General features: G+C 45.9%; 2 protein-coding genes and 1 pseudogene across 5 annotated transcripts; 1 reads left to right on the plus strand and 2 right to left on the minus strand.

The window, feature by feature from the left end:
- Positions 1 to 222,049: 222,049 nt before the first annotated feature.
- On the minus strand, positions 222,050 to 406,267 carry CCDC112 (coiled-coil domain containing 112). Of its 3 annotated transcripts, XM_078675521.1 has the most exons (11): positions 406,158 to 406,245; positions 399,634 to 399,797; positions 381,499 to 381,620; positions 364,431 to 364,552; positions 319,796 to 319,885; positions 300,869 to 300,944; positions 299,119 to 299,509; positions 265,994 to 266,410; positions 246,220 to 246,315; positions 223,336 to 223,454; positions 222,050 to 223,247 (listed from the first exon to the last, which is right to left on the minus strand). In XM_078675521.1, the coding sequence occupies exons 2-11, from the start codon at positions 399,673 to 399,675 to the stop codon at positions 223,217 to 223,219; spliced, it is 1,506 nt and encodes a 501-aa protein (XP_078531647.1). In that variant the 5' UTR covers positions 399,676 to 399,797; positions 406,158 to 406,245; the 3' UTR covers positions 222,050 to 223,216. The 3 variants fall into 3 exon arrangements, with proteins under 3 accessions (XP_078531647.1, XP_078531646.1, XP_078531645.1); XM_078675520.1 differs by lacking the exon at positions 399,634 to 399,797 and having other exon boundaries at positions 406,158 to 406,267; XM_078675519.1 differs by lacking the exon at positions 399,634 to 399,797 and having other exon boundaries at positions 406,143 to 406,228.
- A 27-nt stretch (positions 406,268 to 406,294) lies between these two features.
- PGGT1B (protein geranylgeranyltransferase type I subunit beta) lies at positions 406,295 to 721,978 on the plus strand. Of its 2 annotated transcripts, none has more exons than XM_078675523.1 (10): positions 406,295 to 406,378; positions 406,800 to 407,000; positions 496,167 to 496,285; positions 531,734 to 531,801; positions 532,347 to 532,498; positions 578,103 to 578,235; positions 612,300 to 612,345; positions 659,750 to 659,934; positions 702,450 to 702,558; positions 719,833 to 721,978. In XM_078675523.1, exons 2-10 carry the CDS (start codon positions 406,828 to 406,830, stop codon positions 720,012 to 720,014), a joined length of 1,167 nt encoding a protein of 388 aa, XP_078531649.1. In that variant the 5' UTR covers positions 406,295 to 406,378; positions 406,800 to 406,827; the 3' UTR covers positions 720,015 to 721,978. The 2 variants fall into 2 exon arrangements, with proteins under 2 accessions (XP_078531649.1, XP_078531650.1); XM_078675524.1 differs by having other exon boundaries at positions 406,313 to 406,335.
- LOC144819508 (uncharacterized) lies at positions 505,383 to 507,198 on the minus strand (annotated as a pseudogene).
- Positions 721,979 to 1,153,433: the final 431,455 nt, after the last annotated feature.

Genomic DNA, 1,153,433 nt, shown 5'->3' on the forward strand with positions numbered 1-1,153,433 from the left:
TCCTAGATAAATCTACGGCGTACCTGTCTGCCAAATTGGTCAGTTTCTCATGAAACGCTCTAGCTTTCCTAGTAATATCCTTTGCCATGAACAACAGCTCATCCTGTTCATACAATTCTATCCTTTCTAAAGGCAATGTACCATCAATTATCTCATCGACATCTGATTTTAAACTGGTGACATCAAGTCTCTTTGCCTTAATTACAGCTTTCAACACACTAGATCGAGGTACTCCATCCACATCTCTCCCATCCCAGCTCCGAGTTCTGCGTTTAGGCTCCGGTGAGTTCTGCGGAGTCTTCCCATGCTCCCACCTCTCTAGATCCCAGGCTTTTCCATCCTCTCGGGGTGGGTGGTGAAATACTCCATTGCTTCTCATATTCCCACCTTCCCCGTTCTGCCTGTTTTCTCTGGATGTATAGTAAGGCATTCCATTGCTCCCCCTTTCCTCACTAGTTCCCTGTGATTCCTGATTACTCGAGGCATGGCGGGACCTATCACTGTTCTCCTTTCTCCAATGTTGGACGTCTTCTCCGAGTGCATGATGAAGGCACCTAAACCTATTCTGAAAAGCATGTAATATTTGGTCTCCACCTTTCTCCCAGAGACGGGACATCTCCTCACACTCTACACTCCTACTATTTTGCTCCTGCTGTTCCCTCTCATCCGTAGGACGTGTAACTCCTCTATTCTCCTGACTTTGACCTTCCCGCCCCTGACTGCTTTCGCTGGCCCCACAATGAGATACAGTCCCGTTACCTCTGTTTTCCCACTCTGGTTCTGTTCTTGACCTGTTACTCGGGGTTACTGCGGACCCATCCCATTCCCTCAAATCAGCTCTTAATTCTGTATAGGACTTTGGCCGCGGTCCCCTTAGGTCCATCGGTCCTCTCTGACCTCCCTGTCCTGAGTTGGGACCTACAGTTGTATCTAATGGGGTGTTCCACGTTACCGATCCTGGCAATTGTTTCCATGCATTTGTCACATTATTCCTCCTTTCCATCTCAATCCTTTCTCTATCTAACCGTGCCTGCTCTTCCCCTCTCCCCTGATCTGGATTGTAAATCGACACTATAGGTCCTATAGTAACAGGTACTTGAAGAGCATCCGGTAATCCAAAAGACTCAACCCTTTCGGTGGTTGGCGTTTTCTGCACCACAAACCTTCCCACTACACTCTGTACAGTGTTGTTGTGAGGTGTCTCCTCGCCTTTGATAGGTGTCCATTCCGATATAGGGAGTGGTGTAAACCCCTCTATGGCAGTCCCATCTTCCCTTGCAAGTCCTCTATCTTCAATTTCCCCAACTCTCGGAGGAGGTCTGTCTATCAACAATCTGTTTATCACATTGTCCTCCGACTCGCTCTCTTCGTCCTCTTCCATGAGGTTTCCTCCTCCTCCCACCTCCCTCATGGGATACAATTTCTCTACTTCAATAGCCTGTACCCTCCATCTCTTTGCTTCTTCATCCCATTTAGAATCTCGCACTGCTCTTACCGATCGAGTCAATCTTTGTTGACGCCTGTTCAAATTTCTATTGTGTGCCGCCCTAATCCATGCATTAAGGGCCTCAAACTGTGTTGGTCTAGGCGAGGGTTTCAATGAGGACATGGTTGCTTTCAGCCGATGTAACACCTCTAACTTAAACGTCCCGTACTTCGGGAACTGCATATCCTCATTTCCTTCCGTAAGCTTATTCCAAGCCCCAATCCATAATATCGTATGCAGCCCCACATTCGCTGCCATATAATGAGCTGGTGTACCCTCCGGCGGTGCCTCTTCCCCGTAATAATGTTCACTTCTTTTTCTTTTAAAAATCCCTTTCAAACACTTAAAGCACTTCATGATTTCTCTTTTCTCCGCGTTTGTTTACTTCCTGACGACAATCCACCAATCACCGTGCTGTTCTCGCTAACTGGCCTATCCGAGCGCGGCTTTCCTCCTACGTCACTCTAGCCGCCCAACCAGAGCGCGGCTCTAGCTAACGTCACACCAACCGCTCAATCCCAGCGCGGCTCTATCCGACGTCACCCGTCCCCCTTCGCAGCAGTTCCCCTCCTTTTTCAGCTCGTCTCCTCGGTCACGCATGCATCTCATTCATACTCTGAAAAATGATTACTTCCGTCCAAGCGATCACCTTTCTTGACTGTACGCCCACAGTCTTTCTGTAGTTGTCACCTTAACTTGACGAAATGTCTTTCCGTTTACGTCCAGACAATCGCCTTCTCTGATAGGTTGCTTACACACAGTAACTTTCGACCAGCGTCCGTTACTCATACATTCACTCTTACACTCCCCCTATCTCGGTCCCACGGCGGTCAATGGTACCTCGTGACCTCCGTACTACGGTCGACAACTACTCTGGGTGTTCGATACCCCCAAAACCACTTAAGCTCTGGCCTGAACTTAAGATTTGCCAGTTCACCCGTTTACCAGGTAACCGGTTCACCAGGTTGCGCGCGCTCACAACCTTCTCTCATTCACACTACAGGCATTCAACTCCGCAAGACATTACAATACAAATACGACACAAAACACCGCAATCTGTTCACGCATGACCCTTGTTATACTCACTCTCCTCCGATACTGCTGCTTTTCTCGCACCGTCTGCACCTTCGGCTCACGATTCTTCCGCTGCTCGTCTCTCGATGTCTAGGGGCCTTGGGGTAAACTAACCTCTCTAGATTACCTTCCTCAAGAAGATAACCATCCTCTGCTACCAACTGTTAACGCGGGGTTTCTGGTTTCTAGTTATCTTACCAGATCCCAAATCAAGTCGACTGAATCGTTGGTACCTGTCATTGAGTAAAAGATAATCTACTACTAGGTTAGTCAATTAAGAACTCACACCACTCTAAATAACCAGTGACCAGTGATAAAGTTTAAAGATTTAATATAAAGCCAAAGATAACTGAAGATACAAACTTCTTAAGATGAGATTCAAGAGATATACTGGTATCACTATGAACATAAATTCTTTGAATAGTCTGAGTCTACAAAACAGAATAATGAGTACAAGTTCAAATATCATTAGTGTGGCCAAAATGGATACAAGTTGCAACTTAAGAGTCATTACAGAAAAGAAAATTCAGGTTAGTCTGTCCCTACACTAGACTAAGTGACATCCCTACTTAACAAGATCTTTACCCCAAAAAGGTGTCAGCCGTGGTGACTTCCTAAGAAGATCACGCACTTCTCTTTGTCTCTTCTCTGATAATGGGTCTCTCCCGATCAGCCTATCTGCCTACCCATCCGCTTCTTTAGGCTCCCAAAATCATCTGCTCTCCTCTCCTCCCGGATCGCTTTCCCTAATACAAAATCACATTTCCGATAGAAACGCCCCTTGGGACGCCCCTCACGTGGTACATCTTTGCGCGGTAAACTCCATGATGGTACTCTTCAAGACCCTCGTTAAAGTTGATCTTGGTTCCCAGGCTTCTTCTTCAGTGCGCCGGTACCCCCTGAAATTCCTGAAGACTCCTACAGGCCTGCGCCAAGCGCCACTGAACAAAGCTCCATTCATTTCGACTGATTAGGACCCCTCGCACCTGCATACAGGCCGTCCTACAGTGGGCCTCAAATTCCAGGCTCCATCATATCTATAGGTCGTAAAGCATATGCAAAGCTCTGTACTTGGCACCTCTCGACTTCTCCTCTAACGAGCACATTGCAGATCAAAGGGACATCACTATCAGTTCGAGCCTACTTGATTTACATGAAGCGGGTCCCTGCACTCTGAAAACATTTAACTTGATTTAAACAGCATTCTTAACTAACATACGTTTCTAAAAGCAACACATCTATAAAGCATATATTTCAGTACTGAATTCGATAATACATTTTGGAAGAACCACGTTAACCCCACCTCACATTATTTTAGCAGCACGTTTAGATTTTCTGTGAATTGCCATGAGGCCTACACAATTTAACTGGTTTGCAAAGTTCCACTTAACTCTTACATGATTCCTTTAACATGAGAACGTGAGGTTTTCATATTCATTCCAACATTTCTGCATTAGTCTCACACTGCTATGATTATTGTTACCCTGCTTGAACACTCTATACATTTCACTACTGAATATAAGACACTCTGGTGCAAGGTATATGTTAACTAACTATGTGCTTGTAAATATGGTGCACTTATACATTTTTCAGATTTGTGCTCTCTCAGAACAATTAAGTATTACCGTAGTATTAACCTTCCTCTGTCAAAGAAGGGCACATCTACATCTTAAATTAAGGAGTCGGTACACTATGATAACATGCTTGGAAAACATATACTTTGTATGTTGAAGCCTAGATAGGCATTCCAGGAGATGACAATCCTCCCAATGATTTTAGTATAGTTACAAGAAATGCTCACCAGATATCTTTCTTAGTCTGACGTACTCCCTGTAGTTGACAATGCTCTTTGAGAAGAGATTGAAATAATCCCAGCAGGGCCAACTTTGGAGTTGGTGGCACCAAGTACGACAATCTTTATTGGTGCCCACCAGCCCCGGTGGCTAGTGCCGGCTCCTCTGCTTAGGCGAAGGAGCATCGCCCCACTGCTTTACTGCAATGTAAAAAAAGGAAAATAAAATGATATTAACTCAATGTTATTATTATTTTATTTTCCCTGCTGAGGCAGGTTGCGGGGTGGGGTGGGGCTGCTCTGCTCACAGAGCAAGGGAAGGAGTGGTGGGCACTATGTAAGGGTGCATGACGGTTTGGCTGGCTTCTTTACCCGCCCAAACTGTTATGCACATGTTTTCCACCCAGGCTGTATCACAGCCTGGGTGGAAAACATGCACAGGCTCCCACTGCCTGTCTGAGCACCGAACCACAGCGCTCAGACCAATCACGATGCTGCTAACAGCAGTGTTGTGATTGCCTTAGGGGAGCCTGTATGCTTCCTGCTTCGGTTCTAGCCAGATGTGGAGAGACGACGGTAGAGAGACGTGGTGACAGGTACGTTTATTTTTATTTTTCTACACCCACCTACCCAGCTCCGCCTCCCCTGATCCGTGCCAGCTGTCACTGCCGGTGATTCAAGCTAGCCTGGCTGATGAAGGGTAATACCCAAAAACCAGTCCCAGGATGCTTGTTTCCGGTCCAGGGATGACCTGCTTGGCAGTTCGGTCTGGACTGTTCCCATGAGGCACAGGGTCAAAACTGATTTGCATATGGCTGGGTCTAAACTGGGGTGGCACGGTGAGCAAAACAATGATGGATTTAACCCAGATCTCCTGACTGGGGGTGAATGTATGATTTATTCAGCATTCCATCAATCATTTGTTTGCATAGCACTTTTCACCTTAAGAGGGATGGGTATGCCCAGACATCGGACCCTTGCTCACTGTGCCACTGTATTCAAGCTAGCCTGGCTGATGAAGGGTAACACCCAGAAACCGGTCCCAGGATGCTTGTTTCCGGTCCAGGGAGGACCTGGCATGGTAGTTTGGTCTGGACTGTTCCCATGAGGCACAGGGTCAAGACTGATTTGCATATGACTGGGTCTAAACTGGGGTGACATAGTGAGCAAAAGAACAATGGATTTAACCCATATCCCTTGACTGGGGTGAATGTATAATGTATTCAGCATGCCATCCATCATTTGTTTGCGTAGCCACTGCCGGTGAAGAGCTTTCTCCACAGATTCCCTCATTATGACGCTGGAATGATGCCCTTCATCTCTTGTTCAAACACTTTCTCACTTTTATTTAATTTCTTTTATAGAGCTCCTCATACCAACGTATGGTGTCAGAGCGCTTTATACCACACACACATATTATACAGAGACAATGAATGAATGTGTAAATCAAAGTATAGGAAATGTTACAAAAAACAATAAGAGCCACAAGGTTCAGGAGTTATGTGTCCCTCCCTGGTAGGCATTATATCACATACAGATGGTGGTGATCAGCTTAGCTCATGCGTTAATTCAAAAATTTGGCATGATATGAAGGCTTTATTTTCCTTTAAAACTTTAAGGTGATTTCTTTTAAATCTGGGACAGGAATATAGAGTGTGCTCCTCATTTTAAGCTTTTTGTTTGCAGCAGTCTCCACACAAAATGCAGTGTCCAATTTTGTATGTTGTGTCTGATGTTAATTCTTGCTGAGGGGAAAAATGGAAACAAAATTGGCAAAGGTTATCTTGGCAGAAAAATCTAGGGTCTAATATACACGTCGGTAGTAATGGAATATCCCCAGGTTTTGTGAGAAAGCGGAAAATCTGATATGTATGTATGTGTGTATGTTTGTATGTATGTATTGGAGGTTGAAGAGCGCAAATCTTGCTCAAAAGCCACAGAGCGCTGAACAGGGGGCATACTTCAAGGGTAGACTCTCAGTTCAAGGGTGGTAAAGGGTAGTGCTCCTTGTAGAGGTGCATTGACAGCTATTTTCTGGATTGAAGGAATGTTAGTTCTGATGAGGGTCACTGGAAATGTAAGATGTTGTGGGTGTGGAGTTTGCCACATCATTTGGATCATTCATCTGCTGCTTAATGGGCAGATTTTAACAAAAAAATGTTTCTAGCTCAAATGGAACAAAAGGTAGTAAAATTCTGCAACACAAGTTGATGCTCAGTAAAGGGCCCTGCTCATAGGTTGACTGGTCCTCTTTCTGTTGCTTAGTGGTGCATTTGGGCATCAGACTAGTACTAAGGAGGAGAAACATTTGCCCAGATTGTATAAAAATGTGTGAAACTGCAAAATTAATAATGTAATACGATCAAAAAATTTGCTATATCATGCCGCAAAATTTCCTTGCTGCATAATTTAATAAACCCTGGTGCAAAAGTTGGTCCTGCCTTGCTGCATAATTCCACTGGCCCTGGTTATGATCTGATGTTTATAGGAATGCTATTCCAGGTCCTGGGAGAATAATCAGAGAAGGCTTGCCTCCTGCTGTTTTCCGCCATTCAATGTTTTGGCTCCAGTCTGGCGATATCATGGCTCCAGGTTTGGCATTATCTCCAACTAATGGCTAATTTGTTTTCCAGGTAAGCTGCGGTCTTGTTATTGAGGGCTTTGTAAATAAGGCAGCTCATCTTAAAGATGATCTGGACTGGAACTGAGAGACAGTGTAGGTCTTTTAATGTGGGGGTGATGTGGTCAAATATCTGTGAGCCCCTGGTGAGCCGTGCTGCTGCATGTAGGATACCTTTCAGGGGTAGAAATGGGAAGGTCACTGAGCTTAGTACTGCCTCAGTCCAAATGGGAGAGGACTGTGGTTGGTATGGTTGTTCTAAAGTCATCTTCCAGGAGAAATGGTTTCAAGAGGGAGAGATAGAACCAAGCTGTCTTTCTTCCTTGCAATGTGTTGGTTGATGGAGAAGTCTGTGTTCAGGGCGAATCCTATAGATTGTGCATGGTCTATCAGCTGAAGGATAAAGCATGATAGATTTAAAGTGGAAAGCCAGGCTTGAATCTAGGTTTGTTTGGTGCTGTTGGCATACCTAGTCTGTCTGGGGTTTTGCTTCAGCAAGTTAGATAACAGCCAATATTGGACAAACTTGAGGCAGGATTTGAGTTTCTGTATGCTACTTGGTGAGGATATGTTTAGACAAAGTAGGGTATCATCTGCATACTGATGGATCTTGGTGCAGCTGTATCCGAGAATGGATCAGAGTGGTTCCATGTAGAAGTTAAAGATGATAGGAGAAAGGACGGAGCCCGGGTGTACTCCGCAGGAGAGAGGGAGTGTCCATGATCTTGTGGAAGAATACTAAGGGCGTTGATCAAAGATGGATTGTCAACTGTGTTGAAGGTTTCAGAAAGGACAAGCAGGACCAGGAGACAGTGGTCATTCCTGCTGTTGTTAGTTGAAGTGTGGCTTTCTGGTCTAAAACCTGCTTGGTAGTCTTAGTGATGATTATTCTTGCTCATGTACTCCTGTAGCTAGGTGGCAATTGCTTCCTTTCCATGAATATATGTGGTAGCATTGGGTGGACATTGTTGTGGTCAACTGGGTCTAGGGATACATTTTCTTCAGCAGAGGAGGATCTGAACGGTATCAAAGGTGCCTGGGACTTTTCCTTGGCTTAGTGAGGCAATGACATTGTGAGAAAGAGAAGTAGTGTGAAAGCATCTCCTTGGAGTAATTTGGTGATGGAAGGGAGTTGTCTTCAGAGGAATTTGCCTTGACAGTGTTAAGGATATTGGAGAGATCCATGTACAAGACTGGATTGAAGTAGCTCAATTTGGTGGCAAAGCAATGGATATAAAACTACACACACACACACACACTAGCTTGAAGTGAGGTGGCTGTGTAAGAGGTAATGGTTTTACATCGATTTTGTTGTTTTCTCAGTGAAGAAGAGGTTGTTGCTGTTGCATTTATTGACTGAAGATGGGACTGTAGGTTCTGGGAGGGAACTGGTGCAGTGTTAGTGGCCTCACTAATGGTCGTCTTGTAACAAGAGTCTTCCACCAGTATGGAATCCACTGGTTGAATTCCCATCAATCTTCCACCCCACGGCAGAGGAAGGATTCTTCATCAAATGTAGCACTTCCTCCACATATTTAGGTATGGATAAAATGCTTCTTTCAGAAATACTGTACATAGTAGAGTGATAGAACCTATCTTATTGGCGGCATAATGGTTACTTAGAATGGTGGAGAAATTGATGGATGATAGACTGAACAAAGCAATGACCTGATTTCCTCAGGCCGATGATGCTAATCTGGTATTCATTTTTAGGAGTGAAGATCAGGAGAGGTGAGGCATATGGAAGTAACTCCGTTTGTGACTGCATTCATTTTGCCAAACTGCAGAGTGAAAGATGAGGCAGAGAATATAGACTTTCACATGGGTCCATTTTAAGGTTGTGCCTGAGCAGCGCATTCGCTGCTCTGCGAGGCATGCTGTATTCAGGTATAGACTAGAAGCTCCACCCATTTTCCGCCCACCTTTTCAATTGGCTCCTGCTACTGGTTATTCTAAATTGTTGCTTTTGATTCAGGAATAGGCTTAGTAGTCCCTCCTTTGTACCACCTTGTTTGCATGTGTAACCTTCCTTGAGGATTGGACTTTTTACTTGTGTTGTTACACGGTCTGTTTTATGTATAGTCTGTGAGTACTATTTTTTTATAATGATTTTCCCATATTCCACCTACAATGTGCTATCCTACAACGCAGCATGCTGCCCGCTATTATGTTTTTATTATAATGGCTGGTCCGCTTTAATTATAGCTGCCGCTCTTTTTTATTTATTTTGTCAGCGCGGTCCGTTTTAACTTTACACTAGGGAACGTTTTAATTTTTTATTTTTGGGTAAAAGCGCCCCATAAAGTGCTTTCACTTTAATGGTGGCGGCACCCCTTTCTTTAGAAGCTGCTCTCTGTAAGCTGAATGCGGCGAGCAGCGTCTAAAGGAAGGGGCATGCTCACCATTAAAACGGTCTTGTGTTTGCGAGAGTTTGAGCTATTGGCATTATAAATGACAATGCCTTGTCATTTACAATGCCAATAGCTTAGACTTTCGCAAATACGAGCCCTATTGCATTGCAAATGCTTGTTCTCTTATGTTGTTGGGGCTGGAAGAGGGGATATGTATCAGTTTGGGATGAGGAGGCTTTCTTTTTTCTAACCATCTGAGGATAAGGAGTTCCTACATATCCATTCTTGGCTGTAGGTAAGGCTGTGAGAGATGATAAGGGAGGTCATTAGATGCTCCACTCAACACTCAGATCCTTACATAAAGTAAAGTAAATCTATGTGTCTTTGTTTCACATCTGGTCTTTAAGCTGTTTCCGCTAGCAGTGCTTGTGTGCAATGAAGAGGCGATGGGATAGTGCTTGTTCCCTGGGAACACTTCAGGAAATGTCTATTGAATCTGAATCGACTTCAACCGGGCAGGTTTGTGTTTATTTGGTTTCAGACAAAGAACCGGGTGGTTCTTTCTGCGTGTTGGGGAGGATCAAGTTGGTTTATAGCCTTTTGTAAAGTGCAGTGGGGTACCCTCTCGTGAATCACTGCCAGGTCAAGGTAAATTAAGGCTACCACTTGCTGTTGTGCAGCGCATTTAGAAGATTGTGGCATGCATGACTGAAATGATGATGGATCCAATGGCTGTAATTGTAAGTTGTAAGCTTCTTTATTGTAGAAGAATCAACACCCACAGGAAAGTGCTGCCGCTCGACTCCAGGACTCCGGGCAACTGACTAGCGTTGCCCAGAGCGCTAGAACCGAACGGTGCCATAGAACGGAAACACAAGAGAAAACATGAAGTATTCTCTCGTGCTGAGTACAGCACGAGAATAGGCATATATTGCAATGACTAATGGCAGAGTAGAAGCCTTGTAGAATCGAGCTTTGGAAAACTAAGCTGAGCAAGTAGAGGATGGAGCCCTGGACGGATTCTCAGTCTTCTCTGATTTAATGACGTCTTCCAGAGGTATGCATGTGAATTTAAGGAAACTAAGAGGTTGCAGTGGAATTAGAGTTGAGATACTAGCATGATATTGGCTGAGGTCATTCGATATCAGACTCAACTAATTATTATGATATCTTAAGTGGGAGTGGTTTTGTTTGTTTTGAAAGTTAATTTCCCCTATCCTTTTAGGTATTTAAATGTCTCAAAACGTTTCTTAGCTCACGTATTAATTTTGGAATTATGGTGTTAAATCATTTGGCGCAAACTGACTATACGCTGTATGTAATTTCTATTTGGGGTAGTTCTGAGACATTTCTATTCCAGTTTAGACTCTCTGCTTTAATAGAACTAAGCCGTTAATAAACCATTAACTATCAGAGGCGCCTTGCATGACCCTGTGCAATCCCCCGGTGATCTGAGCTGGGGGCTAAAAGAAAATCTGGATGGATCGAGGAAACAGCTCACTCCCTCAGCCCAGGACGAAACTCAGGGGAATATGTACAAGCCCCTATCGCCACCACAACGTCACTTTTACCAACGTCGTGGTGGTGATAGGGACTTAGCCTTATGTACAAGGCAGCGTTTGTGGCTTTGAAGCTTCCTTGTAGATAAGGCCCCCTTTCATGCTATGGTTAGCTTGAAAGGGGTGGGCGGTGTGTGTTGCGGTGGGCGTTCCACTGCAACACCCATTGTTATTGATGCTGCCCCCTTTGCACAAGGGTGGCGTACATAGGAGCAAGTTCCAAAATGAAGACCAGAGAAAACCTAGTCTTAAGTTGGTGAAACAAGGAGAAATGCATTATTTGTCCTCGTTTTTGCGGTCTTTCGATGTGTGCTGCCTTGTGCAGCACACACTTGTGTAGCGCACATGGAAAAAGAAAAATGCCATGGATTGTTTATGTACAGGAATGTCCCTCTTCCTGTGCATAAACAATCTTTAAAAAAAAAAAAACATTTTGTGTGCTGCACACATGAAAGTGACAAAATGGCATTTCAGGATTGTTTATGTGCAGGAAGGAGCACCTTCCTACACATAAACAATCCTCCCCTGCACGCAGACACAAGGGTGCCTGCATCAGCGCTACACTGCTAAGTGTAGCCCCAACGTGGGGGGAAACGCAAGGCTGTACCATATTGTTGAAAATATGGTGCAGCATTGCGTTTCAGAAGTTGCGGTGTGAGGCGCTAAGCCAGGAAGGCTAGCGCCTCTCTCCACCATTTCCTTGTAAATATCCCCCTCAGTCTGCAGAGAGCAGTTTCAGGCTTGTCAATTACTTGACATCTTGAGTGTTGGGTAGGTCCTTTCGGGCCTGAATGAACTGCCATCCCCTTTCAGCTGCTGTCTGCCCCCCAGACACCGAGCAGTTTCCTCTCTCAGTCAGATCCTTGGCTGACGCAGACAGTCTTAAAGCTGCACTAGGAAATCTGCACACGTAGCTGGAACCACGCGCCATTTATAAGAGTGTGCCTCATCAGCAAGTGTCACCATCTGGATGTCACACACATGCACCACTGCACTGGGATGGACAGTCACAACAGCCCCCGTGTCTCAACCCTTGCTCACTGCCGCAGAAAGAGGCCCAAGCAAAGGCTGAAGATGGGGTATCCTGAAATTGTATTTGGCATTGTGAAACCGGCATTGTAATAGTGCTTTACATTTTTCATGAAAATGCAAACTGGTGTGGCATTGGCGTCCTATAAATCAAGGGTAAAACCTTGGGCAGCGCAGAAACCCACAATCAGAGTGAAATGTGGACACTGGCCGGGAATGTATCATTCACGTCTTGGAGATATACGGTAAGTTTAGTAAATTTGCAGCACAACGGTGGTGTTCATAGTGGTGGGAAGGGATACACTGTCTAGCTAGAACTACTGTACCTAATGAGTTCAGTCTAAAATTGACTTGGCATCTGAGTTACCTCCTTGTCCGTGTGATCATCGTTCTGTGCAATCATCTGTTCATTTTATTCTTTTTCTTTGCCAATTTGTTACTGAACGTAGGAGGCGTTTTTTGGTTCCAATTTCACTCCAGAAAAACATAAGGTCTTACAAGATGGCATCTCTCGGAGTACAGCAACTAACTTCGGTACATGTATATCTGTCCATTGTTTATTTCATTATTCAGTGTATACAAATTTGGAATGTTATTCTTTAGTGTAAGGTCTGCTTTGATGTTTTTACATTTGTATCCATTGTAATCTATTAGCATTTTTAGGGAATTCTTTTAAGACCTATATCATTTGTTTCGTTCATGTGCATTAATGATTGAGTGATTGCGTTTATGATAATAATTAAACGCATTTCTGAATTGACATTACGTTTGTCGAATAAAGTTGTTCTCTCTATATATACATATAGCACTCTACCTCTCACCCATAGGTAGCGCACATCTGAAACTAAAAACACACCTCCGCTCCTCTCCGTTGGAGAGTTGTAGTTCACACCAGGCACCATTTGGTGCAGGCATGAGGAGGGAACCCGATGATGAAGCATGCCATCCTCATGTGGGTGAGGCTTCTTGTCCAAAAGAAAGCATTCTCCCACAGACAACAATACCCCCCCGCCCCATTTAACCTGACATACTTTTGTGTGTGCTTGGTTAATTAGGGAGTAGTATGTGTCTCGTTGGGTTTCTCACTCCTATTAAACCGACATGTGAATAAAAAAGAATAATGTGCAGGCCTAAACCTACCTATTTGATACTTATAAGTCACCCCTAGGGTAGGCCCAAATGCCCACATATCTACTTGAGTTTTACAGGTCCTGGAAGGTCTCGGCAACACAGTATGGCTCTCCTTTGGAAAACACTGTTACACCAGAATTCCTTGTAATGCATAACTTTAGTTTGGGACTAGCAGGAAAACGTAATTAAGTACTCATTGAAATAGGAATTAAAAATCCAACCTAATGGTAAACTTGGATTTTAAATTACTACTTTGGAAATGCCACTTTTAGAAAGCTTGAGTAGTTGAGGAGGTAGGTCCCAGGACGCAGGGTCAGCAGGACCATATATTATTATAGAAAAACAACAAGATGCCGACCCCACCACTATTCAAATGCTCATCACTCTGAGCAAACAAATCAGACTGGATTCAAGATTTGTTTGGTATATTTTATTTATACCTTTTGTTTTTAGAAATTTTAAATATTTAAGAATGGACATATGTCTGAGAAAGACGCCCTGCATTTACCATTCTACAAAAATGACATACTAAACAAATCACAACTCAATTAGAAAAAACACAATTAGAAAACAAACACAAAACACAATATGCCTTGTTACACAACAAAGCAAATCTTTCATGTATTCAAAAACGAACAGTATTTCACAATACTCCAAATCAATGATAGAGACACGTTCCCAAGAAGAAATCAAAGAACACATATACATTGAGCACATTTAGTCAATATCAGAAATTAATCCTGTATAGTTCATGTATTCCTTATATTCTGCCGACGCGTTTCGAAACCGTGAGCAAAGTGCACGGAATCTCATCAGGGCTCAATCAATGGGGTTCTGTTTTTGAATCAGTAGCGGTTGGCGCGGTGATCATATGTTGTCATCAGTATTTACAACCAGTGTTATCTTGGACGGGTCTGTGTAATCCTCACTTGCCAATGTTTAGATTTGCCTTCAGCCGCGGGGCATAGCGTCTAACCTTGCTCACGCCGCGATCTTGGTCTGCAGCGTTACCTCTTACTGTGTAAACACACACCGTTCTGCGCTCTTGTGTTTCAGCACTCCTGCTTCGCTCTCCTGGCGGGTGTGTTGCTCCTAGAGCAGTCGGCGGGAGAACGCCTTGCCGCTCGTATAACTCCCACGTCACCTCAAACGTTTCAATCATGCACCCAAAGCTCCGAACTGTCCAAATGCTAAAGAGACACATATTGTGTTTTGTGTTTGTTTTCTAATTGTGTTTTTTCTAATTGAGTTGTGATTTGTTTAGTATGTCATTTTTGTAGAATGGTAAATGCAGGGCGTCTTTCTCAGACATATGTCCATTCTTAAATATTTAAAATTTCTAAAAACAAAAGGTATAAATAAAATATACCAAACAAATCTTGAATCCAGTCTGATTTGTTTGCTCAGAGTGATGAGCATTTGAATAGTGGTGGGGTCGGCATCTTGTTGTTTTTCTATACTTTTAGAAAGCTGGCCTTTTTCTGTCTAAGCCAAACGTGCCAAATGTAAGTGGCTGCATCCACCTGTAAGGGGATGTCTGCCTTTCACCCGTCTATAGGCTGCCTTCCGGGAGAATAATACAGGGCTCCACCTTTATGTGGCGCATTATCAGTGCACCTCCTAAGTGCATGTTTGCCTCTGTGCCCGCATTGGAAATACGACGCAGGTGCAGAGGCAAAATGATTGCCCTATTTGCATGGGGCCATGCCCTCATGCAAACCCATAATGAGGGACAGGCCCGGACTGGCCGTTGTAGGCACCGGGCAATCCCCCGGTCGGCCGCATGGGTGGGGGCCGGTTTTGGGCCCCAGGGGGCCGTTTTTGTTGCAGGGCCGTTTTTTGCAGCAAAGCTGCAAAAATGGCCCTGTAACAAAATCGGCCGAAAACCGGCCCTGGCAAAGAGTGCGGTCGCACCCCCAGGGTAGAGGAGGGGCCGGCTGAACACTTTGCCAGGGCCGATTTTGGTTCCCAGTCCGGCCCTGATGAGGGAATGGTCTGTCTGGGAGTACCGGTGCTCAGCGTCGGATTGGTAACGGGGGCATTCGGGCAATGCCCGAGGGGCCGGGGTCCGAGTTCTGGTTGTGGGCTGCTTTTGAGCAGCCTGGGGGCCGATTTGGGCGATGTCTCTGTTGCTCGAATATACCACCAGCGGCCCAGTGGGTGTCTGAGTGGCCTTTCTGGATGGAGATGGGCACTCAATACCTAATGTAGCAACAGGCAGAGGTGTCACCTCCTTTCTCTCGCTGGGCCTCCCATTAATGTAGATATACTGAGCAGGGCAGGGGGCCTGAGCAGAAGTGGCCTCACTTGTTTTCAGGTGTGTTTCACCAGTGTAAACTGATGCATACTTTTTTTTTATCCCTCCCCCTCCTTTTTTTTGTATAAAATTACGCTGAAGCTGTGATTTAATGGCAGGGGCGTAACACAGGCCCCCACAGCCCACGCAGTGCGGGGGGGGAGGGCCCTAGCTCCTAGGGGCCCCCTCGGCACTGAACTCTGGCCGGGAGAGCTCCTGATTGAGCCCGGAGGGGCCCCCCCTAAGTACCATGCAGGGAGGCCCCCTCGCTTTTCGTTACGCCAGTGTTTAAGGGAAGGCATTATGCAAATGTGGGCCAATTTTTTTATGCGTGCCCGGGCCGATTTTTAACCCCAATCCAACCCTGCCGGTGCTACGTGTGTGCTAGCGCCATCAGTATTAAAGAAGGGCCCATACAAGCATCTGTGGTCCCTTCTGTAACACCATAGTGCAAAAAGAGGGTAACCACACCTGTTACGCCCCCGGGGCACTATGTGTAATATGACCACTATTGTCTAGTCTAGTGGAAGCTCCAGGAGATCAAATCCCGTTGAGGGTGTTTGGCACTATTTAGGCAAGGCAAGTTATTGCTAGGAAGCTGATTACCTCACATCTAGCCCAGTTCCCTGCAAGCACAAAGATGCAGCTTTTTTCAGGGAAACCAGGCAGTCATTTCCTGGGTGTCGGTTCTACAAGTGATGTCTTCACTTCAGTGAAGCGATCATATCATTTTCAATACTGTCCAGGGGCGGCTGGTCCATAGGAGCGTTGGGGCAGCGCCCCCCAAAAGAATCGGGCAACAGAAGAACAGAAATGTAAGCAGACAAATTGGCAGCTTACAATTCGTCTGTTTACATTTCCGGGCCCGCCTGTGCACTTCACTTGTGAAAGTGCGCAGTTCACGCAGCACACGCAGGCAGAGACGAGCAGGAGTTCCGAAGATGGTCTGCGCATGTGAGAGAGGAGCGTTGCCCCTCACTCACATTCACAAACCATAAAGGTATGCTGCGCATGCCCAGTGAAGTGCAGCAGTTTGAAGATAGGCTACTGCTCGGGCGGTGATGCGTTTTACGCAAAGTCGCCCCATGCCCTATTAAATGGCAGGACAGAGTAAACAAGGTTCAGCCGCCCGGCACTCCGTCGCATCGAGTCTCCTAATTGGCAAAAGAAAAGAGCGGGGAGAAGTTACTTCCACCACAGGTTATGTGATGCAACGCAGGACCGGAGCCGGAGGGGATGCCTGGTAAGTTCTTGTATTCATTAAATCCCCCCCCAGCTCCTCCCCCAACTCCCCCCTCAACTTCCCCCTTATCCCCCTCACGTACCCCCCCCCCCCCCCCCCCCACGAGTCATGCCGGTCGTGTTCTGGGTTGAATGTGTGCATACAAAATACAATTGATATGCACCTTTGTCTTTGTGTGAGCACTCTGAAGCCACGGCCAGTGCTGGTTTGTTATCTCCCATTACGTCTGGGCATTCACGAGACTACACGACCCTCACACAGGTGCCCGCACCACACCGCACAGTGCCCTTGTCTCTGCCCACTCATCAGACTAAGATACAAACGTTTATTGGGCTGTAACAGAGGGGTTAAAACAGGGGGCTGAAAAAGGGTTATTTTACCGCACAGGGACTGTGTCACGAAAGCGATCTTATTTGACTTTTTTTTGTGTGTCCAACCTCCTGTGTCACTTCATTAACACAGCAAGTTAACTTCGAAAAACGATCCAGCTACAGTTTTATTAAACTGTCATCTGGCTGATTATTAGAAAAAGGAGCAGTGTCTATCAAAATATAGCATTCAGATAATTTTGATTTATATATGTGAGTATTCCGTTTTACAGATGTTTCCTTACATCTTTAATGTAAAATATATGGCATATAGCAAATACACTCGATTCCCGTGCGTGGCGTTTGAGGCCATTCCTCTTTTGGACCTAAAAGGCCCTTATTGAGCAAAAGAGATTCAAATGCTTTCTTTTCCGGGAAAATCACTTGAAGTCCACGTGCATTAAAGCTTTGCGCTGGAGAACATTTTCACATGGAGCGGTGAGGGGTGATCCTATAAGCCCTAAAGATGATGGTGAAGACGTGTTGCATGGGCGTGTGGCTTAATTCAGTTAAGTTCGGCAAAGTGAATTCTTTCCACTTTTCTCAAATTACATCATTTAATAGGGTGACACTTGTGATCTTTGGCAACTAATATTAGTATTTTCCGCGTTGGTTTCATTGGCTGCCAAGTGTCATTGTTTCAACTAGCTGAGCATCATTGCTAAGCGGTGCAGCTATGACTGGATCCGTTGGACGTGGAAGTCCCTAGAGTCGCACCAATTTGCACAAGCACTCACACTCACACCCACTTTGGCTTTTCAGTCATTCATTTTCACTTTATTCGTGGCGATGTTAGTCCTTTTGGCTGTTTTGTTTTATGGGCATTTGTGTAGCGCTTTCTGCTGTTGGTATGGCACAGTACTGCTTGTTTATTCTGAACGACCTTTCGCACAGCATCACATATTGCACTATTTGGTTGTGTCTGTTGTGAGTAGTGTTTCATGGTATATGATTAGAAGAGGATTGTTTACTGTTAGGTTTAGAAGGGGTTTGTGGATGTTAATTTGAAAGTAAAGGGCGCTTGGTGTAGATACAGATCTTTCTGATGCAATGTGTGTATGGATGGGTGTGCCAGAGAACTTTTAATTTTTTTCTCTTTAGTGAAAATGTTTCTACCAATACCTAACACCGGCACAATATGGACAAAAGCAGTGCAAGCTCCCCCAAAATCGAACCTAGAAATAGGGTAGATGGCAGTAGTAGTGCACCCTTGTAAACAACAGGTGTGATTCCTTTTCAGGGGCTCCAGAGCATAGCCTGGACCCACCTATGAGACCACGGAGCCACTGTAAATTATTCTATTACCCTTGTAATATTTATTTAGCAGTGTTCATGCCTCTGAGACCTGGCCCTGCTGCTTGGTCTGACTCCTGGTTAAGAATCAATGAGGGAGCATGAGTAAGGAAAAGAGAGGTAGTGAGTAAAGTAGTGGGAGTTACAATGAGTGTGTGATTGAAAGGGAGTGGGAGTGAGTCAGAGGTGCCTCTATCAATGATGCAGCTGGTGCAGTGGTACCATGGCATAGAGGCCCTGGTACAGCTGCTCTCGCTGCACATTAAACAACTGTACCTTAGGAGTTCAGATCAGAGCCCCTGTATACCAATGGTTGTGATTGAGGGTCAGTGATTATAAAAGTGTGTGTGCATGTGCGTTTGTGTGCAAGAAGCAGTGTTGGTGTATGGGTGCTTTAGTGTGTTAAGGCACCCAAGGCAATTTTTGACAGTTATGAGGGGAACCAGTGGCACGTATTACGATCCACCACTTTCAGGGATCACCAGCCGCCACTGATACTGTCACACACCCCTGGGCTGGAGCGAGAGAGCCTTCCACTTAACCCAGGAGGTGTAACATGGGGGTACCCGAGCAGCACACAACAGCTGCCTTGACGTGACCTTCCATCAACAGCGCCCAGATATGAGTGTTATTGATGGAAGGGCACGTCAATAGCGCCCACAAGCACAAAGCACAAAAAGGTGTCAGAAGTTATTATGCTTTGAACCCAACCATGGAGAGCACAAAAGGTTACGTTTAGGAAAATGACCTGAGCTCTCACACGTTTAAAATATTAAAGAGTTACGTTCAGGACCTCTTCCAAGTCGGTGGCCAATTCCCTCATGTCATCTGTTTTTCGCTGCAGCTCTTACTTTAATTTCTGTGGTCTCTGGTGATGCGTGAGGGGGCGCTATTGGGTCTTTTAGCACTTGGAAGTGACGTGTATTTGTGCCATTCTTCTTGACAGCACCAGAATTTAAATGAATCCTCTCATTTGTGCTCTGAACCCATCACTGGTGCAGTTTCAGTGCAAACAAGGTTTTCATTTTGCTGAGGCGTCGGTGAAGGATTTCTGTGTCAGATATGTTGAACTGGATATTTACTTCTCTCCCATAAAGTAATACCCACGTGATGATGATGAGTATTAGAATTCATTTTGTGCTGGACCGAAGTTTTGGAGAAAGTAAATCATTTTGGCATATCTGTAGTAGGAAAGCATATGCCAAGCTTCACTGAAGTACCACAAAGGGGTCTGGGCAGCGCCAGTGTCCCTGAAAGAACTGAGAGGCAGCAGCAGGAGTGCCAGGCTCCCCCCAAATACACAGAACAGGTGCTACACTGGCAGCCTTACAGCTAGGAACTGCATGTATGATGAAACAAAAAGAACAGGCATTACCTGTGCAGCAGTAGAGCAAGCTTCACTCACTGCACAGAAAGGTAAATGCACATTCAACAGTGCATACTGCCTCAGAAACACACAGACAGGTCTAGAAAATGCAACCACAGTGCACAATATGGCACAGGCAGCAGCAGTACACACTTCCTCACACACCGTTCATGCAGCACGTGCAAAATCAGTGCCCATCAGTGCGGGCTGCGCTCAGTGTACAGAACCGTGAAGGCACAGGCAACAGTGCATGGAGCAGTGTGAGCTTCGCTCAGTGCACAGAACAGTGAAGGCACAGCCAGTCATGCATGCTGCCTAATAAACACCTAGACAGCTACAGAATATGCAGCCACAGTACAGTTGCTGCACAGACAGTGTGTGCTTGTGGTGAGTGATTGTTAGTAGGGTGTGTGATGTATGTGACATGCGATTGTCTTGGTGTGATGATGTTTGTGTTTGTGTGCTATGTATTGTTTTGTATGAATAGTTGGTGTTATGGTGACTGTTGGCCTGTTTGTTGTTGGTGCTGTAATAATGCCTCTGAGTGTGAGCTTCTCTGTGGTATGTGTGATGCTGATGTGGTGATGCGATTATGTGTGCTTATGTGTTGATAGTGCAGTGTTATCTCTTGGTGTTGTGGTATTGAGGGTGTGTTACTATCTGTTGGTATTGTAGTGGGTGTGTTGAGTGTGAGGTATTAGCTGCTGGTGTTGTGGTGTGATGTGTTGGGTGGGGGGATATAATATCTGTTGATACTGTGGTGTGTTGAGTGCAGGGTATTATGTGTTGGTGTAGTGGTGTGATGTGTTGAGGGTGGGGTATTATCTTTTGGTGTTTTGGCGTGATCTGTTAACTAGGGGTACTATCTGTTGGTGTTGTAGTGTCATGTGTTGAGGATGTGGTATTATCTGTTGGAGTTGTGTGCGATGTGTCAACGTACTGTTGTTCCTCACACGCACAGCTGGACTGATCATTTTGACACTCTGGCATTTTCCAAACAGGCTGTAGTTAAGGGGCAACTTTTAAAGCAAGATGAGCCAGCGATGACTGATGTATTATAGGTCCTTAGGCAATGGTGCTAGCTGCTTCTCTGGTCCCAGGGTCCCAGTGCTAATTCCTTGTTTTTAGTCCTTTAGATAGTGCCACAGCTGCTTCTCTTGTCCCAGTAGTAATTCCAATGCTTAATTTGAGCCGGTGGTTTCCGGTGCTCAGCACCTGCACTTAATTGTCAACACCAGAACTTATGACAGCTGCCACATGGTGGCGCTGTTTGTGTAATTTAAAGATGAGCAGAACAACAACTGTTAATTATTATTTCAATATGCAATTAAAACAACTAATACCTGCTGCCAAGTCATTCCTATTGCTTGTGGGCTTTGAACAGTCTGAATTGTCACATGTGTAGCAGGGTGATGGTTAATAGTTGTGTAGGTACTGTCACTGGCAGCACTGACAGTGGCAATGGGTGGTGCAAGCTGCAGTGGCCTCCTGAGGAGGGCCCTGGCCCTTTTTTTCAAAACAAACTAAGCACTGAGTAATTCCTTATTCTTTGTCCTCTAGGAATGCTGCTAGCTATTTCTCCGGTCCAGTCTGTAATTCCTCATTCTAAGTCCTCTAAACACTGCTGCTAGGTGCAACTCTAGTCCCAGTGGTAATTCCTCATTCTTACTCCTCTAAACAGTGCTCCTAGGTCCTTCTCTGGTCCCGATGGTAATTCCTCAATGTAAGTCCTCTAGACATTGCTACTAGCTGCTACTCTGATCCTAGTGGTATTTCCTCATTCTTAATTCTCTTATCAGTGGTGCTAGCTGCTTCTCTGGTCTCGTCCATTATTCCTCATTCTAAGTCCTCCAGGCGTTGGTTATAGCTGCTTCCCTGCTCCCAGAATTCTCCATTTTTAATCTTTTGCACAGTTCTTCAGCTGCTTGTTAAGTTCTCTACCCTGTGCTGCGAACTGCTACTCAGGTACCAGTGATTATTCCTCATTCTTACTCCTCAAGACAGTGTTGCTAGTTGCTTCTTAGCTTCCAGTGGTAATTCCTTATCGTAAGTCCTCTGCACAGTGCTGGTAGCTCCTTCTCTGGGCCCAGTGGTAATTCTTCTTTCTAAATTCCCTAGACATTGCTACTCGCTGCTACTGTGGTCCCAGTGGTAATTCCTCATTCTTAGTCCTCTGAACAGTGCTTCTAGCTGCTTCTTTGGTCCTGTCAGTAATTCCTCATTCTAAATCCTCTAGGCAATGGTGTTAGCTGCTTCTTTGGTCACAGGGTCCCAGTGCTAATTCCTTATTTTTAGTCCTCCAGATAGCGACTCAGCTGCTTCTCTGGTCCCAGTGGTAATTTCTCATTCTTAGTCCTCTAGGCAGTGATGCTAGCTATTTCTCTGGTCTCATCTGTAATATCTCATTGTAAGTCCTCTAGACATTGGTATTAGCTGCTACTCTGGCCCTAATGGTAATTCCCCATTCTTAATTCTCTAAACAATGGTGCTAGCTGCTTCTCTGGTCTCGTCCATTATTCCTCATTCTAAGTCTTCTAGGCATTGGTGCTAGCTGCTTCTCTGCTCTCAGTGGTAATTCCCCGTTGTCAATCCTTTACACAGTGCTTCAGCTGCTTGTTAAGCCCTCTACACAGTGCTGCTAACTGCTACTCTGGTACCAGAGGTTATGCCTTATTCTTTCTCCTCTATACAGTGTTGCTAGCTGCTTCTTTGGTCCTAGTGGTAATTCATCCATCTAGGTCCTCTACACAGTGCTATTAGTTGCTCCTCTGGTCCCAGTGGTAATTCCTCATTGTAAGTCCTTTACACAGTGCTGGGAGTTGCTCCTCTGGTCCTGTGGGAATCGAAAATAATTGGTGTTAGCATGAGCTGAAGCCATCTTGTTTGTGGCATCCATTTTGACAGCTATGTAATTCTTCCGTCTTCACTGTTGCTTGCTTTTCTATTCTGCTTGTGTCATCAGCTTTAGTTAACTCCTTCTGTACGGAGCCAAAGCAATGTATGAGAAAAGGCCTGTAGCTGCTAGAATGCACCTGGCTAAAGATGTAACTGCCGATCACTCTTTGCTACTGTAAGCAGTTCTGTTCCCCCTCCCACTTTGCTTATTAAGTGATCTTCATCTGCCCATGTTTGTCAGTAGTTATTCCTGTGTATGCTTGTACCTTCTATTTGTAACTACATGCTTACCAGTGCAGAAAAAGCTGTATATAAGGCCTGTGTTCTGTGACTTCAATGTACTACCTCAGGCAGCACTTGAGGGTGCTGTGTGGATGTAGTCCCACTCAGGAGTGATTAATAAACTTGTTCTTTCAATTCCAGCCTCTGTGCCAATCTCCATTTTGTTGGTCTAAGGACCAGTGGACAGAGAAGGGTGACCCCTGAACCGGTGTGCTCACTGAAAAGCACATTTCCACAGTCTCAGTGGTAATTCCTCATTGTAAATCCTCTAACCAGTGCTGCTATCTGCATCTCTGGTCCCAGTGGTAATTTCACTCTCTAAATTCTCTAGACATTGCTACCAGCAGCTACTCTAGCCCCAGGGGTAATTCGCCATTCTTGATCCTTTAAACAGTGCTGCTAGTTGCTTCTCAGGTCCCATCTGTTATTCTTCAATCCAAGTCATCTAGGCACTGGTGCTAGCTGTTTCTCTGCGCCAAGTGGTAATTCCTCATTTTCAATCCGCTAGACAGTGCTTCAGCTGCTTGTTAAGTCATCTTCACAGTGCTGCTAGCAACTAATCTTGGACCAGGGGTTATTACTCATACTTACTCCTTTAGACAGTGCTGCTAGTTGCTTATTTGGTCCCATTGGCAATTCCTCATTGTAAATCCTCTACCCAGTGCTACTAGCTGCTCATCTGGTCCCAGTGCTAATTCCTCATTTATACTCCTCTAAATAGTGCTGCCAGCTGATTCTCTGGTCCCATCGGTAATTCCTCATTCTAAGTCCTCTAGGCACTAATGCTAGCTGCTTCTCTGGTCGGACAATGAAATGTTACAATATATGGACATTAGTAATGAAATATTAATGGACTGGTTTATTCTCAGTCCATTAGTAGAAGATTTGGCAGACAAAGTAATGGAGCATTTACCAGGAACCTGTGAAATAATATACAGCAATGGATGCATCCAAAAGGAATTACCAAATGTATGAATCAAAAAAATATTTGAACAACCATGTAATAAATAATGTTTTAAAGAAATATTCAAAAAGACCAATAAATATATGTTTGAAAGGAAAAAAAGAAGTATTCAAAATAATGTGTGCAGAACAAATGGAAGGTAAAAAAAAAAAACTTGTCTATCATTAAAAATCTGTACTCCACACCACGATATTATATACAACAGCTCTTTATTCTACTCTACCTCAATACACAAAAACACCAATATTGTATTGTATCGTTTTTTGTTGAGCCCACATTTTACCCGAAGGACTCAAAGCGCTAGCCTGACTCAGAGAACGGGAGGAGGAAAAAAGAAGGGACAAGCTGGAGATGAAACAGTCTCAAAATACTGCACACTGCTTTACTCAAAACAAATGCTCACTATACCACTGCACTTTATAACTGTATACTCTATAATATACTAATATACTTCTGCAACAATCCCATATGGAAGTGAATCACTAAGAGGGTGGGACGCCAGCACTCTCGACACCATAATCACCCGTGCATACAGAATCATTTTTTCTCTGCCAAGTTACATTTCACCTGCACAGATAAGATTGGAATTTGCGTTGCTAAAACAGTTGCTAGCCAGGCGCGAAGAGTACATAATATGCTGGAACAAGATCCGGAAAGCCGAACCAAGCACCCTGAACCACATGCTATGGAAAGAACTACAGTGTCTCAACACATCACCGGCATGAGTCTACTCACAAGAGTCCCCCGACCTCATAGATTTCACACAACTCTGGGATACACTTACAAGTTTTCAGGCTTTCAAGCGTCTGGTTATGATGTCACTAACAATTCAGTCTGTCATTGAGGACAAGGCCGCACTATCAAAAAGAGCACACAGGTGTATGATGCAAAAAAATTACACAACCATTGCTCTCCAAAATTATTTTGTAACTGGCTACCCAGATTTCATCAAGCTGCAGTTCTTAAGATATTTGCTGGGGCTACTACCAGATGAGGATCACTTAGCACCCTGGTTGCGCGGAAATCTCCCCGATGCCTGGCGCCTCTGTAGGACCCATAAGGAAGACCTGCTTCATTTAGTCGGCACCAGCAATATTGTCAACAAAGAAAGAAGCCAGCTACTAACTAGGGCTTTTGATCAAAGGGGAATCCGTTCAAGAAGGCAGGTGGTTCTGCCCTGCTTTGATCCAGGGGACCCGCAACTGAATTGCCACTTTGTTACATTTTTGCTGAAGGCCAAACAAAGACTGCATCACAATACAATTTTTCCAGTCCATTAGACCAAAACTTGAACTTAATGGACACATTATCATTCAAGAAAAGTGTGACCTTCTAACAGGCAACACTGCTGCAGACCCTGGCCACTATAACTTTGAACCCCACATTTTCTTTTAACAAACCAATACTTTTAAATACAAATGTAAATATGTGCAACATCGAACTACGTAACTATATCTAACAGGCAACAATGCGGCTGACCTTGGTCACTATAACTCGGAACCTCACTTTTCATTTTTATAAAATGATAATCTTGAATATGAATCTAAAATGATTGCAATGGTTTTAAGTACCTTAGCAAATATTTAAAAAACTTAAACATAATATATTCTACACGATGTACTTTCATTATACCCTACACCACTCTACACAACACACTACACTACTACAATAAACTCTACACAACACTATAATACAAAACACTCTACAACACTACACTACATTCTAATTCTATAATTCACTCTATAACACTATACTCCCTCCACAACAATTCACAACACTTCAACCTAATTCCTAACAATGCTCTTCACTACTATCCACACACTAAACTCCACCATACGGCAATACCTATTGGCTTTGCCAATGATTGTTATTGTTTTCATTTTCACATAGTGCTTGTGGTTAAGGTGGTGATTACTATGGCAGGCGGATCACCTCCGCCGGCCTGCCATGCCAACTGTATTTATCCCCCCCGCCACATTATTGTGGCGTGGGTACCGCGGGGGACGGAAAGTCCGTCTGCCGCTTTTCCGCCAGTCGACAATCATCACAATTGCCAACAAGGCAGAGCTGGGGCATGATATGATAGGCACCGCCATCAATATTATGATGCAGGGTTCAAAAGGCCTTTACCCGCCATGGAAAGGCTGGCGGAGGAATGCTTTGCGGGTCCGTTACGGGCCCCCGGGGGGAAGGGGGCTGCACTTGAGGGGTACCTATGTCACCCCCTTTCATTGCCATGCACAAGGGGGCAGGCACCGCCTGGTGCCTGGTGCCTGCCTGGTGCCTGCCAAGTTGTGCATGGCAATGCACAACATGCCTCTTTAGCATTGCACCAGGTGCTGCTTACAGGAGTACCCACTGCAATGTTAAAGATGCTGAATGCGAAGCCCATGGTGGGCGGCGGTCGCATCCTAATTGGTGGTGCGGGACCGCCGTAATGCTGGCGGCTGGTCTCAGCACCGCTAGGGTGGCGGGCGGTAATGGACCCCTTAGTGATTGGGCATAGTTTACCGTCCCGAGGTTAATGGTTCTAAAGTACACATTTTATTACTCGATCTGGTTTTGGTTTTAGTAGGTATTCTCCCGAGCTCACAATTTCAGTTCGTTTTACAATAGTCTGGTGCACAAGAGCAGACGTGCAGTATGCGAAAGCGTGTTGACTAAGTCTGGCGTCCCAGATAGATATGTAAACATGCCCTTTACACGAACTTCGCCTTTCAGAGTCGAGTCCTATATTATTTCAGCGGTCTCTGAGTCACGACTCTCTTGCCACGCGCAGCTGTCTTTGTTATGGTGACTGGCAAAACATTTTATTTACAAGCACGGTCTCCTGAAATACTTGCGCAAGATGCCAGGACTGCGTTCAGCTGAGGAGTGAGGCATGGCAGGCGTGGCATGCAAGTTCTGTCTGGCAGGCTCCCGCTCACGGCGCTGCAGACATTATTTGTTGTGCTGTGCCGCCCTTTCCTCACACAAACAGTCAGCGCATGCATGACGGAAAGCAAAGGTTCAAAAGACATTACTCATCTTCTGTAACAATGACATCCACGGGCTTCGGTGTGCAAAGAGCGGCAGACAACGTCATGAGAGTTTGAACAACTGAGCTCGATGCGCTGCTCTTTCAAAGTAAAGCTCACGGAGTGAGTTGACGGCGTGTAATTACATATACAAAGGGAAATAGCAATTTACATTTGTGATTGTTCGACAATCAGAACAACTTGTACCATACTCATTACAAATGTGCAAGTTTGGAGAACAATTTGCAGGTCCTTTTTAGGTCTGGCATATAGCTAACGATAGCTGTCTCGCCAGCCTAAGGTAATAAAAAAAAATCTAAAATAAAAAATATTTACATAGAGAGGTCAGGCCTCTACATCCATTTGTCTGCTCAACTGTCATGCACATTTTGCTTCCGCCCACCACAGCATTCTGCATGGAGGATGGGTTAGCCTACTTCTGCCATTGGCGTGCCCTCCCAGTGTGTTCTTGCGGTTTGAGAGTCTGCCATTTATTGAAGTATTATTCTTCTACCTGTGTTTGGTACTCTTTTGTAACATGCACACGTCACTTTTCTCTCGTTAACACACTTTTTGCTACCTCTTTCATTTTGTTTGCTTTAGATACTTGCACAAGTGCCACCATTGCCTACGTAACGTTTGTTCTTGTGTTTGAGTGTCTGCCATTTATTGCAATACTATACCTTTACTTCTACTTTGTATGCTTTTGTAACCTGCACACATGTCACTTTTTCCTCCTGTAATGTACCGTTTGCTACCTCTTGTATTTTGTTTGCTCACAATTGTCACTTTTGCCTCATGTAACTTAACGTTTGCTTTTGTAATTTGTTCACTTGTAATTTTCTCCTCATGTATCAGTACTGTTCCTATTGTGAAGCGCTCTGACACCTTCGGGTAAAGTCCGCGCTATATAAAAACGCATAACATAAAATAAAATAAAAACATCTGCCAGAAATGAAGTGCAATTTACTGCGAAGGTTGGCGACCTAAATCCTTCACTTTACCATTGCTTTTTTCTTCTGTACGTTTTTACCTTTTTATTTAGTCGTCATAAAATATTTAAACACTATTGTTAGTTTACAGTATTTCAAAACCAATAGTAAGTATTATTGCAACATTCAACATTAAGATTATTTATTTCCTGTAACGTGCATTAAAACTTAAAACTTCTCCTATACCTGTACTAAGCACACTTGTTTGCATGAATGCACCCATACTACTCTTCTAAAAATGATATGCTGGGGGGGCGTGGCCAAGATGGCGACCGGAGCAGACGTGCGTCTGTGAAGCTCCCGAGCCTAGCCCTGGTTCCCGGCCCAAAATAGCACGAATCCCTTCCCCAATCCTATTCCCCTGCAGCCCAGACTCCTGAAGGCGTGTCTCCCCCGGGCGACCGTGCTTCCACTAGAGCTGGTGGTAGCTGAGCTCCGCGCCGCCGGAGAGGTGGTGCCAAGGCCCCGAGAGAGAACGAGTTTCAACGCGGAGAGGCGACTACGGCCCGGAGCGGCGAGACACAGAGAGGCGACACATACACACCACACTTGGCGGAGGTGAGCGGGAGCGGCGTGCAGCCGGCCTGGGGTGTGAAGACTCCCAGGCGCGCCAAAATCGAGGCCCCGGCTTTTGGGCCTGCCGCTAGAGCTGGTGGTAGCTGAGCTCCGCCCCGCCGGAGGGGTGGTGCCCAGGCCCCGAGAGTGAACGAGTCTCAGCACGGAGGAGCGGCGGAGACGCCGGGAGGCGACCAATACATACCACGCCTGGCAGACGTGAGCAGAAGCGGCGGGCAGCCAGCCTGGGGTGTGAAGGCTCCCGGGGGCGCCAAAATCGAGGCCCCGGCTTTTGGGCCTGCTCCTGCGGGACGTGGCGGCTGGAACGACTGTTAGTGGGGGAGCCCCGGGGGACGGACGGGGCCCCTCACGGCACTTCACACAGCATAGACGGCCTGAAAGCGGCAAAGGAAGGCGGCTACACACAACATCTAAGTAGAGCGGGCAGTAAACGACTGTTACTCCCTGACCTGATGCACAGCTGAAATTCGTTAAACTACTAATCTAAATAGAATCACGATTAAAGCTTGCTTTTTCATCAAATTTTCTAGGTTTTTATTCACCTCTTTTTTTAGAACGATTCAAACATTATTATATCATGTTTTATCTGTTCATTAATGTTAGAAAGGCGATCCCAGGGGAGGCAGAAGATGTCTGACTGGCCACCCCTAGGTTCACCTCTCCGTCGAGAAGTAGCCGAGCGTTACCGAGAGGCCTCCTGGGTGAGGGCCCTCTCCTGGGATCGTACAGCAGAGTAACCACAACACTTCAAACGGACACCACACAAGAGGATAAGTTGTTAGGCTTTATCAGGAATAAAGGTTGCTTGTTCTTGGCAATATGTACAGGTAGATCGATGGATCTATAAAGTCTCAGAAAGAAGGGATAGGGTAGCGGGACAGTCTTAGTATGGGTGCGGGAAGGGATACCCTGCGCACAGCTCTCAATCCTCGAGCCGGGGGGTTCCGAGAGGTCGAGCCGCGGCAGCGCCAGCAGGACTCGACAGGTGGTCTCTGCGGAGGGGAGGCCACGGCAGCGCCAGCAGGCTCTCAAGATGGTTCAGAGAAGGTGGGCCGTGGCAGCGCCAGCAGGCTCTCAAGTTGGTTCAGAGAAGGTGGGCCGCGGCAGCGCCAGCAGGCTCTCAAGATGGTTCAGAGAAGGTGGGCCGCGGCAGCGCCAGCAGGCTCTTAAGATGGCTCAGAGAAAGTGGGCCGCGGCAGCGCCAGCAGGCTCTCAGGGTAGCTTCTAGTTACACGCAAAGGAGTTCTTCTGGTGTCGGCCGCGACAGCGTCAGCAGGGCTTCCAGTCCAGGATACAACTCGCGTCCTACTCCGGGGCTGGTCCAGATATAGGACTGGAGTCCCTTGATGTCCGGACCCTCGCGCCTGGGGGTCAGAGGGGCCGGGTTGATGGTGTCCAGACACCCAGCAGGAGGGTGGAGCCAGCGCCCAGGGAGGCCGGAGGGCGATCGATACCAGGTGTCCGGGGACGGCTGGAGGCCCATCGAAACTTCCCTCCTCTCGGATCTTGCTGAGTGGCCACTCGACCACCTGGATGGATCTTGGTGCCTCGATGTCGGGGCTTTGCTGGGGGCCTGGGCCGGGGCCGAGGCCACGTGTTCGTGACGTGATGGGCCCAAGATGGAGTCGGGCCGGTAGTGAGGGTCCGGGTTGGTGCCCGGACCGGCAGGGTTGGTGTTGGGGCGTGCAGGGTCGGGCAACCGGGGTCGCCCGAGGCTCGGCAGAGGGCCGATGTTGTCATGGGCCCGCCATGCGGGAGGGGTAGGGCCACGCCATGAGGCCGTTTCCAACAATTAACATAATACCACATCGAAATTTTTTCATTTGCTATACAATTGATCTTTAGTGTACCTAAAGAGGTAACATGAAATTAGGTTCATGGTTGAACTACGGTGAAATTTAAAAAACTTAAAGGACCTTAAATTTTAGCTGAGAGCTAGCTTACCGTCTTCGCGTTCACATTTCAAACTAAGTTACTCGATCTGCTGAGGGACTCTCACGTATCGCGGTCTCGTGAGATTCGGGCTCATTGCTTATTGTAAGAATCTCTCCTGACTTTAAACTGTGTGTGAATCTGCTGGTTAGCCGCCATCTTGGAAGGGTGTAAACGTAATGAATGTATGCCCAGAAGAATTAAGTGGGCAACGTGCTGTCCCTCTTATAATTAATTCTACATCGAATCTTGCTTAAAAAGCTTATGTTGTCCGCTGGTTTTTTAGGTCTCGCCTGTCGATGCGCATGCGCATCGAGCAAGCGAGAGTATTGGGACTTATCCACTCTTTATCCACACTGCAAGGAATCGTGGCGATTCCTTGCAGTGCCCGTGACTTTTAAGCTCAATGCGCATGTGCATTGAGCTTAAAAGCGCGTGCACAGCCGCCCGCATTCCTCCGACACCTTTGAAGTGAAGCTTAGCTTCACTTCAAAGGCCCGGCTTCTTCACACCCACATGCCGCTCTCGCTCTCCCCGCTCCGCCCCCTCCCCTGCCCGCCGTGCATAACTCTTCTCTAGCTGTAGAACAGCTAAGCCGAATGTGCTGCATTAGGGCTGTTCGAGATGCTTTAGAACAGCTGAGTGATGCTGCGCGGACATAACTTGTTTTCTAATATTGTACATTGCATTGCTAGGGGTTCTTTTACACACAAAAAACATTCCAGCTGACAATATACCGCCTAGGTGTTGAAATTCGAAGCAGCTGCTCATTAGCTTCCGGGCATTGACCAAACCAGTTTTACTTGAATGGTCTGCCTGATGCTTGTTTTGTCCGTTCAGTTCATTTATAAAAAAATCGTCCTTTTTGTGCAAATTTAAAAATTGATTCTGAACAAAAAAGGGTGCTCATGCGGTAACTATATAGGGATAGCGGTCTGGAAGACCAGACTACGGTCGAGTGACTATTTGGTCAGAAGCTCAGGAAGTCTGCGCATAAATTGTGTACAGGCGCAGAACTAAAGCTCGCACTCGCTGCCTCGCCCCCTCTCTTTTCTCCCCAAAACAGAATTCGTCCTGAAACCATACGAAGGTTTACCAAGAACGGAAGATTGCGCTACATTTTTTGCTCACTCTACATTTAGCAGGTAGATGACAGACAATTGAAAAAAAACAACCTTGTCAAGGAATCCTGCGGAAATTAAGTTTAGAATTCAAGGAGTAAATTTACAGACATAAGTGTCTCAAGTGCTTCCGGGCTCGCTATAAAAAGTCGACTGAATACTTAATGACTTGTATCCTGTTGTTAATGAGGGTTAAATGCAAAAGCCATTTGAATGCTTTGGGAGTTCGTACGTTTCTCACCCCCCACGCAGAAAATAAATTCCATTTTATTGTGTACTTCGTTATGGTGCTTATAGTGTGGTTTGCAAAAGACGGGGACTACGAGTTTTGGTTTTATTTAATGCCGGTTTGCTATGTTAGTGTATTTGTAAACCAGTCGTTGCCGTGAAATCTGCCATTCAAAATACCAACTAGATTTTGCAAACGTTTCTTTTATGATCAATTCAGACCGCAGTCCATTTTGAAATCTCAGTGTTTTACCTATAAACGATTTTAGACAACTAATTTTAAAAAAGATGTTTAATAGGCGTTTTGCCAGTATTAAAAGTGTTAGCGTTTTCCGGGACTTCGAATAATTGTAAAGCCATTTTAACGAAATGCTTCTCTTGCGCTACATTTGCAGGTGAACTACCTTTTAAAATGAACACTTTGAATGTTGAGTGATGTGATGTGATGCGTTTGGCACAAACACATATACCGATTCATCATTTTATACTTTCACACTGCTTAGTCCCTTGTTTTGACTGTAGTTTAGTTGTAGTTGATTTATTATTAGCAAGGATTTTCGAGAAGTTCTGAGGGTGTTCTCGGTTATCGTTTGTATTTATTACGATCGATTTCATATGTTGGGCTACTTACTGGTAACTAGGGGTCCACGTTTCATACGTTCCCTCCATTCCAGTCGCAAAATAAATTACATTTATTTAGCCTTTTCGTTTATTCTATCTCTTTGTGTAGCAACTGCAGCATTTTGGTTGTATTATTTGCAAATGAGGCATGATTTCTTATACTTATACTTCCGCTCACTGTAGGCATTGGCTTTAGAGGTTGCTCATCTGCCCAAAGCATACTGCACCCTCACTACCCTCACTACATACTACCCTCACTCACCCACCCTCAACCCCTCACCCTCACTCACCCTCAACCCCTCACCCTCACTCACTCACCCTCAACCCCTCCCCCTCAAACCCTCACTCACCCTCCCTCACCCTCAACCCCTCACCCTCAAACCCTCACTCACCCTCAACCCCTCACTCACCCTCAACCCCTCACTCACCCTCAACCCCTCACCCTCACTCACTCACCCTCAACCCCTCACCCTCAACCCCTCACTCACCCTCACTCTCACTCACCCTCACTCAGCCTCAACTACTCCCCCTCACCCTCACTCACCCAAAACCCCTCACCCTCACTCACCCTCACTCACCCTCAACACCTCACTCACCCTCACCCTCACCCTCACTCACCCTCACCCTCACTCACCCTCACCCTCAACACCTCACCCTCAACCCCTCACTCACCCTCACTCACCCTCACTCACCCTCACTCCCTCACCCTCACTCACCCTCACTCACCCTCACCCTCACTCACCCTCACCCTCACACAGTGCAATAGTTCTCAGACCATTTCAGTTAGAGCTTTTAGAAATGTTTATGGCTTTTTTTATTTGTAATACTTTAGCATTGGCTACAGGAAACAAAAATGCTAAACATTTACAAAAAAAACCCATAAACAATTCTAAAAGCACTAACTCTAATGGTGCGAGACCTATTGCATTTCCAATGCTTGTTATTTTAGTGGTGGACTCCTTATTGAGACGGGTTCAAAGCTTGGAAAATGCGGCTATGAACGTAAACCGATAGTTGTATTTCTGAGAAATTAAACGGAAGATAACTACATGTGCAAGAAATATTCAGTTTCTCGCTAATACATAAACTGGAAAAACAGGGGGGGGGAATCTTACGCTGCTTCGTAAATATTAGAGTATGAAATGAAAGCCATGGGGTGGCTAGCGTTGCTTTGATACCATCAATCAAGTGCGTGTTTATGCTGTTCGTAGCCCTAATGTTCATCAAAACACAATCAGATGCACTTATCAAACATATACATTCCTAGTACGCATCTGTGTACTCTGTTAATACTATACATTGCAATCATTCGATATTTAGTCTATCATACATGGATTCGGATCTATATTACATATGCCATTAATCAATTATGAGAAGCATCCCATATGAAATAAATGCCATAAAGTGGCTGGTGTTGCTCTTTTAGCATCAATAACGTTCATATTGTACTGTTCATGAACTTGATGTTCGTCTAAACACCATCAAATACACTTTTTAGAGCATATACTTTCCTGGTACACATCTGTGTACTTTGTTAATACTATATATTAGAATCATTAGATATTAGATCTTTCCAACCTAAATTTGAATATATGTTGTATGTGCCATTAATCAATTATAAAAAGCATCCCATATCCAGTTTATCATTTAACCCTAGTGGTTCCATGGTTTGAAATTTTTTGATTAACAATACCTCTCTTTGAGACAACAATTTTTGGTTGTCTCTTCCTGGTTTAATTTCAATTTTCTCTATCACTAGGAATCTTAGTTGTAAAATGTTGTGATGCTTTTCTACCCAATGTGCTGCTAAATTAGAGTTGGCGTTCATGTTTCTTATCATGCTTTTGTGCTCTCCTATTCTGATTTTCACTTTTCTTTCCGTTTTTCCGATATACATAAGTCCGCAAGGACATTTTATCCTGTAGATAACAAAATTGGAGTTGCAATCTGCTGTTAGTTTGAGGGGTATTTGTTCTCCTGTCCTGGGATGAGATACAAATGACTGTTGCATAACGTTATTGCAATGAGTGCAATTATTGCATTTCTTCATCCCTTTATGTTGTGCTATGTCTTTCTTGCTTTTCATTTTCAATTCTTCTTTTAAGTTCCTACTTCGTGTGTAAGCAAAAATTGGTCTTTCTTGGAATATGTTGTGGAAGTCCTCATCTTGTTGTAACAATTCCCAGCGTTTCAAAATAATTTTTTTGATGTTGCGGGATTTTGTGGAATACTTGGAGACAAATACGTTGTTAGGTTTGAGAGATGATTTTTTGGTGCTCTTCAGTAAACTCTCACGACTCAATTTATTCACTTTTTCTTCTGCTTTGTTAATGCACATTGAAGAGTATCCTCTTTCTTTAAATTTCGTTTTTATCCTCTGCATGTCTTCTTCTTGAGCTTCTGGTGTGGAACATATTCTTTTGCTTCTCAGCATTTGTGAAAATGGTAAGTTTTCTATCAGTTGGGGCGAGTGAAAGCTTCCAAACAACAATGTGTTGTTCCGGTCCGTAGGTTTAATGTACGTTTGTGTGTGTATTTTCTTATCTTTCTGCGTTATTTTCACATCCAAGAAGGATATTTCTTCGTTGTTGATGTTGTAGCTAAATTGTATCCTTGGGTTTTTTGATTTAACTCCAGAATGTTGCTTTCAAGTGCCTCTTTTGATCCTCCCCAGATTAGGAATATATCGTCTATGAATCGACGATACATCAGTAATGAAGTGTTCCATTTGTTGACTGTAAGAATGTGTTGCTCTTCAAATTGTGCCATAAATATATTGGCATATGTGGGAGCTCCTCCAAAACCCATGCTGGTTCCACTGATTTGTAAAAAGAATTTTTCTTCAAAATGAAAATAGCTATGTTGTAAACAGAACAATAGCAGTCCAATTAGGAATACTTTATTGACTCCAATGTCCTCTATTTGCAATAGTGCCCATTCAATGGCTTCTATTCCTTCTTTCAGGGGTATAGATGTATAGAGTGAGTTAACATCATTTGTACAGAATGTCCATTGGTGAGTGTCTTCTGATGTCAAAGTTCCGAGTTGATTAAGAAAATCAGTAGTATCTTTGATGTTGGTTGTCCATTGGATCACAAATTTTTGGAGAAAGAAATCTATGTATTTTCCTAATGGCTCAGATATTGATCCAACTCCAGAAACTATCGGTCTGAATGGGGGGTCTGTCAAATTCTTATGCACCTTGGGGAGCATGTATATGTGTGGTCGTCTGAGTTCAGTTTCTGAAAGGAATTGTAAAGTTTTAGTCGAAATCCAGCCCATTGTGAGCGCGTTTTGAAGTATTGTTTCTAGCGTCTTTTTTATTTCGTTGGTGGGGTCCATATCCAATGGTTAATATGTGGTTTCATCCATCAAGTGTTCTACAACTTTCCTTCGATAATGTGCAGTGTCCATAATTATAAGAGCGCCCCCTTTGTCTGCTCTTTGAAATTCCAAGTTGTCCATTTCCGCTAGTTGTTGGAGGGTTTTCCTTTTGTGTTTAGAAAAGTTGGTTTTGCTTTTGGTTTTGAAGTTTAACTTCTGCAGATCTTGTAGAACTAACTTTTCAAACATATCAATCGTTTTGTGTGATGTGGGGGCTGTAAACTTGCTCTTGGGTTTAAATTCTATATATTCCTTAGGAGTTGCTGGTGTAGATTCAGGTAGCACATTCCCGAAAATGTGGCATAGTCTTATTGTTCTCATGAATTTAAAAAAAGCAATTTCAGTCTCTGGTAGGTTTGAGTTATATGTAGGTACAAATGATGTTCCTTTGTTCAATACTTCTATTTGTTGTTTGCTTAATTGGATTGACGAAATATTTATTACGTTGTTTTTCCGCTCCTCAAGTAGGGTACTTTCTTTTCTTTTTGTTTTTCTTCTCCTGGTTTTTGTATGTTTGTGCTCATTTTTTGCGTTGATTGGTCTGGCGGTTGGGTTGTTTCTTGGTCCTGTAACAAAAAAGGATCTGGTGCTGTTGCTCCCTTTTGTTTCCGTTGTTCTTGTTCATTGAGAGTTACTGGTTTTCTACTTTGAACTGGTGCTCTGGATACAGCTATGTCACTGTCTGACACAACACTTTCATTGGATGATGTATATTGTTTCTTTTGCGGTCTTCTTTGGGCATACATTTCTGCCCATGTATAAACTTCATTTAAACGATAATCTATGGTGTCTCGCTTGAACTTCCTCAGTTTTCTCTCTTGTAAATCTTTTTCATATTGTACCAATCTTTTGTTGATGTCATCAAGATTTTTGTTCCACTCTTCATTTTCAAATCTTTTTGATAGGTCTCTCTGTAAATTAAAGATTTCTTCCTCCAGGTCTTTTATGGTTTTTGCTAACTCTTCAACTATTAAAAGTATCAGATCCAGGGAACATTTGTTAAGCACTGAGTACCACTTATCCATGAATATTTTGTTGTGTTGTAATCTGAACAGAAGTGGTTTGATAGCTAGTCTAAGTCCTCTAGGAATACGTTGGTGTTTGTGATATTGAATAAGTGTGGTTGCGTGTAAACGTAGATTGAGTTCTCTGCGCATGATGAATTCCATATGTTTCAATTGTTGTATTGCTGAGCCTTGGTGGGATTCAAACTTTTTGTGGCCTTTATTAAGCCATACATTTCTTTTGCATCATCTTCTGTGAAAACTCTTGTATTTGCTCTGTTTTCTGTCGTGCTTGCTATGCTTTCAAATGTAGACATCTTGTTATGATGGGTGCTCTGGCTGTGCTTAATTTGTAAAATATGAAGTCCAGGTGCTCAAGTGTTTGTCAGAGGACACACCTACTTTCCCCCGGTTCCACCCACTTCCTCCACTGGCCCCACCCACTTACTCTATTGGCACTGCTTAAACTCAGATGTACTGTCTTTACACAGAAAGAAACATGCATAAAATACATTCTTACTGACAGTCCAGTGAAAAAACAATTTGTGTCTGACAGTCTAGAACTAAAACAACATTTACACAGGATGACAAGTGTAAAAACAACATTTGCATGGACAGCCCCACACAAAAACAACTTGTATATGATAGTCCAGTGCTAAAACATCATTTGCACTGACTGTCCAGTGCAAAATCAACTTGTGCACTGACATTCCACTACAAAAACGTTCAAACATGAAGACCAGAGTAAAAACATCTGTACTTGCAGTCCATTGCAAAAACAACTTTAGTACTGACAGCCCAGTGTTAAAGCAACATTTTCACTTGCAGTTCAGTACTAAAACTACATTTACACAGAAACACCAGTGTAAAAACATTTTCACTGCCGATCCAGTCCAAAAACAAAAGTTTACACAGAAAGAGCAGTGTAAAGACAACATTGTCACTGACAGTCCAGTGCAAAAGTAACATGTGCATCGACTGTACATTGCGGAACCGAAATTAATGGCAGCTTTGCCTATACGGTGATGTTTCTGGTAAAAATGTCGTTGTTACTGTATCTAAATATAATAGGAGCTTTCGTATTTCTTTTATGTTTGTTTCACCTTTTCGCAAATGAAGACCCCATCAACTGTATTCTCTTTTAAACAGCTGGTGGGACCCAGCTCTCCATTGCTCATTTTTATAGAATTGGTTGAAGATTGTTTTCTGGTTCATAAATGAATTTGTGCAACAGTGAGTTTATAGTTGTAGGTACTTAATAAAAATATGTGCCCAAGATCACATACTCACAGGTTTTTCTGCAGAGGAATGGGGAGCTGCTCGGGGTATCTCGAGGTTACACCACAAGGGTGGTCTTTAACTCACCTAGCATTGCTAGCCCTAATCTCGCGCTGTCTGGAGCCCCCAGGCTGCGCACATCTCTATGGGCACACATTTCATAAATGTCTGAAAGCCGGATCCATGAAATGGGACAGAGTGACTGATGTGAACATTTCTAGAACTGTCCTGTATTATAAAAAGTATGTAAAAAATTAAGCTCTATATATTTTGCTTAGTTTTTGCTGCCACAGAATACATACATTCTTTGGTGATCCATTGCTCAAACATTTTAAACGCAGAGAGAAATGGGACACCAAGCAATTTCTTTTTTTTAGTAACGTAGTGCAGAGCAAGATTAGAATAAAATCTGTATGCATGATGAGGGAGGTGTGACGCCGTCAACATAAATCATGCATTGTGGACTTGCTGGTGCTTCTGAAAAGAGTACAAGTATGGTGTGTGTGAGGCAGCCCCCCATTTGTTTGGGACTAGGCCACGCAGCTGCGCTGCTAAAGTCCGGGGTTCAGTAAAGGTAAAGGCCCTGCAGGGCCCCTGCCCTTCTTCCAGCCTTCTCCTCCTGGCCTGGCCTGGCCCGGCCTGGGCAGTGGCATTGTACTTCCACATTGTACTTCCACAAGCACCCAGTGCCTGGCACGGGAAACATGATTGCTCAAGGCAGGTCTGGGATTCGTCACTCGGCTGTTCACTCACTTCACAGTTTTTGAGTATTAAGTGAACCAAGTGACGAGTCCAAAGCCTGCCCTCAGCAATTGCACTGCCCGGCCTGGAGCAGGACAGGAGAAGGCTGGAAGGAGGAGGAGGACAGGGGCTAGGGCCGTGCGGCCCGCTTTAACCTACTTAACAACGGACATCATGCGGAACCGAAGCTACCACCCGGTGATGGTGATCATGTCACGCTACCCACAAGATCATGAACCCCCCCCCCCCCGCCCAAAAAAATAAACAGCTTTGGTAATGTCAATTTCTTAAAATGTTATTTAAGGCTCTTACCGTTACTGCCCTGGTTGTGGGCGGCCGAGTATTGGCCGGCCTGCCTGCCTTTATATTCGATAGGGGGCCCAGCTGCTGCCTGCACTAGACGTGTTCGAGGCCGGCCGGGCGGGCTAACAGAACTGCCTCAATCACTGATGACTTGTGGCGGAGACTAATGCATGCGTGCGCGGCATTTTGAAAAAAATCTAGCACGTTGCCTGCCACACAGTCTAAACTCAGCAGAACCAAATCCATCCCCCTGTCTCTGCCCAATCAGTGTCCCGCCCACCGGAAAAGGCTGCAGCCTAACAAAAGAAAGCAATTTTAAAATGTGCATTGTGACCATCGCGTTCCTCACAATCTGATCCGCATCTTGGATTAATTCATGAAGTAAGTAAATGATGAGTCGGACGGTCTGGACCAATATGTGAGTCAATGAAGTAATTTAATTGTATATTCTGTCATTCACATTGCCATATGATGACGTGCAAAGTTGCTGTTATGCAGACCCGGCCCTGACAAATAAGTGCCGGTGCTAAGCACCGGAAAGCACCGGCACAAATTAAGCACTGTGCTCTGGCCAAATCTAGGCAGTTAAAATATTAAACTTAAGGCTGAAGTAGGCACTTGGCACACCTTAATGTAACTGAATTTTATCTGAATGTTTGTTGTTTAGAGTAAACTCTATTCTATCTATAGCGTGCTAACAGGTGTCATGTGGCTGCCTGTCCCCTATGTGCATAAAATCTAAGTAGAGCGGGCAGTAAACGACTGTTACTCCCTGACCTGATGCACAGCTGAAATTCGTTAAACTACTAATCTAAATAGAATCACGATTAAAGCTTGCTTTTTCATCAAATTTTCTAGGTTTTTATTCACCTCTTTTTTTAGAACGATTCAAACATTATTATATCATGTTTTATCTGTTCATTAACATAATACCACATCGAAATTTTTTCATTTGCTATACAATTGATCTTTAGTGTGATGCTAGTCACACGTTAACACAGCCCATAATAATAGTTATCGACGATAGAAGCGTGATTGGCCCGATGCATTTCGGGACCCTGTCCCTTCTTCGGGGGCCTGCCTGTAAATTAAGATATTTATGTATCATTTTCAAATAAAAAATTTTTTTTTTACATCTTAATATTGACTCAAAGTACTCAACGGTCACTCTTATGTTTCAAATCAACCACCTTGGCTTTTATGTGTATCTACTATCAACTCTACTGGCGTGTTTCTCAGGGAAAACCTTTTCAATGATGGAAAACATTGGCACAAACAGTTTACTTCAAAATTTAACGAAACCTATTAAACATAAAACACTACATTTCTTTGTCCACTATTAAACTAGGTGGTAGCCACTGAGAGTCTTAATGTGCAGTTTAAATATTACCTTATCGTTCACTGTAGGGTTCCTAGAGATTATACTTCATTGTGATGTGGGAGTATACGGGGAAACTGTAAAAACACAATGATAAACTCGGTATAACGCTGCTCTGATGTCTAATCACTCGAAAATCACGTGAGTACGGGTCTATGTTGTTAGAACCTTACCGCTTTCAGTTACCTGTTCTGCGAGTATCTTTAGGGTTAAATGGTGAAAGTTTCGCAGAGACCACTTTCTTACGTTTTTCTACCTAAAGAGGTAACATGAAATTAGGTTCATGGTTGAACTTCGGTGAAATTTTAAAAACTTAAAGGACCTTAAATTTTAGCTGAGAGCTAGCTTACCGTCTTCGCGTTCACATTTCAAACTAAATTACTCGATCTGCTGAGGGATTCTCACGTATCGCGGTCTCATGATATTCGGGCTCATTGCTTATTGTAAGAATCTCTCCTGACTTTAAACTGTGTGTGAATCTGCTGGTTAGCCGCCATCTTGGAAGGGTGTAAACGTAATGAATGTATGCCCAGAAGAATTAAGTGGGCAACGTGCTGTCCCTCTTATAATTAATTCTACATCGAATCTTGCTTGAAAAGCTTATGTTGTCCGCTGGTTTTTTATTTTAGTGGTGGACTCCTTATTGAGACCGCGATACGTGAGAGTCCCTCAGCAGATCGAGTAATTTAGTTTGAAATGTGAACACGAAGACGGTAAGCTAGCTCTCAGCTAAAATTTAAGGTCCTTTAAGTTTTTTAAATTTCACCGAAGTTCAACCATGAACCTAATTTCATGTTACCTCTTTAGGTAGAAAAACGTAAGAAAGTGGTCTCCGCGAAACTTTCACCATTTAACCCTAAAGATACTCGCAGAACAGGCAACTGAAAGCGGTAAGGTTCTAACAACATAGACCCGTACTCACGTGATTTTCGAGTGATTAGACATCAGAGCAGCGTTATACCGAGTTTATCATTGTGTTTTTACAGTTTCCCCGTATACTCCCACATCACAATGAAGTATAATCTCTAGGAACCCTACAGCGAACGATAAGGTAATAATTAAACTGCACATTAAGACTCTCAGTGGCTACCACCTAGTTTAATAGTGGACAAAGAAATTTAGTGTTTTATGTTTAATAGGTTTCGTTAAATTTTGAAGTAAACTGTTTGTGCCAATGTTTTCCATCATTGAAAAGGGTTTCCCTAAGAAACACGCCAGTAGAGTTGATAGTAGATACACATAAAAGCCAAGGTGGTTGATTTGAAACATAAGAGTGACCGTTGAGTACTTTGAGTCAATGTTAAGATGTAAAAAAAAAGTTAATTTTTTTTTTTTAATTTGAAAATGATACATAAATATCTTAATTTACAGGCAGGCCCCCGAAGAAGGGACAGGGTCCCGAAATGCATCGGGCCAATCACGCTTCTATCGTCGATAACTATTATTATGGGCTGTGTTAACGTGTGACTAGCATCACACTAAAGATCAATTGTATAGCAAATGAAAACATTTCGATGTGGTATTATGTTAATGAACAGATAAAACATGATATAATAATGTTTGAATCATTCTAAAAAAAGAGGTGAATAAAAACCTAGAAAATTTGATGAAAAAGCAAGCTTTAATCGTGATTCTATTTAGATTAGTAGTTTAACGAATTTCAGCTGTGCATCAGGTCAGGGAGTAACAGTCGTTTACTGCCCGCTCTACTTAGATTTTATGCACATAGGGACAGGAAGCCCCATGACACCTGTTAGCACGCTATAGATAGAATAGAGTTTACTCTAAACAACAAACATTCAGATAAAATTCAGTTACATTAAGGTGTGCCAAGTGCCTACTTCAGCCTTAAGTTTAATATTTTAACTGCCTAGATTTGGCCAGAGCACCCATCATAACAAGATGTCTACATTTGAAAGCATAGCAAGCACGACAGAAAACAGAGCAAATACAAGAGTTTTCACAGAAGATGATGCAAAAGAAATTTATGGCTTAATCAAGGCCACAAAAAGTTTTGAATCCCACCAAGGCTCAGCAATACAACAATTGAAACATATGGAATTCATCATGCGCAGAGAACTCAATCAACGTTTACACGCAACCACACTTATTCAATATCACAAACACCAACGTATTCCTAGAGGACTTAGACTAGCTATCAAACCACTTCTGTTCAGATTACAACACAACAAAATATTCATGCATAAGTGGTACTCAGTGCTTAACAAATGTTCCCTGGATCTGATACTTTTAATAGTTGAAGAGTTAGCAAAATCCATAAAAGACCTGGAGGAAGAAATCTTTAATTTACAGAGAGACCCATCAAAAAGATTTGAAAATGAAGAGTGGAACAAAAACCTTGATGACATCAACAAAAGATTGGAACAATAAGAAAAAGATTTACAAGAGAGAAAACTGAGGAAGTTCAAGCGAGACACCATAGATTATCGTTTAAATGAGGTTTATACATGGGCAGAAATGTATGCCCAAAGAAGACCGCAAAAGAAACAATATACATCATCCAATGAAAGTGTTGTGTCAGACAGTGACATAACTGCATCCAGAGCACCAGTTCAAAGTAGAGAACCAGTAACTCTCAATGAACAAGAACAACGGAAACAAAAGGGAGCAACAGCACCAGATCCTTTTTTGTTACAGGACCAAGAAACAACCCAACCGCCAGACCAATCAACGCAAAAAATGAGCACAAACATACCAAAACCAGGAGAAGATAAACAAAAAGAAAAGAAAGTACCCTACTTGAGGAGCGGAAAAACAACGTAATAAATATTTCGTCAATCCAATTAAGCAAACAACAAATAGAAGTATTGAACAAAGGAACATCATTTGTACCTACATATAACTCAAGCCTACCAGAGACTGAAACTGCTTTTTTTAAATTCATGAGAACAATAAGACTACGCCACTTTTTCGGGAATGTACTACCTGAATCTACACCAGCAACTCCTAAGGAATATATAGAATTTAAACCCAAGAGCAAGTTTACAGCCCCCACATCACACAAAACGATTGATATGTTTGAAAAGTTAGTTCTACAAGATCTGCAGAAGTTAAACTTCCAAACCAAAAGCAAAACCAACTTTTCTAAACACGAAAGGAAAACCCTCCAACAACTAGCGGAAATGGACAACTTGGAATTTCAAAGAGCAGACAAAGGGGGCGCTCTTATAATTATGGACACTGCACATTATCGAAGGAAAGTTGTAGAACACTTGATGGATGAAACCACATATTTACCATTGGATATGGACCCCACCAACGAAATAAAAAAGACGCTAGAAACAATACTTCAAAACGCGCTCACAATGGGCTGGATTTCGACTAAAACTTTACAATTCCTTTCAGAAACTGAACTCAGACGACCACACATATACATGCTCCCCGAGGTGCATAAGAATTTGACAGACCCCCCATTCAAAACCATAGTTTCTGGAGTTGGATCAATATTTGAGCCATTAGGAAAATACATAGATTTCTTTCTCCAAAAATTTGTGATCCAATGGACAACCAACATCAAAGATACTACTGATTTTCTTAATCAACTCGGAACTTTGACATCAGAAGACACTCACCAATGGACATTCTGTACAATTGATGTTAACTCACTCTATACATCTATACCCCTGAAAGAAGGAATAGAAGCCATTGAATGGGCACTATTGCAAATAGAGGACATTGGAGTCAATAAAGTATTCCTAATTGAACTACTATTGTTCTGTTTACAACATAGCTATTTTCATTTTGAAGAAAAATTCTTTTTACAAATCAGCATGGGTTTTGGAGGAGCTCCCACATATGCCAATATATTTATGGCACAATTTGAAGAGCAACACATTCTTACAGTCAACAAATGGAACACTTCATTACTGATGTATCGTCGATTCATAGACGATATATTCATAATCTGGGGAGGATCAAAAGAGGCACTTGAAAGCAACATTCTGGAGTTAAATAAAAAAAAAACAAGGATACAATTTAGCTACAACATCAACAACGAAGAAATATCCTTCTTGGATGTGAAAATAACGCAGAAAGATAAGAAAATACACACACAAACGTACATTAAACCCACGGACCGGAACAACACATTGTTGTTTGGAAGCTTTCACTCGCCCCAACTGATAGAAAACTTACCATTTTCACAAATGCTGAGAAGCAAAAGAATATGTTCCACACCAGAGCTCAAGAAGAAGACATGCAGAGGATAAAAACGAAATTTAAAGAAAGAGGATACTCTTCAATGTGCATTAACAAAGCAGAAGAAAAAGTGAATAAATTGAGTCGTGAGATTTTACTGAAGAGCACCAAAAAATCATCTCTCAAACCTAACAACGTATTTGTCTCCAAGTATTCCACAAAATCCCGCAACATCAAAAAAATTATTTTGAAACGCTGGGAATTGTTACAACAAGATGAGAACTTCCACAACATATTCCAAGAAAGACCAATTTTTGCTTACACACGAAGTAGGAACTTAAAAGAAGAATTGAAAATCAAAAGCAAGAAAGACATAGCACAAAATATGAAGAAATGCAATAATTGCACTCATTGCAATAACGTTATGCAACAGTCATTTGTATCTCATCCCAGGACAGGAGAACAAATACCCCTCAGACTAACAGCAAATTGCAACTCCAATTTTGTTATCTACAGCATAAAATGTCCTTGCGGACTTATGTATATCGGAAAAACGGAAAGAAAAGTAAAAATCAGAATAGGAGAGCACAAAAGCATGATAAGAAACATGAACACCAACTCTAATTTAGCAGCACATTGGGTAGAAAAGCATCACAACATTTCACAACTAAGATTCCTAGTGATAGAGAAAATTGAAATTAAACCAGGAAGAGACAACCAAAAATTGTTGTCTCAAAGAGAGGTATTGTTAATCAAAAAATTTCAAACCACTAGGGTTAAATGATGAACTGGATATGGGATGCTTTTTATAATTGATTGATGGCACATACAACATATATTCAAATTTAGGTTTGAAAGATCTAATATCTAATGATTCTAATATATAGTATTAACAAAGTACACAGATGTGTACCAGGAAAGTATATGCTCTAAAAAGTGTATTTGATGGTGTTTAGATGAACATCAAGTTCATGAACAGTACAATATGAACTTTATTGATGCTAAAAGAGCAACACCAGCCACTTTATGGCATTTATTTCATATGGGATGCTTCTCATAATTGATTAATGGCATATGTAATATAGATCCGAATCCATGTATGATAGACTAAATATCGATGGATTGCAATGTATAGTATTAACAGAGTACACAGATGCGTACTAGGAATGTATATGTTTGATAAGTGCATCTGATTGTGTTTTGATGAACATTAGGGCTACGAACAGCATAAACACGCACTTGATTGATGGTATAAAAGCAACGCTAGCCACCCCATGGCTTTCATTTCATACTCTAATATTTACGAAGCAGCGTAAGATTCCCCCCCCCTGTTTTTCCAGTTTATGTATTAGCGAGAAACTGAATATTTCTTGCACATGTAGTTATCTTCTGTTTAATTTCTCAGAAATACAACTATCGGTTTACGTTCATAGCCACATTTTCCAAGCTTTGAACCTGTCTCAATAAGGAGTCCACCACTAAAATAAAAAACCAGCGGACAACATAAGCTTTTTAAGCAAGATTCGATGTAGAATTAATTATAAGAGGGACAGCACGTTGCCCACTTAATTCTTCTGGGCATACATTCATTACGTTTACACCCTTCCAAGATGGCGGCTAACCAGCAGATTCACACACAGTTTAAAGTCAGGAGAGATTCTTACAATAAGCAATGAGCCCGAATCTCACAAGACCGCGATACGTGAGAGTCCCTCAGCAGATCGAGTAATTTAGTTTGAAATGTGAACGCGAAGACGGTAAGCTAGCTCTCAGCTAAAATTTAAGGTCCTTTAAGTTTTTTAAATTTCACCGAAGTTCAACCATGAACCTAATTTCATGTTACCTCTTTAGGTAGAAAAACGTAAGAAAGTGGTCTCCGCGAAACTTTCACCATTTAACCCTAAAGATACTCGCAGAACAGGCAACTGAAAGCGGTAAGGTTCTAACAACATAGACCCGTACTCACGTGATTTTCGAGTGATTAGACATCAGAGCAGTGTTATACCGAGTTTATCATTGTGTTTTTACAGTTTCCCCGTATACTCCCACATCACAATGAAGTATAATCTCTAGGAACCCTACAGCGAACGATAAGGTAATAATTAAACTGCACATTAAGACTCTCAGTGGCTACCACCTAGTTTAATAGTGGACAAAGAAATGTAGTGTTTTATGTTTAATAGGTTTCGTTAAATTTTGAAGTAAACTGTTTGTGCCAATGTTTTCCATCATTGAAAAGGTTTTCCCTGAGAAACACGCCAGTAGAGTTGATAGTAGATACACATAAAAGCCAAGGTGGTTGATTTGAAACATAAGAGTGACCGTTGAGTACTTTGAGTCAATGTTAAGATGTAAAAAAAAAAAAAATTATTTGAAAATGATACATAAATATCTTAATTTACAGGCAGGCCCCTGAAGAAGGGACAGGGTCCCGAAATGCATCGGGCCAATCACGCTTCTATCGTCGATAACTATGATTATGGGCTGTGTTAACGTGTGACTAGCATCACACTAAAGATCAATTGTATAGCAAATGAAAAAATTTCGATGTGGTATTATGTTAATGAACAGATAAAACATGATATAATAATGTTTGAATCGTTCTAAAAAAAGAGGTGAATAAAAAACCTAGAAAATTTGATGAAAAAGCAAGCTTTAATCGTGATTCTATTTAGGTTAGTAGTTTAACGAATTTCAGCTGTGCATCAGGTCAGGGAGTAACAGTCGTTTACTGCCCGCTCTACTTAGATTTTATGCACATAGGGGACAGGCAGCCCCATGACACCTGTTAGCACGCTATAGATAGAATAGAGTTTACTCTAAACAACAAACATTCAGATAAAATTCAGTTACATTAAGGTGTGCCAAGTGCCTACTTCAGCCTTAAGTTTAATATTTTGGCTACACACAACAGCCAGGTCGGTGGTGGTGGGTTTACGCCGAAGCCGAGGCCTAGACCTGCGGCCTAGAGCTACTGCAGGGGCGAAGAGAGCAGTGTGGCGCCAGGAGCGGCCGGGCTCCGGCGCCTGATACACGGCCCCCGTCCCCGAAACGTGAACTGGTCCCGTTGCTTGCCCCACTTGGCCCTGGCGATACGCTGCGGGGGGAACCGCCTCGCCTATGCGGGAGCCCCTCAGACCAGGAAGTGGACTGCCGCAATTCTGGGGCCAGGTCCCTGTCACCTGGAAGCACAATCCTGAGGCGGCGGGGGCCGATAGATGCGGGAAGGAACACAGGGAAGCGACCCCAGGTGCGGCGCCATGGGGTGGGCCGCACCGGGGAGCGGTTGGCCGAGAAGCCGTGGGCGCTGCTGGGCGCGGCCCCTGGGGAAAGGACCGCGCAGCCGGAGAGACCGTGAGGAGCGGTGGAGGTCAACGCGCCCGGAGAGTACCTTGCCTAGTTCGACAGCAGCGCTTTCCATCTCAGAAGCCACATTCCAGCATGCCCGGTGGCTCACAGTTTGCGCCCAGCAATGTCCGGGTCCCAAAGACGAGCAGGCCGCACCATACAGGACACGTTGGCGAAGGGATCTGCCAAGGGGGAGAAGAGCCCATCAGGGGTGGCAGTGGCAGCTAAAAGCCCCATAGACCATGACGACGGGAATACACCAATCACCAAAGCCTTCATGGAGTCTCTTTTTCATTCGCTGCGTGACGACTTCCAGACTTTGAAGCAGGAACTGGCAGGCGAACATCGTGAACTGAGGCGAGAAGTGGACGGTCTGGGCGAAAGGGTAGCGGCGGTGGAGGACACTGAGCTGTCGCGCTGTGAAGAGATGGCACACTTGCAGCAGGAGGTGCTCAGGCTGCAGGAACAGCAACTGGACTTACAGGCCCACGCGATGGACCTTGAAAACCGCGCCCGGCGCAATAACATTAGAGTCCGTGAAGTGCCGTCCAAATCAGAGGGGGGAGACATCACTGGATACCTACAGGGACTCTTCAGAGAAGTTTTGGGGGAAAGTGAAGACTTTGACATTCGCATTGACAGGGCTCATAGGGTAGGCCTTGCTCGCCGGGCATCCGCCCCTCCCCCGGACATCTTGGCGTTTCTCCCTGACTTCCCCCTGAAGGAACGCATCATGAAAGAAGCACGCCGGAAGCAGCCACTCCGTTACCAGGGTCAACCTGTAGCCCTGTTTCAAGATCTCTCGGCAATCACCCTACAGAAAAGGAGGTCCTTCAAAATTGCCACGACGTTCCTGCAAGATAAGGGGATCCCGTACTCTTGGGGCCATCCCTTTCGCCTTGTCTTCAAGTGGAATGGGGTTTTACAGCAGTTTCGGTCCTTGAAGGACACATGTGCTCTTCTGGGCATAGAACTAGACGAAGATCTTGCAGGCAGTTCCAACCTGATCGGTCCATCACAAGACAGGTCATCCCGAGCCACCGGAGACGGATGGCAATGGGTGAGACGCATACGGTCATCCAGAGGGGCCCGTAAGCCGGACCCTGCCACGGTAGCGCAGGAACAGGCGGCTGCCATCCAAGAAGTATCCAAAGACACTGCAGCTCCGGAGTGAGACGTATCTTCGGACCTAATACAAGGGGAGGGGATTCCTCTTTTTGTAGCTCTACTTTTGCACCGGGCTACCAGGGGCTGGGGCGGGCTGCAACGGTTGCCAGTGCCACGTTTCCCTCTATTTACTTTTTCCATGGGTCTGGAATAAGTGGTGTCCGGCCCAGGACAATAATGTTCATTGCGGGGTTTCTAGTTGGGGTTAGGGAGGGACCCGGGTGGGAGTTGGGGAATGGAGAAGGGGGGGTGGACTAGGGGGTGGGTTGGGAGTTTGGGTGTTGGGGGGAAGGGGGGAGGGAAGGGGATAAAGGGCCCTCCTTGTCCAATGTCCTTTTCTTTTGAAGATCTACGTACTGCCACACAAGAAGCGCCGCGTAGCACAGGCCCGACTACCCGCTTAAGATGTCCCTTCCACTGAAAATTCTTTCCCTCAATGTGCGAGGGCTTAACAATCCCAATAAGCGCAGGGCGATACTCTCCCTCCTGGAACATACCGCAGCTGATATATGCCTCCTACAGGAGACGCATTTGCTGCCAAAGGATCATCACCGCGTCAAATCGCGGTCCTTCCCCCTGCAAATTTTTTCCTCGGCAGCTAAGAAGGTGGCAGGAGTAGCAATCTTGGTATCCAAATCCTTTCAGGGACAGGCCCTACAGAAGGAAGCAGAGATTAAAGGCAGGCTGCTCGTACATCGCTTCATGGTTGGGGGACACACATTACTAGTGGGTTCCATTTACGCACCTAATGAGAGGCATGAGAAATTCCTTCACACAGTACTAGAGACAGCCACAGCCAACACGCACCCGCACCTGCTCCTGGGAGGGGATCTCAACATAGTGTTTCACAACACGGCAGATCGCAATAACCAACGTTACGGGCAAGTAGGGGCACTTTCTAAGGCAGGTCACACTCATCTCTCAGACCTCGGCCTGGCTGACCTATGGAGACATCTTCATCCACAAGCCACAGCGTACACCCACTACTCGGCAGCACATAAGTCTTATGCGCGGCTTGATTATTTTCTATGCTCTCCGCAGCTAGTCCTCCGCGCACAAGACGTGGACATCCTCCCGACCTTCCTGTCGGATCATTGCCCAATGCTGGCATCTTTCCTCTTCCCGAGTATGCACGGTCCGCAAAGGCATTGGCACTTACGAGACACTCTGCTCCAGAGCCCTACTATAGTGGAGCGGATTGGGACCGCCATCACTCGATTTCTCACTCACAACGCCAATACGGATACTACTAAGGCCACCCAATGGGCCGCACTCAAGGCAGTCCTCCGGGGAGAATTCATCTCCATAGCGTCGGCTAACAACAGAGAACGTGCTCAGAAAAGAGCAGAAATAGCCCAACGGGTCACTGAGCTCGAGCAGATGCACCAGCGCACGGGAGCGGCAAGAGCATAGCGCCAACTCTGCACAGAGAGAAAAATGCTGGCGGCCATAGACCAGGACGTGGCGGAGTACGCCGCCATACACTTCTGGCATGCCTACTATACCGGGGGCGATCGGTGTGGGAAGCTTTTGGCGAGTAAACTACGCGAGCAACGCCAAAGGCAGGGCATTCGCACTATTAGGTCCAATCGCGGGGAACAGATCACGGATGATGCGGCTATTGCCGCGACATTCGGAGACTTCTACGCCAACTTATATGCGGCGGACACTCTTGACGTGCTAGCAAGCCAGGCATATTTGGAGAGTGCGCCCCTCCCGTCCCTAAACGAGGCGCAAGCAGAGTTCCTCGATCGGCCTATTGGGCTAGATGAGGTGATATTGGCGATATCCTGCCTCAAACTAGGGAAATCGCCAGGCCCTGATGGCTACTCAGCGGCCTTCTACAAAACCTTCTGCCACCAGGTGGCCCCGATTCTACGAGACCTCTTCAACACCTTTGACCAACCGGGTGCAATCCCTGCAGACCTATTGGAAGCGGCGATATCGGTTCTACCTAAACCGGGCCGTGACCCCACCCAGTGTAGCTCCTACAGACCGATCTCCCTCCTAAATATTGATCTTAAGCTCTATACTGGAATCCTGGTGAACAGATTGGCATCGTACATGCAGCAGTTAGTGGAACCTGACCAGGCGGGCTTCATCCCCCAACGACAGACCAGCGACAACACCAAGCGAGTCTTCCATCTCATTGAGGTAGGGTCTCGGACGAGGCCAGGCTGCATGTTGCTCACCATGGATGCCGAGAAGGCCTTCGATAGGGTACACTGGCCCTATCTAGAACTCGTGCTGCAGTGATTCGGTATAGGGGAGACTCTCTGCAACCGCATATTGAATTGCTATTGCCAGCCTAACGCTACGGTTCGGATTAACGGGCACACTTCCCCGCGTTTCCCAATAGGCAGGCGCACCAGACAGGGGTGTCCTCTCTCCCCAATCTTGTTGGCGCTCTACATGGAGCCATTGGCGCAGCGGATCCGGCAGCATGACCTCATTAAAGGGATCAAATTCGGAGGAGACATACACAAGATTAGCTTGTATGCAGATGACATTCTGCTCTCCCTGACAGAACCGATGCAATCCCTTAGGGCCCTCTTTACTGAGCTCCGTACCTTCGCACCAGCATCCGGGTTTAAAATTAATATAGAGAAATCAGAGGCCCTGAACCTATCTTTGTCAGCTGAGGTGCTCGCCGAAGCCAAGGGCGAGATTGATCTGAAATGGTCCGACTCCACGATCCCATACCTTGGAGTCCTATTAGCCCCGACTTTGCAAGCTACCGCAGACGCCAATTATACCAGGCTCCGCTCCCACCTCAACGAGGACCTCAGGAGATGGAAGCGGCACTTGCTCTCCTGGCTGGGGCGGATTGCTGCTGTCAAGATGACCCTGCTGCCGCAATTCCTTTACGTGTTCCAGACCCTCCCGCTACGCCCCCCCAATGGGTTGGCTCCAACGAGCGCAGTCTGATTTGGCACGCTTCATCTGGAACGGTCGCCGTCCGTGCTTCAGGCATGCGATCGCAATACTCCCCCCCGAACACGGCGGGGTAGGGGTACCTGATCTTACTTTATATTACCAAGCAACGCAACTTCGCACCCTGGGCGAATGGCACCAACTAGAGTCAAGTAAAAATTGGCTCTTTCAGGACCAGGCAGTGGCTGCCAGACCCCTCCAGGGAATCCCATTCCTGCCTCGTTGTCATAGGCCCCCCAACCTATACGCGTCACAAATCACAAGCACGGTCCTGGAGGTGTGGGACAGGGTGGCTGTCAAACATGGCCCTACCTCGTTCCCCTCCCCGATGACCCCGCTCTTCGATAACCCCGACTTTTCCCCAGGCCTGGACCCTAGGGCGTTTGCAGCCTGGAGACGCACGCCCTGCAGGGACTTGGGGCACCTGTTTGACCTGAACGGGATCCTTCCCTTTCAGAAAGTGAAGGAGAACTATGGCATATCGGAAGCGGACCGCCTACCCTACCTGCAAGCTCGACACTGGGCTTTACAGCCAACAATCAGACCAGGCGCACAACGCTTTCTCACCTCATACGAAAAGTGGTTATTGACGCGCACCTAAGATAAGAAACTGATTTCAGATTTATACCAACAACTCCTCCTCACCAATAAATACACATACAACGCAGGGAGGGTCAGGTGGGAGAGAGACTTGGGGAGACAACTTACACATAAAGACTGGGAAGGCATATACCACAGGGCCAGGCACTCGGCCTATCACACCGGTCTCACCGAGACCTTGACCAAGGTGACCACCTACTGGTACCACACACCAGAACGCTCACACCACTGGGATCCCCGCGTCAGTGACCGTTGCTGGAGGGGCTGTGGAGAACTCGGCATGTTAGAACACTTGTTATGGAGTTGTGCCCGCCTGCAGCCCTACTGGAATTTCATCCTGGATGAGATAGACTCCCATTTAGACACTCAACTTCCCAGATTCCCAGCCTATGTTCTCCTCGGGCTTCCCAACACACTAATGTATCCCTTAAAATCTAGGAGGGGAAGACTTATAGCGATAGCATTAGGGGCAGCTGTCCAGAACATTGTGGCGCACTGGAGGACCACGCAGCCCCCCCCATACTCCGGCTGGTTACACAGATTGTGGATGATACTAGGGTTGGAGAAGCTGTCACTGGCAAAGGCGGGATGAGGAGAGGAGTTTGCTGCACTTTGGCGGCCGTTTCTGACCCTACTCACGGGAGAATTCAGGGAACTAAGCTGCCCCCGGTACCTGTGCTTACTGCGTCTAGCAGACACCCCAATTGAAGAACCCAAAGCTCAGCCGCGCAAGCGAAAGACCCAAACTGAGGTTTAACGTGCATCCTCACATCTGGGACCGAGGGCTGTCTTATCACACTTTGTTTTTCTTTCTTCTTGCTTTGCTTAAATGGACAAGGAGGGGGTGAGGGGGGGACGGGGAGGGGGAGGGGGGGAGAATTCGAGACCTATATTCCCCGTGGCTGGAACCCTATCCAACAGACACTGATCATATTTCTACTGCCTCACACTTGATGGGGGTTCCTTGCACGCGGCTCAGCACGGATGTACCGAATGACGAATGTGGTCTCTTTGTTTTTCCTGTTTTGATGAAAATAATAAAAGATTTAAACCATAAAAATGATATGCTGAGCTCATGTCATTGCCACAACAAAACAATACAAAGAGAGAGGCTTTGGTTGAGTCCCCGGCAGCCATTGGTTGCTTTGGGTCACCCCCTTCAACTATTGCTTATTTGAAGTGTCCTTTACATTTTGTGTCAGCCCACAGGAAAATTGGGCAGTTATAGTTGTGATTGGTAAAGTAGTTTGTGTCTGGGGCAGTCAGCAACAACCTCAAGTGATCCAGGCTCTCAGTGGTGCCTGGAAGCTACAGCATCTCCAATCTGTGCTCTTCACAGGGATCATCTCCTGTTAGCTTTGGCTCCTGCCAACAGCTCTTTTTCTCTAGATGCCATACCTTACAGAAATGCGAGGGAACGTCCCATAGCTAGAATGACTGTCATGTAATACATTTGGCATGCAATTATGTTACATTATGGATCTCCTTTCAAAGTTCAATGGAGAACCACTAGATTCTGAGGCAAATCACCTGAGCTAAGATGAATGTTGAACCCATGACGTTAACAAGTGGCTGGAGGGCAGCAGCTATAGGCTTCCATCTTTTTGACTAGTAAAAACGCTCACTCAAGTGCATGGCAATGAATAATATCTCTCTTCTAGCCAGTACTGGTTTGTGAGCGCAATCAGCTCATCAAATATGGCTGTCACACAATAAAATGTAGGCACCGCAGCAGTTGGAGGCTTCGGTCTTTACATCTGTAAGAGGCAGGGAGGTTCCTTCTCTTGAAGTGCATGGTTCTCAACTGTCCAGCTACAGTCGCAGGTGACGGAGGCACCTGCTACAGGGAAGGGCACCTGTATGCCAAATTATTCCCAACTCTGTTTATTTATCTGGAAAATAAGTGAAGAGAAAAATGATTATGAATCAGAATAAAAACATAATAACTCTATAAAACTGTATTGTACATAGCATGAGTTAATGGTCGAGATGTCAGGCAATACAGGTCAAGTGGGAACTTATATATTTATATATATATGACTATACGGAGACCTATTACATGTTTAGCACTATCTTAGCACTTGCCTAGGTTTATTAATATTTGGACTTCCTCTAAACCCGTACACCTTGTTATTGTTTGTGGAATACAAACCTGAAAGTTATCACGCTGCACTGTGATATTTTGACATTTCGTACTTTACACCTTTGCACTTGTACTGTTTCTCTCGATAATTATTGCGGCTGTATCATGTTATTTTTGGACTTCCTCTTATGCCGTATATACTTGTTACCTACAAACTTGCAAGTTATAACGCGGAATTGTGATGTTTTGACATCTCGTAATTTACACGGTTGTACTCATATTGTTTCTCTCAGTAATTATTGCGGATATAGTGTGTTAACTTTGGACCTATTTGTTACGGATTACAAAGACTCCTATTAGAAACGGAACAAACAATGACTTGCTATGTAAACCTGTTTGGATTAATGTTGGTATATAGAATTCTTTGCACAGATAATAAGTAGTTGATATAATAATTACTACACTGTATATTTATATATTTTTTCAGATTACATATCAACAAGTGACTATTATCAAGGACCAATGGAATTATAGGTATTGATTATTATTATATAACCACGTGAGGTTTCTTTAACTGTACTTATGAGCACATTGATTTTCAGACTATAATTGATACTTTGATTTTAATGATTAGGTATTGGAGATAGCAAATACTTTGTGTTGGTGACTTGAATTGAATTATTTGTATTACTGTTGTGAGTTGGCTTTCTCTTACAAATTGGCATGGGGTTGTTCTGGTCTGAAACTCTTTTCTTTACTTGCCCCTTTGGGTTTCACTTTGTGGCTTGATTAAAATAAATGCTCATTTGGTGGCATATTGGATTATTTTGGTTTGAATTATCATTATCCTTTTTCTCTTATTTAAAAACTATAATAATTTTTAACACTTAGAATCAGGATCCCTATGCATCTTTTAAATTCGGCAATTCACACTATACTAACCATGGGAAGGGTTAGTAGTACAGACACTCTATGGGCCTTTTGTCTTATTGTAGTCCTGAGGAAGTTGATGGGAGATTGGCCCCAGACGAAACACGTGTTGGCTACAACAGCGATAACATTTCGGAATAGACTTCAGTATCTATGAGGTCTTGGACTTCAATGATGAAGGACTGTTTGTAACATTGTGAACTTAATTGAAGATGGAATAATGAAAGAAGAAGCATCTACAATCAATACATCTGTGAAATTAGAACTTTACTGGACATTTGCTCATGATAAAGTTCTCTTGTATAACTTTCATACAGAGGTTGTTGCTGATATTGCCTGTCGGGTTAAGCACAATCCTTGCACAGCGGACACCCATAATGCTCGACGACATAGTATTGCATACGCAAGCAAAAGCCTGTCCCAAACTGAACATGCTAATTCTCAACCTGAAAAAGAAAGTTATATGGAAAGCCATTTACACTTGTAACAAATCATCCAGCATTGGTGACTATTTTTGGCAATGCAAATGCGAAAATGCCTCCACATACTGAACTTTGGGGTCTACGGTTACAAAAATACAACTACACAATTGTGCACTGTCCAGGGAAAGATTAAAATCCTGCTATTTCTTAAGAGTACTATTGAGCTGCCCTGGTGCTCCTTCCAAGACAGCTGAAGCTTATATAAATTCCATTGTGAGCATGTCAGCTGCCATTTCGCTGGAACAAATTGTCACTGCCACGTGTCTAGATAGTGACATGTTGAAACTGAAAGACATTATTACTCATCAGTCTTGGAACCAGCACTCTCGACCTCTCACCAGTGAATAGTAGAAGTTCAGAAGTGTCAAAGAGGAACTGTTCGTGACTTTCTTATTCTGAAAAGTTTGAGGACTGTTATTCCGGAGAGTCTTCAAAAACAGATAATCAAAGTGGCCTGTGAAGGACATCCTGGAATCGTTGCTACAAAACGAGCTCTCTAAGAAAGTGTCTGGTTTCCTCATCTCGATGACTGGGTTGAAAAAGAGTTGAAGGCCTGTCATTCATGCAACTGACTTTCAACAAAAAACATTCAACACTCTTTAAACATGTCAGAGCTGCCGAAGCCTGTATGGAAAAGAAATGTTAATTTTTCAGCCATCTTGAAAATAGACATCACTTGGTGTTGATTGTCAACGAATACTCTCTTTTTCCATTAATTGAGGATCTCTCATCTATCACCTAAGAGAGAGTCATTGAAAGATTATATGGCATCTTTGTGACATGAGGTGTCCCTGTGATCGTACAATCCCACACTGCCCGCCTTTCAACAGTCGAGAATTCAAAGACTTTCTCAGTCATCTTAATGTGAAACATCAGAAGAGCACTTTTCTTTGGCCACAGTTCAATGGCCTTGTTGAACTTTTTATGAGCACTTTCAAAAAAGATGTTCAACGTGCTGTGTTGGAAAGCTCAGCTTAAAACTGTTTTGAATTCCACTCTTCAAGCTTATCGTTAGACCCCTAACTCAACCACAGGTGAAAGCCCTGCAACCCCGATGTTTGGGGAGAGCCATGATGACCAAGTTACCTCAGTGGACCAACCAGAGATCAAGTACTGAAAAAGAAACTCATAGCTACTACTAGGCTAAGATAAAACCTATGCTGACAAGTGATAACATGCCAAGAACATTACTTTCACTAAAGGAGATTAAGTGCTTGTTGGACCCGGCCTCGTGGCGTGGTTCACCTCTGTCCCTCCACACCCTGTGAGCGTAGGCCTGTACCCCGAGTCCCCTGCGCAGCCACCCCGTTAGTGTAGCCTGCAACCCGAGCCTGGTCGTCCTACCCAGGGACACCTAGATCCCCCGAGAACCTTGACCAGGCCTGCCTTTCCCGCTCCTCGCCCGGCTCCGAGCGCCTAACCATGCATGCCCCACAAGGCCCGGATGCCATCTTCCCTTCCCGACATCCCTGTCTCCCTAGGCCTAGCGTGACCCCGGCCCCAGCGAAGCCCAGACTCCAAAGGCGCGCCAGTCCCGGCTGGGGGGTAAAGGGCTCCCCGAGTGAGATAAGCCAGGGAGTTTCGATGGCACCTCCGGCCTCCCCTGAGGGGCTGGTTTCTGTCACACCTTTGGCCCTCCCCTGTGGGCCAGTTTCGATCACCCCTCTGGCCTCCCCGAGGGCTGGCTCCAGACCCGCTGGGCGTCTGGGAATTCCCGGACCCATCTTTCAAAGGGATCAAAGAGCCAACCGCCGGACCTCGCCAACGACCAGCCCCCAGGGCCGGAGACCTCAGCCAGCGAGGGTCCGGAGATCAAAGAGTAGAAGGACTATAACTGGGCCCGCCTGACAACTAGCGGGCAGTTGTATCTTGGACCTGAAGCCTGCTGATCTGATCGCGGCTGACCCTAAGAAGACTCACCTGGAACCTCTGAGCCCTGCTGACGCTGTCGCGGCTCCTTCTTCGCCTTAAAGAACTGAACCCCCGGAGCCCTGCTGACGCTGTCGCGGCTCGATCTCTAAAGACCACCGGAGCCCTGCTGACGCTGTCGCGGCTCGACCTCTAAGACCCTCCGAGCCCTGCTGACGCTGTCGCGGCTCGAGCTGAACTTACAACCATCCGAGCCCTGCTGACGCTGTCGCGGCTCGACCTCTAAGACCACCCGAGCCCTGCTGATGCTGTCGCGGCTCTCACGAACCTCTCCCGATCGAGCCCTGCTGACCTCGTCGCGGCTCGAGGAGTACTCTGGTCCGGCTGGACCATCGAGACCACCATCACGACTGGGCCGACTCGACGAAGGTGAGGCAGCCAGTACGACCACCATCCCTGACCCCCCGGCTCGAGGATTGAGAGCTGTGCGTGGGGTACGCCTCGTACGGACCCAGAGACTAAAAGACTGTCCCGCTTCCCCCTTCCCGAATCCTCAGAGACTTTGTGGTCCTGTTGCCACTGTGTATATAAGAGTGCTTCCTTCATTACTTGCTTATATAAAGAACTTGTTCCTAAAACCCAACGGTGTGGTGTCTGTTCGTAGTGTGGTGTGAGCTCAGTGTGTACGATCCCAAACCCAAAGGCCTCCCCGGCGAGGACCTCACAATCAAGACTCGGCAAGTTCTGTGGGAGAGGTGGATCTTGGGGTGTCTGGGTGAGCACAACCTGGCCCTCGGAGATTGCCCCTTCTAACATTGGTGGCAGCGTCGCGATAAGAACCTACGTCTAGGGATCGTACAGTACTGACACACTACCCGAACAAAGAGCAGCCATGAGCGTCACGACCGACAAGACCACCTTCCAGATGGAGCTTCTGGGAGACTATTCGCACCGGGAGCTCAAGCAATTCTGCAAAGATCTCCATATCCCGTCAACGGGATTAAACACCAAAGAGGACTTCCAACAAGCTCTAACAGCCTGGGTGGAGACCGGAGCCCAACCTCCAGCACCGACGGAAGCTGATGGAGGGGGAGCACCCCTGATCGAAACCCACGCCCCAGAGCAAGAAAGAGCAAAGTCCCCGACGCGGACTTACAGCCCCGAGAGAGGTCTGTCTCGAGAAGAGATGACCGACCGAGAGCGCAACCGAAACCACGAGCTAGAACTAGCCCGTTTGAAAATGGAATGAGAACTCAAGCTGGCCGAGAAGAAGCTAGCCATCGAGCAGCTGCGGCTGCAAGGAGAACTGGAGGAGAAGAAGCTCCAGCGAGAACATGACGGAAAGAAGCTCCAGCTGGAGCACGAGCGCAGCATATTGGAAATCGAACTAAAGGCCCGGAACGAAGGCAACAAAACAGCAGCGACCCGAGAGTCTGGTCCCCCAGTGGAACCCAAGGTCCACATCCCCAAGGATGTAGTCAAAGAATATTATAAAAACGATGACATCCAGCAATGGTTCAAGGCCTACGAGGTAGCTATGACCTCACACCGAGTTCCACAGAAAGATTGGGGAGCCGGGCTGTGGGGTCGATTCCTGAGTGAGGGGAGAGACACCCTACTCGACCTACCGTCTGCCGAACAGACCTCCTACAGCCACATGAAAGAGGCCCTCCTCACAAGGTACGGGCTCACTCCAGAAATGTACCGCCAACGCTTCCGAGAATGCAAGAAGATCCCCGGCACCACGTGGGTAGAATATGTCAATTTCTACAGCCGGGCCCTGGAAGGGTGGATCAAGGGCAGCAAAGTATCCACCTTCGAGGGGCTCATCGACCTCATTGCGTATGAGCACTTGTCCCTGAATTGCTTTGTGGAACTCCGACAGCACCTCCTGGACAGCAAGTTGGCCGACCCCCGGAAGCTGGCCGTCGAGGCCGATCGCTGGGTGAGCACCAGAGTACCCCGGGGGCCCGGGGGGGACACTGGCCGAAACGAACAAGGACCATCCCGCCCGAGGGGAGGAGGGGGTCAGAATAGACAGAGGGGTTCCCAGGTAGGGTCCCCGCGCAGTCCCCCCAGAAACCAGCCAGGTACCTCGCCTCCCACAGCGCGCGCAGGGTTTCCCCCAGCTAGGCCAGGGCCCCGGGTCAGCCAAGCCTGCTATCATTGCCAGAAACCCGGGCACTATGCCAATGACCCCCGCTGCCCCTTGTTCCAGAAGCCTGCCGCTGCAGGGCCCCCAGTGCGCCACCTCACCTCCGTAGCCCTAGAAGAGGAGGGGGAGGAAGAGTTTGAGGGAGCTGAACCCGCAGCTATGATGTTAGTCTCCTTGGGTGATAGGGAGATGGTCCCCGGAGCTCCCCTACCCGACAACACAGAGAAGTACCGGCAGCAGGTGACTATCAATGGCCATCACATAGGGGCGCTCCGAGACACTGGGGCCAGTATCACCGCCGTCAAACGGCACCTCGTCACCGAAGCCCAGATTGTTCCCCACATCTCCTGCAGGGTGATCGCAGCCGATAACTCCGTCCGCACCTGCCGGATAGCTCAAGTCCCGTTCGAGTGGGGGGGCGTCTCTGGAGAGTTACGAGTGGCGGTCCGCTCCGACATGCCGGTGGACTGCCTGCTCGGCAACGATCTAGAGAGCTCCCCATGGCAGCGGGTTGAGAAAAGGACCCACTTAGAGATGGTGGGCCTACCCGAGTGGGCCTGTGTGAGTACCCGGTCGATGACCGCCCGAAGGACCGCCCCCGAAGGGATGACCTTAGAGGCGGCCCCGGCGACCCCCGAGGACCCAGAGGTCCCTGAACCCGTTGAGACCCCTGAGCTATTCCCCGGGGGGAGCTTCCCCCTCGACGCAGGGCCCCTCGGCCCCGACGTCGAACCAACCCCGAGCTTGGACGACCTTCCTGAGCTGGCCCAATGGCGCCAGGAAGGGGGACCGTCCCGAGAAGAGTTCTGCCTAGAGCAGACATCCTGCCCATCCCTGGTGGGGCCGCGGCAGCAGGCCGCCGCCCAGGCCGCCGGTGACCAGTCCGGCTCCCACTTTATCTATTGTGAAAACGGCCTATTATACAGCGAGCAAAAGTCCGCCGAGCTAGGGTCCGGCCGAGTGCTGGTGGTCCCCCTACGCTTCCGCGGCTTTCTCCTGAACCTGGCCCATGACGTGCCCCTGGCGGAACACTTGGGACAAGACAAAACGTACCAGCACCTGGTCCCCCACTTTTACTGGCCGGCCATGCGCTCCGATGTGGAGGCCCACTGTAAATCCTGCCCCACTTGTCAGTCCAGCGGAAAGAGCGGAGGGAAGCGCAAGGCTCCTCTCCAACCCTTCCCCGTGGTCAGTACCCCCTTTGAGAGGGTGGGAATCGACATTGTGGGCCCACTCGACCCCCGAACCTCCTTGGGGCACCGCTTTATCCTGGTGCTGGTAGACCATGCCACCCGATACCCCGAAGCCGTTCCCCTCCGAACGGTGACCGCCCCCGTAGTGGGGCGGGCCCTCATGGCCATCTTCTCCCGGGTGGGATTCCCTCGAGAGGTCGTCAGTGACCGAGGGACCAACTTCATCTCGAAATACATGAAGTCCCTTTGGCAACAATGTGGGGTGACGTACAAGTTCATCACCCCATACCACCCCCAGGGTAACGGTCTGGTGGAACGCTTCAACCGGACCCTCAAGGGAATGATCATGGGACTCGAAGAGCCCCTGAGGCGTAAGTGGGACGTCCTCCTTCCCTGTCTCCTCTTCGCGTACCGCGAAGTTCCCCAGAAATCCCTGGGGTTCAGCCCCTTCGAACTGCTCTACGGGCACCCCGTCCGGGGACCCCTCACCCTGGTCAAGGAAGGGTGGGAGACGGCGGCCCCAGAGCCCCCTCCCGATGTGTTTCGATACATTTTGGCCCTCCGGAACCAGACGAGGAAGTTCCGAGAGCTGGCCGAGGCAAACCTCGAAGCCAGCCAAGAAAAAATGAAACGGTGGTATGACCAAAATGCCACTCTGGTCGAGTTTCAGCCCGGACAGCAGGTCTGGGTTATGGCCCCCGTAGAGCCCTGTGCCCTGCAAGACAAGTGGACAGGGCCCTTCAAGGTGGTAGAGCGCAAGAGTCAGGTGACCTACCTCATCGATGTAGAGTCCCCCAGGAACCCCTTGCGGGTCCTTCACGTGAACCGCCTCAAGCCCCACTTCGCCCGGTCCGAGTTGAGCTTGCTCCTCGCCACGGACGATGGGGAAGAAGAAGAAACGGAGCCTCTCCCCGATCTCCTGTGCGTGAAAGAAAAAGATGGCTCCGTAGAGGGGGTGAGTCTCTCCTCCTCCCTCTCTCCCGAGCAGCGCGAGGACTGTCGCCAGTTGTTGGGACAGTTCTCGGACCTCTTCTCCCTCACCCCCGGCGTCACCAACTGGTGCGTCCACGACGTGGACACCGGGGACAGCCCACCGGTACGGCACCGAGCCTACCGCGTCCCTGACCGAGTCCGGGCCTGTATCAAGGCCGAGGTATCAAAGATGCTAGCTCTCGGGGTGGTCGAAGCCTCTGACAGCCCATGGGCTAGTCCCGTGGTCCTGGTTCCGAAGGCAGCCGCCCCCGGTGCTGTTCCCGAGCTGAGGTTCTGCGTTGACTACCGCGGGCTCATCGCAGTCACCAGAACCGATGCCCATCCCATCCCCCGAGCCAACGAGCTTATCGATCGCCTCGGGGCTGCTCGCTTCCTTAGCACGTTCGACCTGACCAGTGGATACTGGCAGATCGCCCTCACCGAGGGAGCAAAGGAAAGATCCGCTTTTTCCACCCCGGATGGTCACTACCATTTCCGGGTGATGCCCTTCGGGATGAAGAACGCCCCCGCCACCTTCCAGAGGCTGGTGAACCAGGTATTGGCGGGGTTGGAGGAGTTCAGCGCTGCGTATCTGGACGATATCGCAGTGTACAGTTCCCACTGGCCCGAGCACCTCCAGCACCTCTGGGCGGTGCTGACGGCCCTGAGAAGGGCCGGTCTCACCATTAAGGCAAGCAAGTGCCAGATCGGACAAGGGTCCGTAATCTACCTCGGGCACCAGGTCGGAAGCGGCCTCGTAGCCCCCCTCCAGCCCAAGATCGATGCCATTGTGGCCTGAGAGGCCCCCACGACCCAGACGGAAGTGCGGGCGTTTCTAGGGCTCACGGGGTACTACCGCCGGTTCATCAAGAGTTACGGCAGCATCGTAGCCCCCCTCACGGAGTTAACCTCCAAAAACCAGCCGACGAAAGTCAGCTGGACCCCCGCCTGCCAAGAGGCGTTCGAAACGTTAAAAGACGCCATGTGCACTGCCCCCATCTTGCAGGCCCCCGACTACTCACGAGAGTTTGTAGTCTAGACGGACGCGTCCGAGCATGGCATCGGGCCGTCCTGTCCCAGGTGAATGAGAACGGCCTAGACCAACCAGTGGCATTCATTAGCCGGAGGCTACTCCCTCGAGAACAAAGGTGGAGCACCATCGAGCGGGAGGCCTTCGCGGTAGTTTGGGCCCTGAAGAAGCTGAGGCCGTACCTGTTCGGTACTCACTTCCGGGTCCAGACCGACCACCGACCTCTCCGGTGGCTAATGCAGATGAGAGGGGAGAATCCCAAATTGCTGCGCTGGTCCATCTCACTCCAGGGGATGGACTTCACTGTTGAGCACCTGCCTGGTGTTGACCACGCCAACGCAGACGGCCTGTCCCGATTCTTCCGCCTCAGCGAAGAGAACCCCCAAGAGGATGGGTAGTTCTCCCCGCCTTCAGCTGGGGGGGACGCGTGTTGGACCCGGCCTCGTGGCGTGGTTCACCTCTGTCCCTCCACACCCTGTGAGCGTAGGCCTGTACCCCGAGTCCCCTGCGCAGCCACCCCATTAGTGTAGCCTGCAACCCGAGCCTGGTCGTCCTACCCAGGGACACCTAGATCCCCCGAGAACCTTGACCAGGCCTGCCTTTCCCGCTCCTCGCCCGGCTCCGAGCGCCTAACCATGCATGCCCCACAAGGCCCGGATGCCATCTTCCCTTCCCGACATCCCTGTCTCCCTAGGCCTAGCGTGACCCCGGCCCCAGCGAAGCCCAGACTCCAAAGGCGCGCCAGTCCCGGCTGGGGGGTAAAGGGCTCCCCGAGTGAGATAAGCCAGGGAGTTTCGGTGGCACCTCCGGCCTCCCCTGAGGGGCTGGTTTCTGTCACACCTTTGGCCCTCCCCTGTGGGCCAGTTTCGATCACCCCTCTGGCCTCCCCGAGGGCTGGCTCCAGACCCGCTGGGCGTCTGGGAATTCCCGGACCCATCTTTCAAAGGGATCAAAGAGCCAACCGCCGGACCTCGCCAACGACCAGCCCCCAGGGCCGGAGACCTCAGCCTGCGAGGGTCCGGAGATCAAAGAGTAGAAGGACTATAACTGGGCCCGCCTGACAACTAGCGGGCAGTTGTATCTTGGACCTGAAGCCTGCTGATCTGATCGCGGCTGACCCTAAGAAGACTCACCTGGAACCTCTGAGCCCTGCTGACGCTGTCGCGGCTCCTTCTTCGCCTTAAAGAACTGAACCCCCGGAGCCCTGCTGACGCTGTCACGGCTCGATCTCTAAAGACCACCGGAGCCCTGCTGACGCTGTCGCGGCTCGACCTCTAAGACCCTCCGAGCCCTGCTGACGCTGTCGCGGCTCGAGCTGAACTTACAACCATCCGAGCCCTGCTGACGCTGTCGCGGCTCGACCTCTAAGACCACCCGAGCCCTGCTGACGCTGTCGCGGCTCTCATGAACCTCTCCCGATCGAGCCCTGCTGACCTCGTCGCGGCTCGAGGAGTACTCTGGTCCGGCTGGACCATCGAGACCACCATCACGACCGGGTCGACTCGACGAAGGTGAGGCAGCCAGTACGACCACCATCCCGTACCCCCCGGCTCGAGGATTGAGAGCTGTGCGTGGGGTACGCCTCGTACAGACCCAGAGACTAAAAGACTGTCCCGCTTCCCCCTTCCCGAATCCTCAGAGACTTTGTGGTCTTGTTGCCACTGTGTATATAAGAGTGCTTCCTTCATTACTTGCTTATATAAAGAACTTGTTCCTAAAACCCAACGGTGTGGTGTCTGTTCGTAGTGTGGTGTGAGCTCAGTGTGTACGATCCCAAACCCAAAGGCCTCCCCGGCGAGGACCTCACAATCAAGACTCGGCAAGTTCTGTGGGAGAGGTGGATCTTGGGGTGTCTGGGTGAGCACAACTTGGCCCTCGGAGATTGCCCCTTCTAACAGTGCTCATACTTCAACCTCGGAAAAAGCAATCTGATTCTCTCTTTGATACTGAGTTGTTTCAAGTTGAGACCAGCAGATGACACATGGTGACTGCCCATCGTACTGGAAAGTCCATTACATGAGATTCCTTGTGCTTCAGACATGTGGCCCATTGCTTGTCGAGTACTGGTGTCAACGCAAAGACTTGGACTGAACAGACAGTCAAAAGTCCACTGACTGCTGTTGTTTCTACAACGCCAATGCAGATTGCAGACACTTTGATGGGCTGTCCCCAGTTTCCAACGACACAATCAGGACGTGTGGTGAGAGCGCCACAAAGGTCTATTGAAGAGTTGTAATTGTGTATATGTTTGTAAAAAAAAATTGAATTTTTTAATTAACAAAGGGGGAGATGTAGTGTCATCTGAATAAGAAATGGTGGAACCCTTTTGGCTCCTAATGAACTCTGTAGACCGCTGACGTAAGTTTTAGAGCGTAATGAAGTGAATGCTGGTTTAAAATTCTGAGTTCGCAATTACATGATGATGAATTAAGATGTGTAAAACTACCCTGTGTGTGTTGCATAGTCATTGATGAGTGCCCGGGCTGGGGAGAACAATTTGTCACAGTTGATAGTTCATATTAGAAGCTAGTAGTACTGCCATAGCAAGGATGTTGAAGGTCTACCTAGAGGGAATTTAATAATATTTAAAAGGAGGGTTTAGGCCCGTCAAAGGGGGGTTATTTTCATAGGTCAAATCTTCAGGTTTAAAATTGTACAGACAGGCTATAGTGGTAGGCCTGCAGTCATGTGGCACATCGTGTGCTGAAGTCAACTAGTGGCATTTAACTTACAGGTCTTGAATAAACTTTGCACCATATACTAGGGCCTTATAAGTAAGTTGTATGATAATTAGGAATACAGCCAATTTTGCCACGTCTTAGGGATCAGAGGACATGCCCTGGGGTCTGGTGAGCAAAGCTCCAATGCACAGAGCTAAAAAACAGCACAATCAGTCCAAACACGTTGGGGTGATCATGCAAAAAGAGGCATTTGCCTTTAACAGACATTTAAAGTAATATTTTATCTAAATGTTCCTGGTTTCATCGCAGCCTTCATCCATTGTGGATGTCAATTTTGTGGTGATATTAGAGTGAATAGATAGCTTAAAGAGTCAGCCATATTTTGGATAATATCTATGTTCCAAGTGAGAAATTACCTGAAGCTAATAAAATCTCCTAAAATACTCAGTTTAATTAAAATATTAATTTATAATCTATTTGGAATGAGATGGATGCCCAGCTAGCCAGAATCGTAGGAACAGCTCCATTGATTCTACCACCTAAAAGGTTTGATTTGGTATTTATCAAGCACCAAATTCCCAAAATCAGGCTTGAAGACCTACAATTATGGTGGTTTTAAATGCAAATTGTGGAATTTCCATTTCTGATTCAAATACAATAATCAAGCATCATGTTAGCACTGAACTTACCCATCTGCAATGTTTGCTGCCTTATCTCCCACCAAAATATTTCTACACACACAATCACTTGCAATCCAAACCTCTTAGAATTGCCACTAATTGAGTGCGCTGAAAAATGTTAATATGGCTGACTGTTGCATAAGGTTTTCCGGCACTGGTTTTCTTAAGAAATTACTAGCAGCAAAGTGGGCATGGACATCTCCAGTTTTATCACTAACAGATAAACAGTAAAAAAAACAGATGAACACCCCTCTAACACTAGCAATTAGAGCATTGAACTCTACCTAATGGAACATTGATGCACAATTACTTAGACAATCTTGGGATTTAAATATGGTAGTTCTAATCATCAGGGGGAATTCATCTCCTCTTGGCAGGGTTTTGATGAATCTTATGTAAGAAGTGATCCCATGAAAAAATCTGATTATCCAAGCATCTGCTTGAGAAGAGTATACACTAATACTAGCCCCAAATTTATAGAAAACAAACTCTTTATGTCAGAAGACTAGAAGATAAAATTGTAGAGGGATACAGACACCTGACCAAGTGGTGAGTGGTCTACAAGCACCTATAGGCAAGAATCACCGAAGGTGGTCCGGGCAAACATGCATCAATGGGCAAATGATCAGATCTATCAGAAGACACTTTACTGTGGCAATCTTTTTGCCTTTCATGCCTGATAGACCATAAAAAAAGAATATGCGCAAAACCCCACACCATACCTCATGGAGGAGAAAGCCTTACATAAATTAATCCCCATAAAAGACTGTTACAACAACACTCTGACACCTTCACCCTCACAACTGACCTACAGGGTGCCGCTTCAAAAAACAACAAGCATTTGTAGGGCAGTAGGTCATTAGTGAAAGTTTGAGCTATTGGCGTTGCAAATGATGTTTGTTAGATTATGTTTTGATAATAGAGGTGCCACAAAAGGGGGTGGAGATGGTGCCTTCACAACTTCACAGGGATACCTAGTAACATCCTTTGGTACTGCACCCTTTCCTTGCTTTGTGGATTTTCTTTTATTCCTTATGCTACTGCTGGGATATTTTTTGACAAAAATGCAATGTAATAGGTCTAGCATTGGTGAAAGTTATACCTACTGGTATTGTAAATGATAAATGTTTTAATTAGATAGCAATTCACTTACAGGAGAGGAGGTGGATTCTTGAGGTCCCCGTAATGCATAAGAGGGGAAAGCCAGGCGTAGTGAATGTTCAGAACAGGCTGAGACTGGAGTAAGTGATGAATGCGAAGTAAGTGAAACTGGGAGGGGGGGGGGGCAGAAAAAACAGGAATTAGTACCAGCTGTCCAGCTGTTGCGTGGGGGCATATACGATTTCCAGCTGGTGCTCAGCGGGAGTGCTGGCTCCACATTCCAAATCAAATGCAAGGCACGTGGCCACAATTATTAGTGTGAAAGTGTGGCATGGCTCGCAGATAAAAATAAAAACAAATTGGTTCGACAAGTTGAGTTGGGCGAGCAGCCCAGAAGAAAACAAAAGTGCAGCTGCCATTTTTAAAGATGAAGTGCAGTGTTCACAAAAGCAAGGGGTGTAGCCGCTAATATGAAAGTGAAAGTGCGGAATGGCACCCTGCCAAAAATGTTAAGAATGATGTCAGAAAAGTTGAGTTGGGCAAGCAGCACAGAAGTAAACAAGAGCATTTTAAAGATGAAGCGCAGTGTGTCGCAGTGACTAATGGAAGTGTGTAACTGTCATCAGATACTAACTGCTACATGGTAGCTGATAGGATTTCAGGTTGGTGCTCAGCAGGAATGCTGGCTCCACATTCTACGTTTGTGCTGAAGCAAGCCATGCAAAACCAAAGAAAGGCATGTGGCCGCCCTTATTAAAGTTAAAGCGGTATTATAAGGGCATTTCCTGATGCGCGCCATGCAGAACAAAAGCAAGGCATGCGGCCTCTATTATCAAAATTAAAGCGCGCCAAGGGGCACTGCCAAAAATTAAACAAATAATAGTAGAAAAGTTGAGTTGGCCGAGCTGTGCATAAGAAAACAAAAGTGTAGCCGCCATGTTAAGGATGAAGCGCAGTGTGCCGCACTGTAAAAATAAAATATAGAATGTTTTAATCCAGGCACTCTTACTAAGCAGCGCACAAAGGGGGAAGTGCATAGCTGTCATGCCTGCAATGCCAGCTATCACAAACAAGCATTTGCAATGCAATAGGTTTCGCATTAGTGAAACTTTGAGCTATTGGCGTTGCAAACGTTCAGCTTTGCCTTATGGACTATTTTTGGATCTGTACTGCTTTTGTTGGCTTAGTGTGTCTTTGGGATCACATCTGCTTTGGGCAATGTTTGGTGCCTAGTGTTGCTTGATGGAGTGTTTGAGGGTTTGTACTGCTTTTAGCATTTTTCGTCTGTTTTTTGGGATCACTTATTGGATTTCGCTGTTGTTTTGGTGGTTATGGGGGTCAGTTCTTGGATTGGAAGGGGTTAGCACTGCATCTGGTTAGTTTTGGAAGCACAGACAGTGCTGCTTTCAGTTTATATCAATTAACCGACTGAGGTTTTCTAATGAGAATTCGGATTCTCTTTAGATTAAGGGCTATTATACGTTCTGAATCACCTTTTCCCTCACCCAAGGCCAGAAGCTTTCTATATGGTGGACAGTTGGCTATTAATGCTAAATGGGATGCCTTGATCCCTGACAAGGATGACTAAGAAACAAACTCTACATGATGTCACACCAGAACCCTACATGCAAAAATTCGTTCTCGCAGACGCGTGAAAGCACTTGGCTTTCGTGTGGCCAGGGTTGACCAGGCATTCACACCAATGCCCTGCAAGGGGGTAGAGAGAGGTCAGGCCTTACCCGAGTACTCTCATAACTACACACACAGTGAATGATAAACCGCACAAGGTGAGCTGGCCAGGCACAAATCTTTGCTCTGCACTGCCTTCACAGCAGGGGCGGCTCTAGGCTCATGGAGGCCCTGGGCAGGGAGCGTAGGTCGGGGGGTCCCGGAAGAGGGGGTCCGGGCGGGGCGGAGCACGGAGGCCAGTGAAGAGGGGGTCAGGGTGTAACAGAGCCGGAGGCCGCCAAATCCCTGCCAGGGGCCGCCACGCAAATATGTATCCATCCTCAGAGGATTATTATATTAAGAAAATATATTGGCGTGGTGGCCCCTGGGGTTTGGGGGCCCTGTGCAGGTGCACAGCTTGCACATGCCTAAGGCCGCCCCTGTTCACGGGCAGGGTTTGCGTGTTGCTGTTTCGTGCACACCTCTGCTGGCAGAGCTGCAAGGTTACTGACCTGGGAAACAATGCCCAAGATTAGAGAAACAGAACTAGGGCCTGCATCATGTAGCCAGGCCCGGTTCTAGCGGGTGGGCCGGGTGGGCCAGGCCCACCCAAACATGAGCCTGGCCCACCCAAACAGGAGCCTTGGCCCTCAGCAGTGAGGGCTGGAAGGCAGGCGTGCAACGCTCTGGTCGTGTTTGTCAGCCCGGGCCGAGACAGATTCCCGGGCGCGCACACAGAGTCAGTTTTAGAGATTATCGCAGCCCCCCACTTCCCAAGTCTTTAAAGACCATTAACATGTTAACAAGGCTTTGTTTATTTTTTCACCCCTTCACTTCATCTCTGCATGGTGAAAGGTGACAAATCCTTTCTTTGACGTTGGTAACCTTTGGTAACCTTTGCCTACTGTCCTGCTGCGTTGATATTTCTTTTTCTATGCAGCACAGGAGAAAATAAGTTTGTTTATTCTTAGTCACCTTCCAGTTTTTATCATTATTGTGGCCAATGCAGGACAACAATAAGACAATAAAAAATGCCCAGATAACGCTGGTGATTAATGATCCTGCTGGAGAGTAATCATTTGTCTGTTAGTAGTTTTTAAATGCAGAAGAACTGTATTTTATGTGGATAGCTTAGTGGGTTACTGCCTATGTCACAGAGATCCTTGTGTTACTTGGAGTTCAGAAGTTACAATCGTATCATATGACAGTGACCTTTGAACTGTCATCGAAGGGCTGCCTACAAACATGAATGGTATAGTTAGAACTTCGCTTTTTTTGTTTTGTGATATAGTTAGAAGTTCCTCAGTCTTTCATTATTTTAATGTTGCTAAAATGAGTATGTTTGGGCAGATATACATTTTATTCAGTAAAGCTGACCCCCATGGAATACTCTTTAAATCCTACGGTTGTGTTTCCCCATTCCAAACCCTTAAAATATACTGCCCACCAGTATGGATGACATGTGATTCATACACCTTGTAATCCTCATTGCCTTATGTGACATTCCCTATAGGCTGATTTACATACTTGTATGATTCATTGTCTCTGTATAATGTGTGTGTGATGTAAATTACTGACACACACTACACTGATATGAGTAGCGCTATACAACAAATGAAATATATATGAGAGAGGGGCTACGTAAAGATGAGGGGCACTGTTGGAGGGTGGCATTGAGGGAATCCGAGGAGGAGGTAGTGGGAGGGGCTATGGAGCGATGAGGGGCACAGGAGGAGGATGACAGTGAGGGAATCCGAGGAAGAGGTCATGGGGTGGAGTGGGAGCTAGGGAGAGATGAGGGGCACTGGTGGAGGGTGGTAGTGAGGGAGTCAAATGAGAAGGTCATGAGGGGGAGGGGCTACAGAGAGATAAGGGGTACTGGTCTCTGAGGAGGAGGTCAAGAGGGGGAGGGGCTATGGAGATATGAGGGGCACTTGTGGCGTGAGGCAGTGAGGAAATCCGAGGAGGAGGTCAGTAGGGAGGTAATGGAGGGATGAGGGGCACTGTTGGAAGGTGGTAGTAAAGGTATTTATGGAGAAAGAGGTTATTGGTGTGGCGCAAAAAAAGACTTTCGCATCAGCGCTAAAGCCTTTCTGTTTTTGTTTATTTAATTAGCAGTCGGGTCATAAGGGCTATTGTGGAACATACTTTAAAGTGCGTGCTAATTATAGTTACTGCTATATTCAATGTTTTAAGTTTGAAGGTGATTTTTCTAATGTTTTTACCGGGCAAAATGAAAGTGGAGCTCGATTGTGCCTGATATGGGGCTGGGGCCCAAGGTCAGCTGTGAGATAAGGTGCACTGGAGAGGAGTAGTGTATATTCAAGCCTGTAAGGGAGTGTGTTGCAGAGTCTGGGGTCAGGTGGAGGTAGTAATGAAGAGGAACTCTCCCTGAAGGCTCGCACAGAGGGAGGTCGAGAAGTGTCACTTGCCTGATACTCCCACCTCAGAAACCTCCTCTTCCCATCAAAGGAACATTACATGGAAAAAACACTGTTTGAGAGTAATAACATTTAGAAAGAGATTTGGAAAAGAGTGCATTTTACTGGGCCTTGCAAGACTAAGAACAGATAAAGGAGGGCCCTGAAGCAGGCCTGCTCAGAAATATATGCGACAAATCGAGCCCCAGTGGCCCACCCAAATGCACCCTTGGCCCACCTAAATAAAAATTCCTGGAGCCGGGCCTGCATGTAGCTGTGTTTGTCCTGCTTGCTACTGCTAATCTCCCCATAGCATCCATGCTGGCCTGTCGGGCTGTGCTACAGCACGCATGCAGGTGGTGAGCTTTGTGGCGCATAACACTACAGTCCTGTTTACCATCTATGTATTGCCTACCACAGCTGTGCTGTTGGTCACTCTACCACGTCCCTAGGGCAGCTCAGCGGCATGCTTGTTGTCGTTGCTGTAATGCAGCATGTTTAATGTGCCGCTGATTGCCTCCGCAGCCTGCTACTGCTGTGCTGTTCGTTAGCTCTGCAAAACGCCCCACATAAGAATGAGCGAAAACAAATATAGCTTCATTGCTGTGTGCGCTGCCCTTCAAAATGTGAACATATTTGAACTCTCAAATATTTCAGGGGCAGCACCCTGACCCCACCCTTTCATTCCCAGAACACGATTTATGTCCTATTAAAGCTACCAATCATGTCTTTACACAGTGCTGTCACCCTCGAGGTGTGCACAAACATGAAGCGTAGAGTCCTGAAGAGGGAGCCCTGCTAATAGGCAAGCAGCGACCAGTGATAGAGCGCGCGAGGTCACCCAGCCAATGATTCCGCCGTTTCCGGCTTCAGGGCCCATATACTTTCAATTCACACTATTCATTGACCTGGCGACTTCACGGGCTGCTACCAATTGTGTGTGTTCCCTACTGTTATTACTCAGTGTACCCGACTTACCATCCACCAACACGGGTACCTATGACATCAATGAATCAGGGGCCTAGCTGTAAAAGGAAAGGCAGCAAAAGGCAATTTCAAATGACATTCAATATTGTTTAAATGACCACGGACAACTGGAAGTTTTAAAATGTTTATCTAAAGTTCGTTATCATCAAGCATGAGATACACGAGTATGAGACAATCAATAACCAAGATAATGTAAATTATATAGCTATAGAGAAATAACGACAGGGTAATCATTCAAAATGCAATATGGAATGCAAATGGGAAAATACTAAATTCTCAGAAATGTTTAAGCATGGACAGACTATGCTTGGGTTACTATAGGAGGGCCTATAAAGAGTAACACGCTAAACTTAAAGTAAAGGGACCTTTAAACAGCCTAGGTAAGGAGGTTCTAGACCATATCAGGAAATGACAAACAGCAATGCAAAATATAATCTCTAAAAGATTGGGTGACATGGGAACATATCATGAAAAATATGCAAATGACTTTCGTTCAATAGTTTGCGGTAAAAGCATGGAAAATCAACATATGCAAAGGTGTCACTTTATTATAGCAAAACGTAGAAATATAGAAAGGTGCAAGTTTTAAAGAACTTAGAGCAGTATTTACCTAGACTGGTGTGGAAACCAAACCCTGGCCACGGGTCAGTTAAGGACAGGAAACCCTCAAGGAAGGATACCCCTCAAAGAACAGCAGGTGCAGAATGGACACCCCGGACAGGACAGGATACCCTCAGATAAGGAATCAGGACAGGACCTCAGAACAGGACAGCAAACCCTCAGGACAGGACCGCTCAGGACAGGACCGCACCCGCAGTTTGGAGGCAACGCCTGCGCTCCACCCTCTCTGCAGTTATCGATCAAGACCCCGATTGGGTCAGCGAACTCCCAGCAAAGTGCTTCACCAGCACTTTAAGGTTCAGTAGAACCTTAGTCTATGGTCAATTTAGGACAGAGTGCTCCGCAGCTCTCTGTATCTTCAGTCACCTATTGAGTACGATGGGTCAGTGACAGGTCAGCTAAACCAGACAAGTCGGACAATTCCCTAGGTAAACCCAGGGTAGATATACTCTTTTGGGACGGTGTACCACCCCCCAATGTTGCAAAGTGTCAGAATCCCTCAATTTGGATTGGTCCTAAAGTAGGATTTGGGTAACACACCAATCAGAACACGCTAATTCGAGCCTATATTAGCATACTTGGGTACCGCCTAGAGAGATTGGGGTTCTCATGAGAACTGTGCAGAAATACGAGTGAAAATTTACATTGTAACACATGAGGAGCAACATTCGCCGTTCTCGTAGCGCAGAGGTGGCTTTCCCAGGCGCATCTTGACTGTGGCTGCCAGCTGGCTGAGTTCCACTGTCCAAAGTGGCCACCTTTCAGTATTCTCTGGTCATGCGCAGAAGAGACCGTCAATATGGCTCCCAATCAGTTTGGACCCCCATTCCCCGCGGTACATGAAAAGTAAGCGAGAACAAATTAATACACAGAAATAACGTTATGAAATCACATTCACAGGGTTGTACTTTCAACTTATCATTATAACATATACTTATGCAGTCTAAATGTTAGCTACATGGAAACAGGCACAAGAGCAGTGGCACGAGCAGTACCACATGATGGGCACAGCTATGTATTACGCATGCGCATAATTTTCCCTCCAACTCTGCAGACGCGTCAGGACACGTGAGTGTGGCTGACGCATGCGCAGTAACTAAATTACAAGCGGCGGCCATATTTTAAGTACACGGATTAAATGCATTAGAAATACACATAAACAAGCGTCATAAACTTTTACTCAAACTTAATATAAATGTTAGTAAGACGTACATTTATTACCTTGTTACACATAAACGAGGTTCTTGAATACAGCAAGGTCGCAAATATGCGAAGCTTTGCTTCATCAATCCCCTCTTTGATGATATTTACTATCATCACAAATAAATGGAACCAGATGCCAACTTTCTTTCACACTTTATACAATTCTATCTCTTCCAGCAATCGTTCCAATTTCTCTCTTTCAGTTTTGGTAGGGTGAGAAGTCTTCACCTTTTTGTATATCTGATCATTCACTTCTTCCAATTCAATCTCATCCACACTTCGTTTCACCCCTCTGGCATTCACTTCATGCTTTCCGGTGCGCTTGCGGCATTTGCAGCAGACAAATATGAAAAATAAGATGAGACCTATAATCCCAATTGGCATCAGTACTTTGAGCAATAAGCCTTTACCTATACTAGCGAACCAATGACCTACATTTGAGAGACCATCTACCAGTCTCTTCCAGGCACTATCAACCTCGAGTGGTCTGAGTTCCTTTGCCAAATTAGTAATATTTTTCACATATCTTTTGATCTGTACACTTTTATCCGGAATATAAGTGCAACAATGTTGCGCCTTCAACATCCGGCAGACTCCGCCCTCTTTTGCTAATAAGGTGTCAAGAGCAAGTCGATTCTGCAAAACCATTGATCTGATCGCAACCATTTCAGTATTGACCAGCAGAAATCCATGAGCTGTCTCAGTAGACAATACATCCACTATAGTAGACAATTTGCAAATTCTGTGAGTGTTCAGAACCACTCCCACTCCAGGTATCAGTGCACTGAAAATACTACCCATAATTTCACCTATACTTTCTCTTTTACTACGCACTAAGCCATTAGTATTTTCACTGCTTCCAGCGCCTCCATTCACATGGTATATTTTCGGGAAGACAATGCCAAAATAGCAACTTCCATACCAGTGATCCGGCAATTTGAAATAAGCCTTGTCCCCACAAATATAATAAATTCCAGGAAACACAGGCTCTGACCCATTTTTGAAACCCCAACCTCCAATTACCTTGTAATTATGTTCGCATTCACTGGAACCAATGAAAATGTTATTATAATAGCTAGTCTTCTCGCGGTGAAGACATAGCTTGCCTTTCTTTTCAAAATCCAGCAACAGAGCAGGACCCGCCCCACCAGTTGAGGTGCCTTCCATGTTCTCTGCCCACTTTGGCTTTTTCTGACTTTCGTCATTAGCCTTCTTTTGTATTTTAATTCTCCTTTTCTCTGCCATGTTTAGGAACATCTTTTCCTGCTCATGCAAAGAACAAGTCAAGTTATCTCTGTGTGCGTCCGCTATGTCAATGTTACCTATAGTCAGGAAATAATCTCCCATGTATCGTATTGCGTCACTTTTGGTATGTACAGGATTCAAGTTCCCACGTATAGGAAGCTCAGAAAAGATCACGTCATTGTTAGAGTAATAGTACTGTAACGGTCCTCTTTTGTAAAATAAGCTAGCTAAAATGCTACAGGAAATTCCGTATGTCAGTGGCAAGTGATGGTATGTCACGCCTTCAGCCACAGAAGTAGGTAGCTTCATGCAGACATAGCAATCTTCAATTTCCATAGTCTCTACATAGTGTATTAACAAGTTTGCGAAAACATTTAAGCGTGTCCTGTTTTTAATTCTATGATAATGTAGTTCCTCATCTGATGCTTCTAAGTCTTGTTTTGTTTGTCTCAGTGCTCTTTCATGTCTAGCTACACTCTGTGTTGTCAGCTCTTCACTGTCAGTATTTACAATTTCAGTAGGGACAATGTTAGTATCTTTACTCACAGCAAAGGGTATAAAGATTGTTAGTCCTATCCAGAGTAATATCAGGACAACTACACTACAGACACATACCTTGCAGCAAGTTTTGCAACAGCTGCGACTAGGTCTACCATTCACGGTTGAATCAGACATTATGGCTCAGAAGAAGTTTCTCGACCCCTCTTTGTGACTTTACACGAGTATCTTACTTTGTGCAAATTCACGGTGGCTCTTCTTCCTCTTCGTCAGAGTACTCAGGGACGGGCTCTCCGTCACTTACGTCAGTGATGTCGAGATCTTCAAGCTCTTCTAACACAAGTGTCCATTCAGGTGACTTGTACTTTTTGTTTTGTCTCTTTATCCGATCACTCCTTCTTTTGGAAGAGTCTTCTGGTTGTTCTGCTATACGAGCACTTCTCCTTTCTTCTGCACGTTTTTCTTCTACTGTTTTTATTCTCAATCTCAATTTCTTTATGTATTTAGGCTCAAGATGCTTTCTTTTCTTAAGTCTCTTGGCTGGTACTTGGACTTCGTTTCCTTCTCTTGCCCTTTTATTCTCCTTAGCTTGTGGCAATTCTGCTTCAGTTTCCTCTTCTTCTATCTGACTAATTCCAGGGCTAGTATCTGTTTCTTCTGCCTGGGTACTAATCTGGCCTTGTTCAGGTATACTGTGTGTTTGCTCTTCAAGTGTCTCTGATTCTATTTCCTGAACACTTTCTCCTAATCCTATCTGATCCTGTTCAAGCTCTTCGATCTCTTGATTTTCTTCTGCTCGAATTATTACACTATGTCTAGTCTGTCCCTTCCCAATATCAGGTGTTAGTGGTGGAGTATCAATCACTTGTTCTGTATTCCTCTCTTGTTCGAGATCCTTCACTTGTTCAGTATCGGGCACTTGTTCAGTCTTTTTCACTTGTTCTGTATCAATCACGTGCTCTGTCCCTGTCTGACCTTCTCCTTCCTCAGTTTTGATGTGAATCTCAAGATTCTGAGGCTCTTCGCCTATGCCTTGCTTTTCCTGACTAGTCCACTCTCTACCTTCCCAAAGTCTTTCATTTGTTCGAATAGGGTCTTCAGTGAGGTCAATCAATGGAATCCACTCTTCTGGCCATATGCTTGGCAGCTCGTCTTCAGCTACTTCTGGCTCAGCTCCTTGGACTCCTTCAGCAGGCTGGGCTCCTGGTAGTTCGTTGTCAACTATTCTTGGGCCAACGTCTGCTGATTCTGCAGCTTGACTGGTACTGGGCTGTACGCTGTCAGCTACTTCTGGTCTGGCTCCTGCAGAGTCCTCTGCTGGACGTCCTTCTGCTTCAGGCACTTCGTCTGGTGGTACCTTCTGGGTGTGGCTGGCGTGTATCCAACGCGGAACCCCGGCACACTTGACTGCTGTGGTAGTAACCAGAATCACCTGACGTTTTTCTCCCCACCTTGGCTCCAGGCAGGTCTTCCGAGTGTGCTTCTTTATCTTCACCCAGTCCCCCGGGACCAGTTTGTGGAGAGGAGTCGTTGGATTGAGGATGGCGTCTTCTCCGATCTGGCGAGAGATAGAACGCACTTGGTCACCCAATCTCTTGCAGTATTCAAGTACCAAATCATCAGTAATACTCAACAGTTTGCTTCCAGGCACCCATGCTTGTCTCATCACTCTTCCCATAATGATTTCATGGGGACTTAGGCCTGTTTTGCGATCAGGGATACTTCTGAGTCCCATCAGAACCAAGGGCAGGGCCTTTACCCAGGTCAATTTAGTTGCATCACACAGTTTGGCTAGTCTGTTTTTGATAGTTCCATTTATTTGTTCCACTACTCCAGAAGCCTCTGGACGGTAGGCACAGTGAAGCTTTTGGGAAATTCCAAAGGCCTTACAGAGTTCATCGATCACTGCATTCTGAAAATGTGAGCCTTGATCTGATTCAATAGTGACTGGAACCCCGAACCTGAGTATCAGTTCTTTTAATAAACACTTAGCTACTGTTTTTGCGTCATTTTGGGGAGTAGGGAAAGCTTCCACCCACTTGGAAAATAAACAGACCATGACAAGGACACATCTTTTCCCTTCACAACGGGGCATGGTGATGAAATCGACCTGTATCCTTACAAAGGGACCCCCGGACCTCCCAATTTTTCCCAGTTCCACTACAGTCTTCTTTCCTGGGTTCATCTTTTGACATGACAGGCACCTCTGGCAGAGGGATTCTGCTATTTTCCTGAACTTTTTACTGTACCAAGTCTGTTGGAACACTAGAATCATGGCGTCCCTACCAATGTGTGATCCTTCATGTATCAACCTCGCCATTGTGCTAAGTAAGTGTCTAGGCAATACAGGCATCCCAGTCGGACCTAAGATGACACCATCCACACGTCTTGGTCGACACCCATCATCCTTCCACTTCTCTCTTTCTTGCCAAGGTGCCGCCTGCTGCCACTCTTTCACTTCATCCCATGTAGGCACTTCCTCAAACACCTGAAGTTGGCAGCTGGTTCCTGGCCCCCCTCGTTTTGGATTCACGATATACCGATCTCTTGCGCACCATTGGGCCACTCGATCAGCATAATCGTTTCCCAGTGATACCTTGTCCATGCTCTTCTTATGAGCAGCACATTTTACCACTGCCAGTTCCTTTGGTAACTGGATTGCCTCTAAAAGGTCTTGAATAACCTTTCCATTTCGAATAGGGGTACCTGATGAAGTCAGGAACTCCCTCTGTAGCCACAATTGGCCAAAGTCATGCACGACTCCATAACAGTACTGACTGTCAGTGTACACTGTTATGTGTATGTTCTTCCCAATTTGGCAAGCTTTTATCATAGCAATCAATTCGGCTACTTGTGCCGACTTGATGTGATATAAATAACCTGCTTCCTCAATTTTCTCGAAGGACACTACTGCATAGGCAGCACTCAGGCCTCCTTGTTCATGCCTTAGACATGAACCATCTACAAATAATTCTTTGTCATGCTCAGGCAAGGGCGTTTCTTTTATATCTGGGCGTGGCTTGGTGTTGAATTCAGTTAAGTCTATGCAATCGTGTTCATCATCCACCCCCCCTTCCATATCCTTTGGGTCGGGGAGTAAAGTGGCTGGGTTCAGAATACTGCACCTAACAATGTTTACATTTGCAGCACCCACAAGAATCCTCTCATATTTAGTCAGCCGACTAGGGGTGAGATACTGTGTTTTTGTTCTGGTCAACAAAATTACCACTCCATGCGGAACATACACAGTTACCGGATGTCCCATGACAATTGACTCACTCTGTTCTAAACTGGCACAGGTAGCAGCTACTGCTTTCAGACAACCTGGTAATCCAGCAGCCACTGGATCTAAGGTGGCAGAGAAATATGCCACAGGCCTTCTCGTCGTGCCATGGTCTTGAGTTAGGACTGACAATGCGCAATTATCGCGAGTGTCACAGAATAGGGCAAATTCTTTGGAATAGTCTGGCATTCCCAATGCAGGGGCTGTACACAGACAATCTCGCAGTTTGGTAAATGCCGTTAAGCTTTCATCATCCCATTCTACAATCTCGGGTGTTCCTCTCTTGGTCATTTCTATCAAGGGCCTAGCTAGGACTGCAAATCCCAGAATCCACTGCCTGCAGTATCCTATCACACCCAGGAACATTCTAATTTCTTTCTGAGTACGGGGCAACTGCATCTTTTTAATTATTCTCACTCTTTCCGATGTCACTTTTCTGACACCTTTTTCTATCTGGTGCCCCAGATATTTCACCGATTTCGCACAAAACTGTAACTTGTCAGGGGACACTTTATGTCCCTTTTCACACAGATGATTCAGTAGGGCAATGGTGTCAATCACACAATCCTTATGACTTTTAGACGCCACCAAGAGGTCGTCTATGTATTGCACCAAGACTGAGTTCCCAGGTAAGACCAAAGTTTCCAAACATTTTTTCAAGATCTGATTAAAGATAGAGGGGCTCTCTGTATACCCTTGAGGGACCCGGTTCCAGCAATATACGTGACCTTCGAAGGCAAATGAGAAAAGAAATTTGCTATCTGGATGCAACGGAATGGAAAAGAATGCATGACACAAGTCTATCACTGTGAACCACTCAGCATCCCAGGGAATCTGATACAGAATCACTGCCGGGTTCGGGACAATAGGGCAACAGGGAACTACTATTTTGTTAACTTTTCGCAAATCCTGCACTACTCTGTACTTGCCACTAGGTTTCTTAATGCCCATAATCGGAGAGTTACATGGGCTACTCATCACCTCCTGTATGATGTTTCCTTCTAACAATTTCTTGATTTCCACAGCAACACCAGCTTTCACTTCTGCATTCATCCTGTAAGGTTTAGTATTGGGGTATACCGCATTGTCCTTTATTGCTATCTGTATGGGGTCCACATTTTTCATCAACCCTACATCTTTCCCAGTAAAGTCCCACACCTCCGGCTTCACTGCTTCCTGGAGTTCTTTGGGTAAATCCTGCATGGTCATTCGTTTAATTTCCGAGTCAGGGCGGACTAACATTAATTTATAAATGCCGTCTTCATCTGGGGTCTGAATTTCAACACCCTTTGGTGTGCAAAAGATGGTACAGTTCATTTTGCACAACAAATCACGTCCCAGTAAGTTTACTGGACTGGTGTCGCAAACTACAAATCTATGCATTTCCTTAAAGTTTCCGATTGAGATCTCCATGGGCTTGGTAACAGGAGTACTAATCAATTGATTAGATACACCCACTACTTGGATGGCTTCTCCCGAGAGGGGTAGGTTTGGAACGTCCACTGTTCTCACAGTAGAACGGGTAGCGCCAGTGTCCAACAGAAAGGTGACATCGTTTCCGTCAACCTTTCCTTCAATGTATGGTCCGGACTGGTCTACCGGCAAGGAGGCGCCAAGTACGCACTCCTCGTCCTCCCCTCTCAGGCCCCGTCAGTACTGGTCATCACAAAGGAAGGTATCATTTAGAAGATACTGCGAAGTTGCTGCATTTCTGTTCTCATTGCTTTCCCAGACTTCTATCTCATCTCCCTCTGCCTGTTTTCCCCTGTATACTTGCTTTGGTGCTCGGGGCACCTGAACTGTTTTTACCTGTGGTTGAGTCTTTCTCGGTCTCTCTTTCTGCGTCTGTGGAGTTAAATCAGGAGTTTTGGAGTTATCTTCGGGCAAGTAAGGACACTCGTTACGCCAATGTCCAATTTCGCCGCACTGATGGCAGGGAAATTTCTTCATAGCCTCCTCCCTGCTCATTTTGGGCCGGGGCTTGCCTCCTCCCCCTCCCCCAGGGCCTTCATTCTTAGCATTTTTGACCATGTTACTCAACTGCTTTTCCTGCTGCTCTGCGAGCTTCACCTGAGCCCACATCACTTTTTCTTTTAGAGCCTTTTTCTTTTCTGCCATCTCGTCCTCGCAGTACTTGGCGTACCGCAGGACCTCATCTACCTTCTTGGAGTGCCAACAGATTTTGTTATCTTTTATCCACTGACAAATCTCAGGTCTTAAACCATTTACAAACCTGTAAATGAAGTGCGTCATGTCCTTCATCTCGATGTTATCTATACCACTGTATGTTTTGAACACCTGTAACAGCCTTTCATAATAGGAGTGCACTGTCTCTTCTCTTTCCTGCGTTGTTCTATCTATCCTGGTCCAATCAGTTTCCTTTGCTGGGACCTTTAGTTTCAGATGCTGAATTACCTGCTCATATTTTCTCATCACTTCTTTCGATGGTTCCCCAGTTTTTTCATCTCTCGGGTATTCCTCGCTAGGCCAGGCTATAGCTATTTTACACTCGGTCCATAAATCGACTGGGACCACAATGTCGAAAAACCCATCCAGGTCTTTCCATAGGCATTTCTGTACCTTTACAAACCTTTCCACTTGCCGGTACCATTCAACTGGCTTCTCCCGCAATTTTGGGAAATCGTTAGTAAAGGACACAATATCCTGTCTGGACCACGGAACGTGCACATACCTCCCACCGGGTACTTCGCGCATGGGGCATAAAGTTTCGGGCTTGTCTACTTCTCTCAGAGGGAACTCAGGAGTAGCTTGTCTGGAACGGGCCTCTTCTTTCTTATGTGCCCACCTTGTTTTCCATTTTTCCACGTCTCCCCATTTTTGCAAGACTGCAAGCAATTCTTTAATCTGCAATTTTCTTCCTGACACATTCAAACTTTCTAAATCTTTGTCGGAAAACTCAGCTCGGTATGGTTTCTGCAAGGGCTTCGATCTTGCTATATCTATCCCCATACTAGCTGCAGTGTCGGTCAGTTTTTCATGGAGCACCCTAGTACTCCGGGTAAGACTTTTACACATAAACAGCAACTCTTCTTCAGAATAGGTATTCAATCTGTCTAACCCCACATTTCCTGCCATTAATTCCTCTATTTCTACTCTCAGTTTGTAGAGGTCTAAAGGTTTCGTTTGCGGAGCTTGTTTTTCTAATTCACGACTCCAATTTTCAATTTCTTCCGGCGTTACCAAAGAGACACTCCTAGTCCCTGTTGCTGATTCTAATTTAATTTCTTTCGCATCAAAAGGATTATGCCTCTTCTGCACTCCCTTTCCGGTCTGTTTGTTTGGCAGATCCAAGAACACAACATCAGACTCACACTCACTGGACTGATCGTCTATTAGTAAGGGCTCTTGCCTCGGCGGGGCCATTATCGGGTTCATAACTGGAGGGTTCAGACCTCCTTGACTATTCCCGTACAACGGAACCACTGGTCCGATTGTTACCGGAATAGTCAAAGCTTCAGGACTGGTATTTAACTGGGAAATTTTCTGAATTATTTCTGACCTCTGTTTAGCTATGGCCTCTTGCTCCCTTTCATCTAACACTCTTCCTAATGTTCGGTCAGGTATCATCTGTGGGGTCAGTTGCGGCGTAAAACTCGGGGCAGTAGGATGCGTCCCACTTGGTCCCCCACCATAATTTGGTTTCGGGAACAAAGTTCCTGTCCCCAACGACCTGCGCTCTTCCCCATATGGAGGCTGCAAAAAGGGTACCCCTGAACCTACTGGCTTTTCTTCGTTCTCATAAAGAGGTCTGGGGTAAAATGTTCTTTCACGGGAATATTTTTCCTCTGAGCTCTCGGGCATCCTAGGATATATATTGCGTACCTCCGGGTGTTCGGGTTTCTCAAAATAGGGCAATACCTGGCCCCCTCCCCCCCTACCTAGGGATCTGTCCTCCTCCTTAATAGATGGACGCTGGTGGTTCTCTCCTGTACTGGAAGTTCGGGCTCCCTCATTATAAGGGGGCGGACTTCTCGTAAAGATGTCATCTAACAATTCATCATCTGACTCTCCCGGGGCCCCCCAATGCTTACACTTTTCGGTACTTTTCTCACCCGCTGCAGGGTTATGACATGCCGGCATCATGGGAAACAGACCCTCAACAATCATGCTCTGCCTCCACTGCTTCATCCTTTTATCCCTGGTCTCTTGTTTCAGCCTGGGGTACCATTTGGTCAGACCTTTGTCCATTCGGGGTTTCTCTCTTTCAAAAGCCTCAATCTCCCATTCCTCTAATGCCTCATACTGCGTTAGTCTCGGTCTGGGATGCAATTCATTCATGCGGGTTCTCAAATTGAATAAAATTCTACCATTAAAAGTACCGTCTAACGGAAAAGCCAATACTCCGTCATCTTTTGTGTACTTCACCCAATTCTCCAACCACACACAGGTGTTGTACCCTCGGTCAAACATCATGAATGAGGCAGGAGTATTCGGTGGCGGGACAACAACGCCTTCCCTAGATTTAATCGGTTTGTCCGTTTTGAAATAATTCTTTACCCTACTTACAAGGGACATCTTTCTCTTTCCTCCGTACATAATATCGTATCTATTGGCTTTCCACTGATCCCTTTCGAACCCTTGGTTTCTCGGATCGGGTCTAGTCTCTGGACAATACGAGTGCCACATACGATTTCTACGCTTAACTTTGTTTACAAAGTTACCTCCAATCAGAACGCGTCTTGCAATTCCGTGCGACCAATGAGGTGCACGAGTTCAAAATAGTTTCGGCCAATGGGTGCGCGGCCCCTTCGTGAGACAGTCCTCACTCCTCGGCGCTTCACCCCTCCTTTACAATTCCAGCCCCGCTACCCGCCCGCTGTTTCTACCAATCCCAGCGCGGCACGGAGTGACGTCAGAGACGCTTCGCGACTGACTCCCTCCCTTCACAAGGTAACGGAAACTTTCTTTCTTTTAAAGTGCTCAGTGCTTGGTTATTTTACAACAAATACACATTCGCCACAGTGCTCAAGTGTCTAGACAGTATAGCTTTGTTTCGCTGCAAGTAAACTACTTCCATTTACTTTTCACGCGCTGCGGGCAGATCTCTTCCGCCTACCCTTCACTCTAGCATCAGTGAACCTGTTATTCCCCTAAACTCATCCACTTCTTTCCGGGATATGTTCCGAGTCTAAGGTTTCTCAGCGGACCCCTTTGCTTTCACCCAAGCTCCGAGGAACCTGCTACTCTTCCGATGTGACCCTTATTAGGTTACGCCACTATGGGAATTTTGCCAATGAACCTCGTTACTGACATTTATTCACACATGTATTCAGAAAAACCCTAGTTAGTGCTTCCCGGTTATCCTAACCTGCACCTAACTTTCCTTTAAGCCTGTGACCTCAGGACAATGGATTCTATTCACCACTTGCCCTTTCAATTCCCCGGGGAGTTCGGACAACAAGAAACTAAACGGTTGACAAACGCATGGATTAATACATATAACAATATAAGAACAAGAATAATAAAAATACAGCAATTCATGAATTGTTTTACAAGATATTATTCGTGCGTATTCACAAGAGATTGATCAGGTCTCTCGGAATGACCGTTTTTATAGCAGCATTAATGTACTAGCAGCTTCCGACTTAACTAGTCTAACTAATCCTGCCTAACCTTTAGCTAGTCCTTAACCATCCTCTGATCTACCAGAAAACTGATAGAGCGCGCGAGGTCACCCAGCCAATGATTCCGCCGTTTCCGGCGTCAGGGCCCATATACTTTCAATTCACACTATTCATTGACCTGGCGACTTCACGGGCTGCTACCAATTGTGTGTGTTCCCTACTGTTATTACTCAGTGTACCCGACTTACCATCCACCAACACGGGTACCTATGACATCAATGAATCAGGGGCCTAGCTGTAAAAGGAAAGGCAGCAAAAGGCAATTTCAAATGACATTCAATATTGTTTAAATGACCACGGACAACTGGAAGTTTTAAAATGTTTATCTAAAGTTCGTTATCATGAAGCATGAGATACACGAGTATGAGACAATCAATAACCAAGATAATGTAAATTATATAGCTATAGAGAAATAACGACAGGGTAATCATTCAAAATGCAATATGGAATGCAAATGGGAAAATACTAAATTCTCAGAAATGTTTAAGCATGGACAGACTATGCTTGGGTTACTATAGGAGGGCCTATAAAGAGTAACACGCTAAACTTAAAGTAAAGGGACCTTTAAACAGCCTAGGTAAGGAGGTTCTAGACCATATCAGGAAATGACAAACAGCAATGCAAAATATAATCTCTAAAAGATTGGGTGACATGGGAACATATCATGAAAAATATGCAAATGACTTTCGTTCAATAGTTTGCGGTAAAAGCATGGAAAATCAACATATGCAAAGGTGTCACTTTATTATAGCAAAACGTAGAAATATAGAAAGGTGCAAGTTTTAAAGAACTTAGAGCAGTATTTACCTAGACTGGTGTGGAAACCAAACCCTGGCCACGGGTCAGTTAAGGACAGGAAACCCTCAAGGAAGGATACCCCTCAAAGAACAGCAGGTGCAGAATGGACACCCCGGACAGGACAGGATACCCTCAGATAAGGAATCAGGACAGGACCTCAGAACAGGACAGCAAACCCTCAGGACAGGACCGCTCAGGACAGGACCGCACCCGCAGTTTGGAGGCAACGCCTGCGCTCCACCCTCTCTGCAGTTATCGATCAAGACCCCGATTGGGTCAGCGAACTCCCAGCAAAGTGCTTCACCAGCACTTTAAGGTTCAGTAGAACCTTAGTCTATGGTCAATTTAGGACAGAGTGCTCCGCAGCTCTCTGTATCTTCAGTCACCTATTGAGTACGATGGGTCAGTGACAGGTCAGCTAAACCAGACAAGTCGGACAATTCCCTAGGTAAACCCAGGGTAGATATACTCTTTTGGGACGGTGTACCACCCCCCAATGTTGCAAAGTGTCAGAATCCCTCAATTTGGATTGGTCCTAAAGTAGGATTTGGGTAACACACCAATCAGAACACGCTAATTCGAGCCTATATTAGCATACTTGGGTACCGCCTAGAGAGATTGGGGTTCTCATGAGAACTGTGCAGAAATACGAGTGAAAATTTACATTGTAACACATGAGGAGCAACATTCGCCGTTCTCGTAGCGCAGAGGTGGCTTTCCCAGGCGCATCTTGACTGTGGCTGCCAGCTGGCTGAGTTCCACTGTCCAAAGTGGCCACCTTTCAGTATTCTCTGGTCATGCGCAGAAGAGACCGTCAATATGGCTCCCAATCAGTTTGGACCCCCATTCCCCGCGGTACATGAAAAGTAAGCGAGAACAAATTAATACACAGAAATAACGTTATGAAATCACATTCACAGGGTTGTACTTTCAACTTATCATTATAACATATACTTATGCAGTCTAAATGTTAGCTACATGGAAACAGGCACAAGAGCAGTGGCACGAGCAGTACCACATGATGGGCACAGCTATGTATTACGCATGCGCATAATTTTCCCTCCAACTCTGCAGACGCGTCAGGACACGTGAGTGTGGCTGACGCATGCGCAGTAACTAAATTACAAGCGGCGGCCATATTTTAAGTACACGGATTAAATGCATTAGAAATACACATAAACAAGCGTCATAAACTTTTACTCAAACTTAATATAAATGTTAGTAAGACGTACATTTATTACCTTGTTACACATAAACGAGGTTCTTGAATACAGCAAGGTCGCAAATATGCGAAGCTTTGCTTCATCACCAGCAGTAAAAAACAGAAAGTTCTCCCAAACGAAGATAAGAAATGTAAGCGTAGGGAAGCTGTACAGGTGTGCTGCAGTGGCTGGACTGAATGTTTGTTTACCGTTCAGGTTAGTGAGCACTACAGGGGGCGTGGCGTAGCACTGAGATTGTGAAGAGTTTCACGAGTGCAATAGTTCAGGTCTGGGAGGTGAGCTCTCGGTTTTTGGCTTGCAGCCTGCAGCTTGTAACGCTGACGGTGGGGGTTTGATCCCTGGCAGGAGCAATAACGTAACAATTTTCATAAACTTAAAACGACTTCCAAATTAATTTGAAAAGACAAGGTAATTAAGCTCGTTTAAGTGTAGACACACACTGTTGGTTCTATTGTATTGCGGTCTGGAGTAATGAATAGTTTTGTGAGAGCAAAAATTACGTTGGGGAGATTAGCTTTACTCATTAACCGGCAATCATGTGAGGAGGGTTCGATTCCTGGCCAGAGCATGTAATTTAAAAAAACTTCCATTAATCGAAAACAACTTTCTCTTTTTAAAAGGATTTTAAGCGCGCCTGAGTTTGTGCGCCCAATTGTTTGTCACGATATGTCAGGCCGCTTGGGCAATGTTACTTTCTTCAACAGGTGTTAATGTAAAAAGTTTTAAATGGGGGCGCGTTTATGGCAGTATACAACAGATGCAGTCACAGCCCAACCGCATTAAATCTTCAAACTCATAAATATTCTTTTGAAAGTAAAGTTGCAGCACTTCTGTAGGCACAGACTCCTGCGCTGCCCATAAGTAAACCCGAAAAAGCTCCATCAAAATGAAGCATGAAGCGTGCCGTCCACAGACACTGCTTATAAAGCAAAAGGCAAAGTTTGTTCACACAGTAGTGGAAAAATGCAAATGCTGTACCGGCATCCTGAAGTGGGTGCCCTGCTGATAGGCAAGCAGCAACTGGTGGTAAGAAAAAAACAAGTGCACGCGCCTCGCACTCAAAGTTTAAACAAGCATTGGCATGGCCAATAGGTCTCGCATTTGGGACCTTATAAGTATTTAGTTATGCAGCACAATATCCCTGGTGCAACAACATCAACTGTTGCGTTGCTAAACACTTATAAGGTCCCAGACACGAGACCTATTGGCTATGCTAATGCTTGTTAAAAGGGGGTTGCGTTTTCTTGGAAAGGGCGTTTTTACAAGAGCTGTGAGTGTAGCTGGACGGTTAGTGTGAGGTGAGGGTTAATCCACGCAGTAAAGTGGTTGAGTTATATTACAAATACTCACTGTATCGTGTACACAAGTCTGAAACCGCTGTCTTATGTCTGGGCTGGAAACGCTTGTTTTGTAAACGGTATAAAATGCACTGAATAGCAACAGGTTTCGCATCCGAAATTTTGCTGGAATATCGTGGTAGTCCATACGAATGTAATTAAGGTACATTCATCGTGTGGTGTTTGATAACAGCAGGCTCCCTACGATTTTAAAATCACTTTAATACCTATAAATTAAAAAGTAGTCTGCGTTGCAATGTTTTGCTAAAGAGTTGAGTTTTACTATCGCTCAAGAAAATGACGCAAAAACACGTTTACAGTGTGAGTGGCATTGCGTGTGTGAGTGGCGTTGCGTGTGTGAGTGGCGTTGCGTGTGTGAGTGGCGTTGCGTGTGTGAGTGGCGTTGCGTGTGTGAGTGGCGTTGCGTGTGTGAGTGGCATTGCGTGGATGAGTTGCGTTGCGTGTGTGAGTGGTGTTGTTTGGGTGAGTGGCGTTGCGTGGGTGAGTGTGGTGTTGCGTGGATGATAGCGGGCTTGCGTGGGTGTGAGTGGCGTTGCGTGTCTGTAAGTGTTGCTGTGTGGGTGAAAGTGGCACAGAGCCTTTGATGTGGCCACTTACTGATTAGCATTATTAAAATCTGCATGAAAATGTATTTTATTATTACTATTTATTCTTTGCCAAGCACTCATCACTGATCTGGACATAAGTTGTTGGCATAAGGCTTCAGTTTCATGGTTGACTGCGAAATGCATTTCCTTAAAAAAAACAATTGAATTGACAGACTTGAGATGCGTGTTGCGCCTTTAAGTACAAAACATTTTACAGTGTAGAGCAAATAGCGCTTTGAACAAGGATTAAAACAGTTAAAAATGTATGGAGGAGTCTTTCATCTTTGCCACGTTATTACGAAGGGGAGAAAGAAGAAAAGAAGCAGCAAGCAGGAAGGGGGTTCGGGCACGAACAGGCGCTCTCGGAAAGCATCTGACTTTTGAACTCTGTCTTTGCCTGCACAGCAAATGTGATGAGATAAGATGAAGAGATGAGCAGGAAACAAAGAAAACGAGCCAAGACAATCGAGGGAAACTGTTTGTAAACTAAAGATTCCATGTATCCGTGAATTCTAAAGTAAATGCCAACAGCTAGGTGCGTTTTGTTAGAAAAGCCCAAAAATATATATATTCCTAATACAGACAACTAGAAAATTGAGAGAAACGTTGTGTGTGTAAACTAAACATGCCATCAGCTCACAAAGCCAACAAGAGCGGCCGGGAAGTGGCCGGGAAACACAAGTACGGCCGGCCACATAATTAGGGGAGGAGAAGCCGCACAGCACACGCTGGGAGAAGCCCTTTGATGTGCTGTGCGGCCGCGATGCGCGCTCTGTGCTGGGGGAGGGCCATTAGCCTGAACTCGCGGCAAGATCAAACGAAGGGTGGGAGGGACATTGAGGAACAGATGGCCATGAAAGTGTATGGGCCAAAAGCGCGTGCCTGTGGCCACGTGCACTCGAAGAAAACGCCACGAAAAAAACCGGTGGTTTCACGATCAGTTCGAGCACTTGAATTCTCGCCATTTCCCATTCCTTCGGAATGGTAAAGGCGAGACCTAAAAATAAATGGCGTGCAGGCTACAGCAGTAGGCACGCTCACGCTTGGGAGAGCAGGCTTCACTTTTTCAAGCACTGCACTCGTGCTAGTGGTGCACCGCTGCACACTCCCGCGTAGCCGAGGCCTAAAAAGTAATTCACAAAAGAGTGCTCGAAATTGTAAATAAAACGTACTGAATAAGGTCATATGTAACCAGGGTCGGATTGGGATTGAAAATTGGCCCGGGCACATAAAAAAAATCGGCCCCAATTTGCATAATGCCTTTCCTCAAGTCACTGATTCAGTGTAATTGCATTAAAAAGGGGGGCCAAAAAATGCACGCTTTAGTTTACACTAGTCAGACCCTCCAGGATATTGCGATTTCGCGATTTCACGGTTTGCCGCGAAATCGGCACTTTTATAAAAATGCCGCGATTTTTACAAAAATGCCGCGAAATCGGCACTTTTTGTAGAAATCGCGCGGCATTTTTACAAAAGCCGCTCGCTATATCGTGAGGGGGTCTGATTACATGCAAACAGACCTGATCCAAGCTAGAGACTTGATTTTCGGAGGCTTAAGGTGCTCGAGCGTACACAGAGACACTGTCTCTTTCTCTCTCTCTCACACCCACTCCTCACCCCTCAGGAATTAAGCCAAACTCTCGCGGTATGCTGTCGTGCCACACGTATTTACTCATTCTTTAACACTTTCATCCGAACGATACTCCCCAACGGAGGCGTTCTCCTTCTCAAGGTTTCTCTTTCAGTGTGTTACAAAAACCTTTAGCCGCTTTTATGAGTTTACTCCATTATGACTTGGAGAGGTTAAACCAGGGCTTTAAGTGGGCCGGGTCTGTCCGGGTCTGAGCACCGGCAGTTATTTTTATGGGGCCTCGAAACGGGTCTCTTTCGGGCTCTATTTTCGGTCCGTTTTCTTTTTTTCTTGGACTTCAGTGAAAGCATGCACATCGATGTGCACAGCTCAATGCTGGCATCCTCGGGAGCAGAATATAAAACAGATCCCGTTTCACTACAATATCTGTTTGTGGTTTTCCGAGGGGATCAAACCCGAGTGTGTCCTTCTCAAATAAAGGTAACTGCCGGATTTCTGCCTACATGACAAGCCTTCTAATTCGCAAAAATCAAAGAGGGTGCTGAAACAATACAGCAGGAACATTTTGTGACGGGAATGGAGGAGGATTGCACTTCCAACATCGCCCCATGCCGGGTCACGTGACCCTAGGGCTCACGGCCTTGTATTCAGGGTGAAGATAGGTCACGGAGAAAAATGGCACAGGCGGCATTTTCGGGTGAAGACAACACTGCTTTCAGCATAACGCAGAGCCATCACGCGAGCAACCCAGAAGAGAATATCTATAGCGCCCACACCTTTACGCCTTGCTCATGACTGCCTGAGCACTTTTTAGCATGCTTGACTGTGAAATCTACCCCCACGAGAGCAGCCATACCAGGTTATTTAAATAACAGCTGTGACTGCCAGCCAAATCAATTAATTAAACGTGGAAAGATAAACGGCTGAGTCGCTGTCCAGAGATTTGACCATGTGACCTGGAGGTTAACCCCAGATCTATCCACAGTATATTCACCCCACTGCATTATCTTGTAGTCTACATTTTATGTCTTATGTGCCGGTGTTATGTTGCTGCTTGCGGTATATGCCCTAACTACTACTAAACTCAGGGCTTTTAGTGGGCCGGGTCTGTTTGGGACTGAGCACTGGCAGTTATTTTTAGGGGGCCTCCAAACGGGTCTCTATCGGGCTCTATTTTCAGGCCTCACAGAGATAGTCGGTTTTCTTTTTTTTTTCTTGGACTTCAGTGAGAGCATGCACATCGATGTGCGCATGCTCATTTTGCTCACTACTGAGTAGTGGAGGTCAAGGCATGACATCATGCCAGGTGAACCGCGTTGTAAGAGGACTCTGTGGCATGTTTTGAAGGGGGTGGTGGCTTCGTTAAAACTCACCCCTGTGAAGTCGCGTTGCCTTCTGGGAGCAGTGCTTCTAGTACACTCAGCCTCACGTGAAGCCACCCTATACAGGAGGTGTCTGCTTGGGCATTTCTCAGGATGAAGACACCGGTCTTGGGGAGGGTATATGATGTTATCCATACATAGCCTTGCTGTAATAAGGAGGGGAGAGAGCTAGCCTGAGTGGGGAATTCCAAATCTGTTGACCCTCTGAGGGTCACAGCTTCACTAGTTACCTTTATTTAGACCACGCCCCTACTCGGATAGGCCACACCCCTTTAAGAGGTTTGCTCCGCCCCTTTTAGAGCACCCCCAGTTTTTTTCCCCACTTAAAGCCCTGGGTTAAACACAAAAAATGCGCTTGTATAACAATAATCCTTTCTTCACCTTCTATGCACGCCTTTTTTGTGCTATAATCGCATAACCCTCTGTATTTTTACATCCAAAAGTTAGCCATTCAACGAGAATCACACTTTCTTCGATGAAGAGTATTTAGGCTGTTAAACAAAAAGGATGTGTGCATCTTTAGTGCCACCTTCTGTTTATACTTAGATTGCTTGTAGGCTTTTGATAAATTCCCACTTATTCTCGGTTATAATATATATCCACCAGACACATACTTCCATTGATTTGCTTAAAAATGGGCCAGGGTTTGATGATTTCCATTCCTTCATCCCTATTTCAAGGATCATTCCTCTTTCCCAACTGATGCCGATTTAGATGTCAAACCCATGATTTTATCCAGGGGGAGTCTAGGTTACAAATGAGCATGCATCAGCGTCAATTTACAGATATGACACTGGTAAAAATGTAATTTGCACCGGAGGTGTGTCTGTTGGGGCTTCTAAACAGAATCAAACCATGTTAGCTATTGGAAATAAAATGTATTGACAAAATATGAAGGTACATTGGTGTATACTGCCGAACACGCGATATGTTGCTTCTTCATCTCACTCACCTATTCTGCCATGGGGGTTGTTCGGATAAGGGTGGGTGGAGGAAGGTCGTAGTTACACAAAACAAAAACACTGCTGTATATTATGTGATTTTGAGATCGTTGCTAGAATATGATTGTTATAATTGCTACTGTTTGAACATGGTAATTCAATAAAAAAAGATATACTTTTAATGTTGCCTTCATAAAAAACACGTATGTGATCTTATATATAGATAACCCATTATGATACGCACTAGCTCCTAGTTTAGGGCACCTTTGACCCCCATGGGATGGACAGATGATATACTACGCTGTTGTTGCCCTTGAGACTCTCCCAAGTCACGACCCTTGAGAGTGTGCATCCACGTCCCTCTCTCCCCTCTTGCCTTTTCCATATCTACCTTCTCCTTTATCTCTAAAACAGACCCAAATAGGTTTTGACTGCAGAGACGTCTATAAAGTCAGATTAGCCCCCCACTTTGGATGACATCTTGCAGGTTATAAGTGCCCTTCCTAATAGAAAAGCAACGGGGAAAGATTTTTTATGCCTATGGTTTTTCATAAACGTTTTCATCAATTGTGGCTCCAAAAGTATTAGAAGTCAACGCTGCTATAGTAAGGGGGGAGGGGGTTGAAGAGAGCCGTCTTGTCCCGACAGAATGGTTCTAAACACAGAAGTGACACAACAGTATGTCATTAAAGCCATTGCTTCATTTAATGCAGTCATCATTTTTCATACAGAGGTTGGCATGATCATCCTAGATGCTGAGAGTCGGTTGGTTCTACCTCTGGATGGATGTGAAGATGATGGGCTTGGGCAAGCATTTGTATAGTGGGTACAAGTGTTGTACATTGGCCCAAGTACAAAGGTCTGTCACAATGGGGATGGTTTCTGAACCAGAGCGAATCACCAAGGGTACACAGGTCAGGGGTGGCTTTTGTCTCTCTTGCTTACCATCTATCTGGAGCAAGTACAAATAAGGGAGGATATCAAGAAGCCTGGTAGTTGAAGTCAAAGCTTATATCCAACAAAAATCATGTTGTTCTAAAAGTGTATGTGGGTTATCCTCTTAAGAAGGGGAGTAAGTGTGCGTGGGTCACCTATCTCCGAACCGATGATCCTGGGCCAGATCTTAGCAGTGACCCGGGAGACAACACCATATCAGCACCAGTGAGGGAAACCCTGGAGCTTCAGGATGCTCGTCGAGCACTCCTCTGGCTCCGCGTGCCTCGCCATCTCCGCCCCCGGCTGGGCCTCGCTGCGGCACTCCTCTCCTGCCGCTTGCACCCCTCGTGGAGCTTGGGGAGAGATCCTACCACCCACTATACGGCGCCATGAGTCGAGGATGACCTCCAGGTTGCGTGCGTGGTCGGTGGGTGTTGGAGCTGTTCCCAGTGCGGTCGGCTACCAGGAGTCGTCCCAGGCTGACGGGGTGGATCCGAGGATGAGGACCTCCGTCTTGTTCGAGTTCAGGTTCAGTCGGCTATTCCTCATCCATTCGGTGACGGCCTTCATTCCTTCGTGTAGGTTGGTTTTGGCGGTGTGGGGGTCCTTGGCGAGGGAGAGGATCAGCTGGTTGTCATCGACGTAGGAGATGATGTTGAGGTCGTGCAGTCGCAGATGATCTTGGTGGCTTCGGAGCAGAAGGCGGACGTTCTGTGTTCTGCCGGAGAGGAAGTCTTGCTTTTCGAGGGAAACAAAGTGTCTACATTGTAAATAAACCAAATATACATAGCTTCCTGTTGTTAAATAACAAAAAAACCTAAGATATCTGTGTTTGTTGTAGGAAAAATGGCCAAATAAAATGCCGCAAAATTGCCGCTAAATTTCCATATTTGTGCCGCTAAATTTCCATTTTTGTGCCGCTAAATTTGCTAATCCATGCCGCTATATCCTGGGGGGTCTGACTAGTGATACACACGAAAACAAGTGAGGCCACTTCTACTGAGGCCCCCTGCCCCACTCAGTATGTGCCTACATTAATGGGCCGGCCAGTGAGACAAAGGGAGTGACACCTCTGCCTGTTGCTAATCCGGGGTGGGGGACCGGCGGTGTTGGTGAGGGGGGTGGTAATGAGCGCCCTTCAGCCTGCAGAAAGGCCACTCAGACACCCACTGGGCCGCTGGCTGGATTAGGAAAATAAAGACACCGTCCAAATCGGCCCAGGCTGCTCAAAAAAGCAGCCCACAGCAGGGACTCAGACACCGGCCCCTCGGGCATTGCCCGAATGCCCGCGTTACCAATCCGAGGCTGCATGTAACAGGGGCAGTCTTCATGGGAGGTTATAACCGTAAAAAGGGAGGGACTAAGGAGGAACTACTAAAGAAATTACCCAAAGAAAAAAAGCATTTGCAAAAGACAGTCAAAGGTGCCAATTAAAAGCATGGGCAGAAGATGAGCAGAGCATGGACAGAGCTTAAATCCCATATTCTGAATACAACATGTCTCGAAGAGACAGCATAAGTGTCAAGGAGAAGAGAGTTGGTAAAAGCCCATTGGTTGTATCAGATGGGGCATATCAAAGGGAGGTTAGAATGCTGAAGGAAATACAGCAGGCTTCACATCCAAAAGAAATATGTTGCCACAAGCTGTAAGGACAAACGCCTGGAAATGTTTATACTACCTGTTCCACCTTCTCATCAGGGTTCTTGCACACTGCTGGGCAGTGTAAAAAAATGTATAGATATGTAGGGCTAAAGGTGGATGACAGTCTCTTCAATGGAGTAATTAAACTTGACGTGGCCCTCTTGCAAAGTACATGGAGCCCCCAACCCAGTCAGGCACTCTCAAGCCAGGGGCCCACCCCCTCCCGTTCACAGTGCTGGAGGGGGCCCCCTGGACCTCAGGGCACCCGTACCACAGGGGCTAATGTTACATCACTGGGTCTTTCCAAACTTGCACCTTACATTTTCTTGCCTGTACCTTATTGGTCAATGTACCTCCTGCAGATATTTGGATTGCATCTGCAGAACCCCACTGCTATCCTGGTGTGATAGTTTGGTAGGTCAGTGTGCCTCCTTCAGTGTTCTACATGTAACCTACATGTTACAAACTTAGATGACTGATGTAATGACCTTTGTTTTCACTGCTCAACACGACAGCATTACTCTCCAGGAGATCATATGGGCCTTCTCAACAGGCAGTTGTACTTTTAATGTCACAGTTAATCTAAAGTCCCTACACTTCCCAGTGGGACAGCACATGGGCCTCAACATAGATCTACAATACAATAAAAGGAAGAACACCAGCACTTCATCAGACGATTTCTGCACCATGAATTAGACGGTGTATGCACATTTCATGAAGGATGTTGTATATGTGAGCAGGTACTATTACTGGCATTTCTCAGCAACACTATCATCCTTTTTAGAAAACTAGAGCAATATTTATTAGTCGGGATCTAATGTTTTCAGTAGCCACTAAAGGATCTTCCAAATAGGGCAGAGATTGTTTGGTGAGACATATAAACTCTTATCTTCAGCGAAAATGGTAACATTTGTAAGGGACATTGCACGCGCTTCTGAATCTGTGAGTTAGGAGAAAGATGGTTTCATTCTACCATAGTCAGTGATTTGCAAGTCACACGTTTGAATACTGATATTGCAGACTCCGCAATTTGCCCTTTTGGGATAGGTAAATTGACTACTACTTAATATATTAATAGTAACATCTGAAGTGTGTCATAAAGTTCTATATATAAAGTTATTACGAAAATAAATACAGTTGAATTGTACTGACACTTCCCAGCAGAATTCCTCTACTTCTCAAGGGGGTAGGAGGTTCTACACCTGAGCAACTTGTTTGTACTGACAGTGTGAAAGCTGGAACCCAAGGCTCTCTGCACAACTGCCTTCACAAATGCTACTGACGTATTGTACTACAACACATAATATTTCAATTGTTTTAAAAAAACATTAGACAAGACTCCACAGATCGCCAATGAAGTTATTGTTATAATTAATAAGTTTAAGCACATCTTAATGGTCCAGTTGGCTTCAAAGTCTATCAAGCAGATTTTTAGGAGGATACCTGCCTGCCTCATCAAACTGTACCCAATACTGGCCAATATTATTGGCACACTGTGCACTGAAGTGCACCATTTGTGAAGGATCACCCTTAATACCCATTGGAGTAGAATGATATGAATAATCAGAAACACGACAAAATATGAATGTGCTCTTAAAAATCTTCTATTTTTTTGCACAAACTCCCAACATCCCATTGATTTCACCACTGGGAGCTATTTCCATTCCTGGCTTGGGGCTGCAGAAAGGGGCCCCGTTTGACTCTTAGAATAGTTAGGTTTCATGGTTGTGTCGTGACCTGTGTTGAATCACTTATGTTTTTAATGAGCTACTTAGCACTTTTCAATTGAATGTAGTATTTGGCACGCCCTGGGTTTGGATTTAGAACCATCTTAAAACACTAAATAAAGCAGAATAAACGAAAACAGTATGTGCGTCTTCTTTTTCAAAAGGGATTGTGATATTCCCCCGTTCCCACTTCAAACACAGAACATTCACGTCACAATAACTAGGGGTACTAATGTTGTGTTATTTCATACATATGTACGCTTTTTCGTGCTTTTGAGGAGCCTATGTAGGACAACCATGTTTTCATCTATATAGCAGTTTAATGCTTGCTGCTTTAACTCTCTCGTTTGTTAGTGTCCCCCAGGGGTACCTGTTTAATCGGGGCAACATAGGTGTAAGTTTGTTTCTTCCAAATCTTGCAGTGTTTCCATGAATAAAGGTTTCTCCTTGGATTTTGAGTGTGAGCGTTTCCCCTGCTTAGGACAAGAACAGAGACGAGTCTGTCTTCCTCAAAACAGCATGGCTCCTACTTCTGTGGAGAAAAAGTAGAGGTTTTTGTGTTTGTTAGGGGGGTACCAAACTAAATAGGAATCAATGATGTGGAACCTCCCTTATAATAGGTCTTAGTGTTGATCTCTATTAAATAGGAGTAGGGGATGTGTGGGATTTTGTTAAGAAGGATACACTGGGCCCATTTTCAAGTAAATCCTTTATTGTACTGAGGAACGCAGAAGGACACATCCAGCAACCAGAACTGCCCTTTAGAAGCGAACACAGTATTGAACACAAACAGAGCATTCCTGGTTACCAAGCAACACAACACTCCCCCTCCTTATTAAACAAAAAGAAACAATGCAAGAATAATGTCAAAATTAAAAAAAATACAAAGAAAAAAATGAAACTTAATAATACAGTAAGCAAGAAGATCAATGCAATAGAAACATTAAGAAATGAAACATTACAAATTGTTTACCAACAGCTCAAACCAATACAGTACAATACGATCATTAAAGCATAAGATAGTAAACATTCCGCAAAAATCTCCTAAACGCTTCGCACGGGTAGTCTTGTGTAGGTCCTCAGCAGTCCTCGTCGCCAGTGTTAAGAAAGATTCACTGGGTCCAATTTCAAGTAAATTCTTTATTGTACTGAGGAGCGCAGAAGGACACAACCAGCAACCAGTGCCCCACTTCCAACTGCCCCATAGACGCGAACACAGTATTGAACACAAACATTCCAGGAATGCTTACACCAAACATTCCTGGTTACCAAGTAACACAACAGATTTGTTAAGACAAATGACTCTGTTACATGATGATATAGGAACATGACTGATGCCTAACCCTGGCAAGTGGTATGCCGCTAATCGAGGGCAATGCATCTGGTTACCCGTGAGCATAACATAGAATGAACGTATGATTATGATTCATGTGGCGACTCAAAGGAGGGTGGTACTCACTCTATTTTGATGTCTTTATAGGTAATGGGAGGAGTATGGGACAGTCCTTTTTAGGTCTCGCCTGCGAACGCAGCGCATGCGCTGTTCCACAAGCGAGACTATTGTTGCCGCTTTCTGTGTCAAAGGGAGGAGGTGGCACGCGCGGACAGGAGATATGCACGCGTACGGACAGCATGCACATCTCCTGTCCGCACGTGCCACCTCCTGTTTCCCTTCGGCAGAGAAGCCGAAAACCACTATATGGCACCAGAGGATGGAGTTGCTGTGTTGTCAAAACACATGCTTGCACAGTTTAACCTCTGCCAATTTTTTTCTCAGTGTTCTATGTCATTGGTCTTTGCATATCTGTCCTCGTCATCATCTCTCCCATATTACATCGGTATACATCTGTGTCTCTCAGTGTGATTTCTTAGCCTGACCTTGAACCATATTGGAACCTTTTATTCAGTGCTGTGTCCAATCCATCCTCGTCCTTTTGCAGATGAGGAACCAGACCTGGACACATCACTCTAGGCAGGGCCTCAGCAGTGAGGGAACTCTTCGCCAGCATACTTTGAAACATGTCATTTATCCAGTTCTGGGCCTCTAAAGTTTACAAACACAAACCAATGAAGTTGAGCCATAAACACAGTGCCTGGGCTGAGGATTGTTGTACTTTGCACTGCTAGGCGCTGAGCAATAGTATTTTCTGTTCCATGCAGCCGGTCCTAGCGTCTCTCAGCAGCGATCTTGTACTTTAATGGGACCGTATTGGTACTTTTCAGCAGGGCTCCATTTTCCCTCGGTATTCCTGCACCTCTCAGCAGGCATCGTGTTTTTTAATTGGACAATGCCGGGACATCGCAACATAACGTTTATTCGTTTAGGAATTCAGAGCAGGCGGTTGTTCTTTTACCAAGAAAGTGCTGTTTTGTGTCAGCAGGGCTCATGTCCCTTTAATGGAACAGTGCCAGCCCTTCTCAGCAGGGCGCCTGTTCTTTTAATTCAATAGCAGAATCACTTCTCAGCAGGGCTCCTGTTCAGTTAATGGGGCAGTACCACATTTCTCTGCAGGACACCTTTTCTTTTATTGGGGCGGTACTAGAACTTCTCGGCGGGATCCCTTTTTTGTGGGGTAGTACCGGCCCTTCTCATCAGGGTGCATTTCCGTTTAGTGGGACAGTACCAGGGCTCCTCTTAAGTATGGTCTATGTTTTTAATAGGACAGCAGTTAGTTTAATGGGCAGAAGGGCTCCTGTATGTTTTTTTTATTTCAGAGTAAAGGCACTTCTCGACAGAGCCTCGCCCGTTACGACCAGCGCCTCATCAGCCGATGGATTTCAGGATCCTGATGAGAAATGCTGAGCTCTGACAGCTAGTGATGGGAGGACAGGTCTGCACCCGCACAGCGAGGCACTGAGAGCGGCCGCCTTAGGGCTTGGAAAGATGTCTCACAGGTTAGAGACCATGGAAAGTGAGAGTGCCTTCCTCGGAAGCTGGGGGGATCATCGCCAGTGAGGCCGAACGAGCTGTCAGTCTCCAGGGGCCTTCCCCAGAAGCAGAGGGCCGTAAAACACGTGCAGGAATTTAGGAACTACAAGTGGGTTTGCACACAAGTGGATTAGAGTGAGTGCATGGATTGGAGTCTTTATTCATATAATTGCGCTGGATTCTGTATTGCCGTTTCTTAGCGCAGTAACTGGTACTAATATTAGCAACCTTAATAGTCCTCAGTATTAGAGCCTCGGAACGATAACAGGCTGAGCGCCCTTGCTGAGATTTCATCTAGTGATCTGAAAATTTCAATGAGAAGCGTTCATCTCGCTGAGCCATCCAGCCAGCCTCTGTGTTTGAATTGCCTATGTGTGTACCAGGGGACAAGTCCTAAAACAAGCATTTGCAATGGAATAGGTCTCGCATTTGCGCGGGTTTGACCAATTGGCATTGTAAATGACAATGTTTTAAAAACCAAAACATAAATAAAAGGCAATGTCATTTACAAGACCAATAGCTCAAATCCGCGTTAATGCAAGAACTATCGCATTGCAAATGCTTATTTATATATGCTTCACAATCCAAGTCAGAGTCTTATGATGCAATGTTGCTTGTGTGACAGTATCGCTCGAATGCTCAATTACAGGGACAGGGACACTGTTCTTCGACTAGCTAGAGAAAAGGGGACGGTGACGCATCAGGGAAACACCCTTCAATTTTACCCGGACCACACCATGGCTGTCCAGTTAGCACGAAAGGAATTTGCGCCAATAAAGAAGAAGCTGCGGGAATTAGGCGTGGAATATGCAATGTTATACCCAGCGCGACTCAAGATCACCAATGCGGGCAAACCTGTCATCCTCCTAACTGTCAACGCAGCGCACGAATATATCAAGAAAATGGGACGGCGACGAAAAACGCAGGACCGTGAGGAACAAGGAAGTGGAGACGAATGAGTAGAAAATGGACTCGAGGGAATACTAATGTGTTGGTCTGCATTTGGCTAGAGGTGCCGCAGATTGAGTGATTTGGATGCGAGACAATTCTACACACATAGCTAAGTAACAAGCCACGTACGAATTGAACGATTTCTCAAGCACGGAGCATGCGCAGAGGTGCTGAATAGACGGAAACACAGGGGGAGCTAGTACCATCCGCGCACCCTGCACAGTGAGTAACCGCATGGTCCACAAGGAGCATAGAGGGACGGAGGGAGGAATGAGACTATGGAATATTTCACGGTCGAAGTCGCAAAGACACACTGAAACAGTGGGGTGTGGAATGGGAGAATGTTTCTCGTTGGTATTACTGACCGGATTGTACAGGGAGGTGAGCGGTGGGGGCGCGGGATAGACAAACGCGACACTTAGGAATGTTTGAAATGCATCTATCCACATCCACTACGTGGATGGAGAAGTGTGCCGCTGGTGACACCCCCAGGCGGGTGCACCCCTACTACGGTTCTATTGAATGTTTTGTTCTTGAATGGGGATGGCTTTGGCAATGTTTGGGTGCTGGAGTGGGTGGGGGGTGGAGGGGGGAGTTGGGGGTGTTGCGAACTACTGCACGGTATCTAAGAAGCAATGCGACCTCTGTCATTCCATTGAAATATATACACCATTGCGATCACATATTTACACTTGGGCTAACACAAAGAATCACACCAGAGGCATTTGGTAACACGGGACACCAAGATGATGGCACATTACTCTAATATGGACCGCCTAGCAGATTTAAAGTGCATCACTTGGAATGTTAGGGGCCTGGGAAATCCAAAGAAAATAAGACAGATTTTTGCTTATTTTGATAGACTACATGTAGACATCGCATTTCATCAAGAGACACATTTGGCCGCTACCGCTGACTCCACATTGGGTGCGAGATGGGCGGAATCGGTGACCAGTTCCAATTATTCCACTTACTCTCGTGGTGTCAGTATATTAATACGGAAGGGAGTGCATTTTGAGATATCGACAGTGCATAGAGACACAGAAGGGCGTAGTGTTATTGTCCTTGGCACAGTGCGTAAACAACAGATTGCATTGGTGAACACGTATGGCCCCAACACGGACGACCCGGGTTTCTTTACAAAATTATGGCATGAAATGGCACAGCTTCAGACCGACCACATCATCTGGGGTGGGGATTTTAACATAGCACTGCAAGATGGGCTGGATAGATCACAAAACACACCAGAACCGCACACACGAGCGAGGGTGACATTGCGGGACGCACTCACTGATTTACGGTTGGAAGATATATGGAGAGTTCACAGACCAGGGGAGTTAGAGGCAACGCATATCACTGCATCACACAATAGTTGGTCCAGACTGGATTACTGGTTGGGTACAGGAGAAGTGGTTGCCTGGACCACCTCTGTTAAACATCTGCCGAGAACACTATCGGACCATTCCCCTGTACTCTTGGTGCTCCAAATCCCGCACTTTGTACCTCCGCCTTTCACATGGAGGTTTAATGCTAGTGCTCTGCGAGACTCAATATACACCGACACTCTTCATAAAGCGATAGTAGAATACTTTGAACTAAATTGCCCCACGATGGATGACCCCTGCCTCCTATGGGAAGCTTTTAAAGCGACAATACGGGGAGTATGCATCAGCACTACCACGGGTATACTAAAGGACATCCGACACCAATTGAACACACGGGAAACAGCTATACAGGCACTAGAACAGCAATACGCACAAACAAGGGACAACAAAACATTGGGGGATATTCAAACGCTTCTACAGGAACATCAACAGTTCGCTATGGATGAACTTAATTACATAAGTAAACGTAAGACGGCCAGAATGTATGGCGAGGCTGGTAGACCGGGCAGGGCATTGGCAGAGAAAATTTGCAAAGGTAGACCACCGCAACATATAGCTGCGGTCAAGACTCGGGAGGGAACGATCACTCGAGACATTAGGACCATTCTGGGTGAATTCATGTCGACATATGGGCAACTATACGAGGCGAGACCTTCGCTGTCACAAGAAGACATGCTGGCATACATGGATGATGTAGAGATAGCGTGGCTGTCGAACAGCCACAGGGAATATTTGGCTCGCCCTGTCACGGTGGAAGACGTAATAGACACTATCAAACACTTACCTAATGGCAAGGCACCGGGTCCGGATGGATACACGACTGAATTCTATAAGACATTTGCTGATATATTGGCCCCGCACTTGGTCAGACTATACGGTGCAGCGCATGAGGCACAACAACTGCCAGCCTCTATGAGGGAAGCCATGCTGGTAGCTTTACTAAAACCTGGGAAGGATGAGGAACTGTGCGACTCTTATCGCCCCTTATCCCTCATAAACGTGGACACGAAGATAATAGCGAGTCTCCTCGCTGCGAGACTTAAGCCACTAATGCCACTTCTGGTGAGACCGGATCAATCGGGTTTTATACCGGATAGGTCAACTACACACAACACGCGCACTCTCTTTGCCCTAGCCCATTATCTGGCACCGGAGGTGAAGGCGGTGGCGGTACTTTTAGATGCCGCCAAAGCTTTTGATACGATAGACTGGACCTTCTTACGCACAGTAATGGTGCGGATGGGTTTTCCACCCATATTTACACAGTGGATAGCTATGCTCTACACGAATTTAACGGCCCGCATCCGGGTTAACAAACATGTTTCAGAATCCATAGCTATTTGCCGAGGAACGAGGCAGGGCTGCCCGCTCTCCCCGATGTTATTCGCTCTGGTGTTGGAGCCACTAGCCTGTAAAATCAGACAGCATCACCACTATTCTGCCATCCAACTACCAACGCGCCCAATTCACATATCCTTATATGCAGATGACATGGTGATTTACGTCAAGAATCCGGCACAACATCTCAATCCCCTGATACGGGAGTACATAAAATATGGCCAACATTCTGGACTGCAAATAAACTGGTCGAAATCCTTAGTCTTGGCACTGACAGACAGCACTTCTCCATTTACACTGGATTACCCACTAGAGTGGCAGGACGAACCTACGAAATATCTGGGGGTGTGGTTCCATAGGGATCCTGAGCAAGTAATTAGAACTAACTATGGCAGAGTTATAACATCATTGGAGGATAAAATAAAAAGGTGGAATAGACTACCACTATCGTTAGCAGATAGAGCGGCGATTGTGAAGATGGTACTATTGTCCAAATTACTATACCTATTTACCAACATCCCCATTAAACCCCCGGCAGAGGTGTTCAGAAACATAAACAGATTAGTACTGAGCTTGCTCTGGGCGGGAAGGCATGCTAGAATAGAATTGAGAACGATGACACTACCATACGACAGGGGAGGTTTCAAGGTTCCTGACATGTACTTGTATTACCTGTGCGCTCAAGCACAATTCGCACACTATTGGTTTCACGAAGTACCATTTCTAACGCATGTAGCGGTGGAAACAGGGGATGCAGATCCAATCCCGCTAGTCAACATATTACCACACATGAGGCCGAAGCTACACGCCCGCGACATAAACCCAGTGAACTCCACAATTGAGGCTTGGCGTCTGATGGGAAAGGCAGCTGGCAAATTACCAATTTACGCTCCGAAACTCCCACTGGCCAATCATCCATCACTCTCGGTCACGCAGGAAACGGTAGGAATGGACTTGCTGAGGAATGCTGGCATCGACACAATGGGGGACTTGTACGTGGAGGGGGTATTCCAAACACTGGACAAGTTGCAGTACATACAGCATCCCACACTGTTATTTAGCTTCAATTACTACAGGCTACAAAGAGCAGTGAGGGATCACTTTACCACATTCCCGGAAGAGCCCCACACACTGAAGGCATTGCAACTGATACTAGAAGCTCCTACAGCTGCACACTTGGTATCCAGACTTTATGTAAGCTTACAGACAGACATCGGAGGCAACACTGAACGAATGAGAGATAAATGGAGCGCGTTGCTGGGCGGCACACTGTCGGAGAAAGACTGGGAAACGGCATGTTCACTCACTAGTATGCTGACTCCTAACGGAAACCTTAGGATAATACACTATAAATACCTTCATCAGGTGTATTACACGCCAGAGCGCCTCCATAGATACGGTTTGCGTGAGGATGCGAAATGCACAAGGTGCAGGGCAGACAACGCAGACTTCTTACATCTGGCATGGCAATGCGGGATGGTGGGGGAGTACTGGAGAGAGGTGGTGCGACTGTTGAATGCAATGCTGGGGGAAACACTTGACTGCACGATACTGAGCTGTCTGCTGGGGTTGGTCCCAAGTCTCAGAGCGACGAAGCGAAAGTTTTGTGTGGTAGCCCTGTTAATGGCTAAAAGGAGAGTGGCAATGCATTGGAATGGGAAAAGGGGTCCAAAAGTGAAAGACTGGCTGGTTGATTTAGCGTATTGTAGAGATACCCTAGCGACTTATGAGGAGGACTTGCCGGTGAGATCACGTCCCAGGGATTATTGGACATATCTGAGGGATTACCTACAGGCACAGCCAACGGATACGACTGAATGATATAGCCTATATACTGTGTTATACAAGTGCTTAGGAGGTGCTCAATGGTATATTCTTAACGTCAGACTGCGGAGGAAGATTGCCGTGGTGCAGTGATAGTAGTTTTGCTGGTTTCCTGTTTTTTGTTTTCAATGTCCTTCATAGTTACAGATGAAGGTACAAATGAGAGAAAAATGTAAGTGCATAACTATGCAATTTAAGATATGTTGCAAGACACTAACATGTATAGGTTGCACATGACTGCGCCGCCGGTCCCATGGATGTCGGCTAAATGGCTGTGTTCATCTCACATCACGAGAACGTGCTATTTGTGTGTGCAGCCGGCCCGTTGGGGTTGTAGGCGTGATTTTGTATATCTAATTGCAAACTGTGGAATAAAAGACTTACACTTTAAAAAAAAAAAATCAAATGTAGGCCCAAATATGGTATAGCGGAGTTGTGCTTGATGTACATGGTAAGAACTGTCTATAATGCACTAATTCCTGCAAGTTCAAGAATCATACATTTTTATTAAAAAGAACAAGGGGGCCTTGAAAAGAAGCAGGGGAAGGAGAAAGAGCCAAATAGAGGCGAAGATGGGGTCGAGGGTGTGTCCTGCCTTGTGGGTCGGTGTGGTGATGAGTTGTTTCAGTCTGATGTTGGCGAGATTTTCACCCCTTGACAGCCCCAATTGTACTCCACTGAGTCATCAGAGAATCAACCCATAAGTCAACTTTACCATCAACTTTCACCATCCAGAAAAGTGCAATAAATTCCATGTATTTTCAAAATGATCAAGCATCCAGAAAAAATATCCCCCCAAAAATGTTTAAATCTGTTTAATTTTCAGTGGGTCCACCCTCCATTGGCAATCCGATCTCACTCTTCACAGACATTCAAAGACTGAGAGTTATGCAGATGACTAGAACTGAGATGCAATCATGGGCTGAAACAAGCACACAGAGGCACGTGCACACACTCCACAACACCAGTTAGCATATTTCACTATATCACACATCAGCCTTACTGCTGCAGTCAAAAACATCATACTTATTGGTACTGGCAATTCAGTAAGACAAGAAATGGAAGCTCCCAAATGTAATTTAGAAAGTAAACTATTAAACTAGTAGCCACCTTGAGCACACATAATACCAAAAATCCTTCAGCCCTGTGTAGTAGGTGTGTAGTCAGTGTTAAGTATATGTCTATGCAATGCATGTTTGACATGCCATGTGATCTTTGGTATGCAATGTTTACCTTAATCATATTGTGTAGGTCTTAAATAGATCCCTGATCTGGTTTTTATATTCCAGCAGAAGGAAATGAGCAGGCGAAAGGAAGGAGCGTTGATGTTGTGGCCGGACTAGTTGCTGTGCTGTGCCCTCATGACCGCAAGCTGTTCGGAAAATGAAAGGCTGTGACTCTCAGGGCTTTCAAATGGGATGCAAAAACTGGGGGGTCTCTCAAAGGGGTGTGGCCAATGTAATTAGGGGAAAGCTTAAAAACACATAAGCTAAAAATCTGAGCTTAGCATAGTGTGCCGCCGTTTTTGTATTTTGCTGCTTCTGTCATTGCATCCAGATATATGATATAACAAGTAACATCAAACCTACAACAAGTCACAGCTATTGGCTTTGTCAATGGTTGTTAGTTGCATAAGATAAATAAGCAGCAACTATGGCTTGTGTATAATATTGAAAAAGCTTCCACTTAAAGCCCTAGTGACACCACCTCAATGCTGCTGCTCCTGAGATTCAAGAGGAGAAGCTAAATCCAGAGAGAAAATGACTCTTTAAAGGATTTCCCTTCCCCTACAACTCTCACATGGCATGAAGTCATGACCTAACTTCGCCACTAGTGAGAAGTGAGCAGTGTGAGCAGCGCACATCAATGTGCCTGCTGTCACTGCAGTCCGGGGAAAAAACGGGCTGCCTGTGCCAAGGCACAAAACAGAGCCTGATAGAGACCCGTTTCGAGGCCCCCTTAAAAAACACTGCTGGTGCTCCGACCGTGTGAGACACAGCCCACTTAAAGCCCTCCTCCTTATAGAGCCTAAAACCTTCATAGGGATCACATGAGAGCGGCACACCACATCCCCGAGGCCCCAGCGCTGCCTCTCCATACAAGCGACCGACTACAGCAGGCATGGGCGTAGGAAGTGTGGGGGACGCAGGGATATATCCCCCCCCAGATTTTAAAGTGGGGGGGACACAGGGGACAAGCGTGGGGGGGGACGAGGGGACAAAAGAATTTCCCCTCTCCCTTCTGTTATTCGCAGGGCCATTAGCACACTAAAGCGCTACCTAATGGCCCTGCACTTGACCTGCCAGGAGTTAAAGAGGCCACCCGCCCTCTGCCCTTTGTTATGCTGCAGGAAGGCTCGGCGTCCTGGGAAGGGCAGAGAAGGAAAATAACTCTGTCTCTTTCCTTTCATACCCAGAGAAGGCAAGCACAGTGTCAACTTCTCCTGATCTGCCTCTGGCAGCTACCCTCCTCCCCCTCTCTCTTTCTTTATTCCTCCATCTCTTTCTGTCTCTTTCTCCCTCCTTGTTAAGTTCTGATTTCAAGAGGCAGCTCTTACATACTCTCTCTTGCCTATCCTTGTCTTTATTTGTTTTCCCTGTGAAATGGATCCAAAATAGGCAGAACACTTTGGCTGTAACTATCCTCATTTGCTGACTGTTTTATAATTCCAAAGAAAAACCTCGGGACCGAGAGAAAAAATAATTAAATACCTAAATAAAGCGATACAGAGTGGTCAGGAGACAGGCCAGATTGTTATTTACACCCACACACATTAGCGCCACTTTACAGCGTTTGCCAGTGAAAGCGCTACTTTCTTTTGTTCTTCTTTCCTTGAACAACATTGTTTTTCCAGGGTGGGGAAGTGCACCATTCCTAAAGGGACTGCAATACCTGGTTGATGAGTGGAGTAGAAACGTTTAATATGATCGTTTTCAACTATTTTAATTATTTTAGCTCATAAAATGTGTACTGCAGCTCTGTGTTTGGGGATGTGTTTTTTTTTTAAACCAAACTGCTTACATTTTGAAAGGATATAAGCAATGGACATTGAAACGGGTCCCTTACTGCCTGGTCCTGTAGCCATGTCCTGTATTTTTCAGGCAAAATCCCTTACTGATTTCTGAATAATGAGTTTAAAACTGTTAAGGTAACCATGTTGTTCCTGAATACATTTCACATGCTTTGCTTATTCTTGCATTACTTTTGAGTGTTTGCTTTTTCCAGGGTGTTATTCATTTTTTTCAGGCAGCATTTAACTGTTGTCTAGTGCATAATTTGAATTTAGTCGCAGCACAATTAAGTTGTAGCTTAAGGCAGTGCAAGTTTCTCTCAGTGGGGCAGTATGGTGTTCAGTGTGGGAGAGAATGTGGCACTCTGGCCAGAGCTGCTGAATTTGGAACTTGAGCACCATTCTGAGCCTTCATGACCAGTCCACCAGACCACACTCCTGACAGAGCTCATTCCGATGCTACACCTTAGAAGGCCCAATAGACCTTAGAAGCCCTGGTGTCTTAGCATCCGCAGGTGGACCCTAACGGTGGCAAGTGTGAGTTAACCTTGAAGGCCTGTCTACCACAATCCATACTGCAGTTCACCACCAGTCTTCCGAGCAGGCACACAAAGAAGCACACCCTAGATCGACAGTGACTGTCACTGAGGTCACAAGATCCTTGAGGCCAGTCCACCACACCCATTGGTACCTCCATTGGCCTTTTTCAGTAGTAGTGATGCAACTCACCAGGAATCAGCACTGAAGGATTTGCATGCACACCAAACATAGGGGGTGATTATAATGGAGGTGGGACTGCCACGTCACCCCGTCAGTGGCGGTCCCACCGCCATCGGTGACTGCATTACCGACAGCCATATTACAATGGTGGGTGGTTCCCTGGCGGTCGGAAAGACCACCACCACACATCCAACTGGCTCCTTGAGCGAGCCAGTGCGGCGGAGAGGCTCGTGGTTCCTACAATGTTGGTGGTGCTGTGGTACTTTAAATTCTGGACTCATGTAATAAACTTTGTCATAGCATGACGATTTTTATATCAAAAGACCGAGAATAGCCAGTACCCTATGTACAAGCATTTTCGTTATGTTCCAGTAACAATTTCACCTCGAAATTGTCATTTTCGTTTTGAACCCTTGACATCCATTTTGTGTACAGCAGCCATGTTGTGTGTTGCCCTTTACATAGGCTATAACACACAGCTAAATTCGATTCCAAAAGGCCACGTACACCTTGTTTGACTTTTTCCTGACCTGGACCAGGTGAAACCATTGCCCCAGGCCGAACCTGTTTGGTCAGTTACTCTCCCAGTGGCCGAGCAAGATAGCATCTAGGCCCAACATGCCATAAACCTTTTCATCGCATACACACCCTGCCTATCTTACTTCCATCTGTCCCTGTTCCTGCCTCCACGAGCTATTTATGCCATGGGCTGTGATCTTACTGTTTTGGGGTTATCCGGCCTTGTCAGCTGAAGAATGTATTCATTATGTGGACATTGTTTATGGCCTGGACTTATCTTGAAAGTGTGTTTTGCATCTGTTTGCACTTTCTGGGAATGTATTTCAAATATGTGCCTAGGGCATAATATTTCGTATAAAGGGTCTGTGCTCAGACCATTCAGCGGGCTATCTCATCCAGTCGCTTCTAGGCGTGGCTGGGCGACGTAGCCTCACTGTTGTATGTAATAAAGATGTCTTTTCATATTTCAGATTCTCTGTCAATTCCTTTGCTGCTTTTTGAATGGACTACCTATTGGTAAGACCCCTGAGTAGGAGTATGTGGATTTCTAGAACCACAGTGCGTACCAGGCACCACAGTAGGGATTACGTTACCCTTTTCCCGCCAGCCTATCCATGGCGGTTCACCCCCCAAGGAAAAGTTATCGGAAAGGGACATTGGGGGCCCGTAGCAGGCCCCTTTCCACCCAGCCCCCATACATGGGACACGGGGGGCATCTAGGATGCCCCCCTATATATCACTGCACCATGTGGCAGGCACCGCATTGTGCCTTCCACGTAGTGCAGTGATATATGTAACTTGTCCTTTTTAACATTGCAGCGGATGATGCAGCCAGCAGCACCTGCTGCACTGTAAAAGGTAGGCAATGAGAATGCCATAGTGGCGGTCGCATTGTAATGCCTATTGTGGGGTCGCCACCTTGAAGGCCAGCGGTCCCATTACCCGATTCGATGGCGGACGGACTGAAGTCCGCCTGCCATCATAATCAGCCCCTAAGTTTGCAAACTTCATGGTCTCTGCTTCATGCACAAACACTTTTAACATGTGCAGCCTGCTTTCGGGCCACTGGAGTTATGCAGCAATGGAGGCCAAAATTATGTCGCAGTGTTGACTAAATTATGCAACAATAAAAAGGCTGCAGCGTAATGCAGTGCATTTTATGATACTTTATTATTTTGACATTTTTATACATACTAACAGCCTCTGCAAAGCTTTTGCCTCATTAGTACCTGTTTGACATACAAATGCAGCAGTGGGAAAGGTGACCAGTCAACCTTTGCAAAGGGCCCTACACTTCACAGCAACATAAGTCACATTCTCTTAGTAATTTTTGATCCGTTTGAGTTACAAAATTGTTTTTGGTCAAATCGTTAGATTATGCAGCAGGTGATGTATTATGTGGCAAATATGATACAGCCATAGTTAAGTGGAAAACATTTTTCCACTTAACTTAATTTTGCCCCAGCATTTTAGTTGATCAATTTGCAAGTTCCCCAAACCCAAAAGTCGAGTTCGGGCACAATTTGCATTTTAAAAGCAGTCCTACAACACAGGGCTACTTTTAAACTGACCTCAGGCTTCAGCAGTGCACATATGCAAACGCAGAAAGGGCTGCTGGCCTCTAAACTGCCATGCCCTATTGTATTCTAGGGACTTAAAGGTAGTTCTAATCCCCCTGCCCTATTATGTACTAGTGCCTTATAGGGGAGGTCATGCCAATCATAGGGGTACCCTAACCCATAGTGCACCCTAGTGTATGTAGGTGTTTTCACAGTATCTTTAGGTGTCTCTTTCAGAATACCACTGGCCCTGTGCCTGTTCAGGCAGAGGCCAGGGTCAGTCAGAGTCAGGTATCACCAGTACCAGCCAGCAAAACGTTGGGGAGTGCCCAGGGCAGAGGATGGCTTTGCAACACTAAAGAAGCACAAACTCACAATTTAAAACATAACACCATGGTTGATGGGTTCTCTTTAATAATCAGAATTGATTTCTATCCTAATGAACCCATTTTCCAACATTAGGATAAGGAAAGACTGGGGAAAAATCATAACGTTCTAATCTATACCTTGAAGTTTTCATGCAGTTCTTTGATGACGGTTAATAGCTCACTATTCAATGTTAGGATTTTAACTTATAAACTGCAAATACCAAAAGAATCTCTCAGACAAAAGCAGTAACTCACTGACCTATTTGCATGATATGCATTTGTGATCTGCATGGTACACGTTCTTTGCAGCAGGCATATTACCCCACTGTGGCTACCTTACCAAGAGTCAAAACTTCCACTAGACATACCTCCAATCTCTCTCAATAAAGGACATTAATCACCGAAGTTATCTTCACATTTTTTTTTTGTTGTAACTTTTATATTATTACATGAAGCAAAACAAAGAAACATCAACGAACATTCAAGGCAATGTAATGGTAGTACATTAGGTAGAATTACGCCCCAGGAAGACGGGAGAGACATGACAACAGGAGAGAAATTCTTCGATTGCAGGTATGGGGGGGGGTCAAAGGCAAAACTGCATATAAACAGCACAATGTACCACAGCTAGAAGGAGTACAGGTCAGGGTGATTGAGAAGGACTAGGAATTTCCGCAAGCGGGGGCGTACAAATATCACCCCGGTAGGAGTTCCACTGGTTCCAAATCTTTCCCCATTTCCTGGGTCTGCCTCTCGCTATATACACTGTCTTCTCTCTGAACATGCACCAGTCCAGATTCTCTCTCCAAGCAGACACTGTAGGCGGCCTCGGGACCCCCACAATTGTGCAATATCCCGTTTGGCAACCATATTAGCAAGAGTCACCCACCGAAGCTGCGACACGTCATAATCATTCGGACCCCATACATTCAACAAACATTGCCGGGCCTCTGGCCCCATCACAACACCGTTACCTCGCTCATCACATCATGTATACGATGCCAAAAACGCACCACCTCAGAGCATTCCCATAATATATGAAGATAAGTGCCAAGGAGACCACAGCCACGCCTACACAAACCATCCGTGGAATAACCCATGTGGATCAGGCGGGGACCGGTGACGTAGATTCTGTGGAGAATCGTAAGTTGGACCAGACGGAGGCGGGCCGGAATCGCGACCTCCCTGGGAGAGGAGATCGCGGATTGCCAGTCCTCATCATCTAGTTCAATACCATCCGCAATCCAGGTTTCACGAAGGCGATCCAGCAAACTCGAACGGTCATTAATCATCTTTTTATAGAACAGTGAGATAGTACTATCCGGCACATAACCGTCTAATATACGGTCTCCGGAACATCACTACCTACAGGAAACACTGAATTCAAAGCATGACGTACTTGAAAATAACGAAAAATTTCCCTATCACTTAACTTATATTCCGCCTGCAAGTCCGAAAAGGTCTTCACCCCTCCTTTAACCCAGAGATCACGAACTTTACTGATACCGATAGTCTCCCACTTATCAAATCCCTTTGTCTTCCATAGACAGCCCAATTTTGCGGAAGCATAAAGCGGAGTAGCGCCCGTCAATCTGGCACTCCAGCCCATAGCCTCCGTCGCGCTATGCCATACCCGCATGGCTATAGCGGTAGGTCCCGAGAGCTGCGAACGGGAGGACCCCGAGTAAAGCGCCCTATAATAGTCTCCGCCCGGGAGTAGCAATCTGTCCATCTCAAAGGCCGGATTTAGCGCCGGACCATACATCCCATGGTTGATGGCAGCCAGTTGGGAAGCCCAATAATATCTACAAATATCCGGAAGTGCTATGCCGCCATCATACCAGAGAAGTGTTAATTTTGGAAGAGCGATGCGCGAACGTCCGTCCCATATCAATTGTCTCTGCAACGATTCCACCTCCCGAAAATATTTCGTCGGGATCACGTCAAAACTATTCTGAAGGGCATATAGAAATCGCGGTGAGGACATCATTTTAAAAAGGGGCGCTCGCCCTAGGGGAGACAACGGTAACCTACGCCAGCGCACTACATCCGAGCGTAACCTTTGGAGGGGGGGGGGAGTATATTACGTTCATAGCGAACCTCCGGATCCAGTGAGATAAACACCCCCAAGTATTTAAAACCAGACTGTGATAGCTGGATGGGGCAGCCCCGCGGTAAACAAGTGACATCACCTGCGAGCACGTAGATATCGGATTTTGACCATCTAATGACAAGGCCCGAATTCCTCCCGAAGGAGTTAAGCACGTCAAATAATACGTTAAGAGATTTTTGGGGAGATGTGAGGTATAATAACATATCGTCCGCATATAGGGAGATACGGTCTTCAAATTCCGGGTTCCAGCGTATGCCCTTCAGTGAAGGTTCCCAACGTAGCCAAGCGGCGAGCGGTTCCAACGCAAGAGCAAAGAGAAGCGGGGACAACGGACAACCCTGCCGCGTGCCCCTTTCGAGAACAAAAGGCAGGGAAACACGACCGTTAACCACAACCTGTGCCAGCGGCATTGCATACAGCAGTTTGACCCATCCGATAAAGCCAGCACCAAAACCAAATTTGGCGAGCACGGCCCAAAGATACGACCATTCAATTGTGTCAAAGGCCATCGTGGCGTCCAAGGACGCCAAGATGGCCGGTTCACGTAACGTCGGGGCCCTCGCGAGAACACCATGTAAACGTCGTAAGTTTAAAGCCGTGTTACGGTGAGGGATGAAACCCGACTGATCCGGATGGATCAGGTCGCTGATCACCGTAATCAGACGAGTAGCGAGTAGCTTGGCGAGAATCTTAGGCTCCGCGTTTAAAAGTGAAATGGGTCTATAGGACGAACAGCGTTCCCGCGGCTTGCCCTCCTTGTGGATCACCACAATAGTCGCAAGACGCTGATCCCTAGGGAGGGAGACATTCTTTCGCGCAGCCAAAAACATATCACGGAGATAAGGAGCTAGGGTATCAGGTCGCAATTTATACAATTCAATAGGAAGACCATTGGGACCCAGAGCCTTGCCAGAACGAATGGAACGAAGCGCGAGAGCAACCTCATCCACCGATGGTGCGGCATCCAGGCACTCCCAATCCGATTCTGATAAGCTCGGCAATGCTATGTCTTTAAGCAACAAATGAGAATCCTCCTCGGGCCTGTCAGACACAGAGGTATACACCGCCCGGAAGTAATCAGCAAAGCATTCGACGATTTCAACAGGGTCCGTTACACGCCTACCATCCAACTTCTCAATCACAGGAACCACACGACTCGCTCTCTCTTTTCTGTCCAGCCAGGCAATCAATTTTCCTGCTTTATCGCCCACATCATATAATCGTCCCTGCTGTTCCCTACTCATCATCTTAGCCGCGTCAGTAACCAAAGTTTTATATTCTAGTTGTTTAAGGTGGAGATTATGCAATGTCTCTCGAGTCACATCTCGCTCCAATGCAGTCTCCAAGTCTGTAATTTCTGTCTCGAGACGAACAATTGCCTCATTCTTACATTTCTTAGCACACCCAATCAAAGACAATGCCTGTCCCCTGATAACAGTCTTGAAGGCTTCCCACAGTGAGACTGGTGAGGACACAGAACCCTCGTTTTCAGCAAAATACAGATCAAACGATTTAATCAATTCAGTGCGGGTCTTGGGGTTAAGCAAATACCAGGGGTTGATCGGGGCCGTCCTTCCCTCAGCGCCTGTGGTAAGATTAAAATGAAACCAGATAGGGGAATGGTCTGATATGCCCGAGCCAGGTGTCTAATGTCTCCAATCGAAGGGGCCAGGGCAGCTGGTATCAAAAGGTAGTCCAACCTGGAAAGACTACCATGCGCCCCCAAGTGGAAGGTAAATTGACTCTGCACTGGATGCATTAGCCTCCAACAATCCACCAGCCCCAATGTGTCCAGAAAGTCACCCAACCAGGATTGCGCGGTGGGAAGGTCTCTGGGCGGATAGCGATCCGTTCTACCTGAAACAACGGAGTTAAAATCACCACCCAATATCAAAACACCCTCTGGGAGACCTAGTACCATTCGCCCCAGGTCAGTAAATGTTGTGGATTGTAGGCCAGGAGGAACATATACCGACACCAACGAAACTGTTTTCCCCTCCCACCGTCCAACTAGTGCAACATACCGACCCCTGGCATCGAGGACCACATCATCAACTTCGAAGGGGAGGGAATTCCTAAGTAATATACCCACCCCTCTAGAACTAGATGTAAATCCAGAATGGGCAACGAGGCGATAACCCCGTCTATTAAGAGCGTAACAAGTATTCCCAATTAGGTGCGTCTCTTGGAGCAAAACAACATCAGGCGAGAGGCGCCGCAAAAATTGTAAAACAACCCCTCTCTTTATCCGGTCACCCAACCCATTCACATTCCAGCACAGTACCCTCAACCTCCTACCCCCCATCCAGAATCACAATGCACTCCCATCCCAAAACAAGCAAAACACCAAAGTCAAAAAGAATGAAAGTTTGTTGCCTTGAAAAAGAAGAAACGAATAACCCCAACTCAGTTCCCCCCTCCCTCCAATGTTCCCAACGCAACTCCCCCCCACCCTGCACCCCTGCACAGATCAGAAGCCACCCCAATTTGCAGTGTGCCTGTCGCCCTAACAATTACAAACAACTAAACTACAGAAAGGAACCCCAGAGGAGGAAGGGTCCCATCCACCCCGCTACCCCCCAGTATACGAATGGAATGATCAATGAAGCCAGTGAGTCACAGCCATTCTCAGCGAGAAGTTTGTTATCCTTGATCCATAAGGCCCCCTTCAGCACCACCAGCATGGTCCCGGCCAGCACAGCGAGTTGGTAAAGTGTCCAACCATTCACTCGCTTCCTCAGGTCGAACAAAGAAGAATGTCCGATTGTCATATTCAACACGAAGTCGGGCCGGAAACAACATCGCATATTTCAATTTCATGTCTCTAAGCCTCCGCTTTACACCTTGAAATCCCATTCGTTGCTTCTGGACCGATTGAGAGAAGTCCGGATAAAAGTTCACAGCAGCGTTCTCAAACTGTGTCGGGCCTTTTGTCCGTGCCGCCTGCAGAATGGCGTCGCGGTCTCGAAAATTGAAGATCCGCGCGATAATCGGACGGGGGGGGGGAAACCGGGCTTCGCTTGTACCCCCGGGACCCTATGTGCGCGTTCAATAGCAAAGAATTTACTCAGGCCCTTGGGTGTAAGGTGATTGAGGATAAGGTCCTCCACTCGAAGATCAGTGGAGAGAGAGCTAGAATCCTCCGGTACCCCAATAATACGCACGTTGTTGCGCCTTGCACGGCCCTCAAAGTCCTCCAAGCGACGAGCAAAGAAATCATTGGCAGTACGGAGATTGCGCACTTCTGTTTGCAGGTCGGACACATCCGTGGTGGGGCTGGCGGTTTTTAAATCAAGGGACTTCACCCTCTCGTTCGTCTTGGCCAAGTCAGTTCGAATGAGGTTAACATCAATGGCCACCGTGTCTAGCTTCAAAGCCAGGGCTTCATACTGTTGGCCGATAGAGGACTTGATACCTGCGATGGCGCCCATCACGTCTTGTAGCCTCAGGTCAACCGGTGCGGCAGGATCGTCAACTGCCTCCTCCCGGGTCTTAGGTGTGGCACCGGGGGATCCTTTAGTAAGTGTGTAGCGGTCCATGACATTCGTCTGGGTTGAGCCTCCTCGGATGGTGGTCTTGATTTTTCGCTTTTCACCCTCGGGCTTTCCCGTCATGGCGAGCCGGGCGCCCCGAAGGGAGGCTCGAGATCTAGTCCAAATGATTCCTAAGAGGTCACCCAAACCGATACCAGAGGCAGAGTTGAGTCCATTTAAGTCCACAGCCAAACTTTCACTAGTTTCGCTCCCAATAAACTGGCATAGGAGCCAGCCCAGGTCAGCCGTCACCCAGTAGAGGGAAGACGGTGCGCAGGAGAAACGAAACCGAAAGTGAAGTGAGGCTGGGAGCTGATCCCAGCCAGCCGTTGTTGTTGAATTACGACCTGGGTAAAGCCACCACTCAAGGCCCAGGCGGTTCCACGGAGAAGGCAACAAACTTTAGGATGGCGTAGTTCAGGGACCCTACATCCGATTTCGATTCAGCAACCTGCTAGCACCTCAGCCGGGTTGTGTCTTCAATGATCTTCCATCAGATCAGGATATTATCCAGGATTAATGTGGGTAGCGGCGAGGGTCTCCGGGAGCCCTGTGCTCACGCGGCCATCTCGGATGCGCGCGAAGCTCCTCCCCAATCTTCACATTTTTATTGTTGCCTGAAAATTGCTGGAGACCAGGAATGCAGCAGCAGGTATTTTTTCAAACCATAATGCACTTGCAAACACGACGCCCCCACCCTAAGTCCGCGACCTTTGTTTGCTTGGTGCATGAAGATGTAAGATTCATATACATGTGTTTTAATCATTTGGTCTGATTACTATATGACTGTAAATAACAATAAAGCATTCATGCAAACTGTGACAACAGGCCTGCTTTTCTGAATATTTCACTTCGAAAGTATGCGATTGTATTTGTTTAACGGGCGATGATTTGTATAGGGTCACTGGAAAGTCCACAAGGTTGTCCCTGTCCCCCCCAGAATTTTAGTGTCTCCTACGCCCCTGACAGCAGGCTCAGTCCCGGGTCTGATAAATCAGGGTTGTCTGTAGGGCTTCGATTGAGAGATGATGCCAATGGGGGACACGGAACATATTTTTCTGATTCAGAAATGTACTGAGCGCAAGAGGGGAGCTAACACACAGATCGGAAACAGGGAGGAAGACAAAGACAAAAGGCAGCAAAAGCCACACAATTGGAGAAATCAGGAAACTGGAAGAGTGCGATAAAGGGGCAAGGAATGTCTGGACTCTGGTAGTGGATTAAAGGGGTGTGAGATGGATTTAGGCACCACTAGCCTTTTTATTCGGCGCCCCGACGTTTAATTGCTCTGGCCACGGATCTCTGAGAAGAGCTCGGCACTCTTTCTTTTTAAAATAAAGCTCTGGCTGCCTGATTGATCTGTCAGGTAAGGTTCACCTAAGGAACAAGAACCCAGAAGCTGCACAACTTCCTGTATCAGGAGCCTGAACTATGATGGCCTCAAGGGAAGATTTTAGGCCTAAACCAGATGAATAGAATACATGTTTTCATTAACTAACCTGAGACCCCGCAAAGACAACACTTATGGGCGTAAAGATCCGGGTGTAGTGTCAGCATGTTTATTGTCAACATCAGAGTGGGGAGTGCTTTGTGTCGGTGTCAGCTGGCATTGTCTACCCATGTCCAGCATCACAGTGTCTAGTGTCAGCACCACATAGTGAAAGTTTCAGTGAACATCGCCAGGGACTACAGTGTCCTTATACAGTGTCTCAGAGCACACACATAGTATATAGCTTCATGGTGTGATGTGTGGGGGGTGGACAATGCCACAGTGCAATGTCAGGATCTGCAGTATGAGTGTACTGTGGCACAATGTGGCTAAAGTGTGTTGGGGGTGAAGTGTCAGTGTGCAGAACCGAGGTGAGCAGTGTCTGTGTGCAGTGTTGGGCGGGTAGTGTCAGGGTGGGGCATTCCAAGTATGTCGTGTTGAGGGCAGTGCCCGTGTTTGCCATGAAAACATGCAGCGTCAGGGTGCACAGTGCCAAAGTCTGCAGTGTCAGGCTGGGCATTTTCAAAGCGGGCTGTACCAGTTTGTGCCAGTGTGTGTGGATGTGTAGGTTCCTATGCATGTGTGCGTGTGTGTGTCTGTGTTTGTACGTGCCAGTACGGCGTACACACAGACACACACGCGTCTATCCATACAAAGTTCTAAAGATGTGCGTGTTTTTTGAGAGGACCTTTTTTCATCATTTATATCAGTGTTAAAGATACCTTGTACATGATGCGGACCTTGCCACAGCTATAGACAATAACTGTGCAAAGCATATGCGTTATATGAGAATAGCCATGCATTTCTGTACAATTATGCTAAATTAAGGTATCCTTTAAAGAAGAAATTACATATGACTGTGTTACACAGTAGTCATCTGACCCCAAATAGCTGCTTCTGCTAAGTACGGCCTCTTTCACCCAAAAGTGCTGTGCAGGATTCCTTACCTTTTATTTTCTAACTAACTCAATATGGCCTCAGCGTTTGGCCAGTCTAGATTTGGCTTCAGAAATTCAGTATACTTCGGCCAGATAAAAATAAAAAACTTTCGTTTGATGCGGGAATTATGGAACACTGTTATTAGCATCTGAAAATTTGACCACAATCAGAACATCTTTGGCATCCCACTAGGAAACACATTTGGTTTAAATCAACATGATTGATGCATAAAGTTTTTTATTGCTCCAGACCGAATTTTCGATGCCTTTATTAAGACTGATATGATATACTAAATTGGAATTAGTCATACAAAAGGACTCACCTTTCATGTGCATGGAGCATGCCTTTGGAATGCTGTTCCTCTTGAACCTAACTCCACATAATGGAACACAATTCCACTCCACTCTTCACTCCACTCTACATCATGCCACACAATTCAACTCTATGCTACACAATGTCACTCAACTTCAGACCACACAATTCCACACAATGCTACTCTACACAACACAATGCCACTCGACTCCACACAATATCATTACACTACACACCACACAATTCCATTCCGTACAATGCCACTCCACTCAGCTCCACAACACACAATGCCATTACACTCCCCACAATTCCACTTCACTCTACACAATTCTACTCCACTCTACTCAATTGCACTCTACTTCACTAAAGTATACTTTACTCCACTCCATTCCACTCCACACAATTCCAATCCTCTCCAAACCACATAATGCCACTCCACACCACACAATGCCACTCCATACCACAGAATGCCATTCAACTCCACTTTACACCATGCCACACAATACCACTCCACATTATGCCATTTCACTCCACATCACACAATGCCACTCCACACAATGTCACCCCACTCAATGCCACGCAACTCAATGCCATTCTACTTCACGCCACAGAATGTCATTCCACTCCACGCCACACAATCCCACTTCATCCACTCAATGTCACTCCTCTCTACTACCTGTCACAAAATTCCACTTAACGCCACACCACTACACACTACACAGTGCCACTCCACTCCACTCCACTCTACACCATGCCACACAATTCAACTCCATGCCACTTAGTGGCACTCTACTCCAGACCACACAATTCCACACAATGCTACTCCACACAATATCATTCCACTACACACCACACAATGTCACGCAATTCCATTCCATACAATGACAATCCACTCAGCTCCACAACACACAACGCAACTCCGCTCCACACAATGCCATTCCACTCCACACAATTCTACTCCACTCTACACAATTCTACTACACTCAACTCAATTGCACTCCACTTTACTAAAGTATACTATACTCCACTCCATTCCACTCCACTCCACTCAACACAATTCTAATCCTCTCCAAACCACATAATGCCACTCCACACCACACAATGCCACTCAACACCACTTCACACCATGCCACACAATACCACTCCACATAATGCCATTTCACTACACAACACACAATGCCACTCCACACAATATCACCCCACTCAATGCCATGCAACTCAATGCAATTCTACTTCACTTCACAGAATGTCACTACACTCTACTCCACGCCACACAATTCAACTTAATCCACTCAATGTCGCTCCTCTCTACTTCATGCCACACAATTCCACTTAGCCCCACACTACACAATGCCACTTCACTAGACACCACGCAGTGCCACTCCACTCCACACCACACTATACAACTGCACTCTACGCCTCTCCACACTACACAATCACACTGCCATTCCATGCCAAACAATGCCACTCCATTCCACGCAAGCCACTACACACCACATAATGCCACATCACACAATGCCACTCCACACAATGCCACTCCACACAATGTCACCCCACTCAATGCCACGCAACTCAATGCCATTCCACTTCACGCCACAGAATGTCATTCCACTCCACGCCACACAATCCCACTTCATCCACTCAATGTCACTCCTCTCTACTACCTGTCACAAAATTCCACTTAACGCCACAACACACAATGCCACACCACTACACACCACACAGTGCCACTCCACTCCACTCTACACCATGCCACACAATTCAACTTCATGCCACACAGTGACACTCTACTCCAGACCACACAATTCCACACAATGCTACTACACACAACACAATGCCACTCCACTCCACACAATATCATTCCACTACACACCACACAATGTCACACAATTCCATTCCATACAATGACACTCCACTCAGCTCCACAACACAACTCCGCTCCACACAATGCCATTCCACTCCACACAATTCCACTTCACTCTACACAATTCTACTCCACTCTACTCAATTGCACTCCACTTTACTAAAATATACTATACTCCACTCCATTCTACTCTGAAGAACTGTAATCTTCATTCTCAGGGGTCTCACTAATACAAAGAACTTGGCACAGAAGCTGAAATATGAAAAGACATCTTTATTAAACTTAATTAAGTGAGACTACGTCACACTGAAGCCTTTAGCAACTGAATGAGGCAGTCTAAAGAGTACAAAACACAGAGGCCTTTTATATGCTTAGGGTTACAAACTCAGCACAAAAGAAAGGGGCAGTCCTAGCTTTTGCAAGCATGCAAAATACCTAATATGGACATACAAGATCTGCAAAATATTAGCCAATAGGAGAACATTAAAAAAAGCATCATGTAACCAGAACGTCCCCCTTACGTCGTGTTTCTGCCCAACCCACAAGTAAATTAATTACAGCACCTATAGGTAAATCATTAATGGCAGGACATGTCTGTATGCAGTTAGGCCAGCTGGTGTCTGAGATTGATTTCAAACCAAGGACAGAGGGGGTTTTCAACACGTTGCAGTCCAAAGGGCAGAGACACTTCATGAATAGAGCAGCCTGTGTAAAGGCAACACAAAAATGACGACAAATGTAAGATGGAGTCAAAATTAAAGAACCTCAGGCCCTCCTTTTGCCATTACATAGGCAAATCCTAAAATTATTTTGCAAACATTTTCAGGGCTCCTAGTTATTTCAGCGGCTATTGACAATGCCAGTAAAACAATAAGAATCAGTCTCCAAACACCCATTCTATGCAATCGCACGGGAAATACCCAGAGTCCGTCGAAGCCTCTCTGTCAGGCTTCTATTGTCCATCAAATCTGCTTCTGTTTTTTTCTTCCGCATGGGCCTCTTCATTCAGGCCTTTCATGGAAATGGTGATTCTCAGTATCCGTTGGAGTGCCCTCCTGGCAAACACTCACAGCTCACTTAAAAGTCTCAATGTCTCAATGCAGTGCACCAATATATTTCCTGTGCTGCAGGCACTACAGATATTGTGTTCTTCGTTAGTCATGGGCACAGATCAGTTCATGCAGACCCAAGTACTATTAATCGGGTAAGAGCAACAGACTGTCACACTCAGCAACACTTTCAGGCTCCAACACTCTCTATTCAGTGTCAGAGGATGCTTGGGCTGCTCTTTCATTTAATCATAGGTACCACAATGTAGTGCCTTTTGCCAATCATGGATCCTCCGGTGCACTGCCTTTCCGTTGGAGCAAAGAAAAGGGGGTGTGTGGCCAAAACTCAGGCCAAGGGGCTCAAGGGACTGCACACTGTCAGAGGTTACCAGCACATGACAGGTGGAAAACTGAAGCCTCAATTCTTTCGCTCTTTTGCACTGAAACTCTGGTTCTGTGGCAAAACCAGCTCCTCCATCTTTTCTGAGGTTCAACGCCTTCTGATGAAGCACGCACAATACTTTGGAGATACCATTGATGGCACGCTGGCGATCGCTGTCTGGGTGCTGGGACTTTTCATCTGTTAGCTGTCACTGATTGGATTGTGGGTGAGTTCAGCAGGTTATTATGACTTAATCCCGCAGAACCTAGTGACGTAGGAAATGTGACACAGTTGTTAGTTTCCTTCAATTAAGTACAAAAACAGTTCATTGTATAACAAGGGGACTGCAAGCAAGTGGCCTGCAATCTTCAAAGGAATGGACATACGCCATGGGACTATTGTGATCTAAAATACACTGTCATTCTCAAAGGCAATACAAAGACAAGGCAGTAGGCAAAACAGTGCCTCTAGCCTCTTTAATTGGGTTTCCATGTGAGAGTATATCCTCTACCAAGGGTAGATAGCGACATGGGAATTCTATCGGAATGGATGTCCTCACACATGGTGGCATTGTCTAATGGGGCAAACACATTTTTTTCTCTCAATGATTACATATAGGTGTTCCCTAATTCCTTATCTACAACACCTCAAAAGAGAAATCGCATAATACATATTATCAGGGACATGCAGACACCTCCCTTTAATAATTGTGCATCAGGTGGACTATGCAATACAAAAGCTAATGATCAAAATGTGGAAACAAAAGACAAGAACTAGAGAGTCCTGGTATTTCCATTATTTGAAACACATCTAATCCACCAAAAATTAAAGCAGCCAAAAAAAGGAACTAAAAACCAAATTGGAATAGGCATTGAATTTGTCATATTCAAAAAAACGTAAGGTGTCTCCTATTGAGGTGGAAAACTTATCTTACTATAGTATTGAGTCAGTTAACCAGTCCATCACTACCCTGACAGCCAGACTGGAAAACATCAAAGTAGGCCTAAAGAAAATTCTTGAAAACCAGTCTGGTCATATAAAAGGGAATTATACATATTATGGGTGTCTCTGGTACATTACTGCAATCTGGAAGTGTGAACCTGAACAATACAAAAATAATAAAAGGGCTAACTAGTGAAAGGAATATGGAAAAGAGAAATGGAACTAGGACATAGCTAAAATCCCCAATAGCTAGGCACGATGCGACATCGGTCAGGGGAGAAGTAACAAAAGAAAAATCTATAGGAAGAACAAGGAATTACTTGGGTGAACAAAAATCAAAAATAGTTCAAAAATGTTAGCTCTACCGCTGGCCGCTAAACCATATACGGTAATCTCAGCTAATGTTCCAGTTCCTTCTTCAGGGAAAAATGAAACCTTGTTTCCTTTATGGTACAAAGCCATACACTACTTAGGAAGCAGAACAAAACTGACTAATGTAATATAGAAATTAGGTCACCATGTACAAGAGTCACAAATCTATAATTTATCCTTACGTCCAATCAGGATACATACATTTAGCGCTGCCTGTTCCTTAAGGGAAGGGGGGGGGGGCAGTAGCGTGACTAACAGCAGGTGACACACTTTGATCCTGTATATCTCTTTTATTTTACTTCAATACTATATAGCCAAATTTGACATACACTGGTGAAGTGTTGTCTGTCTTGTTCACAGCATAAAAAATCATATCTGTGAAATTTAGTATCAGCGCAAATTCACCCAACTGTTGTGCAGCGATATACATTTTCATGTAGAACCCTTCACAACACAGGTGAACTTGTAATAGTATCTAAAGCAGCAACATAAAACAAAAACATGCATAAAATGAAAAAAAAACACACACATGCCAAGCCATCAGATATACGCGCTGTATATCAAGCACAAAAAGCATAGACAAAGTACAATAGCATATGTAAATAAGCGGTAACACACAACACCATTGCATGCACTTTATGCACTGTGAACCTGCAGCCCAAAACAGAATATTCAGGCCTGCTTAATTTGTCAGGCTTAAAATCCTCACCCTCCTTTGGACAGCAGATCACCAGTTAGTGGAGAATTGGCTGTCAAACACAACTTACTGTGTCGCTTCTGACACACAGGACCAGCAGGAACAATTCATAAAAGGATAAAATGCAAAAATATGTAAAACGCACGAACATTTCTTTTCAAAAGAAGTCATAATAAAAAAAACATCTTTTTCAACATACTGCTGACACTGCACATAACACACAAAATATCAACTGTAACCAACCATCTTTTGAAAACATGCTAAACCACCTTAATTTTGACGTCCCAAAAACTCTTTCACAGACACTCTGTGTGTCCCGTGCGCCAACACCCTTTGAGGCCCTGCTTTTCCAAGCAATGATTTCTCCATCTGTTTACACTTACTCCTATCCTACCTCACTGACCTTAAGGTCAAAATCTGCCTTGCTGGCTCCTCAGCCCTCTCCCTCTTCCTCACCCTAAGGCTGAAAAAGACAAAAAACCTTCCCAACTCTTTCTAACCTGCAATAACCAACCCTATTTAAAAACACATGATATATATATATTACTCCTGTTAGGGGCTACAATTTATTTCTATACTTAGATTATTAAAACAGTTACTGTGACTAATTCGCAGAACATAATAACACACATACCAGTTTTTAGAACAAATGCTTGTTTGCAATGGTACTCATTTCATCAACCTTAAATGGATGAAGGTCTCAGTTATGTCCAGCCAAAGTTAAAACCTTCCACCCTGATATTAAACTCAAACCTCTGCACCAGGCACATTGGCTCACTGAGCCATTTAAAAGCATACCCAAATGGGAACAACCTGTAAATTTGTATTATACCTAAATGTATGCATTTACTGAAGCCAAAAGCACTTTAAAGCTATTGTAAATGGCAAAAATGCCCAAATTTTACCCAAATTCGACTTTGATATTTGGGGCACTTAAAAATAAAGATCCTACAATTGCATTACTTATTAATCATCCTCAGAATGTTCTTTACAAATTGCAGAGATTGGACATTAGACATATCTCATGCAAATCCTGAGAAAAATGAGTTTTTCACGCCTGCACCAAGTGAAATTCTATATGCTAATGTCCTCATTATGCAGTATAACATAACTTAAATTAAATTATAATGCTAGGAGGTCACAGTATGAGTATTAAGCTTCATGAATAGTAAAAAATGAATTTTGTAGCACTTATTTTTAATAATTATTTTGCTTAATTAATAATTATTTCTAATAAACCCAATCATTTTTGATAATTCCACATATTAAGGTTCTGTAATTCCCCGAATCTGACTTCATTTTCTTTTTTTAAAATTTTGCTCTGTGCCACGTAGGCCTGCAAAGATAGCCCGACGAACAAGGTGGTACACATTAACAAGATTTACTCTGAAATTAACTGTAAGAAACTGACCTCTTCACCCGAAACTGACCTCGCAAAACCAATTTCCCTGATTGATCTTTATCTGAGATTGCCAATCAATGTTCAAGACATCGTTAACTTTTTAGTTTCCTTGCACTTGCCTTATCTTGTTTCAGCATCTGTTACTGTTTCTTTCTTTTTAAATGTTTCTTCATTACATGGGTTAATTATTATTTAACAACAGAGCCAAGAATATACTTAGAGAAATGCTTAAAGAGAGGGAAAAAAAGCTTAATTGAAATGTCTTCCTAAAATACAAAATAATGAACCTTAGTTTTGGAACCTTTTTAAAACAACATTCTGAAATGCAAAGTTTCACCCGTGCAACTGAGGGCAAAGTCCTGGCTGAATAAATATTCCTGTTTATTTAGCTTGTCTCTCAATGTTTGTAACATAAGCACGGTGGCTGTCTATTTAAAACTAAAACTAAGACATTTCAAGTTTCAAAATGCGTGTGCAATACAGCAAGGTCCAATGTATTCAGATGATGTGTTTGCCTGTTAATATCTAATACAATATATCTAAGGAAAATGCTGTAAGTTTATTTATTTTTTGCAAAACACCCAATTTCGTTTTTGGGGGCTTTTTTTATTCCTAGTGAATGTGAATTTACATTTTAGTTTTTAAGCATTTAGACATTTTTACTTAATGGACTGAAAACATCAAAAAGAAACACAAACATACATGTGAGCTCATTTCAGACATAAACAGAAAGGGGTCAAACACTCAGGACACACAATACGGCGCGCTTTAGCCATGCATTTCATAAATAGCGCCAACGCTATTCACTTACAGAAATTGCACTAATGGGAAAACCACATAGACATTTAAACACACATTTAACCCACAAACCAATACTCAGAACAGAAACAAAGGACAGCCCACAGACTGTACTTAAACCAAACCATTTGTGAATACTAGTTGTAAGTCATATTTACAAGAAACGCTTCTCAATTGTGTTCCAAAAGACTGCAAAAACAGCCCAACAGACTGATGTATGTCCAAGAAGCGAAAATACACTCAATTCACTAGCTTTGGCTAGCAGAACACCAAAAATCGCTCTGCATATCTTCATTCATAAAATTGCACAGAACAAAGGATCCTTGTATGTATTATGTCCATATTTTAATTCCCTGGGGATACAGAATCACCAAGGAAGAAATATGTTTGTATACCTAAACCTATTTAGGTATTCCTTCTAGGAGAGCCGGCTAATTAATTTCACATCACACTATGGTACCTTCCAAATAAAGCAACACATGCTTCGATGTGAGCTTTGAAACTGGCATGCCACAAATATTGCAGAATATACAATATTATAATCAAAGCAATGCTTAATGTACTTTTCGTACGTGCACTGTTCAACAAAACCAAATAGAGAAAAATCTCCTCATTACCGGTCTACACAAATTGCAATTTGCATATCAAATCCATACAAATCAAAAGTTGGCCAACACAAATTCCAAAGTTCCAAAGCTACAGTAAGCGTTACTAAACTACCTTACTTTTACCAATCAAAAGGGTGTCCAAATTCTAACTGCCAAGTTCTAAATGACCTAACGGTCCTTTTTTAGAATACTCACGCCAAAAAGGTTCTCAGTCAGGAGTGACATCATTTGGAGGATCAAAATCAGGAAGATCAGAAATATACTGGGCTGCAAAGACAAAAAATCTCCAAAATACTTGTGCACAGAGTACTAGAGTCCCGTCCTGTCCTCCTCAGTAGATTTCAGTCTCCTGACAAGATCACTCCTTCAGAAAGTCACTTCTCTGATGAAGCCCACGTTGGCCGCGCCATTTGAAGAACTGTAATCTTCATTCTCAGGGGTCTCACTAATACAAAGAACTTGGCACAGAAGCTGAAATATGAAAAGACATCTTTATTAAACTTAATTAAGTGAGACTATGTCACACAGAAGCCTTTAGCAACTGAATGAGGCAGTCTAAAGAGTACAAAACACAGAGGCCTTGTATATGCTTAGGGTTACAAACTCAGCACAAAAGAAAGGGGCAGTCCTAGCTTTTGCAAGCATGCAAAATACCTAATATGGACATACAAGATCTGCAAAATATTAGCCAATAGGAATACATTAAAAAAAAGCATCATAAAACCAGAACGTCCCCCTTATGTCGTGTTTCTGCCCAACCCACAAGTAAATTAATTACAGCACCTATAGGTCAATCAGTAATGGCAGGACATGTCTGTATGCAGTTAGGCCAGCTGGTGTCTGAGATTGATTTCAAAGCAAGGACAGAGGGGGTTTTCAACACGTTGCAGTCCAAAGGGCAGAGACACTTCATGAATAGAGCAGCCTGTGTAAAGGCAACACAAAAATGACGACAAATGTAAGATGGAGTCAAAATTAAAGAACCTCAACTCAACACAATTCTAATCCTCTCGAAACCACATAATGCCACTCCACACCACACAATGCCACTCAACTCCACTTCACACCATGCCACACAATACCACTCCACACAATGCCATTTCACTACACAACACACAATGCCACTCCACACAATGCAACTCCGCACAATGCCACCCCACTCAATGCCATGCCACTCAATGCAATTCTACTTCACTTCACAGAATGTCACTCCACTCCACTCCACGCCACACAATTCAACTTGATCCACTCAATGTCACTCCTCTCTACTTCATGCCACACAATTCCACTTAGCCCCACACCACACAATGCCACTCCACTAGACACCACGCAGTGCCACTCCACTCCACACTACACTATACAACTGCACTCTACGCCTCTCCACACTACACAATCACACTGCCATTCCATGCCAAACAATGCCACTCCATTCCAAGCAAGCCACTACACACCACATAATGCCACACCACACAATGCCACTCTAGCACACGTATTGCCACTTCACTCTTCTGCACTCAATGCCGCTGTACTACACTTAATTGTAGTTGCATTAATACCGCACTTACTACCCCTGAATGAGGTGTTGAAATGCTTTGCGGCATGCCACTCCACTCTACTCATTTTCACTCAACTCAATGCTATTCCACTCAATGTCACTCAATGACACTCTACTCCATGCTACACAATGCCACTCCACGCCACACATTGGCACTCCACTCAATGCCGGACTACTTTCAGGAAACTACAAGCTGGGTGATGAAAGTGGCCCTACAAGAAAGGATCAGCGCACTGAACAGTAAAGAACGCTTTGCCGTGGTAAAAGAATTCACCAAATCCAGCGCAGAGACAGGAGACATCCCTCCCTCCCAAGACCTCTGCAAGAACCTAGGCACCTTCTTCCACTGCAAGATTAAGGAGATATTCAACAGCTTTGACAGCCTCAACACCCAGACTCTCCCACCCTACCCGCAACCACCGCACCAGACGACACCGGACCCCAGCAGACCTTCCTCAGCTGGACTGCCCTCACCGTGGACAACACCCTCAAGATCATGAGCAGCATCCACTCTGGAGCACTCTCTGACACCTGCACGCACCACATCTTAAAAACCACCATCGCCCCTGAACTTTGCTGCACCATCAACTGCTCCACCTTTCTGGAAGAATGGAAAAACGCAGAGATCAACCCCTTGCTGAAGAAACTCTCTGCCAACCCAACGGACCTCAAGAACTTCAGACCCAGCTCTCTTCTCCCCACTACCAGCCAAGGTCATCGAGAAGGCCAACAATATCCAACCTTCCGATATCATCGAAAGGAAATCACATGCTGGACCACTCTCAATTTGGCTTCTGAAGCAACCACAGCACAGAGACCGCCCTCATCACTGCACCTGATGACATTCGCACCCTCCTCGACTGAAGCAAAACTGCAGCCCTCATCCTCCTGGATCTCTCGGCCGCTTTTGATACCGTCTCTCACTGCACCCTATGCACAAGACTCCATGACGCCAACATCCGCAACAAAGCCCTGGAATGGATCCGCTCCTTCCTCACAGGCTAACTCTGAGAGTCAGACTACCACCGTTCTACTCCTAACCAACAGAGATCAGCTGCGGTGTGCCTCAGGGCTCTTCCCTGAGCCTCACTCTCTTCAACATCTACACAGCCCCGCTCGCAACCATCATCAGGAACCACAGACTCAACATTGTCTCCTACGCCGACGGCACACAGCTGATTCTCTCCCTCACCAACGAACTCACAGTCGCCAAGACCAACTTCCACAATGGGATGAAAGCTGTCGCTACCTAGATGAAGAGCAGCTGCCTCAAGCTAAACTCAGAGAAGACCTAAGTCCTCATAATGGGCTCCAACCCCTCTACCTTGGATGACTCCTGCCGGCTCAAAGCACTTGGAACCCCTCCACACCCACAGACCAAGCATGAATCCTAGGCATCATCCTGGACTCCTCGCTCACCATGAACCACCAGATCAACGCTGTCCCATAATCTTGCTTCCATACACTATGCCTACTCCGAAAGATCTTCAATTGTATCCCCATTGAGTCTAGAAAGATGATCACCCACACTCTCATCAGCAGCAGAATCAACTACGGCAATGCACTCTACTCTGGTATCACCCAGAAACTCCTCAAGAACTGTAGAACATTTAGAACACTTACGCCAGACACATAGTCAACACTCCCACCACAGCCATATCACCAGCCTCCTGAGAGAACTCTACTGGCTCCCAGTAAACAAAAGAATCACCTTTCAGCTCCTCATGCCAACAGAGCCCTTCATGACGCGGGACCTGCATACCTTAACCACTAACTCGCATTCTACATACCCACCAGAGACCTCCGCGTTCCAGCCAACTAGCCCTGGCTACCATATCACGTATCTGCTAGACCACTGACATAAGAAGATCCTTCTTCTACCTTGCAGCAAAGACCTGGAATCTCAGGCAATCACCGTCACTACTTCAATTCAGGAAGGACCTTACGACCAGGCTCTTTGACAAAACCACAGCGTCTTTGGTGGACCAGTTGTTCCAACTCTCCCCAACCCCATCACACCCTCCACCAGTGCCTTGAGATCCTTACCGGTGAGTAGTCATGCTTTACAAGTAACCTGATTGATTGATTGATTGATTGATTTAAGGGGTGGAATTCCAACCAAATTTTTATTTTTTTACTAAAAATGTATTGCATGAATATATGCAGTTATTTTGCATCTCTCTTTTCTGGTGGGAAGTGCAACATAGGATGGCATGTTTTCAAGTAGGATGGCCAAGCAAACATGGACCATTTCTGACAGATGAATGTACACTTCCAGTCTCACCAATCAGAAAGCCACAATGCATGGAGAAATGAGAAATGTTAGACGGGGACCTGGAGGGTCGGCCGAGCACAAGGGGAGAGGCCTCCGGTGAGGGCCGTCCCCAGCGATCGTACAGACAAGTAACTTCCCCCCCACAGATGGACACCACACGAAGATCAGATTAACACCTTTTATAGGCAGTTCTTGAAGTAAGGTAGTACGATACAATGAGATCAGGACACGATGATCCTCTCAATTCTAGTCTCTATTAGGGAAGGGGGTAGCGGGACAGTCTTGGTACCCGTAGGTACGGCGGTGGAACGGTGATAGCTCACAATCCGCGAGCTCGGTGTTCGGACGGGTCAGACCGCGGCAGCGCCAGCAGGTCCCGAAGAGGTCGTAGGTGGCAACGGGCCGCAGCAGCGCCAGCAGGTCCCACGAGGATGAAGGTTGCAACGGGCCGCGGCAGCGCCAGCAGGTCCCACGAGGATGAAGGTTACAACGGGCCGCGGCAGCGCCAGCAGGTCCCATGAGGATGAAGGTTGCAACGGGCCGCGGCAGCGCCAGCAGGTCCCACGAGGATGAAGGTTACAACGGGCCGCGGCAGCGCCAGCAGGTCCCACGAGGATGAAGGTTGCAGAAGGCCGCGGCAGCGCCAGCAGGCAGGACAATAGTTCACAAGGCAGGGCTGCGGCAGCGCCAGCAGTCCGTCAAGGATGAGTTCGTCGCGGTGTCTCTTGACTCCAGGATACAACTGCCTTCCTGTTCTGGGGCTGCCTCAGTTATAGGTCTGGCACTCTTTGATGTCCGGACCCTCGCTCTTGGAGGTAGGGAGGTCCGGGATGAGGGAGTCCAGACACCCAGCAGGGGGGTGGAGCCAGCGCCCGGGGAGGCTGGGGGTGATCGGCACCTGGCGGGAGAGAGCCATCGACACTTCTTACTCCCATTGACCGGCCAAGTGGTCCGTTCACCTCCTGGGTGGATGGTGGTGCCGGGATGTCGGGGCCTGGCCAGGCCCGGGGTTGGGGTCGAGCTGAGGCCACGCGGCCTCGTGGTGCAGTGTCTAAGATGGCGGCTGGCCCGGGCAAGGGTGCTGACGGTGGCCCAGGCCAGGGACACAGGGATTCCCAGGAGCAGACGTCCCATGGGGGACGGGTTGGGGGTTGCTTCTGCGGGTAGTACCTGGAAGGCCGGTACCAGGGCCCTGTCATGCGGGGAGGGAGCGAGCCCTTCATGGGGCCTGTCCAACATGCGTCCCCCCCAGCTGAAGGCGGGGAGAGTCACCCATCCTCTTGGGGACTTTCCCCGTCGAGGCGGAAAAAGCGGGACAGGCCGTCCGCGTTGGCGTGGTCTTGACCAGGGCGATGCTCTACAGTGAAGTCCATCCCCTGCAGGGAGATGGACCATCGCAATAGTTTGGGGTTCTCCCCCCGCATTTGCATGAGCCATTGCAGGGGCCGATGATCTGTTTGTACCCGGAAGTGGGTTCCGACGAGGTAAGGCCGGAGCTTCTTGAGGGCCCATACTACTGCGAAGGCCTCTCGCTCAATGGTGCTCCAGCGCTGTTCTAGGGGCAGTAGGCGTCTGCTGATGAAGGCCACTGGTTGGTCGACTCCTTCGGGGTTCAGTTGGGAGAGGACGGCCCCAATACCATGGTCGGAGGCATCGGTCTGAACGATGAACTCGCGGCTGTAGTCGGGGGCCTGGAGCACAGGAGCGGTGCACATGGCGGCCTTCAGCTTCTCGAAGGCCGCTTGACAGTCGGGAGTCCAGTTGACTCTTTTTGGGTGATTCTTAGACGTGAGTTCCGTGAGGGGCCCCACAATGCTGCCATAGTCCTTCACGAACCGCCGGTAGTATCCGGTGAGCCCCAGGAAGGCTCGGACCTCGGTTTGTGTTTCGGGGGGTTGCCAGGACTGAATGGCAGCTACCTTGAGTTGGAGGGGGGCCACCAGACCGCTCCCCACTTGGTGTCCGAGGTAGGTCACGGACCCCTGGCCGATTTGGCACTTGCTGGCCTTTATGGTGAGGCCGGCCTGTTGGAGGGCCTGCAGGACCTCTCGGAGGTGGTGGAGGTGGTCTGTCCAGTGGCGGCTGTATACCGCGATGTCGTCCAGGTAGGCGGCGCTGAATTCTTCGAGGCCCGCCAATACCTGGTTCACCAGTCTTTGAAAAGTGGCTGGAGCGTTCTTCATGCTGAATGGCATCACTCTGAAATGGTAGTGCCCATCCGGGGTGGAGAAAGCGGAACGTTCTTGGGCCCTGGGGGTGAGGCCGATCTGCCAGTAGCCGGCTGTCAGGTCGAAGATGCTTAGGTAGCGGGCTGCCCCCATGCGGTCGACTAGTTCATCTGCTCGGGGGATAGGGTGAGCGTCGGTTCGGGTGACCGCGTTCAGACCCCGATAGTCGATGCAGAATCGGAGCTCAGGTGTGGTGCCCGGGGCCGCGGCCTTGGGGACCAGGACGACCGGGCTGGCCCAGGGACTGTCCGAAGGTTCGATGACCCCGAGGGCGAGCATCTTGGAGACCTCTTCTTGGATGCATGTACGTACCCGATCCGGTACTCGGTACGCCCGGTGTCGGACAGGAGGACTGTCCCCAGTGTCCACGTCGTGCAGGCACCAGGAGGTGACTCCGGGTGCGAGGGAGAACAGGTTTGCGAACGGCATCAGGAGGGCCCGACAATCTTGACGCTGCTCTGGGGTCAGGGCCTCGGAGAGTCGGACCCCGTCCACCGAACCATCTCTTTCATGGGTCCTCAGTAGGTCAGGGAGGGGCTCGGAGTCTCCTTCTGCGCCACTGTCGGTAGCCATCAGCAGGCTGAGCTCTGAGCGCACGAAGTGGGGTTTGAGTCTGTTGGCGTGGAGAACCCGGAGGGGGTTCCGGGGGGACTCCAGGTCGATGAGATAGGTGACGGGACTCTTGCGCTCGATCACCTTGAAGGGCCCTGTCCATTTGTCCTGCAAGGCACACGGTTCGATGGGGGACATCACCCATACCTGCTGACCCGGTTCAAACTCGATGGAGGAGGCATGTTGATCGTACCACTTCTTCATGTCCTCTTGACTGGCCTCAAGATTGGCTTTGGCGATCTCCCTGAATTTCCGGGTCTGATTGCGGAGGGTCAGGAGGTACTTGTAGACGTCTGGAGGGGTTTTTAGGGGGGCCATTTCCCATTCCTCCTTCACTAGGCTGAGAGGCCCGCGAACGGGGTGTCCGTACAGGAGTTCGAAGGGGCTGAAGCCGAGGGACTTCTGGGGGACTTCTCGGTAGGCGAAGAGGAGGCACGGTAGTAGCACGTCCCACTGGCGGCGTAGGGGTTCTTCTAGCCCCATGATCATCCCCTTGAGAGTGCGGTTGAACCGCTCGACCAGTCCGTTTCCCTGGGGGTGATAGGGGGTTGTGAATCGGTAAGTGACCCCGCACTGCTGCCAGAGGGATTTCATATACTTTGAAATAAAGTTCGTACCCCTGTCGCTGACGACTTCCCGGGGGAAGCCCACTCGAGAAAAGATCCCCATTAAGGCTCGACCCACTACTGGGGCTGTTATAGTACGAAGGGGGACCGCTTCAGGATAGCGGGTGGCGTGGTCCACCAGGACCAGGATGAAGCGATGCCCTTGTGCTGTTCGGGGGTCCAGGGGCCCCACAATGTCTATTCCCTACCTTTCGAACGGGGTGGTCACCACGGGGAATGGTTGTAGGGGTGCCTTGAGTTTGCGGCCGCTCTTCCCGCTGGCCTGGCAGGTCGGGCAGGACCGGCAGTGGTTGGAGACGTCATTTCTCATTTTGGGCCAAAAAAAGTGAGTCACCAGGCGGTGGTAGGTTTTGTCTTGCCCCAGGTGCCCAGCCAGGGGGACATCATGGGCCAAGTTCAACAGGAAGTCTCTGAAGCGGAGGGGCACCACCAGCACTCGACCGGCCCCCAGCTCTGCGATTCTCTGCTCGCTGTACAAGAGATCATTGTCCCAATAAACCCAGTGGGCCCCGGTGGTGTCTCCTTGGCCCTGGGCGAGCGCTTGCTGTCGCAGTCCCTCGAGGGAGGGACAGGTCTTTTGCTCCTGCCGGAATTGTTCTTGGGTGGGCCCCCCTTCTTGATGCCACTGAGCCAGGTCGGGAAGTTCGGGGGGCTGTGCGGACCCCTCTGGGGTTGGTTCCGGGTGGTCGGTATGGATGGAGTCTTCTTCGGGAGCGATCGGGGAAGGAGGTGCTGACCATTCGGGTTCTTCCGGTCTAGGGATGGTGCGGGTGGCCATGGACCGGGTGGTCACGCACGCCCAGTCCGGGAGACCCAACATCCCCAGATGCTCTCTTCTTTCAACAGCTGCCCACGGGGAGCTCTCGAGATCGTTCCCCAGGAGGCAGTCCACGGGGGCATCGTCGCGGACAGTTACTTTTAGCATGCCGGACACTCCTCCCCATTCGAAGGGGACGCAGGCCATCCGACACAGGCTCTCCGAATTGTCTGCCGATCGGACGGGGCAAAGAACGTTTGGCAGGATTTGTTCTGGGGTCACCAGGTGACAGCGGACGGCCGTCACACTGGCCCCGGTGTCACGCAGGGCTTCGGCCTTGCGCCCATTTATGCTCACCCATTGGCTGTACTTCCGAGTGTTGGCTGGCAGGGGAGTCCGCGGGACCATGTCTCTTCCCCCTAGGCAGGCCAGGGTCATGGCGGCAGGTTCCCACTCGAACTGCTCCGACTCGTATGCTTCAGTGTCTTCGGAGACTTGTTCTTCTCCTAGGACGGCGGCCGCCACCTGGCGGGGCCCGGGCGCCGGGTTCTTCGGGCAGGTCGGGTCACTGGCGTAGTGGCCGACTCGCTGGCATCGGTGACACGTAACGTGGGCTCGGAACCCCGGCCGCATCGGGGGGTTTCCCCGGCCGGCTGGGGGCGGGGTGGTGTTGGCGGGAGTGACCGGGACAGCGTCTCTGCCTCGGCCCGGTCCTCCTCCTCCTCCTCGGGGACGATGATGACCTTGGTTGGATCTGTTCTGCTCATTCGGCCCACTCCGGGCCACTCGGGTGCTCTCCCACCGGTCCGCCTCGGTGGCGAGCTGCCGTGGTTCAGTCAATTTACTGTCGAGGAGGTGCTGCCTGAGTTCGACGAAACAGTTGTTGGAGAGGTGCTCCCACACAATGAGATTGAAGAGTTGTTCGTAGGTGGTTACGTTGTTACCCTTGATCCACCCCTCGAAGGCTCGGCTGAAGTAGTTTACGTACTCCAACCAAGTTGTACCCGGGATCCGGGTGCAGTTGCGGAACCTCTGGCGGTACATTTCGGGCGTGAGCCCATATCGGCTGAGGAGGGCGGCCTTCATGTGGTCATAGGACGTCATTTGATGGTCCGGAAGCTGCAGCAGGGCATCACGGCCCTCATTGACGAATCTTCCCCATAGCCCAGCTCCCCAGTCACTTCGAGCGATCCGGTGGGCCGTCATGGCGATCTCGTATGCCTTGAACCACTGCTGTATGTCGTCGTTCCGGTGGTATTCTCGGACCACATCCTTGGGGATGTGGACCTTCTGTTCGGTAGTACCCGGGGAGCGCGGTGGCTCGGGCACCCCTAGGTTTGGGTTCAGTTTGCGTATTTCTATCTCTGCTAGTTTGCACTCGTGTTCGTATGCCAGTCTTTTTTCTTCGAGATCCCTCTGTCTCTGTTTTTCCTCTCGCTCTTCTCTGAGCCGTAAGTGTTCTAAGTTTATTTTCTGTTCCGCCAGCTTCAATTCTCCGTCTAATTTGAGCCGTGCCAAGTCTAGCTCGTGTAGTCTATTTTTTTCCCGCTCCTGGATCTCTTCTCGGGAGGGACCCGTTCTCCGTTCTTCCGTCAGGGTGGTGTTGACTTCCGGGGCTTCGAGGTCCCGGGGTGTGGCAGTATTCGTCTCTGTCCAGGCCTCTAGGGCGTTTTTGAAGTCTTCTTTTGTGCTTAGCCCGGTGGTAGCAATGCCTAAGTCCATGCAAAATTGTTTTAGCTCTCGGTGGCTGTATTCCTCCAGCTTTTCCATCTGGAACTTCTCTGCCGATCCGCTCTCTTTGGTCGTCATTGTGGTTTAGTCGTAGGGTGAGTTACTATCTGTACGGTACGCGTTGGTTCGGATCGCGCCGCTGGCCACCAATGTTAGACGGGGACCTGGAGGGTCGGCCGAGCACAAGGGGAGAGGCCTCCGGTGAGGGCCGTCCCCAGCGATCGTACAGACAAGTAACTTCCCCCCCACAGATGGACACCACACGAAGATCAGATTAACACCTTTTATAGGCAGTTCTTGAAGTAAGGTAGTACGATACAATGAGATCAGGACACGATGATCCTCTCAATTCTAGTCTCTATTAGGGAAGGGGGTAGCGGGACAGTCTTGGTACCCGTAGGTACGGCGGTGGAACGGTGATAGCTCACAATCCGCGAGCTCGGTGTTCGGACGGGTCAGACCGCGGCAGCGCCAGCAGGTCCCGAAGAGGTCGTAGGTGGCAACGGGCCGCGGCAGCGCCAGCAGGTCCCACGAGGATGAAGGTTGCAACGGGCCGCGGCAGCGGCAGCGCCAGCAGGTCCCACGAGGATGAAGGTTACAACGGGCCGCGGCAGCGCCAGCAGGTCCCACGAGGATGAAGGTTGCAACGGGCCGCGGCAGCGCCAGCAGGTCCCACGAGGATGAAGGTTACAACGGGCCGCGGCAGCGCCAGCAGGTCCCACGAGGATGAAGGTTGCAGAAGGCCGCGGCAGCGCCAGCAGGCAGGACAATAGTTCACAAGGCAGGGCTGCGGCAGCGCCAGCAGTCCGTCAAGAATGAGTTAGTCGCGGTGTCTCTTGACTCCAGGATACAACTGCCTTCCTGTTCTGGGGCTGCCTCAGTTATAGGTCTGGCACTCTTTGATGTCCGGACCCTCGCTCTTGGAGGTCGGGAGGTCCGGGATGAGGGAGTCCAGACACCCAGCAGGGGGGTGGAGCCAGTGCCCGGGGAGGCTGGGGGTGATCGGCACCTGGCGGGAGAGAGCCATCGACACTTCTTACTCCCATTGACCGGCCAAGTGGTCCGTTCACCTCCTGGGTGGATGGTGGTGCCGGGATGTCGGGGCCTGGCCAGGCCCGGGGTTGGGGTCGAGCTGAGGCCACGAGGCCTCGTGGTGCAGTGTCTAAGATGGCGGCTGGCCCGGGCAAGGGTGCTGACGGTGGCCCAGGCCAGGGACACAGGGATTCCCAGGAGCAGACGTCCCATGGGGGACGGGTTGGGGGTTGCTTCTGCGGGTAGTACCTGGAAGGCCGGTACCAGGGCCCTGTCATGCGGGGAGGGAGCGAGCCCTTCATGGGGCCTGTCCAACAAGAAATTAATTTAAATAATAAATCTGGTTTGTGTTCATGAGAACCCTTTTTGAATATTTCAAAGATGACAAATTTGGCATGAATGCACTAATGGTAATTAAAGCCACACTTTAAAAGGAGTCCAATGCAGTATACATTTTTGCCATATTTGCTAACATCACAACTGACAGTATAGCCTAATTTCTGAGTTTGCCATCAGGGGCATCATGACTCCCCCTCCCCCCAACCCCCTGCGTTACCATCTACAACAGGAGTGGGGTACTTTATGGATCTTCTGTCTTCAATTTGGTAGATGAAAGCTTGCTATTAACACTATAAGGAAGAAAGAAAGATGGGTTACTATAAAAGAAAAAGAAGGATGGATGAGTGGATAGATTAGTGGCTGAAAGGATGGGAGTTAAAGGATGGATGGAGGAGTAGGAGAAAGGATGGTGGGTGAAAAGTGTGGATGGGTCAGTGGGTGAATTTAGGGGTGAGTGTAAGGATGGATAGATGGTTAAGTGGTTGGATAGGATGGATGGATGGATGGATGGATGGATGGATGGATGGATGGATGGGTGAAAACATGGATGGGTGTGTGGGTGAGAGTAGTATGGGTGGATGAAAGAGTGAGAGGATGGGTGAACAGATGGATGAAAGGATGGTTGAATGAGTGGGTGAGAGGATGGGTGGGTGGGTAGGTAGGTGAAAGAATGGTAGAGTAAATGAAACTATGAAGATTGATGGATGGGTGTGTGGAGGAAAGGATAGCAGAGAAAATAGAAAGCTGAGATGGGTAGCTGGATAAATGGAAATCTGAGAAGACGGGTGGATGGGTGAAAGGATAGCAGAGAAAATGGACATCTGAGAAAATGGATGGATGGATACATCAAAATCTGAGAGGATGGATGGATGATAGATGGATGGATAAATTGATTGAAAGGCGTTATTGATGGATGGGTAAGTCAAATGATTGATGTATGGGTGGATGGTTGAACGGATCAATGCATGCACAGGTGATGGATGTGTGAACAGAAGAATGGGTGGAATGACAATTGGATAGATGACTTGGTGAAAGATTGAATAATGGATAAATCAATGAATGCATGACAGAATGTAAAGGTTAAAATGTGAATATCAGTGGGTGGATGGAAAAATAAAATGAATGGATGGATGCTTGGATTGAAGAGATAAGGGACCTTTTTTGGGGGAGGGTCAGACTCACTTCCTTCGCTTGCTTGCTGCCATAATAGCTGTGGTTCAAGGTGGAGAGTATTTTAATTTTCTGGCTACTCCTTTGTTTGGCCTATTGGTAATATTACAAACCAGGAACTTGTTGGAAAATCCGAGTGAAATAGTTAAGGGTGATGTTGCAGCAATTAAGAGGGCCTTCTACATGGATCGCAGTGCTCTAAGAGATGAAGTCGAGCTTTTGAAACCTAATGTTAGGAAGTATATCATGTTAAGAACTTGTGATACTATGGAAATGTACCTAACATGCTCCTTTACCCCCCATGAAAAATTCTTGCTGACCCGGTTCAGGTTTAACATCTTTCATCATCTTTTAATCAGACCAAAGTTGGACATTTTTAAGAAAACTGCAGCTCCCTGTGGCTGTGACGGGAAGTCTCCACAGGATATGCTGCATTTTATACTTTTATGCAGGTTTTATGAATACCCCCGCAGGCGGTATCTTGTCACTCTTTTAAAGAGATTAAATTTTAATCAAATTAGACCTGCCCTCATGTATCTACAGCTCTTGCACACTGACAGTGTTCTCCAGGTGTTAGAATTTTTAAAACTAACTGTGAGACTAAGAAAATGTTTAGATGAGTAAATATGAATCAGTCGAATCCTAAATGCACCAATGCACTTTGTAGTATGTGGGCACTATTTGCACTTTATCTGTGGTACTGTTTTAGTCTATTCACTCTTGCAAGAAAAGTATATGATGTATGAATTAAGATTGACTTTGTAAATTTTTTGGTGTTGTTTTTATAATGAAATGTGTAATGATTTTGTGCTTTTATGGATTGCAATATATCCGAAATAAAGTCGATTTGATTTGATTTACAAACCAGGGTAAACAATGTGAATTTACTGACCCATCCGACCATGAGCTAAAAATCACATACGATATTTAATTCCAAATGATAAGAGTTGCATGTTTGTAGTTTGCATGTATTATTTTACGCATACACTATTTATCACATGCAATATTTACTACATACAAACATATATATCTGGTAAGTAAAAACCCAACTTCAATAATTGAAAATCAGTGGAAAATAGCACCTAAGTATACTTCCAGCTGAAAACAGATGTTAAAAAGTCTTAAAAGTGTAGGGAATGAAGGAAAAGCTGAAAAATATCTCCAGAAAACAATATGTTAGAAGGGGCGATCTCAGAGGGCCAGGTTGTGCTCACCCGGTCACCCCAAGATCCACCTCTCCCCCAGAACTTGCCGAGTCTTGATTGGGAGGTCCCCACCGGGGAGGACTTCGGGTCTAAGATCGTACACACGGAGCTCACACCACACTATGAACAGACACCACACCATTGGATTCTGGTAACAAGTTCTTTATATAGCAAATAACGAAGGAAGCACGCTTATATACACCGTGGTTGAGGGACCACAAAGTCTTGGAGGATTCGGGAAGGGGGAAGCGGGACAGTCTTCTAGTCTCTGGGTCAGTACGTGGCGTACCCTACGCACCGCTCTCAATCCTCGAGCCGGGGGGTACGGGATGATGGTCGTACTGGCTGCCTCACCTCCGTCGAGTCGGCTCGGTCGTGATGGTGGTCTCGATGGTCCAGCCGGACCAGAGTACTCCTCGAGCCGCGACGAGGTCAGCAGTGCTCGATCGGGAGAGGTTCGGGAGAGCCGCGACAGCGTCAGCAGGGCTCCGGTGGTCTTAGAGGTCGAGCCGCGACAGCGTCAGCAGGGCTCCGATGGTTGCAGGTTCAGCTTGAGCCGCGACAGCATCAGCAGGGCTCCGATGGTTGCAGGTTCAGCTTGAGCCGCGACAGCGTCAGCAGGGCTCCGATGGTTGCAGGTTCAGCTTGAGCCGCGACAGCGTCAGCAGGGCTCCGATGGTTGCAGGTTCAGCTTGAGCCGCGACAGCGTCAGCAGGGCTCCGATGGTTGCAGGTTCAGCTTGAGCCGCGACAGCGTCAGCAGGGCTCCGATGGTTGCAGGTTCAGCTTGAGCCGCGTCAGCGTCAGCAGGGCTCCGATGGTTGCAGGTTCAGCTTGAGCCGCGACAGCGTCAGCAGGGCTCCGATAGTTGCAGGTTCAGGATGAGTCTTCTTAGGGTCAGCCGCGATCAGATCAGCAGGGCTTCAGGTCCAAGATACAACTGCCCGCTAGTTGTCGGGCGGGCCCAGTTATAGTCCTTTTTTTCCTCTTTGATCTCCGGACCCTCGCAGGCAGAGGTCTCCTGCCCGGGGGGCTGGTCGTTGGCGGGGTCCGGCGGTCGGCTCTTTGATCCCTTTGAAAGATGGGTCCGGGATTTCCCAGACGCCAGCGGGTCTGGAGCCAGCCCTCGGGGAGGCCAGAGGGGTGATCGAAACTGGCCCACAGGGTAGGGCCAAAGGTGTGACAGAAACCAGCCCCTCAGGGGAGGCCGGAGGTGCCATCGAAACTCCCTGGCTTATCTCACATGGGGAGCCCTTTACCCCCCAGCCGGGACTGGCGCGCCTTTGGAGTCTGGGGTTCGCTGGGGCCGGGCTCACGCTAGGCCCAGGGAGACAGGGATGACGGGAAGGGAAGATGGCGTCCGAACCTTGTGGGGCAGGCCATGTTAGGTGCTCGGAGCCGGACGGGGAGCGGGAACGGCAGGCCTGGTCGAGGTTCTAGGGGGGATCTTGGCTTAACTGGAGTGGGACGACCAGGCTCGGGGTGTAGGCTACACTAGCGGGGAGGCTGCGCAGGGGACTCGGGGTACAGGCCTACGCTCACAGGGTGTGGAGGGACAGAGAAGGACCACGCCACGAGGCCGGGTCCAACACGCGTCCCCCCCAGCTGAAGGCGGGGAGAACTACCCATCCTCTTGGGGGTTCTCTTCGCTGAGGCGGAAGAATCGGGACAGGCCGTCTGCGTTGGCGTGGTCATAACCAGGCCGGTGCTCAACAGTGAAGTCCATTCCCTGGAGGGAGATGGACCAGCGCAGCAATTTGGGATTTTCCCCTCTCATCTGCATTAGCCACCGGAGAGGTCGGTGGTCGGTCTGGACCCGTAAGTGAGTACCGAACAGGTAGGGCCTCAGCTTCTTCAGGGCCCAAACCACCGCGAAGGCCTCCCGCTCGATGGTGCTCCACCTTTGTTCTCATAGGAGTAGCCTCCGGCTAATGAATGCCACGGGTTGGTCTAGGCCGCTCTCGTTCACCTGGGACAGGACAGCTCCGATGCCATGTTCGGATGCGTCCGTCTGGACTACAAACTCTCGGGAGTAGTCGGGGGCCTGTAGGATGGGGGCAGTGCACATGGTGTCTTTTAAAGTTTCGAACGCCTCTTGGCAGGCAGAGGTCTAGCCGACTTTCTTCGGCTGGTTTTTGGAGGTTAACTCCGTGAGGGGGGCTACGATGCTGCCGTACCCCTTGATGAACCGTCGGTAGTACCCCGTGAGCCCTAGAAACGCCCGCACTTCCGTCTGGGTCGTGGGGGCCTCCCAGGCCACGATGGCATCGATCTTGGGCTGGAGGGGGGCTACGAGGCCGCTTCCGACCTGGTGCCCGAGGTAAACTACGGACCCTTGTCCGATCTGGCACTTGCTCGCCTTAATGGTGAGACCGGCCTTTCTCAGGGCCGTCAGTACCGCCCAGAGGTGCTGGAGGTGCTCGGGCCAGTGGGAACTGTACACCGCGATATCGTCCAGATACGCAGCGCTGAACTCCTCCAACCCTGCCAGTACCTGGTTCACCAGCTGCTGGAAGGTGGCGGGGGCGTTTTTCATCCCGAAGGGCATCACCCGAAAATGGTAGTGACCATCCGGGGTGGAAAACGCGGATCTTTCCTTTGCTCCTTGGGTGAGGGCGATCTGCCAGTAGCCACTGGTCAGGTCGAACGTGCTAAGGAAGCGAGCAGCCCCGAGGCGATCGATGAGCTCGTCGGCTCGGGGGATGGGATGTGCATCAGTTCTGGTGACTGCGTTGAGCCCGCGGTAGTCAACGCAGAACCTCAGCTCGGGAACAGCACCGGGGGCGGCTGCCTTCGGAACCAGGACCACGGGGCTAGCCCATGGGCTGTCAGAGGCTTCGACCACCCCGAGAGCTAACATCTTCGATACCTCGGCCTTGATACAGGCCCGGACTCGGTCAGGGACGCGGTAGGCTCTGTGTCGTACTGGGGGGCTGTCCCCGGTGTCCACGTCGTGGACGCACCAGTTGGTGACGCCGGGGGTGAGGGAGAAGAGGTCCGAGAACTGTCCCAACAACTGGCGACAGACCTCGCGCTGCTCGGGCGAGAGGGAGGAGGAGAGACTCACCCCCTCTACGGAGCCATCTTTTTCTTTCACGCACAGGAGATCGGGGAGAGGCTCCGTTTCTACTTCTTCTCCATCGTCAGTGGCGAGGAGCAAGCTCAACTCGGACCGGGCGAAGTGGGGCTTGAGGCGGTTCACGTGAAGGACCCGCAAGGTGTTCCTGGGGGACTCTACACCGATGAGGTAGGTCACCTGACTCTTGCGCTCCACTACCTTGAAGGGCCCTGTCCACTTGTCTTGCAGGGCACAGGGCTCCACGGGGGCCATCACCCAGACCTGTTGTCCGGGCTGAAACTCGACCAGAGTGGCATTCTGGTCGTACCACCGTTTCATTTCTTCTTGACTGGCCTCGAGGTTGGCCTCGGCCAGTTCTCTGAACTTCCTCGTCTGGTTCCGGAGGGCCAGAATGTATCGAAACACATCGGGAGGGGGCTCTGGGGCCGCCGTCTCCCACCCTTCCTTGACCAGGGTGAGGGGTCCCCTGACGGGGTGCCCGTAGAGGAGCTCGAAGGGGCTGAACCCCAGGGACTTCTGGGGGACTTCGCGGTATGCGAAGAGGAGACAGGGAAGGAGGACGTCCCACTTACGCCTCAGGGGTTCTTCGAGACCCATGATCATCCCCTTGAGGGTCCGGTTGAATCGCTCAACCAGACCGTTACCCTGGGGGTGATAGGGGGTGGTAAATTTGTACGTCACCCCACATTGTTGCCAAAGGGACTTCATGTACTTGGAGATGAAGTTGGTCCCTCGGTCGCTGACGACCTCCCGGGGGAATCCCACCCGAGAGAAGATGGCCATGAGGGCCCGCCCCACCACGGGGGCAGTCACCGTTCGGAGGGGAATGGCTTCGGGATATCGGGTGGCATGGTCCACCAAGACAAGGATAAAGCGGTGACCCAAGGAGGTCCGGGGGTCGAGGGGGCCCACGATATCGATTCCCACTCTTTCAAAGGGGGTACTGACCACGGGGAAGGGCTGGAGGGGAGCCTTGCGCTTCCCCCCGCTCTTTCCGCTGGACTGACACGTGGGGCAGGACTTACAGTGGGCCTCCACATCGGAGCGCATGCCCGGCCAGTAGAAGTGGGTGACTAGGTGGTGATACGTTTTGTCTTGGCCCAAGTGTCCCGCCAGGGGCACATCGTGGGCCAGGTTCAGGAGAAAGCTGCGGAAGCGTAGGGGTACCACCAGCACTCGGGCTGACCCTAGCTCGGCGGATTTTTGTTCGCTATACAAGAGGCCGTTTTCCCAATAGACAAAGTGGGAGCCGGACTGGTCACCGGCGGCCTGCTGCCGGGGCCCAACCAAGGATGGACAGGAGGTCTGTTCTAGGCAGAATTCTTCTCGGGACGGTCCTCCTTCCTGGCGCCACTGGGCCAGCTCAGGAAGGTCGTCCAGGCTCGGGGTCGGTTCGACGCCGGGGCATAGGGGCCCTGCGTCGAGGGTTGTTAGAAAGGCGTCCCCGGGGGAGGCAGAAGATGTCTGACTGACCACCCCTAGGTCCACCTCTCCGTCGAGGAGTAGCCGAGCGGTTGCTGAGAGGCCTCCTGAATGAGGGTCCTCTCCTAGGATCGTACAGCAGAGTAATCACAACACTACAGATGGACACCACACAAGAAGTTAAGTTCTCAAGCTTTTATAGGGAATAAACGGTTGCTGGTTCTGGGCAGTATGTACAAGCAGATCGAGGGATCTGGAAAGTCTCTTAAAGGGGGGTAAGGTAGCGGGACAGTCTTACTCTGGGCGGAGGAAGGGATACCCTAGGCACAGCTCTCAATCCTCGAGCTGGGGGGTTCCGAGAGGTTTGAGCCGCGGCAGCGCCAGCAGGCTTGCAAGGTGGTTCAGCGAAGTAGGCCGCGGCAGCGCCAGCAGGCTCTCAGATGGTTCGACAGGATCGGCCGCGGCCGCGCCAGCAGGCTCTCAGATGGTTCAGCAAGATAGGCCGCGGCAGCGCCAGCAGGCTCTCAGATGGTTCAGTAAGATAGGCCGCGGCTGCGCCAGCAGGCTCTCGGAAGGTTCAGCAAGATAGGCCGCGGCAGCGCCAGCAGGCTCTCAGGTGGTTCAGCAAGATAGGCCGCGGCAGCGCCAGCAGGCTCTCGGAAGGTTCAGCAAGGTAGGCCGCGGCAGCGCCAGCAGGCTCTCGGAAGGTTCAGCAAGGTAGGCCGCGGCAGCGCCAGCAGGCTCTCAGAAGGTCGTCGGGTTACGGACGAGTTCGTCTGGTGTCGGCCGTGACAGCGTCAGTAGGGCTTCCAGTCCAGGATACAACTGAAGTCTTAATCCAGGGTTGCCCCAGATATAGGTCTGGAGGTCTTTGAAGTCCGGACCCTCGCGCCTGGGGGCCAGAGGGGCCGGGATAATGGTGTCCAGACACCCAGCAGGGGGGTGGAGCCAGCGCCCAGGGAGGCCGGAGGGTGATCGATACCAGGCGTCCGGGGACGGCTGGAGGCCCATCGAAACTCCCCTTCCTCCGGGATCTGTCGAGTGGCTACTCGACCACCTGGGTGGATCTTGGTGCCTCGATGTCGGGGCTTCGCTGGGGCCTGGGCTGGGGCCGAGGCCACGTGGTTGTGACGTGGCGGGTCCAAGATGGAGTCGGGCACGGCCTCGTGCTGAGGTCGTGATGGGCCTACGCTGGGGTCAGGCCTGCGCTGGTGGACCGGAATGGTAGCCGGTCCTGTGGGGTTGGGGCGTGCAGGATCGGGCCGAAGGGGCTGCCCGAGGTCTGGTGGAGGGCGGATATCGTCCTGGGCCCGCCATGCGGGAGGGGTAGGACCACGCCATGAGGCCGGGTCCAACACGCGTCCCCCCCAGCTGAAGGCAGGGGAGAGTCACCCATCTTCTTGGGGATTCTCCTCGCCAAGGCGGAAGAATCTGGACAGGCCGTCAGCATTGGCGTGGTCGTTGCCGGGGCGATGCTCCACGGTGAAATCCATTCCCTGCAGCGAGATGGACCAGCGCAGCAGCTTCGGGTTTTCTCCCCGCATCTGCATCAACCAACGCAGGGGCTGGTGGTCGGTCTGGACCCGGAAGTGGGTGCCGAAGAGGTATGGCCGGAGCTTCTTGAGGGCCCACACCACGGCGAAGGCTTCCCTCTCGATGGTGCTCCAGCGTTGCTCTCTCGCCAGCAGGCGTCGGCTGATGAAGGCCACAGGTTGGTCGATTGCTTCGGGGTTGACTTGGGACAGGACCGCCCCGATGCCGTGCTCCGAGGCGTCGGTCTGGACTACAAACTCTCTGCTGTAGTCGGGGGCCCGGAGCACAGGGGCGGTGCACATGGCAGTTTTTAGAGTCTCAAAGGCCGTTTGGCACGCAGGGGTCCAGTGCACCCTCTTTGGTAGCTTCTTGGAGGTCAGTTCGGTCAGGGGCACCACAATGCTCCCGTAGTCTTTTATAAACCGCCAATAATATCCAGTGAGCCCCAGGAAGGCTCGGACGGCAGTCTGGGTGACTGGGGGCTCCCAGTCCCGGATGGCGTCGATCTTTGGTTGGAGGGGAGCCACGTGGCCGCTCCCCACTTGGTGTCCTAGATAGGTCACAGTCCCTTGGCCTATCTGGCACTTACTGGCTTTGATGGTGAGTCCGGCCCGCCGAAGGGCCGTCAGGACTGTCCAGAGGTGGGTCAGGTGCTCACCCCAGTGAAAGCTGTACACAGCAATGTCATCGAGATAGGCAGCGCTGTACTCCTCTAGTCCGGCCAGCACCTGGTTCACGAGTCTCTGGAAGGTTGCTGGTGCATTCTTCATGCCGAAGGGCATCACCTTGAAGTGATAGTGGCCATCGGGGGTCGAGAAGGCTGATCGTTTTTGTGCACCCGGGGTGAGGCCGATCTGCCAATACCCCGCCGTGAGATCGAAGGTGCTGAGGAATTTGGCAGCTCCTAAGCGATCGATTAGTTCATCTGCCCTGGGGATAGGATGGGCGTCGGTTCTGGTGACTGCATTCAGCCCCCGGTAATCAACACAAAACCGGAGCTCCGGAGCTGTCCCGGGGGCGGCGGCTTTAGGGACCAGGACAACGGGACTGGCCCAGGGACTGTTGGAGGGTTCGACTACCCCCAGAGCTAACATCTTGGCCACTTCTGTTTGGATGCAGGCCCCAACCCGGTCGGGTACTCGAAAAGCTCGGTGTTTCACGGGCGGGCTGTCTCCGGTGTCCACATCGTGGACACACCACCGGGTGACCCCCGGAGTGAGGGAAAACAGATCCGCAAACTGCCCCAGCAGCTTCTGGCAGTCTTGTTGCTGCTCTGGGGTCAGGGTAGAGGAGAGCCGGACCCCTTCGAAGGAGCCGTCTTTCTCGGAGGTGCTGAGGAGGTCTGGTAGTGGGTCGGAGTCGTCTTCCGCTCCGTCATCGGTCGCCAGCAGCAGACTTAGTTCAGTGCGTGCAAAGTGTGGCTTGAGTCGGTTAGCGTGGAGAACCCGGAGGGGGTTCCTGGGGGATTCCATGTCCACTAAGTAGGTGACGGGGCTCTTGCGCTCCACCACCTTGAAGGGCCCCGTCCACTTGTCCTGGAGGGCACAAGGTTCGACCAGGGACATGACCCAGACCTGCTGGCCCGGCTCGAATTCGATGGACGAGGCGTTCTGGTCATACCAGCGTTTCATCTCCTCCTGACTAGCCTCCAGGTTGGCCTCGGCAAGTTCCCGAAACTTCCGAGTATGATTGCGTAGGGTCAGGAGGTACCGGTAGACATCAGGTGGGGCATCTCGGGCTGCCGTCTCCCAGCCTTCCTTGACCAGGCTGAGGGGGCCTCGGACCGGGTGCCCGTACAAGAGTTCGAAAGGGCTGAACCCCAGGGACTTCTGGGGTACCTCTCGGTAGGCGAACAGGAGGCAAGGTAGTAGGACATCCCATTTGCGCCGGAGGGGCTCCTCTAGGCCCTTGATCATCCCCTTCAGTGTCCTGTTGAATCGTTCGACTAGCCCATTTCCTTGGGGATGATACGGAGTGGTGAACTTATAGGCGACCCCGCACTGCTGCCAGAGGGACCGCATATGCTTCGAGATAAAGTTGGAGCCCCGATCACTCACGACTTCCCGAGGGAAACCGACTCGGGAGAAGATGCTCATGGAGGGCTCGGCCCACCACGGGGGCCGTGATGGTTCGGAGGGGGATGGCCTCGGGATAGCGGGTAGCATGATCCACCAGGACGAGGATGAAGCGGTGCCCCTGCGAGGTGCGAGGATCCAGGGGCCCTACGATGTCGATCCCCACTCGCTCGAAGGGGGTGGTGACCACGGGAAACGGTTGGAGCGGGGCCTTCACCTTCCCCCCGCTCTTTCCGCTGGCTTGACAGGTCGGGCAGGTCCTGCAGTGGTTATGCACATCGTTCCGCATTTTCGGCCAGTAGAAATGGGTCACCAGGCGGCTGTAAGTTTTGTCCTGCCCCAGGTGCCCGGCGAGGGGCACATCATGTGCTAAGTTTAGGAGGGAGTCTCTGAATCGGAGGGGCACGACCAGCACCCGGCTGGCCCCTAGTTCGGCAAGCTTCTGTTCACTGTAGAGAAGGTTGTTGTCCCAATAGACCCAGTGGGACCCTGCGGGGTCTCCCGCAGCTTGAGTAGCGGCTTGCTGTCGGACCCCCTCAAGGGAGGGGCAGGTTTTCTGCTCCTGCCGGAACTGTTCGCGAGTGGGACCCCCTTCTTGGCGCCATTGCGCGAGTTCGGGGAGGTGTTGGAGTTCGGGGAGATTTTCTTGGTCGGGCTCTTGGGAGCCGTGTTCCAGGCCAGGGTCCTCGGGGATGACGGGTGGCGGCGGTGCGGGCCACTCCGGCTCTTCAGTCGAAGCTTCCCCCGCTGGGGTGGAGGCTCGGGCGGACATGGAACGGGTGGTCGCGCAGACCCACTCGGGAAGGCCTAGCATCCCTAGGTGCTCTCTTCTTTCGACGCCTGCCCAGGGGGAACTTTCCAGGTCGTTCCCAAGGAGGCAGTCCACGGGGGCATCGTCGCGGACAGTCACTTTTAGCATGCCCGACACTCCCCCCCACTCGAAGGGGATGCGGGCCATCTGGCACAAAGTCTCTGAGTTATCTGCGGACCGGACTGGGCACAGGACGTTAGGAAGGATCTGTTCGGAGGTCACCAAATGGCAGCGGACTGCTGTTACGCTGGCTCCAGTGTCACGGAGGGCTTCGGTTCGGCGACCATTGATGGTGACCCACTGGCGGTACTTCTGGGTGTTGCCGGGGATCGGGCCTCGGGGGATTAGGTCGTGAGTCCCCAGGCAGGCTAAGGTCATGGCGGCGGGCTCCCACTCGGCCTGCCCGGGGCCGTTGTCCTCTTCCTCACTACCTTCTTCACCCAGGGCCGCGGCCATTATCTGGCGGGCTGGGGGCCCGGTGGTGCCGGGTCGCTGATTCATCGGGCAGAGGGGGTCATTTGCGTAATGACCCTGTCGCTGGCATCTGTGGCACATAACATTCGGCCGGGGCCCTGGTCTGGCTGGGGGGCCCCCTCTCTGGCCCCAGGGTGGCGACGTGGAAGCAGGGGATGACCCCTGGGGGGCGTCTCGTCCCTGGCTCTGGCCTACTCTACCGCCTCGGGGTCGGTGGTTTCCCGGAGATCCCCGGCCGGAGTCTTCCGTCGGACCCCGGCCGACTCGGGTGCTCGCCCATCTATCCGCCTCGACAGCGAGTTTTCGTGGCTCAGTCAGTTTGCTGTCGAGGAGGTGTTGCCGGAGTTCGATGAAGCAGTTATTGGATAGATGTTCCCACAGAATGAGGTCGACCAACTGCTGGTAGGTGGTGACCTGACAGCCCCGAGTCCACCCCTCGAAGGCTCTGCTGTAATAGTTCACGTACTCCACCCACGTGGTACCGAGGATTTTTTTTGCAGTCTCGGAATCGCTGCTGGTACATCTCGGGGGTGAGTCCGTAGCGAGTGAGGAGGGCGGTCTTCATGTGCTCGTACGAGGTCATCTCGGCGTCGGGGAGCTCTAGCAGGGCGTCTCTCCCTTCGTTGATAAACTTCCCCCACAGGCCGGCGCCCCAGTCCTTGAGGGGTACTCGATGGGCGGTCATGGCGACCTCGTAGGCTTTGAACCACTGTTGGAAGTCGTCGTTCTTATAGTACTCTTTGACGACATCCTTAGGTATGTGCACCTTTGTGTCCCCCGGGGGAGGGGAGGTCTTCCCCCCGGAGCGATCAGTCTCGTTTGCCTTGGCTTTAAATTCCATTTCTTTGAGGACGCGCTCGTGCTCGAGCAGGAGTTTCTTCTCCTCGAGGTCTCTTTGTCTTCGCCTTTCTTCTAGGTCTCCTTCTAGCCGTAGCTGCTCGAGGGCTAACTTCCTTTCTGCCAGTTGGATCTCTCCTTCTTGCCTGAGTCGGACGAGCTCCAATTCGTGGAGCCGGTTCTTCTCTCGTTCTCTGGCATCTTCGTAGGAGAGGCCCGTGTCTGGGTCCGCGGGTCTCCCTCCCGCTGGGTTCGTCGCAGCCTCCGTGCCTCCGTTCGGGCCCGGGTTATCTTCCCTCGGGGGTGGCGCCTCGCCGGCGTCCACCCAGGCCTGCAGGGCCGACTTAAAGTCTTCTTTAGTGCTTAAGCCAGTGGTAGCGATGCCTAAGTCCTTGCAGAATTGCTTTAGCTCCTTGTCACTGTAGTCTTCCACTTTCTCTTTCTGGAATTCTGTGCTCATGGTTGCAGTGGTTTTTTCTTTCTTGGTAGTGAGCGAATTACTCTCTGTACGATCTGCGTGGGCTCGGATCCCAGCGCTTGCCACCAATGTTAGAAAGGCGTCCCCGGGGGAGGCAGAAGATGTCTGACTGACCACCCCTAGGTCCACCTCTCCGTCGAGGAGTAGCCGAGCGGTTGCTGAGAGGCCTCCTGAATGAGGGTCCTCTCCTAGGATCGTACAGCAGAGTAATCACAACACTACAGATGGACACCACACAAGAAGTTAAGTTCTCAAGCTTTTATAGGGAATAAACGGTTGCTGGTTCTGGGCAGTATGTACAAGCAGATCGAGGGATCTGGAAAGTCTCTTAAAGGGGGGTAAGGTAGCGGGACAGTCTTACTCTGGGCGGAGGAAGGGATACCCTACGCACAGCTCTCAATCCTCGAGCTGGGGGGTTCCGAGAGGTTCGAGCCGCGGCAGCGCCAGCAGGCTTGCAAGGTGGTTCAGCGAAGTAGGCCGCGGCAGCTCCAGCAGGCTCTCAGATGGTTCGACAGGATCGGCCGCGGCCGCGCCAGCAGGCTCTCAGATGGTTCAGCAAGATAGGCCGCGGCAGCGCCAGCAGGCTCTCAGATGGTTCAGCAAGATAGGCCGCGGCAGCGCCAGCAGGCTCTCGGAAGGTTCAGCAAGATAGGCTGCGGCAGCGCCAGCAGGCTCTCAGGTGGTTCAGCAAGATAGGCCGTGGCAGCGCCAGCAGGCTCTCGGAAGGTTCAGCAAGGTAGGCCGCGGCAGCGCCAGCAGGCTCTCGGAAGGTTCAGCAAGGTAGGCCGCGGCAGCGCCAGCAGGCTCTCAGAAGGTCGTCGGGTTACGGACGAGTTCGTCTGGTGTCGGCCGTGACAGCGTCAGTAGGGCTTCCAGTCCAGGATACAACTGAAGTCTTAATCCAGGGTTGCCCCAGATATAGGTCTGGAGGTCTTTGAAGTCCGGACCCTCGCGCCTGGGGGCCAGAGGGGCCGGGATGATGGTGTCCAGACACCCAGCAGGGGGGTGGAGCCAGCGCCCAAGGAGGCCGGAGGGTGATCGATACCAGGCGTCCGGGGACGGCTGGAGGCCCATCGAAACTCCCCTTCCTCCGGGATCTGTCGAGTGGCTACTCGACCACCTGGGTGGATCTTGGTGCCTCGATGTCGGGGCTTCGCTGGGGCCTGGGCTGGGGCCGAGGCCACGTGGTTGTGACGTGGCGGGTCCAAGATGGAGTCGGGCACGGCCTCGTGCTGAGGTCGTGATGGGCCTACGCTGGGGTCAGGCCTGCGCTGGTGGACCGGGATGGTAGCCGGTCCTGTGGGGTTGGGGCGTGCAGGATCGGGCCGAAGGGGCCGCCCGAGGTCTGGTGGAGGGCGGATATCGTCCTGGGCCCGCCATGCGGGAGGGGTAGGACCACGCCATGAGGCCGGGTCCAACAAGGGTCTCAGAGGATTCCGGGACCTTGGGGTCCTCGGGGGTAGCTGGTGCTGCCTCTAGGGTCGCCCTTTCGGGGGTGGCCTCTCGGGCGGTCATCGACCGGGTACTCACACAGGCCCACTCGGGCAGGCCCACCATCTCCAAGTGGGTCCTTTTCTCGACCCGCTGCCATGGGGAGCTCTCCAGATCGTTGCCGAGCAGGCAGTCCACGGGCATGTCTGAGCGGACCGCTACTGGTAACTCTCCGGAGACCCCCCCCCATTCGAACGGGACTTGAGCTATCCGGCAGGTGCGGACGGAGTTATCGGCTGCGATCACCCTGCAGGAGATGTGGGGAACAATCTGGGCTTCGGTGACTAGGTGCCGTTTGACGGCGGTGATATTGGCGCCAGTGTCTCGGAGCGCCCCTATGTGGTGGCCATTGACAGTCACCTGCTGTCGGTACTTCTCGGTGTTGTCGGGTAGGGGGGATCCTGGGACCATCTCTCTATCACCCAGGGAGACTAGCATCATAGCTGCTGGATCAGCCCCCTCGAACTCTTCCTCCCCCCCTCTTCTATGGCTACTGAGGTAATGTGGCGCACTGGGGGCCCTGTAGCGGCGGGCTTCTTGAGCAAGGGGCAGCGGGGCTCATTGGCATAGTGCCCTGGTTGCTGGCAATGATAGCAGGCTTGGCTGACTCGGGGCCCGGGCTTAGCTGGGGGGAACCCTGCGCGCGCGGTGGGAGGCGAGGTGCCAGGCTGGTTTCTGGGGGGACTGCGCGGGGACCCCACCTGGGATCCCCTCTGTCTATTCTGATTCCCCCCTCCCCTCTGGCGGGATGGTCCTTGTTCGTTTCGGCCAGAGTCTCCCCCGGGCCCCCGGGGTACTCTAGTGCTCACCCAGCGATCGGCCTCGACGGCCAGTTTCCGGGGGTCAGCCAACTTGCTGTCCAGGAGGTGCTGCCGGAGTTCCACAAAGCAATTCAGGGACAAATGTTCATACGCAATTGAGGTCGATGAGTCCCTCAAAGGTGGATACTTTGCTGCCCTTGATCCACCCTTCCAGGGCCCGGCTGTAGAAATTGACATATTCTACCCATGTGGTGCCGGGGATCTTCTTGCATTCTCGGAAGCGTTGGCGGTACATTTCTGGGGTGAGCCCGTACCTGGTGAGGAGGGCCTCTTTCATGTGGCTGTAGGAGGTCTGTTCGGCAGGCGGTAGGTCGAGTAGGGTATCTCTCCCCTCACTCAGGAATCGACCCCACAGCCCGGCTCCCCAATCTTTCTGCGGAACTCGATGGGAGGTCATGGCGACCTCGTAGGCCTTGAACCATTGCTGGATGTCATCGTTTTTGTAATATTCTTTGACCACATCCTTGGGGATGTGGACCTTGGGTTCCACCGGGGGAACGGACTCTCGGGTCGCTGCGGTTCGGTTGTCTTCGTTCCGGGCCTTTAGTTCTATTTCCAATAGGCTGCGCTCGTGCTCCAGCTGGAGCTTCTTTCCGTCATGTTCTCGCTGGAGTTTCTTCTCCTCCAGTTCTCCTTGCAGCCGCAGCTGCTCGATGGCTAGCTTCTTCTCTGCCAGCTTGAGTTCTCCTTCCATTTTCAAACGGGCCAGTTCTAGCTCGTGATTTCGGTTGCGTTCTCGGTCGGTCATCTCTTCTCGAGACAGACCTCTCTCGGTGCTGTGAGTCCGCGTCGGGGACTCTGCTCTTTCTTGCTCTGGGGCGTGGGTTTCGATCAGGGGTGCTCCCCCTTCATCGGCTTCTGTCGGTGCTGGAGGTTGGGCTCCGGTCTCCATCCAGGCTGTTAGAGCTTGTTGGAAGTCCTCTTTGGTGTTTAATCCCGTTGACGGGATATGGAGATCTTTGCAGAATTGCTTGAGCTCACGGTGTGAATAGTCTCCCAGAAGCTCCATCTGGAAGGTGGTTTCGTCGTTGGTGATGCTCATGGTTGCTCTTCGTTCGGGTAGTGTGTCAGTGCTGTACGATCCCTAGACGTAGGTTCTTATCGCGACGCTGCCACCAATGTTAGAAGGGGCGATCTCAGAGGGCCAGGTTGTGCTCACCCGGTCACCCCAAGATCCACCTCTCCCCCAGAACTTGCCGAGTCTTGATTGGGAGGTCTCCACCGGGGAGGACTTCGGGTCTAGGATCGTACACACGGAGCTCACACCACACTATGAACAGACACCACACCGTTGGATTCTGGTAACAAGTTCTTCATATAGCAAATAACGAAGGAAGCACGCTTATATACACCGTGGTTGAGGGACCACAAAGTCTTGGAGGATTCGGGAAGGGGGAAGCGGGACAGTCTTCTAGTCTCTGGGTCAGTACGTGGCGTACCCTACGCACCGCTCTCAATCCTCGAGCCGGGGGGTACGGGATGATGGTCGTACTGGCTGCCTCACCTCCGTCGAGTCGGCTCGGTCGTGATGGTGGTTTCGATGGTCCAGCCGCGACGAGGTCAGCAGGGCTCGATCGGGAGAGGTTCGGGAGAGCCGCGACAGCGTCAGCAGGGCTCCGGTGGTCTTAGAGGTCAAGCCGCGACAGCGTCAGCAGGGCTCCGATGGTTGCAGGTTCAGCTTGAGCCGCGACAGTGTCAGCAGGGCTCTGATGGTTGCAGGTTCAGCTTGAGCCGCGACAGCGTCAGCAGGGCTCCGATGGTTGCAGGTTCAGCTTGAGCCGCGACAGCGTCAGCAGGGCTCCGATGGTTGCAGGTTCAGCTTGAGCCGCGACAGCGTCAGCAGGGCTCCGATGGTTGCAGGTTCAGGATGAGTCTTCTTAGGGTCAGCCGCGATCAGATCAGTAGGGCTTCAGGTCCAAGATACAACTGCCCGCTAGTTGTCGGGCGGGCCCCGTTATAGTCCTTTTTTCCTCTTTGATCTCCGGACCCTCGCAGGCAGAGGTCTCCTGCCCGGGGGGCTGGTCGTTGGCGGGGTCCGGCGGTCGGCTCTTTGATCCCTTTGAAAGATGGGTCCGGGATTTCCCAGACGCCAGCGGGTCTGGAGCCAGCCCTCGGGGAGGCCAGAGGGGTGATCGAAACTGGCCCACAGGGGAGGGCCAAAGGTGTGACAGAAACCAGCCCCCCAGGGGAGGCCGGAGGTGCCATCGAAACTCCCTGGCTTATCTCACTCGGGGTCCCGCTTCGCCGTGTCAGCCTGCTGCCCTCTGGTCTGACCGCTGCCCCAGGAGGGGGGTCTGTGCAACTGAACTTGCGCTGCAAGCGTTGTGGGGTCAACTTTTCGGATTGCACGGGACTCCACTGACCAGGAGTCCGTGCGGGTCACCACGTGTGTTTGGATCCGCCCACATCCTCTTCCCCGGTTGAAAGAAGCTCGCGGAACCCGCTGGCGCGGGTCCCGCTTTGCCGTGTCAGCCTGCTCCCCTCTGGTCTGACCGCTGCCCCAGGAGGGGGGTCTGTGCAACTGAACTTGCGCTGCAAGCGCTGTGGGGTCAACTTTTCGGATTGCACGGGACTCCACTGACCAGGAGTCCGTGCGGGTCACCACCTGTGTTTGGATCCGCCCACAACCTCTGCGCCAATATTTAACATCGACCATCTCCCGCGTCGCGGGACGCGCGCGGGACTCGCCGGGTGAAGCCCGGGCAAAGGGCGGGCCCTCTACGGCCCTCAAAGGCCATATAAGGACGGGACGGGCTACCCCCCTTGGCCGCCTCATTGAATGCCTTCTACCATGAAGGTAATGACCCCCTTTTAATTGATTTGTCCCCATATTCGTGGTCTTTTCTTTACATCGCCGCCCTTTGTCCCTTTATCATCATGACTTCCAAAGGGGACTTTCCAAATAGTGTAGCTGCCAATGGACAAATGTTTTCTCTGCTAGACGAGCTAAACCTCCTATGTAAAACAACTTATGTTACATTGCTAACCCCCCCTCCGCCCAAAAGCGTTAGTATACTCCCAGACAAAGTTACACTTGTAGATCCCTCTATATCATTCAACTTAACCTGCAGCCCGAACACTCAACGTATTGAACCCTCCCAGGCCCCAGCTGTGAGAGGGAAACATAACGGTGTCAATCAAGGAGGGAACGACCCCAAAAATCAAAAACTGTGCCTAAGTCCACTCATTTTTAATTCCTCTCTGATCCCCCCGACTGTTGAGTACCCAGAGCCCATAACATCTCCTCCCCACTTGTTTATATTACCCCTTATTGAACAACTGGTTAGCTCAATGATAGCCCCTTTGATAGAAAAAATTAACATGTTAGGGGATAGGCTTTCCGATATAGAAAAAGCCATTAAGTTAAACACCCTGGTTAGTGATTGTAGTGATTCACTCAGTTGCCCAAACCCACCTCCTATCCACCTAGGCACTAAACCTCTAGTACAGGATACAAGACGTCAAAAACAACATGCTGGCCCTAGTGCATTAGGGAAAAATAAAATAGCGAAATACCCCGCTACAATTTCCCTCTCCCAGCTGACCGTACCTACAGTATCACACAAGAAGGCTAATTCTATTCATTTACCACCAGAAGCAGCCCCATACGTGTGCATCCTTGCGGGTGTACCTGCTCTTCCACCTGAAAAATCTGAGAGACAACAAGATCTAGTTAACAAAACCAAATTCTGGCTGTCAAAAAATAGGCCTCTGCCTCGTAATTTATACGGAGCAATCAGGAGCGTCAGAAGGGTGGACTGGTTGGGCTCCCTTCCCAAAGATCTCTCTGGGGATTTGGTACTCGTGAGATTTAGAGACTCCAACATTGTCCCCTATCTGAAAACCAGGCCGCCTCAATTAAGAGACGGCCCAATATCCATATGGGACTTACACGATTTCTATCCTCAACACTCCGTGTTCTCTTCCTCTCCCAAAATGGACACGTAATAATGACTATCCACGAATTCTGCTGATATTGTATCAACTCTGAGTGGAAAAAGAATTTTTTAGTATTGGGATTTTATTTTTGTACTTTGGCCTATTAAGCTCCTAAAGTCATTGTAAATATTGTTATTTATTTCTTGCATCGTATAGTTTTTTTACATGTATTGATTTCTGATGTTCATGCTTTTATGATTTTTTTTAATTTATAAAAATCGAATAAAGCTTTCTATACTACACTCGGGGAGCCCTTTACCCCCCAGCCGGGACTGGCGCGCCTTTGGAGTCTGGGGTTCGCTGGGGCCGGACTCACGCTAGGCCCAGGGAGACAGGGATGACGGGAAGGGAAGATGGCGTCCGAACCTTGTGGGGTAGGCCATGTTAGGTGCTCGGAGCCGGACGGGGAGCGGGAACGGCAGGCCTGGTCGAGGTTCTAGGGGGGATCTTGGCTTAACTGGAGTGGGCCGACCAGGCTCGGGGTGTAGGCTACACTAGCGGGGAGGCTGCGCAGGGGACTCGGGGTACAGGCCTACGCTCACAGGGTGTGGAGGGACAGAGAAGGACCACGCCACGAGGCCGGGTCCAACACAATAGAACACAACATTCCACAAAAACACAATACATGCACTGTCTGAGGTAAAAAAAAATGTAAACCACACACAGTGATACAGAGGGCCAGATAATTCTCCATGGGCACCCACACAGCTAATGCCATCAAAGCAAAGTTGTATGCCACAGGAATCTGTTTTTTATTATCCAGAAGGTTAATTGACTACACTCATGTCCCTCTGGAGTTTCCACATAGACGGGACCAAGTGTACTTTAATGGTAAAATGCAGCATGCCATCAATGTGTAAATGGTGTGTGATGCAGATCTGCATGGAAATACAATGCTAGGTGTCCTGGGTCAAATGACAATGCCATGATCCTGCGGAGGAGTAACATTGGTCATACTATGTACTCAAAGTGCTAAGCTGCTAGGTAAGTAGACGAAAAACAAAACCTTTAGCGCGTACTTTCTCTCTCCGACAACACGCCAAACACCCGGACCAATTTCTCAGCTTGCATGACCGAAGTCGCCAGATGGATGAAAACCAACTGCTTCAAGCTCAACACAAACGAAACAGAAGTAGTAATATTCAGGAAATAGACCTTTCTCTGGGACTCCACCTGGTGGCCTGCCGAACTCGGACCCACATCCCTCCTGTCAACCCACACAAAGAACCTTGGAATAGAACATTGGCAACCAACTCACCATGACCGACCAAGTGAACACAGTTTCCATCCCCTGCACACTCATGATGCTCAAGAAGATCTACACATGGCTCCTAATCGACACTAGCAAAACCGTCCCCTAAGTCCTCATCACCAATAAGTTGGAATACGGCAACACACTCTATGCTTGAATCAACGCTCAATCGACCAGAAGAATCCAGACCATACAAAACTGAGCCACCGTACTCACATCCCCCTCCCACCTCAGAGAGTTCCACTGGCTCCCAATCCCCAAAAGAGTACTCTTCAAACTCCTCAAGCATACATACAAAGCCTTACACAAAATTGGTCCCACATACCTCAACAACTGAATAAACTTCCATAAATCTACCAGATATCTTCACTCAGCTAGAATCCAGCTCACACCCCTCCCCCCACACATATGCAGATTCAGAAGTCTGGCCTTCTCGTATCTTGTTTCTAATGCCTGGAACGAACATCCGCTGCACATTAGAACCACCTCCTTAGTCCTTGAATTTCACAAAAAACTGAAGACCTGGCTCTTTACCTAGTCAGGACCATGCTTTGTCCAATGCAGCTTGCTTCAGTACCAGGATACCCTTCCAGTGAGGTGTGCACAATACAAAAACACATAACATCATCCTGATTGCAATGCATCATGGTGATTGTAGTCCAATCTCAATAGGTCAGTAGAACTGTTACAGTGTTGATATGGCAGCATATATATGGATCAATGTGAAAATGCGTAACAAATAACATTGATGAAGATTCTCAGCAACATCAACTTAACAGCTGCATGTACTTCCACTGCAACATGTTGACTGTAGTAGTGGTACACCTATAAGCACTTACCCAATCACAGTACTCACAAACGTGTGTCCTTCACATGTAGGTGATGCCAGATATCCCCTTGTGCTTTGGCTGATGACACTAGTTTGAGATCCCAATAATGCGCAAAATGAAGCATTTAGCCAAGCCCACAGGCAGACCAGGATTAGTTCCTTTGTTCTCGTAAAGGGGAGGCTTAGTTGACTGCATGTACACTAGGTGCCCTACAGTACGCACCTGGTGTGGTGCCACATCACAGTGGTATATGTGATGCTCCAAAACCCTGCCACCAGGCAACATTCACCAATGCCTGAGGGCATCACAGATGGGGAGACAGCACAGATGAAGATGAGGTTCAACAACAAAGAAAATATATGCCTTTTCTGATAGTGAACGTATGCATCATGCTTTCACATGTTGATGACTGCTGTGCCCCTCAGACTGAAGTGACAGGAAGGCCAGGTGAATTAGGAAGGCCTTGGGGCACATTGGAGAATGTTTCAAAGCGAACCTCACTCATTACAATCAGTAGGTCATGATGTAGGATCACCCATGCTGTGTAACAAGACAACATTGTTTCTGTGTGTCTTTCGGCTCTCTATAATTGAGAAGGGGGTTAGAAGAGTTGGAACATCACTGAATGTTTTTCAAATGTTAGTTAGCATGTTTGTTGGACATAGCTCACTATGCACACATTCACTAAAGTTGACGTCAAATATCCAACGAAGGTGCATGCACATCACCACACCACCATCTCTCCTCACATGTCTTATGTTGGATTCCTCCGACCTGTTGACTTCCAGTGATGACATCCACTAGAGACCTCATGAGGATAATCTTAATTGTTTCTTTCCGTGGCTTGAGGTAGAGCTGCAGAGGAGAACTGCCACCAATTAGCATGCTTTTGTGCTTAGCCACCAGCTGATGTACCCACAGTTTTAATTTTTTGAACCGTTTTGAAGTTCCCAAAATCCTAAGGATATGTTGATATAGCATTGATTGCCTCCCTTAATTGTTTCCACAGGCGTGTTTTTGTTTTCAGTGGGGTCTATGCTTGAAATGTCATATGAGAAGGTTGTGGTGCCTTCCCACCTTCTTCACCAGGACCTCCTCTCCAGGATCTGTAAACCTGTACTTGCAAAACCTGCTGGGATACACAATGAAGGGTTTTGCCAGGTTTGTGCCTGTGATGATGCCAAAGGACTGCGATGTCCCAAGTTTAACTTACTTTAGCTACATAAAATGATAGCTTTCACAATCTCAAACAGGAAGGAGATGTTGGTGTGCTTTTGGGATTCCCAGGTCGTTCTGTTTGCTGCTCTGGCTGTTTCTGCTCTCTGGGGACCTGGGGACTCCAGGGACTTTTCATGCCTGAAAACAGGCACTTCATGGCCCTTAGTGCATGCACTGTTTAGCGGGTGGTGTATTTACTCCACCGGTAAATGCATTAAATTCGGTATTTAACACATTGAATTTTTGATGGCCGATTTTTATCACACACAGGAAATACTAATTCCGTGGAAAAATAATTATAATCAGTGTTATTTAGCGAATATGTTATTTAACAATCCCCATGGACCTGTTTACCAAATATGCAAGCGTGGGCTAAAGGGCCTGATTACAAAGGCCAATACATTATGATTAGGGCTCCCGGTTTTATGAAATTTATTTTTTTAACATTTCCGTCAGAATTTATCCATATTTTGGCTATCTTATTAGTATTATCCATATCTATTTTGTGATTCGCGAGTATGTAGAGTACAAAATGGCACATTTTACATTTATTTAACTGATAAACATGCACTCATACTTCGTTGCATGTCGCGCTTTAGCAAATTCTGAAGCCAAATATAGTAAAAAAAAATACTACACCCACAGGTAAATATTAGCAATTTATTCCAAATATATTTGAACATATGCCTGTATTTAAAGATATCTTAACTTGTTTTTGTAACTCCCCGTGCTGTCTAACTGCTAATCAGTTATCTTGGAATTCACAACTGACAGCATGGAAAGTATCTCATTCGAAACACAATTTTCTGTATTTTTGCGCTGTTAAAAATAAATACAGACAGGAAACCCATTGTTTTCTGCCTGTATATATCTGAAAATTCAGTAAAAATGGAAAACTGGAAGTCTTAGTCATAATTATTGCACCTGATAAATCCCGAGCACCTTGGTGGTGAGTCTATATCAGGTGCATTTATTATCGTACAGGGGCCACTCATAATCAGGCCCATACATGTTTACATGGTTTAATTAAAATTGCACTCTGCAATGTCACTGTCACATATGTTTATGTAAAATGTGAGGGGAAATTCATATTCTAGCTTATCTATTTTTGTCCAACTTTGATTTCTTTTTCTCTGCTACCCTCTTCTGGACACACATAGTAATGATCAGTTAGTATGATATGTACAGTAACATATAACAAAATAAGCATTAACTGTCAACCCTGGAAAGGATGAAAACATTATACATAATAAAATGTGAACAATGGAGGGAGGCATGGGGGCAAATAGAGTACAAGCAAAAACTAAATTGCAACAGCTGATTGTTAAATCTTCCTACTCCATTCTAACATTTATAACTACCAATGCAAATTGTGCGATGTGCAAGAAATGGTTACTTAGGAATAGTCCTGTTCTGCATCGAAGGCATCATTTAAATGATAAATTATCCACCCTTCTCCCAAGCGTTTGTCTTAGTCCTACAGCATCCAAGTTTTTTTCCAAAGTGGGTGCTAGTCTCTTACTCGTATACTCATCAAACAGAACTAACTCTGTGAGGCTTCTTTGGTATAGATGTCTCAGGACTCTTAGAGGGCAGTGTGCTATTTTATTCTTTGAGACCAAGCCTATCACGCTGATCATTCCCCCTTTATTAGATATGTTAGGCAGTAGGCTTTCTTCTTGGGGTCTGCAGTATAGTGTAGGGACCGTCAATCGTGATTCAGTGTCATAGTGCAGAGTATCATTTTAAGAATATTTCACCTGAATAGGCTTTTTGGAGGTGTTTCCCTGCATTACATTATGCTAAACTGTTCACCCTCTCACAACTATATATTGTGAATATTGGTGTTCAGCAATTATTCTGACATTAATGACTTTCAATGAAAATCCTATAATGCATAATCAAGTTATGACAGAAAAGCTGTGATGCGCTGAGAATAGTGTCTGAAAATAAACTCAATCCTTGCTAATGCTATATCCCTACCGATTGTGCCACCGCACCAGTATATTGAAAGGTGGATCAGAAAGGATCGGAACCTGCTAACAGGACCATGGGCCTCATTTATGAGAGGATTGCGTCACGTTTGAACCACACATCGTGGTGGTGCATGCGTGAAGCAAACCTTTAAGTCAGATTTTTTAAGCCACGCAAAGCCACTTTGTGTGGCTCTGAGCAGCTTAAAAAATCTGGAGTATCGCAATGAAACGCAAATCGTTCCCACGCAACTCCCATGGTTTTTGACGCATCCCCAGAACTTGTAAACCTGGGGATGCACTAAAAACGTACACCTTCGCACAGGAGGCGGAACAAGGAGAAAAATCTCTATTTCTCCTCGTTTCTTCCTTTTTCTACGTGTACACATAGAAAGAGGAATATGCCTCCTAGGATTGTTTTTGTGCAGGAAGGTGCCCCTTCCTGCATAAAAACAATCCTGCATACAACACAGGCACCCTTGCACCTTGGTGGAAGGGTGTCTGCATTGGCACTTGGCTTCCAAAAGGGCTCCAGCGCAAGGGAAAGGAGACGTTTGCGCCATATTGCCTTTAATACAGTGCATCGCTGCCATTTCCCTGTGACGCGGTCTAACGCAGTAGAGCGCAGCAAGGTGACTTGCGCTGCACTGCGTGACTTCCTCATAAATGAAGCCCCGTGTAACACTCAGTGCCGAAGGGAGCGTACCTTGAGACAGAAGTCATAGCTGTTGGACCCTATCCAGACACTACAACCGAATGTCTGAGAAACTGCCCCGTTTGAGCCGGACAAGCGCAACAAAGAGAAACACATTTCAGAAGTATAGGTTTTCCAAAATCTGTTATATGAGGTTGATCATGTAAGAGCTAGGTGGGTCATAGCACTGGTGAAGCAGCAAGTAGCTGAATCGTCCCAAGTTTAGGACTCAGAACCATCAGCCACGAAGGAGTATTGAGGGAGTTTTCTACTTCACATAAAAAAGGGCGAAACAAGCATGGGTGCCACATCCCCTAGGTTATGCTGGGTCATCAGTGAAATATAGCCTCAAACTGCAAGATGTAAAATGGTCGCTGTCTATTTGGAAGTATTTACCTACATTAATTGCCAGTTTTCTGGGTGATTTTTTTTTTATAGAGTGAAACACAGCGACTCTGTCTATTTACCGAGTAACCTTATTGTCAGTTATTCACTGTTGAAGCAAGTTGTTTTTGCCAAAGATGGCACCATATTTTATAATCGATGCATGTTTGTGAAAAGAGAAAAATTAAATACTGATTTTCTTCTTTCCATGTTTTACCATAAAGAAGTAACTTATATAAGTATTTCTATAAAATGTATTGTAAATATGCATGAACTGCATCTGTTTATGACATTTAAGCATTTCACGTGTTCTTCTATATGGTTCCATGGTTAGTCGAAAGTGAGTCTTAATTTCAATTGAAAAAGCCCCTTAAACAATAAACCAGCAGCAGTTAGCTCATCATTTAGCTGTCGATGAGCTTCCTCTATATGTAGATTCTTGTCCCAAATCACTATATTACCGCCTTTGTCAGATGGTTTAATTACACTGTCAGTGTCTTATTTCTAGACTGCAGGAGGTCGGTATCATAAATAAACTCCTTTGCTGACTCGCCTCTTTCTTTTTGGGACGTGTACTCCCTAGCTGCGACTATAGTCTTATTTAAATCTTCTTCTCAAACCTTGTCTTGCAGGGTGCCACAGGGCTTTTCTGGTCGAACCATGTTATGTGACTCCTTTAGCAAGATTGACAAGATCTGTTGGCCTTTCAATTATGGCCTATGCAAACAATACCCAGGTAATACTGAGGCTGGGTGGCCTCTTTTCAAACTAGTCTCATCCACTTTCCTTAGCTGCTTTTCAGGGGTTGCAGCTCCAGGAGTATTTGCACACTGTATAAGACAAATAAATACATAAAAATATTGAGACAAACTCTCAAACCATACTGCAAAGTACTACAACGTGATATGGAATTCAATAGAAAGTGCACTCTGGCTTAAAGCTAAGAGTTATGAAGGAAATAACTGGTTAGGCAGGTTCCCACCAATTATTTGAAAGGCAAGGAAAAAAGATCTAAAATTGTTGCCATTCAAAATAACTTGTTGCAGACGTTGCTGGATGATAAAACAATCACAAATGTTTTTGCACAGCCAGAGCAAGATGGAGTCAGCATGAGTCCCGCATTCACGGCCGCTCACGCCAGTCACCGGACACCGAGACGATCGGCTAGCCGCCCTGCGCACATCAGTGATGCTTGGTTCCCAGGCGCACAGGCTGTCAGCAACCTCGAGGCTACGGAGGACGCCGCGGGTCTCGTTAGGACATGGGTACTCACAAACTTTCTCTCGGGGGCCAAATTTACAGTGTGGTTTGTGTCCGAGGGCCGCACTGGTGGGGGCGGGGTCAGTGGGGGAGGGGGCGGGGCTAGAGCACCAAAAAACTGTGACCATGAGGTTGAACACAGGTCCCTGCAGCGGACGCCTTCATCCACTGAGCCACCAGACCCGGCATACACACATCTCTCTCTCCCTCTCCCTCTATCTCTCCCTATCTCTCCCTCTGTCTCACTCCCTCTCTCTGTCTCTCTCTCTCTCCTTCCCTCTCCCTCTGTCTCCCCCTCTCTCTCTTTCCCTCTCTCCCTCTGTCTCCCTCTCCCTCTCTCCTTCCCTCTCCCTCTGTCTCCCTCTCTCTCTCCTTCCCTCTCCCTCTGTCTCCCCCTCTCTCTCTCCTTCCCTCTCCCTCTGTCTCCCTCTCTCTCTCTGTCTCCTTCCCTCTCCATCTGTCTCCCTCTCTCTCTCTCTCCTTCCCTCTCCCTCCGTCTCCCTCTGTCTCCATCTCTCTCCTTCCTTCTCGCTCTCTGTCTCCCTCTCTCTCTCTCTCTCTCTCCTTCCCTCTCCCTCCCTGTCTCCCTCACTCTGTTGCCCTCCTCACATTGTCGCCCTCCTCCCTCTGTCGCCCCCCTCCTCCATCCCTCTGTCTGTCACCCTCCTCCCTCCCTCTGTCTGTCACCCTCCTCCCTCCCTCTGTCTGTCACCCTCCTCCCTCCCTCTGTCTGTCACCCTCCTCCCTTCCTCTGTCTGTCACCCTCCTCCCTCCCTCTGTCACCCTCCTCCCTCCCTCTGTCTGTCACCCTCCTCCCTCTGTCTGCCACCTTCCTACCTCCCTCCTCCCTCTGTCACCCTCCTACCTCCCTCTGTCTGTCACCCTTTGTCTCCCTCCTTCTCCCTTTCTCTGTCTCCCTCCATCTCTCTTTCTCTGTCTCCCTCTCCCTCTCCCTTTCTCTGTCTCCCTCCCACTCCCTCTCTTTGCCTCCCTCTGTCTGTCTCCCTCTGTTTCCCTCCCTCTCCTTGTCTCCCTCTGTCTGACTCCCTCCATCTCCCTCTCTTTGTCTCCCTCTGTCTGTCTCCCTCTCTTTGTCTCGGTCTCCATCTCTTTGTCTCCCTCTGTCTCCCTCTCTTTGTCTCCCTTCCTCTGTCTCACTCCTTCCTCTGTCTCCCTCCTCCCTCGGTCTCCCTTCTCCCTCCTCCCTCTGTCTCCCTCTGTCTCCCTCCTCCCTCTGTCTCCCTCCTCCTTCTTTCTCCCTCCTCCCTCTGCTTCCATCCTCCCTGTCTGTCGCCCTCTCTCTGTCTCCATCTGTCTGCCTCCATCTGTCTCCCTCTGTCACCCTCTCCCTCCCTCTGTCTGTTACCTCTATCTGTCTGTCTCCCTCCCTCTGTCTGTCTCCCTCCCTCTGTCTGTCTCCTTCCCTCTGTCTGTCTCCTTCCCTCTGTCTGTCTCCTTCCCTCTGTCTGTCTCCTTCCCTCTGTCTGTCTCCATCCCTCTGTCTGTCTCCCTCCCTCTGTCTGTCTCCCTTTCTCTGTCTGTCTCCCTTTCTCTGTCTCCCTCTCTCTGTTTCCCTTTACCTCCCTGCCTCCCTTTCCCTCCCTCCCTTTTATAGCCTGTGGGCTATGCTGGCTATTTGCAGACGTGAAGATACTCTCATTAGAGGCCTCATAAATTCAACTTAAGTCAATTTCCAATCACAGACACTAGAACACACCATTCCACATCTGAAACAAGTAGAAAGATGAATACATTTTATGTCAGCCTTTACCTACCGCTGTGCTTTCAAGACACAGTCAATCAAGAATTTGTTATTGCCAACCAAGTAGACCACTGATATCAAGCAACACGGCACAAGCCAGTCTCCCCTGATAAAAATATAAAAAGCTGGTTACCCCACTGTTGGCTAATGTGAAACACAACTTTGGAGACCTTTCCTTTGAGCAGAAAATGACCACAGACTCCAAAAAGTATAAACTTTTGCAGAAAAGGCTTCTGATTGTTAATCATTATATTAATTATTTTTTAGGTAGTTTTTGAGGAATCTATAAGTCTTAAAACCGTATGGGGTCAATTTGTAAGCCCATTTGCATGTGCAAGTCCAAGTTACTGATACAAATGACTACAGGTTTTTGGGGCACCTTGGTACTGAATAATAGATGTGTGGTGTCCACCAGAATTTAAACCATTAGCCAGTGGCAAGTGGTGAACTTTCAACGTTGTGCTTCTTAAAAATCTGCCTTGAATGGGACTGAATGACTCAGGCTTCTTTTACTGGTTTTCTTGATGGTGAACGGGTGGTGGTGACGTAGGGGCTGAATTTTGGACACCGGCATGGGTAAATTATGCTTTAACAACACAGTTTTATGTGGTTAATAAATAGCTTGAGGTTTGAAGGGGCAGCGATAAAACTTTCTAAAAATATTTTGAGTTGCCAGGCTGCCCATACACCCGTCATGGGTTACCTGCTCTTTCACTCTCATACTCCAATTTCTCTCTCCCTTCCTACCTCTCTTAGCACTTCGTCCACTGCTTGTCTCTTTCCCTGTTCTTTATTTGTCCATCTTCATTTTCCCTCCTCTCCCTCATTCTTTTGTGTCAAATATTGGTTCTCCGTTCACCTTCTCCACACACCGCCAGAGCGTGCGTGCAATTTACATCCTTATAATGAAGTACATTTAAAACAGGCTCGTTTGAAATGTTAGGCTTGGCAAATAATTAGCAACTCTTTGAAAAATAAGTCACTTTTCAACATATAAACATTGCCTTGTAGTCCTTGAATCGTGGGTTGTAACGCAGTGGCACAACAGTCCCTGGTTTTTGGTGCTGTGAGCATTAAGAATTTAAGCCGATGACTAACACAGAATTGTCCATAGAATGCGGCACAGCGCCATCTACTGTCGCATGCACATAAATAAATATGCAAAATTTAGCAATAAACATGCATAAAAGATTATAGCCCCCTCGAAAATCCCGAAATTAAACTGCACATTTTGTTTCAAACCCCAGGATATCTTTACATTTTGGATGATTCATTAACAAGGTCTAAAACAGAGAACAAAAAAAATGGGGGCCAGCAATAACAATGATGGAAATGACATACACTTACTTCTTTCTGAGGCGAGGAGATGCGGCAGACAATTGTTGCCACGGTAGGTGGGCGAGGCGTGCTTTCTTTTCAAACCATCACCTGCCGTGACGCACAGTGGCAGGTAAGGGCGGGGGGCCGCAGGTCAGCATGCAAGACACTGATTGTCTGCTCATACCCTTTTCTCGGCAAATGCGCCCCCCGAGGAATCACAACAGCATTAATGGGCCAAGTCCATGACTGTTGTTGTTTTCCATAGGGGGCCGCAAGGAGAGGTCTGGCGGGCCGCAAATGGCCCGCGGGCCGTACTTTGAGTACCGTCGCGTTAGGAGGTGCAGGATTGCTCAGGGCATTTTCCGAGGCAACAGAGAGCAGCTGGAGAAAAGGGAATTGTCCCGTAGACCTGCGTGCCTCATCGGCTGTGAAAACTGAACTTTCTCTCTCACACACGGCTTGCGTGCATGAGAGGGAGTCACCCGAGGAGTGCACCGACAGGCGCTGTGCTGAGCTTCAGTCGCTTTTTAAAAAAAATCTGAGCTCTCTGCTCTTGGCTGCTACAGCGCTGGTAACTGCACACGGGCTTTGGGTCCGCCCTGTGACCTCGGAGAGAGCCAGACTCGGTGATTTCACCAACCAGAAAATGAGCAATCGTGGAGTCAAGAAAGGGCTCAAACTAAAGACACCCATTTCAGGGAAGGACCCCCCCAGCAGGAGACGACACTGGGAAAACTAAGCCTGAACAGGTCAGTGGGGCTAAAAAAAAAAAGCTAACCATGGGAGGACAGGGGCAGGGGCAGGAGCTCTCAGTAAAGACTGTAAAGATCCTGGCTTAACACCCCCCCCCCCCCCCCCCCCCAGCCAAGATTTTCTTGGTAGCCAAAACCCAGGCTGCCAACACTAAAAACAGTGTAGGAAAACCACATTATTCTACTTTATTTGATGCTTCTTTGCAGCAGGACAGCGCTACTGCCGACAGTGGTCAAACCATCACTAACAGCTCGGGTACTGCTAACGCCCCCCCTGTCTCCCTGGCAACTCATCATTAGAGCCTTCTTCCTCCACACATACTCCGATCAAGGACCAAGACCACACGCCTGATTCTTCTATGCCCCCAAACCCTCTCCTACCTGTTCCACCCACTGAACTCAGGCATTTGGAGTCAGCTGAAGGAATCATCAGCAACGGGGCCTGTGCACTTTCTGAGAATCCCAACGCTAGGGAGCAACCTACAGGGACAGAAGCAGCTATCCGAAATCTGGAAGTCCCCTCTGGCACCCCTTCCCCTTGGACCCCAGAAATTGGTCACGAGGATTTTTATTCAGTCTCAGACAGTACCCCGAGTTCTTCTGAAGATGGGGAGACAGAAGATGAGGACAATACCAACAGCGCCAGTGAAGAGGACAGTGAGGCCTCCCGTGTCAACCCTGGAACAGTGGTTCGCCCCCAAAAATCAAGAAACAAGACCAAGCGGCGAAGTCAACTCAAATGGGACTATTCGGATTCGCAAATGTCCTACCACCTGGAAGAAGACGAACCAACTCAATTACAATCACAGTGGCACAGCCAAGAAAACCACAAACAAAAACAACTGAGACAACAGAGCCCTCACTCGCTGCCATACTCACTTCTATCAAAGACTTCCAGGAGGAGGTGAGAGCTGATAATCGGACAGCCAAGAACGCAGCAAAGAAATTACAGGGCGGCCTCAGAAGGTTGAACAAAACGTGTACAGACATCAGCGACCGAGTGGGTATGGTTGAGGCCAGGACGGAACATCTGGAGACCGAAGTAGTGGCAGCCAAGCAGACGATTGAGTCTAACTCTGCTTGCCTTACAGACCTAATGGTCAAAATGGAAGAACAAGAAAATCGACAACGCAGGAACAACCTCCGCCTGCTTGGTATTCCGGAAGGGAAGGAGGGGGAAGATCCCAGACAGTTCATAGTCAAGCTACTGCAAGATTCTTTTCCGGAGCACCCAGACTGGGATTGGAACCGTGAAGTGCAGAGGGCCCACCGTTTCCCCTTTTTTGTGAAACGGAAATATAACAATGGCAATTCAACAGAAGGGCAGCCTCGGGTCTTCCTCGTGTACTTCGGCAACTTCCCCTTAAGACAGCTGGTGTACGATAAGGCTCGCCCTAACTCTAAAAAGGGGGCTCATGGAATAACTTTTTTCGCTGAACCAGACTTCTGTCACCGGACTGTGGAGTGAAGGTGGCACCTGCGGCAACTGATCTCTCCCTTTCAGCAGCTAGGCGCAGAGGTGTATCTTATGAACCCGGCCAGGTTGAAGGTTATCCTGCATGGCACCACTAAGGTTTTCTTGTCCGAAATTAAAGCCAGAGAGCACCTGGAAGAAGCTAAACTTAAGAAGGGACATAAAGACTAGAATTACTGATTGATTGATTATTATGCTTCTGCTTCCCTCTGTCGGTAACCTTGCTACTTACCGATAATTCTATCTTTTTTAATGGGAGGGAGAGTAATCTCTGATAGACGCAGCCTCTCCTGCGTACATACCCTTTGGTGTATACTCTCTCTCTTTTTTTTTTTCTCCTTCTCTTTATTAGGGATTTTGACTTCTCTTGGTGGAAAAAAAAGGGGGAAAAATATATTTGAAAGGAAAAAGGGGGAAAAGGAAAAATAAATCGGATAAAAGAGGAAAAAAGGGGGGAAAGACTGCAAAAATTAAAATAACCCACGTACTCACACATTTGTATTTGACACTTGGCATTTAACTTGAGCATTTGATTTGAGCACAGCATCATGAAAGGCAGGTCCTGCTGCCAATCACAAGACCATAGTCATGTATTCTTTACTCTTCTGCGACTGGCGTGGCTTAGCGGCCGTGGCTCATGACCGATCTCCATCATTCAGGCTTCGCCTGATTGCTCACACAAGGGGGTGGGTGGGAAGGGTGGGGGGGACTTGGGGGAGGGGTGGAAGGGGAGAGTAGGGTCACAGGAAGTACACTCAGGCGCAAAACACACACAACCTTTCACTGTTAGCTTTGTTTCAAAAATCATCTTACGGACTCTTAATAGGCTTTTCACTTCCATACCCTCTAGATGGCTAGGCTAGATCCATTACGAATTGTCTCAGTTAATGTATGTGGTCTGAATGACGCTTCAAAGAGGCAAAAAGTGGCTCTGGGTTTGCGAACACTTGGGGGGAACATCATATGCCTACAAGAAACCCACGTAGAACAGTCCCAAAAGCACCTACTAAACACTTTAGGGTTCAAAGCAGTGGGCGCTACCACGCAAGGAGCCAAAACAAAGATAGTGGGAGTCTTAACTGACAGAAGATTTACTACCAGTAATCCACGGACTAAATCTGATCCGTTAGGGAGGTGGGTCATTACCCAGATTCAACTCCCTAATAATTCCTCCTTTACCCTTTGCTCAATATACGGGAGTAATGCTGACGACCCTGGGGCCATCAATCAGGTCTCTGGCGAGTTAGTACACTGGCCCACACCCATAGTGCTTTGTGGGGACTTTAACATACATTTACCCAGTGATTGGGCCACTAACACAACCTGGAGCTACAAAGGTAGGAAACCCTTAGTTTTTCAGGCCCTAACCAATCTTATCCAGACTCACGGATTAATAGACTACTGGGCGAGCAAAAACCCTTTGCAACCCGGGTATACTTTTTACTCTGCCCCACACCAAGTTCTAGTTAGACTGGACTACTTTTTCATCTTCGCCTCATTTGCCAACAACTTTACTATTGATATTGCACCCCGATTTTTATCCGATCATAACCCCCTCATTCTTACCATCAAGGGGTTGGGGCAACCCAAAGAGGCTACCAAATGGAGTTTCGAGAAAGCACTACTGTAACCCACATGCAGGGATTGATTCAGGAGTTCCCGGAGGTAAACATTGGCCCCGCTTCTCAAATGATAGTCTGGGACACGCTAAAAGCAGGGATCAGAGGTGAGACTCTAAGGTTTTCCGTTCAGAAAAATAAAGGGGAAAAACCCTAATCGGGGATCTTCAAGAAAAACTAAGAAAGATAGAAACTAAGCTAACTCAAGCAATTCATGCAGGATTAGACTGCCAGCCAGCTCAGCAAGAAGCAGTTTTGGTCAAAGCTGAAATAGGAGCTGTGTTTATGGAAAAAATTGCGGCTAAGTGGGCAGCGGCAAGGGAAAAGAACTACGAGTGCAGTGACAACATTGGGCACAATTTAGCAGTTAGGATAAGACAACAGGTTACTAGCAGTGAAATCCACACAATCAGACTTTCCTCTGGCTGGGAGGTCACTGATCCTAGCCTTATCCGGAAGGGGTTCCAGGAGTATTATGCCAAGCTATATACGGAAGAATGTTGCTCCGTGGCCAATGTCTTAGACAGGGAGATCTCTAGCTACCTTAGTGAGATCGAATTAAGTCAACTTAGTCCAGAAGATAGAGAGTTCCTAGATCTTACCCCTACATGGGAGGAAATTCTGGACGCCCTCACTAGCCTCCCGGATGGGAAGGCCTCCGGCCCTGACGGCATTCCTGTCAAATTTTTTAAAGTCTTTGCCCATCAAATCAAGGCCATACTTACTGAGGTAATTACATCCATATTTAACGGAGCCTCCCCTCCGGCCTCCTGGTCCAATGCTAGAATTTCCATCTTTCTAAAAAAAGATAAATCCCCGCTAGATATGAGTTCTTATAGACCCATAACTCTCATCAACTGTGATTCTAAAATATTCTCCAAGGTGCTAGCTTCCAGAATTTCCCGAGTAGTAGAATCCCTTGTCTCAGAGTGGCAGCATGGCTTCATACCCAAGAAAGGGACCACCGAGCATATCAGGAGAGTTATAACTCTGTTTGACGCCGCACAGGCTGCCGGAGACCCGATGTCACTTACGTTACTCGACACCGAAAAGGCCTTTGTTCGGGTCTCCTGGTGATTCCTTTGGAGGGTAATGGGCAGAATGGGCTTCGGGGACAGGCTTATGCAGGCAACACAGGCACTCTATTGTAATCCAACAGCTAGTGTCACCATAAATGGACAGCTTACTGATCCCTTCAAAATATCCCGAGGCACCAGGCAGGGCTGCCCTTGCTCACCTCTATTGTTTGCCCTTTACCTGGATCCCTTCATCAAGCAGATAGAGAAAAAACACAATATTTCTCCAGTGACCTATTTCCATAATAGCTGTAAAATCTTGGCCTATGCAGACAATCTTGCCATCACCTCTCCAGACCCTGCCCATACCATATCGGCACTTGAAGGGGAGGCCCAGAAATTTGGGAGGCTATCCGGATATGCCCTTAATAAGAACAAAACACAGATCTTAGTAAATAATAAAATTACTTGGTCCAACGCCAGGGTGGTGCCCAAGGCTAAATACTTGGGTGTGCTGGTCTCACCCAGGCTGGAGGAAATAGTCACAGACAACCTGGCTCCTCTTGCCGCCCAGACAAAGAAGACATTAAAGCAAATCGACAATCTACATTTAACGCTAGTGGGCAGGTGCATTGTCATCAAAATGACTTATTTTCCAAAACTACTGTACTTTTTTTGCAGTATACCTCTTGAGTTTAGCAAAAAAAGCCTTCTCAAATTCCAGCAAATTTTCACCCAATTTATCTGGGCTTACGTTCAGCCCAGACGCGCATTAAAACAACTCACACTGCCAAAAGAAAGAGGGGGCTGGGCTTTTCCCAATATCACCCTACATTACTGGGCAGCAGTACTACAATATAGCTCAGTACTATTAAGAGACACCTACGGCTCAGCAAATGGGCTATCCTTGCCCTCACCTTTTCGGCTCCTACTCGGTGATCAACACTGGGGCTGCTTACTCCGTGAAACAACATACGGGTATTACAATCGGGTAAAATTTAAGACACTAATGAATTCCTATAAAGTCTTTTGCCATGTCCGAAGAATCTTCGGTATTGGTAGATTTAATTTTTACTCTCCCATAACTAATAATAACTATTTTTAGTCCATCTTATCTTTCTGAATGGCATAGGGCCGGGATAGTGAAACTTGGGGATCTCATTACAATCAGGGGGATTGAACCTTTTTCAACTCTTCAAACTAAATTCAAGTTAAAAAGTCATGATTTATTTAAGTACCTGACTATCCACGGCTATCTATCTAGGAAAGTGGGTGGAGCTACTGGGTTCGCTGAAGTTGAACTTATGCATGCTCTCCGCAACATCACCACCCCTCGCATTGGAGGCATCTATCAAATGCTTAACAAGCAAACCCCAGACGATCTAGAATCCATCTCCACCAAGTGGCATGTCAAACTTGACTCACCTCAAAGCTTTTTTTTTATAATTCTCTGCTTTTATCACAACAGATCCTAATATCGGCCAAATTACAGGCACAGCACTTCAAAACAATTTGTTTTCTTTATATGACACCCAGTAAAATTATTAAGTGGGGATCCGGGAAAGGAACACTATGCCCACGTTGTTCCGAAGTAGATGCGGACTCTATACACATGTTCGCAACCTGCCCAACACTTGACCCCACTTTACTTAAAATACAGAATCTACTCAGCAAAATAACTAACCAATTAATCCTCTTAAACCCTACGATCATCCTTCTGGGAACACAATCTGACTCTCCAAGGATAAGGGAGGAAGGGCTGGTCTTTATAGCAATGGCAGTATGGAGGATCTGTGTTTCTTCCGGATGGTTAGATACTGGCTCTCCCTCCTTTTCACAATGGCTGGCCAGGCTGGTTGCCACATTCCATCTAGAAAGGGCAGTATACACAAAGAAAGGACGAAGGAAAAGGAAGCTAGGCCTTGAGGTCTGGGGGGCATTCTCCAACCTGATTGAGCAACAAGGACAAAGCGACCAGGAGACATAGTAGGCGATGTCCTAAGGAACCTATAACTTCTCCTACTACCTAGCTATACCTTCTTCTTTTTTTCTTTTCTTTTTCCCTGTTTATTTTGCGCCTGTATCACCGGTTTTATTGGTTGCGAGGGGTGGGGGGTCGGCGGGGGGTCTTGATTAATTAATCTTTATGTGACTTGACATTGTTTTGTGGAATTAAAATTGAAATTAAAAAAACAAAAACAAAAAAAATGTTTTTGCACAGTTCACCAAATATCTAAAGTAAATAGGATTTTTCACTTCCTTGTTGGAAGGTTTTCATAGATCTCTCCATACTAACGACCTAGGGAGGCTGGGTGTGACTTCCATAGCAGCCAAGATAACTGCTTACGAAAGTCATTCTTTCATGGCTGCTGTCAAAGGAAGCAAATATCCAGGATCAGAAGCCCCGCATGGAATTATATCATGCATATGGCCATTTTGTTTCATTCTAATCAATCCGAACTTGAACCTCCCCACTTCAGCAGCACCTAAAGGCTCAGTTAACTCCCCAAAAAGCAGAGACATAAATCACCCACCGTTATCAATTTATTTCTCTCACAAAGTTTTACTTGGAATGGTTATTACCATTTTAAGCTTTAGAGGAATATGGCTTCCTGGAGGGCTTTCTCACCTGGTCAGAACATTACAACCACAGTCCAAGGCATGCAGCATTGCCTGTGGCAATCCCGAAAATACATCTCTCTTAATAGGTGTACTCCTCAAGGGTGTCCTCTTTCATTCCTCTTCTTTGCCTTAAACATAGAACCAATTCTAAAGTAAATGTGATCCGGGCAGGCATCTAAGACTGCAGTCCCTATGACTCCCAAGCTCCCAGTCACCAGAACAATGAAAAGAGCTTGTTTGCAGGGTGCAAGAGGTAAGCATTTGTTAGACAAGACACTGAGCCCAAATTCACCTACATGGCCCACTCAGTGATGGACATTCAAGACCTCTTGGGCATAGAATGTACAAGATGACAAGCACAAACTTAAGGGTAGAGGAGCTCGGGGGCTACAAAGATAATTCACTGCCGCTTGTGGATCAGGGGATAAGTGAAAGGCTTCCAAAAAGATACTGAAATCCAGAGCATTGGCAGCAGAGGCTTGGATGATATTGCTACCCAAGTCAAGTCAAGTCAAGTCAAATATACTTGTATTGATTCGTTAAAAAATCATAAAAGGATGGCAAACCATCATAAAACACAATACATTAAATGAACATTTATTTTAAAACATGAGAAGCGTGAGACGTGACCACAGTTAAAAAGCAGACAAGTAATTCAATAATTTGTTTTTTTTTAAATGCCGGCCAGTAGGTTATTTGTTAACTGGTTCGCTTAAATTAATTTTTCCAGTTTCTTAGCAGCTATTTTCCAGAGTTGTATGGCACTGCAGGAGAGGGGAATTAAAAGCCCTCCAAGACACCTGATGACTGCAGGTCTGCAAGTTCTTATTTATTCAATCCGAAAAAACTCCAGAAGAATGGATTTACGGATTTTCAGTAGGAAAGGGCATATGCATAGTAAGTGTAATAGTGACTCCTCCCCTTGATGACAGAGGCGGCATTCCTTGGATGGCTATGTAAATTTCCATTTTGGGGTCAAATCCTTTGAGGGGAATGATCCCATACGTAGCAACATCAGGTAATGCTTTTTATGGTAGGAGAGGTGTTCGGTCAGATACTGCTGCGGCTTAATCCTCTGGTAGGCCTGTATCACAGACCAAGCGTGATGTATTTTTGCGAAGTTCATTTTATCGGTTGACAAAGAGGTCCGCTTGATTGCGGAGTTCATGACGCTTTTAAGACAAGAATACGTTAATGGTGTAAACCAAGCCTCCTCTAGCTGTAATTCCGACAAGGATTCCTTTAGGATTGTCGTGGTCGAATTAGCTAGTCTTGCTTGATTTTCAATGTCAAACCAACAGCGGTGGGCTAGGGTGTTATCTTCTGACTCCCTCATCCTCCAATAATACTTTACTAGGGCACCTTCTCTGGCCATGATCTGATTTTTTAGTCCAAATTCTAAACGGATTTGTTCCTGCGAGGTATGTAGCGGTATAAAAACAGTTTTTTAAAGAATGTTGATTGTGCTGTATTTAATATAGTTTACAACAAGGGGTGGTGATGGACAGAGTCTCTGAATTAAGCAGAATACTCTCACCCAGTCAAGAGATCAGGGCTAGATCCAACACCGTTTTTTAGCTCATTGCACCATCCCAGTTTCAGAACCTGGCTGTATGCAAATTAGTCTGTCCCTGGCCCAGTGCATCATGGGAACAGGGCAGACCAGACTACAAAAGCCAATTCTTACACTGGGAAGGAAACAAGCTTCCGGGGACCGGTTTCTGGCATTTCAGCCGTCTTCGGCCCGGCTTCAGCCGTCTTCGGCCCGGCTTGCTTGAATCCTGATGGTGCAATGAGCAAGGGACTCACATCTGAGTATACCCTTCCACGCTTAGGGTGGACAAAATTATTTACAACAAGGGGTGGTGATGGACAGAGTCTCTGAATTAAGCAGAATACTCTCACCCAGTCAAGAGATCAGGGCTAGATCCAACACCGTTTTTTAGCTCATTGCACCATCCCAGTTTCAGAACCTGGCTGTATGCAAATTAGTCTGTCCCTGGCCCAGTGCATCATGGGAACAGGGCAGACCAGACTACAAAAGCCAATTCTTACACTGGGAAGGAAACAAGCTTCCGGGGAAAGGTTTCTGGCATTTCAGCCGTCTTCGGCCCGGCTTGCTTGAATCCTGATGGTGCAATGAGCAAGGGACTCACATCTGAGTATACCCTTCCACGCTTAGGGTGGACAAAATTATTTACAACAAGGGGTGGTGATGGACAGAGTCTCTGAATTAAGCAGAATACTCTCACCCAGTCAAGAGATCAGGGCTAGATCCAACACCGTTTTTTAGCTCATTGCACCATCCCAGTTTCAGAACCTGGCTGTATGCAAATTAGTCTGTCCCTGGCCCAGTGCATCATGGGAACAGGGCAGACCAGACTACAAAAGCCAATTCTTACACTGGGAAGGAAACAAGCTTCCGGGGACCGGTTTCTGGTATTTCAGCCGTCTTCGGCCCGGCTTGCTTGAATCCTGATGGTGCAATGAGCAAGGGACTCACATCTGAGTATACCCTTCCACGCTTAGGGTGGACAAAATTATTTACAACAAGGGGTGGTGATGGACAGAGTCTCTGAATTAAGCAGAATACTCTCACCCAGTCAAGAGATCAGGGCTAGATCCAACACCGTTTTTTAGCTCATTGCACCATCCCAGTTTCAGAACCTGGCTGTATGCAAATTAGTCTGTCCCTGGCCCAGTGCATCATGGGAACACGGCAGACCAGACTACAAAAGCCAATTCTTACACTGGGAAGGAAACAAGCTTCCGGGGACCGGTTTCTGGCATTTCAGCCGTATTCGGCCCGGCTTGCTTGAATCCTGATGGTGCAATGAGCAAGGGACTCACATCTGAGTATACCCTTCCACGCTTAGGGTGGACAAAATTATTTACAACAAGGGGTGGTGATGGACAGAGTCTCTGAATTAAGCAGAATACTCTCACCCAGTCAAGAGATCAGGGCTAGATCCAACACCGTTTTTTAGCTCATTGCACCATCCCAGTTTCAGAACCTGGCTGTATGCAAATTAGTCTGTCCCTGGCCCAGTGCATCATGGGAACAGGGCAGACCAGACTACAAAAGCCAATTCTTACACTGGGAAGGAAACAAGCTTCCGGGGACCGGTTTCTGGCATTTCAGCCGTCTTCGGCCCGGCTTGCTTGAATCCTGATGGTGCAATGAGCAAGGGACTCACATCGGAGTATACCCTTCCACGCTTAGGGTGGACAAAATTATTTACAACAAGGGGTGGTGATGGACAGAGTCTCTGAATTAAGCAGAATACTCTCACCCAGTCAAGAGATCAGGGCTAGATCCAACACCGTTTTTTAGCTCATTGCACCATCCCAGTTTCAGAACCTGGCTGTATGCAAATTAGTCTGTCCCTGGCCCAGTGCATCATGGGAACACGGCAGACCAGACTACAAAAGCCAATTCTTACACTGGGAAGGAAACAAGCTTCCGGGGACCGGTTTCTGGCATTTCAGCCGTCTTCGGCCCGGCTTGCTTGAATCCTGATGGTGCAATGAGCAAAGGACTCACATCTGAGTATACCCTTCCACGCTTAGGGTGGACAAAATTATTTACAACAAGGGGTGGTGATGGACAGAGTCTCTGAATTAAGCAGAATACTCTCACCCAGTCAAGAGATCAGGGCTAGATCCAACACCGTTTTTTAGCTCATTGCACCATCCCAGTTTCAGAACCTGGCTGTATGCAAATTAGTCTGTCCCTGGCCCAGTGCATCATGGGAACAGGGCAGACCAGACTACAAAAGCCAATTCTTACACTGGGAAGGAAACAAGCTTCCGGGGACCGGTTTCTGGCATTTCAGCCGTCTTCGGCCCGGCGTGCTTGAATCCTGATGGTGCAATGAGCAAGGGACTCACATCGGAGTATACCCTTCCACGCTTAGGGTGGACAAAATTATTTACAACAAGGGGTGGTGATGGACAGAGTCTCTGAATTAAGCAGAATACTCTCACCCAGTCAAGAGATCAGGGCTAGATCCAACACCGTTTTTTAGCTCATTGCACCATCCCAGTTTCAGAACCTGGCTGTATGCAAATTAGTCTGTCCCTGGCCCAGTGCATCATGGGAACAGGGCAGACCAGACTACAAAAGCCAATTCTTACACTGGGAAGGAAACAAGCTTCCGGGGACCGGTTTCTGGCATTTCAGCCGTCTTCGGCCCGGCTTGCTTGAATCCTGATGGTGCAATGAGCAAGGGACTCACATCTGAGTATACCCTTCCACGCTTAGGGTGGACAAAATTATTTACAACAATGTTGTAAATAATTTTGTCCACCCTAAGCGTGGAAGGGTATACTCAGACATGAGTCCCTTGCTCATTGCACCATCAGGATTCAAGCAAGCCGGGCCGAAGACGGCTGTAATGCCAGAAACCGGTCCCCGGAAGCTTGTTTCCTTCCCAGTGTAAGAATTGGCTTTTGTAGTTTCGTTTGCCCTGTTCCCATCATGCACTGGGACAGGAACAGACTAATTTGCATACAGCCAGGTTCTGAAACTGGGATGGTGCAATGAGCTAGAAAACGGTGTTGGATCTAGCCCTGATCTCTTGACTGGGTGAGAGTATTCTGCTTAATTCAGAGACTCTGTCCCTCACCACCCCTTGTTGTAAATAATTTTGTCCACCCTAAGCGTGGAAGGGTATACTCAGACATGAGTCCCTTGCTCATTGCACCATCAGGATTCAAGCAAGCCGGGCCGAAGACGGCTGTAATGCCAGAAACCGGTCCCCGGAAGCTTGTTTCCTTCCCAGTGTAAGAATTGGCTTTTGTAGTTTCGTTTGCCCTGTTCCCATCATGCACTGGGACAGGAACAGACTAATTTGCATACAGCCAGGTTCTGAAACTGGGATGGTGCAATGAGCTAAAAAACGGTGTTGGATCTAGCCCTGATCTCTTGACTGCGTGAGAGTATTCTGCTTAATTCAGAGACTCTGTCCCTTACCACCCCTTGTTGTAAATAATTTTGTCCACCCTAAGCGTGGAAGGGTATACTCAGACATGAGTCCCTTGCTCATTGCACCATCAGGATTCAAGCAAGCCGGGCCGAAGACGGCTGTAATGCCAGAAACCGGTCCCCGGAAGCTTGTTTCCTTCCCAGTGTAAGAATTGGCTTTTGTAGTTTCGTTTGCCCTGTTCCCATCATGCACTGGGACAGGAACAGACTAATTTGCATACAGCCAGGTTCTGAAACTGGGATGGTGCAATGAGCTAAAAAACGGTGTTGGATCTAGCCCTGATCTCTTGACTGGGTGAGAGTATTCTGCTTAATTCAGAGACTCTGTCCCTCACCACCCCTTGTTGTAAATAAGTATTTAATATAGTAGCATCTTTAATGTTCAAAATGTCTGAGCCATACAAGATAGAAGGTAGGAATTTTGCGGAGATCACTTTTAGCAGATGACCGGTAGAACAACCTATAAGCTTTTTCTTCAGGATTTTAAAGGCAAATAACAATTGTATTGCTTTTGTGCGTCCTTGTTCCACGTGTAGCTTAAAATTAAGCTTGCCATCGATATTTGTAGGAAGTAACACGGGCCAGTGGTTGTTCGCCCAGTTTCCAGGAAAAGGAGTGCCTATTCAATGTTTTATTATGTTTGGAGAAACCCATGACTTTTGTCTTCTGATGATTGATTGTAAGATGGTTTAAGGTGATGTAGGCTTCTAGTCCCGTGATCAATTTCTGAAGGCCAACTGGTGTTTGTGATATCAATACAATGTCATCTGCGTATTGGAGGCACAGTGTGGGTATTTTGCCCAATTTTGGGGGGTCAGCTGGGATAGACTGGAGGCACTTGTCGAGGTTTGTAAATGTTAAACAGGCACGGCGCTAAAACGCAACCTTGTTTTAACCCATTTAATGTTGGAATCTTACCGGTTACGCTGGACCCGTCTCCTTTCTTGATTTGAACCCACCTGTGGGAATACAGATTGATAATGGCGTCCAGGAGCCTGAAAGGGACCCCCCAGTCTTGCATTTTTGCCCATAGAGAAGCTCTTGGAACTTTATCGAAAGCCGCTTTCAGGTCTACAAAGCAGGCATACAAGGGCCTTGATTTTGCAAAGGCTTGATTGGCTAAAAGAGTAACCGCAGAGATGTTCGTAAGGGTGCCCATCCCAGCCCGAAATCCAGTTTGCGTGGTAGGTATTAGGTTTGTTTGACTGGCCCAAGCAACTAGCTCTACAAGGAGATTAAATGCGTACATTTTTGCCTCCACATCTATCAGCGCAATCAGCCTGTAGTTGGAGGGGTCTGAACGGGAACCTGATTTATAGATTGGATTAAGGATGCTTCCTCTCCAGGACTCAGGGATGAGACTATTAGCTGTGACTTTGGAGAAAAGACGAGTCAGGACTTGAGAACAGAATGGAGGGTCATGCCGGAACAGAGCGTTTGGTAGTCCGTTCGGCCCTGGAGCTCCCTCGTTTTTTAGATTTTTTAAAATTTTCAGAACTTGGATTTCCGGGAACAGCATAAAATCATCGGGGCATTCATAATTTGTTGTATAGTTGACTTTGCCTCGACCTCCAGCCTCCTTCCCTGATGGTAATTGGCAATTTGGGGCCGATTGGGGTATAGTTTCATTGTATAGGCGTTCAATATGAGCTCTCCATGTGGCCTCCAATATGTCCGAATTATGATGTCGGTTCCGGCCATTGATTAGTTGGTTGATTTGTCCCCAAAAGAGCTTGGAGTCCTCTAATTTACAAGCATAAAGGAGTTTCGCCCACATTTGTTCTTGATGTTCTTTTTTGGTAAATTTTATATCCTTTTTAAACTTTTTTCTTGTTTTTGCAATTAAAAGCAGGAGCTCCTGGCGGCGTTCTGGTCCCTGAGATCGTAGTTGTCTGATGTATTTATTTAGTTGTTGTTTTTGTTTCCTCAGGCTATTATTGAACCAGGCTGCCCTTTTTTTGTATCCTGCTTTATAAAAGTGTTTTTTTTTTAGAGAATTTCTTATTGATTTCATTGATAAAAGACTCCCAGGCTACCCAAAGACCGGGAGTGCAGAGAGACATGATCTCTCCCCCTCAACATTTAAGCCTAGAGAGTGGTGGCTCCTGTTGAATAGATGGATGGTTTGGATGCTGTATCAAGTTCTACAGACTTTAATGGGACAATCATTGGCATGCGCCCCTGTTCCCTGCACCTACTGCGATAAAAGATTTACAGAGCAGACACTGGTATGCAAACACTGTCTGGGATTCCAGTTCTTGCATGCACTTATGACCGGTTACGCTGGATAGGAGAGAATGAATTACAGTGGTTAATACCTCTCGCAGGGGTGGGCAGTAGCATGGAGAAGGACTTTGTACTTTGGAAGATCCCATGGGATACGTGGCCGGGGACACCTGATTAACTGTGTGTCCCAGTGCACTATTCTCAAATAGAAGGGGGCCATGATTGGGGAGCCATGGCAGAAACCTGGCATATCAAACACACAATGGGTGATGGGAGGAATTCGTATTAATAATCTAACCGCTGACAATCACCCAGTTTCATAACACCCATTGTTTTTTGCCGACAGTGTCACTTTATACAAGTTTTGTGAATTAGAAACCTGGCACAAACTGGCCACTTGGGTCCCCTACTGGGGAAAAATTCTAAGATGGAGGAAAGGTAGCGACAGTGGAAAATACCATGCGGAGATGATTCTGAGGTATCCCCGAGGGTTGTTAAAATGGTGCCACCATAACACAGGAATGTGAGGGCTACTTGCTATACGTTATGAATGTGAGCCATCCTACACAATAACAAGGGCAATCTTGATCCTTTTTTTGCTTCAGGGGCACCTAACATGTGTATCACTAGACAATAGGTATTAGTTAATGAGTATATTTACAAGAAGGTAATCATATTATTTCACTTGTAATTTATACGCAAACAAGTGCATTTTATTCACAATTTGGCCTTTAGGATTTCTCTTCACAGCAATTCCTTGTCCCTTATCTATGTCTAAACTAAACCAACTTTTAGTCTAGAAGCTGCAAATGTCCAAATTAGGGATAGAGTGACTTAAATAAATGGGCCTCTCAAAATCTGTTTTATGGACAAGGGCTACAATGCCTTATGACTTTGCCTACTGATGTGTTTCATAGGGTTAGTTCCCTTTTCAGATCCATTCAATGGCCATTCGAAGGGAGTAAACACACCGTTTTTTTAATTGTTTCTACCTCTTATTGGGGGAATCAACAAACACTCTACAAAACATATATATATATAGGAGTGGTGCGCTGAGCAACCTATCAGGCGGGGGCAGATATTACATCTAAGAAGCACGACCCTCCCTGAACTAAACACACCCCTGGCGCTGAAGAAGGCGGAAAAATACGCCGAAATGCATTCGCCTAAAGCGGGATTGTGGGATTGTTACTCGCCTTTGCCTGTGGATTAAAGCTGTTTTTCCATGGTTCCCCTGCTGTTGGTCTCTTCACTGAATCTTCGTGACAAGGTGTGGAATTGCTATATTTCAGCGCGTGTTTCCAGTAACGCGCAAAGGGACCCCCGCTTTTCTAAGTTGGCTCTGGACTACTGGAAAACAGGATTTCATCCGGGGTACCGGAATCACCAGAGTCCCCCTGTATGTTCGGGACATGCGGCGGTGTAGGGGCTTTAAGCTTCACAGAGAGTAAGGTGGTGATTTCAGCCTTACTCCCGTCCTCCCGGTGACATCAGGGTGAAGCGGTTGGGGACAAAGGAAGACGGCGAGTTCCACGCGCATGGGTAAAGGAGGACGCCCCACAGCGATAAAGTGCACCGCTCCACGCGACAACCTTCCAGATACTAACATGGACAATGCATGCTGGGACAGGTAGGCGTTTGAGCAATCAACGCCCTACCTAGGATGTATGCGCAAGGTATACACCTTTAAGGAGTGGTGCGCTGAGCAACCTATCAGGCGGGGGCAGATATTACATCTAAGAAGCACGACCCTCCCTGAACTAAACACACCCCTGGCGCTGAAGAAGGCGGAAAAATACGCCGAAATGCATTCGCCTAAAGCGGGATTGTGGGATTGTTACTCGCCTTTGCCTGTGGAATAAAGCTGTTTTTCCATGGTTCCCCTGCTGTTGGTCTCTTCACTGAATCTTCGTGACAAGGTGTGGAATTGCTATATTTCAGCGCGTGTTTCCAGTAACGCGCAAAGGGACCCCCGCTTTTCTAAGTTGGCTCTGGACTACTGGAAAACAGGATTTCATCCGGGGTACCGGAATCACCAGAGTCCCCCTGTATGTTCGGGACATGCGGCGGTGTAGGGGCTTTAAGCTTCACAGAGAGTAAGGTGGTGATTTCAGCCTTACTCCCGTCCTCCCGGTGACATCAGGGTGAAGCGGTTGGGGACAAAGGAAGACGGCGAGTTCCACGCGCATGGGTAAAGGAGGACGCCCCACAGCGATAAAGTGCACCGCTCCACGCGACAACCTTCCACATACTAACATGGACAATGCATGCTGGGACAGGTAGGCGTTTGAGCCATCAACGCCCTACCTAGGATGTATGCGCAAGGTATACACCTTTAAGGAGTGGTGCGCTGAGCAACCTATCAGGCGGGGGCAGATATTACATCTAAGAAGCACGACCCTCCCTGAACTAAACACACCCCTGGCGCTGAAGAAGGCGGAAAAATACGCCGAAATGCATTCGCCTAAAGCGGGATTGTGGGATTGTTACTCGCCTTTGCCTGTGGAATAAAGCTGTTTTTCCATGGTTCCCCTGCTGTTGGTCTCTTCACTGAATCTTCGTGACAAGGTGTGGAATTGCTATATTTCAGCGCGTGTTTCCAGTAACGCGCAAAGGGACCCCCGCTTTTCTAAGTTGGCTCTGGACTACTGGAAAACAGGATTTCATCCGGGGTACCGGAATCACCAGAGTCCCCCTGTATGTTCGGGACATGCGGCGGTGTAGGGGCTTTAAGCTTCACAGAGAGTAAGGTGGTGATTTCAGCCTTACTCCCGTCCTCCCGGTGACATCAGGGTGAAGCGGTTGGGGACAAAGGAAGACGGCGAGTTCCACGCGCATGGGTAAAGGAGGACGCCCCACAGCGATAAAGTGCACCGCTCCACGCGACAACCTTCCAGATACTAACATGGACAATGCATGCTGGGACAGGTAGGCGTTTGAGCCATCAACGCCCTACCTAGGATGTATGCGCAAGGTATACACCTTTAAGGAGTGGTGCGCTGAGCAACCTATCAGGCGGGGGCAGATATTACATCTAAGAAGCACGACCCTCCCTGAACTAAACACACCCCTGGCGCTGAAGAAGGCGGAAAAATACGCCGAAATGCATTCGCCTAAAGCGGGATTGTGGGATTGTTACTCGCCTTTGCCTGTGGAATAAAGCTGTTTTTCCATGGTTCCCCTGCTGTTGGTCTCTTCACTGAATCTTCGTGACAAGGTGTGGAATTGCTATATTTCAGCGCGTGTTTCCAGTAACGCGCAAAGGGACCCCCGCTTTTCTAAGTTGGCTCTGGACTACTGGAAAACAGGATTTCATCCGGGGTACCGGAATCACCAGAGTCCCCCTGTATGTTCGGGACATGCGGCGGTGTAGGGGCTTTAAGCTTCACAGAGAGTAAGGTGGTGATTTCAGCCTTACTCCCGTCCTCCCGGTGACATCAGGGTGAAGCGGTTGGGGACAAAGGAAGACGGCGAGTTCCACGCGCATGGGTAAAGGAGGACGCCCCACAGCGATAAAGTGCACCGCTCCACGCGACAACCTTCCAGATACTAACATGGACAATGCATGCTGGGACAGGTAGGCGTTTGAGCCATCAACGCCCTACCTAGGATGTATGCGCAAGGTATACACCTTTAAGGAGTGGTGCGCTGAGCAACCTATCAGGCGGGGGCAGATATTACATCTAAGAAGCACGACCCTCCCTGAACTAAACACACCCCTGGCGCTGAAGAAGGCGGAAAAATACGCCGAAATGCATTCGCCTAAAGCGGGATTGTGGGATTGTTACTCGCCTTTGCCTGTGGAATAAAGCTGTTTTTCCATGGTTCCCCTGCTGTTGGTCTCTTCACTGAATCTTCGTGACAAGGTGTGGAATTGCTATATATATATATATATATATATATATATATATATATATAAGCCTAGGGATACACCCGCCCACATTATTTCTAAAAAGGACATCCAATGCAGTATAATCAATACTTTATTTTGCCTGTATGTGATTGCATGGTTCAAAAATGTAACCTAGACGTTGCATTTCTGTGACTCACAACAATACCATTCAACTAATTTCTGTGCTCTCATCTCCAACATCTACCACATACACAGGGCCGAACTGGCTACCGGGCGTTTTGGCATGCTGCCGAGCTGGGGGCTGATGTCACTGCGGTGGGGGCTAATTTCGTTGATGGAGACCTGCGTGTGCTTCGAAATAAACAAAGCATAACACATTTTGAACAGCACACGCAGGTCCCCATCAACGAAATTAGACCCTAGCTCGGCAGCATGCCAAAACGCCCGGTAGCCAGTCCGGCCCTGCACAAACATCATGACATCCAATTTTCACAAACGTTTAAATGAAAGTACTAAAATTCCCGACCACAAACGATACACAATTCTTCATCACAAAAGGATTTGACCCCTTCCCCAACAGTCCTCAAATATATTTCATAAAGAAAACTCAATGTAACAATGTCTGAGTGTTTCGGCCGCACAATTTTCTTCTGTGCACCGCAACTATGCATTGTTTTCAACATTCACCTAGCAAGATACTCCTAGAGGTAAAGTGCTACTACAGCTGAATCCCCTGAATGTCGTGCCAGACACCTATGTTAGTGCTTAATTTGAGCCGGTTCTTTCTGGTGCTCGGCACCGGCATTTAACTGGCAACACCGGCACTTATGACAGTCTGCCCCATGGTGGTGTCAGAGATGAGCAAGTTACTTACCTTCGGAAATGCTTTTTCTGGTAGATACAGTATCTGCCTGTGGAACCTCACCTTGTGAATATCCCCTGCGCAGCAACCAATTGGAAACTTTTGTAGCTCTCCACGCCGGCGAGGTCTTGGACGACGTCACAGAGGGTACGACTCCGCTCGCGACCCCGCTGACGTCACTGGATCCATAATAGGGCCTCGTTGGCGTGATGACATCAGTTCCGCCCATTTTTCCATGCCCCCGAGGCACACGGACGGACCGACATAAACAGTAATAGTATACATAGTACACAGTATTCAAAACAGCACACACAGTGTGAAATCAATGTAATATGTATGAACATATAAATACATCCATCAAAATTTCTTTTTCTTTAAAAATACACTTAGCAGGTATATAAGAGTGGACAAACGGGGAGGCGGGTGGGTCAGTGAGGAATCCACAGGCAGATACTGTATCTACCAGAAAAAGCGTTACCGAAGGTAAGTAACTTGTTCTTCTGATAGATACATCTGCCAGTGGATTCCTCACCTTGTGAATAGAGTCCCACAGCAGTCCCCACTCCCGGAGGAGGGTGCCCACTCTGCTACACCAAGAAATCCTGGAGGACAGAGCGCGCAAAGTGGCCGTCCCTCCTCACCTCTGTATCCAAGCAGTAATGCTTTGCAAAAGTGTGGAGGGAGGCCCAAGTCGCGCCTCTACAAATATCCTCTACAGGCACACCTCTAGCCAAAGCAGATGTTGAAGACTTTGCTCTAGTAGAATGAGCCCTAATACCCTCTGGAGGTTCCTTACCAGCCAGGGCGTAGCTGATCTTTATACACAGGATAATCCATCTCGACAGCGTGCGCTTGTGCACCGCTTTTCCTTTCTTACAGCCAGCAAATGCAACAAAAAGCTGGTCGTCCACTCGATAGTCTTTAGTCCTATCGAGGTAGAAACTCACCGCCCTCTTAGGGTTTAGGCGGTGAAGCCGCTCCTCCTCCTTGGAAGGGTGAGGGGGAGGATAAAAGGTAGGGAGGGTAATGGACTGCCCCAGATGGAAGGGAGTTACCACCTTAGGCAGAAAAGCAGCCCTGGTCCTAAGTACCATTCTCTCAGCATGAATGGTCAGGAATGGGGGTTTTGAACTAAGAGCTTGAAGCTCACTTACCCTCCTTGCCGAGGTAATTGCTACAAGAAAAACAGTCTTAAAAGACAGAAGTCTCATCGGACACTTGTGTAAAGGTTCAAAGGGTGAACCCATCAAGTAGGTTAAGACAAGATTCAAGTCCCATTGAGGCACAATAAATGGAGTTGGAGGGAATTTGTTGGTAAGACCTTATATAAAATGCAATACAATAGGTGACTTAAATAAAGACGGCTGGTCCAGCAAACAGAGGAATGCCGACAAGGCCGATAAATAACCTTTTACAGTCATCACAGCAAAACCCTGCTGGGCCAAAAAAAGAGCAAACTGAAGTATGTTGGACAAACAAGCTCTCAAGGGGTCAATAGATTTCTCTCCACACCAGGAAACAAATTTGGACCACCTATAGGAATAGATTGACTTTGTGGAAAGACGCCTGGCCGAAAGAATTACATCCACCACATCAGGCGGGAGAGAAAAAGAATTCAGGTTGCCCCGTTCAATCTCCAGGCATGAAGGTGTAAGGTCTGGAGGTGGGGGTGTAGAACCTGCCCCTCCATCTGAGAGAGGAGATCTGCCCTGAAAGGGAGACGGAGCGGCAGGCACGAGGATAGGTGGAGAAGATCTGTGTGCCACACCCTTCTTGGCCAATCCGGGGCGACCAATATAACTTGGGCCCGGTCTTGGCGAATGTTCCTCAGAACCCGAGGGATCAAGGGTATGGGAGGAAACGCGTAAAGGAGTTGTGAGCCCCAAGTCAACTGAAACGCGTCCCCCAAAGCTCCCTGCAACGGATACTGGAGACTGCAGAATGACGGGCAGTGAGCGTTCGTGAGTGGCGGATAGGTCCACCTGAGGAGTTCCCCTCGTCCGGAAGACGTGACAAACCACCTCTGGGTGAAGCCTCCACTCGTGGTCGGCAGAGAACTGCCGACTGAGACCGTCTGCGCGAACGTTCAGAACTCTGGGCAGATTATTTGCCATCAGACAAATCTGGTGGTCCTGAACCCAGGACCAGAGAAGCAGAGCTTCTCTGCAGAGAAGATGCGACCCCACTCCTCCCTGCTTGTTGACATACCACATTATGGTCGTGGTGTCAGTCAGGACCTGAACCGACTGACCGCGAAGGGAAGGGAGGAAGGCCTTGAGCGCTAAACGTATCCCCCGCAATTCCAGAAGATTGATGTGAAGCAACCTTTCCTCTGGAGACCAAATACCCTTGATCTCCAGATCCCCCAGATGAGCACCCCACCCTAGAGTGGAGGCATCCGTTATCACTGTGGCAACCGATGGAGGCAGATGAAAGGGCTTTCCTTGAGACAGATTGCCCTCCACGCTCCACCAAGACAGATCCGCTGCAATTTCTCTGGAGATCCTCACAGACTCCCTGAGATCTCCGTTGTGCTGATACCACTGCCTGCGGAGGCACCACTGGAACGCCCTCATGTGCCAGCGTGCATGGTTGACCAGCAGAATGCAGGAAGCAAACAGACCGAGCAGGCGAAGGACCTTCAGGACTGGAACGACCGCTCCATTGTAAAACAAAGGAATCATTTCCTGAATGTCGAGAATCCTTTGAGGTGGAGGGAATGTTCGACAAACAGTAGTGTCCAGTACTGCCCCTATAAACAGGTTGCGCTGTGAGGGCACCAGGTGAGACTTCAGTACATTTATCGAAAAACCCAACCTGTACAACAACTGAGTTGTCTCTTGCAGATGATGAGCACCTTCTCTGGAGACTCTGCTTTGATCAGCCAGTCGTCCAGATAGGGGAATACAGGAATCCCCGCCCTCCTGAGATGGGGTGCACCACTGCCATCACCTTGGTAAAAACTCGAGGTGCAGTAGTAATTTCAAACGGAAGGACCGCAAACTGATAACGTTGCGACCCCACCGTGAAACGGTGATACTTCCTGTGCGACTCTAGGATTGGGATATGAAAATACACGTCCTGCAAGTCGAGCGACACCATCCAGTCTTCTTCCAGCAGCGCATGAAGAACCTGCGCAAGGGTAAGCATCTTGAACTTCTCTTGTGTCAGATAAAGATTCAAGATCCTGTGATCCAGGATTGGGCGAATCCTGCCATCCTTCTTGGGAATCAGGAAATCTCGGGAGTAGCATCCCTGACCCCTTTGCTGCTCTGGAACCACCTCTATTGCGCCTTTCTTTAACAAGGTCAGAACCTCCTCCTGAAGGAGACGGAGATGTTCCTCTGAGCAAGCACCTTGACAAGGAGGGTAATTTGGAGGGAATTCCCTGAAGGGAAGAGCATACTCATTTGCCTCAAGATTGAGAACTCATTGGTCTGTAGTGACCGATTCCCAATACCTCAGAAAATGGGTAAGCCGGCACCCCACAGGACCAACATGACTGGGAATGGGGAATCTAGGGCTGCTTTGGAGAGGTAGAGGAAGAGGAGGAGGAGGGTTGACGACCTCGTGGACGACCTCTGTTTCTTCCTCTATAAGATTTATACAGCGTATTTTGTTCCTGCTGCTGTTGCTGCTGACGAGGCTGCCCTTGCGAACAAAAGGATGACTTCCCGAATCCTCTGTATCTACGAAAGGAACCTCTGGATTGGGTCTGCAAGCCAAGTGATCTTGCCGTGGCCTTACTATCTTTGAATCTTTCAAGTGCTGCATCAGCCTTCATACCAAACAGACCCGTACCATCAAAAGGTAAGTCCAACAAAGTTGCCTGCACATCCTGAGAAAAGTCTGAAGACTTCAACCAAGCTCCCCTTCTCGTAGCCACTGCAGAGCCCATAATTCTAGCCACCGAGTCAGCCGTATCCAGGCCACTTTGAATGACCTGGCGCGCAGCAGCCTTGGTATCATCCCAAACCTCCTGAAAGTTCTTCCTGTCTTCATCAGACAGTTTTGGCAGCAACTGTTTAGAGGAATCCATCAAGGCATGGATATACCTTCCCATCAAGCAAGTTGCATTTGTTGATTTCAGTGCCATGCTCGCAGATGAAAACACCTTCTTAGTAGACTGGTCAATCCGTTTTGACTCCTTGTCAGCTGGAACCTGAGGGAAAGCTCCTGAAGACCTCTTCGAGCAAGCTGCCTGAACTACAAGACTCTCAGGCGAAGGGTGAGCTGATAAAAATTCTGGATCCTCCGGTGCCACCCTATATCTCCGTGCCACAGTCCTGGAGACTGCAGGAGCAGACGAAGGCTTCTTCCAAACCTCCAACACTGGCTCCAGAACTGCCTCATTAAACGGTAACTAAGGCTCAGTTACAGAGGATGGAGAATGCAACACTTCAGTCAATAGATTGGACTTAAATTCGGTGGAAGGAAGATTAATGTCCAATAATTCAGCAGCTTTTCTCACAACTGTGTGATATGGGGCTACATCCTTCGAAGGAGCATCTGAACCAGGAGAAATATCCCACTCAGGGGAAACATCAAGACCACTTGCATTTTTTAATTCTGCAAAATAGTCCTCAGAATCAGGAAGTTCACCTTCCTCCATCTCCTGCCGATAGCATGCCTCTTCCACAACTCTTTGGGCCTCCCTCCTGGAGCGGATCCTCGGGACTGGAGTCGATGGATCCACAACCGACTCCATCGGATTCGGGACCGGCGTCGAACGCAGATCCGACGGCGCCGCTTGCGCCGAACGATGACGAACAGACGGCGCCGGAGATTCTCGATACGGAGCCGGAGATTCTTGGTACGGCGCCGGAGCCCTCGGCGCCGGAATATTCCAGGACGGCGTCGCTGGAAGAAAGGGCATAAATGGAGCCTGGGCATATGCCCGAGGAACACCCAAATTGTAGGCAAAAAGACCCATGGGGCCCGCAGGTGCACCAGAGGGGTACATGGCCCTTGCAAAGACACCATACATAGCATTAAGATAGTGTGATGGGTCTTGACCTGGAGCCGGGAAAGGAGGATAATTTCCCAGCGCCGGCTCTGAAGCCGGTGTACCTGGAGTCGGGCCCATCGGCGCCGACAAAGGAACCTCTTCAGGCTGCTCCTGATTTTCTTGCTCCGGCTCGGCTTCACCCGGATCCGAAGTATGGACCGAATCAGAAGGAGCCGGTGTCGGTGATCGAGAGACTTCGACTTCAGGAGACACTTCCTTCTCTGGCGAGACCGGATTTGAATGAGAAGGATCGACCTCACCTCCATGACGTCAAGGAGAAGATGACTTTGGCGCCGGTTCCTTATCAGAGTGACGCCTCGAAGAGTGCTTCTTTCTCTTATGTCTCTTCGACTTCGAATTCCCCGATGCCGACTTCAAACCCGTTCTGGATTCGGAACGAGACCTCGACCTCGATCTTCTTTTACTCGCCTTCTTATTCTTCTTCATTTTGGCAATAAATAACTTCGCCTCCCTTTCCTTTAATGCCTTAGAGGTCATCTTCCTGCAACACGCACATCTATCGACGTCGTGATCGGAAGACAAGCACCATATGCAATCCTCGTGTGGGTCAGTGATGGACATCTGCTTACCGCACTCCCTGCAGGGCTTGAAACCAGATTTTCTCCCAGACATCTTCGAAAGGAAACGAGAACAGACAATAACAACTATAATAACAATGTTACTACGGAGAGTCCCAAGAAACCGTTGGCGTCGACGGCGCGGAAAAAAGGGTACTGACGTCATCACGCCGACGAGGCCCTATTATGGATCCAGTGACGTCAGCGGGGTCGCCAGCGGAGTCGTACCCTCTGTGACGTCGTCCATGACCTCGCCGGCGTGGAGAGCTACAAATGTTTCCGATTGGCTGCTGCGCAGGGGATATTCACAAGGTGAGGAATCCACTGGCAGATGTATCTATCAGAAAAGCTCAACAACAGTTGTTTATTAATTCTATATCCATTAAAAATGGCTAATGCCTGCCACACAAGCCTTAGCTTGTGGGCCTAGAATGGTCTGAATTGTCACACTTGTAGGAGTGTGATGGTTTGTAGTTGTGTTAGTACTGTCATTGTCAGCACTTCCTAGAGCAATGGGTGGTGTAAGCTGCAGTGGTCTCCTGACGGGACTTATATTTTTAACAAATTAAGACTGCCTAGGGTGTATGAGTTCTATTTTTTTTCCTTTTTTTTAAATTAATGTTTTTTAAAGACCTTTATTATTGGATTTGTACAGTACACAGCGTTCAGCTTACAACCCGTCCGGGCCAGCCGCGTATTATCAATGTCAAATCTCACGGATGGAGTGAACACAGCCACTAGGCCGACAACCCTGGGGTTCGGCGGCGTTCGAGGGATGGACTTAGAATTTTATAACCATGCAAACAGTTAACAATGCAATAGAACAATAACGGAAATAACGAGAGTAGCTTCGTAGGTCTGTCGTTTTTGCTATTTTCTTTTTTGTTATGTTGTTCCTATGCAAACACATAAATACAGTGCTACAGTAGCACTCATCAATGTCATCTTGTGGGCCGTGGCCCGCTGCAACATTTGTAAAACACTTAAAGGATGACAGGTTAGCTCACTTCCTAGGAGGGCGCAGGACAGCGTTAAGGAGGGGTGAGGCTACATAGTTTCGTAAGCGTGTTGGTCATTGGGCGAGTATACAACGCATTCGACCCAATGGGAGCGTCTAGCGCCCGTATTCGTATCCGGGTAGGATCACCTCGGCTCTGGTAGGTGCTTACAAAGTCCCCATGATGTAGCATGTATTAAAAGCAATAATAAAGGGGCGTGGTCCAGAGGAAGGGTGGACCCGCAGGTCAATAACATTTAGAACAACAACTTGGGAAATAGAAATGAAGGGGAGAAGGGGAGTGGGTTGGAGGTAGCCATGTGTTAGGGGGGGAGCAGTAGCTATATGGCAGTAGTTATTTAGTGGGCGAGGTAGTTCGGGGGGCGCAGCAGGGGGGCCCGCCCGTGTCTCGGTTTCTTATGGGAGGATTCCCCGTGTAAAGGTATGGTAGCTGGAACAGGGTAGTAGTGATCTTAAGGTAGGTAGTGGTAGGATCCCTGACTATAGTGATGCATGTGGAAACATGGGCGTAGGAGTGGCAATACACCCGTCACTATGAGTCAGTCAGGTGCGCAGCATACGGTAGCCAAGTCGTGGGAGTCATGAAAGTGACGAGAATTGCAGCATGGGCTATGCTCCAATATCGCAACAGGACTGGAGAGGGAGGAAAAGGGATGAGGGAAAGATCCGCCAGGTGTAAGCACGCGTCGCGATGCCAACCGCCGTGTGGGGAAGTGTGGGCAGTCTACATCTCATCACGTGACCCCCTGTTCCACACATTTCTGCTGAAAGGACTGGAGGATAGTGTCCCAGTGTTGTGCAATTGGGAATTTTCTAAGGCCCGCTGTTTCCTCCCGTCGCAGGGCAGCGCTTTCCGCCCGTGCCCAGTTTACCAATGATTGGCTCCAGTGTCGGACGTGTGGAGGTGTGTCGGCCTTCCACCGCTTGGTGAGCAGCCGCTTGGCCGTGATGAGCCCCAGATCCCAATACCGGGCCTGGACTTTGTTCAGCCGTGTACGTTTGTATAATCCCAGTATATAAGCCTCCCATGTTCGTGGCACTCGTTCGTCAGTGCAATGTGTTAGTAGTGTGGTCACCCCATCCCAGTATTGTTGAAGGGTAGGACAGTGCCAGAGCATGTGTAGGAGATCTGCTCCTATCTGGGAACAGCGATTGCAGGCCGTATCTGTGACCAAGAAATATCGGTTTATTTTGTCCGGAGTGAGGTATGCTCGGTGCAATATGTAAAGCTGTATGAGTTTAAAACGAGGGTTGCGCGGGACATTAACCGGGCTAGCTAGAATCATTGTCCATTCCCCATCCGTCCAATCCCGTCCTCTGTCGGTCGCCCATTTCTCCCGCAGCTGTACAGTGCCGGGATGAGTATGGAGAAGAAGAGCCTGCGCCAGCCAGTGTATTATGTGCGTGCCATTACTCATGGCGTGAAGGTACTGTAGGAGGTGATGGGTGGGCAATTCGACGGTGATGTCGCCCCAGGCGGCAGTCAATGTGCGGGTGAGGGACGCATGCAATAGAAACTGTCTGGCCGGTAGTGATGTGTCGTCCACGAGGGCGGCGAAGGGGAGGAGGGCGCCGTCAGAGTATAGGTCTCCCAGCGTGTCCACTCCCGCTGCGGTCCAGCTGTCAAGTTGTACAGACGACATTGTCCCTGTCGCAGTCGGGGTACCCAATATGGGGAGTATTGGGGCGTACGGTGTTGTCGCCCGTGTCAGGCGTTGGCAGCGGAGGAAACATCTGCGCGCTACCGCAAGATGCAGTTGTGATGGGCGTGGGGTCCGGGTCAGCGGGTGAAACAACACCCGGACCTGTAACTGTGTCCAGATCGCGACATCCGTGGCCGTATCTCCCAAGTTCTTTCCGCCTAGCCAGCCCGACACCCACTGTAGCTGCGCTGCCAGATAGTATAGTTCCAGGTTGGGAACTGCCAGTCCTCCCGCTTCGGTTGGCATATATAGTTTCGTCAGAGCGATACGTGGCCGGCCTTTGTTCCAAAGCAGGTCGCGTAGTAGGGCTTCGAGGTCTCGAAACACCCAATTGGGGACATATGTTGGGATATTAGCAAAGTAGTATAGAAGCCGCGGCAGGACGATCATTTTTGTCAGGGCTACGCGACTAGGTGGCAGCGTTTTCCAGAACCCAACCTGCGATCGGATGGATGCAATCGCCCGCAGCAGGTTTGCGTCCAGTATATCGGCAGGTTCCCGGTAGATATGTATCCCTAGGTACCTGAATGTCGTAGGATACCACTGCAGTCTCACACCCCTGATGCGTATCTCACCCTCTGGAGTATTTGGGTCAAAGGAGTAGGCTCCTGATTTGGCCCAGTTGACCTTCAAGCCCGACATTTCCTCAAAAGTGCCGAAAATGTCAGTGAAGGACTCTGGAACATCACTGAGATCCTTCACATACAGGAGAAGATCGTCAGCATATAATGACACCGCATGAAGGCCATCTGCCATCGGTATACCCCATTCCGCCCCTCGGGACCTAAGTATTTCGGCCAGGGGTTCCACAGCTAAGGAGAACAACAGGGGCGACAGGGGGCAGCCCTGTCTAGTGCCTCTTTGCACAGGTATAGGGTCAGATAGTAGAGTACCAGTGCGAACGCGGACTGTAGGTCTGCGGTACAAGAGGCCAACCATGGTCATATAGTCGTCTCCTAGTTCAAATTTGTCCATGACCGCTCGTAAGTAGGGCCATTCCACGGAGTCAAACGCCTTCTTCAGATCCAGTACCAGGCATCCAGCGCGCGGCCTAGGGTGTATGAGTTCTATTGCCCTGAACTAGTCGCAAACCTCAAGCCACCCATCAAGAGATTCTGTTTTAGAATGGATCAAAAAAGGATGAGGTTCCTTTACCCAAAGCTGGTTTTAATTCCAGTTTGCTAGACTTACAAAATGACTAGAGGAGACACTTGAAAGAGGAACTGGAGAAATAAGGAGCATTTAGCAGATATCTTTGAACAAACTGGGGTCATAAGGAAAGAGACATACAGAAAAACTACAAGAAGTGATGACTGTGGTGTCGATCAGACTAAAGATTACAGATGGCTGAGGAGTTCATCAAAATGCTGACCCTAACTTATGAGGATCTAGAATACAGAGCTCAGAGGAACATTATCAGGATCCAGAATGTCAGGAGGAAGATGAAGGATTGGATCTTGCGAGCTATGTAACATTCCTGTTGCTCAAATGCTTAGGGCTTCATTTACAATAGAATGACGCAGCGCAGTGCCACAATCAATTTTGCAGCCCCGCGCTGCATAATTCTAAAAGTGCAGGAATGTGCCGTATTTACAAGAACACAGTGCATTCCTGTACTGACCCCGTCACTAATTAAGCAGCCTAGCGCCAGCGCATGTACCCTTGCACAATGTTGTAAGGGTGCCTGGGTTAGGGGGATGACGGATTTTGTGCAGGAAGGGACTTCTTTCTGCACAAAATCAATCAATGGAGGCAATTTCCTCCTATGTGTGATGCAGAATGCAGCACACATAGAAGAAGGAAAAAACTAGGAGAAATAGATATATTTCTCCTAGTTGCGCCTCCCTAACGCCACCCCTAGGGTGGGTAGAATCTGACGCATTTCCAGGTTTATGGTTCCTCATAAATCTGGGAATGCTTCAGATTCCAAGGGTGTTGCATGTGAACACCCACAGCAAGACCCATTGAACGGCATTTTTACGCAGTGTTCTGAGTGAAACGGGCCCATATTAACAAGGCAATGAAAATCTACGACAAAAGTGGCTTTGCGTGGTCTTGTAAATATGTTGTGGCACATTGCACCACCGGATCGTCAAAAAGGGATGCTACAGCGGTGCAAAAGTGCTGCTAAATTCGAAAGGAGAGAAAGTGAGAATTGAGAGAGCTCAGAGCTGGAGTAGGAAAGTTTCTTCAGTTGTGTTTCAGGAAGATAGAACAGTACTTCTACAAGACCTTACACAAGTTGCCCAGGTTTTTAGGCAGAATATCAAACCTGTTGTCGATGCGCTTAACAAAAGATCAATATGTTTTTGATAGACAGTTCCCTGCAGGCTAGCCTTCTCATTTGAGCATGTTCATTGTCACGCTACATCAGCTGTAGAGGGTCTCAATATCCCGAAAGAAAGTGGCAAAGGAGTGGCAATGGAGTCATCACACAACGAAGGACATACGCAGGTAAGAATGGGTAGCCGAAGGAGATTCAAACAGAGGGAGCGAACCAGTCAGGAAATTTCACAGACACATTTGTAGTGTAGTTCCTATATTCCCCAAAAGGCTCTGCGCATTGGAATAACAAACAATAGTTTAGACGTAGGACTTAGGTCGACTAGGTCTCTAATGTTAGACTTAATTATGAATGTCAGCTAGCTCAGAGGTCACTAGAAACTTTCTCGAGTAAACAAGAAGGTGTTAACTTTCCTGAATAGACAAGAAGGGATTAGTTTCTGACAACCGCATAAACATGACAACTTTGCTCCCTCCAGAATAAGGAGTATACCTCCAGAGTCGCGGAAACAATAGATGGCTATTTCACTCAGTCAATCGTGCATGCTTAGTTTCACCAGAAGCGCAGAGAAATAGAGAGACGGGCGTTTTCAATAAGAGAGGTTATTTATTGAACAATCTTCTTTCTCATGCAAGAGAAGTGAGTTGCCACAATTGCAATACTTGTTATAAAGTAAAGTGCGTACAGTTAAAGGAGTATTATGAAATAATACTGTAAAAGCATGGTATGGTTTCTGAGCCATACGGTGTTTAAAATAGTTAAAATATATACATAGATAAAATCATAACTAAACGTACTCAACTGGTGCTTCTAAGATATGCCTACCCAGGTGTACCTAACCTAAGCCTAGCACGTGGGAAGGAGTAAGTGATCTACAGTTTGAGTTAAGCTAGTTTTTGCCAAGAATCTGAATCAAGAATTCTCTATGGGTCTAATCAGCTCCGTACCTTGTTTATAGAATGAATGAGGTCTTGTATCTCTCTCTCAGGACTCGATTTCCCAGCAACCCGCAAGGGTGACAGGGAAACACTGGAGCTGGATTTCTCGGCAGGAGAAAAGACAGCGTCTCTCTCAGTGCGTCAATGGGAGGGTCGGCTTCCTTCGGCACTCGCTACAGCAGGGCGTCGGGCAAGTAGATAGCCGATCTGCTCCAAACCACCATGTATTTTGCTTGGGCAGATGCTGGTATATTTATACCTGGAAGGTGCCGAGTTTGATGTAAGGTTGGACATAAGACGTCACTAAGAACTCGCAGTTCTTTCAGGACTCCAGGAGTTCTAGGACAAATCAATACAGAAGCAGGGGGAATTCCCGGGCTGCTGGAGGCTTGGTTTGTTTAAGAACGCGTTGTGCTTTCTAGGAGCCTATGGGAGTAGCCTTGCCGTATTTGGACTGCATTAGCTATGACTTAATATGGTATGATTCTTATGCCTTTACAAGGATATGTTTTGATATAACCACATAAGGGCATAAATCGGTAATATTTAAATAGGGTCCTAGATTCGTTTACAACACATTAATGCAGACCCATCCGTTGTCTTAAACTTTAAGATCAACATGGCCTTAATATAAGTGCTTTTATCAAATTTGGAAGAAAGAAGAATGGTCCTTCTCAAACATTTAGTTGCATTCCAGATAGTGGACAATTTGGTACATGATTTAGGGATCCACTTGACATGGAATGTGGAGGAACACTATGAGGTAAACATTCCTCAGTTACTTAAAATAATTAGGGAGGAGTTAGTGAGATGGCAAGGATAATATCATGGTAGGGTTTTGTAGCAACATTGAAAATTCCTACAATTCTGCATCTACTATATATTTTTTATTTTAGCCATTTCTGATGCATATCAAAAGATGTGCCTTAGATAAAATGAAATTAAAATTTGCCCCAAACACATTTTGGGGAGGGACTCTGCTCCAGATTTCAAGTTCAAAATATTGGCATATGGGAATTACATCATTCTGGTCCTTTTGGACCCACTGAATCTATCACAACAGATCTAGATGTCATCCACTCATGTTCAGTTATCTTGGGCTATAAACTGAATCTTGAAAAATCTGAAGTCAAACATTCATCCAAATGTTGTTTACCCAAACACATTCCACATACCACTTTCTGCTAGAAGGCACTATCAATTAGATATCTGAGGTTTTCTTTGACAGGCGTACTGATTCCAGTTTGGCCATAAATCACTCATTCTGTTCATCTAAGTAAAATATAAACATTTATTTCATGACATTGGAAACTGCACAATCCTAATAAGAGTATATATTAAAAGATTGTGCCAGTTTTTTAATAATAATTCCCTATTTAGGACTTATGGAAAAGTAATAACAATGTCTCAAACTGAACAGCAAAATGAAAAAGAAACAGGAGACAAAGTAACTGAAATCATCTATCATATAAATAAAATAATTAGGTATTGTAAAATATAGGATAGCATTATTCATACATTTCAAGACCCTTCTTCATGATAAAATGTAATATTTTTTCTGGCCCCTCCAATGGAAGGTATATGTATCCGGGAGAGACAACAACTGATTAACAGAGAGGTTAACAGGTGATTTCCCTCCTCTTTACAGCTGATGTTTAGCAATGACCTTTAAGTCTTTGCACCTTCAGCATCTTGAATTAGCTTTTAATTTTGAATTGCTAGTTTTTATTGGTGTTTAGCACACACAAATGACAATACTTTGTTGAGTATAGGCTGGGCCTAGATTAGGGCTAACTATTGACATATTAGAAAAGAACTAAAACCGACTTTGTTCAGCATTGTTTATCTGTTCTCCTGCACATCTTATTTCATCCAGATGTTTGATATGGCTATTTGTTATTATAGTTTTATAGCCCACTGCCAAGGGCTATACTAGTTATTAAAGGCTCAGAACCCAAGTTGTAAACCCGAGCAGCAGGCGAGGGTCTATTACGAGGGAAAGGGCCTTTAGCAACCGGTATAGCCCGAGGCAGAAGTACTACAAGGCTATTAAAAGATTCCATCCTCTAAGGGTAAAATGTTCTAAATGAAAAAGGGAGAAACATGAAGGCAAAAATATTGGCACTCAGGGCTTATACCAGCCATTATAAACCCAGTGCCACTCCATTGTTTTCAATGGAGCTCTCAACATTCCAATGTTCTAATATAGCCTTAAACCCGCCGTAGCGGAGAATACCGGCTATTAATGGCCTGCTCCAGCAAGGAAGCAGGACTTTAATAGCCGGTATAGCCCAGCTAGGAAGGGCCATAAGGCTATTAGAATATTCTGCCACTAGAGGGCAGAATGTTCTAACAAATTAAACAAAGGCCTCTCGGAGCCCGAGGGGATTGAAATCTCCTGGGGCTCCGAGAGGCCTTTGTTTAAACAACATTGGAATGTTGCTCTGCTGGCTTTTACCAGCCCATAGAAGCACGGAGCACTCCATTGTCTGCAATGGAGTGCTCCACATTCCAGTGTTCTAATATAGCCTTAAAGTCTGCTGCAGCGTGGTCTACGGCCATTAAAGGCCCGCTCCAGCGTTAAAGGCCCAAGCTGAAGGCGAGGGCTTTCAACTAAGCTATTAGAACATTTCACCCCTAGAACGCACAATGTTCAAATTTGTAAAACAAGGACTCACGGAGCCCGAGGGGATTGTAATTCCCTGGGCTACGTGAGGCCTTTTGTTCACAGCAGCAGCTGTGAACAAACATTGGCATGTTCGAGCTCCGGGCTTCTACAGGGCATTAGAAGCCGCTCCCCATTGTTTTCAAAGGAGCTCCAAACATTCAAATGTTCTAATATGCCTATAAATCGTGGAAGTTGAAACCAATACAGAATAAGGTGTGTTAACGCATGAGACGACCTTCATTTGTGAGTCTTGTAACTCCAAAGACACCAATAGAGATTGACCAGACTATCGATTGACTTGTTGATTAATGTAATTCCACAGCTCAACCTCTGCGAGAATGTATGTATCTTGCAGGTTTTAAAAGTACCAATTTGGCTCCACTGAGTAAGCTGATCTAGAAAAAATACTCCTATCGAAGGCCTCTGGATTTTGGAGCTAGGAATTCAAAACTGACCAACCTGAACGTTTGGGGTTTTCTGAAACGCTGTGGATACACTACACTCTCCGTCTAGAGTGCATTAGCCACTAAAATTCCTGAATAGTAGTCGTTTAATCCAAGCTGAGTGGAGGAAAGGGTGGGATTAAGTGGAAAGAGACATCTTTGGATTGTCAGGCTGTGCCTGACGTCAGTTTTCCCTAAACTGGTTTTAATCTGGGAAGGGTTCTGATACTTTTGAGGCCCACACACTGACCTTTCAGACTAGTCAATCGGACAATGCCTGATTGTCCTACAGGCCAGTCAAACCCTGTCTTTGATTGGTACAAAAAAAGAAAACGTTGATAATGCCAGGTTAATTTGAAAATCACTTCAATGTGTGCAGAAACTATCGTGCCTATTAGATACAGTCTATATATTGCGTCTTAAATCAAATGGTGCATCACAATTGAGAAAACAAATTCACAATGCCTAGGGTATTATGGAAACCTTGTTAACGGCGATGACTTTGAATCACAAAAGTGTTATGAAGGAATTCTCAACAAATAACCTGTTTAAATAACTAAAAACCTTTCTGTCTCTAAACGTGGAAAAATTCAACTTGGTCAAGGATGAAAAGGAAAAAACGAATTTATTTTTATTCTGAACTTCTGAAGTATGACTGATCAAAATCAAACAAGTCAAGACACCACTTCGTCGCAAAACGTGTGGCAGTAATGATTGGGCTCCCAGAGACGCTGGTTATCTAAAATATGAGATAAAATGACCGTGATCAATTCAGAAAGAACCACGCTGCCATCTAGCGACAACAGGTGTCTCTAACAGGCGAACCTTGAGCTACCAGTAGTTCAGTTCACAGGTGGCCTCTGAGTAGCTCTCATATCATTTACAGAATATGCAGATGCTCTAATTGCAGGTGCTGCACTTTTAAACACTGTGCTTGAGAAGATGATAGTGCATGATTGTAAAGCCCGTCCTCTTGAGAAAAATTATTTCTCTCTAACTTGCTCGATTTCTTTTTTCTTGACCCTTTTTTCTTGACCTTCTCCATTCCGTTGTCTTTTCCCCCTTTTACTTGATTTTCCTCCTCCTTTCTCATTTTTTTTCTTTTCATATCTTTGCTCTACCTCTTTCTTTCTTTTTCATTTGGATTCTTTTTCCCCTCTATTTCTGACTTTCCTGCTGTCTTTTTTGTTTTTTTTCCTCAGTTTATCTCCTTTTTTTTAAAAAAAAAATGCTCCTTTCTTTCCTTCTGTTTTCTCTACTTTCCCTCCATTTATCTTTATGATTCTCTTTATCTTTCCTTTTTTCCATTGCTTTACCTACTTTCTTTTTCTATCTATGTTTTCTTGCTTTTGCTGTTACGTTTTCTTCCACTTCCTTGATCTCCTTTCTTTTGATCGCTCATACCTGGCTTCTTTCTTCATCTCCTTTCTTATTTCCATTTCTTTCTTAGGTTTTCTGTTTCCTGTCTTTAGTTCTGTCTTTCTCTCTTGCTTTCTTAGTTTACAATCATTCTCGCCGTTTGTCTGTCTCTTTTTCTGTTTTTCTCTGTTTCTGTTTCACTCGTCCTATCCTTCCTTCTCTCATTTTGCTCTCTCTCCTTTCTTCTTTTTCCTTCTTTCTTTGTCACCTGTGTCTTTCTTTGTTTTACTTTTCCACCTTCCTTTCCCTTCTTTATTTTTTATTTCTTTCTGTTTCTTTCACGCTGACTTGCTGTCTTTGTTGCTCTTAAACCCTCTAGTTATCTCCCTTTATCCTTATTCCGTTTTTTTTCCTCACACTTTCTTTTCTTTCATTCTATTTTGCCCTCCCTCTCTGTTCAATATGCAAGGTATTGGTGCTGTAGTTATGAGTTTAATTTTTAACTTCTTCAGTTTATTATTGTATGTACTATGTTTTATTGTATTTATGGTGGTTTTAATAGACTATGGTCTAGATAACCTTTGACTTTGAGTCATTTTCAGAGAGGGAAACTCTTGACGATCATATACAAGAAGCCAACAGACAAAAACAGGTATGTGACCCATGCTTACTAAATCATTATTGTATGCACTGAACCTGCACAACAAACAAATCAAAGTGGATGACAGCTACCATAATTAAAGCTGAAGTGCTGAGAATTATGGTAGAGTTTAAACAAAGATGGGTTTCATAAGGAATACTAGAATTCTATGGCAGGACCGGAGGCGAGGATTATGCCTATTCCTTTATTCCTACAGTCAGCAGTTTTCAACATAAATATATATATTTATTTTTTACGAAAAACGAGCACTCCCAAGATGCCGTAGGCAGTCCACAATGTCCACCAATCAGCTCCCTCCATTACTCCTGAAGGCATGTGCTTCCAGTGTTAACCTCTTCTTTCTTTCCTGCTGCCAGCAAGTTAAGTAGCTTTTCCCCTTTTCTTTCACGATTTTGTACAAGAACTCTCTCAGAATGTTATGTTATTTATATTTCACTTGGTATTGAAAGGGGCGCTATTGTGTATTTCGCCGCTGTGTAGCAGAGTTGCTGTGTGTGTTTGGGCAGCGTTTACATTGGCAGTTACCGCGACCACGATCGCAGTTCGCGCATTGGGTTTCTTTCCATTTCCTTGTGTGGCGATGTCTCACCGCTGTGTTTCGTTTTCCTTTTGTGGCAGCATTCGAGTGTTTATCTCAGGCGGGGCCGCAGGAGCACCGCCGGATTAGCTCCGCTCACGGCCCCGGTCTTGGTGCAGGGCGCGTCGGCTCGCGGGTGCGAACTCGATGATCCGGGCTGCTCCTGAGGCGGGGATCATAGAGTTTTGTTCGCGCCCGCGAGTCCTTTGCAGTTCTGCACTTCCTGCACTGAGAACAGTCTCATAGCTGCCAAGGTTTCAGATGGCTATGTGTGACATTTTCATAATTTCAGTGTAATTATGAGTGACATTTCCGCAAATATGAGTGACACTTTCACGCAAGCAAATCAAGCAATGAAGACAAGGGACACATATAAATATCAGAAATTACACACAATAAAGCACAGCTGTTAATGTTTCAGATTGCTTATGTTTGACATTTTCATAGATTCAGTGGATTTATGAGAGACATTCAGTGACTAAATGTGACACTTAAAGTGACACTTTCTTGCAACCAAAATCAGGCAATGAAGTCCATGGAAACAGACAAATATCAGAAAACACACTCATTAGTACAACATGAAAGTCATACGCTGCAGCAGGTGCTTTTAAAGCTATTTTTTAATTTCTAAATAACCAGCACCCTCCACCCCAACCTCCGCTCCAGCTGAACCACAAGTAACAAAGGGAACTATGTGACAAAAGCAGCAACCCACTGAGCTATCCACATACAATACAGTTCTGCAATATGCTGGTAGACTTTCTTTATAGCAAGCATATTAACCCTCTGCACTACTCTATGGTGAGTGAAAACTGCAAGTAGAGAACAGTATGAACTCTATCCAGCGGGAACTTTAAAAACCCTACTTATCTGTGACTTTTACTTAGTCTCTTAAGTGTTGTGAAAATAAAACAGGCTGCTTTGTACTGTCAAGCACAGATATTAAACCCTTTGAACTAATAATGCATCAAAACATCTGCTAGTTTAATTAGACAAAACTCCCACCTTAGATGGCCCTGTATTTACAACACAGACAACTTTAGTGTGCCATTTGCATGGCGCTATGCTGTGCTGGGGCCCCCTCCCCATTTTTGTAATAAACATTTTAAATCATGGCAGGAGTACATTATATTAAAATATGACTTACTAAATCTCTTTATAGAATGATCCACCAAGAGCTGCTGCTGTGGGACCCTGGAGATTGCCTGCGTGTGTGTCTTCTTCAATCAGAGCAAGCCGTGCTGCATTGCCTCAGCCTGTGACACCTGCTCCGCCTCCTACTATGAGACTCATCCTGTTAGTGGGGAGTCCGGGGCACAAGTTAGGCCCTGCATAGACAGGGTACAGCAACAGCACGTGACGAGGTCAACTTAGATTTAGAGCATGAGTGCTTGCTGGCAGTGCTCCTGTAGTCTGTAAATGGCTGCACCTTTCCGTCTCTGCTTTGACAACTTGCCCGCGTTTTATTCCAGCATTGAGCAAGTGGAAGTAGAGCCTCGCCGATGGCCTTTGTTGTCCCTATTAGCATTATGATGTTAGACATCATGTTTCATTTAGCCCAGCGCAGCAGCTGTTTGCTTAGGATTCATTCCGGAAGGCATGCCCGGGTGACAGAAATTACTTTCTCTGGGGTCGGGTCTGCATGATTTAGTTTGTACGAAAATTAAAAACACCCCAGTGGTTGCTAAAATGACGCTGCCCTGTCTATGGCGGCTAGCACGTGCACAGCACTACTCGTGAGGTTTAACTCACGCCGTGTGGGTATGATTGATTGTATAGAGCTCGAGGCCATTGAAGATCTTTCACACATCTTCCTTGGAGTCCCAGCCGGGATCGAACTGTTTAGTGGTGGCACACGGGGCACCGGACAGTGAAACAGGGCTTGAGCAGAGCTGTGACAGGCTCTCGGGGATTGTATGCTCATGACGCTTTGCTTTGAAATAGGCCATGATCATGCGAGACTGCGTCTGAGTCTCGTGCGCCGCACTCTAATCCCCCGCCGCTTTTGCACTTCCTGCCTTCTCCGGACGTGACGGCCCTAATTGGAGGCCGGCACATCCGGATTAATCCTGGCCCCTGTGGTGCGCCAGTAGTGTGATTGACAGCTCTGAGGCTGCCCGGCCCGGCCCCCCTGCAGACTCACCATTTCGCATTCTAGTTTCCAGGGCAACAGACTAGCCGGACTGGCAGAGCAGAGAGATACTTTGTAGCGCGGCGCCGCTCACAAGCTCAGAGAGCTCAGCTGCAGTCTTAACTGTTTAGGCACTAGTCGGGCTGAGAGCAGCACTCTCATAACAGTAGAGAGAGCATGGGCACAGGAGCTGCTGGCGCACTGGCACAGGTGGCAAAAATGCGTGACAAATGCATTCAGTGCGGTGATGCGGATCACCGCACTGGAATGCGTGAGTGTCACACCTGTTGCGTGACGCTTGACAGGACTGCAGTCTGTGGAACCCGGACACCTGCTTGCAGGTCAGACCTTTCTGTTTGCCATAGCCTGACACCCGTTTGTGTCAGCCTAATTGCCGTGAGGCAGTTTTTGCAAGTGCCTCAGTTAATGTACCGCTTGCTTGCTGTGGTGGGGGCAGGCCCAGACCTCTTTGGCACCCAGTGAGTTGAGGGTGAGTCACCCCCATTACTTTTGACCTACCGCCGGGCGGGACAAAACTTAGCGCTTTGCGCCTGTTACCATCGGCCATTGTTGCCCTTGCACCTCATATATATTTTGCACGCTCTGCATTTGAAGGGGCCTTTAATCTTCAATGGAGGCAGAGTAGCAGGAAGAGGAAACCCTCCAAGTCATCCCCCTGGATGATGAATTCTGCGATGCGGTGGATACGTCTATCCACCGGGCAGTGGAGGCAGCGATGGGGCCCTTTCAATGGCGAATAATGAAGTATGCTTACGCTATTCAGGCCGAGAAGACCCTACGCATGAGAAAGCGCAAGTCATCCACGGCGCCTGCGCCAGATGAGTTTGAACGCTTGAAGTCAGCGTTTCTGGTGAAGTCTCAGCGACTGGATCAGGAATTGGCCCCCGACACGCCAGAGGAACCGCAGTTCACCCACGAGGATGAAGAAGATGACTCGACAGGGGATTCTCAGGACGAGGCAGGCCCGTCTGCTCCCTGGTGTCCTCCTGCTTTCCCCTAGGAGCCCTCTCCTCAACCCGAAGTGCTTTCTGATATGTTGTTACCGAAGGACCTGGTCCACCCCAGGTCCTCGGCCTGGACCCCCTCTCCGAAGGTGTCAGTGTTTGTGGCCAGTAGACTGCGCAAGCCCCTTGAGAAGTAAGTCAGGGCCTGCCTCAGGGCAGAGTGCCCTAGACCAGCTCTACCTGGCAAAGTGGCCACGACTCCTGAGGTCGATTCCAAGATGGCGACCTTCTTGCAAAAGTACGTCCGTGACCCGAAAAAAGGCATCGATCGTTCCTGGAAGAACTGCCAGGATAAGCTCCTGGATATGACCGGGCCTCTAACAAAGATATTGGAGCTGGCTGAAGAGGCAAAAGCGTCAGGTTAGACCTGGTCCCCGGACCGGATGCCCAACTTAGCCCAACGGGCTATAGTGTTTTTGGGCAATGCAAATGGCGCCCTCTCTACGGAGAGGCGCCGCTCCTTCTTGCTGAAGGTGGATCCTAAGCTCAGAGATTTGGCTTCTTCGGAGGCAGGTTTGGTGGCCCAGGGCGGCTTATTCGGGGATCCATTCATTAAGGAGTAGACAAAATTTGTCTCAACATTCACCTCTCTCGACAAAGCACAATCCTCTATCAAGAGGGTTTTCAACCCACGTGTTTTTGTCAGTGCCGGTCATGGCAGAGGGCGCTCGCCAGGCAAATTCTTCACCCAAGGCCCTCAGAGAGGTAATAAGAACTCCACGGACTCAGGACAACAGGAATTCTTCCAATCCGGTCGTGGAGGCAGAGGTCGTGGTGGCAGAGGTCGAGGCCAACAGATGGCCACAGCAGGTGAGTGTCTCCCCTTCATGACTACCCAGGGTGGGGGGCAGGCTAGCTCTTTTCGAGAGCAACTGGAGAACCATTACTTCAGACGCCTGGGTGTTACAGACTGTTCGAGGTTTTCAGATCAAATTTTACGGGACGCCCTCACAGAGGGTTCGGCCCAGACCGCTGGTTTTCGCTTGGGGACACGGCCGCCCTTATCGACTGGGAAGTGGCAGATCTCTTGTGGAAAGGAGCGATAGTTCCCACCTCCTTACACCCGAGGGGATTATCAGCGATATTTTTGTGGTGGGCAAGGCGGACGGCGGGCAACGCCCCGTCATAAATCTGAAAGAATTCAACTGATGGCTGGTTTACCGGCACTTCAAGATGGAGGGTATCCCTCTTCTTCGAGATCTGTTGCAATCTGACAACTGGATGGTGCTTTTGGAACTGAAGGACGCGTACCTGACAGTGCCAGTCTATCCCCCACACAGACGGTTTCTGCAGTTTTTTTGGAGAGGTCAGGTTTACGAGTTTGCAACTCTGCCTTTCGGACTCTCTTCCGCCCTGTGGTGTTTCACGAAGGTTCTCATACTGGTTGTGGAATCACTTTGGGTGAGGGGCCTTCGGCTCATCGTTTTCTTAGACGATATCCTACTTCTGGAGCAGTGCCCCTTACGGTTGACAGACCGTCTCAAGGGAGGCGTCAGATTTGCTGCAACACCTGAGTTTTGTCATCAGACAGGTAACCTTCCCGAGTTTCACCATCGATTCGGTGGCCCGTATCTTGAGCCTTCCCCCCAGGAAAATTGTCAAGATTCACAGAGAGCTCAGACGCACCCTGTTCGTACCTCCACGTCGTTTTGGCAGATAGCAAGAGTAGTAGGCCTCTTGTCCTCGTCGATACAAGCCATATTCCCAGGGCCACTCCACTACAAGGCATTACAGCGCCTAAAGGCCGCCTGTTGGACTTGGCCCTTTTGGCAGGTTCACCCCAAAACTTTTTGCATTTGCCTAGCCCGTTTCTGTAACCTGGTGTTGGTGATTTTAGGCCTCTGTGCACTTTTTCACTGTGGTCCAGTGAAAAGTGCGTGCGCTCTCTGTGTATGTGTGGTGAGAGTGGCCTGCTCTCCCATAGGAATGCATGGGGAATATGTGTGTCCATGGTAGTTCCTGATGTGTGGGGAGTGCAGGGGCGAGTTTGGTATGTGCTAACTCCTGAGATTAAATGCTGCGCGATGATGTACGCGGATTTATTGTGTCTAGTGGAGAAGTGCTACTTCTCGAAGTTGGCATGTCTGTGCAGTAAATGTGAATCGACTGTCTGGCTTGTGATTGGCTGGAGCTGTCTGGTGTGCCTGGCTCCAGGAGTCAGGATGGGTCTGCCCCGGTGGTGAATGGAGAGATCTGCATGTTGATGGGAGGGAGGAGTGCACCTGGGACCTGAATAGGGCTGGGCCTTCCCTCCAAAATGCTGGCTCCACCCCCTGTGGTGTGTCGGATGTCCCTGACCCATCCTGTGAATAGGCAGAGGAGCTGAGCAAAACAAAGTGCTCAAGAACCAGTTGCATCTGGTTCGCCCCTTGCCTGCACCTTTGGAAACAATGGAAATAGTGTATAAAAGAGGGGCTGTGACCCCATGAAAATGTTCTTGTCTTGTACTTGAAACTACCAGGGGCGTGCTGCTGCTGGGGTCCAAGGGAAGGCTTGCCTCCCTGGGCCCTGTCCAGCCCCTGGATGCCTGATGGACTTTGTTGCTGGGACCCTTCTTGCTTTTAGGGGTCATTCCTGAGGCCTTTGTGGTTTTTATGCCCCACAGCGCCTCCTGAGTGTTTTATTTTTTACTTTGTGGCAGAGCGCTGTCTTTATCCCAGGGGGAAGCGCTCCTGCCTTACATCTGCAGCGTCGGGCTGCAGTCTCCTCCGTGGGAACTTCCCGGCACTTTTTGCTGATTGCGGGTGCCACCCCGCTTATTTAATTATTTATATTACGGGAGCCCACCCCGTTTATGGGAGCCCAAGCGGGTGCCCACCCCGCTTCTACTTTTATTGTGTTCACCGAGGGAGCCTACCCCTCGTTTTGGGCCGCCAAAAAGTCACCGCCGCAGCCTGCGGCAAAACAGGAAGTCAGGCAATACGGTGCCTGATGGCGGGTGGGGCTTCCGGATTCCTAAGGAAGTCCCGCGCCCGCCGCCGGAAAAGAAGATAGCCTGGAGCCTTGAGGGCTCCACCTCCCGAGTCACGGTCCCGAGCCCGAGATGGGGGACCGGGTGGAGACTGGCGCCGGGAGGCAGCGGGGCTCTCGTCAGGAGAGAGAGCGCAGCAGTCTATTTCCAGCGGAGGGGGGGCGCGAGGCACACTGCCGGTGCCTGCCCACCTGCTGCACCCCGAAGAGCAGCCGGTGAGTAGCGCGGCTGAGGGCGGGCTCCGTCTGCACAATAGGTGGTGTCAGAACGGCCCGTGTGCCCAGAGGGCCGCTCCAACATGGAGGACATTTGTGTTAGGGCCCCAAGTGTGCCCAGAGCCTGTGCGTGCCCCCCCTGAGGGCATATTTTGTTTAAAGCCCCGTGGGGCTTCCATGTTTAATGGGCCAGAGCGGCCCATGCTTTATTGCCCCTGGCAACCTTTGGGGGCATTATGTATTTAAGGAGCCAGAGTGCTCCAGGGGCCATGTGTGTCTTTTAGAGCCTAGGTGGCTCCAACGTTTAGCCCCATAATTTCCGGAGCCTGGATGGCTCCAACGCTGGGCCCATTTGTTTGCAGAGCCTAGAGGGCTCCAAGGTGCACATTATTTGTTTTAGAGCCTAGAGGGCTCCAAACCTGTGGCGCAGTTGTCCCTGAGGGCCAGTGAGAGCCCATGCCGCAGTTTTGCTTCTACAGCTGCCCAGCAAGTAGTGGGCAGCTGCACCGTTTAGGCATTTCTGTTCAGGGGACATGTCTTTGGAATCTAGGAGTGAGTCGCACTCTTTTGCCCTACCTTGACCTTCCACAGCTGCGCAGCACTTAGTGCCAGCGTTTAGGCTCTGTTCTTGTTCTCAGCTGCCCAGCAAGTAGTGGGCAGTTGCAACGTTTAGGCTCGGCGCAATGGCGCACCCTTGACCTTCGCTGCTTAGGCAGCACGCCCTGACAGTCTGGACACAGGGCATTTGAGCATCTTCTTGGATGGCCGGTTGGCCAGGGGGGCGGGTAGATGTATAGGGCGCAAGGCCCTAATGTGATTGATGTGCTCATGCAATGTGGTGCTAGGAAATGTAATGCATTTAGTATGTTTTGCGCACCCTGTGTTTTATACCTCTAAACTGTGGTTTATGATTATGAGGTTGTGTAGCATATTAGGATTTATGCTAGTGAAATTATGTTTCACTCTGTGATTTACGCCCTTAAATGTGAGTTATATTTAGGAGGTAGGGTCTAATGTGTTTAGACTAGTGAGAGATTGCATAATGTGTTTATGCTGGTGAGTTTGGCGCAGCATGTATTTCGCGCCTGATGTGACTGTGCATAATGTAAAATTATGTTACAGGTGGAGCACAGTGATTACCAGTGGCTACTGGTTGTAGGTTTATGATCTATTTTTACTTGTCAGCAAATCAAAAGGGAGAGAGAGGACTAGGTAAGCCAGTCCGGGTCCCCTGTTTATATGTAGAAATATCAATATAGGACTAGCTAGGTTGTGTTAGTGAGACTCAGGGAGTATATCTGCGGGAAAACCCTTAGGTTTGGTCATGAAGCCCTCACACACCAACCTAGTTGGTGTCATGCTTCATCATCGGGCCCACCACAGTGACACCGAATGTGTCCCGGGTGTGCTGCGACTCCAGATTACTGAGGAGCTGGTATTCTTGCTGAGTGTGCAGTGCTGGTGAGAATGAACGTGAAAAGTTAAAAGCTATACAGGTGGTCCCAGTTCCCGAGGGTAAAAGGTAAATTTAATACCTGGGCCCCTGTTAGCAAGATAAAAAGGCTGTGGACGATGTGGAGTGTATTAAGAGCTCCTACGTCCTTGTGGTCTACATGTTTCAGCCAGGCCTTTTGATTAAAACTGGCTTTCCTCAGGACCAATGAGTATGTGTGGGTGATAATAAACTATATTAAGTGACAATGTGTGGTAAAAAGTGTCGCACTCGCTAAGGTGCTGTACGTGTAAGAGGGGGATTCCCTCTACTTTACTGTACATGGAACATAGAGACAATACAGACATACAAGGGAGAACCAGTGAGAAAGGTATTTACCAAAACACAACATTTGGCCGACTTCTAGTGTGCGTGAGCGACCTAGAGCGGCAGATAACGTGGCCATGAGTGTTTGCCATGGCTAAGGTGAAATATGGCGGTAAAGTTTTAAACGCAGTGGCGGTGGTGGGCTACACAGCGAAACAAGCATAGCGTGAGGTACAGGTAAGTATGGTACATAATTCCTCACACTTGCTACTTGCTGTTAAAGCCTCATGGGTCACTTGGCAGGGAGGGAAAGAAGACCCTAAACGTTGTAAAAGGTCAAAGTTAGGATGGTACCTGTGGAGAGAAAATGCTGCTTACCCAGAGCGTCGTGTAGAGATCACTCGTTTACTCACGGTATTGCCGATCAGCGTGCTCCTGCGACCTATCGTCCTGCTCCAGTGTCCCGAGTGAACTTTGCATGGATCAGGTATGGGCTTAAATAGCCGGTTCAATTGGTAGCACCTGGAGAGGGGAGAGGGTGCGGTCGCGCTGGCACATAGCGCGCGTGTGCAGGTAGCTAGCGGCACTCGCGTTGCGCATGCGCGGTGAGGGGTTCCAGCGCATGCGTGAGCTCTATACATTAGCGCATGCGCCTTGGCGCCATTGGGAGTAAGGAGACGCTGGACAGCAGTGGTAGTGACATGTGCACACTGGCGCGTGCGCAATGGGGGGTTTACCAAAGGAAAAGGGCCCGTGTGGGACCATTGTGGTTTAAAAAGCAACAATAAGCGAATTAAAGGCATAAAGGCAAATACAGAGTAGGGACAGACCACGAGTCTGAGCGCAGACAGGGATACAGACTTATTGTTTTGGATAGATATGGAGTGTTTATTTGGCTAGAGCATTCCACGAGATGGAATCGTTGAGCCCCTCTGTATGGGTAGAAAGGCGATAAATCCAGCGCTGCTCTTTGGAGAGCAGTGTTTTCTCATCGCAGCTTGAAGGTGCGAATTGTTCAATGACTGTCCAGGTGAAGTCGTTCGGGGTGTGATTTTGAACGATGAAGTGTTGGGTCAGCTTGCTGATGTTTTTGCCACAGCGCATTGTGCTCCTGTGTTCAGTCATCCTGGTTCTGACTTTCCTGGTAGTCATACCAATGTATCTCAAACCACAACGACAGGTGATTAGGTATATTAAGTTAGATGAGTTACAGTTGGTAAATTGTCGTTGTGTCCAGGTTTTTCCATTTTCCAACGATAATGTTTTGGAAGGGGTAGTCAGGTGGCAGACGCTGCAATTGTAACACGGTTGGTGGCCTGTTATTTCTGGTAGACCCCATGTATTCAAAATTGTCTGGCCTGTTTGTTGTATCTTTCTGGGTCTCGTGGATACCAGCTGGTCCTTCAAATTCTGTGCTCTTTTGTATGCGAACCGGGGGGGATCCCAGTTCCTCGTGCCTGAATTGATGATCTTCCAATTTTTGCGAATTATGTTAGAGACCTGGTTTGAGGCGGTGTTGTAGGTGGTGACACATGTCATGATGGGTGTTTCTGGTGGTTTGACAACTGTTTCAAGAAGAGCCTCCCTGTTCTGGTTACGTGCTCGTTTGCAGGATTTTGAGATGATTCTTGATGGGTAACCACGGTCTTCCAACTTGTGGACCAAGGCTTTGGACTGGTGTTTAAAGTCGTGGAGGTTGCTGCAGTTCCGGCGTATGCGCAGGAACTGTCCAAATGGCAAGTTCTCCCTCAGGGGTCTGGGGTGGAAACTGTCAAAGCGCAACAAAGAGTTCCTGGATGTCGGTTTGTAATGAGTGGTTGTTGTTAGGCCTCCCTGATCAGGTCTTATGTTGAGGTCTAGGAATGCTAGTTCCGTTGGGCTGCTAGTGCAGGTGAACTTGAGAAATGGGTCAAGGTTGTTGATCCAAGTGAGGAAGTCTTTCAGTGTCTCCTCATTACCCTCCCAGACAATGAAAATGTCGTCGATATATCGACGCCAAATTGTTATATTGGCTGAGTAGGGGTTCGTGGGGGCTTCGATGTTCGTCTGTTCAAAATGGTGGACGTATAGCCCCGCCACGCTGGGCGCAAAGACACTCCCCATAGAGGTTACTAATGGTACCCACGAACCCCTACTCAGCCAATATAACAATTTGGCGTCGATATATCGACGACATTTTCATTGTCTGGGAGGGTAATGAGGAGACACTGAAAGACTTCCTCACTTGGATCAACAACCTTGACCCATTTCTCAAGTTCACCTGCACTAGCAGCCCAACGGAACTAGCATTCCTAGACCTCAACATAAGACCTGATCAGGGAGGCCTAACAACAACCACTCATTACAAACCGACATCCAGGAACTCTTTGTTGCGCTTTGACAGTTTCCACCCCAGACCCCTGAGGGAGAACTTGCCATTTGGACAGTTCCTGCGCATACGCCGGAACTGCAGCAACCTCCACGACTTTAAACACCAGTCCAAAGCCTTGGTCCACAAGTTGGAAGACCGTGGTTACCCATCAAGAATCATCTCAAAATCCTGCAAACGAGCACGTAACCAGAACAGGGAGGCTCTTCTTGAAACAGTTGTCAAACCACCAGAAACACCCATCATGACATGTGTCACCACCTACAACACCGCCTCAAACCAGGTCTCTAACATAATTCGCAAAAATTGGAAGATCATCAATTCAGGCACGAGGAACTGGGATCCCCCCCGGTTCGCATACAAAAGAGCACAGAATTTGAAGGACCAGCTGGTATCCACGAGACCCAGAAAGATACAACAAACAGGCCAGACAATTTTGAATACATGGGGTCTACCAGAAATAACAGGCCACCAACCGTGTTACAATTGCAGCGTCTGCCACCTGACTACCCCTTCCAAAACATTATCGTTGGAAAATGGAAAAACCTGGACACAACGACAATTTACCAACTGTAACTCATCTAACTTAATATACCTAATCACCTGTCGTTGTGGTTTGAGATACATTGGTATGACTACCAGGAAAGTCAGAACCAGGATGACTAAACACAGGAGCACAATGCGCTGTGGCAAAAACATCAGCAAGCTGACCCAACACTTCATCGTTCAAAATCACACCCCGAACGACTTCACCTGGACAGTCATTGAACAATTCGCACCTTCAAGCTGCGATGAGAAAACACTGCTCTCCAAAGAGCAGCGCTGGATTTATCGCCTTTCTACCCATACAGAGGGGCTCAACGATTCCATCCAGTGGAATGCTCTAGCCAAATAAACACTCCATATCTATCCAAAACAATAAGTCTGTATCCCTGTCTGCGCTCAGACTCGTGGTCTGTCCCTACTCTGTATTTGCCTTTATGCCTTTAATTCGCTTATTGTTGCTTTTTAAACCACAATGGTCCCACACGGGCCCTTTTCCTTTGGTAAACCCCCCATTGCGCACGCGCCAGTGTGCACATGTCACTACCACTGCTGTCCAGCGTCTCCTTACTCCCAATGGCGCCAAGGCGCATGCGCTAATGTATAGAGCTCACGCATGCGCTGGAACCCCTCACCGCGCATGCGCAACGCGAGTGCCGCTAGCTACCTGCACACGCGCGCTATGTGCCAGCGCGACCGCACCCTCTCCCCTCTCCAGGTGCTACCAATTGAACCGGCTATTTAAGCCCATACCTGATCCATGCAAAGTTCACTCGGGACACTGGAGCAGGACGATAGGTCGCAGGAGCACGCTGATCGGCAATACCGTGAGTAAACGAGTGATCTCTACACGACGCTCTGGGTAAGCAGCATTTTCTCTCCACAGGTACCATCCTAACTTTGACCTTTTACAACGTTTAGGGTCTTCTTTCCCTCCCTGCCAAGTGACCCATGAGGCTTTAACAGCAAGTAGCAAGTGTGAGGAATTATGTACCATACTTACCTGTACCTCACGCTATGCTTGTTTCGCTGTGTAGCCCACCACCGCCACTGCGTTTAAAACTTTACCGCCATATTTCACCTTAGCCATGGCAAACACTCATGGCCACGTTATCTGCCGCTCTAGGTCGCTCACGCACACTAGAAGTCGGCCAAATGTTGTGTTTTGGTAAATACCTTTCTCACTGGTTCTCCCTTGTATGTCTGTATTGTCTCTATGTTCCATGTACAGTAAAGTAGAGGGAATCCCCCTCTTACACGTACAGCACCTTAGCGAGTGCGACACTTTTTACCACACATTGTCACTTAATATAGTTTATTATCACCCACACATACTCATTGGTCCTGAGGAAAGCCAGTTTTAATCAAAAGGCCTGGCTGAAACATGTAGACCACAAGGACGTAGGAGCTCTTAATACACTCCACATCGTCCACAGCCTTTTTATCTTGCTAACAGGGGCCCAGGTATTAAATTTACCTTTTACCCTCGGGAACTGGGACCACCTGTATAGCTTTTAACTTTTCACGTTCATTCTCACCAGCACTGCACACTCAGCAAGAATACCAGCTCCTCAGTAATCTGGAGTCGCAGCACACCCGGGACACATTCGGTGTCACTGTGGTGGGCCCGATGATGAAGCATGACACCAACTAGGTTGGTGTGTGAGGGCTTCATGACCAAACCTAAGGGTTTGCCCGCAGATATACTCCCTGAGTCTCACTAACACAACCTAGCTAGTCCTATATTGCTATTTTTACTTGTACCAAATTCTGCTAAGTGTTGATCCTGACAGTGGCCCACGTGGCCCTGTCCTGTGTAAATAATCACTGGTGAATATTGCCCGTGCCGGTTGGCACAATGTATATTGTGTGATTACTATCTGATGTGTTTTGAGAAAACAAAGGCTATTTTTATATAACCTTGTGTGGAGTTCCTTTTGAAGTGTGCCTGGGATGTTGCTGCTGTGTGCGTGCGCAAATGCTTTACACATTGCCTCCGGGATAAGCCTGACTGCTCGTGCCATGCTACCAAGGGGCTGAGCAGGGTTTATCTTTGGCGTGTAACACACTTGCCCTGACTAGAGTGGTGATTTCTGCCTGGCTTTGGTGCAAGCTTTAGCCAACCAGAAATCCCAGTTCTAACACCGCCCATCTCCGCAAAGGTCTCCAATATGCGGATCAGGTTCACCCTCACGGAAGAGGTGCGCAGGGAAATGCGCTGGGGGATTGGCCATATGGAGGCCTGGAACGGCAGAGCCATCTTTGGTTCCGAACCGGATTTGGTCATAGAGTCAGATGCCAGCAAACTCGGCTGGGGTGCTCAATGCGGGGACTCCTTTTCCGGAGGAAAGTGGTCTGCCGCGTAAAGTCAATTGCACATCAATTGTCTGGAATTGATGGCGGGCTCCTTCGCCATCCGGTGTTTGACCAAGAACAAGGTTTCGGGTAATGTCCTTCTCAAGATGGACAATGTCTCTGCAGTGTGTTATATCAACCACCTAGGGGGTACGAAGTACAAGGCTCTGGCGGATTTAGCCAAGGATTTATGGACCTTTTGTCTTGCCCACAATATCTCTGTGATGGCGGAATGCCTCCCGGGGGTGGTCAATGTAGTGGCGGACAGACATTCCAGGACTTGGACGGACATGAGTTTGTGGCAGCTTCAGCCGCGGGTTTTCCAGCGATTGAACGATGCATGGGGGCCGTTCTCAGTGGACCTTTTTGCGTCCAGACTGGATCTCCAGCTCCCAAAGTTTTACAGCTGGAAGCCGGACCCCCTAGCAGCAGCGACGGATGCGTTCCTGCAGGACTGGTCAGTGGACGTAGGTTATGCATTTCCCCACTTTGCGATGATCATGAGGCTCACGAAGCGCGGGTGGTCCTGATAACTCTATTGGAGGTCTCAAGTGTGGTTTCCAGTTCTTCTGGAACTTTCTTTGGATTCTCCAATCCTTCTACCCCGCAATCCTTTTCTCCTGAGGGATCCTCAAGGTCTCACTCACCCCCTCCTCAAACAAGGTCCTGGTGGCCTGGTGGATTTCAGGCATCGCTGGAGAGTCGGTGGCCTATCGCAAGACGCTCAACGACTGCTGGGAGCGGCGTGGGCAGATAGCACTCACAAACGGCACAGGTCAACCTGGGCTAGATGGGTCGGTTGGTGTGTACGGAACAACTTCGATCCCATGGAATGCGAAGTGGTAGCCATTCTCAATTTCTTGGCTTCTCTGGCGGCCCAGGGTTTGGCTTATAGGACGATTAATTCATACCGTTCGGCGATTTCAGCCGGTCATATGCCCGTTCTGGGCCAACCTGTCGGGGAGCATCCTCTGGTGTGCAAATTGTTGCGAGGTATTCAGCTGACGCTTCCTCCAGAGCCGAGGTATTCGTCTCTTTGGGACGTTAACAAGTTTCTTCGCTTGTTTACGTCCTGGCAATCTAATAGGTTCTTGTCAAGGAAAGAACTTTCGGCAAAACTGGCAATGCTTTTATGCCTGATTTCCTGTCGTAGCGGCTCCGACGTGCGGGCTCTGGATATCTCAAGCAGGGTCTACACCCCTCAGGGGGTTACTTTTCACGTGTCCCGTAGGACGAAATCAGATTCCAGAATAATTTCCTATCCAGCGTTTGATCACTCCCCTAAATTATTGCTGGTCAGATGTCTCAAGGAATATGAGTCTATGACTGAAGAGACACGGCAGCCAGGTGAGTGGCAGTTATTGATTTCCTTACGTAAGCCCTTCAAAGCGGTTTCACCACCGACTATTGCACGCTGGGTCAGATGGGTAATGCAAGAAGCAGGCATAAATGTCTCGCAGTTCGGCGCCCATTCAGTGCGAGGAGCCATGGCGTCCAAAGCCTTCTCCCTGGTGGCCAGGTTGGAGGACATTTTGAACGCAGCTGACTGGTCATCGGACTCCATGTTCAAGAGATTTTATTTCAAGCCAGTTGTTGATATGGCCTCGCTGGTGGTGGATAAGCTTTGAAAGAGCATAATCCTCGCCTCCGGTCCTGCCATAGAATTTAAAATTTCCTAGTAACCATGACGGAAAGTTTCAATTCTATTAAGGACGCGGGGGGCGAGGATTATTCCCGCCCAGGGCTCTAACGAACTCCTGTTCCCCGCCCGGGTGAGCTTCACTTTGCAGGAGCGAGGCCTCGCATGGTATAAGTATCTCTAACTTTATTGTTATTACTGTTTTTTCATGATGATGTATGTTTTCTTGGTACTCTTCTTGTTGGTTTGGTTTTTTCTTGCTTGCTTGTTTAGTTCAAGGAAGCAGAGTCATGGCTTCTGTTTTCTTTCAGGGTCTGATGGAGCCAAAAATGAGTGATGGTTTGAGTACTGGTTCTGGCCGCAGTCTCGAAAGAGGAGGTTTACCCGGGAAGCACGCGCCTTCGGGAGTAATGGAGGGAGCTGATTGGTGGACATTGTGGACTTCCTAAGGCATCTTGGGAGTGCTAGTTTTTTTGTAAAAAAAAAAAAAAAAGATGTTTATGTTGAATACTGCTGGCTGTAGGAATAAAGGAAAGTACAGCATAATCCTCGCCTCCACTTCCTTAATAGAATTGAAACTTTCCGTCATGGTTACTAGAACATTTTTCATTCCCTTAGGATAAAGTGAAAGTATTGACACAAGAACAGCTACAAAAGAAACAGACAAACTTTTATTTCTATGAATTTCATTGCCTCTATAGAGATTCAGAGGCGCATTTGAAGGATCATGATAGAACAGAACAACAAGCGAAATGACCTGTGAAATGTAGAGTTCAAATCTAGTATCAGGCGGCAGCCAAAAACGTCCTCCATTTAACTAGGGATTCGCAAGGGTTTTTTGCACTATGCATAATTTAGATGGGTAAAACGAAATGGTTGATAAAACCGACATTATGAGGTACAGAAACGGGATTAATGAAAGTCCTTAAGTGCGAAATGCTATTAGAAGAATATGAAATCCACCAATATGGTGGCTTTCTCACTATATATGTAATGTTGGAAGTGGTAATGGGACGTTATGATGTGTGCCCATAGAAGGAACATCCACAAGCCTGCACGTTTGTAGCTATTCTCAGATATTTTTCAGGTGGTTTCCAACTATGGAAATATATTTAAAAATACTTGTTAAAATGTAGGAAAGGAAAGGGAATGCCCACATACTTCATGGGGGTGTCAAGGACATGGGTTCTCTGCAAGGAAAGATGCTTTCCCTGGAGCTAAAATAGAAGTGCACGTTTTTGCATAATTTACTTCTGCTGATTCTCAACTGAGTGGAATGTCCTCAAGAGTACATTTTGGAAGTAGGAGTGCATCGGGAAATTTACATCTGTCAGATTTCCAAGAGTACTCCTGGAATTCTTTGTGAATTCAGAAGAAGCATGTAATACTCTACAAATGTGAGAGTATTTGTGTCTTTGCTTTGTGATCGTGACCAGTGTTTTCGGTTGTATATACAACATGGTAAGTTTTTTAATTGAATAAAATAAATTAGTACTCATAACATTATCATTTTCCTAACATTAATACACAGGGTTAAAATAAAACATTGAAACAAGCTGTACTTCCTTCAAGAAAGTAACAACGGTTTTTGCTAAGCATTTTTTCAGTCCACACAGGACTTCATATCTCAATCTGGTCCTCATTAAATGTATGAAAAATGATAAACAATATACACAAAATTATATGTCCTGTAACCGTTAGAGAGCACAAGCTGTTTGTGTTGAGACAGAAACTGTCCACTAGTTGGTCTTCTTGACCGATTAACAGACGCAGAAAGGGAAATAGTTTCCCAATTCCCATCCTATGGCACTATCTGCTATAATCCTTGCCTCCAAGATGGGACAGCTCTATAAAAACACAAAATGAAAACAGTTATAAAGGCAGCTTAGGGAATTAAAAAAACAAGCTATTATGTATATGTGTCTCTATTCTCACCTGTGTGGAATGTGCAGTAGTGGTCCCGCACCTGTTGGGCCCATTTCTTTCCTACGCTCCTCCCAGCCTTTGGTAAGTTTGCACAACCGAGAAGGGTCTCTGCTAACATGAACTTCAACCTGGAAGGTATTATAAGAAAAATATGACATATTTATCTCTATATATTTATAAAGAGGAAAATCCTAAGGGAATCGATCTGATCGATTAAATGACTGCACAAGTTTTAAAAGAAATTCAGGTTTCAAAAGTAATCTCATTTGCAAAAAGGCCACCACCTCAAATGTCTACTTTTACATACTGATCATTGCCCTGCTACTATTGAGCTACATCTTAAAGGAGTGAACACTCTAACGACAGAGAGACACTTCTTCTAATAAGTTATGTATAAACCACGGTAATCTACTAAAACTATTTAAACCTATCCATGGTGATATTCAGAATATTATTAATTTTATATAACGCAACTTTCACACAAAGGTCATCCCATAGCTTATTTTCTTTTATTCACAGGTCTCAGTCTTTAACTCATTAAAAGTTACTTCCCTTCAGTATTCTAATTTCTGGTGGATGCTATAGCCTTCATTACAAGTGGCTCGTACAAATCTGTCATTCCTCTCTCTATCCTCTACTCTGATTTACTGTTATATGGGTCACAATACGTTTGGATGGGTGTAAGGGGAAGGTTGGGACAAAACTGGGGATGAAATGGTTACTCACTTGTAGTCCTGGTTCTGCGTCTTGCGAATCTTCACTTATGTCATAAACATTATGTAATTCTGAGCTCAATAAATATCTATATATGAACAGAAATGGATTACGAGTCCAATATTTCTAGTTGATAGAAAGCTGTGAAAAGGTGGTTGTGGTACTCTATGTTTAGGTCATCTAGAATGTTATGTGGTCATGATGGAATGTGGGGGAGTTGGAAATGGAGTTACTGAGGGGAACAGTCGTTTTCCACTGCTCTCTGCTGTGGTTGTCAAGTTGTTCTCTCCTGCAAATAAATCTGGTCTAGGAACCTTATTTCTTCGTGGACTTATTTACTACACATTCCTTGGTGACGAGGATGGGATCCCAGATTTATTGAGGACAACGTTCACTCGTTCTTATGATGAAGACTGAATTTCTTTTCTTTTCTGGAGAGGATTTCCATTGAATATCGTCATCAGATAAGGATTAATACTTATATCGCTCGACTTTCTGGTAACGTACTTTTGATGGCTATTATTTATTTATTTTTCTTCGGAAAACATATTTCAACCTAGCGCCTATTTATTCCAGCGCTGACGGTTTGAGATGTTGTCACTTTAAACTTATCTTACCATCTCAACGTTACTTTATCTTCAAGATAGATAATTTTAAGTATCTACTTACTGTGTTGCATAGCCACAGTCTACTGTTATTCTGAACGCCGTTTGCACTCTGGATCTTTTGATCACGCTGGGCGAGCTCAGTTCAGAACACTGTGCATGGGACGCTTCTGTGAGTAGAACTCCTTCTGTGCGACGTTGTTCTGAAAAGCATTGTGGGAGCCACCTTACGTGACGTGCTGACGTCACTTAAGTGCCGCCATTTTAGATACTTTCAGCGGTTCTGGCCATCTAATCCACCTGGATTTTAATCACATGATTTTTTACCTTTTACTGTGGTATAGCCTCTTAACCCGGGACTCCCTCACAGTAAACTCGTGGTAAGAGAGACAGCGCATGTTTACCACCAGTGTCCACTTTGTGAGATAAGGTCTCTGCAATGCAGCCAGGGTATGGGGCACTGGTCTGGTTACATGTACACATGTGTGAGGGCTGCGAGCAGGGGGCTCCTGTTGTGCGTGGCCCAGGAAAAGCAGGCAGGTAGCATGGCGATGAAGGGACTATGCAGAGTTGGGTGGTGACCTGGAATAAGCCTTTCAAATTGGGGGGTATACATGTAGGGAAAGTCAGTGTGCTTTACTATCTTTGACTGTGGTGACACTCCATATACTACTATGGTAAAGGACGTCTTAGGGCACAGCTCCAGTTCCCTGGGGGCCACAGACTCCGGAGTCCAAAGTACACTGTAATCTGTGTGAAAAGAACAATTCTGCAAAGTCCAAAAGTATATTGGTACAGCTTATGGGTAATCCAGAAATGTCATATTTCTCTGGATCAAAACCCAGGCCAGTAACTCCTGGGTGACGCCATCTTGAAGTATCCCAGAAGCCTGTGCAGGAAGGTTGAAACAGGAGCGGAGAGGTAATGTGGCACCTCAAGATAGGTCAGAGGTGTATCCCTGCTGGCACCTCCCGCTCCCCTTAAAGGTCTTGCGCAGGGGGGGGAAAGCTCTCTCTTGGATTTGCTTCGTCTGAGGAACACTGGGACGGGAGGCTGCTTTCATGGGCAATTTGTAATAGAAACCCCCTGACTGTCCCCTGGACTACGGGCTCAGTCTTTGATTGACAGTGGGACACTCCCCAAGGACCAGGGACACTGGTCACCTTAGACCCCTGAGGATCAGTTGGGGAAAGACTGGGCTTTTTCTGTCGAGGAAGAGAGAGACTCAGAAGGAGAGCATGGCGAAAGGCTGGCACAGGGAGACAGTGAAACCAGCTCCCTGCAAAATTCCTCAGCTATGGAGGCTAGGAGGCATGAAGAAAGTGCTCCAGGCGGCTAGGGTTTACTGGCAGGAGCAAACCAAGACCACAATAGACATAATCGGGCCAACGGACCCAAGTTAACGCTGTTTAAAGTTCTGGCGATCTCGGACCCCAACTGGCAGGCACGTACAAGTAAAGAGCCGCTGCCGGAATCACTTTTATCCTCTGAGGGGGTGGCAGGCCGCTGAAGGCTGCCCACGAAAAGAAAATTGTGGCGCTTCTCTTTGTGGCGACATAGCGGGGGCCCAGGATCCCATCCCTGGGCCACGAGAAGGCCGGCACACCGCACGCAGCAGACCCACGAAGACAGAAGTGAAGTGCCGACTCCCCAAGCAACATACAAATGTGCTGGCCATGCAGGGAGACGGAGAGAGCAGCACGGGATGAACTCCCTGAGCTGCTCTTCCACATGGGAAAATGCATGCGGTGTGCATTCGGCACCCTGAGAAAAAGTACAGTGCAGCGCGAGGCCACTGTGGGAGAGCTGCTGCTCAGAAAGTGCAGAAGAGCGCCCCATAATGCCCTGCCGGGCTTGTCAGTTTCGCCAGCATTCTAAAATGGAAACTACTCTTTTGAGACTAGTGGTGAGCCCGAGAAGAGCGGGGTCAACACCAAAGTGTTCCCAAAGTGTGTGGGGGAGCTGTAGGAGCAGCTCAGCATCCCCACCCAAAGGAAGTGCTAGAGTGCCCTCTCTAGTTTGGAGGGACTCCATGAAAGATAAACCTGCACGGGTTTTAAGTATTGAATAAGCTGTACCTAGCTAGAAATTTTGTTTTAGAGTTAGGAAGGCTGCACCCTCTCTGGGTGAAGATTATGGTTGTAATCATTGTGGCCTGAAAGTGTTTAATATGGATTTCCATAGTGGTAAACACCCTCTAGGGATGACAGCTGGTAATCGCACATGTGTGTATTTACAGAAATTATGTCCTGTAGGGACTGCGTTTAAAATGGTTACTTTGTTTTATGTTTTTGAAAGTGTATGCTGCAAGCACCTTCTAGGTGAATGATTATAATTGCACAGTATTGTAATTATAAATGTAAGTAAGTTGCATTATTCATGTTGACACTTATGATGCGTATCCACACTCTCAGTCAGTCTTAGGCATTCAGTCTTGCTGATGCTTTATTTGAAAACAGTGAGACTGACAGCCACTGATTAAAGTTAGCATGCTTTATGCCCAGTATTAGGCGCCCTCAGTCATGGTTATATGTCATTATTGCATTTATTACTATGGTGAAATGCTTGTTGACATAATGAGGGGCATAGCCACTCACTTTGGTGACAGTGGTAAGGGCTCCTACTCCAAGCTATGATCAACCCCTAGCATTCAGGGACAAGATAATGTTTAAATATGTGAGTTGTGGTACTAGAGGCTGCACCCCCGTAGGGAGGGGTCAGAAGGATTACACAATGTCATCTAAAAGTGATTCCATCCGCTTGTGTATATTTGTAAACGGCTGCATAGTATTGAATGGTGTCAGGGTATGACTTGTGCGCCTGCTTAACGGACTGTAATTATGTTCGTATAGACCTCAATGAGAGTAGTTTTGATAACAAGCATGTTTTAATAGATGTGTTTTTGGTTACAGGTCTCCCTTTTCCAGCTTTACCCACCCTAATTCCTATCCCTCACTTGATCGCCCCAAAACTCTGTAACTCTAATGTTGGAGTTGGGGATGTCGATAGGTGGACCCCTTTGAGCATCACTTGGATCCTGAGGAGTTCCCGTGGTTTTGACAAATGGTGTGTGTTTAATAAATGTACTTTTCCTTTTTCAAAAGAAAAAGCATAGAATGGGCAATCATTTATTGAGTGTTAATATTGTGTATCTGTGAATGGTGATTAGTACCTCACACCACCTGCCTGGAGAGCATCTTGGACTGCTCTGCAACACTACCCAATGAGAGTCAAGAGCTACGCAATGCAGCTCCTTCCAAGGGTCGTTCGAGTTGCTGGCCCTATCAACATCAGCAGCAGTGCCATAGAAACCCCTAATCAGTGCAGTGGTCTACAAATAACATTGCTCAAACACAGCCACCCAGCACTAAGGGGCGTCTGACCTCCAACAGCTGTTAGTGACTCCTCAATAATACCGTTACATACGTCAGAGGAGCAGTATCTTTATACATGGAAGAGAGGGGTAAAGATCACAAAGGACAAATAGGTGCTGACTATTTTATAGCATTTAATATCTCTACATTTCACAATTCCACTACCTATTCCACCATATTCAACATGTGCAATCAAACCAGTCCTGGGAAGAATTAAGTAAGCAAGATACTTTCTGATTCAGCAAAAAAACAGTCCAAAGAGGGATTTCGGACTGATATTTGATCTACACATGCCTAAAAAGTTGAATAAAAGGGAATATATTTTTGGATGTTAGCCCTTCTTAAAAATGTCCTTCATCTCGGGTAAAAGGACTGAATGAGCACTGCAGATCTACAAGATGCCTATACTGCAATAACAAAAAGCCTGAAGAAAGTTATTAATCCAATTAAAGACACCTCCTTATCACAGGGAATTCAATTTAGTATAATCAAAATGAATGAATCCACCCTTTGTACCTAATCAAGAATTAATCACAGCATATTTCTAGGAAGACTCCATTTGTAGCAGCTATCACTATTCAGCCATATACAATGTTTCATGCCAAGAAGGTGGTGATAGGAACTCATGTATTGTTTCTCCTAAAGATAGCATCAGAATTCCACACTATTATGCTTACGGTTTTCTTGGCCAATCTTTTGCCAGCAGAGTGCTCCTTAGCCTCTCTGGTTGTCAGAAGATTTCTTAGTTTTTACTTTAACAAAACTTGTCCTTTAAGCAAAAATCTAACCAAATGTTAATTAACTATGGTCAAGTTCAGTGGGGAGTGGCGGAGAAGCTTGTTGGGCTTGAAGATGGCCGCCTTTAAGGTGTGCTCCTTCAGCTGTTCAACAATCCTACATAATCCTGGTGCCTAACTACTACTAAAAAGCGATCCTCGACTGCACCGATTGCTCTAGCCTATTGCTTGCTGATAATTGCAAGGGATCACTTTTTCAGTGCGCGGGGGAGGTAGAGACTCCATTTGAGCTGAACATCGGGCCAGAACCCTGCGCAGTGTGGGGACGTGGCGAGGACCATGGCCTGCCAGGTGGGCTACAAGTACTGGTGCTGGTAGTGCTGTGATACTGCGACAGAGCCCTGAGTTGGGAGGTGAGTGGAAGACAATCTGTGAGTGGGGAGACACGGTTGCTCAATTTTGGCTGCGTATTATGCGAGAGGGCGCCCCAGTGTGATATATGAGAGCACACGTGTAGATGTCCTGCGCTGCTACATACTTCCTCCTGCTGCCCGCAGTCCTGCCGGATGTTGGGGGCCCGGCACTCTCAAGCTTGGCTCCCACCTGGGCCCTTGTAGAGAGAGTGCTCCTTCATGACAGTGCCGACTGCTCCTACTTTGTCAGAGGCTCTGTTCATTGCCTGTTGGAACTGTTGTGCTGAATCCACGGTGGGGGCGCTCCTCTGTCGGAGCCTGCTCAGGCTGCTCCTGGAGACTGTTCTGCACCTCCCCAGGGGAACACAGACCCGGCTGTAGACATGCTTGATAACTATGGCAGAGCGGTGCAGAGACTCTCTGAAGCAGTTGACCGCTGGATCAAATTGCTGTTGTTGCTCACCAGGTGTATAGCCGTAATGAAAATGGTAGTGTTGCCTCGATTCCTATTTTTGTTTCAAAACATCGCTATGCTGTTGCCTCAAGCGGTGTCTGACAATCTTTGGACCCTCATGATTACATTAGCTTGGGCTGGAAAACAGCAGAGGGTACGCTGGGACTCTCTTAGCCTGCTATACGGCATGGAAGGACTCAGTGACCCATATTTAGGGACCTATTATAGAGAAGCACCGAGTATGTTTGCTCACTATTGGATCCAAGGCCCACATGACTTAACACACCTTTGACTTGAACCAGATGCTGCAGATCCAGACACTTTACCCAAAACACTATTCAGAGACCCGATCTGGAGGCATGGTGTTTATGACTGACTGAACACCACAGTGCACTCCTGGTGCAGCCTCCTTGATTGAAAGACTGGATCCTTATCACATATACCCCTGCAGAGGTATTCATGGCTCCCCATGAGTCAGAAGCTGAGGGGACGACAGTTGCACTGAGGGAGATTGGCGTTAGTAATATAGGGGACTTCTTTCAGGATGGTACTATGGGTGCATGGGAGGTGGCCTCAGGAGCAGAGCTCTGAGCCCTCTGCTCTTGACCAATGTCAGTACTACTGAGTGAGACACACACTGCAGGAGTTATTGGGGGATGTTGTTCTGGGCTCCCCTGAGATGCCAGCATTGTCCTCTCTTCTACAGATCGCTATTTGCACAGGAGGGGCACTGACCAGGTATGACTAAGGTTAGGCTTGAATGGCAGAGGGACTTAAGAATATTTATTGGCAACAAACAGTGGTATTATTGATGCTCAGTAGTCAAGACTGTCTCACTGAACGGCAGACATAGGCTACTGCATTTCAAGTACATCAACAGGATGTACTACATGCTTGAACGTCTTAATAGATATTGGCTCTTTGACAATGCGGTTTGCAAGCCATGTGGTGACCCTGGAGTTTGCACCTATGCTGGAGATGCTGGGATATGACAAGGAAGTTCAAGGAGAGGTCAGACGATTGGCGGCTAGTGGCCTGTTGCTTGCAAGACGTCGTGTGGCTATACGTTGGACACACGGTCCTCTTACGACACTGAAAGATCGGCATGCTGATGCGGCATATGTAATGCACAATCTGATGCATTTTGTGAGCTTCTCTCACCCCAGACTTGCCCTAAAACTACTGGGGACCATGTCACACTTACCTAGCCAGCGGGGAAACAGAAGACTCGGGAGAGGTGGCTGATGCCACTGCAGGAGACGGGTAGATGACACAGTGGGCCACTTCCCAGGATTTCCCTGCCTTGGGTGGGACTGTGTTGCTTTGTGCAAATGTCATAAGATATCAATCAATTAATTATCAACTCTTATTGTATGCCTGCGTTTCTGGGGGGACCGGTATTGTCTGGGTATTTATACGACTTTATTGCACTTCATAAGCATGACTGTACTATGCCAATTGTAGACAGCCTAGTCACCCTGACTGTCAATTTTGTACCCTCTTGTCTCCACTAATCGTATGAAACAATGCTCACAGTCATGTATACGTTGCCATGCCAATATGAATGTATGTTACTGAAAACAGTAAAATAAAACAATTAAAAAAATCTATGGTCACGTTCAACAATACCTGCCCGCTTAAATACACATCATACATTGTTGAATTGTAGCCTATATATCCCTGTACTGTCTAGTAAACCCCACCCCGGAGACCTAAAGACATTCCACTGGATGAAAATCAGCCATCACAGCCTGGCTGGAAAACATTTCTCTTTCAGACAGATGCAAGGTGGCCACTTGAAATCGCTCCACGCTTTCAAAGAACACTAGTGTCTTGAATCTGATACAAAAGCTGAATCTAGTGTTGGTGAAGCTGTGCTCAGGAACCTCTTTGGTTAACCTGTGTTGGAAGTTCATTCAATATCTCAAATTGGATACAGTTGTTATTTCTTATGCCCAGAAGCTGTGAGAACTAGGAAATGTTTTAGCTTTCCAATCCATTCTGTCACTTAGGACCATCCTTGAAGAGCCTACAATGCAAAGGAAAGTTACTTGTAGCCCTGGTTCTGCATCACTAAAGTCATAAATGACTGCATATTCTTCGTTTTTTTTTCACGGATATTAGTAATGAAAACTTCTGAAATCTGTGCTTAGCTTCCAATATTCACTTCAAAATGGACTGACACGGAGGCAACTGCCAGTACCAGGCATCAGGGTAGCGAAAGCTCCTGAAGCCTTAAAAGAATGTCTTTTTTTAAACTCTTAATTGTGAAAGTCCATCAGTCTGTACTCTTCCTCACTACCTAGACAGGTAGGTAAAAGTTATAAGACTAATACTGCAATGCAGACTTAAGAAGAGTTTTTTCTGTACAACATTCATTATGGAAAACCTTTCCGGTGGGAGGGGAGGAGCCAAGATGGCGGATTGTTGCCGCCAGCGAAGGTAGCAAGGTTGAGAGGCTTGTGACTCCTCTGAATCACCATGCAGAGAGGGAGCCTTTTTTTCCTGAATCTATGAGAATTGGAATGGAATTGGACTTTCTAAGAACTTTTGCGAGGTTATGCAATAGCAAGGGCGACGGTGGACTGTAGTTCTGCAGTGTCGCGGACAAAGGATAACGGACAAAGGACTACGGAGGGCTGAAGGCAGGCTGTTGAGCAATGGCTAACCGAGCCTTTGAGTAACTTGGCGTTCTGGTGTTCTGGCTAACGGGATACGTGTGGGCTGCGTGCAGTGTGGCGAGATTTAACTCACGGATTCTTGACACGGATTTTTTTTACTCCCGACGCTCTCTCAAGAACTTACCGGTGGATTCAGGTATATCAGCCCAACCTGTCATCGACGGATGAGGTTGCTGAACTCCCGCTGGAGGTGGCAGACGCTACCCGTGTGGAGGCTTGCTTTGAGCCGGCTGGCTCTGGGACGCTGGGCGGCTCTAGCGCTACTGACCGGTAGCGAGGTACAGGAGTCAGAGCAGAACAAAGAGGCGAGAGCCGGGCTCGTCAATGAGGAAATGGCTCCAAAACAAAACACACGTTCAACGAGGAAAATTGTTAAAGTGGACTCTCCGGTAGGGAGCATACTAGCGGCTGAGAAGGTAACGACGGCGGATTCATCTGGTACGACCATTGGGCAGAAAATTATGGCAGCTCCAGTAGGGACAGGTACTTTAATCACTGCACAACCTACTTTGAAACAGCTAATTAGATCTCCAGTGTTTGTGGCAGACTTGACGGGCAGTACTACTAATGGTATGAAGGAATGCGCACAAGGTATTAATGTTGTAAGTCTAGTAGACGAGGCATATAGGCTGGGAGACACAGGCTCTGTGGACGCTGGGACTCTGATACTAGACCAGATTACCATGCAAAGGAGCTGCCTAGGTACAGCCACATTGGTTAATCCCAACAAAGAAATGAAACAACTTCTGTCACCTCCTACAGATACCTCTAGCGCAATGGCAGCAAACACTAAGGAGAATCGAACATGTGAGGCAAGTCTACCGCCGGGGGGAAACAGAGAAAATATAACGCATGAATTGGCGGAGGGGGATGGGGCAGTAGCAGGAACGGAAAATGCAGTGGATAATGTATCTAAAAACGGGGGTAACAAATGTTTGGAGCCCACAGAAGATTCTATAGGGGACTTCTCTTCTAAAATAGTTAATCAGTTAGAAAAATCTTACGATATAAGAGAGATAACCCCAAATGAATGTTTGACAGACTTTAATATTGAGGATAACACTGCAATAGGAGGTGCAACTATTGAAACACTGGATAATGATGGTGTAACTACTATAGACCCAGAGACGGTGGAGGGGCCAGACTTGGATTATGAGGATATTTTGGACGAAGAAGGCCAAGAAATTATTGACAATAAGGTTAAAACTTCTAAAATATTAGTCTTAAAAAAGGGTAAAGCCAAAGTCAAGACTAAGACGAAGAAAACTATTAGCAGCCCTTCGATTAGAGATATATCTGTAAATTATGTTGGGGGGAGAAAATTGAATAGGGATGAGAGCCCCATTAGAAAGTGGATGCAGGCAAAAGGTGGAGTCAAAAATATGGGCTTGAGACTCTCTGGAGCAAGCCCTGAAGAGGACTTAAATTTGAGGAATTGTTCAAACACATCCTTGCGCTCTGCCATCCTAACCTCTCCTGTACAGGGGCCAAATGCAATGATTTTGGATATGTCTACCATTGTTACTGTAGCTAGCGAACTAAGCACGGATGCTACAATTATGAGTACAAGTACAAGCACAAGTTTAAGTACAGAGCATAATATTATGACTAACGCTTTGGATACTACTTATCCTGGGGACGCCTTACAGCTGCAGACTTGTGATTTAACTGTTCAATTGCCGGTGGTACAAGGGGTCATTGATGTAACCTTAACTAAAGGGACTTCTGAAAGACCTGGGGAATCGAACACTTTTCACATCGCTGCTACTAAGTCTGTGGCTGGGGACTTATCAACGCCTACTTTAGTTCTAGAAACGGAACTTAATGGATTCGGTGAACAAACTGGGGGAATCAACACATGCTCATATAATGGAGAAAAAGGGGGGGGGGCAATCTGAATACCTCCTCTATGGATTCGATTATGAGGACACTAATGGCTCAGCGACAGGAGAATCAGCTACACTTTCTACAATTACGAGAAGACAACTCTAAGCTTCAGACTTTTATGCTAGAAGTATCTAGCAAGTTAGGTGGAGTAGCACATGAAGTAGAGGAATTGAAACAGAGAGTTGCGGGGGTTGAGGAAGGGGCTGCTAGAACTGAAACTTTAAACCAATCACACAATGGAAGAATTGCTAAATTAGAAGCCAAGGTTGAGGACTTAGAGAACAGAGCGAGAAGGCATAATCTTCGATTATTTGGTATACCTGAGGGGGCTGAAGGGGCGGATCCAAGGACTTTTGTTGTGAAACTCTTCCAGAAAGCCTTTGTTGACTTGTCTGATTGGGACTGGGACTCCCAACTACAAAGAGTCCACCAGTTGCCACTATTCCAAAGAAAAAAAGACAGTAAATATCCAAGACCACTATTGATCAATTTTGGGAATTTTCTGTTACGTCAAGCAGTATCTTTAAAGGCTAAGCTCAATAACCCAGTCACAGTAGATAACCTCACTTTTTTCGTTCGATCAGATTTGAGTAAAAAAACAATGGACCGGCGATGGCAATTACGCAAGATGATAGATTCATTTAAAGCACTTGGATGTATAGTATATTTACAAGAGCCAGCCAGGCTCAAAGTTATTAAAAATAGTCAGGTATATTTCTTTACTGAAGAAAGGGAGGCTGAGCAGCTACTGACTAAACTAAGTAACTGAAGTTAATAAGAGAAATTGATATGGGGGTATTTGAGCATGGGCAATATTGATAAAAAAGTGTACACTATTGCCTACTAGAAGTCTATTTTGAGATTACATTTTGTCCCTCCCATACCCCTTATTTCCTCACTTTTTTTGGCTGTTTCCTGGGTTGTTTGAAATATTTGAAATATCAGTAGTATCTGTTTAATAATGATATACTGGCCATAATTTTTATAGTTGGGGAGGAGGGCAGAGGGAGGAGGGTGTGGGGTGGGGAAGGTGTTACAATGTAATCAGTTTATGGTACGTATTTTCTTTAGAACATACTTAGGCTCTACTCTCCTATAAAGAAATGTTTGAAAAATCTATTGTATTCAGAGGTAGTCGAGCGTAGTCTCTCCACATGCTACTTCGTGATGCTGCTAATCCATCTGCAGCAGGGTATAGAGGGGAGCTCTCCCTCTGGACTTTCTTGGGTGGGGTGGGTGGGATAGGCTTGGGGTTTGGTTTGGGGCGGGGTTAAAAGGGGGAAAATTGTATTGCAGGAAAAAAAGATGGGCAGATGTAGAGATGAAGCTTTTGTGTTTTTTTAGATCAAGCAATATATAATGCAGAGGAGTTTGAAAAATGTAGTTACAATATATGTCTTTCCTTAGATGTTTGGTGTGGAATGTTGCTGGTCTCAACAGCAAAGATAAAAGGAAATTGGTACAAGAAGAAATGAATATGTATAAACCTCATATGGCATTTATTTCCGAAACTCATATCGGGTTTCAAGACCGCAAACTCTTGTCCCAAATGGGCTACGATCTTGTTGTTTGTTCAACGCTAGGGGCATCAATTCGGGGGCAGCTATCCTGAAACAGAAACATACAAGAACGGTTATTATTAAAACTGCAGCTGATGATAGGGGGAGGTGGGTAATTGCACAGGTGCAATTTGATGAAAAATGTTATGTATTTTGTTTGGTTTATGGTCCCAATATCGATGAACCTAAGCTATATGAACAATTAAATATAGAGTTACTTGAATGGGAGGGCAAATTGTTGATAATGGGAGATTTTAATTGTGTCATGAATTATAAGATGGACTCCACAAGTAAAGGTAATACAATAAGGATGCGCAGAGTTAGGGCAGCCATAGTGGAATTGGGTAGGATACATAATTTGAAAGATATTTGGTGCACTAAACACCCTACTATAGCCAGGTTTACATATTAGTCAGCACCCCATAGAGCTTGTTCTAGAATTGATATGGTATGGGCAACAGATAATATTTTGGATAACTGTAATATAGAACTCTGCCCTAGAGTTACATCCGACCATAATCTTATACCATTCGAATTTAAAACCCTGGACAGAAAACAAACCCCCCGACAGTTTACATTCCCTAGATATTTATTTACAGATTCTGAATTTGTCTCAGGTATTAGAGCAATATAAAAGAAATTTTAACATTTAATATTAATTCAACCACAGTCAATTTTGTATGGGATGCGTGTAAATGTAGCATTAGAGGCTTTGTGCAACAATATATCTTAAGGAAAAATACTGAAAAACGGAGGGTAGATAAGCTAACCACATCTAGTGTTCTATTAGCTGAACAACAATTGGTAGATGCTGTAACACAGGGTAAAACAAATATTGAAGAGTTAAGATTAGGATTAGTGTCATTGAGGTCAGCACTAAAAAAGACTCTTAGGGAAAAATACAGCTCTAAAATACATAAATATAAGCTGGCACAATATGAAGGGGGCGATAGAATCGGTAAGATCTTGGCCTACAAGGTAGCTGATAAGAAAGCAAAAACTACTATAAAATTAATAAAAGGGTCAGATTCTATTGAATATAAAAAATTGGAGCAAATTTTAGATACATTTGCTAAATACTATTGCCATCTATATACTCCAGAGAATATACCCCCTCAGGAAGAAATCAGACATTATCTGGATCAATATTTGCCCAGGCGATCAGATACCAAAGCAATTAAACAACTTGGCTCTAAGATTACCAATACTGAAATAGGGATAGCAATTCAAGCACTACCTTCAGGTAAGGCTGCGGGAGAAGACTGCTTGCCTATAGAACTATATAAAATTTGTGAGAAGGAACTTCTCCCGCTTTTTCATCTGGTGATAGATTCTATGATGCAAACAGGAAATGCCCCTATATCTTGGAGAACTGCAAAAATAATATTCTTTCTGAAAAAATGCAAACCGCCAGAGGACCGGGGGTCATATAGGCCATCTCATTAATAAATACTGACGCGAAAGTGTCCGCTAAAATTCTGGCTAACCGTCTCGCTCCTATTATGCCGGATCTAGTGAATTGCCAGCAGCATGGGTTTGTGGTGGGGAGAGACACCACTACCCATATTAATACCGCTGTGACTGCATTCGATGTGGCCTCAACTACTCTCACCCCACTTGGAATGGTTATGCTGGATGCCGAAAAAAGCATTTGACCGAGTGGGGTGGGAGTATTTGTGGGCAACGCTGAGCGCATTTGGTATACAGGGGCAATATCTCGGAGGGGTGCGATCTTTGTATGAATTACCAATGGCAATAGTTAGCTATGCCGGAGTTAATTCGGCTAACTTTTCAGTTAAAAGGGGGACTAGGCAGGGGTGTCCTCTATCACCCCTGCTTTTCGCTCTAGCTCTGGAGCCATTTCTAAATGCACTGACAGCCCAAGATAATATAATACCAGTACAGCATGGAGGCAAGAGCTTGAAAATAACCGCTTTTGCGGACGATATAGCCATATTTACTACTGATTTAGTCCTGGCTATCCCTGAGATAATCAATGAAGCTAGTAAATTTGGAGAGATATCAGGGTATAAGCTAAATGTGAGTAAAACTCAAGTAATCGATAACTACAAACCTGCTCAACCGATATTGGGACTTTGCTCTAATGCTATTTATTTAGGAGTCAAGCTCGCTGCAGAAATAGAGAAAATTATAGCATTGAATTACGACCCTTTTTTTAAGGAGATAAATGCATCTCTAAAAAACTGGCATAAGATACCATTTAGTTTGGTAGGACGAATAAATCTAATAAAAATGAAGATCGTACCAAAACTGCTGTACTTATTTAGATCCATCCCACTACAACTTAATAACGTATACATTAAAAAAAATAGAGGGTATATGTAGTAGCTATATTTGGGGCTATAAAAAAGCCCGTAGATCAATGGCCTGTCTGAAACTTTCAATTGAAAAAGGGGGATTACACTTCCCGGATTTTAAAACGTATTTTTTTGCAACCTTTTTCCAACGTATACGTAGCTTATTGACAAATGATAATTCCCTATTCTATCATCAATTCATGCTGGGATTAGATAGTAATCAGTTTCTGTTCCGCGTGCATGACCCCAATTATTTCAAGAGAGTCAAGTTTAAGACCGCGAGACATATTCAAAGAATTTGGGATCAAATTATGATTTCAGAGAAGATTCCATTTTTAATGCTGAGCTACAAATATGGGGGAACCCAGGGATACCAGGCTTATTTTCTGACGGCGCTGGCATCCTGTGGCTAGGGCATGGCATAAGTACTTTAGGTGACCTATATGGCTCGGATGGTCTCTTGAGCTCTAATACACTAAAATTACTATATAAAATTAGTGATGCTATGTATTTTAAATACATTCAGATGAAATACTTTTTGGTTAATAAAATGAACATCGAGAAAGTACAACATTCAGATACTTTAAAATGCCTCTATTCGAGGCATACTAAATCACTTATTAGCAAGAGCTATGCCTGTTTAAGTAGTCTCAGGGAAGGAGATTGTGCAAAAATGGCGGACAAATGGACTAACAGACTAGGAGTTAATATCAGCCCTAGCCAGATTTTATAGAACGGTGACCCAAATTTACTATACACCTCAAAGAATTGCTAGTTGGGCTTCTGGAAATGTTTTTAGCGAGCGAACTAAATGTCCGAAATGTAATCTGGAAGCAGCCGGTATAGAACATATGCTCTACCAGTGCCCGGAACTTACTGTGTTTTGGAAAGGATTAATAGCGGCTCTAAACAGTAGGCAAATAACACTTCCAACACTTTCGGCTCACTTAAAATTGTTAGATATACAAGATACTAATAGCAAGCATAAAGATCTGATATCTATTGTTTTCGCTTGTGCTAGGTTGGTCATAGCACAGACTTGGATCTCTAAGGAACCTCCTAGTGTTATGGAGTGGTGGAATCTTATCAATGAAATACATACAATGGAGTTCTCATTGGCTAAATTCAGGGGTAATAAGGCACTGAAAGGGAGGGAAAAAATTTGGGGAACGTTCATTTGACACATATGTAAATATTTAGGGGGATCAGCTCATTCTCTTTCTGTTTTCCTTTTACTGGTAGCATCGAAATGATCCATACTTGTGAATGTATGTATTGCAATCCTCTGCTTGTATTTAATGGTTAAATCTATGTTTGGATATCTCTGCACTCAATATATGTATGTTAAGAGATGTCTCTTTATTTGTTTTGTTTTCCTGCAATAAATAAAAAACATTTAAAAAAAAAAAAAGGAAAACCTTTCCGGTGAAAGGCTTTAGGAGGGTGCTCTGCAACCTATAAATATGTTGGACCCTCCACCCTTTTCAGTCTCCACTGAACATTTCCAAAAAGGTGGTGCTTTTTGACTGGTTTGCACATGTGTCTGCATTCTCGAGGACAAAGTCCGATGAGAAAGTCCCAGGAGTGGCAATGCCTTGACGTGAGGTGTCAAAGAGCCCTGGTCGCACAACCGACTGAACCACGACAGAGGTGAACAAAATGCAAAAAACTGTGTGTCTCTTTGCAATGGGAGTTGAGGAACCAACAGCCTCTGACAACGATCACCAAGTGACATCGACCTAGAACTTCACCAATGCACGTCCGAACCAGACGGTGAAAGAAAACAATCTAACAATGGTGCCCATGCATATTACACACTGCAGGTGGAGTCACTATACCTCAAGACTTTAAAGACTTGTTTGAAGAAAAAAAAGGTGCACACTTCCGAGAACAACACTAGATGGTAGGAGTATGCAGAGCATGTGTGTCTACAGCTACAAATGCAATGAACATAAGGCTTACTGTGCCAATTTCTGCATATTTTTCACTAACCAGTAGTCCACCCCCAAACTTTGTCTGCTTGCAGGAGATGAAAACTGCAGATGGAATAACCCTGTTCAGTAGTGTTCCTGCTACACTGATAATTACGATGAGCTAAGTAACTACAGTTACCAGGCCCACAAATTAACACACTGCCTGTAACGAGGGCCCACACCTTACTACAGGTGCCAGACTGGATCCAGAAAACATTTCCCTAGCAATAGCTCTCCACTCATGCCAGGTGGAGCCAAGTGGCTCCAAACTGAACTTGACCCACAAAGGATGTGATAATATCCAAGCATTTAAGGCACCAACCGGCACAGTTCTTAGTAACTTTTCAAAATCCACTGAGGAGTTCAGAGAGGAACAGAGACAGCATTATTAACAGCGATACTACAGCACATGATAAACTGCATAGCCTGGGATCCTATTAATAATTTCACTAATTCTCTGGGGAGGAGGGAGGTCAGTGAGGACTTTGCATGAAGATAGGATACCCATCAGAAACACTGTTGCTGATAATAAGAAACGTTCTCTTGTGATGGTACATCTTCCTACAGATTCCTTACCTTATGAAAAGAGTTTCAAAGCCATACCTCACCAGGATCCAGGATGTGAGACTGTGTAATGTTAGTTGTTAAAGGAAGTCATGCACGATAGCCCTTATTATTATTAGTAGTAGTAAATATTTATAGAGCGCCTGGCTACCCTTAGGCATCCCCGCACTATCAGCGACAATCAGGGCAGGAGAGAGAGGTCTTAACTATGGCATGCTCTGAAGAGCCATGTCTTTAACTGTCTCCGAAAGAAAAGATGGTGCATGGTCGACCGCAGCTGGATGTGGAGAGTGTTCCATATCTTGGCCACGTTGAGGGAGAACATGCGACCGCCTGACCATGCTCTCTTTGTTATTGGTATCACTGCCAGAAATTGATTAGTTGACCAAAGACATCTTGTTGGGTGGTAAAAGGCTATAAGGGAGTGATTTATCTTGGGACCTGCCCCCATAGCGTTTTATGGGATATGCATAAGGCTTTGAACTTGATCCGTTCACTTATTGGCAGCCAGTGGAGTTTCTTTAAGACAGGCTTTGCTGATTGCCGGCAGTGGGTGTGATAAAGCAGCCTAGCCGCGCAATTCTGAACCACTTGTAATTTCCTTATGGTGGCCTTTGTGGTACCTAAGTAAAGGGAGTTCCCATTGTCTAATTGTGATAGGACTAGTGCCTGAACTATCCCTCTTCGTGCCAGAACCGGGAGCAGTGGAAGAACTTTCCTTAGCATTCTAATGATGCCAAAACATGATGCAGCCAACTTAATTGCTTGATTATTAAAATTAAGAGATTTATCTAGCTAGACTCCCAAACTTTTAATCTGGTCTTTTGGGGTAGGGTGAGTGGGGTGGGACCAAACGTTTAGGTCAACTTAACCCCACTGATTTCTTAAACACCCTGGTGTGGTTGTCTAAAATCATTACCTAAGTCTTGTCTCCGTTAAGCTTGAGACAAGACTGGTGCATCCCAGTGGCCACCGCCTCCGTGCAGGATTCAACATTGATTGGTGTGTTCCGTGGATGCTTTAGCTCAACCACCAGTTGTGTATCGTCCGCGTATGTAATGATTTGAGTCCCGTGGGGTAGCACTAACTCAGCCAGGGGTCTGAGATAAACATTAAAAAGGGTGGGACTCAATGATGAGCCCTGAGGAACTCCACACAAGAGAGGCAGACATTTAGAGGAAGAATTTCCCTCAAACACCTGGAATACTCTGTCCTTCAGGAAGGACTTAATCCACAACAGAGCCCTGGCAAAGTATCCATCACTGAGTAACTCAGATATGATACAATACGCTTCTAAATAGTGAACAGCAATAACCTGTTTACTACCCAGCATATATAATCATCTGGAACGCCATTGGTGTGAATATTGGATACCGCCACATCTCTGGTGAAGGGGACACGAATGCCAGCCAGAGGATCTTTCTAGACCATGGCATAGCAGATTTTGATAAAGGTTGCAACCCATCACAAATGATGTGTTTGGTCACCCTTTTATCCCTTTTTGGCTCAGAATTTACCCACAAAGAGTTGATCATGTACTGTATCATGATGTGTGTTTACTATAGTAAGGTCTGCTCTCTGGCATCCAGTCTATGCAGCTGCTCCTCTTCCCTCTTCCTTAGTGGGGTAAATAAGGAAGAAAGATGGAAGGGTGATGGACAGCCTATGTGAAAGAAATAAGTGAAAACAGAGGGAACCAGTTTATGTGGTATTTCTTTGGTAGAAAACTGCAAATAGTGGTCGGACTGAAAGGGCCTTAAGGGCTTAAATCTTATATGTACTGAAGTCATCACCACTAATGAAACAGTTTTCAGAGTCTAAATAGACAAATGTGCATCAGTTCAAACTTGCTCCGGCACCATGCTCAGTAGGATGGGTTTGCTGGAATGACATCCACAACTTCAGAAAGCAAGGAGAAAGACTCTAGCTGAAGCTGATATGACTTAAACGCCAAGTGCACAGTTGCAGCACTTGGCGACCAGAACAAAGGACCTGGAAACCTTGATACAAGACAAGGTCCAACCCATAGGTGAGATGAAAAAGGTGCCAAATGCTGGGCTCCAACAAATAGGTCTACCATATACTTCTCACCCATTCTAGGGTAATCAGGATAAGCTGAGGTTGATCCTCCCGAATTACCTGCAGGACTCTCAGAAGAATAGGGATCAGCTTGAATGCATAAAGCAGTCCCTCTAACCAGTTGAACCTGCTTCCCCAGGAACCATTCCAAAGAAAGTATATGGAAGAAAATTAGGACACTTCAGATTCTGGGCAATGGCAAAGAGATCCACACAAACATGGAAAAGATCACTCCTGTTATTTGGCTATCAAGTTACCACCCTGGCCCTCCAAGGAAAGGCAACTTGTTCTCACAATGAAAGTGCCTGTCTGGTGTCTTGCTTCTAGGAAAATGCCTATCATTGAGTCCACCGTCAAAGTCGAATCACCCTCCAACGCAGGGCCCATGACCTCCCATTCTGCTCAGTCTGCTGATGTAATAGACAGTGATGGTGTTGTCTGACAGAACTTAAAAGGTGTACTTGGGATGGAAGGGGGGATGGCCTTCATGACAAGAAAGACGGTCAGAAATGCAACACATTTACACAATATTACCGTAGTTCTTAACTTTGGAAGACTGAAAGGGTGACCCACTGTCAGACTAGAGGGGGCCATCCACTAGTGCAAGTTGGGAGGACTGAATCAAAGAACTATATCCAAGCGAAGGGTTTGAGTGGTATGGTTGGAAACAGCCCTACACCTCATTCTTCTTCCTGGACCTGCTCCCCACACAACAAGCCAAGGGTGAAAATCAGATGTGGCATCGAGAGGGAGTCATTATTCGGAGCAGGACACCTTGCCCATCACTGTGGAATGCTACTGCATACCTTTTCCCTTTTGAGTTTTCGTTTGAAAAAATTGCTTTTGAAGAGCTTGCTATTATTCCCGCCACTACAGCAGTTGGGTGTGTTGCTGCTATTGATGATACCCCTTAAAATGATACCTGGAGTATTTATTTTGTTTTGAAGATCTACTGAAATGTGAAATTGTCAATATCATTTTCCATCCTGTGGAACTCATCAGCATGAGCGCCAAACACTGAAGATCCTGAGATTGGTATGCTTTAGATTTTCTGTTGTGCTTCTGAAACCAGCACTGTGGTCTAGCCAAGAGGAGCAACACATGAAAGGCCATGGTATATGACTCTGGGTGCAAAATCGGCTATGTCCTTAACTGAGCTGATGGCATTGTCTGAAGTTAATATGCAAACGTCCTTGAATTCATCCCTATTTCCTTTGAGAAGATGCTTACTGACCTTGTCCACAGATTTCCAGAGGTCACTACTGTAGAATCCCAATGGACCAGTGGAACAGACTGCTTACATTGCCGCAGCCCAAGGCTAGCAATGCCCGCCATAGTTTCTTGCTTACCGAGTACATTATTTTACTCATAGGAGGATGATAAGCAGAACAAAGCCCATTATAAAGTCTGTGGGCCAGTGATATTCCTGAAGAATAAGGGAAGGAGTTTCCATTAGGAAACGGAATGCACTTTTGGGGGGGTTTTTTTCTTCCTCATCCTTTTGTCTATTGCCATAATGAAGGTCTAATTGTGTTGTGTCTGCTGTATTGAGACTCTCAGCTACAATTCCTGAAAATAGAACACATCATCTACCAGGACCCTCTATGAAGAGTTGAATAAGGTATTACTGCCAAATATACACTCACCTCTGAATAAGAAGATGAGGAGCAAAGGGATCGCTCTCTGTTTGTGGCAAATCCCCGAGAGAACCATGGACCATCTGCATTTTTAATCTGTGCCTCTTTTTGTGCCTAGATTATCTGTCCTCCTCTATTTTCTAAACCCCCTTCAACCTCTTTGTCCAAAGGACTTCAGCCACTGCATGTGCAGGTAAATTCCGCATCTAGAGTATAAGACCCTACTGACAAGTGGTTGCTTAGTTATCTTCCAAGCAGGGAAAGGCAGTAACTCTTCACTAAGAGGTTTAGTATTCAGCACAGTAGGTATATTTATAATGCACCTCTGTATTTTTCTTTATCAGGGTTTGCCACTGGACACTGAAGGGGATATGGGAAAGTTCTTCCAGGACTTGTAGGTCCTCGACGATGAGAAAGTTCTTAACAGCAAAAAGTACTAATGTTAAAGGAAAGTTTCCACAGATACAATGTTGAATATTTCAGCAGCAAGTGTCTACAGGTGGAATGCCTCAATGTTAAGAACCTCAAGATCCACCAGTATCAAGAGTGTTGGTAACTCACAATACAGACTTGAGGTCTCAAGAGGGCCAGATTGGGCATGGTCACTTCTAGGGCAGATGAGGTGGGAGGAATTACCTCACATTGCTGGGCCATGAAGCAACTCTTGCCAAGGCACACTCCCTTCCTGTTCCTAAGCCTTCTGGAAGGCATCTCCAAGTAGATTCAACACTTTGAAATACAAAAAGCGTGTGGAAGACAGATGACTCAGACCGTCTCGATTTGCAAGACTTAACTAACCACAAAGAACATCTACTAAAGAGTGCTAACATTATGGCCCAAGAACAGGCTGGGGAAATCTAACACCTCGGTGCAAAATAAGGAAAAATGGCAAAACATGTGGAAAAAAACAAGATGACAAACAAGAACAATGTTGAACGATGTCGAGTAACATTAAACCCCACATGAAATTGAGATTTCAGCCAAAAAGTAGCCTTGAACGAGCAGCTGTGTTTGGGGACTCCTCTTGGTGAACCACAAAAAAAAGAAACTGCCTTACTTAGCACTCCATTATGGGAAGGTTACAGCTTCCTGGACATCTAAATAGTGTATGCATGAGTGTGTATTAAGGATATCTAGTGGTGGCATTTTCCTTTCTGTTTCATTTTAAAAAGCATGTTTACTTGGCTTTGGAGGATTTTTTTCAGCTGAGAAAGTACATTATTAAAAATACTCTGGGAAAACGACATTTCGGCTGGCATATTCTAACTTTTATACATATTAGAGAGAATCCCATTACAATTAAATGGCTGTTCTTTTCTTCTATTCCAATATGGCTCTGACACCGATTTAGCTCACATCTTATTCCCACTCTATTTGTGCAAGATATCGTCTAACTATTGTAATAATAGCTTCATTTTGGGCCGGCCTCATGCAGGCTTGACTCTTGCTCTTTCCTTTGTTTCATTTTATTTCCTATAAGTCTCTCATGAATGGAACACTCTTAGCTGTAACTTATAGGTTATGGTTGCCTCAAATCCGAATTTCTCTTATGTTGTTCATTCTGGTTGTATGCATCTTATAGTACTTATCTATGGCTGGCACATCTATGATTATATGATGCTACCTGCTGTTGTCCTTTTCTGTTTTTCGTCAATAGTGTGTTATGAAAGGATCTCTACTCTTACCTAGTTTCCTTTTCAAGTCATCCATTTCCTGTGCTTCAAACCCATGCATTATATTTTAAGGTACCACTTTTAAATGAAAAAAAAGCTTCTTGTAAAGGGTCTGTATGGCCCTTTCTAGACTGCATAAGTATTCTTCTATATATTTACATACTGTCCTATATTATGAAAACACAATTCAGATAAATGTCAAGATATAAAGAGGTACATTAATACCTTTTCTTTTAATTTTGCCAATTTCTTCTCTTTTTCTGCTTTCTCCTCTTCTTTTGTTTGTTTCTCAAGGGCTTTCATCTCAAGTTTACGGAAATCCTGTAATGCATAAATGAAATAAAAAATGAACCACTATGACACAGACATCGACACAGGATTATTAAAGCATTGATTTTTAAGTTTCAAAAGCGATCATGTTGAAGGACATGACTAAGGAGAGAAACATGGTGGATTTGTCTATGTAACGATCCACCCACAGCTCGGAAAAGCCTCAACAATCTTGCTTTCTAATGATCCACAGAGTAACTGCTCTACCCTTATAGAAGCAATGGCGCCAATGTGAAGCTCAACTCTGATGATCAGTGAAAAAGATCACACGTAGACAACCCTTCAGCACAGTCAAAATGGCAGCCACTGGATCCCCAGTAGTGTGCGGTGAAACAAATGGTGGTGGCGGATGTGCTTTTGCACCTCGATGCAGCCACGCGAAGGACAGGAGGACAAATGACTGGTAACCCAGGCCGCTTGTGCTGCCCCATGGCAGTCATCTCTATTTGGGGTATGGAGGCCAGGGAGATCATGGCTTGCAGCTTATGTTCCTGCCCCGGCACTGGTTGGGGCATAATCCCATACCAGGCTACGTAAAAACTGTATTTAAAATATACCAATATTGCCAAATTCGATACGGATACAGCCCCATTTATCTGAAGAACTGACACTGCGGGGTGGCATTATTGGAAGCAAAACATCAGTGGTGTAGGCTTGGACCTACATGAGAACTGGTGTTACATGAGTTGAAGCACACACTAGTGGCTGGGCACCCAGTGGGATGTGTGCTGGAGAACCCTGCGGGTCTTTCATGAGCCGTGAATGGAAACTTGGCCCAACTGTTCACCTTGCTGATGATATAACACTATGACTTTGTGAACTGTTGATAACTGTAACTATTCTGGGGACAGAGATGCTGCAAAGGTCTTGGTGGCACTGAAAGAGGAGGCACTTTCCCCCTAATAACTGCTGTCATTCTTCTATATGATTCAAAAGGGGGTGGTGATGGACAGAGTATCTGAATTAAGCAGAACACTCCTACCCAGTCAAAAGATCAGGGCTTGATCCATCACCGTTTTTTAGCTCACTGCACCATCCCAGTTCAGAACCTGGCTACATGCAAATTAGTCTGACCCTAGCCCAGTGCATCATGGGAACAGGGCAGTCCAAACTACCAAGCCAATTCTTTACTGGAAAGGAAACAAGCTTCCGGGGACCGGTTTCTGGCATTACAGCCGTCTTCGGCCCGGCTTGCTTGAATCCTGATGGTGCAGTGAGCAAGGGACTCACATCTGAGCATACCCTTCCACACTTGTGGTGGCCAAAACGATTCAAAAGGGGGTGGTGATGGACAGAGTATCTGAATTAAGCAGAACACTCCTACCCAGTCAAAAGATCAGGGCTTGATCCATCACCGTTTTTTAGCTCACTGTACCATCCCAGTTCAGAACCTGGCTACATGCAAATTAGTCTGACCCTGGCCCAGTGCATCATCGGAACAGAGCAGACCAAACTACCAAGCCAATTCTTTACTGGAAAGGAAACAAGCTTCCGGGGACCGGTTTCTGGCATTACAGCTGTCTTCGGCCCGGCTTGCTTGAACCCTGATGGTGCAGTGAGCAAGGGACTCACATCTGAGCATACCCTTCCACACTTGTGGTGGCCAAAACGATTCAAAAGGGGGTGGTGATGGACAGAGTATCTGAATTAAGCAGAACACTCCTACCCAGTCAAAAGATCAGGGCTTGATCCATCACTGTTTTTTCGCTCACTGCACCATCCCAGTTCAGAACCTGGCTACATGCAAATTAGTCTGACCCTGGCCCAGTGCATCATGGGAACAGGGCAGACCAAACTACCAAGCCAATTCTTTACTGGAAAGGAAACAAGCTTCCGGGGACCGGTTTCTGGCATTACAGCCGTCTTCGGCCCGGCTTGCTTGAATCCTGATGGTGCAGTGAGCAAGGGACTCACATCTGAGCATACCCTTCCACACTTGTGGTGGCCAAAACGATTCAAAAGGGTGTGGTGATGGACAGAGTATCTGAATTAAGCAGAACACTCCTACCCAGTCAAAAGATCAGGGCTTGATCCATCACCGTTTTTTAGCTCACTGCACCATCCCAGTTCAGAACCTGGCTACATGCAAATTAGTCTGACCCTGGCCCAGTGCATCATGGGAACAGGGCAGACCAAACTACTAAGCCAATTCTTTACTGGAAAGGAAACAAGCTTCCGGGGACCGGTTTCTGGCATTACAGCCGTCTTCGGCCCGGCTTGCTTGAATCCTGATGGTGCAGTGAGCAAGGGACTCACATCTGAGCATACCCTTCCACACTTGTGGTGGCCAAAACGATTCAAAAGGGGGTGGTGATGGACAGAGTATCTGAATTAAGCAGAACACTCCTACCCAGTCAAAAGATCAGGGCTTGATCCATCACCGTTTTTTAGCTCACTGCACCATCCCAGTTCAGAACCTGGCTACATGCAAATTAGTCTGACCCTGGCCCAGTGCATCATGGGAACAGGGCAGACCAAACTACCAAGCCAATTCTTTACTGGAAAGGAAACAAGCTTGACTGGGTAGGAGTGTTCTGCTTAATTCAGATGCTCTGTCCGTCACCACCCCCTTTTCTGAATGGTCATTCTTCTATAAGCGCACTGCACCCAATAGGCACAAGGTGATTACTGGTGTATACCACTGAACCTGGAATGACCAGATACCTACCAACAGAGACAAACTACTGCCGGTCACGAACCAAAGAAAATGGACAAATACACCATACCCCTTTCTAGGAAGCAAATTAATTTGGAGGTAGAACCTGTGGTCATTTGGGTGATGAAGTGGCTCCCAGACACGCAGGAGTCAACATCTCTTATACTTCAAGCTTTTCAGGATTCTAAATCAACCGTGGAAACTAAAACAGGCGAAGGGCAGATTTCTGAATTAGAAAACACAGTGAAGGAGCTTAAATCTATGGCTGCATAACCTTTTGCTAATTTTAAAGAACTGACCCAATAAGCGGAGTATTCATACGGTCAGTCTTGTAGGAATAATCTACAGTGGTTTGTGGGATTTCATGAAGGGATTGAGGGCACTGATCAGGAACTGTTCTTTAACACCTGGTTATTGACAGTCATCCCGAAAGAAGAACTGTTGCTGCATTTCATAGCTGAAAGAGCCCACAGGGCCTCTGTATAAGCTCATATATCATGAAAGGGCGACACCTTTCAGTTGTCTTTCAAATCTACAGCTGTTTAGGGGATGTTGCAATGCCTGAGTGATGCTAAGTGTGAGCCACTGGCCCGATTCTGGTATTAGATAGTTCATTTAGATTTAGAAGGTGTTTTATTTCCATTTTCCTCTTTGGGTGGAAGATACTCACTTTGCCAACATCTTAGGCTATTTTCTAGTTAGATTTTTATAGCTACATCTCGTTGTGAAGTGAGGGGCGGGGGTTGTTGGTCGATGGTTCAATTTTACTCTACAATTTGGTAAATCATGCCTGGGCTCAATGCTTGCTGCAGCATTAATTATTCCATATGACGATCACCAGGATGTGCAAGTGACATTTATGCACCAATAAAATGCCTCTTATAAAACGTTAATGGCCTTCTTAATAAAATTAAAAGGAGGATGACTCTTAACAAAGCTACACAATATGGTGCTGATGGACAAGTTGTTTACCTTTGGTAACGTCTTATATGATAGAGACAGGATCTAGCCGCAAATTCCATATCTTAGAATCCTCTCTAGGTGCCAGACTGGATTCAGATATTTTCCCAGCAGTACCTTCGCGCATTGGCAGAGGAAGTTGAGCGACTCCGTAGCAATGTCGTCTCCCGGATGTGACGTCTCCGAAGTCCATATAAGCCCTCCCCCGAAGCACCAACGTCAATTTCTTTTGTGACTATTTCAACGCTTAAAAATGCGGACCCCATAGATAAACAGCCTCTGGAGACAGTGTGCCAAAAGGGGAAAAAGACTTGCATCAACAAGTGCAGAATGAAAGAACATAAGCAAAATGCAAAGAAGGAATCAAGGAGATAACAGGGCCCACAGTTCACAGAGCGGAGAGGATGGGTGGATTCATAAAAAATCTGCTGCTAGATCCTGGCTCTACCAGATGAGGCATTACCGAAGGTAAGTAACTTGTCCATCTGATAGAGACATCTAGCTACAGATTCCTTATCTTAGAATCAAATAACCAAGCAATGCCATCCTCGGGGGAGGAGCTGAAAACAAACCTCACCAAACATCCCCAATATGAGAAGGTGGCCCAAGGATAGAAAAGGACTAGACTATCCGAATATGATAGTTGTAGCAAGATGCCCACCAAGAGGACTGATCTCCAAGAACGACTATAGAAGCCTATAGGTAGTAGAAAGATATAAGACCGTTAGAACATGGTACAGAATCAGGAAAAGAGGCAGCCCAAAGGGAACACGACCTAGAAATCGGGGAATGCAAAGGGACCAAGGACACAGAAGCCGGGCCACAAACAAATGTACGGACAATATGCAGCGTGTTCAGCCACAGCAACACAGATAACGAAGAAAAAGCATACAGAGAATGTCAAGGAAACTATCCTGAGAAACAGAATTAAAAAAAATAGACCTCCGATGATAGAATGATGGAGAAAAGAGAGCGATAACAATGAAGGCTGAAGAAAATCGCTAAAGAACAACAAGAGCGGTAAAAGAAACCACCCTCACATGGAGAACCTTAAAGGTATATAAGACATCCTCCGAAGAATGCAGCGGAAGCACTCACTGAGAGAAGGCTGAACCTGCTTACCAATAACAGACATGCAACACACAGAATACCAGGCACACATCATATGTGCATAACATACACACACACACATATATGAAAATATACACACACACATATTTACATATAATTACACACATATATATATACATACATATACATACATAGAGACATATATATATATATATATACATGCACATACACACACATAGGAAGGAAAAATGAAAAAGAAGATAACTGCCAGGGTGAAATGAATGGCTAGCGGAAACAAAGGGCAACAGATAGTCGAATATGATAATCACACATTGTCTAATGTACGGAAGCTGGAGAAAGAGGATAGAAACCTGACCAATTCTTCATGGAAACAGACAGACCCAAAGAAAATTGTAATGAAAGACCCCCACTGAGAACGGGGGTGAAATATAACCTCCCCCATAGAAGAGGGGGCGCCAAGAAGGCAGGAGGGAAGGAGGATAGGAAAAACCCCAGCTGCTAGTGAAAGAATACCAGTTAAGGGCCGAACAAGGAAGGGGACCTAAAAGAAAAGCAGACACAACAGTTACCCCATAAATACAATGGGAGATGCATGTAAAACAGCCACAAGAATACTAGCCTCCTTGGACAAACAGTCACAGAAGCACGGACAAGGCTGAAGTAATGGTACATAGGCCTGAACCAATGGGAACCCAAACAGCTTGCTAAACTGCAGCACCAGCAGAGCCCATATGGACAGAAGGGCAGAGAAAGAGGACACCAAAGTCCCTGAAAGGGATACAAAGAGTAAGAGCAGCTCACTAAATTGCCTCAGAGGCACACAAATGAGTTCCCCGGAAACAGGGAACAAGGCTATAGTACAACCGCACAATATAAACAGAATACCTGCCACAGAGTACTTGGGAAGGAAAAATGCAAGATGCAAAAGAAGTCAAAGGACAGATTCCAGGAGACTGCAAAACAAGATAAGTTTGCGACAGCTGGAAACGAAACCTGTCACCAACAGCATAAACAAGAGAAAAGGTATCTGCAGAAAGCAGGAACACCACACAGGTGTATCCCTGGAGGGCAGAAAAGAACTCTTCCCGAGGAAGGTGGGAAAGAGTCAAAAGAAAGGAAAACGAATGTCCCCGACAACTGTAGTACAATAACTGAGTTAAGGCTCCGTACCACCAGGATTATTCTTGAACCAGCATAAAGTCGATGTGCGCGCCACAAAGGGAGGTGCCATCAAAAGGCATGTCGATCAAAGCACTTTGCAAAGTCTCTGAAAACCTAAAAGTAAGCAACCATGCACATCGACATAGAGCAATGTAAGATGCCATAATACAACAGAAATCAGTAGTATCCACACCCCAGCAGATGCTAAGTGTGGCAGCTTGCAACCCATCTTGTACCAGGGGTACAAGATCATTCTGGGCATACTCCGGAAGGTAAGGCAAGAGGGACTCCAGAGTCCCACAGGTGTGGGAGAAGCTGGCAAGCACACACGATGTGTTCAGAGAGTGCAGAGAGCGGCACTAGAAGAAGAGAAAATATGCCTAGCACGACTGTCAAATTTCCTGACCTCTTCTTCCGGAGGGACAGGAAGAATAAAATCAGCCTGAACCACAAAGCTTTTAGTAGAGGGACGTGAAAGTAGACAGGAGGGATCCTCTGGGGCTGGGCGAGGCCGAACAGAAACTGAGCAATTCACAGGGAGCCCTGTTTCTTGTTTAGTCCAAGCACCCAAAAGGATGTCGAAAAGACAGTCACTATATGGAAGTACAGGCTCAACATTAGACTGGACGGGGTGTCTAGTGATAATTCCACCAAAGGAAAATGTAAATCCTGGGCAATCGAAACTCGATGGAGCATGTTCGCCAACGCAAAACTGGCATCAGTAGCCAAATTGGGAGGAGACAGAAGGCTGGCGAAGATTTTAAGCCACTGGTGTCAGCCAAGCAGGGTAACCAGCCAGAAGGCATAGGGTTTGGAACCTTGTCCTGAATTGGAGGAGGACACATCACACCTTCCACAGTACCTCCACAACCATGGTCCTCAGACTAAAAACCCAGAGGAAGGAAGTCTGAGATGGTCAGCTCCCTCAGCGCCGTAACGGAAGCTGGTCGACTCCGAGAAGTCAATGTCGGAAGGAGAGTCAATCGTCATCAACAAAACCTCCAACGGAGCCGGCAGACAAGAGCTGGATGCTGATATCGAAGTCGGCAAGCCAGAAGCGGGAGCTGAAGGTGGAAGCCCCGACGGACTGGTCACTGGCGCCGCTGAGGTGTCAGACATAAGAAGCCAAACTAAGAGTAAACATGCCGGCAGCATCATAGGCATGACCTCATGCAACTCCGTGGGGCCCAAAGGCACTGCAGAGGGAGGTAATGACCCAAGAGCAGAATGAAGAGCTTGAGAATATTGTCGCATCTGGGTAAAAGACACCCCGGCCCCAAGATAGTTGGGGCAGACTCATGCCTCTGCACTTCAATAGAAGAGTGGGAATCAGTGGTAGGTGACAAAGGCGGGAGGTGCAACAACTTTGACTGCTGATGCAGCGCATTACCTCTAGACGTCAAAGGGGAATATTGCCCATGGGAATAGCTCCTAGAATGGATACGTAGTTGATCCCTAGAACCGAGGGGGGACCGAGGACAATGAAAAGACTTAAAGACTGTGACCTCCGTGCTGCCACGAGCTTCAAGCGCCGTTCCCTCTGCGCATTTGGTCAGAGCTGTTGACAAGAGTTGTACTCGTCAGAGTCGTGGTGCTCACCCAGACACCACATACATATCGAGTGAGGATCCGTGGCGGACATTTGTTGACCACAGTACTTGCAAGGCTTAAACCCTGAGGACATCGAAGAAAGCCACACTTATCAGTCAATGAGAGATGTCAAGTAGGCTGAAAACCACCTGAGGAACTGCAGTGCGGATCCGCATGTAAGAGCGGAAAAAAAAGAAACGGATGTCAGCGCGGCAGGGGTGGGCTTATATGGGCTCCGTTGATGTTGTATTTGGGAGACAACGTCACTACAGAGTCGATCAACGCCATATGCGGAAGTGTGCAGGTACTGCTGGGAATATGTCCGTATCTAATCTCGCACTTGGGGAGGATTCTAAGATAAGGAATCTGAAGATAGATGTCTCTATCAGATATTTTGTTGCTGCAGGAAACTCACCTGATGGGAAACGATTGTGCCTTCATCAGTATGAATTCTCAAAGGTATGTAATGCTGGTTTTCATAGAGGCTCCAGAGGGTTAGCAATCTTGGTTAATAACCACTTGCCGTTAAAGACTTGACCAGCAGAATACGCTGGACAAACCACTCGCCATTGAGATCACAGAGGCCATTTGCCACTTATCGATAGGTAAATCTCTGGCTTCAAATGGGGTCCCGATGGAGTTCTGCAAATGCCAATCAGATACACTTGCCAAAACAGTGCTATATCTATATCCTAATTCCCGAGACAGGAGGAGCCTTACTGGAGACCTTAAAAAGGCACATCCTATCCTATAACCTGATAAACCAGCCCATCTTTGTGCCTCATATAGGCAGGTCTTCTTAATTACTAGTGAAATTGATTGATTACTGTGATCACTACCTGGTGCATATTAATCAGAATGGCTTTATGCCACACCGGTCAAATCGGTACAAAAGGAGGTGGTGATGGATGGAGCATCTGAACCAATCAAACACTCGCACCCAGTCAACAGATCTGGGTTTAATCCATCACCGTTCTTTAGCCCGGATCACTGACATAATATCGACGTCACAAATATCGAGATACACAAATATCGAGTGAAAAATATCGAGTGACAAAATATCGACTCCCTATCTACAAACAGGTAAGTACCAAAATATCGACTCCAAAATATCGACTTACAAAAATATAGACTGTCAAAATATCGATTTTTTTAAATGTCTTAAAATTAAGTTAAAACTAATATAGTAATATATATATTTAATATAAACTTAGAAATAATTATTTAAAAAATTTAATTTTAATAAATAATTTCTATAATTAAAAAAATTATATCACCAAAAATAATATATATATATATATATATATATATATATATATATAGTGAGCAAGGCGGGAGTGAGCCGCCGAAACGCGTCTGAGCAGAAGCTGTAACTGAAAATAAAACGCTTGAATTATGATACACGGAGTCAGCGCCTTCTTTTGATGGAAAGTTTGGTATGTTGAAAATATATATATATATATATATATAAAAACATTATTAAATAAACATATATAACATTTTTAGCGTAGCATAGAAAATGGTTAAAATTTATTGTAACAACTATAGTGAGTTCAACATTAGCAAAAGTGTTGGATAGCGTAGAGGTAAAATTTACTATTCCCACTCCAGTGGGTGCAACAGTAGGGAAAGCGCTGGATAGCGTAGGGGTTAAAATTACTATTCCCACTCCAGGGATGTATGACGTTACAACGCATACTTTTACAACACCTACCATTACATCAAAAGTTTTACAACTCAAAAACTTTTACAACTCATACATTTACAACGCAAGATTTTACAACGCATATACCTTTACAACGCATACCATTACAACATAAGTATTGGTAAGTATATAATATTATTTTTAATATAAATTAATTTAAAATATTATAGTATAATTTAATTTTATTTAATTGTATTTAATTAATGTAATTTAAATGTAATTTTACTTTATTTTTACAAAGTACCCCTGTACCCCAAAAACCCTAAACTGACCCTGAACCCTAAAAATACCCCTTTACCCAAAAACTGAAAACTGACCCTGAACCCTACAAATACCCCTTTACCCAAAAACTGAAAACTGACCCTGAACCCTAAAAATACCCCTTTACCCCAGAAACTGAAAACTGACCCTGAACCCTAAAAATACCCCTTTACCCAAAAACTGAAAACTGACCCTGAACCCTAAATATACCCCTTTACCCCAGAAACTGAAAACTGAAAACTGACCCTGAACCCTAAAAATACCCCTTTACCCAAAAACTGAAAACTGACCCTGAACCCTAAAAATACCCCTTTACCAAAATACTGAAAACTGACCCTGAACCCTAAAAATACCCCTTTACCCAAAAACTGAAAACTGACCCTGAACCCTAAATATACCCCTTTACCCAAAAACTGAAAACTGACCCAGAACCCTAAAAATACCACTTTACCCAAAAACTGAAAACTGACCCTGAACCCTAAAAATACCCCTTTACCCAAAAACTGAAAACTGACCCTGAACCCTAAAAATACCCCTTTACCCCAGAAACTGAAAACTGACCCTGAACCCTAAAAATACCCCTTTACCCAAAAACTGAAAACTGACCATGAACTCTAAAAATACCCCTTTACCCAAAAACTGAAAACTGACCCTGAACCCTAAAAATACCCCTTTACCCAAAAACTGAAAACTGACCCTGAACCCTAAAAATACCCCTTTACCCAAAAACCCAAACATATAACATTTTAAAAATAATTATATACTTAGCAATACTTACGTTGTAATGGTATGTGTTGTAAAGGTATCTGCGTTGTAAAAACATGCTTTGTAAAGGTATGCGTTGTAAAAGTTTTTGCGTTGTAAAAGTTTCGTTGTAATGGTAGTGCATAGTAAAAGTTGCGTTGTAAACGTTGCATACCCACTCCAGTGGGTGCAACAGTAGGGAAAGTGTTGTATAGCGTAGGGGTTAAAATTACTATTCCAACTTCAGAGAGTGCAATAATAGGGAAAGTAAATACTTCACAAATAGATATAAATAACATAAATAGTAATACCAATTACAAATAAAGAAAATATTTTACTTGTGTATAAAAAATATTAAATATTTATTTATAAATACAAAATAAAATTATTTAAATATAAAAATTGCCTACTCATACTAATTAATTACCTATTAATAAATTAATTTACAATTTCAAAATTAATAAATTTATTTTAATTACCAATTATATTTTAATTAATTACCTATTAAAAATTAATTAACAATTAATTCAAAATAAATACCAATAATTTAAATGACATATTTAATTAATTATAATTAAATTACTTCCCACCCTATTCCCCTATAAACCCACAACCCGCTACAGAAAATAAATTTCTTAAATTAAAATATTTATCAATTAAACAATTATAATTAATTACCAAATATATTTTAATTAATTACCAATTAATAATTAACAATTAATTCTAAATAAATATCAATAAATAAATTAACATATTTAATTAATTATAATTAAATTACTTCCCACCCTATTCCCCTATAAACCCACAACCCGCTACAGAAAATAAATTACTAAAATTAAAATATTTATCAATTAATCAATTATAATTAATTACCAATTATATTTGAATTAATTACCAATTCATAATTAATTAACAATTAATTCTAAATAAATATCAATAAATAAATTAACATATTTCATTAATTATAATTAAATTACTTCCCACCCTATTCCCCTATAAACCCACAACCCGCTACAGAAAATAAATTACAAAAATTAAAATATTTATCAATTAATCAATTATAATTAATTACCAATTATATTTTAATTAATTACCAATTAATAAGTAATTAACAATTAATTCTAAATAAATATCAATAAATAGATTAACATATTTAATTAATTATAATTAAATTACTTCCCACCCTATTCCCCTATAAACCCACAACCCGCTACAGACTTATATTACACAAAAAATAAAAATTATTATTAACTTACCTTAAATTCGATATTTTTGTTGGCTATATTATGTCTAGTCGATATTATGTCCATTCTATATTTTTGATTCGATATTATGTCCATTCTATTCGATATTAATTTTCTCTAGTCGATATTTTTGTTGTCTATATTATGTCTAGTCGATATTATGTCCATTCTATATTTTTTACTCGATATTCTGTCCAGTCGAAATAAAAGACTCGATATTATGACTCTTTACCCTTTAGCCCACTCTGCCACCCCAGTTCAGACATGGCCATATGCAAATCAGTTTGACCCTGTGCCTCATGGGAACAGTCCAGCCCGAACTGCCAAGCCATGCCTTCCCCGGACCGTAGTAGAGTGGGCTAAAGAACGGTGATGGATTAAACCCAGATCCGTTGACTGGGTGTGAGTGCTTGATTGGTTCAGATGCTCTGTCCATCACCGCCCCCTTTTGTACCACTTTGTTCGCCATAAGTTAGCAGACGTGAGTCCCTTGCTCACTTTGCCACTGGATTCAAGCAAGCCTGGCTGAAGACGGCTGAAATGCCAGAAACAGGTCCTAGGAAGCTTGTTTCTGTTCCTATGAGGCACAGGCAAAGAACAGTGATGGATTAAACCCAGATCTGTTGACTGGGTGTGAGTGTTTGATTGTTTCAGATGCTCCGTCCATCACCACCCCCTTTTGTACCACACCGGTCAACTTGGCATAACATTAGAAGATTTTACAATGCCATCATGATGGCTGTGAGTTTGCAGGAGTCTTTTGCCATAATACTCACAGACTTGAAAAGCCCTTTGATAGCCTTTCATGGCAATATTTATTCACTGTATACTTTGATTTTCGATCTAATTTTTTTTATCATTTGGCAAACTACTACACAAAGCACCAAGAACTAGAGTGAAATTAGTCTTTCCAAATTATTCAACTTGAAAAAGTGCACAAGACAGAGATACAGGGATAGCTACTGTCGCATTTACTTTTTACATTAGTAGTGGAAGATCCGGCACACCTACTCAGGCTGGCTATCCATATTATAGGTTTTCGATGGTCCAAGGGCTATGAAGAAAAGATATCCTTATAAGCTGACAACCTTTTGCTATACCTGGGATGACCCGAAACTTCTGGCCCTCTGATTACGCGATTGTTGGACAAATTTGGAACATTCTCATTTATGAACTGGGCTGACATTCTTGTTACTAAAAGAGGCTTTTAATATTTTGTGGTACAAATTGTGGACAATAAAACCCAGGCTAAGGCAGCCAACGGCACACCCCTACTTGACAACATATGTAGAGACACCATTCATTGGGTGACTCTCCTGATATCCTTGATGGGATGTTTGGTACTGCTCAAGAAAGTTGTTCTCCCCAAGATTATACATATATAACAAAACAATATATTCTATATACATGGTACCACTCTTACTTTATCCACTAATTTTTAAACACATTTATATGGGGTGGCGGTCTCCATAAACGGCCTTTAATAAATGCTGTAAATCATCATATTATGAGGGACTTGCCATGATCGACACAGCATCATACTTCAGAGCTGCTCAACTTTGGATATATGGTTCGGCTGCAGATCCCTTATGTACCCCCATAGTAGAAAGTTGTATAGGCCATGTGTGGTATGAGATGCCCTGTGTAATGTGAAAATGTAACGCAATGGTGTGTGCACTTATTTTCCCTCCATTGTAGAAATGCGCCTTGGTGAAATGACGCATTTAAAATGGATGCCATGGCTATGTGTTGTGCCACTTGGCTGCAGTGGGTTAGCGGTCTAGTTGTTTGGTACCCAGCCATCCCAGCTTTTGGGGGAAAGCCTGGCACCCAGGGTGCTCTACTCCTCCCCCTGAGCCAGTTTGAACTAGTTCCGCAGAGGATTCCAGAAGCTTCTGGCATTGACTGGTAGGTGGGGTGAGGGGCATATAAATAAGGGGGCTGTGCCGCCAATTGCTCAGTGAGAGCAGGGACAAGAACGTGAGGGGACCTGCTGCCAGGGGATACCGCCACTTGGGCCTGTGTGCTGGACCCTGCACCTTACTAAAACCCCTCTGCTGTCCCCCAGGGCTAGTGGAAGCCCCACTGCAGGAGTTCAGGCTGCTGTGTAGGAGGAGGGCCACGCTACAGTGGAGGATGGTTAAGGCCTACCGCCCTGTTTTGATGAGTTCCCACTAACTGCTGACCTGGCCCAGTAGTGCCTGCTGCTCTGCCCCTTGGTCCCTAAGAAAGGAGTGCCATCCCAGGTCCCGGAGGCTGCTGGGACCTTGCGCCACGCGGGCGCTGCACCTAAAAGCGCCTGGAGAGAAGAGCGCTGTACCTGACTGCTCCCTAGCGCCTCAGAAGGGCCATCTGCCCCTGCCCGGGAAGAAGAGCGCTATATTGGACTGGCCTGTGCTCCCTGCCTGCCCCCTCGGTACATGTAGAAATGGTCCCAGAACACTGGAGACATACAATTAACACAAAGTAGGAAACATCAGGAAGAAAACAAATGAGAGAAATTCACAGCCACATTGTTATTTATTCACAATGTGATCAGGTTTTATAAATAGAAGTATCCACATTACTTATCGTCATATAATAGCATGCCCCAAAGGGGGGGAGGGAAGGGAAGGAAATAGTGCGTGAGGGAGAGTTAGTGCTGGATAAAAGTGATAAAGTGAAGGTCAATCGACCTTAATTACAGTACTGTTTTAGAAGAGGCTAAAACACAGTGCAAAATCATATGTACACGTTATGTTACAAAAAACATCACAATGCCATGCTTCCAAAAGAAGGGTCTGAATCACGCTTTGGGCCGGAGCTAGCCCTAGGTAGTGTTGTCAAAGTTTCGACCCCACAATCTAGATAGGTACTATGTAACCTTATGACGGGGTCTCCCTCAGGACTGAGGTAGGGGAAGGAGCCAAGACTTCGTTGGTAATGAATCACACACAAGTCTTGTGGGAACGCGGAGAGTCAATCAGTCATCTCTCAAAAGAAATGGAGGATGCGGGCAAACAGCACCGTTCATTAAATCTCCGGAGGGCACCACGAAGGTTGCCTGATCAGGGTAGGCACAATGAATGTAGTCTATCCTGCATATAGAGCCGTGAGGACTCCACGGGCAGCACTCAGTCCGGTAATGGAGAATTGCCTGCCCCCTAGCGCCTCGTGGGACCCTGCCTACATGCCGAGCGTAAGGTGAGCGCTATATTTGGTGGGCGCTACGCTTGGATGGACCGTGCCCTGCATGCTACCTAGCGCTTGGTGTGGGCGGCGCTCTGTGCTAATTGCCCAGGAAAAGAGGAGCACTGTGTTTTGGCCCCTGAAGCTGGTGGGGCTGCCGAGCGCCGATCAAGCGCTATCTGCTATGACCCTAAGGTTGTGAGGAGAGCTGGTGGCCTGCAGCGAGAGGCTGCGACGTGTGGGTGCTTTATTTTCACCGCGGGAGTCTACCCCGTGTGATTGCCACCTAGGTGCTGTATTTTCACAGCGGGTGCCCACCCCGCGTATGGCCGACAAGAATCACCGCTGCATGCCATCAGGGAGAGCGGCAGGTTTGAAGACACTGCAGGAACCTACCCCGCGTTAGCCTGGAGGAGCGGGTGCCCACCCCGCGTGTTGCCGACAAGAATCACCACTGCGGCCCGGGGATTAGTTGGGGCCGCCGCTCTGCCTTCGGCGACCCGGAAGGAGTGCAGACTGCCTGGCGTGGGCGGAGCCAAAGCAGGAAGAAGCCGGGACCTCGCCCCAGGGAGATAGAAGGGAGGCAGAGGTGTGGCAGGGGTCCCATGGTGACGAGAGAGACCCATGTGCAGGAGAGAGCGTAGCGGGAGCCCACCCCGCCGGTCAGTGCCCCGCGAGTAAGGCCACCCAGGAGGGGAGAGGAGTAAGGCCCCCGAAGCCGTCTGGAACCCAGTGCTCGCTTAATGAAGTCCCGGGTCCCAGGCAGAGGGGGCCCGGGTGAAGACGGAAGGAGGCAGCGCTGACGCATGCAGGGCTCCGTGTGGTAGAGGAGAGACCCGCAGCACCAGCCCTCCACGAACAGAGTCCAGAGCAGCCAGTGAGTGGGGCTGCGTGGTGGGACTGTCGGGGGCCAGCCGAGGCACACTGTCGGTACTTGAGGCCCCCGACATACCAGGAGGGCCCGCACTAGTTCCCAGGCAAAGCGGCGCCTAAGTTGCGGCCCGCTGCAACAGTTTTGCCACGTCTGGGGGCAGTCTTACAGTTATAGTCCTGTGATGGGCTCCCAGGCCTGATTGCTGAACACAGCTGCCCCGCAGGACAGTGGGCAGCTGCCACGTGTTGGGGCATTCAGGAATCTAGAGCCCCTTGGTGACTGAGCAGTGGCGCCGACAGCTAGTCCACTACTTTGCGCCCTCTCATTCCTACAGCGATTCCAGGGGTGCTTGCATGAAGTGTCCTGTTAAAGGGGTTCTTGGTTCATGTTGCTGCCCCTACTTCATGCCCAGGGTGCCCCGCGCTGATTTGAGGCCTACAGGTCATGCCCCAGGCTGTTAGACTTGCCAATAGGGTTATGCCAAAGATATTGCCCCTGCTTAGGCCTGCTCTGCCCTATGCCAGTATACTGAGGCTCATGGCTGACGCCCAATGCTGATGTGTTTGTACCGCTATGCCGATGATGTTGCGCCTAGTGTGTTTAGGGCCTAATGCTAATGCTGTTTGTGCTAATGAGGTTTTTAGGCCCCGTGTTCTGCCTAGATGATGGGGGCCTAATGTTAATTACGGTTTATGCTAAGTCAGTCATACTGTGCTCCTACCCCTAATGTTTGATTCTATGCTGATGCCATGCATGATGTGCTTCCATGCCTCATGTTTTATTTCATGCTGACCTGCCCAAAGCGTGATGTCTAGTGTTTCTTCCCCTTACATTGATATTGCTGATGTTACATGTCATTTGATAACGCTTGTCTTTATTTCAGCCCTGGAAACTAATGGACTTACCGTTTTCTTCTTTTCAGTTACCCTGTAAATAATCCCCGTGTATATATTGCCCTGGCGCCATTTGGCGCAACATTGTGATTACTGTGATTTCTGTTGCAGGTTGGAGACAATACAAGAGTTATTCTTTTTTTATCCAAACCGGTGTCTCTTTTTGTGCTGTGCCTGGTGTGTCGTCTGTGCGTACTGCGTGGATGCTTCGCACATGTCCTCAGGAGTTTGGCCTGCCCGCTCTGTACCATGCTACCCCCGTAGAATTGGCTACCCCATTTCTGACACCCCTTGTGCAGTATTCCACAGAAACTTTTCTCCATTGCTTTCCCACTTCGACGAGGGTGTCACAATGGAACAGCGCCGATTGTGACCCCGCACGACGTCATAGGAGCCATAAGAAGACCTCGTTGGTGTGCTGACATCAGTTCCACCCATTTTTTCCATGCCTTCGAGGCAAACGGGTGAACCAACAACATTTCCACACGTATACACAGTATACAGAAACCAAGAAAGAAACTAGCGCCGGGACACTCCAGGGAGTAGCCGTGCGCTTTTATAAGTACCCAGTAACATAGTAACATAACATAAACTGGAAATTCTAAAACATAGACATTTCCTAGTGACAAATGCTATATAATTTCAAGTATTTCATAACAAAATGCATGAATAATATGTCCATTATTTTTCTGTATAAACAGGCATGCAACGGGGAGGCAGGTGGGTCAGTGAGGAATCCACAGGCAGATACGGTATCCAACAGAAAAGCGTTACCGAAGGTATGTAACTTGTTTTTCTGATGGATAAATCTGCCTGTGGATTCCACACCTTTTGAATTGAATCCCCAAGCAGTCCCGCTCTCAGAGGAGGGTGCCCGCCTATGTTATACCAAACAATCTTGCAGCTCAGAACGTGCAAAGTGGCCGTCCCTCCTCACCTCCGAGTCTAAGCAATAATGCTTCACAAAGAGGAGCTACACGCCTTAAGGGAATGGCCGCATGAGCTCTCGGCTCTGCTGAGGCCGCCCGCCGGCCCTGACATCCTGCTGCATATCCTGACCCCGAGCCCTGAAATTGAGACCGGAGGCCAGGCGGCACATCTGGACCCAACCCCGGAGGTCCGGCGTGTCCCAGGACCGGAGCTCGCTCCATCTTGCTTCGGGGCATGATTTTGGAATTGGAGCCGGGACCTGGAGGGTGCGCGTCACCCGCTCCGGAGGCGAACAACAACGGGGATCCAAACCGGAAGTCGCAGGTCGGGTCCCCGCAAGAAGGCGCTCCTTAGGCGCCGCGGGCCGAGGATAGTGCCGGCGATGCAGCGTGGGCCCCGCCCTCCCTCCGTGCCGTGAATTTCACCCCCGGTGGGGGCCTGGAGGTTGGCGGATCTTGGATCTCGGCGGAGGCGGTCATTGTGCTGCTTCACCGTTTTGGGGGGTGAATGTGAACTGGGGTTGCGTTGAGGCCCCCCTCCCCCCTCTGGACTCTTCCCCAGTGCACGGATACTAAACTGCTCTTGCCTGGTACCAGGCTCGGTTGTGGGAATGCCATAGTATACCTTGGAAATTGTGCCTCCGTGTCTGGGGGTGTCCATGAGAGGGGACGGTTCCAATATCACCGAGTGACTGGGGGACGGCCGCTGCCCCCCCACCCTACCCCCGGGGAGTTGCAGAAGTTGCCTGCGCCACACCAGACAAGAGGGTAACGGTGGCCCTGAAGGGAATGATGGCAGTTGGTGGACCTAATGGCCAGTGATAGTCAACCGGACTGATGTGGTGTTGATGCAGAGGTCCCCTATTGATCTGGCGTTGTGATTGGGTACCTTGAAGCTGCGACGGCTGTGACTGGGACTGATTATTGGTATTGTCGAGGCTGAGTAGTCGGCTGGTGTCTGGCTTGTTGAGTGGTCGTCACGAAATATGGCGTCCAGGCCGGATGGAGAGCGGAACTCCTCCTGGGGGTCCAGAGTCTCAAAGACGGTGCAGACTAATAAGTTGGATCGGTACACTTTGCCGAGGGGCTCCCCGTCTGGCTCTGGGTCCTCGGTTGTTCCAGCCGGGAGACCCCCGGATTTGGGGGGGGTGAGATCACGCTGCACGACGTCATGGCAGTCATAGACGGTACTAAGTCCTCCCTGGGACAGCAAAAGGTGGATTTGAACTCCAAGCTGGACACGGTGTCTATTGAAGTGAATCTGATAAGAGCGGACCGTACCAAGGTTAACGAGAAGGTCAGGTCCCTCGACATCAAGACAGCCAGCCTCTTCAATCCTCACACGCTCTTCAATCCTCACACGAGTTGTCGGAGCGCAAGTTGGACGAATATGAGGGCAGGGTCCGGCGCAACAACGTCCGTATTTTGGAGGTTCCCGAAAGGCCGGAGGGCCCTGCCCCGGGCTTATTTGTTGAGAAACTTGTCCCTGAATATCTCCAACCTAAAGGCTCTAGCTGTTGGCACTCAATAAGAAGTGTCAAGATTGATTTGGGGCTTGCCTTACTTTCTCCTTTTGCTTTACAGTACTTGTGCTATAGCGTCTTTAAATAAATGGTGTGATCATTACTCTTCTATTCTTTGTATTGCTCTTCTGCTGTACCATTTACGTATTAAAGTGATAAAAATTAAAACAAATTCCTATAAAGAAAAAAGATCTCAGTTTCTTAGGGTGGCATCTGTTGGTGCTGCCTATACTATACGTCTTCTATCTGAGCAAGCAAAGCTTGCCCCCTTGAAGTCGATCTCTTCCTTGTACTCTTCACTCCTTCAAGCACTTTTTACTCCTTCATGAACTCTGTACGACCGCCTTGAAACCTCTGCTAACTCTTAGAGACCTACACTGTACCATGCAACTGCACTGTATCATGCACTTTCCATTGCAAACTACACATTCCAACACCTCCTTTGTGCCCTGCAAAACAGATTTCTTTACCCTGCACTCCCTTCCACCTTTTTCATTGGGCTAACCACTTTGGCATGTGTATAGTATAAAGTGTTTCACCAAGCTCAACTAACATAGAACACAGAGCCACTACGGGCAGCAGCACTGGAGATTTGCTGTGTGGGGCACATGGGAAACGCTGCCCTTACACACCTGACTGTTGCTCAGGTCAGCAAACATCTTTTCAATTTATAAAAACAATGAAATTACCATGGCTTGTATTTGTAGGTTGTCCCAATTTCTCTGCCTGCAGTATCTCAGTTTCTGGTGAACTGCATGCAATGTATCTTTGATTTAGTCAGAAGATGAAATAGCTGGGTTGAGTTTTCGATGGCATAATCACTGCCTGCGGTGTCTAGGAATGTATTTTATAAACATTTTATCACTCACCCTCTCCTGAAACTTGGAAATTTCAAGTGACGCAAGTCTTCTCTTCTCCTCCATTTCAGCTTCTTCCATCATTTGCTTTTCCAACCTCAGAAGCTCATCCTGAACTTTTTTCTGACGTGCATGTTCCTCCACCAAAATCTTGATTTCCAACTGTCGCTGCCGCTCCTTTGCCTGCTTCTTTTGTCGTTCCTCTTCTTCTCGCAACTGATCTGCAGTTTTCATGGCTGCTTCTAACTCTTTTTGCTTTTTCCAAGCAATAAGCTCTTCCTGTCGTTTCCTTCTATCTTCCTCTAGTTTTTGCTTTTGTGCCTCCTCACGTTCTAAACGTTCCGACTCGAGTACTTCTTTGGATTTGCCTTGTTGTTTAAACATTTTCTCCTTCTCTTCTTGCTTCTTATACTTCCAATTTCTAATAGACTACAAAAAGTGAAAAATGAAAACCGTTACATGCCTTTTAGAAAATTAACTTGTACACTAGAAAGTAGATCATTTATCACACACACATATATATATATATATATATATATATATATATATATATATATATATATATATATATACAGAGATCTCTGCCTGTTACTTCCAAGTAGATTTGGAAAGACTAACACTGACTCAAAAGCTTCGTGCAGGGTTCTTTATTTCATCAAACAACACGCACCACTGCCATGACGCGTTTCGGCCTTTAGGAGGCCTTGATTATATATATATATCAGAAATTAGGTGAATGTTATGTTATGGTGTATGTTAAAATCAAAATGTCACTGAAATGCGCAACTTATGGTTCACTAAGCAATTTGTAACTAGCACAACAGCGATGAAAAGCATACCTTGCAAACCAAATGCAATACTTGTGAATATCAGTGTTTCTTTCAATTTTAACCCCTGGGCCACGGCGGTAATTCCGCCGCGGCGCTGGGAGGGGGGTCCGCGCAGCGCCGCCATGCTCGTGACGGAACCACTCCGTCACGAGCCACAGGCACGCTGTGCTTGTGACGGAGTGGTTCCGTCACGGCCCCGCCCGCTCAATAGAACGCCCCGCGCAGGCGTGGAATTCCTGCAGCGTGGGCGGGGCGGCCGCGCCGTGACGGAACCATTCCGTCATTAGCACAGCGCATCCGTGGCTCATGACGGAGTGGTTCCGTCACGAGTACGGAAGGGGTTAATTTATACCAATAACTGTATTGAACTGTGCTTTTTTTTTAGTTTATACATTTTAGGTTTTAATGAATAAGTTACTTACCTTTGATAACCCCTTATCAGATCAACAAGTTACTTACTTTCGATAATGGTAGACACTCTATCTAGCCACAGATTCCTTACCTTAGAATTATCTCTAGGCGTCAGATTGGATACAGAATTATTTTGTTGGCAGTATCCCTGTGTGCCATTAGGTGGTGTCATTCGAATCGGCGTGGCATAGTCAGTGTCATCAAGCTGGAAGTGATGTGCGCAGTGCCTATATAGGGGCCACACCAGCATGCTGATGTCAGTTTATTTTCACCACTTTAAATGGCAGGAGTGTGGAGTCATGAAATCTCATCTCAGGGGGTTGCTTCTTGGCCTGTGCGTAGCAGATTTTAAAGCAGAGCACGATCCATCAGGAGATGGTCCATTTCTGCACAGCCTTCATCATCTTGGCTCTGACATACTCCACGAAGTTGGCCGTCTATCCAGAATTCTTTCATGTGGTCAAGGTAGAACGAAAATGCTCTTTTTGGGGCCAGTTGATGGATTTCATCCTCTTCCTTAGAGGGATGCGACAGAGCATAAAAAGTAGGCAGGGTGATAGTCTAGTCTACATGAAAGGGAATGAAAACTTTCAGCCGAAAGGAAATGCTAGTACGAAAACCAGCTTGTCTGGAAAGGTGGTTAGGTCCAGAGGCTTATATGACAAAGTCTGGAGCTCACTGACCCTCCGGGCAGATGTTATCACAGCTCAGAAGGTCATCATGACAGTAAGGAGCCTGAGAGGACACTTGTGAAGTGGCTCCAAAGGAGCACACATCAGAAATAAGAGTACGAGATTTAGGTCCCACTGACGTATGCTAAGGGTTTAAGGTGGAAACATCTGTTGGAGACCTTTCAAAAACCTATTTACAAAAGGGGGATGAACAGGGATGGCTGATTCGGCAACCGCAGAAAGGATGAGATGGCAGAAAGACAGCTCATTAAGTTACCCAAAGCAAAAGCTGAGCAAAAGAAAGAACAAACAGAAGGACCTGAGAAAGGGGGGCAGAAAGAGGGTGAACTTGTTTTTCTGTACACCATGCCACAAACTTGTCTCAGCAGCAGGCATTTACCATCTTGGTGGAAGGGCACCTGGCTGCCAAGATAAAATTGCAGACTTCAGGCAAAAGTTTGAAAGCTGTCAACTGTTGCAGCTCAATCTCCATTCCTGAAGGCAGAGCGTTGACAGGTTTGAGAAGAGAACCTTTCCCTGCTGCTGTGACAGAAGCGGCATCCGGATCGTAGGACCAATGGCCATGCTCAACAGCTTAGGATACCAAACTATCCGAGCCCAGTCCGGAACCACAAGGATGACTTGGGCCCGGTCATTCCAGATAGTCTTGTGAACTCTGGGCAAGAGCGGTAAGGGCGAGAAGGTGTACCGAAGGCCTGAGTTCCACTCAAGATGAAAAGCGTTTCTGAGCGAGAACCACCTTCGAAACTCCAGGGTGCAAAAGTGTGGACATTGTGCATCTCTGCGGTGGCAGATCTAACAAAAGCTCTTCCTACTGCTGAAAGAGACCTTGCACCACCTCCAGATTGAGACAGCATTCATGATCCGCTAACCATCTTCAGCTGCGTTCATCTGCCCTCTTGTTCAGAGAGTCCGTCAGGTATTGAACCACCTGGGATATGCCCGGATGTTCAAGCCATGACCAGAGGCGCAAGGCTTCTTGACAAAGGGTCCACAATCCCATCCTGCCCTGTTTGTTGCAGTACCATACAGTGGTGGTGTTGTTTATGAACACCTGCACTAGCCTTCCCTTGATGGAGGATAGGAAGGCTTTCAATGCCAACCGGAATGCACAGAACTCCAGTAAGTTGATGTGGAGTCCTGATTCTGCTGGAGACCAGAGGCCTCTGATTTCCACTTCTCCGAGATGGTGCCCTATCCCAGGGGTGACACATCCGGCACTACTGTCAGGTCTGGTTGAGGAAGGGAGAGGGATCTGCAGCTGCAGCTCTTTTGCAGTTCCTTTGAGATCTGGACCATGTGGGAGAGATTCCCCTAATGCTGCGCCCACTGGAATTTCAGTTCCCACTGCAGAGCCCGCATAGGCCAGCGGGCATGTCACAAGCAGGCTCAGAGTCAGTCTCATCAGAACCCAGGACAGAGGCTGAAACATCGGTATCATAGCCTGAATATCTGAACTCGCCATTTGGGAGGATAGGCCGAAACTGCACCAGAACAGCTCTGATGAAAGGGAGTGCCTGAGAAGGAGTCAGGGTTGACTTTGGCACGTTGATAGTGAGCCCCAGTGAGTGCAGAAGGTCTGCCTAAGTCAGGAGGTGGGAGACGACTGCCTGGGGCTAGCCTACCTTACACAGCCAGTCGTCAAGCTAGGGGAAAACTGGTACCCCTGATCTCTGCAGATGAGCTGTAACTACTGCCATCACTTTGATGAACACCCAAGAGGCGCTGGGAAGGCCAAAAGGGAGCAGGGCGAATAGAAAGTGCTTGTATCCACTGTGAACCACAGGTAATGTCTGTGTGCAGGCAGGACGGGAAAGTGGAAGTTTACGTCCTGCAAGTCCAATGCTACCAACCAGTTTCCTGGGTCCAGGGCAGACAGGACTTGAGCGAGAGTGAGCATTTTGAATTTCTCCTATTTCAGGAAGAAATTGAGAGGGTGCAGGTCTAGGATATGACGGACGCCTCCGTCATTTATGGGCACCAGAAACTAGCGGGAACAACAACCACAACCTACTTCTGGCACCAGCACCCTGTTTATGGATGTCTCCCGAAAAGAGAGCCGCAACTTCCTGACGGAGTAAGGAGAGATGGTCCTCCGTCAGAATGTCGCAAGTGCGTGGCATGGGTGGAGGGGTAATCACAAACGGGAGGCAGCAGCCCCTTCGGATAATCCAGAGAACCCAACTGTTTTATGTTAGCTACCTCAGGTGATGTTGTATCCTGCCTTCCACTGGTTGTCCAAGATGGTTGGAGGTTGAAAAAAGAGGTCTGAAGGCTGCATTTGCCTGGGGGCTGGAGGAATGACCCGACCTCTGCCTGCGCAGAGGCTGGGGAGCTTGCGTGTCACAGTGGCTGTGCGGGTAAAGAGGTGGCTTAGAGCACCTACCGTGGCCATGAAAGGAGTGAAAGGCAGACTCTGGTTCACGGGGCCATGCTAAGGCCCAAGGACCAGGCCATAGCGCTTCTATACTTGAAGCACCCCAGCAATGAGCCCGCTTTGTCTTGAAAGAGGTGGGAGCCATAAAAGGACATGTCCATAAGCAAAGCTTGGACATCTCCTGAAAAGCCAGATGTGGTGCTGGAAGGCCACCGACAAAGAAACCACTCTGCTTAGCAAGTCTCTTGTGTCCAGCCCACATCTGATCACAAACTTGGTTGCATCTCTCCTGTCTGCCATAGCTTGGGAGCATATTGCCAGAGCCTACTGCGGAACCACAGGAAGCAACTGCGCAACCAAATCCCACAGTGCATGGGAGTATTGTCTCAAAAGACATGCAATGTTCATGGACCGCATTGGCAAGCTGGTGGAAGATAACTTTTTCTTGCCTAAGGTGTCCAGCCTCCTGGATTCCCTGTCTGGTGGGGTGGTAGAGAATGAACCAGGATTTACAGAAGAAGTGGAGGCTTGGACTACTAAGCTCTCCGGGGTAGGGTGTCGCGTAAGAACACTTGGGTACCCTGGGGCGAGGAGATGGCGGCGGGCAATTGTCCTGTTCACAGAAGCCCCTGTGCAGGGCTTGGACCAAGTCCCAAGTAGGACATCCGTAAGGACTTCAATCAATCGACAAGCAGTTCTGAGGGGGGTCACTCCTGGCTGAAGCACCCCGGTCAAGACGTTAGTCTCGACTTCCTTTGAGGGCAGGCCAAGGTCCAAGATCTGGGCTGCCCTTCTCACCACCACAGCAGTAGCCACGGTTAAAGGAGAGACCAAGACACCAGTGGCAAACAAGATGCGGGTCGGTCACCGACATCTGTCGGTGATAGGCACAGCAGGGCTTGAAGACAGCTTTCTAGTGGACATCCATGCTACACAAGGAGAAAGATCTGAAAAAAATGTAGACAAAAAGTCTAAAAAGGGTCAGTCAAAAAATGAGTGGGGGTAGCTCTCACTGGATCTGTGCTCACTGGCACGGAAAGAAAAAAACTGATGTCAGCGTGATGAGGGGGGCCCTACATAGGCACCATGCACCTCCCTGCACACAAAATATTTTGATGACTGGTATTAGGAGCACGTGCAGTAAGAGAAGTTTTGTTTTGTTATTGGTGGTGAAGTGATTGCCCATGGGCCTAGAGCAGTGATTACTGAGTGAAGTTAAAGGTCTATTTGGAATATCTTGTTTATTTTACTGTTTGTATAATCAGAGTGGTATTACTAGTTTGCAGGAGATAAGCATGGGTGCAGGGTCTCCTGTGAATACTAGGCAGTTCCAATACCTGTCAAATTTTAGGAGACCGGATTCGAGTAACTTGTCTGTAGTCCAGAAGGAACTGTGTATTGTCTAAAATTTACATTGAATTAATAGAAGTGATACCTTAGACATGATTATAAATTTCTATATGGTTGCCCATATTTGATCACGTAGTAGTTGTAGATTCAGCTTGATGCAAGACTCTTCTAATTTCTTTGGTATGTAGCTGTTGCCTTTAGTGTTGTTGGTAGATAATAGTTTATACATTTTCCAGCCATATGTCTAAGTGGGATGAGGTACCTAATTAATTTGATTAAGTCTAGTAATTGTGGTTTTGGTTTCTTTATTTTGCTTAGAGCTGCCTTAAGTTTTAGAAATTTATATCTAGATTTGAGAGTTTATATTTTTGTTGTAGCAATGCAAACGAGATTAAGTTGTCCAGGGAGCCTAGTTCTTTAACACATAAGATTGCTTTTTCCATCCCATCATCCTAGAGTAACATCTTAACATCTACGGTAATGTGTGAATTGCCCCATAGAGGAGCTAGGGGTGAGTCCCGCATTTTGTTAGTAGTCAATATCTTCAGATATTTGAAGACCCAGTTGGAGTCTTTTAATATAGTATGGGAATTTTTTAAGTGTTTTGATGGTAAAGGAGGCGATTGGGATGATAGGATTTAATAGTTCCTTTTCTGTTTAGATCCATGGAGGAGAGGGGGGGGGTTAAATTAATCTGCTAGGAAATAGGGTGCTTGCTTCAATAGAACTGTTATTTGGCATTTGAAGAAGTTTGACAAGCTTACACCTCCCTGTGCTCTATACCTTCTGATTTGTTTAAGTGAAATGTTTTTTATTTTTATTTTGACAAATGAAGCTGAAGAGGCTTTATCGATCAGTTTATAAACATTTTAAGAGTTGAAGGGGGAACATCTTTGTGATGAAACGAGTTCAAGGTGCAATCAGCATATTGAGGCATTCTAGCGTCCCCACCACATGATACATTTAGAGGACCAAGCTTTTACAAATTTTTGAATTTTTATGGATGTTTTCACAATGTGTTCTCTGGCATTCACAAAGGAAATGGTAAAAAAAATGCACAAATAATTGATGCCTTTTTCTTGCCACTACAAGCCAGTTTCTCGACTATCTAAGGAACGCATATGGGGTTTAGAGCAAACATTTCTGTGTCCTCATTATGTAGGATATAACCTAATGCATTTGCATATGATTTCATGGTTTAAGGATTTCTGGGATTGTGGAGTCAGCGTCTTCAGAAAATATTAGAAAGTTGTCCATATAGACAACTGTTAGAACCGGGGGTCTCTAGTTGGCAGAGGTAAGTACCTTAGCCCAAGTAGGGACCCTTGCTTCTAGTCAGGGTGTAGGAATGACCCTCTGAGATAACCCCTGCTCACCCTCTAGGTAGCATGGCGCGAGCAGTCTAGGCTAAACAGAGGCAATGTGGATAACATTTGCACTTAACACAGCAATAATCCCCAATCCACCACAAACTGAGACCACACAGGTAAGTATATTTTATAAAAATATATAACTTTATCTAGTTTCAGCAAGTAAATCAGGCATTTGCACGATAATCACTTTGTTAAGAATCTGTTGCGCTTAATCTTAATGGTTGCATTTAATCAGGAAGTTTCTGTATATAAAAGAAAACAGATAGTCTCTAGTCTCTATCAAAGGCGAGTATTATTCCTGTCTTTGGTAGTAGATCTAAAAATGAGCCATACACACAATCCCCCGTGTAACTCTACCTCGGGGCCACAAGCGCTGTCACTGCGCTTATTTGCGAGGCTCGGGGACTCCTCCCTCCCCCAGGTGCCACCTCGCTCCTTCCTGAGCCTCCGGCGCCCCAGGCCGTGCAGAGCACACGCGTCCCCGCCCCGGCCGGTCCCCTGTCCTCTCCCGCCCGCTCTCGACAATCCAACGAGCGGCGGGGGAGGCGGTGAGGCTCACCTTGCGGGAGGGACGGCTGGCCAGGGGTCCGGGACGCCTCCGAGTCCCTCGGCGGGGTCAGGTCACCTCTTCCCGGGCCCGGCGGTGATCGCGGTGAGTCTTCGGCTCTCTCAGCCGCCTCGGCGAAGGCAGCCAATCCCGTCGCGGCCTTTCGGCCGAGCCCTCAGTGACGTCGCACGCCTCTTCGGCCCTCAGCCGATCGGAACGCGGCTCCTTCGTGGAAGCCCTGCCGGTCCTCCAATCCCGTCGCGGCCTTTCGGCCGAGCCTCCCTGAGCGAGCCACTCACAGCGCGGCCGCTCCGAGGCTGCTCACGGGTCCCGGGCCGCTGGTGGTGTGTTTTTTAGCGGTTCTGGGTCCCGGGTCGCGGCGGTGAGGCACGGATCTGGCAAATCGGGGAACAGCAGTCCCCCACCACAGGCACACGATAATTTGAGGCCGCCCTCAGTGTGGTCAGGCTACGCCCCCAGCAGCTCACGGGGGAAGCCAAGCAGTCCCACGGCCAGCGTCGGTTGTGTGTCGATAAACACACCAATTCTCTTCCACGGCTGGCGGGTGATTTGCAGAGCGCAGGCTGGCAATGCAGACGATCTCACAGCGCCTAAGACTTTCTTTAGGAACCTTTTAACCCTGGGTTCCAGGAACAGGAGGCCAGCTCTTCTCAGGTCCTTGGAGATTCCAGTTGCAGATACAGCACACAGCAAAGTCTTGGCAGTTTCAAGCAGGCAGGGTCACAGCACACAGCAAAGCCCCTTTCTCCTCCTCAGCTTCCAGTTAGACAGCAGACCAGGTCAGCCCTTAGAGCACACAGCAAGGCAATCTTCCTTTGGTTTTCTAGCCGTCCTCCTTCCAGCCGAGGTTCCTTCTTGCTTGTAGAATTTCAGAATCTAACTTCTGTAGTCAGGGGTCCTTTCCTTATACCCCTCAATGTCTTTGAAGTCCTTTGAAGTCTTTGTGCATGGAGGCCCTTGGTCCAGTCTAAACCAGTTCTGGGGGTTGCGGAGCACTGAGGTGTCTCTGGTTTTCTTCTCCCTGTCAGCTTCAGGGCCAGAGGTGTCAGTTGACCATCAGGAGGGAGCTAGCATGGGGGAGGTAGGCCGGCACAGCCCAGTACTTATCAGGCGTTCCTTCCTCCCACCTCCCAGGCAGGCAGATGTGCCCTTTCATCCCCGGGCTGGCTCCGACCCTCTCCTCTGGGGCTCTGCAGCCCCCCCTGTCACATCCAGACCAGGCAGGCATTTCACAAACCCAGGCACACAGAAAGGTTTAGACAAGAGAACAGCCACTTTCTAAAAGTGCTATTCTCCAACACAGGATTTAAAAACACCCTTCACTAAAAGATGTGTCATTCAATTCTGAGTTCAGGGATATCTTTCACTTATGTCCCATCTTGTTCCTATGGGAAGATAGGCTGGTATCACATGGGCCCAGCCTCCTCCATGTTACTCTATGGAGCAAGATAGCCTTACAGTAGTGAGCACCTAAAATGGCTGCAGCCCACTACCAGAGCATGTGACCTGCACTAGTACATGCTCTACCTTATCCATACACTGCACCCTGCCCAGGGGGGTACCTTGAGCTTTCCATAGGGGTGGCTGATGTGCACAGACAGGGAAGGGTTAGGCCCAGCCAGTGGAGACACTGGCCAGGGGGACAGGCAGTCTCTGACTGCACACAGGCCCCGCGCTGGCAGGCCTGAGTCACCATTTTAAAGCTACTCATGTGGGTGGCGCAATCTGCGCTGCAGGCCCACTAGTAGCATCTGTCATCACCAGCCCTGGCACACACAGTGCACTTTACTAGGGACTCCATGGTGATACAAATATGCCAATCAGGTATATTCAATTAATATGGCAATTTACAGAGAGAGCACTTACACTCTGACACTGATCAGCAGTGGCAGAGTGTCCAAAGCATCTAAATCAGCAAAAACGAAATCCAGCACAGCATCAAAACACATGAGTCAGAGGCAAAAAGATGGGGGAAGAACCACGCCAAAAGGTGTCAGGTCTAACACGTGTCCCCTCCAGCTGAAAGTGGGGAGAACTACCCAACCTCTTGGGAGTCCTCATCACTAAGGCGGAAGAATCTGGACAGACCGTCAGCATTGGCGTGTTCTGTACCAGGGCGGTGCTCCACCGTAAAGTCCATCCCCTGTAGGGAAATGGACCACCTCAACAATTTCGGATTCTCACCCCTCATCTGCATTAACCATCTGAGGGGCCTGTGGTCGGTCGGAACACGGAAGTGAGTACCAAACAGGTAGGGCCTCAGCTTCTTCAGAGCCCAGACCACAGCGAAAGCTTCTCTTTCAATGGCACTCCATTTCTGTTCCCTGGGGATTAGCCTCCGGCTAATGAAAGCCACTGGTTGATCTCCTCCCTCATCATTGATCTGTGAGAGTACTGCTCCCACGCCTTGCTCTGAAGCGTCAGTTTGCACAATGAACTCACTGGAAAAGTCAGGTGCCTTAAGCACCGGTGCTGTGCACATGGCAGTTTTGAGGGTGTCAAAAGCAGTTTGACAGGCCTCCGTCCAATTCACTTTCCTGGGCTGATTTCTAGATGTCAGCTCTGTCAAAGGGGCCACGATGGTGCCATAGCCTTTGACAAACCGTCTGTAATACCCGGTGAGACCTAAAAAGGCTCTCACCTCAGTCTGGGTCTTGGGGGGTTAGCAAGCCAGAATGGTATCAATCTTCGCCTGTAGGGGCGCCACCTGGCCGCTCCCCACCTGGTGTCCCAAGTACACCACAGATCCCTGCCCTATCTGGCATTTACTGGCCTTGATAGTGAGGCCTGCCTTCTGCAGAGCCTTCAACACTTCAGTGAGGTGTTGCAGGTGTTCCTCCCAAGTGGAGCTGAACACAGCAATGTCATCCAGGTAGGCTGCGCTGAATTGCTCCAGCCCCGCCAGTACCTGGTTGACCAATCTCTGAAATGTGGCAGGTGCATTTTTCAACCCAAAGGGCATGACACGGAACTGGAAGTGCCCCTCTGGTGTTGAAAATGCTGACCTCTCCTTTGCCCCGTCAGTTAAGGCAATCTGCCAGTACCCTGAAGTCAAATCAAAAGTACTCAGGTACTGGGCAGCTCCCAACCGATCCACCAGCTCATCAGCTCTGGGGATGGGGTGCGCGTCAGTCTTGGTGACCGCATTGAGCCCACGGTAGTCCACGCAGAACCGAAGTGCTGGGGTGCTACCGGGGGTAGCAGCTTTCTTAGGCACTAAGACCACTGGGCTAGCCCAGGGGCTGCTGGAGGGCTCAATAACCCCTAGCGTCAACATCTTGGAAACCTCCTCCTTGATGCTGGCTCTGACCTTGTCAGCCACTCTGTAAAACTTCTGTTTCACAGGCAGACTGTCTCCAGTGTCCACGTCGTGGACGCACCACTTGGTGACACCTGGGGTCAGGGAGAACAGGGAGGCGAACTGACCCAAGACTTGGCGACAGTCCTCCTGCTGCTCTGGAGTCAGGGTGGGGGAGAGGACCACACCATCCACTGACCCATCTTGCTCCTTGACTGCCAGGAGGTCAGGGAGAGGATCACTATCCTCCTCACCTCCAGCATCTGTAGCCAAGAGCATCGTCACTTCAGTCCTCTCAAAGTGGGGTTTGAGGCGGTTCACATGTAGCACTCTCAGGGGCTGCCTGGGAGTCTTCAGGTTAACCAAATAGGTAACCTCGCTTTTGCGCTCCACCACCTCGTATGGCCCAGACCACTTGTCACGGAGCGCACAAGGCTCCACTGGCGCCATCACCCACACTTTCTGACCAGGGTGGAACTCAACCAGAGAAGTGTTCTGGTCATACCACCTCTTCATTTCCTCCTGGCTAGCCTCCAGGTTCTCTTGCGCGAGCTTCCTGAAGCGCTTGGTCTGGTTGCGAATGGCCAGCACATAGCTGAACACATCCTGAGGGGTTTTCCCACGGGATTTCTCCCACCCCTCCTTCACCAGAGTCAGAGGCCCTCTGACAGGGTGGCCATACAGCAACTCAAAGGGACTGAACCCTAAGGATTTCTGAGGCACCTCCCTGTAGGCAAACAACAGGCATGGCAACAAGACATCCCATTTCCGCCTCATGGGCTCTTCCAGGCCCATAATCATGCCCTTCAATGTGCGGTTGAATCTCTCAACCAAACCATTTCCTTGAGGGTGGTAATGAGTGGTGAATTTGTATGTCACCCCACACTCACTCCACAGGGACTTCATATACCTAGAAATGAAGTTTGTCCCTCTGTCTGAGACGACCTCCCGGGGAAATCCCACACGGGAAAAGATCCCCATCAGGGCACGGCCCACCACTGGGGCGGTGACTGTCCGGAGCGGGATGGCTTCCGGGTACCGAGTGGCCTGGTCCACCAAGACCAGGATAAACCTGTTGCCTAGGGCTGTCTTGGGATCCAGGGGCCCCACGATGTCAATGCCCACCCGCTCAAAAGGGGTGCTCACCACGGGAAAGGGTTGGAGGGGGGCCACACGCTTCCCTCCGCTCTTGCCACTGGCCTGACAAGTCTGGCAAGATTTACAAAAGGCAGAGACGTGCGTCTTCATCTGGGGCCAGTAGAAATGGGTGACAAGCCTGTGATAGGTCTTGTCTTGCCCCAGATGTCCTGCGAGAGGCACGTCATGAGCCAGACCCAGTAGGAAGTTCCTGAAGCGCTCCGGTACTACCAGCACACGGGCTGCAACGGGCTCAGCGAACTTAGGCTCACTATAAAGTAAGTCATCCTCCCAGTAGATCAAATGCTCCTTGGACCCCAGGCCTGCTGCCTGGTCTGCAGCCTGCTGCCGCACACCAATGAGAGAAGGGCACTCCTTCTGAGCCTGGCAGAATTCCTCCCTGGAGGGACCACCCTCTTGCTGCCACTGGGACAGCTCAGGCAATTCCCCTAGTTCGGCCACCTGCTCCCCTGTAGGTTCCAGGGCATCCCCCTCTGGGTCTGCCTCCTCCTGGACCGTGGGAACAGTGAGGGCCGGTTTCCCGCGCCCTCTACCCCTTCTTCTCTTGGCAGGTTCCTGGGCCATTGTTCCAGGCTCCAGTTCTGCTAGACCGCCCTCTCTGGCTGTCATTGCACGGGTGGACACACAGATCCACGCAGGCAAACCCAACATCTCCAAGTGAGTCCTGTGCTCCACCTCTTTCCATGGGGAGCTCTCCAGGTCATTACCTAATAGACAATCTACAGGCAAGGCATCACTCACAACAATTTCCAAAATACCGGATACTCCTCCCCACTCAAATGGAACTTTTGCCAACTTGCAGTAGCGCACTGAACTGTCAGCTGCCACCACAGGCCGGAGTACCTTGGGAACAATTTGCTCTTCAGACACCCACCGACACCTGACAGATGTCACGCTGGCCCCTGTGTCTCTCAGAGCCTCCACCTCCTGTCCATTGATGGTCACCTTCTGCCCGTATTTCTTAGTGTTTTGGGGCAGCAAAGTTTCCTGGGCCATCTCTTGGTCTCCTAGAGAGACAAGGGTCATCAATGCTAACCCCTTCTCCCCACTAGAAATCAAATCCCCTCCCAAAGCTACACTGGCTAACGCCGGAGCTGGAGCTGGAGCACCAGTGGGTGCTGATTTCTTCTTTGGACAGCTGGAGGCAATGTGCCCCACCTCCCTACATGAATAGCAAGTAGGCGGGGTCTTTGTGTCCTGCGTGCCCTTATGGGGCCAGGACTTCTTAGGCTTGGGGCGTTGAGACACCTTCTCCTGGGAACTACTTTGGGGCCCTTTAGAAGACTCCTTTTGATTACCCGTGTCCCCCCCACTCTTCTGCTGGGGACCCTGTCCACCTTTGGCTGGGGTACTTACCACCCCCTTGTGGACCCTGGTGCTCGTCCACCGGTCCGCCTCTTTAGCAAGCTCACTGGGATCAGTTAACTTACTATCCAAAAGATGCTGGCGCAGCTCTGGGACACATAAACTACTTAAGTGCTCCCTACTAATCAAGTGACACAACCCCACATAATCAGTAACTTTGCTGCCCTTCATCCAACCTTCCAGTGCACGCGTGTACATACTCACACACTCCACCCAAGTACTTGAATCAAGCTTCTTGAAGTTCCTAAACTTCTGGCGGTACTGTTCAGCAGTGAGCCCATACCTGAGGCACAAAGCCTCCTTCATGGCGGAGTAGGATAAAGCATCCTCTGCTTCCAAGGGTGCCAAAACATCCCTCCCAGAGGCCTCAAAATGCTTCCACAATCCTGCTCCCCAATTCTTCTCAGGCACTTCATTCATCTTTAAGGCAAGCTCATACGCTCTGAACCACGCATAAATATCCTCACCCCTCTGATAATTCTGTACCAGATCCTTTGGTATGTATACCTTACCCGCCTGTACTGGTTGTGCGCTGCCACCTTTAGAACTGGACACCCTCTCTTTATATTTAATGTCCAACTCCTTCATGCTCCTCTCATGAGCCAATTGGAGTTTCCTCTCCTCCAAAGCGAAAGCGGTTCTTCTCTCCTCCGCCTCTGCTTGTGCTTTGAGCTTAAAAAGCTCAATCTCATGGGCCCTAACTCTCTGATTCTCCGCTATTTCCTCTGGAGAAATAACCCTACTGGAGTGGTTGCTGCCGGTCCTAGACCCTGGCTTCCTCACTGGCAATTCACTGGACAAAAAAACCATTCTCCTGTGTGTCTCCCTCTCCAGTAGCAGCTTCCGGGTCACCATGTTTGGCCTCCCACCAGGCCCTCAGAGCTTTCCTTAGCTCTTCCTTGTTTGCGCTGCTCCTTACTGAGCATTCAAGCCGTTTGCAGAATTTTCTCAGTTGCTCCTTTTTATAGAGGAACAACTCCTGGATTTCAAATTCCACTTCCTCTTCTGCACTCACGCTTGGCGCTTTCTGAGACATGATGCTTCCTAACCTTTTCAACTAAAAAGATTTCACCATAAAAAAAAAGAAAAAATCTTGTGCAACCTGTTCTGCTAACCTAGACTAGTAATGTACAAGAAATCACTGCAGGTCAAGTGCAACTATTAGTTCAAAATCCCACCACTGTCCAACAATGTTAGAACCGGGGGTCTCTAGTTGGCAGAGGTAAGTACCTTAGCCCAAGTAGGGACCCTTGCTTCTAGTCAGGGTGTAGGAATGACCCTCTGAGATAACCCCTGCTCACCCTCTAGGTAGCATGGCGCGAGCAGTCTAGGCTAAACAGAGGCAATGTGGATAACATTTGCACTTAACACAGCAATAATCCCCAATCCACCACAAACTGAGACCACACAGGTAAGTATATTTTATAAAAATATATAACTTTATCTAGTTTCAGCAAGTAAATCAGGCATTTGCACGATAATCACTTTGTTAAGAATCTGTTGCGCTTAATCTTAATGGTTGCATTTAATCAGGAAGTTTCTGTATATAAAAGAAAACAGATAGTCTCTAGTCTCTATCAAAGGCGAGTATTATTGCCGTCTTTGGTAGTAGGTCTAAAAATGAGCCATACACACAATCCCCCGTGTAACTCTACCTCGGGGCCACAAGCGCTGTCACTGCGCTTATTTGCGAGGCTCGGGGACTCCTCCCTCCCCCAGGTGCCGCCTCGCTCCTTCCTGAGCCTCCGGCGCCCCAGGCCGTGCAGAGCACACGCGTCCCCGCCCCGGCCGGTCCCCTGTCCTCTCCCGCCCGCTCTCGACAATCCAACGAGCGGCGGGGGAGGCGGTGAGGCTCACCTTGCGGGGGGGGCGGCTGGCCAGGGGTGCGGGACGCCTCCGAGTCCCTCGGTGGGGTCAGGTCACCTATTCCCGGGCCCGGCGGTGATCGCGGTGAGTCTTCGGCTCTCTCAGCCGCCTCGGCGAAGGCAGCCAATCCCGGCCGAGCCCTCAGTGACGTCGCACGCCTCTTCGGCCCTCAGCCAATCGGAACGCGGCTCCTTCGTGGAAGCCCTGCCGGTCCTCCAATCCCGTCGCGGCCTTTCGGCCGAGCCTCCCTGAGCGAGCCACTCACAGCGCGGCCGCTCCGAGGCTGCTCACGGGTCCCGGGCCGCTGGTGGTGTGTTTTTTAGCGGTTCTGGGTCCCGGGTCGCGGCGGTGAGGCACGGATCTGGCAAATCGGGGAACAGCAGTCCCCCACCACAGGCACACGATAATTCGAGCCCGCCCTCAGTGTGGTCAGGCTACGCCCCTAGCAGCTCACGGGGGAAGCCAAGCAGTCCCACGGCCAGCGTCGGTTGTGTGTCGATAAACACACCGATTCTCTTCCACGGCTGGCGGGTGATTTGCAGAGCGCAGGCTGGCAATGCAGACGATCTCACAGCGCCTAAGACTTTCTTTAGGAACCTTTTAACCCTGGGTTGCAGGAACAGGAGGCCAGCTCTTCTCAGGCCCTTGGAGATTCCAGTTGCAGACACAGCACACAGCAAAGTCTTGGCAGTTTCAAGCAGGCAGGGTCACAGCACACAGCAAAGCCCCTTTCTCCTCCTCAGCTTCCAGTTAGACAGCAGACCAGGTCAGCCCTTAGAGCACACAGCAAGGCAATCTTCCTTTGGTTTTCTAGCCGTCCTCCTTCCAGCCGAGGTTCCTTCTTGCTTGTAGAATTTCAGAATCTAACTTCTGTAGTCAGGGGTCCTTTCCTTATACCCCTCAATGTCTTTGAAGTCCTTTGAAGTCTTTGTGCATGGAGGCCCTTGGTCCAGTCTAAACCAGTTCTGGGGGTTGCGGAGCACTGAGGTGTCTCTGGTTTTCTTCTCCCTGTCAGCTTCAGGGCCAGAGGTGTCAGTTGACCATCAGGAGGGAGCTAGCATGGGGGAGGTAGGCCGGCACAGCCCAGTACTTATCAGGCGTTCCTTCCTCCCACCTCCCAGGCAGGCAGATGTGCCCTTTCATCCCCGGGCTGGCTCCGACCCTCTCCTCTGGGGCGCTGCAGCCCCCCCCCCGTCACATCCAGACCAGGCAGGCATTCCACAAACCCAGGCACACAGAAAGGTTTAGACAAGAGAACAGCCACTTTCTAAAAGTGCTATTCTCCAACACAGGATTTAAAAACACCCTTCACTAAAAGATGTGTCATTAAATTCTGAGTTCAGGGATATCTTTCACTTATGTCCCATCTTGTTCCTATGGGAAGATAGGCTGGTATCACATGGGCCCAGCCTCCTCCATGTTACTCTATGGAGCAAGATAGCCTTACAGTAGTGAGCACCTAAAATGGCTGCAGCCCACTACCAGAGCATGTGACCTGCACTAGTACATGCTCTACCTTATCCATACACTGCACCCTGCCCAGGGGGGTACCTTGAGCTTTCCATAGGGGTGGCTGATGTGCACAGACAGGGAAGGGTTAGGCCCAGCCAGTGGAGACACTGGCCAGGGGGACAGGCAGTCTCTGACTGCACACAGGCCCCGCGCTGGCAGGCCTGAGTCACCATTTTAAAGCTACTCATGTGGGTGGCGCAATCTGCGCTGCAGGCCCACTAGTAGCATCTGTCATCACCAGCCCTGGCACACACAGTGCACACTACTAGGGACTCCATGGTGATACAAATATGCCAATCAGGTATATTCAATTAATATGGCAATTTACAGAGGGAGCACTTACACTCTGACACTGATCAGCAGTGGCAGAGTGTCCAAAGCATCTAAATCAGCAAAAACGAAATCCAGCACAGCATCAAAACACATGAGTCAGAGGCAAAAAGATGGGGGAAGAACCACGCCAAAAGGTGTCAGGTCTAACAACAACTACATTTGGAGTTCTGGCATCGAATGGGATTCCACTGATGTGAGGATTAGACTGGGTGTCTATGAGAAGTGGGTCGATTGTTAGTAGGAAAAGTAGTGCAAATAGGGGGCAGTGTTGTTTTGTACCTTGGAACAGTTTGATTACCTCAGACAGGGAGCCATTAATTCTAATGCGGGCTGTTGGGCCCACATATAAGGCAAACTCTGGCCCTAGCTTATATTTGTGTATTACTGTTCTTAAGAAGGTCTAAGAACCATCACCAAAGGCCTTCTCAGACTTCAAGGCCATGGCGCTTGTTGGTAACTTGAGGAGTTTAATTTTTTTCAATAACGTGTCCAAACAATTGAATATTGTCAAACACCATTCTTCCTTTTGAAAACCCTGTTTGGGGTGGGTGGATTAAGTTAGTTCGAATATAGTCTGTGGCCAAAATGTTAGCCTATATTTTACAGTTCTATTGGTCTGTAAGTTTTAGTTTCCAAGGGATTTTTGTCCTCTTTGTGGAACACCAGTGTGGTGGCTTCTGAAAAAGGTATCCTCCTTATGCTTGTATATTCAAAAAGGACCTACCGCCATGTTTTAATTGGGTTACAAGCTTTTGTAGAAGCTGGCATGGAGCTTGTCCGGGCTTGGACCTTGCCATTTTTAACAGATACATTTGGTTTTATGATTTTGGCTTTGCTGATTTGTTGATTTATGCCAGTTTTTATTTTGGTGTCTATCAGAGGAGTTTTGATTCTTTCTAGATATGACTGTCAGTCTTTTTCAGAGGGATGTCTCTGGATTTTATAGGTTAGTTTAGTATTTGTAAATGTTTTGTATGATTTCTCATGTGCTTGTTTTGCTTTGTCCTAACTTGGGTTTTATTGTTATAATCTTGGCCTTAATTTTTGCTTTGAGAGCCTGCAAGAATTTTGGTTGCTGTATTAAATTCATAAATTTGCTTTGCTTTTAGATTGCCAATCCATAGATGAGCTCTCTCTCTATATAGTGCACTAAAAAGAAGTACGCTGTGTAGTTCAGTGGGTCCCCAATTGGTTCACAGAGGCTAAAGTAGAAAGAAATATAATGTTCTCTTTTGTGGTAGTGTGGGCGAGCAGTTAGGCTTATAAGAGGGTAGTGCTAAGGATTTGTTGTACTCACAGAGGCAATAAATAAGATAAACACTCAAAGAATAAATCCGAAACCAACATAGAAAAATAACACTTCTTTTTATTTTGTTAAACCAAGAACTTCCTTAAAAAGTAAGTACTGTTTTTGCTAGCCCTTTTACAGGTAAGTAAACGTTTTGAAAGTTGTGCGCCTTTATGCACTATGCAATCCTATGGAATTAAAACACATATATGAATAACAGTAAGTACAGTCTGTTTCAGAGGTTCATCTTCTGGGTTTCCGAATGAAGTGGGCCAATGTGTAAAGTACTACCAGTGGTTCTTAGGGAACCGCCTGGATTTCGCTGGGAGCAGGGTGAGGATGGCAGCTGTGCATGCTACGGAGAAGGGGGCACCTGGAAACAGGCTGCACAGGGGGACTTGGTGACAAGTCCGAGAGCTTGCAAACGGGCGCCTGGGTCGCAGGTTCCTTAGAGCAAGGGAGAACAACCGGTTAGTCGATAACCAAGCAGGGCGGCTCGGTGCAGAGTGGTTAGGTTGACTGGGATGGATGCGCAAAGCGGATTCTTGTGGTTAGGGGAAAACAGCTTACAGGGGCAAAATCAGGGCAGCTGTATGTAGTGATGATGTCCACGCAGATGATGATGTAAAGATGTTTATTTGTAATTAAGCATTTAAGATGGTAATAACGCCCCACCAGGAACATCTAACATGATGCTCAGCCCAATGCTAACTGTAATCTGCAGCCCCACAGAGCCCCAACATTCTACATTACATCATAGCTAGAACATTCCACAAGCTGGGGTAGAAAGAGATATAACATGTAATGCATAACTAGGATACCAGAATACTACATTTCCCCTTTTGTCCGAATTGAAAACAAACAGAGGAAGATCACATATGAAAAAGAACCTCGGTAAGAAAGACTCAAGGAAGGTAAAAGAAACAGAAGAATAAACCCATCCTCCTTCAAAATAGAAACATGAATAAGTCAGGCAGACTTACAAGAACCTATGAAAAGAAACAGAAGAATAAACCCATCCTCCTTCAAAATAGAAACATGAATAAGTCAGGCAGACTTACAAGAACCTATCCATTCTCCCTTCAAAAACAGAAGAAAGATAAGAAATCAGCAGAAAGGAAGATGAAAATTGAAAATACCAACAGCTAAACGACATGCACACCTACTGGCCAGACAGGAATGCAAGACGGATAGACACAAGTATAAGAACCAAGATAGCGTAAAAAGTCCAACTCTCAAATATATATAGTATAGAACCACATTACGAGAGTGAGAACAATATAAAAACAAGAGAAAACAGATAAAATTGCAACATCAAAAGAAGTCAAAATTACCCATCCTCTCACCCAAAAAGTTAAATATAAGTATGTAGAAAAATTATCACAATGAAGAAGTAGTGTGTAGACTACGTACATGGGAATAAAACCCAACAAAGTCCCTTAGCACTAAGAAAATGGGACTTAGACCTAAAAATTAGAAACTTAGGTGGGACTAACACCCCCTAAACAGGTGGGACTGACACCCCCTAAACCTAGGTGGGACTAATACCCCCTAAAATTGGATAATTAGGATATAATCCAATTTAGTACATAGGTGGGACTCAAACCCCCTAAACATTTTTGAATGAGCCTGAAGTCTAGAAAAACCACAAACTTTAAAAATAGGATATGGGACTTAAAACCCACCCCTTAGGACTATGAGACTGCAACCCATGCCTACAGACAAAAATACACAGTGTCAGCACAAAACTTTAAAAATAGGATATGGGACTTAAAACCCACCCCTAAGGACTATGGGACTGTAACCCATTCCTAAAGACAAAAATACACAGTGTCAACACAAAAGATGGCATTTGAAGAATGTCACTATGTAGTTCATAACTTGCATGTATAATTGATCTGTTCAGTCACAAAATAGTTTGTGTCAGCTGACGCAGATAGATTTCTTTGCGTAGGTTTCATCTAATTTTAAGCAGACAAAAAAAACTAACAAAATTTTGCTTACGTTTGTTGAGAGTCCATGTGAGCTATGTACAACACGCTTGGATAGGGCTGTCTGATCTGAGGGACACTGGTGGGGCTTCAAAGCGTGCTGATTATCTCTTTGTGGCTCTATGGTTCTTGGCTTTTTATGTTCCTTTGTTTCTTCATTGGTTTCATGTAGCTCACGTTTGTTGTGGCTTCTTGCTGAAATCTGCGTCATGTCTAGTAGCTTTAAATTGCGCCAACTGCTGTATGGACGTAATGAAGAGGTTTCTTAAGTCACTTGTATCTTGATTCACGCGTAGATTCTTCTAGTCATCGTCGCCATTGCACGCGTGGGTTCGAATCCCATCCTCGTCGCCATAAATAATGTAGTGATGATGTCCACGCAGATGATGATGTAAAGATGTTTATTTGTAATTAAGCATTTAAGATGGTAATAACGCCCCACCAGGAACATCTAACATGATGCTCAGCCCAATGCTAACTGTAATCTGCAGCCCCACAGAGCCCCAACATTCTACATTACATCATAGCTAGAACATTCCACAAGCTGGGGTAGAAAGAGATATAACATGTAATGCATAACTAGGATACCAGAATACTACACTGTGCTACTCACAACGTGGGTCTCAGTGATGCGGAAGTTCCTTGACAGCTGCTTGGTCGTACTGCAGTAAGAATTCGGATTGGACTCTTGCTGTTGGTGTTTGGTGCAGGGCATCCTGTATCCCGAGTATTGGTGCTGCACAGCCTCGGATTGGCCTGGTGTCTTCACACTTGGGCGGGAGACAGATGTGACCCTCCAAAGCACGGGTATCTCCTTCTGGCCGTCTGCAGCATCAGTAGGGCCGGGAACTTAAAGTTGTGGATCGGACGCTGCTCTTCGGTGCCCATGGACTGTAGGGTAGTAGCTCCTCTACTGTAATGGAAACTGTAGGCGATTTTCAAACTGCTGGCAGGCTACCCAGGGCTTGTGGTAGATCTCCAGCTTCCAGGACGAGTCACTCTGTTGCGATTGTCGAGAGTTGCGAGCAGGCAAGGTTTCGCGCCAAAAGTTCGAATTCTTCTGCAGTTCCCGCCAGGCAGTGACTCTTCTTCGTCCTTCTTCTCTTGATCCATCAAATCTAAGTTTTTAGATTCAGGTGTGCCAACTAAATAATCACTTTACGGGCGTTAAGGGGAGGGACAGGTAGTGGCCAATAGGCTGCCTACCTTTAGGGTGTCTACACCCTCCATATGACCACTTCCTGTGGGAAATAGGCATAACCCTGACTGAAGAATGCTGATTCCACTCAAAACATGATGGATGATTCGGAAAAGGTGGTGTCCACATCAACTAGTCCACCTTAGGGGTAGTGCTGGCTTGGTGCTGGATACACCAACTAGCCTACTAGTTTTCCTGCCTCTCTTGCAGCCAAAGGTTGAGCCTGGACAAGGGGCGGACATCTCCACTAACTGGAGAGGCTGGAATTGCATTATAAATGTAGTGGAAGCTTCCTGCCCTGGAATGCAGATCCTGCGTGGAGGAGGTATGAACACTTCTGCCCAGAGCAGGCTTTGTTCATGGCCCCTGAGAGTGAAGGCGCTCGCCTCAGGGGCTCAGTAACTCGTACCAGATGTTTGGTACCAAAATCTGCGGTTGTTGACGAAACAGAAGATCCTGCTCAGGCGTGGCTTCCACATTTTTAACCATTTAACCAGAGCAGACTTGGTTGATAGAGCCAGGAATGAACGTTTCTTTCTCCTCTAACAGTCCTTGAACCAGAGGAAGCAAAAATCTTGAGATAGACTGAGGATATAAGGTCTCCGAAAGGACTGAACTAGATGCCAGTTGTGTAGCTATCAGTTTGTTTAACTTGTCAGCCCCAGCTATAAGAACTTCATCAAAAATCCAAAGTGGAAATATCTTCTGATAGAGAAGCTACGAAAAGTGTTGTTACTGTAAACATAAGAGAGTATATTTGAACTGATGATGATGAAGAACTTCAATAAGACCAGGTTCTCCAAAGTAAGGCAATTTTCTGGACTGCCTAGCATGCCTGAATTGTGTTGTGTACAAGAAGAGAATGAAGAGAATGTTGGTGGTGGAATCTGAAAAACAGGAGACACTATAGGTGATGCTGGCACTGGAAAGATAAGCCCCGCAGCTGAATGGTGGCTATCAGGCTGCACTCTGATTAAGAGAGGTTAACTAGAGTCTAGCCACAGGGCAGACAAATAAGCTCTTGAGAATTCACAGTCTAAAACTTTAGACACCCTCCTGCTGTTCAACGTGCGTACACAAGGGTATTTTCTCAACACTGAATGCTGCTTCAACATTGATCCATGTTTCGAGGCCGTACTATACGTCAAAGTCGAGCTCTGCCTCGATGACAAGCAAACCACTGACAATGAGCAAGTGGCTACTTTGAGTCCTTGACTTGGATGTCTCTCTGGGAGTCCCCAGATACAGATGTAGAGCCACTGGTAGAAAAATCAAAATTCCTCTGTTCATTCACAGGTTGAATTCAGATATCTATGTTTGTTCTCCTGCAGGGTCCGAAAACATATTCTCTCATTCATCTGAAGTCCTCCTGGACATTTTATTTGCAGTGTAGACAAACAACAGAGGCCGTATAAGAGTTAGTGTTAGTTTTCGTTCTGCCACAGGAAGGACACTTCACAAAAACATCTGCCATCCTTGACAAAGGAAGACTAGTAAATAAAAAAATTGACAGTTTTCCAATGGAAAATTGTCAAAAAAGGGCAGGCTCAGAGCTCCAGGATCCAATTGCCAAGAGCTGGAAAAAATAGCTAGAGGAACTGCCACAGACGAGCCTTAAGCGGATACTGTTGGATTGGTTTACCTTGAAGGAACAGTGTCCATATTTCATCCTCTCTAGGCTGCAACCTATTTAACCACATTGCCCTGCTTTTTTCCCAATCTTTCCTTCAAAATATGTCTTCTTAAAGAATGTTTTTTGATACTTTTCTTACTGTGGTGCCTGTTAAAAAGACTGTAAAGAATTTTAAGTTTGTTTTTATTTTTTTAAGAAAATAAGTAATTGGGCAATAAACTATGCAATTAGATGTAAAAAAAACTGTAGTTGTGTCATTCTGTGATTGATGGAAGTCACTATGATAGGAATAATCTAATGCCATATCATGGTTTAACCATATGTGCATATTTCAGCTTTTCAGGATTTGCAATCATGTGCCTGTACAGTCTAGCCATTTCTTTAAAGCTGAACTGCATGAAGGTGGCCTGCTGCCAGTGTCCTGGCTCACTGCAGGAGCCAACCTGTCAGTGTGTTCCTCTAAGTACCATAGGTAAAGAAGGTAAAGTAGGACCAGTGCCAGCACGCCTTGACTTTTAATCAAAATATGGGCTGAAGGTGAGGGAAAAAGAGCAGTGAGAATTCAGGAGGGCATAAATTATCAAGTGAAAAGCAAGGGGATGGAGCCTGAGGAAGTCTTTGCAGAACGCACAATAACTCATCACGTAAATGTGAAATATATTGCTACGGGTTACACTACTGCAGAAGACATGACCTAAAGGTTCAATCACTGCAGCCTGTTGAACAGTATGATGTTCAAACATTGGTAGTGGATAATAAGAATATTGGTACTGGTGTTGGTGAGGCACTCTTTCTAACTGTCTTTTTCTTTCTTTGCTGTCCTTGATCTGGAGCTTCTTATGTGAATAGAAGAAGTAATATTCAAAAAAGAAACAAGTATAGAAAGTGTAATGAATGGTTTCAATTTGGGGTCTAAGGGAGAAGACTATCAGGTGCAAACACATTGGCAATACCATAGATGGTAAACTTGATAGACATGAATATCTGATGGGATCCAGCTTACGAACCAGATCAATCCCAGAGCGTCCTAAGCCTGCTCAGTTGAAGGGTACTCAACCTCTGTACAGTAATAATCTTACTTATGAACATGTGACAGCAGGATAACAGCATTTGCACATAAGTGCTTTCCAACCACAGGGAACTCAAGCAGGTGCAATTAGAAGGTTTATCTCCTGATGAGCAGCCATACAATGGGGCCCTCACACTGGTTCTGATATTGTGAACCACCCAAGGGGCCACTAGCAGTTACATTTCCTCAGCCTCATGGGATTAAGCTTGTCATTTCTACTTTTGCAGAAAAGGAGAAAGGCTAGGACGTGCCCTACCCGTCCCATACAGACCAGGGGGTTTTCAACATTGCACTCCAAATTGGGAATAATTCAAGAATGTGAACCTATTAAAGATCCAATGCTGCAGAAGTATGCATTACAAGAAAGGCCTGCCACACACAACACCGATGACCTATTCCAAAATGGGTAACCTGTCCAGCTGAAATCTTACTTCCTGATGCAACTCAGTCACATACTTGATGGTATCTTTTTATTGTTGAAAAGTAAAAAAAAAAATTTCGAAAGGCAATGCAGAGGAAAAGAACGAAAAGAAAAATTTAAAGTAACACTGCTAAAATCGTACTGTGGAAATACAAGTGAGATAATGTACAGAGTATGGGATGAAAGAAAACATTCCAAAATATGACGGCTGTTGTATGGTCCCTGACTACATATCCTAAAAATATATTGCTACAATTCTTAATTAATTCGAGCCACTAATTGCCTAAAGATTAAATGCGGCATCTGTTGGATAAAAAGTTAGGTAAAATAAAATAAAGTTTTAAAATAAAGGTGACAATCATTTGATAGGCTAAAAAAAGGTCTTAACATTAGAAAGATTATTTAAACTGCATACTTTACTCAAAAATAAGATATTTTCTGACGATGATTCAAGACTATTGCATTCCTTATTATTATGAATTAATCCTGTCTGTGATTCTTGGCATAATCGACAGGTAAAGCAAATGTCTTTCCCCACTTCTGAAGCTTATAAAGAGTGCATTATACATCAACGTTATCTTGAAGCGTTGTAGCTTCTGTGTGCTCAGAATAAAGGATTTACACATCATTTAGAACTGATTTGAAGAACGTGTTGGTGTTGTCCTCCATCATCTTCTGGCAGGAGTAATTCTTTCCTCCGTTATCAGTAGACTTGTATTTTTTTTTACCAGAAGAAGCTCACAGATTATTTTTTTATGCATAAAGTTTTCAGTTTTCTATCCGAAAAAGTGTTTTCCTTCCGAGCTTCGGCTCATATGCAGACACCTTTAAAACATGAATATTAGCTGTTTGGGCAATTTAGAAGGTGTCAGCAATTTGGTCAAAAAATGCTACCCTATCATCTAATATCATTTTAACTATAGTGGAAGGTCACTTTACTATCCAAAGAGGCAATTAATCATTTAATCACAGTGTCTATGGTGAGAAACCAATAATATCTCACAGAACGAAAACGGAGCATGTAGTCTTCAGCTTAATTTGCTTCAAAATTTTGTTTTCCATCCAAATATTTATCCGTGTCATTCTCAGGAACTAATATATTTGTGAAACACAAATTGTTTAGTTAGAGAGGATTAAGTAGGTAATGAAAATTTGCCCAGCCTTGGTGCTGGTAAGTTTCAATTCTATTAAGGACTCGGAGGCGAGGATTATGCCTTCTCTCTTCGCTTTATTCTTTGCACAGCAGCGAAAAACAACCAAACAAAACTACATTTCCCATGAACACTTGGGAAAAAACAGAGTTCCAACATGAGTCCTTCCACTATGTCTGCACTCCTGTCAGGTCCCATAATGCCTCAACGCTGGTTCCTCTTCCTCTTTCTTCGCGTGAAGCACACGTTGAACAGTTTTCATGCATCCTGTTTGGGACCATCATTTCCTGCAAAAGAGGCAGTGTCAATGACTGCACCTCTGACCAACCGAACCAACTCAAGCAAGAAAGCTGAACAAAGCAATACCAGAAACATGTAACAGTTCCAGGAAAACAAATTACTTACCACCATACGGGGGAGGGTCCACTTCCTTGAAGTCATTGGGAGGGATAATCCTCGCCTCCGAGTCCTTAATAGAATTGAAACTTACCAGCACAAAGGCTGGGCAAATTTTTATTCTATGGCAGTACCGGAGGCTTCGGGTTATGCTAGTTCAAAGCTTGCCGACAACTACCCTCGCTACTTCCAACACTGGCTTGAAATAGAATCTTTTGAAAGTGGAATCTGAGGACCAATCGGCCGCTCGCATCAGATCCTCGAGGCGTGCCCCTAGGGCAAATGCTTTTGAGGCCATCGCACCTCTGGCTGAATGGGCACCAAACTGTTTGGTATCAATCCCTGCCTCCTGCATCACCCAACGCACCCATCTGGCGATCGTCGGGGAAGAAACTGCCTTGTACGGTCTGCGTAACGCAATGAGCAGCTGTCTTTCGCCCAGCGGGCGAGATTCATCAGTCATCTCTTCATAAGCACGGAGACACTGCACCACGCACAACTTAGGGGAATCCGGAAAAGCCGGATAAGAAATAACTCGCGTGTGCGATTTCGTCCGTCTACTCACTGAAAAGGAAACACCATCCGGCGAGAAAACCCTGGCCGAGATATCCAAAGCACGTACGTCAGACACTTGTCTGCATGACACCAGGCACAACAGCATAGCCAACTTGGCCGATATCTCCTTGCGAGACAGGAACCTATTCGGTTGCCAAGAAAGAAAAAGGTTCAACACCCTGTTCACATCCCAAAGGACGGAGTAGCATGGCTCCGAAGGGAGCGAGAGGCGAATCCCCCGCAGGAGAGGACACATTAAAGGGTGCTCCCCCACCGGAGAACCCTGGACCGCCACGTGACCAGCCGAGATTGCCGAGCGGAATGTGTGCCACCCTGTTTTCCTGACCCGGCAGGTACTCCGCTGTAACCGAGACCTGGTGGTCCAGGCAGCAATGCCAGAAGTCCTTGGCCAGTTCCACTAGCATTCGTGACCTGGTGCCCCCCAGGTGGTTTATGTACCGGACCACCGAGATATTGTCCATCCTGAGAAGGACACACAACTGGCTCCCCATCAAATCACGCATCCAGTTCAAGGTGCTGTGTTTGGCGTTTAAGATCTTGAGGGGAGTAGGTCCGCCAATCCTCGCTGACCTTCTGTCGTGGTATGTTCCTTCCCGCTCTTTGAGATCTGGAGGTCAAGCCCTCGCCGTGGTCCCCCGATACAGGCTGTGTCGGGTTGGTGGCCGTTCTTTCCGGGTCAGGGCGGCTGAGCTTTGGAACTCTCTCCCGCCGGACCTGCGGCTTTTAGACGATCTTTTTGCTTTCCGCAAAGCTCGGAAAACTTTCCTTTTTAAATAAAGTCCTTTTTCTGTGTTGTGTTTCTGGTAATTGTTACACATTTCCTGCCATGCGCCAGGACGCCCCTTAGCTGGGGCAGCTGTGCGCAATATAAATGTGTATAACATAACATAACTGCACCTTGTCTTTTGTCCAGCACTGGACGGCAAAGGACCCTGCCAGCAACTCTAAGCAGTTTATGTGCAATGACTGCTCCTGAGCAGACCAGGCTCCACCGGTGGAGAACTCTCCGCACCGGGCCCCCCAACTGGATCGACTGGTGTCTGACTCGATCACCACATCTGGTGCTGAACCAAAAATCGCACGCCCATTCCAGGCCTCCATGTGGGTAAGCCACCACCTCATCTCGTCCCGCACTTCCTCCGATAGTGGAATCAGTTTTGAGTACGTTAAGCCCTGTCGAAGATGGTAAGCCTTCAAGCACTGCATGGCCCGATAATGCAGGGGGCCCGGGAAAATTGCCTGAATGGAGGCCGAAAGGAGGCCTACTAACCGCGCCAACTGACAAAGTGAAAACTGGGCCTTCGCCAGGGTCTGGCGCAACTTGTGCCTGATCTTTGCCATTTTCCTGGCCAGGAGGCTGAGGGTGGCGGCCACGGAGTCGATATTGAACCCCAAAAAGGTCGCACACTGGAACGGAACGAGGAGGGACTTCCCCTCGTTGATGATGAAACCCAAACCTTGGAGAAGGTTGATCGCCGTCTGCAACAGAGACGAAAGCCGCCTGGGGCACTGGTCCAGAAACAGCATGTCGTCCAAGTACACTATCATCCTGGCGCCTCGCCCCCGCAGAAACTCCACCACGGGTCGAAGGACCTTCGTGAAGCACCACGGCGCGGAGGATAGACCGAAAGGAAGAGTGGTAAATTCGTAAATGCGCCCGTCCCATCGGAACTGCAGGAAGCGGTGATGGGGGGGAAAAATAGGGACCGTAAGGTAGGCGTCTTTTAGGTCGAGCCTGACCATCCAATCCGACGGACGCAAAACGTCCCGCAGGAGATGTATACCTTCCATTTTGAAATGGCGATATACCAACCACTCGTTGAACTCCTTTAGATTGATAACCGGCCGCCGGCCGCCACCAACCTTTTCGACCAAAAAGAGGTTGCTTAGGAAACCTCCCGGATGCTAGCGCGCGCAGCAAATTGCCCCTTTGTGAAGGAGGGCGAAAACCTCTTCGCGCACCAAGTCTGCATCTTGCTGTAAAAAGGAAATGGGACGGGGGTGCTGAGGCTGACAAGGACGGCCATGGAACTCCAGCTGGAAGCCCTGAACCGTATGCAGCACCCAAGCGTCGCTGGTAAGGGACACCCATGGTGGTAGAAACTGCGCCAAGCGCCCCCCAACCCGCAAACTCGCTGAGGGCAGCACACTCACCTCTTCCAGCACCTTGCTGCTGGCCTCTCTGGCCTCCACGGCCCCGGAATCGCTGTCCTCTCATGGGATAAAAGTTGTTAAAGCGGGCATTGTCCTGGAACTGCCCCCGCCCGGAGCCTTGCCCACGATCTGAGCTTCCCCCACGGCCGAACGAGCGGCCCCTGCCACGTCCGGCCTTGTCAAAAAACCCGAGAGGTAAAGACTTTCTTGATGTTAGACTGCGCCCTGTCCAGGGACGTGAACGTGGCCACGAATTTGCCCAGTTCTTTGACGAAGGGGTCCCCGAAGAGGCCCCCTTGCGCCACCGCCCCGGCCTCCGAAGCGGCAAGGTCCCCCAACTTGGGGTCGATCTTAATAAGGAGGGACCTCCTTCTCTCAGTGGACAACGCGCAGTTTGCATTCCCTATGAATACAATCGTCCTCTGCGCCCAGTTAGACAAAACTTCAGGGGATACAAGGGCACCGGACACCTTTGCTTCCTCCGCCATATCTAAGATTTTCGTTACCGGCCCCACGGCATCCAACAGCTTATCCTGGCAACTGCGCCACGACCTGTCTATGCCCTTCTTTGGGTCCCTGATGAACTTGGCCAAAAAGGTCGCCATTTTCTGATCAATTTCAGGGGTCAAAGCTACTTTGCCCTCTAGGGAAGGGCGCGGGCACTCCGTCCGCAGGCGACTACGAGCGTCCTTTCCACGGGCTTGCGGAGACGGCTAGCGACATACTGAGCCACCTTGTCCCCGGGAACCCAGTCCAAAGACCGAGGATGGACAATCTGATCCGGGTCCAACATGTCGGAAACACCCGCTGCCGTCTGGGACGAAGTGGGGAGCCAGGACCTAGAAGAGCAAGCCTCCTCGTCGGAGTCAGGCGAATCCCCATCATCCCCGGTAACATGGGACACAGTCCCAGGAGAAGGCGTGCCAGTCCCGGCCGGGGGCTGCTGCTGGGGATGTTGGGGAGGTTCCGCAGCTTCAAACGCGTGTTTTAAACGTGCAAACGCCTCAGCGTCCACCCCCTCTGTACATGGTTTCTTGGCCGGGGGGACGAGGCGGGGGTAGGGGGGGGTTCTGCGGGACAAGGGCTGCCAACTTAGTGAAGGCCTCCTCCATCTTCGCTGTGAGGCGCTGCTCCAAGGGGACCATGGCCTGATCCACCGCCCTGTAAATGGACTCGTCGACCGCTTGGTAGAAATCATCATCCAAGGGGACATAATTAATATTCTCTTCATCCTGATACTGGTCAGGCTCGTCCTGCATGGTGAGTTAAATTAGGCTCAGCAGGAACACCAGAGCGCTTAACAACAAGATTGAATGTGCCTGAAGGCTTACTTTCCAAGCTGGGAGGGAGCCCAGAGCAAATATGAGTGGCGCTGAGGCACACAATGGACGGGCAGAGCCCCAGGGGAACACTTCAGCCCAACTGACTACGGGGCGGCCACCCGGTACAGTATTCCCGCGGCGCCAAACCCAGGCGCCCGAATTGCGACCCCGCAGGGTGTCAAAATTTAAAGTACAGACCCCATTGGGCGTGAAAATAGAATGGAGGCCAACCTACCCCTCTGGGTGTCACACCGGGTGGCATACGGGGGTCCACAGCACTGGGGAAAACGCGCCTGAAAAAGCCCTCAAAACAGGCAGCCACTCGCGCGCACCACAGGCCTTGGAAGACTGCCCCCTGGCTGCGGAATAGCCGCACCGCACTGCACAAAAACGGGCAAAAGTCGCGTTAGGCGCGCACACGCGGCCCGCAACACACAGGGGAGTCTGTAAATAGAAAATCTGCCAAGCGCAATTGCCACAGATAACCAGCACCACAGAAACCCCAAGAGAAGCAGAAAAAACGACTTAACCTGCTACTGAGCAGCGAAGAAAGAGGAAGAGGAATCAGCGTTGAGGCATTATGGGAACTAGCAGGAGTGCAGACATAGTGGAAGGACTCATGTTGGAACTCTGTTTTTTCCCAAGTGTTCATGGGAAATGTAGTTTTGTTTGGTTGTTTTTCGCTGCTGTGCAAAGAATAAAGCGAAGAGAGAAGGCATAATCCGAAGCCTCCGGTCCTGCCATAGAATTTACCACTGCGACCCACAAGTTTAGTTTGAAAAGTGGTAGCGCCCAGTCACCTTGAACTAATGTTAACTTCATCAGCTATCTTGATTTCTTACAACCCCAAATAAAGGTGGAAATGACAGCCTGTATTCACTTAAAGAACTATACTGTGATAGAATACAGCAATGTCCCAAATAATTCAAAATTCTTGGGGTAGGTGACATACCTTCAACACTGAAACAAGACTTCTTCCTCAGTGACGTGACAAGCCCTTTGAGATCAGCTACCAGGAACCCGACACACTCAAAGGATTGCTTGAAGCATGTTTTAGTTTAAATATCTCTTAAAAGTGGCCCTCAATGATATTTGCAGAAAATGGACACCATGTTTTGACTAATCGAAAAAAGAACAAAAACCAACAACGTGCAATTTCCAAGTATATGGGAGGTGTAATACCAGCAGAGGTCTCTCCTTGTATGCTGGTAGTAGGGGGAAAAACAGACACTGGGCAAGGACATTTAGTGCCAGACAAGTTGGAGACAGGGACTGAGGGCAAAGAGGGATTGCACAGGCAGTGTCCTTCACAGAAATTAGTAACAGACAGCATCTTTTGGAGCAGTTTTTCCAGATCCCATCAGCACTGTACGCATATTTAACTAGTTGGGCAGGAGGGCGGGGAGCAAGAACAACAGAGTACTTCCCATTACCCCCCTGAGATTGTGATCATATCTTTCTCCAAATCTCCTATGCCACCTCTTTTAATCCATGTGCCTCCTGAACTTGGTCACCTGACGGCTCTTGCGACTAAAGTGTGCTGCTGATGCTTTTTATTGGACCATAAGCTCTTCTTTCTGGTCATTTCAGCAAGCTATCTACAGCCTGCTTCGTTCTAATCAGATTTCTGCGGAACATTCTTCTATTACTCTCTGGTCCCACTAATGAAGCAGTAATTTAGACAATTATTCTCAGCTCTCTAGATTATTGCGACTTTCTTTGGCGGGATCACTAGCATAAATGCGCCATGAGCTCCAAGTAATCTAGAATGCCATGGCTCGATTAGCCTTGCAACTTCCCGATAATTGTTCTCTCTCTACTACACTATCTAGGCTACATTGGTTTATCATCTCTAAATGTATCCTCTACAAATCTATGTGCTTGGAGTGCGGGCCTTCTATCACCTGGGTCGCATTTACGTGAGAGGTAAATTTCAACACTACTACCCGTCCTGCTCTCTTGATACATTAGAGGCTCAACTCATTGTTCTTCTTTGGTTCAACTGTTCCAGATGACTATCGAACCTTTGCCATGAAGGCAACGAACATCTGAAACTCTGTCCCGCCGCTGCTCAGATCTCTTGACTAGCTCCTTCCTTTCCCAAAGCCAAATAAACTGGTCTCTTCAATGATAAATCACTCTTGGTCTGGCATTCCTTTCTCTCTCCCTACTTCTTGGTAATCTTCCTAATAAATTCTTAAGCTGAGGACACCTTTTTGGCAATTTTTGTGCTATAGTAATACTATGACGTTAGATGAAAATAAAATAATTACATTCCATTACCCATTCTATGGATTTGGCCTATGTATGGTCGACACTCTCTCAGGATTTTGTTGGAGACTGATTGTAGCTATGGCAGTTACAATGCTTATAGCCTTTTAGAAGAGAATCTGCTAATTAAATAGGGCTAACAGTATATGAAGCATGCATTATAACAAAAAAAATGGGACAACAAATGCTGGCGTATTAAACAGACAGGATGGTCCCAACAAAACTGTCAAAATTAAAAAGAAAAAGAAAAGTAGAGCACATTCAGGAGAGACCCAGCACAAAATAAGTGCAAAGGTTAAGTAACACTTCTGCTACTATCAAAAACAGGAAGACAGATGGATTTCCTATCCTTTTTGTCAGACAAGTTAATCAATTATAGGTCTCAACTAGTTATTGGCATCTACGGTCTTGGCATGCCATTTAGGGATCACTCTAAAAATGCCACCCAACACCAGAGTCAAGCAAGTACATTGCTGATCATAAACAACAATGCCCGAAAGCATAAACATGCAGACAGCTCTTGTGCCTTATTACCTCTTTTTTTCTCTCCTCCAGAAACAGAAATTCTTGATACCATTTTTCATGCAGCTGTACATCTTCTTTTGTTCTGCTTGGAAGGTACTCTAAGGCCTCTTCTATGTATACTGGCTTTCCTTTATGTTTCATCCAAATTTTAAGGAAATTTTGATGATCATAATCATCCCAACCACCTTGACGCCCTCCGGTATTCTGTAGGAACTTCTCAAATTCCATCACTTCTTCTGGTAAATTATGCTGGATATTTATGTTGAAAGGTACTTTGGCAGGAGACAACCTAAATCCCTTCTCCGCTGCTGGGTAACTTGAGGACCATGACTCTATTTTTTTCTCCAATGCACTCAACTCATTTGCAGTAGATTTCTCCTCCTTCATCAGTTCTTCATAGCTACAGTAAACAGGAAAGAACAGCAGAAAGTAAAAACTGCCAACATTCTTTTTCAAAGCTAAAAACAGTGACAGTTTCAAACCATTAACAAACTGTTATGTCACTTGCTATAAACCCTCCCAAGTATAATACCGATTTACTGGTTGAGTAATAATACTCTAGGTTTAGAATTATTTTTATGATTTAGCTGTTTCACTGATTTTTTTTTTCTCACGTCATGAAAACAAGGCTTGGTAACATAACAGGCGTTTTTGTAGAGGTCAAGTGCAACCCTGCAGGGTTTCTTGGTGCTATTGACAGAGAACGGATATTTACTCATTCTGTAGATCTCAGAAGGCTGAAAGGATGTGCAACACTTCTGCCATTCCAGCCACTAACCACTCTAATCTACATCACTGCAGTGGATGCAGTAGCCCAATGAACCACCTGCTCTGCCTCCCAGGCTTTTGCCTTTCCAGAAAATCAGCATGTAGTTAATAAAAGCTAAAGAAGCATAATATAGTTCACAGGCTTTAAAACCAATGGAACACATTGTAAACCATATACACTATATGCCTGTTTTAGATGAATATTAATATATATGTAGGGGCCATTTCAAGAATTATGGAAAAATAATTTTCACAAATGTGCAGATTTTCTAATTACCAGGGTGAATGAAACTGTGAACCTTTTTATTTTTATTAAACAAAAATTATTTAAAAAACGTTTTGAATGTTGATCGATTATGAATATGTCATGCAAAAAAACAGTTTCTATTCTATAGTTCGAAGGTAAGTAATTTATGCGAAGTCTGCACATTGCACATGTGCAAAATTTTCAAAATACTGACTCATCAAACTCTCAACTACTTGCAAAGTTCTTTGGATGTCTAATTGTTAACCAGTGATTATTCAATTTTTTAAATCGAAAAGAACAAACATTTATTTTTGTAATTACATGTGTTTATGAGTTAAAAAACGATTTGCAATCTTCTTGTGACTTGTACAAAAAGAAATCTACTTTTTTGTTCACTGCAAAGTTTTTTTCTTCCAATGGAGACATCCTAAACAATTACTAAATGTCAATAGTTAATGAACCAGCCGTGAGCAACGTTATACGTAGTTTCTTAGTAAAAGCTGCCATGGTAGGTGACTAAACTACTTAGAATGTACATGTCTTATGACTAACAATAAAATATGAACTAAAAGAAAATTAAACAAAATAAAGAATATGTTATTTTTCATGAAGTTCTATATTTTAAGAGTGGGTTTTATTTTCACTACAAGACCAGTCATAGACATAAACGTTCAAGTATGGCCCTTTAAACAGCAGGTTTAGAAGCATGTTCTGAAAATGTTGCTAGTTCTATGCAAAACGTACATTATTCGCTGGTCCTCTTTAAAAATATTGATTGCATTTTCAACTTCTTCCATCATTTCTCTGAGCTTTTCGACAACTGCAAGAAACAGAAATTGAAGTTAATGACTAGTATAATGTGAAATATAATTACTAGACATTTAACATAAATAATCACTTAAAAGCATTGAAAAAGAGGCAGCCTCCTTGAAAGGACAAGCTAATAAGGAAAATAAATAACCTGTATCAGAACTCCGGTTGGAATGACGTGTACAGTCCAACCAATCACATGGTTTGGAATGCAGCAGTAGCTACCATTATGTAAAGTAATGGTCCCGAACCAGTTAATTAGAGTAAGTTATTTATTATAGTTATTAAGGCAACACCCCATAAGCAAGAGTGCTCAGTAAGAGAAGCAATCAGGAACTGAATAACTGTCAGCTGAAACTGTATTGTAAACTGTCAGAATAGAACACCAAGATGTCAACATTCCAGCTGGTGACATCACCGTCGCGCGCAGGGGAAGGAGCGTGCAAGGAAGAGGGGAGAAAGCAAGGGGAGGGAGGGCAAGGAAAGACAAGGAACACAACAAATCTCCTTCGCTTGAGGACCCTAAAGGAGGAACAAATACTGGAAGAAGCAGAGTAAAATGAACAGGTAAACTAGTCGCAAACAAAGTCTTTGTATTTGCTTGGTTTAACCAAACTACGACCAAAACTACTGGTGCCGGCTACTTCTTCCATAGTGTTTTTTTCTGACATAAGTTCAGGTTCTGACGAAGGGCTACCCACCGAACCTAAGGAGCTACTTGTCTCACTAGTGATGAGATTTCTCTTCTCGCCCACAAGTTCCAATGCATCTAGAACTTCCCCAGATGTAATGTTACTAGTTCCCGGTGATACTTCTGTTGCATCAGTGCTAAGATCTCTGTATTCACCAATAGACTCAATGAGTTCACGGTCCTGACCATCACAGGTACCATTGTTTCCAGACGGCGTACATGTGAGAATTCCTTCTCCGTCCGATTCAGATGCTTCTTGATACAACCATCTATAGTTGTCTTGATCCACCCCATCTTCCCCCTCGTCCATGGGCTTTTGTTCAATGGTGACTTGTTGGCTAACATCCGATCTGGAACAAACTGAAAGTGCGGAGGCATGCCTCACCTTACCATCACTGAGTAGAGCACAGTTAGAGAATACTTTTTCTACATTTAACGGTGCTGTAAACCTATTCTGTCCCTTAACAATGTGTCCACTCCTTCTGACCCTCGCTCTATCTCCTTCTTTGATGTTGATCTGTTTGCATTTATGTCTCTTGTCAAATTTCTCTTTGCACAGTGCTTGTGCCCCTTGGATTCTTTTTCTTAGCGTTTCCACCGACCATTCAGTTTTCCTAGCTGTCTTGAGCCATCCGATATTGTCCTTGGAAAAGGGTGTCCTGCCTCTCATGATTTCGAACGGGCTTACCAGTGTTTTCTCTCCTGGTGTAATTCTGTACCCCCAAATCATTTTGTTTACTTCCTTCCTCCAACATTTACCGAAGCACAGAATGCACAGCAGCCAATCCACAAGCAGCAGTGGCACCAAATGTTGAACTTGCAATGTAAAATAAACAAATAGAAGGCACACACTTATATCACAGAGACCCTGTCATCCTAAACATTGTCATGGCTGCTCCATGGTAGCGAGGATCTTGCTTCAGTCTGAGAGCTCCCGCAACTCTGCACCCTGTTGTTGTCATGCATCGCCTTCTGGGTGGAAATGTTTGCTATTACTGCGCATTTTTTTAAACCGCACCAAGGGCGCCAGGTACACAGTGCATTCCATCAAATGTTGAGGCCGGGCTTCTGTCTATTTAGCTTTTTTGAGCACCTCCCACCAGCCTAGTCCTCACCGAAGATGTTATAAAATGCAAGCAGAGTTACTTTTGACACATATTTTTCCTGTGTTCAAATTAAATTGCATGTATGCGGCTTACAAAATGAGAAATAATATTGTTGACAATAAAGCTTCTGGAAAATATTGTTCCTGCTTCACATATAGCTCAAGGTACATTTTGTCATCTCACGGCTCGCTGCTCATGTTCGTGGAGATGATTGACAGCAAACTATGAATTACGCAGTACAAGCATGCCACATTACAAAAGAGGGTGGGGTGCAGTTGCAGATCCCTCATAAATCTAAGTGTTTATTATCGTAAATGAAATGTTCAGCAAGGCAACCACAGCATTTTTTTGGGGGGTGCTATTTGCGCATTATCATCTACCTGATACTATCAGAGCACTTTACATGAGATAATAAGTAATAAAATATAATAACACTTACCTTGGCTTCTTCCCGCTTTCCTTAAGTCCCGACTCGAGACTGCAGACAGCAGACTCCCCCCGACTCCTGCCGTCCTGGATTTTGAATTAGTCTCTGACGTCTGGGATCTCGTCAACAGGCAGCCTCCCACCCCTCCACCGCAGCCAGCGCTCTGATTGGTTCGGCCGGCTGCCCCAACACCACGTCATTTCTCTGTATGCTACAGCATACAGAGAACAGGGAGAGTGGGAGGGGTTACTCGAGGGCAGGGGGGAGCGGCTTGCCCGCTGTTATTAATACAGTTAATACTGTCTGTTTGGACAGCCTCTCAGGCTGTCCAAACAGACAGTATTAACAACAGTGGTCAAGCCGCTCCCCCCTGCCCTCGAGTAACACCGCCCACTCTCCTCAGCCAGGGAACTTCTGCTTTCTCACCGTGCGAGAAGGCAGAAACAAATGGTAGTTATTAAAGTAATAACTACCATTTGTTTCTGCCTTCTCGCACAGCGAGAAAGCAGTGGGGCGGCGCCCAAACGCCCCCATGGACGAGTCGCCACTGCCTGATGGTAAGCTGCGGCTAGGTCTATGGTCGTGAATACTGTTATGTCTTTAGTGAGGGATAACATCTCATTCATTTTGGGAAGTGGGTATTGGTCAAATTTTCCATTAGGTTTCCTTGCGACCACCAAGGGTGCGACCCATTCAGAAGATTCTGTCAGTTCAATGATGTCTGCTTCAAGTAGTTTGTTCATTTCTGCTCTTACCTCCTACCTGAGTGTTAACGAAATGTGTCATACCTTGTGTAAGCAAGGCACAGCGTCATCTTTAAGTTTAATTTTGTGTTGAAAACCCTTCAACTTTCCTATTTTGCCATTAAATACTTTAGGAAATCTGTCAACCAAGTTACTACACTGTATTGTGTCCTGTTGCATGACTAGTACCGGTTCTGAGCTATTCGGGTTAAGTGTAATACCAAGTTTATCCTGGTCTTTCCATCCTAGCACCGAAGGGCCAGTGGCAGCGACATACAACTTGCTGCTGGTCTCTCTCTCTCCTTAAATGTAAAAGTAAGTTCCCTGAAACCCATCAGTTCAATAGGTTGCCCGTGAATGTTTTAAGTGTGATACATGGTCTTTCCATATGCCTCCCTAATTTCTGTAGGAATTTTTCTCTCCACACCTCATGGTTGATTATGCTGCAGGGTGAACCAGAGTCTGCAATTATCTCAATATTAACTTTGCACACGGGTTTCTTTTTTTTGCATTTCTATTCTTCCTTACTTCCTGTTTCTTCAGTCACATTTAGTACACACAAGTTGTACTCAGAGTCATCCGAGGAGTTTTGCTCTTCCTCTTACTCATCCTCTACATATTTTACATTGGCTTTACCTTTCCTTTTACAAGCTTTTTGAAAAGGACCTAGAAGTCCACACTGAGTACATTTGTTATTCCTAGCTGGACATTTCCAGTCGTTTGCCAAATGCTTATTGCTACCACGGCGATAACATTTTAATTGTTCATACGTTTTCACTTTACCATTGAATCTTTGTCCTCCCTTTTCTTTGTTCTTATAAGCCATAACCTTATTCTTAGCTTCGCTTATTTTTGCTACTACATTAGCTTCTTCAGTTTTACTTTTATTCTGTTTGATAACCTCTTTAGCACAACGGCCAGTCAATTCTGCTTTCTTAACAATATCAATGACTTGTTGAAGTGGTTTCTCTCCCTTTGCCCATAGTGAGTCCTGTATGTTTGAGTTTGCAGCACACAATACTATTTGATCACTAATGAGATCATCGTGCGTGTTTTCAAATTTGCATGAGAGTGCTAAGTTCTTTAAAGCTGACACATAGTCTTCTATACTTTCCTCCTTACCCTGTTTCCTCCTGTAAAATGTATCTATGTACAGCAACACAGACAGTGGGTTTATAATAACCATCAAAGTCCTCCATGGCTTCATTAAAAACATTTCTCTCTCCCCCTTCTCTCACTTTTTCATGATATTGTTGTACACTTTTAATCTTCCTGCTCCCAAACAGTGTAATAATATTTTTTTCTTTTCCTCTGGTTTAAGTGGTTCATCTTCTTTATCAAATGTAGAAATGTAGTTACAAAAGTTCTCCTTCCATTCTTCCCATTTAACTGGTGGTACTCCTGCCCCCTTTAAAAATGCTTCAGGAGGCTGCAAATTGTAAATATTCCCTGAAGCCATAGTGAATTGCTGTCCACTCAATTTATTATTCACTCCTCAGGTGTAATAATATCCCATTAACTGTGGTAAAGTAAAAGCACCTAAAAGTATTTATGATCCCAAAAATTATGCTTGGGTTTCTTAATCACACTCCTCACCTGTGTGTGTCTCAGAACGGTAACATTACTCCTGCCTTTCTTTATTCATCACTTGTTCCTCCTGCCAAGTTTCCAGTGGGCTCGAAATAATTCCTGCTCCTCTCCTATATGCTTATCGGTAGTTTCAAGTATTTGTTTACCTTTCTCAAAATGGCGGCACGCACGCTTCCTGTGCGTGACAAAATAAACTAGAATGTCAACATTTACCAACCAAAATGGCGTCGCCAGCATCTGACGTCATATATGCTCCGTTGTGAATGCGCCTCACTCCTGAGGAGATTTCTTAGTGATGTTACCGAGATTCCCAACCAGGTCTCTACTCCATAAACATCCACTTCCTCATGTAAAAACTCGCCGCGGACTGCCCAGCCTCTACGCAGCTCCTCAGATCCAGTGAGATTCTTCAACTTCCTCACAAAGCATCTTTGCACTCGCACGCCCTTCCTCTGGTGAACGCTCACACTCATCATGATGTGCTCGTCAGGAGATTTCTCCACGATGGCAGTGAGTCACAGAAAACCGATTAGCTCACTCGTAACATCTCCAGTCTTTGGTTAGCTTTAACTCCTGATTACGCTTCTTCATTACATTTCCGCAGAGCCTTCATTCTTCTTACTAGTATTTCACGATCATCTCCACGCACACACGACTTGCCTTTAGATATTTCCTTTTCTTGTATATGATGTGTTCTGATGATTTCCTCCTTCTCCACAATCTTTTTTTCAGCGAAGGTCTGCTTATTCTTCTCTTTTTCTTGAAAATAATGCCTTATTTTATTTCCTTTCATTATCCTTGTGGGTTCTTCGGTGTGTTGTCCATGTACCTCGTCGGCATAAATGTAAAGTAATGGTCCGGAACCAGTTATTTAGAGTAAGTTATTTATTATAGTTATTAAGACAACCATAAGCAGGAATGCTCAGTAAGAGAAGCAATCAGGAACTGAATAACTGTCAGCTGAAACTGTATTGTAAACTGTCAGAGTAGAACACCAAGCTGTCAACATTCCAGCTGGTGACATCACCCTCGCGTGCAGGGGAAGGAGCGCGCGAGGAAGAGGGGAGAAAAGCATGGGGCAAGGAAAGACAAGGAACACAACACATTATTTGCCAACATTTTGAGTGTGATGCCACTGGATTGACATACAGAAGCATGAGAGAAGCTTGAAGACAGGAACAACCAGGTGTGGCTCACTAAAAATGCTGTCAGTAAACTGCTCCAAATTCTCACTGTGTATCTACTCTCTCCCTATCCCCGTAGTCCCATCACTAGTCGTAGCAGTGAGTGGGCCAATCCTGCTGCTGGAAATTTAACAGCTCCTCTTCCAGTTCACATACTCCTAGCCCTAGCTCACAGCTGTCAGTGAGCCACCTCGAGTAAATGTCGGTCCACGCTTCTCACCATCTCTGTACTTCGGCACTGGTTCAGTGTACGTGAATAACAGAAAAAGTAGAGACATACAGTGACAGACTATAATGGTCTGGGCATCGAACATTCTGGCCCGATTTGCATGTCTTGCTGGGATTAGACTACCAGTGGGTTAAACAGGACACGCACAAACGGTGTTAAAGGTATTCATTTCTCTACAGAGAAATTCCACACACTTCCCTAGAGCTTAACTATAAATAAATAAGCAACCATTTAACAGCAATTATCACTTGCAGAAATGGGCATGCTCAATTATCAGATACACAACATTTGCTTTGAAGAAGTTGCTGGGTGTGTGCATATTTACTGGATATTGTGCTATTGAATTTATAGTCTCTCATGTATGTAACAACAGAGCATTACGTGTGACTCTGGAAACAAAGACATACAAAGCTGTAGTAAATCTGCTTTTTCTGAACCCTATTTTTGCAGTTTTAGGTCGAGCCTGTCAATGCGCTTGCGCATTGAGCTTGCGAGAGATATTGGGGCTTAACCAGATGCTGTGCCTGTGAAAAGCAAGGCTCAATGCGCAAGCGCATTGACCTAAAAAGCGCGTGCACATGAAAGCCAGTCATCTGTTGCTTCCCCAGCGTGGTTCCGCCAGCAGCTTCACTTGAAAGGGATCCGCTCCGCCCCCTGCTGCATCAAAGGCTTTTTTTTTTTACCGAAACAAACATGAACGAAGGTCTGAAACCACTTCTAAACTGGGAAATTTTTTGAGCCATCAATGGTGTCCTTGGTACTGTCACAGTGACAGTACCTATGGTTTTCTGGCAACCTTCATGAAGTTCTATGGAAAACTTTAAGCTATGTGGGCGAGGGTGTGTATGTGTGTTTTGTTCATTTCTCTTAAGCATTTGCTCACTTGCCTTCTCTCCCGCTCCTTCTGTTCCTTTAAAATAAGATCACCCCCCTCTCTTGCTTGAAACTCTTTTCTTTCTCTCTTCTGTGACAGTCCCACCTGACTCTCTCTTCCCTCTCTAACTCTATTTTTTGAGATAATGTTTTTTTTCGCTCTTTTGCTTCGATACTCATTCCTTTCTCTCTCCCTGGAACCTCCCTGTTCCTTCTGTGAGTTTCTCTCGCTCTATATTCTTAAGGCTCACTGCTCTTTCTACCCCAATCTTCTATCGCCGGCTGCCAGAGCAGGCAGAAACAAGTTTAGTAAAGGTCCAAGAGAGCACAAACACATTACAAATGATGCCCTGCAATCTCCCTTGGACCCCGGCGCATGAGGCAGCCTCATTATGAACTTTTCAGAGTGAATAATGTCACGGTGCTGTCAGATCCGCAGCTGTAATTTATTACAGCTGCTGGTGCGATATCCGCCATTGCATCAAGATGGACGAGCGAGGTCTGTTGCCATGGAGATGGCATCGCCAGGACAAGGGATTTCACAAGTGGAGCGTGGGCATCTGCTTTCCTCCAGGCACATAAAAAACCAGTTGGAAAGAACCCTCAGTGCATCCGTAGCTTCTGAAACCAAATGTGGTGCGTGGAATCTTCCACTGGGCCATTGTCTCTCCTGGACTGTGGTGTCCCGTTTGTGTACACTGCTTCAAAGCTATTCTTCTCTCCTGTTCCTAAGCAGCCCTAATTTGGGCAGACAGGCGAGTCGAGTGACAAGGACACGGCGTGATGAACAAGTTACTTACCTTCGGTAATGATATATCTGTAAGAAACAGTAGTTAGTATTAGATTCCTTACCTTAGAATATCCACAGGCGTCAGTCTGGATCCGGAAACTTTTGCGTAGCAGTACCCCTGCGCGTCGGTAGGCGTCGTCTGCAGGCGTCCCCTGCGGCTCCGCGTCCGTCGTCGGCGTCGTGCGCCGTGATGACGTCGCTGGAGTATATAGACGCCGCCTCTGCGCGCTGACGTCAGTTCTTTGTACACAGCTTTTCCGCGCCAGAACACGCAGAGCCATGTGAGAACCAACACTGGTGCCATTTGAAACTAGGGCCCTGAAAGGGATGTCCTTAACCCTAGGTATCAGTTCGCAGAACGGGGAGGATGGGCGGGGCGGTAAGGAATCTAATACGAACTACTGTTTCTTACAGATATATCGTTACCGAAGGTAAGTAACTTGTTCATCTGAAAGAAACAGGTTAGTATTAGATTCCTTACCTTAGAATAGATACCCCAGCAATACCAACCCCGGTGGTGGGTCTGCGAACCAATACAATCCTACACCAGAAAGTCCTGGAGGACCGAACGGCCAAAGAAGCCATCCCTCCGGACTTGACTGTCCAGGCAGTAGTGCCTCGCAAAGGTGTGCAGCGAGGCCCACGTAGCCGCCTGGCAAATGTCCTGCAAAGGGACTCCCCGGCCCAGGGCAGTAGTAGCCGCCGTGGCCCGAGTGGAATGGGCCCTCAGCCCAACAGGAGGCTCCTTCCGAGCCAACGAGTAGCACGCTTTGATGCACAGAACGACCCACCGAGAGATGGTCCATTTATGTACCGCCCGTCCCTTCTTCGCACCCACGTAGCCAACAAACAGTTGGTCATCCACCCGGAACTGGCGTGTGCGATCCATATAAAATGAAAGCGCACGTTTTGGGTCCAGACGATGGAGCCGCTCTTCATCCTTTGAAGGATGCGGAGGCGGGAAGAAGGAGGGGAGGGTGATGGACTGCCCGATGTGAAAAGCAGAGACTACTTTGGGCAGGAACGAAGGTCTAGTTCGTAGAACCACCTTGTCTGGATGAATGGACAGGAAAGGAGGTTTGACAGAAAGAGCCTGGAGCTCACTCACTCTCCTGGCAGAGGTGATGGCAACCAGGAAGGCCGTCTTTAAAGTCAGGAGACGGAGAGGACAGGAATGAAGTGGCTCAAAGGGAGCGCACATCAAGAAGGTCAGAACCAGGTTCAAGTCCCACTGAGGCATCACGAACGGAACAGGTGGATACATGTGCGTGATGCCCTTCAAGAATCTAGTTACAATGGGGGACTTGAACAAGGAAGGTTGATCAGGCAGCCTTAGAAAGGCCGAAAGGGCAGAAAGGTAGCCCTTGATAGTGCCCAGAGCAGAGCCCTGCTGGGCAAGAGAGAGAAGAAAGAGGAGAACCTCGGAAAGAGGGGCAGAGAGAGGGTCCACAGCCTTTGCTGTGCACCATGCCACAAATCTGTTCCACCGGCAGGCGTATACCGACTTTGTGGAGGGACGCCTGGCTGCCAGAATCACATCACAGACTTCAGGAGGCAAGGCAAATGGCCTCAACTGTCGCCGCTCAATCTCCACGCATGGAGGTGGAGACTGGACAGGTTCGGGTGGAGGACCGTCCCCTGCTGCTGCGACAGAAGGTCCTCCCGAAGGGGCAGGCGGATCGAGGGACCGACTGACATGCTGAGTAGCTCGGGATACCAGTACCTTCGAGCCCAGTCCGGAGCCACAAGGATAACTTGGGCCCGGTCGCGCCTGATCTTCTTCAGCACTCTGGGCAGAAGTGGTATAGGCGGAAAGGCGTACAACAGACCGCAGCTCCACTCGCACCGAAAGGCGTCGCCGTGCGAGTGCCGTCTTGGAAACTCCAACGCGCAGAACTGATGACATTGCGCGTTCTCTTCTGTGGCGAATAGATCTAACCAAGGCTCTCCCCATTGCAGAAAGAGGCCTTTTCGCCACGTCCGAGTTCAGACGCCATTCGTGATCCACCGAGCACCGACGGCTGAGTTCGTCCGCCCTGGCGTTCAGAGAACCTGCCAGGTGTTGAACCGTCAGAGTCACGCCCTGACGTTCCAGCCATTGCCAGAGACGCAGAGCCTCCTGGCAAAGGGTCCACGACCCCACTCCGCCCTGCTTGTTGCAGTACCACATGGCAGTGGTGTTGTCCGTGAACACCTGCACTACACTCCCGTTGACAAAGGGGAGGAATGCCTTCAGTGCTAGGCGAATCGCCCGCAGCTCCAACATGTTGATATGGAGCCGGGACTCCGCCGGAGACCAGATGCCTCTGATCTCCGCCTCTCCCAAGTGGCCTCCCCAGCCCTGGAGGGACGCGTCCGTCACAACTATGTGCTCCGGTTGGGGAAGGGAGAGGGATCTGCCTCTGACCCAATCGCGGTCCGTAAGCCACCACTGCAACTGTCTCGCAGTGCCCTCCGAGATCAGGACATGGTCGGATAGGTTGCCTTGATGCTGGGCCCACTGAAACTTCAGGTCCCACTGCAGAGCCCGCATCCGCCACCGGGCGTGATGCACCAGAAGGATGCAGGAAGCCATCAGCCCCAGCAGCCGCAGCGTCAACCTGACCGAAACCCGGGATAACGGCTGAAAGATGGGAATCAAAGCCTGTATATCCCGGACCCGCCGTTCCGGAGGATAAACCCGAAACCGCGCCGAGTCGAGAACCGCTCCGATGAAAAGGAGCTTTTGAGAGGGACACAGGTGTGATTTCGGCACATTGATGGAAAACCCCAGCTCGTGCAGGAGGTCTGCCGTCATCTGAAGGTGGTGGACGACTGTCTGGGGCGAGCCCGCCTTCAACAACCAGTCGTCGAGGTAGGGGAAGACTGAAACCCCTAACCGGCGCAGATGAGCTGCGACCACCGCCATCACTTTCGTGAACACCCGTGGGGCGCTGGTAAGGCCGAATGGGAGCACGATAAACTGAAAGTGCTCGTGGCCTACCGTGAACCGCAGGTAACGCCGATGGGCCCGCAGGACGGGGATGTGAAAATACGCATCCTGCAAGTCCAACGCCACCATCCAGTCTTGCGGGTCTAGAGCAGCCAAGACCTGAGCCAAAGTCAACATCTTGAACTTCTCCTTCCGGAGGAAGCCGTTGACGTTCCGTAGATCCAAGATAGGACGCAGGCCCCCCTTGTCCTTCTTGGGTACCAGAAAGTAGTGGGAGTAGCAACCACACCCTACTTCTGGCCCAGGAACGCGCTCGATGGCCCCCTTGGCCAAGAGGGCCGTAACTTCCTCCTGCAGAAGTGTCAAGTGGTCCCCCGACACACGGTGGTTCTGCGGTGGCATGGCTGGAGGAGTGCTCTCGAAGGGGAGGGAGTAGCCCCTTCGGACGAGCTGCAGCACCCACCTGTCCGATGTGATGGTGCGCCAGCGGGAGTGGTGATGGCGAACCCTGCCACCCACTGGCGTCACATGGGCCTGAAAGCTCGGACTAGGAGGATTTGGAGGCCGATGCTGCGGGGGGAGGTGTGGCCTGACCTCGCCGTTGTCCCCGACCGCCTCCACGGCGGAATCCACGGCCGCCACCGCGTTGAGAAGTATTCTGCGGTGCGTGGCTGGCAGCACGTGTGGGACCGCCCCTTCCGTGGCCACGAAAGGAGCGAAACGAACCCGTTTGCTGGCGCTGGGTCGAGAGACCCAAGGACTTGGCTGTGACCCTGGAGTCCTTGAAGCGCTCCAGCGCGTGGTCCGCTTTGTCGCCAAACAAGCGACTGCCATCGAACGGCATGTCCATCAAAGTATTTTGGACATCCGCCGAAAAGTTGGCGGATCTCAGCCAGGCGTGGCGACGAATCGCCACCGTCGTGGACATCGCTCTGCCCAGCGAGTCGGTCATATCAAGACCACACCTGATGGAATATCGTGCTGCGTCTCGGCCTTCAATCATAGCCTTGCCGAGCTTCGCCCGTACCTCCTGCGGGCATTCTGGCAGACACTCCGCGACCTTATCCCACAAAGAGTGGGTGTAGCGGCCCAAGAGGCACGCGGTGTTGCAAGACCGCAGTCCCAAACTCAGGGACGAGAAGACCTTCTTCCCATACTGGTCGTACCTCTTTGATTCCCGGTCGGGCGGGGCCGACGGAAATGCGGTCTGGGAAGTAGAGGCCTGGATCACCAGACTCTCAGGGGTGGGATGGGTGGACAGGAACTTGGGGTCGTCTGGACACGGACGGTGGCGTCTGGCCACGTTCCTATCAACAGGCGAACCTGAAGCGGGCCTGGACCACGTGCCCAAAAGAACGTCTGTCAAGGCTTCATTGAACGGCAGCAGTGGCTCCTGTGGGCATGACTGCGGTTTGAAGACCTCAGTGAGGATGTTAGGCCTCACGACCGCGACGGGGAGCTCAAGGTGTAAAGCCTTGGCAGCCCTCATCAACACCACTGAATAAGCAGCCCCAGCCTCCGAAGCCACAGTAGGAGGCGAGACAAAGCCAGGGTTAGGAGAGTCGTCCAGACCACTGGCGTCACCCAAGTCACCTGTCCAGTCCACGTCGTACTGACACTCGCGTGACAGAGGGTCCTCAGACCCCTCCCAACCCTCTCCATAATCTGCATCCTCACCATATTCAGAGTCAACGATGTAGACCGGCTCCTCGGGGTCCATGGGCCCCATCGGCGCCGGACTCGGCGTCGGACGATGCCGGTCCGACTCCGTGTCCGGAGTAGGAGAGGGAATGGGGATGGCGCCGCCCGGAGCCGGCGTCGGCGTCCCGGCGCCGCGCGGAGGCGGCACCATGGGTTGCCCTGATGGAATCGGCGCCGGAGAGGCCAGCGGACCAGCCGGCGTCGACCCTGAAGGGCCCAGTGGCGCCGGGGCCGGAGCCGCCGGCGGCGTCGGGGCCGGAGCACCCGACGGCGTCGGGGCAGGAGCACCCGAACCGCTCGGGCCCCCGGACGGGACCACCGGGCCCGCAGGCGCCGTAGGCCCCGTCGGAGGAGACAGTGCCCTCATGGCCATGAGGAACTCCTCTATCTCCTCGCGCGACGCGCCTTGCCCAGGGACCGTCGGGTATGGAGCAGGCAGCGCCGGCGACCCACGCGGAGCCGCGGGGGTGGGGCCACCCGAACCCCCGGCCGCATCGCGCGAGCGTCGGGGGGAGTCGGGGGTACGATGACGACGCCCCGACTTCTTGTGTCTCTTACCTGAGGAACCAGAGGAATGGTGACGACTTCTGGAGCGCTCGTGGTGGCTCCGCGACCGTTCCCTCGACCGCTCCCTCGACCTCCGGCCGGACCGGGACCGCTCTCGACGCGGGTCCGACACCCGGAGCTCGAGTAGCTTGCGGGACCGCTCCCGTCTAGCCTTACTCGTCAAGGCCCGGCAGTCGACGCAGGAGTCCACGTCGTGGTCCGTTTTCACAATTCTTAAAACCGGGCATCCTACCGGCACCTTAAGAGTTAGATAGTAATTCAAAAACTTTGGTCAAAAGACCGGAGTACTGCTCTTCGGATCTGCGCTAACTGGCGCGGAAAAAAGAAGAACTGACGTCAGCGCGCGGAGGCGGCGTCTATATACTCCAGCGACGTCATCACGGCGCACGACGCCGACGACGGACGCGGAGCCGCAGGGGACGCCTGCAGACGACGCCTACCGACGCGCAGGGGTACTGCTACGCAAAAGTTTCCGGATCCAGACTGACGCCTGGGGATATTCTAAGGTAAGGAATCTAATACTAACCTGTTTCTTTCAGATATAATTGCACAGGATCACACAGTTAAATCAAGCGGAGAGCAAATGAACTATTGAACCACATCTGCTACCTGCAGCCATGTTCATGAATGTAGTTTGTCCAGTCACTGACTGCCCCTAAGAATAAGAAAACTGCCCTGTCATTTGCAGGGTCAAAGCACATACAAATACGTCATTTGTTGCACTCTGTGCTACCTTAAGAAAGCCTCGAAGGGCTGAGGGGCGAGGAGACATGGCGCATAGGCACTAATAATGGCTCAGTGGGTTCATGCACCTGTTTCAGAAAACTGTGGGAGGCCAATTGGTCACAGATTCAAATGTCAGCAGGACTGGCTTAGCCTTTCATCCCCTTGAGGTCAACATAGTGGATACCACTATGTTGTGTGGCAATAAATGTTGCTATTACAAAAAATTAATGAAATGAACATTATTTATAAACATCAGACTGATGTATTTGCACAGTGACTGGTGGCGGGTCGAGAGTCCAGCCGGTGCAGCACCAGCGATTGTATGAGCTTCACTTACTGGGTTGACTGAAAGACCAGATAAACCTCCCTCAGCATGATGATCAGGTAAAGTTAAATAAGAGGCCAGACTCAAGATGGACGATCACCCTTTTGTTTCACAAACTGGTCATAGTGCTGTTCTTATGGCCCAGAGACATTTAAAAGGTACAACATTAATGTCTGTATCCACAAGCACACAGGCCTCCATTTTAGACAGACGTGGACACAGATTGTATTGCATTGCAGCATCTATATATCGCTTACTACCTCTATGTGAGACAGTGAAGCGCTTGCCTACGTAGCCGGTTGGAAGTTTGTTGTCTTTGTTTTGTGATCCTTCTTGGAAAGTGTTCCTGTGTTGTGCATGATGACCCCGAGGTGTGGTTATTGTGTTCTGGGATGCAGCGTGATGATGACAAGGTGTGAGACACATATGCGCAGTTTATGGTCTTCAGTGCTGATCTGCTGCTCTCTTCCACCCCACCTCCTTCTTTAACTCCCTGTTCTCTTCTCCTGTGCTGATCTGCTGCTCTCTTCCACCCCACTTCCTTCTTTAACTCCCTGTTCTCTTCTCCTGTGCTGATCTGCTGCTCTCTTCCACCCACCTACTTCTTTAACTCCCTGTTCTCTTTTACTGTGCTGACCTGCTGATCTCTTCCACCCACCTCCTTCTCTAATTCCCTGTTCTCTTCTATTCTCCCGTACTGACCTGCTGCTCTCTTCCACCGCCTCCCTCTCTAGCTCCCGGTTTTCTTCTCTTCTCCTGTGCCGATCTGCTGTACTCTTCCACCCGCCTCCTTCTTTAACTCCCTGTTCTCTTCTGCTGTGCTGATCTGCTGCTCTCTTCCACATACATCCTTCTGTAACAGCACACACACATATATACAACCACGCACACACACACATACACACAACCCACACGCAAACATCACCCCACACACAAACACACATCACCACACACATCACCCCACGCACCACCCCACTTCTGTTCTTGGATTTTCGTCACAAAAAAATACACTGAACATAACCTTCACAAAAGTTATTTACAAAAGTTTAAGCTATTGCCATTATAAATTACAATAACTTTTATTTAAGTATTAATTATTTAAAAAAATTAAAAGCCATTGTTATTTGTAATATCAATACATCTAAGTCACGTAAATACAAAACATGTTGCATTACAAATGCTATAGGTGTCACATTTGCAAAAGATAAAAGTATTGGCATTGTAAATAACAAAGCTATTAATTTCACTATTTTCAAAACCAACACATAAATAAAAAATTTGTCATTTACAAGGCCAATAGCTCAAACTTTCCTAATGCGAGACCTATTGCATTGCAAATTTAATGCTGTTCACTTTAATCTTGCTAATGGAACTAAAGTGCCTGGATTCCACCTTTAGACATCTTTAAATTGCTTACCCCGATTGGCACATTTAACTTGCCTATAAACCCCTAGAATATAGTGTAGGGAATACACCCAGGACCTGGAAGTTACATGCCACATGTGGGCTGCAACACCTGTGGTGCCATCTACAGGGCTGGCTTGTACTATGAGTAGCCTAACAGCAGAAGCCTGTCAAAATAATACTTTTTGAGAGGCAGGAAATCCTGTTTTTTAAATATGAATTGGTGAGGCAGGAGTGAATTTTGTTACCCACAAGGTAGGGTGCTTGATATTTAAAAGTGGAACACATGTGAAATTAAAGTTGGCATGTTCCACCAGTAACTAGTCCCCAAACACTATTTTCACTGGCAGGAATGTAGCTGGATCCTAAAAGATTCCAAATACAAATTAATCAGTAACCTTTGACAAGAAGCAGCTAAGATAGTCATCCAAGGACTATTTTTCATATTTATTAAAAGTCCAATTCATTGGTAAAAAGCGCTCCAGGAATAGTTACTATTGGAAACTTACTTTTCCCTTGCCTGAAGCTCCTGGAATCTACTTATCATTAGCCTGCTAGCAGCTGCAGAGAAAGTTGTTGCCTTAATGTGGTATGGAACTGCAACCAGAGCAGAACAATGGCTTTTGCCTGGTGACAGGATGGTTACATTTGATCTCTGTCAGCCCAAGATGGAGAGCTGGAGTGGAGCCAGGAACTTTATTAACTTGAAATGGATAAAGGTGAGGCCTGTATATTCATAGTTTAGTGTAAGGAGTGATCTAAGGAGAAAAAGCATTTGTTCCCACACTAGTCAGGCTGGTTACAACCCCAGTGGGAGGGAAGCTACCCCTATAACTGGTTTGCAGTGGACATAGTGAATGGGACTGTTCATTTCCTTGGCCACGCCTCTGGGTGGACACACGAGCTTCGCATAAGGCACAAAGGTTTCCCCATCTTGGATTTTAGGATTGAGCAGCATCACAGTTGTTATTTGCAGTAGGGCAAACAGGAACAGCTGAAAACGTGGTTATCCTTGTCCCTGGGAACTTTTTCCCCATTGGTTAGGAAGTGTCCAGGAATCATTCCTATCCACAGGCCAGTGGCAACAATAAATGTGGCACCCCAGGGCAACCTCCCTCCTCAGAACACTTTCTAGACCATCTAGAACTGCAAAAGATGAGAGGAAGACTGAGCTGGCTGTCTGTAACTGGAGAGAAGTCCTGAAGGACTGGACCTAATCCTTCTTTAAACTAGAACAAAGAAGTGGTCTCCAAGGGTTAGTTGGCTGAATTCCTGTGTATCCACAGGCACACAACAAGCTGCAAGAGGCCTTTTTCCTGAAGTGACCAGTATCAACGAGACCTGAAGTGACCAGTATCAACGAGACCTGAACTGGACCTTGCTGGTGGCCTCTGCTGAAGTAAGTCCTGCCACCTATGTGCTATGGGAGCCTTAGAAGTAACCCAGAGGAACTGCTCCAAACATCCTTAACCAAGTGGGGAATTAAAACAAGTTTGGACTTCAAAGACCTCGATAGCCATAAGGGGGACTTCACAGCAAAGGTATCTGATTTCAATACACCTTCCTCAGATACATCTTCAGGCTTGCCCTATGGAGGATTTTGAGCTTCATAAAAAATACTAAGTCAGAGGTAAAATATTTGACCAGAACAAATCCGCTTGGGGTATCTGACCAGTGCTTTATTGTTCTCATCCTGAAATCGCACCAATGGCCTGGTCTACCACTTCCATTGACTATCATTTGTACTCAATGCCTTTTCGTGCTATTCTTAGTTAAAACTTTACAATTCAAATCTCCAGTTCTCTTAATGGATTTTTGTTGCTTTGGAATCATTTCGTTTATTAAATTTTACTAGATTTTTCTAATTTGTTGTGATTTGTATTGTTTGGTGTTTTGACTTTATTACTGCATAAATACTTTACACATTGCCTTAAGCTAAGCCTGTTTTCTTTATGCCAGGTCTTGTCATAGCAAAGATTAGGCTCAGGTGAATTTAGTGACTTTGAGGGTCACCCTGACAAGTTAGTGTATTTATTCATTAAGGTGGGAGATTGCCTGCTCCAAATATTAATGTACTTACTTGCAATATGTATCAAGTTGATTGTTCATTTTACAGTACACTTGAAAATCAAGTAGCTATGTGATGATGTCATCCTTTTGCTTCCACAAATTGACGCGTATAATATTTTGGAGTACAAAATCAATAAAAATTAAAAACAAGTAAATGGTAAAGTCATCCTACTAGGCCATCTTCAGTCATCAACTCTGAAACCAATTAGTAATCCCAGAAATTGTATACTGATTATTAAATTCTTGCAACTCACAGTCAATTCCTCTAATTTCTATTCATTCGGCACACTGTAAATCACTTGCATGCCTCACCATTATGGATTTCAGTTTTTAGTATTTACTTTTGCCATTCTGATGTCTTTCCACTGCTATCTAAATATTTTAAAACAGTACTTCCAAAGTACATTTTGGGTGGTGGAGGAAGAGAGGACTGAGCAAAGGGGTCATCTGCCTCCAAAGATCATCATGGAAGGTGTTTTTGGGGCAGTCTACGTGCCCAGGGAGCCACCTGTTGTCACAGTTATTCCTGGTAGTAGGGATGAGGAAGAAGAGGATGAGCTTGAGGGACCCCCAGGCTGCCACATCTGCGAGTGGTCAGGAAAGAATAAGAACTGTTTCAGCGGGATGCTTATATCAAGGTTTATTATCAGGGTCAAGTGTGGAGGGGCTGTTCCACAGGGTCACCTCATTCAGAGGTGTGTAGTTGATGATGGGTGGAACCAGTGATTAGGACATATAATAACCTTTTTTCCCCCAAAGTCATTGTGTCTAACCACGCCTAAAGTTCATTGTGGGGGATGGGGTGGGTTGTGGGATTGATCTACCCGGTTACCTGCCCTTAACACATATTGTGCACGGTATGAGAGCAGTCTGTGCCAGGGGCCTACCAGCCACCTATGTTCTGTGTGAAGATTGAGGCAGCAGACAAGTCCCCTTGCCCCCAGTATTCACTGTACATGGTGGTGTAGAGAAGGGTGTGCTGGTGCAGGGTATAGGGAGCTGCCCTGATGTTTATTGTAGGTGGTGTGGAAGGGGCAGAGGGTGTACCAGGGACTACCTGAACTGGAGCATTGCATTATCAAACGGTATTGCAGCGCTAAATAGACAGATGAACAAATACCAGTATAGACAAGATCAAACAGTGAATAACCATGTTTACAATTTTTTTCTGTAGGCTAAATGATCACGCATGGACCACCTGTGAAGGAGCATTCCACATTTTAGTTGTGACGACCGAAAGAGTGGTCACCTCGGAACTATTCTTAGTGAAAGTAAAAAACAGTAGCCTGAATAGCCCGAGGACAGTGCAGATTCTGGTATTTTTAAAGTGGTGATGTTAGAATGTACACAAATAGGAGTGCAGCATAGTAGCGCAGTTTGTACTTCTTGTGTTAAGGAAATTCTTGGTTGTGCTTTCAGTCACATATAAACTGCTAGTGTTTGACTTTCTTCATAAGTATAACATTCAATTTAGAAAATCAATGACAGCATACATGGACTTACATTCAGGGGTAGGCTTTACGTCTTTCAGTTGGCGCTGAAGTCTTTTCACATTATTATGTATTCTTGAAAGTTGCTGCTCAGTCTTTGCTTCTGTAGAAACAAAATGCACAGCCTTTAACTACAAATAGTTACAGTGTTCCCTACTCATCAGTCTCTCACAAAAATATCAACAACATAATAATAAAGCGTATGAAAATTATATTCAGAGTAAATATGTTTAAGCTTTGAAAAATGTTGGTATTTAAATGTACAGGTGCTAAGCACACAAAGATCAGATGTTTTTTAATGTACTGCATGGTATACATCCATTGTATAATGAATGACTCAACACCAAAACGAATTATATTTACATAAGTGAGTGTCCAAAACGGCATTCAGCATGTACATATCTAAACATCTGCCTGATTCAATGGACACCTTGGCATTCAATGACAGAACTTTTAAAGTGTGATATCATGACTGAAGGCAAGCCACCAACTTAAGTTTGGAATTCTATGTCAGGATCGGAGGCTCCGATTATGCTTTTCTTTCTCCGCTTTAATCAATATATAAAACTCACAGCAGCCAGAAAAGCAATATTAATGTTTTTGTTCCGACAATATAGGAGAAAAAAATCTTTAAACCAAGAAAAACAACCAAAGTCTGAACGCAGACTACAATTCCCATTAGTCCAGAGGAGGCATTATACAATAAGTCCTTCCACAGTGTCCATCAAGTATAGAAAGGTCCTCCATCTTGTTTGTCCCTCCTCTTTCTTCACTGCTTCGCAGACAGTTAAGTCGTTTTTCTTGTTCTTGAATTGTGTATTCTTTATTTAATGGTATTTGTCCCCCCTGGGCACTGGTTCATTACAGAGAGTGCCGGGGGCTTGTATTGCCATGTTCAAGCTGTTTCTGAGCTTGCAGATTCCCTGCAGCCGCGGGAGCGTTTCCGCTCCTTACGCGGCTGCCTCCAATTTTGTGAGGTGCCTTTTGAGCACGCTAGGGGGTCACTCACGTCTCGCTGCTCCCGCGGCACGGTCTACTCAGGTGAGGAGCCGCGCTGCGTGAGCTGCTACATTCAGGAGCCTTGTCCCCCGCTGCCACACCTGAACGCCCTGCAAAGTCTGTATTCCCTATCGCTCAATCCTTTACACCCCGGCGGGGTCCGTAGTGCGGCTCAGCCGCAAAAATCGCCTCAGACAGTTTTTGCACTTTGGTATTGTTTGCGACGTGCTGGGTGGCAGTTAGGACCGGACAGCTTCCCTGAGGGCCGTGCGCGTCTGAGCAGGGTGCAGCCTCGATAGCGGTTTCAAACCGCGTGTAACCTATTTGGAGCCCTCAGGCCTGCCTAAATTGCCTCTTGGTCCCCCAGGCTTCTATTAAAGGGAAAGCTCCCAGCTTTGCAATTACGGAGTTTCTCCTCCTGTCCTACATTGAGCCTGGCAGTAGTAATACACGCTACAGTTCGTCAGCATGAGAGATGTATATGAAGAGGAGGAGGTCCAGGACTACCTCCCCAGCAATGATGATTTTTTTGATGCAGTCGATAACTCCATTTAGCGGTGCGTCAATGAGGTCATAGGACCCATTGAGCAGCGCCTTTCAACCGCATAGTTCAGGAATGCGCCAAGTTAGCGCAAGCCCATTTAGTGCCCCCAGCTCCAGCTCAAAACGCATCCCCCAAGGAGGGTCCCCCTCCCCTCCCCCTAAAAAATGCTGGTCCGAGGATGGCCCTGGGGAGGCGTAGGGGGTGGACAAGGATGCATTTCAGCGTCTGAGGAGCAATTTCCTGGCTCATGGGCCTTCCGACCCCCCGCCCCCACACTCCCTCGCCCCACCTCCGACCCTGGCATCTATTGAGTCTCCAGCGCCAGCTTCGCCATCCCCTGACGGGGACTCCCCAAGGGATACAGATGATTATGAGGGGTCTTCGCGTTCTTGGCGTCCGGCCAGTACTTCCACTGCGTTACCGCAGGATAGTTCGGGCATGCTGGACCCAGATGAGATAATTCATCCTCGGTCGGCGGCTTGGACACCTGGGGACAAAGTGGCTAAGTTTGTGGCTGGCCGGCTCCGCAAGCCCTTAGACAAGGAAGCTAGAGGGTGTTTGAGGGCACAGTGTCCAAGACCCTCTTTAGAGAATAAAGTGGCCTTCACCCCGGAGCTGGATTCCAAGATGGTCACTTTTTTGGCCAAATATATGAAAGATCCCCGAAAGGGTATAGTTCGCTCTTGGCGTTCTTGTCAAAACAAGTTGTTAGATGCGATAAGCCCCATAACGAAAATATTAGACATGCCGGAGGAGGTCAAGGAAACAGGTTCCGTCATATCTCCCGAAGTGTTATCCAATTGGGCCCAACAGGCGGTCATCTATCTGGGCAATGCCAATTGTGCCCTCTTGACGGAACGCCGTCGATCCCTGCTGAATAAGTTAGACTCGAAATTGGGCAACTTGGCCTCTTCGGAAGCAGGGGCGGTGGCGCAGGGGAGCGTCTTTGGAGACCCCTTTGTTAAGGAACTGGGTACATTTGTTGCAATGTTCACCTCGTTGGACAAGGCCCAGACAAGTATAAAGAGGGTATTTCAGCCCCGTTTTTCTCAAGGGGCCGGTTTTGGCATGGGCCTCTCGACCTGCCGTGGTGGCCAGCAGAATTCCAACAGGGGACAAGGCTCCGGGCGGGGGCAGTATAACTCCATCGCCATTTACAAAGATTTTTACCCCACCAGAGGACAGTGGTTCCGAGGACGTGGAGGTTTCAAACCTAATGCCGGTGGCAGTGGTCCCAATGGTAAGTGTTTTGCCTGCGGTGCAGCTCCGTATCGGGGGTCGGCTAGCAGCCTTCCAGAGTGCTTGGGCAGCTAAAACAATAGACGCTTGGGTTTTGCATACCATTCGAGGGTTCCATATCGAATTTTACGATGTCCCTCGCCAACAAAGATTCCCTCATCCAATTATTTTTTCCGTTGCCGGTGCACAGCTGGCCGACGACGAGGTATCCGCGCTGTTCCGCAAAGGAGCAATTTGTCGCTCAGCTCTGCATCCCAACAGTTTACTCAGCAACATCTTTTTAGCAGACAAAGCCGATGGGGGGCGGAATCCGGTAATCAACCTCAAGGAATTCAACGGATGGTTGGTGTACCGGCATTTCAAGATGGAGGGAATTCACCTCCTCTGGGATGTTTTTCTGCCTGCGGATTGGATGATCTGCCTGGACCTCAAGGATACTTACTTGGTTTTTCCAATCCACCCGCCACATCGGCGGTTCCTACAATTTTGTTGGCTGGGTCAGATTTACAAGTTCAGCGCCCTTCCGTTCTGACTTTCTTTGGCACCCTGGTGCCTCACAAAGTTCCTCCATCCTGCGGTGGTGTTCCTTCGGAGCCAGGGCATCCGTATAATTGTTTACCTGGACGACATCCTACTCATGGCGCAGTGTCCCAGGAAGTTGGCCAATCAGTTACATCAGACGGTGTCTCTCTTACAGGGGTTGGGCTTCATCATCAATGAGGACAAGTCAGTTCTCACCCCGGCTCAAAGTCTAGTCTTCCTCGGATTTGTCATAGATTCAGTTCGGTCTTCATTAAGCCTACCGTCTCGGAAGATGGCCAAAATTCGACACGAGTCGAGACAGACCATCTCTAAACCACAGACTTCTCTCCGTCAGATTGTCCAGGTGGTGGGCCTTCTTTCCTCGTCCATCCAGGCAATCTTTCCAGGACCCCTCCACTATCGAGCCCTTCAGAGCTTAAAGGCACACCATTTCAGGAGAGGCCTGTCATACGATCAGATGGTTCCTCTCTCGTCGGAGGTAAAGGAGGAAATGTCATGGTGGCTCACTTACATTGAAGCCAGGAACGGCCGAGCCATCTTCGGATCAGTTCCAGACCTAGTCATAGAGTCTGACGCCGGCAGTTCGGGGTGGGGCGCCCGCTGCGGGGATTTCTGCACCAGCAGCGCCTGGTCATTAGACGAACAGGCATTACGCATCAATTGTTTGGAACTCCTAGCGGGGTCCTTCACCGTTCGTTGCTGGACCAGGGACAGAATGCAATCATGTGTCCTGTTAAAGATGGACAATGTCTCCGCGGTCCGCTATGTCAACCACCTAGGAGGCCCTCGTTCCCGAGCTCTGGCGAATTTGGCAAAAGAGTTCTGGGAGTATTGCCTGGCTCACCACATATCCGAGACAGCGGAGTATCTAATGGCTCAGGCCAATCAAGTCGCAGATTGGCACTCCAGGCATCTCAGGGACTCTAGTCAGTGGAAACTGGACATTCACATTTTCAAGTGGTTGGTCGACCTATGGGGACCTTTTTCAGTGGATCTTTTCGCTTCCCGCCTAGATCACCAGCTCTCCCATTTTTTCAGCTGGAGGCCGGACCAACTTGCGGAAACCACAGATGCACTCCTTCAGGACTGGAGTCTGGAGAAGGGTTATGCTTTTCCCCCATTCTCCATGATAGTGCAAGTGGCGGCCCAGATCCGCCGCCAGCGAGCAGAGGTGGTGATGGTGACACGGTATTGGAGGTACCAAGTTTGGTTTCCAGTTCTTCTGGAACTTTCTTGGGATTCTCCACTCCTACTCCCCGGTTTCCTCCCCTTCTTCTGAATCCGGACGAGGAGCAACATCACCTAGTCCTCCAGGGCTCTCTCCGTCTCGTGGTGTGGCGACTCTCAGGCAACGTAGGTCGCTCCCAGGCCTTTCGAGATCAGCTGAGATCCTCTTATCCAAAGCCTGGGCTGACAGTACCTCAAAATGCTATCGCTCTGCCTGGTTTAAGTGGATGTGTTGGTGTATTCAACGGGATTTGGATCCCATGGTCGCAAGCGTCGTTCCAATTTTAAATTATCTGACAGAATTGGCGACGAGCTGCCTGGCGTACGGTTCTATTAAGGCGGTGCATTCCGCAATTTCGGCAGCTCATTGCCCGGTGGACAGTGCCCCGATTGGGGAACATCCCTTCGTCTGTAGACTTCTGCGGGGTATACGCCTTTCCTTGTCCCCAGAACCGCATTATTCCGTCCTATGGGACATCAATTTAGTTTTGAATCTCTTCCTTTTTGGCAACCCAATAAATATCTTTTTTTTATAGAAATCTCAGCTAAGTTGGCTATGCTCTTGTGCCTGGTGTCCTGTCATAGAGTTTCAGATGTTCGCTCATTGGACATTTCAGCAAGGGTTTTCTCTCCGGACAGCGTGACGTTTACGGTGGGCCGCAGTACTAAAACATTGTCATTGACAATTTCCTACCCATCCTTTTCGGATGTCCCCAAATTGTGTGTTGTGAATTGCCTCAAGGCATAAAAAGATAGGACTCTAGAATTCCACCCTCCGGGCGAACGCCAACTTCTTATTGCCTTACAGAAGCTGCCAAAGCAGTCTCCTCACCCACTATAACCAGGTGGGTGCGGTGGGTCATGCAGGAGGCGGGCTTTGACATGAAGCAGTTCGGAGCTCACTCAACCAAAGGTGAGATGGCTTCTATAGCTTTTTCTTTGGGGGCCCGTTTGGAGGACACTAATGCGCGCAGCGGATTGGTCCTCGGATTCCACCTTTATGCGGTTCTATTTCAAACCGGTTGTGAACATCGCCCAGTTAGAAGTGAGTAAGCATTGAACTAGCATAATCGGAGCCTCCGGTCCTGACATAGAATCGAAATTTGTCTAGCATCGTAACGGTAAATTTCAATCCTATGAAGGACACGGAGGCGAGGATTATCCGTCCCAGAGCATGATGTAGTGCGAACCCACCCGTATATGTGTAAGTAACACGTTTTTAGGTTTCGAACTGGCGAGGGGCACGCAGTGCCCCTCCCAGATCGAAAACTATTGTCTACAGTAGGGATGTCGGCACCGCCTCTGCCTCTCATTGGCTAGCTCCATAAATGGAGGCTAGCCATTGGGAGACAGAGGCTGTCAATCGCGCTCTCTCTTGAAAACGCGATTCGGGGGCGTTTCTGGTGCTTTTTTTAAGCCCCGCCCCTTTGTCCCGGGCCGCGCTGCGATTGGCTGCCGGCCCGGGACACCCCCGTGACGTCATTCCCGGGCCGTGCTGTGATTGGCTGCCGGCCCGGGACACCCCCGTGACGTCAGCCAATCACAGCACGGCCCGGGACCTGACTTGTTTTATTATCTCGCCCCCTCACCAAAGCAGGACCACCTTACACTTATGACACATCTCTAGTGTGTTAGGAACCAGGTTTAGCGCCATGCCTCCAGAGGACTACAAACTGGTAGAACATTAATGCATGGCCAGGGATTGTAAAATCCACTGATGCGAGTACTTTTGAGATGGCCCCTGAGGCTCGTAATAGGCCATCTCCTACGTAAGCCATTGCTTGGCTTACTGTTCTTGACACGTGACCACGCCCCCCTTGTTTCATTTTGGTTCCTGGTTGCTGCGCGTTTGGTGTATTGTCCAGCTCTCCGTCCCGTCTTTAATTATGGGTTTATCCAGCCTTGGCCCCGGACTCCTGCGGACCTCCTTGGCCCCCTTTCAAGAGAGGTACATTCCTGTTGGCGTGCACGTCGCTGTTCCGCTCCGCCCGCTTCCAAGCCGGTCAGCGCACCACACCTTTAATTTTGGCATCTCCCTTTCGCCTTTATTCGAGTTGCTGCTCCGCTCCTGTGAACTTGGAGCCGGCCAGCACGCGACCCCCTCACCCCCCTCATATTTCTTTGCTCGTGAGTTCGGCCTGCACGCGCATTGCTGCTACGCTCCTAATTCCTGAGCCGGTCAGCACGCCGTGTCATAGGTGTCACTCCTCAGAGTTCCCATAATTTCTTTTTATCGTATGTTTTGCTGCTCCGCTCACGTACTCAAGCTGAGCCGGCCAGCACACTACGTTTTGGAGAATTGTTTCCTGTACACACTCACGTTGTTGCTCCGCTCTGCCCGCTACTTTGAGCCAGTCAGCACATGATTTTTCAAAGGCACTTTTTGTGTAGTTTCCCAGTCATATTATACCATTCCCTTCGGCCCTATAACTCATCTATAGAACCTTGAACCTTCCCCTCTCAGTTGTTTTATACACCACCCAATATCCTCCTACAAACCTGGCAGAGTGATGGATGAGAGTATCCCCTTAGTGTAGTACATGCAAAACAGAAACATCCTAGATACATCAACTACTGGCTCCTGTTTCTTTCACGATGTTCAGGGATTTTCCTCTCTCCCTTGGCCTTGTTTTTTTAGCCGTCTCTCTCCCGCCCGCCCACTGTCCGTGCCTCCTCCCTCCCGCCCGCCCGCCCACTGTCCGTGTTCGATGCCTTCATAAATAAAAGAAATAAATAAAATCCCCCTCCCTCCCTCCCGTTGTCCTGCCTTCTCTCTCCCGCCCGCCCACTGTCCGTGCCTCCTCCCTCCCGCCCGCCCACTGTCCGTTTCCGATGCCTTCATAAATAAAATAAATAAATAAAATCCCCCTCCCTCCCGTTGTCCTGCCTTCTCCCTCCCGCCCGCTGTCCGTGCCACCCCCCGCCCGCCCACTGTCCGTGCCACCTCCCGCCCTCCCACCCACTGTCTGTGATGCTGTGAGGAGAGGGGAAGGTGTGTGGGAGGGGCAGGCGCGAGACGGCGCATGCCGTGCCTGGAGAGAGGAGCGTGGTGCGCGAGACCGGGGGACATGCAGTTCTCCATCCCAGAGACCGAGACCCGCAGCGGGGAGGGCGGGTCCTCCTACATGGTGAGTGATTGGGTCCCTGAGGGCGCCCGTGCCTCTCACCCCTCTGCTTTACTCTGTGCCCTTCTCACCCCACCTATCTCTGGCTGTCCCGCTGTCTGTCTGCGGGTGTTGTCACCCTCTCCTCCTGTGTCCAGCTGGCGGTGCTCCTTTTGATTTTGATTATCCTGCATCTCTCGTGCCTGTCACCCCTCTTCTTACCCCGCCCCCATCATGCCGGTACATGAGCATCCTCCTGTCTGTACCCCCACCCCCCCTCTGCAGGGCCAGTCTCCCCTTCTGCCTACAATAGACTAGAGTCGACTCTGCACTGGCGTGGCTTCCGTTCTGTTGTGCCCGAACACCATGCAGCAGCCGGTGCCCACGTGAGGGCCACAGTGCCCGGGAGGCTCTCAGCACATCCCTTGGCGCCTACCTACCGACTGCCCCCAGTGCGGAGGCGGAGTCATCCCCCACCTGCCCCCCAAGTCTGCCCCGTTCGTCAGAGCATCAGATGCATTTTTAATATTATTTACATAGCGCTACCCGTACCCCCTTGTGGCCTGAAGCGCTTCCTCACTTCTTAAGTGGCTACTCCGTGTATGTCTAGCGCTTCCTGGCCCTGTCCTGGTCACGGAAGCGCTACCGTTTACAAAATATGAACCAAACAATGCAATCCACTAAATATACGAATATACACCATAATGCACCTTGACACCGCGATCTTCGCCGTGCTCACCTGGCTCCGGCCTCCATCCGGAAGGCCTGTCCTGCAGCGCTCCGTAGGCCCCCTGCCGGGCCTCCCCCACTCCTTCTGAGCCCCTCCCCCCCCCCCCGTCACTCACCTCTTGGTGGGAGCTGATTTAGAGGCTGTTCCAGTTTATTTACTGCCTTTCACTGAGTGAAACGCAACCTTTGACCCCGCGCACTCGCCAGGATCAGCAGGGGAGGGAAGGAAGGAACAGGGGGCTATAATTACAAGGAAATGGCGCAGCGGGGTGTTGCGGCCAATTTAGCTGTGCCATGCCGCGTCATTTAAAACAAGCGCTGGCGTTGCCAATAGGTTTCGCATTTGGAAAGTTGGAGCTATTGGTTTTGTAAATGACATTTTATATCGTTATTGGCATTGTCAATAACAATATATAAATATAAAATGTCATTTACAAAACCAATAGCTCCAACTTTCCAAAGGCGAAACCTATTGGCAACGCCAGTGCTTGTTCAATCTTCTTGCTGTTTCTATCATTGGTCAGACATAGTGCTCATAGTTGTTTTACAATCGGATGCTTTGAGTTTGGTTTTAGAAGATGTATTCTTGGGAAACCTTACGTTGTCTCTATTTGTTTTAGGGAACAACGGTACCATACAGGATCAATAGACAAGTGGCGTGACTCGTGTGGAGAAAGAAGAGGGACAAACCAGATGGAGGACCTATCTATACTTGATGAAAACTGTGGAAGGACTTATGGGAATTGTAGTCTGCATTCAGACTTTGGTTGTTTTTCTTGGTTTAAAGATTTTTTTCTCCTATATTGTCGGAACAAAAGCATTAATATTGCTTTTCTGGCTGCTGCAAATGTTATATATTGATTAAAGCGGAGAAAAAAAAGCATAATCCTCACCTCCGTGTCCTTAATAGATTTGAAACTTACCGTTACGATGCTAGGCAAATTCCAATTCACCTTAACATTTACTTTTTTAAGAATCACTGGTTTTATTATGTAACTTTAACAACACTTCTGTGTGTTTATTTGTGACAAATGTTTTTACTTATTAATAGAGAAGTTTGAGTTGTGTAGCAGGAGAGGATCAGAGCCATTTTGTGGGCCCCCATTTCCCAAAAATTCACTATTAGAAATGAAACATAGCTATTATCTTCAAAAGGACATTCCTTTTCTGCTCGCTTAAGAAAAGAGACAATAAGCGCAGTTTACAATCTGATTATGATTGTATTCAAAGACTGTTCAGGTCGCATGGTAGACACATCTGGTGTTGTAAGATCTGGAAACAAAGCGAATTGTTTATCTTCCACAAAGGTCTAAAAGAATGAAGTCAGGACACCCCTGGAGTGCCTGGACCTGCTGTGAGAGAGCTGCCAAAAGGTAAGTTTCTGGTTACCATTTCAATCATGTGGTGAATTTGAGTGAGTGGTTGCAGGTGGGACCCACATACACTAATATTTGGGGAACTGTACAAATTTTCTTCAACAAACTTTGAACCAGAGCAAGAGAGAGAGAGAGAGAGAGAAAAACATGAAAGAGGAAGAAAAAACAGTGCCAACGGGAGAAAGCAGGAATGAAAAAGAATTTGCAAAAGTGAGATAAAGAGTCGGGGAGTGTATGGTGGTGTATGAAAGAGTAAGGAGGTGGAATCGTGACTAGACTGTTTAGGTATTTGGTACCCCAGCCGTCGATGGCAGCATAGCCATAGGTTTCGGAATGAAACTTTGGGGGCTGCACTTATTCTTTAAGAAATTAAGCACTGGGTAGGGAACAAGAGTTCTGCCTCCAGTGCGCATTTAAGTTCCAGGATATCGGTCTAGCTTTATTGATTCAGTGTGACATGACCCTCCAGGATAGCGGATTATCGTATTCAGCAATCACAGAGGCAAACATAAAACAGAAGTCATAACAAGAGGGTTGCTTACTTTTTGGACCTCAGTTTTCTACCCATAAAACACAATTTTACAAAAGGAGAACCTTTCTTAATCAGTTTATTTGATTAGCACATGAAGAATGACACAGTAAAAGTGCTCTAATGGCCACAAAAGATCAAATGGGAATATCTTCCATTTTAACAAGTGTCATATGATGAACATTCCTTTGAATAGCACAGAAGGTAACAATCACTGAGGACAATTAATGGATATTAAAGAAGCACCATTAGAAATCTCCCCCAAGTACATGGAAAAAGAGGGAAACTCGGAGGAGGCTGTCGATCCTGATGGCTGAAGCAGAGTAATATGTGCAGTACAAGGCAGCAATGGTACATACCCCAAGTAAGGTTTAGTGGAATCCGGTCCAAGTATGTACAGCTATTTCAACTTGAATCAAATACATCCTACTCCTCCCACACTAAAAGTATAGAAGTAAATCCGAAAATTGCTACTGATAAACCAGCAGTGAACAACAAAGAAACAAAGACCGAGATGCCATATAAATGGGCAATAAAGAAATGGAATGGTGAGCTGCTGAAATGAAGTGTATTCCTCTCTGGGGATCCTGGCAGGGACCTTCCCTCTGTTATCATTTTGAACACTGAGGGCCTGATTATGACATTGGCTGTCTGGGAGCGGGCCGCCACCCCACTCCCAGACGACCACAGTTGACCACCACCACCCACCTGATTACACGTTTCCTCGCTGTCTGGCAGGCGCACAGCGTGGCAGTCCCACTGCAGTGCCAACTGAAAAGGCACCACAATGGGAGCACCTAAAGGCCATTTCAGTATGGCATAAACTGTGCAGTCCACGCCGTGCAGGAAAGGGGTGCATGCAGACAGGGGAGCACAACATGTGCCCCCATGCATGCATTACCGTCCACAGGGGGCCTTGTAGCCCCACCTCTTTTTCCCCTCCACCTGCCTTTTCATGGGGGGGCCCACCGCCATGAAAAGGCTGGGGGTGAGGAAACTCGTAATGTGCTTGGTGGTACCACAGCGGCACCGCCATGCATATTGCTTCACCAGACAACTACAAGACTTCCAGGGACCACCACTGCACCTCCACCATGGGTTCTTCGGCCCGATGGACCCCCAAACTTGTAATCAGTCCCTTAGTCCTATTTGCAGAAAATAATATTTTTTTGTGATAAACCAATTTTATTGTTTTCTTGGTAACCAAGATAGCACGCATGCACCATTCCCACACCCCTCAAACACGCCCCTGTCAGTCACCAGAATTCAGACCGTAATAGGACGACCATTAACCCCAAATTTTGACATGCTTCTGTGGGCAGCCCCGGGCAAGGTATATTGACTTTTCCATCTAGGCCCACCAGTCCACTTCCATTGGCCAGTCAGTTAGAAGGGGGGTGGAGGTGTGTGGGGTGGTGAGAGGATCTCCACCTACGAGCAATGTAGTTCTTGGCCACCATTGTGGCTACTCCCACCATTATCTGCTCACCATGGGTGCCATCCAGATCCAAAATGCCAAGCAATACCATCTTCGGAGATAAAACCACTGTCATGCTCTAAATCCAGAACAGCGTCCTACCTTCCAGAATCCAAGTATTTGGGGGCAGGTCCATACTATATGGTAAATGTACGCACCTTTTTAGGGACACAGGAAACAAGTTGGTTCAGACAGCATCACTGCCTTCCATGAACGTTGTGCTGTAAAATATGTAGTGAGAAGAAGCTGGAGTTGGATCCATCGTATCTTGGAGGACATAGCTAACTCGCCGGGGGCCATCTGGGCGTTTCGCCCATCTTTATCCTCCAGCGAACCCAGCAGCCCCTCCCACAGCCGTGGGAGAGATTCCAGTTGTAGGAAAGTACAATCTGTTTTAATGGTTACACCCATCTGTTGCCTGGAGTCAGTGTGTTTTTTACTGTATTCTGCTGGGATCCTGCTAATCAGAACCCCAGCAACTGTGCTCTCTCTCCTAAATTGGCTTGGGTATGTACTTTGGTACATTCACAATTGGGTACTGGTGTACCCTTGTAAGTCCCTAGTATATGGTACTGAGGTACCCAAGCCATAGGTACACCAGGGGTCTCCCATGGGCTGCAGCATGTATTATGCACCCATGGGAGCCCATATACTCTGACTACAGGCCTGCCATTGCAGCCTGTGTGAGTTGGTGCTAGCACCGCTCACAACAGATATAAGTTTCCTTATATCTGAGGTCACTGACCGTAAAACCTATAAGTCGCCCATATGGTAGGCTCTTCAGTCCTGAGGGCAGGATGCTTGGTTATAAGTGAGAGGGTGCCCCTGCATGAGCAGGACACCCCTATAAACCCCGGAGTCAATTCTCCATGCTTTATAAGTGAGGTTAGCCATTTTAAGGTACAGAGTAGACATCAGTCGTTACAAGATGTCTAACTACATAAAGGCTGCACCGAACCTTGTCATGTTTGATATGAAGCATATTGGAATCATACCCGAACACCGATTCTGGAAGTATGATCCCATGTACTGTGTACTCCTGGTAATAGCCTTTCAGGGTCTGCCAGCAAGCTAGTGCTGCTGCCGACCACATACCCGATTCTGCCCTCCTGCTGCTGAGTTGAGCTTGAGCAGGGGAAGGGAGGGGTGAACACCTCCCAGATAGGACTTAGTGTATTGGGGTGGAGTCGGGGCACCACCAGCCTGTTTTGAAGAGCACATTTGGTGCCCTCCTTTTTTTTTTTTTTTTTACTCTTTATTTATAGCTTTTTCAGTCAAGAAAAAAAAATGGTTACAGAATTATGCATCATGATTTGTATAGCAATAGATGTAATAAATAGTGAAATTTTGTACAACCCTTCAGTACCATTACATTACTCACTTAGCATCAAACCCAGAATACATCGCAGTGTCTGGGGCAATTCCCATCAAAATTTCTGCCATTATGTAGATCGTCGCCTTCAAATCCTACGATCAAGTGTAAAAGTTAGGACTGAAACATAGGGATACATCACTTAAGTGCATTATAGTCCATCAGTAAGGTAGGCAAGTAGATGACCCCTCCAGAGACATCGTCAGTATAGCTGATGTATACGTGACATAAAGCCTGTAGGGCACACACTGTAACTTCTTCTATCACCCCACAGTCCTTCACCATTCATTGAGGATGAGTCAGAGCTTTCCCTCTCGCCTCGCATGAGATATGTTTGAACCGGTCCCCGTATATCCCTTGGCCTAGAGGCCATCGGCAGTGTTTCAGCATATATGGAAGTTTGTTCCTGACAGTAGATAACATCATGTAGCCACTCCTTAAATTTTGGTGCCCTCCCCCTGCCCCAGCGACATGCCACTCTACGTTTGGCCATTAATAACAGAATATCCAGGAGTTTCCTACTGTGCTTAAGTATATGTGTAGTATAGCCCAACAATATGATCAATGGGTCCCTCTCCAAAGTGGTGTCCAACATGTGTTCCAGGGCCCAATGTACCTGCGTCCAATACTCCCATACCATAGGACATTCCCACGCCAAATGCATGAATCCAGTTCCAACCCTGTTACACCTGGCGCATCTGTCATTATCCGAAAGCTTATACTTGAATTTTTTGGCGGGGTTGTAAAATAGGCGCTGCAAGAACCTATAATGTACGACCTTAAATCTGCAACTAGCCGACACAGAGTCCGTAATATTACAGCAATACTGCCATTGGTCGTCAGTAATTTCACGTCCCATTTCTTCGCTTCAGTGTCTACGAGCTGAGCTTTCCACCCCCAGTTGTTGTGCCAGTAAACTACTATACACTCCCGATACCAAGTGCTTCCCATCCAAAGAGCTAAGAAGGAAATGCAGGGCAGCAAATGTTTACGGTTCATGGGGAAAGTCAGGAAGCACCACCCTCATTCCTTGACGTAGTCGCATATATAGAAAGACCTCTATAGGCGTGGGTCGCATGCCCTGAAACAAGTGGTCCAGAGTGCGAAACTGCCCCTCGTAGAACAGATCCCCCCACATGGTGACATGTAGATGCCTACATAAAGCTCGGAAACCTGCTTCTCGAAGAAGTATAATTTGAGGATTATATGTGAGTGGAAGTCACGGTTAATATAATAGTTGGGAGTTTAGCATACGCGCCATGCGCTTCCAGGCATCCACCATACAAGTTACGGCCGTGAATGGCGTCTCTATAACATTTGCAGGTTCGTGTGTAAGACCGCTCAGTGGGAGAGGGTGCGCCAACCAATCCTCAACTGCTAGCTGCTGCATATATGGCGTGGGTACCATCCAGTGGTATGCATAGTGAGCCTGCGCACTAATATAGTAGGCTTCAAAGTCAGGGACATCAAACCCCCCTCTAACATAGGGTTGCGCAACGACCTCCCATTTAAGACGTGGTTGTTTACCACCCCACAATAGGCGTATTAACTCCATGTGCAAAGTCTTAAAGAAAAAAGCACCAGGATAATAAGGAACGTTGAGGAATAAGTACAAGAACTGGGGGAGAACTACCATCTTTATCAGGGAGACACGCCCAGCCAAGGACAGAGGTAGGAAGATCCAGCACGTTACATTCGCCATAAGTCTCGTGATCGCTGTGCCATAGTTTAATCTGAGTGTTTCCGCCCTATCTCGAGATACCTGAATAACCAAATACCTAGGGTCGGAAGCACACTATTCCAAGGGAAAGTCCAGAGAAAACTGGAGCACCGCAGGTGTGAGTGGGAAGAATTGCGATTTTCCCCAATTGATATTGACGCCCGACAGCTGTCCAAATACCAGGAATTCTCTCAACAGGGGGGTTAATATTTAGCTGAGGCTCCCTGACATATAGGGTGACGTCATCAGCGTATAAGGAAATCAATATCTGATGCTGAAAACACTGAAACGCCCTTTCGCAGTGGAGCTGTCGCAGTCCAGACGCTAAGGGCTCAACAGCAATAGCAAAAAGAAGCGGGGACAGCGGACACCCTTGCCGGGTGCCCCGCGATATGGAGAGAGCATTGGATAAATGACCATTAATCAGCACTCAGGCCGAGGGTCGATGGTACAACAGCTGCACCCAGGAAATAAATATTTTGGGGAACCCCATCCTCTGAAGAACCTTGAATAAGTAACTCCACTCCACAGAGTCGAATGCCTTCGAGACATCTAGGAAAACAGCCGCAAGCTGAAAATCCGGTGCTACTGTCTGTATCAAAGAAAAGAGGGTTCTTAAGTTATGTGATGTGGCCCTACCTGGGACGAACCGGACTGGTCAGGGAGAATGATCTTGTTCATAAGAAGTGTCAAACGCGTAGCTAAGACCGTTGCCAATATCTTGGTGTCACAATTAATGAGTGATAGCGGTCTATAAGAGTCGCACACTGTGGGAGACTTACCAGGCTTAAGCAAAGATGTAATGAACCCTTCAGGCATCGTGGGGGGCAGGATCCCCACTTCCAGGGATTCTTCAAACACTTCGCGTAAGACCGGTGCCATAATGTCTATATAACATTTATAGAACTCGGCTGGCAAGCCATCCAGGCCCGGTGCCTTCCCGTTCTTCAATTACATAATGGCCTCTCTGATCTCATCGAGTTCGAGGAGGGCACTAAGAAACTGTCTGTGGACATCACTAAGCCAACATATTGCTACGTCCCCTAAAAAGTCATGGAGGTCCACCACACCATGTCGCTGGGTGGTATATAATGTAGCATAGAGAGAAGAAAAAGTGTCCAAAATGCCCGCTGTGTCCTGACTAATCCCTCCCCCCGGTTTCTCGATCTCCAGTATGCTATTATTAAAGCGTGGGTGGCGTGTAATTTCAGCTAATGCCTTTTCCGGGCACTCCCCCTCCCCATATCGCCGCGCCACCCAGTAGTGCCCTCTGAAATTAACTTCCCTGGCAGCTTCTTCCTCGTAAGTGGACAGTTTGGTCCTAAACTCCTTCTGTACCTCCCCAGTGTCTCCACTCACCATCCGCCCGCCAATCTTTTCAGATCCTGTTTCAATGTTCACAGTGTGCGTTGTATGTCCCTTAGCATCCCGTGACTTTTAGATATGTAGTACCCCCGTATTGTAACATTAAAGGCTTCCCATATTATCTCCACACTATCCACGGAGCCCTTATTTCATAGGAAGAAGTCCCGTATTTCCTCCTCCAGCTCAGTCCGAAAGACTAAATCTAGCAAAGCAGTCAGTTGCATTCGTCACGTCGGCCTGGGCCTACCATATCCAGGTACCTGAATTGTAACACTCACAGGACAGTGATCAGAATATGTCCTAGCGAGATGTCTAGCATCTCGTAAACCGATACCTAACCCCTTAGAAAGTACACAATAGTCTATGCGTGCCCAGGTCCCCGTGTGTGAGGTAAAGTGTGTCCCTTCCCTTTGCGTCGGGTGTAAGAGACGCCAACTATCCACTAGGCCACCCTCTTCCACTATACTTGCCAGCACCTCACAAGCTTTGGTGTTATAGTGTACTGCGGTTCCAGCTCTATCCTGAGCAGGGACCAGTGCAACATTAAAATCTCCCCCCCATATAATGTGTGTCCATCCTATATCTAGAATCTTACCCCATAGTATCGTGAAGAACTCAGGTGTATCCAGGTTAGGGGCATCGCAGTTTGAGATTGTTACAGAATCCCTACCTAACCTCCCCCATACAATAACATATCTCCCCTGTGGGTCCGATATTGTACCTGCATGCGCAAAGGGGACTCTGTGTTTAACCAAGATGGCTGTACCTCGTGCATATGATGAGTAAGATGAAAATGCTCTAATATTCGCCCATCTATTAGCAAATGTATTGCAAGATTGAGGGTGTATGTGCGTCTCTTGTAGCAGTGCAACCTGCACCCGCTGCGGGTCCAGATAGGCCAAGACCTGTCTACACTTCCTTGCATCATTCAACCCTCTAATATTCCAGCATATCACCCTTAGGTCCAGGTCATCCCCTTTCCCAGTCATCCTGGTCACTGCAATCTCTACGGCACTTCAGCAATATGAAGTATAGCAACGTTTCTCTGAAGTATACATCTTCTGGCACACCTAGGTAGCTCACCGACATCTCATGCCGACCCCGAAACCACGCCCACCAGAAGTGCTCTACAGGGACCAGCCCAAGGGTGACCGGCAGTTGAAGTGTCTATTGTACCCTCTGCAGTTTCTATCTTTCAATGGAGACATACCAGATATGAAAATGGACTCAATTCACCCGAAAAGGCTTCAAACCATAACAGTAAGGCGTGTAGTGTCCCTGTAACGTACAATATCGTCACGATCCAGGATTTTCAGTCCCCTTCTGGGGAATGCAATCTAGTTGAGTCTTCCTGTTCTCGCTGCGATCGGCTCTGCTTCCTGAGCTGTTTCAGGTAATCCTCCACTTGCTGTGGAGTAGTGAAAAATGCATGTGTCCCCTGGTGAGTAACACGGAGGCGAGCAGGATATAGTAAAGCATAATCCATCTGGGCTTTCCTGAGCTTTGGTTTCAACCCCAGAAATTTGCGACACTCTTCTTGGACATGAGTTGTGAAATCCGGGTACATTGTAAAAGACAAGCCATCATAGATCAGTTGTTTTTTTCCCGAGCAATGTTGAGCAGCATCCCTGTCCCGGTAATTTAAAAACACAAGCAATGATAGGTCTGGGGTGGCTGCCGGGAGGGGGTCACGGTCCCAACGACCTATGCGCCAAGTCTATCACGAATTGAGAGGACAACAGCTCAGTGCCCACCACAGCCCTGAGCAGCTTTTCAATATATTCCTCCATTTGGCCTATACTTGTACTCTCCGGAATCCCAAGAACCCGGATGTTGTTTCTGTGACTGCGGGCTTCAATGTCCTCATTCTTTGCCGCTATTAGCTTAATCAGCCGGTCCATCTTCGACGACGCCTTCTTGAACTGGTTAGTAGTGTCCTCAACGTCTGAGACTCGTTGTTCCACCTCCTTAACGCCTTCCAGGCTCATGACGAGCTGGGCTCGTCATGAAGCAGCCTGCTGCTACACTGATGACGAGTCCAGCTCGTCATGTTGTATGGCATTAACGATTTCTCAGCACAGCAGGGGAATATGCTGAGCAGCCATGGGTTTAATACGGGTCTCATGCCCCTCAATAGTGTGCACGATAGCGTCCATCTGGGTAGAAACCGTATCGAGTTTGTCCACCATAGTCGCGAATCCCTCACTTCTGTAAGGAGCGATCTGGGATCCTCATTTGCCATGGACGTGGAATCCAGCGGAGGGGCCTCTGCACCAGCACTCTCCTCCGTAAGTTGCTGCTTGGAAGCCTTTTTATTCTCGAACGTGAGCTTCGGCTGGCGCGCATCCAACCGCCCCATCTCAGCACCCGGCCCAAGCACCGATCCCAAGACACCTAGACCCGGCTCTGTCTGTGGGCAGGCGTCCGCCACTTCTATGCCACCTAGGATGTAGCAGCGGGGCAGTCGCAGGTAGCCACACACCGTTATGTGGTAGTGCTCGAACTAGAAGAGTCTGATGCACAACGCCACTCGTCCTCCACCACAGATCGCCAGCAGCCGTAGCCCTCCCTGTCAGCAACAGGGTCCAGAGTTACTCCTGTATGACCCTGCTCAACTCAACACTCAGTCTGTGCGCTCCAGTAGCAGGTAACCCTTTTTTGTCAATGTGCGCTTTCAAACAGATGCCCCGCCTGGCAGCACCGTCTGTTCCAGCGTCTCCAAGAATGTGAGTCCACAGGTAACCCGCAATGCAACGAGTGGCTAAGCCCCCTGTATCCACAAATACTCCGTACTGCCCCAAACCTCACGATCCCGAGGGGGCCGCTGGCGCACAGGGTCGTCTCAGTCCTCACCTCCTAGGATAGTATCCGTGTGGTACAGCACACCTCCTGCCTTGTAGTACCCAGGAGGGTGCCTCTAACTGCAGTACCCAGCCTCCGCTATGCCAGCAAAGATCGAGTCCACACAGTGCTGGTCACCACTACCGCCGCAGCCTGAGCTTCATGCCCAATAGCGCCAGGGGATAATGGCGGCTCCCCCACTGTTCCAGGCCACCACCGCCCAATCGAGTTCAACAGTCGTCCCTCAGCGCCTCAAGGGACTTTGCCAGTGCACTCTTTTATGCCCTCTACTCACAAATCAGCGGCGCCAGTATCTGCAGATGGATGTAAAGCAAATTCCAGGCGGCAGCGCCATTCACCGCCCCTGTACTCCGCATCAATATGGCTGCAGCTCAATCCGAAGGGGAAGCCAGACCGTCCCTCCCAGGTCTTCGAGGGCATCCACCCGATGTCCTGAAATGTGGGGCACTCACCAGGGAGCCTCCGCTCGGCACACACCTCCGGCCGCTGAACTCAGCGCCAGCCCCCACCACCAATCCGTCTCTCTCCGGCACTTCAGGCCTGGGCTCCTCGTGGCAGACCGGGACCGCTCTTAGCCGAGTGCCCCGACCCTCAGCTCCAGGCGTCACAAGACTGCAGAGCGCCCACTGCTACACCCTCTCAGCAGAGCCCAGCAGATCCTCCCGCAGCTCCGATGGTCACACCGCCAGCAACACGAAGCAATTAGCCTTCATCTCCTGTGTTCCATGTCTCAATTCACGGGCAGAAGTCAGGATAAATGGAGGATTATGCACCCAGTCAGCGGGAGCCTCAACTCGTGGCGGCCATTCCGCTCGTGCGCCACCTAGCGCCCCCCATTTGGGGCCCTACTTGCTTACTCCGGTTCGAGTCAGTTCAGGAACCCTTGGTTCCAGCTCTGGCGTGAAACTGGATGAAGGATCGGGAGTATCCTCCTTCTATCCAGCCCCTTCTCTGGTCGGGACCCCATAGTTGTTCCAACCTTTACCCTAGGGTATTTAAGGCCTCCCCTATGGGGAGGCCTTAAATGCACTCGCACTTGATAACTTGTCAGGTTACTGACGAATAAGATAACATTAGCAATATGGTACAAACATATGATCGCATTTGCAGTTATTCACATGATACCAATAGGCACAGGGTTTGGCATAAAATCATGATTCATAACACTGAGAGTCTGCTAAAAACTCCTATTATCAGAAACCTCACAGGATCTGTATCAAGAAACCCTGAAACTGGTTAAGTTAGCTCTGGATGATTTTCTTCAACAGACCAAGTTGAAAAAGATACCTAAATTCATAGATTCACAGGAAATTCAGGAACTAAGAATACATTTACATTCCACTAAAGCCCTTAGGCTGGAGGGACTTCCGAGTGAGATACATACAAATGTATTCAAAGGAAGCTAGCAACTCAACTGGCTATAGTGTTTTATGCTATTCTACATGTAAATAGATCCTTCAGATTACTTTGTTTCTAGGTAACTTAGAGACATTTCTCAAACCTTGCAACTATCCGGAGTGTAGTGGATTTCATGAGGCAAATAATCTATTAAACAAGCATTGGAAATGCAATAGGTCTCGCAATAGAATAGTTAGACATTTTTCTTTTTGCAAATGGAAGAGTGGCGTTGCGTGGATGAGTGGCGTTGCGTGGATGAGTGGCGTTGCGTGGATGAGTGGCGTTGCGAGTGGCGTTGCGTGTGTGAGTGGCGTTGCGTGTGTGAGTGGCGTTGCGTGTGTGAGTGGCGTTGCGTGTGTGAGTGGCGTTGCGTGTGTGAGTGGCGTTGCGTGTGTGAGTGGCGTTGCGTGTGTGAAGGATTGGTAGTGCGGGCACTGCTGCTTGTGGTATCTGCGAGATTTGTGTAAGTAAATGGAGAGGGGGGAGAGAGTTGGAAGAGAGAGTGAAAGAGGCAGAAACGTTGAGAGGAAAAGAAAGTGCGAATCTGTAAGCGGAGAGATGTGGCATAACAGAAGGATTGGTAGTGCGGGCACTGCTGCTTGGGGTATCTGCGAGATTTGTGTAAGTAAATGGAGAGGGGGGAGAGAGTTGGAGGAGAGAGTGAAAGAGGCAGAAACGTGGAGAGTAAAAGAAAGAGCGAAGGAATATGTAAGCTGAGAGATGTGGCATAACAGAAGGATTGGTAGTGCGGGCACTGCAGCTTAGGGTATCTGCGAGATTTGTGTAAGTAAATGGAGAGGGGGGAGAGAGTTGGAAGAGAGAGTGAATAAGGCAGAAACGTGGAGAGTAAAAGAAAGAGCGAAGGAATATGTAAGCTGAGAGATGTGGCATAACAGAAGGATTGGTAGTGCGGGCACTGCTGCTTAGGGTTTCTGCGAGATTTGTGTAAGTAAATGGAGAGGGGGGAGAGAGTTGGAAGAGAGAGTGAAAGAGGCAGAAACGTGGAGAGTAAAAGAAAGAGCGAAGGAATATGTAAGCTGAGAGATGTGGTATAACAGAAGGATTGGTAGTGCGGGCACTGCTGCTTGGGGTATCTGCGAGATTTGTGTAAGTAAATGGAGAGGGGGGAGAGAGTTGGAAGAGAGAGTGAAAGAGGCAGAAACGTGGAGAGTAAAAGAAAGAGCGAAGGAATCTGTAAGCTGAGAGATGTGGCATAACAGAAGTTAGTACCAAACGTGCTGAACGGTCTAAAAGTGACAAGAGAAGCAACTCTTAAAACACATATCAACCCAAGCTTGCCTTGCAAAGATAACACAACAGACATTACCTCTGCTTTGGGACAGATGAGTGGCGTTGCGAGTGGCGTTGCGTGTGTGAGTGGCGTTGCGTGTGTGAGTGGCGTTGCGTGTGTGAGTGGCGTTGCGTGTGTGAGTGGCGTTGCGTGTGTGAGTGGCGTTGCGTGTGTGAGTGGCGTTGCGTGTGTGAAGGATTGGTAGTGCGGGCACTGCTGCTTGTGGTATCTGCGAGATTTGTGTAAGTAAATGGAGAGGGGGGAGAGAGTTGGAAGAGAGAGTGAAAGAGGCAGAAACGTTGAGAGGAAAAGAAAGTGCGAATCTGTAAGCGGAGAGATGTGGCATAACAGAAGGATTGGTAGTGCGGGCACTGCTGCTTGGGGTATCTGCGAGATTTGTGTAAGTAAATGGAGAGGGGGGAGAGAGTTGGAGGAGAGAGTGAAAGAGGCAGAAACGTGGAGAGTAAAAGAAAGAGCGAAGGAATATGTAAGCTGAGAGATGTGGCATAACAGAAGGATTGGTAGTGCGGGCACTGCTGCTTAGGGTTTCTGCGAGATTTGTGTAAGTAAATGGAGAGGGGGGAGAGAGTTGGAAGAGAGAGTGAAAGAGGCAGAAACGTGGAGAGTAAAAGAAAGAGCGAAGGAATATGTAAGCTGAGAGATGTGGTATAACAGAAGGATTGGTAGTGCGGGCACTGCTGCTTGGGGTATCTGCGAGATTTGTGTAAGTAAATGGAGAGGGGGGAGAGAGTTGGAAGAGAGAGTGAAAGAGGCAGAAACGTGGAGAGTAAAAGAAAGAGCGAAGGAATCTGTAAGCTAAGAGATGTGGCATAACAGAAGGATTGGTAGTGCGGGCACTGCTACTTGGGGTATCTGCGAGATTTGTGTAAGTAAATGGAGAGGGGGAGAGAGTTGGAAGAGAGAGTGAAAGAGGAAGAAACGTGGAGAGTAAAAGAAAGAGCGAAGGAATTAGTAAGCTGAGAGATGTGGCATAACAGAAGTTAGTACCAAACGTGCTGAACGGTCTAAAAGTGACAAGAGAAGCAACTCTTAAAACACATATCAACCCAAGCTTGCCTTGCAAAGATAACACAACAGACATTACCTCTGCTTTGGGACAGATTCAAGTAAATATGCCTCTTCAAAAAGACTAACTGCTGTGTCAACATTAATTCCAGTAATTTTGCCTAAATCACCCCTTTCTGTTAGCCCAATGATTTTTTTTTTCAAGCGGACATTTCTGCCTTTTCTAAAACTTTAGGAACCTGTCCAGAGATCAGCGAGTAGCAGGGTAATGCAGTTTATTATGCAGACTGAGCCGACGCAGGCGATTGTGGCGCTGAGGTGAGTGCTGGAGTTCGAGGCAGCTGCTGGGGGCAGGATTTAGAAAGCCACATGGGGAGTGCTGAAGAGCGAGTCAGCCCTGACGACTATTAGCTGCGGGGGGGGGGGGGGGGGCAGGATTTAGAAAGCGTGAGTGAGTGCAGTGGAGGAGGGAGATATACACGAGGGTGACAAAAAGGAATAAATACACACTTGCTCTATATTTTGTGAAACAAGCATAATAAGCCCTGTTGGTTTTTCAAACCACATGTAATATAATTGGGCATGTATGAAAATGAACTGTGCTTCCCTTGTCAAAGAAATGCATCATTTGATTGCACAAATAACGCATTGTGGTAAACAGCATATCCCCGCCCCAGCACTTGCGTTTTTGTTTCCCCCAAACCCTCAGTTCTCATCTTTATTATGCAGACTGAGCCGACGCAGGCGATTGTGGCGCTGAGGTGAGTGCTGGAGTTCGAGGCAGCAGCTGGGGGCAGGATTTAGAAAGCCACATGGGGAGTGCTGAAGAGCGAGTCAGCCCTGACGACTATTAGCTGCGGGGGGGGGGGGGCAGGATTTAGAAAGCGACATGGGGAATGCTGAAGAGCGAGTCAGCTCCACCAATGGTTATAGCTGCGGGGGGGGGGGGGGATTTAGAAAGCGACATGGGGAGTGCTGAAGAGCGAGTCAGCTCCACCAATGGTTATAGCTGCGGGGGGGGGGGGGGGATTTAGAAAGCGACATGGGGAGTGCTGAAGAGCGAGTCAGCTCCACCAATGGTTATAGCTGCGGGGGGGGGCAGGATTTAGAAAGCGACATGGGGAATGCTGAAGAGCGAGTCAGCCCTGACGACTATTAGCTGCGGGGGGGGGGGCAGGATTTAGAAAGCGACATGGGGAGTGCTGAAGAGCGAGTCAGCTCCACCAATGGTTATTAGCTGCGGGGGGCAGGATTTAGAAAGCGACATGGGTGGAGTGTTTCAGTGCAAGTCATCTCCACTCATGAGTATTAGTTGCCGGGAACAGCAAAGTGAGCTGCGCCGTGATAAACGTTAGAAAGGTGCAGCCAGTATACTTGAAGATAAAATATGGCGCACAGCAAAAAAAATAAAACAGATTTGTATTGCTGCTTTTTGTTTCCTGTCCAGCAGTGCCTTCATCGTGGATGCAATCAAACTTGTAAATATGTAACGCTTGTGTATTAATTACATGAACGCGGAAAACATCCAAATGGAAGATAAAAAAGGCAATAAAAATACATAACTGACATAATACATAAAATAATTCAAGTCGAATGAAATCGCACGTCTACAAGTACAAAACCAAGCTCCTGTGCTATTGTCTGAAGGGAATTTCCCTTGTTAAACTAAAATATATATTTATGAGTGAAGATCAGGAGACGGAGGGCATTGCTGTGGGGAGGGGGTGTAGGAGAAATGCACAAGGCGGGCAGGGGAGGGGGCGGAGCGGGGAGAGCGGCATGTGGGTGTTAAGAAGCCGGGCCTTTGAAGTGAAGCTAAGCTTCACTTCAAAAGGTGTCGGAGGAATGCGGGAGAGAGGAACAGATGGCGATTGCGGCTGTGCACGCGCTTTTAAGCTCAATGCACATGCGCATTGAGCTTAAAAGTCACGGGCACTGCAAGGAATCGCCACGATTCCTTGCTTCTTAGTTAAAAGTTGTTTAAGCCGCAATAGGCTCGCAAGCTCGATGCGCATGCGCATCGACAGGCGAGACCTAAAAATAATAAGATCTACATTAAAATATTCATAATTAGATTCTCAGGTTTGATCCAAGGTCTTGCTGATCCAATCCAAAGTGTAATCATTCCTGGCTGTTCCTTGCTTTTACTATGCATTACATTTAGGTAAGGCTGGGCCTGGCCAAGACTGGAAATTCCCCATGTCCATTTGGCTCCTACAGTTCAAAAGAGACAGTTCAACCTAGTAAACGGAGTTTTTAGCAGTAGGTCTGGAGGAGATTAATTTTCCAGTGCTGGTTTACTATGCTGATACTTACACTATATAATGGCTCTGGTGTGACTCGTGCTAGATGGTGTGAAGTTTGGCAACATATCTCGAAGTGCTGCCTTCTGTCTTCATTTTCATTTACCATACAGAATCAGAGAAAAAAATAGACACCAAAATGTGCACGTTATACTCCATTTTGCACGTGTGAACTCTAAACAGAGGTCAAATGCTGAAGTCTGGGTATCGGATTTTAACAGACGCAATAACTAGAGTATCGGGCAGGGCCACTCGTAATTAAGGCATCTTCTTCGCAGATCCCAGAAGCCACTGTATGTGCTAGTGTGTATACAAATGTTGAATCTTTGGTCTAAGACTGGAAAGAATCATGATGTCTGGTGGAAATACATATTTTCTCCACATTATCTTGGTACATTTTAAGCATTAGTTAGTACAAGTTGGTGTTCTGGATAGAAAACAGACCCTTTTGCTTTATCAGTTTTAAAATTCCAAACTATTGCAGTGCCTGTTAAAGGACTGCAATCTATTCCTGAAACACACTGGCTTTGGCATATGCCCTCAAAAGTCTGGTACTTGAGGTGGATGAGGGAATGCATTTCAGGTTCTGATGGCAGGGTAAGTCAAGTGATCTTCCACCTATTCTTGATATACATATAAGGGGTACTGGAAAGTGAAAGGGTAAGGCAGTCTTAAGGTAAAAAGTAAGGATACATATCACCAGCTGGTTTAAAAAAAGAGAAGGCACACACCATGAATTCATTTAAGTGCACTGGTGGTGGGTGCTTAGCCCCACAGTGACAAAAGCTACCCATCACAAGCCATGCAAAAGGCAAGGAGGAAATCTGTGAAGAAACTTCAGCCTACACAAAAGCTACTGAAGACGGCGAAGAGAACTCCTATTTGCATAGTGCTAAAGCAATTATACTAAGAAGGTAGAACAGTAACTTGTTGAAGATAGACTAGAAAGGCAATATTCTACACAGTCATCAAGGATTGTAGATTCATCAAAAAGCTCTCGCAAGGACCTGAGTTTCCAACGTCAAATTGCGTCCTTCAAAGTCGTAAAGTTCCAAACAGATGTGTAGCAGGATACTCAATGAATTCAGCCAGTCATAAAAATTAGTTTACACAAAGATTGCAGCCAAATACAAAAACCATTGCATTTGATGCAGCCATCTGTAAAGAAGTACCTTGCAAGTTTTGTTGTCTGTACTTGACAGCCGTAGGATGGACACAGATACTGGTTATGGGGCCGCCCTCATTTTACTAGATCTCACTGTGAACTTCATCATCATCAAGTCCACCAACCTTCAGACCTTGAAACTCTAGCAAAGTGGTGTCTCTTAATTTATATTTATTGTTTATAATCCCCAAGGAGCCACACAAATGCTGAAGAACAAGTTACTTACCTCCGGTAACGATAAATCTGTAAGAAACATTAGTTAGTTATAGATTCCTTACATTAGAATTACCCCCAGGCGTCAGACTGGATCCGGAAAGTTTTTCGTCAGCAGTACCTGTGTGTCCCCGAAGGTGGTGTTGGTCGGCTCCGCGTTTGTCATTGGCGTCGTGTCGCCGAGATGACGTTGCAGTAGCTAATTAGACCCCGCCCTCGCACGCTGACATCAGTTCTGTACAGGGAAGGTTGATCTGGAAGCCGAAGAAAAATAGAGATGGCTGAGAGATAGCCCTTGATAGTGCCCAGAGCAGAGCCCTGCTGGGCCAAAGGAAGAAGTAACAAAAGAACCTCAGAAAGAGGGGCAAAAAGTAGATCCACATCCTTTGCTGTGCACCACGCCACAAATTTGTTCCACCGACAGTCGTTAACCGATTTAATGGAGGGGCGCCTGGCTGCCAAGATTACATCGCAGACTTCGGGAGGCAGGTCGAATGACATCAACTGTCGCCGCTCAAACTCCACGCAAGGAGGTGGAGGCTGGACAGGTTCAGGTGGAGGACCGTACCCTGCTGCTGCGACAGAAGATCCTCCCGAAGAGGCAGACGGGTCAGAGGATCAATGGCCGTGTTGAGCAGCTCGGGATACCAGACTCTTCGTGCCTAATCCGGAGCCACCAGGATGACTTGGGCCCGGTCGCGCCTAATCTTCTTCAGCACTCTGGGCAGAAGTGGTATAGGCGGAAAGGCGTACAACAGACCGCAGCTCCACTCGCGATAAAAAGCGTAACAGAGTGAGTGCCGCCTTACAAATTCCAACATGCAGAATTGCTGACATTGCGCGTTCTCTTCGGTGGTGAATAGATCTAACCAAGGCTCTCCCCACTGTTGAAAGAGACCTTGCACCACCTCCGAGCGAAGACGTCATTCGTGGGCCATCATGCACCTGCGGCTGAGTTAGTCGGCCCTGGCATTCAGGAAACCCGCCAGGTGTTGAACCACCAGGGATGTGCCCTGATGTTCCAGCCATGTCCAGAGGCAGAGGGCCTCCTGACATAGGGTCCACGACCCCACCCAGCGGAGTTTGTTGCAGTACCACATGGCGGTGGTGTTGTCCGTGAACACCTGCACTACTCTTCCCCGGACAGTGCAAGAATGATCGCCCGGAGCTGCAGAAGGTTGATATGGAGCCCGGACCCTGACTGAGACCAGAGACCGCTAATCTCCGCCTCTCCCATGTGGCTGTCTCATCCCATAAGGGATGCATCCGTCACCACTGTGTTTTCTGGTTGGGGAAGGGAGAGGGATCTGCCATTGACCCAATCCTGGTTCGTGAGCCACCACTGCAGTTGTCGTGCAGTGCCCTCCAAGATCTGAACGCAATCGGACAGATTCCCCTGATGCTGCCTCCACTGGAACTTCAGATCCCACGGCAGAGACCGCAGATGCCACCTGCCATGATCTACCAGCAGGATGCAGAAGGTCATGAGGCCCAGCAGCCTCAGGGTCAGTCTGACCGATACCCGGGATAGAGGCTGAAATATCGGAATCATATCCCGGACTCGCAGTTCGGGAGGATAGACCCGAACCTGTGTTGTGTCCAGAACTGCTCCGATGTAGAGGAGCTTCTGAGAGGGACTCAAGTGTGACTTCGGCACACTGATGGAGCACTCCAGTGAATGCAGGAGGTTGGCCGTAGTCTGGAGGTGGGAGACGACTGCCTGGGGCGAGCCCGCCTTTAACAACCAGTTGTCAAAATAGGGGTAGACTGAAACCCCTGATCTGCGCAGATGAGCTGAGACCACCACCATCACTTTCGTGAACACCCGAGAGGCGCTGGTAAGGCCAAAGGGGAGCATGGTGACCTGAAAATGCTCGTGGCCTACCATGAATCTCAGGTAACGCCGGTGGGCCGGCAGGAGGGGGATGTGAAAATAGGCGTCCTGCAAGTCCAACGCTACCATCTAGTCTTCCGGGTCGATGGCAGACAAGACCTGAGCAAATGTCAACATCTTGAACTTCTCCTTCCGGAGGAAGCGGTTGACGTTCCTGAGATCCAGGATAGGACGCAGGCCCTTGTCCTTCTTGGGAACCAGAAAGTAGTGAGAACAACAACAACAACCTACTTCTGGGACAGGAACGCGCTCGATGGCCTCCTTGGTCAAGAGAGCCGTAACTTCCTGCTGGAGAATGGCTAGGTGATCCTCCGACATGCTCTGGTATTGCGGTGGCATGGTTGGAGGGGTAGCCTCGAAAGGAAGGGAGTAGCCCCTGCGGACGATCTGCAAAACACACCTGTCCGACGTGATGGTGCGCCAGTGGGGGACATGATGGCGAATCCTGCTGCCCACTGGTGTTTGATGGGCCTGAAATGTCGGACTAGGAAAGGTTTGGAGGCTGCTACAGAGGAGGGGATGGTGGACTGGCCCACCCGCTGGCCCCCGGAACCACAACGATTGTTTCCACGTCCCCAGCCGCGCAAAGGTTGGGTAACTTGCTGCGGCCTGTGGCTCAGGGCGGGACGTAGCGGGGCACCCCTTCCGTAGCCACAAAAGGGGCGAAAAGCGGACTGCGCAGGGCGGCTGGAGAGGTCCAAGGACTTGGCTGTAGCTAGTGAGTCCTTGAAACGCTCTAAAGCATTGTCCGCTTTGTCGCTGATAGGTGTAGCGTCGAAGAGCTACTGATGTAGAAATCATTCTACCCAGGGAGTCGGCAGTATCCAGTCCACAACGAATGGTAAACTTGGCCGCATCCCTCCCAGGGGCAATAGCCTGGGAGAGCACTGTCCAGGCCTTCTCCGGACACTAAGGCAGCACCTGCGCAACAGAGTCCCACAGAGAGTGGGAATAACGGCCCAATAGACATGCAGTGTTTACCAACCTCAGTCCCAAGCTGGCGGAAGAAAAAAATCTTCTTTCCAAGATGATCCAGCTTCTTGGATTCCCTTTCTGGTGGAGTGGTAGGGAATGCGCTTTTGGAAGTAGAGGCTTGGACCGCCAAGCTCTCAGGGATGGGGTGTTGGGAAAGGAAAGTGGGGTCGCCAAGAGCCAGGCGGTGGCGTCGGGCAATCATCCTATCCACGGGAGCCCCCGTGTTGGGCCTGGACCAGGTGCCCAAAAGGACGTCAGTAAGGGCTCGTTGAACAGAAGCAGAGGCTCCGAACAGCTCGCCGCCGGTTGAAGCACCTCTGTCAGGAGGTTCGTCCTGACTGCCACCGTAGGGAGTTCGAGGTTGAGAGACTCGGCTGCCCAACGCAACACCACTGCGTATGAAGCTTCCTCCTCCACGGTAGTCACTGTTGGAGGAGACAACATGCGAAGATCAGGGGAGGTGTCCAGACCACTGGCATCCCCCAGTTCCTCTCTCCAGTCCCGTTCGCTGTCTAGCTGGTCAGTCAGAGGGTTACCTGACACCTCCCAGTCCTCCTCCTCATCCTCTGGAAGCCAATCTGGCCTAAAAGGGACCCCAGGAGTGAACAGGGGCACAAAAACCCCTCCCGGCGCCAGATTCAGCGTCGGGCGATGCCGGTACGGCTCCAGGTCCACGTCAGGATGGAGGCCAGGGACGGCGCTGGTGGAGGATAAATCAGGTCAACCGGGCCGGAGCCGTCGACAGAGAAGGCCTAGGCCCCCCAACCAAGTCCACGGGGCCAGAAAGCACACCGGCAGGTTTGCGCCTCCCAAAGATGGCATGCATTGCCTCGTAGAACATACGAAGCTGGGCAGAAGTCACTCCGGGTCCCTGGAAGGGAGGGAAACGCGGAATTGAAACTTAGGGCTCTGCACGTGGAGCCCCAGGAGGGGCACCACCTGCATCCCTCATCGGGTTGGCTGACTGACAAGGAGAAGCCGAAGAGCGACGATGATCTTCGACTTCTTCTTATGTTTCGACTTCCCCGACCCTGAGTGCGAAGACTTCGATGACTTGGATGAATGGTGGTGGCTTCGCGACTGGTCCCTCGACCTCCCTCGCAACCGGAACCTCGAATGGTACGGAGCTGACTGCCGGTGCTCAAGCAGCTTTAGGGAACGCTACCCCAAAGCCTTCGGCACCATCGACTGGCAGTCGGAGCACGACTTGGGGTTGTGGTCGCGCTCCAGGCAAAAGAGGCACATGCAGTGCAGATCCGTCACCGACATCAGTCGGTTACAGGAACTGCATGCCTTGAAGCCGGGCATCCCTCGTGCACCAGGAGTCGATGGACTCAAAAAAGAAGTGGAAAAAGTCGAGAAAAAGTCAGTCAGAAAGTGACTGGAGGTACCGCTCTCTGCGGATCTGCTCTGACTGGTGCGGAAAAAGAACTGAAGTCAGCGCACGAGGGCGGCATCTAAGTCACTACCCCAATGTCATCCCGGTTAAACAACGCCAACGACGAACACGGAGCCGACCAACGCCACCTTCCGACACACAGAGGTACTGCCAACGAAAATATTTCCGGATCCAGTCTTACGCCTGGGGGTAATTCTAAGGTAAGGAATCTATAACTAATGTGTTTCTTTCAGATTGCTTCATTTTCTACATGAAATATATAAAGTACGAATTAGGTCAGAAAAAAACACAAGCAGCAACATTTTATGTGCTCCCACCATTAGGAGAACAGACAGGGAAAAAGTGGCCATGACTTCAATAAAGGTTTCTAAAAGGCAAAACTAGGATTACAAATAAGCAACTTCCCCTTCCGCATCGTAGACTCTTCAGTGATAGCCATGCATGTAAAATAGCATAGCGTGCTCATACCCAAGAGAAAAGGCAGTCGCTATGCTCAAATGGTATGTGGGAGAAACTCTTCCAAAAATATTTTTGAGAACTGCTTGACCAAAGATTTGTGTCTATTCTAGTCTAGATAGTAACATATAGCAAAAGGGTGGATAGAATTAAGGGGGGGGGGGTGTGCGTGTGTGTGCGTGTGCGTGTGTGCGTGTGTCCTATAGAAATGGTAAAAAATGGCAAGATGCCATTTACTTTTCTTTTTAAACAATAGACTTCAATGCAATTCTTATTAGCAAAGAAAAACTGACTACAGGAAGCCTTCCACAAACCTGTTAAAATGGAAAGAGAATATGAGCCATTGTAAACCAATAGGCTGCATTCAAAGAGTAAGCATAAAACTGGCAACTGTGGCTTTAATAACCCCACATCATCCTCACAGGTGAGTCAGGTCAGGTCATTTTTACAGAAAACGAAAGAATCCTGCATAGAGAACATGTTGAGAGCTGTAATTGCGTCAGTCCAGGGAGGTTGGTGGGTCGCTTACGACTTTAATGAGAATTTCCCTGGAAGAGAACTTGGATTATAGGTAATCAATATATCGTTCTCTCATTCTCTTCCAGGGGATCCTGATTAATAGCATTGAATAGAATTGAGAGACCATCCCACAACAAGCGGACTTAGAAGCAGAAAACAGCACCAACATTTAACCAAAAACACTCCTCAACAAAGCCTGTCCTACTGAAGTGTCTGCCCTAGCATCTGAATCCAGGCAGTAATGTCTAGTAAAGTTATTGGCAGGTTTCCAGGTAGCGCCTTTACAGATTTCATCAATTGGCACATTTCTCAACAGAGCTGCAGTAGCAGTCTTTCCACTAGTAGAGGGTGAAAACACAGATGCCCATGCACACTCTAAATAAGTGAAAAATGGAGTTGAAAATGGCTTAATGGAAATGTGGAGACAAAGGCATGCCAAATACAATTGTGATTCAAGTTTTGAGACAGGATAGATGAACGTTGTCGTAGAGTGTCTCTTTAATGTTCAGACACAAGAAGGACCAGCCGACACGTGCTTCGTCGTATGTGGCACAATCCGCCTACGACTCTTCAGGGCTGTATACAATTAGGAAATGACCGAAGGTCGCTTAGTCTGTGATAATTCCAACCCGACTGGGCTCAGGACCGGATAAACACGAATGGCGATGAGGTAACGTTTCCCGCACGGAATTCTTCAGTGCGTAAGTGAACAAGTAAAATGGCGGTAACCCTCGAGTTTGGGGTTTCAATAGAAAATTCACGGATAAGTACTAATAATGCTCTACCAGATCCCCTCGGTCTTCTGGGCGTGGAAGGGATGAAGCACGAGGTAACGTGCAGAAAGACGGGTGCGTCAGTCAAGTGTTAAGTTCCGAGTGAAGAGGTAGTAGAGGGTGCTCGAGGTCTAGCAGGCAATTACTTTTTAGCTAGCTGGTAAGAAAGTATTATACATGAAACAATCCATCTTGAAATCGACTGTTTATATGAGGCTAAACCTGTTTGCACTGGACTATAGCTAACAAAGAGGTGATCCAGTTTCCTGATACTCTTGGTCTTGTCTAAGGAGAATGTTAACACTCTCTTAACATCCAGTGAATGTAGTGACCTTTCAGCTGGATTTGAGGGGTTAGGGAAAAAAGTAGGCAGAGAGACTGCCTGTTTGATGTGAAACTCCAAGACTACCTTTCGGAGGAAACTGTGATGATTCCTCAAAATGACTCTATTGGAGTGAAAGACAGTATATGGTAACTTTTAACAGAGAGCTTGAATTTTCGTTATCCTACGGATGGAAGCGATTGCCACCAAAAAGCCATTTTCCAGGTGAGATGTTGCAAAGAGGCTTTATGTATTGCCTCAAATGGAGGCCCCATCAATTTGGAAAGGATAATCTTGAGTTTCCATGGCGGAGAGGGATTCCTGACTGGGGGAAACACCTTTTTAAGCCCTTCAAGAAAGTCTTTTACCACTGGGAGTATGAATAACGATGTCTGTGAGGGAGATTTCTGTAAGCTGTAATGGCTGCCAGGTGTACTCTGATGGAAGATAATTGTAGCCTGATTTAGCCAAGTGAAAGAGATGGGATGTGTACATCCTAGTGACATGAAATTGGTTGTGATCATTTTGTGTACACCACAAATAAAACCTCTTCCATTTAAAGGCATGTGAACATCTAGTGGAGGGTCTCCTAGCAATACACTCTTTGGAAAACCATAAATGTCCATATTCAAGGAATTCAGGAGCCATGCTGTCAAGTTCAGGGATGAGAGATTGGTATGTAGTATCTGTCCTCTGAACTTGAACAGAAGATTCTGTTGGAAGGGAAGCCTTTTGTGGGGCCTCTACGAAAAATATAAAAGGTCTGTGAACCAACACTGGGGAGGCCACTTTGGGGCTATGAGTATCATCCTGGTGTGAGATCGGTATAACTTGAGAATCACTGTTGGAATGAGAGGAGTTGGTGGAAATGCATAGAGAAATATCCCTGACTAACTTATCAAACAGGAATTCCCATGTGTCCTTGTCTGGGAGTATTTGGATGAGTAGTTGTAGCATTTTCTGTTGTGACATCTGCCAAATGTCGATGTGAGGATATCCCCATTCCCGGAAGATTTCTTGCAAGACGTCGTTGTTAAGAACCAAGGGAGTAGCCAGGAGATTAATGTACCCCCCCCCCCACTTTGAAATGAAAGCTCTGGTGGCAAAAAGTAAACAAAGCATGTGAGCTGACCCCTTCCTAGAAGAGGCCCCCTGCCTCTTCCATCCATACATCTATCCATTCATCCTTTCACCCTTCCATCCACCCACTGGTATCCATAATTTCACCTTTACATTCTTATATCCATCCATTTTTTTCATGCATCAGTCAATCTTTCCATATTCCATGAATCCATCCACTCAGCCATCCACCGACAGATCCATCCACTCTGACATCTATTTACTCTGCCATCCATCCATTCACTCTGCCATTCATCCATCTATCCATTCACCCTGCTATCCATCTACATCCTTCCATTCACTCTGCCATCCATCCACAGTGCATCCTTCCACTCATCCGTCCACTCTGCAATCCATTTGCTCATCCTTTCACCCACTCATCCATCCATCTCTTTATTCTACCATCCTTTCACCTGTCCATCCATCTATCCATTGATTCACTGATCCATCCACCGGGCCATCCTGCCACCTGTCTATCTACCTATTCATTCACTTATTATTTCATCCATTCATCCATTGACCCACACAATAATCAGCCTACTCATTCCTAGCTTCTTCCCTTCTTTCTATTCAATATTCAGTCCTTCTTTCCCTTTTATAGTTACCATTTTTTGTTTTTCGTTGCTCCGGCATGCTCTTCTATTGATGCTGAATTCCTCCATCGTGTTAATTATGAGATTTTGTCTGCTGAGGTGCAAACAGAAGAAGCTCATAAAGTGCTCCAACCCTGCTGTAGCTGCCAAAGCAGGGGGTTCACACCGCCCCTGTTGAGAACTCATTCGTGATAGTCTTGGAAATTGTGACTGAGATTGTCTGCCTGCGGGTTTTGAGTTGAGTTATTGTGAGATTCCTGGCTAGTTGCCATTTCCGGATGATCTGGGCCTCTTGGGAGAGAGGAAAAAAGTGAGTTCCTCCCTGCTTGTTCAGGTAATAAACAACTGTCGCTTTGTCGGTTTGGACAAGGATGCAGTTGGTCATGAGTGCTGGAATGAAAAAGTTCAGAACCAGGTGAACCGCTCTGTTGCAGCATGTTGATGTGATACGTTTGTTCTGTTTGATCACACACCCTGAGTATGCAGGGAACCCAAGTGAACTCCCCATTCCTAGAAGGAGACGTCTGTAATCCGTGATTGACTGTGTGGTTCCTGGTGAAATGGTACCCCCCCCATGAGATTGTTCCACTGAGACCTACAATGAGATTGTTCCACTAAGACCACCTTTGGAAAAATGGCTGTGCAGCTTGTGATAATGAGAGTTTGTCTTCCCAGCGGTTGGAAAGCTGGTACCTCTGATCCTCCCAACACTGCTGTAGGAGCCTCATGTGCAACCTTGTGTCTGGTACTATGAAGATGTAAGAAGAAATTGACCCCAGAAGGGGCTCTATCCGGCTTGCAGTAAGATGATGAGACTGCAGAAGAGTGCAATTGTTCAGAATTAAGGATGATAGTCTCTCCTCTGAAGGATACACTCTTGCAGATTGTGTATCCAGTGTGGCCCCTACGTCTTGTTGTTTTTGGACTGGGTCAACTGTTGATTTTTGGAAGTTGATCTGAAGACCCAGGTTAGTGAGAGTCTCTACACAAATACAAAAATGCTCCTTTCTTTGGAATGGAGGAGCGTTTTATCAGCCAGTCCTCGAAGCAAGGATACACAAAGACTTTGAGAATGTTTGTAGGGCTGATTTGAGGCCGAATGGGAATACTTTGTACTGCCAGTGCGAGATCCCACTTTGAAACTAAATAATTTTCTATGCTTTGTGGAGATCGGGATATGAAAATGTGCATCTTGAAGGTTGGCTGCACACGTCCAATCCCCTTGCTGTAACAGTGGGTAGATTTGGTGCAGAGCCAGCATTCTGAATTTTTCTCTGCATATGTACTTGTTCAGTACTCCAAGTTCCAGGCTGGGTCTGATCTCTTGCTTTGGTCCTTTCATTTTTACTAGAAAGTAACAGTAATAGATTCCCCGATTCCTTTTGATGACACAGGGCCTCCTTTATTGCCTCTTTTTCCATTATGGTGTTGATTTTTGACTGCAAGTACTGGGATGTTTTTGCCGGAGGGACCATCGGAGGAGGGAACTTAAAGGAGAGAGAGTAGCCATTCTGCACAAGACCCATCTGTCTTTTGTAATGGATTGCCACTCTTCCCAGTTATTGACAATACCTCCACCCTCCAGAGCGGGGAACAGTGAAGGAGAGAAGTAACACTTCATTGCTTTGCAGCATATTTTCCTGGTGCTGAAGGCTGCTGTTGTTGCTGGGTGCCTAGTTCTCCAGATGGCAAACAAGGGTGGAAATTGGATCTTGTTTGGTGCTGGTGCTACTGCCAGTGAGGGGTTTGAACCCTCTGCTGGAAGAACCTCCTATTGTAGGGCATGTAACACTTACGGAACTCTTTCTTCTTCTTAAGGAATACATCATTAAATGTCCAGCTCAGTCTTCTTCCTGGACATCTCTTAACCCGCATCATAACTGAAGAGGGTCTTAGCAGAGAATGAAAGGTTCTTTTTGGGGAGTTGAGTCACAGGCGTTAACCCTATGAGGTGTAGTCAGGAAGACATTCTTGCACATATACCATGTGGATATCCATGTGTTGCCAGATTTGATGCATCTGCAGCTGTGCTGATGATCTGATTGGAGACCAGGCCACTTTCATTAAGAAAGAATACACAGACTACATAGAAGGGGGTCTCAGGGCTTGTTTACCGACTCATACTAGACACATGCCCCTACCTAACTGATTCAACACAAAGAGGTATCTAGGAGTCTAAAAAGTGAGATCAGATCACACACAGCTGTTGACGTGACAACTAAAGAAGGGTGGTAGCTATGTTAACTAATGACACCACGTGATGAAAGAACACCTCATTCACGTGAAGTACACACTTAGGGTGAGAATATTCCCATCAGTTGTCTAACTGTACCGCCCTATTTACATCATTTGGGTTCTCCTTACCCAGGAGTCAGTGCATTCACAGTCATGTGGGATGAAAAAGGTGACTGTGAGAGTAAGAAGACCCACCGTTTTAATCTAGTGAGCGGAAGCAGTATAACAAGACAACGGAAAAAAGCAGTGCAAGGAAGTGTTTAAGTGAGAATATAAAATTAAGTGAGACTGAGTAGAAGAAAACTCAGTCTCACTTAATTTTATATTCTCACTTAAACACTTCCTTGCACTGCTTTTTTCCGTTGTCATTCATCGGTTTGCTTTCTTTGTCCAGTGGGATTGAGGATGAAGAAGATACCACAGATTTGGACTTTCGTGCAGCTACCACAATGACCGAATCCGGAGGCGGGTCAGCCCTGAAAAATAGGGAGTCTTGATCAAGAGCTTTATCCTTTTTCAGGATCCGCGACAGTGTGGATCTCAAGGCTGCTGCATTGCTGGTTCTGGAAGACCAGGCACAAGAGGAAAGAACGGTCTTGGCGCTGTCCTGTGATGTTGGGCTTCGTAAATCACAGAGGATGTTGTAGTTTGCACTGGGATGTCTAAGTTCAGTCTGAATGTCAGTAGGTAATCCACCAGTGATAATCGTGCTGGTGGAGTGTCCGAGAGAGTAGAAGGATAGTCTCTCACTGATAACCTAGAAAATGTAAATCAAGATGGTGGTCAGAGTCTGGAGGAAGCCGTGCAAGATCTAGAGCGATAAAGCACAGGACTTCTAGACCTTGGATGTGGTGGTGATGAACTCCTAGGTGGTGTGGCACTCGTAGCCGTAGGAGGAACCAAGACAGCACTTGGTGAGAAACGTGGTGGAGGTGTTTTCTTGGGAGATGGTGAATGAGGCCTGGAAGGTTAAAATGCCAAAGAAGACTTAGAATCGGATTTTACAAGCACTGGTCCTTTCTTTAAGCTTTCCAGCCACATTGGTGAGATGGTAGCCATAGACTGTGATCTGCACCTAAAAGGTGTTCAAAGTCTTGATAGCGCCTAGTCCTCTGCAACAATTTGGACCTCTGGGGATGATATTTTAGGTCCTTTTTGCAAGTTTTTTGTGTGAGTCGACGTTGACAGCGGTTTTTCTTTCAACGTCGCCTGGGGTGTTTCTTTAGGCCTCAACGTTGACTGAGGTTTCGACGTTGATGACTGTTTTGTGAGAGGCACAGATTGCCTAGACGGTGTACAGTGTCTCGATGTCATATGGGTTTCCGACATCGATGGATAGATTCTCGTTGCCGACGTTGACCTTGACGGCGAAGGATATCTTGGAGCCGAGGAGTAGCTCGACATTGGCAGGCGAAGCCCTCTTGTGTTCTGACATTGAGCGATGAGCCGACCCCACCTTCGATGGTGTCCTCGACAGAGAACAAACAGCTAATCTTCTCAATGTCCTACATCTCAACTTCGACCAGGACGAGCATTTTTGTCATTTTTCTTGAGAGCTTCCTCTCTGTCGTTGTTTTTGCACGAAAGGAGGGCTCTTTAGAAGAAGATAGATATTTTCCAAGGCCTCTGATGGACCATCCTCTCTCCCGGAGTCCATGGAGTCTTATCTTCTCTCTGTCCTTCAAGGTATGCCTTGATAGCTTCTGGCAGTGAGGGCAGGAGTCAGGATGGTGGAACTCCGGTGGGCATACAATGCAGACTGCATGAAGGTCAGTCTGGGTCGTCTTCTTCCCGCAGGAAGGACACTTCACGAAGAGTGAAGGCATTTGTGACATAATACAAAATGCTTTCTGTCAGAACTAAGGCTGTCGGTATAAATAGCAGATAATGGCAACTATCAAGTGTAAATGGTTAGAAACTGTTCTGAAAAGATTTTTCTGTCTATATTAGTCAAAAAAGAAAACTTAGTGCTCCAGGATCCTAACTGGAGGAGCCAGAAAAATTAACTGACTAACTGTCACATGTAGGGTATGATGGGAAACAGGGGGTACAGTGAGGTTCTTAAAGGCACAGTGCCAGTTTTATGCTTACACTTTAAATGCAGCCTATTGGTTAACAATTCCTCATATTCCCTTTCCTAATAAATAGAGGTATGTGGAAGGCTTCCAATGGGTAGTTTTTCTTTGCTAACATGAATTGCATTGATTTCTATTGTTGTAAAATAAATATAAAGTGTTATATATATATATATCCTGGGACTGGTTTAGGGGTATGGCCCCTCATCACCCAGACTAGCTTGAATCCAATGGCATAGTGATTACAAGACCAATGTCTGGGCTTACCCTTCTCACTTGGGGTGACTAAAGTAACACAAAAAGATGATGGATGGAATTTTCTTTTATATACATATATATATATATCATTCAACAAATGCCCAGGGAGCTCAGGGAAGCACACGACAGTTCGCCCGCCATCCGGCTTTCACAATCAGCTTGCCCAGTAACTTCTGCCAACAGTCTCTTTGCCGGACGCGTTTCGCGGCTCTATGCCGCTTTTTCAAAGGCATTTGCATACAGATGACGCAACGGACGCTTTCTTCATTTATGCAAGGCATGTTTTAATTGGATAATTGCCCCTCGTGATATTCGCTAAGTGCGTGTTTGTTTGCTGCCTGACGGGACATGTAGTCCTTAAAGCGAAAAAGTTCAGTGCCCTAAGTGGGTTCCAAGCGTCATACTGTAAATTAAAAGCTTTAAATATCCTTAGTAGGTGCAGATGTAATGGGGCAACTATCAAGTGTAAATGGTTAGAAACTGTTCTGAAAAGATTTTTCTGTCTATCTTAGTCAAAAAAGAAAACTTAGTGCTCCAGGATCCTAACTGGAGGAGCCAGAAAAATTAACTGACTAACTGTCACATGTAGGGTATGATGGGAAACAGGGGGTACAGTGAGGTTCTTAAAGGCACAGTGCCAGTTTTATGCTTACACTTTAAATGCAGCCTATTGGTTAACAATCCTCATATTCCCTTTCCTAATAAATAGAGGTATGTGGAAGGCTTCCAATGGGTAGTTTTTCTTTGCTAACATGAATTGCATTGATTTCTATGGTTGTAAAATAAATATAAAGTGTTATATATATATATATATATATATATATATCCCAGATGGTTCCGTTCTCCTCTCACTTTAGGCGCTACTGGCAAGTGCGTTGCTTCGCGCGGTAGAACCAAACCGCAACATATTATATCTCTGCTTGAGCCCAGGACCTCCCGCGCTCCAGCCAAAAGAAGCCGCAACTCCAGTCCAAGTTTTTTAAAGAAACTGATAGATTTATTGGTTAAATCAATACAGCATACTTCACAGCGTAAAACCAACGCGTTTCGTGAGCTCCCTACTCACTTGATCACGGTCGTGATCAAGTGAGTAGGGAATCCAATGGCATAGTGATTACAAGACCAATGTCTGGGCTTACCCTTCTCACTTGGGGTGACTAAAGTAACACAAAAAGATGATGGATGGAATTTTCTTTTATACACACATATATATATAGCAACACGCCTCGCATTTGGCAGCTCTCTCGTATTTTCTCAGCATCAAGGAAATGGCTGTGGCAGTATTGCGGGGACAAAGAGGAATGACTGCGAACTTTGGGGTGATGTTAACTGTCCCTTCCAACTCACCTGTGACAGCACGGACCTACAGTCGAGCAAGTTCCCCCTCACGCCACTGACCAGATTGTTGCCGAGACAGTGCATGCTGGGAATTGCAGTTCCCCGAACCAACTTGGAGCTGCGCAGGTGTGCCTACAGCATCAGGGGGAGGAGCAAGTAGTGCAGTCAAGTATTTTACGCAGTGTGAGCAGCAATTGTAAAGGACACGGCATTGGGCGCTGATGAAGGTCTGTTAGACCGAAATGCATTCGTCGCTGCTGGCGTCATCCTGAAATAAAGCTAGCTGTTCCTTCAGAAATCCCCTCTGGCCTCTGCCTTCTTTTGTTAGAAGTTTGTTTCATAGACTGTGCGCCAGCCAGAGGCGCGATTCAGAAGGCCCTGACACGAGAAGCGACCCGACTCTGTTACTGGCGTTCCGCTGTTTCAGCACTGTTTGTAGTTGAGGGATCAACAAGAGTCGGTGTCCGCCAGGAACCTGATGCTGCAGCACGAGGAAGGAGGTATTATATTTCCATGAGCAACACGCCTCGCATTTGGCAGCTCTCTCGTATTTTCTCAGCATCAAGGAAATGGCTGTGGCAGTATTGCGGGGACAAAGAGGAATGACTGCGAACTTTGGGGTGATGTTAACTGTCCCTTCCAACTCACCTGTGACAGCACGGACCTACAGTCGAGCAAGTTCCCCCTCACGCCACTGACCAGATTGTTGCCGAGACAGTGCATGCTGGGAATTGCAGTTCCCCGAACCAACTTGGAGCTGCGCAGGTGTGCCTACAGCATCAGGGGGAGGAGCAAGTAGTGCAGTCAAGTATTTTACGCAGTGTGAGCAGCAATTGTAAAGGACACGGCATTGGGCGCTGATGAAGGTCTGTTAGACCGAAATGCATTTGTCGCTGCTGGCGTCATCCTGAAATAAAGCTAGCTGTTCCTTCAGAAATCCCCTCTGGCCTCTGCCTTCTTTTGTTAGAAGTTTGTTTCATAGACTGTGCGCCAGCCAGAGGCGCGATTCAGAAGGCCCTGACACGAGAAGCGACCCGACTCTGTTACTGGTGTTCCGCTGTTTCAGCACTGTTTGTAGTTGAGGGATCAACAAGAGTCGGTGTCCGCCAGGAACCTGATGCTGCAGCACGAGGAAGGAGGTATTATATTTCCATGAGCAACACGCCTCGCATTTGGCAGCTCTCTCGTATTTTCTCAGCATCAAGGAAATGGCTGTGGCAGTATTGCGGGGACAAAGAGGAATGACTGCGAACTTTGGGGTGATGTTAACTGTCCCTTCCAACTCACCTGTGACAGCACGGACCTACAGTCGAGCAAGTTCCCCCTCACGCCACTGACCAGATTGTTGCCGAGACAGTGCATGCTGGGAATTGCAGTTCCCCGAACCAACTTGGAGCTGCGCAGGTGTGCCTACAGCATCAGGGGGAGGAGCAAGTAGTGCAGTCAAGTATTTTACGCAGTGTGAGCAGCAATTGTAAAGGACACGGCATTGGGCGCTGATGAAGGTCTGAACAGACTGCAGCATGTGCAGAACGCGGCTGCTAGGCTTTTGACGGGTCTCCCTAGGCGTCAATCTGCCCGTCCAGCGTTGAGGGCATTGCACTGGCTCCCTGTGAGGGACAGGGTGAAATTCAAGTCACTCTGCATTGCCCACAAAGTTCTGCACGGAGTCGGTCCACCCATTCTGGATGAGATGGTCCAGCCCTACAAGGCCTCTCGTTCACTTCGCTCTGACCACCAACATCTCCTTCAGGTTGGCAGGGTGAAAAAGGCAAGAACTGGTGGCAGAAGGTTCTCAATAAATGTGGCTTCCTTGTGGAACTCATTGCCCTTACATCTGCGCTCAGAGGCTAGTCTTCTTCGCTTCCGTAAGCTTTTAAAAACTTTTTTGTTTTCCGTTTAATCCTTGCATCTTTTTAGTAGTGTTATGTTCTGGTAAGCGCTGGGATGCCTATTGGTAACCAGGCGCTATACAAAACTCAGAATAATAATAATAATAATAAGGTCTGTTAGACCGAAATGCATTTCCTTCAGAAATCCCCTCTGGCCTCTGCCTTCTTTTGTTATATATATATATATATACATATACATACATACATATATATACATACATACATATAACACTGGTCACTTTATCAGTCCTTTCATTATGTTTATTATTCAGAGAAGGCGTGCACTAATGGTCACTTTCGATTGTCCTTTGTTCATTATTACTATTTATATGCTTTGTTTGTTCCTGACGTGTTGTGTGAACAAGCTCTCGTGTAGAGCGAAACGCGTCACCTTTACTGAATAAATCGTCTTCCCTGTTATCCATTCCTGGATTGCTGATTATTTCGAGGCTATTGCTGTTTGCTGGGCGTGAGGCTTTTGAGGTCTTGACCTTTCGGTTCCGCCATCATTGAACGGGACTAGGACTGCTTCATTATCTATATATATACATACATATATATATATATATATATATATACACATACATATATATACACATACATATATATCCAAAAGAACATCTCCGCTTTACCGGGGACCACCGGTCCTGCAGGGCGGGCTCTCGCCAGGAACGGAGATCCTGGAGAAACTGCGCTTGCAACCACTCCGAAAAAAGAGAGCCCACAGTGTCTGGTGATGCAGAGGACTTTATTCGTCACATCCTGTGCAACTTGCTCATTTCCTTATGCGTTTCGACGTTACTTACGTCTTGATCACAGGTGAGCACATTATACAGACTCAATTGTCACGTGCCTGTTCAGCATACTACAGGCACCATAATGCATCGTGAAAGTTATTTAGGGACTTGCCGTTTATTCCAATCTTGTTTAATGGCATTATTTTCAGCTTGCTGTCCCAAGTCGGTGCATTTCGATTTTACATTGCTTAGTGCAAAAGTTCCACAAGATGTAAATTAATTATATATATATATATATATATATATATATATATATATATATATATATATATATATATATATATATATATATATATATATATATATATTAAAGCAACACAAAAAGATGATTAGACAGTGGTCTTGTGCTCACTATGCTATTGGATTCAAGCTAGTCAGTCTGGCTGATGAGGGCCCATACCCCTAAACCAGTCCCAGGATACTTCTTTACGGTCCAGAGAGGACCTGGCTTGGCAGTTCAGGCTGGACTGTTCCCAGGGAGGAGCAGGGTCAAGACGGATTTGCATGTGCCTGGGTCCAAACTGGAAAGGCAAGGTGAGCAAAAAAAAGATTGATCTAGGCTCAGATCTCTGTACTGGGGGTGAATATTTTACAATGTTCAGCAATCCATCCATTATCTTTTTGTGTTGCTTTATTTTCTAAGAGTCACAAGTTGTGAGGCTTCATTACAAAATATGTTGAGATCCTACTCTTGCACAAATGAGAATTTTCTCCCAAATCGGGTTTCTGAGTAGTGCCATAATTACTACACATAAGGTGTTGCTTTATTTCCTAAGAGTCACAAGTTTTGAGGCTTCATTACAGAATATGTTGAGATCCTACTCTTGCACAAATGAGAATTTGCTCCCAAATAGTGTTTCTGAGTAGTGCCGTAATTACTACACATAAGGTTTTTCCCCGACAGGAATTCTGGAGCAATTTGTGGGAGGGAACAATACCATGGAAATCCTTCTCACCTCCAAATGGGGGAACAAATGGTACTGCAGTATTATCCCCCATTGTGAGCTATGAAACTCAGTAAGGTGCAGTTATATAGCAGCCGGTAAACGGCACCTCGTAGTTTTGGTAATTCCAGGCGTCGTACTACTGCACTGTTTACAGCAGGGTGCAGTAAATCTTAACCAAAATAGAGATTTGGAATCTTGATGTGTCAGAGCAGTATGGTGCGGCAGGATAAAGTCATCAAGGGCATCTTACAGTTGAGTGGGCTGCCTATGGAGGAAACTGAGGTAAGGGCTGTGGCGTAGTTTCAATTCCTCTGAGGAGCACTATTAATGTAGCTTAAACATACTGTGACCAAGCCATCAACCATTAATGTTCTACTCTCAGGCCTGGGGAAAGAGCGTATACCTAAGTGTTGTGTGACACTGTAATCAGATTAAACATGAAGGTATACTCAGCTCATCCATACATTGACATCAAAGGGTGCCCCATGAAAATGACAACAGTTACAAATGCCCCAACAATAACCACGGGGGATTGATTAGCAAGCATAATGAAGAGAAAAGAAAAAAATCATACTTTCTGCTTTCCTGCTGTTAAATAATTTATGCTCCAGCTCTTCCAGTGTGCTATACTCAGTCCTGAAATCACTTTTCTTGCTGTACAGATGGCCATTTTTGTCTTTTTCAAGGTTGGAAATTCTGAGAAGAAAAATATGGTATGATTATTTGAACCTAATAGTGGCATCTAACCTAGAAAACAGAAGTTCTTGAAGGCAGTCGCACACAATTGACAAGTACCATATGAGCATTCTCACAAAGTCAAGGTAGATGAAACATCAAAGATCCCCTTAACAAAATGCTTCCTTGTAAATATTCCCACTATGTGAACCATTCTAACAGTAAGGACACACCAGTGCCAGCACCTAGACACATTCAAATACTGCTGCAAACTGCTTCAATCTTGCTTTACAACCATCACTCGACATCTCGGAATTCTGCATTCCACACTCAGAGCATCGGAACAGTGTAAAAGGTGTAAACAAATTAACACAAAGGCTAACCAATGGAGAAATTGATCCGAAAGATGGAACAGTATGAGTAGAAGAAGAATTCTGACGAAGTAAGAACTCTTACTGCACATATTGTAGCAGCCCTTCCATTGGAATATGATGTCCTATGGCACAACAGGCAGGAAGAGAAAAGAGGGGGGAGGGATGTAACAATGTTTTATAACAAACGGTTAACAGTAGATAGGCTTGTTGCAGAGAACCTTTATGGTGCGGAAATTTTAGGGGCAGAATTTAGCTCCAACTCCTTTTGCATGGCGCTACTGGTGGTGTACCGCCCCCCCCTCCCCCCACCTCGGTCGACTCCTTGGTTTAACAAGCTACTCACGGAATTAGTCCAATGACTCCTCCTGGTGTTGGACTGCAACTACCACTGGGACCAGTCACCCAAAGAGTCACACGCCAGCCAGTTAGAGGAAGCTATGACCACAATGGAGTTACAACAGCTTGTAGACTCCCCCACCCATGACAAGGGACACACCCTAGATCTCATCTGGACCACCCAGCCACCGGCCAGCCTGACAGGCATCAGACCTTGCGGCTGGTCGGACCACTATCTGATCAGGTGCCTGGTCCCTCAAGCCAGACAGCCCGCACAGCCACCCCCGGAATGGAGAGTTGTGCAAAGGTGGAATAAAACTGTGGCAGGCAGCCTAGTGGATACTCTGTGCAGCAACCCCCCTAAGAGGCACCTGACGGGAAACCGTGATCAGGAGAGAGTCGCTCACTAGCAGGCTGAAAGAGGCTGTTGAAAAGGTGGCACCAGCTTGGAGGGAAAGAGCTAGGAACAAGGGCAAAGGGGCCCCTGGTTCACTGAGAACCTGAGGAGAAAGAAATAAACCCTACACCAACACGAGAGACAAAGGCGCATATCATACGACCCAGAGGCACTTGTAGAATACAAAGCCATGTTAGTCACATACAAAAAAGCCATCACGGCTAGGAAGGCCGAATATTCCGAGGCCAGGATCAGGGACGCCGATAATAAGCAGAAAGAAGCCTTCAGAATACTATAGGAACTTAGTCAAAAACAGGAGCAGAAATCCATTGCCAGTTCCAATCTTTCTTCCTACACAAGGTCACGGATATTTTAACTGGCATAAGCAACACATCTACCAGCCAGAACTCTCTGGCGGAGGAACCAGTGCAATGTGCCCACGGCGACTCTCTCCACCTTCCCGAGGTTAGACCGAGACTCTTTGTCCCATTTGACAAATTGTATCAAGTCAGAATCGCCAGCAGACCCCTGTCCACCAAGGGTGTTCAGAATGGCCGTTCCTGGGATAGAGAGAGAGGTCCTTGACCTGATCAATCGATCATTGGATATGGATAGGGTTCCCACTAACTTCAAGGAGGCCAGGGTCACCCGCCTGCTGAAAAAGCCTGGGGCAGATGCAGCCAGTCTTAAAACCTATATGCCCATTTCCCAGCTTCCCTACTTGGCGAAAGTAGTGGAACAGCATGTACTTTAATCCCTATCACTTTTCATGGAGGAACAACAGCTACTCCTGTTGCGGCAGACAGGCTTTAGGGTCCACCCCAGCACAGAGCAGGTGATGCTGTCGGTGCTGGATGAGCTCAGGCTCACGGCAGACAGCAGGAAGCCGTGCGCCCTAGTCCTGCTAGACCTTCCAGCGGCGTTTGATAGGGTCAATCATGACAAACTACTGTCCCGGATCTCCGAGATGGGTATCTGTGGGCTGGCACTTCAATGGATTGCTTCCTTCCTGACAGATCTGACACAAAGGATCCAACTAGCAGACCGTGTGTCCAGCATCGGTGCACTGACCTGTGGAGTTTCCAAAGGTTCAGCGCTGTCCCCCCTTCTCTTTTAGATCTATCTTCGGCCACTTGTGTCCGCTCTGGTCCGCTGGACTGCCAGGTGTTCAACTAGGCAGATGACACACAATTAATCCTACAGATTGACAACTCCTCTAATGCCCACACATGTGTGCAAAATATACTTAGGTATACAGTCAACTGGATGACAGCCAACTCGCTTAAAGTCAATCCACACAAAACAGAGGTTTAGCCATTACCACCGGGAGTAACCCCTGGACTGACCTCTTTTGGCCACAAGAGCTGGGTACCACACCAACACCAGTCCCTGTCGTAAAGAGCCTTTGCATCAAAACAGATGCCAAGCTCACCATGTCGAACCAATTGTCCACCGTGGTCGGGACCTGTGTGGGCTTACTGAGAAAACTGCGGAAACTGGCACCCCTCTTCTCATTCGCCACGCTGCAGATGGTGGTGTCGGTAATGATTGTGTCTCGTCTGGACTACGGCAATGCCCTGTATATTGGACTTCCTGAGAAGCTGCTAAGTAAACTACAAGTAGCCATGAACGACGCAGCTAGGCTGATCTTCTGGCTCTTAAGACACGCACATGCAACACCTTTACTGCAGCCGTTGCACTGGCTCCCCATTAAACAGCAAGCCAGGTTCAAGGGCCTCTGCATCGTCCACAAAGGCCTGCATGGTCAGGCCCCAGTATACATTAAGGAGCGCCTAGGGAGCTATGTGCCAGGACGTACCCTCTGGTCGTCCGAGGCAGGCCTACTGGCCTGTCCGCGATTCAATACAACTTCTAAAGGCGGCAGAGCCTTCGCTGTACTAATCCCTCAACTTTGGAATGAGCTACCAGAGAGCCTACGTAAGGAATCCGCCCTTCTCCCATTCAGGAAAAGACTCAAGACTCTTCTATTTACAGAGGCTTGGGTACAACATAGGCTCCGATCTGGAGTATGTACAACCTACCGTTGGCGGGGTTTAGCTACTCTCTCAAGGCGCTAAGAAACCGGTCGGTGATTATGCGCTTTATAAATCCCAGTTAACATTAACATGTAAACACTCTGTAAGATAACAGCACAATAAGAAAAAGAAGGAACACACTGGCATGCTTGGTCAGTAATTACAAGCATCAATGAAAGAAAGCAACAATATTTTAATCAAGCCATGACAATAAGGGCTCAATTATGAGTGCCTCGTTATTTTGCGATACCTGTGCAAACACATTTGAAAAGGGATTGCAATTAAAACAGATGTAGAGTGGAACGAACCCGGCAATTAACAGGTGCAAGGACCGTTACCATGACTGCTGCTTCAGAGCATCAAATAAACCGTTTCACACTGCAGTCTGCAATGCATTGGCCATACATTGATGCATCATGTTAATAGCCAGAAGTATTACAATTTCCAGAATTCATGACAAACACATATACATTGTGCACTACTACATTAGTTTGGTGGGTGCAGGACATCTGTCAAAAAGAGGTGGTTGTCGGTCTGCCCTATTTAGAGTGTGCAGGACCTTTATGCAAACTAAATATGGAGAATGGGACATCCGTCGCTTGTCGGCAGATGTCTACATCCATCAATCTCTAAATGAGGCCATAAGCCAGCACACAGCGCTCACCGCAAAAAGAAAAGCAGTCTCAATGCTCAAATGGAATAAAGCAAGAACTCTTCCAAGAAGATCTAGGAGGACAGCTTAACCAACTATTGTCTCCATTCTATATACTGAGTCTAGACAGTAATGTGAAGCAAAAGTGTGGATAGACTTCCAGATTGCAGCCTTACAAATGATTAACACAGGGACATGTTGAAGCCCAACAGCACTCTCTACTGTTTCCCTAGCAAAGAGTACATTTGAATAAATGCTAAAATGCTGACAAAGCTGGCTGTATAGTTGGTCACTGAAGCTTCTATCTATATCATTTCACCTAAAGAATGACTTTTGTTTCAAGTACTGAAGCAGCTAAACACCAGTGCTAAAGCCAACAGATCTCATTTAGTTTATGTACATATGTTTTTTGTTAAATCTGGGTTATGCTGATGTGTGTTCTCTATGGATCCACAAACACAACTTACATACACAACCTGGATGGAGCACAGGCACAGACAACGCAGAAGACCAGCAGGACAACAAGACCAGGAGCAACAGGAGTCTTCCAGGTGCAGTCTCGGTTCCCACAGCATAGTCCCACGAAATCCAAAGTGCCCAGAAGGTTGAAGATGAAGTGGTTTCAGACCTGAATCTTGTCCCACGGCGAATCTTACAGGTAAGCCCTTAAATACCCAAAGGAAAGGGTTGGGACGATTCAGGGGGTCCCTCCCAGAGAAGGGGTTGGACAGAGGGGAGGATACTCACATGTCCTTTGTCCAGTTCCAAACCAGAGCGGGAGCCAATGGCTCCCTGAACTGGTTTCAACTGGAGTATGCAAGGAGGGCACCAAATGTGCCCTTCTAAGCAGCCTGGTGGCATTGGGAAGCTCACCCACCCCAGCCCAATACACAAAGTCCTGTCTGGGAGGTGGTCACACTTCACTGTGACAGGAAACCTTTTGTTCTACCTTCCCCTGCTCAAGTATGGCTCAGCAGCAGGAGGACAGAATCATGTATGTGGTCAGCAGTAGCACTAGCTTGCTGTTAGACCCTGAAAGGCTGGTACCGGGAACACAGAGGGGCTCAGTACATGGGATCCTACAGCAAACACTTGAATCGGTTTTGGGGTAGGATCCCAACATGTTTGATACCAAACATGACTGGATTCGGTGCAGCCAAGACATAGTTAGACATCTTGTAATTGACTTGATGTCCACTATATGTATAAAATGGCTGACCGCACTAACAAAGCTGGGAGAATCGACTCCTAGGTTTGAACGGGATGTCCTGCTCATGCAGGGCACCCTCACACTTATAAACAAGCATCCTGCCTTCTGGATTGAAAGACCACCTTAGGGGTGACTTATAGGTTTTCAGTGCAGTGACCTCAGATATAAGGACACTTTTATCTGTGGTGAGTGGTGCTAGCACCCGCTCACACAGGGTGTACCTATGCCCTGGGTACTTTAGTACCATACACTAGGGAGTTAGAAGGGTGCACCAGTAGCCAATTAGGATCGTACCAAAGTTCTTACCATTGTCAAATTTAGGGAGAAAGCACAGTGCCTGGGGTCCTAATTAGTAGGATCCCAGTCAGACTGATCCAAAAAACACTGATACCAGCCAAAAAGTGGGGTAACCATGCTAGAAGGATCCTACTTTCCTACAAAACCCCTCAAACGAAAGGAGATAAGGTTAACCTTGCCCAGTTGAGTCTTTATTTCGTAAGTGGCCAGATAATGAGGTTCTTGCACTGGCAGGGATACTCACTGTGCTATAGTCCACTGAGAAGTTCCTCCCCTGTAGGGGCTTGGATCTTCTAAAAAGTTAGGGGTGTCTACCTGTCAACTTTTTGAGCCAAGAGAGGGGATTGTGGTGTGTCGGACTATGAAAGGGAAGCCCTAACAATATTGTTCTCAACTTCCTCAGAGCACTGGCCACAGGAAAGGCTTTCCTCTCTATGGCTGACCTGTACTTATCCCTAGGAGTCAACCATTTGCTAATTACAGCTTTTGGTTGACCCTGTATGGCTGGAACCCTGTGGGGCCAGTGAAGGTGTGGGACAGTCTTGCCCCACGTCTTGCTTTGCCCAACAGAGTCCCTTTGGGGCATGTAACTTGTTATGGGTAAGAGGGATCCCTCAGATTGCGGAGGACTATCCGCCTGGCTAGTACTACTAGGCTGGGGGTCCGTAATCTGTGGAGGAGGGGATTCCTCTTGGCAGTGGGCCCTTGGCAGAGAGCGTCATGGTGCATGCTCCAGACTTGGCACCCCATTGGAAGGCTCCTCTGCCCTCACTGGCTCTGTCAGGACAGGCCTGACCTCCTCTGGGGCAGTTTCTTCACAAGGACCAGGATCAGTTCCTGACGCTGAACCTCACCTAAGGTCTGGGGGGGGAGGACGACTATTCTTCCTCCCTTGTGCTCTCTGTTGGAGCGGGGAGGGCCATGCCTTTAGGCTCCACTGCTCCTGGTTTCTTGGTGGTTAGCCTTGTGTCCTAGGGGTTGTACCAACCTACTCAGGGTGGCCTATCATCTCTAGATTGGTCCTGAGTTCTACTTCAGCCCAGGCTGAAATCTCGAGATCATTGCCCAGCAGGCAATCTACAGGCAGGTTGGGGGATACTGTCACCTTTTATGGGGCAGTTACACCTCCCCAGCTGAGAATGACTACTGCCATGGAGTGATCTGTTCTAACACCATCAGTGTTGGTCACCTGGCAATTGTATCCAGGTAAAGGTAAAAAATGAAGGGGGGGGGACACAAGTTTTCCTGTCACCCTGGTGCCACTAGTCCATGTCCCTACAGGCTACAACTTTCTGGTCATTGATCAGAGATTCCTGTATGTACTTGCCAAGGTACTGGGACTTACAGTAAAAGTGTCAAAACCCATGCTACCATCGCATACTAAGGTGGCCTGTGTAGGGGATCTGACTTGTTGTATAGCGTTTATAGGACCCTAGTGCAATTTTCCCGATTCATGCCCTTATATAGGTATAATTCACATTACCCTTATATAGGCATAGAAATCATAACCATATTTAGACATAACCCATCCAGTCCAAATACAGGCATGGCTACTTCCACTAGTTCCAAAAAGCCACAACGATTTCTTGGAAAACTCGCCTTCAGCAGACAGGGACAACCCCTTTCTTGAATATTGACTTGTCCTAGGAATCATGGAGTTTTCAAAGAACTGCCATTTCCTTGGTGTTCTTTGGTGATGTTATTATGTCCGACTTTACGTCAAACCAGGCACCTTCAAGGTATAAATATGCCTTTACTTACCCCAGCAAACACACTGTGGGTTGGAGCAGTTCAACTATTTACTTGCCCGACGCAGCTCGCTACAGCAAAATGCCAAAGGAAGCCGACCCTCCAGCTGACGCACTGACAGAGAGGCTGCCTTTCTCTCACTGAGAATCCAGCTCCAGTGTTTCCAAGCTCCCCTTGCGGGGTGTTGGGAAATCGAGTCCTGAGACAGAGATACCAGACCTTCTTCAGTCTAAAACCAAGGCACAGAGCTGATTAGACCCCAAGAGAAATCCTGGATAGATTCTTGGCAAAGAAACTAAACCTTTACTACACCATACTTACTTCTTCCCTCGTACTAGACTTAGGCTAGGTACATTGGGGTAGGCGTATTTTAGAAGCACCAGTTGAGTACTTTTAGTCTTTGGTATTTATGTATGTATTTTATGGCTTAGAAACCATACCATGCTTTTACAGTATTATTTTATAATACTCTTCTTACTGTACGCATTATACTTTGCAACCAGTATTACAATTATAGCAGTGCATTTCTTTTGCATGAGGAAGAAGACTGTTCAATAAATACTTTTATTGAAAACGCCCGTCTCTCTATTTCTCTGCACCTCTGGTGAAACGAAGCATGCACGATTGACTTGAGTAAAATATCTATCTATTGTTTCCACGACTCTGAAGATACGTTTTATCTTGGGGAAACAAAGTTCTCATGTTTATGCGGTTGTCAGAAACAAATCCCTTCTTGTGTATTCGAGAACGTTTCTCGTGACCTCTGAGCTAGCTGGCACTCACAATTAAGTCTAATATGTTCGATAGAGACCTAGTCGACTTAAGTCCTACGTCACATCTATTGGATATATTATTCCAATCCGCAGAGCCTATTGGGAATTTAGGAACTACACTACAGACTAGGCCCAACTCCACCTCAGTACCCCATGAGACCCCAACTAAACTCTTGGGTGCACTACTACTACTTGGAGTGCTATTACTAGGGGCACTAGGGGGTGTAGTGGTAGGAGTGGTAGTAGTGGTGGTATCCTTGTTGCTGGCCTTGTGGCAATTGGAATCTCTTGCCTTACAGCATTTCTCTTTCCAAAGATAGCAATAGGGTTTCTTAGAGGGAAAGGATTGGGACCCACCCCCAGAAGAAGTCTCTTGAGGACATCTCTTTAGACTTTTCCCCACTTTTCTCTTGGGACTTGGAAGAATCTTTCTTCTGGTCACCACCACCTTGAGACTTAGTCTTAACCCTGGTACAAACCCATTTGTCCGCCTTCTTTCCCAATTCTTGGGGAGAGGTCAGATCACAGTCTACCAGATACTGGTGCAGTTGTTGAGTTGGACAATTATTAAAGATGTGCTCCCTCACTAGCAAATTGTACAATCCTGTGTAATCCTGTACCTTGCTTCTATGAAGACAGCCTTCCAGAGCCTTAATGGCATTGTCTATTAAATCAATCCAGTCTTGAGTGTGCGCCTTCTCGGTGTCCTTGAACTTAACTCTGAACTGTTCAGTAGTTAAGCTGAATCCATAGATGAGGGCACTCTTTACAGCATAGTAATTGGCAGCATCCTCTTCTCTAGTAGTGAGGAGCTTAGTGAAAGTGGAAGTTATTTTATGAGGACATTCTTAAAAGTCAGCAGGATGTCTGATTATATAAAAACTGAAAAGGGCAAGGATCTATGAGGTCCGTAAAAAGTAGTAGGTACACATGGAGGGCTAACAATGGTAGGGCAACATAAGGCAAGCAGATTCACTCTTGCTCTCTCAGGGTACAAACTACCAAGCACTTTGCCTCTCACCCTTGCAGGTGCAGGGGGCCGCTCTAGCTTGGACCTGAGCTATCACGCGACTAGGGCTCACCCAACTAATACTGGTCTGCCATCAAGAGCCTTAGAGACAGCCTGGCAGGAGCTTGAGCGTGAACCCCTGCTCAAATGTTTCCCTCCTCCAGCTTAGCAGGAATATGTGGAATTTGGGTTTTTTAAAGTTTGGGTAGTTTCTGCTCTGTTATCAGTCTTTGTTTCCTCTTTTTTTTTTTTATTTTTTTTTTTAGAGTTTTATATAGCGCGAACTAGAACCGAACCGAATCAGTTATCAGAGCGCTTTACATAGCACCAGTTACGTTACATGAGGACACACTTTCATTTTAGGCACAGGGAGATTAAGTGATTTGCCCAGAATCACAGGGGCTTTTTGGCGTCGTTACCGAGACTCGAACAGAGTTCCCCAGGTCCGAGGTCGAGCGCCTTAGCCGTTAGGCCAACCCCTCTCCCCAATAGCCTTCTATTCTATTCTTCTTCTATAGCCTTCCTTTTTTATGGGGTGTATTTGCTCAGCAGTAGACAGTATAAAATGAATAAATAAAATGGTGCATGGTTTCTGTTTTTGTCACCTATTCCCATTTGTCTTTTTGGTATCCTTTGACTCATTTGACAGCATCTCTGCCTGACATATGTCAATGTATGGATTATTGGGCCTTCTCTGAGACCCCGCCCCTATTGGTTTACAAGCAAACAGCATCCTGCTGCTCTTGTGGGTAAGCTGGTTAGTCCTTATAATTACGATTTGAATGCCTATCTCCCACATAGCCTCGTCCACCATACCGCAAGATGCTGTGTCCCATGTTACTACATCACCTGATTGTAAATTGCTTATACCGTCTATATTAGGTGCAGTACATATTTTATTAGTTTGTGGGTGAACAGATCACAAATTGAACAAGCAGAACCCTCAGAACTCAAGGGATTTAAGGCCTTAATAAATACCATTCTTTAATTATATGCGAGTAAAGGGCGTAGCAGTTATGTGACTTCCGTTAGATGACCAGTTCAAGTGCTTCCTCCTTCCGGCTCCCCTGTCTCTTTTCCAATCAGATATTGCTTGTATAATCTCCAAAAGCCCTTGGGCGACATTGTTGGAAGTAGCTCACTATATGCGTCAGATTGTGTGTTACAATAAAGCATATCTACATTTCTTTCCGTGATGAGATGTATTGAACCCTTTGCCCAACGCATAGCCACTCTACGCTTGGCTAGCAGCACTCCCATCACTACCAGTTTCCTACAGGTGGCTACTATCTCCCTTTCATAAACAAACAGTGCGACCAGTGGGTTGGGCACCAAGTACTGTCCAGTGACTTTGCTCAGTACTGAAAACACCTTCTCCGAAAATGCCAGGACACAAGGACACAGCCAAGCCACATGGAAGAACACAGAGTCTTGCTCCCCGTACCCGTCACACTTCGCAGTGTCTCTCAGCCAATAGCGATGCAATCTGCTAGGAGTGTAGTACACCCTGTTATATTTAAAATGTATTAAACGATGCTTGCCATTCAGGGACACCCAACTTGTCGCCTCGCAGCAGTATGACCAGTACTTATCGTCTATTAGCATTTCATGGTCCCTCTGCCATTCTTGTCTGGCCCTGTATAGTTGTCCTATCCTGGATTCCTCAGCAGAGGAAAATAATGCTGTTATTAGCTTCGCAGGGGAATAAGCACTCATAATATGTGTGAGTGCAGGTAATGTAATGGGTTCCTGCATGTCATCTCCAAGTAATTCCTGCCATGCATGTCGAGCCCTGAGATACTGAAACAGATCCAATGGTGAGAGTCCCGGTGCTCCCTCAGTTAGGTTCTCCTAACTACGTGCTGCCCCATCTTGAAAAAAAATCGCCCAGTGGGAGCATGCCTATGTGATTCTTTGTGCTGAGAACATCCTTTTCCCCACCTGTTGGAAACCAGGTGAACCAGTCTAGCGGAATTAGTGGAGAGTACATGAGCGCACCTGCTTGGGCATCTAGAAGTCTATGCCATGCATGCACGGTGGAATTCAAAGAGTCCAGGACGCCGTGTCATCGAATGGGGGGCTTAAATAGGATCTGTGGGAGTGTGAGAGGGTCTGCAGCATCTCTCTTAATGAACCTAAACAGGGTTGAGATGTGTCTTAGGGTCCTGGACATATAGAAGGGTATCATCTGCCTATGCCAAAATTATTAACTGGTATCTTGGGAATCAAAGCCCTCTATGTTTGTGGTATTCCCGCAGAGCACAAGCCAAAAGTCTCAGCTACCAGTGCATATAGGAGAGGGGACAACGGGCAGCCCTGGCGAGTCCTCCTTGAGATGGCTACAGGGGCTGTGACCATCCTGCGCAGTCGTATCCTAGCTGTAGGCAGGGTGTACAGTGTCATGACTAATTTAATAAAGATTTCCCCCACTCCAATTCTTCTTAACACCCCCCTTATGAACGCCCACTCAACAGTCAGCGTCCAAGAAGTGTGGAGCGGCCTTGACTCCTGGGTCTAGTGTTTAAATTGTACCGAATATAGATCGCAAATTTAAGGTGATATTGCGACCAGTCACAAACCCTGCTTGCTCTGGGCGCATTGCGAGTGGTACCAGTGGGGCTAAACGGTTGGCTAAAATTTTGGCGTATATATTGGTATTAACATTCAATAATGAAAGGGGTCTGTAAGAGGAACAGGCTTCAGGCAGCTTCTCCGGCTTCAGCAGCATGATTATCAGAGCCTCTCTCATGGAGGGAGGCATTGTTTCGACCTGAACCATGTTTTCATATAGTGATATTAGATGAGGGACCAATTGGTCTTGAAAGGCCCTGTAGATTGGAACTGTGAGCCCATCCTTGCCCGGGACACTGCCAGCACGCATAGACTTAATCACTGCTTTAATCTCGCTTGGGGTAAGCGGGGCCATAAAGTATTTTCTGTGAGCGTTTGTCAGCCATGTCATCCAGATGTGCTCCAAATAGTCTTGGATAACGTTGTACCCTGAGAGGGACTGGGAGGTGTAGAGTTGGGAGTAGTACCTATGGAATCAATTTGCAATGTCTTGTCGGTCAAGTAGAGACCATCTTCGCCAAGGATTTCCATGATAGTGTCTACTTCCCGCTTGGGCTGTAATAAGGCTGCACCTGGTCGTTTCCCCTGGCCGTGGACCCTTGCCGTAGCGTATTAGACCAGGTGTTTGACTTCCCTGTCTGCCATGTCCTGGAATTCCTAAAGTGCTACTTTAATATCACGCAAAGTGTTTGCATCACCTGTCTTTTGAAAAGCCTCTTCAAGAGTTGAAATCTCTTTCTCCAATTTAGACAATCGGTCCCTCAGTGACCAAAGCACTCCTGCATGTTTAGCAATGACTATCCCCCGGATATACATTTTAAATGCCTCCCAAACGGTAACAAAGCTGTTCACCGACCCTACGTTTTTTCCAAAGAATACCTCTATTGCGTTTGCAATTTCTGCAATGAATATAGGGTCCATCAATGAGTAAGGAGGAAATCTCCATAAATATGCCAGGCCGGTCTACTGGAGCATTTTAAGTCAAGTTAAACAGGAGTGTGGTCTGAATAAGTGCACAGGTGGAGGGCACGTGCATCAACCTGTGCGAGCAGACTCTTGGACGTGAGCCAATAAACAATTAGAGTGTGTAGGTCATGGGGGGCAAAGTAGTGTGTAAACCCTCCTGTTTGGAGGCAGGGAAATGCTGCCTCCAAACATCCACCAGGTCCAAACCACCCATAAGGTCGAGGATGGCACCGGTGGAGCGGCATTGGGTGGTAGTCTTGGAAGGATCTCTAAGTGGGTCTGGGATGCAATTGAGATCCCCTCCAAATATGAGTGGGGTATCTTTGTCATGCATCAGATTAACTCAGAGTTTATGACAGAAGTGCGGGTCATCGCAGTTGGGTCTATACACATTCACTAGCCTAACAGTTAACCCATCTTTCTGGCAACGTAAAATAACATATCTGCCATTTGGATGTGCCTCCATTGCATGCGCTAGAGTTCATGACTTGGGGTTCACCCATACTAGTACAACTCTAGTGTGTTAAGTGAAACCAGCTGCACGGACCTCTCCCTGAATGCGTTTGCATCAACATGTTACTCTGGAGTGACAGGTGGGTCTCTTGGAATAGGGCCACATCAATCGAATGCCTCTTCAAATACGCTACAACTCTCCTGATCTCTCAGTGATCATTCAACCCCGTTACATTCCATGTTAAAAAGCACAATGTACTAACCATTACTGAAAAAGCTGCAAGCTACACTGGGCTCGCGACGGTATCCACTTGAGGCCCTGCCCATCGTGATTGAATCCAATGTGTTCATAAAATTACATAGTTGACAATTTTCATGAATGTTTTGCCAACCAAACAACCTCCTTCCCCGCTGCCTGCACCGCGGCCTATGGGCACCACACTCCGCACTGCCTCACTTCACGACGATGCCCTGGTATCCCCGACGACGACGCTCCACGCCGAACTCAACGCCGCTGCTTGCACCGTGGTTCGAGGGCACCGCTCGTAAGGTTACATGACTCACCACCCTCATCCCTCACCTCAGCCTTGGCATACCGACGTCGGCGCCATTGACTCCAGTTTGTCAGTTGATGACAGCGATTCAGCAACGACGTCGCCGCTGCTTGCACCGTGACCTGCCCGCACCGCGACGAGCACCGCCTTCATCTCGCACCCCGACCCGGTCTCACCGACGCCGCCATCTGACGCTGCCACCGAGCCACTGCTCGCACCGTGACCTGTTGGCACCGCACTCTGCACCGCTTATTGGATATTTTTCTAAACTGGTGTGGTGTACTTTTGTAGTGCTTACACTGTATTACTAATGGTTATGAACAAATGCTTTACATACTGCCTCTAAGATAAGCCTGACTGCTCGTGACAAGCTACCAAGGGGGTGAGCAGGGGTTATTTTAGGAGTGTAACTCCCTTATCCTGACTAGGGTGGTGGATTCTGCCTGGATTTGGCACATGGCCTAGCCTGCCAAAAATCCCATTTCTAACAAGTGCCATGAGGTCGGGGATGGTGTCAGCTAAGAGTGCTTGGGGATGGGGGGGTCTGTAGGCAAAGGTGCTGCGGAGTGTGGAGTTAGGGTTGGTCTGGACTTGGAAATGAAGGTGTTTGGCGGCGGGGAAGTTTTCGCTGGAGGTGGTGAGGGTAAGGGAGTTTTTGTGCGTGATGGCGATGCCTCCTCCAGGGTGGTTAGGGCCGTACTTCCTCTGGATCTTGTACCCATCTGGGATGGCGATGGCTATGTCAGGGGCCGAGGAGGCGTTGGTCCAGGTTTCCGTGACGAAGGCGAAGTGAGATGAGAGCGAGTAAAGGAAGTTCCAGATTTCCACGGCATGTCGGTGCAAGGAGCGCACGTTGAAGAGGATGCATCTTACGGCGTCGGCGGTGTTTACGGCTGGAGCGGTGGTGAAAGTCTGTCGGCAGTAGCGGCAGGAGAACTGACCGTGGGTAGTGTTTGGCGTAGCTTTCAGGCAGTCGTTGTTTCTTCCAGGCTTGAGAGCGAGGAATGCGGATGTGTTATAGCGTTGGATGGTCAGAGATCCAGGGTCCATGGCACTGGTCGCAGTTGGGTCGCGGATGGGCACAGACGGGCTTGCCTTTGGCGCGCCAGCGGTGCGCCCGCTGCATGCGTCCGTGCAGCAGCGCCATTAAGTAGGGGAGGGACGAGCAGCTGGGAGGCGGGAATGGCGTGGACAGAGGGGAGGGGCCGCATGGGTAGCAGCGGCGGGAAGGGGGAAGCGGGAAAAAGCAGGCACAAAAAACAAAAATAAACAATTACAAGGAAAACATATACAACTACCAACAATTGCAACAATTAGACGCACAGGTGACCCACTAAGGAGATGGGTCAGGCAGAGGCAGGAACGGGCACACACGGAGCAGACAGCGGCCTTGAACACCTCCCTGGAGGAAGCTGGAGGCTCAGCGGCGGTGTAGGTGGTGCGGAGCTGCTGGGGAGAGAGCAGGCCAGAGACCGATTATTGTGAAATCAACAGTAGATTGCAGTGTATCTTGGAGCCAATGACAACAGATCGAATCATGTTGAGTGCAACCCTGTTGGAACACCTATGAAACTGAGAAAATCCACACCCCACGTGGACACTAATATCATGGTGGCTACTGGAAAGTTTCTAATCTGAGTGAAGGTAAAGCAAGATTAAATTGACCGAATTGTGGGGCTGATGTGGGCTGAAGTACTATCATAAAATTAAAGCAAAAGAGGAGTAGCTTATTCTAATAAGAATTTAAATTCTCTGTTTATATTCGACATCTTTGAAACCGTGGTCCTTCTCTCCAGCCCTGTTCTATATACCCAGATTAACTTTACTGCTTAAATACTAAGTTTCACTTTCAAAAGCTTAACTCTTTCACTGCAAAGATATTGGCAAGCGCCAATGCCCCAGCTTTTTTCAAAAACATTGATGACAGGTTTTAAACATATGTGCATCTTTGCCCTTTTTGCACCAATAAAACTTATTCATAATTCATGGATATGTATCAAAGCAATCTCTGAGACAATGTGGCGTTGCACCGTGAAGATCTAATGAAAAATGTAGATTATGTTTAATTTTTTTTACAAATTTGCTTAATGCAATTATATATATATATATTTATATATATATATATATATATATATATATATATATATATATATATATATATATTTCTACAGGATTACATTCCACAAACAAATAAGTAACATTTTCCGTTAGAGGCATATGTGGCTGTAGATACACATGCTTAGCATAGACTGAAAAGAAGTTCACCTCCATAAGAGGTGGCTAACCTGTGGGGGTTGCAGTTGTTTGAAATAGTGTACATAAAACAGCTTGGCCCACATTATCTTGTTGACAGTCCATGACATCTGCACAGTAATGGTTTGTAAATGTTTGCGGTGTAGACCATGTAGCTGCTTTACAAATGTCAGCTAAAGGTAAGTTTCCTAAGAAGGCAATTGATTCTCCCTTTTGCCAGTAGAGTGAGCTTTAGGAGGGATAGGTAGAGTAATTGTAGCTTTAGCATGACAAGTTTGGATGCATTTGACAATCCAGTATGAAATGCCTGATTTTCACTGATTCCGAAGAATGGGTAGTAAATGTACAGGTCTTCGGTTATGATGCAGGTTAATTCGTCCAAGTGTAAGCTGTTATTAATGTCTTCATATATAAGTAAAGGCACCATAGGAAACTCAAAAAGTAAGTGGTTAGAAACAGGTCTCATATCTTGGCGTCTACTTCAGTTAAAGCCTTAAAACTATAATGAAAGGTAATATTACTCCCATACTAGATACGGTAATTACACACCAAAACGATCACAGGAGGAATTCATCTAACACATATAGAGATATACTGGTTAGCTGCCTAGCTGGCAATATATATATGCTAAAGTCATACGGACATTGAAGAACAAATACAGCAGGTAAGATTAAATGTTACCTTCACATCACCATTCAACAAAAATGTTTAACTAAATTTAAGGGTTCAGGCAGCAAGATTTTCACCTTCCACACTGACACAATAACTGATCCTATCAATTAAAGGCAGATGAAAATGCTATTAATAGGTATATGACAAAACAAAGAGTGTCCCAATAAACCCAATATTTCCAGAAGGCGTAATGGGTTTTCTCTACATTTAGATAATAAAACACAATGACCTAACCTTCCCGCCTTACAGGAAATTCAAATGTGTAAACTAAATAAATCTTAGTTGCAAGTCTATGATGCTTAAGAAACTTCGCCCTGAAAAGCTTGGTAAAGATGAGAAGACTTCAGAAAATAGTTTAAACAAAGTTTAAAATCAAGTAGTAAAACAGGGACTCAAAAAGATACATTGGGTTTAGTTATCGATGAGGCTCTATAATTAGATCACATGTAGGAAGCCGGATCTATCATGAACAGGGAGGGTTAGAATATACCAGAACTTTGGATAATGATCTGCTGATGTACTGATGTGGTGCTCATACACTTCTTGTTTGTTATATAGGAATAGGATACAAAACATTACCAAAAAAAGTAGATACGTACATTTGTCTTTTCTCTTCAAGATTATGCATTGTACACGTTCCATAAATGCTAATTTCCTTAACTTACATAATTTTAAGTTTTTCTGCTTCTCGTAAGAATTCAGACTTTTTTGCTTGATCTGCTTTCTCTTTCCAGTTCTGAACATGAAAATTGCGGTCACCGTCAGCAAGGCTAAAACAGCTGTCCTCCTACATTGAACAGAACAATACAATATCAATGACTTTAGTACCAGAGGGTTTTAGGCCCCTGTGCAAAGAACATTTCTAAATCTTTCAAGTTGTGTCTACAAATGTCGACAACTTTGTTCATTACAAGATATCAAAGCACATATCGTTTTCCAATGTAAATAGTTTTCAATATAAATTCAAATTATGCAAAATTTGTTTTTTTCCAGAGAAGTATGTTTTTCTGCTTGAATTATAAATCACTGTTGCATTTTAAAAATAATTATCCTCATACCTTTTCAAAACTTAGAATCAAATGTTTTAAACTTTAGACAGATCTAAAAAAAAAATCAAAGGGAACAGCTGGAAAATTGTGCACTTTCTACAGTTTTTACATGTTTACCTCAGTTGGACAAATGTGTACACTGTAAAAAGTGCTACACATTTCTCTGATAGGTAATGCTCTCTGTATAGAGCCACATAAAACAATGTGGTTGAATCTCATCTCCCATCCACCAACTGTCTTGTACAGCTCATCATCTGGCCAACATTTCAGCTAATATCATAAACAGAATTTTAGAGTTCTATGAGTGGAGAAGTGTGGCTCAGGGGTTAGAGGCAGCAGACCCGGAAGCTGAGATCGGTCCTGGACCAGGGTTCAATTCCCCGCCTCGGCGGGGTCTTGGGCTAAAAATTCCACGGACTCGATAATTCCCGCCCCGGTGCCTCCTCGACTCACGGGTTCACACTCTGCGACTCTGGGCAATAGCTTGCTTAATCTCCACAACGGCCCCTCGCGGCGGGATGCCTGACTTTCTCCTTGTGGATACCCTGCTATCTCACAGGGGAATACCAGGAAGGGTTCCCTAAGCAAGCGCCGGGAAACCCACTGTGGGTAGCTGTGCGCTATATAAGCTCAACTACATTTACATTTACATGATGTAGCATATATGCCAAACATCTCCCTAATTTACATAACAAGAAACATGGAAAATAGCAAACTTTACACAAAAACCAAAGAATGTACAGATGATGCCATCGAACAAAATATCTTCCACAAAAAAAAATGCAGACCTTAAATGACATCCATGCGATGTTAATTGAAAATAAAAATAAAAATCAATCTAGCAAGACATTCAATTTGAAAAAAAGTCTTTGATTGGTGCACCTTAGTTCTCAGAACATGTCCCAATTTTAGATTGTATTGTGTGTTTTTAGTTTAAAGCACAAAACTTAGTAAGTGTTGCTTATAGAACATTTTTAATTTTGAGCATTGTAGGCACCAGCCCAGGCACTAAGAGCTGCCATATTTGAAAATGACTGCTGTCGAAAAAAGATTTTCATAACTTTTTTTTTTACATTTGTTCAGTTTTCAATACAATACAAAAAAAGGCAAAAAATAAATATTGATCCTGTAAAAATGTTACATCTAAAATTCTTTACAACATTTGGACAACATGGAGATTTTACGGAATATGATCATTACCTTACTATGTTACGTAATACAGTAAAAGAAGTAGAAGTTTTAATGAAAACTCAAGTTCACATTACAAAGAAACGTTTTATTGTTATTGACATATCTAAATGAACTCTTAAGGCCTTAGCCTTACCAGTAATATCAGGAATATAAAAAGATTTGCCTGCACCAACTGCAAAACACAGATGCTTGCAGCAGAGGCTCTTTGCCAAGTGTAAAACCAATACAACATCGGTTTCTGCAGAACTCATCAGAATTCTATTCTTACCTCCAGCAATGACATCTACAGGAGGAAGAAACATTCTTGTGTCAACTTCCTTGCGTGCGTGGTTCTAGACACACACGCGACTCACAAAATGCAATTTACAACAGCGTCTCAGACACTGTTAGCGATTCCTAATGGGTTCGCAAATTGCCTCCATCATTAATATTCATGGGCAGCTGCTATTTGCGACCCCATTAGGAATGGCTAGCACTCCCAGGGATGGTGGCCTGCTTTGGTCAGCAGACCACCATGTCTGTAACTGCTTTTTTAGTAAAGCAGTTTATTTATTTTTAATGTAGCCCGGTTTCCTTAAAGGCATTTAAAAAAGAAAAATTTAACTTTTCAGTTTCATGTTTTAAGGGCACACAGCGGTCGCAAAACAATGGTACATACCATTTGGATTCGCTATTAGAAAGGGACACCCGTGGCACACCCCATCCTAATAGCAGGTCGCAAACCCTATTTTGCGAGTCAGTAATTAGTTACCACCACGCAAAATGGAGTTTGTGCATTGGCCAGACCAATTTTGCAGTCTCAAACGAGTAGAATTCCCGTTAGCGACTGCAAAAAACTGTTGCACATCTGGCCCCAAATTATTTACTCTTGTGGGACCTAGCCAACTTGATTCTAGCAATAATGGCCTCTTTTTTGAATAACTGTATGCAAGTTGAAGCTGAATTCACTACCTTGCATTCAGTTTTGCTTCTCAAACTGGCAATATGGTTGGCGCTGAGCAGGCCCACTGTGCAGATGGACGACACCTTAAATAGACAGACTCCTGCAAAAAACATAGGCAGCTACTGTGCTGAACAAAATGGCGGATGCAAAGTGTGCTAAGCCAAGGAATGGAAAATGGCTCTGCAGTATAATCTGCTACTAATCCCAAATCCTCCAACAGAGCAATTAACGAGACTGAAAACAATTAAAGTGCTTATGTGACAGTTATCATAGACCCCATCCCCCGGGGCCAGGACTTGATATTTTTTTGGCATGGGAAGAGGGCCGCACGGTCCCCCTCCCCATGTCTATTTTGGTCCCGGAAATCCCATCCCCAGGGCAGGCCGTCAATAATTTTTAAAGGCGAGTGGGGCCACAGCTGCCCCCCTCCCTGGGACGATATTGCCCCAGCTTCCCTCCCTCCTGCGGGAGCTGGCATTGCTTTTGAACACAGGGAGCTGCAAACATGCAGCTCCCCCTGTCCAAAAGTAATTCTGCTCTGCTTCAGGGAAGCGAGAGCATTTTGTACTGCTCATGCTTCCATTAAGTGGACCAGAATTTGCTATGGCTTGGTGGGAGCAGTTCCCCTTTCCCATTTCTAAATGGACGGGCCCGGGGTGGAAATCGGCTGGGGCAGGAGAGCCACGGAGCCCCCTCCATCATTTGGTAATGGTTGGACCCCGGGGGATGGGTCTCAGGGGCTGAAATAGGCTCAGGAAGGCGGTAGGGCGCACAGCCCACCTCCCCATTAGAAAATTAAAAATATAAAAGGCCGGGTCGCAAGGCTGAAATCAGCCCAGTTAGGGGGTGGGCTGCGTTGCTACTCTCCCCATTGCAAAAAAGATTAACTCAGGGGTTGGGGTCCCTGGGCCGACATGGCCCTGGTGAGGAGGGCTCCTCTAATAAAAGAATAATCATTGAAAAACACTGGCCCAGGGGAGGCTTCCGGAGGCCCCGCCCGCTTTCCAAACCCCTCTGCAAAGGGGCCTCCTGGTCCACAACATGTTGGAGGATTTAGACCCTTTGGCTCATTAGGGTCCTTGGGGGCCCACAATCACTCCTGTTACCTCCAGTAAGTCCCACACAGCAGGCCTACTGACAGATCTGAGGCCCCGGCCCCTTTGCCCACCACTCTGCAAACACGCCTCATGGCGCACTATTGGTTGGGGGGGTGAAGTTCCCTTGGATGCTGACGGTCCTTGGGGAACAAGAACCCATCCTGTTACCTCCAGGAAATCCCGCACAGTGGGATTGCTGAGAGCTGGTCGGAGTACCCGCCCCCTTTCTTCACCACTCTGCAAATGCGCCTCCTGGATCACTACTGTTTGGGGACAGAGTGCTCTTGGATAATGAGGCTCCCTGGGGGCCAAGAATCCCTCCTGTTATCCCCAGTAAGTCCCATAAAGAGGGATTGCGGAGAGCTGAGAACTGGTCGGAGGCCCACAAGAAAAGAAAAATACATAGAAATTCACTTAAAAAACAAAGGTTTCTGGGACATTACTGTTAGAAAATAAAATTTAAACACCCTTAGAAATTCACTGGAAAAACACAAAGGTTACAGGGCTAGACGGTCCCGACCTTGGATTCGGATAAATAGTTTTTCAATAAATTTGGGTGAAATAAGCCTGTTTAATAAATCTACATTGCTATAACAGGGCTAGGTGTGGGTGCGTAATATATATATATATATATATATATATATATATATATATATATATATACACATACACACACATGATCTCATCAGTGATGTCACTGACCATGTCATGATTGATGTAATGTGAGGTCATGAGCAGTGCATTCCGGGAGCATAGGTTATAGTTAGCTTAGGAAACTGTAATTGTTGAGAGAAATCTGAGCCTAACTATATCGTCCCTTAACCTTTGTTTATTTCAGTGAAGATATATAATATATACTAGGCCTGTTATAGCAATGTAGGTTTATTAGACAGGCTTATTTCACCCCAATTTACTGAAAAACAATGTATCCCAATCCCAGACCAAGACCGTCCAACCGAACAGTTTCTCACCCAAACCAACATCTTGATCCTACAATGTTCTTAAAAAAAGTTTGTCTAGAGGCCCAAGCAGCCGGCCAACAAATTTCACTCTGAGTAACCCCCTGAACCTCACAGCCATAATATAGAGATACCTCTGGTTATCCTTCCCAGTACACTTGGAAATCACAATGGTAGACATAGTTAACATAGAATGCGCTACAACGCATTCCATTACAACGCGGTCGTTACAACGACCGTGTTGTTACAACCCGAACCATTACATTGCAAGTCGCTTCAACGACTTGCTGTAGAGGACGTGCTGGTGTTGGATTTACAATCCAACACCTTCCCTGCTGTTGCACAAACTGGAGTAGGAATAGTAAATTATACTATTCCTAAGTCCAGCGCGCCCCTTACAGCAAGTCGTTGTAACGACTTGCGATGTAATGGAATGCGTTGTAGCGCATTCCTTGTAAAGAGATATATTCATCAACACATCTGATGACGAATAGGCCAAAGTTAAGGTATAACAAATCCATCTGCCTTCGACACATTAAAAGCCTTGTGGCCTTGGTCTTTGGTACCAAAATTTACAAACAAATGGTTTGAATTCCTGAATCTGGTGGATCTGTTTAAACAGATACTGCCCTGGTGGATCTGTTTAAACAGATACTGCCCTCTTAACAGCCATCAGATGCCAATTTCTTCCTTTTTGGAAGGATTAGAAAAAGAGTTGGTAACAACACTTTCAGTGTACATGACCTTTAGAGAGAACCTTAGAAAAAAATGTCAGGATTAGAGCGTAAAATAATCTCAGCTTCCATTCCCATATTACATCATTGGTTCATCCCGATCAGGCCGGGTTTATGCCCCATCGGGCGACCCGCCACAATATTCGGCGCGCACATGTTGCAGTGGCAACTGTCCAGGGGCTGAGGGAGCGGGCCGCGCTACTACTTGGGGACATGGACAGGGCTTTTGATTCCCTTCGTTGGGTATACCTATGCCCACTTCTCTGTAGATTAAATTTTAGACCACGCTTCTTGTCCTACCTGACTCTACTCTATACAGACCTGACTGCGTCCATACGGGTGGCAGGCTCTGTCTCCTCCACGTTCTCTATTGGACGGGGCACCAGGCAGGGTTGTCCACTGTCCCCCTACCTGTTTGCAATAGCAACGGAACCCTTAGCGTCCTGGATGCGGATTGACGCCCAAGTGACTGGTCTTGAGTGGGCGACGGGTCTGTCGGATTGTATTGCCCTGTACGCTGATGATGTACTCTTTTTTCTAACAAATATAGATAAGACAGGACCGCGTTTACTGCGCATTATGCAGATCTTTGGGGAGACCTCGGGTCTATACATGAACCCTCGTAAATCTACTCTGTGGGTTCTTAGGGGAGGGGCGGGTCCCGGTGCCTGGGCCTCCTCCGTTCAAGTGGCCTCTGGGGGGTTGTAGTATCTGGGAGTGTTTTTATCAGATTCACCAGTCACCTTTTGGGAAAAGAATTCAGCCCCTGTATGGGATCATGTGCTGGAGGATCTTAAAATATAGTCACATAGGCCCTTGTCAATATATAGCCAATCAGCCATCTTTAAGATGGTATCGCTTCCCCGCCTCCTTTATCAGTTACAAAACCATCCCTATCCGATTCCTACCGGATGGTTCTGACAGGTTAATATGGCCTTGGGGCTGTTTCTATGGGCTGGTGGGATGGCGAGGGTGGCCCTGCGGACTTGCTTCCAGTCCACACATTGTGGGGGACTGTCAACCTCTGATATCCTGTCCTATTATATGGCCTCCCAACTGCAAGTTGCCAATGAGTGGTGGTATGGAGATAGGGCCGACCCAGCCTTCACGGTCGAGAGGCAATGCATGGGAGATCACACCCTCCACACTATACTCTACTCCGCGCCGCTACGCAGCTCCTTGCCACCTGCCACAAAAATTATCTTTCAAATATGGCGACAGGCATAGCGGAGGACCGAGGGGTGGAATAAGTTGACACAGGAGACTCCTCTTTGGTAGAATGGGCGACTGCCACAACTAGCTGCATTGTCTGGTTTTCGAGGCTGGGACCATATCGGCATCTCTACTCTTGGGGACGTTATGCGGGGATCGGTTCTGAAGTGTTTTCAGGATCTACAGAAGGGCTTTCAAATGCCTAAAACCCAATTCTTCCGATATTTACAGTTCTGACATGCCATTACTCCATACATCGGAGGTTGGGGTCCCTGGCTGAGTTTAGTCCCATAGAGGCAATGGTATTCATGGGGGATCTCCATGACCATAAGATCTCCAAGATTTATCAGTCCCTGGTCACACTTAGCTTCCCAACACTGCAGCGCCTTAGGGAGGCCTGGGAGGGAGTCATAGGCCCGCTGGAGGAGGAGGACTGGGTGGAGCCTTGGCCTCTCAGCGGGGATCAGCCATAGCCGTAAGCCTTCGCCTCATCCAGTTTAAGTATCTCCACCCGGTCTATATCACTAGGGTCAGGTTCTGGAGGGCGGCATTGGTGGCCTCCCCGGTGTGTCTTCGATGCGAACAAGAGGAGGGTACTTTGCTCCATACTGTCTGGCACTGCTCCGCATTCGCGCGATTTTGGCAGGGAGTTCAGTCGTGCCTCTCCGAGCTACAGGGTTGGGAGCTCCCCGAAGCTGGTCCTGCTACATGCTATTGACGATATAGGAGGTAACATATACAAATGCCATCTTATGTTATTAGGGTTCACTTTTGCCAAAAGGGATATCGCCTGAGCCTGGAAGGCTCCGAGGGCGCCTTTGGTATCTGCGTGGAAAAATGGCATGGATTTCTGTATGGGGTTGGAGATCCCCATCTTTGTAGCCAGGGGGTGCCCGCTGAAACATTATAAAATTTGGAGAAGATGGGCGGAGTACCGAGGCCTAGAGCTGGAACCTGTTTCAGTAGCCAAGTCCCCTGACTTGGCTTCCCTCTAATTCTAGTCAACATGCAATATCGCCCCTTGGATACTAGTGTATCCTGTCTGGATAGACAAGACTGTTCTCTTGTGGTGCTGATCTGGGGTAGTTGTGAGTGAGATGGGGGGTGGGTTCTGGGGTTTTTGTTTTATTTTTTGTTAATATTTCAAATGTATTGCTCTTAAGTTGTCCTATTTCGCTATTGAAACTGTTAAAGTCAATTTAATGTACATTCTACATGCATGAGTTGCTGGTTTACAGTGCGCTGCACTATATTAGTTATTTGGCAAATAAAATCTGCTCTTAAAAGAAATAACACAAGCTTCCATTATTCTTAGAAAATGAGATTTACAGTGTAAGGCTGCTAAATCCCCAAGCCTTCTGGAAGAGTGTATTGCTAACAGAAAAAATTTCTTTATTGTTAGGTACTTTAATTCTACTGTGGTCAACAGCTTAAACGGGATACCCTGTAAAGCTTTTAAAATCTGAGGGAGATCCCAAACAGGCAGAACTGGGTTGACCATAGTTTTAGGAATTGAAAGACTCCTCAAAATTCTACCTACTAGTTCTGCATTTTGAATCACTACCTTATCAGTAGTTGTGAAAGCCCTAATGGCTGCCCACTGGGCTTTAAGTGTAGAAATTGCAAAGTTCTTGTCAAAGTCATCGTGAAGAGACTGCAAAATTTTAGCAATGTCACAGCCTACAGATGAAACAGAGTTTGAAGTACACCAGAATTCAAAATTCTGCTGGTACTTTGTGTATGATTTAAGTGCAGAGGGAGGAGAATTCAGTATGCCTTCTGACAAGTATTTAGAAATCCTTGTACTCTAAAGCCCTATCCTCGCAATCGCCAGACCGAGAGAGACCAACATGACAGAGAAAGACCGACATGACAGAGTTAAACCCCTACAAAGTTGTAGAGTGGAGGGAAAAGACCCTAACGCCTCTGTTCAATCAATTATACAAACAAGCCGAGTTACCTGCCTCCTGGAAAGGCAGTATCATCCATCCCATCTTCAAGCATGGCGACCACCGCAATCCCACAGATTTTAGACTGATATCCTTAATAGACGTAGAGGCCAAACTCTATGCCTCTTGCATTCTACTCGAACTACAAGCCTGGAATCAGAAACAAAGATTATGCCAAAATTTCAAACAGGATTCAGGCAAGGAATGGGAACAATCACTAACCTAACTTGCCTGTCCATCCTAATGGACCTAGCAGTAGCAAAGGGCACCCGCTTGTATGCCTGCTTTATAGACATCAAGTCTGCCTTCGATCGGGTGAATAGAGAGCGCTTGTGGAGAAAATTAGAGAGCTGAGGGTTGACACATCAACTCTTAATAGCCATCAAAGCCCTACATCACCACACTTGGGCAAGAGTCAAACTGGGAAATGGAGGCAGTACAACCAGGAGCATCCAAACGCACCAAGGCCTAAAACAAGGCTGCGTATTAGCCCTCACCCTCTTCAATCTGTTTCTCTCCGACATCACACGCGGGATCGAATCAGCAGATAGTCACCCTCCATCTTTGGCAAATAACCCATTACACTACATGCAATACGCAGATGACATTGTTCTGTTGAGTAAAACACCAATCGGCCTACAAAGAGCCATCAATAAATTAACATCGTACTCAGAACGGGAAAGCCTGGAACTAAATAAAGAAAAAACCAAAGTGGTCCGGCTAGTAGACCCGCAAAAGTTAAAGTTCAAATGGATGGCCCAAGGGACAACAGTGAAAGAACAAGAGTATTACAAGTACTTAGTAATAATAATAACAAAAGGAGCAAACTACAAGGATCACAAAACAGCATTAAAAGCAAAAGCTCAATCCTTAATTTTTGCGTACCGTTCTCTTAAAGATAAAATGGATTGCCCCAACTATAACCATCTATTAAAAGTAAATGACAGCGCAGATTATGCCCACCCTATCTTATGGTCTAGTTAGGTGGTGTGGCAAGGAGGCCGATCTACTAAACAATCTACAGATTAAAATTTACAAAGCGGTCTTCAATCTGCCAAAATCCGCCTCTGCCTCACAAGTCAGGCCTGAATTTGGACTGCAAAATCAGAAGTTCCGGATCATGAGTGGCTTCGTGAAACTCTGTTACAAACTTCGATCTGCAGACCCAGACACATTGGACTGGCTAAGCTGGGAGGAAATTAAAAAATGGGGGGAAACTGAAACCCCGAACACCTGGGGAAAGTACTTGAAATTCTGTGTGGAAAAGTTGGAGCTGGAACCAGTCTGGAAATCTGAGTCAGAGAAAGCAAGCCTAAGCAAATTAGCCAACGCTACGGCAAAAAGGAAATCCTTCTTGGAGGACAAAGAGTCATTGGCACAACGTCGGCACGGCTGGACCATTATGAACTCCTTTACCAATGCAATATCTAGTATCCCACTTTAGTGGCTATCTTAAAAAGGCTTTTATAGCCTATCGTATGGGGATGCATGTTTCAAAGGACCTACTAACATCCTGGAAGCCGTCCCACCAGACAAAACAATGTCGCCTCTGCGGGTACAAAACTGAAACCCTCGTCCATCTTTTCTGTATATGTCCTGCCCTGATAAGTCAGAGACGACTCTTATTGAACCCCATCTTCAACGCGCTACACATCCGTTCTTGCAGACATGCAGTCACAAGCTGGCTCGGAGGCTCCTCCATAATTCTGGCATGTCGTGGAGTGAAATTCCTGGCAGAAGCAAGAAAATGCTTAGAACTAACTGAACAGGAGGCCGACCCAGTTGGCAGGCTATCAGGGACATCCTAACCAATGGACCTCACACGTATTGTCTCTAACAAAAATAGAGGCTAAGAGTCAATAACTTCAGTATTTTAATAAATTTTGCACTGTTATTTTATCATGCGAATTTTGTAACAATTTTAACTAATTATGCAAATAAAACTTTATGAGTTATGAGATAAATGGTACCACCACAATTACCCCCACTTTCTCTTGATTTATATAAGTAGGTGTGGAATAGGCTGAATTGGGGAGAAAACATCCAGACGATGGTGATGAGGCTATGGTAATTGTTAGAAAAAGCCCTGTCTGCAGTGTTACCCCCAAACTTTTTGCCTTCCTCCGCCCCCCCTTTTGATGAATTTGTTTTAGTTAGCTTTGGGGCTCTGAGCACTTTATCACTCAATCAATCAATCAATCAGTCATTTGTAGAGCGCGCTACATACCCGTGAGGGTCTCAAGGCGCGGGGGGGGTGTGGAGGGGATGAGGGGCTGCTGCTATTCGAAGAGCCAGGTCTTGAGAAGTCGTCTGAAGGCCAGCAGGTCCTGGGTCTGACGTAGGCCGGTAGGGAGAGTGTTCCAGGTCTTGGTGGCAAGGTAGGAGAAGGATCTGCCGCCGGCGGTGGATTTCCGGATGCGTGGAACTATGGCGAGGGCGAGGTTGGCTGAGCGGAGACGGCGGGTGGGGGTGTAGAAGCTGAGTCGACCGTTAAGGTATGCTGGTCCGGCGTTGTGTAGGGCTTTGTGTGCGTGGATGAGGAGTTTGAAGGTGATCCTCTTGCTAACCAGTGCTAAAGTGCAAGTGCTCTCGCCCTAAAACATGGCATAATTTGTTTTTCACTACTGCAAAGCATGTCTCTCCCATAGGTTAATATTGGGATTATCTTATTAAATTTTAAAAGTGTAATTTCAAATTGGAAAAGGATAGACATTTTGAGTTTGGTGTCTCTGGACTGACAATTTAAAATCAAAACTGATGATAAAGTCAGATTTTAAGTGCAAGTCTAAAAATGCCACTTTTAGAAAGTTCTTCAGGTACCTTCTAGGCACGTACCCCACAGATTATTATATTGAATTTAAAAAAAAGTATTGATTGGGGTAACTTTCTTTATTCACCGGAAGGCAGCAATCTCCTTCTGTCTGTTCTCTAGTTCCGATGACGACCTTAAGTCATGAAGGTCGAAACCCCATCAACTTGTATCAGCCTAATCTGTATTGTTAATTAGGTCATGATTATTTTTTATGATTAAGTAAATGTTCATGCATGATATTCTTTTCAAGTATTTCCCAAAGAAAACCACAGATTATTTCTTATTTGTTTTACATGTGCCGTTTAAAACATTTTTTCACGAGCACGATGTGTTCACCCTGCACCTTAGTACACAATTTTAAAAGCATTGTTGATGCTGCTTCTTCTTTCTCATAAAGTGTATATTGATGCCTTTCTTTTTAATACAATTGTGTTGACATTTAAAAGTGGGACTATGTGTTTTTGTGTAATTAATTTGCTTTCTAAATTGGAATTCTTTTATAGAGTCCCTTTGTTTTATGATATTTTACTCGCCCAGGTCTCAAATGGGATTATGGGTTTTGTTCTGTTTGTCAATACTTTTAGAAAATTGCCATTTTCTTACTTTAACCATTCTGTGCATCTGCCGGTTTCTGAATACATGTCTGGGGTGGGTGACAGCTGGGCTTTGTGCATTCCATCTAGACAATCACACACAAAGGGAGCTGAGAAGTGCCTGATGGGCCATTCACGTCCTGATGGGTCTTCCTGGGCTGGATGGGAGGGAGGAGCAGACACTTGCACCTGATTAGGGAAATGCCCATCTCCATACAAAGAGCGGTGCACCCCTTTGTAGTGAGTCTGGAGCTAGGGCAGGAAAGACAAGAACCATGTGTCCTTCAAATGCCTCTCTTTGAAGTCTCCCCACTTCAAAGGCACAACTGGGTATAAGTACTGCACCACCAACACCATCAATTCAGTACACTCTGGACCTGAGGACACACTGCCGGGAAGGACGACTGCTATGCTGCTGAAAGGACTGGCACTCTGATTGATTTGCTGGACTCCTGCTTTGCTGTGATGCCCTGCTGCCAGCTGCCCCATGTCTGGTGGTGAGAAGGACTGGACCAGATTCTCTACATCCCTAGAACCAAGAGACTCCAAGGGCTTGCCTCCTGTTCTGAAGTCTCATGGACATTAAATACTTCATTCATCCCTGCTACAGCCACTGGACTCTGCCACCTGTGAGTCCTACCCTGCAAAGTGTTGCCAATTCAGTCCTGGACCCTTAAATGTAGGTTTTCCTGGCTGTTTCTGCAAAAATCCATGCATTACCTGCTTTGCGCTGGTCAGAACCGAGGCATCTCTTTGAGGACTACACAGCATCGGCAGGGTGGTTCGACGACGCATTGTCTTCATCAACCGGAACTAGACGGCGATGCTGGGCCAGAACCAACGCATCGCCTAAAATCCTTCAGATTGACGATGAATCACATCCTGCACGTCTCGCAGCTGCTCCCAGGCGTTGATGCTTTTGCTGTGAGACGGTACTGTTTTTGCATGGCCTGCGTGGCTTCTGTATATGACTTGCGCTCCTTCGTGGTTGGCTAGACTTTTCAGATTTGACCCGGTCCAATGTGACCAGCTAGCTCCAGTTGGCACTTTGGTCGTGCGCTACCCTGATGGTTGTTATAAGAGACTGCTACCGTGTTGTCAGTCTTTAACAACACATTACTCTGAGATAGATGGTGATGGCAAAACTGCAAAGCTCTGAAGATCGCTATCAATCCCCTCCAGTTCGGTGATCTGCGACTCTCCAGGATTGACCGCCTGAATTGGCAGGGCCTATCCAACAGAGTAGCCCCCAAACTCAGTTTGCTGGTGTCTGTGGTGACGACTAATGGACAAACCAGCTGCATCTGTACACCCTTAGACAGATTCTTGGTCTCCAACCACCAAAGTGGACTGAGCATGACCTCCTGCGACAGAGGAATCAACTTGTCCAAAGAATCGATTAATGAGGAACAATTACTGGTCAAATACAACAGAAGAGGACATAGATGAAGTCTCGCCTACTAGACTGTAAGTACTATAACTGCCAAGTACCCTTTAACTTACAACCAAACCTTAGCCGGAGCTTGATCCTTGGGGGTAAGATCCTGTATTGCCAACTGCAAATGCAAAATCCCTTTTTCAGGCTGAAAAAACTTTGCTTTGATCTGTTCTGAAGCGGGCTCCTATGAAGATTAGATCCTTTGAGGGAGACACAGGTCATTTGGGAAGATTCAGGAGGAAGCTTAAGCCAGAGATCACCTCTTTAATTTTCTCGCAGAAGAGATGTATCTGTTCTAGACTTGGTGAATACAAGAACCAATCATCCCGGTAGGGAAAGACCGGAATTCCCAGAAGATGCAAATAAGCCACCACTGGTGTCATCAGCTTGGTGAAAACCCTTGGGCTGACTTCATGCCGAATGGGCAACTATGATTTGCCAATGGCGATCCCCTCCGCAAACCTCAAAATCCTGTGATGAGGACTCGCAACTGGAATTTTCAGATAAGCTTCCATAAGATCCAGGGTTATTGGGAAGAGGCTGAGCGGAATTAGAGGAATTATCCTTTGTACAGTTTGCATTTTGAATCAGACATCCTGAATAAGAGAACTGAGATACTTCAAATCAAAGGCCAGGCAAAAGTCTACGGAAGCCTCTGGAACAAGGAAGACAACCGAATAGACCCCTTGACTCCACTGCCCTCTGAGGACAGGAACAATTCCACCCTTCTTTTAATGAGATAAAACTCCCTCAATTAAAGCCTTCTTCTTGACTGGATCTTGAGGCAGCAGAGTACGAATGATCCACATAGAGACTGGAAGTCTATCAGATAACCCCTCTTCACCACCTGAAGGCACCAATGATAGGTTGTTAACAGAAGCCACTACGTGAACTGCTGAATCCATCCACTGGCCCTTAATGCAGACGCCTCGGTCTCTGCACAGTCAGGAGCGCTGCCCCTTTGAGTTTGGATCTGGTTAGTTCTTAAATGACTTGAAGACCTAGGCTGAAATTTAGCCAACTGCTCAAGATTCTGCTGCCTTCTTGAGGGCTGCCAAAATTATGATCAGAATCTTGAAGCACTTGTCCCCTTCGAAAAATGTTAGGATGAGAAGGAATATTTTCTCTCTTTAAAGATACAGTGTAGTCCATCCTTCAGCTCTACACCAAACAAACGAGAGCCATCAAATGACATCTTGAGTGTGACTGCTCTTTGTGCCACGTCAGTTTCCAGTCCTTCAAATAAAGGTTCCTTCTTGCAGCAATGAATGACCCTCTTGCAAGAGCCACTTATCTAACAATTGAAATCTGTGATAATAAATCCCTGCTCTCATCCCCACATGGGAACCAGAAAAAACCTTTTTTAAGCAGAATCCAACTTCTTGTCAAAATGCTCTATTCTGCCATGGAGCAACAGCCCACAAGACTTGCCAACACTAAGTCAATGTGGACACTGTCCGAAAAAAGTGTCCATTTTCTCAAGGGGATATAATTTTAACATAAAGCGAGGCAAAATAATCTTATCAGGATCTTTCCACTCCTGCTTAATGACATCCGTGATGAACTGATGGAAAGGCATTCCAGAACTGGATGGCCTCAGGAGTTGCCTCAACCAGGATTCCTCTGATGTTCATGGCTTATCAATAGGAGGAAACCCCATATTCTGCCTTATACAGGCCAACAGATCTCCAAGCAGCTCTTTAGAACCATACTTCCCCTTTCAATCAGCAGGGACAAGGGCTTCATTTGAAGAGTCTAATCCCCAAGAAACAGGCAATGCCTCTGAACCCTTCTGTCATGAATGGACAGAAGAGGTAGAATAAGTGGATTGAGAGGGAGAAACTTGCCACTTCTTTGCTAAATGTCACCCCATGATGCCCAAAATACAGCCAAAAGCACGAACACAGCATACATCAATCAAGAAAAGCCTCACATGAATGATCCAGTGCACTTCCCTGCACGCCCAAACAGGAAGGGCGCGCATGCCCGGACCAGTGCTTCTGTCAACATGCATGTGCAAATCCCCTCAAATCGAGCATTTGCTGGGCAAAAGATCCTGTCTCTAGTCACCCGACCTACCAGAGAAAGCGTCAGAAACAGGAAGAAAATGCCCTTGTACCAGCACTCCATGCCAGGCAAGGAAGAACAAAACTGGGGGCCGAAACCAGTTGGAGAGATCGCCTGATCCTTTTTCCTCCTATTAGCTGCTCTCCCGATGGAGGCTTTCAACTTTTCATGCCTTGCAAGACAGGTGAGGCAAGCCACAAATAAGCTGAAGCCTCAACCCAGCAGGCACCTCCTTGTAGCAGTTTCATTCGCAGGAAACAAAAAGCCAGATGGGCCAGGAGTGCCAGCCCCCTTTGTGGCACCCAGGTTGGATGGGTGGGCAGCCCTGCCAACTACCAGGCATCAGGTGTTAGGCTAACCCATTTCAGTGTGGTGGTCCACATCACCGCACTGAAATGCAAAGTCACTCATAATAGGCATATCGCCTGCCTCGGCTGTCAAGCCGTAGCGCTGCTATGCTGTGACAACCATGCCAAGTACCACGCATAAGGCCTTAGACTAATGCATTTCAGTGTGGTGGTTTGCATCACCGCACTGAATTGTAAAGTCACGCCTAATTGGCATAGTGTCTGCCTCTGTTGTCTAGCTGTAGCACTGCAATGCTGACTGTGAAACTATCTGGAGTGACAGTGTAGCAAGCGTAATGCTTCAAGCTAGCTTCGGGACTAGCGGAGGCTAAGCTAGCTACTGTCTACAATGTATCATATTATTCCCAGAGCGCGGCATTACATTCTGACTGAGTGATGTTTCAGGAGAGGCAGTGCCCAATGGCTACAACGGAGACATAATCAGCCGATTCAGACTGGTGACGCAGTAACTTTAATAAGCGATACGCTGCACAGGACGTCACTTCCTGTTGCCCCTGCAGCGACACGAGCAGGTGGCTGCAGTTTTAAGTAATGTTTGTGGGACTCAGGCTGCGGCAATGGCACTGCTTGCACCGCCGCATGTAATTTATCAATAAATCTTGCTGTGGCCGCTGAAACAGCCCAACACCACGGACCGCAGCAGCCGCTGGAGCCCAGAGCACACACTGTGCAGCTGCTGCTGAGCTTGAATGCAGCCACGGTGGGCGCGAGCTGAGGGAGACGTTTGTTGCAGCTAGGACTGTGAGGAGGAGGGCAGTCCAGGAGTAAACCCAATTGCCCTGCCGCGGCGTGTCAGTCTCAGACAGTGCGCCTCTGGAGTGTTAATCTGACTCAAAAATAAAATTTGCTTGAAATTATAGTGCTTAGAGTGCGGTCTTTCAGCTGCCTGCCCTAGCTGAAGTTCTACGGTCAGTGACACGTCACAGTCTCTGGTCACACTGTAGTTTTCACGAGCCGCGCAACGTACTTGACATAATACAGAAGTGCCTTGGCTCACCCAGCTGCGGCCCGGCTAAGTGTGTACCTCTCAGCCTCTTCCCCCCCCAATTAATGCCCAGTGCTATCTGCCGCCACGGCTGTTAGTCCGTGAGTTTAGTAATAGTGTGTTGACTCATTGGGCAGCTCATTTGGGCCACTGGCTGGGCAAGTAGCGGTGCGCCGACCGGGTCACGGACCACTACACTGAAAATATGAAAATGTCATACAATGCAATCTAGAACATTTCCAGCTATGATGGGGCTAGCCTGCAAGATTCCTTCTGCTCTTTGTCACTGTTATGAGGTGAGATCACATCATGTTGTAATGACTGGGATGAAGACCAGGGGCATAGGAGTAATCAAGAACGTTCCACTAGCTTTTATTATTCTATGGATTTCAGGGCAGGGCTCTTGTCCTGTGTCAGACGCCTTGACCCAAGTAAGGCGGTCTTATCGCCATTATGATAATGTGGTACAATAGAAGACTTATAGCAGTAGGTGGTAGGGCTGACAGAAAGACTGTAGTATACCGCCTAAATCTGAAGGTTGGTAAGAATACATTTTGGCTTACTCTGGTTGAGGGTGATATACGTTTATTGACTCATCTGGTTGAGGGTGATATACGTTTATTGACTCATCTTTACCTTACAAATAAGTGAAATGCCACCAACTGGCATGAACTAGATCACACACCAAAAACATCGTATTCTTCCAAAACAATATCATGTATTCTAATAGGCTCACCCTCAAAAATCATTGAATCCCTGGAGATTCCGAAGCTTGACCAGACTTCAGCTCAATTGGGATTAGCTTCAGATTTATGGAACCAATCATGTTACTGCTGTATTCTAAGAAGTACATTACCATGTCACTTGTAGCTTTAAGAGTGTTACTCTGTGACGTGGTATTTGTTCTATATTAGATTGTTCTCTGTTGTGTGATACAGTGGTGTTCTCTTGACAGTCAGTTGGTAGCTGGCTGGAGAGGGAGCACCACCTACAGTAGTTTCTACAGAAATAAATCCTTGTAAACCCTTTGGAAGCCTCAGAGTGTTATCTACAAAATTTGGCAATGTTTCCAGTCTTCAATGACGGTGCCCTGGGTGGTGTACGAACCCATGAGCGGTGTGAGGAAGCTCACGTGAAAAAAATCTATTCAGTGAAAAATGGGAGTGTTACAGGTGATCAAGCTGACGTTTATGTGGGTACCGCTACACCAGAAAATGCTTTGTTGGTGATTTTGGTGAGAAGTAGGTTATTTAATTGACTGAGTCCGTTATTATATCGGTGCAGCCTCGAGCACAATACTGTAAAGTTTGTGTTGGCCCCACACATCAGAAGATTTATAGCGAGCTTACTGGGAAGGCTGTTCACGAACACTCTAGGGTATTTGTTACAAAGATGAGACGTACATGGTAGTTTGAAGAGTCTTCTTTATTGCATCTTAACACCATCACAGGTTCCAGTCAGCTGGCGTCAACTGTGGAATGTTCACAAATTCTTGCCTTGCACGTACCACTGGGGTGTAAGGCAGAGGGGTGGCGGGCATACCAAGTGTGGATTACAGCACATCTCCCTACATAGGAAAGGAAAGGAGGGAAAAGTGGTGATGAGGGGATATAAGGCAGTGGCAGTGCTACCTACAAAACTGCATAAGAAATTTCATACAGTAGGGTCACAAGAACCACGTTAGGTAACCAGAGGAACAACAAACAAGTTTTAATCCAGTACAAAACTTTAGAGGATCTCATGTGAAACAATCTTTTGTCCACCTAGGCGCAGCCATAGGCCTTGATGATCTCCTAGAAGCAACGTTTGCATTTCCTCCCCTTGGATCATCGACTTGAGGGACCGATACCTCCTTATGGGGAACACTTCTGTCCATGCTCCATGTTTGCCCATTTGCAAGCTGAACTACGTTTCTTCCCACCTTGATTACCTTCATGGGTTCTGAGAATCTTGTAGCCTCCCTTCTGCGTGGTTTAGGAAGGTCCACATTGACCCAATCACCTTCTCTGACCGTGCGAGATTTTACATGTAAAGTTACATCATACCGGACCTTATACTTGGCGACCGGCCACTCGTTCCCTAATCTTGTCATGATTCACAGAACAGGTGTTCTGTCTTTTTAAGGGAGGAAGAGAGTCTGGTTTTGGAAACCCTACCCTTTAACAAACTAAATGGGGACACCCCTGTGACCAAGTTGGGGGATGTACGATATGCCCAAAGTGTGTCTTGCAAAGTGTCTTCCGCCGAGATACTTAAGATCTCTGCACGCTGTAAACACTCTTTTACCAGGCGATTCATGCGTTCTACCAACCCGTTGGCCCGGGGACAATATAGGCCGTTTTGTGGTGGGTGATGCCCATTTCTGATAGGAATTCAGCCATGTTTTCCGAAGTAAACTGCACCCCATTATCCGTAACCAGGGTGTCCGGGATCCCCTACTCAAAGAATACAACCCTCAGGAATGTGATCAGTACCTTCGTGTCTATCTGGTGCACGCACTTATAGACCACCCACCAAGTGTGGTAATCCACCATGACCAATATGAATCGTTCCTTCAAGGACTTTAGGTTGAGGGGACTATCTGACACAGTGACAGGGGATGAGGGGTGGGGGAAGGGGGGCTCCTTGCCTGTTGTATTTTGTCCATCGGCTGCACTCAAGACAGTCCCTCACTGTGTGTTCAGCCATGGTATCCATCCCCGGACACGAATAATCCAATCTTATTTTGTTTTTTGTAAGGCTACGCCCCAGGTGACCAATATGGGCTAGAGCCACAATTTTTTGTCTAAATGCTACAGGTGGAACAATTTTCTATCCCCTACAAACCGTCCCCTCTTGAATGATCAAGTCCAGTTTTACATCCCAGAAGCCGCTCCGCTCAATGGAGTGGCGACCTTACATTTCTCATAGGGCCACCCCATGACAATAAGGCTTTTAAGGACCTTCATTTCCTCATCATTTCGTAAGCACTCCTCCCATTCTTCTTTGCTTAGGCAGGACAATTTAAGAATCACGTCATCAGCTTCAACTAGGGTTGCACTATCATCAACATACGTAGGTGAGCGATAAAGGAAATCCACGACCACATTTTTTTAACCTGGCGTATACTTTACATTTAAATTGTACCCTTCCAGCCCCAAAATCCATCTTGCTATCCTAGGTGTGGTTTTTTCAGACCCCTTAGTTGTGAATGCATACATGAGGGGTTTGTGGTCGGTCTTCACGGTGAAGGGAATCCCCCACAGAAAGAAGCAGAAATGTTTGATGGCCCATGCACATGCATGCGCTTCTTTTTCGACTTCAGAGTAGTTTACTTCTGCTCCTTTAAGGGCCCGAGAAGCGAAAGCCACCACTTGTTCCTTGCAGTTGACGACCTGGGTGAGACTAGCACCCAACCCTTTATTACTTGCATCAGTGCACAGGATAGTGGGTTTAGTGGGATGCAATCTGCCCAACGATGGGGCGGAGGCAATGCTCTCCTTCACTGTGATGAACGCTGCTTGACAATCCTCGTTCCATACAAAAGGGGTACTTGCTTTAAGTAATGCCCTCAATGGCTCCACAATACCCGTATAATTTCCGACAAATTTTGCGTTGTACTCAGATAACCCCAAGAAAGACTTTAAGTCGTTAACACACGCTGGAGCAGCTGTCCCCTGAATGGCTTCCACTAGGTCATCCTTTGGTTTTATTTCATCCCGAGAAATGGTATGGCCTATGTAGATACTCAACAGATCCTACCCCTATGCAACACTTGTCCTTCTTTAAGGTCCGGACTGCTGCCTCCAGTTTGGTCAACACACTCCTCAAAATGGGGTTATGTTCTTCCAGATCTTTCCCTTAAATGAGGATATCATCCTGGAAGCACATGTTACACAAGATGTCCTTCAGTACGTGTTGCATGATCCTCTGGAAGGCGGCGGCAGCTGAGGACAACCCAAAGGGCATGCGCATGTACTGCAACGCTCCAAGCGGAGTTATAAAGGAGATTAAGTGGCGGGAGTCAGGGTGTAGCTCTACCTGATGGTAGGCGGACGAGAGGTCTAGCACACTGAAGCAGCTAGCACCTTTGATTAAGGTGAGGACCTCATGTATACGCGGCAAGGGATGCCTATCCACCCATATGTTACTGTTTAGGTCCCTCAGGTCCACACATAACCTGATCTCTTTGCTGGACGCCTTGGTCGCAAGGACAATGAGGGCCAACCACAGCGAGCTTTCTATGGGTTCAAAGACCCCTTGTGACAGGAGTTTGTCTAATTCTGCTTGGAGGGGTGTTTGCATCATATGTGGTTTGGGCCTGACCTTGTGAGCCACTGGTCTAGCATTAGCTTTAAGCTCAATGGAGTGTTGATAGTTTTTTAGTAGTCCTAGTTTATCCGTAAAGACCGCAGGAAAGTCATTGCAAACCTCTGTGCCCCCCACAGACTGGTCCACTAGGAGAACTTGGTCAGGACTATTGAGGTCTAATTTGATGCCCAGTTTCCAACAAGTTGGATCCCTTCTGCGTGATGTACTCCTCCCTTTAAACCCTATGTTCATGGTTGTCATGCCTATCAAGGGTATGGGGTCCCCATTGTAGCCCCCCGGATGGATGTCAGGAGGCTGCATGTCCTGTTGCCATGATGGGAACAACTTCGTAAATGCCTCAGCTTCCACCAAGGTATAGGGTGAGCACGAATCAGCAAAAAACGCAACCTCTCTTTTGTCCAAGGTGATAGCACAAGACGGGAAATCATTTGTCTTGTCTCCGCTTTGTAGTTAAAACACAAGTTTGGCTTCTTGGGGAGGTTCTTGCTCAATCGCCAGTACGGCTTTGGATTGGTGATCTCTACATACCCTTGTCAAATGGCCCCTCCTTCCGCACTTATGACAGGTAACCGACCTGGCTTGACACCCTGTATAATTAGCCAGACGAGTAGGGCTACCACACCTATAACATTTGTGTTGGGTGAACACTGAGACCTTTATTCTTGCTCTCCTTGGTGACCTCTTGTTTGCTTAAAGCATTTACCGCTGCGTTTTTGTCTCTATCCCCCTTCATCTCTACCATACAATCTGCAGTGTGCTCAATCTCTACAGCTATGTCTATAGCTTGCTTAAGATCTGGATTGGCAACTAACAGCATTTCTTGTCTCTTGGTGTTGTTGGTGCACCTTACCAACTGATCTCTAATGAGGGAATCTTGCAAAGCTTCTAATTCACATGTATTAGCCAGGCCTTTAAAGGCTGCAATGCAAATTTTGACTTTCTCATTCTTTCCCAGCACCCTCGAAAAGAATGTGTGCCTTTCCAACACCACATTGATAGTTTTATCAAAATGCCTTTCAAGTCTATTAACTGCAGCCAAATACACATTCTCATAATCGTCGCTATCCTCATCTGCTTCTGCTGAAATGTTATCATATATCTTACGCCTTTCAATCCCTAAGTTATGAAACAGAGTATGTACTTTCCATAGGGCTGAGAATCCCCCCAATTGCTATGAGATAGGACTCCAGCAGTCCAAACCATTGCTTCCTCTGTAACTGTGGCTCCCCCACTTCGTTGAGGAACAGGGGCGGTTGCGACATGTTTGTACTGGCCATGGTGTAACGAATATACTCTATGAATACCCCAACACCCTAGCTGCTAACTTCTGGGTAGGCACCTGTCCGGTGATGTGCAAAAACAACTGTCTAGTCAGCGTAAACCAGTCAGGTGGTTGTACATCAGGTCTTGAACTGGTGAGCCGGAGAGCCCAGCTGTGTCTGTCAGCGTGTGAGCAAGGTGACAGGCGTGTGGAAATAGTGTGCCCAGCAGAAGAAAGCAAATCTCTACAGCAAAACTCAGTTGTCAGCTGTGCCTGTCAGCGTGGGAGAGCGAAACAGGTTGGGAGGGAGGAAAGGGTTAACTTGGAGACCTTCTCGCTGAAGATCGCCACGTCGAGGGACACCTCCTCACGAAGATAGCCCACTGCTCCATCTCACGAAAGCAACGCGCAGAAGTGGCAACAGCTGAGCTTTAGAGCTGAACTTGAGGGAAAACGACTCTCGCAGCGGTGGCCTGCTTCTCTGTGGTACACCCAGGGCCCCCTCACACCTCACCCGGCCTTCGGACGCCGGCACCGCCACCACACACATCAATCCCTTCTCGGCTGTGGCGTCTGGCAGGAACAATCCAACCTCTGTCCCGGTCTGTCACAGGCCAAGACTTCTCACGGCGTTGTCCCCTTCCCTCCCAGCTGCATATATGGCAACGCCACACCTCAACACCAGCTACACAGCTCCGCAGCACTGCACACCTCGACACCAGCTACACTGCTCTGCAGCGCTGTCCTGCCCTGTCCCTGCTTAGCCACAGCACCGTGGGCGTTGAAAACTTCCCCAACTCTCCAGATGAGGCTGGACTTTTCCTATGTAACTGAAGCATGTATCACTTCAAGCGCTGCGGTCCTTGCTCATGTGGAAGATCCCACGCATCAAGCGACCCACTATGGACACTTCGTATGCAGCCAAACAGCAATTTCTGAAGGTAAGATAGGTACTCACTTCATTTGTAAATTAAGTCAGTACAGGCTGTCACTGGAGTACGTATTGGGGGTGATGGTGGACTGTCCCCACACGGTAGTTTGTCAGAGTTACAAAGTTGAGACGTACATGGTAGTTTGAAGAGTCTTCGTTATGTGTCTTAACACCATCAGAGGTTCCAGTCAGCTGGTGTCAACAGTGGAATGTTCACACATTCTTGCCTGGCATGTACCACTAGGGTGGAGGGCAGAGGCATACCTAGTGTGGATTACAACAGTATTCTATGCCAGAGGTGAACTAACCAGCACTCGCAACGTAGACTACGTTGTGTGAACAAGCGCTATTGCCTCTAGAGAATAACGTGGCAACACGTTATTGGCTGTCATCTTGTGCGGTTGGGAGAACTTATATCCAATATTATCAAAAACAAGTCATTTGTTCACAAGCAAGTGGTCTGTGTTGAAGTGTATGGTGACATTGTTATTGAAGAAACTGCTGGTAGTTGAAACGCTCTTTACAGACAAAGTAGAACATCATACGAGTACTGTGATATTATTGTTCAGTGGCCCGATATGCCGACACCAGATAACCTACCATCCTCCGGACGTTACTCCTACTCACACAAGCCATTTGAATTACACCCTTAACCATGCGGTTCACCCTCTCAACTACACCAATTGCTTGTGGGTTGTACAATGACGTGCAAGCATGACCAATATTGGGCACAGACAACAATGGTGGGTTTATGCTGATGGTGAAGTGCTGGGAAGTAAAAGTGTGAATGAAGACCAACACAGGCACAGAAAACCCACCTAAGTATTTGGAAGATTATGTGCGTGAGTAGGTGCAATTTTCTTACACCCCCAAACATGCACACTTATGTGTATCAACCAAGGGGCACTATCTAAGCTCGGTTTTGTAATTGAAAGGGAAGATATGTTGTATTCTAACAAGTAAATTACCATGTCACTTATAGCTTTAAGAGTGTCACTCTGTGACATGGTATTTGTTCTATATTAGTGTTCTCTGGTGTGTGCTGTAGTGGTGTTCTCTTGAAAGTCAGTTGGTAGCTGGCTGGAAAGGGAGCACCACCTACAGTTGTTTCTACATAAACAAATCCTTGTAAACTCTTTGGAAGCTTCAGCGTGTTATCTACAAAGGTTACATAACGGTATCCTTAAAGCAGTGTGTGCTCCCATATGAGAGTTACTAGTGCTTCATCAGGTGAGATTCTCAGCACGGCTTATTCCACGAAACAAAATGTTTCCCATTCCAAGATGGCCACCGCCTTTGCCACAAAGATATGATGTGAACACTATTTTGGGTTTCTACTGCAGGAGGCAATGGAGCTTACACCAAGCACCGCAAGGTTAGAAATTAGTGCGAGGAACTGCACAACAAACCTCCTGTTTCAGTACCTGCTCCTGGGTGGTATCAGCGGACGCCGTAGCCGTCGTTAGGGCAGCCATCTTGAATTATCAACGGTGAAACGTCACTGCTTCAACGGCAAAACACGCCTTTTTTGTGTAAAGCGCACACCCTCTTTAATAAGGAAACAAAAGAAGGACGACAGAAGCAGATATCACACACACAACGGTATTGTCTCACGGTGAAGGGGAGATTAAGCCACAATTTAATAGTAGGTTATTGGATAGTTCTGGCAAAATTAACATAATCAGATCTCATTAAGAGCATTAGTTTGACGCAAACGAGAATTTGACGGCTTACTGCACAAAAAAGAACCCGAATAAAAGACCGAAATGCTGATGTTCTTGGCGTTCGTATATTTAATAATAGATCAACACATGCATATGACATACATTATGTGATGCAGAAAAAAGAATTTCATGTATTTCTTCCGACAGATCCATCTGCAGCCACTGAGGCATTTGTTCGCTTTTTATTTTCTAAAAAAGCCATACATTATAAGACGTTAAACCAAGAACTCTATTTAAACTTTCCACACGATCAAAATGTTGCAAACCCCTTTAAACATGGCTACGGGACATGCGCGCCTCCTAAACCAAGTGTGATAATTTGCCCTTTTCTTTTACCGACAGGGATTTCCCGGCCGGAACTGACGCGCCGATGGTACAGCAGCAACGCCGGTTAGAGAGTGGCACAGAGATGGCGTCCGAGGAGGACGGAGATGAGTTGTCTGGAGAGGAGCGCATGGATTTTCTGCGGGATCGGCACGTGCACTTTTTCCAGCGTTGCCTGCAGATGCTGCCCGAGGGCTACTCATCCTTGGAGACCAGCAGGTACTTTGGTGGGCGGGTAGGGAGTAATGTAGGCGAGGAGGTACATAGAGATAAAAGAGGGACTAGCATGTCAAAGCATCCGCTTGAGTTTTTTTTATTATTAATTAATAGAAACAGAAGGAGGACCGGCATGTTGGTTTACGAATTTTGGGTGCGTTTAAGTAATCGGCTTTTGTTTTTCTGCAGGTTGGGACTGTTGGGCACTGTAGTGTTTTCTATCTTCTTTTATGTTTTCTTTTTTCAATTCTTTGGTTTTACACGAATAGTAATATTTCTATCAGAACTGTAAAAAAAAAACAGCAGTGCGGTACATAGTGATTTTTTGCTAAATTAAGACACTCAAACAAGGTAGCGTTGATTGAGACCTTTTAGAAGTATTTTATTTATTTTATTTTATGTATTTTTATATAGTGCAGACTTTTATTATAAGGCCTTTTCTTCTCTTTCTCCTGTCAACCCTGTCTTCCTTTCTTGTTCAGCCTGGGAACACTTAGAATGTTCATTGATGTCATAGAATGTGCTGTGACTGATGTGTGACAGTTGACTCTTGGCTGAGCTCAAGGAAACAGCTCCTGGTGGGGCCTTCATAACATCTGCACCTTGACCTACTTACTTACCACCTCTTTACCTCGACTTGAATAAATATACTTCTTGGAATAACTACCTGGACTTTGGGGAGGTATTTACTTGTAACATTTTGGCACCTTTACCCAAAGGTGTCAGAGCGCTTCACCATAGAACCAAGTACGTTACATGAGGAGAATTTTACATATTTATATGTTACAGAAACAAACGAGAAAGAAGAAAAAGTAGAATAAGGTCCGGGTAGAGGTGGTGGTTCGGAGTAGTGGAGGAAGTGAGTTCCAGATTCTAACCGTATTGCCTGAGAAGGATTGAGCCATTGATCGTTCCCTTTTGAAGGTGGGGGGGGCTCAAGCAGTAGATTTTGGGCATTACGAGAAGGTCTAGAGGCTCCAGAGATTTTACGTTTAATTGCCAGGTATCAAGGGGAGGAAGTGTGCAAGGCTTTGTGGGTGAAACAGGCAGTCTTGCAGATTGATCTTGCCTCGACAGGAAGCCACCGAAGAGAAGATAAAATGGGTGTGATGTGCTCACTTCTTTTTGCTCCAAAGACAAAACAAGCCGCTGAATGGAGAATGGATTTAAGAGGGGAAAGGTGAGATTTGGGGAGTCCAGCAAGAAGAGAATTGCAATAATCCAATCCAGAGAGAACCAGAGATTGGACCAAGGTTTTTAGGTCTTGCTCCAGAAAGAAACGTCGAATCTCCCAGAGAAGGCGCAGTTGGTATTGTGCATTCTTTGCAATGGAATTGATGTGGGAGAGTAGATTGAGCCTTTTGTCAAGTATGACACCAAGGGATTTTGCGCTGAGGTTTATTGTTGAGTACATTCAGCTGATCCATCCCAGATTGAGGAGGAGAGCGTGAGGCAGAGAGCAGGAGGAATTCAGTTTGGGAAGGATTCAGAATGAGTTGATGAGCTAACATCCAGTTTTGAATAGAGTTGAGAGTGGAGATATTGTGTGCGGAAGACACCTTAAGGTAGATTTGAGTGTTGTCATCCGCATAGAGATGGTAAAGGATCCCAGATTTACTTAGGAGATTTCCCAATGGTTCCAAATAAAGATTGAACAAAGTGGGTGCAAGGATAGAACCTTGAGGGACGCCTTGACCTACCGCCAATAAAGACGAAAGACTGTTCCCTATTTTGATCATTTGGTATCTGTCCGAGAGTAATGAGGCAAACCATTTAAGCACTGTGCCTTCCAAGCCCATTCTCTGTTGAAGAGTGTTAAGGAGAGTGTTGTGATTAACAGTGTCAAAGGCTGCAGAAAGGTCTACAAGAATCAGAAGACAAGACTCCGCCAAATCGAGTACACATAGCGCATCGTCGATCACTTGCAGCAGGGCTGTTTCAGTGCTGCAGTTTTGAGTGAAACCAGACTGGAAATTGTCAAGAAGATTTTTATCCTTAATATGTAGGGAAAGTTGTTTCGCGACACATCTTTATGTGATTTTCGCAAGAATAGGGAGGTTGGTGATGGGGGCGGAAGTTGTTGAGGTTGTTCGCATTAGCGCTGGGTTTTTTAAGAAGTGGGTTAACCTGTCATGTTTTAAGGGCAACAGGAAGGGAGCCTTGGCTGAGGAAGAGGTTAACCAGACTAGTCCAATAGGAAAGAGTATGGGCGTAGACATCAATGGCAATGTCACTAGGGATGGGGTCAAACGAATGGTTAGAGGGTTTTGTTTCAAGGATGCATTTGAGGAGGGCATCTTCAAAGATGACGTCAAAGTTCTGCTAAATGACTAAGGATTTGCTCTTCTCTAGGGGGATAGGATGAATGACCTGATCCACCAGTGATTTAACTTTTTCATCAAAAAATATGGCAAATTCTGCTGCTTTCTTTGAGAATTGTCAGGCTTGATGGTTGAGGGAGAGCGGTTTGGATTATTGATGAGGTCAAATCGTTTTTTGAGTCTGTTTTTGGCTGAGTCGAGGAGGGTTCTGAAGTGTGATGCTTTTTCATGGAAGATGTGTTTGTGGTATTTTGATCTTGCTGAACGTAGAATAGAAAGATTAGTGGTGGATGGAGATTGTTTCCATTGTTTCTCCAGTATTCTCAGGTTCTTCCTTTCTTCATAAAGGGATTTATTTAACCATGGTGCTGAAGGAATAGGCCTTTCCCTTTTGCTTTGAAGTGGAGCAACATTATCAATTTCGACTGCAAGGACTGAGAGGCATTGGGATGTAAGGTCATTGATATCCAAGTTAGGGTCTAACCTTGGAAGTGATAGCATAGCAGGATCACAAAGAGTGTCTAGGTCAATGTTTTGGTGTTACGGAAACAGGTATTGGTCCTTTTAGGTTGGCCAAGAGTTATAGAATGTGATAGGTGAAGAGAAAAGGGGATGAGAGAGTCGTCATACCAGTCAAATTGAATGTGGATAGCAATAGTAAGCATGTCTGCTTTAGATATAACACGGTCCAGAATTGAGCTCTTAGAGTGTGTTGTTTCAGTGCAGTGTTGGATAAGATCATTTGCTGAGAGGTAAGTGGCAAGCCTATTGGCAGCAGAATCTTCCAAAGAGCCCCAGTGAAGATTAAAGTCTCCCAGGAAAATCTATCTGTCACTTTGATAGTATTGGTCGCTGATGAAGTCGGTGAGTTCCTCCAAAAAAGAAGAGCAGTCACCAGGCGGGTGATAAATGGCATGAAATCTGAAGGCAGTGTTGCACTTGAAGCTCCAGAGACAGGCATTCGAATGTACGGAAGAAGCTGTAGGAAAAGCCTTAAGTTGAAGGGAGTTTCTGAAGATAATTGCAGCACCTCCCTCAACTTTGTCTGCTCTGTCCTTTCTAAAGATAGAATATAGTCAGTGGGTATCAGAAGATCAAACATAGTATTAGAAGTGTTGTTGAACCAGGTCTCAGTGAGGAATAGAATGTCAAGATTGTCCATTTCTGCTATTTATCTGCCTTGTTCCTACTTTTCTCTCCCGTTTTTACTCTTTGCCTTTTCCTTTATTCCTCCCTTTGCAGCCCGCTTTCCCCACCGCTGTTGCCCCCGCAGATGCCCCCCATCACGACCAGCACGATTGAACAAGCTCCCCTCCCCGCTTCCGCCTACCAGCTGTCCAGCCCTCCCCGACCCCTACTTAATGGCGGCCACGCCAATGGCGCAACAAAGACAAGCTTGTCCGCGACCCGACCAGCGCCAGGAACCCTGGATCTCCGCACCGCCAAAACTACAACCCAACAGCACTCCACACACTCAACCCAGGCCGCAACAACAAGTGCAAGCTAGCTTTGCCGGCTGACACCCACGGACCCTTCATCTGCCACTGCTGCCGTCAAACCTACAGCACCGCCAGGAACACGGACCGAGCACAACCTGACCGCAAGAACACAACCAAACTAAAGACCCTTGAATGCATCCTCCTCAACGTCCGATCCTCCACAAACATGCCACTAAAATCTGGGACTTCCTCGACAGCACCACCCCGGACGTAGCATTCTTCACCAAAACCTGGACCAACGCCACCTCGGGCCGAACATCGCCATCGACATTCCCCAGGGATACAAGATCTCCAGAAAGGAAAACCACACCCGCCCGGTAGGAGGAAACGCCATCGTCCACAAATCCACCCTCTGCCTGAGCTTACTCCCCGACGAGCCCACAGACATGATGGAACATCTTCACTTCAAGATACGGACCACCCCACCACCACCCTCTGAGTAACCCTCATCTACTGACCCCCTGGACCCTGCTGACCATTCACCAACTCCATCACGAACATCATTTCCCCGCGTGCCATCGCAGCCACCGACTACACCCTGCTGGGTGACCTCAACTTCCACATCGACAACCAATTGGACCCCAACACCACATCCCTGCTGGACAACCTCCACAACATCGGACTCCGCTAAATCATGATTGAACCCACGCACTCAGCAGGAGACACCCTCAACCCCCTCTTCACAACAGGAAACTCCATCACCTTCAGCTACACCACCAAACTCCCATGGACTGACCACCGATGCGTTCACTTCACCTTCAGAACGCCCATCATCCACAGACACCAGCACCTGCTCCCATGAAGAAACTGGACCAGAATCATCAACGACCAGCTTAGCTCTTCAGTCAGCAACTCCACCCCAATCATCGCGGAAAATGACGACCCCAACACAGCAGCCCGAACCCTGCATGGATGGATCTCCGACAGCGCCCACACCGTAGCCCCCCTCAAGAAAAACAGCAACACCCACGCCAAGAAAGCCAGATGGTTCACCACTGAACTTCTAGAGTCCAGACGCACCTGCCACGGCCTCGAAAAGTCCTGGAGGAACACCAAATCCCCAGAAACTCACAACAATTTCAGAACAGCTGCCAACGCCCACCACCAACTCGTCAGAAAAACAAGCATTTGCAATGCAATAGGTCTCGCATTAGGAAAGCTTGAGCTTTTGGTATTGTAAATAACACATTTTTAATTTATGTTTTGTTTTTGAAAATAGCGAAATTAATAGCTTTGTCATTTGCAATGCCAATAGTTATAACTTTCGCAAATGTGACACCTATAGCATTTGTAATGCAATTGTGTTGTATTTACGTGACTTACATGTATTGATATTACAAGTAACAACAGCTTTTAATTTTTTTCCAATAATTAATACGTAAATAACATTTATTGTACTTTATAATGGCAATAGCTTAAAGTTTTGTAAATAACTTTTGTGAAGATTGTTCAGTGTATTTTATTGTGACGAAAATCCAAGAACAGAAGTGAAATATTAACATCTTTTTGTTACATTTATAATAAAGCTTGAAACATTGAGAGAACATATTTGAACCAGGTGTTGTTGAATGGTTGCACAGATTGATGCTGTGGTGGCGCTGAGTGATGTGATGGCTAACGAGTGATGCTGTGGCATTCAGTGATGCTGTGGTAGCGCGTAGTGATGTTGTGGTGCCCCTGAGTGATGCTGTGGTAGTGCGGAGTGATGCTGTATGCTATGTTTTGTTTTGCTATCCTATCCTATGTTTTGTTTTGCTATGCTATGCTATGTTTTGGTATCCTATGCTTTGATTTGTTATGCTATGCTATGCTGTGTTTTGTTATGCTATCCTATTTTTTGTTATGCTATGCTTTGTTATGCTAGGCTATGTTTTCTTAAGCTATGCTATGTTTTGTTGTGTTTCATGCTTTGTTTTGCTATGCTATGTTTTGTTATGCTATGCTATGTTTTGTTGTGTTTGGTATGCTATGTTTTGCTATGCTATTATGTTTTGTTTTGTTATGCTATGTTTTGTTGTGTTTTGTTAAGCTATGCTATGTTTTGTTGTGTTTTGGTATGTTTTGTTATGCTATGTGGTGTGTTTTGTTTTGCTATGCTATGTTTTGTTATGCTATGTTTTGTTATGCTATGTTGTGTTGTGTTTTGGTATGTTTTGTTATGCAATGCTATGCTTTGTTTTGCTATGCTATGTTTTGTTATGCTATGTTTTGTTATGCTATGTTGTGTTGTGTTTTATTATGCTATGCTTTGTTTTGCTATGGCATGTTTTGTTATGCTATGTTTTGTTATGCTATGCTATGTTTTGTTATGCTATGCTTTGTTTTGTTGTGCTATGCTATGTTGTGTTTTGTTATGCTATGCTGTTTTGTTGTGTTTTGTTATGCTATGCTATGTTTTGTTGTGTTTTGGTATGTTTTGTTATGCTATGTGGTGTGTTTTGTTTTGCTATGCTATGTTTTGTTATGCTATGTTTTGTTGTGTTTTGGTATGTTTTGTTATGCTATGTTTTGTTATGCTATGTTGTGTTGTGTTTTATTATGCTATGCTTTGTTTTGCTATGGTATGTTTTGTTATGCTATGTTCTGTTATGCTATGCTATGTTTTGTTATGCTATGCTTTGTTTTGTTTTGTTGTGCTATGCTATGTTGTGTTTTGTTATGCTATGCTGTTTTGTTGTGTTTTGTTATGCTATGCTATGTTTTGTTGTGTTTTGCTATGTTTTGTTATGCCATGCTTTGTTTTATGTTATGCTATGTTTTGTTATGTTATGCTATGTTTTGTTCTGCTGTGTTTTGTTGTGTTATGTTTTGTTGTGTTTTGTTATGCTATGTTTTGTTCTACTATGCTGAGTTTTGTTTTGCTATGCTTTGTTATGTCATGCTATGCTTTGTTTTGTTATGCTATGTTTTGTTGTGTTTTTTTATGCTATGTTGTGTTTTGCTATGCTATGTTTTGTTTTGCTATGCTATGTTTTGTTTTATTATGCTATGTTTTGTTTTGCTATCCTATGCTTTGTTTTGTTATGCTATGCTGGTGAGGGTGAGGAGGTGTGAGGGTGATGGGGGTGTGAGGGTGATGGGGGTGTGAGGGTGATGGGGGTGTGAGGGTGAGGGAGGTGTGAGAGTGAGAAGGGTCGAGGGTGAGTGAGGGGGTGTGAGGGTGAGGGTGTGTGTGAGGGTGAGGGGGTGTGAGGGGGTGTGAGGGTGAGAGTGTAGGGGTGTGAGGGTGTGGGGTTGTGAGGGAGGGTGAGGGTGACGGGGTGAGTGTGCGGATGAGGGGGGGTGGTGGTAGCACCCAAGGGGAGAAGGTCACTAAAGGTCCAAATAAAACTTCCATAATCCACTGTCTGACATGGGGGTGGGGGTGATGGGGTGTGAGAGTGAGGAGGTGGGTGAGGGGATGTGAGGGTGAGAGGGTGTGTGCGGGTGAGAGGGTGGGTGAGAGGGTGTGAGGGTGAGGGGATGTGAGGGTGAGAGGGTGTGTGAGGGTGAGAGTGTGTGTGAGGATGATGGGGTGTGAGAGTGAGGGGGTGTGAGGGTGAGGAGGTGGGTGAGGGTGTGAGGGTGAGGGCGTGGGGGTGTGAGGGTGAGTGAGGGTTTTGAGGGTGAGAGGGTTTTGAGGGTGAGAGGGGTGAGGGTGAGTGAGGGTGAAGAGGTGTGAGGGTGAGGGTCCGAAGTAAATGGTGGCAGGGCAGACATCATAAGACAGAGAGAAGAGACTGCGTGGTGACTGCGTTGGTCAGTTTCAGAATCAGGAGGGGCAAAGTCCGCACAGTCTGCGAGGGATCAACGTGTCTAGAGGCAAAGCATATCGGATGTAGCATTGCAGCTAGCAGGTCGAGTGTTTTCAAGCTGAGTGTCCCTATAGAGATGGCAACACAGCAACCGCATTTGAGGAGCAAGGCTACTGTAAACTAGCACGGTAGGCTTTCACTTTCGTCCAGAAAAAAAAAGGAGAAAGGTGCAGAGAACGCCGAACAAAACACGGCTTCCCCGCGAAATGGATGCAAAAAAACCCAAGCTCTCGGCATTGCTGTGGCGGGAGCGCATTCCTTTGAAGTCTGATGCCGGGGAGCGTCTCAGGGACCAGGGACTCCAGAGAGCAGCCTGGAAATCTTCAAAGAAATTACTTCTTTGCATCGAATATTCCGCAGTGAGTGTTCAGGGAAGTAGCATTTATCGGGTGGTGGCAGCGGTAGGGGGAGTAAGGATTTACAACTCCATTGATCCCAAAGCCTGGGAGCTCTGTTGTTAGACGGTTGCACACCAAATAGGTTTCATATGACTGTTTACAAAGTAGGTGCAATGTACTATCTTTGGTATTTTATCATTAGGATCTAATGAGATGGCTTGAGACTGATTTTGAACTTGTTGGGCAGGTACTGATGCCAGGAAGTAATGTTTTACAGCGACGAGGGCTTGGTAAAAGGATAGACAGAATCCTTATCCTGTACTAGGTGGTTTTGGTGTAGCCAGTTGGTTTTGATTGGCCGAGCGAAGATTAGGCTCCGGTCCAAATACCGGAAAGGTATTTCGGGAACAGCCATGGATTACCTTTAAATTTATTCTCAAGAGTTTGTACAGGTTGTAGTCCGACAGGTGCGCAGCCTCCCTTAGCGCCCAAGCGTGTGGCAACAAACAACATGCGAAGCAGTGTGCACTGCACTAATTATGCACTGCAGCGCGTTCCTTTCTTTATTAAATCATACAACCCCTAATGTGGGGTCACAGCGTGCATGCGTATAATGGCGTCGTGAGTCCCCTGCGCAGCACTACTTTCCTCCCAAACTTTCAACTGAGCACAAAACAGTGTTAGGATGAACATTTTTCTAGTTTATGCACAGAGAACTTTCAATTCTACTAACAACAACAAAGTTTATTTATTTATGTTTTGGCTCTCGTAGAGGGCCACATAAAAGAAAAAAGAAAATACATATAACATGTTCAAGGATAACTATAAATTCAAACATAATATTCCATAAACGCATGTTATACAAGTCCATGAATCATCCATTAACAAGAGTACCACAAAAGGCTGACACAAGTTAAAATAGATAACATATTAATAAATATCTAAAAATCCTTTAAAAAAATTAAAAATGTAGAAGCAGAACATTTCATTTAAGGGCGAGTATAAAGATTGTAGGAAGATATTTACATTGGAAATACCCAAGCGGGTGCAAATTGGTTTTAGCCATTTAAGGCGCAAAGTGCGAAGTGCCGGGCAAATCAACAAAACATGCATACGATCCTGTATACTTAAGTTACAAAAATTGCACATTTTAGATGTTCCATACCATTTGGATAGAAGTGCATTTAATGGTAATAGGTCATGACGAATGAGGAACCACAACCTTCTAATACCATGAGGTATATTCCATAATACGTAGGCTTGGGCTTTCTTGGCAACATATGAGTTAATAAGAAGATCACAACCCCCTTTTCTTTGTATTTCATTCTTATCTAATTGAAAGCCTAGTTCCCAAGATGCCTGTTTTAGCAGGATTTTTAGTTGCGCTCGAGAGAGCCGGAACAGGGTACTTTCATCTAGTTTCAGAAGAGTCACCGCTTTTCTGAAATTCTTTACAAGTTGTGAAAACTCTTTAAAGTTGCCTAATAATTCGCTTTTAAGTAGAGCTCTCATCGTCCCCGGTTCTGCTCTGGCAAGTGAGGCCACCCAACGTACCAGAGCACATAATCCCTGCACCCAACTGCTCCTTAGCCCAAACTCAAGTCTGCAAGCTGCCAAAGAGCAATTGGTGTTTAATGAAGCCAAGGATCTTAAGAGTTTCCCTTCAGTTTTGTTGCAGAAATCCCAGAGTTTTAACTCAACGAGTTCAATACCATAAAGAAGGGTAGCGGGGATCTTAGCCCTATAAACCTCAAGCATACAAGAGAAATGTCTTTTACCAGTTGCTACGTATAGTGAATTTATGCCTTTACCATGTGCGAGGGCTTTTCGAGAACAATGATCAATATGAGGCCTCTCGCTCAGGTTGGCCGCAATAATTTTTCCCAAGAAGGTGTAAGTTTTGACTACCTCCAACTTTTGACCGCCAATGGTCCACCCAAAATTTTCCGAACGGCACAACTTTTTCCCCCCTATGCACATGATTTTGCTTTTAGATATATTAATCTTCATAGAGTGGGAAACTGCAAAGGCATGGAGTGCTTGCAACCTATTTGCTAAACCTTTAGGTGTTAAGTCCAAAACAAGAATGTCGTCGGCATACATCAGGCAGGAAATGGAGGCCCCCCCTATCACTGGGGCAATGCCCTCACAGACAGATACGGCTGCAGGTAAATCCTGCGTATATAGGGAGAATAGCAGAGGCGCCAAAAGGCAACCCTGTTTCAGGCCGTTTAAGGAAGGGATACGGTCAGAGAGACCCCTTTCTCCCCCCTGCAACACCCTACACCAGGTATCCGTATGTAATGTGCGAACAAGTTCTAACAAGTATGGGGGTACTCCAAGAGATGATAATTTTCTCCACAGTGTTCTGCGATCCACTCTATCGAACGCTGTGGAGAAATCGATAAAAGCTGCATACACAACTCCTCCTCTCACCTGCGTATACTTGTCCAATATCACATGAAGGGTGGTCAGATTGTCTAGAGTGCCGTGCTCCCTACGGAATCCCGTTTGTTCGCGTGGTAAAATATTATTCTCCTCCACCCAGTCCGAAAGTAGATTTAAAAGACACTTCGCAAAGATCTTACCGACTGAGTCGAGGAGAGCAATCAGACGATAATTGCCAGGGATATCCCTTGAGCCCTTCTTAAAGATAGGAACCAAGATACTACCCCTCCAGGATGCTGGAACCTTCTTCGAATCAAAACAGGATTTAAATAGAGGATAAAGTATTTTACTCCAGAGGGAGGGCTCCTGCTTCAGAACCGTCATGGGGAGTTCGTCCGGCCCCATTGCACCGGACGAGCGCATGTTCTTTATAGCCGCCGCTATTGTTTCCTCTGATGGATACTTATTTTCTCCATCAGTGAATACATCGGGGAGGCTAGTATCCACTAAAGTACCATACCCCCCATAAAGCTCCCAAATATAGGCAGACCAAACATCTTCAGTAATAGGGATTGGGCAAGGAGTTAATCTATTGCCACATCCCATCCCGATTATGGACCAAAATTTGCGGATCTTACCATGCGCTACTGCTTCCCTTAGATTGATCCAAACTAAATCTTCCTTTTCCTTTTTTAATTTCGCTTTTAGTCTAACTCTCTTTCTTTTTAACCTCAGGAGTTCTTTTCCCCGTTCCCCAGATCTACATAAGAATTGGGCTCGGACTAATTTATTTATTTCTTTATTCAGTGTGCACAAGGCACTGGGCATGTATACCCGCTTCGGGGGACCTCTAACCTTTTTTACATCCAAGATGATGTTCTGCATAAAGATCTCAAAACTAGCAATTTCCGAGCCATACCAAGCGTTCAAGTCTGCTATGGTTTTACATAGAATAACATGCACCCCAGAAATTAAAGATGGATTCCAAAAACATCTACCAGAGGATGCATGAAAGGCTATATCTTTGCTATTAATCGCCCATGAAGCCGTACTAGGGGGTTTTAGGGAGATAGTCAGGAGTATTATATTATGATCACTCAATGTCGTGGGGACTATCATCAAATCCAGAATACGTGAAAACATATTAAAGTCCGAGATCGCATAATCAATTATAGAGGACTTACTGTGAGATTTATGCGTAAATTTTGCAGGTATGTCCGAGGGGAATCTCCCATTTAAGATAAGCCCCTCGACTGCAGAAAGTTCCTCCAACAGGATCTTCCCTCTTTTATTAGTTATTATTTTGTCAGGGAAAAGGGATTGAGGAATAAAATACGCCTCTTCTTTGGCTTTATTTCTAAAAAGGTTCATACTAGAGTTAGATATTTTACAATTTAAGTCACCCACAAGAATAACTTCTGAAAAAGGTGATATTTTTTTAACCTGGCCAATATATTGAAAAACCTGCTTCAACACAGCGTTAAAACCCACTTCCGGAGGGATATAGACATTAATAATTATAACAGACACCATCTTTGAGGGGGTAGGAAGATTAGCTATAGTTATGGCTTGGAAAAGGTTACTTGGGTCAGTATACTGAGAGAATTTCCAATTCCATTTATTTGATAACATGCACGCAATACCCCCCTTAGCATGCCCTTTCTTAGAAGCAACCGCCGGGACCTCCAACACAAAATAATCCTTTCTAACATCAATTCTATTAATACACCAAGTTTCTTGAATGCAGATCACATTTGCACCCAACGAGAATAGAAACTCGAATTTCTCTGGACTACTGTGTATCCCGGCAGCGTTCCATGAGATGATTTTCAATTGATTGTTAAAGGTGCTGAAACAATTTGGGGTTATCTGTGGATTTAGATGATAAAGCGTTATGCAACCAATTCCACCGATTAGAGTCCTCTATTTGCGAGGGCTTTTGAATCAATGGAGGTGGATTCACCTGGGATACCACGCGTTTTCCTTTTGCAACCCAGATCTTTATATCTTTAAATGGTGAAGTAGCCCCAGATTGTCTATCATCCTTTTGGGACATCCCATGGGCAACGTCTTTATAACCAAAATTCACTATAGGTAAAACATCGATACCAGTGCGTTGGAAACTCTCTGCCTGTTGCAAAACCAAATTTACAATTATTTTAGAGTAAAATTTGACCCTTATACTAGTAACACTATTTCCCCCTAGCAGAGAGACTAACTCAATATCGCTTGTTTGAATGCGATGTAACTTATCCATTTCACTAAAGCGTTTGAGTAGCCATGATCTATTTAATGGTAAGTCAACCTCAAATAGCGGAAGAAAGTCCAACACATAAGTGTCCACATAAGACGTGGCCTCTTTACGTTCAAGAGTGGGAAGTAACGGTTCCCCTGTCCCAACTGTAAAAGTAAAAGGAGAGGCCAGTGGATTAAGTAGCTCAGATATAGCTGGATTAGGACTCTTTAAATTCGATTCAAAGGAAGATTTTAAGCCCAAGCCATCCTTTTGTGTTAAAACCTCCCTAATCATAGGTGGAGAGTTTCCAAGAGTCTCTAAGGCACAATAGGGAGGATTAGCTTCCGAAATCACCGTTGCGGTAGATGGAATAAGTTCGGTGGCTTTATCTTCCCTATCAGTTAGAATTATAGAGTCTTGAAAAATTATCCGTCTCTGTCTTTTCTTCTTATGCTTACGCACCAGTTTCCTTTTATTTCCTTTATGTTTTTTACAATTTCCATTTTTTTCCCTTCCTTCTTGTTTGACCTCGGAAGTAGCTTTTTTATTTTCCGAGCAGAAGATTGGAAAAAGTTCTTGTGGTACTTGACGGTCAGGGCTAGGCATAATTTCTTCCGTTATCCCCAGATCCGCCTTCATGATACAGTTCGGTGCAGCAGTTACAGACAAACCTTTAACAATGTTATCGTGTAGTGCAACTGGCACTGGTTCAGGAACCTTTATCTTGGAGTTTTCTGTATGCACCTCAGCTTCCCCCTTATTTAGTTTAGAACCCTGTGAGAAAAGGGGGGTATTCCTCATTGCCGGTGCTTTTTGCAATAGATTTTCCAAGATTTGAGTAACAGAGTCCAGAATACAGTCCGAGCTGCCTACAAATTTTCCCAGTAGGAACAAAATAGAGGCTAACAGATGTTCCAGTGCAATCAGGGATTCAGATAAAGGTTTATCTCCTGCCCCGACTGTAGGACAATTGCCGGATAAATTGAAAAATGGACTCCTGGAAGTACTTAATACATCAGACATACATTGGCTATTCACGGACGGGGTACTACTATAAAGTAGCAGCCCGGACGGAGTCGCCCCTCCTAAAAGATTGTTAGCTTCCGGGGCAGACGGGCTGATCGGCTTCACATAGCGGCCACAGAGTTCTAGGTCAATAGAGAGAGGTGGAGAGGCTTGAGCCTCCATGCTGTTCAAGAGTGACTCCAAAAGTGGCATGGAATTATTCACTAGCGAATCATTCAGTGAGAGGGCAGGAAGAATATTAGCCTTGCCCTCCTCCGAATGCACAATGCAGAGGGTGTCCATACATGACACTTGTGGTGGCTCAGGAGGCACAGGATGGGCGTTGGTATCTACAATGTGAGTATCATTCGCTTGGATGTCTAGGGCAGTGTTACATTTTACAACAGCCATTGAGGAATTTTCCCCCGGTTTTTCCCACAGTTCAAAGAGCTGACATTGGCCCTTTAACAGCTGGTTATTCACAGACTTATTTCGCAATGGATTTGATTTTGTTTTGGCGCAGGTTCTTCCTCCCACCATTCTCCCCGAGCGAAGTTTTTTTGTCATCTTTTACTGCAGGGTTCCCACACTCCGGCTTTGCAAGATGGTGGTATTACAAATCGAATAATACGTAAAAGTTAATAAACACGAAGTAAAATATAAAATTAACTCAGTGCAGTCAGCGTTCAGGTACTCTGGGTAACGGAAAGGTGCAGTCCCTCTCAACTAGAGAACGTACATCATCCGGACCGAATAAAATAACATATGGATGAAACAATTAAAATAACAGGGCCCAGCCCGGCCTACCTCGGCCACTGAGGGCCACAGAGGGCCCGCCCTTTGCCCGGGCTTAGCCCGGCGTCGCCCGCGCGCGTCCCGCGATGCGCGTTCCTACTCCTCAATTATCGCCAGGTGAGGGGGGCGTGTCAGGGCGGTGCTCCAGGGCCAAGAGGTTTGTGGTTCCTGAAGTCCTGTAGTAGTCACAGTTCGCCGACCAGGAATGCGAGTGTTTCCCGCGCAGCGGGAAACGCGAGCTGTGATGGCACTAAAGTTGAACAAAGAGCACAGCTCAGTAGCGCTTCAGGCGCTTCAGGCGCTTCAGGCAAAAAGCGCTAAACAGCCTTTTCCACGAACAAGGGCTCTGCCAGAACACACAGCAGAACGAAGGACGCACAGCAGCGATTTTTTTCTGCATTCACCTCAGTCCTGCGTGCCTACTCCTCAATTATCGCCAGGTGAGGGGGGCGTGTCAGGGCGGTGCTCCAGGGCCAAGAGGTTTGTGGTTCCTGAAGTCCTGTAGTAGTCACAGTTCGCCGACCAGGAATGCGAGTGTTTCCCGCGCAGCGGGAAACGCGGGCTGTGATGGCACTAAAGTTGAACAAAGAGCACAGCTCAGTAGCGCCTCAGGCGCTTCAGGCGCTTCAGGCAAAAAGCGCTAAACAGCCTTTTCCACGAACAAGGGCTCTGCCAGAACACACAGCAGAACGAAGGACGCACAGCAGCGATTTTTTCAGCATTCACCTCAGTCCAGCGCGCCTACTCCTCAATTATCGCCAGGTGAGGGGGGCGTGTCAGGGCGGTGCTCCAGGGCCAAGAGGTTTGTGGTTCCTGAAGTCCTGTAGTAGTCACAGTTCGCCGACCAGGAATGCGAGTGTTTCCCGCGCAGCGGGAAACGCGAGCTGTGATGGCACTAAAGTTGAACAAAGAGCACAGCTCAGTAGCGCTTCAGGCGCTTCAGGCGCTTCAGGCAAAAAGCGCTAAACAGCCTTTTCCACGAACAAGGGCTCTGCCAGAACACACAGCAGAACGAAGGACGCACAGCAGCGATTTTTTTCAGCATTCACCCTTCAATTCTACTAAAGACACAGAGGCGAGGATTATTGATCTCTTTTCTTCACTGTAACTTTCATAAGCCAATCACATTTAAAAAAAAAAAACTACATTACCCATGTAACCCATACGCATCACATATGCCCTAATCACAATAGAGTAACCAATATACTTACAGACAGCTCCATCTTGTGTCCTCTTTCTTTGTAGGCTAACAGCATAAGTACAGAATTCTCCAAATTGAAACCTATTAATAGTCACCAAAAGAAATCCAAAACATGGATCCAACATCTTCCAGACAATCCAACAGGGATGCTGAACAACAAAAACTGGACCAGGAGCGACTTCTGAATTGGATCCTCAAGAGCGGAGAAGGTAACAAGTCGAACTCGACCCCTTCTCAGATGTGAACAATGACCAAAGTCGCAACGTCCTTCGCAACCATTCTTCTGTTTATTTCCTGAAATGCAAGATATCAAACCGTAAAGCCTGTATGCGTATATGGGCACTACAAAAGACATCAAATATACCAGTGTGGGAAAAGAAATCAACATAATCTTACATAAAATCATGTTATGGAAATCAATTACTTATACAGGAGTACATAAATTGCTAATATTGGGCAGGATAATCGCTTCTGTGCCCTTAATAGATTAGAATGTTCTTGGGGCCCAATTCCGATCTCGCTGCGAAAGCCCTCTGGCCGACTCAAGCCCGTAGAGCTTTCCGAGCGACTCGGGCTGCTGGGCTCCGAGCGACCTATTACGATGCAATCCTGCGCTGACTGACTCAGGTCACTCGGAGCCCCATTGAAGTGAATGGGAGCCTGTTTTACAGAGTGTACATGGGATCCCATTGAGGAAAAAGGTAACTTAAAAAAGGGCGCCCCCTCTTGTGGGTTCGCCTCAGTGCACCCCGCACCATGCATGCATGTGAAGGGTGGACCCCTGGGTACCCCCCACTGGCTGAGTCGTAGGGCCCCGGGTGAAGGGGGGTCCGCCACGGACCCCCGAAGTCTGCTTCCTAGAGCTTTTCTGAGTCGGAGGCTCCGACTCTCTCCGCTGCTGGAAGCGCGCATCGCAATCGCTCGGTTGGAAATCGTACACATTGGGCTGTACACGTCGGCCATTTTCTAGTGGCTCGGACGGCATTTCTTATGGGTATGAGTCGGTCGTAGCGAGAGGCTTAAAATGCATCATACTTGCTCGCTTGTACAGCAGTACGAGTCGGTCAGAAATCGGGTCTACATATCGGATTCGCGCTTGATGGATGCGATTCGTAGCCCTTCCAAGCGAGATCGGAATCGGGCCCTTAATGTGTAAGCTATAAAATCTTTGTCTGTGTCCAGACAGGGGGCTCGGATTATGCTTGCTCAAAGCTGTGTTACCACTACATATGCAGTATCTACAATAGATGTATAATAAAATGTTACAAATGTAGATTTGGTAGACCAGTCTGCAGCCCTCATAATGTCCTATACAGGAATCTAGAGCATACGATTACCAGGGCTCCTCTAGCAACGAAGATGTCAATACCTGCTTCTGCCAACAACCATCTCATCCACCAGACTCCTGTCTCACTACACTAGCTGAAGTCTTGTATTCCTTCAAACATTGAACAACACGCAATTGAGAATTATCCGGAAAGACTGGATAGGATACCAACCTGGAATTGTTTTTGTGCAACAAGTAATATTGAACACAACTCCTCCTGGGAAAGAAACCCTGCCTTCCAGATCTAGTGCTCGCATATCAGAGACCCTTTTAAACAAAATTAGGCAGCAGCATAATGTGCTTAGCCGAAAGCTGTTTGCGCAACAAATATCTGTTTGCTGGCCATCGTTCTATGAACCTGAGAACAATATTCACATCCTATAAAGATGAGTACTTACTGTAGATTTTTTTTTTTTTTGCAGATGTCCCAGCCCCCCATTTTTTTGCCACCATTTGACTGCTAGATGCTGACTGTCCACTCTGACAGTGCGCTGAAGCCAGCTAACCAGGCTCCAGTGTTCTTCCCCCTAAAGTGACAAATGTTGATTGTATCCCAATTGGCAAGACCTTTAGCACTGTTGTAATACCCTGGTAAATGGAACCCATGTCACCAAGGCATGGGTACTAAAGAGGGTCCCTAAGGACTGCAGCATGTATTATTATTATCTTTTTTTGTTTATTTATTGTTTTTTTTTTAAATATCTTTTTATTAACAGAGTAACAAAAAATAAAGAAACATCTGGTGATATCACAGCCATCATAATACAGGGGTAATCTTATCGCTTGTTCAGAATAGTTGTAACAATACATTCTAGATAGGATCATGGGAATTCCGGCCATTCCGCTTAATCTCGTGGCGCCGGAGGCTCACAGATCTCACCCCGATAAGTATTCCACGCCCCCCCCAGATTCTCCTCCACTTCCCCGGACACCCTCTGGCCACGTACACACTTTTCTCCCGAAACATGCACCAATCTAAATCCTCAACCCACTTAGCAACCCTGGGCAGCTGGCTGGCTCCCCACAACTGAGCTATGTTCCGTTTCGCTACCATGCATGCCAGTGTCACCCACTGTCTCTGATATAAATTCAGGTCCGTGGGCTCCCACACATCCAATATGCATCTCTGGGCTTCCATTTACATCTCCTCCCCCAATACTTCTTTCATCTCTTCATGAACCCCAGCCCAGAATTCTTGTACTTTCACACAATGCCACAGAACGTGCACAAAGGTGCCATCCTCTCCGCACCCCCTTCTGCATTCCCCACTCTCCGTCTGCCCCATTTGCACCAGCCGAGGTCCAGTGATGTACACCGTGTGCAAGATCTTTAACTGTACCAAACTGAGTCTCATCTGGATCGCCACAATCTTAGGGTAGGATATTGCTTCCACCCAATCCTCATCATCCATCTCCAACCCATCTGCACTTCACTGCTCTCTAACCCGTCTAAGCGGGTCCTCCATATTGTTAACTAGCTTCTTATATATTAAGGAGACAGTCTTCTCAGGAAGGTGCCCATCTAACACCCGATCCTCAAGGGGAGAAGCCTCTGGGAGCGCAGTGCCCCGAGGTATGTGTGCGAGGAGGGCATGCCTAACTTGTCGGTATCGATAGTTCTCATTATCATGCAAGCTATATTGTTGCTGAAGTGTGTCAAAGGTATGTATCTTACCTCCATCCCAAACATCCTTTATCTAGGTGATACCAATAAGATCCCACTTATCAAAACCCTTAGATTTCCACAAGTTCCTGAGCATCTCAGAATTTAACAGGGGGGTAGCCAACGTTAATTTCCCTTCCCAACCCAAGTATCTATTGGCGGCGTGCCACACATACACTGCATGCGCCGTTGGACCCGTCAGCGGGCATATAGTGCCCTGCTGATGTCTCCTCCCGGAACCAGTCCACGATCCATGGCATATCCTGGGTCCCCTGGGGGACCGTATACAATCTGATTTATTGCTGCCAGTTGAGAGGCCCAGTAATATTTCCTCAGATCTGGGAGCCGATACCCCCATCATACCATGGGAGGGTTAACTTGGCAAACGCTATTCTGGATCTACCATCCCAGAGAAGCTGCCTCTGTAATGCCTCTATTTCCCTGAAATACAATACCGGAACCGTATCCATTGTGTTGTGGAGGGCGTATAAAAATCGGGGTAGAGAGATCATTTTAAAAAGCACTGCCCTCCCAAGCAAAGACAACGGGAGAGCCCTCCAACGCTCCACGTCCTTTTTAAACCGACTTAGAGGAGTGCCCAAATTATTGGTGTACCTCAACTTTTGATCCAACGTTATATAAATGCCAAGATACTTAAATCCAACTGATTCGATCTGTATAGGGCATGACTGCGGGACCACCGGCGCACTGATTTTGACCAATTTATAGCAAATCCGGAGTATACCAAAAATGGCCAGCACGTCCAAGAAAAAAATCAATGACGGCCTGGGGTTGGTGAGATAGAGCAGGATATCATCTGCATACAATGAAATTTTATCCTCCCACTCCGATGTCCACCGCAGACCAGGTATCGACCGGGCTCCAGTGCAAGAGCGAAGAGAAGCGGAGACAAAGGGCAACCCTGCCTCGTGCCCCTCCCAAGGGGGAAATCAACCGATTTACAATTATTGACAACTAGCATACAACAACCTTATCCATCCAATGAACTCCACTCCAAAACCCAATTTCGCCAACACCGCAAACAAGTAGGCCCATTCGACCCTATCGAACGCCATAGTGGCGTCTAAAGACACAAGGACCGCCGGCTCCTGTAGCGCGGAGGAACAACCCAGGATCCCCTGCAACCTCCGCAAATTTAGAGCCGTGTTCTGGCGCGGCATGAAGCCGGATTGATCAGGGTGTATCAATGTCGTTATTTATTGGTTTTTTGTTGTTGTATTTATTACATACAACAACTTGACCACAGCAGTCCCCATGAGCAGATATGCATGGTATATATCTTCAGTAATACACAGCCTCATATCTAGTGTATAGAGTTAACATTTTACAAGACATCATTCCTCCCTCCAACCACCAGAAATCTGATCAATATTGTTCTTCTCCCGCAAATAGTCCTTCAGTTGTCCCCAGATATTTCTAGGTCAAGATGATTGTGGAAGTTCTTCATCCTACAATTCCACATTGGTTTTACAATTCAGCACATCCCTCAACTATTGCTCATATTTAGGTGCTGTTCTCTTTCCCTAATGGATTGGTACTCGGTGCTTAGCTAGTAGTAGTGCATTGGCCACAAACTTGCAAACTTTCTGTTTCACTTTTTGGATCAAGCCCAACAGGCACATATGTGAAGTGCAAAGCACAGTTTCCGATGTCATAGTTCACAGAGCCAACATCACTTACCCCCCAAAGGTCCTGAATTTGCGGAAATGCCCATGCCAGATGCACAAAATCTGTTCTGTCTCCCCACATCTCAAACAATTGTCATTGTCCCTCGGGCCATATCTATAAATTCTTGCAGGTGTATAGTACATTTCTCTATATATATTCGAAGTGAATTATGTGTAAGTCACAGTTAGATGTGAGTATCCCCGTCAATGGACAGCTGTACCCCCATCCTCCAATGTTAGTTGAGGGTCTAGGGAAACATTCCATCTCTCCAGCGCTTTATTAGGTGCCTGGTGCCTTTCCTCTAGGGCTGTATTATATAACTTTGTAACATTGCGTTGGGCTTGTAAGCAGCACCTGTAAGGCATTTACTGCCACATGCATAAAAAAAAAAAACAGTTGCAAACGGGCAGATTCTCCGAATCTGCCCCTTTGTGATCTGTATTTTTGGCATTTGGAATGCATCATCCCAAATGCAAAAATTGCAATTTAAGGAATTGCAACATTTGCATTACTTAAGCTGCGATTGCATTTAATGAATCGCAAATTGTGATGCCTCAAATGCAATGCATGATGCCATTGAAAATAGTGATTTCGCTATTAGGGGACACAAATTACTGTCAAATGAAACTTGATGGTAATTTGCAAAAACTTTGAAAAATGCACTAAAATGCATTTTTCAAAGTTCCTTGTTACACATACACATGCCCTTGGGGCATGTGTGTGCGAAGCGTGTTCACATTACAATTTATGGGGTGGAACAGGGTGTCCTTTTGGCACCCTTGAAATTGCATGCGCAATTTGTGAGTACCTATTGGGTACTCGCAAATTGCGCATGCAATTCCTATTCATTCCTTTGGGCCTCTAGGCCCACAGGAATTCTCTATTGCGAGTCGCAATTAGGGAATTTGCAGGAATCGCAATTTCATTTGCCACTCCTACATGCATAGGCAATAGCGATTCTTTAATTGCGATTCCTTAAAAATCGCAATTAAAGAATCGCTATTGACTTCTTTGATGCATGTCCACCTTAATGTAGTGGGTTCATCTGGGAACGTTTGATATATTTCTTGTATTGCCGTCTTGAGGTGATAATATATGAATGTAATGAGTGGTGTTTTGTATGTACTGCAAATCTTCTAATGTCAGAAATTTGCCCTTTAGGTATATATCACCCATTTGCTCTAGCCATGCCAGCTGTAGCACCGCTAGCTCTCTGGGTTCCTGCATAATATACAGTGCCTGGTGATGGCCTATGGGAGTGCTAGAGCGTATAGCAGCAGCTTGTTCACACTTGCGCCTATGGCTTGCCATGCCGAGGTCGTGCAGTGTACAGTACTTATCTCAGAGTGTGGTATGTTAATGTGCCCAAGTGAACATACACCGGAGAGGGACAGGTTGGGCTTCCACTTCCTCAACCACCAGGTGTGGTGTGTACATGTGTGGTCTGTACCAGTAATGCACAAACTGCGCTTCTTTGCATAAATAGTGTAATTACAATTTCCGGTGCGCCATACCCTTCCTGTTTGTGGGCCATCGTCATTAGATCCTAACCCATGCTGGGCTGTTTCCTGGCCCATGCTAGTTTAATTAGCAATGTACGGAGAGTACGAAACAGGGGTTTTGCTAATCCTATTGATATACTAGTGAATAAGTAAAGAAACCGCAGCAGTATTATAATTTTCATGTTCGCTATGATAGCTGACATTGAGAGTGCCATCTTTATCCATCTTGTCACCTGTCCCTCCAGTTTCTCTATCACTCTGCCATAGTTTTCCCTAATCACTAAATATGGGTCTCTGTGTATTTACACCCCCAGACATTTCACCAGCTCTGTGGGCCATTACAGGTGGTATTCCAAGCTGTGCGGTGTTGTGAAGTCTCCCAATGGCATTATTACCGATTTCGACAAGTTTATACGGAGGCCCAAGTAGCGTTCAAATCTGACATATTCCCGCAGTCTTGATGTGCGGGTTTTCTCCAGATCTTGTATACAGGACCATATCATCCGCATAAAGAGAGATGTTTATGGGCCTTTGCTGGAACCACAGCGCCGATTCCCTATGTCATTGCCTAACAATGCATGCCAGAGCTTCCAGTGTCAGAGTAAATACAATTGGGGAGAAGGGGCACCCCTGCCTTGTTCCTCTATGTATGGAGAATGGTTGTGATGTGTTCCCATTTATTCCTGTTCTTGCCCTTGGGTCGGTGTATAGTAGACTTATCCACATCAGAAAGTGTGCAGGAAACCCCATCCAGCTCAATATACTAAACATGTACTGCCACTCTATTGAATCAAATGCTTTGGCAGCATCCATCAGGGCTGCTGCTGCCTTTAAGTCCGGGTTCAGTTGGTGTAATAATGAAAATATTGTGTGTAAATTATTCATAGTGGATCTGGTCAGTATAAATTATGACTGATTCGGCAGTATCATGGTTGGCAACAGTGGCTGCATCCCTGTGGCTAAAATCATTATAGCTTAGCGTCCATGTTAATGAGCGACATGGGGTGCTAGGACTGCCAGTATGGTTGTTGTTTATCAGGTTTCAGTAAGGCAATAAAAAGGGCTTCACGCAATGTTGCAATAAGCTTACCCTTGCTGTATGCCTCTGTGTACATCTCGAGAAAATGGGCCATCAGTATGTATATATGTTCCTTGTAAGGAGCCTTCCCGTTAGGCAGGTATTGGTTAGCCTCCATTATCTCACCCCTTCTCTATTGATTGTGTAAGGTATTCCCTTTGCCCTTCCGATAACCATGGCAGTGCTATATCGGAAAGATAAATTGCTATCTCCCATTTCGTTACTAAGTCATGGGATTCATATAAGCCTGTATAAAAATGTATGAAGTTATTCAGTATCTCTAAGGGGTCATAGTGATCTGTCCAGTCTTCCTCCGTGATCTTAAGCTCTCTTCAGCTCACTGCATGGGGTCAGCTTGGTGGCTAGTGTATGTCCCGTTCTCCTGACCTCTCCATACGTTCTAGCTGTGTGCTTGCGTGATAGGTAATATATTTCCCTCTGTGTCATATCAATGTATACTGTGATGTATTCCTATAGGTTCTGAATCGATCCCCCTATTCCTGACCCTATTCTGGTTAAACAAACCAACAAGTTAACTAGCAGTCAGCCCATGAGGCAGAAAACCCCCATGATGCAGATACCGTTATCTGACGCAGTCACACTACGGCACAGGAACGTGTTATCTGATTAGGTCATAACGCTTGCGATCTAATTAGACAAGCGATATTCCTCCAGCCCCTGATAAGGCATACGGAGTTCTCATAACAAATCAAACCTATGACAACCTGGGCAAAACCCTGCGGCCATTGTTTTGATTTCACCGAGAACTTCAGCAAAAGAATGTGCTAACGAGCAAGTCGTATGACATCCTTATTGACGTATCTATGTCCATCCTTACGTCAATCTCGGCACCTTAAAGGTATAAATATTACCAATATTGCCCTATGCAAACACACGCGGTGGTGACGAGACGGAGCAGCCATACTTGCCGAAGCCCAGAGCAGAGCAGACCCCGCTGGCACAGCCCCGCCTTCCTGACGCGCTGAGAACGAGACGCGCTGCTTTCTCCTGCCGAGAGATCCAGCACCGGCGCTTCCGGGTAGCCCTCGCAGGCAGCCTGGAATATCGAGACCAGAGAGAGAGATACCATCCCTCATTCATCCTTAATTCCAGGTACAGAACTGAATAACCCCTCGCAGAGAATTCTTTAGTTATTCACTTGGCAAAAACAAACTTAACTTAAACTGTAACTTTCTATTCCCGCCCACGTATTAGGCTTAGGTCAGGTACACGGGGTAGGCGTATTTAGAAACACCAGTTGAGTACGTTTAGTCAAATGTATATGTGTATATAATATATTTTATTCATTTTAAAACATCTTATGGCTTAGAAACCATATCAATGTTTTTACAGTATTATTTTATACTTCTGCTTTTAATGTATGCACTTTACTTAACTATAAGTATTGCAATAATATCGATCCATTTCTCTTGTATGAGAAAAGAGACTGATCAATAAATAACACCTTTTTATTGAACACGCCCGTCTCTTCCTTTTCTCTACATTCTGATGAGACTAAGAATGCACGTACTGACTGAGTAAAATAAATTGCCTTTTGTTCACACGACTCTCGAGATACACTCTTGATTAGGGGAGAGCAAAGTTGTCATGTTCTATGGTTGTCAGAAACTAAATCCCTTCTTGTCTAATCAGGGAAGTTAATTCCTTCCTGAACATTCGAGAAAGTTTCTAGTGAACTCTGAGCTAGCTGGCAAACCCAAAACTTTAAGTCTAATATCGTCAGTAGTAGACCTAGTTAACGTCTGGTCTAGGCCTTTACTATTGAAGGTATTATTCCAATGCGCAGAGCCTATTGGGATAATAGGAACTACACTACATGGCGCCCAACGTGTTTGGAAAGGGCGATAAAACTAACGTAAGACATTTAAAGTAACTCAGTCGTGCTTTCTCACTCAGACCCCTTTTCTCCCATAATACTCCAAAGACGTCTGGAGTGGGTAAAAGGTTATATCCGCCAGACCTCGCAGGAGGGAACTCCTATGTATGGTTCTTGGTATAGTCAACGTTGAAGGATACACTGTTCCAAAATATTGTGCATCTAATCTTTGTTTCCATAAGAAACCTGATCTGCAAACAAACAAAATAACCATCCTGTCGGTAAAATGGTAGACAGTGATGAAGAAAGAGAGGCAGTAAGATTAGCAACTGAACTCGCAGCAGCTGATGCTACCATACAGGAAGCTGACCCGGATATAATACTCATCCCGGTCATTAAAAGGAAATCTATAACCATAAAACTTATAGAAAATGGACTGACACCTAGAGGTGGTACAGTCATATTCGTAATTGAGGCACACGAATATCGGCAGACAGAGGTATACTATTCATGGATAAATTTTCCAGCAGCAAATCCTGTAACAAAGTACTTCCACTATTACAAAATAGAGGAACCTCCTGAAACGTACACTCCTTTCGAGGAGGTGGAAGTACCACTCAAATTTCAAGAGCATTTGCTCTTATTTGATGGCGCCCTAAAACATAATAATCACATCACCAGGCTCGGTCCTTTAGGTAGACCAGGAGCAACGTGGCCGGTCCTAGCCGGATACACACCACATCCAGACATCGACGGGATGTCTGCAGCTAACCTGTTAACACAGCTAAAACAATTAATAAAAATACATAGACAACTAGACCAGTATGTGATGCGGACTTCAACAATTCAGCCAGCGATTAAACTACCACAGCTGACCCCTCACCAGGGGAACACAAATAAAATTACACCACAAAACATCCAGTCCTGCCTAGGTAAAGTACCGGCTAAACGGGAACAAATACCATTCTGGCTAGCGCAGAAAATCACCCAAATAGAGGCGGTGTTTCCAGACACCACCCCGCTAGAAAAGCACAGGATTCTGACTATCTGTCTTCCAATGGGAATCGCACCACACATTGAGGACTGTGACACTTGGGGTACAGTCTTTGCTTCCATCTACACAAAAACGCACGGTGTTCCATCCATTTCGGTAATACCAGATGTGCTAAAACAAATTCAAGACGAATACGGTCCAGAACCCGCTTTAACTCTTGGTATGAAATTACTAAAAGACTTCAAGCAGGTCTCGGCTATATTATTAGCCAACATAAAGGGAGAAGCAGCAAACGTGGCGATCAGCCAGAGGTTAAAGGAAACAGATATAGCAGACCAACCAGCTGAAATTGCCAGAATCATAGAAAAATCCTATGAGGAACTAGGTAGAGATAGTTTAGGTGGAATACCAGTAAAACCACAACTAATTGAAAGTCCTGAAAAAATATTTTTTAATAATAATTCAAAATCACAGAAAAAGAGCTGGGATGGAAACAAACAATCCAATCCCAAAGAAAAGAAATTCCAGGCCAGAGGAAGGTCTCCTAGGCGAAGAGAGAAATCTCCGAACCAGAGACACAGGTCACCCCAGAGTGACCCCTCTGGGAAAAGATATAATCTTAGAAATAGGGATAATATAAAAAAGCCTGATAGATATCAAGACATTGATACACGTCCCTCTCAATCTTTTCAGACTTCCTCGCAGAAATCGGAAAGAAGAGGACGATCAGAACAAAGAGAAGAGCACGCCAAGTCCAAAGACAAGGAACCTGCTCAGCTAAAAAAGAAATTACAATTTCCAAAAAAGAAGGTAGCCAGCATTAAAATAGTTAACAATGCCGAGAATTCTGAGGACACAACTGAAAAACGGGGAATGGGCTCAGACAATGCTAGACAGCGCAGCAGAAGTGAGCATAGCTCGCAAAGTCCTTATGAATCATCTGGAGACAGTGGACACGAATGAATATCTTCAAGTGGAAACTGCAGACACCAGAGTTAGCAAACCTCACAAAATATACGAAATAACATTACGTATAGAGGGAGATAAGACTAGAAAAATAAGGGGACTATTTTGGGATAATCTCTCCAAGGGCTATGATATCCTTCTAGCTGAAAGAGACTGGCCACCAGAGTTTGTCAGGGATTGCCCTCATGGCGAAGAAGTAATTATGCCTGCCTTCTCAAATCATATCCCAATTCATAAAAAATACACACTTGCTAGAAAGTGGGCAGTGGCTCTAGCCCCTGCTTTATATAAAAATCACGTGGGATGGGATGAGGACTCTCCTCCTCACAAAATCCAGTTAAAATCACAACCAACTGCACAAAGGCAGTACCCAATTAAGCAAGAAGCTAAAAAACAGGTAAAAGAAATACTAGATCAGCTAGAATACCAGGGGGTGATTGAAACTTGCACCTCACAAATGAACAACCCTTTGTTTCCGGTCTCCAAACCAGACAATTCATATCGTCTAGTTTTGGATTACCGACACCTTAACACATGTTGCAAAACTTTTGCAGTGCAAAATTCGCATAGTGCTGCACTAATGAATAACATAGTGCGCAAAAAATACAAAACAACATTAGACATCTCTAATGGATTCTTTTGTCAAAACATAGCACCAGAGAGCAGATATTTGTCTGCGTTCTCAATAAATGGCACTCAAAAACAATTCTGTCGGTTAGCCCAGGGGTACAAGAACAGCCCGGGAGTATTCTCAGCGAGAGTAACAGAATTACTACAAATATATGATGATGAAGCATTATCTTATGTCGACGACATTTACTTAACAGATGATGACTTGGAGACTCACTTGAAGAGAGTGAACACCATAATACTTGGGTTCGCAGCAGAGGGTTACAAATTCAACTTTAAAAAATCCAGAATTGCCCATCTGACAGTCCTGTTCTTAGGATATGAATTATCAAGTATAGCCTGGCTGACAATTTTCTAGAAAAATGTGCCGTACTCCAAGAACTAGAAGAATTAAAAAATCTAGAATATGAAAGAACATTCCCTCTGCCAATCGACATTCTGCCATTACGACATTACGCCTGTGTAATTTATACAGACGGCCATGCTCAACCCTCCGTTTGGGGAGAACAAGCATACAACCCCACATGTGAGATTACAAAAGAAGTGTGGCGCGGAGGAAAACTAAAACCTTTATTAACAAAAACACACTCAGTAGAAACTAATTCAGAACAACAAACTGAAATACTAGCATTGAAAATGGCGCTAGATAATGCGGATCGCGAATTCCCGACACTTATAGTGTCAGATTCATATTACTGCGTCAAATCATATAACAAGGAGTTGCAGACATGGATTCAGAACGGTTACAAAGATGACACAGATGCACCAATAAAGCAGAAACTGCTCTGGGAACAAATAGCTCTTTTACAAAAAGAGCTCCCAAAGACTCACGTGACACACTCACTGAGTCATCAGCGTGATGGCGTTCACGTTGCAGGGAATTCATTGGCTGAGACAGCCACAGCGGCTGCCACTAAATCGGCTCCCGTAGTTCGAAAAAAGCGTACATTAAAATACATTGACGGTGAAACAGTGCTGGCGGTGAAAACGTCATCAAAAGGCGACTGCTCAGCGCTACCGATCAACTATCCACTCAATTATACATACATAATCGATGCAAACTCCGTCCCTTTTGCTCGAATCCCTGGAGTGGGGGATAGAGTGATTCCAAACATGGACAGGAGAAACTTGTTAATCGCAGACGCACATATAGGCGAGGGTCTCAGACACCTCAAACTAAAAGATTCTCTGGAAGAATTACAATCGCGGTACTGGTGGCCAGGCATGAGCCTGCGTCACACCATGTTTGTAACAAGCATTTACAATGCAATGGTTTTGCCTTTGTTAAAGTTAGAGCTATTGGCATTGCTCTTGACATTATTTTTATTTAGGTTTTTTTTAACATAAATAAATGGCATTGTCATTTACAACGCCACTAGCTTTATCTCTCGCAAATGGCACACACAAACACACACCGAGCCCCCACACACACACACACCCACACAGAGCCCCCCACACACACAGCCACACAGAGCCCCCCCACACACACAGCCACACAGAGCCCCCCACACACACAGCCACACAAAGCCCCCCACACACCCACACAGAGCCTTCCACACACACCCACACAGCACAAGCAGGCAACAGGGGCACACGGAGGCACAAGCAGGCAACAGGGGCACACAGAGGCACAAGCAGGCAACAGGGGCACACGGAAGCACAAGCAGGCAACAGGGGCACGAAAACGGAGGCACAAGCAGGCAACAGGGGCACACGGAGGCACAAGCAGGCAACAGGGGCACACGGAGGCACAAGCAGGCAACAGGGGCACACGGAGGTACAAGCAGGCAACAGGGGCACACGGAGGCACAAGCAGGCAACAGGGGCACGAAAACTGAGGCACAAGCAGGCGACAGGGGCACGAAAACGGAGGCACAAGCAGGCAACAGGGGCACACGGAGGCACAAGCAGGCAACAGGGGCACACGGAGGCACAAGCAGGCAACAGGGGCACACGGAGGCACAAGCAGGCAACAGGGGCACACGGAGGCACAAGCAGGCAACAGGGGCACGAAAACTGAGGCACAAGCAGGCAACAGGGGCACAAAAACTGAGGCACAAGCAGGCGACAGGGGCACGAAAATGGAGGCACAAGCAGGCAACAGGGGCACACAGAGGCACAAGCAGGCAACAGGGGCACACAGAGGCACAAGCAGGCAACAGGGGCACACGGAGGCACAAGCAGGCAACAGGGTCACGAAAACAAGCACAAGCAGGCAAAAGGGTCACGAGCAGGAATTTGTAATTTAGACGGGGCTGAAGTGGAGAACGGTCTGTAGGGAAGTAGTGCGGCTGGTGCAGTGGTACCAGGCCGAAAGGTGAGAGGGGCTGCGAGAGGACAGGCTGGGAGAGGACAGGCTGGGAGAGGGCAGGCTGGGAGAGGGCAGGCTGGGAGAGGGCAGGCTGGGAGAGGGCAGGCTGGGAGAGGGCAGGCTGAGAGAGGGCAGGCTGGGTGACAACAGAAAGTTGATTGTCCTCTAGGTGCTTCTCAGTCGTGTCTTTGTTATAACTATGGCCTCATTTAGGCTCCAAATGGTGAAGCCTCTCCTCTTCCATAATGAGATGTGGGGGAGAGAAGAATGCGAGAAATGACGTTCAAGTCTGAAGCACCAATTTGTCATGGATAACAGTGGTATATGCCGCTGAGCAGCCACAAAACACAGCCTCAGAGATTTTACATACAGGCAGGGTGTTGTATGTTGATGGTGCTACATAAGAAATCTCTGTTCTCCACGCCATCCAGGTTACTTCACCGGCCCTCAGAAGATGTGTTCATTAATACGGTGAGCTCTGGATAGGACAGGAAGAATGGTATGCCGCAGGTCAGGCTAGCATCTGTCACCCACAATAGAAGGGCTGCAACGTCTGATATGTGGTTGTTGTCCAAGAGGCATCCACAGTGTTTGGTTCATTGAAGTTGAAGGTTCCACTGCGGAGCCCACATGTGCCAGCGAGTACGATGCTCAAGGATTATGCACAAGACCAAGAAGCCTCAGGACAATCTGAGTCGGAAGCAAGGCATGAGCTAGAAATGTTCCCCGACTTATTGCGAAGATGGAAAAGCCTTCAAAGGCACCATGTCCAGGATGGTCCCTATAAAGGTACTCCTCCATACAGGTTGAAGACAGGAGATCCTAGGGTGGACAGCAATGAAACTGTTGCTTTCAAGTGGCATAGGACAGCCTTTAACAGCCAGTTAACGAGGTATGGAAAAATTGAGCCACAACAACTAATTGCACTTTTGTAAATACCTGGGAGGACAGAAGGGTAAGACAGTAAACTTAAGTACTCCAGCCCCACAACAAACTGGAGGGAGAATCGGACTGCAGAATCAACACGTTAAAGTGCATGTCCTGCAAGGTCAAGGACACCATTTGATCTTGGGAATCCAAGGGAGAAAGGATTTGAACTTGTCTTGAGAACCAGTATTGGCTTCACTCCTCACAGCTCACTTCTCCCACCTGGCCCCCAAAGAAGTATTGATAGTAGCATCTTGCGCCCCGTGCTGCCTTGGGTCAAATTTGATCGCACAACTGGCACCCAAACGTTTCTGATTAGAATGCTGGCATGCTCTACCAATGTCTGATCACCTACTGGTGATACATGTGGAGGGCTGGACAAAAAGGGAAGGGACGTAACCAAGTAGAACAATTTGAAAGACCTGCTGTTCCAGAGTAACGGCACGTCAGTGAGATGAGCAAAATCGGATTCTCCCTCATAAGACCTATGTGACACGTGTAGGGGAAAACTAAAGCAGCATGGTGGCAGCTATATCGAGTGATGAAGAGGACGAGGATTGCTAAATCTGTCATACCCTGGACTCTACCACCGTCTCTCCCTCTAGAGCCATGAAAAAGCTGCACAACCAGTGAGGGCTGCCTCTGTCAGTACAACAGAGTACAACACTTCCCATTACTGTTGGTGGAACTGGCTAGCTACGGAAAGTAATCCGCCACAGCTATCCCTCAGCTCGAGGTGACAAGAGATGCTAGCGTGCATGTCGACAGCAGCCACTGCAAACAGGTTCCTCAGAAATGATAATTAGCGGGTGCCTAACAGTCTCCCGCAGCGAACCACAAAGAAGTACATTTTCCACCTACAGTTCACCCTGCCCTTTAAAATACCCCAGACAGAGATGCGACTTACCAGGTAGATCTCCTCATATAATGCTTCAAGGCATCGCTGCCAGATTCCCTTCCGCCGCCGGTATGCTTCTCGCCACCTACAATGCACCAGAGCGGTTACTTGAAGCGTGGGCTGCGGGGGGGGGTACTTCCGGCCGGCCGCGCTAGGATTGGCCGGCCGGCTAGTCACTTCCGGGTCGCCACGGGCAGCGCGGCGGCCCGTCTCTAGCTCAGGCAGGCGGGCGGCGAAGTTTCCCGAGGAGTGGGCTCCCTCAGCTCACGTGCAAAAATGACTATCTTATGTCTTGAAACTGATCTGTGTTTTTGCTAATAAAGTTAAAGACAAGAATATAAAGCCAGACAGGGAATCTTGTTAAATTCAGCTTTTAATTATTGCCAGATCTGAGACCCAGCAGGACCCGCCATACTTAATGTCTCAAAGACGATCAATGTAATTTAGCAATTTTAATATCAGAAGTGTGTTTAACAGCATCTCATTCAGCCTACGGGGCAATGCCGGACCAGATTCGGGGGCGTTCCCGGCTTTCGGCTGACGTCGCGTGACGTCGGCAAAAGCCAAAGAATCTCGGGAACGCCCCCGAATCTGGTCCGGCATTGACGGACAGGCCCCTCGTCCAATGGCTAGGCTCCATTTATGGAGCCAGCCAATGAATGACGAGGGCCGACCCAAAGCCACACTACAGTTCTCATCAGGTTTTCGCCTGCGCGAAAAAGATGCGCAGAGCGCATCTTTTCGCCAGGCAAAACCTAAAAAACTGCCCAAACTGCAACAGAGATCGCAGTGGGGAGAGAAACAGTTTAATACCTCGTCGTTTTACTCCAGAAAAAATCAAGAGTAAAAAGGAAGGCTTGCGATTAACATATACAGGCTAGTTTCCACTTATAATGTAGATCACTTATTTTATTTATTTATTTTCTAAATTTATAAAAGCGCGAACAAATACCACAAGTGGTGTCTCGGCGCTGGGCAGAAACAGAGAGGTACATCCTGTGCATTATTGAGTGAATAACCATGTCTTCACTTGCCTTCTGAAGAGCAGCAGTGAGGCGCTGGTTTTTATGTGATGGGGCAAGGAGTTCCAGAGCCTCGAGGCGGCCACCAAGAAGCGTCTGTCTCCCCAGGTGACTGTTCTTACTCGTTGAATGCATAGTGATGCGGAAGAGGCTGATCTTAGCGCTCTATTGGGAACGTACAGCTGCAATGATTCCCTAAAGAAGTCGGGTCCTTGGTTATTCAGTGCCCTGTATATGATGCACAGGGCCTTGAATTTTGTTCTCTTTTTTATTGGGAGCCAGTGTAGTTTGTAGACGACTGATGAGATTGATGCAAACTTGGGAGTTCTGGTCAGGATTCGCGCCGCGGCGTTCTGCACCATTTGTAGCTTTTTGAGGACCTGCTCCTGAGCATTCAGCAGAAGCCCATTACAGTAGTCCACCTTGGAAAGCACCAAGGAGGACATCAGGGTTTTCCCTGCGGATAGTGGAAGGTAGGGAAGTAGCTTTTTCACTTTCCGTAGCGTGAAGAAGGAAGAGGAGACTACTGCGTTGGCGTGATTATTGAAACTCAGTTTGTTGTCGAACAACACTCCTAAGTTTCTAACCTTTGAGACTGGGATAGGTGGGTTGCCCATTTCCGGTGGCCACCAGATCGGGGACCAAGCTGGTTTTAGGTCTCCAAACACCATTACCTCGGTCTTATCGGTGTTTAATTTTAGACAATTGTTGTCCATCCAACGACTGATGGCTCTCATGCCAGTCTGAAAGTTGGCTGCCACTTCGATCCCGTTCTTATGTACTGCCAACACCAGCTGGGTGTCGTCGGCGTACGAAGTCACTCCCATTCCATAGGTTTTAATGACCCTCGCCAAGTCCGACACATAGATGTTGAAAAGTGTCGGACTCAGCGAGGATCCCTGGGGGACTCCGCACGGCAGCACAAATGTTGGTGAGTAGAAGTTCCCCATCTTCACTGACTGTTCTCTATTGGCTAGGAAAGATGTCAGAAGTTCCGCAGCCCTGCCCTTTATGCCCAAGGCTTTGACACGGTCGATCAGGATGTTATGATCGACCGTGTCAAAAGCCGCTGATAGATCTAGCAGGATCAGAACAGCCGAACCTCCCTGGTCCATGATCTGTCTGATCTCTTCAGAGGCCTTGATGAGCGCTGTCTCTGTTCCATGTCCTCTTCTAAACCCAAACTGGGTGTTGTCTAGCAGATTGTTTTGGTCAATGTAATTGGCCAGCTGTTTGTTTATGGCTTTTTCAAGAATTTTTGATGGATAAGGGAGGGCTGCTATAGGGCGGTAATTTTTTAGTTCCAAGGTGTTAAGGGTTGGTTTTTTTAAAAGTGGTTTTATTATTGCGGTTTTCCAGTTTTGGGGATATTTTCCTGTTTCACAGATGGTACTGCAGATGTTCTCCAGGATTGGTGCAACTACGTCAGATGTTAGTTTGATAATGGTTGGTGGACAAGGGTCGAGAGGGGATCCTGACATAGTGGTTTTGATGAGATCTTTTATTTCTAGTAATGATGGGGGGATAAATTCGTTCAGAGATGAGGACGTGAGTTCTATGTTCCTGGTGTTATCTGACAGTTCCTCATTCGTAATGTTATTGAATTTATCAAAAATTTCAGTTACCTTGGTCCTGAAGAAGTCAGCCATTTTATTGCAGAAGTCTTGGGAGGTTTCAGTGATATTAGCTGTTGGTATCGTTGTTAATGTAGCCACTGTCTGGTATAGTTGCTTACTGGAGTTCTGTGCTCTTTCTATCTGTTCACAGAAATATTTGCTTTTTTCCAGTCTTAGCGTCTTCCTATAGTCTGTTAGCGCTTGTTTGTATCTTTCTTTATCGTTGTTATCATAATTGATTCGCCAGCGTCTTTCTAAATTGCGGCATTTCTGTCTTTCTAGTCTTAGCAGTTCAGAGAACCAAGGGGCTGATGGTGTTACACGATTTGACCGTACTCTTTTTAGAGGTGCTACTTGATTTAAGGTATCTGTAAGCCATTGGTTATAATTGTTTGCCGCTAGTTGAGGGTCTGATACTAAGGGTGGTTTAGTGTTTCCCAGAGTCTCGGATAGTGTGTTCATTTCTATATTTTTCCAATCCCTACTGAGCCTCTGTTGTTTTTTTGCCGAGGGTTGATTTTTGTGTTTCTTGACACAAACGTAGAAAACCACCACTGCATGGTCTGACCATACAATGGGAGTTACAGTAGGGGGGTCAATGGCCGGATTATTCGTGAACAATCCATCAAGAATGTGGCCTGCTTTGTGAGTGGGTGAGGTGACCAACTGGTCTAGGCCAGCTGCCTTGAGGTCCTCAATCAGACTCAGGGTATCTTTGTCCGATGTATTTTCTAAATGAAAATTAAAATCTCCGAGTATTGTGAAGTCAGAGACTTCTGGCACTATTTCTAATAAAGTGCTAATAGATTGGAGAAAAGGTGTTCGGGCCGCTGGGGCACGATAGAGCAGAACTCCATTGAACACTTGGGTAGGGGAAAGCGTGATAGAGAAGGATAATGTTTCGGCCGGGATAGTGGCTGAAGTTCCAGTTTTTACTGCTAAGTTTTGCCGTAGGATTATGGCGAGGCCGCCTCCTTTTTTTCCGGTCGGTCTATCTTGTCTGACAATGTAGTAGCCCTCAGGGACGGCTGTTACTAGATCGGGTTCAGAGGCCAGGTCGGCCCATGTTTCTGTTATGAACAGAATATCCAGTTTGTGTGCCGATATTAATTCGGCCACCTCTTCTTTGTGTTTACACATAGATCTGGCGTTCACCAGTGCGCACTTAATGCCTATGGTCTCTTTATGTGGTGCCCCAGTAGTTGGGGATATCTGAGTGGGGGGGTGAGAGAGTTTGAGGTTGCATTTGGAGCAGGCTTTATGAATTAGGTCGGAATGCGCGTCTAAGTTAAGAAGTGGGCAGTCCTGGCAGAGCATGGTGTTTCGAATCTCTGTTAGGTTGAAGGAAGAGTATTTCAGAGACTTACTGTGCTGGTGTGGAGGTAGGCTAGGAGTTAGGGCCCTGGGTGCGGGTCCGGCGCGGACTGGCGCAGACTGGCACCCCTTTGGCGCGGCTTCGGCGCGCCATCGTCGCGCCCGCTGCGCACGTCCGCTGCGCTTCCGCCAGTTGTTCATGATTATATAGTAGGAGTTTAGGCGTAGGAGGGGCGTGGCCACCAGAGATGGGCGTGTCTCTAGGCTCCTCGCTCCAAGCAATGGCGGCAGAAAAAGCGAGCGTTTTACCGATTCCAGCAGTAATCAGCTGATCGGCGTGGTTAAGGTGGGTGTCAAGGATTAGCTAATAAGTGAAAACAGTTTTAAAAACACAGCATACTATTTTAAAAACACGAGGTGTCAATTCTGTGGCTCCCGGCTTCCGCCTCAGGAGTGACTCTGTCTGCAGGGCAGCGCTAGTAGTCAGCGCGCTCTGTTTATATTAGAAAGGGGGCGTGGCCACCAGAGATGAGCGTGTCTCTAGGCTCCTCGCTCCAAGCAATGGCGGCAGAAAAGGCGAGCGTTTTACCGATTCCAGCAGTAATCAGCTGATCGGCGTGGTTAAGGTGGGTGTCAAGGATTAGCTAATAAGTCAAAACAGTTTTAAAAACACAGCATACTATTTTAAAAACACGAGGTGTCAATTCGGCTGACGTCTGGACTGTTATACAAAGATTTGTGAGTCTAAATGGCATATACGCTAAGAGCATGCTACGTTTGACCATTGTTTTCACTCTAGCCCTCCAGCCTGATGGGAAACATGGCCAAATGAGCATAGCACAGCGGGAATCTTCTCACTTCCTTCCTGAGGGATACAGGATGGTGTAAAGAAAAAACCAAGGCATAAAGCAATCTATAACGGAAAGGATATTAGGTTCGGGAGCTGGGTGGGTCAAACATCTAATAAGTGTCCAACGTAGTCTAAATAACTTGCCAAGAAATTCTCTGAAAGGATTCAGTGCGTACGAATTATTATTTGGAACTAGGATGTTGATCTCTGACATTGATAGTCAGACTTCAGTGGTGAAAGAAAAAAGCTTTGATATCAAAGACCGTTTGGCTATTTTGCAGGACTTAAACAAAACAAGAAAAGACCTGAGCAACATAAAGTTGAAACAACAGCCAACAACCACTGAAGAACCACCACCTGTCCCAGCAAGACCTGTCTGGATTCCAAAAGTCGGGGATCTAGTCAGGGAAAAGATCGCGGTAAAGAAGGAATTTGGGCCTTCTTACAGAAAAGCAGTTCCTGTCTTGTCTATCAACGGGACAAGATCAGTTGTACTACCGCCACTTGCTGGTAAAAAGGAGAACCGAGTTGTATCCATCGACCTGGTAAAACCACAATCATGTGGCCGATAACAAACAGTAGGCCAAGTGGACTCCCAATAAGTAGCCGAACACCAAGGTTTGCTACCAGTACAGAGGTCCTAACGAAGAGGCTCATCACATTCGAAACGCCTACAGAAGAACAACAAGGACTATGCAACAATGCAATAGAACTCAGACCTCTGAAAACCCAAATAAAAACTTTTAGCAGAGACACACCAATCTACAATGAAGTACCAAGCGAAAATGCAGGAAACAGTAATCCTGAAGCAATTGGAACAATTTACAGAACTGCATCCGGCTACTTCATAAACTTCGATGAGTCCTCTGAAGGCTTCAGTGAATCAAAGACACAGACATCATCAAAAACCTTTAAAGATAAAACTAAAGAACTTTTGAAACAACTGAAAGAAACATATCTGATTTCTCCATGGATCGAATTTTGGGTGGGTTTTGGTGCATTTATCCTCATACTTTGGCTCATCATGGTACTTACTTTGGGACGCTTCATTGAGGGAAAATATGCTAAAATGGACACAGCAAGTCAGAAAATCAACTTGATCCTCAAACCACACACATCGTCACACGTCGAGAAAAGAGAACTTTCTTCAGTCAACTTCACAGCCAATCCGATACCGGGTGGGGTAGCCTGGGACAACACTGACTATGAAATTTATGGTCCGGTTGAAATCCTGAAATATCCACACCAAATTAAGATCTCATTGAGTGACTTTGCAAAACCAAGCTCATTTGCTGATGATTGGGACTTCGAAAGCATTAATAATATGATGTCTGACTTAGTAATGTCTGCTAAATTTACCAAACATGATTATTTGCAGGGTTCTACAAATTATGATAGTATGTACTGTTATAACCACTATGGTAACCATTTTCTACATAGATCTGCACAACCTAGAAATGTTTTAAATTATAATCAATGGGAACATTGTGCAACCCCTCCAAAAGGAAGCTCAAGAACCTTCTATGACAAATATTCCTACTTTTCAGGTTTTAACATAAGTAATGCTGAAACATTTTATTTCAAATTGTCAAATAAGACAGGGACAAAGACCATGATAACAAACACAAAATTGATATATTCGGACTCATTCTTTGAACAAATGAATACTTTTGGTTTTGATTATTGGGACAAAAATGTTGAATTGAAAAGTGTTTGGGGCACAAAAGAATGGCAAGTACAGGGTATAGAATCTTTGTTTAGAGCCTGCATGATCCCAGAACAAATGATATTTTTAAATGACACTGTTCAACAAACTACCTGTCTTGGCCTAGCCAAAATTAAAGACTTAAATAAACCGTCTATTCCAAAACCAACAATGTACAGCAATAGCTCTATAGATGAAGAGATAGACGTAAATTATGTATTAAACCAAAACAGAACACATCCAGATTGGAAACAGTGGTTGATCTGGCCCACAGATACTAATGACTGTCAAGACCGATTCCTGAACAAAACACAGGGGTTCAAAATGACCAGGCCAGACCCTAGATATCCTCAAAGACATCACCCAGGGATAATAACCACCTACAGTGTGGGCAAATTATGCCTTCAGTGGCTACAAACTTCCACACTGACAGAAATTAAGCAACACCTAACTTTACTTACTGATGGTGCTGACTTGCGTGATTTCATTATGGGACCGCGCAAACAGCGTCAAAAACGTTTCATAGCAGCCTCTGTATATGCAGCATACAATGAGGCCTGGAAGGTTACTCAAATTGAAACAGCAGAGAGAATACGGGAAATTGACCGTATTAATTTGGAAAAATCACTTTCTGTAGTGGACAATGGGTTAATGACTCTGTCCTCCAGAATTTTTTCTTTGGACAGCATTGTGTCTTCAGCAATCGACATATTATCGCAAGACTTACTGTTATTACAACACGGTCAGTCTCAATTGCGTTCTATTGTACAGCTTGGCTGGACGTTACAAAATCTACGTTCAGGCTATGTGCCTTGGCGTTTAATCAACACAACGTCACTATTCCAAATCTTTAACCTTACTGATAGACAAATCAGTATGGCACAAAAGGGTGCTGATTATACAATCTTGAGCATTGAAAAACTCGAAAGATTACCAGTGACAATGTCAGAATGACCTGTCAGTGAATGGATAATACATGGGATAATAAATATTCCAATCTCAACCTTCAGGTTTCAATACTGCCAAAAATATATACAGGCTGGCATGTACGAGAAATTGGGAAAGGGGTACATCAAAACAACATGGAACCTGCCCTATTCACATGCATGTGTCAGTAATAAAGGACAGAAAGTGTTTCTTAGTGGCAATAATTGTGCGATGTCACTAAGCGGCACGCTTCTGTGTAACGGAATTAGTTTGCATGGAGCCTGTGAAGGGAATTCATACAACCTTTCATGTCACCAGCAAGGCACACCTGCAACAGAGATTGAACCATTCTTTCAAAGACTCTATAATGGGAGTTACATTCTAATTGTAGATCGCAGATGTTGTAGTCTTATGCCCGGGACACCTTATCTCGTAACTACGACTGCGAAGGTCAAGTGCTGTGGACGCTCATTGTTCCCCAGCTCCTTTCCAGACAGGGAGGCAAGGGCATGGCCCAACTTGAAAATTACTTCTATTCGAATAGATACTTTAAGCAGAATGAAAACAGTGCTTCTTCAGACGCCTACAAGGCTCACGTCATCAAAAGAAACGTATGATCTACAAGTCGCAAGGACGACTGCAGAGATACATTCATTGTTATCAACTAATTCCCCCATACATTTCGCAGAAATCCTGAATGAAATCTTAAATATTTCTGATACCAATGGGGTCTCAAAGGTATTTAAGACAGTATTTTCGATGGCATTAACACCATTCAAAGCCATACTGGGTATTTTTCCAGATTTCGTCCATTCGATTTTTGGCGGACTTCCCCTGATCTTGGGACTAATTGCAGGAATCCTATTCTTAGTCCTTATTTTTCGTTATGGCAACCCATGTCACAGACCAAACTCTTGCGACAAGGGAAGAAACAATCCTAGCCATTGGATACCGGGACCGGATATCAAAAATCCTGGGACTCTCCCGGCTTAGAGACCTGAACATGACGTGGTTTCTATCATTTCGACCAATGTGGCAAAGATGTGTTTTACCTGTATTAAGGTGTCTGCTATGCGGAGAAGAATGCGTGTTAGACACCTGTCTGACGCTACAATCGGATGCGCCAATGGATGCAGAAACATTGTTGAGCCCGATCAAGGTTCACGCTTTGTGCTGCCCTCAAAGGCTACCAATCCTGATGACTGCATTCGTGGAAGCTTCACCACTACGATTAAGGGGTAGTGAAGTTCAAGATGAAAGCAGCATCGAACAGGTACGACCTTCTGTCAGCAATGCGAATCAGAATGTCAATGGAGACAATCATGCGCACGAATGCATGGTTACACCTTTTTCCGAGTTAGTGGTACTTTCCCAGGAAGCTGTTGACAGCTTTTTCGAAAGCCTAAATGATATGATGTTCTCACCAGAGCAGAAATAGAGACTTTTGAGCAAGCTCGCACACGGCGTTCCCTGAATTCGGCCTTCAACTTTAAAAATAAAGTCACATGAACAATTTTACCTCCAGTTCACGGACAGCAATTTTTCAGCAGCCCCAAAATATTTTTGCATATTTTTCGGGACACTATCTTCTGCTTAAAGTAAGAACTATTCTTAGAGAACTAAGGTTTCTAAATTTTAGATAGCTTATAGACGTTAGCTGCCCACTGGTATGTTCATAAATATTTTATTCTGTGATGGAATGGTCTCGAACTTTTTTTCTGTATTAAGAGCCATTTCATGTGTAAATTCTCATATACCAAATAGCAATAATGTATACAAATGCGTGATTATTTCGGCATTATTCTACAGCTTGAGTGCATACAATACATATGATTGCAATTCTTCCGTATATTTGAAAAATTTCAAAATGCATTTATGTATTTTGGGGTGGTAAGGTATACACTATACTCTATAGTATGTTTTACTATGCATAGATTAGTAAATATGTCCATAGTTAGCGTGGAGTGGGTGTGATGTATTCCTATAGGTTCTGAATCGATCCCCCTATTCCTGACCCTATTCTGGTTAAACAAACCAACAAGTTAACTAGCAGTCAGCCCATGAGGCAGAAAACCCCCATGATGCAGATACCGTTATCTGACGCAGTCACACTACGGCACAGGAACGTGTTATCTGATTAGGTCATAACGCTTGCGATCTAATTAGACAAGCGATATTCCTCCAGCCCCTGATAAGGCATACGGAGTTCTCATAACAAATCAAACCTATGACAACCTGGGCAAAACCCTGCGGCCATTGTTTTGATTTCACCGAGAACTTCAGCAAAAGAATGTGCTAACGAGCAAGTCGTATGACATCCTTATTGACGTATCTATGTCCATCCTTACGTCAATCTCGGCACCTTAAAGGTATAAATATTACCGATATTGCCCTATGCAAACACACGCGGTGGTGACGAGACGGAGCAGCCATACTTGCCGAAGCCCAGAGCAGAGCAGACCCCGCTGGCACAGCCCCGCCTTCCTGACGCGCTGAGAACGAGACGCGCTGCTTTCTCCTGCCGAGAGATCCAGCACCGGCGCTTCCGGGTAGCCCTCGCAGGCAGCCTGGAATATCGAGACCAGAGAGAGAGATACCATCCCTCATTCATCCTTAATTCCAGGTACAGAACTGAATAACCCCTCGCAGAGAATTCTTTAGTTATTCACTTGGCAAAAACAAACTTAACTTAAACTGTAACTTTCTATTCCCGCCCACGTATTAGGCTTAGGTCAGGTACACGGGGTAGGCGTATTTAGAAACACCAGTTGAGTACGTTTAGTCAAATGTATATGTGTATATAATATATTTTATTCATTTTAAAACATCTTATGGCTTAGAAACCATATCAATGTTTTTACAGTATTATTTTATACTTCTGCTTTTAATGTATGCACTTTACTTAACTATAAGTATTGCAATAATATCGATCCATTTCTCTTGTATGAGAAAAGAGACTGATCAATAAATAACACCTTTTTATTGAACACGCCCGTCTCTTCCTTTTCTCTACATTCTGATGAGACTAAGAATGCACGTACTGACTGAGTAAAATAAATTGCCTTTTGTTCACACGACTCTCGAGATACACTCTTGATTAGGGGAGAGCAAAGTTGTCATGTTCTATGGTTGTCAGAAACTAAATCCCTTCTTGTCTAATCAGGGAAGTTAATTCCTTCCTGAACATTCGAGAAAGTTTCTAGTGAACTCTGAGCTAGCTGGCAAACCCAAAACTTTAAGTCTAATATCGTCAGTAGTAGACCTAGTTAACGTCTGGTCTAGGCCTTTACTATTGAAGGTATTATTCCAATGCGCAGAGCCTATTGGGATAATAGGAACTACACTACAATACCTTGAACTGTACCCTTATCTTAGCTAATATGAATGCACTTGGCCTGGACTCCTAGTCCTTCTCTAGGTTTTGCAATGTGCGTTCTATGTTATCTAATTGCGTACGTATGTCTTTCAGTATTCCTGCACTCGTGCTTATACATATGCCCGTATCGTGGCCTTGAAGGCATCCCATAGGGTGCCCGCCTCTCTGACTGATCCCGCAATGTGCCTTCATATTTATCTGGGTTTCTCACTCTCCATATGTATACCATATTAAACTCCTTCATCCCATCTCATATGGCACAAGCTGATTGCCTTCATTGACCCCCTGTGTGCGCCGACCTGTCTTTTAATGGGTCTAGATGCGTGTTCAGTTCACCACCCCATATTATCTCAGCAGATTGTTAGGTGCACAGTAAGCTCCAAATACGTGTGTTAAATTCCAGGGTGTCTATGTTTGGCTTATAAATGTTCACAATACTGACGAAAGTGCCACACAGCGTACCTTGTAGAGCGGCATATCTTCTCTGTTTATCTGTAATTGATTGTGTAATGGTATATGGGATACCCTTTTAAATCAAAATCGATACCCCTGTGTAATATGTGGATTTGGAGGAAGCTAGTCGTACCCCTGCCCATCGTCTTTCCACATTGTCTTCTGTTTGCTTTGTTAAGTGTGTCTCCTGAAGGAGTGCAATCAGAACATGTCTGTCCAAGTAGGCCATAATAATAGTTCTGCATCTTGGTCAGGGTCTTTCTGAGTTTCTTGTAGTGCCCTGTCTGCTTTTTTGGTCTTAAATGTAAGGTGCATGTGTTTTTTCTCTTCCTTCCTCATGTCGCCTCAGTAGCCTTTTCCACCTGCTTTCCCTTGCTGTCCCTATAGGTCACCCTATGCGTGCCTCTCGCCACTCTATGAACCTATTATGGCAGCTGTATCTCCTTGTGTTTACCTTGTTCGCCCTAAGTTGGCAGGGTATGCCCAGACATGGGTCTCTTGCTCACTTTGCCACTGGTTTCAAGCTAGCCTGGCTGATGAGGGGTGTTACCCTGAAACCAGTCCCAGGATGCTTGTTTCCAGTTCAGGGAAAACCTGGCTTGGCAGTTCGGGCTGGATTGTCCTCATGAGGCACAGGAGCAAGACTGGTTTGAAAATAGCTGGGTCTGAACTGAGGTGGCGCAGTGAGCTAAAGAACGATGATGGATTCAACCCAGATCTGTGACTGGGGGTGAGTGAAAAGTTTCAGCGCTCCGTCCATCATCTCCTTGTGTCTACTTTGTTCGCCCTAAGTTGGCAGGGTATGCCCAGATGTGGGTCCCTTGCTCACTTTGCCACTGGATTCAAGCTAGCCTGACTGATGAGGGGAGTTACTCCGAAACCGGTCCCAGGATGCTTGTTTCCGGTTCAGGAAAGACCTGGCCTGGCAGTTCGGGCTAGACTGTTCCCATGAGGCACATGGCCAAGTATGATTTGCATATAGCTGGGTCTGAACTGGGGTGGGGAAGTGAGCTAAAGAACAATGATGGATTCAACCCAGATCTGTGACTGGGGTGAGTGAAAAGTTTTCAGCGCTTGGTCGATCATCTCCTTGTTATAATGTATGATATGCCCCACGCTGCTGTAATGCTACTTGGTGTACAGGCTCCCGATGTGCACTGTGGGGCCTCCTCACCCTGTGGCCGCTCCTTGCTGGCCTCTTCCTGGTGCTGTGGCAGGCTGTGCATGTAATCTCTGTGCTCGCCCCTCTGATTTCCTTGGGTCAGGAGGGCCACGTTCCTATTTATCTTCCATTCCCACTCGGGCTCTTTCTCAGTCCTTCTCAAGCCCGTCAGGACCAGTCCCTGCATTCACTTGCCGCTTTCGGCCCCCCCTCTTGCACTGTCTCTCCCCATATGTGTCTTGTTTCCTCGAGCCGCTGTCACCGGCTCTTTCCCTTCACTGTGGCAGGCTGCATGTATGTTCTTCTTCGTCGACAGCGCTGGAGCTTACTGCCTGCTCTTATTTTTGTTTGTGCTCTCAGTACAGCACTGCTGAGCTGCAGTCTCCACCTTCAGGCTCGATAAGTGGTTCACGTCGCGTCTCACTGCCTCAATTCACCATTCTGGCTTGTCCGCCGCTGCTTCCTGTTCATTCTTTTCGTGGCCTAGTCACCTTCTCAAACTAGGCCTCACTCTTATTGGGCTAGGTCAGTTTCAGCTGTGATTTTACATTCCTCTGTGAAAAATATGGGCCCCTGTGACCGTATCTTGTTTTTGCCAAGCCTCTGTTGCCTTTTTATTAGGTGTGTGGTTGCATATGGGAGGATTAAAGAAGGATTACTGTGCCCGACCGGTAGAGCTTGATAAAAGTGCGGCCATCTTGCCACGGGCTCTCTAGCATCCCCCTGCAGCATGTTTTATGCCACCCAAAGGGATCCCCCACAAAAACTGTATGCAGACTGCCATTGCATGATGCATGAAATAGTGCCAGCCATTCTGAAAACATGACATTGCACACAACCTTTGTGCAGTGCGCCCACACATATATGTAAGTTACTCCTACAGTAGGCCTTTAGAGCCCGGGTCACTTTGGTGTTCACCATTCGGCCCAACGAGGGAGCCACACTTCAGGAAGAGGGTTGTGTGGCTGAGTTTTCGAGACACTAGACCCTCCAGGAGCCCCCTTCAACAATACCCTGAGTACCCAGGCACTTGCACTAGTCCAGGCTTGTTTTTCGTCCAGCCCAGACTCCACCACCTTGAAAACCTTCCTGCGCGTTGAGGGACTTCAGGACCGACGAGACCCACGACCAGAGTGGCCCTCTGTCTTGTTTGCCCCTCCTCTGCAGGTATACCGACAACCGTGGGCTCTTCAAACGTAAGTGGCCAAGCACTTTTGCATGACTCCTGACTGCGCCCTCTTGGCCTAAGTGGTCCCCATGACCTCATCCCTTCTTTGGCTTCAGCTAGACTTGTCCCCCAGTCCTTCATTGCAGCCTTTGTTCTGAGGTCCATTGACTCCACCAGTGTAGCATTCAAGGTTACCATCCCGACCAGCACCTCTGCACCCGGAGGGCAGGTCGAAGGAAACTGCTGGTGGTACTTTGGACCTTGGCTCCCTTGCACCTTAAGTCCCGAAGGGCAACCCTGAGCTCCGACTGCAAGTACCGGTTTATTACATGTTTTTTTCCTCCCATAGATTAACATTGTCGAGTTTGAGGCGCACGCCTTCAAACCGTTATGTGAACTATTGCCTTATTTTTCTTCTCAAATCGATATTTCTGAAAGCACTAAACTTATTTAAAAATCTTGGTGTTTAAATTCCAACAAAAATCTTTCTTTTTATAAATTGGCCTCGGATTACTTCTTTAGTGTGTGAATCATTTGATTGTGTGTATAAAAAATGCATAACATTCCTCTTTAATAAGCCTAAGCTGCTCGACCACACTACTACAAATGGAGCTCTTGGGATTATTATAAGTAAGCCCTGTAAACCAGATAAGGGTTGTCTGGAATTTTTGCATAGTGTGCCTTTTCATTGGCACCACTACATAAAAAGCCAGCTTCCTACACTTAGGTACTGGAGAGTTGGTCATACGAATGCCCCTCATTAGCTGGCAGATCAAGGATATATTCACCCACCAGTTTTTCTTCAAAAGTAGATTTCCTGCAGAAATAGCGAACCTGAAATTATTCACAGTTCTGTATGCAAACCAGAAGATGCTAAGTCAGAAAAGAAATGTATTATCATGCACTATTCTGCCACCACAGGATCAACACCCCGCTTGGTGCACCAAGCACACCATCTCCTCCAAGCGGAGGCATTATGCTTGTGAGTGCTGTCTGCCAATGCCTGCCTGCTAAACACAGAAGCTTGTTACGGATTGCTTGGGGTATACTATCTTCCACTGAAACAAACTACACCATCAAACTGAGTTGTCCGGACACGACTAGGGGATTAGAATGACCCTCTGGATCAAATAACCGATCCGGAAGGGAATTGAAATGGAGGTGCTCTAGCAAGTGCTAAAGCTATTGAGAACTACGGTTGAGCCCTCCAGAACGAAGTCACAAGAATGATCTCTGATTCTTGACTTGCGCCAGAACTCTGGGTATCATGTGGGTAAAGGGGGAAAGTGTATCCCCGAAACTGAGACCAGTCCTGGAGAAACTCCTCCATAGCCTGGCCTTCCAGATTCGGCGCCAGCTGTAGAACTTCGATAGCTGACTATTGAGCTGAGATGCAAAAAGGTCTACTCTGCATTGACTCCACAGGTTGTGAAGGCCTTGAAACATAGTTGGATTCAGCTTCCAGTTGCTGAAATCCTTTAGCTGACGGAAATTCATGTTGGCTATTGTGTTTATTTTGCCTGGGAGGTATTTCTCGGTGATCGAAATTCGATGACTGAGGCAGAAATGCCAGCAGTTCGTTGCAATCTCTGCTAGTAGACAGGACTTCATCCTCCCCACTTTGTTGACGTATCGAACAGCTGTTGTTCATCCTCAGCAAGATGCAAAAATCTGTCTTTGAGGGAGAGAGATTCCTGATGGGGAACAATCCTGTCAGGAGTTCCAGGCAATTTATTTGGAGACTCAACTCCGCTTCCGACCACCGACTTTCCCCCTCCTTTGAGAGGGATCTGCACCTCTCCTCCCAGCCCCAACGGCTGGCATCCAATTCTATCACCACTTCTGGGGAGGTGCCAAAAATAGCCTTGCCATTCGATGATTCTTTGTGTTCCAACCACCATATCATGTCTGTCTTAGCTTCGTCTTAAAGGGGAACCTGTTACAAAGAAGAGAGACCCTTCCTCAATTGTCGAATTCTAAACCTCTGAAGGGTTCTGTAATGGATGGGACCCAAAAAAATGGCTGGCATTGAGCAGGCTGAGACTAGCAGACCCACAAACCTGGTAAACAAACCTCACTGATACAGTCTGGCTGCACAATGCAGAACTCGGTACTCTCTTGATGTTGCATATCTTCTCAGAAGGAAGGATCAATTGGGTCCGGACCGAATCTATCTGGAATCCCAAAAATACCATCTGTTGTGCAGGAGATAACACTGACTTCTGCAAATTGACTATGAAACCCAAACTCTGCAGAAGATGAACGGTCCACAAAAGATAAGTCCTAAGTGTCTGAGGATCCTGCGCCATCAAAAGAAGGTCGTCTATATATACTATCAGACAGACTCCCTGAGCTCTTAACAACTCCACCACCGGTCTCATCAACTTGTTGAAGCACCAGGGGGCTGATGAGAGACTGAAAGGAAGGGACGTGAATTCTAGGCATTGACCCTCATCACAGGAATTGTAGAAATCTCCTGTGAGGCGGGTTAATGGGAATCGAAAGGTACACATTTTTCAGGTCCAGACAGACAATCCAGTCGCCTTCCTGGAGGATATCGCTTACCAAATGAATACCTTCCATTTTGAAATGTCTGTATAATATCCAGATTTTGAAATCATTCAGGTTTAGAATGAACAGTAGCCACGCCCCTCCTTTTCAACCAGAAAAATGGGACTTATGAATTACTTAGGATGTGTTGCCAAAAGATGTACTGCTCCTTTGTCTAACAATGTTTGAATTTCTGAGGCAATAAAAAAAAAATTATGGGAAAAATACATTTGTTTTGGGGGACATGATTGAACAGGCGTGTCTTAAAGCTCTTGCTTGGTCTCTAGGACCTAATCTGCCTCCAATTATCTGAAAACAATCCCACTCTTCTCTTCCCATGGTTCCCTCTGGAAAAGGGAAGTCTCACCATTATATCCGGTGTCTTGAATCGCTTCTTCTGCTCCTCTGCGATTGCCCAAGTGGAAGCTGGGACGGCCTCCGCAGGATCGGGTGGACATGAAGGTGGGCTTAGTTTGTTCACCATACCAACCTCCCCTGCTTAATGGATAGTATAGCACCGTGAAAGGATCCTCAGCTTGATGCGCACCCTCCAAAGCACCTGACACTGTCAAAAATGCTTCTTCTAAATACTTTTTTAAAGTGACATTTGGGCTTTATCCAGTGTGGAATATGTGGAGCAAAAGCTGGCGAGTTCTTTAACAAATGGACCCCCAAAGAACAGTCCCTCGGCCACTGAGCTGGCTTCAGAGGTGGCCAAGTCATTAAGCTTCAGGTCTATTCTCATGAGAATAGATCTCCTTCGTTCAGTGGAAATAGCACAGTTGGTGTTTCCCAATTGGCAAATGGCTCTCTGCACCCTTGCAGCCTTTGATCTTCGTTGTTACAGGTTTGTTTATTGTATGATCCATTTTCACTAGTCCAGTAAGTATTGCCCCATTCTTCACTACCTTCTTTACCACATTGTCTGCAACCCTTTAATTACATTCTCATGTTTATCCCTAGACCGTCAGTGGCAGCTCGTCCCCTGCCAAAGTGAGGGGGCGGAGGGAGAGGGGGGGGGGCGGAGGAGGGAGGTGGGAAAGAGGGAGGTGTGGAGGGTTTGGACACAAAAAAAATTCCCTTAATGCTGCTGCCGCTATCTCCCGCTCATCGGATGTTCCTGCTTCTGGCTCTGGGGTTAAGCACAGGTTCTCAGCCTGCCCTGCGGCCAATTCTGAAATTGCTTTCGCATGAGAGCAGCTTCAGGATTGGCCTTTGCGTCAGCAACTTGCGCTCCCAGGCAGACTGGGAGCCTGTACCTGCTCTCTCCAGCCCCAGCAACGCAACTGAGGCTGGAGAAAGCTTCACTGTGTCTGAGGGGTTTGGACCACCTGAGACGGCCGGCCATGCACCTCATGCGCAGTGAAAGGAGTGCCCACCACTCCCCCACGAGCAGTGTCATCCCCTGGACCCACCTCGAAGACTCATCAGAGTTCTGGGGGGGCGGGGGTCCAGGGGATTTAAATAAAACGATACTAAAACGGGTTTAAAACCCTTTTATTATCATTTTATGTGCTGGCGGTGGCAGGATGGGCGGCGCTCCTCTGCCCTAATGGAGAGACCGCCATAGTAGACCATATCTTTTTTTACACTCAATGCATAATTTGATAACTGCAGGTTTGCTTTTCCGCCCCTTATAAAGGCCATGGGTTTCGTGCATATCAGCTGGAAGTTCACCTCTGTTTTTCAGACCATTTCCCCTGATTTCCTTGGTTTCTTTTGGGATCAATATTGCAGAACTGTGCCTAATCTCTATCTGCATCAACTGCACTATTTCACTACTTTACATATATGTGTTTCCACTGAACACATTGTTTTGCACGTTTTATTAAACATTATCCTTGAATATTTCTCTTGTCACTCAACTGCATGCCACGCCTGAAATTGACAATTGTACCCAGGCTAAACAACAAACCAGTGCTCCCATGCTAGATGGACTCCTGGTTTATAATAATTGTCCACAGTCTGTTTTATTCCATTTCACAGAATAGTGGCCTTCACAAGTAGTTATGCGTTTTGTCCTTAGGTGTACCCCATCTAAGAATTCACGTATGCTGTTGAAACACTGATAAACCAAAAGCTATTATACTGTGATTTGTGGAACTATGAACTATTTATATATACCTTAATTTTAAAAATGCACATTTTGTTATTGTTAATAAAACATCCTCTTTTGATGTTTTGCATTACTGATTACTGTGCTGCCTGTACTTATTACCTGGCATTATATGTTGCATTGGTATAATTTTGTCCTAATTTGTTTGTCAAAATACTTTGAAATAATATTTTTATTTGCCAATATGTTACAAAAATCACACAGATTTCATAATTGAAGTATAAATAAACATTAATAATTTGTTTTATAATAATTACAATAATCCAGCATTCATTTTGCCCAATACAGCAGTGTTTTCTACCTCTGCATAATATCTTCATATGAAATAACTCCCTAATGCTTCCTTGAAGAAGCAGAAGGCTGAAACCCTAATATGAAAGAGCGGGGGCATGCACTGATTCTTTATTTTTTTTCCTTTCTCCACAGAATAGAGAGAGCTCATATGTCCCAGATACTTAAGACTACACCGCCTGATAGGGCCCCACACATTCTAACCTACATTATTAGAGTCAAGCCCATCACCAAAACTCAACGCAGGATTGGCTCATAAAATGGAACTGTTAAACATAACTTAATTTAATAAGCAGTTGGAAGGGAAGGAGGGATGATTAGGGAGGGGGAATTAAGGGGATTTTCTTGTTTGACACACTGTCTGTGGGTGTTAAATGTCATACGAGCTGCAGGAAGTTAGGGAATAATGCCCCATTGGACATGATTATCTCTTCTTTGTAATACTCAATAAACAAGAGAAAAACACAAAATTCCCCCAAAGCATCTCATATGTTTAGCTGGTTCTCATCCTTACAGCAATCAGGCTTTCCCGTACTGTACTTATTTTCCTTAGACATTCTGTATATTGCAGTGTATGCTGCCATTTCCAGTACTGGATTTTGGTTGATTTGGCAGCTAGCATGGTAATATAGATTTTTTTTTTTGATCCAGCTAACTATGGCATTAACCTCCTGCACTAATCACTCTGTCTGGATCTGAATAAAAAAATGTGACTCACGGGGCGCTAGAGGGCCAGCGGACAAGATGGCCGCACCCTAGGGAGACTCCATTAGCCTGGGAGCAACATCCGACATAATCCTGCACAGAAGGCCAATAAATACATTTAAAAATCAAAGATACCGCATTGGGATATTACTGGCATTCACCCTAACCCTGAATTGAAGAACGATCGAGCAGAAGGAACGTGGATATTTGGCAGAGGCCTGAACTATGGCGCAAGATGGCGGCGTAAGAAGCTGAACGATAATATCTGCTGCTGAAGCAGGAGCTCTGCCTGCGGCTTCACTGCCTCCATATCCCCCCCTGGCCTGGGGAATTGCGCGATCCCCTAGAGGAGAGGTGAGGGGAGGCCTCACCCTGGCTGGGAGCAAAGGACGAGTGGCGGGACCGGCCACCCTATCCGCTAGTCCATAACGCTCCTGCAGGCTGCCGGAGGACAATCGCTTGCACTGCCTGGAGTCCGCGGGCCGCAAGATTCGCCCCCCTGCGCTTGGCTGGCGGGTGAATCATTATAATTAATTAAGTAATATTTATATTATTATTATTATTGGCTGCCTGACCCCTGTTGGTGCTGCCTCCCTGAGGTGAGCTGCCCCCCTCGATGCAGAAAGGGGGTGCCCCGTGGCACTGGCGGTGCAGGGACGTCGGAGCAGGCTGGAATGTGAGGTGCTGGACTTAGCTGGGGCCAGACAAGCCATTAATGTGGCCTTAGACAGGCACGCACACGAGGCCAGCTGGGTCGATAAAAATACGTGTCTGGATCACGGAGGAGCGTGCCTGCTCTGCTGGCATAAAGTTGGAATAAGGTGAGACGCAAAACCCTGGCGCTGCTGTTCTGCTGTGGGAACTTGCTGCTTGGGACCTCCTGCCTGCTGCTGTGCCTCATAATACCATGAATGGAGGCCACAAGCTTCTTTGTGAAGGTGGAGAAGACAGGACTGACCTTAGGCACTTACCTAAATAAGCTATTGGAGTTGTGCTTGGTGACACATGCTTTAGGTCCGTTCCACGAACGCGGAGTACGGAGCCTTGTACACATGCCCTGCCCTGCCTGTTTGGTGCTTCCTGCCGAGACCAGCGGTGATGCGCCTGAGGTCTGTGTTCGTGGCAGCTGGCATGAGTTAGGATCTTCTGGTGCTGTGTGTGCTGGGTGCTGCCTTGACCGGGGCCTGCCGAGGCGCTGTGGGGGGAAGCGAAGTGCACAACCGAACTGCGGCTAATTGCCCCACCACTATTGGTCTAAATGCTCCGAGAGGACAATATTTGGCGGCTATAACCTGTGCCTGACTACCTTGGACCGAACATCACAATATTGACAAAGGCAGCAGGCCACTTTGACTGGGACTGCTGGTCCCCTTGCCACATAAAACACAATGACTCTGTGGTCTACCCCTGCTACAGGCTCTAAAGAGCTGCTCCCACCCTGTGGCCACACACATCATGGGCCGCACAGAGGGTAAGCAGTACAAGCTACATTTTTCCTCCCAGAAAAACGTCTATGAAGAACCGTAAGACTTGGCAACGCAGGGGGAGGAAGTAGCCCCTACCTCTACTTCATCACAAGACTCCGATATCAAGTCTTTGTTACTAACCACGCGACAAAGCCTTACGTCAATTGAATCTAAAATGGACGCTAGGAATATGCGCATGGATTTCTTTACGCAAAAACTAGAAAAACATGAAGGTGGCATTTCGGAGACTGAACAGCGCATTTCTGCAATTGAAGACTGCTCCACGGCCAGCAGTGAAAAAGTCCTAGGTATGGAGAAGCTGCTGAAGATCATCACCGCCAAAAATAAGGACTTAGAAGCACGTTTGCACAGGAATAATTTGCGTATTTGTGGGGATTTAGGAGTCCACTGCCACAGGGGCGCATGGAGGACTTCATCGAAAAACTGCTGCTGGACCTCTTCGGCGCTGGGGCCTTTTCCAAAGTCCTATTAGTTGAAAGAGCACACCGTTCTCTGGCACTGAAGCCACTGTTCGGGGCTCCCTGCCCCATCCTGGCACGATTACTCAATTACTAAGACCGTGACACAGCATTGCGGTTGGCCACGGGAAAACAGGACCTGTCCTGTGATGGCAACAGAATCTCGATCCATCCTGACTTTACCCTGGCGGTGCAGGAGGCACAGGAAAGTTTCTTCCAATCAAGAAAAAGCTCCAACTGGCCAGTATACAATACTCAAGGCTCTATCCTGCCAGATTACGAGTTCTTCATCGTGGCAAGTCACATGTGTTCTACAACCCACAGCAGGCCCAAGACTTTTTGAAAACTGCCCTGCGGCGCTCGCCCACGCCTCGGGACGGAAGCCGAGGCTCTGAACGATGTTTTCCGACTCCGGACGAGGAATGATGGTAAAATGTACTCATGCAATAACTGCTTTTGGAGCTGGTAAGACAGTATATGCTGTTAAACTGCACGACGAAGCGCATTGATGATGGACATATATGGCCCTATGTATATATATATGATATGCCAGATACAGTTACCATTTGATAAGACAAGCCTGCCTTATAACAATGATCTCCCGGGCTCCCTCGCTATTGCGAGGTGCACTGATGGTCCCTCTGGCGTACATCCCCAGTGGGAATGTCCCCCATGTTTAATGTTGATTCTCGATAACATGTCACTCATAGTGACAGTTTGTATTTTGTTGGGCGCCGCATTTAGGCCAAACACTGTTGGGAAGGGCCGGTGTGCATTCACCTGTGGGGTTGGGTTGCAGGTGTGGGTTAAGGTTGATCGTACTAAGCGAAGAGGTATTGCACTGCATAGCTTTGAATGTATATGACTACACATGCTTTCAGGCGGGATTGATATTGCTTTGCACGAGGCACATAGAACACACTTGATGCGGTGCACATGCAGAGAGAGCTGGTGTATGTTGATGTGATTCATTCATGCTAGGATACTAAGGTATGGGCCCGCCCTAAAACAACCCAAAGAGACCTTCTTAGCTAATAATATAATATACGTGTTAGGGAGGGTGAGATATAAGTGTTGTTAACTCTTATTCATTACAGCATGTTAACATGCTGTCACCATTTGCTTTTTATGTCTTAGTAACTATGCTGGTAATTTTGCTACTGATAATAAGTATATTTGTATTATCTAAGATAATGCGCCTGAGAAGACTGCATTAGTAAATAAACATTTCAAATGCACATGTGTCTTCTTTACTCCATGTTCTGGTTTGTAATGATAATATAATGAAAGAGTGTTCATGAGTTCCACGTACCATGAGGTACAGTAAGTTCATGTTCTGGTTTGTCTAAACATTGGGAGTTTGATATGTCGAATGAGATACTGTAGCTAGCTCGGTAAGGGGTGAGTTGGATACTAAGGTGAGTTTTGGGACACCCTAATTGGCCGAGGTTCCACTACTCTGTGCACAGTTCTGTGTGAGAACAGAAACCCTGCGCAAGACACATGTGCATTTGAAATGTTTATTTACTAATGCCGTCTTCCCAGGCGCAATATCTTAGATAATACAAATATACTTATTATCAGTAGCAAAATTACCAGCATAGTTACCAAGACATAAAAAGCGAATGGTGACAGCATGTTAACATGCTGTAATGAATAAGAGTTAACAACACTTATATCTCACCGTCCCTAACACATATATTATATTATTAGCTAAGAAGGTCTCTTTGGGTTGTTTTAGGGCGGGCCCATACCTTAGTATCCTAGCATGAAGGAATCACATCAGCATACACCAGCTCTCTCTGCATGTGCACCGCATCAAGCCAATAGGCAAAGAAAATAAAAAGTCCTTGACAAATAAGTCAATAAAATCAATGAAATGCTATTGATCAGCACGTTAATCCGAGGCAGTGTCTATGATAAAACTGTATATGAAAAGTAAGCAGCAACAGCCTCTAATAGGAAATCACTGTCCTCATCCGAAAATAGTTCAGCCATCCAATTTAAAAGATGAAAGGAACATACATGTTCTCCAAGCACCGGATCCTCTATAACCATCAGAGGACAGCTCGGTGGGTTTTCAAGAAAACTTTGTTCCAAGAAAGTCTGTGCTGCCGACAATATATCCCAGGGTCCCATTAGTCCATGCGCCACTGCTAAGGCCATAATCCTCTCGTCAGAACAAACCAACTCGTGAGCAATGATAGGACTCATCAGCTGATTAAAATCGACGTCAGGAGAGACCGGTCCGCAGAGACACAAATCAATGGCCCAATGGAAATCACAGGTCAGGCAGTGAAATACAGGCTGGACACAGGTGAAGTAGGAGAATCGAAAAGATAATCCATATGCTGTGCTCAAAGTCGCCAGCGGCAGTGTGCCATAATATTCAAGCATGCGGTTGCGAAACTGCGTCAGTATCTGTTGCGCGGGGTCTTGCACAGGAAGGACATCCATATTTAAAAAGACAAAAAACCACTAGTGCGCCAGCCGCTAATGCAAGTAAAAACGGGAACACTCCAAACAAGGATGAAAAAATAGAATGGAAGAAAGCAGGGACGACTCCAAAAATCTTTTCAAATGAAGTCACGAGACCACCGAAACCGTTGGGCGCCATCAAACCAAACGCGATGCTGCCAATGATCAATAGGTATTTCCAGTGCCCTGTACGGTGTATGCTGATGTGATTTTAGGGCGGGCCCATACCTTAGTATCCTAGCATGAAGGAATCACATCAGCATACACCAGCTCTCTCTGCATGTGCACCACATCAAGTATGTTCTATGTGCCTCGTGCAAAGCAATATCAATCCCGCCTGAAACCAGAGTTGGCAAAGGCTGCACTTGTGTTATGACTATGAAGGCGTAGAGATCAGACCTCGTAACAATTCCATATCGTGTTGTTCCTGAAACTTCAGCACTCTTCGTGCAGACATAGTTTATTAAGCAAAGCTGATACCAGAGCAATAACATATTATTCTCACATAAACCACGGCAAACTACTAGGTTGAAAGCTAAGTCAACAATTAAGTGTCGTGTGCAGAAGTTGCAAGAAAGAAAAATGGCGTTTAAACCTCAAATGTACCTATGCTAACTTAACACGATATAAGGATATACAGGAGCTATATGACACCCCCCATGAACCGAGAACGGACTAAATATGATAACAGAAGTGCCATCACATGAGAGCAGAACTCAACAGTAAGCGAGAATGAATCAAAACTAAACTTTAAAAAGTAATGCTAAAAAATAGCCCAAAAATATAACGTTGCTCAAGCCAATAGGCAAAGAAAATAAAAAGTTCTTGACAAATAAGTCAATAAAATCAATGAAATGCTATTGATCAGCACGTCAATCCGAGGCAGTTTCTATGATAAAACTGTATATGAAAAGTAAGCAGCAACAGCCTCTAATAGGAAATCACTGTCCTCATCCGAAAATAGTTCAGCCATCCAATTTAAAAGATGAAAGGAACATACATGTTCTCCAAGCACCGGATCCTCTATAACCATCAGAGGACAGCTCGGTGGGTTTTCAAGAAAACTTTGTTCCAAGAAAGTCTGTGCTGCCGACAATATATCCCAGGGACCCATTAGTCCATGCGCCACTGCTAAGGCCATAATCCTCTCGTCAGAACAAACCAACTCGTGAGCAATGATAGGACTCATCAGCTGATTAAAATCGACGTCAGGAGAAACCGGTCCGCAGAGACACAAATCAATGGCCCAATGGAAATCACAGGTCAGGCAGTGAAATACAGGCTGGACACAGGTGAAGTAGGAGAATCGAAAAGATAATCCATATGCCGTGCTCAAAGTCGCCAGCGGCAGTGTGCCATAATATTCAAGCATGCGGTTGCGAAACCGCGTCAGTAGCTGTTGCGCGGGGTCTTGCACAGGAAGGACATCCATATTTAAAAAGACAAAAAACCACTAGTGCGCCAGCCGCTAATGCAAGTAAAAACGGGAACCCTCCAAACAAGGATGATAAAATACAATGGAAGAAAGCAGGGACGACTCCAAAAATCTTTTCAAATGAAGTCACGAGACCACTGCTAACAACTTTAAAAAAATGTGCTAGGCCTTTTGTGGAGGATGCGTTAAAGATAGTGCGAACCATAGCTCCGAAATGCAGAGGCAAATCAGTATTCAAAAGAGCCTGAACCTCTGTACGGGTGTTTGCAATGTGAAGCACGAAAGTTTCACGGGCCGAGCTCAAGGCCACCTCTTTCTGGGACAAAAGAGCCCTTATTCTTGCCATGCCGCTGAATTCTGCTCCCAAGGTTGGTATCTGTGGCCAGATGGAAGACTCCCTATGTTCACGTGTGGGAGGATAAAGCACATTTCTGCAGCAAATAACCCGCTCACTTACTGTAACTATGAAAGCTATACCTTTAATTAACCCACAACAGTTTTCATTATTGAGCATCAAATAACTACCATTCTCTAATAATTTAAACGTGGGGATGATAGCAGGAACTGGCGTGCCTTGTAAAACGCAAGCCATATTGGGTCGGTCCTTGTTGCATGAACCGTGTAACTGTATGTGTCTACACATTAAAGAATGATCTGTCGTCTCAGTGCACTCCTCCCCTGTTAGATGAACTTCCTGGTCATCCTTAAAACATCTGTATGTGTATGGGAGTGACCAGACTTCATGAAGGAAACCGCTAACTAAAGGTTCATAACGACCTATTGGTACATATTTCATGCAATTTGAAAACTTATATAAAGCAAAAGGCAGCGTTATTAAACCGTGGATAAGCCACGTTGCAGCAGTGGCTTCAGCCACGGAAAAAGGTAAAGATTCTAACCTTTCAATATGTAACATAGAAAAGGAGGCATCACGCATTGAAAGTAAGCGTTGTTTGTCAGTCAAATTAAACGGTGCAAATAAAGAAGAAACGTTCATGTACCCCCAGGGAACCTTACCCATTTTTAGTGTTTGAAGGGTCCATGCAAACTGCATGATTGATCGTAATTAATTTTGACCATGGTATAATACTGACACTTCATCATGTACAATATCGAAGACTGACGACACAATATTATCCAAAGTGTAAATTCTAGAGGAAAGCACATTAATGCTATTGTCAACAACTGCAAGCACTTTCTCAAGATTTGCTTGATCAATAGCCCTAAGGCGTGTAGCAGCCTCAATCTATGATAGCTTCCAAATTTCATTGTAAACCCCATATAACCACCTTTTCGACCTGCCACTAGCCGGGCCTTTAATGAAATCATTCAAGTCCACTTCTGCATTTAGTTTAGGAAGGTGATTCTTAACCGCAGGTAAAGTCGAATGTTTCAGCCAGTTTTGACACAATTTGCCTACAGAATACGAGGTGACAGTATGACCTAAGTCAAAACGGGGATCAGATCTAACAGTTTTAAAACCGTCAGTTAAATTCAAAAATCTATGTTGGCAAGAATCAGCACTACGGTGCCGAAGCAGCTAACCCTTAGCATTCACACTGGAAATGTTAAATGAGGAATTAAGAAGTAGAGTCTGTAAGTCTCTAATGGACAACTGAGTAAAATTACTCCAACCATCATATTCCTCCAACTCCGGGAAAGAAGGAGCGTTTAATTTTTTAGAAGTAGCCAATCCAAAGCATGTGGTCTGGGAAATTGTTTCATTCAGAAACAGCATATGATTCGGGATGAGACATGCACGGTGCAAAGCCTCAGTGCCTTGTACCTGCCAGGCCTTCGAACCCCAAACTCATTTAAGGTCTATCGTATTCTTCCATAACTCATAGCCTCCAGAAACTAATTGATCAAGGAAGGACTTGGAATACAACAATTTAGTATCGGTAAGTCTGACATTGGCATTTTTCGAAACCTAAAATAAAAGGACTCGGTATTGGACTGATTAAAGTCAGTGAAGTAAGAATACTTTCTCAGAAATGTTTCAGAACTCCCCTGATGAGGCGCTGGGCAATGTTCCCACTGAGTAAAGTTAACAGTATCCCTCCTGGATGATGATTTGTGTAAGAAGTGATTGCCATAATGTTGGTAACAGAATAATTCACCATAATTAGCAGAATCTAAATATAAATCCTCAGCATCAAATGCAGCATAGTATTGCAAATCAGAAAATAAACTTTCTACAGCATTCACATCCCAGTCATCAGAACGAATGTTTTGTTTCACCACATCCCCCATATTCACTCTAAGTACATTAGGGACATTAACGACTTCCGTTGGGCCATGAATCTGAAACCGAACTGCATCCCACACGATTCCATCAAGGACAGGCCATGCTGTGATGTTAACCAAAGTCAAGTCTCTTTTTAATCTGTGTGTAGAATGTGAAGAGGAAAGTGGGGCCAAAGTTCCATTTAAATGAGTAATGCAAGTTCTCTCCTCGACATAGTGTCCATTCATAATTCGAAAAAAATAAAACACAAAACCAATTGACATAAAAAGGTAAACTTGAAAAAAGGACCAGCCAAATGTATGTCCAAGGGGGTATCAAAAAATGTTTTTAAACAGGCTAGCATAAACTGCAATTCGAGATGGTTTCTTCGAGGCAAGGGAAGCAGAGTCAAATGAAAATCTCGATTCCGTGGCTAAACGAGCTTGCAGGTCAGGCATGGACAAATCAGTAGGGTAGTTATAGTCCAACTCATCAATGTTAGTTCCAGGTAAATTATTTAATAACGGACTGGAAACAGCAGGTAATTCGATGGCCACTTCAGGTTCAATATTAGAAGCAGTGGGCATAACTGAATTTCTCACAATGGAAGGACAGGAAACAGCCGGCGTCATGCTAAGAAGAATCGGCCACTCTGTGTATCTTGACATTGTCAATTGAAATAAACCTGTTTTCCTTACGACCAGGAAGTGGTGGTAAAATGACTGTTCTTGTGCCCTTCACTCCAACGACGGGAACCGGAGCTCGATAGGAAGGACCAAATTCTTTCTTGTTATCGATCTTCTCTCGAACCAGTTCGCCAACTTGGGGTAGCCAGCCAGCTACCGGGATCTGCAACGCATCATCCGACGTGGAGGGCAAATGTTCCTTTGCAAGACTGTCTCTGGTCTTTTGTAGATTCTGTAAAACATTGCAATGTTCATCTGCGTCAAAGGAAGTGGCGCGAACCACATAGTCTAGACCGTCAAGGTCAGGGACGTACATCTTGATACCAAAGAGCATTTCGTATGGGGTCCGCCCACCCAGAGACCTTCTAGGGACATTATTAAGAGCACGCTGCACGCCATAGAGGTGAGCCAGACAGTTTCTGCCAGTGCCTATAACTCGGGCTGTCAAAGATTGCTTTAAATCACGGTTCATTCGCTCAACTACACTGTTACCCTCAGGTCTGTAGGGAGACGAAAACTTGACTTGGACCCCCATCGAAGTCATGGCATCCTTATACGCCTTAGAGGCGAAAGCCGGACCCTGATCCGAATGGAAAGTACCACAGGCAAAAATCCCTATAAAGACACGCAAATCTCTAATGACAGTCCGTGAATCAGCGCTGCGATGTGGCCATACCCACACAAAGCGTGTGCATGAGTCAACTGCTACTAAGATGTACTTATACGCAGTATCAGATGAAAAAGGACCGCAGTGATCTAAATAAACACAACCTAGTGGTTTATTAGAAATGTACAACTGAGTCTGTGGCGGACGCGTAGCAGTTGAAGGTTTAATCTGCTGGCATATGTCACAAAGAAGGACATAATCACGCGTCTGTTTGTACAGTCCCCGCCACCAGAAACGTTGTTGTAATTGAGCTACAGTGGCCGAGACGCCCGCATGCGCAGACGCCACACCTTCATGTGCCGCTGTAATCAAGTCTGCTCTGCGATCCGAGTTGGGAATCAGCCGTTCCCCAACGTCAGGAATTGTCACAAAAGGAACCTTTTCGAGACTTAAGTGGTATTTGTACTTCGAAGGGAATCCCGCAGGATGTTTACTTCCCTTCTCAGAGGCAGCAACTGCCGCCAAGATGTCGCTATCAATCTTGGTTTTTGATCTAGTAACCGCTGCAACTAAGTATGTAGATACTGCAGATTTCGCTGCTTCATCAGCAAGCGAATTGCCAACAGCGTGTACTCCCACGCGCTGATGACCGAGAGTATGAATCACATAAACGAGTGGCAACATAGCCTTAAGCTCTGCCACTCGAACCCAGATCATTTTATGTTTTATTGTGCTACCCTTGGAATCATGAAAATCATTTTGAATCCAAAAGAACAATTTTTCATTGTAAGACTGGACACAGTAGTAAGAATCACTTACAATCAGAGTAGTAACACTTGGATCTGCGTACTCCAACGCTAGTAAAAGAGCACGAAGCTCAGCCAATTGTGCAGTGCAATCGCCCAGGGGCAACTTGTGTACCTCCCTGGAAATGAATTCATCGTTCAACATAGCACCCACCACAATAGCGCACGCGGAAACGTAGGCATGTTTAGAGCCATGCGCAACCTGCGCCGACCCATCAGTGTAAATGATGCAATGGAAGTCCTCCAAAGGTCGCATAGCCAGAGGAGCAGGATGAACGAACTCATACTGCAAGTACTCTTGCGACCGTAAAGAGGCGTCAAAAATAAATGTGACATCCGTGGACGTCAAAGACGCTGCCCATTGAATCCACCGTGGGTGCAAAGCTTTAGAATTTGGTACACTGGCTTTCGTGACTGCCTCCAAATGAGGACAGGGTGTTACCACTAACATGCGCTTCCCCTGTGACAGAGCTCGTTCTTTAAGAATCGCCATCTGTACAGCAGTTAAAACTTTCTCCACAGTGGGAAACCGCAATTCAGCCGAAGTGTACAAGTGTGACTTGTAAGCAATTGGCACTGTGTCTCCTTCATTAAAAGTCAGGTACGTGAAACCCACCGTCCCTGGGATTATTCTTATCACCAGGTTGGTGTGGTTATCACGAGTCAGTAAGTATTTAGAAGCGAGCAGATGAGCCTGCAAGGATTGCAAAATGGCTGAATGCTCAGGCAGCCAGCCAGCATGATTTTGAAAAAGTAGGTTGTATTAATGCATACAACGGCTTGATACGCTGGGCATATTCCGGAATGTATGTCCTTCCGAAATTTAAAAAGCCCAGTAAAGATTGTAATTTTTTCAGTGTTGTAGGAGCGCGCAATTGTGCGCACTTCTCTAAGAAGTGAGGAGCCAAACCTCTACCTTCATTGTTGAGCTCATAGCCCAAAAACAACACTGTGTGTTCAGCAATGTGCGATTTTGCAAAGTTAAATTTGTAACCCATGTCAGCGAAGCTACAAATAACCGAATTTACACGACACAGATGCTCCCAAATATCGTCGTCTGTGAGATATATGTCATCCACATACGAAAAAGCATCAGGGTCGAGTGCCTCCAGAATAGAGACAATACGAGCGGTAAATATACCAGGACTATTCTTATAGCCCATTGGAAGACGCCGGAATTTTTTTTTGTACTCCAGCGCTCGTAAAACTGGTCCATTGGGAGCTAAAGCTGTCCAATCTGTGGGCATAAAAACCATTGGATATGTCAAGCGTTGTCTTGAAACGCTTACGCACGAGACTATCCACAAGGGCAGAGCCGTGGGTATTCTGTACTGCACAGTTACGGCAATGCGAGTTTAAATGCCGGTAATCCAAAACCAAACGATATGATCCGTCAGGTTTGTTCACAGTAAAAAGGGGATTATTCATCGGTGACACACACGTTTCAATAACTCCCTGATATTCCAATTGCTCAAGGATTTCCGCGACGGAAGATTTTGCTTCACGCCTAATGGGATATTGAGGTTGAGGCTGCGGCTGAGACCGCAACGGAATTTCGTGGCAAGGCGACAATTTATCCCAACCACATTGGTTACGGAACAGAGACAACGCGAGAGCTCGAGCCCACTCTTCTGCAAAATGCTGCGCATGCTCTTTCGAGACAGTGTTCGCGAAACTGGGGAGGATCACCTCCTCCCCTCGCGGCGCCGCGAGCACAAAAGGTGGGGGCCAGTCAGCCTCCGAAAGTAAAATATCATGTAGAAGACAGATTTTCCCAAAATACACCTTTAACGGTACGCTGTATGTCACCTTCAATTAACAGGACAATTTCATAAAGTCTTTCAGGGGGAGCAAGTCTCGTATCTGCCGTTTCTATCACAACGTAGACATCAGTCGCTGTCACCCTCAGTAGTGGACGCAGCGCCTCTCTGACTATGGTTATCTCCGCCGCGCTGTCCAGCAAGGTCAGAGCCCACGTCAGATTCCGAAGCCGCGTTCTCACTATCTGTGGCATATCGATGCGCTGTTAAGGCTGCGATTTTCTTTTTCGCAAACTGCGGTCTCTTAGGCGTAGAATCCTCCTGCTTCCATGCGCCTTCTGTCTGGCGGGGCTGGCCACGTCCCTGTTGGCCACCACGTCCCCGTCCGCCTCCTCCTCCACCGGTCTTCTGGGCCGATGAGTCCTGTAAGGAACGAGGAGAGCGTTGATCAGAAACCTGAAATCGATCAGGTGATTTAATCATCGCGCGATCGCGCAAATCATAAACTTTCTCAGCTGGCGCAGGCACTTGTGTTGCAGGATAAAATTCCTGCGTTTGCTGCTGTTCCTTCCCCTGTTTCTGTTTCTGAGGCCAATTTTGTTTTTTGGACTTTGGTTGTACATCTGCCGCAGCAGATTGCACTTGTGGTTGTTTCTTATCCTTAACCGCGAAGTACTTTAAACCCTTACTTGTGCGACCGATAGTTTTGTAAGCGGCCACCACAATCTTCGCTAACTGGCGGTGCTTTTCGGCATCGGGCAACGCTGCCAGTGCATTAAAAACCTGGAAGTTCACCGCATCTCCCTTGATGTTGGACAGTATGAGATCACTCACAATCTCAAAAGAACCACACAGGCGCATACCCAATTCAACCGCTGCCTCAGGACCGTGATCATCCTGAACACGTTTTATGATCGTAGGCAGTACAGCCATAGATGGGGTGCCGAAGCACCTCCCATAAACAGCCGCAAAAGTCTTACCCCAGCTTTCACAGTCAACGAGTTCGGGAGTGATATCCTTAGGTAAAGTAATCGTCAACATTCTATGTTTGTCAGCAGGAGAAGAATTGGGAAACACGGCTTCCAGTTGGTCAAATTTCTCGGCCAGCCAAAAAGGAAATTCATCTTTATTATCAGGGCGTTGACCAAAAACACAATTTACCATAACTGGATTAAGCCGTAAACCACCACGTTCCGTTTGAGCGGCCGGACCCCCCGGGGGACCACCCGGGAGATGACGACCTATCTATTGCACTAGTGCTCGAATCACGGAAATAGATACAATATGTAACCTTCGAATTTCCTGAAGGGTACAAGCGCCGTGATTCGGGTGCGGGGTAAAACCACCCAACGCAGGCCAGTTAGTACCTGGAATCGAGAGTGGACCTAACCTCGCAGCGGACAAAGAGTGGGGGAGGGCGCCATCAAACCAAACGCGATGCTGCCAATGATCAATAGGTATTTCCAGTGCCCTGTACGGTGTATATTCAGCCGGGACAGCTGAGGCGGTGTAGGAGTGGAACAAACCAGAAGTTGCGTCCACAGCCGGAAACGTAACCCAAGAGTAAAACAACTCGTAAGGGAACGCCGGATCTGCACACACCACGAAAATCACAGCCATCCCATCCACCGGTACTTGGTACCTCTGAAGATGGTTGCGTACCGCCACGCCACTATGCTGCGCAATGGCCACCGCCGCCATGACAACACTGGAAACAAGAAAACACAAAGAATACTTTGTAGCACAACTGGGTAGTAATTCAAAGAAACCGTTTAAGAAAGAATCAATCTTGAAAAAGACCTATCTCAAAAAATAGGTAGGTTTCACCGACACCCTGCTTTCCGGAAACGGAGGTGAAGGGGTTAAGGTATGAACGATATACTACTCGAGTGTCATGATATAAGACCTCCTGGATGATGATTTGTGTAAGAAGTGATTGCCATAATGTTGGTAACAGAATAATTCACCATAATTAGCAGAATCTAAATATAAATCCTCAGCATCAAATGCAGCATAGTATTGCAAATCAGAAAATAAACTTTCTACAGCATTCACATCCCAGTCATCAGAACTAATGTTTTCTTTCACCACATCCCCCATATTCACTCTAAGTACATTAGGGACATTAACGACTTCCGTTGGGCCATGAATCTGAAACCGAACTGCATCCCACACTATTCCATCAAGGACAGGCCATGCTGTGATGTTAACCAAAGTCAAGTCTCTTTTTAATCTGTGTGTAGAATGTGAAGAGGAAAGTGGGGCCAAAGTTCCATTTAAATAAGTAATGCAAGTTCTCTCCTCGACATAGTGTCCATTCATAATTCGAAAAAAATAAAACACAAAACCAATTGACATAAAAAGGTAAACTGAAAAAAGGACCAGCCAAATGTATGTCCAAGGGGGTATCAAAAAATGTTTTTTAAACAGGCTAGCATAAACTGCAATTCGAGACGGTTTCGTCGAGGCAAGTGAAGCAGAGTCAAATGAAAATCTCGATTCCGTTGCTAAACGAGCTTGCAGGTCAGGCATGGACAAATCAGTGGGGTAGGTATAGTCCAACTCATCAATGTTAGTTCCCGGTAAATTATTTAATAACGGACTGGAAACAGCAGTTAATTCGATGGCCACATCAGGTTCAATATTAGACGCAGTGGGCATAACTGAATTTCTCACAATGGAAGGACAGGAAACAGCCGGCGTCATGCTAAGAATAATCGGCCACTCTGTGTATCTTGACATTGTCAATTGAAATAAACCTGTTTTCCTTACGACCAGGAAGTGGTGGTAAAATCACTGGTCTTGTGCCCTTCACTCCAACGACGGGAACCGGAGCTCGATAGGAAGGACCAAATTCTTTCTTGTTATCGATCTTCTCTCGAACCAGTTCGCCAACTTGGGGTAGCCAGCCAGCTACCGGGATCTGCAACGCATCATCCGACGTGGAGGGCAAATGTTCCTTTGCAACACTGTCTCTGGTCTTTTGTAGAATCTGTAAAACATTGCAATGTTCATCTGCGTCAAAGGAAGTGGCGCGAACCACATAGTCTAGACCGTCAAGGTCAGGGACGTACATCTTGATACCAAAGATCATTTCTTATGGGGTCCGCCCACCCAGAGACCTTCTAGGGAGATTATTAAGAGCACGCTGCACGCCATAGAGGTGAGCCAGCCAGTTTCTGCCAGTCCATATAACTCGTGCTGTCAAATATTGCTTTAAATCACGGTTCATTCGCTCAACTACACTGTTACCCTCAGGTCTGTAGGGAGACGAAAACTTGACTTGGACCCCCATCGAAGTCATGGCATCCTTATACTCCTTAGAGGCGAAAGCCGGACCCTGATCCGAATGGAAAGTACCACAGGCAAAAATCCCTATAAAGACACGCAAATCTCTAATGACAGTCCGTCAATCAGCGCTGCGATGTGGCCATACCCACACAAAGCGTGTGCATGAGTCAACTGCTACTAAGATGTACTTATACGCAGTATCAGATGAAAAAGGACCGCAGTGATCTAAATAAACACAACCTAGTGGTTTATTAGAAATGTACAACTTAGTCTGTGGCGGACGCGTAGCAGTTGAAGGTTTAATCTGCTGGCATATGTCACAAAGAAGGACATAATCACGCGTCTGTTTGTACAGTCCCCGCCACCAGAAACGTTGTTGTAATTGAGCTACAGTGGCCGAGATGCCCGCATGCGCAGACGCCACACCTTCATGTGCCGCTGTAATCAAGTCTGCTCTGCGATCCGAGTTGGGAATCAGCCGTTCCCCAACGTCAGGAATTGTCACAAAAGGAACCTTTTCGGGACTTAAGTTGTATTTGTACTTCGAAGGTAATCCCGCAGGATGTTTACTTCCCTTCTCAGAGGCAGCAACTGCCGCCAAGATGTCGCTATCAATCTTGTTTTTTGATCTAGTAACCGCTGCAACTAAGTATGTAGATACTGCAGATTTCGCTCCTTCATCAGCAAGCGAATTGCCAACAGCGTGTACTCCCACGCGCTGATGACCGATAGTATGAATCACATAAACGAGTGGCAACATAGCCTTAAGCTCTGCCACTCGAACCCAGATCATTTTATGTTTTATTGTGCTACCCTTGGAATCATGAAAATCATTTTGAATCCAAAAGAACAAGTTCTCATTGTAAGACTGGACACAGTAGTAAGAATCACTTACAATCAGAGTAGTAACACTTGGATCTGCGTACTCCAACGCTAGTAAAAGAGCACGAAGCTCAGCCAATTGTGCAGTGCAATCGCCAAGGGGCAAGGTATGTACTTCCCTGGAAATGAACTCATCGTTCAACATAGCACCCACCACAATAGCGCATGCGGAAACGTAGGCATGTTTAGAGCCATGCGCAACCTGCGCCGACCCATCAGTGTAAATGATGCAATGGAAGTCCTCCAAAGGTCGCATAGCCAGAGGAGCAGGATGAACGAACTCATACTGCAAGAACTCTTGCGACCGTAAGGAATCGTCAAAAATGAACGTGACATCTGTGGATGTCAATGACGCAGCCCACTGAATCCACCGAGGGTGCAAAACTTTTGAATTCGGTACACTGGATTTCGTGACTTCCTCCAAATGAGGACAGGGTGTTACCACTAACATGCGCTTCCCCTGTGACAGAGCTCGTTCTTTAAGAATCGCCATCTGTACAGCAGTTAAAACTTTCTCCACAGTGGGAAACCGCAATTCAGCCGAAGTGTACAAGTGTGACTTGTAAGCAATAGGCACTGTGTCTCCTTCATTAAAAGTCAGGTACGTGAAACCCACCGCCCCTGGGATTATTCTTATCACCAGGTTGGTGTGGTTATCACGAGTCAGTAAGTATTTAGAAGCGAGCAGATCAGCCTGCAAGGATTGCAAAATGGCTGAATGCTCAGGCAGCCAGCATAATTTTGAGAAAGTAGGTTGTATTAATGCATACAACGGCTTGATACGCTGGGCATATTCCGGAATGTATGTCCTTCCGAAATTCAAAAAGCCCAGTAAAGATTGTAATTTTTTCAATGTTGTAGGAGCGCGCAATTGTGCGCACTTCTCTAAGAAGTGAGGAGCCAAACCTCTACCTTCATTGTTGAGCTCATAGCCCAAAAACAACACTGTGTGTTCAGCAATATGCTATTTTGCAAAGTTAAATTTGTAACCCATGTCAGCGAAGTTGCAAATAACAGAATTTACACGACACAGATGCTCCCAAATATCGTCGTGAGATATATGTGTATATCCTTATATCGTGTTAAGTTAGCATAGGTACATTTGAGGTTTAAACGCCATTTTTCTTTCTTGCAACTTCTGCACACGACACTTAATTGTTGACTTAGCTTTCAACCTAGTAGTTTGCCGTGGTTTATGTGAGAATAATATGTTATTGCTCTGGTATCAGCTTTGCTTAATAAACTATGTCTGCACGAAGAGTGCTGAAGTTTCAGGAACAACACGATATGGAATTGTTATGAGGTCTGATCTCTACGCCTTCATAGTCATAGCACAAGTGCAGCCTTTGCCAACTCTGGTTTCAGGCGGGATTGATATTGCTTTGCACGAGGCACATAGAACACACTTGATGCGGTGCACATGCAGAGAGAGCTGGTGTATGCTGATGTGATTCCTTCATGCTAGGATACTAAGGTATGGGCCCGCCCTAAAACAACCCAAAGAGACCTTCTTAGCTAATAATATAATATATGTGTTAGGGAGGGTGAGATATAAGTGTTGTTAACTCTTATTCATTACAGCATGTTAACATGCTGTCACCATTCGCTTTTTATGTCTTAGTAACTATGCTGGTAATTTTGCTACTGATAATAAGTATACTTGTATTATCTAAGATACTGCGCCTGAGAAGACGGCATTAGTAAATAAACATTTCAAATGCACATGTGTCTTCTTTACTCCATGTTCTGGTTTGTAATGATAATATAACGAAAGAGTGTTCATGAGTTCCACGTACCCTGAGGTACAGTAAGTTCATGTTCTGGTTTGTCTAAACATTGGGAGTTTGATATGTCCAATGAGACACTGTAGCTAGCTCGGTAAGGGGTGAGTTGGATACTAAGGTGAGTTTTGGGACACCCTAATTCGCCGAGGTTCCACTCCTCTGTGCACAGTTCTGTGTGAGAACAGAAACCCTGCGACACTACAATACATTATGGACATTAAATGCACTCCCAAGGGGAGAAGGTCACTAAAGGTCCAAATAAAACTTCCATAATCCACTGTCTGACATGGAATGTGCACAAGTTTGGTGACCCTCGCAAGCACCAGGTCACCAGGTCCAAATGGCTATGATTCAGGAGATGCATCTCAACCCGCACGCGCCAGTCATCTTTGGTAGAAAATGGGTGGCGCATAGCTGCTTCTTTTCTTTGCCCTCTTATGCTCGGGGCACTGCTATACTCATCAAATCAGAGGTGGATTACTATCCATTAGGACAACTACAGGACACTCGGCAGATACAGCATTATGTGGGGAAGACTTGCTGGTCACACAGTTACATTAATATGTTGTTATGCACCCAACATCGATGATCCAGGTTTCTTTGTCAATCTCTGGGGGCACATCGTGGAAATAGGGTTCACGTTTATTATATGGGGTGGAGACTTCAATTTGACGTTGGACCTCAGGATGGATCGTTCCCCATACATACACACTCACATCCCTGGGCAACTAAACATCTTTCAGATATTATGGTCGATCACCAGTTGTTTGATGCATGGAGGGTCCTTCATCCAGCCCACAGGGAGGGCACTTTTGTCTCCAGTATGCATTCCAGCTGGTCGAGGCTGGATTTTTGGCTGCTTTCGTCGGGACTAAACACCTGGCTCAAAGAGGTGTCACATTTAGCGCGGACCCTCTCTGATCATTCCCCGGTTCTCATGAAACCCTCCCCACCTGGTTCTATTTCCCCATTTCGGTCATGGAGCCTCTCCCCCCACTGCCTTGTTGGATACAGCTTTCTGCAAGGAGGTGTGTCGGGAGATTATTAATTTTTTTCCATGCAACATTGACAGTGTGGCGATGCTGGCAAATGTGTGGGAGAGCTTTAAAGTTACGATGAGGGGACTGTGCATGGCCAAGAGCGGGGGATCCTTAAATCTATGAGAGGCATTCTGGATAAAATAGAGACAGATATAAAGATATAAAGAGGACATAAGAGGCTATTGCATCTTCCTTGATCGGCATCTCAAAGCAAGGCTTAAGGAGCTCCTCACAGAATATGCAGATGAAGCAGAGCGAGAATCTAAATTCCGGTCAAAATATCATGTGGCTCGGGCTTATGGGGAGGGGGAGCGCACAGGCAGGGCTCTCGCGGAGGCTTCCAGGGCCCCTAGATTCGCCAACCAGGTACTGGAAATACTAGACTATGGGGGAAACAGACACACCGACTCTAAAAAGATCCTTGAAGTATCTTTCAACTACTATGCGAAACTTTATCGCTTTAGGGAGTGTGGCATACCAGACATAGCATCCTATTTTGATGACACTGCGCTGGGCTGGATAAGTGACTCCCGTAGAGAATTTTTATCTGCAGTGTTTGAAGAAGATGAGAAATGTGCGGCAATAATGGTTCTACGTTTGGGCAGGGCCTGACGGGGTGCCTGCAGATTTTTTTAAATGTTATATTGAGCAACTAGCCCCCATACTAAAACAAGTTTTTGAGGAAGTTCTCCCCTTGTTGATCCGCCAAGCCATGATTATACCATTACTTAAACCGGGTAATGAAGCTAACAACTGTGATGCGTATAGGCCGTTATTGCTGATTAACTGCGACACCAAAATCCTGGCAAAGGTAATTGCTAACAGGCTATCGTTACTAATGGACGGGCTGGTTCTTCCGGACCAGGCTGGTTTTGTGCCGGGAAGTGCCACTTCACTTAATTTAAGAACTACATTTGCACTACCACACAACATCGACCTGGATATCTCGGCAGTAGGAATCTTCTTAGGTGCTACAAAATCGTTTGAATCCCTTGAGTGGGATACATGTTTGCTCTACTGAGCAGAATGGGTCTCCCACAACCTTTACTGGGCTGGATAAGGCTACTGTACCCTAAGCCTGAGGCAATAGTTCAGTTCAATGGTCTATAATCCTAACCGATCATCATTACGAAGGTCACATGGCAGGGATACCCAATGTCCCCGTTGCTTTTTGCTTTGGCCATCGAACCCTTAGCTGCCAAAATTAGACAACACCATAGGGAATATGCAGTTCAATATCCCTTTCGTCAGACACTGATATCATTTTACGCTGACGATATCACCCTTTATCTACGGGACCCCAGCATCAGTCTCAACCTGATTCTTCTGGAATTCATAAGATTCTGTGACATTTTGGTTGTAAGGCTTAACTGGAATAAATCCCAGATATTCCCACTTACTCCCAATACTTTACAATTTACCCCTGATTTCCCGCTGACCTGGTGCGACCAGGAAATAACGTATTTGGGAGTGGTCATCACCAGAGATAGAGAAACAACCCTCTGAGCTAATTATGGCCCGGCGATTGAAACTATTTGTTCATGTATAGATAGATAGCTAGATAGATAGATAGATAGATGGGTCACATTGCCATTCTCCCTGGCTGGAAGGTTGGCGTTAATGAAGATGAACATTTTACCCAAGCTTCTATACCGGTTTGTCAACATTCCCTTTAATCCAGGCCGACCATTTTTCAATACTCTTCAAACTTTGCTCATTAAACTCGCATGGGGTGGAAAGCAACCTAGGGTGGGATGGAAGTTCCTGACACAAGATATTCTCTAGGGGGAGATTTGAGACCCCGGATATTTAACTGTATTATCTTAGCGCGCAGGCCCATTACGCTACTTACTGGCTTCGTCCCCCCCTTTATATGCCGTACCTGGCTGTTGAACAGGGGTACATGTGGCCCACGCCCTAAACTCCTTCCTGGGCACTACTCTCCCTGATGAGGGGGTTATTCATTATATGGTTAGCTGCACCAACTATGCATGGAAGAGACTGTCCAAAATTATGGGGAAATCGCTGTTATACTCCCCTCTGCTGCCACTCCCATATTTGCATGCCGGTAAATGTTTCGGAAGTGAAACCTCACTGTGTGGGGAAACCTATACCATGATGGGCAATTCAAAAGCCAGCGGGAATTACTAGTTGGGGAAAGTACTACTCCCTTGGGGGTGTTTCTATATATAAAGCTCAAAGATTAGGGCCAACGTCCTGGGTTTCCCAGCAGAACCGCCCCAACTGAAGGTCCTTCATTCAGCATTGAAATTGTCAGGGCCGGCACGCGCGGTATCCCACATCTACCGAGCAGCGCTGACTGAACTGCCACAGACCACACACGACGTTAGAGAGGAATGAGGTATCGACCTGGGGGAGCCCCTAACAGATGAGCAGTGGGCCTACTGCTGCTCGCAAACAGACGCCATCACTGCAAGCAGTCGACTGCGCATAATTAATTTCAAATTGTTTAATAGAACTTACTATGCCCCTACAAAGCTGCACAAATTCAAACTACAGGAAGACGATCGTCGCTTGAGATGCCGGCAGGAGGGGGCAGACTTCTTACTGCTCTCGTAGCCTTGCAGTGCGATTTGCGATTACTGGGGTGAGGTCCTAGATGCGCTATCTAAAATGGTTGGCGTTGCTATCCCAATCTTCCCCCTTGACGGCACTCCTGGGGTACACAGCCAATACACAGCAATCCTGTAGGAAGTTTATGGCACTAGGTTTATTGTTGGCTAAGCGTAGACTGGCATGCAGGTGGGGCATGGGGCGCGCTACAATTCAAGGAATGGCTCTCTGATTTCATATACTGTAGAGAACAACTCGCAACCTATGCGGACCTCCTACCGTCACCATCCCGCCCTAGAGACATTTGGGAGCCAGTAATGGAGTACCTAAAGGAAAATTCCGGTTTATGATATGTATGACCCCACGCTTGTAGGTACACACACTGGGGAGTGAACTGTCATAACAGAAGAGGTGGGAGGGAGGCAAGTCTAACCACCTGCTCTGATCAGAGATGCATGCATTAGCAGAAGTAGTCTTAAAGTGATGTATTGTTTTTGGTAAAGTGGAATCAAACGCCAATTTATGATTACGTTTTAGAACATGTGCCATATGCTAAGTCACGGATCAATGTATAACCGACCGACGATAATATCTAGGTGTACTGTGATGTGATCCTTGCACTCTTATGCCAATATGTAAATGTGCAATGCCTTTCTATTGTTCTTCTTTACGCTTTGATGTTCTTTTGATGGAAAATAGAAATAAATACATAAACGCACAAAAGTTTAAAAAAAACTATTCCCAAAACTCCACTACATTTGCACAGGACCATGCAGCAGGAAGCTAGTAACCTATTTCCATAGAAGTTTATCTAAAACACTAAACAATATGGCTTGACATTCCTGTTGATCTTGTGCAAAAAAGCAGGTGTGTGACAAATATGCCATTTACCATAAAATTACATTCTTCTAAAAGTGCGCCTCCCACTGTTGTATACTTTAATGCATTACGTTTTTTTTCACATATCTATTTTCAAGGTAATCTATGTCCCTTTATCCCATTTTTAAGCTGTGCTTTTTTGTATCTGTTTTTATTAGTTTTCTTTTTTTGACAAATTGTACATTAGCTTTGCATATTCACCAAACTGGTGCGTTTCATAGTCGCTTGTTACATAAATCTACTAGTTAGCCTTACAACAATGTACATACAGACAGTGCTTAATTTGTAAAAAAAAGAAGTACAGGTGCTGAAAATTTTGCCAAGGAGGCCACCGCTCTCGTCTTCCTCTGGTGAGCCACACTTTCAACACTCTCACTGCCTCAGTCTCTATCTTCTAACCTTGATCTGTTGTCTGTCCCCTAAGTCTTTGCTCCAAGAGTCTATCCTCTCACCTCTCTAATTGTTTTTTATCACTTTTGTCACACCCTGTATTTCTAATTTGCCCTCTATTCATTTTAGCCCTGTCCTCTTTTCTCTTCACTTTTATCCAGGCTCTGCTCTCTCTCCCCTCGATCTTGGCTCTTTACAACCACTCTCTAGCAGTGATTAGCTGTGTCTCCATTTTATCATTTGTCTGCCTTTTTACCTCTGTCCTGTCCTCCACATCCTTTCATTCTATCTTCTCTCTTCTTAATGCTCTTTTCTTCACATCTGATTTCTCTTTGTATCTGATTTGCTCTCCTCCTTTTCTTCTACTTTGCTCTGCTTTATCTCTCTCCTCTCTTGTTGTTTCTTCTCCTCTTTACTCTTGCTGTCTCTCATCTCTAACACTGCAGCTGCCTGTGACCCCTGTCGTCAGCCTGTACATGTCCCTGCTATTTTGAACTCTGCGTTTTCCTGTTGTCATTCCTAAAGAAGCAGAAGATGACGTGTTTTACTTTCTTACCTACACCGAGTGCAAACACAAAATGTAAACCGAATGAAAATGCTTTTTTGCATATATTAATCAGTGTGGTATGACAGGGTTTATTGCGGAACAGGCGGCTGCTTGAGCATAGCAGGTCATGTCACTGTTAGTGCTGCCTGTACTTAGTAGATCCAGGGATGGCGACGGCATCGGCATCCACTGCTCAGCTTGCTGTAATTCTGCCTGCTACAGCACAGGCATTGTCCCCAGCAGTAATGCTGCCAATGCCGGTAAGTATGGCTGTGGTGCCTACTGGACTCACTCACGCTCAGCAATTACCATGCTAGGGTGCAGCGCACAGATTCTACTGGTGATGCCATGGCGCACAAAAGTTGTGTTGGGCCACAGCCACATTGAGCATATTGAGGATAGCAGCAATGCAGGGCTGCCGGATATGCTACTCTGGCTACACAACAAGTGGAAAGTCCACACTTACTTTCATTTATTCTTCCTCCCAAGTTCCAAAAGCGCTCTTCCTGCTTCCTTGCCTCAACTTCGTCATGAGCCATCCCCCAGCTACAATTATCCAATGGGAGGTTTAGGCTCAGGCATTGGCAGGGTGCAGCAGACTAGGGGACTAGAATGCAAGCCATAGTTTGCCGATGACTTCTTGGATTTGTGATCCGCGTGATGACATCATCACTAACATGGTGATACACAATCATGCCTCCCTGGACATGCATATGCCAGCCTGCCTATAAACATTTACCAGCCAGTCACCATGCAATGTATGTTATACTTTTTATTTTGAATTGAACAATTAATATTGACACCAACAGCTGCAGGTTCAGAAATTGTAGCCCAGGCCCTGTGAAAGAAATGCAGGTGCTGAGCACCTGAAAGCACCTGCTCAAATTAAGCACTGCATACAGAGATCGGGTATGTCATCGGTTCACCAATTAGTGTGTGGTCTCGGTTTGCATTGTACATTAACATTTATAGACGGTTAACTGTTGTGCAACTTATTAAGTATCACAACCCTTTTGGAGTTGTTGGGACGTGCGCTCTTCTGTGCTTTTAGAGGTACGGTGTACAAAACAGCTTAAACTGTGGAAAGGGCGGGTTATAATGGAACGGTGACAAAATAATACATAATAGGGTGAAGTCGGAGCTGTGAGGTTGTCACATGTGCATCCTGTTCACTATGTTCTGTGGGTTTGTGTGTGCAGGTGGCATTTTGGTCTTGACATTTCCAGATAATGTGCAATACATTCGCGTCAGCAAGATCCTATTTTTAAGCTTTTAGTCAAATCAGTTTTTACCTCACTGAGATCTTTCTTCATGATCCTAAGTTTTTGACCTGTTTATTGTTGATGATTTATATGTCAATTCTACAGTGGAGTTTATTGAAATGGCATCAATCTAGGAGTAAAACATGTTTTTCTTCTGATTATATGACTACAGAAACCAAGTTATGTGATCTTTTATCAGCCCTTCAAATGCTATCCATGGTTTCCATCCAATGCTTGTTGTAAAATGTGATACTTTAGTAATTCCATAATACTGCTGTCGCAATATTTCATTCCCCACGAAAAAACTTTGATTATGTAGAATTAGATCCAGTAATCAAGTTTCAGAGATAAGTGGAATAGAAAAATAATTAAGAATGTTCCCTTTCTTTTGAGGAACCATTTATTGGTGTTGTAGTGAATGGTTTGGTTATGTCTATATTTCAGGATGGTTTACAATTTGACCTCCTTGAACATATCGAGCAAGAGAATAATATACACTTTTAAGATGTATTCAAATATTTAAATCCAGAGCATTAAACCACAATGAAGAATAATAATTATACATCTTTATATCAGGCAGAGCTAACCCATGTTCGCGTGTAGGCAAACAAAAAGTGCGTAGTGAAAGCCTTGTTACCCCCTGTTAGACCTGGCATCCTTGGCGTGGTTTCCCCCTATCTTTTTGCCTCTACCTCCTGTATTTTTGATGCTGTGCTGGATTTCATTTTTGCTGGCTAGATGCTTTGGACACTCTGCCACTGCTGATCAGTGTCAGAGTGTAAGTGATCCCTGTGTAAATTGTTATTGTAATTGGATATACCTGATTGGCATATTTGTATCACCCAGAAGTCCCTAGTAAAGTGCACTGAGTGTGCCAGGGCTGGTGGTGTCAAATGCTACTAGTGGACCTGCAGCACTGATTGTGCCACCCACACGAGTAGCCCTAAAATGGTGTCTCGGGCCTGCCACCGCAGTGCCTGTGTGCAGTCTGTGAACGGCCATGTCCTCCTGGTCAGTGTCCCACTGACCGGGCCTAACCCTTCCCTTTCTGTGCACATTGGTCACCCCTATGGATGGCCCAAGGTACCCCCTTGGGCAGGGTGCAGTGTATGTGAAAGGTAGGGCATGTACTTGTGCAAATGACATGCTCTGGTAGTGAATTACAGCCATTTTCGTTTTTCACTGCTGTAAGGCTATCTTGCTCAAAAGGCTATCATGGGGGATGCTGGCTACAGTGGCTACCAGCATATCTTCCGATAGGAACAAGATAGGACATAAAAGTCTGGTATCCCTGAACTCAGAATTTAATAACACATCTTTTAGGAAAGGTTGTTTTTAAATCCTGCGTTTGAGGACAGCACTTTTAGAAAGTAGCTGTTCTCCTGTCTGACCTTCCTGTGTGCCTTGGCCTGTTTGTGAATTGACTGTCTGGTTTGAGAGTGACAGGGGCTCGGGAGCCCCCATGAGGCTGGCTGGGTCAGCCCTAGGCTGAATGACTGCATTTGCAACTTGAGTGGTGGGAGGAGATAGCACCTGAGCCTGAATAGGGCTGTGCCTGCCTTCCACAATGCTGGCTCCACCTCCTGCTTCGGTGGCTGACGACCCTGCCCCTCACTCTGAAAGGAAAGGAGAAGCCCGGAAAACAAAGTGCTCAAGGAACGCCCAGAACTGGTTCAGACCGGGCTCAGGGCCCACTTGCACAAAGAGAACAAAGTCCTTTAGGGGTATAAGTACAGGACCACTGACAACAGAAAATTAGATCATCCTGGAATCAAGAAGGAACCTCTGCCAAGGAGAAAGCTGAAACTGAAGAAGGAAGACTGTCCTGCTGTTGCTCTGCTGGATTGACCTGCTGTTGCTTTGCTGCCAAGGAGAGGGGAAGGACTTTGCTTTGTGCTGTGTCCCCTGTCTTCAAGGAATCTCCAAGGGCCTGAGAAGAGCTGGCTCCCTGTTTTTGAAGTCCTAGGAACAAAAGGACTTCACCCCCAGCTTCCCTGAACTCTGCTGAGAAAGTTCTGGCCTTCCTAGAGTGCTTGGGCCAGTTGTGGTGCCTCTGGAAGTTGTACCTGTGTTGGGAAGCTGGAAACCAAGCTTTTAAAGACTTTCTGCAAGTTTTGTCACATCGCTCGCTTGCGGAGAGCATCCCCGACAGTGCGGGGAAATTCCCGCCACTACGAAGGCCGAGATCCTCGCAGCGCCTGTTGCCGCTGCCAGAGCCGTCGCATCCTTCGTTTGCGGGACGCACCAGACCGGTGCGGAAAGATTACCATCGCTGCGAGTGTCGTCACAGAGCCTGTCGTCGCTGGGTGAGATCGTCTCACCGCTTGCTTGCGGACCACATCACGTCGCTGCGAGTGTCGTCGCAGAAGCCATCGCATCCAGGAGCTGCGAGAGGAAGATCACAGCTGGTCCGCACATCGTCGCCCCGGAGATCGTCGCAACTCCAAAGATCGCATCGTGCCTTTGCAAGAGAAAACTTCCTATGGAACCTACGTACCGGAATCCATACAAGTCCGCCTTCCTCCCCATACAGACCGGATTTGATGCATCACCTCCCCAGGGTCTCAGGAGCAACGCATCGCTTGTTTTCCACCGCACCAGCTTCTGCTTTGGAACTTTGTCGCTTTTAAAAGGTACTGTTGGCAAAACGTGACTCAACTGTGAACTTTTCATGCAACTGTGGCTTATTTTATCGCAACCTTAAGAACTCTTTTTGCAATCATATTCTTGAACTGTGTATGTTGGATTTTTGTCGTTTTGGTCTTGTGTAGTTTAGATTAAATACCTTTATTTTTCTAAACTGTTGTGGAGTTTGTGGTGTTTTCACTGTGCTACTGTGAGTGTTGGTACAAATACTTTACACATTGCCTTTGATAAGCCTGACTGCTTGTGCCAAGCTACCAAGAGGGTGAGCAGAGGTTATGTAAGCCTGACTGCTTGTGCCAAGCTACCAAGAGGGTGAGCAGAGGTTATCTAAAGAGTGTTTCCTCCTTACCCTGACTAGAAGCAAGGGTCCCTATTTGGACAGTGGTACCTACCTCTGCCAACTAGAGACCCCCAGTTCTAACACCCCCGAATAAATTGTGAAACAATGTCCTCAGTAGCTCATTGTGTAAAAAAATATTGTGCAGCTGTAAAAAGTAAGTTAAGAAGAGGTAAAAATCAGCATTCAATTAATGCCAACCACCCCAAGATTGATAAAGGAAAGGTGGTTCAGTGCTGTAAGTGGGATTTAACCTTTTTCATCTGAGACATACAATATAGATTGCATAAATCGGATAGGTCAGAGGCAACATGTATTCCTAAATGATTTGTTGGCCTATGATTGTACGTGTTACACACTTTTTTGGGAAGAAAGTCTAAGAAGTTATTAAAGATCAAGGCTTCGGGTTTTATATGTTTTATTTTCTTTCCTAAACTTTTTTGAAAAATACAATCAATGCATTGTCTAAGTTGGTCCTATCGGGTTTTAAAAATAACATCACATCATCCACATAGAGTTTAAGTTTTAACATTTTACCTCTAGGGAGAATTATTTTCTTGTTTTTGCGAAGGCTTATTGTTCTGTTAATAAATTTCTAAAATGCACAAATACCTGTGGGTGTCTTGACGCTGATTCAGCGTAGCAGCTTAGAAAGAAAGGAGGACTAGATGTTAAAAAGGCAAGTTTTGAGCAGCTTCCTGAAACTTAGCACGGTGGGAGCTGATCTGATGTTTAAAGGCAAACTGTTCCAAAGTATGGAGGCTTCTTAGGAAAAACAACTACCCCCCTCATTTGAGTTTCTTGAATCTGGGGCTGGAGGCCATCATGGAGCTTTTAGATCATAGGTCCTTGCTAGGTACATACCATGCTAGGCACTGTTTGAGATGACAGGGGCCTGAGGCATGCAGAGCTTCATAGGTAAGGCAAAGAGCCTTGAATTTAACTTGGTTACTCACTGAAAGCCAGTGGAATCCCCTGATAGAAGCAGAGACTTGCTGGAACTTAGGAAGATCAAGAAGAAGTCCGAGAAGAAGCGAAGAAGAAGAGATATGAAACATCAAATTTATTTTTAAGGACCTTTTTCTGAGATGATAAACAAACAGTGAGCAACCCAATCAACCCTTGAGGGCTTGGGTAATTAGATAAAAGGGTAAAAGTGCTCTCAAGGGAATTTGTTTAGGCAGAATTCAGTAAATTGCAAACTTATTTGGTAGGATTAGTTAATGTATCCCATGTGAATTCAAATCATCAGTATTGAATCAGACAAACGATATATATATAACACATGAAACATAAAACATAAACACAAAGGTGTAATGAAAAAGCGTTTTATCAAAATCAATGGTCAAGAAAATAATATACAGGTAAGGTTCATTCAAAATGTTTAGGTTTTGAAGGTATACAGACAAATTAATTGAAACAAAGACTCAACAAAACCTAAATACACCTATCTAAAATCAATATGAAACAAAACAAGATAAAGATGAGGTGAAAGTCGACGTTTCGGTCTCTTAGAAGCTACTTGAGGAGACCATCTTCAGGACAGAAGTCATATATATACTGTATAAAAAGACCAGCGTAATCTGAAAATAAAAATATTTACAGTTACACATCATATTGACTATATACAAATTGATAACACCTTTGTGAACAAACAATTCAATACTAACTCACGACAGAACTATCACAAACATAAAAACATACATATTGCATAGACTGTATTATGCAAATACTATTTCAACCTGTTAGGGCACACCTTAACCTTGTAATTCTATCACATCCTTAGGGCAATTTCCGTTTGTCTAGGGGAATGTGTAGTCAATCATAGAATGACAATGCTTTCTATTTACTGAACAAATCTTCACCATTTTTCCAGTTTTACACACAATTTGACATATGGACTCCACGCATCTACAGAAAGAGCATTATCACAGTTATTATCTTATTGGCATATTACATCCAGCATTGTGACCCACGACCTGTTAGCATATCTACAGGTGACAACATTACTAGGAGGCCAAAGAGTGAATCAATGTGTCAGTCTTGGAAAGGATGTTGATTTACCTCATTCAACTTAGGAACGCTTTCTCTTGGCAAAGTGGCGCCTAGCGCAGAGAGGACGGTCGAAGTAGTAGTACTAGCCTTAAAAATCGCGAGTACTGATAACTTTTGGTGAATGTAATTTTACTAGAAGTAGGCCTCTGATTGGGTGTGGGACCAAAACTTTAATAATTAAAATAAGGTGTGAACATCGTTACTCTTGTTCCTTCAGGAGCGGTACTACTTCGACCGTCCTCTCTGCGCTAGGCGCCTCTTTGCCAAGAGAAAGCGTTCCTAAGTTGAATGAGGTAAATCAACATCCTTTCCAAGACTGACACATTGATTCACTCTTTGGCCTCCTAGTAATGTTGTCACCTGTAGATATGCTAACAGGTCGTGGGTCACAATGCTGGATGTAATATGCCAATAAGATAATAACTGTGATAATGCTCTTTCTGTAGATGCGTGGAGTCCATATGTCAAATTGTGTGTAAAACTGGAAAAATGGTGAAGATTTGTTCAGTAAATAGAAAGCATTGTCATTCTATGATTGACTACACATTCCCCTAGACAAACGGAAATTGCCCTAAGGATGTGATAGAATTACAAGGTTAAGGTGTGCCCTAACAGGTTGAAATAGTATTTGCATAATACAGTCTATGCAATATGTATGTTTTTATGTTTGTGATAGTTCTGTCGTGAGTTAGTATTGAATTGTTTGTTCACAAAGGTGTTATCAATTTGTATATAGTCAATATGATGTGTAACTGTAAATATTTTTATTTTCAGATTACGCTGGTCTTTTTATACAGTATATATATGACTTCTGTCCTGAAGATGGTCTCCTCAAGTAGCTTCTAAGAGACCGAAACGTCGACTTTCACCTCATCTTTATCTTGTTTTGTTTCATATTGATTTTAGATAGGTGTATTTAGGTTTTGTTGAGTCTTTGTTTCAATTAATTTGTCTGTATACCTTCAAAACCTAAACATTTTGAATGAACCTTACCTGTATATTATTTTCTTGACCATTGATTTTGATAAAACGCTTTTTCATTACACCTTTGTGTTTATGTTTTATGTTTCATGTGTTATATATATATCGTTTGTCTGATTCAATACTGATGATTTGAATTCACATGGGATACATTAACTAATCCTACCAAATAAGTTTGCAATTTACTAAATTCTGCCTAAACAAATTCCCTTGAGAGCACTTTTACCCTTTTTCTGAGATGACAATTGTATTTGCCTGGGCGCCTTCATATAAGTAGTTTATTGCCCTCGTTAGCTGTGAAGGGAAGCCAAATGCACAGTCAGTTTTTATCCTTATGGATCAGAGAATCTGCAGTTTTATTTAACCTAATAGCCAATGATTTAGCAGTTATTGTATAATCTACTTCCAGTATTGTCATGAGACAATAAGAGTTTGGGTCCTCAGAGTTTTTTCCTGTTCTAGAAAGCTTACCACTCTTTGTACATGAAAGGTTTTGGATCCCTTTTTAATATATATTTGTTACTCTATTTATTATTTGCTCATCACTTTTGTATATGTTTTACATAATTCTACTGGGTACCCATCATATCCATATACTTTACGGTTAGTCAAATTCTGATTCGCTTCTGATTAAGATTCCTACGCCGACGACACCCAACTGATCCTATCCCTCACCGAAGACCCCCTCACCGCCAAAGCCAACCTTCACAGAGGTATGAAGGCGGTCGCCGACTAGATGAAAGATAGCAGACTGAAGCTGAATTCAGACAAGACGGAGGTCCTCATCCTTGGACCCACCCCATCAGCCCTCGTATTTGGAAAACCACCGCCGGCGGCAGATCCTTCTCCTACCTCGCTGCCAAGACCTGGAACGCTCTCTCTACCAGCCTACGACAGACCCAGGACCTGCTGGCCTTCAGAAGACTACTCAAGACCTGGCTCTTCGATCAGTAGCAGCCCCCCCCCCCCCTTCCCCAGCGCCTTGGGACCCTCACAGGTATGTAGCGCGCTTTACAAATGCATTGATTGATTGATTGATTCTACTACTTCCTTAAAAGGAATCTTCTAATTGAGAGATGGCTTTTGAGGAGGCATAAAGTAGTGCAAAAAGATTTCTAATAGGAGAGGGACTTTCCCGTATTAGAGCATACACATTAGCCAGGGACAATTGTTTCAAGGAAATAGACAGTTTCCCTCATTGTCGTACTTTTTTCAAATGCCACAGCGACGGCGAGGGTAATCCAGTCTCCCACCGCAGCAACGTAGACACGGACCAAGGTAGTTCTGTGCAAAGTATTTTATTTGTTGCAACCCGCCATAACGTTTCACCTCCGCAGAGGCTTGTTCACATGACAATGTGAATCAGGTAAGTTACAGTTTTTAAAGTGACAGTACGTAATTTGGAAGTGCATCACGTGACAGTACCATCTATAGAGGTAAAAGACATACTTTGGAGTTTTGTAATTAACGGATAACACCATGCTTTGCAATATTGTAAATGAGTAGTCCTTAATGCATATTAAATATATATATATATATATATATATATATATATATATATATATATATATATATATATATATATATATATATATATATATATTTGAGCAAAACGTCCTTTGCGGGGGGAGCGTCTCAACGCTGGTGCCGGTGGCGAGGTCAAGACAGCCTCGCAATATCTTGCAACAACAAAATCTTCTTTAGGTTTTTTTCTCCCTTAAAGAGGAGTGCGGTGTCTTTGTAAAGAGGATTTTGTTGTTGCAATATATATATATTTATTTTTATATTGCTATCCTTCTGTGTGGCACTGAATGAAGATGAAAATCCATATTGTAACCATGTCTTAAACGCTTTTCTCTTGCACCTACAAACCTCTTGAAGTTGTATTTCCACACAGAATAGATAATACAACCGCAATTGTTCCATCGCCACATGAACTTCTTAGAAATCATGCAATTATTTCCAATGTTCTCGCAGAGTTATACTGAATTAATGTAAATAATTCTTCTAGTAATTTCCAGGTGGAAAACTGTCTTATTTGTGTATTTACCCCATCCTCATATGGAATATTGGGAATGCCTGTTACCCTAATCACAGTCACCCAACTTTAGGTGGAAAAAATATGTAGATTACTGATGGTGTTGCAGGAAGTGACATTACATGCCAGTTGACCATGGTGATCTCATAGTTAGTGACACAACCTTCAAAACTACTAATACTCCAAGAAGCAATGTATTGAGGAGTATGAAACAAATGATATAAGTGAAATTGATGAAAATATCAAAAATAAACATCAACAACAAAAATAACATCATACATTTTAGTAACTTAGATTCATTGTCCTTAACCGTGCTTGGTCACTTAACCGCATGTGCGCTAGCGGTTTTCCCGCTGCGTTTTTAAAAAAAAGCGTTACATGAAGACCTCAGCTCGTCATGAGCGTACGAGCGTCGTCACTCATGACGAGCTGAGCTCGTCATGAGCGCGGAAGGGGTTAATATTAAGCGTCTATGCCTAGAATTGTTCCCTAGCACTTATTTAACCAAAGTGAATGACACAACTACCTGCAAAGCAAGACAATATGAGTGCTTTTCATAAGAATGACACATTAGAGTATGAGGAAATGTGACCGTATATTTTTTTGATGAATTCCTAAAATGTTCAGCAATTTTGTTATGGTGTTGCTTTCAAGTTAAAGTGCAGTTTTGTAGGTATTTGTTGTAAGATGTTTCAATGGTTAGTGCTGCATACCTTTTGCTTAGCATTCTTTTTCAGCTGGACTAGTTGTCAGAATGCTGTTTGCCATCACCTCACCTCATCTCCTTTCCATATCATCCTGCTTTGCATAGGCTGTTGCCTCCCACTCATGCGTCCCCTGCAGTCATTCCTCATTCTCCATTTTTTTACTGTATATTTTCTCCGTGGGTATACACTCAGCCTTTCCTCTTGTCCTCGGTTTTCATCACTCACCATTCATACTTCCTTGCAGTTATTCTTCCTCCCATTAGCAGTACCTTTCCCCTGCACCCCACCCTGTTATCTTACCTTTTTCGTCATTCCTTCTTCATTGTCTTTCTCCCTTGCCTGAGCCAGCCATTCACAGTTCTGTTTCCCTTCCTGTTCACAATACCTTCATCTATCCTCTTTAGTAAGTCATTATTCTCCCCAATCAGCTCTCGATTTCTAACCACTTTCTACCAATCCTCTCTTCCTCCCTGAAGTGCTTTCCATTTCCCATGATCCATAGTACAACCCTTCTCTTCCCCACATATTCCCCTCCCTTTGACTCCTCCTCTCCACTCACCTTGTGTGCGATCTATCTTCACTGTCCAAAGCACTCAGTAATACTGGAAAAGGTCTCAGATAGACACTCCGTGAGAGGACAGCAGCCCATCATTTGATATGTGAGAAGTTATCCCCTGAAGAACCCTTGGTTATTACATAAGTAAGATTGGAACAATACAAATCCAAAGTGAAGGGGGAGGAGGGCCGTGGGGCGAGGGGGTGGGGTGTGTGTTTGAGTGTGGTTTTTTTTTGGGGGGGGGGGGTTCCTCAAACTCCCTTTCAATTCTAAGATCAAATCTCTAGAAACGGAGGCCATCTTATCAGCTAAGTTGGCTGAACACCAATGGGCATCAATAGTGAAAGATAGCAAATAAATAATACAAAGTTAAGACTAATCAGTGAGAAAAACTATCCTGAAGGACCCCACACTCAAACACTATTCTCTGTACAAGCAGTTTCACTCGCAAGAATACAAGAGTCCTACCCACTTGACACTTTAACTGTTTTCCCTTTGTTTAACACTTTGGTAAGAGACTACTTGAACATTAAGGAAATGACCAAAGAAATATAACCTCCACCCCAAGATAGGGCCTGTTGATGGGGGATAGAAATTGGTAATTGTGTACGTTGTACTTGTTTACAAAATTACTTGAACAGATTGGAATGTGTGATTAAGTAGATAGTAGCCTGCAGTGTTTGACATAATAGAGTATAAGTGACCAGTGGGGGGCTGTGATAAATTGTTATTCTAACTGTTTATCCAAGCTTATCTTTACACATTTACTAATGCAAATATGAAACAGTCATACTTAATGCTGCACCACTTGACCTCGCTCAAGATTTAGTAAGAAATGAGTACATGCTTACACTTACAGGACCTTCATGTTCACGGTTTAGCAACGTATTTATTTATTTATAAAGCGCTAACAATCATCCCGAAGAATATGATGGCGCTGGGTAGCAGGAATTCGTTGTACAGTTATTGGGAGTAGTCAGACTGATAGATATTAGGATCTGGGAAATAGATGGGTTTTAATTTTTTTGCTAAAAAACAGATAATCTGCTGTAAGGCGTAGATCTTGAGCTAGTTCATTCAATTTTTTTTCTGCCAGATATGAGAATGAATGTCCACCTGCCCTCACTTTCTTTATGTGCTTTGCCCTTGCTTGTGCTTGGTAAAGTGACCGTAGGCACCTTGTGGGGGCATAAAATTCAATTTTATTCTGTAAGATTTATTTATTTATTTATTTATTAGTAATATTTCTAAAGCGCGAACCATGGCCCATGGGCGACTCGGCGCAAAAATATCTGTAGTATTTAACCAGAGAGGGGGGAGCTGAATTTAATGATAAAAAAGCCAAGTCTTGAGTTGCTTGCGAAAGAGCCAAAGAGAGGGACTAGTTTTAATCGAGTGGGGCAACGTATTCCATAACTTAGGGGCTGACACCAGGAATCTTCTGTCTCCCCAGGAAACTGTTTTAGTACGGGGAATCACTAGATCAATTAGACTGGAGGAACGTAGTGTTCTGGAGGGACAATAAGGAATCAGATTTTGAACAAGAAAAGCTGGGCCCAGGTTATGCAAGGCTTTGTACACGATATAGAGAGTTTTAAATTTTATTCTGTTTCTGATGGGTAACCAGTGTAACTCTCTGATGGTGTCCGAGGCGGATTGATATTTGGGAATTTTTCCCAAGAGCCTAGCAGCTGAATTTTGTATTATTTGCATTTTAATTAGGACTCCTTCTTGTGCATTTAAGAATAATGCGTTACAGTAGTCCAAGGTGGACAATACAAGGGAAGTAACCAGGGTTTTACCAGCTGTGTCAGGAAGGAAGGGAAGGATTTTTTTCATGAGTCTCAGTTTGTGGAAGGCTGAGGAGGTAATCTGGTTAGCATGTGGATGAAAAGTGAGGCGGTCATCGAAGATGACTCCCAAATTCCTCACCTTGCTAACAGGCTCGGGGGGAGAGCCTAATGACGAGGGACACCAACGGGATGACCACTCCGGAATCAGCTGTCCGAAGATGACTACTTCCGTCTTATCGGAATTTAATTTTAGACAATTGGAAGCCATCCAGCTCTCAATTGCTACCATGCCTAGTTTGAGATCATCAGCCATTTTATGGCCGTTGTTCTTGATGGCCAGGACCAACTGAGTGTCATCTGCATATGAGGTAAGGCTCATCCCATGTGCACGAATGATATTGGCAAGGTCCGACACATAGATGTTAAAAAGTGTCGGACTTAGGGATGAGCCTTGAGGTACTCCACATGGCAGAGACAAGGTGGAAGAGCGAAAGGATCCCATTGTGACCACCTGAGTTCTATCGGCCAGAAAGGAGGCTAGAAGTTTCCTGGCATTATTTTGGACACCCATGTTTTCGACACGGTCGATCAAGACAGCATGATCGACCGTGTCGAAGGCTGCCGATAAGTCAAGCAGTATCAAGACTGCTGTACCCCCGGCATCGCGGATGGATCTAATATCATCCGCGGCTTTAATCAAGGCCGTCTCCGTCCCATGGAATTGGCGGAAGCCAAACTGGGATTCATCAAGTAGATGATGTTGCTCTATGAAGGCCGAGAGCTGTAGATTCAGAGCTTTTTCAGCTATTTTTGCCAGAGCTGGTAAACTAGCAATAGGCCGGTAGCTCTTTGGTTCTTCCATGTCGCGATGTGGCTTCTTTAAGAGTGGTTTAATGAGTGTTTTTTTTAGAATGGCTGGATAAATGCCTGTACTAAACATGGCGTTGCAAATTGAAGTGATAGCAGGAAGAACCACCTCGATAACAGGTAATAAGACTTTGAATGGACAGGGGTCGAGTGCAGAGCCTGATCTAATGGTGGATATAATGTCCGCAATCTGGGAACTAGAGATTTCTGCAAACTGAGAGAGAATGGGTCCGGTATGAGCAGCAGTCGACAGATTAGAAGGGGATTTGGTATTTTTGGCAAAGGCAGAATAGATGTTGTTGACCTTGCTGAAAAAAAAGCTGGCTAGGGCGTCACAGCGAGATTGGGAGGGAGGTGGAATCAGATTAGGAGAGTGACCTGCTAGCTGCTTAGTGGTTTCGTACAAAGCCTTGTTGGAATTTTTTGCCATGTCAATTCTGTCACTAAAGTATTTTTTCTTGGCCTCGTCAATCATAGTTTTATATTTAACCACTGTTTCTTTATACTTAGTTTTGGTCTCTGCTGAATAGTCTTTTCGCCAATGTCTCTCTTTGTTCCTACACTGTTGTTTTTGTATTCTTAGGGCCTCCGAGTACCAAGGGGCCGACGGGGCAGATCTATTACGGGACCGTTGTTTAGTCGGGACCAGAGAGGTGGCCGCTGAGCCCACCCACTCATAAAATTGAGTAGTGGCTGTATTAGGATCGGTTGATAGAGAGGGGGTAGAGTTAGTTAAAAGTGTTTCTAGGCTGGAGAAATCAATGTCATTCCACACCAGGAAAGACTGGCGGGGATTAGAGGGTAATGTGGAGGCACCAGTGTCATGAGTAGTCAGTGAGGCCAATATAACATGGTGGTCTGACCAGGTGACGGGAAGAATTTGAGAGATTCTTGGTCCACTGTCGTGTAGTGCCTTATGTGCGTGACTAAGTAGCTTAAACACTGCCCTCTGTCGCATGGGTAGCCAGTGAAGTTGTTTCATGCACAAGGATGCTGAGCTCAGTCTGCCTTTATTGCATACCAGTTTTGCTGCAGCGTTTTGTAGTACTTGTAGGCGTAAAAAGAGGTAATCTGCCATGCCTACGAACAGGGCATTGCCATAATCTAGCTTGCTAATGAGCAGGGCCTGTGTGACTGTGAGTCTCCTTAGCATTTTCAGAGTTGCAAAGCCCCTGCCACATAGAGCCCACACATGGTCCTTCATGGTAAGGGTATTGTCGATGAGGATGCCTATGTGTTTAACACATTGCCTAGGTGAAAGTTGCAGTGTTCTGTAAAACAGGCCCCGTTATGATTAGCGATAAATAGTGTGATAGTTAAGTCTAGAAATATGTGAAAGTCATGGGTTAATGGGTGTACTTGTGAAGAAGATACTCAACTGACTTTCAAGTAATTCAGAATAATCCATGTTGCTATGTTCACATATTGACGAGGACATGCCACATTCTGTTGCTACCCAGTAACTCTTAGCCCCTGTTGCTGCCTAGATACAAGCAAAATACCTGGAGTATTATTTAGCTGTGTCCTCAGCATACAGGCTGATCTGTAGCTTAGCCTGGTCATCTGCTCATCCCCTCCAGCAATTATAAGTCTGATCTCACTATATAGCACTATAATGCCCTTAATGCAGTGACACTACAGAAGTTTAGCATGGGTACCTGATGGTACAAAACGGTTCCCTACGACATAAAATATGTATTTATTTCTATTACATAAATAATGCTACTACTTCCATGGTGCTATTTGTACAGCCTTTTCTTCTCCCTTCTCAACTGCTAGTCTAGTAGACCCCAACGAAAGAAGACCATGGCCTTCTGATATAGAGATATTTTTCCTTGCCCTTTTAAGTCATAAGGAAGTAATATGAATTTACCAGTGCAACTCAGTGCATAACATTGTGCAGTGCCTGAAAATGACTATTGTAAACTGTTTGTCTTCCTTAGGTTGACTATTGCTTTTTTTGCCATCTCTGGCTTGGATATGTTGGACGCTTTGAAGGCGGTGAACAGCGCCGAGATTATTGAGTGGATTTATTCTCTTCAGGTTCTCCCCACAGAAGACAGTGAGTGTGCATTTTTTCACTTCACAATTCAATATTTCATTGCTGTTTCTTGTTTTTGAAGTGCTGTAGCATTCTTTCTCCTCATCTCATTTTCATTTATGCAGATGTTCCTGGTTGTTTCGTTAAGTTTTGTACGAGAATGAATAGTTTGTACTGTTATATATTTTTTGGTTTATGTTGATTTAGAAAGAGAGTTTTGCCTGAAGCTTGAAAGAATCCCTTATTACGGTCAAGCCTACGTGAGCAGCCAGCGCATGTGCTCTGGTTTGCGAAATGCTGTTGTATTTAGCAAGGGGCTTGCATCCCCCCTATTGAATACACGTCGCCCCTTTGTCACTCTTCTTTACTGCCTCCCACTTGGCCAATACGTGCTTTGGCGTTACTTCCGGTTTCGTCTGGGGCGCATGACCCAACCACAGATGTATTAGTTTTAATTAGTGTTATTCCGCTAATCCCGCTCTGATTCAGGTACTGTTTGCTCGTCTTTATTTATCCCCCTCCTCACCCGCCAGTTATCCGCGTTTCCTTCAGTTATTAGTGTTTCTTTATGTTGCTCGTGTTTCTTCATCATTTTATATAGAGAGCTGCCTTCTTGTCCCAGCCAAGGCTTCGTTCGCAGTAGGAATGATGATGAACCATTTCATGGCTAATTATAGATAACAAAATAATCTATGTTTACAATTAAGGCATAATACATTAATGCATTCTACTGCAGTTTTTAAATGAAAATAAATGGATATAGATCATTATCGTATTCAAACTGGTACAATACTTTACAACTATCAAGCAACTATCAAGCAACTCCAGAGCGAATACAGGTTGAGAACTGGACTAAACACTATATACAGTATGCCCACTAGGTGGCAGCAGCGTCCCAGATGTAGCATCCGAGCGTCACAAGCTGAGAGTTTCACATATATGCAGGTCTAAGTGGAAAATAGAACATGGTTATTTCTGCAGAAGCAAGCTCTTCAAAACAGTAAATCTGTAAGGAACATGTATACACTGCTTACTTCTATATACACCTTTTCAAATGATACAATGCTTGTAGTGTCCTGTAATGCGTTTTGGTACACTGAGGTACTCTTGAACTCTTGAGTTAGGTCCTAGAATAAAACTAGTTTGTGGTGGGCCACATCTTCTCGCCAGTCAAAGAATTCGAAATCTCAGTGTCTCTGCTTCTTAAATATAGAGAATTGAAATGAATTTCTTTTTTCGGTGGACGGGAAACAACCAGAATAAATACGTAGTCATTAGAAGAACTTCTTTTATACATTTTTCTACAACACTGTACTCTGCACTACTGCACTCTATGCCACTCTACTCTGCACTCTATGCCACTCTGCACTCTATGCCATTGCACTCTACAGCATTCCACTCAATGCCACTCCACTCTATGCCACTCCACTCTATGCCACTGCACGCTGTCACTCTACTATGCACCACTCTGCGCCATTGCACTCTGCACAACTGCACTCTATGTGACTCTACTCTGCCCCACTTCACTTTGCACCACTGCACTCTACTATGCACTACTCCAAACCTACGCCACTGCATTTTACAACCCTGCATTGTACACCACTGAAGTATATGGAGCTGCACTCTAAGTACACACAGGTGTGGCCCGTGCAGGTAAGAGGGCTGTGGCCTGGTTGGGGTGGACAGACGACCACAAGGGAATATTAAATAAATAATTAATTTTCCCTCGTTGTCAGTCAAAATACCCCCACACCCGGCCCCAGCGCTCTTACCTGCACGGGCCGCTGCTGCGTATACATTTTTCTACTGCACTCTACTCTGCAACAGTGCACTCTCCTCCACTGAATTCTACACCACTCTACTCTGCATACTGCACTTTACACCACTGCAATCTGCAGCACTTCCCTCAATGCCACTCCGCGTCACTGTACTCTTTTCTGAACCACGCCCGGCCACTCTACGCCACTCCACTCTTCGACAATTTACTCTGCAACGCTGCACTCTGTATCACTAAACTCCACACCACTCTGCACTATTGCATTCTTTGCCAGTGCACTCTGCGCGACTCTACTCTGCATCACTCCACTCTACACGCGTTCACTCTGTAGCATTCTACGCTACACCACTGCATTGTATGCCACTGCACTCTAAGGCACTATAACACAATACGTGTATTCGTAAAGTGCACATTCACCCCTAACGGGGTATCTTGGTGCTGAATAACAGATGTTTATTGTTCCCCAACTCAATGGTACTCATTTTATCGACCTCAGATGGATGAAAGGCTGAGTGGACCCGCCGGGATTTGAACCTGTGACCACGAGGTCGAACACAGGCTCCTGCAGTGGATGCATTAGTCCACTGAGCCACCAGACTTGACTATACTCTACTCTGTCACTCTACTCTATGACCCTGTATGACACTGCACTCAACTCTACGCCACTGCACTCTATGACACTCTACTCTGCAACAATGCACTCTGTCACTCTACACCACTCTGCACTATTGCATTCTTTGCCAATGCACTCTACAGCACTCTACTCTGCATCACTCCACTCTACACTACTTCACTTTGCAGCATGCCACTCTACGCCACTGCATTGTATGCCACTGCACTCTGTGGCACTATACTCGACATCAGTCCACTCTATGCCACGCGACCAACTGTATGCCACTTCAATACACGGTACCTTGCTCGTCCACTGTATTCCACGCCATTCCACCCTACGACACTCCACGACACACTCCTCTACGGCACTTACTTGTAGCCATGCTGAACAGCAGCCACGCTGGTGTACAATATTGCTAAAACACATTGACCAAGCCAATAGCTCTTGCATAGACACAACCTATTTGCTTTACCAATGCTTGTTAGAAATTATGCCTATATTGCCTCTTAGTAAATCATGTCCACCTTCTTGTCTATAGTAATAAAAACATTACACATATGAATTGATCAGCAGGGACAAGATGTCTCGGTGAGTCAAGCTTCTGTACACTATGAATCGCTCAAAGGCCATCTCATCCCTTCCTTTCTTCTGAGCTCGATACATTTTTTACCATTCAATTGGTTAATAAACACACCTGTTATTTTTTTATATGAAATAACTGATCTGCTGTAGCAATTATGACAAGCAAAACAGCATCTTAAATCTGCTTCAATTTTGGAACAACAAAGGTGGTTTTGTTTCTATTATTAAAATTATTTTAATTCGTCTGTAGTCTGTTAACAAAAAAACCTTCTTAAGAAGTATGATTTGAATGATTTTCTAAAATATGGAGGAGCTATGTGTAATTTGTGAAGCACATTAATCAGACATTCTCTGTGCACTAGGACTACTGTTAACTATTCTTTGGCAGACTAACAAAAAATGTGTGTATGTTTTCAAGTACTTGACAGTCATGCATGATCATCGAGAGATCAGTAGATGCAATAATGGATTACAATTAAAATATTGACAGCAGTACGTTTTATCTATTTTTCCCTCAAAATTAAAAAGGAATGTAGATAACGTTATACCACCTTTGTTATCTTCCCATCAAAATGTTAAGGAGTATTTGGAAAGTAAATACAACCAACAGTGGAACATGCTTTCAAAGATAAAGAACTCGCATGCATAAACACTAAACCGGAAAGGAGTGATTTGCATTAATCATAACTGGTAGCAGCTCACATAAAACTTCCTGAAGGAGGGGTAAATAGCAATTAGCAAGTTCAGTACTCACCCTTATACCAAATTACCTACGACCAAGTCCATTGAGAAGTTTAACTTCAACTAGTGCAATCGGATATTCACAAAATGGTTAATACATTGCCTTCACCCTTGTGACGTTGTCAGCAGCTCCACTAATATAAATAATCCACTGAATAAGCACTACCTTTCCATATTTCAAAATGTTTGTGTGTCGTTTAGCCAGCCTATAAAAAAAGAGTTCCCAGGTTCCTGATTTATTCATAGAAAACATGTTCTTTCTGGGTTTCAGTTTCCCGTTCTGTAGACTTGTCCTTCCCTCTTCCCCCAATACACATGTGTCTCAGCATCTTCTCCCAGAGGTATACAAAAGATATATCTAATTAATTGTTCCTTCATGTAGACAGTAGCGGTCGGTGGTGGGAGGAGCTGCCGGGCGGTGACGTGGGGAGGGGCAGGGTGGGGGGGGGGGGGTAGTAATCTATGGATTACGGAGAATTACAGGTAAGTAAATACATTTTAAAAAACTAATTTTGTTGCATGCACTGCATCGCGTTTGGGGATGCAGTGCTCGCAACGAAATTCGTTTTATTTATTTATATGTTTACTTACCTGTAACCCTCCGTAATCCATAGATTATTACCCCCACCACCCTGCCCCTCCCTCTCCCCACGTCACCCCAGCACCGACCGCTACTGCATGTAGAGCATGGTTAGTTCCCAACATGCATCTGTAGGACATCACCACCGCTATGCTTGCCAAGCACCAGGTGTGCTCTTAGGGCGACCCTACCAGACAGCACAGCAGTCTAGTTGATAAAGACCTGTTCTCCATTTACCAAGAACTCACAGTGGGATTAAAGCTAACCCATCGATTACCATAGGCTGGCTTTATTGCCTTTCTCATTTGATGGCTGGTCTTGTGAAGAAATAGGCTGTATTATGCGGTGCGGTTGTGTGACCTCACTATATAAAACACTTACCAACCCATTAGGACTAATAGGTTCCATTTGTCAAACCTTGAGCCCAACCCTGGGTAGCTGTGGCTCCGAGCATCAAGGTTTACACAAAGGAACACGTGTAAAGCTTTCAAACAAAACTTTTGTTTTAACTCCCCTATTTTAAACTCCAGTTGGCATTTCTTAGCACGAACATAGTATTAGGGATAATGTAATTATGCTATTAAAAACTTTATCTTGATTGACAAGCTGTTGTGATGTAATGTAAATATTCTGTTGAAACCTCGTTGTATGTATTTTTGCTGAGGTAATGCGGGTTCCAATTGAGTTTCATGAGTTCCCCTGTCACTTTATTACATCAGAAACCTCCTAGGTGGCCTTTCAGCTGTCCCCAGCTTTGGGTCATGATCCAAAGTTAACCTTTTGTGCTATCAGTAATGGTGGATGAACTGTTTGTAGTGATGATGTTTACAACGGTTTGGTTTGTGTGGTAAAATTACTTAATAGATATTTAATCATAAAGTGCCTTGAAAGAAAGTATAGAAGGAGGTCCTGATTGTTTATGGAACCCTTACGTTCACTAATTCACATCATTTCCCCCTCAATTCCCCATTGCGTAACCGTGTTTTAGTTTCTTATTGAAATACATTGTTGCAACTTCCAATCCATATGGATATCAGTTAGAGCTGCATACTAAATAATACTTGTTAGCCAAATGCATTCCAATTGGTTTTCCTATAGCAATATTACCCTTGGCGAAGTATTGAACTTTAAAAAAAAGTTTTCATTGCCATTAACATAGCATCACGCTGCTTGTGCTGAACACTAGACGGCATCCTTAGGATGGCTTTAACCAAGGTTGGTAACGTACAGTTGCTATTTTTTCAACGAGTCAGAATAGACATTGCGGTATTCACATCCACGGTAAGTCACCCAAAAGGGTTTTGCTGCAAAATAAAAACCTTTAAATGTTTTTTCCACTGAGTCTTACGGTAACAAGCCTTAAGACAACCGGAAGAACTATGAGGTCAGGCACATGAGACACAGCAAATATCACACAGGGTAGCACCAGACACAGAAATGCACTACACAAATATACAGCGAGGACATTTGAGGCCGTAATGGTCCATTTTATAAGAGGGAGCAAGTGATTCATAGAGCAAGCCAAGGTTCTGGCATGGAACTACGAGCCAAAGCAACAAGCCATTGAAAGATTCGGTAAACGACTTTTAAATGAAACGTCATGTCTTCAACGAATAATCCTCAAGTGCATAAGACTAAGTGATCGTACTGCTGACGTTTATTGAAAGTACTAATTTTAAACTTGGAACAAAATTCAAGAATACCCCTATGAACCCCTTCAAGACTTCACACAGGACGAAATGTATATAAATGTCATGCTCACTGCATATACGGCCAATATTGTTATTAAATGTGAAGGAAGATTATATTCTGTTAAATAATGAACACAGGAGGTTTTTGTGTATTAGAGATTCTGAGCTTAATTACGTTAATGTGGTCTCAGATTTATCGATAATGGAAAATTAAACTACCTGAAATAAAGTGATTTATATCAACTCATACAATCTGGTCAAGTAGGGAAGCTGGGATTTGAACCCAGGTTTCCTTGTTACACATTGTGTAGTTCAGCCCCTGGAGGATTATGTCCTCTATTCTATCTAACACCAAAGGCCAAGGTGTTGTATTCAGGGCCAGATGTACGGCCAATTCATTTTGTGAGTCTCAATTAGAGACTTGTAAAATTAAATAAAAGGGATACCCTTGGCATGCCCCTTCGTCATAGCGACTCGCAACCTTATTTTGCGAGGCAGTAATAGGTTACTGACTCGTAACATAGAGTAAGTACATGACCGAAGCTGTTTTAGCTGTGGCAAACTCTCCGATTCTCCATTTGCGACTGCTAAAAATGGTCGTACATCTGGCCCTCAGTTCTTTCGCAAATTGGTGTGCCTAGTTAAAAAAATATACAACACACAAACCAAAAAGTTAAGTGTGACAGAAAGCAGAAGTTCCATTTTAGGTCTCGCTTAGGCAGCACATGTGCTGCCTCTCAAGAGATGCTGTATCTGGTGTATGGCCATTTAGCACGCCCATCGTTTTCGATTGGTTCCTTCATGTGCTTTTGAAAATCCTTTCTTTTCATTGGTCAATAGCTTACATTTGCCCCTCCTTTTTCTCTTCTGAGCACGTCCGCAAGACTGCCCCTGTTACATGCATTAGTTTACGATCGGCTGTATACTGTTGCACACTACTTTTTCTTTTTTTTCTCACCTTCGTATGTTAATTTCCTGCTCATATTTCCTGCTCCTAGTTTTAATTGTTATTTGTTTAGAACTATGTGGCTCCGGTCGATGTTGCTATTGGTGCGTCAAAGATATAAACCATGCATTTGACTTGTTTTGTATTTAACAAAGCATATTTCTTTGAGGGAACAAGCCCCTTTTTTTGTGTTTTATAGCGCAAACTCGACCCTCAAAGAGGCAAACAATGCATTAGCCTTGTTTTGTATTTAACAAAGCAAATTTCTTTCAGGGGAACGAGTCCCTTTTTTTCTTTACAGTTTTATTGCATGAACTCAACCCGAAGGGGTCAGAAACAGTTGACTATAGATGTAAAATCAAGCTCTAGCTCCAGTTAAAGAGCTTTTTAAAGCAATCACTCACATTGAAATCAGCTCATATGTGTTTTCTAATATTGATTATGAACCCTATGCCTGATTGCCAAATTAAAGTTCTTACTCTCTTGGCTATGACGAAATGCAAGTATCCCCTTGTAACACGTTGATATGTGGGAGTGGCTTAGAAATCGGCACTTCTCAAGATGGCTGGCTCGTAGGTGGCCGTGGAATGTTTTTAACTCTTTCCATGCTGATGACGGAACCGCTCTGTCATCAGCCGCGGTGGCGCTGTGCTGATGACGGAGCGGTTCTGTCATGGCCCGCTCGCCGCGCCTGCGCGGCGCGGATTCCGCTCCTGCGCAGGGCGTTCCATTGAGCGGGCGGGGCCATGACGGAACCGCTCCGTCATGAGCACAGCTCAACCGCGGCTGGTGACGGAGCGGTTCCGTCACCAGCATGGGCCCGCCGCACGACCCCCCGCCCCCTTAGCGCTGCGGCGGAATAGCCGCCGCAGCGATGTGGTTAATAGACATTTGAAAGGTGTCGGCCATCTTCAATTTTAAAACAGTGGTTTTTATTATGAATTAATTTCAATCTACTGTCTTTTGAAAAATATGTGGTGACACATAGTAACAAGTGGTGGAAAGGTAACATATTTGTATCAGACTTCCTATCCTAACTTTACTTAGTTCCGCACCACGGTGGCAGACTCGAAGCAGTGTACCGATGGCAGACTTCTATGTCTATAGCCCTTCACACTGCCGGTTTCTATTCTTCCTCTGGATTCCTGGCTCCTCGGAGGCCGGGTGTACCGTGCTGCCTTTCACCAGCCTCTGCATGTTCTACAATGTCCTCGGCTCGCTGTCCTGCATTCCTCCTAGTCTTCGTTGTGTCCTAAGCTCTGTCATAAAGCCTCTGGTTGTGTATGTCCTGGGCGAGCCAGGTGCCGGTAAAGGGCACCCAGCGCGAGAAGATTAGGTGAGTCTGAGAGAAGACAAGGTACATTTTCTTCCCCATCCTAGCACAGCTCTATGATCTGGCACCCAATACTGCAGCACAGATGTCTAAATAGGCACATCTCCGAGCCGAGTGCCTCTTTCCGACCTACTAACCGCTGAATCTGCTACATCAGGCAGGCCTTTCATTTAAAGGCATCATTATTGGGACTAAAGCATCCATATCCAGCGCCTCTTTTTTTTTTTTCTTTCTCCTTTCCCTAAATGTGAAGACCAAGAACGCCATCTTTTCAACAAGGCACTTATCTTCCATCCCTGCCAGTCACATATTATTTCAGGGACCCCCCTGCCTTACAGAGAGACTCCACGATTACCATCACCTTTATTCTGAGGTTTCTCCTGAACCGCTGAATGCATGTTTTCACAACATACTCCGCCCTCCTTCAGTTTGTAGTGTGTAACCTCGTGGTCATCGGCATCCTTTGATTGTTGCTTTTTTTTAAAAAAAAAAGCTCTTTTTATCAGAATGTCATCCTTATACCGCGCCTTGAGACCCTCACGGATGAGTAGTCGCGCTTTACAAACCCTGATTGATTGATTGATTATGATTGATTGATTATAACTAGGCATTCCTGTTTTCAGTTTCTATTTTGGGTAAATTCTGGTGGTGTTTTGTCAGTGTTTTCCAGTGATTTCAATACCTGGAAAAAACAGTGCTTTTCAGTGATATCTAATTTTCGCGCCATAAAAAACAACTGAAACTGTGTTTTTCCGGTGTTTATGAAACGCTTTGCTTTTATTATTGCTGGCTTTCTTCATTGATGCATGGCATATAGACAGTGCATGTACGTGTATATGAAGTCCAAATACATTTTCACAAGTCAAATTTATTGTAGTACACCATACAATATTTCTTCAGAGATTCTTTAGTCATTCGTGCTCTCTCTTTCCTTCCCATGTACACTTTTATTTGTGAAAATGCCCTCTCAACATTGGCACTTGAGACTGGCAACGCCAAAACAGCCAGTACACAACTTGCCAACTCTGGCCACTGACGTAGCTTCCCATGCCAGTACTGGTGCACCTCAAGGTTGACATTCTCTGGGACAGGTTCTGCAACATACGCGTTGAACTGGCTGCACATGCCCTCAGAGGTATTAAAGCGGTCAAAAATGAAGCTGTACTTTGAAAAGTCCGGAGAAAATTCTCCTTTACGGAATGGATCTAACACTTGTGCAGCGTACCAAAGTGAGGCTTCATTGACTTTAAACGCCATGGTTGGTGAAGGGACATTTCTATGCATCATAGCTAGCCATTTCTCATGCATGGTAAAATAAAATTTCCTGAATTGGTCTTCAACACTTCTTTGCTTCCCAAGTGGCAAGCATTCTAACAGGGAACATGTTGCCGTGCCAAAGTCACTAAAAGTGTCGTCTAGCCTACTCTCGAGGAGATGTTTGACATCAACACCAATTATACTGAACACTTGGTAGACAAGGGTGTTTTCTGACTCTAGTTTTTTTATTATGTCCACTACAGCAGTCATGTTTTCCTGTAAAAATCTAAGGATGCAGTACAGTGTACTTTTTCTTGACATCACTATCAATATGCACCCGAAGATCCTCACATTTCTTGCCTTTTGCATCATCACTAAGCAAAAATTCAGTAAGGGGTCGCCACATAGATAATATTGCATTCACGGCCTCTAGTACTGAGAACCACCTACTAAATGACACAGTTGGGATGACTCTTTCTTTGCTGCCACACAAAACACAAAATGAGAAATATTTGCGTTTGAGTTCCCGCGCATAACGAAACAGTGCGCCTGAATGTACTACAAAATCAATAGCATTCTTCATCAGCTCAGAAGATTGTAATGCTGCTTTCAGCATACCATCTAGCAAGTGGCAAGGATCTCTCACAGGGAAACACTTCAGCTCAGGTATTGCTTTTGACAGGTCATCACATAACTTTTTCATATACGTAGCTGAATCGCTGCAAATACAAACAATATCTCCCCAATCTTTGCTAAACTTGGTAAGAACTCTCTGCAGCAGCATTCCAAGTGACACTGCATTGCATGTTTCCAGTACATCCAGATCTGCCATGATGGTACGTCTGTGCCATCCATTTTTTGCATCACAAAATGTGATTAGCACTGCCACTGCTGGGTCGCCACGCATCTCTGGGGTTTCATCAATGGTAACAGAGATCTTAACATCACCTTGCAGTAACTCGGAAATATGTTCAATATCTGCAAGGAACACCTCTGGTAGGTATTTCTCATACATTTGTGTTGGTTTTGGTAATGTTTTGAATGCTGGTGCACGCTTGCGGAATAGATTCCCAATCGGTCCATCAGCTTGGTGTAAGCTGGTTCCAGATTGCACTAGGGCACGTACAAATTCATGTGCCACATCCTTTTCTTCCTCACGTTTTCTTTTGAAGCGGGTCATTGTCTCAGCAAGAGACATCTGGCAAAGGCTGTCGCTATTAGGTGGCTCTTTCAATTTCAAGTGGGTCTTGGTGACAAGATGTTCAGCAATTCGGCTTGCAGTTTTCCCACTTACTATTGGGACAGTCACTCTGCAAAACCTGCAAATTAACATCTTTTGCCCACGCACTTCTTCAACCATGAAATCTTTGTTTTCCAGCACATAATCTTCTGCCGTCTTTATTCTGCGGGGCATTCTGTTCTGCGCAAAGTAGATCATAAAAAAGACACTTAGAAACCGGTTGTGTACTGTTGAGAAAATGATGCCACTGAACAGGCTGCCAACCAATTGGTGAAATTGAAGAACACATATTTGAGGCATAGCATAAGGATCCATTTTATCTTTAGCTTTTGATTTAAAACTTTAAAAATCTGTATCCTAGGTACCCTAAATGCTTATTAACCATCATGCTTTAAAAAAAAGAATTAGTTTCTGGATGTATGCAAATTAGCTAACCTCCAGCTTGCCTAAAAGTGATTAATACTTGGTGGTCGAAAGCCCTCAGGCCAATTTCACGCTTTATAAAATTGCAAAGGAATGCAATGTATATTCAGATGCAGGTCAGGTAACCTATTGTCAGGAGAATGTTCAGCTTAATGAAAGGGGAATGTTGAATCCATATGTGTCCAGTATGAAACATTCAAATACAGTTCAACAGTAATAACGACCAGTGGCGTAAATATACTTACATAGCTCCCAGACGCGCAACTACAGTCAAATTTCGGGGTGGAGGGGTAGATTCTTCCAGCAATTGGCATAATGGAGATGCAGCGGTTCAAAGAAGGGGTGAAATCAAGAAAGCCTTGTTAAGTAAAATGTTCTTGTTCAGACCTGTGAAGTACTCAGGTGCGATTGCAGTAAGACAGATGCCAGAACACAATAGCTCCTCACCCCCCCCCCCATGTGAGTCTGGCAGGGGGCCTGGTGTTTCTCTGGCCTTTGGCCTTTCACAGCTCAGCTCCCGATTCTCTTGTCTGTCTTCACCCCCTGCACTCTGTGTTGCACTAAACAATATCAGAAGTGGTTGTATCGCAAATGGTGCTCATGTAAAGCGCTCTGATACCTCCGGGTTTTGTGTGCGCTATATAAAACCCTCCCCTCTGTGATTAGCAGTGCCACTGGAAAGGAGGCGTGAGACATACACAGTGCTGGGCAGGAGCACTGTCGAAGACTCACGGGTGGGAGGAGACCTTCTGCACCCCACAGTTGGATAAGAGACCTGTTGGAGCGCGAGGGTGGGTGGGGGGGGGGGCTGCGGGCAGAGGGAGCAAGGCTGCCATGGACCCCAATGCGAGTAGAGGAAATAGAAGTCCAGAGTGCCCAGTTGGATATCAAAAGACTGTTCTGAGCACATTTTTTTTTTACTGCAAGGACATGGCACTGAAATAAAAATAACAATGACACCTCTACATATAGTTGCCAAGTCCCTGCAACAAACACTCGCTGGTGTGGCGCTGGTGACTGCTGCATCGGCGCGTGGGTTGTTATGCTCAGCACGGGGTGAGAGGGGCGGCAGGGCCCTGCTGAACCCATCAAATAACACATTTAAAATAAGGCGGTGAGCCTGCAGAGGCGCTGTAATTTACACCGAGGCACGTTTTAACTGTGCAAAATTGACTGTCTGGTGGCGCTAAGCTCCCCATTCTAAGAAGGGGTGAAAAACAAGAAAGCCTCAACAAGTAAAATGGTCTTGTACAGACCCGTGAAGTACTCGGGTGCGGCTGCAGTTAAACAGACGCCAAAACACATTAGCTCCTCTCCCCCCCACGTGAGTCAGGCAGGGGGCCTGGTGTTTCTCTGGCCCTTTGGCCTTTCACACCTCGGCTCCCCATTCTCTTGTCTGCCTTCGCCCCCTGCACTCTGGCGCTCATGTAAAGCACTCTGATACCTCTGCGTTTTTGTGTCCCCGCATGCCAGCAATCATACCCCTAAATGCGAGTGCAAATGCACTAAGAAAGTGCGAACATCAGCAAAATATGAAATACAAGGCAAACAATACAGAATAGATTGGTCAGAGCGCACTGCACACAATCACCACCACTGCTTCAACCAAGGTACACAACTCTCATGAGTTGGGGGAGATCCGTTTTAAAAATGTAAAACTCAATGGAATTGGACATTCGCTACAATGTGTTTTACCTAGCGCTTGAGACCGTACTTTGCTATCGCAGCGCTTTGTCTGGCAGATGCTCTTTCTGTATGTGTTCCAGTCCTTAAACAGAAGGGGGAACGGAGACCATGCAGGGGATCGATCATGTGCATTTGTGCACGCTTTCCCCCGAAGGTGTCCCCTGGCTGAAACACAAAAGTCTATTGATGGCCAACTTAATGGTGGTCCTCATTTATCGACCTCAGAAGGATGTCAGAATGGGTGGACCTGCCGGGATTTACCTGAGCCATAGGGTCAAACACAGTCCTCATACAGAGGATGCAATAGTCTGCTAGTAACTACACCCGTATCTTCATTCTACAAGGGGAGTTTGCTTTTCCCCCTCTTTTTTTATTAAACAAGGAATGCCACGCATGCAGCGCTCCCTCACTACCGAATAATAATGACCTGCACTGGCAAGATGAGGGGAACACAGGTGTATATCGCCTGCAACATTCTCTTACACTGTGTGAGACTAATCGCAGGATGCCATGGAGTGCTCTATTCTTTGATTTTCCATACCCACTCCTGTCTCTGCCCCAGCCTGTGCAATTGCACGGTGTGGGAGGGGCCCTCTAATGTATTTGAAGATGCAGCTGTGAAATAGGCAAACATATCAAGCATGTGAATGTGACTGTTTTATACTAACTTCTCGAAGCAACATATAGAAAACCTGTGCGCTCTCTTATGCTAGGAAATGTTTTCGCATTACTGGACCCAGCTTTCGTATCTGAAAATAATAACCCTGAGTCCCAGCGGCTAATTAATACCACCAAGACGATGAACGAGTGGGGACACTTTGGGGCTTCAGCAAGGACATGCGTGCAGTCGCTGCATCCGTTGGCCTCGCGACATTCATTTACACCGAAGCACATTTTAACTGTGCAAAATTGACTGTCTGATGGCGCTAAGCTCCCCATTCTAAGAAGGGGTGAAAAACAAGAAAGCCTCAACAAGTAAAATGGTCTTGTACAGACCCGTGAAGTACTCTGGTGCGGCTGCAGTTAAACGGACCCCAAAACACATTAGCTCCTCCCCCCCCCACGTGAGTCAGGCAGGGGGCCTGGTGTTTCTCTGGCCCTTTGGCCTTTCACACCTCGGCTCCCCATTCTCTTGTCTGCCTTCGCCCCCTGCACTCTGGCGCTCATGTAAAGCGCTCTGATACCTCTGCGTTTTGTGTCCCCGCATGCCAGCAATCATACCTCTTAATGCGAGTGCAAATGCACAAAGAAATAAAAATAACAATGACGCCTGTAGCCCTCTACACATGCCAAGTCCCTGCAACAAACACTCGCTGGTGTGGCGCTGGTGACTTCTGCATCGGCGCGTGGGTTGTTATGCTCAGCACGGGGTGAGAGGGGCGGCAGGGCCCTGCTGAACCCATCAAATAACACATTTAAAATGAGGAGGTGAGCCTGCAGAGGCGGCGCTGTAATTTACACCCAGGCACGTTTTAACAAAAGGCCAACCCTGTCCTCCCTCCGCTATTCTGCCCCTGCTTGTAAGGTACAGGGGGCATCAAAGCTGACGATTCTGTAGCAATTTTAAAGTGCGACAAAACACACACTTTCACTTACCAGCTGGGCCTTAGAGCATTTGCAGTACTGGCTGTCGTCCTCTGGTCGTCTTCTTGTCGTCGTGCGGGACTGGAATGTGCTGCGGTGTGCTTCGGTGTGTGGGGCCAGACAAAGTGCGGACAGCATTTTCAATGGGACCTGGCCCCACCCACCAACCTTGCCAACCAATGTGTCTCCCCGAATTTAATGGGGGTGACACACATGCCAAACTGCTTTGTTCTCGGCCTAAATTGGAGCTTTTCTTCGAATGCTTTGGCTCCATCAAGTGGCCAAGTGGTGCAATAACAATGAAAATCGGTGACACTCGGGTTAAACCTTGTCAGCTGATTTTCACACCGGTAGTGTATTGTCGGGCAGATTCGGTTTTAACCGAATTCCGGACTGCCTTATTATAACACTCTAGCGCGCACTGTGCAATCTGTAAGCTGTCTGTCGGCATTTGCATCTGTTTCTCACTCCAGTTCAAGCCCTCCTATGTCCCTCTGCAGCCCCCGTTCTTCCTAACCAGCAAGTGGGTGACTTCACTGTCTCTGTTTTTGCTTCTTTATATTTTTGGGGGGTTTTATGAACCTTCTGCACAATACCCGTTCATAGGAAAAAAATATTTAATGGGCATAAAGCACAGGACGGTTAATCAAACTCAAAACTCAAACTTAGTTCACCAATACCAGTTATGTTACTCCACTACAAAACAGAAGTAAAACATTATCATTTACAATGCCAATTGTTTTAACTTTCGCAGATACTAGACCGATTGCATTGCTTGTTTAATGTTGCTGTAACTGGCTCACATGGTTTAATTGACCAATTTTAGGAGTGGCTTAACATCTCCAAGACGGCAATCAAAGATCTAATAAAATAAAGATAAATAGGTTTTGAGCTCACACGCAGTGTCCTACTCATGTTACAGCTCTTCAGTGAGACATATGGAAAGTGCAGCACTGTTTAAGATTGACATTTTGTTAAATTACTTTTGAACTCCAGTTTCCATGGAAATATTTCAAACAAAAAGCCATGCTTTTGCGTCATATGACTGCTCCGCTGTCCTGTGTTTAGCTGTTTTTGTCTTATAAAAACTTTGCCAGGGAGCAAGGGAGGCATTGCCTTAGGTGATTGGCTTGATTATTTAAGGGCCAGTCCCCAATCTTGAGGGCTGAGCCTGAACCTGACGTTTGTCTCAAGCCTCTCTTGGCTCGCCCATGCTTATTTTGGAACAAAAGAGCCAATGTGGCTACTTTGCCCGCACAAAACTTTCCATCAGCTTCATTGAAATAAAGCAGACATAATGCACTTAAGCTAAGCAAACGCACCAAATACATAAACTGTTAATACGATTCATGGCCTCTAAGTCATACCAGTATTGTCGAAGGCTTAGAAAATGTTCAGCATACATTATATATGAGATAAAGTAACCACTGCTGTACATTATAATGATATTGCAAGTCACATAGGAGTTTCATGACCATGTAGAGGAACGAGGCAGAAGGCAGAGTTCTTTATAAGGTCATGAAACTCTGAGTTGACTTGCAATATCCTTAAAATGTACATCAGGGGTACTTTATTCCTAATCATACCTGGTCACATTATCATCCTTCCAACAAACCACTTAAACCCTTGGTGTTGGGCACTTTCATATGAAAGAGACTGCATCTTTGTAAACATGACGGGTTTTATGTAAAATCTGTAGTGCAACATTAAGCACACAAAAAAAGTATGTAGATATGTATTGCAAAAAGATATTTAAATCAGTTTAATACGAGTCCGGCTTTAAAAAACGGTGTTTTTCAGAAAGTGTAGAAACATGTACGAAGACTATCCTTACTATAATTTCCTAAAGTGCAAAAAACGTAAGGGAATACCAATAAATATCTACAATGTGGTAGTCAGTGTGCAGCCATGTAGTTAAGAAAATGTTATTCGGCCTACCAACATTTGTTGAAGAACAGGAGTATTAAGAGCATGAACTGTTTTAGCTTAATCTAGGATCTCTATCAGATCCTCTCCTGAAGATTGTTTCTAGAGACGGATGTAATACCTGCAAACGTGTCTTTAACTAAATCAAGATTTTTTTTCACTGGTTAGGTAAATGCAGCCTTTATGGGAATACAAGCAGTACATTATATGCATACCCCCAACCCATATTCAGCATGTCCTATAACTTGCTTTCAGCTAGAAAGGCATAACTCTAAGAAGTGATTGCATTCCATACTTCAAGACATTCATGCCTGCCTGCATACCCAACAATGTAGCCACTATATGATGAGGTCTATTGAAGACAATTATCAACACATTGTGGGCGTAAGAAGAGCCCTTATCTCATATTTCACGAGGCACTTGTCTGGGAACTAGAAACAAAGTAACAATATAGATCATGTTCTGTTCTGTCAGTTATATGAAACTACTTCTTCCACAGAGAAGCATTTCTTTGAGACCCTAAGGACCTTATCATAGAGAACCTGCTTGTCCACAATTAGGTAGAGTAAGATGGTATCTTTCATAATAAGTGTTTTTGTGAGAGCATGGTTTTAACTGTAATAAGTTATACAGGACAGCTTTCACATTCCAAGCAGTCAAGTAACATGAGAGCAGAAGCAATTTTGCCCTCATTCTATTCGTTGCCCTGCAGTGGTGTAGTCTCTGATGCCACAACAATCCTACAAATATCGAATAGGACATTAATTAGTTACCACGAAAGTTAACTAGCCCACTTGAAGTGGTAGTTTCTTTAGTGATATGTTTTGTGAAAATCTGACCCTATAGAATTCTTTGAAGCTCTTTTCTTTCTATGATTCCCATTCACATCCCTAATATATATATATTTTTAAATTGATTCCCTTCTCTCTAAGTGTTATGGAATAATAAAAAATCTGGACTCCCCTTATCATATCTTCGTAAAACCAAATCTGTGGGAGGAGTAAATTGTCCTGATTTTCACATCTACCATAAGGCCTTTTGTCTTAGGCTAGCTTCTAAATGGCTCCTTTCCGAATTTTCCACTTTTACACCGTTATGGGTTTCAATTGAACGTTACTTACTCGCACCATTCTCCTTCAAGGAAATCCTTTCTTTTTCGACCAAAGTTAATATTGCTTCACTTCTGTTATTTAAGCACACTTGTTCGTTATTAAAACCACACTTTCAATTGGAGATTATTTCTAGGGCTACTTTCCTTCGATCTCCTCTTTGGTATAACCATCTTATTACCCTTAATAACAGACCCCTTTTTTGGGGTCTGTTATTAAGGGTAATAAGACGGTAATCCTGAAGGGATAAAGGAATTATTTGGGTTCAGGATCTGTTTGATGGTTTTCCCCATGCGCTTTCCCTCAGTTTCAAGTCACTTTTAAATGCCCTCATTCTGGCACAAAATTTCTGTCCTTATTGCAATCATCTTGGATGTTTTTTACTCGCTACTTTCCAATATACCCTCTGCCTCAGCTGACCCTATAATCAATCAATCAATCAGGGGGTTGTAAGCACGCTACTCACCCGTGAGGCTCTCAAGGCGCTGGGGGGGTGAGGGGGGGTCAGCTGGTCAGTTTTAGCCAAAGAGCCAGGTCTTGAGGGTCTTTCTGAAGGTATCAGGGAGGGTGCATGTCTGATGTCTGCTGGTAGCTAGTTCCATGTCTTGGCTGCAATGTGAGATAAGGATCTTCCGCCTTCTCTGGCTCTGTGGATGTGCTCGGTTTCTGCCAGTGCGAGGTTGGAGGATCAGAGATTTCTTTTGGGTTCATGGAAGTTGATTCTATCGTTGAGGTATTCGGGTCCGTTGTTGTGTAGGCATTTGTAGGCGTGGGTGAGGATATTGAAGGTGATTCTTTTCTCTAATGAGAGCCAGTGGAGTCTTCGTAGCTGTTGGCTGATGTGTTCTTGTCGGGGGATGCTGAGGAAAGAGTCTGGCTGCGGTGTTCTGTATGGTCTGTAGTTTGCGGAGTAGGGACTTGTTGATGCCGGTGTAGAGTGCGTGTCCATAGTCCAGTCTGTTGGTGATGAGTACGTGGGTCACTGCCTTCCTTGACATGGGGGGGATCCATTTGAAGGTCTAACGGAGTATGCGGAGGGTGTTGAAGCAGCTGGATGTGACTGCGTTGACCTGTAGGTTCATGGTGAGAGAGGAGTCGAGGATGATCCGCAGGTTCTTGACGTGGTCTGAGGGGGTAGGTGGGCTCCCGAGGGCGGTCGGCCACCAGGTGTTGTCCCATGGTAATGGCGGGGTTCCAAGGACGAGGACTTGTGTCTTCTCGGCGTTGAATTTCAGGCAGCTGTTGGTCATCCAGTCTCACACTTTTGCATGCTTGTCCCAAGGTTTCTTTGCTTTATAAATGTCTTCTTTCCCCAGATCCTGTTTGCCCTAAGTCCAAGATCGAGGCTGCTTGGGAGGCGGATCTGGGTTGTGTTTGGAGCATAGATTTCTGGAACAAACCATGGTGTAGGTGTTTGAAGATTTCTATATTTGCTTACGCTACTCAATCTTTATTCTTTCTCTATCATAGATTATACTATACCCCTTCATCTGTAGCTAAATTTACACACTCTAATGATGATGCTTGCTGGTCATGCCAATCCCCTTAGCTTATCTGATGCACCTTCTTTTCTTTTACCCCGCTGTTGTTTCCTTCTGCAAAGATGTTTGGAAATACCTCTCTTTTATTTTCAATTTACACATTTCATTATCAAACATAACTCTTTTCCTAGGCAGCCTATCAGATTCATTGGGTTTGTCCTTACATGATAAGGGTTTATTTGATTTGATGTTGGCTTTAGCTGTCCAGCAAATCTCACTCAATTGGAAATGCTCTGTTAAACTTTCAGTGAAGGCCTGGTGGAACAATGTTTGTCACTATCACAGGTTAGACATTGCTTTTGCCTCTTCTGTTAAACCTTATGTAAATAGGGACCTTTGTTGGTTATCTTTAACCAATTACTTGTCTAAATGTTCACTTCAAGTTTCACGTAAGCATACTGAGAATTTTTATCCTCCATAGATATTTTGTTCATTGTCTCTTCGCCTCTACAATTTTCTCTCACCTTGATCATTGTTTGCATTTCTCATGTTTTAGAATTTTTCTACCTGTCTCTTGGATAAGATAAGTATAGATAGGATACTATAAGATAGTTATGATAACATTGGGTCAAGTCGTATAATATGTTTATTTATCTGCTTAGTTTTAACATGTTTAAAATTCATTCACATGATCTTTAATTTTAGAACTGTAGTACTTCTCATTTTCTCCTTTCCCTCCCCTCTCTCCCTTATTATTACTAAAATGTAAATAGCTTTCTACTCTTATGTAATTATTACTTACTTAATAAAGCTTATTAAACATAAAAAAAAGAATTATTTAAAGCTCAATTGAGACATGTTCAGATAAGCTGTCTGCTCTTCTTTAGTGTATTTCTCTATCAATTAAATAAACTAAGTATACAAAAAGTTTGGTGGAAGATGTAGTCTTAGATGTTAAAACTGCCGCTGGTCTCAAACTTAATTGTACGTAGTCCATTAAGACACGTACAAGATTTCCTGTTATCCATATCATTCCTTCTCAAATAAATTTGAATCATTTATATATTTGAATACTGCCGTCTCAATGTTTGCTTTGTTTAACTTTCCTTTATCTATTAATAATCCATGGAGATGATAAAGATGCCTAGTCTTAAAGTATTGACTGCTTGCCCAGTAGTCTACTCTTGAAGAAGCAACATTTTTGTGTTTAGGTAAAGTTTCTCTGCCTTTGTCTTCTTTCAGTATGAATGTCGAAAAACTCTGAATGATGTCAGGTTCCAGGATCGTTTTCAGATGTGACTGACAATGGCAGATCCAAAATAGATAGGTGCTCTATTCACACTCCGCCATTTGTCTTTATGGTAGTCCGACTTTATTAAGTTCTGTTGGTTATCTAGAGATATTAACATGATACAAGTCTGACAACCCAGCAGTAATAGTAATTCTGAATTGTGGGCTTTCTTGATTCCTATAGAACACAATTTGTTAATAAGCTCCCTATCAACTTTGTGATGTTTCAACCAAACTATTGACACGCTATGTATGCAGAAGGTTAAACATATAAAAAAACAATAAGACGCTTTTGAAAAAAATCCTTTGTGATGTCTCATGTCAGGATCCTGCAAAAGACTGAGTTAGTATGGAAGTATAGATTAAGTGAAGGACCACCACTGAGCATGTCACATGGTGTGACTGGCATTCCAAGTGAAAGGCATTCACTGCCAATACCCCAGATTCTTGTCTACATCATCACCCCCTCCCAGGAGGTCTGCCACACCCTGGCGGGCTTCTTCCACAACCTAATCTGACATTTACAAGAACTTTACATCCCAAACTACCACAGTTGACATCCTTAGCCTCATCTTTCCCTCAGAGGCAAAACACGACTGCCTGCTAACCACCTGGGACCAGCTCACCTCTCAAAGCACCACCACGATCATGAACTCTGTGCACTCAGGAGCACCAATAGATACCCGTTGCCTCCACATTTTCAACCTCGGGAGCAAGACACCTGCAATATGCTCTTTTGAATAAAAAACAAAATGTGACTTTCCTGATTGAGTGGCCTGGTGGAATCCGCGCTCAGCATCTCTTCCCACGCCCTAAAAAGCTCTTTGTGGAAGAAGTTTGACTGGTCCCTGGGTCTTGCGGCCAAGAATTCACAGTGGACCTGTACTTTTCTGCCAGCCATTTCTGCTGCAGTGAAATTTGATACTTGCAAATCAGTCTCTTGATGTAACTTTGCACCGTTTCTAGTGATTCAAAGATGCTTACATATTTAGCATGTTCCTTGTGAAACTGGTTTCAAAGTATCTTAGTTCTGGTGTCTCTGACATCCTCTTCTGATGATCTGCAAGTTATTTTGGCATCTAGCATCATAAGAAACTTCCTTCTGTCACAATGGAGGCATTAGCTATGCTTTGGTGTCAACCACCATTCTGAGCCCAGTCCTTCAAGGCCTTCTTATCTACCAATCTGGCAAGCACTGTCAGGCAAGCATGCCCAATATATCTATTATTGTCTTTATTTGCTTGCTCAGCAATATTCTGGTGTCCTGACCCATCAAAGAGGGAAGCTGACCATATTAGAGTCCTCCTCTGTCATGCAGCAAATCTTTCTACCATCAATGGAGCAAGTGCCTTCTCTCCTTATGGTGTTCCTGACTGCCTTAGCATAGTTTTTTCTAAGTCCGATTATATGATTGTTTTGTCTGATCCATGACGTGTTAGCCGATTAACCGCACCTTTGAAGGTTGTTTCTTCCAACAACTGTTATACGGTTCCCCACAAATTTAGTTGGACTGTGTATTAGGTCAACAAAACTTCATAATGGCGAGATTGAGTCTTCTTATGTAGTCCGTAAATGTTGGTTTGTTTGACTACCTCACAGTACCACATCTAAGCTCCTAAACTTACAGAGTTACAGATGTTGACGTTAACCTCGAACGTGACTCTAGTTCCCATGGAATTCGTGGAAACTGATCTAACTCTTGGATTGTTCACTTTTGCATGCCCAGCATTTCACAAAAAAGGATACAATAATGCATTTTCAAATAAAAAAAAAAAAAGAGTTTATTCATTTTCATTGCAACAATAAAATAAAGCAGTCGATTACATAGGAAATCAGTGTAGCATAACACTTCAGTAACAAAGTCCATCAATTATTACAAGGGCACAGTTTTGCCAGCTTTCAGCATTAGAAATCGGGCCCGTCCATCCACCCACAGATGCTCATGCTTCATCAGAATCTGAGTCATCATCATCTCTATCCGATGGTGGATCACAGATATCACCCCTGTACTTATTCCATGTCCCCCAGATTTTACTCTACTACTGAATACGGCCCTTTCAGCTATCATGGCCTCGTCCATGTCCCTACCCCATGCTGCAAGAGATGGTACTTCGCCCCCCCCCCCCCACACACACTTATGTGCTATGTTCCGCTTGGCAATCATAATTCCAAGTGTTACCCAATTCTGCCCATAACGTGTGAGATCATTTAGTTCCCATATATTTAATGGACGTCGTCTTGGTTCCAGCATAAGCGACACCCCCTCTGATTGTGATATAGTTTGCAGCCCTTGTATCCAGTATGCCACTATTCTAGGACAGTCCCATATGGTATGAAGAAAGGTTCCCTCTTCCCCGCAGCCATGCACACAGAATGGGTGTGCTATCCTCCCCATCTTGTACAGGATATGTCTGGTGTAGTATGAGCGGTGCAGGATTCGGAGCTGCACAAGCCAGAGGCCTGAGGGTATGCGTACCTCCCTTTGGGATGCCAACGCTTCTTGCCATTCCGAATCATCAAGATCACCTATGTCTTGAGACCATTTAGCTCTCAGGGGTCCTGTCGAGTCGGGCAGGTTATTCACTAATTTACGGTACGTATAAGAGGTGGCCTTCTTTGGCATGTCGGATCTGTGTGTATCGAAAAAATTCGGAGGGCACCAATTCGTAGAGGAGTTGTAGACGCTCAAAGGAGACTATCTCACCTCCTTGCCACATATCACCCACCGTGGATATTCCTATATCATCCCATTGATCAAAGCCTTTGCAATTTCTGAGTCTGCCTAGTCTTTTCGTGTCCCACAGTGGAGTAAGCTGGGTCAGTACCCCCCGCCGTCCTAATTTGGCCTGAGCAGTATGCCATAACGCCAGTGTATGACGCAGTGGTCCAAACATTGCTAACGCCAGTTTCCTGTCATAGAGGGATGAAAGCATACCCCGTGTGCCAAGCTGCGTTCTGTCTGCCTTAAATGCCGGATCCGACTGCGGGACATGCAACCATAGATTAATCACTTTCAGTTGCGCTGCCCAATGATAGAGTTGTACATCAGGGAGCGCTATTCCCCCGTCGTACCATCCTCGCACTAATTTGGCTTGCGCAATACGAGCTGGTTTGTTACCCCATAGGATGCTAGAAACCTGCACAGAGATAGCCTTAAAATAGGTTGGTAGTACTTGGTATGGCGTATTTTCTAAAACATATAAGAAGCGGGTAGGGCCATCATTTTAAAAAGCGCTGCCTTTCCTAATAATGTTAGTGGCAGTGTCCCCCAGTGATGTACATCTCTTTTGAGACGCTCTAGCGGTGGCTGCAGAGTGAGGTGTAGTGGATTCCACCGTTCTCTTATAGAGTTGGACCGGTATGCTGTTCGAACCTACAGCTTTACCTGACTGCAGCGCTCCAATGGCTGCCTGTAACTCTTCAATCGTTAGATCACCCTCCAATTCTCTTACAGCTTCCGGAGTTAGTTTGGGCATGGCGAGTTCTTGTACGTAAGTTAGCGCCTCCTCTAAGGACATCTCCGAGTCCGACAAATAGATTGTTTGAAAGTGTCGCGCCAGTGTACGTACTATTGTGTGTGGGTTAGTTGTCACCTGTCCCTCTTCTGTGCAAAGCTGCGCAATCCATCTATCACTTTTTTCACTTCTATCTAGCCATGCCAATAACTTCCGGGCTTTATCGCCGATGTCATACACTTTGTGTCGCGTGGACTGCAGATGTAGTCTGGTCAATGTTGTGAGGTGCTCTTTGTGTTGCCGCTGTTTGAGTCGGAGGTTGTGGGATGTGTCAGGGGTTGGTTCGTTAGCGTGTAAGGTCTCTGCAATGTGCAATTCGGACTCTAGATTCTGCAGTTCTAGCTGCCCCTCCCTTTTATGTGCTGTGATGGAAGCTATGGCCTGTCCCCTGATGACTGTTTTAAACACCTCCCAGAGGGTGGTCGGAGAGGCCACGGATCCCGCATTTTCTTGAAAATACTGGTCCGTTCCTTTTTGGAGCGCCCTTCTAATTTTCTTAACTTGCAGATAACCAGGGCGTATCGGGTAAGTGCTCTTCTGTTGGTGGTAAGTGTATCGAAGCAACACTGGGGAATGGTCAGAAATGCCCCGGGCCTGATTTCTATAGTCTCTATATTTTTTAGGCTACCCAGTGAACCCAGGAAATAATCTATCCTTGTCAGATTATTATGGACCCCTGAGTGTTACGTAAATTGGCGTTCTGTTGGGTGATGTCTTCTCCACACATCTGTAAGACCCAAAGCGTCCATAAAACTCCCAAGGCGTGACGCACCTGAGATACCATTCCTACTAGGGAACCTATCTAAGGTTTCATTCATAATTGAGTTCCCTCTCCGGTAATCCAAGCAAGAACTCACTGAGATTTGGTAGGGCCACTGCGTGCAGCGCTGGAGGGATGTAGACAGACACTATATTTAGGGGCCGTCCCTCCCACTGTGTAATTATAGCTGTGAATCTCCACGATCCATCGGATTTAACATCATGTATTATCAATGGGAACTGCTTCTTCACCAGTATACCCACCCCCCTGGATCCTGATGTGAATTCCGAATGGGCCACCATTTTATATCCCCGTCTGTCCAACACTTTGCTTGACGTGCCCGTGAGATGTGTCTCTTGTAGCAACACTACTGCCCGGCCACCCCTCTTGATGCATTGCAGAACTAGGCCTCGTTTAATTTTATCACGCAGACCTCGCACATTCCATGTGAGTAGGGAAAGAGTTGGCACCATGGTGCTAGGGCCTTCAGCTGACTCGACCTGTGCTGCGCCACCCATTTCCATGTCCGAGGTGCTCATTAAAGCAAGTGACATTTCCCAGGATAAAGTTTGAGTGTTTCACAGTGTGCGCTATGACTGCATAACTAACTTTGTACATAACCATGTAGTAACCATCTTGTGAAAAAACTTGAAACAACCCCTTCCCCCCCAACCCCTCTCCCTGCCATTCGGACCCGAAACTGCCCGCCACCCCAACTCAGCAGAGTGCTTAGACCCCAATCCCTTAACCATTACTTGCGCGTATGGGAGCGGGAAGTCCAAGGAAGACCACATCTTCCCCCAGCCCCAGAGTCCTTATTCATCGATAAGTTCATTGTTGTCATACTGCCGAGGAGGGCCTGATTCTACGTCAGTCTATACCTTCTTTACGTGGTGGTGGGTAGCCCCACAGGGTCTCACTCTCCGGATTCCTTCGTAATTAGTCATCCTCGCCCTCTCCTTGTTCATTGTCCTCAAGAACGTCCTCCCTCCTAAGACGTCGTCGTCTCCTTTGCGCTCGTCCGGGCCTCTCCACCTGTCTCCATCCTTGAAGCCAATGGTGAGCCTCCTCCGGCGTCTCGAAAAACCATGTCTTGTCATCTGTCACCACTCACAATTTTGCTGGAAAGAGCATTGAGTATGCTAGCTCGTGGGCCCTCAGAGCCTTTTTGACCTCCAAAAAACTCCTGCGGCGTGCCGAGACCGCCGCCGTATAGTCTGGGAAGAAGGAGATCACGGAGTTTTGCACTCGGATGGGCGGTGCCACTCAGGCCGTTTTGAAGAATGGCGTCTCTGTCCCGGAAGTTGAAGATGCGGGCCAGCACCGGTCTCAGGGGGGCTCCGGGTTTCGGCCTGCCACCCGGCACCCTATTCGCTCGTTTCACTGAAAAATAGTTAGAGAGTCCCTTTGGCTGCAATCTTGCCTTTATTAATTCCTCAATATATAGGTCCATGGCGGGGCCCCCTTCATTCTCGGGAATCCCCGTAATTCGGCGGGAGCGCCCTTCTTGGTCATCCAGCTTTGCTGCCATACGTTTATTATCAGCCTCTAATTGCGCTACCTTCTTAATCAAAATTGTAGTGCCTTTAGTGAGAGACGTTGTCACCTGCTCTACCTCTGTGACTCTGGCGAACCTTTTTTTAAAGTCCACCCGTAGGAACGTGACATCCGCAGAAATGGAGCCTACCTTTGTCTGCACATTATGGAGGGCCGCCATAATGTCTTCCAGCGTTACTTTGGAAGCACCCTTCTCCTCCACTCCTTTGTCTGCTTGTCCTTTCCGTTCCAGCAATGGCGGAAAATCTTTAGTGTAGGCAAACTTGTCCAGCTTCCCCTGCTAGGTTGTGCGGGATCCCCTGCCACTCATTGCTTGCTTCGCGGCAGGACCCCTTCACCGCTGCTCTCCTGCTTAGATTATGCGATAGTTGTTGTTTGGGGGGCCACCAATTGTTACTGACGCGGAGGTCTGACACTCGTCACACAGCCGCGGTGTTGTTTAAATCTGGGACATGCTGCACACCGGTACTGCCCTGGGAGGCGTCTCAATTTAACCTCCGCCGTCTTCGCCCGCTATCTTCTCTCCACACAATCCTCGATACGTCACGCAGGTCTGCAGCCTCCAGCAGTCATACGGGTCGCACCCCCCAGGCAGAGCTCACGTGATTTATCACTGGCTTTAGGAGCCTCTCAAGCCCACCGGTAGCAACAGCACCTCGTACCTGAGTGCCCTGCACTGCCTTCGGGTACAGCTGCCCGCCTTCCAAAGACGTAGTTCTCTCAGTATGGCCACAGGCCCAGCCGGGCCAATTGCTCCAGCGTTCTTTCTAGGCACCACCAGAGGCGAGCCACTTGTGTCCCGGCGCAGTCCTCCGTAGTGCTGCCTGGTTCAGTGCGTCATGGCCTGCTCAGTTCCCTGCCCCAGCCTTTCGACCCGTCACCCGACAGGCCTCCACGCCCGATCCTTTCCGCAACCGAAGGCTCCCTGGGGGGGGGCCCCACTTCACCTCAGCTCCAGGCAAGGGCAGCGGCCGCCAGTGTCGCCGCACCTTCCGCTCGCACCTGTCTGCACCACAGATAGGCGCTGTCCCTTCCGCAGCCTTCACTACAGACCACGCTGGCCACCACTCGTGCAGGCCTCAATCTGCCACAGCCTATATCTTGCGTGGCCGACAACGGAGAGGCACCAGTGTCGGATTGATCCGTACCGCTCCTCCTCAGCTATTCAGATACAGTCTCTGGTTATAATTTTGAGAACGGATTAGTGATCGGATTTCTGGGGAGACAGCCTCACCCTCGGAGTTCCTTTAGACTGCGGCCATCTTGCACGGCTGAAAGCCACGCCCCCCATTTTCAAATTTTTATCGAAAAGCTCTATTCTTTGGAAATAAATTATGAACTGCGATTATTAGAAAGAAAAGACTCCTCATTGTTGTAAGCATTATTAGAGTGGTGAAAAACACAAACATTTCAACCATTTTAAATGTTCATACTATGGATACTCCTATCTATCATTAATATCTCTATAGTAAATGGAGCATGTTTGGAGTCTGCCAGACCTGTTGGAATGATCAAACACCATACCTTGATACAGTGTGTCAGGAATCCGGCATCAGTGCATTAACAAATTAACCCCGTCTGAGTGTGCAGGCCTGCAAACTTCTCTTGCATGGCTATCTTCTTTCTCCGGATGAAGGTCCGGGACTGCAGAGCTGCATCTCAGTCACAGCTCACCGCAGCTTCCATATTCACTCCGGCGGGAAGTGAATCACTTCTCCACGACTTGAGCATGGACACTGTTTATATAATAAAACAGCAGGCTTATCGTACTGTACCTGAGGTGCAGAACAATATCTTTAGTTAGTCTGGGGAGAAAGAGTTGTCTCCTGCGGGCTTAAATAAAACAAGGGCACTGCGTTCAAATTTGTTTAACCCTGGTGCTAATTGTGCAGACTGTAGGGCAACAGTGCCTACCTGGAATAAATATGTGTGTGTGACATATTCTCGTATTAGGGGAAAACAGAAAAAGATGCTAAGTTAACAAGCAATGGGCGCGCGGCCGTGAAACTGACATGGCCGCACGGTGCTAAAGTCAGATGGCAACTGTGCACGACGCGCACGCTTGTGCGCATGACAGCATGCTGGTGTCCGGCAAAAGTATGACTTTTAAAAGCCAGCTACTAAATGTCTCGCCAGATCAGCGTATGCGCTGGCTCTAGCGAGACCTAAAAAGGAAAGCTAAAATGGAGACTGTCATTTCTACAACACAGCATATCTAAGAAAAGAGGTGCACCTTCGTCTGCCAAATACGAGAAGACTTGGCTCTCTGGCACCTTAAAAAATGCTAAATTCTCAACTGCAACAGGAGCATACTTGGGAGAAACATTTCTTGAAGGTAGATAGACTTGCCTACAAGAGACCACTAAAAAATGTAGAATACAGCTAAACATCTGGGTGAAAAATCAACTGGGCTGGCAATTCTTAATGTCCCGTTTGGTGCTTTGAAGGGCCTTGCCACTCCTTCTTGTCTTTCTAGCACACTGCCATGCTCTCAAGAGTTCTCCAATGAATTAGCCAGCTTTTGATATCCAAAGTGAATAGCATCTAGGAGCACATCCATAGCGATTTAGCCGCTAACGAACCACCTTTATACTCTTGAACAAGGATCTGGTCTGTCCTTGCTGAGCTATCTTCATCCCCATATCAGTTGCTTCTGAAGTATATATCTAGTACCCCCAAAGACCTGTGGCCAGAACAAAACTTGGTCTGACAGCAATACAAAATATTGGCATCCTCGAGATAACCAAGTAACTGACTGGCTAACAACTTCTTTCACATCTTCCCTGGAGCGGTAAGAAGAGTAATTGGATGATAGTTGTGTGTAGGGTTCGGTCTAATTTTTTTCATAGGGGGGACACTACCCCCAACCAGATGGCTTTAAATAGATAGGACAGCACAATGAAAAAACAGGGCCAAGCATGTGCTAAGTTATATTATTTTCTTGTCAAGCTATGTTTGCAAAGTAGTAATGTTACATCTTACAACTGGAAAGAGAATAATAAAATATTATTCTTTGTTTTAAAAGCTTGTTAGGTAGGATTGTAATAATAATAATAAAGTTCTTTATTCGGCTTATTCACAAAGGAAAAACCATAAAAGAGACAGTGAATAACATGCATTACATTTTTGCATAATTAGAAGAAGCACATTTCATAAAATTTCATACAAAGAAACTAGTAAGTTAAAAAAGAATTAGTTATAAAATTTTCTACAAGGATCTGCTCGAAGTATCCTTAATAAGGGCGTTTATAGATTTTTCCTGTGTTTCATAGTACATTTTAAAAAGTTGCTCACAAAGTAACAGACGTTTTCAGTTTCCAACATTTGGAGTCTAAGAAGGGCAGGTCTACATTGTCTCAGTCCCCAGTTCCTTAATATTGGTAATAACCAAATTTTTCTATGCGGTTGGTGAAATTTGCAAAGCATAATCACATGTAGATTTGATTGTGCTGATAGTCCATCGCACGGACAGGGTGGAAGAATAGCGTTCCAACAGTTTTTCAATGGGAACGTGACCAATCTAAAAAAAGTGTTTAGCCTAAATCTTGTTATTAACATTCTCTCGTAAGTTGGTATTTGGAGTGTCAGATACGGATGAATGCCATGGGCTATTTGGACCATGTTAGCATGAACTACAGCAGTTTTTAATGAGTTCGATGCTAGTCTTAGAGTTTCCAAATGTCTTAGTGCTAGTTGTTTAAGATCTTTTTTTGGAATGTCCGTTATAGATTCTGGTTTAAGGTAATAGTTCTCAAACCCTAGATCTTTGAGGAAATTTCTTACGTAGGACAGCCACTTTACTTTAGAGGATTTGTCGAGAGCCATCGAATCAGCAATGATAGACTGGGTCAGCTTATTATTATCGGATGTCCAGATGCCTCGCCACAGCATCACAGGTTCTGTTTTAATTAGATCCTCTATATAGGGTATTCCTAATTCCAGGTGCATAGCATATGTGGAGGTGCCTTTCGGAGTAGCTAAGAGAAATCTGAGAAAGACATTTTCCGCCTTCTGTATGGAGCTAGTATCGGTATACCCCCAGACTCCCGCACCATATATGGCGGTAGCCTGGCATTTGGCATTGTAAATTTTTAATAGCTCCACCGGGGGCCTTTTTCCTAGTCTCTGAGAAAAGCTTGTTAAAGCGGCTATTGATCTCTTAAATAGATTACCCCTTGTGTCTACGGCTGGCTTCCATGTTAATTGATCATCTATCATGATGCCCAGGTAAGGGTATTGGGGGGTAACCTCAAGTTTTTGATTCTCGAGGTAAATGGCTTTTGTTCTTTTTTGCCCCCTGCCTGCTGTCATGACAAAAGTTTTCTTCACGTTCACCCTCAGATCCAGGTTACCCATGAAGGTCGTGTACCTATTCAATGAAGATTGAAGCTCGCGAGGAGTGCGCGCGAGAATGACGGCATCATCCGCGTAGAGCAGGGCGGGAATCAGGCGCTGGTTTATGCGTGGGAGGTCCTGAGCCCCCCTCAACATCTCCCCCTCCAGACCATTTGTATAGAGTGAGAAGAGGAAGGGGGCCAGGACACATCCCTGCCTGACTCCACGCCCTACGCTAAACGGGGCCGTCAACTCGCCATTTAAGCCAAATCGCACTCTGGCCGTTGCGCAAAAATATAGTTCTCGTAGGAAATCCAGAAGAGGGGGTTCTACTCCCATTTGAGCTAAGACCGTCCACAGCTTTGCATGCGAAACGCAGTCAAACGCTGCGGACAGGTCGACAAAGACCATATAGATTTTATTTGCCTTGGCCTTTGTGTATTTTCCCATTATTAGGGTGAGATTGAGGGCCTGTTCGACTGTTCCGAAACCCTCACGGATGCCGAATTGGATATTGGAAATAATGCCTCGGTCCTCGCTCCACTGCTGGAGACGCTCTAGGATGACTCTCCCCACTACTTTCCCCAGCGAGTCCAGCAGTGAGATGGGCCGATAGCACTTCACATCTTGTCGATCCCCTTTTTTAAAAATGGGGACCATTATTGATTTAGTCCAAGAACTTAGCACTCCCTCATTCACGACAGCAATGCACACTCTTGTTAGAATCGGGGCCCAGAGATCTAGGTTATTTTTAAAAAAGTCCACTGGGACCCCGTCTGGGCCTGGCGCTTTACCCAATTTGCTTTTCTGCAATGCTTCCAATAGATCAGGAATGTCAAAGAGAAGCGGGATGGGGTACTGTGCTCCTGGAGGCAATGAATCTGTAGGTGAGCTATTTTTAAAGATATTAGAGAAATGTGTGACCCATGTGTTCTCGTCTATGGCAACTTCTATTCTGGGGGTGCCAGTGTCCGAGAGATATGGGGTTCTGACTGTGCGCCAGAAATGCTCACTGTTTTTTGAGACCGCGCTCTCATGGAGGTCGTCCCAGAGTTTCTGCTTTAATTGTGCGATTCTCAGTTTTCGTTCTCCTATATATTGGCGCCTTAGGAGTTGGATTTGGGCTGCGTCTCTCGGTTTGTTATGTAGTGCTGATTTTAATTTTGTTAGAGCGGTTGTACAGTTATGGTTAAACCACCTTTTCTTTACTGAATGATTTACTTTGGGTTTTGACAGAAGTAGGTCCTTAATGAACTCCAAAATTTGTTTAAAGTTCGTTAGGACTTCCTCATGGCTAGACAAGAGATCAAGACATTTTAAGATGTTTGGATATGCCTGGATTATAAGTTTTTTTGTGATTTCAGTAGGATGTATTTTACCCCATTTGATTGAGTAACCATTCTGTTTACCAATCTCTAATTTATTTTGTGCAAGCATGTTTGCGATATCCGAGTTTAAGGTATTAGGTACAGACATGTACAGATTAATCCTTAGGGCTGAGTGGTCGCTAAGTGGGTTACCAATGACCCTGAAGTCCTTGGCTATACCCAACAGGCCGGATGATAAGAATATATAGTCGACTGTTGTGTGATAGCCTCTACCCACGTAGGTCGGACTAAGTAAGTTGGAATCTGCATTTTGACGATTAGCAATTTGCAGGTCCAGGTCCGAGAGGACAGCATTTAATAAGTTCCCCACTTTACTGTGTGTGAAGTGTACTAATGGAGCATCGTGTTCGTCCGCCATCCCGCAACAGAGTGGATTAGTCTTTAGACATGGATGGAGGTTGAAATCTCCTCCCCAAATTAAGTGGGTTGCCCTATTACCAATTCTCCATTGGTAAGATTGTTTTAAACTCTCATGTACGTGACTGAGGAGATTTATAAAATGATCTTCAAGAAGATTATTATATAGGTTGGTCAGGAAGATAGTCTCCTTGTTGGCAAAAGATAAAGAAAGGATTTGGTAATTGGAATCCTGAGAGACTATGACCACTTTTGTGAGGGTTAAGGTGTTCACTATATAAGTTACTAACCCGCCTCTGGGTCTTCCCATTGTACTACTTAGGGCTGGAATTAAATAAGTTTTGTAGCCTTGTAAGTGTAGTTCTTCTATTGACCAAGTCTCCTGGAGACAGATTATTTGGTGGGGATTTAAAAAGTTTTGGGCAGTCCCGTCCTCAATTTTGGAACGAAGAACTGCTATGTTCCAATAAAGTATGGAGGTCGGAGGAGTCACATCTTTTGGTTGTTCTACTGAGAGTACAACTTCAGAGTTCGTGGGTCCCGAGGAGATATTCAAGTTCCCCGGACTGGGGGGTGCGTACAGGTTGTTGGATATACTTTCTCTTGATGGTCAATCGACCATTTCAAGTCCACTATACCTATTTAACAGGGGGATGTTGTGCCATGGGTCCCATCGGGACTGATCTCTGATCACCGGCCTTTGTGTGTAAGTTCTCCTATCTTCCCACCCTCCCCCCCTGATAACGTGGTCCCACTGTGTGCCAGGAGTAATCTGGATCATAGAATCTAGGGGGGCCATGATATCTGGGGTTCGCTAAATCACTCTGTCTGGGGGGTGGGACTGCCCAGGGGGGCTCTTGTTCCTGTAGTCCGTTTATTTGCCTGAAAGGGTAGAAAAAAGAAAGTGATTTAATCTTGATACCTCCATTTGAGGTGATATCTTCCCATGAACAGATGTAGTCTGCTATTCGTGGGTCCTCGAAGGTAATCGCTATGCAGTCCCCAGGAATTGTTTTTCCAGTATTGCCCACCCATGGAACCCTGGCAACAGATCTAATCCTACCCTGCCAAGCTGACGGGATCGGGCGATTAGTCTGCAGCCAGTGCTGTGCCTTATTTTTTAGAGACCAGCCAGGTTCCGAGTTGTGGTCCGTTAGCTCAGGGACACCGGCCATAACCACCACATACGGTGAGGCCTCAGGTGGAAAATCTGCTGGAAGTCTTGGCTGGCCTAAATTTTTGGCGGTGTTTCTCCTGGGCCTGACGGACGGGGGGTTTGAAGCTGGAATCTGAGGAAGCGGCGTTTTGATGGATGATTTATTTATGGCTTTATTGGCAGTTTTATTAGTGATTTTATTAGATGCCTCTGTATTCGAAGCCGGTATAATTGGCGTTCCTGGGGAAATCAATAAGGTAGTATTTGTTGGATTATTGGGAATAGTCGGGGTGGTTATTGTGTGTGTTGGTTTAGCTGGCTTCGGGATATTGATAATAGTGGGGGCACTGGGAATTGTTATTTGAAGAGTCTTCTGTTGGGGATTAGACAAATTTGGATTTACATTTGTTGTTTTTGTGGAAAGTGATTTTTTAATATTGTTTCCCCCTTCTTTATGTGAGTCTGAAAGATGGTTAGGTTGTTGAGTTTTTACAAATTTTAGAATCTGTGACTCCAAGTTCGCTAGTCGTTGTTCTAGGGGTTGCAATGATTGTTTAAATATATTAGCCATCTTGGTTAATAATGAATCGGGAACCTCCATATCGCGCAAGCCCTTATGGGATTGCGTGATAGTTGGGGGATCCAGAACTACCGGGATAAGTATTTCATTCTCTGAATGATGTACTAAGACTGGGGCTTCTAATTGTTCTGCTCCATCCGGTCTTTCTTCTAGGGCGCTAGGTAAATGGGTCGGGTTGTTTAGTGTTGGGGGATTAGGGGCCACCCTTTTCTTACTTATCGCTCCCTCCCTCCTTCCCCTTTCTATCATTTTTTCTATGGAGGTGATGTGTGGGGCGGTTAGCGGGACTAGATCCGGTGTTTTTTCAAGGTCAGAACTGAGCTGTGATTCAGTAAGTTGGGACACTGATAGGTCAATTGTATTAGGTAAACTGCGTCTCTCTCGTATCGGGTTAACCACAGCATTTGTGACTCCTGTAGCTGGTGATCTGGCATCCGCCAAATTCCCCAATGAGGATCTTTTGGCGAAAGCCAGGTCCAAGGAGACCCTTTCTTCAATTAGTGATATGCTTTGGTCTATGAACGTATTCGCCTTCGTAATGAAGTCGTCCATAGGACCAAGCAATTTGCCCATGCTACCCGGGGCTTTGATTTTGGTTCCTCTAGTGACAACCATTTTTGTTGGGCTATGATGCTGGTACTAATAGTAAAGAGGGTGATACAGCCAAATGAAGATGAACGAATAGTGGCCCAGTCCAGTCTCTTACAGTCTCGAACGGCCTCAAACGGCCCGCTCTTTGCCCGGTCTTCGCCCCGGGCTCCGACCCGCGCGCGTCCCGCGGTGCGCGTTGCTGGGCTTGTTTAAATTCAATTTAGCAGAGGGGAGGCGTGTCACTCGGAGGGGGCGCGGCTCACGCGGGAAGAGGACCCAGCTGTTGTTGGTGAATGCTGGTCCTCGCAGTCCCGGGGCCAGCGCCTCTCGCCTCCTCTGCGGCCACGGAGTTGGTCCTTTCCTCAGTCTGTAAGCAGTGGCAGTTTGGACAGTCTTCAAAGCTACTCCTGTAGCAAAGGGCGATAAGGCAAAGGCAGAAATCCTCTAGGCGAGCGGCTCCCGCGCAGCGGGGGCCGCGAGAGGTTATGAGCACACAGGTGAGGGCGTGTCACTCGGAGGGGGCGCGGCTCACGCGGGAAGAGGACCCAGCTGTTGTTGGTGAATGCTGGTCCTCGCAGTCCCGGGGCCAGCGCCTCTGGCCTCCTCTGCGGCCACGGAGTTGGTCCTTTCCTCAGTCTGTAAGCAGTGGCAGTTTGGACAGTCTTCAAAGCTACTCCTGTAGCAAAGGGCGATAAGGCAAAGGCAGAAATCCTCTAGGCGAGCGCTAGGATTGTATTTTGCATACATTTAGCATATCACAGTCCCTGTGCCCACCAGCACATTGATTTGAAACAGAGATATATGTTTATCAAATAATGGCGGCCTATGCAGTATTTGTTGCTTTTGCAACTCATCAAAGCCCTAAAATGAAGCAATAACTGACACTCCTTTACATGCATTTGGCAGAATTACATCTTTATTTAGCATCCTTCTTATGGCGTAACTTAAGCTTTTATTGTATTTTATTTTAGGATCAAATTTAAGCCACTGTGGATTCCGTGGCTCATCTTATCTTGGAGTACCATTCAATCCATCTAAAGTAAGTAATGTTCATGTATCTTTACAAAATATTAAAGATGCAAAGCATCATCAGATATTTATTGTGCATTATTTTGATTAACTATTGTATTTTATAACGAGGTAAAATTTTCAAATGATGTGAATCATGCAAATGTTATAGAGCTTAAATGTTATGACTTAATATAGCATTCTTTTGTGCGTTTTGTGTAACAAAACATTATATGAGGTGGAGAAGCTGAATGTAGGAGAGTGAAATATGCTTGAGACCAGGATGGGGAACATAAGCTGGCAAAAGACTAACAAAGTGGGTGGTGGTCGGTTGTACGGCAAGAGTGAGTGTGTTGTCCATAAAATATATGATAGTTATATGATTATCTAAAAGTTGGGAGAACACAATCCCACTATAGTAAATATTTTTTTAATGCACTGGTTAATTTTTCAAATACAAGACTAGTTTACAGTGTCATGGTTTTTGTGAAGTATGTATGTTCACCTCTGCTGAAAATGGTGGAATCATTTTCCCATAGGTAATAAAAAGTGCATATTTTCTCCGTGTTGTTCCAGAAACCAAGTGTAGCACATCCTTACGACAGCGGGCACATAGCAATGACCTACACTGCAATATCATCATTGGTTATTCTTGGAGATGATTTAAGTCGAGTAAATAAAGAAGCGTGTTTGGCAGGAGTGCGAGCTCTGCAACTGGAAGATGGAAGGTACATACACACTACACTGCCTTTAAAACACTTACCCAACAGTGTATTTTGCATACATTATTCCATTTTCTAAACTGTAGGCACAAGTTAAAAAAATCTAATTAATTTGCTCCCTTATATTTTCTATTTTTCAATTGGGTTATGTTTTTGTTTAGTTCCCCAAGCACCTGCGCTGTAACAGTGGTCAATTTTAATATTTAACAAAATACTCTTAACCTCTTAATTAAAAGACAAATCAGAAGAGTGTTTACCCTCTTGATTTTCTTGATCTTAACATCCAACCCTGCTGATGCAGCTCCTCGCTGCATGCTTACCCCACCCTCCCCATTCTATCCTCTTGACCTACATTTCACCCACCCTGTCACCCACTGGCCTTCCTTCCTTTCTTGCTGTTACTTCCATTTTGCGCCATCCATCCACTTTCGTGATAGCCCTCTCTCCCACTATTTTAGTCATCTGTTTGTTATAGCTATGTTTCCTCTAATATAAGTGCACTGTCCTACGTACCTCGGTTGTTAGGACCTTCTCAGTGACCTCCACATATAGTAAGATAAGGTGCACCAGTTGATGCTCCAAGCCCATCACTAACTTGCCAGACTTAGTCCGTTGACCCTTAAGAGACTATACCCTTGCAGCTGCACCTGTAATCGTTTGTGCGCCCGCAGACCCTAACCCTTAAAACCACAGTACATCCGTAAATGCCAGTAAAAATTATTGTATGCAATTATACAAAGACGGGCTTTCTGGTTTAGTAACAGGGCGTTCACCATACATTAAACAGTACGGATATCCATATTTCAGTATGAAAAACCTACCAAGATATTAGGGCAAATATGCACAGATTTTGGCTTTCACTATTAAAAAGCCATACATATGGTTTTTGTATTGTATTGTATTGTAATTGTTATGTGTAGAGCGCATTATCACCTACAGGTCTCTAAGCGCTATGAGAGAGAGCACCTATCCAGGCAAGTGGGGAGATGTCAGCTGTTAGATGATGCCCCAGGCTTCCGAAAAAAGAACTGTCATCAACTTCTTCCTAAATGGGAGGAGGGCCTGTTCCTTATGTACATTCTCCGGCAGGTTGTTCCAGATTTGGGGGATGGATGTTGAGAAGGCTCTTCCTCCAATGGAAGACAGGCTGGAGCGGGGGCAGACCAGTAGGTTGGCCTCCGCAGACCGAATGACCCTACTAGGAATGTTGTTGGCTAAGCGGTCTTTGATATATTTCGGGGCTTGGCCATAGATGGCTTTGTGTGCAATGTAGAGGCCTTTAAACTTAGTTCTCTGCCTGACCGGAAGCCAGTGCAGCTGACGTAGCAGAGGGGTAGCGTGGGCTCGTCTGGGCACTCTGAAGATTAATTTAGCGTCATCATTCATAATAACCTGTAATCTGGCCAACAGTTGTCGCAGGAAACCGATATGCTGGGAGTTGCCATAATCCAATCGCGACAGTATCATTGCTGATACCGCCAGTCTGAGTGTAGCGAAGGTGAGAAGAGGGGCAAGTTTCCGCAGCTGTCTCAGTAAGCCGACACATGTTCCCACTACTGCCGACACCTGTTGGATCATGGAAAGCTTGGCATCAATTTTGATACCCAAACTTTTTACGGCCAAGGCCGGCTCCGGATAGGTGCCGAGCTCTTGTGGCCAAAAAAGAGCGTTCCAGGGATTGGAGTCTGTGGTGACAGCCAGTACCTCAGTCTTATCTGGATTAATTTTAAGGGAATTGGCTCTCATCCAGTTGACAGTAAATTTTTAAATGTTTTGAATACGTGAGTGGGCTGTCAGGGAGCTGTCTATCTGGATGATAATTTGAGTGTCGTTGGCATAGTTATAGATCTGGCACTCATATGGTTCAGTGCGGCTATCAGGCGCTAAAGATAGGCGTTAAAAAGGAGGGGCGACCGCGCCGAGCCCTGTGGTACCCCGCACAAAAGTATGCCTAGGTCGGACACATGATCAGATAGTTGAACTCTCTGGGAACGGAATCTAAGAAAAGATGTAAGCCACTATATATGCTCTGTATGAATCGGCAATAACCTGAGGCTACATCGCTCGCCCACCACCCTGTCTGCCTTTGCTAACGGCAGCCTTACGGATTCAGACCCGTGCTCACCTCCACTACTTGATCATCCACTGTCTCAGGGGCACCGCCTCCTGCACCGACCCACCATGCGGTGCGAGACCTCACCAGCTGGCCCTCGTAACTCAAGGTCAGAGCTCCTGGTCAGTTTGTCCTGCGCCCTGGATGGGATGCCCCCATGAGTCCCACTGTGTTGGCTCGAGTTGTCCCTGCGAAGCCTGCCGACATCTTCACCCAGGCACCGCCATAGTGGCTGCAGGTGCCGGTAAGTCCGGACACGCGTGATCCTGAATCTTTGTTGGTTGCTGCCCGGCAACCGCTAAAGCTTTTTCGGTAGGGTGCGACGTTTGACCATGGCTCGCTGCACAGCACACTGTCCCTTCTGCCCATTCAGTATCATCTCCAGGGCGAATGTTGTTCTGTTCTTCTGCGCTGGCATCCCCAGCGGTGGCGATATCAATTTCTTCTGGCAACAAACCTGGGGACTGCTTGTCCTGCTCCCTTTGAAGGCTGCTCTCGTGAACACACCCTTCTTCCTTAATTGGGTCCTTTGAACTCAAACTGCCCTAACCGTTTGCTGACCCTTTTCCTTTTTGGAGCACTCTCATGCCCTACTGCTACCGTGCCCTGTGCCTGCTGCCCACGGGGAGTTAGGCCCCTTCCCTCTAGGGTCGGCTGTGCCTCCCCGTAGGCGGTAAGTTTAGTTAATCATAGGCACTAACTGGCATTTTCCCGAACTTGATGGACACCCCAAAATGAAACCAGGGATGGTCAGTGTGGCTAAGTTACTTTATCTGTTTAGTTAACGGCATAAAAATTCCGCAGAATGTGACAGTTTATCACCTCCATTTTTAGGGATGATAGCGGGCTAAGAAGTTTTTCTTTTTTTAAGACATATTAGATGCATGATATGCTATTCGTTTCATCTAATATTCTCATGAAAAACAGTTCTTCGCGTTTGGACAGCTTAATCTACTGCTAATGAGATTTCCACTTCTAAAAAAACTCTTGAGAGACTTTTATTGTTAGGGCTTTTTTGTAGATGTGTCTATAATATTCAGCTGTGGTAGGGTATTTGGGCACATTGTTAGTCATGCTTTTTGTAATTGGATTAAAAGTGCTGTTTTCTCACTGACACTTTACGTCTGTTTTTCCTGTTTGGATGATCTCTTTAATAGATTATTCTGTTCGTCACAACCTTTTTTTACTCCAGTTCGGATCGCGTTTCTTTCAATATGAGTTTAGTCCTTATGATCCTATTCCCCCGAATGCTTCAAATGAGTCCTTTTGTAGATAAGTCTGTGGTTTTCTCCATGTTTTTGGGTTGTTTTTTCCAAAGGATGCACGATAGTTTTATGGGTGAGTCCTGGTCTACCACAGTTAGCTCTTCCAGATATCTACTACCACCGTGAATCAACTGGAATCCAATTTAGTGTATATTTGCTCTTATTCTAGGTGTAGGGTTTGAGCTGTTCGGGTGACTGAACGCCTGTAGTCTGAGTTCTCTTCTTTGTGCTTGGGCCTCCCGATGGCCTGTGGATAACGCTGGTGCGGCGGTGGGTGTTGCACTGTCACTTTATATTGCGTTGTATGGATGCGGTGCTGTAAATTGAAAATATTGGCTTCAGGGCATTAAACGATAGCACTGGCACTGCCCTATTTATGTTGAAGGATGTTTTGCTACCCAGACTTAGCGCGCTTTTGTAGTAGATCAGCTTCTTTACCACGCACAGCCCGGAAGTTGGGCAAGCACCTAGTGTACATGCCAACAAAGGGAAGGGCGTGGCTGCCATTCAGGGTTTATCTGTATCCGCTTCCTGGTTCTCGTCACCGGTAATGAGTAACAATTGTTCTGATCAGCATTTGAGTAATGAAGGTTACCTGTACTCTGCAGGGACTTTGCAGCTTACTGTGACCTTCACCCTTTAAATGTTACTGCCTTCGCGTCCGAGATCAACACACATTTATTTTTCAAAACCTTTTCCATTCGTTATATCTTTCCATTTGGCAGTTTGTTCCCGTATCCTCCCCTGCATTAGAGCTCAAAGTCTGATATTCAAACCTTTGATCGCGTAAGTGCATGCTGAGTATCCTGCCTGCCATTAATGAGTTGTGTGGAGCCACGTCCAACCCAAACAGCCTCATGAAAGCCCTTAATGATGACAAATGCGCATTGGAGCTGGGCCTTTCCACGCGTCTCCCGAGATCACGTTGTGTCATCATTTCGCTGAAGCTTTTTTATTCAGCTAATCGCTGAAAGCACAGATTCGTTTTTATGTTTTTACTAAACGGGTTTAGCAGGATCTCGTATTGTGTGGGACTAATAATCCAGACCGAGTGTTGGTTGTCACTCAATGTTTTCTGACGAAAAGGACTAGTGTAGGAACTCGTGTGCGGTCCATGGGCGTCCGCAGGGGGGGGGCAAGGAGGGGCGCTCCCCCCCCCCCCTGGAACGCCTTTCCTTGCCCCCCTGCGCACGCCCATGTGCACAAATCCTTATGGCTAAGTTCACCTGAACACTATTGTTACTGGATCAAAGACATTGCACGGCTCTGTATTTTTGATTGCCTATTGTTTATTGTTGTTATACTCTTACCTGATTGCTTTCTTACCTTGCAACTCACTTACTACCGACTATTATATTGTTTTTAAGAGTGTGTATAATCACCCCCCCCCCTTGTTGCCCCTAACCTCTGTTACTGTAAAGCGCTCTGATATCTGCAAAGATCTTGTTCGCGCTATATAAAACTTTGAATAAATAAATAAATAAATGCATCCCGGAGGGAGGCCTGACACCACCTTTTGTCCCTAATTTTCGGCATTGCAGGGAACAGAGCTATTCCCTGCAAAAGGCCTCACACTCCTCTGAGCACAAGAGCAGCCCCACCCCGCCCATTATCATTCTGTGTGGGGCTGTTGATTGCCACATACAGAATGACAATGGGTCAGTCTGGGCTGGCACAGCATGTGGTGGCCTCCTCCAGCCTCAGTCCAGGGCAGGGCATTCGATCACACAGAAGTGCAAATACGCCCATGCTGCTGCTAGGTGAGAATCCAGTTAACCAAGGGAAGGTGGTGAAAGAAGTTGAGAGGAAGATTATAGTTTAGCAGCCATGGTTGCTGCTTTTTTAGGGCTCGGACTCCTTCCCAGTGAAACTGGGAGGAGTTAGAGAACTAATGTTAAAGGAGAAAAAAAAGAAGAAGTATCTCTTAGGGCCTTGGAGAGAGAAATTCCACACATTCCTTAGCGTTTTCTGGCATCTGGTCAGTGATTCGTCTTCCCTGTGCTGTGTATGTAGTAGCCTTGAAGTGATAGGCTGTAAGTAATGTACGCGTGCCCGATGTGGCATTTTGTGTGCGAGAACGTGCATGGCAGAGTGATTAATCTTAATTACGAGCTGTCAGAGTGCCCGTGTAATGCAAGCCAGATGATGCAAACGCGTTCACAGCGGTGAACGCGTTCAATGTTAAATGACGAGAGGCAGCAGGCGAGGCTCACAGAAGATGACTCATACATGCTCGTCTTGTTTATTTGAGTTCTTGGGGGAAAAAACATGACGCAGGACAAAGCTGTTTCAAGGTCGGACCTAAAAATGAAAACTCTAGTTGTAATATCTTTATGCCACTAGGTGGAACTATTGACTTTACAAATTGCACGTTCTGAGTTTGGCACGCTGGGGCAGTCTTCCTCAAACGGCTTTTGACCGTATGCCCAGATCATTTGGCATTTTCGGCGAGATAATAAGAAGCAGCTTTTAACATGCAGAGGCGTTGACTAAGTAAACCAACTGAGAAAAAACATAGCTATAGAGTTTATACGAGCTTTGTCCCTTAATTAAAGATATTCGCATGATATCTCTATATTAACAAAAGCCACCTTTCGATGAAATGCCAAAATCGAAAACAATCATGCAGACTGGTAGGACTTTCATTACGACGATAGGCCGACGCCTACATCGAATAAGTACGTCACAGTATCTCTGTCCAAAAGTACAAGTCACCTAAAAATGGTATATCGGTTTAAGAAAAAACAAATCGTAACCATGTTTCAATGTGGGTCCAATATAATGTGCTAAAAAAGGAATGTCTGATTGACAACACCTGGAAGCGTAAAGCATAAGAGCGAAATCGTAAATTAACTATACTCTTAGCCGGACTTGCAAAGATTGTGCAGGTGCGGGCTCCTCGTTGATAGTACTCACGGATTACTCCTGATGCGCAAACCAGGAGTACTACAAGAGTAAATCTGAGCTAATCCAAGGTCTAAAGACTCTCCTCCTCACAGTGCTCACCATTAAAGATGAATGTCACCTCCTACGCGGAGACGCCTGCCTGCTCCTGACCCTATATATCTTTTTGAAGGAGAACCTCGGGGATAACTTCTTCCTCAAGTTTATGGGAACTAATGCCTATGCATACCCATATGTCTTGTATAGATCAAACAGGAATTGTGCTTGTATTACGTAGTGGATTTCGGAGGTCGGCAATGAAAGGACTGTAATCGGGAAAACGTATAGGGTCACTCCTCACCCATTCATATTCTGTGTCACTGTCTTTACTAGCTGAAGAGATGCCCAAGCAAGCCAGGATTACAAAGTCTTAGAGTACATACGCCTAAACAGACCAACAACAACTTCAGTCATGGCCCTAGTCAGCAGTCACAGGCTCAGGGTCTCCCTGGGACCGCAAATCTAGGGCGCTCAGGCGAATCCTGATGCTGCTCTCATGTATGTATGAATGAGAGCCTCTGCCTGCAGCAATGAAGAAACAAAACAAAAAAGCAGCATTTCAGCAGGCAGTACTACTACCTACTACTACTACTACAGAGTAGTGAGTGCAGAGTAGTGAGTGCAGAGTAGTGAGTGCAGAGTAGTGAGTGCAGAGTAGTGAGTGCAGAGTAGTGAGTGCAGAGTAGTGAGTGCAGAGTAGTGAGTGCAGAGTAGTGAGTGCAGAGTAGTGAGTGCAGAGTAGTGAGTGCAGAGTAGTGAGTGCAGAGTAGTGAGTGCAGAGTAGTGAGTGCAGAGTAGTGAGTGCAGAGTAGTGAGTGCAGAGTGTGAGTGCAGAGTGTGAGTGCAGAGTGTGAGTGCAGAGAGTGTGTAGAGTAGTGAGTGCAGAAGAGTGAGTGCGCAGAGTAGTGAGTGCGCAGAGTAGTGAGTGCGCAGAGTAGTGAGTGCGCAGAGTAGTGAGTGCAGAGTAGTGAGTGCAGAGTAGTGAGTGCAGAGTAGTGAGTGCAGAGTAGTGAGTAATGAGTGCAGAGTAGTGTGCGCAGAGTAGTGAGTAGTGAGTGCAGAGTAGTGTGCGCAGAGTAGTGAGTGCGCAGAGTAGTGAGTGCGCAGAGTAGTGAGTGCAGAGTAGTGAGTGCAGAGTAGTGAGTAGTGAGTGCAGAGTAGTGAGTGCAGAGTAGTGAGTAGTGAGTAGTGAGTAGTGAGTGCAGAGTAGTGAGTGCAGAGTAGTGAGTGCAGAGTAGTGAGTGCAGAGTAGTGAGTGCAGAGTAGTGAGTGCAGAATGCAGAGTAGTGAGTGCAGAGTAGTGAGTAGTGAGTGCAGAGTAGTGAGTAGTGAGTGCAGAGTAGTGAGTAGTGAGTGCAGAGTAGTGAGTAGTGAGTAGTGAGTGGAGAGTAGTGAGTGGAGAGTAGTGAGTGGAGAGTAGTGAGTAGAGTAGTGAGTAGTGAGTAGAGAGTAGTGAGTAGTGAGGAGTAGAGTAGTGAGTAGTGAGTAGTGAGTAGAGTAGTGAGTGCAGAGTAGTGAGTAGAGTAGTGAGTAGTGAGTAGTGAGTAGTGAGTGCAGAGTAGTGAGTGCAGAGTAGTGAGTGCAGAGTAGTGAGTGCAGAGTAGTGAGTGCAGAATGCAGAGTAGTGAGTGCAGAGTAGTGAGTAGTGAGTGCAGAGTAGTGAGTAGTGAGTGCAGAGTAGTGAGTAGTGAGTGGAGAGTAGTGAGTGGAGAGTAGTGAGTGGAGAGTAGTGAGTAGAGTAGTGAGTAGTGAGTAGAGAGTAGTGAGTAGTGAGGAGTAGAGTAGTGAGTAGTGAGTAGTGAGTAGAGTAGTGAGTGCAGAGTAGTGAGTAGAGTAGTGAGTAGTGAGTAGAGTAGTGAGTAAAGTAGTGAGTGCAGAGTAGTGAGTAGTGAGTGGCGAGTAGTGAGTAGTGAGTAGAGTAGTGAGTAGAGTAGTGAGTGCAGAGTAGTGAGTAGAGAGTAGTGAGTAGTGAGTAGTGAGGAGTAGAGTAGTGAGTAGTGAGTGTCGAGTAGTGAGTAGTGAGTGCAGAGTAGTGAGTAGAGTAGTGAGTAGTGAGTAGAGTAGTGAGTAAAGTAGTGAGTGCAGAGTAGTGAGTAGTGAGTAGAGTAGTGAGTAAAGTAGTGAGTGCAGAGTAGTGTAGTGAGTAGAGTAGTGAGTAGAGTAGTGAGTAGAGTAGTGAGTAGAGTAGTGAGTAGAGTAGTGAGTAGAGTAGTGAGTAGAGTAGTGAGTAGTGAGTGCAGAGTAGTGAGTAGTGAGTGGCGAGTAGTGAGTAGTGAGTAGAGTAGTGAGTAGAGTAGTGAGTAGTGAGTAGAGTAGTGAGGTGAGTAGTGAGTAGTGAGTGCAGCGTAGTGAGTAGAGTAGTCAGTAGTGAGTAGAGTAGTGAGTAGAGTAGTGGGGTGAGTAGAGTAGTGAGTAGAGTAGTGAGGTGAGTAGAGTAGTGAGTAGAGTAGTGGGGTGAGTAGAGTAGTGAGTAGAGTAGTGAGGTGAGTAGAGTAGTGAGTAAAGTAGTGAGTAGAGAAGTGAGTAGTGAGTAGAGAAGTGAGTAGTGAGTAGTGAGTAGTGAGGAGTAGAGTAGTGAGTAGAGTAGTGAGTAGAGTAGTGAGTAGTGAGGAGTAGAGTAGTGAGTAGAGTAGTGAGTAGAGTAGTGAGTAGTGAGTGCAGAGTAGTGAGTAGTGAGTAGGGTAGTGAGTAGAGTAGTGAGTAGTGAGTAGTGAGTGCAGAGTAGTGAGTGCAGAGTAGTGAGTGCAGAGTAGTGAGTGCAGAGTAGTGAGTGCAGAGTAGTGAGTGCAGAATGCAGAGTAGTGAGTGCAGAGTAGTGAGTAGTGAGTGCAGAGTAGTGAGTAGTGAGTGCAGAGTAGTGAGTGCAGAGTAGTGAGTGGAGAGTAGTGAGTGGAGAGTAGTGAGTTGAGTAGTGAGTAGTGAGTAGAGAGTAGTGAGTAGTGAGGAGTAGAGTAGTGAGTAGTGAGTAGAGTAGTGAGTGCAGAGTAGTGAGTAGAGTAGTGAGTAGTGAGTAGAGTAGTGAGTAAAGTAGTGAGTGCAGAGTAGTGAGTAGTGAGTGGCGAGTAGTGAGTAGTGAGTAGAGTAGTGAGTAGAGTAGTGAGTGCAGAGTAGTGAGTAGTGAGTAGTGAGGAGTAGAGTAGTGAGGAGTGAGTGTCGAGTAGTGAGTAGTGAGTAGAGTAGTGAGTGCAGAGTAGTGAGTAGAGTAGTGAGTAGAGTAGTGAGTAGTGAGTAGAGTAGTGAGTAAAGTAGTGAGTGCAGAGTAGTGAGTAGTGAGTAGAGTAGTGAGTAAAGTAGTGAGTGCAGAGTAGTGAGTAGAGTAGTGAGTAGTAAGTAGAGTAGTGAGTAGAGTAGTGAGTAGAGTAGTGAGTAGAGTAGTGAGTAGAGTAGTGAGTAGTGAGTGCAGAGTAGTGAGTAGTGAGTGCAGAGTAGTGAGTAGTGAGTGCAGAGTAGTGAGTAGAGTAGTGAGTAGTGAGTAGAGTAGTGAGGTGAGTAGTGAGTAGTGAGTGCAGCGTAGTGAGTAGAGTAGTCAGTAGTGAGTAGAGTAGTGAGTAGAGTAGTGGGGTGAGTAGAGTAGTGAGTAGAGTAGTGAGGTGAGTAGAGTAGTGAGTAGAGAAGTGAGTAGTGAGTAGAGAAGTGAGTAGTGAGTAGTGAGGAGTAGAGTAGTGAGTAGAGTAGTGAGTAGAGTAGTGAGTAGTGAGTGCAGAGTAGTGAGTAGTGAGTAGAGTAGTGAGTAGAGTAGTGAGGTGAGTAGAGTAGTGAGTAAAGTAGTGAGTGCAGAGTAGTGAGTAGAGAAGTGAGTAGTGAGTAGAGTAGTGAGTAGAGTAGTGAGTAGTGAGTGCAGAGTAGTGAGTAGTGAGTAGACTAGTGAGTAGTGAGTAGAGTAGTGAGTAGTGAGTCGAGTAGTGAGTAGAGTAGTGAGGTGAGTAGAGTAGTGAGGTGAGTAGAGTAGTGAGTAAAGTAGTGAGTGCAGAGTAGTGAGTAGAGAAGTGAGTAGTGAGTAGAGTAGTGAGTAGAGTAGTGAGTAGTGAGTAGAGTGGAGAGTAGTGAGTAGTGAGCAGAGTAGTGAGTAGTGAGTAGAGTAGTGAGTAGAGTAGTGAGTAGTGAGTAGAGTAGTGAGTAGTGAGTGCAGAGTAGTGAGTAGAGTAGTGAGTAGAGTAGTGAGTAGAGTAGTGAGTAGAGTAGTGAGTGCAGAGTAGTGAGTAGAGTAGTGAGTAGTGAGTGCAGAGTAGTGAGTAGAGTAGTGAGTAGAGTAGTGAGTAGTGAGTGCAGAGTAGTGAGTAGTGAGTAGAGTAGTGAGTAGAGTAGTGAGTGCAGAGTAGTGAGTAGAGTAGTGAGTAGAGTAGTGAGTAGAGTAGTGAGTGCAGAGTAGTGAGTAGAGTAGTGAGTAGAGTAGTGAGTAGAGTAGTGAGTAGAGTAGTGAGTAGAGTGGAGAGTAGTGAGTAGTGAGTGCAGAGTAGTGAGTAGAGTAGTGAGTAGAATAGTGAGTAGTGAGTGCAGAGTAGTGAGTAGTGAGTAGAGTAGTGAGTAGAGTAGTGAGTAGAGTAGTGAGTAGAGTAGTGAGTAGAGTAGTGAGTAGAGTAGTGAGTAGAGTAGTGAGTGCAGAGTAGTGAGTAGAGTAGTGAGTAGAGTAGTGAGTAGTGAGTGCAGAGTAGTGAGTGCAGAGTAGTGAGTAGTGAGTAGAGTAGTGAGTAGAGTAGTGAGTAGAGTAGTGAGTAGAGTAGTGAGTAGTGAGTGCAGAGTAGTGAGTAGTGAGTAGAGTAGTGAGTAGAGTAGTGAGTAGTGAGTGCAGAGTAGTGAGTAGAGTAGTGAGTAGAGTAGAGTAGTGAGTAGGACATCACAGGCAGCAGCTGTGCAAGCTTCTTACACTCAGAAGGAGACCACAGGCAGCTGAGGTGCAATCTTCTCCCACTCACAAGAACGACATCACAGGCAGCAGCAGTGCAAGCTTCTTACACTCACAAGGAGACCACAGACAGCAGAGGTGCAAGCTTCTCACACTCACAAGAAGGACATCACAGGCAGTAACGGTGCAATATTCTCACACTCACAAGGAGATCACTGGCAGTACACACCACATGAACACACTCCATAACACATAGCAACAATACATTGGCATTTACAATGCCATTAGCTCAAACTCAAATAAATCCGAGCCCGATTGCATTTCTAATGCTTGTTATTTCATGCAACTAACAACCATAGACAAAGCCAATAGTTCTGGCTTGTTGTAGGTGTAACTTACTTGTTCTAGGTGTAACTTACTTGTTCTAAGTGTAACGTTACTTTTTGTATTATATATCTGGATGCAATGACAAAAGCAACAAAAATACCAGTCGGGGGAAACATTATATTAAGCACAGATTTTTAGCTTATGTGTTTTAAGCCACGCATTTTATTACATCGAATACCCCCTTTGGAGAAACCCCCCTAGTTTTTTCATCCCACTTAAAGCTCTGGAAACAACACCACGTCACAGTCACCCCACGTCAAGGCACTGTGCATCATGCATGACTCATGCCTTCCACTTTTTCAGATTGACTATGTGCAGGGGCATAGTGAACCCTGCTCCAGCCCACCTCTTGCTTTAGAAACTACAGCGAGGGTGGACTTCTTGATGGGTCTCACAATTAATGTGAAAAGGTGAGTGAGTAAGTAATGAAGGGATGGGTTGGGTGGATGGATGGCTGGATAGATGAGTGAAATGATGGATGGATGGATGAGTGAAAGGGTGGATAACGGGGAGGCGAGTGAATAGGTGGATGGATTGATGAATTGATAAGTGAAAGGGTTATGTTATAACAAATTTCTTGAGCGCACTGTCACCATGGGTTTCCTGGCGCTAATCGGATAAAGAAAAGAGGAGGAAAAAGAAGTAAAAAATTTAGTGGGGGAAGAGTAGTGTTTTTAGGGATTTCCTGAAAGAAAGAAGGGAGCAAGATGACTTGAGTGAGAGAGGGAGGGAGTTCCACAGCTTGGGGGCTAGACAATAGAAGCTGCGGCCACCCGATCTAGAGAGTTTGAAGCGGGGGACGACGAGGAGCTGGAGGTGGGTGGCCCTCAGAGTGCGAGAAGGGCAGTAAGAGGTGATTAGAGATTTAAGAAAAGCAGGGGCGGGACCTGTGAGGGCTTTGAAGACCAGGCAGTGGACCTTGAAAGTGATTCTTTCGTTCACTGGTAGCCAGTGAAGGTGGCGTAGTAGGGGTTGGGCCGACTGCCATTTAGGGATTTTGAAGACAAGTCGAGCAGCCTGATTTTGAACGATCTGTAGCCTAGACAGCTGAGATTTAGGGAGACCGTAGTAGATAGAATAGGAAGGGTGGATTGATGAATTGATTAGTGGAAGGGTGAATGGATGGACGGATGAGTGAAAGGGTGGATGTAAGGCTGGATGAGTGAGTGAAAGGGTGGGTAAATGGACAAAAGGATGGATAGATGAGTGAAGGAGTGAAAGGGTGGACGGATGAGTGAAAGGATGGATTAATGATAGGTTCAATGGATGGATTCATAAGTGTATGAGTAGATGGACGGGTGGGTGGATGGAAGGATGGATGACAAGTGAAAGGGGATTTGAAAGGAAGGGGGATTGGTAAATGGATGACTGAACGGGTGAATGGTTGGATGGATGAGTTAATGGATGAATGGGTGGAAGAGTGGATGGATGAGTGTATGGATGGATTGGGTGAACGGATGAATGGATGATGGATAAGTAAAAGGGTGGATTGAGGGACGGATGAGTGAAATGATGGATGGAAGGAAACATGATGGATAAGTTTGTAAATAGATGAATATGGACATGGATGCAGCCGCGGTCGGTAGTGGGAGTAGCTGCCGGGCGGTGACGTCGGGAGGGAGAGGGGCATGGCGGGGGCTTGTAATCAATGGATTACGGAGCTTTACAGGTAAGTAAACCTATAAATAAATAAAAACAAATTTCGTTGAGCGCACTGCATCGCATTTGGGGATGCAGTGCACGCAACAAAATTCGTTTTATTTATTTATATGTTTACTTACCTGTAAAGCTCCGTAATCCATTGATTACTACCACCCACCCTGCCCCTCCCACTCCCGACGTCACCGCCCTCCGAATATGCAAATGTAGTGTAAGCTTGTAGGGGCAGATTTACAAGCCCCTTGGGCCACTTTTGCGTCACTTTTCCCATGTTAAACGTGATGCAAAAATGGCACAAGAGGCTTGTAAATCTGCTCGTAGCGTTCAGCTTTTGGGATGCCAGTGGGGTAATTTTAGGGTTCAGAGTGAGTATGGGTTTTGGGGTGGCAGGGATAATTTTACTGTTCAAAGTGGGTATGAGTTTTGGGGTGCCAGGGGTAGTTTTAGGGTTCAGGGCGGGTATAGGTTTTGGGGTGCCAGGGGGGTGATTATAGGGTTCAGGGTGGGTATGGGTTTTGGGTTGCAAGGGGGGAACATTTTAGGTTTCAGGGCGGGTATGGGTTTTGGGGTGCCAGGGGGACAATTTTAGGGGTCAGGGCGGGTATGGGTTATGGGTTATGGGTTTTGGGGTGCCAAAGGGGCTAATTTTAGGGATCAGGGAATGTATGAGTGTTAAGGGGCCAGGGGGGTAATATTAGTCAAGTCAAGTCAAGTAATTTATATAGCGCGCTACATACCCAGAGGGTCTCAAGGCGCTTGAGGAAGGGTGGGGAATTACTTGTCGAATATCCAAGTTTTAAGTTGCTTTCTGAATGCTAGGTGGTTCTGAGTGAGGCGAAGGTGAATGGGGAGTGAGTTCCAGGTTTTAGCTGCCAGGTAGGAGAAGGATCTTCCTCCCATGGTGATTTTGTTGATGCGGGGTACGGCAGCAAGGGCTTGGTTGGAGGAGCGTAGCTGGCGGGAGGGGGTGTAGAAGGAAAGTCGTGTGTTGAGGCATTCGGGTCCGAGTTCGTAAAGTGCTTTGTGTGCGTGGGTTAAGAGGCGGAATGTTATTCTCTTATTGCCGTGGAGCCAGTGGAGGTTTTTCAGGTGACTAGAAATGTGGTCTTTACGCGGGATGTCTAGTATGAGTCTGGCTGAAGCGTTCTGGATGCGTTGGAGTTTTTTCTGAAGTTTTGCGGTGGTACCGGCGTATAGGGTGTTACCGTAGTCCAGTCGGCTCGTGACCAGTGCGTGGGTGACCGTTTTTCTAGTTTCGGTGGGGATCCAGCGAAATGTTTTTTTGAGCATGCGAAGAATGTTGAAGCACGATGATGAAACTGCGTTGACTTGTCTGTTCATCGAGAGTGAGGAGTCCAGGATGATGCCCAGGTTCCGTGCGTGGTCTGTCGGGATGGGTGCTTTTCCAAGGGCCTCTGGCCACCAAGAGTCATCTCAGGCGGATGGGGAGGTGCCTAAGATAAGGACTTCTGTTTTGTCTGAGTTCAGTTTCAGACGGCTGTGTTTCATCCACTCGGCTACTTCTTTAATTCCTTCATGTAGGTTGGTTTTGGCGGTGTTCGGGTCTTTGGTGAGAGAGAGGATCAGTTGAGTGTCATCAGCGTAGGAGATGATGTTGAGGTTGTGTTGGCGTGCGATGGTCGCGAGGGGGCTCATGTATACGTTGAAGAGAGTGGGGCTAAGTGAAGATCCTTGTGGTACGCCGCAAATGACTTCAGTGGCTTCTAACTTGAATGGTGGAAGGCGGACTCTCTGAGTTCTTCCGGAAAGGAACGATGTGATCCAATCCAGTGCTTTTCCTTGGATTCCGATGTTTCTGAGGCGTTGTAGGAGGGTGTTATGACAGACTGTGTCGAAGGCTGCGGAGAGGTCAAGGAGGATGAGGGCGACTGTGTCTCCATGGTCCAGTAGGGTTTGAATGTCGTCTGTTGCTGCGATGAGTGCGGTCTCAGTGCTGTGTTTTGCTCGGAAGCCGGACTGTGAGGAGTCGAGGGATTTGTTGGTTTCGAGGAAGGCGGCGAGCTGGCTGTTGACGGCTTTCTCGATGACTTTGGCCGGGAATGGTAGGAGCGAGATGGGGCGGTAGTTTTTGAGTTCGGTGGGGTCAGTGTGGGTTTTTTCAGAAGGGCGCTGAGTTCAGCGTGTTTCCAGCTTTCCGGGAAGGTGGCAGAGTTGAGGGAGCAGTTGATGACGTCTCGGAGGTGTGGTGCTATGATGGAGTCAGCTTTGTTGAAGATATGGTGAGGGCATGGGTCTGTGGGGGATCCTGAGTGGATGGAGTTCATCAGGCGGATGGTGTCCTCAGTGGAGATTGGGTTCCAATCAGTAAGGATGTTCAAGGGGGGTGAGGGTACGGCAGAAGGTTGGGTGGGTTGGTCTCCGTGTTGGTTGTCGAAGCTGTTGTGGATGTCTGCGATTTTGTTGTGGAAGAAGGGTATTAGGGTTCATATGTGTGCTCTAATTGTTGTCCAGTTTAAATGCAGAATTCACCACTTTGTTTTTCCTCGGCTTGGCCTGAGCATTATGCGAGATCCTGAGTGTCTGTCATTTTAGCCCCGCCCCTGTTGATTAACATTAGCCACGCCCCTTCGTTTGCCAGGTTAGCCCCCCCCCCTGAAAAAATTTCTGCGGATGCCCATGGTGCGGTCTAATTAAAAAAGTGTCTGATAAGATTTTTGGCCAAAGTATAACCTTAGAGCTTATTTATATTTTTAGCGGGTCGATGTGATCTCTTTCTGCTTTGATTTTACACACTTTTTGGTCCTTCTACAAAAAAGACAAAAAACCTTCCGAAAGTGTGGCAACCCGTCATGAGTTATGCATATGCAATGCGTTTCACTGACGGAATTGAAATGTGCCAAAAATGACCCGAGTGTCACAATAAAAACCAGCAATGACAAAAACCGATAGGTCTTTTATAGACTTTATACTAATCTTTTCAACGTCTGCCCAAATTGCTAAACTGACAATTACTATCCTGTAGTAATTTCTAATATTACTTCTCCCCTTATTATGTTGACTGCAACTCTTAGGCTCAAAGCAAATAATTTTAATTAGTGAAAATAAAATAAAACGAGGACAGATTAGCCAGTTTTAATATATGCAGAGAAAACCACCACCAGCTTTCTCTAATCCTTCTCTTATGTATGTATGTATGTATGTATTGTATGTATAATTCATGACACTCACTGTTAGTTCTGCAGCCTCCCCAAACATATAGTGCTAGTACTACAGAGTACACGTTGCTAATACTATAGCCACAGTTCACAGATACACAATGCACACACTCATACTTGATGTATAGAGATATACACAGACAGCACGGCTGCAGAGTTGCCTGCATCCAAACACACTCAACACAGACTGCTGGTGCTAGGGTAAACACAGTGCAGCCGCATCCCGCCCTCCACTAATGCAGTGAATGTAATCTTTAAGCACAGATGCCCAAACAGGCATCTCACACTGCAGACATGGCAAAGGTAACACTGTAGCCACTGTGGGTGATTACCGGCACAGTCCACCAGACTGCCTGCCCTGGGAACCGCGGTTGTATGCTTTCGCCTGTAATGTTTCTATAACCAATCCAAACCATTGAGTTTTGTGTGGCGCTTGATCCCTGGCAGTATGGGGCAGCGGATGAGACAAGTGGCGCAGAACTCCTTGCAGTGAGACTCTCCTAGTTTCATTTGTTGTTTTGAGTTGGCACCAGCCTGGGCGAAGAGCGGTTACGGGCAGGTTATTCATGTTTAAAAGGGCTGCAGTCAGGAATTTCTCCCACGTCCACGCCGCTACTCAGGAGCTGCTTGCAAGCCAGAAGAGCTGCAGCACACACAATATGGATATTTTTTTGTCAGTCCTTGGTTGACCAGAACCATCTTTACAGGAAATTGTAAAGACTTAGCTACGCTACTCATCTGATTCTCCACTTGGGGTGAGTTGTATAGTATGTTTTTTCAGCTCTGGAGTGTGTGCCATGTATAGAAACCAGTATTGGCACAGATAGTAGGTCTTGCCTAGGACACCTATTGGCTTTGTCAGTGCTTGATTTCCATTTACTAAGGTATCTCCCCCTGAAACAGGCACACTTTTTATCTTCTGCAGATTCATTATTGATAACTTAAGAAAGCTTGTGGTATCAACATTTGGAGGGTGAACAGAAGCATGTAAATCACAACTCTCAAATCTTTCATGTGAGAAAAAGAACGTTCGGTTTTTGACCTTTAGCTATTAGGCATTCTGCTGCATTTTTGCCTTGTTGAAGCGATTGTTTATGAATGTCTTGTTTTTGTCACAGATCTGTGCGGTGTGGCCAAGTCGTTTTTTTTTGTTTGTTTAACAAAACCCATTTTAAGATTACCGTTGTACATATGTACACACAAACCACCTGCCCACCTTTTATGGGTAATAAAGAGAGGGGGAAGAAGCAGGGTAGACACACTGAGGGACAGAAAATAGTCTGTGATTTACAGCAATGCAAGGTTTTGACATCAGCAATGGACTTCTACAACTCATCCAGTCCGGACAGTGAGACAAAAATGCTCATTAGGTGGGACAAATAGAAGAACAGAGAGATAAAAAAGCCATTGAATCCTGTGTATTGTGCTGACACAAAACCAAGTCCAAGTGTATATCGGATACTGGTCTATTTGCCAACAAATAGCTGAAGACCTACCTAAAGAAATGTATGTGTCATAATGGCCTATTGCGATGTCGGTCGCAAGGTCTCCGACGTCAGGTCAGAGGCCTTACGACCAAAATCGTCGGTTTCAATTCCAACTGGCTGATTTTGATTCAGCCGGTCAGAATTGTAACCAGCCGGTCATTCCAGCTGACTTCCGACGGGCTCAAGGTGCCGGTCGGGCAGTTGGCACCGGCCCGTAAATCGAATGGACTGCGGTTTACGCTGTCCGGATTACGATGCAGGGTTTCCAGCAGGGTTTCCATGCTGGCCTTTCCGACATGGAAGCCCTGTTGGAAAGCGTTTTTGGTGGCCCCCAAGCAGGGCCCCCTTTCCTTTGCGGCCTCGCGTTGGTGGCCGAGGGGGCAACTATGGTTCCCCCCTGTTAATCCCTGCACCCCGTGGCAGCCACCTGGAGGTGCCTGCCATCAGGTGTAGGGATTACCAGCACCTCACATTTCCCTATGGGGGCTTGTACTACGGCCGGTTTACAGCTGTAACACATGCTCCCATAGGGAAATCACAATGAGGCGGCCGGGACTGCTGACGGGAGGTCTGTGGATCCCCCCGCCCCACATCGCAATAGGCCCCAAAGTTTAAAGAGTGCTGGTGATATGGAGGTATGCCTGCTACAGTCTATGTATAGAAGTTAATGGATCATTGAATTAAAGGGTTTTTCACGTGCTTGTACAAATTACATGACACATAAGCCCAAGTTGAAATCGAGCATCAAAGTGGCAAATTGACAAAGGCACTCATGGATGTGCTAATTTACATAAGGATCTGCCAGAACACTACTTTAACCAATTATGCGGAGAGAGGCCGGGCTGGCTTCAGGTAGATTCTCTTGTATTTTGCGCACCAGGAGGATGCTCTTACTCCCACATTTAGAGTTGAGAGCCCACGTCACGCTCATTTCAGTCGTGCCGGAGGAATTGGCAATCTGTACTTTGTCCTGTGCGGCCACTTATTAGAGCAGCGCTTGAGGCTCGAGTGCTGAACCCAATATTTATTTGACTCCTTCTGAAGGGATAACCTGCGCATTGCTTTTCTAGCAGGTGCAGAAGCAGCCTGTCTCTAGCAGACCACCAGCCCTGATTCACTGATGACGCCTCCTCCCTAGCCACTTTACATTTTGAACTTAGCCACTGTCTACCAAGCGCACAGGTTTGCGCATTGTACTGCGCATTGCTTTTCTAGCAGGTGCAGAAGCATCCTGTCTCTAGCAGACCCCCCGCCCTGATTTACGGATGACGCCTCCTCCCTAGCCACTTTACATTTTAAACTGAGCCACTGTCTGCCAAGCGCAGAGGTTTGCGCATTGTACTGTGCATTGCTTGTCTGGCTCAGAAGCATGTGTTGTTAGGTCCATAAATACTAAACTAGTTACATATAATCCTCCTCTGCTGCGGTCTTGTGTCCTTGAATTGCATATCACTTTACATCTTGAAGTGCAGGGTAAATTTCATAAAAAATATCCAGTGGCACACGCCTATACATAAATATTTATTTGGCAATTAGGTGATAAGTAAGCCAGGACTTCACACACAGACTTGAAATGTGGCATACTGGTGCCAGCTGACTGTCATAAGGGAGGCATTAGCAGTAACCGAAGCGAAATTAGTTTGACAGACAGATGAATTTCAGTGATGCTGCCTACTCTTTGTAGATAGTACCAAGGCTTCCTTGCCTCTTTGTTCACTTAAGTTTGAAGCCACTGGAAAGCACTCCTAAAATACATGTTCGGTGCAGTAATGGTAACATACTAATAGTTTCTCAAGTATTGTATTGTATTTCCTTTAACACATAAGCAGAGAGGTGATGGGTAGGCCACCATAAGGCTCCCTGAAATATTAATGTAATCACGAAAATGAGTAAGGCAGCACAAGGAGCGAGAAAATAGAGATAGAAGATAGATCGTTTCCAATCAATTGAGAGTCCACACTTTGGACTCTCACTTGTTTCCGTAGGGTTGTAAACGATCTACCCTCTATCTCTCTTTTCTCATTTTTTGTGCTGCCGTACTTCTTTTTGTGGTTACATAGTATAGTATTACAACATTTATATAGCGCTTACTATTCTGGTGTGGGGCATGGAAGCGCTTGCCTACATGGGTAGCAAGCCATGTAGGATGTTTGGTTGGAAGTGTGTTGTCTTTGTTTTGATCCTGTGTGGGAAGTGTTCCCATGTTTGTGTGATGACCCTGTGACCTGAATTAACTGATCCAACTTGATCCTGGTGATCAAGATCAGTGTCAGGGCACCTAATTTACATTTTTAAAGGTCCTGTTACATTTGAGTAATTTGGACATCAATTAACAATGCAGTTTACCCAACTAGGCTGGTCATCGGGGCACGCAGATGCAGGAACCACTAATCACGCCAAATGGGAGGATGCTGCTGCTTCCTGGCAGCCAGTACTCCAAAACCAAGAACTAAGTTGTTGCTCTCGGTATCCACCCCTCAGATACTTGGGACATGTATGATGACATAATGCAACCTGTGACGATTTTTGACATTTTAAGTCTTCCTTGTTGCTCTTACGTCAGTCAGACATGTCAGTGAGTTGAAAGCCCTGAGTATCGAATTGCCATACATATGCTTCTTTCCGAACAAGATAGTTCTCTGGATGAGATCATTTTTCATTCCCAAGGTCGTGTCCTCTTTTCATCTGGGGCAGTCTGTCATTCTTCCTACCCTTTACTCATCTCCTCATCCAACCAAGGAGGAAGAAAGACTGCATTGACTTGATCCTAAATGAGATCCCAGCTGCTTCATTGATCACACAAAAGAGTTCAGAGTAAATTATCAACGGTTTGAGGGATTTACGCAAGCCAAGAAGCCTTGCAAAAGTGGGCTGTATCTTGATGGATCATCCTTTGTATTAAACTGGGCTATGCTCTAGCCAACAAAAAGCAGTTGGAAGGTCTTTGCGCCAATTCCACCAAAGCGAAAGCATCCTCTTCAGCCCAAGTCTGATGTGTACCAGTTACCGACATTGTCGAGTGGTGTCTTGGGTTTCTCTTTACACATTGTTGCCTGGAATCTGAAGGTGCGGAGAGATGTTCATTTTACACGTTCTGTGCTTCAAGACTTCCTAGTTTGACCATACCAAGTTCAGACCCACCACCTGGGCGGGTACTGCTTGGAATTGCAGCTAGAACCAGTGCTTTAAATGGACCGGTACTGTCCGGTATGGAGGGCCGGCACTTTTTTATTTTGAGAGGGAGAGTACCGCCACTTCACCAAGAGTGACGTAATACTTTTAATTGGAGAGTACCAGCACTTCTCAGTAACAAGCAGGTACTCTGGTGGCACCTCTGTCCTGGCAGGAGTCCTGATCAGATGTGCTGGGAATGTCGGAAGGGAGCCTGTGACTAACCCCTACGAGGTCTGAGGGCTGATTGCATCATCTAACACAAGCTGAGGCGGTCCCCCTGGAGTGTGGGGCTGGGCTGACCCTCTGTACACACAGGAGTGCCGGTGGGGGGGAGAAGCCCTAGAGACGACGCAGAAGTGTCCTACAGTACCAGTAGCGGCCGAGCTAGCTGAAGGCCCACACCATGTCCTCCATGCACTTCAAGAAGCACAGATCTCTAAAAGACATGCTTGTTAAGCCAGTGGCATCGGGGGGAGACTTAAACCCCCCTCCCACGACACAGATAACCAAGAAGGGACAGAAGATATGGATAGGCCTGCCACAAAAGCCTTTGTCATCTCTTTTCAGGTCCCTTCACGGAGACCTACAAACTATGCAAACGCAGCTCTCCGCAGAGTTAAGAGGTGTGCCAGGACTTGGAGGAAGTGGGAGATAACAGGTGATGCAATGATGCAACAGGAGATCCTTCGGCTGAAAGAGCAGCAAGTGGAGTTACAAGCACAAAGTAAAGTCCACATTTGTAAAGCGCACAATCACCCGTTAGGGTCTCTAGGCGCTGGGGGCCGTCGGGAAGATTAAGCGAGCTATTGCCCAGAGTCACATGGTGCTGGGCTGACCTGCCGCCGGAGCCGGGGATCGAACCGTGGTCCCCAGATTCCAGCGTCAGTCGCCCTGGCCGCGGCGCCACACCTCTCCCAAGGAAGACTTAGATAACCACTCCCACTCACACAAGGAAGACTTAGATAACCGATAACGCCGGAACAATGTGCGGATCCGAGGTGTTCCTGCACAGGAGGGAGGTACTGACCTGCGAGGCTTCGTGGGGGCCCTGTTATGCCACATCTTGGGGTACACTAATGTAACAGAAATACAACTAGACCGTATGCATAGAGTAGGGCCACCCGCACCAGCAATGCACCTCCTGAAGACATACTGACTTGTGTCCATGACTTTCAAATCAAAGAAATGATTCTCCGCTGAGCTCCCATCCGATTTAATTTCAGGGCCACACCCCAACGTTGTACCAAGATTTGTCAGCGATTACCCTTCATAACAATAGAGAATTCCACCCTGTCATGATGAACCTCAGGGAGAAGGGGGTTTCGTGGGGACACCACTTCACCTAATTTTTCGGCACCAGGGCAAACTGTGGCAACTGAGATTCCTAAAAGTAGCTTTGGCAGTGGTGGGCCTGAAAGAGAAGGAACAGAGACAAAGGCCGAGCATCGACGGAAACGGCACCGCTGGCAGAGAACAGGGAAAGCCTCAAGGAGTCACAAACCAGATACGGCCATCATGGCTAAAGAAAGGCAAGCAGTAAGTAGCTTGTAGTGATTGCATGTTCCTTTAATGGTTAATGGAATTGTAATATGCATTAGAATCTTTTTCGTGGTGTTCTGCGGATTGTAGAATGTCATGACTTCATTCTTATACTGGTTACCTGTTTGATCAGCTGCATGCACTTTTATCTTCTGTACTACGAGATTAATAAATACTAAATACAACCTTTGGAAAGTCGATTTATTTATGAAGGAGGTCACTACAGATTTGACGACGAGATTGGGCACAGCGCTTATTCTACAGTACGATTTGACTACTTATCGTTGAAATCACCGAATTTTCAATCGTGAGTACCGGACTATTTTAAATCCATCTAAGAGAGATTCACGTTTTGGTTTGGTGCATCCAGATAATCGTTGTGGCCCAATTACCGAAATCTACGTGTGCATATCGTTATATGATTGCAAGAAGCCATCGTTTCGTCAAACGCGCATTTAACTGTGTGATTCAAGCGCAGCTGTTAGTTTTGCCTTTCATTGTTGGTGGCATCGGTGAAAGTTGTTTTTTTTAATTTATTTTCACTAAACAGCACTCTTCAATGTTATCAAGCAGTATGGATGTTTGAATAACCGACTTCAACGCTTACCGGATTTCTTTGGAGTCGCGCTCACCATTTCAAATCACGCATCGGCAAGGGTTTGTACAAAGATTCAAGCGCGTTCACTTCATTCTACTAACAATGCGCTTACGTCACTGACCGTCATTACGCTCACGCATTGCGGCCATTTTGAGGATGTCGTGGCAACGCAATCATCGAGACGAAGAGCGCCTTCACGGCAAATGTATTTTTTTTTCTACAAAGTCAGTTTCTGGTACTTATCTGTTCACTATTTGAAGCGCATTTCTGCATGAAGTGTATTTGGTCTAACAGCACTGACATAAGCATTACTGTACTCTTCAATTTTCGTATGCGCTTTGGACAGGAAGCATATTTTATGGCGCATTTTACATGAAGTGTAGTTTTTTTTCAAGTGCATGCAGCGTGAGATCTATTCTTGAAGCTCATTATTTTATTTTTATTTTTGTTCTTGAAGACAGTTATTATTATTTTCAGCGCCAGATCTGTTCTTGAAGTTCATTCTCAAAGCTTTTTATTATTGTTCTTCGGGTTGCCTCTATATCCTTCACGAGGACTCCATCCTTTTGGACTGAATGAAGCGTGAATCGTATTTGGGAAAAGGCAGATGAAAGGAAATGTCCCGTTTTGGATGTGTACTTTGTGAAGTCCAAACTGTGAGGGTTCTGCCTACTGTTTACCTTTGAACTCGGTGCTGTAACGAATCCCTGGCAGAACGCACTCCACCTAGCGTGACAGCATTATCACGCATCTCGCCACCCAGCGTGATAGTATCATCACGAATCACTCTACGTTTGACTGCCATTTTGAAAGCGTTTTCTCTTACTAACCCAAAATTTTTTGTTGCAGGTTTTACTTAAAAGATTTGTAAGTAAAAAAAAAAAATCCACCACTCACGTGTGGAAATATCAGGAGAGGCAGAAGCAGTGTAGTAACAAGTCGTTATTCTTATAATTATTTCATGAAGCATTAGTTTAATAAGGGGTCACTTTGTAATTTGTGTCTGAAAGAAGACCTTTTTGGGTAGATATAATTCATGAAGTGGTTGCATTCAACAAGTACTATATTTTACTTGATGTATTCACGAAGTGGGCGTATTTGATAATTCAACAAGTACAAGAACCAGTTGTGTTTTTTTTGGTATTCCTTTTACACGAAGATATTATTCACAAAGTGGTTGCTTTCAATTTTCAACGAGTACAAGAACTAACAAGTTATTATCTTTGCTTGTCCTTTTGATGAAGGCATTATTCACGAAGTGGTTTACTCAAAATTTGCTTTTCCTTTTGATGAAGGAATTATTCACGAAGTAGTTTATTCAAAATTCGTTTGTTCACGAAGACATTGTGCATCAAGTGGTTGTTTCAAATAACTAACCAGTTTTCTTTCAGGTATTTACTTTCTGTAAAACATTCAATTATGCTGCTAACAGCGAGCGTACCAAGAACAGTTGCAACCAGAGACAAAAAGCCATTGAGTTTACAAATCAATTCACCTAGAGGATTTTTGTCTGTTGGTTCCTGGCTAAATTGGAAAGCATGTTTCTTAGATCACATTGCAAACTTAGAGGATGTCCATGGTTCATTCTCTCCTGAAAAGAAGAAACAGATGTTATTATACTCACTTGGTCCAGAGGGTTTGCGTATTCTTGAAGTAATGCATACGCATGAACAAACAGTCGTGGTTTTGGATGTTTTTGAAAATGCATTATTAAATTCGGATGATATTTTTTCTCCCTCAGTAGGTATTGCTGGATTTGGGGAGGAATTTACTTCAGTTTTGAAAAGGTTAGCGAGTAAATGTGAATTTTATGATGATCTTGACCTAGTAGTAAGGTATACCAGCAACATGAAGTTATGGTTTGAGAGTGATAAAGGTCCTAAAGATATAATTGCCTTAGTTAGAAAGACAGAATCGTTGTTCTAAAGCTACGTTATCGCAGGGTAACAGGATGCCAAGGGTAACTGTGGGGAAGGTGGTAGAAGAGGTAACAGGGTCTAAGAATCTTGGAACCGATAAATTTGAGGAAGTGAAAACTGAGTTCCATGTTAGGAGAAAATTTGGGGATATTGAGAAAAAGGAGTGTAGCAACTTAATTTGTTTTGATTGTGGTAATTCACATGCTGTTTTCTTTGAAGAGTGCCTTTCTAGTTCTACCAAGTGCAGGGAGTGCGGATTTGGTTGGACATTTTTCGCGAGTGTGCGAAAGAAAGAACAAGAATGTGTTAAAAAAAAAAGTGATGTATGTCCAACACAAGGGTGATTTGTCTGCATTTAGGTTGGACAAAGTGGATTTGGTTGCCCCTAGTTTCTCGTCATTTAATCCTGTTTGTGAGATTTCTTTGGGTGGAATTACACTACTATTGGCGGCGGATTCGGGTTCACTGTTCACTGTAGTGCCACAAGAGATCTGGAAAAGTCACTTTGTGGACAAAATAGGAGGGTGGTTAGTACCAAATGATGTTACTGCCGAAAGTGGTACAGGCGGAGAAGTTGGTATTCTAGGGTTTAGAACCCTCGTGTTTCGTTTTAAGGGAAGGCATGCTATGGGAAGAGTGTATATTGCAAAAAATGGTCCACCAGTATTAGGGTGGAAAGACCTGAAGTTATTGAACTTCATCTGCTGTAATCTTTCAGAGGTTAATGTCGAACCTTGGTGACCACTTTTCTCAGGTCGTTGTTTTTAAAGGCTATATTCTGATGATGGTCATGGATAGTTTCAGCTGAATACCGTTTAAAGGGATATGTGTCAATTTCTCTTTGTCTTACTTGCTGGAAGCCGCATACTTAATTATAATACTAATTATGGAAATTTATCTTGAGCTTCAGCTAGAATAACCAGCATGTCCTAAAAGTCTGCAAGATTTCATTTATAAGGTACAGTTGGTTCCAGGCATGTCAGTAGGCATTCCTTACCGCTTAAAGTAATTGTCCGAGACACAAAGCATGTGTAGATGATATATCTGTATAGTTTCTAGTAAATTTATTCAGGGATGATTTTAAAAGGTTGAATTGGAGTAGTTCTGAAAAACAATATGTTAGAATTGTTGAACTTAGTCCCAAATTTAAGGTCATCCAGGAGCCTCTTGGACCAAAAATTGTATTAAATCGTATTGATGTGAACATAGATAGACATGTTCGTTTTGTTTTTCAATGTGAAACTTCGGACGAGGCACACAAAGAGAAAAATCCTTAATTCACTGTCATGAATGATGAAAACAGTCTCATGATTTAGCTGCACTGTGTATTATGGTACAGTTTAGTGATCGTAGACTTATAGTTTGACGAATTTGAAGCTGAGTTGTTGTAGAGTTTCGTGACTAGTTCAGGTAGTGAATTAGAATTATTATTTATTTTTTTGCTTTACACTGTTCCAGGGGAAATTCTATGGTTGAAGGAGTGTATAGAATAGAATTGCTCCAGTAGGGATTATCTTTGTGTAGAAGAAAGATACTTCTAATTTAGAAAGAGGTTAGGTTTCTACACATAATTCCATTTCTTGGGGTTACAAGGTGAGCAGGTTGGGTTTTTGTTTTTTCAAATTTTAAGGAAGGGGATGTGCAGGGTGTGGCAGAGGTTTCTAAGTTTGCAGTCATGCCAGAGGTTAGTTCTTCAGAGGTTGTGAGGGCCAATGGTTCCCCTGATCTACCCGTTCCTGTTTTGAACACATTGGGTGGTGTTAGTCCTGGTCCAGTTACCTCCTCTTTTAACTCCTCACAGGTTCCAGGAGTTCCTGCTGATGAAGTTACCCATGTTCCTTCTGCAGATGAGATACGCATTGCTGGAGTAACAAAGTCAAGCAGTTCTGGAAGTCCTATTCGTACTCCAAGTAGATTTGATGATTTTGTGCGTTTGTAATATTTACTTATTTGTTCCTTTTAGTTTTATAAAGAAGGGGGATGTGTAGTGATTGCATGTTCCTTTAATGGTTAATGGAATTGTAATATGCATTAGAATCTTGTTCGTGTTGTTCTGCGGATTGTAGAATGTCATGACTTCATTCTTATACTGGTTACCTGTTTGATCAGCTGCATGCACCTTTATCTTCTGTACTACGAGATTAATAAATACTACATACAACCTTTGGAAAGTCGACTTATTTATGAAGAAGGTCACTACATAGCTCCCTGGTATCGCAGGGGAATCCCTGAATTCCCCACACTCACCAGACAGGTTGTCTGTTGAGAGGCGAGGTTGCAGAGACCTAACAATCACGCTACTGATCTGCTGCAGCCCCCTAGATGGGACAGGGGTGCCGAGTTGGCAGAGTACGAGACGTCTTCTCCATGACCACACAAGTGTGACTATTGTGTCGGAATGATGTAACTCCATGTTCAAATGTTTGTTCCAGTTGTTTTTTTGTCTTCTTGGGATCCTTTGTAGTCTTTTTTTTAATCCACGCACCAGTTCCTCCAGATACAGCATTGTACGCACCCTGCTACTCCCCCCAGCTCCCGGTTAGGAATTTGCCCGACACTAGGCCCCCAACTTAAGCATACTGAGGTGGCCACTCCTCCCATGGGCCATGGCTAAGGAGCTAAAAATACTTCGTCTTAATGTACAGGGGTTAAACAATCCCACAAAGCGTGCGGCGATCCTGTCCCTCTTGGAGGGTGCAAAGGGAGAAATATGCTTATTACAAGAAACACACCTCCTCCCCAAAGTTACCGCCCGCATGCGCTCCCGTTGATTCCCCCGCCAGTTGTGGTCCTCGGGGCCTGCAAAGAAGAATGGGGTCGCTATCTTATTTTTGCTGAAGTTTAGTGGTATGCTGCTCGCCACATTTGCTGAGATTAAGGAATGCCTCCTAGCGATCCGCATACAGTGGGGCTCCTTGACCTTCACCCTGGCCAACTTCTATACCCAAAATGAACGCCAGGAACTCTTTATCCTGAATGCGCTTGCACCAGTGCTTGCCACCACCGGCTTGGCAGTGCTCATAGGGGGAGATTTTAACCTAGTCATGGATTCCACGCTTGATCGCTCCTGCCAGTGTTCCTTGCAAACTGGGGCTATCTCTGCGTGTGGTTTGAAGTTGCTTGCTGAGGGAAGGGGCTTTGCAATACGTGTCACCAGCTGCACCCCTCCTTTAAGGGACTATACCTTTTACTCGGCTGCTCACAAGTCATACGTGCACATTGACCATTTCTTTGCGACTCTGTCACTTATGACTCAGGTGGGAGACAGTATTTGATATGGAAGCCGAGACACCAATGGAGCAAGACTGCGCCTGCTGCTGGGATTAGTTTCCCAGCGATCCTGACTAAGTGAAGTTGCTGGTGGACTTCGACCCCGGCACGCTGATAGCTTAAAAGTTGATGATATCTCCGACTTTGAGGAGATTCAGCATTGGGGCTGCTGTGATTTGTACCAGTATGCACCGGACCAACTCTCTTTACGTGTGAAAATAATATATTTAACCCTGTCCTGAAGAGGCCAAAGAAGATCTGGCTGAAACCATGGTCACGTCGCCACATCAGTGGAGGAATCTTGGAATAGCTGCAATTTTTTGTGATCTGTGGTATGTTACACTTGAATCTTGGGAATTTATAGCCATTTAGTGTGACACCTTGAAGGTTTCCTCCAAGTGGTTCTCCTATAATTGGAGAGAGACACTTGTGTATATATTTTTATATGGTTATCATTTGGATGTTTCATTTCTGTATCATGTGTTATGGTCTTAGGTCATATTGTTGAATATTGTATTGCAAAATATTAGGTAATTTTTGCTTCATGTTGCGCTTTGAATAGGCATCTCTGCCCTGTGTGTGCGAGAGATTGATGAGTTCAGAACAAACGAGTTTGGATTGAGAGGGTAATTAAAAGTACTCTTCTCTAAAAGTGTTGAGTATTGTTTCCTTTAATACCAATTTTGAGTGTACTATATTACGTCCCATACCCAGGTATTGAAGGGTTAATTGGGTATACCCCTGTTGTTTATCCATCAGGTGGGAGAGGCGACCATAGAACCACTTCTTTCGGTCACGCCATGATCTCGCTGACACAGCGGATGGGTGACTCGCCCCCCCTCTCAACTAGCGCTGCCCGGTGGAGATTGCGCGATGTGTTGCTACAGTCACCTACCACTATGACAGCAATTCACAAGGTGCTTGGAGATTACTTTAGTATAAACGATGTGGAGGGTACCCCCCTAGAACCGGTGTGTGTAGCGCTAAAGCTGGTGGTGAGAGGGGAATTTCGGTGGCAGAGAACCAAGTGCGACGTGAGAAACTACCACAGCTGGAGCAACCAGTCACACAGCTAGAATTCATAAATAAGTGCACAAGGGCCCCTGGGATATGGTGGGACCTTGAACGGAAGAGGTTACTCTTGAAATGCCTGGACCTGGCAGAATATGCAAGCACAAATTCTTCCTCAGTAGTGATCACTGTTGCCGTATGCTCACGCATAGACTACGCGCTAAAACCTTGCCGGGATCTGTTGACTCGGTTAGACGGGTCTCGGGTACAGAGGTGCACACAGAGGTGGCGATTGCGTCCACTTTCAAGGATTTCCATCAGGCATTGCACTCTGACTCAGGATGGCCCATGGTGAGACCCGATTCCCTACTTACGGGAAGCCCCAGTGACGTGCCTGCCAATGGCGGTAGCATCCCAAATGGACCAACTGATACAGATCGAGGAGGTAATCGTGGCTGGGGGACCAGATGGCTGGTCCGTAAAGAGGACGATAATCGCCTTATTTGAGAACTTTATGCTATGTCCTCTGTGGTGGATGCACTGGGCAAGACCAGAGGACAGGTGCTTTGGTAGGAGGAACTAGGGCGTACACTCTGCTCCAATGAATTGGCGGATATATTTTATAGAGCACACCACACCACCCACACGCAACATGGCTGGTACAGAGGCAGCCTACAAAATTGCATCTTATTGGTACTACACTCCAGCTTGTATTCATAAGTGAGACAAGGGGCACTCCGCGAGGTGTTGAAGGGGTTGTGGGCAGATGGGCTCTCTGTTGCATCTTATGTGGCACTGCCCCAATCGGGCCAGATTCTGGGAACAGGTATTAAATTACATCGATGAGCGTTTGACACTACTCTCCCGCGCTTCCCTTAATACACTATACTCGGTTTGCCGAATCCCCTAACTTTCCCGCACCGCTCCCTGCGGGGACAGCAGATGGCTCAGGCATTAAATGCTGCGCGCCAAGTAATACTAGCACTCTGGGGTCCCGGACCATACCTCCTGGCTTCACAGACTGTGGTCTGCCCTGGCAATGAAGTGACTGTCATTGGCAGTGGAAAATAAAGCTGCAACATACTTGGAGATATGGTCCGCCTTTATCTGTCTTCTCTCACTAGAATTCAGAGAAATGACATGCCCTAAATATCTACAGATTCTGCTCTTGCTCCCCCACCAAACGCTGATTCTATAGAGCCCCTACCAGCAGTGCTAGGCACATCTCAGAACACTTAAGGGGCTATAGGAGGTCTGGGAGGGATTTGGGAACATGCAACTGGTGCGGAGGAGGGAGGGGTGGGAGGGAAGGGAAGTTGGCTTTAGGTTATTTGTTCTTATAGCTTTATTTTATGTTTTGCTTTGCCTTCAGTTCATATGGGCCACCTATTGCTGCCGGTCTCCGGGTTGTGGGTGCACAGCTGTGTATCCCTAATTCTCATTACGTACACTGCCTGCCACTGGTTGTGGGCAAAAGCTGTGTTATCAATGTTAACGTTTGCTATCAGTAAACAGAATTGTTCCATAAAGTCACCTGCCGCCACTGACTGCATCACAGGAACACTAATTCACCGTTGACTCATTCTGTCTCCCTCATTCTCACTCCTTATCTGACTCACCCGGACTCTGTCTCCCTCATTCTGACTCAGTGTCACACTCAATTTCACTCACTGTCATTATCCCTCCCTCCCTCACTCATTCATTCTCACTCATACTCATTCTTCATATCTCCCATTTCCACTCACTGATTCACACGGTACCGACTCTCTCACTTTCACTCAGACACACACACACGTGCCCACACATACACACACTCAAAGGCACACGGTCTCACCACATGCGTACAACATTTAAAACTGCGCAGGTCCTGTTTGGCAGCCATAGAGCTCCTTTCTGCTTCCAGCTTTGCAGCATGAAACTGAAACCTCAAGCCTGTGCTTTCGCAAATTTGAAATTTCCGTCTTTGGTTTTTCAACCCACTCTTACCCAAGTCTGTGACAAATTGGGAAAGAATGAGTTGACAGCTGATTGGTATGTACCAAAAGGGGACTGCAGGGCTTAAGCCTTCAGCGCCCAATGAGTTGGGTGGTCAAGCCATAGGATCGGTGCTTCCGCCATGGTCTGATGCCTGCAATATGCTGGGGTTGCCACTGTGGCACTGCCAAGCATATTACTAGTTTCCTCAACGCCACAGTTTTCATGGTGATGAGCCCGCCATGAAAAAGGTGAAGAAACTAAGAGGGTCTTTAGGGTACCTGTTGCCTCAGGGCCAGGAGATGCATGCAGGGGGACACGTGGTACCCCCTTGCATGCAACCCCAGTTCCTGCACGGCATGAACTTAAAAGTCCATGCCGCGCAAGAACGTGCTGTGACGCTCCCATCGCAATGCCATTCTATGGGTCAGATATGAGTCTTTGAAAGGTGCTGCCGTGGGGCAGCCGCCGACGGTATTAAACTCGTAATCCAGCGAACGGTCTGATTACGGGTTTGGCGAGTGGCAACGGGGTGCTTGCATGGCAGCCTGCTGCCACACCACCGAACTCGTAATCATGCCCTTGGTGCCCGAGGATAGGCTGGGGTGGACTGGTTAAGTCCTCATTGGAAGCAGTGCAGTAAGTGAGTTATTTTTCCATAGAGTGCAGGATTTGGTGGCAGATTAGTGCATCTATAATGCAGCACAATGAGTTGGGTTAGTATTAGTAGGAGGAAGTATAATTTGTGCCATACAGCAGGGGTGTTTAGGTTTGCTTAAGATACAGTGTAGTGGGTTAATGTTCATTGAGTTAAGTTGATAACGTGCCCATAGGATGAAGTGAAGAGTGATAGATTATAATCCTGAAAGTGTTTTGGAGTGTGGTGCATAAGTGTCCCAAGAATGCAGTGTGGGGGGTGGGGGATGGGGTTGGCTTCTGATGATGCAGGTCACTGTGCTGGGTTGGCACCTCGAGTGCAGTACTCTTTGTCAGTTTGTTTTGCTAAAATGCTATAATATGCCGTACGGTGTGATTTTGCTGTCCTTTGGGTGCAGACCAATATGGCTGTTCAGTATGCCTAAGTTGTTGAGCAGTGTAATGTGTCTGTGTGTATGTGGCAGAACGAGATGCCTTGGTGTCCTGAGGATGCAGTGTAGTTGATTAGTATCTGCATGATGCAGTGCAATGAAGTGGGTTACATATCTCTAGAATGTAATGTGCATGGTAGAGGATGCCCTGATTTTTTTTTGTAGGGTTCTGTGTATTGGATACAGTGTGATTGTTACTTTCCCTCACAATGAAATGCACTATGATGAGTTGCTGTAGTAGGGAACGGTGCAGTTTGATGGCTTAATGTATCTATTGTGCAGGGGACAAATACTCTTGGTTGCACTGCAGTGTGGTTGGTTTGTGTTCTTGGTTTGATGGTGGGTTTGTCCCAAGGTGCAGTGTGTTAATGTCCCACTGCTGCAGTTGATTGTCATGTTTAATCGACCACAGGGTGCAGTTGGAGGGTTAGTGTTCAGAATGTGCAGTGCAGGGTTGGGTTATTGTCCACAGGATACTGACCAGCGTTTTGGATTGGTTTCCTTAATGTGTATTCTGTTAGGTCATTGTCTCTCCCCAACAAACTCAGCGAAGGTCTCAAATTATGTACTAAAAAGGCAATATGGCTTCGAAGTGTGCATGCACCTCAGAAACATTTTTGGTTAGATATAGACCTAGCTGCATTCAGTGCTCGAAATCATCCAGAAGCTCTTTGACAGATATATTTTTTGTGGAGAAAAGCACACATCATTAGACCGATTTAAAAATAGGCTGGTGGAGGGCAATCCAAGAATTGTTCCTTTAAGTTGTATAAATGTTTGCATGGCAGGGGATTCATAAAATACCTTAGATTCCCACGAAACCTGTCGAAGGACTATATGGGTCCAAACTGCTAGAATTAAGCCATCAATAACTCGGATATATTATTACATTTGGAATTCTTTCAGTTCAGTCCTATTCTTTACCCCTGTATCTTCCACGCCTGTATTTGTAAGATGTGAACACACAGACCCAGACATTCTTCCTCTTTCCTGTCTGATGGTTACAGGCAGGCCCTCTTTGACGTTCTCCTCCTTTACTGTTGTTTACGTAACCCTTGTGTTCTGTGTCATTCTGGCCCATTTCGAAATGTTGCTCTTTTCCCAACACCTGCTCAGTGTAGATAAACCAGAAATATATTCAAGCCTTTCGGAGGGAGACTTTTTAGGTCTCGGCCTAGCGATGGCTGCGCTTGCGCAGTCTCGCTGGCGAGATTTTATGTTTTTAGGTATGGAGGCTTGAATCCGCCCCTCTTCTCCATTGGCTGGCTTCCTAAATGGAGGCCAGCCATTGGAGGAGAGGGGCGTCACTCCGTTCAAGCCCGGATTCGGGGGGGGTTTGGTGTTCTTTCTCTCCCTGACGTCATCGGCAGAGAGCACGCCCCTCATCACGCTGCCTGCACACCTAAGTCAGCTCTCTGATTGGTGTTCCTTATTAACCAATCAGAGGGCCGACTGACGCGTGCAGGCAGCATGAGCAGACTCTGCCTCCTCTCCACACAGCGCAGCACGGCCACATACTTGTTCAACGTGAAAAGTGTTTTTAAAGTTATCTAAATAAAAGAACTCTGCAAATTAAAACGGGGCATGTGAAAAAAATTAATGGGTGTTAATAACTCCCCCTCTCAAAAATGGAAAAAAAAGCTCAAGAGGGAACGCATTCTGCGCACGCTCTTTACACGAAACCAGAGGGCATTTCAGATGTGCCTAATAAATGTGCGGGAAAAAACATATTCTCTGTCCTTAAACACCGTTGTTGCTAAAAACACGTGAATTCGGGAAACCTGAAATATAGTCTTCGCTCGGTGTTCACTACCCGGCTGAAACAGGCGAGTTGAAAAGAGCTCAGAAATGCCTATCATGCGAGGCCACATAAAGTGACCAGAGGGCTTGGGCGCGGACTCGCTTCCCACACACTGGAGCTCAGTCTGGGCTCCTGCTCGCACCTCATCCCTCGCTGCCGACCGGAAGTGACGCGCCTTCACCTGCTGCTGCCGCCTCAGGCTATCCTGTTGTTGGAGTTGGCAGCAGCCGCTTGGGAGCGAGTACGCCGATCCGTCGCCTGCCTGCCCCTGCTTCTCGTTCCAGCCGCCACCTGTAGGATGGGGATCCAAGCACCTCTGCTGCCCTTGGCGGCTTTGCTGCCGGTTGGAGTCGGTGAGTCCGAGCGCTCATGGGGTGACCTGGGAGGAGCCGCGTGCAGTTGGTGCTGGTGGGGGACTCCCACACAAAGCGAGTGCCTCTGCCGACAAGGAGATTGGTCAAACTCCAGACCCTTTCACCGATGTGGTGTCCCACGGTTAAAGCTGCCCATAACTTTTTTTTTTTAACTGCACCCATCCCTCGCTGCACCCGGCCATGAAGGCGGCTGTAAAGTTTAATGTCTCTGTTCCCTCGTCCCCATCAGCCACGCTTTCCTCCGAGAGAGAGCGCTTCCACTCCCGCTCGCCCTCCCTCGATTCTCAATACCCAGATCCGATCCCCACGGCACAGGGCTGTTTAAATGTTTAAGGAACAAATGCAGAGATCAGCATCTAATGTGCTAGTCAAAGTGCTGAATCCCCCCTCTCCACCTCTGCTCTCACCTCCACCTCCACTCCCCCCCTCCCTCCCTGCACCTTTACTCCCACCTCCACTGCCACACCCTCCTTCTTCCTTCCTCCCTACACCTCCCCTCCCCCTCCACCCACTTCCACTCCACCCTCCACTCCCTCTACCCCCTCCACCTCCACTCCTGTTTCCCTTCCCTCCACCTCCACTCCCACCACCAACTCCACTCCCCCTCCCTCCCTGCACCTTTACTCCCACCTCAACTCCCTCCTCCTTCCCTGCACCTCCTCACCCCCTCCCTCTACTTCCACTCCCACCTCCTCCACTTCCACTCCCACCTCCCTCCACTTCCACTCCCACCTCCCTCCACTTCCACTCCCACCTCCCTCCACTTCCACTCCCACCTCCCTCCACCTCCCTCCCTCCTCCCTCAACCTCCAATCTCCCACTTTCACTTCCTCCTTAATCCCTCCACCTCACTCACTCACCCCCTCCCTCCACCTGTACTCCACCCTCCCTCCCTGCACCTCCACTCCCCCTCCTCCCATCCCCTCCCTCCCTGCACCTCCACTCCACTCCTACCCCGCCACTCCCTATACCTCCACTCCCCCCTCGCCCCCCTGGCCCCTTCCTTGCATAAACATTAAAACGTTTATATAATGTTTTCTAGGTTATATATATAAAGTGACAAATGGTTATAACACTTTCTTAATTATAATTTATAACTTTTAAACATGCTGCACAACATTCACAATGCTCTGCAACACATTAACACCACCACAACCACCACCACATCCACATCCACCACCGCCACATCCACCACCGCCACATCCACCACCACCACATCCACCACCACCACATCCACCACAACCACCACATCCACCACAACCACCACATCCAGCACCACATCCACCAGCACTACATCCACCACTACCACATCCACCACCACCATATCCACCACCACCACATCCAACACCACCCCGTCGACCACATCCACCAGATCCACCACCACCACATCCATGTGTGTGTGGCTCTGTGTGTGTGTTGGGCTCTGTGTGTGTGTTGGGCTCTGTGTGTGTATTGGGCTCCGTGTGTGTGTTGGGCTCCGTGTGTGTGTTGGGCTCTGTGTATGTGTTGGGCTCTGTGTGTGTGTTGGGCTCTGTGTGTGTGTTGGGCTCTGTGTGTGTGTTGGGCTCTGTGTGTGTGTTGGGCTCTGTGTGTGTGTTGGGCTCTGTGTGTGTGTTGGGCTCTGTGTGTGTGTTGGGCTCTGTGTGTGTGTGGCTCTGTGTGTGTGTGGCTCTGTGTGTGTGCGGCTCTGTGTGTGGGTGGCTCTGTGTGGGTGGCTCTGTATGTGTGTGTGGGTGGCTTTGTGTGTGTGGCTCTGTGTGTGGGTGCAAATGCAATAGGTCTCGCATTTGCGAGCGATTAAGCTATTGGCATTGTAAATGACAATGCCATTTATTTATATGTTTTAAAAACAAAAACATAAATAAAAATAATGTCATGAGCAATGCCAATAGCTCTAACTTCAACAATGCCGAGACCATTGCTTTGTAAATGCTTGTTTATAAATCTTCTGCTGACAGAGTTTATAATTTTTCTTCACTAAACTTGCTCAAGTGTGGTATTTATGTTCATTTTTACAAAACGTCACACCCGTCTGCTGCAGCTTTATGGTGACGGGAGCTGGGCTGGAGGTCGTCTCAATGGACCAGGCCACGTGCCTTGGGTTCTAGAGGTGTGATGGCATGCCAAAGGCCTTGCCCTGTATGCGTGAGCCTACTCAGCATGGAAGCATGCTACATCCAGTGGGTACTAGGGCGTAAGGCCTAGGCACAGGGCATGGCTGGAAGCCACACCCTCTGCCCAGACGCGCCCTGCCAGATGCAATCAGGCCTGAGGCATCAGGGTTATTTTAGATTTCTCTACACTTAAATAATTACTTAAATAACGGAAACTCAATCAATCAGTCAATCATAGCATTTGTATAGCGCGCTACTCACCCAGAGGGGTCTCAAGGCGCTGGGGGGAGAGGGGTCCGCTACTGCTCGAACAGCCAGGTCTTGAGTTGCTTCCTGAAGGAGAGATGGTCCTGGGTCAGCCGAAGGTGGATGGGGAGGGAGTTCCAGGTCTTGGCTGCCAGGTAGGAGAAGGATCTTCCTCCGGCGGTGGCTCTGCGGATGCTTGGTACGGCGGCGAGGGCGAGGCTGTTCGATCGTAGCTGGCGGGTGGGCGTGTAGAAGGTCAGGCGGTTGCTGAGGTACTTGGGGCCCAGGTCGTGGAGAGCCTTGTGTGCGTGGGTGAGGAGCCTGAACGTGATCCTCTTGCTGACGGGGAGCCAGTGCAGGTCTCTCAGGTGGCCGGAGATGTGGCCGTGTCGGGGGATGTCCAGGACGAGTCGTGCGGAGGCGTTCTGGATGCGTTGGAGTCTTTTCTGAAGTTTGGCTGTGGTTCCGGCGTAGAGGGTGTTCCCGTAGTCCAGTCGGCTGGTGACGAGTAAGTCCAATTGGTCGCACACTGCTTGTCCTATCAGCGTGTTGCCCCAAAGCATTGTGGTCCATGAAGCAAGCATCAGCGGGTGCGCCTCTGCCAGGGTCTTGAGCAAAAAAATCACTGTCGCGTTAGCCATCCCTGGACACGTGTTTCGAGGTTGTTACCTCTCGTCAGCAGGGAATAGGCATATATGTAGGGGTGCTGTGTAGGCTGCCAAAAAATATCTTCAGGTCCGGTACCACTCGTGGCACGCAGGTGCGTAACCCGGGCTCGTCAGCCCCACCAGCTCAAGGGAGCTTGAATATAAAAGAAAGTCCAATTGGTCGCACACTGCTTGTCCTATCAGCGTGTTGCCCCAAAGCATTGTGGTCCATGAAGTAAGCATCAGCGGGTGCGCCTCTGCCAGGGTCTTGAGCAAAAAATCACTGTCGCGTTGGCCATCCCTGGACACGTGTTTCGAGGTTGTTACCTCTCGTCAGCAGGGAATAGGCATATATGTAGGGGTGCTGCGTAGGCTGCCAAAAAATATCCTCCGGTCCGGTACCACTCGTGGCAAGCAGGTGCGTAACCCGGGCTCGTCAGCCCCACCAGCTCAAGGGAGCTTGAATATAAAAGAAAGTCCAATTGGTCGCACACTGCTTGTCCTATCAGCGTGTTGCCCCAAAGCATTGTGGTCCATGAAGTAAGCATCAGCGGGTGCGCCTCTGCCAGGGTCTTGAGCAAAAATTCACTGTCGCGTTGGCCATCCCTGGACACGTGTTTCGAGGTTGTTACCTCTCGTCAGCAGGGAATAGGCATATATGTAGGGGTGCTGCGTAGGCTGCCAAAAAATATGGCGAAGATAGCAGAGAATCGAAAGAAGATGCATCGCGGAACACAAACTACACTTACCACAGTCCTTAAGGGCGATCCTGCTGGTGTGTGAGTAGTGTGCGACCCCACCCCCAATTGGCTGGTGACGAGTGCCTGGGTGACGGTCTTCCTGGTCTCGGTGGGGATCCATCGAAAGATCTTACGGAGCATGCGCAGGGTGTTGAAGCACGATGAGGAGACGGCGTTGACTTGTCTGGTCATCGAGAGGGAGGAGTCCAGGATGAAGCCCAGGTTGCGTGCGTGGTCCTTTGGCTTGGGAGTGGTGCCCAGGGCAGGGGCCACCAGGAGTCATCCCAGGCGGAGGGCGATGATCCCAGGATGAGGACTTCCGTCTTGTCTGAGTTCAGTTTCAGGCGGCTGTTCTTCATCCACTCTGCGACGTCTTTCATCCCTTCGTGTAGGCTGGTTCTGGCGGTGGCGGGGTCGTTGGTGAGGGAGAGGATTAGCTGGGTATCGTCGGCGTAGGAGATGATGTTGAGGTTGTGTTGGCGTGCGATAGCTGCGAGGGGGCCCATGTAGACGTTGAAGAGGGTGGGGCTGAGTGATGATCCTTGTGGTACGCCGCAGATGACTTCGGTGGCCTCGGATCTGAACGGGGGGAGGCGGACTCTCTGGGTTCTTCCAGCGAGGAACGAGATGATCCAAGTTCAAAAGACCTTTATTCGAATTTCATAAAATTCATAAAAGTACCGATCAGAACAACAATCCATTTAAATATATATACAAGCAGATAAAAAGAATGTTATACAGAAAAACATTTCATAATATCATAATATTAAATTCCATACAGTGACAATACAGTGCATTTCATTTCATTATATTATTTTCATTGTGGCACCATTTAAACTAATTGCTATATTCAGGGCAATCAAGTGGGAATGTAACGTTTGTACACTATCTAGAATGGCCCCACAGTCGACTCCCCTCCATTTTAAACGAAGGCCGTCAATTGACGGTGTGATGTCCCTTGCACCATTTAAATTCATAAAAATCGGACTTGGTGCAAAATTCAAGATCACAACCAGTGGATTATGATCACTAAAGGATGTTTGCACCACAGAAGTTTTTGCTATACAATCTATAAGCAGTGGTGATGTGAATACATAATCAATAGTAGAGCTGCTATCCCTGCTAATGAACGTGGGGGCATAAGGGGAGTTAGGGTTATACCCTACTCTCATAGCGTCAGCAAGGTCAAATTCGGTTAGTATATTAGACAGTTCCGAACCCCTGCGTTCCGCTGGATCAGGATAGGTCTGATTTTCAGACCCATGACTCTCTATTAATTTCGCATTAAAATCACCCCCTATTAAAATACCTGACTCAGTGTCTGCTGATAGGGAACATTCCAATTTACATAAAACCTTTGATAATGCCAAAAGATTCTTGTTCGGTACATAATAAAAATCATTATTATAAAAATTGATTAAATAAACTGTGGTCTTTGACTTTGACTTATATTCAAGAATTTGAATATTGGGGTTATCAGGATTATCACTCTGCAGGTCTCTAATTGTGCCGCCTGCCAGGATCTTAATCCCAATGAATAGGCCACCCACTGCTCGGCCAAAACTGGGTTTAGGTGATGTTAGACTAAAACAGTGATAGCCTCTATGTACAGATTCCCAACAGCCCATGTTTCTTGGAACATAAGAATATCCACATCATTAATTATCTCCATCCATGCAGGGTCCAATAACTTAGATTCCAGTCCTGCAACATTCCAGCTTAGAATTGATAGACCATGAGTAATGCAACGTTTACCGGGCCTACCCCCAGTACTCCCTGTTTTGTCATGGATTGTGTTGACAACAACAGGCAAAATACTGTTAGCGGGCATGATTTCCACAGGACCATCCAGATCCTGACAATCCACAACTAATGCTGGATGTCCCTCTGGTTTACTAACTGTAGCTTGGCTATAGATATTACTATTAGTCATTATGTCCAGTCAGTCCTGCTCATCTAAATTGGAAAAATATTCAAACCGATTATGAGTAGGAATGTTAAATGTTGACCTAGCTTCAGTTATCGGTGTGAACTGATGAGGGTCAGGGACAGGGTAAGACCTATCTCTATAGTTATATTGGTGCATAGTTGAGAATTGCGGGTGGTGCAGGGGATGGGAAAAAGGTATTGACATTGGGACCTGATTCCGCCAATTGTGGCCATTCAAGTGATTAAAATCCTGATTTTGGATAAAGAGCGGTGATTTGATCCTTGTTCCAAAATTCATATCTTGATAAGGAGTTGTGGGGTGATTCACCAAGCTTGTTTAGGGGGTATCAAATGTCTGTAAAAATAGCCTAGTGGTAGGAGTGTAGTATTGAATTCCCATGGTGAGGGTAATGGGGCACTTGCTAGTGTTTTCTCTGCCCATTGGGGGTTTTTAAAATTTATTGTAACACAGTCACCCTCAAACTTTTTCCTGAGTGGGCCTATCCAGCCCACTCTCTGGGTGTTGATGATCTCCCTTGCACCTTCTATAGGAAAATTGCAATTTGCAATTAACCAATGTAAGATTTTATTTTTATGGGATGTGGGAGTTTCATCTTGGTCCTTTCTTAATTTAGAAACATTAACTAGGACCAACACATATGCCCCGCATTCCGGTGGAAGGTTAATACGGGAGGGAACTTGCCTAATTGTTTTTTGTGGCGGTTGGAGCATGGGGGAACTACTTGCGGGATTCAGAGATTGACCCACAGTAGTCCCATTCGATTGTTTAGTGTTCTGATCCTTCCTTATATCTAAGGCTACGTTGTTAGTTCTAGGGATAGCGGTTAGCTGACTAGCAGTTGTCCCTTTGGGTGGGACTGATGGGGGTTTAGGTACAGTATTTATATTTGTAGTTGGTGCTTGTGAAGTGTTGGATTTAGTGCCTACTATTTTGGTGAGAGTAGGTTTAGTTGCACCGTTTACAGCGCCTTCTTTGGATAGACTCTTAATAGGGATGCTTAGTTCGGCTATTTGCTTTTCTATCCGAGTGAGCCTACTTTCAATGGGGGACAAATAGATACTAAGTAGCTCACCAAACTTTTCCAACATGCGATCATTTACAGTTTCAATGTTGACATTGATGTCACCATCCTTATCTGATGTCCCACCCTGCTGCTCCTCCTCAATAGTCTCCTTTGTCCTGCTCATATTTTGATGGGAGTTTGAGTTTACACCTTTCCTAGTTTTCCTTTTGGGCAGGCCATGTTTTCTGACCTTTGGAGACCGGAGCTTCGGTGCATATTGTTTTTGTTTTTGGATGGCACCCTCACGTCTGCCTCTTAATTGCCTCGTGTTATCTACTGATATATCTTCAGGGGTGGGGTTAATATGCAAGTCTGGGGTCTTCTCCAAATCCATGCTAATATCTGTCTCAGAGTCTATCAGGGGAATTGAGGCAGATAAGTTTACCTCACTTGGGATGGTATGAGTATCAGTGCATACATTTATTAAAGGTCTAATATTGATAGGCGTAACCTGGGTAGGTGTGGTAGCAGAAGCAATAAGACCAAGGGATGAACGTTTGGCATGGGCCAGATCTTGTGAGACCCTGCGTTCTAAAAGGGAAATACCCTGGTTTATAGCATCGTTGGCCTTAAATATAAAATTGTCAATGGGGCCAATTACTGAACCACCCCCAGCAGCAGCTGTTCTACTGCGACTGCCCCTTGGAGACATAATAATAATGGGAGGTAATATACTAGACCAATCACAGAGTGGGATCAGGTGTCAGATCTGTTGGGCACTTCAATAAACAAATACGTGGGGCAAGATATAAGTTGCCACACAAACTACAGAGCAAAGCAAAACAGATAATTAAATGTCAGTATATTGATGCTCCCAACGCAAGTATAGAAAAATAGAGTCAGTGATCCTCAGAGCATCTGCCCGGGCACATAGTCAGGTAACAGTCAGGTACCTTAGAGTAGAAATGTTAGGGGGCTGCGCCCGTCCCGTCCTCCTTCGGCCTCTAGAGGGCCACAGAGGGCCCGCTCTTTGCCCGGGCTTAGCCCGGCGTCACGCCCGCGTCCCGCGAGGCGGGGTCTCTGGCGTCTTTATGCGCCTCCTGGCGCTTTGGTGGCGTCACTGGGAGCGCGCCGCCGCAGAGGCTGCCGGGATTAGCAGTCCCGGGGCGGCTGCGCTACTGGCAATGGTGTCGTCGTTTTTCCCCGCTCAAAGTGACTCTTGGCGGTGGACTCGGCGTGCAAAGCCTCCCCTGTCTGCTGCTGTACCGGCTGGTAAGTTCCCCCAGTGCTCGCCGGGTCTCTGGCGTCTTTATGCGCCTCCTGGCGCTTTGGTGGCGTCACTGGGAGCGTGCCGCCGCAGAGGCTGCCGGGATTAGCAGTCCCGGGGCGGCTGCGTTAATGGCAATGGTGTCGTCGTTTTTCCCCGCTCAAAGTGACTCTTGGCGGTGGACTCGGCGTGTAAAGCCTCCCCTGTCTGCTGCTGTACCGGCTGGTAAGTTCACGAGATGATCCATTCCAGTGCCTTCTCTTGGATTCCGATGTTGCTGAGGCACTGTACTAGGGTGCAGTGGCAGACAGTGTTGAACGCTGCCGAGAGGTCCAGGAGGATGAGGGCCGCTGTTTCCCCGTTGTCGAGCAGGGATCTGATGTCATCGGTGGCAGCGATCTGGGCGGTCTCGGTGCTGTGGTTGGCTCGGAAACCGAGGGGTCGAGGGATCCATTCGTCTCGAGGAAGGCGGCGAGCTGTCTGTTGACGGTCTTCTCGATGACTTTGGCAGGAAAAGGGTGGAGCGAGATGGGGCGGAAGTTCTTGAGGTCGGTGGGCTCCGCTGTTGGTTTCTTCAGGAGGGCACTGAGCTCGGCGTGCTTCCAGCTCTCCGGGAAGGTGGCGGTGTGGAAGGAGGTGTTGATGATGTCCCGGAGTTGGGGTGCCATGATGGAGTCGGCCTTGTTGAAGACGTGGTGGGGGCAGGGGTCGGTTGGTGATCCGGAGTGGATGGTGTTCATCGTGCGGGTGGTGTCTTCGGTGCTAACCGGGGTCCAGTTTCAGAGGGTGGTGGTGGGGGGCGTTGGTTCGGCGGTTGGGTGCGTGGTTGGTGCGCCGAAGCTGTTGTGTATGTCTGCGATTTTGCGGTGGAAGAAGGTGGCGAGTGAGTCGCAGAGGTCTTGTGAGGGTGTGAGGGTGTGATGTTGTTTCCAGCGCTGGGGTTGGAGAGCTCTTTGACGATGCTGTAGAGTTCCTTGCTGTCGTGGGCGTTGTTGTCCAGTCGTTCTTTGAATGCTGTCTTCTTGGTGGTGCGGATCAGCTGGTGGTGCTTGCGGGTGGCATGCTTGAGGGCGGTCATGTTGTCTGTGGTCTGGTCGTGGCGCCAGGCTTTCTCGAGGGTGCGGCAGTTCTTCTTGGAGTCCTTGAGTTCGCCGGTGAACCAGGGGGCTTTCTTGCTGCCGGACCTGCTGGGAGGGTTCTTTAAAGGTGCGAGGTCATCGGCGCAGGTGGTCAGCCACTGTGTGAGGTTGCTGGCTGCTTCGTTGGGGTCCGTTGTGCTGGCGGGAGGGTTCTGGCTGAGGGAGGTGGTGAGCTGTTGCGGGTGGTGGTGGGTCATGGTTCTTCTGAAGCTGAAGTGGACGCAGCTGTGGTCAGTCCAATGGAGTCCGGTGGAGTGGCTGAAGGAGATGTGCTTGCTGGAGGAGAAGACGGGGTCAAGCGTGTGGCCGACGTAGTGGGTGGGTGTGTTCACCAGTTGCTTGAGTCCGAGGTTGGCGAGGTTAACCAGCAGGGTGGTGGTGTTGCTGTCCTTGTTGTTCTCCATGTGGAAGTTGAGGTCCCCTAGGAGGATGTAGTCAGCGGAGGGGAGGGCGTGTGGGCTGATGAAGTCTGCGATGTCTTCGCTGAATTGTGTGCGTGGTCCCGGGGGTCTGTAGATGAGGGTGCCTCTGAAGGTCGTCTTGGGGTCGGTGTGTATCTGGAAGTGGAGGTGTTCGGCGGCGGTGAAGGTGTCGTTGGAGTTGGTCGAGATGCGGATGGTGTTCTTGTGTACGATGGCGATGCCTCCTCCAGTCTGGTTGACGCGGTCCCTCCGGGTGATCTTGTATCCGTCCGGGATGGCTATGGCGATGTCGGGTGCTGAGGGAGGCGTTCATCCACGTTTCCGTGAGGAAGGCGACGTCTGGTGATGTTGTGTCGAGGAGGTTCCAGAGTTCGACGGCGTGTCTGTGGACGGAGCGGGTGTTGAGCAGGATGCACTTGAGGTGGTTGTTGCTGGTGCTCGGCTTGGCGGGTGCGGTGCAGGTCCGGAGGCAGGTGAACTTGCAGGATTGGCAGGTGAAGGGTCCGTGGGTGGGTTTCGGGGTGGCTCGGTGGCAGGCGGCATTCCGGTTGGGTTTGAGTGCGTTGAGGGTGGCGGCGTCGAAGGTCCGTCGTGTGGGCTGACATCGTCGGGGGCCAGGGGCCCTGGCGCTGGGCGCGGGCCAGGCGCGGACGGGCGCGGACGGGCTTGCCTTTGGCGCGCCTTTCGGCGCACAATCGGCCCGCCCGCTGCGCGTACACGCAGGCTCCATATGAGGCCAAGTGGGAGGGCGGAGCAGCTGGGAGGCGGGAGCGGGGCGGCCAATCGGGTACAGCAGGAAAAAAGGGGGCGGGCCGCGATGGAGCAGCGGCGGGAAGCGGGGAGTGGGTGGGGGCACCAGAGGGATTAGCGAGGCACAGAAAACAAAACACAAGTAAATACAATGCAGGAGATAACACAAGTACAAGAGCAAGAATACAATGGGCACGAAATCAGGCTAAAAAGGGAGCAAGTACAGAAGGGAAGCAGTGAGCACGAAAAAACGAAGAATCAGGCCAAAACGGAGCAGGGACAGCGAGCAGCTGGGGGTGTCCTGAGGTAAGGTCACTGAATGTTTGTATTTTTTATCAATAAATCCCTTCTGCAATCCTTAAAACCATCCTAAGTGGGTCTGTGTGTGTATGTATTTCATCCGTCGAGAACTTGTCGAAATATGTAATTTACAACGTCTTTTTTCCCACGGAACAAAAACAATATGGCTCCATTTAGATTCAATATTAAAAAGCTGTAATGTACCATAATGGTTACCAAACTAGTAAGTATTTTGATATGTACTTTCAATAAAGAATTGATTAAAGTATGACAATAAATATAGCTTCCCATATATTTCTATTTCCAATTCTCGTGGGTGTAGCTAATTTTCACTTCTGCTTGAGAACACATTTGTAGTAATTGTACATACAAATATATTTTTAGCCCACTTTTGTGATATTATTTTCCAGTTTCTCTGCTGTACTTCAAGGAAGTGAGAATGACATGAGATTTGTGTACTGTGCATCCTGCATTTGTTATATGCTTAACAACTGGTCAGGCATGGATATGAAGAAGGCCATCAGTTATATCAGGAATAGCATGGTAAGAGTAACTACAGACATCTGTGTTGTGAGTGTGTTTTGATGACGCTCATTTCTATCAAGTTTGTGTTTTGCTGGTGGATATTGCTGTTAGATTTTTCGTTTAACCTGGAGGTTAAACCTGTTAGGTTTAAAACGCATGACTTCAAAAAGCTTAAATCGTCTTTGTTTTAGTTTATCTGATTTATTTATTATTTTCATTTAACGCACTGCATTATTGTAGCTATTATTTATTATTGATCCTCAGCTATTAGAAATATCCACTTGCTCCTAGAGATGGAATAATCCCTTTTCGACATCTAACAGCAATGTTTTATCATATTATTCTGACCCTACCACTGGTACCACCAGTAATTACAATAATCTAGAGCTGTACATTTTCCCTACCCTCAGTTCTACTTTATGACTATCAAGCGCACGGACCTTGTAACTTTGTCTTATCCTTCCAGTTTTTTTTGCGAAAATCTATTGTTCTATTTTTGCATGGTCGTCTCCTTTAGAATTTCCAGTCCTGCGCCTGGAGCACGTCCTTCACAGAATGTCATACCCATTTGATATTATACCTCGGCAGATACATAACCATTTCTTGTGCAAGGCCAATGGGATTATGAATTCGAAAGCCTGAAAAGAAATATATTTTTGAATGCCAGCCAAAGAGATGTGGAGTAAAAGCAATAATGAGATAAACACGAAATGCACACTGGAACGGGAGAACATGGCAGCCGTTAGCTAGGCGGTCGCTTGCCTCTGGAGGCACCTATGTCCCGCTCCTAAATGCGGCAAAGCTGAGACCCTTAAACCTGCATAACTTGGTTCCGATGACCCCCGCTTCTACTTTTTAGCGGTCCAACTTACTTTAGGCGTCAAGGAAATGTGTTTTGGAGTGCCCGCAGACCTGCCGCGTTGGACCGTTGCCACCCTGGAGTTGAGGAGGGGCCGCAGAGCGGTTGCCCGGGGACTCCTCCGAGACGATTCAGGAAGAGGCAGAGGCAACACAGGGAAGCTACCTACGCTATCCATGCTGGAGAAGGTTGTCTGTTCGGAAAAAATGGGCGACTATTTGCCCTCGGAGAGCGGTGGGCTTACCCCGACTCTTTTGTTTTTGCAGCTACTACAACATGAGGTACAGGGGGGCCGTGTGGAGTGGGGCAACCTTTGCGCAGTTCCCACTAGCAAAACGCCTGTTAGAGAGGACGGTAAGCTTGTCCTGCCTTCTTTTTTCTTTTTTTTTTTTTTAACACCGCAGACTCGGTCAGAACAGACATCGGGAGGTTAGGAGGGGGGGCTTTCTAAGACTAGCATAGCTCCTGTTAATATAAAAGCCCTGATAACAAAAAACACAAAGAGATGTAGGAAGCATGGGGGAATAGCGCAGGGGTCGACAAAAGTGAAATCTGTTGATAAAAATATCAAGTTGCCCTCAGAGGGTAAACCTATCACATATAACCGCGTAACTCAGAGGAAAGGAGGCATTACTTTGGTTGCAGTACCTGAGAAAAATTCAACTTTCCAGCACTGTGAAATTAAGGGCTGAAGCATTAAAGCAGGCAAAGTCAAGGGTACCTCTCTAGATTCAAATATAAGGATTACCCCCTCTCTAAGGTCTTATTTTAAAATTCAGCCACAGGTGCTAGATGTGCCAACACAGGGGGAGACACTCAGAAAGAGCTCGGGGCAGTTGAAGTTGGGGCCCCTCTTGGAGGATATGGAGGAGATAGAGGTAGCTGGCATTCCCCTCTCTGCAGTTGACGTTACTTGTGTGGCACCTAAAACCTTACAAATCGTTTGAACATTCAAAAACCCGCTGTGCATCTGATCAAATATATTTTTTATTCCCCTCTCTGCAACATAAATTATATCCATAAACAAACAAACTTGCAATTTTAGGATCGGCTTCAACTATGACCTCGGACGAGGGTAATGGTCACGCTGGAGGAGAAAGTCTTGCCTGTGAGAGAATGGAGGCCTGTGGCAGTGGAGAGGAGGGGAACATTTCCAAGGACCACGGCACGGTGGGGTCCTCCTTGGCATCTCTGAAGGGGCTTTGTTCTACTCTTTCAGTAGATATTAGAAAGAGCTTTTCTGTTTCGGAGGCAAATCAGGGGGAGATCAGGCTTTTCTGAGAGTCACTTGAGAAAAAAGTTGATCTCCTAAATTCAAGGACTGTGGCTTTAGAAAGCTCTGTTTTAGAACTTAGGGACGATTTGGGAGCAACTAATGCAGATATATCAGTGCTCAAGAGGGAAGAGGCTGTGCTCCGGGACAGACTTGAAATGTTGGAAAACAATTCTTGGCGTAATAATCCACGTCTTCTGAATGTTCCTGAGGGAAAGGAGGGTGGAAGATCTTAAGGCCTTTATCTGAGGAGGACTTGAAGAAGGACATACAGAGGATCCACAGGGACCCATTCAGGAAACAACCGAACCTGCCAAGATTCTGAATTGTGCCTTAAAACAAAAACAAAAATCCTTGAAACCCAGAGATTTTGCTATTGAAATCCGCTCTGACCTGGCATGCGTCACTTTGGATAAACAATGGGAGCTGGGTAGGAAAATGGACGATTTTAAAAAACTTGGCGCGGTTGCCCAGCTAAAATTTCCTGCACTTTAAAAAAATTATGCACAATAATAAGATGTACAATCTAAAAACCGTGCAGGAGGTGGGTGAGCTTTTTGGAAAATTTAGCCAAAGCCTCCAAATAGCTCAGCTATGTTGTTACACATACATTTTTAGCATAGGTTTTTCCGGGTTTCGGGGAATGTTTGAACCCTACTTCAAGATTTTAGATCTTTGAGATACCAGGTTTTGGAAAAGATAGGTATGATGTTATCATATGTTAGTTATTCAGCCTCATCGAAACACATGGGGTCATAGCACCAGAAGTAAACTTTTAGGAAGACTGAGACAGTGAGTCCTTTTTGGAGCTTCAGCTTCCCGTCTTTCTGTAGTACTTTGAGCAGCTAGGGACAGGGGAGGTTGCCCCGGTAGGCAGTATATGGACTATCTGTCCAGGTTAATGGGGTAGGGTTCTCCAGGGAGGGGTTCAAAGGGAGGGGGAGGAATGAAGGGGAGCACGGGGTGGGGAGCATAGGGGTTAAAAATCTTCATTCACCTTTTTCTTTGCTTTATTTATGGATGTCGCGCTTGGTTTGGGATCAGCGTTCGGGGAGACCTGGCATACTTAAGATTCCGATGTTTAAACTTTACAGTGTTTATCCTGGAATGTCAGTGGCCTTCGAGTGAAAAATAGGAGGGCCAAAATTTTACAATACCTCAAAGATTCCCCTGCTGAGATAATTATCCTACCGGAGACACATCTCCTGAAAGAGGAAATATGTAGAATGTTTAGGAAGGTCAGATGGATCGACACTGTGTCTGTTCCAATCAGAGCACCAATATCAGGGGGGTGGCCATTTTGATTAAAAAGCAGGCAAACGCCCGGGTCTTAAGCACAATGATAGACCCAGGTGGGTCATTGTTAAATTATCTGTTCAGGGCTCTCTTAACAGTGGTAGGCTATTATGGCCCTAACCAAGATGACCCCTCAACTTTGAAAACTATTTTTGCAAATTTGCTTGAATTTTCAGAATCAATTATTTTGGCTGGTGATTTTATTGTAGTTCTGAATCCTCAGATGGATAAGTCCCCAAGCAGTAGGGCAAACGTTTTGTCTAAGTCTAGGACATATCTTCAAATGATGATGAGGCAGAATGGATTGTGCAATATTTGGAGAGAAAGGTCGGGCTCCCAATTAGGTGTCTCGTTTTACAACCACAATATAGACACAAATCAAGGATCAACTACATTCTGGTTAGTCATGATCTGAGGGGCAAAATTAAAGATATATACGCTACCTGACTCCCCACTTATCAGACCATGTGGTTGTATGAATGGACTTAATTTTGGCAGAGAAAGAACAATCAAGGGTGTGGACGTTTGATCGTTCACTACTACTGGACGAATTAGAAGCCAAATACTTATCCCAGGAGACAGAATCCTTCCTCAACATAAACGTCGGTCGGCTGAGATCTCAGTATTATGGGATGACTGGAAGGCTTACCTGAGAGGTCTGGTCACAAGTAGGATATGCTACAATAACAGGCAATACAGAGAGGAGGTAGCGCATATGGAGTTTGAAATGAAGGCAGTGGAGTTGAGTCTTAATAGGGAGGATGATATTATAAAACGTCAGGAGTACCTGGCGAAATTGGGAACCCTGAAAGGTCAATTAGAGAGTACTATCCAGACGAGGATTTCCAAAAGATGGGAGGCCGGTAAACTTGCCCATTTTGAATACGGGGCGGGGGCTAGTAAACTGGCATGGAAAGCCAAGACTGACAGGGTTTGTAATATCATACAGCAAATTGATAATGAACATAATAACACATCGGTAGTTACAGACGAAGAGATTGGAGAAGCCTTTTTTGCTTTCTTCCAAGATCTATATAATGAAGACAACATGGTAGATAGCAACCATGCTCGGGAGTGGATAAGTGGGATTAAGCTCACCTCTCTAAACTCCTCCCAACGAGAAAACCTCAAGCTGGATATATCTCAGCAGGAGGTCAGGAAAGCTATTTCTCCCTGTAAGGGTGGTAAGGCTGCGGGGCCCGATGGGCTTCCAGTGGAATGATACAGATCCCTGGGAGAGGCAATCATTCCGACTATGACAGCACTGTTTAACAAGATATTAGTTGAAGCTGCTAGATCTCGTGGGGAGAAGCCACTATAACACTGATTTTGAAGGCAGAAAAAGCTCCAGTGAATTGTGGGTCATGTAGACCCATTTCTCTCTTAAACACAGACTACAACGTTTTCACAAGGATCTTGGCAGATACGTTGGGTGCGGTGGCGGGAGGATTGTATATCAGATCAAAATGTTTTTTTGAGAGCCAGGAATCTATTCGATCTTACTTAGGATTTTATCGGAGCTATTGACCTTGCTTCCACCTTTTCATTACCCCTCGTAGAAATGACATTAGACGCCATCAAGGCTTTTGATAGGGTCACCTGGGTTTATCTCTTGGCAGTGTTGGAAAAGTTTAACTTTGGGCAGAAATTCCGTAGAGTTATCCAGCTTATTTATAGTGATCCATCAGCAAGACTCTTAGTTAATAGTAAATTGACCAACCCTTTTAAGATTACATGTACATCGAGCCTTTTGCTCAGCGTCTCAGGGAGGAGATGGGTATTGCATCATTCAAGTTTGGGGCATGGGAGAGGAAGGTAGCCCTGTATGCGGATGACGTTTTGATTCTTACATCTGATCTAGAGTTGTCCTTTCCTCATGTCATTAGGTTGGCACAAGACTTTGGGCAGATGTCTGGTTATGAGGTTAATCGGAGAAAACCGATACTATGTCGTGGAACCTGCCGGAGTGTCGATACCAGACCAAAAACTATATAAGATACTTGGGGGTTAGGATTGTCCAAAACATAGATAAGATTTCAGGGACTAATCTTGCAAATGTCTCCATGGAGTGCCAGAAACTCATTAAATTGTGGACTCATCTCCCATTGACCATTTTGGGTAGAATTAATTTGATTAAAATGGTTCTATTACCAAAAAATACTTTTCTTTTTAATACTATTCCTTTGCATTTTGAAAAGCAGGCCATTGATGAACTTCAGCAAGCAATCAATTCATTTTTATGGGTTTAGAAAGCTACGAGGATAGCTTGGAAGAAGCTACGGTGCAGGAGAGAGAAAGGGGGCCTTACACTACCGGATCTCCAATACTACGCCTGGGCCTTTCACACAGCCGCACTCTAGAATGCGGCTGAAATCCCCAGATTTGTCGGAAGGGGGGGGGGTCTTGTTTTCGGCTATGCTTGATGTACAAGCTTAAATTATTTTTCAAGTTTGGCTCCTTTGTGGGACTCTCCAGGGGCTTCGGATTGCTTGAAAGATAAATTGGCAGCCCCACTTAAAACAGCGGGGTTTTTGGTGTTGGGCGATTTGGCTGTTGATGGTTCACGTTTGTCTTGGGCATTACTTGATAATAAGTTAGAAGAGGGCATGTCCAGGTTTAAATATCTGCAATTGCAGAGTTGGTCCCAGAATCTTAAAAAATCTATAGGTAAAGGGAACACTCTAGAGGAGCAATTGGTATTGAGGCCGACAGGGAGGACAGATGTGTCATTCTTTTACTGGGCCATAGAGGAAGTCATTGGTGGTGATTTTAAATTAGCTGAAGAACTGTGGAGAGCCTCTATACCAGGAGAAGACTGGGAAGATCTGTGGCAAACTTCCTTTAACACCTTCTTCACAGTTGTAAAGCCAGCCTGGTTTAGGAGGAACCATTACTTCACTGCACACAGAGCTTATTTATCTCCTTCTAGACTCTCTAAAATAGCAAAGGGCCGCCCTGCCAGTTGCAAGAAGTGCGACTTGGTGAATGCCTCAGATACACATATGTTTAAAGATTGTTCAGCTATTTTTGAATTTTGGGAGAAAGTAGGGGCAACCCTAGCTGACATTTTGGAAACCCCATTTCAAATGTCCCTTGCCCTGATCATCTTTGGCATAGCCAGTCAAGTCACAGGCCCTGCTAGGGGGTTTCTATTCTATGCAATCTTGCTGGCCAGACGAGAAATATGTAGGAGATGGGTAGAGGCTACACCCCCACTCATTCAAATTGACTGTCCTCCTTATATAAGACCTCCAAGACTGATTTGGGTAGATTGCAGAATAGTAGAAAGAAGGCACTATAGGATTGTTTGCTTAATTGGTCTCCTTTCTAGTTTTAGAACGAGTATATTTATCTATTTAGGGGTTTAAGTTGTAGAGTTTTCACTTTGAAAACTAAGCTTTGGATCCCATGATTATGCCTCTCTGGAAGCTCTCTCACTGTGCTGGGCCTTGCTCTTCTCCCAGTTCCTACATCTTGCTGGCCATTAGCTACAGTCTTCGGTCACGATCAGTGAGAGTGCGACCACCCTCTCCTTTAAAAAGAGAGGTCAGCTACATTTTGTAGGTTTTGTTGTATACCGGTAGGCGGGCGGTATCTCTCGGGTCTCATCTCAATTGTCTACGTCTCTTGAAATAGAGTAACGGTAATGACATCCTACTTGTTTTAGTTGACTGGGGTGGCAAGGCGAATGAGGATTTAAAAAAGAAATGCAGACTTTTGGTTTGCCAGTTGTTTTGTATGGTAAGTTTGCAAGCTATGTTTTGTGGAGCTAACTGGATCACTGACACAATATTGTGGTTACAAATATCGTTGACAAACATATTGTGTCAAAGATAGTGTTTTCCACAATATCCTGTTCCTATACTTATACGGGTAAGGACAAAAATATTGGGGAAAATATCTTTGACACTAATATCGTCAAAAAACATACACTTGTATGAATACACGTGTGTTTAGGTGTGTACACAGTGTAATACAATTATTAAAAATATAGATTTTACATGATATTTTTATTTGTTTATATTTTAAATTTGCTACTATGTAAAGATCTATCCGTACACACTTTATGAAGCCTACATTCCTCGGCTACCGCCCACTCCTGCAAATCCGCCCTCCATTTAGAGCGCCATGGGTATGGGGCTGGCCCAGTGTATAGCTATCCGACTGCGTGCTAGCAGCAGGCTGAGCTGGGCACATTTATAGCCCATTTTCCTTCCCTTCTGTGGTGGGGGGGAGGGGCTCCAAACCAAATAGACAATGACTGATTGAAGTCTCCACAGCCATCTTTGTCACTCTACACATTTCTCTGTGTACCTCTCCGCAGTACAGCTCAAGCTGTGCACAACTCCAAGCCACGTGGCAGAAAACAGCAGGCGTATTCCCACATATAATGTAACCTGGTGTTCTCGTGGGATATGCTCTATGAAGTCGGGCCGAGTCAAGTAGGATTGATAAAGAAAATAGAAGTGCACTAACTTAAAGCGGACATTGCTTGCCACCTCGCGCCCAGCACCATTCAGTGTCTGACAGTGGGGTATCTACTTTCCTGCCCCACGCTTCCAGTTTCATGGCAACTACCATCTTCCTGTCTGCCTTCAGCTCTACATTCAATCTGGAGATGATACCCTTATAGGAATCCAGCTCCAGAATTACCTCAAGTATATAAGACTTCTGTGGCTCATCTGGAAAGGTGGGCCATATACCTCGAACACTTCGTGAAATGCTTACATATTGCAATAAATGCTGATTGTCAACCCTGTAGTGTGCTCTCATTTCCATCAGATCCATGAAAGTACCATTCATAGACAGATCTCCCGCATTCTCGCAACCCCCCATTATCCAGCCCTTAATACTCATGGACTCGCGAATATGCAGGAAAGGGCACAGCCACCAAAGTGAGAGAAGCGCTTTGTACGGCACTCTCTTAATAACTTTACGAACTGCCCTGTCCCATGCTCTCGCCACACTAGCAAAAAAAAACAGTGTCCGATGGAAGATCCCTCCTGCACATCAGCAACCGGAGAAGCTGAGCAATACCAGCGGACCCAAATTTCAATTTTTCCCAGTTGGGTTCAATCTCGCACTATATTGCCACATATTGTAGGAGACCTGCCAGATAATATAAATGCAGATCTGGGAGCCCTAATCAACCCTCTCCTAAATCCAGCTTCAGCAATTCCAGGTGCACCCTGCATCTCTTCCCCGCCCATATCAAATCTACAAATAGCTTAGCTATTCGTTTAAACAGTTCCGACAGCTGTGTACAAAAAGAGTTCTGCATCAGATAGAGGCAACGGGGAGGAGAACCATTTTGCACAGGTCCACCGACATCACTGACCGTGACCGTATGATCCGAAATCGGATCAAGCGCTCTAGGCCCTCCAATTTGTTTTCCATATTCAGAGCATATTGGAGGTTTCTATCATGAGTAATATGCAGTCCGAGATACCTAAAGCAAGGTATTTCCCATGGCGTTCCCACAGCTGGAAGATATGTCTCTTCCCTTCCTGTCAACGTGGCCAGTGGATAAAGCACCGTCTTCTGTCAATTAGCCTGTAGCCCGGACGCCGCACCGAAATGTCCCAGTAGCTGCATGAGGAGCAGGACTGATTGCTCAAAGTCTTTTACATACACCAGTGTGTCATCTGCGTATATTGAGACAACGTGACAATTGCCCCGACTGGTATGCTCCACTCTAGCAATTGGTCCCTGAGGTATATTGCGAGTGGCACCGTTGCAAGCGTGAACAACTGTTACATGGAGCAGACCCTTTCTATACTAATGGCCTCGGACATCTCAGTCCCCATTCACACTCTGGCTGTGGGCAAGGTATAAAGCAGCCAGACACACGACATATATGTGGTCCCCAATCCCATACAGTCCAGGACCTCCCACAGGTATGGTCATAACAGGGTATCGAAGGCCTTTTCTGTATCCAGCGATATCAAGGCAGCTCCAAAGTCACATGTTTCATGCATCACATGGGATAACCGCCTGAGGTTCATGTGCAATTTCCGCGGCACAAAAGAACACTGGTCTTCCCTCACCAAGGGTTTGATTACCCACCTCAGTTGTAGTGCTAAAACGTTTGCGAAATGCTTTATATCAACATTCAACATGGCGAGAGGTCTGTATGACCCCGGCTTAGGAAGCATGAGTATAATCGCTTTTCACATACGCAATGGCAGCTCACCCCAGTCATGGACTTCCAAAGGGATTTCCAACAATGCCGGGAGCATAGTGGCAGCTTGTGCCTGGTAATACTCAACCGGCATTCTGTATGGTCCCGGACATTTCCCTCTAGCCATATCACAAAGCGCCTCCTTCAGTTCCTCCAACGTTATAACCTCGCCTAACCCCTCCTCCTGCGCCGGTGTCAAACGCGGCAGAGCCTCCAAGGCTAGGAAGTCAGCGGCTTCCGTATCCACCTGTTGTGACAGTGCAGTATATGTTCCAGCAAGGTGAGCGCGCAGCCGCTGTGTCACGGCCAACTGGCCCATGACCATATTACCATCAGATGGTCTGAGAGCATATATTGTAGGAGGAGGGCATTCCCTCTTTAGCACCCATGCCAATATGCACCCTGACTGACCCCCTTCCCTATGAAGCCTTTGGCGATAATCCTTGTGGACATGACAATCAACTTTATCCCAGATCTTCACCACTACTCTATGTGCCGCTGTCAGTGCTTGCTCGTCCCTCTCCTGTCTCTGCATTTGTCGCTGCTGCTCAGCAAGCAGTATTTCCTTCTCTCCCAATTCCCACTGCAGCTTTTTCCTGATGCCATATGCTTTACGGTAAACAACGTTTACAACTAAACTTTTACCACGCACTACCATTACAACGCAGGCATTACAATGCAAACCATTACAACGCATTGCGCTGGGGGGCGCTCTAGGATAGGGAATAAGTTTAATTTTCTATCCAACAACTTCCCTAGTGTCCACAGGGACTGGAGTTGGAATAGAAAATTATACTTGCCACTGTCCAGCACCTCTAAGCGCTATGCGTTGTAAAGGTTTGCGATGTAAAAAACGCGTTGTAAAGGTATGCGTGGTAAAAGTATGCGTTGTAACGTCATACATCCATGCTTTACCCAAGCTTCAGTGCCTCCCATTCCATGAATGTGTGCTCGCCGTACCACAGTTGAACTCGAAAAATCTCCAAAGTACTTCTTGCATATCCATTTCACATTCAGTGTCTCTTAGAGACTCAAGCCTGAATCTCCACAAAGGAATAGCAGGACGCCGACTCGGCACTCTAAAGAGTAGAGGTGCATGGTCAGAAAGGAACTGCACCTGATAAGATGCTTTCACAATGTGTAGAACTTCCTCACCAGCAATAAGGAATCTATCTAGTCTTCTGTGTGTACCATGCGTTGGGGAATAACAGGATTATTTCTGCACCGTGGGGTGAAGCTCCTGCCACACATCTGCTAGTATTAGTCGGTACATGGCCTCCCGCAATCCAGCCATCGTACGAGGTTTCATGCCCACTCACCACAGGTGCCTATTGAATAGCCTGTTCAACAAACAATTGAAATCACCCGCCCAAACCATCGGAGAGCCTGCATATGGTAGTAATGCATCCTCCAAAGCACCAAAGAACTCACCATTGTCAATATTGGGAGCATACATGTTCATCAGACACACCTCACGGCCACCCAGCATACTATGTAGCAGTATATGGCGCCTCTCTACATCCGCAAATTGTCTCTTCAACTGGAAGGGGACTCCCGGTGCCTCCCAAATCAATACCCCCTGGCGTATCCTCGACCTTATCATCGCCAAAGAGGACGCTATTCAACTTGAGTCTATCCAACCCTGTGACTGGTCAGAGCATCATATTGTCACATTCTTCATCAATGAAAAAGTCAAACTCATCACGGCTCAATCCTCCAGACCTAAAGTCTGGAAAAGAGACCTGAAAAAACTCAACCCATACTCCCTACCCCCGAACAGCCGCGACCTCCTGCTCCCTCCTACGGGCGCTACAGATGTCCAATCCTTGACTGACCACTATCTCAACGCCATGACCTCAATAATTAATGAGGCTGCTCCCATGCAGCTAAAAAGAGTCTCCGCTAAAATCTCCAATCCATGGTAAGACGGGAGTCTCAATGAAGATAGACGAGCCATGCGAATGGCAGAGCGCACCTGGAGAACAGCTCCCTCTGCACTGCACCTGAAAACCCTGAAGAAAAAGAGAAACGCCTACTTGAGGAAAATAAAGCGCTCAAAAGCAAACTTCTTCAGCCTCCAGCTCGACCAAGCAAAAAACCGTCCAAGAAAACTGTTCGAGCTAATCAGAACACAAGCCAAGGAACAACCCCAACCTCTCAGTACTTTGTGCGAAGCACCCTCCTGTGAAGACTTCGCCGCTTTCTTTACCCAAAAAACTGACAACATAAAGAGTGATCTCCGCATTGACGCAAGCCTCTACACCACACCCAACTGCATAACACCCACCGAACCAAAAAACAATGCTACATGGTCATCCTTTGACACCTACTCCGAAGAAGAAATAGGCAAACTGCTCAGCACCTTGAAACCTTCCAATCACCTCACGGATCCCCTCCCTGCCAACGCTGTCAAAGATTTCACCCCATTGCTCCTTCCACTCTGGACTAAAATTATCAACAGCTCGCTCCAACAAGGAACCATCCCTGACTCCCTCAAAGTTGGACAAGTCACACCTTTACTAAAGAAACCTACTGCCGACCCATCCGACCTAAACAACTACCGTCCCATTACCAATATTCCCACTCTCGCCAAACTATTGGAAAAATGCGCACAACTACAACTGACTAAACACATTGATCAGTTTGATCTCCTCAACCCTCATCAATCAGGCTTCCGAGCAGGACACAGTACTGAAACTGCTATGACTCACATAATTGACGACGCCCTTCAAATCCTAGATCAAAATGATACCTGCCTCCTCATCCTTCTTGATCTCTCTTCAGCATTCGACACTGTTAAACATGAGAATTTACTCGAACTTTTGAACACAAGAATGGGTCTATCTGGGACTGTTCTCAAGTGGTTCACCTCCTTTTTGCACAACAGGTCGCAGAAATTCAAGAGTAACAACCTGATGTCCTCGCCAATACCTGTTTCGTTAGGCGTCCCCCAAGGATCCTCCCTATCACCAACTTTGTTCAACCTAGTTATGGAACCTCTCACCACCTTGCTACAAGCATCCAATGTACTTTTTCACATGTACGCAGATGACACCCAACTATATCTCAAACTACAATCCCCCAATGACATTTTACTCCTGAACTCAACAATCAGAAGCACCCAATCCTGGCTTGCCGATAATCATCTCAAACTCAATGCTCTGAAAACAGAGTTCCTTCTGATCTCACCTCCCGCAAAGATCTCTACCACTCAAACCTGGCTTAAACAGCTAACTGCACTCAATGTCCTACCCACCATCGTGGACTCAGCAAAATCTCTAGGCATAACTCTCGACTCCAATCTCAACATGCAGCATCATATCAGCAAGGCTACTAAGGGAGCGAACTTCCAAATCAATACCCTGAGGAAACTTAAACCCTTCCTACCAGCCAAAGACTTCCAAACTGCAGTACAAGCACTAGTAATCCCGCGAATTGAATACGGCAGCATCGCCCTCTGCGGTCTCCCGTTAACCACTACTGCACCCCTAAGAGCTTCTCTAAACGCTGCAGCGAGACTCATCACTGGGTCAAAAAAACACTCGCATATCTCCCCTGACTTGAAATCCTTGAACTGGCTGCCTTTTGAAGCCAGAATACATCTGAAAATCGCCTGCATGACACACAAGGCTGTACACCTGAGCTCTCCCGGATACCTCACTCAGAAGCTGTCAATCTCTGGCGGCTCTAGAAACACTAGAGGCACAAACAATCTTCTGCTAAAACCTCGAAGATTCCGGAAGGAAAAAACTTATAAATGCTCTTTCTCAGGAATGGCACCCAGGATCTGGAACTCACTCCCTCCTGAAACCATCCACTCCATCCTGAAACCGTCACACTTTTTAAGAAAGAAGTAAAAGCTATTCTCATGGCCAAATACACTTGATCTATTAACGTGGATCTGTAAAGACCCTGCACCGATCTGTATTATTCTGCACGATCCCTACGACTATGTGTTTTTCCTGTATTATTCTGCTCGATCCCTACGACTATGTGTTTTACCTGTATTATTGATGCACTTACCTGACTATCTACCTGCATTATTGATTTACCTGTGATACTATGCTCCCTCACGTACCTACCCATCTCACTTACTACCTATAATTTCGCTATACCTAATGACCTGCTATTCACTCTCTTGTTGGTATTCCCTGCTTTGTAAAGCGCTCTGATATCTGCAAAGATCTTGTTCGCGCTATATAAAACTTTCAAAATAAAATAAATAAAATTAAGTATGACGAATAGGTAGCGGAGTAAAGTTGCTGTCACCATTTTTTACCAAGCTTTTGGGCTTCCGCCTACATGAGGTGTGTCTCCTGAAGGAAGGCAATGCTTAACTTCATGCGTCTACGGTAGGTCTGTGTTTGGTATCTCTTAAAGGAAGTGAGCCCCTGCACATTTAAAGACCGCATTGGTACTTCTTCAGCCATTGCTCATACACCCGCACACACACACTCTCTGCCCTCGGCCACCTCCACCACATCTGCCCACCCCACCTATCGATAGGATTTATTGTTGCCACAAACAACATAAAAACACTGTGTCTTGACTAGAATAAAAACCTGTCCTCCACCCTATCCCGGGTAAACACCCCCCAACTTAACTTGTGCCTGCCCATACATCTCAACCAACTCTCCCCGTTGACACCACTGTACCACTCAAATGTCGGAGTCCAGTGGGACCCGTCACAAATGTTACCTTATGAGAAAATAAACGCTACGGAATCAGATGGTTAAGTGTAAATGGCCCAGTCGCCACCCCACGCCTATGTGTCCCACCTTCACCAGCAATGAGTGTATGTGCTAAACAGTAACACAATATCAAATGACCGATTGGCCAATAAAAACAATGATATACTAGTGAAATAGAAAGGTAAAACAAAAAAGGGGGGGTTGTTGGTAGGGGTTAGCGAAACAAAGCATGTCTGTGCCCCGTCAATGGCAGCCACACCGTGCAGTTATCCCAGTGACATTAATTACATAATGAAGGACCCAGCAACAACGCGCAAGAAAAATTAACACGTATCTAATCAAACACAGTCCCACTTAGTGGACGAGTATGTCCTAAATAGTCTCATTTAAGGCATTGCCATTGAGAACACCCCGCTCGAGGCAGGGCATCTCTTACCGATTGTCGGTGGTGCTGACCCTCACCCCACAACCCTCCGACACCACTTCTCCTTCATACCTCTGAGACCCCTGTAGCGTCCAGTGGTGCACCCTCAGCCTTCTGCATCTCTGATGACACCAATGTAACCATCTCGGCCAGCACCCTGTCCTCCTGCCGTTTAGATTCCAAGGAGATAGTGCAATTAGTCTTCACTACCACCCTTGCACCACATCGTGTCCTCCTTTTTGGTCTGCTTTGTTTCCATGGCTGCGTTTCCGGTGCTGCCTGAGTACTAGTCGTGTCTTGCCTCCTCACAGCGTCCGCTGCTTGCATCCGGGCTCCACTCCTTATCTCCAGCCAATCCCACATTTCCTCCGGCATCATGAAGAAGAAAGTCCGGCCATCATGAATCACCTTGAGCTTGCAGGATATAGCAACATATTTTTTATTTATTTTATTTTATTTTCAAAGTTTTATATAGCGCGAACAAGATCTTCACAGATATCAGAGCGCTTTACATAGAGGGGTACATGAGGGAACATAGTCAAACAATAAATCAATAGATCACACAGTACAAATAGGTGGCTGCAAAGCCCATCACGTGAGTAATAAGACAACTCATACAAAAAGTAAATGGTCAAGCATGTAGTACAGATCGGTGCAGGGTGTTAACAGAGTTCGAGATAATAGATCAAGTGTATTTAGCCATGAGGATAGCTTTTACTTCTTTTTTAAAGAGTGTAGTGGAAGAGATAAGCCTGGTTTCGGGAGGGAGTAAGTTCCAAATCCTAGGCGCCAATCCTGAGAAGGAGCGCTTGTATGTTTTTTCCTTCCGGAATCTTCGAGGTTTCAGCAGAAGATTGTTTGTGCCTCTCGTGTTTTTAATTCCCCCAGATATTGTCAGTTTCTGAGCGAGGTAGCCGGGTGAGTTTAGGTGTACCACCTTGTGTGTCATGCAGGCGATTTTCAGATGTATTCTGGCTTCAAAAGGCAGCCAATTCAGGGATTTCAAGTCAGGGGTAATATGGGAGTGCCTTTTTGACCCAGTGATGAGTCTCGCTGCAGCATTCAGAGAAGCTCTTAGTGGTGCGGTAGTAGTTAGGGGGAGTCCGCAGAGGGCGGTGCTGCCGTATTCAATATGTGGGATGACTAGCGCTTGTACTGCTGTTTGGAAGTCTTTGGCTGGGAGGTAGGGTTTAAGTTTCCTCAGAGTATTGATCTGGAAGTTCGCTCCCTTTGTTGCCTTGCTGATATGTTGCTGCATGTTGAGGTTGGTGTCAAGTGTTATGCCTAAAGATTTTGCTGAATCCACTATGGTCGGTTGGACGTTGAGTGCTGTTAGGTGCTTAAGCCATGTTTGTGTGGTAGATATTTTCGTGGGAGGTGAGATCAGAAGGAACTCAGTCTTCATAGCGTTGAGTTTGAGGTGGTTATCAGCCAGCCAAGATTGGGTGCTTCTGATTGTTGAGTTCAGACGCAAGATGTCTTTGGGGGATTGTAGCTTGAGATATAGCTGAGTGTCATCGGCGTACATGTGAAAGTTTACGTTGGATGCTTGTAGCAAGGAGGTGAGAGGTTCCATGACTAGGTTAAACAAAGTTGGGGATAGAGAGGATCCTTGGGGGACGCCTAGCGTTACAGGTATTGGCGAGGACATTAGGTTGTTGCTCTTGAATTTCTGCGACCTGTTGTGAAGAAAGGAAGTGAACCACTTGAGAACAGTTCCAGATAAACCCATTCTTGTGTTTAGTAGTTCTAGTAGATTCTCATGTTTAACGGTGTCGAATGCTGAAGAGAGATCTAGAAGGATGAGGAGGCAGGTGTCGTTTTGGTCTAGCATTTCAAGTGCGTCGTCAATTATGTGAGTCATAGCAGTTTCTGTGCTGTGTCCTGCTCGGAAGCCTGACTGGTGGGTGTTGAGGAGATCAAATTGCTCAATGTGTTTAGTCAATTGTAGTTGTGCGCATTTTTCCAACAGTTTGGCGAGAGTAGGAATATTGGTGATGGGACGGTAATTGTTGAGATCAGAGGGGTCGGCTGTAGGTTTCTTTAGTAGAGGTGTGACCTGACCAACTTTGAGGGAGTCAGGAATGCTTCCTTGTTGGAGAGAGCTGTTGATAATTTTAGTCCAGAGAGGGAGAAGCAAAGGGGTAAAGTCTTTTACTGCGGAGGCAGGGAGGGGGTCCGTGAGGTGATTGGATGGTTTCAGGGTGCTGAGCAGTTTGCCAATTTCTTCTTCCGAGTATGTGCCGAAGGTTGACCATGTAGCATTGTTTTTTGGTTCAGTGGGTGCTAGGCATTGGGGTTTGGAGTAGAGGCTTGCGTCAATGAGGAGATCGCTTTTTATTTTGTCAGTTTTTTGGATAAAGAAAGCAGCGAAGTCTTCACAGGAGGGTGCCTCACGCCTAGTGTTGAGCGGTTGGGGTTGTTCCTTGGATTGTGTTCTGATTATCTCAAACAGTTTTCTCGGGCGGTTTTTTGCTTGGTCGAGTTGGAGGCTGAAGAAGTCTGATTTTGAGCGTTTTATTTTCCTGAAGTAGGCGTTTCTCTTTTTCTTCAGCTCTTTTAGGTGCATTGCTGATGGAGCTGATCTCCAGGTACGCTCTGCCATTCGCATGTCTCGTCTATCCTCATTGAGACTCCCGTCGTACCATGGTTTGGAGATTTTAGTAGAGACTCTTTTCAGCTCCATTGGTGCAGCCTCATTAATTATAGAGGTCATAGAGTTGAGATAGTGGTCAGTCAGAGTTTGGACATCTGTAGCGCCTGTCGGTGGCAGTAGGAGGTTGCAACTGTTAGGGGGCAAAGAGCCTGGGTTGAGCTTTTTCGAGTCTCTTTTCCAGACTTTGGGCTTGGAGAGTTGAGCCGGGTTAACTTTGACTTTTTCATTGATAAAAAATGTGACAATATGATGATCTGACCAGTCACAGGGTTGGATGGACTCGAGTTGGATAGAGTCCTCTTTGGAGATGATCAGGTCGAGGGTAGAACCTTTCTCGTGGGTCGGGCTGTTGCATATTTGGGTGAGGTTAAGGGCATCGAGGACATTTTTAAGACTATTTACCACTGCGTCGTTGCGATCGTTCCAGTGGAGGTTGAAGTCACCAAGGTATATTTGGGTGAGTTGCCGTCCGGAATTGGTTGAGATCAACTCCATTATTTCTTGGGAAAAGGTGAAATTGTCCCTGGGTGGGTGGTAAATGCTGTGAAGCGAGCATATCGGTTTGCCCTCACTAATAATGTCAAGGCAGATGTATTCCCAGGATGTTGGGGATGGTAGGGAGGTGGAATTGACTTTCTGAACAGAGAGGTTGTTCCTGTAGATGCATGCGATTCCACCACCTATTTTGCCTGTTCTGTTGTGCCTGATAATGTGGTAGTCGGGAGGAACCAAGATGTCCATTATAGGTGTCGAAGATTCAGTTAGCCAGGTTTCAGTCAAGATGATTAGGTCAAGGTCCCGCGATAAGAGGAGGTCAGCAATGGCGGCGGAATGTTTCTTGGCTGATCTGCAGTTGAGAAGAGTGCATTTGAGACGGGGTGTGTTGAGGGTGGTAGATGGTTCTAGAGAGAGAGGGACTTTTCTAAGGTTATTGGGGATGGAGAATCTGCTGTTTAGTGTGGGCGGTCTAAGGGGATTTGAGTGTATCGTGGGAATGTTGAGGTGTGGGGTGGTTGTGTTATTTTGGGGGGCTGGGTCATAGGAGCGGAGAAGTGTGAGTGTGTCGAGGTCAGAAGAAGAGTTGTGGGTGCGACGAGGGCGGTTGTTGCGATTCCGACCTGGGATTGAGGTCAGATTGGGGGATAGCTGAGTGAGAGAGTTAGTCGAAGGGTGGGGGACAAGTTGGGCAGGGAGGTGTAGTTGCGTGAGACGTTGCAGGGGTGATGCGGGGGCCGAGGGCAGTTGCTGCGCCTATGAGCAGGGATTGACGCCCGGTGTGGGGCGTGTTGAGTGAGGGAGTCAGCCGGCGGAGTAGGGGACAAGTTGGGAGGGAAGGTTGAGGTGGGTGAGGGGTGTATAGGGTGTGTAGAGAGTAGTTCTTTGATGGTGTGTATGTCTTCTTTGATCTGAGTGAGGGTGGCCATGATGTAGTCCATCGTGGGGGAGGTGGTGGGGGTGGAGGTGGCAGTCAGGGGCGATTGGCTGACAAGGGAATTTGTGTGCAGGTGGGGGAGAGGGCTGGTGTTCGAGCAGGTCTGCGTTGTGTTGGTGTGCGGGATGGAGTTAGGGAGGCGATAGCTTTTGGGTGGGAGGGGTGTGGATGAGGTAGGGAGGACGTTGGTGGTATGAGTGAGGGCATTGGTGGTAGGCGGGGGGGTCAAGGTGTAGTCTGGGAGACTGATAGCCGTGGTGGGGGTGCAGGGAGGATAGTGGGGGCTGAGATTAGGAGGGGAAGCGGCATTGAAGATGATCCTGTTGAGGGGAGGGGGAGTTAAATTAAGAGAGGAGGTATGTTCTGCGTAGTTGGTTAGAGGGTAATGGGGACTGAGAATGGGGGGGGATAAAGGGGGGGATTTGTCGGAGTGCATGTTATTCTGGTGCTGGACTAAGTTAACATATATTGCAGTCCCGTGGCTAACAGGTTTTGCTTGACAGCACGGATTGATTGTCTCTGTAATTGTACTGCTCTGGTGTAAACTGGGAAGATTTGAATGATTACATTGCCGATCTTCGGGTTTCCCTGATTCCGGACTATCTGCAAAATGTCATCCTGGTCTCTGTAGTTCGGAAATTTTGTGATAATCGTTTGTGAGGGAGCTCCTTGCTGGGGCAGCGTGGTCCGTAACCCATCCGCCCTTTCCACAGTGAAGAATCTGGAGAGCTTGGCAGACAAGCATTGATTTCATCCAGTCCTCCCAAAAAGACTTCGGAACCTCCCATCTCAGCCCCTCCAGGAAGCCCATGAATCAGAGGTTACACCTGTGCGACCTCACCTCAGCATCTTCCATCCTGGCCTCCAGTTTATTCGAGAGGGCTTCCAGTGTGCTCACTGTTTTCTTTCACTGGCAGACTTCTTCCCAGAGGTCGTTCCCCTGGCTCTCCATCTCCGTTGAGCATTACAGCACCTTTTGTAGGTCTGCCCTCAACAGGTTCACATCAATCTAGATCGCCTCTACTTTTGCCTGCACCACCAGGCCAGACACCTCAATGGCTGCCAGTATCTGAGTTCCTGATGGGTCCAGTGCAGTCCGGAGCTGGTTCCTCTCCTGTGTACCTGCTAACCATGACTTGTATGCAGGGCAGTGTATTGATTCATTTTCGAATATTGCGCGGGCGCGTAGCCTTGTTCTTGTCCATGGTGCAATACGACGGGCTCATTGCCCTATATCCCAAGTGTGCAGAAAGTGTCTTTGACCTCAAGCCAGGTCTGTCCATAAGTCTAGGACTCGAGTACCAGTTGTAGTCTCGGTTCTGGCCCCTAGAGTCTTCTATACCTAGCTGCACCAAGGAGGTCCTTGTCATATCAGTGACTCAGCCGCGCCAGGTGAGTCCACGCAGCAACCCCATAGCACTTTTAACACTGTAAGGGCATGTCCATGAATGCACCAACTGCATCAATAGAGTAGACGGTCAAATGATCCAGAATCCCACCATTAGGTTGCAGGCTCTAGCGCTGAGGTCAGTTCCAACTGGATGAGCATCAGTAGTCCATGAATCTGGCAAGCATTAAACACCATTGGTACATTTCCAGAGTATAAATCTGGCAAGCATTAAACACCATTGGTACATTTCCAGGGTATAAGCTACACCATGAAGCAGATTACGTGGACAGTGGAGTGGAGCTCCTGAACAGCCCCCCTCCCCCAGCATGAGGCCAAGCGCACCAACCGACTCGTATGTTCCAGAGCCTATCCCAGGCACCAGCACCTTAACCTCACAGCCACTGGGTCGGGGCCATACAGCGCAGTCGGGGGAAGTCACACGCCCTTCACTGCCCACACATCTAGGAGCCGGGGGAGGAAGCGCCAGTGCCACTCAGCCACATTAATCGCCCTTGCGGGGACCTCCACTGGAGATGCCGTTCTCCGGTGCTCACCGCTCCATCCGAAGCGCTCTCAGCCAGAGGCTGCCCTCTCTGCCGCTCCACTCGCGGTTGACAGCCGCTCCGCTAACTGCGGGCTCTGCTGACCTACATCTACTCATGGTTAGGCCCTTGTCCACCTGCTACCAATTCCACAGGCCTAGCTCAGGGTCCAGGCCCACGGCTGTGCAGAGCCCATGTTGTCCGCAGCAAGGTCGTCGGCGGATAGCTGCTCTCCAGGGCACACCTCCTGCGATGCCTTCACGTGCAGGGTGGATCCCATCCAGGTGTATCTCAAAGGAGCACCACTTCTTCTCTCCAGGGGAATGGGGGGAGGGGAGAGGGGCACATCCAAGGCTCGACTCCATTCTGCGCAGCACCTCAACCTCGTCTGGGTGCTCACCGCCTGTCCGGCATCCGGCGCCCCATCTCTTCCTCAGAGGCCAATATCATATCTCAGCTGGAGCCCCCACTCATCTGCAGGGGGTAGGCAGCATTCAGGGGCACAGGCGGCAGTATATTGAAGTAATTATTTTATTGGGGCTGTAAAGAGTATTTAGTGCTGCCGCTCGACCATCTTGTAGGCCATGCCCCCCCAACGCTGCACTTGAACTGTTTTTTAAGCAAATTTCTTAATTTCTCAGCATGTTACTCGCCCACATAGCTACTCACACATCCACGTATACAACCATAAAGCCACTTACACACCCATACACACAAGGATGCAGTCACACATCCACGCACATAACATATGTGAAGTAGTATCACTCTGTAGTAGTGCACCTAGTATACTAATTTAACTTTTGTAGTAGGTTACTATATATGTTTAACACCCATAAACTCTTACACACACATTTACTTGGTGATGTCATCAGTGATGTCACTAACCATGTCATGAGTGATGTAATATGTGAGGTTGTAAGCAGTTCATTGCTGGCGCGTAAGTTCTAGTTAGCTCATGTAACTCTGACTGCTGAATCTTACTGGTTTCGTACGAGGAAAATCTGAGCCTAGCTATAACGTCCCTGTAACCTTTGGAGTTTTCAGTGAATATATATATATAATATAATCAGCTCTGTTTCCTCGTGTGTAAACCTAGAGGAAAAAGCACTTGCGGGGATGAGTTCAAATATTTATTAAGAACTCGTGCAGAAACAGACGCGTTTCAGCTGTTGCCTTTGTCAAACGTCAGCACCCTGCCTTGTGCATAATCTTCGGCGTCTCTTTCAAACGTATGTTGTTTCCTCTGTTTGATTTTTTTGTTCATAGTTGATTAGCTGTTTCTTCATAAGTTCTTTAAGTTCTCTTGTTTGGCCTTGTCTTCGTCTTTGGCTATTTAATTTTCAAGCTCTTGGATTTCTTTGAGATCTCGGTCTCTTACTCCACGCGAATTTGACTAAGATAGAGAGATAGGCGAAGAGAGCACTCGTCCGCGAATGCGCTGGCAAAGGTGGAGCAGTGCAGTCATTTGTGTTCCTGCGCACCATCGCTGAAGACTTTCATCTAATCAGTGCATACTCTAATACAGCATGCCTCACAGAGCGAGCAGCCCATGCGCACTGCCGCCTGGCTCGGCCTAAATACTTCTTAGCATTGCCATATACCCAAGCAGGACCACACGTAGGCAACCTAATACTTGTGAACAAAGGGCATGTTAGCAAACTAAATGATACAATTGCAAAGGATGAAGCTTTTTGACCACACCCCTCTAACTGGGGCAAACCTTCGGGTGGGAAGTGGGTTTTTTTGGGGTGTTACACACCCCTAACAAATGTATTTTCTGAGGAAGAGTTGGTTACAGGTGCTTTCAGTTGGGTATGGTGAGGTTTCTGTCAGATTTCACCTTGGATTTTTGCAAGCATACACTGACAAAAACACATGCACTCTCTCATCTCTGTTTTGAAAGTTATAAAAAAAATTCAGTATTTTACAAAATAATGTGTTTTCTCTCACTTAGTACTCAATCTGCATTCCTTTCCCTTTCCTCTGCCTGATAAGCCCCTCATATGTGCCCTGCTTGTTGTATAATGTATTTTAACATTATGTCAGCATGATTGTCGTAAATCTGAAGGTAACACCCCCCCCCCCCCCAAAAAAAATCTTACTGACCAAGCTATGCCCCTGCCCTCCAATATGAATGAAACCTTCACACCACAAGTTGAGGGAATACAGCATTGTCATTTTACGCAGGTACTAACAACCCCAATTGACAAAATGCATCCTGCCAGGACGGCTCAGACTCCAGTCTGTAATGCAAACTGCAGGCCCGTTTAGAAAAGTGATCCTGCCAGCTGGCAGTGCTACGAGGCCCTACTAATGACAAGCTGTGCACTATACTAATGACAATAATGAAGGACAACTCCGACCCTATTAATGAATGTATCTCATATTGGAACACAAAAGGAAATCTTTAAGAATTAAATGCCCCTGTGCCACGCGCTACTTGGGCATTTGGCTGAGTAGAGACTTGGACGAACTTTGGAGGTCGAACTTTGGGCGCGCGGTGGACTGGCTCGCAGCTAAGATCCCTTTATGGAGCCGCCTGCCGCTGTCCCTGGCCGGTCGCATCGCTTTAGCCAAGATGGGGGTCCTCCCTAAATTCCTTTACCTCTTCTCCAACATACCTATCCACCTAACTTCTCATTTCTTTCGCAGGCTACCTTCTCTGGTCGTCGCGCTGGTGTGGGCGGGGCGGCAACCCAGGATTGCCTATGATCTCCTGAATTTGCCCTTGTCTGCCGGCGGTCTGGGTGCACCTGACTTCCGTCTCTACGCCCTGTGCGCTCAGGCCAGCTTCTTGCATTTTTGGCTTCACCCCACCCCCTATCAGCCCCACGTAGCGGTGGAGATTGACGTCGCTTCCCCTTGGCCACTGACACCTGTGCTGTTCGCTCCTGCGGTGCGCACCCGGGCGGAGGTCAATACGGTCGAGATGCTGCGCTGGGCATGGTCCTTCCTACGCTGGCTTTCTGGTCTCTCTTTCCTATCTACCAATGCTATGCCCATTATAGATCACACGGATTTCCTGCCTCTTTAGTCCTCTAGCATGTCGCGTCATGTGGCGCGGCGTGAGGACTTTAGCAGATCTCTATCCGGAGAATTCATTCTACTCACTTTCGAAGTCCCCATCGTTACAGGACACGCTCCTGTTCTATCAGCTGCGGGCTACCTGCTGGAAACTGCACCCTACCTTCCCACAACCCCCCCTACTTTCCCGGCCCTGGATTTTGTATATACTTCCGCGTCGCCACACAAGTTAGTCACCAAACTATACGCCTTTGCCCTGTCATCTTCCTCCATCTCCTCGACCCGGGCGCGCGAAGCATGGGGTGCGGATCTTGGTATTGATATCTCGGAGGCCAACTGGCTTTACTGCTGTAATCAAACTACAAAACTCATCCCGAACTATCTGCTCCGCTTGATTCATTTCAAATTCCTGCATAGATTTTACCGCACCCCCGTGCATCTCCATCGGCTCGGGCTTCTCCCTGAGGACACTTGTATGCGTTGTACCTCCCCAGCTGCGGATTTTGCTAATTTGGCATGGCTTTGTCCTAAGGTTCAAGAGTTCTGGCAGGCGGTTTGTTCCACTATCTCTGACATCACCGGCGTGGCTGTGTGCCCTGATCCTCTCCCGTGTCTCCTCTGCTTTGTTAGATTTTGCCCTGACGCCTCTCGCCGGCTGGTTGTGATGCTTTTCGTGCTGGCCAGGCGTAGAGTGGCCATGTGTTGGGGTCGGCGGCCGGCTCCTAAGGTTGCGAGTTGGCTGGAAGACGCCTCCCGCTGTCAGACGCTTTTATCTGAGTTTTGGGATTTGGTGCCCGCCAGGTCCCGCCTTGTCGACATATGGGGCCCCCTGGTTGCCTATCTCCTCTCCTGTTCTCACTCCAGCGGTGCTGCCTCTCCCGCGCTGAACGCTGGCCCTGTACCCGCGGCTGCCGCCGATATTGGTCAGTGACTGTCCCCATTACCTTATCTGCTTGGCGCCTCTGCTGTTTCTTGTGCCTCCCCGTGGTTGTTTTTCAATGAGTGCTCCGTGGGGGGAGGGGGGTCTGACTCCGGGTTCACAGTGCTGAGATTGTGCCACTCCCGCCCTGTTGTTCCATTAGCCCCTAGTCGCCTACCCCTTCTTCCCCGCTCCCGCCCTAGCTGCGTTGCCTCTCCCGTGCTCCCCGCCGGTCCTTGGTCCGCGGCGGGCGCCGGTGCTGGCCTGCGCCGGGCCCCCAACTGTCTTTCCCAATGACGCCCCTGCGACCTTCAGTCCCTCTTGGCTATGGTTCACTTACGCGTGCTCTCTGGGGCGGACGCGACCCTATGGTTTTCTGGCGCTGCTACTTTATCACTCCTAGATCCCCATGTCACCAAAAAACTCCCCATTGTATTTCTTTGCCTGCCTTGGACTGCACCTTTATGCTGTGTATTGTGACTCTGCACGAAATTTATCTCTGTGTCTTATGTTTCTGGTTTGTAACCAAATTTAATAAATACAATTAAAATAAATAAAAAATAAAAAAAAGAATGAAACGCCCCTGTTTTGATTGCTGTACTTCATAAAAAGGATGCAGCGCTGTGATTCCTCCATGAATTTAAATGTTGCCGTGCCATTCCCTTGCTCTTTTTTGGTCAACGCCCTAGCAGGGCCTTATGACTTGTAGCCCACGGCCCTTGAGTTTTTACTTTGGACATCATTAAACCCTAGAGTGCAAACTTTGTGAAAAGCGTTATATCAGTTTGTGGTCGCCATTTGTAAATGTCTTCATGCATTTTTAAAGGCGCGATGCCTCCCGCGGTTTATCTGACCCGGCCAGCGATGGCCCGCTCCTCTGTCACTTGTCACCTCAGCACAATGGCGCTTTGTTCGCATGCTTCCATTAATTACACAGGAAGAAACGATGGCCTTCTTCACCATGCAGTTTGAGAGATGGGGTTTGTGTTGCCACTTATGTCACCGCTGCGCACCAGCTCTATTTATGGCTCGCATGGCACCGCGGCATCGCTTGTAATTGTCATCTCGAAGTGCCCCAGTGGTTTCCGGTTACATGATCGCCTGGCCCCTAATGTCCTGCAGCAAACCCTACTTGTTTATAAAACAGGTGTACGTGGTTCACCGATACTAGCAGTGCTTCCACAGAGGGCCGCGCTCAGCTCGGCTTTGTCACTATTTGTTTGCCATGTTTGTCTTGTGTGGCACAGTACTATGGCACCGAACGTTTTATATGCGTGTTTTGCATGAACATTGCCTTTTAAATTGAGCCGCATTTCATCCAATCTTTGATGGTCATATAAATTCAGTGCCGAATATTTTATTTTCATCACAGTCATAACAGAAGCTACTCATTGCGTGGAACTCTTCTAATCCGGAAATTATATTTACGTGTTTCACATTATGCAAAACTCATTCATTCATAAATCGATCCCAGCGATCTGAGTGATTGGTGTTCGGTCCTCTTTTGTGAATGTTACAAGTAACCAACACCCCCTCATTTATCTTATTTGATCATTGGAATGCACCCCACTTGATCTCTAATATTAACCATGTGGCCTTCACGTAATCAGGAAACTGGTGCCCCAAACCCCTCTAATTTTGCCTTGCACTCCTCTAAAGACCTGACCTATTGGTTCCCTGTAACACCTGTGATTTGTGACCTACACCATGTATGTGACTAGCGTTTGAGAGCTTGGTGCCCCACTCTCCTGAGTGAAGAGGGCCGATGCTTACAGCCTCTGGAATCCTACATGGTTCTGTAATCAGGGCCGGCTCTAGGCTCATGGTGGCCCTGGGCAAGGAGCGTAGGTAGGGGGCCCGGAAGAGGGGGTCCGGCAGGGCGGAGCGCGCAGGCCAGTAAAGAGGGGGGGTCAGGGTGTTTAGAAGTGGAACAGAGCCGGAGGCCGCCAAATCCCTGCCAGGGGCCACCAAGCAAATATGTATCCATCCTCAGAGGATTAATATATTAAGGATATATATTGGTGTGGCGGCCCCTGGGGATTGGTAGCCCTGTGCAGGTGCACAGCTTGCACATGCCTAGAGCCGGCCCTGCTGTAATAAAAGCCATTGTAATACTTACTACTCTAAAACGTACCTTCACTGCCAGAACGGAAACTTGGATCGACCACGAGGACCATGCCATGCTGCCAGCCAGGCACAACGGCCATTGGGCTCAAAGGGCTTCAGCCTCCCCCACCCTCCCCCCCTCGTGTTAGACAGCTTCCCGGTCTGGCGACCGTCTTATTGCAGCCGCACCAGAGTACTTCACAGGTCTTTAGTAGACCATTTACTTGTTAACGAGGCTTTGTTGTGTTTTCACCCCTTCTTTAGAGCCCCTGCTGGAAGAATTAGCCCCCCGAAATGTTTATGCTGTTCATCAACTTTACAATCACTGCTCACCCCCACTTCCTACCACATTCATCTGGCCCACCCTTGGAGTCAATAACTTTTATTTATTTCCTCTAAAAATATAAAAGTAACTGGAGGTACCTAACCATTCTTGTAGTTGCATGCCTGATGCCCACTCATCTCCTATACTCCCACACTGACGCCTAGTGCTGTATCCATACCCCCACTCTCCTAAATCCCCTACTTTCTGAACTCTGCTTGCCCCTCTTGTACTCCTACTGACTCTAAGGTCTCAGACCTACAGTTCTCCTTCAGGAGAATCTCTGTTGAAACCGTAAGCGCTGAAAAGCCCTGCCCACATGTGGGATAATGGAGCACTTCTTGCAGTCTATAAAATAGGCTATGTTGGTCGGTTACTGTAATTTGATTTTAAAAAGGCCACCATAATATTAAAGAATATAAAAGTTACTAGACAGGACTCATTCACAAACTTTTTTTTTTTTTTTTTTTAAAGGAAGTGGAGTTGAAGGTATCAGGGTAATGTAGACATACAGGCAGCAGCTATGTGGACAAGAAAACTGGCACTGCCCCTTTAAGAGACTACATCCCTCTAGTATCCCATCATGCAGCATGTGGTGGTTATCTCACTTCTTATTTAGGAGAGAGTCAAAGAATATCAATATAGAGACTATATTACTACCTTTGACTATTCCACTGGGGAGGAAGGACAGTTTCTTATAATTTTAATGGCGAGTCCCCTGTTGGAGAACTAGGATTACAGGTAAGGAATGTTTCCTTTTCCATCATGGGATCTGCAATAATAATCAGAAGCCCTGAATAGAATAGCAGCTCATCCCTAAAAAAGCAGTGGAAGGGAAGAAGCTTACATCATAGAAACAATTAAGCAAAGAGATATCTTGAGGTGACCTGCGCTGTTTGGGCATCTGTGCCAGATTCTGAATCAAGATAAAGGTCTTGTAAAAGTGTGACCAGACCTCCACATGGCTACTTTGCAGATTCGACCAATGGGAATTTGTCTCATTAACGCAGCCATAGCAGATTTACCTCTGGTACACTGGGCTGTTTACCAGTTAAGAATTTAATTGTTTTTTGATAGCATAACAGAATGCAAGATATTATCCATCTGAACAGAGATTGCTTGGACGTGGCTAAACCTTTGTGTGTAGGGCCATCCTTTGCAAAAGAGCGCTTGGGTTTACAAATTTCTATAATGTTGTCATTGTATAATTTCAGAAGTCTTCTCACATCTAACATGTGGAGAGATCTCTGCTGGAGTGGCGTGGTTCTGAAAGAATGTTGAAAAGTTAATGGCTTGGTTTACAGGAAAATCCAAATATTCCTTAAGTAGAAATTTCGGATGAGTCCTCATGACTACCCTGTTGCTATGAAACACTATACGTTTCTCAGGATGGAAACATAACGTTTTTATCTCGCTGACCCTAATTGCTGATGTAATAGCTGCAAGAAAAGTGGCTGTGCAGGAAAGGTTTTGTCAGGAAGCTTTATGGATTTGTGACAATAGTGATCCCATAAGACCTCACAGTATGATGCTCAACTCCCAGGGAGTAGATGGTTTATGTACTCATGGAAAAACTTTAAAGATGACGTCTTCTGCAATTAAATGCCATGGTAGTTCTGCTATGAAATGCCATGGCAACATTTTGAACTTTTTAATGCACCTCAAGTGTACCACTATACTCAAGGGACTCTCCTCTATATTTCATTCACTTCAGATGCATTTAACTTTGTAGAATGTCTGGGTTATGCCACAGGATTGGGAGAGTTGACCAGAGTCACTTGCTGTTTCATGAGTGCTTCCACGCATCTGGGAAGAGTTGTGAAAATGTGGCATGACTTTGCATTAGGCATGGCAGCTTGCACTATATGGTATGCAATGATGTTCATGAACTGAGTGGGATAAATTTAAGTGACACAAATATGCAGGTCCAAGTGGTACTGTGTGGCGAGTTTCAAGTCTTTCAGTGATCGAAACACCAGGGTCCTCGATGCCTCAAACGTGTTTAGAAATCACATGCGTTTATGTAGCTAGAAAATTACCTCATTGCTTTTTCACCTATTGAAGGTCTATTCTACATTGTGAGTATTTGCCAATCCTTGTCCTCATTCTTTTCTACCATTTTGAATCTGATACCTCCTTTCCACAGAGGAAACAAAATGAATGATATGCAGATAGCAGACAAGGAAGCACTCCCTCTCCTATTCAGAGATAGGAAATTAACCGCTGCTCAAGTGCCCACTCTGTGGTTTAGGTTAGGAATGGTTTATGAACTCTTCTGGACTTTTCCAGAGATGGGTGTCACCTCCAGATTCCTCATGAGCTAGAGCCAAGCCCCTCAACACACCTTTGCTCCAATGGTTCAGTATAAAATGGTGCACCAGGGAGCTGTTACTTACGTCGGCGACAGGAGGGTTTTAACCTTACAAGATGATGGACAGAGCTCACTCTTACATTTGCTGTTTTGACAGGTTGGTATTTGGCTGCACTTCCAAACATCATACCAACACCAGCAAGGATGAACAATGTGGAAGATTAGTGTGTTCTGGTGAGGGTCTTGATGGTGTAATGGGGTTGTCGATCATTGAAAGAAATCACACTTGCATTCCAAGTGATACCCTTGCTCCATTAAGCCTTTTGGTGCAGGTCCGGCAATGAGGGTTTGAATCCCCCAAGGCTCCCTGTATTCTGACATATGAATGCTGACAAGCGCCTAGATGCTGTTTACTAAGCGGTCAGTGCCTTTAGTGAGTGAGTTGAAGATCTGCAAACACTTCAAACAGTTTTTCTTCATGTGAAATACCAATGTCACTTGACTGGAGACTAGGGGTGCGCGGAATTTGAGTAGTCATGCTACACAAAACTCCGCGAAACGGTAAAAAAATCTCAGCAAGGATGCAAAAGTTCAGCGAACACGCAGAATTGTTTGTTCCTTCCGTTCGCGATGCTTTTTTCCTGTTCGCGAACGCTGTTTGCGCGCTCGGGGAGAAATACCTCGTAAACACGCATTTTAAAAGCACGAACAAGCAAAAAATTCAGCGAAGCCTCTGATCACGGAATTTTTGGCAATTCCGCGTTCTCCGCGGAATGCAAAATTACCCAAATTCCGCGAGTGTAACGGAATGTACTGCCCAGGTCTACTGGAGACTTGAAAAGGATTGCATCACAGACTGGAACCTTCAAAGCCAACTTGCAACATCCTTATACCCGCAAGCTTAACACTGAAGCCTCTGGCTCGAATTCCAGCATCTGGCTCAGTGAGACTTCCAGCTCAGACTGGTAGCTCATACAATCTTCACTGGCCAAGAGACCCAAATGCTCTTGAATTGCCTGCACCTGAACCAGGTCTTGGTTAGTTACTGAACCAACCCTTGGCTCTGAACGACACCATAGCCATCCAGGGTATTTCAATCCTCTCACGCCTGAATCAAGTGCAAAACATACAAATCTGTTTTTGTGCTTATGATGTAGAAAAATTGCCCAGTGCCATATAAAGCTTATCCGCACAATACCCTCTCATATAGAGTCAATGTTGCAATATAATCATACTGAAAACTTAAAATAAATCACTGGTTATTTTTAGTCTATTTGCATTTTTCGGATATATATTCAGTTTTCCATTTATTCATGTACCCGATATTCACTATAGTAACCAATATAATTTCACAAGCCGTTTCGCTTTTTCAAGACTAAAAATAAAATGAGATTCAAATCATAACAGTTAGGTCTCTGACATAAAACAATAACAATTGTCCATATTATTTTTTAACAATTTATTTTAACATTTGTATTAATGGTTGCATGTGTATCACCATAAACGTTTATGAAATGATACCTTAATTTGAGTTAAGACTTCCTTGTAGTTTTAGATAATAACGTAACCTATGTAGTCGTATAGCATATACTACGTGCTTGAAATCCCACAGTCTAAGTTCTAGCTAGAGTCCCTGTTGTCAACATTTATTTATTTAATAACGTACATTAATATATTTATCTTAAGGTTTGTTTATGGCTAATTCTTGGTAAGTAGTGACTCGCATTTATGCTAAGTTTACAGTCACTTATGTAATAGGACAAACCTCCAGTTGTTGCCCTTTGCATATTTATATCAAAGTAAATGGTAGCTCAGGGTCTGGGGGTTGCACAAGACTAGATAGTGTGTTCAAATGCTTGGACTCTTTCACCAGTCTATTATTATTATTATGCGTTCTTATATAGCGCTCGATTACCCGCAGGCATCTCGGCGCTTGCCTTGGGAACCCGTCCTGGCTTTTTCCCTGTGAGATACCCGTAATGGGCATCCCCAAGGTGAAAGCCAGGCATCCCGCCGCGGGGGGGCCGTAGTGGAGATTAAGCAGGCTAATGCCCAGAGCTGCAGAGTGTGAACCCGTGATTCGAGTAGGCACCGAAACGAGAATTATCGAGTCCGTGGATATTTTGGGCTCAAGACCCTGCCGCGTCCCGGGTCTGACCTCTGCTTCAGGGTCTGCCTCCTCTAACCAGTGAGCCACACTTCTCCACCTATAAGTTGCAATCTATTTTAAAGTACAGTTTTTAGCCTACCTCTCTCGTCAGGTACGTGCCTTACAGAGCCAAACCTGATTATTGTTTATATACAAACCATTTCGTTCTCAAACCTGCATTTGTTTTTGCTGACTACATTTCCTATTGCAATCCCCCTGAAAGAATCTTCTGCTATTTTGGTTGTTCTGACAACATTTGTCCCAATTTGCATGTCAGTTCATTTATTTTCATGTTATGCAGAAAACTTTCTTTAAATTACAGAAATAGTGTTTTTGTTCTGGAATTGCTTGTCACACATTTAGTTTGTGATATGTAGACTTTTTTGCTTATAACTGCATTTAATGTTTTTGGGGAAACCTATGTAGGTCAGTCTCAATCCTCATTTTATCCGTTTGATATGCCTGTGTCTCAAAATATATCCTATATATACTAACAGGCTAGTAGTATTAAAACATAGCTAAACTATTTTGCCTCTCCATACCGAATAAGCAAGGCCAATGGATTCTAATTTTTATTGACAGCATTAGCATAAAAATAAAGCTATTCATGGTCCATATTCAAACCTGCTTTGACCGTCTTGAGGGATATATCGAAAATGCTTTCCTCTCTCTTAGGATAAGTCCCCTCTTTCCACCTGTCCTATTTTTCTCCAAATACATTGCTCCTGTTTGTGTGTTTTGTACTTCTTACACTTTGTGATATATGTTAAAATGATCTGCTAGTGGGTATTTCTCATCATTATTCATAATGACCTTAAGGTGTTCTTTAGTGTGTATTTAGTTGAACCCTAGATAGTGTAAATGAAAGAAAACATTGATAAGATATTCACAATGTGTTGTGTTGCAGGTTATAGATTGATTTGTGGTTAAATCTCTTGTATTGTTGTGGTTACTGAACTAAATGTGTTCTCTCCTCTTCATCTCTTCTGTTAGGGGGCTTAAAAAAATATTGTTCCTATAATTAGCATAAAAACAGGCTTTGACTCCATCTACCACAAATGCAGTTCAGGATGGGCTCCTTATGGTGCACATAATGCAACGAGCAGTTCTTAACGGCTGAACCACACAAACCCTACAATTTTTCTTTTCAGTGACCTCCATCCAGTGATTTATTTTTTATATTTTCCATTTTTCTGCTTAAGTTCATCCAAGGTCTTTAAGGAATCATCTCTGTGAAATAGAAGGGACCGGTAGAAAAAGGGGATCCTTGACTTCTTAGCACAGTCACCGAGTAGTCAGCACCACTGGTACAGTCACCACTGTGTTCCGGATCTGTATTGCAAGTCATCAAATTTAAAAAGTGGAGTTTAGCTCATAGGATTCCTCTGGTGTCCTAACTTCAAACACTCCAAAGAGCCCCATCATTGCTTTGCTAGGGGACTGGATACAAGGCAGTTCCAAAAAGTGTCTTAGTTATCCTAACTAGTATTTCAAGTACATATATCAGTTCAAACCAGGCGAGAATTATTTCGGTGCCAAAATAAAAAGTAATTTAAGTTTGTGATAGATGGGAGGGGAGTCTCCTGGTGCTCTTGCTAGATCTTTTCTTTCTTTTTTTTGCATACCTTTTCATTGCTTTAAAGGTTTTGGGTTTCACCAGTATTAGGTGTCCTGCTCATGGAAAACACTTCTGATGAATTCTATTGACATTGATAAATGCCTTAGGATTTGTGTTTGCACATTTGAGATTTGGTTGGCTAGTATTTTACTAATCGAAAAGCTGTAGTATTGTGTCTAGAATAGTATGATGACTTGTCTGTTCTTTTTCAGTCTCTGCATGAACAGTAATTTACAAATCAGCTGATAGGAGAACACATTTATGGCCTACTATACATATACATAAACCTTTGAACTAGACCCCGGTTTCAACATGCAGCTAGTATAAACATCCCCTAGCTTCAATCTTTAGGCCATTCTGATTCCGCTGTGTGTAACTACTTTTAGTCTATGTAGAACAGAGTATTTGAATTGAACAGGGACTTTATCTTCACAGGGAAGGACAAGGGAGGTCTTAAGCTAGAGAGTGCGATTTGTGGTTTAACATCAGCAAGTGTAGAGCGAGCATAAGGCTCTTTTGCTGCTTTTCACTCCTCATATTCCACAAGCCTTTCAAGGGCATTTTATGCTCATTAATTAGTTCGATTCCCAGCTGAAGCAGGGGGTTCATTTTAGCTGTAGCAAATGCTGTAGGATACTAGTCTCTGGCAACATTTCTCCCCTCTGATCAGTTACCTCACGTTTTTGGTTGACCTGTCCTTTCTAACATGAGAATAAAGATAGTGATTGAACAGAGGTGTATTTGTCTAGGTATCAGGTGGACTAACCTACAATTTCTGTTCACTGTGTAAAATACATTTTTTACTCAGTAACAATATGGAAATAAAGCGTAATAGATGTATATTCAATTCTTTACTAATTAAAAATGAATATTTTTATTGTTTTTACAGTCTTATGACAGCGGGCTAGCCCAAGGAGCTGGACTGGAATCACATGGTAAGGAATGGGAATGTTAACAGAATTTTAATGACAACAACACAATTTATATTGCTGTCTAGCATAAAAAAAAATATATGCTTTTTTGTTGTTGACTGAATGTATTGCTTTATGTGCATTTGCTAATTTAACTGTCGGGTAGAACAGAAGATACATTTGTAATCAGTTAAACCGTTCATTTGTTGTTGCTTAGTATGTGAACTGCCTCAAATTTGATCATATTTATTTATTTATTTGAAGAGTTTTATAAAGCGCGAGCATGACCCTTCCGGGTATCATAGGTGATTAGCTTTGCAGTAGGCAAGAGTACAGGGTGGTCCCTTTAATTTGCAAAAAATACTGATCCTTCCCTCTGAAATAGTTGAAAGTGCAGTAGGTGAATGAGGAAAGTTTCGTCGCTTTCTGGAGTATCGTTTTGCAATTACATCATTGAACAGCTTCAGTGCAACGACTGTGAGTTTCCAGCCTCAGTGAACAGCTCCTTCTCTATTGGCATTGTCCAGGCAATTGGAAGAAGATTGTTGAAAATTGTTTCATAACAATCCTCTTCTAGAGGCAGATGTGGAGATCAACTATCAACCCATTTCTTTACTGCTCCTTGCAGCTTATTTGGCCAAAAATATTCTTGACTTGGTCAATTGCTGATCACCGCAAAGCCTCCAAATTTTTAAATTTTTCATAGCTTTGCTTTTGGCCTAGAACTGAGATAGAGGCTACTCCACTGCATCATCTCAAGGCCAATGTTTATTTGGCCATCGTGTATGCCTTATTCTTTAAGACTTGCCCACCGCTTTTAGATCCACCGGCTCAAGTCATGGTTTGATGATTTGTAGAGCATGTTATTCTCCCATGAGGGTATCCCAGTGCTCAGCAGTTGCAATGATTTTCCTGCATGCATGTCAAAACTGTCTTTCTCCAGCCGCTTGGCGGAATTGAAGCTGAGAGGAGGAAGCTCTGATGTGGTTAGGGAGGTAATTCCATGCCTTGGGGGCGATGTATGAGAAAGCACATCTCCCGCCCTGTACTTGTGTATGTGGGGGATGTGCCCGAGTGAGAGTCCAGCTGAATACAGGTATCTGGCAAGCGGGTGATGAGATATGTGGGGCCTGAGTTTTTGAGTGGTTTGTATGTGTGGGACAGGAGTTTGAAGTGGATGCGTTTGATTGGGAGCCAGTGGGGCTTCTTAAGGTGTGGGGTGGTGTAAGTACGATGCAGGATGTTGAGGACAAGCCTTGCTGCGGCTTTTCTGGGTGGTTGGTAGTCTGTTTAGGAGCTGCTTGTTGATCCTGATGTAGAATGCATTGCTGTATTCAAGCCTGCTGGTGATGAGGGCTTGTGTGACCATTTTCCTGGTATTTCTTGGCGTTACCAGGCATCCATTTGAAGATCTTTTGCAGCATCTTCAGTAGGTGGAAACATGAGGTGGTCACTGCGTTGATCTAAGCAGTCATGCTGTGTTTTTTGTCCAGGAATCAGGTTCTTTGCATGTGCCTTGGGGGTTGGAGCTGGTCTCAGATCTGCTGGCCACCACGTGGAGTCCCTTGGGAGGCATTGTTTTTGAAGACTTGGAGGTGCTGAACTGGTTTTTGTTGTTAGGGGCTGACAGGGAGAGTATGAGGTAGGTGTCATCTGCGTAGAAGAGGGTGTTGATGACATGGGCTCTGATGACCTCCGTTAGTGATCTCATGTAGATGTTAAACATAGTGGGACTACACAGATGAGTTTTTTTGCTTCCAATGTGTATGGCGTCTATACTCTGTTCTTCCTGTGAGGAAGGAGCAGATCCAGTCAAGGGCCATGTATGCCTCCTTCATGGAGTCTTTTATTGAGGGTTGAGTGTTGAAGCCATGAGAAAGGTCTGGCCAGATGAGCGCTGCTGTTTTTCTTCGATCTAGGATCGTCCTGATTTTGTCTGTTGCTGCGAGGAGTGCAGTTTCTGTGATACAGTTGGGTCCTGATCCTGATTGCAAGGTGCCCAGGATCTGTTGTTTGTCCAGGGAGTTTGTGCGTTGCTTGAGGATCTTAAATGGGATGGGAAGGGAAGTGAAGGGTAGAAGGGAGATTGGTAGCTAGTCAGCTGAGTTGGGCCTGCCTTAGATTTATTTCAGTAGGGTTTCGAATGAGCAGGGAAGGTGGCAGTGGAGGAGCTCATTATATGGTTGAGAGTCTCGCTAAAGGGCGTTGAGTCTAGATTGCAGATGTAATGAGGGCATGGATCTGTTGGGACTTTGGAGTGGACCGTTCTCATGGTGTGGGTAGTTTCCTTTGAGTTGATGGTGTTCCATGTGATTATGTTTTTTTCGTTGCTGTTTGTAGGTAGGCTAATGGTGAGGCTGTGGTGGTCTGTTTGGTAGTCAAACTTGTTCTGGATAGTCCTGATTTTGTCAATGAAGTAATCTGACAGTCTGTCGCAGCAGACTTGTGACTGGGTGATTTTGGAGCTGGAGGTTGATGTGGTGAAATATTTGACAACTGTGAAGATTTCTTTGGTGCAGTTGGAGCTGTGTTCTATTAATTCCACCAGTGCTGTTTTCTTGGTTTCCTTGATCTGCTGGTGGTATAGTCGAAGGGCGGCTTTGAAGGTGTCCTTGTTGTTGCTGTCTTGACTGGTTCTCCATTTCCTTTCCAGTTGTTTGATGTGCTGTTTAGTTGCTCAGAGGTCATCAGTGCACCAGTTGGAATGTTTGTTGGTTGTGTTTGATGGGTGCAAGAGAGTCGGAGAAGCAGTTTATCAATTTATTGAATTGGATTATTTTGCTTTTGATGTTGTCGGGGTTTGGTATGGACTTGCATAGTAAACTGGCCCATTCTGCTTCTGTGATGTTACTCCTGTGCATCCGGCTGGTTGATGGTGTAGGGTTTCTTGTAGTCTGGGATATTTATCTGGAAGAGTACAATGGTGTGGTTTGTTCCTAACGCGGGATGTGGTGACTTTGAACTTGACCCTGTTTTGGGTGGCCAAGACTGGGTATAGGGTGTGTCCGGCACCGTAGGCGAGTTGAGTGCCATGTTTAGTGAGTTCGAGATTGCCTAGCCTCTCCATGGAGTTAGTGGATTTGGGGTCAGTTGGGAAGAGGTGTGGCGTCGTGGCTAGGACGACTGACTCCGTAATCTGGGGATCACGATTCGATCCCTGGCACCGGCGGCAGATTAGCCCAGCACCATGTGACTCTGGGCAATAGCTTGCTTAATCTTCCCGACGGCCCCCAGCGCCTAGAGACCCTCGCGGGTGATTGTGCGTTTTACAAATGTGGATTATATTATATTATTCCTGGGGAAATTTGAGGTCTCCTAGGAGGTTGTAGTGCTTGGCTTCGATGGTGAGTGGTGTGCGAAGTTGGCTCATGGACTGTGGGAATGGTACACAAGGATTCCTCTTGGGGTGTATTTTGCAGTGATGCAGAACTTGAAATGGGGGGTGTTCCATGAAGGTAGTCGTGCTCTCTGCGGTGGTGGAGCAACCTTGTGTTGTCGGTCTTGTCGGGCGATTTTGTATCCTGTGGCAATGTCTGGGGCCGACGTGAAGTTCAGCCAGGTCTGCTGGAATTCACGCAGTGGCCTTGTCATTGTTCTCTTCCTACCTTAGAGGACGGAGGCAGTCTTTAGCAATGCCTCCTTTTTGCTCTGATCTATCAGTAGTTTCCTATGCCATCTTTCCTGGCTCATTGTTCTCGGTTCAAAATATACATGAAGCTGATAAGGGCAGTTATTCAGTCCATTGGAGTGGATTCTGTCTCCTATAAAGACAATATCAAACTTGTCTTGTTGAAGCTCTACGCCACTAAAATGAAGGTTTTGGTGGTCGGACAGGATAGGTTGTGAGAGCATGCTCTTTGGCTTGCCCACCTTCTCCTGTTTCAAGGTTAAGAGCATAGGGTTCTACCTTGATAAAGGGCTGAGACTGAGGGATCAATTATGTACTGTCTTAGCATCCTGTTTCTTTCAGATTATGTCTCAAGGAAGCTTCTTCTATCATTATTCCACATTTGCATGCCCTTGTGGGGGGAGCTGCAATACTTCTGTGGTTAGATTACATCATAGTCTGTCTAATTGTGTCTCCATCTACCACACTGTGCAAGCTTCCAACTAATTCAAAATATGGCAGTGTTATTGGTCTTCAATCTTTAAAAAAATGATCATATCTGTAGTGCACATCCCTCTATACACTAGTTTCCAGTGGAGCAAAGAGTTATCTTCAAGATTTTGTGTTTGACTCATCAAGCGTTTTATGAAATAGGGCCTAAAGGCAGGCCCGGACTGGCCGTAGCGGGCACCGGGCAATCCCCGGTGCGCCGCACGGGTGGGGGCCGGTTTTGGGCCTATGGGGGCCGTTTTTGTTACAGGGCCGTTTTTGCAGCATAGCTGCAAAATCGTCCCTGTAACAAAAACGGCTGAAAAACGGCCCTGGCAAAGAGCTCGGCGGTACCCCAACCCCCCGGGAGGGGGGAGGGGGGGGGATTAGAGCCGAGTACTTTGCCAGGGCCGGTTTTCGTTCCTTCGTCCCTGCCTAAAGGTATTCGAATTAGGCTGGCTGGTTCAGTGCCATCCTCAAAGTACCTCACATTCTGATACTTTCTTTTTTTTATTTACTGTTCATTGATCCAGGTGGTCCAGAACTGGCTTTGTCTCAGTTCTAGCCCCTCAGCTCTAGCAACAGCAACATTTAACTGTACATCAAATATCCAATCATCTTAAATTTCAGAAGGCCTCATAACTCCAATTCGTTTTGCTAGTCACCAGTTGGCTGTCCTCATTTCAGTGCTACTGCTACGATGCCTTTAGGTGACCATCACATTTACTTTCACCACATTCATTAACTTGTAATTTTTTTGTCACAAGTGATAAAATTCTGGATTCTTGTTGAGATCCAATTTCTACTGAAAAAGTGATGAAGACCGGATGGATTCCAGACCTTTCTCACATGAGAATCCTCTGTTGGATTTTAATCTGATTCTGTACAGGCTACCTTTTGAGGCTTTAGCATCATGTGACCTGAATTTCCTATAGTAGAATGTTTCTTTCTTGATGTCTACCATTCACAGATATGAGAGCTGCTGGCTCTTTGACTTCTTAGAAATATTTTACAGGACTCGCCCTAACCTTTGTTGCTGCAGTTCTGTCATATTTTAGTTTCAATGAGATAACCATTCAACTTTATTTATAAAAACATGTGCCTCAGCTGAGGAAACAGTACACAATGCTTCTAAGCCACTGTTATATTTGCAAGCTCCATCACCTTGCTCCTGTCACACCCAGACTGTATCAGCAGAGACTGTATTTCCGTGAGCCTCTCTTTCTTGGCCGCAGATTCAGACGGAAGCTGCCAAACAACTTTTCACTTTCATAACAACGCCATCCCACCCTTCAAGCTCTCCTATATCTGAGTATGGCACAGCATATTTTATTCATATCTCTTTGCATTACTCAGTGGGAAGGTACATTGCACTGGACCAGTCTTCTAACAGCTCACACTTTGCAGTCATTGCTAAAGAAGGGCCATTGGATCCACACTGACCGTGCTTCTGACCAGCTATCCTTTAGGAAGTCTTGTATAGGAGGTACGTCTTTCTCAATACAGACTGAACCTCATGCAAAACACCCAAAACTTCCGACATCGGCCACAGTGTACACTAACTGTTCCAGCAATACACGATGCAGTATCTCAAGTGGCTGCACAAAAGAGTGTTTCATTGCCTTGTGGAATTATACCTTTTTAGGGGTACACTGGTGAAGGGTCACACTTTTGTCCACACGTTCAAACACCAACAAAGTAGAGATCAGCACTAGAGTAGGAAATAAATAAGTTTATTCACTCATGAGTGGGACCACATCCACACAGCACTCTCAACTGCTGCCTGAGGTAGTACATTGAAGTCACAGAACACAGGTCTTTTATACAGGTTTTGTGCAGTGTAAGCACGTGAACAGAAATAGGGAGAGCACGTTTTAGGAATAGTTACCAACAAACATGGGCAGATAAAAACAATATGGTCAGCAACGTTGGAGGGGGAACAGAAATGCTTATGGCAGCAATAGATGATTGACAGTTAACAGATGTACTGGCAGCTACAACTCTCAGCATGTCCATTGCTTTTAGCTGAGTCAGGTAGTCAACTAAAATAGATAGCACAAGCAGAGTGAAAGGACGAAAGAATTATGAAGGAAACCTAAATGGATGCCACAGCCAAAATGGATGCAGCTTATGCCAAGTAAAATATTACACATTTTCCACAGCCTTGACTCTGGTGTGAAGTGAAATACAAATGCTGCTGGGTCGTACAATAAAGTATTTGGAATAACAGACCTTTGATTTACTGACTAATCTTTCCCGACATTAGTATGCAAATATCCAGTTGAATGGCAGCTAAAGTCCCAATTGCTATTTGAATAATGTATTTCTACACTGTGCCTGTGGCTAAACATCTATTCGATGTCCGAGAACAAACAATGGTGGCTTTTGTGGCACTCTCCAGGCACATACCTGTGTGAGACTTAGGCCATGCAGTCACACGGGCAACACCAACTGTAGTTATTTAGATTTTGTAAATGATTTTCCTATTGTTGTACACCCACCATGTACAGAAGACACTATCCTAAAATTGTTATTTGTAGCCATTGGAAAAGAGTTGAGCTTTAACTTCTTTCCAGAAACTGATGTGGTTAGTCCCTTGCTCACTGTGCGACTGGATTCAAGCTAGCCTGGCTGATGAAGGTTAATACCCAGAAACCGGTCCCAGAATGCTTGTTTCCGGTCCAGGGAGGACCTGATTTGGCAGTTCGGTCTGGACTGTTCCCATGAGGCACAGGGTTAAGACTGATTTGCATATGGCTGGGTCTAAACTGGGGTGGTATGGTGAGCAAAAGAACAATGGATTTATCCCAGATCTCTTGACAGGGGGTGAATGTATGATTTATTCAGCATTCTGTCAAGAATTTGTTTGCGTAGTGGTTAGTAATGCAGCACATGTTAAAGAGGGAGTTTGTTCCACCACGCAGGGACCCAAGCGTCCTATGATGTTGCTTCCTGTAATGCCAAAGGTCATGTGATGTAATTGATGCCACTATTACCTGGCTGTCGTCTTCTAAGGTACTCGGAGAGGTGCATCACACAGTATGTGCCTTTAACCCGCTTGATGCTTCTTTCCTGTTTTCCCCTTCCACCTCCAGCAGATCTCTACCTTTCCTAAGTTGATCAAAGGAAAAGGATCATTTTTTAATGCAGAATTGAGGATCTCTCCTCTTTTCTAAATGTGATTAATTGAGGAGCTCTCCTCTTTTCTAAATGTGATTCCCCAGGGCACCACGTTTTTGGTAGGGGGAGATTTCAATCCTCATTTCGAGCCACTCTTGGGTCTGATGGATGGCGTAAACCTGGAGGAGGATGACCACTGGAAAAGACCTCCAGTGGTGGGCCCCCCACCCAGGTCATGGTCGCCATTGGCTGTCCAAATCATGGCTATGACGCTCAACCACTCAATTAGGGCCTGCAATGGTCGTGTAAAATCGGATATCCCCTCAAACTGCACCTTTAATAAGCCTGGCCAGGAATCACGGCTGGACTATATATTTGTCGAAAGCTGTGCTTGGCATAAGGTCCTTGATTTCAGGGTGGAAATGAGGGTCAAAAGTGATCATAACGCGCTGATTTTAGACTTTTTATCTCCCGGTGTCCCACAAGACGCCTGCAAGTCAGATAGTGGTCTAGATGATAGGGCACTCTTATCTAATAGCAGACGCAGGGTTAGATGGGACAAACTGGTAACACACCCAGAGCTAGTGGCGGAGATATATGCGCGGGCAATTCCGATATTGGGAGCGGTTGGCGCTTTAATCCCGCAGGATCCCTCACCTGAAGTTTATTTAAAACTAGGGGATCTTAATAAGGAATTATCTACTACTCTAGCAGAGGTCTTAAATCCCCCAGTGAGAAGAGGGAGAAGGGAGGGCAACAGACCCACTTGGTATAACACTGCCTGCAGAAAGGCGAAAGTAGAACTCCTCTGGCCGAGTGGGATAATGACAACTGGGCCAATTTAATATCTGCTCTCAAAACAAGAGACCCACGGAAGTTCTGGCTTATTGTCAACACGGGGTCGCCTGACCCGGTTTCGGCAGTAGCACCTAATATTGCAGCGGATGTGTGGGAAGATCATTTTCGCACCCTCTATGGAGGGGAGAATCTTACTAATGAGATGGAATGTGGGGTGTTAGTGCCCAGCTCTACTGCCCAAATTAATGAGGAAGACTTTATTGAGGAAGAGGTCCGTGCTGCTATTTCCAAACTTGCAGTTGGCAAAGCGCAGGGTTGGATAAACTCCCAGGCGACCTCTTCAAACACGAACCCATGGTTTGGGCCCCCTATCTAACGGTTTTATTTAATGCAATTCAAAGGGGCATGGCCGTCCCTAGTACTTGGCTGGGAGCTGAGATAGTCCCTATCTTCAAGAAGGGTTCTTCTCTACTCCCAGCCAACTACAGGCCTATCAGCCTCATCGACGTGCCACAAAAAATCTTCGCGAGGCTGATTCTAGATCGCCTTTTAAAATGGACAGAGGAGTTTTCCATCTTAAGCCCTTACCAGGCAGTGTTCAGGAAAAATGTATCCACTACGGATCGGATTTTCCGACTGACCTTGCTTTTTTGGAAAACCGTTAAGATTGAGGGCGGTTCACTATATACTGCCATTGTGGACCACCGTGCGGCCTTCGGTTTGGTTCCGCGCGGGAAACTATGGACTGTGCTTTTAAAACTGGGCATCCCTTTCCCCCTCTTGAACATGATAATTCGACTCCATAGGGAGAACTTCGCGCAGGTCAGGTGTGGGAAAAAAGGGAGCTTTGTCAGCTAGATTCCCCGTTGGCAGAGGGGTGAGACAGGGGTGTGTCTTGGCGCCCACCCTGTTTTGCCTCTACGTCAACGGGGTAATCACACACCCGAATGCGGTACCCAACAGCGATGCTCCAAAACTTGCCGGCTGTCGGGTCTCTGCTATCATGTTCGCAGACGATACCTTATTGCTCTCAAAGTCCCCCATGGGCATTCAACGAGTGCTGGACGGCTTTGAGTCATTTTGTCTGGAACGGGGTTTGGAAATAAACACCCTCGAAACAAAATTCATGTTTTTTAACCCTCCAGCTACAACACGCCCAAATCCGACGATGGGTGGAGTCCGGTTAGAAAGGGTCCAGGCATTTGAGTATCTGGGGCTCACTTTAAATGAAACCATGACCTGGGTCCCACATCAAATAAAATCCCAACTGAAGTTGGCCCAATTAGCGGGAGGTATTACCAAGCTTTTAAATAAATCCTCTGTTAAACCGATTTGCCCGCCTCTCGAAATATACAAATTACAGGCACGGGGGCAGTAACCTACGGCGGAGAACTCTGGGGTCACCAGTGTGGATCCACGATTGCCGTCGTGGAAAATACATTTTTAAGACAGTTGGTGGCTTTGCCCCATTAGTACACCCATATTGCCGCTGAGGTTTGACTTGGGCCTCAGATCTATAGATGAGGAATTGGGCCTCAAACCGCTAACTTTCTGGCGGAGACTTTGGACCACCCCTGAGCTCAAGAACTATAGGCAAGAGCTCTCGGATGTTTTAAGGCTCCCGAATGCGGGGAAACTTCCCTGGCTGAAATACGTGAGAGAGGAATTTGGGAGAATAGGTCTCCCGCAAATGTGGTCTGACCCGGAGTCTGTCTGCACTAAGGTCCCTCGCAAGTATTTGGCCAAATTGTACTACGTTGGTGCATAACTGTGTTTCAGCGCGCGAGCCTACCTGCTCGCCTGTCTGCCCTCCTGCTCGCCTGTCCGCATCCTGGGACCCAGATTTGCCACCAGCCTCGCCTGAAAGGGGTCCAGAGCCTCCACTGTCGCGCCTGCTGTCTCCTCCCCCCGCCGCAGCCCTCCAACACCGGGTCTGCCGCAGAGCGGGGGAGTTGAACCTACAACTCCCAGAAGCCTCCGCGACACGAGCGGAAGTCGCGTCGAGGCTTGGCGCCCGGAGGCGCTGTTTAAGGGGCTGGCCTTCCCGCGTCGCGGGTCCGCGCGCGGGGCCGTGTCCGGGGCTAAGCCCGGGCAAAGGGCGGGCCCTCTGTGGCCCTCAGAGGCCTGAGGAGCCTGGGCTGGGCACTACCCCCTGCTCAATTTAGCACTGATCATCAAGGTATTATATATCGGTTTTTCAAAGCATACTACAAATGGCCCCTATGGAGTCCAAATCCATCGCCAAGAGCACGGCAAAAAAAACGCCCATTAATACACGTTCCGTTACAAGGAACACCACTCAAACTAAAACACCGTTGCCAACATTAACTGCAATTGATCGCATGCTCCAACAGACAATCGTGGTGGTTGCGAACGCCATTGAAAATACTGAGAGACGATTGTCCCTACCACCCAGTACTTGCTTAATTCAGCAGATAGCACAACCTGGCGACAGTAATGTTCATAACATAAATGTGACAGCATTATCAAATGATTCCATCTTGATGCAATCTTACACAGGTCTCCCCGGGGCTGCGCCACCCCCGACGGAAGATCCTCTTACACTTCCAGCAGTATTTCAAGATAGGGATAGCCGGCTGTCCCTAACTCCTAATCTACAGATTAATGTAACATCATCTGAGGAACCGGGGCCTGGCAAGGCGCCTAGTGCAATCTTGATTCCCGGCGATAATGAAGACCCCATTCACACAATTGACCTCGCTAATAACAGCAGTTTCGATAGTACGACTAATCATGGCACTGTCCATCGTAGACCCAGACGCATGCATAATAGAAAACCACCTGCCATTGCTAGGGGGTGTGCCAAACAAAAGGGTAGAAGAAAGAAGGCATTATCAGAACAGACAAATGGAAGTAAACCACCAGAATCAAATTTGGGAACCACAGTCAACGGCGATTCTATAATGGGTCACATCATGGATGCCATGAAGCTCCTTATTGCTCCCCTCAATGACAAGCTCGAGCAAATATGTAATAAGGTGGAAAACCTGGAGAAATTGGGTTTAGCCAAATTAGACATCCTCGGACACTTGGGCCCACAAGTTACCCAAACCATCTTGAATGTACCGACTGCGAATAAGGCTAATACGACTGTCAATAATACATCTAAATCTCAGGTTCCACTTGCCAGAAATGTGATCCCAATGGCAGCTCCTGGAAAGCCTGCTAATTCTCATACTAATACTACAGCCAATACCTCCAATGGGCCTTCAACATCCTCTTCCTCTAGGGTAAGAGGAGAGATGCACACGGGTCACTCTTCAGTAAGCGGGAATCCTCCAGCACGTAGTTATTATAATAACATTATTCCTGCTGTGATCAATCTTCCACCAGAAAGTAGGCCATATGTGGCTATTCTTGCCAACGTCCCAAAACTTAAACCCTCCCAGTTTGAAAATAGTGAAACACTTAAAAACAAAATTTTACACTGGCTTGTTCACAATTGCGGATTCCCCCTAAGTGGGGCGGGCCAGATCATTTCAACTCAAAGGGTAGGGTGGGTGGGCCCCAGCAAAAAGGAAATTAGCGGGGATTGTATAATCATAAACTACAAAACCACCGATTGGGCAAGAGACTCCATCTTGAACGCGCCCATTCCCTCAGATAACGATTACAATACCACCCTGTTCCCACTGGACTATTTTTATAGAAATCTGGTGGGCTTTAAGATTCCGGTGCAGAATTTTAAACATCCCAGAGCAATTAACACGCCTTATCCTCCAGTACAGCAGGCTCCAGCGCAATCAGTTGGGTACCCCACGACCTCCCATGACCCCAATAATCAGTATGTTCCACAACATCCTATGAATCTATATAGTATGCTAAACCCCAACTACTTTAACAACCACAATGCCACTGGGTCCGGAACGAATATTTATGGTCAATTTGCAGTTCCAACATCAAATAGATTCCAGATATTTAATTGTTTAGACGAAAATGATTGACTCGAGAATACCCCGGCTGAAGAACTTCCGGCAATTGAGGCCCCTAGGTTAATGGCCGGTAATACAGCTTGGGAACCTCCAACAGTCATCCCTGTAGCAAACCCAAATGATTCAACCGCGATAGAAAACATCACATGTATTGTTGAAAACCACCTGGGAAACCCAATAATACCATCAGCCACAATTGTTACTGATCCATCCAAAGTAGCCTTGGATGAGTCCTTGAGGGCTATTACGTGGAATATAGCTGGGTTAGCTTCTAAAGTAAACACCCCCATATGGGCCGACTTTATTAAACAGGGTTATGACATAATCTGCCTGCAAGAAACCTGGGTTAGGGCTGAAGCACACGTTGAGGGATATACTTCTTTCAATGTGTTGGCCGTGGCTTCCCAGGCTGGTCGAGCCAAGGGTGGGCTAGTGACTCTGATATCTACTGCACTGACCGAGTTCCGTGTTACTGATCAGGTAGTTTTAGGAGAACATGCTTCCGTTCTGCGTTTGGCCCACAGCGGATATAGAGACTTAATAATAGTGAATTTTTACAACAATATTGCGGGGCATAAACAGGGAACGTTTATTTCTGATATCGAGCAGGCCATCGATGCAATGTTACTAAGTACACCTAAACCAGCTGCCATATTGTGGGCAGGAGATTTTAACATCAAACCATGTACCTATGCACTCAAGGGGGCATGCGGCCACAGGGAGGAGTACTCGGGAAGGGAAACAACATGTGTTTACAATCACTTCCCTCATAACAACTTTGGCAGCGCTCTGAATAACTTATTGGCTAAATACGACCTGGAACTCCTTGAATGCAATAAGAATGCAAACAACGCCAGATGTCCGACATTCCATGGAAGGAATAGCCAATCTTTTATTGATCATATCATGGTATCTTGTTCTGTAACCTATATCAATGTTTGGGTGATTGAACAAACGGTCAGTGATCACAACAGTGTATCTGTCGAACTGCTGGGTTGGGGGACCAAAAGGAATACATATGTTCAACCAATCCAGGACATCGCTGTAGGAAGACCGAACGGGACAAGGGTGAAGTGGACAAAAGTTGATCCCGTTAAATTTGTTACCAATGTAATCACTATCCGCAGCGGAGAGGTGAACTACTGCCTATCCCCGACACCACGCCCACAAACCCTGCTATCTAAATTTTTAACCATAACAAAGACTATTGAGAAATCACTGACACGCAATAACCGGAAACCAAGAAAAGTCAAGACGGCGTGGTTTGATGACAATTGCGCTCAGTCATTAAAAAGGTTAAAAATTTCGCTTGATGCCACACCAAGAGACCCTTGCAAGATTAGGGAAGAGCGCCACAACTATAAAATTGCACTATCCACCCGGAAGAAAGAATTACAGGACGAGGCCTGGGCAAAATTAGATCAGGCTGCAGAAACCAAAGATCATAAACTTTTTTGGGACACTGTAAACAGTCCGTTCTTGAAGAACGACAATATCCCTGAACTAACCTCACACGTCAGTTGTCAGGCCTGGATTGTACATTTTACTGAGATTTTTAACTCTGATTTTACTCATGATTTTATTCCGGTTTTAAATCTTAATGTCCTAACTGATATGCCAACCTGTTTTAAATGGGAGAAATTATTGTTTTCGGTGTCTTTAAATGAGGTGATTGAGGCAATTGAGAAGAGTAAGGGGGGGAAAGCCCCGGGCCCAGACGGGGTCCCTGTGGACTTCTTCAAATCCGAGATCGCCTTATGGGCCCCTATTTTAACACGCTACTTTAATGCTGCTATTGAGGATGAGTTACCAACCTCATGGGGTCAATCCATCTTGGTGCCACTCTTCAAAAAGGGTTCAAGGGCTGAAGCACGAAACTATCGCCCAATCTCTCTCTTAGACTCGTCGCTTAAGATACTGAGTCGCGTGCTTCTGGTAAGACTAGAATCCTGGGTTGAAGATAAAAATGTCCTTTCACCTATTCAGTATGGGTTCCGAAGAGGTATAGGCACCATGGAGCAGTGCGTGAACCGTGAACTTATTATCGGCAAGTACACAAGAGCCAAGGAGGGGAACTTGTTTATGTGCTTTGCCGATCTAAGTTCCGCATTCGATCTAGTGGAACATGCACTGCTCTGGCCAACACTACTCGCCATGGGCGCTCCCCCGGAGATTATTCACCTATTGGCCAGAATGTATAGCAGCCTTTCAAGCAAAGTCAGATTCGGATCAGACGGAGAATGCACCCCCTTTTTTAAAATCGGTAGAGGGATCCGACAAGGGTGCGTGCTAGTTCCCTTGTTGTTCTCCCTTTTTATAAATCAGGTTGACCAATCCCTACAAGAATCTTTTGTTGATGCCCCCATTATTAATGGGAAACAAATACCCGTCCTCTTATATGCGGACGACGCGGTCCTGATTTCCAGGACCGCGAATGGGCTCCAAAAGCTAATTGAGAAATTTGACATTTTTATTAAGGGCAGAAAGCTTAAAATTAACAAAGGCAAGACTATGACTATGACCTGTGGTAAGAAACCAAAGAAAAGCAAGTCATTCTTTTTAGATGGGGACAAACTAGAGTCTGTTCAACATTTTTGCTATTTAGGTATTACCTTCTCAGGAGACGGGAGATGGGCAAACGAGCAATCCTGTGTAGGCATGAAGATGACTAGAAACACAAATTGTATCTTCAGATTTGCTTCTAAACTGGGGGGTCGCAGAATAAGAGAGATGATTTCTATCTACAACTCAAGGTGCATGTCCTCTGCCCTATATGGAGCAGGGATATGGGGATATAATCCCCAGATTGCCCAATCCATCGAGCAAGAGGAAAACAGGTACCTGAAACGTTTACTATGTCTCCCTGTTTCAGCGTCAAATGAGATCACTCATAGAGAGCTAGGTTTAAACCATGCCACAGATTTGATCGCACTGCGTCCTCTTTCCCTTTGGCGATCCATATGGGCTAAAAAAGAAACTAAGTTCACCCAGGAAGTAATTTTAGACTGTATTAAACTGGATCAGCACTCGAAAATTCCCTGGTTAAAACACATTTTCTTCTGGTACAAGATCCTTTTTGATCAGGATATTTTTAAAGATATTTTATCAGAATCTGTTTTAACGAAGCGTGACCTTAAAACCATCTTTATGGATCACGCAAAAGGGACCAGAACGAAGAAGTATGCTATGCAAAGTACGTTTAAACTGTATCTGGAGTATAATCTAAGCATAGGATTTTCATTCTATCTCACATTTGTTAATATTAATTCCCATCGCTTTGTTTTAGCACGCCTAAGGTTGGGTATAGTCCACCATCTGGTGGCTTTCCCTACTGTTAAAAAACCTGGGTTATGTCTGTGCCCATGTGACGGGAAATCTAAACAGAGTATCTGCCACTTTTTTCTATTTTGTAACTTTTATTCTGGTTTTAGAAAGTTTTATTTGAAGCAACTATTTTTGGAACACAGTACGTGCAATATAAGAGCTGCAATGCAATTGTTGTTTGACTTGTCCTCCCCGAATGTGTGTTACCGTGTAGCCATCTATATTCTTAAATGTATTGGGCATAGGAAATCAATTATTATATGAGCCCCCTTCTTTCCTTTTGGTAAACACATCCAATGAATAACTGTGAGTTACTGTTAAACTATGTGCATTTCTCTTATATGAATTTTATCCATTCTGTATTTTTAATTGTTGATTGTATCCTTGATAATGATTATCTTCCGGCTTTGCGCTTTTTCTTGCACTAATGCCTTTTTCCAACTTTTTGTAAACAAACCGCTGCTAAAATACCTAAGAGACCAAACAGACGTTGCACTTTATTTATAACTTTGCATATTTTGCACATACTAACTGCACTTTATGCTCAATATAGGTCTTTGCTGATTTGCACTTTTTTCTACTTGGCGTGTTTTGCACTAAACCTTAACTGCTGCTAAATAATACATAGTGACCAAATTTAATTCTGTTTATCAATGAGATATATCTTATGGACTTAATAAGACTGGCATGGCTATTGATGTAATTTTAATAAGTTTCATTATTCGACTTACACAAATATGTTTTCAAACTGTATTGATATGTGTTGCTATATGGTTGTACTTGTACAAACCGAATAAAGCATTTTGAAACTGAAACTGAAACTACTACGCAAATAAACTAACCGCTCTTACATCGAATGCTCAAATTGGTACCTTAACCGGTACTTTTTTAATGATTAAAGACTTTTATCAATTTGAGCCTGTCCTAGATGATGTTAGTCCTGCTGCTTTGAGAAAGTTGTACCTCCAATGGAGACATGGCACCCTGCCTATTAGAGCCCTCACGAGTAAGTGGTGTCCGTCCTCCCCAAAAAATTGCCCTGGTTGTATTTCGGAGCAGGAAAATGAAATGCATGTTTTGTTCTTTTGCCCCGTCTATAAAAAATCCAGGAGGGGTTGGATTGTCCCTCTATGTAGAAATTTGGGGATAACTCACTGCATGCAAGCTTTTAGAATACTTAAAACGGATCTTTCACCTGTGATTGTATTTGTTGTTACAAAATTCTTGGGAGCCATGTGGAACAAAAGAAGGTTGTATATAAATGCTGTCTGAATTTGGACCCAGCTTCCACAGTTGTACAAAGCCTTTGGCGCTTGCACTTATATTTTAGATTGTAAAGGAGGAACATACGGACACCTGTTCATTTTCTCCTTGTTTCACTGACTGATATGTAATGATAAGCTGTGTGGGCACTCGTATTTTTTTCTTATCTATCGTCTTATTTATATATGTACTGTATTCATTTTTAATTGTTTAAACATGTGACTTCTTTTATGACAACATTGTCAAAATAAAGATGATGATGATGATAATGCAGTGTTTTATCTAAGTTTTAAACCCTGCCCCTGCTGACGTGAAACATATTACAGGGAAGGAGGCTGGAGCATTACTAATGTAATAAGCAAGAGGAGATTTGTTAAAATACAGATCACTTCGTCTCTTCAATCATTATACTATTTAACTTACAGTTAATCAGTATCCTGTACTAGCAGTGCATAACGCAACACCATTTAGGTTATGACCGAAAAAGCTAAATCTCTATTTTTTCGGAACACCGAGAAGGAGGTTCTCAGAATATCTCAGCCAATTTAATGTAACTTTAAATGAACGCCTGTCTTTAAGAAGCCCAGGGATGTTATGCATTGCTGTACGGATAATGCAGAGTACTTTAAAGTTATTCTGTATGAGACAGGATGCTGTGAGAGGCATGAAGAATGGCACTGGCAGCCTCCAATGTGCAACTGCATTATGGCCAATCTGCAGCAACTTCATTCTTTCCTTGGGGATCTCCTGATAAAGAAAATCCCCAAAATGCAACATAGAGCCCGCCAAGGCAGTGATGGTTGTAATTCTGCCTTCTGGAGTAAGACATGATAGGATTTGATGAAGAAGTCTAATTTGGTGGAAAACAGAGCTCAATTATGACATCTAGGGTGTTAAAGTTGTAAGAAAGATAACATATTAGATATTTTACCACCTTGGGCACCTTCCAGAGCACCCACAACTTCATAATCCAGACTGCAGAGCTCCAGTGAGACTCAGGTCTACCCAGCCTTTTACAGTGTAGTGTGAACCTAATTTAAGCAAGTCTCTTCCATCCATGAATACAGCTATGCACTTAAAGCTTTGATTCATCAGCTTGGAAGTCTGTTTCCAGTTGCGCCACGGGAATACGTAAAAGTTACTATCTGAGTAGGGCTGTATAAACAACGATTAACAGAGTCACAATTAAAGTAGATATCCAGCTACCGGCGGCTTAGATTTATTCAGACATTGACACCCACCCTTTTTAAATCATTTCATCTGGTTGTTCGTTGCTTATATAATTGTACTGTTTTATTGAGTATTGTCATTTTTACACTAGTCAATCTCAATCAAACCAATGTTAGTTGTGTATACTACGACCACCTTCGATAACATAGAATGAATACCACACACGTTCTGGGAATTATTGCAAGAAAGGGAATGTTACTTTGGATTTTGGACGTTGTTGGTGTTAAATGTGATACATTTTGGCCCCATACCTCAAATAAGTGTATGGCCAGCATGTATGATCTTACTGTCTATATTGCCACCTTTCAAATCATAGTCGTAGCTATCAATATTGCAGCAGGTGCAGTGTCGCAGGTTCCCAGGGCAGTAAGGATCCTGTCTTTTTCACTACCCACCTGGCAAAATGGGGGCCCTTTGAAGTTCCACTACCATCCCGCGATGCTCCTTCCCATATCTTATTGTATCTCTGCTCCATGATTCTCTCCTCGCCAGCCCTACTGCCTTCGTCCACTGCTTCCCTCCTTTTCAACCCTGCTGCCTCCCTCCTGCCGAGCTCCTCTTTTTCTCTCATCTGCCACGCGCCCTGCTCCACATCCCTGTTGTGCCCTTTTTCACTCCCCCCCCCTACTGCCTTCGTCCACTGCTTCCCTCCTTTTCAACCCTGCTACCTCCCTCCTGCCCTGCTGAGCTCCTCTTTTTCTCTCACCTGCCACGCGCCCTGCTCCTCATCCCTGTTGTGCCCTTTTTCACTTCCCACCTGCGCCTCTGTGCATCCCTCTCATCTGCTAATCTCCCCAGGTCTGCTGCACCCCTTTTATCAACCCCTCTGCTCCCTTCAGCTATGTTGCATTAACCAGGGGGTTGGCAGTGGCACAGGGCCCAGGGTTTGAGGGCCCCCTCCTCCCTCTTAAACTCCAGTAGTGGCCTTTTTAACTACTTACCTTGACATGGGAGCGGGGGGAGGGGTCATTTCTCTTGCTTACACTGGGCTCCATTGCTTCTCGCTGCGCCTCTATTTCAATTGTAGTTTGTTTGCGCTATATTATTCAGCGTACATTAAAAAAAAGCTAATATGTGTCAAGTTGATCAACTGCCTAATTTTTTCTTGAGTTTACAATTTCAAATGCTAGGATTTTAAAAGTAAAACTAAACAGTGGACAAGCAGCTGTGCATCGCTGCAAAAAGCCATTTCTAAAGATCTTGATGGGTGAGCTCAGAAGCTTCGATGATGATTTTCAGTTGTACATTTGTGAATGCACAACCCTGAGCAGCCGGTATGCAAAACTAGTATCAGCAGTAGGCATGGTAAAAGCAGACTCGTGTAAATGCTACCTTGCGAGCCAGAAGCAAAGTCATTATTAGAACACTAAATATATATTTCTAGTGGAGTAAAAAGTGGAGAAAAATAATCGAAGTGTAGTTTCTGAAAACGACATATGCAAAGAAATATGCTTATCTCATTGTGTCGGAATCAAGGAGGTGAAGGGAAATCAACGTAGGTGAACCTTAGTTGACATGCAAAGTGAGAACGTCAGAGGAGCTTTTGCATAAATCATTTACCGTCTAAAACGACACCATGGAAACAGAGGCAAGTCTACAAAGGTGTGGGTCTGCAGGGGAGGCGGAAAGAACAACATTTCTTCAAAGCACACGATCTCCATTTTCACTCTGCTCCGTGTATTATTTTCTGAGGATTGTTTAAAACCGGCAGATTAGGATTAGCGCAGGGATGTGGGGGGGGAGAGGGGGGGGTGTCGCGGGGTGTCAGAGGGGGCCGTGTTGCACTGAAGGGGTCTAGGGTGTGTCGCACGGGAGGGTCAGGGGTGTCGGACAGGGGGTCAGGAGGGTGTGTCACGCGGGTGGGGGTCTTGGGGTGTCGAGCAGGAGGTCGTCGCGCGGGGAGGTCAGGGGGGGCTGCGCGGGGAGGTCAGGGGGGGCTGCGCGGGGAGGTCAGGGGGGGCTGCGCGGGGAGGTCAGGGGGGGCTGCACGGGGAGGTCAGGGGGGCTGCACAGGGAGGTCAGGGGGGCTGCGCGGGGTGGTCAAGGGAGCCTGCCCGGGGAGGGCAGGGGGGCCACACAGGGATGACATTTAATAAAAAGTGTTGTGATTGGTCGGGACACCGCCGAGCCAGGGGCTTATGGAGAGGCCATTTTCTCCATGTAGGCTGCATTGCAGCCCACATGGAGAAGGGCGGAGTACTTATGACTGGTTTGGGAGGCCCCAGGGGGCCGACCAAACAGTCTTTGCGCACTCGGAAGTGGACAGGCACACAACTCCTTCCCTGCCGTGCTCTGAGAGCAGCCCCACCCGCCCGCAACCAAACATAAAATGGTAATAACTAAAAGTTATTACCATTTTATGTTTCTGCTTCTCGCACTGCGAGAAAGCAGTGGGGCGACGCTCCTCCGCCCTAGTGGAGGAGCTGCTCCGGACGTATCTGGACGGCCAAACACCACTCCACCACACCTTCCAACTTAGGGGAACATAACGATCTTGTCCGGAAAGCATTCCTACCGAATCGTTCCCGGAATGCTTTCCGGACGACTCGGATCGGGTGAGTCCGATTGAGCGCTGTGAATGTAGCCAGATGCTTCTGGATACGATTCGGTCAGACTCCCATTAACTTCAATGAGAGCCTGTGCTCCTATTGAAGAAAGGGGTAGCTGGGGAAAACCTTCCACCCTATGGCAGGCACCCCAGGCCACACTGTGCATGGTTGGGAAGAGGGTACGCATGGGTGGATTTTGCGAATTGGCAATCCGCGAACTTGCATATTTACGGATTCGCAATCCGCAAAATCCGCGAACTCTCGCGAATTTGCGGATTTTTTTTGTGTTCGCAAGGGTTTCTGCCAGTTCGCGAGGGTTGTGTACCAGTTCGCAATTGCGAACTTACTTGTCGGCTCGCAACGGCCGCGACTATGTTGTTTCTACGTCTGGTTCATCATCACAGGTTGACAGCACCCTCTGTTTCACCACTGCCACCCTCTGGTACACCCATGCCACCCTCTGGTACATCACTGCCACCCTCTGGTTGGTTTATCACTGTAGATTATGGGGGTGAAAAAAAGCAAGCACACCTGCCCTGCTTCAACTGACATGAATTAATTTGGGGTTGATTAATGTGTCACTGAATTTAAACTTCCAGTCTGGCTGGCACCTGCTTCCTTATCTGTAATTTGCTTTCTGTTGCAGTGCAATTTTTTTTCACAGGACCTTTGTGGCCTACTTGTAGCTATTCTCTGAGCCTGCTGTGAGGGTCAGAGCAGGGTCATAGAATAGTTGCAAGTAGGCAACTGAACTCTGAAGGGGCCCCTCAGGAAGCACTACAGGGAATGGTTACTAATGATAAGATTGAACTTTTACACCTGCTGAGTGCTTTCAGTTTTGTCTGTAATTGCTTTCTGTTGCAGTGTAATTTTTTTAACAGGACCTTTGTTGTATACTTGTAGCTATTCTCTGAGCCTGCTGTGAGGGTCAGAGCAGGGTCATAGAATAGTTGCAAGTAGGCAAATGAACTCTGAAGGGGCCCCTCAGGAAGCACTACAGGGAATGGTTACTAATGATAAGATTGAACTTTTGCACCTGCTGAGTGCTTTCAGTTTTGCAAAAATCCAAATATCCAGCAGCATCCACAAAAAGTAATCCTTCCAGGTCAAGATCCAAATCAAAGTGACCAGCACATGAAGAAAGCACTGGGAGGAGCCTGCTGGACAGGAACAGGAAGTTGGAGACTGTGGGGCACTTCCTTCCCCCCCCCCCACAAAATGGACTCCTTGCAAAGAAAAAGTGCAGGCAAATGTCAACCTGAGGAGTTATTCTGATAAAAATCATAATTTTCAAGGTTTATGCTGCCTGCTGGTGGATTTCTTGTGCGAAATTGCAAATTTTGTAATCTCGCAATTGCGAGATTGTCGCTGCCCGCCGCATCTACGTGTTCGCAAGTGTTTACTCCCGCGAAATTGTATAGTATTCTAGTTGGCAAGTGCGACCAAGCAAAAAATCCGCTTCGCACGGATTTTACGAATTTTCGGCAAGTTCGCGAGAGTTCGCGGATTGCGAATTTGCCGAAAATCCGCGAGCGGAACGGATTTTACGCTCATGCTTAGAAGAGGGGTCCCTTGGGTACCCTCACGGACTCGATTCGGAGGGCCCTGGGTGAAGGAGGGCCTGATACCGGCCCCCACAGACAGATTCCGGCAGCCAATTTGTTCTGGAGAAACCAAATCAGAACGGCTGTCCGAATCGGTCATCGTAATCGCTCGCTCGGAAACCGAGTCCGTACGATTCGGCTCCGGAAGACACGACCTGTCCGAATACCTTTTGGAACCGATTCGGACAGCCCTACCGGTTTATATGCATCGTAATCAGTTGTTGGGAACTGTGTACGATTCGGTCAGAAACAAGGTGTCCATATCGGATTCGGCAAACCCGAATCCGATTCGGAGCCCTTCCGAACGGCATCGTAATCGACCCTTTAGTCTTGGGTCAGACTCCTCAGGATTCTTGTGATGAAAGGTCTTTACCAATGGTGGAGCATAAATGATTAGTTTCAAGTTCCCACATCTAATCCTCTTTCAGCCTATAAAATCTAACAACTGCTAACCTCCGAGAGCAAACTACAGGAGTTACCAGACTTCAAATTCCTCTTAAATGTGTTGTTAGATTGGCTATGGTGCGACCAATACAAGATGATTATGTTATTGTTGACGCTGAACTGTTTGTAATTGAGAGGATTCTAATGAGATTCTTCGTAGCCATGATAAGTCACCTTAAAAATTCACTGGTGCTGATCATCAGTGTTTAGCTGCTAATCTTTTAATGTCTTGCTTTGCTCTAAACAAGTTGGCACAAAGGTCCTGGAGACAGTGTACATAAGATCTGACTTGTGAAGAGGTCATTGGGACTGGAATCAAAGCTGGCATCCCAACTAATTCAAGTATGATAACATTTGTGCCCATACTATTGAAGAATCTTAGCAGCCAGGAGCTAACTATTGCTGTGGGTGAATCCAGCAAATGGTAAAAATTACACCTGATCCTTTTCATGAGAGTAACATTAAAATTGAAGACACTGCATATTTCATTGACTTTTTTCTGACTACTTTGAGGGTGGTAATTTGTCACAAAAAGTGCAGTTCTACATTTAACTATGGTTGAAAATCCTTCGAAAATGATACACAAATGTGGGCCCATGCTCTCACATGGCAAGAAAATGTAATCAAAATGAATAGGCCACACAAACTTTGGTTGACTGAATTGCTCCAGGTAAAGTCTGGAGATGAACTCTATGATTACTCCTAGCCACATCAAAATGAATCGCTAAGGCTGTGGTAGTTATGGTAAATATTTTCTTAAATTTGTATGCAGTAGACTTGAGAGCACTGAAAGAGCATTGCTCACATATTATTACAGACACTTCATGATTTCAAGCAGCCATATCTTTTCAGCAATTCTAGACTTTCACCATAAATAAGATGTTCAGGTGCAAGTAGGTCCTAACACAATTACAGAAGTAACTGTTACAGTGAGAGGTCAGAAATTCTGAGTACATGTTGATGAAACATTAGTTAATTACTTACTTAAATTGTTTGTCCGATCAGAAAGTTTCAGTACTTTGAGTGTTGTAGGATATCTGAATCCGATTTGGATAATTCACCATTAACACTAGTCATGGCCAACTGGTTCTCTTATGGTGCATCAGTACATTAGAGTTGCCCTCCTATTCTGATTTGTGTTGCATTTGCTAATGAGTAAGCGAAAAATGAATTATAACGTCAAGTCTTGTGAATAGAAGTGCCCAACAACTCTTTCTTTGATTAATATATCTGGCAGATTTGAAAAGAAAATTCTGCTACAACAATGGGATGGATGCCTGATGCTTTTGTAGTGGTATAGCGTCCCATGTGGTAGTAGTAGCATCCCGATGGGTCAAAACTCCTTTACATAAATAGTAAAACTAAGTTTAGAGGTTGTCCACTTTCTCAAATAATAGGTAACTGAATATGAAATGCCAATAGCTGATTGTGTTTGCGAAGCAGTTTAACACAGGGATTCAACGGGCAGCATAGGCTCTCAATTTAGAGCTTCTCTGTAAATTTGCTATCTCTGTGCTGGTGTCCAGTATGGCCCCATACACCTTATAACACCAGCAACCAGCACATTCTGTATTCCTCCTGGAAGTTGTAGCTACCATTGGCATGTCTTCCATTGCCTTTTCCTCTGCTAATTTGCTTTATTCTTCATAGAGGGTGGAGAAAGTCCAGAGGGTTGCTTGGCACCTGTCTCACAGTCTTACATACTTACAGACACATGCATCAACCTTTTTATGCAAACTCAAACGGTGCGATTCGCAAAAATCGGTTGTTTGCACCCGCAATAAGGGCTTCTGCTATGCATCAAACTGTACGGCTCTCGCAATTTAAGAAATCGCAATTTATTGTGATTTCTTAAATTGCAATTGCATTTAAGGAATGGCAAATTGCGATTCCTTAATTGCAATGCATGATGAAATTGCAAATAGCGATTTCTCTAATAGAGGTCGCAAATTACCATCAATTTGAACTTGATGCTAATATGCAAAAACTTTCAAAAATGCACTAAAGTGCATTTTTCAAAGCTGTAGGTTACACACACACATGCCCTTAGGGCATGTGTGTGCGCAATGTGTGCACAGATCAATTTCAGGGGTGCAACAGGGTGTCCTTTTGACACCTTTGCACCCTTGGAATTGCATGCGCAATTTGCAAGTACCTATTGGGTACTCGCAAATTGCTTATGCAGTTTCCCATTCATTCCTATGGGCCTGTCGGCCCGTAGGAATGAATGGGAAGGCATTCCTTAATTGTGACTTGCTATTTGAGAGTCACAATTAAGGAATGTTTGGGAATCGCTAATTTTATAGCGATACCTACATGCATAGGCTATTGCTATTCCTTAATAATCGCAATTAAGGTATCGCAAAAGCCTACATTGATGCATGTGCCTGATTATGTCACCAGTGCAGCTCTGAGCCTGAATACAGAAAATCTTTTACCATTTCCAGACAGTGATGCCAGGTGTGCAGTCCTGCATCATCTAAATCATCTGGCAAGCTCACAGGAAGTGATGGAGCAATGTTACGTAAAAGGCCATCGATACCAACGACAAGTTAATTTTTTCGGGATCTCAACACAGAGACACTGAGTATTCAGAATTTTTGCTGTTTTTCTGTCTTGTTTCCATAAGAGACTAACCCTGCTAAAATATTGAGCCTTCCATCCTTAGAAATTGTGCTTCACGACTAATATTTTTATTCAGCCCATGGATCAGCTACTTCTGCTCTATGGAACTTAGACACAAAGCCTTGGATGTTGACCTCTACACACTTGTGGATCCCAGTGCAATCAGAGAGAGGGAACCCAAACTGTAAATTGCAGGGGCATGGAGTGGATCGAGATCTACACCAAAATCTTCCTGCCCAAGGTCTATGATCTCCTCACCTGAAACAATGTATAAACATTTTAAAAGGTCCTCCTCACATCATGGCAAGAAGCTTAATAGTTTTAAAGAGAAGTCATCCTTATCTTCTGACCTAACCCCTGTTTAGCAATCTACTTTTACTATAAACTTTCTTCTTGTTGGCACTTCTGCTAGCCAAATTCAAGTTTTTAAACCTACTGTAGGGGGCACTAGGGGGCGCACTAGCTAATGGCCGCACCTCTGTGAGGCTCTGGCTGCCTGGCCAGCATTATCCTGCTTTCATTCGCTTCCCCTGCAGATGGATGCCTGAAATTCGCACCGCTGCTGGATGCACCTGTGACGCGGCGCCGGTCCAAATCTGGAGGAGATCCGACGCCCAGAGCCTGAGTTACGGCGCCTTGAGAGTGCCCCGAGGGTCGTTGCTGTGGAGGGCCGCTGGCCGGGACCGGGAGCTGTGACACCTGAGGCCGTGGCTTTACACGAGGCGGCTAGGCCTCATCATCGCGCAACCCGGCCGGAACTGCGGGAATCCTGCTGGACGAGTGCCGTGGACTGGCGGAGGTGAGTCTCGCCCCCCCCCCTGAGAAAGCGGCACTGGGGAGTAGGGCTGAGCACCGCGCCACTTCCCCTGCAGCGGCGGCGAAGGGTCGGGTTTCTGCACCCTGGAACCGGCGGAGGCCGCGGCGGCCATCCCCAAGGACGCGACCCTCCGCCTGGAGGACTTCACCCGGACCCGGTTGGCCATATCGCTACACCTGTGCGCGGCGGGCGGCTGGGCCCCTGATCTCGCCGGAGGCAGCGGGGGACACCCCCAGGGGCGCAATCCTTTACCACTGAGGACTCCTACCAGGCCCAGCGGGGCCTAACACTGCTCTCACGCAAGGCGGCGGCGGGCACCACCGGTGCTCTTGTGCCACTGAGTGCGTGGTCCCGCCGGCGGCTGCGGCTGGGGCGTACGCCCTCTGATCTCGCCCTCCTCTGCCCTATCCTACCCGAGGTGCTCCTGTTGCTGCCGGGGGCTGATGTGCTGGGGGCTGGCCGGCTCTCAGGTCTGGTGGGAGCTGTGTTTACCCCGCTGACAAGACTCTGACACGGTTGCCCCTAGGGCATTATATACGGAACGACCTGTGCGCGGGCTCTGCTCGGGGGGCCTGACGGGCCGACCACTCATTCCAGCCACTGGGTGCCAACGGATTGGGCACCATGGGCAAGAACGATGCCAAGCAACCCAGACTGTCCTTCGAACCTGCAGCCTCGAAGAAACCAACTAGAGGCGCAACGGGCGCCGGGAGCTCCACGGGACAGCCAAGCACCGGGGTCCCTCCTGCGGTCATAACACCAGAACTGCGCCTGATCATTGAGGAGATGCGTCAGGGATTCGCAACGGTTGTAGACAAGGTTGATCGGCTATCTTCCAGGATGGACGGTGTGGTACAAAAAGTGGAGGTGCATGAAGAGCGGCTCTCTGAGGCGGAGCGACGCATCTCCACGGCCGAGGACACTGCCGCGACATACGACACACGCCTTACCCGCATGGACAACATCCTCAGAGTGATAGCGGCGAAGAATGAGGAATTGGAGGCGAGAAGTAGACGCAATAACATCCGCGTCACGGGGGTTCCGGAGTCCACCAACACTGGGCGCATGGAGGACTATGTTGAGCGCATACTGCAAACGGCTGTGGGCAAGGAGGCCTTCTCGAGTCAATTCATAGTAGAGAGGGCGCACCGCTCACTGGCCCCGATCCCCAAGCCTGGGGCGCCGCCGCGGCCTATCATCGCCCGGTTACTTAACTACCGCGACAGGGACGTTGCCCTTAGAGCTGCCCGCACGCATCGGAATTTATCGTGTGATGGTGTACAGTTTTCACTCTATCCGGACTTCACGCCCATGGTACAGGATCAGAGGAAAAAGTTCCTTGAAGTGAAAAAGAAATTGAGGAATATGCAGATCGACTATGCCCTTCTTTATCCGGCCCGGCTCCGGGTAACCCATCAGGGCAAACAGCACTTCTTCACGAACCCACAGCACGCTGAGGATTATGTTAAACGGATTCGCACAGAGAGGAGAGACAGGCGTAACGAGGGTGCGGACGAAGCGGGAGGGGATCCTGCTGCACAAGATGAATGACTCATAACGGCGCCCCCGTGAGGTTTCTGCCACTCGCCCCCTGTCGCACTGCTGGAGTAGGGGCCGGGTGCTGCTGGCGGTGACATCGGTGTCCCCGCCCTGGCTGCTCTGTGGCGGCATGCTCCCTCATCATTTGCTTGTTGTATCTGCCTTACTGCACCATGGACCCCCAGCGGACTACTTGCCCAGCTGGCGCGCATTGCTCCTTTGATTGACTAGTGCCTGGGACGCACGCACTGATATTGCTGCAGGTGACTGGGCGGGTGGCAGTTGGGAATGGAACTGAAATTATTATTGTTTTCTACTGTTCGCGGGCTGTGGGTCCGGTGCTGTTGGTTTTTCTTAGAGGCATACATCTACAGGACTACGTTAGGCCAGGCACCACCCCTTCTTCTCTGTCTTCCCCATATGGTATATGCGGGAGGGGAGGGGAGTGTTGGGGTGAGTAGACGTGTACCTCTGATGCCCCCAGAAGGGGATTCCCCACATGGTTCTGCTGTGGTTATTGAGTACGGGGTTTGGGAGGGGGGGAGGAATTGCAATACTGGCAAGTTTGGGTTGCTTCAGTGGGTTGGGGGAGGGCTCGGGGAGTGGGGTTTCTGTTACTGTGAATGGAGTGAGGGGGAATGTTCAATTGTTGAGGGGGGGATTGTTGGGAGAATGAATGACTGTGCGGATGATAGTTATGGCATGTGTGCTGGGAATGGACGTACGGGTTGTGGCAGTATCACTGATCTAGACACCCGACGATGCTATACGCGGTGGTTTTTGGTACAGGATGTGGCACCACAGGGTGCTGGGACTGTTTGCACTCATTGGGTACAGGGATGTGATGTTGAGCACGGGTGATCATGCTTTAAATACTGTGTCTATAATGTCATGGAATGTCAGAGGCCTTAATAATCCGCAGAAATGTAGGAATGTGCTGGGATACTTAGATAGACACCAGGTGCAAATAGCTCTACTCCAGGAGACTCACCTTAATCCACGTTGCGTCCCTTGCTTTGCAGACAGATGGGCGACCGTGCGGGAGTTCTCCTCCTATTCCACCTATTCCAGGGGCACTGCCATTTTGATTAATAAACGACTAGCGTTCCAAAAACTGGGTGTTCGGACGGATAGTGAGGGGAGATATGTGATCCTCTGGGGGAGACTGGGCACTGATGTTGTTATGCTCATCAACTGTTACGCACCCAACATTGACACGCCTGGGTTCTTCTTGACACTATGGGGACATGCACTTGAGGTCGAGGCCGCACATGTGATCTGGGGGGGGGACTTTAATCTCTCCTTGTACCCGGGGGCGGACAGGTCAGACGGTAGCGGACAGTACAATACGAAAGCCGGGGAGGCGTTGCGGGGCATACTGGAGGAAGCGGGATTGTTGGACAGCTGGAGGCACTTACATCCTGGGGCTAGGGAGGGCACCCACTTCACCACGCATGCACGTTCATGGGCCAGGATTGATTACTGCTTCATCTCACGTGGTCTGGCTGGTGGCGTCGCCAAGGTGCGGCACCTACCTCGAACATATTCGGATCACTGCCCTGTGCTGACCGTCCTGGAATTGCCTGGATATGCGAGAATACGCCCACCGTGGCGGCTATTCCCCTCGGCCCTCCTTGACCCGGTGTTCAAACACGAACTCGGAGAGGAAATCGAGGCTTTCTTCCCTAGGAACAGGGGTTCTGTTGCTAAGGTTGAGACGATCTGGGAGGCTTTTAAGGTCACCGTGCGCGGAGTCACAATCTCTAAAAGCTGTGGCGTGTTACGGGAAATAGTGCGCACGTTGACGGGTATTGAATCGGAACTTAAAGCGTTGGAGGCGGAGATGGTCGGTAACCCTTGCCCTGACCTGGCGATAGCGTTCAGAACCAAGTTATCCGAATTTGAGGAGGAGGCGGCCAGGGAAGCCAAATTCCGTGGTAAGTACTGGACGGCTCGACGCTATTGCGAAGGAGATAGGCCGGGAAAAGTTTTAGCAGCGCTCACTAGACACCAGCGATTTGCCACGCACATACTGGAAATCACTGATGGCGAAGGCAGGACTTATCAGGACACTAAGGGGATACAGGACACCTTTCTGCAGCATTATAAACGGCTGTATACCACGCAGCAGACTGGAGAGGTTGACTTCAGTGGGTTCCTCGACGACATTGCATTGTGTTGGCTGAGTGATAATGATAGGGCATTCCTGGGGTGTCCTTTCGAGATTGATGAAATCCGAGATGCGATCATGTCACTCAGTAACGGTAAAGCCGCGGGATTGGACGGCCTGCCGGCCGAATTTTATAAATGTTATATAGACATAATGGCACCAGTGCTGAAGGAGGTGTTCGAGGAGTCGCTGGAGGAGGGGGTACTACCGGGCTCTATGAGGGAGGTGGCAATCACTTCGCTGCTTAAGCCGGGGAAAGACCCGAAGGATACCGACGCCTATAGGCCCTTATCGCTACTAAATTGCGACGCAAAGATTCTTGCGAAAGTGCTTGCCACTAGGTTATCCCTACTTATGACTACCCTGGTGCTGCCGGACCAGGCTGGATTTGTTCCGGGTAGAGCTACGTCCCATAACCTCCGCACCCTGTTCTCCCTCATACCTACCATTTCGCCGGACCTGCCGGTTGCTGCTGTGTTTCTGGACGCCACCAAGGCGTTCGATTCGGTGGAATGGGACTATCTCCTGGCCATTCTAGGCAGGATGGGCTTCCCCCGGATCTTCATTGCCTGGGTGACATTGCTTTACACCTCCCCAGTTGCTAGGGTCATCATCAACGGAGTGTTGTCGTCGCAGATACCAATCACGAGAGGGACTCGGCAGGGCTGCCCATTGTCGCCCCTGCTCTTTGCCCTAGCTATCGAGCCCCTGGCTTGCAGGATCCGGCAGTTGCATAAGGACAGCGCCTTTAACTGCAACCAGAGACAGATAGGCATATCCCTCTATGCGGATGACGTTACCTTATATGTGCGGCGCCCGCAAGTACACCTCAACCCCCTATTGAGAGAATTTGTGTTGTTTGGTGGAGTCTCCGGCGTACACATCAATTGGCAGAAGTCGCAGTTCTTCCCCCTCACGCCCTCGGTGACCCCTTTCCCGCTTGATTACCCGCTGGAATGGTGTAGTACGGATTTGAAATACCTGGGAATTGTTGTGTCACTCGCTCAGGAGGACACGGTCCGCCTGAATTATGGGGTGGCCATCTCCAAATTAGCCGATACTGTGACTCGCTGGTTGGCCCTCCCACTGTCGATGGCGGGAAGAGCCTCCCTGATAAAAATGGTCATCCTTCCGCGCTTCCTCTACCTCTTTCAAAATATACCCTATTACCCGGGAGCCTACTTCTTCAAAAGTCTTCGGTCTGAACTGCTTCGCCTATTTTGGGGCGGGAAACAACCGCGTCTCAGCTGGAAAGTATTGACGCAACCGTATGACCGGGGTGGATTCGACGTGCCTGACTTGGAGGTGTATTACCTCAGTGCGCAGGCTCAACATGCTTATTATTGGATTCACCCCACTCCCTTCATGCCTCAGGTGGCAGCTGAGGACTGGATAGTTCACCCGCTACCGCTTAAGGGCATGCTGCTGGGCCAGATCGGGGACGTTGAGACGCCTGCCACCACTGTAACTTGCACCATGGACGCTTGGCGTAGAGTGACTAGATTACTGGAAGCCCCCATGCTCTACTCATCGGCGCTGCCCCTTTCATATCATCCGAAGTTATCGCTCCTGACGGAAAATGGATTTCACTCCATGTGCAACCGCATCCAACTTCATACCTGGGGGGACTTATTTCATGAGAAGCGGTTCCGCACTAAGGAGCAGTTCTTTGGTGCTACTCCCCCGACGCCAATGGAGGTCTTTTATTACATCCGGCTCCGGCAGGGTATGAAGGAGATAATTCCTGGCTACCCGGAGGAACCGGGCGCGGTCCTGCCGCTGCACATCATGCTTGTTTCGGACGGCAGACATTTGGTGTCGAAGCTATATTCGGCCATTCGAGAGCAACGGCCCCCTGTTCCGTCCAAGGCACGTACTGCCTGGGATGCTGACCTACCCACTGCTCTCACTGATGAACAGTGGGGATACTGCTGCTCGGTTACCGCACGGGTCTCCTCTAGTTGTAGACTGAAAATTATCCACTATAAATTTGTGCAACGGTATTACTATACACCAGTTCGGAAACTGCGATTTCGACTGTCGGATGACGACAGATGTGCGCGTTGCCGTGCGGAGGGCGCAGGTTTCCTCCATCTGGCCTGGGACTGTGGAGTAATTCGGGAATACTGGGAGCAGGTGCATGCCGCGTTGCAGGTGATGATCGCTGGTCCTCTTGACCTTGAGCCGGTGATGATGCTGCTAGGTTATACCAAAAACATTCCCAAATCGGATCGCAAGTTTGTCGATCTCGCGCTCCTTCTAGCTAAACGGAGGATTGCATGCAGATGGGGGAGAGGGAGGGCACCTAAGTTTAAGGAGTGGCTGGACGACCTTAAGTACTGCCAGGACCAACATGGCGTTTATGCGGACCTTATGCCTGCCCGCTGCAGACCCAGGGACTTCTGGTCCCCCCTGCAGGTTTACTGGCTGTCCCAAGCTGCCGGCAGCGACTCCTCCGGTGAAGACGAGCCGATTCCTGGCCCATGAGCGTGAAAATGCACATTACACTGCACTCACCATGATGCATACCACCCGACGGATTGGCCCTTGACCAGTGGTGCTCCACCCCTTATATTCCTCCCGTGGTGGGCTCCCTGGGGCGCGCAGCGGCTCCCTATCCACCTGGGCACACTCATAACATGTTGATACACCGGGCGCCGGGGGTGTCTCGCTGGGCGACGACAGGGAGACTTCGGACTGATGACATTACGAACTCCTGGTTCTCCTTGCTGAGGGGATGCCTGACTACGAGGGTGGGGGGGGGTCCCCCCCTTTGCTAATTGCACAGCTACGATGGCGGGGGGAGGGATGCAGGCGCAGTGGCTTCTGACTCCGGAACATTGTTGGAATTCATCTATGTTGTACCTTGCCCGCTGCAGATGATGGGTATCCGCTGAATGTACCATGATCGATACTGTACAGGATAATTGATGCTGTTACTGTCATGACTATGTGATGCACAATGTTAATAAAAAAAAAAGGTTTAATAAAAAAAAAAAAAAAAAAAAAAGTTTTTAAACCTACTGTGCTCAAGATATTTGCCCCATCACCCTTTGGGGCTTCTTCTTAGGCACATAAAGTGGATTCTTAGTTAGTGCCAGTGATAGCCCATCCATTGATGTTGGCGCCTCAGTCATCATTTCAGCCCCTTCAGAGCCATCCATCTCTTGTGTTGCAATTCCATATACAGCTTTGGATCGGAGGTTGAGTCTAACATTTACTGCAGAATGTGTGGCTACGATGCCCGGTCCTCGCCTGAGGCATCATTATTGACATTGGTATCTTTTTCAAAACCAAAATCTCCAACAAATCAGATGCTGTAGTCCTATTAACTTGAAGAGCAGAAGAATCATCAATTACCTAAAGTAACTTATCAAAAAACCGTTTCCACTTTCTGGACTTATTTTGGTTGAATTCCAATGCTATCTGGTTTCCTTACTTATTTGGCTAGAAGGTTGAAGATAATGACAACAAGGAGGATAAGTGGTCTTGACAACTCACCAGAGGTGAATTTCTGGCCCCCAGAATGTCCAATTAAGGCAGGGCAGTTTCATTGTATCATTGTTATTAAGAAGGCAACAGAGATGCTTATTATCTCTTTACTTTCTTATACTTCCTATATATTTCTGTTTAAAGAGATTTCGACACAAAAGCAGCTATTTGATGTCATTCTACCATTTAATGAAGCTTTTATTGATTGTGAGAGTGTAGAATAAGCCACTTTCATCCCTGGCTATTCTCAGGGCTCCTTCCTGGAAATGTAGAACCACACATGCTGTCTATTAACATGTGTCTTGACACTCTTGTTATGAGAATTTAGTTGCACATTGCTTCATCCTGTAAGCTGGACATGGACAATATCCTGTTCACCCCTCCATACAGAGAATCCAAAAGGTTTGACTCTCTAAGGAAAAATGATCTTTGAATCTGGAAGCCAGGCTTGTCATTCATTCAATGCCACCCTTTTGTTGGCACCTTATACACATGCTGTTTGCCACTATGTACTTAATGTGCTCCAGTGTGGTATTGAGACGGCATGCCTGGCGGCACATTACAGGATTTTCAGATAATGTCCACGCACAGTTACTGGATATGTCATTTGATTGGTACAGACCTTTTGGAAAAAAGATTTGTCATTAGAGTACTTTAAACAGAGTTGAGACGCTCCTTGGCTTCAGTCCTGACATCTCCATTCAAGAGAGTTCTCTGGCAGTGTAGAAGTTGTAGTGGCTATAGTAACCAGTTTGACCATCACCTACTATAGAAGCAGAAAATGTGGCAGCTTTTTCACCTTTACAGGGGAAAAGAATCAGGCCAGGGATGCCAGGCTCAGACTCATTCTTCCTCCTCCTTAACTCCAACATCGACAAAACCTGTCTGAGCACTCCATCTGCTCAGAACGCACAACTCCAGTGGAAGCAAGGTGGTTTCATGTCTCCAGCCATTGGCAGGACAAACCATTAAATGAATGGGTTCTGCAAATAGTTTGGGATAATTGCTGCTTTATTGGCTGCGATTGTCCTGGCAGCCAATCCTCACCTTTGCTGTATTCGCCAGACAAAAATCTTGATGATACTCGAGAAGTGTAAGGACTCTTTTCTGTCTTGGATATGAGATTTGCCAAAAGATTCCTTATATATGCCCAGTTCAAGATTGTCTCTCTCCTACAAGTTTAAGTTCTGTTGCATTAACAGGACTGGGAGGTCTCTTTAGACCTCTAGTATACTTATTTCCGCATCCCTATTGCCAAGGATTACAGATGTACTTGAGATTCATTGTGGGGAATTCCTTTTTCAGCCATTTTACCTGATCATAGCTCCTTGAGTATTTACAAAGTTAAGGTGGTCTCCTTGCATACATATTTATCCTTATTAGGAAATGGGCTTTTAAAGACTTCAGGTCTGGAGACTCCCCATAAAAAGACTTTATTCCATTACGGTCCTTTTGCTCTGTCTTGGTTTTTCAGTAAATAATACTTCAATTAGTTGGTGTGATTCTCGACACGTCAGATACATTTGTATTCTGTGATGAAAAGGTTGCAAAGCATTCAAGCAATTGTATCCAGGTTTTCGTCCAAACCTAAGCATAATCCGAATTCTGTCCTGAGGCTGTTGATCCTAACAATATCTTGTATGTGCAGTCTAAATTCCAGGTCAAGGAAAATGTGAGAATTGAGATGCCACTGAAATTAGTTTTATGGCAGTGTGAGGTATGCCATTTAAATCTCTGTCTGCTGGTGGACTATTCTCCTCAATCTTCTGAAAGGTGAACTGTTTCAGATTCCTCTTCCTGAAATATTGCTAGTTACGGTTTCTTCTGTGATGGGTTCAGTGATCTAACATTCAACACTTCTTGGTTGCTCAAGGATAGAACCATCCAAATTATCTTTGTGGAATTGAGTGGTGTTGATTTGGCTTTGAAAGTATTTCTACCTCATGTACAGGGGCATCAGTGATAGTTCTTCAAGAACAACACTGCAACCATGTTTTATCTAAACAAGAATGGAAGTGCAGCCAGTGATACTTTGTAAGGAACCTATCCTCCTACAGAACTCAGTCATAAGTAGCGAAATTGTTGTCTCAGCAGTTCATCTATCTTGGAAGACCAACACAAAATAAAAGGAGAACATCCGCCATCAATCGCAAATGGAAGACCTAACAGAAAGACCTGTGTCAGATCTTTCTACCACGTGGATTCCCAGAGGTTGATCTTTTGGTGATGACAAAAAGCATGAAATGTCATATTTTCCATTCTTTTTTTTTTTTTTTTTTTTAAACCTTTATTTGTATAGACAGGATATACAAATCTGGGCCTACAACCAAACTGGCCGGCCATGATACGTGAAAGCAGTCAAGAAGTCCAGAATGAGGTTACAGAATTAATCATAGAGGAACGTAATCAATACAATCTTAAAAAGGGGGGAGGAAAGAGGATCCAAACGGCCAGCAAACAGGAGCAAAGAAGGTTAGTTTTTATAATATAGCGATAAGGAGCATGACAGGCTCGGCGACAATATAGAGGAATCCGGATTCCCAAATCAAACCATTGGCAACAGAAAGGCTAAAGGGCAGCAATGCAGGAGTGTCAGCACTGTATATATCGGTATAAAAACAGATGCAGTGAAGACAAGTCAATATATAATTAATAACAACTTTGCATCCCCACCACCCAGTAGCACATTGTAAACAGAACAAAGGGGCCGGAATAGCGACAACACCAAGACTAACCCGTCATACTAACCTTGGGAGAGAACGAAAAAAAGGGGGGGGGGAGAGGGGAGAGGAAAGAAGAGAGGGAAAGGAAAACACAGACTGAAAGAGAAGAATGCCGCACCTAAACAAGCGCCCCGTAGCGAGGAACACATAAAAGAGCAGGAATATCAGCAACGAGGAGGGCATGGGAGTCGCAATGGAAAGCAGCAGAACTACAAGAAGAAGAACAGCGACATTACAGACCCCACCCCAATCATACCACGGAAGGCAAGGACAGACGCGGCACTCCAATAAAGAGATACAAAAGGGCCATAGAACTGAAGAAAATAAAACATCAAATAAGACCCAACCCACCCATCCCACCCAGCACCCCTGCAGAAGGCTACGGCCTACCCTCCAAACAGCGCGCCTGTCGCCCTAAACCAGAACCCGAAATGTAGTAGAGACAAGAGAGAAGAGGAATAAAGAGACAAAAAGAAGGACATGAAAACAAAAGAAATAAATGGGAGGGAGGAGCAGGAGGGCAGGAACAAATACGGTCGGCCACAGCCCTCCACCCAACCATACGATCACATTACATGTGAACCAGAACGACACAATCTCGAGTGCCAAAAAACGTACAGGGGGGTCACCCACAGCACTAGAAATATGAGCAACTTCGCCACGGATCCGTATACCAATAAACCACCGGGAGCCGTGCATCTCACCCCAGTCCCTTCCTAACCACAATTACCACCCACCACATGACAGTGTGAAGTAAGCAACACGATGCGAGGCAAGCACACAAATGAAAGAAAGTACGAGAAAGACGTAGGCCAGGGAGGGCAATCAATAAGCCAGTGGGCAAAAGTTCAAATAGGCAGTTCAAATGTCTCAGCAATAGCAACAAGGGCAATAAAAGACAGGAGTTCAGTCTCGCCGTTCGGAAAAGCGGGGGTTTCCCTGCAAAATAGAAACACGACCCCATCAAGGCAAAAACAGGCAGCAGTCCACCATTGTTCTCAGGCACCCGGGGAGGATCGGGTCCCCGCACGACATCCAGGTCCCCAAACTCCAAACCTCGAAGAGCAGGAGGTTCCAAATCCACCGGCCAGCAGACCCGTCGATGGACAGCGGCAGTAACCCTCGTAGCGACCGAGGGAGGCGAGGCAGTGGCATCACTGAGACAAGAGGGGACCATGAAAGAGTGTTCACCCAAGATGGCGGCAGATCGAATCGAGTCTCCAGGAGCACCGGGGGCCAGGGCCGCGTGTAAGGATCGCAAGGCATCAAGAACGTCTCCAATCGTAGGCTCACGCACACATGTCCAGGCCCCCGTGCAGTCCAGCAACCCAAGTCCGTCATAACGAGGAGACCCACAGCACAGGTCGTCGGCAGCCATTTTGTGAATTCAGCCTCCTCACCACCCTCCGCGATTCAGGGAACAGTTCACAAATGCGGGCCTTTACAGATATCCGGGGGGTCCCAGCAATGGCAGTCTCGGTGAAGAAAGGAGATTCGCCCAAGGCGGGGGGCCGTCTGCAGTATCGCTGGCGCTCCTCACAAACAGAGTCCGAGGACGAGGGTCCAGGGTCGATGGACGGAGCAGCGGCGGGGGGACCCCTTCACACGATCAGTCCACGGAGCACCGCGCCCCGCACCAGCCTCACGGCCGTCAAGGCGGGCCCGGATCAGGGTCACCGGGATATTCACTCAGCGGTTCTCACCAGTGGCGCAGTCTCTCGGCCGGGGCCGACGGTCACCACAACGCCAGGCCGGATCCAATAGGCGAGGCCCCGGTCTCAACACCACGAAGGCCCAGGTCCCTTCGGGGGGCACAACTTCGGAACCGCAGCACGCCGAAGCCTCCAGGCCAAACGGTGAGTAAGAGCGAAACGTAGCATTCCTATTTCTCCGGAATTATGTCGTCTCTGGGCAGGATATGCAGCAGGATATGCGAGTCAGGCCAGAGGGCTGACGGAGCCGAGCTACAAGGCGACCATTACGCTCGCGAGCTTGGCTCCTCCCACCATATTTTCCATTCTTGATTGTTCCCTTTATGGTATCTGGAGGATGTGTTTGTTCTGACCTGGTCCTACCGCTGGCATGATTCATTTCCACTGCCCTCTTTAGATGCTGAATCATAAAATTCACTATCACAGATCAAGGGTGATAATAGCCCCTGATTGGTCTTGCAGAACTTGGATTGCTGATCTGTTGTACCTCAGTTGTGCAGCTTCTATAGTCCCACCACAGCAATGTCCTGCTTTCTCAGAATCGATGAAGACTGTTACATCTCAGCCATCAAACTCTGCATGTAGTTGCCTGGAACTTGAGGGGTTAGCAGTGGCTTGTTAAAAATATCACTGATATTTTGGAGGAGCAGTTAGCATGTAGGTTGTCTTCAAGTAGGGGGTCTGTTTTTTGTCCAGTGTAGGCTTAGACCTTTTTTTCAGTACATAAATAAATGACCAAATCGTTGTCTCTGGGTCCGCATCCTTCAGCCATTGCCTTCTTTCGCTCATGGCCCATTGACTTAAGACATTGTCACAAACTTCTTGAATCAGTAACAGGAGTTTTTTGTTTTTGTTTACCACCTTTCCATTGACTGTTTAGGTATATCCTCAGGTCTATTTTATATCTTAAAAGTGTGGTAATTGATCACAGAGTATATTTTCCTGAATAATACAGTGACATATCACACAGTCAGGAATTTAACACTTTTCTCCTCTGCAGCAGACCACTGCTCCCTTTCTGCGGCTCTTCTTCCATACTGATGAGGTTATTCTCACACCATGAGGTCACCTTATGTTTTTTCTCCCAGCTGCCAAGCTGCTTTCCTATGTTCCCTGGAGCTTGGTTTTACTCCCCCTCACCATCACCTGTGTGACACAGCTGGAATGCTGCTTACACAGTGATTGTCTATGGAGGCTCTTCCCTGTCACCAAGACACTGAACGTGCTGTGAATATGATCAACACCTTGCCTCTGTGACATAGTTACCAGCTTAAGCACATCCACTGGCTCTTCTCCCCTACTGCTGGGGATCTACTGCTGATAAGGAGATTGGCAGATATACAATTATGCATCATCAGGAAATTGACATACTGTTCTAATGTAGTATATACAGCTACTTGACTTCAACTGTTCTCAGAAGAGTTGAAAATATACCAGTTTCCAGATTTAACTTTTGAGTTTCCAATGTCAAATGTCAAATGTTCTTGTATAGCGCGCAACTCACCGCGAGGTCTCATGGCGCTAGCAGCGAAAGAAACGGTAGATCAGACAGCAATCCAAGACTAGTAGGCTACTAAGGGAAAAGCCAGGTTTTTAGTTTTTTACGGAAACATTTGTGATCAGTTGTGGATGAAATGTGTTCCGGTAATTTATTCCATAACAAGGGGGCGATATATGAGAAAGCGCGACCTCCGTTGCGTGAGGTTCGAAAGCGGGGCTGAACAAGATACGATTTGGAGCCTGACCTTAATGTTCTACCAGGTAAGTACCATTTAAGTTTGTTTTTCAGGTAGTATGGGCCTGCCCCATACATTGTCTTGTGAACAAGACTTAAGATTTTAAATTGACATCTCCGAGGAGATTAAGGACCGGCCTAGCTGCAGTATTCTGAAGAATCTGGAGCTTGGAGAGCAGATCTTCATTTAAAGCTGTAGCAAGGCATTTCTGTAATCTAAATGGCTAATAACGAGACCCTGCACCAGCGGTTTTCTTGCTTCCATGGGTAGCCATTTGAAAATGTTGCAGAGATTACGCAAGATCCCATAACAGACCCCCAGAACCTGATTGACATGGGGTTTCATAGACAGATAATCGTCACTGGATATCCCCAGATTACGTACTGATGGCTTGGAAGGGGGACACATGTCTAGTTCCGGGGGCCACCAATCAGGCGACCAGAATTCCTCGGCCCTTCCTAACAAGATCATTTCAGATTTACTGCTCTTCAATTGTATTTTCTTTGTACTCATCCATTTGTTGATTTGGACCATACAGCTCTTAAAGCGAGCTTGGGTGCCGACGTGTTCAGAGTCACAAGTGACCAACAGTTGGGTATCGTCAGCATAGGACACGGTCTGAAAGCCGTGTGCTCTAATGATCCCAGCTAAAGGAGTTAGGTAAAGGTTAAACAACATAGGACTGAGTATTGAACCCTGAGGAACCCCAACAGTTACAGGGTAACTACAGGAGGTCATTGTAACAGCAACCACAGTGGTGGACCTGTCGGCCAAATAGCTCTCAAACCAGGCATAGGCTTTTCCTCTGATACCCAGCTCCCACAGTCGATGTTTCAAAATGCTGTGGGAGATGGTATCAAAGGCGGCAGACAGATTCAAGAGAACCTGGACCACTGATTTCTTTTTCTCCAGGGTAAGCCTTATGTTGTCGACAATCTCAACGACAGCAGTCTCCGTACTGTGGGAGGCCCGAAAGCCAGATTGTGAGGGGTCAAGTAGACCGTATTTCTCCAAACGGATAGTTAGCCGTTTGTTAATAAGATGGCCAAGCACCTTCCTGAAGTAAGGTAAGAGGGAGATTGGGCGATAGTTGGCCGGAGGGTTGGGGTCTGCTGATGGTTTCTTATGAATGGGCTTCATTTGAGCCTGTTTCCATCTCAGGGGGACCTTGGCTTGCTGTAGCAACATGTTAAAGATTTGAGTTAGAACATTGGCAATTAGAGGAAGGAGCTTGTTACAGGCTTGAGGGGGGTAAATGATCAGCTGGAGAGCCTGATTTAATCTTTGTCAGGCCTTCTCACACCCTTCTCACTGCCTCTTTGGCGTGTTGTTATGTGTTTCGTATTTTTTGTGGTTCTGGAACATTAAAGGTAGGCGATGTAGTGCTACTAGACAGGGCTGCACTACTGTATCTGCTCAGCCATAAGCTGGGATTCGTAATCAAGGCCTTGCTGGTCAAAGCTGCAGATCAACCGATCCAGTGTGTGTTGATGGGCATGATTATTTGTCTAGGTTGAAATTGTAGCCAGTGGTTTGGTTGGGAGGAAATTGTGGGAGCTATTTTGTGCACTGCTAGCTTTCAGTTAGACACCTGGGTTCATTCAAATATGGTTCTGCTGTCCCTTTTTCAGATGTGCACACAACAGCCTCTAGCTAAGTGCTTGGATCTATCCATTATTTCCAGCAGAGGCTAGATGCTCCTTTTGGGAAGGATTTCCCTGCAGCACTGGATTATATAACAACTTGATACCTCCTGCAACAATGTTTCTGCAGCGGATGTAACCTCGGAAATCTTCTCAAGCATTTGTTTATTGTTAAAAAGTTTGTATTTCTTTTTAGGTCTCTCTTGCCACAGCGCATGCACTCTTGCTTTCAATAGATATTGTACGCAACAAGGGACTTGCAGACCAGACCGCCCATTGCTTAACACTACTTGACCTCATTGTCGCTCTTATTTTTGCCTTCTAATTGGCCAGTGCATGCTGGCTTCACTTCCTCTTCTTTCGCTGGAGCATAGACCTAGTACTGATTGCTTCAGCTTGATTTCTGTCCTTCCGCTGATCGTGCTGTGATTGAGGTACTACTTATACATTTTCTTCTTTCCTGTCTTCCTTGTTTAACCTCTTGTTATTTGAAGCTATGTTTTAATACGCCACACACACATCAAAGAAACCCATTTCTCCTTTGAAACTGATTTTTACTGTGACTATAGATGTTTTCTGCTTCCAAATGTATTTTCGCTAAGACATGAAAATGGGGAAATGACTTTCTGTATGTGATAGACTTTTTTTGAAAATGTAATTTGTTTTCTTTTTTATACATGGGGTGAGTAAATGATTTGCTGGGAATCACAGGGGTGTTGTGCCAAGAGCTAACACGCATTAGCAAAGCTAATAGGCCTCTCCTTTGAGGCTATTGGCTCTCCTGTTGCCTTTTTTTATGATGTATAACATGGGCATTGCAGATTTTGGCAATTCTTTCTAGCCATGCTGTATAGCTGCCTGGCTGCTGGGCTAAAAATAATCATTAAAAAGGGACTATTACGCATCCAGCGCTAATGCATTTAAAAACAGAAAGCACATTAGGACTGGCTGCATCATAGCACTTTTAAAAATTATTTTTGTCCACAATGGAAAGCATCCGCGCTGCTGTTCAGCATTGCTATAAAACATTGCCGAAGCCAATGGCTTTTATAGGCAAGCCCTATGGGCTTTGCTAGTGCTTGTTTATTTTCTTCCTCTGATCAGGGTGCTTACTACTGAGTAAGTATGTTTAAAACAATTGAAGGATTCAAATAACTGGAATTTCTAATTATTTGGGGATCTACCATAAGACATTTGTGACAATATACTAAGTAGACTGCACTCCTTGTTAGAATGTCCAACCTAGATACAGTGTGAAATATATATTCTAAACCTAGTTTAGGAAGGTACATTCGTAAATCGTGTCCCCCGTTCCCCCTTCCTCCAAACTAAGTAATTTTCCAGGCCAATAAAACATTTTTAATAGGCATAAATGATTTCACTGTTAATTTAACAACCTCTTTGTTCTCCCTTAATATGCGTCGTCGTCTTCCTACAAACAATTAAGTGTCACCCAAGACATATCACTTGATGAAATAAATATTGCATGCTTTGGAGTACAACTCGGGGAATCCTGGCTATATATATATATATATATATATATATATATATATATATATATATATATATATATACACACGCACACGCACACGCACACACACACACACACACACACACACACACACACACACACACACACACACACACACACTCATCCTCATCTGAAAGAAACAGACTGGATCCGGAAAGTTTTTCGTCAGTGTTCGTCCTTGGCGTTGTGGTTGGCGGGATGATGTCGCGGTAGCTACGTAGACGGCGCCCTTGCACGCTGACTTCAGTTCTTTCTTTTTCTGCGCCAGCCAGCGCAGATCCGGAGAGAGCGGTACCTCCAGTCACTTTTTGACTGACTTTTTCTCGACATTTGTCGACACCATTTTTGCTGAGTCTATCAACTCCTGGTGCACGAGGGACGCCCGGTTCCAAGGCTTGCGTTCCTGTAGCTGACTGATGTCGGTGACGGATCCTCACTGTGTGAGCCTGTTTTGCCTGATCCCAAGTAATGCTGCTACTGCCGGACCATGAATCAGAAGTCTTTGCGTGAGCGGTCCCGAAAGCTTCTCGAGGTATCGGCAGTCTGCCCTGCGCCGTTCGAGGTCCCGGTCACTTGGGAGGCCGAGGAGCCACCACCACCACCATTCTTCTTCCAAGTCTTCGCACTCCTCAGCACAAGAAGAAGTCAAAGAAGCATTGTCGCTCTTCGACTTCTCCCCGTCGGTCGGCTGACGTGACAAGGGATGTGGGTGGTGCCCCTCCCATAGCTCCGCGTGTGGATCCCGAAGGGTCGACTCTTAGTTTCCCTCCCTTCCGGGACCCGGAGCGACCCCTGCCGAGCTGCGCCAATTTTACGAAGCGATGCATGCTATCTTTGGGCAGCCCGACTCCGCCGGCGCGCCTTCGGGCCCGCGGACTCGCCTTGGGGCCCTGGGCCTTTGGTGCCGGTGGCTTCGGCCCTGGCTCCGCAGGGTCCCCTTGGATCCAGGCCTGGATCCAGATCAGCACCGGTCGACCTGATTACACCTCCCCCAGCGCTGATTCCACCGGCACCACGTCGGCAGCCGGCGCCGGCTGAGTCTCCAGCCAACGTCGACCCCAGCCTCCACCTCGATGTAGCCACAGAGCCGGACCAGCGGTGACCGACACCGGATCCAGCACCGACGGGTACTTTTTGTGCCTTGTTCTACCCTGGCTCTTTTAGACCAGATTAACAGCCAGAAGGTGAGGAGGACTGGGAGGGGTCTTGAGACCCTTTAACTGACCTGTTGGGCTACAAACCGGACTGGAGAGAAAAACTGAGGGAAGCCAGATATCTGGATACCTCACCAGACCTTGGCATGTTGTCTCCTCCTACTGTGGCTACAGAGGAGGGAGTGTCTTATGCCGTGGTGTTGTGTAGAGGGGCCAAGGCTCTCCTCCTCGAGCTACCTACGGTGGCAGTGAGGACTAACCTCCTGACACAGGTGCTTCAACTGACAGCAAGGTCTTCGGAGCCCCTGCTACCGTTTAATGAAGCCTTCACTGACATCTTTTTGGGCACCTGGTCCAGCCCAACACAGGGGCTCTTGTGGATAGGATGATAGCCCAACGCCCGGCCCGGGCAACCCCACTTTCCTCTCTCAACACCCCACCCCTGAGAGCTTGGTGGTCCAAGCCTCCACCTCCAAAGGCTCATTCGCTAACGCACCACCTGATATGGAATCCAAAAAGCTGGACCATCTTGGGAAGAATATGTTTTCTTCCTCCACCTTGTGACTGCGGTCGGTAAACACTGCATGTCTGTTGGGCCATTACACCCACTCCGTGTGGGATACGGTGGCGCAAGTTCTGCCCCAGTGCCTGGAGGAGGCCCGGCCGTACTCTCCCGTGCAGTTGCTGAAGGGAGAGACGCAGCAAATGTTACCATCCGCTGTAGGCTGGATACCGCTGACTCACTAGGCAGGACCATTTCAGTAGCCCTTCGACGCTACGCCTGGTTGAGGTCCACTGGTTTTTCAGGGAATGTCCAATCCACTCTTATGGACATGCCCATTGATGGCCGTCGCCTATTCGGTGACAAGGCAGTCAACACACTGGAGCGCTTTAAGGTCTCTCGAGCTACAACCAAGTCCTTGGGCCTCTTCACCACCTGCCCTGCACTGTCTGCTTTTCGCCCCTTTCATGGCTACGGAAGGGGTGCCCCGCTGTGTCCCGCCCAGAACCACAGGCCAGCACAAGCTGTTCAGCCCCTGCGTGGCTGGGGACGTGGGAAAGACCGCCGTGGTTCTGGGGGCCAGCGGGCTGGCCAGTCCACCACAGCCCCCTCTGCAGCAGCCTCCAAACCCTCCTAGTCCGAACTTTCAGGGCCACAAATCCGCAGTGGGCGGCAGGATTCGCCATCACCTCCCCCACTGGCGCACCATCACGTCGGACAGATGGGTTATGCAAATAGTCCGAAGGGGCTACTGCATCCCCTTCGAGACTACCCCTCCATCCATGCCACCTCAGTACCATCGCATGTCGGGGGATCATCTGGCCCTTCTCCTACATGAAGTTTTGGCACTCTTGGCCAAGGGAGTCATCGAGCTAGTTCCTGTCCCAGAAGTAGGTCATGGTTGCTATTCCCACTACTTTCTGGTGCCCAAGAAGGACAAAGACCTGCGTCCTGTCTTGGATCTCAGGAATGTCAGCCGCTTCCTCCGGAAGGAGAAGTTCAAAATGTTGACGCTAGCTCAGGTCCTGTCTGCCCTCGATCCTGGAGACCAGATGGTAGCGTTGGACTTGCAAGACGCTTATTTTCACATCCCCTTCCTGCGGCTCATTGGCGTTACCTGCGGTTCACTGTAGGCCACAAGCACTTTCATTTTACCGTGCTTACCTTTGGCCTTACCAGCGCCCCTCAGTGTTCACGAAAGTGATGGCGGTGGTCGCAGCTCATCTGCGCAGATCAGTAGTTCCAGTCTTCCCCTATCTCAATGACTGGCTGTTGAAGGCGGGCTCGCCCCAGACTGTCGTCTCCCACCTCCAGACTATGGCGGACCTCCTGCATTCGCTGGGGTTCTCTATCAACGTGCCGAAGTCACACCTGAATCCCTCTCAGAAGCTCCTCTTCATGTGAGTGGTTCTGAACACGACGCAGTTTCGGGTCTATCCTCCCGAACAGCGAGTCAGGGATATTTGGGCTATGATTACGATCTTTCAGCCTCTAATTAAGGTCCCCTGTTGTAAATCGCTTTCTTAAGGGCATTACTCATCTTTTTCCTCCTGTTCCATTCATAATGCCTCAGTGGGACTTGAACTTGGTTCTTACATATCTTAAGTGCGCTCCCTATGAGCTGCTACATAACTGTCCTCTCAGGCTTCTGACTTTAAAAACTGCCTTTCTGGTGGCCATCACCTCTGCGCGCAGGGTTAGTGAGCTCCAAGCACTTTCTTCTAAGCCTCCTTTTCTGACTGTTCATCCGGACACAGTTGTCCTTCGAACTCGTCCTGCCTTCCTTCCCAAAGTGGTTATCCTTTCCATATTGAACAGACCATCACTTTGCCCACCTTCTTTCCACCTCCTCACCCTTCCAAAGAAGAAGAGAGGCCCCACCGTCTGGATCCAAAACGTGTGCTTTCCTTTTACTTGGATTGCACAAAACAATTCCAGGTGGATGACCAGCTCTTTCTTGGCTACGTTGGCACCAAATAAGGTCGGGCCGTGCACAAATGGACCATTTCTAGATGGGTTGTTTTATACATCAAAGCTTGTTATTCCTTGGCAAAGAAGCAGCCTCCAGTGGGGTTGCGTGCCCATTCCACCAGGGCGACATCAACTACCACTGCTTTGGGACATGGAGTCCCCCTTAATGACATCTGTCAGGCAGCTACGTGAGCATCGCTACACACATTCACAAGACACTACTGCCTGGACAGCCAAGTCCGGAGCGACTGCTTCTTTGGCCGTCTATTCTCCAGGACTTCCTGGTGTGAACTTAGTTCGCAGACCCACCTCTGGGGTTGATATTGCTGGGGTATCGATTCTAAAATAAGGAATCTATAACTAACTGTTTCTTTCAGATGAACACCTTTGGTAACGATATATCTGTAAGAAATATAGGTTCGTTATAGATTCCTTACTGCCCCACTCATCCTTCCCATTCTGCAAACTGACTTCTTGAGTTAAGGACTTCCTTTCTGGGCCCTAGTATGGTGCACCAGTGGTAAGTGTCTTGCACGGCTCTGCGCTTCTGGCATGAAAAGTCATGTACAGAACTGACGTCTGCGCACGAGGGCGGCGTCTAAAGTTGCTACTGCAACATCATCCCGACGACCGACGCCACCTTTCGACGCGCAAGGGTACTCCTGACAAAAAAAATTCTGGATCCAGTCTGATGCTTGGGGGTAATTCTAATGCAAGGAATCTATTACTAAACTACTAACCTTACAGATTTATCGTTACTGGAGGTAAGTAACTTCTTTTTTAGGGGATAGTAGGGCGTATTTATTACAACTTTAAACAGTGTGGCATTCCTATTCAACCGGCCTCAGGAATAGATCAGATCGAAACTCATAAACACATGGGTGCCATATCAGTTCCGTCAGTCGCAGATATATCTTAAACTCAGCTCCTCATGACAAATATAAGTAGGGGGGCTTTGTCGACATCCCAGAAGACATCTGCAAAATAATTTTCTTTTTACCTGAAGGGAAGAGACATTTTGAAAACCTTAAACACCTACAATGTTGCTAAGGTGATGCATTTACCTATATAAATTTCTTTGTGGGTTTAATAGGTTTGTTACTCTGTGCAGCAAAGTTAAAAAAATAGCCCAAAAGAGTTGATGCATGATAACCTCCTGGACTCAAGAACCTGAGAATTGGTGGATAATTCGAAGTCATCTTTGAAAGCAAAAGATCAGCCAATAAGCTTCTTAAATGTTTACAATGCTAGACATAAGTACAGAATCCTATGTGTACAATACAACTGGGATGGTGCGGTTGCCCACCCTATGAAAGTCACTTTCTTGAGACCCAGAGTTGCCTCTAAATTGTTTGTATACAGTGTAAACAAGAGGGACAAGAACACACCCTTCACATATTTTAGTTAATGGTTTTATTGTGGTTGTCTCCAGGTGGTTCCACCTTCTGTGGCATTGCATCACTTTGCCTTATGGGAAAACTGGAGGAAGTGTTTTCAGAGAAAGAGCTGAACAGAATAAGAAGATGGTGCATTATGAGGCAACAAAATGGCTTCCATGGCCGACCGAATAAACCAGTAGATACTTGCTACTCTTTTTGGGTTGGAGCAACACTTAAGGTAATTTCTAACACAAAATAACACATCTATGTTATATGTAATAATAGTTAATACTATGGCTTAATGAGCTCATTGTGGTACATTTCTCAACCTATTTTTCTGTGTATACATTTATGTGACAGGCTGTTTGTTTTGCTGTAATGTGTACCATACTGATTGCCAAGTGCAAATGCACTGTACAAGTTCTCAGTAGACTTGCATGGCCTTGCATTTCAGCCTTGTTTTTCACTGTATCTTAAAGCATGTACAAATACGATGAAGCATTGTAGCAACAAATATTCCGTCGCTGAGTGCGGATTCTTTGTTTTGGTTATGGTGAAAGAAGTAGGCAAAGCGAGTGGGAAACCTTGGTGGTGTGTGTGTTAGAGTGGGTAAATGGGGCTGGCTTGAATGGATCGACTGAGGGATGCTGAATTGGAGCGTTTGAAGAATAAGGTCTTTGGTTTCTTATAAAACGGGAGGATGGTAAGAATCTTGCTGAGTTCTGGTTGTAACTGTTACAATCTTACTATAAAACTGAAAATAATGCTTCCAGTGCAGTTTTCAAGGTGAGAGGAATTTCTATTAGTAAAATGGAACTCTTTCTTAACTTGACCGATTAGTTGCAGCTTTTCGAAATGCCTTACTTAAAAGAGCATGTTTAGGTGAAAGGACTATTGGATGCTGAACGACAGTTCGAAAATAGCTGTTGCTTTCATGGGGGGTGAAAGGGCAGTGCAGCTGTCTTATAATGGATCAATAACCTTTGCTACTGGTGTTGATGTTGACTTTTGGGAATGTAAGGTATACTCTGAATAGTACGTCTGAAACTCTGACAAGACAGAATCATTTCCATTTCTACTGAAGGAATATTGAAATGGTCCAGCGGTGTAATTTCTAAGTTCATGTTTGACAACTATAACTTTTAATAAATGTCTGTCTGTGCAGGATATAATCTGATGTTCTGTGGTAAAACGCTAATGTATGTTAGGGAAATACACTTTTTGAATTTTGAAGAGTCTATCATATTTTTACCTTATGTGTGCTGGGGTCTTGGAGGTCTAAAAATCCTCTTAGTGCCAGCTTTTCAGGGTTTTTGGAGAAGCTTTTTGAGACAGCCAGGACCTCAGGGACAGCTATTGTGGATAAGAGCTTAATCCAGCAAGGTCAATTCCAGGTCTAGTTGGTAATGATCAACTGGTCACATCAGGAGAAAGGAAATTGTAGCTCAATGTGTCCCTGTAGCCACACATGAGGACAGCCCACTGACCAATGGAGTCCACCCACTTCTGTCCTGGGTGTAAGGTGTAAGAGGGGGCAGGTCCAGTCCTTCAGGACTCCCCTCAGATCACAGACAGCAGGTCCAGTCCTCTTCTGATCTTCCACAGGTTCAGAATGTTTATGGGTGGCATTAGCTAGTGGGTGGGGGGCAGACTGCTCCCTAGACTATGGGGTAAACGTTCCTGGGGGCAACCTTAACCACTTATTCAGCAGATCCTGTTTGCTTTACTGCAAATAATCTTACAGTACCCTTCACTCCTAAAATCCAAGATGGAGAAACTCTTTCTCCCTTGTTTAGAGCTTTTGTGTCCCTGTGGCCTTGGCCTCAGAAATGAGCGACCCCTCCCCTGCATCCACTTCAAACCAGTTCTGAGGGTAACATCTCTCCTACTGGGTTCGAACCACCCTTGCTAGTGTGGGACTTGGGGACAAAGGTTTTCCCTTCTCAGATCTCTGCTTACACTAACCTATGAATGGGTGTGCCGTACCTCGGTCCCTTTCTAGTCAATTAAGATCCTGGATACAGCACAACTGTACTTCCTAGGCTGATAGGGATCAAATGCTCCACACCCATGCCATCTTTTTACCAGGCGTAAACAAACCACTGTTCTCCGCTTAGAGCAGTTTGCATAGCTCGTGAAGGGCAAGCTCTTGCTGGGCAGCTTTTGGCAGGCTAATGCAAATTAACTATCTGAAGCGTAAGGCAGTGAAAAGTTAACTTTCTAAAAGTTACTTTCCCTAAATATTTATCAAAAATGTAACTACACCAATGAATTGTACTTTAATAAATATTAAATATAGTCTTGAATTACTATTTTAGCTGTTTCCTGTGTAAGGTTGAAGTTTTTATAATCTGGCAATGTGTACTTTAACATTTTCTAAGATCCGCTACATCCCTGCCAGTGAAAATAGCTTTCGGCATCTGATCACTAGCGGATCATGCTAAATTTAATTTCACACATGTTAAATTTTTTAAATACGGACACCCTACCTTATGGGCAACAAGGTATACTTAGGGGGTGACGTATTAATTTTTCTGCCTGATTTGACAGCAGGGTTTTAGGCTGCTGCACTCAGGAAAGACATATTTTACAGGTCAACCCTGTGAATTTCTCCATGGGTGTTCCTGTCAACAGGTAGCATTTAACTTCTATGACTTGGGTGTATTTCCTATGCCATTTACGATAACCTTATAGGATGGTTAAGTATATAAATCTGGGGTAAGCCAATTTCACCATGTTTAAAGGGAGAGCAAATGCACGTTACTCCTGTTTAGCATTGGTGAGATACACAGAATTAAAAGAACAGCAAAAATACGGTCCAGAAAAAGGAGAAAATCTGGAGTGACTATGCAGAGAAGGCAGATTTACCACTTCTAGCATTGCTGGTATCCCCGCTGATTTTTAGTTTTACAAAGTGTATTGTGCTGATACAGAATGACTCTAAACTACATTCCTGGGAGCATGCCTATTCGACCTGGCCATTTTTGCAGGGTTATCTCCAAACTTTTTACCTTCCTCCACCTATTTTTCTGACCTTTTTGGTGGCTTTAGATCTCTGGCAGGGGTGGCGAATGGGATTGCAGGTGGGCGGGGACGCAGCGGCTGGAAAAACGGGCGGGGCCGCGGGAGAACTGGGCACAGGAAGAAAAAACAAGTTTAGGCAAGAAAACAAGTACAGGCACAGAGGAATAAAACAAGTCTGGGCAAGAAAGCAAGTTAGGCACAGGGGAATAAAAATAAGTCTGGGCAAGAAAGCAAGTAGAGGCACAGGGGAATAAAAACAAATCTGGGCAAGAAAGCAAGTACAGGCACAGGGGAATAAAAACAAGTCTGGGCAACAAAGCAAGTATAGGCACAGAGGAATAAAAATACAAGATTAGGCAAAAACAATGCAGGCAGAGCCGTGCAGCAGCGTGGGAGACCATAGGTCGCTCCCCACGCTGATGCACGGCTCTGCCTTCATTGTTTTTGCCTAATCTTGTAATCACCAACAGAGCGGGAGGAGGAATCGCCATCGTCCACAGGAACGCTCTCAGAGTCTCGACCAACACCGACGACACCCTCAGCACCGCCAAACACCTGCACTTCCAGATCCACACTGACCGCAACACCACCCTCAGAGGAACCCTCAACTACAGACCGCCCGGACTCCGACCACAGTTCAGCGACTCCATCGCCGACTTTGTCAGCACACACGCCCTCGCCCCCATAAACTACATCCTCCTTTGTAACCTGAACTTCCACCTCGAGAACAATGACGACACCAACTCCACCACCCTGATCGACAACCTAGCCAACCTCTGACTCAGACAGCTCGTCACAACACCCACCCACTCCGCCGGTCACACTGTGGTAAATAAATAAATTACCGGTACTATTTTTCTATGCATTAAATGAAAAAGGATAGCTCAATAAATGAGAGGCAGAGTCCGTGGTATCTGAGTCATACGGGCTTTAATTAAATGGCTCGAGCCAATGGACATCGTGTTCCATCACCTACTAAGGTTCAGGAAGGGATATTCAACATTTCATTAACATCATACAATATATATAGTAGAACTGTACAGTTGCATTGAATACAGTAGGCGTAACAAGTGAAAAGAAAGAAAGATAAGAACATATGGGCGTAAAAGAAGGCGTGCACAGGGCGTGCACGGAGGTGTGTGATGTAGACGTCACAGAAGTGTCATAAGTGGGTGGACACATGGAGGGGGCTTCATTGGCAGCTGGAACCTTTAACCTACTGGTGCGCGCAAAACGAGTCATGACGTGTAACTGGGGAGGGCTGGGGGGCGCTGACTTCTAGCACTAGTAGAGGAGACTGAAGTCTGGGATGTCAGAACGACCTGTACCTATAGCGTATCTGATATCTTGTGTTTGGAGTACATGTTGCTTGATTCTAAAAGTCATCAGGGCAAAAGCTACTTGTCACTAAAGGCTAGTGTATGCATATATTTCTTTATGTATTGCGCGGGCTATGGTTCTTCTATGGATACTAATTCAGTAATTTACTTGCATGGAGACAGAAAGACTGGACTGTAGACGGATATGTTTATCCTGTTCGTTAGCTAGGAATGTGAATCCGGGGAGCTGAACAGATAACTGTAGGCATAACATATTCTTGGCAGGCAGGCCAGGCCGAGCCGGGCACCGCGTTGCTGGGCAGGAAGTAAGGGAAGGGTCAGGGATGCGGGCGGGGCTGCATCTCTCAGAGCGTTACAGGAGACTTGAGGCCTGAATCTGGTGTCCGGGCCCTGTGGGGCCTTAGAAACGGGTGCATCTCGATGATTTAACGTGCACCATGTAAAGACGTTGGCAACATAGGCCTAAAAGCCTAATTCACGTTGCTTTCACGGAGGACTGGATAACTGACATATTAACGTTGGACGCAACTGCAAATGCGTCTTTATTATCGGCCATGGAGGGAACATGCATAGAAATCATGCATATATACCACATGATGGGGAAGACGTAGGGGCACATAGCAGGGCAAAATTCAATTTTCCTCATTCCCTCCTTGTTCCCTACGTTCCCCTCAGGAAACATCAATATTCATGAGGCCATCTATCTGTTCATACAGCATCATTTGTTCGTCTTTTTTCATTTGGGTATGGGATCGTGGACGGGGAATACAGGCTGTGGCGCACAAGCCGCAAATCGCTGGGCCACATTGTAAACAGAGACAACAACTGAATATGATCATTACTACTACTCCCAGGAATGACAGTACTCTCCATCCCCATGCGGATATTATACTCCAGAGCCAACCGGACCAAGTCCAGGTGCCTGGATTCTGGTGTAGCTGATGAGCTATTTTATGAAGTCTAGTTATTGCTGAATACACAGACTGTGCGTTATTAGGAATGAAAATACAACAACTAGATCCGATGACTCTACAAGCTCCGCCCCTATCGGCCAGGATGACGTCAAGGACAAGGCGGTTCTGAAGAACAACAAATCTCATAGCAGACTGCTCTTCTGTTAAGTTACCTAGGGCGGAAGTAGTCTCATTCACTACTGCTTCAAGGGTTCTGGTTAACCTGCGTATTAATTTACTATTCTGGACAGGACCTATGAAGAAAAAGAAACCTTTATTGAAATCCGTATACTGCTCCAATGCAGTTTCAGTCTGATCGATAATTGGGGACTCGATCTCCCTCCTATGTCTGACGTGTACTAGATGGGTATTTCGGTGATAATCGGATGGGGCTAGGAAAACTGGTGGCAGTAGGAATGCAATGTAACATGTTCCATCCCAATCTAGGGGCAAACGTACATAAGCGGTCTGACCACATATAAAATAGGAATGACGTGAGGCTTTGAAAGTAGACTTCCCTTTGTCACTGTATTCGACCACAGTAGTACAATCACTGTGTCCTAGGTGTACCGAACCATTCTTTCTAACACATAATTCGCCTTTCACTGGTAGAACTGTTATGGAAGGCAAGTCTGAATTAGTCTCGGACTGAACATTCAAAACCATGAGGTTAGAGGAAAAATTACCTAGATCATATACTTCATTTTCTAGATCTATCCCTGTCCTATGGGGAAGACCGTCCTTGTCTGGGAAACAGGTTTTATTCATAACTGTATTCAGAAGGGAAACAGTGGACTTGTCGTCTAAAGATGACGTCAATGTAAACCATGCTCCACACGAACCATTGTGTGAAAACGGATAGGGAAAGAGTGGCAGAGCTCCCTTCACTGTCTGGTAAGGGGGAAGTCGGCCACATACCCAGCAATTAGTGGCATTACTGGTCTGATGCGAATAGTGTAACATATGAATAAAAGTATTGTTGCGCATTGCAAGTCGATAGGATAACTCGTGAGGGGGTAGTTCACTAAATGTGTGCTCTACAGTATCATTAGAGGAAAGGTGTAAATGTGAACCGAGAGGAGGAAAAAATACATGTAATATACAACTTATACATGTGATCGTAAGACTCAGAATAAACATAAACAATAATGTAACAATGCATCTGCTTCGGAGATTTTTACAATATTTCATTTTCTTGAAGTTTCGTCTATCTCTCTCACTATGTGGGTCTATCTCATACATATCAGAAACCTGTCTAACCGCTTCACCCGAGGGGGACTTAAACAATTAAACGCTGTCTGACTTACTAGACCTCAGTTTGACTTTATACTCCTGCTGCGGAGTTTTCTCTAACAGGGGAAGTTTAGAGTCAGTATCGGGGCAGTCCTTGAAAAAAGTCTTTGGACACGGTCCATGGAAGCGCTTGATATGACTGGAATGGAGCCAGCCTTTTCTTCCTTCTAGTTTTACGGCGGTCCTTGTGGTCATCAGAACGAGTTTTGGCTCCTTCCAGCGGGGCTCCAGAGGGCTTGAGCGATCAAAATTTCGAACCAGGACTAGATCTCCGGGAACGACCTCGTGCGGTTTCACCTGGGTGTTGTCCGGGAAGGCAGCCGCGACCTATGAACGACAAGAGAGTAGTGCAGACATCAAGGAAGCTAGGTAATCTGTCAGCATGTTACTGTCAACATCGGTGATTTTACGAGGCATAGGTGTACCCCACATGTTTGGGGGACGACCAAAAACAATTTCGTATGGTGACAAACCAGATCTGGAGTGGGCGACCATTCGCATATAGAAGAGGGCAACCGGCAGGGCTACCATCCAATCTACACCTTTTTCTGCACAGACCTTCGCTAATCGTATTTTCAGAGTTTGATTGTGTCGCTCGACGAGGCCAGCTGCCTCGGGGTGTCGTACGCAGTGGAATTTCCACTGGTACCCTAACAGAAGTGATACCTGTTTCATGAGTTTGGACGAGAATGGCTGTCCATTATCTGAATACACGACCCGGGGCAAACCATATCGAGGGAAAAACTCACGAACCAGCTGCTTGGCAGTGGTCACGGCAGTATAATCTGAGACTGGATATGCTTCTGTCCATCTGGACAGAGCGCATACAACTACGAGGACATACTTGAATCCTCGACATCGGTCCATCTGTATATAATCCATCTGGAGGACTTCAAAAGGATGGTCAGGAGGATGAAATCCACCTTGTTCCACGGGAACACCTTTTCCTGGATTGAACTGACAACAGATCATGCAGGTACGCACTTTCTGCTTCGCTGCTGCTCGTAAATGCTTGTTAAACCAGAGGTTCTGGATGCTGTCTAACATGGCTTTTTCTCCTAAGTGTGCTGGACTATGTGCTGTATTAATAATGACTTGAACCATAGAGTCGGGGAGAAACCATGTGGCTTTTCCCTTCGTCAACCATCCCTGATCTGTTTGGACCCCTCCTTGTTCAGTCCATTTCCTGATTTCGTCTGGAGTAGCATGTGTCTGTATGTCTAGTACATCTTGTGTAGGGTCCTTGACTGTCATGCAAGTCGTCAGGACTGGAACGTCTCTCTTTGTCGTATCAGCCGAAATGTCTGGAGTCTGGGCTGTAAGCTTGGCTGTTCGATCTGCCAGGTCGTTACCCTGGGAAATGGTGTCAGTGACTCTCGTATGTGCTTTGCACTTCATGATGGCTATATCTGTAGGTAAATGTATTGCTTCTAACAGAGCTTGAATGAGGGGGCCATGCTGAATCTTGGCTCCATGAGAGGTCATAAAACCTCTTTCTTGCCAGAGGACTCCAAAGTCGTGAACGACTCCGAATGCATAACGTGAATCTGTATATATGTTTACTTTCAGGTTCTTGGCTCGTATGCAGGCTTGGGTCAGAGCGATGAGCTCTGCTGCTTGGGCAGACTGGGTGTCAATACGATGTGTTTCTATAACTTCAGTTTCAGTAGTCACTGCATATGCTGCCACTAACTCTCCTGTACTTGTTCTCATACATGAACCATCCACATAAAGTGTCAGGTCTGGGTCAGGTAATGCAATGTCCGTCAAGTCTTGTCTTGGCTTCGTCATGGTGTTAATAACTTCCACACAGTCATGTGTTGTAGGGTTTGAGATAATCGAGGGTAACAGTGTAGCAGGGTTTAATATGTTGCAGCGTCTGATCTCTATGTGTGGCTGAAACAGTGTCAGTTCATATCCTGTCAATCGTGCTATGGTCAAGTGCTGAGTCTGTGTTCGGTTTAAAAGAACTTCCACGGAGTGTGGAACCTGTACTGTCAGGGGGTGTCCTAACACTATGGAATCACTTTGTCTGATAGCTAAAGCTGTGGCGGCAACTGATTTGAGGCACGCAGGCAAGGCCTGGGCTACTGGATCCAATGTGCTAGAAAAATAAGCACAAGGCTTGTGTTGTCCTGCTTGATCTTGTGTGAGAACAGATAATGCTGTACCATCGCGTTCAGTGACAAAAAGTGTAAAAGGTTTGCTGTAGCATGGCGTCGCTAAAACAGGTGCTTGACATAAAGCTTTCTTTAATTCATTGAAAACAAGTGTATGTTCCTGGGTCCAAGGGAGGACAGTCGATGTCGCTGCCTCCTGTGTTGTCAACTGTATCAGTGGCTTGGCTAGATATGCGTACTGAGGGATCCATTGTCTGCAGTAAGAAGTGAGGCCGATAAAAGCTCGTACCTCCTTCTGTGTCTTGGGCTGAGGAAGATGTGCAATTAACTGGATACGGTCAGGTGTCAGCTGTCTACCCCTCTTGGACAGCAAGTGACCAAGGTACACCACTTGCTGGACACAGAATTGTAGTTTCGAAGGGGATACCTTGTGCCCCATTTCTGCCAGAAAATACAAGACTGTCAGTGACGCACGTTCGCAGTCACGTTCTGTACGGGCTGTAATTAATAGGTCATCAACATACTGGAGCAGGGCAGTGTCAGTTGGCATGTGAATACTATCTAGTTGACGTTTCAGTGCTTGACTGTAAATACTAGGACTTTCTGTGAACCCTTGAGGTGCACGTGTAAATTTATAGCTTCGTCCATTTAAACAGAATCCGAAAAGGAACTGGCTGTCCGGATGGATGGGTACACTAAAGAAGGCGTTCTTGAGATCGATAACAGTAAAGAACGCTGCTTCGGAATCAATGGCAGTCAACAGGGAAGAGATATCTGGAACCACTGGGTACTGGGGTATGATACATTTATTAAGTTCTCGAAGGTCAATCACTAGTCGATAAACTGGAGGTGCATTTGGGTCAGTACGTTTAAGGATCGGAATGATCGGAGAATTACATACATTGGAGTCAGTTTCTACAACCACTCCTTGAGCAATGAGCTTGTCAATGATTTTCGATAAGGCTGTTACAGCCTCAGGTGGCAACTTGTATTGTCGGATTCGTGGTAATACAATTCCTTGTTTCAGAGTGACACGGTATGGTGTAATGTGCATACAACCTACATCAGTTGGACCTTGCGCCCATAAATGCTGTGGTACATTCAATAATCTTGGATCAAAATCTCTTAACACATAATGTCCTTTAAAATCACGTAAAAACAATCTCACTCCTTCCGGAGAACAACAAATCACTGCACCCAGTTCTTTCAATGTTTTAATGCCAAGTAAGTTTTCTGGACATGATTTCGTAAGTAACAAGTCTGTAGTTCGGGACAATGGACCAACTTCTAGGGAAACCGGTTTCGATATTTCATTAACAATAGGCTTTCCTGAAAATCCCAGGGAAACATTTCTTGAGCCTGAGAGAGGGGCCCCTGGAACCTCGTCATGACTGATGGTAGTTCTACTTGCCCCTGTATCAATCAGGAATTTTCTGTCTTTCCCTAATACCTGGCTGTGTACATAGGGACCCTCTTGATCTACAGGAACCTCGATAAGAGGCAAGCCAACCTCCCTCTCCAGGCTGTTTCATGAATACTGCTGATAATCTGGATAATCTGACTGTGCGTACTGGTACATCTGCTGTGTAACTTGTTGTGTGGCAGCTATAGGCTGCGGTACTGCTACTGTCTGTTGTGCATTCTGCGGCGGTTGCGTGTTTTGTGGAACATGTTCCTGTCTAGGAGGACGCGGTCTTTCTTTCGTCTTACCAGTAGCTATGTTGTGTTTCAGAACGGCACACTCGTTTATATAGTGACCTGGCTGTTTACAGTAATTGCATGTCCCTTTAAAGGGAGCCGCAGAATGACTGGTCTGAGTCGTGCCCCTCTTCTGACTATCCACCGGAACAGACTGTGCAACTAGTACTTTCATTTTTGTGTCTTTCATACGTCTTCTTTCGTGTTCTTGCTCTTCTCTGATTCGGTTCTGGTGGTACTGTAACATTTGTAACATTTGGGACGGGGTATTAGCTTGCCAGGTACTCTCAACTTTCAGTACTCGATTTTTAACTTGTGATAAAGAATTCTCTACTAATTTGGTAACAAAAAGATGTGGATACGACTCACTACTCGTTTTCAAGCCGCTATTCATAATGAAACATTTCTCAAATCTGGAATAAAAATCACTAGTGTCTTCGTCTTGTTTCTGTTTACAGGCTGAGATGGCATCCGAATCTTCCTTTTTCGTGGCTAGTAATCTTGGCAAAACTTGTATTAACAACTCGGGCAATGCTTTGGCTTTTTCCCCGAGACCAGTACCAGGAACTCGTGTTTTATCTTCGTCTTCTAATTCTGCCCAGTCAATCTTTTTCTCTCCCACCTCCCATTCTTTTTCTTTAAGTTTTTCATATATGCCCGCAGGCAACAGAACCTTTAACATTTTAATGATATCGGGATACGTGTATTCTCCCATGCGGAGCATGTCTTTTAATTCACGATGGAACCCTGCTGGATCTTTATCGTGACAGGGCACTAACTTTTTCATTTCCAGTAGTTCTATTTTCGTTAAAGGGGTGTAAACAAATACTTGTTCGAGCGCACCTCCCCCTATTCGAACAGGATGGACTTCTCGCAAGGGATTCTGTCTGTCAATGTAAAATGTCTTCCTTACTGGGGGTGGAACAGGTACGAAATGTGGAGTCAGGAACGTTCTGTATTTGTGGCGTTGTTCTAAAATGACATTAATCAAATCGGTACCTAGGCCTTTCCATTTGTTTAGGAGTAACTCGTCCAATACATTATATAGGGGACCTGGGTCAGAATGCTGACTTTCGTACAGTGTAATGAGGTGTTGGATCATGTACATACCCACCAGTCGCTGTTCGTCTGGGGAAAGTTTCAGAAACGTTTGGGCCACTACTTCGTCTGAAAATGTGCTAGAATCACTAGTCCATTGAACTGCTGATCGGGCTAGTTCCTGTTCATGCATGGTACTAAGCTCACTGTAACCTATTCGTTGTTTCAAAACTCTATCGGTAGCTTGGAATAAATGCTCAAGAGAACACTGTTCTGGTACGGGAGGAAGAAAAGTTTTCTTACATTCCAGGCGTGTGTGTCTGTCAAAAGGTCTCGTCCTACCTACGTACGCTATTCTATCTGGGTTCTCTGTGTCTACATCTTCATCTGAGGTGTCATTCTCTTTCTGGGTTTCTCTCGTTGCTTTCTCCCTTTCGTGTATGCCTAGAATTTCCTTACGGATCTTTCTATACATGGATTCTATACAACCTTGTTTACTGTGTTTTCCGTCTGCTATGTTGTCACTCCATTTTATCAGGACCTTCATCTCGTCCTTGTTTTTACCTGGCTGGTCTTGTTCTCTTATTAAACAGTTTATCAAAAACTGCAAGATCATATTTTGAGTCTCGACTTTCCTGGGTGCCATAGCCTCGTGAATACTTTCTGGTCTTTCCCCTGACGTATGGAATATAATATCATCTGATCTTCGCCTGGCACTGGGTCATATCTACAATCCGTAAGGTATTGTTTGAGGGCTGCGTATGTAGCTACTTTTGGCGTGCGCTGTAATGCTGCGTCTCTCAGCGTCATTCGTTTTACTTGAGGCGGGGTGATAGGGGTACCTCCCCCTGCTCCTCCTGAACTAGAATCGGCAACTAATACTGGATGTGCCGTTGCTGGTAATGTGACTGGTAAAGTAGGCAAGCGTAATGTGGGTTGGTCCTGGGTTACTGGCGGATTAAAAGGATTCCCGGGACCAGTGGCTGGAGGAACAGTAATCGCGTTATTAACAGGGTTGTGAGGTTGAGCAGGCGGAGGAGGATTCGGATTTGTATATTCTGGGACAGTGTCGTCTAAATAGGAAGAAAGGAAAATTTCGGCTGCGGTCGGTTTATGACGTAGCTTAGTCGGGACCAATGGTGGCGGTAAATTACAGGGTGCTTCCGGGGTCGCCTTAGGCAGGCCCTCGGCGAGAAGGGGATACATGCCTTTAATAAGGGCATTTCTTTGTCTGTCTAACTGTTCTGCTCTAACTCGTTCACCTTCTTCTAGTAGTTCCCTTTCTTGGGCTTTTTCTGATGATTCCCTACTTAGTTCTGCTTTTCTGATTTCTTTTTCTGTTCTTTTATGCGATTCTTTATGCCACAATTCTATGGCATCTTTCTGGGATTGTCTGGCTTTCTTTTTCCATAATGCTTCCTCTACTCTCATGATGCACTCAGCATCCCAGGTTCCTGAAACAGGCCATCTATATTTCTCTTCCAGATGTTTGGTATAGTCTACCCATAAGTCTAAGTACAGTATGGCATCTAAGCCATGTTTATGATACATGAAATGTCCGGGACTGTCCCTAGGTGGGACGGGAACTGATTCTTCGAGTATCCCTTTTCTGGTTCCTATCTGACGTAACTTTGAAAACAGAGGCATGTTTGAACGTACTTGAACTTGAACACAATGAACACAGTAATGAAATAGCAAACAAATCATTCATACCACGACATCAAAACATATTAAAAACAGTTCCAACAGATAACTACCTAGTACATTGAGAACATAATACTGGAAATCTCGAGAGACTATACTTGAAAACAGAATTACTGGATGCACTGCTAAAACAGTACAGAACATACCGGTCTCATAAAGAGACACGTCATACCGTATCCACCTAGGTGAACACGTCGGACCGGATCTGTGTACCCAGACCCGTCTGGACCGGGCACAAATTAATGAACCCGTCTAGATGCGTTCCCAGCCATGGTACTCACCGGGAAGCAAAACTGAAGGCCTCGGAAACTGGACTGGACTGGACTGCTACGGCGTCTGGTTACTGCTACGCACTACGCATGCGCTTCGGGCTTCGGAAACAGGTGGGCCTCCGGATACCTCGGACCTTGCTCTCTCGGCTTGGGCTCTGGTCGGGACTCTCCGCATTCCTCACCGCCTCGTCTGGATGCTGGACCGCAGCCTCCGTCTCCTCCGTGGGCCTGAGGGAGTTTAGCAGGAAAACCTGCAGGTGCGCAGAAGGGGTCCGTCACGGCTGTAGAAGGGGTCAGGGGGCCTGCGTTACATCGCCGGCGCGTGGGGAAGGGGACGTCCCTGTTCGGGCGCCATTATGTGGTAAATAAATAAATTACCGGTACTATTTTTCTATGCATTAAATGAAAAAGGATAGCTCAATAAATGAGAGGCAGAGTCCGTGGTATCTGAGTCATACAGGCTTTAATTAAATGGCTCGAGCCAATGGACATCGTGTTCCATCACCTACTAAGGTTCAGGAAGGGATATTCAACATTTCATTAACATCATACAATATATATAGTAGAACTGTACAGTTGCATTGAATACAGTAGGCGTAACAAGTGAAAAGAAAGAAAGATAAGAACATATGGGCGTAAAAGAAGGCGTGCACAGGGCGTGCACGGAGGTGTGTGATGTAGACGTCACAGAAGTGTCATAAGTGGGTGGACACAAGGAGGGGGCTTCATGGGCAGCTGGAACCTTTAACCTACTGGTGCGCGCAAAACGAGTCATGACGTGTAACTGGGGAGGGCTGGGGGGCGCTGACTTCTAGCACTAGTAGAGGAGACTGAAGTCTGGGATGTCAGAACGACCTGTACCTATAGCGTATCTGATATCTTGTGTTTGGAGTACATGTTGCTTGATTCTAAAAGTCATCAGGGCAAAAGCTACTTGTCACTAAAGGCTAGTGTATGCATATATTTCTTTATGTATTGCGCGGGCTATGGATCTTCTATGGATACTAATTCAGTAATTTACTTGCATGGAGACAGAAAGACTGGACTGTAGACGGATATGTTTATCCTGTTCGTTAGCTAGGAATGTGAATCCGGGGAGCTGAACAGATAACTGTAGGCATAACATATTCTTGGCAGGCAGGCCAGGCCGAGCCGGGCACCGCGTTGCTGGGCAGGAAGTAAGGGAAGGGTCAGGGATGCGGGCGGGGCTGCATCTCTCAGAGCGTTACAGGAGACTTGAGGCCTGAATCTGGTGTCCGGGCCCTGTGGGGCCTTAGAAACGGGTGCATCTCGATGATTTAACGTGCACCATGTAAAGACGTTGGCAACATAGGCCTAAAAGCCTAATTCACGTTGCTTTCACGGAGGACTGGATAACTGACATATTAACATTGGACGCAACTGCAAATGGGTCTTTATTATCGGCCATGGAGGGAACATGCATAGAAATCATGCATATATACCACATGATGGGGAACACGTAGGGGCACATAGCAGGGCAAAATTCAATTTTCCTCAACACGCTTGACCCCATCTTCTCCGCAAGCCCCCACATCTCCTTCAACCATACCACCAAACTCCACTGGACCGATCACCTTCAAGAAACCCACCACGCACCACCGCGCCCAACAGATGCCTCACTGCTGCTGGAGCAAAGTCACCGAAGACTAGCTAACCACCACCCTCGCCCAGAGCCCACCCGCCGACCATACTGACCCCGACACCGTCGCCCGCAACCTCAGACAGTGGATCAACGACTACGCCAACACCCTCGCCCCGATCAAGAAACCCTCCAACAATCATACCAACAAGAAAGCCAGCTGGTTCACTGAAGACCTCCGGGCCTCCAAGCAAACTTGCAGAAAGCTGGAGAAGATCTGGCTCCGTGAACGAACAACGGACAGCCACGCCGGCCACAAGAATGCCACCCGCAAACACCATCACCTCATCAGATCCGCCAAAAGGGCCTCCTTCAAAGACCGCCTACACAACAACGCGCACAATAGCAAAGAGCTCTTCAACATCGTGAAGGAACTCTCCAACCCCAGCAACGTCCCACCCTTGCAAGACCTGTGCGACTCGCTGGCCACCTTCTTCCACCGCAAGATCACAGACATCTACGACAGTTTCAACGCCACAACCGCCCCGACAACCACTGAGACCTCCGCCCCCACGACCATCATAAGCACCAACCGCTTGCTCTACTGCACCAACATCAACAACGATGACACCATCAAGATCATGAACACCATCCACTCCGGATCTCCGTCAGATCCATGCCCACACCACATCTTCAACAAAGCCAGCACATCCATCGCACCCCATCTCTGGAAAGTCATCAACACCTTCTTCGAGACAGCAAACTTCCTGGAGAGCTGGAAGCACGCCGAGATCAACGCCTTACTCAAGAAACCCAAGGTGGACCCCAAGGACCTCAAGAACTTCCGGCCCATCTCCCTGCTCCCGTTCCCTGCAAAGGTCATCGAGAAGACAGTCAACGAACAACTGACCCGCTACCTCGAGGAGAACATCCTGGACCCTTCCCAGTCCGGGTTCCGCAGCAACCACAGCACCGAGACTGCCCTCATCGCCGCCACCGATGACATCAAGTCCCTGCTGGACAACGGATAAATGTCGGCCCTCATCCTCCTGGACCTGTCAGCCGCCTTCGACACAGTCTGTCACCACACCCTACAAACACGCCTCCACAACGCTGGGATCCAAGAGAAGGCCCTGACTGGACCACCTTCTTCCTCTCAGGCAGAACACAGAGCGTCCGCCATCCCCCCTTCCGCTCCGAAGCCACCGAGATCATCTGCGGCGTACCCCAGGGCTCATCCCTCAGCCCAACCCTGTTTAACATCTACATGGCACCGCTCGCCCATGTCGCCCGTCGGCACGACCTCAACATCCTCCCCTACGCCGATGACACCCAGCTGATACTCTTCCTCACCAAGAACCCCTACACCGCCAAAACCAACCTTCACAAAGGAATGAAGGCCGTTGCTGAATGGATGAGGAACAGCCGACTGAAGCTGAACTCGGACAAGACGGAGGTCCTCATCCTCGGATCCAACCCTTCGGACTGGGACGACGCCTGGTGGCCGACCGCACTGGGAACCGCTCCAACACCCACCGACCACGCACGCAACCTAGGGGTCATCCTTGACTCCACCCTCTGCATGACTAAACAGGTCAACGCCGTCTCCTCCTCCTGCTTCAACACCCTCCGCATGCTCGGTAGGATCTACAAGTGGATCCCCACTCAAACAAGAAGAACAGTCACCCAGGCCCTTGACAGCAGCAGGTTGGACTATGGAAACGCCCTCTACGCAGGAGCCTCGGCCAAACTCCTGGGACGGCTCCAACGCATCCAGAACGCCTCTGCACGCCTGATCCTCGATATCCCTCGCCGCAGCCGCATCACACCCCACCTGAGAGACCTGCACTGGCTCCCGGTCAACAAGAGGATAACCTTCAAGCTCCTCACCCACGCACACAAGGCACTCCACAACACCGGACCAATGTACCGCAACAGACGACTCAGCTTCTACACCCCCACCCGCCAGCTCTGCTCCGCCGACCTTGCCACAGTCCCCCGCTTCCGAAGAGCGACCTCAGGCGGCAGATCGTTCTCCCACCCTGCCGCCAAGACCTGGAACACCCTCCCCATCCACCTACGGCAGACCCAAGACCTGCTGACCTTCAGAAAACTCCTCAAGACCTGGCTTTTCGAGCAGTAGCAGCATTCCCCACCCCAGCACCTTGAGACCCTCATGGGTGAGTAGTGCGCTTTACAAATGATATGATTGATTAATTGATTACTTTAACACTGCTAATCAGTGCTAAAGTTCCTGTTCTCTCTCTCCTCTAAACAAGGTATGATTGGTTTGGCAAATCTGATTTACTTGTGTAGTGTAGTTCCTATCTTCCCAATAGGCTCTGCGCATTGGAATAGTACCTACAGCAGTAAAGGCCTAGGCCAGACGTTAACTAGGTCTACTACTGTCGATACTAGACTTAATTTTTGGGTTTGCCAGCTAAGCTCAGAGTTCGCTAGAAACTTTCTCGAATGTTCAGGAAAGAATTACCTCCCCTGATTAGACAAGAAGGGATTTAGTTTCTGACAACCATAGAACATGACAACTTTGCTCTCCCCTAATCAAGAGTCAATCTCAAGAGTCGTGTGAGCACAAGGCAATTATTTTACTCAGTCAGTACGTGCATTCTTAGTCTCATCAGAATGTAGAGAAAAGGAAGAGACGGGCGTGTTCAATAAAAGATGTTATTTATTGATCAGTCTCTTTTCTCGTACAAGAGAAATGGATCGATATTATTGCAATACTTATAGTTAAGTAAAGTGCATACATTAAAAGCAATAGTATAAAATAATACTGTAAAAACATTGATATGGTTTCTGAGCCATATGATGTTTAAAATGATTAAAATATATTTACATACACATATACACTTGACTAAACGTACTCAACTGGTGTTTCTAAATACGCCTACCCCGTGTACCTGACCTAAGTCTAATGCGTGGGCGGGAATAGAAAGTTACAGTTTAAGTTAAGTTTGTTTTTGCCAAGTGAATAACTAAAGAATTCTCTAGGAGGGGTTATTCAGTTCTGTACCTGGAATTTAGGATGAATGAGGAATGGTATCTCTTTCTCTGCTCTCGATATTCCAGGCTGCCTGCGAGGGCTACCCGGAAGCGCCGGTGCTGGGTCTCTCGGCTTGAGATAGCAGCGCGTCTCTCAGCGCGTCAGGAAGGCGGGGCTGCTGCCTGCGGGGTCTGCTTCTGCTCTCGGCTTCGGCAAGTATGGCTGCTCCGTCTTGTCACCACGCGTGTGTTTGCATAGGGCAAGGTCGGCAATATTTATACCTTAAAAGGTGCCGAGATTGACGTAAGGATGGACATAGGTACGTCAATAAAGATGTCATACGACTTGCTCGTTAGCACATTCTTTTGCAAAAGTTCTCTGTGAAATCAAAACAATGGCCGCACGGATTTTCCAGGTTGTCATAGGTTTGATTTGTTATGAGAACGTCGTATGCCTTATCAGGGGCTGGAGGAATGTCGCTTGTCTAATTAGATCTCAAGCGTTATGACCTAATCAGATAACACGTTCCTGTGCCGTAGTGTGACTGCGTCAGATAACGGTATCTGCATCATGGGGGATTTCTTGCCTCATGGGCTGACTGTTAGTTAACTAGCTAGGTAGTTTAACCAGAATAGGGTCAGGAATAGGGGGATCGATTCAGAACCTATAGAAATACACGACACCCACTCCACGCTAACTATGGTCATATCTACTAATCTATGCATAGTATAACATAGTACAACATACTATAGAGTACAGTGTATATTTTACCACCCCAAAATACATAAATGCATTTCGAAATTTTCAAATATACTGAAAAATTGCAGTCATATATATTGTATGCACTTAAGCTATGAATTAAATGCAAAAGTAAACACGCATTGTTATGCATTATTGCTTTTTGGTATATGAGAAATACACATGAAATGGCTCTTAATATAGCTATACAGAAAGGAAGTCCGAGACCATTTCATCACATAATAAAATATTTGTGAACATACCAGCGGGCAGCTAAAGTCTATATAAAGTATTTAAAATAGAAATCTTAGTTCTCTAGGAATAGTTTCTTACTTTAAGCAGAAGATCAGTGTCCCGGGGAAAAAATATATAGAAAAATATTTTAAGGGCTTGCTGAAAAAAGTTGCTGTCCGTGAACTGGATTGTAATTGTTCATGTGACTTTATTTTTAAAGGTTGAAGGCCGAATTCAGGGAACGCCGTGTGCGAGTTTACTCAAAAGTCTCTATTTCTGTTCAGGAGAGAACATCATATCATTCAGGCTTTCGAAAAAACTGTCAACAGCTTCATGGGAAAGTTCCACTAAGTCGGAAATAGGGGTAACCATGCATTCGTGCGCATGATTGTCTCCATTGACATTCTGATTTGGATTGCTGACAGAAGGTCGTACCTGATCGATGCTGCTTTCATCTTGAACTTCACTACTCTTCAATCGTAGTGGTGAAGATTCCAGGAATGCCGTCATCAGAATTGGCAGCCTTTGAGGGCAGCACAGTGCGTGAACCTTGGTAGGAACCAACAGTGTATCTGCATCCACCGGCGCATCCGATTGTAGCGTCAGACAGGTGTCTAACACGCATTCTTCTCCGCATAGCAGACACCTTAGTACAGGTAAAACACACCTTTGCCACATTGGTCGAAATGATAGAAACCAAGTCATGTTTAGGTCTCTAAGCCGGGAGAGTCCCAGGATTTTTGATATCCGGTCCCGGTATCCAATGGCTAGGATCGTATCTTCCATTGTCGCGAGAGTTTGATCTGTGACATGGGTTGCCATAACGAAAAATAAGGACTAGGAATAGGATTCCTGCAATTAGTCCCAGGATCAGGGGAAGTCCGCCAAAAATCGAATGGACGAAATCTGGAAAAATACCCAGTATGGCTTTGAATGGTGTTAATGCCATCGAAAATACTGTCTTAAATACCTTTGAGACCCCAGTGGTATCAGAAATATTTAAGATTTCGCTCAGGATTTCCGCGAAATGTACGGGGGAATTAGTTGATAATAATGTATGTATCTCTGCAGTCGTCCTTGCGACTTGTAGATCATACGTTTCTTTAGATGACGTGAGCCTTGTAGGCGTCTGAAGAAGCACTGTTTTCATTCTGCTTAAAGTGTCTATTCGAATAGAAGTAATTTTCAAACCGGGCCATGCCCTTGCCTCCCTGTCTGGAAAGGAGCTGGGGAATAAAGAACGTCCACAGCACTTGACCTTCGCCGTCGTGGTGACGAGATAAGGAGTCCCGGGCATAAGACTACAACATCTGCGGTCTACAATAAGAATGTAACTCCCATTATAGAGTCTTTGAAAGAATGGTTCTATTTCAGTTGCAGGTGCGCCTTGCTGGTGACATGAAAGGTTGTATGAATTCCCTTCACAGGCTCCGTGCAAACTAATACCGTTACACAGAAGCGTGCCGCTTAGTGACATAGCACAATTGTTGCCACTAAGAAACACTTTCTGTCCTTTGTTACTGACACATGCATGTGAATAGGGCAGGTTCCAAGTTGTTTTAAGGTACCCCTTTCCCAATTTCTCGTACATGCCAGCCTGTATATATTTTTGGCAGTATTGAAACCTGAAGGTTGAGATTGGAATATTTATGATTCCGTGGATTATCCATTCACTGACAGGTCGTTCTGACATTGTCATTGGTAATCTTTCTAGTTTTTCAATGCTCAAGATTGTATAATCAGCACCCTTCTGCGCCATACCGATTTGTCTATCAGTAAGGTTAAAGATTTGGAATAGTGACGTTGTGTTGATTAAACGCCAAGGCACATAGCCTGAACGCAGATTTTGTAACGTCCAGCCAAGCTGTACAATAGAGCGCAATTGTGACTGACCATGTTGTAATAACAGTAAGTCTTGCGATAATATATCGATTGCTGAAGACACAATGCTGTCCAATGAAAATATTCTGGAGGACAGAGTCATTAACCCATTGTCCACTACAGAAAGTGATTTTTCCAAATTAATACGATCAATTTCCCGTATTCTTTCTGCTGTCTCAATTTGAGTAACCTTCCAGGCCTCATTGTATGCTGCATATACAGAGGCTGCTATGAAACGCTTTTGACGCTGTTTGCGTGGTCCCAGTATGAAATCACGCAAGTCAGCACCATCAGTAAGTAAAGTTAGGTGTTGCTTAATTTCAGGCAGTGTGGAAGTTTGTAGCCATTGAAGGCATAATTTGCCCACACTGTAGGTTGTTATTATCCCTGGGTGATGTCTTTGGGGATATCTAGGGTCTGGCCTGGTCATTTTGAAACCCTGTGTTTTATTCAGGAATCTATCTTGACAGTTATTTGTATCTGTGGGCCAGATCAACCATTGTTTCCAATCAGGATGTGTTCTGTTTTGGTTAAGTATATGGTTTATGTCTATTCCTTCATCTGTATCAGAGTTATTGCTAAACATTGTTGGCTTTGGAATAGACAGGTTATTTAAATCTTTGATTTTGGCTAAGCCAAGACAGGTGGTTTGTTGAACAGTGTCATTTAAAAATATCATTTGTTCTGGGATCATGCAGGCTCTAAACAAAGCTTCTATACCCTGTACTTGCCATTCTTTTGTACCCCAAACACTTTTCAAATCAACATTTTTGTCCCAATAATCAAATCCAAAAGTATTCATTTTTTCAAAGAATGAATCTGAATATATCAATTTCGTGTTGGTTATCATGGTTTTCATCCCTGTCTTGTTTGACAATTTGTAATAAAATGTTTCAGCATTAGTTATGTTAAAACCTGAAAAATATGAATATTTGTCATAAACGGTTCTAGAGCTCCCTTTTGGAGGTGTAGCACAATGTTCCCATTGATTATAATTTAAAACATTTCTAGGTTGTGCAGATTTATGCAAGAAATGGTTACCATAATGGTTATAGCAATACATACTATCATAATTTGTAGAACCTTGCAAATAATCATGTTTTGTAAATTTAGCAGACATTACTAAGTCAGACATCATATTGTTTATACTTTCAAAGTCCCAATCATCAGCAAATGAGTTTGGTTTTGCAAAGTCACTCAAGGAGATCTTGATTTGGTGTGGATATTTCAGGATCTCGACCGGACCATAAATTTCATAGTCAGTGTTGTCCCAGGCTACCCCACCAGGTATTGGAATTGCTGTGAAGTTGGCTGAAGAAAGTTCTGAAGAAAGTTCTCGTTTCTCAACGTGTGAAGATGTGTGTGGTTTGAGGACCAAGTTGATGTTCTGACTTGCTGTGTCCATTTTAGCATATTTTCCCTCAATGAAGCGTCCCAAGGTAAATACCATGATGAGCCAAAGTATGAGGATAAATGCACCAAAACCCACCCAAAATTCAATCCATGGAGAAACCAGATATGTTTCTTTCAGTTGTTTCAAAAGTTCCTTAGCTTTGTCTTTAAAGGATTTTGATGATGGCTGTGTCTTTTGTTCGCTGAAACCTTCAGAGGAATCATCGAAGTTGATGAAGTAACCAGATGCAGTTCTGTCAATTGTTCCAATTGGTTCAGGATTCTTGTTTTTTGCATTGTCACTTGGTACTTCAGTATAGATTGGTGTGTCTCTGCTAAATGTTTTTATTTGGGTTTTCAGAGGTCTTAGTTCTATTGCATTGTTGCATAGTCCTTGTTGTTCTTCTGTAGGCGTTTCGAATGTGATGAGCCTCTTTGATAGGACCTCTGTACTGGTAGCAAACCTTGGTGTTCTGCTACTTATTGGGAGTCCACTTGGCCTACTGTTTGTTATCGGCCACATGTTGTGGTTTTACCAGGTCGATGGATACAACTCGGTTCTCCTTTTTTCCAGCAAGTGGCGGTAGTACAACTGATCTTGTCCCGTTGACAGACAAGACAGGAACTGCTTTTCTGTAAGAAGGCCCAAATTCCTTCTTTACCGCGATCTTTTCCCTGACTAGATCCCCGACTTTTGGAATCCAGACAGGTCTTGCTGGGACAGGTGGTGATTCTTCAGTGGTTGTTGGCTGTTGTTTCAACTGTATGTTGCTCAGGTCTTTTCTTGTTTTGTTTAAGTCCTGCAAAATAGCCAAACGGTCTTTGACATCAAAGGTTTTTTCTATTACCACTGAAGTCTGACTATCAAGGTCAGAGATCAACATCCTAGTTCCGAATAATAATTCGTACGGACTGAATCCCTTCAGAGAATTTCTTGGCAAGTTATTTAGACTACGTTGGACACTTATTAGATGTTTGACCCACCCAGCTCCCGAACCTAATACCTTTGCCGTTATAGATTGCTTTATGTCACGGTTTTTTCTTTCAACAATTCCGTTCCCCTCAGGGTGAAATGGACAAGAGTACCGCAATTGCACGCCCATGCTGACCATGGCCTCCTTATAAGCCCGAGAGCTAAAAGCAGGACCATTGTCCGAATGCAGAATGCCAATTGCGTATGTGCCGATAAAGACTCGCAAATCTTTTATAACAGTTCTGGCGTCAGCCGTTCGCTGGGGCCACATCCATATGAATCTCGTGCATGAGTCCACTGCGACCAAGATATATTTATAGTTACCATCCCTTTGTAAGGGACCGCAGTGGTCTAGATAAACACAGGCTAATGGTTTATCCGAGATTAGAAGGGGCGTCTGTGCTGGACGTCTCACAGTTGATACTTTCATTTTTTGACATATTTCACATGCTAGAACATAGTTCCTTGTTTGTCTTCTCATTTGTGGCCACCAGTATCTCTGTTTTAATAATGATACTGTGGCTGAGACGCCAGCATGGGTAGAAGCAAGCCCCTCGTGTGCCGCTATTATCAGTCCTAACCTATGTTCCATGTTTGGAATTGCCCTATCCCCCACTCCAGGGATTCGAGCAAAAGGAACATTGTTTGTATCAGTTATGTATGAGTATTTTACTGGAAAGCCTTTAGGGAGTGGTTCTATCGAATCCTTTTCTGAAGCGCTGACAGCTTGTAATATTTCGCTGTCTATTTTTGTTTTTGACCGGGTGACGGCAGCTACGGAAGCCGTTTGCACAGCTGCCTTCGCGGCCTCATCAGCCAATTAATTCCCTGCAACGTGAACGCCATCACGTTGATGACTCAGTGTATGTATCACGTGAGTCTTTGGTAGTTCTTTTTGTAAAAGAGCTACTTGTTCCCAGAGCATTTTATGCTTGATTGTGCCACCTTTCGCATCCTTGAAACCATTCTGAAGCCAGATCTGCAAGTATTCATTATAAGATTGAACGCAATAATACGAATCGCACACTATGAGCGTGGGGAATCCTCGATCAGTATTTTCAAGCGCCATCTTGAATGCTAGTAATTCAGCTCGCTGAGCTGTACAATCTCCTAGGGATTGTGTTTTAGTGAGGGTTGGTTTAAATTTCCCTTCGTGCCAACGACCTTTAACAATCGCGCACGCAGCACTGTAAGCTTGTTTACCCCCTACTGCGGGTTGTGCTGATCCGTCTGTATATATTATACAGCCGTAGTCATCTAGAGGCAGAATTTCGGTTGGCGGAGGACATTCAAATTCATATTGGAGAAATTCTTGTGTTTTTAAATAAGGATCAAATTCGTACATCACGTCTGTTGCAGCAAGAGAGTTAGCCCATTGTATCCATCTTGGATGGAGTGCTTTAGCATTTGGAATGCTTGCCTTTGTTACCGCCTCTAAGGCTGGTATTGGTGTCACGATTATTATTCGTTTACCTTGTGCCAGGGCTCGTTCTTTTGCTATAGCTGTCTGTGTTGTTGTAAGAATTTTTTCCGTTGGGCTAAATTTCATTTCAGCCTTAGTGTACAAGTGTGATTTGAATGCAATTGGTACCTTTTCTCCCTCATTAGAGGTCAGGTATGTGAATCCGCATCTCCCTGGGATGACTCGGATCACAAGGTTGCGTGTATTATCACGGGTTTCTAATTTTGTCTTAATTAGCATGTCTGTTTGTAAGGATCTCAAAATTTCTGTGTGTGTTTGAGTCCAACTGGATCTTTTAAAGTCTGGTTTAATTAGATCGTAAAGGGGTTTCACCCTTTCTGCGTAATTTGCAATGTATGTTCTTCTGAAATTTAGGAAGCCTAAAATTGACTGTAGGTTTTTTAGTGTTTTAGGAGCTTGGATAACGGCACATTTCTCTAGGAAATTGTCTGCCAGGCTTTTACCTTCACTTGATAGCTCATATCCTAAGAATAGGACCGTCAGATGGGCAATTCTGGACTTTTTGAAGTTGAATTTGTAACCCTCTGCAGCGAAACCAAGTATTATGGTGTTCACTCTTTTCAAGTGAGTCTCCAAGTCATCATCTGTTAAGTAAATGTCATCGACATAAGATAATGCTTCATCATCATATAGTTGTAGTAATTCTGTTACTCTCGCTGAGAATACCCCCGGGCTAACCGACAGAATTGTTTTTGAGTGCCATTTACTGAGAAAGCTGTTAAATATCTGCTCTCTGGTGCTATGTTTTGACAAAAGAATCCGTTGGAGATGTCCAAGGTAGTTTTGTATTTTTTGCGCACTATGTTATTCATTAGTGCAGCACTGTGTGAGTTTTGCACTGCAAAAGTTTTGCAACATGTGTTAAGGTGTCGGTAATCCAAAACTAGGCGATATGAATTGTCTGGTTTTGAGACCGGAAACAAAGGATTGTTCATTTGTGAGGTGCAAGTTTCAATCACCCCCTGGTATTCTAGCTGATCTAGTATTTCATTTACTTGTTTTTTTGCTTCTTGCTTAATTGGGTACTGCCTTTGTGCAGTTGGTTGTGATTTTAACTGGATTTTGTGAGGAGGAGAATCCTCATCCCATCCTACATGATTTTTATATAAAGCAGGTGCTAAGGCCACTGCCCACTGTCTAGCAAGTGTATATTTTTTATGAATCGGCATTTGATTCGAGAAGGCAGGCATAATTACTTCTTCGCCATGAGGGCACTCCCTGACAAACTCTGGTGGCCAGTCTTTTTCAGCTAGAAGGATGTCATAGCCCTTGGAGAGGTTATCCCAAAATAGTCCCCTTATTTTCCTAGTCTTATCTCCCTCTATACGTAATGTTATCTCGTATATTTTGTGGGGCTTGCTAACTCTGGTATCTGCAGTTTCCACTTGAAGGTATTCATTCGTGTCCACTGTCTCCAGATGATTCATAAGGACTTTGCGAGCTATGCTCACCTCTGCTGCGCTGTCTAGCATTGTCTGAGCCCACTCTCCGTTTTTCAGTTGTGTCCTCAGTATTCTCGGCATTGTTAACTACCTTGATACTGGCTACCTTCTTTTTTGGAAATTGTAATTTCTTTTTCAGTTGAGCAGGTTCCTTGTCTTTGGACTTGGCGTGCTCTTCTGATCGTCCTCTTCTTTCCGATTTCTGCGAGGAATTCTGAAAAGATTGAGAGGGACGTGTATCAATGTCTTGATATCTATCAGGTTTTTTAATATTATCCCTATTTCTAAGGTTATATCTATTCCCAGAGGGGTCACTCTGGGGTGACCTTTGTCTCGGGTTTGGAGATTTTTCTCTTCGCCTAGGAGACCTTCCTCTGGACTGGAATTTCTTTTCTTTAGGATTGGATTGTTTGTTCCCATCCCAGTTCTTTTTTGGTGAATTATTATTATTATTAAAAAACATTTTTTCTGGACTTGTAGTCAGTTGCGGTTTTACTGGTATTCCACCTAGACTATCTCTGCCTAGTTCTTCATAGGATTTTTCTATGATTCTGGCAATTTCAGCTGGTTGGTCTGCTATATCTGTCTCTTTTAACCTCTGGCGGATCGCCACGTTTGCTGCTTCACCTTTTATGTTGGCTAATAATATAGCCGAGACCTGCTTGAAGTCTTTTAGTAATTTCATACCAAGAGTTAAAGCTGGTTCTGGACCGTATTCATCTTGAATTTGTTTTAGCACATCTGGTATCACCGAAATGGATGGAACACCGTGCGTTTTTGTATAGATGGAAGCAAAGACTGTACCCCAAGTGTCACAGTCCTCAATGTGTGGTGTGATTCCCATTGGGAGACATATAGTCAGAATCCTGTGTTTTTCTAATGGGGTGGTGTCAGGAAACACCGCCTCTATTTGGGTAATTTTCTGTGCCAACCAGAATGGTATCTGTTCCCGTTTAGCTGGAACTTTACCTAGGCAGGATTGGATGTTCTGTGGTGTAATTTTATTTGTGTTCCCCTGGTGAGGGGTCAGCTGTGGAAGTTTAATCGCTGGCTGAATCGTTGAAGTCCGCATTACATACTGAACTAATTGTCTGTGAATTTTTAGTAGTTGTTTTAGCTGTATTAACAGCTCTGCTGCAGGCATTCTTTCGATGTCTGGATGTGGTGTGTATCCGGCTAGGACCGGCCACGTTGCTCCTGGTCTTCCTAAAGGACCGAGCCTTGTAATGTGATTGTTATGTTTTAGGGCGCCATCAAATAAGAGCAAATGCTCTTGGAATTTGAGTGGTACTTCCACCTCCTCGAAAGGAGTGTACGTTTCAGGAGGTTCCTCTACTTTGTAATAGTGGAAGTACTTTGTTACAGCATTTGCTGCTGGAAAATGTATCCATGTATAGTATACCTCTGTCTGCCGATATTCGTGTGCCTCAATTACGAATATGACTGTGCCACCTCTAGGTGTCAGTCCATTTTCTATAAGTTTTAAGGTTATAGATCTCCTTTTGGCGACCTGGATGAGTATTATATCCGGGTCTGCTGTTTGCATGGTAGCATCAGCATCTGCTATTTCAGTAGCTAATCTAATTGCCTCTCTTTCATCATCACTCTCTGCCGTTTTACAGACAGGATGGTATTATGTCTATTTGCAGATCAGGTTTCTTTATGGAAACAGAGATTAGATGCACAATATTTTGGGAATGTTTTTATCCTTCAACGTTGACTATACCAAGAACCATACATAGGAGTTCCCTCCTGCGAGGTTTTGGAGGATATTACCTTTCACCCACTCCAGACGTCTTTGGAGTATAATGGAAAAAGGGGTCTGAGTGAGAAAGCACGACTGAGTTACTCTAAATGTCTTACGTTAGTTTTATCGCCCTTTCCAAACGCGTTGGGCGCCATGTAGTGTAGTTCCTATCTTCCCAATAGGCTCTGCGCATTGGAATAGTACCTACAGCAGTAAAGGCCTAGGCCAGACGTTAACTAGGTCTACTACTGTCGATACTAGACTTAATTTTTGGGTTTGCCAGCTAAGCTCAGAGTTCGCTAGAAACTTTCTCGAATGTTCAGGAAAGAATTACCTCCCCTGATTAGACAAGAAGGGATTTAGTTTCTGACAACCATAGAACATGACAACTTTGCTCTCCCCTAATCAAGAGTCAATCTCAAGAGTCGTGTGAGCACAAGGCAATTATTTTACTCAGTCAGTACGTGCATTCTTAGTCTCATCAGAATGTAGAGAAAAGGAAGAGACGGGCGTGTTCAATAAAAGATGTTATTTATTGATCAGTCTCTTTTCTCGTACAAGAGAAATGGATCGATATTATTGCAATACTTATAGTTAAGTAAAGTGCATACATTAAAAGCAATAGTATAAAATAATACTGTAAAAACATTGATATGGTTTCTGAGCCATATGATGTTTAAAATGATTAAAATATATTTACATACACATATACATTTGACTAAACGTACTCAACTGGTGTTTCTAAATACGCCTACCCCGTGTACCTGACCGAAGTCTAATGCGTGGGCGGGAATAGAAAGTTACAGTTTAAGTTAAGTTTGTTTTTGCCAAGTGAATAACTAAAGAATTCTCTAGGAGGGGTTATTCAGTTCTGTACCTGGAATTTAGGATGAATGAGGAATGGTATCTCTTTCTCTGCTCTCGATATTCCAGGCTGCCTGCGAGGGCTACCCGGAAGCGCCGGTGCTGGGTCTCTCGGCTTGAGATAGCAGCGCGTCTCTCAGCGCGTCAGGAAGGCGGGGCTGCTGCCTGCGGGGTCTGCTTCTGCTCTCGGCTTCGGCAAGTATGGCTGCTCCGTCTTGTCACCACGCGTGTGTTTGCATAGGGCAAGGTCGGCAATATTTATACCTTAAAAGGTGCCGAGATTGACGTAAGGATGGACATAGGTACGTCAATAAAGATGTCATACGACTTGCTCGTTAGCACATTCTTTTGCAAAAGTTCTCTGTGAAATCAAAACAATGGCCGCACGGATTTTCCAGGTTGTCATAGGTTTGATTTGTTATGAGAACGTCGTATGCCTTATCAGGGGCTGGAGGAATGTCGCTTGTCTAATTAGATCTCAAGCGTTATGACCTAATCAGATAACACGTTCCTGTGCCGTAGTGTGACTGCGTCAGATAACGGTATCTGCATCATGGGGGATTTCTTGCCTCATGGGCTGACTGTTAGTTAACTAGCTAGGTAGTTTAACCAGAATAGGGTCAGGAATAGGGGGATCGATTCAGAACCTATAGAAATACACGACACTTGTAAGTTCCTAGTTCCTTGTAAAGTGGTACCCCATATAACGAGGTCCTGTAAATGAAAAGCTACTAGTGGGCTTGTCTCAGGCTGCCATCAGAGGGCATCTGTGCGCAGTTTACTGCCACCTTATCTTGGCATTTAAAACTACTTCATCACACACATGTTGCGTAAAGACTCTCCATTTCCAATCGCACAGCCAAAAACACTATTTCTGAAACTCTTTTTACTTTAATCCATATTTATTCTGTGTAATCACTGCTTCAACCAATTCATTTCTTTTTTATTCATGCTAAATCTTATGAAAGTCCCAATTTTTTCAAATGACACAATTATGCCTGTCCGGGCCTTTTACTGCAGCACGTGGGAATGTATAATTAACAATGGCAACTCAGAATTGAATAATATCCCAATGCATTTCAGGCCTTCTTTGTGCCCTTCCTCAGAGGTAGCTGTCAAATAACAATAACAAACCTCTGTTAAATCGTATCTAGACCTATGCTATTTTGGCAACTATACATACTGTAAATAAACTGTGTATCCATACATTGAATTGTGAAAATAACCAAACTCCCACAAACACATAACTGTTGTGACCCCTTATACACTCTTACATCTCCCAACAGCCTTTACTGATGTAACATCCTCGTGAGAACTTCTTGCAATGCAGTGACCTCACCTACATCCATCCTTGATTTCATACCTGCCAGTTTCGACTGCGTTACAAAACAAAGTCCTGACCACCCAACGTGCTAATTCTCCTACAGTTAACAAACCTAACCTATGTATTCCACCTGGTGTTAAACCTCCCAAACCATGACTTTATGCCCCAATCATTTATACTGTCTGCTGTGCTCAAAACTAACCCTTGTACCTGCTTCTCCTTCGTCATTGCTTTTAACGATTCCAATGACTCCTTTCATTCTGACCGTGAGGCCATACAAATGCTCAAACAACTCGCTCCTACCCATACTCACCATTCAAACTCTTCCCGTGACGTAACCACCACAAATCACCTGATTCTCCTTGCCTACAACCCGCCTTCATGACTGACTACATATCCCATCCATCCCTACGTGTCTCTTCTAATTAGCACTATTCACCCCACGTGACATAATCCTCGCTCCTACCTGCTTCTAAATCCAATTTAAATTGCCCCAAATCTGTATGAACCCATTCACCCGTACATCAACTTCCCACTCCCCTCCACTTACAATAAAACACACGATAGTCCGTCATGTATGCACATTTCTCTTCCAGTTTATTTTGAAACCATAAATCAAAATAATTCATCCACAATGGACTCATTATTCCTTAGTCATGAATAAAACATTGCTTTTCTCGTGATGATGACGTTGTTCAATGGTAATTCGCTTCAATCGTTGGGTGCAAACTGCCGGTTTGAGGTAAGAATATTTCAATGCAAGCATTTAGGAGTGGCAGGATGCACACCTGGTTATCGGTGTGCTCAAAGTTATAATTTTTTCAGTTTGCGTGCAGACTGGATCCGTGCCGCACCTCAGCGTACATTTACGAAATTCATCACACTTATGTTGCGTAAAGACGCTCCATTTCCAATCGCACAGCCAAAAACACTATTTCCAAAACTCTTTTTACTTTATTCCATATTTCTTCTGTGTAATCACTGCTTCAACCAATTCATTTCTTTTTGATTCACGATAAAGCTGATGAAAGTCCCAACTTTTTCAAATGACACAATTATGCCGTCCGGGCCTTTTACTGCATCACGTGGGTACGTAATTATAATTCACGATGGCAACTCAGAATTGAATAATATCCCAATGCATTTCGGGCCTTCTTTGTGCCCTTCCTCAGGGGAAGCTGTCAAATTGAAATAACAAACCTCTGTTAATTCATATCTAGACCTATGATATTTTGGCAACTATACATACTGTAAATAAACCGTGTATCCATACATTGAATTGTGAAAATAACCAAACTCCTACAAACTCATAACTGTTATGACCCCTTATACGCCCTTACATCTCCCAAGCAACCTTTACTGACGTAATATTCCCGTGAGAACTTCGTGCAACGCAGTGACCTCCCCTACTCCCCTACATCCATCCTCGATTTCATACCTTCCAATTTCGACCGTGTTACAAAACAAAGTCCTGACCACCCAACGTGCTAATTCTCCTACAGTTAACAAACCTAACCTATGTATTCCGCCTGTTGTTAAACTTCCCAAACCATGACTTTATGCCCTGATCATTTATACTGTCTGCTGTGCTCAAAACTAAAACTACTTGCCACGCTATAAACTCCCCTTTTATTGCGCATAGGTAGACTCTAGGTAGCTGTATGGGCAGGGTACTGTGTAGGTAAAAGGTAGGGTATGGACCTGATGTGTGGCAAACAGCCTATTTCGTTTTTCACTGCTGTGAGGCCTACTCCTCTCATAGGCTAGCATTGGGAACTTCCTTATATACTTTTATGAGGTGATTCCTGATCAGAAAGATGTGGCGTTGCCATTTTTGGTATGTTTAGAATAGTAGGGATACAGCCTACTTACTGGTGTAGTTGGATTTTACATTACTATTTTAGAAATGCTACTTTTAGAAAGTAAGAAAAAATATCCAGATGGAGATCTGGGGAACCTAGTGCACTGCTCAGCACACTCCAAAGAGTGTAAAGACCTGTGTACAATATTCTACTTAAATATTAGTATACATTTCATACATATTTACAAAATAATCAACAATTCCATGACTGCTGGTAATAAAGAAGTCTTCAAACGAAGTTCTGATGCTTGGTTGTTTTAATTGTTCATGGAAATTTGCTGGCTGTCACAAAATCCACGATTATGGCATCATCGAATCAACTTAAAACATTCCCAATGCATTTCGGGCGTAACATGCCCTTCATCAGGGGTATCTGTAGAAATTGGTACAATGTATTAATACAAACGTACTAAGGGGAAGCGTATAAACATGTGCTTACTCATGGGGTTAGGCTTATATTCAACTAGTATAACAACAAATAATTCGGTCTCGATACCAAAGTGCAAAAGACAATAGTGGTAGTGAAAGAGAAGTAGTGATGGCGGGAGAAAACGGAAGTGGAAAAAATGGTGGTAAAACGTGAAAATCCGAAAAATAAAGCCAAGAAGAAACCGAGAGCATGCTCAAGTGCTCATGACGACTAAACATGCACTAAATCAAATGGGTGAGTGATACTAAGTGACTAGGACCAGTGGGTGCTCAAGAGCGTGTAGAGACATTGTGCTGAAAGAATGGAAAATTAGTCCTTACTTGGATGGGTAGCATCTGGCTACCTCCGACCAAAAGGTACAGCCCAGGCAGGGAGCCCTGGGGGGCTGAAAACATAAGCGTGCTACGGACTTAGGCTGGAGTGACTGTAACGAAGGAGATACGTGGTTTGTAGATAAGGGGGCTAGCTACACAAGTACTACAATTGTGGACGAATGTTAAACAACGGGACTTACCCATCTGAATTTCACGAAACAGTCGCGGGTTCGAGAAAAAAAAAGCTGTGTCAATTACAAACAATCTGAAAATAGAAGCGCGTGAATTAAGCTACTATTATACTGTGGTCCGATTCCGCAACAGTGCCATGAAACTGCCTGCAATGTAATCAGACTCACCGGCACGATAATCAATGGCTCAGGAAGGATATCCACCGCAACGTAATGACGGGACAACACCATTTGAAACACGCTGAGAAGCGCCGACACCACGGGCCGGCATTATAAAGTGTGTGCGTCAAGGATAAAGAAAACGGACTATGCCGCAAAAGAGTGTCGGCCATCTTAGAAAGGAAAAGGAAAAATGTGTAGAACAAGCAACAAAGTAGGAGAAAGAAGGCAACCAACCACCGAAAGCCGAAAAATGTGGCACTTGGTAAAAAGTCTGTTAAAAACAAAGTTCTTGGAGGCCTATCCTGTAACAAGTGCAAAGAATGCGCGTAGATTATAGAGAACATGGGAAATTGAGAGAAAAACAGACAACTCGAACTATCATTGGCATCAAGTATAACATGTCAGTGAACACTGTGAATCATTCATAAAACAGATGCCAATAATATTATGAGTACAAGCAATGTTACAGATGATCTCTTGCATATAAGAATGACAATCTTCGCATTTATAAATATCAATCTTATAGAAAACAAGCTAACTCAAATTTGTCATTGAGCCCTGTGGGAATAAGAGTTTGCATAAACAGAATCCAATGTGCTTCATGTTGTGATAGAAATCTGGCCACATCACGATCTGGGCGATGATCTATCGCCTAAAGTACCCCAAATCTGAGTTGGGAAATGTTATGTTTGCAATTATTCCAATGTTGTGAAATGGGGGAACTTGTTGTGTTGGTGCGTATACGACTTTTGTGTTCAGTTATTCGTGTACGCAGCATTCGTTCTGTTTTACCAACGTAAAATAAGTCACAGGAACATTTTATGTAGTACACCACGTGGTGGCTGTTACATGTGGCATTGAAATTCAGTGTAATGGGTTTACCCGACCTCGGATGGTGGATCTGTTTACCGGTAATGGCGTTGTTACAATTGGAACAGTTTAAACATTTCATCATTCCTTTATACGTGACTCTTGTGGGGGGTTGGCATTTATACAAAATTTCTTTGAGATTTGGTGATCTCCTATATGCGAATAGTGGAGGTTCCGCAAACATCCCTTTAAAGTCAGGCTCTGATTGTAAAAGAGACCAACTGTTTAAGATGATGGATTTGACCAAGTTAGATTGAGTTGAGTATGTGGAAACAAATGCTTGTCTGGTAGATGTTGTCTGCTTACTACTTTTAATCAGCAGTTTTTCACGGTCAAGGGTTGCAGCTCGTCTGGCTGCCTCGTCAATCACTTTGGGAGGATACCCTCTCAGTTTGTATTTGGTTTTGAAAACATCAATTGACTGCAAACCAGTGTCTGGGTTGGAATTGATCCGTTTAATTCGCAGGAACTGCGAATAGGGGAGGTGGCGTTTGAGTGACCAGGGGTTAAAGCTCTGGTACGCTAAGGCGTTATTGCGATCAGTAGGTTTTGTGAAAATAGAAGTTGTGATTACATCATTGGTGATGCGTAACATTACATCCAGAAAAGAAATCTGTTGAGAATCAGTGTGAAATGTGAATTGTATCCTGGGATTGACCAAATTAGGTAATAGTATACTTGATAAAACCAGTTCATTGAGTGCATACCAGCTGCTTTCTCTCACAGTGTACTTTTAGAAAGTAGGCATTTTTCTGTGCTAATGACTCGCAGCATGACTCCAATAAACAGCTGGGCTGGGTGACAGCTACACTTTGTTCATACAGTCTAGACTGCCACCTCAGAGGAATGGCTGAGTGTGACCAGGGATACATCTGTATCCTGATGGTCTTTCTTGGCTGGGAGGGGTGGTTCACGCTTATATTTTAACAGGTGAAGTCCCTCCTTCATCAAAGACATTTTGAGTATAAGTACTGGGTCTCTGACCTCATGTTTAGATACACTGCGTGGGACTTGTAACTAAATGCTGCTGGCTCTGCAATCTGCACATTGCTGTGCTACCAGGAGGAACAGCCATTTGAACTACCTGCTTTGTTCTGCTGGGCTGTAGGAGGGACTACCACTTTGCAAACCTGACTTTATGTGCTGGCCTGCCTGCTGCTCCCTTTGTGCCCCCAAGTGTCCTCCAAGTGCTTGTTGTATTGCCCGCTGTTCTCTCAAGGTCTCAGGGCCATCAAAGACCCTGTGGCTGCTTTTTTAGGTTTTGCCTACGCAATGCGTACGAAGTACGCATACGCTAGCAAAATCTTATGTATTCTCTGTGGGGTCGGGTATCCGCCCCCTCCTCGCCCCCTCCTCCCATTGGCTAGCTCCATAAATGGAGGCTAGCCATTGGGAGCCGGATCTGTCCATCAAGGCCGGACCAGATTCGGGGGCGTTCCCGAGAATTTTTCCCTTCTGGTGACGTCAGCCGAAAGCCTGTTCTCGGGAACGCCCCCTAATCTGGTCCGGCATTGACGGCACCCGGAAGAAGTCCAGGTGAGTGCTTGCTTTTTTTTTTGCCCGTGCCCACCCCCTCTCCCGCTCTCCGTGTCTCCGGCCCGTTCCCGCCCCCCTCCCGCTGCCTCTCACGTTCTCCATGTCTCCGGCCCGTTCCCGCCCTCCTCCCGCTCTCCGAATCTCCGGCCCGTTCCCGCCCCCCTCCCGCTGCCTCTCACGCTCTCCATGTCTCCGGCCCGTTTCCGCCCCCCTCCCGCTCTCCGAATCTCCGGCCCCGCGCAGCACTCATATTTTAAGGTAAAAGCACCTACCACACATTGGAATTTCTCAGGTGCAGTTGGATTTTTCCAGAAGCGAGAGAATAGAGTCGATGAGCACAGCACCAAGGATACTGCCCCACATCAGAGGGACACTTGCAGGGTTCAAGGGACCAGGATTCACAAGCTGATAGACACAGAGAACGATACAGAGCTCTCGCCTTAAGCATTCATTGCGGAATGTCATGTTTTAAACCACTATTAAACAATTAACGGATGTGTCAAATTGTGTTACTCCTTGTATTTCCTGTCCTTCACCTTGCTTCCTTTTCTCGCTTTCCCCTTCCCCTTTTCTGGGTTCATGGGTTGGTACGTGCCTCGAATGTTATGAGATAGGAATTTCGAGAGGTGGCCGTTAACGGCCATTCTTGGTCAAACGTCGGTGTGAAGAGTCAATTAAATGTATTCTCTTCAATGTTAGTTTCCATTTCTCCCTAAATACGTCACTGGACATCTGCGTGTGACTAAAGTCCACTGATTTGAAAGCAGAGAGCTAGGTCTGAACAGGCCCGTCATCACTCAAAAGCGGATGAATTGGGTTCTGCTAGATTTGCTAATAGCAACATCCATTGTTTACAACACTGCGAAATACAAATAAAAAAAAACGCAGCTGAAAGCACTAAGGGCCAGATGTAGGTAATTTTATTTTACCACCTCTTAAATACCGTATCATACCGACTCGGTATTTCAGAATAGGAAAATGAGATGTAGATAAAAAATCCGGTAACAATTACCGACTCGGAATCAGTCGGTAATCGTAATCGGTATTTACCGAGTTGGAATATACCTACACGGTAAAATCCGATACGGAAAAACCCAAACTTATCCACCGGTTCCATGGCCCATAGGAATGAATGGCAAGTCCCGACCCGGAAAATACTGAGTCGGAAAAAACCGACCCGGTATTTACCATGTCGGTAATATCCGTCGAAGATTTTGAAACTGACAAACATGTGAGCCTGTGAACCAATCAGGTACTCCAACCACACCCAAATCCAAAGCCACAGGGGAACTAACCAATCAGATCCAAGCACCACACCCCAGTACCTGGGACAGGCCACGCCCATGCAAGTGCAGAAACCAACAGTCAGGAGAGCAGGAGGACAGAGTGTGGAGCAGCCTTTCCTGAGTCAAACAACACTGCAAGATGGAGAGTCAGGAGGCACAGAGAGATGCTGCAGAGCGCAAAAGGAAGCAGAAGTTCAGCCAGGAAGAACTGCAGGTGCTAATTTCCGAGATTGTAAGACATTATGGCAAAATTTTCGGGAAGCAAACTCTGCATGTTGCAGAATCTATCAAACGCAGCACCTGGTTGGAAATACAAGGCAAGGTAAATGCCATTGGTGTCACCCACCGTGACCTTGAAGACCTGAAAAAACAGTGGTATGACATCCGCATTATCACAAAGAAAAAACTTGCTGCCCACCGCAAGGAAAGTGCTGCAACAGGGGGAGGAAGAAACAGAGCAACTAGACTCAGCGACATCGAGGAGATGGTGGCATCCACCCTTGAGAAGGAATGCATTCACGGCATCGGAGACGCTGACAGCTCAGCAAGAGGAGCAAAGAAACCAGGTAAGATGCAAGTACATTATCATGTACCCATTTACCTATTCCCCTCACAGGACAAATCAGACTCCACAACAGGTTTAACTAATGTCCTGCAATGCATCCTGGGAAATGTAGTCATGTGTAGATACCTCAGAGCAGTCAGCGTGCATTGCAGCAAGGGGAGCAACAGACAACTAGCATAGGCAAATGAGAGACAGGCAAAAGTGCAATAGAAGTGTTTTTTATCATATGACACAGGTGAACAACTTCACTGACACAATGTCCATGTCTGTCCACAGGAGAGTCAATGCGCAGCACAGCAGAGGTTAGAGAGAAGAGGAGGGAAGGAGCCGGACCAAGCACATCACACGGAGGGAAGGACCAAGAGCAGGCAGCCCCGATACCTGAGGAGGCAACAGCACAAAATCCACAATCCCCTCTCCTATTCGGTAGTCAGGACACAGGAGCGGCTGAACAATCACCCACCCCCACAACACCATCCCCAGTGCTGGAAAGGGTAAGGTGCCATGATGTGCCCCCTCGCAGAATACTGGTAACATCATCGGAGGAGGAGGTGGAGGGTGACACACAGGACAGAGGCAACACCGAGCAGCAGCCCACTCCCAGAGTCACGCGGGCCAGTGTCCGAGGGCGACGGCCACGGGAGGTAGAGGATGTGCGTCAAGTTCAGGGTGTCTTCTGCGGACTGGAGGCCACCATGGTGAAAGTGCAGCGCCTGCAGGCAAAAGCGATGATGGGGGTTCAGAGGCAAACACGCACTACAAATATCAAACTGGAAGCAGTAGGCAAGGGCATAGGGGAAATGGCAGAAAGCATGCAATCTATGGCGTCAGGAATATCTGATATTACACAGTGCATGACTGTCCTGTGTGACAAATTGGACAGGGACCATTTAGAGAGACGCAAGGCCCGTGTGGATGTGCGTCAGCAAACAAAGGCCCTGAACAGGTTTGCCACTGCTACCACTGTGCTGTGCAGACGGTCAGTGACGATGCAGGATGCCATAGTGCAGTGCTGCAACAATTTAACTGAAGGTATGGCCAGGATGACCTCTGCTATGGAGCTCGTGCTCGCGCGTCAGACTGGCACTGGAGGCGACACTTGTGCTGCGGAAAGCGAGGGGTCCACCAGCAGGAGTGGTGCAAGCACTCCTGTGCAAGACTTACGGAGGGGTGGCAGGCGTCGGGGAAGTGTGAAAGGCCACAGTTAGAACATTGATTCACAGCCACAGCAGCCCCGCCCTGTGGCCCGTGGCCACAAACAATGACTTTGCCCTCCACCCGAGGCTGTAGTCACGGCGGTGTTAACCGTGACAACACACTCATGGAGTGTTTGATATTGTGAGCCCAATGTGAGCTATCAATGCTGTGGCGTAGTGAAAATTAAACTACTTACACAAAGTTACATTCATGCCTGTGTCTCTTTACTCACTCAGAAATATTGTTGTGTAACCTCTTCCCGTCTCAGTCTCCCATCTGTAGCTGCTGCTGCCACCGTAGCATGGGGCTCTGCCTCCTCTGGGTCGTCATCGATGTCCTCATGATATGTGATCTCCACCTCTGTGCCTTCCTTGGTGGCGAGATTATGTAACATTGCACAGGTCGCTATTATTTTGCAGCAGATGATTGGGGTGTACTGCCGTGCACCTCCACTCTTGTGGAGGCAGCGAAACCTGCTCTTAAGGAGTCCAAATGTGCGCTCAACAACGTTTCGTGTAGATCTGTGAGCCACATTGTATCGCCTTTCACTCCTGGTGGATGGGTTGAGGTAGGGAGTGAGCACAAAGGACCGCAGGGCATATGCACTGTCGCCTAGGGGGGAGAAAGATAGACATTAATTGCAAGTACATGAGACGTAGATCTGATGTGAGTGTCATGGTGTGTCATTGTGATTTACCTAGCAGGTATCCATTTCCAAATTCTCCGGCAAGTAGGCGTGTGTATATTCCACTATTCTGGAATATATAAGAATCATGGGTACTTCCGGGGAACTTGGCTACGATGTCAGTGATGAGGTTCCCTGCATTACATATGACCTGGACGTTGATGGAGTGCGTCGATTTGCGATTCCTGTAAATGTGCTCTGTGGCTGCAGGTGGACAGAGTGGGACGTGGGTGCCATCGATGCAGCCTATCACGTGAGGGAAGTGTGCCAGTTGATAGAAGTCTGTCTTGGTTTTTGCTAATTCTGCCGGTGTTACAGGGAATGAAATATAATGCCCCATCCTCTGCATCATGGCGTCAAGAAACCTCCTGAAGAAGCGGGACAGGCAGCCCTGGGACACGCCACCCACTGCAGCTATCACACTCTGGTAGCTCCCTGAGGCCAGCAGGTGTAAGCTACATAGCACCTGGACATGGGGTGGGATGGCATGGGCCCTGGGTGTTGGGTGGTCCAGGAGTGGGTGTAGGTCCCTGATCAATTGCTTGATGGTGTCTGGGTGTAGCCTGTACCTCTGCAGTATTTCAGGCTCTGTCAGTTGGAACAGTGTTATCCTCTGCCTGTACACTTGTTCATCCCTTAGCCATTCTCTCTCTCCTGCTGCCTGTAGTCTCTGCCGTCTTGCTATGATGTAAAAAGCCGCCATCATGGGTCCTGAGGTGCATTTTGGGACTTTTTTTATAGCCCTCCCTTGGTTACCACCTGCTTTCAATCCATGGTAAATACCGACTAAAAAATACAGTTTTTCTGCAGAATCGGTATTTTTGGGCTTACCTACATCTCCAAGGCCATTTTTTACCGTTTCTTATTTTCCGAGTCGGAAAATACGAACTCGGTATTTATGTATACGGTAGATTCCGCCACGGTAATTTTACCGTTTCATTATTACCGAGTCGGTATGTTTCCGACTCGGGTTTTCCAAATCGGAAATTTATGACCTCCTACATCTCATTTCCTGGATTCCGGTTGGTAACGGCCGATTTTACCGGTTTTCGGCCGTTACCGACCGGTAAACGCCTACCTACATCTGGCCCTTAATGAGAAAAACATATTATTATTATCTCACCGTAGACTGCACTGAAACCACAAGACCAACACTGACTCAATGAGGATGACATGGGTACAGTCAACACCCCATGCGTTTCCAAAAGAGGAAAAAAACATGTGATCTTGCTAGAAATTTTCCATGAAAATGAAAACAAATGAGTTCAAAACTAAGAATTAAATAAATGCCCTTCTCTCGCACACAGTATCTTTGCGCATGACTTCGACGGACATCCTGTTTTACAGGCATTTCCCCAGCTCGTTAAGGAGTTTGAGCAAGAAATGTGAGCCTGGTGTATTAAATGCCATTCACCCTTGAAAAGCCTGCTCTGCTCAAAGTCACAGACTTTGCGAAGGTTGAAAATCAAACTGTGATATGTTAAAATGCCATGCCATGTTGTAAAGCTTCTTGCGGCTCACTGTGTCAATATTGCATTTCCTTGCAAATCGCAAAGGGAAGGGCGTTTACTTTTCGCGTTAAATTATAAGAAAACGTCAATAGCCCTGGAAAGCACTGAAAAGTTACTTTGTGCACTGGTCAGACACTCTCTGTGGGTGTTTGTGTGTGTCGTTTGCGAGAGATAAAGCTAGTGGCATTGTAAATGACAATGCCATTTATTTATGTTAAAAAAAACATAAATAAAAATAATGTCAAGAGCAATGCCAATAGCTCTAACTTTAAGAAAGGCAAAACCATTGCATTGTAAATGCTTGTTCCTACACTTCTGCTGGGAGAACCCTTCCTGTCACTGTGAGGGCTAGCACATCGCCCTCACTCCCTTCTGAAGCAGGGTCTAACCTCGTGTTGTACAGGACAGCGCGCTGTATGCCTACAGGGCAGCGCTCTGACCAGTTGAGGGCTTCATGCCCCCGATTCTTGCTACAGGACTCTGCCAGCCCCGGGTCCCACTCGGCGTGATTTATTGCAGCGAAAACAACATCGGTGCAGAGCAACTGCGGCAGTGTGCTTTGGTCCTAACTGCGTGCACCGGTGCAGGGTGACGGCCAGGGATCACAGTGCAGGCTAGCTGATTGCCGCCCAGCGCGTCTCTCGGCTCGCTGAAGCTGTCACTCCCAGTGTGGATCCGTGCACTGCACACTTTTATATGTGGGACGGAGCCTTCGCATCAGCATGGTACAGCACCCCAAAGATCTTTGTGCATGCTGACTGAGAGGAAGGATGCCCCTTGTGATCCTGGCCGCCGCGCCACTGCTCCTGGAAAAGAGCTGCCTGGAGTCTGAGCCCAGCTCTGGTGTGGGCCCGTCTGACCCAACCCAGGAGAGTCTATCGCAACTGCCCGAGAGAAATACGGGGTGGAACCTGAATCGGCCTGTACAGATATTGGTATACTGATAGCTGCACCTCGCTCTCGTGGACAGCTGGATTCAAGGACATGGGAGAGGAAATGAGGGAGGTCTCTGGCGCTCATCTTAAGCTTAAGCTTTTGCCCCCTGCCCCTCACCACCCATTTGCCTATTTACCCAATCCTCCTGGGGTGGTGTTCTACCCTATGCATTGTGGGGCGGAACCCCTGTGGAGGACCCCTATGATGGTGTAGAGCAATCCAGGGAGACAAAGTGACTAAAGGATTCTGGCTCCTCAGAAGTACCCTATTAAATGTAGTAGGTGCGCAGGTGCTTCTGTGCCCTATGTTTTGTGCTTGATTACCGTATAAAGTTTATTAGGAGCGCAGGTGCACTGTTCCCTTTTCATGATTGCACATGGTCTTGCTTGGATCAGGATAACCAGTACTATCTGGATAATGGCATAATGTGCAAAGAATTTATGATTGATGTCGTCTTGGGGTTTGTGCTACATACAAGGTATGCAATTATTTTTATATAATCCCGTGTAGAGTCTCTGTTTGTGGTGTGTCCATTGCGTTGCTGTGTGAGTGTGTTGCACAAATGCTTTACACGTTGCCTGCTCTGCTCCAGGCTATCAGAGGGTGAGCACACGTTCTTTGGTGTGTGACAGACTTGCCCAGACCAGAGTGGTGGTTCTGCCTGTCTTAGGTGCATATCCTAGCCAACCAAAAACCCCATTCCTCACAATGCCATAATATAATTTCAATTGAAAACAAATGCTTATCATGTCTTTCCCTTATTTTTCCTTGAGTTTATAATTCACAATTTTTGTGGCATTGTGATATTTGCAAATAAAATGATAACAATAAACAGGTGCAATATTCGTCTTCATAGGGAGAGGTGTGGCGCCGCGGCCAGGGCGACTGACGCTGGAATCTGGGGATCACGGTTCGATCCCCGGCTCCGGCGGCAGGTTAGCCCAGCACCATGTGACTCTGGGCAATAGCTCGCTTAATCTCCCCGACGGCCCCCAGCGCCTAGAGACCCTTACGGGTGATTGTGCGCTTTACAAATGTGTATTATTATTATTATCTACTTTATCTGATATCTTTTTCTTTTTCAGCTTTTGAACATTTTTAAATATATAAACATGGAAAAAAATCGAAATTATATCTTGTCGACTCAAGATCGTATTGTCGGTGGGTTTGCCAAATGGCCAGATAGTCATCCAGGTAAAGCTAATGTGTGTCTTATGTTCAGTGATGTAATTTGAGTATGTTTTAACAGAGTCATGTTTTACATTGTAAATGATTTTGAGGCAAAAAATTCAGCAGTTCCAGCAAAATATATCTGCATCGGAACATCATTGCAAGCCACTGTTGCATAGTAAACATGTTGCTCTTGCCCAGTGAGCTAGGTGATTGAGCAAAAAGGTACCTACTTTAAATACCGGCAGAACAGCTGGCTTTATTCCCTGTTTTACTTTTTGATCGAGGGACTTCTGCTGAGTAAAATAATGCATAGGTTACCGTTCAATAAACACTATTGTAAATAAACATATACTTATTCACCACTACCGTACACAAGGCTGAGCTAAAAAATTGGAGAGAGAAGACCAGAGAAAACAAAACAACAATGCAAGGCAGAACTAAGCTGGTTTCATGGTCGCTTTTTGGTGCAGTTCACTATGGTGTGCCTAGGTCCAGAGTCTTTGTTGCCTCATACTTGAGCTAGCACCAGACTATCCTGTTTATAATTCAGACTCCAGGAGTAGCCGAGACAGATTGGCTAATTCTAGGTGATAAAACGTCAACCTTAAACCAGAACCAAAATGCTAACAACAAAAGTTTAGAGCCTATAAAGCGAAATACTGGAGCAGCTTGCTGCTTTAAGCGACGGTCCCAAACTTCAACTAACCTTAAGTTAGCCATAGATAATTTTTCATCTTTGAGGAGCAATTTTCTAGGTAAACTAGGTGCAGCTTTTGGCTCTGCTTTACTCTAATATTTTTTGGGGGAGCAGTTTTTGCAATCTTGAGGCACGTGTAAGTTTTAAGAGACTTTCATGTGACGGGTAAGTGCATTTGCACTTTGGTCAAGTTCCACCCAGCTGCTGTTTCTGTTACTATGTCAGCTTTGATAAATGACCCTCTTGGCAAAAAGGACAAACAAACACACTCAAATCGTTCCTAGTCCTAGGCAAGTAGTCTCCTCTGTCTCTGTGTTTGATCCTTGTTAAAATAGTTCAACTTGATGACATACCATTTGATGAAGCACTAAACATGGACGAACATAAGCTAAAACAAGCATTTGCAATGCAATAGGTCTCGCATTAGGAAAGTTTGAGCTATTGGTATTGTAAATGACACATTTTGTATTTATGTGTTGGTTTTGAAAATAGCTAAATTAATAGCTTTGTCATTTACAATTCCAATAGTTTTAACTTATGCAAATGTGACACCTATAGCATTTGTAATGCAATATGTGTTGTATTTACGTGACTTAGATGTATTGATATTACAAATAGCAATGGCTTTTATTTTTTAAAAATAATTAATACTTAAATAAAAGTTATTGTAATTTATAATGGCAATAGCTTAAACTTTTGTAAATCACTTGTTCAGTGTATTTTATTGTGACGAAAATCCAAGAACAGAAGTGAAATATTAACATCTTTTTGTAACATTTGTAATAAAGCTTGAAACATTGAGAGAGCATATTTGAACCAGTTGTTGTTGAATGGTTGCACAGATTGATGCTGTGGTGGCGCTGAGTGATGTGGTGGCGACGACTGATGCTGTGGCGTTCAGTGATGCTGTGGTAGCGCATAGTGATGTTGTGGTGCCCCTGAGTGATGTTGTGGTGCCCCTGAGTGATGTTGTGGTGCCCCTGTGTGATGTTGTGGTGCCCCTGTGTGATGTTGTGGTGCCCCTGTGTGATGTTGTGGTGCCCCTGAGTGATGTTGTGGTGCCCATGAGTGATGTTGTGGGGCCCCTGAGTGATGCTGTGGTGCTGCTGAGTGATGCTGTGGTGATGCGATAGAGTGAAGAGTGAGTGCGATAGATAGATAGAGGGAGTGCGATAGATAGATAGAGTGAGTGCGATAGATAGAGTGAGGGCGATAGATAGATAGAATGAGGGCAATAGATAGATAGAGTGAGGGCGATGGAGTGAGGGCGATGGAGTGAGGGCGATGGAGTGAGGGCGATGGAGTGAGGGCGATGGAGTGAGGGCGATGGAGTGAGGGCGATAGATGGAGTGAGGGCGATAGATGGAGTGAGGGCGATAGATGGAGTGAGGGCGATAGATGGAGTGAGGGCGATAGATGGAGTGAGGGCGATAGATGGAGTGAGGGCGATAGATGGAGTGAGGGCGATAGATGGAGTGAGGGCGATAGATGGAGTGAGGGCGATAGATGGAGTGAGGGCGATAGATGGAGTGAGGGCGATAGATGGAGTGAGGGCGATAGATGGAGTGAGGGCGATAGATGGAGTGAGGGCGATAGATGGAGTGAGGGCGATAGATGGAGTGAGGGCGATAGATGGAGTGAGGGCGATAGATGGAGTGAGGGCGATAGATGGAGTGAGGGCGATAGATGGAGTGAGGGCGATAGATGGAGTGAGGGCGATAGATGGAGTGAGGGCGATAGATGGAGCGAGGGCGATAGATGGAGTGAGGGCGATAGAGTGAGGGCGATAGATAGAGTGCGGGCGATAGATAGAGTGCGGGCGATAGATAGAGTGCGGGCGATAGATAGAGTGAGGGCGATAGATAGAGAGGGGTGTAGAGAGAGGGGAGTGTATGTAGAGAGAGGGATGTAGGGAGAGAGGGGTGTAGAGAGAGAGGGGTGTAGAGAGAGAGGGGTGTAGAGAGGGGGTGTGGAGAGAGAGGGGTGTAGAGAGGGGGTGTGGAGAGAGAGGTGGGGAATGGAGAGAGGGGGTTGTGGAGAGGCGGGTGTAGAGAAGGGGGGTGTAGAGAGAGAGGTGTAGAGAGAGGGGTGTAGAGAGAGGGGTGTAAAGAGAGGGGTGTAGAGAGAGGGGGTGTAGAGAGAGGGTTGTCGAGAGAAAGGGGTGTGGAGAGAGGGGGGTGTAGAAAGAGAGGGTGGTGTAGAAAGAGAGGGGGGTGTAGAAAGAGAGGGGGGTGTAGAAAGAGAGGGGGGTGTAGAGAGATAGGGGGGTGTAGAGAGAGAGGGGTGTAGAGAGAGGGGAGTGTATGTAGAGAGAGGGGTGTAGAGAGAGTGGTGTAGAGAGCGAGGGGGTGTAGAGAGAGTGGGCTAGAGTGCGAGGGGGTGTAGGGAGAGGGGTGTAGGGAGAGGGGGTGTAGAGAGAGGGGGTTTAGAGAGGGGGGTGTAGAGAGAGGGTTGTCGAGAGAAAGGGGTGTGGAGAGAGGGGTGGAGAGAGAGAGGGGTTTAGAGAAAGAGGGATGTAGAGAGAGAGGGGGTGTAGAGAGGGGGGTGTAGAGAGAGAGGGGGGTGTAGAGAGGGAGGGGGTATAGAGAGAGAGGAGTGTAGAGAGGGGTGTGTAGAGAGAGGGGTGTGTAGAGAGAGGGGTGTGTAGAGAGAGGGGTGTGTAGAGAGAGGGGTGTGTAGAGAGAGGGGTGTGTAGAGAGAGGGGTGTGTAGAGAGAGGGGTGTGTAGAGAGAGGGGTGTGTAGAGAGAGAGGGGTGTAGAGAGAGGTGGTGTAGAGAGAGAGGGGGTGTTAGAGAGAGGGGAGTACAGAGAGTTAAGGAGGTCCTTTATCTAAGGTGACTTATTCATTACACGTCCTTAATTTACCACGAAAATGCGAGAATGTCTTCACATTACCATACATTGAAAATGTCATAAAGTATGTGCTTGCAACAAAGTGTAAACAGATCAGTGGCCTGTTTGCTCACACTACAGATTTTAAGTTTATTCCGGATCAAAAGCAGCTGGGGTGTTGTGTGTACTTATAGGAATAGGAAATGTGTTAATTCCTTAACAGGTGTTGACGCAATTCATGTCAGAATTGTGAAATAATTAGCCAGAAAAATAACCCTGTGTCAATACAGAAGGTTTGAGAAATAAGTGCTTGAGTGTATACCTTATCAACGATCACTCTTGGTATGCAAAGTGAGATTCAGTACCATCATCTTCCAAAAAAAGCTCTTTACCATTATTAAAACAGCTATTAGTGTTTAGGAGCATTTTTACTCAGAAAGAAACTCAAAAATACTGTCTCATGGACCAATAGTTTAGAAAATCCCTTCCGTAGATCCGTCTTGGGGAGATCACTGATCGAGTTTGCTAAAGTTAACACTAAAGGCAGCGAAATCCCCCCAGGAAGGATCACAACTTCACCTAGAGGGCTTGAGGAAAAAAATAATATGCAAATTTTAATTTTTAAAGATTTGAAAATATATAAAAAGGTTCCTTTGTGAGAGATTTGTAGTGGTGCCTAATGATCCACCGACTTGTGAATGTTTATACATGCTAAATACTTATAGATCGTCACATTCTGTGCTTGTGTCTGCAGCCACGTCGGTGTATTCTTGAATGTGTGTGTGTAAGAAGCTTAGGTAAATGCAGTATGTATGCACACATTAACATATACATTATATAGCTATAGATCAATGCACCTGAATACACAGAAACCTGTAGGTATGTACATATAAATAATGTCTTGACCTATACGTGGAGAAGATGACGAGTTCTGTGTTCCCAAGACAGAGTATTCAGTGTAAAATCGCCATGGGCACTTCCTGATTTTTGTGCAACATTCCTGAGTGAGGGGAGGGGAAGCTGAGGTTTTGTGAAAAGTAAGGATAAAAAGAATGAACGAAGCAAATTGGCTGCATGGGGATGGGAGGTTCGGAGAGAGACGGGCTGAGGCAGAGAGGGAACGAAATAGAGAAGTACACCGGGACAGAGAGGGAGCGATAGGTATATGCTGCTGCGAATCAGAGCCAGAAGTAGGATAGACAGACAGCGGATGGATGGATTTAGGAAGCGAGCGACTGGGAAAGAGGAGATAAAATATGCAGAAACGATAAAGAGGCACGAGAAAGATAGCATGTCCACTATAGTGGTGGGAAAGACATTGAGACAGAGGGATGGTGGAGGAAGTGTGACTGAAAGGCAGAGGGCGAGTTACTGAGACATGAAGGAAGCAGATGAGAAGAGATAGAGAGAAGGGAAAGCAATCTAGCTAGAAGCATGGAACAGGGCACGAAAGGCCTAGAGATGCGGCGAGAAAGAGAACATACAGAAAGAGTTTGGTTGGAAAAAGGAAAGGGTTGAAAAGGAAAGACTGAGGGAGAGGGAGGGAAAGATAGAATGAGACAGAGCTTGTGTTTTTAAATAGTAAAAGTGGCTCACTGAGGAAACAAACAAGTCTTCACGGCTCGATGCTGTTTGGGAGGTGGGAGGGGAAGTAGGAGAGGGGGGGAGTGATAGGGATGAAAGCGCTAGCGGCAAATGGTGACCTGCAGAGCGCGTGGAAAACAATCACTTCAGAGCAGCGCATTGCTTTGAAGTCTCATGGCAGGGGCGGGGGAGCAGCTTGGGAGGCATTCCATTGAAGTCTGGTGCTGCGAGGCTTATGGGTTTGACGTGGACGCGCGTCTGGGTCACATGAACTACACGTAATCCGATTGGTCAAAGAGTTTGTTTCGCCTACTATATACTCGCTATTAATAGCTATTAATAGCTAGACCTAAAAATGAGCAACTGTTCTCCTAATGCAGACATCCGTTCTGGGTTTTTACACTCTGCGACCTTAACCACTTTCAAAAGCTCCATTCCTGGGAGTATCGGGACATTTTGAACCAACCATAAAGTACATTTTTTTGTCACCATAGCCTTGCTGAAATCATTGAAACCAGAGAAGGAGTGGTACTGTTAGGCTCTCGGATCTTAACAAGTACTGCCTCAGCCAATATGTTTGGCTATTTGTTAGGAGAATTGTTTGGTAATAGTTGGGTGACTTGGTGCATGTTTCTTTCAGGTGACCTCAAAAGAAAATCCTATAACAAAGCAATGTTCATATCCTCGAAGAGCAGTGTTCTGAAAAACAGTCAAATGTTGTTTGTGTTGTGAGTGGGGAACTTGAGCCATACTCAGCAAAATATTTAATTGTTGACAGTTTTGAAAACATTTCCAGTAATTCCGTTGCGTCTTTAGTAAAGCCTATGTGGTCATACATCTTTTCTTTGTGAACAAATAAAAGATGTACATTCACCATATTATCATGTCAGCAAAGTGAAACCAATGACTGCACAAAGGCCATTAGTAAATTACAATACTGTCTTCGTGATAAGCTGTGGCATCCAAACAGCAACCATTTCCTAAACAATAAAGACACACTAGTCAAATTGAAATATCACTATAACAGCAAATAAATATATCAGAGCACGTACACTGATTCAGTTACAAACTACGCATCCTGTTGTATCTGCGGCCTAAAATAAGAATTACAAGAGGCCTCATCAGCTAAACCTAATGGGACACCTGAACTGGACACTGTAACAATCCGTTAAATGATGTGGACTTAATGGATAACCCATCAAGCAACTACCAAACCATAAAAAGGCATCTATGCCCATTGCCAGAAAGGGGTTTGCCCAAAGCTCCCACTCTAGTTCTTGTACTTTTTTTGAAGAATTGAATAAATGAGGCCTTGAAGACCTAATACCTCCAGATTAAATTATTGGTTCGGCAGGCCAAAATAAAGATTCCATTCTCATTGATCTCTACTGCTCTGCTAGACAGACATACTGATGCTGTAGGAATTAAAATTGTTGGATCTTTAGCCACTTTCCTATGGGAAGCAAGTATGACACCCTTGCTTGGTCAGTATGATAGATCCTAATGGCATTCTCCAGAGCAGTTAATGGATAATCTGTCCAACAGCAAAATATATGTGGATGACAAGTTCTACTTGTTGAAAACTGAAACTACTCATTTCAAGACAGTGGTCCTTGAGAAAAGAAGAGTACTTTAAACCCAATGCAAAACCATAGTGAGTTTAAATGTTTTACTGGTAGAAGTAGCAACCCGAACAATAATTGCCCTCATTTTAGCAAAGGCACCAGAGTTGACTGAGGATGAAATTAGCCCTCTGCAGCTCTGATAAATCTCCCAGAACTACCAAATAATGAATCCATGTGACGCCACATTCAATCACCTAAATTGGCAAAGCACCGCAAAAGCCAAATGGTGGTTCAATATTTTACAGAACATATATACCAAATATCAGGTTCTGAAAAGGCTTCTCATCAACACTTGCTTTTAGAACAAATCAGCCGCTTTACTTTGATAAACGGGTTCAGGAACAGCATACACACAAAGACAAGCCAGCTGGAGAGAGAGAGAGAGAGAGAGAGAGAGAGAGAGAGAGAGAGAGAGACTAAACATCAAAAGAACACAGGCATTTAAAATATTTTCTTTATTTTTTTGTTTCTTTATTCACTTCTAAGCAGAGCATGTACAAAGAGCAATTATAGAACACTTGTGACAAACGAACACACCCTTTCATCAAGCATTATTAAGCGATCCATGTTTCTATAAGGAGTGTTCCATCATCTGTGTTAAACTGGATTTCCGTATTTACAGAATGTGTTTCTTGGAAATTATTAGTTCACGCTTTCTGCAGAGTAGAAAGGCCAATTTTCTTTTTGTAATATGATTCAATTCTAGGTGGAAAGATTGTTCCAACTTCTTTTGAAGTATGACATGTAAATGTTCAGCAACCTCACTTCAGAACTTTATTATTCTACAACATTCTCTTAACAGTCTTAGGTTGAATGACCCTTCCAGAAACCGTCCGATTAAATTAGTTACCAATAAATAATTCTTGTACTTTTTCAGCGAAGTCTGAAAACTGCCTTTTGTTGTACCAGTCGTAGGTTATGATACAGCTTCTGTACTATTATTAACCGCAAGCCACACAGTCTCACTCCATATCCAAATCCTGTTGTCACTGACATCAACATTTATCATAACTCTTCAACTCATTTATCCCTTTTTCTAAACAAACCTATAAATTGTTGGTGCTTGCAGTTGGTTGTTTGTAATGACCCTATGTAGATCTGGAATGGAGTAATCCTCCTACAGCAGTCTGGCGAAGGATTGAAAGAGTAAGATACTAATGAGAGATTGAAAGAGTAAGCTGGTTATACTTAGTTAGTTCTTTATCAGTAAGCTTATTTTAAGGTTTAAGGGACTAAAAATCCACTTATTTTGTCCCTTCCACAATTTGGTCTGCTTACAGATTTTTCTTTGTAGCAACCCTTGCAACATAATATGTTAACTCTTCTGTTAATAGCTAGTATTCCCCACTTGGAGACTCCTTGGTGTACTAGTTATTTTAACCATTAGAACAAAGCATTCCTTCCATGTCAGCACAGTAATGTGTACTGTTAGAGGAATCCCTTTTGCCACACAGCCTTTGTGTGCATTCACATGAAACTTCGTGGAATAAATCCTACAGGTTCTTGCTCCTGGTTGTGGTAACAAGATGATTTGGGGGTAGAACTGTTTAGCAAGTCGTGAGAAGCCTTTACCGGGAAATCACCATGACACTTCTTCAGTATGGCAAACGTCGCCCCTGCCCCATAAGTTTTAGTTGTCTGAATGACAGTGCTTTTCTTTCATTCCTCCTTCAAGTCGATTTTTTTTACACGTTGTATATGTAACCATGTTATTCAGAAAACGATTCTGCAAGACATTAACGAAATATGAAATCTTAGGCATACCATCATACTCAGAACATTGACTCTAACTCATAAAGTTATGTTCAGTGAAATATGTTGTTTAAATTCTATTTCCACATTGTACAGGGTTAGAATAAATTACCTGTAAATATCTCTGAGGATTTTAATTCCAGAAGTCATTTACAAAATGAAAGTTAAGAAAGCCAAAAGATAATATGAAATATTTAAGAGTTACAAATTGAGCTGCTAAGTGACCAGAAGAAGCCCATAAGACTCATATTGGAATTTAAATCTGTAAATAAATTGGCAAAGAAGTTGTAGCTGACCTTGTTAATCATCTACCCTCACAACTCATCAAATGGATGTCCACAGTAGACACCTATGAAGCATATTACCAAATTCCATGCTCCTCAATCAGTACTAATTGTGCAGAGTGCCTCACTTTGGTCTAAAGGCTGTGGGATGTCCTAATATTTGTGTTCACATACCTTGTATCAGGGCACGATAGTAGTTCGCCTCACATGATTGAATATGTTTGTGCTGTTCCTGCTTGAACTTCTTCTGAAAGCAATATCACAAGGAACAGTTATGGACGTTTTTCAGGTGACCTCCTATCAAGTCCTCACCTACCCTAGTGCAGAGCATTCAGTTCTCAACGTTGTCTTGGATACAAGGGGAAGCTGTCTTGAATAAAGAATTGCAGAGAGTGTTTACCTGAGAGAGCAGAAATGCATTTACCTCAAAATATCCTCCCTCTACTGCTGGACAGCGTCATACAGATCTCATTTGTACTCTGAGATATTCTTGTACTCATTTTCATTTTGTCTCGTAAGCAGCTGCATAAGAGACCTATACAAGATTGCTTCACAGACCAGTGAAGTGGAAAATGAGAAGACAACCGCTGCTAGCAGATAAATGTGGTCCATCACCAAGTGGTACCCGTATATAAACTTTTATTATTTCTTGCAAACTGCCTAATCTTCCGTTTGATAATGATGAGCTATGTGGTTGGCTACGAAACTCATTAATCTTTCAACATTGGTCTATTTTTATGTGGAGGCTCATGATTTATGGGAACAACCATGTGTACTGTTTAGTTTCCATATAGTGCCCATTAGTTAATATAACACATTTTCAATCAAACACTCAATAAGATTTTCCAAAGTAAGGGTTTGTAATGTATTTTGTTGCACACCCCTATAGTACTGGTCTTCAGGATTGTAACTTTCAGCTTACGCAGATCTGTTTGCCATATTAAAGACCAGTACAATATTGATAGGCAATAGAGGCACATAATTTACAGCACAACAACAAGGCAATTGTGTGTACAAAAAAAGTTATAAAGAAAGTTATCCAAGGGTCAGTAACAAGGAGCTGCGAAGCAAGTGTCCAGAGCAGTGGATGTTTCGGGCAGGTGAGTTGAAGGATGTTGGTGGGATAGGGCCAGGGAGTGGGGGGGAATCTGCTCACACTGAGCACCAGAAGCTAAATGAAAAAGTTCTCCTGACATTAGCAATCACCTACATAAATGCACAGTAAAAAAGAAATGATCCAGCAAACACCGAAAACTATATGAAAGCCAACACATTAGAAGCATCAAACTAAGAAAGAAATAACACTATCCAATCATGACCAGGGGACTGACTGAAAGCCCACTTTATGTATTAGTATTGTACACAATATGTATTCCACAACATACACCTAAAGCTGTCAGTTGGCAAGACCCAAGAATGACCAAAGCCGTCCAAAATCCATGCTAAAATTAGCATTCCTAAAATAATACGTTTTGAAGAATGAGTCATTGTATTGCTCGGTTACTATACCAACTTCGGTGAACAGACATCCTAAAAAGCAGCCTACACACTGCATTCCAGAACTGAAACTATTAGTCACACAGGCTGTGTAATTAGATTTATGACATCAAAATAAGATCCAATATTTTGTTGCCATGACACTGATTATTTTGGAAGCAGAGTAGTGTTTATAAAAGTGTGGTATTTGATCTAAAGGTTTGGCTTTCTTTGTGATTGTCTGTGTTGTCAAACTTATTGCATGTGTTCTTCATGCTTCCCTTCCCTGGTGTTTTATATGTGTGTGATGATAAGTGTTCTGAAATTATCATGGTTGTTTTTCTGAGATGGTTAAAGGCTATAGTTAGCAGAGGAGGCGGGTGTGCTTTTGCTGTATTCACTGGGGTAATTGTATCTGTTATTTACTGCACAGCTTCCTTACTATTCTAGGATATGTCTCCTTATGAAATGTACGTTTTTATGTCGAGCCTGAACCAGCACGCATGAGCTGCTCTGGCTGTAGTGGAGCATGGCAGAGAAGCCCCGCCCACTCCCCTGCCCATATTTTTTATTGGCTTATGTCTTTCTCCTTCTAAGTGCCGGCGTCTGATTTGTAAATAGGCTTGTTAGTCCCGCCTTAGTACTGCTTTGTCTTCATTTGTACCCTACCATGGCGACTGGCTCTTTTACTTCAGTTGTTATACGGGACCTGTTATTTAGTCTTGTAAGCACTATTTTCTTCATTGAGTTTCTCCTACTTTAGGCATGACTTGCTTTCCTTACATTCAGCGCGCCATGCGCACTTTAACTTTCAATGCAGCCATTTGTTTGCAATGCCATAGTTCACGCATTTAAATGCAAGACCCTTGGAAAAAGACATTGGCCGACTTTCCCAATTATATGTTTCGAAACCAACCCGTCAAAATCGTAAATTGTTGGAACAGGCACGCATGTCTCTCAACAGTCTTTTTACTTCTAAGGCCGAATATGCCTTACAAAGAATGAAAGGGCGTCACTACGAGCAAGGTGAAAAAGCTGGCCGGCTACTGGCTGCGCAATTGCGTCAGAGGGAAACTGCTATGGCAATTCCCGCCATTACATCAAGTTCTGGTGATATGCTTACTCGACCGCAAGAAATCGTTGATGAATTTCCTTCATTTTACAGATCTCTCTATTCATCAAGTACTCACATAGACACGTCAGAGATGTCCAATTTTTGGGATACGGTACATCTTCCACTACTCTCTGATGATGGTAGAGCTCTACTTGACGGAGCTATTACGAAGGAGGAAATTTCCTCAGCTATTGCTACCTTACCGTACCATAAAGCACCAGGTGAAGATGGTTTCCCCCCTGAATTTTTCAAGTGGACTGGTCAGAGTATAGTTGATACTCTACATGCCGCATTTACAGAAGCCACAGAGGACTCCTCTCTTGGTTCTATTTCCAACAAGGCCATCATAGCTGTTTTACCAAAACCCGGTAAGGATCCTCTGCTATGTGGTAGCTACCGTCCTATCTCTCTTTTAAACTCTGACGTTAAGATTCTTGCAAGTATCCTCGCATCACGGCTTCGTAAGGTTTTACCTTCTTTAATCCACAATTCACAGGTAGGCTTTGTTCCTGATCGCTCCTCTCGAAATCATTTACGTACTCTCTCTCATGCCTTATGGTCAGCTAAAAATCTTGCTAGTGATGCCATACTCCTTTCTTTGGATGCCGAAAAAGCATTCGATCGTATTGAGTGGGAGTATCTTTTTACCATAATGCAACGATCTGGTTTAGGCGACCAATTTATAGCTAAAGTGCGTCTGCTATATGATAGTCCTTCAGCTCAAGTTAACTGTGGCGGTTTCCTTTCGACTCCATTTCCAATCAGGCGGGGTACTCGTCACGGTTGTCCTCTTTCCCCTCTTCTTTTCCTTCTGGCAATGGAACCTTTGGCTGCTGCAATACGTCAATCACCTGCAGTGGTTTGAGTTCCTCTTCCAATTGGTCATTCAAAAATTTATTTATACGCGGATGATATTCTTCTCACACTTGCCGATCTTCCCTGTTCTCTCCCTGCTCTTCTTCGTATCATAAATAAATTCTCTTCTTTTTCCGGTTATAAGATTAACTGGGATAAGAGCGAAACATTGCCCATGTCCATTGGTACTACAAAAGCTGCAATTTTCGGTTTTCCATTTCACAGGCAATCTTCCCGCCTTAAATATCTAGGAGTATTCATTAACAGAGGATTGGATAATATAGTTATGGACAATTTAACACCGTTGATTGCACAAATGCAACGAGATTTCGATAAATGGAAAGTCCTCGGCTTATCTCTTTGGGGGCGGGTTCATGCGGTTAAGATGGTCACCCTACCGCGATTTCTTTATGTTTTAGGTATGCTTCCTTTAAACATTCCCCTGACTATTTTAAGGTCCATTGACTCCAAAATAAAATCTTTTATCTGGGGTACGGCTAAGCCGCGTCTTACCTTGGCCAAACTAAAATCCCACCAATTACATGGTGGCTTGGGTCTCCCCTCTATTGAGCATTACTCACTCGCCCTCCATCTTTCACAACTTTCCTTCTTTTTGCCCAAGTCTAAAGACATACCTCAATGGGTCCCACTTGAACGTCACTTATTATCTTCTAGTCTTGGCTTGTCCCTTTTATATGGTAAAGGTTCCAGTTCTTCCGACACTAAAAATCCTATCTTATCTGCTATGCATAAATCTTGGCAAAGAAGTCATCGCTTACTTAAATCCAACCCGCGGCTTCATGTCAAAGCCCCTTTATGGTCCAATTCGGCTATTCGTGTTCGTGGTCGCATGATATCATGGCCTTTGTGGCAGGAGGCTTGTGTTCATTCTTTGGAACAACTGTTCCATGACAATAACTTTAAATCTTTCTCTCAAATCAGTGAGGAATTCCATTTACCAGCCACACAATCCCGTCAATATACTCAACTTCAACAAGCCATCACAACACATTTAGGTTCTCCACCCGATTTGTTGGCCGTATCTCCTATTTTATCTTATTTACATCTGTGGGGGAATCTTAAAGGTGTGACTTCTGGTCTTTACAAAACTTTCCTGCATCCTCTCTTTTCGCAACCCCTCTCGAAAGCTCTTCAATTAAAGTGGCAATCTCGCTTATCAGTTACATATTCCATTACACAATGGGACCAAATTCTGGAAGGTTTACATAAAGGTGTCCGAGAGGCTCGTCTCAAATTTTGCATTTTCAAAATCATCCATGAATGGCACTGGTCTCCATCTAAACTACATCATGCTAAATTGATAACACTCTTTGTGCTGGAGATGTTCTGCTTCTGGCTGTGATATTACACACATTATTTGTGAATGGCCCCATACTAGATAAATTTGGCTTTTTATTAGAAAGACTCTGGCATTTATCATGTCATTACTATTACCCTTTACTTCTGCAAATATCATTTTACATGATTTTCGAGGGCTTCCGACATTGTCTAAACCGCAAACTCGTCTTCTTCATACTGCCTTGGCTACGGCCAAAATCTGTATATTACGCCATTGGAAGTCTTCCTTATCTCCTTCTCAGGAAGAGTGGCTGGTGGCCATGGTACAAACAGCCTCTTATGAACGTGTAATTTATAACTTGCAAGATCAGGCTTCTGTTTTCCTTCAAACATGGTCCCCATTCATAGAAGCCATGGTGGATAATGATTCTGTTTCCATTCCTTCCTCCCCAACGTCTGCTATCCCTTCTTAATTATTTTTATTTATATTTCTGCGTTTGTGTACTCTTCCTGGTTTTATCCTGCTCCTCAATCCTTTTCATTTGTCTTTGTCGCCTCTTCTTCTCTCCTTTCTCTTGTTACTCTGGGATTCTTTGTTCTTCCTTCTTTTCTTTTCTCTTTTCCTTTCATTCTTTCGTTTTCTTCTTTTCTGCTATTTTTTGCTTCATAGCTTATTGAATATTTGCTATTTTGCTTTTTCACATTTAATATATCCTATGTATAATTATATCATTTTCATATCTTATTTTATTATCTTTTTACTTGTATACGTATTTCTGTATTTTCATCTAAAAATCTTTTAATAAAAAATTTCAACACAAAATAAATGCAAGACCTATGGAATTGCAAATATTTTTTTATTGCAGCGTGGTCCGTTTTCACTTTAGGGGCCGTGCTTATTTATTTAAGTCACTCCGGGCTTCTTTATTGAATTAATATGTAGCACGGTCCGATATAACATTAGCGGCGCGCTACCGCTATGCTTGTGTTTAAATATTGCATGGTCGAGGCAGCATCAGTAAAACTATGACTGAAAGTTGCCGAATAGCATGTGCCCCTCGGAGAAGATTAAGCCTCACATGCTCAAACGTACTGTTTCCAGCCCCTTCCAGGAAAATCACAGAATATTTCCGAAGGGATTTGCTTTGTCCTTGCTCAGTTGTATCAATGGAGACGCCTCAGAAAATTGCAGAATTGAAGGGGTGCATTTTGGCCTCGCTTCACACAATCAACAGTGACCTTGAAATTCCAAAGTGAAAAAACCCCAAAACATTGTGGGTCTCTTTTTTGCCATATTGTGCTTTCCACACCATACCTGCGTCATATAAAGAGATCTCAGTTTTTATGTTGTAATATCGAAAAATATAGACTTTCTTTCTCATTGTGACTTCTGCCCACTCCCCCCCCCCCCCCCCTTAAAAAAATCTCCTAACTGCACAATTTCTTTTTATTCCCATCTGCATCACAGACCTAATTTTCTTTCTATCTGAAGCGCCTGATGCAGGGAGCCGTGGCCCATACAGTTGAACCTTTCCTTCTGTGCTCATGAGAGTAAGGCTAAACTCGCTTCAGACATGCAAGGAAATGCACCTATGTGCTGTCTGCCTCTGCTAAGAAGTCAGTGGCCTGCTGTGCATTGGAAGGCCAGGCTGCCCTCTGAAACCGTTAGTGACTCGACAACAGCAGAAAGAGCCAACCTTTGACTATAAGTAGCAATGCACCCATAACAGGAGGCAAAGCGATTTAAATTTTTTTTAAAGGGGAGTCCCATACACAGGGTCAGAAAATGATGTTGGAAGAGTCAAAAAGCAGATTTAGTTCACTCTGAATATGTTGTAGCATCCCGACAGGTGGGAATTCTCAGAGAAGCGTAAGCACACATTGAGTGAGAATGTGCGCAGCTGTATTAGAGAAGGCAGCATGCAATGTGTGGATCTTGCACGATACAGTAACGGACTATGTGCCCGTATATCTGTATTCTAGTCGAGCAGGCCAAATATGATGTCATCCTTTCAAACCCAGGACAATGGTATTGGATGATGACCTCACCATTGTAGTCTTTATTGGCACAGCTGAATGGCTCGTGCTGTGTTGGTATGGTGCAACGCCAAGCCTCCTTTCATGCATGCCGTCCAAGCCTTTGGACTTCATCAGCCAGTAATGACACGGCCCTCTCACTTTGTTCAAGTGCTATAACTGATATAAACAGTAATTAAAATAGTTGTGTGACTGAGATCAGCCAAGTGTCAGACACAAGTGCTAAGGATCCAAATGTTGAGCCTCAAGCCCAAATAGCGTGCAACAGCCCGGCAAATGCTGTATAGCTGTAAAGCAGAAATAACTGTGGTTTTAATCTCTGGGGTTGCACTGGCAAAGCCAGTAGTTCTCAACATTGGGGCAAACGTTCTTTTCCAATGCCTTTTGGCCATGCTGTACAGCATCGGCAGGATGTTTTGCAGCATGAGCAAAAGAAGAAACAAGCATTTGCAGTGCAATAGGTCTCTCATTTTCGAAACTTTGACCTATTGGCATTGTAAATGACAATGTTTCAAAACACGTAAATAAAAGGCATTGTCATTTACAATGCCAATAGCTCAAAAATCTTGCGAATGCGAGACCTTTTGCATTGCAAATGCTTGTTTTATTATCTTCTTGGTTTTCTATCTAACTACTATTTGGTGCTCTTTCAAATGTATGTAACTGCCACAAAAGCTACATGAGGTTGATTTGCAAATCTTTAAAATTGCCACATATCAAAATGTAACATTAAGGATGGTCACGACCTGAAGACTGACTTCTTGGCTTGGTGCCCCTAGTACTACATAGGGGCCTTATTACGATGTCGGTTGGAGTTGCGTCCGACCTACACCATTTCGGGAAAGGCAGCAGTTCCGACAACCCCATTAGGATGCGACCACACAGGTTGCTAGCGCAAACTTCGATTTTACAATGGGAGCTTGTGCGGAATGCTGAAAACACCTGCAGCACAAGCTCCCATTGAAAAATGGGAGTTTGTATACATCCCTACACAGTGTTGCAGGTACCTTTTGGTGCCTGCAACACGGTGCAGGGATATTTAGGGGGGATGATGCCCCCCCCCAGGCCCAAATGCAGAGGCTCCCAAAGACACTTTCCGATAGCAGTTTAATGCCAGATAGCCTGACATGAAACTACTATGGGAAAGTGCCATCATAATCCCAACGGCGGAAACACTGTCTTTAAGGGGTTATGGTCTATTTCCCACTGTCCAACGGGCTGCTTGAGCCCATCAGATTCCCCTGCCGGTTTAAACTCTGACCACAGTCATCCAAATGAGGTGGTCGGAGTTTAAACCTACCATTTTGGTTGGAAAGACTCCGACCAGGGACCAACATTGTAATGAGGCCCATAATGTATGGAAACATGCAAATATGTAAGTTTACCTTTGTGAATCAGGCCAAAAGAAAATATTTTTAAAGACAATAATTTTGGTAAGAACTTTGAGGAAAATAAATAAAGCACTGTTATATTGTACAGTTCTCATTTAAAGACGATCTCACATAAGTTTCAAATTGGTTAACCTTTTTTTTAAAAAAGCAAGCTTAAAGCGTTGGTGTATGCATGTCCTTTTTGCTTCTTTTTGAGACCCAAGTTATATCGGTGTCACTGCTATGTTTAGTCTGGCACAGAAGTGCGTGTAATACTCTCTCAGTAAATAACATTCTTTTTCTCTATAGGTATCCTAACGCAGTTCACATTCAAGACTCTCTATATTTACATGCTTTTTAATCCTTTCAGATGCCTTGCATGCATACTTCGGGATCTGCGGCCTATCCTTAATGGGCGAGCCTGATATCCGTAAAGTTCACCCTGCACTGAATATCAGCTTAAGAACGTCTAATCGCCTTCGAGAACTCCATCAGATCTGGAATAGCAAAGACTATACATCGCTTTCAGAGTACGCGCATATCTCCACATGATGGATCTACAAAGACACTTTGTGATGTAGCATATTTTTAGCTTGAGGGTAGAAGCCATGTATTAACCAGATGTGCTCTTTAAACTTCCTGGAGTCCTTTGTGAAAACACTTACTGGTCTCGCTGCTAAGTGGACTCCCTTCAGACAGTCAGTCTTCGAAGGAAACACAAGCATTTCAAGTCTGTCAAAATATCTCAACTGTTAACTCAAGACTGTCACAGTTCTGCTGGTAGCTTGTGGCCACTTTCATGCTTCACGTATTTGGCCTTTTCTTCAACTGTGTTTTGTTTTCTGATGAATGTATTAATTTTGAAAGAGGGGGAGGATGACATTTGTAATGTCTTCAGTCCTCTCCTGGAAACGACAGGAATGCCACAAAACCTCCCAAATGTTTACATATCTCACAGCACTCTGAGTCATGATTGGGTGCTGGGTGACTGCTCTTCCTGTTCATACAAGTATGGCAATGTCCATCTGCAGCACCTGTCGAAGATGCAAATACTTGGCAACTCGATGTGGAAAGAAAGACATACTTTCTGTGTCTGGGATAACGTCGGAGCAGTGGTTTAGAGTAACACTCTCTCCAAATAAATGAGCATTAAGGATTCAGTTTATAGAAACGTATACATTCCCGCCAGTGAAACCAGTGTGTTGCCCTTGTGAAGACTGATCGATCATGTGTTGAGATTATCATGCCCAAGGCTGAAAATTCTGCATATCTGATGAACAATTCATCTCGCCTTCAGATTCGAATTATTGTAAGTGTGTAGTGCATTTCTCTTTGCAGTGCTGCCTGTTAGAAGAAAGTGAATTCAGCATTCTGTGTGATTTCATATATAGAAGAAATGATGCAAACGTAATAAATGTAAAAGAATTAAGGTACGTTGAATATTGCCCATGTTGTATAATAGAAGATGGTTTCTTCATCAGTTGCGTGTTGCGGTCATGTTTGTAATATCCTCTTTGAAATGTCTACTAGCTACTGCCCTTGTGTTCTTCTGGTCACTCATCTGGCATGCACTGTTTCAAAATAATCTGGAAAAGCATCTGGACAAGACGTCAATGACTAGTGAAATCACTTTTTTCACCTTGGAAAAAAATGAAACATCTTTGGATGACTGGGTTTAGCGCTAATCATGCATTGGCACAAGAGAGAAACAAAAGCTCACACATCTGGCCAGAATATATATATTCAAACCTTCTGTTGGATGTAATAATATTAGTTCTCCATTTCGTCTCACAATAAAATTATAATAAGAACCACTAAACAGTTAGTTCAGTTTGATTGTAATGGCAATGTAATTTTAAAAAATCATTGCTAGATGTTAACATTCCCTCTGAGCATCAAAAATGTGAGCCCAGCACAAATGCCAAATCATGATGTCATGCCAGTTAGGTTAATGAAGAATAGATGTTCTAAAATGTGGAGGGCATAACAATTTACAAATTGAATACTAACCTCTGGAAAAACGACTTATTCAACAACGAGTTTTATGTGCTAAACTTGTTCTTATGAGAATGCAAGAAACCATTTTGACTGTCATTGTGTATTACGGCATCTTACCTCCTACATTCAGGCGGATCACCTCCCTTCTCCAGAAAACTAGACAATCAAAACAAACATTCAGTGAAACTACGCAAATGGATACATTCAGCAGATTCCTTATACCCCAGGCGCAGACCTCAATACCTGTTCAATTGCAACCCTGCATTTTGTAATTTGTCATTGAAACATCCCGTTCAAGAACTAGCTTTCTGATCTCTGCAAGCCTACGCAGTGGGCTGAAGACTGCAATGCTTTATCTGAGCCATAATAATAAATTCTAAGTAGCACTCCTTTTTTGGCCATTGATCATTAATCGGAGGAGGTTCAACTAAAAATGTATATAAACGATAAATGAAGTATTTAACATTTCAACTGTTGCATTACATTAGCAAACCTATTAAAGCAATGTATTTTGTGTCCCTTTGCTGTTCTGTGCTCTTACCCTGACACTCCTATTTCTGCATGGCTGTATTGTTTTCTCCTGTTTTCCTCCTGCACAGAAACGTGATGTGCTAGGTATTCGCTATCCCTCTTCAAACTACATTACTGTCTAATCTTGTCAATTAGATGGTACAAATGTCCAAAGACGTCAAAAGCATCTATAATCGTTGAACATCACTTTAGCTGTGAATGTCACATCCAATGTTCTTGTATGTTAGGTTATACTGTTATCCTGAAGGATTGGTGAATTCATTTAGTCCAAAAGGTTAGTTTTGCAGCGTGAATCTTTCTGGATTCACTATGCTGTGCATATTCCGCAATCTGGTGGTTGGGTCCGGAATCGTAGTCTTTCTTCTCTTTTTTTTTTTTTTTTTGTAGCCCAGGTGGGCGTCGACGTCCCACCATTTGGTGTCCCTTTCGGTGACGTCGGCGTGCTTCCGGCGGAAGCTACCACCCGTGGGCGCCATCTTCAGATTCTTTTTTCCGCCGTTGGGTCTGGATCGTCGCGTGAAGCTCCAGAAGTTTGGAGGAAGAAAGAAGGAAAATACAGCGAAAACTCACAGGTGAAGTCCTGAGAACATCGACAGAAGAAGACCTTTAGCGAGGAGGCGAAGAAGAAAGGAGAGAACTTCGAAATCTTCACCGTCCTTGAAGGAATGCGCACACAGGGGACCCCCTGAGCGCAGGGATGTACAAGACGCCGTTTAAATTCTGCAAGAACTGCCACCACAAGTTCGCACAGAAGGACCAGCACCCAGTCTGCAACCTCTGCCTGCCAATCGACCACGAGAGCGGAGAATGCAACGCCTGTTCCGTCTTCTAGCCGAAGACACTCCGAATTCGAGAGAGACAGAGGACGGCTCACCACACGATGCAGGGCAAAGGCCAAGCCCCGACGCTTTATGATCTTGGCCTCTCCACCGACGATGAGGACAACATCGCCGAAGGACCAGATGACTCCACGGTCGTTGAGACCGATAAGAATACGCCTGATAAGGTAGGAGAGTCTACGACCCCGAAAAATCCCACAGGGCCTCGAAAACCTGAGGCAGACTCTCGAAAGTCTGAGCACAGAGCCTCGAAAGGAGCACCGGCGCCGAGCAAATCGACGACCGAAGCTGCATCCGCCGAGCCCAGCGGATCCTCTGAGAAGGACTCCCGGAGGCAGAAGACCAGCGAAAAGCAAAGGTCATCGAAGCAAGCCCCCGAAAAAGGGCCTTCGACTTCGACGTCGAAAGAAAGAGAGCCGAAGAAAGCTTCGACGTCGACGCCGAAAAGGGCGGCCGAAACGCTCGACGACGAACAGGCCGCAGAAATGCAGAGGAAAAAGAGAAGGCTCGAGGCCGAAATGGAGAATATCCTTCAGAGAAAGAAGGAATTCGACGAAAAAATGAAAAGTTACAAGATTCCCCCGAAGCCGGCACCGACCGTCGCTGAGGTACAGGCGGTCGAAGAGTTCGACATCGAAGAACCGCCGAAAACTCCGGAACCTTCGGAGCACGAAGAGGAGGAGGACCTCTACTACACAGAGGGGGTTTATGGCGAACAGCAGTCGAGCTACGGCTCAGGTTCCTCGACGGCCCAAGACCAGGAATGGCAGGACATCGAGACCGAAAACCCAGAGGAGGCGGTAGAGACATACCCCTCGAGGCCTTCGCCACCGGATGACATTGGGGCATACAATGAGGTGGTAAGAAAGGCGGCAACAGCTTATGGAATTAAGCTGGAAGAGGAGAAGCCAGAAGCAGACTTCCTGCTCGAGACACTGCTCCCCATACAGACAAGGAGCCAGTTCCTGCCCATGCTCAAGAGCATCACGGCCCAGGGAAAGGAGGCCTTCAGGGACCCGGCTACATGCAGATCTGTAACGCCGAGGACCGAGAAGAAGTACAAATTCTCCTCCGAAGACCCAGCTTACATCAAGGGTTCCGTCACAGCAGATTCTATCATCGCTGCAACGGCCAGGAAAAGGGCAAACGTCCCAACAATGTCCGGACACCCCCCTGACAAGGAAAGCAGGAGGATGGACCTAACGGGCAGAAAAATTGAGAGGAACGCTGCGACGCACTGGCGGATGGCGAATTCCAACGCCCTCCTGAATAGGCATCAATACCAGCACTGGGAGGAGATGGGACAGTTACTCAAGCACCTCCCGGAACAATACCGTGACAGAGCAGCACACCTGGTAGAGGGAGGAAAGAACATCGCCAACTCATGCCTGAAGACAGCCTTGGACGGGGCAGAAACATCCAGCAGACTGATGGCTATAGGCATCACTGAAAGAAGGCAAGCATGGCTCAGGATCTCAGGATTCAAGGCTGAAGTCCAGAACAACATCCTGAACACGCCCTTCAGCGGTGAAACTTTGTTCGGAGCCCCAGTTGATGATAAGCTCACCCAACTGAAGAAGGACAACGACACGGCAAGGTCCATGGGAGCCCTGCAGTTCAGAGGGATGAGAAGGGGCACTCCGTCGCGGAGGCCGAACGGCAGAGGTGGAAACCAGCGAGGAGATTCTCACCAGAGTTTCCACCAGGGACAACAGAGTGACAGCCAAGGCCACCAGGGGCAGCAGAGGCAAAACTGGAACTACCAAGGCAGGGGCCAGTCCTTTCGATCGAGAGGAAATGGACGGGGCCAGAGAAGAAGAGGCGGCGAACAGCCCCCCTCAAAGTGACTTCACACGAGAGAAGGTGCTCTACCACCCACACCCTCCGGGGGAGGAGCACGGAAAAACAAAGAGGAGAGGGCTACACGGACAAGACTCAAAGGAACATGTAACTCCGGTAGGAGGAAGATTGAGATTTTTTCTCCAGGAATGGAGAAAAATAACAACAGACAAGTGGATACTCAATATTATGCAGTTCGGGTACTGCATAGAGTTGGAAAAAAGGCCACCAAACAGAAGACCAAGGAAAAGACAGCACTCAGGAAGAGAGCTGCAACTACTGCAAGAGGAAGCCCAAGAACTCCTCCTCAAAGCGGCCATAGAACGGGTCCCCTTCAAAGAACGGAACATGGGAGTGTACTCAAACTACTTCCTAGTGCCAAAGGTGGACGAAAGCCTAAGACCCATCCTGGATCTAAGGTTCCTGAACAAATACGTCAAAACTCAAAAATTCAAAATGACGTCCCTACAAGAGGTCATTCCTCAGATAAAAGCAGGGGACTTCTTGTCTACCATAGACCTCAAGGATGCATACCTGCACATCCCCATGAACAAGCAGCACAAGCACATGCTAAGGTTCACTGTAAACAAGGATCACTACCAATTCACGACCCTAGCTTTTGGCCTAAAGTCCGCACCAAGGGTGTTCACCAAATGCCTTGCGGCAGTGGCCGCACACCTAAGGAGAAAGGGGATACACGTGTACCCCTACCTCGACGACTGGCTGGTGAAAGCAAACTGCTACAGGACATGCAAAGAACATGCAGAACAGGTGACAGGAACGCTGGCAAACCTGGGTTTCTCCATACACTGGGGGCAAAAGCTCGATGGAACCAGAGCAGGTGAAGATCTTCCTGGGAGCCCAGATCGACACCATACAATGCAGAGTCTTACCGAGCGAGAAGAGAACGCTCAGCCTACTGAGGGAGAAACGTCACTACCAGAAGGGGCGATCGCTGACAGTGAGGACTGTGAGCAAGATCTTGGGGATGATGGCATCATGCATCCACCTGGTCCCCAATGTACGCCTACAGATGAGACCACTCCAAGAGTGGCTGCAACAACAATGGTCACAAGCCACAGGAAGTTGGGAGGATCTAGTGGTTGTAACGCACAGGGTGCAGGAAGAGATAAGGTGGTGGACCAAGGAGAGAATAACAGAAGGGAAGCCTCTAACACCACCGGACCCAACAGTGACCATCACCACAGACGCATCCCAGAAGGGGTGGGGCGCACACATGAACAGGCTCAGAGTGAGGGGTCTGTGGAGCCCTACAGATGCAGTCAGACACATCAACTACCTGGAACTGAAAACGGTGTTGCTAGCCCTCAAGGCCTTTCAGAAACACCTACACAACCGGAGGGTGTTAATACAAACAGACAACACCACAACAATGTTTTACATAAACAAACAGGGGGGAACTCAATCGTTCCCACTGTCAAACTTTGCACAAGAGATCTGGAAATGGGCCATACCACTAAAAATAGACCTGCTAGCCATACACCTGCCAGGGAAGGACAATGTGGAAGCGGATTGGCTCAGCAGACAGACTTCAGCATCCCACGAGTGGGAACTCAACAGTCAAGAAACAGAGAGTCTATTCAGGAAGTGGGGCACCCCAACAATAGACCTATTTGCAACACACCGGAATGCAAAATGCCAATACTTTGCATCCAGGCAACCAGAGGCACGGTCACAGGGGAATGCCCTATGGATAAGCTGGTCAAGAACATTTGCCTACGCTTTTCCCCCGATACCACTGATCCCCAGGGTGCTCAACAAATGCATGACGAGCAACATGACGCTCATCCTGGTGGCACCACAGTGGGCCAGACAGACGTGGTATTCGCAGATAATGGAGATGGCGCAGGGGCCTCCCCACAAGTTCTCAAAAAGAAGAGACCTACTCTCCATGGAAAGCGGAGGAATCCTTCACCCAGAGCCAGAGAGCCTCAACCTCTCAGCCTGGCTCCTGAAGACTTAGAATTTGCACACCTGAAACTACCAGAGAGCACCCTGCGGGTGCTGCGAGAGGCAAGAAGACCAAGCACACGCAAGTGCTATGGGGCAAAGTGGAAAAGATTCACTCAATGGTGTTGCAAAAAACAACTCCAAAGGAGAATGACCAAGGAGTCCACGGTGCTAAGGTACCTCACACACCTAATCAAGGCAAAGCTAAGCTCATCCTCTCTGAGAGTGCACCTAGCAGCAATTGTGGCATACACAAGAGGAGAAACAGGGAGAAGCTTCTTCACATCTCAGGTCGTGAAAAGATTCCTGGAAGGAGCTAAAAGAATAGCGCCGCCAAAGAGAATGCCGCCACCGGCCTGGAACTTAAACGTGGTACTGACGGAGCTCATGAAAGCACCCTTCGAACCCATCCACAAAGCATCACTGCAAATGTTAACAATGAAGACGGCCTTCCTGGTGGCGATCACCTCACTACGAAGGGTGAGCGAACTGCAGGCACTCACACTGCAGGAACCCTACATACAGATACACAGTGACAGGGTCGTGATGAGAACGGACCCACACTTCATGCCAAAGGTGGTGTCAAGGTTCCACATGAATCAGAGTATTCAGATCCCCAGCTTCTTCCAAAACCCCACTACAAGTGCTGAAAGGTCGCTCCACACCCTAGACGCAAGAAGGGCTGTGATGCACTACATTGAAAGAACGAAGGACCACAGGAAAACGAAACAATTCTTTGTGTCCTTCGCCAACAGTTACATGGGCAAACCAGTTACGAAAAACACCATAGCCCGATGGATCGCACAAACAATTCAGTTCTGCCACAAGCAAGCTGGCCAGGAGCTAACGGGAGGGGCACGAGCCCACTCCACCAGGAAGAAAGGAGCGACAATTGCCTTCCTAGCCAATACACCGATTCAGGATATATGCCTGGCGGCAACATGGGCTTCAGTACACACTTTCACGAAGCACTACTGTGTGGATGTACAGATGAACAAGGAAGCACAAGTAGGACAAAAAGTGCTTCAACATATTTTTAGCAACCAACGCTCATCTTCCACCCAACCGCCACAAAAGTAACGAAAACCGCTACAAAATCTATGCACAGCATAGTGAATCCAGAAAGATTCACGCTGCAAAACGAATAGTTTCTTACCTGTCGGTGTAGTTTTGCAGCTTGAAGATCTTTCTGGATTCACTAGCGAACCCACCCGCCTCCGCCAGAAAGATGAGGCTGGAAAAGAGGGTGGAAAAACATGGAAAAGAAAGCAAGTTGGAACAATTACAAAATACGTGGAAACACTAACGTTGAAAGAACGATTAACTTACATAGCCATGGATTCACTACAAAGACAAACAAGGAAAAGAGACAGAAAAAAAGAATCCGAAGATGGCGCCCACGGGTGGTAGCTTCCGCCGGAAGCACGCCGACGTCACCGAAAGGGACACCAAATGGTGGGACGTCGACGCCCACCTGGGCTACAAAAAAAAAAGAGAAGAAAGACTACGATTCCGGACCCAACCACCAGATTGCGGAATATGCACAGCATAGTGACTCCAGAAAGATCTTCAAGCTGCAAAACTACACCGACAGGTAAGAAACTATTCGTTTTTAATAATTGCAAACCCCAAATGAATTGTGTGTGTATTGCACCACAGGACCGGAATACCCTGCCACATGGATTTATACAAATGCCAGTTGAAAAAGAACACAAACCCTTGGAGACAAAGTCATCCGCATCAAGCCTTTTCCAATATTGACAGGAGCATGATGATGACAATTATTGTTCTACTCTTTTAGTTACAATTGAGGTTTAATCATGCAACTACAGAGAAGCAGAGGTGGCATTGCTTTTACCTTGGAGTCCATCTGACATAAAAAAACAGAGGCACCGTGCCAAAAGTGCTTTATTGTTGTTCTTTTCTTTCCATGAAAAAAAATATTGATGCTTAAGGTGTTCCAGAGTTGAAATTAGAGAAAATCCAGAAGTAAAATGTCATGGACGGCTTTCTGGACTCATCTAATATGGGGCTGCAGTCCTTTCACTAAGCAAAACAATGGACAGCACAAAACTCTATAGCATGTTTATAAAGTACACTTTGGAACTTGCCTTTTGTTTTCAATTTGTTTCCTACACTTCAAATGGTGCAGCACTCTTTAGTAAAGAACATTAAATCTTTGCTAGATTTAAAGAGACAAACTTTTTCTAAGCATATTTCAGTATAGGCCTGCGTAGTTCAATGTATGATATGATCAGAAAAGCAGTCATATTACAAAATTCATCAAGGCAATTAAAATTTTATAAAAGATTGTTTGATTTTTACATTTTACCACTCGATCTTTGCTTACTTCTTGAGGAGTTCCCAAGCTTGAATGCTTGTAGGAAACTAGTATACAAAACACAGACTCATTTGTGAAGGTCACCAATGAGACCAATAACGGATTTTCTACTCTTTTCTCTCACTATCTTCTACAAGCCTACCTTTAGAATATCATATAATTACGGCCAAGAGATATTCCTTCTGCAAAAGAAATGAGGACATTTTTTTATATGTGTTTTCTACCTGAGTAGTATCAGTTCCTGGTTGGAAGTGTGTAAGGAAACCCCTCTGACCAGTCAGAGCCTGTGCAGTCCGAAATGCCAAACTTAAATTGTCTTCCCATTCTTTTTCTTCAAATGTCTGGCACACCAAACAAAACTACAAAGTCATTATTGGACCTTCGCTTACACAAGTCAAACACGATTATTGCTGCTAGCCCACATCTGCAATACTTTCCTCCTTGTCCTAGCCCACCCAATGTCCCCCAAAAATCCCTTCTACATCACAGGTCTCTGACTGATCAGCACTCACACCGTCAGCTCCCTGATATAACAGCACCTTGAAAGAGTGTGACCCATTTTGCAAAAAAATTTAATAGAAATGGAGAAGTGATTTTAAAGAACTGCTAAATTATCACTTCGGTAAGCACTTTGCAGCTAGAAATAAAATTACATTAAAAGCCGTATACATTGCGTATACAGCCGAATAGAAGGCAACGCCCCTCTGGACCTAGTTTTTTTTTTGTTTGGCTCTCACCTTGTAAAACTGAATCTGCTGAGGTTTTAATATACCACTGTATGTAAATGGGATGGAATGTAATGATCAACATGTGATAGATGATTGATGAGTATGTACGGTACCTTATTTGATAAAACGAAAAATAAAGTTTAAAAAAGATATTGATCCTTCCACCGCCACGGAACCTCCCACATCGCCACTTTCCCCCTAAGCTCACTATTTCACTACCTTCTTGCCTGAAAATTTCCCATTGCTCTTAACTTCCATCAAATCTGGCTCCCTACTAAAATTCTGCCCTATATAATCTTTCACTAAGTGTGTTATGCCGACAGTACACAAATCCTTTTTCCCCCTGAGATTGCGCCATCGGGCAAAGCTGTCCCAAATTCAAAGACGGCATGACACAAACCACAAGGTGGATGGCACATAACACTCTTAAAATCAATACAGACATGACAGAGATCATGCTGATCCCCACTCATTGTTCCTCACACTCAGGTAAACAAACTGGCATGTACCTGCTACCTATTTGTATTTTTGTGAACATTTCTCCCCAGCTCATTCGTTTTTCCCCACCCAGTAGTGGTCCAGTCAGTTACACTTAGCAGGTTGGACTACTGCAGTTTGCTTTTCCTAGGTGACCTGGAATATGTCCTACATCTCCAGCGACTTTAAAATCCAGCTGCCAGATTGGGCCTATCTTTCCTCAAATTTTCCTCCACATCAGAAGCCCTGAACACTACATTGGCTTCCTATCAAGAAAAATGTCATGTTCAAAACACTTTGGTCTTTAAGGGCATTCACGTCCTGGATCTGGGGTTTCTCCGCAAGACATTTGTTTCCTGCAACCCTTTTTGATCTTCTTCGGCCAAGTTAGTATCTGTTGCCAGGTTTAACCAGGCTGGGAGGCAGTGTCTTTTTGGTAACCGAGTCCTCCATCTGGAGTACCCTTCCTCTGCATTCACAAACACCCCTCCTTCCCTTTCACAAGCTCCTGAAAGCCTGACTGTACTCTAATTAATCTCACTCCAATTAATGCAGCACACCCCTTTCACACTAATCCCTGCGCCAGGACACCTTTCTTGATAACCATGCTAGTACCAAAAATACCATATAATATAACATTGCAGATCACAGAAATGTAACATCTTTAAAGCATTTCAGCAAAAACTCTGAGGCAAGATGCGAAAGTTAGCGTTTGCACTCAAATTAACACATTCTTCAGGTGAGGAATGAGTTTATTGTGTAGCTATTCCAACTCATTTAAAGGAACTACAAAAGGAAGCATTTAGATGTGGAACAGGAAGCAGATAAAAGATTGAAACTTTTGGGGCTGACTACGGTTGCTCGAGGGAGAAATATACCATTGGCTCTGATATCCACCATAGTTGAAGACAACCTCATTGATGAGGATACCAACCACTTGGTTATGAAATGGTAGTATAAGGTACAGTCTAGCTCATGCAATGAAATTCCCTTCATTGAAAACTTTCCCATTTTCCCAAACTCTTCATCTTCGGATCCTTCCTAGTTGAAATCCAGGTCATTGTCAACAGCACTCTCGACTAGCACTGTGCTGTCCATGACGCCATTTTGAATAATGTATAAAATAACATCAGCAGCTACTTCCTAACCTACAACTGCAACAGCTACCATTGACATATACCATCGTCCATTCCGTTTTGAACACTTGTTACACCTGTTCCCGACTCTAACCAATGTCTCAAAGGCTGTTCTGAAAACAAGTAAAAGCAAGATGAGGAACCTATTTTTGGGGCTAGAACAACAAGATTTCAGAAGCAACTCTCGTTTAGCATACGTTTTATAGCAGCAGAAGGAAATAAAGATCAATATCAGGGGAACAAGGGGACATATGTAGATCATATCATCCTTATCATATGCCTTTTTCCAGCGTCATCCTGAGTCTCCCCACTGGCCTCCTATAATTGGAGTATCTCTCGACTTTTTGAACTTCATGAACACTTATATGTAAGACTTACAGCTGGGTTATTTTCCTAGTACACCAGTGAGAACATAACTCCAGTTGTGGCAGTGACACTAGTCCTTAAAATTGTACGCTTCTTGCCTCTGTTCCTCCAATTTCAGGTAATGTCAAATGAGCCCCCACAGCACCACTAAGAAGTCATAACTGACCCATTCATAAACAATAGGCCCGTCAGAAGTAGAAGAGGACAAATCAGATTATTGTATCATTCAAGATGAAGAACCATCTGTACCATCCCCCCGCCCAGCCTTAGGACTTGCTGACCAATGACATAGCCACATTTCTTTCTCTAACAGTGCATCAGCTGAGTTCGATTTCCAACTCACCTCTGTTGAAAATATACTTTCAGTTTGATTAAAGAAAAGTTTTCAAGGCAATATCCTTTTTGGGTCACTTATAGACTGAAGATATTCTGCAATTGGCATGTATGGTGTATAGTTCTTGTCAAGACCAGGCTTAGTTATTAATGCTGCAGCCCACAGTTGGTTATGAAATTCAACATGTTTCTTTTGTTCCTCTAGATAGGAAGGAAGGCAGGCACTTAGATTTTCTAGGGTTGCTATAAGTGGTGCGCTTAAGCAGGGCTGATCAGGCATTTCCCTGTGTCAAGACGAGTCGTAAGTGCACATTCAGAATAAAATACAAGCGCCCAGCAGCTTTGTTTTCCTAAAACATTTCTGAGCTTATTAGTGGGAGTCGATGGGGCAGAGCCCCGTATGACATTGACTGTAATCTCACAATGCCTATGTGTGTGGTCACCATGTTGAATTATTTTTTCCCACCGTTTGTTATTGTATTGTAATTGCATTTATATAGCACTTACTACCCCTGACGAGGCATGAAAGGGCTTTTTCAGCAAGTAGCATGCTACTCCGGAACCTATAAAGGATTAGTGGTGAATTCGTATAGTGAAAATATGAAAGTCATTTGAGTGGTGGATATGTTAGTCAGTTATTTGGCTTGAGAAGGATAGTGGAGGGAAGAAGGTTTGCATTTATATAGGGGGGTTGAATTGCTTTTTTCGGCTAGTAGCACGCTACTCTGGAACCCAGAAAGGATTAGTGGTGAATTAGTATAGTGAAAATATGAAAGTAGCTTGAGAGGTGGATATGTTAGTCAGTTATTTGGATTAAGAAGGATAGAGTAGGGATATAGAAGTGAAAAAGGTTTGCCTTTATATAGCGCTTGCTACCTCTGATGGGGTGTTGAAACGATTATTTGGCGAGTAGCACGCTACTCCGGAACCTATAAAGGATTAGTGGTGAATTAGTATAGTGAAATATGAATATGAAATTCATTTGAGTGTTGGACATGTTAGCCTGTTATTTGGATTGAAAAGGATAGTGGAGGGATCGAAGAGAAGGATTTAGAATGGAGCTCATAGCAGTTGGAGGAGGCTTGGGATGAGAAAAAGTGAGGTGGAGAGGCATGAGTCAGAGGGAGGGTTTAGAAAGGCTTGTTTTGGGGGATCGGAATAGTAAAAACAGGTATGAGATGATGCAAGGAGGGATGGAGTAGGTAAAAGTCTCAAAAGGTTTATTTTGGGGATCATAGTAGTGGTATGGGGTTTAGGATGAATGAGAGAGTTGAGTGAATTGATATATTGATAGAGGTATAGGGTGAGAAATAGGCTAGTGCAATGGAAAGAGTAGTAGAAAAAAGGTTTGAGATGAGTCGGAGAGTTGAGCTAGAGGATAAATTGAGATCGGTATAGGGTGAAAAATTGATAGTGCATTGGATATGCTGAATTAGAAGAAAAGTTATAAAAAAGTAAAAGTAATACATTTATAGAGCCAAAAGTAATAAAGATATTGATTCATAAGTACGTGGAAGGTATATAGATGTATAAAGGAAGGTGGTATATGTAGATTAAAGATGCATTAAATAAGCTCTGGCTTTCAAGTGTTGTACTTTTAATTATTTTATTTATTTATGTATATATATATTTTTTTTTAGAAGATCAATAGTGAAGCAATTGTAGATAGATAGTTATGATAAAAAGATTTACTTATATACATGTTAAAAACGTAGAATAATGTAATTATTAGTAATATGTACATTTGCTAAGCAGAACTAATGAATATATATATTTTTTCCATACAAACGTATTCTACATATTTATGCAAAGCAATGCACATATAAAGGTGCATATCTATAGTACAAATAATAGCTTACATACAGAGAGATATGCTGTATATTTCTATCTGTTTGCGTATGGTGGTTATATGGGGAAGAGCCAATTCTTGAGTAGTTTTCTGTAAATAAGATGGTTATCCGTGGATCTTGTCTTGGGGGGTAAAGAGTTCCATAGTTTGGCTGCTTGAGAAGAGAATGATGTGCCACCCATTGATTTTTTCTTGTATGGAGGTTCAGCAGAGAGGAACCAATGTGTTTTCAGTGGAGGTAGTTGAGAATCCCTCGAAGAACAGAGTGCGGTCAAAGGAATAACTGATCTCCGCACACAACACTGGAGAGAGGTTTTTCGGGGGTATCACCTTTCAGCTAATGATATTTAGTCAAGGTTGGATCTCTGAGACAAAATGTTGCCCAAACTGCCAGTGAAAGTTTGTTCTGAAAAACGCACACCCAACCAGTTGTATGTTCTGTCTCCACAAGACCATAAGTTGGAGTACTGTGTCCCATGCTCATACTTTAAACCTAAAACTATGGTTCAGAGAGATAAGATTATTTGAGTGATTTGATAAAATGTTGGGCCTATCTGGTATGGAAAAGCAGAGAAAGGGTGCTCTGTCGATGAAGTAGGTATGTTTCTCCAAAGATGAGGTAGAGTCAGTGGTGGCTCGGGGGAACACCAAGATATCAAGCTTGAAGCATACAAGTTTGAAAAACACCATAGAGACCCTAAACCCACTACGCCACATGCCAGTAAAATAGCAGATATGCAGAAGGAAAAGGCGTCCAAGTGTACTTTGAGCAAGAGCACAGAATCCCAGAAAGTCAAACCCTAAATTCTGGAATAATATGCAGTTGAAGGAGTGCAAAGAACTTCTCGTTCTACATGGAAAGAAAAGCTCACTGGTAAGGACATGTCGAAAGGCATTGCCTCAACTTCCTGGGATGACTGAGCGTGGAAAGGGAATAAGAGACGAGCGCCCTTGAAGGAAAAGGCCCATGGGGAACCACCATCTTCAACATCGAGAGAAACAAGAGGGCTTTAGAGGAAAAAATAAAGAACTTGGTTAACAAGAAAATGTTTGAGGAAGCCATGACGCCTCTGAAAGAAGCAAGACCAGCAAGGGTTAAGAAGCAGACACAGGATTTTATATCTAACATAAGGAGATGATGGACAAAGCGCTGGAACTTTTCAGACATTCACCCCCGTCATAGATCTGGGTTGAATCCATCATCATTCTTTAGCTCACTTCGCCAACGCAGTTCAGACCCTGCTATATGCAAATCAGTCTTGACCCTGTGCCTCATGGGAACAGTCCAGCCCGAACTGCAGAGCCAGGTATTCCCTGAACCGCAAACAAGCATTCTGGGACCAGTTTCTGGAATTTACAGGATTTTATATCAACAGACCAGGAAGAAACACTTAAGGCAGGTCAGGATACAGACAAGGGAGGAAGAGTTCATTTTCAGCACTGAGCCCAAAGACATAGGGTTTGACAACCCACAGAAAGAAATGTGTGAAGACATTGAGGCAGACTCGCCTCAGCAGGAGATTAAAGCATTTCCCTCACAGCAATTCTCACTGGATGATATCTCCACATACTATGCTGTGTTGAAAATGGCAGCAGATGCCTTCTGACTGGAGTTTGAGGAAGAAGATGCATGATTTCTCCTATTAACACTAAGTCTGGTTAACAAAAAGAACCTGTACCTAGCAATCGTTCCCTGCACTGTACAGCAGGTTAGGAACGCTTTCTCAAAGCTGGAAACAGCAAAAGCAGTCACCCCGTGTGTAAATAAAATAAATACCGAGTTTCTACTCTATCCAAAATACATCCAGGGGCATGTCGAGCTAGACTCACTTATTGCGTTTAAAATGAGGAAGAGAGCCATTTCCCTTGCGTCCATGGTGCCCCCTTCAGATAATGACAGCCAAAGCCCAGAGGTCTGTCTGAACGAAAATGGAGAAAGCCACAGCCACACAATGGCAAATTGCTAAGCTGAATGCCCTATTAAACCGGCATGCACATAAATACTGGGAAGACATGGACAACCTTATGTTGCATCTCCCAGAGGAATACCACAAACCGGCAAGACATGTAAATGACGGGGGGAAATATCAATAACTCCTCCCTGAAGTTGGCCTTTGAGGCTGCAGATGCATCAAGCAGGCATCTATGGGGACGGTCATGACAGGGCATGTGTATTTGCACATCTCAGATTTTAAATATGAGGTTTAGTCCAATATTATTGACAAGCCCCTTACAGGGAACTTGCTTTTTGGACCAGGTTGGACCAAACTCTGGAGGAAATGAAAAAGGCAAATGAAACTGCAAAGGCAATGGAAGCCTTCAAAGTTTATATGCCCACTTTAAAAGAGGAAACTTTCCAGAGAGGAGGCCAGGGGAGACATAGCTTTGGCACACAGGGACCAGCCAATTCCCAGATCCTGCATAACTGCACCAGCAAGAACCTTGATGCAAAGTCCCTAAGATCTGACTTCATCTTCAATAGTGGAGGTCACCATCTTTCCCCTCTTACACAATAGGGGTAGCCATATTTCCTGATTTATGAGAACCATTGTCATGTCTGCCATTCAACACAGATGTTGCCTAACCTTATCTTTCTAAGAACTGTGAAAGCGTCAAGCCAATCGATTTATGACACAGATACCAACAACAATGTGACATTTCTCTGGCTCATATATCTACTTTCCATCATGTCAAGGATAATTAAGAACAGATACAGACCTATAACGAAAATAACATAGTCTGAACTGATGTCCTTTAATCTTATATGTTCATAAGGAAACGTCTACAGCGCATACCTTGGTGCACATAATCTATGTCAGACATTCTTAAACTTATGTCAGAAATTTCAGTTTCTGGTCAGTATCAATATGTAAGGACAACCACTTGTCAGAATTGGTCCTTCTCCCACATTATCGCCCGAGGTTCTGCCAGATACAGTCTCTCCTACTGCTGGCACACTTCGCCCTTTGCAGATGTTACAACTCGCCTGAAGCTGATGTCACTAAATCCTGGAAGAAGACCAACTGACTGCAACAGCAGTGTGTATCTGCCCTTCGCAGAAAACACTGCCTTCGTGCCTCTGTTGATAAAGACTGCCTTTGCTGTCAGCAAAGTATGCAGTACATCTATTCTACCTAAGAAATTCTAGAATGCAATTTGCTCTGCCTTCCATGCACTCGTAGTATAGCACATAGAAGTAGACGTTAGGGTGGTGGGTACAAGATGACATTTATCTCCTCATTTATAACGACTGTGGTGTTTTTTATAATATTCAGTGTAGTTGTTTTAGAAGTACTGAGAACCAGATTGTTACTGCAGTTATGAATACTTTTAATTCAAAAGTGTTCATTCTTCTTAGTATAGTGTGTGATACTGTAAATAACGAAATATGGTTTTTGACTGTTTCCATGGTATCCTTTATCCCTTTATGGCATTGTTTGTAACCCAAAAGCAATACTTCTATGTCCATTACACATTGAATAGTGTCTTGTGGGGCTACAATAACTTGTCTTTCACATTCATCGCTTGGGCATTGAATCAAATTCACTTGTGTCACCCGTGGGTGGGAAAGCATTCCTCCAAAGTTACTCCAAAGTTGTAACTTACGCAAAAGTTGGCACCCAATGTGGGCCCCATATTTTAGGGTAACGCCGTGAGTAGTTTACATTTATATCACATATATAAACCATTATTACGTCATTACTGAGACGTCCATAGTAATTGTGGTTACCTCAAATTGAGGATAAGGGAGCATCTGTTTCCGTAGGTTCATTAAGCTTGACTCTTAAAAGGTTATTCCCGATTCTGTGTTTTTTTAGCCCCCCCCCAATTCTAGGATTCCAAATTTAAAATTGAATCCATTTATTCTGGCAGCGCCTATTGTTTTATTGGGGTCAATTGGAAGGAAGCAGTCACTCATCACTCTAAAGTTTGAGATGTCCCCAATGAGAGGGGGGGGGCAGTTACTTTCATAATAGCTGCACATCCAGCATATGCCTTTGAGACTTTTTACTCCTGGTTGGAGTTCAAGCCTATGGACGCTGCCTCACGGCAGTTTCAAGAATATATATCATTGACCCGCCAGCACATATAGTGCTTGCCAAGGTTTAGAAACCCATTTAACTTATCAGGAACACCAAAACTGGTTTTGGGGTCAATTGCCACATATGCACAGACATGTACGTTTGGGGCCTTTGAGCAATAACTGGGCTATGTAGTCAGTTTTTGCTGGATACACTCCTGTTCCTTGTCCCTGATAACCTACCCCATGTGGAGGCAGGAGGGGTATTAAATTACACAGTTGTACAGTTTGTGCAATGAACTTTGAGCTCCAGACCTGCTGTCACACCAGGGCCTGCTGTTTCTGCACAAATATAAACTATTGGTCCACAAACTATTAACGCTATCATGGAAAAAGCCCCTGTGAGGCATGATGAAATGGCTTTCGTTTAGAGGCAGTGTATCCGTACACTACCCCACAAGATAATCACAGAATGTTGTCCATGTGTCTTCTCATGACATGGTACCTCCAGTCAGGGGGTGTAACTCCTGGGGAAACAACTTTGCATGTATCTATACCAGTACACCTTCATTGGCTGTCTTGCCTGATGTACTTAGACAAGTACAAAACAAGAACGGAGCTGTACCAGCACTGGAGTTAGGAATGAAGTTAATGGCTAACTTCTCTACAGTCTCCTCCGTCATACTAAACAACATAAAAGGAGAGTCTTCAGTTCTGGCTATACTTCAGAGACTGGAAGCAGTTCTGGTTCAAGAATGTAATGGGAGGGGAGGAGCCTAGCCCGAGAGCGTGATGGTCGCCTTTTAGCTCGGCTCCGTCGGCCCTCCGGCCAACCTCGAATATCCTGTACTTTATCCTGTACCGCGACGATACTTCACTACAGCTATTGGAACTTGACGATCTACTCCTACTCACCGTCTGGTCCTGAAGCTCCTGCGTGCTGTGGGTCCGCAGTTCTATCCTCGAGAAGATTGGGGCCTCTGGGTGTTCGAGACCGAGACCTCGCCTGTGGGACCCGACCGGCGGTGCTGAGATTGCCGGCCCCGGCCGAGAGAGAGAGCCACTGGTGGGAGCCGTTGTGTGTATACCCCGGAGTTCCTGGATCGGCCCCGATTTGCGGACCGTGCGGCTGGAGGGGGACGAGATGTGTTGGGGCTGACTGTGTGGAGGGGTCCCTTCGCCTTTGCTCTGTCCGGCGGCCCTGGACCCCGCGCTTGGCTCTCGCTTGTGGGGCCCGCCGCTGTTCGTACGGGGCCCCCCCCCATCGAGCGTCTACCCTTTCTGTGCCAGTGAGACCGTTGTTGGGAACCTCCGGAGTTTTGTAAAGTCCTACATTTGGGAACCGTTTGGAGGCCCACGGTGGAGTGCGGGGCGGCGAAACTCACAAGATGGCTACCGGCACCGTGGGGGGTGCTCCGCCTTGCACCGAAGAACTTTGCTGGCCGGACTGCACGGGGGCCTGGGCGTGTGCTCGTGAGCCCACACTCAGAGATGTCCTAGACGCCTTGATGTCCTTATACGCTGTCTTGGCTCCCGGTGCTTCTACCGACTCCATACGGCCCGCCGCCATTTTGGGTCGACGCTCTTTCATGCACCCCTATCGGCCTGCTGCCTCCATTGCTTTGCCCCCTCTGACTGCGCCGAGAGTTGATGCCGCTGTTCTTCGGCCGCCTGATGGCCCGGTGGCTTTTGGACCTCCAGTTTTTCACCGCCCGGAATTCGATGACTTGCACATGACGCGGAGACCTGCTCCTTCCCGGGTAGTTGGGAACTGTGGTGGACTGCTGTTTGCTCCCGCTTCGATGGATTCATGTCTTTGTCCTGGAGGGGTGCCTTTACATTTTCGAATTGCGAGGCTGGACACCTGCTTATTTTTGCCTGCCCTGTTGTTGCTGCTACAATTGACTTGTTTTATTGATTTTTTGTATCCCATTGGCTTGGTGGCTCTCCCTACTCTACGTGACTGCCGTAACCCTAGTCAACATTACGATTATTCTGTGTTGGATGGTCTGCTCCATGTTGTCCTTTATTGGGTTGGTTTCGTGGTTAGGAAGGGCTGGGTGTAAGTTGCACAACATTGATAGACTGCTGGTTTACCTGTCCGTCGTATTGTCGCTTGTACTCTCGATATTGTGAGACTTTACAACTCAAAATTCCCCCTCCCCCCCCCTGCGGGTTATTGATGTATGTGAAGGTGTAATGTTGATCTGGTAGTTATTCATCTGATGGTCGGGGGAGGGCCGCTGCCGAGTGTATTTGTTTGTATCCTCTGCCTCCTCCCTCCCATATTATTTTTGTTTCATGTTCCTTCCTTTCCTTTATTTTTGTCTCCTTATTCTTCTCTCTTTCTCTACTATATTTCGGGTTTCGGATTAGGGCGACAGGCACGCTGTTTGGAGGGTAGGCCGTAGCCTTCTGCAGGGGTGCGGGGTGGGACGGGTGGGCGGGGTCTTTCAGATGTTTATTTTCTTGGTTCTATGGCCCTTTTCTATCCCTTTATAGGGGTGCTGCCTCTGTCCTCGCTTCTCTGGCATGAGAGGGTTGGAGTCTGTCGCTATGCCACTTTTATCAGTTTTGATGTTTTCCGTCGCGACTTCCATACCCTTCTTCTCGCCAGCTTTTTACTTTCTTCTGTGTTATTAGCCGCGGGTTGCTTGGCCCGCAGTGGCGCCCTTCTTGCACGCTGTGTTTCTCCTTTTATTTTCTTTCTTTTTATTCCTCCTTTTTCCCTTCTTCCCAGTTCTTGTCCTTATTGGATCCTTTCCCTCAGTGTCCCCCCTATCTTTCCCCCTCTTCCCCCCTTTTTTTCCCCAGGCTAGTATGGCGGGTTGGTTGAGTTCGTGCAATTTATCCGCTCCCCTAGCGTTTGTTAGCGTATCATTGGGTGGGGGACATGAGATGCTGGTAGTATTTGTATGCTTTTCGTATATTTTGCATTTGTTTTGTATTACGATGACCTCGTGTCTTCACTACCTCCCCCCCCCCATCTTTTCATTCTGGCGAGGGTGTATTCCTTTACACCGGGCTTTCCCGTATTCTACACGAACCTGCCATGAGCCTTGTCCCCTTATTATAAAATGGACCTTCATTGTTCCTGAGACTGGGCCGTTAAAATCGCGTGTCCTTTTCTTAGCAATGTTTTAAATATGTTTGCTTGCCTGCCGGTCTTGTGTTGCTTACTACGACTTTTGATCGCTTTTTGACCTATAGCCGGCCAAATTGGTTGTAGGCCCACGACTGTATATCCTATTGATGCAAATAAAGGTTTTAAAAAAAAGAATGTAATGGGAAATGGCGAAAATAATTGCAGAATTTTATACCTTTAGGAAGCGATACCGTACGTACTCAGCCATTTTAGCCACACTTAAAACCTAAAAATGACACTGAGGGTTCTGTTAAGGAGAAATGTGTAACAGAAGAAAAGCAAAAACAAAAGGACGTAGATAAAAGCTGCATTAGACTGTCCACTTCTCGGGAATCTGGCAGGGATGGTTACAACTAAAGAGACTGTGAAAAAATTTAAAAACCGGTCCAGTATCGGTCATTCTTCATATTCTTTTCAGGACACTGAATGTAAAAGAACAGAAAGCGGGAGCCGATTCGAGCACCGAAGAAAAGAATACAGTAGAAAAAGTGAAGGGCACAAAACTGGTTTCAGCATAAAGAGGGAAGAGAAAGGATTGGACTCTAGAACCCTAGTAAAAAAGAAGAAAGTGGCAGGACTTTCTATAAAACATGCCGAGCCAGCTTCGAGTCCTCCTGGGAAACAATACTTGGGCAAGAGCGCTTCTAGAGAGCGCCACAGAAGTCACGATAGTACATCAGATGCTTCAGAGGTTTCTGGATATGAGTCCAACAGATTGCTTTATATAGATTGAGACTCCAGATCAACATTTAAATGGTCATGATAGAGTTTATATTTTGAACATACAAATCGGAGATATACCACTTTTAATCAAAGTAGTCTTCTGGACATAATTATCTGATGACCATCAATTCATCCTGGTGGGAGAAGTCTGGCCTTCCGCTTTTATTAGGGAAGCATCCCGGGGAGAGGCAGTCACAACAGTACCCTTCTCTCCCATAGTACCAGAAGAAATCCATGCCAGAAACTGGGCTGTTAGACAAGCTCCAGCCTTATACAGAACTAAGTGGGCTGGAGCAAAGACTCTAGTCCACGTTATTACCCTACATTGTGAACCACAAGCACAAAGCAAAACATTGTATTAAAGCAATATTAGATCAGCTGCAGTATCAAGGCATCATAGTGCCTTGCCCCTCACCCATGAATACGCCACTTTTTCCCATCTCTAATCCAAACAGTTCCTATTGAATAGTCTTAGAATTTGCATATCCGAACATTTGCAGTACAGAATTCACACAGCCAAGGTTTAATGATATACCTGGTGCGGAAAAAATATAAAATGACCCTGGAAATTTGTATGGGGTGTTTCAGACAAAATATAGTGACTGAGAGTGAGTATTTAACCACTTTCCGTTTCAACAAAATGTAGTTTTCATTCCTATCTTTGCCCATGGGCTATAACATTTTCCTGGCTTGTTTTCAATGTAAATCATGGAAATCTTACAACCAGATCCATAGGCATTGTCATATATGGCTATCTACATAACTGACAATGACTTGAATCTAGACCATACCAGGGTAGACAGAGTGGTGACCATATTAACATCACATGGTTACAGAATTAATCAAATAAATGGAAGATTGTCTACCTGATGGTGACCTTCCTGGGATATGACTTATCCAGCCAGTGTAAGGGTTTAGCTCCAGACTTCCTCCAGAAATGTGGTATCTTGCAACCTCTGGACACACTGAAAAATGTGCAATCCTTGTTCGAATTTCTTAACGTTGGACATACCTTTTTGCGTCACTACACGTATAAAGTGAAGCCTTTGTATGACCTGAATTCGCCCACATTTTCATCCAAACAGTGACTGAACACACAAAATGATATTTTGAGTGTTCTACAAGCACACATGTTTGAGACTAAATATTTACAAACTAGGGACAACCAAACCCACCTAGTTAGCAGAGTCATACCCAGTCACTGTGGTTACACCTCTGTGACTTAAAGTGAAGGCCAAAATATCCACACTGCTACAAGTCACCGTTGCATTTCTTGGCAGGTGCAGGTTTTGTTTCCAATGAGAAAATATTACCAGCCGTACAAACAGCTATTTTTAAAGAGTGCCCTTCGGTGCATGGAAAACATATCATTGTTATTTCTCCCACACAGCACCAGAGATGGCCACAAGGAGAGTATTCCTAATGCTCATGCTCCCCCAAATCCAAGATGGGTTCAGTGAGCCTCTTCTTTGAGTGCAGTGGATGTAAGGTTTCAGTATGATCCTTCTCTTCGTACACAAACTTTCTCCAACTTGAACAAGATACTCTTCCGACTCTAAACTCTTACCAGTTGTCTTATCAGCGCATCTTCTACACAGATGGCTCTGCCCAAACTGCAGTAGGAACCCAATGTAAGTACTCTGCAGTCGGCCCAGCAGTGCAAGGGGTAGTGAAGGATGGTGAATTCATCCCGCCACACACCCACATCAAACTCTTAGGTGACAGTACCACAGAGCATGTAGAATGAGAATTTGCCTAGCCTTAGTGCTGGTAAGTTCCAATTCTATTAAGGACTCGGAGGCGAGGATTATGCCTTCTTTCTTCACATTTATTATTTTTCACAGCAGCAAGAAAGACCAAAAAACTACTTTTCCCATGAACACTTGGGAAACAGGAATAACAAACATAAGTCCTTTGTCTGTCTTCACAACACTGACAGCTCCCATCATGCTCCACTGCTGCTTCCGCTTCCTCTTTCTTCGCGCGAAGCCCAAACTCACGCGTCTTGTTTGGGACCCTCATTCCCTGCAAAAGACCACACCGTCAAAACTGCACTTCCCTGTCGCATAGCAAGCACCTTAAAACATAACAATGCAAAGCAACAGTATCCATGGATGCAAACTGCATAAACGCATTACTTACAGTACATTCGGGGAGGGTCCGCTTCTTGGAAGCCATTGGGAGGGATAATCCTCGCCTCCGAGTCCTTAATAGAATTGGAACTTACCAGCACTAAGGCTAGGCACATTCTCATTCTATGTCAGGACCGGAGGCTTCGGATTATGCCAGTTCAAAGCTTGTCGACCACCAGCCGAGCTACTTCTAACACTGGGTTAAAGTAAAACCTCTTAAACGTGGAATCTGAGGACCAATCAGCCGCTCTCATCAGATCTTCTAGCCGAGCACCAAGTGCAAAAGCTTTGGAGGCCATAGCACCCCTCGCTAAATGCGCACCAAACTGTTTGGTGTCAATCCCCGCCTCCTGCATCACCCTACGCACCCATCTGGCGATTGTTGGGGAAGAAACAGCCTTGTACGGTTTCCGTAGGGCAATAAGAAGCTGACGTTCGCCCGGTGGGCGAGTATCTTCGGTCAAATCTTCGTAAGCACGGAGGCACTGCACCACACACAGTTTAGGGGAGTCTGGGAAAGCTGGGTATGAAATAACCCGTGTTAAGGCCTTAGTGCGCCTGCTCACTGTAAAAGTGACCCAGTCAGGGGAAAAAACTCTGGCCGTGATGTCAAGAGCTCGAACGTCCGAGACTCGCCTGCAGGACACCAGGCACAGCAACATCGCCAACTTAGCCGTGAGCTCTTTACGGGAAAGAAACCTGTTCGCTTGCCAGGACAGAAATAAGTTCGACACTCTATTAACGTCCCACAGGACAGAGTAACGCGGTTCCGGTGGCAGCGAAAGGCGGATCCCTCTCAAAAGCCTGCACACCAGCGGATGTTCCCCGATCGGGGAACCCTGCACCGGATCATGGCCCGCCGAGATTGCAGAGCGGAAAGTATTTATGGAACGGTAGGCGAGACCCTCTTCCGCCAAACCGGCAAGGAAGTTAAGGACATGCACTACATCCGTCCCCACGGGATCGAAACCCCGTCGCACACACCAACGACGCCATCTATGCCAGGCTGATCGATATCTCTTAGTCGTGCTGACCACCCAGGCCTTAGAAAGCAGGTCCTCTGCCTTTCCCGAAAGGCCTGGGAGAGACCAGCGACGCCGGAGATCCTCCAAGCCATCAGCCTCAGAGAGCCGTCCTGAACTAGCCGGTGGGGAATCCCGTCCGGATTGAGAAGGATATGAGGAGAGTGGGGGAGTAGGATTGGAGAATCCCAGGAAAGTTCCAGAAGAACCGGAAACCACACTTGAGATCTCCACCATGGCGTAATCATCACCAACTGCGCTGACTGGCGACGCAACAACGCTGACACACGCGTTATCATCGAAAACGGGGGAAACGCATACCCCTGTTCGCCCGACCAGTCCTGAAGAAAGGCATCTGTCGCCTCCGCAGACGGGTCCGGGCGCCAACTGAAATACCTGGGCAGCTGATGGTCCAGACGTGACGCAAACAGGTCTACTGAGAAGGGACCCCACCTGGCCATCAGCTGGGAGAACACTCGAGGATCCAGTTTCCACACGCTGGCATCCAATAGGTGTCGAGAGTGCCAATCGGCCACCTCGTTCTGCCGACCTGGCAGATACTCCGCCGTGACGGACACCTGATGGTCCAGGCAAAAATGCCAAAAGTCCTTCGCCAGGTCCGCCAACACCTTGGATCTGGTGCCACCTAGGTGATTGATATATCGGACCGCCGATACATTGTCCATCCGAAGTAGAACACAGGACTGCACTCTGTCCTTGGTCCAACACTGGACCGCGAAGGATCCCGCCAGTAACTCTAAGCAGTTGATATGCATCGATTGCTCGAGGGTGGACCAAGCGCCCCCAGTGGAGAAATCTCTACATCTGGCTCCCCAACCCGAACGACTGGCGTCCCACTCTATCACGATATCTGGGGCGGAGCCGAAAATCGCACGACCATTCCAGGCCTCCATGTGCGACAGCCACCACTGCATCTCGTCCCTCACCTCCTCCGACAATGGAATCAGCTGAGAGTACGTGAGGCCTTTCCTGAGATGGAAAGCTTTCAGACGCTGCATGGCCCGATAATGAAGAGGGCCTGGGAAGATGGCCTGTATCGAAGACGATAGCAGGCCCACCAGCCGCGCAAGCTGACGCAAGGAGATCATCGGTTTCGCCAGGGTCTGGCGCAACTCGTGCCTGATCTTCGCCAACTTCCTGGCGGGAAGACTCCAGGTGGAGGACACCGAGTCGATGTTGAACCCGAGAAAAGTCACGCACTGGGAAGGAACCAAAAGGGACTTCTTCTCGTTGATGACGAAGCCCAAACCTTGTAACAGGTCGATCGCAAATCGCAGCTGGGACACCAGCCGTACCTGACACTGATCCATGAACAACATGTCGTCCAAATACACTATCAGTCTGATACCCCGCGCTCTCAAGGCCTCCACCGCCGGGCGTAACACCTTTGTGAAGCACCACGGGGCCGAGGAGAGCCTGAAAGGCAGCGTGGTGAACTCGTAAACTTGACCGTCCCACCGGAACAGGAGGAAACGCCGGTGAGGAGGAAAGACCGGGACCGCCAAATAGGCGTCCTTCAAGTCTAGCCTGACCATCCAGTCCGACGGACGCAGCACATCCCGCAGGAGGTGGATACCCTCCATCTTGAAATGGCGATACACCAGCCATTCGTTGAACTCCTTCAGATTGATGACCGGTCGACGACCTCCGTCGACCTTGTCGACCAAAAAAAGGTTGCTGAGGAAACCGCCTGGATGTTCGCATGCGCAACAAATAGCCCTTTTGTGGAGGACGGCGGCTAACCTCTTCGCGCAGCAAGTCTGCATCACGCTGCGAGAAAGTAATGGGGCGTGGACGTTGAAGCTGACACGGACGGCCATGGAACTCCAGCTGGAAGCCCTGAACCGTCTGCAGCACCCAAGCATCGCTTGTAAGGGAAAACCACGCTGGGAGAAACTGCGCTAAGCGCCCCCCTACCCACAAACTCGCAGAGGGTAACACACTCACCTCTTCCAGCACCATGTTGCTGGCCTCTCTGGCCTCCGCGGCCACGGAACCTCTGTCCTCTTGTGGGATAAAAGTTGTTGAAGCGGGCGTTGTCCTGAAATTGCCCGCGTCTGGAGCCTTGTCCTCTGTCTGCGCCGTTGCCCTGGCCGAACGAGCGGCCCCTGCCACGTCCGGCCTTGTCAAAAACACGAGGGGCAAAAACCTTTTTAATATTGGACTGAGCCCGGTCCAGGGAAGTAAACGTTGCAACAAATTTGCCGAGCTCCTTTATAAACGGGTCTCCGAACAGACCACCCTGCGCCACCGCGCCAGCCTCAGAGGATGCGAGGTCACCCAACTTCGGGTCAATTTTAATCAACAGCGACCTCCTTCTCTCTGTAGAGAGAGCACAGTTAGCGTTGCCAAGGAAAATAATGGCGCGCTGCGCCCAATTGGACAGAACTTCTGGGGAGATGAGATCACCCGACACCTTGGCTTCCTCGGCCATGTCGAGGATCTTGGTCACAGGGCCAACCGCGTCCAACAGCTTGTCCTGGCAAGTACGCCAGGACCTATCTATACCTTTTCGGGGGTCTTTGACAAATTTAGCCGGAAAAGTTGCCATCTTGGGGTCAATGTCGGTAGTCAAAGCTACTTTCCCCTCTAAGGAAGGGCGGAGGCTCTCCGCTCTAAGGCGGCTACGAGCATCCTTGTCAACAGGCTTACGGAGACGGTTCGCCACATACTGGGCCACCTTGTCACCAGGGACCCAGTCCGAAGACCTGGGGTGGACAATGTCATCCGGGTCCAACATGTCTGAAGGACCCGCGGATGAGGAAGGCTGGGACGGAAGCCACGACCTCGAAGAGCAGGCCTCTTCCTCCGAATCCGGAGAGTCATCATCCTGCTGTGGCCCCGGAGACATAGTACGTGGGGATGGGGGGGCACCTCCGCAGGGAGGACGGGCACAGGTTGGGACCCTTCATGCGCCATAAACGCGCTTTTAACCTTTGCAAATGCCGCCGGATCAACCCCGTCCTTACAAGCCTTCTTAGGGGGGGGTGGAGCCGGGGACGGATCGGGGTCTGGGGTTGGGGCAGGCGCGGGAATAAGGGAGGCAATCTTTGCATATGCCTCATCCAACCTCGCCGAAAGCCGCTGCTCCAGGGGGATCATGGCCTGATCCACCGCCCTATAAATGGAATCATCCACCGCTTGATAGAAGTCCTCATCCCATGAGGAGTAATTCTGAGGGTCTTCCTCAGGGTACTGGCCTGACTTCCCCTGCATAGTGAGGTAAGTTGAGCTCAGCAGGATCAGAGGTACAGCCAGCCAATTCACAGCACCCTCACAGGTACTAAATGGGGCCTGGGAGCAAGCCCAGAAAAATATGGGGGCACAAGGCACACACTTAAGGGACAAGCCCTGGGGACGCTGCAGCCCTTCAGATCACAGGGCACCACCCGGCAAAGCGCCCCCGCGCCACACACCAGCAATATTCCGAACCCTCAGGGTGTCACTGTCACAAAAGCCATACAACCCTATGCAGGGCGTTCATGTGGGGTGATAAGCCTAATTGCGACCCAAACGAGTGTCAACCGGGTGGCCAGGGGTAGCAGCTGTCACTTGCCGCCAAACACGCGAAAAAACGCCGATTTTTTAACGTTTTACAGCGCGATAACGAGCAAGGAGAAGCCTGCCCCCTAGCGGCGTAAGTAGAGCACCGCACTCCTAAGGGCCGAAAATCGCGTCAGGAGCACTAAAAGCGTCCCGCGATTTCGAAACGAAATGAGCACAATCCCCAAAACCTCAGGAGATATAAGGAAAAAACACTTAACTTGCTGCTGAGCTGCGAAGAAAGATGAAGAGGAAGCAGCAGTGGAGCATGATGGGAGCTGTCAGTGTTGTGAAGACAGACAAAGGACTTACGTTTGTTTTTCCTGTTTCCCAAGTGTTCATGGGAAAAGTAGTTTTTTGGTCTTTCTTGCTGCTGTGAAAAATAATAAATGTGAAGAAAGAAGGCATAATCCGAAGCCTCCGGTCCTGACTTAGAATTACATACCCTGCTAACTGATTTACAAAAGACAGACTTGTCAATTCCCATACTCATTGTGTCCTACTAGACTTTTTGTGTGCAAGACTACAATGTTGATTTGCCGCATTGGAGATTGAATGGATTCAAGGATTCAAAGGGAAAACCTATAAAAAATAAACAGCTTTGAGGAAGCTTTGTCTAAGACAAGCTTCCATTGGTCCATGCGAGACACTCTTTGGACCATCAGCATAGTAGCATTCATGCGAAAGGGAACTGTGCAGCTGACCTAGCAGCTAAACCTGCAATTCTGACTCCGAGGGCAGTCCTAACCGGATCTCAATGAAGATAGAGACAGACCTTTTAGCAGTCATGAATGCTACCAAGCAAGCTGTGAAACCTCCTGTGAGTTTTCCTCCCAAATAGTTCTGCATTCTTAAATCAGATAACCCTCTTGTAATTGTGATGACTAGGGTGGGAGACAGAATAATGCATAATACACTGTCTAGATTAAACCTAATGAAAGAAGCCCTTAACGGTTTGGCCTCAGCACGTGCATGAATAAATGTAGCCGTAGCAGTGCTACAGCATCGCTACTGACAGCCTAGTTTATATAAACGGACTGGGGAATATGTTAGACAGTCGACATTTGTCAACAAATCAAACCCTTCACTGAAAAAAGACCCTTGCCAACTCCCCTTATGATTTCAAATATCCCCTTACAGGAAATTTACTTGGGCCATATTGTAAATGTAAATGTATGTATACTTGTAAAGCGCACTATCACCTTTCAGGCATCCTAGCGCTGTATACCGCTGTGGAACCCTTCCTGGCTTTCCCTGTGAGATGCCCCTTACTGGACACCCCCAAGGTGAGGCCAGGCATCCTAGCGCTTTCGGGCCGTTGGTCTCCTGAATTCAGCTAACTGATACAGGTACATATTGGTAGCTATTGATGCATGTTCTTGATTCCAATGGGTTTGGCCACAGAGAAATGCAATATGGGGCACACTGAAACATTGCAGTTGAATGAATGATGTTATAATACTCGGTCCTATTTCAGATGGTTTGGACTCGGAGACTGTTAAAAGAAATGTGTCTGATTGACAGGCATATACTAATTTGAATAATGATGATCCTTACTTGAACTCAGCAAATTACTAATATGTATTGCTATCATCGTTATGCACATTAATTCATACATAGGACTATATATCATGGAGCAATACACCATTATACACAATGGGAACATTGTGAGGCCCTGCCTCCTGAGAGCCACCCTAATTTCTTGAAGAAATTCCTTTACTTTCAGAGTGTTTATAAAACACACCTCTCAGCCATCTATTTTACACAGAAGCCTAATCACTACTAATAAGCAGATTTACTCAGCTGAGTTTCAGAACCTGGCTATTCAAGGATATGAGTATTGGAAAGCACATGTTGATGAGAAAAGCATTTAGGGAACCAGATTGTGTCAGATCCAAGATAAATTAGCCTTATTTTGATCTTGTATAATACCAAAAGAAATTATCTTTCTAAACAAAACTGTCCAGCAGACCACTTGTCTAGAATTCGGAACAATGAAGAACTTAAAGAAACTTTCTATTCCAAAAGCCAACCTGACCATATTCAGTAATTGGCAATTTCAACTAAATGTGCATGCACCAGACATTAATATTATGAAACCGAATGGAACTTATAATTCCTTCCAATTTCCTGTTAAAGGTTTGACCGTATGACCCTATGACTCTGATACCCTGCTTGCAGCGTTTCCTCTCCAACACTCCTGGACCCAAACATAATTGTCCTGATCCAAGTTACAATACACTAACACCTGTAGTGTTTACTACTTACAGTCTAGGCAAGTTATGCCAATGATGGCTAGAACATTCTAATCTCTTAGCTGTGCAAGAACACTTCTCCATTAATGAAAAGATGGATTTTTCTGATTTTTTTCTGGGACCCCATCTTAAAAGAAAACAAGCATTGGAAATGCAATAGGTCTCGCATTAGAAAAGTTGGATCTATTGGTTTTGTAAATGACAATTTTATTTTTATGTGTTGGTCTTGAAAATAGCAAAATGAATAGCTTTGTCATTAACAATGCCAATACTTTTAACTTTTGCAAATGTGACACCTATAGCATTTGTAATGCAACATGTTTTGTATGTACGTGACTTAGACTTATGTTCAGTGTATTTTATTGTGTTGAAAATCCAAGAAGAGAGGTGAAATATTAACATATTTTTGTGACAATTGTAATAAAGCTTGAAACATTGAGAGAACATATTTGAACCAGTTGTTGTTGAATGGTTGCACAGAGTGATGCTGTGAGGGTGATAGATAGATAGAGTGAGTGGCGATAGATAGATAGATACATAGATAGAGTGAGTGGTGATAGATAGATAGAGTGAGTGGCGATAGATAGAGTGAGTGGCGATAGATAGATAGATAGATAGATAGATAGATAGATAGATAGATAGATAGATAGATAGATAGATAGATAGATTCCGATAGATAGAGTCAGATAGATAGATAGATAGATAGATAGATAGATAGAGTGAGGGCGATAGATAGATAGAGTGAGGGCGATAGATAGATAGAGTGAGGGCGATAGATAGAGTGAGGGCGATAGATAGATAGAGTGAGGGCGATAGATAGATAGATAGATAGAGTGAGGGCGATAGATAGATAGAGGGCGATAGATAGATAGACAGATAGAGTGAGGGCGATAGATAAATAGATAGAGTGAGGGCGATAGATAGATGTCTGTTGTTCCTGTCTGTGAGATGCGCCCCCTGTTGGTCCTGTGTGTGTGAGTTGTGCCCCCTGTTCCTGCCTGTGTGAGATGCGCCCCCTGTACCTGTCTATGTGAGATGCGCCCCCTGTTGTTCCTGTCTGTGAGATGCTCCCTCTGTTGCTCCTGTCTGTGTGAGAAGCATCCTCTGTTCCTGTCTGTGTGAGATGTGGCCCCTGTTCCTGTCTGTGTGAGATGCGCCCTCTGTTGTACCTGTATGTAAGAAGCGCCCACTGTTGGTCCTGTCAAGTGTGGGAATGAGTGAGAGAAAAGAGAGCAAGAGGAAAAAGAATAAAGGTGATAGAGAGTGAATGAAGGGGAGTCAAAGAGAGAGAGGGAATAAGGGGAGATAGAGTAAATGAAGGGAAGGGAAGGGAAGGGGAGAGAGAGAGAGAGAGAAAAAAACAAAAAACACAAGTGATAAAAAAAAAAGTAAGCCATGCACGAGTGATTAACGAATGCTGATATTTTTAAGCCCACAGCACATGTTACTTTGCCCAATGGGAGAATATAAAAAATTGACAGAGTGCGCAAACCACAGAGTTAATGGCCAATAAAAATAAATCCAAGAGCGAGCCGTGCACGAGTGAATAAGTACTGCTGATATTTTTAAGCACACATCTAATGGTACTTTGCCCAGTGGTAGAATAAAAAACAAGTTGACAGAGTGTGCAAACCACAGTGTCAATGGGCAATAAGAAAGCAGGAGCAAAACTCCGAACTGTACTCTATTACCTGTCAGCCTCATAAACACGATGTTTTGTGCGCAAAGGATTCTGGAGGTATGTATGGTAATTAGCATTTCCTGTTCACGGCTGGAGCAAAAATTCCTTTAGATGATCGATTCTTGCTCTACACATTTTCTTCTCATTTAATACCTTAAAAAAAAAGAGAGAGAAGTCCACTGTGTCGTAGCCCATCACCCCCCAAAAAATGAACAGCAAACAATAACTACCAGATGGGAGAATTAATATATTCGTCCAGGCCACAAGCAGCAAGGAATCCAGGCGCCTGAGCTGAGTGTGCACCACGTATGTTCCTCGCTTGCATCACCCACCAGAAGTATTTCACAAGTGCTGCAAAACCAGTAGGCATAGAAACAAATGGAGAGGGAGGGGGTGGGCTGCCTGGTTAGTGCGTGTGGCAACAGATGGAGAGTGAGAGCAATTAGGGGGGAGGAGAAGTGAGGCCAGAGCGAGGCTGATGCCTTTGATGATGGAATGCGAGCTCCCAGAAGCTGTGCCAATGGAATTAACGTCTAGACTAATGGTACATTCAGTGGAATGTTAGTTATTGCCCCTCACGGTCCGTGTACGCCTTTACTTGCGGCTCGAGTCAATAACTGGAGTGCAGGCCCCATAGTCAGTTATGCCACAACTTCAAGACATCTTCTGACAAGGAGAAGTACCACATAATACGAGCATAGCAATTCAAATGTAAATTATGTACCATATAAAACAAAATATGGACTGCAAACACAACATCAGCAAGCACTGAAACATGATCAGTTATATTTGGTAATAACACTAAAACAAGCGAAAGAAAGGCCATTGCAATTTTGTTGAAATTGAAAATGCACGTGATACATCTGACTAGTTCTACGCAATCACTCCCAGTTGTGAGTCTCAGATGCAGCAACAAAAATGCTTTATGAAGAGCGGAGCAATGACTGAGTGAAAATAATTTTTACAGTGTACAGGACTGGTCTTTAGGCGCTAGCCATGCTCCGTGGCAAAGACTTTAGAGCGGGTCTTGGAGATAGGAGAACTGTAACCACTGGAAGGCGGCTCCGCTACCCGGACACCAACGAGGTGGAAGGAGAGCACCGCACGGATAAAATGTTTTTTGTGCGAAGCAGGTTCTGTAAAGCAAAACAGCCTGCACTTCAAATCTTGGCTGTTGTCCTTGGGCGTGCCGAAACGTAGAGTTACTTGTGCATGTGCTTAAACTGGTGGTTTCTTTTATCCTCTCCTGATTTGTCAAAAGTAACCTGAAGCAGCTGACAACTCCCTGCGGCGCTGTCAGAGGAAATGCAGTCGCATCATATACCGGCGAACAGTCTGTGTACTTAGCAGGCAGTGTTGTGGGAGGGGTTGCAGAGGTGGGTGATGGTGCCGCGCTAGGCTAACTGTAGTGGCTAGAAGAAAAACACAATGAAAACTACAATATTATAATTCAAAAAGTGACTGGGGCATTTAGGACGGCCAACACCGACCTATGAACTCCAACATGGCGACAGCAGAGAGAGCGGCGTGGGCACTGCAGGAGGAATGAGAGGGGGGCAGGAGGAAAAGTGGCTGGTGAGACCGGCCCTTAGTGCGTCACTCAGTAAAGCCCAATGTGCTTGAATGTAGGAATGTAATTATACAGGAATAGGATTGGCCAGTATCATGACGGTCTTGCGACTTTAATTATATTTTTGCGAATGCCCTGCAGCCACCATTACAAATCATAATGGTAGCGATTTTCTCAAAAGATTGACCTGGCGCGTTGATATTTATGTAAACCATTGTGGTCATGATTCTCTTTTCGTGCTGGCAGGGGGCGGAAACAAGCACACTCCTACACCGCAAATGTAATGAGCGAAGCATATCATTGACAGCCTTGCTGCAGACAGAGCGTTAAGAGCCGGCAGCTTAACAAGAGAGAAAGAAAGAGGGAGATGTATGGAGCTGGAGAGAAAGATCAGAGACAGAGAAGAGAGAGAGGAGAGAAATGGAAAGAGAGAGAGAGTTAGATTAATATATTCGTCCAGGCCACAAGCAGCAAGGAATCCAGGCGCCTGAGCTGAGTGTGCACCACGTATGTTCCTCGCTTGCATCACCCACCAGAAGGATTTCACGAGAGGGAGAGCGGATTAAGGAGAGCGGGAGGAGGCAGCGAGTAGTTTAGGGAGCCAAGACGGAGGGCATTGCTGTGGGGAGGGGGAGGAGAAATGCGACACGGCAGGGGAGAGGGGAGGGGTAAGGAGAAATGCGACACGGCAGGCAGGGGAGGGGGCGGAGCGGGGGTGTGGGAGGAGTGCGCCTGAGGGAAAAGACATGCAAGGCAGGCGGCTGGGGGCATGTGCACGCGCACGCGCTTTTAATGTCAATGCGCATGCGCATTGAGCTTGAATTTCACGTGCACTGCAAGGAATCGCCACGATTCCTAGCAAGTTGGTTAAAGTCTGTTTAAGTCCCCATAGTCTCGCAAGCTCAATGCGCATGCGCATTGACAGGCGAGACCTAAAAACGATTCATTGATACAGTAATATATGGTATTTATAGCAAATTAAATAAATATTCAGAAAAAGAAGCTGCAGAAGTATTAGACAAATAGATCAAGAGTACATGCAATCATTTTTTAAAGTTATTGACAGGGGAGTGAGCACACTTTCTAAAAGAGTGCACTCATTAAATCAAAGTCTTTCCTCCGCCCTAGACTTCTTCAAAGGAGACTTGAACTTATTACATGGATAGACGCAGTTAAGAGCAGTTATACAACTAAATTGGACATTACAAACACTCATGCCACGTTTTGTGCCCTGGCAACTTCTCAATGAAACAGCCCTTTTTGAACCAAATAATTTAAAGTTTACACAAAAATTAATGGCTAATAAAGAATCTACATACACCCTATTAAGTATAGAACAAGTTGAAAATGCCCGATTCATAGTCAACTACATGCCACCTATTAGTTAATACATGGTATTATTACCTTACCCATAGTAACCTTTCATTTTCATGATTGTCAAAAGTATAAATCTATTGCCGGGTCTGCTGGCTCAGTGGACTAAAGCAACCACTGCAGGGGCCTGTGTTCGACCTCCTAGTCACAGGTTCAAATCCCGACGGGTCCACTCAGCCTTTAATCAATTTGAGGTCGATAAAATGAGTACCATTGAGTTTGGTAACAATAAACATCTGTTATTCAGCACCAGGACACCTTCGGGTAATCGTGCGCTTTACAAATACACTTGTTATGTTATGTTATGTAATTGGCTGGTGTCAAACTATGCACAATTCACAATTGTTCCATTTATGGACGTTTCTTTTCTCACATTCCGGTTTAAATGAAAACAACCCTGAGTATATCTGTATGGCAAATTGTCAAAAGCCCCTTGGGCACTCCTTTTTATGTGACACCATATCTTTGCACAGAAAGCGTAGCACTTTAATGCCAGTGTTAAGTTGTGTTTTATCTGTTTCCCCTCTTGTATTTATTCCCACACATCATGAACATTTGAATAACAGCTCTCACTACTTTGTTACAAATGTTACTTTCTGTGGGTTGAAACCTGGCCAGCTGTAGCTGATAACGGATTTAAAAACAATAGGATTGTATAAGGACCTAGTATCCTCTGCCTAGAAATATCATTAGGAACATCCCAAGGCCTAGTATAAGCATGAAATCTGTGCCTTTTGGCGATCTGAACAAGCTATTGTCTGTTCTCTTACAAAAAGAGATCCCTTTGACTTCAGCAGTTGAAGTTTATAGTCTACAGACAACCAGAACTGCTACAGAAATTCAGAGGCTGTCACACACACAATACCCAACACATTTTTCAGATATCATGCAAACGATAAATGATTTTTCTGTAACAACTTCATCTTTTTATGATCATTGATCCTGGTCTAGGGACTGGATTCAAAACAATATTTGGACTGATTCCGTCCTTTTTTAATTCTCTGTTCTCCAGCCTTTCTAATCATCATACTGCTATCCGCTGTGGTTTCAACAGCCTTATCATGCTCCGACAAAGAAATCAACAACATGGAGTATACATATCCAGCTGAGCAAACCCGCAGAAAGAAAGACACTGGATGCTCACCTTTCGCAAAATGAATGCTAGATAAGTAAAACCTGTGTTCTGGTTCCCGACTGACATCATCTCGGACTTATACCTGGAGCAGCTCCAGTGGCTTATCTTGATATGGAACTTGTTCTTCAACCTCTGCATGAGCACCAGAAACAGTGGCAAGCAATGCATCTTTCCCTTCTACAGGATAATAACTATGAGAGAGCAATATCACCAATGGCACTTCTTGCTGGAGCTCTTGATGAGTGGCTTGACTCACTATTATCTTTTGAGTCCTCTAGCGAGGAGCCGCAACTTCCATCGAGTGCCCAAGACTGGCAACCAATTGTTGGCTCCTCAAAGACACTTCAAATTAACTATGAACATGCTCTGTATGGGTTTCATAAAGATCACACATATGCAGCGTGTGAACTCGACAATGTCGGCATGTCCTCTGACGAGCAATAGGTAAGTTGACTGTTAGAAATGAGGGTCTCTAGTTGGCAGAGGTAGGTACCTTTGTCCAAATAGTGACCCTTGTTTCTAGTCAGGGTAAGTGGCATACACTCCTAAAATAACCCCTGCTCACCCCCTCGGTAGCTTGTCACGAACAGACAGGCTTATCTCAGAGCCAGTGTGTAAAGCATGTGTGAACCCATACAGTAATACAGTGAAAACACTACAAATGGATGCCACACCAGTTTAGAAAAATAGTAAATCGTTATCTAAACCAACAAGACCAAATACGATAAAAATCCAACATACAATGCTCTTGAAAAATAGTACTTGTGCAACATGACTTTTAAATTGCAGGAAAATCAATAAAACACAGTTCTTTTGACTTGGTAGCTCCTCCTGGGGCTACCGTGATACTGAATATGATAGAGTCTAATAATTCCAGCCAACCATATCAATATGGGCCGGGCAAATGTCGTGGACGCATTGTGAAGTGGAGCGTTGCAGCAGCCAGTGTCCTCACGATGTGGTGCTGGCAGCGGCTTGTTGATGGAGTCGGTGAGACCAAGGCTTGCGTTGAAGGGTGAGACGGTGCTCTCTGCGGTGCTGGCAGGTCACAGTGCGGCAACGGAGCCAGTTGATGTTCGGGTCGGGCAGTGACGGAGTGGGTGACGTCCTTGCAGTGTGTAGCGAAGCGTTGCAGAGTGCGGTGCCCACAGGACGCGGTGGAAGAAGCAGCTCTTTGACGGAGTCGGTGAGACCAGGGTTGCGTTGCATTGCTCTCGGCGGTGCTTTCAGGACACGGAATCCTGCAATGGACTCTATGACAGAGTCGGTTACCCTTTTCTTCTGCGGAGATGATCAGAGACGTACCCACATGCACGATGAGATCTTTGATGTTCCTGAGACCTCTAAAACAGGGGGCAAGCTCAGTTCAAGCCCTTGGAGAACTTCTCTTCAAACAGTGGGACAAAGCAAGCAGCAAAGTCCTTTCTACTTTCCTTGGTAGTAAGTAGCCACTGCAGGCCAACCACAGACAGCAACCAGCACAGGGGAGTATTCCTCCTCAGCTTCTCTGGCTCTTCTCCTTGGCAAAGGTTGCTCTTGATTTCCTAAAAGTGATCTAAAAGTCTGGGATCTGGGCCCCTCTTTTTATACACAAATATCCTTTGTTCTCTGAAGGCAGAGAGTGTCTGTACCCAGCCAAAGCCAGTTCTGTCCTCCCTGGTGCAGCTTCCTGGCAGGCAGTGGAGACAGCATTGTTGAAGGCAGACTAAGCCCATTCAGGTGAAAGGAAATCTCCTCCCCCTACTCTAAATGCAGCCCAGGTCTATTCAGCACAGCCCTGACTCATCAGACTTCTGGAGCCACTGCCCTTCTCCAGCCCTTTTCATCCAAAAGCCAGACATGCAATATACAAACCTAGCAGAGGCACACTGGATGGTTATGTAAGAAAATACCTACTTTCTAAAAGTGGTATTTTCAAACACAGAATGTAAAAATCCCCGTCACTAAAAGATGCCTTTTAACATTCAGGCATACTAAACTTTATTTTCCTACCTTGTTTCCAGGGCCAGTTATGTTTATAAGAGGTCATAAACATACTCCCCATTCTGTCCTATGGGAACAGGTAGCCTTACCATAGTGAAAAACGGAATTGGCAGTGATTCACTATCAGGACATGCCATTCACACTAGGGCATGTCCTACCTTTCACATACACTGCACCCTGCCCACAGGCGTACCTTGGGCCTACCTTAGGGGTGACTAATATGTAGAAAAGGGAAGGTTTAGGGACTGGAAAGTGTGTGCACTTGCCAAGTAGACATGGTAGTCTCGGACTGCACACAGGCTCTGCAATGGCAGGCCAGAGTTACATTTAACAGGCTGCTTCTGTGGGTGACCCAATCAGTGCTGCAGCCCACTAGCAGCATTTGATTTACAGGCCCTGGGCACACACACTGCACAGTACTAGGGTCTGACAAGTAAATCAAATAGGCCAATCATGGAATCACTAAACCATAACAACAAATCACAAAAGGAGCATTTACACTTTGGCACTGAACAGCAGTGGCAAAGTGCCCAAAGCATCTAGACCAGCAAAACGGAGTCTAACATACAGCAAAAACACAGGAAGCAAAGGCTAAAAATGCAGGGGAGACCCATGCCAATGGTGCCAGGTCTAACATCAACACACCATAAAATTATGCAAATATACCACAACAGCCTGAACAAACTATATCTTTTTAAAAGCCCGTTTGTTTTTATTTTTACCACATATTTTGTTTTTTAATTTGACCTATTTATATCAGCACTGATATATTTTAATCACCAACGCATATATAACCGTATAGATAGATTACAATAAATGGATATCATTTAGTTGAAACAGTGCAAGGCTTGAAATGTTTCATGCTTTGCTGCTATAGTTTTATATATATCACTTCCGTCCTTTTACATTAATGATGTATTCTGTATTTATTGATGTTGAATGCTTTTTAAGTATCTTAGATCTCAGTGGGTTGAAAGTATGAATTTTCAATTACACTGTATAAATTCTTATTGGTTAGACACGCCCTTATGACGTCATTCAGATGTACAAGTCAGGGATGAGGTAAAGTTCCTACGGTCCAACTCCATATTACGTAGGCCCTGACTCCATCTTAATAAGAGGAAGTTGCCATCTTCCCCCCTTACACAATGGGAGTCACCATCTTTCCCAATTTCTGCAGAATCATTGTCATGTCTGCCATTCAATGCAGATGTCGCCTGACCTTATCTTTCTAAGAACTGTGAAAGCGTCAAGCCATTCAATTAATGACACAGATACAAACATCAATGCAACATTTGTCTGCATCAAATGTCTACTTTCCATCATGTCAAGTATAATTAAGAACACATACAGACATATAACCAAAACAGTATAGTCTGAATTGACTTCCTTTTACCTTATATGTTCATTAGGAAACCTTTGGACGCATACCCTGATGCACATAATCAATGTGAAACATTCTTAAACTTATGTAAGAATTTCCAGTTTCTGACAAGTGGCAGGCCACTTGTCAGAAGAGGTCCTTCGCCCAGATTATCAACCGAGATTCTGCCAGAGACAGTCTCACCTACTGCCGGCATACTGTGCACCCTGCAGATGCTGAAGCCAATAATGCCAAATCCCAGAGGAAGGCTGATTGACTGCGACCGCAGTGTGTGTTTGCCCTTTGAGGGGAACACTGTCTTTGTACTTTCGCTGATAAAGACTGCCTTTGCTGTCAACAAGGTATGCATTGTGTCTCTTCTTCCTAAGAAACTCTAGACTGCAAGTTGCTCTGCCTCCCATGCTCTCATAGTTTAGCGCATAGAAGTAGACGTTAGGGTGGTAGGTTATTGATGACATTTTGATAATATTCTAACAGTGCTAGAAATTTTCTGTTTATTCTTGTTATTTCTAACGTGCCTTCTTGCTGTTTTTTTATTCTATGTAGCTGTTTTAGATGTACTGAAAAACAGACTGTTCCTGTAGTAATAAATACTTTTAATTCAAAAGTGTTCATTCTTCTTAGTACAGTGTGGATGTGATACTGTGAATAGGCTTGTCACTGTTTCCACTGTACTCTTGATCTTTTTATAGGTTTGTTATTTACCCAAAAGCCATACTTCTAGTCAATTACACATTGAGTAGCGTCTTGCAGGGCTACTATAATTTGTCTTTCACATTCATAGTGTCACCCGTGAGTGGTAAAGCACACCATGCAGAGTTACGCCAAAGTCATAGATTACGCAAGGCAGAGGTAACTCAAGAGATGGAGAGTCCAGAGTTTCTGCCTTCATCTCCTCCAAGGGATTCAGACACCACCACCCCCAGGCACAAAACACTAATAGGGGTAGAATAAATAACTTCCTAAAAAGCTGGAAAGCCATTTCCACAGATGAATGGGTTATAAATATTATTTATCATGATAATTGCATAGGCTTCATACAGAAGTCACCAACAAAAGCACCAGAATTACAGAAAGGACAATTGCTAGTCAAGCAAAAAGAGACTCAAGAGCTGCTGTCAAAGAATTCAACTGAGAACGTGCTGCAAGAGGAAAGAAACACTTGTGTGTACTCCATTTACTTCCTAGTGCCAAAACAAGACCTAACCATGCAAGGTACACAAAGACACATACATTTCCAATGACAACCTTGCAAGATGTTATCCCCTTGCAACTCAAAGGGGACTTTCTAGCTACAGTAGATTTCTAGTATGCTTACTTCTACATTCCCATTCCTACTCCACACAAACAGTATCTAAGGTTCTCATTATCAATGTAAAGTTCTGCCTTGGAATAAAGTCTCCTCCAAGAGTCTTTACAAGATGCTGGCAGTGGTAGCAGCTAACTACTGAAAACTGGCCATACATCTCTACCCCTACCTAAATGATTGACTAGTGAAAGCTAACACCTTTTAACTGTGTCAAGAGAACATGACAAAGCTAGTATCACTAATACACACACACACATCAGGGTTCACAGTCGGCTGGGAAAAATGGTCTCCTATCCCAGAAACAAGAAAAACAAATTAAGAGGCTGAAATCGACATGCAATTGTAACTACACAGAGAGTCTAGAATGTGCTAGTCCAAATTCACCTCTGCATGATGTCACAATCTCTGATAGTAAAGACAGTAATGAAACTCTTAGGGATGATGGCCTCCTCTGTTCACCTCATTTCCAATACGAAACAACTCATTATCCCTGCACTAGAATGAATTAACAATCAATGGGCTCAGGCAACAGGCATTTGGGGTGATTTAATGGTAGTAATGTAGTGGGTCTTAACCTTTTGACTTCTGGGGACCCCCACTGAGTCATTACTGGAAGCCGGGGACCCCGTCCTAAGCATTCTAGATGATTTGAACCGCTAAACAATACACAAAAAATGCAGAAAAAGCAATTAATCAACCAAATAAACAAATAATGATACATTTTATTTAATTCGCAAACATATATAAATAGAAAAAAATCAAAATGTTAATAGAAAGTTTGGAGCTTTTCCAAATGCAATTGAGGCATACTAAATTATGTTTTATTCTCCTGCACTGCTCCTGCAAATCAATCTGAGGATACTAGTTTCATTTTTATCCTGCACTTTCAAATTCCTACACATTTACAGTACATTTTAAAATGTTCAATTTTACATTTACCTTCCTTATTTATGTACACTTTATTGATCTGTTAATATTATCTATTTTCCTAAGTAGTCGGAGACCCCCCTGATGAGGCTTTGCGGACCCCCCCAGGGGTCCCCTGACCACTGGTTGGGTACCGCCAGTTGTAGTAAACAAAGTAAGAGACTCCTGTGGTGGAACTTAGAGATTATGCTCCAAAGGAGACTCTTTAAGATGACATTACCACAAGCCATAATTACCCTGGAAGCATCACTAGTAGGTTGGGCGGGGGACTCTAACATGGACAGGCAAAAGATGAATGGGTTATGTTCAGCAAACGATGTGACTAGGCACATCAGCTTTCTGAGATTGAAGACAATCTTCCTAGCACTGAAGGACTTCCAGAGCCAGCTGTGGGCAGAAAACTGTACAAATACTAACAGATAACATAACATCAATGTTTTACATCAACAAGCAAAGGGGACAAGATCATAACCACTGTCACAATTAGCCTAGAACCTAAGGAAATGCTCCAATTCAAAGTACCTTTCTTTAACAGCAAATCATGTCACAGGAGTGGAAAACATAGAAGCTGATGGGCTAAGCAGACAAACAAGTTACACACACGATTTATGGTAGACGCACTATTACAGCAGTGGGCCAAATCAGAGTTAGACCGCTCCACAACACCGGAAAATATAAAAGACCAATACTTCGCATCGAGGCACTGCCCTCTCCAGTCATTAGGGAATGCGAGTTTGAGAGCTCCAACATGACCATGATTCTCATTGCTCCAAGGTCGTCTTGACAGCCATGGTTCTCACACCTACTACAGTTGTCAAACACCAACCAGTGTGTCAAAATTCCCCTGCACATGGAAACACTATTCATACAGCAAGGGGAAGTATTCCACCCAAATCCGGGAGGAAATGCAGTTGGCAGCATGGTTCCTGAAATAACCCTTAATCTACCAAAATATAACAAAAAGCTACATTACGTATCAGCATGGTGACAACCACTAGAAAAATACTAAGCTTTAGAGTGGAAGAGATTTTTACCATGGTGCCAAACAAAGAAATGCATCACATACTCCATCAACACATAGTCATAGTCCAATACCTAACATATCTCACAACATGGAAACTTTCCTATACTTAGGTAAGGGTACAAAGAGTACATTTGACAGCCATTGTGGCTTACCAAAAAAAGGGTTTCATACACAAAGCTTTTTTCAATTCTACTGATCAAAAGATTCATGGAGCCAGCAACTGTGCAGTGGAATCTTAACCTATTGTTAGCCAGGTTAATGAAACCACCATTTGAATTCACTTAGACATCTTACATTGAAAATGGTGTTCTTTGTAGCTGTCAAATGACCAAGAGTGAGATACAAACACTAACAATGCAAGAGCCATATTTATCTGTGCACAGGAATAAGGTAATAATTAGGACACATTCAAAATTCCTAGCAAAGGACGTTTTGACTTTTCACATAAACCAGACTAATGCTAGACCAACCTTCTTCCAAAAGCCTTCTAATACAGCTGAGAGGGCCCTGCACACGTTGGATGTCAGGAGGGCGGGTATGTACTACATGCAAACAATAAACACAGCATTTCTTCATGAGGCATTCAGCTCCGGCTCTAGGGACAACTGTATCTAAGAATACGATTGGTAGACGAATTATACATATTAGCGAAATAAACCTTTGCTTCGTAAACCAAAATCACATTCTACAAGAAAGAAGTGGGGTACTATGGCCAACTATGCAATAAATGTGCAAAGCAGTCATAAAGGCCTCGAAGCATACTTTAACAAAGCATCACTGCATTGATTTACAATCACGCAGAGATGAAAGTCAGGCATGCTGTACTTAGAAACATTTTTGGTTCCACTTCCTCTTCTACCCACTGCTACAATACTGCTAATACCACCACATAATCTGTGCAAAGCATATGAATCAAGAAGAGCTGTCATGCTGCAAAAGAAACCAGGTACCTACAATTATGGTCCTGCAGCTCAAAACTCTTCTAGATTCACATGCGACCCTCCACACAAAGCAATAGGGCCCCCCCAACACAAGACACCATACACCGCCCACGCAGGAAACACCCAACAAGGACATAACGAGCTACTCACTCACAACGTCATCAAGCCATCTGGGACGTCTGACACAACTTCTCACCGCCCTCTGAACCACACCTAGCTCTTCTTCAGCCTCTGCCTCGCCCTCCGCCGAGGTCGCTCGGAACACCTCTTCCTCAACATTCTCACTTCAATCCACCAAATTCGCTTGGGACTCTTTGTCATTCAAACCTAACCAACTCGAGCCTGACTCCACCCAACCTGCCCCGACGAATCCACATTTCCACCCCTTTGAAATAAAGCGACCCTTCTCATATTCCAGGTTTCCTCGTTGTCCAACCTTACCCAATTTCCACACACCCCCTTCACCTTGTAGGGACCTCAAAATGTGGACAAACCGGACCTCACACCACCTGGCTTAACTTTGACCCAATCATCCACACCAATCACTTCACCCTTGACAGGGTTCGAACCTGTTTTTATTGTTGACTTGTCAGTTCCTTTCAACAACCAGGAGGGAAACAACTTTGAGCCGGTTTCCTGCCCCTCATCATCTCAAAGGGAGACTTCCCTGTAGCTGCAATGGGCATAGTACGATATGCCAACAACATGTCTCTTATCTCACCCTGCACACTAAGTCCCGCTTTACCTGCCAATTCCATGGTACTCTTCACCAATCTGTTAATCCTTTCCACTAGCCCATTGCCCTATGGGTTATACAAGGATGTATAAACATGTTGCACTCCAACACGTGCCAAACATTTTCTCATCTCACCCGAAGTGAGTTGTGTGCCATTGTCGGTGACTAGTTTCACTGGCACTCCTTAAATCCTAAAAATGTCTTCTAATAATGCAATAGTAGACTTGGTATTTACATTTCTCAATAAAACCTCCTCGAAACACCTTGACTTTGTATCCATGACCATGGCAGCAAACCACTCGTGCTCTGGCAAAAACGTGAACGGACCAATAAAGTCCAAACTACTTTGTCCCACACCAAATCTGCATCAGACATGTGCATATGGGTGTCTTGTACACCCACTTCAACTTTTAACCTCTTCTCAGAATGTTTGCATTATGCGCACTTCTCAACCCACCACTTGACATCCAAATCCATCTTGGGCCACCAGAAATTACAAACCTTTCACCCCTGACACTGAGTTGGTCCTTATTCACAGAAAGTTCCTCCACTACTTTAGAATACGATCTGACAGCATTGGAATATGTGCTTTCTCTTGTAAAAATCACCTTTTTACTGCTTTAAGCTCTTCTGGTCCGCAGAAGCTTGTTTCCGGTCCAGGGAAGGCATGGCTTGGCAGTTCAGGCTGGACTGTTCCCATGAGGCACAGGGTCAGACTGATTTGCATATAGCCATGTCTGAACTGGGGTGGCAGAGTGGGCTAAAGAACGGTGATGGATTAAACCCAGATCTTTTGACTGGATGTGAGTGTTTGATTGATTCAGATGCTCCGTTCATCACCACCCCCTTTTGTACCGCTTTTGGCCGCCATAGGTGTGGCAGGGTATGCTCAGACGTAAGTCCCTTGCTCACTTTGCCACTGGATTCAAGCAAGCCGGGCTGAAGACGGCTGGAATGCCAGAAACTGGTCCTCGGAAGCTTGTTTCCGGTCCAGGGAAGGCATGGCTTGGCAGTTCGGGCTGGACTGTTCCCATGAGGCACAGGGTCAGACTGATTTGCATATAGCCATGTCTGAACTGGGGTGGCAGAGTGGGCTAAAGAACGGTGATGGATTAAACCCAGATCTTTTGACTAGGTGTGAGTGTTTGATTGATTCAGATGCTCCGTCCATCACCACCCCCTTTTGTACCGCTTTTGGCCGCCATAAGTGTGGCAGGGTATGCTCAGACGTGAGTCCCTTGCTCACTTTGCCACTGGATTCAAGCAAGCCGGGCTGAAGACGGCTGGAATGCCAGAAAATGGTCCTCGGAAGCTTGTTTCCGGTCCAGGGAAGGCATGGCTTGGCAGTTCGGGCTGGACTGTTCCCATGAGGCACAGGGTCAGACTGATATGCATATAGTCATGTCTGAACTGGGGTGGCAGAGTGGGCTAAAGAATGGTGATAGATTAAACCCAGATCTTTTGACTGGGTGTGAGTGTTTGATTGATTCAGATGCTCCGTCCATCACCACCCCCTTTTGTACCGCTTTTGGCCGCCATAAGTGTGGCAGGGTATGCTCAGACGTGAGTCCCTTGCTCACTTTGCCACTGGATTCAAGCAAGCCGGGCTGAAGACGGCTGGAATGCCAGAAACTGGTCCTCGGAAGCTTGTTTCCGGTCCAGGGAAGGCATGGCTTGGCAGTTCGGGCTGGACTGTTCCCATGAGGCACAGGGTCAGACTGATTTGCATATAGCCGTTTTTGGTTAGTTCAGCAATCTCCTCAACAGTTTTGCCCTTTTCAGGGAAATGTCAGCGGCATCGATAGCAATAAGTTCTGCAGTCTGCACAGCAGGCCTCCCAAACCTTTTGACGTCAGAGCTGCTGCCCCAACAGACAATGTCCAGGCCATTAGGGACAATGCACATCTCAGTCCCCCGCACCTCTGGCACCAAGCTCAAAACATCATAGCGTGCCCATAGTGGCACACAAACAGGATTCGCCACTTATTCCAGAGGTGGCAGAACATCATGCCTGAGAAGTGGGTCCTTCAAATTTTCGAATAGGGCTAAGCCCTGCCATTCTTTTTTGAGCTGCCCCATCATCCTCTTATATCCGAGCGGGTTTTGGAGGACCATATGTCTCTTTTGGGTCAGGAGGGGTATGCTCTTGTCTAAAGGAGACATAGAGAGTGTGCTGGCCTCAGAATAGAGGATTGGATGTTATTCCTGCTACTTTCTTGTATCGAATGGCTGTTGAAGGCAGGCTCCCCACAGTCACCTCCAGACAATGGCAAACCTTTTAACAACGTTTGGGTTCACCATCGAGGTGCAAAAGTCACACTTGACTCCTTCACAGCAGCTCCTGTTCATCCAAGCTATCCAGGATAAGGTACTGTGCCGGGCTTTCCCTCCAGAGGAGACAGTCCAGGATATTTGGGCTGTGATCCTGCCTTTTAGGTCTTAGTCATGGGTCTCAGTAATGATGGCTTTGAGGTGTCTTCACCTACTAGCCTCCTGCATTCTGATTATAGACCATGCTGAATGGCATATGCGGGCTTATCAGTGAGATCTGAAGTCTCAATGGGCCCAACACCAAGAGAACCTGCCGGCTCCATCCAAGTTTTGGAGGAGACTGCAAAAGATCTGCAGTGTTAGCCGCTTGACTGCAATTGAACTAGCAGCAGATCCCTGTCCCACCCAGAGCTGACTGTGGAGAAAGACATGTCACTGAGGTCATCAGGGAGAGGTGAAGATCAGCGGACTCTGGTCTTTGGAGGAGATCCACCTCCACATCAACTTGCGGGAGTTGTGGATGATTTGGTCGGTGTTGAAGGCCTTCCGCCTAACCATCAAAAGTAGGCTAGTATATGTTCCCACAGACAGCACTACTGCCATGTTGTATTACAGTAAGCAGGGTGGAGTGGGTTTGTGGATCCTGTGCCAGGCTGCTCTGCTCTTCTGGAACTAGTTGAGTGGTCAGGGCATCCCCATGGTCATGAACCACCTTGCTGGATCTTTGAATGTCAGAGCAGCAAACTTAGAGAAGCCTACCAGATCACGAATGGCAGTTACACTCTGAGGTAGTTTAGAGCAACCTCCGGAATTGCGGAGATCCCTGGCTCGATCTTTCGCCACTGCCTAGAGCTTGCAATGTCAACACTTTTGCACTGTAGAGTCCCAAGAAGACTGTTTCTCAGAAATGCATTCTGCCTTGTGTGGAGTATGAGACTACTGTATTTCTACCTCTCCTGCCCTAAGTACTGAAGAAGATCTGGAACGGGCAGGCTCCTGATTGGGCAAATAGAGTGTGGTATCCGGAACTTTTGAGCTTGAGCCTCCGTCCTTGAATCATGCTGCTGCTTTCGGAGGACCGTTTCTTGCAGTAGGAGGGCCAGGTCTTGCACCACAGTCTGCAGAATCTGCACCGTCATCTGTGGAGATTGAGTAGGGGCAGTTGATTTCCTTTTATCTTCCTTCCCAATTTGTTAATGTGATCTTGACAGCCAGGCACCATTCTACGAAATCGACGTACGCCAGATGTTGGACTAAGTTTGTGGCTTTATGCTGCACCCGCCGGACGGACCTGTTGCAGTCCAAACTGTGGGATCTGTTGCAGTTTGTTTATCTTTGCCCAGCAAAGACTTGTAGTGGGAACTGTTAGCGCTTTCAGGCTTTTTACGTTTTCCGGTTCAACCGTCCTTTATCAAATCACTTGTTGGGATGAGATTTTGTAAAGGTTTTCAACATATGTATAACCAAAAACCTTTGTGATGCCACAGGTGTACTTGAATTTGATCCTCACTTTCCCAATGTGTGCCCCTTTTGAGCCAATACACAGTTGTCCACTATGCCTCTTGGCCTTGAAAATGGTCTTTCTGTTAATAACATCAGCTCGTCGTGTGGGTGACCTTCAGACACCTTATACCACCTATTCTCCGGACAAACTGGTGTTAAGAACCCAAGCTGTATTCCTCTCTTAGGTTAGGAACTACTTTTCATGTCTAAAAAGGTATCACCCTTCTGGAATTTTTTGCCCTGCCTCACCCCTGCAAAGAAGAGGAGAGACTTAATCAAGTGAATCCCAAAATAGCACTTGATTTTTACACTGATCAGACCAGGGACCATCGGGTGGATGGTCAGCTCTTAGTGGGAGTCTTAGGAGCAAAGAAAGGCAAGACAGTACAGACACCGACCATTTGAAGATGGATAGTCCTCTGTATTAAGATCCACTATATGTTGGCTAAGAAGAAGCCTCTAGATTCAGGTCAGAACCAAGGTTGCTACCATTGTGTTGGTACCTGTCCTGGATATCTGTCATAGTGCTGCTTGGGCACATTGACAAAGCACTATAGCCTTGACCGTCAGGTCCGTCAGGTTTGACATTTTGCACTTTGCAGTCCTGTGTTTTGATCTGAGCCACTCCACAGAGCCACCACCTTGGGAGGTATGGTTTGGTATCTATTCACAAGGTAATGAATCTGTGGTTAGAAGTATCCATCAAGAGAACAAGTTACTTATCTTTGGTTACACTCTTTTTGATGGATATTTAACCACAGATTCCTCGCCACCGTCCCACCTCCCCACTTTGTAGAATAGTCTCTTTTTTCCATTTAAAATGGTCCCAATTTTAGAATCTGCACATTGGTCCTTCCAATTTGCTGATGGGCTCTGCTTCTGAGGGCGTGGACAAGCCTGCCAAAGGAACTTGTGAAAACGAGCACTAGAGCGTTTTGGCAGGGTAACTACAGGCCCAGAGCAAAATCTTCTCAATATGGGAAAGCTGATTGGGAGTGCAGCATCGATTTCTCTCCTTGAAGAGGCAGGGTCTTTACAGATTACCATCTGGGATGGTGTAAAGTCAACAGGTAACTAGAATGAGTTGCAGGTCTCCTACTGCTCGAGCCCTTGTCAGCCCCATACTGACTTTCATCCCACCCTTCTGCTTAGGAGTAAGGAACTCAGAATTCGTTTTTAAATTTTCTCTCTGAAAGGCCACAGACCATCTTGCGCTGCTCTACGCTGATCACATTTCATCAATGGTAGAATCATACTGACTTTCATCCCACCCTTCTGCTTAGGAGTAAGGAGCTCAGAATTCGTTTTTTTAACTTTCTCTCTGAAAGGCCACAGACCATCTTGCGCTGCTCTATGCTGATCACATTTCATCAATGGTAGAATCATACTGACTTTCATCCCACCCTTCTGCTTAGGAGTAAGGAGCTCAGAATTCGTTTTTTTTAACTTTCTCTCTGAAAGGCCACAGACCATCTTGCGCTGCTCTACGCTGATCACATTTCATCAATGGTAGAATCATACTGACTTTCATCCCACCCTTCTGCTTAGGAGTAAGGAACTCAGAATTCGTTTTTTTTATTTTCTCTCTGAAAGGCCACAGACCATCTTGCGCCGCTCTATGCTGATCACATTTCAACAATGGTAGAGTCTCAAGATTCTATCAATACATTCTTTCTCTCTAAGCACCCCATTCCCCTCTAGGACATGTGGATTTACCTGCGACAGGTAGATTCTTAACACACACGTCATTTAAGATATAAAAAGCAATTCAGAGGGTCTTGATAAATAATTAAAGCAAAACACTCTCCAACACTGTATATGTTAAAATGCATTCCCAGAGAAACTCAAACCAAAAACTTAAACATTCACAGAACTCAAAACAGCAGCCCTGAATTCATCACCAGGAGATTTTGGTACTGAATAAAGGAGCACAGAGAAGCCGAAGTAGCAGCAATAAATACATTAACAATCGAAGCACCACAAGCAACCACCCAAGATGCAGACATTCCCCTAGTAGAACAGCATAAGGAATAGGTGTCGCAGTCAAATCCTAAGTGATAGAAATTGCAAGGTGCACCCAACGACTAAGAGTTGAAACAAGCAACTTGGCAACTGGCACCAAATGTAATGAAGAGAGACCCATAAATTGAGAGATGTTGTTGCATAAACTAAGGCTTTGGCTCAGTTCCACATGGTTTGATATTTGTACACTCAGATGCCTGATCGTGGTTCAGTGCACCAACGCTTGAGCATGAAGATCTAGGTTGTTGTAGCCCCACTCAACACTTCTTAAAATACTTGTTGATATGGTGTCCATGCATTATGGGTTACTAACTGTCCCTCAGAAAAGGGTGAGGGACGCAGTGGTAATTCAAACCCAATTTAATTCTTTAGACTATCACACACAAGTATTGCATTAAGAAAAGACACTTTGGTCCATATTTATGGCAACATCACGCAGCGCAGCAAGTCACCTTGCTGCACTGCGTGACAACGAAAGGGCAGGATTGCGCCTTATTGAAAAGAATACGGTTTACAAGCCGTTACTGACTTCAATTGATCGAATCGCTCGAAGCTTAGCGATGACACAGATTTATTCTCTTTGAGTGTTAGTGCAAAGAGTTAAAAACTGAGCTGTGAAGTGTGTGCTTTTTGTTGTATTTTTTTTAATTTTTTTTTATTGATTTTATGACAGCAGATAGTTATTCAAGGTACAGTCCATAACAGATACATAAAGAAGGAAAAAGATACAAAAAACCATACGAAAAATAGAGAAAGTCATTCCAGCATAACATCCTTTCCAGGGTAGTGCAAAGGTATTGCAAAAAATACATGGAAAATAATTTATAACATTGATTCCAAATTAGCTGAGTTAGATCTAGTTAGAAATAGGAGCCCAGAGTTTTTGACCAAATAACTTTCTTCTCCGTCCCTTTAGTTTATAAATCGCTTTTTCAAGATGATAGATGTTTAATAATTTAGACTGCCAATGCTGAAAAGTTGATGGATCAACATCTAGCCAGCGTGAAGTTATACAATAACGAAATACAGACATACATATAAACATCAGGCCTTCTTCTTCCATGGTTTTTCTACCAATTTGATCTGATTGTATTCCCAATATTACTAATTCTGCGGATAGTTGAGTTGATGTTCCCAAAATATTGTTTAGAAAATATTGTATGTCAGTAATAAATTGAGTTAATTTGGGGCAGCTAAAAAACATATGAGTAGCGTCCGCCGCAAAGAGGTTGCATCGGCTGCATTTATCTCCTCTGTTAGCTTTCCATTTAGCGAGCTTTGCTGGGGTGTAATATAAATCAAAAGCAGACATAAAGTGTTGGCTTTTGAGCGAACCATTAAATAGTACCCTGCTAGCCAGTTCAATTGACCTAGATAGATCAATAATTCCAATTCCAAAATTTATTTGCCATTTATCTGTATATACATACAAATTGTCCTGTGTTCTATTTATCATCATCTGATATATTACACCAATTTTGCTTCTTTTCCTACAACTTTCTAATACATCTATTTTTCCCATCGTAATAGTATTTAATACATTTTTTGACTCCAAAAAACTCTGTATTTGTAAATATTTAAAGAAATCCGTTTTTATTAAATTATATTTTTGCTGTAAGTCGGAATATGAAGCAAATTGCCCCGTTAAATATAAATCTCCTAATAAACACAGCTCCCTGGTGTGCCATCTCTGAATTATAAGGCCTCTAAAAATTTTGGGTAGGACCGGATTAAGCAAAAGAGGTGTATAATAGTTTAAGTCTAAGCAGCAGTTGAATCTCTTTTTAAACTGTTTCCAAATTTGAAACACTGAAATCATAATTTTAAATTTTGGTTTTTTATAGTAACTGGGTTCTATTAATCTCAGCAAACATTGTCGTGCTTCAGAGCCCAGAACCATTTCGTAAATTGATGGTCTAACTGAATCATCCATAGGATAGTTTTGAAAATTAAAATTCCCATGTATCTTAAAGAGACTGCGCAAAAGTAAGTAAACGTCCCTCAAGATCTATTCTTAGAGGTGTATCTCTACAGGGGCAGATGACTGTTAGCTCATCTATTGGTTAACAGCAATTCAGATATTTTATACAAACAGATGAAATTTTGTCAAGGGTCACACCAACAATAAATCGTAAATAACAGCACAAATTACTCTAAGAGTAAAAACATAAACATATTTTATTATATCATCTCATGCATCAGGTTCATAGTGTCTTTTAAAATTTCACATATAAAAACATATTAAAAATCACAACAATCATATAATCCGTACAGTTCTCAATGTTTACATTCCAAATTAAAAAACAAGAAACAGAAAGAAAACATTCGTCGACGCAGCGTTTCGGTGAATTTTCTACTATATACACCTTCTTCAGGACTGTTTTCTACAAGAAATGATATTTACAATTAATATTAACAACCATTGTTGGTGACCACATGTTTGTTGACATCTGCAAGTATAACATAATTGATTCGTCTGAAATCCTTATGCCTATAACATTGGCATTTTAAGATAGCTTTTTCATATGTTGGTATGTCCTATATGTTAGACAAAAGATATCATATCTGTTCTTTATGATATATCTCCATTAAACGCCCTCTATACAGAATGGGTCTATCGGGTTATGCAAAACATCATCCCTCTATAGATAGTACATTTTGAGCAGTATTTCAAGACAGCATCTATACAGCGACATATTGTCGTGACATACCTCTATAAGCTTAAAAGGTCGAATGTAGATTACGACTTCTATACATGATTTAGAATAACAATTCTTTTATCATTGAATTGTTTGTATTGGTCCAAAGATTGAAGACCTATAGGTAGGAGAAATAGTGCATGAACTTATCAATCTTTATGTTTCTTTAGTAATTATTTATCTCCAAGTTTATCTTTAATAGAGATATACATTTCTTTAAACCTACCCTATAATGAGGGAATATTCAAATTGAACGTCCAACTGTGGGTGCCCCCGAAGTATTTGGAAGTGTATCTATGACACTAGAGATAAATAAAAATACAATATGAAGTCTCTATACATCTGTTTACTATTAAGCAAAATAATTAAAACAGGGGTCCACGTCGACTTGCCTTAAGGTAAAATTGAACCAGACTAAAATATTGATCTGCCGGCACTTCGCTGAAAATGGCGACTGGCCTCGTTTTCTCCCACTCACTTTCTCATTTCCATTCTGAAAGAGATTTTACTTTGAAGATTCCTGTCAGTTGTGCAATGGCATATATAGTTGCCATATTAATAAATCCGTTTAGTGATGTCTTATTAACACACGATATATCTGACTCTCGACAAAGTCATTTTGTATATGACATACCCTGTATATTTATACCTTATTTATCAATAGCGATTCAGGTTATAACCAACTTAGGTTGACCTTGTATTTACAATATTAATTTCATGCGGAGATGGCCAAAATGGGGGGAGAATTACCGCTATGCACAAAATGTGCTGTCTACTTTGTAACGTGGGTTAAGTACATTAGCTAGACCGTCAAGGTCTTAACTTATTACTGGATTAGAGGCAACATCTAATAATCCCGTTATTTTTCTCTAACGCTTACCTTAGACAATTAGGACGGCCTCCCTGCACCCATGCGGATCTCGATCTTCTCCGGAAATAATTCCCTTTGACGTTTCTGTCGTTTATACCGTGTTGCGTCGCGTCAGAGGTCACTGAGAATCACGTGACTTGCCCGCGAGTTATTATTGCTTTTATCCCTTGAAACTAAATTAATCATTCATCTACACATAAACATTAGAAAACCAGATTATCCTTAATAGTCTCCTACTTCAGATTGTAGTATTCACTTCTATATCCTCGCTCATCTATCTTTACATCTATTATTGGCCGCCATTTTGGGTCTGGGTAGTTTTTGATTCTTTTCATTTATTATTAAACAGATTGTATCATCGCTTAAACCTACTTAATTCACATGAATCCAAATACTGTTTCAACCTCTACGACATCCTATTCACAGATAACGAATCCATATTACGATCCAAAATCCGTGAGAACGATTCGTGGGAACGATATAAGTAATATTTACCCACCATCTTGGAACGGGACTGAAAGTCGTCTAATTTCCCCAAATATTTGTTTTTTTCTTCCTTTTAATATACTTCTTAAAAGATCATAATATGGATTCGTTATCTGTGAATAGGATGTCGTACACATAAACATTAGAAAACCAGATTATCCTTAATAGTCTCCTACTTCAGATTGTAGTATTCACTTCTATATCCTCGCTCATCTATCTTTACATCTATTATTGGCCGCCATTTTGGGTCGGGGTAGTATTTGATTCTTTTCATTTATTATTATACAGATTGTATCATCGCTTATACCTACCTACGGCCAATTATAGATGTAAAGATAGATAAGCGAGGATATAGAAGTGAATACTACAATCTGAAGTAGGAGACTATTAAGGATAATCTGGTTTTCTAATGTTTATGTGTAGATGAATGAATAATTTAGTTTGAAGGGATAAAAGCAATAATAACTCGCGGGCAAGTCACGTGATTCTCAGTGACCTCTGACGCGACGCAACACGGTATAAACGACAGAAACGCCAAACGGGAATTATTTCCGGAGAAGATCGAGATCCGCGTGGGTGCAGGGAGGCCGTCCTAATTGTCTAAGGTAAGCGTTAGAGAAAAATAACGGGATTATTAGATGTTGCCTCCAATCCAGTAATAAGTTAAGACCTTGACGGTCTAGCTAATGTACTTAACCCACATTACAAAGTAGACAGCACATTTAGTGCATAGCGGTAATTCTTCCCCCATTTTGGGCATCTCCGCATGAAATTAATATTGTAAATACAAGGTCAACCTAATTTGGTTATAACCTGAATCGCTATTGATAAATAAGGTATAAATATACAGGGTATGTCATATACAAAATGACTATGTCGAGAGTCAGATATATCGTGTGTTAATAAGACATCACTAAACGTATTTATTAATATGGCAACTATATATGCCATTGCACAACTGACAGGAATCTTCAAATTAAAATCTCTTTCAGAATGGAAATGAGAAAGTGAGTGGGAGAAAACGAGGCCAGTCGCCATTTTCAGCGAAGTGCCGGCAGATCAATATTTTAGTCTGGTACAATTTTACCTTAAGGCAAGTCGACGTGGACCCCTGTTTTAATTATTTTGCTTAATAGTAAACAGATGTATAGAGACTTCATATTGTATTTTTATTTATCTCTAGTGTCATAGATACACTTCCAAATACTTTGGTGGCACCCACAGTTGGACGTTCAATTTGAATATTCCCTCATTATAGGGTAGGTTTAAAGAAATGTATATCTCTATTAAAAATAAACTTGGAGATAAATAATTACTAAAGAAACATAAAGATTGATAAGTTCATGCACTGTTTCTCCTACCTATAGGTCTTCAATCTTTGGACCAATACAAACAATTCAATGATAAAAGAATTGTTATTCTAAATCATGTATAGAAGTCGTAATCTACATTCGACCTTTTAAGTTTATAGAGGTATGTCATGACAATATATCGCTGTATAGATGCTGAATTGAAATACTGCTCAAAATGTACTATCTATAGAGGGATGATGTTTTGCATAACCCGATAGACCCATTCTGTATAGAGGGCGTTTAATGGAGATATATCATAAAGAACAGATATGATATCTTTTGTCTAACATATAGGACATACCAACATATGAAAAAGCTATCTTAAAATGCCAATGTTATAGGCATAAGGATTTCAGACAAATCAATTATGTTATACTCGCAGATGTCAACAAACATGTGGTCACCAACAATGGTTGTTAATATTAATTGTAAATATCATTTCTTGTAGAAAACAGTCCTGAAGAAGGTGTATATAGTAGAAAATTCACCGAAACGCTGCGTCGACGAATGTTTTCTTTCTGTTTCTTGTTTTTTAATTTGGAATGTAAACATTGAGAACTGTACTGATTATATGATTGTTGTGATTTTTAATATGTTTTTATATGTGAAATTTTAAAAGACACTATGAACCTGATGCATGAGATGATATAATAAAATATGTTTATGTTTTTACTCTTAGAGTAATTCGTGCTGTTATTTACGATTTATTGTTGGTGTGACCCTTGACAAAATTTCATCTGTTTGTATAAAATATCTGAATTGCTGTTAACCAATAGATGAGCTAACAGTCATCTGCCCCTGTAGAGATACACCTCTAAGAATAGATCTTGAGGGACGTTTACTTACTTTTGCGCTTACTTACCCTGTCCCTATTGTAAAATAGTAGGGTGTCTCCTTTTTTGTTTGATAAATCTTAAAGAGACTGCCCAATAGTATAACCGAAAATGTGGGACCCCCCAGCCTCCCCTAATCCTAGGTAAAGTACACCATTTAAGAGATCTTCTGGCTCTCCGATAGCCCCAGAAAAATCTGGAGATAATTCTATCTAGTTTACTAAAAAAAAACAGAAGGGAACAATAAAGGTATAGTGCGAAACAAGTAAAGAAATTTAGGGAATGTCATGATTTTCAGTACGTTGGTACGACCGTACAGAGATAAATGCTAATTATTCAGTCTCACCAGGGTCCTATTCACTGTGTCTAACAAGGGGTCTGTATTAAGTTGCACAATATCTTCAACTTTGGCTGATATTATTACACCAAGATATGATGCTTCAGACGAGATCATCATACCATCCGGTCTGCCCTTAGTAGAGTGAAACACCTGGGTTTTCGAAATATTCAATTTATATCCAGACGATTCACCAAATTCTTGGGCTAGTTCTATAATTTTAGGTAACGCCGATTGAATGTTAGAAGTGACAATCGCAACGTTATCGGCATATGCGAAAACTTTGTATTCTACTTGATGAATTTTAACAGGAGGAATGGCGACTTCTTTTGTTAATCTATTCAAATAAGGATCAATATATAACGCGAATAACAAGGGGGAGAAAGGACACCCTTGCCTTGTCCCCCATGTTATCATTAGAGATTCAGAAGTCTCAGTAGCGACCCGGATAATTGCTTTAGGATTGGAGTATAGCACCCTTATTGTATTTATATATTCAATAGGAAATCCTTTCCATATCAGAACAGACCACAGGAATACCCAGTCGACCCTATCAAATGCTTTTTCTGCATCCAGTAGGGTTAGTCCGACTGGGGATCCTGCGCCCAATCTAGCAGGGCGATAAGTAGTCTGACATGGTCAGTTGTGTCTCTTTTTTTAATAAAACCATGTTGAAACTTGGAAACCAGAATGGGCATAAAATCCTCTAGCCTATTGGCGAGAATCTTGGAAAAGATCTTGCTATCCGCTGTTATGAGAGAAATTGGCCTGTATGATCCTAATTCAGTACCATCTTTGCCTTTTTCCCTAAACACAATTATGGTGGCCAAAGACCAAGAATCAGGTGGGTGACCCTGAAAAGCCTGTTTGTACAACTTGAGTAATTCTGGTTTCAGAACATTACGAAAAGTGCGATAAAATTCCAGTGGTATACTGTCGGGACCCATCGCTTTACCCAAAGCAAGACCTAAGATAGCTGATTCGATCTCCTCCCAAGCGATGGGGACAGCTAGTATCGCCTTATCGCTTTCTGAAAGTGCAAGCTTATCCAGGCTATTTAAGTATGCCGATACATCACTTGCCATACCTGGACAGTCATTTGACTTATTATATAATAAGTAATAAAATTCACGAAACGCCTTTAAGATCCCAGCTTTAGATTCCTGAATTACTCCATTTTGATCTATAATCCTTATAATATCATTAGAAGCGGCTTTTTGTCTGAGTCTTTGTGCTAGCATTCTGCCCGTTTGTTCATTTAACTCGTAGCATTCAGTCTTATATTGATTGTATTTAAGTGCTAACTAATCAGCTATGTAAGAATACACACCGGCGCGCTCGATGGTTAGAGCACGTTGAGCATCTTCTATACCATAACCTGTTTTAATATTAGAAGCAAGTTTTATTTCTGCCTTCATCAGTTTATCTAATTCTTGTTTAAATTTATTTAGCTTATTTTTCTGTAAAAAATTGGAGTAGCTGATGGTTTCCCCCCTAATGATTGACTTAAAGGCGTCCCAGACTATTTGGACCGAAGCCGTCTCATTATTACGTGCAAAAAACTCAATAATAATTTTGGACATATTTTGTAGGTAGTCCTCATCTAACAGCAGTTTTCTTTGAAATGACCACTGTCAGCTAAATTTTTTGTGTTGAGAGACTAATTGCATTTCTAAAATAACAGGGTTATGGTCAGAAACTAATTGTGGCTTTATATCAATATTTACTTTCTCTAGAAGTTCTGAAGAGATAAAAAAAAATCTAAACGCACAACTTTTTGGTGTGGAGCCGAAAAAAAAGTAGAACCAGACTCTAGTGGTTGCAACCTATTCCACACATCAATCAGACTATTCCCCAGAACAAGTTCTCTGAGGGCTTTATAAGTCTTAGTCTTACGTCCATTATAGCTCCAAGTTGTCCTAATATTGATATCAGCATCAATATGCACGTTTAAATCACCACAAAAAATTATAGGTTGACACCAGGTGGCAAGCTCTAGGTTAACTGCATTCAATACCTCACTATCATCTAAATTTGGCGCTGTCTTACACCCCACACCCCTCCACCCACCACAAACCCACCACCACCCCCTAACCTGTAACCACCCCCCCACCCTGCCCACCAATCCCATCAAATGAGGCATTGGGACCATTAGTCCCTGGGAATCCTAGGTGCCCCTCTGCTCCTTTTAAGGTTGGAAAAAAGAGAAATATTATAAAGAAAAACATGTTTTTTTCCAATTGCTGGTGATCATTAAGAGCGAGCTCAGACTAAGGGGAATGGAAAACCACTATGGCATTAAGAGATTTTTTTTTTTTTCCCGTCCCGGGTAGGAAAATAATATAAACAATAGACACAAGATTGTTAGATACATATAACCATTCTATAGTGACATCAGATACTCCTTGGACATTATTTCTGAAACAAAAAATGTTGTTTGTCCTTTAATAGTTACTTTTAGCTTTGCCGGGTTTTGAAGATACACAGTAGCTCCTTTCTCTTGAAAGCCAGCAATAAGTTGGCGCATATGCCAACGTTTCGAAACAGTGGCAGGGCAAAAATCTGGCCGTACGAAAAAACTACAGCCCTTTGCTGACCTCAATTTGTCGGGCCTAGCCAGGCCGAAAACCGCCTCCCTAGCCAGAAAATTGTTAATACAGGCTAGAATTGCTCTAGGTCGTTTAATCTCCGATTGTTTTGGTTTCCTCAGTAAAAAGGGGAAGCGGTGTGCCCGTTCAATGACAGTGGGCCAATCCCAAGAGGTGAGTTCTGGAAATGCGTCTTGAAAAAGATCACACACACATTTCCGTACTTCAAGCCCCCCCATTTCTTCCGGGACCCCTAAGATACGCAAATTACTCCTTCGTGCTTGATTTTCTAATTCAGTAAGTTTAAAGGTTATGTCGTCCCGTTGAGCTTTGATAGCATTAAGTTCTGTTTTTTGCGCAGCTACAACGTCCTCTAGCGTAGATATTCTTGATTCAGCCTCTGTAACTCTGGAGGAGATGTCTGAGCAGATCTTAGTAACTCGTCTGACAGTGTTTTGAACCTTCCTGCATGTAGCTTGTGTGCGAGAGATTTCAATTTTTGTTTCTGCCCGATGAGCAACCATCGTAATATAAATCATGTCTAATGTCACTTCTGAGACATTATGTGGCTCATGGAACTGACTGGTATTAGAGTTCACCACTTGCATTTCAGCTTCCATCCTTGCCCCCCCCCCCACGCCTCTGGTGTTTTACCCTTTGAGCTGGATTTCCTAGCTTTGTGCCTCCTGATAGTTATGAATGACGTTGGCGAAATTTTGCTTGCTCTGGAATCCTCATCTATGCTGCTATCATCTGGATAGTCTTCCCGAGCCTTGTCAATACTCTCAACTGAAGAATGATCTGACATGGTGTAAAAGTTATCCGCCGCCTCTTGGGAAGCTAATGAATCGGAGCATACAACATCAATCGCCAGGGGTATTGTTGTCTCCTCAGTGATCTCACTAGACTCAACAGGGTCGGAAAGGTTCAAACCTGGAGTCGATTGAACTCCAACTCCCATAATGCACCCACTCGGATTCATTATAGCTTTGTCATTAACCGCCGGTTGCTCTCCCATCCCGGTAACAACTGGTGGTGTAATAGCATCATCATTACCTTGAATTCCAACTCCAACTCCCACAATGCTCCCACTCTGGCTTTTCTCGGCGTTTTCACAGATTAATATAGGAGTTTCAGGAGCAGTGGAATCTATTGGTACAGTAATGACTTGATCACCCTGAGATTGCTGACACGATAGCACATCCTTAGTGGGCTCTTGTGGATTAGTACGCATCGCCTGTTTGCCAAACATTTCGGGAAGCGTTAGGGTTGTGGAGGTTACATTTTTCTTGCGCTCACCTCCTTTTTTAGAATTTGACTCCATCTCTGGCTGCAATCCGCTCGACTGAGTTTTTTCAACCACGGCTGCCTCCTCAGCAACCACCTTCGTTTTACAGATTCTGGTGACTGGAGCTTTCACAGGAGTTTTCGGCGGCGTCCTCGACCGTGAGCTGGTTCCTCCGCACAAATATGCTGACACTCAGAGGGAAAAGGGAAGCAACCGCCAAACGGATATTCGGGGAAAGCCAGAGCAAAAGAGGACGACAATCATGGAGCAGTGAGAGGTCAACGCTCCCCGGTCTTTACAGGATACAGCCGCCGGTCGTGAGTAACGAGTAGATAAGAGCCGACGGTGTACCGCACAGCCATAAAGCCACACAGCTGCATGTCCATCAATGCTCAAATCGGGTATCACTCTGAGCTTCTCACAGGACGAATTCCGGCATTTAGAACGATGGTATAACACCAGAAATTTTCTCCTCTTCCTTCCAGCCAAGGAGCAGAGAGCAGGCACCTCACTCGGCCACTACAGCGGCCGCCATCTTGCCTTCACACTATCAGTGTGTGCTTTTTGTTGTGATTGAATTTATATAGCGCTTACCACCATGATAAGGTGTTGAAGGGACAGATATGTAAAAAATTGCATTATGTCCAGTCTGGTTATTACTAAAATCTAAATTTTGGAAGCACCGTTTTCATCTTAAACCTCTTTGCATATTTTGTAGCAGTCTATCTTATACTGTGTGTAATGCAAGTTAAATAGAATGACTTATCTATTCACAGTGCTTTCTGTCACAGCCTGTGACCTTGTAGCACTAAAATTTTACAAGTCACTATTCTCTGCTGCACCTAGCAAGATTTATTTCTGTGGCTCTCTGGTTATACATTGACCTCTGCAGTCATTAACAAATAGAAGTTTCATAATGTACTACAGAGCATTTCCCACTGAGTGACAACTTTTTAGTTTATTTTTCATTTAAGCAGCGCTTTTTTTTATATGTAACTACCTGACAGCAAAAGACCCAAAAAACAGACAGAATATATTTTTTAGCCACACCTATGGCCCTGCCCCAACGCTCACTGATACCACTCCATTGCATGCAGCATCACAGTACCCGTAAAAAAAATGTCACAACAAATGTTATTGTTGACAGACAAAAAGAGCCCAGAGAAAGTCAAGGGCAAAGCATCACATATACAATATGACAAAGATAAGGATGTCAACTTTTTACAATGAGACCCTCAGAAACATGGGGCAGAATGTGTAGAAAAAGAATGTTGCAAACCAAAAATAAAGGTGTCACCTGATCTACATATCCCACAATTACACGAGTCAAATATCAATAGAACAGTGCGTGCACAGCCAGGCCTAGAGCCTGTATCCAACATGAAATCACCAGGTAGATCTTCAATGTTCCATGCAGGAGGAACTGGTTCAAGGAAAAGACCACGATAATGGCCCACCGCTTCCATATGTTCGGGTATTTCTGAGGGCAACCGCGTGCCTTAAAAATTGAATTTCTAGTCCCATAGAGAAGTCAAGGCCACACTTCCAGGCCCCAACCGAGGGTGGGAATGTTGCCTTCCATGCCCTGGGAACATCGCGCTTAGCAAGGGTAAGACCTAAGAATAGCAGATGCCGTTTGTACCTGTTCCCTCCGATTTCGTCAGTGGTATAAAGCATGGTTAAGCGTGGCGAATGTGGGATTTCCCACCCCAGGACCTCGGAAAGGCAGGTCAGCACCCCACTCCAGAATCGTGACATGGCTGTGCATTCCCAGACCCTGTGGAGGAAGGGCACCGTGCCCTCTGCAGAGTTACAACTGGGCAAGAGGGAGAAGTGATCATCGCAGCGCGCCAAAGCTGATACTGGGTAAAGTATGCCCTATGGAGGTATTTGAATTGTATGAGTCGAAGACGTGCTGCTATGGCCGTGCCGCATGGGGATTCTAAGGCCTCCAACCAGTCATCTTCATCTAAGGGACCCAAGCCACTCTGCCAGGCTTCCCTGGTCCTATGGAGAGTATCGTGGCAATGCACTTCGACCGCAGCTTATGACGAACATAACCGTATCTTTAGCCCCTGAAGTTTTGGTATTAGTTGATGTCAGTGACGGATCCTTCTGAGGGACAGTAACTTTCATCAGGCTTCTGGTGGGCTCTGTAGGAATATGACGTGTGATAGCTCACTCCATCTGCATGTATCTCAGTGAACCTCAGAAAGCATCCCTAATTAACACCATACCTTCCTATAAATTACAGCAAGGAAACTCTTGTTTGCTGTTTATACCACGCCATCTGTTCTAGATATTATTACTGTACGGTAGTCTTTTAAATTAAAATGTGACGTGGATTGAAAGGCAGATTTGTTCAGAGAAGAAGGAACATCGTCTGTTACCATCGCCTCAACCCAGACCCGCCCTTTCCGCCCGCCTCATTTGCAGCATCATGCATATATCAGCGGCACTCACGTGAGTCAGCACAAATCCCCTTCCATCCCACCGCGAGCATTGCTCAATGTTTGATCATAAGACACGGACGCACTTAATATGCCAATCCGAGGGAAATGAAAGCCAGGGCGGCGCTTCTTCCGGGGCAGACTGACGTCTCCCGGTCACGGGCAGAGCTTTCTCATCAATAACCCTCTCCAGCACGCTTCCGACCCAGCTATCTCGTGTAACATATATCTTTAGGTAGACGTATATGATCAATAGAACAGAGCATTATTGATGGGGCCTTTGCTTACACTGAAAGCAAATCGATCGTTTCAGTTATCTGAGGTAACAAATACGCAGATAGTTGCTGAATGTGGAAGGTCCAACAATGGATTCTTTTAAATGCTCTTCTTCTCAAGAGACGAGTTGGCTGATTTAAAGTGTTAGTGTGGAAACAACAAAGGTATGATCTGATCAGTAGGAACACGAGAACGTGTTAAAAGCCATAGCCTTGGACACCACATTCTTATCTGCGTCCCACAACCCAACAAGCATTTGCAAGGCAATAGGTCTCGCATCTGCGAGAGTTTAAGCTATTGGCATTGTACATGACAATGCCTTTTATTTATCTGTTTTGATAATTAACACATAAATAAAAGGTATTGTCATTTATGATGCAATAGCTCAAACTCCAAATGCGAGACCTCGGACTCCATTGTCCTGGGCTGCTTGGAAAGTGAAGAAAAAGCGCACGGAGCGCTGAATGTTGCAGGAAAGCATGTTGTGCCTGCAGTAGGAGAAACGCATTAAAGAAAATAGTACTTACAAACTAAATAAGACATACCATGTAACGCAACTAGTCACCAACTATGGACCAGGAGTGGGAGAGGTGAAACCCCTATGAATTGGAGTTACACAACCAGCATAGTTGATGCTCTGGTTGTCCACCTGGGAGCAGCCACGGAACAACCCATGGGGAGTCATATTATACAACTAACCGGAGTATCTGCTCTGGGGGTCCATCCGGAGCAGCATAGAAGCAACCAATAGAAATATGCATTATACAGTCAGTTAAAGTATATGTTCTGGGACTCTACCAAGAAGTATTATAGGAGTATTCCTGAAGAATAGACGCTATGCAACCAGTCAGCAAATATGTTTGGGGGCTAGCTAGGAGTGGGAGAGGTGCAACCCGTACAAATGGGCGTTGTAAAACTAGCCATAGTTCATGCTCTGGCTGTCTACCCAGGAGCAGCCCATTGAAATGTACATTGTACAAGTAGCCAAAGTATCTGCTTTGGGGGTCCACCCATTCTATCCTCTGGGAAGGTAGCATTAGAGGAGCAACCTGTGGAGAAGGACATTTATACCGTGTTGAGTTCAATATCTCTGTGCTGAAAGCAGTCCCAGATATCATCGGGGAAGTTCTCACTCCTCTGTTTGCCTCCATATTCAATAATGGTCAGTTCCCAAGCCTCTGGAAGACAGCCTCCATCCTGCCTCTACTTGAAAAGTCTAATTTGGACCCCACAGACCCGAGTAATTATAGACCTATCTCTCGTCTTCCCTTCCCGGGCAAGATGATTGAGAAGGCCATGAATGGTCAACTTAGTTGGTTCCTTCAGTCCAATTCCCTGCTTGACACCACACAGTTTGGATTTCGTCCGGAACACAGTACCGAGCTGGCGTTAATAAAATCTACGGATGAGATTAGAGAGGCTTTAGATCAGGGTGGGGCTGCCATACCCATTATGCTGGACCTCTCGGCCACATTTGATACGGTCAATCACAAAGTTCTGATAGACCGGTTATTGGCGGTAGGAGTCCGTGGCAAGGCTTGGGACCTTTTGGAATCTTTTCTGGCCAACAGAATACAAATAGTGGATCTTGGCAGTGACAGCTCTAAGCCTTTTTCTCTTCCCTGTGGAGTTCCACGGGGCTCTTCGCTTAGACCAACTCTATTTAATGTGTATGTTGCCCCGTTGGCACTTCTGATTAGATCCTTTGGTTTCCAGCTAACCTCATACACCGACGATACACAAATTGTGCTATCCATTCAAAAAGGCACTGAGGCAGAGACCAGTTTAAAGTGCCACAACTGGTATGGGAGCCGAATGATTATAACACGGCACAGATCTGTTGGGCGACCCTAGGTAACATGATTGCGAAAAGGGACATTGCGCAGTTATGGGGTTCTCACAGACCGCCCACAATATCGGCTTGGAAGGAAAACATGGACTGGTGCATGTTCAGAGAAAAGACAGTGTACTTGTCACGGGGTAGACCCAAGAAATGGAGCAGAATTTGGTCTCAATGGAATACTTATCGTGGGAATGTATGTACTCCCCCTCAGGACTTTACCCTTAACATCTCCTTGTCTCCCTAGATGACATTCCAAGTCTTCACACGTTAATTATACATTCTGCACGGTTTCCTCGCTGCCCCCCCCGTAATTGATGTTTAATGTATTGTATGCTTAAGTTATAGAACTAATCCCTGTGACCTCATGTTTCCCAAAAGTGACTCTTGCCTTGTGAAGTGTACTATGTTGTTTGTTTTTTGATTTTCAATAAAAACTTTAAAAAAAAAAAAAGTGCCACAACTGTATGCAGGCAATTGCTGCTTGGATGGCGTCAAACTGCCTGAAACTTAATGCGGGGAAAACAGGGTCCATGATGCAAGCAACTCGCCGTGAATTCAGCATTACCATAAGTACACGGCAATAACCTACTTATTTAAACATAAGCAGCAATGGAAAAGATGCGCGCACCATAATTCAGAGTCGCTGATGAGCTTCAGTAGAGTTCTTTGTTGGGTGCTGGCGGCCTGCTACAGTGATGTAACTCCTCCATCTGCTGACATTAGCAAGTTGATGTCACCAGGGTTACTAAAGGTCACGATAGAGTCATAATACATTTCCAAACATTGAGATATGTTTCTTAAATGTCATCATATAATGTTATATTGTTGAGCCTGGAACCCAACGCTCTGCATCAAGCACTGTTAGAGAAGGGTATGTAGTTGAGGAAATAGTATTTTAGTGTGGAGGGGTTTTTATTCTGACTCTTGCAGATGTTTCGAGTTGTTTTTCCTTCATCTATGTAGACTAAACAAGATATATTTTTCCTGAAAAGTGATATTTATTGGGAAATTGTGCTAAGGTAATCTGGACCTTCTACTTCACACATCACACAGTGCGGTAAGGGCCAACTGTGTGAAGAATATTACTTAAATGAGAGCTGAAGTATAATTAATGTGTCCCTGGGGTACTGGAATGGAAACTCAGACACTCAGCCGACGCTTTCTGAAATCATGGTACATTTGCTACGTTCATGGTTTCAGTTCTCAGCTTGTCTGGCTTCTCAGAATAGTAAATTTTTTGTCAAGCATCATATGACCACTTCCTCAGACGCCAGGCGGAAAGGCACGCCTTCCTCCCTTCGCCACGCGCTGATCTGGTTTCTTTAGAATAAAACCCAACCCTGAATAAGGTACACTAAACAGAGGCGTTCATTGCGTAGTAAACAAAACAAGTAATCATTGAAAAGAAACGCTGCAGCCTGCAGTCTACAGTTTGTAGGTGTCACTCATTCTGTTTGAAATACATCAATTCTCTCGCCCAGCCATCCCATTCGAATGTCTCTTTGCAGCTTTCTGACCATGCTTGGAATCCTTAGTGAGGATAAAGTATCATTGTGGCATGATTGCAGTCTTCGGTTCTTGTGGTTTTCAGAGTAGGTGCGTTCGTTTGGGAGGGTTAGAGGAGAGAGGTATTTCTGGAAGCACAGTGCTTTGTTTACATGCTGGCACATTCTTCTTTTGGCAAAGCTTTCCTTAAAAATTGGCTTTTCAGAACAGCATAATTGAGCAGCCTGGCTTGAGTCATACTGGCAGGCCTGGGTTCATTCGTTGAGCGCTCACCTCGCACACACAGTTTTGCTTAGTTCCCAGTTGCAAACTCGGGAGATTTTCATGGGACACTTCGTTTTTCTCTTGAAATTCAACTACTGTCAGTCAAAATGTACCTACTCAGCCTTAATAATCCTGAAGTCAGATATGCAAGAACCAGTAGCAGACACCAGCTGCTACCAAACGGAGAAAATAAGACAGGAACCCTAATTTTTCCAGGATCAAAAATTCACAGAAAATTGGAATATAGGGCAATAGAAACAGCTATAAACTTTGATAAACGTTCACTGCGGGAAGCATCCTTTACAACGCAGAGAAAACGTATTGCAATGTCCCTACGTTAGAGAATAATCAAAAGGTGGGGTACCTGCTAAGTAGGCTGCCCACTAAGCAAATTCTTTTACTGGACACAACCACTAGAACTCAGTTGTAAAATAAGTAAGGTCTCATAACAACAGGCTTTTGTTTCAATCATGGACATACTGACATATCGCTGGATAGAAGCATTTATGTGACAAAAAGCACTCTAAAAAAGGTTTGATATATATAAAATAAACATAAGTTTATTACACATGTGTCTTGAATTTTTTAAAAAGCAGGTATATTGTACACAACAAATACAACAAATACATAAAAATTATACACAAAAATTTGTTAAAAATGTTCAAAGGAACACAGGTCGACGCGGTGTTTCGGTTTAAAAAACCTTCATCAGGACAGTTTCTGAAAAGAAACATAATATTACTACAATATCATGACAAACATGTGTGCATCCATAGAAAACAATAAAGCAGCTGTCACCTAATATGTCACTTCATTTTATTTCAGCAATTTATCCTAATGTCCTCTCATGAACAGTTACGAGAGATGTCAACTTGAAAAACATTATTGTTATCGGGAACATTCATTTTCTTATGCTAATGGTTGTACCATTGAATTTGCTTAAAGAGTATAAAAATTTTTTTGTTAATGTTACTGGGAGTCTCCAGAATAAGAGATCTATTTTATTTATTACTGGGCGGGTATATCTATAAACCGGCCACTCTTATGAAGATGTCTTACCTTCAGATTTGGTGACTGAATTCGCTATTTATTCAGTGACCGGCTTTTTTGATGACAAAGCCTAGATGTGTCCTGGTTTAGGTCCACATATGAGGATAGTGATGTCCCATATATTCGGGATTGGGTAAAAACGTTTCACTATGGAGATACAGATAAAGACCAGAGATGAGATGGATATCCACTGTTATTTATGCACTTAGCAGGTACCCCACCTTTTGATTATTCTCTAACGTAGGGACATTGCAATACGTTTTCTCTGTCATTTCCCCTGGTCCCAATCTGTACTTAAGGGGTCCCCCTATACTTTCTCTACTCCTTTACAACGCAACCATTACATCGCACTACATTTACAACACAGTCATTACATCGTAACATCCTTTACAACGCATGTCACTACAACGCATCCATTCCATTGCATGTCACTACAACGCATCACACTACATCGCATGTCACTACAACGCAGGCATTACATCGCATGTTATTACAACGCATACCATTACAATGCAGAGTACCCCTACACTATCCAACACTTACCCTACTGTTGCACCCCCTGGAGTAAGAATAGTCATTTTTACCCCTACACTATCTAACGCTTACCCTACTGTTGCACCCCCTGGAGTTAGAATAGTAGTTTTTAACCCTACACTACCCAACACTTACCTTACAGTTGCACCCCCTGGAGTTAGAATAGTAATTTTTACCCCTACACTATCCAACACTTACCTTAAATACAATGTAGTGGTATGCGTTTTAATGGTATGTGTTGTAAAGGTATAATGCGACGTAATGGAAGGCATTGTAAATGTAGTTTTTAAAAATTCATTGTCGTGGTATGCAATGTAAATGTATGCGTTGTAAAAGATGATGCGATGTAAAAACTGTGTTGTAAAGGCATGCGTTGTAAATATATGCGTTGTAATGTCATACATTCGTTTACAGCATAAGAAAATATAATGAAGGAAAAGTTGACATAACAGATTCGAAGTGCTATGTCTAGCCAGTGCCACTGTCGAAGCAGCAGCCTAGGGCCTTTATTTAGAGTTTGGCAGTCAGGACACTCCATCACAAACATGGCAGATGACCGATTCACCATATTACAATTGCCACAGGGTATAATGGTGTGCAATGTGCCAAATGTAGATGTTTAAAATGCAGCAACTTATCTGCGTAATTCTTCGTCAGTTCGCGGGCAAGCCCTGAGCCATGGAGTGTATTATATTGTAATGTCCAGCTCTGCTTCCCATTGCATTCTGGATGCCCTATACTCTGCCAGACATTTCCTAAGCGTGCATTATCAATCCCAGAATCCTAGCCCACCCGTGCCCTCCATGGATTGCACAATAGCCTGAGTAAGTCTTGATTGGGATGAATGCATAAGAACCCCCACTAACTTCAGTATGTGTCTTTTAAGCTATATTAGTATAAGACTGCAAGCAAGGAAGCACCATCCCTGGATATGAATTATTCAGTATTCAGTAACTGTTAATACTCCCACAACCGGGACACAAATCATCAATCCATTTCAGGCTTTTATGCAAACCAGCCCAGTGAAGCCAGCCTCAGCATGTGCTGTGTACTCACAAAAAGCAGAACTTTAGGACTTAAAAGGTGAGCTGCGGGGCCATGTATATACTAATGCCAAAATTAAGTAAACAATTATTCTATAGGTGCATAAAATATTTTCTTTAAATGTTTTCACTTTTATATTGTGCTATCTTAGACGAAGGGTATTATATTACTCTATGGGAGCACCAAATCATATCTGAACATTTTTCTTCGTTTTAGGCAGAGAGACTGAGCAATTTACCCAGAATCACAGGATGTTGCGCTGAGGGCAACACTGGAACCTGGTACTCCAGTTCCTAAATTGAGATTTCTGGCCATACAGCTACATCATCTTTCTTAATCTACACTATCTGTTAAATCAAAATAGAGCAAAGATTACTAAATACAATGGTACCAAAATTATCGATTGATTTTTGTTGTTCATGAAAGCGTTAGTAGGATTAATACTGCAAGAGATCTTTCATCATTCACTTCATTTGGGCTTTTTGCTTTCTGTCACTGTAAACCGTAGCCCTCCTCTTTCCCCACACCCACTAATCCTCCCTTCCTTTACAGGTCTGTCAAATGACCCTCATTTCGTGGATCCACACTTCCTTTTACCTTAATTTCTAGACTTAAAGGGCTGGATATATCAATATTAGAAATAGCGATTACCTAACTGCAATTTTCTGCGAATCACAATTAGGTAAAAGCGATTCTTAGTGGGCTGCAAATCAACCTACCTCATGAATATTAATGAAGTAGTGCACAATTTGCGACCCATTAGGAATCGCTGAAATCACAGTGATGGTGGCATGCTCGGGTCAGCAGACTACAGTGTTTGTGATTGCTTTCAAAAAAGCAATCATTTTTTTAAAATGCAGCCCGTTTTCCTTAAATGAAAACAGGTTGCATTTAAAAAAGAAAAATGAAAAGTTTTCTTTTCGCTTTTCAAGAGCAGACAGTGGTCAGTGGGACCGCTGCCAGCTCTTCAAAAGCGTTTTTAAAAACATTGACAAAGGAGAAGAGGTCCCTTGAGGACCCCTTCCTGTTTGCAAATGCGTCACCTGTGAGAAGCTGGTCTTTATATGATGTCCACTAATGTAAGTTGGCACCCTGCACCAGTCCAGACAATGGTCATTTAAGGTGTTCTTAGACAAACTCAGAAAGCTCTCTATGTGGTACCTGTGGAGAGCAGCCTTCAGGCCTAGCCCAGAAGGAGTGTAAAGCAGCTTGTTTTGCCAGAATGCAATCTTATAGTATAGATTAAGTGAAAAGACCCACACCTAGGACCCCATTACGATTGAGTGCGGATCGCCACCTCCGGCCGGGAGGTGGCGATCCGCCAGTGATCAATAGCCCATTTACCACCGCAACATTAGCATGGCGGTGGTTACCCCGGTGGATGGAAAGTCTATCTGCCGCTTTTCCGCCGGCCAGATTGCCGGCTGGGCGGAAAATGCACACAATATGGTGCAATATGGCCTTGCAGGCACCGCCACCCATATTATGATGCATGCGGTGTGCATGCCTTTTCATGGTGGAGTCTCCGTCATGGAAAGGCATGCGGTGAATGACATTGGGGGCCCGTTGGGGGCCCCCGGGGGGCTTGGGGGGAGGGTGGCGGGTGGCTGCACTGGGGGGTACCTATGGTACCCCCCTTCATTGCCATGCACAAGGTGGCAGGGGATGTATGACGTTACAATGCATACTTATACAATGTCTACTTTTACATCGCAAGTTTTACAACACATGCCTTTACAACGCATAGTGCTTTTGGGCGCTGGATAGTGAATAGTTGAATTTACTATTCCAACTCCAGTCCACGTGGATAGTAGGGAAGGTGTTGGATAGTACATTAAACCTATTCCCTATCCTAGAGCGCCCCCCAGCGCAATGCGTTGTAATGGTTTGCGTTGTAAAAGTTGCGTCGTAAAGGCACTGCGTGGTAAAAGTTGCGTTGTAAAGGATGTTTACCGGTGGCAGGCACTGCTCGTTGCCTGTCAAGTTGTGCATTGCAATGCACTACATGCTCCCTTAACATTGCGGCGGGTACCGCCCGCTGCAATGTTAATGGCAGGAATGCGCCCGCACGTGTGGCGGGCGCATCCTAATTGGCCTTGCGGGACCGCCGCACCTCTGGCGGGCGGTCCCATTTTCCGTTACGGTGGCGGGCGGACTTTGTCCACCCGCTATCGTAATGGAGCCCCAAGTATTTATAAAAATATGTATTTATTATATAATACTCTCTAGTACGTTCAAGTATCTACTACATGGAGATAAACACAATGCACACAATACCAAATACAACAAATAGCACAAAATACACAGTGGGGGGGACCAAACCATATATTAAGAAAGTGGACTTGAGTCAGGACGATGTCAAGAGGTTGTAGAATTTCTTGGGACCCACAGAACCACCCAAGGTAAGTTGATAGGGACCCCTCGGAGAGCATGTGCAGTGTGTGAACACAACTGCGTGCTCCGTACAAGTCTCTGTTTAAGTAACAGTTGGATTTTTAAAGATTAAGGACCCTTCCCAGTGGACCCTGAAGAACTCCTGGAAAGACAGAAGGTTGGAGAGCCGCCCCAACTGTGGATACCCTAGCACCCACATTACCTACACCGGGAAAGCCGGGTACATACGTGTGAAGTGGTGTGGGAAACCACAGTTGAACCCATTGGAGGACTTCAGGAAAGTGCCGCTGCTGGAAGAGGAGAAAGTGTCCGTGGGAATCCAAATCAGGAGTGACAAGGAGACTTGGCAGACGAATGCCCTCCGATGTCAGGTGCTTCAGGGAAGATAACGATGACCTTGACTCTACAGCTGTGAGGACCAGGCGATTATGAGGAATACCAGTCCCCAGTTATGAGCTGTCTTATAACGGATGTCGACTGCTGAGGGGTCGGTGTCCGGCGGGAGCACTAACAAACCTTGACAATTGCAATCCATGCAGGAAGTCAAGAAGGTGCAAAGTTGGGACCAGCAAGGTCCAGGGGACTCACCACAAGCAGGGGAGTCCAAAGGTAAGTGTGACCCTCAAATAGACCCACAGGCTGGAGGTACTAGATTTGCGAGAGGACCTCAAGCATCTCACTAAAAGATGCAGGCCACGATGCACACGGTGTGGTGTGGCTGAAGATTCTGGTCACAGAAGATTCTCGAGGTTGGGGCAAAGTGGAGCTCAAAGATGTTCTTGGAAGGAAGGAAGCCAACAAGCCTTTGCAACAGGGGTTCGGTTATTGCAACCCCCCACGAGGGATACTGGCCTCAAACTTGGTCAGAGGGCAGGGAAGGCCTCGGGAGCTGTGTTAAACCACCACCTTTGTTGCAGAGCCCACGGAGTCCGGAGGAGCTCAGGATCTGCAGACCGGTCAACTTAGTTGCGATGCCTGAAAATGCAGTGGAGTAACTCCTTTACTCCAAGGGAGATTTCTTCAGGTGTCTTTAATGCTTCCCAGGCTTTGGCAGGTTCCTGTATGATGCAGAGGCACAGACGTTGCAGCAGACAGGAAGGGAGTAAAAGACTGGTCCAAACGAAGTCCAGCGAAGTCCAGAGTGCCCAGACGGTAGAAGTGCAGTGGTGTCTGATCTGAATCTTATCCCACAATGAATCTAGGGACCTATACCCAGGTAAGCCCTTAAGTACCCTAGGGAAAGGGTTGGGAAGATTCAGGAGACCCTCCCAGGGGAGGGTCTGGACATGGGGAAGGTAACTCCCTTGTCCTTTGTCCAGTTTTGAGCGGGAGCCAACTGCTCCCAGAACTGGTTTGAGCTGTACTATGCACGAGGACACCAAATGTGCCCTTCATGCAGACTTTCTGGAGCTGGCAAGCACACCCACCCGGTCCCAATACACAAAATCCTGTCTAGGAGGCGGTCACACCTCCCTGTGACAGGATGCCTATTGTTCCACCTTCCACTGCTCCAGCTTGGCTCATGTCTCTGGTCAGCAGCAACCATTTTGTACTGTTCCGGGGCTAGGCGGTTGGCACTAGGATCACTATGAGCCTAACGGAGGGCTCTTCCAGTGCTTGGAATCATACCTCCCTCATAAACGCTGTGGGGGTATGATTCCAACATGTTTAATACCAAACATGATAGGATTCGTTGCAGCCGGTTACGACATGGTCATCGCCTAATTATGCGGTACCCCTCTATATAGTATATGGATGCTCCACTGACAACCCGGGAGAATGGACTCAGTAGGCTGCAGGGGTATCCTGCTCATGCAGGGGCACCCTCTCACTTAGAACCAAGCACCCTGCCTTCAGAATTGCAAAGACCTGTTATAGGGGTGACTTATAGGTTTTAAGAGCAGTGACTCTTAAAAATAGTAAACCTATATATTTAGTAAGTGTCCAATCTGAGATTGTGCCTATGTACTAACACAACAGTTTAGGGAGAAATCAGATAGACAGGGGTCCTGATTAGCAGCAGCCCAGTCAGACTAGTCAAAAACAGCATCAAAAAAGTGGGGGTGACCATAGAAGCCAATACTACTTTCCTAGACAACCCCCCCCCCCCCACAACGTAAGGAGATGAGACTAACCTTGCCCAGTTGAGTCTTCATTTTCTAAGTGGAAATATCTGGAGAGTCCATCTGCATTGGCATGGTTACTCCCAGGTCTATGTTCCACTGTAAAGTCCAACCCCTGTAGGGAAATTGACCACCTCAAAAGTTTGGGGTTTTCACCCTTCATCTGCTTTAGCCATTAGAGGGGCTTATGGTCTGTCTGAACAATGAAGTGAGTGCCAAACAAGTATGCCCGTAACTTCTTCAGGGCCCAGACCACAGAGAAGACCCCCCTCTCTATAGCTGACCCATGTTTCTCTCTGGGGGCCAGCTTTCTGCTGATAAAAGCTACAGGTTGATCCTGGCCCTCTGCATTTAGTTGTGACAACACAGCCCATACCCCCAACTCAGATGCATCTCTTTGAATGTTTTAGATTAGTTAGGACTTTGCAGAATGGGAGCAGTGCGTATGGCCTGCTTGAGGTCCATCAAATGCCTTCTGACATCTAACTCTCCACTGAACTTTCTTGGGCATTTTCTTGGATGTCAGATCATTCAAATGAGTCACTAAGGATCCATATCCTAGTACTAATCTTCTATAGAACCCAGTAAGGCCCAATAAAGCTCTGACCTGAGCCTGGGTGGTTGGAGCAACCCATTCCATTATGGTCTGGATTTTGCTCTGTAGTGGTTCAACCTGGCCTCCACCCACAAGGTGGCCCAGGTACACAACCTTACTCTGCCCTATCTGGCACTTAGTAGCCTTGATAATGAGGCCTCCTTTCTGCAGAGCCTCCAACTCATTTTTGAGGTGGACTAGGTGATCCTCCCAAGTGGAGCTAAAGACAACTATACATCTAGATATGCTGCACTATGGGATATCAGACCTGTGAGACCTTTATTCACAAGCCTTTGGAATGTGGCTGGTGCATTTTTCAAAGCAAAGGGCATCACAGTAAATTGGTAATGCACACTAGGGGTTGAAAATGCTGTTTTTGGTTTGGCATCCTCAGCTAGCCTGATTTGCCAACAGCCAGCAGTAAGGTCAAATGTACTTAAGAACTTGGCTGAGGCCGAAGTGCCAATAAGTTCATCTACCCTAGGAATTGGATGAGCATCAGTCCTAGTGACTGCACTGCGTCCCCTGTAGTCAACACAAAACCTAATATCTCTTTTTCCACCCTTGGTGTGAGGTTTTGGTACCAGGACTATTGGCCTATCCCAAGGGCTCATTTACTCCCAATTCAAGCATTATTTGGACCTCTGTCCTGATAAAATCTCTGACATGGTCAGGCTGCCTGTACATTTTATTTTTAACAGGTAGACTCTCACCTGTGTCTATTTCATGGGTACACCGGGTGGTTTGACTGGGTGTCAAAGAAAACATATGCCTATATTGATTGAAGACCTTCTTGCAATCAATCTGCTGTTGGTCAGTGAGACCGCCTGCCAAGCCTACACCATCTACTGACCTATCATCAGGGTTTTGTGAGAGGAGATCTGGGAAAGGGTCACTCTCTTCCTCCTCTCCCTCGTCAGTTGCCATGAGTAAGCCCATGTCAGCCCTGTCTACAAAAGCTTTTAACCTGTTCACATGACCCACCCTATGGGGGTTTCTGGGAGTTCCAAGGTCCACCAGGTGGTTGACCTCACCCTTTTGCTCAATGATAGTGTGGGGTCCACTCCACTTGTCCTGGAGAGCTGCTGGAGCTACTGGTTCCACCACCCACACTTTCTGGACTGGCTGGTAAATAGTCAGGACAGCCTTTTGGCCATGCCAAGCTGTTTGCAGTTCTTGGCTGGCCTCCAGGTTTTTACTTGTCTTCTTCGTGTACTCAGCCATCCTGGAGCCGAGACCAAGTACATAGTCCACTATGTCCTGTTTGGGAGGTTTGAGAGGTAAATCCCATCCCTCCTTCACCAGACACAAGGGACCCCTAACAGGATGCCCAAAAAGAAGTTTAAAAGGGCTGTAAACAATGCCCTTCTGAGGGACCTTTCTGTAGTCAAAGAGAAGGCAGGGCAGAAGGATCCCATCTTTGCCTAAGCTTTTCTGGGAGGCCCATGATCATACCCTTTAGGGTTTTGTTGAATCTTTGAACTAACCCATTGCATTGAGGATGGTAATGTGTGGTGAATCTGTAATTCACTCCACACTATTTCCACATTGCAGTAATATTACTTGACATGAAGTTTGTAACTCTGTCAGTTAAGAACTCCTTAGGGAAGCCCACTATGAAAGACATTCCTAACAGGGCCCTTGCCACTACTGGAGCTGTAGTGGTCCTAAAGGGTATGTCTTCTGGGTACCAAGTGGCATGGCCCACCACCACTAGTATGTTACTGTGCTCAGATGCATTTGGAGGGTTCATGGGACCAATGATATACATCCCAACCCTCTCAAAGGGAACTTCAACCACTGGAAGGGGGATCAAGGGGGCCTTTGTGATACCACCTGACTTGCCACTGGCTTGGCAGGTGGCACAGGAGTGACATAATTCCTTTGTGTCCTCAGACATGTGGGCCCAGTGAAAGTGAGGGACAAGCCTGCCCCAAGTCTTACTCTTCCCTAAGTGTCCTGCCAGGGGAATGTCATGTGCCAGAGTAGGAAGCCTCTGAACTTCAAGACTATAACCAACCTCCTAGTGGCACCAGGCTTGGGGTCTCTACCGTCTGAGTATAGAAGTCCCACATCCCAGTAGATGCTATGGGACCCACTGACATTTCCAGCAGCCTCAGCAGCAGCTTGCTTTCTGGGGGATTTAAGAGAGGGGCAGGTTTGCTACGCCAAACTCAGGTCTGCCCTGAAAGGGCTCCCTGCCCCTAAGAACTCAACCTGATCAGGCTCAAGTTCATCTAGGGCAGTTCCTTCACAGGGACTAAGCTCATCTCCCTCAAGAGACTGATCCTCACATTGAGTCTGGAGGGAAGACACAGCCTTACCCCTCCTGCTCCTTCTCTTGTAAGGCACCTGGTCCATTTTTCCAGGAACGGGGTCTGTTCAGTGGAGGTCAGTTTGGCTTGTGACGTTGTCACAGCAAACACATTTGCAGAGTTGTCCAACATTTCTGCATGAGTCCTGAACTCAACCACAGACCATGCTGAAGTTTCGAACTCATTGTCCAACAAACAATCTACTGGTAGGTCTGAAGATACCACAACCTTTTTAGGTCCAGTTACTAGCTGAAATTAACAACTGCCAAGGAATGGTCAGTCCTGACATTGTTAGCATTGGTTACTTGGTACATTTCTCCAAGTATGATTAGGTCAGAAGACACAAGTTTCACTGTCACCATTGTGACACTGGCCCCTGTGTCACTATAGGGCATGGCCTCTGTTCCACTTATCAAAGGCTATTGTCTGTACTTGCCCAGGTTACTGAGACTGACAAGTAAAGTGGCAAGGTCTATGCCACAATCACAAACTAGAACAGTCTGAGCTGGAGTTCTAACTAAGTCAGACCCCAACTCAGAACCCAAGGTTAACCCTACTAATCCCTTGTTCCCTGTACCACCACTTGTACCTGTGCTAGGGGGCTCAGTTGCCTTAGGGGAAGCCTCTTTTGTTTTTGGACAATCAGCATCCTTTGTCCAATGGGATTTCGCCTTACAAAAGTAACACCAAGATTTCTTTTTGCCTTTCTTGTTGGATTGTGACTCCCCCCTCAAATGTAGGTTTTTGGGGCCCTGAGAAGACTCTTTCTTGTCTTTGCCCTTGTTCCCACCCTTATCTTGAGTTTTAGAAGCATCTTGCTTTTTCTGGTCACCACCACTGTTCTGGGTTTTCTACTTAACCCTGGTTCTGACCCGCTTATCTGCCTTCTTTCCCAATTCTTGGGGAGAAGTCAGATCTGAGTCTACCAGGTATTGATGCAAAAGCTGATTTTAGCAATTATTAAGGATCTGCTCCAACATAATCAAACTATGCAATCCATGGTTGCCAAGCAACCAACCTTCCAGAGCCTTAATGCCACTATCCACAAAGTCTACCCAGTCCTGGGTCTGTGCCTTCAGTGTGTCTCTGATATTAATCCTGTACTGTTCAGTGGTTAAGCCAAACCCATCAATGAGAGCACTTTTCAAGACTGAGTAATTTTTAGCATCTATCAACAAAGAAGGAGGGACTGAAGGCGTTTTCCGAGGTCCAGCATATGTGCCCCGTTGAGACAACAATGTTGAATGGAGTATGCAGTTTCTGAAAAGAGGAGGTAGTATAACGAGAAAGCTAGGAAGGTAATGTCCTGATCCTATAGTGGAGACTGGGTGTCTCCCAATTTGGGACATGGGGCTCTCACACAGCCAGGTTGGATGTCATGCTTCATCATAGGACATGCTCCTTGTCAGGCCAGCTCTGCAATGCCTGAAGGGCACCCTATGAGGGGCTCTTTGTCGGAGATCTTTTGTCCCAAGCCATTTGGTGCGGTGAGGGGCCTAGAGGTGTAGATGTGCCTGTCACTGGCAGATGTCGGTGACGGGCACGCATGCCTTAGAGCAACCATCATGTCGAGACCTGCATCAGTTGTCACACCATGCCCCCCAAGGCCTTGAAGAAGCGACCCCTCAAGCTCCTTGCTACTCGACATGCGACACGGCAACAGTCTTGATACTGTTTGAGAGGAAAGTCTCAGGATTGGTCATGGAGCCATAGATCTTTGTCGAAGTTGTCCCACTTTGATAAGTCCCACACAAAGAAGAAGAGCAAGAAGTAAAAGAGGTCTTTGACTTTACCCTGTTCATGGAAATTATCTGACGAGACGAGGGATCGTCATTACTCGATGCCTGGCTCAGCTGTTGAGCTTCCTTCTCGTCCGTCTCCACACCTCCTGAGTTTCCAGGAGCCGAAGCGAATTCCATCCACCGCAGAGAATTTTGTGAGGCTATGCACTTCATAGTTTGGCGGCCCATTCACACTGGAGTGCTTTCAGGCCCCTCGGGTACGGGAGAGGCCCCTATAGATTCACCACCAGTGTGTCCTATGGATCTGCAGATGGATACAGACTGGCATCTGTCCTGCCTCCTTGACCTTTCCCGATGCTGGTCTCACTGGCAATGGTCCCGACGCCCTCCTCCAGCATCGCCGTCACTATTCTTATCACCGACTCCAGCATGGAGTGTCATAGGGGCATAGGGGTGTCATCTGATGCTGATTGTAGCACCAACTGGAGCCATTCCCTCCAGGCCAGATCCTAAGCTCTATTCCTATGGGCTAGGGCTTGGGAATATTAAGAGGGTGCACTGGACACTGAAGAATACCAGTCCCTAGACCCAAATGAGGAATTGATGGATGCCAGTGGACTGGACACCTCCCAAGACACTGGCAGAGGAGGGTGCCACTTTTGCTATGGTGTTGAGGAGGGTGGCTATAGCCCTGGACCTTTAGTTGCCCTCAGTGGCTGTAAGGACCAACGTCTTGACAGACCGGTACTAACTCCTAAAATGTATCATATAGATAGCATAGATGCTTTAACAATAACACTAGCACACAGACACAAACATAGTGCAGAAACTGGAGCTGAATTAGTGGGAGATATATTTGGTCCAATCATTCCACCTGTAGGCATCATATTAAATGGTGAAAAGATTAGAAAGCTATCAACTGCTGTCGACAAAACGGAAACAATCACTTCTGCAGCTTTGCTGGTAGTGAACACAGAGGTAATTGCTATACACTCAATGGTTTTACAGGACCGTCTTTCTTTAGACATATTGCTCGCAGAGAAAGGCAGCATTTGCAAAATGCTTACATTAACTCATTGCTGCTCCTATATACCTAAGAAAAATAAGACATTGGAAGGTTTTACAAAGAACGTTTCTGATTTGGAACCTGAGTTAGAGAATTGGAAACACTAGGGTCTTTGAAAACTTTGGACAGGGAGTTCATACAATTGGAAATTGGTTTATAACAGCAGGAGGAGGTATGAAAGCTGTTTTTATGCCACTAATGATTATAGAGCTTTGTCTACTATTTCTTTATGCTTCAATCACGAGCTGTAAATATATTTTGTGCAAAAGAAGAAAAAAAGGATTAAACAAGAATTTTTAAAAAGAAATGGAACTAAATCGTCTCATAAATGAGGATTACATGAAATCATTGAAATTTCGTGGTCAGAAAAGAAAGAGGCAAGACTCAACAGATGATAAAAGTGCTCTCTGAACAAACTCAAATGTGAAATGAAATTAGTGTGTTGATTAAGATAACCATCAGACAGAGGAATTGAAATAGTAAAAATTCAAATTAAGTATTTATTAATAAACCTGATAGTTTGCACGAAACATTAACGTGAAAACATATTGTAGAAACTGCATATAGAAAATGTGCAAAATGCACCAAGCAGCCATATTCAGTGGTAGGCCACAGTTAGCTTTCCCTTCAACAAATAGAAGCTTTAGAAATTGCAGTACCATGCACAAATGTATTTGATAGCTTGACCATAATGTGACATGCTTAGAATTTCGTCATAACTGTTGAATGTTCTGAGTTTATATTAAATTATCTTTCTTAAGCAACATTTTCTCGCTTGCGCTAGGCTAGAAGTTCCTAGAAAATTGTATAATTTAACAATTACTCTCACTTACATAAAATATGAGCAGCATTATCTAACTAGATATCTGCAAGTAAATGTTTTAGGCTTTAGTATAGCTCATTGTTACGCAGTGAAACATTGAATAAAAGGTAGAATAGATTTTGCTGCAAGCTTCCCTAGGAACCAAGGTTAACACATCCATGTTCCGTGGGAAAGGGAGAACGAAGACCCCTCAATATTCAAAGATGTCTTTTCATTGGATGGACGTAATCTAAACTGCAGCATTATATTTACAAGTGTTTTTGTCTTTTATATTAGTGCTTGTTTTTAACTAGTTAGGCTGATGATAAGATGAGATGCTGATGCTGAGGCAAATGCTTTCTGGAGATATGCTGTGGACTTCTGCTTTAGAGGCTTTTCTGATGGCTACTGACGATGGCTGTTGCTGATATCTGCCACTTCGGAGGTGATGCTCCTAGACTCTCAACCTTCCTGTTCCCAGCTTTTGTTTGTACGGATTGCTACTGCAACTGTGTGCTGATAAACCGTTGGACTCTGAGACTCAACTGAGTTTCATGAACTGCTCTTTATGAGGAGTTCAACTGCTAACTCTTATGCTCCATTGATCTCACTGTTTTCTCAAACTCTTTATGGGTTCTCATAATCGTTGATTCCGATCTTTTATTTAGAATAGGGACTAATTCCTTTTTATTGAAAACGTGTGTCCTTTTTGCATTATTGCTGAATCTAACTATATTTTTTAGATACATTTCTGCAAACGGATTTTATCTGACTTACTAATTCAATAAAGACAAAAAGATATTTGCTAATCTCTTTATGAGAATCATGATTTTCAAAACAAACCCTAAACTCTCGTTCTTGACTGAGCTTAAGTACTGATTAAATTGAGGTTTAACTAATGATTTGATTTAGCTTTGTTAGACCTGGCATCCTTGGTGTGGTTTTCCCTGACTTTTTGCCTCTACCTCCTGTGTTTTGATGCTATGCTGGATTTCGTTTTTGCTGGTTTAGATGCTTTGGGCACTTTGCCACTGCTGATCAGTGTCAAAGTGCAAGTGCTCCCTGGGCAAATTGTTATTGTGATTGGTTATCCATGATCGGCATATTTGTCTTACCAGTAGGTCCCTAGTAAAGTGCACTGAGTGTGCAAGGGCTGGTAACTCAAATGCTACTAGTGGGTTTGCAGCACTGATTGTGCCACCCACATAAGTAGCCCTGAAAAGATGTCTCAGGCCTGCCACCTCAGTGCCTGTGTGCAGTTTGTTAACTGCTATGTTGACCTGGCCAGTGCACCCACTTGCCAGGCCTTACCCTTCCCTTTTCTTACACATAGGAAACCCCTATGCCTGGGCAGGGTGCAGTGTCTGTGAGAGGAAGGACATGTACTAGTGTGCGTAACATGTCCTGATAGTGAAATACTGCCAATTTAGTTTTTCACTATTGAAAGGCTATCTTGCCCATAGGCCAGAATGGGGAATGCTGTGTAACCTGTTTACCTGCTTATCTTCCCATAGGAGTGAGTTCAAAAATTGGAGGCTGGTATCCCTGAACTCAGAATTTAATAACACATCTTTTAGAAAGGATGGTTTTTAAATTCTGTGCTTGAAAATAGTACTTCTAGAAAGTGGCTATTTTCTTGTTCAACTTTGTTCAACCTTGTTCAACCTTTATGTGTGCCTCTGCCTGTTTGTGGATTGACTGTCTGGTTTGAGAGTGACAGGAGCTGGGGTGGCTCCAGGAGTCTGGGTGAGTCAGCACTAGGCTGAATAGACCGATCTCCATCTGGAGTGGTGGGAGGAGTAGCACCTAGGCCTGAATAGGGTTGTGCCTGCCTTCCACAATGCTGGCTCCTCCTCCTGCAGTGTGTCTGAAGACCCTGGCCCACATTCACAACAGAAGAAGTTTTGCATTGGCAGAGTACACCCAGAACTGGTTTGGGCTGGGTCCAAGACTTTTGGGGTATAAATATGAGAGCTGAAACCACTGGACTTTAGATCATCCTGGAATTCAAGAGGAACCCTTGCAGAGGAGAAGAGCTGGAGAAACTGAAGAGAAGGACTGCCCTTACTGTGTGTTCTTTGGATATCCTACAGTTGCTATTCTGCAAAGGAAAGGAGAAGGACTTTGATGTGTGCTGTGTCTCCTGCTTGAAGAAGATCTCCAAAGGCCTGAGGATAGCTGGCCTCCTGTTTTGAAGTCCCAGGAACAAAAGGACTTCGCACCCAGCTCCCCCTGAACTCTGCTGTGTGAGTTCTGACCTGCCTAGAGTGCTTGATCCAGTTGTGGGGTCTCTGGAGGTTGTTGCTGCTGTTTGGGAGCTGGAAGAAGAAGAAGCGTGAAAAGAACTGCAAAACCTGTTGCATCGTTATTCTTGCGGCACGTTTCACCGGCGCATCTCAAGGGCGAAGATTTCCATAGCATTGCTGTGCCCCTGCGAAGATCGTCGCAGCGCCTATCGCCGCTGCAAGAACCAACGCATCAAGGGATTGCGGCTGAAGAGGACTGCCGCCGCTCCACACAACGCCACCGCATCGATTGCTGTTGCATCCCGAAGATCTATGCATTTTACCTGTGCGAGACGCTTTCCCAACGCATCACCTGCGAACCGAAACCAACACGAAGATTTGACGCATCGCTCCCCCTACAGACCGGACTCGACACAACCCGTCCGCTGTGTGCAGCGGGGCTGTTGCATTGCCTCCTCAGGGTCTCAGGAGTGTTGCATCTGAGAAGCGTGTGGAGAAGCGTGGCTCAGTGGTTAGAGGCGGCAGACCCGGATGCTGAGATCGGCCGTGGACCAGGGTTCGATTCCCCGCCTCGGCGGGTCTCCGGCTCAAAAATTCCACGGACTTGACAATTCTCGCTCCGGTGCCTACTCAACTCACGGGGTCACACTCTGCGACTCTGGGCAATAGCTTGCTTAATCTCCACTACGGCCCCTCGCGGCGGGATGCCTGGCTTTCACCTTGTGGATACCCTGCCGGGGTATCTCACAGGGGAATACCAGGACGGGTTCCCTAAGCAAGCGCCTTGATACCTTCGGGTGATACGTGCGCTATATAAGTCGCAATACATTTACATACATTTACATCTCTTTATTTTTCGACGCTGCAGCTGTTTGGCTCGGTAACTTTTGTCGCATCTCCAGGTATTTTCATGCAAAGTCACGCATCCATAAATTTCTATGGTACAAGTTCTTGAAACCTTTTTAAAGTCATATTTTTAAACTGTGTATGTTGGATTTTTGTCGTTTTGGTCTTGTGCAGTTTAGATAAGAATACTTTATTTTTTTTTAACTGGTGTGGTGTTCATTTGTGGTGTTTTCACTGTGTTACTGTTGGTGTTGGTACAAATACTTTACACATTGCCTTTGGGATAAGCTGTCTGCTCGTGCCAAGCTACCTAGAGGGTGAGCAGGGGTTATCTAAAGTGTGTATCCCCCTCACCCTGACTAGAAGCAAGGGTCCCTATTTGGTCAAATGTATCTACCTCTGCTAACAAGCTTCCATAAAAAAACAGTGGCAAAGATCTGTCAGCTGGAAATAGAATTTGGGATGTGGCTGGAGCCCATTCTTGTTAGTTACAGGTTGAACCAATTCTGATCATTAAAATTTGGACTTTTTGCACGCTTTCAGCATCTTCGGCTGAGTGTGTCCTCTCTGGCATTCAGAGAGCACACCAGGGAAATGCCCGGATGTTCCAGCTCCAGGCAAGTCCAGACATGCAAGGTCCATGACCTCACCCCGCTCTGTTTGTTGCAGTACCTCATAACTGTGTTGTTGTTAGTAAATGCCTACACTAGCCTTCCCTTGATGGAGGGTAGAAAGGCTTTTAGTGCCAATCGGTCCGCCCAGAACTCCAATAGGATGATGTAAAGCCCGGATTCTGCCAGAGGCCTCTGATTTCCACCCTTCCAGATGGCTGCCCGATCCAGGAGTCATGCATCTGCCTCTACTGTCAGATCTGGCTGAGAAAGGAAGAGAGGTCTACCACTGACCAAATCGTGGTTCCTTAACCGCCACTGCAGATCTTTAGCTGTGCCCTCCAAGATCTGGACCATGTTAGAGAGATTCCCTGATGCTGGGCTCACTGGAAAATCAGGTCCCACAGAAGAGCCCACGTATTCTAGTGAGAATGTGCCACAAACAGGATGTAGGAAGCCATGAGGCCCAGCAGCCTCAGAGTCAGCCTCACTGAAACCTTGGATAGAGGCTGAAATGACGGTATAATGGCCTGAATATCCTAGTTTCGCCTTTCAGGACATTAAGCCCGAAACTGCACTCTGTCCAGATGAAAGTGAGATTCTGAGAAGGGAGTCAGGTGTGACTTTGGCATGGTTATAGTGAACCCCAGTGAGTGCAGCAGGTCCACCGTAGTCTCGGGGTGGGAGACGACTGCCTGTGATGAGTCTGCCTTCAATAGCTTGTCATCGAGATAGGGGAAGACTGGTACCTCTGATCTCCGCAGATCACCTTGGTGAACACCTAAGGCGAGCTGATAAGGCCAAAGGGTAGCATTGCAAACTGAAAGTGCTTGCGGCCTACAATGAACCGCAGATAATGTCTGTGTGCAGGCAGGAAAGGGATGTAGAAATAAGCGTCCTACAAGTCCAACACCACCATCCAGTCTCCTGGTTGCAGGGCAGATAGGACTTGTGTGAGCATGAGCATTTTGAATTTCTCCTTTTTTAGGAAGACATTTAGAGGATGCAGATCTTGGATAGGACAAGCCCCTCTGTCCTTCTTGGGCACCAGAAAGTATTAGTAATAGCAACCACAACTATATTCTAATCTTGGTACCCTCACTATTAATCTCAGGACCCTCTCTATGGCTCCCTTGGCCAAGAGAATCTCCACTTCCTGGTTGAGCAAGGAGAGCTGGTCCTCAGTCAGCCTGTTGTAAGTGGATGGCTTGGGTGGAAGGGTAGTCACAAGGAGGAGGGAGTAGCCCCTTCGGATATTCTGAAGAACCCAAGTCTGATGTTATTGACTACCAGTGGCGCAGGTGATGGTGTATTTTGCCACCCACTGGTTGCTCATGATGGTCGGAGGGCAAACTAAATAGGCTTGGAGGATGTAGCTGCCGGGGGGCTCTGGACTGGGCTGACCTTTGGCTGCCTGACCCACGGGGTCTGTGGGTGCTTGGTCCTCAGCTATGCTGGACCTGGAAAGCTTGCAGGCCATTGTGGCTAGGCAGGAAAATACACAGCTGGAAACCCCTTCTGTGGCCACGAAAAGAGCGAAAGGTTAATGGGCCATGGAATGGTCCAAGGACCTGGCTATAGCCCTTCTGTCCTTGAAGCAACCAGCACTGAGTCTGCCTTCTCTCCAAAGAGATGGGAGCCACCAAAGGGCATGCTCATAAGTGAAGCCAGGATATCCCCTGAAAAGCCAGTTGTCTTGGTGCCGTGAGCACCAATGGAGAAACCACTCTGTGTAGCAAGTCGTCATGTACAGCCCACATCTGTTGTGAACTTTGCTGCATCTCTTTCATCAGCTATAGCTTAGGAGAGTGTAGCCCGGGCCTCCACCGGACCATAAGCAGCACCTGTACAACTGAATCCCAAAGGGAATGGTATTAATAGCCCAAAAGGCATGCAGTGTTCAAACTGGTGGGAGAAAAAATTTTCTTAGCCAAGGTGTCCAACCTTTTGGATTCCTTTTCCAGTGGGGTGTTAGCAAATGCGCCAGGATATACTCGGGAAGTGGAGGCTTTGACCACCACGCTCTTGGGGGTAAGGTGTTGGGTGAGGAAAGAGGGGTTCCTGGGGCAGGGCGATGGTGGCAGTTGATTGTCCTGTCCACAAGAGCCTCTGTCCAGGGCTTGGACTATGTCCCGAGCAGTACGTCCGTAAGTGCTTCATTGAATGGGAGAAGTGGTATGAAGGGTGACTCCCAGTTGAAGCTTCTTTGTCAAGACGTTGGTCCTGACAGCAACGAAGGCAACTGAAGGTTCAGGACCTTGGCCACCCTCCTCACCACCAAAGCATAAGTGGCACCCTCCTCTGTAGCCACGGTAGGGGGAGAGACCAAGCCAGTGTCTTGGGAGGTGTCCAGTCCACTGGCATCCAACAATTCGTCACAGCAGCCCATATTTGGGTCTAGAGGCTGGTATTCTTCAGTGTCCAGTGGACCCTCCTAATTCCCCAAGTCCTAGCCCATAGGAATAGAACTCAGGCTTGGGGCTGGAGAGAATGACTCCAGTTGGCACTGAAATAAGCATCGGGTGACACCCCTATGGCACCATGCCAGAGAAAAGGATACAAATGGTGACGGCGATGCCAGTGGAGGGCGTCGGGCGCATTAGCAGTGAGACCAGCATCGGAAATGGTCAAGGTGGCAGGACAGATGCCGGTCTGGATCCATCTGCAGATCAATAGGACCCACTGGCGGTGAACCAATAGGTTCCCCTCCTGAACCCACGGGTCCTGAAAGTGCTACGGTCAGCAAGAATTAAGCATTTTGTCCACTAATGAAGTAAACCTAGGGAATTGCAGATTCTTCTCCCAGAAAAATTTGCCACGATCCTCCTGTTATTTTGAATGTGTGCTCACAATCACCAATCCCCACGTGTCTATTTCGTTGAAGCGTTCTCCCTATGTAAACACACATTTTCCCTTTGTGTTGACTATCCAACCTTAATTAGGAGTAAACCATTTTCTTTCTAAATTCATCTTCCTTCTGACAAACATTTTTCAAAACATCACTATGTTTCTTTTTAGTATGTGTTATGTTTATGTATCTTCCTTCGAAAGTGATTATGTAAATCTTCTTTATAGGTCTTACCAAGCAGGTTAAATTGTTTTTGTAAGCCTTAACACTATTTATAGCTCTATGGGGAAAGAAGTAATATCAAGCTGCATCTATTACTTTTGCTTGCGGATGTAAATGTATACTTTCTATTCAAGGCACTCTTGAAAGTATAAGATCATAGTTAGAAAAGACATATTCAAAATGTTCTTGCCTATAAACAAGTGAAAGCAAAACACTACAAGATAAAGTATAAGACATTGGCATTTGATAATAAGTGACCTCTTCTGATGCATATGTGGGTAAGTGATCGCAAACATCTTTTGCATGTATAGCATAAGTGAATACTTGTACTAATCTAGAGTAAACGTTAGTGGAAAAATCTTCTTTCTTGTAACTAGATAAAGAATATTTTAATTGATCTTCATTAATGTATGCATGTAGTTTAGTTATATTCTTTGGTCGAGGCTCTACTTCCGATGTTAAATAAATTCCACCTAATGCTATGGTAATCTTTATTACTATTGTTAGGAAAATTAAGCACATAATATATTTTTTTGTTTAAATCTGTTTTATTGATTTTTTAATGAACAAAGCAGACATTCACATCACAGGTCGCAGTTTGTTTAGGTTATATCGTTTCTTTACATCATACGGTTTTGACTTTTGTACAAAGCTAGTTTGTGCATAATAATAACATTGTACACATTAGGTATTCTGTCACTATATCTTGCTGCGTACAGCCGTTTTGGCCCCCTATCCCTGGCATCAGTGAGGGTCAGCCGGTAGGGGCGTTCCATCTGCATTGCACTGGTGCATGAACTGTGAATCAGTCTGACAACTCGGGAAGCTGGCGATAACGTGTGAGACAACGTAAACAAAACTAGGGCAGTGGTGCTATATAACTAGACCTAGAGCAGACCTCGATCCCCAGCTCATTATGTGCGCATGCGCCTCCTCGTCTCAATCTGCAAGTGCACGGTACTAGGACTATATAAGGTGTTGGCCGATTGCATATCTGCTGACAGTCCCTCTATCATGCTCCCTTTGCTATTAGCGCATCTCTCCTAATTCACGCTGTGCAGTCATGTTGGGGACTAATGTGACAATGGTAAAGCTGTATGGTGTATAAGGGATGCAGCAAACCATTTTGTGAGGTCCTGGCCCTGCCCCATAACAAAAGGGGGTGGTGATGGACGGAGCATCTGAACCAATCAAACACTCACACCCAGTCAACAGATCTGGGTTTAATCCATCACCGTTCTTTAGCCCACTCTGCCACCCCAGTTCTGACATATGCAAATCAGTCTGACCCTGTGCCTCATGGGAACAGTCCAGCCCGAACTGCCAAGCCATGTCTTCCCTGGACCTGAAACCAGCATCCTAGGACTGGTTTCTGGCTTCATGTCGCTCTGTGATTATTTACTTCTGATTGGGGACAAACTCTGCTGCAAGCAGTCTGGCTTCTGCAGTTTCCTCTGTGCTCGTGCAATCTTGTCTGAATCTCCAATGATGTGTGCCAGCCCTTCCAACCAGCCCCAAGTGACTGACGAGGGTAATCGAAGAAATGGGTGACACCCTTCGTCACCACCCAAAGCCTAGCAGGGAAGAATGTGACACTTTTACAACGCACGTGTTACAATGCGTGTCATTACAACACATTTTTTACATCGCAAAATCCATTACAACGCATGTCGTTACAACGCATGTCATTACAACGCCTAACCCATTACAACGCAATTACTATTCTAACTCCGCTGCGACGTTACTTTTGGGAATGCGTTGTAATGGATTATGCGATGTAATGACATGCGTTGTAATGGAGCGACTTTATTACAATAAAAAGTCAATATTTAGGGCCAGATGTAGGTCGCCAAATACAGGTCGGTAACGGCTGATTTCGGCCGTTACCGACCGGTATTTGGCATTTGAGATGTAGGTGGGTCTGAATTTACAGAATCGGTATATTTACCGATTCGGTAAATTTACCACTTCGGTATTTTACCGAATCGGTAAATATACCGATTCTGTAAATCCATATGTAGGTGACACTCCTAAGAGTGCCACAGGCCCTTAAGAGTCGGTATTTTACCACCCAATCCTATTGGGTGGTAAAATACCGAATTCAGGTGTACATGCACATCTGTGCATGCACACCTGTGCCATGTGACACACAGACATGCCCTTAGGGCATGTCTGTGTGCCACAAAAAATCACACAAATTCCTGTACTTGGGGTGCTACAGGGTGTCAAAGTGACACCCCCTGCACCCTTGCAGGATTCGGTATTTACAGAATCTGTAAATACCGAATCGGTATTTCACATTGAATCCTATGGGCTTCAAGGCCCATAGGAATCAATGTGAAATACCGAATCGGTATTTACAGATTCGGTAAATACCGACTCTTACAGAATCGGTAATTTTTTACCTACATCTGCCTCCTTCCTATTTACCGACTCTTAAATACCGATTCGGTATGAGTCGGTATTTAAGAGTCGGTAAATAGGAATTACCTACATCTGGCCCATAATGACTTAAATACCATGAATGGAGACACGTAATTTAGTGTGATTTTGCGTTCATATGGATTTAGCGATATACATATGAACAATAGAAGAAGGAGATAGTACGCGTGCAAAGCAGGATTAGTAAATATACTTAATTATGGTAGGCCTTTGTTAAATGTTATAGGTTATGCAGGGGGCTATAACAATAACTTTGATACGTTTAATTTAAGATAATGGTAGCTGTATTTACTTTTGAAACATTTAGAACACTCTCAAAGATGGCACCCATCGGGTCTATCCGTATATAAAGGATGTTAAAATGGCGCTCAAGTGGTACGCAAGGTGTAACGGAGACTTGCCGTGGAGACTGATACGTCGGGAGTTGGTGAGCTCTAGTTTAGGTTGCCTAGATTTGCAATAATATACCTTTTTACTTGTCTTACGAGGTGTGTGGTATTTAATGAATAAGATAATTTTGTATTCTCCCGAAGATCACGTATTCATGGATACCGGAGAATTTAACAGAATTTAACTTCTCAAGAACACTGTATTAAGGTGAGATAAAAGGCATGAATGGGTATTGTGGACATTGTTGAATACTTGCAGGTGCGTTACTCACCATGGGGGTTAATGTTGCTTTGCTTTATAGGACGCCAATTACATTTTACGATTACCAATATACCAAGGGAGCTTTGAGAGGAGATTTGAATACTGCAGGAATTGTTGTGGGTATCCTCTTTTGAGGTGAGAACAGTGACATAATGGATGAAACGCACATAGAGAGGAAAACATTTTTGAGATACGAAAATGCTATTATACTTGATATCTGTCGACATACCCAGGGAGCCTTAAGGGGCTATATCACGGTTGGAGCAAGAACTATGAGAAAAAGTATTTAGGGAGTGCTTTATGATACAAGTTAACTGTGACTAATTGGGTCAAATTTTACATGTCGGACATTGTGATATTTCAAGTGAAGGGAGTCGAATTTGATTTTATCCGTAGGGGACTGAGACTGAGTTGGTTAGTCAGAGACACCATGTGCAAGTATTTCAGTTGCAGATGAGGAATGTACGATATTCATAGTCAGTTTAGGGATAATTCAATTACAATGTTTTTTGATGCATGAAGATAGTGGCAAAGACAGTGGCTTATGGCAGATTGTTTCTTTTTTACAGATTGTTGGTGTATTTTACTAGTCGGATTGAATGTTATAGGATTGCTTACAAGTAATGATGTCAAAGGTGATCTTGATTTTAGTACTTGTATTTATCTCTTGGGTCCTATGTGCACCAGGGTGTTTAAATAAACATCGAACTTTCTCCCTAGCTTTCTTTGTCACCTTTTTAAGATATCACGATGGGTGATTTGGGACTTATTTCTTTCGCTTTTCTTCTTCTTTTTGTAATTGATTTTGGGCAATGGTCCGCATGTTTAGATATTCAGATATAGATGAAGTATCAGAGGTACAATGTTCTTATATTATTTATTTTGGGTTGAAGCCCTGATGAAGTCATGATGCACTAAGAATTGCATGACGAAACATGTGTTGGCTGCGCGTTTGGAGTTTAAAGCCGTCCCATGGAACTGTATATTAATTCATACAAAGAAGATTTCTGTTGGAATTCGAGAATCTTTGGATATGTGATGAACGGATTTGGATAAGGATTTTCTTTTGGACTGTCAAATAAATACGATTGCATTTGCATTTGGACATTTGAGGAATCATAATTTGATGATGACTTGTCTGTACCTATAACCAAAATATTTGGATTTAGAGACGAATCAGTTTACTTACATGTACTATTTATTTTAACATTATAGTGCTCAGGGAGGAGTTGTTGCGTTGTAATGGATTTCGCTTTGTAAAACATTTGTTGTAATGATACGCGTTGGTACGCGTACATTGTAAACAATGTTTCCCAGCAGGGAACAGTAGGGAGGAGCGCATGTCTAAATCATGCAAGCAGCATTTCGCTGATTGGAAGGAGCTCTTGCGTCTTTGCCCTGTATAGTCAAGGAACAGCATACGTGTGCATTCTGGACTTTGATGTCTGCCAACTTGCGGGCTTCTCTCAGGACAGCGTCTCCGTCTCTATAGTTCAGCAGCCAGATCAGTGGCCTAAAATTTGCACCCAGAGGCGGTATACGGGCCGATACTCTGTGTGCGGGCTCCACTACAAATTAGGGTGACAGTGTGTTTTTGGGCAGCAGCTCTCTTAGCCAGTTCTCCACATAGGATACCGCATCTTGGCCAGCCTCACCTTCCGGGAAGCCCATCACCCCCACATTGTTCCAGCGCAACCGGCCTTCTGGCCTTCTTCCAGCCTTTCTTCCAATGTGCTCACCCTATCTAGTAGGTTTTGCAGTGCGGTGGTGTTTGAGCGTGTCATCGGTTGCAGTTTTGCCAATGTGAGCTCATTGGCCTGTACCTTATCGGCGAGCATGCGATGATCAGCGCGCAAGAGCGTGAAATCTGTGTTGTGGCTTCCAAGGATGCACTTGTTTGGTTGAGGGTTGTGCTAGTTTTCCAACGCACTCAGCACAGTATCTAATTTAGTAGCCAGTGTTGGTAGTGTCTTCAGCCTAGGACAGTAAATCTGTACTAGGTCAGGGTATTGTCTGTGAAGTATTTGATCACAGTCGGCCCATAGCTAACTGTTGAGCTGTAGGCGTGTGATAGCTGTTCTTTAGGCTTTCATTAGGAATCAAGTGCAGCCTAATAGTGCCTGTCTCACAACCTGGTTCATTCAGATCGTTCGCTGTCTCCCTTTCAGCCCCAGCTGTGGGGCAGTCACCGCTTCTGTGTCTCTGATCAACCCGAGGGTGGCTCCCCGTACACCCAGAGCTCTCAGCCCCTACCCCCTGCTCTATTGTCTTGTACCACACAGCAGTTTGACAGGAGCACTTGTGTTCAGTCTGCGAAGTCCGCAAGGCCTGGGCTGTTAGTCACTTCCCTCATGGGTCACACCGTACCCCCATCCGATACACCTGTTATGCTCTTGACTGTCATCGATAGTTTCTTCAGGGAAGGGGGTCTGTATCTCAAGTGCCGTTTTTTCCACTTTTGGCGATCGTTCCTTCTTTACTGTCAGAGGGCGGCTCAGTCTCTGGTCTAGTAAGGGCCAACCAAGTCTTAGTCTTTTCCTGTGGCCAGGAGGTTCAGCCCACTGCTCCAGCCCATGCACACACCTCTGGCCCACGTCTGCACCAGATTTGTAGGGGTCAACCGGGGCGTCTCCCCAGCCATTACAGCTGTGCATTCACAGTCCAGCAGATCTCGCCAATGTGTGGGATCCTTCGCCCTTAGTAGGGCCGCAACTCCAAGGCCTTGGCCCAAGCCAGCAACCAGACATCCCCCGCTGCCTTTGACCCCAGATAGGTGAGGGGGCCATCAGGATCATTGCCTGCCCCATCCTAGCTCCTAACCTCATGGATTTCCAGGATTAGGCCTCTTCAGCAATGAGGCGCCACACCCACTTCCAGCTCACACGGGCCACGTCGGGGCTCACTAGTCTGCTTTGCCGTTGCTTTCCCAGTGCGGGAGGAGCCACTGGTACACCACTGTCTCATAATTCAAGGTGCCCGGGAGCCCAGGACTGACCCGACCTGACCTCCAGGGCTTCAGGGGGCTCTCCACACTGGCGGGGCTAGGACACTCGAGGGCCGATGCTCCAGTCCAGGCCCTGTCCAGCCCACACAGCCAGAGTTTTGTGGGCCGGACCCTGCTATGCCACGCCATTTTTAATATGTATTTCAGGCTTGGTCTCACAATGGCGCCCATGATTCGGTCTCCACTCACTGGTATTCTGTCATCGGCGCAACTGCAATCGCCTGGTTACAGTTGCCTGGTCTCTGCTGCAGGGCCGTCTCCTGACTTCCCCAGGCCTTCGGCCGCCTTTCGGTCACTTCACCTTGTGGTTCTGCCGGTGCGATTCGCCTCACATCTTGGAGCGTCCGGCTTTCTGGAGCGGTCTTGCGTCAGGCGATTAGTGGATGGCTGCTGGTTACCGGAGAATCGCCAGAATAACAGAAACTAGATGTGGAGCTTCGTTAAGTTCCGCCTGCCATCTTGGCTGCCTACACTTGAGCACATAATATATTTGCACTTGTTTCTAATGCAACAACTTTATCTAGAATCAAGCTAGGTATTTATTTTTCACCGTTCAATGATGATGAATGTAATTTGCGTTTCAAGACAGTTAGCTTTAGACAGTTTAGTTCTCCCTACTTTTCTACTGCAGACTCGGGTCTCGGTTGATCATCTGTAAAATAAGAAACTAAAGTAATAAAGGTTTAATAGGACAGTTCTCGTTCAGCAATCAGTTACTGTTTTCGTTTTTCAATTCCTCAACGCTTTTCAGTTATTCAGTTTCAACTTTTACAAAAAAAATGTCAATGCTTTCATGGGGGTTCATACAGTTCAGATATTACAAAATCAGCAAATGTGATGTTTAGTACTCTTTTCACATAATATGACAACTCAGGTGCTGAATATATGTCCGACAAGGAACTTTTGCTCTATTTGATCTTCTAAGAGATTGTTGATTTTGTTCTAAACCACTTTTATCACTTGACTCATTCCCTTCTCGTATAGTTGTTGGTATTTGATCAACTGATGTACTCCTGCTTAGTTTTTCCTTTCGATAATTATGTGGCCACGCAGCTCTCTGGTTGACTCTCCTTATTCCTGTGCTTGTTCCTTCACCAGGATCTTCTAGTTGTACTAATGAATTATCAGTATTGTTCTCAACATGGGATCAGTCTCTACCTCTTTTTCATTAGAGACTTCAATACCACTTTGTGTACCATCAGGCAATTGAATTTGTTCTGCACAGTGTGAATCTTCACCCCTTTCTTCCTCTAACTGTTGTTGTGCAAACGGTACCACTGGTCTCTCAGGTGTTGGTAGTCACCAATGCTTGTCTTTCAGGATCAAAGACCACAATTACTTCTTCTGGGTTTCTCACTTTCTTGATGTGAGAGGCATGGATCAAATTTGGAACTCCAGTGCACTTAACAGCAGTATTAGTTACCAGTATTATTTGGAAGGGGCCTTTTTTATATCTCGGTTCCAAACAGGTCTTTTAAATGTTATGTTATGTTATGTTAAAAAGTTTTTGTATAGCGCAAATCACCACTGGTCTCTAAGCGCTCACACAGAAAAGGTACATAACCTGCTGCCTCCTAAATCACTCCGCCCTCGGCCCTGATTAGGGCGTGGATGTTAACTTTTTAAACAGATAGGTCTTCAAGTTCTTCCTAAAAGACAGTAGTTGCGAGTCTTCTTTCAGGCTGGCTGGTAACTCGTTCCAGATTTGTGGGAGAAGTACGGACAGAGCTCTGCCCCCTTTGGATTGTAGCTTAAATCTGGGTTGAAACAAATTGGAGGCTTTACTCGAGCGCAAGGCTCTACCTGGAATGTACTTCCTCAAACGCTGTTTAATATATTCCGGGGCTTTACCAAAAATGGCTTTATGGGCCACGCAAAGACATTTGAACTGCACTCTGAATTTAACGGGCAGCCAGTGCAGCTTCCGGAGCAAGGGGGTTGCATGCAAATTCCTAGGTAGAGAGTAGATCAGCCTGGCTGCGTCGTTCTGTACAATCTGCAGTTTCCTCAAAAGCTTCTGCGGAAGGCCTAGATACAAGGCATTCCCATAGTCCAGCCGCGAGATGACTGTGGCTGACACTATGGATTGTAGTGTGCTTCTTGATCACGACCCAATCACCAGGATTGAGGTTGTAGCACTGTTCTTGGCGTGGATCTCTTGTGGCAGCTGTAACCTACTAAGAGACAGAACAGACCACATCAGCAAATCCTTTCCAGTAATCTAATCTAATATCATCTGTGAAGCTCAAGAGTGCATTTGCAGGTACCACAGGCAGTCTCATTGCCCTGTCCCTTAGAATATTAGGTGTTGATAAACCTGTTTTCTTGTCTGTGATACTTCGAATACTCATCAATACCAAAGGCAATGCATCTGGCCATTTCAGTGATTTTGAATCACAAAGCTTTGCTAATCGGGACTTAATGGTTCCGTTGACCTGTTCAATAATTTCAGAAGCCTCAGGTCTGTAATTGCAAAGCAACCTTTGCTCAAACTGTAGTTCTATACAAATCATTTTCATCACTTCATTGTTAAAATGAGTCCCCTACCTGATTCCAGAGAAACTGGCATGCCATACCTCGGGATCAATTCGCGCTATAAGAGTTTTTCTACAGTGAGGCTGTCATTTCTTTTGGTTGGGTAGGCTTCCACCCATCTCAAGAAGACACAATACTATGACCAGGATATATTTCAGCCCATTGTAAGCAGGCATTTTGATAAAATCCATCTGCGTTCTGTTGAAAGGACCACCTTATCTCAGTATATGACTCAGTGTGACTGGTATTCCATACCCTGCATTTATTTATAGGCACATCTGTGGCAAACGTCTACAGCTAGTGTTCTGAATCAGGAATTAAACCAGTTTTGGCAAAAAAGTCTGATCATTGCATCCCTCCATAAATGTGTATATCCGTGATAGTACTGTGTCATTGGAAACAATAAACTGTCTGGCAACTCAGGTCTTCCATCAACATGCATTTGTATGTCATTTGTAGTGGCGGCTCGCCGAGGGTGTGCTGCGGGTGGTGGGGGATAGTGGAGTCCGACTTACGACGTACAGGAGTAAGGAAAATAATTAAATAAATAAAACAATTTACCTTGCGCGCGCTGCATCGCCAAGTTGATGATGCAGCGTGCACAAGGTAAATTGCTTTACTTTTAAGCTGCTCGACACCATGGCCCTGTTATACGCCTCAATAACCCAACCACTGGCATCACCCTCCTAACTAGCTGGACTTTCCACACAGCTGATACCAGCAAAAGGCGAAGGGGTGAGCAGACAAGCACAGGAAGATATTTAGGAGCCTGTGAACGCCGCTCTCCAGCATCGTGCACACTGTAGGCCGCAGCCATCTTGGAACAGCAGTGTGCATTGGCCCAGCAGACGCCGGCCTATAACGGGGAGTGAGCAGCAACAAGCCGCCGGCTGATCCACTGCTGTGTCGCTACAATGTGGGAGAAGATGTGGCTACGACCATGCAGCCCGACTGTGTAAGCATTGGGAAAGCAGCTGGTGGAGAGAGTGGAGAGCGGCTTAGTCTGTGATCCGGAACAGCGGTAAGAGACAAGCTTGCAGAGAGGAGGCATACACAGCAGCAGGTTAAGCCGCAGTGACGAAACCCCCCCAATAAATAAAAAAAGCCTAGACAACATGATACCTCGAACTGTCACCGCAGGATAGTGCACCACATCCCGAGGGATTTTGGAGCCAGAGCTACATGCCCTCCCCGCACTGAGTGTTCGGCAAGGCCCGGGGGCTGTGTCGAGCCTAGGCTCACCCACAAGCGGTACATCCTGGCATGAGAGGGCAGACGTGAGAAGTACCCTGTGAACTAGCGGGGCATTTTTGCACCCATAGAACACAACATCTGCAATGCGTGGCCACCTGAAACCCCGCACATAGTGCTAGAGCAGCTAAAGTGGAGAGAGGCCTGGCTCGCCGCCTAGAGGGACAGTAAGCAGTGTGATTGTGAGGTGCAGATGCGCACTGCAGCAGATCACACTGCAGGGGACAACGCCAAATAGCCAGAGCACAGGAGGCAAGGTACCCCAAGCCTAAGCCACAAAAAAAACTCAACATCTCAGCCCAGCCCAGGTGCGCACCACCCCCACACTAAATGGCTGACGCAGCCTGGAGACAACACCGGGTCTAAGCCCATCCTCGGGGACACACCCTTGTAGCAAGCAGGCAGACGCACTGCACGCCTGGTGAGTTAGCGCTGGACAGCTGTACCCAAAGATAGCTAAGCACACAGTGTGAAGGCACCCGACCCCCCTCTCTAAAGTGCCCCTGAAATGTGGGAGGGCGCAGAAGATGGTCCCAATGCCTCGAGGAGCCTTGTGCAGAGACCGGTGACCCCCAAAGGATGCAGAGGAGCCTGCAGACGATGGTGAGTGAGCCGGACACATCCAAAACCCCTGGTACAGAGGCCTACGCCTGCGAGCAAGGCCTGATCGAACATAGCAAGCGCTGACAACCAGAGCTCGCCCCATGTGGATCCACTGTGCCACTAGGAAGGACTAAACAGCTGATTACCCCGGAGTCCACTCTTTACAAAAGCTGAGCAGATGTGACTCACTGTCATATCAATGAAACCAGTGGTGACAACTGCCCACTCTGTGTCCATCGCCTACAAAACTGCAGACCACACGCCATCGCACCAAAAGCAAACTGCTAACCTGCCAAGCTATTAGTGGTAGAGTATGGTGTAGATCACAGCACAGGAAACGCCTACTGCTTATAAACACAGAGATAAACATAGACATATCTGGCCAGATCCAAAATGACCATACACCAAACAAGCAACAAATATAAGCCGCCCTCTCGAAGGGCTAAAAGATGGGCAGGCACCGCACCGGAACAGGCATGGCAGCCACACAACCAACTGCAACCACCAAGCAACCTGGACAAGACCACGAAGCATCAGAGGATCCTGGGGCCCTCACATTGAAATCCAAAATAGACACAGTACTCCAAACAGTGGAACAGATTGGAGTCTCTCTGGCATACACTCGCACATTTCTAGAGGGTCGTATAGATAAAATTAGATCTGACTTCACATTACTATATGCTGACTATCGTAAGTTAGTATAGAGGGTCAATGAGATGGAGACACAGATGGAGGAGGCCCTCCCAGTCATCAAAGCCATGTCCACCTGAAGTGCGACAACTCATCATGCTCATACACACCCTGGAGCGCAGAATAGATGATGCTCCCATCATAACAACATCTGGGTGGTGTGCTTCCCTGAGGGAGCTAAGAGATGTGATGCTGTGGCATACACGGAGCGGTGGCTAAAGTCCCTGATGCTGGCAGATACATTCTGCACCTTCTTTGCAGTAGAGAGAGTCCACGGAGTGCCTTTGGGCCACCCGCCACCGAGCACTGGACCCCGGCCCTTCCTGTTCGTCTTCTCAATTTCAAAGACCGCGACACAGTCCTTCACGAAGCACGCAAGATGGAGGAAATCAAAGTAGATAACTCATCGGTCCTCTTCTTTCCAGACTATGCCCTAGGGGAGCAGAAACAAAGAAGCACATTTCTGGCGGTCTAGAAGCGAATGCGAGAACTGGATATCCGATACTCTCCTTTTCCCGGGACGCTTGCTAGTAGCCATAAATGGCTCCACTCATTTCTTCAATACAGCGGAAGAGACTTGGGACTGGCTAGAAGTAACAGGACATCACACATCACTAACTAGGCGCAAGAACAATCATAGGACTGCTCAAGGTGCCTAGGGAAGCCGGAGAAGAATTTACAGGCATCCCAGGAGAACGCCCACACAGCTCTGTGCCGTCTCAAACGTGGAACAAGTGTTACAGGAAAGGCAAGAAGCCCTGCAAACAGCAGTGATGATTCGAAGCTACCAAACCAACAGAGACACAGATGCCTCTTTGGAACGGTTCCTCAGTGAAGACAGCTCATCCGCAGTATGGCCACTTGGAAAAGCCTCACAGAAGCCCCAGTCAGTCACGCCCCAAACAGCAGATGATTTAATGTGACACGCATCAGAGACTCTAAACTTTTAATATGAGTGGCTGCATAAGTAAGTACACCACAAGCCACTACAGCATAAGCAAACATGACATGCCACAACGCGCACCCCTACACCCCAGCGATGAACATGAGCTTCAGCCATGACTAGCATAGTCATGTTACTATACGCAATAGTTGATGCACAGAGTGTCCACTTCAGTGTTGAATTAGGGCCCAGATACATGCCTTCCTCATCTTCTTGATGCCCCTACCCCCACCACCAGCGGAATACACAGCGCGAATGGCCAGAAACCGCCACATGGCACAGTTGGTATTTTGGGCAGACACAGGTTTTCACTCTGCTCTATCCCAGTTGGATAGTAAAATGTTTAACTCCCTGTTCAAACCTCGCACAGTGCAACTACGCAAACATAGTTATCGCAGGTGTGGCTCCTGCCTGACACGTGAAAACATTATCACCGACTCGTTCCCAGTGATTTATGCTTCCGCGCCCAATACCGTCTTGCACGAATGACACATGCCGCCTACCACCATATTCACCTGGAATGTCAGAGGCATTCACACACCAGCATGCAGATAGGAAACGTACGCGTACCTCAAGCGTCACATAGCCCATATAGTGCTATTGCAAGAGACTCATCTAGCGCAACCCAAAATCCATAGACTGCAACACAAATGGAAGGGGCAAATATTCGCCACTTCGCTACTTTTCCTGTACTAGAGGAGCCCTTCTATGGATCTGCCCAGGTACCTCTTACACACCCGAAGAGATAGAAATAGACACATATGGTCACTTTGAGGTGATGAAAGGCTGACTAAATTGGAGGCAAATAGTGCTAGGATCCGTCTATGCTTCGAACACACAACAGGCAACATTCTGGCACATGCTATCTGGAATGCTATCCAGCTGGTGCGATATTCCCTGGCTGTTGGGGGGAACTTCAACGCAGTAATAGACATGAATTTAGACAGGTACTTTCCACCACTGCAACAAACCGCTGCCACGTCCAAAGCTAAGACCTTAGGAGAGTAGATGCGCCACTGGGGTCGAATAGACATACGGAGGACGCTAAACACACAGACACAACTCTAATCTTACTACTCCATCCACATGGATTAAATGTCCGCATAGATCGTTTCATAGGTAACACAACACTTCTCGCTGACTGCACTCGAAAAGACATCCAAGGCCGCATACATACGGACCATAATCCCCACACACTGCAACTACAAGGGGAGCGAGCAGAGCAAACCACCAGATTGTGGAGGTTGCAACCCACAGCGTTTGAAGACCCCCCGTTCAGGGCATCATTAGGTACAGCTATAGACACTTATTATGAAGCAAACATAGGGTTGGTCCCAGACGTAGGCGTAGTGTGGAACGCATGTAAAGCAGTAGTCAGAGGGCAGTGTCTGGGGCTCAGCTGGAGAATACGAAGTCAGTTAGACCAAGAAGCTAAGCGCATTGAAGACACTCATTAACCTAGAATCAGATGTAGCATGCAACGCTGGCCCTCACACACTTTAGACACACTGAGACATAAGCACACTTCAGTAATGGAAAGGCTGAGATGCCTTAATTATGCCGCACCCTCAGCGTGCACCCATGCAATAGCTGATAAAGCAGGTAGGTTGCTAGCAAACTGATCAGACAGGAACACGCACAGCAGCCAGTTCTTTCATTACGATCCACAACAGGGCAATTGCTAACTTACCAACATGACTTTCATCAAGAATTCACTGCCCATTACACCAGGTTATATATGTTGGCTGTCCATGCAGATCCCGCAGCGTAAGAGTCCTATCTGTTCACACTGCCAATGCCAGTGGTGTCTGCAACACAGAAGGCAGAACTCAATAAACCCATCACACTCCTAGATGTCCAGACGGCCATACAAGCACTGGCAACTGGTAAGGCACCTGGCCCAGATGGACAACCAGTGGAATATTATAAAGCATATCAGACAGTCCTGGCCCCACACCTGCTGTCAGCATACCATAGCTCGCAGTAGGCATCTATCCTCCTGGAGACACTCTGTGAATCCCTGTTAGTCTCTGCCTAAACCGGTTAGAGATCCGGAAAAAGTCTCACACTAGCGTGTCAAGTACTTTCTCTAGATCAAGCACCAGCCAACCAGGGTGTGTCCAGCATTCCCTCGAGTACTGAGCTACCCTAAGAAGCATCGTAAGTTCATCGATGTACAGCGAGCAGGCACAAAGCCATTTTGATCTGCGTTTACTAACTGCTGTATTTTTGGGGCCAGTCTGCTTGTTAATATTTTGGCTAGTATCTTGTAGTTCAATAATGCTAACATCCGTTAGCATTATTGAACACAGACTACAAGATACTAGCCAAAATATTAACAAGCAGACTGGCCCCAAAAATACAGCAGTTAGTAAACGCAGATCAAAATGGCTTTGTGCCTGCTCGCTGTACATCGATGAACTTACGATGCTTCTTAAGGGTAGCTCAGTACTCGAGGGAATGCTGGACACACCCTGGTTGCCTGGTGCTTGATCTAGAGAAAGTGCTTGACACGCTAGAGTGAAACTTTTTATTCCCTGTCCTCAGCAAGTACGGACTAGGCGCACATTTCCTGGGCCTTGCTAAACTGTTATACACTCAACCCACTTCTAAAATTAAGACAGGTACTTATGTGTCTAACTCGATCACAATTGAGCGTGGTACTAGGCAAAGTTGCCCGCTTTCTCCGTTACTGTTTTTGCTAGCCCTTGAACCACTGGCTGAATCCGTATCACGGCAAGCAATTGATGCAGTTTGACACACTAACTGAAGACTGCAACCTACGACAAGGTCAATTCTTACTACACGCCTTGCTGGTGCTGACACAGCAAACATTATGGGGAGACGTAACTCTGGAACCCAGAACGCACCTCACAATTCAATACCTGCATGTGATACTGGAAGGCATCTTACCAAATGGTTCGCAGAATCACTACAGACACATGCGGCACACCCACTGACATCACTCAGGCATCACTGAGATACAAACTTGCAGAGATAAAGCACAGAACACAAATGGATTACCATCCTGGAAGGACCCACTCATATCCCGAGGAACACCAGGTTCCGTTGAATACATTTCTTTATAATACAAAGGGCTTACCTGACACCAGCTAAGATTAACCAATATTTTGGCCAAAATGACGCCCAATGCCCAGATGTGGACTAGTAGATGGAGACCTTTACACATGTTGTGGAACTGTGTGGCAATTCTCTCTTATTGGGAAACAGTAAAAATGCAGTTATCACAATGCACAGGTTGTACCGTAGAGTGTACCTGGGAGGTATATTTCTTGGGCTTATAATGGAGGTCCAGAAAGCACAAACTGACATCCCGATTCATAGATCTTGGACTCATTGTAGATAAGCGCCTAATCACCAGGTGCTGGAAATCTCCAGAGCCCCCAGCTACGAAAGCCTGGCTTCAATCACTAGTGTGCTGGACGCAGGCGGAAAGTGTGGCGTTACATCGAGAAGACGCCCTTGGGTTGCGAACATTACCACTGGCAGTGGCTTGGGATGCGGTACTGTTAGATCTCTGCAATTCCTGGAAAGAGAGTCCGGAAACAAATGGGGCTTACCAGGATATAAAGGAAACACAAGTACCAATAGCTAGCATAGAGTAAGGCGGACATCGTTACATGACCCAGGCCCAGGGGCTTTGCAGTATCTTCATCTTAGTGCACCTCACATGCATATCCAGGACACATCACTGTCATTCAAAGAGTTAAGACTAGCGTGACACACCCCTAAAACATAAGTAATATGCAGAATCAGAAGCAGTACACATCACCGGAGGGCAGCTGAACATCGAGTCGGACAAATGTGAACACCCCACCATGTTGTTTACCACAGCCTTGCCCCTGTTCTTAGTTCCCCTCTATTAAAACCTTATCATACTCAGCTTCCTATGTGTAACACACAAACAGATTGTCATGCACGTTTTAACTGTGTAGTAAACTTCAATGTATGTGTCTCATGAAATGTATGTATACATGTGATCATAAAAAACTCAATAAACAAATCTAAACAAACATTTTTTTGTCACTCCTACCACTTAGATATGTTTACCCAAGAGAGATAGGTCTGAGACTTCCAGTGTTCTAACAGTAGATTGGGTAGCACCTGTATCAAAAAGAAATTATATGGGGTGGCCATACACTTCAGCATCTACATTTGGGCCTTTCTTGTCTACATCTAGGAGTGAACCAAGTACCAAATCTTCCTCCCCTCTCAGGCACCTTCATTGAAAAACATCAGATCTTGAACCATCATTTTCAAATAAGGGATACTGCTGTAATGTGTTCTGATTTTGATTAGAAAATTGTTGCATTGAATTCCGAAATGTATTAGTATTAATTTTGGCATTTGATTTAAATTAAATATGGGATTTCCCATGCTTTGCTGGCAGGACTGGCATCATTGGAACTTGTCTTTGCATAGGCACCTGCATCTGCTGTGTGGGTATATTTTGCATCTGCACCCCTCTTTGCATTTTTCCATTAGCATTATCAGGATTATATCTACACTCTTTCTTTCAATGCCCAACTCTGTCAATGCCCAACTCTGTGACAGATGTGACAAGGAGTAACCTTTTTCATAGCAGTAACATCTGCTCCTGAACCCGCATTAACAAGAACACCTCTACCTTTACCTTGAGAGACATTGAACCCTCCTTGAATACCCTATCCTGTAAGCCAACTTGCAGAACAGCAACACCTTCCATACCTCTTTGATTTCCTGTAAACAAAGGCATCTGAAAACCTTTCGAAGCCAATCTTGTCTGTGCCACCATAAATGTCTCTTTTATCTTTTTCTGCTTTATTTCCAATTCATCACAACAGTATTTTACATATCTCAGGACTTCATCAAGTGATTTCTTCTGTCAGTAGATCATGCTTTGAGTTATGTGCAAACTGATCTCTGGTTTCAGCAATAAAACAAACTGTGACACAGAAAATCTCATGTCCGTTTCTCTAGGATACTCTTGTCCACTATGCTGCTGGAACACTTTAGACAGCCTTTCGTAAAACTCATGAACCAACTATTTTGGTTCTTGGGTCATCAGGTTAATTTTGACACAATCCAAATCTTTTGGTGGTACTCTGCCTTTCAGGAAAGTAATCACTGCCTCATAGTTCTCCATAACTACAGGAGATGGTGCCTTACTACGTGCATTCCTCACTGGTTCTTCACGTGGCCATTGCACAGCAGTCTTACACTCAGCCCATAAGTCAGTAGGTACTACAATATCAAAGAATGCATCCACAACAGTGCACAACACCTTCAAAATCATTATAAACCTCTCTACTTGTGAGTACCACTGCACAGGGTTGTCTCTCAATTTTTGAAAAATGTTTATAAATGCAGTAAGGTCACCTCTGCTCCAAGGTACATGTACATGCATTCCTCCTGCTATTTCCCTTAATGGATAAAATTCCATCCTCAGTTGCATTTATTTCTCCTGGTGTTATAGGTGCTGTAGAAAGAATTGTTCCCCCATCTATGACTGCTTGTACTGTCTACGGTGGTCTCCACACCACAATCTGAGAATTCTGTGATGTATGAACAAATCCTATCGCAGGTGTACCCCAGCACCTCCTTCAGCTTCTGGCATAACATTAATATTTTGTGGGGCATTTGTAACTGACCTCTGTAAAGTTTGTACATTTACTGGTTGTGTCTGTACTGTACTATGCACAACGGGTTTACTAGCCACAGTAGAAACTGAAAATTGTTATCGAGCCACAACTGGTGAAAAAAATTGGAGTGTCTGCATAGGTATTTCAACCTGTACTACACTTGGTTCTACAGGGGCATACGCCGATGTACTACGAGTACCTGTACTTGGTTCACTTGCTCAATGGATGCAGCAACATGTGGAGATCTAGCAACTAACATATCTTCTAAAATATCACCCACTGAATCGTTATTGGTCTCTTCCTCCTTCTCTTTCTTCTCTTCGCCCTTCTCTGTAGATTTTCTCTTATTTCTCTTTCTTGATGTTTCTGTTTTAATAACTGGATACAATCTAGTTCCCTCAATAACAGCTTTTCTCCATCTACACTGTCCTTTATCCCATTGAGCATCTGCATATTTACGCACTGCTCTCTTTTTCCTTCTCTGATATATTTCCTTCTTTTTATCTTGTGCAACTTTCTCCCATAAATTCAAAGACTCATATTGAGCAGGTTAAGCGGTTTGTTTCACTTCGTACATTTTTCCTGTCAGATTCTCAAGAATTCTGGTTTCAAATGCACCATTGTTTGGGAAACTCAATGGACCATATTTCATCTTCTACCATTAAAGAAGCCATAAACATGCATGCAATCCATATTCTGTTGTCATAATGTATGGAGATGTACCCTCAGGAGGTGCCTCTTCACCTTTCAGTACTGGAATTGTAACATCTCCCTTCACCAAATTCTTAAATTATTTAAAAATGCCATGATCACAATAGATTGAAAAGCAAAACACACTTCAATTCCATATTTTGATTTTGTTCTGGATATGTCAAAACTCTATTATCCAATCCTGTTGCAGTTAGTATGTCTCAAAATCTTGCCAACAAATCTCAATGCAGTAGACACTTAAACACTGACCAATCTCAGTGTGACACTTTGACAATTGTAGGGCGAAAGCACACCAACCAATCAATCGCAGCGCAGACCCTTTGCCGATGCCTTTACTCCTCACAGCCTTTCACCCTCCTTTACAATTCTCTTTGTTTTTGCACACACTGCAACAAAAACTTTCAAATGACAAAAACATATATCAATTCTGCCTGCTCTACTAAAAGAAACAGATAGTGATAAGTTTTAACTGGGTTAGCCCTAAAACTATCTGACCTGGGTCAATAATCAGGTACATACGAGGGGGTCAGAGTATATTTCTTTTTAAAGCATCAAATGTCAAATATAAGCATTGCGTATCTCAAATTATAACCAGTCCAATGATTCAATGCATATTTTATTTTAGCACATAGATGAGCGGAAACTTAGCATCAATCAATAAGTTCCGGAGATTATTAATTCAGAAAAACTTGTGATGAAAAACATAGAAAAATTCCTTGGAAACGAATCATATATATAACTTGTGTCCATCAAAGTTATAACATAGTATTTACATGGTTATATATCAACGCGCTCTCAGTGATAAAGAAAAGGAGGTAGTTAGGTGGGATAGGTGTAATGGGATATGTGTGGGGACTGGGTAAAGGTGTTGTGACCATAACACAATCACAGTGTGATTCAGTATGACCTTTACAGTCTAATTTAGATCAGTAGTTCCATATAACTCTTTTACATAGGATGTGTTTTATTCTATTTATTTTCTCCTATGTTTAGAGGAATGGTGTAGTCTGGTCTACGTTTCGACCCCGCATGTTGTAAGGGTTAGTGGAAACCTCATTCTGGGGTCTTCATCAGGACATAGATAAGACAGGAGCGCCTAAAAATAATACAATTAAAATGAATGTATCGGTCCACTATGAAAGATCTACAATACACAAGGACTGGACAAAAATGAAATACATACTTTACATTTGGCCATCCAGTGACCATTGAGGTAGGACCATCATGGGTTCCTATTGTGAAGGATATAACCTGCAATTAATTAGAAGAACTGTTGTTACAGAAGGGTATCCGGGGAGGGATCCCCTGTCTAATATTCGGTTGATAAGAATTAGTGCGGGGGACACTTACTAGGATGTGGCAATCATCCAGTCGAGATTTCTAGTTGTTTCCGATTCTTTTCCAAATATATAGAAACAGCTATAGGGGTGTGCAGACGGTCACAATGCCCCGGTGGTTCTAGAAAAATGGGGGATAGATAATTGCATTAAGAAATGTACCGATCGAGGTTGAAATTAAATAAGGACCATATCTGTCGCTGTGTCCAGGCGGGAAATATATCCCATCTGAGCCAAATGATAAATCTTGCATAGACATGAGATTATTAAATACACCCATGGTCTTTTGGATGCATGGGGGATTATCTACCGTATTGTTACTCACATTAAGGGTTATATTAGGCCCAGGGATTACCTATACTGGACTAGAAGTTAATCAAAAAGGCGCCACGCGGGTCACCCACAAACACAAGTGAAATCTCAACCAGCGCAAAATCGCGCTATTCCATGCCGTGTCACCCTTTTCCTCAACTAGGCTCTGCTAACATCAATTAATGTTAAACAACCACAAAAATGTTTTAGTATCTCTTTTCCAATGATAAAGGTGATGGACCTCACTCTCTACACCTCAAACCGGCAAACAAGAAATATCATACGACGATGGCTCTTAATCTTTATCAATCTAGCCCGGTATATTAGACTACATCAAGTCTGAAAATCTTGAATCTTTTTACCTTTAAGAAAAATAACATCTCCATTCATCTACTTATTCAAATCAAAAGCACAATTCATTTCTATACAAACAACCAAAAATACAATTACAATAGACATTGCATCACTCTATTAACCACTTGGCTGCTAAGGCACCTGATGATCTTCCATTGACTTTCCATTGAAATCAATGGAAAGTCCATGACGAGTTACCCTTGTCATTAGCGCTGAAGTGGTTAATACTCACACCCCCAAACAAAAACCGTCTTCGAAATACTGCTGTGTCAGATCTTCAGGTTCTGGGCATTTGATTTTGGGATTTGGGTAATTTATTCTAACATGGAAATTATTTTATAGTTCCGTTGAAGGTGTGAACCATACTCTGCTACTTGAAAACTGCGGATAGAGTCCAAATTGTAAATATCAGTTTCAGTTCAACCTGTAACTTACAAGAATGGGCTTCAACTCTGTGACAAATTCTTCTTCTATGTGACAGTTCTTTGCTACCATTTTTTTCATAGAAGCTAAATCACATCCTTATTAGTCAAACATCAATTTAATCAGTACTTAAGCTCAGTCAATAAGGAGAATTCTGGATTGGGTTTGAAAACCTTTATTCTCATAAAGAGATTAATAAATATCTTTTTATCTTTATTCAATTAGTAAGTACAGAAATGTATCAAGACAATATAGTTAGATTAAGCAATAATGCAAGCGTGCTCGGTAAATGAATTATTTCCTATTATAAATAAAAGATATTAGAACCCATAAAAAGTTCAAGAAAAGAGTGAGATCAATGAAGCAAAATAATTAGAAGTAGAACTCCTCATAAAGAGCAATTTATGAAACGCAGCCAAGTATCAACATCCAAAGGTGTATCAGCATACAGTTGCAGCAGCAATCTGTATAAATAAAACCTCAATGGGGAGACAGATGCAGCTGTAGCTACAACCATCAACGTATAGTAACAGGAAGGTTGAGTGTCTGGGATCATCACCTCCGAAGTGGCAGGTATCAGCAACAGCCGTCTGCAGTAACCATCAGCAAAGTCTCTCCAGCAGTAGTCCACAGCGGATCTCCAAAAAACCTTACCCTCAGCATCAACAGCTCATTTCTAATCGGCCTAACTAGCTAACTAGCTAAAAACAAGCACTAATATAAAAGACAAGAACACATGTAAATACAATGTTTCATGTTAGATCACATCCATCCAACGAAAAGACATCTTTCGATGGTGAGCAGGCTTCGTTCTTCCATTCCCACAGAACATGGAAACATTAACCTTGTTTCCCAGGGAAGCCTGCTGCAAAATCTATTCTGCCATTTATTCAATGTTTCACTGGGTAACAATGAGCTATACTAAAGACAGAAACATTTACTTGCAAATTTCAAGTTAGTTAATGTTTTTTTGTATTTCATGTAAGTGAGAGTTATTGTCAAATTATATGATTTTCTTATTCATCATTACATGAACACGAGATAGATAGTAAGTTCAAGCCTAGTGCAAAAGAGAACATGTTGCTTAAGAAAGACAATTTAATATAAAATCTGAACATTCTACAGTTATGATCAAATTCTGAGCAAGTCACATTAAGGTCAAGCTATCAAATACATTTGTGCATGCTTCGTCAATTTCTAAAGCTTCTATTTGCTAAAGGCAAAGCTAACTGTGGCCTAGAAGTGAATATTGCTGCTCGGTGCGTCTTACTACATAGGGTTTCTACAATTCGTTTTCAGGTTAATGTCTAGGGCAAACTATCAGGTTTAATTTGAAGTTTTGAGTTTTTAAATGACTAGTGGATCACAAGTGGCATCTCCATTCGGAGATGGTGCAAGGTCTCCATTAGACATGCTATCCTTAGGGTGGTGTTACCCCAACTTTTTGCCTGCTTACCTCCACTTTTTGCTTTATCATTTTATTGTCTTAGGACTTTGAGCATTTTACCACTGCTGATCAGTGCTAAAGTGCATGAGCTATGGGGCGTGGCCAAGCCGTCCAAGATGGCGGATCACTTTACCTAGAGCTCAGGCTGCCGGCCCGCATCCTGAGCAGCATATGTCACCCCCGGTAATCCTGCAGAGGCATTGAGGCCAGGAATCGGCGTCGGAACACCCCGGGGTCATCCCGCGGCACCTAGAGCCTGGCGCCACGATCCCTGAAGCATCCGGAGTGACCCGATCTGGCTCCCCGCGTGCGGCCCTACAAAATGGCAGCTGCCGGTAGAGAGCCGGAGGGGGTCCGCGAGCAGCCCGATCCCGGCGGGTCCTGACCCGAATTCAACAGCGGCACCGCTTGGCATCCGGGGGTCGAGGGGGGTGGCCCCCGTGACCAGGGCAGACCGCGGCCAAGAGACCCCCCCTCCGGGTCCTGCCACCACAGCTGGGATCCTGAACTCCGTGGGGACCGCCGGGGTCCAGGGAGGGGTGCCGGCACCCATCGAAGACGGGGGCTGGGGAGTGAGTGTCCCCCGTGTCCAGTGACTGGTTCGAGACCGCGGCGGGGAGCCCACCCCCGCCGGGGCTTAATGGCACATTGACAACCCGGAATGATGGGAAAGGCGCCAGAAGAGGCTCGAACAGCGGCCACCTAACGAGTCAAACCCGCGGTGCCAGAGCAGGACAGGCAACCTCGGCAGAGCTTGAAACTCCCCCACCCCTGCGGGTAAGACTCGGACCGGAGCGGGGGCAGCCCACACCGGGAACACCAAGAGGAAGCGGAGTGTACCCCGATACATCCCGCAGAGTATTACACTGCCCTGGCGGCTCCGAACCCGGGGAAGGCCCAAGGAAACTGGGGGGCACGACGGGAGCGGTCCAGCACCACCACGCAGCACATTGTGTCCCAGTGGGGAGCTTCCCAGATCCCCCAACGGAACGTGGAAGAGGACCAGCTTGCCCCTCCAACGCGTGTACGGCACATGGGCACGGGAGTGTGCGGTCCCTTCAGTGGCCGAGAGGGCGCGAGTGGACAGCAGAAGGCGCGCCACCGGTGGCTGCACATCCCGAGCCCGCAAGACCTCAAACATTGAAGTTTCGGAAGTCATCAGGGAACCCACCCTCCAAGTGGTCGTGACGGGACCGAGCCTAGTCGAACTGACGGGGCTGGGGATGTGAGAGGGCCCCCGTCGGCGCCGCTGCGACACTGTGTGCGGTACACCAGGACTGTTTTCCTCCGAGCCAGAAGACCGGGCCTGAGGGATAGCCTCCTTGCTGTGTTTCCGGACCCCCCCCCGTGCCCGCGGCCACCAGTCCGGGGAGGAGAGACGCCTTGGATCCTGGGCCCCCCGCGGACCACGGGCGACCCACGCGCCAACCGGGTGGATGGCTGAGAGCGCCTTTTCCCGCCTGCCTGCCGTTAGCCGTGAAGACACGTGTAGTGGAGCCAGAGAGTGCCCCATCATGGGCCGTTGAATCACGGCAGGGACCGCCCAGGTGCAGACCAACAGAAGACGACACTCCAGCCACCAGCCACAGCCAATTTGCGGGGAGAACCCGCCAGGGAAGACTCCACATTCAGGAAACTTGACCAAGTCCTCGAAGCCATAGAACACTCCAGGGTGGCGATGGAGACCAAATTCGACACTCTAGCTACGGATCTCAACCTCCTGAAAGACGACCATAAAAAGCTGGTGGACAAAGTCACCCAGGGCAAAAAAAACATCCAGGCGCTAGACCCTCAAGTACAACAACATCACCGTGCCATTGCAGACCTGCAATCCCGAATCAAAGCCCTGGAATATAAAACGGACGATTTGGAGGGACGCTCCCGAAGGAGCAACATCCGTATCATGAATCTGCCGGAGGGGGCGGAGGGGGCCGACCCAATCCAATACATCACTGCTTGGATCGCGACCTTCACGCCAGCCGAAGCATTGACTCCCTACTTTTCCATTGAACGTGCCCACCGTGTACCAGCACGCAAACCCAAGCCGGGTCTGCCCCCGAGACCGTTCTTACTGAAACTCCTATGCTTCCAGGACAGGGACACGATCCTCCGAGCGGCCAGGACCCATGGGCGACTGCAAGTGGAGGACAAACAAGTAATGCTCTTCCCCGACTACTCTCGTGCTGTGCAACAACAGAGGGCCACTTTCCAGGCGATAAAGCGCACACTCCGCCAAAAGAACGTTCAATACGCCCTCCTGTTCCCGGCCAAACTCAGGATCATCCATGAAGGTACTACGCACTTCTTCACGGATCCGAGAGAGGCGGACGCCTGGGTAGAGCAGCACGTGTCCCGTCGTCCGGCTGCGGCGGACACGCAAGGCAGTCAACCTAAGCGACAGTCGCGAAGGCCTGGCCACAGGGTTACTCTAATGCAACTCAGTGCCCGATCTAGCCAGACGGGAACTGGCTCCCCCGACCTCACACAAATTATAGCGGAACGCAGAAAGGCGATTCAGGCGGTGTCGGCCCTGGGCCCCGCGCATGGAGGCTGACACATAAAAGGAGAACCTCGTCTGTTCAGCTCCGAGGATGAGACCAGCGAAGCACCAGCCTCCCGGGAGGGCTCCATGTCACCCCGACTGTGACACCCCAAACTGCGGACCTGCAAATGTAACAGAAACATGAAAGCCGGAACCACAGAGAAAACACGACATCCTTGACAAGGAACTGTCACATAAAGCTGCTACCTTCCAATCGGTGGTCTACTGACGTGTGACGACTACCGAGATCCCACATGACCACCTGGCCACACAGTACTGCCCCAAATTGGCGCCAGGGACTTGAAACAACGGACCTGCCAGGGGATGCACGTACAATGTTCATCCACATGGATTGCGGAGCCGGCAGCGGCGGAGAAGACGCCTGGCCACCACCCCACAGAAACGAACTAAAGTACCTACATGCAGAACAATTTGGACGCATTGCCCCGCGCAATGGGTCCCCCTAGTTGGGAATGTTCCCCGCAGTTATGGTTTCTCCCCTTTTACCTGTGTTTAACCTTCTTGGATACCGTGGGGCGAGCAGGAGGAGGAGGACATGACCACGATAACCGTCTTTACATTGGCGGGGCGGGGGCAGGCCGGGGGGGAGGACGGGTTAGGAGGAGACATTCACCCCGGGGTACCCACGGACAGACCGGATAACGCATGATTCCTAAGGCGTTAACCACAGATCTAAAATTTGTGACTCTGAATGTTAGGGGAATGTACATGGCCACTAAGCGGTACTCGATATACGCTTACATCAAACGACAACAAGCACAGGTGGCCCTCCAACAGGAGACACACCCGACGGAACAAGAGGTGGGCCGCCTTCATAGAAAGTAGCGGGGCATAGTGTGCGCTATGCAATATTCCGCCTTCGCCAGAGGCACACTCATATGGATCAGGCCCGGGGTACCTTTCAAGGAGCAGACCCGACTGATTGATAAGGAGGGACGGTACTCATTCGTAACTGGTCTATTGGACGGCCAATTGATACTCATTGGCTGCGTGTACGCTCCTAACACAAAGCAAGATCAATACTGGGAGAGGCTTACCACGGTGCTCGCCCGTTACACAGAGATACCTTGGTTCCTCGGTGGGGACTACAACTGTGTTTTAGACCTACACTTAGATAGATCACACCCTCCCCCACCACATTCCCCAGCACTCAAACAAACAGAATGGTTCCGGGACTGGGTAGCACAATAGGCACTAGCAGACGCTTGGCGAGTGCAGAACCCGGCCGCTAGATTGTACTCTTTTCACTCCATCCCGGGTGAGGCTTGACAGGTTCTTATGCTCCGTGGATATCCTGCCCAAAATACACCATACTGACTACCTAGGGCGTATAGTATCAGATCACGATGCGCACACTGTGACCCTTCGCTGGCGGCCACCCCACCTCCCGGTCCCTACATGGCGACTCCCCCAAGAATGCCTCACAGATCAGGCCTTTCGCCACACACACGGGGAATTCATTCGGGAATACTTTATACACAATGCAGGCTCCGCCTCTTCCAGGGCCACAGAGTGGGACGCATAAAAGGTTAGTGCCAGAGGACACTGTATCCAACAGGTAGTGGGAGTGCGGAGAACACTGGAGCAGGCACTACATAAAACTGAGACCGCGTTGGCAGATCTGTCCCGCGCTGCGGACCATGAGGGGGGCCACAGCGGCGCAGCTTATGGCAGCGAAACTCGCCCACACGGAAACACTGAGGGATCTGCGTAAATACAACTTCCGAGTGTACGCTACACGAATACACAGAGAGGGTAATAGAGCGGGGGCACTGCTGGCGTGGGTGGCCAAACAGGACATGACCTCACAGTCATTCACAGAGCTGGCGGAGGAGACAGGGCGCCTACACACCTCCCAATCAGAGATCCTGCGCATATTCCGCACCCAATACGCGGCCGTGTACCGAAACCCCACACCGGCAACACCGCTTAAGTTAACACAATTCCTGGGCATGCTAACGCTCCCAACGTTCTCCTCTGCAGACAAGAAAGATCTGGACTGCAGGATCACAGCCTCTGATATCAAGCAGGCCATTGGGTCTCTTGCAAGAAAGAAAACACCAGGAATGGATGGGTTCCCGTTAGAATACTATAATACCTTTGCCGCCCAGATAGTACCTCATCTCATGTCTACATATGAGGAGGCTTTATCCAAAGGGATCCTACCCGCGTCATTTCGTGAATCCACGATGGTGACATTTCTTAAACCCTATAGGGATCCCACGAACCCGTCCTCGTACAGACCTATCATGCTCCTGAACACAGATTGTAAAATTCTGGGGAAAATCCTAGCCGATCGCTATAGTCAAATTCTCCCCACCCTGGTACATCCTGACCAGTGCGGGTTTGTGCCCAAACGCAACACCTCGCATAACATAAGACGGCTCTTTCATATCCAAGATAGAGTGCAGGATAGATTCCCTTGCGCGCCTGCCTGATCTTCGATCTAGAGAGGGCGTTTGATACTCTGACATGGCCCCATTTGTTCGCGGCCCTCCGCAAGCTAAATATAGGCCACAATTTGCTGGCATACACGAAACTCTTGTACAAGGGACTCACCTCCAGGGTGAGAGTCAGTAAGCTAATCTCTGCTCCCTTCTCAGTGGAGAGGGGGACCCGACAGGGGTGCCCACTTTCCCCCCTCCTTTTTGCGTTGGCAGTGGAGCCTCTGGCTACGCGACTGTGACGGGAGGGGACGTCCTGGGGGATCCCGATTCATTATACGCAGATGACCTGCTACTTTATGTCCGGGATGTGACAGGAGACCTCACCTAGATGTTGGTGACACCTCGGGCCTCAGGGTTAACTGGGGGAAGTCGACCATCTACCCGCTTCACCACCACCTGGCACCGCACGATGTGGTGATGGGTACGCAGACCTTAAATTGGAGTGCGGCGGCCCCCAGGTATCTGGGAGTACGACTCTATCACTCCCCGACCAACCTGTATGAGGCTAACCACCGTAAGGCGCTGGCAGGCCTGCGTTGGGCGGTGGGTTTCTGGAAGACTCTACCACTGGCGCCCATCGGCCGGGTGGCCATTGCGAAAATGATAATGGTGCCCAGATTGCTCTACCATTTTGCCAACCTCCCAGCGATCTCGCCCCGGTCTATCTTCCGAGAACTAGACGCCTTGCTTACAACGCTGATATGGGGCAATGGCCGGCGCAAAGTTGCTTTACGCATCCTGTATGCCCACCGCGAGCGGAGGCCTAGGAGCACCGTCCTTTGAATCTTATTTCCTAGCTGCACAGCTTCAATGGCTCTCCCACTGGACAGCAGAGAGGTGCGTTGGGGAGATGACAACGGAGGCCGGCAGGATACCTCTCCCAGCCATATGATGGATGCTCCTGCCCGGCACTAAACCGACCCGTACCTACCCGGTTCAGGTCTCCATAGCACACAAGTGCATGATGCGCATCCATAGGATATCAAGGGACCGGCAGCTATACTCCCTACTGTTGCCCTTGGTGGGCTTCCCCCCCGGGGACGGATACTACACTACTAGAGCCCTGCAGACCTGGACTGACCACGACGTGTCGGAGGTGGAGGAGTTGTTTCATGAGGGGCAACTGAGAACCTACGAGCAGCTAGTCAACTGGTATGACCTCCCTCCCGGACAATTTCTAATGCATAGGCAACTGTTAGACAGTGCCCGCCAGCTTTGGAATCTCCGAGACGGGGAACCCCCCACGCACCCGGTCCTCCACACGATATTCCGTATAGGGGCCGGCAGACACCTAGTCACCTGGCACTATAAGGTCCTCAGAGAACTGACTTACGCCTCCCTAGCTCACCTAAGACAATCCTGGGCAGGGCATTTCACGACACGGAGTGGACGCGCGCTCTGGAATACACAAAGAAAGTGTCCAGTAATGCGCGTTTCAAAAATATACAGTTCAACATACTCCACCGCGCCTACCTCACACCAGACAAATTGCACCGGTACTATCCGGACACACACTGTAGCTGCCCCCGATGTCAGATGGTGGAAGCGAACTTTCGAAACATGTTCTGGGACTGCCCCTCCCTGCAATGCTACTGGACCAAAATACACCAAACACTCCTCGTACTGATTAATCTACCGCACATTGACATGTGGGAAATCGGTGCCCTGGGAACCTACAAACGGAAAAAATCAGAAAAATTGCAATGGCGCTTCGCATTCCTTGCCCTAATCCTCGCGAAGCGCACAATAGCCATGCACTGGAGAGCCCCCTCGGGCCCCCCGGAAGCGGCATGGATAGGGGCAGTCAACAAGTGGGGGGCGGCGGAAGAAGAGACCTTACGGGAAGAAGAAGTGAAGGGTACACGAAAACATCCTATCTCCCTAGAATTGACACAGCTACTCATACAATTTAAACAAGAGACAGCGCCAGATGATACACTGAGGCTATCCCAGCCTCACCCCCGTGACTCCTCACAACACCCCGACCCACCTAATCAGATACCCTGACAGGGAAAATGCCCGCCACCTGCGCCAGAATGCACCCTTCCCCCCCTGGCGCCCTCGGGACCTTCACCCTCTCGGACCGCTGGCCTGCACGCCCTCCGCCCACCACACATCCAATTGCCCTTGCTTGCCCTCAATACCCTCCCCCTCTCCAGGTTCTAAGAAGGAGTTCCTTCCCACAGTTTTGAGTTCAGGATTTGGTCGGTAATTTTGATGCCGACAGACACATCGCACATTAGTCATGCACTGTCTAGTAAGGGGACATGTGGACAAACACGGGGACAGACATACCTATCTCCGTCGGCAAGTGGTTCATGGGATATGACAGAGTTCGACAATCTCTCTCACACGCTTAGTTTCCTCGCCCGCGAATCCACGAGCGAGCATATACTATCCTGCCAGGCGGAGTACATCCCCATGTGCAACAGTTGAGATGTATTTATGAACTTTGTGTAAACCTTTTTTTTCTAAGTGTAACGACTGGACCCGGTCGGTCTGGTCGCTCCGCCGGCCGCGTGGCCCACCCCGAGTGTGCCCGATCTCCTCCCGCTGCCGCCGCTGCCAAGATAAGTTTTGTGCCCCTGTTTGTTCTGGCCCCCTGTACCTGATTGTCCCTCTGTGCCTGTTTCGTTTTCTGTTAGTTTTCAACAGTATTTGTATCATTGCCGTTTCTCTCGTGTCTGGTTCTGTTGTGCCCCATTGTCGCTCCAGTTGTTCCCTGCCCCACCCCGCTCCCTGCCGCTGCTCCCCCACGGCCCCACCCCCGCTCCATCCAGCATCTCCGCACCGATCCCCCCCACTCGCCACCCCGCTCCCGCCTCCCAGCTGCTCCTCCCTCGCCCCGCCCCCCCCCCCACTCTCCACTTATGGCAGAGTGCATGCGTACGCGCAGCGTTGACGCGCAGCGGGCGCGCCGATTGTGGCAAGGGCCCCAAAGGCAAGCCCGTCTGCGCCCGTCCGCGCCTGGACCGCGCCCAGAGCCAGACCCCTGGCCCCCGCAGCTGCCAACCCACCCACCGGACTTACGACACCGCCACCCTCAACGCACTCAACACCGGCCGAATCCCCGGCTGCCACCGTGCCACCCAGGATGCACCCACGGACCCTTCGCCTGCCAATCCTGCAAGTTCTCCTGCCTCCGGACCTGCACCGCACCCGCCAAGCCAAGCACCAGCAGAAACCACCTGAAGTGCATCCTGCTCAACACCCGCTCCGTCCACAATCGCGCCGTGGAACTATGGAACCTGCTCGACTCCACATCACCAGACGTCGCCTTCCTCACGGAAACATGGATGAACGCCTCCTCAGCGCCCGACATCGCCATTGCCATCCCAGACGGATACAAGATCACCCGTAGGGACCGCGTCAACCAGTCCGGAGGAGGCATCGCCATCGTCCACAAGAACACCATCCGCATCACGACCAACTCCGACCACACCTTCACAGCCGCCGAACACCTGCACTTCCAGATACACACGGACCCCAAGACCACCCTCAGAGGCACCCTCGTCTACAGACCCCAGGACCACGCACACAATTCAGCGAATACATCGCCGGCTTCATCAGCCCACACACCCTCCCCTCGGCTGACTACATCCTCCTTGGGGACCTCAACTTCCACCTAGAGAACAACAACGACCGCAACACCACCACCCTGCTGGACAACCTCGCCAACCTCGGACTCAAGCAACTGGTGACCACCCCCACCCACTATGCCGGCCACACGCTTGACCCCGTCTTCTCCTCCAGCAAGGACATCTCCTTCAGACACACCACCGGACTCCACTGGACAGACCACAGCTGCGTCCACTTCAGCTTCTGCAGGACCACCACTCACCACCACCCGCAACAGTTCCCCCGCAGAAGCTGGAACAAGATCACCACCGACCAACTCACCACATCCCTGAGCCAGAACCCTCCCGCCAGCTCAACGAACCCCAACCAAGCCGCCAACAACCTCACAAGATGGATCACCAACTGCGCAGACGACCTCGCCCCACTGAAGACCCCCCCCGTCAGAGAGCTGGAAGCACGCAGAATTCAGCGCCCTACTGAAGAAACCGTCAGCGGACCCCTCCGACCTCAAAAACTACCGCCCCATCTCGCTCCTTCCTTTTCCTGCCAAAGTCATCGAGAAGACCGTCAACAGACAGCTGGCCGCCTTCCTCGAGACAAATGGATCTCTCGACCACTCACAGTCCGGCTTCCGGGCCAACCACAGCACCGAGACCGCCCTCATCGCAGCCACCGACAACATCCGAGCCCTGCTCGACAACGGGGAAACAGCGGCCCTCATCCTCCTGGACCTCTCCGCAGCGTTCAACACGGTCTGCCACCGCACCCTAGTGCAACGCCTGAACAACGTCGGAATCCAAGAGAAGGCACTGGAGTGGATCATCTCCTTCCTCGCCGGAAGGACCCAGAGAGTCCGCCTCCCCCCGTTCAGATCCGAGGCCACCGAAGTCATCTGCGGCGTACCACAAGGATCATCACTCAGCCCCACCCTCTTCAACGTCTACATGAGCCCCCTCGCAGCCATCGCACGCCAACACAACCTCAACATCATCTCCTACGCCGACGACACCCAGCTGATCCTCTCCCTCACCAACGACCCCACAACCGCCAGAACCAACCTACATGAAGGGATGAAGGACGTAGCCGAGTGGATGAGGAACAGCCGCCTGAAATTGAACTCAGATAAGACGGAAGTCCTCATCCTAGGATCATCACCCTCCGCGTGGGATGACTCCTGGTGGCCCCCTGCCCTGGGCAACGCACCCAAACCTACGGACCACGCACGCAACCTGGGCTTCATCCTGGACTCCTACCTCTCAATGACCAGACAAGTCAACGCCGTCTCCTCGTCATGCTTCAACATCCTACGCATGCTGCGCAATATCTTCCACTGGATCCCCACCGAAACCAGGAAGACGGTCACCCGGGCCCTCATCACCAGCCGACTGGGCTACGGCAACACCCTCTACGCCGGAACCACAGCCAAGCTTCAGAAAAGACTCCAACGCATCCAGAATGCCTCAGCACGACTCATCCTGGACATCCCCCGACACAGCCACATCGCCGGACACCTGAGAGACCTGCACTGGCTCCCCGTCACAAGAGAATCACGTTCCGACTCCTCACCCACGCACACAAAGCTCTCCACAACCAAGGCCCCAGATACCTCAACGACCGCCTGACCTTCTACACTCCCACCCGAGAGTTTCGATCGACCAACCACGCCCTCGCCGCCGTTCCCCACATCCAAAGAGCCACAACGGGAGGAAGATCCTTCTCCTACCTGGCTGCCAAGACGTGGAACTCCCTACCCATCCACCTCCGCCTGACCCAAGACCACCTCTCCTTCAGGAAGCAACTCAAGACCTGGCTGTTCGAACAGTAGCGGACCCCCCTCCCCCAAGCGCCTTGAGACCCTCCGGGTGAGTAGCACGCTATACAAATGCTTTGATTGATTGATTGATTGATTGACTGACAAATGATTGGTATGCTACCCCCACGGGGGACTCTGTAATTACGAAACCTTAATAAAAAGATATGAACAAAAAAAAGTGCATGTGCTATGCCCTTAAAACATGGTGACATTGGTATATACCTGATTGGCATATTTAGTTTACCACCTGTAAGTCCCTTGTAAAGTGGTATACTCTATACCCAGGGCCTGTAATCTAAATGTGACTAGTGTGCCTTCAGCACTGATTGTGCCTCCCAGATAAGTAGCCTTTCAAACCTGTCTCAGGCCTGCCTTTGCAAGGTCTGTGTAGGAAGTTTACTGCCACTTCGACTTTGCATTTAAAACCATTTGCCAAGCCCTAAACTCCCCTTTTATTACATAGAGATCACCCCTAAGGTAGGCCTTAGGTAGCCGTATGGGTAGGGTGCTGAGTAACTAAAAGGAAGAACATGTACTTTTAAGTTTTACATGTCCTGGTACTGCTAAACAGCTACATTTGTTTTTCACTACTGTGAGGCCTACTCCTCCCATAGGCTAGCATTTGAAATTCATTAAAACACTTTAAAACTATAATCCCTGATTAGAAAGGAGTAGCTAAGTCATGTTTCATATCTCTGGAATTGTAATGATAAATCCTGTTTAGTGGTAAAGCTGGATTTGAAATTACTATTTTAGAAATGCCAATTTTAGAAGATGGGCATTTTTCTGCTCTAAAGTTTGCTCTGTGTGCCTGAAGCCTGTCCCCAATACACATCTGGGCTGGGTGACAGCTTCGCTTTGTGCATTCCCTCTAGACAGCCAAAACACAGTAGGGTGAGGCTCGTATGCATTCTGAGCACTCATCTGCATTCATTTGCATTCTGATGGGTCTTCCTGAGCAGGAATGAATGGGAGGGGCTGACACTTACACTTCAAGAGCTCATTAGAAGTCACCCCCTACATTAAAAGCAGTTTTGGGTATAAGCACTGGGGCTCTGATCCTACCAAATCAATACACTACTGGACCTGGGAAGGTCTCTGCTGGAGTAAAGACTACTGGGCTGCAAGGACTGCCACCTTGCCTTGACTGACTGCTCTGAGGAACTGCTTCTCTGCTTTGCTGAGATGCCCTGTTGCCTGCTGATCTCTGCGCTGCTGAGGACAAGGACTAGACCCATCTCTCTTCTCGAACCCAGAGTGACTCCAAGGTCTTGCTGGCTAGATTCCTGATTTCTGAAGTTTCAGGGTCACAAAAGACCTCCTGCAATTCTGATGGTGCTGCTGGACTCTGCTAGCTGTGAGTCCTACCCTTGCCTGAGGTGCCCCCTCCAGTCCTTGGCCTTAGAAGTGGGCTCTGCAGCTGATTTCTGCAAAATCCCAACGCACTGACTCAACTGCTTGAGAAATTCCATGCATCCCCCTTCGAAACCAATGCAGAGGCTGCTTGAGAACAGTGGATCCGCAGCCTGCGCAGCTCAGCGATGGCGCTCTGTGTGGCTCGATGACAGTGCATTGCTTTCACTTTAACGGAGCTCGACATTGACGCAGGACCCCCTTTGCAAGGCTCAACTAGGACGCAGTAGGCTTTCGACATCAGCACTTGCTTCAGCCAAGGTAATTCTTCGGTGGGACCTATCTGGGTCCTGTAGCCAGCCTGCCCTCTATCGCGGTTGGCCTGAACTTTAGATTTGTACTGGTCCCACGCGACCTTGTTTAACCTTTTGACCGCTAGTGACCTCTAAGCACTATCTTTGGTTTATTCTTTTAAAATTCATATCTCAACTTCTACTAATTGGATTATTTTTGTTTTACTCAGATACATATTCTCTATTTGTCTAAACATGTATGGGGACCTTTTGTGATGTTTTCAATGTGTTACTTTGTGTGTGTTGCACAAATACTTTACACATTGCTTCTTTAGATAAACTTGACTGCTCTCTGCCAAGCTACCAAAGAGTGAGCACAGGTTATATTTTAGTGTGTATCTAGCTTACACTGACTAGGATCATGGTCCATCCGAGGGCTGGGTGCAAACACTTGAATTCTCAATTTCTAACAGTTTCTTTCGGCTGTGGGGAGAGCCTTGGTTAGATCTGTTCACCACCATTGAGAATGCACGTCAGCAGTTTTGTGCACTGGAGTTTCCAAGGTGGCTCTCGCTCAGAGAGGTTTTTTGTCTCGAGTGAAGCTCAGTCCTCTGGAATGCCTTTCCACCCAGAGTTCTCAAGAAGATCAGGAATGACCAAGCCCAAGTCATCCTAGTGGCTCCTGACTTGGCTCAGAGTGTTTGGTATACCGAGCTGTTGAGCATGGCCATCGGTCCTCCTATCAGGCTACCCCTTCCGTATGATCTTCTGTCGCAGCAGCAGAGAAGGTTCTCCACCAGAACCTCTCAGTGCTTTGTATTCATGTGTGGAAATTGAGCAGCGACAGTTGACAGCTTTTGACCTTCCGCCCGAAGTCTGCAATGTTAAATTGGCAGCCCGGCGTCCCTCCGAGACTGCAGAATACATTTGAGGCATGTTGTGCCAAAAAACAGATTGATCCCTTATCTGCTCCCCTTTCCCCATATCTTTTGTTTATTCTTACCCTAGCCCAGCAGGGCTCTGCATTAGGCATTTTGAAGGGTTATTTATCTGCCATCTCTGCCTTTCTGCGGTTGCCAGATACGTCCTCTCTCTTCAAGTTCCTTATTGTAAATAGGTTCCCTAAAGGTTTATAACACCTTAACCCCAGCTGCCTTTGTTATGCCCCAATGGGACCTTAACTTGGTGCTTTCTTTTTTAATGGGCACTCCCTTTTAGCTACTTCATTCTTGTACTCTTAGGCTCCTCATCATCAAGACAGCCTTTCTGGTGCATTTACACCTTTCTGGAGGGTCAGCGAGCTACAGGCCCTGTCCTCTCAGCCTCCCTACATCTCCTTTTCCCCAACAAACTAGCTCTTCAAACTCTAGCATCCTTCTTGCCAAAGGTGGTCACACCTGTTCCATTAGGCTATTCCATCACTTTGCCTACTTATTACATTCTGCCTCATCCCTCTAAGGAAGAGGAGAGACTTTACCGACTGGACCCAAAAAGAGTGTTGCCATTTAACCTTGATCACACAAAACTGTTCCGGGTGGACGATCAACTCTTTGTGGGGTATGTGGGGGCCGAGAAATGGAAGGCCATGCAGAAGTGGGCCACCTCCCGATGTATTGTGCTCTGCATTAAACTTTGCTGCGCATTAGCCAAAAAGCAACCCCCTTAAGATTTGCGTGCTCATTTCACCAGAGCCAAGGCTGCGTGGAAAGTCGCAAAAATAAACTGACATCAGCATTCTGGGGTGGTGTCTACATATGAGCAAATAAATGGAAGAGTACCACCACAGGACCTGTCAAGGTCTCAAAAACGTGGGTAGAGAAAGTACAAGAAAAGGAAAATATCCCTTTTTTAAGAAGACCCCTCACTCATCAACCTAGTTGGTGACATGCTTCATCATCGGGGTCCCACCCGAACAGCTGAATGCCGTCCAGGGTGTGCTGTGACAACTGATTACAGTGGAGTGGGTTGTTTTTTTCGGATGTATGACGTTACAACGCATACTTTTACAATGCCTACCTTTACATCGTAAGTTTTACAACGAATACCATTACAACGCATAATGCTTTTGGGCGCTGGATAGTGAATAGTTTAATTTACTCTTCCAACTCCGGTCCCCGTGGATAGTAGGGAAGGTGTTGGATAGTACATTAAACCTATTCCCTATCCTAGAGCGCCCCCCAGCGCTATGCGTTATAATGGTTTGCGTTGTAAAAGTTTCGTTGTAATGGTAGTTCGTTGTAAAAGTTTCGTTGTAAAGGCTGCATACAGTTTTTTTCGTGAGTGTCAGTGAAAAAGTGGATTAAAAATTGTCCAGATATGACTCTTTGCAAAACGCTTTATTCTAGAGCTACTGGGAAATATTAAAAAGTCGCTTAGATACTTGTATAGGTTAAATTGACCACCAGTATCTGTATGGGGTGAAGAATTAGTGCAAAAAGAGAAAAAGGTCTACATGTTTCAACCTGTAGCGGGAATTGCCAGGTTTTCGTCAGGACCAAGTGTGCGTGACCTGAGCAGTGTACACATGCTAAAGTGTACCCAACCCTCGGTCACAGAAACCTAACTCTGTACATACAGTTGGTGTCCTTTCGTCCACTGTGTGAAAGGAAAAAACCTGCAAAGACAAGAAAACAATCACAAGCATACAGATTAAGTGCCTGAAACATAGTGTCTAGATGGTCGAGTACTCCATGCTCTCTCAGTATGGTGCGCTGCGTAAGCGTGATGAATACATAATTAGTAGTGGCTGTCTCCTAAATAGAGAGACAGTAATCAAACCATGGTATGCGCATCATTACTCACGTGACTGTATGCGTCACAGAGGAATAGTAAAACAACCACACTGTGGTTTTAGTGCACAAAAGGCAGTGATTGCCGATATACTGCAGTGTCAATCAACTCACAGGATATCAATTTGAAAACCAGTGAGCATAATTTACCACACCACTTTCATCCATATTTTAAAGTGGGCGTAATCAATATTGCATGCATGCTGGCTAGCAGAGCGTGATAGTATGAGGTACCAAAAGATCAGGAGGGGTTAAAAAAGGACCGTGCTTACTCGGATTCAGAGCGTCCTGTGCCTCATGGGAGTTGTGGTCGTGACGCTAACTCCTTTGACACGATCTGGGTAGTGAAGAAAGTGGTGAGTATGGATATCACACAGACCGCGGTAGATACTGAAGCCGAGATGTCCAACTAGTGAGCGGAGCCCGATCTAAACACAGAGCGGAGCCCACCCGCATTCATGTTGAGTACTCACTGTGCCAAGGTTTAGACATGCGTGTAACAAGAGGGAGAGAGAGGACTAGATAGCTAGTCCGAGTCCCCGAGGGTTTATATGTGATTAATCAAAGAGGACTAGCTTACGTTGACCAAAGTGTTGCAGTACTCTAATTAGTTCTGTCACGGGCACCTTGTTGGTGTGTTCATGAAGCCCTCACCCACCAACCTAGTTGGTGGCATGCTTCATCATCGGGCCCACCCAGTGACACCTAGTATGTCCCGGGTGTACTACGACGCCTGATTACAGCGGAGCTGGTATATTGCTGAGAGTGCAGTGAGTGAGGTTGAGTGAGTTGTGATTTAAAACGGCTTGGTGGTGGTCCCAGTACCCGAGGGTAAATTAAATTTTAATAACTGGGTCGTCACCAGCGGTTAAAAGTAAGGCTACAGGACGCGTAAGGGTGGCGAGTTACTGCCCCCTGCGTCCTTCAGATGGTCGACATGTTTCAGCCAGTGCCTTAGAGTATTCTGGCTTTCCTCAGGACCGTTTTTTAAAAGGTGTTGTGAAATAAAACAGACTTAGGGGGTCATTATGATGGCGGATTTTCCACATACTCCGGGCCGGCGGAAGCCACCGCCGGCCCGGAGTATGCGTGAAATCCGCCGAGGAGGCCTGAAAGACCCACCGCCAAATTAGGATGGCTGGTGGGTCTCACATTCTGTCCGCCGCTTTTCCGCCGCGGTCGGAAGGCGACCACGGCGGAAAAGCACTAACATGGCTGGCGGTGTCTATCAGACACCGCCAGCCATATTAGGATGTAGGGAAAGTAATGCTTTTCCGCGGCGGCTTTTCCGCCGTGGAAAAGCATACGGACAATCACTTTGGGGGCCCGTTGCGGGCCCCCTGGGTGAAGGTTGCGTGGGGGGTGCCCATGGGGGGTACCTATGGTACCCCCTGCCTTTGCGTGCACGAAGCGGCAGGCACCGCGCGGTGCCTGCCGCTTTGTGCATGCAAATGCACAGCGTTCGTTTTTTACATTGCGGCGGGTGCTGCTTCAAGCAGCACCCGCCGCAATGTAAAACATACAGGATGTGACTGCCAGGGTGGAGGTCACATCCTAATTGCCATGGAGGGACCGCCGCTGCCCATGCGGACGTTCCCTCCTACTCAGGGGTGGCGGACGGACGCAAGTCCGCCCGCCATCCTAATCGGCCCCTAAGTGTTGTGGTACAGACTATGTGATACACTCACTAAGGCGTTTTTCTATATGTGAGAGGGGGATTCCCTTATCATGCATACGCTTTGGGTTATTAGCCAAGGCTTCCTGTAGGGAAGCGGTAAGGGGATGACCAGTCTTTCTGGTCAGTGCCTGCCTTGTACCTGTTGTCCCGCCGTCGTCCTCCGGTAGTTTAGACATCTGCCATTTTGCCTAATTCTCGACCGCCGTTCCCCGTGGTTGCTGCACCGGAGCGACTCTGTGGCTGAAATGCAGATCGCTTCCGGGTGGGCGTGGCTAAGCGGTCACGTGTTCTACGTCAGGGCGTAACAGTGGTCGTTTCCTGGGCAACACGAGTAAACCACAGTTAAGTCAGCCGAGGAGCAATATTTAATCGGTGTGTGGAAACGTGTTCAATAAGCGTATGGCATAATTCGGATTAAAGGCTGCGCGTGTAGGGAAAAAGACGCTCGGTTTCATGGTAACACTATGGTCATAGAAGACGTGATAAGCCGTCTGCAGATGATGCGTGTCTATGGCAATGTTAGTAATTCAAAGACACGTGCTAATGGTTGAGCCATGGATAGCGTGCTGTGCCCCCCCCCGTATCGTAGTTTAAATGGTATAGAGATTAGTCAAATCCTTATCACCAAGTCTAGGGGACTTCATAAAGCCACCCTCAGTCATGGATAGTGTGAATGGTGTAAATGTTCAGCATTTCAGTACGATCTAAGTGCGAGATCAAATGTTGGCGTGACTCGGCATGGGCACACTTGTACATGGCCAACCTGGATGGTGTAAGTGTTGTATTTACAATTGTGAGGTACTCCTTATCTGCGAGTGTTTGGAGTGTCCTTGTTGGGAACTAGCTCACTAGTCACAGTGGTAGGGTGGCAGTAGAAGTGTGTGCTGCCAAAACATGGAGAGCATACAATAACTGAACAGTAGACAGCATCTGGAAATGAGTCTCATTTTGGAAGGACTGAGTTCCAAGGAATGTTATCATTTAATCCAACTTTATGGGTTGAGAGCCTGTAAATCCATCGCTGCTCCTTCTCAAACAGGCGTTGTTGGATTCTGGTTCCCGTTTTGATTTGTTCGATAATGGTCCATTTTATGTCATTGGTAGTATGATTTTTCTCAAGAAAGTGCTCAGTGAGCTTCGTTGTAGTTTTTTTGCACCTGATTGTGCTCCGGTGTTCACATATCCTCTGTTTAATTTTTCTACATGTCATACCCACATATGACAGGTTGCATGGGCATTTTATCAGGTAGACTACGTTGGTGCTCTTACAATTCGTGTGGACACGTTAGCTCCACACTTTTTCTGGTTCCAATGAGAGTGTTTTGGTGTTGCTGGTTAAGTGACAGACACTGCAATATCCACATTGGTAATGGCCTACGACATTTGGAAGGCCCCACGCCAGGGTGACTTATTGTGTTATTTCTTGTTTCTCCTCCTTCCGGCGTGTGTTTACCAGGGAGTCTTTTAAGCTATGTGATTTTTTGAAAGAAAAGAGTGGTTTCTCCCAATGTAGATTCCCTGTTTTGAGGATAGACCAATGTTTGTTAATAGATCTGATCATTTGGTTGGAGGCTGTGTTGTATGTGATCACACATGTTAATGGTATCTCTTTCTCTTCATGTGTCTTATTTTCCAGAAGTGCCTCCCTAGGTTGATTGCGTGCTCTTTTTTGGCATTTGTTAAGAATCCGCTCAGGGTAGCCTCTGTTGGTGAGTGGTGTCTACATAGCCTACATAGACACCTCACAGATCATTTCCAGCCCAGGCAACGCAACGCTGACGATACCACGCTGACCAAACAACGGCACCTACCGACACACAGGGGTATCGCTCACAAAATATTTCCCGGATCCAGTCTGAAGCCAGGTGGCAATTTTAGGGTAAAGAATCTGTGGCTAGATAGAGTCCCTACCAGATAAGGCGTTACCGAAGGTAAGTAACGTGTTCTTAAGGACCAGTTCTAATACCATGAAGAAAATGCATTTTGCTGTGTGATTATACATACACGTCAAATTAGATTAGCTCTGAAGAGCTTCCACAAACAGGAACGAAAATTATTGGCTGGGGCTGTTTCTATGATCAAGATGACATAAAAGGGAAAGAATAGGAACCTATTTTAGACTGAAGTGTTTATCTTTTGGGACTCGAATTTAATGCATTTAATTTTAGGTATTTGTTTGTGACCTGTTTTTATGGTTTGATTTTGTGTAACCAGGAAATGGTGGGTGTTCACCAATAAATACTCAATGCGGCTGATTGGGAGTGCAGTTTCGATATAAAAACTGCTGCTTTTTGTTAAATATTTACTGGCAAAACCATGGGCCTGGCATAATTTGTACGCACCATCCCCTTCATAATGCTGCCCATCCTGCACACGTGTAGGCATGTGGTATATCTATAGTGAAAACCCAGCCAAAGGCAGTGGAGTACTGTACAAGGATCAGAGGCAAGAATAAAGACAATGAGTTTTAGGAGAGGTGTTTGGTTTTTTGGACCTCAACATATTTAAGACATTCAGGGCCAAAAGGTGGCCATCCATAGAACAATATTACTGTTTCATAATGTAGACAATCCTTAACATATTGTGGAATTCATACCATAATTCTGGCTATCCCTGATATAATGATGACCATGGCGTGCAACCTTTACAACGCAACTTTTACCACGCAGTGCTGTTACAACGCATGTATTACAACGAAAACCATTACAACGCATTACACTGGGGGGCGCTCTAGGATAAGGAATAGTTTTAATTTACTATCCAACACCTTCCCTAGTGTCCACGGGCACTGGAGTTGGAATAGTAAATTAAACTATTCACTATCCAGCACCCCCAAGTGTAATGCGTTGTAATGGTTTTCGTTGTAATACTTGCGTTGTAACAGCATGCGTGGTAATAGCATGCGTTGTAATGTCATACATCCATGACCATGGTGTCCATTCTTGACATATTTAAGCATCTGTGACATAATTGTCATAAACAAATGAATCAGAATCTACTTGGAAGTGGCAGAGTGAAAATATTAAAGGAGGTGTAACGTTGAAGTGAAGAAAGATGATATATATAATATAAACTCTTCTGCAAAACAAAACATTTGACGCCATTTCTTGTAAAACATTTCTCAGGGTGATGGCAACCCGCCCCCCCCCCCCCCCCTCCTCCCCCTGCCCTCCCCGAAACGAACATAAAATAAGCGTGATTTGCTGTCTTCTCTCGGTCGGTCCGTTCTTATTTACACCCCACCACTTTCACATTTTACAAGCCATGACTGACTGCACTGTAGCTATTGACATTTGCTATTCATAGAGTGGACAATATAAACTTTTTATGACATCGCAGTGAATTTGGTCGTCTGGGGCTAAAAAAGGGTTTCAAAGGTTCCAACACAGATTGGACTCTCTTTAGCAATACGGTTCATATCATTAAGATTTTCAAGACTCCGGGTATAAATATATTGTTTGATTTTTGCACATTGTCTCGAGCATTTATTTACCCTCCAAACCCTTACACAGAAGTAGAGGTTCAGTAATCATTTTAAAACATTTCGTTTGTATTTTATTTTTCCAATAAACATACAGATGTGTGTTTGAATGTTTGCTTTCCTACTTGGATCTACCTTACCATTAGTACTCAAAATATCTACACACTTCTTGCAGCCTCCTTCCGTCACTGGAGATCATGGTATAATGTGACATTATCTTGGACTGTGCTGAAATTCTTTAAATTGTGTTAGCATATTTTGAAAATGTGTTAAATGTTATTCTGCTTCCTGCAGTGTAGGGTCTGTTTTGGTAAGATTTCCCTGGGCATGAGGAGATCACTGCTTCCCATGCAAAGTTTAATAACCATTGTGTTCTACATTTTTAAAGTGTTGTTTCTGAGTGGGGCCCAAGTTTTTGGTACATTGATGATATATAGAATTATGTACATTTAAATTTTTGATGAATTGCATTTTTCAATGACAAACTCAAAATAAATTGAATAAAAATATTTTGATAATACTAGTTTTGACACAGTTCCTGGTGAAACATCTATGGCAAAACCAAGTCTGGATAGGTTCCATTGATATTATAGATACAGAGTTTAAACATCTAACATACATTGTTTTGGGCGATATCCTAGTTTCCTACTAACCAAGTTGCTGGTGATTCACTAAGCTGCATATAGAACCCAGTCATGTACTTATCTATTTATATGGTATTTGTATAGCGCAAAACTAGTCACTTAGGGCCCGATGTAGGTAAAAGTCATTTACCGATTTTAAAATACCGATTTTTACCGAATCGGTATTCTGAAATCGGAAAATGAGATGTAGAGAAAAAAAATCGGTAAAATACCGATTCGGTAACATTCGGTATCGTGTTTCGACACTTACCGAATCGGTGTTGACCGATTCGGTAGATACCGATTCGGTAATGGCAATACAACCGTATGGCCCAAAAGGCCCATAGGAATGCATTGGCAAAACCGAATCGGTATTTACCGAATCGGTAAATACCGATTCGGTAAACAAGGAATCGGCAAGCAAGTAAAAGTGAAACTAATGAAAGCAGCCAATGAGGTGGAAGCACCCTCCCCCACCCTAGCAGGGAGTGGCAACCCAGGCAGGTGCAACTCATCAGAACTTTCTGGAGAGGCAGCCAGAGCTGAGCAGTGAGAGTGAGCAGCAGAGAGCGTGGTTGGAGATCTGTGAACACAGTGGAAATGGCAAGCAGCTCTGAGAGCCAGAAGGCTGAGAGAAAGCGCAAGGTGAAGTTCAGCAGCATGGAGCTGCAAGTATTGGTGGAGGAGGTGGTGAGGGTCCACAGGCAGCTGTATGGGAGGCTGTCCCTCACAGTCCCTGAGTCTACAAAGAGGAAACTGTGGAGTGCCATCAGTGAGAGGGTCAATGCTGTTGGTGTGACCCCCAGGAGCATGGATGACCTCAAGAAGAGGTTTTATGATATCCGGAGCCTCACCAAGAGGAAATTGGCGGAGCTCCACAAGCAGGCAGGACTGACCGGTGGAGGCAGGAACCCCGCGCCCCCCCTCACTGAACTGGAGGAACTGGTGTCCACAACGATTGAGACGGAGAGTGTGGTTGGAGTTGGGGACATGGACAGCTCAGCCAGAGCTAAAGCAAAAGGTAAGAAGCATGCACAGCATGACACACCCTACCAGACACCTCCCCATTGGCCCCAATGTACAGCCAAACCCCAGTCCAGTACTGCTAGCAAAATACATGAGCAATGCATGATGGGAAATGTAGATAGCTAATGTAGGAACAATTTACAGTGCACATTAAACTGCAATGCACTTTAAGAAAGAATCAGAGTAATGAAAATGACATGTGCAATGCATTTATTGTAGTGACAGTAAGACATTTCCGCTCAGTTGACAAATGCTACTTTATTCCTAGGGGCGCCATCAGGTAGTGGAGCAGCAGCTGCACAAGTGTCAGCTCCAGCAACAGCGGACAGTGCGGTGGCAGGGCCAAGCAGCATGGATGCCTCGCAGGAGGTGGAGGACAGAAGTGCCATGGCCAATGAGGATGACTCAGGACATGCCCTCTTATTTCCCCACACCCCCCAATTGTCACAATCCCCACCATTGCAGTTCTCACCAGAGAACTCACCCACACGGTCCCAGCCAGAACCTGCCACAGCTCCAGCCAGAAGGAGTATTGTGGCCTCATTGACCATCATGGAGGGAGCTGCGGGTCAGGCACCAGCACCCACACCTGTGACACCTGTGGCACAGCAGGCCACCCAGCCGACCAGCACCAATCGCCGCCGCCCACGCACTTCCAGCAGTGCAATTCCATCACGGGAGGGCACCGTCTTCCAAGGGCTTGAGGGGAGCATGGTGCGAATCCAGCGGATGCAGGCCAAGTCCATCCTCGCTTGCCACCGGCAATTGCGTAAACATAACCTGCAGATGGTGGAAATGACAAAGGGATTTGCTGAGTTTGTGGCAAGTAACCGGGAAATTGCAACAGGAATGGGTCGCATTACAACTGCCATAACACAGCTGTGTGCCAAGATGGAACAGAATGAGCACACAAGGCGCAGGGATGCCCGTGTACAAAACCGGGCAATTAACCGGCTTGCCGCAGCAACAGCCCCGCTATGCCGCCGAGGGGCAAATATGGAACAGTGCCTCACTCAAAACACTGCGGAGGTGACCAGGGGCATGGCCCGCATCACCAGTGCCATTGAGACACTCATCATATCCAACGCAGTGGTGAATCCTGCCCTGGACGTGGCCGAGGCTGGGGACAGCAGCAGCCGCAGCAGTCCGTCCAGCGCAGTGTCCGAGCCGCGCCGGAGCTCCAGGCGCTCCGCAGAGGCAGCCGGACATGCAGAAGGGGGGAGCCGCATCCCAGTGGGTCTGCAAAGCGCAGCAGGAAATGACACTGCCAGTGTGGGTGAGGCAACCCGGCCCATTTCCTGTCCCCACATTGTAGTTAATCATTTCATTTGTTGCACATCTGTGCTGTAACGTTGTACCAACATTTTAAAATTTTCATTTCTTCACATCCATAACGTGTCTGTGCATCTGTACTCACTCAGAAATAGTTGTCTGTTATCTCCTCACGTCTGAACCTGCCATCACTTGGTGTAGACACTCCAGCAGGTTGTGTTTAAGGCACAGCAATGTCATCGTCAGGGTCCTCGTAGTCAGACAACTCTACCTCTGTGCCCTTCTTGACCGCAAGGTTGTGCAACATTGCACAGACAGCAATCATCTTGCAGCAGGTGATGGGGGTATATTGCCTTGCACCTCCGCTCTTGTGCAAGCATCTGAACCTGCTTTTCCAGATGCCGAAGGTCCGTTCTACTACATTCCTTGTGCTTTTGTGCGCACGGTTATACCTCCTTTGGCTAGGTGTTGAGGGGTTGAGGTAGGGGGTGAGAATGAATGAGCGGAGGGCATATGCACTGTCGCCTAGAAGGAAAAGGGGTAACATTACTCACATGCATACATTTACTTCACACTGCTATTTTTGTTATGGGGGTCTGACAATGTGTCTCACCTAGAAGGTATCCTTCACCAAATTCCCCTGCCGTCAGCCGTGCATGGATGCCGCTGCTTTGGAAGACGTAGGAGTCGTGGGTACTCCCTGGGAATTTTGCAACCAGGTCTGTGATGACGCACTTAGCATTACAAATCACCTGCACATTTATGGTGTGCCGTGACTTCCGATTGCGGTATATGTATTCCGTGTCAGCAGGGGGGCAAATCGGAATGTGTGTGCCATCTATGCAGCCAATGATGTGGGGGAATCTTGCCATCTGGTAGAAGTCTGCTTTTGTCTGTACCAGTTCTGCATGGGTTGCAGGGAAGGAAATGTATTGGTCCATCCTTTGTATCATGGCGTCAAGGAACTTGTGGAAGAACCTTGACAGGCAGCTCTGGGTCACCCCTCCTAGCACAGCTACTGCACTTTGATAGCTGCCAGACGTAAGCAGGTGTAGGCTGCATAGCACCTGCACGTGCACTGGGATTGCGTGTGCCCTTGGGGTGGTGTGCTGCAACAGGGGTTGGAGGTCCCTAATGAGCTCTAAGATGGTCTCTGGGTCCAGCCTGTACCTCTGTATGATCTCTGCATCTGTCAGCATGAACAGGGTGTTCCTCTGTCTATACACCTGCTCCTGTCTCAGCCATTCCCTCTCTCCTTCCTGCTGTAGCCGTAGCCGTCTTGCAATGACATAAAATGCCGCCATGGTGCAAGAAGAATTGCATTTTGGGTCCATTTTTATAGGTTGCACCTGGTTACCACCTGATTCCAATCTATGGTAACTACAGACTCTTAAATACCGAATTTGAAGCTAATTCGGTATTTCAGAGCTTTCCTACATCTCAATCTTCAGTTTTTCACACAGAATCGGATTTACACCGATTCGGTAATTTTACCGATTCGCTGACTTTACCGATTCGGTATTTTTAACGATTCTGTGTTTTTTCCGATTCGGTATTCTACCGAATCGGTGATTTTTCCGAATCCCTATTTTTACCGATTCGTTTGTTAACGATTCGGTATATTTACCGATTCTGTGTATTTTCCGATTCGGTATTCTAACGATTCGGTAACTTTTCCGATTCGGTATTATCACCGATTTGGGCGGTTTTCGGACTGCTACATCCCGATGGCTCGATACCGATCGGTAACGGCCGAAAATACCGATTTTCGGCCGTTAACGACCGACCTACATCGGGCCCTAGGTCATCAGAGTACCAGAAACACCGGTGAGCAAACCAACAAATGAGCAGGGAGAGCCAAGCCAGGGCTGAGCCAAAGGTCTGACTTTGCTCTTAAGAGTCCCTGCACCAGCCATGCCATGAAAATATTTGGGGCCAGATTTAGTATACTTTGACGCAGCGCAATGCAGCAAGACAACTTGCTGCACTGCGTCAAATGGAGAGGGCAGGAATGCACCATATTTACTATGATATAGCACATTCCTTCTCTCTTCTTGCATTGACACACTAGTGGCTGCCTAGCACCAACTCAGGCACCATTGTGCCATGGTGAAAGGGTGCCTGCTTTGCAGGCAGGATTGTTTTTGAGCAGGGCGGGGCACATTCCTGCAAAAAACAATCCTTAATGGCGTTTTCCACTTTCTAAGTGTGCTGAAGATTGCAACACACCTAGAAAGAGGAAATGAAGGGAAATACAGATATTTCTCCTTGTTCCGCCTCTATTGGGAAGGTGTACAATTTTGACACATTCCCAGGTTCACCAGTCTTTTTCAAATCTGAGAATGTGCCAAATTACATGGGTGGATTTGTGGCAATACACTCTCTCAGCATGTAACGACTCCCCAGCACAGAGTAACTTAAGGCAAAGACGTGCTGCCTTGCATTACTCCAGATTTACCAAGCAACGCAGGGCCACGAAAGGCTTGAAAAAACAGACTTCAGGATTGGGCAGCCCCTGTGTCACTGTAATGCAATGATAAACTGGCTCATGGTACCTAATCATGCAAAACACATCCTGTAAAAATATGCAAATATCTCTTGTTCGTATTTCTTGAACATATAGAAGCATTTCACATTAAGGGCCCGATGTAGGTCGGTCGGTAACGGACGGAAATCGGTATTTTCGGCCGTTACCGATCGGTATCGAGCCATCGGGATGTAGCAGTCCGAAAACCGCCCAAATCGGTGATAATACCGAATCGGAAAATTTACCGAATCGTTAGAATACCGAATCGGAAAATACACAGAATCGGTAAATATACCGAATCGTTAACAAACCGAATCGGTAAAAATAGGGATTTGGAAAAATCACCGATTCGGTAGAATACTGAATCGGAAAAAACACAGAATCGTTAAAAATACCAAATCGGTAAAGTCAGCGAATCGGTAAAATTACCGAATCGGTGTAAATCCGATTCTGTGTGAAAAACTGAAGATTGAGATGTAGGAAAGCTCTGAAATACCGAATTAGCTTCAAATTCGGTATTTAAGAGTCTGTAGTTACCATAGATTGGAATCAGGTGGTAACCAGGTGCAACCTATAAAAATGGACCCAAATGCAATTCTTCTTGCACCATGGCGGCATTTTATGTCATTGCAAGACGGCTACGGCTACAGCAGGAAGGAGAGAGGGAATGGCTGAGACAGGAGCAGGTGTATAGACAGCGGATCACCCTGTTCATGCTGACAGATGCAGAGATCCTACAGAGGTACAGGCTGGACCCAGAGACCATCTTAGAGCTCATTAGGGACCTCCAACCCCTGTTGCAGCACACCACCCCAAGGGCACACTCAATTCCAGTGCACGTGCAGGTGCTATGCAGCCTACACCTGCTTGCGTCTGGCAGCTATCAAAGTGCAGTAGCTGTGGAAGGAGGGGTGACCCAGAACTGCCTGTCAAGGTTCTTCCACAAGTTCCTTGACGCCATGATACAAAGGATGGACCAATACATTTCCTTCCCTGCAACCCATGCAGAACTGGTACATACAAAAGCAGACTTCTACCAGATGGCAAGATTCCCCCACATCATTGGCTGCATAGATGGCACACACATTCCGATTTGCCCCCCTGCTGACACGGAATACGTATACCGCAATCGGAAGTCACGGCACACCATAAATGTGCAGGTGATTTGTAATGCTAAGTGCGTCATCACAGACCTGGTTGCAAAATTCCCAGGGAGTACCCACGACTCCTACGTCTTCCAAAGCAGCGGCATCCATGCACGGCTGACGGCAGGGGAATTTGGTGAAGGATACCTCCTAGGTGAGACACATTGTCAGACCCCCATAACAAAAATAGCAGTGTGAAGTACATGTATGCATGTGAGTAATGTTACCCCTTTTCCTTCTAGGCGACAGTGCATATGCCCTCCGCTCATTCATTCTCACCCCCTACCTCAACCCCTCAACACCCAGCCAAAGGAGGTATAACCGTGCGCACAAAAACACAAGGAATGTAGTAGAACGGACCTTCGGCATCTGGAAAAGCAGGTTCAGATGCTTGCACAAGAGCGGAGGTGCAAGGCAATATACCCCCATCACCTGCTACAAGATGATTGCTGTCTGTGCAATGTTGCACAACCTTGCGGTCAAGAAGGGCACAGAGGTAGAGTTGTCTGACTACGAGGACCCTGACGATGACATTGCTGTGCCACAAACACAACCTGCTGGAGTGTCTACACCAAGTGATGGCAGGTTCAGACCTGAGGAGATAACAGACAACTATTTCTGAGTGAGTACAGATGCACAGACACGTTATGGATGTGAAGAAATGAAAATTTTAAAATGTTGGTACAACGTTACAGCACTGATGTGCAACAAATGAAATGATTAACTACAATGTGGGGACAGGAAATGGGCCGGGTTGCCTCACCCACACTGGCAGTGTCATTTCCTGCTGCGCTTTGCAGACCCACTGGGATGCGGCTCCCCCCCTTCTGCATGTCCGGCTGCCTCTGCGGAGCGCCTGGAGCTCCGGCGCGGCTCGGACACTGCGCTGGCCGGACTGCTGCGGCTGCTGCTGTCCCCAGCCTCGGCCACGTCCAGGGCAGGATTCACCACTGCGTTGGATATGATGAGTGTCTCCATGGCACTGGTGATGCGGGCCATGCCCCTGGTCACCTCCGCAGTGTTTTGAGTGAGGCACTGTTCCATATTTGCCCCTCGGCGGCATAGCAGGGCTGTTGCTGCGGCAAGCCGGTTAATTGCCCGGTTTTGTACACGGGCATCCCTGCGCCTTGTGTGCTCATTCTGTTCCATCTTGGCACACAGCTGTGTTATGGCAGTTGTAATGCGACCCATTCCTGTTGCAATTTCCCGGTTACTTGCCACAAACTCAGCAAATCCCTTTGTCATTTCCACCATCTGTAGGTTATGTTCACGCAATTGCCGGTGGCAAGCGAGGATGGACTTGGCCTGCATCCGCTGGATTCGCACCATGCTCCCCTCAAGCCCTTGGAAGACGGTGCCCTCCCGTGATGGAATTGCACTGCTGGAAGTGCGTGGGCGGCGGCGATTGGTGCTGGTCTGCTGGGTGGCCTGCTGTGCCACAGGTGTCACAGGTGTGGGTGCTGGTGCCTGACCCGCAGCTCCCTCCATGATGGTCAATGAGGCCACAATACTCCTTCTGGCTGGAGCTGTGGCAGGTTCTGGCTGGGACCGTGTGGGTGAGTTCTCTGGTGAGAACTGCAATGGTGGGGATTGTGACAATTGGGGGGTGTGGGGAAATAAGAGGGCATGTCCTGAGTCATCCTCATTGGCCATGGCACTGCTGTCCTCCACCTCCTGCGAGGCATCCATGCTGCTTGGCCCTGCCACCGTACTGTCCGCTGTTGCTGGAGCTGACACTTGTGCAGCTGCTGCTCCACTACCTGATGGCGCCCCTAGGAATAAAGTAGCATTTGTCAACTGAGCGGAAATGTCTTACTGTCACTACAATAAATGCATTGCACATGTCATTTTCATTACTCTGATTCTTTCTTAAAGTGCATTGCAGTTTAATGTGCACTGTAAATTGTTCCTACATTAGCTATCTACATTTCCCATCATGCATTGCTCATGTATTTTGCTAGCAGTACTGGACTGGGGTTTGGCTGTACATTGGGGCCAATGGGGAGGTGTCTGGTAGGGTGTGTCATGCTGTGCATGCTTCTTACCTTTTGCTTTAGCTCTGGCTGAGCTGTCCATGTCCCCAACTCCAACCACACTCTCCGTCTCAATCGTTGTGGACACCAGTTCCTCCAGTTCAGTGAGGGGGGGGGCGCGGGGTTCCTGCCTCCACCGGTCAGTCCTGCCTGCTTGTGGAGCTCCTCCAATTTCCTCTTGGTGAGGCTCCGGATATCATAAAACCTCTTCTTGAGGTCATCCATGCTCCTGGGGGTCACACCAACAGCATTGACCCTCTCACTGATGGCACTCCACAGTTTCCACTTTGTAGACTCAGGGACTGTGAGGGACAGCCTCCCATACAGCTGCCTGTGGACCCTCACCACCTCCTCCACCAATACTTGCAGCTCCATGCTGCTGAACTTCACCTTGCGCTTTCTCTCAGCCTTCTGGCTCTCAGAGCTGCTTGCCATTTCCACTGTGTTCACAGATCTCCAACCACGCTCTGCTGCTCACTCTCACTGCTCAGCTCTGGCTGCCTCTCCAGAAAGTTCTGATGAGTTGCACCTGCCTGGGTTGCCACTCCCTGCTAGGGTGGGGGAGGGTGCTTCCACCTCATTGGCTGCTTTCATTAGTTTCACTTTTACTTGCTTGCCGATTCCGTGTTTACCGAATCGGTATTTACCGATTCGGTATTTATACCGAATCGGGAAATACCGATTCGGTAAATACCGATTCGGTTTTGCCAATGCATTCCTCTAGGCCTTTTGGGCCATACGGTTGTATTGCCATTACCGAATCGGTATCTACCGAATCGGTCAATACCGATTTGGTATGTGTCGAAACACGATACGGAATGTTACCGAATCGGTATTTTACCGATTTTTTTTCTCTACATCTCATTTTCCGATTTCAGAATACCGATTCGGTAAAAATCGGTATTTTAAAATCGGTAAATGACTTTTACCTACATCGGGCCCTAGTACATTAGATTGTATCACAGCATTGAAAGGTATTGCTAAAAGGTGATACTCTCTAAACAAGAATTTAAAAACATTTCGCCCCCCTCCGAACCCGCCAACAACAATGCCACAACGCTTTTAGCAAACTAAGAGCCAAATCAGTTGTCATGTGTACCCTATATGTGGCCTATATTCCTTTTATAGATGATTCAACAGTAAATCATTAGTCTACTAAATCAAACAAAAGAGGTATTTTGTACAGCGGATCTTGAACTCACATATATGGAGGTGCTCTCATGTGTGATAATGGAGGAAAATGAGGATCAATAACAAAATATTTGTCTAGGACCACACAATTTGGCCAAGCGAGGAAACTGGGATTGATCACAGGTTTTTTGTACTCACATTGTGAAGTTCAGTCACTCGATGTGAATCTTTTTCTCTCTCCTTTTTGAGTTGAAAGGTTGATACTATGTCTTTAATTTCAGTACAAGACCAGAGACTACCATTATGCATAAACCTTTTATTGCAGGCCAAACATACAGCCCTTTAAAGAACATTAGTTACATCATAAAACATATAGTCCTTGGGGGAATTTTTAAACACAATATATAAGTACCTGCCACATAAGCACATTCCTCTTTTATTGCCTGCTCCTGACAAGATGTGTGCTGTTCTTCCATTTATCTTTACTTACTTTGCTTCTTTTGTCACCTTTACTTATAGTGGGTGTTAGACCCGTCTGCTTCTGAGAGTCCCCTCACCACTATGATTTCTTTTGTTCCCCTGTACCTCCAAAAATTTGTCGTTTTTTTATTTGTCTACCAGGACTTTTTATGCGTTGTCTCATGGGGTTAGATGTTCTTTGACGCCCAGTTGCTCACAAGGTTTGTGACACCTATTTACAAGGCGCCTGGCCCAAACCTGTGGCATTACAAACTGGGATTGTCAACCTGTATCAATGAACTTAAAATGGTGGACACCCTTTTTCCTCATGTGAAGTGACTCCCCTTGGAGCCTTCATGAACCCTGGCCTTTTGAGGTTTTGGCGCCCTTTGTTTGGCGCGCATTTCTGACAGGAATTCCTTTATTTTCCTCAGGTACACAAAATGGCTGCTCTAGAACCCCAGTACGGTGGCTGTGAGTGTCCTAAATACCCCTCAAGAGTGCCATGTCATTGTCACAGCCAGACAAGGTTCTAGAACCTTCTGGCTCGTGCCAGTACCCCAGGGCACTGGCTATATAAGGCCCAGTCCCTGGCGGCCATTTTAGATTAGACTAGAGAAGAGGAGATTAAGAGATTCCAGACTTGACACCAGATTGACACCTGCCCTGTTGACCCCTGAGGTGGCTGGTAGCGCAGGCAGTAGAGCAGCAAAGGGTTGCTGGCGTTGTGTCTGACTGGCGTTCCAGTCAGCTACGTGAGAAGTGATCTAGCGCCTACAGCGCCTGCCCAGCGAGTGCCTCATTGCCCCCAAAGACTGTGGCCAGATTCGTGTGCCTCTCCGCCCCCCCGGTGGTGAACTGTGGTCGATTGATCGAGTCGCGAGGCGAGAGCAAGTTCGCCGTGACCGCGATCATCAGCTGTGCCCTCTTCGCGACAGGTGCCTCTAGAGGAGAGCTCGGACGTCTCCGAGCCCCACCGGCGTAGAGCGCTTCCTGCGCAGATTGAAGGTGAGGTGGTGCGCCGGGGCAGGGAAAGGCCGGCCTTCGTTGGGCGGGACTAGCGTCTTTGCCACTCCCCAGTGACCCGGGAGCTGTAGCTGTGGGCGGGAACCACCCTGAATGCGGAAGTCGGAGGGAGTTCCGTGGAGCCCCTGAGAGCCCCGTCGCTAACGAGAGGAGTGCTGTGCCCGACTGAATCGTATCTTGATTGCAGCCGATGTGAGGTGGGCCCGTTTCCTCATAGTGAATGCAGCGTTGTGAAGGAACTGTGAACCGGCATTTACTTGACTGTGCGCGAAGGTTGTGTGACCTCTCCGGCAGCCCGTTCGTCAGCCTAATGACTTTGAACTGGTGCCGCCTGTGCTCAAGTGGTGCTAACGCCCATAGGCGCGCATAGACTTCACCGGCCAAGCAGAGATCCTATCCCGGTGACCGCCGAGTGCAAATGATGTATTTACTGTGTTTCCTTGCCTTCTAGATATACGCGCATACGCCTTGAGTGATTATTAAAGAGTCCCAAACCTTATTTTGTGCTCACAGAAGCCGTATACCTGGTCATTGAAAACAGCATAAACTGTAAGAGTTATCCTTCCCATTTGAAACGTATTGCAGATGTAATGATTCTAAAGTAATTAATTGGTGGCAGCGATACCAGAAGAAACATGTGGTTGTTTATTTAAATGAACCAATATTTATTCTGATATTTATTCTGATATTCTGATATTTAATGTGATATTTATTGTGATACTCATTCCTGAAGTTATTCTATTTATTAATACTATTTATTACCAGAACTGTATGACCAAAAGAAATGTATATGTGCTTTCCCAGTCAACCCTATTTACCACAGAAAACTTTTATATAAAGGAATCGTATTTTTCTACAGCAGTGGTGTGGTGTCCTTCTTCTTGGTGTGGATGTACAAGGAGTTAATATTGGGTCAGAGCCGGCTTAACACTACAGCCTTCACTTGCCTTGTCACTTGAGCCAAGCTACCCCCTTTGTGCTGGGCTTGCCCATCGCAGGTCCAACATAAAATTGGTGCTCAGCGGGTGGGATTGCGAGCCGTGCTTGTTTTGAACCCCATAATAATTCAGTGTGCACCACAGGTACACACCTGGAGTTTTCTCCTAGCGGCCCTCAAATTCAACGTTTTGCTTTTTCCAAATTCTTTTCTGGAGGTGGGTGGAAGTGACCCTCAAAGTTCTTATCCTGGTCACCTACTTCGGGGTGGTTGTCCACACTTTTCACTGACAAGATGGAATTCGAAATGTCAGAGCTGGAGACCTATACTGTGGCACAGCTCAAGGATTTCTGTCAGGAGAGGGGAGTGTTTGTCAGGCAAGGGGCCAAAAGAGAGGAGCTCCGTACTAGTCTGCGAGCATGGGTGGAAGCACACACGGAGGGAACGGTGGAGGAGGAGGAATCGGACAGAGTTACTGTCATTGATAGGACTGCGGAATGTCCCCCGGGGGTGGGTGAGATGTCAATCAGCCCCAAGGCAACCTCACGGGAGGGCAGCAGTGTGTCATCGAGAGGGTTGTCAGAAACCGAGTTAGCTGACAGGAGAGAGGAAAGACTGTTAAGGTGGGAAATAGCAAAAATGGAGTTGGAAGAAAGGAGGGAGGGGAGGAGGATGGAACACGAGTTCAAGCTACGAGAACTCGAACTCCAGGCCACTAACATCACTCCGAAGGGTGTCGAGTCAAAGGAATTTGCCAGGGAGCCCAGGCCCCATTTACCCAAGGACGTAGTCGCCAGTTATACCGCTGGAGACGACATAGCCAAGTGGCTGGCAGCCTATGAGGTCTCCTTAAGAGCCCATGGGATCCATGAGAAGCATTGGGGTGGTGGATTATACCGGTACATGCCTCCAACAGGTAGGGATGCCCTATTGGCCCTAGACCGGGAGGAACAGATAAATGACCCCGCCATGAAGGTGGCGCTCATCAGGAAGTTTGGGTTGACCCCCGAGAAATACCGGCAAAGGTTTAGGGGCAGCCACAAGCTGAGCTCACAGAATTGGGTTGACTTCCTGGATTTTGCCAAGAAAGCCCTGGATGGGTGGGTCCAAGGTAATGAGGTGGAGGACTATCGAGGGTTGTACGACCTGATACTCAAGGAACATCTACTCGAGAAATGTCTTCCCGAGCTGAGGCAACACCTGGTAGACAGCAAACTTACTTGCCCCCGTAAGCTTGCTGAGGAGGCGGACATTTGGGCAAGTACCCGAGTGTCCACGAAGGGGACGGGAGGAGATTCTCAGAAGTCCGGACAGGGTGCTCCCCAGAAGAAAGAGGGGGGAGATAACAAGAAGCAGGAGTTCTCCAAAGGCCCCCAAAATACCTTTAAGGGGAAAAGTTTCTTCTCCACTTCTAAGGCTAACCCGCAGAGGAACCCTAATCCTGGCCAGAGTCAGCAGCCAAGGGTTATCCATTGCTATGAGTGCGGTGGTATTGGACATTATAAGGGAGACGTGAAATGCCCAAAGAGACCACCCCCTCCCACTGGAGGAAAGGCCCCGGGAGTCACTAGTGTAGTGCTCGGGGAGGAGATGCCCTTAGTTAAGGGGGGGGAGTGGGCGGGTGTCACCTTAGTGTCCCTGGGTGATCGGGAGGTGGTTCCAAAGATCCAGGTGCCCTCAAATACTACCAAGTATGGGCAATGGGTCACCATCAATGGCCATAGAGGGGAAGCTCTGAGAGATACAGGAGCCAGTATGACTATGGTAAGGAGTCATCTGGTGTCCTCAGAGCAGGTGATTCCAGGCGTACTTCATCCAGCCGCGATGGCTGACGGCAGAATGGGCCACTATCCTGTGGCCGAGGTTCCCTTTGAGTGGGGAGGGGTTGCAGGTTCACTTCGAGTTGCCGTAAGCCCCGCCGTGCCAGTCGATTGTCTGCTGGGAAATGATATGGAGCACAATGCTTGGAAGGAGGTGGAATACCGGACTCATACTGAGATGCTGGGTACACCTGATTGGGCCTCTGTGAGTACCAGGTCTGCGGCTGCTCGGGAGGAGAAGTCGCGTGGATTGGAGCCTGGAATAATGGCCCACCCAGCTGCTGATGAGGGAACATTTCGAGGACAGGAGGAGCCTGCCTCGATGTCCATGCCCCGTGAGACGGATAGGCCACCTGTGGAGGTGGACCCGGAGTCCGCGGAGGAGGACATGGTTCCGTTGGAGGACTTGCCTATCCCCGCTGAGTGGCGAGTGGAAGGAGGACCATCCAGGGAGGAACTGAGCAAGGGACAAAGGGAATGTCCCACCCTCGAGGGTCTGAGGCAACAGGCTGAAGCCCAGGCAGCAGGTAACGAGTCTGGGAACTATCGTGTTTACTGGGAGGATGGTCTCCTCTACAGTGAACCCAGGGCGCCAGTGCACGGATTGTCACGGGCCCTGGTAGTCCCACAGTGTTACCGAGCCTTCCTATTAGAGTTGGCTCATGAGATTCCCTTGGCAGGACACTTGGGTCAGGACAAGACCTTTGCCCGGCTGGTCCCCCACTTTTATTGGCCTCGAATGAGGGTGGCGTCCGACACATACTGTCGGTCGTGCGTGTCATGCCAAGCCAGTGGGAAAACAGGGACGAAGCTGAAGGCTTCCCTGGAACCACTTCCCGTCATTGGCACCCCCTTTGAAAGGGTGGGCATCGACATTGCTGGGCCCCTAGATCCACCTACATCATCCGGTCACAGGTTTATCCTGGTCCTGGTGGATCACGCCACAAGGTATCCAGAGGCAATTCCTCTGAGAACCATTACTGCACCAGTAGTGGCCAAGGCCCTGATGGGGATCTTTACCCGAGTGGGATTCCCCAAGGAAGTTGTGTCTGACAGGGGGACCAACTTCCTGTCAGCATATATGCGGGCCATGTGGAAGGAGTGTGGAGTGACTTACAGGTTCACCACTCCTTATCACCCACAGACCAATGGTCTTGTGGAAAGTTTCAACCAAACCTTGAAGGGTATGATCAGAAGTCTACCCGAAAGCCTGCGGAGGAAATGGGACGTCCTCCTACCCTGTTTGCTCTTTTCCTACAGGGAAGTGCCGCAAAAGGGAGTGGGCTTCAGCCCCTTCGAGCTTTTGTACGGGCACCCTGTACGTGGACCTCTCAGCCTGGTGAGGGACTCCTGGGAAAAGTCTCCCCGGAAAGTTCCCCAGGATGTGGTGAGCTACATGCTGGCCTTCCGAAGCCAAATGGCTAAGTTGTGGAAGCAAGCTTCTGACAACTTGGAAGCCAGTCAGGCAGTTATGAAAGCGTGGTATGACCACAACGCTCACCCAGTGGAGTTGGAGCCTGGCCAGAAGGTGTGGGTGATGGAGCCTGGAGAGCTGAGTGCCCTCCAGGATCGTTGGACAGGCCCCTACGAGGTATTGGAGAAGAAGGGCAAGTCTACCTATCTGGTGGACGTAAAGACCCCTCGGCATCCGCATCGGGTGTTACATGCCAATCGCCTCAAGCCCCACTACGAGAGGCCCGAAGTCATGTTGGTTATGGTGACTGACGGATCGGAGGAAGAGGACACGGAGCCTCTCCCCGACCTTTTTGCGTCTCAAGAAAAGGATGGGTCAGTGGACGGAGTGAAACTCTCGCCAACCCTGACTCCTGAGCAGCAGGAGGAATGTCGCCAGGTCTTGGGGTCATTCGCTCCTCTGTTCTCCCTTGTCCCGGGTAAGACCCACTTGTGTACCCATGACGTGGACACAGGGGACAGCCCACCTGTGAAGTCAAAGTCTTACCGGCTGTCTGACAAGGTGAAGGCCAGTATCCAAAGCGAAGTAGCTAAGATGCTGGAGCTAGGAGTCATCGAACCTTCAAGTAGCCCTTGGTCTAGCCCGGTGGTGTTAGTTCCTAAAGCTGCCCCACCTGGCACTACACCAGAATTGAGATTCTGTGTGGACTACCGAGGACTAAATTCGGTAACCAAAACGGATGCTCATCCGATCCCTCGGGCGGATGAATTGATTGACCGGTTGGGAGCTGCCCAATATCTCAGTACCATTGACCTCACTGCAGGGTACTGGCAGATTCCCATGTCTAATGGAGCCAAGGAAAGGTCAGCCTTCTCCACACCTGATGGACACTACCAGTTTTGCGTCATGCCCTTTGGGCTCAAGAACGCTCCTGCCACTTTTCAGCGGCTGGTGAACACGATCCTCACCGGGATGGAGTCATTCTCTGCTGCTTACTTGGATGACATAGCTGTCTTCAGTAGCAGCTGGGAGGATCACTTGCAGCACTTGCAAGCCGTTCTCCAGACCCTGGAACGGGCTGGCTTGACGATCAAGGCCAGCAAATGTCAGATTGGACAGGGGTCGGTAGTGTACTTAGGACACTTGGTGGGCCGGGGAACGGTGCAGCCCCTTCAGGCGAAGATTGAGGCAATCATGGCCTGGAAACCCCCCAAGACCCAGACTGAGGTCTGAGCCTTCCTGGGCCTCACAGGTTACTACAGACGATTTGTGAAGGGGTATGGCACTATCGTGGCACCCCTTACAGAACTCACGGCCAAAAAGCAACCCAGGAGAGTCATTTGGACGGAGGCTTGCCAGCGAGCCTTCGACACTCTGAAACAAGCATTGTGTAAAGCTCCAGTCCTGAAGGCTCCAGATTTTTCAAAAGAGTTCATTGTCCAGACAGATGCATCCGACATTGGCATTGGGGCGGTGCTATCGCAACTCAATGAAGAGGGTCTGGATCAGCCCGTGGTCTTTCTGTCACGAAGACTGCTTTCCCGGGAACAGAGGTGGAGTACCATCGAGCGGGAAGCCTTTGCGGTGGTCTGGGCACTGAAGAAGCTGCGACCATATTTGTTTGGTTCACACTTCCTTGTTCAGACAGACCACCGACCCCTTCGTTGGCTCATGCAAATGAAGGGGGAAAATCCCAAACTGTTGAGGTGGTCTATCTCCCTACAGGGAATGGACTTTCGGGTGGAACACCGGCCCGGAGTTGACCACGCCAATGCAGACGGTCTCTCCAGGTATTTCCGCCTTAGTGTTGAGGACTCCCAAGGGGTTGGGTAGCTCTCCCCACTTTCAGCTGGGGGGGACGCGTGTTAGACCCATCTGCTCCTGAGAGTCCCCTCACCCCTATGATTTCTTTTGTTCCCCTGTACCTCCAAAAATTTGTCGTTTTTTTATTTGTCTACCAGGACTTTTTATGCGTTGTCTCATGGGGTTAGATGGTTCTTGACGCCCAGTTGCTCACAAGGTTTGTGGCACCTATTTACAAGGCGCCTGGCCCAAACCTGTGGCATTACAAACTGGGATTGTCAACCTGTATCAATGAACTTAAAATGGTGGACACCCTTTTTCCTCATGTGAAGTGACTCCCCTTGGAGCCTTCATGAACCCTGGCCTTTTGAGGTTTTGGCGCCCTTTGTTTGGCGCGCATTTCTGACAGGAATTCCTTTATTTTCCTCAGGTACACAAAATGGCTGCTCTAGAACCCCAGTACGGTGGCTGTGAGTGTCCTAAATACCCCTCAAGAGTGCCATGTCATTGTCACAGCCAGAGAAGGTTCTAGAACCTTCTGGCTCGTGCCAGTACCCCAGGGCACTGGCTATATAAGGCCCAGTCCCTGGCGGCCATTTTAGATTAGACTAGAGAAGAGGAGATTAAGAGATTCCAGACTTGACACCAGATTGACACCTGCCCTGTTGACCCCTGAGGTGGCTGGTAGCGCAGGCAGTAGAGCAGCAAAGGGTTGCTGGCGTTGTGTCTAACTGGCGTTCCAGTCAGCTACGTGAGAAGTGATCTAGCGCCTACAGCGCCTGCCCAGCGAGTGCCTCATTGCCCCCAAAGACTGTGGCCAGATTCGTGTGCCTCTCCGCCCCCCCCGGTGGTGAACTGTGGTCGATTGATCGAGTCGCGAGGCGAGAGCAATTTCGCCGCGACCGCGATCGTCAGCTGTGCCCCCTTCGCGACAGGTGCCTCTAGAGGAGAGCTCGGACGTCTCCGAGCCCCACCGGCGTAGAGCGCTTCCTGCGCAGATTGAAGGTGAGGTGGTGCCCCGGGGCAGGGAAAGGCCGGCCTTCGTTGGGCGGGACTAGCGTCTTTGCCACTCCCCAGTGACCCGGGAGCTGTAGCTGTGGGCGGGAACCACCCTGAATGCGGAAGTCGGAGGGAGGTCCGTGGAGCCCCTGAGAGCCCCGTCGCTAACGAGAGGAGTGCTGTGCCCGACTGAATCGTATCTTGATTGCAGCCGATGTGAGGTGGGCCCGTTTCCTCATAGTGAATGCAGCGTTGTGAAGGAACTGTGAACCGGCATTTACTTGACTGTGCGCGAAGGTTGTGTGACCTCTCCGGCAGCCCGTTCGTCAGCCTAATGACTTTGAACTGGTGCCGCCTGTGCTCAAGTGGTGCTAAAGCCCATAGGCGCGCATAGACTTCACCGGCCAAGCAGAGATCCTATCCCGGTGACCGCCGAGTGCAAATGATGTATTTACTGTGTTTCCTTGCCTTCTAGATATACGCGCATACGCCTTGAGTGATTATTAAAGAGTCCCAAACCTTATTTTGTGCTCAGAGAAGCCGTATACCTGGTCATTGAAAACAGCATAAACTGTAAGAGTTATCCTTCCCATTTGAAACGTATTGCAGATGTAATGATTCTAAAGTAATTAATTGGTGGCAGCGATACCAGAAGAAACATGTGGTTGTTTATTTAAATGAACCAATATTTATTCTGATATTTATTCTGATATTTATTCTGATATTTAATGTGATATTTATTGTGATACTCATTCCTGAAGTTATTCTATTTATTAATACTATTTATTACCAGAACTGTATGACCAAAAGAAATGTATATGTGCTTTCCCAGTCAACCCTATTTACCACAGAAAACTTTTATATAAAGGAATCGTATTTTTCTACAGCAGTGGTGTGGTGTCCTTCTTTTTGGTGTGGATGTACAAGGAGTTATTATTGGGTCAGAGCCGGCTTAACACTACAGCCTTCACTTGCCTTGTCACTTGAGCCAAGCTACCCCCTTTGTGCTGGGCTTGCCCATCGCAGGTCCAACAGTGGGTGTTTTATCCTTGTGTTTTTTGCCCCTCCAATTTATGGTTGGGTTTCCCTTATAACCTGTTTTTTCCTTTTCTTTTAATTCTTATAGTACTTAGAGTTATTTAATCTAGCTCCTTTTCTTCGAACTTTTAACGTCTTGTCGTTTCTTGTTCAGCAGTTTATAATCCACTTATTTCAGCCAAACCTTGCACGATGTTTGGGACGTGGCTCACTGATTTTAACGAGCACGTCTCCATCTATCCCGTGCAGGCTTCAAAGTCAGAGGTGCAGGAAGTATCCGCTTGTTCTGCTTGCCAAAAAGGAAGGGTGAAGGCAAGCTAATGTTACCGACACCTGCCTTTCTCCCCTGATGAAAGTCCTCAGCCATACCCATAATGCGTGCTGGCAATCAATAATAATCTACATTTGTAAAGCGCACAATCACCCGTAAGGGTCTCTAGGCGCTGGGGGCAGTCGGGAAGATTAAGTAAGCTATTGCCCAGAGTCACATGGTGCTGGGCTAATCTGCCGCTGGTGCCGGGGATTGAACCGTGATCCCCAGATTCCGGAGTCAGTCACCCTAGCCGCGGCGCCACACCTCTTCAACAGAGGAGTGAAAGGGCAGCCGCCATTTTAATTTGGGTTTTCTTTCAATTATCTCCTTTGCATGCGCAAAGCATTGTCATTATGATGCAAGGCTAACAGTTACAGGAAATGGTGGTCCACAGCCCCAGCTGAGGTGCATATTGTATGTTTTCAGGGATCTTTATTTTAAAAAAATGGAGCCTCTGGGTGTAGATATGTTTAATCCCAACCTTATCGGCCAGCCCTGTGGCTCAGATTGGTGGCCATATAGCATGTCACTACATTAATAAAATATTGGTTGAGAAAATCCCTTGATAAGGAAGCTCATAATTTAATCAGGGCTGAAGGTTCAAGGCCTTTCCTTGCTAATAAATTGGGCATTACTTAAAATCTTGATCCCAAACTGATAACTTTTTTTTTTTATCGGGAAAGGACCCAAGAAAAGGACTTGAGCATTGCCTGAAGCAGTGACAATACAAATTATTGGATGTACTGGGCCTTTTAGCTAGAATTTTGGACATGGCAGAAGAGGCAAATTATAAGGACTTAGCTGTAGATGTGGACCTCTTGAGATGTTGGAGCCAATAAGCTATCTGCTTACTTGGGAAACTTAACTGGTGCTCATGTAAAGCGTACTGATACCTTCGGGTCACGTTTGAGCTATATAAAAAAAGAAAACTCAGAAATAAAAACCTTCAAGTACAGAGCTTATTTATAGCAGAAAAGAGGAAGGCACCCTCATGAGGATGAATCCTAACCTGGCAGATATAGCTAATAAAGAGGCTCCTGGTGATCTGTATGTTCACTCATTGGTGAAGGTTTTGTTAAATCCTTAGGCAAGTATGTACCCACGTTTGCTGCCTTTAGCAGAACCCAGTCCAATATGCAGCGCGTTTTGTCCACTGTAATGTTTGGAAGGGCTGACTGGAGGGAACTGGCTGTCAGCTATGGATCTCAAAGGTCCCAAATTAACTACCAAGAACCACAAGGTTATGGAAGGATCTTTCTCTCCAACATGGTCTTCTCTCCTCAGAGAGGACAAATCCCTTGTTTCAGTGGAAACAGATCCAGATCTCAAGGTTCAGGAGATCAAGGTAAGCGTCAATCTTTTGAATGGTTCCTCCAAAGTCAATGTAGGGGGAAGGTTAATTTTTTTCTCCGAAAACTGGACACACATAATAAATGACTCCTGGGTTTTGCAGACCATAAGAGGGTTCAAATTAAAGTTTTAGGAAATCCCTTTTCAAGGAATTCAACCAAGCGACTAGACATTGGGAAAAAATCACGTGACCCTGGTAGATTCAGAAGTCACCCGATGTTATACAAGGGTGCAATTTCCAGGGTTCCAGACTCAGAAGAGGACATTGCGAGTACTGTATTTCTGATAAAGACAAAATACTAACTGTGGCACCCCATAATAAATCTAAAGGAGTTGAACAAGGTTTTACTCCGTAGACATTTCAAGATGGAGGGGATGCATCTTTTACGAGATGTTTTACAGTAAAAGAATTGGCTAGAGAAGTTAGATCTGAAATATGCTTACTTCACAATTTACAACACTATGGACATAGGTTCTCAGAATACTTACGTTTCAAATGGAGAGGTATTTTGTAGCAGTTTTCCTGTCTTCCCTTTGGGTCTATCTTCTGCTCCTTGATGCTTCACCAAGGTTCTGCACCCTGTTGTAGTTTTTGTGAGAGAAATAGGAGTGCGTTTAATAATCTATTTAGACGAAATACTGGTGATGTCTTAGGATCAAGAGGAACTGTAAAGCGATTGTAGTATAGAAGGGGTCTATTGGAGGCCTTAGGCTTCATCATCAACGTAGAGAAGTCTATCATGATCCCAACTCAAAACTTAGAATTCTTGGGGTTTCAAGTAGACACACTTTTGACTCTGTTATATCTCCCACAGAAAAAGTTAACAAAAATAAAAAAGGTAGGGGCATATTACCAAGGGTGGCGATATTGAATTATCGCCGCTTTAGCGGCAGTTTTCAGCCGCTAAGCGATGATAATTCCATCGCCCTATTACCAAGCTGTTGCTAACCCCAGTTAGCGACAGCTTGTAGGCGATAGCGAGCGGTTTGGGGCCCGCTTTGCTAGTCAGCGATATTTATCGCTAATGACATGCAAAGTGGGCGTACCCAACCGGTTAGCGACTGAAAGCAGTCGCTAACCTCGCTATCGCCTATTACCAAGAAAGGCGAAGCGATGGACATATTCGCGCTAAGCGCGAATATCGCCAAACGCTAACGCCTGCAAATACCAGTTCTTAGCCATGTTATCCAATGGGATCACAATCCATCACACGGTACCCGGGTGAGGAGCCGATATCACACAGTGGGAGGGAAAACAGCTGAAAACCACTGCACAACAGCGGCTTTTCAGCTGTTTTTGGAGGCTCTGATTAGCCGATGTCAGTTAAGGGGTGTGAAAACAGCACAAGACATTGGCAGCAGCAGCCTCAGAAAGAATTTGTTCTATTTTTTAGTTGTTTTTTTGGAGTAGGGGGGCAATCGAGGGTGAAAGGGGAAGAAGCTCCTCTTACAGAAGCAGTTCTCGGCACAGGGCCCTACCTCTTTCATGGCCCGCCCCTCATCACAAGGTGAAACGTTTTACTTAGTTGGCAGGTCTGTGTTAGGTTGGTGGGATTGTGACTGGGAAGATCCACTGGGCTGTGATCAGAGAGTGGGGGGTTCAACTCTTGAGCAGGGTCGGACTGGCACAGAACATAGGCCAGGCCCCCAAAATAAAAGCGGTCCCCATTGGTAAATTAGTAAGCTAAAAAGTGGCTCATGTTTTCAAATTAGGGCAGTTTTGAACTTGTAAAGATATGCTGTATAAGTGTTTTACAAGGTATGGAAGACTGCATGGATTTGAGCTTGTTGCAAGCAAAGTTTAATTTAATGCAAACACAAGATGTGCCTTTGTGTTTGCTTTGGCCATAAGTTGGCAGAGTATGCTCAGACGTGGGTCCCTCGCACACTCTGCCACTGGATTGATGAGTGGTGTTACCCCGAAACCGGTCCTAGGATGCTTGTTCCCAGTTCAGGAAAGACATGGCTTGGCAGTTCGGGCTGGACTGTTCCCATGAGGCACAGGGTCAAGACTGATTTGCATATGCTGGGTCTGAACTGGGGTGGCGAAGTGAGCTAAAGAACGATGATGGATTCAACCCAGATCTGTGACTGGGGGTGTGGTTCTGAAAAGTTACAGTGCTCCATCCATCATCTCTTTGTGTCTGCTTTCTCTTTGTGTTTGCAAAGTGTGTTTTAATAACAGAAAAATCAGCTGTAAAATCCTGCCCACAAACAGCCTAGAAAGGTCCACAAACTGACATGTCAAACCAGACCTTCGGGTTCTGCCTGATTGCCTTATAGGCCAATCCACCCCTGCCCTTGAGAGGTGAGCTTAGCTAGATTCAGGAATGGGAGATAGCTACACCCAGACTCAGCAAAGTTCCTGCCTATCTGGGAAAATGATATACAGGAATTTCTCGGGTAGAGGTCCGGTATAGATGATGTGATTTCAAGGGCAGGAGCCACATTTTTCCTTTAAATGTAGAGGTTAAATTTCCCCAGACATAGATTCGTCCTTGTGAAGAGAGAAGTGTGGCGAGGGAGAAGAGCAATGTGGTAGTGATGATTAGCAAGGCCTGTGGTTGTAACCCTAGGTAAAGTGGATCCGCACAAAAGAGCTATCTCTTGGCACTTGATCTGACTGGTAACTGAAGCTTGAAATCGGGATTATCAAGCAAGCAACGACTCACATAAGTAGAGCGCAGTAACACTAAGCATTATTGTCTACATCCCAGATGTTATTGCGCAAGGGGTTCCTACACTGCATCAAACCAATAGTGTTATGTAAAATGATGTGCCCAGCCTGCAGAATGTGGTGAGGGGCCCTAGACTCCCATATCTCACCTACATTCATACCCAGGGTGGGATGGGGGGTCCCTGAAGGGTGCGCGCCCCTGCACGGCAGAGGTCTGCATCTACCCCTTCAAATAATGTAAATAACAGAAACGAGGCTACAAGTTGAATGTTGACAGCGGAAACATTTTCAGAAAGATTGAGAAACAATAAACCAATGTGATTGTATGTTCCATACACAAAGACAAGTTGTTTACAGTGCACGGCTTTGGTCCCCAAAAACCAGGGTGGGGGGCTAAATCATGGTGCAAATGTTAAAATGAATCAATAGCAATGCATTGTCCTTTAATGTTCATACTTGCAAAAGCACATCTTCACTGTTGGAGGTCATTTCCCTTCCTGTAAGTCCATCTCACACAACAACGTACCATTTCTAGTCTGCATGACCTTCACATGTTCAGTGGCATGGGTTAACAGAGCATTCGCTTTACTGGTAGATGTCGAACAAGCCAAGACATTTTGTTTTTCAAAACAAATATAATATGTACATATAGTACATGTAGTTGACTTTGGGTCAGCCTCCTCATCCATTAGTTCTTTGGATCAAAATCCTTCATCCATTGGCTTGAGACATTTTCAATCACGCTTTGGATCAGCCTACACGAGTATTTTATGTCATCATCTTCCTATTGGCTGTTTGATTGTGTACTTTCACCACCACTGGTATGCCTGAAGGACTATTTTACATTTGAAAACAAGAGTTAGTTATTGCACATTGAATATTTTTTATGAAAGATTCAGTCAACCATCGCACATTCAGTCATTTAACATTCCTTTCCCTTCTCACTGGGCCACTGCTTCCTTTATGGGTGCCCTGTGGCTCTTCTTTAATACTTGACTGGCACATTATTCTTCCTTCCACAAAGTCTGTGCTCACAAACAAACACATCCTGGTACTCTTCTGCCCTGCCGTGTGCCTGATGGTCAATCCACTGCTTCCTTTAGTTTGTCTAGCAACCCTGCGTTAATCCCCACCCTGCTGCTGAGATGCTGCTCATTGAGTGAGCTCGCCTGTCAGCTCTCCTACTGTGCCACCAGGATGATGCTTACACCCCGGCCAAGCCCAGCAGCTCTTCTCTGCTGCCGCCAGTCGACTGCTGCTGTTAAGCATGCATGCTGCCTTTCATCTGCTGCACACAAACAATAGCAAAGCCAAAGTGCTTGTCTTGAAATCCCAGTGCAAGCCAGACCTATTGGCTTTGCCAGTGCTTGTTGTTGTCAGTAGCCTAGCTATCGCATTTAGTACATGATGCAAGGGATGCAGGATAGTCAGGGAGGTTAAGATGCAATAGACTGCAGTAGTCAAGTCAAAAAGACTTTGTCCCTTTAGCCAAAGAATCTCCAAGAGGGAATGAGTCTGTGCGCAACCTGCATTGAAATGAAGACATACTGACAACAGTACTTATCCGAGGCAGTGATGCATGAATCACAACAACAGGTCATTTTCGACTATCAAGAACCAGATACCAATACAAGCAACACAAGGCAGATTCCTGAGAGACAAAAATGAGTTTCAATTCCATTAATGCTCTGACATGACCGCAGAGACTACAAGAACAGGGGAGAGTTAAACAGGTAATTGCGAGGTTCAGATCAACGGGATAGCAGGCATCAATTCACAATAAGCCAAAACTGAAAGTGATGCACAGTGGCAAGAGGTGAGTCATTCCTGCTGTAGACAGAGCAAAAAATGTCCTCAGCCAATTGTATCCAAAGAAGATAAATGATGGCCAAAATGTCATATGTTTACTTGTATAAAATAGAAATTCCCTCTTTCTTGTCTCTCTTAGCATTGCTTGCTTGTTCTCCCTTTCACTCTTGCATCTCGGTCTCACGGTCTCCTTTTCAGGTCGAGCCTGGGCAGCGCATGAGCTGCGAGCAATGCTGTATTGGAGTATGTACTTGAAGCCACGCCCAATCGCTGTCCTTATTTGTCATTGAATTGTGTCATTGTCCTTTGTAAATGCTGGCTTCTGATTCGTTATTGGGCTTGTTAGTCCCTCCTTAGTACCACCTTGTAATCCCCCATGAAGACTGGCCTTTTAACTTTGGTTGTTACACGGTAGTCTTCTTTAGTCTGTAAGCACTATTTTCTTTAACCCCTTGCATGCTCATGACGGACCTCGGTCGTCATGAGTCACGGTGAGCGTGAACTCATGCAAGGGGTTAATGTGTTTCTCTTACTGCAGAGGGTCTTTTGTACTCAGTTGTAACCACTGTCTTGTTTATTTAACTTGTAGCAAAAGGGGAGCTCTTCAGGGGCCATGGGAGACAGAAGGGGGCAACTCAGCGATGCCTTCAAGCATTTAGAATGCAATAGGTCTCACATTTGTGAGAGTTTAAGCTATTGGCATTGTAAATGACAATGCCTTTTATTTATGTTTTAAAACCCAAAACATAAATAAAAGGCATTATCATTTACAATGCCAATAGCTCAGACTCGAGTAAATGCGAGACCTATTGCATTGCAGATGCTTGTTTCTCTCTTTTATCCTCTCTTGTGCAGCACCAGCCACAGGAGCCAGGCACAAGACATGGCGCCAATAAAGAATTAATGGGAGAGGCGAGCGGGGTCACAGTGGGCACAAGCCCAAGCAAGGGTGGTCACAATGCCTCACGGTGGAGAACGGGTAAAGTAGGTGGCCACGGTAAAGGAAATGCACTCCATGTCTAACAAGCATTTACAATGCAATGGTCTCGGCATTGTTAAAGTTAGAGCTATTGGCATTGCTCATGACATTATTTTTATTTATGTTTTTGTTTTTAAAACATATAAATAAATGCCATTGTCATTTACAATGTCAATAGCTTATTCTCTTGCAAATGTGAGACCTATTGCATTTGCACCCACACACAGAGCCACACAGACAAAGCCACCCACACACACATACAGAGCCACTCACACGGAGCCACCCACACAGAGCCACCCACACAGTCATTCACATAGAGCCACACACACACACACACACAGAGCCACCCACACAGAGCCACCTACACAGACACAGAGCCACCTCACACAGACCCACCTACACACCCACACAGCCACCCTCACACAGACCCACCTACAAAAAAAGCTACCCACACAGAGCCACACAGAGCCCAACACACACACAGAGCCCAACACACACACACACACACACACAGAGAGTCACTCACACACACACACAGACAGACAGAGCCACACACACACACACACAGACAGAGCCACACAAACACACAGACAGAGCCACACACACACACACACACAGAGCCACACACACACAGACAGAGCCACACACACACACACACACACACAGAGCCACACACACACACACACACACACAGAGCCACACACACACAGACAGAGCCACACACACACAGACAGAGCCACACACACGCATGTATTCTACGGTTACGCACAAATATTTTCACTGGGGCCAAAAAGCATTGTCTGTGGCTTGATTGAGGACCGTATTGATGCCAGCAGGATACGGTTCAGGTGGTGTGAGGTGGGCATAGGGGAAGCGAAGAATGTACATGGTGTGGACAGTGAATTATGGAATTATTTTCAGGGTCAAATCATATCCTTACTACGCCTTTATTCCATTAATTATCATTAAGTGACAAAAGTGGGCGACCCACAGAAGGCCCAAACCAAGCTTGAGTCAGATATCTGGCTCAGCTCAAGATACTCTTGAATCCCTGAGCCCGAAATGCACAAGCCTTCATGCCGGCTTCTTTCGGCCACCCACACTCTAACCTCATGAGCCATGAATTAAAGTCAAAGCATTAACATTTAAAGTAAATTGTGACAGGGAAAGCAATACTTATCTAGTAGATGAATTGCAATCCACTCCACAGAATTTTACATCATGCCACAAACTTTAACATATATATGAAAAGGGGGTGGATGACCCAATATACCCTTGCGGGTTCGGGCAAATGCAGAAGAAACAAGGACCTGCAAGGGTTTTGTTCGTTATCTTACCAGAACTCAGACTTCATAGATCTATCTCGTTGTTTGTCTGATCCAACGTAATTTGGAGTCTGTACAATTAATCATAAAAACTACAACTATTTGCCAAATTATTAATTCACTGACAAACGTGTAAATTTAAAGGAAAAAACTAACAGCAACACGGGGAAGATTTCATATCCAAAGAATTATTCTTTATATCTTTATACATAAAACAAAGGGTACAGATCATAAAGATTCAATCATTGAGACAAATGAGCAAAGGAATAAGAAATTCTCCTAATGAACATTTGAATAACACAAGTCCAATTAAAATTAATGACTTGATGGTCGATGTTTTGAAGGCGAAAATGTTGGTTTGGTCAAGACTTCCTCTTTGGACACAATTTCTTTTAACTGCAAACCAATCTTGTGCCGGCGCAAAGCATTCTTAAATCAGCTCTCGAAGCACTCGGATCTTCACTATCCTTCTTACGTCAGACAGCAATCATTTTCGCCTTAATAATTGTGTTCCAAATACACAGTGAGAAGCAAATCTGAGTTCCTTCAGAAATCATTTCTATCTGCGGACTTTGTCCCACACCGATTAAGAGTTCATCGTCACATTGTAATTAATATAGTCCTAAAGATGGTTTTCAAAATCGAATAAGAAGACCGAAACGTCGACCATCAAGTCCATCTCCACAGTTTCAATTGATTTTGCATTTGATCCTCTCTATTATTTAAATAGGAGTGTTTGGCTTTCATTAATTTTGATTGGACTTGTGTTATTCAAATGTTCATTAGGAGAATTTCTTATTCCTTTGCTCATTTGTCTCAATGATTGAATCTTTATGATCTGTACCCTTTGTTTTATGTATAAAGATATAAAGAATAATTTTTTGGATATGAAATCTTCCCCGTGTTGCTGTTAGTTTTTTCCTTTAAATTTACACGTTTGTCAGTGAATTAATAATTTGGCAAATAGTTGTCGTTTTTATGATTAATTGTACAGACTCCAAATTACGTTGGATCAGACAAACAACGAGATAGATAATATGCAACTATGAGGCTATTTAGATTATCCAGAATTACCAGGCGCACAGCCGGAGTATCCGTAGAGTAAGTGAGAAAACTTTCCAAGTAGTGGGTATAGGCAATGAGGCGAACGGTAAATCCTCACAACCGTTCAGGGATGGACCAAGATTGGCCCATACGGAACATGAAAAAACAACAATGCCCCTGCACTATACAAATGGATATATGATTATACGGTTCTTAGTTTTGTCAGTCAAACAAACATTAGAGCACCACCAAAATCAGTAGACACTTTCAACATTCAGTGAACAAGGTGGACAAAAATGAGGTGTCAATGCGTTCCGTTGTTGGTGTGATAGTTCGGTTTATTGTTCCTACATATGGGCCAACATGTGTTTCATCGCAGGGAAACAGACTGCGAATCTTCAGGGCTGAATAGAAACATAAGGCTTACATTTGTGATCATGTTTCTGATGCAGTTGTATACGAAGGTGACTTGAAGGTGTCACCCGTTGTGGAAAAAGCATGCCATTATGTGCCTATGTGGCAAAGTGCATCGAGAACATTGATTTAGTGACATTCGTGAACTTAAGTTCTGTCTGACTATTTTGTTTATATCTGTAGACAAAGGACAAATTAAGGCCGTAAGAAATACTACTGGTGATGTGTAAAGAAAGTGAAGTGTATAGACAGAATTCGAAATCCCAAGTGACTAATATAGTGTATACTAAAACAATTTTTTTTATGATATTTAAGCATAAACATTCGGCGAAATATTTAGACGGTTTGTATCTGTATGACAGTGTTTTTGCATATATATTCTTATAGTTAACTTGTCTTGGGGGATAAAACAGAACCTATTCTATTCATAGCTGTCATTAACTCAGTCTACAAGATAGTCATATATTTGTTGTTTATCACCCGTTTTGAGTATGGCCTCCAAATGAGGGCGAAAATCGTGTTAACAGTTGTTATAATTTTGTTGACCAATGGATCTAATTTCTATTTTGTCTACATTATGATGAGTCTCAAAATTAAAGCATATACAGACTCTATGAGAAAATTAGTACTACTATTCACAAGAGAGGTCCTTAAGGGTAGAAAATTCCAGAAAAGAGGCAGCATCGGCATTTAAACCCAGGCTAGGGGATAGAAAACTAAAAATATAAATAAACGGTGGAAAGAAACAACGTCAAAGAAAATGAAAATGAAATGATAAGTGAACTCACCCTCATGGGTGAGGGGCATAAACACATCGGTTTAGCCGTATTATGTAGTCATGTTTCCTGACTTTCTCAGCACTATAAGTATTGGAGAACCTTCATAAGACCTGATGAGTCTACAAGGAATGTAATCGAATTCAGATTTAATATAAGAATCTCATTATTTTGATGGTCTACTTGCAGACCAAAGGAACCGTCGAAACTATAAGAAAAACCTACCTCGTTATCAATAAAGTGTTGTTTCAACCGGGAGGAGAGAAAAAAACAGTTTGCACAGTAGTCGCAACGCTGTTTTCATAAGAGGCAAGGCGGGTACACCTAAAACGATAAGTAATGAGGAAGGAAACAGAAAAATTTATTGGAGAGGATCTGTTGGGCCGTGGTGATAAGCGTCCGGTGTTTGTTATTAAAGCAAAAGCGGAGCACAGAACTAGCTTACCTCCTCTTAGTCGAACTCCCTCTTGTGTTTCCCGGCGCCGTTTTCCAAGGACGGTCACGTGACCGGATACCCAGCCGGAATATGTACCGGTGAGATCCTTCCTTTACTGGAAACGACTAGACTGTCAACAGACAAGGAGTCTGTCGATTAACCGGCCAGAATAAGAAGAAATACTATGGACAGACACCCGTATGTTAATTGTTAGTCGAAAATCACCAGTTATGTGAAATTCTATCGTTTGGCCTCGTTTTTAGTCGGGAGTTCATATTTTTGAAGCGGTTCACCTCAAATTCAATGTGTAGTCGATACTCGGTTCCTAGAGAAGATATTGTGAGCATTTAGTTAATGAGATTGATATATGTCCAATTATTCGGTTTGTTTAGCTGATATTTAAGAGCAATTAATTTGTAAGGTTAGTATATATCAAATTATTAGCTTTCATTAGTCGATATTTACGAACAGTTATTTTTTCGGAGATTAGTGTCTATGATTAATTCTGTACCGGAATGTCCACGTATGTGACATGTATGTCAAGTATCGAGCCTATGTATATCTCATTATAAGGTAAATTTCTGATGTCAGACATCCGGATAGGATCCAAGAATCTGGGGTTATAGATATTATGGTCAATTTGTGTAATTCCACTTTTTAAGATTGCTACCTCATATTCACTTATAATCTAAAATCTGGGGATTTTACTCAGTAAGTGTATTGCTGACCATAGAACACAGATGATTATATATTCTATATCGAAACAATTCGAGACATGGTTTGAGAAGGAAAATTCATTAGATTTGGTAAATATCATTCTACTCAAAACGTCTCATCTCATTAAAAATTATATGTCAGACCTGGCTAACAACAGTACTAGATCAAAAGAACACATTACATGAGAAAACCATAATGCAGTAAGATTAACACAGTGATTAGTTTCCTAGAAAGAATTGCATCTCAGGGTCATAATTTAAACCATGTTCAATACTTTGAAGACGCATAATCCAAGTCGCTTCTTTACGTCTGAGTGCCAACTCTCTATTACCACCTCTTGCATGCATGGGTACAGTCTCAATTCCGAAGAAAGATACTGAGAAATCCTCTGTATCAGTTTGGCATGTGGCCACATGTAAGGCCACTGGGTATTTCGGATCTTGTTTTTGTATGGCTCTCATGTGCTCAGAAATTCTTTCTTTCAGTGCTCTGATAGTACTTCCGATGTATTGTTTGCCACATCGGCATTCTATTATGTATACCACATATTTTGTGACACAGTTAATGTTCACTCTTATGTCGTATGTCTCTTTGTTTGGTCCGTTGAAGTGTTTTGTTTTGTGTTTTGCCCATTTGCACATGGTGCAAAAACCACATTTAAAAAATCCATTACTGCGTTGTGTTAACCAGTTAGGGGTCATATCACTTCGTGGAACTGTAGGACTGAGTCTATTCCTCAAGGTTTTCCCTTTGCGGAAAGTGATTTGTGGAGTTAAGGGTATTATTTCTTTCAGTGTTGAATCTTCTCTTAGCAGACCCCAGTGTTTGGTCATACTGTGTCTGAGTGATCGATGAAGTGCATTGTATTCAGTGATCATTCTCACTGTTGAGTCTTTCGCCAGAAGTGAGTCTTTGGGTTTCAGCGTATCGCTTCTCTTTATTTTGGAGAGTTTCTTTTTTGCTTGAGAAAGGATGGCTTTAGGATAACCCCGTTTCTCAAACCTCGTTTCCATGTCTAGTATGGTTTCTTCAAGATTCTTGTCTTCACTACAATTCCGCCTGGCGCGGAGGAATTCTCCAAAGGGTATTGACTTGATTTGGTGGAAGGGATGGAAACTGTCGGCTCTCAAGATAGCATTGCAAGAGGTTGGCTTTCTGTATAGTTCACTTTGTAATTTGTTTCCCTTCACATAGAATTCAAGGTCTAAGAATTCTATGTGTGTTTTGCTAGATTTCATGGTAAAGTTTAGTTCCCAATCGTTGTGATTGAGATGCTCATAAAAGCTTTGTAGTAGTTCTTCTGAGCCTGTCCAAAGTAAAATGCAGTCATCTATATAGCGACCCCAGAATAAAATGGAGTCAGTATATAGACTGCCTTTGTTGCCCCAGATGTGGTCGTCCTCAAAAGCACCCATAAAAGATTGGCGAAAGACAGTGAAAATTTAGAACCCATGGCTACGCCACGTTTCTGTTGGTACCATTGTTTGTGGAAGATGAAAAAATTGTTGGTTAAAATTAAATTCATCATCGAGATTAGCATTTGTGTATGTGCCCAGAGAGAAGCCGGTCGGTTGGAAAGAATACGGGTTAATGCTTTCATGCCTAAAGTAGGATTGATGCTAGTATAGAGTGCGACAACGTCCATTGTGACAAGGGTAGTGTTGGGTTGCCATTCTAAGTCGCCTAAAACGCTAAGTATATGCTTCGAATCTTGTATGTAAGAAGGCAGGTTTTTTACAAGTGGGTTTAGGAACATATCCACGTATTCTGCAAGTCTCTCGGTGGGACCTCCAATTCCCGAGACAATAGGTCTGCCTGGAGGAAAGGGGAGATCCTTGTGGATTTTCGGAAGGGTGTAAAGCCATGGGTATGTTGGTTTGAGTACTTTGAGATACAAATATTCATCGTCATTTAGAAGACCATCTTCTTTCCATTTGCGTAGATGGTCATTGATGGTTATTGTCAAAGCACCCATAGGGTTGTTTGTGATGCGTTCATAACACGAATGGTCTGCTAGCTGATTCAATATTTCATTATTGTAATCATCTGTGTTCATAACCACAATATTTCCTCCTTTGTCTGCTTCGCGAATGATGATGGAGGGAGTTAGCGTGAGTGTGCTAAGGGCCTGACGCTCTCCTTTAGTTAAATTGTCTTTGAATGTAAAGATGTCATTCTGTTTTTTTGTGTTGATTTTGTTTAGGTCTTCTAGAACTTGTCTATAAAATGTGTCTATACTGTTCCCACCTGGTAATGTTGGTGTCCATGTAGATTTGTTTTTTAGACCACTTACAACATCCAAGTCTGTGTCAATATTCATTTCCTCTAGAAGTTGCCCCATTTCCATGGGACTATCCTCCCGTTCAGTAATAGACAACAGTAAATGAATTGCTTGAACATCTTTTATTGTCAGTTCATCGTTAGATAAGACATCAGGAATATTTTTTACATTTTTATCGCTAGGTGTTTTTCCTGCAAAATGTTTTTTGAGTTTAAGACTCCGAACAAATTTAAAGAGATCTATTTTCATTTGACAGATGTCACCTGTTGAGTAAGGGTTGAAATTGAGGCCTTTAGAGAGAAGATTAATCATATCAGGAGTTAGTGGAAAAGAGGAGAGGTTTATTACTTGGACCTCATTATTTTCGTTTATTGTTTCTTTGTTGTTCCTGATCTTAGTTTCTTGCGATAATCTTCGTTTACCGCCCCTGCTACCTCTGTGGGTCTTTGATTTTGTATTCCTCTTTGGGGTAGGGCCCTGTATCCTTTCCGAATGCGCTCCATTTCTACTAAAAAAGGAATACTGTTAGCATCTAGGGTGTCACCTGTTTCTAGTTCTGGTTCACTTGTACTGGCAGTGTTGAGGGAGGTGTTGCTGGACGAGACAGAGCTAGGGGCAGATGCCTTATCACCCGATCTTTTGGGGTTAGTAGATCAAATCATTGCATCGTATTTGCGATCATAAGTGAAAATTCTACCATTGCGGTAGTCTGCATCGTCTCTCTTTATCTGTCTGGCTTTTCTTTCTTTTATTTCATCCTGATGTTTGGCTAGAAACTCATCTAAGATGGTGTAGTTTTTCACCGTGGGTTCTGGTAGATTGAGGTCTGTGATTTCTTTTTCAAGGATCGCAATTTCTTCTAGTAATTTAATGGATTTGCGATCTGCACTCTCTATTAGAATGTCCATGAGAGCGAAAGAATTGTTGGTAACAGAGTCTTCCCATTTCTTAAGGAGATCAACATCCAGGTTGTCATAGGTGGGAAAGATTTGGGAGCGTAAGCCTCTGGGGATCTGTTTTACTCGCATGTATTGTTTGAGTGTGGTGGCATCCCACCATCGCGAGCTCTCTTGTTTTTTTAGTCTTTCTAATCTTTTAAACTTGTCTCTTAAACCCTCAGTACGGGGGGGACCAGAGATGGCCGTGGCAGTATGTGTCGGCATGCCCTTGGCTAGATTTTCAAAAAGATCGGCCGCTATTTTGTCCCTGTTCATGATGAGGTAATTGCAGTCGAATTAGGTGCTTAAAGGTCTATGTGCAGATATGGTTCAAAAATGAAAACGGTGGGGCAGCCCTCTCTGGAACCAGTATGTATAATATGCAACTATGAGGCTATTTAGATTATCCAGAATTACCAGGCGCACAGCCAGAGTATCCGTAGAGTAAGTGAGAAAACTTTCCAAGTAGTGGGTATAGGCAATGAGGCGAACGGTAAATCCTCACAACCGTTCAGGGACGGACCAAGATTGGCCCATACGGAACATGAAAAAACAACAATGCCCCTGCGCTATACAAATGGATATATGATTATACGGTTCTTAGGTTTGTCAGTCAAACAAACATTAGAGCACCACCAAAATCAGTAGACACTTTCAACATTCAGTGAACAAGGTGGACAAAAATGAGGTGTCAATGCGTTCCGTTGTTGGTGTGATAGTTCGGTTTATTGTTCCTACATATGGGCCAACACGTGTTTCATCGCAGGGAAACAGACTGCGAATCTTCAGGGCTGAATAGAAACATAAGGCTTACATTTGTGATCATGTTTGTGATGCATTTGTATACGAAGGTGACTTGAAGGTGTCACCCGTTGTGGAAAAAGCATGCCATTATGTGCCTATGTGGCAAAGTGCATCGAGAACATTGATTTAGTGACATTCGTGAACTTAAGTTCTGTCTGACTATTTTGTTTATATCTGTAGACAAAGGACAAATTAAGGCCGTAAGAAATACTACTGGTGATGTGTAAAGAAAGTGAAGTGTATAGACAGAATTCGAAATCCCAAGTGACTAATATAGTGTATACTAAAACAATTTTTTTGATGATATTTAAGCATAAACATTCGGCGAAATATTTAGACGGTTTGTATCTGTATGACAGTGTTTTTGCATATATATTCTTATAGTTAACTTGTCTTGGGGGATAAAACAGAACCTATTCTATTCATAGCTGTCATTAACTCAGTCTACAAGATACATTCAAAGACAATTTAACTAAAGGAGAGCGTCAGGCCCTTAGCACACTCACGCTAACTCCCTCCATCATCATTCGCGAAGCAGACAAAGGAGGAAATATTGTGGTTATGAACACAGATGATTACAATAATGAAATATTGAATCAGCTAGCAGACCAATCGTGTTATGAACGCATCACAAACAACCCTATGGGTGCTTTGACAATAACCATCAATGACCATCTACGCAAATGGAAAGAAGATGGTCTTCTAAATGACGATGAATATTTGTATCTCAAAGTACTCAAACCAACATACCCATGGCTTTACACCCTTCCAAAAATCCACAAGGATCTCCCCTTTCCTCCAGGCAGACCTATTGTCTCGGGAATTGGAGGTCCCACCGAGAGACTTGCAGAATACGTGGATATGTTCCTAAACCCACTTGTAAAAAACCTGCCTTCTTACATACAAGATTCGAAGCATATACTTAGCGTTTTAGGCGACTTAGAATGGCAACCTAACACTACCCTTGTCACAATGGACGTTGTCGCACTCTATACTAGCATCAATCCTACTTTAGGCATGAAAGCATTAACCCGTATTCTTTCCAACCGACCCGCTTCTCTCTGGGCACATACACAAATGCTAATCTCGATGATGAATTTAATTTTAACCAACAATTTTTTCATCTTCCACAAACAATGGTACCAACAGAAACGTGGCGTAGCCATGGGTTCTAAATTTTCACCGTCTTTCGCCAATCTTTTTATGGGTGCTTTTGAGGACGACCACATCTGGGGCAACAAAGGCAGTCTATATACTGACTCCATTTTATTCTGGGGTCGCTATATAGATGACTGCATTTTACTTTGGACAGGCTCAGAAGAACTACTACAAAGCTTTTATGAGCATCTCAATCACAACGATTGGGAACTAAACTTTACCATGAAATCTAGCAAAACACACATAGAATTCTTAGACCTTGAATTCTATGTGAAGGGAAACAAATTACAAAGTGAACTATACAGAAAGCCAACCTCTTGCAATGCTATCTTGAGAGCCGACAGTTTCCATCCCTTCCACCAAATCAAGTCAATACCCTTTGGAGAATTCCTCCGCGCCAGGCGGAATTGTAGTGAAGACAAGAATCTTGAAGAAACCATACTAGACATGGAAACGAGGTTTGAGAAACGGGGTTATCCTAAAGCCATCCTTTCTCAAGCAAAAAAGAAACTCTCCAAAATAAAGAGAAGCGATACGCTGAAACCCAAAGACTCACTTCTGGCGAAAGACTCAACAGTGAGAATGATCACTGAATACAATGCACTTCATCGATCACTCAGACACAGTATGACCAAACACTGGGGTCTGCTAAGAGAAGATTCAACACTGAAAGAAATAATACCCTTAACTCCACAAATCACTTTCCGCAAAGGGAAAACCTTGAGGAATAGACTCAGTCCTACAGTTCCACGAAGTGATATGACCCCTAACTGGTTAACACAACGCAGTAATGGATTTTTTAAATGTGGTTTTTGCACCATGTGCAAATGGGCAAAACACAAAACAAAACACTTCAACGGACCAAACAAAGAGACATACGACATAAGAGTGAACATTAACTGTGTCACAAAATATGTGGTATACATAATAGAATGCCGATGTGGCAAACAATACATCGGAAGTACTATCAGAGCACTGAAAGAAAGAATTTCTGAGCACATGAGAGCCATACAAAAACAAGATCCGAAATACCCAGTGGCCTTACATGTGGCCACATGCCAAACTGATACAGAGGATTTCTCAGTATCTTTCTTCGGAATTGAGACTGTACCCATGCATGTAAGAGGTGGTAATAGAGAGTTGGCACTCAGACGTAAAGAAGCGACTTGGATTATGCGTCTTCAAAGTATTGAACATGGTTTAAATTATGACCCTGAGATGCAATTCTTTCTAGGAAACTAATCACTGTGTTAATCTTACTGCATTATGGTTTTCTCATGTAATGTGTTCTTTTGATCTAGTACTGTTGTTAGCCAGGTCTGACATATAATTTTTAATGAGATGAGACGTTTTGAGTAGAATGATATTTACCAAATCTAATGAATTTTCCTTCTCAAACCATGTCTCGAATTGTTTCGATATAGAATATATAATCATCTGTGTTCTATGGTCAGCAATACACTTACTGAGTAAAATCCCCAGATTTTAGATTATAAGTGAATATGAGGTAGCAATCTTAAAAAGTGGAATTACACAAATTGACCATAATATCTATAACCCCAGATTCTTGGATCCTATCCGGATGTCTGACATCAGAAATTTACCTTATAATGAGATATACATAGGCTCGATACTTGAAATACATGTCACATACGTGGACATTCCGGTACAGAATTAATCATAGACACTAATCTCCGAAAAAATAACTGTTCGTAAATATCGACTAATGAAAGCTAATAATTTGATATATACTAACCTTACAAATTAATTGCTCTTAAATATCAGCTAAACAAACCGAATAATTGTACATATATCAATCTCATTAACTAAATGCTCACAATATCTTCTCTAGGAACCGAGTATCGACTACACATTGAATTTGAGGTGAACCACTTCAAAAATATGAACTCCCGACTAAAAACGAGGCCAAACGATAGAATTTCACATAACTGGTGATTTTCGACTAACAATTAACATACGGGTGTCTGTCCATAGTATTTCTTCTTATTCTGGCCGGTTAATCGACAGACTCCTTGTCTGTTGACAGTCTAGTCGTTTCCAGTAAAGGAAGGATCTCACCGGTACATATTCCGGCTGGGTATCCGGTCACGTGACCGTCCTTGGAAAACGGCGCCGGGAAACACAAGAGGGAGTTCGACTAAGAGGAGGTAAGCTAGTTCTGTGCTCCGCTTTTGTTTTAATAACAAACACCGGACGCTTATCACCACGGCCCAACAGATCCTCTCCAATACATTTTTCTGTTTCCTTCCTCATTACTTATCGTTTTAGGTGTACCCGCCTTGCCTCTTATGAAAACAGCGTTGCGACTACTGTGCAAACTGTTTTTTTCTCTCCTCCCGGTTGAAACAACACTTTATTGATAACGAGGTAGGTTTTTCTTATAGTTTCGACTGTTCCTTTGGTCTGCAAGTAGACCATCAAAATAATGAGATTCTTATATTAAATCTGAATTCGATTACATTCCTTGTAGACTCATCAGGTCTTATGAAGGTTCTCCAATACTTATAGTGCTGAGAAAGTCAGGAAACATGACTACATAATACGGCTAAACCGATGTGTTTATGCCCCTCACCCATGAGGGTGAGTTCACTTATCATTTCATTTTCATTTTCTTTGACGTTGTTTCTTTCCACCGTTTATTTATATTATTAGTTTTCTATCCCCTAGCCTGGGTTTAAATGCCGATGCTGCCTCTTTTCTGGAATTTTCTACCCTTAAGGACCTCTCTTGTGAATAGTAGTACTAATTTTCTCATAGAGTCTGTATATGCTTTAATTTTGAGACTCATCATAATGTAGACAAAATAGAAATTAGATCCATTGGTCAACAAAATTATAACAACTGTTAACACGATTTTCGCCCTCATTTGGAGGCCATACTCAAAACGGGTGATAAACAACAAATATATGACTATCTTGTAGACTGAGTTAATGACAGCTATGAATAGAATAGGTTCTGTTTTATCCCCCAAGACAAATTAACTATAAGAATATATATGCAAAAACACTGTCATACAGATACAAACCGTCTAAATATTTCGCCGAATGTTTATGCTTAAATATCATCAAAAAAATTGTTTTAGTATACACTATATTAGTCACTTGGGATTTCGAATTCTGTCTATACACTTCACTTTCTTTACACATCACCAGTAGTATTTCTTACGCCCTTAATTTGTCCTTTGTCTACAGATATAAACAAAATAGTCAGACAGAACTTAAGTTCACGAATGTCACTAAATCAATGTTCTCGATGCACTTTGCCACATAGGCACATAATGGCATGCTTTTTCCACAACGGGTGACACCTTCAAGTCACCTTCGTATACAACTGCATCACAAACATGATCACAAATGTAAGCCTTATGTTTCTATTCAGCCCTGAAGATTCGCAGTCTGTTTCCCTGTGATGAAACACGTGTTGGCCCATATGTAGGAACAATAAACCGAACTATCACACCAACAACGGAACGCATTGACACCTCATTTTTGTCCACCTTGTTCACTGAATGTTGAAAGTGTCTACTGATTTTGGTGGTGCTCTAATGTTTGTTTGACTGACAAAACTAAGAACCGTATAATCATATATCCATTTGTATAGTGCAGGGGCATTGTTGTTTTTTCATGTTCCGTATGGGCCAATCTTGGTCCATCCCTGAACGGTTGTGAGGATTTACCGTTCGCCTCATTGCCTATACCCACTACTTGGAAAGTTTTCTCACTTACTCTACGGATACTCTGGCTGTGCGCCTGGTAATTCTGGATAATCTAAATAGCCTCATAGTTGCATATTATACATACTGGTTCCAGAGAGGGCTGCCCCACCGTTTTCATTTTTTAACCATATCTGCACATAGACCTTTAAGCACCTAATTCGACTGCAATTACCTCATCATGAACAGGGACAAAATAGCGGCCGATCTTTTTGAAAATCTAGCCAAGGGCATGCCGACACATACTGCCACGGCCATCTCTGGTCCCCCCCGTACTGAGGGTTTAAGAGACAAGTTTAAAAGATTAGAAAGACTAAAAAAACAAGAGAGCTCGCGATGGTGGGATGCCACCACACTCAAACAATACATGCGAGTAAAACAGATCCCCAGAGGCTTACGCTCCCAAATCTTTCCCACCTATGACAACCTGGATGTTGATCTCCTTAAGAAATGGGAAGACTCTGTTACCAACATTTCTTTCGATCTCATGGACATTCTAATAGAGAGTGCAGATCGCAAATCCATTAAATTACTAGAAGAAATTGCGATCCTTGAAAAAGAAATCACAGACCTCAATCTACCAGAACCCACGGTGAAAAACTACACCATCTTAGATGAGTTTCTAGCCAAACATCAGGATGAAATAAAAGAAAGAAAAGCCAGACAGATAAAGAGAGACGATGCAGACTACCGCAATGGTAGAATTTTCACTTATGATCGCAAATACGATGCAATGATTTGATCTACTAACCCCAAAAGATCGGGTGATAAGGCATCTGCCCCTAGCTCTGTCTCGTCCAGCAACACCTCCCTCAACACTGCCAGTACAAGTGAACCAGAACTAGAAACAGGTGACACCCTAGATGCTAACAGTATTCCTTTTTTAGTAGAAATGGAGCGCATTCGGAAAGGATACAGGGCCCTACCCCAAAGAGGAATACAAAATCAAAGACCCACAGAGGTAGCAGGGGCGGTAAACGAAGATTATCGCAAGAAACTAAGATCAGGAACAACAAAGAAACAATAAACGAAAATAATGAGGTCCAAGTAATAAACCTCTCCTCTTTTCCACTAACTCCTGATATGATTAATCTTCTCTCTAAAGGCCTCAATTTCAACCCTTACTCAACAGGTGACATCTGTCAAATGAAAATAGATCTCTTTAAATTTGTTCGGAGTCTTAAACTCAAAAAACATTTTGCAGGAAAAACACCTAGCGATAAAAATGTAAAAAATATTCCTGATGTCTTATCTAACGATGAACTGACAATAAAAGATGTTCAAGCAATTCATTTACTGTTGTCTATTACTGAACGGGAGGATAGTCCCATGGAAATGGGGCAACTTCTAGAGGAAATGAATATTGACACAGACTTGGATGTTGTAAGTGGTCTAAAAAACAAATCTACATGGACACCAACATTACCAGGTGGGAACAGTATAGACACATTTTATAGACAAGTTCTAGAAGACCTAAACAAAATCAACACAAAAAAACAGAATGACATCTTTACATTCAAAGACAATTTAACTAAAGGAGAGCGTCAGGCCCTTAGCACACTCACGCTAACTCCCTCCATCATCATTCGCGAAGCAGACAAAGGAGGAAATATTGTGGTTATGAACACAGATGATTACAATAATGAAATATTGAATCAGCTAGCAGACCATTCGTGTTATGAACGCATCACAAACAACCCTATGGGTGCTTTGACAATAACCATCAATGACCATCTACGCAAATGGAAAGAAGATGGTCTTCTAAATGACGATGAATATTTGTATCTCAAAGTACTCAAACCAACATACCCATGGCTTTACACCCTTCCGAAAATCCACAAGGATCTCCCCTTTCCTCCAGGCAGACCTATTGTCTCGGGAATTGGAGGTCCCACCGAGAGACTTGCAGAATACGTGGATATGTTCCTAAACCCACTTGTAAAAAACCTGCCTTCTTACATACAAGATTCGAAGCATATACTTAGCGTTTTAGGCGACTTAGAATGGCAACCCAACACTACCCTTGTCACAATGGACGTTGTCGCACTCTATACTAGCATCAATCCTACTTTAGGCATGAAAGCATTAACCCGTATTCTTTCCAACCGACCCGCTTCTCTCTGGGCACATACACAAATGCTAATCTCGATGATGAATTTAATTTTAACCAACAATTTTTTCATCTTCCACAAACAATGGTACCAACAGAAACGTGGCGTAGCCATGGGTTCTAAATTTTCACCGTCTTTCGCCAATCTTTTTATGGGTGCTTTTGAGGACGACCACATCTGGGGCAACAAAGGCAGTCTATATACTGACTCCATTTTATTCTGGGGTCGCTATATAGATGACTGCATTTTACTTTGGACAGGCTCAGAAGAACTACTACAAAGCTTTTATGAGCATCTCTATCACAACGATTGGAAACTAAACTTTACCATGAAATCTAGCAAAACACACATAGAATTCTTAGACCTTGAATTCTATGTGAAGGGAAACAAATTACAAAGTGAACTGTACAGAAAGCCAACCTCTTGCAATGCTATCTTGAGAGCCGACAGTTTCCATCCCTTCCACCAAATCAAGTCAATACCCTTTGGAGAATTCCTCCGCGCCAGGCGGAATTGTAGTGAAGACAAGAATCTTGAAGAAACCATACTAGACATGGAAACGAGGTTTGAGAAACGGGGTTATCCTAAAGCCATCCTTTCTCAAGCAAAAAAGAAACTCTCCAAAATAAAGAGAAGCGATACGCTGAAACCCAAAGACTCACTTCTGGCGAAAGACTCAACAGTGAGAATGATCACTGAATACAATGCACTTCATCGATCACTCAGACACAGTATGACCAAACACTGGGGTCTGCTAAGAGAAGATTCAACACTGAAAGAAATAATACCCTTAACTCCACAAATCACTTTCCGCAAAGGGAAAACCTTGAGGAATAGACTCAGTCCTACAGTTCCACGAAGTGATATGACCCCTAACTGGTTAACACAACGCAGTAATGGATTTTTTAAATGTGGTTTTTGCACCATGTGCAAATGGGCAAAACACAAAACAAAACACTTCAACGGACCAAACAAAGAGACATACGACATAAGAGTGAACATTAACTGTGTCACAAAATATGTGGTATACATAATAGAATGCCGATGTGGCAAACAATACATCGGAAGTACTATCAGAGCACTGAAAGAAAGAATTTCTGAGCACATGAGAGCCATACAAAAACAAGATCCGAAATACCCAGTGGCCTTACATGTGGCCACATGCCAAACTGATACAGAGGATTTCTCAGTATCTTTCTTCGGAATTGAGACTGTACCCATGCACGTAAGAGGTGGTAATAGAGAGTTGGCACTCAGACGTAAAGAAGCGACTTGGATTATGCGTCTTCAAAGTATTGAACATGGTTTAAATTATGACCCTGAGATGCAATTCTTTCTAGGAAACTAATCACTGTGTTAATCTTACTGCATTATGGTTTTCTCATGTAATGTGTTCTTTTGATCTAGTACTGTTGTTAGCCAGGTCTGACATATAATTTTTAATGAGATGAGACGTTTTGAGTAGAATGATATTTACCAAATCTAATGAATTTTCCTTCTCAAACCATGTCTCGAATTGTTTCGATATAGAATATATAATCATCTGTGTTCTATGGTCAGCAATACACTTACTGAGTAAAATCCCCAGATTTTAGATTATAAGTGAATATGAGGTAGCAATCTTAAAAAGTGGAATTACACAAATTGACCATAATATCTATAACCCCAGATTCTTGGATCCTATCCGGATGTCTGACATCAGAAATTTACCTTATAATGAGATATACATAGGCTCGATACTTGACATACATGTCACATACGTGGACATTCCGGTACAGAATTAATCATAGACACTAATCTCCGAAAAAATAACTGTTCGTAAATATCGACTAATGAAAGCTAATAATTTGATATATACTAACCTTACAAATTAATTGCTCTTAAATATCAGCTAAACAAACCGAATAATTGGACAGATATCAATCTCATTAACTAAATGCTCACAATATCTTCTCTAGGAACCGAGTATCGACTACACATTGAATTTGAGGTGAACCGCTTCAAAAATATGAACTCCCGACTAAAAACGAGGCCAAACGATAGAATTTCACATAACTGGTGATTTTCGACTAACAATTAACATACGGGTGTCTGTCCATAGTATTTCTTCTTATTCTGGCCGGTTAATCGACAGACTCCTTGTCTGTTGACAGTCTAGTCGTTTCCAGTAAAGGAAGGATCTCACCGGTACATATTCCGGCTGGGTATCCGGTCACGTGACCGTCCTTGGAAAACGGCGCCGGGAAACACAAGAGGGAGTTCGACTAAGAGGAGGTAAGCTAGTTCTGTGCTCCGCTTTTGCTTTAATAACAAACACCGGACGCTTATCACCACGGCCCAACAGATCCTCTCCAATACATTTTTCTGTTTCCTTCCTCATTACTTATCGTTTTAGGTGTACCCGCCTTGCCTCTTATGAAAACAGCGTTGCGACTACTGTGCAAACTGTTTTTTTCTCTCCTCCCGGTTGAAACAACACTTTATTGATAACGAGGTAGGTTTTTCTTATAGTTTCGACGGTTCCTTTGGTCTGCAAGTAGACCATCAAAATAATGAGATTCTTATATTAAATCTGAATTCGATTACATTCCTTGTAGACTCATCAGGTCTTATGAAGGTTCTCCAATACTTATAGTGCTGAGAAAGTCAGGAAACATGACTACATAATACGGCTAAACCGATGTGTTTATGCCCCTCACCCATGAGGGTGAGTTCACTTATCATTTCATTTTCATTTTCTTTGACGTTGTTTCTTTCCACCGTTTATTTATATTATTAGTTTTCTATCCCCTAGCCTGGGTTTAAATGCCGATGCTGCCTCTTTTCTGGAATTTTCTACCCTTAAGGACCTCTCTTGTGAATAGTAGTACTAATTTTCTCATAGAGTCTGTATATGCTTTAATTTTGAGACTCATCATAATGTAGACAAAATAGAAATTAGATCCATTGGTCAACAAAATTATAACAACTGTTAACACGATTTTCGCCCTCATTTGGAGGCCATACTCAAAACGGGTGATAAACAACAAATATATGACTATCTTGTAGACTGAGTTAATGACAGCTATGAATAGAATAGGTTCTGTTTTATCCCCCAAGACAAGTTAACTATAAGAATATATATGCAAAAACACTGTCATACAGATACAAACCGTCTAAATATTTCGCCGAATGTTTATGCTTAAATATCATCCAAAAAATTGTTTTAGTATACACTATATTAGTCACTTGGGATTTGAATTCTGTCTATACACTTCACTTTCTTTACACATCACCAGTAGTATTTCTTACGGCCTTAATTTGTCCTTTGTCTACAGATATAAACAAAATAGTCAGACAGAACTTAAGTTCACGAATGTCACTAAATCAATGTTCTCGATGCACTTTGCCACATAGGCACATAATGGCATGCTTTTTCCACAACGGGTGACACCTTCAAGTCACCTTCGTATACAACTGCATCACAAACATGATCACAAATGTAAGCCTTATGTTTCTATTCAGCCCTGAAGATTCGCAGTCTGTTTCCCTGCGATGAAACACGTGTTGGCCCATATGTAGGAACAATAAACCGAACTATCACACCAACAACGGAACGCATTGACACCTCATTTTTGTCCACCTTGTTCACTGAATGTTGAAAGTGTCTACTGATTTTGGTGGTGCTCTAATGTTTGTTTGACTGACAAAACTAAGAACCGTATAATCATATATCCATTTGTATAGTGCAGGGGCATTGTTGTTTTTTCAAACAACGAGATAGATCTATGAAGTCTGAGTTCTGATAAGATAACAAACTTTAACAGCACACCACATAATTAAACTCCACTAGATACTACTCCAAAACACAAAATACCATTCCACATAATTACACCATAACACAATTCCAGTACCGCATAATAACTATCCACATAATTCCACAGCACACAATGGCACATAAATCCACTACACTAATACACTCAATGCCACACAATACATCAACAAACTAATGCTTCCAACCCACATAATTTAACTACACACCACACCCATAGACTCCATAAGACATACGTAAAAGACATTTACAATATCAAAAGTTCTAGCTCAAACAAATGCGTGACCGATTGCATGAGTGATTTCTAAATACGGATTCCTGAGCACATACCATATTAAAAGCGAAACTCCAAGTTCCAGAACGCAACCCGCTGTAGGACAGAAAGTGTAGCACGTGTCCTATGGGCACTTAGTAGTTGTGACTCGCAAGATTAAAACTCCGCATAGAGCTGCCAGTCTATTAGTGCTGCACATGGGCTGCCACTAAAACGCAGATTCGCGTAACCGTTGTATCTGTTCCTCGGCTCCTGTTCGGCCTTCCATTCTGTGTCTACCTTCCTTCTAGACCGTCAAAACATTTGACAAAGGACGGATACACAAAAAGGGCGGCGCGAACGGGGGGAAGTTCATACTACAACTCAGAAACTGTCACAAGTTGTCAGGCTACTTTGCCTCCGATGAAACAAAAAAGGGACTTAGGGAGATACCCATAGAAACCCACAGGGTTCTAAATGGAGGCCAATGGCATTGTGCCTGAATATGACCATTTAGGCAATGCATTCCAATCATGCCTACGCAGCGGCCATTTCCTAATGGTAATGTTTTGTCATTCATTGTAGGAAACACAAAGAGAAATATAAGTAAAACAAAACGAACTTGTTTAGCACCATATACACAGTCTACGTATTACAAATTGCCAAATGTTTATCACCCTAAATATATCGAAAGACCCAAGCTCGATTTACAACAATGTTAGTTGGTTCACCTCACCCGGAGTTCTGTCACAGCACCATGTGTAAGTAGCGTTGCAGTGCAAGATATATCTTCGGAAATAGTTGCTTCCCTTAGTCTAAGCATTAAAAAGGCACTGGCAATTTCTCTATTCTTCGGACTTCTGAGCTGCGATCAGTGAATATTGGCATCCACGGAACAAAACATTACTGATATGAGTACTGCAGAGGCCATGGCTGGCGTGTTCCACATCGACCTGGACCAGCCCGACAAGGTGGGCTCAGAAGAGGAGGAGGAAGGGGTAATGATCTGGGCAACTCTAGTGGGCACAGATGGGGGAATCAGTTGACAGGGCGTAGGGAGGGTGACGGGCATATGTGCGTCTACGGAGGGGAGTGAATTGTTGATGAATACGCACAAACAGGGGGCAGAGGCAAGTAAAGCGAGCACTCACTGGCTGGGGCGGAGGACTCGGACGTTCTCTCTTGCTTCTCCGGCGGCGGTCAAGCAGAAATGGCTCTCCGAAAAGCCCCGTCATTTTCCGACTGGGGGCGTGTTTTTCTTTCTCTCCTCTTCCCATTGTCTGGAATGTAAAATTCCAGCCAATGGAAAGAGGTGAGAAAAAACACACCCCTCAATCCCAAAAAGACGGGGCTTAAATGGACAGATGCCCCTCTTCTCCAATGGCTGGCCTCCATTTAGGAAGCCAGCCAATGGAGAAGAGGGGCGGGTACAAGCCCCCATACTAAGAAACATAAGATCTCGCCGGTGAGACTGCGCAAGCGCAGCCTACGCAGGCCGAGACCTAAAAATTATGAGGTTTGGATTGTGGTGGATATTCTTTGGGGGGAAACATGTTAAGCGTAATAGTTTTTTACACACCCTATTCTAGCAACAGCTAAATAAGGCCACCTGTGAAACATTTAAAGTTAATTGCATGTAATGTAAATGTTCTACACAAATGACACAAATCGAGCCCTCTAATTGGCCATAATCCATCTATAATATTTCTGGAACAAAACCCATCTTGCCCCCTCTAATCGCCCAAAGTTGCATCAATGGAATCTGCCCAAAGAGGAGTGGTAATACGCTTCACCACTTAATGTCAAAATACATTGAGTCAATATAGATATAAGAGGGTGAGGGTCATGGGTATGTTGTTTGATTGACAATCATTTAAATTCACAAATATATATGCTCCAATTGAAGATGACCCTGATGAAATTAATCATTTACGTCTATCCTTCTTGTCTATAAAGGATGAATTCTTAATAGGAGGTGAATTTAACGGCATCATTTTAGAGACATTGTTTCACTCGCCAGCTCACGAGATTACTGGCTAATCTGTATGCTTAGTCTCAAACGGAGATTATAATCAACTCAGGAAGTGCAGGCAATGTATATGTGTACATAGGCATAACTTGGGGAACACAAGAAGGTTACCCTATGTCACTCATTTTATTTGCCCTTTTTATTGCACTCTTAGCCGCAATCATTCTTACCGATCCCTTGATAGATCCCCCACAGAATTCACTCTCGAAAGTTTTTTTTTTTTTTAAATATGTTTTTATTGGCATTTCAAATATGTAAAAACATTGTATACATTTCGCACATAACATCGGATTATTATGTCATCCTCTTGAATATACATATATGCCATTTTCAACATCCTCCCACCTTTCCCCATCTCCCTCACTCCGGGCTCAGTAAACCAAGAACTCGTTCAGGCGACTCCAGACTACCTTGCACATGGGGGTAATCCTCCAGCGGCCTCTCTAAAATTAAATTGTACAAAGATGACATTGCCCTTAAAGGTAGATAGCACAAATATTCTAAGAGTATTCTATAATTTTCAACGATTTGCACTTTTGGGAGGATACATAATAAATCACAGAAAGATAGAAATCCTACTTTTTAACAGTATTATGCAAATACTAGCAGCGTGTATAAAAAGTTCTCAATCACATAAACCAAATAGATTATTTGGGAAATTTGTTTTTGAGAATTATGAATAATTTGTATCTAAACTATGTCCTGTTGATGAGTAAATTTTAATTTGTTGCTGGAGAAAAAGTAACTTCTTGCCTATCATGGGATATATTGCACCAGGTGATCTACAGGCCAATTTTTTCTAGAGCTACCTTTTTTTTGTCAAATAAGAAACCTCGACTGGCACTTCTGAAATGATGTCCAAAACAGATGGGGTCTAGCTGTTCAAACAGAATTGGGTACTATTATGCAGCATTCACCCCAAGGGTTACCATATCGCCCAGCCTTCATTGCTTTAACACTGATCTAATTATTCTCATGGTTGCGAATAGCTTTGCCAATTCCAGGATTATTGCAAGAAAGTTTTGGGAAGGAGAACGGTGGAATCTTCTTTTGACCTGCCAGATCTGTTTAGAGTATCCCCTGAGAAGAGTTTGTGTGCCCTAAAGCAGCGCTTACAGGCTTATGTTTTGTATCTAATATTCTCTCTTTATGATGTTAGTAGTTTCAGACAGATGGAAATCAAATGCTCAGTTAGAATTGCTGGGAGATTAGCATATAAAATGTCAAGCTACACCTTACTCTTTGCAGCATACATATAACCTGCTGCCTTACAATGATGTATAACTAAGAGGTTGTAGAACTGGTTTGGTTTCTTTTCAAGTGTCCTTCTCAGGCCCCTGCCTTTCTGTAGAGTGATACTTTTCACAGCAGGAGGCGCTGGGGCTACCTCCAAGCAGGAGTAGCCATAATAGGGGCACAATATATCGTGACAGCCCAGCACCTGGCTGTCAGTAACATTTCTGAACTAGCAAGGCGGGACCGACAAAGTGCAGGCCCGTCTTAGAAACTTCCCCACCACGAACAACAGAAACTGCAGTACTACCCCTCACCCCTACCCTCTACTGAATAGCCTTGCTCATGAAAAACTATTCAGACCCCCTTGCAAACATAGTTAATGGAATTGCTAAACCTAGCCCTCTCATGTCATTGTCTGGGTGTCCACCCTCCTGGCACAGGAATACAGACATTACACTTCCACTGTCTGGTGAAGCTATCCTCCTCCCTCTCTTGCACCATGCCACAACCAGGGGGAATCCAAAATGGATCCCACTTATCTTTTGTAATTAATACTCTAAGACAAACTTTAAGGGTGAACATCAGAAGATGTCTGCTCCAGCATTTGCAAAATCTGCTTTTTAGTGTTTGCATTATTTACCCTGTATACTCTCTCACATTGCTAGGATCATGACGTTACTGCTGCATTTGAGTGCAGTCTAAAGCTTTGAATATTACACTAAATACAGGTTCAGCTATTACTTTACATTTCTAGCCCTTGGGCAAATCAGCTGTTCTTGCTGAAGCAGTGGTTTAGTGGTAACATTTCAGGGGATAGAATATTAACCTGATTTTAGTGCTTATCAAAAGTGCCAAATATAGCACTGCCTCACAATATAAATAATGATGTTTCTTTCAACAGTATTGCATGCCAACTCAAAAACAGCCTATTTTGTATTCCCATTAAAAGTAACCTTACTTAAAAATTCCAATTGTTGCTTCCCCTTTTTTTCAAATGACCGTCTACTGACTTTCCATCCTCTTCATGCCTTCTCTCTGAGGGCAGCTTACTCTAAGTTGCATGCAACCTGCCTTTGTCCCTAATATTATATTTCTGCATATTGCCCTCACCTCATTTCAAAGATCACAACCTACCCTTTAAAAGCCATACCCCTGCAACCTAATAATAACAAACATCATGTTGCTCATCTATTAACACTGCCAATCACTTGCATTAATTCACTCACTCCCTCTACCACTAAAGATCCACAAAAACAACTTTTTTGAGGGTCCAGGTTCGATCCCCGCGGAGAAGTTGGCCGCAGAGATTGTAGTCCTCCCCAAGCCAGGAAAAGATAAGACAAAATGCAGTTCCTACCGTTTGGTGTCTCTACTTAACGTTGATCTCAAATTGTTTATGGGTATTTTAGTGGCAAGACTAGGCCCGATGATGCCAGGAATAATAGAGCCATATCAAGCGGGCTTCGTCCAAAACCATCAAGGAGGGGACTACGCACGTTGACTCACTTTGGACTAGGGGAACGCTTTAGGACATGGATAGCGAGCTGCTACAGCTCCGCCTCCATCAAAGTTAACGGGAGATCGTCGCGCCCTTTTCCCATTCAGAGGGGCACGAGAAAGGGGTGCCCTCTGTCGCCCATCCTGTTTGCTCTCTACATCGAGCCACTCGCACAAAGAGTGCGGGATAACCCGTCAATAACGGGCATACTATTCAGTGGGGAAAACTATGCAGACGATATCTTGGCCTCACTAGAAAATCCGGAACGGTCAGTCCCGGAATTTTTAAAGGAATTGGAGGCCTTTGGCAAGGTATCGGGCTTTAAAATTAATGTAGGGATGTCACAGATCCTACACCTGACAGAGGCAAGAGTGGACATGCAGGGGAGGGCAGGCGGATGTATGACATTACAACGCATGCTTTTACATCGCATGCCTTTACAACGCGGTTTTTACAACGCATGCCTTTACAACGCATAGTGCTTTTGGGCGCTGGATAGTGAATTGTTTAATTTACTATTCCAACTCCAGTCCCCGTGGATAGTAGGGAAGGTGTTGGATAGTACATTAAACCTATTCCCTATCCTAGAGCGCCCCCCAGCGCAATGCGTTGTAATGGTTTCCGTTGTAAAAGTTGCGTCGTAAAGGCGCTGCGTGGTAAAAGTTGCGTTGTAAAGGTTGTTCAAATTATGCAATGCTCACCAAACAGATTACACATGACTAACAGAACTGGAAGCGCCATCAGTTATCACTAATGGGCCGCGTGGCTGCAATCAAGATGTCGGTCCTTCCAAAGGCACTTTATTTGTTCTAAACGATACAGGTAAGACCCCCAAGGGAGACACTTCAGGTACTCCAGAAAGAGATAATCTGCTTTGTATGGGTGGGAGCGCGACCTCGAATGCGCAAGGACTTGGGCTATTTGAGAGCGGAAGAGGGGGTCTTGCGGATCCCGAATCTGGAAGAGTACTATAGAGCCACTCAACTGCGGTATCTGGTGGAATAGAGTCAGGAGGAATCCGAGAAGCAGAGGTTATTCCAGGATAGGGCACTGGGCCAAATATCGCTGTGGAAGGTACCCTTTTTGAAAAATGCAGATAGGCCGCAGGGATTGCAGGGCTCCCCGATTACAAGGGCGGTTTAGAGGTGTGGGACACGGTAGCAACAAAGAAAAAACTCACGTCATTCCCCTCTCCACTGACGCCACTGCTAGGGAATAGGGAGTTCTCGCTGGGTCTGGCGGTCACAGAGTTCGAAGCGTGGCAGGGTAGCCTTGTAAGGCTACATCCTGATATACTCCCACACGTAAGCAGAAAGATTACAAAGTACGAAAAATGGCTGATCACAAAGACCTCGGATAAAAAGTTAATAACAGAGCTCTATGGTATGATACGAACACAGATCCCAGATGAATACACCCCCAGCCAGAGAAGATGAGCATAGGAATTAGTGAGGGACCTCTCGAAAAAAGAATGCCGAGAGATTTATTACAGGGCCGAGCACACAGCGGGGAACACCGCCAGGAAAGAAACAGCCTTTAAAATAGCCACTTACCGAATTCAATGAGATCACTTGTCCAAAGCACCTTTGCCTCCTGCGACTAACAGCGACAGCAAACACCTCTACGACAAAGTAAGAGATTTGGGTCCGCTCGCTCTGCAAAGGCACCACAAGGGACACGGGAAGGATGTATGATGTTACAACGCATACTTTTACAACGCCTACCTTTACATCGCAAGTTTTACAACGCATACCTTTACAACGCATAGTGCTTTTAGGCGCTGGATAGTGAATAGTTTAATTTACTATTCCAACTCCAGTCCCCGTGGATAGTAGGGAAGGTGTTGGATAGTACATTAAACCTATTCCCTATCCTAGAGCGCCCCCCAGCGCAATGCGTTGTAATAGTTTGCGTTGTAAAAGTTGCGTCGTAAAGGCACTGCGTGGTAAAAGTTGCGTTGTAAAGGATGTATACCTACGGGAAGTCTGCATACCAGGGGGAGGGAGGGGTGGAGGAGGGAAGTGGGGGGGGCGTTTTCATGTTATTGGGGTACGTTTCAACCTCCGCAAGTTAGTCTGTAGCCCACGTAAGCATATGTATGGACTCACATGCCAAAGGATCAATAGACGATTAAAGCGGGTCATGTATGAGCTGTAAGTCTTGTTATGAGCATCTGTATATAGTACATTTGTTAACAGACCGATGAATGTGTGTACAATGAAACTGCTAATAATAACAATAAAAAAGAGTTAAAACTAAAGATCCACAAAACATCTATGAACTTAATCTCCTACACAGAACTTTAGTGAATGCTTTGAATGGTTTCCTTAAAATCACAGCACTAAACTGTCATGCTTGCCGTTTACCCATAGCGAGTCTCGGCAGGGAAGTATATATCTCCTTCAACTCCGCACTGGAACGCTTCTGGTTCTAGTCTTTCCACATCCCCTAATGCTTCCGGCTTACTCACCTTGTGTTTCCAGTTGGAGCGGCAGCGTCGTAGACCTTGGTGTCTCCTGTGCTTTCGGCTCGTCTCCTGTGCTTCAGGCGCGTCGCCGTAGTTTACCCTCTCCATTGCCTGGCTCTAGTTTGTCCTCTGTTGATGCTTCCTGGGCTCCCTGCTCTCCTTGCCATCAGGGCCGGACTGGCTACCGGGCAGTTGTGTGTGCTGCCGAGCTAGGGGCTAATTTCTCTGTGGTATGGGCTTATTTCGTTAATGGGGACCTGCGTGCAATTTGAAATAAAAAAAGCAAAACGAGTTTTGTTTTGCACACGCAGGTCCCCATCAACGAAATTAGCCCCCAGCAGCACACACAACTGCCCGGTAGCCAGTCCGGCCCTGCTTGGCATTAGTATTTCGGCGGTTCCTCCTTCATCCTCGCCTCCTGCCTCTGTGAACCTACGAGGATTAGAGAAAACCTATCACTACGGTAATCTCATTCCCTTCACATTCAGTAGCGGCTCGTGGTGGGAGTGCTGCGGTGGGGCGGGGAGGAACAGGATGGGGGTATGAATACGGCCCAACGGAGGTAAGTAAACAAATAAATAAAACGAATTTCGTTGCGCGCGCTGCATCGCATTTGGCAATGCAGCACGCGCAATGAAATTTGTTTTATTTATTTATTTGTTTACTTACCTCTGGTCGGCCGTATGCCGTAGTATACTAACGCCCACCCTGCTCCTCCCCCGCCTCACCCCACCGCCCGCAGCACTCCCACCATGAGCTGCTACTGTTCACATTGCACTTGACTATTAGTTTGGCAATATAATCAAATATATACGTACCTGAGCAATTTTCTCCATCCTTGGGGATCTGCCTTCTCCAGGTTTCATTTAAGTTGTTCCTGCATATAAAAGATATTTTTTATTTATTTTCATTTAAGTAAGGAAGCACAAGGCACATTCAAGGAGCATACTAGCAGAAAGCTAGTGTTGTTGGTTCACATTTAGTATTTTTTTTTTTTAAGGCCAACCTTACATGGGACAGGTGGATGTTAATCCCTCTTCCTGTGTTAGAAATGGATAGCGTGGTGCAGAGCAGGCGGGCCAAACTCGGGAGGAAATGTGTAAAGCATCAGCGCAGCACACACAGGCGACACACAAGGCACATTACAAAAATAAACTCCACACTAGATTATGTGAAAAACAATATGTGTATTGTAAAATAAACACATCAGAATGGAATCACAGGTGCAGATAAACTGTGCCAGCCGGCACCGGGGAATAATTCACAGGGGGACTATATACAGGGCAGCGCCAATCGGGCCGCTGCCAGAACCATCACAAGACCAAGGATAACTGAAAGTCCATCAATAAATGCATAACAGCCAGTCTCATCACAAAGTTCAAGTAGCCAAGGTAAAACCAGCAAGAAATGTATAACCGCCAGTAGCTACTGGCAAGACCATGCATTTAGCTTAAATCACACTGGCAGTAGGCATAAACGTGAAAACATCATAATATGACATTTGGCCTAGAAACCCCTTAGGCATGACACTAAGCATGAAAACAGTAGGCCTGAAAACCTCATTAGGCATAAAAGCATTAGGCATGAATTACATTTGTAGCAGGCATCATCAGTAGCATAAAGGCCACAGTAGGCCTGCCAATTATACTCTGCACCAATCCTAGGATATAAACATATTACCATGTGGCACCTCTTTCGCAGGAACACAATAGGCCTAAAATCAGCACTGCAAACCGGAGGGAAAAGCATTAGGTATCATCCTAGGTACAAATGCATTATGCAACAATATTATGCAGGAAATCATATGGGGCAAGGGCCTCGCCAGCATTATTATTATTATTATTATTTTTTGCACTTATACTGCGCATCGGCTACCCAAATCGGGTTTCCCGGCGCATCTCTGCCGTTATAAGATGGAGAAAGAGTCTTATTTATCAAATAACCAGGTTTTAGCAACTTTCGGAAGCTAGAGTAATTAGGCTCATTCCTCAGTGAGATGGGGAGAGAATTCCAATAAAACGGGCCTAGATAGGCAAAGGATTTTCCTCCTATACGTGTGCGCTTAAATTTAGGGATCATAAAACGGCCTTGAGTGGCTGACCTGAGATTTCTGGATGGGATGTATGTTTTTGCCAGTGAGCAGAGGTACTTCGGGGCTGTGTTGGCTTTAATTTTGTACATGCAAGTGAGTGCCAGCATAAACACAGTTCGCCCCAATCGGTGGCACAACACTCCGAAACTGGCCCCAGGCCAACTGGCCTCTCTCCGGGGCTCAAATGCCCTATGTCCCGCAAAGTCAGGGCTGGCTGCAAAGACAGCAAAAGCAAAGTGCACAAAGCACTGGGGCAGGGCAGGAGTGTCTCTCATACCTCTCTCTCGTCTCCTGAGGAGTACAATGCCCCCCAATACGTTGCAGCTGCCCACTGTCAACCAAGTAGGCAGGGGGGAATCCAACACGCCAGGATCCCTTCGTAGCGCTTTAGAATCCCGGCGCTGCAGACGTCTGCTCCTCTTCTCCTGGGCACAGTTGTAGCGCCTTGGCAGCAAGCAGAGCACAGTCAATGCAAATATGGCACTCTTGCAGCACCACAATGCAGCACACACGCAGGGGAATTGAAATATAGTGCTTTGACAGCACAGTGCTGCAGGCGTCAGCTCCTCTTCCCCTGGCACCTTGAATACAGCGCTTGCGAGGCACTAGGTCCCACTAAAGCTTCAGGGACAGAAGATAGTGTACCTCTTCTGGTAATCAGGAAAACAGTGCCCACCAGGTGATAGAGTGAAGGCAGAGCAGCACAGTCACTTCAAATATGGCACTCACCAGGCGCTAGGTGACTCACAGTTCCCGGGGTTCCACCCGTGGGAGTAGCGCCCACGCTCCTCACCTCCTTGGAGTGCAGGCAGTCAAAGTATAGCACTCACGAGGCGCTAGGGCAGCAGAGCAGGCAGGCCAGGCTGGGCAAGATCCACAGACAGTGGGCACTCATCAGTACAGGACAGCAGCTCCTAGAAGCAGTCATCTCCCATAAAGATGCATTCCTCCTGACACAGCAGTCTTCACTCCAGCAAAGTGTGGAAAAGTAAATTCTGCCATGTTCTGTGTCCCTACGTGTCATCCATCATATGTTATGTGTGCATGATTAAATATGCATATGTATTCCCTATGTTCGATTCAAGACACAATTATAGTTGTGTCCACCTCTAGTATGCCAGTTTCCAGTTCTCGTGAATACTACGAATATCAGGTCTATGTAAAGCTACGTTGCCACGTTTCTCAGTGTGCACGTTATTCCATTATAAAGTCCCCGTTTCTAGGCCTCAAAAGGGCCTGGACACCAGATTCAGCTCCTGTCTCCTGAAACCTCGCTGAGGAGCGATACAGCCCCCACCTGTATCCTCGACCCTTCACTTACTTCCTGCCTCGCAGTGCCCGGTTCAGCCTGGCTCTGCCTCTGAGTCTGCCAAGAAAATGTTATGATTCCAGTTATCAGTTCAGTCCTCCTTCTCTGCATTCCTAAGCTACTGAACTGCATCAATAGTTTCCGTCATTGTCTAGCCTTCACGTCTCCACGTTAGAGAAATACTGCATTTAATGGTCATTTAATATTCTTCATCACGCACTACATGTAGAATAATGCATGGTCCAGTCTTAGAATTAAGTTAGCCTTTCCCCTCCTGACTTCTAGTTTATATCAACATGTTCTCTAAACATCGGATACTAGATACTGCTTAGGTACATGTCGCCCTGACTCTCCAGACTTCAGTCTCTGCTCCTAGCACAGAGTTCATAGCCCCCAGCTTCTCCTAGTGATACGTCATTGCCAGCTTGCGCGCACCACCAGGTTAGAGGTCCCGGCTCCTTAGGTAGCCCCCTCCATGTTTCCACCCCATTCATGACATATTCTGTTACGTTTGCATCACATGTCTATGTATACGCCCTGTTACACCCACTTTCACCCTTATCTTTCGCGACTGCTACGCGTCACACCCTTTGCTCCACCCACTGCTCCGCCTATCATATGTACTGTAATGCAACTGTTTTACTATATATGCTTGTGTATTGTTATTAAATGCTAGCGCGCTCATCCCAGATCCAGCCCCGGCAGCTGCTGGGCCCTGCCATCCTATTCCTATGCAGGTTGTCCTGTTCCTGTCCTTTATGCTGTAATAAACCTGCGAAACTCCTACTACCTCGAATCTTGACTCTTATTCATTGAGCTATCTGTTATTCATTTATACATTCAAAAATAGGGTATTATTTATTTATTTACCACATAATGGCGCCCGAATAGGGACTTGCCCTTTCCCCACGCGCCGGTGAAGCCACGCCGGCCCCCTGACCCTCTGCAGCCGTGACGGAACCATACCGTGCACGTGCAGATATTTCTGCTTCAAGTATCCCTCAGGCCCACGGAGGAGACGGAGGAGGCGGTCCAGCATCCAGACGAGGCGGTGGAGGAATGCGGCGAGTCCCGACCAGAGCCCAAGCCAAGAGTCCAAGGTCCGAGGTATCCGGAGGTCCACCCGTAACTTAAGTCCGAAGTTCGTTGTCCGTCGTCGAAGCAGTCCAGTCCAGTCCGAGGCCTTCCGTTCTTGCTGCCCGGTGAGTACCATTACTGGGGTAGTATCTAGACAGGGTCAATCTAATTGACTCTGGTCCGTGGGTTGGTGGTACCCAGACACACAAACGAAGTGTCCACTTCGGTGGATGCGGGTCCTGACGTGTCTCTTTATGAGACCGGTAAGTTTCGTACTGTTTCAGCAGTGCATCTAGTTTCTGTTCCAGTCAGTTCTGTTCTCGAGAAAATTCATATAAAGTCATATATTCTGTGTTCCGTATTCCAGGTAGTATTCTGTTCGAACTGTTATTTCTAAATGTTTTTCATGTATTTTAATGTCGTGGTATGAATGGGGAATAAGTATCGTGTTCATTGTGTATTGTATTGTGTCTAGATTACAGTCCAGTCATGCCCTTGTTTTCAAAATTACGTCAGTTAAAAACTAGAAAGGGTTTGTTAGAGGAAGCAGTTCCAGTCCCACCTAGGGACAGTCCAGGTCATTTTATGTATCAGAAGCATGGCATAAGTGCCATATTATATCTAGATTTATGGGTAGAGTATACAAAACAGTTAGAAGAAAAGTATAGATGGCCCGTATCGGGTACATGGGATGCCGAGTGCATCATGCGAGTAGAAGAGGCATTATGGAAAAAGAAAGCCAGACAATCACAGAAAGATGCCATCGAGCTATGGCGTAAAGAAGCTCATAAAAGAACCGAAAAAGAAATCAGAAAGTCAGAATTAAGTAGAGAATCCTTAGAACGAGCACAAGAAAAAGAACTAATCGAGATAGGTGAACAAGTCAAAGCCGAACAGTCAGACAGACAGAGGAATGCCCTCATTAAGGGTATGTATCCTCTTCTTGCTGAGGGCTTGCCAAAAGCGACCCCGGAGGCATCCAGTAATTTCCCGCCACCACTAGTTCCGATCAAGTTACGTCACAAACCAACCGCAGCTGATATTTTCATCTCGTCCTATTTGGACGACACAGTCCCAGAATATGCAAATCCTGTTCCCGCTCCACCAGTCCCTGTAAATCAGGCACTTCCCGTTCCTCCAGACACCGGGGCACCCTTTGCAGCACCTGCTACGGTCCCCCCGGTCCAGCCCGCCATACAAGTCCAGCCCGCATTCCAATTTCCCACCCTGCCAGGACGAAAAGCATCAGTTGATGATTCTAGTCTAGGGGCCGCAGGAGGAGGTCCTCCTCGAACCCCGCCGCCACATAAGCGTTTAACGGCAGCCGAATTACATATGCAAGCGTCACAACGTACGCCCAGACTGTCTGTTGCAGAAATAAGAAAATCCCTTGCCGAATGCTGCTATGACCCAGTCCCAGGCGAAGATGATATGGTTTTATATTCATTACGCGTAAGAAATGTGGCCGAGTATCTAGTCACCCTACCAGATATGAAGGAAGATCTAGACAGAATATATCGTTTCATCCGTACAGGGGAAGATCCGGAAAGTATTAGTGATGTCATGTCCCAAAGGAAAGCTGAGACCCAGCTCATGATATTAAAGTTTCTGATTAATTGTCTAATAAGAGAACAAGATTACCCGTCCAAAAATCAGGCCGAAATGAAAGCCCTGATGAAGTGGAGTAATAGTATAGCCGAGGGTAAGCACAAGACTATCGGTGCTATGGAGAGTATGTACAAGAAAATCCGTAAAGAAATAATAAAGTTACACGAACAACGTAAAGCAGCACAAGTAAACGAGAAAGAAAGTAACTCTGATACTGAAGAGTTAGACGACGAGAATTCCGCCAGAATAGCGTATGTAGGAAAACCTAGATTTCCAGATCGCCATTTACGTCTAGAACCCAAGTCTACGTTCCATCATCCAGTACCAGACCAAGGTTCTCTAGAACAAGTATTTCAAGCTACCGATCACATTCTGAAATCACGAATCGGTTACAGTGAGTTAAGTACCATGCATGAACAAGAACTAGCCCGATCAGCAGTCCGATGGATTACTGATTCTACCACTTTTCCAGACGAAATAGTGGCACAAATGTTTCTGAAAATGCCCCCAGCCGAGCAACGACTGGTGGGTATGTATATGATTCAGCACCTCATTACTCTGTATGAGGGTCAACATTCTGATCCAGGTCCGTTACATGATATCCTGAACGAGTTACTCCAGTATAGATGGAGAGGTCTAGGTACCGATTTAATTAGTGTCATTCTAGAACAGCGCCACAAATATAGAACGTTTCTGAACCCGCATTTTGTTCATGTCTCACCCCCAGAAAGTAAACCATTTTACATAGACAGACAGAATCCGTTACGAGAAGTCCACCCAGTTAGAGGAACGGGTGGCGAAATGCAGCGAGTGTTTGTATACACTCCGATCACAAAGATGGAACTTCTGGAGATGAAGAAATTAATTCCCTGTCATGATAAAGATCCAGCAGGGTTCCATAGAGAATTAAAAGACATGCTCCGTATGGGAGAATACACGTATCCAGATATAATTAAAATGTTAAAGGTTCTGTTGCCCGCAGGGGTGTATGAAAAGCTCAAGGAAAAAGACTGGGAGGTGGGAGAGAAAAAGATCGATTGGGCAGTCCTAGAAGCTGAAGATAAGATACGAGTACCAGGTACCGGTCTCGGAGATAAATGTAAAGAATTACCTGAATTATTGATTCAAGTTTTACCCAGATTATTAACAACTAAAAAGGAAGACTGGGATGCAATCTCAGCCTGTAAACAGAAACAAGACGAAGATATTAGTGATTTTTATTCTAGATTTGAGAAATGTTTTAGCATCAACAGTGGCCTCAAGACAAGTAGTGAGTCATACCCTCACCTTTTTGTTACTAAATTAGTCGAGAATTCAAGCTCACCAATTAAAAATCGAGTTCTGAAAGTCGAAAGTACCTGGCAAGCTAATACCCCGTCCCAGATGTTGCAGATGCTCCAATACCACCAGAATAGAATCAGAGAAGAGCAAGAACATGAAAGAAAACGTATGAAAGACACGAAAATGAAAGTACTAGTTGCACAATCTGTTCCTCAAGACAGTCAGAAGAGGGGTCCGAATCAAGCCAGTCATCCTGCAGCTCCCGTTAAAGGGAATTGCAATTATTGTAAACAGCCAGGTCATTTTATAAACGAGTGTGCAGTTCTGAAACACAACATAGCTACTGGTAAGACTAAAGAAAGACCACGTCCGCCTAGACAAGAACAAGTTTCACAGACTCCTCAGTTACAGAATGCACCACAGACAGTTACAGCACCGCAGCCTATCGCTGCAACACAGCATGTCACACAGCAGATGTACCAGTATGCACAGTCTGAGTATCCAGAGTACCAACAGTATTCATGAAACAGCCTAGAGAGGGAGGTAGGCTTGCCTCTCATCGAGATACCTGTAGATCAAGAAGGTCCCTATGTTCATAGTCAAGTATTAGGGAAAGACAGAAAGTTTTTGATCGATACAGGGGCAAGTAGGACCACAATTAGTCACGCCGAAGTTCCAGGGGCTCCGCTCTCAGGCTCAAGAAATGTTTCCCTTGGATTTTCAGGAAAGCCTATCGTAAATGAGATCTCAAAGCCAGTTTCTTTAGAAGTAGGTCCATTGTCCCGCACTACTGATCTGTTACTTACTAAGTCATGTCCAGAAAATCTATTAGGCATTAAGACACTGAAAGAGTTAGGTGCAGTTATATGCTGTTCCCCAGAGGGAATACGATTGTTCCTACGTGACTTTAAGGGTCACTATGTATTACGAGATTTTGATTCAAGACTGTCTAATGTTCCACAGCACTTATGGGCGCAAGGTCCAACCGATGTTGGATATATGCAAATCACACCCTATCGTGTGACTCTCAAGCCAGGTGTAGTGTTACCACGAATCAGACAGTACAGATTGCCACCTGAGGCTGTAGCAGCCTTATCCAAAATTATTGACGAGCTTATTGCTCAAGGAGTGGTTGTAGAAACTGACTCCAATGTATGTAATTCTCCGATCATTCCAGTCATGAAACGTACTGAACAATTAAGAAATGGTCCGAACAAGGAGGGGTCCAGACAGATCAAGGATGGTTAACGAAGGGTAGAGCCACATGGTTTCTCCCCGACTCTATGGTTCAAGTCATTATCAATACCGCACATAGTCCAGCACATTTAGGAGAAAAAGCTATGTTAGACAGTATCCAGAATATTTGGTTCAACAAGCATTTACGAGCTGCAGCCAAGCAGAAAGTCCGTACCTGTATGATATGTTGTCAGTTTAATCCAGGTAAAAGTGTCCCGGTGGAACAAGGTGGATTCCAGCCCCCTGACCACCCTTTTGAAGTCCTCCAGATGGATTATATTCAGATGGAGCGATGTCGAGGTTTCAAGTATGTCCTTGTAGTTGTATGCGCTTTGTCCAGGTGGACAGAAGCATATCCAGTCCCAGATTACACAGCCGCGACCACTGCCAAGCAGTTGGTTCGTGAGTTCTTCCCCCGTTATGGACTCCCTAGAGTCGTATATTCTGATAACGGTCAGCCATTCTCATCTGAACTCATGAAGCATGTTTCCCTGTTGTTAGGGTACCAGTGGAAGTTTCATTGTGTACGCCATCCTGAAGCAGCCGGTCTCGTAGAGAGACATAATCAGACTCTGAAAATCCGTATCGCCAAAGTATGCAAAGAAAAAGGTGTGGACTGGCTAGTAGCTCTACCAGTTGCTTTATTTTATATGCGCATGGTCGCACATTCCAGATCAGGTCTGTCCCCGTATGAGGTCGTTTTCGGCCGCCCCCCTAACATGTGGGGTACTCCTAGACCCCGAAGTATTACCGATGTTTCAAGTAATATGCTGACAGATTACCTAGCTTCCTTGATGTCTGCCCTCAACTCATGTCGTTCACAGGTTGCCGCCGCATTTCCAGACAATACCGAGGTGGCACCGCATGAAATCGTTCCAGGATCCATGGTGTTGGTGAGGAATTTTGACAGATCAAGTCCGCTGGAGCCTCGCTGGAAGGAGCCCCGACAGGTCCTCCTCACCACCCGTACAGCCGTGAAGTTGGAAGGTCGCAAAGGCTGGGTGCACCTTTCTCATATAAAAAAGTTTTATGGACTGAAACCCGTCTTAAAGAACATTTCCCAGGATTTGAAGGATTGCCAAAGCACCATTTTTAAGGACTGTCCCGCAAAAGACAATGTTACTACACCCCCCCTGTTAGAGAAAACTCCGCAACAGGAGTATAAGTTAAAACTCCGGTCTAGTAAAATAAGTCAGTCAGTTTGATTGTCTAAGTCCTCCCCTAGGTGAAACGGTTAGACTGTTTCTGACATGTATAAAATAGACCCCCATAGTGAGAGAGTCAGTCAAAACTCAATCCGATGTATCGTTTTTCTAAGTTTCATATTATTTCTCAGCATTATGATTTCCTGCACCAGTTATGCATTTTACCTGTATCTTCCAGTTCCTCATGTAAATATGTCTTCTAATGCTACTGTAGAGCACATGTTTAGTGACCTACCTCCCCATGAACTCTCTTACCGCCTCGCTATGCGAAATAATTCCTTTATCCGCATGTTACATTACTCACACCAGACCAGCAATGCCACTAATTGTTGGGTGTGTGGTCGACTCCCCCCTTTCCAGACACCGAAGGGAGTTCTGCCACTTTTTCCTTATCCATTTTCACATAATGGTTCGTGTGGAGCATGGTCCACGTTAACGTCATCCTCAACAGATATGTCTTTTCTTAACAGTACATGTTTCCCAGACAAGCAAGGTCTCCCCCACAGAACAGGTTTAGATCTAGAAAATGAAGTGTATAATTTAGGTAACTATTCTTCGAATTTCATGGTCCTGAATGTTCAGTCTGATACTACTCCCGACTTACCTGCTATTTCAGTGTTACCAGTCAAAGGCGAATTATGTGTCCGAAATTATGGTTCTGTACATGTAGGACATAGTGATTGTACTATTATTGTCAAGTATAGTGACAGTGGGAAATCTATTTTCAAAGCTTCACGTCATTCTTATTTTATTTGTGGTCAAACTGCATATGTTCGTCTGCCCCTCGATTGGGAGGGAACCTGTTACATTGCCTTCCTACTGCCACCTGTTTTCCTAGCCCCACCTGATTATCACAGAAACACACATCTAGTACACATTAGACATAGAAGGGAGTCCCCAATTGTCGATTATACTGAAACTGCTCTAGAACAATATACAGATTTCAATAGAGGTTTCTTCTTCTTTATAGGACCTATCCAGAATAGTAAACTGATCCGCAGGTTAACCAGAACCCTTGAAGCTGTAGTCAATGAGACTGCCTCTGCTCTAGGTAACTTAACCGAAGAGCAATCTGCTATGAGATTTGTCGTTTTACAGAATCGTCTCGTCCTTGACGTCATACTGGCCGATAGGGGCGGGGCCTGTAGAGTCATCGGATCTAGTTGCTGCATTTTCATTCCAAATAACGCGCCGTCTGTTTATTCAGCTATAACCAGACTCCATAAAATTGCCCATCTGATACACCAAGATCCAGGCACCTGGACATGGTCCGGTTGGTTCTGGAATATAATTTCCGCATGGGGATGGAAAATATTGTCCTTCCTAGGTATTGCAGTAGCGATCATATTCAGCTGCTGTCTCTGTATACAATGTGGCCCTGCGATTTGCGGCATTTGTGCTACCTCTTGTATTCCTAGTCCCAAGCCCCGTTCTAAATCCCGTTCCAGGATAATTCGAGACGAGCAAATGATACTGTATGAAATGATAGATGGTATCATGAATATTGATGTTTCCTGATGGAAACGTAGTGACAAGGAGGGAATGTGGAAAAGTAAATTCTGCCATGTTCTGTGTCCCTACGTGTCATCCATCATATGTTATGTGTGCATGATTAAATATGCATATGTATTCCCTATGTTCGATTCAAGACACAATTATAGTTGTGTCCACCTCTAGTATGCCAGTTTCCAGTTCTCGTGAATACTACGAATATCAGGTCTATGTAAAGCTACGTTGCCACGTTTCTCAGTGTGCACGTTATTCCATTATAAAGTCCCCGTTTCTAGGCCTCAAAAGGGCCTGGACACCAGATTCAGCTCCTGTCTCCTGAAACCTCGCTGAGGAGCGATACAGCCCCCACCTGTATCCTCGACCCTTCACTTACTTCCTGCCTCGCAGTGCCCGGTTCAGCCTGGCTCTGCCTCTGAGTCTGCCAAGAAAATGTTATGATTCCAGTTATCAGTTCAGTCCTCCTTCTCTGCATTCCTAAGCTACTGAACTGCATCAATAGTTTCCGTCATTGTCTAGCCTTCACGTCTCCACGTTAGAGAAATACTGCATTTAATGGTCATTTAATATTCTTCATCACGCACTACATGTAGAATAATGCATGGTCCAGTCTTAGAATCAAGTTAGCCTTTCCCCTCCTGACTTCTAGTTTATATCAACATGTTCTCTAAACATCGGATACTAGATACTGCTTAGGTACATGTCGCCCTGACTCTCCAGACTTCAGTCTCTGCTCCTAGCACAGAGTTCATAGCCCCCAGCTTCTCCTAGTGATACGTCATTGCCAGCTTGCGCGCACCACCAGGTTAGAGGTCCCGGCTCCTTAGGTAGCCCCCTCCATGTTTCCACCCCATTCATGACATATTCTGTTACGTTTGCATCACATGTCTATGTATACGCCCTGTTACACCCACTTTCACCCTTATCTTTCGCGACTGCTACGCGTCACACCCTTTGCTCCACCCACTGCTCCGCCTATCATATGTACTGTAATGCAACTGTTTTACTATATATGCTTGTGTATTGTTATTAAATGCTAGCGCGCTCATCCCAGATCCAGCCCCGGCAGCTGCTGGGCCCTGCCATCCTATTCCTATGCAGGTTGTCCTGTTCCTGTCCTTTATGCTGTAATAAACCTGCGAAACTCCTACTACCTCGAATCTTGACTCTTATTCATTGAGCTATCTGTTATTCATTTATACATTCAAAAATAGGGTATTATTTATTTATTTACCACAAAAGGCTCTCACTGGCCCTGTGGACAGCAGAGGGGTACAGATGGGATCAGGGGCCAGCACACAGGCCCATGTGACGGTACCTCCTGGCAGAGTGTCCCCTCTCATTCCAGTCCACCCTCAGTCTGAGCACATGGCTTCTCTACTGCTCTACATATACACCCCTCCTCGCACCTACCAGAAAGAGCTGGAAGCTTCTAGAAGGTCCCTGGCAGTTCCAGCCTCACTGTCACTGGGGGAAGTGTAGAGCACCTTGTCACTTCAAACACTAGACCACCAACCCACTTCAGGCAGGCGGCACAAGCAAACAGAAATGGCATCCATTTTAAAAGTGAAATTTCTGCAATTGTGAAAATAAAGGTGCTTACACCATTACACGGCATTTATTATTTTCCTCTCACACCACACATGGCATATACATTTCCTACCATGGGGGAGATGTCCCCTAAAAGGGGTTGGGTCCTAATATACCTATGTAAGGTAGAAAGCAAACACACTTTGCACTGCTAACCAGCGCCAAAGTGTCCAACATCCTGAACCCACCAATTCCATCACAGCGAAAGAGCTAGGGGAAAGGCAAAATGTTTCGGGATGACCCTGCAAGCAGGGCCAAGTCCAACATCCATTTTTTTTTTTTTACTGAGCTCATATGTTGATATTGAGTGACATGTCACTGATATTTGTTTCTCCTTATAGATAAACACCACCATATCATACTCAAATATTGGGTATTTTAATGGAAGAGAGGACTTATCCAGGTATCTACACCACAGTCACTGTTACATCCATTTAACACTTTTATACCTGATTGCATTTATCTCCTCCGCTATTCATTGTTGTCCTAAATAGGAATTCTCCTACCTACTTGGACTGCCATTCGACTGGGGGGAGAGGTGTGGCGCCGCGGCTAGGGCGACTGACGCTGGAATCTGGGGACCACGGTTCGATCCCCGGCTCCGGCGGCAGGTTAGCCCAGCACCATGTGACTCTGGGCAATAGCTTGCTTAATCTTCCCGACGGCCCCCAGCGCCTAGAGACCCTTATGGGTGATTGTGCGCTTTACAAATGTGGACTTTACTGGGAGACATTGTGGGACATTTTTCTCTCTTTTTTCCCTTCCCCATTTCCCTGATTTACCATTGTCGCTTTGACATCATTGGGCACAACAGGTGACTGGGGTAAGTTGGGATCGTCCATGTTGTTTCTGCAGAAAACTTAGGTAAGAGGTTGACATAATCTCAACAATAACCACTGAAAACCCCCCACTAACCCAATGGTTCTAGAGTAGCATGTTGCTCAGTGTAAAGTGTTTTAATTCCATTTTAAAGGAAGTAAGTGCTCAGTGGTGGCCGCCACAAACAACAGGTGGTGAGGCGGGTGGAGGGAATGCAGGGGGGGTAAAAGGGGGCTAATAATATAGATTTTTTTAAAGAACTTACCTAAAGCAGCCGCCCACCTCTAGCGTCGTGTCGCGTTGTGCCTCTTCTCCTATTCCTGGTCCCAGCAACCCCTGGGACAGAATCTCATCCAATCCCCGTGCTGCAGAGCAGCATTGGCCTGAGCAGGCTGGAAAAACGCTCCGCTCCGACCAAGGAGTCTGTGGGGTTTCTCTAGTGCGGTTGTTCAATGCAGCTGGGCTGGAGAAACCTAAGTGTGCATGTTTTGGCTGGCCTGAGACGGTTGGCCAAACACTTATGCAGACTTAGGGAGTGCACATAGCACTCCTCCTCCCATGCCTCGGCCCCGCCCCTCCAATTGAGGGCAAATGAAAACCAAATTGATGCTAGAACATCGTTTTATTTTTCATTTGCTGGCTCTGAGCCAGGCAGTGAGGCGACGCTCCTCAGCCATTGCTGAGGAGCTGCCGCTGTAAGTGCTATATAAATGCAAACACAATACGATATATAACCCTCCTGGCCCACGCTAATACTACTACTATAACACTGAGTATTTGGGCAGTTGATTGTATTTCATACAGGATGAATAATAATTCCCTTACACTGCTGGATGCTATTACACTAGCATAAGTCAAAACCATTATGGGTCATGTGCCTCGCCCGATAGACAACTAGTCCACAGCATTAAACCACGCTTCACCAACTGAACAGATATCTGCCACTTGTTGCTGGGCAGCGGATTACTTTAATTTAGTCCATCACTGCAGGTCCGGAAAGCTGCATTCTATGAGCGCTTCTTGACATCACACAATGACAGTCAGATATGAGATAGTATTAACAAAGTCTCTCCTCTCCTAGCAGATCTCTCCACCATGTTTCCCTTTAAGGTATGCTTGTTCAAGACCATAAGCTTTAAACAAAATATCTCAGAATGGACAACCCAGTGAAGTAACCTACTAAGTGGACCATGATCATAAAAAATTATAACTGGACCTGCTGAGCTTCTCAAAGATGCCAGCATACTGAAAAGCATAAAGTGCAACCAATCTCTCCCCGTTCTTTATCCATCACACTGCTAAGCACTGCGTCCAATAACATGATAACCGCACTTCAGCAAACACTACACATTTAGGCAAGCGCATCAGTGCCCCACATATGGGTATTAGGCCCTATATAAAGGGTACAATACAATACTAAGACATCTAGAAACACCTATGTGCTCAAAATCTTCAGAAACTCCAAAAAACAGATGTGAGATAATGCTCGCATTCCCCAAAAGGAATGAGCACTTTTTTTGTTTAGCTATTAACTATATTCCAAACCAAACTTGATGATTGCATCCATTATTTTACCCCAATAACCTGAAGCAGCAGTCAAGGTGAGACAGTATTGTCATTGGTTTTGTCAATAATTTATTTATTGGACTGCACTAGAAACCTTAGGAAAGTTATGCTCATCTGATTACATCTCATTCTGGTTCTCCGATCTCCAAATTACTGCTACATTTTCCGAAATAGAAATTAGTAAAAATGTAGCAGACATCCCAATTGACTCATACCCCTTGGGTGTATCAGAGATCAAAGGGGCATTAGAGACTGGTGTTCTTACTGTATGAAGCTAAGCACCCCTTGTTTCCACATACAATAATTCAATGGTTACTTGAAACAGGCATCCTACTTCAAAAAGAAATCTAAAAGGCACAAAAGAATTGCATTTTTCAACATTCAGGCAAGCAAACCTCAGAAGAATTAACTTTAATAAAATTAATTAGTAGATTTATATAGCACAGCTTATCACCCGTGAAGGTATCCAGGCGCTGTCCGTGGGCACAGGAAGATTAAGTGATTTGCCCCAAATCACAGGAGGTTGAGCTACACGAACCCGGAGCCCCAGCTCCTGAGTTAGCAGCTCTTGCCTCAGCGCCACATCCGCTCTATGCTACATGGATGATTCATCTGACACCAACTCTTGTACATGAAATAGGTGCCATTACTGATCCATATTTATTTATTTATTGAATGCGATTTTCTATAGCGCGCACATTACCCGAAGGTGTCAGAGCGCTTTGCAAAAGAACCAGTTGCGATACATAAGGATTTAGGTTTACATGAGTTACATAAAAGATACAGACAGGAAAAATATTTGCAAATGTACAAGTTGTAAAGTCACACAGGGAAGAGATACAAATAGAACAAATTGCAAATGTACAAGTTGTAAACTTACTCAAAGAAGAGATACAAATGGATAACCTCTAAGAATCACATAGGAATGGTAGTGAGTACAAAGGTCTACTACATATACTATTGGTTAGAGTTATCTCTATATGCATATATATACAAATAGTAGATTTTCTCAGGATTCCATTTTACCAGTGATTCGGCTTGGACAAGTATATATCACATATTTACAGAGTGAAAAGAGAAATAAAAAAAAAATATTAAAAATAAAAAGGGGTAGAGAGCGGTATGTGGGAGAGAAGAGTTGGAGGCTGAGATTGGTGAGAGGAGAGAGGGGGACCTGAGGGGGAGAAAGAGATAAGGCAGTCCAGCGTAAGAGAAATGTCTGAAGGTCAGCAGGATGGAATCCAAGGGACCAAAGGAAAGGACAAGAATCAACAAAATGGCGGACCCGGGTCGTGGCCATCGATGGAAACCATCTCAATATGGCAAGATGCACCCAGGGCAAGAGCGACAACAGGAGAGGGTCCCAAAATGGCGGGGCACACACAAGTTCCAGTCCAAAAGTTATGAGAACCAAGTCCAAAGAAAACCAGGGAGCCGACCCAACAGAGGAAGAACCAGATGGTAAAAGGAGCCAGACAATCAAAAGGAGGAGCATCTTCAGTATTTGCACCTCCTTTCACCACTGCTGCACACATATGATCCCTGGTCTGAATGCTCCCATGCTCCTGTACTGGGCACCAGAGTCCACCCGTGTCATTAGCTGGAGGGGTGTTAAAACAAATCCCCAGGTCTCCACCCAGCTTTCATGCTCGACAAAAAGCTGATGTCTATCTTGGCTCTCCCAGGGGGGCCTTAGCGGCTTTGTCATATGTAGGGGGTGAGCGCTGTAATTAAAATCCTCTCCCGGTCGTGTAACCTGTCCCACCCGTCCGTTGTGGCCACGGGCCCCCATCCACACACTGCGGTCGGGCCACACAGGCGGATGGAGGCTGCAGATCTGGCGATCACGGGCTGGACCAGCTGCGGGCGCCCGCCGGGGAAGATGAAAGGGCAGCAGGGGGCCCGCTCTTGATGTCGCGGCCCCGCATTGTTACCTCATAACGTGGGTCCGTTTCACTCCGGCCCCCCCACTTCTACCTTCGTTTCACCTCGGGCGCCATCTTGAGGTGTTATCGCCAGGGGTGGATATTTCCGATATCAGGGCAGAGCAGCCGCTGGAAGTATCGGCGGCCCCAGCGGCAGATGCTCCAGATCATCCGATTTTGGCATTTGGCCCTTACAGATAATTTATTGGGGCTTGGAGGGCCGCATTAGGATGTTGTGCGCGAGGTTTCCACGGAGCTGAAGCTCCGGGCAGCCATGTTGGAATTTCAGTGGACATAAATAAATCAGTACAAACAGGGCCACTGGACTTATCAGATTCTGAGGCTGCAGCGTTTTCCATACAATTATGGATTTGCCACTCGTGCCACATAATCTATCATCTGATCCATCGTTTGCAGGTTTTAACAAAAAATGCTCCGAGTTCAAATGGATTAAAATGGATTAAAAACGTGGCTACACTTTTTGCCACGCTGGGGAAGGCCTTTCACAAAGGTTGGCTGGTCACCTTTAGGTTGCTGACTGCTGTATCTGAATGTTAAACTGATACTTCTTTTCCCAGTGTTATTGTGTTTAACAAGCATTGACAAAGCCTATAGGTCTCTCCTTTGTAATAGCGTTTGGCTTTGCCAATGTGTTTTAGCCATGTTGTACAGCAGCATGGCTTGCTGCTCAGCATGGCTAAAAATTAGCGGCGTACAGGAGAGTCACCTGGAATTTGAATGCACTGCAAATGTGAAAAGATTTAAAGGTCTGTTTACAGAAAGGGAGTTTGTGGAAGAATACAGTAAGCATGGTTTAGGCAACGGGAGGGACGAACTGAACCTGGAGAGCCTAAAGCAAATAAAGCCAGCAAAACCACAGAGCCAGTAGCAAGCAATGGGTGGAATGCATTCCAAGGTCAACTTTCTGAACGTCCCAAAGATGCCTTTTTCAAACCGGACAACTGCTCTGTCTGGTAGGCTGCAACCTAAAAATCACAAACTAATCAAGGAAAACTAAACGAAATGTGTTGCTTTATGACACATAATTTGCCTTTTCTTCCCACATAATTTAGTCAACCCTGCCCCACAATTTGGTCCTCCCCTACTGCATAATTCCAGTGACCTGGAGTATAATCTGTACTCTATAATGTATTTATGCTTGGTCACTTGAGTAAATTGGTTAGATTATAGATCGGAAACCCTACATTATCATATTAGGGTATTTCAAACAGATTGAAGACAAAGGAAAACATCTTGTGATTTTTTTATTTAGTGTAGTGGTAGTAGCCAGATCACCCCTACCTTCCTAGACGTGCATACGAAAATGCAGACAATAAATCCAAGGAGTGAATTTACAAGGGGGTGTGCCCTTAATACTCGAAATATATGTATTCCTGGAAATATCTGGAAAACAAACATTTCCAGTAAAAGCCGAAGCACTCTTTGGTTAAATCTGGTGGGACTTCTTAGCACACACTGCAAGTTTTACGAGGAACGCTGATTATAATTAAGGCTCCCAGTTTTCCATTTTTATAGATAAATACAGACAGAAAACAATGTATTTCCTGTCTGTATTTATTTTTAAATGTGGAAAAATACTGAAAATTGTGCTTTTTGTTAGTGACTCTGCTTGCTGTCTCTCGTGAATTCCAAGACAACAGCGGAGCAGATAGACAGTTTGGGGAGTTAAAAAAAACTGATTAAGATTTCCATGAATACAGGTGTATGCTAGCATATATTTGTAGTATAATACTGATATTTACCTGTAGGTATAGTATTTGACTATATGTGGCTGCTTAATTTGCCCAAGCATAGCAAACATCAAAGTATAAGCACATGTTAAACGTATGTGAAAATATACCATTTTACGATTCCATATATTCTCTTAAAAAAGAAAATATGGATAAATACGAGTAAAATGGCCAAAAAATAAATATGGTTTAATACAGACGGAAATGTTAAAAAAGATAAATACCATAAAACCGGGAATATTAATAGGGGTTATGAAAGCTGAAATCGGACAGTGGGGTTTTCTCACTTTTTCTGATGAAATGTTAATAATCTTTAAATTATAAATCGGACGAACTATTATGGATATTAAATAACGTACTACAATATAAAGAAGATAGGTTATTGCCATGCATTTCCAAACATACAATAGAGTTAAGATTGTTTTAAAGCAACTCCCAGTCTGACATGCTCTGACAAGGAAGCTGAGGACAGCCCCTGGAAATATTGTTGATGACTGACAGCCCTGGTAATTGCACTGCGCAGCACTGGCCTCTCTCCAAGTCTCTCTGTGAGCCTGAACTCAGTTAGAGGTACTTCAGTCATGCACACCCTGCAAAAAGTATTTTTGGCTTCTGTTTGATATGAGTTGGGCTGCCCTGTTAGGCGAGCGCAGCTTTATTAACGAGGCGAAAGAACCCTGTTAAATTCAGCAACACTCGCGTAAAATCCCATGTTTAGCGTTTGGACCAATGTCAGAACACAGATCGCATATTCGCAAAGTGTGGCGGGTGCAGTCTGGAGCCGCAGGAGGCGCGGCTTGTGCAGGGAGCCGCGCCTGCAGCAATGGCCGCTGGGACATCCCTGGAGTGAAGAGATGTCACCGCCCGTCACTTGCTTCCAGCCGCAGCGCGTGCACAGATGGCACTTGTTCCAACCGTCCCTCGTGGCGTGCAGCTAATGCAGCTCTGGCAGGCCTGGGTAATATGAGCTTGGACGTGAACTGGGAGCGTTTTAACTGAAAAGGTCAAAGGTTCATGGCAGAGGGAGGTTTGACGATGAGCTCTGCAAATCTCTGTGGTACGATAAACTGGGGAGTGAAGTTCCATCCTGGACCAAAGCGGTGCTGAAATGAAGACACCACTTTCAAGACGTAACACATCCTGTTTCAGTGGAAATAGTAACTCCGTGCATTGCAAATGAAACCCAGTGATGTGATAACATACCTACAAATGCAAGCCCCATTCCTGCTTGCAGTGCATGCTGTTTGGCCTAGAGCTGGGTGGCCGTTACCCCAACATTGTTAGATCGATTGATGGGGTCAAATAGATTGTTTAATCAAAACGGAACAAATTGTCGTGGGGCCTACTCAGCTTTCCATCCTTCTAAAGTAGATACTCAGACTACCCTAGGGTAATGGTATCATCTGTGACTGCAGAGCTAGGCAACGCCTGGATCTGCGGCAGTGGGTGCTATTTAACAAAGTCGTGTTATCTCTGAAAGGATTGCTTACCTGAGATTAAAGTCCAATTTATGTGCATAAATTCAATAAACAAACCTGAGTTTAAAAAGACTCCTCTGATATGTGTACCTCAAAGCATCAAATCAGTCAGCTCTTTAGTTCCCATCAGAGCCCAGAGGTAAATGTTGGTTAACAGTTCATTCAGGTAGATATTTGCTTCCTAAACTTATCAGTAAACTTCCCTGGTTTAGGTAGTGGATAGTTTGTATCACCTCAAGTAGTTGACTCTCTTGTTCATCTTTCTACCATTAGAAATCGAAAGGTCGGGGGTCACTTAATGCTACCAATATTATCAAGCATGGCTGAAAGGCATCAGACAGTAGCTGAGAATGTACTTGAAGCTCTGAACTACCCAGAAGGCCTGTTTCCTGAAAGGTACTGGGGAAAAAGTTGAATATTTGGTCCCATACATTTCCTGTAGTCAAGTGTAAAATGTAGACATTTGACCATTTAACATGTTTGGTTTCCTCACAGAGAAAATGTTTCCCTATGGGGAACTCCTTCAATCAATCAATCAATCCATCAATCAATCAATCAGGGTTTTGTAGAGCGCAACTACTTACTGGTAAGGGTCTCAAGACGCTGCGGGGAGGGGGAAGGGGGGGGGGTTCAGCGAAGAGCCAGGTCTTGAGGTTCTTCCAGAATTGGGTCATCCCTTCCTATATACCGCTAGAGGGGCCCTTTACACCCCATTCTAAAATACACTTTCTTCTGCCATTTACAGGATGATATAACGGGCGGATCCACAGAGGGGAAGCTGCCTGCAAGGCGGGTGGGAATATCCGCAAACTAACGGGCTTGTGGGTGTTTACCTGCCTTTTAGGCGTCCACTAACCTGCTCAGGGCTCGAGTCGGGGTACCACGCGGGTGGACGGCGTCCCCCCACTTATTTTACCGGGTGGATGCCGTCCCCCCTGCTCAAAAGCTGGACTTTCAATTATGGTGTTACTTGCCCGCCTCGTCGATCTCCCAAGTACAAATCAGTTCGGTTTTACCACTAAAGATCCTTGTTGTGCGTTTGATGTATGCGCCGAAGGCCTTTGCTGTGATACTGTAATGTGTAGCGCGTCCTGTAATGAGAGGAGACTAACTTTTGTGACGTCATTTCCTGTTGTGACGTCACTTCCGGTGATACCACCTAACTTGGCGCGTCCCCCCCACTTCTTTTTTTAGGACTTGTACCCTGAACCTGCTCCTGACGTTGGTGAACTCACATTGCGCAAGTGGCTTTTGCGGGCTTAAAATGCTCCCAGTAATGATTCTGCGAATGGGTGTTGGGACAGGGCTGTAATGTAGCCCCATGCAGCCCCTGCAGTTCGGGGGTAAAAGGGGCCCCTTCATGGGGCCCCAAATTCAGCCCACGGTCCATGAATATCTGTGAGATATTGGAGACTCGGGGAAGGGGCGGTTCTAGGCTCATGGCGGCCCTGGGCAGGGAACGTAGGTAGGGGGCCCCGGAAGAGGGGGGTCCGGGCGGGGTGGAGCGCGGAGGCCAGTGAAGAGGGGGGGTGGGGAAGGGGTCAGGGTGTTTGGAAGTGGAACAGAGCCGGAGGCCGCCAAATCCCTGCCAAGGGCCGCCACGCAAATATGTATCCATCCTCAGAGGATTATTATATTAGGGATATATATTGGCGTGGTGGCCCCTGGGGTTTGGTGGCCCTGTGCAGGTGCACAGTTTGCACACACCTAAGGCCGCCCCTTCTCGGATGGGGGGAGGGAGGGGTGATCATATGCTGCAGGGGGCCCAACATTTTTCATTGCGCCACAGGGTTGGTAATTTGCCATCGTAAACAACTAAATATAGGCACACATGTATTAACACATTCTGCATAGATAGAACCCCTTTGAAACAGCAGACCCACAGGGCGCAAAAATACCTTTGTGGGTTCGGTGAAGTTTCTGAACCTTGAATGGTCCATTCCAAAGTGGCTGCCAGACAGTGGCAGCCCGGAACTAGGACAGCAAACACTGTATTATTTACAGTGGCTGGAAAGAGGGGGGGAGGGGGTGAGGAGATCACATCACTGCAGCTAAGCTCTGTGTCCAACAGGCGACCTCGGTATCAGTGACTGAGCGACTGATGGAGCGCCGGACACGCTTTGGAGCAGTGGATATGTACTTATTAGCACAGATATGTGATCAGCGAACATCTATACATAGACATGGGCATATTGCAACAATTTTTTGTCCTTTTTGATGTTTTGAGAGCTCAAGTCTTATCAAACTGGAAAACTCGATTTTATCTTTAGTCACATGTTTTAGTTCCAATCATCTTTGTAATTTCCGGCTACAGTAATATCAAGATTTTAGGGGCCACGACTGCCAAATAATTATGTTAAAGAAAGTATACATTTTGCTCCTTTAAACGCTCTGTAGTGTGCGCCTTTTGTATTGTAATTAAACATTATATTATTAGTATTTTATTAATTGCAAAAATAACCTTTTGATTTTTGTCAAAAGTCTAGCTACTTCTTTAATGCTTATGTATTTCTTATGGTCAATTTGTTTTTAGTACATTATCTGTTAAAAATGCTGAGTTTTAGCATGATACAATTTAAGAAGTATTTTTTAATTTTCCCCCTTTTGTTTTACCCTATTTTACGCCCTTTCTGGCCCCATCTCACTGCGGTGAAACACCTGATTAACGTTGAGTGGTAACAGGGCATTGCCTCCCAACTTTAGAAGAAGCACTTGCGACTACCATACTTAAAGAAAAAAGTTGTTAATGGTTTGTTGGTAATGGAGTGAGGGAATTCATTTCTGGGTTATGGATTCACCTGTGTTCGGTCAGGCAGCTATTTACCAAGTAAAACACCTGAGGTTTTTGCATGTGTTGTATTTGATCTCCAAGCACACAACCCAAAACAAACACACACAGATGCAAACACACACAATTTGAAGTCCTTTCTTTTTCTCTCCTCTTCTTGCCTAACTTCCCTTTCTGCCCTCACACCTTACTTACCGCTTGCTGTCCACTTTCAACCTACTGACATCTTATTCCCATTTTTTTTTTAAATAATTGTGGCCTTCGTGTTTTTGGGCACATGACATTTGGAAGCCAAGGGCCAGATGTACGACCATTTCATTTTGTGAGTCTCTAATTGCGATTTTTTTTGCGACTCGCAATTAGAGACTTGCAAAATGAAATGTACTAATGTGTCTCAGACACATTAGTGATTCTCAATGGGGTCGCAGTTGACCAGGTTCATCAATATTCATGAGGCAGGTCACAATTTACGATCCACGGTGAATGGGCAATAACACAGGGATGGTCACCTGTTGGGGACAGCAGACCACCATGTCTGTCTTTGCATTTACATAAAGCAACTTTTTGTTTTTGAAATGCAGCCCGTTTTCCATACAGAAAAACAGGATGAGTTTCAAAAATAAAAATGAAACGTCTCTGTTTCATTTTCTAAGGATAGGCAGTGTTCTGTAAGACCCCTGCCTGCTCTTTAAAAAACTTTTTCACTGCCATTCACAAAGGGGAAGGGGCCCCCTGGGGACACCTTCCCATTTGCGACTGGCTTACCACCTGCTTGAAATAGGTGTCAAACTGCAATTGTTTTGCGACGGCATTCCGGTCACAAAACAAGTGTTCATTCCCCCTGCGACTCGCTGTTAGGAAGGGACTCCCTTCCTAATAGCGACTCTCACACCCTATTTTGCGAGTCGGTGATAGGTTACCGACTCGTAAAATAGGGTTTGTACATAGTAAAATGTATTTTACTGGTCGCAAATTGCCCGATGGACAGTTTACAACCCGTGAAATGCGTCGTACATCTGGCCACAACTTCTTCATAGAAAGTTAACTGTAAAGATGTGTCAGCCAAACCTAGGTCCAGATGTATCATTCCCATTCCCAAACCAGGGATGTGCAAATTGCACTCTGACTGGTTTGCGAAAGGAAAATGCAATTTGCTGTATGATTTGTGTATGACTAATAGATCACATCGTAAACTGTACATTCGCACGAGGTTGCAATACAACCAGCCTAACGAACATCAATTAGGCAGGTCAAAATTTGTGAACTGCTGTGATTGGCTGCCAGTACACGGCACGGCAGACCGCCATGCCTGCATTTCCTTACCAAGAAGGAGAACATTTTTTTTTTTAAATCAGCTTGTGTCCATTATAGGGATGCTTTAAAACATGTTTCCTATTTTAGAAAGACATTGGGTAGAGGACCACTTCCTGCTCCCTGGGCCCAGAGGCCACCGACATAATTCCCAAAGGGGAAGGTGTCCCAGAGTTTCACACTAACTCGCGGGTCGGTAACTCATCAGAAGTTTGCAATTACGGTCTCAAACCATTCATACATTTCTTCCGAATCAGAAATAGAAGGAGGAGGCCCCTTTCATTCCCAAATTAATTACGATATGGAAGGGATTGCAAATGCTCTGCTTGGAGTCAGATGGGATTTTCTGACTCATAAAAGAGCTTTTGAACATGAGGAAAAGCCACTTTGCAGTCCAAAGCAAGTGAGTTTGCCAATGCATAGTTTGAGACCACAAAAGGGCTTAGTTTATCTGTCTCCAAGCTCGAGCGGCTTGCTCATGGCCATTATAAATGAAGTGTGGTGAGACCTAACGAAGGGCAGTGCTGGTGGTGTAAATACTGTGATGTGACGGATATCTAAATAATGCACAGGTCATTTACAGTTCCTTTTAAGTCAGTGTAAAACATGCACGCATTGAAGTACAAGCTAGCACCGACTTACAGTTCAGTTCCTACGACGTAGTACCAACCTACAATGCATGAGCAAATCTTGGTCCCTATGAGACGGAGGTAAAGGGGGACATATATTTCTGAAAGATGGGGATCCCACCAACAAACATGTATAATGTGTAGTCTCACCTAGCCTTTAGGCGCTTGTTATCTTTGGCCCATTATTACCGATGGCCCCAGTAAGAGGAGTGACAGGGCTCATCCGGAATATGAGTAGAGTGGGAATACCTTTGCTCGGTGGTATTTGACCCAGACATTTCACCAGTTTTCAGGTAGATTTAAGGGGGAAAATATCCAGGAATCAGTACAAGGAATCAGAAATTGCATGTTATTCCCAAAAACATGTCATCCTGTTGGTACTTCCTCTGCCGAGCTACCAGCACCCCTGGTATCAGTAGTTGCACCTGGCTTAATACAACGATTTTTCTGGGACATTCGCACTAAGGGAGGATTCTGCTCCAGTCGATTCTGAGTTGACCTGTGTTCCTGCACCCAAAATGCCTGTGTAGGAGTACCTGGCCTGGGTTTATCAGATGCATTTACTCACCTAGAAAGAACACCTGTGTGTCTGCTGTCACTTTCCACCTGCTGACAGCAGAATTCCATTCTGAGTTATGTATATATTTTTTGCAATGGAAAGATATTTACCAAAAATAATTTTTCTCCAAATTTGAGATTCTTCATTATGGTGACGCTTTTAGTGTGTTGCACATTTGTAGAAGCTTATGCCCATTGGTAGATTACTGTACAGCTGTCCAGTCAGAAGATCCCTAGTGGATTTATATTAAAATGGGGAATGATAATCGAAGAGTACTGGCCCATGCATATTTTAGCGTAATGATATGCAACAAAGTTTCATTGTTCCACCAGAACCCCGCTTCAAAGACACCACTCTATTAAATGGTCTCGTAAAGAGACACACCATTCTGGGTGGAATCCGGAAACTGGCAAATGAAATGGCAGTTCTTTCACTGCTTTAAGTAGAAATGTTTCTAGGCGTTTATTCCAAGTTGTTAGTGGTACAAAAAACGAGGCGAGCTTTCCCAGGTACTGGACTTCAAGCAAGAGAAATGATATGTTCAGCATCTTCTTTTCAATATGGCATTGTTGAAGACCACCAATCCACTGATTCAGAAGGTGAGGCTTCCTTTAGGCAGCTGATCTGAAAGATTCACATTTCTACTTTTCAGTTCAGGCAACTCCAACAATTTCTAATCTTCTCGGAGGCACCCATCTTCCATCATTGTGTGGTTCTGCTTGTTGTTTTCTCTTCTGCACTATAGGTATTTACAAATAGAATAGAACAGTTTATGGGTATATTATATGAGGGAGAGATCTTAGTTTTCACTTACGTTTACGATGGGCTCACTAAAGCTGATTCTCCCCATAATTCTCATAAAGACACACAGGGGATTTGTAAGTGGTTTTATCATCCGCTACAAGAAGTCCCATTTTCAGCTAGACCTACAGTTTACAGACAACCACTTCCTTCTGACCTGGAAAGAGTATTGCTGGCAACAGGTCGAGTGAGAGAAAGTGGGTGCGAAATAGTTCCTTTGCCAGGTTACACTTCTAGATTACGGGTATCCCTTCCAGCGTTACTCGGCCATGATGCTAGTCTTCAAGGGAGGTATGGATAACCTTCCTATGGTGGCGGGACTTTGCTCTCCAATCCAATCCCCTGACTTCCTTTACCGATTAGTGACATAATGTACGCTAATGAAGGAAAATAGGAGGTCCTTCATGGTTTACTTATTCACTCAAGAGGAATGGTGTGTGGTAGAGTCAGCACAGCCTTCCAACAGAAGGTAGTTTACCACAATAGGGAGCTATTTCCATAGAAGCTGGTGCTCGTTTACACTGACAATCATGCAGTAATGTTCTGCCTAAATTAGCAAAATGGAACTCGCTTCTCGGATGGCCAGATATGGCCCAGTCCATTTGCAGCTGGGGTCAGCTGATCTTTCACTATTAATAGTGTATCTCACAGGAAGCGAGAATCGGTGTGCAAATCAGTTGACAGAAGGTTTCCTCGCCAATCCACTTCCAGCTTCATTCCTGAATGATTCAGGTAGTGGTCCAGAGGTCGAGCTTCCTTTGGTTTGGTTCCAACAGTTAATGTCACAAACCTGCCTTTAATATGGGCTCCAGGAGTACAGGCAGTGTTCGATTGGATGCCATCTTCCACCGATAAGAACATAGTGTGGCGTGTTCTGGTTGGTGATAGGAAGCGGGTGATGGCAGCACCCACAACCTGACAATAAAATCAGGAGTGATATAAAAGGGAAAACTGAGCCGTAATTCTCCTTCAGCGTCCATCAGTCTCTTGCAAATGCGCCGACCATTCCTTCTTACCCACATGCAAGGGTGGCTGGGAACCACAAGTAACAGCACTTCTTGAGTTCCAAGCATATGTGAACACTCGCCGCCTCAATGAAGATAGTCAGAGGTCCAATGCTTGCTCAATGCACACCTTTCACTCTTGTGATGCAGAATGCCTCTACTTGACTACATTCTTCAGAAATCTTGTTAGTTTTTGGGTCTGCAGTCCTAGACTAGTTATCTGTTAATTGTTTGATTCTTGACTCTTGCAGTAGTGCGCCCTGTGACTGGAAAATGCATAAGTCCCAATGAATGCTGAGGCTGTCCAGGAGAAACTGGTAGTGCAGTTACAGCTGGAAATTCCTCCTGCTTACTCTTGTAACACTTCTTCCTTATACTAAGGGAGTGCAGAAGGAAAGGAGGTCAGTGTTGCTGCAGAGAAATCCCAAGCATCCATTTGAACTGGACATTTTGCTATGGTTTTGAACTGGACTTGAAGGGAGCCTCCTGCAAGTTGAAACATAGACCTGATGTCTCAGGAAATAGCCAAGAAGATTGTCAGGCTTTTATCAAGGTAACTCTTTGCAAAATCATTTGCTTTGCATTTGCATAGTTCTACCACATGTCAGCATAGAGTTTGCTTTTTAAATACCTATCAAGAAAACAAAATTTTCTGTAGGAGAATTTATATTTGTGGCCTTGTACCTGTTTTATCTTCTTTACTAAAGTGCTTTGGCTTTTTTTTTTTTACTGCATTGCTGTTTGTGTTAGATGTTGTCAATGCACCACATGCATTTCTATGAGGTAACCCATGCTGCTTGAGCTGCTTGAGCCAAGCTATGGAAAGTGAGCCAGTGATTCCTCACAGAATTTATTAATTATAGCGCTTTTACCTAAAGTGCTGTACAAACACTTGTTAGTCCAGAGCAAGTGAATAAACCAGTCAGACCACACTCAGGCCACTAGCCAGACAGACTCTTGATGAAGATATGAAACAGGTAGATATGAGATGTTCATCTAGCGGAGCTTTACATGAGATAAGATTAGGACCAGATCAGTCTAGGCAGTCCTACATACGAAGACGAGCAATAGTTGAAGCACGACAAGACATTGTATGTGCACGTGCTTGGTAGATCCCCACTGGGTAGTAAGGACGAGGTGGTAAAGACTAGGGGTAATCATCATCCTAATTACTCTCGTCTCACTCCTGGGTTTCTTTCTCCCCGCTCAGGTTCCTCTTCAAAGGTAGAAGCTTAGAAAGAGCAAACAATGCGGTGGGGCAGTTACATACTTGTCTCTGGTGTGAGAGTTCACCCTCGCTCTGCAAGGCCTGTGATGAGGAAGACTGGCATGGAGTACCGAAGGTCGCCGTAATCAATATGGGCATTAATTAGAATCTCAGCATATGCAAACTGGGGAAATAATGTTTCAACATAAAACTCTGGGGCATATTAGCAAGAACCTCGTTAAAATTATCGCCGTTTTAGCGGCAGGAAACTGCCGCTAAAACGGCGATAATGGGCTTGCTAATATGCGTTATAGAATTCCAATAGAAGCCCAGGTTAGATGTGCAGGACATTTAACCTGGGCTTCTATTGGAATTCTATAACGTATATTAGCAAGCCCATTATTGCCGTTTTAGTGGCAGTTACCTGCCGCTAAAACGGCGATAATTTTAACGAGGTTTTTGCTAATATTCCCCTCTGTTTTCACTTTTTTCCACAATTGTTTCTTCAGTTCCTGCACTGTGTTCACAGGGTTTAGCGAACTCCATTTTTCAATTTAAGAGTGTGTTGTACCCTAAAATGGCTGCTCGACTTCAAGGCCTCCCCACAGCAATGCTAGCATTACGTCTCATACTAATAATGCACTTACACCAAGCGTGCCGATATTGTGCGAATACTCTTTAGCTTTAAGAAGGCTTGGCACAGATGTCAAAGCAGGGGTTAACTTGGAAAGATACATTAGCAGAAGAGGAGTAAACACCTCGGGTGCAAGCGTCGTGAGTTTCAGTATGTCAGGGTGGGACTGGGTCACATCTGTAGAAACGCAGCATCCCGGAAATGCACCCCCTTCTGTAAACAACTATGCAGTAGTAAAGGTCATGTCATCCCTGTAGAAATGTGTCCTGACTGGTGCAGCAAGCTGAATGTATTGTTATCTTTGTTATTGACTGTATGGACAATCCCCAGTACCCGAAGGAGGCGAGTGCTTGGGAAGCGGCCTCGAGGCTATTTATGGACCCAGTTCAGCATCTGATGTCACCAATCCTATTATGTGTCAGCCATGCCGCCAGCCAACCTGTAATGTGATACAGAGCAGAAGCTTGATAAGCGGGGGGCTTTGATGGCAGCTTAGCATAGATGCCGGGTGCTCTTAGCGTTAGTAATGTACCTCAGACAATCTTTCTGCTTATGTAGATCTCGCAGGCCCTCAAACTTAGACCTCTGCCTGGGGAGTCAATATTGTAAAGTACTGTCACTACACGTTATTAATGCCAATGTGTGCTGAAACCTGCATTTAAACCAATGGGAGCGCGCCTTAGCAGACAAAATGTATTCCGTTCTTCTTCCTATCCTGCCTAACAACAATAATGTAACAGAAATATTGATGTAGAAAACTGTCAAGTTAAATCTCTGAGATATTATGCAAAGTTTATTTTGTCTATTGTCCTGTCACTATTAAACATCTTAATCTCTTTGGGTGTTGGTTTTCTTTAAGCACAGCATCTAACCATTTCTCTTTTTAAAATTCTTAGTCACGACTTACCCTATAAGTTGTAGACACCCCATTGGAGCATATTTGGGCGATGGAACATGCACTATTACAAAACAATTGCATATCTATTATGTTTTTGTATATTGATTGTTGTATTTCTTCTTAACTTTGTCAGCCTTGAAAAAGCCCATAAGGTGGATGAAACATGTGTCAGCTGAATCATCTGTAACCAATTGTTATGTAACATCTGTATTGATTGTGTGAGCAAACTGGGAAGAATGCCAATCATCCGGACCAATTATTCTTTGAACACTAGTATCGAGTATGTGATACAACTTAAAAGAAGTAAACAAAATATTGATCACACTATATGAAGTTTGAACTCTTTAACTTCAATAGTATTACATAAAGAAAGACTCATTTTCCAGTTTTGCAGACTTTCAACAAATGAAATTGAGCACCACTGGAACATGTTCTGGGTTTCTGTGTATCAAGATGTGCTCCTCTATTCCTCTATTCAGGTGTGGTTTAGATTGGGCTAGGGTCTATGGTTTTCCACGATCTGATTGTAGCACATCGTGGCAGCGGATATGTCAATAGTATATGAGCAGCATAAACTGCTAATCTGTACTTAGCTCAAAAGGAAGGGATGTGAGACAATTATACCTGTGCTGCCATTGTTGTTCATCCGTACAGTTTATCCAGTTGCCTTTGCTGGAACCTCTTGCCCTCGACAATTGTTCTTTCATTAGAAATCCGGAGCAATTTTCAAGACATGGAAGGTTTAATAGCCCTATTCTTGCCTTCTTGGAATGCGTCAGCCATCAGTACTTTCACTCACCTGAGTAAATTGAAGAGCATTACTCTGTAACAGAGCCATTGTGACAACTGGGAGAATAATTCATCCTTATTCTATTGCCTTCTTTTGTATTCTCTTGAATAGCCCCAAGCTATTTGAATTTCTTGAATCTTACAACCCTGACATTGTGTTGGTTACTTAGTCCTGGTGTGGTAAACCCGACTGACTGTATAGAGGAGAGAAGTCGAAGATTTGATGTGAATGTGCAGAGTATACTGGAGTTTCTACACAGTCATGTGATGTAGGGCCTGATTTGAAATTTGGCCGAATTTTTCCATCGCAATCCAGAGTCTGCCAAATTTATAGCTCACCGCCAGGCAGGCCCTGCAGGCATCTCTGTGCACATTGAAAGGTACTGCTGTCAGGGACCCAACAGGAGGACGAAATTCTTAAGGTCTACACATCTCCAAACGAGTTGGGGGGGGGGGGGACATGGGCTTGCTAAGCATCATGTTTGCGATGAAGTATCTGTATCTGTGTCTGCCAAACACTACCTCGGGCCATAATGCCACCTTAGGACAAATGCGTAATGGGACTGAATGCCTTAATATTGGGGAAGTTGGAAAGTGAGAAAGAAAGTAATGAGATACGAAAATGAGAAAGACCATAGACAGGGAGAAATGCCATAGTAACCACACTGAGGCAATTACAAGTAACCATTTTGAAATGTAACTTCAAAGGAGACATAAAACCAGGACTGCATCTTTCATAGACATGATCGTAAAGAAATAGATAAAATGCAGCACAACTGTTCGAGTGTTAATGAAGTTGAAAGAATATATGAAAGAACTATTTGTTTGGTTTGCAGCGTGAAACACCAACATAGATACTTTATGTTGGACCTGCGATGGGCAAGCCCAGCACAAAGGGGGTAGCTTGGCTCAAGTGACAAGGCAAGTGAAGACTGTAGTGTTAAGCCGGCTCTGACCCAATAATAACTCCTTGTACATCCACACCAAAAAGAAGGACACCACACCACTGCTGTAGAAAAATACGATTCCTTTATATAAAAGTTCTTTGTTGTAAATAGGGTTGACTGGGAAAGCACATATACATTTCTTTTGGTCATACAGTTCTGGTAATAAATAGTATTAATAAATAGAATAACTTCAGGAATGAGTATCAGAATAAATATCAGAATAAATATCAGAATGAATATCAGAATGGATATTGGTTCATTTAAATAAACAACCACATGTTTCTTCTGGTATCGCTGCCACCAATTAAATACTTTAGAATCATTACATCTGCAATACGTTTCAAATGGGAAAGATAACTCTTACAGTTTATGCTGTTTTCAATGACCAGGTATACGGCTTCTCTGAGCACAAAATAAGGTTTGGGACTCTTTAATAATCACTCAGGGCGTATGCGCGTATATCTAAAAGGCAAGGAAACACAGTAAATACATCATTTGCACTCGGCGGTCACCGGGATAGGATCTCTGCTTTGCCGGTGAAGTCTATGCGCGCCTACGGGCTTTAGCACCACTTGAGCACAGTCGGCACCAGTTCAAAGTCATTAGACTGACGAACGGGCTGCCGGAGAGGTCACACAACCTTCGCGCACAGTCAAATGAATGCCGGTTCACAGTTCCTTCACAACGCTGCATTCACTATGAAGAAATGGGCCCACCTCACATCGGCTGCAATCAAAATACGATTCAGTCGGGCACAGCACTTCTCTCGTTAGCGACGGGGCTCTCAGGGGCTCCACGGACCTCCCTCCGACTTCCGCATACAGGGTGGTTCCCGCCCACAGCTACAGCTCCCGGGTCACTGGGGAGTGGCAGAGACGCTAGTCCCGCCCAACGAAGACCGGCCTTTCCCCGCCCCGGCGCACCACCTCACCTTCAATCTGCGCAGGAAGCGCTCTACGCTGGTGGGGCTCGGAGACGTCCGAGCTCTCCTCTAGAGGCAACTGTCGCGAAGGGGGCACAGCTGACGATCGCGGTCGCGGCGAACTTGCTCTCGACTCGCGACTCGATAAATCGATCACAGTTCACCACCGGGGGGGCGGGGAGGCACACGAATCTGGCCCCAGTCTTTGGGGGCAATGAGGTACTCGCTGGGCAGGCGCTGTAGGCGCTAGATCACTTCTCACGTAGCTGACTGGAGCGCCAGTCAGACACAACGCCAGCAACCCTTTGCTGCTCTACTGCCTGCGCTACCAGCCACCTCAGGGGTCAACAGGGCAGGTGTCAATCTGGTGTCAAGTCTGGAATCTCTTCTCTAGTCTAAAATCTTCTAATCTAAAATGGCCGCCAGGGACTGGGCCTTATATAGCCAGTGCCCTGGGGTAGTGGCACGAGCCAGAAGGTTCTAGAACCTTCTCTGGCTGTGACAATGACATGGCACTCTTGAGGGGTATTTAGGACACTCACAGCCACCGTACTGGGGTTCTAGAGCAGCCATTTTGTTTACCTGAGGAAAATAAAGGAATTCCTGTCAGAAATGCGCGCCAAACAAAGGGCGCCAAAACCTCAAAAGGCCAGGGTTCATGAAGGCTCCAATGGGAGTCACTTCACATGAGGAAAAAGGGTGTCCACCATTTTAGGTTCATTTATACAAGTTGACAACCCCAGTTTGTAATGCCACAGGTTTGGGCCAGGCGCCTTGTAAATAGGTGCCACAAACCTTGTGAGCAACTGGGCGTCAAGGAACATCTAACCCCATGAGACAACACATAAAAAGTCCTGGTAGACAAATAAAAAGCGACAAATTTTGGGAGGTGCAGGGGAACAAAAGAAATCATAGTGGTGAGGGGACTCTCAGAAGCAGACGAGTCTAACACGCGTCCCCCCCAGCTGAAAGTGGGGAGAGCTACCCAACCCCTTGGGAGTCCTCAACACTAAGGCGGAAATACCTGGAGAGACCGTCTGCATTGGCGTGGTCAACTCCGGGCCGGTGTTCCACCCGAAAGTCCATTCCCTGTAGGGAGATAGACCACCTCAACAGTTTGGGATTTTCCCCCTTCATTTGCATGAGCCAACGAAGGGGTCGGTGTTCTGTCTGAACAAGGAAGTGTGAACCAAACAAATATGGTCGCAGCTTCTTCAGTGCCCAGACCACCGCAAAGGCTTCCCGCTCGATGGTACTCCACCTCTGTTCCCGGGGAAGCAGTCTCCGTGACAGAAAGACCACGGGTTGATCCAGACCCTCTTCATTGAGTTGCGATAGCACCGCCCCAATGCCAATGTCGGATGCATCTGTCTGGACAATGAACTCTTTTGAAAAATCTGGAACCTTCAGGACTGGAGCTTTACACAATGCTTGTTTCAGAGTGTCGAAGGCTCGCTGGCAAGCCTCCGTCCAAATGACTCTCCTGGGTTGCTTTTTGGCCTTGAGTTCTGTGGGGGGTGCCATGATAGTGCCATACCCCTTCACGAATCGTCTGTAGTAACCTGTGAGGCCCAGGAAGGCTCGGACCTCAGTCTGGGTCTTGGGGGGTTTCCAGGCCATGATTGCCTCAATCTTCGCCTGAAGGGGCTGCACCGTTCCCCGGCCCACCAAGTGTCCTAAGTACACTACCGACCCCTGTCCAATCTGACATTTGCTGGCCTTGATCGTCAAGCCAGCCCCTTCCAGGGTCTGGGGAACGGCTTGCAAGTGCTGCAAGTGATCCTCCCAGCTGCTACTGAAGACAGCTATGTCATCCAAGTAAGCAGCAGAGAATGACTCCATCCCGGTGAGGATCGTGTTCACCAGCCGCTGAAAAGTGGCAGGAGCGTTCTTGAGCCCAAAGGGCATGACGCAAAACTGGTAGTGTCCATCAGGTGTGGAGAAGACTGACCTTTCCTTGGCTCCATTAGACATGGGAATCTGCCAGTACCCTGCAGTGAGGTCAATGGTACTGAGATATTGGGCAGCTCCCAACCGGTCAATCAATTCATCCGCCCGAGGGATCGGATGAGCATCCGTTTTGGTTACCGAATTCAGTCCTCGGTAGTCCACACAGAATCTCAATTCTGGTGTGGTGCCAGGTGGTGCAGCTTTAGGAAGTAACACCACCGGGCTAGACCAAGGGCTACTTGAAGGTTCGATGACTCCTAGCTCCAGCATCTTAGCTACTTCGCTTTGGATACTGGCCTTCACCTTGTCAGACAGCCGGTAAGACTTTGACTTCACAGGTGGGCTGTCCCCTGTGTCCACGTCATGGGTACACAAGTGGGTCTTACCCGGGACAAGGGAGAACAGAGGAGCGAATGACCCCAAGACCTGGCGACATTCCTCCTGCTGCTCAGGAGTCAGGGTTGGCGAGAGTTTCACTCCGTCCACTGACCCATTCTTTTCTTGAGACGCAAAAAGGTCGGGGAGAGGCTCCGTGTCCTCTTCCTCCGATCCGTCAGTCACCATAACCAACATGACTTCGGGCCTCTCGTAGTGGGGCTTGAGGCGATTGGCATGTAACACCCGATGCGGATGCCGAGGGGTCTTTACGTCCACCAGATAGGTAGACTTGCCCTTCTTCTCCAATACCTCATAGGGGCCTGTCCAACGGTCCTGGAGGGCACTCAGCTCTCCAGGCTCCATCACCCACACCTTCTGGCCAGGCTCCAACTCCACTGGGTGAGCGTTGTGGTCATACCACGCTTTCATAACTGCCTGACTGGCTTCCAAGTTGTCAGAAGCTTGCTTCCACAACTTAGCCATTTGGCTTCGGAAGGCCAGCATGTAGCTCACCACATCCTGGGGAACTTTCCGGGGAGACTTTTACCAGGAGTCCCTCACCAGGCTGAGAGGTCCACGTACACGGTGCCCGTACAAAAGCTCGAAGGGGCTGAAGCCCACTCCCTTTTGCGGCACTTCCCTGTAGGAAAAGAGCAAACAGGGTAGGAGGACGTCCCATTTCCTCCGCAGGCTTTCGGGTAGACTTCTGATCATACCCTTCAAGGTTTGGTTGAACCTTTCCACAAGACCATTGGTCTGTGGGTGATAAGGAGTGGTGAACCTGTAAGTCACTCCACACTCCTTCCACATGGCCCGCATATATGCTGACAGGAAGTTGGTCCCCCTGTCAGACACAACTTCCTTGGGGAATCCCACTCGGGTAAAGATCCCCATCAGGGCCTTGGCCACTACTGGTGCAGTAATGATTCTCAGAGGAATTGCCTCTGGATACCTTGTGGCGTGATCCACCAGGACCAGGATAAACCTGTGACCGGATGATGTAGGTGGATCTAGGGGCCCAGCAATGTCGATGCCCACCCTTTCAAAGGGGGTGCCAACAACGGGAGGTGGTTCCAGGGGAGCCTTCAGCTTCGTCCCTGTTTTCCCACTGGCTTGGCATGACACGCACGACCGACAGTATGTGTCGGACGCCACCCTCATTCGAGGCCAATTAAAGTGGGGGACAAGCCGGGCAAAGGTCTTGTCCTGACCCAAGTGTCCTGCCAAGGGAATCTCATGAGCCAACTCTAATAGGAAGGCTCGGTAACACTGTGGGACTACCAGGGCCCGTGACAATCCGTGCACTGGTGCCCTGGGTTCACTGTAGAGGAGACCATCCTCCCAGTAAACACGATAGTTCCCAGACTCGTTACCTGCTGCCTGGGCTTCAGCCTGTTGCCTCAGACCCTCGAGGGTGGGACATTCCCTTTGTCCCTTGCTCAGTTCCTCCCTGGATGGTCCTCCTTCCACTCGCCACTCAGCGGGGATAGGCAAGTCCTCCAACGGAACCATGTCCTCCTCCGCGGACTCTAGGTCCACCTCCACAGGTGGCCTATCCGTCTCACGGGGCATGGACATCGAGGCAGGCTCCTCCTGTCCTCGAAATGTTCCCTCATCAGCAGCTGGGTGGGCCATTGTTCCAGGCTCCAACCCACGCGACTTCTCCTCCCAAGCAGCCACAGACCTGGTACTCACACAGGCCCAATCAGGTGTACCCAGCATCTCAGTATGAGTCCGGTATTCCACCTCCTTCCAAGCATTGTGCTCCATATCATTACCCAGCAGACAATCGACTGGCACGGCGGGGCTTACGGCAACTCGAAGTGAACCTGCAACCCCTCCCCACTCAAAGGGAACCTCGGCCACAGGATAGTGGCCCATTCTGCCGTCAGCCATCGCGGCTGGATGAAGTACGCCTGGAATCACCTGCTCTGAGGACACCAGATGACTCCTTACCATAGTCATACTGGCTCCTGTATCTCTCAGAGCTTCCCCTCTATGGCCATTGATGGTGACCCATTGCCCATACTTGGTAGTATTTGAGGGCACCTGGATCTTTGGAACCACCTCCCGATCACCCAGGGACACTAAGGTGACAGCTGCCCACTCCCCCCCCTTAACTAAGGGCAACTCCTCCCCGAGCGCTACACTAGCGACTCCCGGGGCCTTTCCTCCAGTGGGAGGGGGTGGTCTCTTTGGGCATTTCACGTCTCCCTTATAATGTCCAATACCACCGCACTCATAGCAATGGATAACCCTTGGCTGCTGACTCTGGCCAGGATTAGGGTTCTTCTGCGGGTTAGCCTTAGAAGTGGAGAAGAAACTTTTCCCCTTAAAGGTATTTTGGGGGCCTTTGGAGAACTCCTGCTTCTTGTTATCTCCCCCCTCTTTCTTCTGGGGAGCGCCCTGTCCGGACTTCTGAGAATCTCCTCCCGTCCCCTTCGTGGACACTCGGGTACTTGCCCAAATGTCCGCCTCCTCAGCAAGCTTACGGGGGCAAGTAAGTTTGCTGTCTACCAGGTGTTGCCTCAGCTCGGGAAGACATTTCTCGAGTAGATGTTCCTTGAGTATCAGGTCGTACAACCCTCGATAGTCCTCCACCTCATTACCTTGGACCCACCCATCCAGGGCTTTCTTGGCAAAATCCAGGAAGTCAACCCAATTCTGTGAGCTCAGCTTGTGGCTGCCCCTAAACCTTTGCCGGTATTTCTCGGGGGTCAACCCAAACTTCCTGATGAGCGCCACCTTCATGGCGGGGTAATTAACCTGTTCCTCCCGGTCTAGGGCCAATAGGGCATCCCTACCTGTTGGAGGCATGTACCGGTATAATCCACCACCCCAATGCTTCTCATGGATCCCATGGGCTCTTAAGGAGACCTCATAGTCTGCCAGCCACTTGGCTATGTCGTCTCCAGCGGTATAACTGGCGACTACGTCCTTGGGTAAATGGGGCCTGGGCTCCCTGGCAAATTCCTTTGACTCGACACCCTTCGGAGTGATGTTAGGGGCCTGGAATTCGAGTTCTCGTAGCTTGAACTCGTGTTCCATCCTTTTCCTTTCCTTTCCATCTCCAGCTTGGACTCATGTTCCAACCTCCTCCCCTCCATCCTTTCTTCCAACTCCATTTTTGCTATTTCCCACCTTAACAGTCTTTCCTCTCTCCTGTCAGCTAACTCGGTTTCTGACAACCATCTCGATGACACACTGCTGCCCTCCCGTGAGGTTGCCTTGGGGCTGATTGACATCTCACCCACCCCCGGGGGACATTCCGCAGTCCTATCAATGACAGTACCTCTGTCCGATTCCTCCTCCTCCACCGTTCCCTCCGTGTGTGCTTCCACCCATGCTCGCAGACTAGTACGGAGCTCCTCTCTTTTGGCCCCTCGCCTGACAAACACTCCCCTCTCCTGACAGAAATCCTTGAGCTGTGCCACAGTATAGGTCTCCAGCTCTGACATTTCGAATTCCATCCTGTCAGTGAAAAGTGTGGACAACCACCCCGAAGTAGGTGACCAGGATAAGAACTTTAAATTTGGAAAAAGCAAAACGTTGAATTTGAGGCCCGCTAGGAGAAAACTCCGGGTGTGTACCTGTGGTGCACACTGAATTATTATGGGGTTCAAAACAAGCACGGCTCGCAATCCCACCCGCTGAGCACCAATTTTTTGTTGGACCTGCGATGGGCAAGCCCAGCACAAAGGGGGTAGCTTGGCTCAAGTGACAAGGCAAGTGAAGGCTGTAGTGTTAAGCCGGCTCTGACCCAATAATAACTCCTTGTACATCCACACCAAAAAGAAGGACACCACACTACTGCTGTAGAAAAATACGATTCCTTTATATAAAAGTTCTTTGTTGTAAATAGGGTTGACTGGGAAAGCACATATACATTTCTTTTGGTCATACAGTTCTGGTAATAAATAGTATTAATAAATAGAATAACTTCAGGAATGAGTATCAGAATAAATATCAGAATAAATATCAGAATAAATATCAGAATAAATATCAGAATGAATATCAGAATGGATATTGGTTCATTTAAATAAACAACCACATGTTTCTTCTGGTATCGCTGCCACCAATTAAATACTTTAGAATCATTACATCTGCAATACGTTTCAAATGGGAAAGATAACTCTTACAGTTTATGCTGTTTTCAATGACCAGGTATACGGCTTCTCTGAGCACAAAATAAGGTTTGGGACTCTTTAATAATCACTCAGGGCGTATGCGCGTATATCTAAAAGGCAAGGAAACACAGTAAATACATCATTTGCACTCGGCGGTCACCGGGATAGGATCTCTGCTTTGCTGGTGAAGTCTATGCGCGCCTACGGGCTTTAGCACCACTTGAGCACAGGCGGCACCAGTTCAAAGTCATTAGACTGAAGAACGGGCTGCCGGAGTGGTCACACAACCTTCGCGCACAGTCAAATGAATGCCGGTTCACAGTTCCTTCACAACGCTGCATTCACTATGAAGAAATGGGCCCACCTCACATCGGCTGCAATCAAAATACGATTCAGTCGGGCACAGCACTTCTCTCGTTAGCGACGGGGCTCTCAGGGGCTCCACGGACCTCCCTCCGACTTCCGCATACAGGGTGGTTCCCGCCCACAGCTACAGCTCCCGGGTCACTGGGGAGTGGCAGAGACGCTAGTCCCGCCCAACGAAAGCCGGCCTTTCCCCGCCCCGGCGCACCACCTCACCTTCAATCTGCGCAGAAAGCGCTCTACGCTGGTGGGGCTCGGAGACGTCCGAGCTCCCCTCTAGAGGCACCTGTCGCGAAGGGGGCACAGCTGACGATCGCGGTCGCGGCGAACTTGCTCTCGCCTCGCGACTCGATAAATCGATCACAGTTCACCACCGGGGGGGGGGCAGGGAGGCACACGAATCTGGCCACAGTCTTTGGGGGCAATGAGGTACTCGCTGGGCAGGCACTGTAGGCGCTAGATCACTTCTCACGTAGCTGACTGGAACACCAGTCAGACACAACGCCAGCAACCCTTTGCTGCTCTACTGCCTGCGCTACCAGCCACCTCAGGGGTCAACAGGGCAGGTGTCAATCTGGTGTCTAATCTGGAATCTCTTCTCTAGTCTAAAATCTTCTAATCTAAATTGGCCGCCAGGGACTGGGCCTTATATAGCCAGTGCCCTGGGGTACTGGCACAAGCCAGAAGGTTCTAGAACTTTCTCTGGCCGTGACAATGACATGGCACTCTTGAGGGGTATTTAGGACACTCACAGCCACCGTACTGGGGTTCTAGAGCAGCCATTTTGTGTACCTGAGGAAAATAAAGGAATTCCTGTCAGAAATGCGCGCCAAACAAAGGGCGCCAAAACCTCAAAAGGCCAGGGTTCATGAAGGCTCCAATGGGAGTCACTTCACATGAGGAAAAAGGGTGTCCACCATTTTAGGTTCATTCATACAGGTTGACAACCCCAGTTTGTAATGCCACAGGTTTGGGCCAGGCGCCTTGTAAATAGGTGCCACAAACCTTGTGAGCAACTGGGCGTCAAGGAACATCTAACCCCATGAGACAACACATAAAAAGTCCTGGTAGACAATTAAAAGCGACAAATTTTGGGAGGTACAGGGGAACAAAAGAAATCATAGTGGTGAGGGGACTCTCAGAAGCAGACGGGTCTAACACTTTATAAAATAGTTTTGAAGGGAATTCTGATCTATACAACCCTGGAAGATGCCCTAAAGTCCTCCCAGTACTCAACTAGGGATGTCTGAATATATGTTGGTTCTACATATATCACACCTAAGGCTGTGTGAAATTTGTTACATCATTAGAGGTGTTTTGGGCGTGGCCAAACCGACCATGATGGCGGACGCGTCTCACTAGATCTCTGCTCAGTTGCCCGTGCCTTTATCCTTTCCTAGCCTCCAAATGCCTTAAATCTTCATCGCAGCCTTAAGCCTAAAAGACCGCTACACAGGGGACAACCCTACATGCTGGAACGAGTGGAAGCAGCAGCTAATACACCCGCATGAACAACTTTGACGGAGACACCGGACTGTTCCCCTTCAAAATGGCGGGCCCGCTGTGCTCCTGGTGGGTGTCCTGTGAAGATAGGCAAAGCAGGGATCAGACGACCGCCCCCCCGATACTGAAGTGCCACGGACCACAGGTTAAATCATACAGGCAGCGCTGGACAGGAAAAGTGAGAGCAACCAACGTATCGCGGTTGCTCCGGCATACCCAGTTGAGTGGTAGTGACCTCAGCCTCATGAGCGGCTACAGCAGAACCGCCGGACCATTCCCCGTAATGGCGGGGCCTTCATTACTCAGCAAGCACACAGCACTGGTGGGAGCAGCAAGTACCGGGTGACCATCCCCCGGTATGAAAGGGACTCAGGAAGCAGGCTGAGCCGAGGGGGCACCACCAGACAAGTAAGGTGAGCGCGCTTTTGTCATTTGACCTGACAGCGGCGAACGGATTTACTGACTGGCGGGCCCTGCATAGGCCCGACCCTCGCAGGCGACCGGCCGAGCCGCGGGGGGCCCATCATTGCCTCAGTGTCGAGGCGCCCCCAGCAGCAGCAACCCCTTCCTCCTTGCACGGCACCGAGACTCGAGGTGCGCAAGGGAGGGGGGCTTCTCATGGAGGACGGAGTAGTGGGATTTCCAAATAATGCGCGACAGTGAGGAAGACGGAATCCCCCCGTGACCAAAGCAGCGCACCGACATTCAGTAAATCGCTCATGAACAGGCGCATAGATCAGGGAGAAACCTCCAATCGCCAGCTACACAAGAAGAAGTGGGGCTGCGGTGTGGAGGCCCCTTGGCAGAAGATCCCGGCGCACCGCTGATTCATCGAACTGCGTCGTAGAAAACTACCCTGCCCCCCTACAGTGCCTGACACCAACAGGAATGTACGTTGTTACAACGCATGCTTTTACCACGCATGCTGTAACAACGCAAGTTTTCAAAACGCATTCCATTCCAACGCATTACACTGGGGGGTGCTGGATAGTGAATAGTTTAATTTACTATTCCAACACCAGTCCCCGTGGACACTAGGGAAGGTGTTGGATAGTAAATTAAAACTATTCCCTATCCTAGAGCACCCCCCATTGTAATGCGTTGTAATGGTTTTTGTTTTAAAGTCTGCGTTGTAATAGCACTGCGTGCTAAAAGTTGCGTTATAAAGGTTGTTCCCCACCAACGGGTGAAGTAATACCATGACGGGGGAGTTAGTCGACAATCCCAAGGAGAGCTAAGATATAAGGGGCAGTGGACGGAAAAAGAGTGGCCCAGAGCGGAGGGAGCAGCACCAATTGGGAAAAGGTGAGGGCACAGTGGGTACTCGACCCGGTGCAGGAGTGAGGGCGCGCCACATACCAGGCCCTGCATAGGCCCAAGCCCTCGCAAGCGACAGCCCAAGCCACAGGGGTCTACCATCACCTAAGTGTCAAGACACCCCCGGCGGCAGTGACCCTACCTACCCCTTGCACTGCGCCAAGACTCGAGGTGCGCAGGGAAGGAGGGCGCCTCGCACGGGACGTGGCAGATGGGCTTTAGTGGTGCGCACAACAGACAAAACAGAAAACAAACCCCCCCTAGGAAGGACATCTACTCAGAACACGGGCCCCCATATACACTGCACCCGAACAGACGCAACGATTGGGAAGAATCCACACCTCGCCATATATATAAGGAGTGGGAGCTGCAGTGTGGCAGCCCCCCTGCGGACGACACCAGCACATCACCGATCCATAGTACTGCACCGCAGATATCACTCTGACCCCCCGTATTGACTGGAGCCAACAAGTGCGAGGATGCCGTGGTGGGGGTGATTGTCGAGTCCTCACGCAGGGCTAAAATTTAGGGGGCGGTGGACAAACACGGAGAGGTGGAGGTGTGACTCCAGAGAGGACAGCGGACCTGAAGGCCGAGGACACTGGCTCGACCATTGACAGCTCCCTGTTGAACTGGGAAGAGATGCAGCTGAACATAGACTCCCATAGCGAACGCTAGAGCACGCAGGCAATAAAGCTCACGAGGAGCCTGGGGCAGACACGACGGGATGACATCCGTTGATAGACTCAACTCAGAAATCCCTTCATTTGACAGAGAGTGGGGACAGCACCCCAAGCAGTGCCGTGCACAAAAAGAAGAGAAACTCGACCTAAGACTGCGCTCACTACAGACAACGAGAGGGGCAACTACCATGGGTCGCCAACGTGCAACAGGAACAGCGAAACCTCGGGGCAGCAGAGAGTGACCTCCCCAGACCCCAACGACGCCCGCTCGGACAGAGAATCATCCCAGTCAGTATCCATGTCTGACAAACTGGATAAATTACTCGCAGCCATAGAACATACCAGAGTAACCGTTGAAAACAAATTTGGCGAATTGGCCACGGACCCCAACCTCCTCCGGGACGACCACAGGAAATTGGCAGATAAAGTCAAGTAAAGGGAAAAAACACTACATACCATAGAACCACAGATACAGCAACAACATAACATATTGAAAGACTTACTATCCCGGACACGAATCCTAGAGAATGAAACAGATGACCTAGAAGGGCGCTCTTGGAGAAGTAACATATGTATTATGAATCTTCCGGAAGGAGTGAAAGGGTCAAACCCGATACGATACATCACAACATGGATAGAAACGTTTACACAAACGGCAGACCTGACCCCCTACTTCTCTGTCGAGAGAGCGCACTGGGTCCTGGCCCATAAACTACGCCCAGGATTGCCGCCCGACCTGCTAAAATTGCTTCACTATCAGGACAGGGACACTATTCTCCTCGTAGACAACACGGGATGCATCGTGTAGAGGACAAACAGGTCATGCTATTCCCAGATTATTCCCGGGCCGTTCAACAGCAGAGAGCCACCTTAATAGAAGTTAAACACGCCCTACGTCAAAAGAATATACAATATGCTCTCCTGTTCCCTGCCCGTCTCAAAATTATCCATGAAGATATTACACACTTCTTCACAGACCCTGCGGAAGCACAGGCCTGGGTGGAACAACATGTGACAATCCCGGGGCACCCTAGAAGTATGCAGAAACACTGCTCATCTAACCACCCAAGGCGTCAACTGAAGAGGGTCACCCTCACGCAGCTCAGCGCATGGACCAGCACAGCCGCTAACAACTCTCCTGATCTAGAACAAATCATAAAAGAGCGCAGGAGAGCGCTACAAGCAGTAACAAAGATGAGCCCCTGACACATCCAGTCTTACACACGATTCTTTGAATGGGCGCAGGCAGGCACCTGGTTAACTGGCACTAAAAAGCGATTCGAGAGCTGTACAGTGCCCCCCCCTAGACACGTTGCGACAAACTTGGGAGGATGAGGTGGGACGGGTGTTTCGCTAGAAACGAGAATCAAACACCCGACATAACGCGCGCGATCAGAACACTAGCGCGTAACAAATCACCAGGAAGGGACGGTTTCCCGCTAGAGTATTATAGCACTTTTGTGGTTCAGCTGACGTCCCGGATGGCAGCCATGTTTGAGGATGCGCTGACCAGAGGCGAACGCCCGCGCTCGCTCCGTGAATCGATCATAGTGACATTCCCAAAACCGCATAGAGCCCCGACACTGCCCGCTTCCTATAGACCAATCACGCTATTGAACGCAGACTGCAAAATACTGGGCAAGATACTGGCAGATTGCTATAGTCAAAATCTCCCAGCGTTGGTACACTCAGACCAATGCGGGTTTGTCCCAAGACGCAACACCTCGCAGAATTTACGCAGACTGTTCCACATTCAAGACAGGGCGAGAGACCACTTTCTGCGGGCAGCATGCCTAATGTTAGACCTTGAAAAGGGCTTCAATACATTACTATGGCCATACTTGCTTGCAGTCCTTCGGAAGGTACATGTAGGCCCAACTCTACTGGCGTATACACAACTCCTCTATAGAGGCCTCACCTCCAGGGACAGAATGGGTAAACCTATTTCCGCCCTATTTCCGGTGGAAAGGGGAACCAGACAGGGATGTCCCCTTTCACCCCTCCTGTTTGCTCTGGCGGTGGAGCCCTTAGCAATACGGTTAAGATGAGAGGGGGAAGTGTAGGGAATTCCAATACCTGACACGCTGCACTGCGTATCGTTATACGCAGATGATCTCCTGATCTACGTACGTGACGTTACCAGTGACCTCACCCCCATATGGTCAACACTGCAAGAATTTGAAGTGGTATCCGGTCTCAAAGTTAATTGGAACAAATCAACATTCTTCCCGCTTAGGCCCCATCTGGCGCCTTTAAACATCACAGTTAGAACCCAGACAATCACATGGAGTGCCAAGGCCCCTCGCTACCTGGGAGTGCAGCTGTATCATTCTCCTGAAGACCTATACGAGGGAAATCACAGAAAGAGATTAGCGGGACTGTGAGCGGCGGTAGGCTTCTGGAAGACACTTCCCTTGGCTCCCATCGGGCGTGTCGCCATAACTAAAATGTTTATGGTGCCTAGACTACTGTATCATTTCGCGAACCTCCCGGTCATACCACCGCGCTCCTTCTTCAGGGTACTAGATACACTACTGACAACATTGATTTGGGGAGATGGATGACACAGGATAGCCTTAACCACACTGCAATTACCTACGACTCGGGGCGGGTTGGGAGCTCCATGCTTCGAGGCATACTTCCTCGCGGCGCAACTCCAATGGCTATCTCATTGGACGGCGGAATGGCACATAGGAGAAACAGTTGCCAACGAGGTCCGGGTGTCACTTCCAGCTATCCGAAGACTGTTGATGCCGGGTTCCAAGCCATCGTGCACACTCCCCTTACAGGTGTCCCTAGCACGTAAATGTATGCTACAAATACACCGCATGTTGAAAGGAAAACCCCTGTACTCCCCATTGATCCCAATAGTGGGATGTCCCAGAAAAGACAAATACTATACTGCAAGAGCACTTCGAATTTGGGCGGACCACGATGTGATCGAGGTTGAGTCTCTATTCGAGGAAGGACAGTTAAGGACATACGCCCAACTGGCGGAGCTCTATGAACTCCCACCAGGACAATTCCTGACACATAGGCAACTCTTAGAAAGCGGCCGACACTATTGGGATCTACGAGAGGGGGAGCCCCTGACACATCCAGTCTTACACACGATTCTTCGAATGGGCGCAGGCAGGCACCTGGTTAACTGGCACTACAGAGCGATCCGAGAGCTGTACAGTGCCCCCCCTAGACACGTTGCGACAAACTTGGGAGGATGAGGTGGGACGGGTGTTCCAAGATAAAGAATGGGAAAGAGTGTTGGAATACCCCAAAAAGGTCTCTAGGAACGCGCATTTCAAAAACATACAATTTAATGTATTACACCGAGCATATCTAACAGCCCAGTGGTTACACCGATTTCACCCTGACACGGAATTTTCTTGCCCCGCTGCCAGACCCAGGAGGTGAATTTTAAACGTATGTTCTGGGACTGCCCCACCATCCAACAGTACTGGGATAAGGTACAGCAGACACTCCAAGTGACAGTAAATTTCCCGAACATATCCACATGGGAGGCATGTGCCCTGGGAGTTTACCGCAAAAAGAAAACCGAAAAATTACAATGGCGTTTTGCATCCCTGGCTCTTCTTCTGGCAAAAAGGGGAATAGCTATGCATTGGAGAGCCCCAACAGGTGCCCTAGTAGAGGCATGGGTGGACGCTATGAAAAAATGGGGCACAGCGGAAGAAGAGGAACTAAGGGAAGAGGAAGTGAAAGGCACACGCAAACATTCCATTTCACTGGAATGGGCACAGCTGCTATTCCAATTTACACTGGAAATGGCAATACAGCTACACCTAAGGCCTCACAGTCCCAATCTACAACTCCAGCCCCAACTCCCATAAAACAAATATCAGACTCCCCTGTATAGTAACGAGACACAACCATCTATGTCATATCCAGGTAGTGTCAGGCACATCTCCACACTACCTTGGGTATGGCCTTACCTTCCCCCCTACTCACGCAACGGCACAGTTCAGCTGAATCGCAGCCTGATACATCACTGATTGTCAAGATGCATAATCCGACCACTCCCATTCCTCCCTATCACCTAGTTACCCTTCCACAGTTCACAGTTTTACTTTCTCCTTTTGGGCATTTCCGAAATCAAATTAAACAGTCAGGGAATACAGCTGCGAACCCTACATATGATAGCATACAAGGTAAAAGTGAGGGAGAAACACCAACCAACTCACACCCCTGAGATTTACTCCCAACGAGATATCATGTAACATGTTAAAGTATGTCGAGTCTCGTTAGAAAATAACTTCGACACTGTTGTAAGCTTTAGCATCCAAGATGCTTTGATGTATGATGAGATCGTGGACTACACTCGTCAAAACAATAACAACTCAACGCCCGTAAACGTATGATGTACTATTTTAATGATGTAATAACAACTTGTAGCAGGAAATGTAAAAGACCCAATAAACAGATTTAAACAAAACAAAAATCACTAGCGGTGTTCTGTATATAAAAAGGACACGTGCATCATGGACGGGACTCCGAATTTAGATTTTCAGGGCTGCCCTGGAGGATGAGGTCAAGACAGCATATGTTTGGATGGTTCCACTCACAAGCCCCCCTCTGCCACCCTGGGTACCCAGACTACAAAATAGCCTAGTCACCTTCTCCTAAGATAGTTATTTTTTGGAGATAAGGGACTGCATCACATTCACATACTTCTCCCAGTCAAAAGGGAGTGACAAGGTTGACTTTGGGCTCACTGGGAACCAATACCCTTTTACACCAATGCCCGCATGTGGTTCCGCAGGCCCAGGGAGGACTCCCTTGAACTGACAAAGGGGAAACTCTAACTGGGTCCTCAGACAGAATTGCTGTAGGCCTGGGGCACAGGGAGGTACTACATTTCTAACAAATCATTAACTTCCTCACCGATTTTGTGAAGTTTAGGCCGAACTCCAACAGCACAGTTAACAGGAACGCTTCCTTGCCTCTACTCCTGGGACTATACTGGCTGCCTATCTGCAAGCGGATCCATTTTAAAATCTGCTTTATAGTACACAAGGCACTACACAGCAATGCCCCCAGCTATCTCGCTGACAGACTCATACGATACCAGCCTTGTGAATCCATATTTGTAAAGCGCAAACTACTCACCCTTACGGGTCCCAAGGCGCTGGGGGCCATCATGGAAACTAAGTGAGCTATTGGCCAGAGTCACATGGTGCTGAGCTGAGCTGCCTCGGGAGCCGGGGATCAAACTGTGAACCCTATGCTCCGAAGTCAGCTGCCCTGGCCGCTGCGCCACACCGCTCCACCTTCCGGAACACTCGGATCTGGATCTAAATCGCTCCTCACCGTACCTCGTGTAAAGAAATCCTTTATAGGTGGGAAAGCCTTCTATCATTTGGCCACCTCCTACTGGAATCAATTTCTTTTACACCTCCGCGAATGCACCAACTATCTGCAATTCCAGAGGTTTCTTAAAACTGAACTCTTCTGAACCGCTCCGCTGACTCTGTAGCCCTTCCGTAGTGCGGAGATACCCCTCCGGGGGTAATTTGGGCGCTTAACAAAACAAATAAATAAATAAACAGCAATGACATGAATCACAATATATATCCATGTTTACTCTCCATGCCATTTGAAAATGACCTCAATGAATGACTTGAATTTATAGCCTCATCAGCTAAACATGTGACAAACACATCCAAACTTCAAAACTGACATACAGCTATGCTGTTGCCAGCAAGACAATGACTGCTTTTGTCAAAAAGATTGCCTCCTGGAAACATCCACATGCCTTGAAGTGTGACAATGAGCCTGAATACCACAACATAGTGTCATTATGCCAAATCGAACAGTAGAAAGATGAAGGGTGAACTACATACCATTGTAGGTTCTGTGACGTTGGGTTTGCAACAAAAATTGGAGTCTCTCAACATGTTAGACTTGATCATCACTGAGCACAAATTAACGCCAGAATTTAGGGTCTTGCTATCAGCAAACGATCAAAATTATGGTCTCGAGAAGAAACATTTCAGCTGATACAACTTGAACAGATACAGAAAAACAAAAGAAAAGTTGAAAGTGCTAATTGTCCTTCATTTTGATAACAAGAACAGCAAACAGGTTCCAGAAAAAAGAATCTCAAAGAAAAGAACAACAAAGTTGAAATCGATATGCATCAAGCATCTATTATTGAAGAAAACAACTCTAATGATAAGATGGATCGTGATGGTGCTCTTTTATTGCAGGGGTGCATTATAATCACGGATAGTCTGCATCCCATATATATTTATTTGTCGTGATACCAATTTGTCATTTAGGTTGTGTTAAGTAATAACATGTGAAAGTGTAATAGCAGGAAAAGTATCGTGCCATGCAAAGAAACAACGTGGCATTCGTGTTTTAATGTCATAGTTTATAGTATTTGATGTCATTTGCTTAATGAAATTGCTCACATGTGATGTAACCCATTTGATTTAAACGTCCACCATATTAAACTTCACATAGATGTGACTAATTGCTTTAACGTGTAGGATTTCATAAACAGGAGAGTTAGGCTCGGGGAGGATGCGATACAAATGTGGAAGGAACGCTGATAATTGGGAGACAGTGTTCGTTCTTATAGAGAGAGGCCTGGGAATCAAGATCATCAAGCCAGGAGCTGGGAGTCCGACACCTCGTGGAAGATCACCTATGAGAAATGTCCAGCAGAATCAGTGGGCGTGTTTTACGTTTTGTGTTTTTGTATTAGGCGCAGTGCCCCGGGGTAGAGTTCGGAGAGGAGGTAAGGAGATGGAAGGAGAGAGAAGGAGCATCTTAGAATGAGATCTGTAGCATTGGCTACCTGACCCATGCAACGCGAGTGTACTTCTAAGGAAGTCTTCATGAGCTGGCACCTTTTCCTGATCCTGCCTGGGGAATGCCAAGTAGGGATGTCACAATAGGGTTAGTGTAGGGATAGACTAATGCTCTTTGTTCATTCACTGCAGATGAAGAAGGATCTTGACGTGGGGGCAGCCATTGCCTGTGTTCTGCCTCTGGAAATCGTTATTCTGTTTATGATCCATAAAATGGGCCTGTAAGTTTGTATTTGTATTTGTTCCAATGTACTTCTACATCCTCATAATGAGGTGCTTGTATATTCAGTTGTTTTTGGCTTTGTAATAAACCTACTAATTTGGACTTCGGAGTCAGTGATTTTACAGATCTATAGTCTTATTACTTGTAATCCATTTAAATGAGTAATTTCTCCCCTCTACACTTCTCAGCAGGTAACAAAGATCCATCAACCAAGAGTTCCATAGTAAATTGGTAGGAAAGAACTCAGCCCCATCAGATACAACCAAAATAACAGGCAAAACAGTAAATGAAAAGCATAGAGACTTTATGAAGAGAAAATGAGCGCCTATATCACAAACTTTCATTATCTGGATCACAGAATAAGAAAGGTAAAAAGTTACTCCAAAAATACATGAAGCTTTAATAAACTTAATGGAGGATTACATACAGATCAAGCAAAAGACCAAATAAAAATTGAAGTTTAAAAAATAAAAATCATACAAAATACGCTAAATCAAAGAGCAGCTTCGATAAGATACCTAATAATGTTGAAAAATCACAAAAAGAAAATAGATAGAAAATAGCTAGAACAATCGCAGAAGGTGTAGAGGACTCCACATGTCAGATCACTGATTTTGACATCTATGCTTACTAAAAAGGAATTCTTGAAAAAGAAGATCCCACATTTCCCCCAATTGCCTGAATCTCAGATTGGGAAGATGAACATCTGTGTAAAGTAGTTACAAGTCTTGAAATAACACATGCATTTGAAGAAGCCAAGTTAAACACAGCGGTTGGTCCAAACAATGTTGGCCTGAATAATATTTATTTGTAATGTAATGTAATGTAATATGTTTTTATATAGCGCTGCTATCACCCTACCGGCATCCTGGCGCTCAGAAAAGATGTGACAGCTATACCTGCGGTTCAAGGTTGATAACAGTTAGACTAGCTCCTGGGGAACAATAGGGTCTTCAAACCCTTTCTGAATTCCAGCAGGCAGTCGGTTACTCTGAGGTTCTGTGGCAGCCCATTCCATAATTGTTCAGCTGCCACACTGAAAGCCCTGCCGCCCATTCTGGACCGTTTAAATCTAGATTTATTTAAAATACTTTAAAAAACTGAAACTGTTGCTTAAATATCTTATCCATGTGATTGGAAATGAAACGAGTTTCTGAGTGTATTAAAATATCTATGTCAACACCAAAGCATGTGCCATTAAACAAATTCAATAAAAGAAGTAACCAGAGATCGATTAAATGAAGTATGGCATTTACGAAGCTACAAAACGTTTTGACTAGAAGAATCATGTTTGTCAAACACGAACAAAAACCAAACAGATTTTATGAAAGCAAGTGGGTGTCTTGAGAATCCAACATGTCTGCAAAATGTCATAAAAGGGGCATGGAAGAGCAGTGCTGGTCATAGATATACAAAAGCATTTTCCTGTGCTAGTCACCTTCACACTATACAGAGTTTCGTAAGGCAAAGAATCTCTTTGTGTGTTTAAGATGTAATAAAAATCCTGCATATAACTCTATGAGTTAACGTATTGCAAGGGAAAAGAACAATTAATCCATACCGGACATAACAATGAAATCTGGGTTTAAACACTATCTCCTTCCTCTGCTGTGTGATGTTCAAGAAAAGCAATAGCTTTACATTTGGGTCTGGTTAACTCATTGAAGCACTCACTACTCTAACTTTGCCAATGACATAGCAGTACTCAGTGGCACATGGGATGGTATGAGTACTACTTTGAAGATCATTAAAAAAACTAAATTAAGACAGCCAGCCTAAAACTAATGTCAAGAAGACACGCAAGTTCTTTATAAGCCTTCACAAAGATAAAATACTGATAAACAATTGCAAATTATGTAAATTTTACAAGCAAAATATTGCAAATGTACACCCAAGAGACAGTGAAAGATACCTTGAATTTAACTTTGATCCTCACATAGCTCATTCAAAAACAACAAAGTAAATTATGTACTAACAATAGTCTAAAAAGCAAGACAATCCACCACTCAAACCCACACAAAATCTCGAACTTCTCTGTCAATACTTGATTCCCATGCTGTCATACAAACTAGAAATGGTATGCACAGAAGCAAAAACCTAAACAAAACCTTACCAAACAAAAATATATATGAAGAGTTATTTGCACCTACCTGCTTATACTTGAAAAGATGGAATGGTGGTTTGGCAATACGAAAGCTGTGCACAACAATAGGGATCGAGAAGTTGAACAAATTGCTATATCTAAAAGAGGTTCCAAAGGTTTGTTTATTGCTCTCACTCGTTTTACGGTAAGCCATTTATAAAGGTCATGATTACCCCTAACGGTGTTATGGCGCTAAACAAAGTAATTCGAGAAACAAGAGGAAAGAATTTGTGCCCTTTCTCAACTGTAGTAACTTAGAAATCTTCTCCAAGCTACCAGGCAGCTCATTCCAAAGTTTGACTACACTTACAAAAAAAGTGTTGCCTCCGAACAATTGTGTTTGCTTCTAGGAAGAATTAGAAATAGGCCTCAGAGGAGCATAGACAGCATGCAGGAATGTAATATTGGATTTCTTTTTATAGAATGCCGGGCAAATACCCTGGACTACTTTAAAGACATGGCAGAGAGATTAAAAGCTACTCTTTTTCCTACCAGAAGCCAGTGGCGAATATTCAGAGCATTTGAAGTGGATGAGAACTGCATGAGGTCAAGTGCCATTCTTGTAGCTGCTTTCTGGATTCTCCATAACTTCTCATGTAGTCCATTTGTCCATCACTACATAAAGGGCATTGCAGTAGTCCAGGAGTCCAAGGGCGGTGCAGAGAAAGAATATCGAGGTAAAAGTATCGAATTGCACAACTATTGTGGTAAAAATATCGTGGGTCTGGAATATCAATAGTAAAATCCTCGTGGTCAAGAACATCGGTTTTAGGTAAGTCATATCGATTTAAAAAATATGGAAGTGTTTAATATTGTTTGTAAGAATCTAGGGCCAGATGTAGGTAGCCAAATACCAGTCGGTAACGGCCGATTTCGGCCGTTACCGACCGGTATTTGGCTTTTGAGATGTAGGGGTCATCTGATTTACACAATCCGTAAATTTACTGATTCGGTAAATATACAGAATCGGTAAATTACCGAATCGGTAAATTTACCGATTCTGTAAATCAAGATGTAGGTGGCACTTCACAGAGTGCCACAGGCCCTTTAGGAGTCGGTATTTACCACCCAATCCTATTGGGTGGTAAAATACCGATTTCAAGTGTACATGCACATCTGTGCATGTACACCTATGCCATGTGACACACAGACATGCCCTTAGGGCATGCATGTGTGCCACATGGCACACAAGCCTGCACTTGGGGTGCTACAGGGTGTCAAACTGACACCCCGTTCCCCCTGCCACGATTCGGTATTTACCGATTCGGTAAATACCAAATCGGTATTTCCCTTTGATTCCTATGGGCTTCAAAGCCCATTGGAATCAATGGGAAATACCGATTCGGTATTTACCGAATCGGTAAATACCGAATCTTACAGATTCAGTAATTGTGTTTTAAAAATTACCCACATCTACCTCCTTCTAATTTACCGATTCATAAATACCGAATCGGTAAAATTCGGTATTTATGAGTCGGTAAATTAGATTTACCTACATCTGGGCCTCAGTTGTTAAAAATATCGATTTTTTTATTAATGTTATGTATTTTAGTATATATTTTATGTGTGTGATGTTTGTTTTTTTGTCTAAGAATTGTTTGTATTTTCATTATATGTGTTAACATTTTTGTAGTTATTTCTTTTTATTGGATTTAGCATTTTTAGTTCCATAGCAGGTTGTGGGTTTATATGGGAATAGGGTGGGAATAATTTAGTTACATACATGTTAATGATATGTTATAGTAGTTATTAATTTTTTTTAATTTGAAATTTGCGTTTTTAGTTCCGTAGCGGGTTGTGGGTTTACAGGGGAATAGGGAGGGAAGTAAGTTAATTATATAAAATGTATTGAATAATTTTTATTTATTAATACTTGTTTAATTGTGATGTTATAGTGTTAAATGTGTACATTAATTTATTAATAATTGTTTAATAATTAGTTGTTAATTGATTTAAATTAATTAATTAGTAAGTAGTTATGGTAATTGTGTAATTAAATTTAGGTGTGTTTGGTGGTGTTTATAGGTGTAAATGGTGTGAAGGGTGGGAAGTAATTTATTTTTGTTGATTAATTATTAATTAGTTGTTAATTAATTTAAATCAGTTAATTAGTAATTAATAGTAATAATAGTGTGGTTAGTCAGTCAGTCAAATACACTTTATTCGATTGTTAAAATCATAAACGGTATACAAAATGTATATACATACATTTAAATACAAAGTGACACATAATAATAAAACAGATTTAACAGCAAAATTTATAAGAATTGCTAGGTACATTTGTTTGTGAAAATTTCATTTCAAAGCGTAAAACAGACCAACTCAAAGTTAAAAATCATGATCTTGTTATTCGAGATTTCGATCTAGTTGCAGCTACCAAAAAGTTAGCAACACTAAATATAACGTAAGTGCTGCCTAGAAGCTGGAGATAAATTACAGCAGACCTTACCTGTGTAAAGCCGTCCTTTCTTAAAATAGGTAACAAAAATGTAGCCCTTTCCACAGTGAAAAACCTGCAAAACATAATAAAGTGCATTGTGTTTTGTACGGATCTATCATCACATTTACATAATGGGGCTGCCTCAGGTTTCGCCCATGTAGGATAGCTGCCCAACTGGTAGTGAATCAGGTTAAAACGGAACTTTGTCAACAGGAACCTATGGAACGGTTTGGTAACAATGGCCAAATATGGTTCCATTGAGGGAGAATGAAGAAGCAAGTAATGCGATCTGACAGTTGGCTTCTTCAATTCCCTTTCCTCCCGTGCCAGTCTGGCCCCCTCCATGTATTGCTTTTTGATCATACCAATATCCTCACTCCTAATACAAGAAGGTGAATAAAAAAGTTCTGGGCGACCCAGTTCTACTAAGGATCTTTTTATGTATTCCAGCCAGGGCACCCTATTAGAATGATCTAAGGACATGACATCAGCCATAATAGAGTGGTTCAAAGATAATTCGCTATTCAGCCAAGTCCTAAGCCAAAAAATTATTGGGGCCAGCCTCAACCTATCGGTAACAAAGTCCAAACCCACCTCCAAGTGTGTTGAGAAGGTTGGGGTGGACTGAGGAACCGACAGCAGTGATCGTAAAAACCTATTTTCCACCTTCTGAATAGTATCATCTTTTATGTAACCCCATAATGCAGAACCGTATACTGCAATTGCCACACATTTGGAGTTATAGATCTTTAACATTGCCTGCATCGGCCTAGCCCCCAACCTTTTGGAAAACCCCATGAGTGAGGCAGTTGACCTTGCCACGGCTAAAGCTTTGACTCTGACCTGTGGCCTCCATGAGCCTCTCTCGTCAAAAAGTACTCGTAGATAGGGGAAAACAGCCACTCTTGAGACCACCTCCTCCTTGCATTTAAAAATCATCTTTTTTACCTTTCTGCAATGGAGGCCTACTATCATAGTATGCGATTTATTGGCATTTATTTTTAGGTCGAGTTGGTCCATGAAAACCCCGAAGGCATCCAACAGCCGTTGCAGTCCGACGCCTGTACAGGCTATGAGTACTGCGTCGTCCGCGTAAAGGAGGGCAGGTATTTTAGCGTCTCCAATACGCGGAAAATCGCCCTGTACTGCCTCAAGATAGCTGCTTAGGCCGTTAATGTACATTGTGAAGAGGAGGGGAGCCAGGATACAACCCTGGCGCACCCCTCGCTTGGACCTGAAAGGGGTCGTACATCTACCCTCCTTGGTGACTCTGACCTTGGCAAACAATTCCTGATGTAGTGATGCCATAAAGTTTACCAAGGCCCCATCTATACCCATCTTCAGGAGGATGTCCCACAATTTAGTTCTGTTTACCAGGTCGAAGGCCGAGGAGAGGTCCATAAAGTCCAAAAATAACGACCCCTCCTTGGCTACAGTGTATTTTGCAAGCAGGAGACGTAAATTAGAACACTGCTCGACCGTACCTCTCTTCTCCCTGAACCCATACTGGGCATTAGCTATACCCCCACAGCTTTCCACACTATCCCTTAATTTCGTCAGGAGGACTCTTCCCAATATTTTGATGGCAGAATCTAATAGGGATATGGGTCTGTAACACCCTGGGTCCTCCCTCTGGCCTTTTTTAAAAATTGGTACTATAACTGAGGTGGCCCAGGAAATAGGAATTTCATTACCATTGGCGGCTGTAAAGACTTTAGATAGAACTCCTGCCCATAGCTTAGGAGAGTGCCGATAAAAGTCAGCGGGCACTTCATCTGGGCCTGGTGCTTTGTTTTTCGAGGTTTCTAAAATTGCTGTCTCGACCTCGTTGTTAGTGAAAACTAGCGGGGCATACTCTGAGGTTATCACTTGGGGGACATTAGACCCAGGCGATGAGTCTCCGTACACAATTTTAAAATGAGCAAGCCACCTGTCGTCAGGAATAACACAATCTGCAAGCATGTTTTCCTGCCCAGAGAACAGGGGCTGGTTTATCACTTTCCAAAATTGGCTACTATCCCGCATAACATCAACTGAGAGTAGCTTCTCCCATGCGGCTTGCTTAATACCCTCCTTACGCACTCTGATGGCCTGCTTATACTCCCTCCTTAGGATGGATACAGCCTCCCTATTTCTGGGCTTATGGTTTAAGGCTGCTAAGAGGGCACTATGTGTTTTAGAGCATTTAGAGTCGAACCAGCTTTGTTTGTTACCACTCTTCCCCAAACTTACTGTCAACTGGGTCGAAACTTGTAAATAAATTTCTTCATAGGCCCCAGGATTTCACATTTTTCTGCACTAAGATTTTGACAGATTGCCACATCACATTCAATTTTGGGGAACAATACCTCATAGAAGTCATCTGGCACCACGTTGGCCCACTTAAGCCATCTGCCCTGATCCACCACTTTTAGGGTTCCCACCCTAGGGATAACAGAGGTCGGCATAGGGCCCATGGAATCACCCCAATAAACTTACAATAGAACAGGATTATGGTCACTAAAAGGGGAAATCAGGGTTCTATATGAAGCAACACTGTGTAAAATCGCAGGTGACACAAATATATAATCAATAATGGATCCTGGGTCCGACTCTTTAGAATGCTCAAAGTGCATAGTGTCTGGGCCACTCTGTCCCAAATGATCAATTGTGCCGCATGACAAGGAACATGGATGAATGTTAAAATCGCCCATAAGGACGAATTTGATATTAATGTGTGTATCTAGACTGACTTCTGTCAAAAATTGGTCCAGGATAGCGAGATTATTACTATTATCCTGGGTTCCTGCATTATAACAGTTGATAAAAATAATTTTCTGGGTTGGGGAAGTCACCCTTTCCACTAACAAAAGATTTGGCGAAGCTTGATTAATTAATTTTAAAGCCCCCTTGAGTTTTAGTGAAAAAAGCAAAATAAGGCCACCATTGGCTCTGCCCGCAGCACTGGGGGCAGCTGGCACCACAAAGCTCGAAAAACCATCTAGGCAGAAACTAGGTGATATGTCCCACGATTCCTGGAGGGCTACAATATCATGCGAAGAAATAAATGCGAGCCATGCCTCATCAACCCTTTTAGTTCTAACACCCGCCACATTCCAGCTTAATAGCCTGCATACTCCCGCTGAGTCAGAAGTCGGGCTATGTTCTTCACCTAAATGTGCTAATGGTGGTGCAGGTAGTCAATCTGTATCTTCTAGCCCCGAAAGTGAGGAGTAACGGTTGCTAAGAACCAGCCCACACCCATCTGTTGTTCCAGATAAAACTTATCCCGGGGGAGCCTGCTGCGGTGACTCAGGGGGATTAGGTCCAGTGTGGGTCAATGGGCCCACACCTACTGGTGCTTGATGGCCAGGGTTTTGCATTCCTACCCTCGCCTCCCTTACCGGATGCGGTCCTCTCCTACCCCCCAACGGTACACAATGCAGGCCATGTGGTCTTACTATGGGGAGGTAAAAGAAGCCTAAAGGCAATGGTCTTAGGCGATCGTTGCTCATTACTCCTGATACGTCCCAAAATAACATTTCAGCCACACCGGGCCTGTCAAAATTGACTATCACGCAGTCCCCCTGAACCTTTTTCGGTATCCCCCCAATCCACCCCACCCTATTGGCTGAAATAATCCTGTTGGAGATACTGTTCCCACTGGTAAACAACGTTTACCACGAATTTTTTACAACGCGGTACCTTTACCACGCAGCCGTTACAACGCAAGTCGTTACCACGACTTGCGCTGGAGGGCGCTGTGGGATAAGGAATTTTATAAATTTATATTCCAACACCTTCCCTAGTATCCACGGGGACTGGTGTTGGAATATAAAATTATAAAAATCCTAAATCCGCGCCCTCCAACGCAAGTCGTGGTAACGACTTGCGTTGTAGCGGCCGCGTGGTAAAGGTATGCGTTGTTACAACCTGCGTTGTAACAACGTACATCCGTTCCCACTACATGAGTCCGTACACCAGGCTCGTGCTTTAGCTATAAGATCTCTTGTGCACTCACGCTCTCCTGTTTTCAGTGGGGGAGTACCCACGAGAATTGCCACTAAAGGGGCTGCTTCTGGTGGTAAATCTAGATGAATATTACAGCCCATAGGCCCGTTCTCTGCGGGCAACCTTTGTGGCACCCTAGGGTTTTCCAGTTGGATGGGAGGTAAAGGGACTACCATGGGATCAACAGGTGGCACGCTAACCCTAGGCTCCCTTTTTGGGCTACCTGGCCCTGGCCCAAGAGGGCCCTCATTGTGTCTATCCAAAAGCAAATTGTGACCATTAACCATTTTATCAATGATGACACATTTCTTAAGGAGACCCTTCAAACAAGTGTTTAAGGTGTCCACAATGTCCTTAGCGATGGCCACGAGAAGCGATTCGATCCGAGCAACAAAGAGCGCCTCCAACTGGTCCCCTAGAATATTGGTAGGTGTACTTGTGGGCCCTGGTAAGTGCTTTGCTTTCCCCCTTTTCTCCTTCGTCGATGGGGCAGTGGACTGTGGACAGCTGGTACGTTGTGGTGACTGCGGGGCACCAGATGAATTACCCGCTCTCGTGGTAGGAGCAGCTGCTGGCTTTGTGATGATTACCAAAGGTTCCAGTGGAATAGTGGGGGTAATCAGTGCATCGCCACAGACTACTGGGTCAACAGAGTCCACTGGTGTTAGGGTACTAGATGTATTCGGTGAAGGGGGGCTTGTACCAGGCCCAGTTCGAGTTCAGCATTAGCAATTTCTTAGTTGATAGCCCCCACAGCCGAAGAAAGAAATGTTAAAATGGACTGTGATTGTCTCGGCACCTTGGCTTTCTTGCTACCCTCCTCACCATTACTTGTATTCTTTCGCTTACCCATATCAAGTTGTTAAGGACCTGGCCCAGCCCTGCCTCCTTCTGCCAACGACTGCCTTAGACTGCCCGCCCTTTGCCCGAGCGCCGCCCGGCGCGGTCCGCGCGCGTCCGCGACGCAGAGGGAGCTACTCTTCTTTATGCGCCTCCGTGCGCGGTGATTAGCAGGAAGTGGGTGTGTCTGCCGAGGAGTCTGGGAGCTGTAGTCTTCCCCCGCTGCGGCCCCGCGATGGTGCTTACGGTGGCGGCAGGGAAGACCAGCAGCGTCAGGGCCCCAGACAGATGTGCCCAACAAGCGGCAAAAACTACCCTCCAGCAAGTAAGTGGCAGCAGCGTTGTCCCCCGCTCCTCAGTGGGAGCTGCTCTTCTTTATGCGCCTCCGTGCGCGGTGAATAGCAGGAAGTGGGTGTGTCCGCCGAGGAGTCTGGGAGCTGTAGTCTTCCCCCGCTGCGGCCCCGCGATGGTGCTTGCGGTGGCGGCAGGGAAGACCAGCAGTGTCAGGGCCCCAGACAGATGTGCCCAACAAGCGGCAAAAACTACCCTCCAGCAAGTAAGTGGCAGCAGCGTTGTCCCCCGCTCCTCAGTAGGAGCTGCTCTTCTTTATGCGCCTCCGTGCACGGTGAATAGCAGGAAGTGGGTGTGTCCGCCGAGGAGTCTGGGAGCTGTAGTCTTCCCCCGCTGCGGGGTGTGTGTTGTGGGTAATATAGTGTTAAAGAATGTGTACTCAATGAATGATTATTATCTTTTGTTATTAATAATATAATTTAAATTCATTATTAGTTATATTAATTATGAAACAAATTTCAATAAAAATGTTGATGTCTTTTTTTATTGGTGTGGTGTTCTAGGGTAGGAAATAAAATAAATACATTTATGTTTTAAATAATTTGTTTGTTTGTGAATATTTGTTCCTTTTAAATAAATATTGTTTATAAAAGTATTGTTCATGTCATATTTGTAGGTTTTTGTTATATGTAATTAACATTATAATATGTGTTCTTTTTATATGTTTAATATATTTAATTGTATATTTTTGTTAAATATTGTTTATATATTTTTAAGATTTTTTTTGTTATTGTTTAAATGTTATAAGTAATTTTTAGTTTTTCTGCTATTCAATACTTTCCCTACTGTTGCACTCACTGGAGTGGGAATAGTAATTTTTACCCCTCTGCCATCCAGCACTTTCCCTACTGTTGCACTCGCTGGAGTGGGAATAGTAATTTTTACCCCTTCTCTATCCAGTACTTTCCCTACTGTTGCACTAACAGGAGTGGGAATAGTAATTTTTACCCCTTTGCTATCCAATATATTCCCTACTGTTGCACTCACAGGAGTGGGAATTGTAATTTTACCCCTTTGCTATCCAATACTTTCCCTACTGTTGCACTCACTGGAGTGGGAATAGTAATTTTTACCCCTTCGCTATCCAGCACTTTCCCTACTGTTGCACCCACTGGAGTGGGAATAGTAAGTTTTACCCCTCCACTATCTAGTACTTTGCCTATTGTTGCACTAACTGGAGTGGGAATAGTAGTTTTTACCCCTCCGCTATCCAGTACTTTCCCTACTGTTGCACTAACTGGAGTGGGAATAGTAATTTTTACCCTTCCACTATCCAATATTTTCCCCACTGTTGCACTGACTGGAGAGGGAATAGTAATTTTTACCCCTTCGCTATCCAGCACTTTCCCTACTGTTGCACTCACTGAAATGGGAATAGTAATTTTTACCCCTCGCTATCAAACATTTTCCCTACTGTTGCAATCACTGGAGTTGGAATTGTAAATTTAATTCTTCTACTATCCAACATTTACCCTACTTTTGCACTCTTTGGAATGGGAATAGTAATTTATACCCCTCCATTATCCAACAATTTCCCTACTGTTGACCTTATTACAGTTGGAATAGTAAATTCAATTGATTCGCTATCCAACATTTTCCCTACTGTTGTATTTATTGTGTTGTGAAATGTACTTTTTTAATTTTGTTTTTAATTTTTTCATTAATTATATAATTGTTTTTAATTTTAAATTATTTTGTACGGATATATCATCACATTTACATAATGGGGCTGCCTCAGGTTTCGCCCATGTAGGATAGCTGCCCAACTGGTAGTGGATCAGGTTAAAACGGAACTTTGTCAACAGGAACCTATGGAACGGTTTGGTAACAATGGCCAAATATGGTTCCATTGAGGGAGAATGAAGAAGCAAGTAATGCGATCTGACAGTTGGCTTCTTCAATTCCCTTTCCTCCCGTGCCAGTCTGGCCCCCTCCATGTATTGCTTTTTGATCATACCAATATCCCCACTCCTAATACAAGAAGGTGAATAAAAAAGTTCTGGGCGACCCAGCTCTACTAAGGATCTTTTTATGTATTCCAGCAAGGGCACCCTATTAGAATGATCTAAGGACATGACATCAGCCATAATCGAGTGGTTCAAAGATAATTCGCTATTCAGCCAACTCCTAAGCCAAAAAATTATTGGGGCCAGCCTCAACCTATCGGTAACAAAGTCCAAACCCACCTCCACTTGTGTTGAGAAGGTCGGGGTGGACTGAGGAACCAACAGCAGTGATCGTAAAAACCTATTTTCCACCTTCTGAATAGTATCATCTTTTATGTAACCCCATAATGCAGAACCGTATACTGCAATTGCCACACATTTGGAGTTATAGATCTTTAACATTGCCTGCATCGGCCTAGCCCCCAACCTTTTGGAAAACCCCATGAGTGAGGCAGTTGACCTTGCCACTGCTAAAGCTTTGACTCTGACCTGTGGCCTCCATGAGCCTCTCTCGTCAAAAAGTACAGCCACTCTTGAGACCACCTCCTCCTTGCATTTAAAAATCATCTTTTTTACCTTTCTGCAATGGAGGCCTACTATCATAGTATGCGATTTATTGGCATTTATTTTTAGGTCGACTTGGTCCATGAAAACCCTGAAGGCATCCAACAGCCGTTACAGTCCGACGCCTGTACGGTCTATGAGTACTGCGTCGTCTGCGTAAAGGAGGGCAGATATTTTAGCGTCTCCAATACGCGGAAAATCGCCCTGTACTGCCTCAAGATAGCTGCTTAGGCTGTTAATGTACATTGTGAAGAGGAGGGGGGCCAGGATACAACCCTGGCGCACCCCTCGCTTGGACCTGAAAGGGGTCGTACATCTACCCTCCTTGGTGACTCTGACCTTGGCAAACAATTCCTGATGTAGTGATGCCATAAAGTTTACCAAGGCCCCATCTATACCCATCTTCAGGAGGATGTCCCACAATTTAGTTCTGTTTACCAGGTCGAAGGCCGAGGAGAGGTCCATAAAGTCCAAAAATAACGACCCCTCCTTGGCTACAGTGTATTTTGCAAGCAGGAGATGTAAATTAGAACACTGCTCGACCGTACCTCTCTTCTCCCTGAACCCATACTGGGCATTAGCTATACCTCCACAGCTTTCCACACTATCCCTTAATTTCATCAGGAGGACTCTTCCCAATATTTTGATGGCAGAATCTAAAAGGGATATGGGTCTGTAACACCCTGGGTCCTTCCTCTGGCCTTTTTTAAAAATTGGTACTATAACTGAGGTGGCCCGGGAAATAGGAATTTCATTACCATTGGCGGCTGTAAAGACTTTAGATAGCACTCCTGCCCATAGCTTAGGAGAGTGCCGATAAAAGTCAGCGGGCACTCCATCTGGGCCTGGTGCTTTGTTTTTCGAGGTTTCTAAAATTTCTTTCTCGACCTCGTCGTTAGTGAAAACTAGCGGGGCATACTCTGAGGTTATCACTTGGGGGACATTAGACCCAGGCGATGAGTCTCCGTACACAATTTTAAAATGAGCAAGCCACCTGTCGTCATGAATAACACAATCTGTAAGCATATTTTCCTGCCCAGAGAACAGGGGCTGGTTTATCACTTTCCAAAATTGGCTACTATCCTGCATAACATCAACTGAGAGTAGCTTCTCCCATGCGGCTTGCTTAATACCCTCCTTACGCACTCTGATGGCCTGCTTATACTCCCTCCTTAGGATGGATACAGCCTCCCTATTTCTGGGCTTATGGTTTAAGGCTGCTAAGAGGGCACTATGTGTTTTAGAGCATTTAGAGTCGAACCAGCTGTGTTGTTTGTTACCACTCTTCCCCAAACTTACTTTCAACTGGGTTGAAACTTGTAAATAAATTTCTTCATAGGCCCCCAGGATTTCAAATTTTTCTGCACTAAGATTTTGACAGATTGCCACATCACATTCAATTTTGGGGAACAATACCTCATAGAAGTCATCTGGCACCACGTTGGCCCACTTAAGCCGTCTGCCCTGATCCACCACTTTTAGGGTTCCCACCCTAGGGATAACAGAGGTCGGCATAGGGCCCATGGAATCACCCCAATAAACTTACAATAGAACAGGATTATGATCACTAAAAGGGGAAATCAGGGTTCTATATGAAGCAACACTGTGTTAAATCGCAGGTGACACAAATATATAATCAACAATGGATCCTGGGTCCGACCCTTTAGAATGCTCAAAGTGCATAATGTCTGGGCCACTCTTTCCCAAATGATCAATTGTTCCGCATGACAAGGAACATGGATGAATGTTAAAATCGCCCATAAGGACGAATTCGATATTAGTGTGTGTATCTAGACTGACTTCTGTCAAAAATTGGTCCAGGATAGCGAGATTATTACTATTATCCTGGGTTCCTGCATTATAACAGTTGATAAAAATAATTTTCTGGGTTGGGGAAATCACCCTTTCCACTAACAAAAGATTTGGCTAAGCTTGATTAATTAATTTTAAAGCCCCCTTGAGTTTTAGTGAAAAAAGCAAAATAAGGCCACCTTTGGCTCTGCCCGCAGCACTGGGGGCAGCTGGCACCACAAAGCTCGAAAAACCATCTAGGCAGAAACTAGGTGATATGTCCCACGATTCCTGGAGGGCTACAATATCATGCGAAGAAATAAATGCGAGCCATGCCTCATCAACCCTTTTAGTTCTAACACCTGCCACATTCCAGCTTAATAGCCTGCATACTCCCGCTGAGTCAGAAGTCGGGCTACGTTCTTCACCTAAATGTGCTAATGGTGGTGCAGGTAGTCAATCTGTATCTTCTAGCCCCGAAAGTGAGGAGTAACGGTTGCTAAGAACCAGCCCACACCCATCTGTTGTTCCAGATAAAACTTGACCCGGGGGTGCCTGCTGCCATGACTCAGGGGGATTAGGTCCAGTGTGGGTCAATGGGCCCACACCTACTGGTGCTTGATGGCCAGGGTTTTGCATTCCTACCCTCGCCTCCCTTACCGGATGCGGTCCTCTCCTACCCCCCAACGGTACACAATGCAGGCCATGTGGTCTTACTATGGGGGGGGGTAAAAGAAGCCTAAAGGCAACGGTCTTAGGCGATCGTTGCTCATTACTCCTGATACGTCCCAAAATAACCTTTCAGCCACACCGGGCCTGTCAAAATTGACTATCACGCAGTCCCCCTGAACCTTTTTCGGTATCCCCCCAATCCACCCCACCCTATTGGCTGAAATAATCCTGTTGGAGATACTGTTCCCACTGGTAAACAACGTTTACCACGAATTTTTTACAACGCGGTACCTTTACCACGCAGCCGTTACAACGCAAGTCGTTACCACGACTTGCGCTGGAGGGCGCTGTGGGATAAGGAATTTTATAAATTTATATTCCAACACCTTCCCTAGTATCCACGGGGACTGGTGTTGGAATATAACATTATAAAAATCCTAAATCCGCGCCCTCCAACGCAAGTCGTGGTAACGACTTGCGTTGTAGCGGCCGCGTGGTAAAGGTATGCGTTGTTACAACCTGCGTTGTAACAACGTACATCCGTTCCCACTACATGAGTCCGTACATCAGGCTCGTGCTTTAGCTATAAGATCTCTTGTGCACTCACGCTCTCCTGTTTTCAGTGGGGGAGTACCCACGAGAATTGCCACTAAAGGGGCTGCTTCTGGTGGTAAATCTAGATGAATATTACAGCCCTTAGGCCCGTTCTCTGCGGGCAACCTTTGTGGCACCCTAGGGTTTTCCAGTTGGATGGGAGGTAAAGGGACTACCATGGGATCAACAGGTGGCACGCTAACCCTAGGCTCCCTTTTTGGACTACCTGGCCCTGGCCCAAGAGGGCCCTCATTGTGTCTATCCAAAAGCAAATTGTGACCATTAACCATTTTATCAATGATGACACATTTCTTAAGGAGACCCTCCAAACAAGTGTTTAAGGTGTCCACAATGTCCTTAGCGATGGCCACAAGAAGCAGTTCGATCCGAGCAACAAAGAGCGCCTCCAACTGGTCCCCTAGAATATTGGTAGGTGTACTTGTGGGCCCTGGTAAGTGCTTCGCTTTCCCCCTTTTCTCCTTCGTCGATGGGGCAGTGGACTGTGGACAGCTGGTACGTTGTGATGACTGCGGGGCACCAGATGAATTACCCGCTCTCGTGGTAGGAGCAGCTGCTGGCTTTGTGATGATTACCAAAGGTTCCAGTGGAATAGAGGGGGTAATCAGTGCAGCGCCACAGACTACTGGGTCAACAGAGTCCACTGGTGTTAGGGTACTAGATGTATTAGGTGAAGGGGGGCTTGTACCAGGCCCAGTTCGAGTTCAGCATTAGCAATTTCTTTGTTGATAGCCCCCACAGCCGAAGAAAGAAATGTTAAAATGGACTGTGATTGTCTCTGCACCTTGGCTTTCTTGCTACCCTCCTCACCATTACTTGTATTCTTTCGCTTACCCATATCAAGTTGTTAAGGACCTGGCCCAGCCCTGCCTCCTTCTGCCAACGACTGCCTTAGACTGCCCGCCCTTTGCCCGGGCGCCGCCCGGCGCCGTCCGCGCGCGTCCGCGATGCAGAGGGAGCTACTTTTCTTTATGCGCCTCCGTGCGCGGTGAATAGCAGGAAGTGGGTGTGTCCGCCGAGGAGTCTGGGAGCTGTAGTCTTCCCCCGCTGCGGCCCCGCGATGGTGCTTACGGTGGCGGCAGGGAAGACCAGCAGCGTCAGGGCCCCAGACAGATGTGCCCAACAAGCGGCAAAAACTACCCTCCAGCAAGTAAGTGGCAGCAGCGTTGTCCCCCGCTCCTCAGTGGGAGCTGCTCTTCTTTATGCGCCTCCGTGCGCGGTGAATAGCAGGAAGTGGGTGTGTCCGCCGAGGAGTCTGGGAGCTGTAGTCTTCCCCCGCTGCGGCCTAGCGATGGTGCTTGCGGTGGCGGCAGGGAAGACCAGCAGTGTCAGGGCCCCAGACAGATGTGCCCAACAAGCGGCAAAAACTACCCTCCAGCAAGTAAGTGGCAGCAGCGTTGTCCCCCGCTCCTCAGTGGGAGCTGCTCTTCTTTATGCGCCTCCGTGCGCGGTGAATAGCAGGAAGTGGGTGTGTCCGCCGAGGAGTCTGGGAGCTGTAGTCTTCCCCCGCTGCGGCCTAGCGATGGTGCTTGCGGTGGCGGCAGGGAAGACCAGCAGTGTCAGGGCCCCAGACAGATGTGCCCAACAAGCGGCAAAAACTACCCTCCAGCAAGTAAGTGGCAGCAGCATTGTCCCCCGCTCCTCAGTGGGAGCTGCTCTTCTTTATGCGCCTCCGTGCGCGGTGAATAGCAGGAAGTGGGTGTGTCCGCCGAGGAGTCTGGGAGCTGTAGTCTTCCCCCGCTGCGGGGTGTGTGTTGTGGGTAATATAGTGTTAAAGAATGTGTACTCAATGAATGATTATTATCTTTTGTTATTAATAATATAATTTAAATTCATTATTAGTTATGTTAATTATGAAACAAATTTCAATAAAAATGTTGATGTCTTTTTTTATTGGTGTGGTGTTCTAGGGTAGGAATTAAAATAAATACATTTATGTTTTAAATAATTTGTTTGTTTGTGAATATTTGTTCCTTTTAAATAAATATTGTTTATAAAAGTATTTTTCATGTCATATTTGTAGGTTTTTGTTATATGTAATTAACATTATAATATGTGTTCTTTTTATATGTTTAATATATTTAATTGTATATTTTTGTTAAATATTGTTTATATATTTTTAAGATTTTTTTTGTTATTGTTTAAATGTTATAAGTAATTTTTAGTTTTTCTGCTATCCAATACTTTCCCTACTGTTGCACTCACTGGAGTGGGAATAGTAATTTTTACCCCTCTGCCATCCAGCACTTTCCCTACTGTTGCACTCGCTGGAGTGGGAATAGTAATTTTTACCCCTTCTCTATCCAGTACTTTCCCTACTGTTGCACTAACAGGAGTGGGAAAGGTAATTTTTACCCCTTTGCTATCCAATATATTCCCTACTGTTGCACTCACTGGAGTGGGAATAGTAATTTGTACCCCTCTGCTATCCAATACTTTCCCTACTGTTACACTCGCTGGAGTGGGAATAGTAATTTTTACCCCTTCTCTATCCAGTACTTTCCCTACTGTTGCACTAACAGGAGTGGGAATTGTAATTTTACCCCTTTGCTATTCAATACTTTCCCTACTGTTGCACTCACTGGAGTGGGAATAGTAATTTGTACCCCTTCGCTATCCAGCACTTTCCCTACTGTTGCACCCACTGGAGTGGGAATAGTAAGTTTTACCCCTCCGCTATCTAGTACTTTGCCTATTGTTGCACTAACTGGAGTGGGAATAGTAGTTTTTACCCCTCTGCTATCCAGTACTTTCCCTACTGTTGCACTAACTGGAGTGGGAATAGTAATTTTTACCCTTCCACTATCCAATATTTTCCCCACTGTTGCACTGACTGGAGAGGGACTAGTAATTTTTACCCCTTCGCTATCCAGCACTTTCCCTACTGTTGCACTCACTGAAATGGGAATAGTAATTTTGACCCCTCTGCTATCTAATACTTTCCTTACTGTTGCACTCACTGGAGTGGGAATAGTAATTTTTACCCCTCGCTATCAAACATTTTCCCTACTGTTGCAATCACTGGAGTTGGAATTGTAAATTTAATTCTTCTACTATCCAACATTTACCCTACTTTTGCACTCTTTGGAATGGGAATTGTAATTTATACCCCTCCATTATCCAACAATTTCCCTACTGTTGCCCTTATTACAGTTGGAATAGTAAATTTAATTGATTCGCTATCCAACATTTTCCCTACTGTTGTATTTATTGTGTTGTGAAATGTACTTTTTTAATTTTGTTTTTAATTTTTTCATTAATTATATAATTGTTTTTAATTTTAAATTATTTTTATACGGATCTATCATCACATTTACATAATGGGGCTGCCTCAGGTTTCGCCCATGTAGGATAGCTGCCCAACTGGTAGTGGATCAGGTTAAAACGGAACTTTGTCAACAGGAACCTATGCAACGGTTTGGTAACAATGGCCAAATATGGTTCCATTGAGGGAGAATGAAGAAGCAAGTAATGCGATCTGACAGTTGGCTTCTTCAATTCCCTTTCCTCCTGTGCCAGTCTGGCCCCCTCCATGTATTGCTTTTTGATCATACCAATATCCTCACTCCTAATACAAGAAGGTGAATAAAAAAGTTCTGGGCGACCCAGCTCTACTGAGGATCTTTTTTTGTATTCCAGCCAGGGCACCCTATTAGAATGATCTAAGGACATGACATCAGCCATAATCGAGTGGTTCAAAGATAATTCGCTATTCAGCCAACTCCTAAGCCAAAAAATTATTGGGGCCAGCCTCAACCTATCGGTAACAAAGTCCAAACCCACCTCCACGTGTGTTGAGAAGGTCGGGGTGGACTGAGGAACCAACAGCAGTGATCGTAAAAACCTATTTTCCACCTTCTGAATAGTATCATCTTTTATGTAACCCCATAATGCAGAACCGTATACTGCAATTGCCACACATTTGGAGTTATAGATCTTTAACATTGCCTGCATCGGCCTAGCCCCCAACCTTTTGGAAAACCCCATGAGTGAGGCAGTTGACCTTGCCACTGCTAAAGCTTTGACTCTGACCTGTGGCCTCCATGAGCCTCTCTCGTCAAAAAGTACTCCTAGATAGGGGAAAACAGCCACTCTTGAGACCACCTCCTCCTTGGATTTAAAAATCATCTTTTTTACCTTTCTGGAATGGAGGCCTACTATCATAGTATGCGATTTATTGGCATTTATTTTTAGGTCAAGTTGGTCCATGAAAACCCTGAAGGCATCCAACAGCCGTTGCAGTCCGACGCCTGTACAGGCTATGAGTACTGCGTCGTCTGCGTAAAGGAGGGCAGATATTTTAGCGTCTCCAATACGCGGAAAAAATTGCCCTGTACTGCCTCAAGATAGCTGCTTAGGCTGTTAATGTACATTGTGAAGAGGAGGGGGGCCAGGATACAACCCTGGCACACCCCTCGCTTGGACCTGAAAGGGGTCGTACATCTACCCTCCTTGGTGACTCTGACCTTGGCAAACAATACCTGATGTAGTGATGCCATAAAGTTTACCAAGGCCCCATCTATACCCATCTTCAGGAGGATGTTCCACAATTTAGTTCTGTTTACCAGGTCGAAGGCCGAGGAGAGGTCCATAAAGTCCAAAAATAACGACCCCTCCTTGGCTACAGTGTATTTTGCAAGCAGGAGATGTAAATTAGAACACTGCTCAACCATACCTCTCTTCTCCCTGAACCCATACTGGGCATTAGCTATACCCCCACAGCTTTCCACACTATCCCTTAATTTCGTCAGGAGGACTCTTCCCAATATTTTGATGGCAGAATCTAAAAGGGATATGGGTCTGTAACACCCTGGGTCCTCCCTCTGGCCTTTTTTAAAAATTGGTACAATAACTGAGGTGGCCCGGGAAATAGGAATTTCATTACCATTGGCGCCTGTAAAGACTTTAGATAGCACTCCTGCCCATAGCTTAGGAGAGTGCCGATAAAAGTCAGCGGGCACTCCATCTGGGCCTGGTGCTTTGTTTTTCGAGGTTTCTTTAAAATTGCTTTCTCGACCTCGTCGTTAGTGAAAACTAGCGGGGCATACTCTGAGGTTATCACTTGGGGGACATTAGACCCAGGCGATGAGTCCGTACACAATTTTAAAATGAGCAAGCCACCTGTCGTTAGGAATAACACAATCTGTAAGCATGTTTTCCTGCCCAGAGAACAGGGGCTGGTTTATCACTTTCCAAAATTGGTTACTATCCCGCATAACATCAACTGAGAGTAGCTTCTCCCATGCGGCTTGCTTAATACCCTCCTTACGCACTCTGATGGCCTGCTTATACTCCCTCCTTAGGATGGATACAGCCTCCCTATTTCTGGGCTTATGGTTTAAGGCTGCTAAGAGGGCACTATGTGTTTTAGAGCATTTAGAGTCGAACCAGCTGTGTTGTTTGTTACCACTCTTCCCCAAACTTACTGTCAACTGGGTCGAAACTTGTAAATACATTTCTTCATAGGCCCCCAGGATTTCACATTTTTCTGCACTAAGATTTTAACAGATTGCCACATCACATTCAATTTTGGGGAACAATACCTCATAGAAGTCATCTGGCACCACGTTGGCCCACTTAAGCCGTCTGCCCTGATCCACCACTTTTAGGGTTCCCACCCTAGGGATAACAGAGGTCGGCATAGGGCCCATGGAATCACCCCAATAAACTTCCAATAGAACAGGATTATGATCACTAAAAGGGGAAATCAGGGTTCTATATGAAGCAACACTGTGTTAAATCGCAGGTGACACAAATATATAATCAACAATGGATCCTGGGTCCGACCCTTTAGAATGCTCAAAGTGCATAATGTCTGGGCCACTCTGTCCCAAATGATCAATTGTTCCGCATGACAAGGAACATGGATGAATGTTAAAATCGCCCATAAGGACGAATTCGATATTAGTGTGTGTATCTAGACTGACTTCTGTCAAAAATTGGTCCAGGATAGCGAGATTATTACTATTATCCTGGGTTCCTGCATTATAACAGTTGATAAAAATAATTTTCTGGGTTGGGGAAATCACCCTTTCCACTAACAAAAGATTTGGCGAAGCTTGATTAATTAATTTTAAAGCCCCCTTGAGTTTTAGTGAAAAAAGCAAAATAAGGCCACCTTTGGCTCTGCCCGCAGCACTGAGGGCAGCTGGCACCACAAAGCTCGAAAAACCATCTAGGCAGAAACTAGGTGATATGTCCCACGATTCCTGGAGGGCTACAATATCATGCGAAGAAATAAATGCGAGCCATGCCTCATCAACCCTTTTAGTTCTAACACCCGCCACATTCCAGCTTAATAGCCTGCATAATCCCGCTGAGTCAGAAGTCGGGCTACGTTCTTCACCTAAATGTGCTAATGGTGGTGCAGGTAGTCAATCTGTATCTTCTAGCCCCGAAAGTGAGGAGAAACGGTTGCTAAGAACCAGCCCACACCCATCTGTTGTTCCAGATAAAACTTGACCCGGGGGTGCCTGCTGCCGTGACTCAGGGGGATTAGGTCCAGTGTGGGTCAATGGGCCCACACCTACTGGTGCTTGATGGCCAGGGTTTTGCATTCCTACCCTCGCCTCCCTTACCGGATGCGGTCCTCTCCTACCCCCCAACGGTACACAATGCAGGCCATGTGGTCTTACTATGGGGGGGGAAAAGAAGCCTAAAGGCAATGGTCTTAGGCGATCGTTGCTCATTACTCCTGATACGTCCCAAAATAACCTTTCAGCCACACCGGGCCTGTCAAAATTGACTATCACGCAGTCCCCCTGAACCTTTTTCGGTATCCCCCCAATCCACCCCACCCTATTGGCTGAAATAATCCTGTTGGAGATACTGTTCCCACTGGTAAACAACGTTTACCACGAATTTTTTACAACGCGGTACCTTTACCACGCAGCCGTTACAACGCAAGTCGTTACCACGACTTGCGCTGGAGGGCGCTGTGGGATAAGGAATTTTATAAATTTATATTCCAACACCTTCCCTAGTATCCACGAGGACTGGTGTTGGAATATAAAATTATAAAAATCCTAAATCCGCGCCCTCCAACGCAAGTCATGGTAACGACTTGCGTTGTAGCGGCCGCGTGGTAAAGGTATGCGTTGTTACAACCTGCGTTGTAACAACGTACATCCGTTCCCACTACATGAGTCCGTACACCAGGCTCGTGCTTTAGCTATAAGATCTCTTGTGCACTCACGCTCTCCTGTTTTCAGTGGGGGAGTACCCACGAGAATTGCCACTAAAGGGGCTGCTTCTGGTGGTAAATCTAGATGAATATTACAGCCCTTAGGCCCGTTCTCTGCGGGCAACCTTTGTGGCACCCTAGGGTTTTCCAGTTGGATGGGAGGTAAAGGGACTACCATGGGATCAACAGGTGGCACGCTAACCCTAGGCTCCCTTTTTGGGCTACCTGGCCCTGGCCCTGGCCCAAGAGGGCCCTCATTGTGTCTATCCAAAAGCAAATTGTGACCATTAACCATTTTATCAATGATGACACATTTCTTAAGGAGACCCTCCAAACAAGTGTTTAAGGTGTCCACAATTTCCTTAGCGATGGCCACGAGAAGCGGTTCGATCCGAGCAACAAAGAGCGCCTCCAACTGGTCCCCTAGAATATTGGTAGGTGTACTTGTGGGCCCTGGTAAGTGCTTCGCTTTCCCCCTTTTCTTCTTCGTCGATGGGGCAGTGGACTGTGGACAGCTGGTACGTTGTGGTGACTGCGGGGCACCAGATGAATTACCCGCTCTCGTGGTAGGAGCAGCTGCTGGCTTTGTGATGATTACCAAAGGTTCCAGCGGAATAGTGGGGGTAATCAGTGCATCGCCACAGACTACTGGGTCAACAGAGTCCACTGGTGTTAGGGTACTAGATGTATTAGGTGAAGGGGGGCTTGTACCAGGCCCAGTTCGAGTTCAGCATTAGCAATTTCTTTGTTGATAGCCCCCACAGCCGAAGAAAGAAATGTTAAAATGGACTGTGATTGTCACGGCACCTTGGCTTTCTTGCTACCCTCCTCACCATTACTTGTATTCTTTCGCTTACCCATATCAAGTTGTTAAGGACCTGGCCCAGCCCTGCCTCCTTCTGCCAACGACTGCCTTAGACTGCCCGCCCTTTGCCCGACGCGACGCAGAGGGAGCTACTCTTCTTTATGCGCCTCCGTGCGCGGTGAATAGCAGGAAGTGGGTGTGTCTGCCGAGGAGTCTGGGAGCTGTAGTCTTCCCCCGCTGCGGCCCCGCGATGGTGCTTGCGGTGGCGGCAGGGAAGACCAGCAGTGTCAGAGCCCCAGACAGATGTGCCCAACAAGCGGCAAAAACTACCCTCCAGCAAGTAAGTGGCAGCAGCGTTGTCCCCCGCTCCTCAGTGGGAGCTGCTCTTCTTTATGCGCCTCCGTGCGCGGTGAATAGCAGGAAGTGGGTGTGTCTGCCGAGGAGTCTGGGAGCTGTAGTCTTCCCCCGCTGCGGTCCCGCGATGGTGCGTGCGGTGGCGGCAGGGAAGACCAGCAGCATCAGGGCCCCAGACAGATGTGCCCAACAAGCGGCAAAAACTACCCTCCAGCAAGTAAGTGGCAGCAGCGTTGTCCCCCGCTCCTCAGTGGGAGCTGCTCTTCTTTATGCGCCTCCGTGCGCGGTGAATAGCAGGAAGTGGGTGTGTCCGCCGAGGAGTCTGGGAGCTGTAGTCTTCCCCCGCTGCGGCCCCGCGATGGTGCTTGCGGTGGCGGCAGGGAAGACCAGCAGTGTCAGGGCCCCAGACAGATGTGCCCAACAAGCGGCAAAAACTACCCTCCAGCAAGTAAGTGGCAGCAGCGTTGTCCCCCGCTCCTCAGTGGGAGCTGCTCTTCTGTATGCGCCTCCGTGCGCGGTGAATAGCAGGAAGTGGGTGTGTCCGCCGAGGAGTCTTGGAGCTGTAGTCTTCCCCCCGCTGCGGGGTGTGTGTTGTGGGTAATATAGTGTTAAAGAATGTGTACTCAATGAATGATTATTATCTTTTGTTATTAATAATATAATTTAAATTCATTATTAATTATGTTAATTATGAAACAAATTTCAATAAAAATGTTGATGTCTTTTTTTATTGGTGTGGTGTTCTAGGGTAGGAAATAAAATAAATACATTTATGTTTTAAATAATTTGTATGTTTGTGAATATTTGTTCCTTTTAAATAAATATTGTAAAGTATTTTTCATGTCATATTTGTAGGTTTTTGTTATATGTAATTAACATTATAATATGTGTTCTTCTTATATGTTTCATATATCATATATTTAATTGTATATTTTTGTTAAATATTGTTTATATATTTTTAAGATTTTTTTTTGTTATTGTTTAAATGTTATAAGTAATTTTTAGTTTTTCTGCTATCCAATACTTTCCCTACTGTTGCACTCACTGGAGTGGGAATAGTAATTTTTACCCCTCTGCCATCCAGCACTTTCCCTACTGTTGCACTCGCTGGAGTGGGAATAGTAATTTTTACCCCTTCTCTATCCAGTACTTTCCCTGCTGTTGCACTAACAGGAGTGGGAATAGTAATTTTTACCCCTTTGCTATCCAATATATTCCCTACTGTTGCACTCACTGGAGTGGAAATAGTAATTTGTACCCCTCTGCTATCCAATACTTTCCCTACTGTTACACTCGCTGGAGTGGGAATAGTAATTTTTACCCCTTCTCTATCCAGTACTTTCCCTACTGTTGCACTAACAGGAGTGGGAATAGTAATTGTACCCCTTTGCTATCCAATACTTTCCCTACTGTTGCACTCACTGGAGTGGGTATAGTAATTTCTACCCCCCGCTATCCAATACTTTCCCTACTGTTGCACTCACTGGAGTGGGAATAGTAATTTTTACCCCTTCGCTATCCAGCACTTTCCCTACTGTTGCACCCACTGGAGTGGGAATAGTAAGTTTTACCCCTCCGCTATCTAGTACTTTGCCTATTGTTGCACTAACTGGAGTGGGAATAGTAGTTTTTACCCCTCCGCTATCCAGTACTTTCCCTACTGTTGCACTAACTGGAGTGGGAATAGTAATTTTTACCCTTCCACTATCCAATACTTTCCCTACTGTTGCACTGACTGGAGAGGGAATAGTAATTTTTACCCCTTCGCTATCCAGAACTTTCCCTACTGTTGCACTCACTGAAATGGGAATAGTAATTTTTACCCCTCCGCTATCCAATACTTTCCTTACTGTTGCACTCACTGGAGTGGGAATAGTAATTTTTACCCCTCGCTATCAAACATTTTCCCTACTGTTGCAATCACTGGAGTTGGAATTGTAAATTTAATTCTTCTACTATCCAACATTTAGCCTACTTTTGCACTCTTTGGAATGGGAATAGTAATTTATACCCCTCCGTTATCCAACAATTTCCCTACTGTTGCCCTTATTACAGTTGGAATAGTAAATTTAATTGATTCGCTATCCAACATTTTCCCTACTGTTGTATTTATTGTGTTGTGAAATGTACTTTTTAAATTTTGTTTTTAATGTTTTCATTAATTATATAATTGTTTTTAATTTTAAATTATTTTGTACGGATCTATCATCACATTTACATAATGGGGCTGCCTCAGGTTTCGCCCATGTAGGATAGCTGCCCAACTGGTAGTGGATCAGGTTAGAACGGAACTTTGTCAACAGGAACCTATGGAACGGTTTGGTAACAATGGCAAAATATGGTTCCATTGAGGGAGAATGAAGAAGCAAGTAATGCGATCTGACAGTTGGCTTCTTCAATTCCCTTTCCTCCCATTCCAGTCTGGCCCCCTCCATGTATTGCTCATTTTTTTTTCACAACCGTCTTTATTTAAATGTTAGGCAGAGCATAGGTACAGTTCTCCACAAACAGGAGGATACCGTCCACAGTAAACATATAGCAGGATGCACAGATAGCCTAAAAGTGAAATTACCCCCTCCCCGTCCCACGTCCCATCCACCCCCAAGAACACACCCCAACTCCCATCCCCATCTACCCGCCCCTTATCCCACCCTAACCCCGTGCACGTGTTCACAGGTCACCAAATATACAGGTAAGGCAAAGTAGGTATCGGGTATCGGCCTAGGGCCCAAGGTCCCCTTCCAGAGGCGGTACATCCTCCGTATCAGCTGGGGGTTCCAGAGTCAGTCCCCTGTATTCCGCCCACCGCTTCCAGATCTTATAATGTTTCCGGCGGCATCCCCTGGCCTCAAACACCGGCAGTTCCAATCCCATAAGAAAGTCTAAGCCCGCCTTCCAGGCGGTAAGTGGGGGGGCACGGTCACTCTTCCAAGCTCTCGCCAGATCTCGCTTTGCCACCACCAAACCCAGGAACAGTAGATGGCGTTTATAAATGTTACCACCAACATTCTCCAGGACATGAAGGAGGGCCAGCCTGGGTGTACGGGGGAGATCCCACCCCAGTACTTCCGCGACAGACAATTCCACACCCCACTCCAAAATCGGGTCAGACCCACACAAGACCACACCGTGTGCAACAGCGTTCCCCGTTCAGTACCACAGCGCAAGCATTCCGGAGCGGCAATGAGGCCTGCCCTCCACAGTCTCTCCCTGGTATAGTATGCTCTATGTAGGTATTTAAACTGTATGAATCTGAGTCGCACCGCAATAGCAGCCCCGTGGGGGGATTCAAGGGCCTCCCTCCAGTCATCCTCATCCAACGGGCCAATATCAATCTCCCAGGAGGCCTTCAGTGACAGGAGAGAAGAAGAGCAGTGAATGACCAGCGTCTGGTAAATTTTAGAAACTTTCTTATCTCCCAGGTCCCCCATGAAGATATTGGCCTCCACAGAGCTGAATTCGGGAAGCTGGTCCAGCCCCACCAGACTCGGCGCGAGTGCATGGCGGAATTGGAGATATTTGAAAAATTGGGTCTTGGGCATGTCGAATTCAGAGCTGAGATCATGAATGGATTTAAGGGTAGTCCCTGTGAGGACATGGCCAAGGGAGGAAATCCCTATGGCGTCCCAGCCACCAAACCCCGATAAGGAGGCCAGCGCCGGAAGCCGACCGTTATTCCACAGCGGAGTTTCGGCTGTCAGTCTGCCCCACCAACCCATACGGCGCAGCACCTGCCTCCAGATCACAAAGACCACCTGAGTGACCCGCGGCATCCTCCTCCGCCGCCCGGCCGAGTACAATAACGTGTGTAGAGTGGCACCGCCCATCAAAAAGTGTTCCAGTGCATAAGCCGGGTCGCTGTGGTCGCCATACCACCACTCATTCAAAACCAGCAGATGAGCGGCCTGGTAGTAGGACAGGAGGGTGCACAGACATAATATCGACTACAGAATATCGAATGGAGAAAATATCGAGGAAAAAATATCGACAATATAAAAATATTGACAAAAAAAATATCGTCATTAAAAATATCGTCAAAAATAATGATAAAAAATATCGAGTACAAAAATATCGACTCAAATAAATCGACTTGACAAAATATCGATATATAGTGGAAGTTAAAAATATCGAAAATATGTAGAAAAAAAGTTTAAATAACTAATTTTAATTAATAGTAATATAAATTGTAGTTTATGTTTAGGAGCGGGATGTTGGGTTAATAGGGGATAAGGGTGGGGAGTAATTTAAAATAATTAATAAATTAATATATGTGTGTAAATTATTTATATAATTAATTAATTGCTAATTAGTTATCAATTATTATTTGAATAATGTTTAATAAAAAAATTAATAGGAAATAATTAGTAATTAATTAATATTAATTAGTTAATTAATTAAGTAATTAGTTATTATTAATTAATAAATGCAATTGTAGTTTATGTTTAGGAGCGGGAAGTTGGGTTAATAGGGGATAAGGGTGGGGAGTAATTGAAAATAATTAATTAATTCATATATGTTTGTACATTTATTATATTATTAATTAATTGGTGAACAATTAACATTAATTATTTAATTAATTAACTTATTAATTAGTTAATAAATTATTACAATGTGTAATATTTTTTAATTAGTAATTAATTGTTAATTTATTAATGTCTATTAGTTAATGAATTAAGTAAATAGTTATTATTAGTTTGTTAATTAAATTGTAATTTATGTTTAGGAGCGGGATGTTGGTTTAATAGGGGATAAGTGTGGTGAGTAATTACAAATAATTATGTAATTAATATATGTTTGTCATTTTTGATTTACATAAATTAGTAAATAATAATATACATTATTTAATTAATTAATAATAATTAATTTAATTATTAATTAGTAATTAATACGTAATTAATTATTATAAAAATTGTAAATATATTAATGAGATTTTTTTGGCCTATTATTTCGAAGTTATTGTTAATTAATTATTTAGGGAATATAATTATTAATCATAAAAAATTTTTTATTACAGCTAATTTTATTTAATATTATACTTTTTTTTTATTATTAAATAATTAGTTATACAATATTAATACTTTTATTTTTGGTAAAGGAGTATTTGTAGGGTTCAGGGTCAGTTTAGGCTTTGTGGGTAAAGGAGTTATTATTTTTTGAGGGTAATTGATCAGTTCTGGGGTAATTGTTTTTTTTTATTGTGGGACAGTTTTCATGTGTTGGATAAAGGGATATGATTTGGCTTTAGTGTCAGTTGTGGTTTATTGGGGGAAGGATTATTTTCAGTGTTGTGGGTTAGTTTTTAGTCTTTAGATACAGGTTTTTGTAAAGGCTTCAGGGTTAGTTTTCTGTTCTTGGGTAAAGGGGTATTTTTAGGGTTCAGGGTCAGTTTTCTGTTCTTGCGTAAAGGGATATGTTTAGGCTTCTGGGTCAGTTTTCAGTTCTTGGGTTAAGGGTATTTTTTGGGTTCAGGGTCAGTTTTCAGTTTTTGGGTGAAGGGGTTTTTTTTGTGTTCAGGGTCAGTTTTGAGTTCTTTGGTAAAGGGATATTTTTGGGGTTCAGGGTTAGTTTTCAGTTTTTGGATAAAGGGGTTTGTTTAGGGTTCAGGGTCAGTTTTCAGTTCTAGGGTAAAGGAATATTTTTGGGGTTCAGGGTCAGTTTTCAGTTTTTGGGTGAAGGAGTTTTTTTTGTGTTCAGGGTCAGTTTTGAGTTCTTCGGTAAAGGGATATTTTTGGTGTTCAGGGTCAGTTTTCAGTTTTTGGATAAAGGGTATTATTTTGAGTTCAGGGTCAGTTTTCAGTTTTTGGATAAAGGGCTTTTTTTAGGGTTCAGGGTCAGTTTTCAGTTTTTCCGTAAAGGGTTTTTTTTAGGGTTCAGGGTCAGTTTTCAGTTCTTCGGTAAAGGGATTTTTTTTGGGTTCAGGGTCAGTTTTCAGTTTTTGGAAAAAGGGTTTTTTTAAGGGTTCTGGGTCAGTTTTCAGTTTTTGGATAAAGGGGTTTGTTTAGGGTTCAGGGTCAGTTTTCAGTTCTAGGGTAAAGGAATATTTTAGGGGTTCAGGGTCAGTTTTCAGTTTTTGGAGAAAGGGTATTTTTTTGAGTTCAGGGTCAGTTTTCAGTTTTTGGATAAAGGGCTTTTTTTTGGGTTCAGGGTCAGTTTTCAGTTTTTGTGTAAAGGGTTTTTTTTAGGGTTCAGGGTCAGTTTTTCAGTTCTTCGGTAAAGGGATATTTTTTCGGTTCAGGGTCAGTTTTCAGTTTTTGGAAATTGGGTTTTTTAAAGGGTTCTGGGTCAGTTTTCAGTTTTTGGATAAAGGTTTTTTTTAGGGTTCTGGGTCAGTTTTCAGTTCTAGGGTAAAGGAATATATTTTTGTGGTTCAGGGTCAGTTTTCACTATTTGAGTAAAGGGGTATTTTTAGGGTTCTGGGTCAGTTTTGGGTTTTTGGATAAAGGGGTCTTTTTAAAGGGTTCAGGGACAGTTTTCAGTTCTTGGGTTAAGGATTTTTTTTTGGGTTCAGGGTCAGTTTTCAGTTTTTGGGTAAAGGGGTATTTTTTGGGTTAAGGGTTCCTTTGGTGTATATAAAGTGTGCTACAAAAATATTATACTAATAATTAGTAGGAAAAAGTTACACATTTTTGTTCTATTTATATATTTTTGGACTACTCAGCTACACATATTATACAAATATATGTAAATAACATTATTTAACTATTGTACCTTTTTAATAAATTTACAATTAACTGTAACATTATACTAAAGTAGCAATTCACATTTATACATGGTCAGTGTCCAGCAGATTACCTGATATTAGCTACACTGGAGTTGAATTGAAAGTAATCATTGGTCACTATCCAGCACCTTCCCTGATATTAGCTTGACTGGAGTAGGATTTGTAATTCATTATTGGTTAATGTCTAACACTATACATTATATTAGCTTGACTACAGTATCAATAGTAAATATTAATTGATCAGTGTACAGCACATTTCCATATAATTGTAAATTATCATGTTATTATATTACAAAAAAATGCACAATGGGTGTTTTCACAAAACTTTATTACCATTTTAATATTTTTTTATGTGAACTATAATACAATCACAATCAAAAAGAAAATAACTGTTTTTGGAAATGTAGTATTTGCAGATTAACACATTAATATTTATGTACATGTTCTAATTTTTCACATACATTTCTTTAACAACTTTTTTATGAACATAAATATATTTATCAACATTAACATTGAGTAACAAGTTTTTATATAAAAATAAATAAAGAATTAGTGTTTATTCTGCTTATTCATGTTATATTTAATAATGTTAATATTATATATTAATATTATTAAATATTTTTTTACACTTATATTTTTATAAAGTAACATGACAATTATTATATTTGCTGAAGATATGGAAAAACAATTTATGACATTTTTGCCTACATATTTCAGACAATGTTTGTATATCACAAATAAAAATATATAATGTTGTTCAGTTTGTCACTGTAAAGGGGAATAATATGTTTATTAATAATTTCTGGTATTGGAAAAATATTAATTATGCAAGTATATACTTTTATAATACTTAGAAATTATTATTAACATTTTTAAATAATTAATAAAAAAAAAGTATATTATTATTATTATTTATTAATAAACTTAAACATTTATTTTTTCTTTTCAGAAATATATATATTCAGAGAAATAAATATACATTATTTCAGGGTATTATTTTTATTATAAATGGTTACAAATGTTTTATTAATAACAATAAATAAGTTATATTATTTATTATTATTAATTATTCACATTAACAATTATAATGTTTAGTTATAAACAAACACAACATTTTTCCTATAAATTTACACAATTACAAATTAGTTAGATATATCATTTCAAGTGTTACATTATTTTTTAATATTATTAATATATAATAATTATTATATATTATTTAATATTAAAAATAATTTTTATTTTTTTACTGTTTAATTTTTAATGAGTCTAGTTTATTAATTTGTTAAAATAACAATGTTTATGTATTACTTTTTTATACTATAACATTGTATTTTCTATAATACCTTTTCCAAAATGGTTTAAGGGGACTACTTTTTTACCGCGTAACGTTATTGTGCTTCATTCCGGACTGGAGAAGCTCGCGGTTGGGAGTTGCTTCGTGTGGAGGGAGGTAAGGTTGATTTTACATACAATTTATAACAGAGTGGTAATGTTTGATGGTATATTCTAACTGTGGAGGGTTTGTGTGTGTATGTATGAATTGTTTAGGTAGCGTTTAGGTTAAATGTCGTAGTTAGACATGCGTCGTGTATGTTTTAGTTCTAATGTTATTTTAAGTGTTAGGAAAGGTCTTCTTACATGGTTAATGTTAATTGTGAATGTATTTACTAATGTTATGGGCTATTTGTGGGTGGGTTTCGTTATGTATGTTTTTTGTAGAGGTTCCGGTTCCTCGCATGAAAACTACATGGAAGGAAGCGTGTTTTTTTGATGAGATACTAATGTATGACTTTTCTAGTTATATTTTGACGTGTATCTCCTATATTTCGTGTTTGCCAGGAGCGGTTTTTTATATTTTATAACTGTTTTTCGTGTTTTTGGAGGGTTTCGTATTGAATTGATACATTGATATGTGTGACCGTTTTTTTTAGAAGTTGTGTGTATATCACTTTAAATGCTAAAGTGTCCACACTACTGTTTTCGGAATTTCATGGAGCGTTTATTTCATTTTAACATTATTTTCGGGTTTTTGATGGTTTCTTATACTGGAATTATTATACATTGCAATGGACTGTATTTTGCTTCATTACGTTTTTTTCATCAACAGAAATTGTAAGTATTTTAAGTAATTTTTTTGTTGGGTGGGAAATGTTGAACTTAATGTAATGTGTATGTGTGATGTAATTATAAATATTGCATATTTGTTCACAAATATGGTCCGAACTTTTGATCCGTTTCTTAAACAAATATGTATTATTTATAATTTTAACAGACATTTTTCTATTGTTATATGTATAATTATTGTAATAAGAGATTAGTATCTATTGTAGACATTTTTATAGTAGGCTTTTTGCAATTATTGACAGGTATTCTAATCCTCTAGTTGTCGGATATAGTGTGACTTGATTTTGCAGTAGTCGGAACATTTGTTTAGTTTGTTTCGTTAGTTTTGGACCAATTTGGGTCACAGATTGTTCCATTCTTAGCTCTTGATAGCTTTGTTCTTTTTTCAAAGCTTCTACTAGGTTATGGAATGTGGGTCTGGCTCTGCTTGTGGTAGCTTGGAAAGCATTATGCCACCCTTCTACACTGTTGTTTGTTTTAGCCTCTTGGTTTAAAGTGCTAAGATAGACATTCCACCAAGGGATATGGAATTTGGGTTGGCGTCGATGTCCAGATCTGTGCAACCTTCCCACCCAAGTATCTTCGAAATAGTCCAGTAATGGGGTTAGTTTATCTTCATTCCTCTTGTAATATGTGCTGTCAATTAATAAATTGTAGTGTTCTGCTACATCGGTAACAGGAACGTAGGCCAGTGCAATCAATTTTTGTATTTGATAGGCAAATGTGCTATCTGTTGAGTATAGAATACTTAAAGTGGATTTCTGGAGATGTCTCCATATGCTCTGGTTGAAATGATAGTAGCAACCCTGGATTGCTGTGTGGGGAAATGTTCTCAAAATGCTATTAATCATAGCTAATTCGAAATCAATAATTATTTTTTCTGGAAAATAATTATTGATTTCATTTTTGAGAACATTTAATATTTCTGCATAAGTGTTTTGCTGTTTGTTTGGTAGCAAACAGTAAATGAAAGGGATGTTATAGTTATGGTATAAACCGTGGATGGAATATAGTTGATAAAAAGGTTTTGGGCATGGTTTAAATGTTCCATCCATCATCCATTGGGGACACTGTTGGATTTTTCGTAAATTACTTGCAGTTGCAAACATTATGATTCTGTTTGTACTGCTTTCATTGTCAAAAAGGATAAATTTGTCTTTATTGTGTGTGATGGACATTTCTGGTGAAATAATAATTTCCTCAAAAGTAGTAGGGTTGGGTGGGGTTGTGCAAGTGCGTCTTTTAGTGTATGCAATTGTGCGTTTTAGGGATTCAATAGAGGGTAGTTGACCGGAAGCATGGGCTGGGACTTTTAACAGTTCTTCCTTAAGGATTTGTGTTGTTGGTTTATCACTTTGTGTGCTAGCAGTTTTTATACTTTCTAAAGCATCTCTTATTTCAATTTCTGTGACATTGGGGGGATGATTGTGTTCCCTGGTAAATAACACACTAGTTTCCTCAGTTTTAGCCCTTCCATAACATTTGTTAGAGTAATATTTTGTACATTTCCAGAAAACTTTTCTACCACTTTGTCTTTCCTGATTATAAACATAACCCATATAACATAACAGTAATTTATTTTTCTGTGACATCACAAATTCTGCACCTTCTGTCATTTAGCTTAACTTGTTCTAGGAAAGAGTAGAAAGAAACAAAATTATAAAAAATATCTTTCACTTTGTGGTGCTAACATAATTAATTATGTATTTATACTTACAGTTACTAACAGTAGTAATCAGAAATCCAGAACTGTATTTTGAAGGGTTTTCTTGTATGTATTTCTTGATTTACTGTTGGTATGAGAATATAGAAATGCTAAGTTAATGTTTACACATAACAAACGATTTTTCTAGGAAAAAGCAGTTTTTATTTTAGTTTACTACTACATTTGATGTGAACGTTACATATACTTACTTGATAAAATAGTTGAATTGTAGAATTGGGTGCAGTAGATCAAGGTTATAAAGTTCTGATCTGTAGAGAAGATAGAATAAATAATTGTACAATATTATTAACAATTTTTGGAACTGTTGGTAAATGGCAAATATTTAAAAGTATACTCACTTGAAAAAAAGTAGTTTTGTTTGCTGTAGGTAGAATAGATGTATGATGTATTCAGAATATCTATTGAGAAAATATAAAAAACATAACATGGTGTTAAGAACATATATTTTGTTTGATTTCTGAGGTTTTAGGCCAATTACAATTATACTTACATTTTTTACAAGGGTCGTTTTGTCTTTTGGTATAGTTGATGTTGGATGTTATAATTGGATCTGTAGGGAAGATGTAATATGCAAGATATGTTGTTTAGAAAATATGATTTATTATATTGGGGGTTTACTAACAAAAACATATATACTTACATGTTTAATGAGTCTACTTTTATACATTTGTAGTATAGAGATAGGAAATTCTCTGATTATCTGTGAATAAAATGTTTAAAATAGAGAATGAATCTGGTGAAATAGTGTTTAAAAAAAGCAGTTGGTGTATAACACAACATTAATGTATACTTACTATCTGATTTTCCAGGTGAAGAAATAGGAACATGTATTATGTATTTATTTGTAGTACTTTCTATCAGAAATGTAGAAGGAGATAAAAAGTAAATAAGTGCAAGAGTTAGGAGATATAAGTACTTTATCACACTACTAATTAAGATTTCTACATAATGCACTGTTACTTACTTGAATAATTAGCTAGTGAGCTGGATCTTTAAAGATGTTTGGTCAGGAAGAAATCTTCAGAGTTTTGGCATCTTCTTTCTAAGAGTTAGCAGCACCAAATGGTAGAATGTATGTATCCCTTTTATAGTATGTGTATTTTGTGTGCTTTCATTTAATTGGTTGCAGGGTGAAAGGAAGGATTGTATAGGCTAGTTTGAATTTTTTTGGGTTAATTGGTATGTTTGTCGATGTGAGAATGGTGGTATGTGGTGATTTCTGCATTAAAGCCAGTTAGTTGTTAAATAAAATAGATATGTAAGTGGTTAAAAATAATGAAAATGTTAGTTAAATGTGCAGAATATTTTCCAAAAGATAGAACGCATTTTATAGAATGTATAGGAAATGTAGTTAAATAGGAAGGTGATAAAAGTAACAGGTATTATATGTAAAATGTTTTTTCTATAGAGCAATGACTTTTATAGACGATTAATATGGTATTTTAGACATGAAATGTAGAGAAAGCAACTCGATATTTTTTTTTTTACGATATTTTTGTAGTCTATATTTTAGTAGTCGATATTTTTGTAGTGTTTGTGGTAATTTCATGAACAACGATATATTTGTAGTCGATATTTACTAAGGCGATATTTATGTATTCGAGATTGTTAATACTCGATATTTTGTAGTCGATATTTTAGTAGTTTGTGTAATAAGTATAGAAAGTCGATATTTTAGTAGTCGATAAATTTGCTACGATATTTTAGTAAGTCGATAATGTGACCGTCGATAATATTTCAGTGATCCGGACAGGAGGTCAGGGGAAGCCAGGCCCCCACAGTATGTGGACAGAAAGCAGGTCCGCAGTGCCACTCTAGAGGCACCCCCGGCCCACAGAAACCGGCCAAGCGTCGAGTTCACGTGACGGAACCACTGCGGGTCAATCCTATACGGGTGGTTCTGTAATTGATAAAGGAGCCGTGGCAGGGCGACCATCTTGGAGATGGCCGATCTGCCATATATATTAAGGGGCATGCGAGACCAGGTTTTGACGTCCGACTGGACTTTATCCCACACCGGCTGTATATTACGCTCCCATGCGACCGTGGCAGACACCGACAGGAAGACACCCAGGTACTTTAGACCACCGACCGCCACCTGTAGAGCCGAAGCCCAGGGGCACGTCTCCGGTTCGTCGCCCAGCACCCAGAGGGTCGATTTGCGTGGGTTAAGAAAGAGTCCCGAAACCTCGCCAAACACTTGCATCACGTCCAGTATACGAGGGCCAGAGCGGTGAAGGTCAGTCATAAAGAAAAGGACATCGTCCGCATACAAAGCGATTCGATCTGTGAGGTCTGCTCCCCACACAAAGCCACGATACTGTGCATCAAGACGTACCCGTGTGGCCAATGGCTCCATGGCCAGGGCGAAGAGGTAAGGGGAGAGGGGACATCCCTGTCGGGTTCCCCTGGTAATCGGGAACCTCTCCGAGATCGCGCCAGAGATACGCACCGAGGCGGTGACATCTGTGTACAGCAGCCTCACATAGGAGATGAACACCGGTCCCAAATTGAGGAGCGGCAGAAGGGTAAAGAGGTACGTCCAACTGACTGAGTCAAACACCCTGTCAATGTCTGCTAGCAACAACGCCGCCCGATCCCCGGTCGCCCCCACAGCATCCACCGCCGCCTGTGCGCGCCTAATGTTGTGGCGCGTCGCCCGGTGCGGCATAAAGCCTGCCTGATCCGGGTGAACCAGATCTGCAATATATGGGAGCAGATGGTTTGCCAGAGCCTTGGCTAGTAGTTTAGCCTCGAAGTTGATCAGGGATATGGGACGATAGGACTCGTGTCGGTCGGGGGGCCTACCCGGTTTCTGGAACACCACGATTTCGGCTGGACCCCAGTCCGACGGTAGGCTACCCCGCTCCCGCGCCAATTCCAACGCCCGCCGATAGTGTGGCCCAAGCTGCAAGTGGAACTTTTTATAGAATTCACTGGGGAACCCACTCGGTCCCGGTGCTTTGCCCACATTGAGCTGGCCTAGCGCATCCCCCAGTTCCTCCGCTGTCAAGGGGAGGTCCAGGGCTTCCCTCACCACATCCGAGACCGCCCGAGGGGGAATCTCCGCGAGGAACCCAGCAATCGCCTCAGGCTGGAGGTACTCCCGAGGAGCATACTGCTTGGCATAATATCGCGCAAAGCTCGCCGCCAAGGTCGCAATGTCAGTTATCGCGGTACCCTCCCCGTCCATGAGGCCTGGAAGGGTGATCGGTTGTAGTGTGTGTTGGCATAGCCTATGAAGCATAGTGCAGGATTTATCTCCCCATTGGTAGACCCTGCTCCGCGTGGCCAGCCACGCTTGACGAGCTTCGTCCAGTAACACCGAGGCGTAGGAGTGCTGTGCCTGCAGAAGCAAGCGTAGCGTTAGATCATCCCTCTCTCCCCGACATCGTCCCTCCAGCACCTCCACTCGCTCAGCAGCAGCAACAATGGTCTCCTGCCGAGTGCGACGGGCAGCCGCACACCATGCAATGTCAAGGCTTCTTATAGTAGGTTTCATGGCTTCCCACACAATCACCGCGTCAATCCCTTCCGTCAGATTCTCCTGCCAGTAGCGGGCTATCGCACTGCGCATATGTCGTGTGTAGTCAGCTCGCTGCAGGTGCCACGAGGACATCCTCCACCTAAAGGGCCGTCGTGGCTTGCGCAGGTCGATCTGCACCGTAACAGGGGAGTGATTAGACAGCCCCCTGGGCTGAATCACGGCCCATTTCACCCTATCAAGGAAGGCCCCCGGCACAAACACACAATCCAGTCGTGAAAAGGAGCCGTGTACGGCTGACACATACGTATACTCACGCGCCCTGGCATGCAAGTGTCTCCAGGCATCCGCCCAACCAAGCCCATCAATCATTGCCTTCAGCCGCGTAGATGAGGCCGCAGCCGCGCCCCCCCCCGCGAGCTCTGCCTGTCCAGGCTTACATCCACCACATCATTCCAGTCACCACCGATCACAGCCAAGGAGTCCGGGATCTCCGCCCAAAGGTCAAACAATTTCTCAGCCAAGGACCACTGCAGCGGGGGGGGGGGAAAGACACAGCCAAACACCACTGGTTCCGAGCCAATCGTCCCTTTCACAAACACATACCGACCCTGAGGATCTAGCCAGTGACGTTCGTGAGTATACGACAGCCGTCTGTGGATAAGGATAGCTACCCCTCTTGAGCCCCTGGAAAACCCGTTATGGAACACCAGATGGAAACCAAATCGCTGCAGACTCAGTACCTTTGTGCCTAACATGTGTGTTTCTTGGAGGAGCATCACATCAGCCACATTCCTTTTACCCCACCGCAGTACCGCCCCGCGCTTGATTTTGTCCAACATCCCCCGAACATTCCAACTCAATATTCGCATAGAGTCATTAGTAAGGTCCTGCCCGGGGGTGTCAACCATAGTCACAAGGAACAAGTCTCTGAGGCCTCCAGGGCCCGACCCAGGCCACCCACACCATACCAGCCAAAACAGCAAAAAACACGTGCACCCCTTTCAGAACATCCACCCCCCACCCAGACCCTTTCCACCAACCCTGTGCCCCCAACAACCCAACCCCCCACCCCACACCCCTATACCTCAGAAAACATTGAAGTACCTGTCGCGGCATGCGGAGCTTCAGGCCCAAAACAGAGCGCCTAAAACCCACCATACCAATGGATCCCAACTATTCCCCCCAACTAAAAGAGCCGTTCCCTCAGGGTCACCCCCCAGCCAAGGGAGGATCGGGCGGCCCAAACAAAGAGTACCCCAAACCCCCATTGTACTAAGCACCCAGATCCCATGGAGAGCATAGCAGTCAGGTGCCACCCAGCTGAAGGCCCCATGTCTCACCACGACCCGGGTTATACTGCACCATTCGTCGTCTGCTCCTCCACCCAGTCCTCCGATCAAGGCCCTCCGCAGGTTCTACCAAAGGAGCCAGACGAAGCAATGATATACGGAATCACCCCATGTTCAGTTTTCTTTCCCCGATTGGTCAGTGTCCGGTTGCGTCTCATTCAGTGGTTCCTCTCTGGGCCGGGAACGCCGTCGTGAGCGGGACTTCCGATGTCGTTTACCCCTGCCGACGGAGTCGCTCCTCTCTTGTGATGATCCACGCGATGGCCCAGAGCCCAGTCCCAGCTGGGCGTTCGGTCGGATCCTGACTGTCTCATCCGTCCACTTGAAGACGTCCTCCGGGGAGTCGAAGAAGTGAGTCTTGGAATTGAAAACCACTCGAAGGCGGGCTGGATACAGCAACGAATATTGGATCTTTAGGCCGCGCAGTTTGGCCTTCGCATCTAGAAAAGAACGTCGCTGCTGCTGCACCTGCCTGGTGTAGTCCGTGAAGATCATGATCCTGTGGCTGTCGAACAGCAACGTGTCTTTAGCCCTCGCCTCCCGGAGTATGGTGTCCCTGTCGTGGAAGTTTAGGATTTTTGCTATGACTGGCCGAGGCCGTTCCCCCACCGGCGGTTTCTGAGCCAATGCCCTATGCGCGCGCTCCACCACAAAGCAGCGCGACAAAGCATCCAGGGGAAGCCAGCTCTCCAGCCACTGCGTCAGGAAGGCGTCCATGGGCCCCTTCTCGCAATCTTCCGGAAAACCTACGAAGCGCAGGTTATTCCGTCGCGCTCGCCCCTCAGCGTCCTCCACACGCAGAGCCAGCCCCTTCTGGATCTTCTCCATCTCCATCACTTTCCGTTTTAAATCGCCAACGTCTCCCTCCACTCCCGTGATCCTGGTCTCGGTCTCCGTGATGCGAGCAATAGCGTTGCGGAGGTCTTGGCGCAACAACATTACATCGGCACCCACCGCACCAATTTTGGCATCTAACATGTCTCTGGACTGCGTGATGGCCGCCATCAGAGCCGCGTTGTCAGGTCCGGTGTTCTGGCCACCCCCGGCAGCCCCCGCGCCCCCACTGGGACCGGTGAATTTGTCAATTGGCCCCTGCTTGGCGGGGTTCGTGCCACCTCCGCCTCTGGTCATGGTCCGGATAATGGTATTGGGCCGCCCGGTGTCTTTGGTAGTCTCTCCGCACACTGTCACCCTGCTTCGCCACACCCGCCTGTCACCACCAGGCATGGTCACTGCGCCCGTTCCAGACAGTTAATGGCCTCATGCAACCTCCAGGCCCCAACAGCAAATGAGCCCGGCTCCTCACCCTCGGGGGCTCCACCAGTGTCCTGTGTCCATGGAGCACTCCGCCGCCGTGGGTGGTGGGTACAACCAAACGCCGGGACCTGGGCGGCCAGGCGACGCGGTCTCTCTGGATCCTTCCCGGTCACCCAAGCTAGGCACAGCGCCGGGGGGGGGAAGGGCAGACGCAGCAGCTCCACTGGCCGTTCCGCCAGCAAGGCAGGAAGACGAGGCGCCCCCCAACAATGGCGCGGGCAAAACTCCGGACCAGTTACCGCCACGGGTCACCGCACGGGGTCCACAGCAACAGGACGTGCCCCCTCTCCGCCGGCATACCGGCGCCCGCCCGGTCGCCGCTCCGTCTCCGGCAGCCCAGGGGGACCCGACCAGTCCCGGGGTCTACGGAGCCCTCCTTCAGCGCCCCCTCCTCACCGCCTCCAGAAGTGTCCGCAAGCCGGGCTGCAGCAGGAGAGTCCGCCGTCTGTACTCCGGCCGCCAGGCCCCTGCCTCCCGAGGCCCAGGAGCCCGCCAGCAATCCAGCCGCCCAGGGACCAGCGGCAGCAGGCGAGGTGAGGCCGAAATCGAGGCCCCGGCGTCCCACGCGGCAAGTAGGCCCGGCGGGTATCACTGCGGGCAGTATCTGCAGCCGGCGACCGGGGGTCTCAGGATTACCACCGGAGGGTGTCTTCGGTCTCCGCCAGCCGCCGCCGTCGTTTGAAGGGGTGATTGTGGGTTTGGGGAAGGATTACTCGGCAGGATAAAGTGTGGGCCGGCGGGAGCTCTAAGGAGCCACGTCCGCCATCGTCGCCCTCGAAGCCACGCCCCTCCATGTATTGCTTTTTGATCATACCAATATCCTCACTCCTAATACAAGAAGGTGAATAAAAAGGTTCTGGCCGACCCAGGTCTACTAAGGATCTTTTTATGTATTCCAGCCAGGGCACCCTATTAGAATGATCTAAGGACATGACATCAGCCATAATCGAGTGGTTCAAAGATAATTCGCTATTCAGCCAAGTCCTAAGCCAATAAATTATTGGGGCCAGCCTCAACCTATCGGTAACTAAGTCCAAACCCACCTCCACGTGTGTTGAGAAGGTTGGGATGGACTGAGGAACCGACAGCAGTGATCGTAAAAACCTATTTTTCACCTTCTGAATAGTATCATCTTTTATGTAACCCCATAATGCAGAACCGTATACTGCAATTGCCACACATTTGGAGTTATAGATCTTTAACATTGCCTGCATCGGCCTAGCCCCCAACCTTTTGGAAAACCCCATGAGTGAGGCAGTTGACCTTGCCACTGCTAAAGCTTTGACTCTGACCTGTGGCCATCATAAGCCTCTCTCGTCAAAAAGTACTCCTAGATAGGGGAAAACAGCCACTCTTGAGACCACCTCCTCCTTGCATTTAAAAATCTTATTTTTGACCTTTCTGCAATGGAGTCCTACTATCATAGTATGCGATTTATTGGCATTTATTTTTAGGTCGAGTTGGTCCATGAAAACCCCGAAGGTATCCAACAGCCGTTGCAGTCCGACGCCTGTACGGGCTATGAGTACTGCGTCGTCCGCGTAAAGGAGGGCAGGTATTTTAGCGTCGCCAATACGTGGAAAATCGCCCTGTACTGCCTCAAGATAGCTGCTTAGGCCGTTAATGTACATTGTGAAGAGGAGGGGGGCCAGGATACAACCCTGGCGCACCCCTCGCTTGGACCTGAAAGGGGTCGTACCCTCCTTGGTGACTCTGACCTTGGCAAACAATTCCTGATGTAGTGATGCCATAAAGTTTACCAAGGCCCCATCTATACCCATCTTCAGGAGGATGTCCCACAATTTAGTTCTGTTTACCAGGTCGAAGGCCGAGGAGAGGTCCATAAAGTCCAAAAATAACGACCCCTCCTTGGCTACAGTGTATTTTGCAAGCAGGAGATGTAAATTAGAACACTGCTCGACCGTACCTCTCTTCTCCCTGAACCCATACTGGGCATTAGCTATACCCCCACAGCTTTCCACACTATCCCTTAATTTCGTCAGGAGGACTCTTCCCAATATTTTGATGGCAGAATCTAATAGGGATATGGGTCTGTAACACCCTGGGTACTCCCTCTGGCCTTTTTAAAAAATTGGTACTATAACGGAGGTGGCCCGGGAAATAGGAATTTCATTACCATTGGCGGCTGTAAAGACTTTAGATAGCACTCCTGCCCATAGCTTAGGAGAGTGCCGATAAAAGTCAGCGGGCACTCCATCTGGGCCTGGTGCTTTGTTTTTCGAGGTTTCTAAAATTGCTTTCTCGACCTCGTCGTTAGTGAAAACTAGCGGGGCATACTCTGAGGTTATCACTTGGGGGACATTAGACCCAGGCGATGAGTCTCCGTACACAATTTTAAAATGAGCAAGCCACCTGTCGTCAGGAATAACACAATCTGTAAGCATGTTTGCCTGCCCAGAGAACAGGGGCTGGTTTATCACTTTCCAAAATTGGCTACTATCCCGCATAACATCAACTGAGAGTAGCTTCTCCCATGCGGCTTGCTTAATACCCTCCTTACGCACTCTGATGGCCTGCTTATACTCCCTCCTTAGGATGGATACAGCCTCCCTATTTCTGGGCTTATGGTTTAAGGCTGCTAAGAGGGCACTATGTGTTTTAGAGCATTTAGAGTCGAACCAGCTGTGTTGTTTGTTACCACTCTTCCCCAAACTTACTGTCAACTGGGTCGAAACTTGTAAATACATTTCTTCATAGGCCCCCAGGATTTCACATTTTTCTGCACTAAGATTTTGACAGATTGCCACATCACATTCAATTTTGGGGAACAATACCTCATAGAAGTCATCTGGCACCACGTTGGCCCACTTAAGCCGTCTGCCCTGATCCACCACTTTTAGGGTTCCCACCCTAGGGATAACAGAGGTCGGCATAGGGCCCATGGAATCACCCCAATAAACTTCCAATAGAACAGGATTATGATCACTAAAAGGGGAAATCAGGGTTCTATATGAAGCAACACTGTGTAAAATCGCAGGTGACACAAATATATAATCAATAATGGATCCTGGGTCCGACCCTTTAGAATGCTCAAAGTGCATAATGTCTGGGCCACTCTGTCCCAAATGATCAATTGTGCCGCAGGACAAGGAACATGGATGAATGTTAAAATCGCCCATAAGGACGAATTCGATATTAGTGTGTGTATCTAAACTGACTTCTGTCAAAAATTGGTCCAGGATAGCGAGATTATTACTATTATCCTGGGTTCCTGCATTATAACAGTTGATAAAAATAATTTTCTGGGTTGGGGAAATCACCCTTTCCACTAACAAAAGATTTGGCGAAGCTTGATTAATTAATTTTAAAGCCCCCTTGAGTTTTAGTGAAAAAAGCAAAATAAGGCCACCTTTGGCTCTGCCCGCAGCACTGGGGGCAGCTGGCACCACAAAGCTCGAGAAACAATCTAGGCAGAAACTAGGTGATATGTCCCACGATTCCTGGAGGGCTACAATATCATGCGAAGAAATAAAAGCGAGCCATGCCTCATCAACCCTTTTAGTTCTAACACCCGCCACATTCCAGCTTAATAGCCTGCATACTCCCGCTGAGTCAGAAGTCGGGCTACGTTCCTCACCTAAATGTGCTAATGGTGGTGCAGGTAGTCAATCTGTATCTTCTAGCCCCGAAAGTGAGGAGAAACGGTTGCTAAGAACCAGCCCACACCCATCTGTTGTTCCAGATAAAACTTGACCCGGGGGTGCCTGCTGCCGTGACTCAGGGGGATTAGGTCCAGTGTGGGTCAATTGCCCCTACACCTACTGGTGCTTGATGGCCAGGGTTTTGCATTCCTACCCTCGCCTCCCTTACCGGATGCGGTCCTCTCCTACCCCCCAACGGTACACAATGCAGGCCATGTGGTCTTACTATGGGGGGGTAAAAGAAGCCTAAAGGCAACGGTCTTAGGCGATCGTTGCTCATTACTCCTGATACGTCCCAAAATAACCTTTCAGCCACACCGGGCCTGTCAAAATTGACTATCACGCAGTCCCCCTGAACCTTTTTCGGTATTCCCCAATCCACCCCACCCTATTGGCTGAAATAGTCCTGTTGGAGATACTGTTCCCACTACATGAGTCCGTACACCAGGCTCGTGCTTTAGCTATAAGATCTCTTGTGCACTCACGCTCTCCTGTTTTCAGTGGGGGAGTACCCACGAGAATTGCCACTAAAGGGGCTGCTTCTGGTGGTAAATCTAGATGAATATTACAGCCCTTAGGCCCGTTCTCTGCGGGCAACCTTTGTGGCACCCTAGGGTTTTCCAGTTGGATGGGAGGTAAAGGGACTACCATGGTATCAACAGGTGGCACGCTAACCCTAGGCTCCCTTTTTGGGCTACCTGGCCCTGGCCCAAGAGGGCCCTCATTGTGTCTATCCAAAAGCAAATTGTGACCATTAACCATTTTATCAATGAGGACACATTTCTTAAGGAGACCCTCCAAACAAGTGTTTAAGGTGTGCACAATGTCCTTAGCGATGGCCACGAGAAGCGGTTCGATCCGAGCAACAAAGAGCGCCTCCAACTGGTCCCCTAGAATATTGGTAGATGTACTTGTGGGCCCTGGTAAGTGCTTCGCTTTCCCCCTTTTCTCCTTCATCGATGGGGCAGTGGACTGTGGACAGCTGGTACGTTGTGGTGACTGCGGGGCACCAGATGAATTACCCGCTCTCGTGGTAGGAGCAGCTGCTGGCTTTGTGATGATTACCGAAGGTTCCAGCGGAATAGTGGGGGTAATCAGTGCATCGCCACAGACTACTGGGTCAACAGAGTCCACTGGTGTTAGGGTACTAGATGTATTAGGTGAAGGGGGGCTTGTACCAGGCCCAGTTCGAGTTCAGCATTAGCAATTTCTTTGTTGATAGCCCCCACAGCCGAAGAAAGAAATGTTAAAATGGACTGTGATTGTCTCGGCACCTTGGCTTTCTTGCTACCCTCCTCACCATTACTTGTATTCTTTCGCTTACCCATATGAAGTTGTTAAGGACCTGGCCCAGCCCTGCCTCCTTCTGCCAATGACTGCCTTAGACTGCCCGCCCTTTGCACGGGCTTCGCCCGGCGCCGTCCGCACGCGTCCGCGACGCAGAGGGAGCTACTCTTCTTTATGCGCCTCCGTGCGCGGTGAATAGCAGGAAGTGGGTGTGTCCGCCGAGGAGTCTTGGAGCTGTAGTCTTCCCCCGCTGCGGCCCCGCGATGGTGCTTGCGGTGGCGGCAGGGAAGACCAGCAGCGTCAGGGCCCCAGACAGATGTGCCCAACACGCGGCAAAAACTACCCTCCAGCAAGTAAGTGGCAGCAGCGTTGTCCCCCGCTCCTCAGTGGGAGCTGCTCTTCTTTATGCGCCTCCGTGCGCGGTGAATAGCAGGAAGTGGGTGTGTCCGCCGAGGAGTCTGGGAGCTGTAGTCTTCCCCCGCTGCGGCCCCGCGATGGTGCTTGCGGTGGCGGCAGGGAAGACCAGCAGCATCAGGGCCCCAGACAGATGTGCCCAACAAGCGGCAAAAACTACCCTCCAGCAAGTAAGTGGCAGCAGCGTTGTCCCCCGCTCCTCAGTGGGAGCTGCTCTTCTTTATGCGCCTCCGTGCGCGGTGAATAGCAGGAAGTGGGTATGTCCGCCGAGGAGTCTGGGAGCTGTAGTCTTCCCCCGCTGCGGCCCCGCGATGGTGCTTGCGGTGGCGGCAGGGAAGACCAGCAGTGTCAGGGCCCCAGACAGATGTGCCCAACAAGCGGCAAAAACTACCCTCCAGCAAGTAAGTGGCAGCAGCGTTGTCCCCCGCTCCTCAGTGGGAGCCCCTCTTCTATATGCGCCTCCGTGCGCGGTGAATAGCAGGAAGTGGGTGTGTCCGCCGAGGAGTCTGGGAGCTGTAGTCTTCCCCCGCTGCGGGGTGTGTGTTGTGGGTAATATAGTGTTAAAGAATGTGTACTCAATGAATGATTATTATCTTTTGTTATTAATAATATAATTTAAATTCATTATTAATTATGGTAATTATGAAACAAATTTCAATAAAATGTTGATGTCTTTTTTATTGGTGTGGTGTTCTAGGGTAGGAAATAAAATAAATACATTTATGTTTTAAATAATTTGTTTGTTTGTGAATATTTGTTCCTTTTAAATAAATATTGTTTATAAAAGTAGTTTTTCATGTCATATTTGTAGGTTTTTGTTATATGTAATTAACATTATGATATGTGTTCTTTTTATATGTTTAACACCTTAAGTGCTGCCGTCGGCCAACGGTCGTCACGGGCACTACCTCCCCAGTGCTGCGTGCGACCACTGGACGTCCAGTTCAGCACTGGATAATGGACAGCGCAGCACTGGGAAGGTTTATTTACGAAGCTCCTAAGGTGTTAATATATTTAATTGTATATTTTTGTTAAATATTGTTTATATATTTTTAAGATTTTTTTTGTTATTGTTTAAATGTTATAAGTAATTTTTTGTTTTTCTGCTATCCAATACTTTCCCTACTGTTGCACTCACTGGAGTGGGAATAGTAATTTTTACCCCTCTGCCATCCAGCACTTTCCCTACTGTTGCACTCGCTGGAGTGGGAATAGTAATTTTTACCCCTTCTCTATCAAGTACTTTCCCTACTGTTGCACTAACAGGAGTGGGAATAGTAATTTTTACCCCTTTGCTATCCAATATATTCCCTACTGTTGCACTCACTGGAGTGGGAATAGTAATTTGTACCCCTCTGCTATCCAATACTTTCCCTACTGTTACACTTGCTGGAGTGGGAATAGTAATTTTTACCCCTTCTCTATCCAGTACTTTCCCTACTGTTGCACTAACAGGAGTGGGAATAGTAATTTTACCCCTTTGCTATCCAATACTTTCCCTACTGTTGCACTCACTGGAGTGGGTATAGTAATTTCTACCCCCCGCTATCCAATACTTTCCCTACTGTTGCACTCACTGGAGTGGGAATAGTAATTTTTACCCCTTCGCTATCCAGCACTTTCCCTACTGTTGCACCCACTGGAGTGGGAATAGTAAGTTTTACCCCTCCGCTATCTAGTACTTTGCCTATTGTTGCACTAACTGGAGTGGGAATAGTAGTTTTTACCCCTCCGCTATCCAGTACTTTCCCTACTGTTGCACTAACTGGAGTGGGAATAGTAATTTTTACCCTTCCACTATCCAATACTTTCCCTACTGTTGCACTGACTGGAGAGGGAATAGTAATTTTTACCCCTTCGCTATCCAGCACTTTCCCTACTGTTGCACTCACTGAAATGGGAATAGTAATTTTTACCCCTCCGCTATCCAATACTTTCCTTACTGTTGCACTCACTGGAGTGGGAATAGTAATTTTTACCCCTCGCTATCAAACATTTTCCCTACTGTTGCAATCACTGGAGTTGGAATTGTAAATTTAATTCTTCTACTATCCAACATTTACCCTACTTTTGCACTCTTTGGAATGGGAATAGTAATTTATACCCCTCCGTTATCCAACAATTTCCCTACTGTTGCCCTTATTACAGTTGGAATAGTAAATTTAATTGGTTCGCTATCCAACAATTTCCCTACTGTTGTATTTATTGTGTTGTGAAATGTACTTTTTTTATTTTGTTTTTAATGTTTTCATTAATTATATAATTGTTTTTAATTTTAAATTTTTGATTCATATATATATATCATTTTTATATAATTTAAAAGTTTAAAAATTAAATAAAGATAATAGTTAATAAACTATTTTAAAGTAAATATATGTATATGTATAAATGATTATGTTTGTGTGTCTATATTTTTTTAATTAAGTTTAATTTTTATATTTAGTTAAAATTTATATTACATTTAATTTGTTTTGGTAAAGATAATATTAATATTTTATATTTTTAATATATATTATTTTAGTTTATTCATATTTTTACATCGATATTTTTACATCTATATTTTTAACTTCGATATTTTTGATTCAATATTTTTGTACTTACCTGTTTAAGTATAGGGAGTCGATATTTTTACTATCTATATATTTTTTCGATATTTTTACCATCAATGTTTTTACCATCGATATTCTATCAGTGAACCCTAAGGGCAAGATGTAGAGTTTGGTGGACCGGGTCATTCCATCACAAACGTGAAGGATATCCCGTCTGCCGTATTACCGGTCCATTATATCCTATGGCACTTCTAATACGGTGGACGTGATATACGTCACGTTTGAGATGGACTAACCCGTCTGCCAAACTCAAATCAGACCCTAAGTATAGCCGCCTGTATCACTACTTAGGGCCCAATTCCGATCTGGGTCTAAAAGCTCTCCAACCAAGCCAGATCTGGAGTGTTTCCCGAACGAGCCGGACCCCTGCAGCCCGACCGAGCGAGTACAATGCGGCCACAAGCTGCCGGATTTGGTTTGGTTGGGCTCCCATATAAGTCAATGGGAGCCGATCGCACGACGCATACATGGGCTCCCATTGACTGAATGGGTACATCTCGCACAAGGGTCCCCCCTACAGTGGGTACGCGTCGGTGCCACCACACCGTACATGCCTGTGTTTCTCCCCCTTTGTCCGATTCGTAAGACTGCGGGTGTCGGGTGGTCCGACGCGGACCCCCAAAGGCAGCTTCCCAGACGTTTTGCGAGCCGGAAACTTCAGCTCGATCTGGCTGTCTGACGTGTAGATCGTACTGGCTCAGTCGTAAAACGTCTCCATTGCGCTGTGTGAATCGTGTCTGTACGAGTCAGTTGGGGCGGGTCGGATCCGGAAACGGTTCGGTCGGAACACACACGTACAGTTGCATCGTAATTGCCCGCTCGTACAGGTGTCCGAGTCGGTCGGGAAAAACGCGTCTGACTCGTGCTTTTTACTGCCGGATCGTGTTCTGAGCCCTTCCGACCGAGATCGCAATCAACCCCTTAGTGGACAGTTTAAGGAAGAAAAGGTAGAATCTGACTAAGCACCTTGAAAAGGAAAAAACAGGTTGAGACTAAATGATTTACCTGCGCAACTAAGGAGAGCTCAAGTTCTAGATATACCCCGAAATTTCTTATCACCTTATCCAGAAATCCAGTGGCAGTGGGCTGGGGATACAAGAATGTTTATCCAGAGAACCTCAGTTTTGTCGACATTAAACTTCAAAGAGTAACTAAGCCGATACAGTCATCATACACAGGTGGAAAGACTCAAAAAAGGTTAGCACCCGACTTCTCCAGAATAAAAATAAGCTGAGAATCATCAGTGTAATTCGTACACCTCAGTCCAAAGTTTCACCTGTGGCTGTATTGAGATGTTAAAGAGGGTCCGGCTCAGTGCTGAACCTTGAGAAACTTCTTGGGGTAAGGCCTTATATTCTGACACATAAGGAAGCAGATAAACTGACTTTGCCCTATTCATTGTATAGGATTTGCACCAATCAAGGCCCCTGCCTCCAATCCCAATTTCCTACAGCCATCAATAAGGATCTGTAATTAGGAGATTTAACAATCAAAACGCACAGTTTAAAACTGGAGAACAAGAGATTCCTGAATTACTCTTTGCAATTATTGGCATCATATGACTGGAGAGAAGATGAGTGTGACAAATCCAAGCCCATATTTATGGATAATCACCTGCAAGAAATTAAAGGAAAATCATTAGATCGCATCACTTATGTTGAGAGCAAATGTCAACAAGCATTTGCAATGCAATAGGTCTCGCATTTGCAAGAGTTTGAGCTACTGGCATTGTAAATTACAATGCCTTTTATTTATCTGTTTTGAAAACTTGCAAGTGGTATGTAAACACATACTTTGTACTTACAGTCATTGCTTATGAGAAGCAAGGCTGGCAGTAAAAGGGGTGCAGTCACTGACAACCTTGGTTTTCATTAACAACGACTATATGTACAAAGTTCGTGTTTACATACCCCTTGCAGGTTTTCAAAACAAATAAAGGCATTGTCAAATACAATGCCAATAGCTCAAACTCTTGCAAATGCGAGACCTATTGCAATCAGTTCTCTGTGGCAGGGTCTCTTGTGAGTTCCAGTGGTCTTTAGAGAACACAATGCAGGCTGGAGACTAGCCTATGAACCTCATTCAGTACCTGGTGGAGTTTGGAGTAAGGGAGAGCCTAAGTTGTGATGAAATGCAGCCTTGTTGCTAAGTTGCTGAATGTGAACAAGAGAGACATGGGCTTTAATTCAGTCTGCATGTTATGTAGTTCTGTAACAGTGAATACAAGAGAGACCTGCACTGCGAAGGTTGTAGTTCAAAATAAAACGTAAAGTTTATATCATTTTTAAAATGCATATGTTCTTGTGAAAACAAAACCGCTTACCATTCTGTGCAGTATTGTTAAGAACATGCCCTTTACAGGAATCTGAAGGACGCATTTAACTCCCAGTGACTGTCAATGTGAACCAGGCGATTATCTTAAAAAATAATAAGATTTCTGTAGCTGAAAAGGGCAAAATAAACACCTAGTTTAGTTTAATGAGCACCTGTAATGACCAAAAATAGCTATAATGCAGCTGCACTACAGATATAGTGATTTTCACAATTTCAGACAAAATATCTGCAGGCTGTATCACTCGCAACATTACATAGGGTTTTTAAAAGAACATTTTAGAACTGTAAATCGAAAAAAAAGAGCGGGCGCGACACGGCAGCCAAGATGGCCGCCCCTCCGTGAGCTCCGCAACAGCTGCGGCGCTTCGCACACGAAGGATCTCACAGAAGCGGCAAATCTGCAATTTGGACGCCGATTCCAGCGTCGGAAGTCTCCCTGATTATGAGGGTATGCTTGTTGACTTCCACGCTTCGTTTTTTCAGTGGAAAAAATGCTTTTATGTGCCTAATCAAATTCCGGCCGCCATTTTGATTTTCCTCATATTGTTTTTTTTTGGCCCCGAATTTCGTTTTAAGCTAATTAGCTTATTCTGGCACGTTTTTCTTATCTTTAACTGGTGGACTTGTCATGTGGAACACCATACTTCCTCTGAACATGTTTGCCTCTTCAGTTTTTGGATATTAACCTGCGCTTTCCCTGTGAGGATCTACCAGTCAGGATAATGGCCACCATTTTGTCTATTAACTTTATTTTTGTCTGAAGCTGCATGTCATCGAAGATGTTCTTCTCTCACTTATGTGGCCACGCTCTCATTTCCTCCACTTAGTATTGCTCCATGGTCTCTGCATGCCACATTTATTTGCTACTTCGTCTGTTTTGGGTATTGCATCTGCTGACTTTGCTGCTCTTGTTTATTGAGCTTATGGATTAGAGCAATCCCGTCACTGGCCCTCCTTTAGTTGTTACCTGCCTTCTTTACCTACACGCCTAATTCTGTCTGCTTTCAATTTAATCTCTTTTCAGTGGCTCTCTTGTCGCTTTCAGCAAAAGCGCATTTCTGTGTGGTTTTAAAAAAAACAAAAAAAAAACAAAATCTGCCTTTTTCACAATGGAGCACGCGCAGAGTTCTAAGGCCTCATCTGTGACTCCTGCGTCTCGCAAAGAGTCTGCTAATACCAGTAAACGCGTCAAGATATATCCTCCTTTGCCTTCCAAGTCTCCTCTCCCCATAACGCTTGAGGATATTATGGAGGAACTTCGCCTTATTAGGCCTTTTATGGCAGACACTACTACCACATTACATAAAATCGACGAAAAATGGTCTTCCTTAGACAAAAGAGTGACTGATGTTGAACAACAGATTAGTGATGTTCAAGATGTTGCTGCTAAGGTCGAAAGTCTCACTAAGGAAGTTGTGCTACTTAAAAAAGCCACAGAGGATTTGGAAAATAGAAATAGGCGCAACAACCTGCATATTTATGGTGTTCCAGAAAATTCAGAGGGGTCTGATATCATCGCCTTTCTGAAATCTCAAGTTTTGCCAATCACAGGTATCCCTAAACATCTGGACGTTAACATACAGAGAGCACACCGCCTTGGTCCTAAACACTCTACTGCTTCCTCGAAGCCCAGGGGCATAATTGCGTACTTTCTTCTTTACTCTGACCTCATGGAAGTCCTCCATTCTGCTAAACAACATAAGCAGCTAGTGTGGTCTGGTTATAAACTTTTTTTCACCCAGGATGTATCAAAGCCGACAGCCGACCGTCGCAAGGAATTTTTGGACTTAAGACCCACACTTCGTGCTATGAATGCCAGATATGGACTCATTCACCCATGCTTTTTCAAGGTTACATACAAGGAAAGGTCCTACAGCTTCGACGATCCTGCAGACCTTCGCAAGTTCATCGACACACATAGGGTGGACAACATGGACCACAGTGGCTCTTATTGTTTCTCTTGTTTTTATTTTGTTGATTCTATTTTGTTGTGGCCCGTTTCCTTTTCTTCTCATAACGTGATGTTTTGCTCCCTTCTTGTTTTTTAGGTTGGGTGTTCCGGTCCTGGTTTGTTGGCCTCTCCCTTCCTCCGTTTTGTTGTGTCGTTATTTGATTGTCTCTGCTTTACCCCAGTATGCCGTCCTCCTTCATGGTTATTTGGTAAGTCTCCTTCATCTGTATTAAATTGTCGGGCCTGGTCTCTCTCCCTATTTTCTGTTATTCTTTTACTTCTAGCTTTTCTTTGAGTCCAGATTCCCGCATTACACTTATTTTATGCGGCTGTCCCTCTTTGCTGCTCCCGCTCTCACTCTATTGTTCGTTCTGTTCTCGTTGTGCACAATCTATGGCTAAAGTTCTCCGACTTTTGGCCATCCTCTCTTTCCTATCTTTTTTCTCGGGAGGTTTCTCCTCCCTTTTCCTCCTTTCTTTTTCCCTCTCTTCTTTCCCTCCTCTCTCTATCTCTCTTTCCCTTGTTCTCTTCTTTTCTTTTTTCCACTGCTCTTCATTCTGGACTATTCCTTCTCTTCTAGGTTTTTTCTTGTCTTCTTCCCTCTTCTCACTCTGGCACTATGGCAATAAATTCTCCACTCTTTTCCTCTTTTGTACATATTTCCTCGTTTTGCACGTTTATCTGCTACTCCTGCTTTGTTTTCATTGGTTTTCCTATTTCCATTTTGCTTGCTCTCTTACCTATTTAGTCTTCCTTCCTACTTTGTATGCTACTCATTTCTTCCAATTATTCCTTTGTCTATTTTCTCCTCTTACTTGTCTTGTTTCCTTTCCCTATTTCTCTTTTACTCTCTCCTCATGAAAGGTTTCCGATTCATTTCTTGGAATGTTAAGGGTCTTCGGAACCCTATTAAGAAACAGCGTGTTTTATCCCACCTTGCCCGGTTGCAATGTCAAATTGCCTTTCTTGAGGAGACACATCTCTCTACACAAGATTTATCAATGTTACGTCGACAATGGGTTGGCGAAGTTTTCTGTTCTCCTGCTGTTAATCATAAAAATGGTGTGGTTATACTCTTTCATAAGACTTTATCTGTTCAAATACAAAAAGAAACTGTTGATGCTGATGGTAGATGGTTGTTCCTAGACTGTACTGTAAATAATGTTCATCTCTCCCTCTGTAATGTTTATGGTCCGAATGGTATTGATACCTCCTTTTGGCACGATTTTTCCTCCCTCCTCTCCTCCAATGCTAGTGAGGACATGATTGCTGGGGGGGACTGCAATCAATTGATGGACCCATTTTTGGATCGCAAATCACAAACGCGTTATGTTCCTAATAAAATGCAGAAATCCTTCCATAAATCCGTCTCCTCCAGAGGTCTCATAGATTCTTGGAGAATCTCTCATCCTGACTCCCTGGAATTTTCTTTTTTTTCTCCTGTGCATACTTCCCTTTCCCGTATCGATTATATCTTTCTAACACATCACGCTTTTCAATTCATGACTAATTCCGAAATAGGCTCCATCCTCATTTCTGACCATGCCCCCGTTATTCTGGATATGGACTACCCTTCCCCTACACCTCAGTCTTCCCGATGGCGTTTTAATAATTCCCTTTTACTGGATCCTGCCTTTACAACACACTTCACTCAATTTATGGATGAGTTCTTTACAAATAATTCTCACACTTCCTCTGATTTTCACTTCCTTTGGGATGCTTTTAAAGCTACTGCTCGTGGCTGTATTATCGATTATGTGTCACGCAAAAAGAAGAAAACACTTTCCCAAGCTTCTTCCTTTCTTACACACATTAAAGAGCTTGAACATCTCTATTATACCTCCAATTCCCCCGATTCTTTATCTTCTCGCATCTCCGCTAAAATGCAGTTTAATAAACACACCTGGGACTCTGCTTCTAATCAACTTCTCCAATTTAATGCAAAAATTTACGGTGGTCGTAATAAAGCCGGTAGAGCTCTTGCGAATTATCTTAAAATCAAAAAACTAAAATCTAAAATAGTCTCCATCAAAGACCCACAAGGTTCTATTCACTCCTCTGATGCTAAAATCCTCGACTGCTTTGTACCGTTCTATTCCTCTCTTTACACCCCTGAATCCACTCCCTCTACTGATCAATTAGATGCTTTTTTTCAGTCAATTCCCAAACCCTCCACTCCGCTGATTGACTTTTCTTCTCTTGATGCTCCACTTTCAGAAAAGGAAATTCTTGCTGCCCTCTCCCTCTTACCCAAAGATAAAACTCCTGGTCCCGATGGTTTTACAGTTCGCTTTTTTTTTTTCATTTCAAATCTGTTTTACTTCCCTATTTACTCCAGTTGCTCAATCACTTTTTCATCACCGGTGAGTCCAAAGGTTCTTTCACACAGGCTATGCTTGTCCTTTTACTGTGCAAGAATTACAGGCCTATTTCATTAATCAATACTGATTGCAAGATCTTTGCGAAACTCTTGGCTCTTCGCATCAATTCCATTATTCCTGAACTGGTTAATATCCATCAATCCGGTTTCGTTAAAGGTAGATCCATCACCGATAATTCTAGAACATTTCTCAATATTATTCACCTCTCCGCTAAAATGAACACTCCACTTGCTGCAATTACTCTTGATGCTGAGAAGGCTTTTGATCGGGTTAATTGGGACTTCATGTTTGGTGCTTTGCGTTGGCATGGCTTTAGCCCCACTTTCCTTAAATATGTCCAACTCCTCTATTCCGCTCCATCTACCTCTATCTGGACCAACGGTATGCAGTCCAAATACTTTCCCCTTTATAGAGGTACCAGACAGGGTTGTCCTCTTTCCCCTCTTCTTTTCATTTTGGCGTTGGAACCCTTCCTCGTGAAGATTTGTCAATCCTCTTCTTATTCTGGTGTTATTTTTAAGGATGTGGAAATTAAGTTCACCGCTTATGCGGATGATATTTTGCTTTACATTTCTAACCCTTCGGTCTCCCTTCCCGCTTTTTTTTCTTTGCTACACGACTATTCCTCTGTTTCTGGATATAAATTGAACATCGACAAAACAGAAGTTCTCCCTCTCAATAAATGTTGTCTCCCACATATGTTTCATGGTTCTGGTTTCCAATGGACCTCTAGCCATATCAAGTGTCTTGGTGTTCTTTATGCTAACTCCACTAGAGAGACTGTTAGAATCAAGCATTCTGATATTCTTAAAAAACTCTCTTCACTTATTGATCGCTGGTCTCCTCTTTTTCTCTCTTGGTGGGGTTGTCTCTCTACTATTAAAATGATGCTCCTTCCCATTGTGAATTTCTATCTCTCTATGCTTCCCATTCCCCTTCCTCATTTCTTCTTTAAGTCCATCAACAGTCTCTTCTCTAAATTTCTATGGAATAATCGTGAAGCCAGAGTTGCTTTATCCCGTCTTCAACAGCCTAAACATCTCGGTGGTGTCAACTTTCCAAACATTTCACGCTTTCATTCTGCATTTTCCCTTAAGCAAATCTGGTCTTCTTTACTTGACTCTCCTTCGCCGCTTATTACATCCTGGAGCTCTTTAGAATCAGCACAAATCTCCCCTTTCTCTCTTCTCACCGCTTCTAACCTTACTCAGCCACCTTCAAAATTTTCTTCGCCTATTTTCAAACATTCAAAAGCCCTTGTACTTGCTCTTTTCCGCTCCTTTTCCTCGTCCTCTACTCTTCACTTGAATACCCCATTGTGGTACAATAAATCGTAACCGTGCCCTTTTTTGGAAGGAATGGATTGATAAAGGAATCCTTACTTATAGTCATCTTCTTCTTAATAATTCTCTAGCGACTTTCAGGTACTTTGTGATTCTTTTGGTATCTCCAATAAATTCTCTTCACAGTTTCTCACACTTATTCCTTCTCTACACTCCACTATCATACAAGATGCACCCACTTCCTGCACTCCTCCTCTCTTATCCTCCCCTCCTAATTTTCACATTCCCCTCAAAGCCTCAGCCATTTATAAATTACTTTCTCCCTCACCTTTAGTGAGGCCCAAAACAAAACTTGAACTTTCTTGGGAATTAGACCTTGGCCAAACCTTCCTCGAGTCCACCTGGGATTCTATTTGGTCTAAACTCCATTCAACTTCCCGCTCCGCTAGTACCACACAGACCCTATACTATTTTTACAATAGATTGTTTTACACTCCTTGTGATCTTTTTAAATTTAAACTAATAAATTCCAAAAAATGTTGGTCCTGTTCCTGTATTACAAGTGATTTTAAACATATGTTCTTTTTATGCCCTAAAGTACAACTGTTATGGTCACGAATTTGGTCTTCCCTGAACAAAATTGTATCTAATAATATACCCTTTGATATTTCTCTGGTTTTTCTGGGTGATTTAGCTCCAGTCTGGGATGTTCCACCTCTTACTCGCAAATTCATTGACTTATGTATTGCTATTGCTTTTCAAGTCATTACTACCAATTGGAAAGATACCAAGAATGTCGAATATGCTGCATGGTGGAATTTAATTTGTCATCACCATAGATTAGATCGTGCATATGCCTCTTCTACTTCCCTTCTGATTAAACGTGATTTATTATGGTCCCCTTTAACAGATTACCTATCCAGATGTGCCATTTAGCTTCATATTCATTTGTCTGCTATATCATGTTTTTTTTTTACATACTATTACTATAATTATATTATGTAATAGCGTTATTATTGCTCTATTATTGATGTTTCTTTCCCCTCCCTTTCCTCCTTCCCCTCTCTCTCTTTTCCTTCTTCTTCTTTCTTTTCCCTCCACAAAATTCTAAAAGTTATAAAAGCATTTTCCCTTGGTATATTCTTTACCTCTTTGAGGTTTTTATTTATACACACAAGGCTTACTTTTGTTTCTTCTTATACTGTATTTTATCTTTTTGCAGTTGTACTGATGTTTTACATTGTCTTTATTTACTCAATAAAGCTTTTTAAACTTAAAAAAAAGAACTGTAAATCGAAAACCTTTTAAGAGCAGGAAATCAAAGTTCATAATGGCACTTAGGGAAGATAGTTGTAGCCCTGCTTACTGTATTTCAAGTGATATGAAGTTCCTGGTCTCTTGTCTTTGGGCAAAACCGAACAGGGGGAGCATAATATTGTACAGATCTTAAGAACAAACAACGGGTTCCTCTCTGGCGGCCCACCTAATGGGTCTAGCAACTGTTCATCTAGTTATTCTTAATAAAAATTGTTGAAAATATGTAGGTTAATCTTGCCAAGGGAATGGAAAAAAGGCTGCTGTATTTTTCAGAGTGCTCAAAAACTGAACATCCTGCATGTCATGCTGAATGATTTTGGGTGATCTGGAAGAGTGCTGTGAATGGTATGAGTTGTTCTGCTGTGTGTGTTGCTGCAGAAATTCTCTCGTGCAGGCAGAGGAAGTAACAGCACACAGCCATCCCAAAGGTACTTCTCCTCATCATCACACTTTACCTTAATATAATCACGTAGGGCACCTGACGCTGCACTTAATATAAAAAAATGAAAGTGCGCGCTAAGTATGTAGAAGTTAAAGCGCAAGTTGCCTGCAGCTATGAAAGGATCTAATGATCGTAATGGCTGCATCCTGTTACACTGTCCTAAAACAAAATATAGTGTAAAAAAGGAACAAGCGCTAAAGTGACATGAAAGCAGGCGCCCATGTAGATAGAAACTGTGAAACTTCACAATGAGAATTGTGACACGCCTGGACAAAAGCGGATTCTGTTATCTTCCGGTGTTGGAGGAAAATGCATTAATCAGAAGAACGTGGAAAAAGACTGAAAACAGACCCCAGACCAACTTCTCACCGTCCCTCATAAAGAGGGTGTCAAGTAAGGGAGACTTGCCGTGAGTAGTGCACACGAGCCAGGGAAAAGCTACTGAGCACACCACCACACTCCTCTTCCATAAAACAAAAGAAAATATGCGTACCGGAGGTGGAAAAACACACATAATTTGGAAATTAACACTTCACGAGCAAGTAGGAAAATATATGATCCAGTACTTCCTCCTTACAGCCATGAAAAAACAAGCAAAATTGAAGAGCGAGGAAACAGAAGCGAGAGAGGTGGAGACACCTTAATTATGCCCCCAGCCAGCTCTTTTTCCATCCTCCTTTTTTTTTGGGGGGGGAGGTAGTGAGGACTGTCATGAAAGAGCCTTATAAAACATGCGCCAAACACGACAGGCAGCACAGGCTCGAAAACTCTTATTTTTAAGGGGAAAACAGGCAGTGTCCAGAAACCCTCACAAAGCGAGGAACATCACCATGCATGCCGATATTTAAAAAATAATCTTCCAAAACACATGCATTTGCGCAAAAGACTAAGATGAATATTGATGCTCCCCCTTAACTTTACAGAAACGCTCATGCTCTTAAAATGCATGAAATGAACATTCCCACCACCAAACGGAACAAGCATTGTTAGTATTGTGAAACGGGTGACCTGGAAAGCAAAACAAGAGCACTCTAATCTGTGAATCCAGACGAAACGAGCGCAGACATATTTGTAACACTTCAAAAGCTCAGCAGTCAATTAGGTGAAGGTTTGCAAACGGTGCTCCAGTGTGACCTCATGTTTATTGACTTATGAAAGCGCTTTGGCAGCTCGCGCTGGAGGTTTCCACCACTCAGACCAGAGTCGGAGATATTTATTATAGCACCTCGATTAAATGAACAGCCATTATTTCAAAATAAAATGCACATGAGAAATGTAAAAATAAGGACACTGGAAACATGAAACAACAGAGAATGTTACCTTAAAAGGGCTTTTGAACAATTCTAAGTTAGGATTCAAGACCTGGGATACATTCTTCAGCCACGATACAGCGGCTCACTTTCTAACAAGCTCTTGGCATTTCTGTGGGGAGGCCGTGGGCAGCAACAGCAGGGGTGAATAATTAGGGGGGGAGGAGAAATGCGAGACAAAGTGAAAAGTGTGAAGCAGTGGGCGGGGGAGCGGATCCCTTTGAAGTGAAGCTCTTGGAGGCAGGCGGCTCGGGGAGCAAATGGTAAAAAGCGTGTGCATGTGCACATGCACTCGACGTAATCCGCGATGGTTTCAGAGCTTGGATGAGCCTCTATACTCTCGTCCTATTATCGCTTGCGCGATTAATAGGACAAGACCTAAAAATGTAAGAAAGACACCCGTGGTTCGCGCTATATAAAACTTTATACAAATTAAAAAAATTAAAAAGCCCAGAGGGAGAGATTGATCATTTGCTTACTGCTGGTATTACAAAGATCCTGGAGCTTTTTATAGGTAGAGCAAAACAATGCGGATAGCTAACATTAACAGAGAATCTCATTTAAAAAGTAGTTAAGGTGAGCTAAGAACACTGGATATTTCGCATTCGGCAGTTCCATAAGCAAAGCGCTTTTAGATGTTAACAACGGCAGATCGATGTGTCCCTTTATGCGGACGATTTAACGCTATACGTTACAGATCCTCAAACTAACCTCAACTCGTTACTTCGTGAATTCATAGTTTTCGGCCGCGTGTCAGGTGTACAAATTAATTGGAAAAAGTCACTATTCTTCCCCATTACTCAAGCAGTTTCCCGATTTCAGCTAGACTACCCATTGGAGTGGTGCAGCTCCGATCTTCGTTACCTGGGCATACGGGTGGCCATAGATAAGGAAGAAACTATAAGATTAAATTATGGCACTGCGATTGTAAAGTTGACTGATGATGTCACTCGCTGGGTGTCACTCCCGTTATCTATGGCGGGTAGAGCGTCGCTTATAAAAATGGTTATCCTTCCGAGGTTCTTGTATCTCTTTCAGAATATCCCATACTTTCCGGGCACCTATTTTTTAAAAACCCTTAGATCGGAACTACTGAGGCTATTCTGGGGTGGAAAGCAACCGCGCCTCGCATGGTCTGTTATTACTCAACCATATGCCAATGGAGGATTTGACGTGCCTGACTTCCTTGTGTACTATATGAGTGCTCAGGCACAATACGCATACCATTGGTTCGCTCCGACTCCTTTCATGCCACAGCTGGCTGTAGAAGACTGGATCGCGCGGCCCTTACCTTTGAAGGGCATCATTCATGGCCCAGTGGAAGCTATAGAAACGCCCTTTACAACTGTGACCTGTACGATAGACGCTTGGCGTCGAATCCGCACTATGATGCAACTCCCAATACTTTACTCTCCGAGACTGCCTCTTGTTTACCATTCCCAACTATCATTGTTACAAGAAAATGGGTTTCAAAACATGTGTCGTAGACTTGGGGTGGCGACGTGGGGTGACCTTTTCCTAGAAGGTAAATTTAAAAGTCGAGATCAAATATTTCAGGGCCTACAACCCACACCCCTTGACCTATTCTATTATGTCAGACTCCGACAAGGATTGAAGAGTATTCTCCCACAATTTCCTGATGAGCCTGAGACGTTACTGGCGTTACATAATATGTTGACGTCGGCAGATGGGCGACATATGGTATCCCACATATATAGGGACATTAGGTCGCAAGCTGTACATACACACTGTAAAGCTCGTATACAGTGGGGTGCTGACATGGGAGTCGAAATTGATGACCAGCAGTGGACCTATTGTTGCGATATCACTGCCAACATATCGTCTAGCTGTAGACTTAAGATCATACATTTTAAATTTTTGCAGAGAATATATTATACACCAGTCAACAAGCTTCGCTTCCGCCTATCCGACCATGATAGATGCGACAGATGCAGGGCGGAGAGTGCGGGTTTCTTACACTTAGCATGGGAATGCCCGAGGATATTTGAATACTGGACAGAGGTTCATGCAGCGCTTCAGGAGATGACAGGCGGGATGGTGGTGAAGGATCCACTTGTTATGTTATTGGGATATACGATGAAGGTGACGAAACCCACTAGGAAGTTTGTGAACATTGCTTTACTGCTCGCTAAGCGCAGGATCGCATGTCGATGGGGCAGGGGGAGGGCCCCCAAATTTAAGGAATGGTTGAATGATGTCATTTACTGTCAGGAGCAGAATCAGATATATGCAGACACACAGTCGACACGAAACAAGCCTAAGGATGTGTGGGATCCTCTCCGGGGATATTTGATGGCACACAATAGCGACCTCCAAGATGAGGACCAGACAAATGCTACCATTCCAGCCGATTCGTAAATTATGTGAGCTGTACAGAAGCTGAAATGTAGGCGAATACCCTGACTCTAACGTACATTGTAATACCATAACCATTGAAAATTAGTGCTTTGTATATCTCCACTGGGCCTAATTACGAGATCATTGCAGCTATCATATTATTGTATTGTTTACTTGCGTTGAAGATCACTTCCCTTGCGGGACTTGGGTATGGGGAAAGTCATCCATATCAATAGAAGGTGCTCCCTGACAGATCGCTACTCAGGTCAGTTTCAGCCCTCACTTTCCCATCTGTATTACTATGATAATGTTATATGATGTGTTGTATACTGAGCCCAACGCCTGTGTGGATACCACTGTATTGTATGTTGTAAAAATTCAATAAACAAAATGTTTAAAAAAAAGAACACTGGATATTGTGTTAAGCAAAAAGGGTACCACTGTAGTGACACTGATGTGTGCATCCAATATGAAAACTTTCAGAACTATCTTGAACAGGCATATATAAGGAAAGTTAATTACTATAGTTACCTAATGCAGGAAATTGAATCTCAATTCTTGTTCCACTATCACATTTCATTGTTTCATAATAGGCTGCCAAGGAATGCCAGGGAATGCAGCCACAATGTAATGATGTTGCCATATAAGATTTAGACCTCAAATTGCCATTACCTTCCAACAAGAATGTCAGCCTCACTACAGTGATGCACACTTTAAAAATGTGCCATGTTTTCTTGGATAACTACTTGCGTATCAAATGTAAATCAATGACGGCTAATTAATATGTTTAGAAAAGTTACCAACATTTTATTTTAAGAATATTAGGTTATAATCAGAAAAGTAAAGTGTGAATTTTTTGATGTATTATACATATGTAATGCATGCAGTAGAAATATAGTATATGAGTATAAGGGCAGAATAGATATTATTAAAAACACCTTATTGTACTTCAAAAAAAGTTAAGACTCACTGAATGCTAGGATTGATTTTAGAATATTGCTTTTAGCTTTTAGAAATTCCAAGCTAACTATGATTTTTGTTAATATCTATTGGTGCACATTTAGAATTATATTAAAATCTTAGTCTAGTTCTCATTTTTGAAATGCTAATTGAAACTTACTCCTCATAGGACAATTAATATTAGAAAATCCCAAAACGTGGTAAAGGAGTACTGGAGGATATACTTTACCTATATGATAGGTGATTCATGTTCAACTTAATATGCAGTTGCACTGCGCAACAATCACTGTGTTGTTGGAAGAAAGAACGATTTGGTGTTGATTGACAGCGATAATTACCTAGATTGAGCCACCGTGTGGTCATACAAATAGCGAAATGCCTCATCATTCCATTAGTAATGTGCATGAATTGATAAATGAAATGCCCACAATCCCTACTTATTATCTAGCAAAACCACAAGCAAGGGGATACTTTTGGCAGAATCAGAATGGAAAGAAGCACTTGTTGAGTTTGACTCTATCCTGGCACTGTCAAGGGATATCAGAGGAATTGGATCAAAGGGAGGCCTTTGGGCCACTGGTGAAATACCACTACTCATCCTTTTTTCACTTACCTGATGAGGCGAGGCTTGAAGTGTCCAGTACCATCTTGGGCTGGCCCATTCCATGGAGAGTGGCAAGTGGGGTGCTCGACTGGGGTGGTACAACTTTCAAATGATAACTGAGGTGCCCTAATGTGAGCTTAGGGACAACAGAAACCTCCCACAGAACAGAAGGGCAAAAGCTTTCTTGATCTTCATTTTCAAAATGAATACAGAGAGTGAAAGTGGGGTTCTCATGATCCTTCTAAACTTTTTTCAAGCACAAGGTATCAGATAAGTTACTGCAGAGGTAGCTGGCTTGTGGCGGTAAGGTATCCAAACTGACCTAAATTTTGGATCCACTATGATTGTGAAGCAGAATTCACTAAGGGGCCGATTTCGATCTCGCTGGGAGAAGGCTCCGTCCGACTCTGATCGGAGGGCTTTCCGACCGACTCATGCTCCGGGGCTCCGAGGGCCCAAGTACGATGCGAACAAGCGCTGATTGACACAGGTCGCACGGAGCCCCATTGAAGTCAATGGGAGCCTTTTGTATGACACGTTCATAGACTCCTATTGACGAAAAAGGTATGTTGCGCACAAGCATGTTTGACTTCATGGTCACAGGTTAAAATCCTGGTGGGTCCACTCAGCCTTTCATCCTTCTGAGGTCAATAAAATGAGTATCATTGAGTTGGGTATCAATAACCATCTGTTATTAGGCACCTAGATGCCCTTCTGGGTGTACGTGATCTTTACAAATACACGTTATGTTATGTTAATATAGATTGTGAGCTGGGCTAGTCTGTCTTGAGACAGGTTAGTTTTACCCTACTGATGATGTGTTGTTGCAATAGAAATCCGGATCAGTATGAGAGGAACTGCAGGTTCAGGCATTTGGTGGATGTGCTCCTAATGAAAGCTTAAAAAAGCTCTTGTGATATTTACTCCAGCGGGAAAATGGATTATTCCTTCTTCAAGGAAAGTAGGGAATATTCCTTGTTGTTCTTTTCTCCTTTCAAGCCATGAACTGACCAGGGTGGGTTTTACAATCAACAGACTTTGGTACCATTACTAGGTAGCCTTAAACCAATCCTTAGCTGTCCTGTGTGTCCCAGGCCTTCTTTTCTTACAGTGACGTGTCACCCAAGCTGTGAATCTTGTCATATGGCTGTGGAGTTCACACAAAGAACATTCTGCTAAATCCAAATGGCAACTACCTATCTTACAGAACTAAAGTACTGCCAGGCTAGTAAACTCATACTTGGTTACTTGTTCAACCCGATTGCACTACAAAGTACTTCCTTGAGAATAAGAGGCAAAATACCTTCCATGTGACATATTAACCGAAATTCGCATGTCGCCAGGCGTAAGCACAGGCTGGAAAATGTTCCCCTTATCTTTTTTCTCTCATCCAAGAAACATTTCAGTACTCAGATGGTAGGTGGCTTCCTGGATGGTCAATCTACACATGTTAATGAAATGTCCTCCCCAGAGGTGAGTCTAATCCCTTTCATCGCTCCTAGCAGTACAGGGTGGTAAATGTAACACTTCATTGTAATGGGTTGAGAAAATTAAAGTCTGTTTTTGACTAGGAGTGTTTGCCTGAAAATATACAGACCTTTCACAAGTTTGTCAGTGCCTTCTACTATGGCAGATAAATTACTTACAATATTCTGTTATAGGGATGAACTCCCGATATTCTACCTACTCGTTTAAAATTTAAAATTTTATTTAAAATGAATACAAATTAACTAAGTGGTTCTGCACCGCTGTTTATTCTGTCAACACACGTTTACAGAAATTCACATTTCATAACAAGTACACAGACTTGGATGCGATGCGCATTGTTAATTATCAAATGAAACATGTTTTGCTTATAATAGAACACTCTCCACTATTTACTTTGTGACAATACTTATTTTTATTTCATCAGTATTCTTTAGGCCGTCTGTTAGTACTTTGTCATCATATTTGGTACCATGAGATAAAAACAAGGGATATCCTGGAGGGAAGGGAAGTACCAGAGTGCAAAGTAGCTGAAGCCAGGTCAGAAGATATTTCTTGCACCTGGTTACTGGCAATCACTGATATGACTCAAAAGGGTGTCACGATTAATACACACAAGTACAGACTTTTCATGGCATAGATCTTTCTCATTTCCCTTTGACTCGTGCTATTCATAATTCCCTTTCTGTATCTGAAACCATTAATTTCTGCTTGTTTCTTTGCTGTACCTCCCTCCCATCTCTCTAATCATTTTCATTGATTGCATTTCTGACCTGTTGAGTTTTATTTATTTATTTATTTATTTATTTGTATTAGCAGTCACACAAAACTATCTCAATCTTAGGAAATGTAATATCTTGAGCGCCCAACCAAATGTTCTAGAAATGCAATTAATACTGAAACTTGTGAAAGCCATTCCATTTATTGTGACCAACCGGACACTTACATCTCCGATACTAAGGGTCACACCCCAGACCAATAGTCGTCTGTGACAGCAAACCACTTTCTAAATCCCATCACACTACATCACTCTATTAGTAGCGGTTGCACCAATTTAATGTAGCTTGGAATTAAACCTGAAGTAAGCAAGCGGCAAAAGATTATGTCAAAACTGTTTTAGAATTCTTTCGAGCCAACCCTTTGATGCCACACGTTTATCAGCTATCTCTCAGGCAGGATCTTGTAGGGGTCTGCAGCAAAATTAGTATATTGTAGATACCTATGATGTTAGTTTTTTATGATCCAATACAGAAAAAAGCATGCTATTTTACACGTAATAGGGAAGCATGTCTTTCGCAAATGGAGCGCTACAAATTCTTTTAAGATGTTACTGCACTTTCTACTTTCTGTTCAAAGATGATAGCAACCCATGATCTCAGTGGCAATCTAGCCTAATTTGTTCCTTAAAAATTGATCTGCTCTATGGCAATTCTGCTTCAAAAAGCTTTCTTCTGCCATCAATATGACTGTTCAATCTTCTGTATTTTAGCCCCTGTTAGTGCAACACTTGAAGCCTTTAGTTGACACGTTTCCACAATTTTTGTCAGTGCTAGAAATTGGTTTCATGTTAAAATGTGCAATAAAGAAGATTTTCTTTACACAGTAATTTACAAAGACATACCTAAAAGGTAAGCCCACAATTAAACTAAAAGATCACTTGTAATTTTTCTATTGAAGAAACATTCTCTCAATTTGCCCTTGGAACTTTCCCTGTCTTGACAAAATACTTGTGAGGGTAGTTACTGGGCAACTAGGCAATTCATTAATGATAAAATTGTTCTGGACTGTCTCAAGGTGTGACACAGGCCACGTATAGGCACCCATAATCTGAGAATGTCTCTTTTAAAAAAAAATGTTTTATTAAATAATAAAGCAGGTAGCTGAAATACAGTTAACATAAGGAATGAAGTAACATGGTAAAATATATAGTAAATAGAATCAGTATTACAGACTATAGGAAATCTGAGATTATGAACTATGGGGCATATGTATCAAGCTATTTTGAGCTCACAAACACTACGATCGCAAAATAGACTTGTCCTGTGTACAACATAGGTTTGCAGTGTAAAATAGGTATTTGCAAAATTTGTGAATACCTATTTTGCGAGGCCGAAAATGTGCAAATAATTTTTGCGAAATCACAATTACCGACACACTCTTTGTGATATTCGTAATTAGAGTAATCGCAAATTGTGAATTCGCAAAGAAATGTATGAAAAAATCGCATATTGCGAATTTACGAAAATCACAATTTTGCACATGCATTTTACCACCAACTCAAGGCAGGTGGTAGCCAGGTGCAAACTATTTAAACAAGCCCACAATGCAACAGGGACTTCCACAATGGCAGCTCTGTATGTGATAGCCAGGAGGATGCAAATTGGAGCTGCAGCACAGAGAAGGAGGCGACAGGAATGAATCTTCAGAGTGCGCATCACTCTGTTCCAGCAGACTGACTAGGAAATCCATGAGCAGTATAAGCTGGACTCAGCTACCATTATGGACTTGATTGATGAGCTAAAACCCTTGCTTGAACACCCAACCCGCAGAACTCAAACCATTCCAACCCATGTGCAGGTCCTGTGTTCACTGCACTTACTGGCATCAGGGAGTTTCCAGGGGGTGATAGCAGCAGCAGGAGGGGTCTCCCAGAGTTGCCTGTCGCGCTTCTTCCATGCATTCATGGATGCAATGATACAGAGGCTACACCATCACATCCAATTGCCCAGCACACAACAGGCATTACAGCATAGATTAGAGCCCATATAGCCCTCTGATCCCCATCAAACAATGAGTATGTATTCAGGAATTGCAAATCTTATAATTCCCTCAACATTCAGGTCATCTGCAATGCTAAATATATCATCACCGATATTGTTGCAAAATACCCTGGCAGAACACATGACTCCTTTATATTTAAACACAGTAGGATATACAGACGTCTCACTTGTGGCGATTTTGTCGAGGGCTACCTGCTAGATAAATGCTTGTCTAACACTTTAACATACAGTTAAGGTCTGAAGTGAGGGGACAGTGATTAACCTTATGTCTTTCATCCTGTAGGAGACAGTGCATATGCTGTGCGAGATTTCATCCTAACACCATACTTCAATCCAGCCAATCCAAGGGAGCGAAGATATAATCGCGCACAGAAATCTACGCGCTGTGTAATTGAGCGGACATTTGGGATACTAAAGAGCCGGTCCCGCTGCTTGCATAAAAGTGGAGGAGCACTACAATACAGCCCAGATACCTTCTGCAAGATTATGGCTACTTGCGCCATGCTCCACAACATAGCAACTAAAAAAGGCATTCCAGTTGAACTTACTGATACAGATTCATCTGAGGATGAGGGCCCAGGTCCACGTTGCAGACCAGCAGGCGGTGTAGTGGCAGCTGTGGGAAGACAGAGACGTGATGAAATAACACAAAACTATTTCTAGGCGAGTAATGATGACACTATGCAAAAGATGATTTGTGCATGATTGTGTTTAATTATCTCTTTAGCTGCAGGCAAATATCAGTCTCACAGCCTAAACACGCACTTTGGGCCCTATTAGGATGGCGGACGGACCTGCGTCCGTCCGCCACCCCAGAGGTGGAGGGACCGTCCGCAGGGGCAGCGGCGGTCCCTCCGTGCAAATTAGGATGTGACCGCCACCCTGGCGGTCACATCCTGTATGTTTAACATTGCGGCTTGAAGCAGCTCCGGCCGCAATGTTAAAAATGCAAGCAGTGCATTTGCATGCACAAAGTGGCAGGCACGCGCGGTGCCTGTTGCTTCGTGCATGCAAATGCAGGGGGGTGCCATAGGTACCCCCATGTGCACCCCCACCCCCCTTCACCCTGGGGGTCCACAACGGGCCCCCAAAGAAAAGAAAAGACCGTATTCCTTTTTTTTTTAGGATATGCGCTGGGACATGCCTTTCCGCGGCGGCAATGCCGCCGCAGAAAGGCATGTCCCAGCGCATATCCTAATATGGCTGGCGGTGTCTGATAGACACCGCCACCATATTAGAGCTTTTCCGCCGCGGTCTCGCAGCGGAAAAGCGGCGGACGGTCTACCCGTCCGCCGATGACCCCCGGCCATCCTAATCTGGCGGGGGGTCTTCCAACACACTGCAGCGGTGAATCCGCATCCTCCGGGCCTTCGGTGGCTTCCGCCGGCCCGGAGAATGCGGATTCACCGCAATCGTAATCGGGCCCTATATGTGTGTCACAATATGTTGCACATGTTATGTCCACAGTGCATGGATGAAGGCCAAACAAAAGTCCACATGCAATGGGTTGCTTCACTGATTGGCATTCTGCTGTGGTGACTGTTTATTTTTTGCGTGCATGTCCTGCTGTCGCACGCTCAGGGTGCTGATTGCTCTCCCTTGAGGCATCCGGTGTTGTTCCCTGCCTCACACTGCGCTGTCTGTGTTCGGGAATTGGTGGGGTGTTGCTGCTTCTGCTTGAGGCTCCTCACTATCCCCTAAGCACAGGAGTCCTGTGCCACCTATGGTAGCTGTCTGCAGCTGTTCTACAGCATTTGTCTCCTGCACCAACCCTTTGGCCACATCCTGACTGCAGAGTGCCATTTCAACCTGCATGCTAACTGAGTGGAGTGACAAAAGGGAAGTGGCATTCCACAGGCGGTTGACCACCTTGCTGTCAGTGTCCAGACGGCAGTAGAGACGTTGTCTCCCACTGCGTCAGGCTGCCTGGTCTCTCTTCATGGTGGCACACAGTTCTTTAATTGCGCCTGTCATTTCTCTGATGCCCTCCTTCATGTCTCTCAGGTTATGGTTAGCAGACACCATCTGCCTGTGTATTGACCTCATTGATTTAGTTTGCTGTACCTTTACCATGATGCCTTTCAGTCTGGCAAACACCATTGGATCCTCAACAGCCGCTGCGCTGGTGGTTGCCCTTGGCCTGCGTCTCCTGCTTGTTTTTTCCCTACTGTGCACAGGGTGCTGATTGTGGACCTGCTGTGCACGCTGTTCGTGATCTGGCTGGGTCTCATACCCTAAGGACTCTGGTTCTCCCTCTAACAGTGGAAGTGGAGGCACAATATGACGCTCTCTCCGTAGGACAAGTGTTGGCAGTGTGGTCTGCTCTGTGTCCTCTTGCCCTGCCTGGTATTCGGTATGTGCTTCCTCCTTGGCTCCTGTACTGTCATCCTGTGTTTCAGGTTGAACTATAAATTAAAAGGGACATTTTAATTGTGTGTTCTGCTTCTCATTGTTCACTGAATATAGTTTTCTGTTTTTGGGTTAGCTAAGTAGTGCCTAGCGTCTTTTGCCTTTACTGATTTACTTCTACTGATTCTACATTGTTGTGTCTCATTGCTCCATTGTATAATGTGTGTGACTACATCTCCCATGATGCCTTGCTGGGTGTGCTGGGAAAAGTGGAATGGAGTTGCATTTTTACTTTGTAGTTGGTGCATTCCTGAGTGTGTGATTGAGATGGTAATGTGTCAGGGAGGATTTGGCATGCATCTTACCTAGTTTGGTGTTGGGGATATTGCCCCACCAGTCTTCTTTGCCTCTGCCAGTCTGGTTGCCACCTTGTCCTTTACCTGGAGCGCATATTGTACCAGCGCTTGCGCAGGTCAGCAACAGAGCACTGGGTCACACCGAGGCATTGACCTTTGCCTGGATGTCCAGCCATATTTATCTTTTTTGTGATTCTGGCACATGGAGTGATTTTTTTGCCCAAAAACAACTCAGGGATAAGGACCATTTCTTCTATGAGGACCTCCTGCTCCCTCTCACTGAACTTTTGCTTCCTTTTCCTCCCAGCCTACTCCTCATCCTTCTCTTTCTCCTGGGGATCCATTTGAATTTGGTGGAGTTGCAGTCGAAAGTGTTTTTCTACTCCTCCCAGCCTCTCATACAGCCTCAGGCAATCAGAAACAGCATGGGCAGTCACACTTCCTGGGTGTGATGTCATCATGCTGCACCTGAATTGCAGATTCTCAAATTTTGCGATTCCTTATTTGCGAATTCGCAAATAAGGAATCGCTAATACCAAGTTTGCAAACGTATTCTGCGAATTTTTGGTAATTGCAAATATTTTGCGATTTTTTATTTACATCGCATTTTGAGATTCTTAAAATGCGATTCGCAAAAAATCGCATTTTGAGAATTGTAAATTTCGATTTTCATATATATGCCCCTATAACCTTATGCTACTAATTATGGTTTAAATCTTTTTATTATTTTAAAGGAAGATTAAGCAGAACAATAGCCGCCACCTACATCCACCGGCCGGTGGGGAACTTTTATTGGAAGTGAGAGGTAGAAAGGGTGAAAGTAGGAAAGAAGAAAGAAGGTAGTGGAGTCCATCCCTAAAGCGAGTGTGAGGGGAGTGTGGCGAGTGGTTAACAGGCGAACAAGGCAGGCGCGACTATCATGTTTGTATCTGTGAGTGATTGGAGCCGGTGAGGCGGAGCACTCTGAGGTATTTAGGGCATGTGAGTCCTGTAAATTTATTAGACAAGAATTCTATGGTGGACCCCCATGTTTTCTCGAATTTGGGGAGCGAATGTGTGAGGCCTGCTGTGATCTTCTCCATGCCCAGGAGTTCCCACAACTTATATAGCCAATCAAGGTGAGATGGAACCTCTGTTTTGCCTCACTTGGCCAGTAATACCTGTTTGGCCGCCCCCAGTACCAGGGCTATTGTTCTACCTCTTCCGGATTTGAGGGGGTAAGTCAAGGCATTCGGGAGTCCTAGCAGTGTAAATGTGGGGAGTTTTGGTAGGTCAGTGTCGTACATTGTGTCAATGTCCCTAAGAATGGCAGTCCAAAAATCTTGTATTTTCAAGCAAGCCCATAGTATGTGGGTGAATGGGCCAGATTGACCACAATTACGCCAGCAAAGCCCGGTAAACCCCGGTTTCCACTCAAGTAGCTGCTCAGGAGTGTAGTACCAATAGTGTGCGATCTTTAAAAACATCTCTTTACCCGCTGTACCACAAGCTAATGCCCTGGCTCTGTGTACAATATCACTCCATTCCTTGGGGGAGAACTCGTATTCCAGTTCAGTCTCTCATCTACACTGAGCGGGTGATATACTGGTGTGCCTGGGGGTGTATAAAAATGCACAAATGTCAGAGAGCAGTCGTTTAGCCGACGCCCTCATGATGCACCACTTCTCGAATTGTGTGAGCTAGCGGCCGGCATGATTGCTTATCTGCAGTCAGGTGACCCAATGTCGAAGGGACCGATACTGCCAGTACGCTTGTCTAGGGGCGCCATAGCCCTCCATGAGGCTGGAGAACTCCATTACCCCATGCACGTCGTACAAATCTCCAATACGTTTTATGCTACAATTTAAAAGGAAATAAGATTATGGTACCTTACACAGCAATAAATAACAAGATAGTTTATTTTTAGAATAATAATGAGAAAAAGAGAGAGGTAGGAAAAGAAGAGAAAGAAGACAAGGGAGTAGAAAAAAATAGGAACGAGAGGGAGAAAGATTAACAGGTAAGAATTAGTGTAAGTGAGAGTGTGTAGATATAAATGTAGTAAAGGGTAATCCTAATAAGTCAGACTTAATTCTATGGGCTACAGAAGAAGATAAAACAGTGGAAATTCTAGGTTCATCACAAATATGGTTCCACCAAGTTAGCACTCATATTTTGGAATTGTCTTTCCAACAAGTAAGAATAACTTTAAATGCAAGAGCAATGAACAGATCAAACAATTTCAACTATAGTACTGTATCTTGAGAATCATACGACATGGAGCTAAGAAAAACATTTTGAAATGATATGGAAATACATAGATGGAAAATCTTGGAACATTTGGCCCAGATGCATTTCCACAATTTTTTAATATTGGGACAATAGAAAATCAAATGAGATAGAGTACCATTGGTTGAAAGGCATGACCAGCAAAGGGGAGAATAGGATGGGTTAATTTTGTGTAACAATACAGGTGTTCTAACAGCTGTTGTAAAGAAAAAATAAATATTGAGTGATAGTAGTAGCTCTAGAGGTGGAAAAAAGTTTATACCATAATTTGTCCCACTTTTGAGGAGAAAGGGTAATGGACAGGTCGAGTTCCCAACCTAGTTCAATGGGAGATTTTGATCTTTCAGAGATAGGGGAAGATAAGAGTTTATATATAGATAAGGCTTTGGGATTAGACTCAAAGGAGATGTTGTATAGAGGGGTTAAGGGAATAAATAGAGTGTTATTGGTAGAAAAGTTTTTGTATGAAAGAAATGATGGAAGTGTCTGTGATAATTGAGATTCCATCCATAAATAGCTCCTGTAGCAAGTATTTTAAAAATAGGATATTTAGATATGAAGGTACAGTTGGACATGAAACAGATGTCATGGAAAGAAAGTCATGTAATAGAGAACGTTCAAAATTAACCCAACTAGGTATTGGAACATCATGGTATTGTCTATTTAATGCATATACTTGTCTAATTAAAAAAGCAGTGTGATATAACTTAAAATTGGGAAATCGAACATCTCCTTCATTCTTTGGTTTGCTTAATTTAGTTAAAGCAATGCGAGTGGGTTTATTGGTCCAGAGAAATTTGGTACATTTGGAATTAATTTGATTAAAATAATAATTGTGAATTTTAAAGGGTAACATGGATAGCAGAAATAAAATAAGCGGTGCAATCATCATTTTAATGGTATCCAACCTGCCACACCATGACAGATATAGAGGGAGCCATGAGGAGAGTAAATTCTGAATCTTAGTTTTCAAAGCAGTAAAATTGTGGGCAAGAGTGTGGGGATGGTAGAAGAAAACCATACACCGAGATATTTAATTTTTGATGGACACCATTTAAAGTTGGTGGCAGAAAACATGAATTGATAACAAAGAGATTTTAAAAGTAAAATTTCAGTTTTAGAAAAGTTTAATTTGTATCCAGATACTTTAGAATATAAATCAATCTCCTGTAAAAAAAGAGGGTAAGGAGGTTAGGGGTTTTGAAAGGTAAACTAAGATATCATCTGCAAAAGCAGACAGTTTAATTTCATGGGAATGATGAAGAAAACCAGTTATCAAAGGGTTATGGTGAATATGTTCAAGGGAGGGTTCAAGACAAAAGAAATAAAAGAGGAGAGAGGGGACATCCTTGCCGTGGACCTCTTTGTAAATTAAAATAAGGAGATAGAAGACCATCAACATTTACACATGCACGAGGGTTGGAATATAATAACTTAATAAATGAAATACATTTTGGTTCGAAACCGAACCAGTGAAGAGTTTTGAACATGAATTGCCAATTTATACCGCCAAAAGCTTTTTCAGCATCAAGGGATAATGCTGCGAGAGGATCAGAGTAATTACTGCCCAGGGTGAGAATATTAGATAGCATTCTAGCATTGTCTGAAGATAGTCTACCCTTAATAAAACAAGGGTGGTCAGGATTAATAAGTTTGTGAATCACCCCTTGCAGTCTAGAGGCAAGGATTTTTGCAAACACTTTGCAGTCGTAATTAATTAAGGAGATTGGGCGATAATTTTTGCAAAGGGAGAGGTCCTTGTCGTGTTTACGGAGAATTACAATAAGGGCGTCAATATCCGAATCAGAGTGTATTAGAGTGTTAGTATGAGTGTTGCAAATAGGACCAATGGCTTTCCTTTCTGTTTTGACTTTTAAATAATTAGCCAACATTTTACCCGCTTAGTTTTGACCTCAGTGATATTTTGATTTTATCTTAATTAGGATATTGCAAGCATCGGTGGTGGCCAATTTGTTCAGGTCAGATTTAGCCTTAATTAGATCCCGGAGGTGAGTAGGGGAATTGGAAGTATAATAAGAGTGTTCAAGGGTCTTAACATGGTTAAGGGAGGAAATGTATTGGGAGTTTGGTGATTTTTTCTTTCTAGCAGTATAGGTGATAGTGAAAGCTCTAAAAGAGGCGTTAAAGGCATCCAAGTTGTTATGGGTAGAAGTATCACTTGACTTGTTAAACTGAACAAATTCTTATATGAAGGAAGTAGCATTTAAAATAAAAGTTTGGTCAGATAATAAAGAATTGTTAAATCGCAATTTAGCCTGTTTGGGAATGGCAAGGGACAGGTCTAGGAAAACTGAGACCGGGCAGGATCTGAGATAAAAGTAGAACCAATCCCAGATGATTGGAGCAAGGGTAATAAAGATTTTGAAATTAAAACATAATCAATGAGAGACATAGTATGGTGGACATTAGAAAACAACATGAATTCATAACAATAAGGCTTACTGATTCTCCAGGCATCATAGAGGCGACAAGAAGCAACAGCAGATTGGAATGCTTTATGGGATTTATCAGGTTTAAATTTGCAATCTGATTTTCTGTCAGAAAAGGGGTCAAGTAATTATTAAAATTTCCAGCAACAATAATATTGGGGTTCTTAATTAAAGAGAGTTTTAGTTTAATATTGTGCCAAAAATCTGGGTCAGGCTTAACCGGTCCATAAATATTGAAGAAGGTGACCAGTTTATTATGGACCGTGGCATGAAGTATTACCCATCGTCCGCTCGTTTAATTTTCAGTCGATATAATTTGTATTTTTAAGGATTTATGACAGAGGATGGCGACACTACCCTATCATTACAATGGATTTCTTGCATAAAAGCAATCTGACAATCAAGCTTTGATAAGTGAGAGAGTACCTTTTGACTCTTGACGGGATGACCCAGACCACAAACATTCCACAATACAACATTAAACATAATAATGTTTAAAGAACAGGTGGATAATCACATTGATGACGAACGCAAGATACAACAGAGAAGATGAAAGACATTGGACATATAAATTAGGAAACTAATAAGAACAAAAGCAAAAAAAATGATCATTTATAAAGAGAATTAAAAAAGGGAAAGATGACAGGTAAGGGAGGGGGAAAGAGATAGAAAAAACAAAGAGATGAAAGATAGAAAAGCAATTAAAGAAATAGAGAAATACAAGGACAGATCAAAGACAAAAAGCCTGATCTGAAGCATAAAGTGAAGAAAATAAGAATTGGGCATGGAAGCACTCGAGAACAAGAACAACAACGGGAGAAGATGGACCAGTGGAAGATAAGGAAGTGAGAGATGTAGAGGATTATAAATATAATTAGGCCGCATGGTACATAGTGAAGGTATAAGCAGACCCCCCAGGATATAGCGGCATGGATTCGCAAATTTAGCGGCACAAATATGGAAATTTAGCGGCACAAATATGGAAATTTAGCGGCATTTTAGCGGCACTTTATTTTACTCATAAGCATTCATTTTCAGCCTTAAATCAATGGAAACTGTTTTAGCAGAGTATTCCACTTTGATTAGGCAATCTGGAATATGGAATAGAGGAAGCAGCCCACAGGTGAAGGCTGTTATCCCTTGGAATTGCAATTCTTCATCTGCTAGTTGGGCTAAACAGAAGTGTGAGGTCTAAAATGTTGTGTCACATTTTGTGATGTCAATTCCTGTGAGGTCATGGGTCTTGATGCCACTTCCTGTGATGCGACGTGCCATGTCGTGCTCAATGATGTCACTCAATATGATATCACGCGCTATGCTGCCTAACTTGGTTAGACCCCCCCACTTCTGTTTTTTAGGACCTGTGCCCTCCTAAGAAGTGAAATAAAGACAAAACAAGACAACAGGCCTCCTCCATCCGTGTACCCAGAACGGGGGGGGACATCCCTGTCTCCATCAGGGCCGCCCCAGCGCGGATGCAATGCAGGGATTGAGTGACAGGCACTCACCCACACCTGACCCCCCCTGCATGTCTGGTTTCTGCCCCCAAAGCTCTCCTGCCTCTGAAGTCATGGCTCCTGCCTGGGATCCGAGGGGCAGGCGCAGAGTACAAATGATGCGGAAATGAGTCCTGTTCCTAGGGAGGGCCGTGGGCTAAAGAACATGATGGATTCAACCAAGATCTGTGGCTGGGAGTGAGTGTCTGAAAAATGTAGTACTACGTGTCTCAAATAACTAAGTGCTACTTGCCAAAATCCACACTTTAGATTTTCACCTCAATCTGCCGTATTTCTTGGAGGGCTCCTACCACTAAAAGGAGAACTCAGGCACATGTAGACCTAATCTCCTCCCTCTCCGGCTCTGCCCGCCTTGGGTTTCCCCTTCAGCCCTCAAACACCGCGAAGCCCAGGAGGCAGGAGCTGATGAGCAGTGAGGCGCTGTAGATACCCCGGTGCAGGAGCGGGTGAGGTGCTCTCTGCCCCAATTATTATGCCCCCTACTTTTGTCACCTCTGCCCCCACTCATCTCTATCCATCCTGTGCTCCGATACTGCTTCTGCCCTGTCTACCCAGTCTTCTGTAATTTGTGCTCTCCCTCTCCACCCACGTTCACTTCTACCTCTCACTTTTCTGTGCTCTCTGCCCTATCCTGACTTCACACAGTACTCTCGTACTCTCGGCCCTATCCTGACAGCTCACTGTACTCTTGTACTCACTGGCCTTGTGCTACCTGCCCTTTATCCTTTGAAAGCCCTCTGCTACTTTCCTACTGTCACATTCACCATTACGCCATCTGTCTCCTTCAGTCTCTGCCCTATGCTTACTGCCCGCTCTTCCCTGTTCTCCTTGTTTATTCTGCCCTCGGACTCTCTTGCATCTTCTCTCTCTACTCACTGTGCCTGACCTGTCTGCCCACTCCCTGTCCTCCGTGCCTGTTCTACCCTTGGGGTCTCTTCCACCTCTCCTCTCTGCCTCCACCCTTTATAACCTCAGGGTTCACTGTGCACTGTCCCTGCAAATGCTCCCTACCTCTAATCACTGTCCCTGTCCTGTCTGCCCTCCCCCTGTCCTCCGTGCCTGTTGTACCCTTGGGGTCTCTTCCACCTCTCCTCTCTGCCCGCAGCACTCTGTCTCTGCCCTTTATACTCTTGGAGTTCACTGTGCACTGTCCTTTCATGTGCTCTCTGCCTCCTGCACTTTCTGTCACATTTACCTGCACGCTGCCCTAGGTTTCTGCTTCCATTCCTCCCTGCTCTCTGCCCCGACCCCTCTCTGGCACCAGTGGCACTTTGGGGCTCCAGTGCATATTTTCCTCCTCCGCAGAGTTTGACCCTCAGCAAAAAAGAGAACAAGAATTGTGAATGCAATAGGTCTCGCATTTATGCGAGTTTGAGCTATTGACATTGCAAATGACAATGCCTTTTATTTATGTTTTAAAAACAAAAATAAAAGGCATAGTCATTTGCAATGTCAATAGCTCAATGTCGTATCAATGAGAGACCTATTGCATTGCCAATGCTTGTTTAAAAAGCGGGCCAGGTGCACGAAACACTCTCTTTATAGCACTTCCTAACCTTCAAACTGGTGTTATAACTTATGTCAGCACAGTGGGGAGCAATGGTGACGGGTCAGTAGAGAAAGCAATGAATATATCCGAGGAGAAGGCTCTTTGGGCAGATTGCTATTCTAAATAACTTCCTCGCATGAAGATGTACATTAGAGCAGCAGGTAACCTCATTAGTGCTGGCATCGGGTTTTAAGATGCAGGAATCGGGAGGCGGGAGACTAGCCTTCAAATCGGCAGTCTCCCGCCTGAATCGGGAGGGTGGGCATGTCTGCTTTATGTAACGCCCTTTTTTCTGCTAGATCAGTTTAATTACTCTGGGGAGCATGTATGAAGCATGTTCCATAGGATGCGGTAAATAGCAACTTTACACTTTATTCACTACATTTGAGGCGATAATTCCTGCGTTTCCTTCATGCGGTGGCGAGAGCGCATTAAGAAATTAAATACCGCCGCCATTCAATTAATATTGCATTTGTTTAAGGGAGGGCCGTGCCAGGGCTTAGAAGCCCCGCTGCGAGTCTAGACAGCCCCGCTAATGGGAGGACACAGGGGGTTGGCTTCTCGTGCAAATATGACACACACTGACCCCAAAACCAGCGCAAGCCCCTGACATCTGCCAGAGCCGAGGATAACAGGCGGGGGCGTGAAAAACAAAGCCTCATTAACAAGTGAAAGGTCTTTTGACCTGTGAAGTACTCGGGTGCGGCTGGCAGCTCAAAACTGACTGTCGGGAAGCTGCTGACACACACGAGTGGGGGGGGGCGCACAGCCAATAAAAGGCATTGTTACATTGTTTGTTTTGCTGTCTCCACTTTTTTGTAAATATCGTGGCCAATATGGTTATAATCGCGGCCATCGCGGTAATCTGCCGATTTCGCAATTTTTTCGTGAATCGCGAAATCGCGATAAACTGGAGGGTCTGTATAAGAAAAAACAAAGACCACAGCAAAAAAATAACAAAAATATGAGCAATACGAATCAAATTGGTTAAGAACATTGAGCATTGGTATCCATAGGCCTTAGAGTAACGGAATGGAGAAACTGTCGTAATTTAGATGGATCCTCAAATGAACGAGAGACACCATCATGAGTAATCTTGCAGAGACAGGGATGAAGGATGCCATAACGAATGTTCATAGATCTTAACTGGGGACGAAGAGCTAGGAATTCCTTACGTCTGGCATTGGTAGCGTTGTAAAGATCTTGTGATATGAAAATGTTATGGCCAGACCAGACAAGATGGCATTTTTCTCTGGCAATTTTTAATACATGCATTAGGTCAGTGAATTCTAGAAAAAGCATAATAATCCCACGTGGTTTCTTGGAGTGAGATTGGAGACAACCAAGACGATAAGCCTGCTGGACGTTGAGGGGTGTCAAAGATTCAAGGATGAGGAGATCAGACAAAAATGTATTTTAAAAGGATAGAAGATCTGGACCCTCACCATTTTCAGGTAGTCCATATAAACAAAATTGTTCCTTCCGTTATGGTTTTCTAGGTCCTCGGTATGAAGTTTAAGCTTATAGATTTCTTGTTCCAATGAGGATATTATAGAAGTCACTTCTTGAACATTACATATGCGTTGTTCCATTGCGGACATTTTACTTTCCATGCTGATCCATCGGTCTTCAATCAATTGTAGTTTTTCATTAGTGGTTTTCATGAACAGTTTTAGTGCACGCAATGCATCTAAATTTGAGTCCCAGACCGGATTAGACGAAGACTGGACCGGGGATGGAGGATCAGTTTTGACTCTTTTCGGTTTGGCGCCAGATGAAGATTTATTTTTAGAAGTGGGGATCCTTCCCATAAAAACAGGTGTACAGTGATATGGGTCTCAGCAGGGATATGTAGATGAAAAGAGTCACAGTGCTGATGAATGGTATAGCTAAATCCAGATGACGGGACTATGGTATGTAATAATTGTGAAGTAGAGATTGGTAGAGGAGCTCACATGCCTGAACAAAAGTAGGAGATGTGAGGTAATTGCAGAGGAAATAACATACAACGTATGAATACCTATTCACATTCACTCAAGCTCGAATCACATGTGAGAAACCTAGGATAGACTGGCACAATATGGAGTAGAAGAGTAGCAATGAAGACATTGTAGTACATTGTATGACTCCTTCCATGAGGAATTAGAACATTCCAAGCAACATGCCAATCTAAGGAAGGGTAGGTAAGATGACAGACCCACTCATTCGCAGCATTTGCTTCTAACATCCGAAGGGAAGCTTACTGGAGCCCTCCAACGTAGATTTGTGTCGTCGTACAACAGGGGGTGCATTTATCATGAAAGATGCAATACAAGGTTATCAAGTGACCAAAAGAATATCTTCAAACAGACCGTAAGGCAATAAAATACAATTAACAACCACAGTTCCATCAGACGCTGAAGACACGCACCCATAGAAATAACTACTGATAGCTGTCTCTGTTGTTGAACTTATCGACCATCAAGTACTGAAGCAATCAAGCCTGTAGAGGTTTTCCATAGAAAGATTGCTCATCAATACATTTGGGCTCGCTAAAATGATGAACAGGACACAAAGAGAAAGACCCCCAAGAAGTAGGCATCAAGAGGAAGCATCAAGCGAAGTTGGAGCCATAGAATATTGACTCTTCAGGGAGTAGAAGGTCCGTAGACATCCATATGAGGAGAGATGTGCACAATTGGAAGGTTTTACAAGCAAGGATATGTGCAGCTTGATTCTGCCTTGTGAAAATCCATCCCTTGGTGAAAATATGAATTGAAAGAGTCATAATTGAGAAGATGTTTTGCCCTCAGATAACTTCTGAAAAGACGCGAGCGCCGCGCAAACAAAATGGTGGCTACTCACGTCAGGGAAATGTAGTCGCGGTAGAGGCAGCCGTATTGTGGGAATTAAACTCACCCACTACCACAAATGTGAGCCGCCATGCATCGGGAGGTTTATCTAGCGATGGAAACTCGGGAGAAGGTCATTTGACGGCCGAAATCATTCTCGTTAGCTCCGTGAGGAAATGGAGCTCAATTAGATGCCGCCATCTTGCCGAGCGCGTAAGCAATGCCCCATGAGAATGTCTCGTATGGATGTTTTACCAATGGACATACAACAAGAGAATACCTAGTGGTTCTAGTCCTCTCCAAGGTTGTCACCATATCAGCCACTCAATCCTTATCCACCATTTTTAGGCCCGGCTTGAAAGTGCAGCTGTCTGCGAACCTATTATAAATAATTCTTTAAAATATGTCTATGTCTATGTACTGTTTCTTGTAGAGCGCATATTTCACCTTGGGGTCTCATAGCACTTTGCCGCGAATCAGGCACAGACAAGGAAGATGATTTTAGAATGGCCAGGTCTTAAGAGATATACGAAACTTTGAGTGCTCAGTCTCAGTTCGCAGATGCATGGGCAGAGAGTTCCAGAGGGTGGGGGCAAGATTTGAAAAGGATTTATTACCATGCTTGACTGTTCGGACTGTAGGAACAATACGTAGATGCTTGTTCATGGATCGGCATGCTGAATTAAAACGCCAGTGCAGCTTAGGAAAGGTACTCTCCAGAGTTATATTGAAAAGGGAGAAATGAAAAGGGAGAAATAGAAGTACTGTGTCACTTAAACGAAAGGTATAAGAAGTATGTGAAACAACAAAGAAAAGTAAAAATGTGAAAGAAATCTTTTAATTGTGCATCACACATTACATCGTTAAGGAATCTGTGTTGCCACCATGGCGCTACCATCACCTCAACAGTAAGTGAACCAACTATGTTCCCTTTAATTACTGAGAGTGTTGTAACATTAGACTCTTACCGCTCCTCGCGGCTGAATGCTATGACCGTCGGGAAAATCAGCCCGAAAGTCACACAAAATGCTGTCAATCCTGTGGATATGAATAAACCCTCAATAAAGTATTCCAAACATCCTGAATATTATTAATACGGTAAAAAGTGTAATCTTACTGACCTCCCGTGCTGGGTGGAGGTTCACATTCACGGTTGTGCGTGTGAACTTCTATGCCAAGTATGGAAACGTATCGGTCTGTGTGGGAATACAAACGCCAATTAGGCGTGCCGCTCAATCTGTTTAGAAATATTATAACTTAATAATGAAATCGGTGTATGGGACATAAACAGACACGTTTAGCCCAACTTACCAAAGTGTAAGAAGTTCCGGCCGATAAGCTTACTCCCGTTCAGCGTCCCGCTTGGAACAACAACTTACAGCTATCCCAGCATGCTTTGCCGTTTTAAAGGCACAGTCTATTTTTAGAAAGTTTTTTCTCTTGTGTGTAACATTGAGTAAAACATATGTATAAACGCTAAAGTACTAAACTGCCCCAGGATATCATAACGGTATTGTTTAAGCCTAAACCAGAAATAAAAATGATAAAAGAAATAAAATCTTTGATTGTATGCCAATCATAACAACCTGCCGTTACAGGCATTATCTACGAGGGTCACAGGAAAACTTTATTATTCCAAGTGTAGATATGACTCACTAGTGAAGTAACACCCAATATTGGGTACAATCCTTAAAGCGTACTCACTTAACTGGTGACTATTCACGACTAACATGAAGGTCCAAAACTATACTGACCAGTATATCCTATGTGATTGAAAAAATGAAAAATTTTACGAGTGTTAACAATGATGAACGCCTGAGGGTGGCGAGAAAAAAGAAGAATGAAGGTAAACATTTTCACAATATAAAGATATCGATGTGGAGTGAGTGAGGAAAAGTGACAACTTATAATCATTGGAGAGTGCCTGTGCCAAACTTGCACAGTATACATTCACATAGCGGTTTATACATTAAATCATAAGGTACAACACATCACGTAGTGATTCATAAGAAACAGATCATCTCATAATGGTCATTAACCTCTTCAGTGCTGCGCGAATTTCGCTGCAGTGCTGAAGAGTTTAAATGCGTATTGGCTCATGACGGAAATGTTCCGTCATCAGCACCGGAGCACCGACGCTGATGACGGAACCGTTCCGTCATGAGCATGGAAGGGGTTAAGACCCCCCGGTGCCACTGTACCTAGCAATTTGATCCAGTATGTCTCTCTGCGCTCTAAAGCTGTGTGAATGTCTATCCCTGGTGATGGGGTAATGTGCTCAAGGATGGTAAAGCGCAGTTGTGGGATGGAATTTGATGCCTGTAGCCAATGGACTGCTAAGGGTGACGTAGTATTTTGATTACGAATTCTGCTCTTATGTTCAACCATTCTGGTTTTCACCTTTCTGATGGTTCGGCCAACGTACACCAGGCCACAGGGACATTTAATTTCATATATAACATGTTCTGTATTGCAATCTGAAGTGTGCCGTAACTTTAACTGTTTACCTGTTTGAGGATGTGTAAAATTGTCTCCCACCATGACATTGCCACATTGCCCACAATTATAACATTTGCGCATACTTTGTGGTTGCCTGAAAGCTTTACCGTGGGTTTTAGCAATTCACGTAAATTTCTCAGTCTCGTATGGGCAAATAATGGAGGTCCCTGAAATAGACCTCTAAATCTGATTCTTGATCTATGATGTCCCATCTGTTTTTCACAATCCTTTTGATCTGTGCTGCTTCACTGGAATGCTTAAGTACAAACACTTCCCTTTTGTTTACTGTTTTTTCGCGGGATATCAGCAGATCCTCTCTTGATTCAGAAGCAATCCGAGCCATAGCTTGCTTGAAAATTACAGGGGGGTAACCCCTCTCTTTGAATCTTTGGCATTGTGCTTGAATCTCCGCATCACATGTAAAGTTATCCGAAGTAATTCTTTTGTTTCTCATGAACTGTGATAAGGGAAGATGTCGTTTCAAAGTGGTAGTGTGCGCACTGCAAAAGTGGAGAGCATTATTTACATCTGTTGGTTTGTGGTATACTGAGGTAACTAACCCCTTATCAGTTTTGGAAATTTCAATATCCAGAAAGTGGATTCTCTCTTTTTGTATGTTATACGTAAATTGGATTCGAGGATTTTGTAAGTTGAGGGTAGCAATGCATGTCTCCAATTCGGGTTGGGAACCTTTCCAAATGACTAAAATGTCATCTATGTACCTGTAGAATGCAGCTGTATGTGTTTGCCAAATAGGGTTTGTCAAAATGTGTTTCTGTTCAAACAGGGCCATGTATGTGTTAGCATAGGACGGGGCACCGGGAAAGCCCATGGATGTCCCTGTGCGTTGTAAATAAAAACGGTCCTTCCAAATGAAATAACTGTGGAATAAAGAAAAGTGTAGTAATTCCAATAGAAAAACCGAATGATCCGTATTTAAGTCTGAATTCAGTAGTCTCCATTCGACCGCCTCAATGCCTTCATTGTGGGCTATGGAAGTGTACAATGCTGTTACATCTATTGTGCATAGTAGCACATCTTCAAGAAACACAGTGCGTATACTGTCCAATTTCAATAGGCGGTCAGTGGTATCTTTCACATAAGTTGTCCACTCCTGAACTAATGGTTGTAAAAAATAATCTAGGTAGTATCCTACTGCCTCATGTATCGAATTGCACCCCGCCACTATGGGTCTGAATGGTGGTTTGTGACAGTCTTTGTGCATCTTTGGAATCATGTATATCTTAGGAATTTTGGGTGTCTCATTAAGTAAAAACTTGCCAGTTTTTTCATCAATAACTCCATTCTCCACTGCTTTCGAAATTATGTTGGTGCGTACACCAATCAAATCCTTTGTCGGATCAGTGTCCAAAGGAATGTAAGTGTCAATGTAAGATACATGTTGGTCTACATTCTGTTCATAACATTTTTTATTGAGGACTACCAAGGCTCCTCCCTTATCCGCCGGTTGAAATATGATAGAGTCATCTTGTCTAAGTGAATTCAAGATGCGTAGTTCTTTGCTGGTCAAGTTGGAGTGGATTTTCTTGTTGTATTTAATTCGTTGTAAATCTTTTTTGACAAGGTATTCAAAAGTATCCAAAGATTTATGCGAGATCGGTGACATGAACCGGCTTTTTGGGCGAAATTTGCTGGGTTCATCAATTGTTGCTTCACTCGAAGGTAGAGTGGAAAAGAACCATTTGAGACATAATTTTCGTGTGAATTTGAATAAAGAAACCTTGGTTTCTAAAGCATTAGATGAATATGTTGGCACAAAAGATGTGCCTTTATCAAGTACTCGTATTTCTTCCGCGCTCAAAGATCTTTCAGAAATGTTCATAACCAATGATCCTATTTTTTGTTCCGGGCCGGTCTGCCTTAGTTTTTTTTTGCTGCTTTTCCCCTTTTAGTGCGACTTCTGGGATGGAGGTGTTTTTGTCTGGTGGTGCTTTTGAAGCTGGGCCCTCGGCTAAAAAAGACTGGGGTGTTGATGTAGTGGCCATACTTTCCGTGTTAGTTACTCTTTGTGTTGGAACTGGTGTTGGTTTTGGGCGATGTAAAGTGAGATCTTGATCAGTTACCAAACTTTCTTCAGAGGAATTGGGATTGGTGGTAGGTTTTGTGAAAAATCTTTTGAGGGCATAATTCTCTGCCCATGAGTATACCTCGTCTAACTTATAATCGATAGTATCTCTTCGAAAATTGCGGATTTATTTTTCATGTACCTATTTTGCATGTTTATCTAAACGGTTGTTTATATCTTCCAATACTTTATCCCACTCTCCTGCCTCCGTTTTCTGGGATATTTCATCCTTAAGTTTGTTTATGTCTGCGGTTAGCTCAACAAGTATAGATGAAATCTCTTCTATGATAAGTAGTATCAAGTCAAGTGAACACTTTGTTAAGAAACGCGTACCATCTTGACATGAAGGCCTTATTGAATTTAAATAACATCGGTTTGAGGGCTATTCTTAAGCCTCTAGGGATCCTTTTAATTTTATGATACTCAATGAGTGTGGTCGCGTGGAGACGTTGGTTAATTTCTTTCCTTAGTAAGTATTCAAGTTGGCTTAATTGTTGTGTTGTATTGCCTGTGGATGCCCCATAATTGCGTACTTCTTTGACTAATGCGTATATGGATTCTGCCTCATCTGAGGTGTATGCCTTGGTATCAGCCTGGTTAGTGGTTAAATCTGCAATGTCTTTCCAAGACATTTTGATCTATGGGTGCAAAACACTGTTGGGGTCTGATCGAATCAATACAAAAAAGAAAGAGTGTGTATGCACACCTTACTTAAAAAACCTTTACCCAAATTAAACAAATATCTTTGTGTTCTAATGGTTGTGTGCGTGCCACCGTTCTATAAAGAGAGTACAGACCCTGTTCCTCCCTACATTCTATAATCTAAAGGAGACTGCGGAACCCCAAAGTCTAGACATGGTGCACAGCTTAAAAGACAATGAACATCGTCTCAAAAAGATTAAGTCATTACATTTTAAAAAACAATTATTCAAAAAGCTCTATTAGGCTTGAAGTTTAAACATGTACTTTATCATGAGTGAATTCTTGAAATACGTGTCAAGATCAACTTTTTTGTTACATATCACATTTCTTTTGACTTTTACAAAATACATATGTGAAGAAATGATAACATTTGCATTCAATGTTACATTTTTAGAATGTCACAAAAGAAATTTTTCATAGAAATCAAAACTTAAGAGGAATCCCAATGCATTTCGGGTTAATAGAACCCTTCTTCAGGGGATATCATAATTATGCATCAATATCAATGAGAAATCTGAAATCCAAATCTGGCATCCATAGGAAACCTACAACACAATTGTTTGCATATTAGCATTAAAAGTAACAAATGGTACTCAGAAAATAACATTAGTGCCACAGCATGCTGAATTGAAACGCCAGTGCAGCTTAGGAAAGGTACTCTCCAGAGTTATATTGAAAAGGGAGAAATGAAAAGGGAAAAATAGAAGTACTGTGTCACTTAAACGAAAGGTATGAGAAGTATGTGAAACAACAAAGAAAAGTAAAAAAGTGAAAGAAATCTTTTAATTGTGCATCACACATTACATCGTTAAGGAATCTGTGTTGCCACCATGGCGCTACCATCACCTCAACAGTAAGTGAACCAACTATGTTCCCTTTAATTACTGAGAGTGTTGTAACACTAGACTCTTACCGCTCCTCGCGGCTGAATGCTATGAGGCACTAATGTTGTTTTCTTTTGTGACATTCTAAAAATCTAACATTGAATGCAAATGTTATAATTTCTTCACATATGTATTTTGTAAAAGTCAAAAGAAATGTGATATGTAACAAAAAAGTTGATCTTGACACGTATTTCAAGAATTCACTCATGATAAAGTACATGTTTAAACTTCAAGCCTAATAGAGCTTTTTGAATAATTGGTTTTTAAAATGTAATGACTTAATCTTTTTGAGACGATGTTCATTGTCTTTTAAGCTGTGCACCATGTCTAGACTGTGGGGTTCCGCAGCCTCCTTTAGATTATAGTATGTAGGGAGGAACAGGGTCTGTACTCTCTTTATAGAACGGTGGCAAGCACACAACCATTAGAACACAAAGATATTTGTTTAATTTGGGTAAAGGTTTTTTAAGTAAGGTGTGCATACACACTCTTTCTTTTTTGTTCATGGATCGGAGCATCTAGAAGGCTGATATTTCTGCAGTTTTCTTGGCAAATACTGGGGGCCGTGTCCGTTTAAGGTTTTGTGGACCAGGCTGCAGATCTTATAGTCTATTCGTCTCTGGATGGGCAGCCAGTGAAGCGATCTTAGATTGGGAACTGAAGGAGAACGTGACGGAAGATTTAAAACCAGTGTGGCTGCTGTGTTTTGCAAGACCTGGAGCTTATGGAGAAGATCAGTGTTTATAGAAGCCAACAAGGCATTCCCATAGTCCAGGCGACTGACAATCAGACTCTGGACCAGTGGTTGACAAGAGGTCAATGGGATCCATTTAAAGATTTTTCACAGGGCATGCATTATCCCGTAGCAAGTACAAATTGTAGGTCACGCATGGTAAGTTGATTGTCAATCATTACGCCCAGGTTAGGGCTGTTTCTTTTGGGATAGGACAGGTACCTAGAGTTGAAGGCCACCAGTCATTAGTCCATAGCGTTTGTGCATCCCCAAATAATACAATCTTGGTTTTGTTAGCATTCAGCTGGAGACAATTGGTTGACATCCAATTGTCAATGTCCAGCAAACATTGTCCGAATTTGTTTCTGGTGTTTGCAACATCATGGCCCAAGGTGATTAGTAGCTGGGTATCATCGGTATACAACAGTGTGTCGAATCCATGGTCTTTAATGATTTTAGCTAGGGGGGACACATATAAATTAAAGAGCGTAGGACTCAGGATGGATCCCTGAGGAACGCCTTTATTTATAGGTTGGCTCTTAGAGATGAAAGTGCCAATTTGGGCTTGTGAGGTCCAGTCAGTCAGGTAACTCCTGAACCAAGCCAATGAAGGCCTTTGACACCAGCCCCTCTCAAGCGATCCAGAAGGATCGAGTGGGATATGGTGTTGAAGGCAGCCGACAGATCCAAGAGCACCACAATAGCCGACCTCCGATTGTCTAGCGAGAGTCTAATAATGTCCACCACTCCGAGTAGGGCTGTTTCGGTACTATGGTGTGATTGAAAGCCCGACTGAGAGGGGCCCAACACTCTATTTTTCTCCAAATGTTTGATTAATTGCCCATTTATCAAGGACTCCTGGATCTTACCATACAGAGGCAGAAGAGATATAGGACGGTAATTGCTTAGTTGTTCAGGGTCAGATCTGGGTTTCTTTAAGATGGGTCTGATTAGTGCCTCCTTCCATCTTCTGGGAACCTGAGCGTGTAGTAATGAAAGGTTAAAGAGCCTTGTTAAGTACGGAGTTATAATTTAGCTAATTTTTGATAATACCTGGGCAGATACTATGTCACAGGGAGAGCCTGATTTTACCTTGTTAATTGCCAAGGTTACTTCCTCCATAGAAAATTCTGAGAATTTTTCTAGGGTAGACGGCCCTGTGGGACAGCACCCTTCTTGTACCTGACTTTTGTATTGAGCCCAATTGGGAGGAAATTAACTATAAATTCTGTCTATTTTCTCTACAAAAAAAGTAGATAGGGAGTCGCCCCATCCTTGAGAGGCGACCACTAGGGGTTGCATAGAAACCGGGTGAGTAAATTCATTTAGAATCTTAAATCATTCTTTTTGAGAATTAGCTGCTTTACTTATTCTTTCCCCTAGATATATTTTTTTCGCTGAAGTGATATGGGCTAAATACTGCCTGTGTAGAATTTTATAGTCCTTACGGTCTGTAATGTTGAATGTCTCCATTTGCGTTCCGCCTTTCTGGCTGCTAGTTTGTCACTTTTCAAGGCTGTAGTGAACCAACGCGAGGATCTATGATAGCCTCTCACTTTTTCCTTAGCAGCAATTGTGTCTAATATCTGACATATTGCAGCATCTAACATAGAGGCTGTGTCATTGGGAGGGATGGAATTTGGCATTATAGGAGGAGTAAAATGTTCAGGGAAGGAGACCGAGTTGAACGCAAATGGAGACATTCAACATTACAGATCGTAAGGACTATAAAATTCTACACAGGCAGTATTTAGCCCATATCACTTCAGCGAAAAAAATACATTATTAAAAGTAGTTTAATAAGGCACGAAGAAGCAGCGCAAAGAGACATTTTAATTCAATGCTTTACTTTTGATCTCGCTGACTTTGGAAGGTTCCTGCTATCAGTGGAAGGAATTAACTTCTCGAGTCACGAGTCACGAGTCACTTTCTCTCCTGAGGCAAAGCAGCCGGGAGACTGAAATACTAATTTTTAAACTTTTGTGTCACGGATAACTTGTGTTGTTTTTAAAACTGAACGCACCTACTTTGTTTACTGGCACCCTCTGATCGAGCGCTCTGGGCAGCGGAGCTAGCGCTGTCACAGAGGCTGTATTTACTTATCTCTGCCGCCATTGACGGCGTGCAGCAAGGCCACGCCCACTTCGAGGCCACGCCCCCCCGCCCTGTGTATATAAGCGCTGAAGGCGATCGCTGTGTGCACGAGTCACTTTCTCTCCTGAGGCAAAGCAGCCGGGAGACTGAAATACTAATTTTTAAACTTTTGTGTCATGGATAACTTGTGTTGTTTTTAAAACTGAACGCACCTACTTTGTTTACTGGCACCCTCTGATCGAGCGCTCTGGGCAGCGGAGCTAGCGCTGTCACAGAGGCTGTATTTACTTATCTCTGCCGCCATTGACGGCGTGCAGCAAGGCCACGCCCACTTCGAGGCCACGCCCCTCGGCCCCTCTTAGCCCCCATAAAAACATGTGCCTTCACCGGACGCGCAGCGGACGGGCGCAGCGGGCGCGCCGTCTGCGCGCCGAAGGCGCGCCAAAGGCAAGCCCGTCTGGGCCCGTCCGGGCCCAGACGGACCCAGGCCCAAGGACTCTGCCGGATAGCCCTCATGACCGTGTGGTGTTTACTGGAGATGCGCTCCGCGCACTCCAACCTAAGAAAGATCTTGCCTGCTACCACACGCATATTGATGGCAAACCCTTTTCCAACTGCGCGCGCTGCAACCCGATCTCCCTGAGCCCGACAAAACCCGGACTGAAAATAGGACTTCTCAATTGCCGCTCCCTTCCCAAACACGCCCTTGAAACCAATCTGCTAATCCAAGATCAGGACTTCGATCTGCTCTTCTTAACGGAGACATGGCTATCAGATAGCTCCGACGCAGACATCGTCTCGGCCCTTCCTGCAGGGTACCTCTGCCAAGCCTTACACAGACCTAATGGGAGGGGAGGGGGGGTAGCCATAATCTTCAGGGACCAATTTACCTGTAGAACCTCCAATGCTCACATTGAGGATTGCGAAAGCAGCCAATTCTCCATCCAAACCTCTCCAGTTCACTCCCTGTCAGGGCTCTTGATCTACTGCCCCCCAGGTGCTCCCGGCAACTTCATCAACGCCGTCTTTGAATCAGTGCCACAACTAGCATCTGCCACCTCCAACTTTATCATGTTAGGTGACCTAAACTTCCACTTCATGGACCCTACGGACCGGATAGCCTCCGACCTTCGGCAAGACCTTATGTCACTCAATATCCGACTGGTCAACAATGAGCCTACCCACGAGAAGGGACACCTACTGGATCCCATCTTTACTAATGTAGCTACTATCACCACCAAACCACCCGTGCCCCTCCCATGGACGGACCATCTTCTGGTCCCCATTTCCTGGGAAATCCCCACCGCGAACCCCCTAATCACCAAAATTCTGGTTTCCGACAGACGTTGGCATAAACTTACACCTAGTGAATGGGCCTCTGTCCTTGCAGAATCCACCCCCGAGCTCTCCACCGACCTTACCACGGCGGACAAGCAGTTTGAGGAGTGGATTACCTCCTCTTTAGACACACTTCTCCCTAAAACGATGTCCTTTAAACATCCTAAAAGAATACCATCGGCTCTATGGTACACCCCAGAGCTTAAAGCCCTGCGACAAGAGTGCAAGAGAACAGAACGTTCTTGGAGAAAAAACAAGTCGAAGAGTAACAAAGACATCTATTCCACCTCCCTTCTAGCCTACAAAACCGTTATTCAAAAAACTAAAAGCACTTTTTTCCAGGAGAGGATAGATAAAGCGGGATGCTCCAGCAAGGAATCCTACGCCATCCTTAAAGAGCTTCTGAAAACCCCAGAACAGGGACCAAATCACCCCACAGATCCCAAAGCTGATCAAGAAAAATGCCAACAACTGGCTAATTTCTTCCACGACAAAATTCAAACAATCCTCGACTCAATCCCCCTTGCGATTCCATGTGATAAGAATGATCTCCCATACTCCTCAACGCCTACCTGTCTCTCCTCTTGGGGACAAGTTACAACCGAAGAGGTAGGAAACACGCTGAATTCCATAAAGAGCGGATCCCCGAGGGACCCCGCCCCACTCCGGATCCTCAAGGAGGTAGCTCCCACGATCATTCCACCCCTGACACATCTGATCAATGCCTCACTCCAACAGGGAGTTGTACCCCCGAGCTGGAAGACGGCCGTCGTAAAAGCTCTACTAAAGAAGCCCTCCCTCGACCCCGAAAATTTGGCCAACTACAGGCCCATCTCCCTACTCCCGGGAGTCAGCAAGATTGCTGAAAAATTGGTTAATAGGAAACTCTCTCAGTTCCTGGAGAGTAACAACATATTAAAAACTTCCCAGACGGGCTTTCGCCCAGGACAGGGCACTGACATCGCCCTCCTGGCAGCGGTTGAGGAAGCCAGAACACTATTGGACGGGGGAGGATCAGTGGCAGTGATCCTCCTCGACCTAAGTGCGGCATTCGACACCGTCAACCACCAACTTCTCATTAAAAGACTTAAGAGAGCAGGTGTGGAAGGCTCAGCCCTTTCCTGGATCTCATCCTTCCTAGCTCAACGGACCTATCAGATCTGGGAGAAGAACGCCCGCTCCTCCGAAATTCCCCTCCAATGTGGTGTGCCTCAGGGCTCCTCCCTGAGCCCCACTCTATTCAATATCTATATGTCCACATTGGAGGAGGTTATCACCCCATTCGGAGTGAGCGTCGTCAGCTACGCCGACGACACACAACTAGTGGTGTCTCTATCCCATCCCAGACAACAATCAGCAGACCTACTCAACTGCCTTACGCAGGTCCATTACTGGATGAACCACTCAGCCCTAAAACTAAACGGGACAAAAACGGAAGTATTGCTTCTTGGTCCAAAAGGGCTCACACTCTCCTCGAACATCTGGCCAGCCTGTATGGGCCCCCCCCGACCCGAAAGATGAGGTAAAAAGTCTGGGTGTGTGGCTCGACTCGGACCTTTCTTTTTCCGTGCAGGCAAACAAGGTAGCCGGGACCTGCTTTGGGCTCCTGAAATCACTGAGGAAAGTCCTGCCCTTCTTACCCTTCGATTCCCAAAAATTGCTTGTTCAGGGCTTGATACTTTCAAGGCTTGACTACAGCAATGTGATTTATCTAGGCGCCCCTGAAGTGACCCTTACCAAGCTACAAAGAATCCAGAATACGGCGGCCCGGATTATCACAAATACCCAAGCCAGAACCTCCGCTAAACCGGCCTTAAAACTTCTCCACTGGCTTCCCATAAGGGAGCGGGTCAAATTCAAGGCCTTGTGCCTAGTCCACAAACTACTACAAAAGCAAGGCCCCCCTGTCCTCAGTAAACTCATTACACCTTATAAATCCACGAGATCCCTCCGGTCGGAAACACAAAACTTCATCACCACCCCCAGATTCAAGAAAGCCCGCTCAGGTGGAAGACGTTTCTCAGTCCAAACTGCACGTCTCTGGAACTCGCTCCCCCGCGACCTGAGACTTGATACACATTACCTTCACTTCAGGAAACGGCTCAAAACTCATCTCTTTCCCCAATGATTCAAGCCCATCCTAAACACTGATCTTTGGTCCCTCCCCTCTTTTCTCCCTTTCTCCCTTCCTCCTGCCCTCGACCCACTCAATCAAGAGAAAGGACTCCTAGCGCTGGGATACCTTAGGGTGACTACGCGCTTTACAAAAATAAATAATAATAATAATAATAATAATAATGTTTCCACGGCCTGCTCCATGCCTGTTCCACGATAGAGTTTCTGTGGCATAGGAGTAGGGTTGAGATATTAAATTTAAGTAGGTGATGGTCGGACCACAAGATTGGTGAGGGAGGATCAGTCGTTATATTGAGAGTGTTTGTAAATAGCAGATCAAACGTTTGTCCGACTATATGAGTTGGGCCTTTTACTGTTTGTATGAGCCCTAAAGTACTGAGGCTGGAAAAAAAATTGTTTGTATACGAGTCAGTGTGGACATCAATATGATGGTTGAAATCACCCAACAGGAGAAATGTATCACTTGTTAGCATGTGTGGGGCAATTATCTCCATTAGGCGGCTGGTAAATTGAGTCTTACTCCCGGGGGTCGGTAAAGCAAGGCCCCTTTCCAGGAATCCTTCAGTATGTTATTTAATTTGAATATACAAATTTCTACCCAGTCTATGCTGAGGTAGTCAATTATGGTAAGTTTGATATTTGCTCTAAAAGCGATTGCTAATCCACCACCTTTCTTATTTTGTCTATCCACTCTATGCAATTGGTATTCTGGTGGAAAAGCTATTGAAATGTCAATCGTGGATGATTCTTGGAGCCAGGATTCGGTTATGAAGAAGATATCTGGCTTCTCAAAATAAAGCGGAGTCCAAATTTCTAGGGCGTGTTTAGGGAGGGACCGGGCATTACAGTTGAGCCTGTTAAGATTAGGAAGATTAGGGTTATCATTGTTAGTGTCTGGCTTGAGTTGAATTGGAGAGGTAAGGAATGGATTGTCAGGGGGGGGCATGATATTAATTCTCTGGGGTGCATAATTCTTTAAGGAGAGAAGTTGCTCACTTGTGTATGTGATAGAAGATACATAGAGTGGGCTTTGACTCCATCCAGAGGGATATTTCTCGTTCACCTCTTGCTATTGCTGGTTTGGTGTATCGGTCCACCTCCGTTTTAGTGCTTGCATTGGAGTGCACTTCAAAAGTAAACCAAATGATCACACATTACATTTCCTTTCTCGTGGATGCACTGTTAACAGAAAGCAAGTGTTTGTTTTATTTTTTCAGTTCAGCAGGATTTTTTCAGTGTTTTAGTCCAGACTCAAAATGTAAACCGGGTCTACTGGCCTTGTCAATGCTCGCCTCACATTTGTATCAGATCCACCGTTTTTGATTGATTTCAGTCTTTTCTTTTCTTGATAAATATCTATGGCTGCATTTCAGTTTGCACTTCTCATACATGGTCTTTTTACACGTCTGTCATCCTAGATAATCTGTGTCACCCCTTTGAGGCTCTGCATTGTCACCTAGTTTGTTTGCTATCTACACACACCATATGGCTGCCCTCTTTTGTTCTTTTGATAATTCTATTTCTGTGCTGCCATCTGACTTTCACCTTCTGCAGATACACCTTTATCTGTGACGTGGTCTATTGATATGTGAGTAAGTGTCAATGTGCTTAGGCTAAACCATTGAAAACAAAGATTCTTATCACTGATCCCGATATTTGGTATTGAACCAGTAGATCTGGCATGTTACTGCAGCCAGCTAAAAGCATTTGTACGTGAGAGCTGCAGCCATGTCAGGATTTCATGATACCACTTGATCCCACATTACGAGTGAATCCTTAATTTGGAATCAGTCTGTTACAGGAGTTAGCAGCTGGATCGGGATTATGAACAATAAGGGATTAAAACATTGCTAATATTTTTCAACCTGAACATTTCACCTGCTTAAAGCAGGTCAGAAGTGTGGGTCGCAGGATGAGCCAGAATCGAGAATCAGGTGTGGTAGTGGTGCTGGAAACACGCCCCGACGTTACTGTTAGCCTGTCTCTTCACGGGCCAGTGGCACAGGGTTTAAAATCACCTCGCCAGCTCCGCTCTTATAGTTACTCTCTATTATGGAATGTATAGAGAGCGTATTCTCTATTTAAATGGCTTCTTGATGCTTGGAAATCTCCAAAAACAACCACTTGAAATTGAACTCAGATACAGACTTAGGAATCACTTTGTTTCACAGCTTCCAGCACGGAAGTCTCTTTTAAGATTGATTTCAACACAACCTATGAAAACATTGTGTGTGCAGTTGAAAACAGGGATGCACAGAGTCAATCAGGCCGGTTCTCTTGAACCTCAGACTTGCTAAGTGCTTTGTTCTAAAAACCTAGGCTCCATCAAAGCTGTGCTCCTCATAATAATCAGACTAATTGACCTCTTGTTACTAAAAAGGAACATACTTTAAACTCTTGATGGAACTAGAATTTGCTCCCAAAACACACATCCGTATTCATTCATCTAGGTTTGTTCTTCATAAGCCATAAACTCACTCACTAAGATTCTGTATTTGCTGATATCCAAATAGTAGCCTCCTAAGGAACTGATCTATTTCCCACACTGCAGGAAGTGCCACTCCAAACCCTTACTTGTGTCCCTCAGAGACATGGACATTGTAAAATTGGATGCGTGACACGAGCATGTTGAGCAATGACAACATTTAGATGAATTGAAAAGTGAGAAAAAGCAGATATAATACTGGTCTTAAATAATGTGCACCGGAAAATAGCAAGCAGGAATACTGTCAACAACTCCCCATGGGAAAGCAGCGCAGAGGAATAATGCTCATCAGAACACCCTGCCAAGGAACACTGAACCTCAGGATATGAGGCTCAGATCATACTTAGAGGACATTGCACAGCAGAATATTACACGGGGGATGCTTTTCAGTAGAAAAACGTGTTGATCTTCATTGTTATTTGTGGAAATGTCAACTTTATCGTAATTCGTGGTTCTCACATCACACCAGGCCTTCCTGCTCACCTGTAATCTTGTCAATAAATATTAAAGACAGGCAACACGTTCTGCAAGGTACTGTATCATCAGCATTTGATGTGCTATAGTTCTTTTTTGATTTACAACAACAATGAGAGAGCGCAAACTGATTTAAATATATGAGTACATCACACTTACCTGTAGTAAGCACAAGTCATGATGAGAAATGCCATGAGTGCTAATAGTATCTGAAATTATATTCTAAAAGTATAGCTAATATAGAGATTTAAGTAGAAGTGGAACTAATACAGAAATGTGTGACATTATATGATTTTATTAGATGTGATTATTTTGAATCTATGTCGTGTAGCTGTTAACATATAAGATGGTCTGTGGTAAAACGCAGAACGTGGTAGGCCACAGGGCCAGAGCTGGAGCTAAAAGGGAAGGTGTTTCTTTTCACGACACAGATTGTTTAACGTTTTTGGTCATTGCATTAAATGGGCCATGATTTATAGTAATGTTTTCTAAATAATAGAATAAGAGTTTTAACATGCTTTAATTAAATGAAGAAGTTGAATGCTATAATCATAATGTGAAATATTGTAGGCCTGAAATGTTTTAGCATTGATTTACACGTACATGTCTGGGCTGAGAAATGTTGCAAGCCTTTTTTAGAAGTTTATGAGAGTTGGGTTCTTGGCGGCAGATATCTGTCTGCAACAGGAAAGGGGGGATCCAATTATAAATGAATGAATAGAGGTCTGTTCAGTAGACGGCCCAGACATGGAGGAGGGTTCTGGAATGTTTAAGGGGTATCAGCGGGCCGGAGAAGAATCTGAGAAGCAAGGTCAACTCTAACGTCTGAGGCCCAATACAAAGCATCATGGAAAAAGCCTGAAGTTGCACCACGTGAGGGGCGTTCCACAAGGGGCGTCTCAAATGTTGTTGACTGTTTTGTATTAGGGACAGCACCCCTGGGTGGAGTTAGAGCAGAGACCTGAGGACCCCTAAGAGAGTGGATGGGTAGGCAGAGAGGGGTCATGACTGGAGAACTTTAGGTTTTCACCAAGAGACTTAGAGTGGGTGACTTCCCTTGGGGGTCATTCATTGCTGACACCTTTGTTAGGTTGGGATTTGGTTAAGTAGGGATACCATCTAGAACAGGGTAGGGACACCTAACCTGTGTTTGTTTTCCTCCAATCTAAATGAAGGAGCGATATGCGTCGATGCTTATAGCTTTACTATTTTTAGAACTTGTGTTAGTGATTTCTGTTGCTCGTTTGAGGGCTTTTCGAGAGCACATGTATGTAATTGGACCTGTGTATCTCGTGAATCTCATTCTGAGATGTTTGTATTTGCAGCTCATTATATCTTTACAATAAACTTTTGAAACCTAGAAGTTGTCCGTGATCTTTAAGAGTAGAGTCCTTTATTGGGTGAACTAACTTGCAGATAGGTGTACTGTTTTCTTCCAAGACAGGCAACAAAGGTTCAGTCGACCAGATCGAGGTTTGGATCAATAGATATAAGGTATCGATCAAAATCTCGCCCTTTCAGTTGGTAGCAGAGGATGGTTGCCTTCTTGAGGACGGTGACCTAGGCCAGGTTAGCTTACCCCAAGGCCCCTAGAGATCGATGATTGGAAGAACAGCCCGCAGATGAAGATCCGGATGACGTGAGACAGAAAAAGCAGCAGTATCGGTCGAGAGTGAGTATAAAGGGTTATGCGTGTTAGATTGCGGTGTTTTTGTATTGTATCTATGTTGTAATGTCTGGCGGAGTTGAATGTCTGTAGAGTGACTGTGGAACAGGTTGTGAGCGCGCGCAACCGGTGGAAATCTTAAGTTCAAGGAGAGCTTAAGTGGTTCGGGTGTATCGGACACCCAGAGTAATTGTCAACTAGTGTGAAGGGGGTCATGAGGTACCATTGATCACCCGAGAGACCGAGATAGGGGGAACGTAAGAGTGAGTGCGTGAGTAACGGACGCTGGTCGGAAGTTACTGTGTGTGTAAGCAACCTATCAGAGAGACGATAGACATCTCGTCAGTTGTGTTGACAATTACAGATAGACTGTGGACGTACAGTCGAGAGAAGTGACCGCTTGGTCGGAAGTAGTCATTTTTCGGTGTATGAATGGGACGCATGCATAACCGGGAGACGAGTTGAGAAAGGAGGGGTGCTGCTGCGAAGCGGAGAAAAGAGACGTCAGGTGGTGGCGCGCAGTGATTGGCTGACCGGAGAAAGACCGCGCTGTGATAGGCCAGCTAGCGAACACGTCACACAGGGTCGCGACGTGATTGGCCGACAGGAGAAAAACCGCGCTGTGATAGGCCAAGCTAGAAAAGCCGCGACAGGATTGGTGGATTGTCATCAGGAAGTAAACAGAGTAGCGAGGCTGGATTTTGTGCGCATAATTATGAAGTGCTTTAAATGGTTGAAAGCGATGTTTAAGAAAGAGAAGCGGGGATCGTATGAAGGGGAAGAAGCCCCGCCGGAGGGTACGCCAGCTCGTTACATGGCAGTAAATGTTGGGTTGCATACGATCCTGTGGATATCAGAGTGGAGTAAGATTACTGAAGGAAATGAGGAACTGACGTTCCCGAAGTACGGGACGTTCAGATTAGAGGTGTTACATCGATTGAAATCAGTCATGACCTCAAAGAGACCCTTGCCTAGACCAACCCAGTTTGAAGCCCTTGATGCATGGCTTAGGGCAGCGCATGAAAGGAATATGAACAGACGACAAGAAAGGGTGAAACGCTCGGTAAGGGCAGTGCAGGATGCCAGGTGGGATGCGGATGCTAAAAGATGGAGAGTGCATAATTTGGAAATAAATAAACTGTACCCAGTATTAGAGGCGCCAGTAAATAAAAGTCCCCTGGAAGAAGATGATGAGAGCGAAACAGAGGACAGCTTGATAAACAGATTACTGACAGACAGGCCACCCCCGTATAATAGAGCAGGGGGAGAGGTCGAGAATACTGAAGGAGCAAAGGGGGGCAATGCAGGAGAGCATAGACCGCTTCCCAGTTCAGAGTGGGATCCTGAGCCAAAGAAAGAGTTGCTCCAGCCTAGTCAGGTGCAACAGGTAGTCGGTAGGTTTGTGGTACAAAGAGCGCCGGAAACGGAAAGCGCCACATCCTACCCATTACCAGATGCACTACAGGTACCTGTTACCATAGGTCCTATAATATCGATATATGACCAAGAGAGAGCAAAAGGGGAAGAACGGAAACGGAAAGACAGAGAAAGAGCAGAGCAGGCAAGGAGGAACGATACCACTAATTCCCCAAGTCAGATGCCGATACCCAGAGAGTGGAGCACCCCGATGCACACAGTAGGGGACCCAGGAGGAGATCCTGGGGGCCCTAGATGGCCAATGGATCTGAGGGGATCTGGACGAAAATCCTTTCAAGAGCTAAATGAGTACATGAAGCAGTGGGATGAGGCAGTGAAGGCTCAAAAGTGCATCAATGCTGCAGAAGCAGAAAGGGAAAGTCAGGACAGCAGAGCACGGACTCACTGCGGGGCTGGGGAGAGTAGCCCGGAGTGGGACTGTAGAGGGAGTAGGGGAGTCACCCATTGGGCCCGGAGTGGAGGTAGAACAGACCTGGAAAACGGGGACCCCGGGAGTGAAGGGGTGGCGCGCCCAATACTCAGTGAAGGGGAGAGGAGAGCACAAGAGTACAGAAACAGCTTTAAATGTCCACACTGTGTGCCCGGCACCAGAGAACTGAATGGGAGTTGTGAGAGGTCGCACCATAGTCCCTGTGATGACAGAAATGAGCGCAGCCCAGGGAATATGGGGAACCAGGAAGGATCGTATCGGATACTGAGCGATACGAGGCAAAGGGAGTGTAGCGACCAGAGGGAAAATAACAGAGAGATGTGCGGTGAGAGGAGAGAAGAAGATGAGAGTGGGCAGAGAGAGAGTAGGGATAACAGGCCCGTGTTCCATCACCTTCCAAGATCGGATGGCCGAGCATGGGACCTGGAGAGATGGGAGCAAGGGAGGCCACCCATTAATTCTCCTGAGCCCAAACGCAGAGCTCGAAGTTGGGATGGTAGGGAGACCAGTGAGCCCCCTTCAAAAGACATATTGCGAGCTGAGATAAAAGCCAAGAGACTTGATGTCTCCAGCTTAAGGTCAGATCTGGATGACATGGTAGATGGTACCCTGCCTTTAGAAAGAATGGAAATGTATGAACAGGATGAAATACTGTATATGGCAAAGGACATCACACGAAAGGCGAGAGCAGTCCATGAGAAGTTAGTCGAACTAGCAGGCAAATATATGGTGGATCTGTCAAGAACCAAGGCATTACAGGGTAACCACAGGCTACATTACTCAGATCGAGACCTAGATGAGAGGAGAACGATTGGGCTGAAAACACACATAAGGGAACTGATTACTGGAATAAGGACATGGAGGGCACTAGATAAGTGGGAAGAGAGGTGGTCCAAGAAAGGGACCGGCAGGAGAAGCATGATTGGTATGACACCAGGACAGCAGGGAATAGAAGCTTACCCTTTGCGTGAAGTTGCCAATGGGAGCTATGTACATGTCCCTTGGAGTAGGGGAGATTTAGCTGCTTTTACCACATCTTTCCCCAAGTTACGAGAGAGCCCCGTGGAGTGGTACAAGCAAGTCGAGAGGTTTGTAAAGATCTCAAAAGTCCTATGGATAGATCTGAACACGCTGTTTGACATTGTAGTACCAGGAGATCTGTGGACAGCATGCAAGGTTAGCGCTGAGTGGCCCACAACGGAGCCAGAGAGAGATGCTAGGACTAATGGGCCGTCCGAGATCGTGATGGCAAAATTCGAGAGAGTGATGACTTGGCTGAAAGAAAAAGTGCCAATGCAAGACATAGATTGGGTCAGAATAGACAGAACGAGACAGGAACCCAAAGAGACAGTTCACGAATATTACGAGAGATTGCTGAAAGCGTTTAAACAGTATAGCGGCTTGGATGTAATGGATCCAAAAGATATAGGGCAATTTGTGTCCAAGTTCGTCCTGGGACTGAGACCGGATATTAGTTTAATGATTCAGCAACACTCGATTTGTTGGCAAAGTAAACCCCTAGATGAAATACTGAGATATGCCAGGTACTGCTGTGATGAGGTAGACTCCAAGGCTAAGAAACTAAAAGAAAAGCTGATGGTGGTACAATTGCAGACAGCAGGAAAGGGGGGACCGCAACAACAGCAGCAAGGGACAGGTACAGGAGGTAAGAAGCAGTACAGTCAGAACAAGGGTAATGAGGAGAGTACTACCTTTAGACCCAGAGTAGACATAGCTACCTTGAAGAAAACGACTAGGTGCCACCAGTGCAACGAGCTGGGGCATTGGAAACGCGAGTGCCCTTACAATGTAGAGATAGGAGAGCAAGAGATAGAGGAGGAAGAGGTCCAGAGCGCACCTATGAGAGGGGCGACGCCATACCAAGGAAAGGTGCTCAAAGGGGGGGGGGCTCCTCCCCGAGCCCAGTTCCCGCAACCTCCTCGAGTAGGGAGTATGGGTAAGACCTATAGACAAATGCCCCTGTTTATGGAAGGGGAAGAATGCTATTATGTGGACCCATTAACCGGACAGAGAGTGGAAAGAGAAGACTGCACCCTCGGGGCAGCCTTAGAGGTAGATCAGAGGGGACCCTATGTGGAAGCAGAAGTAGCAGGGTGCCCTACGACATTTCTGGTGGACACAGGAGCCACTAGATCCACGATCAGATCAGCTGCAGTTCCAGACCTGCCCATGTCTGGAGAGACCATACAGGTGGTAGGGGTCGCAAACAGGAGAATAACCAGCCAATTGACAGAACCGGTACAGGTGAAAATAGGGAAGTACAGCGATGAGCACCAATTTGTGGTTTGCGATTCAAGCCCTGTGTGTCTGCTAGGAAGAGACCTGTTGTGTAAATTGAATTGTACTATATACTGTACACCCCAGGGAGTGGAGGTATTGACTAATGATGATGATGCAGATTTCAAAGTTGCAAACTCAAGAATATGTGTGGAGCTGTACCCTACTTTGACAGTAGACGAGCTTCCCTGGGATCTGAGAGAGACAGTGGCATCAGAGGTATGGGATTTCACTGGGGAAGAGATTGGATTGGTCAAAGGGGTGGACCCAGTGAAAATTGTAGTGAAACCGCATGCTGAGTTCCCAAGAACACCCCAATATAAATTGACTCCAGAAACGATTGCGGGCATAAAACCCGTGATCGAGTCCATGATTAAACAGGGAATTCTGAAAGAAATCGTGGGTAGTCCATGCAACTCCCCGATTATGGGTCTACAGAAACCAAATGGGAAATTTCGGATAGTGCAGGACCTTCGAAAGATTAATAACATAGTCGTTTCATGTTGTCCAGTGGTACCGAATCCATCAGTGATACTGTTTCAGATTCCATTCCAAGCAGAGTGGTTCACTGTGATCGATCTTTGCCAGGCTTTCTTTTCGATCCCTTTGGACGAAGATAGCCATTTTCTTTTCGCATTTAAGCTGGAAAATCGCGTCCTAACATGGTGTCGTATCCCTCAGGGGTATACAGAGAGCCCATCGATCTTTAACCAGCTTTTGAAGAAAAATCTTGAAAGTCTAGTGCTGCCCCAGAAGTCAGTTCTGGTCCAGTACATAGACGACCTCCTTGTGGCGTCAGAAACAGAAGAAGCTTGCAGGGAAGACTCCATTGCTTTGTTAAATCACCTAGCTGCCAATGGGCACAAGGTGTCCCCGGGAAAATTGCAGTACTGCCTGACAGAAGTACAGTACTTGGGACACAGAATTGAGAAAGGCAAACGAAAGGTGTCACCAGACAGGATAGAGGCGATCATGAAAATGAATGCGCCTCAGACACAGAGAGAGGTCAGGATGTTCCTAGGGATGGTGGGTTATTGCCGACAGTGGATCGTGAACTTTTCACTGAAAGCAAAGCCCTTGCAAAAACTGACGCACAAAGAGGTGAGTGATCCGGTACCATGGGACAAAGACTGTTTGATGGCATTCTTACAGCTGAGAGAGGACCTGTGTCGTGCTCCGGCATTGGGAATGCCTGATTACAATAAACAATTCTTTCTTTACTGTTGTGAGAGAGAAGGTTGTGCGTTGTCTGTGTTGGTCCAAATCCATGGGAATGCCCGTAGACCAGTTGCTTATTTCTCGGCTACTTTAGACCCAGTAGCCGCAGCGTTGCCCGGATGTCTCAAATCCGTTGCTGCAACGGGTGTCAGCATTGAGAGATGTGAAAATATCGTCATGGGGCACCCGTTAGAGGTGTGCGTGCCACATTCTGTTGAACTGTTGATGACCAGGACCAAAACACAGCATCTGACCAACAGCAGGCTCACGCGCTATGAGCAAGTTATTCTTGCTGCAGAGAACGTGACCCTCAAGAGATGCTCTGTTTTGAACCCTGCTACCTTAATGCCACTTCCAAATGATATTGATGATGATGATGAATATACAGACCATGACTGTCTCGATGTGACTGAACTATGCACCAAACCCAGACCCGACATCGTAGATGAGCCACTGACCGACCCAGACGAAGTTTTCTTTGTCGATGGCTCATGTGTAAGAGACGAAGTTGGGCAGTTGAGAGCAGCGTATGCTGTTTGTACAATTGAAGGAGTTGTGGAAGCAGGGTGCCTGGAAGGAGTAAACTCCGCTCAGGTAGCCGAGATTATTGCCCTGACACGTGCTTGCTTAGCAGGCAATCAAATTCGAGTCACCATCTACACCGACAGCCAATACGGGTTTGGGGTAGTTCATGATTACGGGCAGTTATGGTCTCAAAGAGGGTTCATGACTTCTTCAGGCTCTCCCATTCGCAATGGAGAGTTTGTGCGCCTGTTGTTAGAAGCATTGCAATGTCCAGCAAGTATCGCAGTTGTAAAGTGCATCGCACATACCAAAAATGAGGACTTTGTTTCGAAAGGCAATAGATATGCTGATGAAGTTGCGCGGTATTGCGCAGAACAAGGTTACTCTTTCACAGAGGTGGATGTGGGTGGAATAAATGTAAGAACCGAATTAGCCATGATACTGGAAACTGTTGATACTTGGGATGAATTGTCAACCATGCAAGAAAATGCTCCTGATTCAGAAAAGGAAACATGGGAAAGGGCAGGATGTGTAATGGGTGAGACTCATTTTTGGGTCTCAGCAGACGGCAGAGCAGTGTTGCCCAATGAGATGGTGAGTCCAATGGCTAGACTCATACATGGTCCCGTACACTTAGGGAGAGATGCTATGCTGAGAGTGTTTAGACAGACTTGGTACAATCCTAAGTTTAGAATAGCAGCAGAAGCAGTGTGCCAGCGTTGTGTGACCTGCCAGCAGCTGAACGTAGGAAAAAGAACACCAGTTGCACTAAGTCACATAGGAAGGTCTGGAGGTCCATTCAACAGAATGCAGATAGATTTCATTGAAATGCCAAGATGCAACCGCCTCCGCTATGTCCTGGTGGTTGTTTGTGTGTTCTCCAGATGGGTTGAGGCATACCCTACACGTAGGTGCGACACCCTCACAGTGGCTAAGTTACTGCTTAGAGAACTTATCCCTCGTTTCGGGGTGCCGGCCTTTTTGGAATCAGATAGGGGAACACATTTTAACAGCGAGCTTGTGAAGATGATTTGTGTTGCACTAAATATAGATCAAAAGCTACATTGCAGTTACCGACCAGAAGCCTCAGGAATTGTGGAACAAATTAATGGCACGATCAAGTCCAGAATAGCGAAAGTTTGCTCCTCAACGACCCTGAGTTGGCCTGATGCCCTGCCATTAGTCCTCATGAGCCTTCGTAGTACCCCAGACAGAAGAACAGGGTTGTCACCACATGAGGTGTTAATGGGGAGAGCAATGAGGCTGCCATCTATTCCAGCTACTGCACTGTTAAATATCACAGATGATATGATCCTGGACTATTGTAAGGGGCTGTCTGACGCCATGCGTTCTGTGTCCCTTCAGGTGCAGGCTGCAGAGGTTCCAGCGTGCCAGGGCCCTTGCCATGACCTGTATCCTGGGGACTGGGTCCTGGTGAAGAAACATGTGAGAAGAAACTGTTTGGATATTCGTTGGCGTGGGCCCTACCAGGTCATCCTGATCACAAGTACAGCTGTAAAGGTGGGAGGCCTGCCCAATTGGATACACGCGTCACATACGAAAAGGGTTCCAGCACCTCTGGAAACAGCTCCTCTCTCGGATGGACGTCCAGCTGAGGACCAAGAAGCCATAGAGGGGGCTAGCCAAGCTGTAGAGGTGCCAGTGGAAGCAGGGAACGAGTCTGACCAAGCTGAGGACGGTCAGTACAACAGCGAAACAGAAGACGCTACAGAAGGAGAAGACAGCTGGGAGTACGAGTCTGACCCTGACAGGTCTGAAAGGGAGCGAGAACAGACCAGAAGGAGAAGGAGTAGAAGGGCACGTGGAGAAGCAATTTGGCCGCAAAGAAGAAGTTCTAGCCTGAGGTCAACTCCAGAAGCAACCCTTCCTCCGATATCAGAAGACTCAGACCCAGAAGAAGGTGCTCAGGGCGCTGAAGCACCAGACCGAAGGAGGTCAAGAAGAGTGCGTGTGCCTAACAGAAGATACTCCACACCTGAGTGGACATATCTGGCGACAAATGTCTGTGAAACCGGAGACAGGGAGGATCCGAGCGGTGGTGGTGTCCAGTTCTGAGCCCATTATCACCGTGGAAATACAACTGTTGGTACCCGGTGTCGAACAAGAAGGGTCACTAACATTCGTGCTCCCCAGACCTCCCCGCCTCAGCAAGTTAAAGCACATGTTTCTTACAGAATTGCAATTCCCCGACTTTGGTACAAAGATAACAGCACATGAAGAGCATACTCTTCGCATGGAAATATTGAACTATGCTATTGAAGCTGCAACCACAAATCTGATAGTTGACTGTTAAAGGACTTTGTAAATAAAGCAAGCAGAAAAAGAAGATTACCTAGCGCCCAGGAAGCAGAGAATTTTAGGGAATCCCTTGAGTTGATGGAGAAGGGCTAGGGTTGTCTTTTTGAACTGTGAAAGGACTTTTGCGAAAAAAGGCTGTCAGCCTCCAACTGTGTGGATTCTAAAGACAAAAAAGGATTGAAAGAGACTGTAAAGGAACGAGAGGAAAAGAACTTTTTTGCAAAGAGAAAGGGAAAAGCTAGATTGTCTGACGAAATGGAGGCCGGCACCCCGAACCGCAGAGCTAAATGTATAATAGGTACACTAATAGTAGGAGTGATAATATTAATAGCTTTAGTGGTAACAATTTCTTATGTAAAGGGACATGAGGAAGAGGTGAAGGTAACTGATGTGAATTCTGTAGAAACGCTTACACCCACTGTTGCTGGTGAGAAAAGGGAAAACACTCAAGAGAAAGCGTTATTGGCTGCAGAAGCCCGCAGGTTACATGTGGACGAGTCCCAAGGAGACTTTAGGTCGAATGCTTATGCTAAACTTTTGTATGAATATGTGGATGCCATGGAGGTTAAGGATTGCTACGTCTGCATGCAGTTGCCTGCGTCTGTAGATGAAGGAATTCGATATCATCACCTCCCTCTGACATATGGCATTACATGTAGCTTATTGCTTAGTATATTTTATGAGAGAGATAGTTTTGAATACTATTTCTCTAATTATGATTCAGTGTTGCCAGAAGTCCCAAATTATAAGCAGATGAATAAATGGGATTACTGGAAGAGTGAAGACAGATTGGCCAAGTTCTTCATTCCTTGGATTACCTTAGATACTTCACATGCCCGTAGAAATAACCTGACATGCAAGGTGTCAGAAGTCGAGAAGAAGTTCATAGGGCAGGTGGATGATCGTTACAGGAGACAAAAGATTTTGAAGAAATCTGGACAAGGGAAATTAGATTGGACCGAGGAAGAGAAGTCACATAAGAGAAAGGGTAGTAGTGGTCCAATAGCTTTAGATAAAACGCAGAGAGGAAAGTTATGTCTTCACCGAGCCAAAACGTATTATGAAAATGTATACGTGGGTGAAGTTGACTGTGAACATGCTTTTAATTTAGAGTACTACACTAAGGATTTCCTGAAGGGAATGCAAGTGATTCCAAATGTGTATTTTGTATGTGGAAGAAATGCTTACGTGAGACTACCTGACAACTGGTATGGATCATGTTACTTGGCAATTGTCTTCCCCAAAATATATCATGCACAAGACTTAGTGATCATTGAGGGTCAGACATCATCGAGGGGAAGGAGAGATGTAGGTGATGCCGAAATGGTTGGAGATGTCTTTGGAGCTATGTTCCCTCTTTTGGGAATAATCCTTAATGATGTTAAAATTAGACGACTGGCAACAGTTGTCGACAGGTTGTCTGCCAGCACTGCTCAGTCCTTAATGCTGGTAGAAGGAGAGATGCAATCGATAAGGGCTATGGTTCTTCAAAATCGGCTTGCATTAGATGTCTTATTAGCAAAAGAGGGCGGAGTTTGTAAGGCTTTGAAGGTTCAGGAATGTTGCACTTACATTCCAGACCTCTCAAAACCCCTTGAGAAGGTTATTAAGAACATAACTAATATTCACAAGGAGATTGAAGACTTGAGTAGAGAAAATGTCTGGGAAAAGGTGGGCCACGGAATGAGTACAGTTGGAGGGTGGTTTTCCACCTTAGGCAAAAGCTTTATTTGGTATATCCTAAAGCCTATCATCATAATATTGATCTGTGGAATAATATTGTGGGGATTGGTGAGGGTATTCAAATGGTATAGAGCAAGAAGGTCAGAAAGGGCCCAAAGAGAACAGTTGCAGAGATTGGCTGCCATACAAGATAATCAGTACAGGAGTCTGAGAGCTCTGGAAGCGCAGAGAATGCCAGCAATAACTGCAGTTTAAATGTTAGTGATGACCCCGAGAGGTCATCAAAGGGGGGAACTGAGAGAGCGCAAACTGATTTAAATATATGAGTACATCACACTTACCTGTAGTAAGCACAAGTCATGATGAGAAATGCCATGAGTGCTAATAGTATCTGAAATTATATTCTAAAAGTATAGCTAATATAGAGATTTAAGTAGAAGTGGAACTAATACAGAAATGTGTGACATTATATGATTTTATTAGATGTGATTATTTTGAATCTATGTCGTGTAGCTGTTAACATATAAGATGGTCTGTGGTAAAACGCAGAACGTGGTAGGCCACAGGGCCAGAGCTGGAGCTAAAAGGGAAGGTGTTTCTTTTCACGACACAGATTGTTTAACGTTTTTGGTCATTGCATTAAATGGGCCATGATTTATAGTAATGTTTTCTAAATAATAGAATAAGAGTTTTAACATGCTTTAATTAAATGAAGAAGTTGAATGCTATAATCATAATGTGAAATATTGTAGGCCTGAAATGTTTTAGCATTGATTTACACGTACATGTCTGGGCTGAGAAATGTTGCAAGCCTTTTTTAGAAGTTTATGAGAGTTGGGTTCTTGGCGGCAGATATCTGTCTGCAACAGGAAAGGGGGGATCCAATTATAAATGAATGAATAGAGGTCTGTTCAGTAGACGGCCCAGACATGGAGGAGGGTTCTGGAATGTTTAAGGGGTATCAGCGGGCCGGAGAAGAATCTGAGAAGCAAGGTCAACTCTAACGTCTGAGGCCCAATACAAAGCATCATGGAAAAAGCCTGAAGTTGCACCACGTGAGGGGCGTTCCACAAGGGGCGTCTCAAATGTTGTTGACTGTTTTGTATTAGGGACAGCACCCCTGGGTGGAGTTAGAGCAGAGACCTGAGGACCCCTAAGAGAGTGGATGGGTAGGCAGAGAGGGGTCATGACTGGAGAACTTTAGGTTTTCACCAAGAGACTTAGAGTGGGTGACTTCCCTTGGGGGTCATTCATTGCTGACACCTTTGTTAGGTTGGGATTTGGTTAAGTAGGGATACCATCTAGAACAGGGTAGGGACGCCTAACCTGTGTTTGTTTTCCTCCAATCTAAATGAAGGAGCGATATGCGTCGATGCTTATAGCTTTACTATTTTTAGAACTTGTGTTAGTGATTTCTGTTGCTCGTTTGAGGGCTTTTCGAGAGCACATGTATGTAATTGGACCTGTGTATCTCGTGAATCTCATTCTGAGATGTTTGTATTTGCAGCTCATTATATCTTTACAATAAACTTTTGAAACCTAGAAGTTGTCCGTGATCTTTAAGAGTAGAGTCCTTTATTGGGTGAACTAACTTGCAGATAGGTGTACTGTTTTCTTCCAAGACAGGCAACAAAGGTTCAGTCGACCAGATCGAGGTTTGGATCAATAGATATAAGGTATCGATCAAAATCTCGCCCTTTCAACAACAATGGCTGCAGTCTTTGTAATAATAATAATGTAAAGATGAATTCATACGTTTGCTCATGATAATACGCCCACCAGTTTGGAGGATGTTGCCCTCCCATTCATCCTGCTCCTGCCAGGAGTAAGACTCCAACCTTTTCAAGAGTGGGAATTGGGCCAGAAACACTTTTAGAATTTCAAACAATTCTCAGGTTGCTGGCTGGATACAAGCTTCCCAGGTCATTCCCATACTGGGAGGCCCACTCTGCACCAATGGGATCAGATTTATTCCTAAATAAAGTTTATGTCATACTAAGTTACATTACTGTGAGAAAGGCGAATGTGCACTTAAAAACCAAGCCAATTGCACACGTAAATTGAGCTTCTATGTGCAAATGCCTTTGTACTGGGGCTTATTTACAGTGAAAATTAGGATATCTTAGAGCAAAATAAGTTAGAATACTTCATGCCTGATGTGCACCTCCTAGCTCATTTTGATACTATTAAAATCTAAAGTGTTAAGTTGTCACTTGCTTCATTTGAGATGAGAGTCACACGTCAAAATATTTGTAAACTTCAGGAACACGACAATACCAAATGTTTTAATAATGTTCTCCTTTTACCCTCTACTGCCCTCCAGCCAGAGATTCATTCGGTTACATTTCAAGTTTTGCTGTAAAGAAAAATATAAACACAGATCTGAATAGTAAAAACAGTGGAGTAGTGTGTTCAATAAAGTTCTATCGGGTTTAACTTTAAACATGAGATCTCACAGAGGACTATTGAGGATACGTTTTTGAATGGACATGCTGCTCAGCAAACACTTCTACGGCTGTTATGTACTATATGTGCCTCTTTGTCTCCGTGATAACGGGGGCTGCTGCTGCTGCCCCTCCAGCACCCTTGATAATCACTGCCAAAGCAGTGATGGCTCAAAATGAAAGTCTTGAACCCGAAAGTGCAGACATATGCGGATTTTTTATTTATATATGATTTAACCACTGCACATCATTTTAATAGAGCAGTGGATGTGCTCCCTAGCAGGCAGGTGTCATTATTCTTAAAAAGGAGCAGGCACTTTTGCCTTTCAATTATAGTAAGTTGAAGACCGAGTTAAAACACACTAGGATGATAAAACAATAACATAACTTATAGAAAGGAAAGAAAAAAATCCGTGGCAACATGCTTCAGTCCCAGCACTGTAGCACACTTATTTTTAGGCAAATGTGCTTCTAGTAAGGCGAGTGCTAGAACTAAACTATATTTCATTTTAGGTACACGTGCACGTGTAATTAGGTAGAAACCTCCACTCACATTGCAAGAGGGTCCAATGAGCCGAGCCTTTGCTCCGTGCTGTATGGTGCAGCGAGAAGCAAAATGTAAACAGAGCAATGGATGAAGAGGGCTGATTTAACAACACCCTGGGTGTGGATTTAAAAAAATATATATCTTTATTTGCATTTTCAAGCATTGCAACATCTTCACATACCCTTGACCGTCCCAATAGCATAAGATACGGATCAGTTTAGAAAGCAACAGTACATGGGACCAACTAGTAAACAATTTTGTCGGTAATCACCTGCTTTCCATTCACCGCTACGTACCCATATTTGTAACAGATATGACTCTGGGGGTAGTTAGGTTCTTAGTCCGAGTACGGGGTCCCCTTTGGGCTGGGTCGGTTTAAGCTTAGTTTAGACGTTGAGTTTTCTCAGATGGGTACGTATGTCATAGATTTAAGTTGACTCTGGGCAAATACCAAGGATGGGTGGGTTCGGTGGGAAGCAACTTATAACTAACGTTAAGAACAAAGGTAACAAAAGAGTTTCTGGATCTTGGGTATCATGGCATGTAGTGCTGGGGGGTGACTGGTGGATGTTAGCATTGAGAATGTGCCCGGTTTGCCCGGCACATGTTTAAAGTCAGTGTGGGGGAATGGTGGTGCATCTAATACAGTAATCTGCATCATGGCAGTGACATGTGTATAGTGCACAGTGCCTGGTGCATTGTAGGGTTGATTAGCCCCATAGATATTTAGTCCTGGTTGCATGGAGTCCCACCACTCGCATTGCCCGGCTCATCTCCTCCACTGCACCCTCTTCCTCTATGTCCTCTAATTCACTCTGATCAGAATCTGTGTCCCCTTCTGGGTGTTCCCTGTTCTCTAGGATGTATGACGTTACAACGCACACTTTTACAACGCACACCTTTACAACACATTTTTTTCAACGCAACATCCATTACAACGCATTCCATTACAACGCATGCCATTACAACGAAATTTTACAAACTACATTTACAACGCATTACATTACAACGCATAATACCTTTACAACGCATACCATTGCAACGCATAACATTACATTGCATGTTTTGTAAGTATTGGATAGTGTAGGGGTAAAAATTACTATTCTAACTCCAGGGGGTGCAACAGTAGGGTAAGTGTTGGATAGTGTAGGGGACAAAATTACTATTCTAACTTCAGGGGGTGCAACAGTAGGGTAAGTGTGGGATGGTAATGTTATGCGTTGTAATGGTATGCGTTGTAATGACTGCATTGTAATGACATGCGTTGTAGTGGTGTGCATTGTAGTGTCATGCGTTGTAATGGTTGTGTTGTAATTGCATGCATTGTAATGGATGTTGCATTGTAAACGTTTCGTTGTAATGGTAGTGCGTTTTAAAAGTTGCGTTGTAAAGGTTGTTTCCCGTTCTCTAGGACCTCCACCCACTGTCCTGCCATAGGCCATCCCCGAACTCCCCGGCCATCCTGGCGAAGTATACTTTCTTCATCCCTAGCCCGTGTGGTGACGTCTATTGTCTTTACTTCCACTACTGGTCCTGTTTTTTACTTCCACGCTAGTGCAATCTTGCACCTGGATAACACGACAGCCAGATTAAAAAATCTTTTGCAGTACTGTCCACTGTACCCTATTTGGGCAGTTTACAAAATATACCAGTAGTATATCCTGAAAGAAAATCCCTGTGTAATTGTTACCGCTCCATGAGCTGTTACGAGAGGTGTAAGGACGTCTTCAATTTAGACAATGCTGGAAGGAGCGTGGTCACCAAGGAATTACCTTCTTGTGGCTCGCCAGAACCAGGTAATTCCTTGGTGGACAGTTCTTGTGACCAGCAGGCATTTGTACATTCATTATTATTTTCACCCAGTGAGGTGTAACAGAGTTCGTTTTTTGGTCCTGAAGAAGAAAGCCAAGGGGATTGTTAGAAGGTGGTTCTGACACTAGGGGCTGCCCGGATTTTTTGCTTTTTGAGCACCTAATTGTTGAGCTTTTACTGTGGGGGAGCCTCATAATCTGGGACTCATCCCCAGTGAACTCATAATGAAGGAGACTGCATGGAGATTTTACTGGTGTCCCCCTGGCTTGACTAGGCCGTTGCGCAGCAGCTGGAGTATGGGGCACCGCGCTGGTTACATGCAGACACATGTGTACATGCGTGTACACAAGTGTAGGGGCTGCGCAGGGGAGATTCCTAGCGTGCGCAGTCCAGGAGCAGCTACAGAGTTAATGGTGTGGCAGGACTTATGCAGAATTGGGTGGTGATATGGATAGTCTTTATACACTGGAAGGAAACATGCCACGGAAAGTCAGTGCGTTTTACTGTGTTTTTCACTTCAGTATTCCCTTATGGGGAGGTGGAACCCATGGCTAGAGAAACTTCCACAAGGCCTACAGATTCCAGACACACACTAAAGGCCAGTGTAACAGATGTGAAAAGAAGTATTCTGCTGAGTCCAAAGTCATATTTGTACTGCTTTTGGGTCGTCCAGAAATGTCATATTTCTCTGAATCCCTGGCTGGGGTCTGGCCCTGGTAGGTTAGATTAATGACCTTTCTTCCCAGAGCGAAGATCTTCCCTACAAGGAGAAAAGATAGGTGGAGCTACAAGCCAATCCATCAACTGCTGTCGCTGGATGCCAGGCACCAAGCTGAACCAAAGTGAAGGCAGCACTGGGTGAAGAGGGGCCACGTGGCCAGAGACACTGAACGACTCCATTTTGAACAACCCAGAGGCTGGACAAGAAGGAGGGAGCAGGGGCAGGGAACTTAGGTATCTCTGTTTGATAGGACACACAGAGACTTCCTGCCAGCCTCCTACGCAACTTTTAAAAAGTACTTGTACAGGAAGAGAAGCTCCTTCTGGGGTGTGGTCTGCGGAGGCGAAAGGTGCTGGAGCCTGGCAATGGGCAGGTGGAAGGAGGTACCCCCTGACTGCCTTCCAGGGCCCTAACAGCACCAGAGGAAGATCCCAGGACCGGTGCGCAAAAGCAGTGGCCTCTGCGCAGGGAGAAGAGAGGCCCAGGAGGAGAGCCAGAGAAGACCGCTCCATGCAGAATACACCCTCTTGGAGACCTGGAAAGCAAAGGAGAGTGCTCTCAGTGGCTGGGGGGCACCACCAGCGGCAAGAAGACCCGAAAATGGAGAATCTCGGACCCCCAGGGGTTGAGATATGGCCTCTGGATGGTAGGCGACCTTTGACCTTTCATGAGACCAGCAACAAAGCGTGTGGGGCTTCGCTGCCGGTAGGTAATGGGCCTCCGGGGTGGGTCAGTTCCCTGGGGCTGCTCCCCAAAGAAGTAAAGCCGAAGTGCGCTGTTGCGCACCCCGTGAAGCTGCCCCCACAGGGTGCCAGGAGCCCACCCCTGGCCCCCAGTGATGTGGAAGAAAGGGGGCGTGGGAGCGCCGTTGCGCTCCCCGTGAAGAGTGTGAGGAAGAGGGGCCCGGGAGCCCAACTCTGGGCCCCGTGTGAGGAGGCGGGCGGGAGGGGGACGGGACCCATTCCACAGGCCCCGAAGTCAAGCAGAGGAGCGCCATCGCGCTCCCCACAGAAATTTCACCGCCGAAGGTGGAGGAAGGGGGACCGCCGTCACGCCCCGAGGATATCCAGGGGCCCAGGACCCCATCCCCGGGCCCGACTCACTCCCCCGAGGTCCCGACGGGACTGCTGTGTCCTCATCTGCCCGCCGGAGCGGGCAGACCAGAAGTGCACAGCCGGCTCCGCGGCAGCACAGAAGAGTGCTGGCCGTGCGGGGAGCCAGCGGGGGCAGCTGGGGGTGGGCGCCCCAGGCTGCCCTCCAACATAGAGGCAAGTGGGGGTCCTGGGCGGGACCGGGACCCCCGGAATAATGGAGTCAGCGTCGGGCCCCCCAACAACTGGCAGAGCGGCTGGGGGTGGGCTCCCCGAGCCGCACCCTCTTACCTGGGCATCCAGGTGGGACCGGGCCCCCACCGAAGCCCAGGCGGCGCGGAGGGGAAACAACCTTTACAACGCAAATTTTACAATGCACTACCATTACAATGAAACTTTTACAACGCAACATCCATTACAATGCATGCAATTACAACGCAACCATTACAACGCATGACACTACAACACACACCACTACAACGCATGTCATTACAAGACAGTCATTACAACGCATACCATTACAACGCATAACATTACCATCCAACACTTACCCTACTGTTGCACCCCCTGGAGTTAGAATAGTAATTTTTACCCCTACACTATCCAACACTTACCCTACTGTTGCAGCCCCTGGAGTTAGAATAGTAATGTTTACCCCAACACTATCCAACACTTACCCTACTGTTGTACCCCCTGGAGTTAGAATAGTAATTTTTACCCCTACACTATCCAATACTTTTTTTTAAAAAAATGTACACACTATCCAATACTTACCAGACATGCAATGTAATGTTATGCGTTGTAATGGTATGCGTTGTAAAGGTATTATGCATTGTAATGGATTGCGTTGTAAATCTAGTTTTTAAAATTTCGTTGTAATGCAATGCGTTGTAATGGATGTTGCGTTGTAAAAAATGTGTTGTAACGGTATGCGTTGTAAAAGTATGCGTTGTAACGTCATACATCCGGCGCGGAGCACCACAAAGATGATTGCGGCTCTCCCTGGCACAGCGGGAGGGCCTCTGCTTTCATATGCGGACCTGCCCATAATGCCTTGCAGGCCAGGATCGGCCTGCAGGGTCAAAACAGTGTGTTCTTTGCTTGTGGTGGCCCCAGGAGGACGGGGTCACCACCACATGAATGTGCAGGTGCTGGGGGAACTGCTGGAGAAGCGCAGTCTCCCCCCTGCACAAAGAGAAAAGTCCCACCCCAAGTGTCTTGGGGATTGGAAAGAATAACCCCTCAAGGGCTCAGTCTCCATTTATCATTTTCTGGGCTTGAACTTGTGTTCTTCAGCTGAGTGTGAATTGAAAAGTGCTTCATGGAGTAAAGGGCTGAGTAGGGGATATCTGGAGAAGGACACCCCCTGGAGATGAAGAGGTGTAATTGCACCATAACTGCATTTACTGATGGTTATTTCTTTTAGGGGGTCTAAAATACATGTTTTAAATGCAATGTCATAAACAAAGACTGGTTATGTTGTCAGAGTGTCTTGCTGTATATGCATAATCCTAATCCGGTAATTTCATCTGTGATGAATTTAGGAGCTGTATTTGCAAAGCATTTTAATGATACCCAAATGTGCTGAGTACTGTCATTCTAAAGTGTGCGTAAACATGTATTCTTGCTGCTGGCTTAGGTGAAGAACCCAGACTGTTAGCCCTTAAGATGTAGAGGTGTATACTTTATGGTCAGTAGGAGATGCTCAGTCAGGGTCATGTGTCACCTAGGCAGTTGTACCCCTGTTTAATGCATGTTGAGGTAATGGGGGGGAGGGGAACGCCACTAGGATGGTGACAGTGCGCAGGGCCCTCGCTCCAGGTTATGTTCAACTAATTGCATTGGGGGGCAAGATGATGCGCATACATGGAAGTGGTGGTACTAGACCCCACCCCCCTGCGGGAGGGGTGGAGATGTTATGCAATGTCCCAAAGTAATTCCAACAGCTTATGTATATTTGTAAATTGGTGCATAGAATTGAGTAGTGTGTGTTTTAGAAATGTACTCTTACTTTTATAAAGCAAAGTACAGACTGGACAATCAATTATTGAGTGTTATTTTCGCACACCTGCAAATGGCGATTACTAGCCCACACCACCTCCCTTGAGTAAGCCTCAGACTGCTCTGCAACGCTACCCTCTGAGATCTACAATTGGTTGTTTAGTTCCCTGTGAAGGACAAATGTAGCCATGTTATTTGTGCAGGCCTCACTGATGCTGCCTCGTTTTCCAACAGGGATGGCTTCTGAAACATGTCGACCTTGTAGAAGGTGACTCATCATAGTACACCATCTACACCTCCCCATTTTTACTATGCTCAGCTAGGGAAGGTAATAAAATATATTTTTCCCACTAGCCAGAGAATTTTTAATCATTGCACACTTTGTTTCACGATCCCACGCACTACACATATTCACTAATCACTCAATAAAGTGATCCCGTGTCTACGTAGGTCGTAGCATGCCTGTCCCATAGAGGGACGGGAAGACCCCAATGATGAAGCATGACACTGAATCAGGTTTCAGTGTGTGATTGGTATTTTACAATTTTTGAAATAATGCCCTTCCTGAAATTAAGGGATGGTGCTTAGATCTTTTTAGGACTCCATCATTTACGCATGATTAACACCTTAAATAAGAATAGCACACACATATACACGTATAGATCCAGGTAAAATGGTAGAATCTCTGAGTTTAAGAGAGGTTAGCCAAGTTTCATTTAGTAAATTGCTGCATGAGGTGACTAGTCTCAGAGGGCAAAGTAAACATGAGTCACACCACTGTGGTGCAGCTGTCTCTGTTGTGTGAGTCAGAAGCATGCTCTGCCCACTTTCCTTTGGCAGTTCTTGCATTTTTGCGATCACCAACAATATGTATAGAGCGCTGATGTGGGCTGCTCGACCATGAAGAATTGCTTTGCAGTCAGAGCCCTGATCCTGTGAGATTTATATAAACTGGATGATAACTGTTCAGTCCTATGGGTATGTAATCTTTGTATTACCCGCGACAGAGCGTTGGAGTGAGATGAGCGAGTGAAGGATTGCTCTGCATTTACAGCTCTAATCCGGTAACACCTATTTAACCTGGATGATAGCTCTTCTGTCCTATGGATGTGTGAGTTTTGATGTAACCCAACAGAGAGCGTTTATGTGAGATGATCGACCGGGAAGGATTCCTCTGCAGTCAGAGCCCTGATCCTGTAAGATTTATATAATATAGATGATAGCTCTTCTGTCCTATAGGTATTCAATATTTGGGTAGCACGAGAGAGAGTACTGATGTGATATACTTGACCATGAAGGATTGCTCTGCAGTCAGAGCCCAGATCCTGTGAGATCTATATAACTGGGCTGATAGTTCTTCTGTCCTATGGGTATGTCATATTTGTATATCCAGAGTCAGAGAGAGAGCTTTCATGTGAGACGCTTAACAATGAAGAACTGTTCAGCAGGTACAGGCCTGATACTGTGAGATCTGAGTCATTTGCGATCTGTGTCCAATGCACAAGACTGTAAAATATATGTAATCTAAGTGATATGAAACTGACTGCTAGATCAATCTAACATGTTAGCCTATCTTAAGTCCGAGTCTCTACAAACACTATAACCTGAATAGCTGCTCTAGAGCCTGAACCCACAACATCCCTGCAATCTGTAGCTTGCTACTAGAGTTTATAACATGCCCAAGCAACAGAGGCAATGTGGAAAGTGCTGGAGAGGGCTTAAAAAGGTCCTCGCTGCGCTTGTGGTAGTTGATAATAGGCTTTAACATTCTGAGAAGCTTTATTTAATTTAAGACAGATTGTTGTTAATTGTTCCCTTCGTTCGTATCACCTATCATTCAGTAAACGTGCATCCTCGCAGTACATAGCCTCCTCACGTCACCAGTGGCACGTGAAGTAACAGTAGATGTTGCTGCACCAAGGATAATGTGCTGCACGGATAAACAATTATAAGGACCCATTGGCTATGCCCATGCTTGTTTTTCTTCTAATCCTCCCTCCACTCAGCAACAATAGCGGATGCCACCATCTCGTCCTTGCGTCTGAGAAACGTCACTGGTTCACCTCTCTGCTGTCTCCGGTACATCTTTCGATGGCCCCGTTTGCAAGGGGAGCATCGGAATAACTTTCACGTGGGCAGTCACGTGACCTCCTAGCGTTTACAAAGATAGCAATGACATACTGTGCTCAGGACTCAAAGTACAGAACGGCGTCATCCCTGCAACACCAGCGTCAACCTAGCCCCGGAGCATTTATAGCCGTCGGTGTTTACCTAACCTTCCCTTCAGCGCCATAGGCTGTCAGGTGCTCATGAGCAATAACAACCCAGCATTGCTTAAGACAAACAGCTCAGAGGTTTAATACCTTGGAAGACAAGCAGAAAAAAATCAACCCAGCCGCTCCTATCGTCGTCAGTCTTTGCACCTGAAATGCTTGCTTTCAGCACCAATAAATTATTGTGCAACACAGGACAAAGTAGACTTCTTAAAGATTGTTTCACATTTTATGGGTGCTACCCAGGCTCTTCCAAAGGACTACTCGTAAATAAGGTCAGACCCAGGTGTGACATTCACCAGAGGTAGGGAATACCCAAAGATGATGAAAGGATTTATTACCGAGAACATCCATTCACAGCCAGAGTCAAGAGGATCATACAGTTCACAACATTATATGGTCAATTCGAAAGTAAACATTCCAAACTACATCACATGATGCAGGATGCAGATTTTATGTCTAAGATAGGAGACATTAAGTTACCTTAAAGTACATACCAGACAAGTCCATGGTCATTCAAAGTTGACCATGTATAAACCATGCGCATCATTGGAGCTCATATTACGAAAAATCTGGGCAAGTGGCTTGTGTTTCAACTTCATTCATTCTGGATGCGATTCCCTGGTAATTCCTCATTTTGGCCTGGACTTTCACTGAGTATTTTAGTGACTACTTTTAGCAGCTGAAATCTGTAGATGAAAATAAATTAAGTGGATCCGGTCAAGAGGATCTCATAATTCCAAAGGGATGGTAACTTGTGTTTCCTGCCCCATCAGAATTACATGACCACTCTAATGCGGGCCAAGGTGCATTACGGATCATCAAAGAGAAATAGCATTTGCAGAGTAGGGGGGGGGGTACTCTAGCTGGCGATTGGCTGTGGCACTAATGATTGGGGTTATCAAGCCATGGGAAGAGGATGAAACTTAGCTCTTTTCAAATTGAAACGTATGTATGATCCTTTGCTGCAGAAGTGTTTTTCATGCAGTAGCAGAGGCAGGATTGGAGAGGTAGAAAGTATTTGTTTTAATATCAGTAAGATTATGACCATTTGACTACCTGTGTTTATGCAGATGTCCACATGCCATGACTTATTGACATAGCAAACACAAGGAGACTCTCACCCCCAATCACTATTAGATCTAGGCTGAATTCATCATTGTTCTATAGCTCACTTTGCCAGCCCAGTTCAGACCCAGCCAAATGCAAATCAGTCTTGACCCTATTCCTTGTGGGAACAGTCCAGCCCGAACTGCCAAGCTCAGTCTTCCCTGTACCGGAAACAAGCATCCTGGGACCAGTTTTGGGGTAACACCCCTCATCAGTCAGGGTAGCTTGAATGCAGCCGCACAGTGAGCACGGGAACCAGTTTTGACCCTGTTCCTCTTGGGAACAGTCCAGCCCAAACTGCCAAGCCAGGTCTTCCCTGGACCAGAAACAAAAATCCGCGGACCTTCGGGCTAACACCCCTCATCAGCTAGGCTTGCTTGAATCCAGTGGCAAAGTGAGCAAGGGACCCACATCTAGGCATACCTGCCAATTTACGGCAAGCAAAGCAAACATAAAGAGATAATGGACAGAGCGCTAAAACCTTTCTGACACTGACTCCCAGTCACTACTACATCTGGTTTGAATCCATCATCATTCTTTAGCTGAGTTTGCCACCCCAGTTCAGACCCAGCCAAGTGCAAATCATTCTTGACCCTGTTTCTCATGGAAACAGTCCAGCCCGAACTGCCAAACCAGGTCTTCCCTTGATCGGAAACAAGAATCCAGGGATCAGTGTCAGGGAAACACCCCTCATCAGCCAGGCTAGGTTGAATCCCATAGCAATGTGAGCAAGGGACCCATGTCTGGGCATACCCTGCCAACTTAGGATGAACAAAGCAAACACAAGGAGATGATGGACAGAGCACTGAAACTTTTCAGACACTCACCCTCAGTCACTATTAGATCTAGGTTGAATCAATCATTGCTCTTTATCTCAGTTCGCCCCCCCAGTTCAGACCCAACCATATGCAAATCAGTCTTGACCCTGTTCCTCATGGGAACAGTCCAGCGCAAACTGCCAAGCCAGGTCTTCCCTGGACTGGAAACTAGCTTCCTGGGACCGGTTTCGGGGCAACATCCCTTATCAGCCCGGTTAGTATGAATCCAGTGGCAAAGTGAGCGCGGGACATACGTCTGGGCATACTCTGCCAACTTGGGGAAAGCAAAGCTGAAACTTTTCAGAAACTCACCCTCAGTCACTATTGTAGTGTCTCCATGGTCTTGGAATGTCCTTGGAATCTCCATGCATTCCACGCCAGAGAGGTTCTATACAGGCGGTTTGGCAGAAGGTCTAAGGCATTACAGTGGTGTGGGTGTCTACTTCAACTATTAGATCTAGGTTGAATCCATCATCTTTCTTTAGCTCACTTCGCCAGCCCAGTTGAGTTGCTGCAGAAGTGTTTTTCATGCAGTAGCAGAGGCAGGATTGGAGAGGTAGAAAGTATTTCTTTTCATATCATTAAGATTATGACCATTTGACTACCTGTGTTTATGCAGATGTCCACATGCCATGACTTATTGACATAGCACACACAAGGAGACTCTCACCCCCAGTCACTATTAGATCTAGGTGGAATTCATCATTGTTCTATAGCTCACTTTGCAAGCCCAGTTCAGACCCAGCCAAATGCAAATCAGTCTTGACCCTGTTCCTTGTGGGAACAGTCCAGCCCGAACTGCCAAGCTCGGTCTTCCCTGTGCCAGAAACAAGCATCCTGGGACCAGTTTTGGGGTAACACCCCTCATCAGTCAGGGTAGCTTGAATCCAGCCGCACAGTGAGCATGGGAACCAGTTTTGACCCTGTTCCTCTTGGGAACAGTCCAGCCCAAACTGCCAAGCCAGGTCTTTCCTGGACCAGAAACAAAAATCCTCGGCCCTTCGGGCTAACACCCCTCATCAGCTAGGCTTTCTTGAATCCAGTGGCAAAGTGAGCAAGGAACCCACATCTGGGCATACCTGCCAATTTACGGCAAGCAAAGCAAACATAAAGAGATAATGGACAGAGCGCTAAAACCTTTCTGACACTGACTCCCAGTCACTACTACATCTGGTTTGAATCCATCATCATTCTTTAGCTGAGTTTGCCACCCCAGTTCAGACCCAGCCAAGTGCAAATCATTCTTGACCCTGTTTCTCATGGAAACAGTCCAGCCCGAACTGCCAAACCAGGTCTTCCCTTGATCGGAAACGAGAATCCAGGGATCAGTGTCAGGGAAACACCCCTCATCAGCCAGGCTAGGTTGAATCCCATAGCAATGTGAGCAAGGGACCCATGTCTGGGCATACCCTGCCAACTTAGGATGAACAAAGCAAACACAAGGAGATGATGGACAGAGCACTGAAACTTTTCAGACACTCACCCCCAGTCACTATTAGATCTAGGTTGAATCCATCATTGCTCTTTAGCTCAGTTCGCCTCCCCAGTTGAGACCCAACCATATGCAAATCAGTCTTGACCCTGTTCCTCATGGGAACAGTCCAGCCCAAACTGCCAAGCCAGGTCTTCCCTGGACTGGAAACTAGCTTCCTGGGACCGGTTTCGGGGCAACATCCCTTATCAGCCCGGTTAGTATGAATCCAGTGGCAAAGTGAGCGCGGGACATACGTCTGGGCATACTCTGCCAACTTGGGGAAAGCAAAGCTGAAACTTTTCAGAAACTCACCCTCAGTCACTATTGTAGTGTCTCCATGGTCTTGGAATGTCCTTGGAATCTCCATGCATTCCACGCCAGAGAGGTTCTATACAGGCGGTTTGGCAGAAGGTCTAAGGCATTACAGTGGTGTGGGTGTCTACTTCAACTATTAGATCTAGGTTGATTCCATCATCTTTCTTTAGCTCACTTTGCCAGCCCAGTTCAGTTGCTGCAGAAGTGTTTTTCATGCAGTAGCAGAGGCAGGATTGGAGAGGTAGAAAGTATTTGTTTTAATATCATTAAGATTATGACCATTTGACTACCTGTGTTCATGCAGATGTCCACATGCCATGACTAATCGACATAGCAAACACAAGGAGACTCTCACCCCCAGTCACTATTAGATCTAGGCTGAATTCATCATTGTTCTATAGCTAACTTTGCCAGCCCAGTTCAGACCCAGCCAAATGCAAATCAGTCTTGACCCTGTTCCTTGTGGGAACAGTCCAGCCCGAACTGCCAAGCTCGGTCTTCCCTGTACTGGAAACAAGCATCCTGGGACCAGTTTTGGGGTAACACCCCTCATCAGTCAGGGTAGCTTGAATCCAGCCGCACAGTGAGCACGGGAACCAGTTTTGACCCTGTTCCTCTTGGGAACAGTCCAGCCCAAACTGCCAAGCCAGGTCTTCCCTGGACCAGAAACAATAATCCTCGGACCTTCGGGCTAACATCCCTCATCAGCTAGGCTTGCTTGAATCAAGTGGCAAAGTGAGCAAGGGACCCACATCTGGGTATACCTGCCAATTTACGGCAAGCAAAGCAAACATAAAGAGATAATGGACAGAGCGCTAAAACCTTTCTGACACTGACCTCCAGTCACTACTACATCTAGTTTGAATCCATCATCATTCTTTAGCAGAGTTTGCCACCCCAGTTCAGACCCAGCCAAGTGCAAGTCATTCTTGACCCTGTTTCTCATGGAAACAGTCCAGCCCGAACTGCCAAACCAGGTCTTCTCTTGATCGGAAACAAGAATCCAGGGATCAGTGTCAGGGAAACACCCCTCATCAGCCAGGCTAGGTTGAATCCCATAGCAATGTGAGCAAGGGACCCATGTCTGGGCATACCCCGCCAACTTAGGATGAACAAAGCAAACACAAGGAGATGATGGACAGAGCACTGAAACTTTTCAGACACTCACCCCCAGTCACTATTAGATCTAGGTTGAATCCATCATTGCTCTTTAGCTCAGTTCGCCACCCCAGTTCAGACCCAACCATATGCAAATCAGTCTTGACCCTGTTCCTCATGGGAACAGTCCAGCCCAAACTGCCAAGCAAGGTCTTCCCTGGACTGGAAACTAGCTTCCTGGGACCGGTTTCGGGGCAACACTCCTTATCAGCCCGGTTAGTGTGAATCCAGTGGCAAAGTGAGTGCGGGACATATGTCTGGGCATACTCTGCCAATTTGTGGAAAGCAAAGCTGAAACTTTTCAGAAACTCACCCTCAGTCACTATTGCAGTGTCTCCATGGTCTTGGAATGTCCTTGGAATCTCCATGCATTCCACGCCAAAGAGGTTCTTTACAGGCGGTTTGGCAGAAGGTCTTAGGCATTACAGTGGTGTGGGTGTCTACTTCAACTATTAGATCTATGTTGAATCCATCATCTTTCTTTAGCTCACTTCTCCAGCCCAGTTCAGTTGCTGCAGAAGTGTTTTCATGCAGTAGCAGAGGCAGGATTGGAGAGGTAGAAAGTATTTGTTTAATATCAGTAAGATTATGACCATTTGACTACCTGTGTTTATACAGATGTCCACATGCCATGACTTATTGACATAGCAAACACAAGGAGACTCTCACCCCCAGTCACTATTAGATCTAGGCTGAATTCATCATTGTTCTATAGCTCACTTTGCCAGCCCAGTTCAGACCCAGCCAAATGCAAATCAGTCTTGACCCAGTTCCTTGTGGGCACAGTCCAGCCCGAACTGCCAAGCTCGGTCTTCCCTGGACCGGAAACAAGCATCCTGGGACCGGTTTTTGGGTAACACCTCTCATCAGCCAGGCTAGCTTGAATCCAGCGGCACACTGAGCACGGGAACCACATCTTGACATAACCTTCCTACTTAGGGCAACTATAGCAACACAAAAAGATGATGGACAGAAAGCTGAACATTGTCAACATTCACCCGAGTCACAGATCTGGGTTAAATCCATTTTTTTTATCACCATGCCACCCTAGTTTGGACCCAGCCATATTCAAATCAGCCTTGAGCCTGCTCCCCATGGGGACAGTCAAGCCCGAACTGACCGGAAACAAGCATCCTAAGACAGGTTTCTGGGTTTCACCCCTCTTCAGCCAGGATAGCTTGATTCCAGTGGCACAGTGAGCCCAGGACCCACGTCTGGGCATACCTGGCGCACTAAGGGCGAGAAAGAAAAAGACACACAATTGATGGACGGTTACGATGCAGCACTCCTGAGGCAAAATAGCCGGGAGACATCTTTTTTAAAATTGTGTAAATCTGTACTAGTTTGTGCTTTTAAAATACTCCACTCACCAGTACCAGCTTGCACTTTACAGCGGATTTATCGCTGATAGCTCAAGGCGCAGGACGCTTCCACGAGCGCTTTGCCTCGCCCGCAGGCCACGCCCCTTTTTTTAGGCCACGCCCACTCCGACATCATAAAGGGACGCTGAGAACAAGCGCCGCCATTACGATGCAGCACTCCCGAGGCAAAATAGCCGGGAGACATCTTTTTTAAAATTGTGTAAATCTGTACTAGTTTGTGCTTTTAAAATACTCCACTCACCAATACCAGCTTGCACTTTACAGCGGATTTATCGCTGATAGCTCAAGACGCAGGACGCTTCCACGAGTGCTTTGCCTCGCCCGCAGGCCACGCCCCTTTTTTAGGCCACGCCCACTCCGACATCATAAAGGGACGCTGAGAACAAGCGCCGCCATTACGATGCAGCACTCCTGAGGCAAAATAGCCGGGAGACATCTTTTTTAAAAATGTGTAAATCTGTACTAGTTTGTGCTTTTAAAATACTCCACTCACCAGTACCAGCTTGTGAGAAGTTGGCCTGGTAGGGGATGTTTCCAATTCTGGAACCACCTACTACCTGACCAAACAATCCCCTTATGTTGTCTGGTTGTAAGTCAACCTTATTAGACAAGCTATCCTAGGGGTAGCATGGACTAAGCAGCCTAAAGGCTTAACTTAAGAGGTCGTGTTAAGCGAGCTGTTTTACCACATACAATCCTGTAATACCAAATGAAAGGACACCACACAAGTATATATTATAAAAATATATGTGTTTATTACTAAAAACAATCCCCAGTATTCTTTATGAATAAAGGGGCACAAGCGTTAAATCAAAAAGCACTGTTTAAACATACAAGTTGCACAATTATGGATGAGGGCGGGTGGCCACTCAAACCATATACTAAACAAGTGGTATAAGAGATGCCACTCGAGCAGTGGTTAGGCCTAGGGCCTAGGGAATCGCTGGGAGCAGTCAGGACAAGCAATGCTGAAGTCGGGAATGGCCCTCAGGATTCGGGAGATGTGCGGAAAGCGCACGCATGCACCAATGTTAACCAATGGTGCGTAAAAGTCAAAGAGTTAAAGTTTAAGGACACTTCCGCTGAACCTAGAGGAACAAAACTTAACACACAGACCCTAGAGGTGTGCACCAGTGTGGGAACACCGGCGGAGCAAAGTTACCTCACCCACAGGAAGTGGGTGCACAGGGTCGAAGTGGCGTCGGGTTTTGACACGCAGGCTCTTGGTGCTTGGAGCTGAAAGGGCTGCAGGCGGGTTAAAGATGAAGTGTCCGGTGGAGTCCAAGGGTGGACTCAAGTTGTAGAGTACCTGAAAGCAGAGGGGACAGAGTCTGGGTCACTCAGCAGTGACCAGGGTGGAACCAGGACGGAACCAGGCAATGTCGGGCGCAATCAGGTGGTCGTCGAGGAGCTTCTCTCCGCTGTCACGTGGGCTCTGGGGCATCTGCGATGTCCAGGAGCAGGTCACGATCTGTCCCACGCAGGCTCTCACCGTCGGTGCAGTCGGCTTCAAGTTTGGAGCAAACAAGCCTTGGTAAGAGCAATCCACGCAGGATCGGAAGATTACTTCTCACTCGGACCAGGAAGGTCAGAGTCGGGGCTCCTTTTCAGGGGAGCTGGTGTGGATCTGGAGCAACCAGAATCACAAGTCTTCTTAGGTAGTTCGTCGGCACAGGGACCACAAGCCAGCTGGCAAGTGACCGGGCCAACGCGTTGAGCCAAATCGTGCCAAAGGGCCCCACGCAGCACTCGTCGAGTGTGGAGGGCTGAACTTCGGCTCAGGAGTAGCTCAGGGTGGGGGCTTCTCAAACCCCGGTGCACAGCTTCGAGGGTCACTCGTGGGCTGCACGGTCAGCGTCTCGTGGTCACTTCAAGATGGCGTGCCCCACGCTTCCGGTCGCCTCCACGGGTCTCAGCTTTGCAGGGACTGTGGATCGGGCTGTTAGAAGCTGGGCAGGCTTGATCTCGTCGATCTCAGTCGCTCGAGTTCCGGCGGGAACTGCAACTAAGTAGACGTCGAGGGCTGGATGGTGCCTGCTGCTGCAGGGTGGTCACTCCTTGACCACAAGGGAGATTCTTCGGGCTTCCACGTTGAGATGGAGGGCGAAGGGTCCAGAATATCGTTTCAAATGTTTCTTCCAGGAAATCTGATGTGCATTGGCACTGCTCCCACTCTTATTCGAATCTGGTGGGCGTGATTACCTGCTAGGTCCCCTCCTATGGGTGGGACCCAGGAAGTGGGTGGATACACCCCCTTCCTTTGATCCAGGCCGCCCTGGCACGAGGGCTGGAGTGCCCCAGAACCGGTTTGGCCGGATTATGCAAGGGGCAGCCTTGTGCGCCCCAAGCAGTGTCTGGTTTCTTTCAAACCTCCCTGCTACAATACACTATCTCCTGTCTGGAGGGCGGTGACACCCTCCTGTGACAGGAAACCCTTTGTCCAGGACCCCCTTGACTGAGTTTCGGTCAGCTCCAGGGGTCCAGACATTTGTCTGTGGCAGAGGCATCCATTTTGTGGATCTTAAGGTCTTTGGAGAAATCAACCGCATTAAAGTAAAGTAACATGTCTTACCCCTCTAGAGGGGTGGAATGCCATCCCCGTCGCCAGAACTGGCGAGGGGATGGTATTCCAAAGCGTATGACACCTTACACGACATGTTTTGATAAAGCCAAACCAAAGTTGCTAAATAACCGCGAGGATTATAAGGCACTTAATAGTATATGGTATGGCATTATCCTGAAACAGCTTAGGGATTTGTTCCCGACGGCTGTAGACAGGCTCAGCTCATGCTAGAGCTCCATCTCACATAAAACCACGCACTCAGCCTCCAGGATTGATGAGGTCTTTCTATAGGAGTGGCTCACAGGTTTACATGTGTCCAGATATAGGTTTAGACATAGGTACACTATATCTAAGCAAGGGGTGTGTACACCACCTTACCCCAGCTGAGTGATCAGCCAGTTGTGTCAATTTAAGAACCAGCCAGGGGTGGCAAAAGATATGCTGCAGCCCCTGGTAGGCCTTAGTGGCCCCTATGCCCTGTGCACCTATAGTGCATTCTACAGGGGCTGACAAGGAGTCCATTTCCAATTGGTATGTACCTAGGGTACATGGAATCCATTTTACAGAGAGAGCAGATGGCCTGGGGCCCTGATTAGCAGGGAACCAGGTCAACTAAGTCAAAAAACCAGCTAAACACAGGCAAAAAATCTGGGGTAACCATAGTCAGGTAGCCACCTTCCTACATAACCCCCCCCAAACGAAAGGAGATAAGGCTATCCTTGGCCAGGTAAGCCTATATTGCCTGAGTGGCCATATAAGGAAGTACCTGCACTAGCATGGGTACCCCCTGTCTCATGGTCCACTAAGCAGTCCCTCACCCTTGGGGTATCAGAGGGTCTCCACCATAGGGAATCACTACCTTGGGTGTGTTTATGCAAAGTTAAAGGCTGGTTTGGATATGGAGTACTGAAGCGAGGCTCTACTAATTTAGGGCTTAGCTTCCTCCAATTATCTTCCACCATGGGTGCCTTTCTCTCTTTAACTGAGTTGCACTGTGCTCTCAGGGTCAACCTCTGGCTACCTAAAGCTGGAGGCTGGGTCCCTCTGTTTGGCTTGCTGGAGGGACAGTTCAGGTTTGGGCCCTTTGGGTCCCAGGTTTGGCTGTGCCCAACAGAATCCATCTGTGGGAGGTCCCTAACTGTTTTTAAGGGGGCTCCCTCAGGAGTTTTTAAAGTTTTCACCTTACTAGGGCTACTAGTTTTGGTGCACCTAATCTTTTGATGGGGGTGCTTCATTTGACAGGGGGCCCTCTGGGTCTCACTGTCCTTCTTGTCCTCTGCAGCCCTGGGCTGGCTAAGGCAAGGTAGAGAGGGGCAGGTTACCTGCTCCAGACTAGGTCCCACCTGAGAAGGGTCCACCGCCATCAGAGGCTCTGTCAGGCCAGGCCTAACAACCTCTGGGGCAGTTCCTTCATCAGGGGTAAGATCAGTTCCCTGAGGAGGCTGATCCTGTCCTAAAGTCTGGTGAGGGGGAGATTTCTCTTCCTCCTCCATGCTCTCAGTTTGTGTGGAGTTATCCATCATTTCAGGCTTCACAACACACATATCAGTTTGAGTTTGGGCTGTGGCCATCACAGCCCCACCAACCTTTTCAGGAGGAGACTCAGTTTGGGTTTCTGCTGTTATCATAACAGCTTTGCTATTCTGTTCAGGAAGAGCTTTTGCTAAAGATGGGGCAGGGAGTTTCTCAGCCCTACCAACCTTTTCAGGAAGGACATCTTGCATTGGGGCTGTAGCCATTACAGCCCCACTAACCTTTCCATTGGAATTTACCATTCTAGAATGGATTTCCTGTTCAACCTCAGCCCAGGCTGAGATTTCCAAATCATTACCAAGTAGGCAGTCTACAGGCAAGTTTGGTGACACTGCCACTCTCTTTGGGCCAATGACACCTCCCCAGCTGAGACTTACTACTGCCATGGGATGATTCGTTTGGATTCCATCAATGTTTGTAACCTGGTATGTGGCACCAGGTAAAAGTTGCTTAGAGGGGACTATGCCATCAGCCACCATGGTGATGCTAGCCCCTGTGTCTCTAAAAGCTTCAACTTTCAAACCATTGATGATGGGTTCTTGTCTATACTTGCTCAAAGTATTTGGGCAAGCAGAGAAGTTGGCAAACCCCATGCCAGTCTCATAAACAAGATCATTGGGTGATGGGGACCTGGATAGGCCAGGGTCCACCTGAGCTCCAACAGTAAACCCACCCAGATTCCTGGGTGTGCTTCCACTTCCTGGGGGATTACTGCTGACAGTAACAGGAGGTGTGGAAGCTGGCTTTGGAGGTATATTTTCTTTATTGTTATTCTTGGGACAACAGTTGTCTGTTTTGTAATGCCCCACCTGTTTACAGGCATAACAATAAGGCTTTTTCTCAGTTGAAGAAGTGTCTTGGGACCCACCCCCATCCTTGGAGTTTTGGGGCCCTGGGGAAGTCTTTTCTTTATTTTTATCCCCACCCTTATCTTGAGGCTTGGTAGACTCCTTCTTCTGGTTACTGTCCTGATTCTTAGGCCTAATCCTGGTTCTGACCCATTTGTCTGCCTTCTTTCCCAATTCTTGGGGAGAGGTCAGATCAGAGTCTACCAGGTGCTGGTGTAAGAGCTGGTTCTGACAATTACTTAGGATCTGCTCCCTCATAATCAAATTATACAATCCTGTGAAGTCATGTACTTTACTGCCATGTAGCCAACCCTCCAGAGCCTTAGTTGCACAATCAACAAAATCAGTCCAGTCCTGAGTCTGTGTCTTCTGGGTGTCTCTGAACTTCAACCTGTACTGTTCAGTGGTTAAGCCAAACCCATCTATCAGAACACTCTTCAGGACTTTGTAATTGTTTGCATCCTCATGTCTGACAGTGAGGAGCTTATCTCTCCCTTTCTCTGAAAAGGAGTACCATAAGATTGCTGCCCACTGTTCCTCAGGAACCTGCTGTACCATGCAGGCTCTCTCAAGAGCAGTTATCCACTTGTGGATGTCATCCCCTTCCTTGTAGGGGGGCACAATCTTTGTCAGGTTTCTACTATCATAGGACCTGGGTTTCTCTTTAGGAATATTGCTGCCACCAGTGACATCTAAGCCACTTAATTTCTGCTCTCTTGCCAAGGCAAGTCTAGCTTGAGCCAAGGCTACCTCCTCCCTCTCTATCTGGAGTTTGACAGCCCTCATTCTGGCCCTATGCTCTAACTTTTGAGAAGCATTCATGCCTCTCTGTGATTCTCTGGAGGCACTAGAAAGATGAGAGTCCCCTGAGGGAGATCTCACTCTTCTGTTGCCTGGGAGAATCATATGTTGGGTTCTGGGGAGGTGCTGGCCCTCTCCATTCCCCAGTAGGTCCAAGTTGGCCTGGCTAAGCCTACCAACTGGAACCTGGCTACCCTGATCCTGTACTCCTAAGTCCTCAACATCTGAGTCCTCATCCAAGTCATCATCATCCTCCTCTTCAAGGGGATCAACTGCATGGGGGTTCCCTCCAGTTCCTGTATCTAGGGAAGCTGCTTTTGCCTTCTCTAAGTCATCCTGTTCTAGGATTTCTACCAGGATTAGGCAGGTGGGGCTTCTGCCCCTTTTTAACCCTCATGCTTTGCACAAGGCAATCAAGTCTCTGCGGGTTAGTTTGTCATATCCAAAAGTTGCCTGGGTAGGGTCAACTGTCACAGGACTAGACCCTGAGGCCTTTCCTGTGTCAGACATGGTTACTAGTGAGGTGTAAGTGGTGCACTTACCTACACTAAGTGTTTTCCTACTGGACCTTGCTAGTGAGTTGTAGTCAGGGGTGTGCTACTCCCTTCAACCTACAACTACTAAGTTCAGTAGAACTTAATATGCTAAGCTTTTGATTTTATATGTACCTAGAGGTACTTGATGTGATCTTTCAATTTGATATAAAGATTGCAATGGTAAAACAACAGCAAGCTCAAATCCGCACCGCTGCTCACCAATGTGAGAAGTTGGCCTGGTAGGGGATGTTTCCAATTCTGGAACCACCTACTACCTGACCAAACAATCCCCTTATGGTGTCTGGTTGTAAGTCAACCTTATTAGACAAGCTATCCTAGGGGTAGCATGGACTAAGCAGCCTAAAGGCTTAACTTAAGAGGTCGTGTTAAGCGAGCTGTTTTACCACATACAATCCTGTAATACCAAATGAAAGGACACCACACAAGTATATATTATAAAAATATATGTGTTTATTACTAAAAACAATCCCCAGTATTCTTTATGAATAAAGGGGCACAAGCGTTAAATCAAAAAGCACTGTTTAAACATACAAGTTGCACAATTATGGATGAGGGCGGGTGGCCACTCAAACCATATACTAAACAAGTGGTATAAGAGATGCCACTCGAGCAGTGGTTAGGCCTAGGGCCTAGGGAATCGCTGGGAGCAGTCAGGACAAGCAATGCTGAAGTCGGGAATGGCCCTCGGGATTCGGGAGATGTGCGGAAAGCGCACGCATGCACCAATGTTAACCAATGGTGCGTAAAAGTCAAAGAGTTAAAGTTTAAGGACACTTCCGCTGAACCTAGAGGAACAAAACTTAACACACAGACCCTAGAGGTGTGCACCAGTGTGGGAACATCGGCGGAGCAAAGTTACCTCACCCACAGGAAGTGGGTGCACAGGGTCGAAGTGGCGTCGGGTTTTGACACGCAGGCTCTTGGTGCTTGGAGCTGAAAGGGCTGCAGGCGGGTTAAAGATGAAGTGTCCGGTGGAGTCCAAGGGTGGACTCAAGTTGTAGAGTACCTGAAAGCAGAGGGGACAGAGTCTGGGTCACTCAGCAGTGACCAGGGTGGAACCAGGACGGAACCAGGCAATGTCGGGCGCAATCAGGTGGTCGTCGAGGAGCTTCTCTCCGCTGTCACGTGGGCTCTGGGGCATCTGCGATGTCCAGGAGCAGGTCACGATCTGTCCCACGCAGGCTCTCACCGTCGGTGCAGTCGGCTTCAAGTTTGGAGCAAACAAGCCTTGGTAAGAGCAATCCACGCAGGATCGGAAGATTACTTCTCACTCGGACCAGGAAGGTCAGAGTCGGGGCTCCTTTTCAGGGGAGCTGGTGTGGATCTGGAGCAACCAGAATCACAAGTCTTCTTAGGTAGTTCGTCGGCACAGGGACCACAAGCCAGCTGGCAAGTGACCGGGCCAACGCGTTGAGCCAAATCGTGCCAAAGGGCCCCACGCAGCACTCGTCGAGTGTGGAGGGCTGAACTTCGGCTCAGGAGTAGCTCAGGGTGGGGGCTTCTCAAACCCCGGTGCACAGCTTCGAGGGTCACTCGTGGGCTGCACGGTCAGCGTCTCGTGGTCACTTCAAGATGGCGTGCCCCACGCTTCCGGTCGCCTCCACGGGTCTCAGCTTTGCAGGGACTGTGGATCGGGCTGTTAGAAGCTGGGCAGGCTTGATCTCGTCGATCTCAGTCGCTCGAGTTCCGGCGGGAACTGCAACTAAGTAGACGTCGAGGGCTGGATGGTGCCTGCTGCTGCAGGGTGGTCACTCCTTGACCACAAGGGAGATTCTTCGGGCTTCCACGTTGAGATGGAGGGCGAAGGGTCCAGAATATCGTTTCAAATGTTTCTTCCAGGAAATCTGATGTGCATTGGCACTGCTCCCACTCTTATTCGAATCTGGTGGGCGTGATTACCTGCTAGGTCCCCTCCTATGGGTGGGACCCAGGAAGTGGGTGGATACACCCCCTTCCTTTGATCCAGGCCGCCCTGGCACGAGGGCTGGAGTGCCCCAGAACCGGTTTGGCCGGATTATGCAAGGGGCAGCCTTGTGCGCCCCAAGCAGTGTCTGGTTTCTTTCAAACCTCCCTGCTACAATACACTATCTCCTGTCTGGAGGGCGGTGACACCCTCCTGTGACAGGAAACCCTTTGTCCAGGACCCCCTTGACTGAGTTTCGGTCAGCTCCAGGGGTCCAGACATTTGTCTGTGGCAGAGGCATCCATTTTGTGGATCTTAAGGTCTTTGGAGAAATCAACCGCATTAAAGTAAAGTAACATGTCTTACCCCTCTAGAGGGGTGGAATGCCATCCCCGTCGCCAGAACTGGCGAGGGGATGGTATTCCAAAGCGTATGACACCTTACACGACATGTTTTGATAAAGCCAAACCAAAGTTGCTAAATAACCGCGAGGATTATAAGGCACTTAATAGTATATGGTATGGCATTATCCTGAAACAGCTTAGGGATTTGTTCCCGACGGCTGTAGACAGGCTCAGCTCATGCTAGAGCTCCATCTCACATAAAACCACGCACTCAGCCTCCAGGATTGATGAGGTCTTTCTATAGGAGTGGCTCACAGGTTTACATGTGTCCAGATATAGGTTTAGACATAGGTATACTATATCTAAGCAAGGGGTGTGTACACCACCTTACCCCAGCTGAGTGATCAGCCAGTTGTGTCAATTTAAGAACCAGCCAGGGGTGGCAAAAGATATGCTGCAGCCCCTGGTAGGCCTTAGTGGCCCCTATGCCCTGTGCACCTATAGTGCATTCTACAGGGGCTGACAAGGAGTCCATTTCCAATTGGTATGTAACTAGGGTACATGGAATCCATTTTACAGAGAGAGCAGATGGCCTGGGGCCCTGATTAGCAGGGAACCAGGTCAACTAAGTCAAAAAACCAGCTAAACACAGGCAAAAAATCTGGGGTAACCATAGTCAGGTAGCCACCTTCCTACACAGCTTGCACTTTACAGCGGATTTATCGCTGATAGCTCAAGGCGCAGGACGCTTCCACGAGCGCTTTGCCTCGCCCGCAGGCCACGCCCTTTTTTTAGGCCACGCCCACTTCCTCTGGCCCTCCCCTCTTCAGCTTAAATCATGTGCGTTCCCAGGAAGCGCAGCGGACGAGCCCGGCCGGGCCCTAGGGCCACGTCCCCTGGTTCCCCCAGAGGTGACAGATTGATATATAGCCCTGACCTCCTATGGAAGCTGCGGCCACCTGCCTCTTCCAAGTGTGGATCCCCCTTACACCCCCTGGAGGTCCCGCGACACTGTAAGTACTGCAACTTAGATCTATGCACTATAACCAACAAACCCACAGTCGAGCTAAAGAACTACTCCATGCTTCTCCTCAACTGTAGGTCTCTTGTAAAACATCGCCTAGAGATCTCCCTATTATTAGAGGAACAGTCCCCAGATGCAATGTTCCTGACCGAGACATGGCTCAACCAAGACTCTCAGCCAGACCTAGCTCAAGCTATCATCCCAGGATATCAGATAGCGCGAGCCGACCGACCACTGGGCAGAGGTGGCGGCCTCGCGATCATATATAAAGAAAGCTACACTTGTCGCCACTTATCGGAAGATATTGAAGACTGTGAGAATCTCTCTTTCTCCATCGAATTTTCTCCCAATGCCTGCTTTACCGGTATTCTCATTTACCGCCCCCCCCCCGGTCCTATAGGACAATTTAATACATCTCTACTCTCGGTGACCTCCCAGTCGGTTGTCTCTCCCTCCAACTTCTCCCTACTCGGAGATTTCAACATTCATTTCGACAACCCACTAGATCCCTCGGCACAAGAAACCCAGTCAAGCTTGGCCGCATGTCAACTCGAGCAACGAGTGCCATCTGCTACACACGAAAAGGGGCACTTGCTAGATCCGATCTTCAGCAACTGCGTCCAGCTCAAAGTGGGCAGCATAACCAGACTTCCTTGGTCAGATCACTTTTTAATAGCTTTCAATTGGACCACGAGTAAACCACCCTCTTCCTTATTTACCATGAGGAAAACTCGCAACTGGTCCAAACTCCCCACTGACAACTGGGTTCAAGCTCTATGTACCTCGAGACCCTCCCTCTCCCAAGACCCAGCCCTTAACAACAAAAAATACGAGGAATGGATAACCACCTCTCTGGACCGGGTCCTCCCAGAACACGCACCAAAGTCCAAGAGACATAGCAAAACTGCCCCTTGGTACACAGAGGAGCTCAGGAACCATAAACGCCTCTGTAAAAGACAGGAGAGAAAGTGGCGCACTTCATACAATCCCAAAGAAAAAGCCACCTATAGGGAAATGATCAGGAACTACAAGCTTGCAAATAAATCCTCGCAAGCTGCCTTCTACAACCTTAAAATCACCATGGCAAAATCCAAATCCAAAGAAATTTTTCGCATAGTCAACTCCTTGATCAAACCCCCATCTCCGGTCACAGACAACAATAACTCACCGACTAAGTGCAATGATCTGGCGGAATTCTTCTTCCAAAAAATTTATAAAATGTATCTCTCCTTCCCTAATCCATCCACTGATTTCCCTGGTCAAAACCCTCACCTGACAGCAAATCCGACCAAGCGGTTGGAGTCTCTCCCCTTGATAACACTGGAAACCGTACAGAAATTGGCACAACAAATAAAATCCGGCTCCCCGTGTGACCCTGCTCCCCCAGGCTCACTAAATCTTGCCAGCGTTGCTATTTTCCCCACGCTCCTGGATCCCATGAACTCTTCCATAACTAGTAGGACGGTCCCCTCAACATGGAAGCACGCTATGGTTCGGGCTCTATTGAAGAAACCTTCCCTTGACCCGGCCAACCCCAGTAATTATCGCCCGATCTCGTTACTCCCTTGGGCGTCGAAAATTCTGGAGAAACATGTCAATACCACTCTGACAACATTTCTCGAGGAAAACCACCTCCTCGACTCCTCCCAAACAGGTTTTCGTACCAAACATGGGACAGAGACCGCTTTATTGGCAGTGACTGAGGAGGCAAGACGGCTCCTGGATCGAGGAGGATCAGTGGCAGTGATCCTCCTCGATCTAAGTGCCGCATTTGACACGGTACACCACAAAATCTTGCTAACCCGCCTTGCCGACTTAGGAGTGACCGGAGACGCCCTGATATGGTTCAACTCTTTTTTATCCGACAGAACCTTTCAGGTCTTCGCCGGCACATCCCGCTCATCAACCTGCCCCCTGGGATGTGGAGTTCCCCAGGGCTCTTCTTTAAGTCCTACGCTCTTCAACGCATACATGAAGCCACTGGCTGAGGTAGTTCGTCCGCATGGTGTCAAGATCATCTCCTATGCGGACGACACCCAGCTGGTGGTCTCCCTTGCTGAGAAGAGCAGCCTCCAGTCGCCACCAGACCTAGCGGCCTGTTTGGAGGATGTAAAGAAGTGGATGATGAGCTCATGCCTAAAGCTAAACGACGATAAGACTGAGCTGATGATCCTGGGTCCAGCCTCCCCCGCCTCCATAGAGCTGATCTGGCCGTCAAGCATGGGAATGGCCCCACCCCCCAGAGACAACATTAAAAGCTTGGGCGTTTGGCTCGACAAGTCTCTGAGCCTTAACACACAGGCCACTAAGATCTCAGCTACCTGCTTTGGCCTCCTTAGGGTGATCAAGAAAGTCCTTCCCCTCCTCTGTTCTGAGGCCAAACAGATAATTATACAGGGCCTCATCCAATCCCGTTTGGATTTCAATAACGCCCTCTATTTGGGAGCCCCAGACTACACCCTACAGAAGCTCCAACGCACCCAGAATTGTGCTGCCAGAGCGCTGCTGGGAATCCCCCGGAGGACTTCAGTAAGAACCGGTCTAAAGACCCTGCACTGGTTACCTGTTAGGGACAGAGTAAAATTTAAATCACTCTGCATCGCCCACCAGACATTCTGGGAAACGGGTCCAGACATCAATCGCCCCCTGATTTCTCCCTACAGGCCCAACAAATCCCTCCGCTCCTCAACAGCATTCCTGGCCGAAATCCCCAGAATACGAAGAGCCAGAGCAGGAGGACGCTCCTTTTCGTATAATGTTTCCAAACTCTGGAACTCCCTCCCTCTGCAGCTGAGGAACAACCCCAACCTGTCTACGTTCCGGAAACAACTAAAAACCCTGCTGTTTAATGCCAAAAAAAACACAACCTCAAGAGTGCTTTCTTCTGATTTAGCGCCTGGACGCCTCAGGGCAGCTGCAGCGCTCTACAAGTCACATTTTCATTTCATTTCATTTCATGGACGGAATGCAGAACAAATCAAAACATTCACCCCCAGTCAAGAGATCTGGGTGAAATCCATCATTCTTTTGCTCACCATGCCACCCCAGTTTAGACGTGGCCATATGCAAATCAGTCTTGACCATGTGCCTCATGGGAACAGTCAAGCCCGAACTGCCAAGCCAGGTCCTCCCTGGACCGGAAACAAGCATCATAGGACCTGTTTCGGGGTTTCACCCCTCTTCAGCCAGGATAGCTTGATTCCAGTGGCACAGTGAGCCCAGGACCCACGTCTGGGCATACCTGGTGCACTAAGGGCGAGAAAGAAAAAGATACTTCGCACGTAGGGGAACTATAGCAAACCAAAAAGATGATGGGCGGGCTGCCACTCTGTTGGTCTGCTGCTTTGTTTCACCTTTGCCTTGCTTTGCTCTTCCCTTGCTAAGCTGCCCTGCTGGCTGCTGATCTCCTGTCTGGATGAGAAGGATTGGACTTGCATAACCTGAACCCAGAGTGACTCCAAGAGTTACTGGCTTGCCTCTTGTTCTAAGTCTCAGGGTCATCAAAGAATACAACTTACCCTGCCACAGCACCCACACAAATACTTTACACATTGCCTCTTAAGTTAAGCCTGACTGCTCTGTGCCAAGCTACCAGAGGGTGAGCACAGAATAATTTAAGGTGTCTTGTGACTAACCCTGACTATGATTGTGGTTCCTGTTTGGACCGGGTCCATACCTCTGCCAACCAGAAACCCAATTTCTAACATTGGTGATCAGCAGTGAGGATCGAACTTGTGTTTGTGCAGTGCCATAAATTAATTAAGTGTACACTACCCATCACATCCATTGAAATGTTTTTCATTTCTCCATGATCTTTTTTTTAAATGTTTCCTGTACATTATGTCTCTGCCTGCTGGTTCTACATCTGAAGCCATAGAATTTGAGCTGGCCAATTTGGACAACTCCAAAGTGGCCCAGCTTAAAGACTTTTGCAAAGAGATGGGAGTTCCTGCCAAGGGTGCCACCAAGTTGGAGGAATTTCAAAAGGCACAGAGGGCTTGGGCAGAAGCCCACTTCAAGGAGGGTGATGGATTGAGGGAGCCTTATATTGACTCTCCTGAGGAACCACTTTGCAGTCACTGAGGGTAACAATCCTGAATTTAAGCTCTGTGTGAGAGCAGGAAGCAGTGTCTCTTCCTGTGGCCTATTCCCAGAGGAATTGAGGGAGAGTAGGGAGAGTAGGGAGGAGAGAGAATTCAAGCTGTGGATGGTCAAATTAAAAATGGATGCTGAAGAGAAAACGGCTGAAAGGGAGGCCAAACCAGCTGAGAAGGCCTGAGAGGAAAAGAAGGTTGAAGTGCCTTGGAGGAGAAAAAGTTGTTGTTAGCCAGACAAGGGTCCTTTGTTCACTGTGCCAATGGTTTCAAGCTAGCCTGGCTGTTGAGGGGTAATACCCTGAAACCCGTCCCAGGATGCTTGTTTCTGGTCCAAGGAGGACCTCGCTTGGCAGTTCAGGCTGGACTGTTCCCATGAGGAACACGGTCAAGACTGATTTGCATATGGCTGGGTCCAAACAAGGGTGTTGTAGTGCGCAAAAAACAGTGGATTTACCCAGATCTCTTGACTGGGGGTGAATATATGATTTATTCAGCATTCCGACCATCATTTGTTTACGTAGCACTTTTCGCCCTAAGTGGGATGGTATGCCCAGACTTGGGTCCCTTGCTCACTGTGTCACTGGATACAAGCTAGCCTGGCTGATGAGGGGTAATACCAAGAAACTGGTTCCCGGATGCTTGTTTCCAATCCCGAGAGGACCTGGCTTGGCAGTTCAGGTTGGACTGTTCCCGTGAGGCCCAATGTTCAAGACTGATTTGCATATGGCTAGGTCCAAACTTGGGCAGCGTAGTGAGCAAAAGAACGATGGATTTAACCCAGATCTCTAAACTGGGGGTGAATGTATGATTTATCCTGCTTTCTGTCCATCATCTGTTTGCTTAGCCTGACTTATTGACAGGCAGATCCGCTCAGAGAAATGACAGGCTACTGACACAATAGGTCACAATAATTGAAGAGCATGTAGTGGAAGCATGCTAGGAAGACCCTGCTAATGTAAAGGAAAAATCACTTTGCATAATAATGTTTATGCAAATTCTGAACTTTACCCATACACCTACTCAGAGCTACATTACTCAATGAATAGTATTGCTGAAGTTCGCTTAGAATAACAAGGGGAGAGCCTTCATTCAGAGTTTAAAGGCAACTATGGTACACACAGTGGCATTAAAAGTGAGTGAGGCATACTTCTATTTCCATAATTTGCATGTGATGCACCCTACCAGTTGTAGAACTGACAATGTTACTGCCATACCAGAGTCCAACAAAAGACATTGGTACCCATCAGGAAGGATTATGTATCAAGTACTACTTTCTTTCATGAGACCATTCCATGTCTTATTCAAGGGTAGCTGCATCAACTATACCGTGCAAATCATGAGCATCTCTGGTCTCACCATAAAACGAGCATCAAAGCCAAAAGGGCTGGCTTTGGCAAATGTGCGATTTTTTATTTGCTTACCGCAAACATATGTAATAAGAGAAAAAAATGCCAGAAATATAAAAAATAAAGTAGTGGCTCAGCACTCTGGGCACACCAGCCCTGGCAATTAAATACACTCCTTTTCAGGCAGATGTGCACAGTGCAAGATAGCCAATAGATAAAGTAGGCTGAACCATTGCCTCATGATGTATGCTTACTTTCAGCACAAATAAATTATTGTGCAACACAGGACAAAGTAGACTTCTTAAAGATTGTTTCACATTTTATGGCTGCTACCCAGGCTCTTCCAAAGGACTACTCGTAAATAAGGTCAGACCCAGGTGTGACATTCACCAGAGGTAGGGAATACCCAAAGATGATGAAAGGATTTATTACCGAGAACATCCATTCACAGCCAGAGTCAAGAGGATCATACAGTTCACAACATTATATGGTCAATTCGAAAGTAAACATTCCAAACTACATCCCAGGATGCAGGATGCAGCTTTTATGTCTAAGATAGGAGACATTAAGTTACCTTAAAGTACATACCAGACAAGTCCATGGTCATTCAAAGTTGACCATGTATAAACCATGCGCATCATTGGAGCTCATATTACGAAAAACCTGGGCAAGTGGCTTGAACTTCATTCATTCTGGATGCGATTCCCTGGTAATTCCTCATTTTGGCCTGGACTTTCACTGAGTATTTTAGTGACTACTTTTAGCAGCTGAAATCTGTAGATGAAAATAAATTAAGTGGATCCGGTCAAGAGGATTTCATAATTCCAAAGGGATGGTAACTTGTGTTTCCTGCCCCATCAGAATTACATGACCACTCTAATGCGGGCCAAGGTGCATTACGGATCATCAAAGAGAAATAGCTTTTGCAGAGTAGGGGGGGGAGTACTCTAGCTGGCGATTGGCTGTGGCACTCATGATTGGGGTTATCAAGCCATGGGAAGAGGATGAAACATAGCTCATTTCAAATTGAAACGTATGTATGATCCTTTGCTGCAGAAGTGTTTTTCATGCAGTAGCAGAGGCAGGATTGGAGAGATAGAAAGTATTTGTTTTAATATCAGTAAGATTATGACCATTTGACTACCTGTGTTTATGCAGATGTCCACATGCCATGACTTATTGACATAGCAAACACAAGGAGACTCTCACCCCCAGTCACTATTAGATCTAGGCTGAATTCATCATTGTTCTATAGCTCACTTTGCCAGCCCAGTTCAGACCCAGCCAAATGCAAATCAGTCTTGACCCTGTTCCTTGTGGGAACAGTCCAGCCCGAACTGCCAAGCTCGGTCTTCCCTGTACTGGAAACAAGCATCCTGGGACCAGTTTTGGGGTAACACCCCTCATCAGTCAGGGTAGCTTGAATCCAGCCGCACAGTGAGCACGGGAACCAGTTTTGACCCTGTTCCTCTTGGGAACAGTCCAGCCCAAACTGCCAAGCCAGGTCTTCCCTGGACCAGAAACAAGAATCCTCGAACCTTCGGGCTAACACCACTCATCAGCTAGGCTTGCTTGAATCCAGTGGCAAAGTGAGCAAGGGACCCACATCTGGGCATACCTACCAATTTACGGCAAGCAAAGCAAACATAAAGAGATAATGGACAGAGCGCTAAAACCTTTCTGACACTGACCTCCAGTCACTACTACATCTGGTTTGAATCCATCATCATTCTTTAGCTGAGTTTGCCACCCCAGTTCAGACCCAGCCAAGTGCAAATCATTCTTGACCCTATTTCTCATGGAAACAGTCCAGCCCGAACTGCCTAACCAGGTCTTCTGTAGTGTAGTTCCTATCATCCCAATAGGCTCTGCGCATTGGAATAATACCTTCAGCAGTAAAGGCCTAGACCGGACGTTAACTAGGTCTACTACTGTCGATATTAGACTTAAAGTTTTGGGTTTGCCAGCTTAGCTCAGAGTTCACTAGAAACTTTCTCGAATGTTCAGGAAGGACTTAACTTCCCTGATTAGACAAGAAGGGATTTAGTTTCTGACAACCATAGAACATGACAACTTTGCTCTCCCCTAATCAAGAGTATATCTCGAGAGTCGTGTGAACAAAAGGCAATTTATTTTACTCAGTCAGTACGTGCATTCTTAGTCTCATCAGATTGTAGAGAAAAGGAAGAGACGGGCGTGTTCAATAAAAAGGTGTTATTTATTGACAGTCTCTTTTCTCATACAAGAGAAATGGATCGATATTATTGCAATACTTATAATTAAGTAAAGTGCATACATTAAAAGCAATAGTATAAAATAATACTGTAAAAACATTGATATGGTTTCTAAGCCATAAGATGTTTTAAAATGAATAAAATATATTACATACACATATACATTTGACTAAACGTACTCAACTGGTGTTTCTAAATACGCCTACCCCGTGTACCTGACCTAAGCCTAATACGTGGGCGGGAATAGAAAGTTACAGTTTAAGTTAAGTTTGTTTTGCCAAGTGAATAACTAAAGAATTCTCTGTGAGGGGTTATTCAGTTCTGTACCTGGAAGTTAGGATGAATGAGGGATGGTATCTCTCTCTCTGGTCTCGATATTCCAGGCTGCCTGCGAGGGCTACCCGGAAGCGCCGGTGCTGGATTTCTCGGCAGGAGAAAGCAGCGCGTCTCGCTCTCAGCGCGTCAGGAAGGCGGGGCTGTGCCAGCGGGGTCTGCTCTGCTCTGGGCTTCGGCAAGTATGGCTGCTCCGTCTCGTCACCACCGCGTGTCTTTGCATAGGGCAATATCGGTAATATTTATACCTTTAAGGTGCCGAGATTGACGTAAGGATGGACATAGATACGTCAATAAGGATGTCATACGACTTGCTCGTTAGCACATTCTTTTGCTGAAGTTCTCGGTGAAATCAAAACAATGGCCGCAGGGTTTTGCCCAGGTTGTCATAGGTTTGATTTGTTATGAGTACTCCGTATGCCTTATCAGGGGCTGGAGGAATATCGCTTGTCTAATTAGATCGCAAGCGTTATGACCTAATCAGATAACACGTTCCTGTGCCGTAGTGTGACTGCGTCAGATAACGGTATCTGCATCATGGGGGTTTTCTGCCTCATGGGCTGACTGCTAGTTAACTTGTTGGTTTGTTTAACTAGAATAGGGCCAGGAATAGGGGGATCGATTCAGAACCTATAGGAATACATCACACCCACTCCACGCTAACTATGTACATATTTACTAATCTATGCATAGTAAAACATACTATAGAGTATAGTGTATACCTTACCACCCCAAAATACATAAATGCATTTTGAAATTTTTCAAATATACGGAAAAATTGCAGTCATATGTATTGTATGCACTCAAGCTGTAGAATAATGCCAAAGTAATCACACATTTGTATTCATTATTGCTATTTGGTATATGAGAATCTACACATGAAATGGCTCTTAATACAGAAAAAAAGTTCGAGACCATTCCATCACAGAATAAAATATTTATGAACATACCAGCGGGCAGCTAATGTCTATAAGCTATCTAAAATTTTAGAAACCTTAGTTCTCTAAGAATAGTTCTTACTTTAAGCAGAAGATAGTGTCCCGAAAAATATACAAAAATATTTTGGGGCTGCTGAAAAATTGCTGTCCGTGAACTGGAGGGAAAATTGTTCATGTGACTTTATTTTTAAAGTTGAAGGCCGAATTCAGGGAACGCCGTGTGCGAGCTTGCTCAAAAGTCTCTATTTCTGCTCTGGTGAGAACATCATATCATTTAGGCTTTCGAAAAAACTGTCAAGAGCTTCCTGGGAAAGTTCCACTAACTCGGAAATAGGTGTAATCATGCATTCGTGCGCATGATTGTCTCCATTGACATTCTGATTCGCATTGCTGACAGAAGGTCGTACCTGATCGATGCTGCTTTCATCTTGAACTTCACTACCCATCAATCGTAGTGGTGAAGCTTCCACGAATGCCGTCATCAGGATTGGTAGCCTTTGGGGGCAGCACAAAGCATGAACCTTGATCGGGCTCAACAATGTTTCTGCATCCATTGGCGCATCCGATTGTAGCGTCAGACAGGTGTCTAACACGCATTCTTCTCCGCATAGCAGACACCTCAATACAGGTAAAACACATCTTTTCCACATTGGTCGAAATGATAGAAACCAAGTCATGTTCAGGTCTCTAAGCCGGGAGAGTCCCAGGATCTTTGATATCCGATCCCGGTATCCAATGGCTAGGATTGTTTCTTCCCTTGTCGCAAGAGTTTTGTCTGTGACATGGGTTGCCATAACGAAAAATAAGGACCAAGAATAGGATTCCTGCAATTAGTCCCAAGATCAGGGGAAGTCCGCCAAAAATCGAATGGACGAAATCTGGAAAAATACCCAGTATGGCTTTGAATGGTGTTAATGCCATCGAAAATACTGTCTTAAATACCTTTGAGACCCCATTGGTATCAGAAATATTTAAGATTTCGTTTAGTATTTCTGCGAAATGTATCGGGGAATTAGTTGATAACAACGAATGTATCTCTGCAGTCGTCCTTGCGACTTGTAGATCATACGTTTCTTTTGATGACGTGAGCCTTGTAGGCGTCTGAAGAAGCACTGTTTTCATTCTGCTTAAAGTATCTATTCGAATAGAAGTAATTTTCAAATTGGGCCATGCCCTTGCCTCCCTGTCTGGAAAGGAGCTGGGGAACAATGAGCGTCCACAGCACTTGACCTTCGCAGTCGTAGTTACGAGATAAGGAGTCCCGGGCATAAGACTACAACATCTGCGGTCTACAATTAGAATGTAACTCCCATTATAGAGTCTTTTAAAGAATGGTTCTATCTCTGTTGCAGGTGCGCCTTGCTGGTGACATGAAAGGTTGTATGAATTCCCTTCACAGGCTCCATGCAAACTAATTCCGTTACACAGAAGCGTGCCGCTTAGTGACATCGCACAATTATTGCCACTAAGAAACACTTTCTGTCCTTTATTACTGACACATGCATGTGAATAGGGCAGGTTCCATGTTGTTTTAATGTACCCCTTTCCTAATTTCTCGTACATGCCAGCCTGTATATATTTTTGGCAGTATTGAAACCTGAAGGTTGAGATTGGAATATTTATTATCCCATGTATTATCCATTCACTGACAGGTCGTTCTGACATTGTCACTGGTAATCTTTCGAGTTTTTCAATGCTCAAGATTGTATAATCAGCACCCTTTTGTGCCATACTGATTTGTCTATCAGTAAGGTTAAAGATTTGGAATAGTGACGTTGTGTTGATTAAACGCCAAGGCACATAGCCTGAACGTAGATTTTGTAACGTCCAGCCAAGCTGTACAATAGAACGCAATTGAGACTGACCGGGTTGTAGCAACAGTAAGTCCTGCGATAATATGTCGATTGCTGAAGACACAATGCTGTCCAAAGAAAAAATTCTGGAGGACAGAGTCATTAACCCACTGTCCACTACAGAAAGTGATTTTTCCAAATTAATACGGTCAATTTCCCGTATTCTCTCTGCTGTTTCAATTTGAGTAACCTTCCAGGCCTCATTGTATGCTGCATATACAGAGGCTGCTATGAAACGTTTTTGACGCTGTTTGGGTGGTCCCATAATGAAATCACGCAAGTCAGCACCATCAGTAAGTAAAGTTAGGTGTTGCTTAATTTCTGCCAGTGTGGAGGTCTGTAGCCATTGAAGGCATAATTTGCCCACACTGTAGGTGGTTATTATCCCTGGGTGATGTCTTTGAGGATATCTAGGGTCTGGCCTGGTCATTTTGAACCCCTGTGTTTTGTTCAGGAATCTGTCTTGACAGTTATTAGTATCTGTGGGCCAGATCAACCACTGTTTCCAATCAGGATGTGTTCTGTTTTGGTTTAATACATAATTTACGTCTATCTCTTCATCTGTAGAGCTATTGCTGCTCATTGTTGGCTTTTGAATAGACGGTTTATTTAAGTCTTTGATTTTGGCTAGGCCAAGACAGGTAGTTTGTTGAACAGTGTCATTTAAAAATATCATTTGTTCTGGGATCATGCAGGCTCTAAACATAGATTCTATACCCTGCACTTGCCATTCTTCTGTACCCCAAACACTTTTCAATTCAACATTTTTGTCCCAATAATCAAAACCAAAAGTATTCATTTTTTCAAAGAATGAGTCTGAATATATCAATTTTGTGTTTGTTATCATGGTCTTAGTTCCTGTTTTGTTTGACAATTTGAAATAAAATGCTTCAGCATTACTTGTGTTAAAACCTGAAAAGTATGAATATTTGTCATAGAAGGTTCTTGAGCTTCCTTTTGGAGGTGTTGCACAATGTTCCCATTGATTATAATTTAAAACATTTCTAGGTTGTGCAGATTTATGTAAAAAATGGTTACCAAAGTGGTTATAACAGTACATACTATCATAATTTGTAGAACCCTGCAAATAATCATGTTTGGTAAATTTAGCAGACATTACTAAGTCAGACATCATATTATTAATGCTTTCGAAGTCCCAATCATCAGCAAATGAGTTTGGTTTTGCAAAGTCACTCAATGAGATCTTAATTTGGTGTGGATATTTCAGGATTTCGACCGGACCATAAATTTCATAGTCAGTGTTGTCCCAGGCTACCCCACCCGGTATTGGATTGGCTGTGAAGTTGACTGAAGAAAGTTCTCTTTTCTCGACGTGGGAAGATGTGTGTGGTTTGAGGATCAAGTTGATTTTCTGACTTGCTGTGTCCATTTTAGCATATTTTCCCTCAATGAAGCGTCCCAAAGTTAGTACCATGATGAGCCAAAGTATGAGGATAAATGCACCAAAACCCACCCAAAATTCGATCCATGGAGAAATCAGATATGTTTCTTTCAGTTGTTTCAAAAGTTCTTTAGCTTTATCTTTAAAGGTTTTTGATGATGGCTGTGTCTTTGATTCACTGAAGCCTTCAGAGGAATCATCGAAGTTTATGAAGTAACCGGATGCAGTTCTGTCAATTGTTCCAATTGCTTCAGGATTTCTGTTTCTTGCATTTTCACTTGGTACTTCATTATAGATTGGTGTGTCTCTGCTAAATGTTTTTATTTGGGTTTTCAGAGGTCTGAGTTCTATTGCATTGTTGCATAGTCCTTGTTGTTCTTCTGTAGGCGTTTCGAATGTGATGAGCCTCTTTGTTAGGACCTCTGTACTGGTAGCAAACCTTGGTGTTCTGCTACTTATTGGGAGTCCACTTGGCCTACTGTTTGTTATCGGCCACATGATTGTGGTTTTACCAGGTCGATGGATACAACTCGGTTCTCCTTTTTACCAGCAAGTGGCGGTAGTACAACTGATCTTGTCCCGTTGACAGACAAGACAGGAACTGCTTTTCTGTAAGAAGGCCCAAATTCCTTCTTTACCGCGATCTTTTCCCTGACTAGATCCCCGACTTTTGGAATCCAGACAGGTCTTGCTGGGACAGGTGGTGGTTCTTCAGTGGTTGTTGGCTGTTGTTTCAACTTTATGTTGCTCAGGTCTTTTCTTGTTTTGTTTAAGTCCTGCAAAATAGCCAAACGGTCTTTGATATCAAAGCTTTTTTCTTTCACCACTGAAGTCTGACTATCAATGTCAGAGATCAACATCCTAGTTCCAAATAATAATTCGTACGCACTGAATCCCTTCAGAGAATTTCTTGGCAAGTTATTTAGACTACGTTGGACACTTATTAGATGTTTGACCCACCCAGCTCCCGAACCTAATATCCTTTCCGTTATAGATTGCTTTATGCCTTCGTTTTTTCTTTACACCATCCCGTACCCTCAGGAAGGAAGTGAGAAGATTCCCGCTGGGCTATGCTCATTTGGTCATGTTTCCCCTCAGGCTGGAGGGCTAGAGTGAAGACAATGGTCAAACGTAGCATGCTCTTAGCGTATATGCCATTTAGACTCGCAAATCTTTGTATAACAGTCCAGACGTCAGCCGAGTGCTGGTGATCTACATTATAAGTGGAAACTAACCTGTATATGTTAATCGCAACCCTTCCTTTTTACTCTTGATTTTTTCTGGAGTAAAACGACGAGGTATTAAACTTTTTCTCTCCCCACTGCGATCTCTGTTGCAGTTTGGGCAGTTTTTTACAAACATGGTGTGACGCAAGCTCATGCCTGGCCACCAGTACCTTGATTGTAATTCTTCCAGAGAATCTTTTAGTTTGAGGTGTCTGAGACCCTCGCCCATATGTGCGTCTGCGATAAACAAGTTTCTCCTGTCCATGTTTGGAATCACTCTATCCCCCACTCCAGGGATTCGAGCAAAAGGGACGGAGTTTGCATCGATTATGTATGTATAATTGAGTGGGTAGTTGATCGGTAGCGCTGAGCAGTCGCCTTTTGATGACGTTTTCACCGCTAGCATTGTTTCACCGTCAATGTATTTTAATGTACACTTTTTTCGAACTACGGGAGCCGATATAGTGGCTGCCGCTGTGGCTGTTTCAGTCAATGAATTCCCTGCAACGTGAACGCCATCACGCTGATTACTCAGTGAGTGTGTCACGTGAGTCTTTGGTAGTTCTTTTTGTAAAAGAGCTATTTGTTCCCAGAGCAGTTTCTGCTTTATTGGTGCATCTGTGTCATCTTTGTAACCGTTTTGAATCCATGTCTGCAAATCCTTGTTATATGATTTGACGCAGTAATATGAATCTGACACTATCAGTGTCGGGAATTCGCGATCCGCATTATCTAGCGCCATTTTCAAAGCTAATATTTCAGTTTGTTGTTCTGAATTAGTTTCTACTGAGTGTGTTTTTGTTAATAGAGGTTTTAGTTTACCTCCGTGCCACACTTCTTTTGTAATCCCACATGTGGGGTTGTATGCCTGTTCTCCCCAAACGGGGGGTTGAGCATGTCCATCTGTATAGATTACACAGGCGTAATGTCGTAAAGGCAGAATGTCGATTGGCAGAGGGAATGTTCTTTCATATTCTAAATTTTCCATTTCTTCTAGTTCTGGATCAAAGTAATAGTATACTTTGTCCGTTGTGATTGAATTCACCCATTGTATCCATTCCGGATTCAATGTTGTTGTCGGTAAATTACACGGTGTTGTTAATGCCTCAAAGGCTGATTCTGCTGTTCTGACTATGATATGTCTACCATCAGCTATGTCTTTTTCTCTAGCTATTGCGGTTTGAACTGCATGAACAATTTTTTCTTTGTTACTGAATTTCTGTTCAGCTTCTGTGTACAAGTGTGATTTGAATGCAATTGGTACCATTTCTCCCTCATTAGAGGTCAGGTATGTGAATCCGCATCTCCCTGGGATGACTCGAATCACAAGATTGCGTGTGTTATCACGTGTTTCTAATTTTGTTTTAATTAGCATGTCTGTTTGTAAGGATCTCAAAGTTTCTGTGTGTATTTGAGTCCAATTGGATCTTTTAAAATCTGGTTTTATCAGATCATAAAGGGGTTTGACTCTTTCTGCGTAATTTGCAATGTATGTTCTTCCGAAATTTAGGAAGCCTAGAATCGACTGTAGGTTTTTTAGTGTTCTAGGTGCTTGGAGTACGGCACATTTCTCTAGGAAATTGTCAGCCAGGCTTTTGCCTTCACTTGATAATTCATATCCTAAGAACAGGACTGTCAGATGGGCAATTCTGGATTTTTTAAAGTTGAATTTGTAACCCTCTGCTGCGAACCCAAGTATTATGGTGTTCACTCTTTTCAAGTGAGTCTCCAAGTCATCATCTGTTAAGTAAATGTCATCGACATAAGATAATGCTTCATCATCATATATTTGTAGTAATTCTGTTACTCTCGCTGAGAATACTCCCGGGCTGTTCTTGTACCCCTGGGCTAACCGACAGAATTGTTTTTGCGTGCCATTTATTGAGAATGCAGTTAAATATCTGCTCTCTGGTGCTATGTTTTGACAAAAGAATCCATTAGAGATGTCTAATGTTGTTTTGTATTTTTTGCGCACTATGTTATTCATTAGTGCAGCACTATGTGAGTTTTGCACTGCAAAAGTTTTGCAACATGTGTTAAGGTGTCGGTAATCCAAAACTAGACGATATGAATTGTCTGGTTTGGAGACCGGAAACAATGGGTTGTTCATTTGTGAGGTGCAAGTTTCAATCACCCCCTGGTATTCTAGCTGATCTAGGATTTCTTTTACCTGTTTTTTAGCTTCTTGCTTAATTGGGTACTGTCTCTGTGCAGTAGGTTGTGATTTTAACTGGATTTTGTGAGGAGGAGAGTCCTCATCCCATCCTACGTGATTTTTATATAAAGCAGGAGCTAGAGCCACTGCCCACTTCCTAGCAAGTGTGTATTTTTTATGAATTGGGATATGATTTGAGAAGGCAGGCATAATTACTTCTTAGCCATGAGGGCACTCCCTGACAAACTCTGGTGGCCAGTCTTTTTCAGCTAGAAGGATGTCATAGCCCTTGGAGAGATTATCCCAAAATAGTCCCCTTATTTTTCTAGTCTTATCCCCCTCTATACGTAATGTTATTTCGTATATTTTGTGAGGTTTGCTAACTCTGGTGTCCGCAGTTTCCACTTGAAGATATTCATTCGTGTCCACTGTCTCCAGATGATTCATAAGGACTTTGCGAGCTATGCTCACTTCTGCTGCGCTGTCTAGCATTGTCTGAGCCCATTCCCCGTTTTTCAGTTGTGTCCTCAGAATTGTCGGCATTGTTAACTATTTTAATGCTGGCTACCTTCTTCTTTGGAAATTGTAATTTCTTTTTTAGCTGAGCAGGTTCCTTGTCTTTGGACTTGGAGTGCTCTTCTCTTTGTTCTGATCGTCCTCTTCTTTCCGATTTCTGCGAGGAAGTCTGAAAAGATTGAGCGGGACGTGTATCAATGTCTTGATATCTATCAGGTTTCTTAATATTATCCCTATTTCTAAGGTTGTATCTTTTCCCAGAGGGGTCACTTTGGGGTGACCTGTGTCTTTGGTTTGGAGATTTTTCTCTTCGCCTAGGAGACCTTCCTCTGGACTGTAATTTCTTTTCTTTAGGATTGGATTGTTTGTTTCCATCCCAGTTCTTTTTTGGTGATGTAGAATTATTATTAAAAAATATTTTTTCAGGACTTTCAATCAGTTGTGGTTTTACTGGTATTCCACCTAAACTATCCCTACCTAGTTCCTCATAGGATTTTTCTATGATTCTGGCAATTTCAGCTGGTTGGTCCGCTATATCTGTCTCTTTTAACCTCTGGCGGATCGCCACGTTTGCTGCTTCACCTTTTATGTTGGCTAATAATATAGCCGAGACCTGCTTGAAGTCTTTTAGTAATTTCATACCAAGAGTTAAAGCGGGTTCTGGACCGTATTCGTCTTGAATTTGTTTTAGCACATCTGGTATTACCGAAATGGATGGAACACCGTGCGTTTTTGTGTAGATGGAAGCAAAGACTGTACCCCAAGTGTCACAGTCCTCAATGTGTGGTGCGATTCCCATTGGAAGACAGATAGTCAGAATCCTGTGTTTTTCTAACGGGGTGGTGTCAGGAAACACCGCCTCTATTTGGGTGATTTTCTGTGCCAACCAGAATGGTATTTGTTCCCGTTTAGCCGGTACTTTACCTAGGCAGGACTGGATGTTCTGTGGTGTAATTGTATTTGTGTTCTCCTGGTGAGGGGTCAGCTGTGGGAGTTTAATCGTTGGCTGAATTGTTGAAGTCCGCATCACATACTGGACTAATTGTCTATGTATTTTTATTAATTGTTTTAGTTGTGTTAACAGGTTAGCTGCAGACATCCCGTCGATGTCTGGATGTGGTGTGTATCCGGCTAGGACCGGCCACGTTGCTCCTGGTCTACCTAAAGGACCGAGCCTGGTGATGTGATTATTATGTTTTAGGGCGCCATCAAATAAGAGCAAATGCTCTTGAAATTTGAGTGGTACTTCCACCTCCTCGAAAGGAGTGTACGTTTCAGGAGGTTCCTCTATTTTGTAATAGTGGAAGTACTTTGTTACAGCATTTGCTGCTGGAAAATGTATCCATGAATAGTATACCTCTGTCTGCCGATATTCGTGTGCCTCAATTACGAATATGACTGTACCACCTCTAGGTGTCAGTCCATTTTCTATACGTTTTAAGGTTATAGATTTCCTTTTGATGACCGGGATGAGTATTATCTCCGGGTCTGCATTTTGTAGTGCAGTATCAGCTTCTGCTATGTCAGCTGCTAATCTAACTGCCTCTCTTTCTTCATCACTGTCTCCCATTTTACTGACAGGATGGTTATTTCTTTTGTTTGCAGATCAGGTTTCTTAAGGAAACAAAGATTAGATGCACAATGTTTTGGAACAGTGTATCCTTCAACGTTGACTTATACCAAGAACCATACATAGGAGTTCCCTCCTGCGAGGTCTGGCGGATATAACCTTTTACCCACTCAAGACGTCTTTGGAGTATTATGGGAAAAGGGGTCTGAGTGAGAAAGCACGACTGAGTTACTCTAAATGTCTTACGTTAGTTTTATCGCCCTTTCCAAACGCGTTGGGCGCCATGTAGTGTAGTTCCTATCATCCCAATAGGCTCTGCGCATTGGAATAATACCTTCAGCAGTAAAGGCCTAGACCGGACGTTAACTAGGTCTACTACTGTCGATATTAGACTTAAAGTTTTGGGTTTGCCAGCTTAGCTCAGAGTTCACTAGAAACTTTCTCGAATGTTCAGGAAGGACTTAACTTCCCTGATTAGACAAGAAGGGATTTAGTTTCTGACAACCATAGAACATGACAACTTTGCTCTCCCCTAATCAAGAGTATATCTCGAGAGTCGTGTGAACAAAAGGCAATTTATTTTACTCAGTCAGTACGTGCATTCTTAGTCTCATCAGATTGTAGAGAAAAGGAAGAGACGGGCGTGTTCAATAAAAAGGTGTTATTTATTGATCAGTCTCTTTTCTCATACAAGAGAAATGGATCGATATTATTGCAATACTTATAATTAAGTAAAGTGCATACATTAAAAGCAATAGTATAAAATAATACTGTAAAAACATTGATATGGTTTCTAAGCCATAAGATGTTTTAAAATGAATAAAATATATTACATACACATATACATTAGACTAAACGTACTCAACTGGTGTTTCTAAATACGCCTACCCCGTGTACCTGACCTAAGCCTAATACGTGGGCGGGAATAGAAAGTTACAGTTTAAGTTAAGTTTGTTTTGCCAAGTGAATAACTAAAGAATTCTCTGTGAGGGGTTATTCAGTTCTGTACCTGGAAGTTAGGATGAATGAGGGATGGTATCTCTCTCTCTGGTCTCGATATTCCAGGCTGCCTGCGAGGGCTACCCGGAAGCGCCGGTGCTGGATTTCTCGGCAGGAGAAAGCAGCGCGTCTCGCTCTCAGCGCGTCAGGAAGGCGGGGCTGTGCCAGCGGGGTCTGCTCTGCTCTGGGCTTCGGTAAGTATGGCTGCTCCGTCTCGTCACCACCGCGTGTCTTTGCATAGGGCAATATCGGTAATATTTATACCTTTAAGGTGCCGAGATTGACGTAAGGATGGACATAGATACGTCAATAAGGATGTCATACGACTTGCTCGTTAGCACATTCTTTTGCTGAAGTTCTCGGTGAAATCAAAACAATGGCCGCAGGGTTTTGCCCAGGTTGTCATAGGTTTGATTTGTTATGAGAACTCCGTATGCCTTATCAGGGGCTGGAGGAATATCGCTTGTCTAATTAGATCGCAAGCGTTATGACCTAATCAGATAACACGTTCCTGTGCCGTAGTGTGACTGCGTCAGATAACGATATCTGCATCATGGGGGTTTTCTGCCTCATGGGCTGACTGCTAGTTAACTTGTTGGTTTGTTTAACTAGAATAGGGCCAGGAATAGGGGGATCGATTCAGAACCTATAGGAATACATCACACTTCCCTTGATCGGAAACAAGAATCCAGGGATCAGTGTCAGGGAAACACCCCTCATCAGCCAGGCTAGGTTGAATCCCATAGCAATGTGAGCAAGGGACCCATGTCTGGGCATACCCTGCCAACGTAGGATGAACAAAGCAAAAACAAGGAGATGATGGGCAGAGCACTGAAACTTTTCAGCCACTCACCCCCAGTCACTATTAGATCTAGGTTGAATCCATCATTGCTCTTTAGCTCAGTTCGCCACCCCAGTTCAGACCCAACCATATGCAAATCAGTCTTCACCCTGTTCCTCATGGGAACAGTCCAGCCCAAACTGCCATGCCAGGTCTTCCCTGGACTGGAAACTAGCTTCCTGGGACCGGTTTCAGGGCAACACCCCTTATCAGCCCGGTTAGTATGAATCCAGTGGCAAAGTGAGCGCGGGACATACGTCTGGGCATACTCTGCCAACTTGGGGAAAGCAAAGCTGAAACTTTTCAGAAACTCACCCTCAGTCACGATTGCAGTGTCTCCATGGTCTTGGAATGTCCTTGGAATCTCCATGCATTCCACGCCAAAGAGGTTCTATACAGGCGGTTTGGCAGAAGGTCTAAGGCATTACAGTGGTGTGGTTGTCTACTTCAACTATTAGATCTAGGTTGAATCCATCATCTTTCTTTAGCTCACTTCGCCAGCCCAGTTCAGTTGCTGCAGAAGTGTTTTTCATGCAGTAGCAGAGGCAGGATTGGAGAGGTAGAAAGTATTTGTTTTAATATCAGTAAGATTATGACCATTTGACTACCTGTGTTTATGCAGATGTCCACATGCCATGACTTATTGACATAGCAAACACAAGGAAACTCTCACCCCCAGTCACTATTAGATCTAGGCTGAAGTCATCATTGTTCTATAGCTCTCTTTGCCAGCCCAGTTCAGACCCAGCCAAATGCAAATCAGTCTTGACCCTGTTCCTTGTGGGAACAGTCCAGCCCGAACAGCCAAGCTCGGTCTTCCCTGTACCGGAAACAAGCATCCTGGGACCAGTTTTGGGGTAACACCCCTCATCAGTCAGGGTAGCTTGAATCCAGCCGCACAGTGAGCACGGGAACCAGTTTTGACCCTGTTCCTCTTGGGAACAGTCCAGCCCAAACTGCCAAGCCAGGTCTTCCCTGGACCAGAAACAAGAATCCTCGGACCTTCGGGCTAACACCCCATATCAGCTAGGCTTGCTTGAATCCAGTGGCAAAGTGAGCAAGGGACCCACATCTGGGCATACCTGCCAATTTACGGCAAGCAAAGCAAACATAAAGAGATAATGGACAGAGCGCTAAAACCTTTCTGACACTGACCTCCAGTCACTACTGCATCTAGTTTGAATCCATCATCATTCTTTAGCTGAGTTTGCCACCCCAGTTCAGACCCAGCCAAGTGCAAATCATTCTTGACCCTATTTCTCATGGAAACAGTCCAGCCCGAACTGCCAAACCAGGTCTTCCCTTGATCGGAAACAAGAATCCAGGGATCAGTGTCAGGGAAACACCCCTCATCAGCCAGGCTAGGTTGAATCCCATAGCAATGTGAGCAAGGGACCCATGTCTGGGCATACCCTGCCAACGTAGGATGAACAAAGCAAACACAAGGAGATGATGGACAGAGCACTGAAACGTTTCAGCCACTCACCCCCAGTCACTATTAGATCTAGGTTGAATCCATCATTGCTCTTTAGCTCAGTTCGCCACCCCAGTTCAGACACAACCATATGCAAATCAGTCTTGACCCTGTTCCTCATGGGAACAGTCCAGCCCAAACTGCCATGCCAGGTCTTCCCTGGACTGGAAACTAGCTTCCTGGGACCGGTTTCGGGGCAACACCCCTTATCAGCCCGGTTAGTATGAATCCAGTGGCAAAGTGAGCGCGGGACATACGTCTGGGCATACTCTGCCAACTTGGGGAAAGCAAAGCTGAAACTTTTCAGAAACTCACCCTCAGTCACGATTGCAGTGTCTCCATGGTCTTGGAATGTCCTTGGAATCTCCATGCATTCCACACCAGAGAGGTTCTATACAGGCGGTTTGGCAGAAGGTCTAAGGCATTACAGTGGTGTGGGTGTCTACTTCAACTATTAGATCTAGGTTGAATCCATCATCTTTCTTTAGCTCACTTCGCCAGCCCAGTTCAGTTGCTGCAGAAGTGTTTTTCATGCAGTAGCAGAGGCAGGATTGGAGAGGTAGAAAGTATTTGTTTTAATATCAGTAAGATTATGACCATTTGACTACCTGTGTTTATGCAGATGTCCACATGCCATGACTTATTGACATAGCAAACACAAGGAGACTCTCACCCACAGTCACTATTAGATCTAGGCTGAAGTCATCATTGTTCTATAGCTCTCTTTGCCAGCCCAGTTCAGACCCAGCCAAATGCAAATCAGTCTTGACCCTGTTCCTTGTGGGAACAGTCCAGCCCGAACAGCCAAGCTCGGTCTTCCCTGTACCGGAAACAAGCATCCTGGGACCAGTTTTGGGGTAACACCCCTCATCAGTCAGGGTAGCTTGAATCCAGCCGCACAGTGAGCACGGAAACCAGTTTTTACCCTGTTCCTCTTGGGAACAGTCCAGCCCAAACTGCCAAGCCAGGTCTTCCCTGGACCAGAAACAAGAATCCTCGGACCTTCGGGCTAACACCCCTCATCAGCTAGGCTTGCTTGAATCCAGTGGCAAAGTGAGCAAGGGACCCACATCTGGGCATACCTGCCAATTTACGGCAAGCAAAGCAAACATAAAGAGATAATGGACAGAGCGCTAAAACCTTTCTGACACTGACCTCCAGTCACTACTACATCTGGTTTGAATCCATCATCATTCTTTAGCTGAGTTTGCCACCCCAGTTCAGACCCAGCCAAGTGCAAATCATTCTTGACCCTATTTCTCATGGAAACAGTCCAGCCCGAACTGCCAAACCAGGTCTTCCCTTGATCCTAAACAAGAATCCAGGGATCAGTGTCAGGGAAACACCCCTCATCAGCCAGGCTAGGTTGAATCCCATAGCAATGTGAGCAAGGGACCCATGTCTGGGCATACCCTGCCAACGTAGGATGAACAAAGCAAACACAAGGAGATGATGGACAGAGCACTGAAACTTTTCAGCCACTCACCCCCAGTCACTATTAGATCTAGGTTGAATCCATCATTGCTCTTTAGCTCAGTTCGCCACCCCAGTTCAGACCCAACCATATGCAAATCAGTCTTGACCCTGTTCCTCATGGGAACAGTCCAGCCCAAACTGCCATGCCAGGTCTTCCCTGGACTGGAAACTAGCTTCCTGGGACCGGTTTCGGGGCAACACCCCTTATCAGCCCGGTTAGTATGAATCCAGTGGCAAAGTGAGCGCGGGACATACGTCTGGGCATACTGTGCCAACTTGGGGAAAGCAAAGCTGAAACTTTTCAGAAACTCACCCTCAGTCACTATTGCAGTGTCTCCATGGTCTTGGAATGTCCTTGGAATCTCCATGCATTCCACACCAGAGAGGTTCTATACAGGCGGTTTGGCAGAAGGTCTAAGGCATTACAGTGGTGTGGGTGTCTACTTCAACTATTAGATCTAGGTTGAATCCATCATCTTTCTTTAGCTCACTTCGCCAGCCCAGTTCAGTTGCTGCAGAAGTGTTTTTCATGCAGTAGCAGAGGCAGGATTGGAGAGGTAGAAATTATTTGTTTCAATATCAGTAAGATTATGACCATTTGACTACCTGTGTTTATGCAGATGTCCACATGCCATGACTTATTTACATAGCAAACACAAGGAGACTCTCACCCCCAGTCACTATTAGATCTAGGCTGAAGTTATCATTGTTCTATAGCTCACTTTGCCAGCCCAGTTCACACCCAGCCAAATGCAAATCACTCTTGACCCAGTTCCTTGTAGGCACAGTCCAGCCCGAACTGCCAAGCTCGGTCTTCCCTGGACCGGAAACAAGCATCCTGGGACCGGTTTTTGGGTAACACCTCTCATCAGCCAGGCTAGCTTGAATCCAGCGGCACAGTGAGCACGGGAACCACATCTTGACATAACCTTCCTACTTAGGGCAACTATAGCAACACAAAAAGATGATGGACAGAAAGCTGAACATTGTCAACATTCACCCGATTAACAGATCTGGGTTAAATCCGTTTTTTTTAATCACATGCCACCCTAGTTTGGACCCAGCCATATTCAAATCAGCCTTGACCCTGCTCCCCATGGGGACAGTCAAGCCCGAACTGACCGGAAACAAGCATCCTAAGACAGGTTTCTGGGTTTCACCCCTCTTCAGCCAGGATAGCTTGATTCCAGTGGCACAGTGAGCCCAGGACCCACGTCTGGGCATACCTGGCGCACTAAGGACGAGAAAGAAAAAGACACACAATTGATAGACGGAATGCAGAACAAATCAAAACATTCACCCCCAGTCAAGAGATCTGGGTTAAATCCATCATTCTTTTGCTCGCCATGCCACCCCAGTTTAGACGTGGCCATATGCAAATCAGTCTTGACCATGTGCCTCATGGGAACAGTCAAGCCCGAACTGCCAAGCCAGGTCCTCCCTGGACCGGAAACAAGCATCATAGGACCTGTTTCGGGGTTTCACCCCTCTTCAGCCAGGATAGCTTGATTCCAGTGGCACAGTGAGCCCAGGACCCACGTCTGGGCATACCTGGTGCACTAAGGGCGAGAAAGAAAAAGACACTTCGCACGTAGGGGAACTATAGCAACACAAAAAGATGATGGACGGACTGCCACTCTGTTGGTCTGCTGCTTTGTTTCACCTTTGTCTTGCTTTGCTCTTGCCTTGCTAAGCTGCCCTGCTGCCTGCTGATCTCCTGTCTGGATGAGAAGGATTGGACTTGCATAACCTGAACCCAGAGTGACTCCAAGTGCTTACTGGCGTGCCTCTTGTTCTAAGTCTCAGGGACATCAACAAATTCAACTTATTCTGCCACAGCACACACACAAATACTTTACACATTGCCTCTTAAGTTAAGCCTGACTGCTCTGTGCCCAGCTACCAGAGGGTGAGCACATAATAATTTAAGGTGTCTTGTGACTAACCCTGACTATGATTGTGGTTCCTGTTTGGACCGGGTCCATACCTCTGCCAACCAGAAACCCAATTTCTAACATTGGTGATCAGCAGTGAGGATCGAACTTGTGTTTGTGCAGTGCCATAAATTAATTAAGTGTACACTACCCATCACATCCATTGAAATGTTTTTCATTTCTCCATGATCTTTTTTTAAAAAATGTTTCCTGTACATTATGTCTCTGCCTGCTGGTTCAACATCTGAAGCCATGGAATTTGAGCTGGCCAATTTGGACAACTCCAAAGTGGCCCAGCTTAAAGACTTTTGCAAAGAGATGGGAGTTCCTGCCAAGGGTGCCACCAAGTTGGAGGAATTTCAAAAGGCACAGAGGGCTTGGGCAGAAGCCCACTCCAAGGAGAGTGATGGATTGAGGGAGCCTTATAATGACTCTCCTGAGGAACCACTTTGCAGTCACTGAGGGTAACAATCCTGCATTTGAGCTCTGTGTGAGAGCAGGAAGCAGTGTCTCTTCCTGTGGCCTATCCCCAGAGGAGTTGAGGGAGAGTAGGGAGAGTAGGGAGGAGAGAGAATTCAAGCTGTGGATGGTCAAATTAAAAATGGATGCTGAAGAGAAAACGGCTGAAAGGGAGACCAAACCAGCTGAGAAGGCCTGAGAGGAAAAGAAGGTTGAATGGCCTTGGAGGAGAAAAAGTTGTTGTTAGCCAGACAAGGGTCCTTTGTTCACTGTGCCAATGGTTTCAAGCTAGCCTGGCTGATGAGGGGTAATACCCTGAAACCGGTCCCCAGGATGCTTGTTTCTGGTCCAAGGAGGACCTCGCTTGGTAGTTCAGGCTGGACTGTTCCCATGAGGTACAGGGTCAAGACTGATTTGCATATGGCTGGGTCCAAACAAGGGTGTTGTAGTGCGCAAAAAACAGTGGATTTACCCAGATCTCTTGACTGGGGGTGAATATATGATTTATTCAGCATTCCGACCATCATTTGTTTACGTAGCACTTTTCGCCCTAAGTGGGATGGTATGCCCAGACTTGGGTCCCTTGCTCACTGTGTCACTGGATACAAACTAGCCTGGCTGATGAAGGGTAATACCAAGAAACTGGTCCCCGGATGCTTGTTTCCAATCCCGAGAGGACCTGGCTTGGCAGTTCAGGCTGGACTGTTCCCATGAGACCCAGTGTTCAAGACTGATTTGCATATGGCTAGGTCCAAATTAGGGCAGCGTAGTGAGCAAAAGAACGATGGATTTAACCCAGATCTCTAAACTGGGGGTGAATGTATGATTTATCCTGCATTCTGTCCATCATCTGTTTGCTTAGCCTGACTTATTGACAGGCAGATCCGCTCAGAGAAATGACAGGCTACTGACACAATAGGTCACAATCATTGAAGAGCATGTAGTGGAAGCATGCTATGAAGACTCTGCTAATGTAAAGGAAAAATCACTTTGCATAATAATGTTTATGCAAATTCTGAACTTTACCCATACACCTACTCAGAGCTACATTACTCAATGAATAGTATTGCTGAAGTTCGCTTAGAATAACAAGGGGAGAGCCTTCATTCAGAGTTTAAAGGCAACTATGGTACACACATTGGCATTAAAAGTGAGTGAGGCATACTTCTATTTCCATATTTTGCATGTGATGCACCCTACCAGTTGTAGAACTGACTATGTTACTGCCACACCAGAGTCCAATAAAAGACATTGGTACCCATCAGGAAGGATTATGTATCAAGTACTACCTTCTTTCATGAGACCATTCCATGTCTTATTCATGGGGTAGCTGCATCAACTGTACCGTGCAAATCATGAGCATCTCTGGTCTCACCATAAAATGAGCATCAAAGCCAAAAGGGCTGGCTTTGGCAAATGTGCGATTTTTTTATTTGCTTACTGCAAACATATGTAATAAGAGAAAAAAATGGCAGAAATATAAAAAATAAAGTAGTGGCTCAGCACTCTGGGCACACCAGCCCTGGCAATTAAATACACTCCTTTTCAGGCAGATGTGCACAGTGCAAGATAGCCAATAGATAAAGTAGGCTGAACCATTGCCTCATGATGTATGCTGGGATAGGTGGAAGCAAAATGTCAATGACACTTGTGCAGGCCAATTGATGAAGAAAGCAGCTCGAAAGCCCCTGTCTGTCTGGAATTTTATTGTGAATTTTTGGAAAACATGAGTTTGGTTTCCAGGACAGACCAACACATATGTAATAAGCAACTTGGATTAAGGGTGGTAGGTTAGAAGAACAAATTTCACGCAATCTGCTTTTCTAACATACCACTCTTACACCAGGTGGCCTATTACAGAGAAATCGGTAGCACCACAAGAAGTACTACTGCAGCAGGAAAAAGCTTTGAAGCACGATTAAACAAAGTGATGTAACAGCGCTCAAGGGTAACCAGGCGCTATATAAAACTCGTTAATAATAATAATAGTGCAGTGTCAATGTGACAACCTGCGTCGCATTTTAACTGTTCTGGTAATTTGTCATGTTTTGAGGTACAAGAGACCTACATCACAAGTCTCATGACCAGAGCTCTATATAATTATTACATGTTGCACACTGACATATTGCTAGAATCTGTCAGGTTTCTGGGGTCTACCCAAAGTGGGTCTCCTTTCCACATGACCAGTATAAAGCAGGATGTTTGTAGGTGGTGAATGCTATTGTTTGCCGATACACTGATTTCTAAGGAGTCGGTCTTCTGCGTCTTTCTGAATCTGAAAGTGGTTGGGGCAGTGCTCATGTTGATAACAATGTTGTTCTAGATCCTTAGTGCATCGATGGAGGGGACTTATTCTTTCACCTTCTTTCTTTCACACTAGAGTATTTCTACCCTACATTTCTAATTTTACTAAAAGGATGGTCTTAGACTGTTGACTAAAGCAATGGTTACTGGTAGGTCTAGTTTCTCAAAGGGGTCCTAGTGCACAATTTGTCAGGTGGGGGCAGAAAAAATGTGTGGTTGATTTGCTGGTGCAGCAATTTCAATCACTCTATCAGGAGGTTGCCAGGTTTCCCGGAGTCATGGTGATCTATTACTGAAACCGGCCCTCTTCCGAAAGAAAAGAACTTATGAGCGAGCTTTCTCTGGCGCAGCACCAAGAATTTGGAACGCTCTCCCCCTAACATTAGACAAATCCCATCCATCGCTGCTTTTAAAATTGCAGCCAAATCCTTTTTTATGGGCAAAGTCCTTCCAAAGCTCCGGCAGACTTGACATTATCAGAGTACCTTCTTGTTCAATGCACACGCTACCACACATCGACCACTAACATCAGTCTGGTCTTGTAAATATGAATGTCAAGCACAAATGTTTCTCTCACATTTCAATGTACAATTAATTTATGACTTTGTAGCATTTCTGTTTCTAGTAACTTGCTGTATACTGATTAGGTTTATTGAAACTGCATGGCGTTTGTGTTGTTCTAAGTTGAAAGATATGTAAATGTAAAGCGCTCTGATACCCTATTAGGGTCATGTTCGCGCTATATAAAACACCAAATAAACAAATAAATACATTTCAATCGAGAAGATATTTTGGGAGAAGAATGTTGTCATTCTTTCAACTATCTCTGAGGAGAATGGAAATGGGTGGAGGGTGATGGGGTTAGCATAGGGGCTGACTGTAAACAAGGGTCTGTGGTGCTCAACAAAGTAGTTTGCTTTTTAATTTGAAGACGTTCGCTTTTGTTGAAAGGATCTACTCTATATGAAGCTACATCTAGGATCTTCAGGCAGCCAAATGAAGCTGTGAAAGTCAGTAATGCCACATCTCTAATCACAGAATTAAGCATAATCTTTCAATGACCCCTTGTGAATACTATGGTGAAGTCTTCTTTGTTCTATGGTTTCCAGTTTTGAGGAGGTGCTTTATTGAATAATTATTAGATTTTTAAAAGATTAACAAGATCATCCACTTTTGACCAGATGACAATATCTGTGTAAAGGAAGTTCACAATGTCTTAAGGAGGCCGGGTTCCAAATTTAACCTAAGGGTGGGGCATTGGGGGTAGAATTGAGAACTTTTTCAGAAAATAAACTATCGATTCTAGAGGGACAATGAGATTGGGAAGGTCAAGTGATCATAATCAGATTTTATAATTGCGGTAGAACATAGAGCATCGCACACAATTTTAGATTTTAAGATGACAGTTTTACAGTGAAGAGTAATTTTAAGATGAAGATGAATTCGGAGCAGTGGATGTCATCAGGTGTGGTGGTCTGCAGGCTGTGGCAACATTGAGCATGGGTGAAGACAACAGCACTGTGGGGGTGCCTTCAAGTGATTGAAGTTTGTCCAGTACACACTTTGCCCATCTCCTTCCACAAGTAGCCCACTGACACACTGTGCCCCTCCAGCCACCAGAAATGAGAGGAGTCACTGAACGAACCCAGTGTAGGCTTGCGTGGATATATTTTGTATTTTATTACGGCAAAGTCACCCTAAAGTGGCAACAAGAAAACACTAATGCAGGGCTGGCGCTGGGCATGGGCAGTGTGGGCCGCTGCCCAGGGCCCCGCAGTCAGCCCTCCAACTTGGGGCCTCGCACCAATGCGACACAGTTAGGGCACGGCATGAAAGGTGCCACCTTGCAAGTACGCCGCCTTTAAGGGGCCCCCTCCCCTGCCCTCACTGGTGCGGTGAAGGGGGGTGAACCCGGGGTTTGGGGGCAGACTCAGTTGCAAGAAGGCACATTCCTCAGTTTTGTCCTGCAATTAGGCCTCCAACAAAGGGAGAGGCACAGCGGGAGGACTATTGCCTGGCTGTTCAGCTCCCTGGCAGTCTCTCTGGAGATAAGCAACCCTCACACCTGCAGCCCTTTTATGAGCTGTTAAAAGGTGCTTGTAGGTGGATGAGAGGGAAGGGCTGAAGCTTCACGAGCAGGGCCATCTATTGAGATGCAGACAGCACTGAATGGGTCAAGTCTATGCAAATTAGATGGGCCTCGCACATTCCCCTTCTGCCCAGGGCCCCAAAAATCCTAGAACTGGTCCTGCACTAATGGCTAAACACAGCAGAAGATGAATGACTAGCACACGGTACCCGAGCGTTGCCTCTTTCCGCTCGTTTGGCCACTTGGGATAGAGGAGAATCCACTGAAAGCACAGAAATTCCGAGGTAGCAGGTTTGTACGCGTCTGAAAGTCACGTTCGGTTGTGAAGACATCTGCTCCAAGCACAGCCCCAGGCTGTGATGACTTGTAAGTGACAACGTGGCAAATAAACTATCTGCCGCACAGTCCAGGACTAGGAACCTTGTTGGGGGGAAAGAAAAAAAGAAAAAAGAAAAAACGGACTTTTAGAATGTTCCCACGTTCACAGAGGGTCCAAAAAAAGCAACCCGATATGCTGCAGCACATTACAGCATGGAAGAAGAATGCCCTGTACTTGCAGGCAAGCGACCCAGTGCCGAGAATAACATGTAATGTCCGCCACTGAGAATGGAAACACTTCGATGTCATTGCTTTGAAAACTGAGAGGTTCTAGGCAAAGCTGATTCAATACTCGACAGTTCCTTGTAAGGGTAGGTTCAAACAGGTGCTGATAGGTGGGTACAATTTACAGACAGACCCAACATGTAGATAAAGACATGCCTGTGGACGCTGGGCAGGGCAAACAGTAAAAGGCAGGTACTTGCACGTACGTACAAGTAGGTACGGCGAGGTATATGCAGACAGATTCTAATACGCATAAATATGTAGACAGTTACAGCGTGGTACTGTCAGGATGGTACAAGCATGGAAAAGATAGGTACAGAACCGTCACAGGCAGATATCGTACAGGGAGCAGTGGCGCACATACATCAGAGGTTGCAGACACTTAAAGGTCTCACAAGAAAGGCAGATACAGGTGGAAACATGCACTGCTGTTAGGAGGGTACAGCTCAAAAACAGGTGCTGATGGACAGACATAAACAGGTCCAGATACACAGCAGATACACGGAGCAGATGGTGATTGACAGTTATATGCACAGTCAAGTAGGTAGGTAGGTGCAGACAGACTGATAGGCAGGTACAGCCAGAGCAAGGTTCTGAAGGATGGGATTTGGTAAGTTTAGATAGGCACATGCAGTAAATAGCAGTAAGGAAAGGAAGGTGCTAATAGGAATGCACAGACCTGTACAGCCAAATACAGAGAGGTACAGGCAGGAGCTGATAGGAAGGTACTGTTATGGTATGTTATGTTATGTTATGAGGATTTGTACAGCACGCTTATCACCCGATGGGTATCCAGGTGCTGGGGTAGATGAGTAGGCCAATCGGGCCCCTAATTGAATAGCCAGGTCTTCAGTTTCTTGCTGAATTCGAGAAGGGATGGGGAGGTTCTGATGTGATGTGTAAGGTCGCTCAAGGATTTGGTGGTGATGTAGGAAAAGGCGCGTCCTCCAGACTTGCTCCTGTGGATACAGGAAATTTGGGCAAGGTGGAGTGAAGCTGAGGGCAGTTGCATGGTGGCTTGGTGGAAGTTGAGGCTGTGGTTTAGGTAGGCAGGCCCAACATTGTGGAGGGCTTTGTCAGCAAGGGTGAGCATTTTGAATTGGCATCGCTTCTGAATTGGTAGCCAGTGTAGCTCTGTGAGGTGGTGTGTGTTGTGTGTGTTGCTGGCTGATGTTGGGGATGAGTCTGGCGGTGGCCTGCTGCATGGTCTGGAGTTTTCATAAGTGTGGGTTTGAGATGCCGGCACAGAGTGTGTTGCCATACTCTAGTCTGCTGGTGAGAAGGGCCCGGGGTGAACACGCTTCTGGTGTAGGTGGGGAGCCAACGGAATATTTAGCAGAGCATAGACAGGATGAAGAAGTAGGAGGAGGTGATGGTGTTCACTTGTTTCGCCATTGTGAGTCTGTCATCTCCACAATGATGCTGAGGTTTTTGGTGTGCTCATGGGGGTGAGGGTAGGTCCCAGGTTTGTTGTCTCCCAGGTTTGTTGTCCGCCAGGAGAAGCCACACGGAGAGCTCTTGTTGCAGAAGATTAGAACTTCAGTTTTATCTGTGCTGAGCTTTAGGCAGTTCACGTTTCATTCAGTTTCCCATGTTAGACACACAGGTGTTGAAGCTGGTTCTGGTGGTGTGGGTGTTGTCTGTGAGGAAGAGGATGAGCTGGGTGTTGTCTGCATAGGATAAAATGCTGATTCTGTGAGGTCCAATGACATGGGTGCATTGTGCCATGTAGAAGAGGCTAGGGCGAAGTGTTGATTCTTGAGAGACTCTGCAGATGAGGTTCTTGGGTTTGGAGGTGCAGGGCGGGAGCCTTGTTCATTGTGTGCAGTCGGAGAGGAAGGAGGCCAGCCAGCTCATGGCGGGACCATGTATTCCGGAGTTGTGGAGACTTGTGATATGGGTGCTGTGGGAGACGGTGTTGAAGGTGGCAGTTCCTTTGAGTGGTATGAGTGCAGAGGCTTCTCCTTTGTCCTTGATCGTCCGGATATCGTTAGTTGCTGCGATGAGAGCGTTTACGTGCTGTGGTCATAGTAGAATCCAGACTACGAGATGTCTAGTAGGTGGTGTTGTTCGAGATGGTTGGAAAGTTCTTATTTTATTTTAAAGACTTTTTATTGAATTTTTCAAATAAACGAAGGGTCATAACAGTACAAGTCCTCTGTATTGGGATAACAGTAACATGTTTACACTGCTACTTCTATTTAAAATGCTTTACCAAATTAGCAATTGCACAGTTTTGGTCATCCAGGAAGGGCCTGTTTGTTCTGAAGGGTGAAAGTGGTTTTGGTGTGTGTTTACCATATGTAGTTGAGGTTGCCTTTGTATCTGGGGAGAATGCCCCATGAACTAGAAAAAACTAAAGGAAGGGTTAGGAGTTGGGCCAGGTGTGGGGATTAGCTGAAGTGCGTCCTAAGGGTGTTGGCAGCCAAGCTTTAGGGTGAGGGTCTGACAGGAGCCCCACTGCTAAAGCAGGGGTGGTAGCCAAGCCCATATGGAGGAAACAGTGGGGTAGTGGATATGCAGATTTACTGTGGGTGGAGGGAAGAGGGAGAGCCCCATGTATGCCGAGGGTCAGGTTGGGCTGCGATCAGGTCAAGACAGCTAGAGCAGAGCTGGGAATATTTTAGATCCCCCTCATAGGGAGGAGCTGGCAGGTGGTGTGAGCTGCCTGAACTGGTCCGGTAGCGTGCCTCATGCAGTGGAGATGGGGAGTATGCATGGCCTTCCCCCAGTTACACATTGCCCCATGCCACGCTGCCGCCGACGGTGCTGATGCTGCCCTCCAGTGCACAGTGAAGGTCCTTTACACCAGTAGGAGGGCCAGCAAAGTGTGTTCACACCTTATGCCGTTTTCTGTGCTTAATTATACCCAGAGCACAGATCTCCCATGAGTAGATATCAGGCAGCTCTGTAAAATCTTGCAGGGCCGCGTGTACTGAAAGTCAATATGTGGAAAGGCAAAGGCACGACTAAAGCACGTGATGCAGATCGGCGGAGGCCGATTGGCAGTGAGGACACCACAGGCACTTGCGGGGAAAGTAATGATTAAGCTGATCAGAGGTTAGATAGGCCCAGAGCAGGAAGTAAAATCAAATGTTTTTAAAATGTGCATTGCAAGAGACCTTCTGGGGGAACTCTAGGACTTCTTCCCATTCCTTGTCATGTAGCGACCTCCCAATATCATCCTCCCATCTACTTCGTAGCTCTATAGGTGAGAACACAGTGTGCTCTCTGATCACCTTATAGATCCCTGCCCACTCCCATCTGGAGTAGTGCTTGCAGGAGGGCATGGATTGGGTGTTCCTTATCTAGTGTGGAGCAAAAAGTCTGGCATGTATTGTGATGTTGTCTGTAGGTTAGGATTGGCCTGGTGATATGTTGATGTCAATAATGAGTTTGTCGATGGTGAGTAGGTGTCCATTAGCGAATAGATCGCCTACCATGACTAAAGAGCGCTTGTGCCAGTGCCACAGGTCTGTAATGGAGTATAACCCTGAGGGACATGGCAGGCCTTGCTGAGGGAGGGCCGAGGCATATGGTGAAATGTGATGCATAAGAAAATGGACTTGAGCCATGCACTCTCGGGTTACCCTCATCTGTAAAGACCACAGGGATAGGGGTGTCTTTTCGGGGAATAGAAAACCTCAGACCATGGCCAGTGTGAGGGGACCGGCCCCTTGGCATGTCTCCCCTAGGTTACACCCCACCAGATGGAGGAACATCATCTATAGGTGAGCAGCTAGGTAGTAGGCCTCGAAAGAGGGGTGCCCAGTCCGCCCATTCAGACTGGCAGCTGCAGCTTTTCCAACACTATGTGGTGGTGTTTGTCGGCCCATATACGTTCTCTCATAAGGGTGTCAAACTCCCTAAAAAAAGAATTGGGAGGAACAATGGGAAGGTTTTTGAAGTAGTACAGGAGTTGGGGAAGGATGGCCATTTTTGACAGGGCTATTGTCCCCGTCACGGCCAAGGGAAAGAGCTTCCAGAACTGCACTCTTGGTTTCAGTGAGGACAAGGCTGATTGGCTGTGGTGTAATTGAGGTGCACACTGAGATATCGGATCATGGTGCATCGCCAGATTAGAGTGGATTTCCCCTGAGTAGCATCACCTGCGGGGAAGTGTTGGAAAGTAGCAGATATACTGGATTTGACCCAGTTGACGCGGAGGCCTGCAGCACAGACAAATACATCTAATGTGGCATTTATGCCTGCAAGATTGAAGCATACATCACGGAGATAGAGTAGCATATTGGCTGCATATAAGGACACTGTATGAGTTCCATTGTCCAGGGGGATTCCCCAATCATGCCACTCCCTGTGAAGGTGAATGGTGATGAGTTTTATGCCTATTGCAAAGAGCAGGGTGGACATGGGTCATCCCTGTCTGGTCCCCCTGCCTACCGAGAAGGGTGATGAAATGAGCCGCCCCAGGAGCACCCGGGATGTGGGTTTTGTATAAAGCAGTTTTGTATATTTTAGGAGGTGGTTGCCCACTCCCAGGTGGGTCAGGACCCGAAAGAGGAAGTCCTACATGAGCATGTCAAATTCCTTTTCAAGGTCCAAACTCAGGCAGGCTGTGTGCGGCAATTTTGTTTGGGCTCGATCCTGTACATGAAAGAGGCATCTAATGTTTTGTGATGTGCTGCAGCCGGGAACAAAGCCCTTTGGTCAGGGTGGATAATCTCAGGGAGAATCCATGAGTATCTGTCTGCTAGTGTCTTTCCCAAGATCTTATAGTCTGCACCAAGGATGGTGATCAGCCATTAGGAGAATAAACTGGTTGGATCCTGTCGCATTTTGGGAGAAACCAGAGTGATGGGGGCAATTCTGCTGTAGGTAGGGCTTCACTGCACATCTCTGACAATCGGGTGTGAGGCTTATGGCGAAAGTGTTATAGTACTCGATCGGTAGGCTGTCTAGGCTTGGGGTTTTATTTCTGGGCAAGTCACGAATGGCTTGCTTCACGTCTGTGGCGGAAATCAGTGCCTGTAAGCCTTTGCAGGCTGCTGCTGTGATGTGAGAAAGGGGAAGCCCAGAAAGGAAAGTATCCACTGCATGTTCAGCAGGGATAGGGCGTGCCTTGTATATGGCAGATTAGTATTAGAAGAACGCGCTCAGAATGTCAAGTTGCATGCAGAGGGTGCCTCCGCCAGGCAAAGTGATTTCTAGTGAGGGGCGCTAGTGAGTTTCCTGCTGAACTAGCCAGGTGAGAAGGTAGCTAAACTGGTCTCCTTTGCAATGTGTCTTAGCTGTGTAGGCATTGAAGTTAAAGCACTGTAGTGGCTCTAAAAGAGTGCTGTGTTGCTTCTTAGCCTCAACTAGCACGGGTCTTCTAGAGGGGTGGCTATCCACCTCCCTCTCTAGCGTGGGCAGCAGCCATTCAGCGGTCTCAATTTCTCTATCTAAGGTTCTGCTCACCCCTGTCACCTCCTCCCTCATAACCACCTTAAAAGCATCCTATTCAACTGCTCTAGCGGATGCCGAGGCGCGGTTCTCGGTGAAATGCTGGCAAATAAGGGACTCTTGAAGTCTCGCAATTGGGCTCCTCAAGGTAATCTCTGAGGAGATGCCATATGGGAGTCGGGGGAAGTAGGCTATTATTCCACTACACATCTATCACATGGACACCGTGATCCAATGTCACCTGCCCAAGGTAATCCTTATGATGCACCAATCCCAGAACTGAGTGGGAGTAGAGGATATGGTCTAGACGCACATATATATTATAGGGTGCAGAATAAAAATGTAGCCAGGTTCTGAGCTGGGATGGTGCAGTGAGCTAAAAAACGGTGATGGATCTAACCCTGATCTTTTGACTGGGTAGGAGTGTTCTGCTTAATTCAGATACTCTGTCCATCACCACCCCCCTTTTTGAATCGTTTTGGCCACTACAAGTGTGGAAGGGTATGCTCAGATGTGAGTCCCTTGCTCACTGCACCATCAGGATTCAAGCAAGCCGGGCCGAAGACGGCTGTAATGCCAGAAACCGGTCCCCGGAAGCTTGTTTCCTTTCCAGTAAAGAATTGGCTTGGTAGTTTGGTCTGCCCTGTTCCCATGATGCACTGGGCCAGGGTCAGACTAATTTGCATGTAGCCAGGTTCTGAGCTGGGATGGTGCAGTGAGCTAAAAAACGGTGATGGATCAAGCCCTGATCTTTTGACTGGGTAGGAGTGTTCTGCTTAATTCAGATACTCTGTCCATCACCACCCCCCTTTTTGAATCGTTTTGGCCACCACAAGTGTGGAAGGGTATGCTCAGATGTGAGTCCCTTGCTCACTGCACCATCAGGATTCAAGCAAGCCGGGCCGAAGACGGCTGTAATGCCAGAAACCGGTCCCCGCAAGCTTGTTTCCTTTCCAGTAAAGAATTGGCTTGGTAGTTTGGTCTGCCCTGTTCCCATGATGCACTGGGCCAGGGTCAGACTAATTTGCATGTAGCCAGGTTCTGAGCTGGGATGGTGCAGTGAGCTAAAAAACGGTGATGGATCAAGCCCTGATCTTTTGACTGGGTAGGAGTGTTCTGCTTAGTTCAGATACTCTGTCCATCACCACCCCCCTTTTTGAATCGTTTTGGCCACCACAAGTGTGGAAGGGTGTGCTCAGATGTGAGTCCCTTGCTCACTGCACCATCAGGATTCAAGCAAGCTGGGCCGAAGACGGCTGTAATGCCAGAAACCGGTCCCCGGAAGCTTGTTTCCTTTCCAGTAAAGAATTGGCTTGGTAGTTTGGTCTGCCCTGTTCCCATGATGCACTGGGCCAGGGTCAGACTAATTTGCATGTAGCCAGGTTCTGAGCTGGGATGGTGCAGTGAGATAAAAAACGGTGATGGATCAAGCCCTGATCTTTTGACTGGGTAGGAGTGTTCTGCTTAATTCAGATACTCTGTCCATCACCACCCCCCTTTTTGAATCGAATAAAAAGAGTAGACCTGGGTGTTGGGAGGTTTGACCCTCCAGAAATCTGCAAGTATCCATTGCCGTCCCCAGCCAATGAAGCGCTTCGCCTGGTTAGTGGGGGAGATCAGGGAAGTGAAGGGTTTGAACGGTCCAGGTGTCGGTCGAGCACACAATTACAATCTCAACCCACCACGCATGGCAAATGGGCTTTGTGCACTAAGACACCTGAGAGCGTGGTCCAGAAGGATCCCTGGTATGTGACCGGGCATTGATTCTCCCCATTAGGAACCGGGTGGCATCAAGCCAGCACTCCACCAGGACGACCCTGCTCTCCTTTTCTAGGACAGTATGAAAGACTTTGAGGAAATCCTGGGCGGATCCAGACCATTGATGCTCGAGTGTAAGCTGAGTATGCCTTGGCATAAATCGTCCTTCTTCATTGTTTTTGTAGCTATTGCAGTTCCGGGGCTGTGGTGTGGGTCTCTTGGAGGAAGATGATGTGAGCGCGTTGACGCTTAAGGTAGCAGTATACTGTCATTTTTGCACCGTGTGCACGGCGTGCACATTTAGTGTGAGAAATTTAGTGGATGCGGGCAGAGTCATTATAAGTGTAGTGAGTGTATTGGTCCCAGTCGCGCTTGCCCCTGCACTCCCGCATTGCTGTCCCAGCCTTCCCTGGGGATCAGTGCATGTCTACCTGGCCCAGGTGTGGGAGAAAAAAATGTGTATCATAATAACAGGTATAAACAACAACTTTAGGAGCCTATCGCAAATGGTGATACGCCAAAACTGATTGTCACAGTCTACCATCAAGTAGGGTGGAGGCGGGTGGGGGGGTAATGGCAGTGCGGGCGACATCCATGAGTGGCATCACCGAGATTTCTCACATCATTGTAGAGCTGGGCTCAGCCAGGGGTGAGAGCAGAGCTTGAAAGAGAGAATGGAAGGGGGTGGTGCATTGTCTCCATTCCTCCTAGTGTAGGAGTCCATAGTGTCGGGAAAACAAAGGAGAGAGTAAGGGATCGTGTCCACTGCAGGTGGACGAGGAATACTCCTGTTCCCCTGAACAAGGATATGGAAAAACAAAAGAAGGAGTATTTTCCGACGTATAGGCTGGAGGTCTTTCAAATTTGGAAAATTAATCCTTTTCTAAAAAAACCCTCACTCACCACCTAGTGGTGACATGCTTCATCATCGGGGTCCACCCTGGTGGCCTAGCGTCACCAGGGTGTGCTTCGACACCTGTAGTACAGTGGAGCGGGTTGTGAGATGTAAGTGCAAAAAAAGTGATGTTAAAAATTGTCCTGGTTTACCTTTGAAAAAGTGAATTTTATTAAAAAGTAACTGGACAATGTTAAAATAAAGTGCGAGATACTGGAAGGGAAAGTTACGACCTACGTATCTCTATATGTGTTTGCACTTACATCTCACAACCCGCTCCACTGTACTACAGGTGTCTAAGCACACCCTGGTGATGCTAGGCCACCAGGGTGGACCCCGATGATGAAGCATGTCACCACTAGGTGGTGAGTGAGGGTTTTTTTAGAAAAGGATTAATTTTCCAATTTTGAAAGACCTCCAGCCCGGAGTCCATAGTGTCTCAACTCCGGAATAGTAGGCAACATGGGTATTGAGGTTAATGCTCGAGTCAAGGTGAAACGCCTTCAGTGCCTGTGCTGGTCTTGAGGTGTTGGAGGTCATATTATACTGTCTGCTGTCTGTGGGGTCACCAGTGCGGAGGTGTGGGAGTCCCAATTGAAGTCATCTGAAGTATCAGAGTCCTTATCAGTGGTGAAGATATGCTGCCCCCTCTCCCCATTGGTGGTCCTTGCTCCATTGCCAAGGGATGCGGCTGGTTGGAGGCCCCAGCGCCTGTCTTCGATTAACTCCTCCAGAACCGGGGCTTTTGTGGGTGGGGAGGTTTGGGAGTTACCCCACTTTGGCCGATTCCTCCTCTTACATCTCAGCTGGGGAGGATGAGGAGCCCCTTCTTTTGAGCTGGTTTGCATTGTTGAGTGTTGCTTGTCAGCCCATCCCCAGGCCTCCCCAGGATCAGAGAAGAAGAGGGAAGTTCTGTCCATGAGGACCCTTAGGCGTACTGGGAACTGCAGGAAGTATTGGATGCCTAGCTGTTGGAGCCGCATCTTAACTTCCAAGAAGGAATCTCTCTGCATTGTTCTGCATTGGGTGTAGTCTCTGACGAGCATAATGGGTTTGCCTTCAAGTTTCAGCGGGCCCTTCTCATTAGCCACGTTTCAGGATGGCGTCTCTGAAGAGCTTGATGCATCTGGCTTGGTGGAGCTCCTGGAAGGGGTGGGCATGCCAGAACCCAGCGGGCTCCTTCTAATGAAATTAAATGGGTGAGGTTTAAGAGAACAACAAAGGATCAGATCCAGTTCTCTAAAACTGACAATGGGTCTCGGCCTTTGATTCCCTCTGGCATGCCCAGTTGCTGCTCCGGGAACATCCCACTACATCATCTGCTCTCTCCTCAAGGGTCTGAACTCAGCTCTGCAGTTCCTGGATGGCGTGTTGATTTTATGTGGTTTGTGGCTGAAGTGAAGTCAGAGCCTCTTCTCTGCCTGCTACTTTTTCTGCTAGTTTTCTGTAGTTGTCCCAGAAGAATCCCAGCTTAGCCACAAGGGAGCCTGGCTTTGACTCCATAGAGATCCGGGAGCTCTCAATGGCCACTAGAACTGTATGCAGTTTGCTACGGGACAAGGGGGATCATGGGGCCCCCGATGCTAGGGTGTCGGGCACTGCTGTCGGCAAAATGGCGGTCAGTGACACTTGTGTAGGTGCAGCCGATCACAACCTTCCCATGACTGCGGCCCCAGGAAGCACGAAAGGTGGGTGGGCTGGGGCCTGCTGTATAGGAGGCTGGCTGGTCAGTGTCCACCTTAAGGTTAGGCTGGAGCCAGAAATACCCCACTCTAGGAGTCAGAAATACCCCACTCTGGGAGTTTGGATGGCTATTGTGTGGCCCAGTGCCGGGTAAAGTTGTGTAGCTGGTCCTCATGGCCCCTCGGGCTGAGTCGGGCTTTCCCCGCTAATCGTTGTGGTTGTTGCTCAATAAGTCTCGCTGGGCAGAAGTGGGTGGGCCAGCCCCAGGGAGAGTCGATCAGTGGCTCACCACCGCTCGTCTGTTATTGTGAGAGGACCTACAGCTGTCAGGTGATGCACCCAGGAGGGCCTTCCGCACTGTACGGGGACTGATCCGTGATGTGAGTGTCCTGCGGGGTGGGGAATCAGCTAACCCACCACAGCATGGGGTGTAAAATCTTTAGCGTACTTGCAGTCTGTGGAGGGAGACCAACGTATACTGACCTCTTCCAGGGATCCTCTGTCAAGGTGTCTTCAGCTGCGGAGCACCTTCCTTGGCCCCGAGTAGCAACATGGCCTCAATGTCCAGTAGTCGTGGTGCAGGGGACCCTCCCCCTCACTGTCGGCCCTTCCTGTGAAGTGCTTCCGGACGCTTCAGGGATGTTCAAACTTTGTCAGATGGTTAGGGGGGAAAATGAAGGAGAATAGCACTGCCCACCATCCAGTTTGCAAGCTCTGGGGGTCCACCTTAGGTGTCGGATGTCGGCTCGGGTGTGGTTGCCAATCAGGTGTACCACAGTTGTCTTCTGTGCGGGGCGAGCCTCCTCCGTTGCGACATAGACTCATGGACTCATCAGGGGCTGAAAGTTCTAACAGTCAGCACCGCGGAATGAGATCCTGGTAGCCCACCACAGCTGCAGCCAGCTTGCATCAGGCCCAATATGTTGTCTGGGCCGCATCTTGGGCCAGCACCAGAGAGTCTCCCCAAGGCCAGCGAAAGGCACAAGGCTGGATCGTGGTGGTGGTCGAACCCAGCTGACGAATTATGGCAGCTACAGTGGCCAGTGTAGCGGAGCTCTAACAGCGAGCAACTGCCATCATGGCTAGCTAAGCCATGCCCCCCTATTGGAGAGTGTCTGTAGTTGCTGAGCTCCTTTGAGTCTGCGGTTGGTCTTTTCAGGAGAGCTGTGATTTCTGCGTGTTTCCAGTTGTCCGGGAAGGTCCCACTTTGGATGGAGGTGTTGATGATAATGGTGAGGTGGGAGCTGATCAGAGTTCCTCCTAAGTTGAAGGTGTGGTGGGGGTAGCAGTCTTTGGGGGCCCTGGAGTGGATTATTCTTATGATTCCAGCGGTGTCTCCTGGGGTGAGGGGTTTCCAGTTTATGATCTGGTGGTCCGATTTGGTGGTGGTTGGCAGCTGATTGGTGAGTTCTTGTGTCTTACATTTGGGGTCGAAGTTGCTGTAGATTTTGAGGATTTTGTTGTGGAAGAAATTGGAAAGGTTGTCACAGAAGTCTTGCAAAGGTGTAGTGGAGTTGGTTGCAGCTGAGGAGGTGGAGAATTCTTTGACGAAGTTGAAGAGCTCTTTGCAGTTGTTAGAACTGTTTCCCAGTCTGAGAGCTAGGGCTGGTTTTCTTGCCACATTGAGCTGAGTGTGGTATTTCCTGAGTGCAGATTTGTAAGTGTTTCTTGCAGTGATGTCCTGACTGCTTCTCCATTTTCTCTCCATCTGTTTGCAGAGTTGTTTGCAGTTTCTAAAGTCTTTGGTGCACAAGCTGGCACGTGTGTTGTTTCTTCAGTGTCTTTCAGAGGGGCTTGGTTGTCTGAATTGGTAGTATTCCAATTGTTGAAGGCTGTGATGTCAGCATGCAGGGTACCAATGAGGTTTGGTTGGTGAGTAGTGAAAGTGATGGTCGAGTCTGTATCCTTTATCTTGTTCCAGCTACATCTGAGTTTGTAGGTAGTCTTGGCAAAGGCGGTTGGGGTGCATTGATGAAGAAGTGGATGATGGAGTGGTCCGTCCAGGTGAGTGGAGTGAGGTGGCTGAACTTGACCTTGTTGCTGGCTGTGAAAATGGGGTTGAGGGTGTGTCCCGCATTGTGGGTAGGGCCCTAGACGATATGGGTGAGTACTAGGATCTCAAGGCTCTCCAGTAGGTCAGTGGAGTTGGGGTCATTTCAGTGGTCAATTTGGAAATTGAAGTCGCCGAGTAGGATGAATTGGTTCAAGCTGATGTTGACAGGAGCGATGAAGTCTGTGAGGTGATTGCTGAAGGTGGCACATGGTGGTCGATATGCTAGTGTGCCTTGGATGAAGGTGTGGTTGCCGGTCTAAAGTTGAAAGTACCTGTGTTCCATGACGGTTGTGCAATTGTCAGTGGAGGCGGTGGAGTCCTTGTGGATGATGGTGAGTACTCCTCTTGGTTTGTACAAGATCTGGAGGTCTTGTAGCCCTGTGGAATGGCTGTGGCGATGTGGGGTTTAGCCAGGTCTCTGTCAGAAAGAAGATGTCTGGAGAGTGCTTCTCAATTATGTCCCAGATCTTGGTAGTGTGCTTGCTCCGAGATCCGGTGCTGAGGAGCATTCATGCCAGATGGGGTGAGGCGTGGGTGGCACAAGGGGAGGGAGTTTTGGTGCAGGTGAAATGGCAGTTAGTGCATGAGAGAAGTCCTACCATAGAGCAAGGTGAGGCGCAGGAGCAACTGATGTGGTGGTGACTGGTGTTGAGTGCATGCAGGCTGGAGGCTGTGTAGCAGTGGCGTTTTAGTCAGGCCAGGGTCTGTGGCGCTGGGCGTGGTCCATATGTAGAAGGGAGTAGATGGGCTTGGCTTTGGATTGCCTTTGGCTGCCAGTGGTGCACCCACTGTGTAGTCGCTCAGTGGCTATCATTAAGCAAGTCCTTGAAGAAACGGGGGAATGCAGGGGTGGAGGGTAGGGTCAGGGAATGGCAGGGCACAGGAGGCAGGAGAAGGCACATGACATAGATGCAGGTAAGGAGCGGGGAGGTTGGGAAAGTGCAAGAGGGGGAGGCGGAAGGTGGGAAAGCGCAGGAGGGGGAGAGGGGAAGCACAGGAGTAACAGGTGTAAAGGAAAAGCAAGGCACAAAGAAGGAAAAGCGGGCCACAAAGAGAGATTTGAGAGTGGAAAAATGGGCACAAGGAAGGAATAGAGGGGCACAATGAGGCACAAAGAGAGAGAGTGGGGAGTGGAAAAACGGGCACAAAGAAAGAGTGGAAAGTAGAAAAAAACAGGCACAAAGGGAAAAAGTGGAGACTGGAAAATGGGAACAAAGAGAGAGAAAAGAACATAGGGAAGGGTGAGAGAAAGCAGCAGAGCACGAGATAGAAGGAGCGCAAAAATGAGACGGGGCCTTGAGGCAGTGAGGCTGGATCTGAAAGGGCCTTAGACTTGTACGATGATCACGCCAAGTAAGTGGGAGCTGGGGCCTGGGCACCTGTTCAATGGGGCCACTCAGCAACTGTGATTAAGTAGATCCTAAGAGTCGGGTGTGGGGGCAGAGGGAGGGACTTGCAAAGGGCGTGGCGCTGGAGGAGGTAGAAAGCACATGACGGAGACTACAGGTAAGGAGCGGGGGAGGCAGGAATTCGCAAGAGGGGGGAGGTGGTAAAGCTCAGGAGTAACAGGCACAAAGGAAAAGCAGGTCACAAAGAGGCACAAAGAAGGAGAAGCGGATCACAAAGAGAGAGAGTGGAGAGTGGAAAAATGCGCACAAGAGGCACAAAGAAGGAAAAGCGGGGCAGAAAGAGACACAAAGAGAAAAAGTGTAGAGTGGAAAAACCGGCACATAGAGAGAGAGTGGAGAGTGGCAAAGCAGGCTTAAAGAGGCACAAAGAAAAACATTGGAGAGTGGAAAATGGGCACAAAGAGAGCGAAAAGGTCAAGGGAAAAGGGCGAGAGGAAGGAGAAGAGAGCGAAACAGAAGAAGAAATGCAAGAACAAGGCAGGACCTCGAGGCAGCGAAACCGGGTCCGGAAGGGCCATAGACTACCAGTCCAAGTAACTGGGAGCAGGGGCCCGGGCACCTGCTGACTGGCACCTGCTCTCTAGGGTACTGACTGATTACGTACATGTGTAAAAGCCATAACTGTGCACAACCACAACAGACACTTGCATATGGACCACTGAAGTCAGGCTCTCCCAGTGGGCATAGCTTTGAGTCTCACTTCCCCCACAGTGCGCCTCCTGATGTCCCCCTCCCCAGCCTAGAATTTTCAGTGTTTTTACGAGGACCAAACTTGTAGCCAGGGGCTTTTGCTTTAGTACAAATATATGCCACCTGTGAATTCAGTTTTTGGACTGGACACACAATTCTTTTTTTATGGACACATACATGATTAGCTGATGGAACAATACCGCTCCAGGCTACTGGGCCTGACTTCAAAGTTTTAATATTTCAATTGTGCTCTTTGAGAACTATCAATAAAAACTATGACCTTTTAGCAATTATAAGTGAAACATTGCACTGTAAGAGACACTGTTTGGCAAAAAAATTTCCCAAACTTTCTTGGGAGAGAGAGTCCCCAATCGAAGACCCTTTAAGAGTATCAGGCGCTTACTGCACTTGCTAAGTGTATGGTGGAGATTGTATGAAAATCCAGCCCTGAACAGCCTGCCAGTATAATGACTAAATCGCCCTTACAACTTTATGTTAATTTCTGTAAGATTTCCTTTTTTCTAATGGTTATGCTTGTCATTCAGTACATTTTCATAATATTGTATGACTGTAAATTCCGTTGGCTTGCTCATGTGGGGCTTAAGTTGTGTAGGACAGATACTGCACAGCTCCAGGCCCCTGGAGGGATGGGGACAAAATAAATATGCTTGTCAGGATGCCCGAAAGTCCATGCTTCCTGCATTACACATTTACAGTTTGTGTTGGTTATAACACTGATGCACCAATGCTCTGGTAGAGAGGTGGGCCCTGAAACTGTGTTCACCACTCACCTGCAGAGCGATGTATATAAGCAAACCATAACCAGCCGTAGACTTTTGTAGCATCCTCTCCAGGCCAGGAGCATGTAACAGACCATGCCACTTGGACCTCTGGTTTGCAAGTCTTTATTTTCCAGCATGCAACCACTAACTAAATGCACTGCGTAACAAACCTTATTCTATATACAAATCCTCTGCACACGTTTAAAAGTAAATGCATAAGGTTTCTTAAAATATCATTTGTATTTTCAGATGTCTTTAATTCAAGATCTTAAGCCTTCTTAGCCAACACGTGTTTCATCGCTGTTACAGAGGATTACCCCGCGACTTCTTCAGGTCTAAGGGAATATATAAACAAGTACTTGTTTGTGTATGCAATGGTAGTAAAGAAACTTTATCTTTCAAATTATTGACAAAGTGACCGGTGACTTGTGTGAATTGTAAAATAGTGAATATTAGTGTGTGGAAATCCATGTGAAACTGGTGTTGTATGTGCCTTTCGTACGACTCCTTTGTGTATTAATTTATCAATGGGGGAAAGAAAGAACAAAAAAAGTCCCCCTGTCGTTTATGTTATCGTTATAAGACATATAAGTACAGTTGGTATTCGAGACTCCATTATATGAGTAATCCTGTGGTTGGCAAGGTGCGGGCAATCAATCAACCCATTTGGTTTTATTATCCTGAGTTTATTCATTAATTCTATTTCAATATATTTCTCTGGTAGTAATGAGATGCTTAGAAGGCTTAATATTTCTTCGGACATGGACAGGTAGATGGGGGAAGCTGACAATGGAAAAGAAACAGTGGAAGGAAAATCAACAATAGAGTGAGGAAGGTGATTGGCCAGCACTAGAGGAGTTTACAGAAGTAGAAGGACCAGAAGGGTGGAAGTCATACCTTGGCACATGGCTACAATGCTCAGTCTCATGTTGTGAGGCGTGTTGTGGCAGTCATGCAGTGTGTTGAACTGTGTCTGAGATAGAACTACATGTGGTTTTGGCAACTTAAAGTGATTTCTTTAAAGTAGCCATAAATCACATTAAAATGCTGCTGGTTTGAAGCCCAGTTTCTCACCAAGATCTCTTAATTTAGTTCTGGAGAGAGAAGGGCCAGTGTCTGACTTCACTACTAATAGGTTGTCAAACATAAAGATGATTTTGTTAAGGGCTAGTAGGAGTACACCAGTCACAGCACTAGCCGAGACCATTACTTCTGCTAAATGATAGCACACATCAATCACTGCTACAAGATGTTGGCTGGTGGCCAGAGAAATCAACTGCGACTTTCTTCCACATGATTTGGGAGTCAAGGCAGCTCGTAATAGCTCAGGAGCATTGTCATTTCCTAGGCTGAGGCACATGTGATATATTCCTACTCTCTTCTCCACCACTTCAAGAAGGAATGAGAACCAGACCTTCTAACGCAATATTGACTAGGTGGCTACTAACTCTGACATACGACGGAACGGAGGAAAGTAATTATTACATTCCTCAATTCCGTCGTATGTCCGAGTTTACTACCCCGCCCACCCTGCCCTTCCCCCGCAGCATGCCCTATGCGAGCCGCCACTGATTCCTGCCCTTTTCTGCCGTAGGGAAGCGCAGCAGGAAGGCTTGCTGCGCTACCCTATGGCAAAACCTCATAAATGAGGCCCATACAATCTCACCCATTAACCTCATCGATGCTGGTGACGGAACCTCTCCGTCACCAGCCACGGACGCGCTGTGCTGGTGACGGAGTGGTTCCGTCATGATTTCGCGCCTGCGCGGCACGTTCTGTTGAGCGGGCGGGGCCGTGACGGACCCACTCCATCACAAGCACAGCGCGCCCGAGGCTCGTGACGGAGTGGTTCCGTCACGAGCCTCGGGTGCGCTGTGCTTGTGACGGAGTGGTTGCGCGGCCCCCCCACCCTCCTAGCGCTGCGGCGGAATTACCGCCGCAGCCAAGGGGTTAATAAACAAGCACATTGCTCTCTTTTTTGACTTTGTGTATGTGCCCTACATTCACGGTAGGAAGGCGTGGTTTGAAATCCAAAGCTGCCTCTCGATTAACAACAGAGGAAAGAATTTGTAGCTTTCCCAGCGTATTTGCAATTAAAATGAAACATGTGAAATATGTGAAATCTATGCGTATGGAAATTTTGCGCAAATGTGGATTTAGCACATTTACTTTTGTTTCTCAAATGGAAAAATAATTTGCCCAGCATAAAAAAACTTTTGCCTCACTAACTATTCTCTACTCACTACCCCCTTTTGTACCACTAACTATTCTCATCATGAAAACGCAGGTATTTCTGCCATTGACAGGAGGGAAAACAAACTACAGGGCAATGCGAATATCCACAAAGACATAGATGAGTCAGTCCTCGCCATATTGGCAGAATGATGATGTTTTTAAAACTCGATTATGAGGATGAAATGACTCGTATTCTGGTTCTATGAATAAAGGTTGTGTTTTTCAACTTGCATAGTGGTGTATTTGATTATGAACGGATACCTCTGGAATAAAAAAGCCCCTGGCCTCTACCACCTCAATTTTACGAAGCTACAGGAGCCCCCACAGTAAACACACCCCGAATGTGGGTCAGTGTTACTTCACTTGTACCCCTCGTTGATGGTTCCTTCCTTCCTCACAATTCATGTTAGAACAGAACTGTGTCAGTCGCGAGCGCAGTGCACCAAACAATGAAAATGTAAGTGAACCTGGTTGGATAAATCATTAACAAAGCACACCCGATACCTTTATTCAGTATCTGGTGGTAAACAATCAAGAGATATCTGTCCAGGTGCTCCATTTCCAGAGAAAGAAAGGGGTATTGTGTCACCGAGTAACCTGTGAGAAGGATCTCTTCAACCACCCGGGATAATATTACTTCCGGCAGCATTATCAGTCAGGACGCAGGCCCCATCCTGCCTTAGAGGCTTTCATAACAACGGGAGAAACCCATTCAAACCCCGCACAAAGGACAAATATAGGCCAGCCATGTTGTAACCTGCATGACCCCGTGGGCAGAGCCTGGCATCTTATCTCTATCCTGCGCTCAAAATCAGATCTCGGAATTAAACGATAAACAGATTCTACTGGTATTACAAGGGACGATAAACCGATACTACTGGTATTACAAGGTGGAAAAAACAAGAAGCTCATGTTTCCTTTGCTGTTCACAAGTGGGAAGCAGAGGATCGGGTGTGCCAGGTTGGGCGTTGGCGTAGTATTGAAAACATATTAGGGATATCTTTTTTATAATTAATTGAATTGCCTGGTCTAGGATTACTGAGGAATCCAAGTAGAAAACCCGCCTAGAGTTGTCCACCTATCCTCCAAGATGGTGGGGCGTCCTAAAGGAAGAGACCCTGGAGAACTACAGGTGAGGAGCTGTAGGCTGCTGGACAGTGATGGAGATTAAGGTCCCAGGAGAAGAGCATTCCACAACCAACGAAAAAGTGCCCACAATCTAGGGCCCCTTGCAATGGGAGTGGAATGGCAGGGCTGAAAGAGGTTCAAGGTCACCTGAATAGAATCAGTGGGCGGGACATATAAATCACAAATCATAGGCTTTGTGATTGCAAAAATACCTTTTTACTACTGCCAAATGCTTTTTGCCAGTCAGAAATGTATTTCTTACTAGTAAAGGGGTTTTGCAGCCCTGTTTAAATTACAAATAGGTGAAGGTAAGTAATTTTTATTTGCATAGTTAATTAAAACCATTGCAATTTCTCCTTTAAAACTCTATTACTACACACAATACATTATTCTACACAGCCATAAAATTACATCTATAAAAAAATATATGTTCCACATTTCCTATTAAAATCATGAGGTTAATACTTTTTAAAAACATTGTTTAAGTAATAATCAGTTTATTTTTAAGGTCCTGTAAGAGTTTAGCAAAGGGTAGATATTCTCCTTTCCGCCACCTTCATAAATTTCATACTTTTTGGACAACTGTTCAAAACTCTTCTTAATGTAATAGCCTCCAAAGTATAATGAAGGGTCAAGTTTTTGCATTTTTTTTCTACCTCCTTCATAAACTTCACCAAGCTACAGTTCAACTGCGGGTCATTAGGTGCGAAACAGGCGTTTCCTTTCCTCCCTCAGATTGTCACAGGAGCACAGCAAATGTGGAATATCCTCAGGCTCCATGCCGCATAGACGACAGAGGGATCCCCCATTATCTTTAAGCCAGTGTGGTAGATGGCATACGCAAGGTAACAGGCCCCGTCTATACTTTAAAAACGTCAATTTTGTAAATCTTGAATACCCGAAGTCAAGGTAGCTCTGTTGACCTTGTTTAGAGTAGGAGTTTAGGATAATCCACCCATGTGACCTCTTGGCAACACACGCCTTATCTTCTATCCATGAGAGGTGTTTTATTGTTTTCTTTACTAATCTTTTGATCGTAGTATGATTAGTAGGGGTATTCCACAACTCCTGTAGCCCTAGGTTCGCCAGGCTGTTGTTCAAGTACTTAGCGGATGGCGAAGATGGGTTCCGCTCTAGTTCTAACCATAAGTAGCTGTTTAAGGTTCCCTTTTTTGCCTTCCGGATTTTGTCCCACGTAGTTATGTAGGCCCCCTGTCTTGCCAAAGACTGCTTCTGACCGCCAAACTCTAGCCTAAGTTGGGCCGGGAAGTATATTTTGGCAGGCTGAAGATAATCCTACATGCAGCTGTCACGGTTTAATCCAGAATCGCTGCATCTCTTCCTCTCAGTACTTCGCTCCCATAAGTAATTGTGGGCAGCAGTTTGGCTCTTATAACTTGTGCCAGGGGCAGGAGAGATGGGCTGGAAAGTCTGCTATTTAATTTTTTTTAAAGAAATTGATATTGCAATGCCTTTGCTTCTGATACTGGCTTTCTGAATGGTAAATTGACCGCTAATATCGATTTTGACTCCTAGATACTTGTACATTGTTGTATCTTCTATGCGGGTGTTGTTCCAAAACCAGCCATGTGGAGTTTTCCCTTTTTTGTTAATTGACATTGTTTATGTCTTCTCCAGATTTATCGTCAATTGATTCCCGTCAGAGTACCTCTGTGTGGCATCCACAAGATTTTGCAGCCCTATTTTTGTATGGCTGATTAGAACTATGTCATCCGCATATAATAACGTTGGGAGTATTTGACCTCCTAGTTTCGGTGCATGGGAATTGCAGTTGTTCAGAATCGGAATTAGGTCTCCTAGGAACAAATTAAAAAGCATTGGGGCCAAAACACATCCCTGTTTAAGACTCTTATTGGTTGGGATGCGTCTGGACAGGTGGGAGCCGTCGCCCAACTTCACCTGTATCCATGTTTCACTATGCAGATTAATCAGCAGGTTTAACAGTGGCCCCAGGATCCCCCGCTTATTCAATTTGGACCACAGAAGATTCCGATTGATATGGTCAAAAGCTGCTTTGTAGTCGATAAAGCACATATGGATTGGCATTTTGGTGGTTTTGGCTTTATCAATTAGCAGGCCCATAGTCAAGATATTCGTTGTTGTTCCGACTGATTTAGCAAATCCCGTCTGATTAACAGGAATTAAGGAGTTTTCAGTAGCCCAGGATTGCAATTCCTCCAAGAGGATACCAAAATACTTTGCCTCATTGTCCATAAGGGCTACCAATCTATAATTGCATGGTAGAGATTTGTCCCCTGACTTGAATATTGGAGAGATAATCGAGCCCTTCCAGGAAGCAGGTAGTATTATAAACTGTTTAATCTCCTTGAATAATGGCTCGAGTGCTACAGCCCAATCACTTTCGTTCTGTTTGTAGAGGATGGGAGGATACCGTTCGGGCCTGGCGCCCCCTCTCTTCTTCCCTTTTTAATTTGGCGCGCGATTATCTTTTTTAGGTTTATCTCTCCTATATTTATAGTTGTAATACCGCCTTCTCGTTTGTAAAGAGTTCCACACAGTGGATTTAATTTGTTGACCTCATTTTCAATCTCTAAAACGGAGTCTCTATGTTATGTGAAGTGTTCTTTAAGATGGTTTGCCCATACCTCTTCGGTGATATTAGAAGATACTCCATCATGCCTAGGATTTATAACGGAATTGATTGATTTCCAGAAATTTGACCCGTCATTCTACTTGATGTCCGCATGTAGTTTGGCCCACAACCTATCCTCCATTGCTCTATTCGCTTCCCATTTTGTTTTTTTCAAAGAAGTCTTCAATTCTCGTAGGAGGTCGTGTTTCGCTGTGTCTCTTGGGAAATACCTTAGTTGACGCATTGTCCGAAAGATACATTTTTTTGTGCGTTTAATCTTCATTTTATGTTCTTTTGAAATGGAAGTCATGTTGTTATCAATCCTTCCCTTTTGGGATTTTGGAGTTGTGGAGTAGCCTGCCATTGTAGTTATAAAACTCTCCCATTTCTCGACTTCGCTTACTCCAATTCTTCCATCAAAATGCAACTTCGCCATTTCTTGCAAGCATCCCTCATTCGCTACCGAATACTTAATCCTTTTATAGTTTACAGTATAAATTGAATCTGTAGGTACCAGAGAACGCTCAAATTTAGGCTTACTGATGTTCAGCGTAATTTCCTGAGGGCAGTGGTCGCTATCAGCTTTTTCCCCTATTTGAAATGAGGCAATATGATGAAATAAGGATAGTATTGTATGTGGCCTGGCGCCAGAAGGCCACCAGGACTCCAACACGCACTACGAAATTAAATACTTCTTTTGTCAAGTTGCTATTCACTTTTATCTATGATAAATCATCAAAGGTTCAAATCATTACAATCATCATAAGAAATAAATCATTTGGAATTATCTAAATTTACATTACTTTCAAAGAACAGACATATGGATTTATACATTAAATATTACAAAACAATACAATAACACCCAATGCATTTCGGGGCATCAGCCCCTTCGTCAGGGGTCTGTTAAAGAAAAAAGAAAGAGAGAAAAGGAAACCTTGTTACTCTTGGTGCCAGGGAGAATCAATATTGCTAACTAATGTTTTTGATAATGCTAAGCTTACCTCGTTATTGCAAGTGTTACGTGCCACTATATAATATAGTGCATGTGAGAAAAACGCTGATGCTGTCTTGGATGTACAAAGTCTGTGAAAGATAATGATAATCACAAGCTTTTGATTATCGGACTATTGAAAAAATAAGGCTCATTGAAATGACAATATATCAGCAACTTAAACGCTGTATTGGGCTCACCTGTGGTTTTCCTAAATGTGGCCTTAATCCGTCGACTCTGAAATGTGTAAACAAGTGGATCTTAATTCCTCTTGTCAAATATTACAATAAACGGTACAAGCGTTTGTATAAAGAAGCTCTTTTTACCTGCAGGGCATTCCGTTATAACTTGGCCCCGCCCTCACGCTCCTTGTATGATTCAGCCTGTGAAACATTGAGACCAATGCACAGGCTTTAGTAACACGCGGATATAACACCCTTCAACATTACCAACTCGGTATAGCACATTCGCTTACCTGCGGGTTCGAAAATTGGATCAGTCCCGCTGAATATTTAAATGGTTTGAATGGCTCTGCGTGAAAAAAAGGATACACGCGGGTATTAGACAAGCTATCTGAGCGGGCGGGAGGCTTCACTATTGAATATTTTAAGGATTGATTCCCTTACCGATACACTCGCCTTCAGTCTCTGCTGCACGCGATGAGAAGCAAACGCGTCAGCGCTCAATTCAAACCTTGTTGTTTATGAAGTCCCTTATCTCTGTTCCCTCGCTAGCTCAGCATAGAGATGGGACTAAAAATATGCGACGGCCATTACTGAGTGGTGTTTTTACTATTTAATGATGCCTGTGTTCGCTGTTAAAAAAGGGGGATCCTTTATATATATTAATAACCTGCACGTGAACGAACCCGAAAGTTCATTTCTAGATGAAAATACATGAGAGTATTTAGATTTCAATGTAAGGATAAATGAAAGAAATTTTGGATGTGTATTGATGTAGACCTGAAAAAGATATTAAATAATAAAGAAAAATATACAGAGAATTACCACTGGCATTAGATTCAAAGCATTATCTGCCTATTTACAATCTAACCATTACAATCTTATGAATACTTGTTATAGTTACTGCAATACCACTAAACTGAAAGTATGCCTGACTTTTTATTTGACATGTCTGCATGTATCACTGTGTTTGATAATAATTGAAATTGATTATTTGGAGTGCAGCACCCGCTGAAATACATTGAAATAAGGATAGTGACATAAAGGTATAATCCAAGATTTTACTGATCCTTGTTGTGTGAAACGTACACGCTGGTGGAGTATCTCCGACGAATCTCCCATTTAGTGCTCTGATATTATAGGACTCTAAATTCTCTAATGCCTGCTTATCTAACTTGGAATATTTGGATATTTCTGAAGTTACTTGGTACGGTATATTCCAGGCTATATTTAGAAAGTGGTTCTCATCATCTGTTGAGGTTCCCATCAAGTTAAGATTGAAGTCTCCAGTAAGCATAACATCCATTGTCGGTGTTTCATTTATAATTCCCTCCAGGTAACTACATAATTCTTTTACTACATTTCCTTTCCTTTTCGGATGAACATAGGCATTTATTAAGATTACATTTGAACCATTCTTACCTGATTTCGAAGTGAGCAAGTTTATTATCTTCAGATTAGGAGTATTTGGACCAAGTTCCTTGATCTCATAGGCACTTGTTGCCGAGACGTAGATCGCTAATCCCCCTTGAAGATGGCCATATTTTTTTTCCCTCACCGCACTTGCGAAAAAACGTAAAAAGCCATGTAAATGCGGGGGCTCTACTTGCCACGTTTCTTGAAAGATCAAAATATCAAATGATCTTATATAGCTGACAAATTCTGAATTGGTCATTTTAGAGGCAAGACCGTTGATATTCCACGAGCATATTCTGAAGTCGTTATACCTGCTTGATTTAGGAAGATTATTTATTGGTCAATTTACTTTATTATTTATTGTTCTTGCAATCCATCTTAGATCAATTGGTCCAATTGGTCCTGTTACTACACCCTCCAGAGCATGACCCCTGACTCTAACGTCTTCCACACTTCTTGCTTCGGCAATCCCTATTGCTCCACGGAGTACTGGTATTCCAGATCTGTTACAGGGGTTCTGTTCTTCTTCTGTTATTGCTGGAGTTAGTAGATCAGGATATTTTGGTTTCTCATAAGGGGCAATTGTTATTCCCCAGTTCTTGAAGGTTTGAATCTCTGCCAATATTTTATGTGCAGCTAAAGATGTTATCCATGTTGCTTTTGTTTTTTCCGTCTTTGCTCCGTCCTCTGCTATGAATTCAATGGAGACCAAATCCAGCGTTGTCACACCAGCCAGAGATGGGATGTGAGATAACAGCCGTAAAATATTCCCTCTATTCAATATGTCATGTCTTCCCTTCGAGATGTAATCCGGGATAAACCATACAATATTTGTTGTTGTACTGCTTGTATCTTCCCTACTCCAGTTATATTTGTTTCCGTCATTTCCTCCTTGTCCATGTTCTTGTTCTTGCGGTACTCTTTATAGTGCTAGATGCGCACAAGGTTCTAATTCATTTCTCCCTTCATGGTTGAGTATATGATTTCCTCCTGTATTTGATTTTAGGTTTGTGTCCCCCTGACTGAGGACAACTCGTTCAGTTCCGCCTCCCTTTACATGTACCTGGATGTCATTTCTCTGATTAGCACTTGATATTGTAGATATAGTGGTTTGTCTTCTGACCGCCAGTTCGTTCTCCTCCCCCCTCGTTATTTCGGATAGAGTATGATGGTCACTTTCTTTCCCGAGCTTTGCTTCATTTGTTTCAATAGGATTCCTTGTAGATTCGATGATCGAGCGAATCACAAAGTTCTGTTTTGCTTGCTGGATTTGAATTTGATCTTTGGATTTATTTTTCAATAAAAGTGAAGAGTGTCTGCTAGTCCCCTCTTGATGTAAAACATCTCCTTCTTCGATCTTAATGGTGTCCTTTTTGGACTCTCCTTCTTCATCATCATTTATGGTGTTATTTGAGGGTTCGGATTCAACTTGATCAGACCGTGCCATTGACCCAATGAGACGCTTAAATCCCTCACGGTCTAGATTTGTTTTTTGATTTCTGCCTTTGCGTTTTTTTGCCCGCCTTTGTTTTGCATTCAATTGTATGTCAGCCTTTTCTTTCATTATGACTGCTGGCAGTTGGTCATCTGGTGATATGGCCGCTTTAACTTCTCCTTTCCCATTCTTGTAAATCTGTATATCATTTGCCTCAGGGTATGCATTATCAATCATTGTAGGAATTCATGTGTTTTTCATTTTATCGGTTTTGTTCATTGTACGGCTTTCGAGGGAATGCTTATATGTTTCAGCTTCTATTTGGCCATCACACAAGTGGCTCTCTTTTTCTCGTGGGATCTGTTTTATTTGTGTGCATAAGTCACTCAACATAGATGGTAATGTGGCAAGTTTATCAATTATTGGGCCACATCCACAACCAAGGAACTTACTTTGAGCCTGGTCTAGTTTGTTTTATAGTAGTGTGTTTAATGTACCCAACTTCCTATCGATCGCAATCACATAAACAGCCAGCGTGTCTAGCAGCGTCAGTTGGGTGTCCATCTTATCTGACTGGTATTGAAGTGCTTCTACCAATAGTTGAACTGTTTTTAGCAAGCTAGGCCATGCCGATTCCTGGGTGGCATTTATTTTTGATTCACCTACACCAACTGGATTTGTTGTCTCGAATCGATCTTCATTTTTGTTTCCTCCCTCATGTGATTTCTGGTTATAATCAATCCTGTTGTCCTGAATTACGGTGTTAAGTCCTCCCCTACTTTTGTCCTGGGTATAGGCGACCATAAGGCCTTCCCATTCCTCCGTTCCAAGGTATGAGGAGATCTCTTTGTCTTCTGGGCTTGCAACTAAATTTGTCTCAGAGGTCAGTTCTTTGTTTCTTTCCCACCCACTATTTGGCTCTTTCTGGTCAATTGATGTTGCATTGATTAGGATTGGGGTGTTTGGTACCAGTTTGAAACCAGTTCCTTCCCGTTCTGTCCCCTTCCTCTCTTGGTTGGAGTCAATACCCCCTTCCTGGTGTTTTTCCAGCAGGCTTATTGGGCTATGGATATTTGATGTGTTGATTATAGCGCAGTTACTAATTCTGTTTTTATTATGTATTGGTCCGTTGTCGCCATTTAAATCAAAACTGGTATCATGATATTCCCGATTTTCTCTTTGTCCGTCATCGGACCTCTTGTTTGCTTCATGTTGCCTATGAACTTGAACTACCTCGACGACTCCTGTCTGTGTATTGCCTGTAGTTTCCAGGCTCTTCCGTGTTTTGTTGTGTTGAGGGGTTGATGTTGTTAGTATGGGACTAGTAACTGCTATACTATCTTTTCTTTTTTTGCCTGGGCTTCTCCTTTTATAAATTGCTTCCTGCTCTTCTATAGTTTGTAATGATTGATTTAATTGTAGAGGCTGAAGAGGTGATTGAAGACCTGGCCTAACTCTTGTGTTTAAGAGTAGAGCGTCCCCCGTGTTTTAAAAAAAACAAAATTTTGTAAACATTTTTGGTTGATAAGAAAACTGCCTTTTTATTTTTTTATTGCTTGTCTCCGAATTTGTTATTTATCCACTCTTTTCCAACCCTGAGATATTTCCGTCTGCTGCTATTTCAATGAGGGAACAAGTTTCCCGGGTTGCCAGTCCAGTTTCTGATGTTGTTTCGATCCTTACCTCCTCCAGCATCTTGGTATTTCGCTTCCGTTTTTTTGTCTCTCTTTTGACTGTTGTATTACCCCTGACACGTCCTGACCTCATCCTGCCCTTCTGCTAGCTTTTCCTGCTTCGACTATCTTGTCTCCTGTCTTTTCCGTTCCATGCAGATTTCTGTGATAGTTTGTATTTGACTGCTTGGATTTTTTGTAACGCAATCTAAATCCACTGACCACTCAAGTGCGCTAATCGAGCCGCACGACTCCAATCCGTAGATATTTGGTGTCTAGGTTGTTGTTGAAAATTGGCCCTCCCCAGCCGTATTGTTCCACCTGCCCCACCTGACCCACCCGCCCCCTGGATGCAGGAGACAGGAGACAGGGGACCAAGGGAGACCAGGCAAGAGATTTTTCCCAGCGTCCAACGCAGCACAGCGACCAGTACGGCAATAACTTAGAAGAGAAGCAGAGTAGCAGTGGTAGTTGCTCATTTGCTTGGAAGCCTGATGGCTCGGAAGCTCCTAGTGGCCCCCGCCTTGTCCTGCCCAGCTCCGGCAACGGGCTCAATACCAACAACAGTGGACCGGGTATTTTCAGCGTAGTAGTTGGAAGTAAAGAAAGGAATTCTGGGCGAGTTTTTTTGTGATAAATGATAAATGATGAGTCTGGGTACTGAGTACTAAGGACTGAGGGCTAAGAACGGGGAGCTCCTCACCCCACTCCTAGTGGGCTCCTAGTGGGCGAGCTGTCGGGCACCTTTTTCCCTTTGCCACCGTCGCGCTTCACTGTGTCAACAACAAAGCGCTATAACAAAGCGCTACAGCGTCGCAGCTAACCTCCCAGCCTGTCTGCTCCTGCTGTGCACAGAAAAGCCGCCAGCACCTCCAACTCGCCAGTCCACCGCCGCCCTCAAGCAACAACGCGGTACAAGGCGGTACGGTGCGGGCAGAGATGCGGCGAACGAACGCTGGAGCAGCAGCTGTCAGGGAAGGGCAGCCATCGGCAGCATTGCGGCAGTGCGGCAGTGCGGCAGCCCGGTATTCGGTGCCGGCAGCAACGCGGCAAGCTCCACCAGCTCGGCCAGGCTCAGTTTAGAGTTTTTCAGAGCTCAGAGCGGCTCACGACTTGCAGCTTCCAACACGGCTCCCAACATGGCTCACAGCAGCGTAGCGTAGCTCCTCCTCTTCCGATGCAGCCACGGTCAGATAAGCTGGGACTGGGAGCCAGGAGCTAGAAACCACGAAGCAGCAATTAGGTGAAGGAATGAAAGGGGCTACCCCCTCTAAATATTTAAGAGTCAGAGAGGAATGTATCAATAGTTTGTGAATGCAACTGCGGTCGCAAATCACTGGTCAGCTACCGACAACTCAAAAGGGTTAGTATATGATTGGCAACGGGGAACAAGAGGACCACACATCTGCAGGCCCTAATGCAGGCTCCCGTGTAGACATGGCTACAGGATCTTGCCATTGTGTGGTGTTTACCTGCACTGTCTGCATTGGTGAAGTTGCTGAATTTCTAGCGAGACTCACAGTTGAGCATGACTGACTATGTCAAAGCGATTACAACAGATTGATTTATTAAGAAACATCCAGCCTTTTATTCGAGAAAATATGTTTTGTTAGTGTTAGGATGGAAACGTTCCTCTCATGGTGGTGGGCATGTACCCCTGTTGTAAGTCTCCCAGCTGCAATGATATCTGGAACCCTGGCGCTGATTTATGTTGTCATGGGCACCAGCACGGATTATGCATGTAACCCATTACATAGGTTTGTGTCACAGACTGCTGCCTTTCTGGACTAGGAGGGGCACCTGAAGTGCTATCCTCACAGTGGTGAAAGGCTGCCTTTACCAGGAGTTGAGCAGCATGAGTGTGTTGGTGGCAGCATGCTGTGTGGAGGTGAATAGGCCTTTTTACCCGTGTCACTCTAGTGATATGTACAGGCTCACTCGTGAAGTTCCACTGCTGTGTGATAAACTTACCCTTGGCCTACATCAAGTTAGTATGTAGTACTGTGTAGTGCATGTGTATTGTCGGCATGTGCTAGTTGTATGTGTGCCTGTGAATGGTACAATACATGGAAGATTCTGGGTTCCATTTTGGAAGACACAGGGCTGACTAGAGTAGCATGAGGAAGTGGAGGAAAGACCCCAGACAGATTTGTGGATTGCTCCATTCCTGTGAGATGGGTGGGACACTGGAGGAAGGAGAGCCAGGCTCTACAACACACTTAAAAGGTGCTTTGTGGTTCAAAGAGATGCTACTGGAAATGGGCCCATCTCTAGTGACTCCCATGGCCTGTAGTGTGGGGCTTTCAGATTTGAAGTTGCACCTGCTGGATTGGACTGCTTTCTGGAGGATGGGCAGGGTTGAGGAGTGGGCACTTCAAAAGGAAGCAGACCACCCAGTACAAACTTCAAAGACTCAGACCCTAAATAACATTTGTTGTTGGTAAATGAACTACAACTAGGGGAGCATGAGGTCCCCCAAATTGTCAAGTGGCAAGCAGCCAGACAGGCTGTGCGAGAATAAGCTCTGCAAGACTTCTGCTTGTGACCAGGGGTGGAGGCTAAGACCTGCCAGTCTTCTAGATGGGTGAGGGGACATCACCCAGGGACATCCAAGGCCACCTACCCCTGGAGACTGGAGTGCCAGTGTCTGCCTACTTGCCAAAACCAGGGAGTCCTGTGAGGAAAAGGAGAACTGGAGCGTGGGGGGTAGGAAGTCCAATAGGGATCTGGACGAGTGGACTCCTGTTGCGAGGTGTGAGGAGGCGACTGCTGGACCGATTGGGTTGTTGCCCTGTTGAAACCCTTTCAGAGGGCCACAGGACACGCAGGGGCTATAGGGCTCAATCATGGTGGTTGAGGCCTTTTACTCCTGATGTCCTGAGGCCCGACCTACTATTGATCCCGCTCAACTGGGCCAAGTACCCCTTCTGCACTTGACTCAGTGATACCTGAGATCGAGCAGTCAAGGCTCCCTCAGGGGGATGTAAATATAGGTCAGTGAACACAACTCATAACTCAAAGTGTAGACAGTAAGAACCCAAAATCAATGTCTCCCCGGTCACTGGGAGCCAAGGGTTACTGGGAAGATGGATGTGTGGGGAGTATAATAGGTCAAAGCCCAAATACCACTGGAGTCTGGCCCAGGCCCAGTATGAGGCTATTTAAAATCAATGGATTGCATGAATCCAAGGCATGCTAGGTGGTCTTTATTTTTTCCAGATTTAACTATGAAATTACCTGTAGACCAGGGAATAGGCAAGGATAAGCAGATATCACGTCTAGATGAAGAACAAAAACTGACAACCACTCCTTTTCGTTCTTGGTGCTAACAGGTAAAACGAGTGAAGATGCAGAAACCTTTTTGCAATCCCTAAAATAAAAATATCAAACCTTCTACATAGCAGAGGGGATTGCCTCAAGTCCAACCCATTGAAAACCAGATAAAGAGCTTCATTTACACAAGGGAAACATTTTCATTTCAGATCCTATAATGCAAAGACTAATCCAAAATGGGTATAATAATCCCCTGTTGTAGGGCACCAGAGAGCCATACAACACAGAAGTTGTTAACCTGTGAATTTCGGTGTCCTAAATGAGAGAAGAGATTCAGTATTTCGTAAAGCAATCTGCCCCAGCCACCAGAGAACCGGTAGTTGACTGCTGAATGGAAGAGGGCAGAGTCCTGTAAAGGCTTAGTGGTCGCGGAAAACCATGTCTGGCAACATTGGTTGTTTCAACTCCCTCGCTTGACGTTATAGTTTGGACCAATGATTCCATTCCCAAACTTTAGATTTTTTCCCCTTTGTCGGCTGCCTCGGTTCCCTTCTCTCACAACATTTTACTTACTTGTGTATTTGTTTTTGGATGAATCTTGGTATTTTGACTCAGCAACTGTGTTTTTTAATGTTTGAATTGTATTTTTATCAACCATAGTGCAGAAAACCCCAGATATACAATAAAAATGCATAGTTAAGCAGGCAGTGAGTCCTATTAGATTCATAATACTCATCTAATCTGACAGCTGGACATAATAACGTGACAAACCTTACATGAAATGAAATGAAATGAAATGAAAATAAATTTATAACGCGCAGAACTTAGCCCAATGGGCATCAAGGCGCCTTATGTTTTATGTTTTTATTGATATATCTAAAGTACCCTATCCACACCCCACACCCCTTCAGTCTCTCATTTGCCCCTATACGAGCCTGCCCTTGGTTTGCAGTATTTGTTTCTTCTCCCCCAAATCTTTTAAAACTTTTTAGCCAACCTCTACTCTCATACACAACTTTCTCAGCCCGTAGGGAACAATCCATCCATGCCTTCCATGCCCTTTTTCTCAGTATTTGTGGGGATCCCCACTGTCTTGCAGTGTATCTCTTGGCAAACACAAGACCCAACATACAAAACTGAAGTTTCTTCCTTGTGAGAACTATCTCGATTGGAAACCCCAAGATCAAGAGCATTTAGAGAATGTCACAATCTCGAATCACTTCCAACTTGCCCCATATGCCTTTCCAGTATTCTTTCAGTTTCCCACATCCACTGGTGGTATGAGGGAACGTTCCTTCTTGCCTGCCACACTTCACACAATTGCATGTTTGGGCCTACTCTACTTTGTAGAGTCTAATTTAAATAGAAGACGGCCTATGCAAGACATTTAGTTGAATCAGACACAACTTTGTTTCAAATGCCACTGCTGTAGGGGGATGTATGTCACTACAACTTATACTTTTACAACGCATACCTTTACAACGCATTTTTTACAACGCAACATCCATTACAACGCATTCCATTACAACGCATGCCATTACAACGAAAATAAAAAAACTACATTTACAACGCATTCCATTACAACGCATAATACCTTTACAACGCATACCATTACAACGCATAACATTACATTGCATGTTTGGTAATTATTGGATAGTGTAGGGGTAAAATTTACTATTCTAACTCCAGGGGGTGCAACAGTAGGGTAAGTGTTGGATAGTGTAGGGGTAAAAATTACTATTCTAACTCCAGGGGGTGCAACAGTAGGGTAAGTGTTGGATAGTGTTGGGGTGAAAATTACTATTCTAACTCCAGGGGGTGCAACAGTAGGGTAAGTGTTGGATGGTAATGTTATGCGTTGTAATAGTCAGTTAATTCAGGCCAATCAACATCCTCAACTACTAAAGTTTATTGTATTTGTAAGCCTTGGCATGTAGTATCAAAATTTTCCCTCATCGACTAGATTATTTACATGCAGAAATTATTTCACATCATTTCATTATTCAATTCAAAAAGTACACCTTATGAACACAACATTTTATCTCAAAGATTCATTTTTATTTGTATCAAAAAGTTCTTCATTATTTTTTTATTTTTTATATATTTCATTTCTTTTTTCTAAATTTGGTCCATTTGGCATTTAACAAGCAGTAGACATCAGTTCTACAATGCATATGTTCGTCGATACATATATTTCTCTGCTATTTTATACAGTTTCTAAAAAATAGTTTTTACATAAAAAACACACCTAATATCAATGAGTCCCCCTAGACCACTTCATTCATGCACCACAACTCTCATACCACTATTTTCACTCTCACAAAAACAAATACCAACTATATCCCAACTAGGTACTCAAGATGTCTCTATAAAAATATATGAGACCCAGCACTAGAATGGTCTACGCGCGTTTCGGTGGATTTAATAGCTGTCCGAAAACCACCTTCTTCAGGACCTTGTAAGATATATGGGCTCCAGGGGACCTACAAGTACATATACAAAATATTAGCATCGTGTACTATCATACAAGTGAATTCAAATCTAAAAACTTTCATTATAACTAAATTGTCTGGTCCACATTAATCCAGCCCACGACCACCCAAATGATGAGGTGACAGTGACGTGACACATCAAATCAGGGACATAGGTGCAGGCAAGAGAGTTTAAAATTGGCTCTGCAAGATTATTCCATATAGTCCCCCAAGTTTTCCTCCTACTTATACTAACCAGTTTGTGTTGCTACTTGAAAGGAAACGATGTTTCGATATCCTAGTGATATCACCAGAAGTACAGAGATATCCGTTTTAAGGCTCGGGCAGTTGTTTGTCATAGATTCCTATGATGACAAGGTAAAAGGAACCGCTATTAGCGTGCTTATATAAGAACTCTAACTATATGGCAACATTTCTAATAGCCTCATTTTACCTACTTATGCACACTTTTTGAAGTCCGCAAATTGTACAGGGGCCAGGGTTTTGTTCCAGTTTTCTGATATCCAGCGATAGTATTCTTCTATACATGAGAGAATAGGTGATGTTTTAATTTTTACCTCTCATGTGCTACTGTGTCATTTTAAGATCATAGCACCACAACTATTCATTCTACTAACCTTAGGAGTCGCGCCCTTCTAAATTCTCCTTGGTTTTGTCTGTGCTGTAGATACTTTTAAAAGTCACTCACGGTGATCCGATACAGTTTCCTTTGCAATACCTACAGAGGGATACGTATACACACATCAATACTCTGTCTTGCTATAAATTAAATTGGGGTATTCTCTTGTAACTGGATCTACACCACTCTTCATTCTACTAACCTTAGTAGTGGCATCCTTTCCAATTCCCTTTATGTATGTCTGCGCTGTGGCTAGTTTTAGTTGTCACCCATGGTGGTCCCATAAGATCTTTTGTGTAATTACCTAAAGAAAAATATGTATATACACATAAATTATCAATGCCCTGTGATCCCATCTAATCAACTAGGTGTTTTTCTACATGGTGTTAACGTTATTTTTAAGAGGTGAAAAACTTCTATATTATCATCCTAATACTACGTTAGCCTTTACTCATCAGTTCAACTCTCAACTCAAACTCTGTATTCTTACAAAGTATATAGCCTGAGCCCGATATACAAACGCAAACCCCAGAGCCTAGACATATAGAGATCCCACGTTCTCACTGCTACACTACAAACAAGGAAGGCTATGCAGACTCCGACTGGTTAGATCATCACGCGCCCCATTCCCGTTTCTCCCTGCCTCTCACGATCTCTTACCTTCTCTGTTCGGATTCCTTCCGTGTACCTCGCCCGTTATGCTTCTGTGAGGTTTAGTTCAAAACAAGCCGTGTGTTTGCTGACGGCTTTTAAATACTCAGCACCCTCTTCCTGATCTATCGCGCACTGCAAAGTATCGCGATAAAAAACGGCCCAAGTTCCAATGGCCATAGAAACAGGACTTAGCTAGTACACCATCTTGTAGTGTGCAACGATACTGTCGTGCTTCTAATAACATAAAAGATTGACTCGCCATAAAGAATTATCGGGCTGCAAATACTCCCCGCTTTTAGATGGCAAAAGATTAAGGGTAATATCTATTTGTATTCAGACGACGCTAATGTAAATATACTTATTTTAACACTCTTCTCAAAATTATATTTACAAAGGAGAAAATGTTGGTGTGTAAATGCACAGATGTGTAAACTCTATAAATCCTAAGGAGTGCCACAGGTACCATTACAATACATGTGTCTCCCTCAGATCTTACATTTTTCATTCACAGTAGGAAAGAGTGATAACTGCAGTCCCTCAAGTTCCTAATATTGTTACTACCTGCCATTATAGCTTTTCTTGAGTAAAATAATAGTTGGAATTATCTTGTGACATACCAGGCTATATCTGAGTTAAGACCTTTTCGGACACTGTCATAATGGAAAATCCAAAACGTTTCACGTTTTTTGCGAGTAATGTCTATTTTTTGACCCATTTTATGTTGCACTTTTTCCAAGATGCACCATTTCAGGTCATCTTCAGTATGGTTAAGATCTAAAAAGTGTTGGACCAATGGTGCTGCCACTTTTTTTGTCCTTATAGCCGATTTATGTTCACTCAGTCGTATTCTAAATTCACGGCCTGTCTCTCCTATGTAGGGGAATTCGCAGGGGCAGAATAGTATATACACAATATTACTGCTTCTGCAATTCGTGAGATATCTGAGTTTCACCTCCCCACCATCCAGAGATTCCCAGATAACAGACCAGATGGATTTATCCTACAGTGTCTTGAAGTCGTTCTATATAACAACTACTTTGACTTCAATGGTTCCCTCTTTAAGCAGATCAAGGGGACCTCAATGGGGGCTTCTTGTGCCCCCAGTGTAGCGAATGCATTTATGGGGGAGTGGGAACTCACCAATATATTTAACGAGACAGCACCATTTTTTGAAAACGTCTCCCATTGGAGACGGTTTATAGACGACATATTTTTTGTTTGGAGAGGAGAAAGTAATATGTTACAGGAATTTCTTTTGTGGATTAATGCAAGCAATAACAATTTGAAGTTCACTGCCAATTGCAGTGATAGGAAAGTAGAATTCCTGGATATTACAATTGATGGCACTGAAGGTCAACTGAAAGTAAGCCTATACAGGAAACCTACTGCTAAAAATACCATCCTGCAATTTGGAAGCTTTCACCCAAACTGTCAGAAAGACTCAATCCCGTTTGGAGAGTTCCTCCGTATACGGCGGAATTGTACAGATATGGAAGCCTTTCATAGACATGGTGACGCTCTCACGATAAGACTTCTCAATCGAGGGTACCCACATCGGTTAGTACGCCATGCGTACAAGAGAGCAAAGTATTATAACAGGGAAGCCCTACTGCGGGCAGCACACGTGCTTCGGTGGATCAAATCGTATGTGTGATCAATCATTCCCCTATGAA

This window comes from Lissotriton helveticus, chromosome 2_1 (assembly GCF_964261635.1).
Source record: "Lissotriton helveticus chromosome 2_1, aLisHel1.1, whole genome shotgun sequence".
In the NCBI taxonomy this organism is placed as follows: Eukaryota; Metazoa; Chordata; class Amphibia; order Caudata; family Salamandridae; genus Lissotriton; species Lissotriton helveticus.

Bases quoted from the DNA above. Each gene is read 5' to 3' on its own strand.
- CCDC112 (XM_078675519.1), bottom strand. From the start codon at position 406,208: ATGGCTGCCCTAACGACGGCTACGGCGTCCGCTGATACCACCCAGGAG. The intron at 381,621-406,142 runs GTTTGTTGTGCA...TGTTCAATGTAG, and splicing joins AGCAGGTACTGAAACAGGAG to GAGGACAGCTGTTTTAGCCT. The intron at 319,886-364,430 runs GTATGATTTTTT...TTGTTTCTACAG, and splicing joins TAACAGCAGGAAAGCAGAAA to AAGCAAAGACTGAGCAGCAA.
- PGGT1B (XM_078675523.1), top strand. From the start codon at position 406,828: ATGGTACAGCAGCAACGCCGGTTAGAGAGTGGCACAGAGATGGCGTCC. The intron at 407,001-496,166 runs GTACTTTGGTGG...TGTCTTCCTTAG, and splicing joins TCATCCTTGGAGACCAGCAG to GTTGACTATTGCTTTTTTTG. The intron at 531,802-532,346 runs GTAAGTAATGTT...GTGTTGTTCCAG, and splicing joins TACCATTCAATCCATCTAAA to AAACCAAGTGTAGCACATCC.